At 41.6% G+C, this 1,112,877-nt stretch overlaps 9 protein-coding genes and 2 long non-coding RNA genes across 24 annotated transcripts; 7 read left to right on the forward strand and 4 right to left on the reverse strand.

Annotated features, from left to right (window-relative positions):
• The first annotated feature begins 6,748 nt into the window (after positions 1-6,748).
• Positions 6,749-24,655, forward strand: LOC308223058. The gene is made up of 3 exons (XR_013957237.1): positions 6,749-6,908; positions 19,205-19,380; positions 24,524-24,655. It is a non-coding gene; the product is annotated as an uncharacterized lncRNA (long non-coding RNA).
• A 65,940-nt stretch (positions 24,656-90,595) lies between these two features.
• PTEN (phosphatase and tensin homolog) lies at positions 90,596-139,998 on the reverse strand. 3 transcript variants are annotated; one of them, XM_080621851.1, is made up of 9 exons: positions 139,302-139,998; positions 122,861-122,945; positions 119,530-119,574; positions 114,267-114,310; positions 110,558-110,796; positions 105,348-105,489; positions 102,937-103,103; positions 94,674-94,898; positions 90,596-93,724 (listed from the first exon to the last, which is right to left on the reverse strand). In XM_080621851.1, exons 1-9 carry the CDS (start codon positions 139,378-139,380, stop codon positions 93,539-93,541), a joined length of 1,212 nt encoding a protein of 403 aa, XP_080477977.1. In that variant the 5' UTR covers positions 139,381-139,998; the 3' UTR covers positions 90,596-93,538. The 3 variants fall into 3 exon arrangements, with proteins under 3 accessions (XP_080477977.1, XP_080477978.1, XP_080477979.1); XM_080621852.1 differs by lacking the exon at positions 139,302-139,998 and adding an exon at positions 136,951-139,069; XM_080621853.1 differs by lacking the exons at positions 122,861-122,945; positions 139,302-139,998 and adding an exon at positions 136,951-139,069.
• A 6,537-nt stretch (positions 139,999-146,535) lies between these two features.
• On the forward strand, positions 146,536-166,433 carry ATAD1 (ATPase family AAA domain containing 1). Of its 2 annotated transcripts, none has more exons than XM_080620569.1 (10): positions 146,536-146,663; positions 148,780-148,955; positions 150,544-150,642; positions 150,916-151,036; positions 152,616-152,816; positions 153,898-154,004; positions 157,298-157,387; positions 159,815-159,865; positions 162,793-162,929; positions 163,455-166,433. In XM_080620569.1, the coding sequence occupies exons 2-10, from the start codon at positions 148,794-148,796 to the stop codon at positions 163,573-163,575; spliced, it is 1,089 nt and encodes a 362-aa protein (XP_080476695.1). In that variant the 5' UTR covers positions 146,536-146,663; positions 148,780-148,793; the 3' UTR covers positions 163,576-166,433. The 2 variants fall into 2 exon arrangements, with proteins under 2 accessions (XP_080476695.1, XP_080476696.1); XM_080620570.1 differs by lacking the exon at positions 146,536-146,663 and adding an exon at positions 146,762-147,039.
• Positions 166,434-169,072: 2,639 nt separating this feature from the next.
• On the reverse strand, positions 169,073-197,075 carry PAPSS2 (3'-phosphoadenosine 5'-phosphosulfate synthase 2; the record flags this gene model as incomplete). The annotated part of the gene is made up of 12 exons (XM_080622001.1): positions 169,073-169,848; positions 170,085-170,314; positions 171,006-171,274; positions 172,086-172,221; positions 173,823-174,028; positions 177,390-177,501; positions 177,951-178,064; positions 178,188-178,306; positions 178,569-178,707; positions 179,450-179,685; positions 181,857-181,962; positions 197,055-197,075. The coding sequence occupies 12 exons, from the start codon at positions 197,073-197,075 to the stop codon at positions 169,707-169,709; spliced, it is 1,830 nt and encodes a 609-aa protein (XP_080478127.1). The 3' UTR covers positions 169,073-169,706.
• A 15,816-nt stretch (positions 197,076-212,891) lies between these two features.
• Positions 212,892-236,995, reverse strand: MINPP1 (multiple inositol-polyphosphate phosphatase 1). 2 transcript variants are annotated; one of them, XM_080621693.1, is made up of 5 exons: positions 236,392-236,995; positions 235,970-236,152; positions 234,951-235,048; positions 232,454-232,587; positions 212,892-216,715 (listed from the first exon to the last, which is right to left on the reverse strand). In XM_080621693.1, exons 1-5 carry the CDS (start codon positions 236,960-236,962, stop codon positions 216,316-216,318), a joined length of 1,386 nt encoding a protein of 461 aa, XP_080477819.1. In that variant the 5' UTR covers positions 236,963-236,995; the 3' UTR covers positions 212,892-216,315. The 2 variants fall into 2 exon arrangements, with proteins under 2 accessions (XP_080477819.1, XP_080477818.1); XM_080621692.1 differs by having other exon boundaries at positions 212,893-216,715; positions 235,970-236,158.
• Positions 236,717-254,583, forward strand: LOC308223061. Of its 4 annotated transcripts, XR_013957238.1 has the most exons (5): positions 236,717-236,836; positions 238,790-238,907; positions 242,799-242,889; positions 250,628-250,709; positions 251,885-254,583. It is a non-coding gene; the product is annotated as an uncharacterized lncRNA (long non-coding RNA). The 4 variants fall into 4 exon arrangements; XR_013957240.1 differs by lacking the exons at positions 236,717-236,836; positions 238,790-238,907; positions 242,799-242,889 and adding exons at positions 250,036-250,261; positions 250,348-250,436; XR_013957239.1 differs by lacking the exons at positions 236,717-236,836; positions 238,790-238,907; positions 242,799-242,889 and having other exon boundaries at positions 250,036-250,709; positions 251,885-252,092; positions 253,054-254,583.
• Positions 254,584-263,005: 8,422 nt separating this feature from the next.
• On the forward strand, positions 263,006-370,088 carry SGMS1 (sphingomyelin synthase 1). 6 transcript variants are annotated; one of them, XR_013957194.1, is made up of 9 exons: positions 263,006-263,132; positions 333,967-334,272; positions 349,988-350,070; positions 354,899-355,732; positions 360,853-360,970; positions 364,267-364,420; positions 365,179-365,345; positions 367,621-367,946; positions 369,364-370,088. XR_013957194.1 is itself a non-coding variant. In XM_080620783.1 (9 exons), exons 5-9 carry the CDS (start codon positions 355,116-355,118, stop codon positions 367,798-367,800), a joined length of 1,236 nt encoding a protein of 411 aa, XP_080476909.1. In that variant the 5' UTR covers positions 287,320-287,349; positions 292,527-292,649; positions 333,967-334,272; positions 349,988-350,070; positions 354,899-355,115; the 3' UTR covers positions 367,801-370,088. The 6 variants fall into 6 exon arrangements, 5 of the variants coding, with proteins under 5 accessions (XP_080476908.1, XP_080476911.1, XP_080476909.1 ...); XM_080620783.1 differs by lacking the exon at positions 263,006-263,132 and adding exons at positions 287,320-287,349; positions 292,527-292,649 and having other exon boundaries at positions 367,621-370,088; XM_080620782.1 differs by having other exon boundaries at positions 367,621-370,088.
• Positions 370,089-382,034: 11,946 nt separating this feature from the next.
• LOC308223246 (putative neutral ceramidase C) lies at positions 382,035-403,014 on the forward strand (the record flags this gene model as incomplete). Its single annotated transcript, XM_080622002.1, has 20 exons — positions 382,035-382,161; positions 383,950-384,029; positions 384,439-384,588; positions 385,163-385,339; positions 385,703-385,830; positions 386,537-386,614; positions 387,521-387,641; positions 389,080-389,205; positions 389,592-389,678; positions 391,588-391,692; positions 391,847-391,928; positions 392,374-392,489; positions 394,645-394,739; positions 395,251-395,290; positions 396,033-396,128; positions 397,000-397,095; positions 397,746-397,895; positions 398,739-398,798; positions 399,494-399,582; positions 402,825-403,014. 20 exons carry the CDS (start codon positions 382,035-382,037, stop codon positions 403,012-403,014), a joined length of 2,193 nt encoding a protein of 730 aa, XP_080478128.1.
• Positions 403,015-412,290: 9,276 nt separating this feature from the next.
• A1CF (APOBEC1 complementation factor) lies at positions 412,291-429,861 on the reverse strand (the record flags this gene model as incomplete). Its single annotated transcript, XM_080621258.1, is given in 11 exon segments — positions 412,291-412,469; positions 414,873-415,006; positions 415,655-415,791; positions 418,063-418,271; positions 419,563-419,833; positions 420,719-420,816; positions 423,985-424,144; positions 426,750-426,990; positions 427,943-428,073; positions 428,263-428,397; positions 429,763-429,861. Coding segments are annotated over 11 exon segments (1,767 nt in total). The 3' UTR covers positions 412,291-412,317.
• A 38,478-nt stretch (positions 429,862-468,339) lies between these two features.
• Positions 468,340-973,021, forward strand: PRKG1 (protein kinase cGMP-dependent 1; the record flags this gene model as incomplete). 2 transcript variants are annotated; one of them, XM_080620728.1, is made up of 18 exons in its annotated part: positions 468,340-468,605; positions 538,055-538,221; positions 669,638-669,751; positions 787,885-787,990; positions 827,809-827,872; positions 852,767-852,844; positions 857,141-857,235; positions 895,437-895,502; positions 904,838-904,912; positions 942,012-942,108; positions 956,295-956,434; positions 960,410-960,499; positions 963,247-963,388; positions 965,598-965,761; positions 966,656-966,778; positions 966,876-966,938; positions 967,926-967,992; positions 972,923-973,021. In XM_080620728.1, the coding sequence occupies 18 exons, from the start codon at positions 468,340-468,342 to the stop codon at positions 973,019-973,021; spliced, it is 2,016 nt and encodes a 671-aa protein (XP_080476854.1). The 2 variants fall into 2 exon arrangements, with proteins under 2 accessions (XP_080476854.1, XP_080476853.1); XM_080620727.1 differs by lacking the exon at positions 468,340-468,605 and adding an exon at positions 504,307-504,617.
• A 6,371-nt stretch (positions 973,022-979,392) lies between these two features.
• Positions 979,393-980,525, forward strand: DKK1 (dickkopf WNT signaling pathway inhibitor 1; the record flags this gene model as incomplete). Its single annotated transcript, XM_080621537.1, has 4 exons — positions 979,393-979,584; positions 979,709-979,865; positions 979,974-980,084; positions 980,275-980,525. 4 exons carry the CDS (start codon positions 979,393-979,395, stop codon positions 980,523-980,525), a joined length of 711 nt encoding a protein of 236 aa, XP_080477663.1.
• Positions 980,526-1,112,877: the final 132,352 nt, after the last annotated feature.

Below are 1,112,877 nucleotides of genomic sequence, written 5' to 3' on the forward strand. Positions count from 1 at the left end.
AGGACTTTGTGTGAAGTTACGGGTAACCTGTCTGCTTCAGTTTACCAGACTGACCTGAATCCTTTACTGACCCATCATGTCTCTTTCCACATCTCTGCTTGCTCAAAGTTGCAAGTCCAGTCCTTGCTAGAGCTTCTGACAACTGCCACAAGCTAGTGGTGAATAATAAAGGTGCTACGTAGCTTCTGCAGTGCCTTTCTCCAGATAAAGGTGCATATTACAGTCCCCTCCCTTACTTGCTGGGAAATGACTAAACATGGAGGATTAAACCTTGATCATCCTAGTTGGTTCTTAGCCATCAGAGCAGCTGGGTTTATTTTTGCTTCGCTGGCCTCAGTGATGGTAGGCTGGGCTCAGTCCTGGACTCCTGAATGGCATGGTGCCTGTGCTCCCAGCCTGCCAGCTGAAGCCTCGGCTCTCCTCTCTCTTGCTGGCCCTAATGGGATCTCGGGTCCCCTCCTTCCCACAACATGAGTGAGGCAGCAAGGTGACATTAAAGTACAGGAACAGCAGATAAAAGGCCCTTACTGTATTTATTGAGTGTTACAGATAAGTAAGCCACTCTGCTGTCAGTGTCTAGAGAAACAGCAAATAAAGTATACATGCCCCTTGCTTTGATGTGATGAAATCTCCAGAGGACATTTACTTCAGTGGCATTTGCAGTGCAGCTGTAGCTGAGTTTTTCAGTGGAAAATAGGAGATTTTCATGCCTTCATTCATTGCTTTAAAAATATCAGTATGGCTGATTCTTATGCAGGACACTTCTGTGGTCTGAGAGCTGTGGGTGTGGTTTTGGTTGTTTGTGGTTTGTTTTTTTTTTTTTTCCCCAAAATGTTATTCAAATAATCTTAACCATTTCTGTTGGAAAGGGAAAAATTAATAGTTTTGTGGCTTCATACACAATATTAAAACAACAGTCTGGTTTTCCAATAAAAGTATGGAAATTCAAAATGAAGGCTTACTTCATGTCCTGAGATCAACTTGTTGGCCTTGGTAAAATGCATAATGGATGGAGCAGGGGAAAAACCTCAGTCTTACAGCTCTTAGCATACATTCAGCTTTTTGTTGCTGGATTTCAAACTTGACATCACCATCTTGCTTGTCTTCTCAAGCTATAAAAACTTACTTGGTTTTGTAAATTTGAAGCAGTTTAGAATCCAGTGAATCAGACATTACTTTAAAAAAACCTAACAGTTAAACAAGTTGTTTAGCAAAGGTACATCAGTAATTCTTGCACTTTTAAATTTTGAGATATAAACATGACTGTTTGGGGCAATGGGTATTAGTCATTTCTGGTTTATGGTTTGGTCAGAAAGAGCCCAGAGGCATCAGCCAAGCTGCAGCATGGGAAACTCTGTCCAGCCCCAGGGAAACATGCCTTTCTGGTGTGAGCAGGGCATCCCTGTGACGGGGCCAGAGCAGTTGGGGATCCCCATCCTCAGGAATGCCCTGACTTACCCTGATACAGCACCCGGTGACTTACTGCAGCTGCCTCAAACCTAAGGCTGACCATGAGTCCAATGCACTTGTGTGTAGGGTGGCCAGCACTGCAGCGCTGCCCATCAGTTTTTACCCTGCAGGTTCTCCTGTAGCTTTGGTTTACCCAACAACAGGGCAGGACTGAGTCTGGAGAGACTCCTTAGTGTTTCTGGGCTTCAGTTCTTGTCAGTGAGCAGCCTGTCACTGTACAGAATTGCCTTCTGCCGCTGACCAGTGTAACAAGGTGTCATTACTCTGTATGTTATTCAATCTCCCCAAGGCTTTGGGAAGTAACTTATTCCCAAAGCTGTTCCTTCCCTCTCCACTGTGAGCAGGCTACCCTAGCTGTTTACAGCCCTTTGATCTGTTAAGTCACTGCTCTGTCTGGCGAGTGCCCACACCCTCAAAGCGCCTGCCTTCCTTCTTCTTCCCTCTCCTGGGAGGGAAGTTGCTCAGCTGGGATCGTTGACTTCCCTCACCCGCTTTCACCAACATGCCCCAGCCAAGCTCCCTGTGTACCTGTATTCTGTGTACCTGCATACTTAAAGCTGATAAAATTGTAACTTATTTTTGATTACCACAGTGCTGTTCAGCATCCATCTCCAGTGACCCGTAACACCTTCTGAAACTTTATTGCTTGCAAAGACAGGTACATAAAAGAATGTTAAGTCTTAAAAGAGGTACTTCAGAGCCAACTGGCTGGCTTGGCTTTGGTAACACTTAATGTTGTGAAGGTTGTACCTGCTTAAGCGCCCCAAGTAATAAGCCATTTGCCTGAGCAAACTGAAACCCACCAGTCCCTTTCCTTGCGGCAGCCCATGTGTGCTGTGGAGCAGAGGCAGCTCTCAGCCCCCCCCGCCAGTGGGGCAGTTCATCTCAGATGCATTCCCACAGCGCAGAGGTTTCTGGATGCTGAGCTTTGCTGGGGGAATTTGCTTTGCAGGCTGGAGGAGTTCTTGTTTATTTCCTTTTCCCCGAGGGGAAATGAGTTGCCGAAGTAACCCGGACAAAGAGTAGTGTTTTAGATGGGATATTACAGCCTCATATTTATTTGCTTGTTTTAGGACTTTTATGTTCTTTTGAAGCACAGCAAGAATGCATAAAACATTGTGATTATTTATTATAGCTGTAAGAAGGGGGCCTGGTGGTGATGAACATCTCAAAACCCAGCTGTGCAGAGCCCTTACCTGAAAGAGGACCAAGGGAGTTTCTGGATGAGATCTGTCCCTTCTGCCAGGCATTGTGTGTTTAGCAGCAGCTCTGTTCCCTGTCCAGACTCTTGTGGTCTGCCAGGAGTAACTGGAACAAGCACTGCTGAAATCGCTAACATCATGTTCTGACTTGGCAGGGAAGATCCCCCAGGACGGTTCCTGGATGCTGGCACTGTATGCTTGTGCTTTTAAATACATGGCTTGAGTGGGGAGTTAACACAGGCCAGGGAGCTTTTGTAGTGGGGTGGGATGTGCGAGATCCTGTCACGCTGGTATCCTTTTCCTCCCTGCTTAATCCCCTTCTCATCACAGGCTTTGCCAAGCAGCAGTGCCACACCATGAAATCTCACAGTCCTGGCTGCTTGCAGAAGCTGGAGAGAAGCTGTGGAAGAGGGTAAGAATGGAAGATAGAGATGACAGCTTGCAGGAGACTCACAGAGCTGGGCATTGCCCGGGTCAACACAAAACCTTTGGGTGGCATGAAAAGCTGTGATGAAGGCACTGTCCTGCCGCAGCCTGGGGTGGGCACCCTGCCAGGCTGCTCTGGAGGTTTGGCATGTAGCCCTACATACCCAAGAGGCCTGTGCCCCAGGAGAGCAACCTGGCCCAGAGGAAGGCAGAGGGAGCCTGAGCAGGGTCCTTTGCACGTTATGATTTTCAGAGCCAGCCGTCCAGGTGGCAGACACAGACAGAGGGTCTACATCATGTCTTGAAGTCCTGGTGCAAGATGGGAACCAACAGTTCCTCAGCTGGGACACGTTCAGGGTGAAGCAAGAAGAGATGACCTTGAATCAAAGTTCTTGCAGTCACAACTTCTGGCTTTCTCTGGAACATGCTGTACAGGGTTGTCCTTCCATAGAGAGCATGTATGTGTGGTGCAAAAGCCTGTTCAAGGTAGTAGCATACCAACAGCATTCTCCATGCTATACTGTTACTGGATCTTGGTCACAGACCAGCAGTATAACAAACAGGAACCCTTCTTCTGTGCCATAACTTACATGGAGGCAGCTTTGCCAAGAGAAGGTGACAGCAGAGGTCTAAGGGTCTTTGACCCAGTACTTAGGGGAGTTCCTGAGGTCCATGGAAAGGAGTTGATCTTCCTTGGAAAGATGCAAGGGCAAGATGGGAGGCAGATGGCATCAACACCTTCTCAGAGGAGTCATTGGACTGGAGAGGGAAAGAGAGCTTCTTCAAACCCCATCATGCTTGCTCAGCCAGTCCTACTCTCCTGGGATGGCCTGTCCCCTGGCTTCCTCTGTCAGGCAGCTCCAGCACCACCACCCCTAGTGCAAGATGTCTTATTTCTTCTTCTTTCTTCTCCCCAGCTTTTTATGAGTTTTATGAGGCATTTCAAGGTTTATTTCTGATGGGATTTGAGATGGAATCTGACTAGTGATCTTCTCATGTGCTGGTGATTAGGTAAGGCTCGTATGGGAGTGGATGTCATGTGGGGTGGGGGAGACCAGCCAGTAACCTCAGTTAGGAGAGTATTCTGTACCTGAGGTCACTGCTTCAGGGCAGGAGGCAAAAAGCAACCTCCGAAATTGGTCTTCTCCATGAAGTACAGATGAATAATGTGGAGAGACATCTTGGAAAAAATACACAACTAGAGAAGCAACAGGATGGGGCAGAGACCTAAGAGTAGACTGGTGGGTTTTCAGGTGAGAGATTGTGATAGTCTGCAGACCATGCATCCTCCTGTAGAAGGCACCTGTCTGTGATGAGTGGCCTCGGTATCCTTGGTGAACTTTCTCTGGTGGTTCACCAAGGCTTCTGAGACATAGTAGGCTTGATGGCTTACATAGTGAGACTGTCAGAGGTCCTTGAACAGGGACATGAGTTGTGTCCCTGCACATTTTGGAAGGCCACATGGAAATGTTGCCTGAATGTCATGACTAGTCATGGCAAAGACTTTGAACTCAGAACCTGTAGACTGAAGTGGTCACCCACAGGTTGATAAGGTCTGGGGTGACACCAGCCCTCCTCTCCACCAGGATGGGCTCAGGAGTGACACTCTCCCCTGCTTGTTGTCATCGACATGTAAATAGATTAGGAGTACATGCAGCCTTGATGCTGTTTGAGAAAGCAGTATACCAGTAGTGGTGGTGGGAATGGAGCTTGATGCATATTGGTGGTAGGTAGGTTTTGCAGGTTTGTGGCAGTTGTTGAGGATTTCAGCATGACTGAATGTGCTCTCAAATGTGTATACTGTTGGAAAACACTCTGCCAGTGGTTCTGGGCTCCTGCCCCTCTCTGGCACTGCATGACTCAGGAGTGCCTGCATCCTGGCACCATGAACAGGGGTTTGATCTACAGCCCCGGTTCCCAGAGTCTCACTTTGACACAGCAGGAGATACCAGTTTCTGGGGAGAGAATGTGCTGGTGGAGTGACTCTGAGATGAAGTTGTCCTGGTCACAAATTCTGAGGAGCAGCATTAGTCATGAGACGATCACGTCACACCAGCGTTCTTCTTCAAAGCACTTTAACTGCAATCAGATGGAGGTGGCTGTGGTGTGGGTACGGTACACAGAATCGCCCAGTCCCACCAACTCTGACTGGGTCTGCAGCCTAACACTGCTCCCAGCAGGTGCAACGCTGCAGCAAGTTGTTTGGGGCCATGTCTGGGTGATCTCTTGGGAGTGGACATCCCCTTTAGTGGACCACGTTAGCGACCCCGCGCAGGATTTTATCCAGTTTGTTGTTGTCTCCCTTGTACTGAGGGGCACGGCAAATTGCAGTGTGTCCAGGTGCCAGATGTGGCCTCACCTGAGGGTAATAATACTTTTCCTTGACCTGCTGGATGCTCTCGCACTGGGCTAGTTGGACTTCACTGCTGTGACTCCTGGCCAGCTTGGTGTGCATGAGTCTGCAGATGCCTCTCACCTGTGGAGCCTTGCATGGCGAGCTGTCCCCTCCAGCCCACCTCAGCCTGCCCCACTCATGAGGCTGGACTGTCTTGGGGCAGGACTTCTGCTGAAGTCTTTCTGAGGATACCACTCAACACCTGGCCTGCTGCCTGTGGGAAGTGCCATGGTAGATACAGCCGTCAGCTGCTCCTTTCTTCATACAAGCTATTCATCATGTCAGCTGAATTTTACATGAAATGAAGCACCTCAGTTATTGTTCTTTCGCCTCTCAATATCAAATCTCCAAACAAGCCCAACTGAGTGTGCAGTTTCACATACAAGCGGGACACCACTGTGACTTTTTGTCTTTGCACATCCTGCTGCAGCTCGCAGAGGCACTGGCCATCCATTCAGTAGTAAGAAGAGATGTGGTACCTAACTCCACAATTAATCAAACTGTTGTACTTCTCTTTGGCATGAAATAGAATTGTATTTGAATGCACAGTGGGGCTAATGCTACTTTGTACAGCTTTTTATGAAGATTATAAAATTGAGGCAAAAAGCAGATCTTACTGTAATTAGAAGATATAAGAGTTAATCATAGGGAGGAGTGGATTCATATTTGCTCTGAAATGTTTTAAACTGCTTAAAGTACCTTCTGCTGAAGCAACTGAACTTCGTTATGAGCCCTTTGTGTACTGAAGTGTTTTCTACATCCATTTGAATTGCAACACAGAAGTTGCAGGGCTATTTTCCCCAGAGGTTCAAGAGTCCCTTGTGTTCATTTTGTTGATACGTGAAGTCATTTGAGGTTTTGAAGAGTTATACAATATTTTACTTGATGTGCTAGAGGCAACCCAAGCCACTTATTCCCATTTATTCACCCTTTGAGAAAAGATTTGGAAAAAAAGTCACCCATAACTGAAATTTCAACTCAGAAGCAGCTAGGGGAGAACTGGGAGATAAGCCGTCACCAGATGGGGGAGGGTTGCATGTGGAGACCATACTCTACATAATGCACCATTAAAACTTCATGAAGTGGTGTCCCAGAAAAAATGTTACAAAGCACTAGGCTTAATATTAAATTCTTAGTTTTAGCAGTCTGGTCATTTTCAGGAAGGAATAATCAGCTTAACCACAGCATTCACATATTTAATGTTCTGAGAGAAGAGGAATTGACTTTTTTTTTTTCCACAGTAATTAATGAAAGTCAAAAGCAGCAACTGGAATCTGTGAGCTACTCCTCCCGCTACGCTCTGGGACTTTTCTATGAAGCCGGTACACGGATTGATGTCCCCTGGGCTGCACAGTACATCACCGATAATCCCTGCATACGCTTCATCTCCATTGACAATAAGAAACGCAATATAGGTCAGTGCTCCCATTATTTCCCTTAAGCACAGTGACAATAGAGGGTGTAGATCATGAAAAATGCTGTTTAATTGAGTGTTGCTATTCTCAACAGAGCAATTATTTAACTCCACGCCACAGTGGATAGCATTTCATGTCACAATTGGCCTATAATAAAATACACAATGAAAGTGGGAAGGTCCTCAGAAAATCACCACCCAGCACATGATTTACGTTACTGCATTTATAAAACCAGTGTCAAGGGATTTGAGACATCAAAATATTGCTATTCCAAGAAAGAGCTGGAGTTCCTTTGTTTAAACATTGATTCATACACGTGCCAATTTATCTCCCATCATCCATTATATTACAGCTCCTGTCTGTTCTTTACACAGACCATGCTTGCAAGTGGTAATGAGTTATATAATTGAGGCTATTCAGTCTAATTTAGAGTTAGCCAGTGTGCTTTTATAATCACGGACAACCCTTGGAATGGTTGCACCATTACAAGTGCAGCTTCTCAGTAAAGCTTGGAGACCAGCCCACAAGGCAGACACATCTCATCTGTTTCTGGAAGATGGCACTTGAGAAAGTATATGTTTTATTTATTAAATGTATTTCATATACCATGAGTATGTTGGCACAAAGTAGCTCAGGAAGAAAACACTAGCATTTGAGTTTAATCAAGTTCATTAGGAGCTGAAACCACTTCCCAGTTCTGTTACTTGCTCACATGGCAATGATGACCAGATTTAACCACATCCGTGAAGTAGGGGTAAAAGCCTACTCAACTTTGTGGTGACCTACAAAGCACTGTTACTCACTGTCCCAGAATAAGGAAGGATTTTCATAGTTGACTTTTGCTAAATATGTAATTATTAAGTATTATATGTAATTGTTAAGTATTAGCAAATTCACTGTGCTAAAGGATGTTCAGGTTTAGACCTGGAAGACTTCTGTTTGTAGTCTTCCTTGTTCAGCTGGGATTCGTTGTTTCCTGGCCAGTCTGCAGACATCAGTTATATTAGAACTGTCTGGGCAGGGCACTGAAAACCTTGCCTATCACCCTTATATCTACACACTGTCACCATGTTAGAAAACAGCTATAAGGTTGAGCATGGCTTCCCTCTTTTCACCATAAACATGCAATTTAATGTAATAAGCTATCATAGGGATGTGTCACAGTGTAACAGCAGTTCTAGTGGCGAGGACCTCTGAAGATCTCTGCTTCAGCTCCCATTCGCAGCAGACTGTGCTAGCACAAGGTCAGGGCAGCTGTTCTTAAGTCTATCTGAGCTTAAAAATAAAAAACCAGAATGGAGATCCCCTACATTGCTGGTGACCTGTCCTGGGGTTGCACCTCCGCTGGAGGAAGAGGTGCTTCTTGATCTTCAATCTGAACTTCCCAAGGTTCAGCCTGTGGATATCGCCCCCTGTTCCATTGCCTGCCTTTCCCAATTGAAGAATCACAGTCCTTCAGGTTGGAAAGGACAGCTAGAGGTTTTCTGGTCCTACCCCCGTGCGAAGTTTGAATTTAGATCCAGCTGCAAGATTCTATCATGTTGTTCAAGGCCCTGATGTGATGTGATTTGCCACCTTTGCACTGCTGGCTTATATTCAACCGTCAATTCACCAATAACCAGCAGGGTCTTTTCAGAAAGGTCTGTTGCTTAGCACAGTTGATGCATAGGGTTGTCCTGTGTCAGACACAGGACCTTGCACTGCTCCTTGTTGTGGTGATCATACAGTTCAAGTTGGCTCTTTCAAATATGTCCTTCTTTGCACCAAAGCCAGCTGGGTAGCAGTAGCTCTTGAATTGCCTCCAGAAACAGCAGTTTATGCTGGGAGCAAAGGTGTTGGAGAGATGAATCAAGTCACCACTGTGGAAGCCTAGTTTTATTATTTTTCCTAAGAATTTAGCCTGTTGGTCTGAAAAGAGGGAAAAGTTTTTGAAACAAAAGAATGGCTGAACTGAGCAAAATAAAGATGCAGCTACCCTGATATGCTTTCTCTAGCAGGGACCAATAGTGAATATGTAAAAAAAGTCTAAGAAAAGCCAAATACAGAGTGATTTTATTTTTTCTCTGGCATTGTTTCCTTGTAACTGACAATGTGCAGCTGGAGATTTTCTTGCATCTAAGATTATATTGCCATTGTTGTGTTTGATGATAAGTACTTGATAGTTGATAGCACCTACTGGTGTTGTCCATCCCAGCTACCTGATTCTAGCTGTGCCAAAGAAGACAGCCCAAGGCAGAAATTCATCTGTCCTTTCCTCAACTGCTTGCATATGTTAGCTCAAAGTGCTGGCAACAGATATGGAATTATAATGGAATTATCGAATAGCTAATATGGTGTATTTGCTGTCTCCAAATGTAATTTAACCAAATAGAAAGTGTATTATTTGTGCCATTGTTAATATATAGAAACAACCGGAACATAAGTGCTGACACATACCTTTCTCACTGAAATTTCCTTCATATTGTGGAGGGATCTGTTTATATGAGCAAAATTTTCCAAGAACAAATTGCATGTCTTCACAGGGCTGAAACAAGCTGGGGGCCAGCAACTGAAAATGAATTCTTCCTGGTAGGTCTCTCCTTCTGACATATAAACAGCCAACCAGCTGCCTTGACTGTGCTGTCTCTTCCGATGAACTTGCATTTTGCAGATTTACACTTTGTTCCAGGAAAAGCAGTACTTGGGAGACAGCAGTATGTGTTAGCTGCAGCAGTATTTCTGGCTATGAGCACTTGAGCTGAGCACAGGAGGGTTGGAAAGCATGCCTGTATTGTGTTCAGTAATGCTGGCATAAAGAAGTATAAAAATCAGAAGTGGTCACCAAGCGATTCACTTCAAATGCATGCACAGCTCTGCTGAAAATAGAGATACACACACGCATACCTACTTCAAGACATCATGGGCAAGAGGGGATGAGTGTGAAATTTATTTACATGTACGGAGTACTGCAGCCAAAACACTTGAATATAAAGTTCCTTTATGCTTGTTTTAGCACATATGCAAATATTTTCCATTTGTATTTTTCTTTCCACGGTCCTGACCTCCAGAACATTTCAGTGATATGTACAGCAGCACCTTGCTGTCTTTTGTTCGCCTTTTTTTGGGGGGGGGTCCCATTGCTGATATTTTAACACCATGCCCCACTCATCATTCTTTGCATTTTTCCATTCTTCAGCCTTGACTGATTGTGATTCATCTGAAGAAGATGGTGATGAAAATGGAAATGTAAGCATTCAGAGAGAGACAGCAGAAATGCTCAGGCTAAGATTTATGTTGGATCTCCTGGGTGAAGCAGCTGAGGTCTTTCAGGGTAGTCATCCTCCCCAAAAAAGCCATCACCTTCTCCAGCTGATGTCTGAATGGTCCCTGTATATTCATTTGTGTGTTATTTCTCAAGCATATGCATGCATGAATCCCTCCATTGCAATAATCTTAAGAGGGAAAATTGCTTTGCTGCCCATCAGATGTGGCTGCAATGCTTATCACATGGTGTACATCCTTAACAGATAGAGGAGTGTGGCTGCAGTTCTCTAAGCACAAGTAAAAGTTACTAATGGATCAGACACAAACAGAAATTTGATTTTTCTGATGTTTCTACACATACTTTGATGTATCCACAATTAAGGAGATTTATTTAACCCTTGTTACCACCTCAAATACTAACATTTTAGTTAACAGCATTGAACTATAGAAATCCAAACGAAATAACTGTAGCTTTCTGATAAGGGACTCTTCATTAAACACGTAACTATCCAAAAAAATAGCTCCATCTATATGGCATCTACCTAAAGGCAAGTAGCGTTGCCCTCGAAGAAAAGAGAAAGTTTAGCCCTCACTATGAAAGTCCCAACTGTCCTTTTTGTTTGTATGAGACATAGTAGTCCCTGCTTTGACTCATTTATTAAAGCAGAGAATAAAACTTTCTCTTACACAGGTTTCACATTTTATCAGTGAAATACCTGAAACAGCCTCGTTGATATAATTATACAATAGAATGGGTTCATTAGCAGAGTTGGTGAATTGCAGTCTGTAATTCTGTAGAAATCTCAGCCTTTGCTTGCTCTTAGAGTTGCACACTTCCCTCAGGACCACTGGCACCTTGCTGTGTTGTGATGAGCTGCAGAGCTCTGAATCGCTGCTTATTGCGTGGCACTTGCAGACTCATAACGCCTCTTCTGGCTAGGATATATGGCAGCATCCCCTCTCTTTTTCTTTTCCCCTTGATTTCTTTATGCAGACTGCCCAAGGGTTGCTGGTTCTTCAGACATCTAATGTGTAATGGTATTCTTTAAATCATAAGTTTGCATTCAACGTAACTCTCATCAGCATGTCTGATGAACTCCTGTAATGGAGAACAAGCCAGGTGAACATGCCATCTTTCTGGTAGTCCAGGGGGGTGAAACAGAGCAGCATGACTTCTCAGAGTTTTGTCTTTGTTTATGCTGTTAGAGAGGAATTGAGTCTTCTGTGATGGACTAACCCTTGCTGTGATGGGGAGGAGGTAGCGAGCCTGACCCAGGCACAGCTTAGTCTGCTGGGTGGGGAAGGCACCCAGGGAAGTCCCTGGCAGCTCTTCTTGGCAGCACAACATACCACCATTAGTTGGCTTCATTGTGATACAGCCTAGTTCCTTACTGATAACTATGGGTGACATCTGTTTTCTTCACGGTTTACATGGAAGTATCAATAATAAAGCTGTTGTTTCTGTTTTTTTGTACTGCTGTTACCACTGTAATCTGGAGCATGTTGATCCTCTGAGAAGGAAGGCTTTTGTCATCAGCTGAGGATCTCAGCTGCTGTTCTTAAAACTGTGTCTCTGCAAAGGTAATGTGCTTGAGCATTACGTAAGAAAGAGCCTACAAGAACTGTATGTTGAATTCCCTGTGTGGTATGAATGAATATTAAATATTTGTGTGATTGGCTGCCTTAAACACCCCATAAATATTTATAGCTGGTCATTGGGACAGTGGGAATTCTTCAGTATAAAATATTTCAAGCCTTATCTAAGTAATACTGCAATCTTTGCATCATTTTACATTCTGGAGAACTAAAGATAGATGACAGATAAAAATGGAATCTTTTGCTTCAGGATTGCAAGGTTATATAATTTAAAGGGAAGATTCGTCTTACAGGTTTTCAGGATCAGTTTAATTCCTGAGTATCCTTTTTAATTTTAAAATACAGATGCCTTTATCTTCTAAGTACTGACATGAGAACTTTTAGGAAGGTGGAAGAGTTATAGAGTTATTTAGGTTTTCACCTCATTACATAGCCAGTTTCTTCGTAATCCCCTGCCTGCCCTGCCTTCCTTTTAGAAAACTAGTAAGAAGCTGTCTGTAAGGATAATGGAATACTCAATTTCTGAATATAAAAAAGTTAGTGCCATTCTTTACATGGTCTCTTCCAAAATGTGCTTTGCAAGACAGAGCAGATTTTATTCCAGGGAGAATACAGGACCTTATGAACCACAAGAATTTCTGAGGATAACTTGGAAAGCTTGCTAACTGTTTTGCTAAATAGCAGCATGGCATTTTGAAAGCAAACCTCAGTTTCGCTTGCTTGCTAGGTGTGGTAAAGTTAATCACTGTTCTTTTTTTTTTATTCTAGGTACAGTTTTATAAAGCCTGCATGCATGTCTTTTGGCAGCCTGCTGACCCCTCCCAGGGAGTAGGGATACAGTTCCAGCATCTATGCTGCCCTCCGTGTTAATCCAGCAGTATTTCCTTTACAGCCTAGCTTTGAGGGTTTGTTTGGTGTGGCAGTGATGAAGCCCTTCCGCTTCTCCTCATGCTACCCAGGACCAGAATGGGTTTTGGATGGCAAAACACATCTCCCCAGCAAGATTAAAAAATCCTGAGGGGCAGGAAGCAAAACCATGTCTTGTTTTTTTATCAGTATCTGTTCTGACTTCAGGTTTTCACAGAACCATAGAATAGTTTGAGTTGGAAGGGACCTTCAAAGGTCATCTAATCCAGCCCCCTCCTGACCTTGGCATAGATTCACCAGGGAAGAGTAGCTTTTACATTTTGCGAGGAGGAAGATTTTTGTGGACAGAAGTTATGTTTTGCTTTATTGAGGTGTTTATGCTTTGGTGATCTCTCCTTACCCTTCTTTCCCTGAGACTGGTGGTAAGGAGGACATGGCCACCACAGAAGCTGGCTTTAAACCCTTAATATTGTCTGTGAACTTCCAAGGACAGAAGAAGGTCCTCATGGGAGGACTTGGCACCAGGGGCTGTTCATATTGTCACTGTCCTGCAGTACAGAGTGCGTGGAGGAATTTGCCCACAAGTCTTTTTATCCCACCATAATAGTGACAGCTGTACTTCTAGCCCAAGCAGCTTTGCTGAGCAGCTTCACCCAGAACACCATGCTCTTGTATCCTACCTATTATCCTACGATAAATGTGTTATTCAAAGCTAGGAACCACCTTTCTGATGCCAGATGCTCTTGAGCCACAAGCCACTATGCTGGGGATGTGGCTCTGATCTTCGTTCTCTATGCTTTTTCCCGGGACATCTTTTAGTAGCCCCATCCTTTTCCTGAAAGCTAATACTCCTAACAGGCTTAATCCTGCATAAATTCTTGCTGTCAGCAGTGTGTCCTCTTTTTTTTACCCAGCCTGTGTGATTCTTCCAGCTGGGATTTAATGATGAGTGTTGAGACAGTCCCAAAACGTTAAGAAGCTGATGGCCACCTTCTGCTTACACTCCAAACATCTTTCCCTTCATTTCCAGGTTGTAGGTTAAAATTCAGTTTCCCCAGAGAGTTCAACATGGGGAGACTTTGCTAGTGCTTAATTCAGTTATAACTGGCTGAAGTGCAGTGTATGGTGAGCTCTAATTGCTTTCATGCTTTCTGTCCTTGACAACTCTTCCAGATAGTTCATATGTCTTCTACCTGTGGCAGCTCCTACTTCAGACTACTCAGTGTTGGAAGTCTTCCTCGTCTATTTTCATGAGCTTATACAAACCTACCAGGCCCCAGTTGGAGGCAGCAGGGTTGGGGCCTCTGGTCTGACCCTGCTCCCAGCAGAGCAAACATCACAGCTACAGCAGGTGTCCAGGTGAATCAGGGTAGACCTCAAGGATGGAGACCCCACCACCACTCAAGGCCCCATCCTAGGAATGCCCCACTCCCATGGGAAAGGGCTGTATCCTTATGTCCAGTTGGGATTTTCTGTTGTTGCAGTTGTGCCTATTGGCTCTTGTCCTCTTGCTTTTTACTTCTAAGAAAAGTCTGGCTGTGTCACCTTCCCTTTAGGATGTGAAAGATGCAGTTAGAACCTCACTTTTCAATTCCCCGCTTACTTAATTCTGCATTTGTTTTATTTCCTGTATTTTCAATTCGTCCATTTTCCTTTTCCTTGTATGTGGTTTCAGACTTGATAAGAGGGGAAGACACTGCTGATCAGACTGACAGTGCAGCTGGACTTTTGCTCTAAGGTGCTTCAGCATCTCCCATAAGGTCTTTGTGAACTAGACTCTTCTGTGGGGGAGTGGTGGAACTTCATACTTTGAGATGAAAATAAAGGGATTTGTTCATCTCTACTACTTTGCTTAGCTTTGGAGGCTGCTCAGAATGATTGCATATAGATAGTGGTGATGGCCAAGACATCCCAAAGATGGTGGCCGTGTTAAATCTGGGGCCCACATCAGAGCCTGGCTCCACCACTCTTCCCATCCCCATTGTCCTGGGTTCAGCAGTAGCAGTCAGTTTTTCTCCTTCTTAGTAGCTGCTGCAGCGCTGTGTTTTTGACTTTCAGCCTGGGAACAGAGCTGATAACACCGATGTTTAGACTGATCAAGGACTTTGTGAGTCTCATGCTCTGCCAGGGAGGAGGAGGGGCCGGGAGGAAGCAGGGACAGGACACCTGACCCAAACTAGCCAAAGAGGTATTCCATACCACAGCACGTCATGCCTAGGATGTAGAATTGAGAGGGCCCAGAAGGGCTGGATCACTGCGGGGTGGAGGTGAGGTACCAGTTGGTGAGCAGTTGTATTCTCTTCCTTGTTATTTCCTTTATCATTATTACTATTAGTGGTAGCAGTAGTGATTTCTGTTATACCTTAGTTATTAAACTGTTCTTATCTCAACCCGTGGGAGCTGCATTCTTTTGATTCTCCTCCCCGTCCCTCCAGAAGCGGAGGGAAGAAAGGTGTGGGGGGGAAGTAGACTGCGTGGTTCTGATTTACGGCCTGGGCTTAAACCACGACACCCATGAACAAGCTGCTCCACAGTCTACAGGGTCTGCACAGCCTCAGCTACTGCTGCCGGGCCCAGCAGGGATGTAGCAGCTGCTGCGACACCTTCCCTGTCACAGAGTGGATGCTGGGCTGGATCAGCCAGAAATCATGCAGTTCTTTTCTGTTTATATGAACCTTGAAAGTTAAGTGTTTATTTTCACATTTAACGCTTTGCATCTACTATCTTGTGTTGGTCCTGTGCAATGCAGCAGAGCAAAAGAAATTAACAGTAGAATGAGGAAAGCTTAATGCAGAAGTGAAGGAAATCTGTAGTTAGAGTATTGCTTATTCCCTGTGCCATGGAGGAAAGTTCGAAGCTTGGGCACAAACTATGTCTGCCAAACTGCTGTTGCTGCACAGAATGATACCAGCACTTCCCTTCCTGGCTGCAGCCTCAACAGGGTCTCTGCACAAAAAGCCACTTTCTTTCTGGTGCAAATTAACAGAGGCAGACCAGAAAGGATGGGGGTAGGCACCAGATCTTGCCACTGTGGTGATGTAGCTCACAAGGAAGGAGAGCCAGGCACAAGCTCATTGCTTGTAGTTTTTTAGTGGGGTCCCTCAGGAACTGCTGCCAACTCTGGCAGGGTGGCTCCTTGCTCATTAAGCAAGTAGGTATAAGCTACAGCCAACTCTGCCATCTCATTCAAGGTGTGATCTACCTGGCATCTTATGCCTTCCACCGCATCAACTGATCAGACTAATTGCCATGCAGCTGGGATGAGAACTGGGAGAGGTTGAAAGCTCTTATTCTGCTTCCATTCACCCTTAGATCATTACCCCTCACACTGCCAAGTGTTCTTGGGCTTCCCACATCTCCCATGTTACTTTGTCATCTACGAGCATGACTGTAGATGGCTTGCATTATTGCCACAGATAAAAGAAATGAAAATCTCATGAGAAGCCCTACCAGAAGCTATAATTTTTAAGCTGACTGTTGCAGCCTGATCTAAATGCATAGGGAGAAAAATGATGGTTTTATCTCTGCAATGGCTGAACAGTCGCTCATACCCAGTGCATCAAGGGTGAGATACACCCATTGTTTTCAGGGAAAAGTGTCCCCTCTAAGCCAGTGTTTTTGCAGGAGAAAGAAAAAGGCTTCAGGCTAAACTTGATCCTTGCAGGCTGCATATTTCAGTACTGGAAGACTGTGACTCAGTGGCCTCTGGAAGCTCTCCAAGCCATCAGTAGCTCAAAGGAGAAATCAAAAACTCAACAAACTGCCTGTTTTCCTGAAACTTGTTTTGTACATGCTGTGGAAGAGATGAGAGATTTGGAAGAAGGCGGCCCTGTCCAAGAACCATTGGCTATAACAAGTCATAGCAAGCAATGAGTATTTATGTTATTAAAAAGTTAGATGTCTTTTAGTGAGCCTTTTTGCCAGGTTTATGTGGAAGAATTTGCCAGATTACCATGCACACTATAATAAATTCCAACGCACCTAATAGGCTTCCCTACTTGGTCTGCTGTCCCTGAATCTGTATGTAAGAATGTCAGAATACCTGTTTTCTCCCCCAAAATGGGAAGGAGAGACTGAGTAGCATTTCTGGTGTTTTTCCAGACAACTGGGAAAGCTGTGTGAACAGAGATATGCGTTGTGCTAGCCTGTGAAACCAGGCTTTGGGGTGGTAGGAGAAATCTCAGGAAGATGAGGCTGAGGCTGGATGTTAGGCAATCGGTTAATCAGAGCTCAGGGAAGAAGATGGCCTCTTTGGTTGACTCTGATTCTAGACAAGAGTGATCTTTGTTTCGTAGTACTTAGTCCCCAGATCTGCCTTGCCTTCATCCCAAATCCATTGTTGGGCGGGTATGTTGGGCCTGTCCATCCCCGGTAGCTCAGGCTTACTTTCAAGGCCAAGGTACAAAGAGCAAAATCAGCACCTCAGATTATAGGAAACAAACTCAGTTTCTGGACACATCAGGAAATCACTCTGGAAAAGAGCTGTAGTACTTGCTGAAAACAGAGCTTGCAAGCCCAACCCAGGGAGTGAAGTGAGTGATCTTCTGCTCTTAGGAATGCCTTATGTAGAAAAAGAGAACTCTAAGAAAAAGCAGCACCATGGCTTGGTGCCTGCAGACATGGCCCGTAAGAGTACATTTCTGAACACAACCAGGAAACATTTTCCCACCATTTTTGCCACATTTTCCCAGTTTTTGAGAGCAAGGGCAGACTGAGCTGCCCACCCAAGAGGCTCATTAAGGGATCCTTCCTTAAGTTAAGGAAGTTAAAGCCATTGCTTTCATGCTTGCTGTTGGTGCTAAGACTTGGTACTGCTGCACCTCAGTATTCTGAAGTATCAGCCCAGGACAGAAAGCTTATCAAAAAAGACACTTCGGTTGCCTTTGAAAAGCTGGAATTTGTCATCTTCTCAAAGGGAATATCCAGTTGGAGGAGCTGGAGCTGGGCATCAACAACAGAGAGATAAAGAGTTCTATCAAGGTTGGTACCTGATGACCAGAACTAGCCAGAAAGTGTTCAGCTGCCTCTTTCTTTGTGGATCCTTTGGTCATAAAATGCTCATTTGCTGAAACTAAAATATTTTTCTAGGAATGTGCTAATTCAAACATTTAGCTTCCAAAAGGTGAAATTTCAGTTTGACGGAGTGAGAGGGGATCACTTAATTTAACAACCAGCTTGTCAAGTTTGAGCTCCCAGCTGAAATACAGCAGAACCCAGGTTGTGTCCTTGCACCAGCAAATGCATCCTGCTCATTTGAAGTGAAACAACCCCAGCAGGAATGGCTCACACAAGGATCTTCTAGGTCCTCATCATGCTTTGGCACAGGGAAATCACTGAGCCTGAAAATCCCCTATTCTAGGCAGTGTCTCTGGCCACTGGTTGTTGGCTGTCCAGATGTCTGTAAACTGCCAAGCCAACATGCCATCAGGGACCAAAGTCCCTTGCTGTAGAGCACCTACAATCAGCTCCAGTTGTAACAAAGCTTAGCTAAATCTGCTGGGGTGAACATCAGTGCTTGAGGTGCCTTCAGTTCCTCCCCTGACACTGCAGCGTGGTTGATTTTTAAGGGACAAATTGGGTTTTTTTGTTTTGTTTTGGTTTGGTTTTGTTTGTTTTTTTTTTTGTTGTTTGTTTTGTTTTTGTTTTTGTTTTTTTGGGGGGGGGTTTGCTCATTTGCACGTAGGTGCCTGAGGGCAGAAGTTATTGAAAGTTCACACTCCCCAAAACATACATGTCAATGAATGCATATCAATTTCCTGGAAGTTGCTAGAGCAGCAAAATTTGTGTTCACTTGTGCAGGACAAAAGGAAGTGCTGATTTCTCAATCTAACCTGCCCTGGCTTCTGTTCCACTTCTTCCCTTCCATGAAGGTGAAGTATTGGTTTTATTCTAGCCTTTCAACCATGTAAACACTGTTGCATGGTAAATGCCTTAATCTTACCACACAGCTAGGTGAGTTTCAGCCTTTGGTGAAGGGTTTCCCCTTTACCATTGCCAGTGATGACATGAGTTCCAGATGCAAGTGTAGCCCCTTGAGAAGCCTCACCTCCAACCCAAGTACTTTGCAGATGGGTGGCAGCAGCCACATGCCTACAAGTGCACTGCTGTTGTAGGGGCAGCAATTCTAACTTTGTAAACCTGGATGAAAAATGTCTACACATTACGTGTTTTTTCTTGTTGTTCTCTTTTTGCCAGTTTGCCACAATTACCAGGTGGTTGCCGTCTTTGTAGAGCCTGTTGAAATGTCTTGGAGGAAACAGGGGAAGACTACTTCCAGTGTGTTCCTTGCTCCTTCCGGCTGCTACTTACAGGGTGTGGGAATGCCTTGAGGTTCCTCTAGATGTGTGGAACTAGGGCTATTGCAATGGGAAAACCATCACAGATTTCGCAAAAAGCCTGTATTTCTTCACTGTGCTTCTTGTGAACAACTTGTGTTGTTACTCCTTGTGGTTTTTCTCCAGCTGGAAGAACACGGTGGTGCCACAGATATTTTTGTTCTTGAGTCCTGGGCTAGAGGCACATTGTCAGCATGCAAGGAAGGCAGGTATTAACGAATAATCTTTCAAAAACATCTCTCTTCTGTATTTCAGAGTCTCCTGAAATTGGGCCCTCAGTTGTAGTTCACACAACTGTGACATTTGGAAGTGAATACCTGGATTCAGACCCTACAGAGGTGCAGCAGTTAATTCTCAGTTACCTGGAGAGGATTGTGCCATCCCTACCTAAACCATCCAGCGTCAAGTGTCAGAAATGGAGATACTCTCAGGTACTCTCAGGTGGTATCAGTCAGCTGGGAAGATGCCGCTGGGATAGTGCTGTAGTACAGACTTCCAGGGCATCACAAGAAACAGGGCGTCATACAACTCAGTGGTTTTCATGCTCAGTGAGCAAGAGGGAAGGGGATAGTTGCTTGATATCCATAATACATTCTTCCATGTAGCCATGAACAGCATCTAAGGCTGGCCAACAACAGCCAGATCATTTCTAGTCATCTTTTTATGTAGTGGAGCTTGATCAACAGTACATTGCAGCACTCCTGGCAAGCAGAGACAGGAGCAGTGCACAGGAAGTAAATCCCACATACTTCAGTGGGATTTTAGCTGATATTTAAAAATATGACTCGATCTGTCTCTTCTGTATATGAAAGTATGTGGCATTATTAGCAAAATTCCCAGTTTACCACAGAGTAGCAGAAGTCCTTGCATTCAGACGTACTAACTGTTATTGTTTGATTTGGTCCAGTTCAATTCAATAGTATGTTATGCGAAAAATATTTTAAAGTAAACTACCTAAGAGTAATAATAGCAAAATGTGTATATTTTACAGACTTCTTTTAGAAATCCAAGGAAATTGTTGGCAGTTTCCTGAAGTATTGGAGTGTATCTACGTGTTTACCAAAGCCTCTTAAGTTAAATTACATTGGTGAAATTCAATGTGGAAATTGATGCAAAATATTTACTTAAAGCAGTCCCCTAAAAATTTTTCCTCTTATGAAATCTCGAAAAGTTACTGGAGATGACTGTTGTAAAGTCTGCTCATACCCTTTGATCTGCATCCAGTTTAGGACCCTGGTCTCATTAACACAAAGTTTATTTTTCTGACTCATACAAAAATTATGGTGTGTTTTATATGTTGCTCTTTATCAGTTCATGGGGTTTTTTTGCTAGTAACAATATCTTTGTACAGTTGTCACTCTTACGTTATCTTTTTTTGGTTGCAACTTCTGATCTTTTCTTCTGTGCTATTACCTGCCTGCTTCAAACTACTTGTGAGCACAAGTGTCTTTCCAATAGACAGACACTTAGTTTACCCCTCTGGAAAGGGAGTACTAAGTAACAAGTATTTTTAAACAGAATTAATACACCCCAGATACTGCTGCTATCACAGAGCTCTATCATAAAATTTGTCAAAGTCAGCTACTTTGTTTATGTCTGCAATGAAAGGGCTTAATCTGTATTTTCCTTGTACTACTTACACTTTTACCATAGTGTCAAAAGTGACATGTGAGCATATGCATCATATATCATAGAATCATAGAATAGTTAGGGTTGGAAAGGACCTTAAGATCATCTAGTTCCAACCCCCCTGCCATGGGCAGGGATACCTCACACTAAACCATGCCACCCAAGGCTCTGTCCAACCTGGCCTTGAACACCGCCAAGGATGGAGCATTCACGACTTCCCTGGGCAACCCATTCCAGTGCCTCACCACCCTCACAGTAAAGAATTTCTTCCTTAGATCCAATCTAAACTTCCCCTGTTTAAGTTTGAACCCGTTACCCCTTGTCCTAGCACTAATGAACAGTCCCTCCCCAGCATCCTTATAAGCCCCCTTCAGACACTGGAAGGCTGCTATGAGGTCTCCACGCACCCTTCTCTTCTCCAGGCTGAACAGCCCCAACTTTCTCAGCCTGTCTCCATACGGGAGGTGCTCCAGTCCCGTGATCATCCTCATGGCCCTCCTCTGGACTTGTTCCAACAGTTCCATGTCCTTTTTATGTTGAGGACACCAGAACTGCACACAATACTCCAAGTGAGGTCTCACAAGAGCAGAGTAGAGGGGCAGGATCACCTCCTTCGACCTGCTGGTCACGCTCCTTTTGATGCAGCCCAAGATACGGTTGGCTTTTTGGGCTGCAAGTGCACACGGAAGCCGGCTCATGTTCATTTTCCCATCGACCAACACCCTCAAGTCCTTCTCCGCAGGGCTGCTCTAAATCTCTTTTCTGAATTAATAAGGGAAAATACAAGAATGGCAGTTAATTTCTTGCTACTGAATAAAAAATACTGCATTCTCTGTTGCATTCTACCAAACAACTGTGCTTTTTGAAGCCTTTCAAAATTATGGCCATACAGGAGTTACTATAACAGTGTATCTTTTACTTCATCTTTTAGAGGTAGCTGGAACAGTGACTGTAGGAATGAACTCTGATTTTCCACAATTGCTTCAAAACTATTCTCTCCCTAAATCACTACGTGTGTGTCCTGTTTATCTTTTTAAAAATTACATTCAGACATGATACCGCTGAATGATACTTTACTTCCGACTTTTTTCTACTGCCTCTGTGCCTGCTTTTGGCCATGCTGCTACTAACCAAAACCACTGACTTCATCAGCTGCTTGTGCTTTATGGCTGTGTCACAGGAGGAATTATCACCAGTCTTTAGTTCAGTGGATCAATGTCAGTATGTCTTAGATTGCAAACAGGTCAGTGTAGGTCAGATCCGTTATCTCAATAAAGAGATCTCTAATGCCACCCTATAAAATAATCACTGCCTAAATTAAATATTTGGGACAGAGCTCCCTCTTTCTCTTAAAGCTATATTTGCTTTCAGTTATAATAAGCTGTTGCCACAGAAGCAAAGGGAACTGATAAGATGGGTGCATGTTTCCCTTGACTCTTAGACAGGATTTATCCTACTTGTTAATTAAATCTGCCTGTAACATCCTTCACATGGCCAAACGCAATCCTGGGATTAAAATGCAGACATTATAATTATCCATGGCAGATGAGGGATTAGGACTTCCAGACTCCTACTGCTGCAGTTCTGGATCCTCTGCTATAATTACACTATGACACTATTAGCATTCAGAGCCAACAGTCCCTAAACCATCATATTCCCTTGGCAGAGTCACTTTATATGTATAAGAGATACTGGGAAAACACAGAGTCACAGAAATTTGACCTCTTCAGAGGGGATGTCAGAAGGGACCTCTTCAGATCTCTGGTCCAACCTGTTGTTCAAAGCAAAACTATCACCAGCGCTAGGTGACCTCAACCATGGCTTTGTCTAGCTGAGTCTTGAAGTCTTTGAGGATGGAGATCCAACAGCTGGGCCATATAGCTGAAGGTAATTTGGAATTTATGTTGAACAACAGCTTCAGAAAAACTTAAAAGAAGGGGCAGGATCATTTCTTTCCCGAGTCCCTATATTTAGAGTGTGGTCTTTACTACATTTGAGCGCAAAATCTTCCACACAGGCAAGAAGATGCAGGCTGAAATGTGAAGATACCGATCCTGTGGTCAAACCAGTATGACAAACCAGAAGCTGTTCGGTACAGTCAGCATCAAATACGCACTGGGTAGTCAAGAAGGAAGGACACTCAAAAGCCTTTTTCTGCTAAACCTTTCTTCATTGTTTATGCTTAGTGACCTCAATCTGTAAGAAAACATCGGGAATAAAGTACTGACCTAAAATTAGTGCTGAGAAAGACAATCTCCAGCTGGATTTACCATACATGGCTAGACTCTTCTGCTAAGTTAAATAATGGAGAATTGGTTGCAACTGGCTACAACTTGATTTCCGGTAATTACCTCCTTTAAAGAGATGCTAACATGCCAGTGACACAAAATGCAGCCAGTAACATAAATGTGAGTGTTTTGCAGCCGACTCGTACTTGGAAATGGCAGATAACAGAATGGTAATGGCTAGCTTAGTGTACATTTGAATCAATGGAAAATTTCCTTGGACTGAACAGGATGCTTTGGACTTTAGGTCTTGTTCACCAAAGCTGGCAGTTGTATGATGGGATACAGTAACGGTTTACTGCACAGGAATCCAAAACATGTCTTTGGACCAAAAGATATGTTTGAATCTAAAACATATCTTTGGATCAAAGGCAGAAAGTCAAGAAACGACTGAAAAAAAATTGTGCTCATCATGCTTTGTGATCTCTATGGTTTGATCACTATTGCTGGTCTACTGCTGTGCTCCTACTCTTTCATCTTTTTCTCTCTGGCTTTCTAGATAGTTTTTCCTCTTTTTCAGTATTTCATCCTTATGGGTCTTGTGAGGTTTTTTTCCTTTTCTCAGACTATTTCTTTGCACCTTCCTCCTCTGATCACTTCATCATCAAGTTGTCCCACATTGTATTATCTTTTTTAGCCTTTCTGCCAGAGTTTGCCTTGCTCTCATGTTTACCTTTAGGCCATTGCTGCTGCCTTATCTTCATTCTGAGAGTCACCAGTGCTGCTCTGGGATGCACTGGTTTAGTGCAGTGTGGACACTCAGGTTTGAAACAGGCTACAACAATGTGTGACACAGTCAAGCATGGTAAAAACACATATGATGTATACTTTTATTCTGCCATTTGACATACTTTGGTATTTGTTGTGAAATACAACATCAAAAGGTCTTGTTCTCCACATGAGTTCCAGGTAGCTTCAGATTAATAGGTACTGGCCAAGGCAACGTCCATTCCCTTTTAGAAATATTACTCAGAACTGCTCAAGAGCTGCCACTCCACAGATAAAAGTTTAATTGAGGGTGAAGTGCCAGGGAAATTATATTGAAAATGAATAGAGTGCATATATTGAGAATGACATTAAATATTTATCAAAACAACTTTATTCAGAACTTGTCCCATGCTACTTACAGAGAAGGTGTTGGTTGTATCTCTAGCAGTGTCTAAAATTTGTTGTGCTACTCAGATGAAAAAGGAGACCATCATAACAGAGCTGGAGACAGGGTGGGTTGTCCCAAGGCTATATATATGCTTATTCAGCAACATGGAGCATTGGCAAGTCATCATGACAGTTATTACAAGCCCACCTTTACTGATGTGAGATCATTTATCTTCATACCTTTTGGCTTAGAGATCTCCATGCCTCATTTATCCAGGGTCAGGCAATTCATTTCTGCTGAGACTGACAGAGAATGAGACAGGCAGGGCTGTAAAGTTTCTAAATTTCCACATATAGAAAAGCTTTATTTTAATTATTTAACTCCAGAAGACAAATACATATTTTGCTATAGTATGCTGATTGTTGATGCTTGGACCTACAGTCTGGGATGGAAGGGGTGCTTTGTTTGAAGGCATGTTTCTCAGGAATACAGACCTTTCTGGTGTGAAATTCAGGTAAAGAAAACACTTTATTTTCCATCTCCATGTATGCTTTTCTTTTGCAGGTTACAAAAGCTGTGCCAAATTCTCTGGGACAAATGATTCTTCATACTCAACCTCTCCTGGTTTGTGGGGGCGATGGATTTACTCGTTCCAACTTTGATGGCTGCATAGATTCTGCTATGAGTCTTGCAGAGGCTGTGAAGTCTCATTTATAGCAATTACAAAGTCAGCTGCTAAACTTAGTCTAGATTTATGATGAATTTTACTATATTGGATTGAATTCTAGTTTGGTGTTAACATCACTGGCCTCTATCTTGCAAAAATAAATAAAGGAAGATCTATTGGTGTGCTTTAATAATTATTGGGATGGAATTGAATTTAATTTTGCATGGTTACTTTGCTTGAAGTAGAGCTTTTTCTGGCTCTGGTCAGAAGCACCAAGCTTCAGAGAACCTCCTGATACTTTTACAGCCCCTGAAAATTATGTCAAGGAGAGGAGCCTGAATTAAAACAGCACAAAACCTCATGGAGTTTACTCCTCTAAGCATTTTGAGCCCTGGAAGTGACAGAAGGAACATGCACAGTTAATCCCAGAGCTTTCATTCATACATGTGGGTATTTCTTCTGGTGCAGATCAGCCCTGGTCATGGGTTATTGTGTTGGCCATGTCGAATCAGTGATGGGGCATACCTTGCTATGCTTCTCAAATTGAATGGTCTATGCAAGGTCTAACCATATCAATTCAAGGTCTAACCATGCAGGCATGGACAACTTATAAGTGAGGGATAGTAGTTGTCTGCTGATCAGCTTTCTTTGCCCACAGTTTTCTGGAGTCCTGGTTGCAGATTGCTGGAAGAGCTCATGTAAGAGTTCAATGGTGTTACTGGCAATGGTGTGCCACTGAAATATGGTACCTGTCCTGGATGCGGTCTAAGCAGTATCAGCCCAGCTGTGCTCATAAAAGCAAGAATGTTAAAGAGAAGACATGCATGCTTCTCACAGCAATAGGACTGCTATCCCAAAGTCATCTTGGGAATAAACATTGACGTCTGGGCTGTGACATGAGCTTAACACAGTAAAGCAGACTGGCCAGGAAAGTGGGTGAACTTAAAATAATTCAGTATTTGCCAGTGCATCATAGCTCTTTGCTGGTCCAGGGTTTCCTGAACAAAGAGCAGCCCTTTCCTCCTTCCAGGTGGTGAAGGAGTCAGGGTAAGAGCAGCCAGTATGGAAGCTCTTTGCCTGGCAAATGCCAAGAGGAAAGAGGAAAAGAATTCTATCTAAGCATGGTCAATGGCGGTGTGTTAATATGAAAACTGGGCTGACATTTCAGGCAGTTACGTCATGACCCCTTTGAGTTTAAACTAATTTGAAATAAACAGCCAGTCTGAAAGAAAGGTGAGTTCTAGACAGCTCTATACTTCGTCTTGGCAGAATAGATGTAGAAAGAGAGGGGCAGATCCAGTGAAGGATATAAATACATGCGTGAGTGAATGAACAAGGTTTTTCATTTGAAATACTAAAAAATAATCAGCAAGTATAATGGTGTTGAAAATGCTACCGGTCACAGTTTCAGGTATTTCTAAGGTACTAAATTGTGTTTGTGAATTAAATTTTGAAATTACTCAGAAATTAACCAAAAAATAATTTATTTATTCTAAATTTGATTTTAACTTGCCCTTCCTCTTAATTCATGTGTCACAAGTTTAGTACCTCTCTATACTACAACACTAAAAGTAACAAAATGCTATTTTCAGCAGACCATTAGAGAAGTACATTCAGCCTCTTCTTCTTATACCCCTCCATTTCACAAAAATCTGACATCCCGTATTCAGAGTAACTGAACACTGTAATCTGCTGCGTTTGACTGTTTCTAATGCAGTATTTTAAGTGACAGTAAGAACTTTAAAACTTAAATTAATTTTAAAAACATCTTTGAAGGATATTACATGACACCATACAGTTTTAGTGATTTTTTTTTTTCTTCTTTCCATGAAGCCCTTGAGTTTAAAATTAGGTGTTGTTATGTGTCTGAACCAACCAGCTTCAAACCCTCAGGTTTCAATCACTGCAGGTTGTGGAGAAATGGGCATATATGTGCTCATATATGGTGCTCATATATGTGCACAAGTCTTTTACAAAGGCATGTGAACTCCTGTCTTCCATGGATCAAAGTATCCATGAAGAGCCACATTGTCGTGGAATAAATCCAATTTGGTGAAGCATTTAGCATTGGCTTGATTTAGCACAAGTCCGAAAGCAGGCAAAGTCCCAGCTGAAATAAGGGTTTACGTTGCAGTGTTGGAAAGCCTTCATCAAAGAGCCCTACCCCACAGAGGGTGGCATAAGGAAGCATCCAAGCCCCATTTTTCTACGTGCTCCTCAATTTCCATCCAGACCTGGCTGTCCTGCAGACCCCCAAAGGAGTGACATGCTAGACAAGAGAGTTTTCTGCTGGATTATCAGTTCCCTTTGAAGATGTTACCATGGCAGGCAGGGGACCCATCCCACCAGTCTGCCTTCATGCAAGCTCTGCCTTAGTGCACAGGGAAGGATGTGGGTCCTTTTCCTGCAAGGGTGAAGGAGCAGGCTGTAACTTTAGGGGATCTTTACAGACTCTTTGCTTGTGCTGTTTTCCTTATCATCACTCTTTGTTTTCTGCTCCTTTCTTCAAAGATGGATTTTGCACTTCCTTCCCCTTTCTTCCATTTTGAATGGAAGCAGGCCAAACCACTAAAACTCCAAATAGAGATCAATTCTGAAAGCATGTGACACCTAGAAAACTGGAAATGTGGCATCTTTGACTTTTGACATGGGCTTTATATCAGCAACAGTTTTCAATGCCACAAGTGACAGATAAGTGGAGATGTCTCTGACCCCATCCTTTCAGCAATCTTACAGCTTTGGTCGTTGTGAGACCTCAGAATACCCGTTAATAAGCAAATCACAGATTCAGAGATTTTTCGAATTATGAGATTTTCAATTCAGAGGTTTTCAAATGTGAATCACGGTGAGTCTCAAATTGCTCCCATTCTTCCTTCTATCATTACAGTCTACCAAAATGCCTTTTTCCTACAGCTTCCTCCCAGATTAAGATGATTTAAACAAAACCGCCTTGTTTTTTTAAGGTGGAGTAGAAAAGTTCATGGACATGTTCCTCTGGACACGCTCCAGACAGCAGGCACTAAAGGTCTCTGTGGGGTTCCTGTGGCGATATCTCATTGTCTAGATGTGAACAGGGAGACAGCGGTATTAACTTTCCCACGCAAGGCGGGTAACGAGTGGTGATGTTTCAAAGAGTCCACTGTATCCAGAAGGATGGCAACAGAGGAGACTTGTCTGGTTTGTTTCCTGGGCTTTTCCCTGGATGGACGTAATTTTTGATTAACTGGCAGATCCATCAATTATAGCTACTATCTCCTTGTTCCCAGACAAGGGTGACAGCTGTGTCTGATCTCCTGTATGTCACAAGCCACAGCTAGTGCCCAAAGTTAAAGTGTTTCAACTCTGAGATGACAATGTTATTGTCTTCCTCATCACAAGGAAAGACAGGGCCATTTATATGCTCGTAGACTTTTAACTCACAGTTGTGTTAACTTCCACCCAGTGAACATTGCTTTGCAGGGCTGGCCCATGGCATCAGATGCTTTTGCAATGTATTCAGCTGCATGAGATGTATTTTGCTGATCTCTGAGTGTTTAACTGTACCTTTAGGTCTCTAACAGCAATCCTCTTACTGGTTACTGTCCTACCAAGAGCTGGCATCAGCTGCGTGTTTCACCAGGGAAGATTTTATACTCTTGGCCAAATAGCAGACTAGGTGTTGGCAGGAAGGGTTGGTAGGCACAAGCACACCTTGTCATCTCCTGCTAATAGAAACATTGTGAGACCTGTGGCTCAGTCAGGTATGATCCACCCAACGTTTGTCTTGATGTAAAGCAATTTTTGCATCACAGCTGTTGCATGGTCCTCAATCATTTGAGATAGTCAAGCGTGCTGTACCGACCCATCAGACCCCTTACTCTGCCACCTCTTCGACTCATAGGCCACCCTTGATGATCTTTGCAGGCCTTTCTTCCTTCTTCTAGGAGGTGCATCCACATGCTGCTGTTGCAGAGGTGTTTTTGGAGACAGTGCCAACTGAAATCTCTGGCATGGGCAAGGAGATGTTTGGTGCTTTTCAGCCTAGTGGGCAGAACATGTGGCACATGTCCATGCTGTTGACACCATGTCAGGGATACTAAGGTGGAGCCTTCATATCCCATGCCATCACAAATTTTGGAGGAGGCCCTGGCAGAGATGTGTTTGAAGTCATGGCACACCCTCTCCTGAAGGGCATCCTTCTGGCGTAAGTTTAAAGCCTATGGGTAAGGATCTCACCCTGCTCTCTGGGTAGAGTGGTCTCTACCCAATCCTGGCATCTGACCCTACTTGCAGATCCCTCAGATGGACTAGAAGTACTGTGAACTAGATAAAAGTCTCTTAGAAACCAGGTGTAACAGGAAGCCACAGGATGCTGCTGAGAGCCCATCAGAGCTGTAAAGCCTGACTCCATAAAGTGCTATTAATGATGTGCTTAAAGAGCTCTCGTTACCCCCAGTTTTACACCTGCAGCCCCAGCAAGGACAGATCTGCTTGTCCTGTGTCCCACTGTCAGAGACCTCTCCCTTCCCAAGGCAAGGAAGATATTGGGTGCAGATGCTCATCAGGTGAGTTGCAGTGCCTTGGAGGAAAACATTCCACTCTAGGCTAAACTAGCTCTGGGTGAGCTGCAGGGTGAGAAGCTGTGGCTGCATATGATAGCCCAAGTCCATGGGCACCTTCTCAGCTGAAGGCCAGGACTTTGCCATGTCCAGTGGACATGTCCCATGTCATCCTTGCCTGGGGAGGAACCCCTTTCCAACCCCTCCCCAGCCCTTCCATCCAAACCAGGGCTGCATCTGCCCATATGCCAGGCTGCAAAGAGGATGTCTTGTTACGACCCTGCCTGCGTGGGAGCATATTGTAGCTGTTAGTTGGAATAATTCTGTCAGATCTATAAAATGATCTGCACACCTCTTGGTGTGCTTAGTGCATTTTGTAGGAATTTGGTCCATTTCTAAAAAGAGCTAGGAAGAGGAGAAAAGTGCCCAGTCCCTCAGCTCATGTTGATTCACAAACTGCATGTCTCCAAGGTTCTGAGCCATGTTTTTGTGCAAGCATATGAAAATAAAAGATTTTATTTTATTTTTAACTTTTTAAAAGCAGCTGCAGATGGGAGGTGCTGCCCAGATGAAAATACACAATAGGTTTCCATAGCACTGAGCTGTGAAACATCCCAGAAGCCAAAGCCGCTGGAGCCAGACCTGATCTCCCAGAGGCTCGGATTTGCTAGAGATCTTGCTGTCCTTGGGATGTGCCAGTATCATCATATTTGGCTGTTCTAGAGGGCATGTGTGACTGAGAACGAAGGTCTCTGGCCCAGCCTTGCTCCCAGCAATGCCACAGCTACAGCAGGTTGCTCAGGGCCATGTCTGGGCAAGTTGTGGGCATCCCCACCCTCCACCATGACCACACTTCTTCTTGATGGAGTGACAGCATTGTACTGGCCCAGGACCTGCTTAAAAGCAGACATGGCTAAGCAGCAGCACTGACTTGGCATGCAATGCTGACAGATGAGTTCCTCTTTGAAATAATGCAAAGAAGAGGAACCTGGCCCCATGCCAACCAAATCGTGCAGTTGTGTCTGGATCATTGCTCCTGACCTCAGCTGCTGATTGGAGCCCTGGCACTGAGGGTCTTTGTGGGTGCCTGGGCAAAGGTAGCATTTGCTCGGCTGTTCCATGCTGCACAATTCAATATAACAAACTCCAAAGGGGTGATGACACACCATTAGGAGGCTAGTGCTGGGATCAGGAGCCCAGGGTCTCTCAGAGGTGATAAGGGCACTCCCTGAGCTGCCCAGCAAGCACCTTGAGCTGCTGCACAGAAATTTCCCTGGGGCCAGAGCCGGGTTTGCGTCTAATCCAGGCTCTGTCTCGGATGTGCCATCTGTAAGCAGCTTTGCGTGGCACAGCTGAAGCCCTGAAATCCTGGAGCCTTCTGCAGCTCTGCCTGTCTCAGCATACTGCCTTACTATTAGCCTCCTTAGGGTTTTTGCTTCATTTTCACATTCAGGTGGCACCTTCAAGATCAGCCAGTGATGGCACTGCTGCAGTGATGCACAGCACAGACAGGGCTTGCAGCCACTGTAGAGGAAGCAGCCGTACATGTCAGTGAACCAGTCTGCCAAGGAGGAGTGAGAGTGACTGGCTTTCTTTTTGGAAAGAGCTGGGCAAAGTTTCTCCTCTGGAAGCAAATGAATGAAAACAGGTGAGAAATAACCCCAGGAGAGCTATTACCAAATTGCAAGTGGAGAGATTTAGCACTGAGCAAAGAAGGTGTTCAGCAGATTGATGTCATCTTGGAGGTTGTGGTGCTGAGGTCGGCAAAGATCCTCGAAAAGCCTTGTGATTCTTGTCATTCCCCAATTTTCATCCCATAACAGCTGAGCATCACTGTAAGCTTTGTACATTGTCCCAGTGGGGGAAGAAACCCAGGTCCTTGTGAACCACACAGTGTGTGGCTGTCACCCTTCTCCCTGATTGCTCTGGAAATCTGGGGAAGGCGTTTTAATGCATGGGGGTTTCATGCAAGCTGGGGCCACGTGGGTGAGTGGAAAGCTGCTGCTTTGCCCCAGCCAAGTACTGACACATCTGTGCAAGGACCTGGCTGTGGGAAAATGAGTGTGTTCCCCACCACCCCTGCCACCCAACCGCTCAGCCGGTCACAAGGACGCTGCGGTAAACCACAGCTCAGCTTGAAATTATCTCTTCAGCACAGGGTTCCTGTTGAGCTGAATGGCACCTCCTCCCTCACCTGTGCCAGTGCTGAAACATCCTTCCTTTCTCAGCACTATCGTCCACTCAGATCTCCTCTCCAGGATGATCACGCACATCAAGGTCTTTAAAGTGAAGCATGCCCTGCTGCAAGGTCTGAGGTCTTGTTTCCTCTGGCTTGTTTCAGGGCATGGAAGGGATGCTCACATCATGCACAGGTTTGGCCATCTCTGCCTTTTTAACCCCAGGCTGGGGGGATGGGAAAGTGGTGACCAGTAAGGCACCGCTCAGCACTGGAATATAGGTCAGCCTTGTCCCGGCAGCAGCTTTCCTTGCCCAGAGCAAAAGGGAAAGGGGATGAGATGGCAGGGGAGGAGGGTTTCAGCCACTTGTGTTCGCCACCTTTTCAGTGCACAGAAAATCCCAGCTCAGTACCTCAAAGCTTAGTGAAACACAGCCAGCATTTCATGTGCAGCCACCAAGCAGTGAGCATGCATGTGGCCTTTCCACATCACAGGAGAAATGGAGTTTCAGAAATGCTCTGGAAAAAAGAGATTTTTGTTCCCAAGCTGCTCACAAATGTGTTATAGAATAGTCATTGGCTGTGCATAATTACTGCTCTTCATAGGGAGATGCTGGAGCAATTCTGGTCCAAATCCTGGACTATCAGCACCCTGCACACCCTGGTCATTTTGGATTTGCTGCCTCCTTCAGCACACCTGCACAGTGCAAATCCCACTCTCCTTTTATTTAAAAGACAATTTTGGAGTCCAGGTTGGGAATGTGAACCACAAACACAGTGGGATTAGAGCAAGTATAAGTAAAGCCCTTAACTTATCACAGTCCAGTGTTTAAGCCAGTACCCTAGCCCTTGCCAAAGGACTTGCCAAGGGATTTTGGAGCAGGACACAACGCTGGGTTATGGAGAAAGCTGGGGTTTCTGCCCCAAATGTGGCTAGAGATGTTTTGCCAGGTAAAAGAACTTGTCATATTTGCATCCTCAGGACCAAGCACTGGAAACTGGAAGCAAAACTGCTTCCAGGGAAACAGCAAAACAGGGACCCATCTGCTTCTTTGCTCCTCTGCAAGGGGGAGCTGACCCCTTTTGCATGGCCGATGCTCATGAGGAGGATACAAAGGGTGGTTACAAGTCAGCTCCCACCCCCAAGGACCATGTCCTCTGCTTGCCATGTGTCCCCACTACAGCAATGGACACAGATGCCATTCACTGACACCCTTCTTGAGTATTCACCATCCTAATGTGAGGCAGATCAACCTGATACCATTCTGGCAGAGTGACACCAATGCAACCAACACCCCAGGTCTTTTCTGGTATCAGTAGCAACACTTCAAGGGACTGCCCCCCTCCTCTCTTTGCACCACCCAGAGTCACACCAGGACCAGGGATGCTCCCTCCCAGGGGCAGGGGAGCTCCCCACAGGGAAGGAAAGGAGCCCATGAGAGGACACAGTTGTGCATTTGCACAAACTGCAGCAACAGGAAACAGCCTTTCCCTGTCCGAGCTGGGTGTCCCTGGGACTGGCCTGCTCACAGTTTCCTGACCACCTGAGTTGACTTCACGCAGCGGAGAAGATATTGGGGATGGAACAGGGCTTACCTCTCTCTCGGTGGGGGATTACTGCATGGGGTGCATTTGTGAGGATAAAGGAAAGCTCTAGTAGATGATGTACTCCCTTGTCCTGTTCACTGAGAAATCTGGACCAGGAGCAGTTTTCTGCCAAACCCCTTCACATGTGTGCATCCTTGCAGACACGTTACAGCTGGTCTTTGACAACTCCCCATTATTAACCCTCTGATCTGGGATGGATGTTTCTTTGGGTGTGAAATGTGCCTGAGCTTTTCCATTAGTGCTAAACTTGCAGGTAGGACTCATGCTGAGTGAGCAGCTTAGCTTCAGACAGAGGAATTCGGTTGTGCAGGGAGAATTTCAGGAATAATTCATGCACCAGCCACATGGCCAAGCGATGCATGGTTGTGTACAGGAGGGGATGTGGTTGGTCCTTGTTGCTGCTGGCATTGCATTACTGTGGCTAGAGAGCAAGATGAACCAGATGGGCCTTGTCCTGCCAGGCCTGAGAAGGTGGATGTGTGCCCCAGGAAAACACCAGGAGCTGAACCTCCCTATCCCCAGTCACTGGTGTGTTGCTGGAGCATGGCTGCAGGAAAAGCAGATACACGTGGTTTGTTATGGCAGTTATTACAAATTGTAAGAGCTAGGGTCAGCTTTTGGGCAGAATCTGGTCATGCTGAACAAGAGGGAACTGCACCAGGCTAAAATCAATGTTGCAGTGAGGGAGTGTATTCATCTCCTCCTCTGAAAAAATAAATAGTATAGGCAAAGATCCACCAGTTGAAGTGGCTTTGCTAACAATTGTAGGAATGTACTTTTCTTTGCTCAAATCTACCTAAAAATACCCAGGTGAAGTTTTCCCATGGGACTTGTTTTTTTTTTGCCTTTCTTGCCTGCAGGTATTTTTTCATTTGTTTTGTAAGAGAACAATCTATTTCTATATGGATAATTTTGAGAAAAAAACAACATAATTTGCTGCTTTTGATTTTCCTTGGAGGTCATAACTGCAGATGAAAATCCCAAGCTTTATTCACTGAGGCAGTGTATACACAGAGGACTTCATGTGGGGGTGCTCCATCTGGCCTTGGTCCAGCTAGTCATTTTTGAAGGAATATGATATTCAACCCCTAAGCTAGTGAGAAAAACAGGGATAGGAGACTGTATGACAGATTTTCTGCATGCATGTGTGAGCACACACATTTAACTCCAGGGCATTAAAAAAATCCCTGCTTCCACAGAGTGAACAGAGGGTTAATTTTGTCACTCTCTCTCGCTTACTTTATTCTTCAAATAATGAAATTAGTTGTTCCGTTGTCTTTTGAAGGGTTGAGCTTAGCCTTCTTGTAGAACAATACATGCTGTGCTCTCAATGTGAGTGCACTTATGGTGAACTTTGAGCTACACATCTGCTGTAAAGAAGTAACTCTTATTCTCAGTTGGCCATTGCCAGCAAAAGATTCAGGCTCCATCCTATGCCTCAGTGTAGTTTTTGTTTGCTGGATGTAAGCCTGACATGCAGGCTAGATGGGCAGAAACTATTTGCAAATCTTGTTAAAACACACGGGCACACTTAGCCCTTTCACTGGGTGAATGAGAGCTGAAGATGAGCCCTGCAGAAGGCGAGCGCATGATTGATCTGCAGCCCATTACCAGCAAAGCCCCTTGAACCTGTGCATTAACTTCCCAGCTACACTGGAGGCTGCATGAGGAATTTCTTTGGGATGCCTTTGGTTGGTGTTTCCAAACCAAAACATGTGCTCTGGGCTGATTACAGATGATTTATGGCAAAGCTGGTCTTGCAGGCTTCCCTCGGGACACCAAACCTGCACGTTTTCCTAACACTGCACTGCTGGAGATAAAGGATGCCCAGGATGGGGTGCAAGACAGGGAATTTTCACCTCCCTACAGTAACATCTCTGATCGCTGACAGAAGAATGAGGACACGTGGAACTAGAAATGCACGTAGGCATTCCACTGTGAAGAACTGTGAATTCCACAAAGAAACACAGAAGGGAAATCTGGGGTCTAATCTCAGTGCATGTGAATTGTTCCTAGTCTCAGTCCCAGGGTCACAGGATGAAACCCTTTGCAGAGAGCGAGTGGTGCAATGAAAATAACCTCCCCAAAACAGTCTGTAAGGATGAGACTACCGCAAAAATTAATGCCCCCTTACACGTTGCTGAGGTGCTGGGCTGCTAATTGCATCCATTGCTTTGACTGCCCAGCACTCAGGCTATGGTTTGGAGTTCTGCTTAGACCACTCTGACTCATGGCACAGCTCCCACCCCAGTGGGCGCTGGCAGGGTGGAGCTCCTGCAAACTCAGGATGCACAACCACACACAGGGTGGCCAGGCCAGACCCAGAGGTGATGGAGGAGAGGTGGGCTCCCCTTTAATTTCTTTTATAACAGCAGTTCTCTGTACCCAAAGCACCGTATCTATATAAACCAGACAAGGTAGGACAAAAGTGTAGGAAGGAGATTGAAATGGCAAAAGCAAAAGGTGATTTATGTGATGGCATCTCAGTGGAGGTCCTAGTTCCCAAATGGACATGTCATTTGTTAATTATTGTACACAGCATTGATGCCTCATTTAAAACCACTACTGATCTTATACACCTGGTGGAAAAGCCAGAGGAGTGGCACACAGAGGGTGTCATGGTGCCGTAGGAAGGGGCGCATGGCACAGCTGGTGCAAATTCTCCTCTCACCAATTGGTGTGGCATTTTTTGGCTTGTACATATATTCAGTAGCTCCCTTCCCCACCTTCTGGAGAAATAAAGTACCACTCAGTCTTGCAGTGTGGTGTAAAACCATTTGAAAATACACCAGAAAAAGCAATCAGATCCCACTTACATGCTTCTGCAGGGCAATTCATGTAGATAGTGCATGCAGGCATGGAGGGAAGACTGTGCAGCAAAAAATCTTTCAACATAACTATACCATGGGTACGAGATCAAAAGTCCTTCTTCCAGACGTCTTGGCTGATGGTATGTGCAGAGCTGAGGCTTTCCTTTTGGAATCTGGGTGCATTATACTCTTCATGTTGTCCATCGGTGGATGAAACTGAATCCCGTGCTCCAGCCCAGAGGTCTCTCAGAAATATGTGCAACAACCACAAAAGTGTTATTACTAAATGCAGTGCATTATTATTATTATTGTTGTTGTTGTTGTTGCTGCTGCTGCTGCTACTGGTAGTAATAATAGTAGTGGACTAATTGCTATTAATAATAACATCACGGCCAGTGGGCTGACTCAACAGAGAGATGACCCACACACAATGGTGTGTTCTCGGATGGGTTTTCAGTGAGGACTTTATGTGAACATCTTTAGCATCACCAGGGAGATGTGTTTGTTTGGGATGATTCTTCTCACCTGAAGTAGCCCAGCTCATACACTAGTTGAGACATCTTCACAAGAAAATGTGCCTTTTCCCCTTGGGTGGGATCTATCTGCAGGTTTAATCAAAAGGTTTTTCACTGTAGTTGCACTGCTGGGTAAAATGTTTACAATGAAAAAGAAGGGTGCATCTTCAATGGCTAGGATAATAGAAAGCCCTCCAGTAATCTCAGCAGTGTCAAGGTAGTTCTTCAAAAAGAGCCAGTCACTCCTTCAGTGTCAAGTAGCATCCAGAAATGCCACCCACGTCCTCCAGCCGTGTCCTCCTTCCACTGAAAGATCTATGGCTTTTGCTTGGCTTTAGACAAGGTTAGATGTTTATTTCAGCAAACTAATTCCTTGGAAGACAATGTTGTTTGCTATCTTATCCCTCTTGTAGTTCCCAATCCTATGTGCTTCTCTGAGCTGATGATGTACTCTGCCTATGAAGCATATGACTTTACTGCTCTCTGATCTCAAATCCACAAGCTGATAAATGGTAAAGCTAGGACTTCATCCAGTTACCTGCTTCAGTGGTTGATTCACTCCTGGGTCTTTTTTCAAATGGGACTGTCTGCATCTTGAACCACTGGGACTTGGTAGGCTTTTATTCATTGCTCTAAAGAGCCCATTGGTATGCAATAATTCCCCATCTAACACATGGCAAGTAAACTGCTTCGTAATCTTCTTTCGGAAAGCAAAATAGGCCAACCATCTTGATCCTTTCCTTTTCAGCCTGGATCATCACAAAGATGCTGGACATGGCAGCAGGGTCCTGTAATTCCCTAGGCATGCACAAGAGCATGCACCCTCTGCTGTGCAGGCTCCATGCACAAAGTCAGGAGCTGCAGCAAGTGCCCCCAAGGGGAGAGACCTGAGTTTGAAGATCAGGGACTGAAGGGGGTCCAGGATCTGAGCTGCTCCAGCTTAAGCAAGCGACCAAGTAGGTCTTTTTCTCTAGTGGAAAAACTACTGGAGATTGCTGCCTTGGAAAAGCAGAGTTATCGCCAAACACAGAGATGTTTCCTGATCTGTTTACTAATATTTGGTGCTCCTTTCTGGACAGTGTTCAAACTGAAATCCAACCACACGCATCAGCAACTTCCTGCTCTCCTCCCCACCCTCTGCTCCTGCACCCGGGGGAAAATCAGGGATGGGAAGAGCTGGTGAGAGGCAAAGAGGGAATAGGGTTGCTATTTTAATCTCACAGAAGGGGTCCTGGAGATGCTGGAGCTGGACTTGCTTGGAGGAGCAGAGCAAGAGCACCAGAGGCATTTCTCTGTGTGCAACCGTTCCTGGTGCTCTCACGGGCTTAAGGGCAAGCCTCAGCCAGGTCGTGGCAGGAGGGCACAGAAAGACTTTGCTTGCCCGGCCCCTGGGGCCACCTAAGCCTGCACTGGGCTGGTTCTTACTGGAAAATAAATAGGATATACGTTTGTCTCATTATTACAGGGGGGTTGGAACTAGATGATCTCAAGGTCCTTTCCAACCCTAACTATTCTATGATTCTATGATTCTATTTACAGCTGTCCCAGCCTGTGGGGGAGGGATGGGAGAGCCAGCCCGTTTGCAACTACTGAAAGGTCAGTGCGGAGCATGGAGCTACTGTAACCCTTCAGCTCTATCAGGCATTGAATTGTCTACTTAATTAGTCATCTGCAGTTCAGATTTAAGAACATTAGACTGATACATGCATATTATTCTTGGCTAATAGCAGTCATTTTACTAAAACCAGGATGTTCTGCACAGTCTTCAAAGACATTCCCTTTTATTGCAGGTTCTTTGGTATTTGAGGTTTCTTTGGACTAGTTGTGAGCAATTAATGTTATCTTAACTGGTTATAAAGCAATGGAATCCAGAGTTTTACTTCCCTACTCTGCATGGGAAGTTGTGTTTTAAGGAAAGGCAAGTTGGATGGGAGTGGGAGCAGAAAGGTTCCCAACATGGAAAGGTAGAAAGCCCAGTGAAAGAGGTAACATTATCCAAACAAACTGAAAGCAAATTAAAACCCACCCAAGCCGTTCCTTGAAATGCCAGGCAAGCCTCAGCCACACATCACTGACTTTTGCCACTGCCCTTCCCATTTTTGAGTCATGGAAAAGGCTGCTCCTCTTGGTTTGGGAAGCTCTCCTTCTTGGAGGTGCACATGGCAGAGGCAACACAGGTTATACCCTTTCTGTGCTGAAAATGAAAGACATTAATAACTACAAGCAGCTGTGTTCTTCCACCACAACAAACAGGCTTTTCTCATTTATTCCTCTACAGAGGCATGACTGCCCTACTTTCCACTCTCTTCCTTAAAATGCTCCTCCCATGATTCTGGTGCAAATGCCTAGGACATGCCAGTCTCACCCAGAACAGATGTCAGGTGTCATGTACCTTAGGGGAACCAGAGACCCATGGAGAGCTCTGCCCAGCCACGAAAAGATCTCTCTCTCTCACTGTCCTCTGTGTGAATTCGTTAGGGAAAAGCATATGGAAGACCTACTTAGAAGAGCCAAGGGTCATTGTTTTTGCATAGGTCTAGAGCTGATTTCACTTTATCGACTAGCATGTGGGAAAGGGAGAACTGTGCAAAGTGTTTGACACTGTCCCACATGACATCCTTGTCTCTGAATTGGAGAGACATCAATTTGGTGGGGGGACCACTCGGTGGATAAAGAACTGGCTGGATGGCTGCGCGCAAAGAGTTGTGGTCAATGGCTCAATGTCCAGCTGGTGACCAGTAACGAGTGGTGTCCCTCAGGGATCGGTGTTGGGACCGGTCTTGTTCAACATCTTTGTCGGTAACATGGACAGTGGGATTGAGTGCGCCCTCAGCAAGTTTGCCGATGACACCAAGTTGTGTGGTTCGGTTGATACGCTGGAGGGAAGGGATGCCATCCATAGGGACCTCAACACGCTTGTGAGGTGGGCTGATGCCAACCTTATGAAGTTCAACCAAGCCAAATGCAAGGTCCTACACCTGGGTCAGAGCAATCCCAGGCACAGCTACAGGTTGGGCAGAGAAGAGATTCAGAGCAGCCCTGCAGAGAAGGACTTGGGGGTGTTGGTCGATGAGAAAATGAACATGAGTCTGCTTCAGTGTGCGCTCGCAGCCCAGAAAGCCAACCGTATCTTGGGCTGCATCAAAAGGAGTGTGACCAGCAGGTCAAAGGAGGTGATCCTGCCCCTCTACTCTGCTCTCGTGAGACCTCACTTGGAGCATTGTGTGCAGTTCTGGTGTCCCCAACATAAAAAGGACATGGAACTGTTGGAACAAGTCCAGAGGAGGGCCACGAGGATGATCAGGGGACTGGAGCACCTCCTGTATGGAGACAGGCTGAGAAAGTTGGGGCTGTTCAGCCTGGAGAAGAGAAGGGTGCGTGGAGACCTCATAGCAGCCTTCCAGTGTGTGAAGGGGGCCTACAAGGATGCTGGGGAGGGACTGTTCATTAGTGCTAGGACAGGGGGTAACGGGTTAAAATTTAAACAGGGGAAGTTTAGATTGGATCTAAGGAAGAAATTCTTTACTGTGAGAGTGGTGAGGCACTGGAATGGGTTGCCCAAGGAAGTTGTGAATGTTCCATTGCTGATGGTGTTCAAGGCCAGGTTGGACAGAGCCTTGGGTGACATGGTTTAGTGTGAGATGTCCCTGCCCATGGCAGGGCAGTTGGAACTAGATGATCTTAAGGTCTTTTCCAACCCTAACTATTCTATGATTCTATGATTCTATGATTTTAGTTACTGGTTGAGCACAAAGACCAAGGAATAGTCTCAGGAGCATGACAAGACAGATTGGTGTGATAGGAAAGAGAGCAGGACAGATAAGCAGGTCTTCTGAAATTTATTCCTGAGAAACCTCTGTATCAAAATGCAAAACCAACCAGAAGCACTGACTGCTGCTCTGTGTCCAGTGTGGCTGAATGTGATTGCAGCATCTGGAAGAAAACACATCTGCAACAAACCATGAAGACTCTTTCCCCAGCCTCTCTGATCATTGGTTCCCTCGGTTTTGCTCCAAAACTGGGGCGTGTGATTCCTCTAACGTTTTGGGATCCCAGGGGGTGGAGGAGATTTGGGAGTGTTTGGTGGAAACCCACCTGCCAGGCTGCCTGGGAAGCCACCCATTGTTCCACTACAAAGTCTGTCGAGATCTTCCCTCTGAAAATTGTCTGAAGTTCATCAGATTGCAATTTTAATTTTTTTCCATAGGAAAAGCTTCCACTGGAATATTTCTGATCAGTCCTAAATAACACCCTGAAACCAAACTGCATGATCACTGTCTCTACTTGATCTGAAGACAGAAAAGCAGGCCAGGGCATCCTGCCTTGTGACTTGCACCTCATGCTGTGACCTGCCTCTGGAGCAGCTGAGTAATTTTGTTGGGTCATTTTTGAGGATATCTTTCTGTTATTTCCTCTGCTTGGGTTTTTTTGGGTTTTACTTTCTTACTACCAATGAAACTTCGGCAAATGCTTCCATCTTAATCCAGGGCTTGTGTTGGACCAAAACACTGGTTTGCATGTCAGAAGTAGTACCTTGCAGCCTGAAAAGTCAGCTTTAAAAAGTATGCATCATAAACTCAAGGGGCATCGACTCAGAAAGAGATGCACGTGCACTGGTGCAATGAATTAGCCTTAACAGTGACTCTTTAAAAGCCAATATTGATTATTTAAGCTCAAAAAGAAAAAGAGCAGAGGGGGATTGCTCTTCCAGTGCCACAAGTGGAAATCAATGGCTTTGACTCAACCAAACCAAGAGCATCTTTTTTCAAACAGCTCACAGAGATCACAGGGCATCTGACTATATTTGGGGCAAACCCCAGGCAGGTGGTGCATCAGATGCTAGAGCATCCTTCATTTCAGCCAAGGGAGGGGTGGGTTCTACAAGAGGTGACCATCAAGAAGAGCTTGCACCATTGTGCATTGAAGATCTCCTTACCAGGAGATCTATGTAATGCCAGCTGGACAAGATGATTTTTGAAGCGGCTACTCTGAGGCTGGAGCAAGGACTTAACTTGCTTCTGATTCATCCAACTTCTGTTTGTTACCAGTATGCTTCCTTTTAGGACCAGTTAGTCTAGAGGATGAGGGTTTATAGGGACTGGGTTCTTCATGGGTGGTGTTGGCAGATGAGCTCTGAGCTTCCATACTTCACCTCCCACAAACCTTTTTTCTTATTCTAGCATTAAAAGTGGCTGTTTATTATAGGAAAGCTGTGAAGTATTGCAAACATTGCTGCCTTGGGATGGCAGAAACTTAAACAGGTCCCACAGTACTGTAAACTGGGAAGTGCTGCCTGAGATCAAAAAGTGGACCACTAAAAAAAGTCTTACTTTTTTTAAAGGAAAAAAACTTTTTTTTACTAAAAAAAAAAGTAGCACAAGGATGGTGGCCAGCACAAGGATGGTGGCTTGCTTGGTGATTTAACAATTATTTTGCACTTATCTGCTGAAGGATCTGAACTTAGAGCCAGGGTTTATTCAGTGCAACCTCCAGAAACAGCTCTCTCCCCTATAAGATTTCTCATACAAGCTGAAAGCTGGGTTTGCAGTGGGCACGGTCTTTATCTTGCAGATATAGTTGCCACTCTTGTGCAGGCACCAGGTATTTGGGTTGTCATCTTGCAAACTTACTTACCTGTGCAGTTTAGGCAAGTTTATGAAGTATAGCAAATGTGAGTTTCTCAGGAATCCAGACCTTGGCGTTTTCTGGTTTATTTTTAAGATTTAAATTTAAAATATATACTTGATCAGGTCAAGAGTTAACCTTAAGTCATACCAAACACTTTCTAGTTTGGAGAAATGCTTTACAGGTATGAGCACACCCTCATTTGTCCCTTCTAACAAGGCATTCATAGACTCACTTTGATCTGGCAAGGACATCCTTCTCTGCGACTTCGCTTGTTGCACAGATCTGCATTAAAATCATCATTCAGCTACTATGACCAAACCACTCTGAGCTGGTCTTGGCGAGAGGGTTTGGTGGGTTGCAGAAAGACACAGCAAACACAGCCAGTTTAGATGGGAGGCCAAGGACCCACTCCTAGATCCCAGCTGAGCCCCTCTGTGAAATTGAAATGGCGTAAGTGGCACCAAAACCCAATGGGGATCCTCCAGAATGAAGCTATTTGCAAAGCTCTCCTTTCACCTTCTATTTTGCAGTGTTGGAGAGGCCCTCCATTAGTAGAATGTGTCCTCAGTGCATCTGTACCAGTGTTACCTTGCCTTAATTGTTTGTAGGTGACAGCCTCAGAAACATGAAGAGCTGCTGAGAGCTGGCAAAGTTTTCAGATGAAGATACCCAACTATGCAAGTGCATACAAAGTACATTCACAGGCTTCTCAGAAACTTCACTGCCCATTTGCACTCCTAAAAGTTGCTGCTGACTTCAGGGCTCATCCGAAAGCCTGACATGAAAATGGTCAGGGGGGAAGATGCCTTAGCTCAAATCTATATCACTGTTAAACAAATTGTCCATGTTAAACATGTTGAACAAACTGTTGTGGTTTAAAACAAGCCTGCAAGATGAGCAAAGAGCAGCATTTTGGTTTCAATGGCTTTAGGTCTCTGGTTTAATAACTTATACCTCACTGTGTGCATCTCATGTTCTTGTTTATGCCTGGCTGAAAACAGCATTGAGTCGCTACAGAAATTGTTTACTTTGCTGTTGTCAATAGAAACTAGAGGTCAAATAATCAGAACTGAGCCTGTGGATATAACTCAGTATCTGTTTATATTTTTGCTGATGAGTATTAATAAAAATATTTGTTTGGCCAAGGAGGCTCCACGGAGCAAACAAAGGTGGCCATGTAGTTGAAAAGCTTACTCCCAGCAGAAACACAGAGGCTAGGGATGCTGTCACCAGGAGTCCTACATGGGCCAAAGCCAGGGCTCTTAGAGAAACTCTTGCAAGAACCGCTCTTCCTCCTCACTACCCAACAAGAGATGGCTCCAATGCCGGGAGGAGCAACCTGTAGAAAAGATGAGCCTTGCACTGCCTTAGAGAGTTTTGGCTGGATCTGGCCAGGAGGCACCATCCATGAAGATAACATTAAGAGCAGCAGTAGCATCCGTGTTATGACCTATGGTAGCCCAGAGACAGTAGGTGCAGGGCAGGCAGGAGATTTGTTCAACCCACCCTTAAGCCTCATATTCACTGCTGGTGAAGCACAAGTCAATCAGAGGAAACCTGGGTGTGCCTGCTTTGCTGTCACCATGCCTCTCCACTCCAGGAAAGAAGCACCAGGCTGTTACATTCATGCAACACACCTTGAGGCTCAGCCTGCACCCCAGAAAGCAGAATTTGGCTTGGCAGGGAAGCCTTGGGTGGCTTCGTAGTCACAGTCATTTGTAAATCCATATACATGCAACAAGATGCCACTGAGTATTTCTTACTACAGCTCCCAACCCCGCAAGTTGCATTTATTGCAACAGGATCCCCACTATAGTATCTCCTGTGACCCCTTCTGCTTCTGCTGGTGAGCAAAGCTTTACACCTTTAGAAATATGTCTGTGCAGGGTGCATTGTATCTTTTTAATGACAGACCCATGGAAGGAAAAGGAATACATCTGTGGGCTTTAAAAATAACTGTATCTAGCAGAACAACAAATAATTTTGTCTGGCTTCTGAACTTTTCCGTTGCAAGTGTTTTAGATACATGGCTTGAGGAAAGCTTTGTTGGGTATTTTTTTGTTTTTTTCTTTTGTTATTTCGTGTCAGATTCTAGTTTCAGCACAGGCATCATGCTTACACATATGTAAATGCAACTCCAATGTGAATGTGCATTGAGCTTGCGTTGGACATGTTGAAGATCCCACAAAACTAGGACTACTTAGAATGGCTCTAGGCCTTTCAAGATTGTATAAGTCACACCTAGATAGGTATGTAGGGAAAAGACAAACTAAACACACAGTGAGGAAAAAAATTCTGTGCAATTACAGCAGCTTAAACTCAGTGGTTTTCAGCTATTTTACCCCACTGGAACTGTACCTTATCAATGAAGTTACAATGCTGAGCTTTGGCTGCTCTGGCACAGTGGAGACTGGATCTTAGCTTTCTGGTTCAAGGATTCCTAGCCTTCCAGAGCTAAAGAGACATTCCTGTATTTCTCTGAGTGTGAGAGCTCTTAGACAAGTGTTTCTAATACTCCTGGGTTTGACCAGCTACGATAAACTTGGCTTTGTTCTGTGTAGAGCTTCTACATACAAGCATTCACAACTGGGCACTGAATAGTCCAGTTCCTCCATGACAGGACTATTGCTTTTTCCTATTTCCCACCAACAAATACATGTCCTTCTCATTTACTACTTCTCTTTCTTGGGGAAGAAGTTGGGGTAGGGGAAAAAGCATCTATAGAGTAAAAAGAGGATTGTGCTTGTTAGAAGCTGAGCTTTCTCACTCTATGTTGTCCCATCTCTGCCAGACCATGCCCCATGCCCCCGAACACTGTGCACCAAAGCCTTTTCCTTCCTTGTATCAGTTGTCTTAGAAAAGAGAGGCTCTGATACTATGGAAAAGTCTTTGTGATGCTCGGGTAATGACTGTATCATCAATGATGAACCCACTTGTCTCTTTACAGTGAAGTACTGAGATTGTTTTGTTGAGTCTTCATTAGTATCAGCCATGAGCAAACCAGTATGCCTAAAACAAGGACTTGCTTAAAACTGGAATAAAACTTGCATCAAGCTGTGAAAGAAAATAGTGGTGAGGTCTCATTTTTAAGTCAAGTCAGCTGCTCAGTACCTCTTGGATGTTCAAAGGAAGCAAAGCTGCAAGATACTTCAGTAACGTTACATGGCTTCCGATTCGTTAGCATGGGGCTGTGAGTAATTCCGAAACCTTCACCTCTGAAGTGGAACCAAATAGCAGTAAGTGAATCACCCAGAAGTCTGAGACCCTTTTCTGCTGGCAAAATAAGCCATGAACGCACTGCAAATTGCACAGGTTTCTTTGCTTATTCAGCATTTTGGTGCAAGTGGCTTTCATCTTGTCAATATCGCTTACAGATTCAGTTCATGAATGATTGAATGATTGTGAGATATCCTGTAGTTCTTTTACTCAGAAACCTAACAACACAAGTTTATTGAAAGAGAATGCTTTTTCACCCTTTCACACACTTGGGCTTTTTATTTTTCCATTCTTCAATCTCTGAGTTCAGGTCTTCATCATCAAATGTTCAGCTTGAATCATAATGTAAAGCAGAAATCACTGATGCATGATGGCTTGCTCATTACATCCTCTTCACAAAGGTACCTCTCTTTGATTTCCTGTGTCAGAAGAACATGAAAATGGTTCTATTGGCGCAAATCCACTAAGCCCAGGATCCTGTCTGAAACTCTGGCCAAAAACCTGGGGAAGGGCTTAAAAATAAAAAAAACATGCATGGAAATTTCACCTGGGTGCTCTCACAGTTTCCGGTACTTTGCTGCTCAGGGATTTTATGGAATAGGTCATTATGGAAATGGGCAGTACCCTTGAACAAATTCCTCATTTATGAACCTCTTCATCACCTCTTTAAACTCACAAAACCTCCTGACATCCCCAGAACCATGCACCAGGGGACTCTGCAGGGGAAACACGCATCCTGAGAATAACACCCTCCTCTTGTCAAACCTGATCCTACACCCAGCTGAAGTTAGTGCCATCTGATTATTTAGTGCACTCTAATTTTTTAGAGCCGGAGAGGTTATATACAGCCAGACAGATCTAGCTGATACAGTCCTTCCTACAGAAGCCATTACAGATATTTCACCCTCCCCAAAGATTTCCCAGCTCTGTTGTATCCCTTTTGAGATGGGAAGACTAAAACTGCACCCAGCATCCAAAACATAGGAGCATGGTGGATTTGTGCTTTAGCATTGTGATGCTTTCTTTTCCTTTCCTGGTAATTCACTGCAGTCTTTTGGCTTTTTCGATGCTCCTGAGCAATGGACTGGTGCTTTTCATGGGGCCATCCATCAACACACTAAGGTCCCATTCTGCAGTGCTCATCATCAGCCAGAGCTCATCATCTCATACATGGCGTTTGAGTTATTTTCCCTTTGTGCATCAATTTGCAATCAGTTAGTGAATCTGCAGTTCTCCACCATTGTCCCTCAGCTTTACCAGTCTGCAAAACAAAGCACCAGATTGCTAACAAATGTGTTAAAAAGCCTGAATTTCAGTAACAGAGGGTTTCCCATGCTGCAGCTTGTGCTGGTGTCTCTGGGGCTCTTTCTGCACCCCTCTGAGCACAGTCCAGCCCCAAATACCAAATCTCACTAGAAATACTGAAATCCATACTGACAGCAGAGGCTCCTGGTGTCCCTGACACCCATGTTCTCTCCATGGCTGGGTTTGTATATGGAGATGGAGGCATCTCCTGCTGATATTTTGGTTTGACTTTTCACAGAGGGAGCGAGCCAAGGTTTTAACCTAGTTAATGAGCTAAATTGTAAATAAGGTAAATGTGCTCATTTGTGCAGGATTCCTTCTATTTTACATCAGGGCCTGTTTGGTCTCCATCGCTCAAATGGTTATAAACCTCTTAAGACTAAAATAACCAAGGCAATCATCAACCCAGGGAGATCAAGCCAGTATTTTATAGCTGGTGTGCTAAACCAGGTATGTCCTCATATCCAATATTGGATAGTGAGACTTTTGTAGTAGCATCTTTTGGTTTAACCACTATATTAATGTGCTTTTCTGGAAGCATGCCTGGGAAGATGCTGAAGTTAAGCAAGTGGAAAGTGGAATTCCAGTACTTTTTTCATTAATTAGCTACTGTTCCATGCTCAAGGAATGACACTTTTGCAGGGATCCTTTTTGAAATCCCGAAGAAAAGCGAATGCAACACAGGAAAAACCTGTTCAGCTTGAGCTCTGCTCAGAACTTTTGAGGTCCCAGGAGGTCCTGACATCTCCAGTGGCTTCCTTACAGATTCACCTGCCTCCTCTAGCAGAACAGCTGCCAGCCATGTGTACCAGCCCAGGAAACCCTCTTCCCCTTGGTGGGCTCCCATCCATTTGTGACATCCTCTTTCTCCAACCATAAAGTCCTGCCTCTAATCCCACCTGCCCTGCCACAGGCACTTGGACAGCTGGAGGAAGAGGAAGGATTCAGCCCAGCTGCCCCTACTTCAAAGGGCTGTTACAGGGATTTCTTCATTAACCTTACACCCCTCTTAAAAAATGTAAAACAAGGTGGAAGCGCCAAGGCTGTTCCCTGTTGAGGGACAGCCGGTTTGCATAAGATACCGCTTCTTTTTCACGTATGGGCATATGGGTTGCGTTAACATTTTGTCACATGGCAAGAAGTAGATGAATATTTCTTTCTACTACCTGCTTCTACAGTGTTGACATTCAGAATCATTTCTGTGGGTCTGCTGGCATGGATGGGGACTAGCTATAGGTTGAATAGGGCCAGTGTGCATCACAGCTGGGAATTTTGCACTTCCTCACTGCCACAGTGAGGACTCACCCAGGGACCACTTTTTTGCCTGGGAATTTAGCCATGGGGATGTCCTGGGAGGCCAGCCCCAGGAGGAAAGGAAGGATGCATCTGGAAATGGGCCCAAGGCTGTAGCATGGCCTGACTCTTCTTCAGCCTGTGGATTGGACCTCCTCATCAGGATAGTTTGATTATTATTTTATTTAATAATGTCACCCTGATGCTTACGTTATTTACATGTAAGATCTAATTCAGAGATGACCACAGATTCCTGTGGGCAGTGGGCACCACTGTATGAAATAATTTAGAGAGAAGACAGCATGCTCCAAAACATTGGCCTAAATAAATCTGCCAAGTTACGTGTGTGTATATATATATGTGTGTATATATATACACACACACTTTTCTATTTTTTTTAAGTTGCAGAAGTTGTTTTATCTGACCAGAAATTCTGATCTTGTGGCAGATTTGGAGTGAATCTGAGATGAAAATGTACTATCATCTTACATGATTTCTTACCACATCTTTGTTGGAAGATGCATAATGCCCAGCCCATCCTGCAGTGCAACTCTTATCTTCTATGTTGCACATCAGAACAATTCAAGCATGATCATATCACAACTCAGGGTATAAAGGCTTCATGCGGGAACCAATACTGGGTAAAATGCATTTGGAAAACGCATACAGGAATATCTTTTTTGATATTGCCTGGCTGTGCACAAGGATGCCCTGGTGAAATCACCCATAAGGCATCTTTTTGGCAAGGCCTCCTTGCTCTTTAAGCGTGATGAACAGGGGCTGCTATGGACCTTTTGTATAACCTAAACAACACTTAAATCTTTATATTTAGCATTGCACGTGCTTATTGCATAATGAACTAGAGGCAGGCACAATACATGACCAACATATGTCAATGAGGCAGGGAAACACAGAAAAGTTTCTGGCACAGAGGCTCAGCTGTTATGTACTGGCTCTTGCTGAGCCCTGGAGATTCACACAGTGGTGCTTTGGCCTCCTACACACAACCACTTGCTTTTTATTCTTTCAACAAGATATTTTTTGCATGAAATGAAAACAGAATTGGACCCACAACATTTGAATATCAATGACAGGAGTGGAGACATTACCTCCATGCCAAGAAATACCCCTTAATGCTTGTTTTAATGTCAAGGATCCTCCTGGCAGGTAGATGTTCCTTCCACTGCAGCCCAGAGGAAGACACTTATTTAGAAACTGATAGTTTTGCTTGCATTAGCCATTCTTGCTTTTCATGGACTGAGGACTCTGTATCATCAGGACATCAGCCCGCAGTGCTTTGCAGGTTGTAGTTTGTTCTGTACCTGAGCTAACATGGCTGAAAAGAGCAGAACCTTCCTATAGCTTCCTCTTATTTCCTCTTTTTCTCTGAGAAAACTATTTCTTTAATCAGACTGATTATCAAAATTGAGGGCATGACACATGCGTGTTTGAGAAGCTATTTTGTGTGATAACGGGTAGGAAAAAGAAAAATCGGGGCTTGCTATATCACCAGACTGTGACCTTGCCTCCAAGGTGGGCAGGCCACAGAAAGAAATTAGGTCTATCACACAATGTTAAGCACAAGACTGCACCATTTAGGCAAGAAAAATAACTATGTAAAGCTAAAACAATAAGTAATGGTGCTAAACTTGAGCTTTTTGGGTTCCCATGCTTCAAAAAATACATATGCGGGCTTTCTATCACCTCCCTTCTACTTATCAGGAGGATTTTCAATATCAATTATTAATACACACCTTGATGTCAACAGGCTGAGGTCCAGCTTCCCAGAAGCCTGCAAAGCCTGGCCGACAGCCCTCCCGGCTGCCCCACTGCCGCTGCAGAAACTGATGCCATTTTACATCCTGATACCATCAGCAGCATGGGGGTTTGTTAATAATTTAGATACAGTTCTTACAGAGTGGACCTCCTACTAGGTTACTCTGCAGTCTTTACATCCAGTGTCAATACCTGTTTTCTTCCCCTGTTGAGCACTTCAGCATCATTATTTGATCTCTACTGTTTGCAGTAGCAAAACCATTCTCCAAACTTGATGTTCAGCAGGATAAACAAGCAGTAAATGCACTCAATGGGAAAGAAGTCTCCCAGCTGATGTTCCCAACTGATGTTCAGAGAACCAAACACCAGCTGACCCACTTCTGCCAGGGAAAGCAAGCAGAGGTTGCTGTGTTTGGGATGTGAATTTTGCAACATTTGAGGTCTTTAGCTTTTGTTTTTTTCAGAGCACCACATCAAATGCTTCCAAAGTGACTTAAGATCGAGTACATGGTGGCACTGGCAATTTTTCATCTAGCCCCAAGTACTTAGTGTCAGGATCCCACCCGTGCTCACTTTGACTTAAGGCCATCTCCAATTGTTTCTCTTGTACCTCAGCATCTCTTACCCACAAATCTGGAGACACTAGTGTGAAGACCATGGGAACATGAGAGCACATGGAAATGTCCCGCAGACATCCAAGTGACTTGGACATCTGCTGGGAAGTGAAAAAGGCAAGTTACACCAGCAGGCCTCAAACCCACAGTCTGTTCCTTTCTTTAATACCATCTCAGGCTTACGCAGAGTAAATACTGAGCAAGGAACTCCCTGAGTCCCTGGGACTAAATCTGTACTCAAATTATAGGAGCTATTCTGCCTGAACTGGTAATATAGGATGACATGCTTCCAAAGAAAGTCAGTGTCCACTGAGCTAAAGCACAGGCCAGCATCTTTGTTCTTCAAAAGAAGGAAGAAAGTGTGGACACCTCAATGTAAACTACAAACTACACACTGGGCATGGCAAGGGCACAAAATCATGAGCCTGAAAAATTGTATCAGTCTCACTGTCTTGAATATGCCCTTGGATGTCAAGCTGCATCTCCCAAATTTGATGAGGTCATACTCATATTCCCAAGCATGAGAGCTTGTACTCAACTGTTGCTTGTGTGTTTCGGGTGTTTTGATTTCATCTTTAACCTCTTGGGCAGGAAAGAGGCAGTATCTCGAGTCCAGCCAAGCGCATGTACATGTCTACTTCAAACCAGCTTAGAACATAAGAAGGAAAACAGATGAACACCAGTTCTCCATTCAGGGACCCCTAAAGATACCAGAGGGGCCATGGGCTGGTTAGAGGTAAGTGAAGCACCAGTGAGAATATGCTTAAGGAGGATATGCTTAAAAAAGAAAGAGAGAAAAGCAGACAAGTCCAGCAGCAATCATCAACTACAACTCACGAAGCACAGCATCTAACATTGTGTCTGTTAGGCAGAGTGAAGGGAGCAATCAAAACAGGTTTTGAGAACCACAAATCAGAAGACAAGAAGGACTCAGGCAGTTTCAAACCATGGTGTCTTTCTCCACAACATGATTGGCTGCTGAGAGACAACACTGGGTTTCTGTGCAGCTAACCACATTTAGGGTGGCTGGCAAACACCAAAGCTCAGGCATACACACATGAGATGCCAGCCTGAGAGCTCATGACAGCTGGTGCACAGGGCATTGCTGAAATAGTAGAGATTTGCATGACTATAACCAGAAGCCTACTGTGCCCACGGGCTAAAAAAGGTTTCACCTCCTGAACTGCAGGGAGTACTTTGGGAGGATGGGCTCCGTTGCAGGAGGGGAAGTTCTTTGCTTCCAAGAAAAATCAAGCAATCAAATGCACGTGCATCTCAGGATGCTTTTTTGCTGTTAGGCCTGGAGCAGTAGGTGGTGGCATAATGCAATGTGTACCTTTGCATTAGGTACATCTTATATTGATTCTGTGGAGTAGAAACAAAGGTGTCAGAAAAATTGCTAAAGATAATCCTCTACCAAATTGCTTAGGGCTTGGAGCACTCAACTCACAAGTTGGTGAGAAGGAGCTGGGATTGTTGGGTAGGGCCACAGGGACTCTGGAAAGGTCCCACAATAGTCCCTGACCATGGCACGGGCAGGATCAGAGAAGAGGCACTCAGAGAGGGAAAGAGGCCCTCAGGGAGGTGGGGGGAATCCTCATTCCCCTTACATGAACTTTGCTGCATGCACTGACACACTAAACAGCTAAACTGAATTTTGATTTTTGTTTTACAGCACAATGCTTTGAAACAAAGCAGGAGCAATGCCCTTATGTTTCAGGAAAACAGTACTGTTGATCTGAAAATCTCTTTGCTAAGCTTTTCTCAACAGCAGAGGGTATTTTTCCAGATTCAGCTTTTCCACATTTTCTATGGTCATTTATACCTACATCATTCATATCAAGATTCTGCCCTGTTTCTCTCAAGTCTTCCGTACGTTTATCCTCAGGTGTGCTGCTGCTGAGAAATCTGAATTAGAAGTGAAACTGCAGACCTTCACCTGTGCATGCTCTCACTGCTTGGATATTCAGCACCTGCTGCAGAAAAGAGCCTCCTCTCTAGGTCCTGTGTACATGGAAGGACTGTGCACACTGGTGTGCCAAGGGACCAGTGCGGAGCCTAGCATAAGCATGTATGTTTTGTCTCCTGGCATAACAATGCCTATATTAACTTCTAAAAAATTAACTACTAAAAAATTACAGGCACAAGTATTCAGACAACATAAGCAAAACATGACATGGTTTGCAAACATCACTGTTACCTCCTTCTAGCAGGTAGGTACACAGATTCTCTAATTATGGTGCCCTTTTGCTTCATGCAAAAGTCATTATGGACTGTAAATCACATCCGTTGTTGTATCACTAGGTTGTCACTTGTGAGTCACTGTGAGCCTAGACTAGAACTAGTGTTAATGCCAGACATAACCTCCACAGAAAAACATGTACTAGAAAAGTGGAATGCCAGGTCAGGAAGCTGGAAGAAGTTCACCACCAAAATCTGAAGCCCATATGATCCTCCCCAACAGATGTGTACTTTTCCTTTACTACTACTGCATGAGTTCAGGGCAAAGGTGGGCTTTGCTTTCCTGTAGAGAGTGACTCCCTTGGGAAGAAGCAGATGCTGTGTGGTCTTTACTGCAGATATCCCAAACCATGATCTGCTGATGCTTCGTTATGGGTGTAACTTACATTGGCACAAACCCCTAATTTGTGCTTCAGCAAAATTCCCAAGCATCAGAGCACTCTGGTGATTAGGAATTTTGGGTCAAAGAATCCAAATCTAGGAATTAAATGAACATTGCAAAAAAAAGGAAAAAAATTCTCTGTGGATACAATACAGGCTAGTGCACAGGGGGAGTTTGGTGCTGCATTACTCAGCTCTTAGCATGTGTGTTCGTTTGTTAAGCTGTCTGCTAATGGAAACTTGTGGCTCCATCCTTTAGTTACAGGCCCCAAACTTCCAAATATTTGATAACACAGACATTTGAAAGGCAATACTTGTGGTTTGCTTTTTTCCTCCCATTCCTTTTCCTTTTTTTAAACAAGAATTCTCTAAATAAATAAGCTGTGTTTACCTTTGGGAACCACCACCCTCTACCAAAGGGATAAAAAAGGTTGATGGGCGGCAAAACTCTGTGACCTTCACTTGAGACCTGCAGACAAGCTCCTCCCTTTCAGTCCTCTCACCTCTGGTCGCAAGATCAGCTTGCAGGATCAGTGCCCGCGTCTCTGAAGCAGATTCAGATGGCTGAAAGATCTGTGCAGCAAGACTGTGGTAACAGAGACTCCCCAGTAAAGTCAACATGCATGTCTGCTGGTGATTTCAGCCAGATTGGGATGTCTCCGAAAACCTTTCCTCCAAGCATGCTAATTTAAGGGGCACTGGTGACAGGTCTTTTGCTCATGGTTAGAAAGAAAATTCTATGAAGGAGCACTGGGCCTGTTTTGCAGAAGAAGAATGTCCTAGGGACATTTGTGGCTTTTTTCCCAGTAATAGGAGATGTCATTGCAGAAAAGAAACACAAGGTAGGGGGCAGTGGAGCAGGGGGCAAGAAGAAAGAACCTGGCTCTGGCTTCCAAAGAGAGAAAGATTCCCCAGAGAGAGGGTGATGCTCCAGGATGGCTGCTTGTGCATTTTGCACTCCGCCATCTTTGTTGGAAAAGCACAAGAAGTTGTAGGTCTAACTTACAGGACCATAAAAGAATAGTCAATGAAGCCAGCTTGAGGATGTCTACAGACACAAGGGCCAGGCGATTCTCTACTGAACTAGTAGAACAGGAGGAAAAAATCACATTCACATCCACCAAGTCAGAGTTTGACTTCCAAGGAGATCCAAGGGAGAGATCTTTAAGGAAGTTCTTCGAAGCAGCTGTTCTCCCAGCCCTGCAAGGTAGGCAAGGGGCAAAAATCCTCCATCCTGTTTTTCCTGCACACTATCTCAGGCTCCCCCTCCAACAGCTCCTCTGAGTTTTCTCCAAACCTGGGGACATTTCTACCTGTCTACCACCCTTCTCACTGAAGAAGGGCTTCCAAGGAAGGTGCAGAAGAACAAAACAATCTCTGCAGCTCAAACATGTACCCTGATCATGCCTTCAGCAGCAGTCACTAACAAGTACTTATTACTGAAGACCAGCACAAGCACACAGCTATACATCCCCAGAAAGCTCTACCAGGTTCCAGCAGTTTGGAGCTCAGGTACTTCACCTAATTAGAGGTGATATCAAGATAATTAGTGGTTTTCCATGCAGACTTTTCTTTGATTAGTGTATTCCCAGCAGATATGTCTTCTGTGGTTGCATCCTCTCTCTTTTTTGAGTCTTTTTGTGTCAGCTCCTTCAACATCTGGCAGAGTTCTGCAGATTTACTCCAAGCACCACCTTCGTGGATAATGCCCAACACTGGACAAAGTATCCAGATATGACCTCCCTGGCACTGAATAGAGGGGATAACAACAGCCTTTGATCTCCTGCCCCTGCTGTGCATAAGGTAGCCCAGGATGTGATTTGCCTTCTTTGCAGTGCCAGCACACATTGGGTCATATTCAACACAGCATCTGCTGTAACTCCTAGGTCCTTTCCAGGAGGTTGTTTTCCAGCCTGGATCTATTCGATGGGGTTTTCCTACCCCCAACGCAGGACTTCGCAAATCTCACTGCTGAGCTTCAGGAAGTTTCTGTTGGCTGAATCCCCAAGCTTCTCGAGATCCCTCTGGACCGACACTCTTCAGCACGTCAGCCACTCCCCCTAGCTCTGCATTGTCTGCAAAGTTGCTGAGGGTGCGCTCTGTCCAAGGGCATGCGTGGGAGATGGGAGGAAAAGGCACAGGGGATGAGGAATGTCCAGGGAATATTCAACAGCAAAATTCTACAGCAGAAAAATGAGAAGTCTGAGTAATGTTCTCCAATGTGGCTGAAAGGGAAGGAAGCAGCAATAGGCATTACAAACTGAACAGATGAAAGCAGCGTGGTGCACAGACAGGTCCGAAGCATCATAAGGGCTTGAGGGTCCTGCTGGGCACCCCCATCAGCGGCATATATATACATGGCTACCAGCTCCACACAAATGGCAGCAGACAAGACACATGAACACACCCACCCCAGAGCAGGAGGCTGTACATCTGAATCATCCTTCCTGCTGTTTCTTAAGGTTTTCAAGGTGAGAAATTCTCACACCAGCATACCTGCATAGCTTACACCCGTGGTTCTGCCAGGTGGCATTCAGTGGTGTTTTACTGGAGTGGTGTCTGCTGTACATGATGTACAAGGCTGTCAGCAGCCATAATGAGACACAATGTACTCAAGAAAAGCTTCTGAACATCAGCCAAGCAGGATTTATTCCAAGCTCCTCATGCACAGTTTGTAACCCTTCAATATATGCTACTGATAGGAAAGGTAGCTCGCTCTCTCAGAACCAAAAATTGAAAGGTTTAACACTTTTTATCCCCAAAGGAAACACAAGACCATTTTATCTCTGGAAAATAGGCTGTAGTCACTGGCTGCTTCCTGGGAGATTATACAGCATGCCTTTCCCAGTTTCAAGAAGTCCCTCACAAGTTTGTGTTTTGTTTTGTTTTGTTTTGTAGGAATCCCCATGTTAGTATGATAAGTTTTAAAGGGAATCCAAGTGCTTACAAGTTTCCCAAACCTGGAGAGCTGGCGTAGCAATCCTACCCCCAGCACTTCTAGGAGGTAATGCCTTTTCAGAAAAGGTAATGCTTAAGGTGCTTCTCATTTGGCTTGGCCACTCCACAGCTCCCAAAAGAGGGGCTGCTAGCAACACAGCCGTGCAGAGGTCACTGACAAGACCCTGGAGATGCAGCTGGCGCAGGGCATCGGACCAATGTGACCCCCTGCTCCCAAAGGGGTTTTCAAGGCTCATTTCCTTGTTTCTTCTTCACTCCCACTTTTTATGCCACTCCAGGACTGCAGATCCCAAGCCTAGGCTGAAGTTGGGAGCCTGACCAAAGTTCCATGGCAGAAGTGCCCTTTGTAACCAGAAGTGAGGTTGCAAGTCCAACAGCAAAACCAAGCAGGCAGTGAAAATTTATCCCTTTCCATTGCTTGCTCTGCATCCCACAGATTTTTTTCGTTTTGTGTTAAAGAGCAGCTATTTCAAAGCACAAGACAGAAGAACTTGCCCTCTGTTTAAAATCCATCTATGCCCTGCCTCAAGCACAGAAAGTTGAAATTTGGCATGGAAACCAGGAGAAGTTCCTTGGAATAGCTTTCTTTAAAAGATTTGGGTCCTCAGAGTTACATACCAAGGTTTCACAGCACATTTTGCACCTATTTTGTTTTAACACGACCATAAACAAACTGCTCAGGAAGATTTCTCAGAAAATATTGGGCCAAATTAACCATGTGTTGAGACACCTAAGGCTCGTGAATGTGGGCACCAAAACTCAGGCTTGCCAAATCTCTCTGGAAAGCATTGTGGCCACACACAAGTATCTGCACCAGCATTTTACATCTCATGTCCATGGTCATACTGACAGGACCAGATAGAACTCGCGATTCCCATAAGCAGAAAACCCTCAAAAAGGAAGCTGTAACCAATAGTTCTCAGAGATCCCAACAGCTCGGGTGTGCTATGAAGAGGAGAGGGCCCGGTGCCTTTTCTGCTTTGAGCTGGGGGTAGGTTGGTTTTTTTTTTCTGTTTTTATGCTTGCTTGTGGATCTTGTGTAATCAAAAATAGAACTGTAAATTCATCAGCTCCTTTGTTCTGTGCAAGTAATTCACTCGGCTCTATTCACAGCTCAACCTCATCCTGCAGTGAAACTCACATGCTTGGTTTGTTACGCCAGCATAGTCGAATTCCAGAGATCACAAAATTAATATTCCAAATTTAATCCCAAATAAAAGATTACTAAGGATCAAATCCATTATTTCACAATAAATCCCTTTTATGTCTCTTTATTACCCCCCATCAGTGACCAAAGTAAATGGATTTCAGCTCTAAAACACTGCTGTTTTACAGCAGAAGAGATCCTTGCTCAAGACACAGGGCTCAACATTTACTTTCATTTTTTGCACAGTATCAAAGGAGATTTATTTTTTCCCGCTTGCCAAAAATAAAGTCTGGTCTAGATTCTCAGCTGCAGCTGAGAGCACTGGGAGAGAATGTAGCTGCAGCTCATTTTTGTAGCTTCCTAATCTTGTAGGACAATTTCTAATGTTCTCTGTCGTCCACAGCCCAACACAACTGTTTCTTTATTTGAGAATCTGAACTGAAGAACCAAGCTCTGGCTTCAGCAATGGGAGATTCAGAGACCACCAAAGAGGCTTTTCCCTCTAATTATGAGGCCAGACTCAGCTCACCAATTCCACCTTTTTTTCTTCATTGATATTCCTGTAGTTTCCTGTATGAAGCTAAGCAAACGATATGAGAGTCTTTAACATCCCACTGTCCAGGGGTAGAACACTGCAGCTCTAATTCCTTACACCATAAGCAGAGTCACCAACCACAGACTCCTAGACCTGCTGGCCTTTCTGGAGGGAACAAAGATGCTAATGTGGACAGAGGGAGCCACCTGCTCCCCCTGTATCACATTTTATAGAAGATACAAATGGAAACAAAGCCTTGACCATGTGCTACATATAAATAGTACAAAATGGACTGGGTAAAACAGATTGTTCATTGTCATTACTGTGAAGTCAGGCTCTTTATGTTTCCTCTGCTAAGCAGACCATATTTTTGGTCCTAATCTCAATCTGTTTGAATTAGCTCCGCTAAACTGAACAGAATGATACAGGTCAGATCAATTATTATGAAAAATTCAATTATGATAGTGCCATATGCAGCACTATAAAAAGAATGCAGCTGTACATATGGCTGACAAAAGCAACAGCAGTTAATGGCACAAATGTCCACGACACCCTGATGTCCTTTAGTCCTTCAACACTTTCTATATGGACCATATCGAGAGGAGAAAAATTGACTACTTGTCCTTTCCAAAAAACTGCACCAGATTTCAAATGCTCCTCTTCACCATACTCTAAAAAACCAAGAATCATCTCCTCATGGAGGCTGCATGCATTGATAGAATCTGTTAGGAGGTAGAATTGATATTGCTTGTGTCATGAATATTTCCACCAAAAATAAAAGAAACCAAAAAAAATCGGATTTCACAGTATCACAGTATCACAGTATGTTAGAGATTGGAAGGGACCTCAAAAGATCATCTAGTCCAATCCCCCTGCCAGAGCAGGAACACCTAGATAAGGTTACACAGGAATGTGTCCAGGCGGGTTTTGAATGTCTCCAGAGAAGGAGACTCCACAACCCCCCTGGGCAGCCTGTTCCAGTGTTCTGTCACCCTCACTGAGAAGAAGTTTCTTCTCAAGTTTAAGTGGAACCTCTTGTGTTCCAGTTTGTACCCATTACCCCTTGTCCTATCATTGTTTGCCACTGAGAAGAGCCTGGCTCCATCCTCGTGACACTCCCCCTTTATATATTTATATACACTAATAAGGTCCCCCCGCAGTCTCCTCTTCTCCAAACTATAGAGACCCAGCTCCCTCAGCCTTTCCTCATAAGGGAGATGCTCCACTCCCTTCACCATCTTAGTTGCCCTGCGCTGGACTCTCTCCAGCAGGTCCCTGTCTTTCTTGAACTGAGGGGCCCAGAACTGGACACAATATTCCAGATGTGGTCTCACCAGGGCAGAGTAGAGGGGAAGGAGGACCTCTCTCGACCTACTGACCACCCCCCTTCTAATACACCCCAGGATGCCATTGGCCTTCTTGGCCACAAGGGCACAGTGTTGGCTCATGGTCATCCTGCCGTCCACTAGGACCCCCAGGTCCCTCTCCCCTACACTGCTCTCTAACAGGTCGTTCCCCAACCTATACTGGAACCTGGGGTTGTTCCTGCCCAGATGCAGGACTCTACACTTTCTCTTGTTATATTTCATCAAGTTTCTCCCTGCCCAACTCTCCAGCCTGTCCAGGTCTCGCTGGATGGCAGCACAGCCTTCTGGCGTGTCAGCCACTCCTCCCAGCTTAGTGTCATCAGCAAACTTGCTGACAGTACACTCAATTCCCTCATCTAAATCATTGATGAATATATTAAATAATACTGGTCCCAATACTGACCCTTGAGGCACTCCACTAGATACAGGCCTCCAACTAGACTCCGCCCCATAGACTACAACTCTCTGGCTTCTCTCCTTCAGCCAGTTCCTGGTCCACCTCACCACCTGATCATTCAGACCACACTTCCTCAGTTTAGCTATGAGGATGCTGTGGGAGACTGTGTCAAATGCTTTGCTGAAGTCAAGGTAGACCACATCCACCGCTCTGCCATCATCCATCCATCGTGTTATTTCCTCATAAAAGGCTATGAGGTTGGTCAAGCATGACTTCCCCAGGGTAAAGCCATGTTGACTGCCCCTCATAACCCTCTTATCCTTGACATGCCTTAAGATGGATTTGCCCAACATTTCCTAAAAACAAAAGAGCTGCCATGCTTTCCTATGGATGTTTGTGACTTTGAGGCTCTTAATCCTTATGTCTGAGAAGTCCTTTAATCATGAGTGACACGGCACCTTCCATGGACTAAGTCAAATGTGCGTCATCATGTGCAGGGCTGGGTCTTGAACATCCAGGCACACAACCTAAGAAGAATGCTGCGTATGCTAGAAATTCATCCCTTTTCCCAGGAATGGTGGCAAATTTCTGCTCATCTCAGAAGCAGCATCGAGGCAAAGTGTGCTGGGCAAGTTCATGTGCTTTCCAATCCATGCTTTGGAGTCACAGGAGCCAGGCCTCTCAAAAAAACTGAGAGCAGGAGGAAGACCTTACTGTGCCCTGGTAAAAAGGAGATCTGGCCAAACTTGTGCCACCAGCCTCCTGGTGCTTTCATCACCTACAGCAGTGGTCTCCAAAGCTCATTTTTGAGCAGACGTTCAAAAGCTCTGCAGCTAGGGGTGCATGATCGAAGAAGTTGGGAGATCACTGACCCAGAGGAATCCCTACTCCCAGCAGCAGTTGCAGCCAAAAAACTCACGAGAAGCAGCTGCTACAGCAGGGCCCACCGCAACCCCTGCAAGGCTGAGAGAAGAAAAGGAGAGGGTGAGACCATCCGTCACTCCATGCGTGGGAGAGGAAGTGCAGCTGCCACTCATCACAACAGTGAAACCAGCTATGCAAAGCACTGTCCTCATTATGGGAGAAATCAGTCAGGGAAACAATACCCATATAAAACCCTAGACCCAAGAGAAAATGCATTTTCGTCACCCTCCGTTCTCTGTGGCCATGGTTTTGCTGCTAGTCATAGCAGGAGGAAAGAAGCTGCTTCTAGGCAGAAATACTGTGTCCTAGTGTTTCCTTTCAGCCTGTAACGAAATAGGAAGGAAGTGATGAGGACTAGAACATGAAGCAAAAGCCTCTCAGAAGTTGTCATCAACTCAACACACACACACACACAACACACACTCACACACAAAAGTCCTCAGTGGCTTGACCAGTGTTCAAAAATACTTCGAAGAGATGCTCTTCCACATCAAACTACACTTGCATGATCCTTCTGCACAGGCTTCCAGATGGCCAGTCTTTTTAGCCCTTCCTTGATTTTAAGCAGACAGCCTGAGGCACAGCAGGACCGTATCATTGCTTTATTTTAGAGCAGAGAAAAGAAAAGTTCTCCTAGCAAAAAGAAAGCCTCCTGATGGTTGATAGCCCCTGTACTGCAGTCACTGATTCACAGATTTAAAATCTAAATCATTCACTCCACGATGGACAACTTCAACTACAACAAAACAGAGCCTATGCCTTATAAATCTTTCTTAAACAGTTTTCAAGGTTTTCAAAAAGGAACCTCTAAAAATTATTTCAAACTGTATTTCAGTAAAAAAATATTAGTTTGTCAGGGTTTGCTATGGAACCAGCTGACTTCAGGAGACAGACCTTAAATTTTGACAATTATGTTGGGGCTGGAACTAGGTGATCTTAAGGTCCTTTCCAACCCTAACTATTCTATGATTCTATGTACTGCTGAAGTGTGATACCAGAGCAGGTCTTAATACCGAGGGAAAAACCTGGCCTTGCAGCTCCAGGGTTTTCAGGACTGTGAATTGAACAAGTTGCTTTTCCTGACACCATGTTATGAAAAAGAAGGGGGAAATAATCAAGAAGAGCATGCACATGCAGTAGGAATCAAATGCTTTTACTATTTCACTTTTCCTCTTTCAGAAAGTTGCCTGACAGGACCTCTGCAGGAGGTGGGGAAAGATCTGATGATGCCATGCTCCAGACCCTGGCTGTGACCGTGTTGTGACTCTCTCATGTGCTAAGGCTCCAAGGTGCATCTCCCACAAATAATATACAGCTTAAACAGACACATAGGAAGTCTTATGCACACATGATTAAAGAAGCTGCCGGTTTAGGAATGCAGCAGCAGGCCTGTTCACATCTGGTCTTTCCTTATACTTGGTCCTTTGCTGAGAGCTTACCCCTGGAAGATGCCAAAGGGAGCAATCTGAGTCAATAAGTAACACAAAGCCACTCAGTTTCAAAAAACCACTTGGATTCAAGTCAAACAATACAAGTTTTGAAAATTATTTTAGACTAAATTCTTCATCAGGACATGATCTCCAAGAGTGAAAGCTTGGCCCCACTGAGGCCAAAAGCAAAACTCCTGCAGACCTCAGCAGGACCTGGCTCCCATCCAAAGCAAATTTTTCAAGTCTCAGGAAAGCTCTTCAGCTGCAGACGTTAATTTCTCTTATTTTTGTAGCCTTTTTGTCTCACCAAAGGGATCCTTCCGCAGTGGCCATTCAAAGCTGCTGACAAGAGGGGATAAATTTAATTTGCAATTGAAAAAAGAAGTCTATAAATTATTTTTTTTTTAATTTTTTTTCCAATTAAAACCAGTATGTCTGTGACATGGTCTCCAAGTGTGTCACTGTCAGTCTGGCCAGTGCAGGAGTCTCACATATCTCAAAACACTTCAGGGCCTGGAAGCCTGCTCTGTTCTATTTTGGCATAGCGCTTAAACCTACAGGACTCTGCACTGCAACAGAAGCCTTCAGAGACCCTGGTACAAACAATTGTAAATAAAAGCATTTTGATTTTAGCCTTGTTGACTTTCCTTTTGCCAGCATTGTTTGTTGTTCCCAGTAGACCAAAGGCATTTTTTCCTCATAGAGAAGAACATTGCGACAATGATGTTGAAGCACTCTCCAGTTTTACATTTGGAACACGAGTAACTAGTAAAACATGAACCCTCAGCACAACATATTTTGTACTTCTGATGATTTGTTTTAAAGCTTCTGTTCCTGAAAACCAGTAGTTACACCAGTCTCAACTCTTGTTGTCAGAAGGAAACATCTAGTCCATATGGCCACAGGGTACAGCTGAACACCATGACCCTGAGTGTGTTGAAAGCTTGGAAGACAAAGAACAGCCCATGATGGACTAGTTTTGTTCTTTGAGATCACCATGGGCCAGCCAGGTCATCACATGGCTGGCAGTGCTGAACACCCATAGCATACAAGCTCCATGGCACTCAACCACAAGAGCAGAAGTGACCACAGTATCTGACACAAAAGACACTTTCTTCACCCAAGAAACCAGCAACCCCAATAACCATAACCAACATCTATTCCTTTTGCTTCTTACGTTAAAAATATCAACAAATTTTGCCACAAGATTTCTCCCCCTGAATGCCACAGGTTCAGGCCTCAACTGCCTACGGATACTCAGAAATTTTCACCGCATGTTTGCAATTATGAAATTATTCTTAGTAACAAGAAACACAATACACTTTGAAGGAAAGAAAATAAACTAGGTCTTCCTTCTACCTTCATCTACTCTCCACACACTCTGACATTTTTATGCAACTGGAACAAGGACGCACCCTCCTTGTTTCTATATGCCAAGTTGGATAGCTGCCACATTATTAGAGCCCACAGATCTCTGGCTTCATCCAAGGAAGGAAGTCAGGCTCCAGCTAAGGCAAGCTGTATTGAACTTGCTCAAACATGCATATTTCAAGTGCTGTCTTCTCCCACAGCCCAAAGGACGTTGCAACACCATTCACATAGAGCCTTAGTGTAACGTGCCAAAGCAGTTGCTTACGTTAAGGTTAGGACCAAGTCACTAAAGGCAGATGTGAACTTCAGACCTTAAGAAATGCACGGCTACTTGAATCTCTGGCATCTTCAAAACTTTTGTCCCAGGACACAGGGGAAACTTGAACCTTTGTGTTATTTTCTTCACTCAGATTTTTCAAATGAACACACAGATTGGCCAGCAACAGCTTAGTATTGCTGACATCAGGTTAGAGCAATCCCACCAATGTTGTCTTAAGCCTTTGTCTTGACTGTTGCTGCGCCCAGGTGATTACAACCACTCTTTATGTGTCTGAGTTGGTGTCAAACAGTAAGGGCTGAAAATAGTATTTTATGCATTTACAATACGCATAAGTGCATGATTTTGTCATTTCTTGAATGCATCTACCCTTTCCAGTTGCACCAGGTTAGGAGAATGGGCAAGGTGCACTTCTCAAACAAGATGGAATACTAACAACTGCAGGAACTACAGCCAGCTCTTCTGAAGCTGTTCTGGTCCTCCAAAAGAGATATGGGCAACAGAGGACATGGCAAGCTTGAAGGTAGGGCTCCCATAGACCTGAATAAGTTCCTGCAGAAACAGTTGTAAGATGGCCTGGATGCACAAGCTTAATTCTAGGTTTGGAGGAGTTTTCACAGCAGTTTGTCACATTTAATAAAGTCTTTAGTTGCCTTCAGACATACATCAGGAAACTTCCAGATAGCTGGATGTGTCAGTCATCCAGCTTTCGCAAGTTCAGAAGAACTCCTGAGAATATTTAGCTGTAAGGCTAAGGTTTGCCAGAGGGAGAACCTCACAGGCAAATGACTTCTACATCACCCTCAAAGAACTGGTCCAGACAATCATGTAAGATTTCTCCTTCCTCTCTCTCTTCATCTCTGATCAACCCATTGTAAGAAGTCTTCAGTATTGCAGTCATCTCATTGAGTCATTCATAGCACCTACGTCACGCATGTAGCCGCCTGAAGCAAGCACCACCAGAGAAATGCTTCATGCCACAGGAAGGACACAGCGTTCCTGCAGCAGCTGCCGTAAGGGCTGTTCTTTCTGCTACAGACACCAAAGGAAGTTGAAAAAAACTTCTATCAAACAAAAAGAAAAGGATAGGGGGGAAAAAAAGGAAATAATACATGTACCATATAAATATGGAGGTTTTACAGAGCTGATGGTTTTACATCAGCTCAAAGCTGATTTCCCCTAGGATCACAGCCCAGCTTCTAACACCACCCAACCACATCCAGAGAAAATTCTGCAAATCCCTATTCTTCACCCAAAAGAAAAAGGGGCAGCCCCCCCCCCCCCCCCCCGATTTCTAAGTAACATGCTTTCCTTCCTAGCTACATGAATCCTTTGTATTTTAAACACCTCCCCCAAGTCAGCGGCAGTTCAGAAGCAGGTGATGTCTGTGGTGTACCAAAACCCAGATGCCCTGATGCATGGTTGTGCAGGACCACAAAATGAGCTTGATAATTATGACAATGTGAAAATGCTAGATAGCGACAGCAAGAGTTGGGATTTCTTTGGAGGGAGCAGTCGTTCTCTCCCCCTCCAAAAAAAGTTGGAAGTATCAGAACTGGGAGAACACATGGATTATTTATGAAACCCCCATAGTGAGGAGGACAAGAGGAGTTCATAAAGCTCTGCACTAGCCAGGAGACCAGTCTAGCTGCAGGAATAAAAGCCCAGAAGACCAGTGTAGTTTGAGCATAGCCACAGGTTAAGGAACTCGTGCACCAAAACAACTCACTGAATTCTTGTAAGAAGTCCCACCATGCTGGAAATAATATGTGCCTTTTCTTAGCAAGCCTACAATTTCAGGTTCTTTTGAGGATTTTTCACAACAAAACGTTGTTCCTGGAAAAAAATTAGATTTATAAAACCCAAAGCTCTTCATAGAAGCCTGTAGGAATAAGCAGCAGCCTGGTGCTTAGAAGCCTTCCAGGAGGACATATGGACTTAAATTCCCACTATACTTCAGCTCATGGACTCAAACCTACATTTTCTACTTTTGGTTTACTGACTGATCTGGGTTATAACTCTCTTCCCTTCTCCCCAGCCTGAGATCCTGCTTCTTGAGGGTTTTGGTCACGTCTAAGTTACCGAGCTTGGCAAGATAACGCAGCCTGGTGGTAGATACATTCTCTTTGGGGCATTTATATGTTGTGAGGGCTCTCACCACTGCTACCAACCACAGAGCAGAAGTTCCCAAACCCTTTTCTCTGGTGATCCTACTTTCAGTTTCACTTCCAAGCTTGTGACCCTGCTTCTGCAATCCATTAGGCTCTGCTATCATCCGCAAAGTGCCATTGATCCCACCAGGCTCTGAATCTTCAGCTTCGGAAACCACTGGTCATCTTGCTATTCTGGGACATGTGTTTCCATGGTGATGGAGAAGCTTCATTCATTCTCACCTAGCGCAGGTTATAAATTTCTGATTCCACCGCTGAACCTTTGCATTGTTCCTCAATGTGGCATTGATTCATGATGCAGCAAACACAGCACTGCACCCTGGACATCCAAAGTGAAGGTCTGAAGAGCTCATATTTCCACATCCTCAGCCAAGGCACAAATTTTTTTCAGAGCTGTTCTGGTTTGTGGTTTCAGGCAAGGTCTTCAGCATGCTACATATGCAGGCAACACTCATACTGTTCTCTTAGCAAATTACTGATATTGAACCATCTATGATTCATTATTACAAATTTAGGACCACAACTTATCACAATTCAGTGTTCAGGACTCATTCTTGAACATCACACAGTTTTCTAAAGATGAGGCAATGGCAGTGTGTGTGACTGTATGGTAAATACAAGCCTGCTTGTAGCATTGCAGGATTTTGTTATAGCAGCTTTGCTTATTGAAAAGGAGGACTCTTGCAAGTCAGCGCTTCTCTTTAAGGAAAGCTATATCTATCTGCACAACTATTAAATACAGAAGCCAGTTAAGTCCATGTAACTCTCTCATCACTGCACACATTTCAACACCTCGCTAGATCGCAATCTTAACCCATCTCACCTCATATCTTTATATGCATCTATTCTTTTGAGATTGCAATTAGCCAAAAAACAGTGAATTGCATGCTCTAAATAACACCTCATATATGTACGTTTAATCTGGAAATAATTTTACTCTTACAGTGAGCAAGAACTGCAACTGTCTCAAAATGAGTTAGCTCCACAGTGCAGCATCTGCTCTGCTCCCTGGATTAGAGAGGATTCAGTAGGAAACCACACTGTAAGCCTTGTAGCAGATGGTGACAGCACTACTGAAACAGCCTCTCTCCATACACTGCTCAAGACAATGCAACATCAGGTCTCCATAAGAAGAGCGATTGATGTTCCTCATGCTAATTCTGGAGCAGAGATTGTCCTGCCTGGTGGCCCTCTGTAGCTACCACAGTGTGTTCATACTGGCCTAGACACCAAGGCGTTTTTTCTGTCCTTAAATCCACAGGCAAACAACACCTTCCCCTCAACTTGCTAATCCCTCTTGGACAGACAACAATGAATTTCAGCCTGGGAACCCTGAGAAGGGCTTAGGCAACTTCTGCATCCATGGGAGTCTGTTCCTTCCACAGGACTGTGGCATTTTCTAGCCAAGCAATGAAGAGGGACATAGATTCCCCTTGGTCTCTGGATGACCTGTACCAGGAGTCTGAGGTCTGAGCCCACCTTTTTCCCTTCTTTGTGGACAGCTCAACGTCTTCAGGTGAGCATCTGCAACGCTGGGTGCTGTGGCTCTGTGGCTGTTCTCCTGCTTCACCAAGAGGTGGAAGCAGAGCCTCCTTACCCTCCAGCATACAGGAATTACAATAAATTATTAGCACAAAATTTATTAGCTCAAAATTAGGGTCTCCCCACTTACATGCAATTACAAGTAATATTTGCCTCAAGTCAAAATGCTCAGACAAGACTCTTCACATCCAGATGTCTGCATAGGCAATGTTGAAGGTTTTCCCTTAAGAGCTGGGGCATGCGATACTCCAAGAAGTGAATAAAAAGCAGTTCAGCACCGTTGGTGTAGTCGTCATCTCCCAAGACCCAATAGCTTGGCTGGTTGCACTGGGAAGATCACTTGTGCAAACCCAGGCTTGAGATCTTACAGTGTGCAGAGCTGGGAAAGCATGGAGCAATACTGGGAGCAGGGGAAATAGATCCCTGAGTAAGGAGTAGATCCATGGGGGATTAGGTCCCTGCTCCTGCACAGAGGAGCAAGGGCAGTCATGCCCTGCAAAACACTAGCTGCAAATTAAAAATCAAAACCAGCAATGCTTTTACAGGATGCGATACACATTCCTTCTTTACTTGCACCCTCCAAACAGTGAAACCCTCATACTGAAGTTATGGGTACATGCCAAGATTATTCCCTGAGAATTATTAAAAATATAAAGCTAAGAATTATTTTTCTCTAAAATGGCATGCAGAAGTGATCTTGAAATGAGCACTTGGCTACCACAGGTATTTATGCATGGTATTTAGACAATGCCGATAGCCCAAATGAAACAAGTGAATTCAAGAACCAAAACAAGAACAAATCTGGCTCTTATCTGTGCAGCCTGGCTTCTTGTCATTGCTTCACGTTTTCGCTTGAAGCACTTTGTTTGCCCACCTCCCCCCGAACCCCAGCCACTTCCCAAGCTACACAGGGCTATTTGCCAGAGCTTTTATAACCTGCTGGAGGAAGAGAGTGGGTCCATTTTACTCAGCCTAGGAACTAACAGCATGCTATTACTATAAAGCTGCACACACAAGGAAGGCTGCAAAGCACAATTTAAGAGAATCCCAAACCCTCGAAGCCGAAGTTACCACTAAACATTCAAGTTGCAAAGTTTCAGTTATGCAAGCACACATTTCCTGGGTGTGAACATCTGACACACAGTAAATGAGGTGGAGAAGGAAGTTAATAAATGAGAGCAACCAGCACAGTTGGAAAGTAAGTGGATTTGAAACTTTCTAAATAAAATCAGTCATTCGAACCTCCATGCTTTGAGTCAGCCTGCACGCAACATCTCAGCTTCGCAGCTGTGAGCAAATGCTTGTAATCAGTTCTGGAAGACATAACAAAAAAAACCAAAAAGCAAAAAAGCATGTACAGGTTCCCTGGATTCTGTGAAGGGAAATACTTATTGCAGGGAGGATTTCCTTACGCCATTTCAAAATACCGTGCATGTTACCTTAAAAGAAATAAAGCCCCCACATTTACTCTTCCCTTTGAAAGAAAACTCTGTGCTACTTTCCCCTCCCCAGTCTCCATGAGGCCCCACACCAGACATGCTTCACTTTGAAGATGCATCTCTTGGGGGCTCCAAACCGTTCCCAGTATCCAAAAGATCCCTAGTGCCAAGCAGAGAATTATACTTTCCCCAGGCCTGCTGTATGCACTTTGGCCAGCACAGCTCTGGACAGAACTGACCTTCACTGCTGCCCTTAAACCCCCTTGGGATCCCAGGTCCCCTCCAGCATTGCTTTCCTTCCACCAGCTTCCCATCCCTTTTTTCCATTCAGTACCTCCCATGTGGATCATGTGCATCAGATTTGTCATATGAGAATATTCCATTTTTGCTGTCTCTCCTCTGGGCTAGCCAGATCATCATAATGTCTTTACGAAGTGGCATCAGCTTTTGCTCTGAACACAAACTCTTTGGGAAGCATCTCAGTAAGGTTTAGACCTGCTAGCCTCCTGGACAGCAAGTCCAGTCTGCACCCTTTGTGCCTAAAACAAGCAAGAGGGCTGAGTCGGTCTAGATTTTAGCAAGTAAGGAAATAATTCTGCAGCCAGCCCATGATTCAGTGCAAATTTTCTGCATATTCGGGTTTTTTTCTGTATGCTTGCTGCTCTTCATTGCCTTTAATCCATTACCATAACAGCATTTGAAAGGCAAACCCTTACCTTGCCCCCCGAGTTCCTTCTGTGAGAAAATTTTTCAGAAGTCTGTTGAATGAAGTAGCCAAAGACACTGATGTTTCAAGTGCCTCAATTTGGTCCCTGTTACCAAATCCAGAAAAAACCCATAGATCTCCATGGCCAAATTTGCTCAAGAAAAACTGAAAGTAAACCAAGCAATAGCAACTCCACGTCCAAAAATAACCACATGTCCATCATTAGTGGTTTGGTTGCTCTTAGGGAATCATGGTTCAACAAGGTCATACTTTGTCACTCTGTGAGCAGGGTCTGATTTTTCAAAGGGAGACCATGTTTAATCAAGACTTTTAAACTCTTCATAGACTATAAACAACAAATTTAAGCACTGACAGTAGTGCTTCTTCTTTTATTACATAGGCGCACAAGCACTGCATAGGAAACATTGATCTTCACTATGTGAGTGGGACAGGTCCCCAAGTGCTAGCAGGTGCTAGGTCTCCAGGTGCCATCCTCAGGGATGCCCAAACGCACCTGGACATGGCCTCCAGCAACCTGCTGTAGCTGCAATGTTGGCCTTCGGGGCCTCGAAGGGCGCCTCCCTACACAAGATTTTCCATTACTGAACTTTATCCAGGCTCACGTCATGGCAGACCCTGCTTTTTTTTCTCTCAGAACACTCATTAAGGTCTTGGTCTACCCAAAAATGCCTGTTCAGCATACATTTCAAGTTGATGTGCAAGTGGGACTTTGGTTTAAACAGCCAGCATTCTGCAGTTCAGCTGAGGCCATCCATCCCACCATATAGGCTTTTTTCTTTTAATTCCCCATCATGAGTCCTGATTCACAGTCCCAGAAACAGTGCCCAAGCACACTCCTGCTGTCTATGGCATCCCTCCCTCCATAGGTGGCGGGAGGCCGCTGGACACCAGGGTTTGCCGCGCAAGAGGTTTCTCACTGAGTTTTTGTCAGCTGAGGTGACACATGCAGATGGTAGAGAGCTGCAGCCCCTGCTTTAGCCCCCACCATGCTGCAACCTCAGCCTGCAATGCTGAGGCCACTAGCAGATGTTGGACCCTGGCATGCCTGCTTTTTCTTTGTCTTTTTACTTTAAGAATAGCATCTGGCTGGCTTGCTCCCAAGGCTGTTATTCAGTTCCACAGCTGGCCTCAGCAGTGGCAGAAGACAAACCAGGCAGCTTCAGCAGGATTTACCCAAATTCTGTGTTACTTGATTGTGTTATTTGATTTTTAGCGCTATCCTAACTTTGCTCGTGTACAACCTCTTTTTTACGTGACCGCTTTCACAAAGCTTTCTTTTTATTTCGTATTCCTATTTTTTTAGTCCTTCCAAAATAATCGTTTGCCAGAGTGAGGTAAAAAAGGAGCAATAACAACCACCAGCGTGAGGACGTGGGAACAAGTTGTGCACTGGGACAAGGAGCCTGAGCAACAGCTGAGGACCCATGGCTGTTGTGCAACGCAGGGCTGGGTGCAACCCAGCCAACCCCAGTGCTGAGACCAAACGGCACTTCTGCTGTGGGAGCAAGGCCAGCACTGGAAAAAGCTCATCAGCACAAAAGTTCATAAAAACATGAAAATGACACTGGCAAGGCTTTCCCCCGCAGCACAGCACAGAAGTGTAACACGAATACCAGGCCAGAGTCTCACTGTGGGAATCACAGCCTCCGATTATTTTCAATTACAGAGATGTCCAGACTCACCAGCCAGTTTTAAACCTGTAAATAGGTTCCATGTATGTGTTTAGATGTCTCCCACTTAGTCTGCCTTGCAGGACAGTTATAATGCCTTAGAGCCAAATGTATCTCATACACATGAGATTCAATGTTTCAACCTTGACAGTCGTTGAGCAGAAAAGGCTGGACTAGGTGTTTTCCCATGGTTGCCCACCAAGCTGTTTTAATTATGTTATCTCCCCCCTCACTGCAGCCAGTCTTTGCAATGGCTTGAGTTGTCTTCCTGCAGTCTCCCTGGGAGGCTCCAAGCATCTCAATAGTAGGTTTTGGTAGCTTCAGCAGCTCTCAAAGCTCCTCAGGCTTCTTCAAAGCTGTCAGGAGCTACTTACAGAAAAAAAACCAAAGGCATTATTGTGGCTGGTTTTCATTCAAATAGCGATATGGGAGGGCATTAGCGTTTGCCCGCCATGCCTCTCCCTCACTAGCATGGGGTCCCAAGGGGGATTTTTCTGACTTTAAGAAACTCTAACACCTTCCTCGTCAATTTATCCCAGTGTAATTTATCTTCTAATGTCTAACCCCATCTATTTGACCTCATCCACTATGAACCAACTCTACCTACCTGAATTCTCGGTTTTCATGATGGTGACATTGGCAGCAGAAAGGGCAGATGGTGGTATTTGTCTTCTCCTTTTAAGTCGAGCTGTCTTGATTTCCCCTCTGTGCTGACCTGGCTTTTTCACCAGTGCAGCCTTCCTTATCAGCTTTGGAGCATCTGGTAAAACATCCTTGAGCAATCCCTCATCAACTGGCACCAAAGAGCAGCTAATTCCTATATCTACGCCCAGTTTCATTTTGTGTCGAGCCAATGTTTAACAGATTTAATTTGCACCAGGACACTTTCCGAGGTGGAATTACTGTCTATAAATTTTAGCAGTTCCAAGAATATTTTATAACTCTGACCCTCAAGCTTGCCATAGTAAACACACTCTTCCCTTTCCCTCCATTGCAGATGGCAATTTAGGCAGTCAGGGAGGTTTTGTGTTTGCCAAATACTATTACTCCTTTTTTTCACCTGGAAGGACATTGACCTGCAGGCACTCAAGAGGACATCTCCCTCCCTCTCCACATTCTCAGTGGCTTGGTGACAGACATTATTTGCAAGAGGAAGGATCCTGGAGGCCAAGTGTTCTTCTAAGCAAGTCTTCAAAATCAGTGGTCTGATACCTCAGCAAAGCCATCCCACCCGATTTCAGTAATGCCATTTGCAAGCAGAAACGGGCAGTACTAGTACGAAGTAACTTCACGGCTGGCATAGCAGTGGGTAAAGGTTGGACTAGAGACCCCCAAGTGACTCTTCTGACCTAAATTATTCCCTGATCCAAAACTTCATCCTCTCTCCTCCACCAAACACTTCACCAGATAATTCCTTCATGTTCCCAGGTGCTTTGGTTTGCCTCCACATCATGGTGCTATGCTATATGAAGGCACGGCTGCTTCTTAGTCTCCTTTTTTGGAGATAGCGTAATGCAGCCATATCCTGCATTAAACCATCTGAATGTGTCCGTTCAACAGGAGAGCACATGATGTCTCACAAACATAGGCTCTCCCAGGTACATCACTTCTACAGGAGTGGTTCACTTCTTTGACGGGCTCCGTCTTCCCCATGAGACAGCGTATCCTCACCTCCTCATTCACCTTATAGCAAATGGACAATATGCCAACAATGACCAACAGCATCTCTGCTTTAAGGAGAGATGGGAGTTGAGAGCCCTGTGCAGGAGAAAGGGGTAACCTCAGCTAAGGCTGCCTGTGGGCAATGTCCATGGATCTCTACTGCTCCTAGCCCTCACAGGGAGTGTACCAGGGCTCCTTGCTCATTTAAAACGTCCCTCTGGACAGCCACACACAAAGAGTTGTGGTCAATGTTTCAATGTCCAGCTCGTGACCAGTAACGAGTGGTGTCCCTCAGGGATCGGTGTTGGGACCGGTCTTGTTCAACATCTTTGTCGGTGACATGGACAGTGGGATTGAGTGCGCCCTCAGCAAGTGTGCCGATGACACCAAGCTGTGTGGTTCGGTTGATACGCCGGAGGGAAGGGATGCCATCCAGAGGGACCTCGACACACTTGTGAGGTGGGCTGATGCCAACCTTATGCAGTTTAACCATGCCAAGTGCAAGGTCCTACACCTGGGTCGGAGCAATCCCAGGCACAGCTACAGGTTGGGCAGAGAAGAGATTCAGAGCAGCCCTGCAGAGAAGGACTTGAGGGTGTTGGTCGATGGGAAAATGAACGAGTCTGCTTCAGTGTGCGCTCGCAGCCCAGAAAGCCAACTGCATCCTGGGCTGCATCAAAAGGAGTGTGACCAGCAGGTTGAAGGAGGTGATCCTGCCCCTCTACTCTGCTCTCGTGAGACCTCACTTGGAGTATTGTGTGCAGTTCTGGTGTCCTCAACATCAAAAGGACATGGAACTGTTGGAACAAGTCCAGAGGAGGGCCACGAGGATGATCAGGGGACTGGAGCACCTCCCGTATGGAGACAGGCTGAGAAAGTTGGGGCTGTTCAGCCCGGAGAAGAGAAGGCTGCGTGGAGACCTCATAGCAGCCTTCCAGTATCTGAAGGGGACCTATAAGGGTGCTGAGGATGGACTGTTCATTAGGGACTGTAGTGATAGGACAAGGGGTAATGGGTTCAAACTTAAACAGGAGAAGTTTATATTAGATACAAGGAGGAAGTTCTTTATTGTAAGGGTGGTGAGGCACTGGAATGGGTTGCCCAAGGAAGTTGTGAATGTTCCATTGCTGATGGTGTTCAAGGCCAGGTTGGACAGAGCCTTGGGTGACATGGTTTAGTGTGAGGTGTCCCTGCCCATGGCAGGGGGGTTGGAACTAGATGATCTTAAGGTCCTTTCCAACCCTAACTATTCTATGATTCTATTTGAACAGAACTGGTTTTCTGGAGATTTAAAGGGTCACAGACCTGGGATACTGGGTGAAAAAAAATAAAATTAAAGGTGTAAGAGATCGTTTATGTAAAAAGTGAGAGTTACGCTTTATCAACTTCCCTTTCTTTCGAGAAAGACAAGGAAGTGTTTCACGAACCATAACAGACATTAGTTTCACATGGGAGGAGAAACCAGTGAAGATTCCTGCAAAATACAAATTGAATTAAAAATTAATGGTAATAAATAACAAGTTCAAAGATAGCAGAAACAGCAGTGGTGAATTCCACCAGGTGATTACTACAAGGTATTTAATCTTCTTGCTCTTTTCCCTCCATACCCTGAGGTCCGTTGACTGGAGCTCATCTAGCTGGAGCCATCCACAGCTTGGCTCCATTAACTCTGGCAAGAAAAGCATCAATTTTCACCCCAAAAAGAAGCATCTGGTCCAAGAGTAGCCCTCTATCAGACAGCATAGGTAGATGTCCTATTCCTTCCAAAAACCTTGCCTAATTATCCATTTGGTTACTGCGTTTAACTGAATAGATGGCTCGCAAGCACTTCATTTCCAAAACGTAATTAACACCAGCCCCATACCGTGTCTTCAGCACGCTTTAAATTAGGTGCAAGTATTTATGGATTCAGGGAAAACTGTGGTCTGCATCCAGCAATCAGATGAGGAGATCTTCCAAAGGCTTTGCACAGCAGTGAGATAGTGCCAAGGAAGTGAAAGTCACTGCTAGGCGATTTGTAGTGCTATGGCTGCTGAAGCAAAATAGGAAAGTAGGAGAGAACTGGATTTAAGAGTCAGAGATGGAAAGGCATTAGAGTTATATCCAAAGGGAAAGCAGCTGAAAGGTAATCGCAACTTCTGAGTGAGCAGAAGAGTTCCCAAGGCGCCTAAAAGGGCAATGAGGCCCTGCTATTTACATGCTTGTGCATGCACACCCACACACCCCCTGATGCTTTGAGATGACAATCCCATTCAGTGTGTGCTTTCAGGTTGGGGAAGGAAATTGCTGTTAATCAATGGCAGCAAAGGTGTGGGCTAGAAGCCAGGAGAAGAGAGTCACTAATGGGCAAAGCAGATGTTCCTCGAGTCATTGCAGAAGGCAGGTGGGCCTGGGGCCAAGGGTTAGCAGAAGTGATGCTGATCCAAGCAGAGAAGGCAGAGATGCTTGGGATGTGCAATGGGGCTTTGATGGGACTCATCCTCCAGCTTCACCTTGGGACACACCTCCAGGAGAAATGCACCAAGGCTGCTTGTCCTCCCCAGGGAGGAACACACACTTTGGTCCTGTGCATCACTAATTCTGCAAAGCCAGATGCTCCTCCTGCCGTTAACTGGACTAACTTCAGCAGAGCCCCACGGGTTCACAGCCTCCACTGACTACCCTTATGTTTACAGCTCAGCCAGGGCCAGACATTTTCCTAAAAGCTCACACAAAGCCAAAGGAGGAGGAGCAAAAATTAACGACATAGCCAGCATATGTCGTCCTTGTGTCCTCCTCCCCTCCCCCTGATTAAGCTAGTCATTACTTTCAGTCCTATTGTGTGGCCAATATACACGTGTCCCCCTCACTTTAGGTATGCAGGCATTAAAGTAAAAGAGGTAGGTTGCATGTATGCAAGCTGGATACCCACCTCCTTTTCCTTAGCTTTATTTAACTCTCCACAGTCAGCAAAATTATTTTTTTTTCTAACTCTATACCCAGACGTTGACCATGCTTAAAATCAACTCAGAGTGAGCAGAATACGACCAAGGGAACCACGGGTAAAAGTGGTGCTGGAGCAGCCCAGCGAGTCTGGGCTCCCACAGCAGGGTAAAACACTACCTCTGAGCAATCGCTTTTCTAGGAAAAGGTGCAGCCCTTTCCATTATGTTTATGACAAAGACTGTCACGCTGCCCAGAAGGATGCAGTCTTAGTGAGAAGCAGCCTTGGGCAGAAGGGCTGACCTGGGACTTTTTGCCTAAGGCTGGTTCTCCAGCCTTAACACTGCATTCATGTACCATCTTAAAACCGTGGGAGGGGAAGAAGCACAATGGATAGGTGATCTAGGGATTTGGACATGCACATGAAATGATTTATGTGGTTTCTCCACTTCTTTCTTCTTGTGTAATGTAGAGGTAGGTTTCAAGAAATAAGATCCAAGAGTAGGATTTCACTCTGAAGCATCACTCATTCAACCAAAATGGTAACAAACATAATGAAAATCAAGTCATAAGTTAAAGATCAGTCAAAAGATTAAAAAAAATTAAGGATAAAAGTTACAGCTGCAGTGAGGGAAAACTTCAGAAGACTTCATTTTTTTCCACGACAGTGCATGTTGCCCAAATCCAACCATTAATCATCACAGTGAAAGATTTCAGATTATGTTTGCCAGCAAGCAAACTCCAAGAGAGTGGACCAACAGGGTCAAAACCTTTGCTTTTTCACTATATAGAGGTTCTTCACCAAGAGGAGATAGATCAAACTTCTTCACTGCAATGATTTTGTTTTAAAACATCCAGTGAAGTCATTTAAATGCAAACAAGGAAAATGTTAGTGTGTCGGAGAACTTGGGAGGAAGACAACTGAAAACAGAAGTGAGAAACAGGGAAATTTTAGACCGCGGCTGCAACACCACAACATTGAGGAGGGATTTTTTTTATTATTATTACTAAAAAAAACCCAATAAAGTACAAAAAGCAGCAGTCCAATGAGGTTTGGCCATTCTATTTTCCCAAGTCCCTGTGCAAGCAAGTTTGAGCTCTTAGAAAAGAAAACAACTAGCTGTGGCCATGACATGCAGAGGCATTTTGGTAGGGGCACAGGCTCTCAACAGCATGCACTAAACCATGCTTGCTCTTACTGTTCAAGCTGCCTCCAAAGCAGCTGTTAAAACACACTGTAAGATATCAAAGCAGCTCTAATTAACTTCCTGCTTTAGTACTACTTCAAAGTATTTTGGAGAGATCTCAAACCAGAGTTTTTGCAGGACATTTTCTAAAGGAAATCAGTTTGGGGCTCATTTATTGCTGACTCCATAGACATTTGAGATTCTCCGGTTGCCGTTCTTGCTTTAAAAGCAGGTAAAAAGGGCTACATCCATGAAACACTTCTAACACACGGCATTACCTATCATAGGAGAAGGAACTAGCAAAGAGTCAAGTCAGTCAAGGCCTTTTCTAAGTGAAGTTGAAGGGAGTCAGTCTGGTCCTGCAAAGGTTAAAGCCGTGTAAGTGCACATGCAATGTGTGGGTTGCAATGTAAATAGGCTTGTTGGGTCTGGGGACACTAGGAGCATCTGCGAGCAGTTCCCAACTGTGGCATATGCAGGGACGGAAGAGATGAATGTGGCCAAACCCTTCCTAGAAGCAACAAGTGATACAATGGGCCACAGCCCCAGATCCCCATCCACAGGTTCAGCCTGAACATGAGGAAACACTTCATCCAGAGAACATCATGCACAGAACTGCACACAACTGACCTTTTCATTGACAACCCACAATAAGAAAAAGCTGTTAATATTTTAGAAGCATGCAACACTCATCGTGCCATCTCGAAGCTGGTCATGTCTCCCAGTGAAACCCCACAGGCTGAGTGGGAGGGCAAAAGGAGCACCACCACCAGCCCACACCACCACCAACAACCACAATGATGGCTGGAGCCACCTAGAGCCTTGAGCTACCACCCCAAAAAATAGGCCCCATTGCTGGCCCTTTGCTCACTGAGGGCTTCTTCAAGCTCCTGAATGACGCTGGGTTTTGATCCATCAAGTATCTAATTTTTTTCAGCCTTGAAACATATGTTTCTATGCTTTGTTACCCCTTTGTTTTGATCTTTTGCTGGTTAAAGTGATGTTTTTCCACATATCCAAGTCTGCCTCCACTCCAATACACCAGGGTCTCCACGATCATGCACTTAACGATGCATTTTCGTAGCCTTAAATCGCAAGTAGAGCATTAATAGCTTCCTGATGTATCTGCCTGACACTTATTTGCAATGCCTCGCTCCATCTCCATTACACACTATTAAGACCTACACACATATGAACTCTTGCCATGCTTTGTTTAAAACTTTACTTTTTTTCCCAGAAAAAAAAAAAAAAAAGGAGTTTTTATGGCCAAAAATAGAACATTTTTCCGCTCTGAAGAACAAGCAGCATTCCTGGGAATTCAGACAAATAGTGTTGGTCAGAAGACGTCTAACAGACACCAGCACAGTCTGCACTATCCCCAAGCTTCTCTGATGTCCTCTGATGCGGGAAAGCATTTCGTATCCCTCTTCCACCCACTCTGCAGAATAGAGTCAGAAGCAACAAGCCTGCTGCCGCATTTTGCTCCATGAGAAAGTGTTGCTGCTCTCCAGAGGGACTTTAAACAAAAACAAAAAAAAAAAGAAATTAAAAGAGGAAATGTCTCCTGAACAAAATCTGATGCCATTCAGAGCACAAGCCTCATCCTGCCATCACTATGTACAATAATCAACTCTGGTATTTTTAGCAAGGTCTACAGTTTTTATTTCCTATTTGAAAATATGCAGCATTTCACATGACTGTACGCGTGAGAGTTACATATAATAGTGATTTTATCTATAATCGTGAATAAGATTGTATATAATTGTGAAACCATGTTCAGTTAAAGAAAAGTTTGTACAGAAGGGAAATTCAGGGAAATTTTCAGTGAGCTTTGTGTCTACTTTGATTATTGTAGGTCCCTTCCAACTGAAAATGTTCTATTCTATACTAATTAGTTACAAATCACTAAATTGGAATTTCATTAGGAGGTGGTGTCTGTTTAATTGAGTCTGTTAGTGACATGGGTTTTGGTTACATCAAGGCAAAGAGGGAGCTCCATTTTCAGAGACATCTGGAATATCTTCTCGTTGCTGAAAGCAAAAGAAGGGCAAAACCCAAGTTTCGTTGACCTTCAGCTGTGCTTAAATCCCTGATTGCCTTGAAGCAGACTTGGGTCCTCAGAAATCTTACTGGCAACTTCATTAATCAAATACGGGTCAGAAAAACTGAGCCAGCAGCATGTAGCTCGATGACAACAACGTGATTTGCATCTGAAGCTAAAACACTCGGATCGTTCAACAGAGCATCATGGACAAATAGTACAAATAACATCTTAGAAAGCAAATGCTTTCTTGACAGCTGGGTGAGTAAATGAACACAACCCTCTAACTCAGGCCAAGCAGGGTATATTTGAGATGTCTCTGGTGCCTACAGCTTTGGTTGCTGTCACATCAGAAAGCAAGCAGGTACGGCAAACCAGCACGCTTTAACATGAGACCTCAATGTTGGTTAAGCAGATATGCAAGGATAAGCCTCTGTGATTTCAAGCAGCATCAGCTCCCTTCTGGCTGCTCTGCTCAATTTCATTCCTGAATAATCTCCTACTGCATCAGCTTTCAGCTCTTCGGCCACGGAGACATCGCTCTGCTGGCCTGGACACCCTGGTCCCTCCTCATGTGAACAGAATTTGGAATAAAAACAGTATAAGTAGCCCTCTACCAATGTCTTACAGAGGTGAAAAACCCACTTGATCTATTTACAGGAGGAAAAAAAATCCTATTTTATTAAAGAGACTTGTGGGCAGACTTTATAGCACAGCCTGGAAGCTCATTGCCATTAAACCGAGCAGGGGAGAAATTCTTCCAGCCCTTGATGGGGTTTTGGTTGAAAAAAAAAAAAACCTGAAAACATGGACTTGGCAACACTTTTTCACAGGCAAACACTCATTCAAACAGGTATTCGCTGTGCAAGCAGAGAGGCCTGTGACAGCGTGTCATGGGAAGAGGAGGGCAGAAGGAATTGCTGTGCAGCATTCAGAGCACTGCACCAAGCTATGGAGGAAAAACACCAGGTTTGTCTCAAATACGCCCAACCAAGAGTTGAACCCAAGGCACCCAGCATCCCCACATCATTGCGCACAGAATGATCCATCCATAGCATCCACAAGAAGATGGCAAAACCTGAAAACATCTCAAGTTTTCTTTGATTGTCCCAATATAGAAAAAGGCTAGGAATTTTTAAAACCCTATTTTTTTAGGGAAGAGGAAAACGATCAGCATCTCAGCACTACAAGCAACACTGACAAGGTGGAGAAGGAATATATCACCTAGAGGTGGTAACCGTCTCCTGCTGTTTTGACCCATACCCAAACCCTGATGGAGCTGCGAGAAAGATATTTCCATCTGTGGGGCTTACAACCGTTAGGATATTCTCCATTTAATTAAACAGTCAAAAGGCTCCTGTGCAACAATGGGCAAAGCCCAAACATGCACAAATGCAGTGCAAAGCTGATAGGTTTTAGATTTTGCCATTCCCTGCACTTTCACTATGTGTCAAGGGATGCACTGGAAAAGACACTTGTCTCTCAGATGAAAAATAAATCAGGTCAGACCCCTTATTTTGGGGGGGGGGGGGCTAGCAATAAAACAATAATAATTATGTATTACCAGGAATCCATCTATGCTGGAAAAGACACGAGGAGGAAGACAAGCAAGTCAAGAGGAAACCACCTCTTAGGAGCACGCACCCTGCAACAGGAGATTGGCACCTTGTAGTAGCAGGAGCTGGAAGTGGTTTCATTATTTGGCCTCTGCTGCCACACCAAGAAGGACAAACTGTACTGAACAGCCATGTCCACAAAGGAGAGACCACACTGTTGGCATTTACTATGGATTTACAATTCACTATGGATCGGCACACGATTTACACTGGTTGAGGTCCACAGGTACTGGATACAGCTTCAAACTTTGGTAGAGGCTCCTATAGTAAAGAGCCCTTAGATGAAAGCCAGATGCCTGCCACCTCCAGGCTCAAACAGTCCCATTTCAGCGTATTTTGCACTGGGAAAAAAGTCTGTAGTAAGATGCTATAGCTCAACCTGAGGATATGGCTCTAACTGAGGGGGCCTGGGGAGGTCGGATCACAGGATTATGGTTATTTTTTTTCAACCCTGCAGAGGTAAGAGCCAACATAAGGAAAGCAGGAGCAGCAGCTAGTGCAAACATCACACAAAGCAGCTCTACTTTTATTCATTTCTGCAGTGAAGGAGGGAGAAAGCCTAAAGGAAAACAGACTTTCTGAGATCGCAGCTGTTCTGCAGCAGCCCTGCAACGTGCACCGAGCATGGCTAGTCTGACACATCACACAGCACAGGAGAAGTCAGAGCACGGACCACATCAGCCTGCAGTAAAAGACCACAGATAAGACAAAACGTCAACTTTTGGCAGCAAATGGCACAAAATATTCAAGGTGCTGCCTTGGCAAGACCGATGCACCAGGAGGCTCTAGCCCCATGATGCTCATGCACACCATGTCTGCAAGAGCATTGGGTACCTGTATGGACACAGAGCAGCCAAGAGGCTGTAAAATCCCTGCTGGAGCTTTGATTTAGCCCTGACAAATGAGAGCAGAACACAACCACCACCCTTATTCAAGCGTGCATTGAGGAGACACCCCTGCAGAGGACTTTAACCCTTTCCCAGCTGCTTGCACAGTGCCAAAGTGGCACACTGGTAAGAGGGCAGCAGCATCTGACTGCCCCAAGCAAGCAAGGGCTCACTGGGAATAAAAGCTGGGGTCATCTCACAAATGCATGAAAGAGGGAGAAAACAGGTGAGAAGATGTGAGTGGCATTCCTCAGGGGACAGTACTGGGACTGGTGCTGTTCAACATCTTTGTCAGTGACATGGACGGTGGGATCAAGCACAGCCTCAGCAAGTTTGCTGATGACACCAAGCTGTGCGGTGTGGCTGACACACTGGGGGAAAGGGATGCCATCCAGAGGGAGCCTGACGGGCTCGAGAGGTGGGCCCACGACAAACCTCGTAAAGTTCAACAAGGCCAAGCGCACGTGGGTCAGGCTAATCCCAAGTACAACCGCAGGCTGGGCAGAGACTGGATTAAAAGCAGCCCTGATGAGAACTTGGGGATGCTGGTTGATGAGAAGTTCAACATGAGCTGGCAGTGCGTGTGCTTGCAGCCCCGAAAGCCAACCATGTCCTGGGCTACATCACCAGCAGTGTGACCAGCAGGTTGAGGGAGGTGATCCTGCCCCTCTACTCTGCTCTCGTGAGACCCTACCTGCAGTGCTGTGTCCAGCTGTGGGGCACCCAACATGAGAAGGACATGGAGCTGTTGGAGTGAGTCCAGAGGAGGCCACAAAGACACTTTGAGGGCTGGAGCACCTCTGCTATGGAGACAGGTTGAGAGAGCTGGACTTATTCAGCCTGGAGAAGCCTCCACAGAGACTTTACAGCAGCTTCCAGTGCCTAAAGGGGCTAACAAGAAAGCTGGAGAGGGGCTTTTTAAAAGGACTTATACGGATAGGACAAGGGGCAACAGCTTTAAACTGACAAAGGGTAGATTTAGATTAGATATTAGGAAGAAGCTGCTCCCTGTGAGGGTGGTGAGACTCTGGCACAAGTTGCCCAGAGAAGCTGTGGCTGCCCCATCCCTGGCAGTGTTCAAGGCCAGGTTGGACAGGGCTTTGAGCAACCTGGTCTAGTGGAAGGTGACCCTGCCTGTGGCAGGGGGTTGGAACTGGATGAACCTTAAGGTTCATTCCAACCCAAACCATTCTAGGATTCTATGATATAAAAGCTATCAGGCATAAGCAGTGCTAAACCACCTCATTAATGCAAAACGCTTAATCAAGAGCAACCATCTCCCAATTAAACTATCTAATGGCCTTCATTAAAAAAAAAACAAACAACCAAACAAAAAAACCCAAAACCAAACCATGTGCTTATGACAGAAACATCTGACTTTGATCTTGGAACTTTGAATTCCACACAAACACCAGATAGAAAAAAGATTTTAGCAATAACATCATGTTGCCTGTGTTGATAGGCAGCTGGGGCATATGCAACAGCCCACAGACCTACAACAACTGCACACACAGGACTTCTGCCATATAAAACCCCCAGGGAAAACCATTCTCACCTGTCCCCCCACCAAACTGTCACTATTTCACCTCTGTCTACACCACCACCCTCCAAATCACAGAAGATGATGCAAAACTGCATGATCTCTTGGGAAATGCAAACTCCGCACAGGCCCAGTAGTCCCAGCTGCATGTGAAGTGACAAGGTAAAATATAGTTGCCATGCAAATTGCTCCTAAAAGAGTGCTTTTGCCAAGACATAAAACTTTGGAGATGTCTTTCTTCTGGAAGTATTGTGTGATGTTCAAACTAGAAGTCTTCAGCCTGGAGAAGAGCCGTCTTTGCCAGAGATCTACAAAATGCAAGTGGCACAGAAAGGAGGAGGAAAGACTGACTTTCCACTGTCTCTTCCAACACCAATACAAGGACTAGGAGTGATCAACTGAAGATACAGAGATGTTTTCCCACTTCACCCAAAAGGTCATGGGACCTGTGAAACTCCTGTCTTAAGATGCAGTGGGTAAAAAGAGTTTACACATCAATTTGAGAGAAACTGGACCTGTGCTTTGAAGATGAATGTATCAAAGGTTTCTGAACAGACAAAGCACTTCAGGCTCAGAAAGTCCCTGGCCACCAATTGGTTTTTGTTATGGTCTGGTCTTCTACGTGCGTACCCTGTTCTTACTCATCCCAGAACAGTCACCTCCAGCCATATAGGCAGGACAACCATTTCAATAAGCCAAAACCCCAAATGGTTGTGTGGTTACACAGATGTACATTCAAAACTGTTATTCCTGTATTTTAAGGCTTTACAGCAAGATGCTCAGATAAAGAAAAAACAAAACAACAACAAAAAAAACCCCAACCATCCAAAGCAAGTAGTCAGCAATGGGCTACTCACTTCTTGTATTTCAGACTTTTCTTCTGATACTCAGTTATGTGGACACTAGCATCCTCTATTCCCCCTCCACCTCCTCCAGAAAGGCCACTTTTGGCTCTCCCTCTCCTCTGGTCTTCTCATTCTCCCTCCAGTTAAGCCAAGCTTGTTTTGTCTGAAGGACTTCAGCATTTTTGAGAAGTCAGAAGGCATTAATTAAACACACTATTGTGCAACTATTTCCATCACTGAGTTACATCTGGTCCCTAAGGATTCTTAATTCTTCATTAAGAAAGTGCTCCATGTGGAAAGAGGCAAGAGGGGAATTGGACAGCACTTCACAAGCTTTGCTGTACGTAAATATGCGCGATTCAAAATAAATCACTCCAGCCCCACAAACAGATGTGCAAATGAGCTAAACACCAATAGTTCTGTTAAAAGGAACTGACAAGTAGCAGTGGGCCTACTTCTGCCATAAGTCATCTTACTAGCAGCATTATGGAGAGAAATCACCCAAAGCTTCAGGTATCAAGTGATAATAATCAAACTGAAAGCACCGCACAAATAGCCACACATTGACCTGTTCTGAGTCTGAAACCATGCAAGACCAAACCAGTTCCTATGCAATTGCTCCAGGAAGTGGGTTGATTTATAAAAAGTTAGCTATAGACGTGCATCAGGTGAACTGGGCACACTGTTTCATCCCAAAAGAGTCACGAGCCTCATTAGAAAAATGCACTCTTCAAAAAGTAGACTAGTATCAAAGCCAGAACACCAGGTTACAGCCACAAATGCATCAAACCCACACCCTGAACACGTCAACACTAACAGGTAACTTGATTTTTGGAAAGTATTTCTTGGACAGTTCATGCCACAGCATCTAAATGAAGGTGCAGTCACTGATACAGGGTCTAGCAACTGCTCTCAGACGACTATCTTATGCTTAATATATCCCGAACCAATTTCCTTTCCCAGCAATGTTGCTTTACACAGCCCCTATTTGGTCAAATGGAAGTGGCTCTAGGGCACATCCACCTCCTTGTGCTGCATCTTTCCACCTCCTTGGCAAGAACCAGCTGTGAGCACCACACAAAACAACCACCACAGGGATTATGCATACCTAAGGCTGCATCCACCTCCTGGTGTGGTGAGACATGTCAAATCCTTAACAAACAAGTCCTGCCTCCCCAAAAGAGCCTGAAGTCCTGCTCTTCTTGCACTGCTCTGAACCAAAGACCAAAATTCAAAATCTCCTACTCCAAAGGTTTTTTAGTATAAGCAAAGTTAAGAAGAGGGACGAGGGTGAGTGGGGAGGGAAAAACCTCTGGTGGAGTACACAACCTGAGCAAGCGACCCCAGATAAGCTCATGGTCACAGGTTGAGAACTTCACCAGACACACATGCACAGGTCCTAACTTCCTAACTTCCTGCTGTGCTGCAATCTTGCTGTCATCCACAGGAACAGCAGAGGAGCCAGGCAAATTAACTGCAGAGAAATCGATCTTGTTGATAGTGGCTGGCATCCCCCATTTCAGTCCTTTGCAGCAAAGCAGTGAGGATTTGCTTCTCCCAGTGTGGTTAACATAGCAATTAGGCTCCATGGGGCACCATTAGCAACAGGCTGACCTTCACCACCAGCATCAGAGTCTTCACACATACTGGTCAAGAGATGATCTGCCAAAGGTAACATTTTTATCAAGCAGGGTTTTTATCCTATGTGGACATAAAAGTTTGGCAAGCCTTAACTTATTCCTCTACAATAACATCTGCAGACCTCAATCTCCCGGAATGCAAGTTTGACAGATGGAGCTGCAGAGATGAAGAAGGCAAAGCCTGGTCCTTGCACCATCTTCTTTGCTTCAGCCTTCAGGGCAAGCAAGGGCGTTCCCTGGAGTGATGCAGAACAGACCTGACCAAAAAAGGACATGTGGATTTCACCCTTGGGTGCCATCCTTTCACCAGCTTCAAGGGACAACGAGTCAAAAAGCTGACAACCAGAAAACAGTCTATGATTGGCAGAGAGACTTCTGGTGGACTCAAAGTGGGAGACTATTCACCAAACTTGGGAAGAAAGCAGGAATCAGAGGAATGGTTCACAGCACGTTTTTCCCAGTCCCAAAGCTTGGTGCCTCAGGCACAAAGAGCAGAAATGAAGGAGAAGCAAGAGAGTTGGAGGCAAAATGCCCATGAAAAAACCAGTACAGCATGTGCCATGCTCAGGACCAAGCCTTCATTAGGGAATTAGAGAGCGAACTCAGGGGCCCCAAGACCTGCATCAGTCTGGACATGTGCCAGCTCAAAGCAAGAACAGCAGATACCTCCCAGGGAACGTGTGCACAAGGTAAATTGGCACAAGGGATACTCAGGGTTGACCTGGCAGCACCAGTCAGAGAGTATCCTTTTCAGTGCATGCAGGCAAGAAGAGTCAGAGCTTAAGCTCTCATTGAAGGCTTGTGAAATGATCATCATTCTGGGGTGCAGAGGAGCCTCCAGGGTGTCGGAGTGCCACCAATGAGAGGATGAAACTCTCAGAAGATCACATGATTCAAAAGGATGCCTTTGAAGATGACATCAAAAGACAAATGGTGAGAGAAAGCTAGCAGCACATCAAGGGAAACAACCAGTATGGCACCAGGTGTTATACCTCTATGCTCAACAGAAAGAGATGAGGACATCATCCTCAAGGCACATTGCAGGTGCATTTCCAGGTTCTTAAAGCAGGGCACAAATACACGAGCTTGTGTTCTTGTATAGAGCTTTTCCTTCCTTTCTGCACAAAAGGGCTAACTTAAGAACCAAGACATTTGACCCTCTGTGGTCAAAATAATACTAACCTGGCAGAAGCATCTCCTTCCTCTCTGCTTTTTATTATTACTCTCTATTTCTCAGTTCAGTGGTCTCCCCTCTACTTCCAGCCCTTTCCTCTTCCAATGTGGCTACAGTTTATCCAGAATGGCATCAGACCCTCAGCCCTCTCCAGATGAGCTGCAAGTTAGTTTACTCCAGTAGCCCATCTGCAAGTCACATCTGAGCAATACTAAACCTTCAGACAGTCAAAATTCACAGACCAGAACTACTTTACTGTATATCCATGGCAGATTTTAAGAAGCCTTGTGAAAAAGCCCTTCCCAAGTGCTTATATTCAAAGGGAAGTAACTCCTTTTTGCTTTTGAGTGGTTGTTATCAGTCTACTTTCACTGCTGAATGATCTTTACACAAGCTCTCCACCATCCTCCCACATGAATGCCAACCTTTTCCTAAGCTGGTTGCAGTCCTATCTACAGTCTGTAGCTGTCAGCCATCCTGTTTCCATAGTTTCAAACACTTTTAAAGAAACTAATCCCCAAGCCAACCTCTCAAATTCATCTCCTGCCTGAACTCAGACCTCAAGATGCCCCTCAGATACCTCTCATCAGCTGTTTTATAGCATCTTTGCAAAACCTCAGCAAATCTGTCTACACATGAGCCATCACCCCTTTCCTCACAAGTTCCATGCCTCCACCCACGAGGTTTCTCTCCCATTACTAAATCCTGCTTTACATCAAAGAGTTTCCCTTCTTATCCCTGAAACTCATTAATTTTCATTTAAAATGCTCATTCATGCATATTTCCATTACAGAACCCTTCCCATTTTCTTCTGCCATTTTCCTTCCACTGCAAAAGCATTATGGAAGATGAGGCACCCAATACCTGTCCAACCTGCTCAAATTTCTTAATCCAGCATTTCCAATCTGCTTTCAGCCCCTTCATCTTCCAAACCCCACATAATCCCAATACTATCACTAGCTCGTTAGAGAACAAAAATAAAAGCAGAGACTTAAGCAGCCTGAATTGTTTTAAAGTACAAATTTCAGCCTCTAAAATATCATCTTTTATCAAGTTAAAACTCCTCCATGAACAAGCTCTGAAGCAGGAAAAGGATGCCTCATGAAGGCAAAGTGCCACCTGTTTTCACCATCTGGAGTTAGCTGTGGGATACAGAGTAAGTTATCCGGCAAGAGTCCTCAAAAAATAAAACTCACTAAAACCCTCTTCTTCTTTGCCATACTCAGCACAACCCATACAGAAACATCTACAGCTGGAAAACAGAGCCCCGCTGTCAATTAACAGGTTTTTTTCTGCACAGGTTGCCCATCACAAGTCAAGTACATGTGCTTATCCTTCCATTAGGTTGAATAAACACATGCAGATTCATACAGCAATCAGCAGCTCACTGAGGCAGACACATTTGCTGAACTTGCACAACCCAGACATTTTTCAGAGCTATTCTTCTATGAAAAGCAACCTAAAAGCATTTCTCCTTGCTATACATCTTCAAATTTGTATACAAAAAAATTACCAGGAAACAGGCACAAAGGAATTACCTGCCCTACACTGCAACAAAGACTAGTGGCTAAAAAGTTTAAAGGCACAGAAGCAAAGCAGAAAGTGAGAAGAAGCATACAAAAAAAAAAAAAAAAAAAAAAAAGAACCACCATACAAAACTCAAACAGAAAAAGTCTCAAACCACAGGGAAGTAAGGGGTAATGGGTATAAACTGGAACACAAGAGGTTCCACTTAAACTTGAGAAGAAACTTCTTCTCAGTGAGGGTGACGGAACACTGGAACAGGCTGCCCAGGGAGGTTGTGGAGTCTCCTTCTCTGGAGACATTCAAAACCCACCTGGACACATTCCTGTGTAACCTCATCTAGGTGTTCCTGCTCTGGCAGGGGGATTGGACTAGATGATCTTTTGAGGTCGCTTCCAATCTCTAACATACTGTGATACTGTGATACTGTGAATGAGAAATACCAAAAAGGGGAAAAAACAGGTATGGATTTTTACTCTAGTAGACATACCAGTTCAAAATACATGACTTTACTCATATGCTTAGCACAAGACACTTTGAATTGTACGAAAAAAAGGATGACACTAACAAGAAGGATAGATGTGGAAAGAGGGGAGGTTAAGAAGATACCAAAGAATAGGATTAAAAAGAAACCAAAGAAGCAGAAGTAACAAGCAACTCATAGTATGTTTCTGAGAAGACATCTACCAAAAATCAAGCCAGCTTGTTATTTGACCTGCCCTCCCTTTGTAGCTGTAATCTCAATTTATAGGGCTAGTCTCAACCTGTAGGGCTGGTTTGTTGGGCTTTTTTTTTTTGGTCCAGAAAGTGTTTTAAGAGTCTGCTACCAACATAATTCCTTTCTGAAAGAGTGTGATTTATAACCCTAGCTGCAGTTTTTTTAAGGAAAGATGCAATTAATTATTATCACTCTATGGATGCCTAAAAAGAGACCAAGTGCTGTTTGCTGCCAACAACAAAGGTAGCAAAAGCTCACCAGGGCACCCATACTGAACCTTTGAGCGGGAGAGGTAGTCAGAGTACATGGAAACTGCAGGTGCAGGGGTGGAACGTAACGGAGCAACCTCTATACAGCCACCCAGCACCATCCTTGGAAGTGCAATCACCACATTAGTCATTAGTCACCAGAGCACTAATTCATATAGCTATACATGGATAAAATGAAAATACTTTTATAGAAGCAGCTTTGAGATGCTAAGGACTGGAGCATGAGACTTTTAGACAGGACAGGTATAAGTCAAATACAATACTTTTATCCACACTGCAACAGTGCTTTTCACCTGTCTTGAGGCTAGAATCACTTTTTGTATAGATCTGTATAGTAACTACTCAACATAGTGAACACTGTCTAGAGTACTTTCCTTAAAGCTTCTCATCCTTCTTTTCCATACCTTTCCACTCTACTTTTATTTTCTGGATGAAAGAGCAGCTTACCCCAAAAAAGGAACATGTGTTAACAGACTGAGGAGCACTGCTTGCTGTTTTATTAAAATGGTGTAAATCCCACAACTCTGTCATCCACTTGAAAGGGCCAGACACAGCTGGCGAACTCCACTGCCATAAAGCACCAAAACTACTTTCCACTTCTCCTACACTGAAAAGAACTGGTCACAGCACCAAGCCTCTATTTTATCAGCACATTTTTTGCAGACGCTCAGAAAGATGTGATACAGAGCTGGTGTAATCACCAGCAGCAAGGAAGCAGGAGTAACAAGAGTTACATAAAGTAACCTCGTTCATGGGGTGCAGACCACCACCCTGGTTCCTCACCATCACTAGAAGCGCAAAGGCTATTCACTGAGCTATCAGCCTCTCTTTCCTAGAGGCCCAAAGGGTAACCCTAAAACAAAAGGGAAACATCACATATGTTTTAAGCGCTGTCTGAAAACAGATGAGCAACAAGAACAGAAGAACCCCAAACTTCATACTTGATATACATGTTGAGAATCCTTTTTCCACTGGGGAAAAAAAATGCATCTCAATTGCCAACTTAAAGCTGTTTTAGGGAAAGACTTCTCAGGTTGGATTCACATCTAATTTTTCTGGAGATGCACTGGTCGACACTAAAATTAAGGTAAAGGGCATTTTCAAGAGTTCTTTTACTTGGAAACTAAATATGGTTTAGTTCCCCAGGAAAGCAGTCCTGCATCTCACTGTGGCAGCATCACAGTAAAGGGCTTGATCTCCCTGCACACAATCTGCACTTCAAATGCCTACACTTGTTTAAAGCTTCTGAACATAAAAGTAGCTCCTTTAAAATCTCTTGACACACAAAAGAGCATCCTTTGCTCTAATGATCATGCTCAAAATTTCACTGCTTACAAAGCGAAGTATTTTAGCTGTTTCCATATTCAAAATACTTGAATAAAACCACCACACAGTGACAAGAATGAGACTTTAATCAGTTTTAAGTGGAGTTTTAACACTAAGAGATAAAGGGTTGTTAAACACAATAACAAACGGACATCTGATTTGTATGAGGCATTATCCTGTACATGTCATACTTGGGTTTTGTGTATTCTCAGTTACACACAGAGCCACTGTTGCACAGCACAATAGTATTTGAAGAGGCTGAATCAGAGTAAGGCTGCTTAACAGACTGATTTTTTTTTTTTAGTATCTATATATATATATGCTATATGAAAACAGACTGAAAATTTGAACCGGCAGAGAAAGGCAGCTCTGCCAAACACTGCAGTTGGAGCCCCTTTTAGTGCACAGTTCCACCCCATCCATCTGCATGCATGACACTTTCTAACAGTATTTAAAAGGTAAACGAGGCACTTCGTGGCAACCGCAGGCATCGTTAACATATTGCACACATTTGCTATGACTAAACATGGAACTTGCACACTAACATCCTATTTTTTTAGTATTTTTCTTTTTTTTTTTTTGAAAGCTGAAACATTTGATGCTGCATGTAAACTCCAGTTTATGATGTATGCCACAGGAAAAAATCCAGAAGCTATTTATACAACTGCCCTTTAATAGCTGTGGCAAATAGTTTGAGTGGGGCTACCAATGACTAGGGGATGCTTCAGGGCCTCACAGCAAGCTCTTACCAAAGTGATGCCTTCAAGTAGTTTCAGACGTGTAAGCTGTTGCACATCCAAAAAGGTTTAAGCATACAGTCCAGAAACTCAAGGAAAGATTACCTACAGAATGCAGTTCAAGCTAATTATGGATATTGTCATAAATAAAGTTTTAATAAGGACTCAAAAACCTTTCAGTCATAGTAATTCTTGTCAACTTCTATGGGGGTGGTAACTGAAATAAAGTATAGGATAGTATGTATAATATATATTTATATATATAATATATATAATGCCATTTTTCCATTTCCAATGACTACACCATAAAATGTAAGCAAGGCTGCTCAAAGACATCGAAACATTCAAAAAAAAAAATTAAAAAAAAAAAAAAATAAAAAATAAAAAAAAATAAAAAAAAAAAAAAATTAAAACCCTCATTCCAACCTTCACATTCCAAAGGAAAAATAACAGTGCAAAAGCCCATTGCGTCATGATTTCCAATCTGGCCGTCAGTGTTACATAGCAGGACCGCACCAACCCAATTTTTACTATCCAAAGTGGGACACGCAGCAGTGTCAGTATCTGAATACTTTTAAAGCAAAACCATTTTTGTTTATTAGCCAACACAATTTTCAGCTGTTAAAAAACAGACAATGTGAAACATGATTTGAAGGGTAAGAGTTAAACGTCACATCCCAAAGTAACCACCTCCTGCTTGTCGATAACAGTGGGAACAATGAGTGCTGGAACCAGCAATCTTGAACCATTAAGCTACTGAAGTGTAATTAAACCCATAAGAAAAAAATTATCAGCTTTGTTAGAAGTTAGAATCATAAATCTGATGAGAAAAACTGGCCGATAAAAAAAAAAAAACAAAAAACAAACCCACAAAAAACCAGGCATTTTATACTTTCATTTACCAATATTAATTACTGGAAATCCTGCCTTGTCTCATTCAAATTCTTACCATTAATGCTGTTGTACAGGGCCCCTACAGATTCCACACACAGTTATCTAGGTGAGAACACAGCTAATGAACTTCAATGTCAGCACCAATAAGTTAAAGGGGGGGTTGTATTATGTCCTAAAAAAAGTGTTAATTTGGGGACAGATATTCATGGCATACTTTATAGAGAACAGTTTTGTCAGCTATTTCACATTTGTATGCAACAGTAGTTGTACTCTTAAGTCATCTGCAGTCTGGGCATGTCAATTAAACACTGAAACTGAATCCCCAGCCCTATTCCTCGCTATATCCCTATGAAAAAATAATACAATACTCCCTGTTTAGGAATCTCATTTGTTGGGTGATTTGTTGTTTTGGTGCTGGGTTGATGTTTTTTTTAATAGCAAACTATATATTTGGGACAAGCTCTGCTTTTCAAAAGTATGTATCTTCATGTATGCACAGCGTTGAGAATTTACTACAGCACTGGTTTCCTCTATATTGTGTGTAATGTCTGTTTTTACAACATTGTAGGTACTGAGTATTCAAGTAAAATTCCGTAACAGTTAATGACAGGGTTTTTTAAAAGTGTGCAAAACTGCAAAACTCTTTGTAATAGAATGTGTAAGGTCAAAGGGGCAGAACAGCTGACAGAGGTTTGATTGAATAAATGCATCATAAATCTTCAAAACAAACATTAACCTGGAGCATCTCCAATTGAAATTTCCTGTGCACCATTACAAAACATTTTTATATTAATGAGAAAGAAAAGCTTGCAAGGCAGCACATGAAGTATTCACAGCAGGAATATGATTGAAAAACTAACAATATAAATGTAAGATGTTGACTGATGTATGCACTAATAGCATCAGACTTTTAGCACTGGCCTTGATTACACAGGACATGGAGCAGCCATTACAATCCATAAAAAAAACAATTAATAAATCATTGTCAGATTTTGTAACAATTTGTTTCAATCCCATATTTTAGTTGATAGCCTCCACATTTGTATGGTTAAGTCATTGTTGCTGTGTTTCCTTTCTGTGACCCCAATAATTTTTCTCCCTTCATTTGCGGGTCTTTAGGATGTTGCGAAGGTTCATTCCTGTACCCCTATACAGAATCACTCCCTCTAGCTGCCTTTTCTAGCACCATTACACTTAAAAAAATAAAACGCACGAACAACAAGCAGTGACAGCGGCGACTCGTCAATTGTCCAGGATGAATTATGGTAGCATGCTAAAGAAAGATGCATGTAAATAGCCAGATATGGTACACGGGCCAAGCTCCAGCGGACTATATTCCTTTCTGAGCATTACTTTCCATCCCCCATCCAAAATACATACATTAGAATGCAGTAAAACCTTCTAGAAACATTTCTTAGCCAACTGTAGACTTTTCTGTTGCCACACAAGTGCAAAAAAAGGGGCAGGATGTGAACCTGTGTATTTTTTAAACTTCGTTTGGTGACAGAACACAAAAGGAAAAATTCCTACGTATACACATTAGGTCTGTCTCCACTTTTATAAAACTGGAATAAAATGGGAAAGTGCCATGTTTATAGTTCCTAATTGAAGTTTTAATGTCCTTTTGACACAAAAAGGTATATACATATAAGAGCTACGTAACCTTTTTTTTTCCCCCCAACTGGACAAGTGTCAAACCCTGTAGATTTATAGGGCAAAACAAGATTGGTCAGGAAAGAATTGTTCCTATAATTGGTAATCTGACACTATGTCCTTTTGCCATTTAAAAAGGTCCTTTTTCAGTTTATTCAAGTTTGTCACTCTTCGTGGTTGATTTTTTTTGTGTGTTTTTTTATCTCTGATAAAAAAAATATTCAGACTTTTGTAATCTGCGTATGCTGATCTTCATCAAAAGGTTCATTCTCTGGATCAGAGTCAGTGGTGTCAGAGTATCTATAATGATCAGGTTCATTGTCACTAACATCTGGTGTTACAGAAGTTGAACTGCTAGCCTCTGGATTTGATGGCTCTTCTACTGTTTTTGTGAAAAATAGCTTTACCTGCGAAAGAAAAAAACACAATTTAAAAAGGGAATCTGGACTTCAAACAAGCACAGGTCACAATGCAATTTTTAAAAGTGAGGCTCCTCTCACTACACTGAATCACACACATGCTCCTCTCTCTACTCTGGAAAGAAAGAAAGAATGAGCTCTTCTGAGGGTAGCCAGCCTCTTAAACTACCACCCATGACAAAATTAGGAACTAGCAAAGCAGCAGGTTTTTCAGCCCAGCTGAAGGAGTTCTGCAGATCTGCACCAAACACAGGTACCCTTGAGTTTACAGCAGCAGAACATACCACTGCAGTGGTCCATGCCATACTGAGCTTTTTGACCACCCTTGCCTTCTAGACCTCTGCAATCACAGAGATTCCAGTAAGCGTGTACAGGAATGAACAAAACATTCTTTAACCAGTGACTTGTGTGTGCTTTAGAAGTCTGATCCTAGCAACATTCCAAAAAGCAACTATGACCATCACTGTCAAATTAGCACTGCTGAGTTCAAACTGATATTTCATGAGCAAGTTAGAAAATGCTAAAATTCTTAAAAATGCCTTTTCAATTTTTAAAAGTAGTGCTCACAATGGCTCATATGCCTTAAAGCTCAACTCATATGTTAAAGATATTCCCATGAAGCAAGTACCTCTGCAAACCAACTTGGGAATCACTGTGCAAAGCACAGAGCTGCAATGCAGCTGGTACAGAAAAGATACTACCTGGGTCTCCTACTACTAGTCTCTAATGGCTTGGGTAAAAATCTGAACCAACTGGAAAACTTTACTTCCAGTCTCTCAATATCTACTGACTTCCCAAAAAGCAGATAAACTTATAAAGTTAGAAGCTTTGCTAAGTGGTGGCCATACTAACATATGAATTCTTGCCTACATAAGGCAAGACAGACAGGTAACAACATGCAGTGTTTCAGCTTTGTTTACACATACAATATACTGACCTTGAAGTTTGGAGAGAAATATCTGTTGGCTTTGTCTTTATTTGCTTTGTCTAGATCATTTTTTGTTAATGTAAGGATTAAATATTCCTTATCATTATCTGAGCGCTCCGTACTGAAAATACCATCAAGTTCCTGATCTGCAACTAGACTTCCATTTTCTACTTTGTCTGAATTTTCATCCAGTCCTATGAAGAATGTATTTACCCAAAAGTGAAACATTTTGTCCTGGGGGAGGAAGAACAAAAAGAACAAGCTTGCTTCAGTATACACTAGTGGCACATTAATTAGACTAGTATCATCAACCGGTCAAAACAAAATCTGTAACACCAGACAAAACTTTTTTGGACAACAGTACATCTGGTTACATTGCATGCAAAGGCATTTTCACCAATTTCCCCAGACAGTACACAAACTCTGCATTAATCTAACTCAATTTTAACCAATTAAGCTTTCAGAAGTCACTCCTTTTAGAAAGTTGGCTTTAAAACAATCTATCATACCTATAAAAAAATGCAGATGACAATAAATTAAACAAATTTGTAATCATAAGGCATGAAGAGATTTTTTTGCTCATTCCTTGCAAAGCAGTAGCCAAACCCAAGAGATGACCTGTGCAAACCAGTTCAGGTGAGTAATATTTATCAATAGAGAATATCCTCTCCCATAACTTCCCATGTAACAAAGCACTTTTTCTTTTCATGCAGAAATAGCTGTAATTAAACAAAACCACCCTACAAATACAGGACACCTATCATAGTGGATATATTACTGCTTTACAGAGATGGTTTCTACTAGTCATTTGTTTGCTGGCCAGTAGTAAGAGAAAGTCAGACAAAGTTGTTTGCTGTACTTCTACTCAACAGGAAGTTTTTAATGGGAATATGAGGCATCGGCAGTTTAAATACAGTCAAGCAAAACATTACAGATGATCATCCACAGCTGGAAAGGTACAAGTTACACTACCCATCATAACACTGTAACAGGCATACCATTACAAAGAGGCAAAATACAAATATATCTGTGATTTTAAAGAGCCACTGGACTGATATCATCCACTATATTACATGCTTATCACCATGACTAGCAGGTTCATTGTGAGTGTCTATCTCCAGATGTGCTACTGAACAAGCAGTTATGTTTTACACTTGGCTAGATGATCTCTGAAGATAATATGCCCAGGAACTTTAAGATCTCAGCTAAATAGCTCCACAGGATGCACTGAATGATTTTAGTTCTCCATCACTTGCCATACTTCTGCAAGTCAAGAGCTGACGTTTCTAAGATCAACTACCATTAGCAAGTTGGTCCTAACTAGCACATTAATAAGCAATTCTCCATCTGAAACGGAGCTACATTCACTTCCTCTTTACAAATTAACCTATTTTACTCCAATTTGAGTTTTCAGGCAGAAGATCCACAATGTAAATGGCCAGTTTTCCCAGAATAGCCAGTATTTCTGGATTTGTTAAAGCTGCAGGGGTGAGAAATCTAGCACATAATAGAATCCAACTTCCTTCATATTACCCAGGGCCAGAACACAAACTGACTCCTGAGCTAATTTACATGTTCTGGTTTACCAGAGATGTAATTCCAGCTTCTTGCCCCATCTTCCTAGCTGCTCACCTCTGCTGGCAAGCAGGGGGGGAATCAGATGAGGAATGGAAGTGGTTCTAGTGTGTATCATATCAGCATGCCTCCCTACTGAAGGTAATTTGGCACCAGCAGAATATCACAATATTTTCCTGGGGCAATGAGAAGGGGACAGGGAAGACCTGGACTACTCCTTAACTTATATTCTTCTTCCTCACAAATTACTAAAACCATCTAAGTACATAAATACTGGGAATTTAGAAGTGTCTGATGAAGCTTCTATCTGCCTTCTCTACCAAAGGTCAGCAGACCCATTTTCAGTATTTTTAGGTAAAGCATACAAAACCACTTCCAGATTGTGTGCATTTCTGTAAGTTCCTACAAGACCAACAGTCTGTAAGCAAGTGCAACAGCAAATAGTTAAATAATTCAGTCAGAAACACTTCTGATAGTTAAGAAGTTACCTGCTTCAATAAAAACCTCTCCAGTACCTTTGGGAATCGAGTTAATCTACCAAATTAACATCCTATAATTACAGTTGTCTTGGGAGACTAACAGGTGTTTGCCACTGCCACCAAGTGCCTTCAAGCCATCACATCTATGAAGAAGCCTTTTTGGGCCCCATCCGTGCAAGGCAGCAGTCAGTAGGTTCTCACCAGGCCCGAACTGCTTACACACCTAGCAACCTCTTTTTCACTAGCAGTTCCTCAGAAACAGTCTTAAGAGAGCCCACCCCAGGATTTGGAAGTAGAGGATGAACATCCAGGGCAAGAATTTTTTCTTCTGTAATGCTCCAATGAGTTGTCAGCCAGCCTGCAGATGTCTCATGAAGAACATGGCACCAGGAAAATTCCCCCACAAAGACATCTTCAAGCTAACCTGGTCCAGATTCATCCTACGTCTAGATGACGAGGCCCTCAAAATACACGTAGCCCTCCACGGAGATAAGACGACTGCTCCTGCTCAAACCACAAGACCAGTTCAAATCAAAACAGAAACAATTAATGGCATCAGTTTTCCAGCTACAGAACAGGAGGGATTTGGAGTCCAGGTCCCATCTACAATAAACAGCACGAAAAAGCAAGTGTGAGCTGATGTTTCCAGCACCCAACAGCTCCATAAGCAGGCAGATGTATCATCTGCAGTATCACCACTGTTGAAGAGGCATCATCCTTCCAGTGAGGCTTTAGGGAAGAAAGTGCATTTCCATATTAAGACCACAGTTAAGGGAGATTCCACCTCTTCGTAGCTGGGGCGATGGTACTACTATGATTGATCCTTCTTCAGGACAATACAAAAGCAGCAATGCCCTTTAGTGCTGGTTCTTAGTGCCCCCTTGACACCTCCAGTGAGGTCAGCGGAGGAGAGGACAAAACTGATGAACATGCTGCAGCAGATGGATGAAAAATGGCTTATACCAATAGTGCTGAAGCAGCTTCAGAGGATAGCAGTGCCAAAGCAAACAAGGTCACTGCATGTAAACCACTGCCAGCAGAAGGCATGGTCTTGTCATGCCTCACCTTAAACTTTACCAGGTGGAACAGAACCAGGAAGGATCTTCTTGGCACTTAAGCGCCTGCCTGAAGAAGCAACTGCAAGGACTCTGGTTTCCTGATAAATTCTGAAGACAAGACAGAAGACTTCTCACTAGACATCTTTTAATTTATTTGCCTTGGGATAAATTTGCAGAGGTCTTCAGGGACTCAAACTAAACAATACAACTTGGCTGAGCTGGTCATTTATCCTTTTATCTCCCTCCAGCTCTTCAAAGCATCAAGTTATTTTTCTTCCTTTCCCACTACATTCACCTAATTAGTTTAATAAACTAAGTTCATGGGTACTGGAACATGGCATGGCCACTCAAGCTGAGGGAAGACTTTTTGAAATTAGCTCTTAAGAATAACTGTCACTGCTTTCACTGAAAAACAAACCTCAAAATGAGGATTCAAAGTGAGGATTCATCCACCTTAAGCTAAAGCATCAGGGTCCAAGATACTTCATGGGAGACAACAACACTGACGTAATAAGGGCCAAAGGAATTTTAAAGATCAAGGCGCAAACTGAATTTTGGACTTTATATAGCAAATCAGAATACCAGACAAAGCACTCACAAGGAACACAATTTAATGAACAGGCTCCTGAAAATTACTATTAGCTAGAAGCTTTTTTTGAATGTGTTTTGCCTCAATTCCAGTTACATTGCAGGCATCTGCCTTAAAAAAAACACGAACAAAACAAAAAAACGAAGATGCAGATGTTCTTCTTCCCAGAACCAGATCTGTGCCATAAAATCCACAGTGCAGTATCAGACATTTCAGACAAGCTGATTTAATCACAGTAGTTTGATATACAATACTTATGCCTACCCTGTGCAGTTTTTCAGCTCAGACTGACATAAAAATATAGCTCACTCTAGAGCCGATACCTGCCTCTAAGTGCAGACTGAGATTCAAATCCAAGATCATTTAAGCCATCAGCTCAGAGTTCCCACAACCTCCTGAGAGTTTAATTTTGCAGACAGATCTACAGGCATTTATAATCACTTTGAAGTAATTGCTAAGGATTTTGGAGATGCTGTCCAGCAATCAGAAGATGGAGATTATGTTTCAACTTGCCCCATGCTGGCCTCACAACCTTCCTGTAGTCACGGCTGATGGAACTTCTTGTACCATTTTCAGATTAACAGTTAAAGTCTTCTGACATTTTCAGAGTTCATTCTTCAGTGTTTGCTAAACAGCAATCACCTAAAGTCCTCTTGAACTGCATAGCAGAACTTCTCATCTATACAGACTCAAGAAATAAAATGGCATACCCAACAGCTCAATGTTGTCAGCCCTGCCTATGCCAGTCTGGGTACAGTGACTCCTACAAAAAAACCAAAAAACAACAACAACAACAAAAAAACCCACAAAAAACAAACCCACACCAACATTTCCCTCTCACCCATACTGGGAGGACTCCTGAAAAAGGTCTCCTTCACCCCCAGGCTCTGCAGGCAGGAAGATTACAAGATCTTCTGTATTATTGTTAAACAAAGTCTCATTGAACCAAGTGATATAAGGATATCTGTAAGATTATCATGTCAACATCAACAACTGGAAGAAAAAGGTTTCACACAGCTACACTGAAACAAACCTAGACAGAACACAGCAGTAGTCTGAGATGGAAGAACAGCCAAGCTACAAGTCAGAGAAACAAAAAACCATGGTCAGCCTCCTGCAAATTACTAACTTCTGTCCATCAGAAATTCACACATAATAAATGTACTCAAGCCTTAAGCCATTTTGTTCTCGTACGAGCATGCATTTCGATCTTGAAAGGAAGTAGCTATATCATACTGATAAAATGGTCCAAGATAAACTAAGCAACTTTATTAGACAAGAAAAGATCAAAAGTTGTGGACTTACTAAGTGATGCCAGGTGGCACAAATTATGGAAGAGCTGAACCAGGGTAGTATTTACAAGGCAGTCACCCTGTTACCAACATCAGCTCACCACCACCAATAATCCTTTGGCTGAGGTCAGCTCTTGCTAGCCGCTGAATTTACTTAATTTAAATTTTGCCATTAAAAAAACAGGACACTTCACTGCTTTAAATTTCACACTGACACTTAACACTAGGTGTTTAAAGTCACTTGGTCATTCAAGTTGGTTTTGTTTCATGCACAATAATTCTATCCAAAAGCAGCTCAAATTTGAGGAGGACTCTTCATACTAGACAGCTCTGCTGATAACACTACTGTTCTTCAGAAAATTAGAAATTTGAAAGCTAGTAAAGGTGAGCAAACCTGGAGCACTTCAGCTGACATCACTAGCATCAAACACCAAACCAGACCCAGCAAGAGGACACAGAAGTTTCCTTTATCCCCAGATAGGAGACACTGCCATTCTCCAGCCTGAATGGCCCAGAATGGATTGAGAATTACACTTTTAATTAAACGTTATTAGGGTTATCATCACATTTCTTATGGAAAGTTAAATGTGATGCCTTTTAAGTGCATGCAAGAAAACGTGTTTATAGCAGGTACCTATAAACCTGCTAACAGAAAACCTTGACAGAACAAGAACTAGTGATGGGCAACAGACCTGTAACTCTAGCTTTCGTAAGCGTGTGAATCAATCAGAATCTCTGAAAGGTAAGATCCCGTTACTCCCAATTATGCTGCTTCTTATTAATTAGGTGATCACTGCATAGAGCTGCTCTCCAAAATGAGACAAGTCTCAACAGTGGAAGGCCCTTTCTTTTGCGGTTTTGAGTAAAAACTGTGTAGTCAGCTCATCTAATAAAGGAACAGGCACAGATGTGAGACACTTGTAAAGAGAAATGTATTCCAGCTTTAGGCCAAGATAGGTTTTCTGCCACAAATATTTGCCTTTGCCCTATTCCTGTCTCAGTCACTTTACTTAACAAGTTGTCAAAGGGACCATGGGGAAGACTCTCCTCTAGTGCCAAAGCACACATCAGAGAGAGTATTTCACTAGTTCTCAATATGAAGCCCTCAGCAGTGGCTTCATAAAACAGACTAATGTGCTTACATCCGAGAAGATCCACTGACCTCATCCCACATGCCCTCAATTTGTGTCTGCATTTACATCAGTGCTAACAGAGGTGGCCTTACCAGAACTGTGTAACACCATATACCTACTTTCTTTTGGCCTCCACTCTTACATAAGGTTAATGGCAATTGACGCTAGATTTGAGAGATCTTTGAGGCATATTATGAAGGTGGTTTCTTTACAAACTACTTCTGTCTGGTGAAAGGACAGTTTCTATCTCTCAGAAAAGCTTGCACAGGTAGAAAGAAGAACTTTCATCATCTCAGCATTTCTTAGCCCTAGCAGTCCAAAAACACTAAGAGGACCACCTCTGCATTATCTGCAATTCACAGAACCTGGTTAGGGTACTTAATAAGGGTAGACCAAAAACACACACAAAAAAAAAGAAAATCAACTATTCAAACTACAAAGAGATTCTGAAGAAATGAAACGACAGCTGATATGACACTCTGAAAGTACATCATAGTAGAACACTTCCTGTGTTTCTGCAGACAATTTTACACACTCCTGAATTCTGCATTTATACTACAGAAATTGCATGTGGTAACAAGAAGCTCTAGTTTCTGCTGACACTGGATCTCAGTGCTCTATAAAGGTAAAACAAATACAGAATTTCACTCCTGGTGCTACAGGGCCAAGATCCAGCATCTGAGCTGCGCACCGATATTTTGGGGCTTACTTGGGGAAGGGTAGTGCAGCACAATGCTTCCTATGAAGTCCATTTGCGATCCATCTGTTACTGAAGATGGAAAAGAATCAACAAATTCACAATTAAGATAAAACAAAAATTGGACACTGTCAAATGTTTGGGTTCCATTTCCTCTCCTGCCTGCATCCCTTATGTCTTATCTTGGTACACATTTTGAAGTACTTATAAGGGTGCTCATTTTAAAGTCTGTTCTCAAAACTGGCTTCTGTGCATTGCAGTTCTATATGTCAGTAATTTTCAGGTTGACTTAAAGAACTTCTACTTTTATAAAGCTTTGTTTTACAGTTATCTGTTGCATATTGCTGCAATGACCAACTAAAACATCATGTTAAACATGCAGAATAAGATATTCCCATTAAAAAACTGTTTAAAAACTTTTGCAAACATCAGCACGCAAATAGAACACAACTTTCTCAGCTAGTGAAATTATACCATTAAACTAGTTAACAATACCTTCCAACTGAACAAGCCCACAAAAAGTGTATGTGCATTTACACACACATCTAGCAGGTACAACCTATGTGCAGAGTTATAAGAGACTTCTCATCACTTATGTGTCTTCCAATCCACTCTGTTTTCTTATTTTCATGCTTTGCCTACACACAAGATTCACCCAATGAATACTCTTCTGAGTTTTATAACATCAACTAAATAGTGAACAAAACAACTATTCATAAAAAATTAAGTAGTAAATACAAAGGTAGTCTTTAATCAACATGGTCTCATCCACACCTTTCACTTTGGTAGATGCAAACTAGCCCCACAAGCATCAGAATTAATGAAACCCTGGGATGAAGCATTCATCTTTAAGAACTTGCTGACTTTGGTGTCAAAGTAAGTTCTAGAAATTCTTTTTCCACAATGAAGACACTGGTAAAATTCTCAGCTCTGAGTAAATTCTCTAAAAGACTAGTGTCAAGACATTGCAGCTGGGAATTGAGAAACGGTTGGACAGATTGCAGAGATACTTCTACAAAGTGTGGTGGAACTCTACCTCAGAAATTCAACCAAATTTGCCACCTGGGTAGAAACCAGCCAGCAGCACACAGACAGGATCTTCTGTGCCTGCGCAAACCTTAGGAAAATTTAGTTAAGAAAACAGCTGGAGTTAACTTGCTCAATATGCAAGTCTATTTTTAGAATGAGAATGTTTCTTCTTCAATTAGATTACTCACTACTACCCAAATGACTGCAATACATATCCATTATAATTTTTATCCAACCTTTGTACTTCATCTCACAAATTCTCAAAATGTCCAGCTTTGATTTTGTAGCAGATTCTCTCCTTGGGAAAACTAGACATCAAAGAATAATACTGTGATTACACATCACTGAAGAATAACCAGCATCCCAGCCCTGCATCAGGATTGGCTCAAAAACATTTTCTAGAAAAGCAAGAAAACCAACCTTTTTCAACATCTTGTTCTGTTTGTGGAAAAATTCCACTTTGATGTCACCGCATACCGGCAAAGGTTGAGGGAATTCAAAGTACATAAACTTGTCTTCACGTCTTGAGGGTCCTGAAGGGGAGGTGAATATCTTTACCTTTAGCTGGTACACCACAAACTGAGGATCTGCATGGCAAAATAAGAGTGTCACTTTATAAGAAGCACCTTGAAGTGTCAAAAAGCACAATGTTAGTATCATAACCACAATCATGAGCTACATTAGTCTGAAAGTTCAATAAATATCTAGTAAGACTTAAGCATGGCAGGGCATCAAACTTTGTCAGATGTTACTGGAAACCACCTAGCAGATTTCTGTCCTTAGCAGCAATACTCTCAGGAATCCACAGGGTTCCTAAAAAGTTGCTGTTTCTTTTCAGTATAAGGAATGACTAAATGAAGTGACAACTTCTTGACTTTTACTTGCATATTGCTCTCATCTCTATTATGTGAATGTAATTGAGGAGTTTTATTCTTTCTTGCCTCTTGGAATTGCACAGTGGGCAGTCATGTCAACACACACTGATTTCTCTTACATAAACCAAACTGTTATACAAACAAGAACAAGGACAAAAATTTAACATTAGTACACAAACCAACCAGCACCTACAGGCTATACAGACACAGACCATAAGTCTGTCCTCTAAATCACCATCAAGAGTGCCATCCAGGGCATAACTTTCCAAATTAAATCTGTAGGGGTAACAGCTGAAATTACGAAGGTTTCTTTTATGTGCAGCCTATGCAGATTTTCTTGGGAACAGCCAGACACCAGCATGAAAGCCAGAAATATTAAATGAAAAATTCAGAGACATCTTTCTGTCTTTGCTCTCAACTTCTCTGTTAGTATCAGATGCAGACTGCTCTAGACAATACAAACTGAACCATAACCCAATATAGTGTGTAGCCACTGTGAACCCCCCCAGCAGAGCTGCAGAAGTCCCTACCAAGCATACCCACACTATCTTGCTAAGCAGCCTAGCTATAAAACTGCTACTTATCTCCCACAAATCCTCAGAGCTGCAAAACCCTGTCATCCCTTTGTTTTGCAGGAGAGGCACAACTCTGCTTGGTCAGTGACTTTAAAAAGAAGGAAGATAACAAGGAAATCAGATATAAAGTTATCATGGGTTGGTAAACCATGCAGTAGATAACAGCACTAAAGAAATAACACAAACCATTGGTTTCACATTCTAAAAAATCACTGAACTCCACAGAAATGTAAAATATTGCAGCACACAAGATGCTCAAGTTGACAGTTCATCTTCTCAGGTGCTTAGCAAGCTTTTCGTTTATCCCAACATTGTACTGTGAAAATAGCATGCTAAAAGCCTGGTACAGACAAACAAGTTGCTCATGTGAGCAATTCATACTTGTAGCTTGATTTCGCAAGTACAGCAGTTTATCCAAAGCATTAAATAAGTGGTAATTTCAGAAATCTGTAACCCCCACACCTCTACCCTCTAGGAAGAGGTGTTCTGGCAGAGGCTCCTCCCTTCCTCCTCCTCCTGTAAATACAGCTAGCCTGACAAGTTGCTTGATTGCTTCTTGTGTGTTACATGTTCAGGCACTGTCTTACAATACTAATAGTGCAATTTTAATCAAATCCACAGGAGGCATTGGAATTAATTACACATTGCAGTAATCCCCATAGCAAAAGCATTAGACAGACTTTTTCCACTAACAAAAAACAAACACGCAACACGAGGCAGTTACTCTCCTGTAACGCAGCCTGCAGGACAGAAGTGAAGTTGGTTTTGTACTTCAGAGTTTCAAGGTATCTGCTGTTCCTTACTAACACACTTATGTACCAGCAAACCACATTAATTACTTACAGGTGTATTAATACTTTATAAGCCTCCATCTAAAGAAAAGTTTATTCCAGAGCTGATTAAGATACTTAAACTGATTTTTTTTTTAAACATCATGGGAAGAATGACATTGCTACATTTGAAACAAGCATACCACTAAGCAAAAGATTTTCAGCAATTTACATTCCCTGTATAACTTGCTATGTTAGAAAAAAATACATGCTTTCTATAAAAAGTATGGAGCTAATATCTAAACATACATATGGCATCACTTATCTTCAAACTGTTGAATATTTCTCAATTTAAAACCGTAGTCAAACAACCATCTGAATCCATCACAGACCTCAACTTACTACACCTGGGAGGATGCCAACAGATAGACCACACTAACTCAGCAGATTTTGTAACCTGAAGTTACTAAACATCATCTTCTCTATCAAGACGTGCAGCTCTTCATGTCAAGTAACAGAATGGTAACTGTCACATAATCAAACCAAGTTCAAAGGCCAATGTGTTTTCCTTACAAGAGCTAATGGAGGTTAATGGAGTGCTGGGTACTTACTGCAAGTTCCGCTGCTGAACATGGGAATTGTTTCAAACATCATCTTGTGAAATAGCAGTGCCACTGGTCTGTAATCCAGGTGATTCTTTAACAGGTAGCTATAGTAGTACACGTAGCGTCTCTGACTGGGAATTGTCACTCCCTAAACCAAGGGAAAACAAATATCAAAAACCATCAAGACTGTTTATTAGCATCACTAATGGAGCTTCTGCTAAAGCACCTGGAGTGTACCATCATGATCTATGCTGAGTATACCTCTGCAGCAGATATGCTGGAGACTGGCACACAGTAATGTACCTAAGTATCTAGGTACAGCATCTGGCTGTACCTAGAAAGCAGAGGAATGCTGCACTGCTTTCTATGCTGCACAGAAGCCCAGTCATGCAGGTTTTTAGTACAGTAACACACGACAACTCTCAAGTCATTTCTCCACTGTGGACATCCTGGGCACCTTAGGGACTAGCAAAGACATAATCCATCTTCAAACCGTTCCCCAAAACAGCCTCTCTACATATTTCCCTTTTCCCTAGACATGTGTCCACATCTTTCGTACTTGTCCTGCAGAGACTTTAAGAAGAAGCTGTTTGCACACATTATCTAACACCAGGCAATTAATTACCAATCAGTCTCCAGCACCAAACAAGCAGGACAACGCTTTTCCCATTACTTTGGTACAAATCTCCAAATATCCATCATCTCAAGCAATGAGACAAAGAATGCAGATTTTTCCCTTTATCTTAAACACCAAATACCTCAGACACCCTGAGGGTCATATAGAAGATGGTTTCATGCAGGTGCTCTTTTATGGCGTGGGGGAGTGTCATACATTAAGCAGGAGGTGCCTTGAACATACTCTATTTTTTAAGCACCAATACAAGAATTACATTTCCACAGCAGTTTAAGTCAAAAGATTCTAATTTTATTTGCTAATATCACTGTATGCAAGACTGATGCCACCTTCTATTAAAAAATACCCTTCTGTACTTTTATTATGATTATACAAAAGCCAAAAGTGTAAAGTTTCATTAATAAAGGCCCAACTGCCCAAACTGTTAAATGAAGGACTTTTCAGTTGAATCACAACTCTGAAGCAAACACATTGAGAATATACAACCAAAGATGGCTTTTACTACTGATTTTAAACCAATTAAAACTTCAAGGGAATAGTTTTAAAGCTCTCATAGCTAATAGCTTCAAGCAAAAAGTGATAAAGATGAAAAATAATTTCCTAGAAAACGCATTATATAGTTTTTAACAACCCATAATACACTTGCAACAGCATCATTAAGTAACTTTCGTATTAAAGCCAAATATGAAATTGCAATAAAACTGATAAAAAAAAATGTTTTCATGTACAAGTCTATGAGCATTTTGGCCACAAAACCTAGAACACAGTATTTCTATAAAACATTATTCCTAATACCTGCTTCATCTTACAACAGCCATAAGCTAGGAGTGGCCAGAGTACTTCCAATTTAGTAAGCACCTGTTCTGCAAACATGAAATATTCACTTCCTCTCATTATTAAAAAAGTTGATAATTACGTCTCCTCCCCACTTCAGTTATTACACAAAAGACTTTTCCCTGCAGTACTTGTACAATGATGACCTTCTTAAGTACCTTCTACACCGACCATGTTTTTAGTTCAGGTGTCATCTCAGAAGCTGCCTTTTTAAGGGAGCTTTAGAGATTGCTTTACTGGGATTTCAGGTTCAAGACTCAAAACCCCATCCTTCAGAGCAAGCCATCAGTAATTTGCTAATGCTGCCAATCAGAAGAAAACCATGCAGGTAAGGAAAATGCACCCTTCCCTGCTTATAGCTTCCTCATGCCATAAAGGATGTACCCCACAGAGAAACCCCAGCACATCTTTATCAGGACAACTAGGGCTAGGATCACAGAATTAAGCGAATACAGTCACTTTTGCAGCTTGTAAAGTGATAGTCAATCTCAAAGCAAAACCAGTTCTCAGCCAAGAGGGCAGTTTTATCTCTCCAGCCAGAGATTTTTGCTCCCTGGAGACATAGCCTTTACCGTGAGATTCTAAGAACCAGCCACACTGAAGCAGAACAGAAAGTTACCCATTTTCTAAAGTTCTGATTTTGCAGCAGAATACTTTCATAACAAGCTAATATTCCATGAGGTGAAATCAACCCCTGCTTACTTTTACTCAAGAAGAATAAAAGAATAGGGAAGCAGTTTTATGTATTTTACTTCACCCTTGAGAAGCTTATATTTGCCATCTATCACTATCTTAATTTTTTTTAATGGACATTAGAAAAGCTTCTCTATCCCTATGCCAGATTTTCACAGAGCACTGCCAAGCTGTGTAGACTTCACAAAAACCGTGAGGTGCAGCTCAAACACTTGAATAGGTGTTCCCACCTGACACCTATCCACTGAGTAGACTACGCTTCCTTCCAAGTCAAATCCTCACCATAAAAACCTTCAAAGCAGAAGCAGGAATAAAAGACCTTCTCCAGCTGTAGAAAGGTAAGTTTCCTGTCATCACAGCAGTATTTCAGTACCCATCTTAAGGAAAAAAACAGGTGATAAGCTGACCATTTCAAACAGTGGAAGCAGCAGCTTCCTTGGGAGACTTTTTTGAGGGGTTTACTTCTCCCCCAGCTCTGAAAACAGGCTGGACAACTACAGTTCTTTATCCAATTTCAGAAACATTTGTCTCCCTTGGTTCAAAGGGAAAACAAATCAGTCCTGTTCAGTCACCACCACAGTGACAAAAATGTAGCCAACACTTTCTCACCTTCATCACTTGCTTCTTCTGAAAAACTTCTCCCCACTATGGTGAGTTACGTAAGTCAGAAGAGGCAACTTACAGAGAAAAACAAAACCAAACCTTCAACAGTTTTTGGTCAGATATATTTTTAGATGCAGTTCTGCAATGTCTTACTCCCCACTGCCTTTCCCAGGACAACAGTACATCAGACTATACTGCAATAATCAGCCTCATCTACAACAACTCTCACTTAATGTTGCAAATGCCTCTATGAAGTTTCTGCTTCCAGTAGACACTTGGGAAAAGTAGTTTGCTACAGAAGTACTCAAGGTTGTTCTCTTGACCAATTAGTCATACTTCTTGAAATCAGACTCACAATTCCTGCCAGCATGGAATAAACCTTCTCAAGAACCACTCTGCCATGCACATTAATGGCAACAGTGATTTTAGCTATATTATTCTGAGCAGCTATATACGAAGTGCATACCTTGTGCTTGCTTGAAAGTAAATTTGGTATCTAATTAAAGCCAATTTTCCTTCATCATATGCGTATTTATCCTGGTCCAACAATGACAACACAAAAAAAGGCAGTTTCTTGTCCTTAGGTGCAAGCAGTCCTTTTGATGCTTCATTTACTTTGAAATCAGGAAGTCAGTTATATACAAGTGTGGTGAAGTATCAAATCAGAGAGCAGCACTTGACATGTAACACTGAAATATGGGCCATAAGGGAAGAAAAAGCTTCCAAAACCTGCACTGGAACACCTGTATATAAAAACACTATAAGGATTACATGAATCATGTGCTGCCCAGTGTCCACATAAAGATAACCATGCTCAAGTGGAGTTGAAGCAAACAAACAAACAATAAAACTCAACCAAAACCAAACCCAAACAACAACAAAAAAACCCACATAACAAACCAAACAAACAAAAAAAAAAATCCCCAAAAAACAAACCACAAAAAAAAAATCTTCCAGTAGAAACATCACAAACAAAATCAAGTTGCTGGTTACAGACAATATTTACAGTGAAGCTAAACAAGGCTCTCACTATTCCTGTTTACTAAGTTCTCTGTTACCTCAAACATGCCAGGGTACTGATGAACACCTAACTGACCTTACACTCCGCACACTGACATGCAAAAATACAGGAAAGAAACTGAGGTACAGCATGCTTCACCATGCATTTGTTACGTAGCTTTCATGGTGTTTTATCCAGCTCTTTAGATAATCTTCATCAGCAGGAGTAACCTAATCTGTTTATGCATCACACCCCTCATTCCTATTTACTACCATGCACTCTCACCAAAAGCCATGAACTTTTGATGGGAAACCTTGACAGTGTCTCTGCTCTAGTATTACACTACAACTGTCTTCTCAGCCATACATGGAACAGCCCCAGCTTGTAAAGACAGCCAACTAAGAAGTTACTTGCTCCTTCCAACAAATTAATAGCATAGTTCTAGAACTCCTTATGTGACACTTCTGCTCTCAAAGGCCTTCAAACATGAAGCTCTGCTTATTAGAAGTCTACACACTGTGAAATCAGTATTTCATACAAACATTACAGGAACACAGAGAGCTCTATACTTGAGTAGGCTGGAAGTAGTCCGCTGGGATGATCCCCTTGGGCTGCTCTACCAACATACACAAGGAAAACTATGGAAGATGAGCAGGCAAGCTTGTTGAAGTGACCTTGCAAGTTACACCTTATTATATTTGGATAAGATTTCAAATAAGAAGGATAAATTCCTATTAATGAGGCATAACTATGCCAGAAAGGTCTAACATAAACCTACTGCTAAAGATCTTAACAGAAACCCCTTGTAGCCATGAACATCATTTCTTTGAAATGAAATCCTCCCATTTCTCCTTGGGAGAAGTAGAAGAAACAAAACTACAGCACCTCACGAAGCAGGCTCTGAGGCAGCAAATGTCAGGGCTTAAACACCCTTTTATTAAAAAGGGGCATCTAACAACAGACTCTTCCAGAACAAATAGTCAACTGTAACATGCACTGTAATGACCACGCATCTCCAAATATCAGCACAGAAGCTAAGAGAACCTGAGGAGATGAACAACTCATCAATTCAGCCAAAACAAGCTAGAATAATCCTCTTATTTGGGCTGAAAATGCTCAACAAGACAGTGCACTCATCAACTGCCCATTTGATGCAACACACAGCAGAATGCTATTTTAAAAGCTACTTAAAATAAACTGTCCAAATCTTCTTGAACAGGAGACAGAAAAAACAGACAAGTTTAGTATTGTAACCAGTTTCTACCGCTGCTTAAAAGCTATCTCATTTAGAAGAGCTGCACTGATTAAATAATGTTAAAACTGAATCAAACGAGGTATCACAACTGACAGAAAGTATTTCTTAAATACCCTTTAAGACTTTTCAAATTGACCTCAAGAAGGAAAAGCAATTAAGACACAAGTAGCAGAACAGAAAAACAGAAAACAGCTCACCTTCTTATCTCTGGTCCTTACTTCCCCATAGAAATCTAGGGCTTCTTGAGCCTTTAAAAACTTGCCTCGATGCAACAAATATGCACATATCATTACACCAGTTCGTCCCTTTCCAGCTTTACAGTGGATTGCTGCAACATGATTGTCATCTTCACTTAGCCACTGGTCAAGATCTTCACAAAAAGGTTTGATAAGCTCTAGCTGTGGTGGGTTATGGTCTTCAAAAGGGTACTGTGCAACTGCAACAAGAAGAAGTAATTCATCAAAATCTCAAAAGGAAACTACAGCAAGCTCAGGTCAACTTTGTGACAAGCAAAATAACTTTTTAAACAAACCCTCATCCTACATACACATATGTATTTTTGTTATTCCAACATAATTCAGCAATGTACTGCATATTACATACATTGCAGACATTTCTCTAGTAATACATACGCATCCTGCTACATGAAGAGACTTCCATACCGCTACTGAAATGACTGTGACTACAGCACAGACTGTATCTTACAACAGAAATTTTCTAGAATTTATGAGTGCATTGGCAAAAAGAACAACCCTATGAAAACCCATTACTCTAGTGATAATTAGACTGACTGCTGAGAGAAAACAGGGCCAGACCTCAGTCACTGATCAGACAATAGAAATTTTGGTGAAAAATTCTGAGCAGTTGGGTCTACATTGGGAACAAACTGTCAGAATTGCTCAAAGGGTTTTTGAAACAAACCCCTGCAATTTCCATATTAAAAAAAAAAAAAGATAATAAACCCTCATATAAAGCACTTGCAATACGTACGAGTTTTAAAGTCAAGCCACTGAATGAAGCTGTCCTTTTTCTCATATGAATACATACATGCATACAAACACTTTTTCCATCTAGACATGGAAAGAATTTCAAATGAGCATGCAGCAAATGAAAGAAAACCTAGGGCGGCAAAATTAAGCAATAAGGAGAGACAAGCACCCAAACCTCTAACACCTTAGGTAAGATGATAGGCAATGCTCTGTTGACTAGGGCTCTACTAGTTTTCTCAGAACAGCACCACTTTATGAAGTGCACCCCAATTCTTGTTCGACAGACTTGGGATCTTGTAAATACAACTCTGGTTCACTTAAAAATTCTCAGCTAGAAACACCATTTCCTTTTCTGGTCTAAAAATGAATGCATTTCATTTTTGGCAAGTGTTTGTATTCATTTCGTAAGTACTACTCTCGTCATACACGCAAGGCTCCCTTTGATGAATCCCCAAGGATTTAAAGAGCAGAAGTGAGGGATGAAGTTATGGAACTGCCAAATTACCGCAACACAAGTCTGGAGCCTTTCGGAGGGATCTGCAACGACAGTTTATTCACTTGCAGTACAGGCCGCCCACTTACTCTACCAGAAAACCAAATAAGGAAGCCTGATAAAATGAACAATCTTTGCTAAAGCAGCAGTAAAGGTTAATGAACATACGCTAATAAATTCTTTCACATGGAAGATCCAAAGATTCCCAGAAAGACCATTTTATGTGAACTTACAGAGATGCCACTTTTTGCAGCAGATATAGATAAAAAGAGAAATTTATTTAAAAACCCCTAAGAAAAAAAACTATTAGGAGACGCTGTCAATTTGTCCATACAACTTTGAGTCTATCATAACTACATCCAGTCAGGTTCCAGTGAAAAGGAAAGACAAAGTAGTCCTGAAAGAACAGCCTGAAAAATCTGAAGTAGTAGCAGCGTGCTGAATGTGCTCTCCAAGATTTGAGGTCAAAGGCAAACCTTGTGGTATTTTCTGCAAAGATGGAATGAGGAACAGATGAGATGGTATGGGGGCCCTGTGACGGTACAGAGGGATTGGGAGTCAGAAAGCAACCTTAAGAAACATAAAACTGTACAATCTTGAGCAGGTCCTCCATGGATTTCGGTTCCTAAACACTGGAGCACAGAGCATGGAGAATACTCCACAATTACTCTCTCCAAGCTCCTTGAAGTTGCAAGAAAAATCCCATAGCACAAAAAGGAGCAAAAAAACAAAACAAAAAACCCCCCAAAAAACCCCAAAAAACAGGGAAGGAGGGCCTTTGGCAAAGCAGAAGGCAATTTCCAGCATGGAAGTACTTCAGAAACTGCAAAAAATCCTAGACAAAAAGCTTGCATCCAAAGAAGATGAAGAGCTTTCAATGCCTGGTTTTGAATTTCCACACAAGAGCATCCAAGCTGAATAATGAACTACTACAGTGTTTCACGCTTAGTGTACAAAATAAGAAGTTCCCTCTGAAATTAATTCACTTCAGAAGATTTTAGAGTAGAACTGTTATTCTTCTGCTCCCGTAACAGTCCTGAGTCACCGATTTGGTTATCTAAGCCAACTAATTTGGGGACAAAAAGAAAAACTGCAGCATGTAGCTCCTTACAACAGCACTGTCTTATGAAGAGGAGCTGTGAAAGGGGCTGTCAACAAACAACATTTTGGGCTGAGAATGACAGTGACAAGATCTCAGAACCCCTGTTAAAACAAACAAACAAACAAACAAAAAAAAAACCCAAAAGCCAAACAACCAAAAACCCCACAAAAATCAAAGCAACCGTATGTTCTGGACATATTACAAGCACAACCTTTTCATTTATGCCTTCTCTCCTCTTACCCAAGGTATTGCTCAAGCAGATCTTAAAACACTTTTTTTCTGGCTTGTATGTATTCAGTGAAGTTTCAGGACACTGTCATTCAATATTTTAAGAGCAAACTAGCAGCGAAGATGACTTCAAGATGATAATTTTAGTCCTTCTATATTCAGACATTAAAGCAGCCAATTACATTTTGGTCATGTTGTAAACGCTCTCTTTACAACTAGAAGGATGGCCTATAACAAATAAAGGATAATAATAAAAAAGAAGCTGAGCCTTTGCTAGGATCTAGTATTAGCCAGTTATGAAACTGGCTAGTACTAGCTAAAATTTATTCATCTACAATTACATACACAAGTACTCCTTTTCCAGCTTCGCTGATTCTATGATTCTACTTATCTGCCATTCTGAAGCACTGCATGAAAAGAAACTACAAGCTCTACTCCTGTGCACAGAGATACTCCTTTGCACAAAGAATAAAGGTCAATCTGAATTTATTTATTTACCTGGGGAGTTAACACTAACAAAACAGGTACACCAGTTTCCACTCACAAGAGATAATCAAAAGAAGCCCCTAGAAGTTTCCCCACTGGCTCTGGTAGCTTTGCAAATCATCTAAGAACCAACTCATCTCAAAGAAGCATCACATGGAATTTTATTTTTTTTTTTCAATTCTTCTTTTTAAGCAACTGAAGGTTTGTTCCAAATCTTCAAAAAGTTGCTTTACATGAAGAGTGACAGTGGCTTAAGTGTTCTCCATTTTATCCTAAGTGACACTTCTGCATAAAACCCAGACTTCCCTAAGCTTCACATCTAAATTTCATAATAAGTTTGCACACAGAATTGAACAGAAACTTCTATATAGTCCATTCTGCAAAAATTCTGCAACAGTAGACTTCCGATTGCCTTATTAGATCTACTCAACTGTTAGAAACTTACTTTTTTGAAGGCCCCAAGAATATAGCAAGTTTCTCCAATGACTCCAAGCAATCTGACATCACTCCTTTACCCAAATCTATTCATTAGCTCCTCCTTTATACCTCCGTTCAGAAACACTGAAGTTTAAAGAGAAAAACGTATACTAGACAGTAAAAAAACGTACCTCTGCAGTTAAATTTGGCTGTGTCATAATGTCTTTCAGCACATCTAAAAAAGAAAAATAGACAAGAGTTCAAGACAAGTCTCTGAGGCACTCCCAACATCTGTCACACCCAGGCACATACAGATCAACATATGGGAAAATCATCTATACCTATCACCTTTACGATTTAAAAATGCAGCTAGAGGTTACATGCAGAAAAAACTGGTTTTTTTACAGATGTATAAAGTTGCTCACTAAAATATCAGTTATTTTACTGAAAAACAATTACTTACCCTATGGTAACTGTAGTCCATCAGTATGACTCAATGGAGACATTCACACAAGTAATGCAATATACTATTACTTTTTAACACTGTAGTATTAACAGCTCCCAGCTGCTTCAGCAGCTATATGCTCTCACACAAACGCATAAAGAGTAGATGGCTATGACCTTCATCCATTTGACCCTGAACTCAAAACACACATCAATATGCCTCAACAAAAACATGGGTGCTACGGGTGACGGGAATCACAAGGACATTTCAAGGACCCTCAGCGTAACCTAAGCAAACATTCTTCCTCAAATTACAGGACCACCACCACAAGACAGCACAGGCAACTGAAAGCACCACTCAGTATTATAATGGAGATCATTGCATCAAGCAGAGATTGTGATACTGCTTTCCAACTTGGCACTTCTTGACATCAGGTGAACACACACACACAAAAAAAACCAAAACAAAACCAAAAAACCCCAACCAAACCAAAACCAAACCAAAAAACCCAGGCCACTCAGCCAGTTTTCCTCTTACAGACCCTGGCAAATGGCATATTTCTTAAGACTCTCAGTTGCATCAATGTCTACCTCATCACTCTGCAAGAGACTAAGTAGCTAGTAGCGCAGCAAACCACCCTGCATTAGTCTAGCAGGACAACTTGCTAGGGACAAACATCCGTAACCAGGTATAAGCGATCCATTCAGTAGGGTCTAACACAACCAATATGGCATCCTATAAGGGAGCAAGCTGGATCAGATGCTGTGGGTAAAGGGAAAGAAGGCAAGAAGCACATGCTCTACGTCATTTTCCTTGGAGTTGCTCTCTGCAGGCAAAATGAATCATCCTTACAAAATGCAAGTGAAAATGCAGCTCAGAAAGAAAGAGAACAATCCTGCCTCAAAATAACAGGACTCCACACTGAAACACAACTATTTGAAGTCATTTCAGTGGATTAAATATCTAGATCTTCTCTTCTGATTATATCCTGTACTTTTTATAGGTTTCAAATACCTACACCAGTTTCAGGACTGGTATGAACGTATATTTCCTTAGTAAGTATGACTGCAGCCTTTGGACCTGGTGTGGAGCTTACTTGACACTTCTAGACATACAAACTTTTAGGCTCCTACTACTCCTACTGCTGTACACAACCGGAACCTTACATGTGCTGCATTGAGCTTTGTCCACCAGACCTGTACACCAGTGACAGACACAGGTCTGCTGGGGCTGCACGTGCACTCAGCACTTCCATTTCTCTGAGTTCCAGAGCCTTTTCAACTATAGCCTCTGCTAGAGAAAAGTCTGGCAGTTTTCACACTGATGACATTGCTGACACCTTCTCTGGGTCAGAAGTGATACACTGCAGGTTAAGTTGACAGATGGGACTCAAAACAACAGTATTTATATTCGAGGCTTTGAGAAAGTTAGATGCAGTATGTACACCCAAGATGGAGTCATCATGCCTGAAGCAGCCATCAACTATGCTGGGCAAAGGCTGTTAAAAGCTATAGTCAGCATCTGAACTTTGGAAGTTGAGCCTGCTAGGAAGCAAAGCAGTTAACAGAAAACATCTCATCCTAGAAAGTTTCCCGCTTCCTTCTAAAGAAACACACAATTCAAAGGGGTAGTAAAAGATGGAAGTCTTCAAATATTAAAAAAAAAAAAAAAAAAAAACAAACGCAAGCAAAAAAACCCAAACCAAAAGATATGGGCAAAAAAGCCTTCAAATTTTGAAGTCTGAGTGTCAAGTAGAATACTGAAGGGGATAAAAAGCAGTTTTGTTAATACCAAGGATAGAAACTGAGCACAGAACATAGCCATGTCACACTATGTCCTTTTATGGGGGCTGTACACAACAAATGCAGAGCTCCAGTCACAGCTGTACAAAATATACTACAGTTTCCTTACATGACATCACACAGTTCCAACTCCCCTGCCACAGGAAGGGACACCTTTCACTAGAAGCGTATCTGCAGCAGAGAACTCACCAACACACACTTTGGCGGATGTGTTCATTGCTTAGCATTTCAAATACCTTCTTTTTTATAAACACTATAAGACTTCAAATAAAGTCAGATCTCCAGAATAAACCTGGACATTTTGTTTGTATTTTGGGGGTGGAGAGTGGGTTTGCAGGGTTCTTGTAATCTTCCTTATGATTAAAGCAAGTTTAAAGCAACCCAGATCCTAAGCCCTGTCAGCCAGATACCTTTGTGACCATAACTATAATCCCACTGACAACAGGACTATAGGCTACAGAAAGAGATTGACAGCCTATGCAAAGCCCAACCTCATGTACAGAGAGGTACAGAAAATATGCAGATAAAATCCACATTGTTCATTACAGTCCCTTCCTTTAGCTGTCTGCCTGTAGGTCAGTTAGAAGAAACATACTTGAGAAGGAAGAGATTATTACAAGAGGGAAGACAACAATTTGGGAGTATGTGACGTTAGGAGATGATAAAATAAAGAATACTGAAGAAATAGCAGTGTTAAGGGAACACACGAGAAAACTAACACAAGCAAGAAACAAAATGAAATTGCTCAAATAGCCACTGGAAATTTGAAAATCAAGATGCAAGAATGAGCCATAACTGACATCAGTTCAGAAAAATCTCTTTAAATACTTTTAAATAGAACTGCTCAATACACACATTATCAACTTCATGTAACAGCTACCTTAAGGGAACTGAAACCCCATGACAGTGTTTGAAATAATTCTGAATATAATCATGTAACTCCTCTGAACTCCCACCTCCTTCTTTTGAACACAGACAATAGGTTGATTATTTACAAAGGATCAGCTTAATCTAAAGAGATGCTGTTCTCCAAAATACCTGAAGGCTGCAATTTCTTCCCATCTCATGACCAAACATTACAATTCAACTAATGGCATTTGTGTACTTAATGTGTATAAATTTTGCCTGTATAGAGATAACTTGTCCCCTCCAGTCAGAGATACACAGTTTAAAAGCTGTGCTTTCCAATCTGTGCAGTAATCACTTGAATCTTCATTTGAGACTGATCCATGTTTTGTGGAAGAAGAAAACCTGCACACTTTAAAAGCATGTTTTATCCTGCAGGAATTTTCATTTGAAGGTGAATATAGTAATTTTAGAAAGTTTCACTTGCAATTGTTTTGAACGTAGCAACAAGTAAAATCGGAGAGTTCTTGCACCGAAAATGGAAAAGTTAAAATTTTTATATGAAGAACTTGAAGACAAAAACCTGCGCACACCTAGACAAGTTCTTTACACAGTTGAAATACAGGTATCAGTGACATAAATGTCAAAAGCATTTGTCTCAATCACAGTTCTTCTCACTTTAAAGTTGTTCCTGTGTAGGTGATCGGTTTCGCTTTTTTCTAAAAATGAGGTTGTAAGCATACAGCAAAGCAGAAACGTTTCAAATCATCACCTCCCTGAGGAGCTACTAGCTAAGATACACAGATGTCTTACTGAATTCCTACTTTCTGACCAAGCCTACAAGTTTACACAGAGCAATCTATTGTTTTTACCTGTCGCCTCTACAGCCAATTCGAAACAAGCAGCTCAGTATCACACAGCTCAGCAAATCCTGATACTGCAAGAGATACCAGACCCACACTTTGCAGAAGCTGACAGCCCCAAGAAGCAGGAACAAATTCAGTTGTATCTGCCCTGTTCTGCCTTGTTCCCCAAACCAAGCAGAAGCTGTCAGGAGACTTTTGGGGAGTGAGGTGTCTAATAAACCCGCATTCATTAGATTTTACATGACAGATCTCTACTGCTGAGCTCCAGAAAAATTCAAAGACAGATATCCAGAAAGTTACCTCTTTAGAGAGCTGCACCTACACACAGGAGCAGCTATGAGTTATTTTAGGAAGCACTGTTCTTTCCACCCATAAGTGCCACCAAGACAGCATTTATTAAAAGTCTAACATTCTGGAGGGCTTCAACGCTGAAGAATATAGTTTTGTCACTGAACTGTATGAAGAGTGTCTAATGAAGGGGGTTTTAATGCATATTTTTATACATCTTTTTCTGTCCCATCCTACCCCAGGTCCTCCAGACAACTTTGATAACCAATATACAATTTCTCAGCTTATGACATTGTTCCAACATCAGGAAACACAGTTGCTTAATGGATAGCCCTTCAAATAATTTAGAGGCATATTTAAATACTTATTTTTAATGACTGACAGATTATGATGTAATGCATTGCCTCGATTTTCATACTACAGCATTTTTCCATTAATTGCAGATATTTGGGAACGTATTTTTTTAAAAAGTAAAGCCATAACAGCTCAAAGAATCAATAAATCTTCAATTTAGATTTCTAGGGGAAAAATGTGGGGTAGAAATCTTGACCTACTTTTCAGTATCAGCTGACACCACCAAATCACTTATACAAATGAAATTAGTCTAAGCTAACATGTAAGGATGATCAAGGCACACCATCACAAAAAAAAAAAAAAAAAAAAATCCCTTCTGTAACAAGAACAGCTTTCTGCATAACTAAATCTTGAGAGCAAAATATTGCAGTTCCTAAAGTGAGAAACCATCACGTTACCAATTGCTGCAATAGCTTTTTCAAACAGGGACAATCAAGAAGAGTGAGGAAGCAAACAGAACCTGAGTACCAATACAGTCTGATTTAAAAAAAGAAAGAAAAAGGAAACAGGAAAATATTCATTTGGCAATTTCTTCACTGTGGATATCAATACGTTGACAGCAAGCCTGCTATGAATTACTTTTCACTTTTTAATCACATGGTATAAGCTCCAGATGGGCTAGATGCCAAGTCATTTAAAAGCGTTCAAGTAATATGAATACACACCAGCATTTCATTTAACCTCACTCAGCTCCACTAAATGAAGTAACAGCACTCTCAATCAGGCTTAATTGTTTTAAGAAATGTGCAAAACATCTCTAGCTCTGCTTCAATACAGCAACAAGCCACTTTCACGCTTTAGCTATTTTTAGAACTCATTATTTTGTAAAATACATCTATAAGAGCATACTTACAGATTGTATATCTTGTAATGGTTTTTATGCTTTGAATCCAGAAACCTTAAGTAGAAAATAAAAAAGCATGTATTAATATACATCGAAATAATGTTGACCTCAATTTGCAGTATCATTAAAGCACCATTCAGCATGTGCAGTTCTGCATTTCAAGTCCCAGCTGGCCCTGCAGTGCCTCAGTCAAGGAAGCAGCATGTTGCAAACCTCACTCATATAAATAATGCAGTAGTATAACACAATTTTTGCAGCTGAAGAGACTAAAATCTGACCTGCAACCTAAATATTTATTATATGGACCAACCTGCACTGATTTCTAAGATAGCTAAACACCAATAAATATATTTAGCTGAAGAAGGGTTGTTTATTTTTAAAGCACAAAGCATTAAGTACACAAGATATTTGTGAACACTTCCAGTTTAATTTTCAATGCAAAGTATTCTGTCACAGTGGTATCTCCAATTATGAAAAAAAAAAAAAAAAGAATACTGGAATATGAATTTTATTCCAGTTAGAACAGCCAGAATCTTTATTTTAATACCAGGTTTTTAAAACAGCCATTGCTTGCCACTGAAGTCTGAAGACAGTGCCTGACAATATTCTGAGTTCAGAAAGGAGGAAGACCACTATACTTTTTCACACTCATTTCATTTTCATGCTCACTTTGTAACAGAAACTTCCCATACAAGCTTTGAAGAGCCAAACTACAAACATGATTCATCAAAAATGCCATGATTATATATAATGTGTCACCTGGCAATGTTCACGAAGAAATAACATACAAATGTTTACACTTAACATCATCAACAGTGTGTATCTGCACATCAGCCAGAAGGAATTTAATTAGCCATGACAGAACATGCTGTTCAAATCGAAAAGAAACACTAGCTGCTAAAATCCTGGAAAGCTCAAGCAAAAACAAGCTCTGGTTATCAGTCATAATATTCTACAAGAACCTAGAACTCCTCTGTGGCTAAACCGATGTGTTAAAATACAAACAGATGTGAATGCTCCTTGTGCAGCACCGGGTATGAGATTTCAATTTAATCTGCAAAAATATTTTCTGACTTCCACTGGCATCCCTGTTGGCAGACTTCGAGAGATTAAGGAAGATGGTGGGCACTGCAATTTGTTTCACGAGATGAACCCACTTGTTCAAAACACACTGGAGAGGAAGAGAGCTGACTCTACTTCTGCTAGTAATATCCACAAAACTGAGTATAAGCTTTCATGCAAGTATTTTCCTAAGGACAAGATTCCATCCAAACTGCCTCAAAGTGCCAGCCACAGGAGACAGCCAGCAGTTTAAGTCGTACTTCTCATAGAGTATTAGCATTACATTTGTCAGGATAACAGTGACTCAGAAAAAGCCCACTGGCTTACTGTGGCTCAATATCAATTGCTCCAGAGCTCAAACACATTGAATTTCTGCATAAAAAAGTTCTTGAAAAAAAGTTACACAACAAAAAAGATGACAGGAGCAGATGAGGACCTGCTGACTGCAACATGCAGAATACATGTTCATATTTTGTGCATTATTCTCATTTAAAAAAAGGAGGCAACAAACATAACACTGCTTTAGCATCCAGTTCCCTACAGCCACTTAATTTAAATCTCTACCTTATTTTGGCTTACTATACTTTTAGGTGACCATTATTCCTTTTGATCAGTGTTTATGGACAACTTAATAATTATGTAGGCATTTCCTTTCGAAAGTCTAACTTACACATATCTACATACTTAAACAATAAATATTTCTCCATACAGAAGCAACTGAAATAAATGCTATGAATGGAAGAGGGCCTTCAAAGACTACTGCCTATTAGCATTTATTTAGATTATTCCCATGCCATTTATTCCAAGTCCAGCCTTTACCCCTATCCTACAATATCCAAAGGTGGAGTCTATCAGGGACCACTATTTCACACAGCAGATGCAATGCCAGTATCAACTTAAAGACAAGATGGCTCTGACTCCTGGTAAAGAAAGATGACTGGATAGTTAAGGGCTGTCCACAGACAAACTATCTGGAAAGCACAGCAAAAGCTTTTTCTTATGTGCAAACTGTGTGCAATGACAACTGCAAAACTTCACACCTCTTAACAGTCCGAGCAGAAACATACACACTGCATGAGCATTTACAAATTGCTATGCTGAACCTCACTGATATGACCAGCTCTGGAAAAGTGACTTCTCTTTACTACCATGCGACAGAACAAGGTCGCTTCTGCAAGCCTGGTCAAATCCAGCCCCTGACATTTTCAGTACTATTCATGGATAGTGAGCTTCGTCATGATCGTTAAATATGCAAGAACAAACCCCCTCAAACTCACTGGAAGCTAACTACAGCTGCACTAGGAAGTCACTGCCTCGAGATAAATGATTCTCAGTTGAGGGTTATGATTTCTCCCAGTGTGGGAACTGAGGAGTTACCTCAGCTCATTTCTGTACAAACCCTTACGGCATTATTCCCCCAGCCCCAAACATCAAGCCTCCAGGAGAGACACTGAACTTGTGACCTCAAATGCCAAAGATCCTAAAAGTATCACGCATGACTTAAAATCAGACCTTGGGATCCTAAAAACACTAACATTTTGCAGCTTCTGACAAATATTTCATTTTCAATGCAACCTCTCACACTACATTCTCCAGGTAGCATGTTGACTAAACAAATTGTGATGCTCCTAACACACTAAGTACACCTTCCACAGCTGTAACCAGCAGTTCAGAGTAGGCAACTTTATTTGATGGTAAAAATGACAACATGTAGGTTTGGTTTTTTTCAAAAACATGCTACAAAAATTGTTATTGCTGGTGATGTTTTACCTGATTTTTCTCCTCTTCCACAATTATTGAACACATCCAGATGTAACAGCCTATCTAAAGTCACCTACATTTACTACCTTAAATCAAAATTACTTATCAAGCACTTCATTTATCAATTGAAGAAAGGATATGGGAAACATATTCTGAAACACCATCACCTATCTGAGGAACTCTCAACACTGTGAACAGAGGCATGGACTGACATCTTTCTAAAAGCAAGGAACCTTGTTTTACTCCAACACAATTCACTGACGTAAATTTTTCACAATAAAGCAGATTACATGCATTTGAGATCAACCTATAAAGCAGCCTGGCCTATAAGTCTTGAAAACATAATTTTGTTTCTAACATTTTCAGGAAAGCTAGTATGGCAACATCTATGAGATGTGAAAAACTTGCCATTTTTATGTGTCAGAGCACACATTCTCCTTTCCTTAGTAGAACATAAATGAGTACAGAAAAGGATATTTAACATTTACAAGAGTATGGAAAAAAAAAATAATCTTACCTTACTACATCGTCAATGTTGTTCCTGTATACTCCTTCAAGCCTCTCCGCAGGAAAACCCATAGCAATTATGTTTGGATAAATATCTGATATGCAAATTATGGAAACATTTGTAAAGCATGTGAAATTTCTACAGCAGCATTAAATGGACATTAATCAAATGTTTAACTGTATCAAAGTCTGAGCAACAACTCCAACCAACTCCCATATGCAAACAATTCATCTTTACGTATGCTATGTAAAGCTATGTAAGGGATCTTAAGAAAAAAAAAAAAAAAAAGCTGAAGAAAAGGTTGGGGGGAGAGGGGGAATAAGGAGGGTAACACAGTACTTTGACCACAGCCACTAGAACAGAAACCTCCTCACATCTCAAACAGATAACTTATTAAAAGCATATGCTATGGTGCAGCTAACAGTTAACAGCCATTAGCAAGGCAATCCATTAGAAAAGCAGAGTCAAGTAATCCACTTCTATCATACATCATCTCACTAGAATCAAATAGATGCTGCATACTGGTCTTTCTCTACAGTTTGAGTGGCATATTAAATCCAATGGGAAACTATTAAAATAGTCTTGTGTGACTAAACTGTAAGATGTTCCAAATTAAAACCCACGTTCACATCCCAGTGATTCCAAAATAGGTATATCACACAAAACAGCAAAACTAACAAAAAAAAGCTCATTTCAGGCATGAAAGCTCTGGTGAAGCTATACTGGTTTTGTCACTTTCCATGATTTCTACATAACAGACCAATATAGCAGCTGCTAAGGTAGCTGTGAATGCCTAAATGCAAGATAACCACAATAGATGGGAATGTACAGATCTGAAAAGGAATTTCTGTCTTGTTTATATAAAAGACAAACAATTCCCCACTCCTGGAAAAATATTCTGACCTACCTGTCAGAACAGAACTCGAGAAAAGAAAGTACTCTCAGATTTTAAACATTATTAGAAATTATAATGTAGTGAAGAAGCTTCACTGAAAGCAAAACAGAAATGAAATCAGCAGTTCAAAAACAGACCATACTCTACCACATTAACATACTCCTCCTCAAACTAATTTTAGAAGGAGCAAGAACAAAGCATGCTATGTTCGAAGTTGGCCACGCTTTAAATAAGGCGGCTGAAACGGTGACTTCCACAGGTCCCTTTCAACCTAAATTATTCTACAATTCAAAGAATCATGTTTATGGTTAAAACATAACAAAGCTCCAAGAGTAATCATTGGAATGGAAAATACTGCAGCAGTTTCCAAGGTATCAATATTCCAATTACTAGGAGATAAAGAAAAGCCTGAACTAGGATACAAAGTACTTTACTCCATTCTTGCAGAATTCCCAAAAGCCTAAGTACTTATAGGGAAGCAGCATGGACCAAGTTCTGCATTTGCACAGTTAACTAGAAGACTTGAGAAAAACGTTCAGAACTGAATAAACGGAAATAATGTTTTCTGCTCTCAAAAAAAGAATTAGCATTTACTATGTTGTAATCCAAGTATTAATAGATATTGGTCTGCTTGGGCTACTCAAAACACAATTTATGCAGTGAGAAGAATGTGAAAACTTTTGAGAAATCCAAATAAATACCTACACCTGCCTTAAATACTGACACTGAAAGGGGTTCTCATCTCATTGCCAGGTTTTTTTGTACTTCCCCAAACCCTAAGAAAAGCTTATCCTGGAGGAAAAAAAAAAGAACAGCCGCTTGACTTTCAGAGTGTTTGATAACTTCAGATACTAACAAATCACATAAATTTTAAACTTTGAAACTATTCTGAACACACTGTACTCTGCAAACAGGCCATACCTCTTTGTTAAATTAACAAAAGACACTATATAATTAGCAACATACTCTATCAGTTACTACTTGCCATAAGCAGAAGAAACTGGTTATAAATCATGTGCACCTGCTCTATGCCCACTAACAGTGAATTACCTTTCAGCTAGCCCTCCCCACCACTCCCTGTTCATTCCCCAATTTTAACCTGACTTGCACCTACTGTCAGTTCCAGTGTTTACACTCAAAAGCACCTCCTATTGTGTCCTGCTCCAAGCAGCAAGGCTATGTAAATTACCAGAGCAAAATAATCCAGTGTATTAACCTGCTTTTCACAGCACTTCTCCATAGAAGACAACCATTCATGCTAGCAACAGGAGTAAAATAAATTCATTTTGACACACACATCAAAACAAACCTCAGTTTCAACTACAGTATCACTCATGAGATGGATGCCCAAACTTCACCGAATTACCATGTAACTTGCTCAAATTTCCATTCGCAATCCTGAGCTTTACTACACATTTTTTTCATGCGTTTCAGCCTGCAGTTTATGTTCAGATGCTTTTCTTCTGCTGTTGGCTTTTCCTCTCCAAGAGGTTAAGACACAAGATACCTTCCAGGATTCCCAGCTGGTGCAAGATGGAAGCAAAGCAGACACACATCCCAAGCAAATGAAAGAGAACATCTTAGCAGCAGCACTTCAAGTTTGCAGCCTCACAGACTTGTCCAAACACTAAAGCCTCAGAACACGCAAGAGAGAGATTAAAAGTTCCAAGATAACCAGGGCGGTCTCACACTTTTGGAAAAAAGTGATCCCCTTTTGGCTCCCACATCTCACATGACCCCTCTCTCCTCCCTCACTCCGTGGGGGCAACGCATGAGCAGTACCTGCACAACCCACATGCATTTCTTCTTTTAAATAGGAAGCTGGCAAGAATTGAATGCTCAAAGCTTAACTATACATTGCTACAGGTGCAATTTTTAAGCCCAGAGGAGCTGGTGTTGCAAAATACGCCAGTAAGAAAAGAAAATGGAAAACTACTCGGGGGGGGGGGGGGGGGGAAGCATGAACCAATTTACTGATGCTGATTCAGTAAGTGGTGTACGTTCTAGGGCTTTGCAATCTGACAGCACAAAAACTGAAGTTCTGCTGAAAAACAAGTATCCAAGGGGGCGAGGGGCTGGCTAGTAAAATACGACTGCTTTTTAAATTTGTTTCTCCTCCACCTAAATACAAGCATCCTAAAGTACCTTACTTATTATCTCAAAGTATTAGACTGGAATGTAATTCCCAGGCCACTGCTGACTCACTCTTCTGTCTGCAACAGATCTGGCGTTAAAAGACACTGGCTGCAGTGAGCAAACGGTACCTTTCCATGGCAGGCATGTGAGGCTGCAGGCTTCACCTGCAGTGAACAAAAGCAAGCAACAACTATGACAAATGCATTTGCATTGCTGGTGAAGATCATTTTATGTCTTAATATATGCTCTGACAAGCATGCTAAAGAAGCATGTTGCTTCGAAACTCTTGTTGGTTCAAGCAACTGAGCAATGCCTTTTGCTTTAAGGAGCAAGATGGAAGAACAGAGTGGAAGTGCTGTTGCTGTTTGCACAGATAATCTAAACCTCTGGGCAGAAATAGCAGTTTCGTCACTTAATTGAAAAAGCTGACAAAACCCAAGCTCTTCCACCCTTTCCTCTCCTGCAAAAAGATGTCCCAAGATCTGCAGCAAGTGAAGGGGACGGTTGTTACTGCATCGGCACTAGCTTGCTTTATTCCTGATGCTGGGGAATGAAACAGTCCTCCTCAGGGACAGCCAGCAATCACTGTGGGGAAGAGTACAGAGCTAAACCAGTTATGGGAGCAAAGACATCAACCAGGCATCATCTTCATCAAGTTCTTTAGTCTCCAGGCACACTCAGTGGCTCAGACACATTGCTTTTCATACCTTAGTTAATTTAACATTGATTTCCAAAGCTGAAATTAAGATACTCACTAACAAGACAAAATTTCTTACAAAGGAGTTTTGAAGCTGGGCTTAAATTCAAAGCAAGAATTCTGAGTCATCATTAAACTGGTAATGATACTGATTATCTTAGAAACCTGGAAGAACTGATGATTTAAAACATGCAACAAGTTCATTATCAATTCCAAGCTGCAGGGGGTGTGGGGTGTCTGTTGGGTTTTCTTGGTTGGGTTTTGTTTGTTTGGGACGTTTTTGGTTTGGAGGGGTGTTTTTGGTTTTTGTTTGTTTGGGTTTTTTTGGGGGTTTTTTTGGTTTTTTCAAGACAAGCGAAATAAAAATGGAAAAAGCCTCAGTCATTTATTGAGGCGGTTCTACAACACATGCAAAATGAAGTTAACCAAACTGTTGCTAATTACCAAAATTTGAAATGGACTTTCTAAAAAACATAAAATATGTCCTGCCACGTTTTGCCAAAGTAACTCTTTCCTAAGAAACCCATTCCTAGAAATGGTTTCAACCATTTTTAAAGCACTCATTCCTTTGTCAATCTTTTAAACATGGAGGCTGGGACTGTAGCTCGCAGTTAGAACAAAAAACCCAAACACATGAGAGAGATACAAGCTACATAACAGCCAAAACATTAAAATGCCGTCCTCAAGTTCATGCTGCTTATTAAGTACAAAGCTGCAGATTTCAAATGAACATAGATGACACTTTGTTATACCCAAGTAACCTTAAAATGAAAGCAAGACAATGATTTGTTAAGTTACCAAATGCCAAAACAAAAAAGTGATGCTTTATCAATACTGAAGACATACTAAAGCAAACAATCCATACACCACTTCAGAAACGCCTTTGCTCTAATACTGTCTGCAGATTGAACAAAACACTGTTCTTGAAACCTGAAGTAATTCCCACATGCTAAAGATGATAGTCTTTCCAGCCGCTATGAGAAAAATCCTGTACCATTATGCAAACTGGCAGTTATAATCATTTTTAAAAATAGCTGTCTATATAGTCACATTATGCCAAGATCAAATTAAAGAATATGCAGTATACACTTTAAATTTTACATACATACAGATATAAAAGCAAATTACTTGGGTTGGTCCTATAAATGATTGTGGTAACAAATTCAGCATTTTTCCTAATATTGGAAGGAGGCCAAAAAAGCATACCAAAATATTTGCCAATTCTTAAGTTCTTTAACAGTCACAAGAAAATGAAAAAATAGACAGTTATAGCCTTTCCTGCAATGACCAACGTTCTCAAATAGTATCTACAGCATAGTTAGAATTTCTACATAATTTTATTAAGTCCTATTTCAAACAATGCATTTAATCCCTTATACTCACTCTGTTCATGAAGGTAGCTATGATGGAAAAACAGAAAGCAAATTACCTAATCTTCTTGTTTTATAAGCATGCTAGAGCATGCAGTGGTTAAGAATTTACATATGGCTTTACTTTTATAATCCCTCATCAATGTTGGATTTAAAATCACAGAATCATAGAATAGTTAGGGTTGGAAATGACATTAAGATCATCTAGTTCCAACCCCACTGCCATAGGCAGGGACACCTCACACTAAACCATGTCACCCAAGGCTCTGTCCAACCTGGCCTTGAACACTGCCAACGATGGGGCATTCACAACCTCCCTGGGCAACCCATTCCAGTGCCTCACCACCCTCTCAGTAAAGAATTTCTTCCTTAGATCCAATCTAAACTTCTCCTGTTTAAGTTTTAACCTGTTATCCCTTGTCCTGTCACTACAGTCCCTGATGAACAGTCCCTCCCCAGCACCCTTGTAGGCCCCCTTCAGATACTGGAAGGCTGCTATGAGGTCTCCACGCAGCCTTCTCTTCTCCAGGCTGAAGAGCCCCAACTTTCTCAGCCTATCTCCATACGGGAGGTGCTCCAGTCCCCTGATCATCCTCGTGGCCCTCCTCTGGACTAGTTCCAACAGTTCCATGTCCTTTTTATGTTGAGGACACCAGAACTGTACACAATACTTCAAGTGAGGTCTCACGAGAGCAGAGCAGAGGGGCAAGATCACCTCCTTCGACTTGCTGGTCATGCTCCTTTTGATGAAAACACAAAAAACAACTTTAAAACTATTAGCTCTTTAGAATCAAAGGCTTCATGAAGACCTACAATGCATTTGACTTCACCTTTCTTTAAAAAGGAAATTTAAAACAAGCTGAGTGTTCCTGATGCTGTGAATGATGCTCACTGTCCAATGCCCTGGAGCTAAAAACTTACTGCAAAACTCAAACTTGACACTTGCAAATAAAAGGTCCTTTTCTCCCTGACCGTCAGTTCCCAAATACAAATCTTATTTAACAAATAACAGATTTAAATTGGTGAATCTATGGCCTGAAAGAAGTTTCACAACTGCCAGGTATACAAATTTTCACTTCCAGTTCAGGCAAGCAAGGCATGTACTTCCTTTAATCTGCTTCTGAGCAGCCCACTCCTCATTCACACAAAAGCTGCTGTCAGTTTTGCTCTGCTATCCATCACCCACCACCCTCCTGACTGCAGAGAACCACAGTGCAAATGAAACCAGCCTCTAGCATGGGGTGGCCAACCTGTCAACTACTAAGTCTCCTTTGACAGCAACACTGATGAGCACAGGAACAATGTGACTCTGAAGTCTCTGAAAGTTGCTCTGTTGTCTCAATTTGTCTGCAATTCTCTGAACTCTGACTTCGGTAACCATGCAACATGGTCTAGTGCTAACCTCAAGCCTTTGAACTCCAGCTTAAACAAGCCCATATAGTAATAGCAAGGAGGGAAGAAAAAAAAAAAAAAATAAAGAACTGTTCTTTCTTGCTGCTCAACAGCTTGACAGCCCGAAGCTACAGGGGGAGTGTTACAAGAAGTGTCCACACTGCATCCTCAAACAGATTTAGGAGTCCTGACAAATGGCCAAACTCTTATTAGTGCCATTTTCTTGACAGCATCCCTATAAAAGATACAGGAGAATACATCCAGCCAAACCCAGGAACTCTCCCTAGCACATATACTGCTTAGACTGTACATGTGCATACTTTTTTTTTTTTTTTTCTAAATAGGCAGCATTTCCATTAGCCAACATGAAACACAAAGTAACTTTACTATATTTCTATAAGCCTGGATAATCAGGAAGTACAGAGGAAATGAACAGGAAGAAAGTTCTTCAGAGCAACGGAGGATTCCTTGTAGCCAGTCAGCTGCACTTGCCAACTCTACCATCTGTGCCTTCAGGAACAAGAAAAGAGACCAACTCAGATGCAGCCAAGAGAAATGTTTTATGATTTAGAAGAAATGCATTTAACCCCTTAATGCTCAATATTTCAACTACAATATTTTTTCCTCCTCCATCTTTTTTTTTTTTCTAAATCTTTCCACTAGTAATTTAAATGCAGCAACCTAGACAAGAAACCAAAAAAAAGACAAGAAACCAAAAAAACTGCAGCTCCTTTGTATCCAAGAGGTAAACCTGTCCCAATGAGGCCATGGGGCTGACAACAGGTCTGGAGGGGAACTCAGATTCTCACAGTGCAAAGAAGTAAACCAGAGGTACCTGAAGATGCAGCTGACAGGTTGTCTCAGGAACCAGCTACATCCACAACTCATTTCCATCACATAGCAAAGCTGTTGGACCTGCTTCCTACATTCCAGTTACAAAGTATTCCCAGAGCAAAAGTCCCCCTTCTTATGTGAGGTGTATGAAATATGTCCTGGCGCTGTCAGCCATATGGAGGCTTTGGTCAACAACTAATACAGTCAAGACAATCGGGAAAAAACTCCACACAAACTACATAATAAGCAGGCACCATGTTTTTGTTTTCCTCAAAACATAGTATCAAGTTCATAAACCTCACAGCATAAATACAACTAATGGTAAGAGAAAAGCATGAAAGATGTCTACTTGACAATGACTAAGAAAAAGATGCCTTAAACTTCCATTTCAACATGGTTTGGAATCACAACTAAAGATACAAAAGTATGCAGATAGTAAAGGAAACATAAGCTTGTGAAGAGCTGCAAATCCCTCCAAGACAGTCAACAGTATTACAGGACAAAAAAAGCTACCCTTAAGAAAAAGCCAAGAGAAACAGGAACATGCAACAGCACACCACTGTTATTCATCTAAAATATGACAGAAAGAACTTTTCAGCTGAGGAGTCAAAGATTTGGCCTCAGTTCCTTACTTAACTTCAAGTCCGAGCACTGAACAAAACCACTACAATTTCAGCAAGTTTCCAGACATAAAAACATGCACAGGTCCAGTTAAGAAGTATTTTTGTTTCTGCTCACTCTTTGGAAGAAGCTACATCCCATCTTACCATACCTACCCTGGCATCCCAACTAGCTGCAGCAACACAAAGCCGCCCAAGACCAAAAGCTGCACCAAGAGCATGCAATCAGCTGCATGTGAGACTAAGCAACTGTCTTCAAGGTAACAATTCTACGGAGTGGATCTTCTCAGTAGGAAGCAATGTATATGAGAAGCTTGACTGGCACATCTCAGTTTAAGATTTCTGTAGTGACAAGTTGACCTATCTGAACCCACAAACCAAATTTAATAGAAATTTTTTCAAGGAAGAGTACAGGACCTCCCTGATACACATTCTCAGCACAGCATCACACTTTGCAGAAGCTCCTTTTAACAAGCACCAATGTGTACATAAGCATATCCTAACTCAGAAACCCATAGAAACATGTAAGAATTTTATTCAGTAAGAAGAAGTCAGCACAAAGAGTCACTACTTTGATATTTACTGACAGGAAGTGAAAAATGGCTCAGTCTCAAGTTCTTGCAAGGCTGAAAGGACATCCAAAACTTTCAGAGACACGGGAATTTAAAATAGCTATTGGACTGGAGGACAAATATGTCATACTAAACAGCTGTATAAAACACAAGATACAAAAACCATGATTTGTATGAATTTATCAAACAATAATTTGGGGATGGTGATCCTAGGAAAGATAAAGGCAAGCAGCAAAACAGGACATAAAACACAAATCATTTCTCAACCAAGCCCCAAGTAGGTAATATTAATTTCATTCTAATGAGATCTACTGTTTTTCTGCTCTAAATGTTAGTATTAAAAAAAAAAAAAAAAAAGACATTATTTCTCTAACTCACCCACACAAGAAAATAAAGAACAGAATATACACAACTTCTTCAGTTCTAGCCTGATATATACCCAGGCAATCATGCAATTAAAAGCTATTATACTACAGCTCTACAAAGGCAGAATTGTGAAGACATTTCATAAGCACTTCACTACTAAAAAAAAAAAAAAAAAAAAAAAAAAAAAAAAAAAAAATTAAGCAGTTTTTATGCACTGCCGCATGTTGGTGCTGTGAAGTTGGGACTTCATCTTTCAAGGGAACAATGCCAACTTTTGCAATAGCCGTCATACCAAACATAGAGCAGTTGAGTTTAATTTTTTAGCTGCACAGTCAATTACCATTTGAATCACAGAGCCACTACTTCAGCTATGCTGCCTAAATATTGTTATTAAGATAACCTAGATTTATGCAGCATGATACACAGCCTAACTGCACAATTATTTACCTCCATTCTAAAAAACGTGGGTTTTTTTTTTGAGGGCCTCACAGGCAAGACAGTAAATGAGGCAGATGACGACAGGAGCAAATAGGATGACAGCCTGAATTAGAAACTGGAACAAGGATTTGTTTACATCTGAAATATCCGAGACTAAGACACATTCAAAAACTAACATCAAATCTCTGAACCCAAAGTAGAGTTAAACACCCACAAACTCTTTAATGTTTCACAAGAGATCCTGCTCTACAAGGCCACTTACAAATGTTCCCATATTTTCAAATAAATTCCTTTCTTGCAGTCTGGAAATCATCAACCCAATAACTCACAAAATGCACAAATGTGTACAGTTTTAATCCCCAAAACCTCCACAGAAGAGCCAAATCAAAAGGAGCCCACAACTACCCTACTTTTTAAGATGAAGCATCAGGCAGATCCAGCAATCACTACTCACAACTCCAGGCTATATCCCATTTACCCCCCTGAAAAAACTATGCAATAATTAGCCTTCAATATCCACCCCACATTAGGCACAGTAAATGACTACAAATCACATGTAACTCCAAATTCCAGATTACTCTCTGGGTACACAAACCAGAAAGGAGGTGGGATTTAAAAGGGAGTTAGTTATGACTAATGACAGCAACTTTTGGACTGTAATGTAATTAAGGGATTTGACAGCTCAGCTGCCTATTCCCTCTCTTTTCTTCCAGTTTGTCAGAACACAACTATTGTCCTTTAAATCATTATACAAGAACCATTTTCTTGTTTAAACATGTTGTGAGGGAAGACTCTAGGCTAAAGTACCAGAGGTATAATTTGCGAGTCTATGCTGTATTAATGTGGCAAAAACATTAATCCACCAAAAATATAATTTTGTTTTAGAAACTGCTCCAAGATCCACAACTAGCAAAAGCAACTTGGTAGACAGAAACTATATATAAAATTTCAACTCTGTGGATATTACATTCTGAAATTCAGCTCTGGCATGGTTTTATGTTTTTTTTGGACAGGAGTTTCAACATAATGTGTTAATAAAACACACTTTCAGTAATATTATTACTGAACAAATTCTATCAATTGCTTCCATGACAAAGAGGACTTAGGTGTCAAAATCAGCTTATGAGGAAGAGAACAGAAAACAGTCACCCCTCTTCTGGAGGAAATTTAGAAAATCCTGTACTCTTCTATACAGTATTTTAACACGTCATTTACCAAATACAGCAGTCACTGTACTTCAAAACACTTTTTGTAATTAAAGTCCTTAAAGGAGATGTAAGTGTACCACTGGGTATCCCAGGAAAAACACCTTTTTTGTCCTAAAGAAATCTGATCAACAGCCTAGCAACCATCAAGAGCCAACTAATCCTTCTACATGTATTATACTGTGGCAACAATAGCCATTTCAAGTGTTGCATAAGCTCCACACTCAGGGCTATATCCTTTCCCTAAATACATTCTAACAGTCTCATGAAGTCAGCGGAAGTCACATGTAATTATCTTGAGAACAGAAAGGCCTTTCTGACTAGCACAAGTTCCTAGAAAGATGTACTTTCAAAATTCATCAACTCATCAAGACTCGAGTTGGACCCAGAGTTGATGCATGGCCAACCAATTACACTGAAAGCTAAACAGCTGAACAGGTGGAATTTCCAGAAGCCCTCAACACTGACCTAACTGTCCTCACCAAAGTCAGACAAGCCTCAATAAAGGTAATTTTGCAAACACGTCAAGTGTCAACACATCATCAGTCTTACTGTAAGAGATAATGAAGAGGAGCTTGGATTTTTCCTTAGAAAAGAAATGCCCAAATCCAGTACCAGCCCTAGTAAAGCTTGCACTTTATTCAGCTTTGGACGTTATGAAAGTTACACACATTTAACTAAGCTTACAAACAGATTTCAATGAACATTAGCTTCAGATGTTGGTTTTTTTGCCTAAAAGTCACTGTACAAGATAATTTTGTGAAGTGTCTGCATTAGCTGTACTCACTTCCTTCCCTATCTTGAAAAGAACATATAGCTGTCACTTCAAAAGCAGAGCTATGTGAAACCAAGAATCAGTGTGCAGCTTTTGTCTATTTAAAAGTATGCACAGGCAGTTATTTTTTAACTTTGTGTTCAGCTTGTGCAAACAGTTTCCAGCAATGCTGCACATTGATTAAAAATTTCTGATGATGCAAGATCAACTAGTTCATTAGGAAGCCTGCACTACATTTAAGCAATCACAAAGAGATGAGCTCTAATTTGTCAAGCATCTTTCAAGTCCTCTTCTGAGCAACTGCAGTCAAAAAGCAGGGCAGAAAGGGTCTGGAGTAACTCTGAGCGGATGCAGCAAGGGTTGCACAACTCAACACTGGCTCAAATGGTGGGGGTTTTGTGCACGGGCTTCAGCTGTCAAACAACACTATTCACAAGTACCCATACACTAAGACAATGTATTAAGAGGATTTTTTTTTTTTTTTCCTCTTTAGGTTGTAAGGCAATGTGAGCACATCTCTAACCCCAGAAGAGAATAATGCGTGAATACAATTGCATCTACCACTACCTTGCCTTCTCCATCTGGACAATTACAAAAACCTGTATCCTTGCTAAGTGCAGAAAGATGAATTTTCCCAGGATCAAATAAATACATCCTCTACAGGATGTAAGCAGGTAACTGAATCAAACCCCGAGAAGTCCCCAGCCAGTACCATTTTCCTGCTGTCTATTCAAACAGACTTAGAAATTCAGAGCAAAACTCGCATGAATCTTCTTGACCAAAACCCAAGATCATCCCAGGCTCCAGAGGCAAAATGAGTCTGTCAGGCTCTTAACACTGCTAAGTAACATGGCTTCGTCTGGAACAAAGAAATACTTTTCCACCAATAAAATGCACTGCCAGTTGGTTTCTACTAAAACCTTACCAGCCCTTACTGGACTTGTGTGCATGAAAAACTTGTTACAAAGCATTTGACAAACTTCAATTTTAAAATGAGACCAAATATTTTAAATGAATAGCATTTCCAACTTGGGCTCTATTTTTAAACACAGTATGTACCTCATGCCACTAATTCATTTTTTCCTGGAAACTGAGCCATTTTGAGTGAAGTCACGTAATTTAAAATTTCATTAAAAATGAAAACAGCTTTAGGACTGCAAATAGCATAAAGCAGTAGGATATCCTAAGAAGCTCCCACTTGCGATTTTAGCATTCTCTGTCTTTTATTATGAGACAAACTACATCTTGTAAATAAACTGCACCCAACATCCAGCCTTTACTGAATACTGTTGCAGTTTACACGACTATGTGGGTCATGAGCTACATATGCTTCAATTAAGCATCATGGTTGGCATGCTTCACCCTATGCTCAGGCTAGATGGTCATTTTCACACATAAAGGAAGGCCTGGAAATACAAGACAGTGTAACCACGGGCACAAGAAGCAGTTACACCATTTTTTCCACTTTAGTCTTAAATAGTTAAGGCACTTGCTAAATTCAGTTATGCATGGGCCTCTTAAGTCACAGGCAATCAATGCAATGTGCAAGACCTGCATGCAAGTGTTCTCTTTCCACTGTTCTCTACAGTAAAACGGTCAACAACCAAGCCACACAATTTTGGAAATACCAAAGAATATTGTGTGTCAGAAAATATATTGGTCATTGCATCATGAAGAAATGCAATCACCCTATAAGAAAGCCATTAATCCAAACTTTCCAAAAGGTATCCAGTACTACAGAAATTAAATAGAAACCCAAATAAATCAGGAGTAAATACAATTATCTGCAGTATTATAAGCCTGATTTAATGTCTTCATCTGTAAAACCCTTTCCTCTTCTAATTTCAAAATACTTTTTCCAACAGGGTCAAAAGATTATTCAGGGAGATTAGAACATTTGACTAGATGGAAAGAAATGTCAATGCTAAATACACTTATTTCATAATTAGCACATAAGACTATTCTCATATTGTGTACATAAAGCTACTGATTTTTAAAAGTTACTATTTCCCTTTCCTAAAAGCCTACATTATCCACACAGGAAAAATTCTTAACCAACTCATCAGGAACCGAGCCCTAAGCGTGATGTACTGTAGGACAGATTCATCAGCACCAGTTTAAAGGATTTGGCACAGCCAACAGAGGAGAGAAAAAAAAAAAAAGAAAACAAATCAAAAAAGAGGTCCTCGAAGGGGACTTTGGCACTCCAGTGCCTAGCCCAGCCCACCTTTTGGTACTCCAGTGTTCCCTGCAATGCCCTGGGAGAATCTGCCATTACCAAAATACAAAGATTACAACTCTTTGCCTACCTAGGAAACCAAGACACAAACACTCCCTCAAATACGTGTAAAAGACCATAGAATATAGGATGGACATCAGGCACCTCACCTGGACCCACTGTAGATTCATTTTATTCCTCACCTCCTAAAGGTAGGGTAGCAATCACCACCTATTGAGTATTTTGGAGCCACCACCACTGAATTACTTGTAAAGAAATATTTACTGCAGGAGGCATTCACATCTCTATTTCCTATATCCTGCCTAAAAGCCCAATCACTGGGTTACCCAGCTCATGTGAGGCTTTCTCTTTTAGCTTGACAGAAGCAACTATCCTGAAATAACCAGTAATCTGTAATAGAAGACACTCCTAAAGATATGGGTGCACATGGAAGCAAAGCTAACCAGCAGCAGAAAAGCAGATGGTAGCTTGTTTGGTCTCAAAATTTTAAACTCCAGCACACATTAAGAAGTACTTCTGAGAACTTAAAACTATCGAAGCTCTTACCACACACCACATACCTTCCCAAGCAAGCCTTCTCTTTCTTCATCTAAGGTTGCATGGTTGAAGAGATAACTCCCAGCTTGGTCCTCCCTTCTACATGTGTAAAGTAAAGAGATTACTTCCCAGCCATCAGGTACAATGAGCAACAACTCCACCAAAGCCCTACAAAAAGAGTATCTCTAAAAAGCCTGCAAAAAGTGATTTAAAAAAAAAAAAAAAAAAAAAAAAGAAGAGTACTCTTTCACTTCCACAGCAACATCAGCCTTTAAGCAAAGCCATTATACTATGCAGGCAGCAGTCTTTATTCATTAATTATCTGTTCAAAATGTGCAGCTACAAGACAAAAAAAAGAAAGACTCAGTACAAGCTTCTTCCAGCGATTTCTGCAATCACAAAAAACCACACCTCTTACATAAATTTCATGACAAAATTTCAGCTAGCTGCTCCTTCTAAAAAAAACTAGCTTAAACCCAGCGTTCAGTGGCCTACTTCTAATGCAAAATGGTAAGAATAAAGTTATCAAGTGAAAAAGTAAAAAATAAGCAATAAACTCCATTTGGCATATCATTAGCAACCTTGAGCAAGAATGTCAAGGTTCAACATTCACCAGTTTTGTTGCTGGGAGCAAACGACTAGTTAAAAAGATCTGGTTTGGTAAAAATAAAAGCTCTCCCTACCAATGACACATCTGGGCAAAGATAACTGAAACACCAATTTTTTCAACTGTGAAGCCAAAACCTCGTAATTTTGCCACCACTTAACTCTTCTCATAACCTCAAAATTCCTGGCAAACCCATCTCTCAGAGAATCAAAAAAAAAAATCTAACTCAAGACTTCTGCCATTAAGTCAAGCAGTAAGTGCTGTGCTGGCCTATGGCAGTGTTACAACTGTCCTAGTTGTAGGTCAACAAAATGACCAAGTGTAACCATTTAAAAATGCAAGCTCAAAGTTGTATTTTGTCAGCACCATGAACAGAACACAGGAATTACGTACTAGAGCTGCTGCTTTTTAACTAAAAACTCAGCAGCTACCTGCTAAAGTCAAGAATGTTCCAGGTCAGTTTAAAGCCACTAAAATTTTAGGCAAATGCTCAGTGCAACAGCACAAGTTCTGTACTAGTTACAGCTGTTACTGGTTTTGATGCTGCCTAGGATTTGGATTTATTTGTAGCACTTGACATGACACAAATGTAATTGCTCCAAAACCCAACAGATTTTATCCTCACCCTGTTGCAGAATAGAAAGCACTCTTCCTATGGGGCAAGTCTAGCTCTGACTATTACTATCAATATTCATTTTTCCTAGGACAGTCCCAACTTTCAGGCTGTGGCGCAAGAACCTCACTTCTCAGTGATGATCCTTCTCCACCAAAAATAGACTATGCCCACGCCACAGCCCCTACATAACTGCAAAGCATTCAAAGCTAAACATCTGTCACTGCTACAGAACATCTGTTTGAAAGGCCACCAAAGCTATACACTAGCAATGCTTCTCTATGGTTTGACTCATTAGTCATAACTGCATACTAATTACATATTTGAGAATTACACTCCTCAACAGTCCTCCCCAATGAGACCCAACGTGCTCTCATTTGTAACACATCCTCGTGTTTACTGTATCTGAGATTATGCGGAAGCGCAGTTCATGCATTGCATTTGGGAAAGAGGTATTTTTTTAATCTGGAAGAAGTGATTGCCACCTCTTGTCATCGAGAACCTTGCCGCATCATATGGCAACACAGCACAAACTCTGCCTTACTGAAGATATGAAAATCAGAGCAGAGGACACTAGCTTCACCTCTCCCACCACGAAGACTGAAGCAACCCAAGTGACAGACCTGCCATGACATCTGCAATTCAGAAGCTGCTACTAAATAATAATAAAAAAATATTTTAAAAAGTACTCTAGACATGAGTCACGACAGGACAGACACATTTGCTATGTGTGTCAGAAAAACCAACACAACCAAAGGTAAGCAGCAGACTCGCGTTGCTCCAGAGCAGACATGGGCTCCCCAGGCCAGGGGGAGGACAGCACCTCCGCGACACGGGGTGACAGCAGGCAAGCCAGCAGGCAGGTTGGCCGACTGCAACCGCCAAGAAGTGCTAACGTTAATCCTCGCCTCCACGGAGCTCCCGTTAATCTGCCCGGCTGCCGGGCCCCGGCTCGACGGCCGTCCTGACAAAAGGAGGCCGAGGCGGCGCGGCAGCGGGGGAGGGCGCGGCGGCCCGGGCGAGCCCCGGCAGCAACCACCGGCCTCCCGGCGAAGCGGCACCGGGAAGCGCGTTAGGTAACCACCGCGCAGGTCTGATGCAATAGCTGTACGTGCAGCGCCCGGTGCCGTGCACCGTTCCCGGCGGGAGGATACAGGTCAGATCCAGGTCGAAGCCATCCTCCTGGTATCGCCTTTTGTTCCTGCTGACGATCTCTTTGATGATGGCGGTCATGTCTGGCAGCCGGGGGCCGCTTCGGGACTGCGTGCAGGGGCCGAGAGGCGGCGGGGCGCGGGACCGGGAAGCAGCGGTGGACCGGCGGCCGCCGCGCGGCCCCGGGCGTGGGGCCTGCTGCGCCGGAGCCTCAGCCCCAGGCGGGCCCGCCTCCCTCCGCGGCGGCGGCGGCTCCCGGCGGCTGCCCCCTCCTCCTCCTCCTCCTGCCGCCGCTGCGCCGAGCGGGGCGGGAGCAGCAGCAGTAGCGGCGGCGGCGGCGGGCGAGCAGAGAAGGTCCGGAGCCGGGCCAAGTCCCTGAGGGTGCCGCCGCCGCCGCCGTCTTTGAGGCGAGCGAGGTGGAGGCGGAGAGAGCAGCTCTCCGGCGCTCCGGGCCCCAGCAATGGTGACAGCGGCGCGGGGCGCCCCCCCGGCCCGGCCCCGCTCCGCCCCGCTCCGCTCCCCGCCCGGGGCGGCGGTAGCGGCTGCGGGCCCGGAGCCGCGCGGTGGGGCCGCGCCGCCGGGTGGGCGCTCCGCAGCGGGCCGGCGGCAGCAGCGGCGGCTCCTCAGGGCGTAAGAACCAGCAGAGCGGCCTGGCTCATCCCCCCGGCCTCCTCCGCGCCCAGCAGCGCCGCGCCAGCGTTAGACTCCCATCATGGCTGCAGCTTCCGAGAGGGGAGTCAGCCCCGCCCCGCCCCCTCGGCCGCCTCCGCCGGATCGAGAAAGTAGTCCCCCACGAACCGGCCAGCCACCACCTTACCCCGCCACCTTTCCGCCTCCTTCGGTGCCACCCACCGCTCCTCCCGCCCCTCACCTCTCCACACCCGCTGCTCCCGCTTCCCTGTGGGAACGGTGGGCCGGCGGGCGGAGGGATACGGCCTCCGGGAGGAGAAGCCACGGTCACCGCGCCAGGCGGCAGTGCTGCGACAGGTCACGTGGATGGTGCGCTGCTCTGCGCTCGTTGCGGCCCCTCCCCCCGCGGGCGGAAGTGGCTGGGTAGGGCTGTGAGGTGAGGTGCAGAGCGGGAGTATCTCGGCCCAGCTTGTGTTCTCTGCCGGCACCGGCTCGGCCCGCGGGAGCTGGGCCGCTTCCTGCTCTTTGCGCTCCCGTGGCCTACCGGCGTTCGGGGCCTGCGGCGGGCGAGAGGACGGGGATTTCTCCCTTCCTACCCTTTACTCGGTTAGGTGGCCCCGTAGGGCGGGTAGGTGCCACGGCTGCTGCCGCCGCCCTGTGAGGTGCCCGGGCCGGCTGTAGCTGACTTATGTAACTGGCTCCTGGGAAGCGGAACGGGCACGGTGCGACCCCGAGGCCCGCGGGGAGATGGGGGCAGGGGAAGCTCTGTCCATCGCCAGGGGCCTCGTTCTCTCTCCCCGCCCCCGGGCCGCCGTTGTGGGGCTTAGCGTAAAACTGAGTGACCCGGCTGGCGGGGAGCCGCTGCCCTTCCTCCGATCGTGAGCACCTACTGCCCCCTGCAGTCGCCCAGGTCCTGGGGCAGGAAGAGGGCCGGGGGAGGGCCACCCGCTGTTCTCGCTGCCAGCACGTTCTGCCGGCGGCCGAGCACGGGGGTAGTTAGATGAAGTGCCGCACTGGATCACGGCGACTGGCTCACCGGTCGTGGTCATGCTGTTTTCGTGGAGCTTTCTGTCCCCCCTTTTAGCCCTATAAATGGCAGTTACCCTGATGGGAAAATGCACTGTCTCTAAATCTCAAAATCAACCTTTAAATTCCTTCAGAACTTTAGCAAATCAATCCCATTGTACAGAGTTCTTTGCACTCTATGCAGAAAACTTCTTTAAGTTTTGGACATTGCTGGTGTTAGTGATTTGCAGGAAAAAGACCATCAGGTAGTCTGTGGCAGCCTGAACTGACTATGAACACTGACTGCAGTCTCAGTTGCCAGTTTCTATCTTTCTCATTATTTGGTACGCAGATTGTGAGGGTTGTTGTGATTGTTTTCCTTTTGTGTGCAGACAGGTGAAATGTTAGCCTATGGAGGTAACACAAAACAAGATTTTAAGGCAGTTTGACATGTATGACTTTTGTAAAGCATCAGGAATGAAATCTGCTAGAGATTAGCATCTGCCTCAGCTGCTAAGGGATCAGGAAAGAGCTAGCCAGGCATTACATTTGAAGAAACAGGGTTACTAGGCAAATACATTTATAAATTTGCCTTCCTCAAGAAAGTATTAATGAAAAATCTTCATGTCATTTTCATATTGGACAGCTGGACAGCAAGTAATGTGAGGTCAAAGATAACATACCTTTGGAAGAAGCCTATTTCAAGGGAGTGAAAAGGCATTTGTTATATGTAGGGGTGCTGGGCATCTCCAAAAATCTGCAAGGAACAAAACCAAAAGCTAAATAAAACCATTTCTTATACTGCTAGAAAAGAGACATCATGGAAAGGACCATCCTGACAGGAAGAGGAGAACCCATACATCCCTTTTTAATTTTTCTCCATGAAAATTAGATGATGTAGCCAGGCTGGTATTTCCCCAAATGACAGATTCTGAGTTTAATTCGTAAGTCCACCTCAAATATTTTTGAGGCTGGCAGGGAAAGACACCTTGCTGAAGACACTTTTTAACTTGCTAGACCCATTGGACCACAATGAAGGTGTCCCTTGCAGGAACAAGAGTGGGATATCTCCCATGGTTTGTTTAGTAGTTGCATTGCCCAGAGAATGGCTATCAAATACGTTTGAGCAGGGCAACCTGGAGAAAGACAGAGCTTGCATATTAGTTGCATGCTGTGGCAAGTTGGTTTCTAAGCAAGTCTGGAAGTAAGAAAATCTGGATGAAACATAGTTCTTTACATGTATAAGAAGATTTATTAAATACAAATTTATGCATATATAAATTAGGCAATGCTTTACTAAACTTTTCCTTTCTGAGGAACAGCAAAACAGAATTCAGAAGTGCAAGATAAGTTTGGTGTCCAATCTTTAAACAGCTTTTAAGAGAGGTGCTGAAGACCGACTGCAGATGGCTGGAGCAGGAAGAGGAATGGGAGGGTGAAATGCTACTCTTTGCCTGTAAGGGCTCAAAATAAACTGGAGCATAAGGTGGAGGGATTTCTTGGGTTGCTGCAGCCATTCGGCCTTTGCATATGGCATATATATATCCTTTCATAAATGTATCAGGTTTCATCTTAAGCTCTTCTGCCACCATTATTCCCACTGGGAAGCTGTTCCCAGAACCTTCTTCTGATTTTCTTGCTAAATATATATTTATGACTGGTTTAAATCCATTTATTCTTGTGCCAGCATTGGCCTTAAATAGCTCCCACTCTTTACCCTTTTTACTCTTTGTGCGCTTACAGGCAAAAATGTCCCCCTTAGCTGTTGTTTGACTATGCTAAGCTAGATGAGCTCCCCTAACTTTGCTCTCTCCCTCATCTCAACAATTACTTTCTGATCCAGTTTCATTTTTATTTATTTCTCTTCAACAGAGATGACCAGAATGGCATGCAGTGTTCTGGAGGATATCTTGTCAGCACCAAGGACAATTTTATTAATCCCTTCCAAACTCTGCTAGGGACATTGCTCCCAAGGCCTCTCAGTGCCTTGTTTTTGTGATTGCATTGGTAGGTCATAGTTATTTTGGGATCAACTTGTGTGTGTGCAGTGAGATTGTACTGTTCCTTTCCCGAATTTCAAATGTATGGAATGAACCCATTAAACCTACTTTTGAGTCCTGGACTAGGAGGTTATCTGTAGACAAATACAGATATAGCTAGCAAATCAAGACCATCTTTGAAAACATTTCTGAAAGTCCTCAAGTCCTAAGACTGCCCTCCTCTTTCTAACATCTGACTACATACATGTTACTAGGAAGTTGCTATGGCTGAAATGACAGTCCTTTTGATAGATTCCCAATTCCAAGTCAGACCAAGACTAAAAAGCATTCTGAGCAGTAAACAGCTATCAGTGACCATTGTGTCAGCAAGGCCTGGGACAGATACTCCATCACAACATAGAGTGATGATCTTCGTAACAGCAGCCACTGGTGAATCTCATGATCCAACCTGCAGGACTTTGCCAGCAACTGGCAGGACAGAGAGAGAACATAATTATGTCACCACTAATGTTTGTGCTGTGCCTCCATCTTCAACTCTGTGTACAGTTGATGGCCTACTTAAAAAAGTTAGCTAGAGGTCTATAAAAAGTTATTGCAGAAGTTGGACAGGAACTACTTGCTTTGCCATTTCTTCAATATAAGATGTAGGGGTTCCAGATGAACCAACTGGTGACAGGTTCAAAACAACAAAGAGAAGTAGGTAGTGTCATGGTGTAAAGTTAAACTATGGGACTTGGCTACAAAATCCCACAGATGCTTTAAATTTTTAAGGACAGAGTAGACAAATTCATGAAAAAAAATTGTCTATAAAATATAACACATTCTCTGACTTGGGAAGTCTTTGATCTGTAAGTTGCTGAAATTCAGAAGTCTTTTGGGGATAAACAACTACCTGCTTTGGCCCAATTATAAAGCTGTTTCTAGGCTTCCCTGTTTCTCCAGCTTATTTGCTACTTTCCCCATCTCTCATTTTGTTCTTTCCGCTTTGCCTTGCTTTCTATTTGTCTCATTTCATCCCTATTTCCTCTCTTTGTGTTTTCTTCCTTGTGTCTTGCAAGTCTCCTTCCTACCTCCAACCACCATAGACCCTTCTGATGTTAACATACCACTCCTTTCCCATCTTGCTGTTGTTTAGGTTACTGGCAAAGCTCAGGTCATCCTGCATTGACTGGAGAATTAAGTTCACCAAAAACATGTTTCATAGCAAAGAACCCAGCAGTCAAAAGCAAAACAGTGCATGCACTGTGTGACCTTCATGCTTCCTTCTCTGATGAGTTTTCCAACTACACTAGGTCCTTTCTGTGACCTTGTAAACCTGTATTCAAGAGCTACAATCTCCTAGAGTCCAACAACGTCATCCATACGTTTGATTTGAAATTTTTCAATTTGGGGGGAAATGTGCAATCTTATTTTTCAATGCCAATTAAAAACCAAACAAACACAAAACAAAACAAAAACTGACCAAAAATGTTCTCTTTTTCCACAGATGCAAAACCAAATTTGATAAAAAATTATGCCGAATGAGTTTCAACTTTTGTTACCACTTTCTAGATCTGTCCTTAAGAAGGAAGCAAAGCAACATCTCACTGTGGCCAGTTCTGTGCAAACAGGGAAAGTGGTGCAAGAGGAATGGAGACTTCATGGAGACCTCTATAGGATCAGCTTCCAGAACGAGTTAACTCCTTTGTCGAGCCTTCAGCAGTGTAAAGGTTCTGAGACTCTGTACTTAGGAAAGCAGATGAATTTGGCGTTTCTCAGCATTTTTAAGAAAACTTGTTAAAGAAATTGTAATCTTTCAAGATCCTGAGAAATTGGGACCCAGTCAAGTTTCCACATTCTGCATCAACCTCACCTTCAAGATCCTGGTTGGCTTCTGAAAAACCTCTCAAATTTTTTAAAGTATTTTTCAGCAGAGGATTTATTTCAAAGGTTACTTCTGCAGCCGTCAAATAGCAGTGACAAAATGTAGTTTTGAGCTTTTATTACTTGTGTATGTGTTTGCATTTCTCCTTAATTGCAGCAAAACAGATGTCACTTTTTTCAGAGTGGGAGAAAAAACAGAAGGGTCCTGAATATTTTCCTACAGTAATGGTGATTTGAACATGACATAATTTTCTAGCGCATGAAATGCAGACAGATGATTGATAATCCTTTTTTTATTCAATAGTGGTGATTGCAAAAATGAGTATAAGCCTCAAATTAATAGCAAAGGCTGTCAGTATCACTGGTTATATACAGTTCATTTTTAAAACATCGAAGGGAAATTGTTCACTTATTCTGTGTAGATTGAAAAAAAAAATTCTGTAGAAGATTATAATCTTATTTACCATCAAAGACTGGAGGAGGAGTGGAAAAGGAAGGCCTTGTGTAAACCAATACGGACATTGATACATTTATTTTCTGATTAAATATACTTTTCATTTGGAAGAGCTATAGCACACAAAACAATAAAAGAGAAATACTGATGAAGGTAAAGTTGTTTTAAAACTTTATTATTTGGGAGGGATATGGTGTATATTAATCTAAAAAATGGAACCAAACCAAAACTGCTGTAATGGTACTTTGGTAAAATCACAGTCACTTTAAGAATGTATGTTTTTGCATTTGGGTTTAATGGTGGAAACACGATGCACCACCAATGTGCTGATGCATGGATACTCGTGGGGAGGGTAGATGGCACCCCACCTGGATCACTGGAGGCCATGCATGGGGTTTGGCATTAGCCAGATCAGCTGAAGGAAGGAAATTGGGTGTCACGCTCTCTACCTGAGGTGGTGCTGGTGAAGCAAATTCTGTGGAGAAAACACAGAGCAGAAGTAGCAGATCTCCACAGGTTCTTGTCTATCACAGCCACCAATACTTTCTGTAGACTCCCCGGTGGGTGAAACATCTGCATTTGTGTACAAGGGATGACGTTAAAAATGACCTGTAATAAAATTACTGTTGTAAAAACAGCTAACTGCTCTTGACAAAGAAATTATGATCACCAGTGAGAAGGCTGAGTTTTGTTAGGAAGCCCCTGGACAATGTATGTATACAGGTAAGAATAAAACTAGGTGATAAAGCTTTACCCCAGGGGCAAAGCTAGGTCTGAAAGGCATTCACACAAGAGCTGCAGGGTTGAAGACAAGTTGCTAAAACCTTGGATTAATTATAGTTATTACAGAGATCTCCTTATTTTAACCTTTTCCTAGACATTTTTCTGTTCCTATATATAGAGAGTGAAATTACTGTTTTCATTACAAGTTGAAATAGGCAAACTATTCCTTCGTATCTCTTAGTGTGGTGAAATACGATTAATTCTTAGATTCTGATGATTTCATTCTTGCAGATCCCTGTAGCATCCCAAATCTGCCAAGTAATGCATTTTCCAAACTTGAGCTATGATTCTACATCGCTGCTTCTGAGAAGGGACAGAGCGTTTTTATCAAGAGGCAGGTGACAGGGCATGCTTGACCCGGGGCAGGGCCAGGCCTTCTGCCGGCGGGGAGCGGCCTAGAGAGCCGAGGGCTGAGTTGAACTAGGCTGGGCCGGGCCGTGCTGGGCTGGGCTATGGCGGCGGGCGGAACCTTCGAGCGGGGCGGCGGGAGTCGGCCGGAGGGGGGAAGTGAGGGACGTGCCGCCGCTGAGACAGGCCCCGCGCTGCTATTGCTGCTGTTTTCGTCTGTGCGTGCGGCTGTCGCCGCGCTACGACCCGCTGGCTGCGTGTCCGAGAGGCCAGCCCGAGGGGTGAGTAACCCAGCGGGAGAGCGACCCGCAGCCGCTTCCCGCCGCCGTGCCGACACTTGTCGGGCGGCGGGAAGGTCACAGGCGGCAGGTCCGGCCCGGCTCTCACCGGTGCCGCCTTCGCCGCGCCACGCCACGCCACGCCGCATGGCAGGGCCCCGGACGGCCCCCACCGCGTCCTCGGCAGGGCTTGGGACTCCTCGAGGCCTGCTTCTGCCCTCGCTCAGGCCCACCGGACGGGCTGGGAGGCCAGGCGGGGCGGTGCTGCCCCTTCCGTCCGGTCAGCTTCGGCCCCGGCGGTGAGGCGGTTGGTGTTGGTGGCCTGGCCGGGAACGGCCCCTTCTCCGAGCTGCCCCGCCGGTCGGTGTGCTGCGTGGAGGTAATGCCGAGCCCTGGAAAGGGAAGCGGTCGCTCTCGCCCGAGGGCCCGGCGAGAGGCAAGGGTTTCCTACCAGGGACTGAAGTTTTCCCCTCGCCGTGTTGTGGGAGCAGAACAGAAACCGGCAGCGCTTCCTCTTTTGGGTTTTTTTTTTTTTGTATTTGAAACGTTGGCATGCAGACAGCGAGCTAAAGGAAAAGGCGGTGGCAGCCTTACGGACCTAGAGTTTGCTGTCCAATTAACTGTCCTTCTCGTTATCCCAGCAATTTGTCTAGAAAGTAAATGCTGAATTTCATGCGGGATAAGCAGAACTTTGTTTATGTTGAAATTTCCCTCTTGTTAAAGCTTTCTCTTACAAGGTGTATTCAGGGCAAGGATTGCATAAGAAGTGGGTTGTTTTATCTTTGGGCTTGGGGACTTTTTTGGATGCTTTTTTCTTGTTCACTGAGTATATATAGCCCTTTTAATAAATCAGGCTTAAGAGAATATGCTAGTTCAGTATTGCTTGCTTAGATGCCTTAGCAGGCAAATTTTACTTGATTTCCAAGCAGGTATGCACAGCAACAGTCTTGATTTTTTTCAGTCTCCTAACAGAGGATGAATAGTTTAAAAAAATGAAACTGTTTTTTAGTGGTCTGCACTGGTGTATTTTGGTTTTTGCGTTGCAATGCTTCTCCCATCTGCCCAGTCCTTGTAAGCTGAATCTATGGTATGGCATTGCCTTGAGTTGAATACGGGATCGACATAAAGCAGCCACTAGCCAAGTGAGGGGAATTCAAGGATATCTTGGCTGTAGGTAGTCTAGCTTTTCCCTGGCTGACAGCTCAGTTTGGAGACCAGCCAAGGAGCATTAGAAGCTGCCAGAGGAGTTGCCACTGATTTTGCCCTTGCAGCTGGAAAATAGGGCAGTGAACAAGGGGAGCTTTGGGGATTCTCAAGTGGAAACCCCACCAGCTGAGGAGAGAGTGGACTGAGGAAAGAAGACCTCAATTTTATAAGTAATTTTTCAGTGTTTTAGGAAGAGGTTTTTTCCTCTCTACAGCACACTTCCGTAACTTGAAGGTGCTGTACTTTCTGGGTTTGTCTGTTACAGCAGCCAGCCTTTTTCCTTGGTAGCTGTGTGGCACATCCAACATTTTCAGTTTTCCAGGGATATTAATAACTCCAAATATATTCTGCTAGGTGCAGCAGACTTCAGCTCTTACCCTCATCTTATTTAAATACAAGTCGTTGATCACTTCTTAATCTGGCCATTGAGTGCCTTTCCTTTAAACTTCTTAGGGGAAAGAACTCCCTGTTTAAATAATGCAGTTATCTTTGTCTCCATGACTTAGAATTCTTGGGTCAATAACAGTCACAAAATGTCAGTCTTAATGGGAATGTAAACTTGGCACTGATATAATCTTTATTAGTTTATCAGTTTTGTAAAGCTGAAAGGAAAGCACATTTCTTGATGAAGGAAGAGTGTAAAAAGAACCTTTTTGCATATAGTCAGTCCAGAAGTAAGGCCTCAGATTGTTGCTGCCTCTGAATTCTTCCCTGCTTACTGAAACTGGAAATGAAACCATCATTGTACTCAGCGCTCTGTGCTTTAGTCTTACGCAGTTTTGTATGTTGGAATGGTGCTACTGTTGAGATACTTCATTATAACTATGCCCACTGTGTGCGTGGGAAAGTTTTTGTAGAATGGTGTTTAACTTTAATTTTCTTTCTGTCCCTCCCTGCGCTTTTTTACACTTAGTGTTGAGAAGCAAAATGGTCCATGCTGAAGCATTTTCACGTCCCTTGAGCCGGAATGAAGTGGTTGGATTGATTTTTCGTTTAACCATTTTTGGTGCTGTAACATATTTTACCATTAAGTGGATGGTTGATGCCATTGATCCAACCAGAAAGCAAAAAGTAGAAGCTCAGAAACAGGTAGGATTTTATTAATAAATATTTCTGTGAAATGTTGTCTTGTTCATTACCATTCATACAGAGAAATGTGCAAACTGGGCTTGAAATAACTAGCAAAATAATTGACAAAATCGTGTGGAATAATCAAACTCTAGAATTATCTTAGTAAACCTCAGCATCTAGGCTGTAGTGTTTTCAGTACTTACATTTCATGACCAATTTTCTAACTTGAAATGGTGGAAAAACTGTTGAACTGGAGTATGATGATGTCTCTAATTATCTACAAGTGTGTGGTTCCAAAGTTGTTTCTGCTTCTGACAACTTTGCTAAGCAGCAGTTGCGTTAAATAACGCTCTCATCAGTCTTTTGGTTGCTTTTTAACTTGAGCAGAAATAACTTGGTTCTCTGCTGCTTTTTGGCAACTTAATGGCAAAGGCAAGGACTGTAGTTACTCATGACAAAGAGGAACACTGCTATCCAAACGCCTTTTTAAGAATAGCTTGCACTTTATCCCTCTCCCTCTGTTCTGCCCCCACCTCCAGTAGCAGTCAAAATGCCCTGGAAAGGGAAGAAGTGAGAAGTCTAATTTCTTACATTGAGCTAGAATGATTCATGGGGGTTAATGCTCTGGAAAAAGATTTAGGTGCAGAACCAAAAGTTAAATGTTTCCTTTGGCAAGTATTGAAGGAAATGTGGCAACTGCTTTTTGTTTTCTGGCTGACACAAATTTCATAGATTCAAGCAGCAGTTTTGAGCAGCCTAATTCTGTTTGGGATGGTTTTTTGTTTTTTAATGAAAACATGAGTTAAAAAATTAGGCCTACTTCACAATCTGTGCTAGTACCAGCTATTATATAAGAGGTTGCAATATCCCAAAAGCGTGTCAGACTTAACTGCAAGTTAGAGTATAAAGAGAAACTGAGTTGTGAAAGCATCTTGGCACAACAAATGACTTTTCCTTTAAAACTGGGAAAAAGAAATCATTGAATACCTATTTTTTAAAAAATTACTAGCTTCTGTGAATTTTCTTTTTACTTAAAAACCCACTAATCTCTCCCTGATACAATGCCATGGAGGTTGGGGACATGCTTTTCATAATAACATAAGTATATCTTCCATTAAAATGTGTGTGTGTGTTATTTGCAGAGTTCTGAATGAAGATACACATGTGATAGAACTCTAGAGTTCTATTTAATAAGAAGTTTCAAGCTTTTCTTCTGCATCCCTTACAAAGTTTGTAAAGGCTAAGGGGATTTTTCTAAGTGTAACATGCCTGGGTCAGCTTTGGAAACTCCTAGAGTGAGAGATTATGGAAATTATTTTGTACTAAGGTTATCTGTGTTCTGAACAGCAAACTCCATGTCTTAATGTTTATTTTAGTTGCTTTTCAGGCTTTTAAGTGGGAGGGCTGGTGTGACACTTATTTGATGAGAACTGAGACTTATGACTTAGTTTCACTCAACTGACAACAAGGCATTAGAAAATAGCAGAACCTTCTGCTTCTGAAAGGTTTAACCTCTTTTTAGATGTGGCTTCCAGAAAAGCTTTTCAGACTCCAAATAGCAGCTCAATTTCTTTCTCTGTCTTTCTTGGTGTTTTATTTCCCCCAGGCTGAAAAACTAATGAAGCAAATTGGAGTGAAAAATGTCAAGCTTAGTGAATACGAAATGAGTATTGCTGCACATCTCGTAGACCCACTTAGCATGCATGTAAGAAATTGTTTCTGTTGTTACTCTGCTGAATGCACTTCAGACAGGGAAGATACTGATTCTGGCTTTGGATTACATGATTTGTCACATACGTATTTTTGGAAATGCACAGAAAATTTCTGTAATTTAAAACTAAAATTGCATCATTAAGAACAGAAGGGGTTTTAATCACTTGTCTATTTTTGAGGCCTTGTACTACTTTTAAGCTTGTGGGGTTTTTTTTTGTTGGCAGGGACTATGATGACCATTTGTAATACTATTTTTCTGTATTAGGTAACCTGGAGTGACATTGCTGGCTTAGATGATGTTATTACAGATTTGAAAGACACTGTCATTTTGCCCATCAAGAAGAAATATTTGTTTGAGAATTCCAGGCTCTTACAGCCACCAAAAGGTAGGAAAGAAATGCTACAGATCTGTATGCTGGTGTTTAAAAAAAAAAAAAAAAAAAAAAAAAAGAAAGAAAGTTGAAAGGTTACAATAATCAAGAAAGGTGGGAGGAAGTGGGTTGTCAGTCCAAAGTGCAACCATTATGACTGATGCCAAGGGAAAACATGCAGGTTTCTTCTTCTCTTGCCATGAAATCAAGTTCTAGTGTGTAAATTTCATTTTAATAATAAAGGGATGATTGCTTTTCAGTTTTTGATGTTACATTTTGGTGCACTGATATCTACGTAGCCTGCGTTTTTAACTGCCTAAGTTGTTGATATTTTTTCTTATACCCCATCTTGTCCTTTTGGAGGTGAGCTATAACTCTGTACAGCTGTACACTTGGTTAATACTTCTGTGGTGTCATAAAGTCCTAAGCCACAAACATTAGACATTGCTATAAGCTAATTTTGCAGACATCTCTCTCTTCTGGCTGTAGAAATTCCAGTCATGCAAAAAGACAGATCCCATTTTTATTCTGGATATGCCTTGATTTTTCTTTGGAGTTGAGTTGCACAGTATTGAGGCAGTAAGGAAACTGGTGGGTGACAAATTAACTTTCCAACAGTAAACTAGAAGTTGGGTTCACTCTGCTGGAATGCTTACAGCCATATTTTCTCTATGTGACTGCAAACAAGCAGAATTTGAACCTGAAATGTTGGACAAAATGACAAAGTTTGTATTTACTGCTCTAATGCCTGGAACATTGTCTTCTGAAAATTCTCTGAAAACTATTAATTACTGCCTGTATCTATGACCATCATAGTTTTATGTCCCTAAGTGATGGAAAATGAAGCAGTTTTATAACTGGTTTAGTTTTTCCAGGCTACTTTCTGCTTATGTCACAAATTGAAACTGTCTGGAAAATTACTTTCATGTCATGATCTAATAAGCTGAAGGAAAAAATTATTTTTTATTTATCTTTTCAAAGCAGACTTTCCGTACAGGGCATGCTCCCCAGTTCTCAGTGGCTTGCACTGTGTTAATGGGAAGTCATTGCTTCAGAGTAATCTGTGGTCATCAGTCACATAAACAGAAAAAAAACCCACCCTAGTAATTCTCTGTGTTTCAGGCCAGTTAGACTTAATTATTTTTTGTCTTTAAATTGTTTTCTTTGCAGCTATGTTAGAAAAACGCTACTGTGGATTCTTTCACTATGACAAATTTAAAAAACATGAGATGTCATATAATTGAGGGTAATCTGTTTTTCTCCACTCCCTGCTCTGTGCTAAGTTTTATTAGCCAGGCTGAAGCTGGCTATAAGCAATGGCTCAATGTAACCTTTACAGTCACAGTAATAAAACTGTCGTCTTTCAGATAGGTAACTCCCTTCAGTTTCACCATATCTGTTTTTAGATATTCTTAACTTTAATTTTATAATAAGAATGTCTTTAAATGACTGTATTTGATGGAACACTGCGTAACTTGGTTTCTTATCTTTTAACGCTGGGATTAAATACAAGCCTGGACACTATCAGGTCTGTCATACCAACGCAAGTTTTTTGCACAGCAACCAGAGAGCATTAATACTGTTGCTTTTTCAGGAGTACTTCTCTATGGCCCTCCTGGTTGTGGCAAAACACTGATCGCCAAAGCTACAGCAAAAGAAGCAGGTTGTCGATTTATTAATCTCCAGCCTTCAACACTGACAGACAAATGGTATGGAGAGTCTCAAAAACTGGCTGCTGCTGTCTTCTCCCTTGCTATAAAGCTCCAGCCATCCATCATTTTTATTGACGAAATAGGTAAAATCTTTTTTTTTTTCGTAAGTAACTATAGCAGAGTGACATTAAACTACAGGTTCAAATTGATGGGCATATTGATCTACTGCCATCTGTTCCTTAAAAAGAGTGATAATGCAACAAGGTTTAGTAATATAAAGCGTATTGTAAAGTAATGGTGGCAAATGAGGGAAAAACAACGTATTTCTTCTTAGTGTTAGTGGAGGAAAATAGCAAGTAGAGCAAGTTGCTGCTTATTTTTGGTTGGGCTAAGGTGGCTGATGAGGTATGCTTTTCTTCTGTCAGGGGAACCACTTATTCAGGAAACATATCACCAAATACACTTCAACGCTTCTGCCATGAGGACACATAATGGAAAATAAGATTTAGGAGAGCTCAGTAAAAATAGTGTAATAAGGCTGAAGAAGTAGGAGGGGAAGTTCAGCTAGGAACACAGCAAAGTTGCCAGTTCAGTGCATTTGGACCTGTCACATAAGTGTTTAAGTCCATGTGAACTTAGTTCAAATTGCTCGTTGTCTTGTAGCACTGTCGCTTCTTAGAACAAGATGTACAGTTTGCAGAAACAGAGCCTGATAAAGCTTTTACCCTTTCCATACTTCAGGTTTATGAAAGGGCTATGTACGTAAGATGCTTTTTATACTTGGTGTTTTTGTAGCTGTTGGGAATTATTTAGGCAACTATTAGCAGAATTAAAGCTCCGCATAACAAAGCATGTAGCCTGTTTGACATCAGTCCTACAGCTTGCTGTTCTCCCGTGCTTTGGTGTCTTCTAGCTTGCCAGACTCTGCTTCCATCTCTGCATGAGAAACTAAGGTGGAAGTTACACTTTTCATGAACTAAGGAAAGTGAAAATTTGGAAAACAAGATTTCGGACAGTCTCATATGATAGATAGGTACATACTCATGTAATGTAATGTAAAGATGTGCTTAAAAATGTGGTGAAATTCTGCTTTCCTATTCTTTATTGTAAGAAATATTTGTCATTTGTTGACAATGTTTATTAAAAATATTTACAAGATGGAGAATAGCACAAAGTCTGTGGCAGGATTGAAAATAAACAGTTTTACTGAATCATTTAATACAGATTCCTTCTTGCGAAGTCGATCGAGTTCTGACCATGAAGCTACAGCTATGATGAAAGCTCAGTTCATGAGTCTGTGGGATGGACTGGACACAGATTATAACTGCCAAGTAAGTACAAAGGATAACAAGAAAAGTAATGAGATTCTTCCCTCTCGGACGTTGTGCATTGAACCATTTGTGAAGAATAGCAGATTGCATGTAGTAATAATTGCCAAAAGAGTTTCTTTAACTCATAGTGTTAGTGATTACCAGTATATTGTGGGAATGAGGTGAGTTATACTAGTAGATCATTTTTTTAATTTAGAAGACTGGTTTTGTAGGTATTTTAATTAAGAGGCATTATTTTTGAAAGTGTCTTAAGTCTCAATAATATAAAACCTGTATAGTTTTAGCTGCCAAATTGGGAACTGCTAAAACTTTAAGCTGTTATGAAAAACGTTTTGTCAACAATATTTTCTTCAGGTGAAGTTAATCTTTGATTTCAGGAACGGTATTGAAAGATCTGAGTATTCATCCGAGTTGCAGGTTGGTTGGTTTGTTTCCAAAACCAGACCATTAAAAGCATTACACAAGCACTAGACTCTGAAGGTAACCTGAAAGGATAAAGAAGTTGAGCTTATCAAAAGACAAATTCTGTTAAATGGAGCCATGCTTCCATCTTGTTATCCCTGTATGCTTCCTACCATGATCTGGACAGAAGTATTGTGTTTTGGAAAGGGAAAAAAAAAAATCACAAAAGCTGTTGTTATTGATAAAACAAACAAAAACCATTTATGAAAGATATTACTTAAATGTTGCATAGATGAAAGCTTGCTTGGTATGTTTCTGAACTGTTACCTGGAGCAGTCTTTCTGAGGCCTTTAGAAAGGATGTTTATTCTTCAGTTTTAAAATTTTCAGCCCTTGTAATCTGTGTTTTTTGGTGCATGGGTTCTGATGCTCTGACGTCCATCAGTTCTTTGTAAAATCTGCTTTTCCTTCTCTCTAAAAGTTGTACTAAAGATTCTTTCGAGCTGTTTTTTTAAAAAACTGATTAGAACTCAGTGGATGTATATGCTAAGGAGCTTTCAAGTGAAGTGTTTGCTTACTTTAGTATTACTTTAGTATTAAGAAGCCAATGGTATGAACACTTAACTGGAAGTTAACATGATCTGGCTAGCACACATTTCTTTCAGTGTTTGTATTATCTTTTCCCTCAATATACTGAGAATGTTTTGGAGCAGGTCACATTGTTCATTCTTTGCAGTAAAACAATATGTGGTCTTACCATCTCTCAAATTCAGCATGCAGAGCCTGAACAAGTCGCTCTTGTCCTTTCACTTGTATGCCTCTGCAGGGTAGGGAGCCACCAAGTAAAATGCAATACAAACGATTGGCTGGTGACACTGCAGGCATTGGCTTAGGTTGATTTCTGGTGAGTTTTTCAGCAGGATGGTTTGTTTCAATACCGTATTCCAGGCTCCTTACCGTGATGTCATTGCAATTCAGGAAGTGTTCTTTAAGTGATAGTTTTGATGTTTGCATTGTCTCAGGGTTTGACAGCCAGCTTGCTGGGTTCTTCTGTTAATTACAAATGTTTACTTGGAAGCTTTGGGTTGCTTGTCTCATCCTTGCCAAACAAATTTCTTTTGAATAAGGATTAAATTTGGCATTTGGCATGGTAACAAAGATTCCCAATGCTAGGACAAAATTGTAAGTGTTGTCATGAATGTTGCTTGTTCCTCCATTGATTTCACCTGAAAAGTGTGTTCAGCTTTGGGCTAAACCTGCCTAGGATATTCTAGAATCATAAAATACCATGTTGGAAGGGACCTCAAGGATCATCCGGTCCAACCTTTTGTATCTAGACTAGATGTCCCATCACCCTGTCCAGCTGAATTTTCAAAGTGTCAGACATTGAGGAGTCCACCGCTTATGTGGGGAAATAATTCCAGTGGCTTGTTGTTCTCATTGCAAAAAATTTTCCTTGTGTCCAGTAGGAATCTCCTCAGGAGTAACCTGTACCCGTTACCCCTTGTCTTTGCCATGTGACTCCTTGTAAAAGGAGTCTTCATCTTCTTCGTAGCCACTCTTTAAATACTGAAACATGGTGTTACGGTCATATAAGGATACAGTCTCCAGCCTGACAGAAACTTGGACCACAGTGCCTGGAAAACAGAGCTACGCTACTTGAAGGGACAGTTCGTCTGGCAGCCCTGTACAGCTGCATTTCACGTCTGCAGAAGCTGCATAAAAAGCTGGTTTTGGGAAGGCTGTTCAGCTCTGCTAGCACAGAGGGAGGCAACACTTTGGGCCTTGATGCAGACCCCAGGGGAGCACAGCATAGGTGCTTCATACAGTGACACCTTTGCAAAAGGCAGCTCAGCCGTTAGCTGAGCTTGTGTTTTGCATGCTGGCAAGCACAAAGCGCTTGCATGTATAATGCTTTCTAGAAGATTCGGACTTCTGGAGCCCTGGCAAAAAACATGCCTTTTGGCTTTCTCTGTGTATAGCAATTTGCCACTATATAATTAAACCTCTAGGTGGCAGGGTGACTCTGCTCCGGGACACACCACCCACCTTGGCCAGGGGCTGCTGGAGCTGCCAGGGCTGTCTGCCAAACAGTGACCCCAGAGAAAAGAGAGAGGCACGTCAGGAAACTGTACTGATAGGAGATTAATTTCCCTGACATTTTTCACTTTTGTGACTGGGTATTTACAATGTGCATAACTTAGAAAAGCAAATGAGAAAACAAGGCTGATGTGAATAGGAAGTAAATTTGTTCTTAAACTAATAACTGGAATGCAGTCAAATTAAGTAAATACTTTCTTTGTGTTGAACTTAGCTTGCACATATCTAATATGCTGCTGTTACAGTATGTCAGTGCATATAGGTTCTTACTGACTTCTCTGGCCTTTTTTTTTTGGTTTTTTTTAATGCTTTAAAAAGAAGGAAACAACATTTCAGTGCATGTGAAAGCTGCCAGGTTGGTCATCCTGCTGAACTGATTGCCTCTCTTTTTTCAGCACAGCACAAAAATGCCACATTTTTTAAACCTTATCAGAGCATCTCCTTTCAAGTTCCTTCCAGACCCACAGGAACTAAAGAGTCATTGCCAAGACTTGCAAGAAGATGTTTTGGGTTATTGCTTAGAGTTTGAACTTTCAAATTGGTCTCAGAAGGATTCAGATTAATGTAAAAATCTCCACCCAGATGATACTCTGTGGTACCAATGCTCTGTCAAGCTGACTGTTTAATCCAGTTGCTGAAATCTGTACCAAGAAACCTTATGTAACTTCTTTAAATGTTGATGTTCTTGATAAAGTGTGGAAGAGTCACACGTTTGGTTTTGAAACTCCAGTATGGCAATGTTTTCAAAAGCTGGTTTCAGGCTGACTAGTTTTTTCCTGTTGGTGTATACAGGTAATAGTGATGGGAGCCACCAACCGTCCTCAGGATCTTGACTCTGCAATCATGAGAAGAATGCCGACCCGGTTTCACATCAACCAACCTGTAAGTCATGCCAGGTTTGCCTGAACAGAGTGCCTAGTGGCTGAGCTGCAGGAAGGTGTCCTGGGTTTTGTTGTTGTGTTATCTTGGTGGTGGTGGGTTTTGTTTCTTTCCTTGATGTTTCTTGTTTGGTATTTTTTTGTTGTTGTTGTTGGGGTTTTGGGTTGGTTTTGGGGTGTTTTTTGTTTGGTTGGGATTTTTTTCTTTCAAAGAAATACTGTATTCTTTTTATCTGGTTTTAGTTTTTTAGAAGCATATGTATAACTTGTCTTTTTAAGGTGAAGTTTCTCACAGAAATTTTGATTATTTAGGGTTTTTATCTGAAAGAATGCCCTGTCCTTTTGAGAGCTTCCCACCCATTTTCTTCATCTCTAAGAATGGAGTGGCTTAGGCGCTGCACTCGGGAAAGAGCTTAGTTTTAATTTGAAAAGCACAGAAGTGGCTGCACACACTTGTCTATGAGGATGAGTGGCACCCAGGCCAGGTAGTGTCAAGAAGGAGGAGGTACATGTTAACTCCTATTTATACCTTCTGGATATACAATATTTAGTTCTGAAGAAGAGAAGAGGAAACAAATTCTGCATATCAAAGTCTTCATCCCCCAGAAGCCTTTCCAGTCAGGCAGTTTGGAAAACTGGTTTAATTGTGCTTATGATTTATGCCAAATAGGTAGTGATTAAGTAAGCTATCAGTTAGGCCGGCCTTCACAAGGTTACCCTTACTGTCAATTCTGCTATTGCCATCCTTTTCAAAGAATTTTAATCACCTTCCAACACTTAGCAATATCACAAGACATTTTTGTATCAGTGTTATAAAAAGTTCAGTTGTGTTTGTCAGTATTCCCTTCTGGCTACAGAAATAACCTTCATTATTCATTTTTTGGAGGAACTTAGAGACAAAATTGGAGGAGTAAAACTCTTACTGATTGTGCAAGAAAGTAGTCATGTTGCCAGTCCCATCTTGTTTGAACTGGCTTTCACTCCTTGTGGGCAGATACTTTCTGAAACAAAGCATTTATAATCTTGTAACTACTTTTCTGTGATGGCTGCTCATAGGGTTTCATATACCTTACTTGTCTCAAATTTTCCTTGAATTAGTAAAGGGCAAGAATGTATATTTTAGTACTGTGTTATATCGTTCTATCAAGCAGTGTTGTTAGCAGGATGAATTATCTGCAGTTAACAGTGCTTCAGGATGCTACAGGGGTTGGCTCCCTCTCCCAGGATTAGAATTAAAACAGGAAGTAGGGCACAGGCATGTAATTTTCCATACCCCACTACAGCCCTATTATGAACTTACTGTTTGTCTCTTGTTCTTGTCTATGGTAATTTGTGATACAACTAAGATTGGTTACAACTGTTTTATTGAGGGCCAAGATTATTTATACGCTGTGAATTGGAAATGTGCACAAGTAGTATCACTGCAGAGGCCTAAAGCCTTGCAGATCTTATAACTAAGTTTGAGATGAAAAGGCCCAGAACTACTCGTAAGAAGTTACCTGCAAGACAGAGGGAAATAGAAGTATTTTTTGAGATAGAATATCAACTGCTAAGCTGCCAAAGTAGTTATGGTGTAGTTTTTTTCCCTTTTTTAACAATGAGCGTGAATATAAGACAAGTTTGGTTTTGGGAGACACAAAACCCAGTCTCTTCACTGCCTGTTGCTAGCAAGGATATACTCAGGACTTAGCTGTTTCTTTCAGTAACCTCATAACCTCATTACAGTATGGCATTTATACTGCTTAAAATTTCCCAAGCATTATATGTATTCTTTTTTTTTTTTTTTTTTTTTAAGTGGAACAGTTTGTCCTCTTCATTTGATTTAGCAAAGTATTGAAAGTGTCCACTAGGTCTAGAGAGTCATAGAATCATAGAACAGTTTGGGTTGGAAGGGACCTTCAAAGGTCATCCAGTCCAACCCCTCTGCAGTGGGCAGGGCCATCTTCAACTATATCAGGTTGCCCAGAACCGCATCCAGCCTAGCCTTGAGTGTCTCCAGGGATGGCACATCTACTACCTCTCTGGGCAACCTGTGCCAGTATTTTACCACCCTCATAGTAAATAATTTTTTCCTCACATCCAGCCTGAAAATGGAGTGTGCCTTCCATTAAAGATACGAAATCTTTTGGAGACAGCTGCTTTCACTTAGGGCAAAATAAGACTAAATGTTAGTGCATTTCCCTTTCCCTGTAGTTAGCGTAAATGTACATGCTCAAATGTTTATTTTCATGTGCTCCTGGAGTCAGAGTACCTTAGATCTCTTTTTGCTGAGTGATTTGCCATCAGATAGGTTTCCTTAGTGTGTATTGCACTGTTTGAGAGATCAGCTTGTGTCACTGAACTGTGATGGAAAGCCCACACAGTGCAAAATTGAGATAGATGTTACGCATTTATTTTTGTACTCTAGTAATGTTAGTCTCTTTTGTTTAAGGCTCTGAAACAACGAGAAGCAATCTTGAAGTTAATTTTGAAGAATGAAAACGTAAGTAGACTTCTTTTAATGGTTAATTTGCTTTATTACTGTTGTCATGAGTGCAAGCTCTTATGTTTTGTATTTGACTATTTCGGAGTAAGGTTGAGGTTATTTACCAGAGTATTTCTGATTAGAACCTAAGAATCTTTTGTGGGTTTAGGTGTGGTGTTAAATTAAAGCAGTAAGGTTGCCTACTGGTTTAAGCATTAGCCTCAGTCAGAGAAGCAGTCTTGGATTTTGTGGTGATCAACCAGCTCTGAGGAAGAAGACTTAATTTCTCTGTCTCCATTTTCTTGTTACATAACAAGATAATATGTTTATCTCTCAAAGATGCTGAAGGTGAATCATGTTTGGAAATCACTTTGAACAGTGAAAGAAATTTCAAGATGTCATGAGGCAGGGAGAAGAGATACTGAATATTTTTGACTCTGTACAGTCGATTGGCTGAAGTCAAGAAAGGAGGATTGACAGTTTTTGACAGTGCTGCTTTTTTCACTTTGATCCATACTTCATATTTCCTTTAGTGGAAAACTACTATGGATGTTGTTACTAATATTGTATGGTGTTCATGTTGCCATCTATATTCCAAGATGGGAGGAAGGGGTACGTGTGAGTGCATCTGGTGGTGTCTGTTGGCAGGATATGGAACCTGTGTTACTGGAGGTTACTGCTAAATTTAGTCTGCAGCACTAACTGTCTTGAAGTTAATGTTGCAAAGTGTCTCTTGGCTGAGCTATATCCTAATAAATATCATTTGTTAGTAAAACCAACTTATATTTTTTGAGAAACCTAAAAATTACAGCTCATCATTGCAGATGGCTGAGATACTGCTGGAGAGGTTACTTTGCAAGTAGTCATTTTGGATTATTTGTATAGGATTAGAATGTGGTTGAGTTTTGTGCAAAATACTAGACATAGATGTGAAAACAGAAGAACGGAACTGCTATGAAATGCTAAAGGAGTTGTGGAGGAAGAGCTGACCTATTTGCAGAAAATCTCAAACAAACTAAAGAGTCCCTTGCAAGTGGTGATTTCAGACTCACATTTCTATTCAAGAACCCTTAGGGAGGTATGCCAAATAGTAGACCTTTATACAGGCTCTCTGACTATCTGCAGCCACTCAGCCCTCGCACACAGGTGGACTCTGTGGCTCCTTTGCCTTGGCAGCTGGGCCTGGGAGGTGAGCACCTTGGCCTTAAGGCCTTCAGCAAAAAGCTAAATTAGTTCCCGAGTATGGACCTGAAAGAATGCAAGGTATGTCAAGCACCTGGCAGTGAATCACAGCCACACAAATACATTTTTCAGGGGAGGGGACAAAAAAACCATCAGCCTATACTGGTTATCCCATATGAGGAAGAATTGGATCTCTCAAGCTCAGCTTATTTTAAGCCAGGATGACAAACTTCCTGGCAGTCCTTCACATGACAGGTGTAGTTATGCCCTCCTTGACTGTCTTAAAGTCCTGTTTCTTCTTTCTCACTCAAAGGGAAACACTTGTTAATGCCTGCTACACAACTGCCCATTTTCTATTTATTCTTAGCCAGCTGTGCTGTTCCATGCAATTCGTGATGGCCTTCAGCCCCACACTGAGCAAATACATTGCAGATCTGCTGCTGACTGTTACTGGCTTAAGTATTTGTGTGCAGCATCACACTTTAAAACAAAGCACTTCAAGACAGCCGGGCCATAGTGTCCATAGGAGGCACGTTGGTGTAAGCCAGCTCTTGCTTTTGCCTTTATTTCCATGCCTGGGGAGCCAGATGTCTCACGCAAGACCCAAATCAAAGCACTGCATGCTGAGTCCTTGGTCAGGGAGCTGGGGTTCAAGTACATGCTCAAGATCTGAGCCAAGAGGACAGTATCACTGTAACCCTTGTTCTTTAAGAAAAGCAGGAGGAATGGTGGAGAATTGGAAGGGTGCTCAATGGATGTTAGCATGTTCTTGGGTTATCCTGGGGCGTGCAGGGGTTGAAGGGGTAGCTGGAAGTAGCAAAGATTATACCTGGGACTTTGCCTTCATCACCACAGAATAGTTTCCCTCTTAGAAGAAGGCATCCCATAATTTCAGCCTTTTACTAGACCGGTTTGGCTTTAATTGTTTGAAAAGGAAATACTGATGCATTGGAAAATGTGCCAGAAGAGGCTGTTATTGGAGATTCTGTAAACAGACTGAATAAATATGAGGTCTTGGCTTTAAAGGGATTGGTCTGATCCAGTGCATGGGGTTAGACACATTATTTTGCCTCCAATTTCCCCATTTCGTGGTTGTATAAAGTAGCAGCTGTTCAGTAAGTCAGCAGACAACTGAATTGCTGAGATAGTGAACTGCTGCTTTTGAAGTTCTTATTCTGCACTAAAAGGTGGCAGCAACAAAACATGTGACAAACTTTTCCAGCCTTGTTGTGTTACTGTTCAAAAGATGTGCATATGAAAACAAACTGTAGTCTTTCAAATAGTGTAAAAAATGGGCTGGGGCTGTGAAAGGAGACCCATTGGATAGTGTTCATTGTCTATAGATACAAAGATGTGTGCATGGTCTGATGGAGCCCTTTACCAAAAAAAGGAGTGTCATTGCAGGAAACTGGAAACTTGTGTGGGCATTAGTGAAAATGGGTCATTATTCCTGTGATCCAGTTTTTGCCATCTAGTGGGCTTCCAAAACTATACAGGAGCTTTGTCAGTAACAGAATATACCATTATGATGGTTCACTTTCCATTGCCTGTTCTGTTTTTGTTAATCAATCAGCTGCAGCGTTTTATGAGATGAAGCATCAGTTTCGTTTAGTGAAATGTACTACTTGGAGGATTCAGAGCAGAAGTTAACAAAATAATTTTCTTTTAGCTTTCGGAGTCAAGAGTGAAGGTGACTTTCTTGCCCTTGGAACAAAGTAAATGACTTTAGAGTTTTCATGCTCTGACATTCTGTTTTTTGACAGGTGGACAGGCATGTAGATCTCCTGGAAGTTGCTAAAGAGACTGATGGCTTCTCAGGAAGTGATCTGAAAGAAATGTGCCGGGATGCAGCACTCCTCTGTGTCAGGGAATATGTTAATTCTGCCTGTGAAGAAGAGACGTATGTGTCTTTTTTCTGCCTGTTATGGTAGCTGAGCAGCAGCTATGAATGCTCCTGTCCAATTATTAGTTTGTATTTTCTGGTTTGAATTGCAAATTTAGAGAGGTTTGAAAAACTTTGCTATGATTCACAGAAAGCAGGAGGTTCTCTCTTGCTTGACAGATTGCCCCTATACAGCAAAAAAAAACCTCACCCCAAGTAAGTAACCTTTATTCATTTTGACAATGAAAATAAGAGTGTTTGCCCTTAAGTGTCAAGCTTGAGGTAGCATGAACCAGCAAGTGATACTATTGCGCTATATTACCAGGCTTAAATGCTGGTAATGCTCTTGCATGTGTGTAACTCTACTTAATTGTCTCCCATACTTGGAGGTAATACGTGCATGGACAGGGGCATGTTTTCAGTGTAATGCTGGATCCATGTCAGAGCTGCCATTTTCAGTGATTACTTCTCGTTGTTTGAATAGCTGTTACACAGCACCTGAATCATTACCTTGCTTTTTTTCTTTCTGTCTTTCTTTTAAAGCCATGATGAAGATGAAATCCGACCTGTGCAGCAGCAGGATCTCCACAGGGCAATTGAGAAGATGAGAAAATCCAAGGATGCCACACTGCAGAATGTTTTGATGCACGTTAGTTTAGATTAAGACAAAAGAGTGTGTCTGCGGTTTCTGATATGATTTAGGTTGACTTCTGTAATTGGTTAGCAAAAATAATGTCAGGGGGTGGGAGCAGGGATGTTCCTTGAATAAGGGAGTTCTGTTTCTGGAATTGTTTTTATACAACAAATTCTAAGTTATTGAAAGTTTGTCATGCACAACTAGAAGTGTAACAATATATCATAAGTGGAACAATTATAGCCCAGACCAAGAGCAACTGCCTGTGTCTTGTCCCATAATCGATACACTGTATAGCCTTAAAGCAGGTTCTGATGTGGTGCATGGGTTTGGCGGGTCACCAGTGTGGAGGGCAAACAATCTATTACCAGTTTGTGTATATATGTACGAGCGTGTGTGTATGTATTAAATGTATATATCCACACCTTTTTTTATATATAGACATAATCTGTAGATAACTTGAGTATGGGAAATCTTTTCTACTTACTGAATCAAATCAAATCAGAAGATGTATAGATTAAAGATTCGTCGATACTCAATGCACATTTACTTCTTCCTTTTAGCAGCAAGTATGAAGACAGGAATTCTGCTTCTAGAATAACTTTCAGGCAAAATTTGAAATGTTACTGATTTTCCTTGCACATGACCACTTGAAATCTGGTGCCATTTAGTAAAGATAGTAAACTTCTGTAAAAATGTTTGAATACTTTTCATTTTGTATGAATTCTGCTTTTTGAGGCTTTTTAAATCAATGCTGGTTTTATTTTTCCCTTGATGTGAGTAATTAGAGTAGAACCTTAACTGGTCTTTCATAAAGTCCCAGATATTATAAGCTCTCTGAAATTGTGGCTTTCTGATCTATTATGCATTGTAACGAGGACTTGCTGCTATTTTAATCTCCTCTGGAAGCCCTGCTGCTGCGCTGTGGAGTTGTACCATGAAGTGTCATACACGTAGCTCTGAGGCGCGGGGGGACATTTTGTGATGTTTTGCTCTGTCACATGCTCTGATCCACAAAACTCAAGAGAAGAGAATGGGTTTTAGGTTTATAAATGTGATTTAGCAGTGTTCTGCTGTACTTGCTGGAAACAGTTTTAGTAAATTTATGTAATGTTATGTAGTGATAAAGGCAAAGAGCTGGAAATGTAAGTGCCAAAAGTGTTTTGGTACAGTTATTGTCACTAGGTTTTGAATAACTTGATTTTTCTTCTTCTAATATGATGAATTGTGCACTAATTTAACACAAATATGTAATCAAAATTGTTCAAGCCCCCAGGCTGCTAGCAGAGCTCTGCTAGCTGTTGAGGGAAGGTAGGCATTGAAAGCACGATAAGGATGTAACAAAAAATGCACTGCAAAGTAAAATAAAGACAGCTGGAGCCATCCATGGTGCAGTATCAGGTGCTGATGACAATTTACGTTAAGTACAGCTTTCTCACTGTGTCCTTTTGTCTGGGACACTGGTTGTATAAGGCACCAGGTGCAGTAGGTCTTAGTTTGACCCAGTTTACTCTCCTTGGGTACAGAACATGGTGGGGTTAAAAATAATTTGGTAATTGCTTTGGGTTTTTTATATGGGGAGAGAAGTCTTTGGTAAATGCATATTGCTTTAATACAAGGATGTAGGAAACTGGGCACACAGAAATACTGGGCTATGGAAATCTAAGAAATGTGGGCTATGGAATGCTAATCCCACAACTCAGTGACAGGGTATAAGGCAGTGATGTGAGCCAGTGCTAGCTCTGTGAGAGACTGAGTTCAAGAACCAGCCTTAAAATTAAATGTGCAAATAGTGTTACTGCAAGCTGGTTTCTCAGAAGGTTTAAATTATGCATGTGTCAGATGAAGTTCTCCAGCTATTCAGTCTGTTCTCAGTGCCTACTCTGGCTCTGGACTACCCCTGGCCCTCTCAGTAGTTGTTACACCTGAGAAATTCCAGGCTGGTGCAATAATGCAGTTGGTCCTGTGCCTCCTTCCTTTGTTCGGGGTGCTCCTACTTGGTAAGCATCTAGTGCAGGCAGCTAGGAAATGCTGTCTTAATTGGTTTTAATTGAGTGTAAAGTGTGTCCTCAAGGGAGTTTAAATGTCAAACAGTACACAAACCCTTGACTGTTTGCAGGTGCTGAGGGCATCCTCTCTCACCAGCTGAGCTTTCATCTCTTTTTGCATGTTTCTCCAAAAACCTGGCTGTTCGCATGCTGGCTGGATCTTGCCTTTGCTTTGTGCCTGTAATGCATTGTCACAGGCTGAAGGGGCTGGTTTGAAGGGGCACAAGGAGTTATTTCTAATTGCAGCTGGAGTGTGAGTTCCACTTTTCCAAGGATTTTTCCATACTTGTCTACATTTTCTGTCATTTTGGGAGTCCTTGGCAAAGCACAGACCCTTCCTAACTATTCTATGATTCTTGCAGCTTGCTGGAAAGGCTGGAGGAGTGGCATAGTTTATCATGCAGGAACATGGCCGCTCTAATTCCATGTCTCCAGTGGTGTGGTCCATGTTCCTCTCCTTAGAGCAGGGACATGCCTAACCCCTCTCCTGTGGCTCTAAGGCCAGTTGTTCAAACTGAGTGTTGTTTCACAGGTGTGGGCTGAGGCCAATCCAGCTGCCAGTACTGAGCTCTGAGTTGTAATGCAATGTCTTGTGTGAAATAGGTCTATCTTGGGGTTTAAAGGTTGAATCCTCTGCAGGAAGAGGCATAGACATTCTCAGCAGGCAAGTAATTTGTTTGTGACCTGTTCAGCCATAGCAGTCACCAGTAGTCTGTACAGCACAGACCATACCTAAATTGTCCTTGGGTTGTAAAACAGCTAATCTTGCCTGTTCAATACTACAGGACAAATGCAAACCTTTGGAGTAGTCTTAGGTGAATAAATGTGTTGTTTGTTTGCTCTGTGTTTCTGTTGATCTGTTTTCTGTAACCTTCACCAGTGTGTCCATGTTTGCATTCTGTAAATACAGCTTTTTTTTTTTTAAACTGGCTTGGGCAAGGGCATCTTTTCCCCTGTCTACTGCTTGGAAACCCAGGGATGCATTGGCCAGACAGCAGAGGGGTGCTGCAGGGACCACGCTGGTTGAGTGGAGTACTGGGAGCCCAGCAGGGTGGGCAGAGGGCACAGCCCAAGCTCCTGCAGCCACCATCCAGCCCTGCATAGGGGCAGGCACAGGAGGGGCAAGGGGCCTCCATCCCCATCAAACAGAAGCTGACAGTGCTTGCAAGATCTCCGTTTGTTTCTCTGCTTGCTGGGAAGCATGGGCTAGAGCAGCCTCCAGGCCCACAGCCCATTTACAGCAGGTCTGCAGACCAAGAGGTGCAGTATCATCCTCTGTTTCTTCAGGGTTTTGGCAGCTAGAAGATGTTTAATTGCTGGTTAAACACCACAGAAATGCACAGCAGCAGAAGATACGCCAATTTTTACTCTTGTTAAATGTGATTTCAAAAATACATGGCCCAGACAGGGAAAAGGTAAATTACATGAGGTTTCCAAAAGGAAATGGACACCAGTGAGCCTCTCTGCTGGCTGGTCCAGCCATTACCCTACCCGAGGCACTGAGCATATGCAAGGCTGCAATGTGGCAGGGGGGCTCCTGCCACTACAAACTGGTCACAGCCCCAGATAAACTGCATGGTTATGATTTCCTCTGAAAAAAAGAAACCCACAAGGTGAGAGTTAGTATATAAATATTTATTTGTACTAAAAGTGAGTGTTTTGTAGCAGAGTATCAAGTTCAGAATATATTAAATCATGAGATGCATCACTTGATGCAAATTCCAGTCTCATGCCTTTAATAAATACACTATAAAAAACTAATCCACATACTCTATTTGGATCAGAGGTAATCAGTACACTACACTGTTTTAAAAGGATAATACAAGATTTGTGTTTTGCTGTAACCATTCAGATTTATGGGGGGGAGGTTTAACCTTTTGATTATTATATGATGAGTGGCAACAGCAGTATGTCACTACTTAAAAATGACAAATATTGCAAACATAAACGGGAGTATTGCTTTTGTCTTCCAGGTCCCTGCCAGAGGGCCTGAGTGTAAAAGGCACTGGTGCTAGTGTGGGCTTTCAGCTACCAACATGAGTGTTGCAGCATTTCTCTTGAGGTATAATACAGCTTTGGGCCTTTGCTTTACTTTAAAAAATTATTAAAAAATAACTCCCAAAGAGTTGACAAATGAAAAAAGGCTTTTTGCAAAAGTATTCCCAATTACATACATAGTCTTGGACACTGTACTATGGCCACAGTAAAACAGGTTTCAGCTTGCGACGTAGCTCACTATTCTAAGTTACAAGCAGAAGCATCATTGCTCTTACTGAGTGTAGCTCCATTTGTAATTAAAACTGAACTACAAGAAGAGGAAAGCGCTATTTCCACGTCACTTGAAACACATTCTGTCTGGTCCTGGGGCATCTACTAAGAAAAGACGAGTTCAAAAAGTATCAATTCAGTTTGCTGCAGTAACTGACAAGTGCATGGCTGTCTTCCCCTCAATAAAAACCTCACACTTCAGTGTGGCGGCCGGGAAGGCAGCACGCTTCTTGCTGCCAGCACAGCAGGGCTGCAGGATCAGCCCCTTCCCTGGGGAAGTCAGCTTAGGCAGGACATTGAGGCACAAGCAGGGGCAGGAGGTGGCTGAGGGGCTCCCAGCCATGTGGAGCATTGTGCTCAAACCTCAGCCACCAGAGACATGCACTAGTCCCAGCATCATGTGCCTACAGTGAGACACAAGCGGGGCCAGGTAAAGCTCCGGTGCTGAGTCACACTGCTCTGCCCTGTCAGAGTTCACTGCAAGTGCTGCGGGTCAGTAAAAAAGCCAACTCAGCAGCAAAATCAGTGTCAGAGAGGGTGGGTTGGGAAAGGTTAGGGCTGCCGTAACTTTCCACCAGCCAGAGCTGGGAGCAGCACCAGCCACTGGCTACCTCTCTATGTGAGGTGAGGGATGATGGCTCAGCCCCCCCCACCCCTCACACAGCAGCACCCCATGCAGATGGGGGTGGATGGCAAGGACTTCTCTCCATCCTCTGCCATCCCCCACCAGAGCCAGCATTGGCAGCCCACAGGTACTAAGTAAAATCAGGCCACCTGTACCCATGTGGGATTACGGGTACAGATGAAGGCAAGTGCTTGAGCCATCTCTCACCTGGTTTAACAGGTACAGCCTCTTGGACCCACCTCACACTGTGATTTTGCTGTTTTGCCTTTAATTTGCCTTTCAGATGGGAGAAGCACAGGCAAAGGAAAAGGGGGATGCAATCCTGCTAGGTGTGAGGATACCCATGAAAGCATGTAAAAATCATCCCCAGTTTTTGACTGCTGCCCTGAACTTTCTCAAAGATCTCCCAGGCTTTACGGTGCCTCCCAGGAACAGCTTCCCCCATCCATGGGCCCCCTAGGCTGCGAGCATTGGGATTGCCGTGGAAAGCTGAACTCAGAGCATCAGTAATGCTCAGCCCAGGTTTTGTTTTGACCAGAGAGATCAAGCAGGAGGAAGCAAGGGAGGACAGTGAGCAGCTGTCTCAACCGCTAGGAACTAGTGATGGTCCAAGCTGATTTGAAAAAATCCTTTTTTAAAAAGGGCTTTAAAAAAACCCCACTGTTTGTTGGCAAAAACGGTCTATGGGACAATCTGGAAGACAGCAAATGGATCCAAGCACTGTGTGCCTGTTTCTGTCTTCCAACCTGGCAGCAGCAGCTGCTCCTCACTTCAGTGGCTCCTTCCTCTTCAGGCAGGGCTGGCTGAGGGGTAGCGAAAAGGCACTTCTTCATTTCTGCTCCACACAAGGGACAGGCGCGGTTTTTATCCTGGTTCTGAGGTCCCAGCTCTGCATCGGGGGCTGGTGCCCGGCTCTGGTGGCACTGGAACAATCCAGCTGGCCCACCCAGGGGCTGTGCTGGGCTTCCTGCAGCTGCGCTCAGCTAGGAATGAAGGGCTCGTTGCCCTTCCCTTCCAGTTCCATGGGGATGTTCCTGGCAGCTTCCAGGGGAGAAGGACCAGGCTCAAATTATTTCTGATTAGTAAAAAACACTCTGACCTAGGTAGAAAAATCCTACAGGCAGAGCATTGGAAATGCCAAGTAACTGATCTGTGTCGTAGGGAATCAATCAATCATTGCTCACTCTTAATACAAGCATTTCTAGGGAGGAGGAGTAGTGTTAATTCTGTTTTCCCAGTGACTGGTAGTACTCTGTTAGGACTTTCCAAGCTTTGGGGGCCATGAAGCCATCTGGTGGGTTTTCACCTTCACGAGCAAGCTTCCTCATGCGTGTCCCAGAGATGAAGTCAAAATCGTTGTGCCTGCACAGAACAAAGACAGGTGAGGAATCAGCACAACCAGCTCGGACGGTCTCCAGCACAGCTCTTCTGCCATGCCAGGTGCATGGTTGGAAACCTCGCGGCACTGGTGGAGCCCGTCTGCGGCTTCATGCCTGGGTTTACGATCTGCTTTTGCCTTTCCCCTTGCAGCCAGACACGATCCCAAAGCGCCCGCGCTGTGTAGGCTAAAGCAGCAGTAACATTGCTGCCTGCTTTACCTTTTCGGGTCATAAAAATCCATGGCCTTTTTCACTTTATTGTAAGCAGCCACCCGGAACGGGATGATCTCCACTGAGGTCAGGCCTGGCGCCATGCTGAGGACCTTCCCTCCTTGTGTGGGCTCATAGAGGTCCTTCTTGGTCTCGGGGTGAGGCATGCCTGCAGGATCTCGCCCCACAATGTAGAAATTGGCCCCGGCAATCATGCGAGCTCGGCAGTGCCACTGCACCTGCAAAGGAGAGACACCAGCAGCACTGGCTGAGGACCGAGTAGCAACTGAGATGCCCATCCTGGGCTGCAAAAGAGATCCTTAGTGATCCCCATGCAGGCAGGCAGGAGATGTTCAGCAGCCTTGCTGCAGTTTCTCATAGCAATCAGGCCACCCAGACACACCTTCCACTGCTTAGACCTGATGCAACATCACAGTTCTCCTAAGGATGTATATTCCAAGTGACATACTGAGGATGGGAACTGGTCTTGTTACAGCTAATGGAGGCAGTGGTTTGCTTTTTGAACATGCAAAGACAGTGCTCACCATCCCTTGGGCCCCACACATCCCTCTCCTTCCTCCTTCAGGGAACGTTCAGCACTTTTATCCCACTGATTTAGGGGCAGAAGGGAAACCACTGAGAGAAAACAAATGAATGTCCCTGCCTGACAGAAGAAGGTTGCAGCAGCAAAGTCTGCTTCTAGTCCCCTTCTCCCCAGCTCCCCGCACAGCTTGGGAAAACATGGGGGCCCACAGAGTTGAGCTCTGCTGGTAGACAGCTGCTGCAGTAAGCTGCAGGTGAACCATCATGGAGCTAATACCAACTCCCTTCCCTGTGACCTTCTGGGGCTACACGAGGCAGGCTGGCAGCAGGCACGCGCATGGACAGGCTTTACACCTTGTCTCAGTGAGAAGCTGATGGCTACATTACCTCTGTGGGGCCCGCGTACAGCATGGGAGAAGGGAAGATGGCAACGATGGTTGACTTGGGGTCCAGGACTTGCTCCTCCAGCACTGCTGCGTGCTGCTTCATCCGCCACTCCAGCGGGACATCGTCATCTTTGGTCCATCCCCCCAGGGGGTGCAGGAGAAGCACAGGGTTTTTGTATCCCTTCTCCAAAAGCTGGCGCCGCGTGTCCTGCATGAGCAGGGCATGACCATTGTGAACGGGGTTGCGCAGCTGAAATGCAAAGACAGCATCTAAAAGGGAAAGATTCAGATGGTCACAGGCTTGTGCTGATCATCAGACCCTGTGGTTTCATTTACATACAACACATCTCAACAGTCGTAAGATACATACATCACAAGCTGCGTGTCCTATCTTCACATGTGTGAAGCCCTAAATACCTTAGATGATCATTTTATGCATCTATAGTGCCTCTTCATCACTCTGTGAAGTTTATTTTCATTGCATATCCTTCCTCTGGTGCCGATTTCAGTCCTATCAGGTTCCTACAAATGTTCTTACATGTCACTGATACCTCCACTGAGGTCCCTGACTTCTCAAGTGACCTGCTCCACCTCTCCAAGCTTGATGGCACCTTCAGGAAGGCTGACACTCTCCCCCCAGAGTGAGGGTAGGTGTCTGACACCTGCCAGCCTGCTGGGATAGATACCTGGTAGAAGACACCTAAGCTGTCCCCCATGTGTGAATGCCAAGCACATCAGCGCAGGGCTTTAAATGCCCAGGGTATAGAAAGAGAGGCTCTGACTTGCCAGGAAGACACAATGCTCAATGCTTTCCAGTGCCATGCTTGGAAAGGCCCAACCTGAGGACACAACCCATGGCAAACACTGCCCTTAACCAAGAAGACCCCACGGCACTTTTTGTGCCGTACCCTGTTTTCCTCTTACTGCTCACCCCACCTGCATAGCTCAATTTTGGGAGATACAGAAGCAATTTGGCAAGTACCATGAGCTTGAGAGCAAGTAGTGCCAGGTCACACAGATCTCCCAGCGCCAGGTAGGGCAAAGAAGGGCCATGTCACCAGTGGAAACCCACGACACTCACCAGCATTCATTTCCATGAACTTCTGCTTGAGAGCGAGTGGTGTCAGGCGGTACTGGTCCAGCCCATCATTCCATTTGATCTTCTCCAGCACAAGCAAGTCTCCACCAACCAGCCAGTCTCCACTTTCCATCACCATCTGTGAATTACACACACATGAATTATGGAGGGGACAGCAAAATACCTCCTTTTCCCATTCCCATTCTCCTTCGAAAACTGTTAGGCTTGACTCTGCTTGCAGGGTGATGTTTCCTTTCAGGACATTATAGGTGGGAAACACTCTTACAGTTATCACATGAATTGAATGTCATGATCGGTGTAACCTTGCAAAGTGAGGCATCAGCCACTGAATCCTTATCACTGCACTGGGTGCTGGACCCCTCTCTGGCAGACTGAGGTCTACAGGTTATGGCACAAGACCCTTCTCCACCTCACTCTTTGCGTTTTCCTCCTGGGAATATGCAAGGTGAGCAACTGCTGCTGAAAAATTAAAAGATGTATTTTAGGGTAGGAAAAAAGAATTAACTCAGCTTTAGTCTTTTTAAGCAGACAGCTCAAGTCACTCGGCGTAACCTGGAGTTCTTCCCTTCTAAAGGACGATGTTCTTTGTACTGCCAGAGAGTAAGTGGGAAGAGATAAGCTGTAAAAATGTAACACCTTTGCTGGCTGACTGCAAGAAGCAGCCAAATCGAGGAGTAAAACGTAGCTAAAAGAAGCATGAGTCAGCAGTCTGCAGCATTAGTACTGTGTGCACTTGCAACCCAGAAAGCCAGCATTATTCCTGGGCTGCAACAAAAGAAGCGTGATCAGTAGGTTAAAGGAGGGGATTCTACCCCTCTATCCACTCTGGTGAGACCCCCCCCCTGCAGTGCTGTGTCCAGCTCTGGGGCCCTCAACACAGGAAGAACATGGACTTGTTGGAGTGAGTCCAGGGGAGGCCATGAAGATGCTCTGAAGGCTGGAGCACCTTTGCTACAGAGGCAGGCTGAGAGCGCTGGGCTTGTTCAGCCTGGAGAAGAGAAGGCTCCAAGGAGACCTTTAGAGCAGCCTAACAGTGCCTGAAGTGGGAAGTACAAGAAAGCTGGAGAGGGGCTTCTTACAAGGACATGTAGTGATAGGACAAGGGGGAATGGCTTTAAACTGACAGAGGGAGGTTTAGATTAGATATGGTGAAGAAGTTCTTCCCTGTGAGGGTGGCGAGGCCCTGGCACAGGTTGCCCAGAGAAGCTGTGGCTGCCCCATCCCTAGAAGTTCAAGGCCAGGTTGGACGGGGCTTTGAGCAACCTCGTCTAGTGGAAGGTGTCCCTGCCCATGGCATGGGGAGTGGAACTGGATGAGCTTTAAGGTCTCTTCTAAACCAAACCATTCTGTGATTCTATGATTAGTGTTTGGCAGCGTCACTGTGATTGTCACACCGCAAATGCAGGAAAACATTGGAGCCTAAGTTGGTAGTCATACTAAAAATGTTTGAATGTAGGCACACTGGTGAAGATGAGTGGATGAAAGGAGCAGCTCCTCAGCAGCATGCTTATTCTTCTTCTCACTTTGTGCTTGTTAGCAGATGCTCTTCCTAAACAGCAAGCACAGCATTAACTCACAACCCTAAAAAATCAGTCCTGTCTGCTTGGGACGCGATGGTTCTCACTGAGGAGTTGGTCTTGGAAAGCAGATAGGGCACCCACAGCCCTCAGAACCTTAGAAAAGGCCAGGTTTCCCAGAGCAGCATGGGGACAAACCTACTTTGACGTGTGGGTGCTTTGCGCAGGTGGTGCCCCAGACGCGGGCGCAGCGCTCCTCCTTCCTGTGCTCGAAGTACTCAGGGTTCTTCAGGACTGCCACCCTCCGTCCCAGGTAGCTTAGTGCCAGTGCCTCGCAGCCCTCCAGCCGCTCCTTGTCCTCCACAGAGATTGGCAGCACGATGGGGATGCTCAGGTTGACAATGCCGTCTGGCAAGAGAGAGGGAGGATTTTAAGGTACTCCAGCCTTGGGCACTGAGTAAACAGAGGCTTTCAGAGGCACACGTTCTCCCTTTGGAAAGCAAAGGTTTCCAGGACCAGCTCAGAGATTCACCATCAGTCTTGCAAATTTATTCATTGCCCCACTTTTGTCTGCACTGCTGACAAATAATGATGTTAGTGGAACATGAAAACTCCTTATCTTTGGGCCAGAGATGTCTCAAAGATACCTGAAGCATTTAACTATTTTCTGCACTCTCTATCTCCATGGAAAGACTGGTTCTTCTCCAGCTAGTTTGTTGTGAAGTCTCTTTGCAAAATTTAAATGTACTGGGAATGTGCAACCCTGGATATAACCACCTCCACCAGGAGAACAATCTCTATTAAGATGGCTCCAACTTGGTGTTCCCTAGGGCACCTCATTCCTTGCCTACCTCCTCTTGAACTGCCTCTCTTCCAACTGGAAAAACACTGTCACACTTTGCTTTGTTTCTCTGTTGCATTATTTTCCTGGTTATCTCTATACTATTATTCCTCCTCCTTTGTATCTCTGCAGAGCCCATTTTTAATCTGTTTTCTCTGTGTATACAGTGAGTCTACATTTGCATGTGTAGTTTCCAATTTCACTGCTGTCCTGAAAAATTGAAGTCATGTTGGTTTTATCCCCACTCTCCCAATATCCCAGTCCTCCACTAAGGTCCTCCCATTTCTTCTTTGATATCTGGGTATTAATAAAGGAGAATCAGTCTCTCCCGTGGATTTCCATTTACAAACAAGAACAAACAAATCATTGATTCAATTTGTTCTGATCTGACTGAAATCACTTTGGACCCTTGAGAGTCTTAATTTGAGGATTTTGTCTATGTGGTAGCTTTTTAAAAAATCTTTATTAAAATGTTTGCATTTACTTTTAATTCACACTTAGGTATCATTTGTCTGCCAGGCAGCAGTTTTCAAGCACCTTCATGAATAATCTTAACTATAGTCGCATGGGAGCCAATCAATGTCAATTTCATACATTTAGATTATGTTACTCAGTGATCAGTCAATAAAGTCAGCATGGAAAAAGCTGAATTATGAAACCAACAAATGATGCTGTAGCTGAGACTCTCCATGCTCCAGTTCCAAATGCAAGATGCAGAGTTTAAAAAAATAAATCACTCCAGCAAAGGTAATTATAACATTAATTGAAAGGACAGGGGATGTGTCATGCCACCTCGTAACCAGCTGAATCACAAACAGGCTGTGGCAGTTTATGATAGTCTTAATAATTGTTCTTTTTTTTTAAATCTCAGAAAATTACTTTATGGCAAAGAAATGTAAATTGAAGTCATTTCTGTACAACCTAAGAATAGTTATATACATACCAGCTACAGAGCGATTCCATCCTGGGAGAATACAAACACAATTAACACAATTAACACCCACATGCACCAGTTGCAGCAATCATTGCAAGAACCAAAGCCCCTCTGGCAAGCAGCACCTAACCGCAGGCAGGGTGCCTGCTGGTGTGGCTGCCGTCCTCCGTGGTGCTGCCCCAGCCTCTCCAGCACTCACCTACCCAACACGGGTTGCACTGGCTGGGAGCGATGTACACCACCCATGCTTTTTTGCTGTCACCCAGTCCCAGCAGAGGCACCCATCACTGGTGTGGAGGGCAGAGTGCCGGAGACTCTGTGGCACTTCTGCTGCCATACAATGCACAGATCCACCTTTCTTCCTGGTGGCCATCATGCCCCTACACAAAGCACCTCAATCCACCAACTGTTGGTGGTGTCAAGGTGGAATTTACTGCTCAAAGTCTGAGCAAAAGGAGCACTAACTTGCGCAAGTCCACCAAAACTATCGCAGCCCTTTCAGGCACAGCTAGAGCTGCCAAAACCATCACCTGCACCCCAGGGCAAGAGGGCTGGAACAATGACTCTTGAAAGACCAGCCTCAAATCTCTCTTTGGCAATGCTGCCGCACCCCAGCCTGAGCACCATGAGATGGAAACTCTCCACTGTTCCCCAAAGCTCATCCAAGCAAACCAGGGATGTTCTCCCTCCTGCCCAGATGTCACCCTGTGGGTCTGACCATGCAGATGTTGAGTTTAGAGACCTCTGCGGAGACAAGGTGGACTGGGGACCGATGCTACTACAAAGACCTTGCTCTGGACTGTTCATCCTCCCAGCAAAAGCCAGTGTTCTGGGCTCTGTCTCTGACCCCACAAAGCTCTACAAATCCTGAATGTATGCCCACAGATCCCAGAGGACCTGCGCTCAGCGAAGCTGACGGGTTTGGGGTGAGCACCCCAAAACCAGTGCTGAGAGGAGCCTCCGGTGCAGAGTACAGAGCTCTGGAGCAGCACAGTCATTACAGGGTGTCTCTGTACCTTGTCAGGCACAACAGGTAGCTCAAAGACCACAGACTAGGGTCTGATAACAAGGGCATGTGCTTCTGAACACTGTCTGCACACTAGGTGGAAGGTAAAAGGCTATGACACGTCTGAAGGCAGAAGCCCGCAGTCCAAAGCAAGCAGTCCTGAGCTTTGCATCTGCTGCATGGTGCCCAGATCCTAATAGCAGCAAGTTACTGCACACCTATGAGATCCTCTAGAAGGAGGGCAAGACTCAAAGGGAGTCACTTGCCAAGATCCCAAATACCCAAGACCAGAGATCACTATCAGGTCTACAAAACCCAAAGCGAGTGCCATGTGTGCATGTGAAGTCACAGCAACAGCATCCACAGCTGAGAAACAGGACAGAAATATCTACCACCCTGGTCTCACCTGTGGACGATCACTGCCTGAGTACTTTTGTCATTTTCAGGCATGAAGCACCTCAAACATGTTGCTAATGAATAGATAAATCTGATTACTTTCAAGTCGCAGTAATGGATAATCACAAAAATAGGGGGAAAAAAGTGAAATCAGGCTCTGCTCCTGTTTCCAAGGAACAGCCACCTTGTCCTCCCACCTCAAATTCAGCCTGGCAGCCTCCCTGCTTACTTGGCTTTGGCTTTGCATCTTTATTTACCCTAGTACAACCAAGCATGAAAAGAGCTACACAAGGGCTCCCGAAATGTTTGACTGGCACCATGCAAGATGTCAAAGCTGTGTGCCTGTGCACCAGGCCTAGCGCAGTGAAAGCTGTCACATTCTGTAACCTTTGGTGTGTTTTGGAGCACAGCTTACTGGCCCCCACAGTCATTCACAGGCCTTCGCATTTAACATGTGGCAGTAAAGAAGGAGGAAACCACTGCTGAGCATTAAGCTTTTCTATGTGGCTGCCTGCTGAGACACCACCGGGTAAGCATCCCGTCACGCAGCAGCTTGCTGGCCAGCACTAATGCAAAGCATGGGGGTTCGTACCATCCAGCAGGGTGCCAAAATGGATCACTTGCAAGTACTCTGCCTCGCGCATGAAGCCGGTCAGCGGAGTGGCCCAGCCTTCGCTCAGCACCTGCACCCACTGCAGATCCAGCTGCAAAACAAACCCAAATGGCACTCCTGTCACCAGGGCACACTGAGAGGTTGCTTGTCCTTCCCTTCTGCTTCTGCTTCTTCAGCGCTCTCATTTGTTTTGCTTCAAATAGGGGACATTCATAAACGGGCAGAAAGCTGTGAGGGGATTAGCCTGGGGTTGGTTTTCAAGCCAGATTCACACACTTTCATAGCACAACTGCCTGCAGGGCTGTAGTAACACAACAAAGGGGTCTGACACCTCTGGCTTGCTGCAGCACGGGGTGGAGACACAGCAGAAAATGGCTGAGGATTAGGACCACACTTCAGGTCACCATAAACCTCAGCCACAGAACGACACAGCCATCAGAGAAACAGAGCCCCTTCTAGCAACATCCCCATCAAGGCTTCTACCCTTCAAACAGCTAAATAATGACTGAATCACAGCACATTATCCATGCACGATGATACCTTAGTGATCTCTACAGATGGCAGCATCTCCGCTTCAGCTTGTACAGTATTGAGTTTATTTTCAGGCACAAAGAGCTCAAGAATGTCCTTAACTGAGCTGTGGGGCACGATGTTCTGAAAGAGAGAGACAGACAGCAATTGTAAGCAGCATGCTGGCTTGCAAGTGCACACCAAAAAGTCTGTATCCGAAAGCAGCTTTACAAAGCTGCCAGCGGCGGTGGCATTAAAATGACCTACTTGTATTTGGAGGAGCTCCACAACCTGCTGAATACATTCAGACACTGATGCAATGTTGGTTTTCAGCACTAGTTCAGGAGACTCAGGCTTCTCATACTCCGAGTCAATTCCCGTGAATCCTACGGACAATTAAACCCAAACTAAATTTATTTAATGTAATACTCTGTGCCCTAGAGCCAACAACGCTGTACAAACAATCATGAGCATGCAACCGTGCTGGGTACTACAAGTGACACTTGTGACAGAAAGATTAGGGAAACAGGATACTCTTGCCCACTACAAAGGGCCTTTAGTAACCCACCTCTATGTGCAGAGCTGCAATGACAAGATATCCAACGCTTTGGAAAGCAAAAGGCAAAATAAGAGCTCAGTCTTCCATACCTTTGATCTCACCAGCTCTTGCCTTTTTGTACAGACCCTTCACATCTCTGCTTTCACAAATACTTAGAGGAGCATCTACAAAGATTTCAAAGAAAGGAAGTCCAGCTGCTTCATGAATTTTCCGTGCATTTTTACGATCCTGTTAGAAGAAAGACGGAAAAATTGTATGTGCCTGAATTGCAGCAAGCATCTTCCTACCATCTGACATGCCCTGGAATTCGACACATATAAATACATCTCTGACACAGATTTAATAAATTTACACTAATTCTAATGAGGATTTTTCATCTCCCTTCCCCCCTTTTCTTCAAAGATACTTTAAAAAAAGAGTTCTACAACTTTCATCTGTTTTCCATCTGAAAGATCAAGAAGATCCCTTCATTAAGGAGATCCGCAGAACTTTAGAATGTGAATGGTTATCTGTCCTGTGTCAAAAAAAAAAAGAAGGAACTGCTTGCATCAGCCTGATAACAGCAGCTACTTGGTATTCTCAGGAAGCATAAAAATGCAATCAGTAGTTCTTCAAACAGAGCAGCGATAGTGCTATCACAGACTACTGCTTCTATGCCTCTTTTCTGCCTCCTAATGAGTTAACAGAAGGAGCCTCTGTAGGGAGATTTTACACTTCTCTCAACTTTTAATTGATTTTTAATCAGCTTTTAATTGATTTGTAACATCGAATATATTCAAAAAGGTCATGTCAAACTGACCTCCAGAAATTTGTACTGATTGCATGTCATTCTGTGTATTGGTGTATTTTAGTTAAAAGGAGCATCTGACAGCATACATAAGAAGTCCTCTACGTAACTCTCTCTTCCCTAAGAACAATCATAAGATCTAGGTTGCCCAGAAAAGAGCAGAATATGATGCAGTGAGATTACCTTTGCAAACGGAGAAATGAAACTAGTTATGCAGACAAGCCCAGCATCAGCAAACAGCCTGGCCACCTCTGCAATACGGCGGATGTTCTCTTCACGGTCTCCAGCTGAGAAACCCAGGTTTTTATTCAAGCCATGCCGAACATTATCACCATCCAGGGAATAGCAAGGGATGCCATGAGAGACCAAGTACTCTTCCAGAGCAAAGCCAATGGTTGTCTTGCCAGCTCCAGAAAGGCCTGTTGAAAACAGAAAAGTGAGGGTCAGGTCTGAGGTCAAAAGAGCAAAAATGACAGTGTATTGCAATATCTCCTAGGACATTGGCAACAAAACTCCTTCTGTCTTACATGGCTTTAGGAAGGAATTACATGGGGAAGTTGGATTCACCTTTTTAGCACACATTTACCACCACAGAGTTCTGGTCAACCCTTCTTATTGAAGGGGTGGCATTAATGCCATAAGAAAAGCTGCTAGATCCCAAAATCTGGAGGGCTTCACTCCAGTAGTCTTACAAAAATACCTCTTGCTGAGCCATGGTGGGACAAATAAGTATCAGTAAGAAGGGGAAGCTTGAATGGATGCTGTTGCCTGTAAGTCTCTCACCATCTTCCTCCTCCTGTTTTCCTTATGAACAGCCAAATGTTCTTCCAGATTGAACCCAAGAAGAGGTTCTTTCTGCAAATAGTGGGACAGGCTCCAGCAGCAATTGCTGGTCTGTATCCACAGACACCACAAAGCAGCACCCACAGATCTGTGTGAGCACAGAGCAGGATGGTTGGGCAGACAAGCAGTGCATCTTCAGCTGTCTGTGTCTCCTGGATTCATCAACCAGAAAGACAACAATCCAAAAGGAGGTGGCTGCTTCCCATCCCAGCTCCATTCACTTGAAGAAAAAGCACTTGCTACTGGCTGTGTCAGAAAGCAGCAAGTGCACCTGGAGCACAAACCTCCTCCTTTCCCTTGGGTGTTGAAAAAAATTCTTGAGATGGAAGAGGACCTTGACTTAGGAGAGATAACAACTCCAACCACCACACTTGTCTCAGGAAATAGCTTCAGGAGAATCTCCTATGGAGATAGCATCGTCTGCTCTCGTGTGTTTATACCCTTTGCGTGACACCTACTAGGGACTGCTCATGGAGACAAGACCCTGGGTGAGGTGAACTTTTGGTCTGATGCAGAACAGCCGTGTTTGTGCTGGAGAGGAAACCTGGCTGGGCAGAGATGAACCCTGCTGGCCGTGCCTTTGTTTTTTGTAGTACAGCAGACTAACCGATAGCTGTCCAGAGCTGGCAATGTAGGGCATTCAAGTGCCTTTCCATTTAATCGGCGTAGCTCACGTAATAAAATGCCTTTCTATATAGTCTCTTAAAATTAAATTGATAGAAAGTTAGGAGACCACTGTCTCTTTCAAAGAATAATCATCAGCCAGAGAAACACAAACGTACCTTTCAGACACAAGATTTCTGAGTGATAATCAAAAAAGAAGGAAATTGCCCTGGATAGGTTTTTTGGCTTCAGAAATTATATTAAAGCAGATTAGGTGTTGACCTTCTTTTCAAAATTGAAAAAGAGAACAAAACGGAAATGTGTTTTAATCCAACATCTAGCACATAAGCTGATACAAAGGCAAACCAGAATGGTTTTACCAACCCTTCCAAATACATCTTTCAACATCTGGCAGTCAAAGAAAATATCAATATTTAACAAACAAATAACTGGACAAGCAGCAGAAGATAGAGTTGTGTATATATTAGTGGAGCAAAGGAAATGCAATTGCCATTTCTAGTAGGCCCTAATCCTCAAGCAATGAGTTTATCTTTCAAAGCAGAAGAGAAGGGCAACACATCTGAATGCATATGAAATGAGAAATAACATAAGAAACCTGCACCGACTGTGCAAGGAATTGCTTCCAGTGCAACTCATTGTCCAGAGAATAAATTCATGTGAGTATTTATTCTTCAGACAAGACAACTGCCTTGCTGTGCTGCTGAAGAGGTCACTTTAAACACAGTAAACCCAATAAACTTCCCACCGACCCAGAATGAAAACATCTGCATGCTCTCTTGGACAACCCTGGGCATGCTTCATTGGATCCAAGCCAAGGCTTTCTAAGCCACAAACTTAGGAACAACAAGCGTGACCCTAAGGGCTTCTGACACGTTCAAAGGAGGCTGATAACAGCTGTGAAATTCATAAAAACATTAGTTATGGGCAGAAGCTGACAGAGAGAATATCTTGCTGTGCCAGCACTGTGTGTTGGTGTTTCCCTCATGTAAATGTTTTGCAGTTCCCAGTTCACACGGAACGCTGATGTTTCCTGCAGATCCCAAATCCCCACCTCCGAGCCATACTCATTTATGCAAGTGGGTTTCACACATGAAGCCATGCTTTTGTGCCCGGACAAAAATACCTGTTAGCCAAACCGTGCAGCCTCGAAATCCACCCCTGGTACCGACGACCTGACCTCTCTTACTCCTGCTGACATGATGGGCTTGGTAAACCACATTGGTTGATCCCTGATGAAAACAAAACAAAATAAACCAATTTTGTTACCTTGTTGTTTTCTGTACCAAAGAAAATTTCATCTGGGACTAATGCAAGGGGAAGAAACGCAAATCCACTAAAAATCTGCATAAGACATTACAGTAAACCTCAGCAAATTGTCGCTTGGCTGTAAGTTGGATTTCTGTCTGAACAGCGCAGACTTGTCGTTTGAAGACAGTATTTCCCTCTGCTCAGAGCGCTCTGGTCGCAATGCCTTCATGTCTGTCACTGCTGGCAGTAGCAGAAGGTGATTTGCTTTGTTGCAGGAGCGCTGCCAGGTGACTGATACACCCGCAGGCAGGCATGGGAGGACACAGAGTCTGTGCAGAGGTACAGGCAGCACACTCCCTGCCTCTTCGGCATTTTAAAATACAGGCAGGCTCGCCTATTATTTTAATTACCTTTGCAAAACAAAAGCAACTTTGTAGTTGCTGATGTACCTGGTGTGTTCAACATGACACGGCTGCTAATAATTGCAGCTGGGGCACGAAACGGCAACGCAGCAGGGCTGAGCCGAGCGAAACCAGGACCCAGACGGGAAACACGGTGGGATAGGCAGAGGAAACAATACCTAACACATATGCATACGCTTCCAGGTGCAATCAAGGGATCAGCACAGCGCTGAGCCAAAGGCCTGAATTTTGGTGCTTCCTAATGTTGACCTGCTGTGGGCAGAGCAGCCTCAGCTTCTTCACTGGAACGCAAACTAAAACAGCCTGTTTGTGTCCTGCAGTGCCAGCAATGGTACTTAGACAATGATTTTTTGCACATATAATATCTACAAGCTGTTATTTATAGTGAGAATTTCCAACTGAGGCACCCAAAGGAAAATTCTCAGGAAGGAACAAGGATATAAATATTTTCTCCACAGCCAGATTCTGCACAACCACAGGTTTATCCTCAGTTTCGTATCATCAGTTCAAGAGCAGGTGTGGCCTTTCCCATGGTTTACATCTCGCTATATAAATATTTCTACATCTGAGATCACAGCAGAGAAGTCATCACCTTTCATTTGTCCAAGCATAAAACTTTGACAAGAAAAAGAAAAAAAGAAAAAAGGAATGGGAGAAAAATAAAGTTAAAGTTCCCTTTTAAACACATTAGCAGAACAGCCTGATCATTTTTTTTCCCTCTGCTTGCTGTGCCATTGACACTTCAGCATGATTTTCAGGACTTTAGTCTCAAAACCCTCCAGCAATACATCTTCACACTCCAGGGACTCTTGCTTCCCATTTTCATTGCCACATCAGCCAGAACACGTCCCTGACATCGCTTCCCCCATCTGCAGTTGTTTCAAAGGATAAAATCAATTATTTGGGGGTTGGAGTGTAGTGGATGGACAAGATGCTATCTGAAACACAGAGCCTGGGTACCACAGCAAAACAAAACCAAAGAAACAAAACCTCTCTAGATCTGACCCTGGAAAAGTGAGTGAGCTCAATGCATCCTGGTGACTCAGAAAATAAAAGATCTGGTTTCTGTGTTTCACTCCATTTTGTTTTGTGTTTCTTGCAGAGGGGTCTCAAAAGCCTGTTTGAACATTTTGAGCTTGCAAAGGTGAGCCAGCACCACAGCGGTTTAATTTGCACCCATCCGCAGGGGTTCCGCCTTGGGCAGAGACTAAATGAGCATATGCTGAAGATCCAGCTGACAAAAATAACCCTTTCTCCCAGGATGCACAGGTGTGCTCCTGCTGTGTTTACTCCTGGTTGAGCTCTAGCACTGCTCTGAAATTACGCATCACCTAGCCAAGGACCCTCAGCACAGCACACGCGCCCAAACTCACCTTCCCAACAGCCTGCCACCACTCAGCCCTGCAGCAAAACCTCCCCTGCTGCAGCCTAACACCTGACCCGTGATCACACATTCCTCAAGTGCAGCACTCCAAAAACCACAAAGCATCTATTTTGCAATTCGTTTGCAAACCACAACAGACAAGACTGATATTTCTGCATGGAGAAACGAACGTGCATGCTTCGAATCTCTCCGTCACAGCCTCTGCATCAGTAGGAACTCCAGCTACACACCTGCCTTTGCAGGATGTTGATCTGCTGGATCTGTCCTGGAGGAGATGAACTACGATAACATCTGTGTCTTGGGAAGATGCAGGAACTAACACATTCCCACATGGCTGACGTAACGAGATTGTTATAAGTACACGTTGCTGTGCCATAAATCTTCCCAGTGCATGCATCTCAGAGCTTTTATTTTGCATGCTGGCATCTTTTGGAGCTTGGGAAAACATCACTGAGGGCATTTTTGCAATTCGCCAACACTGTCAAACCTCTCCGATCTGCTGGGAGCTGGTACCAAATCCCTCTGATTTTTCTGCTATGTCAATAATCTTGCTGGTAAACTCTTCCTAACCCTGAGCAGCCACCTGCCACTCACCAACTCAAATTCTGGTCGCCAGCTACACCAAAGGTAAAGCAAGAGAGAGAAAGACAAGCAAGCAGCAGATGTCTGGGATGGCAGCTTGCTTGGCTGGAAACACCAACTTCCTGCTCAATCATCCCCCAGCTGTGACATGGCTTGGGAAGCCAGAACCGTAGCATGATCAGAACCAGAGTGAGGGCACCACCAAAAATAAGCATCAGTGGCCTGAGAGCAAACCCTGGAGAGATTTCATCTGAACAAGCATATACTGCAAGACAGCTGGGAGGCAGAGATAAGTGGTGGACAGGGTTTAACCATATCCGGGGCTGTCCTACTGATTTTATTCCCACAGTTTAACCTCGTCATTGTAACCCAAACATATTTAAAAGAGACAATCCAATTATCATCACAACACACTCACGCCTGGATATCGGGCCCCTGGCAGGGAAAATTTAGGGACACTGGAAAGCATTTCTTGCAATAGTCTAGATCAAAGATGTGATGTTTGGGAGAGGAACTTCTTACCTAAAATTCAGCCCTAAGCAAGGCTCTAAGGAGCCAGTAAATGACCTGGCAGTGTCTCCAAAGAAGAGCTGTGCAGCCTCTGCCAGCCAGATGGTTAAGAAGGACACAGGCACATTCTCTCTTTTCCTTGAAAATTTACTGTTTGGCCACATGTGCATGACCTCAGCACTCAGCCCACCCAGCCTTACCTCATCCAGGAAATGAGACAAAAAATAAAGACATGGCTTCAAACCTTGTACCACGGATACAGCAGACCAAGAAGCCAAATCCTAACTCTGCTTTTGGCCTTCCCTTCCTCTGAACCTTTCCATGAGGCTGACAAACTGGGAGACACCAAGACCTCAGATGTCTTTAAGATCAGGCTTGACTGAGCTATTTCCAAATGTCTCCTGGCCTGGCTTCCTAAACAAACAAGTTTCTTCCCACAGGTGGTACAAGATGCTCCTCTGCTTTGTGAAAGCAGGTTGCAGGCAGAGGCAGGAGGCTTTTCCTTGGTGTTCCTCCCAGATAAAGAGATGGACCCCTGAGACAAGAGAGTACACCATAGCATAGACCTGTTGGAAATCAGGAAACATCAGTGTCCTCTGCTCTGAGAGCTACCACTGCTCAGTTCCTGGTGTCTGAAAAAGTAACCTCAGGTTTTTGTTAAGTATTTGGCCCTGAAAGGGAGCAGCTGTGCTTGCCCACATAAATAGAAGGTTGCATGTGATTACCCACACAAGAGGTGTTGCCAGGGAGCATCTTCTCCTCTCATCTGATAGCTAAATGCCTGAGGGACTGCTCGCAACCGTTGTTGACATTTTTTTAGGAGCAGAACCACTGCATGATTAATAGAAAGCACACTAGAAGAATATTCACGCTTGTCCCAACAAAATACATGGATGATTTGCCACCTCCCACTTGAAATTCAAGTATGTATGAACTCTGGTCCTTATGACACGAGGCAGCACCTCCTCTTTACCCCACCTACCCATTTCTTTAGTCAGCACCTCCATGGCTCCGTAACAAACGGGGTCAGGGCAAAAAACAAGTGCAAGTGCCACATGCTATGCTGACGGGTGGAAACAAGGGAGGAGAGCCAGAAGCTGACTGGGACATTCAGAAGATCGCGAACGTGCATACAACCCCCTCAGGCCAACTCTTGCTCAGCCATCCTTAGAAGGCAGAGCTCTCTACTGTTGCAGGAGGAAAGATTTGTCATTAATAAGCAGTGCTGGTCATCACAAAGACTGATAAGGTCTAAAACAATGTCCTTTTTGTGCCCTTACTTCCCCTCCGCTGCTGAGGTAGTACCTCTGCCTGCCGTAGCTGGCACAGGCAGGGTGCGAAGCTGTCCAAGAGCACAGCTCGTGGCAGGCTGCAGCAACATCCCATTCCAGAGAGGAACTCCCTCCAGAAAACACAGCACGGGTCAGCCCAGGAATGAAGCCGGTGGAGAAACACTCTTGTAGTACAGTGCTATTAAGCACATGTTAGTCACACGTGTGGCTCGCTTAACAAGAGGGCCACCTTTGTAGGAACATGGTTAGCATCCAACTGGCAGCTGGAAGGACTCACAGTGCTGGGGAAACCCAGACACAACAGTGAGGGTAGGGTCAGGACCCCCCCAGCTGCATTTTCATTCATAGAACTATCTCACGTAATCAGGAATACAATTCGTTTTTTTCGTAGACAAGCACCTAGCCCTATTTTGGTACTGCAGCCCGGACATCTCTCCAGAAGGGGGGAAAAAAAGGCTTTCAAAATGTTATCAATGTTTTCAGCTAATAATATTTGCAAATGGTAAAGCAGGCTTTTAAAATTACAAAATGATTAAGAAGATTTCAAGTTTGAAGTCAAACGCCTCTGGAGGTTGATCTAACTTACTGCTTAAAGTCCTCTCCCAAATCCTGCCACCTTACCAGAAAAACCCAAAAGAAACCAAAAAAACCCTAACTTTTGTCCTAACAGTTGAATTTGATGCATAAAAATTAAGTTCATGGGGCTTTTCCTTAAATAATGCCAGGGCAAATCCCATGGCTGCTCTTGCAAATGGGCAAGCTGACCTAGAGAAGATGAAGTATCCATTACTGATAAGGGGGAAAAACCTTTTGTGAAAGGGTTTTCTGTGCTGCAGAAAAGCAAAACTATTATACTCAGAAGAAAAGGAGGAAGAGAGGAAAGAGGGGGCTTTTGCCTGTGGAACCAAAGATTTGAATATGATCATACTGAAAAATGATGGAGAAACGTCAGACTCTCTGAAGTCCCGATTTAGCTGTCTTAACCCTAAACTTACAGGCTTGTGTTTGATTCATTTAATGGACTAAGGCAGTAAATGCTTCAAAATCAGCTTAATTCTTTCCCAGGGGAAATCCCCACCAAGGTGGAATTACCCTGGAAATTTTGCCCATTTCACTACCAGGAATTCCACCATCGTGGCACAGAGCTTGGCTGGCAGGTCCAGACGGGGAAGTGGGACTTCTCAAGCACCTGATGATGCATTACTGTATTGTCCACCTTCCTACTTCCCATGCTGTTGTCCCACGTCTTTCCTGCACGTGGGATTTGTCTCCTCTCCCACCACCATTTCTGTGTTTTCTTTTTAGACTTAGCTGAGTAATACAGTGATGTGTCACCAAATACCCTGCAGAGGTTGCAGCGCTGGGCTTGCCAGCATTCCCTCACACCAGGTAGGATGCTGAACTGGGCTCCCTTTCTTCATTCAGCTCTTTGGATAAACCACAGCAGACCTCACTTGCTCCTTGGGAACCTCTGCTTTTGATGCTTGCCCCTTTTGCATCACTACCTCAGCCCCCATCTCTGCCAGGAACACAACACAGGTGATCTGAAGGAGACCAGCAGAGACATCCCGGTTACCCAAAATAAGCAGTCTTTCATCTTGGAGACAGACGGCTGGAGATGGCAAACATTGCTAACACATGAGGTTTTCAAGGTGGTGTAAGCTAAAGTGTTCTTTCTCTTAACCCGCAGGAAAATATTTTTCTTTTGGTATAAATTTACATGTTTTGCACCGCCACAATCAAGTTTTATGCACCCCTGGCAAAAAAACCCCGAACAACCCAAACCAAACCCACAACTAAACTAGGCCTGTGTTCCAGTCATCTTGTAAATCAGATTCTGAGTTTTAGACTGTGTGACTTTCACATCAGCAAGTTGGGTGTTAAAATCTGCCTTTCTGAAGGCACCCAGATCAGGCATTTCTTTCTCTCTGAATTAGATGATGTCACTACTCTAATTTCCTTGACACAGGAAAGCTAGTGAGTCATCCTGCACTCCTACATTTTTGGGATGAATTTGCAAGGCCAGGACAGATGTTCTAAAAACAATCTTCCCATCTTCATTCCAGAAATCACAAGGGACACCCGCATGGGCAACAAATATTTAACAAACAAAGCCTCTCATCAGCTGCTAACAAAAATAACAATTTAAATCCTTCCATGATTGCCCTATTTTTAACATTCCGAGCAGCTCTGCTAAATTACCTCCTCTAAATGAACCCATTTAAGCTGTTGGGCTCGAGTTCATTTTGCAAACAATAGGTTTGACACTGCAAAAGGAGAACTGCTTTGCTTTGATGTTTGGCATTTGTTACAAGGCTGCTCTGGATCATGCCAAGACTGCTGGACCACACGCAATGCAAAACTGGTTATCTTGCCAAAGGAGGGAACATAAATTATGTTCTTACTGCAGTACAGATAAGTTTTGGGATTGAACACCCACACAAAGTGATCAAGAATGTCTAACCTCAGAGATACCAAAAAGAACAGAATTACATGACCAGAAGGTAGGTGACCAGTTAAAAAACCACAGAGATGGTGTAGCTCCATGACCTCCACTGGCAAATCCAGTGCCTGGCGGTGCACAGAGCTGTGACCAACAGCTAGCTGAGCTGCTTTGCACAGTGCAAGGGCATCTGCATGAGAAACGCTGCACCAAAACAGAGCAGCACAACACCATTCCCATACCAGCAAGAACTACCGAGTACACAAGACCATGCTCCTCTATCTTCCTTTGGAGCAAACTATCAGGTTACGGAAATGGTAAAGTGAGAATGAGTCCCTCAGACTCAGGGACAAGAGGGACGGAGGACAAGGGTACATATTGTGACTACACATTAACTTCAGTATAAAAAAAAAATACCTATCAGGTAGGAATTGTATCTACATGTAATTTTTTTTTTTTTTTTTCCCCTGAATATGAGATTTAGGAATTCAATTAATGGGTTGTGGTTCCCTACGGTAAATAAGCCACTGTAAATGTCCCGTCTCTTACCATGCCAAGGGAGGCAGCCTACCCCCTAAAACAGAACAGAGAGACAGACAGGACTCATACACCAAATACCATGTAAGTTAAAACTTGACATGCAGTGTGGAGATTGTCAGGTGAACTAGATTTTGTTCAGTTGTAAGATAACAATCAAAACCACAAGCCCTGCTGTTCAGAGATGCCACATGGGACTGGCTTACTCAGAGGGTCCTCCAGTGGGCGCCAGGAGCCAACGTGTCAGAGCAATATCCCCTTTCATCAAAACCATTCCCTTTGATTGCTCCACAAATCAGTTCAACAAACCAGGACTACTGTTAACCTGCCTTTAAAAAAGCTGAACTAGCACTGCTTTAACACATAACACAGTGAGCCACATTCAACTGTTTTGTGTCCCCATTAACTCAGTTTGCAATAGGTTTTCAAACTTGGAAGCCAACATCTAATCATAGCTATGAGCAGGCAGGTGGGACACCAGCTCCATCTTCTGCTAAGTGAGAAAGCATAATTTCCTCCAAGCTAGCGCAGGCTGAACTGAGCCCATGTTGTCTCTACGATGATAAGGGGACAAGATACCTGGTTTTAACATGCTCACATATCTCTCTCAGGAAAGAAATCCTGTATCTGTTGAGAAGCTCTAGTGGTAACCACAAATGATCTGCATTTCAAGCAGCTTCATCAGGTTTTAAAATACATATTTCTGTAAAAGAACTAATCCTCTTGCATCACATCCCTACAGGACAGGGTGGCAGCCTGCTGGAAGAATAAAGCTGGACACTAGCTTAGGCTGGTGGGGGCTCAGCGTCACGGCCACATGGTGCCTCTGCCTGCCCCATTCAGTATTCAGGATGGACGTGCAGTCTTGAACCTGGTATCTTGAACCACATGCATTTGACTTTGCAATGGTCAGTGGTTGCCAGCAAGTGACATGAGATCTCTCTCCACCTCGGTGATCCTTTTGAGGTCTGCAAAGTGCAAAAGCAGCAGTAGGAAGGACTGCGGGAAAGCTCTGCCAGAAACACCACACAGGACATGGTTAAACGGGGGAATTTGGCTGGGCAGGCCAAAAGTTCACTTGGCTGGAAAATATCATAAACATGAATTCACGGAAGGAAAGTTCATCAAGGACTATCAGGAAGAAAGGCAGGGCCTCTGGTATCTCGAGTTGTAAATCAATAGGAGTTCGGACAATGCACTGCAGTGTCCCAGCCATAAACTCTTCCCTGGCCCCCACTCTTGGCTGCTGCTGGAGACTGCAGACAGGGCCAAGCAAACTCGGTCTCCCTGGTCTATCGCTTGGCTGAAGGCAGAGTTGCTTTCACAGTCATACAATTAAGCGTGCCATCCAATGCAACAAGCTGCATGAGACAAGCCCAGTTGAGGATGATCCACAGACACCACCATCCCCTGAGGGTGGCACCATCCCCAATTTTACAGGCACAGAATAGCAGAAAGTAAAGCAAACAGCAAATCAAGACTTGAGCTCCCACAATACTTAAGCCCTATGAAAATTACATGTTTGAAAAGCAGCTCCCCTGGACTTCAGGCTGCACCTCCAAGAGCTCAATGCTCCTCATATCCATCCGCATGGTCGCAGACCAGATTTGCAAAGATGGGGGCAGATGCAATGAGTTGCCCCGGCCATGGCTGAGGTGACTCGTCCAGCGTCATGCCCAAGGGCTGGGGCAGAGGCAAGCACACAATGGAGTCTCCTGCAGCAGCAGAAACCTCCTCTAAAATGAGGGAGTTTTCCCTCTTCCACACCCACTGGCAACAAACAAATGATCTCCCCATCAGAAGGGCTGGGCAGGCCTGAAAAATGACCTCACACCGACACACTTTTTTGCACTACAATGGAAAGCTGAAAACATTTTGATACTGAAGAAAACATTTTGTTCTGCTAGCGTCTGTGAAGATCTCAAGGTTAGAAAGTCCTGGAAATGCAGGTACAAATGCTTGTTTTCCAAAGATGCATGAGAAAAGCCCATCTCAACAAACCCCGAAGAGCTGCATCTACAGAGAAGCCACATTTAAAAAGAGAAAAAAAAAAAAGCCAACTGGCTCCCCTCTCAAGCTCTGCTCTCCAAACAGACTAACACATTTTGGCACCCACTCAGGAGATAAAGCTTTCGACACATATAGTTGTAGCTGAGCCAAGCTGTAAGTAAACGAAAAAGGACCGCGTTGAGAGTGACAGGAGGCAGCGCTCACAGTGTGCTAATTTTGCTTTACGGGCAAAATCCTAATTTCCAGTGTGTCATTTTGTGACGCACATCCATGCCAAATGCCTTGACCAAGCTTTGTTGCATCTCTCCTGTTAATGATACACTCCAAGTAAATTTTCACTTAGAAATTATTAAGCTGCCAGACCATTAAGGAACTATTTCTCACTTCCTACAGCTCTGATTCAGAGTTAAATCAGAGATAACCATTAGTCACCCTGCTCACGATAACAGTAAATTAATAAACAGCAACCTGAATTACATGGCATTTCTTTTAATGGACTTTAAAGATACTAAAGTGTACAAGCACTGTGATCAAAGTACAAGTTCAAGGCAGGGCATATCTTTAGGAGCATTAATACAGGCCCTGCACACCACCTACCTTTTGTGGGCATGCGCAACTGCAAGTTTATCTAAGACACCTGGTTTCAGATAGGCAAGGTCTTTTCATTTTTAAAGGCTATTTAAATACACCCTCCAGGATCAACATCAGACCAGTAAAAAAAACAAATGCAAGTATGCCACTGCTTATCTTGAAAACCCCCCAGAAAAACAAAACCCTGTGGCCTCAATCTAAGTTTCAGCTGCAGTGCACATGTCTGGGTAGCATGGGGTCTTCAAAATCATTTCCTGCTGCGCCTAAAACCACCTGTTGACGCTGCCCAAAGACAGCACGGATGGAAACCTATGCCTGAGTTATGGGCTTTGGCACAGATTTGTAACTGGCTGTGACTTCACCAGTGCAACCTGAAAACCAGACAAGACTGGAGTCTGTATTTATCCAGAAGTCCAGCGGCAGGACAGGAAAAAACATGCTGACTCAAAGTGCTTTGACTCAACAGCTGGAAAAATCAGAGTTGGGTTTAGGTGCCCTGGCCGCTACCCCAGATGGCACCCACCATGCCAACCACCATCACCAGTGGTGCTCAGCTGCGCTTCTCCAAAACAGGCCCTGGGAGATGAAGAAACATTGTGAAGAGCCGCTAGTCCTGTTGGGAAAGCAGAAGACTAACCTCCAAGCACACGAGCAGGTATCAGGCCTGACCTACCTGCCTGTCTCCTGTGAAGAGAGGAGAAAAACCCTTCGAAGTTCCCTTCCACTTTTCCATGTACACACCCTCCTACAGCCCCAGGAGATGCTCTGACCATGCAGCTTCCTGGAAAACATGCCATATTTCTCCTGCTGCCATAGCAGTACCAGGGGACACCGGAACAAGCCTTCCTGCACCTGGGGAAGGTCCACCACGGTCCTCAGCTTGCAGCTTCTGGGGCTGGACCACACCAAGTTGATTATTTTGTTCCACATCTTCTGGAGGGATCAGCCTCTCTGAACCATAGAAATAAAGAGGCATTAATATTTAGGAGCCTGTAGCTTTTTCTGGCTTTTTTTCACTGAAATTCCCCAAATAGAACACCCTGGTTCTTACAGAGTATGTTTAAGAAACATGGGTCTGGCAACTGGCAGCCCCGCAAAACAGTGCGAGTGAAAGAAACAGCAACCTGAGGCAACAGACTGTAAAGGTAACTTTTTAATAGCAAAGGACTTCAAAAGAAATAGGGAGAAGAAGGGAGAGAGCTATAGGAAACAACAGAAGTTGAAATAACTGTGTATCAAGATGGTTAATCTGCTGACCTTTCTGTGATCTTTGAAAAGGAGAGCTATAAAGCAAAAAAAAGTGATAGAAAATATACCAAATATACCAATATACTAAGCATGCAATGAGCAACTAGAAATCAATCATCTTCTACTGTCACAGTGCAATGAGTTAGGCACTGTGTTTCACACAATAAATCACAGCTGTAAATGCAAGGCTTTTGAATCACTGGATAAAACATCAGAAACACTGTCTTTAGTAGTTCAACCCAGACCAAGCCACACTAATTCCCTGAAATCACAGCTCTGCTGCCTGATGTAGTTGCCTGTGCGAGTGTCACAGTGATGAACTACGCTGAACTGCTTTGAACATAAACATCCTTAAAAATGTTTTGGTCTTTATGTTCAAGACATAAGGAAAGAAAAAGTGTGAGAGGAAACGAACGCATGTTTGTTTAGGGTTTTTCTAAGTGAACTTTTTATTTTACATTGCTTTGCAATCGAACTCATGAAGCCATACATATGTTACTGCACAGCCTGTGATATCACTCGGTCCACCTGAACTCTGCCCTGCGCCTGCAGTTTTTCAACATGAGAATAGTTTTTAGGCAAAGAAACTAAGCCTCTTCCTGTTTTCTCAGGGTAGTCATCTGTCTTGTGGGGATTTTTTTAATCTTTAATTAAAAAAAAAAAAAAAGAATAAATCTAAATTATTTGTACATGTTAATTTGCCTTTAAATCAGACCATACAATTTGTGACTGTGCACACGTAAACCTTACACAAGCAAAACTGAACTATCAGAAGTTACAACTTTGTGATCCACTGAGCTATGGAAACAACATCCCAGTGAAAGCAAGGGATGCCACACGCCGTGTGGTTCAGATTCCTGGAAATACTTTCACAAGGCCAGACAGATGACAAACCTGTAACACCCCAAAAAGGGCAGCTTCAGTACTGGGCTTTCTTTCTCTCCTAAGCACCCATAAAGACATCCAAAGAGAAGCTCACTGAAAACAGACAGCGAGGATGATGTTCGCCGGCTGCCAGGGGCAGGACTTTGGCAGCCAGCTCTGAACACCTCCACCTCACAACATGCATTGAGCTGCATTTTCCAGGCACCCACAGGGTGCAAGCCACGCAGCCAGTCGCTCTGGCAAGGGGCCAACCCTTCCAGGACAGGGCCATGCCATGGGCTTGTGCTCCATGGACAGCCGCTTCCATGGAGCACACTGCTCCTTCTGTACACTCCTGCTTGGTATGAAAACACTGCTCAGTGGGGAGAAGTAACGAGCTGCGGAAATACCAGTGACACCTCAGATGTAGACAGAACAAGCTGCTGTTTCGACAGGGCTAAAAGGACTGCTCAGCCCTAAATGCCGCGCTGTGCAGGAGCCCACACAATAAACAAGGGCAGCCCCACAGCTCCATGCTACTCACTGCAATTACTTTACAGTGTACTTACTCCTGAGAGCAGGATTTCACCACTGTGGCACACAGGAGGCTTGTGTAGGGAACATTAAGTCTTTAAGGTCATCCTTAAAGACTGTTCTTGTCCCTCAGAAGTCAGCCCCGAAACTGGTCAGAAACAAATGCTGCCAGTGAGGTCTGTGAACTGAAGGACACTTCCCAACACGTAGAGGACTTCATGCCTCTTGCAACATCATGAGCAGAAATGAAGGCAGCATTTCCATACTAACCAGCCAAAGATTCCTGCACACCAAGTCTTGGGTCTTTGGCAGAATTAAGGTGCCTTGTTCATTTTCAAGGACAACACATGCAGAAGTAAAAAAATAATTCACTTTTCTTCTTTGTACCTTATCATAAGCTTCTATTAATATGTGGGTGTGCAGTTAAAATATCCTCAAACTACCCACAAACTGCAGAGAACATTCAGACTGAATTCATGTACAACTACTCAATATCCAAACCGAGGAGCACAGTCAAATAACACAACCAGTCCACCTTGTAAGAGCTACCACTACTGCACCTTTGAAAAGCTGATAGCTAAACAAACACCAGTGAAACCCATTTTGGACATATTCTAGGACAGAGAACAATGCTGGAAACAACCATCCCCACAAAACCTTGTCTCTGGGAGAAAAATTAACACATCATCCACATTATGGAGAAGTGGTAAGCCCTGACATTTCATTAGTAATAAGGATTTTTATGAGTCATAACAATTCATGCTACTGGGAGAACGAAAAATGGGGATTAAGTAAGGAGCATCAGAAGGACGAGCTGTGGTACTAACAGGGATCTCAGTAGGGCAAATTATTCTGTGCATCCCATCTTCATTTTCTAATGGAACCATCTTGGCTGTAGCAGCTATAAAACGTGTAATGAAAAAGTCACCACCATATTAAAACTCCTCTAAGCTACAACATTTAGCCTGCTACTTGTGGGAGCACATTGTGCTGTTGCCTGCTCCTTCGTTAGGCAGAATCTCTGATGCACTGCCAATGCCTCAACCCTCCTGAACCACACTGTGTAACTGCACTGAGACCGAATGCAATCGTCTGAGTGTGTATGCTAATAACTGAGCTAATCAAGAGACCCCTATCAAAGTGAAATGCCTTATCCCAGTCCTTTGGTATCAACTTGAGATGGCTGAAACTGAGGAGACACTGGGACTGCGTTAGGAGCAAGAACTTCATCTATGCTCTGTGCAACACGTGTCCCTGGCCATAGACCAGGAGGATAATTAACGGAGTATCACTGCCATTTCATCATAATTACCAAACCCTCTTGTAATTAGTGAAGTCATACCTTTTCCCATTCTATCAGCTACCTAGCAGATAAGCACATGAAAATAAGCTTACAACTGTCAACCAGATAGCATCTGTTTTGACAGTCTCGGTACAAAGGTCAGCCACGATCCTGCTTATAAAGGTCATTTTTCCAGCCCAGGGTGGAGGCAAAGGAGAGGGATTATTCTGGAAGTTCACTAACGCTTCTCTCCTGTCACAGCAATAAACAAAATTCCCCTGCACAGCTCACGTCTCGCATCCCCTCCCAGAAATAATCCCTAAACCACAGGTTTTCATGTTTCCAAGAACACCCTGCCACACAGGCGTGCTTTGTTAAGCGTGGTTTTGGTTGCATTCCTACCCAGACAGATTACCAGTGTGCTCAAAATGCATTAGATCCATCTGAAAAACTTACTACAAAGTAAATAAGTAAATGGACCAGCAAAAGCAGCCCAGAAGACTGATTTCTTACGGTTCTGATCTAAAACCTGGAAAGCGTACGTGCAGCCAGAAGGACCCAGACCTCACATCCCAAATCCAAGAAGTGAGAGAGGGCAGCTAGTAAGAGGAAAACGATTTCTGGCTATGACTGCAATTCGCAATTTTCATCTCCAACCGAACTACGCTCCGGATATTACTGTTTTTCTTTGCTGTGCGGCTTTTCTGTGAAACACGCTGGCTCTTGCTGCAGGGCTGGCAGCCGCTCGGTGCTGGTGGCGGCTGTCTCACCAGCGTCTCCCCCCCCCCCCCCCCCCCCGGTGGGACCTGGGCAGAAACTCGACAAGCCGCGAGCGCGGCAGTGGCTCAGCTTCTCGCTGACTCAGCCTTCGGCCTCGCCCGGGAGGCTGCCGGGGCGCCGCTCTCCGGGAGGACCGGCTGCCCCGGGCACCGCTACCGCGCTTGCGGGTGCGGCGGGGCGCTGCGCGGCTCACCTGCGGGCAGCCGGGCTGTGCCCGGGGCATGCACCGCTCGCACATCTGCACCAGCGCGGACCGACGCTCGGCGACAGCATTCACCCTCAGCTCCCTGCACCGTAACGCGGCGGACTTAATGTCTTCCTGCGAGGGGATCGGTGTACCCCGGGAGGAGAGCGCTGGGTCCGGCCCCGGCGCTGAGCAGAAGGCGCTCGCCAGCCGCAGACGGGACCCGCGGGGGTCCAACCCCCTGGGGAGTCTACGTCTGCCCAGCGCTGCCCGCCTCGGCGGGAGCCCCCACCCTGCAGGGAGAGCGGCAATGTCAGGAGCGCGAGGAAAGGGTTTGCCTTCTCAGAGAGCTGGACGCGCCCCACAGCCGTCGCAGCCCCCCGCCCGCCGACCCCGCGGCGCCGTCCTACCGTATGCTGCCGGCTCGACATCGTGACGGGCGGCGGGGCTGGCCTGCGCCGGGCCTATAAGGGCTCCCGCGACACGTAGCGAGTCCCTGGGCCGGCCCCTTTCGCCTTGCCCCCGCCCCTGTCACCTCCTCCTCTACCTCGATCAGCAGCGAAGGGAGGCCGGGAACCCCCGGGCGGGTTAGGAAGCCCGGCTCCGAGGTAATGGGCGCAAGGCCCGGGGTGCATCTTGGCAGTGCGGGGCTCGCCTCCCCCAAAGGACGAGTCACCACGCGACCGAGGGGGCAACAGGCAATGAAAAAAGCTCCCAGCCCGATGGCTTAACGATGCTAATCTAAACGTCCCTTGAAATTCACTACCTGAGGCTTGCCTGTCGAGTTTGGGCTCAGCTGTGGCATGGTGCCTACAGACAGAGGCGACAGGCAAGCTGGTTTCTCCCCTGCCAAGGCACAGAGAGGAGGAAAGACTGAAATAGGGGCATTTGGCCAAGCTGCATGGCACTAGGGTAAAAGCCATGATCCAGGCAAGGATGGGTCATGTTCTCAGGCAGGAACCACATGTGAATTTAAGCAGAGGGAGAGAAGGAAGAGGATTCCACAAAAACCAAGTTGAAAAATCACCTCTGGAAGAGAGTAATGCCTTAAAAAAGCAATGCTGTTATGCTGGCTCCCAACTGGGTGGCCAAAATGCCAGAAAGGTTAGAAAGAAACTCAGAGTCTACTGCTAGATGAAGCTCAGCAGGTGAGGGGAACAGAAGCCCATGCCTTACAGCAGTGTCCCAGAATCTCTAATTTTCCACCACTGGAAAAGCCCACATTCCATAATATTGCTGAAGCAGAGGACAGGCAACATCCTGGAAAGGTGGAAGGAAATCACAGTACATCCTTGGCATGGCCTGTGAGCTAGTGGCAAAGGAAGAAGTGTTCCCCATGGATGTGTAAATCTGCACCTGGGGATGCATTGCCTGATGGAGCATGATACTTGTCCTCTGATCACTTTCTCCTGATCCCCACCCATATACCTCTGAATCCAGCCCAGGGCTACGAGGACAGCTATGAAAACAGTGCTGTCTCTTTTCTAGAAGGAGAGAACTCATTTCTCTTCATGCCCAGAAGAGCAAGCACTCTCTCTAGGTCCAACGTGCAGAGCCTGCTTTGAGCATGGGAGTTGTGGGCATCCGTTTGCAGCTGTTCATCACACGATCACCAGCAGCCATGCGTGTCCTTCACCATAAAAATACTCCCATTTCACCTCTATCTTTCATTCCAGCAAAGTTTAAATAGCTGGTGCCCTGAATGATGCCCCGTGATGGAAAAAGGAAAAAAGATGGCAGGAGTTTGCAAAGCTCCCTGAGATAAGTAGGAGAGGGACTCTTAAAATAAAACATGGGAAACCTCAAAGGAGAGGTGAAAGGAGATACAGTGGAATAAATGGGGTTCCTCAAATGAAGTCTTGCTGGAGGAAGAACAGGGCACACCTTGGGGAAGGAGGAACAGGTACAGTGTGAAAGAATTGGGCTGGAAGGAGGCAAGCAGCACCTGTTCACCCAACTCCTCAAGCCAGGCAGCTGTTACAGTGCTATCAAATCCCCAGCATAATTCCAGTTAAACCCATGCTATTACATTTGGGCTAAATAATACCACAGTCACTTTTTAGCATCTTTCATTTCGTGCCTTTCCTTAGATTGGTTATTTGATTGTTCAGCTGCAGATTAAGTTCCTGCCTTAAAACCAATATAGCATGCTTGGAAGAACAGGCATACAAGTCTGAACACATTATCCACTGGAAAAGAATATCCGGGTGCAGGGAACCCTCTCACAACCGTTGCCTAGTCACGACGCGGGCTACGCCGCGCCCCCTGGAGGAAGTCAGGAGAAGGACACGTTAAATGACAAAGTCTGCGGGTGCACAGCAAAATGACAGGAGGGGCTCGGCCCTCCCGCAAGCATTGGTGGCATCCAAGCATTATCCAAGGCTGCTTAGTCTGTTCAGCTACCGCTCAGGAGAGACTTTGTGCCGTGCCCAAATCAGAGCACCCAGATTCAGCATTTCGTCTTTTCTTTGCACGCAGATTTGGGTAAATTTGTTAATGCAAGAGCTTCAGACCCGATCCAATCAATGTTGACCTGGCAGGAGAAATATAAAATCTCAGGGAAAATACAGGTGATTACATGTTAACCTTAGCTGTCACTGTATTTGTGTCTCTGCTCTACTGCAGCGTAGAAGAGACTGTTATTATCTCTGATGAGTTAATTACACATCTTAATTCCTAGAAGTATTTTTCTGTGGGTTTTGTTGAGTTGGATATAAACATCCAATATTCTCATTCTGCAGGATGAATTTTAAATTCCCATCTTTCCACCCTTACCATGTTACCTTTCCTTTGTGTATCTTCAGGGGAAAAAAAGAGGTGAAAACATGCCTGAAAGACCAAAGCAAGTGGGGAAATACATTTACTGAAGAAAGAGTAGCAGCAAGAAGGGGTGTGCATAAAAGAAAAGGCAGAAAGAGGAGCTTCTATAAACATGGACTACTATAAAACATTTTGGCCTGATACACAACTAGTTCCAGTGAGGACATTTTTGCAGGAAAAAACAGTTCTTTCTCATTAAAAATGAGCAATACAAAGGTCAGTGGAAAGACAGAAAACTTGCGTTACTAACAGCAAAAATAGCACTGAAAGCATGTAACACCTCCATGTTTCACCTAGATATCTATCAGTGAGACAGAAAACAAGTCAACGTTATCTCCATTTGTTGCGTCATTCTTCATTTCTTACTTCATTGAAGTTATCTCCCTTCTAGGAATTGACTACTTATAACTTGCTTGAAAATTCAAGCAAACACAAAATATTTTGTGTATAAAACATTAAAGCTTTCCCCCCGTATTTTCCCAAGCACAACACAGAAAATGGGAAAATGGTATGAATTTCTGTAACATTAATTTCTAATAATGTATATGACTGTTGCCTCAAGTTTTAATTTGTGTGTGCTTTTCAAAGACATAATTGATGAAACAATCAGAAATCAAGCAAAAAGGAAAAAAATCTAATTGCTTGTCTCAAGAGACATGCAAATTAGAAACACTCAATTAATTTTCATTTAGAACTTCTTGGCTATTTAACAAGCTGTAAGAGATTCAGCCTAGCCCAGCTGGGGAAAGAAGCAGCACCACAGCAAAGCAGGCAGGGGGTCAAAAAATCTCTCCAGACAGATAAATAAAGGCACTTGAGCAGCCTCTCTGCTTGGTAAAAAGCAGCTTCAGGAATGATTTGGCAACTTTCGGGTCCTATTACATATGCTAAAGCATTACAGGGAATAGTTCTATTTGGAGGTATTCTCATTCTGCTTACAGGACTGGAAACTTCTGTTCTCTTTAATGGGAGAGACAAAAGGAAGATATGCTCTGGGTATTTGCCCTTGTGCAAGCAGAATAGGGATTATTCAGCACTTCCTTGGATTGCCCTAATGCTCTGATCAAAAAGAGGCAACAAATCTCTAGACAAAGAGCTCTCTTAAGAGCCAGTTGTGCAACCTACTGTTACACCAGCAGGACCCACAGACAGCAAAATCTATATATAACTCCACCAAACAGGCCTAGTAAGCAGCTCCTTGTGAGGCATTTGCTACATCTATCTTCGCACTTCGGAATCCACTGCAGCCCCTTCTTAATCAAAATTTCTACCCCAACATAACAAATTACCCCAAAGTGCCAAGACTCACATGAATGCTTGCAAGCCAGGCATGACTGCTGGTTTCCTCCATACCTACCTTGACATGCCTAGTATAACAAGTTTACCACCAACAAAATGTCACTCACAGCCCTCTTGCCCACCTGCAAGGTGGCAGATGTGGAAACTGAAACAGGCCAAGTCATTTTTGCTCATAGGATGGTATCAATCCCAGAAATACTGTAGCCTTTGGGCAAGTATCACAGAAAGAGAAGGATGTCCCTTGCAGTGTTCTCCCACATAAAAGTCCTCAACATAAAAAGGACATGGAACTGTTGGAACAAGTCCAGAGGAGGGCCACGAGGATGATCAGGGGACTGGAGAACCTCCCGTATGAAGACAGGCTGAGAAAGTTGGGGCTGTTCAGCCTGGAGAAGAGAAGGCTGCGTGGAGACCTCATAGCAGCCTTCCAGTATCTGAAGGGGAGCTATAGGGATGCTGGGGATGGACAATTCATCAGGGACTGTAGTGATAGGACAAGGGGTAACAGGTTCAAACTTAAACAGGGGAAGTTTAGATTGGATCTAAGGAAGAAATTCTTTACTGAGAGGGTGGTGAGGCACTGGAATGGGTTGCCCAGGGAGGTTGTGAATGCTCCATCCCTGGCAGTGTTCAAGGCCAGGTTGGACAGAGCCTTGGGTGACATGGTTTAGTGTGAGGTGTCCCTGCCCATGGCAGGGGGGTTGGAACTAGATGATCTTAAGGTCCTTTCCAACCCTAACTATTCTATGACTCTATGAAAAGATAGAAAGAGAGAGGTATCTGTTCCTGATTTTGATCAAATATATACTCTCAAATCCTTGCACAAATTCCCTTATAAAAATGAGGTAACAGCAAGCAAAGCCTTGCTGACATTTATCTGGAAAAACATTGCCCAAATTAACACCACAGCCTGAGAAGGAGCCCAAAATCAGCTGCAATGTTACTAGTGACATCATTCCCCCCATGGCTCCCACCTGCTCTGCGGGTATGTTTGATAAAGCAGGAGCAAAGGCTGGAGGAAACAGTAAGGGTGGCCAAGCCTGCATGTGTAACATGGAAAGGAAGTTTTCCCGTGTGCCAGGGCTATGCTAGCACTTAAACTACTCCACTCCTAGACCCATGCTCTGCTTTATTTGCTTTCTTGGCATCTGGGAATCTGCAGGTGAAAGCTGCAGCATCAGTGCCTTGCTTAGATTTGCAAGTGATGGAGACAAAGTTGTCATCTTCATTTCCACTTCTTCCCAGCTGCTCCGGCTTTGAATGGCATTTTCCTGCATGATCAGTGAAGTGCCTGCACTTCCCTGGTCTTCCGAAGGCACCACAGCTTTCCTCTGCAAATTCACTCACCACCTGAAAGCAGTGGAGAAGAGATCCTGCAGAGGACAAACAGCCTAAAGACGGCTCTGGGGAGGGAGCCCAAAGGAGAAGTGAGTGGACAGAAACTTGAGAAAGGCAGACCCAGGCTCAGCAGCTTTTGGTCATACGCAGACAACAAAGCTCCAGGCAAGGCTGTCACCCCACTTTAATGGAGCATCCTTCAGTCTCTGCGAGTCTAACAAATTCTGCTCAAACAACAAATGCATTGATTGGTACCTTTGAAAATTAAATATCCCACAAATTAACATACATAATAGCTTTGACATCAGCCCGCAAAGATACTGAACTGCCCCAACAGGCAGATCCAGCCTATCCACCTCCCCTTTCACCTGTGCCTTTTCACAAAGAGTTTTGAATCCTATGCGTAAGTCAAATCTGGATCTGCAGCCCTAAAACCTCACTCATGAAACATCGAATCAGAAATAAACTACAAAAGGAAAGCACAGTATGTTGCAAGCACCAGAATACAGGCTGGTAGGGCACTAGCTGCTGGCATAAGCAATTGGGCCTTTTACTGAAACCTGGAAATAATATTTTTCCTCACCTTGTTCTGTTCTAATGGAGATTAACAAAAGCTCCAGAAGTGACAACAAATCAGCCACAGAAAATTTCAGTGTTGGCAACACCCACTGCTGTTGGGGACTGAAACAGTTCTGGCCAGCCAGAAACTGTAAGTTCAAAACCAGTTTGCCGAGATTTCACAATGGGAGAAACTATCCCAAACCAGGAACAAGCTTTGCACTATGTGGGTCTTTGCATCTTTAAAGCGCAATCCAGAAGTCAGGAAAACAAAACACTGCTCTCATTTTAGAATTAAAAAAAAAGAAAAAAAAAAAAAAAGAATAAAGAAGCATAAAGGTAGGAGAAGAATACCATAACGATCAGCATCTTCTGATCACTGAGGCAGGAGATAATTCAGTTTGAGCACTCAGATATCTTTGCATCCTTCTGTAGCTCACCAGCAGGTAGCAGAACACGGGTGACAAGAACAAAGGTAAAAGAGAGCTTTAAACAAGCTGCTATCTTCAGAACTGTATTCTCCTCCAAGGACAATTTAACATCTGCCTTCAGTGCTCCCCACAATTCCCACTGACAGCCACATGCGTTGCCTCCCATCTACCTACCAACTTCTCATACTGCTTCAGAGCTCACTTTAAAGAACAGAAACTGGGGATTTCTAGGTTTTTTTCATTTTAATCACTATGCCTTGAGGGGACAACCACTAATGCTCACCTTTGGGTGAGCACTTTGCTACACACCCTTTGGTCTATAACTGACAGTTCTGAAGGTTCCCAGTGCAACTGGTCCAGCCATTGGGATGGCATCCCCATGCAGCAAACTCATATTTAGCAAATCCTCATAATCATTAGAGAAATGGTGATGATAAAAACTGTACAATCACACAGCCATTTCTTTCACTCTCCTTTTTAGAGCGAGTACAAACATTTGCCCTGCCCTCCAAGCACAGCTCAACATCCAGATCTCTAAGCTAAGTTTTAACTTAGGGGTCCTTGGGTTTTTTTACTCACCTTTTCATTCTTATTTCTTTTTTCCTTATTCATATTTCTCTTTTTTCCTTTTCCTGTCTTAAAACCTACAGAGCCTTAGAGATTTCTCTGCCACCTCTGCAAAGGCCAGAGCAACCTCAGACCTCAGCTCCCTTTTGCACATAGACCGCATGCTTTCCTTGTGCTCATACACCACAGCTACAAGAACAGCAATGGGTGATGCAGCCAGGACAGCAAAGGATTTCAGTCCGAGGTTCAGGCAACTCAGAGTGCATTACAAACCCACACCATCACCCAGCTAGGGCAGATGTGAGGCTGCAAAACATGACCTGAATGGATCGATGTCCACGTGAACACTTCACCTAGTGAGCTCTCATGGAGATATTCAAGCAATGGCTGCTTTCACAGCAGAGGAGCTGGCATTCATCTTTGGATGCAAGCATGCAGGCTGAGGTTTTGAAGATGCAATGCAAAGACAGTGTAGGGGATGGAGCAAAAAGCCATTGGGCAAACACAGAATGAGAACCTAAGGGGATTTTATTGAACTGAAGTCTGCTGGCACGGCCTTCTCTTTAGGTTGAACGTCAGCAAGACAAGTGTAAAGTATATCTCTATTCTATAACAAAAGCAGCCTTTGTCAGGGAAATGGCAACAGAAATAGCCAACAATTTCCATTTGACTTTCCGCACTAGTCAGAGCAACTTGTAGACCTAAACATGGAGGAGCTCAGCCAAGGCAAGACTTTGCTGCAGTTTGCTCTACTCATAAAAGTGTGCTGTTTTCTTTGTAATCACCTTGAATGATGAATTAGGAACTGTCAACTTTACAAATCTCTTTGGAAGCAAGGCGAGGTTCACGTGATTTTGTGATGTGTCATATTGCAGTAAAGATATTTATTTATTGTGTGTAATTTTCTGCTATAGATCCTTTGCCTTTGCCCTATGTGATTTCTTGTCTCTATCGCAGACTTTGGCCTGCATCCCTACCTTGTCCCCTTTACAATACTGGAATAAAGATCTCAGTTCCCGAAATTACGCAAAGGTTCATTTTCACTTTCCCTATAGACTGCTATAATCTGGAAGCTTTGGCAGGGAGACTGAAAGCCACAAATACCTTCTTCCAAAAACAGGTAGCACAGAAAAAGGGATAAGATAGCCAGGCTGGTATCTTTGTAAATGAAACTGTCATCAAAGCAGTCACAATAGAATAAGATTCAACAGAAGGGCCAAGGAAACCCAGCCCTTCTAGGGTCAGATAGCATTACAGCTGGACAAGCACAAGGCAGATAGCAGTCAGCTCCTGTCACAACAGTTTGATGCTTACGTTCATCCTAATCCTTTTATGAAGAAATTAGCACTGCATGAGAGTAGCTCCTACCAGTCACTCCCTCCATCTCCAGATCCCGGGCAGGTACGAACACTAGCACTCTAGCACCAAGCACTAATGCCCCATCCCTGGCAGTGTTCAAGGCAGGCTGAACAGAGCCTTGGGTGGCATGGTTTTTAGTGTGAGGTGTCCCTGTCCATGGCAGGGGGGTTGGAACCAGATGATATTAAGGTCTTTTCCCACCAAAACCATTCTGTGATTCTATGATTCACTGGCTTTGCTGTTCATATGGTTTACTGTCTCTATTCCTGTGTAAAGACAGATGATTTAGAAACTCCAATACACTACTGAATTTTATCACATTTTCTCTGCGCCATTTCCTAATGTAATTTATCACACACGTTACCAGGCAAGCTATCTAACCAAGGCAGATACATATGCTGCCACCAAACAAGATAAACAACTATTTGTACAGGAAACCACGGTAAGGAAAACTTCTGCAAGACTTCTCGTTTGATGAAATTTATCTCAAGTTTGTAATTTTTAGAATAGCGCAGAGAAGCCTTTATACCATTCTCCTAGAAAAGCCATCCTTAATTATAGGCAATAAGCTTTAAAAAAAATCAGGGTGTCATTATTTACTAATTGTGAAACATGTCGGGTGCTTTCCCCAGACACACCGATTTTCTACATGATAAGCAGTGTCTTTGCAAATGCACATTGAATACAAGGAAATACTGTAAAATAATGTTCCTTTTCTTCTTAGCGGTTTCCTTCAAGTCGCTAAGAAAATGCCCAAGCCCATGCTGCCAACTGTATGCCAGGAGTACCTTGGCAAAGAACAGCAAGTGCTATCTCCTCCTATGAACCTCAAACATCAGCTGAATCACTAGAACAAAGGAGGAACAAACAAACAAACAGCAATGAGAACAAGCACATCTTCAGTACTTGCAACCCTGTGGAGCTGACCAAACAACTATGTTGGTCTTGGCAGCAGTCACTGGCAGATGTCATGAGGGAGAAGAGACACACTGAACATCCTATTTCATAGTGGCCATGCCCAGCAGAACTGACGTCTTACCCGGACATGAAGGGCTGTGAGTATGTCTCAACATACCATTGTCCGTTAGTTTGCCCCGTGTCCAGCCATAAGGCAGATGAGACTAGTTCAATAGTTCACATCAGCTCAATTCCTTAAACAAATCATAATTGGGTGGTGGAGGGCACTGCATTTTTAAGACCTGGATGTCATTCGTCTGGTGATCCTACTCTCCCTACCCTCACAGCCCACCTTTAAAAAGCCATTAAAAGTTGAAAGCATACAATGCACTGAATCAAAGCAACAGCTATAAGGCATTTTCTGCTTGCTGAAAAGACACATACAGACTTTACTGAACTGCAGCCTTCCTGCTCTGTGAGTTCAGTTCTGTTCAGGCTTCAGCAGAGCACTTCATCTAGAGTTACACTTCAGACCCAGCCACTCAACCGCTGTTCTCAGTATAAATAAAAGGGAGTTGGAAAAAGAAGATAACTCTATTTATTTACTCACCCTACCTTGTTGCAGTAACGTGATCTATACTGCTTCCCTCATAGAATCATAGAATAGTTAGGGTTGGAAAGGACCTTAAGATCATCTAGTTCCAACCCCCCTGCTATGGGCAGGGACACCCCACACTAAACCATGCCACCCAAGGCCTCATCCAGTCTGGCCTTGAACACTGCCAGGGATGGAGCATTCACAACCTCCCTGGGCAACCCATTCCGGTGCCTCACCACCCTCTCAGTAAAGAACTTCCTCCTTATATCCAATCTAAACTTCCCCTGTTTAAGTTTGAACCCGTTACCCCTTGTCCTGTCACTACAGTCCCTGATGAAGAGTCCCTCCCCAGCATCCTTGTAGGCCCCCTTCAGATACTGGAAGGCTGCTATGAGGTCTCCACGCAGCCTTCTCTTCTGCAGGCTGAACAGCCCCAACTTTCTCAGCCTGTCTTCATACGGGAGGTGCTCCAGTCCCCTGATCATCCTCGTGGCCCTCCTCTGGACTTGTTCCAACAGTTCCATGTCCTTTTGATGTTGAGGACCCCAGAACTGCACACAATGCTCCAAGTGAGGTCTCACGAGAGCAGAGTAGACGGTCAGGATCACCTCCTTCGACCTGCTGGTCACGCTCCTTTTGATGCAGCCCAGGATACGGTTGGCTTTCTGGGCTGCGAGCACACACTGCCGGCTCATGTTCATTTTTTCATCGACCATTTTTTCATCTTTCCACACGGGTTTCCACAGGCATCTGTGGAGACATTAGCTCAGGCCTCAGCTCATCTCCATCTGAGGTGCAGACCATAGTGGACACTTCCTTTCTTCTCCTACGAAAAGTCCACCCTCTGCTCAGCTTTTGAGGCGTCTACATCCATTTAGCAACCTCCCATTATGCTTTCTTGACCTGAAGGAAAGACTTCTTTTCTACTCCCTCCAGAAACCTTCTCTCACTGTAAGTCCAACATCATGCACAGCTACTGGGCTTCCAAGGCAAGCCAGCTGAGGTCTTGTGCTAGCCTGGAGCTACTGTTTTATGTCAGTGTCAGAGAAAAATGAGTTTGGGGCACTGGGAGCACCTGGCACAAACACGCATTCTGGCCAGGATTAAGCTGCTTGGGAAGACTGAGCTCCTTGGGAAGAACCTCAGGATGTAAATAAAAGCCTCTTTCTCAAAATGGGTTAACAGCCTTTTAACTTTCAGCAGGGTCAAATATCAGTTGACATTCGTGCTACAGCAGACTAAGAGGCCCCAGTAACCATGATACAATTAAAACTAACCTGAAAGCTCTCCAATGTCATACAGGATGGAGACAATTTCTCATTTACTATGAAAGCTGCTTCCTCTTGTTTAGTTTTCTCATCTAAAGGCTGCATGTGAGAGCTTATGAAATAGGTCACATGAGCCTCTGCAGTTAATTTTGTCTTGCCTCATTCAGCTGGAAGCCTGCGGCTCAAAGCACCACATCCAGATCTGGCCTTTACACCCATCTCTAGCCTGATGCCAAAAACTGGTTTGAATCAGCAGATGCAGCACCTTCTGAGGAAAAAGAAAAAAAAACCCCACCCTAAACCAAACAACAAACAAGCCTAAAAAGGACTTTAACTTGGCAAAACCCCATCTGATTTACCCTGTCTTTCCTGTCTGAGCAAGGACACAGGGCACACAGGCGCAGCACAGCCAGGCCACGTCATGCTGGCAGTGGCATTCACTACGAATTTTGCACAGGGAGGTTTTACAAGCAGAAAGCAGATCTCCCCTTTTGGAGAAGCCAACAGGGGAGATCTGCTTCAGGGGAACACTGGAGTATCCTGACCTCATCCCCAGAAAAACAAAGGCAAAGGAAGAACTTTCTGATATTAGCTGTTGAGGCACTGGATAATCAATCCCTGGGGAGTTTAGCTGTAAACCCAAGCATCCATATATGTTGATTCAAGGCAGAACCTACATGCTCTACAGACATGCCATTCTTTGCCACACAGAGGCCTGTGAGGGCTGAAGAACTGCCTTATAATTCTGGGTTATGTGAAATGAAACCTGAACCCCAAAGGCTTTCCTGCAAAGCCAAGCCACAGCAGGACTTTGCATAATATGCTTCATGCTTGAGAGGGCTGGAAGCACAAGGCCCCGGGCACTGGGTTTTATACAGCAGTACTGGGTCATATGAGCAGCCGACATGCAGGCAAATAGAGAAATGCAGAATATAATTAGTAATACCCTTTACATTATAACTAAATCTGTTAGACGCAAGTTCATGCATAAGAAATGACCTGTGACACCTGATGAAAATGTCTTGTAGCAAAGATGGGAGCCAGAGCACAAAACCTCCATAATACCACAGAAAACAGCCCTCCACCAACCAAATAAATATAAAAGACCTCACTTACATAATGATTAACCTTCCCAAGAAGGGAAATCTCACTGCCGGCGAGCTATTTGTAAGAACTTATCTGGAAAACCCAAGTACAATTGTGGTTGTCTATATTCAAAGGAACTGAAGCCAGTACACAGAAGAAATAAGCTAGGTGAGGAGGAGAGTCAGGAAGAGAGATAAAGAGAGATCAACTTATCAGATCTGGTAAAGCAACGACTGCAAGTGGCATCTCCAAAGGTACCAGGCAGGTCAATGAGCACATGTTGGAAAATGGAATTGGGACACACAGGCCAAGTATAAAGTTATAGGCTGGAAATCAGAAGATGAAGGTTTTCAAATCTCTCTTTGGCAGATACACCAGGAACTGGCAGCTTAGGGGTGGGGTGGGGTGGTGGGGGAGAAAAAAAAAAAAGAAATCAATAGGTGGATACAAGAAGACATTCCATAAAACTGTGGCTGTGGAGGACGTGTGACAGCCTATGGTATCTCGTCCCCTGCAACGTCAGGACAATAGTGGTGTGTCACTTAGAACAAGTGCTACTATCCATCTGACCAAGAATCATCATTTACTTCCGTAACGTGAGCAGTAATGCTTCATGTGTATTAAATAAAATACACCCTCAGCAGGTTTGCCAAAGACACCAAGCTGCGTGGTGCAGTTGACACACTGGAGGAAAGGAGTGTCATTCAGAGGGATCTTGACACGCTTCAGAGGTGGGACTGTGCAAACCTTGTGAAGTTCAATAAGGCTAAGTACGTGTAGCAGATGCATTGAACAACAGATGAGAATAACAAATGCGCTTGATAAATCATCAGCAGGATAGAGTCCATAAAGGGCAGGGGGATGGAGTAGAGGACCTGTCAAAAACTTCCTACCTTATCTTCCTATAATGCCAAGCTTCGAAGCTGTGCAACTGATTGTTTGAAAATATGCCCTTTACCATTCGTTTCTTGTATATTTATTCTAATGAATTACTCATTTTAAAAAATGGCCATAATTAAAACATAGGATATTGTAAATTCATAAGCATTAGAATACAAAGTTGATCAAACTTTTACATAACCAAAATACTCAGAGAGGAGTAAATAGCCTCCAATAGCAACAAGGAATACATTATACATGGAAGACAGTGTTTTGAGAAACCACCATAAAACATTGGTTGCTAATACTTTTAAACGCTGTCAGGAGTGACATGGAGGTAACCAGTAAAGAGCTATACACACATTTGCCTGATGCTCATCACCTATCAAGGAAAGAAATGGGATGCTACTTGGTGTGGTACAGGTGTGAAAAACATCTAGACAACTTTACAAGAATTATCATTTCACCTCTTTTCAAGTTAATTGTGCAGCCTTGAGTACTGTGTGCAAGTCTGGTCCAGTAAATGTATTTATAGGCACAGGGTAAAACCTAGCCAAAAATTGAAGTAGCAAGGATAACAATTAGGAGAATGACTTAAGCACAAGGAACAAATAAACAAGATGGTCCTCTCCCATGTGGGGAAAAGAAAATACAAGTCGTAAGTAGTATCGGTAAGATGCAAAGAGGTCAAGCATTTAGCTCTTCTCCCATGCGCCAAGGAATCAGATGAACTGCTGGTGTTCAGGAAAACACAACACTGAAACAAAATCTATATCACACAAAATGACTGAGCTGCCCCAGAACACATGCCAAGCTTTAGTGTTTACATATGGTAACTAACTCTTCTGAGTAGGTCAGGAAACTATTACTGTTTTCAAATTGTGACCAAATTTCCAGTCTAGCAGGTGGCAAGCTCAAACAAAACACAGTTGGATCTTCACAAAGCCTAGACCAGAGCTCTAACATCCACCACATCCCATCGCAAAGCAAATCTAAGGCTTTGGGTTTGGAAAGTAACAGGAGACACAGGTAGAAAAGAAAATCATTAAGAGCCATCTATAGAGCTAAACACAAACCCACTTCCCTTAACTGAAAAAACCCAAACCCCAATGAGCCCTGTAGCTACAAACAGCTGGTAATCGAGAGTGTACGGGGAAGTATTTGCTCTAACCTTACATGTTTGTTTAGGCACCGCATCTTACCAAATGCCATCAGGCTAAAGGACCTTCAGCCTGATCCAACTTAATTCATCCCACTGGGGTGCATACTTTGCTGCCCAGGATCACAGAGCACCTTCTGTTTCTGTAAGAGGTTCAGTATTTATCATCACATCCAGTGAAGAGTTTGAGATCTACAGGCTGCTAGCATGGGAAAGTCTGCAGAGCTTTTCTGCCTCCTAAAATAATAGTAGTAATAATAATCAGGAATTCATTTAGCTCCCTCCATCCTAGTCCTTCAATCCCTTCCCTGAACACCAATTATTTGTTTTTGTTAATTCAACACAGTAAGAGGTATGTCCAAACCTTTCAACAGAATGTCAGAAGAACAATGCTTGCTTTAAACCCTTCTGCAAAGGAATTGCTTAAGAAAGAAAAAAATCCACCACCATGAAGATCATATCCTGAACACCCCCCACCTCCTCTATCTTAGCTTTAAATAAAAGTCTCTCTGAACTTTTTCCTTAAATACTGAACTATGTTGGGGGAAAAAAAAAAAAGCCATAAATGCAGGCTAATCTATATATAATCTTAATTTTCCACTTCGGGAAGCAAATAAGGGATGGGAAAATAAAGCTGTATGAGCTTTACAAACATCAATCAGATGTTTGTAAAGGCGTATCAGATCTGGAAGGAGAACCTAGCTCTGGCCTGGCATGTATTTCAGTCAATGAAAACCTTCTTCAAAAATCTTATCAACATCAGAAACAAAGCAGCTGCAAAATAGTTTTCTACTCACTGGACCAGAAATCCTGAGAAATTAGGCAGTAAAACAGCACTCAAAAGCTGAACTGGATACACAGGAGTTGCTGAGTCTTCATGATGAAGATGAATTTCAAAGCGGCAGATTATCAAAGACAGAATGTAGCCACACAACCCCATCAGTCAAAGCAACACAAAAAAAAGACGCGGAATTTTTAAAACAAAGAAACCAACTACACCATGCACTAAAGCAAAGCATGGCCTCACCATGACAACACGGGTAACGAAAGTGTGGCTGGCCTCAAGGCAACAAATTTATAGGACCAGGAAGGGTGAGGAGAAAAATCCCCTCAGAAATCTTAAAGTTCTGGGCTCTCCCTGGCTCACCTGCTCCTGGCACTAAGCTTTCACGGACTTACCAATGTATCCTGTTTTGCATTTGTATGCAATTCTTCTCATGATCCTGACTATCCTTTGAAGGCTATGAAGGACACAAGAGGCCTTCACTCCAGTCCAGTAAGGTCAGTCCTTAGGATGGGCAGGTTTGAAATGACTCTGATAACCAGAAGTAATTTATAACTTCAAGCCCAGTAAAACAAGAATTTAGCAACTCAAAAATAAGCCATTATTTCTGCTATACCAGCAGCTGCAAGCTAACATCTGAAAAGACAGATGACAGACAACTAACAAAATGACCGTTTAATATATTATACACCTTAAAAAAAAAGGGGGGGGGGCGGGAGATGGGAGGTGGTATTCTTTGCCTACATCACTTTGGTATCTTAGAGGCATTTCACTCCTTTTCCTATGACTATACAGTTTGTGGGGGGGAAAGGAAGGCATGTTTGTTTTAAACAAAACAACATCAATTGTTTCGTATTTCAAACTGTCTTACAGACTAATACTTCTGAAAAATGAAGAAACAGCCCTTGGTCAAAGATGATGCCAGTCACAGCACACTTAAAAGTGCTGCATCCTCAGCTCATGAGAATGCTGCAGGCAAAGCTTGATTTTTACATGCAGGTAATTAAAGAATTAACAAACTAAGTAGCTAATCGATACTTAATAACGACGATCTACTGCCAAATACCTACAAGAAATGACAGGTTAGGAAGTACTGCATATTGTATCTAATTCTTTATCAAATCAATAGTGTCAATCTCTTACCGATGGTGATAATGTTTAGAAAAATACTACTGCAGCAGATTCTGGACTGCACAAAACCATGTGTATAACCTTCACCCCTCTTCAAAATGGAGGACGCTTCCAGACATTTTGTATTCTATAGTAATATCTGAAAAAAACTTGTCAGAAACTATCACTGTTTTTAAAACCAGAGCTCCTGGAAACATGAGTTAATTTTCACTCACCTCAAAATATGAGAGCAAAAACTAAGGTGTTCTATGTTAATCCAAGCAATATGATGACTTAAAATAATCAGACAAACCAACGCAAGTTGTAAAAACTTTTACCAAATGCATTCTGAAGCAGTACACAGCTACGATACTGAAGATCGTGTCATTATTATCACTCATAAGAAAGTTGAAGAAAGTGTGCAGTTTTATTTCACAGAACTAAAAATCCAAAACAAGTTCTCAAAATTCATCCAGTTAGTACCATATTACTACATTGCGTCCAGCGATTTGACAGCTCAATGCTAACCAGAATTACAGCAGCAGTACTTACTAGGAGGAAAAAAATCAATTTGCCAGAAATATTAGTTAAGCTTTAGACATTTAACAAAATAAAATGCACTTCAAACATATTTAAGACCAGTGTCCATGAACGCATTGGTAATTTTCATCAATGAAAGCTTCCAGTTTGAGAAAGGTTGCAGAGTCCTCCTCAACAGATGACTGAAATGAGGCATTCTGTCCAGAGCCATACAAAGGAAGAGAAAGCATTATTTTTCTTGCAGGACTTTTTCAGGATATGGTCATCTGCAATGCCATGAGATATGACAGTCTGTTCAAACGGCGCCCACTGAGCTAGTGCTCAAGTAGTTCAGTGATCAAAAATGTATTTTGATCCATTTTGGCTTTCATTTATAGTATACAAACAAATTTATATATTTAATGAAAAGGTCTTACTGAAGTCACCTCCCTAGTGGTAAGAATCAGCCACATGAACAAGTGCCTAAAACATTGTATGTCCAAACACTTCTATTGCTACAATTGTGCAAAGTTTCCACATTCAGCCTCTAATTCTGCCAAAGGAGTGAGTCAGTGCTTCCTTTAAATACAGGTCAGAAACCAAACAGTACATTTTCCTTTTCAGCTAACTGTTGACAGCCAGTGAAGATATATCTGTTAATGCTGGAGTTACAATGGACTTGTACTCCCAAGGCATAATAGAACACAACCTCTGAAGAGTCATCCTTGAAGCCCTTTACACACAATTTAATCATACAATCAGTTTGGTAATGCATAAGCAATTTTTTGGTTTCTCCACCTCATCTGGCACATGATTAAAAATGCAGTTAAGTGCAACGTATTCCTCCTCCATGAGGAAGAAGGATGTATCTTTTAGCAAACGATGTCTTAAAATCAGTTTCACTGAACTGACAACAGAAATCCTCCATTCATCTCCAGTTGTCAGGCTTTCATCGTTTCTGTTCGAATCATGAATCATCACAGGATGACTGACTCACAAAAAATATATTTGTCCAAAGGTGGATTTTCTTACTCTCACATCTGCTATTTACCGAACTTAACTGCCTTTAAAGAAAGATTAATGTCTTCGTAGCTTGCCTCAATGTTGCAATAAAGTTCGTAACAGGCATCTGTCACAGTCATTACTATCTGTTGACCTAGTCTCAAGGTAGGATCACGTAAAAAAGAGACATGCCAAGCTGATATATGCTGGGGCTGACAAGTATCCTGACGTATATCCCTGCATTTGTTTCTAGCACTGATACTCCTTCCTAACCATCTCACTAGCGTCACAAAAAGAGCTGCAGAGCTAACACAGGCAAGTACTCCACTGGGATGTTAATGTTGAAATATCCACCTTTTTCAACCAGTACCTTCAGTGAGCAGAACCTTGGTCTCCACAGATACTGGTGCACTAACGAAATAGGGCACTATATCCCAACATAGGGGAAAGTCCTTAACAGTAAAACAGTACAAACCAGGTTTCTGGACTGCTCCTAACTTACAGATATGTAAACTTTAAGTGCTTTTATACAAGCCATATTAAAAAAAAGTGACAAAAGCCTAAGTCCTGAAGAAAAAAAAAAACAAAACAAAACAGAACACCACCATACACCAAGTTTAACTCCACAACTTTCAGCCTCTTTTTTCTGTTTTTGCAGCAATTAAGTTCTCAGTTATGAAGGTGCACCTACAAAAAGAAATTACCGTGCAGCAAATGAAGGTATAAACATTTATAGTGTACCTGATACCCTGTGGTAATCACTTACACCAACCTTTCACCCCCTCCCCAGTAAACACAGCAAACTAAGTCTCACTTCACAGCACAAGCTCTGGAACATTCATTATAGGGTGCGAATAAGAGAGCTACCAGACCATAAATCCATACCTTCATTTGTTCTGGGGCAACTTGTTCAGAGTCATTCCTTCCTGGGCAATGATGGGATTTTTATTTGACTTACTTTCAGACACTCTGAACAATTATCTTCTTTTCCAGTTTTCCTGCCACACTGCAGAGCTCTAAAATACTTTCCAAATTTCAGTAGCAAGTGAACCTACTTTAAGTGCAGTTGTCTTAAAAAAATCACCAGTACTTGCATGCAATTAATTTCTTTAAGACCAGCTTAATTTCAAGAACGAGGCAGCACAATGTATAAGTCCTATGCAAGCGACACCGCGTTTGGTGCCTTAAAGCAAGCAGAAGCCTCAGACAGTTACTTCTTACAGTCCAAAACCTGCCTTGATTTAGGGTTAGCAACAATCCCATTTCAAGCAGGAGGCTGGACTGCAGACCTCCAGAGGTCCCTTCCAACCAGAGCTGCTAGGACAAGTGTCAGCACCTCATCAGGACCAAGATATGTAGCAGAGCCTAATCTGAATGCCCCAACCCAAAACTTTAACACAAGAAATTGATGGTGTCAAGTGAAAGACACACCAGATTACTCAGAGAACAACTGCTGCATCTCCCAGAGCATCTTCCCACTGCCTCACTTAATTTTTAAGTCTACTTACCCTGGAGGATAACCTGCTATGCAGGGTAGGTCAATGATGAATGCAGGAACACTGCAACTTTGCCTGCTTTAAATGCCCAAGAAAGATGTTCACATGGTACTGTCCAGCCAGATACTGGGCAGCTGTGCAGAAGTACTACCTACTCTCCTCCTCCTAGAAGCTCAGGAAAAGGAGAAGAAAAGCTCACGGGTTCAAATTATTTCATGCCTGCCACAGGAAAAAAGCAGCTAGCAAAAGAGGCAGAGCAAAGCAATAGTGAATCCATCCAACGCCTGATAAAACAGAAGTTGCCCCAGCTCTTAAAATCCATCTATGGCACATTCGTAAGAGGAACGACCAATGAAATTACTTATTTGCATAAGCAACCCATCAAATCACCAAATTTTCAAAGTCAACACAGCAGCAGAATATCATCAAAAGTGGTTGTTCACAACATCTGTCAAACAGAACCAAGATCAATTTTCAGAATATCCACTCCATTTCATTTCCTCAAAGTTCATCAATAGCAGTATTATTAACTTTTGGCAATTCACACTCTTCTTTGAAGTGGCAGTTTTCCAGGATGTTCTTGTAATAGTCCTTGAGGTCTGCATAAGTAGAGATGGTTTCATTTGAGTGCTGAAACAACATCAGTTTTTCATTCAACAGCATCTGCACTTGATACTCTTCTTCAGGGTTTTTCACTTGATCACAGTGGTAAAGCACAAATACCAGGTTGGCGGCATAAGGCACAATCCGGCCAGTGCGAAATTTCCGATGTGCTTGCCTGATGTAATTGTTTGCCTTGAGAGGCTCATCATCCTTGAAGAAACCCATAAGGGCAAGCAGTGGCTGAAGTGTCTCTGCATGTCCAACTTGTACAATCACAGGTGAAGAAATAGGTTTTGAACTGAAAAAGAGAAATATACAAAGGATGAGCAAAAGCCTGTGCTTTAAAACAAATATATCAGCATATTGCACAACTGTCAGCAATGTAGGCTTCAGAAAGTAGACTTTGTTGGGCATTGGAGTAAAACAAGTTCAAAACCCTGTTTGGGAATTTCAGTATATTACAGACTTGTTTTAAAGCATCCAAGTTTCCTAAACTTTGCTAGCTTTTACATAAAATGCAATAAGCTGTAATAAATGTAGTTGGGCTACAGCTAGAGCCCAATATAAATATGGTAAACAAAAGCAAAAAACAAATTAATGGTGTGCATCCATATACTCAGTACATCTCTCCAACTCCTGCATGAACCTACTTGCCTGTGGCTTTTCCCAGGTAGGGGATAATCCAGTGACCATGCTAACTAATGTTAGTACACTGGGTTTGGATTAAATACAAGATTTCTAAATACCATTGCTTCCTCCCATTAGGAATTTGAGAGAAAGCAGCAAACTGCCAAACCAGCTGCAAGGCTTTGTTAACACGCAAACCAAGTCAAGCCCTTCCTTAGATGTGACTGAGTCCCCTTCTACTGTCAACATGCGGAAGGGCTCATGGACATTGCAGTAACTTATTATTTCTGTTAACACAGACCCACTGCAAATACATATGACCACTCCCCTGTCACCGGCTGTTCGAAAAAACTCAGACACTTTCTTCTTTTTAAGTTTTTTTAACCAAATACATTTCTTTACTACGTTTCACAAATTTCCTTTAGTACAAACCTACAGCTAAAATATAATAACTTTTCCCAGGATACCAAGCTGTATTTAATAGGATTGATTAGAGTCAGTAATTTTTTTGTCGTTCTCTGGCAGATGCAAAAAGTGCCTGACTGACAAAGCATAATGAACTATTAAGTGAGATCATCCAGGACACAGTCCACTTCACAAAGACCAGTGAGTTATTAAAACATACCCTTTTCTTTAGCTATATACTTCAAACAGCACAGATTTTCTAAAAGTCTTTTTAATAAGCTTGTGCCTAAATTAACCCAAGGTGTGGTGAAGAGAAGCCCCCATATCATCATTTTAGACCTGGAAAGTTTTTAAGTTTTCAGCATTAATTTTCCTAGATTTGAGGATCAAAACCATTTCCAGCTGCTGTAATAAAGAATAAGTGACAATTCAGTTTCAAGATGAAAATTAAGTCTAAGTACAAACTTATTCGCATGTTAAGAAACTACAGTAAAGCACTACTACCCTCAGACCTAACTATAACCATATGATTGCCTGCAGAAGCAAACAAATTACCGATTTAACACACAAACTGCTTCCCTCCCTGACACACTACCACCAGTGCAGGGTTTTAAGGAGTGTTTCTTGCCTACCTCTATGACCACCCATGCTTTTAACTGTGTGTAATACAAGAACAGGAAGGTTGGAACTAGATGATGTTAAGGTCCTTTCCAACCCTAACTATTCTATCATTCTATACTGTGATAACTGTTTGCCTTGAGAGGCAAAAAACTGACTTCCCCTCCTCCTCCCCCCCCCAGTACTGTTCAGCTGTTTGGAAGGTACACCAGGACTCACCAAAGTTTAGTCTGAAGACAGCAATCCAGTCATAGGAGGAAAACAGTTGTCCCTCCACAGTTCATTAGTCCATTACTACTTATTCTCAAGAATACCAACTAGTTGAAAAGATTATACTCCCTCAGCACACAGGTCAGCAAACTGAGCCTCTGATTCATACCACGAACAAAGCTTAAAACTAAGACAGCTTGCACAACACAAGGTTACATACTGTTCAACCAAAGGGAAGATAAGAGCTGGTTTGCTGCAAGAAGCAGCATTAGTCAAGATGAAAATCCACCTCTTGTTCTAGAGAAGGATGATGCATTTTTGGACCATCCCCAAATGTCACTCAGAAGCCCACATGACTTATCTTAGCACATGTAAACACGTTTAGCTTTCATAAGACAAGAGATCATGTTTGGCAACACTCCTGCTGCCAGTAAAGTCCACCCACAGGTAAGACACATCTTTACTGGCTTGAAAAGAAGGCTCTACCTCCGCTCCAATCTAAAGTCTGAAGCAACTGAAAAATGGTTAGCTAGGGGATCTGCCTACACATTCAAACTTTGTTCAGATAAGCAGGAATTCTGTACAGGCACAGGATGGGCTCTGTACTACCAGCTCAGTATAGCCATGAGCCATATGTAGCCAGGTGTTTGTGCAGTCTGAAACATGCCTTGCACCATTCTGCTCCTTGGTGAGCCTGCAGCTCTTCTGACTATACTCCATAGACATGCACATACTCTCCCCTTAGGCAAAAAAACCACCACAACTTTTCCAAGTGAGCTATGTCCTTTTAGATCAGAGTATTAGAAATGCACAATACTCAAGACATTAAATTACACTGTAAATCCACACAGCATCCATGATGCTGTTTACTTAATTCAGGATACCTAACACCTTTTTTAGTTAGGTTACAGAAGTCTGAGATACTTCCAGACAACTTTAATAACCTCAAAACTCAGTTCCTGAGCAGCAAGTTGTTGCAGGTTCTACCTGTCAGATAACAATATGACTATTTTTACCATGTGGATTACTTCAAAAAGGTGTAATTTTCAAGCCCAATTAGTCTCACAAAGTCCTTTTACAATCCTCCTAGTAGAAACAATTTTTCTTCTTTATCTTGAGTAAAAGTCCTGCATGTGTAATGACACTTGTCATTTCTTTTTCCTGGTCATTTCAATATGCTGGGCAACCCAGACCCTTGCAGATCTATCTTCACTAGCAACCTGCCTCTGCTGGGAAAAAAAAAAATCCATCAGCTACCCTACCTCCATTTCTTGTATTTTATTCATCTTTTTACCCATGTAAGGACCTTCCCATTAACCCTGGCTGCTTCATTTCTTTTGATAAGGAAACCTGTAGGAAGACGTTTGGAAATCATAAGGAAACCTATAGAAAGATGTTTGGAAATCATGAGTGTGTCACCCAGACCACAGTATCACAGTATGCTAGAGATTGGAAGGGACCTCAAAAGATCATCTAGTCCAATCCCCCTGCCAGAGCAGGAACACCTAGATAAGGTCACACAGGAATGTGTCCAGGCAGGTTTTGAATGTCTCCAGAGAAGGAGACTCCACAACCCCCCTGGGCAGCCTGTTCCAGTGTTCCGTCACCCTCACTGAGAAGAAGTTTCTTCTCAAGTTTAAGTGGAACCTCTTGTGTTCCAGTTTGTACCCATTACCCCTTGTCCTATCATTGTTTGCCACTGAGAAGAGCCTGGCTCCATCCTCGTGACACTCACCCTTCATATATTTATATACACTAATAAGGTCACCCCTCAGTCTCCTCTTCTCCAAACTATAGAGACCGAGCTCCCTCAGCCTTTCCTCATAAGGGAGATGCTCCACTCCCTTCACCATCTTAGTTGCCCTGCGCTGGACTCTCTCCAGCAGGTCCCTGTCCTTCTTGAACTGAGGGGCCCAGAACTGGACACAATATTCCAGGTGCGGTCTCACCAGGGCAGAGTAGAGGGGAAGGAGGACCTCCCTCGACCTACTGACCACCCCCCTTCTAATACACCCCAGGATGCCATTGGCCTTCTTGGCCACAAGGGCACAGTGTTGGCTCATGGTCATCCTGCCGTCCACTAGGACCCCCAGGTCCCTCTCCCCTACACTACTCTCTAACAGGTCGTTCCCCAACCTATACTGGAACCTGGGGTTGTTCCTGCCCAGATGCAGGACTCTACACTTTCCCTTGTTATATTTCATCAAGTTACTCCCTGCCCAACTCTCCAGCCTGTCCAGGTCCCGCTGGATGGCAGCACAGCCTTCTGGCGTGTCAGCCACTCCTCCCAGCTTGGTGTCATCAGCAAACTTGCTGACAGTACACTCAATTCCCTCATCTAAATCATTGATGAATATATTAAATAATACTGGTCCCAATACTGACCCTTGAGGCACTCCACTAGATACAGGCCTCCAACTAGACTCCACCCCATAGACTACAACTCTCTGGCTTCTCTCCTTCAGTCAGTTCGTGGTCCACCTCACCACCTGATCATTCAGACCACACTTCCTCAGTTTAGCTATGAGGATGCTGTGGGAGACTGTGTCAAATGCTTTGCTGAAGTCAAGGTAGACCACATCCACCGCTCTGCCATCATCCATCCACCGTGTTATTTCCTCATAAAAGGCTATGAGGTTGGTCAAGCATGACTTCCCCTTGGTAAAGCCATGTTGACTGCCCCTCATAACCCTCTTATCCTTGACATGCCTTAAGATGGCATCAAGGATAAGGTGTTCCATAATAATATAAAATTCCATAAAATTCCATAAAATAAACCACCCTATTTGGAGTTCCTGGGAAGGATCCACAAGCATACAAGAGGTAAGTTTTCCTTTCACAGAGCCATATTGGCAGTACTCTGGTATATCATATTCTTCAAGCTGCGCATCAATATTAATTTTGACCATTATTTCTATTAAACTGGTCTGTAATTCTGATTTTCCCCTGGAGCTGGGTTTTTTCCTTCCCTTTTCCCCCCCCTCCCTTTATTTATTTGTTTTTAAATCATCACACCTGCCAGCCTCCACAAGCTTCCTGGCTGAAGCAAACACACACTGGCTGTTATTTCAGCTATTTCATTAAGGTTCTTTTAGCACTCTTGGGAGATTATCACCCAGCTCTAGCAACTCAGCACAGTTTTATTTGGTCCCAGCTGCACACCCTTCTAACACATGCCTATTTCCAAACGTGGTGGTCTGTGTTTCGTAGTTTACTAACCGAGAAAGCTAGAAATCTGAATATGCTGCTCAAGTCTCCAAAATAAGTGTTACACGGGCATTATTCACTCCACAGGGAGTGGATTTCACTCACCCATACCCCCCCAACCATAAGTTTCCAAAACAGGAAATTAATTATAGAATATAGACATACACACCCATACATTTTTAAAGAACAAGAAAAGAAAATCTCATGGAGACAAAAGAAGGAATAAACAAGGTGCTCGCTCTCACCTGTAACTTGAGTTTTTATTTCACCTGCTTTAATCTCATTAAATCCTCATGCCAACAGGTCAAACCACCTTGGGAGACAAACCAAACCTCTCACTCTCACACCTGTCCCACCATATTTACTTTAACAAGGATTAAAACTGTTTCCTTATGTGTCACAATCCTTAGTTTTCAACAGCCTCTTCAAAACAGCATACTTGGGTTTCTCACCAGTGCCGAATGTCTGATTTCTAAGACTACTCTAAGCATTCCCTGTTCAGTATCTAGGGTTATGACTCCAGTTCATGTGCGGTTTCATATCATCTAATAACGACAATAAAAATCACCATCAAGGTTAAAACAGTAATACTTTTAATCATGGGAGAAATCACAAAAGATTGCCTCTTCAGAGCATGTACACAGGCAAAGGTTACTACTGCCCCTACATTTCTGATAAAGACAGGAGCACAAATCACGATAAGCAAAACACTGATAAACTCCAAACAGTAGCCCAGGCTAATGAAATATTAAACAGAAGGCCTGAGATTTCCACACTCAGTCTTTCTTTACGATCGATAATGATTCAGTATCACATAGAAGCATTAAAGTTCTCAACATTGTACTCTGGCAACTGCTAATGCTATTTCAGTTCACTTTCTCCCTTTTATTTAGTACTAAAGATTTTGATCAGTAGGAAAAGAAAAATAATCTCATTACTGACTTTAAAAGATGAAGAGAATGTGAATAAAACTGTGCCATAAAATTTTAAGAGCTTCTCTGAACGTGATTGCTGGTGAATGGTTTCACGCTCATTTTATGGGGCACTTCCAGATGAGCAGAAGTGACTGTCACCAGGCAGAACGCAAGCAGGGCTCATTGAAGAGATACGTCAAGTTTAGCTACTGAACTGCACATTGGTATAACCTTCTAAGGAAATCTGACTGCAGCTGAAAATGAAGTTACTGAACAATACATCAGCACAGCCCTGAAAGGTAAGTCTCACCATGAAGAAGCACAGATATGGGATTTATCATTCAGGCAAATTCTACTTCTTAATCACAGCAGATTCAGGTTTACCTTGAATCTTCCTAAGAACCAATGTGACTCAGCTAGAGAGAACCCAAATCCCAGCAGACCGTGGGATAAGAAAAAACATTCCCTACAGCAAGGCTTAACTGGCCAACCTTCAAACCTCTTCAAAGAAATGAAGTTTTAACAACTGCTAAACAACCAAGCTTAGACCACATTCTGTCTTTTTCCTCCCCAGTACAAAAGCCAGGACAAAGAACTCAAACTCCTCTATTTTCAGCTATGCTAAGAATTCTCATATATGGGCTGAATTCTCGTAAGAACCCCTCCCACATCCCTTTGTGATTTTTTTTTCTGGAGAAAACAGCTTGAGGAACCCTAAATCTGCAATGGAACTTGCAGAGATCAGGGAACTCAGAAGACAGCAGAAATACTTTACAGTGGTGTTGCTCAGGGTGTTAGCACAACTGGGAGAAAACAAAAGAAAAAACAGCTGTCAAACAGTATTAAGCCAAAGTCCTCATGTCAGAACTTCCACCTTAAACAGTACATCAGAAGAAGACAGCTGTGCCCATTCATTTCCATAATTAGCACCAACAAAACAAAATGCCACTACAAATACTGCCAAGATTTTCTTTGTCTGCAAGAGTTTATCATTCAAAGCTAACAAGGCTTCATTGCATTTCACGTCAGAGCTTCTACAGTTTCAAAGGTTCTTTTCTGAATGATTCCACCTCTCACATTCTTACAGACCTCAGAGATTAAATGCATTACTGCAGCAGCATCATGATGATGCTAAATGTTGTATAGCACCACGATGAGCCAAAACCAAATCAAGAGGGTCAAACTCTTCCTGTCAAAAGTGAATACTGATAGATCAGTTCATTTGTATGTTAGTTGCCTAGATATTGTTTTGCTTAGGTTTTTAATTCCTTAGATGAAAGGATATGACTCTATAGAAGTTGCTGAGATACCTTTCCAGAGCAATACTGAACAAGCAAATAATAGGTAATTAATGTGAGAGATTAAGTATGCTCTGGAAGGCTTGAAAGGCACAAGCAACACTTGAAATACCTGATTCTAGGCAGAGAGATGAAAAGACACATTCCCAAGGGAGGTCCCCGGGACTGCCCAGGTATCTGAGAGAAGCCAGCACATGCACACACATTTCAGAAATGCAGACAGAGATATTGCTGAACATGCTACAAGGACCTATAGGGAATTTTATACCTCTATCTGGTTTCCCCAAAAGCACCATTTAATCACATTAGAAGCACCATCTTTGAAAGATGAAGCTATCAAAACTGACTATACAATATGACACAGCTGTTTGAGATATTTGCAGTTTATAAGTGTAAGTCTCCGATTTTCTGGAATGAAGACCTGTATGTTTTTCAGGTGTACTTATATAAACTGTGTGCTCTACTGAGCTTGTACAGCTGGCACATTGCTCTGTGAATACATGAACATCTTATTACAGGGATCAGTTTACCCATCACATACACAACTCCCTCCCCTCTGAACAGACAGTGTGGAGTAGCGTTTTTATTCCCTCCCTTAAGTTACATATCACTAAGCAGAGGTGACAAGCACCTGGTCCGCAAGTTATCATCACAGGCACTCCCCAATACCCCAAAGCGTCAAGGGGACAGAGTGGGGATACACCTAAAGTGGCCCCATACCCCATACAAAGCTATAGAGTCGCGCATACCTGCAAGCTCTCTGAGAAGGTAACTGTCTGGGGAGCGCAGTACCAATGCCTCTGACCTGGCTCTGCAAGAGCCACTCCATACCTCAGAGTAAGCCCCTGTAGTACACATCTGGCTATAAACTGTCCTGCACTTCAAATAACATCAATTACATATCTACACATCATAGCTCTGGTTATCCTCCAGTGGGTGATCAAGCACACTGGTTTACAACTCCCACCAAGGAACACAGGACATTCTGAGCCTGCTGATGCACTCAAATAACCAAGAACCTGCACTGCACAAAGATGGGATCCCTGTAACAAAGAAAGTTTTAATAAAAGAAATACCTAAAAAACTTGGATCTGAGCAAAAGGATTTTTTTTTAACCCAATTATATCACTTCTACTGCATACGTGGAAGCTTCTTGCTCTGTTCCCTTTGTACATACTATAAAAAGCTAGTTTTGAACACTTAATTGGTTTTACATCATATATTGAATTCTTTTGCACTGAGTCATAGGCTTGAAAAGAGTGATTAAGGCACTCCTAAGTGCTACTAGTTAGCAGTAAATGACTACAGAAAGGTTATCAACTGTGTTGTGAACTTACCTGCAAAGAGGAATGCAAATTACATGAAACAACAAAACCTACCTGGCAGTGTTCAAGGCCAGATTGGACAGGGCTTTGAGACACCTCTGGAAGGTGTTCCTGCCTGTGGCAGGGGGGTTGGAACTGGATGATCGTTAAGGTCCCTTCAAACATAAACCATTCTCTGATTCTATGACAAACTGGCAAATTGAGCTATTTATCATATGGCTTAGCCTGGTATAACTACATAGATCACCTTCACTTGATCTTGAACTACATTCAGTTTCAAGTTAGTCTGAACCTGCTTACTCTCAGAGGAAACCACCAAATATTACTCAACGTGTATGTGCAGCTAGGTTAGTATTTTCAGTCATTAGCCACATACTTTAAATATTGAAATGGCTACAAAGTACACTTCCCAGTTTCCAAAGCCTTATGGTAATCCACTCGGACAGTACATGTAAAGTACTAACAGGAATTTCATATTCTATTTCAAGAGCAAGAAGGGTAGACTTGTTAAATATTTGAAGTTAGAAGAAAAAGACATAAAACAGCTTTAATGAATATCTGATATCCTTGAAGTGTGCCACAACCAATTTCCAAATCCACCCCTGCCCATGTGTAGCTGTTAAGATTGTTTTGGGTTTTTTTTATAAGACTGGCAGCTTCCTATTCCATTAGCTATGAAAATACATGGATTTCTCATCTCTACACAGAGTTCCTGTTGGCAGCACAGCACTCCCAGATCACAGATGTAAGGCCTACCTGGGCACTTCACAGAAACCTGAAGCCAAAAAGTAACATATATCTTTAAGCCTTCTAGGTACAGTTTTCCTACAGATTCATACCCTATGCTGCAGCAACAGGAGCTTCTGCCTGCCACGGTAGTGTTTCCCCTTTCTCCTACCAAGATCAGTGTGCCAAATCTCCCAACTAGGCAAGAAGCCAGCGAACAATGGAGTTACGCTGGCAGTCCCATGCAACACACAGACCAGGTATGTCTCTTGGAGAAGGATGAAGGCACATCAACTCCAAGGTTATTCCTACCATCAGCACTATGTTGGTGTGGGGAGATAACATACTAGGTTTTGGTCACTAGCTGTAGCCCACATATGAGCCACTAAGAATGTGTCTGAGCTTTGTGGCTCAGAAGCAGCAATACCTCACTGCTTCTTCTGAGGTAAGGTGATGCCCACTGATTGTTCCTCTACACCCCAACACTGAAGCATCTCTAAATACCACAGCTTTGGGAAATTGAACGCTTTCTAATTGTTTAAACAATCACTGGCTGGTAAGAGCAGCCTTTCAAGGATTCTTCACTAGCAGCCCAACTGCAAGTGAACACGCACATATGTATGACTACCTGGCAGTTTTACCATCATAAGGAAGAGCACTGACACTTTCAATAAGCCCCAGGCTCCAGTGGGAGGGAAACCCAAAAGTTTAGTGAAGCGTGTTTCCCCGTTAGCTTCTTCATGACACAATTGCATAGCCTGACTCTGTATTTTCTATCTGTAGCAGGAAGACTTGGGGAAAAATGCAATTCTTAAGTCTTCCCAAAAATAAAGTGCCTTATGGACTAAGACAACTGCCCAAGTATACCACTTTGACATAACAAATTACCTGGTTAATTCTATATTCAACTCTTGTGATACTTATTTTGTTCCGGGTTTTTTTTTTTTGGCTTTTTGTTTTGTTTTGGTTTCTTTGTAATGAAGAAAATGTGTATGGAACATACAGAGTCCTAGCCCCCAAACTCTCCCTAGAAACTTGCCCATGACATTTCCTTGCGAACTGGTAAGAAGGTATGGAGGAATGTGGTCCTGAAAGGCCCACTACGACTGGTTAGGTCTCAAGGAATAGATGTTTTCTACTGAAGAATTAACCTTGATTAGACACTTATACTTCATTGATACTTGGGTGGCATGGTTTAGTTTGAGGTGTCCCTGCCCATGGCAGGGAGGTTGGAACTAGATGATCTTCAGGTCCTTTCCAACCCTAACCATTTTATGATTTTATGATTCTATGAATGTGTAGAAGAATAGTAGAGTCCATGCATGGGTGTGCTAACAGTAGGTGGTCACCAATACCAGCTATTCATAATTCAATATCAGACCCATGTTCCTGAATAGATATTCCAGCACCCTTCCACCATCTGTCTGGATTGGGACAGTTAAAAATAGTGAAAATCCATTTCACAGGCTTCATAACCATCTTGCAGTATGGGAAGACCTATACAGAAGAGACCATTGCTAGTTTAAACCAAGGATTCTACTGGAATTCATATGATGAAAGATCCTAAAAATGTCTGAAACTTCTGCACTGTAAGTTGAAGGTGGGACTAATCAGCAGTAGGTATTTATTGCCACCTTCATCACTTTAAGGATAGATTAATCAGCAGAAGATGTTTTCCCCAGAAGAAAAAGTGAGCTTTAACAAGGCAACTAGTAAGGCAATTAAATTCACTGAGCAATCAGACTGCAAGGCCAAGAATCACTTCATGGAAGAAACGGGGTTACAGTAAGAGCAAGGTTTATCTTTTTTAATTCAGCTGAAACCGAGCATAAAACCAGGAAAAAGCTATAGAATATAAAAACACTGTGCTCTACTGCCAAGCCTGTAACAGAACAGATAATCCAGATCCCTCAGCTTCTTGGGGGAACACAAATGCTCCCCTTTCTCCTCTTGGATAGCCGAGCCTAAGCTTTTCAGAAAGAAAGGAGAACTTGGAGCAAGGATAATGCTGTGGAAGTAAATTCGTTGCTGTTAAATTTTTAAGGTAAACAGCCAGTTACAAATCCATGTTAGACACTGCTAAATTGAAATAACATTCCGGTAAAAGACATTTTATCATCACAAAGGTTCGTTTTCCGAGTAATCAACTGCTGCAAAGTGTTTAATCTGTTGCCTTGAAGTCACACAATACAACAGAAAAATTTTAGAAAGCTACTCATGCACCCACAGAGGCACAACCAAATACCTCCTGTTATTAACACAGGCACATACTTTTATTTGCATGGTTTTTGTTTTTATTTGTCTTCTCATATTGCCATGGGATCCGGGATAAGTCTCTCTTATCCTGGATGAGAAAGCATTAGTTGCACCTCAGTTCTCTAGACTACAGGAGACAGAAGCTGTTCCAATACATGGGCAGTGGCAGATTTCCATGTGTTCCCAAAGTGCACCGGGTTATCCGATTCAGATTATACTCAAGTCTTCAGTGCTTTGAGACTGCCACCTTACGTTGTGGAATGGAATAACATGCTCCCTTTGTGCAAGGCAATACACTTCGGAAGCTTTCAGTTCCCATTCAGGGTGCAAACTACACAGACCTTTCCCCCAGCTTTGAACTCTCCCAGATTTTTAGGATGTCGATCTTTTACACATACACAAACTCGCTACCTGCTTCCCCTCTGCAGTAGCAATGCAACCCCTGAGACTGCAACGGATTTTCTGCAGCCAAAGCTGAAAAACAGGATGGAGTTATCTTTGTCCTTTAGTGCTCTGCCTCAGACTTCTGCTCTTCCCCAAGAAACCTGTTCTACCTTGCAATTTAGTGACTGCTGATCTAGCTGTCAATAAACCAGAAGTACACATATAGCTTTTTTCAACTACAGCTTTTGGTTTGTTTGGTTTTGGGTTTGGTAGTTTGTTTTTTTTTATTATTAAACTTACAGGGATATCTTGCATGCAGTTGTAGATGCAACTGTAACCAGTGCATGTAATTTAAGGACTGAAAGGCTGTCACTGTTTAAGAAATGAATGACACTAAAAAGAAACAAAACTGACCACTCTCCTTACAGGAGTCAAGCTATGTTTAGAAGTTACGTTTCAGACTTCAGAAGCACAAGAAGGGTCTTAAGGGCCTTGCTGTCTTTTTGTTAACCCGTGGGTCTTCCTCAACCTCTCATTCCCAGTTCTCGCTTTGTTTGTTCTTAAGACACAGACACAGCACATGACAGAGGCAATCACAACAGCATGCTTGCCTATCTATTCACAGTTGGGTGTTAATGACCTGTGCCCTAATGTATTTTCCATTTAGCTCTCTGGTAGGCTGAAGGAAGGATGCAGTGAAGTTTATTTAAACAGTGATCTGTCACTACCATTGCTTTAACTCCACCATTACTAAAATGAGAGGTACCACAGACTCCCACACAAGCCTTAAATTTCCAGACACCAGAGCGACTGTATGACAGCACAATTTCTTAAGCCAGCTTGGTTGCAGAGTGGTCACTATCACCATTTCCTTCAGTCATTTCACAGCAACTCCTCCTCAAAGCCAAACTTATGGCTAACCCATGCCACGAGCTAACCCATTCATGGCAAAATGAGCACAGGTGCCTCCTTTGTGCCAGCTGGCACACAGCACAAGTAAAATTCAGAAAGGGCCCTCACCACCAGTGCCATGCAGAGTCCTCTACACTCCTACTCTTGGCTTTCATTGCCAACTCTACATGGCCTCCTTCCCTCTGCTCACATAATCATTACAGCAGGACCAACACACTAATCTGGATGCAAGTGTTGAGAAAGTCTATGTGTACATTTCAAAGGCTAATTTTCAACGCATTTACCTTCTTGCATGCTAAGTTGACACTGTTAAAAACAAACACACGAGTCTGATTTGTGAGTCAGATTTTCCAGGTAAATCACAAAAGTAATTAAGACTATTTTTACTGTTTACCTAGGGATGACTCCCCTTTAGAAAGTAACCCTGTTACATATTAAACATCACCTCAACATTCCTTCATCACTCAGAACTCCAGCGATGAACACAGGGTCTCTTTGTATCCCGCACTAAACAACAGCAAAAAAAGCCAACTGACTGCTTCAGAATTATGCTTCAACTGACCTAACACACAGTTTTACTACTATTAATGTCCAACTTGGATTCTCAGTCAGCAAACTCTTAAAGTAACAAAACTTCTTTGCTGTCTTCTCTACTATAAAATGATTATAATCAACTCTATGGATCATTCCTCCAAAAATATGAATGCTACTTCTAACTTCAGGCTGCCAAGGAAAAGGAAAAAATAAACATCTTCCAATGGGTTATCATGTAAAAACACTTACAGCCAGCCTCAAAGATTGATGACTAATGCTTTTGTTTCTGATATATTAACGTTATTAATATTCTGCTAAGTGTAGAGTAGATCTACTTTAATATACTGATTATAGAAATGAAGCTCCAAGGATGCTAGGAATGCAAGAGCATCCACCACATGTAGCTGATGTTTACGTATCAACAGCAAAGACGAATTGTTACTTATAAATTGGTTTCTATTAAGTATTTAATGCACGATACAATCTTACAATCATAACCTTTATACCATGTGCTTTTATAGACATTTCTACACTTATCTGCCAAGGTATCCATTCAAGTGACTGATCACTAAACTATGAATTTACAATTCTTTCATTTGCTTGAAGAAAAAGCACACAGGTTGCAAATTAATGCTCACATGAATGCACTGCACTTAAGCCTAAAGCAGCTCTCAAAGCAAATAAGCAGAAAATATTACTAGCGCATGAAAGCAAATGCAGGTGATTGTGACACAAATACACCAACCTGTAAGTGAAGCCTGTTTTCTCCACACCACAACAGATCCCAGTTTCGTTCCTATTTTACTTTTCCCCATCATACTGATGCACACAAGACAAGATCAACACTAAACAGATAATGAATCATGACTGCTGACTGACACCAGCTCACAGAAGTAAACACCACACAAAAATGGCACAGACATCTCCAATTTTTAAGAAGGCATAAGAATGGTTAAATCCATGACACTACAAGGCAGTTTCGAGGGCTGTGCAACTCAGTGGTTGCAGCACCACTGCTACTGTTCTTCCACTGACACAAAATCACTGTTGTCAAATCATGTCAACAGATGAAAACAAACCACTTTATCAGACCAGCATCCTTTGAACACACCTGGCTATTGTATCTTCAAGGCTACTAGCAGCTAGTTGTGAGGCCTAATACATTCCTATAGCTACAGTGTTTCCCAAACTACAGCTTTGCTGCAAAAGAATAAGGATAGGAAACTAAATATCCTAGCCAGAGTTCCTGGACTGGACAGCTGAACTACTGACTGGATTAACTCAACAAATCAAGGTATTTACAAGGACCTCAGGACAAAAGTATCTTTATTCTGTTCTAACAGAGCACTGAGTATCTGGCTCCAAGTCTGTCCTTCCCTAGTTTTGACAAAGCAAGTGTGTGACACCAAGGCTGGCTTGCTCTTACAGCTCTAGCCTCTTGGACCCTGCAACAGCCTGTTCTGGGCTAGAATCACTAAGTGTTTGGATTGCCCTGTAATGACTCTTCTTCCACAATCACATTCCAAACACCTTTAATCTGAACAGAAAGCTTTAATAATGCAAGAGACTCAAACACATGCAGAAAGAAAGACTGCACACTGAAATGCTTAAGTAACCATGTAACAGATTGCATCACAGGGATGCTTTGAACCCCACGGGGATGCTTTGAACCCATAGTCTTCCTTTTTTGTTACACATGATTCTTAACAAGGACATTTTAAACAATAAGCCCATTGTTTTAACTCAATGACTTCTTCTCAAACTGTGCAGGAAGAGAGCATCATTATCAGACTGCAGTTGGCCGTCCCTTGAAGGCCTGTGTGTATTAGTAAGTTAAAAGGAAATACATTACCTGGGCATAAATATATGAATGGAAAGAAAAAAAAAAAAAAAACAAAAACCAAAGCCAAACCAACCTCCTTAACATAATACTGCTCGATTAAAAATTTTATTCTTTCCACTATAATTCTCCTAGCTCAGACTCTCCTTGTCATGGTTTAAACTCAGCCACACAGCTTGTTCACTCACTCCCCCCATTCCTTTCCCAACCCCCCGGGAGGGATGGGGAGGAGAATTGAAAGGATGTAACTCCCACGGGTTGAGATAAGAACAGTCCAGTAACTAAGGTATAACACAAATCACTACTGCTACCACCAATAATAATAATGATAAAGGAAATAACAAGGGAAGAGAATACAAAACCCCACGACCGGTCGAGCAATAGCTCGCCCCCACCCAGCAGTGAACACGCCCAGTTACATCCTGGGCATGACGTGCTGTGGTATGGAATACCTCTGGCTAGTTTGGGTCAGGCGTCCTGTCTCTGCTTCCGCCCGGCTTCCCCTCCTCCCTGGCAGACCATGAGATTCAGAAAGTCCTTGGTCAGACTAAACATTTGAGCAGTAACTAAAAACATCGGTGTTATCAGTGCTGTTCCCAGGCCAAAAGTCAAAAACACAGCACTGCACCAGCTACTAAGAAGGAGAAAAAATGGCTGCTACTGCTGAACCCAGGACACTCCTAACATTATTAAGTTTTGAAGTACTTCTATTCACACGACATCCAACTCATGATTGACCACAGAAAGCTTGTAGCCAAAGCACAAAGCCTTTTTATTTACCTTTTGCTCTCTTCCACTGCTTTGTCCAAATGCTGGAAGATGTCTTGGAATAAAATGCAGCTGGAGCGACTATTTATGTCATAGCCATATCCTCTCTTCCAGTATTGCTTCAGGTCATTCAGGTATTCCAGTACCTAGTTAGAGTTCACAGGTTTTTAATACTACTGCACAAAGGGAAAATAAAAACAAGCCTTAAAACCCCCACAAACTGGAGAAATGACACCTCCACACACTGCATGAAATCAACAATTCTTTTACACAAACAGTCCCAACCAAACAAACATCAAGGCTCCAACTGAAGCTGCTTTAATATAAAAACAAACACAAAAGATCAGACTAAAGAGCCACCAAATTCAGCATCTTGTCTCTGATCATGCTTACAATCAGGCCTAGGGAAAGCAGCAGGTGAACTTTCCCAGACTCCACTAACTTTCAGCTCTGGATTTTGAGCCCCAAGGTGGTTTTCTACAAATTTAATAGACTTTGGTGGATTCTCTCCCACAATAACCCAAACTCCTCTTTGAACCTATCAGTTTTAGCATTAATAGTACCCTGCAGCTTGGCTATACACTGTGTTAAAAAAGCATATTGCGAACCTGCCTGCTGCTAGCTTTATTCAGTACCCGCTAACTACTGCACATGGCAAGACCATCACTATCCACTGCTTTTTAAACCATTTCTGATTTCGCCTTATCAAGGTCAAAGTTCTTTAGCTTAGTTAATCGTTCTTCAGATTGAAGCAATCCCATACTTTTAACTGAGTTTGTCTATTTCTATGTTCTAGAGACGTGCACACACCTCAAAGAGAATTGTGCCTTGGAGTTATGTAAGAGCACACCATGCACTCCTTGTTCTTTGCTCCATTTCTTACGACTCCTAACAACAAATTTGTTTAATTTTTGCTCATTAATTTACTGTAGCTGAGCCAACATTTTCATGGATATATACCATCAGAATTTCACTTCTCAGTGGTACAATTTATCTCAGATATCACCAACTTATATATGAAGTTTTAACTTCTTACTCCATACACATCACTCCACAGCAAATGCCATGTGCCACTGTACTGATGTGGAATTCACCCTCACAGGGTCCCGCTGCAAAGCCTCTCAATTCCTACTGCCCCACATTCTTATTATCTTAAGTACCTCCCTATAATCAGGAAGCACAGGTCTCAGCAGAAGTCCTCTTTGAGATGACAGCATTTACCCCTAACTCTATTGCCTACCCTTTAGGCAATCACCTACTTATGTAGAGGTCTCCTCTCTTTCCCAGGAGTGCTAAGTTTCCTTGAAGCCTTGGGGAGGGCTTACTGAACATCAGAGGGAACATCAGGTACTTTTTGAAACAAGAGGAACCATCATAAGTCTCATTTATCTGGGCTCTACTAGGTTCATTAACAGGCATTACGTTTAGAAATCTGATAGTGCCTAAAAACATACAGAAAAAGTCTTAAGAGGACCCAGAAGACCTCATCTGATGTCTTCCGGAATCAAGGCATTTTATCTCATGATTATCCTTTACAAAACAAATATGTCTAGAGCATTTCAAATGTTAGAGAAATAAAAGCATTATATGAATTAAGCACAACAGGAAAGGACATTTTTAATCAGACATATCAAGACTGAACCAGTACTGAAGTCTGAATAAAGAAGGGTATTTCAGTCTTGCTGCTCAATTAGTCCAAAGCTCTTTGGAGGCTATCCTGGGTTCAGCAGTAGCAGTCATTTTTCTCCTTCTCAGCAACTGGTGCAGTGCTGTGTTTTTGACTTTCAGCCTGGGAACAGCATTGATAACACTGATGTTTCTAGCTGCTGCTAAGTAATGTTTAGTCTGACCAGGGTCTTTCTGAGTCTCATGCTTTGCCAGGGAGGAGGGGAAGCCAGGAGGAAGCAGAGACAGGGCACCTGACCCAAACTATTCCATACCACAGCACGTCATGCCCAGGATGGAGAACTGGGGGCAGTTACCCAGAAGGGCTAGATCACTGCTTGAGTCGGGCTGGGTATCGGTCGGCGGGTGGTGAGCGGTTGTATTCTCTCCCCTTGTTATTTCCCTTATCATTATTATTATTGGTGGCAGCAGTAGTGATTTGTGTTATACCTTAGTTACTGGACTGTTCTTATCTCAACCTGTGGGAGTTACATTCTTTCAATTCTCCTCCCCATCCCTCCAGGAGTGGGGGGAGGAAGGTGGGGGAGTGAGTGAACGGCTATGTGGTTTTTCTGAATTACTGACTGGACTTAAACCATGACAGAGGCCAAAGTGCTTCAGTAGGTTGAGGAATTATGGGGCACACAACTTACAACTCCTTGCACAGTCAGAAGTTGTATCTGAACACTATGGTATCTTTTGAAGGCTTCTCAAATATCTCTCCCATTCAGCATGTATTGAATCATAGAATGGTTTGGGTTGAAAGGAATCTTAAATATCATCTCCCCCCTCCCATGGGCTGGGACACCTCCTGCTAGTCCAGGCTGTTCAAAGCCACACGTACCTTAGCATCTTCTTCACTGAAGAGTGAACACCATGGGGAGGTCACATTTTTTATAGCTAACTCGTATGAGCAGGTGAGAAAAGCCACTTGAACAAGATCTGCAATAAAGCCAACAAACAAGCAAAGGATAAACCACTGCTACACAACTAGCAACTTCCAACTTGCCTCTAAAATGAAACGTAATTACAATTCGGCAATGCAAACAATGTAAGCCAATAAACAATCGCCAGTCCAAAGGCCAAACACCAAAAATAAGCCGTTTTCAACAGGCTTGTGCCTAATCCTAATTTTGGCCTCCAAGCTTTTCACGTTACGTTGCTACAAGAGGAAAACAACAGCATTTTACACCAAATGCTGCACATCTGCTGATGTACATGCTACAGATATCAACTACCAATGTGTCCCCACCACCACAAAAGACAGAAAAAGTCAACACAGAGAAAATATGTTTGCTCAGCACAGAGCAGTCTTTCGCTACCACTACTCTACCTTCCATATTACCAGCTGAGTTTGAACAACAGTGTGCTGCAATTTTGGGACTGTGGCTTTAGGGACATGCTAGAAGCAACAGCAACACTTATTTGGGGGGGATCCCCTCGTCACTTGACCACACAGTGAAACCTAGCACTTCTGTTCCGGACAAGTGAAGTTACCACACGGACACACAGGTCCACATTTTCCTGAGGTTATTTGTGTGTTTGAAATTAACGGTTTTTAAAAAAGCTAAACCTCCTCGACAAAGCAGAATTAGAATAACAACACTGATTTGCCTCCCAGCAAAGCAAAAGTTGATTTCACCTACAGAAAAGGTATTTTCAAACACCTTTTTCTTCTGACCACTAACAAGCACTCATTACTGCAATACCAATATATATTTACTGCCTATGCAATTAATCAGAGACTGTATCTCCCTTTTACACTATGATTTTAGTTACCTTCTCTCCATAACTACAAATCTCTGAAGTCATTCTCAACCAGACTCAAGCAGAAGCCACCTGTAACAGGCATTCATTACCTACCTGCATTTAGCTCCTCCACTGGCAAACACAAGGCACTTGCAACCTTCTCCACGACCTTCTTCATCTCTGGTCCCTCTTTGAAGGCCTTCACTTGGCACATCGCCGTGGCATTCTCTTCCACCAAGGCTACAAACTTGGCGCAGTGATCAAAAAATCGCATCAAGGAATCATTAACTTCCACCTCTGCTTCTGAAAGCAAACACAGGCGTCAGGGACGCAGCCAGACACCTCCCCAGGGACAGTCCCCCCTCCACAGCGGTGTTCCTATAGGGGGAAAGCGGGGTCCCCATCAGCCTGGGGACGCGGGACATGAGACTGGCAGCGGGGAGGACGTGGGGGCTCCCTCAGCAAGAGCCGGGGCTCGCCAGGGAGAGAGCAAGGCTCGCTCAGGGAAGGTGGGACAGATGTGCGCCCGGTCTTACCGTCGCCGCCGAGGCTGAAGGACGGCCCGAGCCCGCGGCGGAAGGCGGCGCCGCTCTGCAGGCAGCGGTGCTTGGAGCTGCTGGACAGCACCAGCCGACGGCGGGCGGCGAAGAGGGCGGGGAAGCGGGCGGCCAAACGACGGGCCAAGTGCTCCATATCGCGCCGGCCCTGCGGCGCCAGCCGCCCGTCGAGGCTCGCGTTATACCACATCTGCCAGGCGGCTAGGTCGGCGGCGACGGGGCAGGCTGCTGCGGCCGATCCTCCGTCAGCGGCGGCGCGGCGGCGGAGGAGGCGAGCGTGAAGGTCGCCCAGGCGACGGATCTGCTCGGCCGTGGGGTAGCGGGTGCCGTGGCGGAGCAAGGCGCGGAGCTGCAGCGGTGCGCAGGAGGGCGGCAGCCCGGACCCGGCCGCGGCGGGACCCAGAGACAGCGGGTCGCGCACCAGGTACGGGTTCACATCCTCGTAGCGCGACTTAGTGCCGAAATAGCCGTTCAATCCCTCGCTCGCCACCTCCAGCAAAAGGAGGAAAACAGCAGAAAGGAACACAGCTCCCACCCGCAGCGACGCCATAGCCGCAACTGCACGGCTCCCGCAGGAAGAGGCGGAGCGGAGTTGCCCCGCCCTCCTCCCCCTCTCCCGCGAGGGCGCGCCTCAGCCCGGCGAGCTAGCAACCGGATGAGGGCAGCGTTTCGTATAGAGCGGGGGATGCCCTCCGGCCGGGCTCGGTCTCTCGGGGCTGTACCTGTGCGTTAAAACCCCGCCTTTATGACTCATTTATGGCTCCTCAGGACACTAAAGACCCCGATTCTCACCCCTACGCTTGCTCCTTCCTTGGGTGGGCACTAGCCAGACGAGATGTGAGGCAACCGGGAGGTGGTGGCTTCCCTCAGGTCATGGTAGCTCCCCATAGCACTTCACCCGTGAGGGGAAAAAAAAACCCCACAAACCTTTTTGACCCATTTATGGCTCCTCATGATGCTAAATACCCCCCCCCCCCCCCTTGTGCTTGCTTTGGCAGGGCTTGGCCTTCAACATGGGGTGCATTATCCTCCACACCGGCCAATAAGTTGGGCAAGCAAAGCTTAAGAAGAGGCTTTTGAGGGCTTTTTTTTTTCCTCTTTTTGCCCAAAAGCTGACAAATTCCAGTCAACAGTTTAGGTAGCATTGCTGACTAGGGGATCATGGGTCGCTACTGCTGGGGATGGCATTGCAGATCAAGGGCAGTGCAGGCTGTCAGGGTTTTGTAACAGGGTTTATGTGTTCCCAACAGGAGTGAGTTCATGTGGAAATAGGGAGCTGTGGAAAAGTTGAACATGTGGGAGCATGAAGTTTGCAGCCAGGGATGCTTCCAGTCAGGAGTGGTGTCCAGAAAGACACCAGTATTGTTTATAATCCTCACATCCCACTGGCATCACTGGTGGCACAGCGTGATGGCATTGTAACGGCCTATGCATAAAAGCTTAGAAAGGCTTAGAAAAACAAAGGCATCCTGTGGAAAAGCCTGAGCCTGCCAGTGACGTGATGGTTATAAAACACTTTGAGCAAAGGCATAAGCAAAAAAACCCCCATCCCCAGTGCTGATGATACCCATTTTAAAGAAAACCCTCACTACTAAATAGGTAGCTAAGGAAACTGAGTTACTTGTAAGAGAACCAAGGCTTGAGGTTAACAGAAACATCTCAAGCCTCTGGAAAAGGGCTTGGCTTTTGACCTATAGCATGTCCTGGTGAGACCTACGTTTTATATACAGAAAGATCAGCTACTTTGCACCCTGCCTACACAGTCAGGCTATTGCGCATACAATTGAGAATTGTCACTGAATAAAGTTTTTCATTATATATTTAGTCAACTGAAATTCTGTTGGAAAATACGTCTCTCATCTGTCTTCCACCTCATTAAAAAACAAAACAAGGTGTTAATGTAATGATATGATAATGTACAAACAGTTAGGGTAGGGAAAGCCTTTAAAGCTGAGACAGAAAGGGGAAATGAAAGTATGTGTTTTAAAGTTTCTGGACAAAGTTAAGGGCTGTCTATGGTGGTGTGGCTTAGCTGTCTCCCAGTGATATTGTGCAGGACTACATTGTCATGTTTCCTGGTGGCTTTAGGAAAGGAAATAGTACAGTATGCAAGCTAAACTACCTCGGTGAAGGCTTTGGCTCAATCCTCTGTTGTGTGAAAGGTTACTTCTTACCATGTATAATGGAGAGTTTCAGGGTATATAGCAAAAATTTTTGACAGTGAGAATTTCGTTCTGTATGTTTCATAGAGATGCAACTAATAAGGGGTTGGATTTGTGATCTCTTCATACCTAGCAGCATGTATGTTAGCTGTCTACAGATTAATTCCACTTCAGTGATAATGCACTTAGTTGTTCTGTTGGGACTTGTGTTTCAGCTGCGTCTGGGGTGTAGTGCCAAGTACTTCACTGTTCCTGTTGCCCTTTGTAGCCTGTTCATCTGAGCCTTGCACAGCATGCTGCTTTTCCTGTGCTGGGATCTTGAGGAAGTTGTAGGTAAGTACCAAGCAAATACAGTGCTGAGTGGCAGACAGGTCTGGCACTCATAACATAAGTCTTCTAAACAGTAACTTCAGGAAAGAGGAGCAAAGCCTGATTCTCTATCAGGACACAACAAATGTAAACAACCCAATAGTCTGTTCCTGTTCCTAGACTTTTATTTTGTATTTAAAATATTCCAAGAAGTGTTTTCATGCACAAGGTGATTTTACACCAACATTCTGGAAGGATTTCTGGATATATGAAATATGTTCCTGGACAGCATCTACTCGCTCCCTCAAGAATTGATGCACTTGGCAGTCCAAGACCCTACAAGACTCTACTGCTATCTTTAATCTATTTTAAAGGATCTGAAAGAAAGGGGAACAATCCCATGATGATTCAGAAGAGGTGGAACACCCACCGTGCCTCTTTTTAACTGCTAGCACATTAAGCAGATAAACTCTTAATGACTGCATATGCATTTCACTGGTTATGGAGCTCTGCTGGAAAGGGCTCAGGTTAAACATGAAAAATACAAGTTTGTGCAAGAAGGTGAAGATAATAACTAGTTATTGTTTAATAAAATAGGACATTGTCTACTCTAAACCAGTGATAATTCAAAACCAGTGAGACAAACAAAAGCATTGTGATCACTTGTCTAGCACAGCTCTTTTGGATGTAAGTGGTTCTATAAAATTATTATTCCACCTCATTAAAAACTGAAACAGGGTGTTAATGTAATGATATGATAATGTGCAAACAGTTAGGGTAGGCAAAGCCTTTAAAGCTGAGACAGAAAGGGGAAATAAAAGTATGTGTTTTAAAGTTTCTGGACAAAGTTAAGGGCTCTCTATGGTGGTGTGGCTTAGCTGTCTCCCAGTGATATTGTGCAGGACTACATTGTCATGTTTCCTTGTGGCTAAGTAATTTGGAGTAATTTTCTCCTCTCTGAAATTTTAGCAATTTCAAAGGGGGGAAAATGCAAATACTCCATTATCATTTCATATGATCTTCTTTAATTTATGTTAGGCATATCTAACCATTTAATGTAATTTCTAGCATATAATCTTTTATAACAAAACCAGCACAAAACTGCATACAGTGCAGTTTTCAGAAAATACTATTTTAAGTTGTTTTGAAAACTATCGAGGGTATTTTATAAAATACTAAGAAAAATATAAATTCCCTCTTCTGCATAATTATTCACTGTAACAAATCTGTAATTTGTTTTAGTAGGAAGATGACAGCATATTACAGCAATGTGTACATGAGCTTATGTGTATGAAGGAGAAAAAGAACTCATAGAGTTTTTCATTAAAGATCATAAATATTTAGATTTAAAAAATGTGAATTTAAAAGGCAGTTAAATAAAAACTGATCTGCGATCACAGTTTCTATGGAATTCTGTGTCCTGAATTGTCAAGTGAAGGCAGTCTCCCCCCACTCAATCCCTTACTTGCTCTATCATATCACATTGAATTGTCACATCTTAGTATATCACATTCAGTTATGTATTTTAAATGGCTTTCACGATTTTTTTTCTATGTATCTATTAAGATGGGGAAAATGTTATCCATCACATATTGTTCAATGAAGAGTTGCCTCTATTTCCCCTTCTAATATTTGAAATATTTGGGACCAGTATTATTTAATATGGGACCAGTATTATTTAATATATTCATCAATGATTTAGATGAGGGAATTGAGTGTACTGTCAGCAAGTTTGCTGATGACACCAAGCTGGGAGGAGTGGCTGACACGCCAGAAGGCTGTGCTGCCATCCAGCGGGACCTGGACAGGCTGGAGAGTTGGGCAGGGAGAAACTTGATGAAATATAACAAGGGAAAGTGTAGAGTCCTGCATCTGGGCAGGAACAACCCCAGGTTCCAGTATAGGTTGGGGAACGACCTGTTAGAGAGTAGTGTAGGGGAGAGGGACCTGGGGGTCCTAGTGGACAGCAGGATGACCATGAGCCAACACTGTGCCCTTGTGGCCAAGAAGGCCAATGGCATCCTGGGGTGTATTAGAAGGGGGGTGGTCAGTAGGTCGAGGGAGGTCCTCCTTCCCCTCTACTCTGCCCCGGTGAGACCGCACCTGGAATATTGTGTCCAGTTCTGGGCCCCTCAGTTCAAGAAGGACAGGGACCTGCTGGAGAGAGTCCAGCGCAGGGCAACTAAGATGATTAAGGGAGTGGAGCATCTCCCTTATGAGGAAAGGCTGAGGGAGCTGGGTCTCTATAGTTTGGAGAAGAGGAGACTGCGGGGGGACCTTATTAGTGTATATAAATATATAAAGGGGGAGTGTCATGAGGATGGAGCCAGGCTCTTCTCAGTGGCAAACAATGATAGGACAAGGGGTAATGGGTACAAACTGGAACACAAGAGGTTCCACTTAAACTTGAGAAGAAACTTCTTCTCAGTGAGGGTGACGGAACACTGGAACAGGCTGCCCAGGGGGGTTGTGGAGTCTCCTTCTCTGGAGACATTCAAAACCCGCCTGGACACATTCCTGTGTGACCTTATCTAGGTGTTCCTGCTCTGGCAGGGAGATTGGACTAGATGATCTTTTGAGGTCCCTTCCAATCTCTAACATACTGTGATACTGTGATACTGTGTGAAAACATCAAGAGAAAGAGTTGCTTTTACATCATGTTTCATATTTGATGGAGTCTGCGTCCATAGAGGGCTTTGTGGCCACTGGTTACACAGGAAATTTTTTAGTGCTGCTCTCAGCTGAAAATGTTGCTTTGTTTGAATGGTTGCACATGAAGCCAGGCTCTTTTCAGAATTTCTGTGCAGGGTGTTTGTCACCTTCAGAAATAAAGAAAGACCAGATGATTCAGATGCATAGTGCCTACGCAGCCTAAGTTGAGGTATGTGAACGATTGCTCAGATCAACAGAGACAAACAGGCCAAGTGTGTTAAAAATTGGATAGATACCAACCTGCCTGATGCTGCTTAGTCAAGTGCAGCCTCTGGGTGCTGAAAATACCACTTTTTCTACTTCAAAGCTTTTCCTCCCATAGAGCATTATCTTTTCTCTGGAGAACAGCTCCACTTCATACCCCGAAACTCAGGAGAAAGCATTTACATAGCAGCCAAGTTGTCATTTTCACTCTCTACAAGTATTGTGATGTCTTATTTTGGTCCTTGATGTGTCTTCTTTATGTGTAAATTAGAGGCCAAAAAAAAAAATAGTACAAACATGCCTGCTCCAAATGCAGCCGTAACAAATTGTTCTCTCTTTGGTTCTCCTTTATCTTTTTTGTTTCTTTGCATCTTCAAGTATGGTGATGCTGGGGGATGGTTAATTCATAAGTCACATTTCAATTCACTGGCACTTTTTTATTCTCTTAGAGTGCAGTGAAATCAGTTTCAAAGAAATGTCTTGAATAATTTCCTTATTTCTGCTTCTTCTATGGATTTTCCTTACAGGTGCATCAATTTCCAAACCAAGCTACATTTGAAATGCAACTTAGAAAGTTAATTCACTAACCTCTTCTGAAAACACTTTTTTTCTTATAAAGCCTTCCTGTTCCTCGGTACTTTGATGGCCCGTAACTGCCGTTAATGGTGATACATTTCTTTAGCACTCAAAGGGCAGAGAAAACGTTATATTAATATGTCCCCAGCAGAGTGTATGCTATTAGCTGGTCTTTTCAGGAGTGAAGAAATTGCTCCAGTTGCTAGTCTGAGTGCTCACACTCAGATAATTCATATAGTACAGAATTCACTGCCTGTAGCTGTAGAAGCAACAAATGGTTCTAGGTTTACAGCTCTCTGTGTAACGTTTTTAAAACCAGCTATAGTAATTAAAAGGTCCAGAGAGGAAAAAGTGTTGGCCTCTAATTTTGTGTTCAGTTTACTTTCTCATGCAAACTGTCCTTTCATTTTCTTTACTTTCAAGGAACAGATCTCCAAGCAAGGATCTCTTCCTGCTGACTGGCAGTATTCCTTGTTATCTGATGGCCAGCTATGGGTTTAGGAGAACAAATAAGGTAAGTTTTTGTCAGCTTTTGAGCTTCACAGTCCTAAAGTAGCAGAAATGTAAGAAACACGGGAGTGGTGCTATTTGGACATCCTGGTCTCGCTGCGGTGTGTCATCTTCAGAATTAGGTCTGAAAAGCTTCAGCAGAGGTAGCTCAGAGCCGAAGGATATCCTCTATTCATGTGGTGTTTAGTTATTCTCTGTAAGCAAGCTAATTTCAACTTTTGAAGTCAGAAAGCAAAGCAAGCAATATCCAGAGGCACTGCATGCTCCAAACAACCAAATTTTATCTTATTAACTGGATGAACCCTGCACACATGAAGTCGCTGGCTTTTGGCAGCAGTGGAAGGGCTGCAGGCTGGGGCTAGGCTCAGCCTGGCCAAGGCTCAGATAACAGTCCAGGTATGAAGATCTACATAAACATGTGTTACTGTTCTGGCTCTTGGCCTGGGCAGAGGGGATGAGGCAAGGTAGGGACAACCTGATGGTGGATTTGATCTGGCATAAAGAAGGTCAGAAATATGAGGGTGTGTGGTGGAGACTCAGAGGAGGTGAAGGGGGTGGGCTTGGAGCTACTTAGCCTGCTTTTGGGTCATGTCTTCACACTTGGAGATGATGCACCAGCACATGAGCTTGGGAGTTTCTTGTGTACTCTGTAACATAGAGTTATAGAATAGTTGGGGTTGGAAAGGACCTTAAGATTATCTAGTTCCAATGATAACTGAACTGCTTTTATTTTTCCCATGGGGAGGGTAGCCCTATTCCCTGCAAACTTTACTGGCTCACAAAATATTGCCTCACAATTGTGTTTGTGCACAGCAGGCAAAGCTGAATTACTGCTGCTGCTGGGCTAGATGGTGGCATCCAGAAACCCGGGCTGTTGATCCTCTGTCAGTTGGCATCATATCTCTGCCTTCCAGTGCAAAGCCATGTCAGCAGAGTGGTGCTCATTTTGGATGATGTTTTTGTACTGTAGTGGCAAAATCACTTTAATCTTGGGGCACTGCCAGATCCTCAATGCTCCCTTTTGAAATGTAGGCTTTTCAGAGGCACTTCCTGTTCTTTTGGGGAGTCTTTTGTCTTCTGTGCATACAAGCAGGGAGCAGGAACATGTTCGTTGCTCATATGTAAAGTAATGGTGTTTTCCTTAGCTCATTCCACATTTTGGTTAGCAGACAGAGAACCGGAAAAGAAACAATGCATCCACTGACAACTGTTGCTTTTCACAGCAAGGGCTGAATTCAGATCTTGTCCAGTCTATCCTAATGGAGAGATATTCCTAATACTTTTGGTTGCTACCTGCCTTGCATGTCACTCCAGTTTGGGAATTGCAGCACTATGACTTACCAACAGTTGAAAATGGGAGGTCTATGACTGGGCTGCTCGGTCTGGAGATCACCTTTCTGGTCCCTCCCTCCCATTGCAAAGGGTGGCTACTCTAAAGCTGCTCAGTGTGACTCCCTTGGGGTTGGGGTCAAAGTCATTTCTCAGGCTCCTTAGGGCCTGCTTTTCCATCTGGCTGGTTTGTTTAAATGGTTTATAATTATGGAGGAGCCAGTACCTGCTTGCTAATGCTAGACCTCGATTAACCCTGAGTACAACTACATCTCTGTAACTATGCTTACATCTCTGTTCTGATGGCCTTTTGCTACTCTGCTTTTTCAGTTAGCCACCCAGCACTTGAAATATCACGTTTGGTCATGTATGGGAAACACGGCGCTCTCAAAAACCCCGAGTGCTTTAACCTGGGCTCCTTGCTGGCATGGTATTGTTTGCATGACTTGATCAGCATGGCTATGTTGTAATGAGGCTGTGTGTCACATGGCTTGTTCTCCCAGAAAATACAGAAACCTTTGGGGATCCTAAGTGGCTTGACCTCTTTGCAAGTAGAGTTTCTGGTCTTGCAGTGTGGCTTCACCCTGTGTAGGCAATTCCATCACATGGCAACACCTTAATTATGTGGCTTGTCTTTCTGGAGCATGTCAAGCCCGTCCAGTTCTTGAGCAGCATGATCACACACAACAACCACAGTCAGGACATGGAATGTCTTGGAAAAATGCATACATAAATTCAGAAACCCTCAAAATGCAGCCAAACTGGGTTTTCCAAGAGTGAAAATAAATACTAACAGTTTCCTTTTTCAGATAAGTAAGAGGAGGAGAGAAACTACACAATATGAACGTGTGCTCTGTATATGGAAAAGGTACATTTCTGCCTTGTATTTTCACCCAATAGAAGCTAGGGAAAAACCTCAGACACTGTGACATGCTCAAGGCAAGGGACCAGTTACAACAGTGAATCGTGAAAGAATTGGCAAGTGTAACAATTAATTCACTGACAACCCTTTTTTTAATGTTTCTGTCAGACTGGGTTTGGGCTTGGATGGCCAAAAGAAAGCCATAATAATGAGGTCTGCTGACAGCCCAAAGCTTGACAGTGATCCATTGCAGAAAACAACCGGTCAGAGATGGGCAGAAAATTAATGGTGAAAAATTGTGCTCTTGTACCAAATGACAGGGATTTTTACTCCAAACTCATCAGCTCAGAATAACAAAGGGAGAGAAAAGCTCGAGCAGACAGACTGATCTCTGGGCAACTGTGAGCCATCTATGCAGCATGGCCACGTTAGGGCAAATATGAGTCAGAATAGGCATTATCAGTAGAGATAGGGAAAGATTAATGCTACCCACCATGGGTATTGCTGCAGTTGTATCTGGAAAGCTGAGTACACAGTGCTGGCCATCCACAGTCCCATTCACTCAGGTGCGGAACTGCACAGAAGTGCTGCTGGCATGATGCATGTCTTATGAGAGGACATGCAGATGGGTGCAAACCAGATGTGAGTAAATACAGGCTGGACATTAGGAGGTTTCTAATCTGGAAAGGGCAGCTTTGGGAACAGCCTTCCAGAAGGAAATGACCTACCTGACCTCAAGATAAACTTACCAAGCATGGTGAGAAGAATGAGGTGGTTTGTCTGCCTCTAATAGCAGATACTGAGCTTGGTGAGACAGTGCTTCAGTCCTGTGCCTTGTTGCCCTACTCTGCTTCTGACCAGAGGTTCAAGCCTATGGTACACTTTTATGACCAAACTTCTTGCCCAAGAAAACAGGGGTGTTACTGCGACAGTGCCAAGAGTGTGACCTTCCCTGCCCAGTGCCATCCATCCCTGCATGAAAAGAGGGATGGAAAAGCTCTGACAGAGCTTCAGAAAAAGTCAGCTTTAGGAGTGGGTGTGAAATTAATCAAACTCTACCAGACTGCATGCAAAGTGTCATGTTTTAAACCCAGCCGGCAACTGAGTATCATGCAACCCTTTGCTCACCTGGATGGGATGGGGAGAAGAATCGAAAGAATGTAAAACCTGCAGATTGAGATAAGAACAGTTTAATAACTAAAATAAAGTACAATATACTGATAATAGAGATAACACCAACAATAACAATATTGATGAGAATAATAGGGAACAGCAACAACAACAACAACAACAACAGAAACGAAAGAAAGATCAGAAAACACAAGTGAAGCACAATACAATTTCTCACCACCAGCTGACCTATACCCATCCCCACCTGAGCAGCGATATGGGCCTTCTGAGTGACTCCCCCCAGTTTATATGCTGAGCATGACATGCAGTGGTATGGAATACCCTTTTGGCTAGCTTGTGTCAGGTGTCCTGTCTCTGCTTCCTCCCAGCTTCTTGTGTCCCTCCTCACTGGCAGAGCATGAGACTGAAAAGTCCTTGATTAGGGTAAGCGCTACTTGGCAACAACTAAAACAATGGTGTGTTATTAGCACTGTTCTCAGACTGAAGCCGAAATACAGCACTGCACCAGAAAAAGTAACTGTTACAGCTGAAACCAGGGCACAAAGCCACGTCTTGCTAAATCATTCAGGATGAAAAACTGGAAACGGGGGCAGTTTGACAATTTATTCAGCAGCTGTAGAGCCACGGCTGGTCAGCAGCTTTCTAAAATTAAAACACTCACCTAAGACAGATTTTCTTCATGACCAAGCAATCTTTTTAATAGATTCAGTAAATAGAATGTTGTGTAGTAACATTTCTCCCAATCCTAAGGCATTAAGTTATTCTTATGATACTGCTTTTCAATTCCTTTGACATTTTCTATTGCTGTTCATAGTTTTTTTGCTTTAAGAAAGTGTTTTTCATCCATAGTATCATTAGAAAAACCCAGACCACTTAGACAAGTTTTGTCTGCCAATGGATGTAGCAGGCTGTTTTACAGATACTTCTTAGGGACTCCAAGAAGTTTGGAGGCACTTTAAGTTCCAGCTGAAGTTTCTTTCTTATCTGGACTAGTTAACTTTGTCATTTTTCTTTTTCTTTTATTTCCACAGGAGGTAACAACTCACTGCTGGGTCACTTTTCTTCTCTGTGTGCTCTTCACTGCCCTGTTTTGTGAAGCTTAGGTTTCTTCTCATCTATATTTGAAAGATGGGGAGGCATTAGGAAGCTACAGACATTATTGTACTTGCCAATACTCTGACACAAGAGGAGAAGCAAATATCAAGAATTAACTTGTAGATCCCTTTACTGCTAAAATGAAGACAGATGTTATTTCTGTCTTCCCCAACGTCCGCAGCCATGTCAAAAGTATATCACGGCAACGGTAGCAAAGGCAATCCATACCAGCTATCAATATATCTCACACTCAAACTGATTGCAAATCAGTTTTCTGCATTCACAGTTTGTGTAGTTTTAGCTGTTGCATATTTAGCTGTTTTAATCTTTTCCAGGCAGCATGGGCTGTGAACAAACTGTATAATCCATGTGTGCTTTTGGAAATGTTTTGCTTCACCCAAAACCAGAGTTGATGGCAAACAGAGCTTTGCAGAGGAAAGATGCTGATTTGCTTTGCAGCTTTGCCCAGAGCTCAGCTGATCCTGGCTGTGTTTCAGAGCACAGATTTCAATAACGGGAATGAACCAGCATGTCAGTCATTGGGGTCTTTCTTTTAGCACCATTAGCAATTGCAGCATAAAAGGAAAATGAACAGAAAGAGTCATTCAGCTGGAGTTAACTGACTCTTAGTCTTTTGTCTAGAAAATCCTTAACTTCCCCGTTGAAGTCTGGTAACAAATTAAAAACTTTTGTCTGCTTGCCCCTCAAAATCAGTTCATGTTAGTAATGCTTTTAGCTTGGATAAAGGAAAAGGGAGTTGCAGATTGGATTTACAGTTCATTAAGGAAATTAATTGACTCTTCTTTATACAGGGTTGAAGTGCTTGGGGCGTGGGCCTAGGAGAGAGGCAGGGTAGAGAAATGGTGCTAACATGTCCTGCTTCGGGAATGCCTTTTGAGTCCATGCTAAAAGTGAAAAGGTGTGAAAATCATCTTATTTTCTTTATACATGTATGAAGAATCCACAAGGAAGGGAGGGAGGGAGGAAGGGAGGGAGGGAGGAAGGAAGGGAGGGAGGGAGGAAGGAAGGGAGGGAGGGAGGAAGGAAGGGAGGAAGGAAGGGAGGGAGGAAGGAAGGGAAAGAGGAAGGAAGGGAGGGAGGAAGGAAGGGAGGGAGGAAGGAAGGGAGGGAGGAAGGAAGGGAGGGAGGAAGGAAGGGAGGAAGGAAGGGAGGAAGGAAGGGAGGAAGGGAAGGAGGGAGGGAGGGAGGAAGGGAGGGAGGGAGGGAGGGAGGAAGGGAGGAAGGGAGGGAGGGAGGAAGGGAGGGAGGGAGGAAGGGAGGGAGGAAGGAAGGAAGGGAGGGAGGGAGGAAGGAAGGGAGGGAGGAAGGAAGGGAGGGAGGAAGGAAGGGAGGGAGGAAGGAAGGGAGGAAGGGAGGGAGGAAGGAAGGGAGGAAGGAAGGGAGGGAGGAAGGAAGGGAGGGAGGAAGGAAGGGAGGGAGGAAGGAAGGAAGGGAGGGAGGAAGGAAGGAAGGGAGGGAGGGAGGAAGGAAGGGAAGAAGGGAGGGAGGAAGGAAGGGAAGAAGGGAGGGAGGAAGGAAGGGAGGAAGGAAGGGAGGAAGGGAGGAAGGAAGGGAGGGAGGAAGGAAGGAAGGGAGGGAGGGAGGAAGGAAGGGAAGAAGGGAGGGAGGAAGGAAGGGAGGAAGGAAGGGAGGAAGGGAGGAAGGAAGGGAGGGAGGAAGGAAGGGAGGGAGGAAGGAAGGGAGGAAGGAAGGGAGGAAGGGAGGAAGGAAGGGAGGGAGGAAGGAAGGGAGGGAGGAAGGGAGGGAGGAAGGGAGGGAGGAAGGGAGGAAGGGAGGGAGGAAGGGAGGAAGGAAGGGAGGGAGGAAGGAAGGGAGGGAGGAAGGAAGGGAGGGAGGGAGGAAGGGAGGGAGGAAGGGAGGGAGGAAGGGAGGGAGGAAGGGAGGGAGGAAGGGAGGAAGGAAGGGAGGAAGGGAGGAAGGAAGGGAGGAAGGAAGGGAGGGAGGAAGGGAGGAAGGAAGGGAGGAAGGGAGGGAGGAAGGGAGGAAGGAAGGGAGGGAGGAAGGGAGGAAGGGAGGGAGGAAGGGAGGAAGGAAGGGAGGAAGGGAGGGAGGAAGGGAGGAAGGAAGGGAGGAAGGGAGGGAGGGAGGAAGGAAGGGAGGGAGGGAGGGAGGAAGGGAGGGAGGAAGGGAGGGAGGAAGGGAGGAAGGAAGGGAGGGAGGGAGGAAGGGAGGGAGGAAGGGAGGGAGGAAGGGAGGAAGGAAGGGAGGGAGGGAGGAAGGGAGGGAGGAAGGGAGGGAGGAAGGGAGGAAGGAAGGGAGGGAGGGAGGAAGGGAGGGAGGAAGGGAGGGAGGAAGGGAGGAAGGAAGGGAGGGAGGGAGGAAGGGAGGGAGGAAGGGAGGGAGGAAGGGAGGAAGGAAGGGAGGAAGGGAGGGAGGAAGGGAGGAAGGAAGGGAGGGAGGGAGGAAGGAAGGGAGGAAGGGAGGAAGGAAGGGAGGAAGGGAGGAAGGAAGGGAGGAAGGAAGGGAGGGAGGAAGGAAGGAAGGGAGGGAGGAAGGAAGGAAGGGAGGGAGGAAGGGAGGGAGGAAGGGAGGAAGGAAGGGAGGAAGGGAGGAAGGGAGGGAGGAAGGGAGGGAGGAAGGGAGGGAGGAAGGAAGGAAGGGAGGGAGGAAGGAAGGAAGGAAGGGAGGGAGGGAGGGAGGGAGGGAGGGAGGGAGGGAGGAAGGGAGGAAGGGAGGAAGGAAGGGAGGAAGGAACAGAAAGAAAGAAAAGAAGAAAGAAAGAGAAGAGAAAAAAGAGAGAAAGAGAAAGAGAGAGAGAAAGAAAGAGAAAGGAAGAGAGAAAGAGAGAGAGAAAGGAAGGAAGGATTTATCTAGAAAATGGTTGGGATGTTCTACCTCTCTTCAGGTTCCTGGGTATTTGCAGTATGTTTGGTTACAGAGAGATCAGAGTCAAACCTTCCTTGGCAGCAGAAGGGGATGCAACACCCAGGGAGTTCAGGTTGGATGGGGCATAGTACACCTTGCCCAGGAGTGAGTAGCATCACTAGGACAGGTCCCCAAAAAGACAGTCTCCATCCTATGCAGAGTCAGGGAAACTCCTGAAGCAGCCCATGAATGAGGGACCCCGCATGTAAGGGAAGGAAAAGCTTCTTTTGAAATGAAACAGGAAGAGGGTATGACTCAAATTTCTCAGAATGCATGCCAGGCAAAAATAGCAGTCCAGACAAATTTTCCTTTGTTGTTATTCATATGGTTGAGGAAACAAATCTTTGTGCATGCTCTTGTACAGAAACAAGCTGTACATTGAGGGATGCTGCTTGACAACATGGTCAAACTCCAGCATTTTTCTTCCTGCTTTCTTTAGGGGATTATGAGGTCTGCTGTGGTTTTGTTGAAGGCAATGAGCTGGTCCATTGAGGATGGTTGAAGTCACGCTTCAGAGTATCGTAAGCATCAGAATCTCATTTTTAAGTCACTGCTTTTATGATTGAGGAAATAATCCTGTGCAGAATGGGAGTTCTTATTTCTTTTGGATTTCTGACATTTACCCTGATTGAATGGCTGTGTTTCCTTCACTCATGTCAGGGTAAAATCTTTTCTTTTTGGCAGATTTTCCATGTTGGAATTCACTTTTGCATTTGATATGTCAGTGGTGTGTGGCTGCATATTGATTTTGTAAAACCTTTTACTTAAAATGCAAGGATAATAATTTGCTTTGCTTCAGTGCTTGTTATGATCCCCTTTTGTTCAGGCACTGACTGCACTTCTTTAGATGTGGATGTGCAATAAGCCTTATTAAAATCTGGCTAGATCTGATCTGTAGCATTGATTGTACAAGGTGTTAGTACCAACAACCATAATTTGGGAAGTTTCAGTACCTTTACTCCATAATATGAGGCTATACATTTTCACTACATTAACATACATGCCTTTGAGGGGTGGAGAAAATTCTTCAATAGACCCACAACCCATGACTGCTGGATACATTCGCTTTTGAACTGATTTAGTATAAAAGGGAGTTTTATAACTATTTATCATATTGAAAAGAATTCCTTAATCTTTATGAAAAGCAGACACCTACAATTATCAGTCAGTAGTTTAAAATGCCAGTTGCTTTCCTTTCTGATACAGAAAATATACATCTATGTGTACAGTAAAGATATGTACTAATCACATGCTGCATTAACAGGATAGGAAAATTAATCCCATCCCATGTAAAAGTATAAATATCATTACCTGAATCAAGATGAACATGACATTCCTGGTGAGTGAGTCTATTTTTGGGAAATCATGGGGTTAGAATAAGATTAAAATAAAAAAGGTAACACTTGAATCTGTTGCTAACTGTAAAATATTTCCTGTTCCACAAAAAGCTTGCAGCTTGTTCCTTTCATAAAACCTCTGTTTTATCTTCCCTGTAATTTTGGCTTGAGAAATTCCAGCTAAATGTTGAGGTTGACGCAGATGGTCTTACAACAAACAGATGTTGCCTGTTTTTGCAGGGCAAGTTTACAAAGCAGGCTCATTTGAAATAGTGACTTGTGCCATCCTTACATCACCCCTGAACTCTAAAACTACCTTTGAACTTTTCATAAGGTAAAATTCTATTGGTTATACTTAGGCAAAGCTGGTTTTTACCTGGTGGAAAATTTCTGAAGTCAACCTGCTCTTCAGCCAGTGCATTTCTACTCTGATTTAAGAAGACAGAACAAACTACTTGTGGCCTGTGTGTTTAAAGATCCCACCGAGGCTTTTTTGGTCATACCTAAGCTACTGATGGCAGCCTGAATATCCTTTTGTAGTTTCTGTAGCCACTACAAACCTTCCTGGTAATGAACAAGTATTTTCTTCTGAGTTGTTTATTTTATAATAAGATATTATGGTTGCATTTTAAACTATCATATTATGATTTTAAGCCCCTACACATTTTGCACATGAAAAACACATTTTACAAAAGCTGTGATTATGCCAGCCAGGGTTGGAGATGTCCTCTTGCATCCAGTTATCCTCTTGGATAATGTGGCAATGTTGATTGATAGATTTTTTTTTTCCCAAATGAAAGCAATACGCATTTGACTCCCAAGTGTATAATACGCACTCAGGCATTTGGCCTCTGAAGCAGCCACAAGCAAGCAAGGCAGAGTCAAGGAGCCCGTTAAAGTACGTATGGTCTGAACAAGGGCTAATTCATTACTGAGAATAACTTTGAACTGACAGAGAAAGTCAGTGCTTCTTGGTGTAGGAAAACCAGGTAATTCTTCCAAGACTTTAGAGCACTTTATTTTTAGCTCAAAATAATCATGGGCTATTAAACACAAACAGAACCTGTGAGAAGCCCTGTGTCACTGAGCATGGTACCAGGAAAGTCTTGCTGCAGCAGTTTTGTGTTCCTACATGCTGATGGAGACATATGGGACTTCAGGTCTGACACCATATGGCTATTCCTATATGAACTAGATGCCCTTGTGTCACCCAGGGAAGACAAATAGTCCTTTTTAAATGCCCCTTTTCAAATGATTTAGAAACAAACAAACAAAAAGAGGTATTTCTTGAGACAGAAAGGAGACATTAGGAATCAGCAGAATTGCTTCAGTTTGTTCTCTGCTCTCCACAGAGATGGTCACCATACCCGTATACAGCTCTGTTCTCCAAATGGAGGAGGAAGGGATCTATTCTAATCTGTTTTTTAAAGGTTAGACAGGAGGTTTTGTGGAGAGCCCAGAAATAGCTGAGGATAGCTAGACCCATGATGACAGAGCCAGTACTAAAGTTCTTGTACTCAAACTGAAGGCAAAGCGGACTAACCCTGAGAAATGTGTGGTCATCACCAGAAGAAAGATTACCATGTTGGGCCACGTTTTCCAAGGAGATGATCTAAGACTGAACTGGATGAGTCAGCTGAGAGAGAGCATCGTGACTAGAGACCTCACAGGAGTACCCAGCCAGGCGTGAAGCCAATGATCTTCCCAAATCAACAATTTCAGGACAAATTACAGTTAAATGAAGAGATTTATCTTGAGATGTCTTTGGGAGTTGTATCCTTGAAGCACAGCTGTGGTCTGAGCATCAGACAGAGAAGGATATAGGGACCATCTCACACGACATGTGAGAAAGACTTCAAGTGGCAACAAAAGTTAAAAAATAGCATGTAGAGCTCCCAGCAAGGCTTCCTACCCAGGGCATGGTTTATTTGTACCTAGTTTGGAAGGAAATCTTTGCAATGGTGAACTTGGTTCTCTGACTTACAGCCTTTTGCTGTTCTCAGCCACACTTCTTGCCGAACAGCCTCCAGGGCATGGAGATACTAGGAGCTGTTGTCTTCTTAGGATCAGTGGGTTTTAAAATAATCCAGAGAACTGCTTTTGTACGGGAACAAACCCAGTGCACCATATTTAAGGGGAAAACCACAATGTTTTCCAACAGAAAGGGATGTGCCCTTGGCTTTGCTGATGCCAACCAGGTCAGGGCCTGAAGCACCCAATCCAAAATGAGATGGGAAGTGACTCCTGCTGCAAGCAGGGGGAACCCAAGAGGTTCAGCACTATGGTGACACTGATCCTATGAAAGATGCTTTCATGCACGATTCTGGTCCAAATCTTGACTAATCTAGAATGCACAAGTTGTTTGATGCTTGGATATTTTGCAGGGATATAAATAACACTGCCCTGACTACAGTATGTGGCCCAAAGTAATCTATATTTGCAGAGGATAAGCACTAATTATACTTTTCCAAATGCCTTATCAAGAATACTCTGTGATAACAGCTGCTCAAGAAGAACACATTGCAAATTTAAGCTTGCGACATTGTGTGTTTGTGATGGAGAAAGCAGGGACAGCAGTGTCCCCGGTCTCAGTTACAGGCCCAGGGCTGTTCCCTCCCTTGCCCTTGTGGCTGGTTGCTGTTGCCCTATGAGATGTCACTATTTCTACAGCTCCATAACAGAAGTCATGCAGGTATTAACCTAGGCTATTCCTGGGATTGGGCACAACACTGTAACAGCAGGGCCAAGACCTCCTTTTTTCTCCAGCCAGAGTTTTGTCACAGTAGCTAGAAGAGCTGTTCATTTTCACCGAGTGTTTTAGCCTCTGGTATCAGTGTGCTTGCACTTCATCAAGCTTCATCAGCAGGAGCAGGAAGCAGAGCAGCCTTTGTTCCTTCCCCTGTGACATGAAGGCAAAGATACGCAGCTTGGGGACCAGCCTTACAGGAGACAAACACACCGCTTCTGTCCTTGACTTGTGGAGAAGGAGTTCAGCAAATCAGAGGCAGGATTTGTCTCATTGATTTTTTGCATATAATAGATAGCAGGTCTTAGGTGGAGAAAAATGTTCGTTAATCAGTATCATTTACTTTATTGCAATTAACTTTGTTATGCTAATACAGTCTTAACTGATTAAAGATGCCAAGTTTCCTCATAGTCTTGAGTTACTACTAGGGTAATGATATTTCCATTTCTAAACATCCTGTGGTGCCATCCAAATCACATCTGTTTTCATGTACATACCTAATATGAATTATTCTCGCAACATTTATATCAAACATCCTTCCTGCATCAAAAATACACTACATAGTTAAAAACAGCTTCCCCGTGTTTTAGCACTCATCTTAATACTGTTATTATAAGCCCTGTGCTATTACTGCTGTCTATTTAAGCAGGTTTCAAAGGGTATTTGCAGCACTTTGTGTACAAGGCTGAGCTCTGGGGGACGTGTGACAGTGGGTGACGCTGGATGAGCTACTTGCTGGTGCTATTCATCATGCCTAATATGTCCTATTGCACCAAGGGTGCATGTACAGTAGGCACACCCAGTGATGGTGAAACACAGAAATCAAATTACTGCTGCAGAGATAATTGATTCTAGCCAGGGCCAGAGGTGCCACTGGGGTGTGTCACGACAGCATTGTCACAGTAAAAGTGAGTGCAGCAAAGAAAACAATCACAAAGAGGTCTGACAGCGAAGCTGACACACTGGTAATGGTGTTTGGTACAGCCATGTGACAGTCTCTGGCTCCAAATCTGTCTAAATCTGTGGCATTTAAGGCACTCACAGCTTGTTCTAGGAGAGGGCTGACATGTTGACCTGAGCTTTAGATAACCTCTTGTGATGCCATCTCCATGATCTGCATTTTTATCCAAAAACTCAGTGCAGCTTGTCACTTTGCTGGCTGCCAGGTTACCTGGATGTTCAGTACTTTTCAGGGGCAAGCCCATGCCCTGGCCAACTCGAGGGGCTTCAGACGTAATTTTGTTGCAGCTGTCTCATACCAAATCAAGATCAAAAATTTTTTGCTATGATTTGCAAAATGTATTAAATGTTAAAAAGATGGTGGCCATTATTAATGAAATTGAAGTCTTTCCTAGCTGCAAGTTACCATAAAATTGGATCTGAACTAATGTAATTTCAAGGAAACATAATACGCTGTGATCTGAGATACCAGCAAGAGGTCAAACCTGCTACATACCCTCTTTTATGGTCTTCACAATGTTAGTCCAATTTGCAGAACCAACACATTAAACTCTCAGCCCTTGTGCTGTGACCCGTGAATAATACTGCTAATAGGATTGATACATCTGAGTGGTGCTCCTGGTCAAAACTCCTCTTGAATTTTATGGGAGCTGCTCTACTTCCCGCGTTCTTCCTGCAAAACCTCTGCTATCACCTCCTCTGAAAGGCACTCGCAGCCCAAGCAACAGAGGTCCAAGCCATGGTAATACCTGAGCCATCTATAGGACAAATGCACTTTAAAGTTGCCTTTTCTTTCTTTAGCAGAAGCATAAATCTTGTTTTACACCAATAAAATTCTGTAGCCATGCCAAACAGGCTACACTCTCTCCCACTCTTGGCAGTAGTGAGGAAGTTATATGATTCTGAGTTTTATATGGTTTATACTATTTTCTAGTTCAAGTAATGCATGCTAGCTCCACTTGGATTTTGGTTTTAAATCTTCAAGTTACCAAAATATTCATCAAAATGAGAGCCTTAGCATCAGCTTCTCTCCTTTCTTCCTTGCTTCTCCCTTGCCTAAAGGCAGCATCAGATTATTGTATCTAGAGGCTGTTACAGTAAAAACTGTATTAGCACTGAGTCTGGAATACCACTTGATACTTATCCTCACACGGAGAACCTGGTACTCTCTAGATTTCTCTACTTTTATATATTGATAAATATATAAAATACCAATATATTTATATATTTACCACTCCAGGGTATCTGCAGCCTGGCACATCTGACCTCACTGTGGGACATTAGTTTCGAGGTGGCCATCTCCAGAACTTGCTGGAAAGTATAGAGCTCCGTGCTGGCCAGGGAACTACTCCTAGCAGATGGATCCAGGAAATTTCTGATTGACTATGGCAGGAGGGAGCAGCACTTCTGCATCTGTGAAGCACTCAGTCTCCATTCATCTTCCTTCAACGCAACTGTCATACCACTTTGCCCCAAGAAATATGCCTCTTCCCAGCCTCTGCCGTGCTGCAAATTAGCCTTGAGCACTTGAAAAGCCATTTCCTCCACAATTTTAGCATGCTGCTCTCAGCATAAACCTGCTGGCACAGTGAATACAAGGACCATCGCAAGCTAATCTTCTGTTTTGAAAGCTGACAGCTAATTGGGGCTCCACCAGTCAACTGCAGTGACTGCCCCTGGGAAATCTCGCCTTTGTGCTGCTGCTTTTGCAGAGCAAGGTTTTCTTCGAACTCCTGCCCACAGTCTGGTTGAACTTACTGAGTTTTAACCATTCTGTAATCTATAGCTCTTAGGCTGCTATACAGCTCTGTGCTGCCAGATCTGCCTCAGCACACAAGCATTGTCTGCAGGGAGGAGGATGCAGTGGTGCCGGCTCAGAGCAGGTCTGCTCTGGTCCAGTCTCAGCTGAGCCCCGCTAGTGTGTATATGCAAGGAAAAACACAATTCACCCTTTCAGGGACAAGCACAGGTTTTAAAAAGAAATGGGCAAGCAGACATGCAGCACAGCAGCAATTCAAATCTGCTTTTACAGTTGTTTATTTACAGTTAAATAAATGTTTTATTATATTACCCCCCAAAAAAAAGCTTTTAGTATGACCAGCACTAGCACTGTGGGAAAAATCAAGGGCTGCAGCATGTGAGGTGGTTTCAATAAAAGTTTAAAAGCAAATCACATCAAAACTCCTACCACAGCTTGCAAGATAACAGAGATAATGGCCTTGTTGAGCTCCTGTCATTATGCTGCTGTATCTGTCTCCCTATATCACTTGCTACCCTCTGACAACAGAGAAGGTAGCACAGTGCCCTCCATCAGCTGTGCTCCTCCTTTTTGACTCAGCAAAACGGTAGAAAAATGCGTGCCAGTGCCAGCATTTAAATCCTCATGGCAAAAAGCATGGATAAAACAATATGCTCCATAAACTGGCACTGGGGACTGTCCTGGTGAGGAGTGATGCACAATGTGGGGAAGTCTTGTGGGTTTTGACAAGCCTCATCAGGACCAGGTGCTCATTTTTTGAAAGAGGAGGGAGCACAGAGCATTGGAACCAAGGGTAACGGTGAAAAGGGGGTGATGGATATGAAAAGCCTGGGAACTGCTCTTCTCAGGAAATATACTGCTGCCTGAAAAGAAAACAGCTTTTTTTTCCCCTAAAAAGACCAGCACACCCCATTAGCAATGATGGAAATAGGGAAGAGAATAACTGCCTGTGGTTGTTGTGTGCTGTGCGCGGGGGTCCCCTCAGGATGCTGGCAAGAAGCATGTTGCTGGCTGAAAGTGCCGGGAGCAGCAATATCTACTGTGGTGCCATGGTGGAGACATGGTGCCATCGACTCCGTCCCACTCCCAGACCCATGGCTACTCATCATCTCCCATCTGCATCTATGTGGCCACAAGTCTGTGCTGTAGCTTTTACTCTTCAGCCATTTTTATGGGATCCCTTGTTACCTACCGCTTTCATTACCCGATGGGAAATGCCTAACATGGCACTAAAGGAAATGCCATACAGATCCACTGAAGTGTCAAAAGTCCATGGTGTTGCCATGGGCTCTTCTATTTCTGATCCCAAAGCCCATGGACACATCCATCCCCAAGACCCTGGGGAAGGCAGCGGCCCAGGATGGCTGGAACACTCTGCTTGCACGTGGGATGCCCTGGGCAAGTCAATGACAGCCCTGTGCCAAGCTGGTCCTCTCTTGATAACTGTTGGCTTGTTATCTCCTTTGAGCTGTCTTTTCTTCCTTCTTTTACTGTCTTTCACTCCTCTTTTTAATTTCTCTTTCTTCTTCTGTTTAAATGAGGACATGGTTGCTATTGCTCTACCTCTATTAAGCATTTCTCTTTTTATTTCAAATTTTGATGCATTTTCCCTCAAAGACACACGCTGTTTTAGTCAGGAGCAATCAGCCATTAAAACCAGATCAATTAAATAAATTAGTTTACATATTTTTCTGATAATCTGAAACAAACAGGAGAAAACTACAATCTTGCATGTATAATGCTGTTTGTCTGCAACAGATCACTGGAAAATACTGCTGATTTGAGAAGATGATGCTACCTCACCATTAATCTCTTGCTTGAATAATAAAATAGCTGTATTGGAATCTACTGCATCCTTTGGAAATCGATATTTTGGTCTCTTTTGCCATTTATATTGCAGTTAAGAGCTCTGCTCTGCAGTTTCTTAAAACTATAGCATGTGAGTGCAATGTGCCCTTTGCTTGACTCCACTGATGCACTTAATTCTTATTTTTCGTTCTGCTGCCACTACTGTTGTCCTTAACACCACTTGCCACTGTCAGGAGACAAGGACAAAGCCCTGTGGGACTGTGATACACTGTACAAATGTAATGTCAACTCCTGCCAATCCTATTTCTAAGGCTTTAAAAAATGTTGCAGTCACTGCAACCCCATCTAACTTCAGGGTTAGCATAAAGTCACTGAATAAATGATGTCATATGGTGTCAAAATGATACAAAAATTATATCACTATGGCACTGAGATGACGTTGTCATTTAATAGTATCATGCATAAAGCCACTAAGTAAGTGATGCAACCTACACAAATTCTGCAAGCTACATAAATGATGTCACCTAATGTGATGTCATAAATACTATCAGTGAGTAAATGATGCCATATGGTATCAAGTGATGTCATAAATGAAGTTACTAGGCAAATGGTTGTTGCTGTACTGAAAGATGTACCTACAGTGACTGTGGCAGGATGAAGAAGGTTATTGACATTTTAAGTTAGTTTAATATTAGTTCATTAATAAAGTATTAGTGTGCTAATAGTAATCCTATTATATCTAAACAAAATTATATCTTGAAACAATTCAATTATTTATTATTGATCAATGCCTCATGATTATTAAAGATTGTGATCTATTAGCATTTTACTGCTGATTCATTCATGTGTACATTGATTTTGATTAAACCATTTACTCAGAGTGCCATCAGAAGAAACCCCCAGTGGAGTAGAGCACTGGGTCATCCCCTCCTGCTCCTGCAAGGGCACCACTGACCCACAGGGAGACCCCCAAAATGATGCTACCTGGTACTGGCACACTCTCTCAGCATCTTTCCTACTCTCAGTGCTTGGACACTGGTTGTAGCCCTGCAGGAAAGGTTGTTTTCAGGAACAAGACTGGCTCAGCAGGATTAAGCTCATGCAGCAGCCCAGGACAGCTACTGCTAAGCCTCTTGACAGCCCTTTGTCATTCCCAAAAGGGAGGTCAGGCTCCCTGGGAATCAATTTGCACAGCCTTCAAGTTCACATTATTTGCTGAAAAATGCCTATACTATTGGAAAAACCCTGGAAAAGGGGAATTTATTATACAATTACCCTGGGGGAAGTGTCAGCAATATTAATCCTATTATAGAATTAGTAGGACAGGGTTGCAAGAAATGATAGGGAGAAAACAGTGCTCTGGCCAAAAAGCAGCAACCCCATTAGGAATGTCCCTGTGTTGATAGCATCGCACAATGGGAGCAAATAAAAAGATGTAATGTATATATGATGAGGATTGTCATGTCCTCCCTAGGTTCCACTGCCCCAAAGAAGATTCATCAGCACTCTCAACAAGCCTTTTCATCTCTGGCATGGCTGGGTGGATGCTCAGCGCCTGCCGTAATGGTGGAGGCTGGCATTGTTTCCAGCAGGTCCCTTCTGTCTTTGCCATCAGCTTTCCTGTTTTTCGAAGAGAAATGAGGCAGAGAGTGGTGAGCTGGCCCAGTTCCATATTCCTAAACCATTCTTGGTGCAACCACACTCACACAAGCCAGTCTTGCAAAGCTTTCGTAAGAAGATTTTAAGCTTGGTCAGTTCAGGAAAGAGTAAAGCTTAAAAAATAAATCTCTCCTGAGATGAAAGAATTGAAGACATTGATGCCTGGGTTGTCTTCAGCAACAACCTGCCCGCAAAAACTGAAGGCAAAATGAAAGTCCTGGCAGCAAGAGTGAGGGAGAAGAAAGGGCCTGCCTCAAAGCAGGCAGGAGGGGAGAGTCACCTCCAGGCTGTGCCAGTGATACCATGGGGTTCAGATCCTCTGAAAACTCCTTGTTTAAGGCACGACTTTGTTAGCTGAGAGGGTTTACAAGGCACTTTCTTGCACTATGGGAGAAGATCAAGCGGTTCTGGCTCAGCTCTGGAGGACTCTGGTCCTGTCCATTTGACTGGAGAAAACCTTCTCTGCTTGTATGACTGGCTCAGCACTGCCAAAACACTGCAACATGGCACCTGCATTTTTTATTTCCACTATGACTTCGAGGAGATGTCAAGCAAAAAGTAGTAAAATAGTGGCCAATACAGCACTCAGACTCTGCTTTCCTTCTCAGATGCAAAAGACCCATTTATATTTGATCCATAAGTGCTGCATACAGACAACTAGCTGGAAAAAGAAACAACAGATTGAAGACTATCTGCCTGGGAGAAAAGTCTACTGAAATATTGTGCTGGATTTCCCCAACACCCTTTTCCTAAGCCATCCTCTTCCATCCTTATTTTCCCTCCTAACACTAAGCGGTTTGCACATGGTGAAAGCTGTTGCCTGTATCCTGAGGTCAAACAAAACTCATTCCCTCTCCATCATCAGTGATGAAAAAGTGTAGAGTTGCTGGTCATGGCAGATCTCAAAATGCAGCTTTCATACTGATTCTAAGCTTGAGTTTTACTACATGGGGAATTTTCCCTCTGAAGGGCTAAACTACATTTTAAGAAACTGCAGTATTTGGTATTTCTTTATAGAGGACCAGGACACCTTTGTGTTTCACCTGTTCCAGTGCATGAATTACTGTTTATTCAAGCTTAATTTTGTTTTAGCTTGGGCAATGTTCGCAATCAGTCATTGATTAGGGTAAGTCATGAGGGTGTTTTTTTTTAAAGATTTTGATATGTTTACATGGCAAAATCTGTCTCTTGCTCGATGTTGCTATGACATACTGGCACACCCAGTCCCTCCCATGTGTGTTTTCATCCTCCTACTGTGTGGGAGAGGGGTAGCTGCATGTGGTGCAGCTCTGCTATCTCCCTGATCTGCTGGCTAGCAATCACCTTGGAGAGATAATGAATACCTGAAATGTGGGAACAGCTTTAATCAGACCTTGCAGATCTTCCCACACTGGGGAACAGACCCACAGGAAACCAGATTCAGCGCACACAGGTATCCCACAGCCACTGTGGGCACCACAAAATGCTTTTGACCTTTTTGCACGTAAAAACCCCAATGTTTTCGTACTAACAAGGCAGAGTTTGTGAAATGTGAGGTTTGAAATAGGGTGTGAGGCAACAGTATGCATGAAACTAAATTTTACAATCTTTCTAACTTGAGAAGATGATGTCCACAGGTTGCTTCCAAGCTGAATTGTTCTCTTATTCCATTTCAACTAAGATTTTATTAATAACAGCTGACTTCTCACATCTCCAGAGCTCTTGATGTTACAACAAAGAAGGTGAAGACCAATGCCCAAGAACAGCCCCTGGATAGTGAAATAAAAGCAGACGTCCAACTTTGCGCCAACACTGCACCCTTTGGTCTTGCAGCTCTCAGGGCAGGATGCATGTGCCCCAGCTCTGCATCACATTTTCCCTGCAGAAGGGGAATCACAGAATCAGCTAGGTTGGAAAAGACCTGTAAGATCATCAAGTCCATCCTTTACCCCAGGACTGCCAAGTCCACCACTAAACCATGTCATAAGGGCCTCATCTACCCAGTTGAGTGTGATTGAACCACTGCCCCAGGCAGCCTGTTCCCATACCTGATCACCCTTTTGGTGAAGAAATTGTTCCTAATACCTCATCTAAACCTCAGCCGGTGCATCCTGAGGCCACTTCCTCTTGTCCTATCATTACTTGGGAGAAGAGACCAAACCCCCCTCACTACCACCTCCTTTCATGCCAGCATGAAGCACAACCTCACCTCGTGGTGGACAAGGTCACGCCTGCCCCAGCTCCGTGAGGATGCCAGCCAGATTTACCATGAGAACTTTCACCCCTTATCTGCTTGCAGAAAGATGCTGATGCCGGCTGCTTTGTGGTTTATTATTCGGTTACATGCCTGCAGAAAGCTTCTAGGAACAACGCTATAGGGAAAACCAATAGCTCTGACAGCGACGAGCGTCCCGACCCGTGTCCCGACCGATAACAAGCAGTGTACTCGCAGATAACCACCATGCACAAACGTTTCTGGTCAGCACCGACCCATAACAAAACACCCACCCCCGCCGCGGACAAGATGGCGCCGCGGCATGACACGACGGTCACGTGACGCGCGGTGCAGCCCGCCCCGCCCGCCGCCGCCGCACGGGACACGGGGCAGCCGCCGCCGCCGCCCAGGGGATCCGCCCGCCCGGCGGCCGTGCCGGCTCGACCCGACCGGCTCCGCCGCGGGGCTTCGCGCCGCACGGTGAGCAGCGACCCGCGCCGCCGCCTCAGCGTAGGGCCGGGCGGGGAGGCCAGACAGGCCCGGGGGTGGCGGCAGGACGGGGCAGCGGGTGACAGCGGGAACGAGGCCGCTTCCGCCCGAGGCGGGGTCGTATAGCGGCGAGGCCGGACAGCGGTTTGGGGGTACCTGGCAGCTCAGCTTGGCGGAGGCCTCCGCAGCCCCGGAGGGTGTCCAGGCCCCCTGAGTCCCAGGGGTGTCCCTTCTGGGAAGCTCGGTTCCTCTCCGCCCGGGGGCCCTGAGGGAAGTGTGGTCTCCTCAGCTTGGGGGTATCTCGGCCCCTCAGCGCTGGGGGAACTGCAGCTCCTCGACCTGAGATTTCCCGGGCCCCGGAGGCTCAGAGGGCTACAGCCGCCTGAGCTGGTGGGACTAGAACTGAGGAGACTTCACCTTCCTTGCTCCCCCTGCAGTGCTGGTCCCGTAAACTGTGATGCCTGGTCAGGTCTGTTACCTTCCTCCTCAGGGTGTCTGAGTGGAGGGTCTAGTCCCCTCAGCCCCAGAGCGCCCGGGAGGCATGTGGGCTTCTCAGCTTAGGTGGACTGTGGGCCTGAGCCCGGTCTGCTCAGCTCAGGTAGGGCCCCCTCTCAGTCCAGGGGTTGCCTGGTACCCTCGGCTCTCTGAGGTGCGAAGGCAGACTGCTTCCCACTCCAAAAGAAGCTGAAGAAGTTCACAGTGAATGGGGAGATCTTTCCTATCTGATGACTTCAAGGGCTGTAGTGGTGGCATCAGGGATGCACCACCTCCCTGGGTTTGAGGCTTGCTGAGTTGACCGCAGCTCGAGTATCTCGGGAACGAAGAGGCTGGAAGTCAGAATGGAGGGTGAGAGAGGCCTCACCATCAGTGGCAACCTGCCAGGCAGGTGTGCCCCCTGTTTGTGAAGCTGCTTGCTGATTGTGAAATTGCTTGCTGATTGATGCGCTGCATTACTTGGATTTTTTTACTTGGATCTTTTTACTGTGTTCCTGCTGGAGGCCCTGTTTTGATCAAGGTTTCTAATTTATTCTGTCTTGTGTTAAAACCTCATTAAAGAAGGCCTTGGTGCCTGAAGGCACTGTAAATACATGAGGCAAGGATGGAGAGAGAGAGGAGAGTATTATTTGTAAAAATTGGAGCTCTGCCATATTGACATCATGCTGATGAGCCTGCCTGATGGAAGGAGCCTTTCTTAGCAGAGATGGAAATGGGATGTCCGTGAACGTTCTTGTGTCACTTGGGCTGATGGTAGTATCAACACATTGTAATGTGATGACAGGTTTTGTAGCAGTTCCTTCAGACTCCATTCTGCCACTTCTTGTCTGCATCGATGAACGTGATTTCTGTTGACTTTCATACCCATTTGCAAACCAGTATAGAATACAGATGCCTGTGGTACCTGACAGTTGAAGTCAGTGGAAGCTCTACTGTTGATCTTGGTGGGTTTGGGTTTGTCTATGTTTGTTTGTTCGGGGAGTGGATATTGCACTGGAGTAATGTGTGCTTCTGTTTTGTGTATTGTTTTGGTGGGCATTGGAATTGCTTTAGCTTTGTGAAGTTGTTCAGAGTTTAGAAACTGAACCCTGGATGGTGGGAGACAAAAGATAAAGTCTACCTTTACAATAAAGGTGATAAGACTCCTTTAAATCCAGAGAGATTGCCTTAATTGTCAGGGTTTGTGCATGTGGAGCAGAATTAAATTTAGCTCAGATGCATTTAAACAGTGATTTGTGCAACAAACTGTGATTCCCAGATTTATCACTCTTTTGTCTTTCACATATCAACCCAGAGGCAACATGCCTCCACATGTTTCATTACCTCTTAATGAAAACTTGTGACACTTCTAAGTTAAATAAATCAAGTATGTGGATTGTTTTTAAGACTTGGAGGTATTAATGAATACTACTTGACTACTCGGAGTTAACGGTATCCTTAAAAGGCAGTGGGTTGTTAATAGCACCTTCTACAGACCTGTTCTCCATGTATACTATTGCTTCTCTCAACACCTGTCAAGCTTGAATAGGTGCTGCTTTTAATTAAATAATTATTGAGTTCTCTTGAACTGAACATATGGAAGAAAAACAGATACGCTGTGGGTGATGACAACTTAAAAATGCTTCCCATCTTCTGGTTGCTGCTGCTCTGCGTTGTTCAGTGGTGGTTAATTGGTGTGCTAAAAATGGGTGGCCTGGGACTTAGATTTAATAGCAATTCCAGTCTGGCTGTAAGGAATGGTTGACGAATTACAGGCTTTTTAACTGGGGCAACAGGGCACCCTGTAAAAAATGCTCAGTCAAAAATAATCCAGATCCTTGTTCTCCAGCTTGTTTGGAGTTAAAAAAAAGGTGGTGTAGCACCGTCAAAAAAACCCCAACCCCAAACTAAGAGAATTGTACGTAGCCGTTTCTGTTGAACATGACATGAGATCCTTCTCTTGTGGTGTGGTTCACAGAGACATATGTTGTGCAAGAAGGATTTTTAAGGCTTCACAGTGAGGTAGATCCAAAGTGTTCTTTGTTGAAATAGAGCAGAGCACCTGAATGCTATTTCAGTCATGATTCAAGTGCAGCACATCAAAACCAATGGTACATGGAAAAAGTGCTCCGAAGTGGAGGTGAGTTTAAAATAAGCTCAAAACTCTGAGTTTTGAGAGGTGGGTTTTTGGTTGGGTGTGTGTTCAGTGGGATGATTTTTTTTTAACAATCGAAGGTTCATGAACTGAGCTCCCGGTACTGTCAGTGTTTTCATAGAATCATATAATGGTTTGGAATGCAAGTGACCTTCAAGATCACCTAGTTCCAGCTCCCCTGCCACAGGCAGGGACACGTTCCAATAGACCAGGTTGCTCAAATTCCCATCCGGCCTGGCCTTGAACACTGCTGGCAATGGGACAGACATAGTTTCTCTAGGCCAGTGCCTCACAGGGAAGAACTTCTGCCTAATATCTAATCTAAATCTCCCCTCTGTCAGTTCAGAGCCATTCCCCCTTTTCCTGTCCCTGCAGGCCCTTGTAAAAAGTCCTCCAGATGAAGGCCCCCTTGAATATGGGAAGGCTGCTGTAAGGTCTTGTCCCCAGAACCTTCTCTTCTTCAGGCTGAACAAGCCCAGCTCTCTCAGCCCTGTCTCCATAGCAGAGGTGCTCCAGCCCTTGGAGCATCTTCGTGAGCTCCTCTGGACTCACTTAAGCAGGTCCATGTCCTTATGGTGGGGATCCCAGAGCTGGATACCTCACTGCAGGTGGGGTATCACAGGAGTGGAGTAGAGGGGCGGAATCCCCTCCCTCAACCTGCTGGTCATGCTTCTTTTGGTGCAGTCCAGCATATGGTTTTCTGAAGGATTTGGTGTTATTGAAGGTTTTTTTTGCACCCAGGACACCAGCACGCAGATAGGGGCAGGCAGCCTTCCAAAGGCTGATGTACTACATGACTCGTGTGCTGTGGATTGGAAACTCTGGCTTTTAATACATTTTGTATTCCAAAAGTGTGTGGCATCATTCAAGTTAATAATTAAGTTTTCCCTGTCTCACCCCGTTTGCTCCCCAAAAGGCTGGGGGAAATGCAGCAAACTGAAAAAAGTGGGAAACCTACTGGCTTCTTGTGGCACTTTCATCCCAAATATATTGTATGCTTTTGAAAATCTACTTAGCAGAGGCTGTGTTTGGTGCCGGTTAGCTGTGCTTGTTTTTTGTTGCTAAAATGAACATATCCTAATAAGCTACTAGGTGTAACTGGTTTCCCTGTGCTTTGTAAAGTTCTTAACATAAGGGAATGTTTAAACATCCATCATCCATGAAACTACCACCTGAGCTTTGTTCTTACAGCTCTTAACCAAGAGCATCAAAAAAAAAGTCAGTCTAATTTAGGAGACTACAACAACTCTCATAAAGAAATGCAGCTTTTAAAATGTAGTTACTGCTGTTGCTGGTCTTTATAGTTCAGTCATCCAAATCACTTGAGCAAGATTTGTGTGAAGCAGAACATGTCCTGTTGATGCTTCTTTCATTGGTCTGTGAAGTGCTGCCCTGGTATCCAATTGCACATCCATATTCAAGGAAGAACACTAATAAATCTTTATTGCAAAAGCATCTTCACTAACCATAGGTTTTGCTTGTGCTAATTTGTTTATATTTAAGCAAATTAAAAAAAAAAATATCTCCCTCTGCTTAATCATCGTTCTAGAGGTTTTTTCCTCAGACTTCCCAGTGTGGTCTGCCTTCTGTCTCCCTGAGTTTTTGAAGCTTTTTGGAGGTAGCCTGCTTTATTTAAATGGAATTAAGGTGAAGCATATTGCCACATGTAAAAAAGACTTAAAGGGATCCCTGAAGTCTTGGGTTTTTCTAATGCAGGAGGCATAGCTGTGCGAAAACTTGCAGCTTTCTTGGCAAGCTGGTGAGGTGCAGGTGTGCAGTGGGGAGGCACAGTAGCAGAATTCCTCAGATCTGCTCTTTGGGCTGCCTTCTTGGGGTCCAGTGCTGCGTCTTTAGCCGTTTGGGACACAAGGCTTGGAAAACTTAGTGCTTCTGTGGGCATCAGTCAGTGTGGGACTACAGAATGGTGGTGAGTGGGGCTGTGTTGCCTAAGCCTTCATCAGAAAAAGGTAGGAGGAGTCAGAAGTAAAAACAGCAGAAGAGATTGTAATTCCCATTTTAAGAACTGAAACAATCTTACAGTAGGTATATAACCCCCAAAACCTAGCCTTTTGGAAGGAGATCTTGCTGAATAGAGCAGCTGCTTTTCTTCTCTGCTCTCAAATTATGTGCAGCCATAGCTGTGTGGTGCTTTTGCAGCCTTGGTTTCAGAGGGATTTTTAATAGCTGTCATGTTTTCCTGTCCAGTGCAGCTTACACCTTTAATTTCCTTGACTAAAAAAAGAGTACTGCCTTTCAGAGGGTCTTACAATTTTCGTTGCTGGGCCATTAGTGTATTAGCTTAGCTTTGTGTGTGTTGAATGCCATTAAATGTCACTTGCAAATTTTATGTTGGGAGCACTGAGATTTTTGCTAATTGAATTTAAAGTCTTATACTTGAATTTATTAAAATGGCAGATTCAGACAATTGAAATACCTTAATGGGAGAGTGTATAAGCATTTGCAAATTTTATCTTGTAGGTGAATCTAACAGTGCATTTGTGCAGATTCATGCAGATTCCTGAGCAGACAGATTAGGTTTCAGTGGGGCTTACTATCTGGTTTTTTTTATTATTATTATGATGTGGTGACAGCTGGCAAAATTCAGTATGTTTGAAAGTCTTCATGCTTGACATCTGTTCAGGGTCATTGTTGACACTAGCTTTAAATATTTTTCTAAAAATGGTAGATTATGGAGCCTTCCTCTCTGCTCAAATTAAATTCATCCTTCTGTAGCCATAGTTTTAGGTACTAATGGAGAAAGGGTAATCGTTTAAGCTGTTGGTCTTTAAACTCTGTTGTGCTTTCTTTAGTTGTCTGTAGGCCAGATTTCTGTGGTTTTTTTATGCATGAAATATCACCCTTTGCACCTGAAAGTCTGTTTGTTGTTGTTCTTTTTTTTTTTTTTTTTTTTTTTCTCTTTAGGAGACAGTCTGCACAAAAACTCTGGCATTAACAGTTTTTATTTATTCATTCATAACTTAAGCAAAAGAGCCAAGGATTAGATAAACACAGAGACAGCTCTCACCACCTACAGGAGATCCTGCTGCACAAAGTAGATATTACCCATTACTGGAAGGAGTCATAAAGATTCTTACTAGGCTTTCCTAGTGGTATAAATCTATGCCTCCCTAGATAGCATAATGCTTTTAAGAAGTTTGTCTTGAAACACTTTCATAAAATCTCTTGATACCACACTTTGACCTTCTGCCACTAAGCTGCATTTCATACGGGCTTCTGGCATGAGCTCTCCTGCCGCTTTCAAGTAAAAAATTTACCAGGCATTGGAAGTTTGACTCTGCAGTTGAGCACTGTGGCAAGCTATGAAAGCCCTATTTGTACACAGAATAGATTTTTGCTTGCTAGGAAGGCTTAGTTACTTCAGTAACTGCATAGGAATGGCTTTGAATCTACATACTAATGAAACAGTTCCATCTAAATCGAGCTATAGTGTCTCTTCTGCTCTGAAGTCTGTACTTTGTCTTCCTTGTGCCCCTGCTCTTCTGCATACAGTTATATGTAGTCAGATTATATTGCTCTGGAAAACTCGTCAGGGAAGTTAATTTAAGAGTATTTGAAGGCTTAAAAATTATTCCTGCTGTTACAATGATGAAAAAGACCTTGAAAATGCCTTGAGGGCAGTTGCTGCAAAAATACCTGCTTGGCTATGCTAATTGCATACAGTTCTCAGAGTGTGCTCACTGTTCACTGATGTAGTAACTTCAAGGTGGCCACCTTTAAGTGCAAGTGCTGTTGGCCAGCTCGACTAGTGGTGGTGCATCAGGGCTCAAGGTCCGCTTGCTTTAAATGGGAATGGAGATCAGTGCCAGTAGGTGAGTCAGGCAATGGGCGGCTCAGGATGAGCTTTGCCACTTACAAAGGGTGCATGAATAATATAAAGTGACAATGTTCTGTGAATTCTGAGTATCTGGGGAATACAGTGTTAGTCTAATAGTTAAGTGAACAAGACTTGGAGGAAGAACACATATGTGTTCTTCTCAGAATGCTGAAGTTGGTCATTTGTGGGGCAGGGTGCTGAGAAGAGGCAGTGTAGGGGGTAGGTGGTGTGCAAAGCAGCACTGTGAACAACGCAAGAACGGGCAAAAAAGGGTGAATGAAAGCAGATGAAGGTCCCAACGAAATGCCTTGAGAGAACAGCTTGTTCTGTTTCCACCAGTACTTTTTGGATGCCAGCATATGCATTTAGTGGAAACATTTTTATGGAGGTTCACTGTGCTAGAAGAAGTTCACATTTGCCAAAAGCAATATTTAGTAATGGGCTAGGGTTTCTTCCTGAAATAGTGCAAAAGCTTTATTTTGCAGTAATGAGCAACTGGCCACAAATTAACAAAATGACTTGTCAGATACTGCCTTTGGTTTTGTGCATGTGCAATTTCCTATTTCAGTTTTTCTTATTTTCAAAATGTAAATACATTGTTCATCAAAGGACATTTTAAAAATCAAACTAGGGCCCAAAGCACATTTAAGTGTATTAATTGCATTGTTATGTTGTTCAGAGTTTCTTTGTGAATGCTTGCAAGAAAACAAGTACCTATGCTCGGATGACACAGACCCATACAGCCATGTGTCTTACCTTCCAAGCATCTGTAATGTTTTTGAGAGGCAATGCCAGAGTTCAACTGAGAGTTCAATAAGTATAAATGGCTACAAGAATATCTGTAGAGATGACAATCACAGAAAAGTTTGTTACCTCCTGTTCAGAGCAAGACTAGCTTCAAAGGTATGTGAGGTGTTGAAAATCTCTAGGGGAAAAAGCTCTATTGCTGTAAGATTCTCATGTGGTCTTTGGGAAGAGGGGTTCTTACCTTGTATGTAGAGAGTCCATCCTGCAAGCTTTATTCAGTGTTTCTCAGTGCTACAGTGGAATGGGAGTGGAGAAGAGGAAAGAACATGAGATACAGATAATAAGATACAGGTGCATCATGCATTGGAAAAGGCCATTAGTTGTCTTCTCTGTGCCTGTCCAACTGAGCTGACATTCTCAATGGACTACCAGTTACTCCTTAAAGATCTTGACTTCTGAATGGTGCTCCTTAACTCGCATTTTGTCTTGGCACAAGTGAATTGACAATCATTTTATAACTGCCTACAGGGAACTTTCCTTAGACATTTTATTGAGTGGCTGCCAATCTTTAAAATCCTTTTATCATTATTCCCATTAGAAGACTTCTTTGCTAATATCGCACAAAGCACTTAAGAGGTTAAAAGTGAATTGTTTGTGTTAACTTCGTAATCCTTCTCACACTGGTAATAGTACTTTAATACTGTCCATTCATAGTTGGATATGAGCAAATATTTTAAATAGTTGTTCACTCTACAAAAAATGTATATTGGCTTTATAAATGGTTTTGTATTTTATTCACTAATGATCTGGGGATCTTGTTTCCATGTTCAGGACTTCCTTTCTGTTCTTTTCATAGCTGTAGCCTGAAAGCAGACTGTACACTAGAAATCATAAGGAGTTGCTCTGTTCCTTCAAGTGGTTCCACTCTAATAGCTATGTGTTGAAATTCAGCCTGCAAGATGCAATGCCATGCTATTAAATTAATTACTTGTGTTTATTTGCAGATTGGTTAATAACCCAGCCAGTGTCTTGCCCTTCTGCTATAAGCTTTGCAAAATTGCGAAGCAGATAATGCTTTGCCTGCCTCTGTCTAGCTGCGCTTTTCAGCACATATTGAGAATGGGGTTGGTTGCTAATGTGTTTCTGTTACATGCAGCTGGGGGGATGCTGAAGCTCCAGCCTTTTCAAGGTTGAAGATTCCAAAGTCAGGTCTCTCGGCATGTGCAAAATTCATCATAGCAAATTAAAAAGCCAGAACAGCTTGATAATTATGAAAATCCAAGTGATATTTGAGTTTGTTTACCTGATTTCAAGAAAATTAAATCTAGTTTTAGACTGCTTAATAAATATAATTAATAAACTATATCTGAATAAAGCACAAATAGGTTTGTAAGGACAATTTTTATACTGTGTGAGAAGGATTCATTTTTCCTGTGACCTATGTCAAGGTGAAGCCTATGTATCTTTAGTAGGCAAGGTGCTACTGCTTGTAATTGTCTTGTGTTTCCAGCTGTGTTGTGCATAGTTGGACCTTACAGGGTGAAGTAATTTCAAAGTAGCTGAATATATAACTGAACAATCCAATAAATACGCCTTACCCCTTTTGAACAACAGAAAAAGTAACTGCACCTCATACTCTTGGTTACTCAGGCATAGGTGGGGCACACAGTTCAGTCCTATCTGTTTTGTAAGTTCATGCACAAATGTTATCATTAAGACTTTGACTAATTGCAGTGTTTAATGTGCATGCAAATGCTAATAAGGATGGCATGCTAGTTTCTAAAGGATCCTAGCTGATTTATTCTGAGTTTTCATTTAAGTAGCAATGAAAATTTTTTTTATGTTTTCAGCATGTGGATCAAGTCCAGATGTTCACTGAAGATGAACTGCTTGAATTTTCTACAGTGAGGGAGTCTAGTTTTCTTTGATGCATTACTCTGGGCTGGTGGTGGCAGGGTGGCTTGTGGCAGGCAGAGGCTTCCCACTCAGTGACCCAGGTGAGATATGAATGACTTGGGGCTGTAAGCTATGATCCCTATCAGTAAATCTCTTCTTTTAGGTTGAAAGGGTGCAGGTTCAATTCCCAAAGGTTCAGGTGTGTCTGTTCAAAGTGAGCTTTCTGAACTGAATTGATTCATGGTTGTCATAGCGCTGGTTGGTTGGTGGTTTGTTTTTTTTTTCCTCTCCCCCTTCTCTTCACTTCACCAGTTGCCAGTGTTAAAGGGTGTCCCAGGAGGTTTTGGAGAAGTGTGTTGTGGTTTACCTAGCAAAGTAGGACCTTATCAAGAGGGAATTGGCAACACACTGAATGTCAGCACGTGGGATCATGCCCACATTGTCTGCTCTCACTAGCGCTGTAGTAACAGACTTTTCTTCCATATCTGTGTCATGCAAAATAGCAATGGCAATCTCTGCACGACTAAGGTGGAATAACTTCTGCAATGACTGTTGACTCCATCAACAAACTTTCTTTATGACTGATGTGGTTTTGAGTTGTGGTTTTGTTTTGTTCCCGCCCCCCCTTTTTTTTTTAAGAAAACACCATGAGAGGCAATTGTCTGTAGTAGACTAAACTGAAGTGGGTATGAATGTGTGCCAGGTTTAGTTCTTGCATCCTTTTGTCTTTGCTCTTAATGTTGCTAATAGTTGATGAAAGAGGCAACATAAACTTCACCTAGTAGAAAGAAGTCATCATCTTAATTCCACAGACACTTGCAAGTGAAATGCCTGGAGTAGGGTGGTGAAATACTGGCACAGGTTGCCCAGAGAGGTGGCGGATGTGCCATCCCTGGAGACATTTGAGGCCAGACTGGATGTGGTTCTGGGCAACCTTATCTAGTTGAATCTTTGCAGGTGAGTTGGACTAGATGAAAGGACCTTTGAAGGTCCTTTCCAACCCAAACTATACTATGATTCTATGACTAAATATTTGAAGAGCAGATAATGTTGATGCTTCTGTATTTATAGCTTTAAAAATGGGTGGAAAATTAAATATAAAGAGGAGTGCTCTCTATATTGGGTTCTCTGGAGGCAGTATTAGTTTCTTCTGAATTTGAGGATTTGTTTCCTTTCAAGGACTGCTTTAAAAACATTTCCTTTTTTATAAAGCAGGGGTGAATTACTCTGTGGTCATTTATATAAAGTGACTTGGCTACATGCTTAATAATAACCTACGTATTTTATTTGTGGTGTTCTTATTTTTAAACTAGGATCTCAAGTCAGTCCCTTAAAAGACAGATTGTTGTGTACAGGGCATGTTAGATTGTCTTGAGCAAAGTACCTTCCCTTTTTTAATTGGCACTTTTATTGCTATGATTTATGTTCACAGGGTGAGGGCAGCACTGTTCCTCCAGTGGCTTAGACAAGTGTTAAAAGTTAACTGCAGGGAGGAAGAGGAGAGTTTGTTTTTAAGCACAGCTTTTAATGAAAGTATTCTCAGCATGACTTTGCAAGTATTCCTAAGTTAAATCTACCAGTTGTGGTTTCTATCGTCAAAGTGGGTAGGGGTTTGTAAAGGCTCAGGAATGCAGCTACAATCATATACTTTCAAATCACTTGTTAGAGTGTCCTGGCCTTCCTGGAGTGCTGGTCTTCTTGACATTTCTCCATGTCTTCCTCCTCCTCGGGTACATTCACACCTTTCTGAGCCCCTGCCGTGTCCTGTGAGACATGTGCTGCCACCACCTTCCCCCTGGGCTCATAGATATCCCTGAGAGGTGTCTGTTAACCTAAGGAGCATCAGGAAGGAAACGCAAACCTGATCTCTCCAACTGCTTGTCATTAGAAAGAGGAGAGACAGCAGTGGGTTGTGAAGGAGCCTCAGCTGAGTGCATGGGGGAAATTGAAACCTGCTGCTCAGTCACGGAGTTGCATCTGCTGCTGTGGAAGGAGAGTGCCTTGGCTCTTTCTCAGAAAGGGTTAGTCATGGCCCCACTGGAACACATGCTGTAGGTACCACTGGCTCCTGCCTTTCTGATGGGGACCTTCTGTTTGGGGCTTCTGATAAGGTGAGAAGGGAATGAGAGCTTGGTAGTTACCAACAGCTGCCTTTGCTGGATCAGTCACCAGGTTTGTGTGTGTTGTTTATATACTCAAATGTAGGAATATTGTTCTGGCAAGTGCATTGCTAAGCTCAGATTCTCTTTTCATGCTCACATGCAATTAACTTCCTAAAAATTTCAGGGAGGGGATGAAAATGTTGTAGATTGTTTGTAACAACTGGTAATAAGCCATAGCTGATCAAGCGTAAAGTGTGGGCTGTTTTTTTGAACGGGTGTTAAAGCAGGAAAGTAAGCCTGAGTTGGTAAGGCCAGCATCAGAAATTTAGGGTATGTGTTGTGTTTTCTTGTATATTATTCATAGAGAATGTTTCCTTTTTTCCTTAATGAAACTGCTTTTGCCATGTGTGTCAATCCATCTTTAATCCTACATAGAAAGACCCATGGCTATATCCGATGAGAGCAGAATCTGCTCGTGCTTTTGGGACTTAGAGATTCCCCTTTTGCAGCTACCAGCCCAGCAGTTAAGCTTATTACAGTAATTCTGTTGTGCCATTCAGGTTGTTTCTCACCCCTCTCCCAGTCAGGCTGTTCAGCAAGCACCCTCCAAGCAGTTGTGGGGAGCATAGGAGGATGCTTTGCCATGATTACTGTCCCCTCTTTTAACAACCAAAAAGCAGTGTGTAGAGCTGCAAGTAGGGAGGATTCTCATGCTGCTTCTTGCAAGTGTGTATGTTTGGATTTTCACCAAGCTGCGTGCTATAAACCAGAATAAAACTTAACCACTGAAGGCATCCCAGTTATGTTCCCGCCCAGGTCTTACGTGCTAGTTGTGCTGTGCTTGCTCTGCGAGAGATCAGCCTGCATGTTTACATCCAGAAGCTCGACCAGGATGACAATTTTTAGTTTCAAGATCTGCTTTTCCCAGTAAATGTGTGTGTAAGGCTGGAGGCAGGGATAAGCATCCCCCGAGGGCAGAGCACGGCAGGGCAGGGGAGGGAGAGATGGCTGCAATTCCTCCCTCCCCGCGGAGGGGATGATCCCATTCGAGCAATCAGGGGAAACTGGCAGTTTTTTAGCAAGCCCCAAGACTTTGCAGATGACTTTTAGAAGGGTGGAACAGATTCCTTCTCCTGACCCTGAGGTGCGTCTAGTTTTGGGGCCTGTGGCTAGGGGAGGTAGATGCAAAAAACATGCTTTTGTGAGATCCGAGGCAAATCTGTAGTATAAAGGTTTCTTTTGCTGAGAAGTGGAAAATGTACTATCGACAGATCTAAGGACCTGGGTGCTGCTGGCACATAATTTTTTTTCTTTTCTTGAATTGAGAACCGAGAGCAGTTAACTCCAAAACCAAATCCTGTAGAGCAGAACTAGTGAGTAAATACCATGTTGGGCTGTGCAACAGGAATGGTCAGGAGCAGACATTTTCAGATGGTTTTGTTTAATGTCATGATTTATTTATTTTCTTTATTCTTTTAATTTATTTTTTATGGTACCAGTGCTCTTTTTGGTGTTATATTACTGTTCTGCCTTTTGAATAAGGCATCGTGGGGTCTTCTGTTCATATAGAGGAAGATCCTTTCTACCGAGTGACTCCCTGTTCCCAAGTGTAAGATTTCTCTGCAGCCCCAGCAGCACTTTTCCCTTTTGAGGAAGATGTAGTTCAAGTTTCCTCTGTCTTTTCCGTGATTTTAAAGAGAAAATATGCTGTTTTGTTCTGGCTGAATTTGCAGATACATTGCTGGAGCTCCGTTTTTCTTTTTCCTGATAATTAGTGTTTTTGCACCTCATAAATAATTTGATTAACTGTTAAAACTGGAAGAGGCTGTTTGGCATTTATAAAACTAACGGAAAACTTGAGTAACACTTGCATTATAGGAGATGGCCTCTCAAAAAGGGAAGTGGTGCAAAAGCTGGTAATGTTTTCTTTGCTGACAAACCTGCTTGGAGGAGATTTTAAATCCCTTGCGTCTGTGCAAATGCAATTTTCAGGCTGCTGATTTTTTTTCAGGCTATTAGTATTTTTAACAGGAATAGACCAGAGCAGGGAATTCCTTCCTCTCTCTCCAATGCAGTACTTTGGTTTCTTCAGGGAACTTGTCTTTCAAAAACCACAGTTCGGTAACTGGGTGTGGTATCAAAGTTTACCACAGAAACTGCCAGAGGACCAAGTATTTCAGCAAGAGCTAAATTCCTGAAACCCACAGTAAAACTCTTCAAAGTGTAAAGGCATTGAGGTTGCATAGTGAAAATGAAGAGATGATGAGGACTAACAGATGAGACATCGGGGAGAGTGAGTTGCCCATGCAGGTCAAAACTAGGCTGGTTGCACTTCTGGCTTTGGTGCCTGAGGTTTTTAAAGTAATGTTGGTGGTGTCGAGAGGGTGGCACAGTGGTTCCTCCGTCCCGAAGAGCTGGCTGTGTCTGTCAGCCCCACGGCTGCGCCTTCCCCAGCACCGCGCCTTCGGTTTGTGCAGTGGAAGGATCTTTAGTTTTGTGGCTGCTCTTTGGAAGTGGTAAAAGCTAAGTCAGAATATGTATTTGAACTCAAAGTATGTATCCGTTAATTGCATTGGTTGCGATTCTCAGGCTGCTGCCGAATAGCCGAGGCTTTGCGAGGTGCCGAATAGCTGCGTGGGAGATGCAAAGTGCATCTTTCTCCATTGCTTTTGTGGTCCCCGCCCAGGTCTGCTTATCCTACAGGGCTTTGCTCTGCCTTGGAGGCAGAAGCTTAGCAAACAAAGCGCTCTGAAAAGCAAACTCTGAAAGTTTATCTCTTTTACAAGGAATTTCTAAATGAATACCGATCGTGGTTTCACTGAAGCCTGGGAGGTAACCGTTCTTACCATTTTTTTTTAACTGCATAGGAGGGATTTTGCAGCAATGCACAGATGCTTTTTTAATGCCCAGAAGAAGCAAGATTAAAAAGCAGTTACCCCAGCCTGAGAGGGCCATGGTCCAGAAAATTCATTTTCCAAGTCAATGGCTTTTAGGCCAAGACAGAAGGTAGAAAACTTTTAAGTATGAGAAACAAATTTCTGCTCTACTTTGTTGCTGTTAAGCTTGAATTACTTTATTTATGGACACTTTGTGCAGCCCTCCAGTGACCCCTCAACTCCTCCCTGCCCCCTAGCAAGTCATCCGCCACTTGTCAGTGTGTGTGTGTTCAGGCCACTTAAAAAGCACTGTTACTGAGATTTAGATATCATTTGTATCAGATTAGGGATGTATTGATTTTTAACACAGGATAACTTGCTCATCAGCCACTCTTATACACTGCTTTGTAGGCTAATTAAAGACCCAGGTATCACTTTGTAACTTTGGTTTTTACTTGCAGTGAATTAGTCAAGTGCAAATCCGTCTTGAATTCCTTTCCTCCAGTGCGTATATACGCAGGTGTCTTTTCTGGCCACTGCAACAAAAGAAGAAAAGAACTTTCTTTGCAGGAGAAAAAAGCTTCTGCTGAATTTGGTGTGTATGGAAGATGACAGTAGAGCCTTGCTGGGAGTTTGAGGAGTGTGGCTCCTCTGAACATGGCATATTGTCAGAAGGGTTGCTGCTGAACTTCTGTGTTTTACAGCCACGAGGGATTAAACTGCTTCCAGCACACAGATAGCAGGGCCTCTGCTTGCTTGGCCTTCAGAGACCTAAGAAACAATCACGGTTTGTGAGATTTGGGAACAGGCTGCACCTCAGCTGGGTCACCGAGCTCCTCTGCAGACCCAGCCATGGAATTTAATACTCCCATGGGGCAAGTATTCATTGAATTACTGTGCTGTTGTTACCTGTATCATGCTGCTCTGGTGAACAGAGCTGCCTTCCAGCTTCCTCCTCCTTCTCATTGATAACTGTGGCACCAATAGAATTAGCAAAAAGGAACATGTAAGACAATGTTAGTGTAATAGCAGATGTGCTATCTCACTTCAGCTGCTCTTGATGTCAGACTTTGAGTATGAGAGGCTGGTGAGATGTGCTGGAGAAGTTTAAAAAAACAGATCAGACCAAACCAAAACCAACAAACCAAAAAGCCTCACTGAGAAAGGGGAAGAAGGAACTGCAGCAGAGCTTCAGTCTGTCAGGCTCTGTTTGCACTTCTGGGTGCACAAGGAGTTGGGAGAGACACAGCTGGGAAAATGACCCCAACTGACCAAAGGGATATTCCATGCTTTGTAGCGTCATGCTTAGCATATAAAGCTGTGGGAAGAAGTGTGTGTGTGAAGTTTGTAGTGATGGCATTTGTCTTCCCAGGTAACAGTTACACACAATGGAGCCCTACTGTCCTGGAGATGGCTGAACGCCTGCCTGCCCATGGGAAAGAGTGAATGAATTCCTTGCATGTACTTTTCTTGCATATATGGCTTTTGCTTTCCCTATTAAACTGTCTTAAACTCAACCCACAAGTTTTCTCACTTTTATTTTTCTGATTCTCTCCCCCATCTTGACGTAGTGAGTGGTTGTGCGGGGTTTAGCTGGCAGCTGGGGTTAAACTGTGACACCCTATTAAGCAAGAGACAAAAAAGCAGCATTTGATCTAGTTCATGAGGATGGTGACAGGCTCTTTGTGAGTGGCTTGTGACTATGGGGAAATCACACGCGAAGGTGCCATCAGTGTGACAGTATAAATCTTGCTACTGTGACTCCAGAAATGCTGAATGTGAGTTGAAGATGTAGCTGATGTAGCTAAATGTGAAATTGAATGTTTGGCGTTTTCAAGTTTGTTTTCAGCTATTGCCTGTGCCCATTCTTTCTTTCCCTCCTGCATGAGATGTTGTAACCTAAAAATAAAATGTGTTGTGTGTGGGGAATGGGAAATTAGATGGTATGACAGATTTCAGCTTTTATTGCACCAGTGTTTGCTTTGTGCGAGAGGTTTTCTTCTGGTCAGTGAAGTCCCTCTATGTCAGGGTAGTTCAGACCATTCATTGTGCAACTGAGGCTGGGCTAATGCTTATCTACTTTCTGGCCTGTAATTAATACAAACCCCAAATAGAAAGGGGAGATTGAAGGCGGCAAAAGGTTGTTATAATTTCTCTGAGGTGGGCATAACCGTTGAAGATCTCTGAAAGAGAATGAATTTGTTTTCTATGTCACTATCCTTATGCACTGACTGGGAAAGGTCTCTTGGTGAGGTGGTGACAAACTGTTATGCCATTGATTTAAAACACTGATAGGTCACTGGCAATGTTTGGTCCGTCTGTGGTAGACGGATGACTTAATTGAACTAACCAGGATAGCTGTGTCTTTTTCCAAATGTTCAGAGAAGAATTTGAGTGGACAGGGAGGCTGAAGGTCACTTTCATATTCTGTGGCATGTAAATTCAATGGTACAAGGTAGCTTTCTTTGCCTGTTGCTCTTTGTACTGACTGGTAAGATCTCTATGGCTTTTAGTTTGACACACTTGACACTTGCTACAGCATAAGTGGTGTTTGCACGCCTGCTTCCATGTGTTTCAGAATTAGGCTTTCTCTCCCAATGGGTTTGTAAGCATGTGTCTGTAGAGAAGGAAAAAGAGATCTCATTTTTAAAGATTGTAGCTGTCTTGTAAAACCTGGAGGTGCTGTGTGATCCTTTTTGTATATGAGAAGCCTGCCTTTCTGCCTCTCCTGTACTTTCAGAGGTGAAGTATAGTTTTTCTTTTCTTCTCCCCCCTTTTTTTTCTTTTCTTCCCCCCCTTTTTTTTTCTTTTCTTCCCCCCCCTTTTTTTTCTTTTCCTTTTTCAATTTTTTTTTTTCCTTTCCCCCTTTTTTGTTCTTTTCTCTCGCTCTCCCCGTCCCCCTAACTAGGACTTGAAAATCTTGTGAGACTTGCTGCCTTTGGTGTTCCTACCTCAGGAAGTACAGCCGATGGTTTTGTATGTTGCATTTAAGCAAACCAGCTAATTTTGGCGCTTGGTATGCCTGGTGTTAGCTATGTTTCTCTCCAGTGTAAGAAAAAAAAACTGGAAAATGAAGTCTGTCTGGTTTTACTGTCATGTGGTGGTTGTGATGTGCTCATTATCTTGCAACTTGTTCAGTACTAAGTAATAATAATGCATTTTTTTTTGCTTTTTGGAGCAAGGCTGAAATTATCTGTGTTCACAGATAAAATCTGCATGCTAGTGCCAAGGGTCTCGTCAGGAACCTGTAATAAACTTGCTAGCTCTTGCTTGAGACTCATCTAATATTCTCATATTTAAGTGTTATGCAAGACTAGTCTCGAAAAAGTCTTGTAGGGCTGAAGTTAACCTCATAGAGGGTAAGCACCAAGTTGACCAAGGTTTATTCAAACTTGTTTCTTTTGGTTTTTTTTTTTGTGTATTGGATTGTCTGGGTTTCACTGCTTGCAGTTCCTGTTTGTGTAAGGTCTGACCACACCGGGTGAATTGCAACGTTTAAGGCAGTATGATTAAGACCTATGTGAAGGTCCGCGTTTTTTGTAGTACCTTACAAGAAGATGGCTTATCAAACTGTAGGGCATATTTTTCTGCACATGCATTTGTTTGTAACTTTCCGTTTTGTTACCCCAGCTTAGAATCTTCTAGTGTTTTTAAACATAAAAATACAACATATGTAGTGTTACTTTGCTGTAAATGTTCATATAGGGAATTAAACAGAGCAGGAAAACATTTCCGTACCTGCAGGTCACTGTTTTAAAAGCTGGTTTTTGTGTTGTTTTTTTTTTTTTTTTTTTTTTTCCCCCTCCCCCCCCCCCGGTTATATTTGGTGAATTAATTTGTAATGTAGCTTGAGTTAAGTCCATTGGGTAATTGGGCAGTTTATGGAAGTGAGGAACTGGTGCAGAACCAGCTCGTGATTGGGAATTCCCTGGTAGGGTCAAACAACAAACCGCAACACAAGGAAAGCGTGCACCTGAACTCTAGGCTGGCAAACCTGCATTAAATAAGGAGACTGTATACAAAAATGCACTAAACAATAACTGTTACAGAACCAGTACAGTGGCACTGGAGATAACTGTCCCCTGATCCCTCTTTCCCTTTGCCTACCCTCCAACTTAGGTGTACTTGCCTTAGCAAGAAGGTACACCTCATCTGATTGAGCTTTTGCTGCTCTGCTAAAACAGGGATCAGGAATCAAATACGTTGAGAGCATGTTTACAGCATGTCTTTAAATGAGTAGACCTTTGAGCGAAAAAGGAGATGCTTCTTTGCTTCTTTTGAACGGTAATGTGCTTAATATGCCTGTCTTCCAGTTCTGTACCTCTGGGATAAGCGAGTTGTGCTGAATTGTAATTGTTTTAAAATCTTCTCTATCGACTGTTATGCTTTTGTCTCTGGTGACCAATGTGTAGTTAATTCCTCGTGTCTCAAATTACAGCCTAACTAATGTGCTTTGGGCAGTTTTGTTTTTAAGGTGGACATGACTATTGTAAGACTTAAGTGTAAGAGATCTGCTGGCCAGCAGGATTTCACTACTGCAAGTTAAATTGCAGACCAGGCTACAGGGAAAACTCCTTTTACTTTTATACTGGTTTTCCATAGCCTGCTTACTCAGGAAGACCCCATAAGCTTTATATTACTCTGTTGCGACATCAGGTTTTTCCTACTGATGCAGTGGGCTGCTCTGAACACAGAGAGAGAGGGTGAGATGGCATCCTTGCTTCCTCTGCTTGTTCTCAACCATGTTATAACAACCCTCCTTAGCATCTGTTAAAAGCATTCTTCTCTGCTTTTTTGTTTGTGCTTTTTGCTTTAGCAAAGTTGTCTTTTATAGCTCTGAAGCCTTAAGGAAGAAAGTTTCTGGCAATAACTGCAGGAGTTGCAGCTCTTTACTGTACTAATGCTGAAACCTGTGTTTTTCTTTAAGGTTTCTTGGAGCCAAAATATTTAAAAAAAAAAAACAAAACAAAAAAATGGGGGCATTTCATCTTCTGTGTGAACCACTTAAAGACAACCTTTACCCACAGTGTGGAATGCAGCCACTGTGAACGTTGCAGTGTGAGCAAGGACCTCTCTGCATAGTTGAGGGCCAGTGTTGGGATGTCATGGGGCAAAGTGTCATATCTAAATGTTAATTTTGATGAGCATATCACACTCCAAGCCATTTATAGTATGAAAAATTACTGGCATCCGTAACCATATTAATTTTTATTTATAGAACAGTTCACAGTAGTTTTTCTTACCAAAATTGCCACTGAATATTGCTGCGTAGTAAGTTGAAGCAACTAGAAATGTATTTGCGGAGTGCTGGCTTAACACCAGCCCTATCAGGTTCAACTGCAGAAGAATAGACCACAAGTGATGGTGGAAAGGCATTGGAAAGTGAATCTGGTAGGTGTGGTTTAGCACTGACACTAGCAGATGTGTATTGTCCCACTGTTAACCAGTGGCATTATCATTTGTCTTTCATGCAGTGCCATGGTCAGCTCTGTCACCTGTGGGGAGAGTTGCTGTTCTGTCCTTTTATTCTGTAGGCTGTTTAAATACTAAAGAAAATATGTAGTATGTTGTTGTCATTTGTTGAATGTTGCTAGTGGCATTAGAGGCCAAAGTGATCAACTTTTTGGGATATTTAGATACTTACGCTTTACCAGAGACGATTTACATTCATGAAAGAATGTAAATATCAGTTGTTCTGCCACTTGCAAATATTGGTATGACATCTTAGGAATCATGAAGGAGCCTATTGAGATGAAGTCTATTTTTGTATAATTTTTCTTTCACAGAAAAGGCACGTTTCTAGTATTTGTTATTTTACAGTAAAGGTTTTCTAAAACATCTCCCATATGTTATTACAGAGAAGTGTCTTCAATCTGTGGTTTGTAACCTGACATCTGTTTAGGAGAAAGAGCTGAGGGAGAAAACCCTTGTGATAACTTAGAAGTTAGGTGGTAGTAGTGTAAACATACCTGCTTGAATCTGTAAATACCCTGGAAGCCAGAAACAAGAATTTCTTTCCACCCTATCTGTGTGGGAGATGGGATGCAGCAGTGACTGGTATCCCAAGGAGTTGGAAGCGGCATGTATTCCTCTCTCTGCACAGCAATGGATGTGTTTGGACTCATCGCCAGATGATGTTATGGACACAAAGTTTAACAGGGATCAAGTGAGTTGATGTGGGAGGGTGGAGAAGCTGAGGACGTATTCGGATGAGAGATTTCCCAAGCATTCATCCCCTTAAGCCTCAGTACAGTTTTAAGAAACTGCTGGAGCTGAATGTAGTCAAAGCCTCAGAGCCTTGTCAGACGCCAGGCACGCTGTTCAGCTGCTCTTATATGTTCATTCAACTTATGGAGCAGAGCAGTTTTGATTTTTTTTGTTGCATGGGGATGGCATTAACATAAAACTCCTGAAGCTTGGGGTGACTGAATTTGAGGGTTGTAATAGTGGAGGCAAATGCCAAGCTTTTACTTGTGTGATGACAACACTGAAGGGAATCTCTGCGGAAGGTGGTCACTGATCTTGGATATTCTGGCTTCAGCCCGAAGGTGTTATGGGAATGATACCTTCTGTTTTTCCATTTCACAACCTTTCTTTGATTGAGTTTTGTTGAACAGTAAGGTGAATTGAAAAGGAGGTTAAAATAGCATGGGATAGCTGCCCACGCTGGCATACGTGACAGTTTGTTGTTCCAAGAGCAGTATGATTATTTTGTAAATTGTGTAGAAGAGACCCACATACAAAGTACTAAATGATATTTTAAGAGCTTAAAAAGGTTTAAAGAAATATCCTTTATAAATGTCATTGTTGCTAACAGCAGATTTTTATATACTCAAAATATCTTTAACTGCTGAGGTAACGTAGGGTGAGCTGCTTGGGTGCATTTTGAGTTGTATTTGCCAGATTAGTGCAGAATGTGTTTAGGTTTTTCTGTTTCTTTTGTTTGTTTGGCTGGTTTTTGTGTGGTGGTTTGTTGGTTTGTTTTTTTTTTCTCCAGTGAAGGTTCTAATGTGCTTCATGAAGCATGTTGGTTTTAGCTTGCTTGAAAAGCTTGAGCAATGGACACAAAACTTGTCAGCATGTTTCCAGCTGTCCTACTAAGCATCTCCTGACCTCCTTGCCCAGGAGAACCATTGACATCCACTGATGCTTCTGGAGTTTGATGAACTCCATGCAATGCACCAGCTTCTGGAATTTGGTGCACTCCATGCAATGCACCACATGTCCTTGGAGGAGCTGCAAGACCAGAGTAAGCTGCTGTTTGCCTTTGATGCAGGGCACAAAGGAGACATTCAGTCACCAGCTGAGTATCGAGTTTCAGAAGTAAATCTGAACTAATGCTCTTAACCCTGCCGGAGCTGAAAAAACCACACAACAGATCTGGTTTTGTGCTCTGCTTATTTGCCTTAATTTCTACAGACTGCACAGTCTGTAAATGACCTTGTCTCTTCATTCTGCCTGTCATTCCTTTGGGATCTGCAGGTATACATACCAGCATACATCTTAGTTTTCCCATTCTTCCCAGGCCATCATCACCACTACTCTGCAGGAACCATATTCCAGCTAGCGAAGTCTCATATGGTAACTGTTCACATGTTAGAGGCTGGAAGAAAACCCCCAACAATTTCTCAACTCTCTGGTCAATGAAGGGTGCATCTCCTTTTACCAAAAAAGTTATTTGAATTCCTCTTTTTGTAATAGCTTTATATCAGCTATTACTTTTGAAAAATGTTTGGAAAGATGAAATATGTTTAACAAGGGCCTCTTGTTTCAAAGCGCTTGCAAAATGGGAAGAGCTAAGTTTAAACTGGTGTGGTTTGTTTCCGAGTCAGTAGATAACTTGACAAGGGAGGCTTTTGTGTGTGAAGTCATGTGTTTAAATATAGTATGAATTCTGACACATGATGTTGCTTGCAGGTCGAGGTGAACCATTTCTGTCTGTATCCCCTTAGCACAAACATGTAGACTGTGTTTGTCATGGAGTCCTCTGCATTCATCCCATTCTCCTTCAGCTCCTGTAAAGCCAAATGTCGTGGTTTAAACCCTGTTGGCAAGTCAGCCACACAGTTCCTACCCACCCCCCCACCCCCCCCGGGGGATGGGGAGGAGAATCGAAAGAATGCAACTCCCACGGGTTGAGATAAGAACAGTCCAGTAACTAAGGTATAACACAAATCACTACTGCTACCAACAATAATAAGGGAATATAATAAGGGAAATAACAAGGGAAGAGAATACAACTGCTCACCACCTACCGACAGGTAACTCACCCCCACCCCGCAGTGTTCTAGCCCTTCCGGGTAACTCTCAGTTACCTCCTGGGCATGATGTGCTGTGGTATGGAATACCTCTTTGGCTAGTTTGGGTCAGGTGTCCTGTCCCTGCTTCCTCCCGGCTTCCCCTCCTCCCTGGCAGAGCATGAGACTCACAAAGTCCTTGGTCAGACTAAACATTCTGACGAGCAACTAAAAACATCGGTTTTACCAGTGCTGTTCCCAGGCTGAAAGTAAAAAACACAGCGCTGCACCAGCTACTAAGAAGGAGAAAAAAATGACTGCTACTGCTGAACCCAAGACACCAAATTAGCTACCAGTCAATGGAAAATGATCCGTGAGATGGCAAACACCAGTTTGATCAGTAAAAATAAGCAGTATAGTAAGCAATTTGAAGTAGTTCCTATTGGTGGCAGAAGACAGGAAACTTTGCTCGTGTTACTGTCTATTGCAAGACTGGCAGTGAGTTCTGTATCCTGGTTTGTACCCTGCATTCCTTATCAATGACATGTTTGCGTAATGAGCTCACAAGGTATGGTACGAAAGGTCACCAGCTGAAGGGAAGACTTGTCATTTTCTAGTTGCTTTTCGGGAAGACGCATGTGACCTTTTATGAGTAGGTTTGCTGATTACAAGTTGAGGCAGTCCTTGGTGGATTTGCCAGTAAGCAAGGAACATGTGTTTCAGAAGCAAATATTGCAGCAGACAGCATTGCATTCAGAAAAATGTTGTAACAGTGTGCCTTGAGGTTATGATCAAAGCTGAGGCTTTCAAGAAAGTCCTTATAATAGATACATATGTGTATGTGCACTAAGTGGACTGCTAGTGGGATCTGTATGTAATAGTGGCAACTTCCTTCCAAATAATGATTCAGAAAGTATTACCTGTTTAAATAACCAGACCAAAGTTGGTTATAACCAGGGGAAATCACCTAGATAGGTCTAACTGGTGATATCCTGAAAATGACCTAACTATGAGTTAGTTGCAGTGTGTTTCATTTTATTAATGTTTTCTAACCTAGTAATAGTTTGTTTGGTTTAGAGTTAACTCATCTCAGCTATTTATCTTCAAATTATTTTCTGGTGAATATTGGAAATTTGTAGCATCTCAGCCTGCAGGGACAGTTGAAAATGTTGGTATCTACTAAGTTACTTCACAGTGTCTTAGTGTTCATCTATTGTGAAGATTCCAAGTGCCTCTGGGCAGCTGGGACCCTAAGTGGTAAAGGGACTCAGCAATGTTGGAGTCAGATTTGTGGAGAGAAGTGTGTCCTGTGAGGTGTTTTTTGGAAGGCTGAACTGCAAGGTGGGGAGAAGGTCTGAGGAGGGGAATTACTATTTTAGAAATGCGGGAAGAGACAATTTCCTTTTAATGGGATTGCTGTTTATTGTGTAGTCATGTGCTAGACCTCTGGTGACATGACCTAAAAATAAGTCCAGGCAACAGGCAAAGGGGGTTTTGGATCTGGAAGTGGCTTTCCTCCTTTGTTATATCTCCTGTCTCTCCTGTAGTTATTTAGTAAGAGAACTTCAAAGTTGTCATCTTAACTGGTGCTCATGCAGTCTCCCCCTCCCCCCCCTTCTAAAAATTATACTTCACCCTATTTACACCATAAAATGAAAATCAAAGCTGGTGTTGTCCAGTCTAGTGCAGAAAGCACACAGGTGTCTTAAATGTGAGACTGAGCACAGTTACGTACTTCTGTGCTAAAAGTGCAAATTTTAATAGTGAAGAAGGCGTGCTTGCTGCAAACAGTTTTGTTTGTTTGTCACTGAAGTCTGAGCTTCGTCCCCTCTGTTTTGTTCACAGAGCCTTGTTCAGTCAATGACATGTTGGAAGAACTCACAAAGGTAATCCCATGAATAAATCTTGCTAATTAACATGATTATGTTGCTGTCAGCAGTGATAACAGTTTTCTCAGGTCTTTGGGACACTAGGAATGAGTTTGCAGCATGCTAGCCATTTGGCTACCATCTTTCTATACAAGAAATGGGCTGCTTCCTTCCGTGCTTCACCAAGCACTGATTAAAAATGCGGTGTGTCTGGCAGGGATGAACTATCTCTAAATCTTCCTCAGATAGAAATGGAATCTAAATATATTATGCTTTTTTACAATTAAAGACAAAAAAGTAAAATGGAAGTTACTCTAAAATACAATAGCAAAAGCTGGGATGGGAGAGGGAAGTATTTGGGTAATGGTTCCCTACTGCAGCTCTACATAAAACAAATTAGGGTTGCTCTTTTCTTAAATACCCTTTCACTGGGAGTGAGCTCTACCTTATTGCTGCATAATTTTGTTGTCTCTGCAGGAAGTGTGCACAGGCAAACAACTGTAGATTAGGAGCGATTTGCAAAATAGTTCATGATTAGCATGCCTTTGGAGAGGTTTTCTGTGTGAGAGCTGCATCACAAATTTTACTGGCTTCCTATGTTCAAAGAATTAACTGTGAGGAGGATTAAAATGACATCTTAGACATTGGCTAAACATTCTCTCAAAATCCCTTAGGTTGTCTTTTAATCAATTAATTTGACTTCTTTAATCCACAAGCATACTGGGTTGGCCAACTTGTGCAAGGGATCTATTTAAGCTGAATTTCTCCAGTGTATTTTAAGAAGTACTTTGGTGTGTCTGGCGAATGAGAAGCAAACATGCCAGTGAAATGTGGAAATGTGCCTGCCTTCCTGTGCTAGGGTGTAAAATGAAAATGCTGCTGTAATCATTGAGGTGCCACGTTTGGTAGCTGGTTAACCCAGGCTTTGCAGACATTCCTGATCCTTGCTGCTCATGTTGGATAAGAAAGTAAGACAGCAGCCTACACTTGCTCGTTTTGCAACAGTGCCACTTGTATATATGTGTTAAGTGGAAAGGAAAAGAGGTAGAGGAGAATCCTCAACAGCTTCATGTCTGTGCTTTGCAGGCACAGCTGATGGACAGACAAGGCATTTTTACTTCTGTAAAGTCTTGAAAAGTTGCCCTTAGATGTGGATATATATTCTCCTAAATCGTGCAGATGGTTGGTTAGCTTATAATTTTGCAAGGGTGACAAGGATGTTAGCATTCACCTGAAAAACATTTAAATATTAATAAAAGGAATGTGCTCTGTCTGGAAATCCTGCAGGTTTCTGCAAGCTGTAATTTATTTAAATGCATTCACCAGAGATGCAGCTTCTACTCTAAGCCTGCCCTAAGATTGAGGCTTTGCTGGTTACAGTTTATTAGATAACGTATTATAAAATGGTGCATATATTCTGAGTTAGCTAGCAATGCAGTAGAGGGTGTTTGGGTGCTATTGACAAAGACTGGTAGTTTTTAGCCGTCTTGTGATAGGGAGAACAAGACTGGCAGATGTTAATTTTAATGGCATCAAAACCATCAGAATTGCTTCTCAGCTGGTGCTTCTGCATTAAAGAAACACTGCAGACGTTAGAGCAAGCGGTATCACAGACATAGAACCATAGAATAGTTAGGGTTAGGGACAGGGCAGGGACACCGCACACTAAACCATGTCACCCAAGTCCTCATCCAACCTAGCCTTGAACACCACCAAGGATGGAGCATTCACAACCTCCCTGGGCAACCCATTCCAGTGCCTCACCACCCTCTCAGTAAAGAATTTCTTCCTTAGATCCAATCTAAACTTCCCCTGTTTAAGTTTTAACCCATTACCCCTTGTCTTGTCACTACAGTCCCTGATGAAGAGTCCCTCCCCAGCATCCGTATAGGCCCCCTTCAGATACTGGAAGGCTGCAATGAGGTCTCCACGCAGCCTTCTCTTCTCCAGGCTGAACAGCCCCAACTTTCTCAGCCTGTCTCCATACGGGAGGTGCTCCAGTCCCCTGATCATCCTCATGGCCCTCCTCTGGACTTGTTCCAACAGTTCCATGTCCTTTTGATGTTGAGGACCCCAGAACTGCACACAATACTCCAAGTGAGGTCTCACGGGAGCAGAGTAGAGGGGCAGGATCACCTCCTTCGACCTGCTGGTCACGCTCCTCTTGATGCAGCCCAGGATACGGTTGGCTTTCTGGGCTGCGAGCGCACGCTAAAGCCGGCTCATGTTCATTTTCTCATTGACCAACACCCCCAAGTCCTTCTCTGCAGGGCTGCTCTGAATCTCTTCTCTGCCCAACCTGTAACTGTGCCTGGGATTGCTCCGACCCAGGTGTAGGACCTTGCACTTGGCATGGTTAAACTTCATAAGGTTGGCATCAGCCCACCTCACAAGCGTGTCGAGGTCCCTCTGGATGGCATCCCTTCCCTCTGGCGTATCAACCGAACCACACAGCTTGGTGTCATCGGCAAACTTGCTGAGGGCGCACTCAACCCCACTGTCCATGTCACCGACAAAGATGTTGAACAAGACCGGTCCCAACACCGATCCCTGAGGGACACCACTCGTTACCAGTCTCCAGGTGGACATTGAGCCATTGACCACAACTCTTTGTGTGTGGCTGTCCAGCCAGTTCTTTATCCACCGAGTGGTCCGTCTATCCAATTGATGTCTCTCCAATTTAGAGACAAGGATGTCGTGTGGGACAGTGTCAAATGCTTTGCACAAGTCGAGGTATATGACATCACCTGGTCTACCCCTGTCCATGAGTTCTGTAGCCCCATCATAGAAGGCCACCAAATTGGTGAGGCAGGATTTCCCCTTAGTGAAGCCATGCTGGCTGTCACCAAGCACCTCCTGGTTTTTCATGTTCCTTAGCATGCGTTCCAGGAGAATCTGCTCCAAGATTTTGCCAGGCACAGAGGTGAGACTGACTGGTCTGTAGTTCCCTGGGTCATCCATTTTCCCCTTCTTGAAAATGGGGGTTATATTTCCCTTTTTCCGGTTGTTGGGAACTTCACCTGACTGCCATGATCTTTCAAGTATGATGGACAGCAGCTTAGCAACTTCATTTGCCAGCTCTTTCAGGATCTGCGTATGGATTTCATCAGGTCCCATGGACTTGTGTATGTTCAGGTTCTTAAACCTGACAGGGCTGAGTGTTGTCACGTTATATGTTAAAATAGGAGTGAGCTTCTCTTGTGCTTTTATGGCTTGGTATCGCTTAGCAACGCCAGAAGCTGAACTATTTCCATAAAGATACTGACATGCAGTTTGATGAAATTTGGCTCTGAACTTGGCAGTCTATAACCCCAGCAGGACAGAAGCCACTGCTGTGTGAACAGAAGGGCCTTACTCTGGGGGAAGGAGCAGAGGATGGAGGAGTTCAGCACACAGGCTAATTGATTTAGGTAAGATGGATCTTTTCTGAGAAGTATATAAGAAATGTTAGCATTTTAAAAAAATAATGAAGTACTGTGTGTGCCACAGGAAAGATAGGAAGGAGCTCTTATCAAACCTTGCCATACAGTTCTGCTGTCAGTGTAACTTTTTTCTAACTGGCTCAGAAATAATTCCGTATGTGGCAGAAAGGGTGTCCTTAAAGGGTCTGTATGGCTTTATACAGGAGACTAAGAGTCTACAGCTAGTGTCAAACATCTTGGGAGTACTTGTAGTGTTCAGCAGCACATGCTGATTCATGACTTGCTCATCAAAAATCATAGAATCATAGAATAGTTAGGGTTGGAAAGGACCTTAAGATCATCTAGTTCCAACTTGCCTGCCATGGGCAGGGACACCTCACGCTAAAATGTGTGTTTGTGTTTGAGTGCCAGTTTATGCCTTACCATCTCTTGGATCAGGGTGGGGTGGGGGGGAATGACAGGGGACACCATCTTTCCTAGAAGAGCAGGTATGCAGAATTTGGAGCTTTCCCTCTGGATGCAGAGAGGGAGACACCAGGCTGGCTTTCTTGCTGTTCATGCTGATGCTGCTCTCAGCAAATGGGCGGCTTCTTGTACTTCATAAAATTTTGCAATATGAGTGAATGCTTGTGAGCAGAGGGAGTATGATGTGTTTGGGAGGGTGGCTGTTGTTAGGAGATAATAGCGTATTTACTCAAGGAACCAGGGCCTTCCTCCTTACTGAAGATGTGCCGTTAGGTGTTCATGGGATGGATAACTTATGTTTTGTAGACATTAGCTCTTATTAGTGCAATCCTACAGCAAACAGGGCAGGATAGCAGGGTTTTTACTGAGCAGCTTTGTTGCTGGCAGTGTGCTTCATCTGGATTGACAAAAGCAGAGAAGAATCTTCTGGCCACTGGAGCCTGGGCTGGTAGGTGCTCAGAGGGGTGTTCGGAGCAGGGGGTGCCTCATGGCACCCTCCTTGAAGCACTGTGATGGATTAATCTTGAGGATGAGGCAAGAATTTCCAAATAATCCTAAACATAGCTAAAAAGGAGTCCAAGAAAGCAGAATTGCGATGATGAATGCTGCTTGCTTCCCGGCAGTGAGTTATTTGGATTTGGTTTTGCTTCAGCAAGCAGAATTTGATTTCCTACCCCACCCCCAACTAGTATTTGACTGCAAGTGTATGAATCACAGTTTTCTAACTAATGTGAATGGAGTAGGAAGACCATCTGGTTTTCTGTTGCCCAAAAGTCACTTTAAAAAGCCGTGCGAAAGGGGACTGGTTCTCTTTCAGGTCTCCCCCCTGGTTTTGTCTCCCTTGAAAGCTGGAGGGTTGGGTGAAGAGTGTATTTGCTTGCTAGCCACAGGACTCTGTGGTTTGTCTACTGCTGCCAGCTCTAACATTTGGCTGTGCAAAAGTTGAGTAACAGGGATAAAGAGAAGTCTGTTGCCTGGGTGCTGCCACTTGGGGATCTTGGTCGTGGGCATTTTGATTTTTTTACACTTTGTTTTTGCTTTGGTGCAGGTGCTTCCTCTCTCTTGTAAGTTATGTTGATTATCTTGAAGAATAGCAGAAAAGGCTTTCAGCCTTCTTCCTCTGCTCCCCCTGCAGCTTATTTGTCAGCAAGATCTGTTGTCTTGTGTGATGCCTGGTTCAGAGCCTGGGTGACTTTATCAGCTCACTTCAAAGAAAACATTGAGATTTATTTCTTTAGCTTATGCTGCCAGTTGCAGTGTGTATCTCAAGAATTGTTCTGCCTGACTGCTCTTTTTGTTAAAGAAAAGGTGCTCTGCCTATCGCTGGAACTGGGTATGGCTTTCAAGAAGAAACACTGAGATTCCCATGATATTGTGAACAGATGACTTCTGGTCTGTGGTACCCTGGACCAAATTGGGTCCTACTTCCAGGTAAAGAAGATATAGCTTGTGTATAGATGCTCCCAACGCCTTACTTCTTAGGAAATCTTTGCCCTTCTGGCTGTAGAAGCTAGAGTGATACATTGGGTAGACAACCTGTCAGGCAGCTGGAATACCTGGTTTCTGTTCCCAGTTCTGCATTAGGTGTAGAGGAATGACCTGCAAAGGGAAAATAAAGGGGGCATATGCCCTTGCTGCTCGTAGTTATTCTTTTGTCTTTCAATAATCATTTGAAACTGCAAGGATTTGCTGAAAGACATTGTGGGAGATTTTCCTGGTCTTGTGTTTGATCTGTGCTTTGACAGCTGCATGGCTGATGTAGGAGCTAGAGGGGTGTCGTAAGAATCAGAGAATAAAAATGGAAGTTTGGCATGGAGATTCTGAGAAAGAGTGTGTGTTTAAAACTGTTACTTATTTGTTTGTAACCTGCTTGACCAGCACACTGAACAAACAAGGCCTTCCTGTCCCAGTTGGGGAAGCTGCTGCCTTTTTCTCAAAGTATTCTTGAATATTATTGAGACTGAACTGGCTGTTCTGAGAGACTGGGAAAAGGGACAGACGAGAAAAGCAGCTTTCAGTTGTCGTTCTTCTAATGCAATTGTAGTTCTTCCTGCAGATGCCCCAGGCAAATTTGTTTTTGGAAAGCTGGTTTTAGCCCCTCTCCTATAGATGTCACAGTACTGCATGCCTTTAAATCTCAAGTGTTGTACAGTTAAGATGTTTAGTAGTGCTTCTGCAGGTACTCTTAAGAAATACCATCAGTAATTAAAAATAATGAGGAAAAAAATCATGGCTAAGCATCAATGCTGCTGAAAATTAGAGAACTGATTTATTTATTTATTTATTTATTTCTGTGTCCCTTGTAAGGTGAATTGTTATGATTGGCTTTCTGCGGTTGCTGCTTTCTGAAAGCTGGCATTTATGTGATAGTTGTTCTAGACAAACTGTAGTATTTAGCTTGTGTCACAGTTTAACCCCAGCTGCCAGCTAAGCCGCATGCAGCTGCTCACTCACTCTCCCCATGTTGGGATGGGGGAGAGAACCAGAAGGGTAAAAGTGAGAGAACTCGTGGGTTGAGATAAAGACAGTTAAATAGGGAAAGCAAAAAACATATATGTAAGAAAAGCAAACCAAGGAATTCCTTCACCACTTCCCATGGGCAGGCAGGTGTTCAGCCATGCCCAAGACAGCAGGACTCTATCAAGGGTAACTGTTACTTGGGAAGACAAATGCCATCACTATAGACTTCCCCCACCCCCTCCTTTTTCCCACAGCTTTATGTACTGAGCATGACTCCATAATGCATGGAATATCCCTTTGGTCAGTTGACGTCACTGTCCTAGCTGCATCCTTCCCAACTCCTTGTGCACCCTCAGCCTACTCGAGGTGGAGTGAGAGGCAGAAGTCATTTTTATTCTGTGTAAGCACTGCTCAGCGAAAAGGAAGATATCCCTCTGTTATGAACACTGTTTGCAGCACAAATCCAAACCATAGCCCCATACCAGCTACTATGAATAATCTTAACTATTCCAGCCAAACCCTGCACAGTCATGAAAAAGTTCTACTTTCTGTATGCTCCTTCAACTATATGAATACTAAGAGCGGAAGACACTTTTACCAGACACCACAAGCTCATGTCACTGTATTGATTCAGCTTTTGTTTTCCCTGGATCCAGTACACAAACATGATGAATAATGTAGTAATCTATTACTTAAAGTTTAATGCAGGTTTAATAGGGGTTGAACATCAACGGGTCCAGTGCAAGAGGTACAAGGCTGCTTTGCTCCATGGAACAAGATTCAAACCGAATACCCTTGGGTGTGAGGCATACTTTGTAATTTATGTAAATATACTACTTGCAGGTGCTTTGGTATTTCAGACCTCTGTATTTTTTTGTGTACTTGTCTCAGTATATGGCGACATACGTCCAAACTCATGGGGTCACAAAGCACGTGGATGTCTTGTTCCTGAGATCTAGGGATCTGAGTACACTATCAAGATACTGTTGTGTTTTCAACGGATTCCCTCCCCTTTTTTTTCTTCTTTTTAGTTTGAGTGCTATTTTTTAAACAAAGGGAAAAGTTCCCTTTCCTCAATTGTTAGTTTTACAGAGCTAGAGCCTTAAAATAATCCAGGAAGCCTTTTGTTATATAAATATACTCATCCTCTGGCTTGGCACTCTGTGTGCTTTTATATAGCTGCTTGCTGAATTCTCTTTAAATTTAAACTTCAGTGGCTTTAAAGGAGAAACTGGGTGTTATGTTTTTATAGCACTTAATGGTTCTGACCATGGCAGCTCTAGACTCAGAAAGCAAAGCAAACCCACTGATTGCTGTGTAATGACAGTGTAACAGTGATTATTTAAAGCAGACAGTGCAGTGTAAGGCAGTGGTTTATGGCTGGAACTCAATTTCTGCATCTCTTAATGATTCTTGTATAAGATTGTTACTGTCAGGTATGTTTTTATCCACCAAATTTAACTCCATGGGAACAGAGCCTCAGCGTGTTTTGTATATTTTGAAAATATTTTTACTTAAGTTGTGTGTTCAGAAATAAAAATATGTATTAAAACAGCAAAACTTGGAATGGTTATATAAAAATTCCAGTGCAGACTTGCAGACTACTTGGTAGTTTAACAGGCACAGATATTTTCAGCCATCAGATTTTCCAGTTAAATGGGCAACAGTTGGCTAGGGCAGATGTGATCGTGTTGTTTTTTAAACAAAGCAACCTGCCTACCCCTCCAAAACCCCATGAACGAGCCCCAGCAAAAATACCCCACCACCCTGTGAAATGTCAAGTGCATAGGAGATAATCTTCATTAAATGCAGTGACTAGTTTCTGGGTGTTGTCTTGTATATGTTAAAGCACCTTTGCGGAAATTTATTAATCACATATGTAACTGAATGTGGATTTAGAGTTTTACTGTATCCTCTGTAGGACATGAGTTCATTGGGACATTGATTTTTTAAGTAGTATGTTTGCTGCTAGGAATGCTTGTGCTTGAAGTTGCTGATGACGGAAGAGGTGACATAGCAGGTTAAAGCCTGAGATCTGCTGTGTCAGCACTGCCTTTATTCACCTACTGTAAGCAGTAGGCAACACCTTTTACAGCACCACATGGCCAACCTGCTGATGGTTTTATCCTTGCTCTCTGAAAAAGTGGTTAATCCTTCTCAGTTCCTGTTTGATTCCCTTACTAACACCCTCCACTCCCAACTTTTTCCAGATGCACCTGAGCTGGATGCATCAAAACTATCCCATAGCAGTGGGAATGGCAAGGGAATGTTGCAGGATCTGCATGGGTGGTTTTGGTAAAAACACTAAGTCCACAGGTCATGTTTTAAAAGTGAGGAGGATGAAGAGTGAGCATGTGCAATTCCCTGGGAGTGCCTGAATCCAGGCTGTCGTCTGTGCTGCTGCTGCTGCCTCCTCCCATGTCAGTGTTGTACCAAGAGAGGAGTGAATAGTCCAAGTAGAGAAGCAATAGTGTAACCTCTTGGGTGCTTACCCCACAATGAGTTTTGGAGCAGATATTGTATGTTCCCTGTGCTTAGTTTGTTCGGATCGATCAAATTCAACTTCGGTAGATTCCCTAGCCATTACTGCTTATTAAATAGCTTGGCTGGTTCTTTGTAAGCAAGTAGCATAAAGCAGGTAGCTGCTGATAGTTTCACTCTGTCTGTTAATTCATTTGCCCTTAGACACGAGCTGCTTCCTGGTTTCTTGGAAAAGGCAAAGGATGTGCTAGTAGGAAGCAACACAGTTAATGAAAATAGGCCATACATGCTGCTGATTAATCCTTAATCGAAGGAGAGAATCTTCCTTTTCCAGTGTCATGGTTTAACCCCAGCCAGCAGCTAAGCCCCATGCAGCCGCTTGCTCACTCTTCCTGTGTTGGGAGGGGGGAGAGAACCAGATGGGTAAAAATGAGAGAACTCGTGGGTTGAGACAAAGACAGTTTAAGGGAAAGCAAAAGCTGTCCACACAAGAAAAGCAAACCAAGGAATTCCTTCACCACTTCCCATGGGCAGGCAAATGTTCAGCCATGTCCAGAACAGCAGGGCTCCATTGTGTGTAACTGTTACTTGGGAAGACAAATGCCATCACTACAAACTTTCCTCCCCTTCCCCTCCCTTCCTACTTCTTCCCCCAGCTTTATATACTGAGCATGACTCCATAATGCATGGAATATCCTTTTGGTCGATTGGGATCAGCTGTCCTAGCTGTGTCTCCTCCTAGCCTCTTGTGTACCCTCAGCCTACTTGCTGGTGGGGTGAGAGGCAGAAGAGGCCTTAACTCTGTGTAAGCACTGCTTAGCAAAAAGGAAAACATCCCTGTGTTATGAACACTGTTTGCAGCACAAATCCAAACCATAGCCCCATACCAGCTACTGTGAAGAAAATTAACTCTACCCCATCCAGAACGAGCACATCCAGATTTGTTAACTGGATCAGAAAATGGCCTTTCCTTTTTCCTGAGGCGCTGACTTAGAGATTCATTCATAATTTACAGGCCCAAGTAACAGGATTTCCTGTAAGGGTGTGCTCACCCGTTCTCGCATGTGTTCAAGCAGAAAAGGGGTTTTCTGTCTTCCTTTGCATCCTGTTTGCTTGTGTTTTTTTGTGTTTTGGCATAATTCTTACTACTCATGTACGTGAGATTTCATTGGCCTTTGGTGGCTCATGCCGTCCCAACTCCTTTAGTGTCACATCTACCTGAGAGGCCTGGGGATGGGACAGGGCACCTAGCAAATACTGAAACAGTCTGTGTAATCTACTTAGGGTTCAAGTGCTTGAAAATTGCATGTAGAAACATCTAGTGTTTATCTGAAAGGCAGTTTCTGCTTTGAAATACAGCACAGCTCTTTTGCAACTCTTTTCACTTCCTTTGAAGGCTGAGTAGCTGGTCTAAAACTCTGGGGCTACTCTGTGTGACTGTTCCTATAGCTCTTAGCATGCAGTTGAAAGATCGGCTATTATGCTGAAACGCAAATGTTCCTTCATGCTGAAGTCATGCTGGAAGTAGTTCAAAATGTCTTGCTTACTTGGATTCACAAGGGGAATGCCATCTTGCTGATCTCTAATCTTGTTTTGCTTTCTAGTTTATGTCTGGTTTCTTTGTATTCAGCAAACCTGTATTCACTGTGCTGAAGGATTTAATGAATCTGGGCATCCCCTTAGACCCAGGAGATGTAGACTCTGATTGCCATACTTCTGTTTTGTGTGGTTTTTGGGAAGCTGAGTTATTAATGGGCTCTTTTCCCCCAGCGTCATTACATGGATCCAGCAGGCTCTGTTCCTATGTTAGACCCTATTAAATAGCTTTCTCTTTATTGGATAAGTATTGATTAGTTCATTCCTTACTTGAATGACAGACATAGTTGTTTTAAATTACTCCATGGTTTTGCAGTTTTATTATTCCACAGATGATGCAGTTACTGGGATTCTTGCACACTATGCTTTGTTTCAGTTAATTCGTTAAATGTTTTTCTTCGTTCTCATAGATTTGTTTTCAAGATGCTAAAACAAAAAGTTGTTGATTTGGTGGGGTTTTAAATTTTTTTTCAATTTCCAGCCCCCGCCTGTGCGCCCCCTCCCTCTGCTGTCCCCATTTCCAGTGAAGAGTTGAAATGCTGTCAGCAACTGTTTTGACAGGTTTCCGTGTACTAACTAGGAAGACGAGATGTTGTATCTAATATATTTTGCTCCATGGTGGTAAATATGTAGCAAATGTTGGATAGATTATTTGATATTAAAATGCTGAGGGATTTTGTAGTTCTAATGGAGGATGTCTGCTCTGTCACTGAAGTACTCTGTGACTCTCCCAGCTGTTCACATCATGTGCCCATCCAAGCTACATCTAGGCAGACCTAAATATCATCTTGTCTAAAGCAGGCTCCTACTTTTAGGTTCCTCTTTGCACTTTTGTGCATTGTGGAGCTTCATTGCAGCCGTCTCCAGGCACTGGCGCATCACTAAATTCCTCAAGATTTACTAATAGCTTCTTGGAAAGCTGGTGTAAACATAGCCTTGGGAGCTCCCTGAGCTGTACGCTACATCTGTGAAAGGCGAGAGGCAGAAAAGGTAAGGAACACACTTTGCACACATGCTGGTTTTATTATTAGGATATTTTAACTGTGCTTTCATGGTTGCTTCAGATGCTTCATAAATGCTGTCACTGATGCAAAATAACTGATGCCCTCCCAGCCCAGTGCAGCTACTTGTGTCTGCCCCTGCCAAAGATTTAAATGGTGTACATACGACAGCATAACTGCCCTGCCATAGTACTGGTTTATCATAGAATCATAGAATAGTTAGGGTTGGAAAGGACCTTGAGATCATCTAGTTCCAACCCCCCTGCCATGGGCAGGGACACCCCACATTAAACCATGTCACCCAAGTCCTCATCCAACCTAGCCTTGAACACCACCAAGGATGGAGCATTCACAACCTCCCTGGGCAACCCATTCCAGTGCCTCACCACCCTCTCAGTAAAGAATTTCTTCCTTATACCCAGTCTAAACTTCCCCTGTTTAAGTTTGAACCCGTTACCCCTTGTCCTGTCACTAGAGTCCCTGATGAAGAGTCCCTCCCCAGCATCCGTATAGCCCCCCTTCAGATACTGGAAGGCTGCAATGAGGTCTCCACGCAGCCTTCTCTTCTCCAGGCTGAACAGCCCCAACTTTCTCAGCCTGTCTCCATACGGGAGGTGCTCCAGTCCCCTGATCATCCTCGTGGCCCTCCTCTGGACTTGTTCCAACAGTTCCATGTCCTTTTTATGTTGAGGACCCCAGAACTGCACACAATACTCCAAGTGAGGTCTCACAAGAGCAGAGTAGAGGGGCAGGATCACCTCCTTCGACCTGCTGGTCACGCTCCTCTTGATGCAGCCCAGGATACAGTTGGCTTTCTGGGCTGCGAGCGCACGCTAAAGCCGGCTCATGTTCATTTTTTCATCGACCAGCACCCCCAAGTCCTTCTCTGCAGGGCTGCTCTGAATCTCTTCTCTGCCCAACCTGTAGCTGTGCCTGGGATTGCTCCGACCCAGGTGTAGGACCTTGCACTTGGCGTGGTTAAACTGCATAAGGTTGGCATCAGCCCACCTCACAAGCGTGTCGAGGTCCCTCTGGATGGCATCCCTTCCCTCTGGTGTATCAACCGAACCACACAGCTTGGTGTCATCGGCAGACTTGCTGAGGGCGCACTCAACCCCACTGTCCATGTCACCGACAAAGATGTTGAACAAGAGTGGTCCCAACACCGATCCCTGAGGGAAACCACTCGTTACCGGTCTCCAGGTGGACATTGAGCCATTGACCACAACTCTTTGTGTGTGGCTGTCCAGCCAGTTCTTTATCCACCGAGTGGTCCGTCTATCCAATTGATGTCTCTCCAATTTAGAGACAAGGATGTCGTGTGGGACAGTGTCAAATGCTTTGCACAAGTCGAGGTATATGACATCACCTGGTGTACCCCTGTCCATGAGTTCTGTAGCCCCATCATAGAAGGCCACCAAATTGGTGAGGCAGGATTTCCCCTTAGTGAAGCCATGCTGGCTGTCACCAAGCACCTCCTGGTTTTTCATGTTCCTTAGCATGCGTTCCAGGAGAATCTGCTCCAAGAGTTTGCCAGGCACAGAGGTGAGACTGACTGGTCTGTAATTCCCCAGGTCATCCATTTTCCCCTTCTTGAAAATGGGGGTTATATTTCCCTTTTTCCAGTCGTTGGGAACTTCACCTGACTGCCATGATTTTTCAAATATGATGGCCAGTGGCTTAGCAACTTCATTTGCCAGCTCCTTCAGGACCCGCGGATGGATTCCGTCAGGTCCCATGGACTTGTGTACGTTTAGGTTTTTAAGATGGTCTCGAACCAGATCCTCTCCTACAGCGGGCCTAGGGTCTTCATTCTCACAGTCCCTGCGTTCGCCTTCCAAGAGTTGGGTGGTGTGGTCAGAGCCTTTGCCAGTGAAGACTGAGGCAAAGAAGTCATTAAGAACCTCAGCCTTCTCCAAATCCTGGGTAGCCAGTTCTCCTGATAGCTTCCGGAGAGGGCCTGCGTTGTCCCTAGTCTGTCTTTTACTCGCTACGTACCTATAGAATCCCTTCCTGTTATCTTTAACATCCCTAGCCAAGTTCAATTCTAACTGGGCCTTAGCTTTCCTCACCTGGTCCCTAGCTTCCCGGACAGCATCCCTGTATTCTTCCCAGGCCACCTGTCCCTGCTTCCACCTTCTATGAGCCTCTTTTTTCCTTTGAATTTTCCTGAGCAGCTCCTTATCCATCCAAGGAGGTCTCCTGGCCCTCCTGCTGCAAACTGTGTGCTCCAAAAATAATAATCCTGCAGAAAAAGTATTTAAATGAAGACAGCAGCAGATGCAAAATGGAGCACTGTAAGTAAGGCAGAGATAGACTAAACAGGCCTGGGCATAGCAGTCAACATGGATAACATGCAACTTTCCTGAATGCTGAAATTGTATCATAGAATTATAGAACAGTTAGGGTTGGAAAGGACCTCAAGCTCATCCATTTCCAACCACGCTGCCATGGGCAGGGACACCTCACACTAGACCATGTCACCCAAGGCTCTGTCCAACCTGGCCTTAAACACCACCAGGGATGCAGCATTCACAACTTCCCAGTTTGCTCTTCTTTGTGATGTTTTCCCCTCCCCTACTTTCCTCCCCCTCCATGTTTTAGTCTTTCGTGAAGTTCGTCTGGGAAGGCAGCTGAATACCATGAAGGCAAAGGCACTGACTCTAGTTTTGCTATGCTCTACAGATTTTGCTGATCCTGTTTAAAGTCCCCAGACAGTTGATCTAGCAAACCTGCTGCTTATGGAATGATCTAATTCCCAGTGAATGCTGTGATCATGAACATTACCCTACATCAGAAATTATTTGAAAAGTGATGTGTATTCCTCCAGCTGTCAGTTGTCTTTCAGTATCCTCGTTGTGCTCTTTCATCTTTAAACAGTTGTGCTGAAGCTCAAATAAGCTTACCTGTCAGCAGTTATGAGGATGTCTCTTCTCGTCTCCAGCTGCTCCTTGATCATAGCTGTACTAGGCAGTTTCAAACCTGTTTACAAAGGAGAGAAGGCAAACGGCTATGTTGTAGCTGCTGTTTCTCTATATGATTTTTCTCATACTCCATTAATATTCAGCATAAGGTTGTCTTTGTGCTTTTTGAGGATGTCTGTTTCCTCAAAGCCAACGCATGAGCTCTCTGCTCATAATCCCTAAAGACTAATGCTATTGGCAGGTCTGTCAAAGCAGAAGAACAGCTCCGTCCTTAAATCACTGCTAGCTCTGAAGCATCACCTACTAGCTGGATTTCAGGTTTGTTAGTAACATGGTAACATCATGGAGCTGAGGCTGGATTCTTTAATCGCATTGACTTGCTTTAGAGCAATAGTTGCACAAGTAAGTCGCATGCAGTATCCTAAGATACTTAGTCACAAAATTGCAAGTGGTGCATGAAAATACACTGATTTCATGCCCATCCCCTTCAAGGTTTTCCTGAAGCATTCTGTCAAGAAAAGTTTTATAATGAACAACAGCCTTGCTCCTTTGTTGAATTTTAGTAGTTATCTTCAGTGAATGCTCTATAAAAAATATGAAATAAAGGAGGATGCCACAAGGATAAGGAGTTTAAAAATTCTGTGACTCTTACTTGGCTACTTTCTGTAGGATTTAGTTTACAGAATATATATATAAGGCAGTTTTTTAGCTTTTATTTACACAGCTGAAGCAGCCAGTATGAAAGTGAGCTAATTTCTGTGTGTAGGGGGAAATACGTTGTGTACTCAGCTTCACAACTGAAATGCATCGCTGTTTGCACACAGAATTGTCTAGCCAAAAGGTAAGGGGCAACAGCAGATAGTCATTATTTGTATTTCTTTGCTGTAAAGCAGTGCCTTAAATTAGGAAACTTTTTATTCTGAGCCTCTTTCCCTTACGCAGTAAGCATTGCTAACTACTAGTCCAGATACAAATCAAAATGTTAGCACTTAAATTAGTGATTTCTGGGGTTGTCATCTTAAACTTCCACAGAAACCAAATACAGATTGTTTGGGTTGCTGTTGCAACTTGTTAATTCAAGAGCTCTGATGTTGATTGTCCTATGATGATGTGATACCTGCAGCGCTGTGAATTTATCAGTCTTAAATTGGTGTAGTTTGGCATGGTGTATGCTCATTCTAAAAATAGTGTTTCATGGGAAGTACATCTCTCTGAGCGTGGTGTGAGGGATGTACTTCTGGCTAGCCTGGGATTGGAGCCATCAGCCTTTTGCTCCTCTGACATCATGCACTGTGCGTGTCAGGGTTAAGGGAAAGAAAGGGAGCTCCTCTCGGCTATTTATAGCACAGTGCTCAGTTTTTTGCAACTTTGCCGCCTCTGGAGGGGAAAACCAAACACAGTATGGTTTTACTGGATTTTCAGTAGTTGTCTTGAGTCTTTGCAATGGCATCAGGGAGTCTAAAAGGCTGAGATGAAAATGTGAGTTGAGCTGAGCTTGGCACAGAAAGAATGCACATGAAGAGTTCAGGATAAGGGAGAGTTTCAAGGGAGAGTGGAGGGTGCAATAACACCTGGCCATTCATGGCTTTTCTGTCTATAGCTTTGGAGAGCCATTGCATGTCATTTAATACCCATCTTGCCAAACTGCCGAATACTCTTTTCATGTCCCTCACCCTCATTTTGCTTGATTTGACCTGGATGAGAAGTGGGTGTTGGAAAAGGTGCTTCTGACAGCTGAAATCTTCCTGTTCGGAAAGAGGCAGCACAAACACTTGCATGTATCAGTGAAACAGTGGAGACCTTTCAGGATGGTGATACACTTGGTGAACAGTGGGACAAGGTTATTCAGGTATTGAAAGATTTGATACCTTATTGTAAGAAGAACTGTTTGTCAAAATTTCATGCCAGTGGGCATGTGTCTCTTTTCAGGAATGTATTCTGGATGGGCAGGAGGGTGTCACTCTACAGTGTGAAGATTGGATGGACAAGTGGTCTAGACAGGAGTGGCTCACTGAAAAAAAGAAGGGAACAGAGCATCCAACAGCCTGAGTGCCTGAGGAGTAGCCTCCGTCAAAGGAGTGCTGTTTCAGATACCATGTAATAGAGTTTGAATTCTACAAGCGAGAACTCTTTTGAAACCTGCAGTTCCAGGTGGTGTACCCAAGAAAGTCTGTTCTGGACCTGTTGATTCTTTTTCTTCTCAAGGTGGGGTGCTAAATGCTTAATTGAATGCAAGCCTAGTTATCATCACAAGCAAAATCAACCCATCCTTCCTGTCTATTCCAACCAGCATCCAAAACTGTGCAGTATGAGCACCTGACAGGCTGCTCCAAGGCAGAGCTTCATTTTTATCCCACACCCTTGCAAGGGCAAGATCTGAAGACGTAGAAAATTGTTTCTGTAAGTGAACTTAACATGAACAGCAAATTTTCGGCTGCATCCTGCTACTTCTTGTGGGTGCAAGATGCATTGTCTCTGCAAAAAGGCATGCTAAATCTGAAATTTGTTATCTGTGCATTCATAATCCCATTTTTTGTCAGTAAACTGCCTGCCTCAAGGTTTGTTTGTGGGTTTGTTTTTTAATGTTTCTACACTGATTCTTTGGTTTTAGCTGGAAATTTCTTATATTCAGGCATTATCTGCTTCTCTGTGGTAATTTTGGGTGGAGTGAAAATGGCCACTTAAAGCAAATATGCATTGTCATCCTTTGTTGGGAGGAGTTTGAGGTGCTGAAAACTGAGGGAAAGAAAATCTCTGTAGTGGGCAGGAGTTTCAGGATACAGCTCTGCCCCTTGGTGTACTGTGATTGTTAATGACACAAAAAATATGGGATACTCTATTTCCACATGAAAGTAGAAAACAAACATGCGTCCAGCATAGGTGAGGAAAGGAATCTGGTATGTGATGCACGGTCAGTGAAACTGTAAAGCAGCAATTGGTTACTAATAAAAAAGCAGGTGTTTGTTCCCCCCCGTGGCCTCAGTAGGGGTCATTTTGCAGGTACTGAATTGGGAAATAATAAATACAAAGCACAAGCAGCTCAAGATGCGCCTTCTGTTGTTTTGTATGGAGCCCATGGGCTCTGAATTCAGGCTTGTCTGCTCTGAACCCAAAATCCATGCTTCTACCTTCCCACTGCTGCTGTCCTCCCTGTTCTTTCAGGTTTGGCACATGTGAAGCACTGATGCTTTTGCTCCTTGTCCTCCATGGCATGCTTGAGCTGTCAGCAGACCTGTTGCGTGTCTGTAAGTCTCAGCATAGTGGTGCAGAGTAGGGGTCAGCAATATATGTGATGAGGGGAGAATGCTTATCTGTTTCTCTGGGCATGGAAGAGGAGTTGGGTGCCCATTGGGTTGGGGTGCTTTGCAAAGATGTGGAGAACACTGGGTTGGGACATGTAAAAGAGATAGGTGGTTCCCATACTGTGCCTGAGCAGCAGAGGGTGAGTGCCTTACTAGAGGGAAACAAGAAGATGGAGAAAGGCTTCTTCATGCACAGACAGGGATGTGATTAATGCATTGCTGTGCTGCTCTGGTTGAAATGAAGTTTTGGAAACAGCCACTATGAGGGATTAAGAGATTACTGCATTTTCCAGGCCCTTCCCTGTCTCTGAAACGTAATGCTTGTTTGTGCAACACTGGCAGGATGCAAAATTAGTTTTGGGTTTTGTTCTGCACTTGGGAGGACTTTTTTTTTTTTTCCTGAAATTGAAGATCCAAACACTGAAAATAACTTTAAAGTCAAAGTAGTAAATGAATTAATGTTATTTATGAAGGGATAGAGAACAGAATAGCAAGCTACTTTAAAAAAACCGATCAACCATCCCCCACCCTCTCTTCTCCATGATACCCTGTGTCTTGAATGCCAGCTGGTCCTGCATCTCCTTTGTGGATAAAGGTTCAGGAAAGGATGATGAAGGTAATCAAAGGCATGGAGCAGCTATTGTATAAAAGGAGGTAAATAAACTTTGACTCTACAGCATAGAGAAGAAATGATTGTGAGCGGAGGAAATGAGAAGAGGAATGTCATGCAAAGTGTGAGCAGAGGATGACTGTACCCAGGTCTTCCTCATTCAAAAAAATAGTGTCAAATAAAAGAAGGAAGCAACAAGCTTATAACAAGGGAAAGTTTTTCTTTAGGTAATGCTTTTCTTTGGGTGGTACACAGGATGTTGCTGAAAGGTTAAGAGGCTCAGGGGAGCCTGGATAAAACCTAGCCATGGCTTATTAAAGACAGTATCTCCTGCATCAGGGAACAGTTATTAAAGCAGTGATTTGAAGAAGGGAACACCATCTGTGTTAAACTTGCTGAAATATGAAACTTCATGTTTTAAGTAGGCAATACATAATGCTCAGCTGATTTCAAATGCCGCATTGTATAGATGCATGCTACTTCAGGGGCTACAGGTTGGAGTAGCAAATTAAATGTGGGATTTCTTGCTTGGTTTTGGTAGCTAGTGGGAAACAGGCACATATTAGCAAGTCATTCGAGTGGTAAAAAGTTGATGTTTAAGAGCAGATTGTAGCAGCAGTTGTCTTGGGTAATGTGCTGTGTTACTTCATCAAAGTTTTGCAGTCTGGAGCTTATAGGAGAGAGCTAATAGCTGGGTAAGTTGGAGTGGCAGCTTGCCAGCTGGTGCCTGGAGTATTGATCGGGTTATTGTGGTGCACTGAAGGCAGACAGGCTTCAATATTTCCCTGGAAGCTCTATTTTCAGCATGACGTGATATTTGACTAGAGCTGAAACTCTGGGTTTGCACCATTGAAGTCACTGGGGTGGCTTTGGGAGTGAAGATTTCTTACACTGTACGTTGCTTTTACTACAGAGAGGGTTTGCTTAGCTGCTGTATGAAAGGACCAAATTTCCAAAGAGAATTTGGTGCTCAGCAGCATGTGGATATTAAGAGGCTTTAGAAGGTGTAGGAGGGTGGAGGTGGAATCATGGTCTTTGAATCAGAGCTGTTTTGATGTTCTGGAAAGAAATTGGCAGCTAAAAGTAAAAGGGGAGGAAAAAAATACCAAACATTGAACTACTCTATGATTTTGAGTAGAGAAGCAAGACTTGTGCGGGAGATGTTTAAAAATTTATACTGACTTGAGTGGGGTGGAAGTCAAAGTATAGGTGAGGATGTGGTGGGGTCAGCTCACGTGCTGCACACGCACATGGCACCTTTGCAGTGGTGTGTTGACAAACAGTGGTACCTTGAAAATTAAGAGTCTTTGTTCAGTGAGCTCCATCTGAAGGTGTGGATTTAACGACCTGTGTGGTAATGCTGAAAGTAAATTCATAGTGATTTATTGCTCTTCTGATCTCTCTTGAACTCTGATTGCTTGTATCTATTGCTGTGGAGTGGCTGCTTCTGCATTTGTGAGCAGGGTTGAAATTATGGACCTGCTTTGCTTTCTCAGAAAGGCAAATGATAGTTCTTACTGAAGATGGCAAGGGCAGTATTTCTGAACGTGCTTGGACTAAATTTACCGTAAGGAACTGAAAAATGTAGATGATAACTGTTGGAAGGGAAAGCATGTATTTATTACACGAGTGGCAAAAAATTTACAGACAGTTTGGTTTATAGATAAATATTGTTTGCCTGTATTTCTGTAGTCATAAACAGTTTGCAAATTGGGTTTAAAAGCCTAAACTTTGCTATAATCTAGAGACCTTTTTAGATTTACTTCTTTTTCTATCCCATCTGCTGAGTTCCTCACTCATGGCTGAGATGTCACGTGGCGCAAAAAGAGCCAAGAGGAGTGACGCATCTTGGTATCCCATGGTAACTCTCCCTTTCCTTGGTTTTCTAACTCATTTTCTTTGCTACCAGATAGAATAACCTGACAGCGGGATTAGATTTGCTTTGCTCATATGTAGGTGAAGGTTAGATTGCAGTGTTTTCAGTCTCTAAATTATTTACACATGGTAGTATAAACTACCCTTTAAAATAACCCAAAAAATAAACCACAAGCAAACAGCCCCCACTCTGATACAAAACTGACACCCCCACCACACCCAGAAAACTTGAAACTCCCTACCCTAACTTCTTAACATGCAGGAATCATCGGCTGGGGCTTTTACTCTTTTTTTTGTTTGCCATTCAGAATATTGAAGCTCATCTGGGAAGTTTTTGCAAACTACATGTAGATAACCCTGCAAGCATGTGTTAGAGGTAAAATTCTCACCAAAGTTAAATTTGCCTTTCAGGTCTTACAGCTCACACAGGCTTTGCTGCTAGAAACTTGTTATGTGATGAAACTTATTTCTTTCTCTCCTCTTCCCTCCCTTCCATCAGCTGTTTTTTTAACCTGTGATTTTTATATGCAGTTACTGGATGCATCTTAATTAGAAACATCAGACATATCTCCCAAGAAAAGCTCTTGGGTTTGCATTCAGACATGCTGATATTCTTTAGATTTCTGATTATTAAAAAAAAAAAAAAAAAGTGTCACTTAAACCCATTTTCTATGCGTAAATATATGCACTGCTGACTTTATTATATTAAAAGAGTAGTGGTATGATCTGGTCAACCTGAAACTCAAGGCTGCAAATACAGTAGCTCCTCACCCAATTTAAACAGTGGGTATAGTCTTTGCAGTTGTATGTGAGAGACCTTGAATTTCTTGCACTCTGTTTCCAAACTCTTTTGAGTACATTTCCTAAGTGCCTTAAAGCACAGCTGGTGCAAATCCTGCTAAAGCAATGTAAGTCTGGCTTAACTTTGCCCTGCTGATTTTATTTTTGCTTTCGGGTAGGCAACAGCTTTCAGAAACCAAATTTATTCTTGGGGGGGAAAAAAAAAGGTAGTTTTGCTCGCACGTACTTCACATGTGCTGGAGAAGAGACTGGTGAAGTTCTGCAATGTGGCAGGATTTCCATTTGCTGTTGCTGCAGCTACGAGTGAGCTTATGGCATTTCAGTTCCCTCAGTGGAGGGATGAAGCAGGAGTTTTCAGAGTTAAGTTACCAGTGCACAGAGATGACTCATTTTGGTATGTCCAATGGATTTGGAATCAGTTTTTGAATGAAAGAGGATGTGACTGTGGTGTTTGTGTGTGGGGCAGGTAGAGAGAAGTTATCTTGACCAGTTCCTGGATTTGGGGCAATTGATCTGCTTGATGGTTTGCTCTTGAGAGACTACTAAACTGTCAGTTGATATACAACATACCTAAAGGCACCTGGCTATTTGGAAGTATTGGAAGGCTTCTCTGATATGCATGGGCTCTGTCTTCTCTAGCTGTGCCCAAGCAGGGTATGTATCTCTGTTTGCTCTGAACAAGTATTTAGTACAAAGCACTGTTCTTATTGTAATGGGACTGAATTGCCTTCTGTTTAATTTTTAGTTACGTGCAGTCTGTGGTGCTAGCATGAGCTGTGGGTTTGCATCAGAGTGCTGCATGGTTAAATCCAAACAATAGGCTGCTTGTGGCAACGGAAAGTGGTGGTGGGGGGAGAAAAATCCCTCTTCTGTAATTTCAGGAAAGAGCAAGCCTGTTTGCAGCAGGAATCAGCAAGAGTTTATTAAGTCATACTTTTCCCCCCCTGCATTTTCTGCATAGATTATGATGATTTAAGCATAAATTGCTTAGGCAGAAAAAGCACATGGCCTGCCTTTTAGTTACTGATTACAGTAGCTTTGACTTAGTGGTAAGAAATGCTGTACCTTTGAGGATGACTGTGTACACGAGAACTGTTTGAGTACATTTGTGCATGTCTGTGAGGGTGTCTCCTGAGCAAACGCCTACATTTATGAAAGACTTCTAATAAAAAAGGTAGAATTAAGGATTCATTCAATAGAACCTGCTGGTGGTAGCTTTTTAGCCTGGTCAGTACTGAAAAATGATCTAATGCTTTTTGGTTTGTTTTTTGTTCTCTTGTTTGGATAATACGGTTGACCTTGCAAATGCTAGTTGGAAGCAGAGACAGTTGAGGAACCCTTCCCAAACAGGCCAGGCTTTTGTGGCAGTAGAGGAGAAGGAATTCTGATAGAGAAATTGGCATAATACAAGTATGATGTGGCAAGCTGCTGTAATGCAAATATTAAGTGTATGCATCTGGTGACTGTGTTGGAAACAAAAACAAGTGTCAGAAGAAAGGCGAGGAGTTTAAAGTCCACAACTAAAGATTATTAAGGCAAATAATAGCAAGTTTCTCTTCCAGGACAGAAAATCAGAGGCAGATGGTTTAATGTCCTTTGAATATGGGCATATTTGTGTGGACATACATTAGATGTCAGAGGACTGCTACCCTGTAACCAGATGCTTGCCATTTTAATAATTTTAAGTGTGGAATATTTAATAGGTAAATAAGATGATTGGATTATACCTTCATTTAGATAAGGTTAAAAACTATCAGCCACCTTGCAAGTCAAGCTTCTTCTTTATCCCAACAAAAGCCTGACTCCTCTGTGCCTTTTACTTCCAGTATTTCCCACTGCTCACACTTACCAGATTTTTCATAAGCTGCCTGTGATTGCTTTTACGTGCTAAACTGCTGACTCTGAGTCAATCTTGAAATGGTTAACAATAAACTATTTCCTCTGTATAATCTTATGCAAGATGCTGTTAAGCCACTGTTAAGAAGTCTTAGACCTGTTGTACAGAAACAAGGTGCTCACCTGAGGAAACCGGAGATGACAGTGATAGTTAGAAAAGTTGGAGTTGGGGAGAGGACTGTGACACGTGTCAAATTAAATTTAAGATCCCTGTATTAATTGAGGAAAAGTTGTGAGCAGCGGGCACTCTTTTTTTTCCCCAACAAGTAGCTGTAACTTGTCATATAGGTAACTTTGAACTGGTATTGCGTCTAATGACATAGGGTCATTTAAAGATTTAATTAATTCACTTCATTGATACTGTTGAGGCTTTGAATTATTGGGTGAGAAAGTGCTTTTGTATTGATGATGTACTTAAGTTTTTGCTGTGTTGTGAAGGTCTTTGTATGACATAGCTTTTTATTTTCAGAGATATGGGTACATAGGTTTATGGTTAAATATAAAAACAAGGGGGGGAAGAGCCCTGAAAACTAACCAAAATATGACCTCAGCAGCTCGTCCTGTGCTAACATTCTCTGGGGGAAAGGATGGTCTCTTCTCTTTTTTAAGAAATACTGTGTCAGAGGGAAATCCCGGAGTGGAGCGATCAGTTCTGTCAGTCCCAGCATTATCATCTTGTTAGATGGCTTCCTATGGTAGTGCCACTGTGGGTGCTGGGAGCAGCTGTGAAATTTGGAATAGTGTGCAGTGCTTTCGGGTTTAGAGATGTACAAGTCGCAGGTACCACTGTATCTTTCCATCGAGTCCAGTAGATCTGCCCCTGAGTACATCTGTGTTGTTGCTGTAGTTGAGTCTAGCTGCAAAATGGCTGTGTAGAGATCCCATAAGGATCTGTAGGTTCGCATACTTCTTATACTGTCCCTGTGCCTTATTCAAGGCCTTGAGGATATCTGGGGAGGAGATGGTGCAGGGCACCTGGGTGAGAAAGGCAGAGGGTTACCTGTCACCTTTTGGAGTAGTGAGATGAGGAGAAGACTCATACAGGCAGGGATAATTTCCATGAAGAAGAGTCCCTTTTCTGAGCTCAAGAAACTCTACTCCCCTCTTCTGAGTAGGTCAAGGGGAAAGGCATCATCTGTCATTGCTTTGCCTTCATGCACACCCTGCAGACTTGCAGTGGGGGAATTTAGCTTTAATTTTACAAGGAACTGTTTGTTCACATAGCAGATAGAACAAACCAAGTAGCAGCTAGTGTAACAGACAGCATATCTGGCTTAAATTGAAGAGTCTGACTTTAGAAAGTATAGAAAGACACATCATTCAGATTATGGGACTCCCATTAGTCTGTGGTGAGCTTGTAGGGTCAAGAGGAAAGCTAAATTAAGGATGTGTTACTTGGACTAATAATAGTTTGGAAGGAGAGAAGACTGTAGGCTATAGTACAGCCAAGAGTGCCAGAGCTAAGAGACCCAGAAATACTGCTCTCACTGCTTTTTTTGGCCATGGTCAGAATTATTGGGGAAAGCCTTTCCTGGCAACAGCAGGGTACTATCTGCAAGTGAAGTTTATTCTTGCAGGCAGCGGCTTGCCCCAGAGACTGGCTTTTTTTTTTCTCTTTTTCTTCTCTTTCCTGTTGGCCTCCTAACTATCCAGAACACACCACTGGGTGTTTGGGTTGTGCCTAAGAAATTACCTTTATGGAAAAAAAATAAGGAAGAACACATCTGCTGTCCAGAAGATCTGCATCTGTGCTTCTGCCTGGAGATCTTGGAATAGTTCTAGTCTATAGTATGACCTCATGTACCACCATGATGAACATCTGCTTGTAATATCAGTTGCACAAGTCTGTTCTGGAGGTTCTGATATGAATATTGGGCAGTCTGGCCTGCACAAGGTAGTCTTGAGCAGTTGCCTCTGTTAAGGTTCTTATGGTCTGTTCTGTTCTGCTGGTAGAAGTGGAAGGAGTGGGCCTGGACAGGAAAATTATTGTTGAACCATGATAGTGTGTCTGTTTTTGATGCATGAAGATGCAATTAAGGCTTGAAAGGAAGTTTGGTTTTTGTTTTTTGTTGGGGTTTTTTTTGTTTTTGTTTTTTTTTTTTTTCAGCCTTTCTGGAGAGGCTGGACAAGTGAAACAGCTTTGCAGGGACTGACAGAGCCCGTATGAGCCTGAAGAAAGGCTTATACAATGTACAGTGGTATGGGGTACTCCTCTGTATTCCTAGAATCCCTTTCAACACAGAAACGCAAAGAAACAGGGATTTCTGCTCCCCAGTATGGATTATAATACTGGTGAAATATTTGTGTTGGAAACTGTTATTTCCTATAGGATTCTATGTCTCCTTCCTTTCTAAGAGGTTTGCTTTCTTGCACAGTCTGGTCTGAGGCTATGGTGTAATTTAATGCTTCCAAGCATCAACAGGGAGTTAAACAGTGATTAAAAAAAAAAAAAAGGGAAAAAATAAAAAAAATTCCTGAATCTCAAAATGACTTTTGGAATAGCATAGGTAGGAGAGAATCCCTGCATGGATTATATGGTCTCTTGGGTTTTGGTCTTATTTTTTTATTGGCTTAAAAGTAGAATGGCAACCGCTAATAAACATTTAACGATGAATTTTCTGCAGTCAGATTTTGTTTAGCACTGTAAGCCCTGGAAGGCTGTGGTCCATCTTTGAGTGCTGGAGACAAACCAAGTAAGCACAGCTCTTCAGTGTGGCACTGGGGAAGCCAGCAGAACTTGTTAGGTTTTTGCTCTTTTTTTACCATTTTATTTTAGAGATGCATAATGGCTCTGAAACTTGAATTTTCCTTTACTCAGGAAGAATTTTCCTTTACTCTTAACAGGAAGAGCAACTAAGCAGTGGAGTGAGTCAGAGGTGAACATCTTGATATTGCAAGAAATTAATAAATAATGTAGGGTTTTTCTTCCAAAATCATCTTGAGTTTATAACATCATTGATCACAGAAAGTCTTTCTTACCAGGAGGAAAAGCTACTGTGTCCGTCTTAGTCATGCTGTCCTGTTTCACAGTGTATTTAAGGAAGTAATGCAGTTATTTTTGTCACTAGGTGAATGATCCAGAACTATAGCGAGGTTCCTGTTGGGTGAACCTATAATGAAAAGGCTGTCTGTGCTATGTTGGGTTTATGTTGTTCACCATTCATGGACTCTGTGTTGGTAATACAGATGTTCCTTGGGCATGAGTTTATGTTTTTCTGATTCAGGATCACTCAGAGGATACACGTGGGGGGCAGGTTGTAGCTGTTTCAGCTACACACCTGCTGCTTTGGGCAGGATGGAGTCCTGGCTCCCTTACCCCCCATGCTTTGTTTTTGTGGTTGTGTTGTTTTCTTTTTTTTTCCTTTTTTTTGTTCTCTTTTTTTTTTCCTTTTTTTTTCCTCAGATACCCCTGAAACTTCAGCAAAACATTCATTATTGTGTGCTAGCAACAGCAGCACAGCCTGCTTTGATCGGTGGACTTAGCAAACCAGTAATGTCCTGGACATTCTATTATCCCAGTTTGTTTTGCAGCAGCCACTGTGTTAGAATGTCAGATGCAGTCTGCTGGTGTCTCACAACTTGAATGTGACTCTTGTAGAGGAGCCCCTCTATTACTATGGAAGGCAGCTGGCTTTGCATGCAGGTTAATGTGTCTGGACCCAAGTGTGTCCTTTAATCACTAAATAGCCCTGACACGGGCTGCATGGTATTCCCTGGAAATACTCTGAGCTCCTTTTTACCTAAATAGAATGCCAAGAGTATAGAAAAGATGAAACAAATGTAGATGCTCAGTGTTACTAGCCTTCAGGCAAGAAAATATACTGTTCATTAAAGTAGCTTATGGCAATATTAGATATAAATAGCAGTCCCTCTGAGGCTTGTCACCATTGTCTACAGCCTAAGGTGGATGGCTTCCTAGTGTTGGTGGCTGCTTGTGGTGAGATAAAGTGGCAGATTAATTGACTCAGAGTAGCCAAGAATGGTTTGGTTATGGAGAACAACCTATCTTCACTCTTTCTCAGGGGAGATAGAGTTTGGGGTTGCTACCACTCCAGCTCCTTTCATGAGAACCAAAATCTCCAATTCAATAAAACCCCAGTGCCAATGTATATTATAAAGACAGAGTTGCTAATGCTTTTATAGCAGTGAGGAGATGATTTAGGCTGTAATTAGCATTGTCTCTTTTCCTTGCAAATCCAGAGAGGATTCTGTAGTTATTTCTGTGTTTAGTTGATTCTGTGTTACTGGCTTTAATTCAGTAAGAAAGAGTAGCTTATATCACCCAAGAGAAAAGTACCATCTAAGTGGGATTTCCTGTGTGCTAGGAGTGCTGCAAGTGTAAAGAAACTAACTCTTTAGCCTTATTAGGAAGAGTTGCTTTTGTGTTTTTAGATGCTGGTCTAATTTCCATGTTCACAGCTGTGGGATTTTTAGAGACAAAACTGTAAGTGAGATGGGAATCTAAGCCCTTGTTAGGACTGGGAGGTCAGTGCAACAAATTTATGTTGTGTCAGGGCTGTCTCTTTGTCCATATCTTGTGCTACACTAAAATCTGGCTTGGCAGCTACAAATTGAATAGTCTGTAAAAACCTTCCCTAGCTCCAGTGTGAAACACAGAACCATTGACCCTACCAGAAAATGTACCTTTGACCTAGCTGCAGAGCTAGCTCAGCTTGGAGCAGGAGCCGATCTAGCCGACCTCTAGAAGTCCCTTGTGACCTGGCGTGTTCTGTGGATCTCAGCACTAGACTTGATGACACAAGGTGAAAGTTGAAAAGTACTCATGGCAAGAAGCCAGGATTGTGGATGCCCTTTAAATCCCTGTGAAACAGATGCATGCACTAGGTCAGTTTAAAATTGTAGTGTTAATGGTTTTTGCTGGGTGAAGAGACCACAAGTGCTCTGGACACAGATGTGACAGCTGCCATGGTAGATCTCAGCTTTGCTCTTATTCTCAGCCTGCTCAGCCCTCCAGCATGCTCACTACTTGCAAAGAGAGGTAAAAGACGAGGAAGTGTGCTAAACTGAGAACCAGTCAGGACAAATGTTGGACAGTGGTTGGACAGAAACATGTTTTATCTTGAGCTTTTGGACAAAAACCTAAATGAGACTTCTTGTTCTTGAACTTCTTTTTAGGGTGAAATCTTAGTAGATAGGATTAGTTTTGCACTTCCCTCCGTTACTGGTAACTTCCAGTGGCCTCTTTTTGCCACACCACCTCCAGCTGTGGGAACAGGGTATGTTGGAGACTTCAAGAAATTACAACTTTAATTTATCTCTTGGCCTTAAAATCAAAATCTTTAGGACTTCTGTTCTCTTACACCAGCAATAAGTAGGTATCTGCCAAGCCGATGAAGATTTTAGCTAGTAAACCTACAGTATCTGACTTCTTGCTTTGTTACAAGAGAAGAGAGTCATCCTCTGTTTTTTAGAGGTGATACAGAGCATTTGCAGAGCTGAGGGGTTGTTTTAAAGCAAAACTTGAAGGAGATGAAGACTGTAAGAGAGCTTTAGGGAATCTGATATTACCAGCCAGTCTGAAACACCTAATGACCTGTTAATGTTCCCAGTTTCTGATCCCTCTGTTGCATTGAGAAAGTAGTATTTGAGCCAAACCATAGCAATGGTGAGCTAGCAGCTATGGGAAACTGAACCTCAACCTCAAGAGGGAGGGAGATACAGCACATTTTAGTTGTTTTCTGCTGAGCTGGTGTGAGATCTGTCAAGTCAACACTCTGATATTGTGAGTTTCTGCCATTGGTGGTACCTTAGGACTGAGATGCTTCTTCTGAATACTTTGTGTTTATCATAAGTGGTGGATGAGCAAATGGACAGGCAAAATGATCACAGAGTCCCAGGCTGGTTCAGGCTGGCAGGGACCTCTGGAGGTCATCTTGTCCAACTTGCCCTCATCAAGCAGGGTTACCTAGAGCTGATTGCTCAGGACCATGCCCAGTCGGTTTTTGTATATCTTGAAGGATGGAGGCTCCAAAACCTCTCTGGGCAACCTGGTGCAGTGTTCAACCACTCTCACAGTAAAACAATTTCTTTTTTTTTCTTATGATCCAATGTGTTTCAGTTTTTGCCATCTTGTCCTGCCGCTGAGCACCACTGAGAAGAGCCTGACTCTTTCCTCTTTGCACCCTCCCTTCAGGCATTTGTATACTTTGATTAAAATCTCTCCTGAGCCTTCTCTTCTCCCAGTTGAATAGTCTCAGCAATCTCAGCCTTTCCTCATAGTCCCTTAGTCATTTTAGTGGCCCTTTGCCAAACTCTCTCCAGTATGTCCATGGCTGTTTTGCACTGAGGAGTGCAGAACTGGGCTCAGAACTTCAGGTGTCTCACCAGTGCTGAGCAGAGGGAAAGGATAGCCTCCTTTGACCTGCTGGCAACACCCCTCTTAATGCAGCCCAGGATGCTGGTGGCCTTCTTTGCTGTGAGGGTGCATTGCTAGCTCATGGTACCTTGTTGTCATCCAGAACCACAGGTCCTTCTTTGCAAAGTTGCTTTACAGTTTATCAACCTCTAACCTTGGGGTCATTCTTCCAAAGGTGAAGGACTTTGCCTTTGTTTTATTTGAACACCGTGAGGTTCCTGTCTGCCCTTTACTCCAGCCTGTCAAAAGTTCATCCAAGTGGCAATGTGACCATCTGGTGTACTGGCTGGTCCTCCCAGTTTTGTCATCGGCAGACTCACTGAGAGTACACTCTGCAAGTCATCCAGGTCATTAACAAAGAGGTTAAACAGTATTTGATCTCCTATCAAGCAAGCCCTTGCTATGCCACTACTGTCTTGCCTTCAGCTGGACTTTGTGCCACTGATCACAACCCTCTGAGCCTGGCCATTCAGCCAGTTTTCAGTCCACCTTAGTGCCCAGTTGTCTAGTCTATACTTTTTCAGCTTGTCTGAGAATGTTATAAGAGCTGGTGTTACAAGTCTTGCTGAAGTCAAGACAGGCAATATCACTTGCACTCCCCTCATCCACCAAGCCAGTTGTTTCATTGTAAGAGGAGGTCAGGCTGGTCAAGCATGATTTCTCTGCTCCTTCCTCATCATAAATCCATGCTGACTATTCCTGATCACCTCTTGTCCTTCAAGTGCCTGGAACTGTTTCCTAGCATTAGCTGCTCTTTCCCAGGGACGAAGTGAGGCTAACTGACCTGTAGTTCCTCAGATCTATTTCCTTGCCCTTCTTGAAGACAGGAGTGACATTTGCTTTCCTCCAATCATCTGGAACGCCTTCCAGTTGCCATTGACTATTCAAAGATAATCAAGTGTGCCCTCTCAGTGGCATCAGCCAGCTCCCTTAGCAGTCATGGGTCCATCCCATTGTGTCCCATGGAATGATGTATGTCCAGACTACTGTTCCCTAACTTGTTCCTTTTCTGCTAAGTAGAAGGGTAAGTAAGGGTTCCTTGCTCTGGACTTCCCCTGTGGTCTCAGGGCCCTGCAATTTGTGAAGGTCAGTCTTACAGTCACCCTTTGCATCCCTTGTCAGATTCAACTCCAGATGGGCTTTGGCTCTCTTAACCCCATCCTTGCATGATTGGTGTTCCCAGATTCCTCCTGGGTCACCTGTCCCTGCTGCTGCACTTTCTTTGCACTTGGGTTTGATCAGGAGCTCCTTGCTCCTCCGTGTAGGCCTCCTCAGCTTGATTACCTGCTTATTGGGATGGACTCTTCTTCAGTTTGGAAGAGATGATCCATTAATATCAACCACCTCTTCTGGACTCCTTTGCAAGGCTGTATCCCATGGGATTCTTAAAGCACATCCCTAAAGATGCTGAAGTATGTTCTCCTGAAGTCCAGGGCTGTGATGGAGTTTTTTTCCTCAGCTCCTTTCTCTCTGGGTCCTGAACTCCACCATCTCATGGTCGCTGGCATGACCTTCACATCTTTGAGCAGTTCTTGTTTGTTTGTAAGTATGAGGTCCAGCAGAGCACCTCTCCTGGTTGGCTCCCTGAACCATTTGTTAGAAAAATGTCTTTGTCACCAGTGCACTCCAGAAACCTCTCTGGTTACTTAGAATAGAATCAGAATAGTTAGGGTTGGAAAGGACCTTAAGATCATCTAGTTCCAACCCACCTGCCATGGACAGGGACACCTCACACTAAACCATGTCACCCAAGGCTCTGTCCAGCCTGGCCTTGAACACTGCCAGGGATGGAGCATTCACAACTTCCCTGGGCAACACATTCCAGTGCCTCACCACCCTTACAGTAAAGAATTTCTTCCTTATCACAGTATCACAGTATGTTAGAGATTGGAAGGGACCTCAAAAGATCATCTAGTCCAATCCCCCTGCCAGAGCAGGAACACCTAGATAAGGTCACACAGGAATGTGTCCAGGCGGGTTTTGAATGTCTCCAGAGAAGGAGACTCCACAACCCCCCTGGGCAGCCTGTTCCAGTGTTCTGTCACCCTCACTGAGAAGAAGTTTCTTCTCAAGTTTAAGTGGAACCTCTTGTGTTCCAGTTTATACCCATTACCCCTTGTCCTATCATTGTTTGCCACTGAGAAGAGCCTGGCTTCATCCTCGTGACACTCCCCCTTTATATATTTATATACACTAATAAGGTCACCCCTCAGTCTCCTCTTCTCCAAACTATAGAGACCCAGCTCCCTCAGCCTTTCCTCATAAGGGAGATGCTCCACTCCCTTAATCATCTTAGTTGCCCTGCACTGGACTCTCTCCAGCAGGTCCCTGTCCTTCTTGAACTGAGGGGCCCAGAAATGGACACAATATTCCAGGTGCGGTCTCACCAGGGCAGAGTAGAGGGGAAGGAGGACCTCTCTCGACCTACTGACCACCCCCCTTCTAATACACCCCAGGATGCCATTGGCCTTCTTGGCCACAAGGGCACAGTGTTGGCTCATGGTCATCCTGCAGTCCACTAGGACCCCCAGGTCCCTCTCCCCTACACTGCTCTCTAACAGGTCGTTCCCCAACCTATATTGGAACCTGGGGTTGTTCCTGCCCAGATGCAGGACTCTACACTTTCCCTTGTTATATTTCATCAAGTTTCTCCCTGCCCAACTCTCCAGCCTGTCTAGGTCCCGCTGGATGGCAGCACAGCCTTCTGGCGTGTCAGCCACTCCTCCCAGCTTAGTGTCATCAGCAAACTTGCTGACAGTACACTCAATTCCCTCATCTAAATCATTGATGAATATATTAAATAATACTGGTCCCAATACTGACCCTTGAGGCACTCCACTAGATACAGGCCTCCAACTAGACTCCACCCCATAGACTACAACTCTCTGGCTTCTCTCCTTCAGTCAGTTTGTGGTCCACCTCACCACCTGATCATTCAGACCACACTTCCTCAGTTTAGCTATGAGGATGCTGTGGGAGACTGTGTCAAATGCTTTGCTGAAGTCAAGGTAGACCACATCCACCGCTCTGCCATCATCCATCCACAATGTTATTTCCTCATAAAAGGCTATGAGGTTGGTCAAGCATGACTTCCCCTTGGTAAAGCCATGTTGACTGCCCCTCATAACCCTCTTATCCTTGACATGCCTTAAGATGGCATCAAGGATAAGGTGCTCCATCACTTTCCCAGCGATGGAGGTGAGGCTGACCGGTCTATAGTTACCCGGGTCCTCCTTCTTGCCCTTTCTGAAGACTGGAGTGACATTTGCTTTCCTCCAGTCCTCAGGCACCTCTCCCGTTTCCCAAGACTTGGTAAAGATGATGGAGAGTGGTCTAGCAATGACTTCCGCCAGTTCCCTCAGCACCCGCGGGTGCATCCCATCTGGACCCATGGATTTATGGATGTCCAGATTGCTCAGCTGGTCCCTAACCCATTCCTCATCGACTAAGGCAAACTGCTCCAGTGACCTGACTTCATCTGAGGTCTCAGGAGTACAGGGCTCTTCAGGACTGCCTCCGGCAGAGTAGACAGAGACAAAGAAGGCATTCAATAACTCTGCCATCTCTGTATCCTCTGTCACCAGGGCACCCATCCCGTTCACCAGTGGGCCAACCTTGCCTCTGGTGTTAGTTTTATCAGCTATGTATTTGAAAAAGCTCTTTCTGCTGTCCTTGACCCCTCTGGCCAGATTTAATTCTAAGGAGGCCTTAGCCATCCTAGCTGCCTTCCTACATCCTCTAGCAGCAGCCTTATATTCCTCCCAAGTGGCCAGCCCCTCCTTCCATTACCTGTAAACTCTCCTCTTCCACTTGAGCATACCCAGCAGTTCCTTATTTAGCCACACAGGTCTCCTGGCCCTCTTCCTTGACTTCCTACGTGTCGGGATGCTCTGCTCTTGAGCTCGGAATAAGCAATCCTTGAATGCCAGCGAACTATCTTGGGCCCCTTTACCCTCAAGCAGCCTTGCCCATGGGATTTCCCCTAGCAATTGCTTGAAAAGGCCAAAGTTTGCCCTGCTAAAGTCCAGGGTTGCAATTCTACTTGCTATTGTACTGGCGCTACCACACAAGATCCTGAATTCCACCATCTCGTGGTCGCTGCAACCAAGGCAGCCCTCAACCTTTACTGCTTCTACCAGCCCCTCCTTGTTAGTGAAGATGAGATCCAGCAGCGCTCCTCTCCTGGTTGGCTCATCCACCATTTGCATGAGGAAGTTATCCTCCATACACTGGAGGAACCTCCTGGACTGTGGCTGGGTTGCTGAGTAGTCCTTCCAGCAAACATCAGGGAAGTTAAAATCCCCCACGACGACCACGGCCTGTGACTGTGAGGCCGCTCTCAGCTGCCTGTAGAAGGCCTCGTCAACTTCCTCACCCTGATCTGGTGGCCTGTAACAGACACCCACAACAGTATCAGCCCTGCCAGCCTGCCCCTTAATTCTCACCCACAGACTCTCAACTCGCTCATCCCCTGTCCCTGGACAGAACTCAGTACATTACAGCTGCTCTCGCACATAAAGAGCAACCCCACCACCCCGCCTGGCTGGCCTGTCTTTCCTGAAAAGGACATAGCCCTCCATGACTATATTCCAGTCATGCGAGCTGTCCCACCACGTCTCTGTAATTGCCACCAGATCATAATCTCCTGACTTAATCCAATTATATCCAATCTAAACTTCCCCTATTTGAATCTGTTACCCCTTGTCTTGTCACTACAGTCCCTAGCGAAGAGTTCCTCCCCAGCATCCCTATAGCCCCCCTTCAGATACTGGAAGGCTGCTATGAGGTCTCCACGCAGCCTTCTCTTCTCCAGGCTGAACAGCCCCAACTTTCTCAGCCTGTCTCCATACAGGAGGTGCTCCAGTCCCCTGATCATCCTCGTGGCCCTCCTCTGGACTTGTTCCAACAGTTCCATGTCCTTTTTATGCTGAGGACACCAGAACTGCACACAATACTCCAAGTGAGGTCTCACGAGAGCAGAGTAGAGGGGCAGGATCACCTCCTTCGACCTGCTGGTCACACTCCTTTTGATGCAGCCCAGGATACGGTTGGCTTTCTGGGCTGTGAGCGCACGCTAAAGCTGGCTCATGTTCATTTTCTCTTCAACCAACACCCCCAAGTCCTTCTCTGCAGGGCTGCTCTGAATCTCTTCTCTGCCCAACCTGTAGCTGTGCCTGGGATTGCTCTGACCCAGGTGTAGGACCTTGCACTTGGCGTGGTTAAACTGCATAAGGTTGGCATCAGCCCACCTCACAAGCGTGTCGAGGTCCCTCTGGATGGCATCCCTTCCCTCCAGTGTATCAACCGAACCACACAGCTTGGTGTCATCGGCAAACTTGCTGAGGGCGCACTCAACCCCACTGTCTGTGTCACTGACAAAGATGTTGAACAAGACCGGTCCCAACACCGATCCCTGAGGGACACCACTCGTTACTGGTCTTCAGGTGGACATTGAGCCATTGACTACAACTCTTTGTGTGTGGCTGTCCAGCCAGTTCTTTATCCACTGAGTGGTCCGTCTATCCAATTGATGTCTCTCCAATTTAGAGACAAGGATGTCGTGTGGGACAGTGTCGAAGGCTTTGCACAAGTCCAAATAGATGACATCAACTGCTCTGCCCCTGTCCATCAGTTCTGTAGCCCCATCATAGAAGGCCACCAAATTGGTGAGGCAGGATTTCCCCTTAGTGAAGCCATGCTGGTTGTCCCCAACCACCTCCTGGTTTTTCATGTTCCTTAGCATGCGTTCCAGGAGAATCTGCTCCAAGATTTTGCCAGGCACAGAGGTGAGAGTGACTGGTCTGTAGTTCCCCGGGTCATCCATTTTCCCCTTCTTGAAAATGGGGGTTATATTTCCCTTTTTCCAGTCATTGGGAACTTCACCTGACTGCCATGATTTTTCAAATATGATGGCCAGTGGCTTAGCAACTTCATTCGCCAGCCCCTTCAGGACCCGCGGATGGATTCCGTCAGGTCCCATGGACTTGTGTACGTTTAGGTTTTTAAGATGGTCTCGAACCAGATCCTCTCCTACAGCGGGCCTAGGGTCTTCATTCTCACAGTCCCTGCGTTCGCCTTCCAAGAGTTGGGTGGTGTGGTCAGAGCCTTTGCCAGTGAAGACTGAGGCAAAGAAGTCATTAAGAACCTCAGCCTTCTCCAAATCCTGGGTAGCCAGTTCTCCCGATAGCTTCCGAAGGGGGCCTACGTTGTCCCTAGTCTGTCTTTTACTCGCTACGTACCTATAGAATCCCTTCCTGTTATCGTTAACATCCCTAGCCAAGTTCAATTCTAACTGAGCCTTAGCTTTCCTCACCTGGTCCCTAGCTTCCCGGACAGCATCCCTGTATTCTTCCCAGGCCACCTGTCCCTGCTTCCACCTTCTATAAGCCTCTTTTTTCCTTTGAATTTTCCTGAGCAGCTCCTTATCCATCCAAGGAGGTCTCCTGGCCCTCCTGCTGCACTTCCTTCTAGTTGGGATGCAACACTCTTGAGCTTGTAGTAGGTGATCCTTGAATGTCAACCAACTTCTGCCATGCTGTATTGTTCCTTCAGCAGATATCAAATGTGGTTTTCCTGAAGTTTAGTTGGACATGCAAAAATGTGTGTGAGCTGCCAGGATGGCAGTCTTGGCCAAGCAGAAATAGCATGTCTTCTGGCAAAAGCCAGGAATATGTGAGAAACTTCCTATTATTGGATGGATGGAATATTTTCATTGGATCATTCAACCTGGCTTTAGTGTCTGAGTCAACATTGTGCATGTGGCTTTAGAAAAATCAAGACCTTTGAGACTTTCCCCTACTTACATCTTTCATAGTGTAACTGAGTACCTACAGAAGGGCTGTATTTTTTTTTTAATTCTCCTCCTGCCCTGTGTCTATATATATTCCCTCTGATGTTGCAGGAGTGTTCACTTTGGAAGAAATCTCTGAGCCAAACCAAAAACAAACACACAAGGTAGTGTTCCTTTCTTCTCATTGAGAAGGGGGGAGGTGTTGTAAAGAGTGATAGAAAATTATCACCTGGGAATTACAGGAAGCCTATGAAGGAAAGAGGCCTTTTTCTGTTTAACCCAGTGACAAACAGCCACACAAAACTGTGAGTTTTAATTACAGTGTTGTGTTGAGGGCAGAGGTGTTAAACACTGGGTTAGTATTTTAGATAGGACCTGTGAAACAAGTTCATGAACACTTTTAGGTTTAAAGACAATGATTCTTTGATAATCCAGCAAGAGTGGATCTCATCAGTACTTGCATGCACAGCATCAGCGCTCAGGAACTGCTTGTCCCCCCTTGTGCACATTCGAAAGGTACTGCTGCAAAGTTAAAATTACAGCGATTTACATAGGTGATGCAGACAGGCTTTTTCTTCTCACCCTCCAAATATTGTTACTGCACTACATTCGTTATAGTGAATTGAATTTCAACTAATCTCCGGCTTTCTAAGCAATTTGGAGCTCTGGCTTCTCAAAAACTTACCAAGACTTTCCTTTTTTATTGTACTGTCCTGGGTTCAGCAGGACATTCCTCTGGGAGCCAAGGGAGGAAAGGAGGGGGAGTGAGCGAGCAGCTGTGTGGTTCAGGGTTGCCAGCTGGGCTTAAACCATGCCATGTGGTCAGTTTAAATCTAAAATAACAAATCTGGATGATAATTTTGTGAAGATTTAGATTAAATATCTATATTCTGGTTGTAAGATGGTTTGTAAAGTAAGGCCTGTTTGGTTTAAGTACAAGTTTTTTGAGGTCTGAAGCTTCCTTTGCTACTTGCTGCTACTTGTGAGCTGTAGAAGACAGAGAAAGCAACACTACGTCAGGGCTTGAGGTTTTTTGAGAGCACAGTGTGAAGCTGAGCATGTTTGAGTGCTGTGTTTTTGCAGATATGCCAATCACCAAGCAAATCTAACAGTTACTGCATAAATAAACAGGAAAGGAAGCAAGTCCACCTCTCTAGAAAGCTGAAGTATTTACCTTTACCCTTTTGTAGTCCCTGTTAGGTATTTTAAACTCATTACAGAATTGCATTTTTGTGAACTGTAACTGCAGGGGTAAAACCTCTGGATTTTTATGAAACACAACATTGAACAGTCAGCGGAAGGTCTGTGGAAATACTGTTCTGGATTAGTTCTCTTTTGTGTGGATTGGGAAGAAACTAATTCTTACTCTAGGAAATCATAGTGTGCAGCACAATAATATCCAAGTAATGTCATCCTTTGGGAGTAGTTAAGAAAGGTCTTTAAAAAGAAATGAGCGGTTTCTTTGACTCAGGATTCTGAGAGCACAGGAATGATGGTAGTGTCTACAATTAGATACACACATCTACTCCACCCAGCTTGCACAGAGTCAGCTCCAGTAATAACTGGAAATATCTGAGTTTGCATAATCCTTTGGGTATAAACAAGAGGCAGCAGGGTATCATTTATGCTTTGATCATACAGGGACTTGCAGGATCAGTACTTACTAGATTCAGCGCTGTGTTGGTCTCCTGTGTAGGTTTTGAAAAGATGTATGTAGCCTTTCTGTTGTGACTGGTGTAAAGAAAAGAAATGCAAGTGTAAACACAGTAAATGCCAGCCAAAATATATTTTATGAATGCCAGAGAGAAGTTATTTGGCCATGGCTTGATGTAGCAGTTGCTGCTCTGTGTATGCTGCAGCATAGTGTATTTACAATGTAAATATACTTCTAGGGATTTTTAGTATTGAGAGAACTCCTAGTAGTTTCTCTAGTAAGGCTGTCTATAGGCTGTGGACATATCCTTAGTCATTAAAGCCAACCATATCAATGGAAAGTGAGTTGACATGAAATCTACTATTTACTTGCAAATAAATCTCTGTGTGTTTTTCTTCTAAAATAATGTAACTCCTGAAGAGATTGAGAAATTGATATGCATCAAGCCTCATCGTATGTAGATGTATGCTGCACCTAAGCAGAACTCAAGCTGTGCCAGAAAACGGGCTTCATGCTTTTGCCTTGGGTGCACAATGACTTTTGTGGTCAAGGCTGCTGAGACTTGGCTTTGGTGGGAGCAGGATGAAGTTCTTTCAAGTCCGTGTTCAAGCTGGTGCTTGGCGTTGTAGTCAGACACAAATGCAGGTGCTTGTAGGAAAGCGTACGTGTAAGAAGTGCCATGAATTGGGATTTCAGTAAATGCTGATTTTTTGGGGGTGTATGCATACAAGGAAGCAGAGTTTTAATGGGCCTGGTGGAAAGACCAGGCTGTCATTTTTAATGCCTACAGAGAGCTGATGCTTGTACTTCCTTTAGGAATAAATTGGACTAGAGGAAATTACTTCCCAGTCTGCAAGTGTGTTCACCAGAGGGAAAACCCATAAATGAATCAAAGGTCCCATCTTGAAACAAGCAGATAGAAGTAGAAGGTAGTGCTGGTGTTCTATAATAATCTGTAATATTTTCTTTGTTTTTACCTTGCCATATTTTGTGTTCTGTCCCTTTGCTTCTCCAAGTGCCGCTTCCCACCAGAGCATTATATGCTTGCCCTGTGGGACAGCCAAGCCTCGTGGGCCTGGAGCACAAAACTTGTGTTAAGCAGGGAGCACTTTGGTCTTTATCCTTTCTTGTTTCTCATATACATCTAAGAGGTTAAGGTTATAAAAACAAGGTGTAAAGGGCCAGTGCCTGAAAATAGGGTTTGGGAACATTTTTATCACAGTTGGATCATGTAAGCACAGTTAGATTTTGAGTTAATTCCAAAATCAGCTTGTGCCTGTGTTGGCACTGCTGTATGTTCCCCTTTCTTGTTGGGAAGGGCATAAGGAGGTATATATAAACACACTTCCTCAGTAAGCGCTTTGAGCCTCTGGTGATGAATGGCTCAGGCTTCCTGAGCGTCATTTCTCCTTTACTGCTCTGAATTCATCTGGTCATCCTTTGAACCCAGGTAAACTTATAGCACTCACTGTGTCACAAGAGGAGGATATGTGTTGCAATGAAGGGATCACATGGCTCAGCCATGTGTAAAGTGGTGATAATGCCTATTGCACTGACACGGGATGCTGGGAATACATCACTCTGTAGTCCTTACAAATAGCTCCTTATTGTCTCTTTAGTGTTGTGCCTTTTGCCCTTGGAATGGAGAAAGTAGATATTTGAAGCCCTAATTTGCAGTATTAATCCACATCATGCTTATTAATAAGTAAGGTATTGGATAGGTGAGTATGTCTGAATCAGTGCTGTTTAACCTGTGAATACTCTCAGTTATTTAGGGGGGAGGGAAAGGGAGACAGAGACAGTGATTATTTGATAACTGGCTTGTGTTTTATCTTCAGAGTCTTTGAGTAGCATATATGTTGTTCTGGATCTGCTGCCTGGGTACTTAGAAAGAAGATGGTCATCACATGAGCAGCGGATATAGGTTGTGTGTTTGGGATAATGAAATGTCCTACTGAGGTGCTGCAAAAGTATATTTCAAATTAAGGAGTTGAATTTCTCTCTGGTTTGTATTTTGTGCGAGTCTTCACGGTGTGCAAAGAAATACTCAGGATGTGGAGACTGGGTTAGTTTATGTTTAACAGGAAAAAAAAGCCGCCCCCCAGATCCAGGAGACCCATTGTTGATTTTTAGCATGAAACATGGCCACCTATTAACTCATGGTTTTGTTGGTGGTGGTTTGGTTTTTTGTTTGTTCAGGGTTTTATTTTTGTTTGTGGTTTTTTGTTTGTTTGTTTGTTTGTTTTTGTGTGTGTGTGATTTTGTTTGTTTGTTTCGGGAAAGTGTTCTTTAGTTTTTTTGATCCTTCGGGGGTTTTTTTTTGGGGGGGGGGTTGGTTGTGGTTTTTGGTTTTGTTTGTTTTCTCGTTTTTTGGAGGTTTTTGGGGTTTTTTTTTAAGAAGCTGTTGATTGTGCTGGAAGGTGTTGGCTTCTTTTAGGTCTTTTTTTGAAGAGCAAGAGATAGCATCAGCAGAGCATGAAGTTGGAGTTTGAAGAAGGGTACAGTCCTGCTGCTGCAAAATAGAGAAAATGGGGAGAAAATCACCAAGTCTTCTGTCTCTGCTTCTCCTTGGCATAAAGATCAGCATTAGTGCAATATTAAACCTTGTATACAATATTAAACCTTTTAATATAGGGGTTGTTGGCAGGCCTACAAACTGGTGGTACCATGAGTTCATGAAATGTGAACACAGTATAAACTCCTTTTTTTTTTTCTTTTTTTTCCTTTTTTTTTCTCTCTTTTTTTTTTTTTTTTTCATAAAAGGAGAAGTATTTTGCTTGCAGTGCTCTGCAGTACTCAAGTATGGATATTTTGGCTCCGTTTATGCATAATAAATTAGTGACTTGCTATATCCAGCCAGCCATACTTAAAATGAGCAAGGGTATTTTCCTGAAAGGTTCTTGATTGATTCTTGGATGACAGCAGCAACTGGCATCCATCACTACATGCCATGTTTTTGAGTAAGGCCAACTGGATCTGTCAAAAGCTTTAAAGAAGCCAGAGCAGCTGATAGGTGCCAAAGTACTGGTATACAAAGCCAGCAACGTTGTAGCAAGATATGGGACAAATAACAAAGGAATTAACTCTTTGATGGAAAAATCAATGGTGCTACCTGTCTGTGTCCCATTACAGTATTTGTTGCCTTTCTGTAAACAGAGGCCTTTGGGTTGCAATTTAGGGTTTGGAAGAAATACAACCAAATTGATGTTCTGAGGCAGTGACTTTAACCAGAGCATTTTGACACAGCTGGATAATGAGACTTAAAAATAAGTGGAACAGAGAATAGGAGTGGCGCTTCAGGAGCTGGGAGAGCTGTAGCTGGATGCGACATATAGCCACGTGTGAATAACGCCCTGCTGCGTGCAAAATGCACTTCCAGTTGAGATGGTGAGTTTGAAAAGAGTGTATTGTTTATATTTTTCTTTTTTATGGAAAGCTTCACTCTTCTAGGTTAAAATGCGATCCCAGTGGTGTTAAACACCTGTTTTCAACTTGGTATCTGATTGCACATCTCCTGTATGAAAGTGAATTGCAGTAACAGTGTGCTACCTTGTTTTTCATTACTCTTGCTTCTGGAGAGGTGCTGGGAGCTTGACTTTGTAGAGCAGCCCTAGCTTCTAATGGCAAAGCTGCTAATAAGAAAACCTTAGTGCTTCTCTATCTAAAGGGCAGCCAATGGCGTTTAACCAGGAGAAGGGTGTACACACCTTGTAGCCCAGGGAAGCACATGTGATGAGAAAAATGACTGATTTTATCAATTTAGAAAGATTATGCCAATTAGACAAGAACTCCAGAGATTTAAGCTGCTTCCATGGCTCGGACAACACAAGTGGCATGGAGGATCACTTTATCAGTAGCAAAAGGTCTCATGTCCTGGTGGACCTCCAGGGATCCCAGTGGTATTTTTGCCATCCTTTTTATGGGTTTCAGTCACAGTGAGTGCGCAGGGATGCATGTGTACGTGTGACCCATTAGAGCTGTTGCAACATGGTAGAGTCTTGTGACTGTGCCCAGGGTCACATGCAGAAGGGGAGTGAACTGGGAGCTGCCTAGGAGCAAGTTAGCCAGCCAAAGTATTGGGAGGCTGATTTGAGGTCAAAGTACAAACATGCATTCAAATAAAACATGACATATTTCTTAATTCACTTCAGAAGGAGGAGCAGGGGATGTTTCCAGAGGACAGTGGTTTGCTACCAAGTTCCATGATCATTCTCTTTGCAAGTGATTTAAAACATACCTTTGTCCTTGTATGCATGCTCACACAAGCAATGCTGAAATTAGCTCCTTTGTTGGAGGAAAGATTTTTTTGTTCAGGTAATTTGGTTCAAATCAAAAGCAGGTTGAACTTTTTATAGGAAAAGAAAGAGAAGCATGGTTTCCTCCAGACGTTGCTCCACGAGTCACAAGTTACATGACACAGCATTCTCTCTGGAAACTTAATTGCTGGAGCTGATGAGTACATCTGTACCCTGGAACCACCCTTTGTGCTCGATACGCCTAAACACTTAACCTGGCATTTCTGGAAAATTTTTTATTAATACTTCATAGATTTTAAACTCAACCTTTTACTATTTTGAGTATATATCAGAACCCCATTACAGTAAATTTAATGACATTTTTTTCAGTTTGAAAAGCAACTGCCCATTCTTAACAGCCTTGCATATAAGAAGTTGTAATGGCTGTTAGTGCTGTAATACAGATGTAGTAATAATAAATTATTATTATATTATAGATGTAATAAAATTTCAGGTCATTTCTCAGTAGGAAAGGTAATAGATTGGGGGAGTGTCCACTGTGCCTTTTTTTAAGCTTCTGGCCTTTAAGATAATGTGTTATATCAAACAGGAAATTATATATTTGCTGGTTGAAAACCTGTGAAAGATATGGTGGAGCCGTGATGGCCAGAACAGATTTGTTTTAGCAATGAGTGATTTTTGCATCTTTAATAAAAAGGGCTTCATTTTTGGATCATAAAGCAGATGTGCTGGAAGGTCTCTGCCAGAGCTGTTCAAAACATAGCAATGTCCTCAATTTTGTGTGTGAAGATTTTGTTTGTGAAGACATTTCAGCTTAAGAAAAGTGGTTAAAAAATCCCAGCGTGGAGCTGGAAGAAATAAGAAGCTTGATATAAACAATAAGCAACAGGATTTGTTGCATTTACAGCATTTCTGGAGAAATCTGTGTAACAGATTGAACAGTGAGTTTGCTATAAACTAGGTCACTTGTTTTGTGAGGTGAAAGTGCTGAAAGAGTAATAAGCAGCAATTTTAGAATGGCATGGATTGTTCAGCCTATTGTGATTCTAAAGGCTAAGTAGAAGATTTGATGCTTACAGCAAACAGTGCAATAGCTAATGTATCCTCTCAAATGAGCAGATAGTCACATTGTAGTTAAGATCAAATAGCTTCACTGTGAAAGGGATTGGCTATATGTTTCTAATGATTTTTAAAAATTTGTCCTTGAGTTGTTGTTGAATGCGGTGTTTTAAAGTGTTTTAAAACAAATGAAGGTTAAAGTAGCTTTTTAATGCTGCTGTAGCACTTTTTTTTTTCCATGTTATATCAGCGACCAGAATCAAGTTACTTGAAGGAATAAAACACAAAAAAGCCCCAAACAAATGAACACCCCCCCCCCCCAACAAACAAACAAAGCAAGCTTAAAAGGTTCTTGGGATATGTGTGGTGGATGTATGGATTTATAATGCTCATGTGAAGCAATATGAATGTGTCTTCTGATAGGTGTTGATCCTAGAAATTGGTAATTGGTCTCTTTGAACTTGTGCTTGCTTTTGTGCTGGTAGTGGTCCTCAGGAGCCAGCAAGCCACATGCCTCCTTGCTGAGTCCTGCAGAAATGCCTTCTGAAAAGGCAAGCATGTATTCCTTCCTTAAAGCCTTGCACTGGAAGGACAGTTGGTTACTAATTTAAGGAGAAATAAATGCATTACTTTAGAAGTTGTCACTGGTTTATGATGTTTCTTGCTCCAGTGATGGGAGAAGGTAAAGCCACTCTCTGTGTATCAGTTGTACCTTTAGGTGCTGGAAGGCTGCTCTCTTGACAGTGCCTGTGTCTCTTGAATTACCAAGAAACATTAGCACTAAAGCTTGGTAGAAGCTATTTCTCTTAGGTGCCAGCAGTCAATCTTGAATCTACTGTTATGTCACATAGCTCATGTTCTGATCAGTAATGAAGCAAGCAGGTCAACACTTGGTAGTCATCTCTCTTCTTCAGGCATTTTTATGGTGATAGTCATCCTCACATTGAAGCATGATATGGGAAGATGGAGATGAAGCAAAGCAGCAGCCATGAAACTGAGAGCAGCATTCCCAGATGTTCAGACCTATAGAAAGAAAATGATGTAATCAGTTCAGGCTGTTCTCCATTTTAGCCCTTAGGCTAAATATGTCCTGACCAAATTGTGTAGAAGAAAAAAATCCTTTGCATGTACTTTGGAAGAATTTAAGTATATTTCTTTTTATTTGCTTAGGACTTTATCGGGTATTAAGTTGTATCTGTCTAGACACATACAATATTTAAATGCATAATGATTAAACATGTTGAAAAGGTGTTCCCAAAGCTCACTTTTAAGTACCTGTAATACTTGTCAAACTGTCATCTCTTCTCCCTTCTGGCCCCACCTTTCTTGTGGGAAAACAGGGTTGGCTTCATTACATGCCTTGAGGTCACTTAACCCGTACAGTTGTGGATCACTGTATGGGGAGTGGGGGGGGAAATGCAAGATAAGATCTGCTGGATTAATAAAAGGGCATTTTTGTAAAATATGAATGCATTTATTGTCAGAAGCAAGTAATTAAGTTGGCCTCTGTCCTCACCAGGTGACTTCTGCTGTCCCATGATGTCTGTAATGGTCCAAAGTAGACATAAGTGTCACCTACATAATAAGGAGTCCATAGCCTGTACTGTGTCTCCTAATTAATACTTTAATTCCTCATATATATGCTCAGTGGAAGGAATTTACAGAATTGGTACCAATTGAATTACATGTAAGAAATCTTTAGGTACTGAGTAATTATCAGTTCAACTCCAGAATCCCTGCTAGAAAGTAGGACGAGGTTGGGCAGATGTATCTGTTTTGCGTTACGGAGCTCAATTACTTTAAAACTGTTGGGGAGAAAAGGCATAGGGAGCTCACTAGTGGCTCATCAGCATTTCCTCCTCAGATTTTAAATAAAACGGGCTGAGTTGGACTTGTCTCTGGCTTTCTGGAGGTACAGTTTGACAGTTAAGATCCTTCCTAAAAGAGCTATGAAAAAGGAAATCTGATGGTTGGTTCACTTCAGCTGAAGTCTGCCAGTTCCCATATTTATGATGATCTGCAGGAAAAGGAGAATGAGTCTATGGTTTTTAATTCTTAAATTAGGAAAGAAACTGAGAAAGGAACAAGTTGGGCCATTTAAACAAACTGCATTTTTTGTTGATCTTTAAAACAAAAGACTTAAAAAATTAATTAAAGGCAATTGAATTGAGTGGGTACTCTGACTAACAGGATGCTGACTGTGTTCTCCTTGAATTGGCGCTTGCAGACATACAACTTGATGTTCAGAGTCCTTAATCAAAACCTTCTCCCCACCCATGTCCTCACCAGTATTTGAAGGTTACCGACAAACCCATGGACTGTTTTGGCTTCTTGGCTTTGTGGAAGAGCTGCTCATGAACATGTTGCATTTGATACGTAGCTGTCTACGTGTCTTAGGAACAAGGACTGGTGGGCCATACTCAGGGGGCATGTATCTATTGAAAAAACCCCACAACAAACCCACAAACCCAAACCAACTACTCTTTAAAAGCATTTGTTTTTTCTTTTCTGTATGACAAGATTAGTATGTAAGGATTTCTCTGTGTGGCTTCTGAAAAGACTTTTCTACCCTCTATTTCTTCTGTGTGGCCCTGCAGATTCCTCAGTGTTACTGACAACAGGTTGCCTCTCTAGGGATGTTCAGGTGCTAATATGTGTTAACACTGTTATCTGTTTCCTCCTCCCTCCTCCACATTTCATCTCGGGAGTGGAAACAGGCTGCTTTATATGCCTCTGAGTTCACTTCTGGACAGTATCTCTTTTGCATGCAGCAGCCAGTGGACTGCATGGAGTCCTTGCTCTCATGTAAGCTGCTGGAAAATATTCTGCTAGTGCTGCTCAGACCATCAGTCTTTCCAACATGTGGCTTCAGTCTGCTTTGTATTGTGGTTTTGTACTCAGTGTGGACCTCCCTGCTGTCCCAAGGGGAGCAGCCAGTAGATAGCCTTCACTCCTCTCATGCTCACTGGGGATGCTTAACATCTTCCTTTCCAGCTCATATCTGCCAGGGGTAGCTTTCTTGGTCCTATATGTTTCTAGTCCTTGGTTCATCTTTGAGATAAAGGCTGAATGCATGCCCCCAGGTACCAGTGATGCTGCCCAATCAGGGACTCTGCCGCTGCTGGCAGCAGTGGGATGTGGCCAAAAACTTCCTTGCAAGGTTGGGGAATTTGTTATTTTGCTTAGTTTTAATGTGTTGCTTTGTTGTGGAGTTTATTTATTTACGGATAGGGTGGGACTTAACATCTCGTGTTTATATATATTGGAAAACTGAATTCTTCCTCCTTGCACTGACTCAGATTCACAGTGTCATCTTGAGGCTTTCAAAAGTAATACAAGGCTTTGCTTTGGGTCCCTTGCACACATTAAGAATCATTAGACTTGAATTTATGTGATGATTTGATTTCCTCATGTTTTAGTTGTTACATTGCTGATAAAACCCAGAGCTGCTACTAGGCGTTGTGCCGGCAGCTGTAGGAAACTGCAGCTCTCCAGCGGGGCTCGTGCTCCCGTCCGTCCTCCTCCTCTGTCTCCTCCTCTCACCCGCTGCTGACGCACTCGGCCGGGTGAGACACTATGGCCGGGGAGGGAGCGGCGGCAGCAGCAGGAGGGCGTTTGCTTCCTGGCCCCTGCTGGACCGCTTACCTCTCGTGCTTTTCGTTTCCAGGCGCTTCCTGTGCGGCACTGGGGAGCAGGGAGGAGAGGAGTGCTTGCGGAGCCTGGTGTGACACTGCCTGTGCCGGGAAAGTTGAAAGGCAACTTTTAATTTGAAAGAAGTTCGGCTCACGGAGACGCCAGCGGGAACCCCAGGTCCGGGACTCGCTCTGCTGAAGCAGCGGAGGGATCATAAAACGCTTCAGCTTGCAGAGGCCTTGCTGCTGTCTCCCTCTCCTCTTGCCATAAGCATCGTGTCTGGATGGTAGCTGGGAAGAGGAGAAGTTGGCTGCTGTTATCTGCTGCCTGATTTCCATAGGTGAGTATCTATCTGGCTCTGGATGATCTCATTTTAGTTAAGAGGTATGTTCAACTGCTCGTGAAGCGCCAGGGCTTGTGTTTTGGAAGCAAGCAGGAGGACTCAGATACAACAGATCTGAAATATGGGTTTTGGACATTTTATTTATTTATTTTTAAAGGTGACACTCAAGCTTGTGGTTCTTCTCCCTCCCTTCACTTCCCCCTTAAAGCCAGCCACGCTGCCAGCAACCAGGGCAGCAGCTACATGGCTGGTGAGTACCCCAGTCTTGTTTTCCCAAATTATGTTCAGGGTCCAGCATCACTGTCAAGTGGGTTCGTATCTCACTGTGGCTGGACATTGAGGCATGGTAAAGTCTCACCATGGTTTCTAGGTTTGGAGATTTTGTTTGCAGCATACCAGTACAAGGTAGTCAGAGTTATGTGGTGTGGCAGTGGTGCTTGCTTGCAGAAACAAAAAGGGACAAGCTGCCATCTGTTTTGCCATCTTGGGCACCTCTCCCAACCCCTCCTTAATTGCTGCCGGTATCCCCTGGGCAATTGCAGTGAGTGCAACAGAGAGAAGCAGTAAGAGCAAGAAATTGTTGAGGGTTTTTAGCAGCTGTACAAAGCAGCTGTGCTGATATGCATGTGTCACAGTGTCACCCGCTGCCCCAAAATGTGAATGCTTTGCTTTTAGAGGAAGGTGGCCCTGGGTGCATAGAAGAACACAGTAAGTAGTAATGGGGAAACGCAGAAATCCCCTTGATGAGCTGAACACTCTTCAGATAGAGGAATATAACTTTATCATTAAGCTCTTAGGTACACAGCTGAGTGTTTCCATGGTGTGTGATCCTATTTGTGTGTTTCTGGCATAGATACCTTTTCTCCTTATTGTGAGTCTCTTCTGAACTGAATGCTTTAATCTGAATTTCTTTACTCAACTTTTGGGGAAGAAATTAAAACCCCTGTGCCTGTAGTAGCTCATCTCTTTGTGTATTTTTGTGTATATATATTTGTGTTTATGCAGATATACATACGTATAGAAGAGCTACTTCAGGCATTGTTTTTTAGTCTGTGTATGTGTATATATATAAAAAAAGTTGTTTTCTAAAGCAGGATGGGGTAAGCAAGCTTAGAGGAGCATTAAATTCTTCTTGTCCTGTTAAGTAAAACCATCCCTACCTCCTTTATGAAGTAGGCATGTTGATTTGGTTGGGCAAATGAAGGCAGGAAAGCAGACCATAGCAAAACACACTCTTATGAAATACCTGCTTAGAGTACTGTCTGGTAAATCATTAGCACATGGTCACAGTGCTTGTAAAGGCTGCTAAAGAGGCTTTTGACCTCTGAAACTCCCTTTTTCTAGAGGTGAGAAGTGAAGTTACTTGCAGATCTTGGTTTCATGTGTGGGTATTTGCTGCTGTTGTGATTTCTGTACTGGTTAATCAAGCAATTTAGTTCAATGGATTAAGGATGGGAGAGGACCACCTCCTCATGCATAAAGAATATTTTCCTAAGAGAGCAGGTACAGCTAAGGCAGAGGGGAAGAACACAGCATGCCAGGCTGCTTGGTGGGATCAGCTCATGCATTGTTGTCGTGCTGGAGAAACTGTAGGTAGATGATGCTTCTATTTCATGTGACCAAGAAGCTTGTTCGGTGAAGCAGTTCGAGGTGGGAATCAGTATTCAGCTCTTCATTAAAGTAACTTGAGGCCAGGAAGATTTTTGCAGAAACCAGGGACTAAGATATGTGGTTATCCACAAACTGACAAGAGCAGTGTACTTTCCTGGGCTGTTGCTAGTGTATGTAGTGAGGAACAGGTTTTCATACCTATCTGCCACCTGTGCTGAGTGTGGATATGAGCCGTTGTGTTCATGGTGGGGTTTCTCGCCCCTGGCCACAGCAGCAGTATGGCAGTTGCTGAATCACATCAGTTTCTGCCACATGCCTACCTGTAAATGCTGCAGTTAATTTAATGAAACTTATTTTTAAATGGGTTTAAGGCTGATGGGCTGTTTTGCTCAGCATCTCTGTTTCCTGGAGTTCAAACCTGTTTGAGCTCGGAAGATTTGCTGTGGGTCTAGCTGTGCTTAATTCTACACCAGACTTCTGTTTTGCCTGACATTTGTTTCTGTAGGCATGTAGGAAATGGATTTTTCCAAGGCATTTGATACTTATAATCTGTAAAGGCCTATCTGCATTTGCAGTAAGCCTATTTTGTGCAAGTAAGTTGAACTACAGAAAATATGTGCAAGTAACTGAAAATACAGAAAATATGTGCAAGTAACTGAAAATACAGAAAATATGTGCAAATAACTGAAAATACAGAAAATATGTGCAAGTAACTGAAAATACGGAAAATATGTAGCATATGAAAGCACATCATATGGAGGACAGCAAAAGTAGCCTCATTTGCAGTGCTTAAAGTTGTAGCTTGAACAAAATAGAAAGGACTTAGGTCAAGAAGGGCTTAAGCTGTTCTTGTTGTCTACATCCAAGACCATGACTCAGAACTTCCAGTTAAATTCTTAAGCTCCCTGAATTGACACTGGAGTTAGGCTTTGTGTTCCCTAAGCTGTGTTGTTTTAGGTGCCAAGTTCTCAGCCTGGCTGTCTAATGCCAAAGGTCCTACAAGGAGATTTTTGGTTTTCTTCCTGAATGTAGCTGGTCCTGTAAGACCTTTGAGAGCACAGTCTTGAAACCTGGACCTCACTCTGAAAAAACCCACCAACAACAAACACAGCCCGCTCCCCCCCACCAACAAACCAGCAACAACAACAACAAAGAAACACAAACAAAAAATAAAACAACACATCCCAAAGCTAAAAGCCTGCTTTGTGCTATTTCAGTGCTTTGCACAGCCCCAGGTTTCCATGTGCCATTGAAAGCTCAAAACTGCTCTTGTTGCTCAGGAAAGTGCCCTTTTTGCTTGGCTAACTTTACAGGGTGGCTGCACATTATCTTTCAAAAGCTGAGCTTTGTAAAGCTGTTCTACCATATGAGGAGAAAATTCATGGTTTGCTGCGTGTCTGTGTAACACCTGGTACCAAGTACCTGAAGGAGATAACCAAACCTGGAGGAGAATACAAATCCAGACGTTTCCCCAAGAGATGTGAGTTTGTCGAAGGAGGTCTCTGTAGTGGAGCAAGTGCTCTCAAATGCTGTATGACATGGTAATGCTGGCTTGCAGAAGGCATCTCTGTCCTGAGAGAGCCAGCCTGGACAGCAGCAGTCCTTTGAACAACCAGGTAGCCACACTCTGTGTTCAGTAAGAGCTGTTGTGGCCATGAGGGACAGGGAAAAGGAATACGGTTCTGCTCGCTCTCAGATACTTTGTGCTAGGGGTTCAGGATAGCGTTTGAGACTGTCTCTGCTGCCCCTTGTGCACTTGCCACTGGCCTGTGGATGTTGGTTTTTTTTTGCCAGGAAAATTAGCCTGATGGAGTACTCAGTTGTCTCCAGCTGCTTTCTGCAGCTGTCTGCATGGCAAAGAAGGTGGGGGAAATGACTGGTTAATAATAGAAAGGCAGATTAGGAAAGGAGGTAAGGTTTCAACATGCAGCCAAGCTGCTCTGACAACTCGCTGCTGCCACCGAAAGGGAAAGGACTTGCTTCTGTTCTTGTGGCTGCGCAGCCAGCTTCTTTGTCCACAAAGCCCAGAAGAAAACCAGGAAAAGAGCAATTTTTCCATGCAGTCACCCAAGCACAAGGGAGGAGGGTGGGGGTACAAGACAGAAGGGAGGGGATACCTCCAAGAAAAGGCTTGTTGAGGTCTGCTGGCCCAAGTAACCCAAGTTCAGTTGTGCAGGAGTTGGAGCTGAATTCAGGTGAGCAGGTTAACACTTTGTATGTCAGTTCTCCTGTGTGCTCAGGTTGGCTTTAAAAATCACAGCTACAGCATGCATGCTGCCACTTCTAGCTGGGGCTGAGCTAATTCAGGTTAGTCTACCCAAGTTAAGAGCAAAGGAGTTTTACTTCGCTGTTTGAATTGTTCATATTATAATAGTTTATGGGGAGAGTTTGAGTAGTTGGAAAAAAAAAACCAACTACTACATAAAAAGTACTGGGGCTATAATATCACTTACTAAATGTAAATGCCTTGCTTGGTCGTAATATTGCAGTCTTAGACTTTATTTTGCAGTAAGCATGTAAAGTGTCAGGAGAAAGGTAATCAACAGACAAGCCAAGGATAAATATATTGTGTGCTTTGTAAGCAGCAGGCTTTTTAAGAGTTGCTTTTAGGAAGTGGCCATTATACAGTGCTTTGTCAGCAACTCTTCACTCAGTGTTTATTGCTATTCCTTGTGGTTATCACTGGTCGTTGTAACTTGTCTGGATATGTTTTGTGTTCCCTTTCTTAAAATAAGGGCAAAAGCCAGTTAAGGAAACCATTATTTTCTTTGCTGAAAAGTTTGTTTCCTGATTCTTTTTTTTGGCTTTGGTTTTGGGGGCTTGGGTTTATTTTTGTTTGCTTTTGTTTTTTTTAACTCTTTGTCAGTCTTGTGAACATTGTGATTTCTCAAGCTGCTCCTTGGTTCAGGTGAGCTCCTCTTGGTTTAGCCACATGTGGATAACCAGTGAACAATCCAGTTCAGTGCCAGATGAAGAAGGAAATATCCAGGGGCATTTCAGATATCCCAGATATCCATCCTAGATGGACCCTAAAAACCAGCAAGTGCGCTGTACCACAGGATGTGTACAGGGAGTTCGTTGCACAGGACATGGTAGAGGGAAAATAGCAGTTACTTAAACATAGCTAAATAATACTTAGCTATATAATACTTATTTCAGAAAACCTGTAACATAACACTTTACCTGAGCAAATAACTTGAATACAAACAGCATTTATTCTTTTCAAGAGGCTGTAGATAAAAGCATATTGAGAGCTTGGTGGAATTCAGTATAAAGTCAAATTTTACGTCTCTGTTTGTGAAACTGGAATTATTCTGTCTTCTAGAAGTGAATTTAAGAATTGAAGTTACTCTTTCAGCCTCTGGACTAAAATTCTGAAGACAAACAGCCTGTTTTATTTAGCTAAGTTTCAAAATGTTTCAGCATGCTTTGTCCCTTGGTACTGGGCTGCTTTTCATTACCTGGAGTAAAAATTTGTTGGTCCCAGTGATATGTATAAATTTAAAAGATCACTTCAGTAGTCAAACAGATTTTCCACCTGCAAGAATGCCAACACTGTTATACTGTATTCATCTTTAAAAACTGAAAAGTTGAACTCAGTTAAATCCAATTTATTTATGCTGGGAAGCCAGTGCGTTGCAACTGATGAGTATTAAGCATTGAGGATGAGGAGGACTTGGTAGGAAGACCACCAGCTTGTTATATTTGGTACATCTTTAATTTTAGTTTCCTACTGTTCCCAGCTCTTGGAGTTTTTTCCTTATTATTTCTAATCCCTTTTGTGTTTTGAAATTTTCTCTTTTAATCTCAGCCACGTGCTTTTCTTTGGGGACTTGGTTTATCTGTTCTAAACTAGTCACACCCTACCTAAATCTGCAGTGAAATCCTGGCATTGTTCAGACTTCTGCAATGTGTTTGTGTATCTTGATTAGAACAGCAAAGATCTGACCTGGGCAAGCCTTGAGAAACTTTATTTTTGTTTTAGTACTGTTACAGAGATAATGAAGAGACGCTTCAGGTAGCAAGGGTATCTCTAGTCCTGTTAAACTTGAAGCTATGAAGAGCAAACAATGTATTGCAAAAGCAAAATGAGAAATTAAAGCAACTCTCGTCTATGTTAAGAGTGTTTTTGTCTTCATGGTTCTTTTTGCAGAAGAAATAAGTGGTGCAACTGTTTGCTAAGGACTGAATTGTTAGAGAAATGAAGAAGTACTTCTAGGGAGGTTAGAGTAAACCCTCATAAAGCCAGGAGAACAGTTTGCCCCTGTTTTGGTTTGAGCTACTAAATTTACATAAACAACCCTCTCCCAAACCATATATATTTTAAAATAGTGAAAATATCCTGCCAGTATAATAAAAATGTAACTGTCTAGCAAAGGGGCTATTTACGAACGTTGTCCCTGTATGTGGTGGTCTGGCTTTTGCAACTTGTGAGAAAAGGTGGGAAAAGAATTGATCCAGTAATTCAGGATTACTTAAGCTAAAAGCACTCAGTTACTGATTTAGATTTATCTGGGAGAGATGTAATACAGGCTCAGGCTTTTGTTAATGTTTAATGTTCTGTAACGATCTTCCCAGGCATAATTGAGCCATCAGCACAGGAGTGATCAGTCAGAGGAGTTTATTTTGAATGATTACTGAGCCTGCTGTGGCTTTCATTTCAGTGCAGCTGATCTAATTGATGAACAGGGCCATAATTTATTTATAGTTCTTGCTGTCCTTTCAGACTGATTCTCCTTCTTTTAAAAACCCTTGGAAGAGGAGGAGAACAAGGAGGCCGCTGGGGCTCACTGGGCCGCCAGCTTTGCTGCCCGTCTGACACAAAGTTATCTGAAATACTCTGTCCTCTGTTCCAGGTGATGGTTTCACACTGCCCTGCTTTGAGCAGCATCTTCATTTTCTCCTAACCCGGCTGACCTTTAATCTAGAGTGTGTGCAGCTTGGCTGGGGAGGGTCTGACGTGAAGGGCTGAAACAAGCTGCAGGGGATGGGGGAACAGAGGGAGGAAAGATGCTGCTGCCGATGAAAAGTAAGAAAAAAAGCTGGAGGTCGTGGACACTCACACTTTATTTTTTTTTTTTTAGGCCTAGGTGTCAGTTTGGGGTGAATACTCCTGATTTTTTTTTTCTTCCTGATTTTAATAGGTTCCAGCATAATACAGTTTATCTCCTACAGCTTGCTGTAGTGAGGAATCATGGGCCTGCATCAATAAATCCAGCAGAGCTTTGAAATAGGGAGTAGCCTCTGTCTGTAAGTACCTTTCAAAATAAGCAAAAGGGATTTTATACTCAGAAATCACTTTGGGTATGAAGATGACTTTCAGTTCAGTTCAGGCTAGGCTGGACAGAGCTTTGGGTAACATGGTTTAGTGCGAGGTGTCCCTGCCCATGGCAGGGGGGTTGGAACTAGATGATCTTAAGGTCCTTTCCAACCCTAGCTATGCTATGATTCGATGAACCTCTGAACAATCAGGGGAGGAGGCAGCCATGAGCTTTGGGTTTTCCCCATGCTTGGGGCAGACTTGCTATTTCAGGAGCTTCAGCAGGGACCCATTGAACTTCATAGTCCTGTATGGTAGAAAAGAGTAGCGTGGAAGGTTGCATGTCATGTCCTTAGAGAAGCTGCTTGTACAGCTAAGCACAGTCTTCACCCTGAACTCGTTCATCTGGCTGCAAGTTGAAGGCCACCTCAAGTCCACTTTGTACATACAAAGCAGTAAAGAGGTAGTCTGAAAGTATTTTAAATGACGTATCTAATTTTCAAGGTGGAAGGTGGTTTTCAACTGGATACGGTTTTCACAATTGAACTTTGAGTTGCCAGCCGCCAGTTGTTTGCAAGCTGCTGTGCTTTTTGAATCAGATGTTGCAAATATGAAAAGAGAAAGATGTTGTGCATTGTAAACATGAGCACTGCAACCGTATGTCAGTCAGTTGCCTGAAATAAAAAATATTAAGAAAAAGGCAGTGATTAGAGGCAAGTCTTCTATAGGTAGCTATTACTCTTCTCCAGTGAAATTTGCCAAAGCAATACTTCCAGCTGCTAACACTTGAAATTATAAAGACATCGTGTTTGCACGCACGTGCATGGCAAAGTGCAGGAAAACAGATACAGCAACCAGTTTCAATAGGGCAGTTCATAACTACTCTCATTGTTTCAGGCAGCTTTGCAGAGAAGTCTGTTGGAAGGATCATTTCAGCCATTCTGGCTTAATTACCAAACTGATGAGTGTCCTGCCATCCCATTTCAAGTTATATTTGGTGGAGATCCACACCAGAATCACATGATGTTTGTCTTGAGGTTTGATTCTGCCTTTTACCTGTTTGGCCTAACTAAATAATACATGAACTGAAGTGGTTTCTGCTATTTCTAGGCAGCGTGGATCACAAATATAAATGCAACACTTGTTAATATGAAAGTTCCTTTCCTGCTAACTGACCCTGAATTCTGTGCCCTCCATTAGGGAACATAAGTCCCATTGTCCTTAATGATTTATGCAGCATGTGCAATAATAGGGCCTGTTGCTTATGGAAGTGAATGCATTTATATTTTACGTCTCTGCCTGCCCTTCATATTTTATTTAATGAAGAGTGTACAGAAATTGGTTACTTGGCAAAAACTGGCTTTTAGCAAACTAAGGAAGTACACGTTTCCTGATTCTTGGGCTGGTGCTGTCTCTGGTGCTCCCCTTCCCTGTGGCTGTACCACGTTTTCTCAGGGTCTTTCTAAGTCTTGACCCTTCTTCCTTACTCCCCCAGAAAGTGAGGAGAGCTTTCAGCCCTGCTGTTGACAACCTGTCTCCTGCAGATCATGTTGTGCCTTCTGGGGAGTGCAAGAAATCCCGGTGACATGTAGGGATGTGATATCCTTGTGCTGTGCTGTAGCTACTGGCTTTTGTGTTTTTCCCTTTAAATCTTAATTCACATGGTGTCGCGTGTGGCATGTCTTGCATTTCAGCTGGGAACACATTACCCATGTGCATGTCTGTGCTGCATCTGGACTGGACTGGTTCATGTGCCAGCCGTTGTGTTTGCTGTTTGCAGTTCCTGGGCAGTTCCTGTAAGGTCAGGCTTTTGGAATTTGGCTGCCAAAGACCAGTTCAAAGCAGTAAAAGTTTTTCTCAGGATCAAATTAAATCAAGTCCCTACATTGTTACGCTAATGATGTGAAATAAAATCTATAATAATACACTCTTTTTCAGTGCTGTTGTGATGTTACATAGGGTGAGCTGTGTATTTCATTGGGATTTCTGCCATGGTACTTTTATCCCCTTGCCCACATTAAATATTTGTGAATGTAGGTATTTTCAGACCCAATGAAAAGGTTTTGGAGTGCCTAAGGACAGATAAATGATACTTTTAAAAGCAAATTTCATGTGTATTTGTGCTCTGTGCAGTCTCTGGTAATGCAGCCCCACCCTCACCCACACAGAAACCACCCAAACAAAAAAACCTCCAAACAAAAAACCCAGCAAACCCCAAACTCAGAGTACTGTGACTGTTGAACATCTTTTGGTATGAACACTTCACAGTACTTTAGCGTTTCCAAAATAGTACTTTATTCCTGTCAGTAGTCATTTCAGCAGCTCTGTACTTCTCGCAGAAGCAGCACTGGCTTTGCCAGAGGGCTGATGGTGAATTTTCATGATCTTTCTACATAGAAGAGTCTTTCTTTTTGGTTTTTTTTTTAATGGCCTCGTATTAAAATGCTGTGTTTTATCAATCTGAAGCTGTTCTTGAGATTTCCCCCAAACATGCATGTCAAAGTGCACCTCAAGGATAGTCCTGTAGAGCAAGTCTGACTATGGGATGGGTAGGTAAAGCAGCAGCTATGTCAGGTTGACCCTTATTGGTTTTGTACTCTTAAAATATTCTCTTTACTAACGTGTTCAGAAGTCATTCATACCTTTCCTAGGCCTTGAGGGGAGTGCTGCGTAGTCATGGAGCCTGTTATGAGGTGGCTGGATGGAGTTTTACCAGTGTCCTGCTCTCAAGGGCTCCTCATCAGATGAGTTTCTGCAGTACCATAACATCTGGAGCCCTCTGCTGCTCAGATAAGCCCCTGTACACTAGAAATATCAGTGTAATTGTTATTCCCTTGTTTTGCTTGCTTGCCCAGGTATGCAACAGGGAAATTGCATCCTGCTAGACATCTCTAGAGAGTGCATCTTCTCAGTATTTACCTACAGGAAGGGCTTATTTGCAGCAAGCCTTTTGCGTGTTGCTTCTGGAGGTTGATTTAAAGGAGTATTGCGCTCTCCTGTGTGGCTGCTGCTTCGTTATCTACTTTGCCATTCATCTTTCAGCTTCAGCCTCAGCAGCTTTTTCCAACATGCTCCACTTCTCTTGTGAGCTCCCATCAGGCAGCAGAGCCACGTCTTCATGTTTGACACCAGTCCGTCTGGGAGAGGAGAGCTGTGTTCCACTCAGTGAGGCAGGTCAGAGTTCAACTATTTTCAAGCTGCATCTCATTGGCATTACTGCCTTGCTTTTGTTAATACCTTGCTAATCTGGGCTTCACCCATCTGCTTGCAGAAAGCTTTGGTGTGCATGTGATCACACATTTAAATCCTCCTTCCTCTCCCTCTTTTTTCTCCTGTCCTGGAGGTTATTTTAATTCCTCTTTATGTGGCTGGAACAAGAATAGTGGCACCAGGTTTCTGCAGTTTCTTACTGCTGCAAACACTGTAAACAAGGAGGGCTTGTCCACCTGGGCTATGAGGCCCAGTCTTTTTTTCTGCAGGCGAGCAGCTCAGGGATCCTTTTGGAGCAACAGGCATCCCTCAGTTGATTCAATGGTTAATTCTGTTTTCTAGTACAGAATGCTGGTTTGTTGTTTGTTGTTTTTTTTTTAAAGTTGGACACAGCTTTTCTAAACCAACTGAAATTATCTTAAGTATTTTGATTTGTTTGCTGCAAGCAGCGTGTGGATGGTTCCTCACAGGGAGCTACAGTTGTTAGATGCTCGATAAAGTGTATGTGCTGTGATGTAGGCCTTGGACGCTTACATTGGGGTGGATAATGGAAGTAGTATTATGTCTAGCACTGTGCTATAAACCTTTAACTCCTTCTGCCTAATGTACAATTTAATGAAAGGAAACAGATTTTGAGAAGTGTGTCATACAGTTTGTAATGTACAGCTCGGTTTGCTGCCTTCTAGTTAAAAGACAATGCTTAGACTAGTAAGCAAAGTTTGCTAGAGGCTGCACACTTGTGCTAGAAGCTGAGCAGTCGTGCTGATGGTAACAGGCTGGGGCTGATTCCTCCATCTCTTCTGTGGCAGAAGAGGAGGTAGCACATATTTCCAAACCTAATTTCCATGATATGAATACATACTAGTTGTACTTACCCAGTACCTGGAGTTGAGATTCTCTTGTTTGGCTGGAATTACAGGTTACTTTCCAAACTGATTTAATTGATGTGTTCAAAACCTACCAGTTCAGCATGTGAATCTGTTGTGCAGTCATCCAGTCTGTCATGTTTGGTGTGCCAGATGGTGGAGTTACTACCTGCAGCAGAAAGGATGGCTGAGAGACACCCTGCCTGAAATACACCCTGGGATCATAACCGGAGTTGCTGGATGGCTAATGGGCATTTCCATACAAATCTTAGGACAGCATGGTGCAGGCACATGTCATATACCTCAACTGTGTCACTAGGAAAAAAAAGTAGAGGTAATTGGATGTCTGCAGGAGGAACTTAGCACTGAGGCTTTCAGTTGGTTGTTGAAATACTCATAATTTCCAGAACAGTCAGAAAGCAAGATACAAGTTTTTTATCTTTCCTTATCTCTCTATTTGGTGGCAGCAGCATCAGTCCTGAAACACCAAGCAGTAATCATGAAATTACCTATAAAAGGCAAAAAAAAATAGGGATCCTTAGAAGAGGGGAACAGAGCTGGACTGAATTGCTGTCCCTTTCTGGCACTGTGGTTTTCAAAGAAGGAGATGCTGAATGAATGGAGTGGGCAGTGGGGAGGATTTGTCCTTCCAGCCACAATGGATTTTGCTGAATGAACATGAGCATGTTTTTGCCATAAAGTGTTAATGCCAACAGTGGCAGATCTCCACTGCAGTGAGATTTGGCATCTATGCAACTGGCAGTGAAGAGAGTAAAGAAGGTGGCTGCAGTTTAGCGAGTAAGCCGAGATGTTTTTTCTTGCTTGTAGAGTTAATGATGAAAGGAAGATGCCAAGGCAGTTCATCTGAATTTTCAGTAGATCTGACTCTAGTATGACAAGTTCCCATCATGGAGATTGTACGTCTGTAACTCACTGGCAATCAGAAATGTGTTTGTGGCTGTTTATTTTTGTTTTCTTTTTCTCCCTAGCATTTCCTGGCTTTCTGGTTTCTAGACTGACCATGCAATAAGAGTTTTTCCCTCCCTTCATACAGATATGCATCTTCGAAACCTAAATGTTTGATTTATGGTACAACTCTGAACAGGTATTGCTGGAAAGAGGAGGATTATGTGTTCAAGAACTGAATTAGGACTATTTACACCAGAAATAATCTTGAATATTTGTGGTGTTATGTCTTTCAGACCAGGGATCAGTATGTGTTATATAAACTTAAGTTAATAAAGACAAACCCAGGAACTGTTTTGTTTTACAAGGGTAATAGCATTGAAATTTAATGATGTTGGTGGGTGTGCCTTTCTTGTGGGTTTATGAGTAGTAACAGCTGAAATACAGAGGACAGCATCTTGCCTGAATATATACAGATATTTATATTTCAGCTCTTGCAGCTTGAAGTCTTTTTGATCTGGATCTGATGTGCTGGACTTCAGAAGTATGGTATACATAATGAAATACCCATATTTTAAATGAAATATGGAAACATTCTAGGGTAGGATTCTGAATGTGTAAACTTGGTTTTCTTTTGCTTTAGTTGTAACTCTGGGAAAGGCAGTTTGGAGGAAGCAACTGTTGTGATCTGGATGCTAATACATGTCCAGGAACATACCCAAATATTAAAAAAATCCAAACCAATTTATGGATTTAAGACTTCAGTGAGGCTGTGTTTTCACTGTAGTTTCTGCCAGCTTTCTTTTACCCAATGTGTATGGCTGATTTGGCAAAATATGCTGTAGTATGCATTTTAGATCAGCATTACCATCAGTCACAAGATTGCCCTCAGTTTCCTTAGGCAAAACTTCTCTAATTCTGTTTTCCTTTTTTTTCTTTCTTTCTCTTTTTCCTTTTTTTTTTTTTTTTTTTTTTTTTAAATTCTTCATTCTAGTTGGATTCCCAGAGGCTCACCACAAATGTGACTTTCTAACAATAAATGATTTCTAGGTATTTAATGTAGGTAATTAAAAAAAACCCAAACAAAACAACAAGAAGAAACCCAAAACCCCAACACCACCAAAAAAATCACCCAAAACACCTCAAAACACCTGCACTTGGATAAAATAAGTTAAAACACAGAGGATGTAACAAATATTTCGTTCCCCTTATTTTTTTGTTTCTATGCTTCTGCCCTATCCCATCCTTTCCCCATTTTTGTACCTTGCAGGGGAAGAACCACTTTTTTGGCTTGTTTTCAGTGTTTCCATCTATTTTCCTTTGGAGGTCTTCTGTTGTTTGTATGTAAATACCAGGAGGTTTAGATAGTGTCAAGAGGAAGGCAACTACCATTTCATGCTCTTTAGTAACAGAGTTAGCTCAGGGGTTGCAGGAGGAAACAAGGATCTATTTCCAGCTCTGTCCTATCTTTGACTGACCCAGATGCCAAGGTGTAACACCAGTGTGTGTTTTGCTGTGTTGGAGATGATGGCTACAGCTTGCTGCCACCTGAGCCCAGAGCCCCAAAACATCTGAGTTTGCTTCATTCCGGAAATGAGATGTGCAAGGTTTGAGCGCAGTGTGTGTTGTGGTGTCCATGGAGGGTTTTGTTTGTATGTAGCAAAGAAACATGGGTGAGTTGGGTCCTGCTTTAGAAGTCTGCTGCCCAATTAGTGATCCTGGTGTTGAAATTATCTCTGTGTAAGGATTTGTGAGGGTCTGTTAATATTTTCACTTGCCCCTTTGTGGGTGAAGGGCTGAAATAGTACAAACCAGCTTTCTATCAAAGATAATACCCTTAGGAGTTGAGTATAGCTGTGGGTTTTGTTGGGACTTTTTTTATTTGTTTGTTTGGTTTTTTGTTGTGGGTTTTGTGTTTTGTTGTTTTTTTTGTTTGTCTGGTTCATTCCTTCCCCATCTGCAAATTAACTTTGTGGTGTTATTTGCATCTTTCTTGCACAGAACTAAAAGCATTTGGGGCGGCAAGTTGGAAGGTGGGTTTCCTATTGCAACCATTCAGAAACAGGCTAATATTCATCCCACTTCTGTTGCGTTACTTTAGAATTCAGGCATTAAGATTTTGGTGTGCATTACAAAATGAGATGCGTACTTGGGTTATCCCTGGCCTAGGGGGAAAGCTCATACCTGTTCCTGCAGGAGCCAGCTGGGATCCTGGCACCTGGCTCTCCCTCCTGTGTTTGGGGAGACTTTTCAGTTTTGAAATAGTTGTCTAAGGGCAGGACCTGCCCTCCCCTGCACACCCCATCCTTTCCACCCCCAGATCACTCAAAGCAGGATTTCCATAGTGTCAAAACAAAAGCTCTGCTTAGCAAGTGTTCCCGTGATGAGATTGCTGGTTGGGTGAAGCCTTCTCATGAGTGTTTGCTGGTTTCTATAACTACTGCAAAGTGCAAGGAAGAGGAAAGGAGAGGAAGAAAGTTGAGCAGAGAGTTGTAGGGCTACAGAGAAGCAAAGGGATGAGGCTTTCTCAGATTTGAAGGGAAAAGGTGTCTTTATCACCTAGCACAGAACGTGTGCGTGCGCTTACCTATGCATGCCATATAGATGCTGAATTTTTGTAGCAGAGATATTCACTAGCAGTGTTTCCCATCTGAAGATGAGCTGTTTGTTTATTCAGATATGATGCAAGTACTTTCATTTTGAAATCTTTGCCACTGAACTCTGGGCTTGGGTTCAGAGCTGTCATACTGAGAGAACTCTGCCTGTGAGTGGATTGCCATTTCTTATTTTCTTGTTAAACTAGGATAGGAGACACATGTCTGTCTTGTTTGGTTTTTTTTTTCCTTATTTTTTTTGAATTTTTTGGGAGGAGGGGAAGGGGTTTAGGTTTGGTGATTTTTGGTTTTATTTTCCCTTGTATAGAGTGATTTAGAAAAAACAGGCTGCTCTGGGATTTATGTAGTGTGCAGGTAATCTTTTTTCTCTCTCTGAAGCTGTGTAAGTAGCTTCTCTGAGTACATGGGTGTTGCTTCACATGCTTATATCCCATCCTCTCTTTTCATAGTAGTAATTCTACTTGCTCTGGCTTTCTGTCCACAGGACAATGTTTACCATCAAGAACTGACCTTGGAAACTTATCTTGGAGCTCTGTGAAACTTGTGAGCTCATCTGTACCTTGATTTTATTCTTATTTTGTATGTGCAGCACAAACCCAGCTTTATTGTAATGTTATAAAATGGCAACAATCTCTTGTCTGCTGGTGGTGCAGCCTTTTGCAAGGGGCTGTCTCTGGTTTCAAGGCAAAGTTATCCTGGAGGGAAGCAGTTTGATACATTGCTTGAGAGCTTGTTAGTGAGATCCAGCACATAATTCATGTCAGGCATTGCCTTTTCCTTGCAAATTGGTGTGCAGAGATTCCTTGCAAGTACAGGATGTCCACTTATTGAGGTACCAGAGCGTTATTGTTAGTTATGATAAAATGCCTGTAAAGGAGGCGACTCTAGTGGTGACTAAGAGCCTGCTGTTACAATTTGTTTTGTGCTGTAAAAATGCAGGACGAGAGCTTCCGGCTTTCATCCGGAGTATTCGGTCTCCATGTAATGTCTGCTTACCGGAGGCCTGGGGAATTCACTTGTGGGTTGGTTTTAAAGCATTAAAATTTCAATCCTTACAGCAGGTGATTTTTTTTTTTTTTTTTTCTTGCTTACATGTGTGCACACGTAATTGGGGTGAATCTAAGCATTTGCTTTCCAAGGGGGAGGAAAATGTCACTATGATGTCTTCAAACTGTGGTTTTCCCTGGTCCTTGCTCATTTTAACACTGTTTTTTACTAATGCATTTGTCATCTCGAATTTTCAGGGGTGTTTGGGAAGAATGCTCAGTGTTGTAACTGAAACACACCCACTGCCTCGGAAAGGATTTGAAAATCTCCTCGGCTTCTGGTGAGGACCTTGTTGCAGCTTCTGAAATGGCTGGTTGTTTAACTTATTTCTATAGTGACTGTTGCCTTGGCAGCAAAGGTCCTCATTTAGAGAATAAAAGCACTGTACAAACATGAGGAAGGCATAATTTGATTGGGGAAGACTTAGGTTTTCTTTGTTTGGGTTTCAAGGTGCGTTAGAAGGAGATTGGAAATGAACAAACCGTTTTTTTGGGGGGGTCTCTTTTTGCTGTTTTAGGTGAATGTGTGCTTATCTCATCAGTGTTAATTGTAAGATGTACTTCTTTCTGCTTGAAAATTTAGAGGTAATGGGGAACAGCGTGTTAACCTCTAAGCCAATGCTGGTGTTGTGGAGGGAAGTTACTGCTGCGTGGACCCTGCAACCATGCCAGACAAACCACACTGCCTGCCTGGGGATGTCCATCACTTGCTCAGTGATGAGCCCATGGACTTTGAGAAATGAAACCTTAAACAGTGATGTCCAGTATGAGTGCTTAGTTACCCTCAAGCAGACCTAGAAATAGAAAACTGTAAAGTTTTCTGCACCTTGGTCATCAAATCAAGTATGAAGGTGTAGTCAGCTGATGATTTTATTGCTGATTATCTTGTCCTTTAATCAGAAAGATGACTGCTCCCACATTCAGTCCTTATGCACAACCACATTTTGACAAAGCAATGCAAAAGAGAACAGATCTTGACATGCAAGGTTATGTAGTGCACTCTCAAATACTTGTTTAACAGCCCTTATACAGGCAGATTGTAGTGGTGGTGGTGGTAAATACTTCTTGTTGGGAAAGTGGAAAAGGATCTGGAAATTTTCAGTTAGCACTTTAATGTTTGTTGGTAACAGAGGAAGCACGGTCATGGAAACATGGGGAGGTGAGGACTAGAGCCCTTGCTGAAGTTATTTCATCGTACTTGGTTTGTGGTGTGTGGGTATTTTGAGATACCAGTTCTACATGGCATTGTTTTCATAATGCAGTTGTATTACTCTGATAATCACATTGTTACTTTTAATCAGTATCAGATAAAGGCTCCTTAATGAAGCAGATCAGCTGTAGATGGAGTGGTTTAGTTGCCTGGCCCAGGCTGACAACCCATATTAGAGCTGGGGAGGACTGGGTGTGCATCCATCCCCCCTGCTCATCCCTGTGCCCTTGCCTGGGACAGTGGGATGTGGCCTAGCAGCAGCTGATGCCCATCTTTGCCTCCTGTCCTTAGCTTTTGTGGACAGAAGATGACCTTTGTGGAAGCAAGGGGACCAGAGTCTCCTCAACAGAGTCTGTTAAGTCTCCCATAAACTCCCATGAGTTTCTGACAGCCTCACCTGATCAAGCTTTGATGAATGCATGATAGAATGCATGATAAAAAAGATATTTTTAATGTGACAGTCTGGAAGGTGTTAGTAAAGCAGCTTTTTTTACCTATTCTTCTCCCATTAGACAGGTTGTGAAATAGAGTTCTGAACGGTTAGATGTGTTTGGTTCAACTCTCAGCAAAAACAGCTCCATGGCCTGCATCTTTGGCAGAGTATTACCTTTCCTCTGAGCCTTCCTCCTGTGAGTATCAGTTACTGTACTTTTACAAAAGGTACTCAATAGTGATTTACACACTGATGGTATGATAGCAGTAGGCTGGGATTGCACACACACTTGCTAGAAGGCACACACATTTGCTGTTTTCTCGTAACACTGCCAAGGCCAGGCATCATGAGGTTCCACTAGCATATTTTGACTCTTGTGCCAGTAGTGAAGTAGTGTTTGCAGCTGGCAACCAATTTTTGTTCATTTAGGCTCCACAGAGAGCTCATCTTAAAACTTACTAGCTTAGCTGCAGCAAGAGGACATGTTGTATGCATGGTAAGTAGTTGTAGAATCATTTTTAGGTTGGAAAAGACCTTTAAGGTCATCAAGTCCAACCATAAACCCAGCGCTGCCAAGTCCACCACTAAACTGTGTCCTAAGTGCCACATCTGCATGTCTTTTAAATAGCTCCAGGGATGGTGACTCCACCACTTCCCTGGGAAGCCTGTTCCAATGCTTGACAACCCTTTTGGTGAAGGATTTTTTCTGAATATCCAATCTAAAACTCCCTTGGCAATGGAGATGTAGTTTGAAGCTTGGCTACAGGCTCCTTTGCCCTATGTCTTTGGGGTCCTGAATCCTTAAGCATGCAGGAGGCTTGTGGTGAGTTGTCAGGTCAAAAAAGCTGATATGTCAGGAGGATAACAGTTAAAGGTCTGCTTTCGTCCTTTGAGTGGTTTGGGAGAAAGTTATTCAATCATTCCAGCATTTAAAATTGCAAAGGTTTAATATTGCCCTACCGTGTGGTGTACACAGTGTTCCAGCAACCCCAAATCCATGCTAAATATGTAAAGGAAAACTTGGAGAGGCAGGTGAAGTAGCTGTTAAATGGCATGAGGAAATTAGGTCCTGCTGCAGGCAAAGAGCTCAGGTGTTGTAACAGGATTAAAAGAATAACTTAGGCTTTATCAAGACTATAAGGTGCTACCCTGGGAAACAGCAAGGCCATAGAGGTCCGTTAGTATTAGTTGTGAATTTGATGCCACACAGTTTTTGGTGCTGTATCTCATGGTTTACAACCTGAGTGTCAACCCTAGGACAAGTGTGAAAGTGTGTTGGGTTTTCTTCACACAGATATAGATCTTTGAGTTGTGAATTACTGGTGCACCACTTGAGACTGAAATACTGCGGACATCACAAAGGTGATGGTGTTTCCACCTTCTTGGTCTGCAGTGACCAAGTCAAGCCACAGGCTTGAGGTAGCTCAGAGCTGACATCACCCTTAATGCCCAGGTGGGCTAAACAGGGAGCTGGAGGCAAAACGTCTTCCCATAACTGCTGATGACGCCAACTGTCCCTGGCTTGGAGTATCCCAGGCATGCAGTAAGGATGCGGGGTTCATGCTTGAGCTTTGTGCTGTGGCTGGTGCCAGACTCTGGGTTTCAAGTGTCCTGTGATAATGTGACTACAGTGAGTACAGCTGAGACCAGCATGGTGAAGAGCTGAGCTGCTCTCCTTCAGTCAAGTGTGATAGGAGTTTCTAATGTGGGTTAACATGCATAATTCAATCCATCTTTTCCCTCCCTCTGGCCCGCCCTGTTCAGAACTGTGTAACTAAATACCAATTTGCTAAATACAACTTGAATAATGAAGCGATCCTTGGCTAAAAGCCTCCCTTGGTACATATAATCCCACTGAAAAAAAGAAAGAAAGAAAATAGAGCTCTATCCTCTCTTCTGCTGTTCTGAAATAGCATGGATATTCACAAGAGGGAATAGTCATCTTCATCCTTGTTTGCTACATGGATTTAAATGTGTACGCATGCATGGCATGCCTGGCAAGTGAGAGGTGATGTACGCAAAATGCTGACAGTCCTTTGTCCAAAGCTTTTTCTTTTCTCGATCATCAGACCTGGTTCATTCCACAGAGAAACAGATTAAAACCTGCCCCTTGTGTTTCTTGCTCAGTTTAGAGGTAACAGCTCAGAGAACGTATTTACGTGCAGTACTGTCATGTTTTATGTAGAAGCATACCTCTGTATCTGTTTTATACAACTTCTGCTTAAATCATGCCAGTAGTGTAGATTATTTTGGTTTTTCTTAGTGGTAACTTTGCTCCCTGTGATGAAACACAAACATCTGGTAGCTTGTGAGAGGCTAAATATATTCTTTAAGCTGATGAAGGCATGATATGACTTTTGAAAATATGAAGTGTTTTTTTCCCATGCCATTATTTTCTTCAGGTCACTTTGTGTTTACGGTACTGCAGCTTCCTGAAGGAGATGCTTGGTCTCAGGTGACAGGCTGGAGACAGGGGTTCTTGCTGTTTTCCTCTCTATGCTCTGGGGTCAACTGTGTTTTCTTTTTTCATTTAATAAATATCTCAAACCTGGGAATTTGCTAGTGGCATTCACTGCCACATGATCACCTTCTCATGCTCCTCCTGTCTCAGAAATGCAGCAAGAGCTTCCAGCTAGTAATATCTGTTTTCCAGTAATTTTTGTATTGGAAGTGAACAGCTTTTTGCAATTAATGTGGTATTTAAGTTCATTCCATAGTTCCTTTTTTCAAAAATAGAAAATTTCACTTTAATTTTTCTACTGTTTTTTAGCTGATGACAAACTTATCTGAATTGTAGCAGTATACCATGGAAACAGTAAAATCTATCTTGAAGAGCTGCTAAACATCCACTGGAGTCTTGCAAACCTAAATGCTTCAGTTTATTTTCAAGTTAACCTGTTTGGACATTGATTTTTCCTGCTGATGCTTTGGCCCAGAGAGTATAATCCTGCTTACCTACATCTTTTTGTTGTCATTGACTTGTAGAAAAGCATTTTTTTGTGGTACACTAGGTATTTTTGCCTTGCAGAATAATAATCAGGCTTCCTAGTCAATAACTAACTGCAACACATTGCATTAAGATACTCTATAAGGGGAAAAAAAGGTTTCTGACATGAATAACACTAAATAAACATTTGCTCTGTAGATCCTTAAATACAGTTTGGGTACTGGTTATGGACCAGAGCTGCATGGTAATAGAAAATTTAGCAAATACAAAGCAGGAGAAGTCCTTCCCACAGCTGCAAAGTAGTGTTTAAAATACAAAACTGTTAAAGCTCTTGAGAAAATCGGTAGCGAGCTCAGAAAGGACAGTGCTGTGCATACAAGGCTAGAGCTCAAATCAGTTAGTCTTTTCTATGCTAGAGTCCAGCTATTCTTTTGCAGCAATCTCTTCTTTAAACATGAATTGCAAACTATTTGTCAATGCTGTCCTAATGACTGGTTTTTGTTTTTCTCTCCTCCCCAGGAAGAATGCCAACGCGAATATGAAGTGAACCATTTCCTATGCTTGCCACAGTGCGTGGATGCTCATATCAGATGGTTAGAGACAGGGACTTGCCTCTCGCCAAACTGCTTCACAGAATAAGATGAAGCCAAGGAGGAGCTTTCCAGCACACTGGAGATGCAGTGGCTGCTGCCCAGTTTAAAATCGATGTCAGATTGTGCCACAGCTGCCTGGCAAGATGAAAGAAGTGGTGTTGTGGTCACCCGAGGAGGTGACGAATTGGCTAACGGAAAATGCTGTGCCGGAGTATTGTGAGCCATTGAAAAGCTTCACTGGGCAGGATTTGATCAACCTCACAGAGGAAGATTTTAAGAAGACGCCTCTCTCTCGGGTGTCTTCTGACAGCGGACAGCGGCTTTTGCACATGATTGAAACTTTAAAAATGGCTCACCACATGGAGGCTCACAAAAACGGGCACATCAACGGGCACATCCACGCCAGCAACACCGCGCGCGAGAATGGCTTTAGCAGTAAAATGAAGCTGAACGGGATGCCAAATGGGTTTAAGAAGGAGATGATAAAGATCCCCATGCCAGAGCCAGAGCGCTCACAGTATCCTATGGAATGGGGCAAGACTTTCCTGGCTTTTATTTATGCACTTTCTTGTTTCATCTTTACTACAGTGACTATCTCAGTCGTTCATGAACGAGTGCCTCCCAAGGAGGTGCAGCCTCCCCTACCAGATGCATTTTTTGATCGCTTTGATCGGGTGCAATGGGCTTTTTCTATTTGTGAAATCAATGGCATGATCCTTGTAGGACTGTGGTTTGTTCAGTGGCTGCTCTTAAAATACAAGTAAGTAAAATCTTTTGAAAACTAAGTGCTAGGGAGGTCAAATACTGGTTTGCATCCAAATACAGTGAAGCTTCTTGTGATCTTTCTGATTTTATTTTCCCAAATTGAGAAGTTCAACAGTCACCTAAGAAACTAAGAAATAGCCCTGGTCTTGTTTGCCTGCACAATTGACTTGAACCCTCTTCATGTGTGAAAAGCCATGAATTGGATGTAATGGTGTTCTTAGCTCAGTTGACTTCAGAGGAGGCACAGCTCACACTGTTGTGAGCTGCAAACCAACTTGGGATCAGTTAGTGTCTCTGTAGTTTGCCTAATGTAAAAACCTACCCTAAGATTACAATACTGGTGGACAAAAACCAACAGATAGTGGCTTAGTTCATGTACCTAAACAGTGCTTCATGAAAAAGTGTTGAAGTATGTTTTTTGCTTGACATTAGATGGGGCAGGTAATGTCAGACACAAAATATGTCAAGGTAATCATAAAATATGCAAAAGTATTGATATATAATGAATTTTCACAGTCTTGTGGTTGTCTGCTTCCTTGCTCGTACTGGTCAGAATTGGAAGGGTGAATTTGTCTGCCAGTGGGAGTAATCTGCTGCTTACTCTCTACAGAGTATGTGCAGATGCTTAATTCAGGGTATTTATACTGCTGTAAATCCATACCTTGGACTGCCTTATCGTAAGTTTCTGATATAAGGCCTTGTGCTGCTGTGGCTGTGAATAAAGTATTCAGAGTCAAGTGGCATTAAGTACTATGAGATGGCATACTGCCTTTCATTTCAAAACCTAGGCACAATCATGTCCCCACAGCTACCCAGCCCAAAGGGGTTCTCCTCCTTCTTTACCGGTGCACTGACTCTTGTGACTCCTGTGTAGGAAACTGAGGAAGGAATGTAATTTAGCCCCGCCATATGAAACAGAAGATCTTTCAGTTCACAGGACTTTCTAATGACCTTAGAATTACAAATTTACCCCTTTTTGGTAAAAAGAGAAATAGAGTCCAGTGGATCACTCATGCGTATAGCTGAGAAAAACATTAAAATTTTAAAGTAGGCATGTGGTTCACCTGATTCATAAGGTACAGGCAGCTTGAAAAGAGAATTGCTAAGCTGGGGCAGGACGCCCTAGTGCAGTACAGCTGTGCATTTCCATAGGAATGCAGCAGATGTTTAAGTAATTCACAAGATCGAGATGATGGCTTATTCATCTTTCCTGCTGTTTTGTACTACTTAATAAATTTTATCAGGTGAAGTTCTAAAACTGTTGTACATTTCTACTGAGATGACGTTCCTTAGAGGAGTGTTTCTAGAATGGGTAATTTATTGTTATTCTAGGGCTGTAAAAACTCTGGAATTGCCCTTTTTATTTTTATTTTTTTATGTGCACGTATGTATAGGAGAAAGGATTTACCCCAGCTTGGCCTCTTGTTTTGTTTATGGCTGTAAGCTTCGGTATCACTCCACTCTTGTGTTGGCAGCTGCATTCCAGCTTCATTCCTCACTGCTCCAGCTGCCTATAGTGAATGTGGGAGAACATTAACTTTCTTGGGTCTCTGAGCATAAATGTTCAAAACTGAGGGAACCATGTAGAGGAGGTGACATGAGATTGCTCTCAAGAACAAGGTGTCAGGTTAATCGGGCAGTATGAAGGATCAGATGCCCTATAATGGAACTGAGCAGTCTTTAGGTTAAGAACTGCAGAATCCATTAAGTCCTTGGAGATTTCAAAGCATTGAGACATTGGCTGATGATAAACTATGCTGGTATTGTTGATAGATGTGAAGATTCCCCCTTGTACCCTCTCACCTTGTCACCATTTGGTTTGATGTGTTCATTTTCTACTTGCTTTAGAAGGGTTCTTTCTGGTGTTAAGAGGAAGATGTCAGCTGGTCAGTGCTGGTTGGTGTGTGTAATGGTCATGTAATGCTTTGGAGACCGAAAGTTGTCTTTTATGTCAACAAACAGAGGTATCAAAGTCTGAGAAGGGCCAATTGTTGGTAAGCAGCAGAAAGGGAAGAATAGGAGAGCTGCTTGTGGGAAAAGGAGCCCAGTGAGGTGGATTTATCTGGAAGACCTCGTTCTCATGGCTTTGGATAGTGAACCACTAAGTGCTATAAAAAGAGTGGTATTACTTTTGTGGCATGGGTTATCATCTCCCTTTGAAGCTTAATGCAAGAATAGAGAGAGGAAATTATGCCAGCTAGACCTTCCTCACTTCCGTGATCTCTGATGGTATCATTGCCACACAACATTTGAGATTTGAAGGTAAGATGTGAAGCCAGGTGATTGCTGGGCAGGATGAGCCTGGTTTCTTGCCTACTCAGATGACAGAGGTACTGTTCATGGATGTCTCCAAGTGCAAGCTCAGGGTCACCAGTGAATGAGCCTGCATTGTTACCCATGAGCTGAATTGCAGCCAGTGGCTGGGTTGAACCTTTGGCTGAAGGAGGCACACTTTTTGAAACGCTTTTCCTTGCCAAGCAGTGACATTCCTATTGCTTATCCTACCAAGGTCATTATTTCCCAGTAACCTGATTTCATTCAGTCTAAGCCTGCTGTTCTCTGAAACAGTGACGTACGATAGAGATGTGTCATTCATAATACCGATCACTCGGGTCGTCTTGTTTAGTCCAGGGATTGCATGATGATGTTAAATAGGATGGATCTACGTGTCTTCTGTGTTGAGCTGCAAAGTTTGGGCCAAAATAGAAGGCGGCATTGACTGTCCAGCTAACCACAGTGCAGGATTTCCCTTTGGCCCCTGTTACTGCTTTCTTGCCTGAAAATTCATTTTACCTTCAGGTAGAGACTGGAGGTTTTGGCTGGCTTTTGGGCAAGGTACTGCGTTTAGTGCAAGAAAATCAGCGACAGTTTTCTTTGAGTTTCCATACAGAATACTGCCCATGGCGTTGCACTGGTTTCCCACCGGAAAGCAGGAGCAGAGTGGCTGTGCAGATCTTTGCTGGGGGCTCCAAGCTGCCCAAGCCTTTTTTCACAGATACCATGGGGACCGTGAGAAGTTCAGGCAAGCTGCCAAGGCAGAATTAACTTCTCTGGGAAGCATTCCCAGATGTTTTGGGACAAGTACAGTGCTGGGGTTTGGCCATATTTGACATCTAATTCAGTCTGCAAGCTCATGGAATTGAAAAAGCAGTGTGCTGGCTACCCATGTTAGTGAGGTCTGGAAAGTTGTTGTAAGTATTGTCTTGGCCATAATAAGCTTAGAAGTTATACTTTGTAGCTGGCTTGTAATCATACACCCACACAAATCCTTTCGAGAAGAGAAAATATGAGGCTTTTTACTTTAAAAAAAATACATATTCTAGTACAGAGTACTTTCAGGCTTTCCTAAGCTAAAATGTGCTAAATCCAGTTACACCAAGTAGAGTCCTGGGGAATTTTAATAAAAAAAAAAAAAAAAAGAAAGTTCAGTGCTTATAAACCCCCTGCTGCTTCTTCAGCCTCAAAATACAGTGCTGCTCAGTCCTTAATCCCTTGCCCCCATTTATCTTCATACCAGGTTTTAAAGAGAAGCAAGTTTATGTCTGGTTTTAAAGCCAGGCCCAAGTGTGAGATCTTTATTGGATCACCCTTCTAAGAGAGAAATACAAAACACAGGAAAACCACTGCCCCTATGGCATGGTGCCTTCCACTCTTAGATTTCCATCCATGGAGCTAAATTAATAAAATATAACTTTTGACTCCCAGTTTTGTCCATGTTTACATCAGGAGGGGGGAAAAAAATACAAAATACTGTGTTTCAATAGCAGTAAGCACTGGCGTGCAAATGCATTTGCACTGTCCTAGTTGAAGCTTTTCTGATAAATGAAGACTCTCAAGTTGTTGTTGATCTGACACTGTAAAGTCATATTCTCTGAGAGTGGAACACTACAGCTTAATAACTCTGCCAAAAGCTATTAAAAAAGATGGCCAATTTTGTGCTTTGTAAGAGCTCAGCTTAATAGACATACTGTTTTATTTCAAAGTGAATACGTCAAAATGGCAACAGATGAATGCCAGAACTTGCAGTTTGTGTTATAACCTTTATATTTCCCAAATGATCATAATTGTAAGTGACAATGATTTAAAATCAGCTGAAACCAACAGGGGCTGTAACTCGCAGGATGCAAAGGGTTGATGTGGTTAAGATTATGAACCTGCTGTAACTGGATTTGCCATTGATTTTTGTAATGCTGGTAGTGATTCCTCTTTGCTGAACTCTGGGCCAGCTCAGATAGAGGTTGTTTGCACCCTCATGGTTGTGCTGAAGGTGTTTAGTTGTTGTAGCTCTTTCCCTGTGATGTTATTAGCTGGTATGTAGCAGTGAAACTCAACAGGCCGGTTTTGGGGCTGGCTATTACTCCTGAGTCTGATCTGCAGCTCTTTACCCCAGGTGTTCTTGCTGGTTTGCAGAACTGCATCATGGTACCCCAAAATTGAATCTGCCCTCTCTGTTACATCAGCGATTTGCTGTCAGCCCTCAATGAATAAATCTCTTTGCAGCTGTGGCTGCTTGCTGTGCTTGGCTTCCCATGAAAACACCCTGTCCTGTAGCCAGAGCAGTTCTGAATTTGTATTTTGAAGGTTTTGTTGCTGATGTGAATTGCTTCCTCTTTGATGCTGCTCAGGAAAAGATGTGTTCTCAGTTGTTTGGGTTATACAAGCTATTTCTTCTCAAGCAGCCCTTTGTAAGTACTACATGCGTGTGTCAGCCGAAATAGACTTACTCCTTTTCATCTTATAATGAAAATACTGTAACTTTATCCCCTGCCTTGAATCAAAAATTAGCGACTGCTCAATGCTAATGGAGGGATGTGGGGCATGGAATCCCTTTTAATGTGTTCAACACTAAATCTGCACAGGCTTTTGTGCTCTAATCCTTACATTTCCTGTAACCACCTTCGTTTGTAATGTTAGTTGAGTTGCTCTTGTGTTTCTCACCTTTAAAGTGTGAGAATATTTGTAAAGTATTTTAATATTCAGGTGTAAGATGATACTGGCACAAGTTTCAAAAGCATCCAGAAGAGAACAGTTGGTAGTTTATTTACCTTCACATGTTTTGTTTGCATTCAGTGACCTCCTTATTTTTTCCTCTCTTTTTTTCCTCTTCCCTTCTAGGTCTATAATTAGCAGAAGATTTTTCTGTATAGTTGGCACACTATACCTGTATCGGTGTATTACAATGTATGTGACTACACTTCCAGTACCTGGCATGCATTTCAAGTGTTCTCCAAAGGTAAACTTTTTTGGCTGTCTTTCCATATTTTAATCTGTACGTTTTCCCCTTGTCGTGCTGTTACCACAAATATGAGCAACACTTTCTCAGTAATTGTTACTAATTTGAAAATACCAGTTTGGCATGATGGGGACGTCCGTCTGCAGATCTTCATCTTCCCTCTTGGTGAAGGTGTTGATTAGTGCTTTGGAGCAGTGCAGGTGTTCCCACCCTTTTCAAAGTACTAATCTGTGCCATTTCTGTAGCCCTTTCATCTAATTTGAGCAATCAGCATGTGCAATCTGCAGAGATGCATGTGTGAATCATTTATTTCTAAACACTTCAGGGTGTCAAATCCAAGTATGATTTCCATTTGAAAATGGCCCAAGGAGACTTTTCTAAGGCTGGTAAAACTGTCTCCTTTGTAGCTGTCTGTCCCTATATATGTTTTTTGCAATTGTGTTAGCACAAGGACTTGCTACCTCCTCCCCGGTCTAGCACTGACTCCTGTTTGTTAGGCTTGCAAAAGCCGTGGCTGAAACCAAGCTACTACAACAGAGGTGCTTAGGCAAGACTCTACTGTAGTCAGCCTTGAAGAGTAATTCACGTGCTCGGGGTGGAGATGGGACAGGGATCATGTTGTTGAATCCATCTCATTATACGTAAACATTACGTGGTCCTTACTGCAATGTGCTGTTTGTGGTAGGGAAATCCAGTCTAGTACAGACTGGACTTCTACATTAGGGGACAAGTTGCATGTATTAGACACAAGTGCTCTTTCTCCATAGCAGTTTGTCTCCCTGCCTCTCCTGGAGTTTTTTTTCCTATAGCTTGATTTAAGCAGGAGAAAGAGGGGGGAAGAAAGAACTATCTACACCACACTAACTATACACACAGTTCAACAGCTTTGTGTGGCCAGCCAGGAGTTAGATGACAGGTAGTAAAATCACTGATTTACAGGTAGTAAAATACTGATTCAACTTGGTACACTTGCTGTTTTGGTAAGGGTTGCTGGTATGTACAAAGCCAAAATGCCTCAGTTCCTCAGGAAATAAAGCCCATGAATGTACTACACCAGTTGTCTGACAAGGCAGAGTGTTTGCCAAGCCTCGTGTGGCTTTTTGAGTCTTACGCAAAGAGAAGCAAAATGAGAGAGGAGTCAACATGGTATTTGATCAGTCAGCCATTATGAAATTAAAGAAAACACAGGTATTTATGGGTTGAAGTGAGTACATCTGCCATTTTTTGAAATTTACAGCATTGGTAAATCTATCTCATTACTCATTTACAAGTAAAGGCAACCCTATGTTGTGCTCTTCTGTTGACCCAGTAAGATTAAGGATTAGCTGGGCTTTCTTGAAAGCTATAAATATACTGGTGGGAAAAGAATAACCTTTCAACACCTGATGAGTTATATATGATTATGAGGAGCAGGCTCTGAGGAGCATTTTAATGTTGTGTAAGGAACTGCTAGCAGGAAATGTTAAATTGCTGCAAAGACCCTGTTTAAATCCATCAGAAATTAATGATTTCCACTTCTTAAAGCAAGACTGAGCTTTAAAGGAAAAGAACATGCCTATAACAGCCAGCCAGGTGAATCTGTTTCCTTCTGACTGTTAAATGGTTAGCATGCATTTTAAAACTTCATCAAATGACGTAAGGATGCAGCACGTGTAATCACATGCATTGATCTTTTAGCCCTGCTCCTTTGAGTTCAAGTGGTTCCTGCTTCCCATTGGGTCCCAGAGATGCTCAGTATGTCCTGGCTGTGCTCATCCCATGATGTACATTTTCTTTCAGATTTGTTTAACATTTGGGCTTGGTTTTGAGCTGAGAGCAGCAAAAGCAAAGTTTTGGGAGAGTACCAGCTGCCCTTTGGTCAGCTGAGAGGAGGGAGAGAGGCATCTTCACCAGAAGGACTTGGTTTACTTTGATTTAGCTTTCCTAAGGCAAATTGAAGTTTTTTCAGAAATACCCTCTGAGGGTATACTTATCCTGGGTTGGAGGTGGGTCAGAGCAAATCCATCAGATGTAGAGGAACGTACCTGTTGTTCATATGCACTGTGTGAGATAAAGCCAGTGCAGAATCATAGAATCATAGAATAGTCAGGGTTGGAAAGGACCTTAAGATCATCTAGTTCCAACCCCCCTGCCATGGGCAGGGACACCTCACACTAAACCATGCCACCCAAGGCCTCATCCAACCTGGCCTTGAACACTGCCAGGGATGGAGCATTCACAACCTCCCTGGGCAGCCCATTCCAGTGCCTCACCACCCTCACAGTAAAGAACTTCCTTCTTATATCCAATCTAAACTTCCCCTGTTTAAGTTTGAACCCGTTACCCCTTGTCCTATCACTACAGTTCCTAATGAAGAGTCCCTCCCCAGCATCCTTGTAGGCCCCCTTCAGATACAGGAAGGCTGCTATGAGGTCTCCACGCAGCCTTCTCTTCTCCAGGCTGAACAGCCCCAACTTTCTCAGCCTGTCTTCATAGGGGAGGTGCTCCAGTCCCCTGATCATCCTCGTGGCCCTCCTCTGGACTTGTTCCAACAGTTCCATGTCCTTTTTATGTTGAGGACACCAGAACTGTACGCAATGCTCCAAGTTTTGTACACCGAAGTTTGGCATCATGCTCTGACAAACACCGTATCTGTTTCTTTTGAAATGTGAAGTGGATGGAAACAATTTGAAGACTTTCCAAAGCAGAGTGGTGGGAGGCCTTAGAGTTTGGAATGAGATACTCTCTTCTTCTGTGTGTTGGATCTAGGTTTTGGCAGCTGGCTGTACAGCTTGGGCAGTTCATCATCTTTACTTTTGGATTATCATCTGTAGGGCCTGTGCTGTTATGAACAAGATGTATTAAATTAAGCTTGATTTATTTTGGAGTGCATTGCCTCTTGAACAGAAGGAAAAACATGTTTAGAGAACATGACAAAATTCTAGCTATAGCTGGAAATACTTTTTAATTCCTTTTTATTGGTGAGGCTGGATTTTTGAGACTGTATTACAGAATTTGTAGGTTTTCCAAGAGTCATTATTCTGAACCTCACTGGATATATGTGATTTTCATATATATATATATATATATATATATGCCCATTGTATATCCCAGTGGAAGAATATAATGAATAAAACCAGATCTGAACCCGTTAGCTGTGCTTGGAGATTCCTGGTAGAGATAATTTTCCTGCACAGCCGTGAACATTAGCAAAGGCTGCCGAGAAGACCTGGGAGAAAGATTATGCCTTTACATAGTGTGAGCAATAAGTACTTATAAATAACATACTGTGCTTTTATGTTTTACTCTTCTACCAGCTTTTTGGAGACTGGGAATCTCATCTGCGAAGGATAATGAAATTGATTGCTGGCGGAGGATTGTCCATCACAGGATCCCACAACATGTGTGGTGACTATCTGTACAGCGGTCACACCGTCATATTAACTCTTACATACTTATTTATCAAAGAGTGTAAGTTTGTTAATGTTCATGTGGAATTTCCTGTTGTATAAGTCTTTGCTAATTGACGAATTATTGTTGTACTGATTGGAAAATACAATTAAAGTAAAAATGCATGCTTTTCCAATTAAATAAAAATAATAGTACTTCGAAGACATAGGGCTTACTGAAAAAGAAAACCGTGGAAAAAAAATAAAATACTTTACCACGTAGATGACTGAATTAAGCATCTTACTTAAAAAAAAAAAAAAACAAAACCAAAAATCGTTTAGAATATAACTGAAACCTTCATTTCACCCTGCCTGATGAATGGTATTTCAACTATGTGTTTCCAAGTCTCAAGACTCCAGATGAATGCCATGCTCAATGCAAGGTTGCTCATTTTGCAAGAGTCAAGCCTTAATATATGCATTTATCTTTTATGAAACGCAAAAGGAAAGGATTGCTGTCTATGTAGCATCAGTACTGAAATGGAAATAATTAATTTTTACTGACCAAGGTATGTCATATATGTGTTGGGCTTGCTTCTCAAAGGTTTAATAATGTTTCTGTTTCCCAAGGACCTGGTTACCCCTGATCACAACTTTAAGTTACACCTTAATAGAATGATACTTATTTTGTGATCTCAGCATTCCTACTTTTAGTCTTAATGCAGGCATTGCACTACCCACCCAGGACTGCAGTCTGCATCCTCTGCTAATTACAGCAGTAGTCTTGCATGTCAATTAACATCACATTTTGAAATAATCATTGCTTGTGCTTCTTTCCAGATTCCCCACGGCGACTCTGGTGGTATCACTGGCTTTGCTGGGCGCTCAGCATGGTTGGGATGTTCTGCATCCTCCTTGCTCATGACCACTACACTGTGGACGTGGTGGTGGCTTACTACATCACTACAAGACTTTTCTGGTGGTATCACACAATGGCCAACCAGCAAGTGAGTTTCTCACAGTCTTTCGATCTGCGTGGCTCTACTTGCCCTAGCGTGGTGGTGGATGAATTTCCACACTTTGAGACTTTCTGCAGGAGTAGGAGTGGACTCACCCATGTCTTGTGGAACATTCCTCTCTTCCCACTTCCCACTGGGTTTGCAGGAAACAAAAAGGTGTCATCAGCTGGGTTCATCTTGAGTTATGGCTGCAAAAATACCTGAAGGTCTTCCCACAGGCAGGACTCTCTGCTTCTGCTCTGTAACCTCAGTTTTTGAAGTCCTTCTGAATCTGGGCCAGTTGGCCAGTTTTGTGATAGCAGAACAAACCATTCAGATGTAGTGGGTTTTTTTTTGTGCCTTGGTGTTTATTTTGGTTTTGTTTTGTTGAAGCCAGCTGGGTTTTCCTGTAATTCCGTGGTTTGTATACTTCAGTTAGATGGCACATCTCTTGAAGAATATTATGAGGCCTCACTACAAATGAACTAGTTTTCCAAAGTGTTTCCAAGTGGCAGTAAGATCTCTTGACCAAGGGAAATGTTCTCCTTTTGGAAGATAGTGCAGCAGAGAACAGGCTGTTCCTGTCCTAAGGCCCAAGTCTGGGAAGGCATGGAAAATACGGTGATGAGGGAAATACTGAGAACGAGGAGCTGCTTAGGAGGAGGCAGCATTTGATTTGTAATAATCAACCAGGGAGCAGTGGTAAATGATTCAGAGGTCATATGAAGAAGTCTAAATGAGGTCTCATGTCAGTTCCTACTTTCCTGCCAGTGAACTAGATCAATAAGAAATGAGGTTACAGTGCTGAGGAATGTGAGAGAAAATGCGCAAGTCTATTATCAGTGGGAAAAACCTAATGAGTTAAGAGAAACTTAGGTCTGTAACAGGAAATTGGTTTCCAAATATATTCTGTGCAACATGGAAAGAGATACTTTGCTTATCTGTTGCCTATGACTCCAGTTAATTATGTTTAAGAAAGACCCAGTATGATGGTAGGAAATTAATTAATAATATGATGGTACAGAGTTTTAGATCATATCAAAGTCTTTTAGCTACCATGTCATATTATTCTAGTGGTTTTGATGCTGCTTGAAGCAGTACACCACAGTCAGACCCTGTGGTACATTTTTACCACCAAATGTCTGATTGCAAGGAATGCACTTTGATGCTCAGTCAGTTTGGAGGCCACTATGTTTGATACCAGTCTGTGCCCAGACTCTTGTCATACACCATCAGACTGACTTCTACACTTTGCATTTGCTTCTGGGCTCTTTCAAAACAATGGTGCGAAGTGGCTGTACTTCCAAGCTGGAAGCAATTGAAGTCAGGATTGCCTTGAATGCTAATGAGAACTTGCTTCAGAAAAGCCCTTTGCCTTACTGCATGGTGTGACTTAGAAGATTGCTCAACATTGCTTCCCTAAGCTGCTGAGATGTTGGGAAATACTGAACCCTGGATCCTTACCTGAGCACGTTTGTGTGATATTTTTTTTTTCTGGTGCTGCTCCATTTGCAGGTGGCTGTGGCTTGTGTCTGACCTTAAAGTTAAAAGCCCACTAGGGCTAAAGTTAACTTATTTTACATGTGAGTTCATGACATGGAAAGAAAGCTTAGCGTACAAGCCCCATGCTTGCACTTTCTGGTGGGCTGATACAATGCTTCCCTGCTCTGACATTGAAAATGTGCAGCTGGGTAGTTGGATAACTCCCTTGGTGCCTGCCCGCTCCTTGTGTTTCAACTATGGCTTGCGCATAGCGAGGAGAAATGAAAGGGTGGATTGGGACCATTTGAGAGTATGTAGAGGGCAGGGCAGGGTTCATTACCTCCTCCAGATGGGTTGAGGCATGCTTTGCTCATAGCTCTATAGGCACACGGCTGGGCTCCAAAGACATGCTTGAGCTACATGTAATTTCAGAGATACCTGTGCAAACAGCTGTGCTTTGGGTTGGGTTTGGTTGGTGTTTATTCGTTCCCAAAAGAAAGGAGACCCCAGTCCTTTGGGCTACTGATTTTTTTCTTATGGGACCATTGAACAGCTGAGGTCTTGGAAACAAGGGTGAGCCTCACTTGTGAGCACAGGGAGGCTGTGGAAAAGTAGCTTGGCTTCTCTTGGTCTTTGTCCATGCTGATCTGTTTGAGAGGTATGCCTAGGTATTAAGAGATTTTTAGAAGCAGCTGTAAGCAGGACACCACTGATGAACAGTAGCAAGTGATGTGCAATGAAGTTGTGCAAGTAAGTCATGTGCTCTTTTGTAATTCTCTTTTTTCTGATTATCTTTGTGCAGGTGCTAAAAGAAGCTTCCCAAACTAACCTCCTTGCAAGGGTCTGGTGGTACAAGCCCTTCCAGTACTTTGAAAAGAACGTCCAAGGAATTGTACCTCGCTCCTACCACTGGCCCTTCCCCTGGCCGGTGCTGCACCGGGGCAAGCAGGTGAAATACAGCCGCCTGATGAATGACACATAACAGCATGTCGACAGACAAAATGGGGGGGGAAGGACCTGTCCCAAGTGCTAAGAACTCCATATGAGAAGATGCCATAAAAAAAAAATCAACTGCTCCCTAACCCTTTCTTTCAGCGGTTCCCTTGACTTAACCTATTCAGTTACCTGGTAAGCACTGTGATCTTTTTTTCTTTCCAAAGGATCTGCGTTGGACAACAATAAAGAAAATTTAACTTATCATGCACTGTTACACATTTCTTGTTAATAGATTTGGGATTTACATTTACCCATCACCATGTTCCTTTGTATATGATGCAACAGCATAAATGAAAGCTTTTATATCATAAGTTCTGGTCTTTCCAGTCACGTCTGGGAATAAAGCATATTATTTTCTTGGGAAAACATACTTTTCATATCTCTTGCCCCAAAGATTGGGCTGTAAGCCATTTTCTAGCAAATGACTATGTGAAGGTTTCTAAATACCTGCCTTGGGTAAAATCAAGAAATCTTTCTACCTGTTGCACCACACTATGAATAAGGTGATAGACACAGGAAGGTTTGGTAATCTTGATTTTGTAGAATCTGCAGTGACTGTGTCAAAAAGTGCAAAAAAAAAAAAAGTAAAAAAAAAAAAAAAAAAAAAAGAAAAAAAAAGTTGTAAAGTGGTTTTCTAAGTATTTCCTAACTTTATTTTTCAAAATGTGTATGAAAATTAAATTTAAAAAGATTTTTACATGTCAGAGGATAGAGAGTTAAAATTTAAAGAAAATGCTTCTTGGGAGAGAGAGATTTGTCTATGTTTCTAGTGCCTTTCTTGTCTTGATTGTATGGTCAGTAGGCAGTCTTAAATGTTTTTATTTAATATAAAGTATTCCATGAAAGCAGAATTATATATACTGTATAATTACTAATTTTTGCATTTATAGCTAAATTAAACTGGAAATTTGCTTATAATGTTGAAAATGCCATGTATAGGGGAAAAAAAAACCAAATAAAAAGGGTTCGATCTTGCTCACACATTGTGGGCAGGTCACACTAAAAGGTATCACTTTATTGTCTACTCGGTAGCTGTATTTTAAAAAGAAAAACAGCCATGAATTCCGTTTTTTTAAGAACTTTACAAATGATCACTGAGTGAACTACAAATGGTTTCTCCATCCCGTATTGAAATGTTGTTGAAAAACAACAAAGATATTCTATTTCTTTAAAATATTTGTGCAGAAACTGCATGTAATTATAAGTTTCACTCCTACCATACATACTGTATGTTTGGGGAAGAATTCTATCCTAAACTTGCCAATGTGCAGAACAAAATAGTTTTTTTTAATGAATGAAGAAGAGAAAATATATATATATAAATATATATATATCCATTCTGTATTTTACGTGAAGCAGAGTTATCTTCTGTAGGGTTTTTGTGTATTCACAAGGTGATATTTGTATTGTAAAACAACAATGGTGAAGGAAAATAAAGAGGCTTTTGAAAAATGTAGTTTCCTTTATCTTTTTAATATTAAGTTTAAATTGAAAGCTGGGTTTATTCTTCCAAACCTTGCCTTTAATTTTATGTGTTATTGCACTGTAGGCCATCAAATTTGGACTGTATGGAAACTGCATTGGTTTTGAATTGCTGTTCGTGTTGGGCAAAACAGTGCCTTATCTGAAATAAATGCTATGCAATAGATTCTGATCGTGTGGGAGCCGGGAGCAGATGGGAGAAGCCTTCCTGGGAGCCATCACCAGGGCTTGAAAAATCTACTGTGAAACTGCTGGGACGGAGCACATCGCAGGGTAAACATCCATGACTGCAGGATCTACCAGTCCTGTCACTTAAATGACAGAAAGGGAAAAAAGAAGTGAAAGTGCCAGTTCTTTTTTTTTTGGAGGGGGGATGGGTTTATCTCCACTTTTTTGCACTGTTCCTCAGTCTTGGCCAAAAACTTCCTTGGGGAATTTATGGGGTATTACCTCCGCTGCTTTATTTCACTGTTGCTTGGGATGCTAAACAAGACTTAACCCATTTCTTATCAGCTCTCTTTCTCCCTGGGAGGGAGGGGCCATGCTTCTTGGCAAAACCCTTTGCAACAGGATTTGCAGAGCTGCCTGCAAATTCCAGGGATCAGCTCTGCGCGCTTTACCTTCAGTTGATGGTATTATCTTGGCAACTGTATGGTTGAAAGTAGGTGTAAAATAGAAAGCAAAGCCCCTCAAGAGAGAATTCACGCTCCCAGAAGTAAATGAACCAGTAGATTTTTCAAGACCTGGCATCACGCACATCAAAACCATTGACATAAGTAAATGTATCGATATATGCACATGATATTAAATGGAATCTGCTGAATTCTGCATTGTAGTGTCTGACTTACTTGCATAACTTACTTGCTAAAAGCATGACTTACTTGCTAAACGTGGTTTCATGTTTTTTCACAGCAGAGCTGTGCTTTGGTAAAGCATGCTATCTTGAGAAATAACTGGGCAAGCAAGGACGTGGAGCTCAGCAGTGTGGCATTGCTCTGGGTGCTGCCTGGTCTGGAGGAGGGCACCAAGGCAATACATATGGGACAAAATTGTTGCGCATCAGTGCTAACTCCAGACTGTGGTGCTTGTGCTGCCTTGATTTCCTCCCCTGTGAGTGTCTGCTCGCCAGCACCAGCTTTTTAAAATGGGTAATGGCTTGTGATGGCACCAGTGCTGCAGGGATTGGTGCGTGGAGTGCAACTGCTTATTGTTTAGTATGGTGCTAATGGTTGGGGATCTCAAATTTCCCACTGTTGAGCACTTCAGCAGCATTTTCCACAAGCCACTCAGGTGTGGCACATGTACAGTGATTCTTCAGCCTTTGTTTTCTGGAAAAGCATAGCCATGGGTGATGGAGGTCTTCTGGAGGCTTTGAACACCCATGCTTGCCTTTGAACTTTGTGTTTCTGGGTTGAGATCATTGGGCAAGTTCCAGTGGTAATCCTATTTCCAGTTAGAGGCTGAACCACCATGTACATCATTCACTGCACTGGTGCATGGGTGCATAGTGTGCATCTACTTTGGTAAGTGAAGCTTGTGCTGTTTGGATTCACATGGACCTTTACTATTGATCCCCATCAGAGAAGTGAGCACGGCAGATTTGGGCCAGTGTAGAGAAAGAAGTCAATAAAAGAGCTGAAGTCTGGTGGTGTGCTGCCTTGTTTAAAGCAAACAGCTAATGGCTTTTTCTTCATTGTGCCAGTAAAGCCACCTTCTCTTGACTTGTAATTGAACATCAAATTGTTTAGTTTGAGGTCGTTTGTAGGATGATACAGGAGCCTGTTTTGTGTGTGGAGGGGTAAACCTTAACATGTCCTGTGCAGATTGCAGATTCCAGGAATCTGAAGTTTGAAAGAGGGACCTCCACCAGAAAATGACGGAAAATGACAGCTTGAGGTAGAGAAGGACCTGGCAACTGTCTTGGGTCCTGGACAAACAGAAACCAAGACTTTTTCAAGGATGGTGAACTTTGATGTTGCTGAGATCCATCTCAGTTTAGCTTTTAGTCCTTCCAGAGTTTTTGAGGAGCACAAGCTAAGCGAGGGTAATGATCCCTTTGTTTTTCTGTACTCTGAAAAGATTAATTAATCCCTATCAACCTCCCCCCTCCTGCTTATATACAGGGACAGCTCAGTGCCCTTTGGCTTGTCCTTGTTCTGGTGCTGGGATATCAGAGTGCTCCCCTAAGACAAGCCACCACAGGTTCCTGTTTTGGCAACTTTTACTGTCAAATTCAGCAGATACTGGAAGCAAACATTTTCTGGAAGGATTTATGGCTGGTTTTTGACCATTTCGTAAGGACTCCTTCCACAGCCATGTGCCCAAAATAGAGATGAACACTTTGCATCATGCAGCATAGTGTTCCCATGCATCTCCTGTAATTTGGCAGGAATACACATTTTCCTTGTAGAAAATTAGCATAAATTTTCTAGCACTGGTCCATCTTAATGTAATTTATGCCACTGGTTATTTGTGTATGCTGTAGGCTTGGCAGGGAATGCTGGTGAGGACCAAGATTTGGGCATGACACTCTGCACATCCCTTGTGCAGCCTTGTTTAAATAGTAAGCACATCACTAGCGGAGTTTGGGAGGAGGTAGGAATCCCCCAACTTGACTGCAGATGGTTTTCAGCAGCAGTGTCTCAGCCCTGCTGGTTACTCTTGCTGGCAGATGGTTGGCATGTAGGCATAGGTGGGCATAGAGGAGCCCACCTTGTTCGTTTTATGCCTGATTTTTGCCCAGAAAAAGCCAGTGGGAGTTATTTTGGAAAGGATCTGCCCAATTCTGCATTGCTGTTTTTCAGTCTCTGGGCCCGGGGAGTAAAAACGTTTTCTGTATCTTGTGCCAGAGCTCTTCTGCTTTGCACATGCTGCTTGGCTCTTCCTCTGAGCGATGCTTTCCCCATGCTCTCCCACATCCCAGGTAAGTGCCATGCCTGTGGGACTGATGCTGTGTGTGTTTGAGCAAAACATCCATCCAGGGCCTGGTCCTGGCTCTGATAAATGCAGTTTTGGATCTGAATGAAACTAATGTCACCAGAGCATTTCCGACAAATACTTCTAAATGTGTCCTGCTGCCAGTTGATCTTGTTGCAGGTTGGTGAAAGAGGGGGAATGGGTTAGCTTAAGGGAATGTGCTTTGGCCAGGAAATGGTGGTCTGAAGCCAAAGTTGGCTGCTATAGTCTTTCTTCTGATATCTCATACAGTCCTGAGCACTGAAAGTGCTGCCAGTTTAAACTTAGAAATCTCTGAAACAATTTTGCTCTCAGAACACCTCTGTCAAAATAATGTCTCTCTTGAACACCCTTCCCTGGTTATGAGGATGATGCTCCAGGTATTATCATGGGGTCCAACTGCTTTGGAGTTGGTCTGTCCTCTCTAACATGCTGGGGACAACTTGCTGCAAGAGCTTTCCTGCAGGGTACCTTCACCCCCTTGGAAGGATCAAAGTGATTCATTCAAGCTCTGCTTTTGCCCATGTAATGTTTTAATGCATCTTCCTCCCCCGGCTTTGCAGAGCAGCTGCAGTGACAAAGGGTCTCTCCTTTGGATCCATTTATGATGCGCTGGGTGACTTTGGCCAGCATATACTCCCTGACTAATCGTTGCTTCTGCTCAGGCTTCGCTGGTTGCCTGCAACTGCAACACACACCAATCACAGTGTAGAATTTCGTAGCTGCTGATTTTCATTTTCCCTGGGAGAAACATATGCTGCCAGACAAGTTATTTGAGCAACCCTCTGGGGTTTTTGGTTCACTTCAGCTTCTTGCAGGCAGAGCAGGTTGGGTGCCATGAGTCTGAGCTGCAAGTCTTGAGTGCAAAGTGAGGATTTGCATTTGCAGTGTTGGCCGAGGCAGCCCTCTGCCGGGTGAGTGAGCCTTGGCTCTCCCCACAAGGTGATTTTTTTTTTTTCCCCTTTCCCACTTACTATTTTATAGTCTCAGAGAGAGCACAGTAGGCAAAGAGCTCAGGACATCACCTGTTTCCCTGCACTGATGTCTCCCACTTGGCTAGAAGATGCAGGTCTCTGCCTTCCAGCAGTGAAAGATACTCTGATTCATTATTTTTTAGCCCTTCAGTGTACTTCTATGCTTTGCCTGCATTTTGACAGGGTGACTGAAACATACCTTCCCATTGCATCTGGCAGCCAGGTTACTTTTTGTTAAATCCGCAATTACCTTTTTGTCAGAGACTCTGATACTTGCTCCAGTGCCCTCCTTGTCATTTGGTTGGTACCGCTGTTCAGGGAAATGAAAATGTGGCGCTTTTCCACATCTGTCCATTTCTACCCCATATTCTTCCCATGGAAGGAATGACTTACCCGTGCTTTGTCACATGGCCTCTTCATGAGGTCATTCTGCACTTTAGCCTGTGGGAAACCTCAGCCAGGCTCGGGGAGCAGAAAGGGAGGTACTTCAGCTTTGAAAGCAGTAACATTATGTATGAGACAAGGAATGTGTGTTTGGCCTTCTGCTGCTGCTTCAAATGACTGATGGCAAAATATTTTTCATTTGTGGTGAAGCTTTAACCCATTGGATTTAATGTGTGAATAGATTTAAGGCATATGATCTGGAAAACTTTTGGGTGTTCCCATGTCTGAACATCAGTCAAGTATGAGACAGCAGCAGACCATTGCCAGGACTTGGATGTCTGGAAGGGTAGAAGGTCCTTAGTCATACCACATTCCAGGACAGGATTTTGGTAATGTTTGGTAGGCATCCCTTTAAGGTCAGCTATCGCCGAGTGATCTGCACATGACATGAGTTCAGAAACTGTAATTGTTCCAGTTTTACTACCTTTGCAAAAGCCCTTCTCCCCATTCAACCTGCCCTTCCTAAACTTCCCATGCATGCTCCCTGCCATGTTGTCCAGCAGGAAAGTCACCATTTATCACCACAAATAGGTCTGATTCTGCTACCAGGAGCAGCTTTTAACCATACCATGGACCCGTGGTGTTTCCACAACATGGAGTCCTGTCTCCCAGTAAGCTGCAAGTACCCACATGCCACATTCTACAGAGCTGTTGGTGTCTTTTCTGGAAAATACCTTCACTGCCCCCAACAACTGTTTAGCACATGTGCAAGGGCCGGTGCTTGAGGACCTCAAGGGATGCCAGAGAGCCCAGTGCTGGGTCTGCAAGCGTGTTTTTGTTGTGCAGCTCTTTATGGGCCTGCTCTTCTGGTTTTCTTTCTCTTTGGCATCACTTTTGTCCTCCTCTTGGTTTTCCGTTGAGGTTTTAGGTGCTACCTGTACCCACAGAAAGAGGTTCTGAGCCTCAGTGATGTGTTTAGAATTGCCTTTAGCCATGTTGTCTTGTGTCACTCAAGCCCAAGCTCAGACAGCTTCTGTGAGCAGGCAAAAGTCATGTCCATGGCTGAAGCTCCTGTTGAACCCAATGAGATGAGCTCTCCCAGTGGGGGTGGCAGATTTGACTTTACCGGAAGAACTAGAGGTTTCATGAAGCCATCAAAACCATTCACAAAACAAATACTTGAAGAGCTGAGATCTTGGTGAAACACTCCAGTTTCTGCATTAGCCACTGGAGGCACAAGATATTCCAGAAGGAAATCACTGACCCAAGTGTTGGGCAACCAACCAGAGAGTTTGAGAGAGATCTGGTGCTACTGCTTGGTGCTTCTGGATCAGTTTGTGTGCCAGCCTGGTCATGGGGTTGGACTCAAGCATGGCCACCATGTTCATGCCATGTTTGTGACTTCAGCCCTTCAGCCAACGGAGATACCTGCTGCTGCTTGGAGCAGGTGTGTGTGTGTTTGACCAGGAAAGGTGGAGAAGAATATCCATGAATAGCTGCCTGATCAACCCCCATTGTGTCCCTGCCAAAGCCTAAGCAGCTTTTTTCTGCACAGACAGCTCTGTGCAGAAACGTTATCTTCTGGCATCAGTATCCTCCTGTGTCCACGTAAAAAGGACTTTGGCCATTCTTTATAAAATAAACAACATTATCTAAGAGGCCATATAATTTTTTTCCCTTCCTCACATCCAGGATCACAGCTTTGCTGAACATTGTGGGTCTGTACAAGTAATGTGCCCATGTTGAGATGATGGTGGTTTCAATTTTGTGCTTAGGAAGCAAGTATTTAGCAAATAGGCGTGAATCAAGGTTTCTGTCCTCCAAATGACAAGGCCTGCAGCATGTCTGACCTCACTGGGAATTGCTCACTGTTGTGGGGTATTTGCAGTGGCTTCCCAGGGCAAAAAAAGATTTGCACCCTAGAAACACACCAGGTCGATGCAGAGGCAGCAAATATCCTGCCGGAATTCTGGTTCTGTAGAAGGTGGCGCAGAATGTTCCAGTGTGATAAAGAAAAGCCTGGGAAAACAGTGCTCTTTCTTTGTTTTTTGATGCGCTCCAGCAGAGGCAAACAAAGCTTCATCCAGGTTATGCAGCAGATCTGTCCTCTTCCCAGGTCTGTGTAGGTGAGGGATACCAGCAGGTAGGTCTCTTCTGGACTCCTTTTATAATGAGTTTAACAGAAAGGCGGTAGAATTGGTATGAACCTCCAGGAGGGCCTTTTGAAGATGTTCAAGAACTCCACACCTCATCCAGCAGATAGTTGTATGAGGCAGTGGGTGCTTCACCCCAAACATGGGGCTGCACTTACAGGTAGGAAATAAAGTTTCTGTTAAAATGCAAAGGAATGTGAGTTTTTACTTTGGGCCATTATGAGATGTCTTTTGTCTGTCAACCAAAACTCACTTGAGAGTGGGAAAATGGGATGGTTGGGTTGCTATCCTGGTGGTGATGAGCCATGTCAGAAAAGCAGAGATCCTTTAGAGGAGGCTTTTGTTCTCCTCATGTAGCAAAGGCAGCTGTTCCTTTAAGCCTCACTGCTTATAAAGTTACTTTTATTTACAATTTTTACAGATGAAGTACGCTTGTTTGGCTTAGACAGGACATGGCAAATAGCCCTATTCCTGGTGGGAGCAAATTGCCTCCTGTTGTGATTGCATCCTGCATTCCCAGCTGGCCCATGGAAACCTCTTGCACCTCTGTGGGTTATCCAAAAACGCTTGTTGCAAGAAGCATTGCAGCTTTGGATGAATGTCTACCACGTGTCAAAATCAAGTGAAACCACTCTGAGCCTCCCTCCATTTGGAAGTTGCTCAGACAAGAGCAAGTATTAAAGCTGGAACAAACTGCTGTAAGGCCACTTGAAGGACCATGAAAATGAGAGGGGAGGAAGAGACAAACAGCCAGACTTTAGGCTATTTCTCTTGAGTGGGGTGGGCAACAATGGAGCACCACTGACGGAGTGTTACATCCTTCCCCTTCACAGTCTGTGGGAAAGCCAGTGCTCTGATAAATTCAGGGTTGAAATGATGATGGAGACAAAAGGAAGGAAAGCAAAGTGACAGAACAGATGAATAAGTACTCTATTTACTTCTGGGACTTTTACTTAAATTTAAGTTTTCCATGGGAAGAGCACCTGGAAGACCCAGGGCATGTTGGAAATCCTCGCTGTCCCACGTGTACCTTCCCTCTTTATCTCTTTGGTGATTTTCCCCATCACCATTCCTGCACACTGATGTTGGAAGACCAGGATGGAGGAATCCAGTTTCAGAAGGTTTGCTGAGAAGGTTGTGGTCTCCTATGCATTTATACGGTAAAAACTTTGTTTTATATGGTCTTGGCCTTGATGACTTTGACCAGGAAGTGATGGTTTTATGCAGGCTGGTTTTGAAGTGAAATATGGATGCTGGAGGAAAGTGTCGGTTCTCTGAAATGATCTGGAGTGGTGAGAAAATACAAAATAAGGAGCAGAAGGGGAAGCAAACGTCCCTGGTTTCTATCTTTAAAGAAAATTTACCTTTTCTTTTTTTTTTTTTTTTAATTTTTTCTTTCTTCCCTAGAGGTTCACATATGGATGTGCTTTGAATTCTCTTTCATAATGAAATGGAAGCACAACCTTTGCTGTATAAGGAAATGCACATTTGCAAATCTATGTTTACTGGGTTTCCTCTTCTCGGCTTTGCCTTACTGCATCAGTGGATCCATTATTCATGAGTGGCTTTAGAAGTTCTTTTTTTAAGTAAGGGTACGTTAACAAAATATTTTATCTTTCTGAATTTCCAAACATATGAAATGGTTTTTAAGACAGGAAAAATGGCATCATTTTATCCTCTGAGATCTCTTTACATGGTTTACCTACAAAGCTGTTCTAAACCCGTGTTGTTTAATCCCACTAAGTGAGAGGATCCACAATCTCCTGAATGCTCCTTGTCAGATATTATCAAGTAATTAAAACCTGGTACCTAGTGTCATATGAGAAATCAAGAGCATCCACCATGAAAGTCAAGACCAGCTGAGTGTTTTCAGGAGTGGCTGGGTTGTAGCATCAAATCAAGTAGGCCTGCAAGGGCTTTGCTGGCTTGTCCCATAGTTCTCTGCAGCATTTGTGTTATGTTGAGAATGAAAATCCTGTGCTGTTCGCAGCTACTGGGTGTACCTGGGAAGGGTACAAATTGCTATTGTGTGATAGCAGTGATGCGTAAAAGCCATTTTTTTTTGGTAGGATAAATTTTATAAATAAAATACAACTTTCTTTGGTCTCATTTAGCACAAAATGAGAATGGGAAGAAGTCGGAAGACTCTCGGTCTTGGGAAAGATGATGATCTGTGCAAACCTTTTCTTCTTATGAGAATATTATCTTTGAGATATATCTTTCTCATATATATATATATATATATATATATGTATGAGAATTTCGTCTTGTGACATGTTATGACTTGATACCAGCCCAGACTGATGTGTAGTCCCAGGCTACCCAGACAGTGCTGGAAAATTACCTCCCAGAGCAAATGTCCTGAGCCTGTGTGCATTTCACACGTGCTTGCTTTCAAATCCCACGTTTTCTCCCACCCCCAACATGGAATATAACTTCAGGGATGTCCTGACCCCTCCAACCATGACTACTGTTGCTTCCTGGGCTTTGGTTTCCTTCCAGCCTGCATCTTGCAGAGTTAGGGATGTCAGCAATTAGTGGTTAATGAGTAGGTCTGTGAGCATCCTGCCCCTGACAGGACAGCTTTTGCAGGGGGTATTATTTTTCAGGCTAGGTGCTCCAGTGTGGCTGCATTGAGGGTAAGCATCATGCTTCCAGTGGGACCACAGTCCTCCTTCGTGGAGGTTGTGCCGAAAACCTGTCCGAGGAGGTGGATGTGAGTGTGCAGATGCCAGTAGGGATGGTTTCTCCTGAGAAGTGCTGAAAACAATTCCAGGACTTCTCTTTTGAGCCAGTTTATTGTTTCTCACTAGGTTGACAGTGGCTGAGTTGTTCCACGGTACCTGTTGCACTGCCATGTGATGACCTCTGTGTACTCAATAAACACTCTCCTGGATACCACCTTGGTATTCACCTTCTCTGGAGACATGGAGTTGCGTTTCCACAAGAAGGAAGAAGTTCAGAGGGGTTTACCAAATCCTTAGTGCTTCAGCTGAAGTCTTTGCAGTCCAGGAAGTCCCTTTTCTGTACCAAAAATCTTGTTGCTTCTGCAGTCCTGACCCAGGACAGACAGATGCGGTCATGCCACACAGGGGAGATGGGGACCCACAGCTCCCCGTAACCTCGTTGAGCAGTCTTTTTGAAAGGAAAAATGTTTCAGATATTCCCCAAAACTTGTTTGGAGCTGCTACCAAGCTTCTTCTTCCTCTTCCAGCCCCAGCAACAGCTAGCTTGTCCTTTCTGGAGTTACAGAGCCATGGTGAGGTCTTTTCCTCAGTTCTTTGCATTTCATGGGGTGAGACTGGCAGGACACACTATCACTGTACCAACTCCTTATAATTCAATTTCTTAAGTTTTCAAGACTATCCAGCAAATATAACACCTTCAGGAAGAGCACTTGCTTTTCCTGCCAACGCACAACTTATTCCTGGCTTGTTTCTATCCCAGGACCTCTCCCCTCACAGCAGAGTAATTGACTGCTCATAGCTTTGTCAAATGAGGCTCTTCAGTTACCTCCAGGGCCAATGCAAAATTTGGGGCTACCTTGCAACCTGAGGCAGGGTATTCCCAGCAGCGTAGAGGTGACCACTGGTATCTGTCAACCCACAGGTTGTTTCTCCACCAGCAGCAAGGGCAAGCGTGTTCCTCCGGTGTTGCAGTGAGGAGATAAATCTTGCTTCTCCTCACACGCCAGTCCAAAAATCACCGAGTCAAAAGGCGATACTGAACATGGCCTTGAAGTGATGACTCAGACTGCCTGTGCTTGGCACTAGCTGGAATATTAACCCTTGGATTAGGGTGCATGAAAGAAACAGTGATGAAACACAAAGCCTGAACCTTCTGAGATGTTTGCAGTTGGAAGCTGAGTGAGAGGGAAAATGTTGGAGGTGGTTCCAGCCTTAAATCCCACCACAATATATGTTTGGTGGGGGAAGCAAAGAAGTATTGCTAGTGGGGGCTTTTGTTCCCCCCTGCCAGCAAGGGCAAGCAGTTTCTCTCTGACGTAATGTGATGGGTCTTGTCTTGTTTGAGAAGAGCAAACTGTGAACACCCTTCAGATAAAGAATACTTGAGCAGCTGGTGAATTTATGGATGTTGCAACGCAAAGGAAAACAGATGGAAAAAGATGCTTTCCAATAAATAAACTTTTTAACAAATAAAAACACATTAGTAAGATATATTTTGCACCTTAAGATACAATCTTGTGTTGAAGTTCTTCCTCTAGTAGAGTTTGGCAACTCTGAGGACTAATCTTCCGTGTGGATTAGGAGTCATGGCCCAGTGGGAAGCAGCAGCTGTCACACAAGCTGATCAAGCTGCACCAGAGCTGATCAGTGCATTCCCAAAAAGGTTATTGTAGAGAGGTAGGCACAGTTTATAACTTAAAGCAAACACACTGGGAAAAAAACCACCTATCATCTCCTTGTGCAGTATAAATTATTGATTCTTCTTATCTTGTGCAGTGCTTGACTCACAGGGCTATAACAGCAATAATTTTCAAGCTGCACTTTTCAGCTTGAAACAGGTCTTGAGCTGAAGAAGTTCCTCTCGGCAGTGGGACGCTAGAGGGATCTCAGGTAAGTTTGCATGAGATTTCATAGGACTCATGTTCGCTTCTGTTAGTTCTCCTTCGGCATTTTAATCAGTTGGGAAATCAAAGCTGTAATAGTGCGTTGTACAGGCGTGCTTGAGGCTGGTGCTGTGATGTCGGTTTTCTGGACAGGATGCAGTGTTTTGCAGCTGCCAATGCCATGCTTTGAGAGTAAAAAGGAGAGGAAGGAAACCTGTAATGTTAGATTTGTAGCCACCAGAATATTTGCTTGGTGAAATTCAGCAATGATCATGACTGTTGTAGGTTGCTGTGGCAAAAGCAGTCAATAAGGTAGGTCACCTATAGCAAGCCTGGGTGACCACTCAGCTCTCTTGTGATGTTCCATGTTGCAGCCTTTCCAAACCCATAAATGCTTATTTCAGCAGTTGTTTTCTGCAGGTTCTGTATCCAGGGAATATCACCTTCAGGGAATAGTCCAGGCATGAGCTTTAGCAAGCCCCATGCCAGACTCACCATAAGGCAAATGTTACCTCCAAGAAGATGACAGGCTCTGCCTCACTCTTTCCTTTCTAATTACAAGTCCATCCTTCCCCATCTCCATTCCCATGACAGCTTGGTTCCAGCAAGGCCAGTGCCGCAGCTGCAGCAGACTTCTTGGGGTCATTTCCAAGTGAGTCAGGAGTATTCCCAAGGATGGAGACCCCTGACCCGCTCTAAACAGGGAACCAGTCCTCTGGGGCAGATGATATGTGTTTAGTCACAGGCAGAGAAATGGGATCTGCAGTAAGTTTTATCTACTAGCACCTCTAAATACACATGGAAATGTCCAAAGCTATTTTAAAGGCTTATTTCTGCCTTGTACAGATGCTTACAAGAAGGGCAAAAGACACATATTTGCTACAAGTGCCACTTCCCACTGGGCAAAACTGAAGCCTTTGAGGTGAGCCTTAGTTGCCAGAGCAGGACAAATCAGAGGTCACCAGAGCTTTTGTCAGAGGAGAAAATAGCATATTTTACCACAGGCATGTTTTGAATAATGTTTCTTGTTAATCTTTAACCCAAAATAAACCTTCGTTCTAGGAGGAAGAACAATATTCAAAAAGCAAACCCAAAGAGCTCTCTGTATATGATGAAGAAAGCTGGCATCTATACACAGGGTCTTATTTTGGAAAGCTATCACAGCCACGTGTTTTTCTAGAGAAGTGCACTTGAGCATGCAACGGAGTGTGCTTTTTTCATGCTGAGTTTCCCAAATTGACCTTTATTATGGTGACAATATTTTGTCTGACATGCTCTGAGCATGCAAGCAACTGAAAAGCTGTGGGTCTTCAGGCTGCAGCACCTCGCTTGTCCACTCAGTGAATGCAGGATCCGGTGGAAGACTGGGGAGGGTTATTTAAAAGACTTCTTCAAAAGAGCGAGCAAAGTGTCCTGGGAAATGTGGGACTGGTAGCTCAGCCACTCACCCTGTCCTCTCGGGCCCCATGGCAGGGAGTGATCACTGCTCACAGGAGGTACAGGTTTGCGGTCTTAAGCAGATTGAAAAATAAGTCTCCACTTCCCATCCTTATCATTGCTGCTGCCACTGGGATGGGGGATGCAAGCCGTTGCCAGCTCTTTGAGGGTGCAATGTGCTGCTCTGAGAGGGAAGTGCCCAGCATCTGGGCTGTCCTGTCTGCGTTCCCCACGAGCTGCTTTCTGCTTTCACAGTGCCTCCACCATGTGTTGGAAGAGGACCAGGTGCTGCTTCTCCCGCCTAGAGGTGATCCTCATCATTTGCCTGGTGCTGATGATAGTGGTGACTGTGGTGCTTCTCGTCCTCCACTTTCTCACCAAAGAGAGCAACGGCAAGTTGAGATATTTCAGTCCTGCCATCGCACCCTGCTCAAGTGTGTGTCCAGTGCAGTAATTTAAGTTAAAGGGATACAGATAGAGGGTCACTGGGCCACCACCAAGCTTTAATATTCTTCTCTGCATGTGGTCTGCTCACACAGCTATAGCACAGTGCTGTTGCTGTCCTCTGTGGCAAGAACATTGTGGTCAAAACCAGTGCAAGCGTCTCTCAGGGTGTAGATGCACAGCCTCAGGGCTGGTGAGTGAGGCTGGCTCCAGGGACCCAGACAACCCCTCTCCCAGGAGCTCCTTGCTGCTGGAGCTGCACCAAAGGGCGTTATAGCTGTTGCAATCCCATCATAGCCCATTTACACCTCCAAGCCCACCACCAGGCAAGGGGCGGGTGGGTGTCAGGAACTGCCAGAATTTAGCTCTCAATTCACTTCTAATGCACCCCGTGCTTGTCCTCTGGAGGGAAAAATTCTCATGGGGAAAGAAAAAAATTTGAAAACTTTAGGTGTTTCCAGATGACGGGAACCCGTTCCCAGAGCCAGGGTTCTCCCCTGCCTTGGACTCGGTATCACCTAACATGTCAGCAATGGGACCTTCCAATTTCTAGGCTTTTGTCTCAAATTGGATGTAGTTCATGCTTTCTTCACGCATTTAGGTTGTAACACCTAGGAGTTTAGCAGAAGCAATTCTTCTCTGTGTCATAACCCTTGGAGAAGGCGGAACAATAGTTTTAATGAGTAGGCCAGTTCACTCGTGTCATTTTAATGAAACAAACATCCTGTAGTCAGTCTGTGGTCAGTGTGTTTCACTTCTCTGGTTTAAGTGACAGCCTGGAAAAGACCAGACCGGAAAGATCGCGTGTCCCCTTATCCTGATGCCTTGCCTTGAGCGTCAGTGGCTGGCTGGGGAAGGCTGTGAGAATAGATCAAGCACATAGAAATATTTTCCCACAGCGTTATCTCAGCCTCCAGTGATTTGTGGCTCTGGGATTTCCTGAGACACAGATATTATTTATAATGTTTATTTTTAATTTAATGGCCCTCAGTGGCTTTTCTTCCTTGAGTTTGCCTAGGTGCTTTGACTGTTCTGCAAAACAACTTCTGCACCTTCATGGTGGCTGGGATGAGATATGAACTCATTCGGGAGTCCTTTTCCTCCCCACTTGCCTGGACGTCATTGCTCAGAGCTGCTTTTTCCTTCTTCAAACTTCTGCTGGCTCTGCTGTGATTTTTTTGAGACCAGAGCACCAGTGCTGGACATGGGATATATTGGAAGGCAGCAGGGCAACATATCGATGTGCCCCTCTTTATTCTCTAGCCCTTTCCCGGTATCTCTGACATTCCATCCTATTTTTCTCACTGCTTTTGAGCTGAATATTTTTGTGTGAAAACAGCTCTTACACACTCAGATCTGTTTCCTGCATGGTAGTGTTGGACTTGGAGAGCTTAATCAGTGAAGCTGGGCTTTTTTCCCCCCTTGCTGTGACTCACAGCCCATTTTACACAATCCGGTGACCCTGTTTTGTGAGATCCCTCTGCAGTTCTTCATGCCTGCTCTTACCAGCCTGAATGCCTTACCAGCCTCATCACGCTTTGACCACACTGGCAGACCATTGGAAACCCAAGCAGACAGTATCACCTGGATCCCCTTATCCACAGGCCTGCTGAGGCCTCTGGGGATATCAAGCAGGTTTCAGGCATGCAATCTCTTTAAAAAGACTGGGTTGTCTCTTCTGTCCCTAGTTCTTCTTTCTCATGTGTCCACTAATCTACTATTTATTCTTATAATAGATTCCAGCAAAGTAAGTGCAAACTACTTACTGGGCGTAGGTAGAGCTGACTGCACGGGACCTGTGGCAGAAATTCCTCTGGTAAGTTGGGGGAATTGAACATGGTGTTGGCAAAATACTGTTTTTCATCATCTAGAAGTCTTTTTTGCAGGACTTCTGGTTTAAAGGCTCTGCCTTGACTAATTGTTGTTGTCATCAAACGTTAGGTGAAATTTCTTTGAGGCTTTGACCAACCCGGTCTAGTAGAAGGTGCCCCTGCTCATGGCAGGGAGGGTTGGAACTGGATAACCTTTAAGAATCCTTCCAACCCAACCCATTCTATGATTCAATGATTCTTGCAATCACAGGGCAAGATGGTTGCAGCTCTGAGTGTTCATATGTTGTATGAGTCCTCTCACCCTCTGGCAAATCTGCGTAGAAAAATACATGCAAATGAATACATTTCTCAATATTTTGGCTGTGTGGTCTTGATGGAGCTCTTTCCTTCCAGATGGGATATGCCAAGCTGGACCAGGTGGGTGGTGGGCTTCTCATGCGCCTCTACAGCCGGGCCTTCATCGTGGCAGAACTTGATGACTCCAGACGAGTAGTGTTTGTCAGTGCTGACATAGGAATGGTGTCTCAGAGAGTGAGGCTGGAGGTATGTGGCTGGAAATAAAAGACTGTCGCAGTTTAGGCTGTCACTGGTATTAGCATTAGGGTTGTAGTCACTGCTAAATAATGCCGAGCATGGCAGCACATTGACCATTTGCTTTGCAGTATGATCTTGGAGAAATGTCATGTCTCTGCTGAAGAAGAGCTTTTGATTCCTCAGCAAATGACTTTGCTGAAGAATCAAATGAATTTTGACAGTGCTTCTCTAAGGGGAAAAAAATATCACAAATACAGCTGAATCATGAATACATTGATGTGCTGCTTGTGTAATGCTGGATCTCCAGCATCACAGAGGAAGGAGAAAGATGCTGGAGAAATAGGGTCCCTTTGGGTAATCTGGGCTTCATTGCAAGTTGGTCATAGAGGTCTTCACTGACAAGATTTTATTATTTCAGGCCTCTTGCCAAGTCAAGCTATAATCTACTGGTATGGGAGTATCGGGCAGAAAAAGAAGAGCAAGGAGGAAGATGAATAGCTGTTTTTATTACAAGGGCTGATACAAGTCTCCATAGCCTTTGGATGTGAAAACGTTTTTTTAAGGACCACCTCCTTCCTTTTAGGTGCTCAGGCAGTTGAAGAGCAAGTACGGTGAGCTGTACCGACACGACAACGTCATCCTCAGTGGCACCCACACACACTCAGGGCCTGGTGGCTACTTCCAGTACACCCTCTTCTGGATCACTAGCAAAGGACTAATCAGGCCATCCCTCAACGCTGTTGTGAATGGCATCGTAAAGGTCAGTGTTTTCCAGTCTGTTGACATGAGAGCCCATAAGCGCAGAAAAGGTGGGAGGAGATACGTTTGTGACTACTGGAGATCTTGCTGTGGTGTTCATGGTAGCACCTCCGAATATTCCAGTCTTAAAACACAGTTCAAGGTGGGTTTATGCTTAGCAGTGAAATCAGATCAAAAAACAGAAGCTTTGAAGTCTTTCTTTAGGAAAGGTCACTTGTGGGTGCCTTCACAACGTTTTAATAATTTTCTAGAATTTTAGACTACTTAACAAAAGGTGCCCCAAATTTCTAAGAAAGGGTTGTGGGACACGGCTCACATATGCCTTATGTGCTTGGCTAATATTCCCTGTCTTCCTGCTTTTCAGAGCATTGATATAGCACATCAGAACATGAAGAGAGGAAGGCTTTTTATAAACAGAGGCACCGTAGAAAACAGCCAGATCAACCGAAGCCCTTTCTCCTATCTTGAGAATCCAGAGTCTGAACGAAGCAGGTAAAATCTCCTCAAGTGGGAGAGAAGCAGAACCCTCAAGAGGACCTTTTGGTTGGGACTGTGACCCAGACATCTTGCAGATGGTGGGTTTGGTCATTTATGGTGTGGTTGAATATGTGGAGCCAAGAGTGTGGCAGAATGACGCTGTTGCCATCCTGGACTCCTGGGTGTTTGTGACCCCAAAAATTAGCTGCAAGATTGGACTTGAAAGTTGTGGTTGCCCCATCCAAGCATGTGAGGCATTGGTCAAAGTTGTGACTTTTTTCGTGACTTTTATACTTTGCTGTTGGTTTGTTGTTTGTTTCTTTTTTTTATTGTTGGTTGGTTTTGTTGTTGTTGTGTTGTTTTTGGTTTGGTTTTTTTTGTTATGAAAGAGTATTCTTTAGTAGAAGTTAGCACTTGAGTCAGATGGTATTAAAGTCTCATCTTTGGTGCACAAATTTGTACCCAGGGAGGGCTCCCCTCTTCATCCCCTGGAGAAGCAGTGCCTGAGGTCAGCAACAACCTTAACATTTTCTTTATCTTCACAGCTATTTTCAGATACTCCTCTAAAGTCTCACTGTGTTCTGATAATATCTGTAATAACCTCTTCATTTCCTTGCTCAACTAGGTGGAGATTTGACAATGCAGAACAATGCATTGAACAATGCAGAGTGTGACTAGAACTCTGGTGCTAGTAAGATTTCCCGTTTTTATTTCCATCCAGGTATTCATCCAACACAGATAAAGAAATGGTGATGCTGAAGATGGTAGATGAGAATGGACAGGAACTAGGCCTTATCAGGTACAGGCCTCTGAAGTAACATGTTTTTCTGCAAATCTTCACAAACCACAGTTCTGTAGCAGTTCTGTCTTTCTGCACAAGCTCTGTTTCCCAGCACTGACCACTGCTCATACAGCATTGCTCCCATCTAGTCACCAGAAGAGCTCTGAGGGAAAAGTAAGTGAGAGTCCATAATTGCATAAATCAGGTCACCGTCCCTCATCTACTCTGGAAGATACAGCAGCACCTGGCCTACCTACAGCTTGGGCACATGTCTTGGCATGATCCTGAGGCAGCTGGGGAAGGTGACCATAGCTGGTCTTCCCTTGTAGGAGTGCAGAAATACCCCCTCTGGGAGTCCCATTGTGCCCCTCCAGGCAGATCCCAGCTCCTTGAGGTTCGGACCTCAAGGCCAGGCAAACGAAGTAACATGCAGTAACAAAGTCATAATTGTGTTTTCCTCGGTTAGAAGTCACAAGCAAAAATCTGACTATGCTAAGAGGAAGAGGAGGGTTTTCTTTTTTGTAAGAATGACTATTCCTTTTTTTCCTTTTTTTTACGTCATTGGATCCTTCTTGTTTCTTTGAAGCAAGAAAATAAAAATCCCCCCAAAATATAATTTTCTGGACTCAGAAAAAAGTCAGTTCAGGTCTGAAATTGCTCTTGGTGGCCCTACTAGATATAGTGCCAAATTCCTGGCCTAAAGACCTGTACCATCGTATCCATGAACCCTCCTCATCAGGAAGGGATAGGATAGGAATAACTCTGCCTTTGTTAATCCATCCCTTGGTACCAACAGTCTATGTTTGTGTTGACCCAAAGAAAATTCCCATAAGTCAATGGGAAATATAAAGGTTGAACAAGTCAATTGCCTACATGTAGATTGAACAATGCATTTCCTGTGTGTATCTTCCGACTCCTGTTCAGCTGGTTTGCTGTACACCCGGTCAGCATGAACAACACAAACAGTCTTGTGAACAGCGACAACATGGGCTATGCGTCTTACTTGTTCGAACAGGAGAAGAACGAGGGGATGCTTCCAGGAGAGGTGGGAGTGTTTTCAGACTACTGAAAATAATGGGGACAAAAATGTCACAGCAGGAAGGGGGTGGTTGGTTCTTTCTATGGGCCAAAGCAGGTTCTTTCACACAGTGAAATAGGACAGCTGGGTAAACACAAAAGAATGAGGAAAAAGTTGATCAGTTTGATTTATTTACTTACTTTCTCCAGAGAAGATAAATTGCAAGGTGTGCTCTTGTCTTTCCAAACTTGTAATCAGTGGCATTTGTTTAGACTTCAGGAATAAAGAAAATTTATTTTGATTTACCTATTGGAAATGCTAGAAAGATGTGTGGGATACTTGGTTCAAAGGGATCCATGTGTTGCAGCTGTGGTGTTGCATTAGGTATGTGGTCAGCCCTACTTCTTTCTTATGGCTTCCAGCCAGTTCTGCCTTCTGATTTTCATCTATCTGAAAGACTTGTCATTCTTAGAGTGCAAGCACAGCTTCTTTAAAAAGCTTTATTTCCCCTGAAACATAAATATGGACATGGACCAATTTACAGGTACTTTGAGTATGAGCTGATTAAGAGGTGTCCTGTATGTGTCTCCAACTTTGAAATTGGTGCCCAAACCCTATTTTAATACTCTGGGCAGAGGAACATGTGCAGTTCATGCCAAAGACAGAAACTAAAGGAAATCTACCTAACTCCTCCTTGCAAATGTTTCTTTTTATAGTGGATTATCTAAACATTTTTAACAATACTTGTCTCTAGTGCATAGTTATGGGTGCAAGTCAGTGCAAGTTCACATTTGTGCAAAGCTAAGAAGTATTTGCAGGATTCAATATTTGCTTCACAGTTACAAACTGTGCCCAGCAGTCTCACTACAAAATGGCTTATGAGCTGTTCATGATACCAAAATATCTTGTGTTGATGCATCTCCTCTCTATAACTAGGGGAAAATAATAGATTATCTGAGAGCTGAATTCAGCTGACACTCAGTGTTTAACCGGCCTTGCTTCTAATGAGTACTGCTTGATGTTAACTCCTGCAGTCAAATCCAATAGTTCTCCCCATGTAATCAATCATGGTGAAGCCCGGCAGGAAAAAAGAATCCTGTGCAAAGTGCTACAATGATCCATTAACATCTGATCAGTAACATGAGCAACTGGGGACATGGAGTTGTGGGGAGCGGCCACTGAGATGGAAGAGGTAGATGAAGAAATGCTGTCTGGGTATCAAAGTGGGTGCCCCATGAAATGGCATCCTGTATATCCTGTTCTTCCTTGCTCTTCCTGTCCCTAACCCTTAGGACACCTCTAAATTCCCATTCCAATTTTGCCAGTCACTTCAAAAATATTTACCAGCATCACATGCTTATCAACTGGCTGTAACACCAGCCTTGACTGTTGGGGAAAGCTGCAGGAGACATTTCAAATCACAGTAAGGCACCAAAATCCATCTGACCATGTCTGGTTTTGGCAGGGTTCTTTTGTTGCTGCCTTTGCATCCTCCAACTTGGGAGATGTGTCACCCAACACCAGAGGCCCGCTATGCATAAACACGGGGGATTCGTGCAATAACCCAGAGAGCACCTGTCCTGTAGGGGGGGTAAGTATGTCCTACCTGATCTTCATTACCTTCTGATGCAGACAAACCTTGGGGTGGGACAGCAAATACAGAGCCATGTGGTGGACCGTTGTGTATGAGGATGATATAAGAAAAAAAAAATCACCTTTTTTTTTGGACTATTCTGGGCACTTCTTTGAGGAACTTACTGTATCTTGTCTTCCTTCACCCTGTTTTCTGGTCATTCAGCCCAAAAGTAAATTCATCTTCCTGCAAACGGTAGTGTAGTAACCCAGTTCCCAAATTTGAGATGCCTAGCAAGAAACAGTTCCCACAGTATGGCCATCACTTGTGAACTCATCCACTTTGCAGTGCCACATATTCTCCATGTTAACTGATCACTAGCATCTAAACAAATTTCTTAACAGGCAAAGATGTGCATGGCCATGGGTCCTGGCAGTGACATGTTTGACAGTACAAGAATAATAGGGCAAAATATCTACTCAAAAGCAAGGGTAAGTGATATTTTACTTTACAAGTGTACATAAATACTGTTATTGCAGGAATGCCTGTTCATTTAAGCAACTTTCTTGCACCTTTTTTTGTGAATTTTGATAGAGAAAAGATATGGAGCTGTTGGTGAGGATCCAGAGGAGGGCCACAAAAGTGATCAGAGGGATGGATCACCTCTCCTCTGATGAAAGGCTGAGAAAGTTGGGGTTATTCAGCCTGGAGAAGACTCCAGGGAGACTTTATTGCATCCTTTCAGTACTCAAAAGGGGCCTATAAGAAAGATGGAGAAAGACTTTTTAGCAGGGCTTGTTGTGATAGGATGAGGGGTAGTGGTTTTAAACTAAAAGAGGGGAGATTCAGGCTGGTTGTGAGAAACAAATTTTTTACGCTGTGGGTGGTAAAACACTGGCACAGGTTGCCCAGAGAGGTGATGGATGCCCCTTCTCTGAGGACATTGAAGGTCAGGCTGCATGTCATTCTAGGCAACCTGCTGTAGTTGAAGATGCCCCTGCCCATTGCAGGGGAGTGGACGAGATGATCTTTGAAGGCCCTTTCCAACCCAAACTATTCTATGATTTAAATTAATGTAAAGTTCACATTTATATGCTTAAAGAAAAGTTTCCTGATTACCCAGAAAGCACACGTTTCTTTTTAGATACATCACTGCAGGTGTTTAGATTTGAAAATAACAGTTTTGGCTTTTAATCTCTATATTCCTGATTGGTATATAATGTGGATGTAGCCCCTTACAATCTCCCCCTCCCATGCATGCGTCTTGGAGGTTTCATCATGGGAAAAAATCACTGGCGCTGAAGGCTGCTAGAAGGGCTTAGAGATGTCACCACATACCAGTTGTTGGCCAACTTTGCCATCACACTCCCAAATTAATGCAAATGTGAGTTAAAATGTGCCAGCTTAAACATCCATGAAAGATACTCATCTTGCCCTTCTTGACTTTGCATTACTCAGGTGGTATCCTCCACCCTATGGGCTCTGTTACGTTGTCTTGTGTCTTTGGGCTCAAAACTCATCTGAATTTACCTATTCCCCTTCTGTAGCTTTGTGTAATTTAAGAGTAGTCAGCAAGAGGACATTTTTGGGCACCTTTTCAGGGGTAGCAGCTTGTAGGAACTGGAGCAGGTCCAGCAGAAGAGTAAGAGCAGAAGGCGTGATGGTGGTGGTTTCCTTTTAACTGCCATCTCAGATGCTTGCCCTGAAGTCATTCCAGGCTGATCGTGACTTGCAAGTGAAAGATTGTCCTGGTCAGGGTGGCCTGGCATGTGTATCAAATGGCGAGGGAAAACACTGCTGTTGTTTTTAACACTGAAGACTCTCGGCCTTTGAAGGCTGTGTCCTCTGTTCCTTCCTACAGTTACAGGAATGTTATTAAACCTGCAGAACTTCTGGCACCGCTTTCTATGTACCAACTCAAGGCATATGTGCCAGAAAACCATCCACTAAAGAGCTGAATGACTTAACTGTCAGCTGCATAGTGAATGTGTGGTAAAGCCCATGTGTTTCGAAGCAATGAATGCAAGAAAGTGCATCTTTCTTATAGGAAACTTTTATTCTGGTTGGTCTAAGGTGTGATAAATGCCTAAAGGAAAAAGGAGTTGCCATCCTCATAGAATAGGTGCATGTTTCCACTGTAAAATAAAGGCACGCAGAAAACTGCTAACCACAGAGTGTCTTACCTGTGTTACTTGGGACAGGGAGAGCTTGCAGGACTAGGGCATGCAGTATGTAGGGGTGGTAGAAACACAGAAGGTTGGGAAATACACTCTCCCTTTAACACCTGGAAGAGGCCACTGAAAGGTGTCAACAGAATGACAGATTCATAGAGCTGAATCTCGGAAGAGCTGGATTCCCGATCTCTTCTTCCTAAAAGATTTCCACCTGTGTATCCCTTAGGAGCTGTATGAAAAAGCTTCCCAGGAGATCACAGGACCCCTCAGCTCAGCTCACCAGTGGGTGAACATGAGTGATGTCTCGGTGCAGCTCAATGCCACACACACGGTAAGAGCAGAAGCACCTGGAACATGGGCATAAGGAGGAAGAAATGTTATATTCTCATGGCAGGACACACTGAGGTAAACTGGTTTTAGAATATTTCTTTTTCCTTTTTCTTTTCTTTTCTTTTTTTTTTTTTTTTTTTTTCTTTCCAATTAAGGTTAAAACATGTAAACCAGCCTTGGGACACAGCTTTGCTGCAGGGACTATTGATGGAGTGGGTGCTTTCAACTTCACACAAGGTAATTTAGGCAGCAGATGGCTTTGTGCAAATGGGGGGAGAAGGGCCCTCCCCAGATATATTCAAACCCCCAGAGTCATTAAAGAACGCTAATCCTGGTTGAGCCACAGTCTCCAAAGGGATGAATTTAGGAAGGTGTGATCTTACAGACCCCTTGCAAGTTTGTCTGTGTTCGTTAGAAAGCTTCTGATGAAAGCTGGGAGAAGAAAGACCAGGCTTTGGGGCAATCTTCCTCATTTGTTCTCATTACACAAAGGCTGTTAAGATGGAGCTCAGCTGGGCTAAAGTTTGGATATTAAAACTACCCCAGAAAATGGAGATAATCAGAATCCACTGAGCAATATCCTGTCTCACATAAGCAGGAAGGGAGTAATAAAGGAGTTTTCTGTCCAATAGCTGCTGGGGAAGCTGAAGGAACAGAGTTTAAAAGATGTTTCCCCCTCAAGGCTCAGTAGAAGGCGACCCATTTTGGGATGAAATCCGGGACCTGCTGCTGGGAGAGCCATCCAATGAAACAAAAGCCTGCCACAAACCCAAGCCAATCCTCTTTAGCACTGGAGAGGTAAGGATACGCTGGTATGCTGTCCTGGGCTAGCTCTTGTTAGGGTGCTGCAGATGATGTCTGTGCCAACCCGTATGGTGAAGAACAAGGAGGGAGAGAGAGCTGCATGGGCTCTGAAGGCATGAAAATATAAAGCAAGAATAAGTGCTGTCATTACTTTGCATCAGTGTGGGAGAGGTGGAAGTTTTCCTCTTGCAGACTGTCTTTTCCATATATCCCAAGAGGAGGGACTAGACCCACTGCTCTCATTAGCGTCAAAAAACCCAACTGAAGATCCACCCTGGCTTAATTCTCTGCCTATTAAACATCCCTGAGCAGGATGCAAAGGGAAAATGCTTGATGTCAGGGAGAACCAACAGTGGTGGAGCTCAGCGTTGCCTTCTAGCATTCTGGCTTCAGGACATCCTCTGCTGGTGCTCAGATCTTAATAGCTCTGGGTGGATATTTCTTCCATCCTACCGTTGGTTTCCCATCTTAATTCACAAAAGAGCTTTTCTTTTTGTCATGGTGCTTTTTGGAAACTCTGGGGACTGTATCGACTTACTTTTTCCGTGTTATCTTCAAAGTTTTCTACGAGGCTTTCACTTCCTCTCTAAATGTCCTGTTGACTTCTCTGCTTTTCTGTCATGTCTAAGCAAGTGTCTGATAGTTCTGTGAGCTATCAACTGACGCCAGACTTACTCATCCATGGGTAAAATCATACCATGCTCACTCTGGAAGTACCATGGGGTGAGGTTTTTCAGCACAACCGTTCTCCCAGCAGGACCAACACTTCTGGTTGCTTAGGGCCATGTCCAGAAGGGTTGAGGCAGTCAGTAAGAAAGATGGAGATCCCCCAGTGCTTGAGTCCCTATCACAAGGATGCTCAACTGACACAAAGAAGGGCTATTTCTTAGGACCAACCTCTGCAGAGCTGCTGCCCTGTTGGCCCCAGCCCATCCCCATTCTTGAGGCTGTTCTGTCTCGGTTTTGTTCTTACTGAACTTTCCCAGAATCCTACTTACGGCTTCAAAAGAATATTGATGCTCCATTTTCTACCTGTTGTTCCCTTGTCATTAAGGCAAATGCACTGTAGTGGAGATGGATCATGTTCAAGGCACTTAGCGAATGCTATCTGATGAGGCAATTCATTGTTATTCCTTTCATCAGTCTCTTTAAAAGCTTTCTTAGTGTCACTTTGTGTTCCATCAGCTCTTCACCCCACATCTTATAAAAAGAGGTCCCAGTGCAAAGCCTTGTTCCACCCTATCACCTTCGTCCAGGATGGTGCTACCGAGATTAAAATACACTTTATTCTTATAACTTTATCATCTTTTGAACATCCTTTTATGGATGCTCTGGCAGGCCTCCTGCTTCTGATGTGCTTCACAAGGTTTTTTCATTCAGGTGTTTCCCCTAGTAAACTGCTCCTCAAAAATCTTTTTGGCTTTCTGGAGTGGGATTTTGTATTTCATTTGCTGGAACCATGCCACCCTCAAGCTCTTGTTCTTAGTTTATTTTTGCAAGGCTTTTTATTTTTTATCCTTTTATTATTATTAGTTATTTATTTATTTGTGTAGTTATTTTTAAGATGAAATGCTGCTGTAGTGTGTTTTGGCTGTCGCAATGCTGCTGAGTCCAAGTATAGTGCGATCCCTCCTAAGGGACAGCTTGAAATCAGGGCTAGGTTGAGGGTTCACTGAACATCAGCCTCTTGGTGAAACTCTTCCTCTGTATCACGGCTGACAGTGCATTTGCTCAGCTAATGAAGAAGTAACTCTCATTTCCCATCACCATCAGGCTCTCTGGTTTCACTCGTTCAGTGTTGCTCTCCTGGTCAGATGACCAACCTTACTAATCCTAACACTTTCTTTTTCCTGTGCAGGTGAGGGGTTTCTAGGTGCTACTCTGGACTTACCTATCCACTTTGCTTTAAGCTGCCACTCTGGCAACACCTTTTTTTTTTCCTGCCTTATGCATAGTTCTTACATGTGCCTTCTCTGTCTGTTATGGTCAGACAACTTGCTGTACATGTGGAGGTAAAACACTTTCTCATGTGCCTGTCTACAAAATTCATCTGTTTGCCTGATCTATTACTGTAGGAAGGAAAACACTTCCACTGTCTTTTTTTGCTACTATCCTACAATAGTAATATCCCTTTTTTATTTTACCTCAGATGACCCGGCCTCACCCATGGCACCCTGACATCGTGGATGTCCAGATCGTTGCCATTGGATCACTGGCAATCATTGCTGTTCCCGGAGAATTCACGTATGTGTTTCTTTATTTCTGTAAACTAGCCATGGAAATGAGTAAGGTGCAAAAAAGCTTCCAAATAATTTTCAATGTTTGCTGCAAAATACAGTTTTAATGAAACAAAAGGAACTCGTTAGGTTTTGGGGGTTATGTTTGTTTGTTTGATTTTTTCTTTGTTTTTGTTGGGTTTTCTTGTGGGTTTTTTTGGGGGGGTGTTGGAGATTTTCATGCCACAAACGCCATCATGATGAATAGCACTGACTGTTGATGATACAATGGTGGAAATCTGGGTATCATAATGATTTATTTCTAGCACCTTTTTTTAATACCCCACCCTGCCCTGGGTGCCTTCTGCCTCACCCTGTCTTTGGTGACACTTTCCCACTGCAGGGAAGCCTTAAGGGATGCTGCGTAGCACTGCAGGCGCTATGTGAGTTTCTTGTGGTGTGCTGCATGTCCAACCAGCAATTCCTGCTTTAGCTCCCTGCATTTCTGGAGACTGACATTGTTCCTTTAATGATCCTAGGACCATGTCTGGGCGCAGGCTACGGGAAGCTGTTAAAAGAGTAAGTTGCTGGCAAGATGTTTCTCCAGAGCGCAGCGTATCTGGAACTTCACATTTCTTGATCCTTCCGTTTTCTCCCTGGCTCCTTCCAGCCGGTGTCATGTCTCACAGATGCTTCCTTCTCACAATTGCCTCAGACTCATTTTGCATGTGCTTACTGGAGAAATTAATATTCTCCTCAAATGAAGCAAACCAATTGAGTTTCAATCCACTAAGCCAAAACAAGCTAATTCAGCTGGGATCCAGGCATAACTGATGCTAGCAGGCGTTTCTCTGGTTTAGTAACTTAATCCCTACCAGGATTTTGCAACACTTGAACAACTGGAAAACCCCAGCAAATGTATTTTTTTCCATTTTCCTGATTGATGCGTCCCATTCTTAGGTCCAGCCTGAACACCATCTTAATCTCAGAAGCTATCTCCACAACTCACTGGGCCCATTTCACGTAGTTATGTCACCATTTTTTTAGAAGTATACAGACATCAGCTTCAAGGAAACCCCTAAATGTATCAAATTTACTGGATTATTTGGTTATTTCTCCTCTTTTTCTTTGGGAATTGAATATGAGATGCTACTGAAGGCAGATTGCACTTCTAGAGTTACATTCCTGAGCATCCAGTCCCTCTTGCACTGTAACTTTGTATTCTGTCCTGGTGAATAGCAGTAACAACAGCAACTACAATAACAATATAATTGTGCATTAAGCAGTTGTTTCAAGATAAGTGATTTATTTCTTTTCTTAGGAATTTGATTCCCATGGTGCACCAGGAATGGATGTCGTAATTGCAGGTCTGTGCAATGTCTACACCCATTACATTACCACCTATGAAGAATACCAGGTAAATGTTAAAATTGCAGATCGAACCTGTTTAACTGAGTTCAGGTTTAGCTATATGGGATGTCAATTCATGTGAAATTATGTAAGTTTAAAGTAGTTTTTCTTTGCCACAAAAAGCTGAAGAATCTATAGCAGAAATCTCAAGACCTCTTGTTTATTCTGGTCTAAATGATGTGATCCAAGGCCCAATATGGTTTCCTGACCATAGCTGGAGATTATGTATGGATGCTTTTAACATGGAAATGTTATGACGTGCTGAACAAATCTCTGATGAGTTCAAGTTTGGTTTAGTAATCTCCTTATGGCTTGGAGGAATTAGACGTTGCCTTCCTAATGTGGCAAAATTGCCAGAAGAAAGATTTTGAGCTGTAGGGTTGTACGGAATTGTATGGAGTTGCAGTGCCATGTTGCTGTGGAAAAGACCACAATACAGCTTGCAAGACCCAGTTTTAAGGTTCTCTACAAGTCTGGGTAGATGCTGGGCTTTGAAGAAGATGTGGACCATTGAATGGACTCCTTGGGTTTAGAAACCCTAAACTGGTAGGGGAGGTTGGAAGAACTGGGGTTGTCCAACCCAAAAAGTTGGAAAGGGGACAACCTACATCATAACCCTTTAAAAGAGTAGAAAAGCTGTGATAACTGGGAAGAGTGACAACTGGTCCTCCCTGTTTGCAATGGATTAGAGAATGAAGAGTAACCTGAAATTGCAGCAGAAATACTTAGACAAATTGTTGGGCTGTCTTCCTAGCAGTAAGGGATTAAATAAACCCCTGCAGATATAGTTCTGATCTGATCTTGTTACAGTGGGATGGGCTGTATTAACTGCTCAAGAGTCCTTCAAACCCTCCTGTTTCGAATTTATCCATTGATAGGTTCAACGATATGAGGCTGCATCGACTATTTATGGACCACACACCCTTTCTGCTTATATTCAACTCTACAGAGGACTTGCAAGGTCTATTGCTATGGTAATCAATATTTCCTATATGCCAGATGCTGCTAGAGACATACAAATCCTGTAAATGGGGATGGCTATATTTGTTTCTCAGTGAGGTTGTGTGACTGCTATCCTTTCCTTTCTCATAATAAGTGGCTTTGAGAAATTCTAATGTGGTATGAAAATAATTCCTGTAGTGGGGGTCTCGTAACACTTGAGAATTTCTCATTTATTTCGGTTTTTTCTGCTCAAAGTTGGGGAAATCGGTACCTCCAACGGTTTTGCATGGCCTGAAGTTCCTGCTTTTTTACCAAAAGCAAAAAAAGTCTGCTACATTTCTGCTGTACATGGCAATGTTTGTTACCATTGTACCTGTGACCATGTGAATATGCAGGACTGGTGGGTGGGCACTGCCTTTTTAAGTCATGGGGTATTCTGGTGGATGGGTTTGAGAAACCTCAGCAACTGGACAGTGGGTGTCCTGTGGGGATTGCTCCTGCAGGCAGAGTACAGGTGAAAATCCTCTTATTTTTTTTTTTTTTAATGCTCAGTTTATTGCCCTTGTTTTTAAAATCTGTCTAAGCAAGGACTTGGTTAAAGAGACACAGCAGTGATACGAATCATCAAGGAGATACTGGCTATATATATCTACGTATAATGAGCACATCTTCCCTCTTCTAGAATACAGTTCAGGATTTGCCACCTGGTCCAGAGCCCCCATTTTTCAATATAACTAATCTTACCTTGGTGCCTTCTCTCATTGCTGATCTCGTGCCAGTGAATAAGACATTTGGCGATGTGCTACAAGAAGTGAGACAACAGTATCAACCGGTGAGAGCTTCAAGGATTTGCTAAAACCTGTTCAGGAAATCAACTTTAAATTCTTACTCCTCGTCTGAATAAGTCTAGGTGGAGATTTTTTTTTGCTCTAAGAGCAACAAAACCTTTTTGGTTTGAGAGCACCACCACCTTTTTGAGAGCATCACCTAGACTTTTTCAGATGAGGAGTAAGAATGAATCCATGAATAATCCATCATAATCCATGAATAGTTGAAAAGGCAGACACAGGGCATTTTCATGCCAATGCCATTGTACTGGATGTGATTAAAATGGGTGAATAAAGGGGAAAATAAAAGCTCTTTATTCAACATGAATAAGATTTTCCTTTCTGCTTCAGCATAAAATATCAGTTGATGCTTAAATAGGAAAATATTGTACAATGATTTCTTTACAAGTAGAAATCAGGTCACCTTTGATGTCTCTATTATGAAATGTAAATGACATAAAAATGACAGAAAGGCTTCAGTTTTAAATGCTTAAAGTTTAGATAAGGCATTCAGAGCAAGAACTTTCATCTCATTGCTGTCTCCAGCAGTAAGATAGGAAGAAGGCAGGGAGGCACTCTTAAAAATCTCATCTATTTCTCTGCTCCTTTTACACACGAATCTTATGTGCTATGGTGGAGTTTATTCAGCAAGAAGGACAAGTGGAATGGCAAGGCACAGGATATCAGTTCACAGTATAAATTGTCCCTTGCTCTTGCAACAAGTGAAATTATAAATAATTTCAAACAAAACCAAAAAAATAACCAAACCACTGAAAATTCATATGGCATCTTCAAAGGTTGTGCCATATGCTGCTCAGTCTTTAATATAAATCTCAATTTCCCCACAGATGGAAGTTGCTGAAGTAACTTTTGTAGGTGCGAATCCCAGGAACTCTGCAGAAAATGCGGTAAATATGACACAGTGCTGGAACTGGGGATGTTTGGTATTAGTGACTCTTTAGTTACTGCCTCTGCCTGATGCATTTGAATCTTTGATGTTCAGGTTTCATAAAGAGTAAAACCATGTGCTTCCAGTTCTTTTTTTCCTTGCTGGGAGTTCAGAAGAAGATAGTTTCTCCCTTCAGAGTGTGCTTTGGGAATTCACACCACCAAAATGCTTCTGGAGCAAAGTCCTTAATTTGGTCAGATATGGACTATTCATGATCTTTTCATACTATTTAAGTTGAAGGCACTCACGTCATGTGTCAGGACGAACACTCTCAGTTAGTATCCAGTGCCATCCAGTCATAGCAAGCATGGTCTCTAGTCTCCATCCTATCAGCCCACTGCATTATTTTAATAAAAGAAAGAAAAATAGATAAGTACTTAATTTGTCCTATCACTCATCCTGCATAGACATTGATAACAAGTACCTCACCTCTCCATTCTCTTTTTAATGATCAAGTTCTTTACTCATTCTTTGTGTTATTTATTAGCTTAAATTTTTGTTTGGTAGTGAAATATAAGCATTTTTTTCTAGTAATTGTTGCATTTGCCAGTAAAGCACTCAGACGTATAGTCCATTCTCCAGTTTAAAGTGACATAAAAGCAGGGACATGCCTGTATCTTCAGTGTCTGGCTAACTCTGTTATTTTTATTCAAGACTGAGCACAACTTCCTGACGGTGGAGAGATACACCAGCACTTCAGACAGCTGGCATGTGGTACAGAATGATGCCTCCTGGGACACCAGGTGGGTGCCCTGACCAGATTTCACACTTCCACAGTCTTCATAGAGTCGTTCAAGTTTAATCTGAAAGGCTTCATTTCAGAGCTCCCAGCTGTAGGTTGATCTTGTCCCTGCAGATGATGCTCTCTGGAGACACATTGATCTGTATTTGGGTGGCTAACTTGTCAAGACCACAGCGATCATTCTTTCCCATGGGACTAGCTTATGCAATGGAGGCTTGTAAGTTTCGGAAAGTAGAAGGAAGAGCAATAATTAGAAAAGGTTCATAGCCTACATCCATTGATCTGCCTTACCGTGCTGATAAATGAGATACCAAATAGAAAATACGAGTGGTTCACCACAGTATGGTTTTCATAGGGAAAAGCTGGCCAGCTTTCCTGACTAGAAATAGTCAACAATATTAAAAAATTTCATAAGAAAGCAAAGTTAAGGTTAGAGATGTCAGTCTTAAGGAAAAATATCCACTAAGCAACAAAGCTGCTGTCACATTTCAGAGCTGCACTAGAAGTCAGCATGTGAAATAGGAATACCAAAGACATTTTCTGTCACATCATTCAATTTCAAGTTACTCCTGTTTGAATAAACCCGGACATTTTCCCACCTTCTTTTGCAACCTATCTGTAAGAAATAGGACCCTGAAAAACATCCTTTTTGGGGTCTTCAGACCTTGCAATGTCCCAGTGCAAACACATAACATCCAAGGTCAGAGAGGCAACATTTCTGGCAGCTTGGTTTCATCAGGAAAGTATTTCTCTGGATTTTTGGTATTTATAGGGTGTAATTCTCTTTGCTCACGAACAACCACATGTTTTCTGAACCTAATCTGATAGCAAGGACTCTGGCTGTCCCAGCACAGGAGATAAATTCCTACCTGCACTTGGATCTCTGCTTTGTTAAGTACTTACCCTCTGTTTAACACTTGTACTATGTTACCTTGTCACTTTCATTGATGTCAACCTTTTCAGTCAAGTTCTTTACTTGATTAAGGGAAATGGTGGCATTTTATCACCCATATCTGTAGCCCTGCCTTTTTCCCTTCTCTTCCAAAAACCCAACAGGTTTCCCAAAACCTTGGCCAAGAACACTGAAAATGTTTAGTAAGATGTCACTCAAGGAAATAAAAAACATAAAAGTACAGAACTTGAAGAATGTACTGCCATGATGCTGGAGGATAGGAATCTAGACATCTTACTTTCTCTCCTGAGACTTTGGATCAGACTTCGGATCTCTGAATGGTACTTAAATATTCCTGCTGATAAGGAAGAGAAGCTGTTTGGCCTGCTTAAAGGGATTGGCCAGAAGGCAAACCAATACAGGCAGTAGTATCCCCTTTACTGGTGCGCCAGGAAAATGCCAAAAACCACAAGAAAGGGGAAATATTTCTGTTAGGATGAAAGCAAGTAGCTTTTTACAATGTCAGTGAGTGTTAACTTTGATATGTCAGTAATTAAGGTGATGAGGGCAGGAGGAATCAAACACTTTTACTGGATATTAGTAAAGTCAGACTGGTTTTATAGTACAGGAAAAACTAATGTTTGGTAGTACTGAATATTGTAATAGGAGGGTAGCACAAGGGAACACATTATTTGTTAGCTTAGTGTTGCAAAGTGTTAAATAGCTTATAGCTGCATTTGTAAAAGGCGTATTTTCAGGGATCAAAAGATATGAAGGTTTACTTACAGGAGGTGCAGCTTTTGGGGAAGGAGATAGCTGTTATCTGCCCTTTGACCTGGGCTCGGCATTGCAGCAGGGACAAACTCAGCGCAGACTTGCCATTTTGCTGGATGCTGTCTTGGTGTTTCCAGTAGGGAATGTCTGGCCCTAGCCTGCATCTGCCATGGGGGCGGTAATTGCTTTCTTGGGACTGTTGAGGAGGAGGGACTGAGCTACAGGCAGGAATTTGCCTGGTCCTGCTTTTAGCAAACAGCCAACAGAGATTAAAACAAAGTGAAATCCCCATGAGTTCATCTGTGAGAAGACTATTCGTGAGATGGGATCTGAGTTAAGTTCCAGTTTCTGAGTCCCATAGAGGTGGTCCTGGTGCACTGAGCCTGGAGGGCAGGATAGTGAAGAGGCCAGGTGATGGCACAAATCCATCACAGTAGCATTTTTAGGTCACAGCATTACAGCCAGGCTCAGGCTGCATTCCTCTGGTCCAACCCATCTCCCAACAGGGCCAATGTAGCAGCTACAGGAGGTTGACTGGGGCCATGTTCAGGCAAGTCAAGGTGGTCCCCAAGGATGGAAATCCTCCACCACTTGAGGCCTTGTGCTGTCACCTTATTGTCATCTCCCAAGATAACACTGTCTTTGTCCCAAGTCAGTGCAATCTACAGCCAAAACCCTGGACAACAGAAACCAGGTGGATACTTGGGCCCTGTGTTGGCCTGTGGTCTCTGTTTACCAAATAAAATTTCCCCTATTGTTCACTGGTTTTTACCCAGTGATGTCTGTAAATATTTATTTCAATCTTCTCAGTGAGACTGGAATGGAGAAACTTTTCACTACCATTGCCAATGAATCAACGTATTTTGTTCATCGGCTTCCTTTAGTTAAAGCCCTAAAATAGAGATGATGTCTCAGTAGGGCTTGATAAGTCTCATGTCGAGCCTGAATAGGAACATATCTACCAGTGCCCCTAATTTGCATCATCAAAAAAGAGCAGGTTAATCTTTATCTCCCCAAGAAGTGCTTTATCATGGTTGGCTAAAAAATTCCTTACCCCCACATGATGTGTGGCTGTCTGTAGAGTTTTGAGGTTGAGCAGAAATTATTTTGCACAAGGAGTCTGCAAAAGAAAATGGGAGTCTGATGTAGAAATGGGTGCCAGAAGCCCTGAGCTCAATTATGATAGATTTTGCTTGTGACCTTCAATAAATACTCATCCTCTTAGTTCAGCATTGCCTCTGCACAGGGAAGGCTAAGCTGATGAATATTGCTTACAGAGGTAATGTTGTATGGGGTTATGATATGGAGTTGGGAATGTAAGAATACATTAGTAGAAATATTCTTCATCTGCCAAAAGGACCACTGACTTGTTTTTCTGTGTTTCCAGCTCTGTCAGGTTTTCTGTTGGCTTGTTGGTTGCTGCTCTGATAGCCTAAATATCTAAGGAAAAGTTAAAAGAAGCTCTAAAAATATACTTAAGTGGAGTGCATTCACCTCATTCCACTTAGCTCTTGGGATATTAAAACAAATGAGAAGTGGATTTTCCTGCTGACTGCAGCTTTTGTTTTGTCTGCTAGGTTTTACTGGACCAAAGGATTACTTGGTCGGAGCAATGTGACTATTGAATGGCACATCCCTCATGGCACAGAGCCAGGCATCTACAGGATACGGTATTTTGGGCACTACAGGAAAAGGTTGTCTAACAGTCTCGCTGTCTCTATTCCATTTGAAGGCACATCTTCAGCATTTGAAATCACAGCTCTGTAGGTGATCTTGTTCATTGAAGGAATTGTTCTCAGTGCATGTCTGTGAGGTTTTTTGTGCCATACATGACTCTATACATCGTTGCTGTCCCTCAAGTGCTGCTGGTCATCGTTTGCTGTGCAAAGCTTGACTTCCTGCAAGGTTTTGACTTTTACCTGCAATTCAGTCTCACTAGTTCAACATAATCTCATTCAAGCCATTCCTGTCCTGGCTAGATCTTGTTGCAGTTGATTCTTATTGTAATAAAAGATGTAACTGTTTTTCTTCAGTCATTAAAGTGCTTATTGGTTGTGAATAAGATCTGTCTGAGAGAATTAGTGCGTATTGGGAGCTAATCCAGACCATAAAATAGTCCATAAAATTGACCCCAGTCCGTAAAACTGGAAAGAGCTTCTGAATTCCCAAGGCATCAAAAGATTCCTCAATAGTGTTTGAAGTGCAAAGGTGACCTCTTAGTACGGGATAAATTCTGATAGATACTCATCAAAAAAGTTTTGAGTATTATTTCATTCAATCATCCTAGATTATGGCATTTGGAGAATTCCTTCTCTGGACTCTAAAAGTCACCATAGACTGCAGGGCGTGGTGGGGTAACAGTGTCATATGATGTGAATTGTACATAGTTCTCTAAAGATCAGTGGTCTTTGTTTCACAGGTGCCTGATGAATTGCTCTCTAGGGTCCTACCTCAGAGGTCTCTAATAAAGAAAGGAAGGTCAGTCGCTCACAAAGTAAAATACTGAAGCAGTTTTCTCCTGCTAGGCTGTGCTAATCTCTTTCACAAATGTCACTTTTGAACTGACCGGTGCTCCAGGTGTCTTCGGTGCTGTCCATCATGTGTGGGTTTGTGTCATTTCAAGGGGATGCTAGGCAAGTTTTAGAAGAGAAGCACTCTTACAAATCTCAAATAATTACAAGTGGCCCAAGAAACTACAGATGGGCTGGAGGCCACCAAGTCCCCGGAAGGACTACATGTGTTTGCTCTGGTTTTATGTCTTGAAGACATGATGCATCTCTGGCACAGTGCAGAGGCAGGATGCTGGATGAGAAGGACTTCGGGACTGACTTTATCCACTCTTCTTGTCCTTGCGTTAAGCTCCTGCCAAGCCCTCTGACCACAAGAATGGGCAGAAAATGGTGTTTTACCTTATCTATATCACTTCGGGATACATCAGAAAGATTCAAAATAAGGATGCTTACGTGTGCCAGAGGTGTCATGGGGTGGGCACTGGGGTTACACCAGGGGCCATATGCAGGATGGAGATTTTGGGAGGGAAAAATTGGTGAGGGAGACCTTGCAGCTGCTAGGAGAAGGTGACTGATGTCCAGTCAGAGCAGGGCTGGATTTTATCACAATAAGTTTGTATTTCAGATACTGCAGAGGGAAATCGATAGGAATCGAACTTATGAATTAAAGCTGTGGGTGAGTCAGCTCTGAACAGACCTCAGCCTGCTTCGTTTTAGCACCAGGAAAGATGCAGGGTGAGCAGGCTTTGGCTGGATGAAGGGCTGGCAAAGCCTGAATCACCTACAGCTAGGTCACCACAAGGGCTCATGGTGTCCCTTGTTGCACGGGTTTATGAATTAAGTGAGACCAGTAATATACTTATTGGTATAAAATATAAATATTGGTATAAATAAACATAAATATTGGTATAAAAGAAACAAAATTTGCTTTATAGAACCAATTAGAACTCTGTTAACATTTGGTGGATAACCGATTTGGAATGCCAAATGGAAGGCCAGTCTGGTTGTGGTTCTGGGAGACCTGATCTAGTTCAAGATGTCCCTGCTCATTGCAGGGGGTTGGACTAGCTAACCTTTGAAGGTCCCTTCCAACCCAACCTATTTTATGATTCTATGAATTGGTACTACAGGTTTTAGAAGGATTAACCCAAAATGTGCAATCACTCACCGGTAAGGTGAGGGATCTCAACCTCAAGGAGTTACCTTTGGTGGAATACCGACCCAAGGGGAGAGTCCCTGACTACAGTCCTGCTGCTCCAAGGAGGACCAATTCAACCAACCTGCCGGTAGGGTTTCATTTTTATCCTTGATCAAACCTCAACTGTGGTCAAATATGGTCAAATTAACCCTCACTGGCTGGGCTTCTTTACTTGTTGCACAACAGCAGCCACTATACAAATGTGGCAGGAGTCAGCCTGCACAGGGACAGTCACCATAACCAGTGCCGGCATGGCACAGCTGTGGCCCGAGGGCCTCTATTGCTGCTATGGCTGCTGCTGCCGCAGCCCTCCATCCCACCTAAACCACCAATGGTTTCATCAAAGTGCAGAATGAAGGGGCAGATGGACAGTCCCAAAACCTCTTGGCTGTGAAATGACACAGAAAGTTCCCCAGGAAGGTAGAGGATCTTCTCCTGAGGGCTTCAGGAGCTGGCTGGACAGAAGCGTGACCACCTTGATGCAGTGCTGGTGGGAGGTCCCTCCTGAGGTTCCTCCCACCAGAGCTGCCATGGGGTACCATAATCAGGAATTATTCTGCAATGCCCAAGTTTCTTCTGGCCTCTGGAAGTGGTAGATCTGGGGGCCAAAGGAAGAAGAGCGTATGCTTTTCAGATCTGGATTTGGCATTCTTGTAAAGCTTTACAGCTAAATAATTGTAAATGTTTAATAAGCTCCAACAATGTGTACCGATTTTGTATGCAACCTCCTTAATTCTTCAGAGAATCATCAATCAGATAATTTTGCCTCTCTTTAAAATCAGTAGAAGAGAATGAATTATTCATTTTAAGCCAGCTGCAATCAGCCTCAGAGATCCCCATCTGGAAGAGCTCAAAACAATCGCAGTATTGAGTCAGGAAAGAGAGAGCTTTGTAAGAACAACCCTGGGAATCAAATCCCTGAAGATGCTTTTAGCATCTTTTCCTAAGAACTCCAGTTGGCCCATCAGCCCTGCTATCATTGGTAAAATTGCTCTGATGGCAACAGGGGCATCTATGAGACTTGGCAGCAGCAGAGGATGCTGCTCCAGCATCCCACTGTGCCACACAACAGGCTTGGTCAGTGCAGCAATGCTCAAGCTGCAAAATAATCCAGAAAGTTTCTTGCAAAGTTTTTCCCACTTTGCTCGTGTTTTCATGTGGGACCAGACATGGTGAAACACATTACAGCACCTTAAAACAGGGTTACATCATCTTTATGAGACTCAGGAGCTGCTTTCTGGTCTGAAAATTGTGTTGCCTAATGAATCTCAGTATAACAATCACTCTTTCTGTACTTGCTATTTTTTTTTACACTGTGTAAACTAGAATAAATCACACACGAGTGCTTCAGAAATACATCGGAAAAAAGGAAATAGTGGTTCATTTTTTCTCAGGCAATACTGAGATGTTTAATTTCATTGTTTCAGATAATTTTGGTTGTATTATTGCAACCAAACCCTGAATATTTTTTTTAGCAGTGCTGTTACTCAGTTTCTGCAAGCAAAATTGAATGCACACTTAAAATGCTCATACCTTCTAAAATGTGAGCATCTGACCCCAAACGAGGGTTTTTAGGAAGCTGGGGTTTCTCATGGGAGAAAAGGGTTGAGAGACAGAATTAGAGTATCTGGAGAGTCCCACCAGTGCTCCGGAGCAGCCCTCCTTGTGAAACACTTCACAGCAGGCTTGTTTATTTGTTTTTCATCGATGTGCACAGGCTTTTTGAAGTTTTGGGGGAGTCTTTTTTGAAACCTGTCATAATTTTTTTTTGCGTCTAGAATACCCAGCAGCTCCTCAGTGTCAGGAAGGCGGTTGAGAGAAATCCTCTGTTTTATCTGCCCTTTAATGGTGTGATGGCTGTCATCTTGGCATAGTGTTACGTAGCCGCAGATGCCTCTAAGTCCAAATCCCACCTAGACGCTTGATGTTGTGCTGTTGCGTCACTGGTCACTCGAGACTGACCCAGGAGATGACAGTCTTGATCAGTATATGCGGGTAAAACCCTTTCCAAATCTTCGTTAGCGAAGACAAGCCATCCTCTTAGGAGAAGGAAAACTCCTATCTTCAAACCGGGGCTGATGGAGCTCCTCTAGCCTTGTAAGGTCTTCCATCTAAGAGAAGGACACTCTTACAAAACCTACGACCTGAGGACTTTGCTGTCACTGTCCCAGCTATCTAGGCCGTGACAGATAAACCTCAGGTGTAAAGGGTGGGGCCAGTTCTGCGCATGCTGTGCCTCACCTGAAAAATCCCTTGCGCAGGCTGGAAGGGTTTACTCACACTTGCAAAGCCCTGTAGGGACAGGCGAGGGTCAAAACGGCAGGTGACAAGGTGCATTGGAAGCTGCAGATCCAACCTTGAGTGTGGGTGGTTCGGTCACTCGAGCTTGATCCAGGAGATGACAGTCCTGTTCGGAACCTTCCTGATTGCCTATGCAGCTTTTCTCCAACCAGATTTGCCTATTCCACTTGCCCTTGGTCATCGTGCTTGTAGTGAGTGTGGGTAATGCCCTTCCCAAATCTTCGTTTGCGAAGCCAAGCTGTCAATCAATCAAGTAGCTGCGCTCTTCCGGGTGCTGCGGTTGTCTCCAGCAGCCACTAGGTGCCAGTGCCGCTTTACACGAGAACAAGCAGATGCTGAACAGAGCACAGCCTAGAAAAAATTTTGTGGAATTCGGGCAGCTCGCCAGCTGTTAAATATAGCATCACTCATCGCAGTTGCTCTTCTCTCTCTCGGGCTGCTCTCCCTCAATGTATGGCCATTTGTGCCTTGTGTACGTGCTCAGGAGGCAAGCAAAACTCCACCGTTCCTTTTTTTCATCGTGGGACATAAACCGGGATGAATTTGAGAAGCTTGTTTGTGTCCTCAGGCTGAGCCACCTTGCAGAGCTCTGTTGCAAAACTCTTTCCTCCTGCACAACGTCCCAAATTTGCCAACGGTATTTGGAGCTGCAGAAGAGATGCTAAATTAGGCTCTGACCTGAGGCACTGGAGGGAAAGGGGAGAATCCTTCTGCTGTCTCTGGGATTTGATGCAGGCTTTTAGGATCTGTCTGATCCTATAGTTGTCTGGTGCTGTTTGAATACCTCCCACAGAGGATGTTTGTCTGCAACCTATCTAGAGGTACACCAGCAGCTATTTACTTTTAACATCTTCACAGCTGGGACTGCATATTCACAAGGTGAGTCTGGGGACCAAGGAATGTCACTCTACCAGTACTTCTGTTAATCAGCCCCAAATCTGGATGTGCGCAGTCCCCATCTCCTGCAGGTAGCTGGAGCCAGGCCAGGCCAGGTCTCTGGGCATGGAGAAGAGTTCAACGTGGTAGATCATCCCCATAGAGAGAGCAGCCTACATCAAGCACCCCCTGAAGGAGAGGGGCTAGTGGGTAGGGACTGTCTAAGCCACCCACTGTCACTTAACAAAAGGCAGCTGAGAACTGCAATTTTAGCTGAGACCAAGGTTTTGGGCTGACACAATAATTTCCAGCTTTTGAAAGAAAGGAGCATCCCATGAGAGCGCAGCTAGTGAACAACAGTGTTTTGTGGTACCTGACTGGAATGTCACCCTTCAAAGGATTGTGGTTTTTTTTTTTTTACCTCCCAAAAAGGGAAGTCCAGGTAGGTATGTGATGGGGAGATGAGATTGTCTATGGGAGATTTAGCTGAGCTAGTGGGAAAAGGGAGCCATGCAAGCTCAAAGACAAAGCACCTCCCCTTGAAAGTCACTGGAGACCTTCTACCATGGACTTCTAGAGGGAGTTTCAGTGGGACATGGGAGATGATTTCCAGGTGGGATGTTTCAGGGTCTATCCAGCTCCAAAGGTGGAGTTGTTGTGTAATTTTCAGGCATATTTTATACTCTCTTTGCACCTCAGATGTGAGGCTTTGTGCTGTAGAGTCCTCTGGGAAAAGGTTGGCTGGAAGAAGGGAGAAGGAAGATGTAGGTTCTGTACCTCCTGTCCTACACGCAGCCAAATATGTGGCCATCTGCTAATTTTTATAGGCTCTTGATTTTCTGGTCCCTTATGGCTCAAACATGTCATAGACTTATTCATGGAGGATGAATGTGGTTTTTGGCTGTATCTTGCTATCCACTGGGAACCCACTTCTTTACAAATGAGAAATTACATTTTTTAAGGTGGGTTGTGGGTTTGCGATTTCTTGAAATATAATTATTGATCTCCAAAATAGCTGCTGCTGAGCAAAAGGGAACAAGTTCTTTGTGAGGGGAAACATTTAAGCACAAAATGAAATTCTGCCATTGCCCTAATTTCAAAGAAAATGAAAGCAGGACATCAGGAAGACCTAATGAAGTAAAATAACAAAACTGTCAGAGCTGGTGTTCTTGCTAAAGCCCAGAATACAGCTGACCTCTTTCTAAGTCTATAAGAACAATGTCAAGCTATTTTGGTGAAATCTCTTTTGGCCTGGTAGGGAGGACTTTGATTTAATGCTGTGTTCTATCAGTAGCAAGGTATGAGGTCTTTTCCCCATCTCTTGGGCTCAGGATTTCTCTGGAAAGTTTTAAAACAAGAACCCTTTGTACTGGGTGTGGAAGCAGGAATTGCTGTTGCTTATTCATTTAGCTATGATGGTCTTCAACTACAGGTCCTCATCTTCTTAAAATGACCAGGGCTGTAGCCGCTCTTACCTATCGGAGACCTGGCAACAGGACCTTTCCAAGGTGGGACCAGTCCCTCATAGCCGTAAATCATGTATCGCCCCATCTACCCCATTATTTTTGCAAATTGCTGTCACACTATCAATATTGCCCTCAAGATGTCTCCATTGGGATCAGGTAAAGAGCAAAGGTATTACCACTTAAATACATTTATAACAAAAGTGATTCCTGCAGCATCAACAGATAAATAAATGTTGACCAAACAGGTGGTGGGAAAAAACCTAACCCCTTTATTTTTACTTAAAACTGTGGAAATCTAACACTGCTGATTTTCTGCTGTGTATGTATGCCAAGTGTCACCAAAGTGCATGTTGAAAACACAAAGCATTGCTGAGCAGCTTGTGACCTTGCCTGCTAGACCTCAAATCGATCCCTAGAGAGCAAAGTATGCTTTTATTTACCATGCATTGGATGACCCTTTCAGGTGAAACTTGGGTTATAAAAGAATTGAGGCATGTATGTTTGTTTAAAAAGTTTTAATGATATTTCAAAGTCCAGTTAATGTCCTTGGATTACTCTAGAATTACAGACTTGCTTCACAGAACTTAATCAAGGTTATAATTTCCTTGTAACGGATGATTGAGATGCCATTTCCACTTCATTCTTTTTAAACATACATGATCATTGTCCAGTAAATGGATAGAGTGATTTTTCACTACACTTCATAGTGTTAAAACTCTATACAAATGTTGTACTATGCGTACAAAAATAAGTGCTTCATGCACACACTTTTTAATACTGCTTTTTGGCCTTTTCTTTGACATCTTTCTGAACTTACATGAATAGCTGAAAAAGCAGACTAAAGTTATCGAACATGGAAAGTGAGAAACACTTTCTGCCAACGGTAGTCTTTTAGAGAAAGAGAGAAAGACATATGGATATGTTAACTCATTGGCAGTCAAACACTGCTTAAAAGACATAGAAGAGAAAATAAAGCCCTACTCATAACACTCTCAGTTATTTTGCCCTGAAAAAGACAGGTTTGTCTTTTTCTGTGATGGCAAGCATACTGAACAGCAACCACAGAGGGCTTGTAATACCTTTAGGATCACCTTATTGAGCTACTTTATAAATAGAAAGGGTCTAAAAGGACTGAAAAGTATACAGCTTATGTGTTTTTGTTCCATTCCGAGTGAAATCAAGTCAGCCAAAGCATGAGAATACAAAAAACATAGCTCTTGGTAGTCAACACCTTTTCATGGACCATTGTGCTTTGTACAGCTTTGGGGATGCATGGGAAAAGCTCCGCTTGAAATGACTTGTGCAGTGTTATGTTACACATTTTAGAGTGGATGAAAAATGTGGGGCCAGATCTGTTGGAATCGATGGGCATCATCAACCTCGTTGTAAATTCTCCCTCTAAAAGTGTTATTCTTTTTCCTAAACTGAGCAGATTAAAGTTTTCTTAGTATAGGATATATTAGATAGAATTAACCTGTCCGCAGTATTTTTCTAACACTGGGTTTCCCCTATATCTTTAGAGCATTATTACTCCTGCCTCAATCTGATGACGAGAATGAACAGATAATGCCTTCCTGCTGTAACCTAAAGGGTGCTTACTGGTGCTCTCCAAAACAAGGGGTACCTTTGCTTGACATGAACCCTCTTCCACAAAATTAAGTTTTGCAAAAATTGCAGCAGCCAGCAGCCTTGCTTTAATGTGTAAAGCAGCACTTATAGCCAGGCAGGCCTTCTTCCATCCTGTCAAAAATGTTCTCTGTGTATAATTTAATTCTTGTAGAGGTGCCTTTTATTACTGCTCTGTGGCCTCTTGTGCTCTAATTAAGTAGAGAATTGGCCCCAGTGATTAGTATTTTTCTGGTCCTCAACCTTAATAGTCCTAGAAGTTTTCCTGTGTTTCACTGAAAGTGCCATTTGATAGGAGGTGGGAAAAATACACTGTTATTTGCTGTTTTGTGACTTGTGGGTATGGCTGGGAAGTAGCAAAGTAAGAGGGAAAGCTCTGCTGAACGCTTGTCTTCTGATTTAAAAATCTAATTAAAATTCAAGAGCATGCAGACTAGCCTGTTATAGGTGGGCAGACACATTTATGATAGTCTTTTTTTGCTTGGGTATGTCAAAATGAGTTTAAAAGGTGCTAGAGATGTCTGAACACATCCCTACAGCACTGGTGGCATGGGATGCTCAGAGGCACTAAGAGGCAAACTGGAAACCTCCAAATGGCCAAAGGGCAACCTTTCCTTTTACCCATTCCTCTGCCTCGCTTGGAAATTTTGGGGTGAACAGAGAACTCCTGATGCACAGAAGGGCTTCCTGGAGACACCCCATCCTTCACCTGTCTCATGTCACAATGTCCATGGGACTGTTTTCAGCACAAGTTGTTGCTTGTAAACACATACACAATGGACTCTATGTATATATACATATATATATATATGTATGTATATGCACACATCTGAGAACCATTCATTTTCTGGGCTGAGATTCTGCTTTCTAACATGAAAATCTGATTTTGAGTGATTTTTCTCCATTTTTTTTTTTTTTCTCCTTTTCCCCCTGGTATCCTGCTATGAAACTAAAGATCTACAGAAACGAAATTCTGACTAAAATCTAACTTTAGGCAACAGATTAATTTAAAATCATGAGTGTTTAAGAATTACCAGACTGAGATTTGTTTTCTGCCTGTGCTCAATTTAAGGGAATTTGATTAAAGACAGGATTAAAATGCTCCGTAGCCATCACTGCGCGCAGCAACCGCGAAAGCGGGGTAGGCTTCGTAGGCTGTGTACGTTGCTAAATCTTGTCCCATAGTCACTGCTTGTTTGAGCTGAGTGGCTGTGACGGTTGCGGCTGCGTTAGCAATGGTATATCCTGTCGAGGAAAGGAGAGGAAAAGATGTTCAAAATTCACCATTGCCTGACAGTTTTTGATGGGGAGATCTTGCTGTCAATGGGAGTGACCTAGAGAGCAATGAGTTTGTTAATGGGAATATTCTAATTAAATGAAATAGGTCACTTCTGTCATGTTTTTTCTCTATGTTAGCAGTAATAAAAACGATGGAAAGTTAATGCATTTTCTCACCTATTTTCTGCTAAACACGTTGCTTAAAAAATTCACTTCTCTGTTAAATATTCTTTCCTTAGGCTCCAGTTATTTCTGAACTAAGAAATACTCATCCTCCCATGCATGACGTGAGGAAGGCAAGAAAATGAAGTAATACAGGGGAAATCTGGCTAGTTTTCGTAGTGAAAATATGGCTCTGATACCATTCATAGTCAAAATGCATGCAATTTAGAACAGCCACATTAAAAAGGAGGGAAACTCCCTCTATGCAATACCAGGGAAAAAATATTTAGTAAACTGGACTTTTTTTTTTTTTTTTTTTTTTTTCTAATGGAAAATGTGGTTTCAACACTTCAAAATTTTCCATGGGAAAATGTTAGCTTTGCTAATTTAAAATGAATCACTGGGAAAACAAATATCGTATGCGGTTGGTTTGTCTGAAAGCAGGGTAAAGCAGCTTGCTGACCAGACCACAATGTGATTTTTGTGAAAGTATCAAGAATTACGGTGAAGCCCAAATCTGGGAAGAAGAGGTGGGGTACCCATTGGCTCTGCTGGACCACATTCTGCTGCCAAACTGTATCTCCCACGGACCAGCTGGGCAATGGGATCAACTCAAAGTCAGTTAGAGCTAAAGTCCTTTCAGTAGGGGGAATGGAGATATTGGGCGACACTGAGGGCATGTTGCCTTTTTGAAGTGTTCCTTTAGGGGACAACATGAGAAATTCGCTATAATTTGAGTGTTGTGGCCACTTGAAGTACCTTTTTTTTTTTTTTTTTTTCATCAGCAAAACTCACCTTAGCATTTTGACAGAGAAATGAGAAATCTGTCATTTCATAGAATCACAGAACAGTTTGGGTTGGAAGGGACCTTAAAGATCATGCGTGGGCAGGGACACCTTCCACTAGACTAGTTTTAAAGCATATCTGTCACCATCATAAGAGAAATGACCCGCTACCTGGCATGGCCTCAGCTGAGGAGGGCTTCAGCAAGCTCTTGTCAAGGACCGGTGTGTGTTACAAGCAGAAACTTCAACGTATGCCAATTTGTTGAGTTTCCAAGACAAACAAATAAGGGTGGATGAAAGAAAAAGGAGAGATTATAATTAAGCAGTAAGTGGAGACTGTATTCAATGAAGAGCCCATTTGGTTTCCACGCTGCGGAAGCCTGAACAAACCCAGACAAATTGATTCTTCTGTGGCTTTTGCGGACTCCTGTGGCAGGAAGCCGGATAGTTGGGGGTTTTTTTTGTTTTCTGTTTTTTAATCCATCCTTGAGACACTCTAAGCAACTCAGTAGTACTGAGTAACGCGCTTCTCATGTGCAGTTTGGCACGAGTTGCTTCCACTACATCAGAAAAACTGTTGTGCTGGAGAGCACAGTAAATGTAATGACTGTGAGCTGTATTCCTGCTCCCAGCCTGTGTTTTCCATGACTTCCCAAGCTGTTTTTAGCAGTTGCAAGAGCTGTTGAATATGAATTCCCCAACTGGAAAAAAATCCTTCCAGTGGGGGTGTGAGAGCTAGGATCAGATCCTAACTTCCACTGCTGCATCATTCGTTTGGCTGATGAAATCAAAAGTATTGGTTCAATGGGGCTATGAGTGCTGGGGAAGGATGGATCGACCATGAATCAATCAACTGTGCATCTTTACAGGGAGGAAGATCTACTCCATCCTGGGTGTCATCGGCCAGACTGAAGCCAGCAGGTCCAGGGGAGGGACTCATCCCAGTTTTTGCACCAGGGACATCAGTTCTGGTTTCTGCATCCTGTCTAGGGCTTTCAGTTTAAGGGAGGCATCCACAAACAGGAAGGAGTGAGGGGACCTGCATACATGGGATGGGGCCCCGAGTGGTGGGGGATCCCTGTCCTTGGACACTGCTGCAACCAAGCAACCTGCAGTATCTAGGGCATTGACCTGAAGGGTCACTGGTGGACCAGAGATGCCCACCCCAGTGCCTCCAGCCTGAGTTGCTCTATGGTATGTACACTGCAGTTTACGTAGTCCTGAGATAGAGATAAATTACTATATAGGCAATAAAGATGTCATATCCATAAGTAACAAACACGAGTCAAGGCAGGAGGCATGTGGGGGAACACAACAATGTCTGTCCTCAGTGGCCCTAACCAGGTTCATTTTTGACGTCCACAAGGAAGCAGCAGGAAAAGTAATATTCTGGGAGACCTTTGCTTTACAGACCTTCCCATACCTGGAAAAGGTGGTGCTGCAGAAGGCACTTCTGCTCCCTCCATGGGAATCCCCAGTGTCTGAAGGGTGTATTCTGCTGCGTAGGTTTTGGCTTCATCGACATAGGCACTGAGCTTGGGTGGTGTGAAGGGATGTCTGTGAGTACAGCAAAATGTTAGCTTGTTTTTTTTTTTTCTCTAGGACTTTCCCTCAAGATGTTTTGATCCACTCATGGCATCCCACATATCAAATGGCAACACTATTTTACTGTGCTGATGCATTAACAAAAGTACTCTCCTTGTAGTAATCCTGTTTTTTTGCTGAGTTTATTTGCCCTGGATCTCATTATGGATACGACATCCTTTCAGAGCATGTTGTGCATTTTCAGTCCACAAGAAAGCCTGTTGAGGTCTGGGCTTTTCTTTAAAATGCACAGCAAACAATGTTACAGGTCAGAAATGTTTAGAATCATATTTGGAGCCAAATTATCAGCATGTTCCTTCAAGCTGCTTTCTCTTTCTGACAAGAGCTATCATATGCTTGGTTTTTGTACTAGAAAGTGCCTTTTTCTTTTTATTGTTATTATTTCTGGCTTTCTGTAATCTTTGCACCATCAGATAGAGAACACCAACAATGGCATACATCACTATGAGTCCATTGAGTTTGTGGATGTTTTTCTCCCTAATGCATATATAAAAAAAAGGAAATGGAGACTTGTGCAATTGCATTTTGAGGAGAGATTATAGACAAAATGCCATTTATAAAAACATCCTAAAACCCAGGAAACCTCAGATAGTTACATACATGGTGGGGTTTTGGCTGGCGAGGGCAGGGATGGTGATTTTGTATAGGAAGAGCTGTCTTTGGTCTTGGCCAATTGCAGAGTGGAGCTGGTAAACAGGCTGTCCCCAGTTGTTTTTCTGGCAGATTTCTTCCAAGATCTACAATGGAGAAAATAGATTTTTTCTCGGGTTAATTGCTGTGCAGTAATCTTCTCACCCAGCTCCAGCCCCTACGCTGGTCACCTTCCTTCCCTCCAAAGGGTTTTCAGGGGTGTTGTAGTGACTTCCTCAATGGTTTAGGAAAAAATACAAAATAAATGGCAGATGGGATATTTTTACATTCATTTTGCAGTATAATATTCATCTAGATGCTTTATACTTTATACATTTTTGTCCTTTTGCTGATTAGCTGGTTTATTCTGTTATTGGTCTGGTTTTCTTTGAATTCTCCCCAGTAACTCTATCTGTGTAGTTCTATTTAATAGTGCTGAAAAAGCAGGGCTGCATTCGTCTTCACTGCTCTGTTGCCCCCCTGGCTCAGTGGGTTACAGTGCATGAAAAGCCCAAATAGTTGGGGGCATTTCGTGGTGGTTTTTTTTTTTTTTTTTTTTTTTTTTTTTTAATGAAATAAAATCAATAAGAAAAAGAATAAGGGAAAAAGAAAAAAAGAAAAAGGGCTGTATTTTTATCTAATTAATTATACGGGCTTCAATAAGTCATTTCTGCTTTGAGTTTGAAAGAGAAATGCTGAATTATGTTGCCTTTAGCCTTAGCACAGCTTATTCTATGGTAATTGGGAATCACTGTCTGGAAACACTCTTGCTTTGGCTTTGTATTTCTTTTTTAACCCTCTGGGCACGTGCTGTCCCAAACGGGTTTGAGCACAGCATGGTATTCCTGTGTCTTCCTGTGAGTGATGCTGAAATCAGTTATTTTTTTCAAGCAGCTCCACCAGACCTGACTCTTAGCTGAGAAGATGTTGGGTATGGGGCTTTGTAACATTGACCATGCTGCCAGCTGAGTCGGACCAGAGACCCCGGGTGCCTCCAGCCCATGTCTTCCTGCGGTCTGCCTTATTTAAAATGTACACTTAATTTTGTTTAAAATAAAAATGTGAAATTCAAATGTCAGCGCTGTTTTTAATTTCATAATTGTAGCTCCAGCTGAAGTTTAGTGCTTTGTAGTGCAAGTAAACTAATTCATTGTGTTTCCTGACTATGGCAACAATTGTTCCCTGCTGTCCCAAAACCTTCATATGGATGTTGTATTTATACTGTAATGTCAACATTTAAATCATCAGTAACACAGATCTACTTGTTAACACCAAGCATCTCCTATAGGCAGCAGGAGTAAAACCTATCATTCAAAGATGCTGTTAAAATGGTCTTAGTGCAGCAGATGGGAGAGGTTGACCAGGTTGACAGGTAATAATGAGGCTGTCCGATTAATGAGGCTGTTGTGAAGCCAGCTGCAGCTGTGTGAGACCTGCTGTTGTGAAACAGTAGCAGTGAGGGGATTAGATAGCTCAGCAACTGGGAAAATGTGCCCCAAAAAACTAGTGTTGCAAGTGCCTGTTGCTGTTACTGCACTATTTTAAATACACCCAGTGGGAGTTTTCATGTATAGGAAGAGATAAAAATGAATTTCACCTGCCCTTAGGCAGTGCAGCACCACTTAGGCTCTTTCAGCCCTCACATGCTGACAGAGTAAGGAAACTGAAATTTTGCAGAGTGGAGACAAACACTTCCCAGTTTTCTGGGAGAGAAAAGGACGTTTTCGTAGACTTTGACAAACCAAATGCTGTGGCAATTAAAGTGTTAATAGGCAAAGATATGCTTCAAAATTCAGAGTGAGGTTAGTTTCTCTTGTTGCTTTGCATGATGCAAGGCGGATTTTGTTCTGGGTTTGTTTTCTTCATCCCTCATCCATCCATCTGGATGCCAGCCCTGCACACACAACCGCATCAAAAGTCCCCTTGAGCAAGCAGAGTTTTTGCCCAGGGCTGGGTTGTGCAGGCAGTCAACACCTCTTTCCCCATAAATGATCTTAGGACATACATTATTTTTCTATATATGCACATTTGTTCTTTGGTGAAGCTCCAAGAAGCGCATCTTGCTCATCAAACCCATTTTGCGTTAGAATTTCTTTACCCTCAGTGCTTTTATGGAGCAACAGCCCTAGTTGAATTTCATCTTACACCTATAGGTATTAATGAAAACTCTTCTCTGAGGGAGAGGGAACACTGTTCTCCAATGAGGTGGGTGGGTATTGCAAGACACATCTAGTTGTATTTTACTTTTTTAATGATGCAAGAATTGATTTATTTATTGGTCCCCAGTGCAGATTCAAGCAGGGAGACATTTTCCCAAAAGCATTTTGGGCAACAACAACCTCTGGCTGGGATATTGACACCCTTTTTTGTGCACATACCTGAGGAGCAAGTTTGATCCCTTGGGGCTTTAGCGTGACATGGTTCATTGGTGTGAGCTCCATTCCTGGCAAGAGGTCGTAGAGTTTATCCTCTCCCCTCTTTTCTCCTTTGAGCTGGTATCCGCGCCCCAGGCCCGTGTACGCCAGGTAGCCTCGACCTCCCAGTCCTCTAACTCCCGCAGCCCCTACAGGTACATTCATGTAAATTTCTAGGAATGTAAGAAGGCATTAAACTGAATCAAATTGCAGGAAAAATTGCCCTGATTCTTGCTGAAATGGAAAAGTTAGCCCCACTTGCTGAGTTTAGGAAGTGATGGGCAGGAGACCCCCATAGCCTGCTGATGAAATAACCCAGGCTTGACATTTACACCCTTTCTTTTGGGCCTTGTCTGCTTGGGCAGGTGAGGCTTTCTTTGTAGTGAGGGCCCTGATTCTTTCTGACCCAGTTTCCATCTTCTCTGGTAAGTTTTGATTTTCTGACACCTTTCTATTCAGATTTGTAGTTGAAAGGCAGAGAGGGGACAATTGACATTACTTGCTACACCTGGTATAATTTCACTTTCTTGAAGAATTCAGTTTATACAATCCTAGCTTATATTAACCATGCTCCCCCGTCCCCTTCCTTTGTAAGCAGGAAAAACTGCTGGCACAGTCCTTGCCAACCCTACTGGAGTGCCATACAGGGTTCCAGGCCACCATGAGACCTGGCCGTTGGCCTGTGGACACAAACTGACTGTCACAGGCATCATCTCTGAAAGGAAGATCAGATGGGCAGATTTATTTATTCTAGCCCCCAAGCTTATTTCTCCACTTACCAAATGATTCCTACAATTACATTTGACCTGGGGGTACCAAAGTGTGCGGATCTGATTTGGTCTCAGGTGCTGTTGCTTCAGATCAAAAGCAGAGCCCCAGTAGCTTTCAGAAATATTCTGTTTTCACAGACTGCTTATTATTAGGTTAATGTTGGCCCCAAAAAGAAGTCCATCTCCCAGAGCACATGGTGAATGGCTTTCTTGATTTCAGTGCTGGTTCCCTACTCTGCATCAGGGCAATGCGATCTCCTTGGAAGGGTTTTGGGTCAGAAAACACCAGGACTGGTAAAACTTTCCCTGTGACCTTCAAAGCCAAGAGGAAGCAGTGGAGAGCTGTGCTGGTAGCAGGTTATAGACTCTGCTCTGAAGCGGAGAAAGGAAAATTATTTGGTTTGGTCTTCCCTGCTGGGGCAAAACCAGGAGGATTTGTAGTTTATTTTCGCTGGATCAAGGGCAACCTGGAGGCTCTTTCAGGCTTGCTCCAGGAAAATGTTTATTTTCTTCAATCCCTGCTTAGTCTACTGGAAGATCACCACACCTTTGGGAAGGACAAAGCCCAAAACCTGTGCTCTGAAAGGGGTCCAGCATCCAGGTGTCAAAGCCAACACCCTCAACAGGAGTCTAGGGAGCAGCCACCCAAGTCCCGGAGGAGATATTTTGCTAGAGCTGGGTATACGGGAGTTACCTCGAATGGATGGGGGCCGGATGATGCTCCTGTTGCTGAGTGCCTTGGTGGTGGGGAAGTGAAGGTTGGGGATAGCTGCATAGGCTTGGGGTGCGTAGAAAACTGGGGCACCCAGGTAGGCGGTGGTGGGGTCGTACACGTGTCCGAAGGCGTAGGTGTATTCTCCTTGTAGCATGGTGCCTCTGCCGCCTGTGCCCCGGGTGTATCTGACATAGCTGTCTTTGTCAACAGGTTTGGCTAACGTCACCTCAATTGGGGACCCATCCAGCACCTTCATGCCGGGAGAAGCACAAGTGTAAGTCTTCAAAGCGCACAGGGTTTATCCTGCCTAGGGAGGCAGTTTCCCTGCATGGTTTGCTAATGGAACTGGAAGATGGAGAAAACTACCCAAAAAACCAAAAATCTCCCTCCCATGGCTGGAAGAAGGCTCTGTCTGGGTAAGCTTAATATGTTGAGAACACCCAGCCCTGACCCCAGCCAAGAAAGGCTCTTTAACTGAATTAGCACAGTTATGAAGCCTTTCAAAAGGCTTCACTTCTCTGCAAAGTAACATGCCAGTCACTGAGATTGTATGTGCTACTATGAAGAATAGCAGTAGCAGTAAAAATAGGAGCAGGGTTAACACTTCTTTGGAAACAGCTTTTGCATTAGAGTGCCATGAATTACATACAGCGCAAAAACTACTAAATACAGCAATCCCCTTGCAAATCCACATCTGAATTTGGAGCAGATGTTTTGGGTTGACCTTGTTTGTCCCACTTTGCCATTCACACGCTGTCCTGGGAGGGCTTTTGTTGGCAGCCATGAAACAAGGATGTGAGTGTGTGCCAAAGGATACCGTAACCCCTCATTTGCTAGTCCTTGTTTCAGCTTTGCTCTGCTTTTTGTTTTTCTTTTTTTTTGTGAGCAGTGAGCTACAATCTGAGCTGAGCAAACATTTAGCACAAATACAAGATGTAAGAAGCCGAAATGAACAGTTTGTGTACATCAGAGCTGCTGAAAAATGGATTCAAGTGTATAAAGGCAGCCTGCAAAGAGAAAATAGCGCTAACATCTTCAGGATGTTTTTGTAGCTAATAAACCAGTCAGGTTTGTTTCAACTGTGTATAATAAACTGCACATAAACCCCACAAATTAGCATTTACAGCAGCTTTACCTTCCCATTCAAGGCTTTCATAGCTTCCACCGCATATTCTCTTTTGTTAAAGTGCACAAAGGCGTAGTCTCTAATTTTCTTTACTCTCTCTACTGCACCTGCAGAAAATGTCAGAATATTAGCTGGAAATGGGTACCAGGTGGAAAATACAGATCTGGAAGAGCAACTGTGGTGAGTTAGGAGTCCTTCATCAAAGGCTGACCAAGGGTAAAAGAACAAGAGGGCAGTGTCTTCTTACCTCTAAGGTTGTATTTGCCATAGTAAAAGTAAATATATAATGGTTACAGTATTTCAAGGCAAAATAGAAGTAGTTTGTGTCAGACACCAATAAGTTTCTAATTAAACTGGAGTGTTTTTTTCCAAAATGCTCTATTGGATGTTAATTTTGGTCTTGTGTCCCTCTTCTGTGACAAGCCAGATGGCTGAGCAGGACATGCGACAGCAAAGGATTTGGTGAACTACAGGTTCATAACATTACCATGTTATCGCCATCTCCATGGTTTTGCTGGTGCACTGTACATAGTAGTCATAGGCAGCTTCAGGAAAGCTGATGCTTCTGCCATAAAACAAGGAGGCTCTTAATCATCTACTCAGGACGTTCAGCAAGAATGAGCACCCAGTCCTACCTGGGAAAAAGCAGCCGCAATCATGCGGATTGGCTGGAATCGATGAAGCCCCAGGTCTGGCCCTAAAAAACAGCCTTTCTCATGTGAATGGGGCATCCCTTGGACAGGGCCCCAGCTGGTGGGGGATCCACCTCCTCAGAGTTGTCTTGATTTGCCTGGACACAGCCTGAATCAGCCTAACACCTGTGATGTTGGCCCTGCAGGGAGTGGATTTAGGCTGGAGACCCCCACCCTGGGGGCTTTCAGCCTGTTTCTTATACTTCTGTGATCATTCAAAATAATTCAGGTGTAAACGGTTCCTTATTCTCTTCTGTATCTATCCTCTACATTATACCCTCTACAATATCCTTTACGTTGTCAGCTGCTCTGCTCCTAAGAACTTCTCATCACTGAGATATACAACACTAATAAGTTTGTCTTCAGAATAACCACGCTAGTCCTATTCCCCACGGTCACAAGCTTTAGCTATCTGCTTCTTCTAATTGTTCATCTTCCCTGCTCCTATTGGTTGGGAAGCACATTGTCAACCAACCCAGCCACCAAAACTATAACACCCCAAACATATACTTTGGATATATGGCTAAGGGATGCTGAATGACTCTTCTGTTGTCTTCTTACACTTTAAAGCTGAACAGGTGCACATGGAAATGTCGTATTGCTGCATAAAGCACTTACTTAAATAACTGAAGGAGAAGATATATTTCTTTGGAGTTCAGGGCGGGGAGTCATTAGGAGCTCCAGCGGGCTAAATGAAGCCTGTTCCAGCCTATAACCTGAACAGCTTGCACATCTTTGAAACGACACCAGAACAGTAAGCAGCACTTCATTTCCTTCTGGGATTGGATGGTGATTTTCTAAGCCTGAAGTTATGGGAATTATATGCTGATGCCTTGTTTACAAGGCAAGGCTTTAATGAACTCTTTGTGTTTTGAAAATCCCCCTTTTGCCTCCTTGAGAGTGCCCTCTGTTACTGATCCTCTCCTAAGCCAAAAATTTTGCTCTTCCCTGCTTCTGCCTCTGCTGGGGCAAAACAACGTGTTGTTATCAAAACAGCTTCTTAATGCCTTGGATCAAATGCACACTTCAGGCAAGAGCTACTGAAATTTAACACAATGAATAAGGCAGATAACCAGCGTGCAGAAATGAATCTTTCCAGATCCTTGCCAACTTTTTTGATTGTAATCTCATTGTAACTTAAATTGCATTTCTCTCTCCAAAACTCAGGTTTTGCTGCTCTGATGCACATTTGTTTGAATGCAAGGCACAGCTTTTAAAAAGGCATCCCTGATTTTATCCACAATGAAGTTCTCTGTTTAAAAAACAAAAATCATTTCCAGCATGAGAAGTGAAATGATAAAGTGAAAATTAAAGATGATGCAGATCATCTCTTGTTGTACTAGAAAACTTGCCTTAGGAGCAAAGCAAATGACTGCTACTGAAGTATCAAAAGGGCATAAAATGTGTTTCTGGGGAGTGTGAGCTGTTCAGTGTTCAGGAGTAAAACTGGGCACATAAAAGAAATAAACAGTTAAGATAGTGTCAGGATACATATTTAACTCCTGGGTAAAATGGGATCTCAAACAGCTTGATGGTGGGTGATATGGTCTAGTGTGAGGTTTCCCTGCCCATGGCAGGGGGGTTGGAACTAGATGATCTTAAGGTCCTTTCCAACTCTAACTATTCTATGATTCTATGGTGATTAAAAGTATTAGCCAGAAACATTAGAAGGACAGAAGAGACACATAAGGAAACCCCATAAAGTCTCTTGCATTGCAGCCTAGCACAGAAAAAGAAATGTATAGTGCAGAAATGAACAGTTAATGAAGGAAAAATGAAACTCTGTGGTGTATTTTAAAATAATAATAGAAAGGAGTTAACACGAATGAGATGAAAGGCAATTTCACATTGCCAAGTATAAGTTACTAATGCCTAATGGACTGTGTGGCCTGGAGAGATGCAAAAATAGGTTATTTTTACATTGTTGCTTTGGGGTAGAATTTCCTAAAGCTGGAGCAACTCAGACATAAAATCTCCCTTGAAAGCAGCAGGATCTTTATTTCCAGCAGATCTGCTTGCTTTTTGAAAAATCTCACCCTAAGTGTACGTAAGTTTATGTAATATTTGCCATGAAGGATTATTGTCAAATTCTGCATTAAATGATAAGCACTAGTTATTAAAAAATTCACAGAAGAATGTGTGAGGTTTTGTATGAAAATGATAGAATTCAGAACTTATATGCGTTAGATAAAATGTATTTTTATTTCTGTCCTCATCCTCTGCCATAGAAGAATGCTGAAATCACCAAACTGTTTCACCAACTCTCTAAGAAAGACTGAAAGGATTCAAAATCATTTTTGTGATGCTAGCATCCCCATGCAGCATTTTGGATCTCTTCCAGTTGCCAATCATCCTAAAAAGGTTAGTAGTGTCGTCAGCTGGAAATTAGGCAGACCTTAATGGGATGACATGATGCGCATGTTGGGTGGGAGCCTTCAGCATAATGACTATTTCTGTGGCATTACACACGAACACCTTACAGAAGAAAATGCGCCATTTTTATCTCTCCCTTTGACATTTTATAAATGGAGAAATATTTCCGTTTGCAGTAGCAGTACTTATTCAATGTCAGTGGGTTCCTACCTGGTTTGATGTTGTTGAATTCCTTTTCTATGGTCTCTTCAGTGGTTGAGAGCATGAGGTTCCTCACGTATAGAATTTTTACAGATGACATGGTGTCTTCATCCACTTCCACTTCAGGTTCTGCCCAGTCAACCGCGATAGGATGTCCCCACAACTGGATCCTTCCTTTAAAGGAATTAGCACAGTCAGTGTCAAACAGGCTTTGGTTCCTTTTACTTCTGCTCAAAGACTAATTTAACATGCAGTATGAACAGCAGAATAGGCCAGTTTTGCAAACAGGACCAAAAGAAGCTTTTCTAGCTCAAAGCACGGCTGCTTCATTAATTCATTTCCAAAAGCAGATGGTCACACTTTGAACATGTTCCCACTAATAACTAGATGCCTGCAGCATCCAGAATTGAAGAAGTGAAAATATGGCATAATTCACTAACATCCATGGTCCCTGGAGTGCTCTCTAAAGGAAAATATTTGAATGAACTTATAAAAATCCCTCTTGTCTGCAAAAGTTTAATTCCCTAGGTAATAGGAAAGGAATCCAGTAGTCTCAGCTGGATGAAATGACATTGGAAAAGCAAGGGTGTCTCTGTGTGCAAGTATTTGAAGTTGTGTGGTCCCTGCTGGGTGAAGCTGCAGCAGAAGTAGTATAAAGGAGAGACTCAGAAAGTAGCAAGGCATTAAAATAGGGTGTGGGTGTGTCTTAGCAGCATGGTAAGGGCTATATATTCTTTCCAAATAATTAAGTAAATCTGCCTCTTCTGCAAATGTGCCCCAAAGAGCAAGTGGGTCTTTCTGTGGTTTTTTTTTTTTTTTCTTCCTTTCTCTCTGATCTTTTATGCTAAAACCTGGAAGAAACCTGGGGATACCTATGCTGGTAGAGGGAAAGTTCTAATCCTGCAAAATGTTTCTTGAGAGATGTAAAAAGTCATCCAATCTTGCATCTCTGCTTGGATAATCAATTTGAGACGGGCTTTTTCTCAAAATAGAGAAAATTAGAGGGTGAGGGTAGAATTTGGAGACCTGGTTTTCCATGTTTGAAATGAAAATTATCAAACTAAACGGACAGAGGCTGCTCCCTGCTAAGAAGGCTCATGAACGAGCTGCAATTTGTGGAACCAAGTTGGACTGATGTTCAGCTTTCAACACTGCTCAATCTGACTTGCGCTGTTAATGACCAGAACTGGCGAGAGAGCTGCTAATGGCAGCCAGGTGAAATGAAAGGCCATGTGCCCCTCTCCGACTTGCCATTCAATTACCATTCAATAATGGAAATAATGACCTGGTTGACTTGCAGCAAGGAGCTGGTGCCTGTACTAGCCTCTTGCTAAAACCCAGTCTTCCTCCACCCTCTTGTTTAACCAGGAGACAGGACAAAGATTTTAACAAAAACATCTTCCTTTTTGAGCATTTCTGTCTCTTCTATAAAGAGCCCTTAAAGAGCAACGAGTTCAGAGTAAAGGAAGCATCTTGATAATGATATTCAACCTCACAATCATCCAATGCTTCGGCTGGAAACTTATTCAGTTCTGGCTTGAAACTTCTGTCAAGTTCCACCTGTATGTTTGCAATATCAGAAGACTCTGGCTCCTGCTCAGGTCTTTGAAATTCCCCCAAATGTTTACTGAAATGTCCCTAAATTGGAAATCACCAGCACATTGCACATCTCTGTTCAGTGCTACGTGCTTATTCCATCTGTCTCACCGTCTTTGCTCAGAATTTCAAGTGCTCTGCTCCCTCAAGGCTGTCATCAACAGCTGTGGCTGTGCCTGTGCCTTCCTTCATTCTCGATATAGAAAAGTTATGTTGAAGCACACACCAGCTGAATGTTTTCTGTAATCAAGGAGATGCTAAACTGATGCAGGAAACCCAGAGTAAAAGGAAAAATAGTCAGTGTGAGATATCCCACAATAGCTAAGCATATTCAGTGCTTACAGTCATGCTCAGTTCCTTACAATAAGAAAAAAAAGATTTACATTACTCAGGATGTTTCACGGGCTGGTGTGTAGAAAGAATGAAATAAGGTTGGTTGGTTATGAACAAGTCTCAAAACAGAAAACAGGAGGTTTATTGTATTTTTTCATCAACAACTAATCGGGGTTTGACAAAGTGGTGCAGGAGCTGCCAAGCTTAAGAAAGCATGCGAAAATTTGTGAAATCGCTGCAAATGCACTTAAGGTTAAGTGACTCCTTCTTCTAACACCTGCCAAACCTCTCTCTGCTTCACTTTGAATGTTTCCCAGCTCTAAATTGCATATACTTATTCTTTATACTGTTTAAATCCTAAAGCTATTCCTCATTTGAAGTTTTCTTCTCACATGAAAATATCCATTTTCAGGAACATCCTCAATATATGCTAAAGACTGAATATGTTTTTGGGTGGTTTCCACAGTGGTTTTCTCCAAGAGGCTGTAACTTAGGCTATATTTTGTATATAACCCAAGATAACTACAGGATAAAGCACATTCTACAACAGAGCTGTATGGATACACACAGCTAAATCCATCTAGCTATATTTTTCATAAATTCAAGCTCCTAAATAAAGAGCACGGATAATGAGCATGGTGCTGCATCAGGGTTTGCAGTGAATGGCTCACGCTGCCCTCCAGAGCCAGGGTGACTCCATCAGACAGCCGTGGTGTATTGGGCTCTGTTTTAGCAGCTGAAAGGAGAAAACCCAGTAGTGTTCCTTGGGTACCTGGGTCTTCTGGAGACTTCAGTCTCACTTCAGTGTTCCCTGATGTGAAGCCATCCCCTCACCATCGGTACTAACCTGGCAGCAATTTTCTCCTGGCCATGGCTGCTGCCCGATGGCTTTCATATTCCACAAAAGCAAAGCCCCGGTTTTTGGTTTTATCAGCCGCACTAGGGTAGACAATGACATCCACGACTCCGTCTGTGACTTTCTTCATCTCTGATAAAATTTCCTCCCTCTTCTTGGTTTTGGGAATCCCTCCCACAAACAGGCGGCAGTTGTCCACGCTGGCACAGACCCCGAGGAGACGCCCGTTCCTGAGTATAAACAACATTGCTGGTTTGTCAGGAGTCAGGATCAGTTCTCAAAGAGAAGAAAAAAAGAAAATAACCCCTGATCCATTGTGATAAATTTGAAGTAAAGCACCACAGTAAAATTTTCCTTACATTCACTTTGCTCACCTTTCCATGTTCCAAGCATCTCTTGCAGATCTTAAGAAGTTAAAAACTTCTTTAGAGGAGTCTTTGGAACAAGGGAAGTAAGCAGAGGAAGCGAATGAAGCCTATTATTTACGACCATCCAGCCTCTGATACAAATCATGTTTTCACCCCCACTGTGTGCCTTGTGACCTGCTCATACTTAGGGTTGCTGGTAAAGCAATTCACATTTTCCTTTATAAAAACAAAGCCAAAGCTATAAAATTGCCAGAATGGTTTATCTCTAAATGTTTTTAAGCAAAAGCATCTACTAATCATACTTTGAACTGGAAAAAAACCCCAACATTAAACGTAGTTGAAATCAAACCAAAACATATTGATGGGCCCATATGTTGTTGATCTCTGGGTGTTTTGTTCTCAAAATTTAGTCACAAATAAGAGAGCTTTTTCTGTTCCTACCTATTGGGAAATGTCATTATTTTGCCAATTGATTTCCATCCTATTTCACCATTTTTTGTTATAAGTCTGTCTCCCAGAACATATCTGCAGTGTAGGTCGTGAGGGAGACTATGAATAAGAATGAAATCAACAAAAAACAGCCCAAAAGGGAACACGAAATAAACAGCAATGGTTAGGCGAAAGTTAATTTGATCAGAAGCAAAATATTTTTTCCAATGTCCTGATGGATCTCTTTTTTTTTTTTTTATTTCCTCATAAAGCTTAGGTATCTAAATAATCTTTCTGTGGGTTGCAAGGGAAAATATGCCTTACATAGCAAAATAGATTAGTACATATGATTTAAAGTCAATGTAAAGGTTTTTCTCATGCTTACCTAATTTCATAATTATTGAGTTGCTTTATTGCACTCTTCGCCTCCTGTTTATTTGAGAAGGTCACAAAGGCATAGCCCCTATTGTTGCCGTTAAAGTCCATCATCATTCTCATTTCATAGATTTTGCCAATCTGTAAATAGCAAGATAAAGGTTTGTTAGCAAGAGTGGAGGTGTTTAAACAAGACTGGGTGCTTCCTTGACTATATCTTGTCAAAGCTCCACTTAGTAGTTTGGGCCAAATCATCTCCAGTTCAGCCTTGAAATGCGGGTTTGATCATTACTAACTGCTGCAATACAGCTACCGGCCATAAAGCCTTACTTTTTCACATAGTGGTATAAGTTCATCCTCAAAGAGGTCTCGGGGCAGTTTCCCAATAAAGATCTCACATCCCCTCTCTGGTGGAGGACCGTCCCAGCCAGGAGGTGGGCCTCCGTATTTCCTCTGCCCATTTTCCTGCCATGAAATAAAAAAAAAAGAACGATTAAGATATAGATTTTTAAATGTAGATGTAACCAACCACTTCCCAGGGAATGACAGTTTAGACATGCTCTGTTACCAGTGGGCTGGAGGCAGATGTCCTATTTCCCTTCAAGGAGCAACTCTTCACAGACTCAACAGAGAAAATGTAAGTGTGCATTGGTGCCCCACTGCCATATCTGTACTGAAAGGCTATGTTAACCCAGTTAGTATGTTGGTGATGTACTAGAGAAAGGCCTGGTTAGTACTAGCTGAGTTTTGCTAAGGTATATGCATCAATGTATGCTCTGCAATTGATATTTGTCCAAGGCAGAGACAGTCAAATACCTCCTTAGGAAATGTAGGTTTTCTTGGCTATGGGAGATGAATCTCTGTGGCCTGTGTGTTAGTTGTGGACTGCTATAGCCAGAAATAAAAGTATGAAAAACTGAAGATAAAGAAAGCCACAGTAAATACAAGATACAGAGAAGGTGGTTATCTTCTGAGTCGGGTACAACAGAAAGCCTCCTAAAGGACAACAAACCCAGCTGCTGGCCTGGTCCTGGGATGCACACAGAATTAAGGGCTATAGGAAAATGCTTTTTCCCAGGAGTCTCAGTTTTTGCTTTGGGCTGTTGTGCCCTCTAGTGCTATGCAAAGCAAGACAAAGTTCAAGGCAGCCACCTGCCTAATATTCAGTGTTATCAGTAACTTCTTCCACGACGTAAAGTTGGTCATATCAGTGTCCAACACTTTCAAAAAATTAGCTTGTTTTCATCATACTAACTGAGAAAGACTTCTTTAGATGGCTTTTGAAGGGCATGCCCACTCTCTACCACACTAACCAGGGGAGGCTTTGCACTTGGAGACCTTGAAGGCTAAACTGGGAGCAAACCCTTGGTATTTGGGCAGGTGAGGCACCTGCCTGCCTCACGTGCACATGTAAATGAAGGCAGATCTGGTAGTGAGGTGTTGGACTTCTATAACCAACTCTGGACCTACTCTTTCCTGAAACTTTGTTCAGTGTGTTTTCTTTGCTCTGCTACCACTGCAGCCATGGCTTTAAGATAGCAATCCCAATCTTTCCCAATGCTTACCAGTGCTCAGGGGTGGTTTTTTACTACCCTTATTGTAATATGGCATCTGGCAAAGAATTCCTGGAGGAATAAGGTCCTGCTTCACAGAAGATAGCATCTACTTCTTGTAGCTATGTGCAGCGGATATGTTAGAGAAAAATGGAGAGAAGAATGGGCAAGGAGCACTTCATGTGTACAGATTCACTGCTCAAGCCCCTGATGCAATGCATCACTTCAGGACGAAGCCAGACACTGCACACAAAAGGGCCCAACAGTGACTTCCTACCTGGATCAAATTATATCCTGTTCGCTGAATTAATGCACGGAGAGAAGCTTCTTTCTGTGTGCCGGTCAATCCATCCCCGGATTTGTGATTTGATTCCATTGTGAATGATTATCAGCAAAAAATCAGGTTAATTAGGGGTGCTCACTGCAATCAAATTTAAGATAAATTAAATAAATTAATACAGCTACGAGGAGAAAGTTCCCCCTCCTGAGAAAGTTAACAGGATCATTCTTCCTGAATCAGTTATTTTGAGATAAAAACAAATCAAAACATCACAGACCATGGAAACAGCAAAAATATCTGCCTCATGTTGCATGAAAATAAGTAGCATTTAAACCTGCAGTCAGATTTTAGACAGCACTTCAGTGAGATGCAGAGGGATATTGTAACATATCAATTTTACATATCATGTAACATGTGTCTTAGGAGGGAAACATGTAAGATGCCTAATCCTGTGCTGAGAACATGATGATGAGTCCTTTATGCCATTACATCCTGCTGAAGCTGGGAAGGGAACCTTGTACAAGACAGGTCTGGCACTTCATTAGAAACAAGACCAATGTCCAGATTTGGTCTATTTTTTAAAATCAAGAACATTGGACAACTTCATATCTGTATTTAGGATCAGAGTTAGGACAACCTTGGGTTCAGATGTTTTGATTCACAGCTGTAATTTTAGGTCATATCTAAATAAAGATATGGGTTTTTTTAAAGTTTTGTGTATTGGATTGAAAACATCATAAAGCTGAAATATGAATCTGAATTGGGTTACATACTGGCAAAGGGGCATTTATAAGACAGACTTGCTACCTATAATTTTAAGCTGTCCTATTTTTCCTGCATGCTGAGCTTTGATCTTGTCCAAAACCCATTTGTACGAGCCAGGCATTGAAACAGGATCTGCAGGTGCAATGTTGAGCTTGAAGACTTGTGACGATGGGCAGATGCAGAACAAAAGTAAGGGCAATTTTAGTCTCATTGGGTCCTTGTAGCCAGGGCATGTGCTGTGGGCTGGTAGGACCAAGAACTTCATAGTAGAAAACTGCTAAATCATGTAACTTAAAATGATTGTTATTGCCTCAACTTGCTTTCAGTTGTACAAACTTAAATGCAACAGAAGGCAATAACTCCCGGGATTCACTGGGGAGAAAACAGGGCCAAAAGGGGCCAGGTTGGGTGTAATGGGGATGGGAGGAACAGCGCAACCTAGGACCCCTCATTGCTCAGGGACTGGGAAGAGCATGGGATTGTGGTGGTGACGCTGGGAAGGAGAGAACAGAAATCTGGAGGAGCGGACACAGTATGACAGAAAGGTGAAAGGAGGATGAATTGCTGTGGCTGCACCTTGAGTTAGTGCCAAATTCGGGGGAGAAGACTTTAAACAATCTTACTGTATAGCAGGTTTCTTGGTGCAGATAACATGAGCATTGCCAATAAAGGAATGCAGATAAAGAACTGCGATATATCAGCTACGTTACATTTTCTGTGCATGCCATGATGCTATAGAAATAACAGAAAAAAGGCCTTTTCCAATAACTATCTGTTTAACACCCAAATCTTTTATTAGCACATGCTGCTTTTGGGGTTTACTAGGAGAAGAGCTAAGGTTTGAGGCTGCCCACTTTGCCTTTGGACATTACTTGCTCTGTGCTCCCATATCTTTGTATTCTGGAAGATGTAAACAGGTGCTTTAAATTTAAATAGATGGATTAATTTCATTGCCAAGAAGGGGGCATGAACCCAGGTGTCTGGAGGATCTCAGCCTTGTGTCACTTGGGCTCTGCCACGCTGAGCTCCAGAGACTGCAACTATTTCCATACCTGGAAATAGAGACATCTCTGTAATGCCAGATTTTTGAGGTGGTTATTGCTGAGGGTTGTGAGACCCTTCTGAGTATTTATTTATTTATTTGTCTGCCTATTTATTTATTTATTTTCTGTGCTCCCAGGTTCTCCAGTGTTTCAATTATTACCAGTGTGCAGGGGCTGGAAGATCAACTGTCCAATGCAACAGCTCTCTTCTGTTTAATTGCAAAATGAATGTTTTCTGCAGCAACTGAAGGCCAGTTGTTGTTTTATTTTGCTCTTGCTGAGGGCGGCAGCATAACACAGGTGTCGCTTGTGGTTTCTGTGCCTGCTGACTCCTCCAGACCTGGGGTTCAGCACAGCACAGGGCAGGATTAACACGCTGCTGTGCAAAAACGAGTAGGATGATTTTCCAGGCTGCTGAAGAAGGAAAAAGCTCTTGTTCAAAAAATCCCCAATTAATATCCAAATTGGTTTTGTATCCTCCACTGCCTGGGCAGAAACAACCTAAATGCATTCTATTGAGGAAAACTCTGTCATACTGCGAATTTGGCTTCTTTTATTTTGCTTTTGCTGCGTCCAGTTTCATCAGGGGTTTGAGCAATCAGATTGCAGCACTTGATGCCCAGTGCTCTGCAAGTCTCTGTTAGCCCTTATATCTGGATTTGAGCCTATTCTCATGTACCTGAAGGCTGGGACAGAGGTGGGACTAAAGGGGATGGCTGCCCTGTGTGGGTATCTCTAATATTCACCTCCTCAGATTTCATAATCTTTTTCCTTTCTGTCAGATATATCAGTGCTGCAGTGACCTGCTTCCCAACAGTGAGGTTACCCCAGGTGTCAGAGCACAGGCAAGCAGTGGGCTGCCTGCAGACAGCAGGCACATCGCCCTATGCCGGCAGCATCGTCTCTTCATGCTGGGAAAGCGTCTGGACTGCAGCCAGGCAAACCTCGGTGGCTTTCCAGTCATGGCTGAGGTTTCCAGTCTGTCCCCAGCCATGACCTACTTAGATGAGTAGTGTAAAACCCTTGTTTTTCTCCCCCCCCACTTCTCCTCCCCTGAAAACTGCTTGGTTTCATTCTGCACTTCCCTAGGGGCTGGGTGTCTCTGCCATTGCTGCTTTGAATGCGTTTGTCTGTGGACCCTTAAATGTCAAATCTCCTTACCTCTCCTTCAGGGAGATGTAATTTCCAGTAACATCTCACTCCATGTGATGGTTTCACACTGAGTGAACACAAGCTGTGGGGTTGGGGGATGGTTGGAGTAGAGCATCTCCCTGGCCGATGCATTTACAGTAGGAACAGTATTCCTCTTTATCTTCTGCTTTATTAGATAAGACCAGGCAAGCTCTTTTCGTAAGGCATCCTGTAAACTTTTTAGGCTTCAGACCAGAATGTCTAGACACTGGTGTACTCCAGGATATGCGCAAGCAATCTGCTAGGAATAAGAGCTCAAGACCATTCAGGGTTGCATAAGGTATTAATCACAGGCACTGCAACACCAGTGTTGGAGACTTCCACACATTTTTTGAAAGAGACAGAAAAATTGGTTGCCATTCTCTCAGGGTGTGTGTTAATAATGATCTGGCCTTAATCTTTGCGCAGTGCTTCCACATGCTGCTGACTTTTGAAGAAAGTCCAGCCTTTCCCAAGGAAACAGCTCTTCCCTGTGCAAGTGGGAGAGCTTCCCTATCCCCAAGGATGCCCCAGCTTGCCTGGACCATGGCCTTCGGCAGGCTGCTGCAGCTGTGGTGTTTGTCCAGCTGGGGATTCCCACCCTAGAGGGGTGGGTACCCTCTAGGGAATCTCCAGCCTGAGTTACTCTGCAAGGCTCTGCTCCTGATTCAGGAGGAGCATCAGAAGCCAGGGCTGGACAGCACTGCACAGTCAGGGCTTGGACACACATGTGGGCGACCCAATGCACTACCCAGATCTGGCTTGCATCGCCACTCTCAGAAATTAGGTCCTTCCTGCTAATTACAAGCTCAGGGTCATTCACAGCTAATTTCTAAGCCTTGTTGCTAGAGAGAGTTCCTCCATCAGTTGGGATGGAAGCAGAAATCATACCTCTTTTTTTTAAAAGGTATAAATCCCAACACAAGAAATCCTAAACACAGTAAACCAGGCTTCCTAGACTCCAATTTTCTAAGCAATTCTTCCCTTCCCCTTCTCTTCTACCTCCCTTGGCCTGAGGACATGTCCTTTTTGGACATGCTTGCCCATCTCTGCCACTCAAGGGTCCTTATCCATCAGTGCATACAGACTATTTCCAGAATACAAGTCACAGTGGGATGGTTTGTTTCTGAAACTGGTGGGATTTCAGCACTTTACCCTTATTCCAGCCATCAGCCTCAGTCCTTGCAGTGGTGCTAGTGTGCTGGGCTGTTTTTACTTATTGTTAAGGGAGGACAGCTGGTGTCGCAGAACCCGGGGAAACACGGTTACTTTCTCTCCCTCTTTGTTCCCTGGGCCATTAATCAATTAGCAAATCCACCCTCACAGGGAGAAAACTCCCCTTCTGTGGCTGCTGTTTGAAAGTGTGAATGACTGGGGCAAATTAAGGCAGTATTTTCAGCACTATTTAAGAAAAAACCAAAAACCAAACCAACAGCCACACTTGATAGAAGGAATTGGTTTGGGATTCAATGATTTTCAGGGGTCTGACCCTTAGATTGCTTGCTTTTAAAAATTACCCTTATGCTAAAAAGAAAATTAAAAAGGTGGTGATTGCATTTTATTCAGATGTTTACATTGAGATTAGGACTTTCAGAGGTGCAAACTGCCCAGGTACGTTAGCTCATTTTTGACTAAATTTTAAACAATACTACCAAGTTATCATGGTCCCAGAATCAAGAATCCTGTGCCATTAGAAAAAGAAGGTACTGCTTTTATCTTGAATCATATTGGCACTTAATTTTTTTTCTCTCCATTGAAAACTCTCATTTATTATAGATGTCTATTAAAACTCTGAAACACTAAGGTGAGAAAAAGTACTTTTATGCCTAGCAAACCCCATATTGACAAGAAACAAACTTATAATACTGCTTCACCTCTCAGTGACTACTTCTACACAAGGTTTCCTTGCCAGCTGCTGCAGACAGATCATATAGCTTTGCTCCATCCCTCCAGGAGCAAGATGAATCCAGAACCTTTTACGTCCAAAATGTGGATTTTACTTTGCTTTTAGGTTATTTGCTTGGAAAAGAGGGAATCTGTTTCCCCATTCAAGGAATGTCTCCCTTGAATCTGTGCCAGGATTTTTGTTGAGAGGAATCATGGAATCACAGAATACCATGTTAGAAGGAGGGAAGGTGGTATTTGCAGCTGGACTCTGTTCTCTTCCTCCACTGTTTTTGCATGCTGAGCCTGTCCCTGTGCAACCCTGGTTACTGTTTCCATGAACGAGATAACACAAACGTGTTTATCCTGTGCAGATCAATACACCTTTGTGTATGAATGTATTGAGACACTTACACACTTTTCATGAAGGTTGTTTTGCACTGCTAAAACCCCCTTACCCTGTGCAACTGCTCCTTGCAAAGAAGAACAGCCTTTTTAAAAATGGATAAGTATATTCATTCTTTACCCTTAGTAACCCAAATAGGTTGTTATTAGAGAAACTATTTTCCTTTAGGTTATTTACTTGCTTTTCAAGGTTTTAAGTGTTTGGGTTTTTTTTCCTCCCTCCAGGCTCTATACAATATGATTTCATATATATACATCATGAAGCACTCTTCATATTCTTCCTAAAAACACACTTGAAGCTTCATGAGCTGCCACCAGCTCTTTGCTGGAGTGAGACACACTGTGGGATGGAGTCCGATTGAGCAATGCAGCACGAGGCTTTAGTCCCTTTGCTTTCCAGGGCATAGGGTTTTTTTCCATCCCAGGTGGTCCCACACAAAATGGGAACTCACAGGTATTTGCAGGAAAGCAAAATAAATTCAAGGTAATGGAAAAGCTCTGCACACTTTGCAGCATGTGAACCCTGGAAAAATAGCTCATGTATAAACGGGCAAATGTTTTTCTCAGCCTCTTTTGCTCAGGAAGCTGCTTCTCTCTTTGAAATACCTTTCCTCTCGCACATGGCTTTTGCAGCTGTGTTATCAAATACACACAACATGCCCCTGAAAGCCCTCTGTGAGGATGAAGGGTACCTGATGCTGAGCCCAGTCTCCCTCCTCCCCCTTTTATTTGTTGCATCACGTGCTGGATGCTTTGAAGCCAACCTCCCTCCCGTGCCTGCTCCCACGCGAGCCTCTTATTTTGCAAAGGGAAAATAGCTTAAGAGAAGCATTATGTGTTGGGCAGAAAGCCTACTATTTTGGATAGATTAGGGAAAATTGAGAGGGTTTTTTTAGGAGCAGTGACTGCCTTTGAAATGGAGCCAAACCTTTTGCAAAGAGAAGAAGTTACAAGTAAGAAGTTGGCTGGAAAGATCTCTAATGATTAGCTGTAGAAAGTTGTGCTTTAACAAATTGAGATTGAATTATCACAGGGAAAACCCCTCCTCCCCCCTCCACCTTTTCTGGCTTTGCTTTTCTGGCAACTGCTGGCAATCAGCATGGGGAAGGAAGTAAAACAGCTCCTTGCTGTTGTTGCCACTTCACAGAAATTACTCTGAGGCCCCCCAGTGAGCCCTTCTCTCCCCCTTTTTGCCCATCAAAAAACCAAAGCAAACTGTGCAGGGCTGTGCTGGCACATGGGTCCAGCTACATGGTGCAGGGGGTCCTGGCCTTCCCATTCTGACCTCACTGGTGCCCAGCAGCACTTGAGGCATGAATTTGATGGTGGGGCACCATCAGGGGGGAAGGCACATGATGAAGCTGCTCCTTTCCTATCCCAGCCAAAAGCCTTGTTTCACAGGAGCCCCAGTCCCTGTGCCCCAGACCTTGGGATAGGATGAGCGGGCACGTACCTGAGCAATTTTGGAGATCACCACACAGGAAAAAGGTCTCCTTGATTATGGAGAGTTTGCGACGTGTCACTCCGGTTATTCCCTAATCATCATATCAAACTCCAAAGGTTCAGCAGCCGTGGGGCTGGTTTACAGTCCCTGCAGGTTAAACGTTAACCTGCTCTATCTCCCAGCTCCCTGCAGGCCTTTGACCAGATAGCTGGGTCACTGCTGCTCCGATGGCACTGGTTTGTTCACTCTGTGCCTAAGGCATTCCCAGCTGATCCATCCCAATTGCTGCTACTGTCCCCAGCAGAGATGCTGGGAGAAGGGACACAGCTTTGTGGACATCCTGGCTTCAACAGGAGGTTTTGGCTTGCTGGATTAAAATGGCAGGAGTGGGAAATCCATCTCACTGGTGGCCTTCATGCATGTAGCCTGCAAATAACATGTTTGCAGGATTTGCCATGAAAATGTGTCTGAGCAAAGACTGAATATACTTGCAGGGAGGAAAGTCAGTGCAGGTCTTGGGATGATTTGGTGCACCTAGAAAAGGCTGCAAATAAATTCAGTGGCCATGAATCTCTGTGACGGGTGGCTTCTGGACTTGACAATCTCTGAGCATCCAATACTGTGGTCCTCAGGTTATCATGTTGCATCTGTTGACACAGAAGCAGAATTGAATATTTGCCTTGGCTAAAATCTTTCTGGACCATAACAGTGATGAAATGGATGTCACAGAGGTTTGGCAGAGTAATTTCTAATATGATGTGCAAGTTTGGTATCCCAGCATAAGGATCTGTTCCTGCAGTTACATCCTGCTGTGGCTATTTCTCACCTCAATACTGGACCATGATCACACTACAAGCCCGTAGGTTTGCCAGTCCTAAAGCTGACTCCTACTAGCAGCCTTAGCCTACACTGATGCTGATCTACATTTAAGGGAGTCTCAGGCTTGGTTTTGAGGCATGTTAAATGAAGTGTTTACGATTAGGTGTTGCTGACGCTTCATGTTTGAAAAAGTGCCATACTGGTGTTTGCTCAGCTTTAAAAGCATTAGGTATTCCTATGTGATGGGTAGATAACAGGGGCCTTGCTCCCTCAACACAAGCAGCATCTTGCTTCACGATCGTCTTCATCTTCATGCTTCATCATCATCATCATCATGCTTCATCTTGCTCCTTGCTCAGCGCAAACCACTGAGGCAATGTTGTGCTCACTCGTTTCTTGGCCCAAAATCATGATTGCTCCCAAGGAAACATCTGCCCTCCAGTATCCACCTTTCTGCTGAATACAAAGGTTCAAATGCAGATTTTGGAGCACATTTCAAACAAACAAACAAAGAAACCCCAAAACCAAACCAAACCAACAAACCCCCCCCCAGTTATGTCTGCCTACCACTGAGCAGAGTACCTAGATAGGGGATCAGCTCCAAAAAATGAAGTGTCATGCATCTTCATGTGATCATCATAAAAAGAAGTAATGAAAAAGTCTCTTTGGGGGAAAGACAGCAACGTGAGATGTTACCTCAGTGTGGGTAACAGAGGGGTCTGATGATATGTGAGGCAAGACTGGAAAGTCTTGCTGGGGAGGAAAAGCCATCTGTTTGTTAGATGAAATGCAGGTGGTGAGTAGTGTTACATATGTAAATAGAAGAATTTGGGATTGAAAGCTAGTCATCAAGCCCCATCGTGGTGTAGAAACTGGCTGTGCTTCCACTGGATTGACCCACAGACACCAGGGAAGCATGAAAACACATTTGGACATGGGGGTCCATGGAAAGGCATTCAGATACCAAAGGAGTTGTGATTTTAGCATAACTTTGTGAAGGCCCTCAGGGTTGTGCAGAAAAGGCAGCCGCTCTGCTTTTCTTCTCTGCCTTCCTCTCTCTGGGGCAGGTTTTGCTCAGAAGAGAAAAACTGATCAAAAGAGGAGCTGTGATCTGCGCTTATGTTTCCCTGAAAGCCTCTTGAGAGGTACAGTTGAGAAGCCCCAAGAGCAGCAAGACATAATTGTTTCCTTTTCCATAATCACACCAGCAGTAGGTTGCCTGTTCAAGAGTTTCCCTCAGCTTGCCAGGTGGGATTAGAGAAAAGAACATACAGCTCAAGAAAAATGATACCTAAATGGATGTCACCCCTTTGTATTAATTATTTACTGCCACAAAACCCCTAAGGTGGCCTTAGTCCTCCACCTTCCCCTGGAAGTGCTGCAAGAAATTTCCCAGGCTTTCCAGTGAAGGTTTAATGGAAAATCTCCAGTTCAGCTGTGACAAATCCTGCTGGCTGTGGCTGGGGATCAGTAGCTGTTCATTAGCATAGTAATGAAGCCATTAAAACATCTTTGATTTCAGTAGGAGCAGGGTGTCCTGTCCAGGACCTCTTCCGGGGTCACTTCTCGGTCTCTGCTTCCTCAGGTTTTGAAGTCAGGAAGATTTTAATTTAGCATTGGGCTTTCCTTGAGTGTTGCTGGGGAAGCTCAGGAGAGAAAGGAGACGGAAACTCCAGAGGGCACGATTTCAGAAACCACCAGTGGTAGGGACATTGTCCACATCCATTAGAAATGGCTTGACCTGCTACCGTATGTAGATGTTCTTAGAATCCACATTGCCCCAAAGTCACATGTGTGGATTATTTGGCTGGGGCAGCTTATATAGTGCAAAAAGAGACTTTGCAAGAAAGATAGAAATAGGTTAAAAAGTACAGAGCAGGTAACGAGCATGTGCTGGTTAGCTGAGACTTGGGAGCTTCTATGCCAAGCAGCGTTCACCACCCCCTGATCGACACCTGAGCAGAGTTCACCTCCTGGCCTGTCATTAGCCAGGTGGAGAGGGTTGACCTCCATCATGCCTGGGAAGGGAACCACAATCATGTCTGCAGTCCCCTTAGCTTTCTTTACTGGAGCTTTTTTCTCTGAATCCTTGAGTTGGGAGTGGATCCATCTCAACCACTATCCATCCCAACCACCTCCGTATCTTCCTTAGGTCATGTGACTCTCCATGATGGTTTTCTCAGGTGTTTTAACCAAGGCTATGTGTCTAGGCTGGATCTGCAGGAAGCCCTGGGGTCAGTGGAACTGGGCCCATAGGAGCTGAGCTACAGGTAAGACCAAGCGAGCCCTCACTGGAGAGGCAACTGCAGCAGGCGTGGGAGAACTGGCTGCTAAGTTATGAGAAGATAAAAGGCTGGACCCAGCATAAGGACACATCTGCTTTGACACAGAGGCACTTGTATGGGGATGTCTGCCATGAAGTGGGAAGGAAAGCAGAGGCTCTACCAAGGTAAGACGTGATCAGGAATTTTTTGGGGGAGGGTGGAGATCTATGGATACAGATGTGCTTACCAAAAGACTGATGTGGTTTTGAGTGCTGGAGTGGTGAAGGAGCCTGGGGCAGGAGCCTTTGTGCATCCCGACATTTAGAGACATGGATGGTGTTGGAGGCTGCTTTGTCAGGTCCTTGTTTGCTTTATTTTTCACATAACCCAGTAAGTTGTGTGCAGACCTTTGCTGGGGGGCTGAGCTTTAAGAAACATAACACTTCAGCTTTTGTTGGGTGGAGCTGTGATCTATGATATAAGAAGATCTGCCTTCTCAAGCCTTGAAAAAACGTTAAAATTGTGATGAGATTGAATGTTAATAGCTCAGCTGTAATGTAAATATGTCTGTGTTACCAACACCCTTCCCTTGCTTGGTAGCGCTGAAAGCATCTCTGAAGTGCTCTGCTTGATGGGGACACCTGGGTTAGACTGATCATGTTGTGCTCCAGAGACACCTGAGTGCAGTAGCCCCTGGTTAGTAGCATGCCCACTGTAGGGAGATGGTCAGCTGGAAATGGAGGAAGAAATGTGCTGTTGTTAAAAGGACTTTGAATTTTCCCAAGTGGGCTGTAGATCCAGTAGAACATATAGGTATTATTAGGGAGGGTTGTGTATGTGTGTGTATACTAAGAGTCATGAGTTACAGGTTGTGTTGAACACCATTAAAGCTTATAGCTGTAGAAACCTTTGGTCCCTTTCCCCAGAATAAATCTGCATACTGTAATGTTACTGTGGTCTATAACTGTAAACAAATCAAGACCTAATGGTTTCAAAAAACAACCCTATGATTCAGCAGCCTGCAGCATACCCTGCTAAAGAATTGCTTCTAGGCTGCAAAGGAATTTATATTAGAGCAAATAGTCTGTGTATATGAATATTTATATATAAACAATTTGGTCCCAATTCCAAACTGACATCAGGTGAAAACCAAACTCTTTTAAAATATTTTTAGTAATGGAGTTTCTGCATTCCCCATTCCTCTGGCTAGGAAGTCTCTAGCCTGTTGTGTTGCCACTTTTCCCTTATTGTGGCTGAGATGTTTAACGTTTGATCATGCCACAGAGAAGCAGCAGCAATTTGCCACTGGCACGTGTCCTGACACTGCCAAAGAAAATAGAACAAATTATAAAAGTTTTGTGTGTCTGTGGTCGTAAGTACTCCTTTGGTTTATAATAGTTTGATATGACGTGTTTGTGTAAGGCTAATGTTTGGATATTGATCAAATATTGACACAATGCTTGTCATATATGTTTTTCTATTCCCCTGCTTGCAAATCTAATGTCTTTTGTAGCATGGTGTTTGAGCCTGCTGTGTTTATGACATCTGCAGTCTCATGGGTTTTCTGCAAGTACTACTGATGGGGATCACAAGGGGAAAAGTATAAATAACAGTTTTGTAATTCCACCCTTGTTTCCTGGTATAATGTCAGTCTGAATAATCATAATGCAGGAACTGAGTCCTGTATGTGAGCGCAGGTAACTGTGTCTCATCAAGCCTGTGAAATGTGCTCATTCCTAATTTGTCTGCCAATATGGGTTTCTAAAATTTGTGCCATGAAGGAATTGCCAAAAAGTGTTTTAAACCAGGAGCTGGTGGCAATACCTGTTGTGAAAACGTTTTTGTCTCCTTGTTATGAGAAGTGTGTTTTAATTCTGTAACCCGCTAGCGTGTCTTTCCCTTTGGCATATAATTCTTCAAAAGACGTCATTAGACCCAAGTGCTTGGGAAGTTAATTAAAAGTTAGATTCTGCGTTATACTGAAAATTTCCCAACCTGCTCTCTGACTTCCTCCATCTCATCCCTCCTTTTCTCTTCGTTCAGTTTCTTGATACTATAAGCTTTACTCGAGGTTTGGAAAAAGAGGTTTATCATGGGCCTAATAATACCACCTATGTTAGAAATAGGTAGTAAAAAGTAACCACTACTTTTTCTTTTTCATAAAACGTCCTTCTTAAGTAGGAGGCAGTGAAGGCAAACCCTGACGTTGCAGGTTTTCAGGTTTATGTAATATAGGTTGGAAAAATAATTTCTGCAATATGTCATGGGTAAGTTGTCCTTCATACAAAAACAGAGCAGGTGGCCAGTTTGTCATTCTCAGTGGTTGTGACCGTCATAAAATGGAAAGAAATAACATTTATTTGAAAATAAGACTTCTGAGTATGTGCTTCACAAGCAAAATGAGAGCTGGGACAATGAAAATTAATACCTGGGTGAATATTCTCATAGCATGGAAGTGTAAGTACAGTTCAATTTGGTTTTTACTTTTTGGTAATTTTTCCCTTCTTCCTCCCACAGTAAGCAGACATTAAAATTATCTGTTGTGAAAATGGTTTTCTCTAAGCTTTGACTTCCCAACCAGTTCTTATTACACCTTTAAGTACATTCTAAAGTAATAGGATGTTCCAATAGTAATGTTTTATGTTATAAATGAAAAGTAATAATTGGATTTACCGTATAAATCACTGACAGGAAGCCTTCTAATGCTTTTACTACTTCTTAAAATAATATACTTAAAACTGTGTCACATCTGAAACCAAATCTCACAAAACAAACAAGCAAACTCAAAGGCCAGATGTGCTTATTTTGCAGCACCTTTTTGTGGTTTATGTGTGTACAGGAGAAAAATTTCTTTTCTTTTTTTGGTTGTTGTTTTTGGTTTTTTGTTTTGTTTCAGGACAAGTAAGTGAGATGGAAAAGACAGGACTTGCACAGTTATTTGTCTATTTGTTTTGGAAAGACACTCTGCACGAGGTTGCATGAACTTAATGTGCTGCAGCCTGCATGGATACCTACAGAATATAACCTATTTTTATTACAGGAAAAAGGGGCTTTTTGCAGCTCTATAGAGATCCTGAAGCAGTGGTGGAAATAAAGCTGTTCAATAGCACGTGGACTGTGGTGCTTGGGCTCTAATACAGGTGTATCTCAAGGAACCTGGTAGCTTCCTCAGGGGCTGTAGGTTCAAACAAGGAGAAACCACCCAAGTGGTACAGCGTACCTTGAAACAGCCATTGCCAAATGTTACAAACCAAAGCAAATAAATGTGGTTTGTTGGTGTGCCCAAGAGAGGAGAACAGAAAGCAAAATTTTATCCATGTGGTTATAAACCATCCTAAGGAAAAAGGCATTTATAGGGACAAATAGTATGTCATTGAATTAGGGTTTTGTCCTGTTTGGAGTAAGAGATTTGTCATTAAATATTGCAGTTATCTCTTGATCCTCCTGTGAGCCCACGTGTAAATGTGGAGTACATCTCCTTCAGGCACAAACTGTCAGGAATTAGCTGGGAGCTGATGGCTTGGCAGTATTGACATCAATCAAAAAATCCCACCTTATAAGGGAAAGCTGGTGGTGAAAGGGCAACCTCCCTGTGGCTGGGTGAACATGTAAAGAAGATGGGAACAATGGCACTGTTCTGGTTTTTTTGGAGGGAGCAAATATTGAACTATGCACACAAAACAGAGGAGGTCGGAAAAGTAGTATTGATCTTAGGATATAAGGGCATTGGTAAGAGAAATGGTAATAATTTGTACAAAATACTAGGCAAGTCTAGGTAGGAGAGATGTGGGGGAATGAGGCTTGGAGGTACTCTATTTTTATGTACAAATACAACTTTAAAAAGGCATTGGTGGACCTTGGAGACTTTTCTTCTGCTGGGAGACCAAGGAGGAAAATGAGCCTCCTGCAGGGTTATGATCTTATTGGCACCAGGGATATGTGGTGGAATGACTCCTATGACTGGAGCTCTGAAATGGAAGTATACAGGATGGACAGACAGGAGGTAGTGTCACCCTCTACGTCAGTGACTATTTGGAGTGCATGAAGCCCTGCTGATGGATGAGGAGACGACTGATAGCTTATGGGTTGGGATTAAAGGGCAGGGAGAAGCGACATTACAGTGGGATCTGCTACAGGTCGCCAGACCAGACAGATTAAGCGGATGACGTCCTCTATAGACAAAAAGGTGCAGCCTCATGTTCATAAGCTCTGGTCCTCATGGAGGACTTCAACCATCCTGATATCTGTTGGAGGGACAACAAAGTAGGACACTAGCAAATCGTGAGGTTCCTGGAATGTGTTGATGGTAACTTCCTTTTCCAAGTGACAGAAGAGCCAACAAGGAGAGGTGCTATGCTGGATGTTTTTCTCATCAACGAGGAGGGGCTGGAGGGAAACGTGAAGCTCGAGGGCAGCCTTGGGTGTAGTGACCATGAAATGGTGGAGTTTGAGATCCTTAGGTTGGCAAGAAGGGCCTACAGCAAGCTTTTTGCCCTGGACTTCAGGAGAGCAGACTTTGGCTTCTTGAGGGATCTGCTTAGGAGGGTAAAATGGGATGAAGGGACCAAGAAAGCTGATTAATATTCAAGGATCACATCCTCCAATCCCAGGAGCAGTGCATCCCAACAAAGATGAAGTCATGCAAGAATGCCAGGAGGTCTGTGAAAGAACAGAGTCCCTGGACAAACACCAGCAGAAAAAGAAAGCCAGTGGAGGGTAGAAGCAAGGACAGGTAGCTTGGGCGATATACAGAGAAATAGATGATCAAAGCATTAGAGCACCTCTCCTGGGAAGCTAGGCTGATGGAGCTGGGCTTGTTCAGCTTGCAGAAGAGAAGGCTCCGGGAGACTTTAAAGCAGCGTCCAGTGCCTAAAGGAAACCTACAAGATTGATGCAGAGGGACTTTTTACAAGGCTGTGTAGAGATAGGAAAAAAAGGTCATGGCTTGAAACTCAAAAAGGGTAGGTCCTGATTTGATATTGGGAAGAAATTCTTCACTATGAGAGTAGTGAGGCACTGGCACAGGTTGCCCAGAGAGGTTGTGAATGCCACGTCCCTGAAAATATTCAGCACCATGTTGGACAGGGCTTTGAGCAACCTGGTCTATTGAAAGATGTCCCTGCCCATGACAGGGCGTGGGATCTTTAAGGCCCCTTGCACCCCAAACCATTCTGCGATTCTACAATTTTTCCTAATGCAAACGAAGTTGGCACTTGTGAGCCAGACCTAACCGCTAGGTTGAGCCTTTTGCTGCTTCTGAGCTTTTGCCACCTGGAGAACAAAGAGTAAATAGTTTGGGTTGCAGTTTTCTTCCATGTGACTTTTGCTTTTTTCCACTTCTGTTTTTCTTCAAAGACCATTTCATAACTCCTGTGTCAGCCTGGCAAATGCAGGCATACAGAATATTTCCCAATTCACTCTTTAAGTGATAGTCATATTTCCATGACTCATTGTACCTTTCTAACATGTGAATTTTCTTCTGTAAAGTGTTTCAGTAGTACATTGAAGTAAAGTGTGCCTTATTACATTGTGGTATTGCAGAAAATCACCTGGGACATTCTGATATCATTAAGGCATGAAGTACAAAAAGTTTATAAACCAGGTACAGAACTGTTACCAGCAATTCAGAAATGAAATCACAGCTTCGCAAGGGTTTGATGTAATGACTTTGGCTTTTTAAGTTCCTGGTTTACTCATTTTTTGACAAATAGAAGTAAAGAAAAATGTCCTGTTCAAATTATGGAGTGAGGGGAAGAATAAACAGTGGGAAGCATCATTTAACCTCACAGCATGTTGTACCAGGATGGGTGAGTGTGGCCCAGATATTTCTCTGTAGAAAGGGCAAAATTATTTGATTGGGTATGTATTTGATAACGTCAAACTGGGGTTTGATAATTTGATAATTTGATAACTGTCAAACCGGGGGTGAGCCTAATCCAAACACCAAGGTAAACACTGGTCCATTAATTAGCCAGTGAGATAGAGAAGTAAGTATGAAAAGGGGAAATTGAGTCGCCTTTGCACTAGCACTGCCATTGCGCTGCTGGTTTGCAGTTTTGCAAGTGTCTGAGATCCTCTTTTACTTTTCCTCTCTGGGACTGCCTGAAAAGTTGCATCTGGTGCGCAAGAAAAAAACAAACCACAGAATCAGCAGCTGAAACTGCACATCTATTCTTTGGCAAATTTATTGTGGGGTTTCTGCAGTGTGATTGTAGCCAGCCTGGCATAGGACTGATAGGATTAACTTCCTTGCATGAAGAACCTGTTGCCACCTTTCTCTCTTCTGTCTTGCTGACCTTTCTTGTGCCAGGGAAAAAAGAATCGAGGTTAATGTCAGCTGCTCTTGCTCAGGCAGAGGTGTCAATGGAATAAATCAGGCCTGTGTGGTCTGTCCCTTGCTGTGTGTCAACAGCCTGTACTGAATCCCCTTAGGTATGAAAGAGGTAAAAATGGCTATGAGAAGAACCGTAAGATGGAGTAAAAAAAGTTCCTGTGACCTGAAAAATATGAGAAATAACAAGTGGATGTTGAGTATTACTGTGAAAGCAAAGCCTGGAGCTGCACACTGCTGATCAGCTTCTCAGGCTCTGTAGGTACAGGAAAAATTACTTGTCTATACAAATTGGAGAGATGGCAAACTGTTTATTAAGTGTTACTCTGACCCTATTGCCCCAGTAAATACGAATATCTCAGTGGTGGAGACTTAGATACTTCCATGTGGTCCAACAGCCTTAAAGTGCCAAGAACCAGAATTAGTGCTGGTCAAGAAATGTATTTCTTCAAATATTTCTCTAAGCCTTGTTCTTTTATTTTTCCTCTTTCTTTTCTTTCTCTTAATGGTTTGTCAGGTGATCTGTTTTCTGGTACATTGGTTTTGATGATGGATGGTCTTGAGCCTGAAGGCATAGGGTCCTCATGGCAGAGGCTGGTATAGACATGGCTTGTTGAGACCTCGGAGCCTGGGTCAGAAGCAGAAAAGGTTGTTTCTTCTTCTGGAGCTTACAAAAAGTAATTCAGGTCCAAATTGTGAGGCTTGGCCCCTCCACCTGGTCTAAATGTGAACTTCCCTGAGGGCTTGGGTTTGGATCCAGCCAGCAAAATTGCAGTGTTGTTCAGCAAGGCTGCCAAGCTATCCCTGTGTTGAGGTGGGTGGCTGGCCTGGTTGTCCATGTTAGGCCAAATCTGAACAAAACAGCGTCTGTGATGCAAGGTAGTGGTGTTTATTTTTGGATGTGTGACTACTAACCACTAACAGAGTAAATATTTAATATAATAGAATGGAAAAATAGACTAATCTGAGTAGTTTAAGCAGGCCTGTGTCACTTCAATATAGGTGTATTTTCTGTCCTTTGAAGCATTTATTTAATTTTATTATTTCTTTAAATGACGCTGTTAGCTTTTGGGGTGTTGCAGTTTGCTTTGCTATTTAAAATAAGCTCCACCAGCTGATAGCTTTCCAACATCCTTGCCAAAGTTGCCCTGCATAATAATGTATGGGAAATATATTCAGTTTGAAGTGGTGTTTTAAACAAATCCTTTTCAGCTGTGGCCAAGCTTAAACCATCAAATGTTTCCATGCCTAGAGGAATGGTGTTTCTTTAAAGTAAAAACTGACAACATCACTTCAGTGTCTATTTCTACAATTTTGTCTGTGATCAAGAAACAGGGATCAAGGTTAGCTCTGCTTCAACTTCACTGTAAATAGAAAACAACAGTTTAATCTTATGAGTGCAATCAGCAAATGGGACAAAACTGTGGGGATTCAAGAAATATTTTGCAGTTTGTCTGAGTTTTTTTTTTTTTCATACAGGTTTCCGAGGCTGGTGCATTTGGTGAGGTGTAATGTGTAGGTCTGAATCCATACACCCTAAATGCACTTATTAATAGAAAACTTGGCTTCTTTCTAGTAGAAGGTGCCTTTCAGCAATGTTTTTTTTGTATAACACTTCTGGCCCTGACAAATATTCATCTGCTGGTGATAAATGTTGGATGCTCCTATGAGCAGGAGCATTCAGCTGGAGAAAGTGGGTAGAGCAATGCAGGACGAAAACAGAGAGAAGCTCTGGCATACGCAGCATTGGAAAACAGAATCACAGAATCCCAAGGGTTGGAAGGGACCTCAAAAGATCATCTAGTCCAACCCCCCTGCAAGAGCAGGGTAACCTAGAGTACATCACACAGGAACTTGTCCAGCCGGGCCTTGAATATCTCCAACGCAGGAGACTCCACTACCCCCCTGGGCAACCTGTTCCAGTGCTCTGTCACTCTCACAGTAAAGAAGTTTTTCCTGATGTTCACATCGAACCTCTTATGCTCCAGTTTGCACCCATTACCCCTTGTCCTATCACTGGACATCACTGAGAAAAGCCTAGCTCCATCCTCATGACACTCCCCCTTTATATATTTCTATACACTAATAAGGTCACCCCTCAGTCTCCTCTTCTCCAAACTATAGAGACCCAGCTCCCTCAGCCTCTCCTCATAAGGGAGATGTTCCACTCCCTTAATCATCTTTGTGGCTCTGTGCTGGACTCTTTCAAGCAATTTCCTGTCCTTGAACTGAGGGGCCCAGAACTGGACACAATATTCCAGATGTGGCCTCACCAAGGCAGAGTAGAGAGGGAGGAGAACCTCTCCTGACCTACTAACCACACCCTTTCTAATGCACCCTAGGATGCCACTGGCCTTCTTGGCCACAAGGGCACATTGCTGGCTCATGGTATTCCTCCCATCCACCAGGACCCCCAGGTCCCTTTCCCCTTCACTACTTTCCAGCAGGTCAACCCCCAACCTGTACTGGTACATGGGGTTGTTCCTCCCCAGATGCAAGACTCTACACTTTCCCTTGTTGAATTTCATCAAGTTTCTCCCCGCCCAACTCTCCAGCCTGTCCAGGTCTCACTGAATGGCAACACAGCCTTCTGGTGTGTCAGCCACTCCTCCCAGTTTAGTGTCATCAGCGAACTTGCTGAGGGTACATTCATTTCCCTCATCCAGGTCATTGATGAAAATATTAAACAGCACTGGTCCCAGCACCGACCCCTGGGGGACTCCACTAGTCACAGACCTCCAGCTAGATTCTGCCCCACTGACCACAACTCTCTGCCTTCTTCCTTTCAACCAGTTCTTGATTCACCTCACTACCTGATCATCAAGCCCATACTTCCTTAGCTTATCTATGAGGATGCTGTGGGAGACAGTATCAAATGCCTTGCTGAAATCAAGAAAAACCACATCTACCGCTCTACCATCATCCATCCACCTAGTTACTTCCTCATAGAAGGCTATAAGGTTGGTCAAACATGACTTCCCCTTGGTAAAACCATGTTGGCTACTCTTAATGACCCCCTCATCCTTGATATGTCTAGAGATGGTGTCAAGAATAAATTGTTCCATCACCTTTCCAGGGATGGAGGTAAGGCTGACCAGTCTGTAATTACCCGGGTCCTCCTTCTTGCCCTTCTTATAGACTGGCATGACATTTGCCATCCTCCAATCCTCAGGCACCTCTCCTGTTTCCCACGACTTACCAAAGATGATGGAGAGTGGCCTAGCAATGACCTCTGCCAGCTCCCTCAGCACCCGTGGGTGTATTCCATCCGGACCCATTGATTTATAGACATCCAGATTGCTTAACTGATCCCTAACCCAATCCTTATCTACCAAAGCAAACTCCTCCTTTATCCTGACTCCTTCTGGGGCTATAGGAATCTGGGGCCCCTGAGGAGAGTCTGCAGGAGTAAAGACAGAGGCAAAGAAGGCATTCAGCGCCTCTGCCTTCTTTATATCCTCTGTCTCCAGGGCACCCTCCTTCTTCAGCAGTGGGCCTATGTTGCCTCTTGTGTTAGTTTTATCCGCTATGTATTTGAAAAAGCCCTTTTTATTGTCCTTAACCTGACTTGCAAGATTAAGTTCCAAGGAGGCCTTAGCTGTCCTAATTGCCTCCCTACATCCTCTAACAACTGTCCTATATTCCTCCCAAGTGGCCAGCCCCTCCTTCCATAATCCATAGATTCTCTTTTTCCACTAAGTTTGCCCAGCAGTTCCTTGTTTAACCATGCTGGTCTCCTGGCTCCCTTTCTTGATTTCCTACCCATTGGGATGCTCTGATCCTGAGCTTGGAAGAAGTGGTCCTTGAATGCTGACCAACTATCTTGAGCCCCTTTACCACCTAGTACCCTTTCCCATGAGACTTCCCTTAGCAATTGATTGAAGAGGCCAAAGTTGGCCCTTTGGAAATCCAGAATTGTGGCCTTGCTAGGTATTCTATTCCTCCCACACAGGATCCTAAACTCCACCATCTCATGGTCACTGCAGCCAAGGTTGCCATTGACCATCACCACTTCAACCAGACCCTCCTTGTTGGTGAGTACTAGATCCAGCAGCACTCTTCTCCTAGTTGGTTTGTCCACCATTTGCATTAAGAAGTTGTCATCAATGCACTGGAGGAACCTCCTCGACTGTGAATGATTGGCTGTGTGAGTCTTCCAGCAAATATCGGGGTAGTTAAAATCCTCCATGAGGACCAAGGCGTGTAGTTGCGAGGCTGCTTTCAGTTGTCTGTAGAAAGCCTCATCAGCTCCTTCGTCCTGACCAGGAGGTCTATAATAGACCCCCACAACTGTATCACCCGTACCAGCCTGTCCCTTAATTCGTACCCACAGACTTTCCACTTGCCCCTCATCTGCCCCTGGACAGAACTCAATACATTCTAGTCGCTCTGTCACATAAAGGGCAACTCCACCACCTTGCTTTGCTGACCTATCTTTCCTAAAAAGAACATAGCCATCCATGACCACATTCCAGTCATGTGAGCTGTCCCACCATGTCTCTGTACTTGCCACCAAATCATAACCTTTAGACCACACACAAACTTCTAACTCCTCCTGTTTATTCGCCATGCTGCGTGCATTGGTGTACAGGCATTGCAGGGAGCGAACAGAGCACGCTAATGGCACCCTTGGGAGGCAGGAGGCCTTCTGGTCTTCATTAATACTAGAACAATGCCCCACTAGTTCCCTTCTTTTTGCAGTGGTTCTGGATAGTGCAGACTCCTTGCTCCACTGTCGCGCTTACCATCATTTCAGATGCGCGCACTAGAGGGAATAATGCAGGACCCCAGGATAGGTATGGTCTTGCTAGAAAAAGAGTAAAATAAATTACGTTCACCTTATAATCTTTCCTGGCCACTTCACTTCTGGCTGTTCTCATTGTGAGCAGAGACACCATTCTGGACTCAAGAAATGGCATGTCAATGCCATTCGAAAAATGAAGTTTTGACATCTCTTTGAGAAAGTTTCAGCTTTGTCAAACCATAATTTTTCCAATGGAAAACTGGCTTATCAGGCAGCATTGGATAGCTTTCCACGGGAGCCGTTGAAAAGGAGATGTCCACCCTTCCTGTCAAACCTTGTTAACAACATTTATGTAATGTGCTGCCTTTATTTTTTCCCCTTTAGAAGCAGCCAAACTTCTCGCAGAATTTTTTGCAGCTGGAAATTGCTGAAGTCTTTCTATTGTTCAGTAACAAATTACAAATTTGAGAGAATACATAGCCCTGGGCATTGGCTAGGAATGGTGTGTTCTGGGTATTTTAAGTACTAATTTGTATGTCTGGGGAAAAAATGTTTAGATACCATGGAACTGACCAACGTATGCAAAATTTCTGAATTGTAAACAAATATTCTCCCTGGGATCATAAATTTTTGCATTTTACAAAAATAAAAAAATAATAATAAAAAAGGCTTAAATCAGCTGCTCTAGAAAGCAATCAAAATATCCCTGATGTTTTGGGATGAGATGGGGCATCACTGCCACCACCCTGAACTGGGCAGACCTCTGCCCAAGATTTTGAGTTGAGAGGCAACAGCATGCAAAGGGACCTCTGGAGGTGACAGGAGCCAGCTGTTGTTCAGAGCAAACTCAAGGTTTTGTCCCATTTATGGTCTGCATGAGTCAATTCTGTTTGGAAAAAAGTCACAAATGGATCAAAACAGCATGTTCGTTGACTGTTTGGCCGATTCTCTATCCTTGCCTGTGACTTTCTGCTGCTAAAGCATTGGGGTTTTGAGCAGGGGTGCTGTGTTTCCTGGTGAGGATGACAGGTACCATGTTACCTGTAGGATTGCTTGCACAGCTCTTTCAACAGAGTGTAGGTGGAAATATGTGTGTGGTGATGCTCTGTTCAACATAAATATCAACAGTAATTGATGCATAGTCATACAAATAAGTATTAGCTTAAAGTTTAGGAGTACATATTTGTAAGAGATATTTTCTAAAATATGCTTTATTCCATGAAACAAAAGAAAAATAAAAAGGGATGGGAGAATAAGAATTTCCGGAAAAATGAGAGGTAGCTGAAGACTCCAAATTCCCAACATGTTCTAATACATACGAAGTAGCAAAATGTCCTGTCCCTAGTAAATGTGGAAAATAAGTTTCTGGTTGTTTTATCTCAGTCTCTCTGCTGTAGATCACAGAATTTCTCCTGCATAGAACTGGAGTGGGGTGCTGAAAGTAGCCATGGAATCTGTCACTGCCATGTCCTTGGACATCTTCTGTCATCACGCAGGGTAGTCTAGAAATAAATGATTCTCAGTTTCCATTGAGATAGTGAATTGGGCCATGGGGTTCAATCTCTGAGACCCTGTAAAGATAAGGGTACCTGGACCATCTCTGAGAATGTCTGGACTCTATTGAAGCTCTTCATGAATAGATGGAATGAAACCTGGGTCTTTAACAAGATTGGGAAGCTCTGGAGACCACTTCCAGAGGCGCTTTCTAGATCTACACTTTGATTTCCTATGGAGTTACCAAAAAAGCTGATTAATCTAAATAGACCTGGGCTAGCCCGTAAATTGTTAGATCCTTTCTGGATCAGCAGCAAGAAAAGTTCACCCTAGCTCTGAATATTTTCCAGCACATCTCTGCTTCAAAGGTTCTTGGGCACCCATGTTCTATGGCCGCTTGCTGCAATAAGCAGAACAACTTTATGTTTAAAGTGTGGTTGGGGCCAACTCAACTGATTTCATTCCGAAGTTTCCTAGGGTTTGCTGCTGCTCTGGGTGATGCATGTAGGTTTTTATATGATATTAGCATAGAGCCAAGTCAGCCAGCAGTATGCTAGCCACTCTTCTGCTTTACTCATCATCAACAGAATTCAGCTCGCTTCCACTTGCAAAACCTTGACCTTGAGGACAGCTGCAGGGAAAACTGCTTTCTGGTTCAGCCAGATAGCAAAAAAGTGTACTTTTGGGTCAACTGGAATAGTTGTGGTTTGTTTTTTTTTGTTTGTGGTTTGGATTTTTTGGGGTATGTTTTGGTTTGGTGTTTTCTTTTTTTCTTTTTTTTTGGTGGCCTTTTTTTTTTTTTTTTGTTCCAACCTCCGCCCCTTGTGAAATGAAGACACCTGAAATTCTTTCTGGGTTGACTCAACTGTTGGGACTGTTTCAAGATAAAAACATTCCATTTCTTTAAAATATCTTTTTGAAAAGGGTTAATAAATTTTAGACAATACTGGGTGATAATATTTTTCTCTTCCCCCCCCCCCCTTTTTTTTTTTCCACCTTGTCAAGAAGGTCTTCATAAAATCATAGAATAGTTAGAGTTGGAAAGGACCTTAAGATCATTTAGTTCCAACCCCACTGCCATTTAGTTCCATGTCCCCTATGGCATGTTATGGTGGCATAATTTAATGTTTTTAATGGAATGTTTCTGTTTGTCAAGCAGGAAACATTAGTGAGGTTTTTTGAAAGACTGGAAAACCTATTTCTGACAAATGAATGCTATCTTTAAAGATTTTACTGCTCTGTTACTGCACCATCACCAGTCCAGGAAGAACCACAGACTGACTTGTGGATCTGGATGGAGACCGTCAACTCTGAGCTGATAATGGCCATGAAGTCAGAGTTCAAGTGCCATGGTTTCATTTTTGTCATGTGCTCGGAATCAATTTAGTTTGGCTTTTTTGGTGGGTTTTTTTTGTTGTTTTGTTTTGTATTTTTTTTTGACTTGTTAATATCACTGTCACTTCTGGCAGGTGAGAAAGTAAAGGGGTAAATATCTTCCGCTCCTTGTGATGGACAGATGGCCTGACCTGAATTTCTGTTTTGTAATTAAATTCACCTGCATTTCCCTATGGAATATCTTCTTAACACATAGACAAGCTAACTCACATTTCTGTCACTGGCAGTAACAGGCAGGAGCAGGCAGCACAATTTCTGTCCATGAAAGAACTGAAGACATTCTATCTGTTTTTTACTATTACCTTTTTCACAGGCACTAATGCACCATCCTTGTAAATACCCCCCAATTACTGAAACCTTCTAGAGAAAGATGCTAGTGCAGAAATCCTACCAGAATATTAGAAAACAGTGCTTTTCTAAAACCATATTTAACACAGTTGTGGGAACAAATTTCCGTATTTTTATACATTTAGTAATTGTAAAAATCATGAGGAAGGGTAGGGTCTTATTTTTTTCTTAACACACATGGCAACTTTTGAAGACCTTTTCAGTGTAAATGGAAATATATTGTGTATATTTATCATAATCTTAGATCGGTCTAATGTGTCTAAAAGTTCAGTTTTTTAGGAAGCCCCAATCTTGTAAGAATCTAGTGGAGTCACTGGGATAACGGCTCCTTGAAAGTCCTTAGAAACTGCTGATTTTCTGGGGTGCAGCATTGCCACAAGTTAGACATCTATTTTTTGGCACTGGTGTTTTTTTTTCTTCTGGACACTTCAAGCTTTGCAAACGGAATGTATTTCCCTTTGGGTCTGGCTCTTCATTCCTCTTGCTCAACAAACCCTTTTTCTTTTTTATTACCTTTTCTGGAATCAGCAAGTAGTTCTATTCCAGGAATAACACTTTCTTTTTTTTTTCTTTTTTATATGTAAGCAGGCTCATTCAGTTTATATCAGATGAAACTTTTATGCTGTTGAATACAAAGTGTATACATAAGACAGAGCACAGAAAATAAATGTGTTTATCTTGAAATTGCAGAATGTTCCCTGGGTTTCTAAAAGCGGTCTTGCAGGAATGTCCTAAATAATAAAACTGGAAAAAATATTCAAGGTATTTAGTAACTCTACCTGTTATATATCAGTATTGAAGATTTGTTTCAGTTCTTATCCCTGACTGAATAGTTAGGCCACGCTGCATTTACCCCTATGTTGGTTCCTCTCAGGTCTTATGGAGACTTTAATACAGGGGGGAAAAATGTCATTATATTAATTATGGAAATAGAAAATGCATGCAACAAACAAAAAATTGGTTACCAGGCTGTAATGGGCTGTGCTAGGTAAGGCTACTGCTCACTCTTCTGAAATGACCCACTTTTCGCTGCCTATAAACTCCCCAGGCTTAGGCTGGATGTTTTCCACTTAGCCTTAGATGGAGTTATTCTCTGGAAAGATTTGATTTGAGAAGGATTGGGGTTAAAAATAAAAAAGCTAGAGACAAGCAATCTTGTCCACTGTCAGCAGTGCTTATTACTTTTTCATCCAGGGGCTGTGCAGCGTCTCTTGGCTTTGAAACAAACTAGAGATAGAGGCAGTGGCTGATTCTTTAAAGCTTACAAGCTGCTCCCAGGATGCTGTGATTTGACTGACTTTTTGTTGTCTGATGTATTCAGCAATTTGTGTGTATCTTTCTCTCTCTTGTCAACTAACTTTCTCTTTCACGTTTTATAAGTTTTGAGGGGGCAGAGGGATGGAAAGCGTACTGGATGAGGATTAACAAAATGGATGTGTGAACAGGACCCTCGTGGCTCGGACATGAGATGCTGATGGGCACAATCAGAAGTTACAGTAATGGGTTTAGAGCAGGAGTGTATGAGTTGAATTCACTATGTCCATCATACAGTGCAAGCCAGCTGTAAAACAAAATCCTGCAAAGATCATGGTTTTCCAGAGATGCAGCAGAGAGTGAGCATGTTGAACACCAGATGTCAGTAAAATGTGAGTGCAGAGATGCTGGTAAGACTGTGATCATGTAAACTCTTTGGCACAATGTAAACACACTTCTATTTTTTTAACTAAAATTAGGGTATTTTAGGTGTTGGAAGAATTTCAGCTGCATGAAAGTGACTTCCAGAAAACATGAGTCTGTACTAGACATTTAAAATTCAGCACTTCATGTGATTTAGATCTGGAAATTCCTCTGCAGAAAGGTATTATGAACATCAACTCAAAAATCCTGACTAAGCTGAGGACTTCTTTAGTGCAGGTACCACTTAGAGTGGCATATCCCTTCCTTGTGTGACCACAGTGTTAGAAGAATTAATATAACGGCAGTCTTGCATGTGGACAACAAGTCTCTTCTGCCAAACATGTACTTTTACGACTGCAAGGAAATTTCAGTGGGAAAAGGAATTTCATTTTGTCTTTTTAAGATAGATGCAGAGTATAGCTCAGCATGTGCATCTTCAAGAGTAGGGTCAGTGTTGTTTCCCACAATTCAAGCTGATATGTGATAGAACTTACTATGATGTAGGAAAACCAAATAATTTTTCAGGTGATGAGTCCAGTTTCAATAGGATAAATGTCTGCCAAAAACCTGAAGTCAGTTTGAAGTCTGCTTTGTAGATCTTGGAAATTGCTTTTAACAAGTCCCGACTTCAGCTGAGAGGGGAATGAAGAGATTTTATACCTATCCTTGAGCAGTCACTGAAGGGTGGCTGTAAAACATTTTGCCAGGTGAGTTGCCACAAGCTTTTCTGATGCCTACAGGGCTGGGTTCAGCTGGGTGCACCAAGCTTTGGTACCGGCAAGAGGCTGTTTTTCCTATGGGACTGAGCTTGGAAACAGGGGAAAAATAAGTTTTCTAAAATAATACAGTTGGTTCAATCACCTTGGTATTTTTTTCTTAATATATACATAAACACAACTTCATCTGGATGGTAAACAGTAACTCTGACTAGCAAATCTCTCCTGTCCTTTTACTTTGAAAAACACAGCGTTGCCTCTTAGCTGATGAATAAGTTGGTTCATGGGATCAAAGCGTGCTTATCTAGCTGTTTTCAGACTCTAATATGGGAAGCAGGTGATGCATAAAATGCTCAAATGAAGAACAAATTGACTATAGGCAAAATATTCATTTAGATCTGAAAACAGGCATCTGGTTTTGTTGGTTTTGCTCACTGCGCTAAGCTGGTCTATACCACAGATGCTCTCTTGGTGTTAGGTACCTGTTGCTGAACTTGTGTTTTCATCTTGAACAGATTGCATAAAAAAGTAATAAATATAGCATTGTACTTCAGGTTAAAACAACCCAACCCACCAAACAAATGAAACTCCAAACAAACACAAAACCAAGCAAAACAAAAACCAAAACAACCCCCCAAATAGACGTTTCTCCTAAAGAGTTTATGACAACTATATACTCTCACTATAGGTAAGAAGTTTCAGTAGTAGTTTCAGTAACACCAATAATTCTTCTCATTTTTCCACTGTAAATATCTGAGATTAAAAAAATATAAAAATCCAACCAATTCCCCGATTGTAGTGTATCCCTAATCCATTTGTACCCAATGAGATGAATCTTCATTAATTCGTTTGACCAGCTCTACCTGAATTTTTTTACTTTGCTGCTCAAGTCAGAGTTGACAGCTTCTAGGTTGTGCAATTCATAGCGCCTTCGAAAATCTGTGGGGCTTTTAATTATTTCTCCCCTCCCCAACAGTATGAACTCTTGTGGTGATCAGTGCATGGTGTCATTTCTTAGCCAAAGTATATTTAATCATAAAGAACGAGAAGCCCGTTTCTAAGGAAGATTTGAAGAAAATTTGTGTTGAAAGACTTTGCAGGCAGCTAAAGCTCTTTCTTCTTTGATGGCTGGTCAGTAGCTTCCAAAAGCAAAGGGCATAAAAGCTGAGTGTACAGATGCTTGGGATTTTAAAATGAAAATTTATTTAGAAATCCTGGGGTCCTTAAGGGAAACAGGGTAAAAATAACTGCAAAAGTGAAGTGGAAAGGAACATTGATATTCAGTGTATTAATTTCTCACGGTAGAGATTGACATTAACAGCTCTGCTGGGAAATTACAGTATTATTGTTTAAATGCCGTGGAAATCCAAAGACTAAGAAGCTACAGGATGTTCTCTGAGAATGTGAGCTTTCCTGAAAGAAAAGAAATTAAACAGTTAATCTCAACCCCCTAAATATTGATATAAAGATGTACAAGTTAAAAGGCTTTACAAGCCAGAATGACAGGGATGTGATAGGGTGCTAGCCAGTCTCCAAGTCAATATTTGCAGTGCGTCTGTAAAATAGTTTAACTTTATATGGTGTCCTAACAAAGCAGGTTCAAGAGAACAGTAACAATAATAAGTAATGGGGTTAATGACTGCATTGTCCAGGATTTGAGCTGCAGTAGCAAAATGAGGAATGGGGCCTGTTTCTGGACCCTAAAAATAGCCTCACTGATGAAAAGTCTCCTGGAAGAGCATCCTTGGGACAGGGCCCTGTGGGGTGGGGGATCCCCACCCTCTGGGACTGCTCTGATGTAACAAGACCCTGCCCTGAGCAACCTGCTGTAGCTGTGGCATTGGCTCTGCTGGAAGCACAGTCAGGCTGAAAACTCCCCCCCCCCCGTGCCTCCAGCTGGAGCTTGGTGGGATTGCTTGGCAATGTGGGTGATGCCAAGCCAGAGTGACTGCACATGTTGCTGCTTCATGAAAGCAACTCTTGATGGTTTTTTAAGTCAGAATACAACAATGCAAGAGTCATTTGTGGGAAAATAGACATGGAGTTCAAAGCTGTGCTTTGAGGTCATTGCTTCCCCTACAGCCATTGCTTGAATCATAGAATCACAGAACAGTTTGGGTTGGAAGGGACCTCAAAATCATCTGGTTTCACACCCCTGCCATGGACAGGGACACCTTCGGCTAAAGTAAGTTGCTCAGAGCCCCATCCAACATGGTCAATTTATGTAAAGGACCTATTTTAGGCACAGGACCAGCTCACACTCGTTTTTGCTGCTGCTGAGTGTTCCCTTTACAGCAAACCAGGCAACGGTCATTTTACAACCGTTTTGTCACCTTCCTAATTTTAAAAAGCTTTTTTTTTTTTTTTTTTGACATATCAAATAAGTTTCTTTTCTCTGTTTACATTTGAGTGATCATCTGCAGTGATAGGCAAGAGATTAGCAGACCTCAGGAAGGAAAGGTTGGATTATGCCTTGAAGTAGAGTTCCACAAATACCCCCAGCCACAATGCAGCCTGTTTTTTTGAGCAGATCAAACATAAACATGGAGGGTGCTCAGGAAGAGCAGCCTTTTGCAGTCAGGCCTGGTGTCATCTTCCCAAGATAACCACCAGTTGACACGCTAAGCACATTTGTTTTGACACTTGAACATGCTTGTACGGAGCAGAAAGCTTTTCAGATTTATTGCAGATGAGATGCTGAGCATTTTACAGAAATGTTTCAGTCTTCAAGTAGACTGTTAGTGGTTTAATGTATTTGTGGCTGGCTAGGTGGCTGTCAGCAGCTGTGTTATGCTGCTGGATGTTGCCCTTTGACACTGATGTCGTTAAGCATGATACAGAACACAGAGCAGAAAAGATTAAAGTGCTTTGTTCTGTGACTACAGCATATTGGGAAATGTGAAATTTGGGCTTAGTGCTTTATAAAATGAAGCTGTTGATGCAAGGACTGTGATGCACCTTGTCAATCGTAAGCGAGAAGAGTAGACTTCGGAGCAGAGCTCTGCTCTGTGTCCTATGGACTTGGGTGGAAACCTCTTCTGTGCCTCCTGCATTGCAGCCCATGGCTTGTCCACCTCATGCCATATAGTACTGAAAAGTCCCTAATTTCTCAACAAGCTGCTTCTTTTGCTATTTCTTAAATCTAGGCGATGTTAGCAGTATCAGCACTGCCATGTAAGGGACATCCTCTTCCAGACCTCCAGTCTTTTCCCACCTCATTTGGCTGCTCTTAGGTCCTGATCTCCTAATTTCTCCCAGTCTCATGTGGAAATAAATAAGATGGTGTTTTTATTCCCCACAAAAAGCAGTGAGGTATACCCATTCTTGAGACAGAGATGCCCTGACTTGTCAGGACACAGTCATGAGCATTCACAGTATCACAGTATCACAGTATGTTAGAGATTGGAAGGGACCTCAAAAGATCATCTAGTCCAATCCCCCTGCCAGAGCAGGAACACCTAGATAAGGTTACACAGGAATGTGTCCAGGCGGGTTTTGAATGTCTCCAGAGAAGGAGACTCCACAACCTCTCTGGGCAGCCTATTCCAGTGTTCCGTCACCCTCACTGAGAAGAAGTTTCTTCTCAAGTTTAAGTGGAACCTCTTGTGTTCCAGTTTATACCCATTACCCCTTGTCCTATCATTGTTTGCCACTGAGAAGAGCCTGGCTCCATCCTCGTGACACTCCCCCTTTATATATTTATATACACTAATAAGGTCACCCCTCAGTCTCCTCTTCTCCAAACTATAGAGACCCAGCTCCCTCAGCCTTTCCTCATAAGGGAGATGCTCCACTCAGGTGTACCTGTAACGTTGACCCTGCTGGGAGTGGGTTTGGGCTGGGGACAGTAAACTTGGTGTAGTTGTAAGACTGGGTGCCTGTGACAACTTCCCTGGAAAGATGATAAAACCTTCAGGAGAGTCCACGTCTCTTGGATGCCATACTAGTGGGAGTAACAAAATGTTTTAGGAGTGTTAGGTGGACCCTCAGACAATGTTTGGTCATCTGCATGGTGGCAAACAAAGAAGCCTCTGACTGCTGCAATTTATGACCTATTGTTTTATTGACTTTCGAGTCCCAAGCATATGGAACTTGGATGTCTTTCTAGTCTGAATTGACAGTCCTTCAGAAAGGAGATAAAATAAAAACTAGTCAATATTTTCATGGTGAAGGTTGAGCAATGAAAGGCTCTTGCCTAGAAGCAAATAGGAATATTTTGTTCATCTTGAGAGCCACGGCGCAACAAAAGGAGATGGAAATATTTGAGATCTGGAACTGTGGTTTTTCTGCAAAAAATGAAAGTGGCTCAGTGCTCCTCTGGGAACCCTCTAGTTGGTTCAAGAGAAGTGAAAGACATAGTCATTGCTTGACATAGCACTATGCTGCAGGAAGTCGGAAGACTTTGGTCAGTTGTGTCGTTTCCCATTAGGAACCTTGGAGCAGATATTTTACCAAGAACTTCATTCTTCTTGCTGTGTATCTCTTCCCCTCTGTCTCAGAAGAATGAATGATTGGGATTTAATATTTGGGATTAAACATTTCCTACGTGTCAGAACCCCATTTCACAGCAATGCTATATGCAGGCTGCCTATATTGCTCATGCAGGGGAAATATAACTAACAAGTATGGCAGCTCATTTTTTTTGAGTATTACTCTCTTTTTCAGAGAAGCATGTGATCATGAAGGCTCTTTCATTCCTGCGGTTTTGCAAGAACGAGAAAGTGCTGTGATGGGCCTCACAGCAGAAAAATGTGATAGGTCTCATAGCTGAAAAACGGGTATTCTTCTGCTTGAATTCCTACAACTCCTGAAGTAGCTCTCCTTTGCTCCCCATGTGGTAGCCCCTTGTGTGTGCTGGCTCTGGCTTTGCCAAAATTTGGGTTATAAATGTGCTGTTTTGCATGTGTCTTGGACAATATTCCTCAACAGGCATTATTCCTCCTCCCATGCGTGGTCTTTTAGTGTTTTATGAGATATACTGGTCCGGTTTCTTCCTTCTGTCTTTGAAGAAATTGGGGAGTGTTTCAGGTGTGCCTACTGCCATTCCAGGTGAGGGCTGCAGAAGAACTAAAATGCTCCGGAGGATGAATTTTCTTGAAAGGTGAAGGGATTTTTATTATCAATTTACAATTATTTTTAATAATTCTGTATTTTAAAAAATTTTACAGAGAAGACAGTTCAGAAAAGCCGGCACCTAAATTTGTAATAAGATCAAGTGATGGAAGATGATAAAAAAGGAAAGGGATTGATACAAGTCCAGTAGCAATTTACTTTATTAATTGAGTTATGACAAATATTTGAGTGTTCAACATCTTGCAGAAATTACCACATGCAGAATGTGAGTGAAGATGCAGTCTTAAGGACGAGAAATGCAGAGAGAGGAAACTCTTTCGGGATAATATACAGGGGAAAAAAATCCCAACAAACCAGAAGGAATTCAGGCATAGACATTCAGATCATCTAAATTTGAATGCTCTATTTCTGTAGCCCAAACAGGTCTCACTTGTGAAGTTTAATTTATTTTTTTTCCCTTCTCAATATTAAGAAGAAAAGTGCTCCTTACAGTCTATTCACTGGCAGAAATGTATTAGGTTGCAGTGAGGTGGCAAAGGAGGGGGAAATGAGACAGCCATATGTCACGGCTGCCTGAAGAATGAAAGGGAGCATGTCTGAGAGCATGAGCAATCGTGCAAATGCCTACAGAAGGGAGAGTTAATATTATTTATTTAATAACATGCTAAAACCCACATAGGACCTAGGGGATCAGATCGGATAAAAGTAGAATGAAATCCTCACTATCCTTAGAGTTGCTTGAGATTTTTTATTTTTTCCCTGCTAACCTCTGATGCTGTTGAACAGTCATGGTGAGAACTCAGCAGTAAGAACATGTATGTGATGATACTGATGGATCCAAATAAATATTTTCAGCTTCCCATGTTTCCTTAAGGAAAGTGACATCCTCTTTGTGTCATTCTGATGATGATTTTAGTTTATAATAATACAAGAAGAAATTAAATCTATGGGTCCGTATACAAAGCAGTAAGTCATAAGCAATAATGAGAAAATGTGCCTAAAAGCAAGAGAAGAATACAAGGAAATTCTTCCAACTTATCACTGCAAGAAGAATACTTAATGTAGGACATCGCTGTATTTCTGTGATCTAATGAAATTTTGTAAGCCCAAATCCTAATCAGAATAGTTTTCTCCAACTCAGCGTCTGCAGCATCATTTTGCTGGATATTTTGATGGGTTGCAATTAATAGCAAGGTGGGTAAATTCAGTCCAGGTCTATTAAAATGCTTGAGCAGCACAGATGCTTTCTGTGATGTGAAGGAGGAATGCTACTGCATGCTTTAGTAGATACAGGGTTTACACCTCTAAGACATGCAGCATATACATCCTCACACACTGCTCTTTGCCCAAAGCCAAATCAAAGGCACTTTTTGAAGGTGTCAGGCAGCAAGAAAAACTTTAGAAGCTCTGCAAAGACCTCAGGATGCAGGCCACTCTAACATCAGGTGCTGAGGGATTGGGAAGACTGGGTATTTTTGTTTGTTTGTTTAAATATAACAATCTCTTTTGCATTTTTATGTGCAAAGAAAACTGTTTGGATGCTTTCTGCTTCCCATTTGGGGAGTTACTGCATGGTGAAAAGGCCTCATAGCTGTTAGTAAATTAGACACTGAGGAGGTGACACAGTTTATTAAATTACCTGGTGAAATAGGGACTGAAATGACATTCACTGAAGATGGAAAGAGCACAAAATTAATCTTTCCTCTTTGTAATCTTAAAACGCTCTCCCATAACAAATTATCTTGTGCATGATGAGAAAAACAATTAAAATCTGGAAGAAGGCAAAGAGTGCCTGGGCTCCATCTGAATTCAATTAGCACTTGATCTGGTACCACCCTGCTTTTGGCATCACACCTATTCCCAATGAGTGATTTACCAAATAAAGCTGAAAGGTAAAGGGAGAACAGAGCTGTGTGAACAAGTCAGGGATGGGAGATGATGTGACTGATAGCTATTGAAGGCCACCACACATGAGACTTGGGGCACTGTACCAGTAGGACATGTTGCCACATCTTCTCTTGCACTGCACCCATATGTCTGAAGAAAAGCACTCTAAATAAACATATATTAAATATCTGCTGCCCCTTAAAACAAAAATACCTTTGATAGATTCCTTAGCCATTGCCTTTATTAATGCTGTCCCTCTATAAATGCAAGTGTAAACCTCTCTAAATGTTGTGAAGCCCTACCTAGTGCTCCATCTGTGTCATCTGGTCCATTAGACAGCAGCATCTCTTAGGAAGCCGCCACAAAATCTTAGCTGATATTGAGGACAGTGGATGAAGGATGCTTAGACTTTTGTCACTATTTAAATAGATTATAAATACCGCTTTTTATTTTTTAATGCCTTTTTTTTTTTTTTTTTTTTTTTTAACATGGAGGGATTGCTAACTTCATACAGCTCCTCCAAAACACAGTGCTGTGACCTCAAGTCCACCCTATTGTTGGAGAGGCTCTTTTCTTGCAAAAGTGTATTTAAAAGAGAAATGGTGGGGGCTGAAAAGGGAGAATAAAAGCCAGGGTATTGATTTTTATAGCAATCCAGCACCACCTTTGATGCTCTGTTAAAGTTACACTAAGGGATAGCTGGCATGGCTTCCAGTGGGATGATTACAGTCCCAGTCTGAGTAATGTCTGTATGCTTCAGGCTTGCAAAGTTATCTGCCTTTATTAGAAGGAGCTTTAGGGAGAAATGAAGGTGCTGAGCCTTCCTGGGTTCAATAGCTGGCATATTTTACATATCTACTTTCCGTGAACTGTTTTCTATAGTGCTTCATAACAGAAAAATATGCTCTGGCAGTGCTGGCCAAAGCCAAGGGAGTGACTTCCAGTAGCATAATGCATTTTGCCTCCTTTGTACATGAAAAGTTGTTGTTGTGGATGTTCACCCACAGTTGGGAATTAGTAATTGGAAATGAAGGGATGCACTCCTTTGAGATGCTCTGGGACTAGCATATCTGGCCAAACATTGCCCTTTCTTAGATGCTATCATGCTCTTTTTTTAGATAAACTATAATCCCTTTGGGTATCACTGGTTGGATTTCAAAACTGCATTTAAAAAAAAAGTGCTAATAAAAGGAGCCCATAATACAGTGGTTGTAAAACTCTTTGCAAACTCTTGTAGAAACATCCAGTTTCCCCTAGTCCCCCATCCTTACCATTGGAAATAGCTGCAACTGTCCTTATCTTAAAAGCAAAATATTAGTAATGGGCTATCCAGTACAAATGGGACTATCAAGAATAAATTGGACTGACTGTGTTGTTATCTGCTGCAGCTGCCTGGTGAATTTGCAGGAAAGGTGGGGAAGGTGCATACTTTTCCTTCCTAGGAATAAGGTGGGATAACACTGAATACTCTCATTACTGCAGGGTTACTGGCTGTGTTCCTCCCAACCCACTTGCCCTGAAAGGTTTCCAGTTAGGAGCTGCCTTGCTCCCTACCTGGTTTTTCATACATATGGGATGCCTGGAGGACTTGAGAGGGTCAAAGTCAATTAAGGTGTCTGGTCCTACTCAGCACCTTAATTCTTCTTGCTGTTGCTTTGTTGCAAGGCTATGTTTTATCTCTGTGTTTTTTGAAAGATGCTCATCTTTAGATAAAACCACAATTGCTTTAGGCTAAGCCCAGATGCCGTACCAGGTGTATTCCTGGAAGGGCTGATGGATAATGAAGAGGACTTTGGCTGATGTAGAGACATAGGGGAGGCTGCAATTTTACGGGCTTTGCAAACTGCTTGCTCTGCAGGTAACCCTTACTTGGGCTTCTCCAGATGACCTTGAAGTTGCAGCAGTTGCTGGAGGTAGAACTGGCAACTCTCCTTGGTGAATTGCTGTGGCTGTCAGTTCATGGATTCAATTTAATGTCTGTTCTTAGTGGCATGTACATATTATACATATAGAGATAGCCCTCAGTCTAAATCCAAAGTTGATGGTTATGTTTTCTTTTCTATGACTCCCAAGCAGCCAAAGCCAGATGGGGTATTAATAATAATCACATGCTAGACTGCTCATATACTTAAAACCAAGGTTGCATGGAAGAGAAGGCAGGTTGGGACCTGCTGCTGCTATCCTGCTGTCCTCTACTCCAGAGCTTTTACTTCTTTTAAGTATAACTCTATCAAAAGAGAATGAGTGTCATAGGCAGAGTCTGTACTTGGGATCCAGTAATGTATCGGTGAAGGCTGGAGAGCCTGTCAGTACATGGTGGTGATAATAAGATCTTAGCCATTGTTTTAATTCACAGTAAATATGTAATTATGCCTAATTTGCAGTATGCTTGGAGTTTTCTCTGCACTGCTGGCCCCTAAGGCTGCAAAACAACTCCAATCCAGAAGTGCTGCTACTAGGGTAGAAACATGGAATTGCAAGTTCCAATGAAAAAAGAGCATTTAGCTGGGGTTTAAAAAACCTCTCTTAGGAAAGCTACATCCTTCTTCTGATGCACATGTTAGCACCGAGGGACAAAAATGAAACAATTACATTTGGAAACCATCTTGTGACTGATACTTGTTGGAGGTCCCTGCTGGTCTCTTGCCCTCCCTCTGCTTTCCTTCGTCAGGAAAGAAAGAGGGTTATTGAATGGCAGCAGCACAGCCAGTATGAATTCTAAGCACCTTTTCTTCCTTTACAAATACATATGAGCCCAAGGGTATTTGGGGTTTGGTTTTCTTACATGTATTCTGCTGTTTTTGTTGTGGTGCTTCCAGGTTGGTCTTGGCAATTATTGAAGTGAAAAGTTACTGCTGAAGTTATTAGATGCTGAAATTCTTCAGGAGTCACATACCTTGTGGACTGGGGCCTTCAGCCCCAGGGACCACGGGAGGAACCGTTGCCACTATAAGAAGAGCGTTTGATGCCCTGCATCCTGCCATCGCAAGCAGGTCATCTTGATGCTCCTGGGGACTGAGGACTACCTCAGTCTCAAATTAAAACCAAATTGTAACTGTACACTAAGCTGGTATGAAGCACTTGTGTGTTGCTTGGTTATCATCTCTCTTTAAACTGTTGTTTGAGTACTTAACCCAGTTCCTGTTTTCTGCATGGAGGCCAAAGCTTATAGGAGGTCCTCGAAGCTGAATAATGAGCAGTGAGTTTAAAACATAACCCCTGAAAAGCCTGGATTGATATTGGTGAACTATGACTGCTTGATTATGTGTTTTATAAGGAAATTATGTATTTTCTGATGTGTTTCTTTCTCTAGTTCCCCACAGCAACTACTTTCACAAAGGCCCTGATGACTGCAGGGACAGTGCTCCTCTTTCCCTAAATGAAGCATCTTTTAAAGAAACAAGATTTTAACAAGGAAACACATGAAGATGCTGAACACCAGTGCGTGTCCGAGCTCCCTCTCCCCAGCATCCCCCTTTTCCCTTCTGGAGCAGTGTGTTGAGGGTCTGTGTGTCCGTAAATCTTTGCCCTGTACTACACAATGGTTTCCTACACGAGATGGCGCTCTTCGCCTAGCAATAGAGTAAAAGGCAATTAATTTTATTAATTACTATTCACATCCCAGCGCTTGCTCCCCTCTGTTCTGCCTCACCCCTTGGCCCAAGGGTTGCTCCTAAGCTACGGATAGTAACTGAGAGAAGCTCTGACTGCAGAGTTTCCAACCACACGTGAAAGTCTGAGGGGACAGATAGAAATGTGCTAAAACATCCCACCACCTCCAACTCATTGAAGAGAGGCTGCTAATTGATTTTTTTTCCATCTTATTTTAAGACTCCATTGATACAATCTTGTCCTCCAAGCCCAGCTCAGATGCTTTGCCCCACCCTTGCTCCCCCCCCGGAGGCCTGCAAGCCCCAAACCCAGGGGACAAGACCCCATGGCTGCCCCAAATTGGGGTGCAGACCCTGAGGGCTTCCTGTGCACCTTGTGGCCTCAAGGCCTGGCTGTGGGGCTGGGCCAAGTTCCCCCTTTTTGCCTGCAGCAGGGGGCTCCTGTCCTTCTTACTGGACGAAAGGGTGGTTTGGGAGGGAAATGTGATAGGGGAGCTGACAGTGTTGTTTGCAAGCTGGCATTAAAAATTCATGTGCATGGTGGGCTCTTCCAAATAAGTCCAGGAAGGGTGAGTTTCTGCCTCATCAGAGCTGCTGGCAAGCACTCAGGCTGCCTGCCCTCTCCAGCCCCCAGCCATCATCCCCCTGGGAGACCAGGTGCCACCAAGGCCCAAGTGTCTGTATGCTCTGCTCCCTCATGGTATGTGGCGCAGACTGTCTATGCATGCTGGGATGAGGGGTACCTCATATGTTGGAAGTTGGGTGCCCCCCCGATGATGGGGGTGATCAGCATGTGTGTGTGGTGACCTGGAGGAGGGTGGGGAACAGAGAACTGTCGTGGGAAGGGATGTAGGTGCCCAAGAGGGGTGGGATGAGGGGTGCCCCAGGGGGAAGTACACAGAACTTCGTGGCAGGGAGGGATACAGGGTGCTAAAGCAAGGACAGAGGTCGAGTACTCCAGTAATGAAGATACCCGGGAGGGGTTGGGGTGCCGAGAATGAAGGTTGATGAGGGCTAATACAGCAGTGTGGGATGCTGAGCTCCCAGGAGGGAGGGCCGGGTGGGGAGGGGGGCGGCTCCACATGGCTCATTAGCAGAAGGCAATTTAATATTTATGAAGTGCTCTTGTTTGAATCCCAAGTCTTCGGCTCCAGTTACAAGGAGCTGCGTCACCCTCCGATCACATGGTAGTTGTTGCTATTTCCAGGATCCCAGCTTCTCAGAGTGGCACAAAAGCTCTTTCCTCTTTTCTTGTCTTTTCCCCCCTTCTTTCTTCCCTTCTGTTTTTGCCCTCCGCACCCGGGTTTCCCGCTCGCCGGCTGCCGGCGGAGCGCAGGGCTGCGTTTGGGGATGCAGGGGCAGCTGCCCTGACCCCGGGCGGGCAGGAGCCGCCTTTCCCCCGCCCCTCTCCCGGGGAGCGGATCTGGCCGCTGATCTCGATGAGAGCTGCCCGCTCCGACCCGGGACCGGCTCGGCACTAGTGCCGTGGGGGGTTACCCCCAAAATGACCGAGCTGGAAGGGGACTTCACTAAGCTGCTGCTGCTGAAGGAGGAGCGGATCAAGGAGCTGGAGCGGCGCTTGGGAGAGAAGGACGAGGAGATCCAGGAGCTGCGCCGGCGGCTGCACAAATGCCAGTCGGTGCTGCCGGCCCCCAGCCCGCACATCGGGCCCCGCACTACCCGGGCGCAGGGTATCTCGGCCGAGCCGCAGACCTACCGCTCCTTTCACGATCTCCGCCAGGCTTTTCGCAAGTTCACCAAGGCCGAGAGGTAGGGACGGGCACCCTCCCACGAGAAACCCCTTCCCGAGTGGAGTGGCCGGGAGGGAGGAAGAGAGGCAGGCGGCGGGACATCGCAACCCCTCCCCCCCCTCCTTCCCGGCTCGGGTCCCCGGAGAAGCGGCATCGATCGTGTCCGGGGGGCTAGAGGAAGCGCCGAGAGCATTAGGGGCTTTCAGCCGCCGGGAAGGAGCCGTGCGGGGGATCGAATAACCCATTACCGGCGGCCCGGCCCCTCTTCCCTTCCCCGCCGCGGCTCCGCTCCGGCTCCCCGGGGTGCGCTCGTCCGGGGGCGGGGGGGCTGGGAGGACCCGGCGGGGCGGGAGGCCGCGGTGCCTTCCCGGAGCTGGGAAAGTTTGCAGCGGCGCCGGGAAGTTCTTTGGCCGCTGCCTGAGGCCCTAGGCGAGCTGCACCCGCCCGCCACATACCCGGGGCAGGTGATGCTTCTCCTCCTCAATCCTGTCCTGACCCCACCCTCTCAACGGGTTCCCCAAAAACTAAAACTCACGCTCCTCCACCCGCGGGCTTTGCAGCGGTGCTTTGCCTCCAGCTACTCCCTTGCGCCGGCGTCAGGCACCCAGGGAGGGATTTTTTTGGGAGGGGGAGGTGGTGGTGGTGGGGGAAACGTGGGTCTGCATCCCTCAGTCCGGGTACTCCGGGAGCTTCAAGCGCGGGAGTCTTGCCTTAATACACCGTGTGAAACCGAGGGAGCGCGGTGCTGGTTTGGCTCCCCGGGGATTTTGAGTGTGATGGGGAAGTTGCCGTGGGATCGCGCAAGTTCTGTGCGACTGCAGCGCGCGGGACCAAGTATCACCCTCCTTTCGGCAGAAGCTGTCTCTGGCTTTCGCCGAGTTGGAGATGGTCTTGTTTCTCCTGTGCGTGACCGTTCATTTCAGCACAATCATTCCTGACAGTATTTCTCGTAGCCGAGTGTATCTGGGTGTGGATCCCCACAGCTCTCCGCAATCTTCTCACAAAATATACCTTGTCGTTACCCAGATCAAACTCCTACCCTTTCCTCTGCTCTTCGTTAACAAGACTATTGCTCATTTGAAGATAAATGAGGAGTGCTTGGCTCTGGGCTTTTATTTTGTTTGTTTTTTTTTTTTGGTTTTTTTTTTTTTTTTGGTTGGGTTTTTTTTTTTTTTTTTGGTTGGTATTTTTTGTCCTGACTGTATGGGTGATTTCATAAAGCAAACTGCTATGCACAGGGAGGTGTGTGACTGCCTGCCATGCAAGCAGAGCATGTCAGTCTGTCCTCCCCTGGGTTAGCACATCCCTTTGCATACCTGGCCCAAAGCACAGGCTGCATGTTGCAGGTGGAGAAGCAACCCAGGTCCAACTTCTTCCTCTGCCATTCCTTTTTTTGAAGGCTGTGATCGTCCTGAGCCTCAACTACCATAGGGGAAGGTGACAGCAACTTGGCACTTGGGGTAACGGCAAGGACCCCGGTGCTCACCCATGTGTAATAACTCATTTAGAAGCTATCAAACCTGCTCATGGCCCTGGGGAGTTCTAATCCTCACCTGAGTCTTTCCCCTGCTGTTTCCAGCATGGCAGGCCAGCACCAGAAAATGCTGTGTCCATGAGAAATTGTGAAGGTGGTTTGCCTCATTCGGCATTGCTCCCCTCACCCAGAGATGTTGTTTCAGTGTGCAGGAAAAACTCTTGGTGGGTCCTGCGGGCATTTCCCATCTCCCTCTGGCCTGGCACCTCATCCCCCGGCATTTTCGCATACCTCAGCCTTGTTTGTGGTAGCCATGATGATGGTAACCTAGCCATCTTGGAATTGTTCTCAGATTTTAATTAAGGTCCACTTAATTCTTCTCCCATCTCACTGCTGGAAGAGTGCTGGGCGGCTGCACAGTGTATTGAACATGCTGTGCCCACAACCTACCTTTTTTTTTCCCCTCATTGTCCCCGCATTAATACCTACCAGTGGGTCAAATAAGTGTATGTTTCTGGGGTCAGCATCTCACTCGTTGATCAGTTCCAGCTTGCTGCTACAGCATCCTGGGTGCTGGGGGTAAAGGGCTTTGCTGCAGTCAACCTCTGCCAAGAGGATGACGATGTTTCCCAGTTTTTGATGCCAACTAGAGGTATAAGTGGGTCTCTCTGGTGCCAGCTCTCTTTAATGTCTCTGTGGTTTTCTCTGGCTTTTGCATCTAAAAGCTGCTGACAGCATTTTGGCTAATTTATTTAGGGGAGTAACTTACATAGCTGTAATAGTCTCCTGCCTGTGTTTTAGAAACAGCAGCTGACAGCATCATCTAAACTGTTCATTGCACAAATCTTCAGGTGTCTGAGAGGCTGGAGACAGGTAATACATAAGTTCTAAAACTTAGAGACAGTTTCCATACCCTAAAAATGCCAAGATGATGTTTAGACCTGTTTTGGGTGTTAATTTCAAGTTAATGACAATAGAAACCTTTTTATCCAGGTCTGGGATCAACCTTCAAATACTTTTTCATCTCTGAAGATAAAGATGTAGTGTCCACAATATAATTGATTTTATTTAGGGCAAGCTTGTCTGTAATCTACACTGACATTTAAGAATCTCGAGAAGTTGAAACTAGTAAAGGAATTAGATCTCAGCTGAAAGCAGAAAATAGAGCTTGTCTCTGGCAATATGTTGTGTTTCATGTAACCCATCCCTGTAACGTGTAGCGGGGTCAAACTTGTAAAGACTTGCAAAGATCCAAAGAAAGAGGCTGTGAAAACAGGAAGGTATTGAAAGATGTGTTACCTTTTGTCTGGAAGTATGTTTTTATGCCATTATTCTTCCTAATACCTGAGTTGTATGGATTGTAATGGAAGAAAGTAGTGCTGTGTAGGTAGTCAGGTGTATAGAGCTCTTCTGATATAAATCAGGTTTTTTTCAAAATAATCAAGACACTGCCACTTTATGTCTGCTTTTCAAATTATAATTCTTTCCTGTTGTTTTCTTGATCCATTCCCGCTAGTGGATATTTGTGTTGAGGTAAAAGACACACTTCTTGAAAATGATTCATTTATTTTTGTTCAGTGAGTGTTTATTCACTGTACCTAAACCCAACAAGCATTTTGGGTCATACATGGATTCAGTGCTGTCTGATACAGCAGTTGACAGCAGCTTATTGCACCATAAAGAAGGAAAACCACTTCGTTACTGTTTTTTCTAGCATGGTAAGAGCCATCCACGTGGTGTGACTGGATGATACAGCAATCAAAGCACTTTGCTAATGTCTCAGAAAGCAGTTCCTAGGAAGTGATCTCCAGTTGCTAAGCAAAGGTTCTGCTGCGATGCGAGTGCTACAAGTGATAAATGATGCAAAAAGTAAATGCTGAGGTGTACTCAAAGCAGTTAGCTGGGACTAACAACCAGATAAGGACCGTGGGGAATTTCAAAACTGCCTCATTTCTGTGACAAGGTGCATTTTGAAAACCTGAGGGGTGTTCATCTGTGGGGTTTCAGCATCCGAAGATGCTTCATGCCACATGAACCATCAATGTGAACCATAATTCCCATCTTTTAAATCATCTTCTCCCTGAATTCCAGCAACTGTGTTCTTTAATTTAGAGGTGTAATATACAGTTCCACCTTAATCCTTCTTATTGGGGTCAAAAGCCTTATTTGAACCAGGGTGATGCTAAATTAAAATTTGAATGCTTTGAAATAACAACTAGTATTAATATGCCAGAGCCACAACTAAAAGGCAGTCAGAGCTGTATAAGCAATTGTGCTTTATGTGTGTTATTATGTCCTCAACTTTTGGGCCATCCTGTCTCTGTGGTTTTCCACATCAGTTTGTATCATGCAGGGTGCTGTAGATTCAATGTCAGCATCATTTGAGAGAAACGACAGGTTTCCCTACCCTGTTTCCACTAACTTACCCATCCTTCATTGCAGCTAACTTTGTTCACATATTTTTTAACGAGTTTTCTCCTTTTACTTTATTTTTGGGAAGTGCTTGCCACAAGATGGCAGTGGGGTCTAACGTTTAAGGTGAGATATTGGGGTGTATTGTGGTTTCAGCTTCATAGCCCTGGCCCAGTCCTTCTTCTGCAAGTGGTTTTCCAGATGGAATCTCAGTGTGAATCTATCATTTTCCCCCCTTCCACCTTCTCTGAGGTGTTGTGGGATGCTTTGCTGAGAATGTGTGTTTAAACACAGTATTAAATACTTGCGGCTTCAGGTGGTCTATCCTGTACTGTGGATGGAGGATTGGAGCTGATGCTCTTAACTTCTGTTGGAGGTTCCTGCCTCCAATGCTTGTGACAAACTGTTGTTTGATGACGGCTCTGACAGGATCAACCCATCTCATAGCTGCTAAAGCTGGGCTTTGTGTACCACTCAGGCCAGGACCAACCACATAGAGGGTAAAAAACTGGAGATCTGTAGTTCAAAACTCAAGGAAAGGTCATTTACCCTCATGGACAGAGCTGTTTGTGTTGCTCCGCCTTAAGGCAAAGAGATCTCCTGCACAACCCTGTGTTACTCCATCACTTCTCCCTCCTCTCTAACATGGTTTTGGCTTACAGCTCACCTGCCACAGCTGTCTCCACCACTCCTGGAGCTGGTCTGTTAATGGCTTCACCCATCCTCCAACCACTCTGAGCATGGCAAGAGAGAGTTTATCCCTCCCTGGGGCAGCTGAGGCTGTGCCGTTCCTCCCCCGGCCCTCTTTCTGGGAACTCAGCTCCCAGCTGGGTGGCTGAGTTGCATTAATTTAGACATGATCTCATCATCTGCCAGCCGCTAAAGCAATATCGATCTTGCATTCAGCCTCCATGTGAAAAACAAGCCAACTGCTTCCCTGGTACCCGTAACCACCATCCCTTAAGGCCTTGGGAGGATGGAAAATGATCATTTGCCTTTATTTTTTTTTTTTTTTTTATTATAGGGGGGCAAATATGCGCTATTCACAGACAGTCTTTAATCTAAGAAAAGGACAGTTTGGCACCATAGCCTATCTAGTATTTGATACTACTAAGAAGCTGTGCCTTAAATAGTTTAAGCAGACAGGTTTTCCTGTCTTTGAGTCTTCTGTGTGTCTGCTATTTGTCTTCAGCAATACCTCTGTAAGAATCAGCATCACTTCCCAAAACTCAGAGGGAGGGTATGGGCAAAAGCAGTAATTCTGACACTAATTGCTATCCTAAAAAATGCCTTTCTTCCCTCATTTACCTGTCACTCATCTGCTTCCATCTGCTCCTGGTGTGCTGTAACAGCACACTCCTTGGATGCTTCATAGAATCACAGAATGGTTAGGGTTGGAAAGGACCTTCAGATCATCCAGTTCCAACCCCCCTGCCATGGGCAGGGACACCCCACGCTAAACCATGTCACCCAAGGCTCTGTCCAACTTTGCCTTGAACACTGCATTGAAGTATTCACAACTTCCCTGGGCAACCCATTCCAGTGCCTCACCACCCTCTCAGTAAAGAATTTCTTCCTTAGATCCAATCTAAACTTCCCCTGTTTTAAATTTAAACCCATTACCCCTTGTCCTATCACTACAGTCCCTAATGAAGAGTCCCTCCCCAGCATCCTTGTAGGCCCCCTTCAGATACTGGAAGGCTGCTATGAGGTCTCCACGCAGCCTTCTCTTCTCCAGGCTGAACAGCCCCAACTTTCTCAGCCTGTTTTCATATGGGAGGTGCTCCAGTCCCCTGATCATCCTCGTGGCCCTCCTCTGGACTTGTTCCAACAGTTCCATGTCCTTCTTACGTTGAGGACACCAGAACTGTGCACAATACTCCATGTGGGGGTCTTACAAGAGCAGAGTAGAGGGGCAGGATCACCTCCTTCAAGCTGGTCAAGCTCCTCTTGATGCAGCCCAGGATACGGTTGGCTTTCTGGGCTGTGAGCGCACACTGAAGCAGGCTTATGTTCATTTTCTCATCGACCAACACCCCCAAGTCCTTCTCTGCAGGGCTGCTCTGAATCTCTTCTCTGCCCAACCTGTAGCTGTGCCTGGGATTGCCCTGACCCAGGTGTAGGACCTTGCACTTGGCTTGATTAAACTTCATCAGGTTGGCATCAGCCCACCTCACAAGTGTGTTGAGGTCCCTCTGGATGGCATCCCTTCCCTCCAGCGTATCAACCGAACCACACAGCTTGGTGTCATCGGCAAACTTGCTGAGGGCGCACTCAATCCCACTGTCCATGTCACCGACAAAGATGTTGAACAAGACCGATCCCAACACTGACCCCTGAGGGACACCACTCGTTACCGGTCTCCAGCCGGACATCGAGCCATTGACCACAACTCTTTGTGTGTGGCCATCCAGCCAGTTCTTTATCCACCGAGTGGTCCACCCACCAAATTGATGTCTCTCCAATTTAGAGACAAGGACGTCATGTGGGACAGTGTCAAAGGCCTTGCACAAGTCCAGGTAGATGACATCAACTGCTTCACCCCTGTCCGTCAGTTCCGCAGCCCCATCATAGAAGGCCACCAAATTGGTGGGGCAGGATGTACACCTAGTGAAGCCATGGTGGCTGTCACCAACTACCTTGCTGTTTCCGGGAGAATCTGTTCCATGGTACTGCCAGGCACAGAGGTGAGACTGACTGGTCTGTAATTCCCTGGGTCATCCATTTTCCCCTTCTTGAAAATAGGGGTTATATTTCCCTTTTTCCAGTCATCGGGAACTTCACCTGACTGCCATGATTTTTGAAATATGATGGACAGCGGCTTACCTACTCCATTTGCCAGCTCCTTCAGGACCCGCGGTTGGATTTCATCAGGTCCCATGGACTTGTGTACGTTCAGGTTCTTAAGATGATCTTGAACTTGATCCTCTCCTACAACGGGCCTAAGGTCTTCATTTTTACAGTCTTTGCATCTGCTTTCCAATACTTGGGCGGTGTGGCACTTGCCGGTGAAGACTGAGGCAAAGAATTCATTGAGAACCTCAGCCTTCTCCATATCCAGGGTAGCCACTTCTCCCATTTCCTTCTGTAAAGGGCTCACATTATCCCAAGTCTGTCTTTTGTTAGAATCATACCTATAGAATCCCTTCCTGTTATCTTTGACATCCCTGGCAAGACTCAATTCTAACTGGGCCTTAGCTTTACTAACCTGATCCCTAGCTTCCTGGACAATGTCACTGTATTCTTCTCAGGCTGCCTGTCTCTGAGTGACTGACACTAAAGATCATAAAGATTCTATTAGATTCGATTATATCAGCATAGGAAGAATTAATCCTGCTTTCATTGCTTGTAGTGTTGGCAGCCTGTTGCTGGCCCAAAGACAGAAGAAGAGATGAAGGATGAAAGTTTGACTGGGTGTTATTTAACTTCTGGGAGAGCCACAAATATTGCAAAAAGATTTAATTGGGAACTAAACTCTTTGCTTGGTCATCTCCCCTCTAACAATTTGGATAGAGCAACTTAACTTAGTCTGTGGCATGAAGCAGTAAAGGATATTGAGTGCAGTTTGGAGACAAAGGGTTGTTGCATGCTGTACGAAGAGGTACAGCACAGGTCATTGGGTCCCTTGAGAGGTCTGAGGTCAGTAAAATAAGCGGAAAGATTTTAAGGAGAGAGAGAGAGGCAAACATTTATGGTTAATCAATTGAAACCATTTCCCTTCTTTTAATTTTTAATGGGCTGAAGTTACTGCTCCCCCCTCCCTGGGCATTGCTTTCTTTGGCTCATGGGAGACCTGAAAAGCAAGCCGCAACATGGGGAAATTGCACTCCAAGGCATCGGATGGCACCTCTCTGCCGGGTACAGTTAGGCGTCTGTCTGTCTGTCACCGGCAATCCTGGCGACCAATGCTGTCTTTCCCATCATATTCATTTGGTGTTTCTTTGCAGGCAGAATGGCATCACCGCTACAGCTGCATATCAAAAGCAGCTAAATTGAGCTTTGCTTCCACCTCCTGCAAAAGTAATTAAAAAAGTCTATTTATTCATATATAAATACATGAAATTAAACCACATCTAGGTTATCTGATACGATCCCTGGCCCATGTCAAAAAGGGTGGGCAAGACAGTTGAATTAAGAATTTTCCAGGAAGTCTTTAATGACAACTTGAAATATTTGGTTTTGCTATTAATTTCTCAGTTTTGTGCAGAGGAAAGCCTACAACACTGTAACACAAAATCCCAAACCTGATTGTCACCATCATGGCCAACAGCTTGTGCTTTGCCTGCTGGGTCTCAGCACCCTCCTACAGACATGATGCCATGCAGGGGGTGACTGTCCTGCCTAGGATAGGGCCCAGGATGGGCAGGGAATGAGCTGCCATGGCCTGTCCCTGGCTGACGCAGAGTTGTTCCCAGCAGCGTCATCGCAAATTCTTCCTTCTGCCTATTTTTAAATGACTCAAGTCATGAGGCTTTCAGTGCCTCCCTTGGGGAATAAACCACAGGCAGACAGATTTTCAGGCAGCTGCCAGATTACTGTATAACCTACCTTTTGCCTGCTTTGGTTATGAATCCCTGAAAGTGTGATTACATATAAGCTTTAATCCTATAGCTGCACTCCCAGGCAAGGTCTCAATAAACTGCTTTTCTCTCTTGGATCTTTGATGTGAGTTCATGTAAAAAAAAATATCAGGGAGATGTGATCTAACAACTGTGCTATTTGTCTGCAACAGCTTGTGGACATCACTTGGTTTGGAGGAGAAAAAGGTCCTGTGTCTCACTTGCTGCTGCCTTTTTAGAGGTAGCACATAGATGTAGACATAAAGTACTATAAAGTGCTTGGCCACAGTTGCTCTTTATTTGGATTCTTTTTAGTCACAGCAAGTGTCATTTTGGTCAGAACTGTACCATGGAAAAGGTAATTCTCTAGCAAAAATCCCCTGGGTGGTGAAGTGTATTGAAATAAAATGAGATAGAAGGAACAAAAATAAGACTGTGAGTCCCTCTTTGCAGCTTTACTAATGAGGAACTTCAGGTAAAAGCTTTCCCAAGATATCCACTTGGTTGCCTGTAGAGTTGATGCGGGTCCTGAAAAATATCTAACAGAGCTTGCCAAGATGATTCTTAAAGAGTTTTATCTCCTTGCCACGACCTCCTGGCAGGAAAAGAGGAGGACTGCTTTTTTCTTATTTTTTTTTTCCCTACATTTTGATGTTCTTAGAGCATATTGGTTCCATCAGTAATAAAACCCTGCAGTCACAAACGAAGCACTTGCCTGCGAAGATGCTAAAAAAGATTGGGAGAGGGAGGCTGAGCTCAGGGCTGTGCATGTGCTGGCAGGAATTAGGATGCTCCATACTGAACTTCAGGGATCTGCAAGTGCAAATGGTGGTGGTTATATTTTTGGATCAAATTCACACTTGGAGCAATGCCCAAGGTTTGTGGAAATTACTGCAAGAGTGGGGAAACAACTCCAGTAGAACAATCAAATCTCTTGGCTATGTCCACTGTGGTCATGAAAGGTGGGAATATAAGGTGGTGGTCATATACCTGATGGAGAAAGGGAATTTCTGAGTCAGCACCCAAATCTATCATGCTGATGCTATGGCTTGTGGGGGACTGCTCTTACTCACCTGGACATGGCCCTGAGCAACCAGCTGTAGTTGCAATGTTGTCTGTGCTGAGAGCGGACCAGAGACCCTTCTAACTAAACCTTTCGGGAGTTTCTGAGATGCCAGAAGCTTAGTGCTCCAAAGTGATGAGCTCTTTGAAGTCAAATCTGCCAGGAAAGTGGTTGTGGCTATACCCAGACCTCATGGCAAGAGGGTCAACCAAAGCTTTGATGGTTTGGGAGTGCAGAGATGCTGTGCAGCCAGAGAGGGACAATCCTAGATTTGATGCAGGCTCATGTGATGTCCTGATGAGCCTGTGACCAGGACTAGGTCTGCTGTGCGCCCGTAACCTCTCACTCTGCTGCCTCCACCAGCTCCTGTTTTGATTGCTGCTCAATGATTAGATTAATGAAACCTGCTTCATCATCTGATGGCTTCTTCTCTTCTCATGTTAAAATTTGAATACACCCCCAAGAACTTGTCAAAGGGAAATGTTTCACTGGTGCACAAATGAGCTGATTTAAACAATGTTGGGGTAAAAAAAAAAATAAAATCTCATTTGTATCCTTCTCTGCTTTTGAGCCTAGCTGATAAAGATAGCTGACAATTATAGTTGGCTTTTGGGGGGCCTTTTGCAATGCATTCCAATGTGTTTGATTCCAGTGTAACGGAGCTGGTATAGCTTTCCATTTAGTTTAAATGTCAATTAGAACAGGAAACGATATACAGTCCTAAAACACAGATGATGGCTTTCCTGAAAGACTATGAGCTGTGAAGGGCATGCCGAAGCAGCTATGTGTTACTTTTCCTCTCCCAAGAGACACGGTGTATCTTTGAAAGAGCGAGGATCCATTAAAATTGGCCATTAAAGATGTGAGGGATGTTGTGTACTGTTATACATGCTGGAGCAAGACTGCCTGCCCTTTCTAGGGCTTAGAAGCCTTTCTATATTTTACAGGGAGAATATATCAAGTGGAGCATTAATAGAGGCATGTTATGGATAGTTCATGCTGGTACAGCAGCAGGTGAATGTCTTCCTGACCTGCAGTGGTGCAAGATTTGAGTTAGAGACAACAGAAGAATTAAAACTGAAGATGTTACTTAAGTATAAGGAAAGATTTGCCTCTGTTTCACTTAAATCAGTTTTATTTTGTGCTCCTTTGACATGGGCTCTCTTGGTGCATTTGTGGTTTTGAGATATATTGGTATGTAGAATGGGGTAAAAACATGTATCTGCAATGTCCTTGTAGCAGTAAATTACTACAAGTTGGTCCTGTGACCATTATAATTCAAATGGCATAGAATTGCTTGGTAGAAAAGAAAGTATTAATTTACATGAAATGCCCAGAAGGTGACTGCGCAGGTAGGAATCATGTTCAGGACATCAGCACTTCAATAGCTGCGTTTTCTGGCACACAGTTTGCAGTAATGGAGTACAGTGTGAAGCTGTGATTGATTCCATCAAGTGCAACAGGAAGGGAATTTTGAGTTATTTTCATTTGTATTTTGCTCTTTGTTAGAAGTTCCTATAAAATCCTCCAAGATAAAAATCACCACCGGGATTTTAAATGACCAATCAGTGAACAAATTCTTAAAAAAAAAAAAAAAAGAAAAAAAGAAAATAATTCTGTTGCGGTGTTTGTAATAAGGGTTCAGGTCCTGACTGTAATTCCACTTTCTATTTATGTATCTGCATGTGATATTTTCAGTGTTTGATTTCTTTAAACTCTTTAATGCTTCATATGCTTAGGATTGGCCAAAGAGCCATGTTCTGTGTTATTTATCCTCCAGTGTATGACAGTGGGAAGGATAACTGGGGATAATTTCTCAAGCAGATAATGTGATGAGATCCCAAAGAAATATGCCCAAATCCCTTGAAGGGCTTAACACACATGCCAAAATTTGGGTGTATGGTAGGTGCTTTTGGCATAATTACTTAACCAAAATGCAACTTTAATGACTGGAGTTGGCAGGTGTAACAGGAAGCGCTCCATTAACTAATGCACCCTGAAGGGTGGCTTCCAGCTGGGTTGTTTTTAATGGTTTGGAGGCATGTCACAAGCAAATATTGTGCAAAGAAAGATGGAAGGAGAGGTATTATGCTTTGAATAGGGCTGATGAGTAGTTGCTAAACTTACTTAAACACTTATCTAAAATAAACCCAAAAAACTAGAAGGTGCAAATACATCAAAATATTCCTTCATGCTGAAGTCCATGATTTTCTTGAAAGTCAAAAGAAAATAAATCTGTGTGCTGGGAAGAGTCTTGTGGAAATTCAGCAAGCACAGAAAAGTTAGATTTGGAGTAATTTGGAAAGGCACCACTGTGAAAAGCTGTGAAGGAGCAAACAGCTCTTGAGAGGCATGAGTGGGTAACTGCTTTATAAAATTGCTTTGCAATTATTAGAGGGCTGTTTTGTCCTGTGTCTATAGGAACTATGCCCAGGAACACAGCGGCAGGAACATGCTCCTATGGGCTGTAATATGGCTTGGTGGCAAGAAAACATTTTAATTTTGTCTTTGAAGGGAAGCAGCTCTCAGGAACAAATCCAGTCCCTGGGTTGGGTTTGCTGCTGCAGGCATGAGCAGAAGGAAATGCAGACTGCAGCATGCTAGAGAGTATTTTTGGTAAAATAACTGGAAAGTTGCTTTAGTTTTGTAGACACAGGGGAAAATGTTGGTGATAACAAGGCTGTGTCTCCAAGGGTACTCTGAGGCATTTTTGTTTTTCATCTCCCAGCACTTATCACTGGAGGGCAGTGGTGTCTGAGAAGATGAGTGGAAAAATAAAACCACAGATGAGGAATATAGATAGCATAGCTCCTGGGCAATGAATGCAACACATGCCTAAGACGTTAAACAGATCATTGAGGATTAGAGTGAGGATTTTATTATTTAACGGTATTTCTTTGTCTTGCATTACCTTAAAATCATATCGCATAGCTGGGTGGTGTTTGGTATGTTGTTTCTGTCCCCATCACAACAGCATTATGCAACACTGTGCTGACCACACCAATGATGCTATGGAGAATGGGTTGCAGGACACCTCTCTGCCTTGGTTTCCTTACCTGGACATCCAGAGGGCTCATGTGGCCCAGCCCCATGAAAATAATAAAAATGAGGTGATTTGTTAAATATGGAAGGTGATAAACATGGGCAAGTGGGATGAGCTCGTTTTGATGAATTGTATTCTGGCTACCAAAAACATGGGATGTCTTCAACCCAGCCACATCCATTTAATGAAAATGTTTTCTTGGTGCAGCTTGAGTTGTTTTAGAGCAGGGGCCCCCAAAGGATAAAGAAAGCAGAAATAGTCTAGACACTTCAGTCCAACATCTTCATCTCTGCGTGGGAAATCTGGGCTTGTTCACTGCAATCAAAGAAAATGCTAATTTGGGATGCATTTGGCGTGGACTGTATCTACAAGCTTAATCTCTCCAGTGGGCAGTGGGCAGTGGGGTGCTTTGTATTGTCATGGGCTATTTTAAACCTTGCAGTGCAGGTGAAATACATTTGGGTAACTCTAACCTTGACCTTCAGAAACCAGGGTCACAAATGCTTCCTCACTGCATGGTGCAGCTCCGCAGAGGCAGAAGGGGCATGGAAATTGCTTGCTGTACAGCCCTGGTTTGTTTTCTGTTGCCTCCCTGCACAATAGTTCCTCCTCTCCTTTCAGTGAATCCTTTCCTATTCCGCTTGCACAGAGGTGGTCCCTTAAGAGCTACGAGGTGATGGAGTCTCCACCATTGACAGCTCCACCAGCGTCATAGAAAAGGACCAAGAATGTGGATGTATCTTTTAACTGTGTTTTTCTGTAAAAGCAATACTGAGCAAGATTTACCTAGAGAAGCACATCCTTTAGACACAAGCAGTTTTCTGACACACCTGTTTCAATTCATGTTCCTTTCAAATCCAGGACTGGGTGTTCATTAATAGCATGAGATTTTTCCTTTACTAACGTGTGTTGGTTTAATTTGCAATTTGATCACTGATAGAATAAAGTTGTTTAGAAGAGGATAATTGGATAGTTATCTCTTCAAAATAAGTATCTTTGTTTTGTCTAACCTGGGTCTTACTATTTACCTGGCAGATATGCATTTTCCTCTGCTGTGATGTTCGCCTACTAGCAAGGAACTGCAGCTGTGCTCAGAGCAGGAGAGCCCTTCTTTGCAACATGATATTTGATCCTAGCTACTATAACTGCAATTAAGAAATTATATTCCAAGTCCATATTGGAGATCCTAAAAAAGCCCCCAGGAATAACCATATTTCTTCTGGATTTGACTTGGTAGCTTACTTGGCCCATTACCCTCCATGTAGCTTGAATGGCTTTTATGTTATCAAATTCAATTTTCCAGCAAGGGGTGGTTCTCCGCATAGTCTGTGTATTCACTGTGTAATTGGGGGCAAATGGTGGAAAAATGCTTCTTCTTCTTCTTATTATTATTATTATTTAATGCAGCATAACAGTATCAATGTTTTGATGCTGAAGCAGGGAATTTTCATGGTGATGCACATTTTGTCCTTCTGGAGACAAGGCACAAACCTTGAGCGCTTGAAGAAATGAGAAGTCTGAGCATGCCAGGTGGCAACTAATCAGGGCTGGATTTGGTGTAGAAAAGAAGAAATAAGGAATAATTAAGTTTTGTGAAAGTGGAGAAAAAACACACTTTATGATGCTGGGGTACTTTTTTTGTTTTTTTTTTTTTTTTTTTTTTTTTTGTTTGTTTGCTTAACCAGATGTGATTTATGTGAATGTTTCCATTCACAACAAGGAGCAGGATGGAAGATGCTACAGTCTCAGAGAAATTGATCATTCCTTTTTGATGCATCTGCTTTTAGACCATTGAATTTAATTTTGCAAACAACAAAAACTCAGGTAAGTGCAATAGTACCAGGCTACAGCAGATCTCCAAATCCACAAAAAGGACTCACCAGGAGGATGAGTGCAAAGACAGAGCTGTAGGGCTTGTGCAAAGGGAAAGCAGCATTAGTGATGGAAAACAGTGTACGATGATTGGATTAATTACGGCTAGTGTCCATCATGGTATATACATATGGGCAGTGGCTTGATGATTTAGTAATCAGGCAAGATGACTTGTTTCTTTCAGTAAATGGGAAAGCACCTGCTTTTATTAAAAAAATGAGTTAGCGTCAACAAAGGAATTGAAACAAGGACTGTAAATAAGGACAAATAAAGGCCATTCATTGATGCAGCACTGCAAGACATCATTTTCATTTCAGGTTAAATCTCCCATTTTGCTTGGCAGTATGATGGAGAGATGGGGATGTGGCACTCAGGTGGAGGCTGATATTTGGCTGAGGGCACAGTGAGGCTTAGGTTTGCCCTTTTCATGAAGTCTTGTGGATGGTTCTGATGCCATTTCAGCCTGAATGGAGGCAGGGTGGGGGGGAATCTCATGATCAGCTTCTATTGAGAAAATTTTCATTGAACAACACTGCAGGTGTTAGAATGTTTTTTATCAGTAGGCTGGAAAGTGGAAGTAAGACTTTTTACCCCCAGTTTGCTAATGGGGAACATGAATAACTTATCCAGGGTGAGTGTACTGAGTCAGGAAGTGACCCTATCAACCATATATATGGCCATGGCTGAAAAATAAATCATTCTCCCCAGCTGGGAAAGCTGCATTTGCCCCATTTTGCCTGCTTTTTGTGTTCTCTTCTGCATAGAGTGGAATTGCAGGGTAACCTTAAAATCACCATCTGTTTCAAATCTTTCTGATGTCTTGTTCTCCTTGGGTTTGAGCATCTGTGAAGCAACATCTATTAATATATAAGCCCAAAAGAAAGGCTGTGGCTTTCTGTCTGGGCTCTGCAGAGGTGAGATATATACCCTGTCACAGCTCACATCCTGGTGCAGTGAGGAGTCACTTCTTTGGGGAGCAGGTTGTGTGAATGCCTGGTAGATGACACAGTGGCTGCTTTCTTAGCGACTTTATTTCTGTCTTAAACTGCCTCTGTAGCTCAGAAAAGGACTATTCAATATTAAAAAAAAAAAAAAAAAAAAATCAAAGCAGCATAAAAGGTTTTGTTCATCTCTTTCCCCCTTCCCCCCCGCCCCTATTGATTTTTGACACTACTTTACGAAATCTGTGTCAAGTTAAAGGATGAAATCTATATGTTCCCTTTCATCACATAATATATATGGCTGGGGCTTTAACATGATGCTTTGGCAGTCAGGCTCTCCCTGCCAGGAGCACTTTTCTTGCTTTGATCTGCAGTTTTATTATCAGACGCCTGATTCAGGGAAAGGACTGGATTGCCATTTTGGAAACAGAGACTGGAACAGTTGGTCTCCCTTGTAGAAATCCCAGAGTTTTGCATCTTCCTTTCCCTGCATAACTCAGCACTGCTGGAGCAGAGAGAGTTGAAGCAAAATTGAAATTTGCACCCTCCCCTCCATGGCATTAAAATAACCACTTATAAAAATAAATTCAAAGTGCATGTTTTATCTTTCGATGGGAGATTGCTTGTGGCAGCTTCAGTCTTAAGCTCATTCCTCTAGGGAAAGATGCTAGAAAAAAATGGGTTGAGTTACTGTGAGTATTACCGATACAAAATTTCCTGCTCCATAAAGTCATATGTTTGGGGCAGAAGAGCAAAAATCCTTGGGAAAGGGAAGTGGAAATGTTGTCACAGGTCAAAAGAAGGCCAGTTTTATGGAAATTTTGGTGCTCAATCAATCTCTTCTGAGTCTGTGCAGCTAAATCTATCCTTTAGATGCACCAGTGAAGATAACGAGCTCATTGAAGAGGCTATTTGCATCCAGAAGATGTTGAAACACCTGTGTCATGCCAACCCAGCTCCTTCCACTGCAGCTTATTAACAGCTTTTGCACTTTTTGGCTGGGTTGACCCGTAACGTCTGCTTGCTAATCTGATACCAGACAGCAGGTACAACTGATTTCCATCCTTCACATTGGGCTGTTTGACTTCTGTATTGAAGAGGCTTCTTTTTTATTCTCTTGCTAACTATCAAGTAGCCAAAAATTAACTCTTTAAAAGGCTTTAAATAAAATGTGAAAACATAGGGGAAAAAAATCACATGGATACATTGGCATTGGTGTACACTGAAATTATGTCATTTATCTCTTTCTTTGATCATTCTAGCCCAAGCAAGCATGTGAAACAGTCAGTTTGAGCTGGGCTTCTTTCTGTTGTTTTTTTTTTTTTCTCTCCCCACAATGACTCTTCTGACCCCATTCTGGGTCTGTGATTCATTAGGAACTGGAAGCAGCAGTTATTTGCGTAGGTGTTGGATTTACTTGTCATGCAATCATTTTCACATTGTGAGGCATAATATGGAGCTGATAAAGTCCATACATCTGTTTTCTGCACGTGTTTCTAGACTGAAAACTGTGTTGGTTGTTGGGCTGACAGCGTCTGTAAATTCAGTTCGTAACCTTGATTTGGAGAAAGAGACTCTGCAGTTACATTTATATCCACTTTTGAGAGGTTTTAGTGTGCTTGAATAGCAGAAGAATGAATTCAAGTTTCTTTCGTTTTCGAAAAAAAAAAAAAAAAAAAAAGTCCAGTCATTGTTTAAAACTTTGAGAAAGCACCACGGTCCCTTGCAAACTGTTGAAAACAACAATTGCCCTAATTGCTCTGCCTTAAGTATTTGTTTCACATTTCAAGCCTGATTTTGTCTATCTTCACGGTCCTGCTGTTAAATTCTGCCCTCGCTGTTGGCTGGATTAGCCGTCTGTTCTCACGCTTCTCCTGAGCGCTTTTCCGATGGTTACTCATCACTTCTAACCTCCCCTTTGCTGAGATAAAAAGCCCTGGAGCCGGAGGCATGCTCAATGAGCTCAAGTTTGTAAGTCAGACACTTTACAGGAGCTTAATTACGTCACATTGCTGAGAATGCTTTTTCAACCCAATTTGCAGGCGGTTTAATAAAACTTGCTAAGTTAATTTCATTAGATCTATTTTCCATAGAGCCAAATAGATTGGCATTCATTATATTGACTTAATTTCTTCAGCAATTAAATTGAAAATCACACATCCCAAAGGATGTCCAGGATTGGTGTCAAGCTGACGCAATTATCTGTGCAATTCTGTTTACCTGCTAAAAGTCTTCATGGACTGCTTGCTTTTCTCTGGCCCTCTAAAATGTATTTCTCAGTATTTCAAAACTCGCTGAAGATCATCAGTAGAGAAAACTTAATGACCCTTTGGTACCTCCTTTTTGTTTTTAATTTGAAAAGCCAGTGTATAAAGACCTAATCCACTCTGTTTGCCAATATTTTGGCTGTCCATAACACATATCCCACTCAGTGTTATAGCTGTTAAGACCCTGACCCCTAACATCATTTTTTTTTTTTTTTAATCCAGGGACTTGCTCAATAATAATATTTTGTCTTCCTAAGGCAACTATGACCATTGAGTTTACCATCCCAATAATGTGACTTCCTGCCCCCTTCAATTAATGTGAATTAAGTGTAATTTGAGCAATTCTAGTGTTTATGGCCAGGCTGTGCTGTTGATGGGCAGGAGACTTTTCTTTCCAGCCCATGGTGTCTTGACAAAGCTATTGTAACACTTCAATTTTATTAAATAGAGGTCTTCCTTTCTTTTTCCTGTTATTTTAACACCTTTCCTTTTAGTCTAAGGTGCCCTTTCTCACAACCAGAGGTGGTATTTCACCTGGACACTATCAGGATTGCCACAGCTCTCTTGCAACAGATGGACTTGGGATGGCTGAAGATAACTTCATTGTTGTAGAGATGCTGGTATATCCTATATAGCTGCCTACATGCTAACCCATATAGGTATGTATACATAATATATATATAGCTATTCCAAATACTAGCACATGCTATATAGGTCTTCAGGTATGTTATTTGCAGCTGCCATACCGAGAACATGAGGATGGCTTTGAGCTCGTGCAATTTCTTCTGCTCATCTTCTCTCTGGTGATCCTATCACAAGTGTTTCTCTCCCCAGCCTGTATTGTAGGAGGCAGTTTTGAGTAACAGGGTTTGAAGAAACAGCTGAAATGCTGTTTCAGGCTGTTTCTGGCTGTCTGAGTGTCTGTTGGCAGCAGAAGCTACTTGAGCCTAATACTCCAGTAATGAAACTATCGAGGTAATGATTTCCCGGTGTGGAGGAAACAGTTTCCTCTAACATTATCTTGCTCTAGCCCTCAGACCCATGCAAAGATAATGGGATAATTACAACCCAATTTCATGTGCTTAGACTTTGCCTTCATTACAGACAAATGTTCCTGAAGAAGTGAAGTGTTATCCTATTACTGACTGATCTTCAAAACCTTTAGGTGATCTTTCATTTTTGCCTTTACAAATATAGTTTCCACTCATATACATTCAAAGATGTATTCAGCATGAAGTAATTACTGTGTTTATCAGTGTGATAAAGCTGTCTTGGCATGCTAAAGTAAATGGCAGTTTACTGATCTTCAACCAATAAAAGCATCCAGAAGGTTAAACACAGATTTTTTTCTTTTTAAGTGTACTTCTCATTTAACAGCACTGAACGAAAATCCAGGCTTGAAATGAGAAAGGATGCAGGTTGGTTTTGTACTTGCATCACTGACATTCCTGAAATAAGATAAGTACCATGTGGAGGATGTACTTGCTAGCTCCAGCTCTGATGGATTTGCATTTTGATAAGCAATAGGATAAGAAGAAATTCAGCACAGTTTACATGATATGTTCGGTGGAGGTGAACTCCAGCCATGTTTCCTATGGACTTACATTGCCTTCCGCAGCAGAGAGGAGGTGAAGCTATTGGTTTGGCCAGAGAAGGATGGTATATGGCACCACAGGAAAGGGCCCAGCAGCCCATCACTGATGAGAGATGTTAAGTGAAGAGGGTGTTTTCAGACTGCAAAGTATGCATGCTTTTTTAACAGGTAATTAAATGGCATATAATCATGTGGGTGTCGTTTTATAGGGTTGGAGATTTGCAGCTACTGGCCTCATGAAATTGTAACATCTTTTCAAAGTTATTGCAAGGCCACAATTGACAAACAGAAAGAGGAGTGCAAAATCCTTAAGTTAAAAAATCCCAGTGACCAGAAGTATATGTGGAAAAGGGACAGTATTTCAGATTGTGAAGAGCTTTAGAAGCTTATCTCTAGTCTTAAAAATACCGAGTCTGAGCTGAAATTACTAGCTAAGCAGGAGCTTTCGTATTCAAACTGCAACATGCCCCAGTGTAATAACGATCTGGCTTTGCAAGCAAATGAGAAAACTGAAGTTGTGTTTGAGTTGTGGCACCGCTGATTGCCAAAGATATGAAGCCTTGAATGATGGGATAGTGGGAAGAAAATGGTTGTCCTGTGCTCTCCATATTGTTAGCTTTCTGGGTGCACATGGACTCACCTTGAAATGGAGTCTGAGGTTTGAAAAATCTGGCCAAACAGTGGAAGAACTGGTAAAACTGGGTATTTGTCCTGGGGTTTTTTGCATAGCCAATCTCTTGCTAATTTTAAATCGTGTTTTAGCTCATGTGAGTTAGGCAGAGTAGTTGATAGTGCAAAGACTAAAGGGCTCAATACCACTGTGTGGGAGAACCAGGGATGGATTTGGTCTGGACAGACCATTCATTTAAATCAGATTTAAGACTCAGGTAACATTGCTGAACAGGAACCATCAGCCTATGGTAACAAAGAATATTAAAACCATAATGTGTTATCTCCCTTTAGTCATAAATCATACCACAAAGTTGATGGTGGTCCCAAAATGCCTGGTTTTCCAGCACATCCCCTGCCGCTGTGATTTTTTAATCCAGCGGGGATGGGATGACACTTGTTTTACAGCAGAGGAGAGGGGTTTGATGATGTGAGTGCTGTGATCAACCGCTCTCTGCATGCATGTGCAGAAGGGGTGACCGAATGACCACAGGATGGAGGCTGCTTAAGACTTTGGGTACCTGCCCCACAGTGACAGAAGACAGGAGCATTTTGAAACACCAGCTGAGGTTACCAGGCAGTCTTTTATTGCTGGAGATTTAATAGGAGGATTATTTCAGCATTAACTTCCATGTGATGGGAAATGTTTGATGATTAAGGCAATGACAGACCCACGTCTCCTAGCTTTGACTTAAGGTTATGTGTCTGTCAAGACTGTGGTAAAGAAGGTAAAAGGCAGAGGATGACCCTTAGTTTAATGCTAGGGAGTGGTTAAAACAAAATCAAAAGATATGATGCTTCAGTTGCTGAGGAATGGAGGGACGCCACTGCAGAGGGAAGAGCTGGAGGGCTGCACAGACCCCAAGCATTCCCTGGAATGAAAAAACTCTTTCAGGTCTGCTTCCCCACCCTCTGCTCTCATAAAAGGACTCATAGACCAGAAGTCTTTAAACAGATGGTTTGAATAAGGTAGAGTACATAGCCAGTGGTGCCCTTGGGTACATCTGGGTAACCACACAACGCTCTGAGGAGTTTCACAAGATGCAACCGGAGGTTGCACTGGCGCAGCAGGACCAGGGGAGGTTGAAAGGCTGCACTGTTTGGACACTGTTATTTTTGTCAGTTAAACCCTGGGGAAGGATTCCTGGGTGAAAGCTGCCAAATCCCCCAAAACAACGGTTAGGTGGGGAGAAGTGTCTCCTGTATGCTGGCACACATGGCTTGGCTGTGCAAAGTATTTTCCTGTCAGCATGGCTCTTTGCAGCAGCTGTAACATCTTCCACACCAGCAACAGCAGTGGGCGACCCTGAGATGGAGAGCAAGAGGGAAGATTAAATATAAATATAAACATATTTGCATATGTTTAGGCAGAATAAAAAAAAGGCTGATTTGGGGCTTTTATAACTTAAATCTCAGCTGCGGTAGTGGTGGGCACCTCAGAGCTCACTGACTGAACAGGGCAGAAGGTGGCCTGAGGTGGTACTGCTAACCTTGAGGTGTATGTGATCTCTCACTTTGCTAGGGAGTTTGTTCTTATGGTTATTTGCTCTTCATGTTCAAAATAAGGGCCTCATTTTTTTTCATTTGGATATATCTTCCAGTTCTTGTAACACCTTTCCCTGCTACTCTAAAAATGCCATTTAACACTGACCACTTCATCTACATTATAGTGTCTACATAATTAAAATTTCCCTTAATATTTTTTTTCCATAAGCTAAACAAATCAAGTCTTTTCTGTCCTTGATATTTTTCTCAGCTCTGTGGTGTTTGGTTGCCTTCTTCAACATCCTCTCCAGCTGTGCAGTATCCTTTCCTGCATGGAGGATATTAGCACTCTGAAAAAGCAGCTCAGCCTCAGCCACCAGTAGGTACATGCCGTTATTGTTCTCTGGTTGTTACTTCTTCATTTAGTTAGTCTTTTCCTACTTACGCATTGGTCATAACTTCATCCTCCGTGTTTGGATGGAAGCAGCTCTTTATTGAGGCCCCCACTGAAGCACAGGATGGAGGTGGAGAGGTTCTGACCAGCAGGAGATCACCTTGGCTTTTTTGGCATCTTGTAGAAGGCAGCCAGTGGGATGGGCACAGATAAAGCCGTGGGTGGGTGATGTTCAACATACCTCCCCCCCCCTTTTTGGATGTTCTGATGACCATTTTGTCATCCACCTGTATGGTCTTTCCCTAGCTAGAAAGCAACGCTGTGATTACTGGAAGAGAAAATTATTGGAAAGATTATTGGGGAAGAATGTCTGCTGACTTGCAGTCTTGTCCTTTAAAATGTGTTATATTGACTAGCCTAAAGAAAAAGGTGTAGCAGGGAGATGTGTTTTTCAGTTTCCTTTGAACTCATTGGCACTGTCTATAAATCAAGTGCCGGATATAGGGAGATTCAATGCATGATGCTTTTTGGTGACTAAATGCAACCCTTCCCATCTCCCTTCTGTAATCCCCAGGATAGAGCAGGGATGATCTGGCCATTGTGGGGCAGCACTTGGCTTTGTCTGCCAAGTCTAATAACTGGCACTGGCTCTGAACAACTCCTTTGAAAGTGCTGTAGGGTATAAATAATTAATAGCTGTTAAATTATTCAAGCTGGAAATACAGTACATGAATTTAGCAAGCTGACCAGGATACAAATAAGTAATTATGTTAATTAACCCATGCAGCTAGCAGGAGCTGCAATTAGTTAAACAAAAAAAAAGTTTTTTAGGCCGCTCTGTGTTTTTAGGAACAAAAATGAACTAAAAATAAATAGGAATAAACTGAAGCTACAGTTAAAAAATATGGGTTAAAAGGTGTGATTTGAATGATCAACAGAAAACTGCATTCAAATTAAATCTGATTTATGTTCATTGTACTCATTACCCAAATGCTTTGTTTGTATTGCTCTCCTGGGTGGATGAATAACACCCAGCCTCAGGGAAACAGGTCTTGTTTCCAGAAACTTTGAACTGGTTGTGTTGTATACAGATAATTGATTTCCACTATAAGCCTTCATATGGAAATATACACTTTCTTGGCTCTTCCTACTTATAAGTGGGTATATTCAGATTTGGTTCCCTTTTTGTGTGGTTTTTATTTTCCCCAAAGGTATCATGCTGGAAACATCTATAACCCCTTGTTTACATGAAGAGGCATCTGTCATCCTTATTCCTTGAAGGGCATTTCAGCAAGTCTTTTTGAGTCTAAAGGAAAATATCTTAGAGAATTCTCATTTTCCTTCTGCTCCTGTCTTGTTAATAAGCATTGCTTTTTGCTGTGAAGGTAATTCTTAGCTATTTCTGATTTTTGATCTTGCTTCCAACTTCATTATCTGGGTTAATAAAAGGTTTTACCTCTCTCTACAAGCTGGGACATGCTTTAACTTATTCTCAGACCTTGGGCTGACCTTGCTTTGCCATCAAAGAATTGCGCACTGTACAATTTCAGCTTGAGGTTAAATTTGTTTCCTTGAATCTCCAAATATGTTTGGGTTTGATTTGCCTTTTAAAAATACTATTTACCTTGCCTCATGAGTGTCCCCTACAAAAATATATAGAAGCTTGGGGGGGTGTGTGGGGGTGGTGAAGTTTTTAAATCTTCCCTTCTAGTAGGTCTTCTGTATTGATTCTTTCCCCATCATTTAGACCTCCATACTGAGCATTTGCTGTTCTGCTGCCCAGTCAATAACAATTCCATCTGGAAATTACACTAATGTATTTTAAAGAAGAGTTTGTTTACGAAGTTTAACTTTATCTGTATATCTGAGGAGTTTGGGAAGGTTTGGGGTTTTTTTTTTTTGAGGTGATGGATTAATTGCAATTGCAGTGATATATGTTTATATGTATGGTGGCATTAGCATGAGCTATTTTAATTTAATTGACTTTTCTGAGAATTTAGGAAGGAATATAAATGGAAAGTAAAAAGATTCAGACTCTTGAAAATGGAATAGTTTAAAATCTAAAGAAATTTGAATAGGTTAGACTAGAATTAGACAGGTGAAGTTCCCGACAACTGGAAAAAGGGAAATATGACCCCCATTTTCAAGAAGGGAAAAATGGATGATGCGGGGAATTACAGACCAGTCAGTCTCACCTCTGTGCCTGGCAAACTCTTGGAGCAGACTCTCCTGGAATGCATGCTAAGGAACATGAAAAACAAGGAGGTGGTTGGTGACAGCCAGCATGGCTTCACTAAGGGGCAATCCTGCCTGACCAATTTGGTGGCCTTCTGTGATGGGGCTACAGAACTGATGGACAGGGGCAGAGCAGCTGATGTCATCTACCTTGACTTCTGCAAAGCGTTCGACATTGTCCCACATGACATCCTTGTCTCTAAATTGGAGAGACATCAATGTGATGGGTGGACCACTTGGTGGATAAAGAACTGGCTGGATTGCCGCATGCAAAGAGTTGTGGTCAATGGCTTGATGCCCAGCTGGAGACTGGTAACGAGTGGTTTCCTTCAGGGATCGGTGTTGGGACCAGCCTTGTTCAACATCTTTGTCGATGACATGGACAGTGGGATTGAGTGCGCCCTCAGCAAGTTTGCCGATGACACCAAGCTGTGTGGTTCGGTTGATACGCTGGAGGGAAGGGATGCCATCCAGAGGGACCTCGACACGCTTGTGAGGTGGGCTGATGCCAACCTGATGAAGTTTAATCAAGCCAAGTGCAAGGTCCTACACCTGGGTCGGAGCAATCCCAGGCACAGCTACAGGTTGGGCAGAGAAGAGATTCAGAGCAGCCCTGCAGAGAAGGACTTGGGGGTGTCAGTCAATGAGAAAATGAACATAAGCTTGCTTCAGTTTGTGCTCACAGCCCAGAAAGCCAACTGTATCCTGGGCTGCATCAAGAGGAGCTTGACCAGCTTGAAGGAGGTGATCCTGCCCCTCTACTCTGCTCTTGTAAGACCCCCACATGGAGTATTGTGTGCAGTTCTGGTGTCCTCAACATAAAAAGGACATGGAACTGTTGGAACAAGTCCAGAGGAGGGCCACGAGGATGATCAGGGAACTGGAGCACCTTCCATACGAAGAAAGGCTGAGAAAGTTGGGGCTGTTTAGCCTGGAGAAGAGAAGGCTGCGTGGAGACCTCATAGCAGCCTTCCAGTATCTGAAGGGTGCTGAGGATGGACTGTTCATTAGGGACTGTAGTGATAGGACAAGGGGTAATGGGTTAAAGCTTAAACAGGGAAAGTTTAAATTTGGTATAAGGAGGAAGTTCTTTACTGTAAGGGTGGTGAGGCACTGGAATGAGTTACCCAAGGAAGCTGTGAATGTTCCATCCCTGGCAGCGTTCAAGGCGAAGTTGGACAGAGCCTTGAGTGACATGGTTTAGTGTGAGGTGTCCCTGCCCATGGGAGGGGGGTTGGAACTAGATGATCTTAAGGTCCTTTCCAACCCTAACTATTCTATGATTCTATAAATGCAGAATTGTGTTATATAGGGAAAATGATGTGTCTTCCTTTTTCAGATTGGTTATTCAATTTGTCATTAGTACTAAAAGAAACAGACTTTTAGATTGTTGTATCCTGACTTTTATGTGTATGCTTGGAGTTGTTTCATGTTATCATAGTGGCAGCATGTACTGGGTGTTGAGCCAAGAGCCAGAAACTAGTGCAAAGCAATGATTTAATGTCTATTACTGAATCAAATAATTGATGAATACTTTCAACAAATCAATCTATCTTTTGTGTCTTTCTAGGGGGAACACATACAGGTGTGGTAAAGAAAACCCACCTAAAATGTGATGTCTAGTCTGCTGGGACTTTCAGGTAGAGTTATTAGATCTCCGAAATAATTCATTTATCAAGTAAACTGACAAGAAGAAGGAAGGCTGTGAGTTTGACTACTGGAAGGGACATACTGAGAGACAGTAGGGCATGGGTTGGACTCGATGATCTTGAAGGTCCCTTCCAACCTGGTAATTCTGATTCTGATTCTAAAACAAAACAAAACAAAACAAACAACAAAACAAAACAACCCCCCCCCCAAAAAAAAAAAACAACCCAGTACAATGGTTTTATAAATATCCACTCTTATGCACATATGTCCCTTAATATGCCACTTTTTTAGAGCTGTAGGAGCTAACTCGAGAAAAACTTATTAATCCTACTCTTTTGCTGAGAAATAAGCTATATTAATATATGAGTGGGAACAAAACTGAGCTTTAGCAATACTCTTGACCCCCATGGTGCGTCTTCTCTTTTTTTTAAGTGAATGCATATTTTTATTTATTGCCTTTTGGTTGAGTGTTTTATTCGGTTTGGGTTGGGTTTTTTTTCTTCGTTTTTATTGTTGTGGTGGTGGTGTGGCAATGTTGGTTCAACAAGTATTTGATGCGAAGGTTTGCAGCTGAGCAGCTCCAACTGGGAGAGCAGGACAGTAGAGGGCGGCATTACTCCTTGTCTTTTGCGTTTTCTCCTTCTAAAAGAAATGAGAACTAAAAAAGCAGGGGAAAAAAGAAAGAATGTGGAGAATGTTGTGCCTGCCAGAGCTGCAGGCCATGTAAGGGAACAGAGCTGGGCCAAACACCCACTGCGTAGGGAGGTGGCACACAGCGCTTCATGCCACGTCAGGCCCAAATCATGAGCTGAAAACAGTTGCTTTGCTGATAGTCATGGATTTTAAACAAAAACAAAAAAAGAAAACAGTGGGTTTAAAAACCCAACCAACCAACTAAATTGAATTTTGTGTATCTGTAAAGGAGCAGGGGGATTTTTGAAGCGGGTTGTGAATTTACACTTTTGCTCCAGGGAGCAGAAGTATAAAATACACATTGCCTTCCTGTTTGCCACAATGCAGGTTTTTATGCTGTGTACCAATATCGATTTTTGCTATTCTAACAACATGAGGGCCTTTCACAGCACATCAGCTGCTTTGAAGATGAGTTTGCACGATATGAGCTTTGTACGAGGTGAGCTTGGTGTATACGGATTGCATAAACAAGGGTATGAAGAAATTGCCCTCTTGCTTGGGCCAAGCTGCTCAAGCAAAAGCATAGACAACAAAGGTTCAGCAGAAACAGTTCTTGCAGAGAACTAGCCTATGAAAGGTCAATACCAACCTAGAAATTTTTCTTTCTAGAGCACAGAGATCCAAAGTGCATGTTGCACCCCTGCACCTTACCCAGTGGCTTTAGCTGCTGATTTGAAGCAGAAATTGTGCAGAAAGGTGAGAATAAAAGTGCTGCCCATTCCCTAATTCACCCAGCACAGCAGGGCAGTCAGTTGAAAGATGTTGGCAATGCTTAGGAAATCAGGCGAACACCAGCCTCTAATGCTCTGATGAGTAGAGCAATTGTTTCAAGCAAACACCGACAAAGAACAAACTGCGAGCATAAATAAGGAGTGCCCAACTTGATGAACTCTCCCCAAGCATGAATATGAAATAGCTATAGAAGTCAGTGGAGCATTGTAAAACCTTTGCGAAACCTGATGCGAAGCCCTGTTTGCAGATTGTGCTTGAATGATTCATGGATACTTCCTTCATACCTTGATGAGCTGGGTCCTCTGTAGGGTGCAGTCATTTATTCTGAGCCTTAAATCATGACGGGGCTCAACTCTTGAGTACAAACTTTTTCTGGAAATGTTTTCTGCAAGGAAGTGTTTAGTGTTACTAGAATTGTGGACATAAACACTTGTTGATACCTACATGAAAGCTTGGCACTTCAGTGAAATATTTGTAGTTGCTCAGGACATGCAGATGTCAAAGACTTCAGAATAAATTCTAACACAGATCTGTTCCTAAAAAGGAAGACAGCTTTCAGCGCAACTTATTTATCTTTAAGACACACCAGAGTGTTTCCAAGGCATGCAAACCAAAGCGTAAAATCTATGGTTCATGCTTATTGTTACCCCTGAAACATTTAAATAATGTTTTTAATAAGCAGGGGAATTAATTTGATTACACAAAGAGACAGTGCACTTCTCAATGCATTCATCGTAAAATAATGGTAACTCACTGGCTATTTTCGCATCAGTGGTAGCAGAATACGTTTTTATTTCTAATCAAATTTCAAATATAAATGAATTGTTTTGAAGGTTGGGTAAATCAGCCCAACAGGCCAAGGCAGTTGTGAGTGGTGCACTGCTGGCAAGTAGAGATAAGAAGCACTGCAGGGTCCAAAAGGGCAATAAGGTGGGAGTACCTGGAACTGCACTCAGGGCTGGCAAGTTGTTTGCCACTGTTGAACTGGGTGGTGAAGTTAAGAATATCATCAAGCAGTTTCAAAATCAGGGTGCAGAAATGAGCTGTTATCAATTAAAATAATTTGAGGGGAAACCAAGTCGTTCACTATTTGTACCTTCCTGAGTACTATGCTTTCCACCTCTTGCAACCAGAGAACCATGACTAAAATAATCAGCAAATTGCAGAAGGCGATTGAGGTTGGAGAAAGGAAAAGATGGAACTACATAGTAACAACTGATGAATTTAGCTGTGTTTGGGTTATGTTTTAGAAGTATACCATGAAGAATTGCAGGTTGGCTCAGAAGACAAACCTCACTTTTGGTCAATACAAGCTTCTACCAGCATACTTCCAATACTGATTGCAAGAATCACTACTCCAAATTGTGCCTCTAGAAGCTGTTGTTGTCTGCTGGAGTCCCACACAAAGACAAATGAAGAAATGATCTAGCATGGAGAAAGTTAGTAGGAACAGACAAATGCAGAAAAAATGCAGAAAGCTGGGATTTCACCCCAGATGTCCTGACAGTCCGTTGAGTTCCTCATGGCCTGGACTGTGTAACACGGTAAGGTCAGATCTATATTCTGCCCACATGTCTTTCCTAAGCAACACAATACAAAGGTGATACACAGCAAGTGTTAGGCAGCTGTAGGGTTTATGTTTGTGTCAATGGGCTTGTAAGGGTCTTGTCTCTGAAAAGTGAGGTTTGGAGAACTTTTGGTATAAAATTGCATGTTGATCATTCAATGACTGAATGACATTGCCAAGCTCAGTTAGCAATAGGATGTTATCTCTGTTGTGTGGTTAGACGGGGATGGTTTCGACCTCAGACAGTAACCCCACACCATTTAGTGTGTGGGTTGAGTGATGGATGAGTTACCGATCTCTCTCACACCTTCACTGCAACACTGAGATGTCACACAGCAGGAGGAGGAATATATATTTAATAGTGAAGTTGAAAGGGTCACTGACCATGGGCTGTTCCAAGTGGTTAAACTCTAGTTGCTAAGTACAAGGAAACTAGCCTGGCTATCCTGGCCATCTCTGCAAAAATCAGATCCAGCATGTGGGCCCCATCATTCTTCAAGCTTTTCAGCTTCCCCCAGTGTCACAGAAATGTGTGTGAGAGCTAGAATGAATCTGTTTTTCCAACTATGTCAACTGAGTTGGTGTTTTCTACAAACTTCACCTCCCTTATATCTTGTATCTCTTGACTACATCTGCTTCCTTACATTGAGTTTAATTGGTCCCTGAGTTCATTTGCTGGTAGCTTAAGGCTGAAAGCAGAAGCAAACTACATTTTCAGGGCTCTCCTTGTCTAAATGCTGCTTTTACTCTACATATTCAGTGCCCTGGGACTGCTGAGAAAAGCAGGGGCATAGTCAGTGTCTAATTGTAGTAACTGCAAAACAGCAGTAAGTATTTATGTTGGCAGTTTTCAGAGCAAGTTGCTGCTTAACATGAGCCTAAAGAGACTTCTTAAGGCAGCTGAATCATTTTGAAGCTGCTTCTGGCTTAATACAGCCCACGGGAAGACATGTCTAAGCTCTGTCTGACATTGCTGGGCAGTCTAACCCTTTCTGGAAGGTTGCGAAAATCAACTGGTCACTTGAGCTGTATATGGACAAGAGGGATCAGGATCAGGAACAGTGGTTCCCATGCGTGGGGATCTGCTACTATTTGCAGCTCTTACCTAGATGTGCACAGAAAATGTACTTGCTCTTTCCTGGAGGAAGCGCAACACCAGAGATTTCATTTAGGCTGAGGATATGAGAAGATACTACCAGGAAGCCTGTAGCATCCCCTTTTACTCCCTAGGTACTCATGAGCAGCTGAACTAGCACTGTGTGAGTGGATGCAGAGACTCACTGCTACCACATGCTAACATCTTACTGGGTGAGCTGTTGAAAATCCAACATTCCATGCGATCACAGGAGAAAAAGTCTGGCTAAAGTGTGGCAGATGCTATTCAGAGGGCAAAGGGTCTGTAATTTCTGTAAACTACAGAAACTTCTGTATTCTGGGAACGTGAATCTTAAATCTGAATCTGGCACATGCATCTGCACATGAGGGGACCAGGGCTTGAAATCACCATGTTCCATGGATAATTCTGTGCTATTATGTACTCATTAAGTCTCACTGTTTTGCCTTCCATGATGCAAACATTTCATTTTGTGTTACGTAAGCCCCTAATGTGATATAAAATGTTAGGCATGTTACCAATTGTAGCACAGCACACTATAGTATTTTTTCTTGCTTCTGCAGTGAGCATTTTTTGGTACTGTAAATATGTCCTCAGCTATTGATTTTTTTTTTTTTTTTTTTCCCTCAGTGCACTCTCTCCCAATGATCTTCATCCTGGGAGGATTTCCTAGGGTGCAGACTGGAGTGGCTGCATGCTCTTCACAAGACCTTCTCCACATTTCTTATTCGTAATGGAAAGACTCTCCATGCTTCAGGAAAATCCTTAAGATAATCCAGTTAAGCACTCAGGAATCAATGGGGTTTAAAAGACAGCACTCACTGCAAGAGTGCTCAACCCTAGATATTCCCATCCTTTCAGTGGGGAAGAACAAATAGGTTTCAGCTCTCATTTTGGTCCAGAAAGGACCAAAATAAGGAGGAACATCCAGTGTCATGAGAAATAGGGCTGAAGCACTCCCCAGCCAATTCCTGATCCTTGGTCTTGGCAGGGCTGCTTTGATACAGGAGTTCCAGCATCATTCCCAGTGCTTGGGTGCTAAATTATTTTCCAGCTGCACTGTACAAATCTGTAGGGCACCATGGCCCCAGAATGAGCTCCCAGAGGCACTCTGAGACAAAAAGCAAAAAGAATGGCCACATGTGCCCTAGGGAGGAGTCAGGTGTGTTTGTGTATCAGTAGGTGGCACTTCTTCCTTTGCCTCAGGGACTGGCGTGAATTTTGTGGATAGTGGAATGGTGGAATAGCAGATAGTATCCTACAGACGAGACGTGGTGACTCGCAGGGATGAACTGCAACTCGAGTTGCTTATAACATGCTTTTTGCAAGAGTTCAGCTCATGTATATGCTGCTTTCCTCTAGGTCTTCCTGTATTTTCAGTCTTTCCTTCTTTACATATGAATATGCTCTTAGGGAACGCATTTGGTTGTGCAAATGGCTGTGTGCCAGTGGTGGGTAAAGTCCCGTAGGTCACATACCCTTCAAAATCTGCACAAAGCCCTAATAAGCAGAGAAATATATTGCAAAATCCAAGCAGTTCAAGTTTCTATCCCAGGCTCATCTGCTCCTGTAGATATTTTGGGAAAGAAGTAGATTGGAATGGATTAGGCAGGGGCAAAAAAAAGTGCTATCAGGAAGAGGAAAATGCTTATGTATGTACTTGGTGATGAAACTCTAGCTTCTCTAACCATGCTGTCATGGTTGGCTGTAGTAAGGTAACATTTGCCTGTCAGTAATCCCACTTGCTACCTGAGCTTTGACTGGAGAGACCAGGGAAATGTTTGCAGAATAGAGAGCTTTCAAATATGTTTTTAGCTTGGAAGATGGTATTGAGTGGGTGCATTTGGTGACAGATGATCCTTGAAAGGTTTAGAAGCAAAAGCTATTAAAACCTAAGAGCTGTGCAGAGAGGAAATATTGTGAGTACATCAGAGCCTGTTTGAAAAGAAGGAACATCCCGGTTTCGTATGATTACCATCATCAGCAGCCACAGTACACGTTTTCTGGGGAACAGAGGATGCTGTCTGCAGATGGTTCCTGTCTACTTGACATCCAGGCAGAGTATTACAGGGGCCAGATCAGAAAAAAGTTTTAGAACTACTGTAGCCAATGGCTCCGTTAAGAAATTGCAAGCAGCTTCGCCCCATCCTCCCGAAACCAAGCCAGTTGGTGCATTCCTGCCATTCTTCACCCTAAAGCTGCTTCTTTCAATTCGCTGGATCAAGAAGACAAAGCAGCTGCTCAGAGAGTCTGAGATGTTTTTATTGGAAACTCTAAGTTGAAAGGAATGAAACAAGAGGACTTACTTTTATCAGAGTGGGGCAGTAGCCTGGGATCCAGGCTGGGATCCTAGTACCAGCTGGTACTAAGAAATCCTGAAGTATGAACCACAGGAGGAGATCTGCACTTGCCCAACGGTTGCTTTGAGAGAGCAGTGAACAGCCAAAAATAGGCAACCGCTGGCTGTCTTCCTGTGGCAGAATTTGGCTTTCAGGTCAGGCAAGACCTTTGGGCTGCTTTGGCCTCATCCTTAAATCAGGGAAGACTAGGCTTAGGCTTGAGAGCTGCTGGTTACAGTCCCAAATCTGAAACTGAGCCATAAAAATCTCTCTTTAGACCTCATAGGTCTTATGAGAATCTCCTTCCCACCTGTAAATGAATATTTTCTTTAGACATTAGCTGATAAATTCCTTGCCAGTTTTATTTCCCATAATTTCTCATTGTTAAACATGAACTCACTCCTCTAAACAAGATAACAAGGTTTTATTGAGGGACAAAGTCAATAAAGCAAAAGCAACAGCGCTGGGCTCATGACCGTAGCCAGAGGCGCAAGTGATTAGTATTTGTTACGGGTTTATATACTTTAAGTCTTCTCCTCTTGGTGTGTGCGCACTGCTCTCCGGTGATTGTGGGCAGGGGTCTTGAGGATGAAGTAAGCAGTTTTCCTCTTGTGAGTAGGGGTCTTCAAGATGAAGTAAGCAGTCTTCCTCACAGTGTACTTTTCACCTTTGGCACAGTTGGATGCCTCAGTAATCACAAATTAGCTGAAACCAGTCATATCTATAATTCTTCTGATAACTAGCAAAGATTTGAAACAGTGTGACCTTCCTGCAAAATTTATTGCAGGGCAGGCAGAAAAGGAGTATCCCCAGCTAGCAGATGTTTGGGAGGCTCTGTCTCTAAACTAACTGAAAAGTAGAAGAATAGTGTGAAAATAACTCATTCAGGTTTAGTGAGGCCACTAAATCCTATTATCTCAACACAGACCTACAACACAAACATTGTTCTTTGAAGCTAAAGATACTTTAGAAAACTAGTGTGGAGCAATTAACTCATGTTTAGTGAGGCCTCTAAATTCCACAGACTTAAAACATAAACATTGTTCTCTTTCTACAACCTAAGTTAAGCTAAAAAGTACTTTAACTCTATATTTTACAGGCACTAGCTTTTCTTATATCAAGCCCCCCCCCCTCTTTCTTTTACCTTTACAAATTCTTTTGCTATGTGACTCCATTTTGCTCAAGAGTTCTGGCCCTTTTTAACTTCTTGTCTCATCTTGTGTCTTCAGCGAGCTTTGTTTCTGTTATCGTTATGATTTGTGAAAGCCAATACATTTATGTGTAGGTACTGTTGTCTCAGTGCCAGGCTGTGCACCTCTAATAAAAAACAAGTAATGTGACTTTACTGCTTGTTGTTGAGAAATTATACACAAGTTCTGCTCCCGGGCTGTTACTTTTTTGAAGCGTGATGGGCTTCAGTTAGCTGTATCACTGTTTCCCTCATCCAGAAGTTGGTATCACTGCTGCAAGGAGGAAAACAACAAAACTTAAATCATGTTGGCTGAATGCTATTGAAGTATTCTATTTATGATTGGTTTCTAGTTTGTAGGTAGCAGGATTGCATCTATTTAATGCCAGTTGTCTTTAAAATAGAAATGTTCAGAAGATATTTAGAACTTCTGTTCCTAGCAAGTTATGCAAGATTGAAATGGAGGGAATACACAGTGAAAAATGCTGTCTGAACATAAAGTGCATTGGCAACTTGTGAAAACAACCAGGGGACTTTGCTTTTGTGCCTGGCACATCTGTATCAAGGGACTGAAAACTGAAGCACTTTGCATAACCTGATTTTCTTTTTTTTTTTTTTTTTTTTTTTTCACATGCATCTCAACAAACACAGGAGGTATCAAATACCCTGAAGAACCTGCAAAGCCTCGTGTATGAACACAGGCCAGGTCCTTTCAACCAACAGTGTTGAGAAGGGAGCAGTTGTAATTCATCATCCACGGTCCTGGTTTTTTTTTTTTTTTTTTTTAATTGATTTTATAAAGACCAGCTGCAGGTTGAAAGCTGAAACTTTGGACTCAGCCAAGCACCAGTATGTAACAATTAAAAAACCCCAGCAACTCAACCAAAAAAGCTCAATCCTATAAACAAGGTCTCTGTCTGGATTTCTCTCATTTCCAGCTAGTGCCCGAATGCATGATCTAGTCGTGCTCCTAACAGCAGGTATAAACACATAGGTACTACCCACCTCCAAAGAATGTATCCATGGCTGCATCCTACCTCTCTTACCTCCAAATCAAACTCCTAGAGAGGGAACTGAAGCAGCTGCTTCTGCTGCCTTGAAAACATCCAAGCGCCTGGCTGGGCTTTGGGGGAGAAGGGGGAGTTACCCTGACTCCTCCAGACTGTGCAATCTTATCAGGAAACCCCCCAAACCAGCTATTTCCTTGGCCACAGATCCCTCTTCTGCCCTTGAGGGCCAAGCCCAGGAGCTGCATTGTCACAGCATACATTGCTGGCCCTTCTGCGCCTGACAAATGCAGGCAAGACAAAGAAAAAAACAGAGCCATTTGGCACCGAGGACTCAGCCGATGCAGCTCATTTATTTTATTTTGTTATTTTTTGTGCTGCAGACCCATGGGCTGTATCACATAGGTAGAACCGGTGTGTAATGGTTTGTCAGCACACAGAAAATCCTAGTGCATGAAGTGTTGCACTGGGAAAATCCTATTGTGTTTGGTACGGCAGAAACTAGCTTATGCTTTCATGTGGGTATATGGGCTACGCAGAAAGTCTATTTCCCATATTTTCAGTTAGGGTGGTTTTAGGTGGTTTTAGTGCTCTAAGACCCATATGCCTTGCCTCCAGGCTTTTCCAGTGTAGGCATACTTGACCGATATTCACATTAAAATCTGGGGTTTTGGAGTCCAAAGCTTGCTGAGACTGAGGAGGAACCATGCCAGGCACTGGCTTGTGCTTTCACTCAGAGAATACCACAAAAATTGGCTACTTAAGAAAAACAAAGTAAACTGCAGATAAACCGACCAAGTTCTGTAGGTAAAAAGTAGCACCTTTGATTGGAGCAGAGGATGGGAAGGGAGAGGACCAGGGTACACCCCGAAAGCGGGACGGAGAGGGCAGGTTTTTGCAGCCATTTCCCAGGGTTTGGACCTGTTTGATGGCCTCTTCCTGCAGAAGGACGGGAGGGCAGGGCTCGGCACAGGCTCCCGGCGGCGGAGCTGCTCTCGGTCAGCCCCCTCCAGCATCCCCCGTCGGGCGACCCCGCGGGCCGGCAGCGCGGGGTTGTGGGCGGCGCGGGGGGGCGGCGGGGCCGGGAAGGAGGGAGCGGGGTGTGCATGTGCATCCTCGCAGGCGCCCCTGCCTCTCTCCCCGCCGCCTTCCCTCCTTCCCTCCCCCTCCGTGTGTGTGTCTCCCGCTCCCTCTCCAGCCTAGCCTGACGCAGGCGGATCGAAATCGCCCCTAACAACCCGGCTCCAGAGCGCGGTGCCGGCGGCGGGGGTCCGGCTGCGGCGGGGCCCCGGCGGGCAGCGGGGCCGCGCCGGGCCGGAGGGGGCGACGGAGGTGAAGTTGGCCCAAGTGCAGGGAGGCGGCGGGCGGCCCAGAGGGGAAAGTTGCCGGGAGAGGCGAAGGGCGAGCGAGGCGGCAGGACCATGGGCACTTTGCGGGATTTACAGTACGCGCTGCAGGAAAAGATAGAGGAGCTGCGGCAGCGGGATGCGCTCATCGACGAGCTGGAGCTGGAGTTAGACCAGAAGGACGAACTGATCCAGAAGCTGCAGAACGAGCTGGACAAGTACCGCTCCGTGATCCGGCCCGCCACCCAACAGGCGCAGCAGCAGAGCGCAGGCACCTTGCAGGGGGAACAGAGGACCAAGCGGCAGGCGATTTCGGCCGAGCCCACCGCCTTTGACATCCAGGATCTCAGCCACGTCACCCTCCCTTTCTACCCCAAGAGCCCACAGTAAGCAGGGGGGTTACCCCGGGTACCCATCACCCGCGGGGAGTGGAGCCTTCCGTCCTTCGCTTCGCCACCCGCCGCGCTCAGTTCCCCTCACTCTCTTCTCCCCTCGCTGTCTGCGGGGCAGCCGGCGGATACCCCCCGTCCTCGCTGCTGCCGCCCGCCGGGAAGAGACGGGGAGAGGGGGGGAGGGAGGTAGGGGGAGGTGCAGAACGCTGAAGCGCAGCCTCCCTGGATGCCGTTTGCCCCTGCACCCTTCGGGGTGGGAAAGTTGAGGGCTCTGGGCTTGGGGTGATGTGCTACAGGAGCGAACCCGAAGGCACGGGGAGAACCGCGCTCTTGTCGGACTCGGCCACCCCTCCATCGCGCCAAGGAAGGCACGGCGGCGAGTTTGGGGAGGAGCAGTCGGTGGTCGGGGTAGTTTCTGCTGCCGCGCATCGTGGTCTCGGGGATTTTACCGCTGCGGGAGGGAGCGGGAGAAACCCGGCGATCTCTCCCCTCCGGAAAGGAGCGGCGTCCTGCAGGCAGCGAGTCACAGCGGGGCGGGCAGGGAAACTTGGAACCCGGAGGGGTGCGCTGCCCGGGTCTCCAGTAGCCTTCCCACAGTCCTGTCTAGCGTTCCTTGTCCCGTGAGTGCCGGTGTTTTGAAGGGGGGAAAGGCAGGCATGTGACAAGGGCTCGTTGCAACGTCCTGGTCCGGTGGAGCGTGTGCCGGCGGGGGAAGATGGGGGGGTGGAGAAAGGCAGTGGAAAGGGAAAGTTACGGGCAACCTCAGCTCACAGCACGCCTGGGAGATGCTCTGCCCTGGTTTCACACTTGCTGCAGATTAGGCAAATTATAGCGATTTAATAGAGAAAACGGAGACCTCGCAGGAGCGGGATCACCCACTTCTCCCCCCATCCCCCCGCGTATCCTTTCCTATCCAATAAATCGCAATGTATTTGGTTCAGCGCTCCTTAAGGGGAGGAAAAAAAAAAACCAAAACCGAGAGAAAGAGATCATCTGCCGCTAAAGCTCCAGGCTTCATGTGCAAGCACAGTGGAGGGCGGCCCAGCGCTCGCTTCCCCTGCCTGCCTGCCGTGCAGTGCAGTGCCCCCCGGTTGGCGGCAATCGGGACCCGGCCTCCCTGTCGCAGCTGCCAGTCGGTGGGCAAATCCACCTCCCCTCTGCAGCTGACATCTTCCTCGTCGAATTAAAAGGGAGCGGTGGGGTCGAGGAGGATGGCTGGAGTCATCCTAGTAGTTGGTGTTGTTCTTGTTTTGGGTGGGCTTTCGGATGCAAGTCACCCCCAGGCACTTGTTAAGGCACATGGCAGACGGGGCATTCGGTCTCTCGATTCTGCGTCGCTTCAGTGAGGCTCCTCTGGAGCCCCATGGGGAACTTCACCAGCCCCACATGGGTCCGGGTGTACTCCCGGGCTGAGGCGGTGGTGGGGCTGCAGCGAGGGGTGATGCCCAGGTACTGCTCGCTGGGGATGTCAGAGCAGGAGCTGTCTCCTTCCCCCGGTTGGTTACGGGCTGGGGTCGAGAGGTACCGCTGGCCCTGCCCTGCCCGTGCAGCTTCGGCTCTTCCCGCCGCCATGGCGGGGCACCGCCGTCTCCTGGCAACCGCCGCGCCGGGGCCGCCGGCCCAGAGAGGGCGACAGCCGTGGGACGGCCCTGCCGCCGCCTCGGGACCCTCGACCAGGCTGCCGTGTGGCCGGGCGGCGGCTGCCCGCTCTCCTGCCTGCCTTCCCGGCCCCCAATTCCCGCCGCCGTTTATCCACAGATGTTTTGCCCTTTTAAGGCGAACGGCCGCAGCTCCGAATTCAACAGGGCAATAGGGAGAAACTGGTGGTTAAAAACCCATCCCCTACCAAACCCCAGAGCAAACAAAAACCACCGCAAGAAGTGGAGACCAGGCTCTGTCCGGCCTTGCGAAGCACGGCTCACCCACATACGGGCGGTGGGCTGAGGCGCAGCAGGAGAGCAGGTGTGTGAAAGCCATGGTGTCTCTTTAAACGTCTAAGGTTGGATGAGGCAGCCCAGAAGCATCATTTCCTTGGTTGAGGTGTAGCACAGAGTATCACAACCAAAAATACTGTTTTTTTCTGTCAGGGACACACAGATGTTTGCCCCTTGGTGGCCTCAAAGTGTGTGACTTGAGCCCCCCAGAGCTCAGGGAAGCACTTCAGGTTTCAGCAGAACAAGCCTGGAGCCTCTGATGTGTATGGTGGGAAGCCTGACAAAACTTTGAAGTAATGTTTTCTAGCTTGAACTTTAATTGTTCATTGCATAAATGCCTTGCTGTAGTCTCCTGTGGGGTGTAACACACAGCACCTACCTGAAGGGGTATTTCATATTGATCATGGTTAATACTCCAATACTCTTTACAGTACTTAAGTCAACTTGCAGGGTCAGATCTTGATCAGTGAGGTGGAAAAGGTACTTGTTAATGGCTTCAGGAGTGCAAGTTGCTTTGGGAAGCATTCGCTGTTCTGCTTCAGCCATCATGTTATGGTGACTAGAAGCCCTCATGTTCAAGGGTGGACACCTGCTGAGGTGAAGCGATGTCCTCTGGAGATAGATGGTCATCTCAGGTGCTTGCCTAAATCTGTAACTGCACTGATAAGCAGTTGTAATTTGAGCATCTCAGTGGAAAGGAAGATAAGGCTACATAAATAAAGGAAAATGTGAGCCGTGTATTCTTCTTACCTCTAGTTCTCATGTTTAAAATATAAGCCACATGACCTGCACTATTAGTCCTGGATGAACCTGGGAGACTGAGTGAGGAAGCACAAGTGGTCTAGTTTATTTGGGATCATTAATACACAAATTTTGATTTTTCTTATACTTTCCTACCTGTGGCTGCAAACATTGCTTACACAGGGCTTGTGAGTGGTTGAGGGAGGGTCCTTGTCTTGATTAAATGAATGTGACACAATCTTGATGCCATTTTGATGTTCAAGATAATAATTTGTGGGAAGGACCTGAAAGCAAATGGAAACTACCAAAATATGCAAAGAAGGGCTGATTTTTTTGCTGTGTGCAAGCCTCAGTGACTCTTGAGGTTATGGCATCCAACATTTCCAGCATTATCACTAGAACCAGGAGCACCAAGAGGATGCACAGGAAATCTTTAGTTGTTTGGTATCCTGTGGGTTTTTTTTGCACTTAAGTGGTGCTAGGTCTGTCCTTCTGATCTGGTGCACCACCTAAAGTGGCTGGATATTGGTGGGATCAGTACTAGTAGAAATGAGGAGCAGTGATCTTGACGGTCATTGTACACTTGTGATACCTGTGGGTCTGACTCTGTGGGGAAGTGTCTATGGAAGCTGCAGTGATACCAGGTTAAATGGTTAAACTCTGAATGGCTTTCAAAAATGAAAGTAAATTTAATTGCCTCATATAGAAAAATACCATTAAATGTCCTGCAAGATCTTACCTTGCAAACAGCCTCCACCTTTTAAGATGTGTATAGTTTTAAAGACACGTGTTTCAGGGTGTTTAAGAGTTTTAGTTACTGTTGCAGGGTTGGGCTTATTTTGCCTCTCTCCATTTTTTTCTTTCTTTCTTTTTTTTTTTTCTTTTTTTTTTTTTTTTTAATGTGAAATGGACTTTGTGGGTTCACATGAGGAATTTACAGCTAAGATCCGTGGAGGGACACATCCTGCCATTTTCTTCCAAGTCTCAAGACCAGTGAGAGAAGTCAGACTTTATTACTCTTCCTGTTCAAGTAACTAGAAGCCAGTTGCCCCCCCAAAAGTGGCTTTTTCTTTCTCCCCTCAAAGGAAATAGCTTGCAAGAAGTAACTGGAATAAGTGAGCACAAACTGAAGAAAGCGGGGTGGTTTTCCATGGTAGAAAAATGCAGTGACAAATCCTTATCTCCTCTTCATCTTCTAAAATTGCTGCTCTGTTTGTTTTTCCACACCTTTGACCTCTCGCAGGGTATATCCTGGCTGCTAACAGCCTGTCAGCATGAAAAGAATACTGTGAGACCAGATTCGTACCAACTGTTGTTCCAGTTAGGATTTTACAGAACTGCAAACCAAAGAATAGCCTTTTTAACTAGGAAGCTGTAACTCTTGTCACTTTGCTTTTGTTGTTTTGTACTTGCCATGGGAAAATACCCAGGACTTTAATTTTAAAAGGCTGTTTCATTTGGTGATTGGCAACAGCTGTATGCTTTTTCTGAAGACTATGTAATCGGCATATTCTGTTTTCCAGACGGGAAAAGAAAAAAATGTAGAAGCAGAATGTAAAATAAAGTGAGAGCTTGTGAGCCTCAGGAAATGTATAGGGCCTGATCTTCTCTGTCAGAGGTTGTGTATGCCTTGTCATTAACTGAGATAAGGGCAAAATGCTATGTCATTTATAGAAAATGTTGAGTAAGGTGAAGAATGACTTGTTTTTGTGAGTTAACAGACTTAGGATGAATTGAATGTAAAGCTGAGGAATCTTCCAAAATCCCAGAGATTTGGTTCTGGGGGGATGAGCTGCCTGTGAGTTGTATTTAGGAGTTCTGTTTAAAAAGAATTAAAAAACCCCAACAAACACTTGGTTGCATAGCCTTAGGGAAAGTACAAAATACATACAAGAGATTTAACAAAATCCTTTCAATGGACAAATTGGTTCTTTGAAGGCGAATGTGCATGTCTTCTGTGGACTAAGGGCATATTTTTAAGTAATTGTAATAGTGATAAAATCCCCAGAAATATTTGAAAAGCATTTCATATTTAGAGTGTCTGCATAAAATTATCTGCTGGTATTTATAAGTGGTATGTATGCTGTAGTACCAGGGAGCCATTCATTAATTAAAACTCTCAAACTATAGTTCTAAAAAACCCCAAGCAACCAAAACCCCAACCTTTTTCTTAAACCCCATGCTTTCCTTTTTCTGAAATACTTTGGAGGATGCTTGCAACATAATTTAACCACTAGAAACTGTTGGTTGAGATGATTGAGGGACCTGTGATCAGGAACTGAGACATGCGCCCTCAGTGATTGCTTCTGGCAGTGTGGGACAGGAGCTGTGAAATCACATAAGGGATGGTGGCCTCTTTAATCCTGTTACTTTGTGTTTTTGGTGTTGTGCTGCAGAAAACATAATATCAAAAGCAGTCAGCAGCAATGGTTGTAGTAGTTGCAACCTTAATTTTTTTTCAGTATCAAGATGTAATTTGGTATGACATGTCCAGTGACCAATTAAAATGTATTTATCATTTGTTTGAGAGTAATTAACTGCTGTGGTTGCTTTTATATACTATGAGTTAAAGTGTTGATCCATCTGAATGTAGTTTAACATTGTTCTGAAAAAGAATTTGTGTGCCTGGAAAAATCCGCTAATCCTTGATTAAATGCTGATATCTATTAATGTCAGTGGGGTTTTTTTTCCAGTTTGCAGGATCTAGGGGGTTAGGACTTTTGGGTTAGGACTTTACTGGTATGTGTTGAGTGGTGATGGGACATGCCTACCAATATGAGATGTGGCCAAGAGTGTTGCCTTGGGGAATAATCTCCCTTAGGCCCTTGCTGAATAGCTTTCTACTCATCTTGGAGGCTGTCAAGGGGGCAGATTGACTTTTCTCCTGCCTTTCTAGCAGTGTGGTGCCATAAAATCCTATTGTGGTTTTTGTGTTTGGCTTCAGGTGCCTGATTTGCATGGACAAGCCCTTGAGTGCTGTGAAGGACAGCCTGCTCCTGTAGCAAGTGCTGTTGAATCTAGGTTATATGGGACTTGTTGCTTAGCTATCAGCCCAGTCCTGAACTTATCTCGAAGGCTGGGCAAGGCAGCTTGGCAGAGTTGCCTTGTGAGTTGTCTCCTCTCTTGACTCCCCAAATATCCAACTTGCTCTGCTTCTGTTCGCACAGCAGGGCTGAGAGCAGAGCCTCCTCGCGCTGCACAGGGGTGAGGTTTTATTGTGAAGAATGATACGCTTCCTGACAGAAGTTTTAACATGCAGCATGTCAAGTATAGTGGTGAATGCAAGTCAGTCAAATGTTATTTAACACTGTTTTGACAGGTCTGGCTTGGCAGTGGAGGTGGTGCTGGATGGGGCTTTCCTGTATGCAAGAGGCACACGTGTGGACTCATACCTCAGAGTCAGTGCTGCTTAATGCCTTGTGAAGTGGCAAGCGTGAGACTGCTGATAGCTTACTTTTTTGTATAATTCAGCCTTCAGAGGTTTTGGTTACTAGGGGTGGTAAGGAATAACTATATAGTATTTAGTTACTATGCAGAAGACTTTTCTCTACTGGCATGTAGCGTTTTGGGTCATCTGTGAAGTATGCTTGTTTAATCAGGTAATGTTTATGCTGAATGTAACTCAGAGGACCAGAGGTGTTTTATTCAAAGGAAGGTAAAAAAACAATTCAGTGAACAAAGCTGTTAAAGCCACATATTTGTTTTATCATTTTCTGTCTGATTCTTGCTTTGATGAGTGACGGCAAGATTAAACTTTGTTGCAATTTCATTTATTTTTAGTTCTGCTCAGTAGCAATAAGCAACGCATACTTCTGAATTTTTGCAGCTTTTTGATATTTGTTTTAGCAGAATAGCATAAATACACTATGTTTTAAGGCAAACTAGTTCTGTTCAGAAACAATATTGAAATCTTTATGGTGGTTACATGCAAACCAAAACTATTCAGCAAGTACAGTAGTTTTAAATGAGCTAGTACCACATAAATGAAGGCTGTCATTAACATAGAAACTTTTTTTTTATTGTAATACATCTCAATAAATTAATTTTCTACATAGTTAACCTTTTGCCCTCTTATCTGTATTATTGAGTGAATGCTGTAGGTAGATAGTTTTAAAGTACATCAGCAGAAAATGAGGTCCCAGACCATGGACACAGATGCCTTCACTCCAGACTTTCTGTGAAAATAGTTCTGAGCCTGTGTTCCTAAATACAGTATGTGTCTTACTTGTCTGAAATGAATAACCTCCCATCGCACCAGATCAGAGTGCTCATACTGAGCAAAAATGTATGTGGTATCACAAAATTTAGGCTAGCCAGCTGCTTGCAGCATGCATACTCACTGGGAAGGCAAGCAAACTCCGTGACTTTACTAGACATTGTCTTACTGAACACCAGATGCAAAACATGAGTCAAGGGGAAAAAATTACCCTTTCAGAGAGTTAAAAAAACCACATTGTCTTGATATGTACCTCTTTATTTGGTTATCCTGCTTGGCATAGATATTGTGTGATGCTAAGATTTCATAAGTCATTGAGTATGAACCTCACCTTGAGGGAAGTGGTACTGGAGAGCTGTGCTTTTTGAACTGGAGATGGTGGCTTAAATGCCACTTACTGTCATAAATGCCTGTGCTGCTGGTATTTCTTCTCTTTCTCATGATGCCAAAATACTTGCATTTATAGTAGGCTAAAGGATAAATACTTGTATAAATATTTTCCATCTGCTGTTTTTCCATTTCTAGGGGGTACATGCAGGCAGAGAAGCCCCTGACATTCATGGTTTGTGTTTTAGTTTTGAACTGCTGATAGAACAGGGAAAACTAAAAGTATTTGCTACATTGAACTCTAAACCAACACAAATAATTCCTTTCTTTTTCTCTCAACATCTACAGAAAGTTTGCATGTTGCTTGGATATATACTGTATATACTGACACCCTAAATGTCTGAAATTTCATTAAGGTCTTTTAGAAACAATGGTAAAGCACCTACCTGGAAGTGTTTGTGTCACGGAGGTAGCTACAGTGTATTTGAGAAACAGTGAGCACTTGCATTTTGCAATGCTCATGCAGTCACTGGTTTCCTTGGAAACTAGTGCCTGAGCATGTATAGCCGAACTTGAACATGGGTGCCTGGTTCCAAAGTAGAAAATGGGCTCCCAGACTTTAAAAAGTAGGATTGGCATATTTGGACTGTACTTCATGCTTGTTTAGGAGCTTGTTAGGAACAATCTTGAACTAGGATATCACTGAAAAAAATCTCATCATCATACTGCAACTCCTTTGCTCCCTGAAGCTGTGTTTCTTTCTCCAAAATTCCTTTTTTTTTTTCCTTAAATTTGGTTTGTGAGCATATTTATTGGAGGTGTATCCTGTTAAACACACAAACTGTGTCAGGAAAGCTGTGAACTGGCTCTGCAATATGGGCTTGAAGTGGATAAGAACACTACCCAGCCAGGCCAGCTTATTTTGTTTACTTATTTAATATTTTTTGGTCTTGTGTGATTATGGATGATTTGAACAAATAGTAGAAATCATAATGTAGCTGGCTGGGTTGACCAAAAGTGAAACTGGAGTCTTGTAAATATATGTATGCTTTGTGTTAAATGTGATATCCTGGGTTCAAGAGAAATACAAACAAATATAATTGTGTATGTTCGTGTATGTACTTATTCACATGTGTGGGAGTGTTGCATTAATACAAATACACTCTGAGATGGACTTTTATTAGGATAGAAAACAATCACACTTTCATATTGGTGGAGGATATGGATTTTTTCCCAGTATCAACTGAGAATGTCAAAATGCTGCTGGCTTCTTGGCTTAGCAGCCACAGAGTATCATTCAGATTCAGGATTGAAGGAGTGAATAACTGGTGACATGGATGTAATGAAAATCTAAAGCTACTGCTCCCTGCCCCCATTGTAAGTTGGTCCCTGGGATCTGTCAGTGCTTGTTACTATTTAAACTGCCTATTTGATGTCAATTGTGTGCAAAGATCCACTGGCTGAGGGGAATTCATTAGTGCTCTTGTAGTCTACAGACTAAATGAGGAAAATAACTTTCTTGGTGGGTTACATTTCTGATGAATAGAAGAAATCAATTTCTGTATGACTCAGGCAACAGCATGGCCAAGGCAATAGCCAAGCACTTAACAAAGGGGTAAATAAACCAAATGTGATGCAAATAATGCCATTCAGCTACACATTTATGCTTGTTGGAAACAATAGCTACCTTAGTAGCTATAGAGATGCTTTGAAAATCATGACTCTTAAAAACCTTAGAAGTTCCTTTAGGTGAAATGGGAGATCAGGCATCTGCCTTTCTGAGTTGGAAATACATACACAATCGAGTTAGTTTTAGCATCCACATCTTTGCCTTGAAGTTTCACTTTGCCTAAATTAGTGAGAGTCTTATAAGAGGTTACATGTGAGGTTTAACAGTGGCTATACTTGGTCACATAGAGGAGATATACATCTTTCAGCAACTGCAGTGTTTTGTAGTTTGATACATATATTTAATGGACAAAACAGATAAATTACTTTGATACCTGATAAATTACATGTGGTCTTCAGCAGGGCTGTTCAACATAGCTGTCACCAAGACCACAGCTGCAACTGTAGCAGCTCACTTCTGTCTTTGGCTAGGCAGCTGGCTTCCCTGCTTTGGAGGATGCAGAGAGAGGTGTGAACGGCAGCAAGGACGCAGCGAAGAGGCTGGAAGAGGCAAATGAGGCACTAGGGTTTCTATTCTCTCCCTGCTTTTAAGAAGTGAGGGAGGAAAAACTGAGCATTTAAGCATTGTGGAAGAGGGGGCTGTGGAGGGGAAAGGAAATTATGCTTCCTTTCCAGTTTTCTGCAGTTACCTGAAGCTGGATATGAATCTGCAGGGTGAGATTGTACAATCTGAGATTATTGTGATTTGCAGTTTCTGTGGGCTGAATTTCTTTGCATCTGTTCCCTTCACATCTGCTTCCAGGTTCCCACTGGGGTCCCTGCATGTCTTCTCTGTCCTATTTGTGGCATGTGCTCTGGCATTATGTTCCCGAAGGCCTCTGCCTTCATGCCACTGTCCTGCCCACCATGGCAGGGCAGACTGCTTTTCCCAGGAAAGGCCTCGCTGTCTTCTTCCTTCTCTTCTGAGCCCTCAGTTACTTCCCTGGGTGTCTTGTTCCTGCTCCCTCTTCTTCAGCCCAAGATTTTTTTTCTCATTCTATGGATGCTTGATCTTCTCTTCTCTCTCAACCCCAAAGCTCTTCCTTCTGTAAAGCTGTCAGATCTGATAGAGTCTAGACTTTACGTCTCCCTAAAAACATTCCTTGTTTCCTCTATGCATCAGGAGGCAGAAAGCCTCCAGTGGCTGTAGCACAAGATACTGCAGGAGGCTTGATTTTCGTGACAATCCAGTTTTTCTAGTGTGCCAGTTTGTTCAAAATCAGTTGATTCAGAACTGATCAGATGTGACTTCCTGTGGTTCTGCTGTTATGGGCAAACAGTAATTCCTGCTTCTCATGCTGCCCTACTAGCAAGTAGACTGGGGGTGCACAAGGACTTTGGAGGGGACACAGCCAGGACAGCTGACCCCAACTGAGCAAATGATATTCCATGCATTATGATGACATGCTCAGCAAATAAAGCTGGGGGAAGATGGACGAAGCAGGGGGACATGTTTGGAGTGATGGTGTTTGTCTTCCCAAGTAACCATAACACATGATGGAGCCCTTCTTTCCTGGACATTGCTGAATGTATACCTGCTGATGGGAAAGAGTGAATGAATGCATTGTTTTGCTTTGTTTGTGTGTGCAATGTTTGCCTTCCATATTAAACTGTCTTTATCTCAACCCACGAATTTTCTCACTTTTCTAATTCTGTCCCCATCCCACTAAGAGGGGGGAGGGTGTTGAAGTGAGTGAGCGGCTGTGTGGGGCTTAGTTGCTAGCTAGGGTTAAACCATGACAGTACTTTTTGGCAACCAGTGTGGGGCTTGAAGAGTTAAAACTAACAACAGATTTGATTGGCATGTGCTAGATCAAATTTACAACTGTTATTGCTGTTTAGGTATTAATTGACAAGTTTTTGTGTTTGCCATGGGGCTCACTTGCCTCACTGTATATTAGAGTCTAATGCTCATTAGCAGCTGACTTTTGCTTTTGTTGCTTGCTGTACTGCTTTACTCCTTATCACCTTACTGTGCTGTGCCTGGGAACAGCAATGGCCATGCATCTGGGCTGGCAGATGACCAGGGCACTGCTGCTGGTTTTGTGCTGCTGTACTGCACAGGCTGGAATTCCAGTGTGAACTCGAGTTGGAGGGACTATACTGTGGATGAGTTCCTGTGGAAGCAGGACACCCTGAAGCATCTATGGCCATGGATAAGTCCACGCTAGAGCAGTTGCATCTTGAAGCACCTGTGGCCATGGTTATATCTGTGCTGCAGCAGGTGTATCCCTGAAGGGATTGTAGGCCAAGAATAAGTCCATGCTGCAGCAGGCACACCTTAAAACATCAGTGGCTGTGCATGAGGTCATGCTGGAGCACCTCACAGTGTGTGGCCATGGATAAGCCCAAGACAGAGCAGGTCAACCCTGGAGGGACTACAGTTGTGGATAAGGCCATGTTGGAGCAGGTTTACTTTCAAAGGGACTGTGGCTGTGGGCAAGGCCATGCTGGAGCAGGTATCTCTGAAGGCATTGTGGCCAAGCTGAAACAGGTGCACCTCAAATCATCTGTGGCTATGGATAAGTCTGCTGCAGCAGGTATACCCCTGGAGAGACTGTGCTTCATAGATAAGGCTTTTCTTGGAGCAGGTACACCCCTAAGGGACTGCAGTCTGTGGATAACTCAAAGCCAGAGCAAGAGCAAGGGGAGGAGTTCACTGCAATGCTAAAGCCTGTGGCTTGGTTCAAAGGGGTGAGGGATGGAGATTGTAATGGAAATACCTTTAAATTGTTGTAACCTGGGATTTGAGTTGTATGTTATGGTAATTACTATAGCACGAACCCCTTGTTGCTAGCCAGGCTAGGAACAAGGGGAGTTTGTTGCAGTGATAAACTCTTTAGTGATAATGCTTTTGAGTTGTATTGACAAAACTTCATGATGCATACCATGCAATGGCTGTTAAGCTGCAGTGACTCGGTGTCTTTTTGTGCTGCTTGATGAAGTGCTGCTCCAGCTCCATGAGGTTGTATTTTAGTATTTATCATTACTAATCCTTACTGCAGTCCTGCTGATGGACCAAGTAACAGAAACATCTCAGAGGTGCAGTGTACGGACAGAAAAGTGATCTAAATCTGTTAGAAATATGTGTGTATATACCTTCATGCATAACTTGTGTCTGAGTGCTCAAATGGTGCTATTTATCTAAACTACTAGATATATAAAAAAAGTTGTAGTGTGTATATATATAAATATATATAAATATCCTTTTTTTTCCTTATTTGCGTATGTAAATCCTGTTAACACAGCAATTGCACAAACGAGAAAACACATCTCCCACTCATCAGACGCTTGATTGCTTTCTGTTTTCCCAGTAGAAGCCTAGCTCCGAAAGGCACACAAGACAAATGAAGCATGGAGAGGCAATGGCTTTTCTCTATTAGCAGTATACCAAAACACAGATGTATTCAAATACCGTGATAATGAGTATGTTGGGAGAGCTTAAGTAAGGCAGATACCCTGGTTTTACTTGGCATTACTTTGGTTCAAGTTGCTGAAAAGGAGGTGCAGCCTCTGACTTGCTGTTTGAAGTTAGATTTGTTGCTGCAGGAAGGTAATTGAAGTTTCATAACTCTTCTGCTTGGGGAAGGGACACAGGTGGGTGCAACTATCTTATTTTGCTGCTTCTTAACTGACTCTGACAGGGTATCTCAGAGCCACAGCTTGCTTTGGCAGGAAAAGCTCACATGGCCTTTTTTTGGCAGTGGCACAGTTATCTTTTGGGTGGGTATTGTATTGTGGCTCAGCAGTCTCTCATTAGAGGAGTCCCAAGGGAATGCTAACTGCCTTATTTCCCTCCATTCATTTGCAAGATTTATTAATGTGCCTGCAGGAGAGCACACACCGTCAAGGAGTGTTTTCTGCAGGCATGGCAAGCATGAATACCAGAGTACATTGACTGGTAATTGCAAACACAGGTATGTTATGTGTGCAGCTGCTGTTTGTTAGGGCTTAGGCACTGGGGAAAACGATGTTTGGCTCTGTATGGTGGCAGACCTGACCTCTGCTCCTGTTGTGCAGAAAGCAGCTGTTCTACCTTCTGCTTTGCAAGTGTTGTTATTTTCTCATTGACCATCATGGCAGGTACTTCAAGAGCATGTGTTGTCCATGACTGGGAACAAATTATCACTTCACTTTTAAATCCAGAACATTTTTTTTTTCCCGTTGGACTTTGTAGAAGGATAACTGTTGCTGATATTTAGGTAGGCAAAGCAAGTCCAAAAGGGGCATCGTCAAGGAAATCTCAGCTTTTTGATCTGATGCTATTACTCCTGCATGGACACAATAGGTTTTTATTTTATTTTTTATTTGAAAGCCTGAAAGAGCTCAAATAGGAAACCACTAGCCTAATTTAGCATATATAAACCCAGGTTAAGGCATTATCCCAGTATTTGCAGGTACAGATGGAAAAGCTTCCACAGAGAGTGAGGATGCTCCATCAGCATAGTGAGGGCAAACACATGGGGGAGCTGAGTGAATTTAGGCAGAACCAGGAACATGAGTTTGTGTCACTCACATTTCATCCTTGGAGAACAGTGACTCTTTTCTCTGTTCTTGTTTCAACTGGAAGTTCTAAATATGAGCTATAGAGGACTTTCAATTGCAGGTTTAATCAAAATAAACCTGTTCCCACTTGTTTTTTGCAAATTTTTCCACCACAAAAGAATCTTGGTACAGTCTGTGATGGGCAACTGTTATAGATTGGAACCACGTTATTTGATTAAGCTCACTGGATTTAGTGGCCACAAAAATTTTGGCTGCAAGGCTAGTACTGAAGAAGGCTACTGTTTAAATAGAGCCAAAAAATCTCCCAGAGCATTGGGGTGGAGGTGTTAAATAAATGCAAAATTTATGATCATATAGCAAACAAAATGTAAGGCTTCATGAACCTGTACCCTGTTTGCATGGTATAGGATCTGGCAGTGTAAGTTAGGATAACCTGACTTAATGTACTGAATTAAACCTTAGGATTAAGAATTAAGTCTTAAGGATGGTCAAGACAGCTGTGTAAAATGTGGATCCTTGTATAATGTACCAAGAAATTATGATCTTTGCAGGTATTTTTAGTTTTAATATATGCTGGAGGAGCCTTATGAGTCTTAGATGCTGGCTCTTGAATAGTACCTGAAGCTTAAAAAAATTACATATTGTGCTTGCATAGTTGGAAGCCTTCAGCTCCATTACCTATTCTGATTCTATTGGTCAGTCCTTGAAATATTTTTTTACTTTGTTAATACTGAAGAAACGATACATCATGGGGAGATAATATTCTATTCTTCTTCCAAGCTTCTTAATGGAATTTTCATCAGTTCAATTGAAGAGTACGATACACAAAAAAGCTAACTTGATGTCAGGTTGTTTGCTCTGTAGCTTCACAGTATCACAGTATCACAGTAGGTTAGAGATTGGAAGGGACCTCAAAAGATCATCTAGTCCAATCCCCCTGCCAGAGCAGGAACACCTAGATAAGGTCACACAGGAATGTGTCCAGGTGGGTTTTGAATGTCTCCAGAGGAGACTCCACAACCCCCCTGGGCAGCCTGTTCCAGTGTTCTGTCACCCTCACTGAGAAGAAGTTTCTTCTCAAGTTTAAGTGGAACCTCTTGTGTTCCAGTTTATACCCATTACCCCTTGTCCTATCATTGTTTGCCACTGAGAAGAGCCTGGCTCCATCCTCATGACACTCCCCCTTTATATATTTATATACACTAATAAGGTCCCCCCGCAGTCTCCTCTTCTCCAAACTATAGAGACCCAGCTCCCTCAGCCTTTCCTCATAAGGGAGATGCTCCACTCCCTTCACCATCTTAGTTGCCCTGCGCTGGACTCTCTCCAGCAGGTCCCTGTCCTTCTTGAACTGAGGGGCCCAGAACTGGACACAATATTCCAGGTGCGGTCTCACCAGGGCAGAGTAGAGGGGAAGGAGGACCTCTCTCGACCTACTGACCACCCCCCTTCTAATACACCCTAGGATGCCATTGGCCTTCTTGGCCACAAGGGCACAGTGTTGGCTCATGGTCATCCTGCCATCCACTAGGACCCCCAGGTCCCTCTCCCCTACACTACTCTCTAACAGGTCGTTCCCCAACCTATACTGGAACCTGGGGTTGTTCCTGCCCAGATGCAGGACTCTACACTTTCCCTTGTTATATTTCATCAAGTTACTCCCTGCCCAACTCTCCAGCCTGTCCAGGTCCCGCTGGATGGCAGCACAGCCTTCTGGCGTGTCAGCCACTCCTCCCAGCTTAGTGTCGTCAGCAAACTTGCTGACAGTACACTCAATTCCCTCATCTAAATCATTGATGAATATATTAAATAATACTGGTCCCAATACTGACCCTTGAGGCACTCCACTAGATACAGGCCTCCAACTAGACCCCGCCCCATAGACTACAACTCTCTGGCTTCTGTCCTTCAGCCAGTTTGCAGTCCACCTCACTACCTGATCATCCAGGCCACACTTCCTCAATTTAGCTATGAGGATGCTGTGGGAGACTGTGTCAAATGCTTTGCTGAAGTCAAGGTAGACCATGTCCACCGCTCTGCCATCATCCATCCACAATGTTATTTCCTCATAAAAGGCTATGAGGTTGGTCAAGCATGACTTCCCCTTGGTAAAGCCATGTTGACTGCCCCTCATAACCCTCTTATCCTTGACATGCCTTAAGATGGCATCAAGGATAAGGTGTTCCACCACTTTCCCAGGGATGGAGGTGAGGCTGACCGGTCTATAGTTACCCGGGTCCTCCTTCTTGCCCTTTTTGAAGACTGGAGTGACATTTGCTTTCCTCCAGTCCTCAGGCACCTCTCCCGTTTCCCAAGACTTGGTAAAGATGATGGAGAGTGGTCTAGCAGCTTCTTCAGAGTTGCCTCGGCATTCCATTTGACATTGCAGTACAAAATGTGAGAGGGGCCATCGAACCCTAAATTTCAAGTGTTTGCAGCCTGATTAAATCCTACAGGTCACCAAGAGACAGAGAAGGCAGAACTGAATGATGCGAGGTTCTGAGCATGGAGCCTGATCCTCACCCATGGGTGCTTCAGATCCATCCCTTGAAGACAAGCAGTGCTACACCTCTCTCACACTGCTGTTTTCTTCCTTCCGTGAACAGGAAGCAGAACATGATCTGCTTGTTTTAAACCTTTCTTGTGCTCTGCACATTTTCAGAAGACCTAGAAACCTCTCTTTATCTATTTGTGTTGGTAATTCTGAGATTGCTCAAAGGGAGCCATTCAGTGCCTTGATACCATTTTCTCTGGATTGCTTTGTAGACTCAAGCGCACTTTCTTGCAGTACGTATACTGAGAATAAAAGTCAGGTACCTCAGCAAATTACCATGAAAGCATTGGAGAAAAAAAGTGGAATATGGTTGTTTGGTTTTTTGTTTTTGTTGGTTTCTTTTGAGTGAGACGCTATCCCTTTGTGGCCCATGACCTGTTCTCTTTAAAAAGTATTTGTTGTGCAGGAAGGGATTCTGAGAAGTCAAATCAGTTGTCCAGTTGTGCGCTCATCTAAAAAGGTAAAACAGATCTGACAGAGATCTGTCTGTATGATAAAACTTCAGCAGGCAAGGTTTGATTTAAGTGATTATAGGAAAAAAAAAATCATTCTAGCCCTAATCCTAATGTACAGTAATTTTCATCCCGAAGTTTTCTTTCACATGCTATAGGTGTCCGGGTATGCAATCTTATTAAAAAAAAAAAAGAGGGGGGGGACGGCAAAAATACTCTGTAAGTTTATAATGATTTTAAAATAAGAATCTGAAAGTGCTGAAACTTTTTTTATGTTTACTATCTGGAAAGACTTTCCTTAAAAGCAACCTCCTTCTGAATACAATTAGTTGAAACTTGTCTTTTACCAGCAGCTGTGTCATGTTGAATAAAATAACTAATCAACCTGTGGCTGATTAACAGCCTGCTGATGTGTTCTCTTTGATTGGTAAAGGCTTGGTTCACAGCTAGTCATAGCTAAGCAGAGTTTTTTTGGGTAAGGCTAAGGTTAAGAGCTTATCCTTGCTACTGGTGCTTCAGTGGAAATCTTGATTTTTTTTTTTTTTTTTTTTAATATGCAAGACTCGGGTAAGTCATGGTTATGGTCATTTAACAGCAGAGATTAGTTCTGGGGAACAAAAGTAAATTCTCAACCAGAGAATGTAATAAAATGGTGATGCTACAGCTGGTTCCTTACAGCCTCTAAATATAGACAAAATAGCATGTAGTAGAGAAAAAATGTTTGCTGAGTTAACTGGTCTATATTTAGGTGCCAAACAAAGATTTCTGCTTTTGACCCTCCCCCTCCCACTCTCCAAATGGCTTTTTATACTGTCTGTAAATGTCTTGTCTGTTTGTGGGTTCTGTTCTTTGCAAAAAGGGTGATTCTGAGTGGCAGGGAAAGGACATCTGTCACATCTGAAAAAATCAGAAAAAGCAAGCTCTTAGGCACACAGTCCCTGTGCTCAGTTTTGTTCTCTCTCCTTGTCTCTTTGTTAGCACTACATCCATAGGCTGTTTTAGGCACAAAACAGTAATGCTTTCAGAAGCCAAAATCCCCAAACTCTTCTCTGTGACCAAAGTCTTGCTTATTTTTTAGCTCATACATTTTATAGAGATCAGTGTCTTCCTTTGTATGAAAAATCAAATTTTTATCTTGCAGTAGGTTCTCTTCCTGCTACTGCTGTTGGTACCAATTGTATAGTTAGCCCTTTGTTTGTGTATGCATTTTCTTTTTATTTTTTTTAAGGAAGCAAATAGCATAATCGTCTTGCCAGAACAGAGTAGGAGAGGGAGTCTGCAGATCTGCAACAATCCTTTTCTGCTTTTGACAAGGAGGATTTCATCTGCCCACATCAAGTGCTTCTTGGAACTTTAAGAATGGCCAGAGTGCAATATGAAACTTATTCTTTTATTTTTCCTTTTAAAGATGTACTTGTGTTGTTCATTTGTTTTTTGCCACCTAATTTACAAAATGTTGGGCAGCTTCGGGCACCTGGTGTACGTAACACCTGAGAATTGTGGTCAGCATGAGCTTTGGTCTGCCCCCATCATTCCAGTCTTTGATCTCTCTGGCTTTCAATGCTGATTAACCAGCATTTATAGTCTTAATTTTTGAATCCCAGAGAATATGTTAACTGTAATTCCTTTGTAAGCATGAGCGTTTGGTGATTAGAAGTTAGGTTTCATTGCTAATTAAATAGCAAACTACAAGGCATAATCTTTAACAAAAAAAGAACACTTAAAATTCCAGTGCTGTTGCTTAAGGAGCAATTGATTTTCACAGGCGGAGAAGTTTTCCCCACTTTTCCACCTAAATGACAAAATTTAATACAGATATAGGTTAATAACAGATTTATTTAAGGTTTTCTTTTCCTATTACCTAAGGGTAACTCAGACAACAATCTTTAAAATTGGGTTTATGTCTGTTATAGAGATGTCAGAGTGTGAAGAGCTGACAATTTTGAATAGTTAAAATTTAGGCTAGGGACTTTCTGTATTTTTTTCTTCTTTTTCACCTAGTCTGAAGGCTGTGTGGGCCCCAGCTTGCTTCTTGGCAGGTATAGCTGATCATTTGGGATTTCTGCTACTTAACTTCAGCTGCGTGTGCTGGGCATATCTGTCCAAAAAAGTTGAAATTAGAGCACCTGCAAGTAGTAATTCTGCCTGGCATTTCTGACCTCTCTTGTCTCTACAGACTTCTCTGAACTGCTTGGGGGAGAAATATGACAACTGTAAAGCTGAAACTCAGGGAGTTATCTTCCTCAGGTGCATTTTTGATTCCACTCATGCTTTTTGATGTTGGCTTGATGGCACAGGACAGTCCTTAGCTCTCAGGCATTCACTGTACCTTAGGGGCTTTGGTAGCAGAATTTCAAAGATGAAATGTCATCAGGAATTCAATTTCCTAACCAGGTTCAGTTGAGGAATTTCTTATGTATTGTGGTTTCAAAGCAAGTCACACATTTTAACTGTAAATGCTGTAATTTGAATTGGTTTAGATGGGATTTCTATGTTTGCATGTTCATTTGCTGTCTTCTTCAGACTCCTGGATGGGCTTTTTGCAGAGCTAGCATCTCCTGAGTTACCATTAGCTGAGTAAATTAAGTAGTCTTATGCACGGGCCCCTCTGTATTTTGCTGTGGCATAATCATCAGAATGATCATGAAGCCTGCTCTTTTTGAAATTTTTGTGCACTTGATAACGATTAAAAAATGTCTAGCTGGTTCAACTAAAACTACAAAATACTTGAACATTGTCAGTTTTGTATGTTGTGGAATGCTTGTCTGACCTCCTCAGTAATTCTTGTGAAAGTGTTGATCACAGGGGCACCATTCCAATATGGGAAGATGGCAGAGGTGTGGCTGACGATTTTATTCTGGGGACCCAGGTTAAGCATGTTAAAACTGTTTAACTCCTTTCTCACTCCCAATCTCCTTTGCTGTTCTTGGTGGTATATTTCCTTGCCCACAAGATAATGCAAGATCTTCTCCTTGCTTGACAGCCTAGCAGGATTTGTAGCTGTGCCTTATCCTGCAAGTGGTAAAAGGTTATAGTATTTAAAAAAAATAATAGTTGTTATAGTTCAAGTGAAGAACAAACACTTGGATTCCTGTTCTCCTCAGTGTACACAAAATTGCATACATACCTTAACTCAGATTAGAGGGGGAAAGACATTATTCTGGGAATACTTTTTTTTTTCTCTCCCTGAAATGAGCTGTCTAAATAAAACACTTTGTTTTAATAATACAGAGATGTTAGGGCTCCACACACTGCATACAATTTACTTGACCTTTATAAATAGAACAGCATTGTATCTCTATTGCAAAAAAAACCCTGCCTGAAAGTAGCATGTGTATTTATTAACTATCATACATAGGAATTGTTAGATTTTATTCCTTGAGCAGAAAGACAAATTGTCCAAGTAGGATTTGGACAGATTAACACCATATATATCAGCTCTCTTGGACCACTGCCGAACAACTGCAGATACATATACATAAAACCTGCAGATGAAAACTGGCTGTTGTATTCCTAAATATCTTCCTTTGGATTTGAGCAAGAATACTTATAGGAGTTATGGGAGGAAAGAAATGCTGATTTGTTGAGCACCTTGTGAAGTTAATGCCACCAACTGCTGAAATCATATGCTGTAGAGAAACAAAAATATTGATGTTGCTTTTAGCATCTGTTTGGGAACATTGGACCTAATATTTTAGACAGCTAAGGGACACCAGGGTTAAATATGAGTAAATAGCTGGCAATAGGGGGAAAATTGGCATGAGCAAGAAAAACTAATGGATGCTAGTTCTTAGTGTTTCATAATGGAGAAACTTGGGAAGTTTTCATTTCTAGAGTGAATCTGTCTCATAAAGACACAGTTAACTTTAACTGCATTTCCAAAGGTCTGTCTGTGCATCATAGCTAGCTAAAAATATTCTGTTGGGTGAGTAAAGGTATTTCGTTTAAGATAGGTGAATCTTATATGACTCAGTTGGTGACCTGCACAGTGTGCATAAGGGTAAATAAACTGAAGTCTGTTGGAAATAGAGGATGTTTCAAACTTGCTGTAAAGGCAGACATGAAAGTGCAGGTCCCTAGATGAAGTACATAGAGATCGGCTGCTGATTCTTGCTATTGTCATGGAGTTCTCTTTTAGCTCTGACTGCTGTTGCTGTTTGCTAGCTGAGACAAGCTCACAGGCTGCATTTAAATAAAACAAAAAAAATACTAAAAGTTCTGCTAATTGCTCACTGACTTCAAAAGTTTGTATGTTTTTTTCCATAAATTCAATAAAGGGAGGTGTTTTTTCAGGAGTTTCATTGTCCCTTACTTCCATTGCTTATTGGTTTAACGCATGCTTGAGCTGATCTTTCTAACCATATTCTGCTTGTCAACATGCAGTATATTAGCATATAGGCAAAGAGCTTGTATCTGCTTTTGACTTTGAAGCAAAAAACTGCCTGAGCATCTTTTAAGCAGACTTAAATGTCGTTCAGGTAACACTCTAGTTCTGTGGGGGTTAAATTGGATCTGAAATTGTTTCAGCTCACTCCAGCAGTTCCTGTCTCCTATACCAAAATAACTCCGCTCCTTGGCATGCACATCTTCTCAATCTCGTTGACTCTTTCTGTGTATTGTTTCATGTAAATATTTCCTAAATGCAGCCTGTGGAACGTGGAACAAACTCAAAATGTGGGAGAGTTGTAGCAGTGCTTTTCAGAAAGTGAACGAAACTGCATTCCTAGTCCTGTAAAATATTTACGACAGAGGAAATGAATTGTTTCCCTAGAGAGCCATGTGTGCTGTATCAAAAGAACCACTGTTTCTGTCTCATAGGGATACACTGATTTACTCGGCTGCTTTTCGTATGTGGTTGTTTTCACCCCCTCTCTCCTGCTCCCCCTTTTCCACCAAATCTGATGCAAATACCTCTGCTACTTCCTTTTCTGTTCTTCCACATTAAACCCTCAGGGTCCTTCTAGCTCCTTATTGCCCGTTTCCAAGTTGATCATGTCTTCCTTTAGACTTCTGCCTCATAGCCTGGGGCTTAGCTTTCTGTGCCTCCCATGTCAAAGGTTTTGCTTTCTGGTTTGCTTTGGCTGCTGTTTGCTTGCTCAACTGCCTGGTGTAAGCAGTGAAATAGTTAAGGAGCAGGGACTTGCAGGAGAGCAAGAGGGGAGAAACTATCTGGGCCAGTGGTGGAAGGAAAGAGAAAAGGAAACAATATTACTATGCACTAGGAATTTCAAGGAAGGTACTCAGACAAAAAAGGAAGATTATCCAGAGCTGTTTTAGTGGGAGCAAGTGTTTCTGAGTTCGAAGATGATGTGGGAAGGTTAATGAGATGTGAGGGTGGTGGGAATTTGGAGAGTAAGTGCAGGTTAGTAATGCAAGAAAAAGAAAATAATCATAAAAGTACGTTAGGCATGTGAGCAAACCTACTTTTCTGCTCATATGATGCAGATGAAAGTAACTTAATTTTGTGCCCTCTTTCTGGCTTTTCTGCCACAGTTGTCAGCCTTGATACCCATTTCTTTTCTCTAATGCTCCTGTTTAGAGTCTTTCTAAACAAAAAACAAAACAAAACAAAAAACAAAAAAAAAAAAAAAAAAGGGGGGGGGGGTGTGTGTTTGTTAAGGATCCTGGGCAGCAAACTGGCAGCACTTTTAAATTCCAAATTATGGGGGAACATGGGCATTGATAACTGCGTATAGCTATAGGATATGTTGTAGTAGGTGCTCTTAAATTGGTACACAGCAGTTTGATCTGTTGTGTCACACAGATATGTTGGGAGAAAAAAAAATGACTGAGTTCTTGTTAGCACTCTTGCAGTGATGTTGAAGAATTATACATATATTATATATATATGTGTGTGTGTATATATATATTACATATATTATATCCCTGATACTTCAGTATCAGGGATACTGATGGCTAAGTGGTGTCTTCATTTATATTTCACCTGACACAACAAATCCCAGATCGGGGCAACATTTGTAATGGTGGGGTGGTTTTCCAGGTGAGGTTCTGTAAGATGGCCATCCCAGAGGCTTGAGGATTAAAAATACAAACCTTCTTAAGGTTTTGAAACTGTCTTGTATTTATTTCTCTCAGTGAAATTTGATCAGTCTTGATCTTTTCTCTAGTGTATGATTCTTTGTACTTTCAAATCCTTATTGCTGTCTGTGTTCATGGATTTACATACTGGCAAATCAGTATGTGTCCGTCTCTGTTTCCATTATACTTGAATAATCCCATCCCATGTTTTTCCATAGTCTTTTCATTTGCCATGGTTGAAAAGGAATTCCCCCCATCCTTTGATGCAACAAGCTGCAGGTACATTTTGCGCATCATGTCTCTGAGAATGGAGCCTTGTTTGTTGTCTGCAGAGCCTGTCCTATGATGGTAAATGTGTATGCTTCCCATCACTCACATCTTAACAGACTGCATCTTGAGTATTCCTGTCTTATTAAAGGAATGGCTTTTTTGGCTTGCCAAAGAAGTTAGAATAGCAATCTGCTTAATGCATGTTGTTTTCTATCCTCCAGAAATAAGCAGTGCTCTTGTTTCTCATTGAAGTGGTCCTGTTTGTAAAGAGGAGAGCTTTCACTTGGGAATACCTCAACATCTCCCATGCTGGGATTATGGTTTGCTAGGCTGTAACACCAGTAGGTTACAACTGGTCACAGGGGCAGATTGCCTTTCTGATCTCCAAAAATTGCTCAGCAGGATCATTTCCCCTGTGAGCATGCTGTTGCTCAGCTTTCCTTGGGTAAGATGCGTTTGTGTTGCTGCATCCTTCTTTTACCTTTGTATGTCCATTCTCATTAGCATTCCCTGAAGACAAGTGATGTCATAAAATGTGAGGTTACTAGTATGCTGACTGTGGAAAAATATCCCCCCTTTTGGAAGAAATATGTTTCCCCTTCAATATCCTTTCAGGCTGAGATTCCTGAGAGCATTCAGCTCCTCTGGTGGACAGCTATTTTGATCAAAGAAGGGTCATTTCCCAAAGTCCTCAAGAGCTCTTCATCTTTTCTTTGCCTTCCATATGAATTTGGTGCCTTTCTCCTGATGTCATATTTGTAACTATTATTATTCAAACCAGTTCTTTCAAGTTCTTTCTGACTTGTATTTATATGTGCCTGTATGGGATGGAATAGGTTTCAGGTATCCCTGGAGTTGGCCTCATAGTTCAAGAGAATTGGAGAAATTTCTCTGAATCCCCAGTGCATCTCCTCTTGCCTCCTGTAGATTATTCTTTACTAGGTAGCCTAAGAATTTTATGAACTGTTTGCCCTGAGACTGCAACTTCCAAGCTTGGGGTCATATTGGCTTGTTTGTGAGAAGTCTACTTCTCTGGAGGCAGTTGCCTTGTGCTGCTCTTGTGCCTGCTTTGGAGCTGGGCATCCTTGCTGTGGTTGTTGGATTGTAGTCCCACTGGGAGCACCCCTCAGTGAAGACAGTGCCAAAGCCTACATCTTCTGCTTCAGAGTGTCTGTATCATTTTTTGGTTACAGCCAAAGGCAGCATCACAAGCCTGGGATTTTTAGTAGACTTCCTAAAACAAGATTAGCAAGAGCATTTCTGAACAAAAAAGCATCTTATATGAGGCAGTTGCTCTCAGGATATTCTTCAAAGCTCAGCAGGATGGTGACAGTCAATGCTCGTGCAGTGCAAATAGGAATTGGAAGATACTTTGAATGTGATGATCTCTCCCCAGTCTGACTTTAAAGGGAAAGTAACTGTCAGTGGCACTGCCCTGCTATGAGCCCCAGCCTCCATGCTTTTCCACAGACACCTTTATGAGCTTCTGGCTCCATTTAAACATTATCAAGTTTTATGGTTGTTTAGAGTTCATATTGTCTGCCAAAAGGTGCTTGCCTGGCTGTAATCTGGTTTGTTAGTAGACTAGACAGAACCTGCATGATGGTGCCTCCACAACTCCACTCAGGGTTGCTGTATCCCAAAGTGACCAAGAACATTGGTGATTCTTGCCTTTAAATCCCTGCACACTGCTTCTTGACTCTTGGCAGGGGGGTATGTTATATGGATAATGTCTCAAAGCATGGCTGCTAGTGCCAGTCCTTTTACAGACTTGTAAAGCAGGAAGAACTATCTCTCCCTGAAATCTCTACAAATATTTATTGAAAGACAGGCTCCAAGTGCTTGTCTGCATCCTATGGCATTTAAGCCAGGGACTTCTCCAGGCAGTTAAAAAGCAAAAGAGCTGAAGCAACATTCCTAGTGACAATCCATCAGAAGTGTTAGGTGAATCAGAGTAAATGACCTCAAATGTCTGCCACTCTTCCCCCTCCTCCCATACCTCACATTTCCCTCACACTGGAAGCAGCTATATATTTATGCTGTTGTGACAGTGTTCACTTTTGATGTTCTTATGCCAAGGAGGAACAAAGTGGTTTTGCAGAGCACATTCATTTCTCCTGGAAAACAGTGCATTTGGAAAAGCTTGTGACGTGTTAGTAGCCTCTAATCCAAGAGATGAGAATGAGCTGTCTCTGCTCAGAGGATCTCTAATTGAATTTCTGCATCTATTTAAATTAGGTTATCATCCACTTGGCAGATTTCCTGCTTATTCCACCAGGGCAAAGGCCATCTCCGTAGTGGCTATCAGTAACTTTCTTCTTCAGGGCATCTGAATGCAGTTCCCTGTCTACATGTTCATTTATCAATGTGAAGTCATGCAGACCTCAAAATATGCTAATAGACTTGGGGGAACTGTTTTAGTTGCTATTTAGCTAGACTCCTTATACCTGCCTCCAGTTCATTGCTTGGAGCCGTAAAGGGTGGAGGCTTCCATAGATAATTGCAAATCATGGATAGCTGTTGCCTTTAAAGGTGACTGAATCTTGCTAACTGAACTCTTCCTGGAGGAGTATGGATTGTTTCTGGATCCCTTGGTGTTGTGACATATGGGTACGCATGTTTTCTCTGCTGTTTTTGTTAGTGCAAAAAATCTCCAGCACAGTCACGCTGGATGTGAGCACCAAAACTGTGAGATGCACTGGGATAACAGCCTTCAAAAGATCTATTTTTTTGTGGATAGGAGTCTCTGACAGACACCCCATTCTCCTTCACCACGACCTTGCTGCATGTTTTCACCTATAATTAGCTGCTCAAAGGTCTGCTGTTTGCTTCAGGTAATCAAGTAGCTGCTTGATCTTGTTTGAAGGTACTGCTAGTGTTTTCTCAAAATGAACCTCATGTGGGAGTTCGTTGGAGGTGGTGGAAATTTCAGAAGCAGGCAAATTGTGTCAGCAAGAACTGACTTTTTTTAACTGAGCTTGCCAACGTTTTCAGTATCTAAACCTAGGTTTTCATAGGATGCAAAATACTAGCCTAGAAAACGGTGGTAAATTAAGATCTGTGGGGTGAGACACATTAAAATGCAAGAATTAACCAACTCTTGCCTATGGTATTTTTATACTAACAACAATTTTCAGCGTAGGTGAAAAGAGATTTTAAAATTATTTTTTCTGAAATTATTTTGCTTTTTTAAATGTCGAATGCCAAAGTGTGATATAATGAACAGCAGTGTAAGCGAACTGCATGTTTTACAGATATATTTAGAAATTCTAAGTGAAGCTGTCAGATGAACACGTTCTCTGCAGAGCAACTTGATTTTGCAATTCGAAGTTGTATTGAAGTACAAGAAAAACAAAAATAGGGGGTTGTGTGTTTTTCTTTTTTGCAGGTTTACATCAGGGCACAGTTACTTTCCCTGTTGCTTGTCACTGTAATCAAAATGTCAGTTCAAAAAAATTTTAGTGTGTTCCTCTGAAGAACATACTTTTCTATCCAACTATGCAATAACGTCTCTTCTGCAGATGCTTAAGGTACTACTCAGAAATTTCCTCTTGTAGCTTGAAGATATGCTGTGGGTTGGATGTTGTGGGAAAGGCAAGCAATGTAAAGAAAATCCACAGATATATTTTATATTTACGGGCCTTCATGTTATTTAGTCCAGGACTTCAATTCTCTTATTCCCAGTTAATAAGACAAGAATAGCTCTCTGGAATTATATTTAAAATTCCTATTTAAGAAACATTCAAAGCTTCTTTATCCATAGCCAAAACAAACAGCAAATATAAACTTATTAACTATTAATGGCATTACAGTCCAAACAAGACCAGGATTTTACCAAAAGGTCTAGGCTTTTCTGTACTGTTTGGATCCTAGTAATGAGTTGTGAAAGAAAATTCATTTGTTCACTTGCAGGCTTTAAAGACAGTATCCAGTATTATGCACTCTAGAAAGCAACAGTTCCTATTGCATTGCAGTTGTGCTGTTGTGCAAAAAGTGCATACTGCCCTATGCAGCAGATGTTTGTTACTGCTTTCATCGCAAAGTTTCCTAGAGCATTTGGGGAGGACCTTTCTGTGATTGACTTGTCACAAAAAATATTTCTAACAACATAAACACTTTGTTTGCAAAGCTAGCTTGCCTGAGGGCTATGGACTTGGTGGTAGAGGGATCAAATAACCATCTTGGAAAGCTCTGCTTTGTGCCTCTATTTCTTGTGTAGGAGCCTAAGAGATAACTACAGTGTGTGACACAACCTGTTGAGAAGGGGTGAGTGCAGGGAAGAGATTTTCACTGCGGTCTCTTGCTGACAGTAATTTTGATAATCACTTAAGACTTTTCAGCTGTTATTTTTGAACCTCTGTATGCTTGGCCAGGCCACAGTATTCATAAACGGATACAGGAATATAAATTATGTAGATAAAAACATGTAGGATCTGTGGGCCACTTGGTGGATTGAATAATTTTATAGTAAGCAATAACAATTTTTTAGTAAGGCTTCTATATTTACTGCTTTTTAAAGGTGGGTCCTTTTCTGTATGGAAGGGAGCATCTCTATAGAGAACTTTTAAATCACTATTCAGATTATTCAACTGGTCTGTTCTTGATGTTCCTGCCCTCAGTAATTAAGCATACGTCCTTCTGTCAGAATTTTCTCTAGTTTTGTTGGTTAAAGAAACAGAGGTTCATAATTGGTAACTCGAGTGATTTGGTATTAACTAGACTGGGAACTGAAATGCTGAGACCCTATTCGGGAACAGCGTGTGAGTATGTGTTCTAACCTTACATACTCTTTTAAGTACACAAGGGCTTAAAAGGATAGTTAAAAACTCTGTGAATGTGGGCTTTGAGCAAAGAGCTTCCCTAAACCTGCTAGAAACTTACAGCTTTTGCTTTTTGCGTTGCTTGGAACTGATACCCCATTATGACATGGAGGTACATCTACAATACATATATTTTAAAAAAATGCAAAAAACTGTTTAACAAATTTTGCATTGTATTTGTATCCTGCTTAATGTATTTGTATCCTAGTTTCTGGAAATTTGGAACAGGCACAATACTTGGCCATATTTTCTCTTTTTAAAGAATTCCACCCCCCACCCCATTTTGTAGAAGTAAACACTTTTAAACATTTCCCAGTGTGTATTCTAAACACACGGTCGTTGTAGGGATTGTCTGGACTCTCATTCGCATGTCATATTCTGGGTCAGAGGCCACAGATTAATTTTTTTTTCCCCCCAGTGTTTCTTATCTACTGAAATGAGCTTAATTCCTTGTGAAGGGATGTGGATACTCCCAGAAAAGGAGTGCTTGGATGTGAGTTTCCACAAATATGCATGATATGTTGGTGGATAGATGTAAAGGATATATGTGTGTATTTAACTTCTATTTTTACAGCAATGAGGAAATGGCACAAAAAAGATGCTGCTGGTTGTAGTAGCTTTGAGCGAGGTTTATCACTGAGTAAATAAAGAGTTTGCACCTCCCAAGGAGCTGTATTTTTGCTGCTTTAAACTTCATCCCTGACAGTGAGCTCAGTCTCTCTGCTTAGTCAAATTCCTGTAGATGTTTCCTTCCTAAATACAGAGCTTTAGGTCACTGGTAGCAGTTGGCGGACTCTTGATAGGAGAGGCTCTAGAAAAAATACTCCTTCCCCTGATTATTATTGGCATAAAAGCTCATATTGAAAAGTCTTACTTAAATTTTGGAGAGAGGAACAGCTAAAGAAAAGGTATTGTACTTTTCTTCTGTTGACTATTAATACAAAACGTACCTTTTCTTTCCCTTTCTTGAGTTATCTTCCAGCCTGTCTGCATAGTACATGACTTTTTTTTCTTTTGCTGGTAGTTCAAAATGGTTTTGGTACGTAGCTGTGGTGGTATACTTGTGAACGCTGTAAAATTCAGATCTGCTTCCAACTGCTGTCTATCAGTGTTGTCTAAATTGACCTCTTAATTTCTTTTATTCCACTGGATCCCCGTTTGTTTTATCAGCTTGTGCTAGCAGTAGATTACCTGAAGCAGAATATCTGCTGCTCCATTTGAACCTCAGATTTCTGCAAACTCCACTGCAGACTGATGCCATACCAGCACAGTATGTATCAAGAGGGCTTTGCATTTCTTTACGTGTCCCTGGATGTGTACAGCGGTAGTCTTTCCATCTACACATAAATTCTTCCCTTCCTTGAACTTGGCGAGCATCATTACTGATGTTGAAATAAGACTTTTTGGGATGAAGATTAACTTTTTGTTCTAATATGTATTGTGTGTGCTGGAAGGTACAAATCTAGCATAGAGAACGTGTTTTGTTTTTAATCCGTGGGTGAAGAGCCTAAGATGACTGTTCGTTCTGCTCTTTGTAAAATGTTAATTACTGTCAGGATAACAACAGGCTATAATACAGGGTTTGGTATTTTACTATGTACATTGCATACCACTGTAACATTAACTTATCTTCTTATCTAGGGCTGCGTAACATTTCAGGTTGTTTTTTTGCATCTGCTGCAAGCCATAATTTTTATCTTCTGATGCCATGTTTGATGAGTAGCCAGCAGATGTTCGCAGCAGGTTTTGAAATTCTGCATTTTCTGGCCACTGAAGTAAGGCAAACCTTTCATATAAGCCTTTTCCAGCATAGCTGAAACACAGCTTCTGTGCACAGCCACTGACTGCTGAGACAGAAAATGTGGCCAAATTTTTTTCAGGCGTTTTTATGCTCCCAAGCTGTCAAGCTGGCTTGTTGCGGGGGGGGGGGTGTGGGGTGTGGGGTGTGGGTGTGGGGGGTGGGGGCTGGCTCTGGTCTGGCTGGAGAACTGGAGTGACTCCCAGTGCAGGATTAGGAGGTGTGCGAATTAATGCATGTTTATATGCTTTTCTTTTGAGAGGCATTTGCAACCCAGGCATACAGGTTTTTTACTTCAGTATATTTTTATAAAACTTAAGTTGCTTTTCACATGACCTCTGCAAATTAGAATGCAATTGGCTTTTTCCTATTGTTGCCTTATTAATTACTATGATGAACCTAAATTGATTTGGGATAGGATGTATTGCAGAGGATTGTGTCCTTCATGATTTCTTCTGTTTTTTCCTACTTTTTCTCAAACTCTTCATCCAGTCTACATCACATTTGGTCATTAATCTTTCAGAAAAATAGTGATGGCTTAGTGCCACATTCCCACCTGTGGAGAGTAAAGATAACTACTGCTTTCTACTCTGAATGACTGCCTGCATTAGGCAGCCGTTAGTAAATATTCATGAAAATGCCTCCTTCTTAAAATGGGGTCATTTGGAAATAGTCATGTTCCTTTACAAATATTGCAGTTGATTTTGTTTGAAGATTGTTTCTATTAGAAACTTCAGAAAATAAAGAACAAATACTATTTGAAAATAAGAGGTAATGAAACAGCTGTATCTTGTTTAAGCTACTTGCTTGCAATGATAGGAGTGTGGTTTTGATCATTTTAAATACCTTTTTTAATATTATGAGAGAGATTTGTGTGTTGATTTGTGTGTTCATATATCTGGAATATACATGTTGTTTTAAAATACTGATGATGATGATGATTAAGGAATGCTATGGTTTAGAAAAGCATTTGTTATGTAATAAGTATGAACTATGAGTTAATTTTTTTTTATGCTTTGAGTTTCACTTCCTATAAAAATAAATATAAAAGAAAAAAATATATTTACCTAGAGTTGACCTATGAATTATATTGAAAGAAAATTGCATAATAAAATAACGCAGAAGTTGCTGAAGGCCTGGTCTGTGCAAGTGTGCAGAAATGGTGATCTACATTGCATAATTTTTTTTGAATTATTGGAGTGGTGAATATTCTTTTGCGGGGACCAATAGGCTAACTCTTACTGTAGCTATGACAATGTATTTTTAGTATCAACTAATTCTCAAATGTGCCAGACAAGGATTTTAATTTATTTTTTAAAGATGGATGGAATATTTCATGATGAAAATGTTCATTGCTTACAAACTATAAAGTGTGTTTTAGTCTGATGCAAATTAAATAATAAATACACAGTTGGATTGCAAGGTGCCTGCTCCTACAGCTAGCACTGTTTATGGGCAGCTGGAGGTGCTTTTTTCTCATGCTATGCTCTTTGTATTTGAAGTCTCATTTTAACTAATTATCTTTAACTAATACCTATTTTTGCTACATTCAAGTGTGACTGAGTTATTATCCAGACTGTTCTATACTGATCTTTAATTTTAAGATGCTTAGATGTGGCAGAGGTTAAACTGTTATTGATACCCCAGCCAGCATGTTTTTCCTCTTAAGAGGTGTATCTTGTATTGACAGTAAGGGGTTTGAATGACTTGGTGGGCCTCTGAGCCTTAATTTCTTTGATATTTCCATGTTGAAGGGGAGAGGCTATGATTCAGTTGGCTCAGATGGGCTCTTACACTGTAATATTAAGCTCATAAATTCCCAAAGGTTGTTCATGTTGTGTATGTTTTGCTGCTTCTCCCCAAAAGAGACTTCTAGTGGATTTTCCTAGCCCCCATGCTGCTCCTTCTTTGTTATTTAGACCAAGTTTCTGTGATTCTTTTCAAATCCTTTGCTGTACTTGATTCTGACAAGAACAGCATTTTCTTTTTGCTGAGGGCCTCTAAAATTAACAGGGGTGGTCTGACTTGAGCATGTCTGAATTCCCTCCAGTCTCTTGTGGGTATTTCTACAAATGCTCCATTTGAAAGGCTGACGTTATCAAGGAGAAAGCCTCATTTTGAGCCTTGGAATGAAATAAATGGCTGAAATTGTAATGCTAGTTGATGTGACTAATGCAAAAGCTTTTATTATGCTTTCTTCTTCAGCAGGCAGTTTGACTAATTCTTATAATTAGTGCCTTTGTTATGAGGATTTTTGGGACCTGTGGGGATGGCTAAGCCCAAAAGAGCAGCACTGAGTCAAGGTATAGCATAGAAAGTATAGTCTTGCTCTAGCATAGGAGGAGGGAATAAGGGAATAGAGTTATCTGTCATCTGGTGAACCTTACAATTTACTAGGTTCTTGCATTACTGAAAGCAAGAAGTAACACAGATGCAGGTTTTTCCGGTGGTTTTTATTTGCATGCACAAGGAATTGCAATGACAGTATATGAAGTCAAATTAAATTTCTCAAGAGCAAAATGGTTTTGTAGCAGGCCAAGTCCGTGTCGTCGTGCAGACAGTACTTGAAAAGTCTGGTCTGCTTCCCATCTTGTGCTTCAGCTGGGTCAGTAGTAATGGACGCTGTAAAGTAACATGTTTTGTTAAAAAAACTTCAACACTATCAAAAGCATAAGAAGTATCTTAAATATTACTGCATTGAATCTGTCCTGTATTTAACCCTGATGTGTACTTTGAAAAGACTGTAGGAAAGCCATAATATTTGCAAGGCTGTCTGGTTGGTTTTGGACTTCTAAAGTCCCAATTTGGTTCTTTTTCAACAAGACATGATGCATCAATATATTTATCTTTGAAAACCTTGTTTCATATTCATATTTGAAAAAGATAAAACTCTTGAATGCATAAGCTCTGCAGGTAGCTGTGTCTGTTCACATTAGCAAATAGAAAATAGAGATTAGCCCACAGAAAAGGAGCTGCATAGTGAGAAATGAAGGGCCTAGCACCTGGTGTCCAGGCTGTAGGTGTTTTAGTAGCTTTAGTTTTGGTCTAGATCTAGATTTAACCTCTCAGTTGTTAATTTGCACAAGTTGCTTTAGGAGATTTTTGCAAATGTCATAACATGCTGGTTATGCTGCATTAGCACCTGTGTGTGACTCATTGTGTAGCGAGCACTTTAGCTGTAGAAATTGAAAGAATCTCAAGAAAACTGGCAAAACTACATGTGGTTTTGTTGCACATCTTCTGTCATGGCACTGGCAGAGCACTTCTAGTGAGAGAGCAGGTTATATTACATACCCATTTAGGTCATCTCTCAGAGAATTTGTGAACTTTGAGTTCTGAAATTTGTATCTTCAGAAACAACTCATTCCTTCTTCAGCTTGGCAAAGTGGTTACTTAAGAACTCCAGGCTTCCAACCTAATAGCATGCCAACCCAAAACTACACATATAATTCTCTGTACTCTAACGCAACTTTGCAATTTTCTATTTAGTCATCAAAGAAATCAGTTAATAGTGGTGTCATTCCTGTAACAGTGGTGCCTCCTGTAGTGAATCTAATGACATTTGGTATTTGATTAATACTTGAAGAAGCAGTGCAGAATCTTGCTTTTGTGTGCTACAGTTTGTATAATTTAATAGAAAAATATGATAAACTAAGTCACAAATCCATTAACTTCTTGTTTGTGTTTATTTCCTTTCAGTTTTGTATATGGAAGATATTTCCAGTAGTTATGCTAGTCTTTGGTGGTGTTATAGATGTGAAACCTATAGCTGAAAGAGGATCTTGCAGTAACATGAAATCTTATTTTTATTTCAACACTTGATGTATCTAAAACTTACTTGCAAAAACAATTACATGTGAACATTTCTGTATGGTTTTTCTTCTTTCTCTGCAGATGGACTTTATCAGAATTTTAGGGAAAATACTGATTTCCCCCTTCCACACACACCCCCCCCCCCCCCCCAAGAAATACTTATTTGGGGCACCATGCAATTGTGCTAAAGTTCACCTGCTATTAATGAGCTTGGCTGATGGGTACAGTGATAAATCTCATCTTTTTTTTTTTTTTTTTTTTTTTTTTGTTTGGTTTCTTTTTGTTATCCACAGGTCCAAGGAGCTAATAAAGGAAGCAATCCTTGACAATGACTTCATGAAGAATCTGGAACTGTCTCAGATCCAGGAGATTGTGGATTGTATGTATCCTGTGGAGTATGGCAAAGACAGCTGCATCATCAAGGAAGGAGATGTGGGTTCCCTGGTGTATGTCATGGAAGGTATGGTTTAAAAAACTGATATTTATTTCATTTTTTTCAACACATAGATAAAAAATGTATTTCATTGGAATAGTTTTTAAAGCTAGAGGTTAAGATATTGTCTAAATACGGTTGTTGAAAATTGTGTGGCGTCTTGCGTGAAAAATTTCCCACTAGATTTGTGTGCCTCCCTACATAAAGAAAGGGTGAAAGCTGTTAACCTTGCACTGAGATCATTGGAATAAATGTCTGCTTATTTGATACATCTGATGATAGCGTACTGTTACTTCCTTGAATTTACCAGATATTTTTAATTGTTGGTCCTAACTCTATCCCTCAATTCTTGATTCTTGTCTTCTGAAGCAAATGTGTGTCAAAGGCAACTCTTGTGTCTTTTGAGTGCTTTGGCTTATCCTTGCTCTTCTGGAAGCCCTCTATGTACGCATGACTTGGCTCTCCCCCAGTCTTTGTTTTGTTTCATAACTTCATATAAGCTCCATAAATACGCATAATGCTTTTCAAACAAAATTATGAAGAGTTTGTAGTCTTATGTTCAGACATAATGCAATGAGTGATGATGAAGTAATGGAAATGCAAGAAGACATTATCAAATGGGTGGGATTATGGTTATGAAAACAGACTCACTAGCTCATTTTGGCTTATAATTCTGTGTCCTCTCTGTTGCTAACACCCATCACCACCACTCAGCTGTAAGTTTTATTCTTTACGAAACTCTACCGAAGAAATCCATCTTTGAGTGTTACTAAGAGGTATTTTCTTTTCTCAAAAGTCAAATAAATGCTGGAAGTGTTTCTTGCATTAATTCCTCTTTGTTTCCTTACTTGGACTTACAGCTCTGATTAGTATGAATGAAAATTACTCATGTAGAGCATTTGATCACCAGTACTCTTATACTTGTTTTAATTTATGATTTAGCATTTAGATAAAGTCTCTTACCAGAAGTCTGAGTTATATATTGGTGACATTTCTTTAGACCAATTTGGAATAACAATTTATGTAAGATGGATTTAAAAAACATCCATCGTTTTCACTGTTACTCTCTGTGTTCTCGTTTATCATGGTAAAGCATTAGTAGTGTCTGCCCCACAGGCACAAGGCTGTACCAGTCCTGGTGAGACATTTATAGCTGTGGTTCTTGAATATTTGGTTTCTTTGCCATGGATGTTAAAATTCATATGTATGTGATACTTGCTGAGCTTCCTGGGTTTATCTGGTCAGTCATTTTTATTTGTGTACTTGCCCAACCCTACTCACACTAGTAGGCTTGACTCTTTCCTCTCCAGTCTTGTGCTCCCATGCATACGATGACTAAAACCTTTGTATCCTTTGTCTTATTATTCCGTGTCTTACATCAGACTTTCTTCCCCTCCTCTCCTTCCCCCGCATTTTTTTTCTTATCAGGAATGAGAGCAGCAGTGGTACAAACAGAATGGACTCCAGAGACAAAAAGTTGTTTAATACAGTGAGGCTTGAGAAAACACTGACGTTATTGAAAATGCAAGAAGAAAATCTTTCATACACTTCTATTATTCAGCCTATTATGTGTCAGTCTGCAGATCTGGGCAGGGAGAAGTGAAACAGTACAAGAAAAGAGGAGAATACTGTAAACTGTGATTTAGATGGGGAGAGGACAAAGCTGAGGGAAATGTTTTTGGAGTAGAAATGATGAGGTGCTTTCAGAGGGAAATCAGAATGAGGAAGATGTTCTCTCTGTATCCAGCATCCAGGATAGAGGCAAGTGTTGAGTTTGAGAAGTAAAAGTGTGTCTCTGTCATGTGCCATACTTCAGCTGGATTGGATTTTGTTCATCAGTCTCAACAGGAGGGGAATACCCATCAGATTGAGGAGCTCTCAATCTATAAAACCCTCTGGCCTGAAATTGTACTGATCTGGGAGGTCACTTTTAATGCTGTTTGCGTAGTGTCGCTCTTAAATTATGTAAAGCTAAGGGAGATGTGTGGTTAGTCTCATCCTCTAAACCCAGTAACTGCTGATATGCTCAATTGCATCTGAAAGAGGAGGCTGCTCCAGTCCTGGTAGAATTCCCTCCTGAGTGAGCATCTGGACTTTTTACTTTTTGACTGGCTCTGCGTGTCTTGAATCTGAAATCTGAAAAGTGTTATGCAAAGAGGGTATTTTTGTTGTTGTTGTTTGGTTTGTTGTTTTTGTGCTGTTTTTACCAGGAAATACTGGTTTGGGCTGAACTTTGGCTCTTGTTCCTATTTGGGTAGGTAGTGAGAAAACAAAGCCCTAAGTCAGGAGCTGAAACTGAAATTTTGCAGCAAGCAGAATTCCAAATGTAGGGCTGTTTTGCTCTTAGTAACTTCAGTTTTTGTTCTGGCCTAACTTTAGCCATAGTCTGTGTCTTGCTTGCCAGATTTCTATCTCTAGAAAAATAATGGCTCTCAGTTCACCTGCTTCAGACTTTCAGGGCCACTGCTGGATCCACCATATACCAGTCTTTAAAATACGTTTTCTCTAGCTTCATCCTTTTTCTACTGTTACTTAGTTTAGTCCTCTAGGGTAGCTGGGTCTGATGGATTGTGGCTGTCCCTTCTCTGGCAGTGTTCAAGGCCAGGTTGGGCAGGGCCTTGGACAGCATGGTCTAGAGTGAGGTGTCCCTGCCCATGGCAGGGGATTGGAACTAGATGATCTTAAGGTCCTTTCCAATCCTAACCATTCCATGATATGATTTGTGGCACAGACAACCTTAAAAAATGCCTTATTTGTTAAATGCAGATAACCAAGGTTACATTTGTTTGCTTACGAAAATTAAGTAGGTTGATGCCAATGTATTTCTTCCAGGAGAAGGGGAACCTTAATAGGAGGTACCCACAGTGAGACACAACAACCTGAAGGGCTCCATAAAAGGCACTATTAGATAGGTGCCAGGGTGTGAGAGAAGGGGGCATCTCAATTGGAATTTAATGAAGAGAGATCTTATGGCTTCCTATTGTACCTGATCTCAGATAGGTTTTTTTACAGACTGTTCTTTGCATTTTAAGGAATTGTCTGTTTCTTATCAGCAGTGCTGTTATCAGGTATCTGTGTGATCATTAAATAGTAACACTAACTAGGTCCTTTGCCTGTGAAGGACTTCTCAGCACAGAGACCTTGATCAGGATGTGGAGGAGCCATTGGATTTAGGTGGTCATAGCAAACTGTTTCTTGAGTAGTGTTTTGAACAAGTTGAGTGTTTCTCTTCCCTCCAAAGTTTTCCCTTAAGCCCTACAGGAAAGAAGGTGGTTATAATGGACTCTTGAGGCAAATGATGTGTCTATTTGTCTTGGGTAGCTCTCATGGCTTATGGAAGAAGGATTTATATCATGTAGGAAGTTAGGAACTGGTATTTCAGCAGGCTCTGAAATAAGGGCAGAGAACACCCCTTAATTTCCCCATAGAATAGTTAGGTTTGGAAAGGACCTTAAGATATCTTGTTACAATGTTCATTAAGTAGTGAGGAAACCCCAATAACTTTTGCACATTAACTAAATTTGGTAAAGAGATGCCCTTAATCTCCAGCATCAGAAAATTTCCCATATAGCTGTGCTTTGAAGGTTGAAATTAACTTATTTATGATATAAACAAGTATTCATTAGGGGCTGAAATTGCTGGAAGCATTAAACATACATGCTCTGACCATCTACAGCAACAGTATTCCTCTAGACTGATGGGACTAGTAGTGAAAAGGGGGGATGAGTGATGCAGTGGCTTATATATCTGAACTAGTCTATACTGGCATTCTTCTCCCTGCAGTAAAGCAATTTTGAGAATAAAATAAACTTATCAGAAATATTCCCTTTCTTGCATGAAAAGTGTATTGCTCTGAGTGTTTCAACAGATTGTCTTAAAATTGAAGTTTCTTTTAGAGACAGAAAGGGTTCTTGCTGATTAATTATACTCTGTCTCTAAAATTAGCCCACCACCTCCAGTTTTCTTTGAAGAAAAAACCTAAACATTTTCAAAGTTCTAGTTTTGGAGGTTAGCATTTATTGACTTTGTTGTTATTCCTTCTTTGGGCATAATGTTACTTAAATTTTCTGAAAGCACTTAAAAATGTGAAAACCTGGAAAGGTCTTTTTTATAGAGGTACATCAATATCTGTACTGTGTTGACAGGTTTGTGTTATGCGTGGGTGTTACCTCACACTAATGAGGATAAATGTGATACCCCACATTTGAAACTAAATGTTTCCTCTTGTGCTCCCTCTCTGTCTGAGCCTGTCAACTGCAGTATGTCAAATTTGATGGCTGAATTATGAAAAGAAAATATATCAGCAGAACTATAGATACATAGGTGACAAGGTACAAGTTTCAGGCACTCATGTGGATAACAGTCATGCCATTATAAATGGATGTTCTTATTTTTTTTTTGAAGCTATTAATAGGTGTGAAGAGTCCTCCTGTTATTCTGTTGCTGTTCCCATAAAATATGGAAGAAATAATACAATGAGCCTGGGTGAAAACATAGGTTAAAATTCTTGGTTTGTCGCTCATGATTTTTGGCAGTGGGTGCTGTAGCATCTTCCCTGTCTGTCCTTCTGCAAATTAATATTGAGGTTTCACTTCTGCTCTATAGCTTGAGTACCCAAGTAAAGAAAAATAGCTCTACCAGTACCCTGTAGGCTCCCACTTCTGTTGACATGAAAAGCAGCCTTTTAAGAACTCATGTTGAGAAACTGCTCACATTTCCCCACCCCTTGTTTTAGTAGCTTTCCTCTCAAATTTTTGACTGTGTTCAGTCAGGGAGATTTGCATTTTGTTTTAAAAGGAGACTTTGTTTCTTGCTTCATTCCTTGTACCTTCTCCAAAGCAACGAAGCGTGACTTTTCATGGGAATGTGCTGGGTTTTCTTTTGTGTGTGTCAGAGATGTTTTGGGAAGGAATGTATTCCTAGAAACTGCAGGATTTGCCAGGACATCAAGCTTGGTTTGATAAGGGAAGACAAACAAAGTCTCTGTAGCTGTTTGAACTACAAATTGAAATGCAAGAGGCTGTAGAAGACTTCCCCTCAGAGGCAGCAGAGCTGTCTGGTCTCAGATGGGTGAATACTCATAGCAACTTCTCAGTCTCTGGGGATTTTTGCTGTTGAATCAAAACCAAAACAAGCATGTAGATACTGCCTCTATATTGCTGCCTCCTGTGTTTTATCACAGCCTTGCCCAAGTTTTGTTACACTCTGAAATTTTTATCATCGATCTGTTGGCCAAAACACACTTGTTCTCACTTCTGAAGGTGTGCTGGAGTGCATCATCCTTTCTTTCCTATTTGATTTTTCCTGACTTTGCAGTTACATGTTTCTCGCCAACTGGACAACAACCACTGCATACTCTTTGAAGCTATGTGCATTCATCCATAAATGCTGCATTCAGTCTGTCTTCCTGTTATTCTCCCTCTGACCCCTCTTTTGTCTCTCTTTGTGGATTACTCTCATAAGGGTCTGATTTTAATAGGATGTAATTGCTCTTCTAGCCTTAGGGTCTGTTGAGTCAGTTCCCTCCCTTGTCAGAGAAAGGATTTAGTAGGACTGATTCTCGTAAATGAAAGAGAAATGGAGAACAGACCCATTTTGGATTTAAGTAGGCTAAATGACTTTGTTCCCAAGTGCAAGTCCAGAATAGCAAAATGGGGGCAGTAGTACTGCCACCTCAGTGGATACAATGCATCATGTCTCTTGACCTGCACCACATTTATTTTTATATTGCTGTACACTGTACTTACAAGAGGCCCCTTACTTTATTACAGTCTGCTACTATTGTCATTGCAAAGTCCAAATGCTGAGCTTCTCCTTGTTGGTATTCACCAGCACTGATGGTGGCGATCATTCACCTCAAAGAAAACCACATTGAGGGGTTTGTTGTTTAATTTGTTTTTCTCCAGCTTTGGTGAAGGGATACTTGCTGGAATAAACTTTTTAAACTCTTTACACTGTTTTTATTTGTTTAATCTCTGAGGCTAAGAGTGAATTTGCATTTTCTGGTTCAGTCAAATGCAGAGGTGTTGGCTGAACTCCACACCTGCCAGGGTGATTTGGGTCTGTCTCATGCTCTAAGATTATAGTTGGAGCAATGGAGATGAGCCTTTGCAGGTAGGGATTTGCTTGGCTGCACAATGCATTCGTCATGTATGACCAAATAGTATCCGTGCTAGACTTTCTGCAGCTTGTTGGTTCTTCAGACAACCATGAAGTTTCTAATTTCTTGGTGTAGAACCAGACAGCTTTGAGTGCTCTTTCCAATATAGCCTTGATAATGTAGCTAGGTCCTGATATATGCTCCCACCTTCTCTGCATCTCCCAAGGACACTTGGGAAGGTAAATGAGAACTGCATCCATTGCAGTCAGGGCTCTTCTAACACAGTTGGGACAGTTCTGCTTCTAAGACATATTCTGCCTTTCAATATGAGCGTTTTGGGCCTTACCTGAGCCTCCAAACCTCTTCTCGAGGGGGTTGGATCTGCCTTGCCAAGCAAACATTAAAAAATACCATCTAATTGCAGAGGCATTAGATGGCTCTTGAGATTGGAGAGCATTTACTCAGTGTTCATAAGGAGCACTGTGTAGGAAGGCATCAATTAGGCATTTATGGCAAAGTGGGATTTTCTGCACAGCATGCCAACAAATCACTAGCCTCTGAAGAATCTGCCTTTTATGGGACTTTTCATTAGCTTTGTGAAAATTGGTTTTGTACTGTGACAGCAGTTTCTTCTTTGTGCTCCTCTGTTTAATATTTTCAGCTGTCTTTTTGGTTTGTTTTTGCTTCATCCTGCTAATGTAGAGTTGGGCGGGAGTGCTGTGGTTTAACCCCAGCCAGCAACTAAGCCCCATACAGCTGCTCAGTCACTACCCCTGTGTTGGTGTGGGGGAAAGAATCAGAAGAGTAAAAATGAGAACCTATGGGTTGATATTAAGACAGTTTAATAGGGAAAGCAAGAGCTGTGCACGACAAGCAAAGCAAAACAAGAATTCATGCACTCTTTCCCATGGGCAGGCAGGTGTTCAGCCATCTCCAGGACAGCAGGGCTCCATCATGTGTAATTGTTACCTGGGAGAACAATCGCCATCACTCCAAATGTCCTTCCCTTCTTTTTTCCTCTCGCAGCTTTATATGCTGAGCATGATGCCATATGGCACGGAATATCCCTTTGGTCAGTTGGGGTCAGCTGTCCTGGCTGTTTCTCCCTCCCAACATCCCAACCCCTCCCAACATCCCAACCCCTCCCATCTACTTGCTGATAAGGTGCAGTGAGAAGCAGAAAAGGCCTTGACTCTGTGTAAGCTCTGCTCCGCAACAAGACATCATCTCTGTATTATCAACACTGTTTTCAGCACAAATCCAAAACATAATCCCAGTCAGCAAAAGAATATTAACTCTAACCCAGACAAAACCAGCACAAGGAGTTGGATCAGGGTTTTTCCTGTGGTCAGAGATACCGCTTTTCACTGGAATCCTGCAGCCTTTGTGGGTTTCCCATTTGAGTCTTTGTTTTCCCATAGAGATAAGTGGTTTAGTAGTCATTGCTCCTCTGGGAAATTTTTAATCACTCATCAATAATCCTTTTCCACATCTCCCATGTCCAGTGCTGAGACGTTTACATAACAGGGCAGGAACATTTTGTAAGGCTCTCTGGGCTTAAGGGATTCTCTAGGACTGATGTCTTAATTCTAGATATTACTACTGCAGAGCAACTTTGTTAAGACATGCTGGAGAAGGCAAGGGCAGAAATATCAGATGTCATTCCAGGTGTACAAGACATCTCAGTAGCTGCCTGTAGGAAAACTGGTCTCTCATGGAGCCAGTGTTTTTGTAGGTCTTGACCATCACTTGGGCAATGTAGTGGCATTAAAACACAGGTCCTGGACCTTCTTATGCAAACGTGCATATAGGCCAAAGGAGCAATGGAGGTTATCAACCAGGTTCCTTAAAATGCAGTGTCAATATGTGTTTTCACATCTGGCACGGTGTCCCCTTTATCGCAAGCCCTGGGGAAGAGTCATACAGATGAGTGAAGGCTTGAGGGTTCAAAACATTTCTGGCTGCTTCTCCTTCATTACGCACTCACTTCCATGGAGTTTAGTCCATCTCCTTTGGAGATAATCAGGTTTACTTGTAACCCTTAGTTGATGCTTTGAGGCTGGTTTATGTCTAGTCTGAATATTTGCAAGAAACATGGTTATGTTACTATGAGACCTGCTTATCTTAAGGTAACAGTTCTATAGTTGAAGGCATGGCTTAGTACTTTTATATCAGCTGTGCATAATTCTAGTAATGCAGCTGACTAGACATGGGATGGCAAAGACAGTGGAATACATATGTTTATATCGGCTTGTCTTGATCTACTTGGAAATACTCAGAACTTCTTGCTGTAGTTTAAGTGGTATTAACACCCTGTGAGTTTGCCTCGGAACTGGCAGCATGAGAACAATAAAAAGACTTCCATGACTTGGTGGTCACATGCTTTTTATGGTGCAGCTTGAAAACTTGGTGCTCTCAAAAAATCACCAAAAAGATGCACTGGATCAAAGAAGCAGCTGTACGTTTGCTGCAGCAGTCTGTGCCTTCATCTGAATCTACTTAAGCATTTAACTGAATGTTTCCATGCATTTTCATAGGCTTTTGTGAACTGTAAAAGTTGTAAAATCTGTCAGTACAAAGCTGGAGCAGAAAACTTGTTAATCTTTTGTGAGTTTCTTAACTATTGCTTACAGAACTTGGGCACTATTCCAACTGCTTCCTTTTGGAGTTATATAATTCAGACTAAAATTTGATTTGTTTTTTACCTCCACTTCTCCTCACCCCCTTTTTTTTTTTTTTTTTTTTTTTTTTTTTTTTTTTTTAGTTCTTGAAGTCAAAACTGGTTTTAAAAATCCACAAATATTTCTCACCAAGTATTTTTATATAAATAGGTAAAGTGTGGACTTCTCTGTGAGGCTGCAGTCTTGAGAAGGCTTGGGTTTGCAATATTGAGGGCATTAAATATTGAGGCCCAGCTGGTTTAAGCACCGTTACAGGTGTTTGTTTCTGTATCTTTCCAAATTTTTATCAACTTAAAACCTGTTTATAGCAGTCTTCCAGTATGTGATAAATTGAATGTTCAGACATTGTGTTCATCTAACTGTGTTGGTGTAACGAGAGCCTTGTGTATGGCCTGTCTTTCAGAGAAATTGAGTTGCATATGGTTGTTTTCATACGGAGGACAACTGAATGCACATCCTCCACTGCTATCATCTAGTTATTTTAATTTTAGTTACTTACTAATTAACTCTTCTAAGAGTAGTTATTTACTCATACTAGTGATATAGAAGTAAATATTTCTTGTGCTTTCAAAAAATGTTTATGAAATGAAATAGGATATGAACTCACACATGATGATCATAGTAGCAGTGTTTTATAGGTAGTGACAGTGACTGCTCATGATATAGTTTACTATTTGTTCTATATAATATCTTTTTAAAGATGTAGAACTAAATCTTAGCACTTTAAATGGAATAAGAGCACTAGAGGTATATAACCATAGTACAGTAATACTGTTGCAACATATTATGGGAGATATTCTTACCCTTTCTCCTAAAAATAACACAAACTAAACTGCAAGTTGGTATATATTTCTGTAATTACTCATATAAATGTAACAGATTTTATTAGCAAGATTGCTGAATCAGAGCAAAACAGAAAGGGAAGATAATAATGTTTTATACTAGCAGTGGGAACATTCATTGTCACCTAAGCTGGGATTTGGGAAAGAAAGCCTGTATAAATCTTACAGGTATTAAGATATGAGCTTGTGAAGCATAAATTCAGTCAAGCAGTGTTCAGGGAGGAGTAATGCAGTGCTGTCTGTGACCACTGTCCTGTGATCTGCCCCTCTTTTTGGCTGAGATGCTGTGTGGGGTGAGCAAATAACCCTTAGTTCACCTGTGCTGGCCTTATATACTGACATCTTTCTAAAGAACAAATTAATAAACAAAGCCCCGAACCCTTCATAATTTGCATTAAGAAATGGCAAGAGGATGTTGTGTATATTCTAAGAATATATGATTAAATGGGTTTTCATTACTGAAAAAAATCAATTAACCTCTGGTTAGTCTAAGCAAATATTTGGGGGGGGGTGCTGCAGAAGAAAATGCAATCAAAGCTGGGAGCTGATGACTTAAGCCCTGTCAAATATAATTTCTTGTAGCTATCTAAATAATCATCATCATCAAACAACTTCACATTTCAAAAGGTATTGTCGAGCTCATGAATGGAGAGGTGGGACTGTACAGTATATAATGCCTTTATATGAAAGCTGCCAAGCACCTGAGTAGCTGAGTCTCATATCTCTGTACTCATTCAAGTCCAGAGGCCTGGCAGGTTCTTAAGGAATACTGTAAAAGTTTTAGTGTCAAGATGACTGCAAAAAATTTGATTTTCCAAAATCAATGTCCAGCTTGCTTTGGGTTCATACTCACAGTGATTTACTACTCTTGCCATTTTGTTCATTATCTTAGCTTCTCTGAATCTAAAGTTCCCAGTCTCTTTGCATTGTAGTATTGAACAAGGGTGGAGCAGATTTGGTAAAAGCTCTAGTCTTCATTGCTAGGTAGGAGTATTCAGAGTTTATCAAGTAGATATATTGTTCTGTAAATGCATTCATACAACCTGTTTCTTCTGCAAGCAGCCAAATACTCATTTTTCCACTCTTCAGGGAAGAAAATGCATAGGCGTAACCTCTTTAAAAGATTCCAGCTGTATGGGAAACGTAATGAATATGTATATATTTTTTTTTTCCCCACATAAGATCATAGATATGCATTATTTATTTTTGTATTTCTGAGCAGTTATGCAAAGACTGCTTTGTTGTTAAGGGGGTTTTATTTATAAAATAAATTGGTGAAATAAAACCTCATTCACTTTATTAATAGCAGCAGAAAAGGGAGGCACAAATATGTCTTGTCTCCCACCGTGTCCCATGACTCCCTTTAATTGAAACTCCTACAACTGAAATCTAAAATAAAAGGACTTTTCATCATAATAGTATACATGAAAGTGCCTGGGTTTTGACCTTTGTTTCTGTCCATTAAAATGCATGGCTATATAATTTAGTCTGTGCATGCAGGTACAAAGCCTAATGTTAGCAATCTGAACTATTATTAAAGGATCATTAGACGCAGATGATCCTTTCGTTTGGCTTGATTTGTTTGGATTGCTTGTTTACTTTGAAAGCCGATCTACAGATAAAAAATGAAAACATACAAGTCTCCTGACCTTTCTTACTGCTCTAGGTTGTACAAAGAGAGCTCAGAATAAACAGTTTGATGAAGGGGAAGGAGAGAAGGGCTTCCTGCTTCTTGTTTAAACTGGACTATCAGGTCATTTCTACCTTGTAAGATTCTCTGCTCCCCTGTTATCTGTAGTGGAAAATGACAGAAGAAAACAAGAAAACTGAGAAGGCAAGGGACTTCTAGTCCATAAACATCAAAGTTTCCAGCACTGTTTGGAAAGTGCACTACACAAACCAGTTGAAAGGGAGACAAGTTATTTTAAGCCATCTTGGTTACCCACCTGCTTGATAGGCTGCCGATATAGCCTCTTGAACCCAATCTCTGGTTTATATTTGGCAAGTACAATATGATCACTGGGTGCTCAAGACTACTTCTCAAAAGGGTAAAGCATTGCAAACACCCCAGCTGTTAGCTTTCCAGTGATGCCAGTTCTTGGTTTTATTTGAGTGGTGATATAGTCATTGCTATTTCATGCAGTAGTGAGTGAAATGAAGAAATCCAACAGCAGTTCCTCTTTGTAAGACACAGAAGAAACATGTATATATCCATGTCTCTTAAATGCTTCACCTTGGTTGAACAACTTCTTGCCTCGAGAAATTCAGGTTAGATTTCATCTGTCTCCTCTTATCAGTGGGGAAGAACTCCCATGGATTTCTATGGACAAGACTTTCTGCAGCCCAGAAGTTTGGCAGGAAGAAATCTCAGAATAAATTAAAAGAAAGGGAATGCAGCCAGAGAGGTGGGAGATCTTTTGATTGCATTCTTTAGCAAAGTTTTCTTATCTTTCAATTTTATATGTTGGTCTTGATTTCAAACCTCTATGTAGCTCTGGCAGATGAGTTTTGAGGACAAATTAGTATTTTCCTCTTATGAAACAAGTCTTTAAGATATCAAAATGTTAGATCAATGTTAGCACTGCATTCTTCTAAAATAATAAAAATTACAATTTATCCTGGCAGCTGCTATTCCTAGCACATCCAGGCAGATGATAATTAAATGCAATCTGGATTCATGGGAATTTAAGATTGAAAAGCTAATAAAAATAAGCTTGCCATCTTTGTGCTAAGTATTTTTATAACCTCTTGGTTCTGACTGGAAACAGCTATTTTGTGAAATGGCTAGAACATGAAATAACACTCAGTACGCTTTCTCATAAATAAAAGCAGAAGCTGAGGTTTGAGATTATGAGATCTTGAAAAGCAGTCATCCCATTGTAGTTATGCAGTCACATCCTTCCAGTAGAGCTCTACATGGGACTGTTTATCACTGATGAAATGATACAAACTCTTACCTTGAAGTAGGAGGAAACTTCAAGTTATTTTTCTGGCTGGATTGTGGGATTTCTTTTTTTCTGGTAATGATGTATAATTTCACAGGTTTATTAAAGTTAATTACATTTTGTGTTGCCTGTTCTTCATCTGCTTCCACCTCTTTTCTGCCTTTGCTTTTGGGAGACAATGGAGAGGTGCAGGAGCTTGTGAAAGAACTTTGCTCATAACAAGCTGAAATGTTACTTAGAATAACTTTTTCAGGCTTTTCTGCTCCACGCACTGTGTCATTTTGCCATGTTCTCTGGTGGCAGTAGTTTCCACTAGTACAAGTGAAGTTAAGTGATAGATCTTCAGTGGGAAATAAAGAAATGTCTGTGGCAAAGATGTGCAAATTGGGGAATAACTTGTGAATTTTAGTGCAGACATCCCTGAAAATATATTCTTAAGGACCATGGGGTGATTTTTTTGCCCCTAAATCAGGTAGTTTTCCAATGATACTTTGAGGTTTGTAGTAATCCATGGGTAGGCGCTCCACAGTGACTGAGAAACTGTTAGGTCTCAGAATAGACTTTTATTGGAGCCAAGTGGTCAACATGCTTTAAAATGACAAATATCTCCAGAGATCTCTTTTAAACACTGTTTTCCTGTGTTAAAATTTCTACTAAACTAAATCCATGAATGATATATTTATTAATTTTTAACCAAGGAATGTGTGTGTTCCCAGTTGGTATGAGATAAGAAGCAAAGGAGGCATCTGTTTTTCAACCAGCAGCTCCTGGTTGTTAACATTTGTCAGCTATCTCCAATACGTTGTTTTCCTTCTTGGAAAAAACAAGCGTTTTTCTCAGACCCCAATTACATTGACAATATTTTAATCTTGCTCATAACTGCCGCTCAGAGGATAATGTATTTTCTACTCTTGTGCTCTGTTGGCGGATGGTGATTGTCAGAGAATTGAAGCATTTGGGTTTCCTTAGGTATTTTTGGTTATGGCTGGGAAGACTGAAGCATTAGGGAGTGCTAAGATGTCCCAGCAGCTTCCTGTGCTGCTTTGTCCCCTTAAGTGTTAACGGTCATCTCAGTTTTCCATCTTACTTTTGCAAAATAAATGTGTCTTATTTAACTGTCAAAATAAGCAGGGCTGTGTTTTCTCAGTGAAACCTGCTGAGGAGGAGGTTGGGGAATTGAAAAGCCAAGTGCTTATCCTCAGTCGCTTGTGTTTTTTTCAGAAGTCTGGAAATTTGGAACCTCAAAGTACGTACTTGGCAGCATTTATTCCTGATATTAGGAGACCATAGTGTCTGTCTTTTCTGTTGTGTGTGCCAGATCAGTGTGAGCGACAGAGCAGGTGATGGTTCATGGCCCGTTGGGTAACTAAAGCTTCTACCATGGTAACACAAGGGTTTGGGAGGATGAGGGCTTTCTTTCCTTTGCAGGTGGTGATAGCTGTCATCAGAAGATTTTCTTGCTATAGATCTTCCTGAAAGTTTGCTGCCTCTCTTTCTGGGGTCTGATTCTTAACAGTTTCTCTCACTGGATCATCTGCGTGGAAAATCCTAAAAATAGAAGGCTGTACTAATCTTTTTGAAGGTAACTTGAAGCTACTTATCACTCTTACTTCTTGCTACATTTGTTTCTCAGTACTGTAGGCAAGCAGTTATCCTGTTGGCATTTGGAGCCAGATCCTTGGGTGACATAAGCTAGCACAGTCCTATCTGTTGGTGAGATGCCATCTCCATGCTCTAGGAATCTGGTCCCATTCTTTTAATGTTGTGATTTACCATAGTAAGATGATTGGTAAGTTAACCATTCCTTAATGTTTTGTCCTCAAATAATGTAGATTAAAAAATAAAGAAAGCTTATGCCAAAGCAAAAAAAAAAAAAAGCTTATAGTAAATGAAAGCTAATGGGAATATATGTGCTGTAGAATAGTGGATTTATATGTGGACTGTCAGAGATGATTTTTTCAATGCTAATCAAGCCAATTAGAATAGGTTTATTAAGTTAAGCAACAAGATAAATGTAATTCCTTAGGGTGACTAATGTCTAAATAGTTTAAGGGTTAAAAACTCTTTCTGGGCTTTTGTTACCCCTAAGTAAGTGACAAGAATGATATGTTTTAATTTTCCACTACCTGTGAACTAGAATGAGCTAGAATTGGTGCTCAGTAGGCGTTTTCTATAAATCTTATGTTGTATTGCAGTGGACAGGAGAGATGTACTGAAGGCTTATTTCAGCATCTTGAGATTTATTATATGCTGTATTCACAATATTATGCAGATCAGCTGTCAGACTGTGGGTTTTCTGAATTAAGAATCACTCTGATCTGAGAATAGAAATCAGTAATTATTCACTCAAATATTACAAATTTGTGATTTTTAAAAGCTTTATAAGGAGTAGAAAGAATCCGTCATCTAGAAAAACCTACCATAAACAACTTAATTCTGTTTGAGCATTGTGGTTGTCATTAACATCAGTGTTTAGGTTTTCCTATAGTTCTGTTGGAGACCTGTTTAGATTGTCCTGTATTTACCTAGGATGTTATTCCCCATAGCCTTGTTTCGCAGAACTATTAGTGCGAGGGGGGCCCACTGGTGACCAGCAAGAGGCCTTGCAAATTTGAACCTCAGTAAGTGTGATGTTTTAATTGTGGAGCTTTCTTATAAACCTTGCATAGTTTCCTAAATCTGAAGGAATCCTCCTTTAAAGTACATAGAAAACAGTTCCACTTCCATCCTTAGGTAAGGGACTTTGCCTTGCTGGCCCATTTGGATAGCTCATGGTTGAGTAACTGGGATTTTCAAAATGCATGTCCATATGTACCTGTAGGGGAGGGCAAGGGCAGGAAATGTGTCCCAAGAATAAATTCCTGAAGTTGTTTATAAAGATTGAAAGACTTATGTACAAAGCAAAAAATTGTGAATATGCCATTGTAAATCCATCAAAATAATCTCGTTAGTACAAAGGATATCTAAATACTCAAAAAAGCATGTAGAATTTACATTTCTAATATGAAGTCACCTCTAGGAAAAATGTGCAAATAAATGTAATCTGGCAGTCTGAGAACAGAACTGTTCCAAGGTGTGTTGCAGTGAATTGAATTAAACCCATGCTATTATTTGATTAGTAAATGGCTGCTCCTAAATTATCCTCCTTTCCCTCTTGGAAGCAGCACAATCTACAGCAGTGAATGTCAGTGGGTAGAGAGAGGTATTATCTCCTCTGGAATGGCAAAGGAAGAATGAAGTCTGCTTGCCAGTGCTGGCTACTCAGTTCAAAGTTCCTTCTCAGATATGCTTGGAAGGGGAGGCCTTGCAGTTGGGTTTCAGTAGTGCATCATCGTGCTTCAAATTTTGCTATTATAAAATGGTAAGTGGAGCATATTTCCATTCTGCTGTCAATTGATGAAGAGCTTTGTAGATTAAGATTAATGATTTTTACCAGAAACCCTTCACTTGTGCAATTAAATTCAAGAAGGAAAAGAAAACATCTATGTAAAGCTGCGGTAGTGACTTAAAAATGATTACAGAAGAGAAAATTTCATTGCATAAACCAGGGCAGGCTAAAAAAGGCACACCTTCAACTTGTCACTTCTCAGACTTAGAACTAATGCAGGTGAATGCTGAATGTGTTAACTTTGTACATCACTTGCTGGTGGAAGAGTTTTGTGTTAACTGGCTATGAGCACTAAGCTTCGGGATAGGACAGCAGTGTTTTACTAAGTATGTTTTTTAGGCCAACTGCTTGCTTTACCAACAACAAGAAGCTTTGCCTGTTTGCTCACCAAAGTTTTGTGAGCAGCGAAGCTCAGTTCCACCCTGTTTTCTGCAGCCTCAGCGAAGCTATCACCTGGTGCTCACTTATAACTGAGTATTACAAGTGATGAAATCAAAGCTGGGGAAAATGCAATGTGGTTTTTTTTTTGTTTTCTTTGTTTTCTTTTCCTTGTTGGTAGGTTGTTTTTTGTTTGTTTTGTATGTTTGTTCATTAGTAAAGCTTGGTCTGGGATCTTAAAACTGATTTTGTCATTAAATGAAGTAGCTTTGGGATGTGTAAACTGAACACGTTTACTGTGTATGAGTCCTCAAGAGTAAATCTGGGAATGCTTGTGCGTCCTGGTATAAGACCTTTAAAGTGTGCCCTAGGCAAAATGGGCTGTTTGTTTTCCCGAGTACCTTTTTGTATAACTTATGCTTTTATATGTGCAAGGAATGTCCTACACAAAACACGTACATAGGAAGTAACTGAATGATTGAAGAGGTGTGAGGCTTCATGTCAGTAAATTCAAAGCAGCAGTTCTAGTGAACATACACAGTGATTGGTTTTAAATTAGCTATTGTACCCAGGATAGAAAGGTTGGAGTTGTTATTCCTGTGTGCTGTGGCTGTACCTCCTTGTATCCAGTGGTGAGCAAAAAAGTGCCTTGAAATAAATAGTGTGTTTGGCTTTACTGAAAAAGGAGTTGAAATTAAACCAAATAACATCAGCACAACATGCCTTAGGATCTTGGTTTGTCCCCACGTTAAGGACTCCATGCAGTGTTGATCACATCAAAAGTGTGTACAGTGAAGGTTCAAGATGTAGAGAAAGGGTCTTTGGAGGTATGGAATAACTTCGGAAAATGCTAGGAAAGAGGCAGTGAAAGAACAACAAAATTATAAAGATTACAAATATTGCGGAGAAGCTAAATAGGGACTGAAAACACATCAGAGTAGAAGGAAGGTTCCATCATCCAGGAATCGGGAGGCACCAACAGACCTGAACAGACAACAAGCTTTAACAGCAAAAATGCATTTTCAGTTTTAGTGGTGAAATTCATGCTAACAGGATATATAAAGCTAGAAACATAAATAGGCTAAAAAGGAGATTAGGTATACCTAAGCAGGGCAGTCATTGCAACTCTTTCCTTGCAACCTGTTGTCTTTGTTTTGTACTGGAACAAAATTCCTTTGGGTGCAGTAATGAAACAACTAACACAGGAACTGGATGTGCAATTCAGGCAGAAAGTGTTTGGTGCCAGGCATGCAATGGAAACATTACCTGCTGTTCAAACCCAGTAATACCAGAGAAATGGAAATTTACGTAGAAGTCATATCAATTCTGGGTGGTTTACGCTAAAGGAAAGAAACATCAGTCAAACTCCATACACAAATTTCACATAATTCTTTGCAAAATGTAGAAACACTTTACAATTTAAAGTATGAATTTATTCCTAAGGGAATATTCATTCTGGAAAACAGTATTTTTAGCAATTTGACAGTTATTTCCTTATATGGCATTTGTTTTACTATTTTTGCTATGTGCAGGGTATTTAGAATATGATGGCTTCTGAGATTGTATCATTGCTCGTCACTGGATGTCCTTCCTGGTCCCTTGAAAATTTTGAAGTTTAGGCTTCCGTGGTGTTTTAAGAACCAGCAGGGCAATACATTCGATCTGCTTTTGGTGTGGTTTAATCGCTACTGTGTTTCTTTTGAAATAGGTATTTTACCAACATTTCCTCCCTATTTTCTCCCCTCTGGTTAAGCCTAATGATTGCCATATAGACTTAACCAGCACAGGCTGGGAGCAGGTGCGAACTTACCTGTTCAACATCATAGTTTCATATAAGGGTATAATGAGAAAAAAATTAGCTTTCCTAATGGCAGATGATTGCTAATGTGCTAGAAAATTACAGCTGATCTCTCCAGGCTGTTTTGATTTCTACCATCATTCTGTCATAGTCAGGACTGAAAGCTATGAAAATGCCCCTAGTGATGTCAAAGTTTTCCATGTCATGAAAGTCAAACAGACCAGAATGAAGAAAAGAGGACTGAGCCAATTTTTCTAAAATCGTTTGTTGCTACCATGTGTCACAGCTTCAGTAGTTAATTGGCAGTTGTCTCACCCTGGTGAAGGGAGTGTTGGCTGCCAGCAGACCATGACTTTTATCTGCTTTGAAGAATTCTTTGACTGCCTAACATGTGTCATCTCTGTGAATTGCACCTTCTCTGTTCCAGATGGTGAGTTTTACACAAAGTTTTGCTGTGAAGCTGACTTTGCCCAGCGTATGTTGGTGCTATCTGGAGGAATGGACAACCTAGTTCCTCTTTAAGGCTTACACCACAAAACCAGTGTTTTCTGGTGGGGAGTAAACACCTTCTAAACTTACCTGGTGAAAAGCTTAAACTTTGACTGCTTGGTTGTTAATGAAAGAAGTTTCAGAAGTTTCATCCATCAGTACATGATGTAGGACTTGGGATTAAAACTGCTCTTTCTGAATTTAAAGGCCGCTTACGGAAGGAGTGCTCCAATCTTGTCTTCTACATAATTCCCAGGAAACAGGAATTATTAATTTGGTAAGTTCAGCTGAAGGGACTCTGCAAATTAAAAATATTGATATTTATCAACATTCGTCATTATCAGGGAGTCATGATCAAGGCCACATGCAGAGTAAATTAGGATTTTCATTTGACTTGCACAGTACCTGTGAAATGTGCCAACCTGTCCCAAAGCAAGTCACTCCCTTCTGGGTGGACAGGCATTACTATTTGGACAGTGACACTTGGCTATCTTCTCGTATGGTCAGAACAGAGCAGTTTAGAGCTTCACTGCAATTCATCAACTTTTGATCTTAAAAAAAAGTGACAACATCCAGGCCACTTCAACATGCCAAATATCTGTCTGGTCTGGAGCAGGGCTAATCACAGAATCCCAAGGGTTGGAAGGGACCTCAAAAAGTCATCTAGTCCAACCCCCCTGCAAGAGCAGGGTAACCTAGAGTACATCACACAGGAACTTGTCCAGGCGGGTCTTGAATATCTCCAACGTAGCTTTTGCTCTTTGGCTAATTGATCTCTGTCTCTGAAAATTTTTTTACTCTATGGCCTTTCTGAATGCTTTCCTGATCATAGTTAGCTGTAGGCTTGCCACATTGTCCTTGCTGTGTGATTTTTCTTGATCTATATTCTGAATTTCCAGGTGTGATGGAGATTTCTGGCAGGAGCTTGTAAAAGACTCTTCTCATGCAATAAACAAAGCATTGCATGAAGAAATTAAATTATTTTTAAGCTTCTAAAATTTTTTAAATGAAAATTATTTTGTGAAAGATATAATTTTTATGCCAAGCAGTATCAGTGTTCAAATTGATGTACGACTTGGTGGTTTATTAGTGTTCTTCATATCAAAGAGTGCCTTAATACCACTGTAAGGGTCAGATCCTCCAGGCTCCTTCCCCCAGTGAATGTGCTGCAGGTGTTAAACTTGGCAGGTATCTTGGGGAGCAGTTTGAAGCACCCACGGATCCCCAGGCAGTTGCGTTTGTAGTCAGCTAAAAACTGGGCTCCACACCTTGCTTTGCCTATGCTTTTCTGCAAAATTGACCTAGGCTTTTAGGCAGGATACCTTGCCTATGAAATGGACCTGCTGTATTTGATACTGCTTTCAGTGAGTAGCGTTTATACTACTGATGTAGACATAAGGCTTCTTTTACTACCAAGAGGTAGTGTCTTGGTTTTGGCTGGAATAGAGTTAATATTCTTCCTAGTGGCTGGTACAGTGCTGTTTCAGATTTAGTCTGAGAATAATACTGGTAACATACTGATGTTTTAGTTGTTGCTAAGTAGTGCTTATTCTAAATCAAGGACTTTCCAGTTTCCCATGGTCTGCTAGTGAGCAGGTACACAAGAAGCTGGGAGGGAGCACAGGCAGGACAGCTGCCACAAACTAGCTGAAGGAATATTCCACACCACAGAACGTCATGCTTGGTATATGAACTGCGGGGAGTTGCCTGGGAGGGGTCAATTGCCGCTCGGGAACTGACATCATCAGTCAGTGGGTGGTGAGCAATTGTATTGTGCATCCCTTGTCTGCCCTGAGTCTTATTCCTCTCTTTTTCTGATGATGATAATGATGACTAGTATTATCTTCTATTAAACGGCTCTAATCTCAGTCTGTGGGTTTTACCTTTTTCTGATTCTCCTCCCCATCATGCTACAGAGAGAGAGTGACCAAGCAGCTGCATGGCACTTAGTTGCTGGTTGGGGTTAAACCACAACAGGTAGGTATTTTGTAGCAATAATAATCTTCTTAATTTACTTTGTAGTAAACTCTGGCCCACAATTTTCAAACCTGAATTGAGGTGCTTGAATATATGCATAAAGCGTTGTACAGTTCCCAATGCATCTTTCCAGCCTTACTCCCTATTGCTAGCCCTGCCACCCAGCTTAAAGCAAGGACTCTCTGCATCACCCCTTCTTATAATCTTGGCAATACGTATCTTCCTCTGTACTCAGAGCCTCAAAAACACAGTGTGTCCTAAGCTACTGTTATTTTGAAGCCAGCTGGAGAAGAGAGGAAAGCGACTTCAGGATCCCCGACACGGCACTAAAACAGCATCTGGCACTTCCGAGTCCAAACCAGTTTTCCTACCCTTACCCAGTGGTATTTACCAAAGTAAAACCTAATTCTTACAGCACAAGAGGGCAGCCACATAATGGTGTTGACAAGTTTTAACAAAGATCTCGCAGGAGTTTTTTTTAAATCCTCCCTATTTTCTTCCTTCTGTAATTGTGATAGTTCCCCCCTTAGCTGCTCAAGGGATTTGCATTTCAAGGCAATCTGAAACTGTCTTTACTTTAAAGAGCAACCTCAGCAAAAGCAATTCCAAAACCTAAAAGAGGAACAGAGCTGAAACAATTGCCAGTACGTTTAATGTATCAATGAACACAATTTCAGCTGCGATGCCAACCTGAGGAATCCATCTTTTAAGATGTGCAAAATTCTTCCATCATCTATCCAGTGCAGGTTAATGACTGTGACACAGCTAAGGCTTTAGGGGGAGGGAAATGGAAGGTAGTGCTGGCTTCAGAAAAAGGCAGTTGAAGTTTGTGTTTCAAAAGATAGTGATTCTTGCACTGTGAGAGCATTGAAAATGGTGTAATACCATGTAGGTTGTGTCTTCTGAATGAATGGGGAAAACCAAGACCAATAAACAGATAAAGCAGTTGAGGAAAACTGGCAAAGATGGTCAGAAAGGGTCTTATTGAATACTGTAATTGGCAGCATGGTATTGGTTTTAGTCTTGTTTTAGTCTAAAAGGAAGGCGAGGCTTGTTAGATCTGTTGATACAGTCTGAAAAAGGCGCTTTGGGGTATGGAGTCTTTGGACTGTGTAGATGCCCAGCCTTGGGATGAACAGGAAATATAATAAACATGCACAAAACCATGCAAGTGGATAAGTATAAAGCAGGATGAAGGACTAGGGCTCTATGACATGAGAAAGCCAATGCTGCTTTGGCAAGCAAGTTGAAGCTAAGTCTCCAAGGCCAAGTCCAATGTGATTCAGCAGAATGATGAGAGTGCTGTAAACCTGAGGATTTATGTAAATGTCAGGTCTCACCAGCACCCACAGACTGGTGTACCCAGAAAGCACAGCACTTTCCTGAAGAGCCAAAGAGATTGAATATAATCTTAAAAGGAACAAAACAAAACCCAAACCCAATCATCTTGGTTGGAAGGCATTTATTTGTAGAAGCAAACAGTTGAATTAATATGTCAGGTTACAGGTATTCAAAGCATCTGAGTGATCTGTAGACCAAGAATTAATGAATAGCAGCCTTTTTGAATAATCCTGAGTGAATGCATATTAGGCAATTTCACAATCAATAATCCAGGTAAAAAGAATCCATTTTTTGTTCATACGTGTTATTTACTGAACCCTATGGAAGGACTGAAGATTACACTATATTTTCAAGTTTTTTTTGCTTGGGAAGAATTTTCTCCTGTGGACTTGCACTCCATTATCTTGGCTTCCTTTTATTCATGACAGTTCATATGCCAACTCTTGTTTATAGTACATTTGGGTGCTGGTACACCCATCTGACAGTGTAAATCAGCTCTTCTTTAGAACAAGCGTCACAGGGAATGGCTGCCCTGAAACAGTGAGGTCTGTATCAGTATGCCTGTGCTCTGCAGGAGTTGCATGAAAGCGATGTACAGAAATAAGCCTCAGACTTGTCATTCACCTCTGTTCATCTCTTTTTATTTCTTAGTCTAATCTGTTGTGGCTGTAGGGCTGTTGCAGCTCTCAGTGGTCAATTTCCAGGTGAACCGGACTAAGGATGATGCACCTGGCAAGACCTGTTGGGACTGTGAAGCCTTTCTCTATCCTATTCCTCACATCATCCCTTTGCATGAAATCTCTTTTATCTTCAGTTTAGCCTTCCACCAGGCCTGCTGCGTATCATCATAATGGTGGACCACACTGGGTTGTGCAGGTGTTGCTAAGGGGACCACAAGGGCACCTCCTGTGCTTCTGTAAATTGGAAACTTGGCTGAATGGTGGTCATGATCAGCAAGCTCCTCTCTTCTTGTGTAAAGGGCACTGTGTGCGCTTGAGTGCATTATGCGTCTTTATTCATCCTTCCTTCCTGTTTCACCCCTGTCTCATGAGCGTGGTTTTCTACCTGCTGCATCTCAGTGGGGGAGTAACTCCAGAGGAGATGCAGATCCCACTGTTCTACAGAAAACAAGCAGATGACAACATCTAAGATGATAACATTCCTAAGATGACAAAGTCTGTTTCACTTTTTTGGGTACACTAATATGTATCATAATTGCTATTTCAAGAACTGGTGAAATCACTTAGCATCCCATTTATTTCTGATTCAGTCCTCCATCCCCACATCACATGAATTACATAGGGTGCCTTTTTCTTCGTCTGAAAACACGTTTGTTTCTGTCATTCATTATCCACTTCATATTTTTGAGTGGGTCAGGAAACAACCATTTCATTTAGAGGGAGAAAAAAAACAGGTGCAGAAAGGCAGTTTCTTTCAGCTGTTTGAAGGTGATACAGCAGACTCTTTGAAACCATTGGTAGGCTTAAAAATATTTCCATCCTTAATGTGTAAGAAAGAAAATCTGTCTCTGACCTTTTAAGTACTTTTGTTTACTTTTTTGAGGGTGCTTTAAAGAAAAACCAAGATTTAAAAGGCGTTTGCTCCTTAATGGGTAGATGAAATAGCTGATGAAGTGAGAATGTTGCTTTATCAGCCAAATATAAATCTTACTACATATCAGACACCTGAAAGGCTCTCAAAAGCAGCTACCAAAAATACATGTATTAGTGAGTGCTTATTCTGTGTGATAACTTCACCTAATCACGCCTGTGCCTTTGCAACAACAGCAATGTCACTGCTGTGATTCATCCCACATTCTCCAACATTTCTGGCTAGCCTTGGACGGTTTGTTTTCTTCAGACATTAAGGTAATTTGTAGAGGTGTTTAATAGCTGATTCAGATTTGAGTTGGTAGCAATTCCATTCTTTCATATGATGTTCAGAATTGCTTGGTTTGTGCCTTTTCAAGAAAAACAACACCCCTCTCCCCCTAAAAAACAAACCAACCAACCAACAAAAAAGCACAAAACAAAAAACCCCAAAAAACCTACTAACCAAACAAACTCAACCCCCCAAAACTTGTGGCAAGCTGTAACCATATGTTTGAGTTCATTTTTTTTAAAGTAGATTTACATATTGAATACAATCTAGCAGAAAATCTGTGCTTTGCTTATGTGTGATGGAGATAAAGTGTGCAAGCATTATTACGCTGTTTATTATAGCTTTTGTTTTTCTGAAAGATGCTGATTTTCAGTTTTTCAGAAAACATGGGCTTCTCTTGCATATTAACTGAAGTTTATTCCTTTTTTTCTTGCAAGGAGAGAGGCTCATGGGCTGTTCGCAGGTCTGGGGGGTAGTGATGGCAAATGGCTGTAAATCATCTTGGAGATCACTTTCAGTTGTAGGCCCTTAAGGAAGAGGGATGGAGGAAGCTGAGGTAATGTTTGCATAGTGAAGTAGTTCTCCCCTTTCTTCTGTTTTGCTCTTAAATAGTCATGATTTTCAAAACATACTCATCTACTGAATATGACATGAGGAAATAAGGTCAATACGCCTGCCAAACAGAGCCTCCCAGCATCCCCCAAAAAGGATCCTAAATCACTTTGATGCATGTCCCTCTATGAGGGACATACTGCCTGGTGTGCTCCACAGCATCTCTGAGCATTTCTGACCTCTAAGGAAGGTCTATGTATCAGCATAGTTAAAAGTGTCAGACTTGTAAAATGCACATTCTTTCCTGGTTGTGCTTCAGGATGTTTACATTGTGATAGGTTGTATCATTTTTTACTGGATTGGTAGGGAATTCATGGTATTTGGAAGGAGGAATGGCAGGAGTGTATTTAGAAGAAAACAAAGTGAGTACAGTCCAAAGTCATCAGAGAGGATATATTTGGTTCATCAGCAGTGTTGGTCAGCTGAAAAATGCTTCCTTTGCCATGAATGAAATTCAAGTCTTTGTACAAGAGTGAAGCAGGAAGCTCTGTCATCTTCTTGATTATACAAACTTTTATTTTAACCTCCCTCCTACTTCTCTGAGTGGCCAGAATTCTTGATTGAGCCAGGCATTACTTTGTCATCTGAAATCGTTCTGGGATGCTCATGCCAAGTGGTTTTAATGAACTGAAGGGCAACTACGGATTTTAGATCATCTTCACACTACTGTGAATAACATCACCTGTGTTAAGTCATCTTTTATTTCTCACTGTATTTGTGAAACCTCAAGTTCCCAAACCTTGAAGACAAGATGTATAAGGAGCCTTTTTGCCTCCCATCCCCAGTGGCTCTTTCAGACACAAGCTGATGCATCCCTGAGAACAGACAGCTGTTGGCTGAGGTTAGTATGCAAGTGCAGCAGTCATGGCTGGAAATTGATATGTTCTTCGCTTCTTGGAGCACTCAAGACAATGACCTTATCAAGCTTCAGGAGGATAAACAAGGCATTGTGAAGAGGGATGGAGCTGCTGGTCCAAAATTGCATCTTCACTCCCGAAGGATGCTCGGCAATGGTACTGATAACCCTGAAGCATGGGAGAGCAAAAAGCCAACTAGATGGAGAACTCCTGCAATGCAGAGGCATTATGGTGATGTAAATCTCTGCAATCCAGACTTGTTTTTTTTGAGAAAAATGATAGCTTGTCTTGCTAAATGTCTAAACTGTTCATAGTGAGAGAGGGTGCATGTAGAAATGCACAGAAACAGTTTTGTAACTCAGCTAAACCTGAGGAACGCATGACCTAAGTCTTATGTTTCACCTTCATGACAGGTGTCTGATGAAACTTTTTACTAAGTGTTTAGTTCCTGATAATTTTGTAAAGCAGATTTATTGAAATTTCTGGCAGGTTGCAGTTATTTGTCTCTTCTGACACCTTTTGTAATGATTTTTTTTTTGTTATAATTTGATGTCCATGTGTTGAATTCCATTGTCTTTGCACCAAGCTCTTGGTATTTGTATTTGAATTGCTTTATTTATTGGGGTCTGTCCAAACTTTAATTTTCAATTTCACAACTTTTTTGCAGTTAGAGATAGTCAAATGAATAAAAGATGAAAAAATTACTGGCTCTCTCTTTTAATATTCATAAGGATATCACATTTCTGAAAACTTTCAGAAGAAAGGTTAGCTGTGTTTGTGCACCTTTATTTGTGCTCTTCAAATAACTGAGAATTGAGAAATGACAGTACAAGTCAGAAGGTAATGGCTAATACTGAGGACAATTGGGTGTACTTAAGAAAGATTATGAATTTTGGGGCAAAGATCACTCTTCTGACTGGATATCTGCCTGAAGTTGTGCTGATGCTGGGCTGTTGTGTTGCATAAAGGTTCAAGTCAAACAGCCTGTTTCTCTAGGATATTTTAGAGGGTTTGAACAGCACAAACTTTTCTGTTTCATTCAGTAGTGATGCTGTCAAACTTGCAGGAAGAAAGCAAGGAGGACATTTTGGCAATGTTGAGTACAAGCATGTGCTACAGACTGCTCCAATCTTTAGAGCTTCATTTGGTAGCTGAATGCACAAAGTAGGCATTTTAGTAATCTATAGGAGACGTGTTTGTTTTATGTGACATCCGGTAGTCTTGTTTCCTTTAATTAGAAAGCACAGTGAAAAAAAGAGACTCTCTGTTGCCACCCATATATATTGTGTTTCTGCCCAGGCTTTGTCAGCTGTGTAGCACTGGGAATTTACAGGAAAGCAAATTCAATGTATCAGTGAAAATTCAGCACAGCAGTCAGTAATTCTGGCTGGTTAAGTAATGGTAATGAGGTCTCAAATGACCAGAGTGGCTGTTTGGCAAGTTAGCTTTATTGATGTGTCTCTCTAAATGCTGTCATTACCTCATATATTATTTTCTTTCATTCAAAATAACTTGCATTTGACTTCCTTAAGTAAATGTGTGCGTTGATTAAATAACCTCCTATCTAAGTCCATCTTTTGTGGAAACTGAGATTATCAATGTACCTGCTAGAGTTTTATTCTTTTAAGTTAAGCTTTTCAGGAGCTGTGTCTTCTTCAACCCTTTTGTTCTGCCCAGGCAATGCTTAATAATTCACAGCAGCCCCTGCTAATTTAACAGGAGGGCATGAATGTCTCATAGTAACAGCTTCTAACAGAGTGACACTGGAGATAATACCTCCTCTTCTCCTTTCAGTTTTAACTTCATTTCAGTTAAGTAGGATAGATCTGTTGCCCAGGTGAAAGCACAGCAATGAACAGAGGCTGGGATTTTAAAAAAAGTTTTTAGATCCTCAGGTTCTGGTTTTTCCATTGTTATTTGTTGTTGCTATTTTTTTTCTTTCTTTAAAATTGGTTTAATATGAGTAGATTTTGTTTATTTCCCCAAAGGATTAGCTTTTTTCTAGGCTCTAGGCTTTTTGAAAGGTATGCTTGTGTGCAATATAGATGGAACATATTCTCTTCATGTTGTATTTATTCATAGCACTCAGCTGCCAGGCACCAGCATCACCCCAGAACCCTTTCCACAGGGTGGCTTCCCAGCCTAGATGGAGACATGGGGTTATTGCTTCGAGGGGGAGCATTTAACTTAAAAGCACAGAATTCCTCCATTTTTACCTCTTCATTTACCTTGTCCTCAAGAACTGGAGAGCCGTGATCCACATCAAATGGTAGTTGCATTTTTGGTTTTCATATTTGAGATTTTTATTTTCCTCAGGAATAAAATGAATGCTCTTTGCACTGTGAATAGTTTTCTGTGTGAAATCAGAGCAGGCTCATTTTCCACAGGACCTAAAATCACTTCCCCACTAGTTCCAATTAAGCAGTGTTTGCACTTGAAATCAGGACTGTTAATACGGAATTAATGTTTTCAAATGTTATTAAAAAGCAAATAGTTGTATATAATCTCTGCAAACTAATGAAAAAGAATAAAGTGAAATGGTTTAAACCAGCTTTGTTTACACTCCAGAGTTACTGTGTATGCATATTCAGTGGTGGCTACACTTTTCCAAATCTAATTGCTCTTTTTCTGCTGAAGTAGCTGATAATCAGATTTGTATGTTCAAGGAAACAATGTTTTATAAAAAAATGCTTACTCCAACCTCGTTTTCTGCTTTCTGTCCTTCCAAGTTTGAGCCCAGGGTCAAGAAGTGACAGGGAAAGGGTTGTGTTAGTAATAAGAGTTCGTGAGAACCTGCTTTCTTATTATGATACTGTCTCGCTGTGAGTTTTGACAGCCTAATGATTCCCACTTTTGCTGAAATGCAGCCAGTTGCAAGTGTTTCCAGTCTGAGAGAAGGTGAGGCACAGAAGTTGTCTTACTGGGGTTAATGCTATGAAACTTTGACAGGGAACTCTGATAATTCACTTTTTTTATTTTATTTTTTTTTTTTTTCCCCTTCCTGGAGCAGAAAGTGCAACAGCTTGGCCTCTGGCAGGGTAAAAACCAGAAACACACTGGTCTCCTGCAGTTTATATTTTTGTTTGGCTGGGGAGCAGCGCAAAAGAGTTCACAGACCTTGAATGTTTGCTGCATTCCTCTTCCTTCTTGTTTTCAACTCAGAAGAGCCTTTTGGCAAAGTACCACCAGCATCCCAAGCCTTCATCTGCAAACAGGCTTTCAGTGTTTTTTCAGAGGTAGATGGAGGCAGGGAGCTCAATGGCTCTGTTAGATTTGGGGTGGGATGCTGAGGCACATCATTACACGTATATTATCTTAGATTTATTTATTAGTGTGTGCGGTGTGCTCTGTCTTTGGGAATGGGGGATCGTTGTTCGTGGAGGATGCAAGGACAATCAGCATGCCTGTACTTGAACTACTTGAGCAATATTGGTTACACCAGGGTTTTCTTGCTGAGAGTTCATTTTCATGGTAATCTGCACGAAAAGAACTGCTTAATTCTCTCAGAAATCAGACTGCACTTGATGCCTTTTATTGGAAAAAGGAGAGAAGCCAGTAGTGGGAAGGGGTTATGGTTGCAGTGATAATATGAAGAGGGTGAACTTTTTTGGGAATTGGCAGATACTTCTTTTTTCTTCTTGAACTGAACGAAACAGAAGAGGCCCCTGCAAGGCACTGCAGGTTCATTGGAAGTTACTGCAATAACAGTGACCATCTGGGAGCCATAATGTTTCATAACAATAAATAATTAACTCCAGCAAATTAACTCAAATTCTCATTCATCAGAACAATAGGGGGAAAAAAAAAAGTGTTATTGAATAATCCTGAAATCGAATTTTTCAGCATCTTTCTTGCAGGGGGACCTTCTCAATTTATTTGCTTCTTTATATTGAGCACAAACAGTCCTCAGCTTCCAAGCACTAAAGGAAAAGTTGTTTACCTCTCTTGCTCACCCAGGGGTATATGTGCAAATGCCTGAGGTTATTAGTCTCTCCTCTTCTTGTCACCTCGCTGGGACAAGTCTTTTTAAAAAAAACTTCCTTGCACTGAACTTTTGAGTGGACTAATTTGATTCTCCTTAGGGTGTCTGATGCCATGCCTTCTGAATGCCGAGCAAAGTAAATTGCATGTGAGTGAATATAGCTTACTGTGATATGCGGGCAGCAACCAGAGACCTCAGAATCCTCTGAGCATGTGTGGGATGTGCAGATGTAGCAGGGAGGTGCTTGTTTTTTTGCATCTTTATGAAAGATCTGCCAACCACTTACGGTACTGTTCTGCTTCTTAAGCAGAAACAACTACTTAAGATTTACGAGTGGGATGGCTTTGTTTATTCTAATACTACATTATATGTAGAAGTACACAATCAGTAATCTTGCAACAGTGGTGTTGCCATGTGGAAAGTGCTGGCATTCCTGATCTGGAGAGGCATCTAAAGTAGAAGCGATAGTCAAATGTGATTTCAGCCCCATCTTTTTCAGAGGCTAAACTACAGAGAAGGGGAAGAAAATACCAGTGGACTCTGGGGTTTTACATATTATACATATTATATGGGACCTTAAAGCTCATCCAGTTCCAACCTCCTGCCACAGGCAGGGACACTTTCCACTACACCAGGTTGCTCAAAGTGCCATCCAACCCGGCCTTGAACACTGACAGGGATGGGGCAGCCACAGCTTCTCTGGGCAACCTGTGCCAATGTCTCACTACCCTCACAGTAAAGAATCTAAATCTCCCCTCTGTCAGCTTAAAGCCATTCCCCTTTGTTGTATCCTTACAGATCCTTGTAAAAACTTCCTCTCCAGATTTCTTGTCAGACCCTTTAGGCACTGGAAGCTGATCTATGGTCTTCCCAGAGCCTTCTCTTTTCCAGGCTGAACAAGCCCAGCTCTCTCAGCCTGTTTCCACAGGAGAGGTGTTCCAGCCCTCAAAGCATCTTTGTGGCCTCCTCTGGACTCACTTGAGCAGGTCCATATACTCCCTGCACTGGGGGCCCCAGAGCTAAATGCAGTACTGCAGGTGGGGTCTCACCAGAGTGGAGTAGAGGGGAAAATCACCTCTCCTGATCAGGTTGTTGCACTTTTGAGGCAGCCAAGAATATAGTTGTCTTTCTGGGCTACAAGTGCATGTGGCCAGGTTATGTTGAGCTTCTCATTGTCCAGCATCTGAAAGAGTGTGCAGGAGAGATTGCTGCAGCCCACAAAGGAGAGGTCAATGATGGTGAGATGTCTTTCGCGCAGGCACTTCTAACTTGGGCAGCTGCTCTACAATTCTGGCAGACTAAAGCCACACAGGCCTTGCTAGACTGCTATTTCCCAGTCCCCTGAAACTTGTTTGAACATGCAAGATGTATTTATTAAGGGATTGATCTGGGAGTGCTCAGGCAGCAATGAGTGTACTGGCTGCAGATCTGCAGTCCATGTATTAGTTTATATGAGGAAAAATGAGGAGGAGGACCTGGTGAAAAGCAGGCTGCTCCCATTCTCCTCCTTCACATGGCAACTCTGCTCCACAGCCCAGGAGTAATTTTTGCAGCAGAACTTCTTATTACCCTCCTATTAATGTGACTAATAAATTGCCAACAGGTAAAATAATACTGGGTAAAATGAGTCAGCTCTTCTATTAAAAAATCACAGGGTTTGATATAGTTACTGCTTGAAGAAATGTTAGAGGAGTTTGAAATCTACTAAATAATTATGGCAGTTAAGGTTATGATTGTGGCTGTACTGCACCAAATGGAGGTTTAAATTTTATTTGATATCTACTTACCCCTGCATAGTAAAGTGCAGAAGAATTATGAGGTTCACAAGTAGAGATTTACTTTACAATTTCCTTCATGTTTTTTCTGTCTTGGAGGTTTGTTAATATTTTGTTTTTTGCAGGGGCAGAGCTTTGAATGCAAGGCCTGGAAACTGTGTGTGCTTTCTGGCTGTAGGCGAGAAGATGTCAGCATTGTACAGTGCTGTCTCCCCCTCCCCCCATAGGGAGCATTTTATTGTGCCATCAGAATAAAAGATCACCCTTGTAGTTGGTAGAGTTGTTTACTCTTGGTTTGTACAGCACATATAGGAATAAATAGTAAAATTTTTCATCCCCGCCCTCCCCCCCTGCACTGTTGTACTATGAAATTCATGAAATGACTGCTTTAGTGTCATCTTCTGGATTAAGCTAATCTATATTTATAATACAAGGCTGCTAAGATGTTGCTTTTGGGGGAAAAAAGTGATCCTTCTCTGAGCTTTATACCTTCTATCTTCCTGTGTGAGAGTAGCTTCTTTTTGTAGCTGCATGTTTGCAGCCTGTGTTAGCATAAGGGTGATTATAAAGGCCACTTAATGAGTCTATATCTGTTTATAATTATCTTGAAAATAAAAATGGATTTTGTGTTATAAAAAAGGGGGGGCTGCTGCTAATATAATGAAGAAACTATCAGGCTATTTTTATTTGCCCTAAATTACACTGTGGGAATAACACTGATGTTTTGAGAGATGATTGTCTTTTCCAAATTAAGCCATGGGACCTCTTACCCAGCAGCATATTTTGCAGTCGCAGAATCCGCCTTACTGTGTCATCACTACGTACAGTTCCCAGACAGTGGGGGATGGATGTGACACATCTAGTTGAAAGGTGCGAGGGCTGTGAGCACAGATGTTAAGAGTCCAAATGATAAAAGGACAGAGTATTTCTATGATTCCATGATAACCACCTGCAAGATCTCTTACTGCTTCCAGGCTAAGGTGGGACAGACCTTTTCTGCAGCATTAGGGCTGTCTGTTAGAGGGGATACTTCAAATTGTAATGGTGCTGCAGTGTGCATGGCAGTGGCTCCATGGGGTAAATGCTGCACCTCACTTTAAGTGTATGGCATGTGCGTGTCCATCAGTGAGGGCAGGCTTGGGCTTTTATAGGTACAAATAATTCATCTCGTGTCACATGCATGAATCGGTGCAGTCCGTTTGCCTCTGAGTTCATGTGAAATTGAAGTGGTAATGTTTGTTTGGGGTTTTTTCTGGTTTGGGCTCAGCACAGGCACTCTACTTCTAGTTTTAGCCCCACTATTAACCTAATCTTTTTAATGGTTTAAATTACTGAGTTATTACTGGATGTTAGGAGCTTGACTTCATTTTTATTGACCTGACTTAGTCCAAGACAGGCCTGAATCTGCAGAGAATACATAAAATATAAAACTCTGAGTTGTTCAAGAGTGAGCCTGTCTTTGCCTTCTGTTTGGATGGTCTGGCTCAGCATGTCCTAAATCTGTTCCAGTTTGTATAAATATTTGTGAATGCTTAGTAGGAGGGAGACAGACCTCCCATTCCACCCACTAAAATCCTCTGTCTCACTAATATGTGTCACCTTCAACTCATTATTGTTGCTGTTGATCCCTGTTGGTTTTTTTCTGATATTTAAAAGCTAAGCCTGTGCAGTGACCTTCAGCCAGCAGTAGGCCACAAGCCCAGCCCTTCCCCTGCATGTTCAGCATTGCTGATATATCCTGACTTTCCTTATACTTTGCTTTCTACTTGCATGGCAAATAAGTCTGTAATTTGAATTTTCTTTTTCAAGTGTTCCCTTCCAGGAAGAATTCTATAAATTACCATTCTGAAAATCAGATGATCAGATTTTTTTAACAGCAAAAAATTAGCTTTAAATCTAAAAAGTGATAAAGTATACAGCCTCTGCTCTGGCTTTCACTTTCAGAAGGAGATGCATATAAACCCACTGCTTTGCAATCCTCGTGCAAGTGGTATATTTGCAGTGCCTCTGCTTTGGGTTGTCCCAGGCTAGTTTAAAGGATTGCAAAGGAACTTCTCTTAGATGTGTGTTGCTAAACATCATGCTTTCAGTGATAAACTATTGGTTAAGAAAAAACCCCAAACCTTAATAATTATCATGCAGTATTTTCAAAATGGTGGAAAAAGCTTAACTCAAGATCAATGTATGCATGTTTTTCTTTGTGCAGTTAACAGTTTTAGCACTAAGTAATGTTAAAATTGATTTTGGAGCCTGTTGAAATAAGGAATAGGTTTTCCTATCAGGTCAGACAACAGTGCTCATTAAACATGATGAGCTCTGGTGCTGTGATGCTGTATTTCATGTGCTCAATTATAAGAGGATCAAACAAAACTTCAGAACCAAACCTCTCATTTTCATGACTGATGTCCTATTTTCTAAAGAATAGATACTGTAAGTACAGTACGCTAAATCACACAGCCATTATTTTTATATGTTGTTCTTGTTTAGGTTTCATTTCCAGCTAAATATGTTTGTTCCAAATATTAAGTATTCCCCAAGTGACTCCCATTCTTAAAATATGCTTAAGCACAGGTCAGTTTAGCCCCTCACAGCACCATTTTAAAGGATAACATGACAATGCATTTTTCAGCTTGTCTTCTAAAATAAATTTGGAAGCTTCTCCAAGCAGATCATCGACTTAACATGTGAAAATATGTCCCAAGGTTCCCTGAGGATTCTCACTAATGTATTTTCATTGAAACAGAGAGAAATTTTTGGCTGAGGCCACAGCTGATATAAATCAGCATAACTTCATTGGCTCCAGCTGAGCCTCTCAAATTTATACTAGTTGAGGAACCAGGCGATATGGAGAAAATTATTTCACTGAATTGATTACTTTGTCAAAAAGATTAACCTGAAACATTTTTACCATTTCAGAGTTAATGTATGTTCATGGCAAGGAAAAGGGTTGCATTCATCAGGACATGATTAATGAGAGTTGGCAGCTTTTGAGAGGAATTAGTATTTTATTTTTTTTTTTTTTTTTTTGGTTATAGATCTGATGCAGTTTAAGTTTCTCTGAGATATTTTATACACACGTTTTGGTAGTTGAAAACACTTAGAGTATCTAACTCCTTCAATTGTAGGTTTGCTTTTTGAATTTATGATCAGGGAGATTTAACTTGAGCGTTTTTATTTATGGTACTGCAGAATAAACAAAACCAAGGTGATGTATTTAAGAAGTGGTGGGCCCACAGAATTGGTGAGGGAGTACTGTGAATACAAATAACCTGGTGATGTTTGCATGGGCACATAGACAGATCAAGGTGCTCTTTTAAAACATTCAGTTTTAACACAGTGCTGAACAATTTAACAGTAGTGCTGTTGTGTTGAGTCTTCCAGAAGATGCATTGCTCTGAGTCATTGAGCCAAATATGAAGTTGGTATATCCATATAAAAGAGTACATGAAAAGAGAATGTGAGTATCAATGAAATTAAAATAAAAACAATCAACCCATTGCGGTAAAAGAAATACATAATTTGAGTTAAAGAAGAAAATTCAATTCTTCAATTTCCATTTCAGTTTTTAGGGCAAATTTTTCCCCTGTATTATGTTTCTGGATGGTTTTCATGCAGTAGGAAGTGCAGCAGCAATTGATTTTTTGCCTTCATTTATGTACATATACCTGCCTGTTCACATGATTATTTCATGCGTTTTCTGACATACCATATGTGCTGATGGAAGCCAACACTTAATGTACTTTTTTTAGTAGTAAAAAAAAGCTTTGAAGAAATCTCAGCTATACCTCAGTCTATATAAAAGAGTCGAATTTACCTTTAATGTACAGGTTAGAAATGTGTATTTTCTGTCTATAATTGAATTTCTCTCAATCTGTCTTCATTTACTAGCTGAAATAGAGCATTTTTATTCATGTTAGTGTGCATCATTGCAGGCTCGATGCTGTCTTTGTCAAGCAGTAAGTGGGAGGGTAATGGAGACACAGTTTGTGAAATGCCACCCTAGTATAAACACATTGTTCTGATCCTTACACAGAAGAACTGATGACGTATGTGTTTTCTTTAGGCAAGGGGAAACTGTGGTATTGTTCTAACAGTCAAAATTATTCAAAGAGAACAGTTTTCAATTCAGAATATTTAAAAATGTATGGTAGTATTTTCTGTGATTTGTAGGCAGGTCTGGTTTATCTTGACTGGACAGCAACAAATTGACCCACGTGTCTTTCTGAATGTGATGCTATTGACCTGTGACCCATCACTAAGTGCTTGATATTTGATTGCTGCTTTTTTTGGCTTTTTATATCTTGGCCCATTTTATTTCTTTCCTTATGCCTATTTTAAACTTTTGGAATCTCTGGTTTATGAAGATACTCATATTTTGAAAGAAAATTCAGAATGTTCTGGTACAGAACTTCTGTGCTTCTGGTTATTTCTTTTATCTATAAGCAAACAAAATACAGGTGAAATGCTGAGTGGTCCCAACCTCTTCTGAGAGCTGTAAAATATTTGGCATTTTACAAGCAAGCAAAGGCTTTAATCAAGAAGCTGAGCTGATCTAGTTTCACTGCATGATAAAATTGGAAAGCACAGAGAATGAAGCATCAGATGTTTGAGATTCACGTCCCAAAAAAGGCACCAAATTTCTGCGGTAGAGTTTTGATTTGTTAAAGATTGTGCGAGGCTCTGTGAATTGGTTGTGCTTTAGACATTTAATATTCCTCTCGAGATTATGTTAATAAAACTGGCAAAGTGCCTGTTTCAAGGCTTCTCTTTGTCAGAAGGTCTAAACAAGAGTCACCATCTACTGCTATATTGCTTCAGAAAAACAAGCTTCACTCTAATCTTGATTCCTGTCTAAGTCTTGAGGTCATTCTGGTAATTGCTGACATTGTGTGAGCTTGTGTGTAAATTTTACATGACCATAAGTTTAGTAACGGTTGTCCCAAGTCTCTTGTCATTAGAAATTGGGAAGGTGGTTGAGGGGAAGCTGAAGGAGCTTCACCTTCCAGTGTGCTTAACAGTGGGGTCACAGAGCCCTTTTATGTAAGAAGTTCAGTTTTAAAACCTAAGTAAAGGAATAAACTGGCAGTTTGTGAACAGGACTTCTCAGGTACTTGTACGAGTTAGGCATTGTCTATGTCCAAGCATTCGTGGTGGAGTTTATTACTGCTCCACAAAGCTCCTCTGCGGTGGCCAGACAAAGGCACTTTATTTAGATTTTGGTGATGACAGTCTGCATAGCCCCTGTTTGTGTTTGTGAATATGTGCCTTCCAGCACATTGAAATCCATCTTGGCTTGGATATTTACGTTATTTTTTCTGCTGACCTTCTCAAGGCTGCTTTGAATGAAAAATCAATCATCTCCCTCGCTGCAAGAAAATTAAATGATTGTTTGCCTTAACTGGCAGTTTTGTGTAACTGGCACTGAAAGCCTGCTGACTTTGTTACCTGCTGCATGCATGTTATTTTGCTGCTTCTGCGGTGGAAAGCAACTGTGTAGCTGTCAACTAGTTATACACCTAAATGCTTTTGTGAACTGCTGTGCTGGCTGCCAAACCCTGACTAGTAATTTCAACTGAATGCTATTTATTTGGCATCTGAACTGGTAGAGAAATAGGGCAGCGACTGAAGCCTTAAAAACACAGGACCATTTCCAGGGAGAGGTGTACATAGCAGCCAGATGCATGAAAGGAAAGCTGTGTCCAATGAGCAGTCTTTGGGAGGTAAAACCAACAGGGTTTACAGTGTAAAAAACCCTCCAAACCCACATTTTGCATGAGTAACTGGTTCTATGAGCAAAACTGACACATGCTTCTGTAAGTTGTCATAGTTGCATATTCATAGATAATGCAGCAGAGAACTGTTGTGAAGAAGTCTCCCATTTTAAGAGAGAAATAGAAATAACCGTGTATGAGACAGCTGTATACTACATGTCTAATATCACTGTTGGAAATACTGTAGGATGAATGCAGGAGTTATGTTGGATGTGCTGAATGTGACACATGGTTTGCACTTTCATAATGATGTTTTTTAGCACTAGAGAAAGGGTAGAGACAATCCAGGGGAATCTTTGATCAGTCCCTGTCTTCGATGCAAATGCTGCTGGTTTGGAGGATATAGGAGTGGAAATAAACAGTAGTCTGGGGTAATGATAAAGTGCCTGCTGAGCTCCGCTTGCAGAATAAAATCCACAGTGATGTAGAGATTTTTCCTTTAATTTTTTAGATTCTGTGGATATATTTCTTGTGCTGATTTTATTTTATTATTTTGTGTGTGTGTGTGTGTGTCACTTGATGGTTCTAGGAACGATTCAGAATAACTGGTGAGTTTAGGCTGAATTAAGCTTTAGACAGACAATAAACAATAATGGATTCTCCCCTCCCCCCCCCACCTCCGTGCTATCTGAGATGTTTGCTTTTCAAAACTACTTGCTATGACTACTAGTGCCACCATCTACTCATTCTGGACAGAAGAAAAAATTTCTTTTCCTTTGTCCTGGGTTCAGCAGTAGCAGTCATTTTTTCTCCTTCTTAGTAGCTGGTGCAGAGTTGTGGTTTTTGACTTTCAGCCTGGGAACAGTGCTGATAACACCGATGTTTTTAGTTGTTGCTAAGTAATGTTTAGTCTGACCAAGGACTTTGTGAGTCTCATGCTCTGCCAGGGAGGAGGGGAAGCTGGGAGGAAGCAGAGACAGGACACCTGACCCAAACTACCCAAAGGGGTATTCCATATCACAGCACATCATGCCCACTATATAAACTGGGGGCAGTTACCCGGAAGGGCCTAGATCACTGCTCGAGTCGGGCTGGGTATCGGTCGGCGGGTGGTGAGTGGTTGTATTCTCTTCCCTTGTTATTTCCTTTATCATTATTATTATTGGTGGTAGCAGTAGTGATTTGTGTTATACCTTAGTTACTGGACTGTTCTTATCTCAGCCCGTGGGAGGTACATTCTTTCAATTCTCTTCCCCATCCCTCCAGGAGTGGGGGGAGGAAGGGGGTGGAGTGAGAGAGCGGCTGTGTGGTTCTGAGTTACAGGCTAGGCTTAAACCACGGCAAACATTCTTCCATCCGTAGCACTTATCTTAGTGCATTCATGGTGACCACATTGATTGAGAGCAAAATGAGGATTAGCTAAGTTAGACGCAAGGTAACCTGCTGCAATACACTTCCGGGCCCTGCTTCCTGAGCTCTTGCTCTAGGTGCAACCACAGTACTGATGATTGGAAAGGTTGTAGACTCTTTCCATACTTGGATTTTTCCAGGATGTGGCTGCTCAAAACCAACCAAAGAGAGGCTGGACCAGGGACCAGCCAAGATCCATGATCATGCCAATGATGCTGTGGCAGTGGTCATTAGTGCATTAGTACCAGTGTCCTGTGGAGAGGGTCACTCTAAAAAGTCTTCCAATGAGACTTAATGGGTTTTTGTGAGTGTATGGTCCATCTAGAAACCCATGTCTATAGCTTCTTTTCAGCTTTTCATTCTCAAAAGCTGTAAAAAATATGATGTGTTATCTTAGGTTTCTCCTTAGAGTGAAAGAGACTGAGAAAGCTGTCTTAATTGGGTAGTTCTTACGAATAGGAATGGTCTTGCAGAGAAATTGTTTTTACTAAATTATCCTGGGAGAGACTCTAAAGAGGCTTTCCCCAAGAGACCCAACAACCAACCATCTCAATTTTTTCTGTTAATGTCAGTTCAGATTCGGAACATGGTTGGTACTCCTCCTGCGCAGAATTCCAGGCTATCTTGGTCTGAGAGGAACACGGAAATAAATGTCTGGCTCCCAAACCCACTATTTTTATAGAATCGACAGTATAAATTTGCAGAGCTGTTCCCAAGAGAAGAAGATATTCATCCTTGAGAAAAGCAAGCCCTTGTCAAGCATCACCTCTTGCTAAAAAGAGAGTTTTGAAGAAGTGAACAATTTTCAGGGGTAGTAAAAAATGATGGACTGCTGTCTCAGGGAAACACCTGGCAGAAGAAGATCTGCATTTTCTGATTCCTGCACAAAATATTGCAAATAAGGTCTTCTTTACAAGCCAGGTACAGTGATTCACGTGAAGACTGGGGTAAAGCTATCACTGGAAAGTACCACATTGGGGAACACTATAGATACTGGATAACATTGCAAAAAAGTAAATATGGATATTTTAATGTTTTTGAGAATGTATTATGTGATACAGGAAAAAATTACTTTTAGCAGGGTGGAAGGTCTTTCCATGTCTCATCTGCTGACATTTCTTCAAAACTTTGGGTACTGCTAATATCAGTGGTTTCCTATGGGAAAAAATTGAAACAAAACATGTCTGTTACGTAAGAAAGAAAAATAAAGCACTCTTCAGACAACCTCCTTTATTTTGTTATATAACCTCTATAAAAATTATTACTAAGTGAGTAAAAATCTCCAGAAAATAGGCATTCGGAAGACTTGAAAACCTAACTTACTGCAGAATGATTTACTAATTCAACATAGTAGGTTTTGTGCCAGAAATCAAATATTCTGCTGAGTTTTGTCCCTGAACTCCATTTACTGAGCACAATGTATTAAAAAGCTCTAGCCCAAGCATTATCTGACTCTTGGAGAAAAAAGCCTTCTATTCTGACTCCATGCCTCCAAGGACCCCTTGCTTCAGTTCATTTTTAAGGTCACTGATATTATTTCATTTACATTCGCAGTCAGAAATACCATAAATTGTTTGATCAAAACCTTTCTTCCTTTGCAGTCTTTCCACTCATTTTATGTAATCTCAATTTGGTATTTTTTGGAAAGCGTGCCTGGCCTGCTGTGAATTGCACTAAAATTGCCTCACTATAGAATCATAGAATAGTTAGGGTTGGAAAGGACCTTAAGATCATCTAGTTCCAACCCCCCTGCCATGGGCAGGGACACCCTACACTAGACCATGTCACCCAAGGCTCTGTCCAACTTCGCCTTGAACACCGCCAAGGATGGAGCATTCACAACCTCCCTGGGCAACCCATTCCAGTGCCTCACCACCCTCTCAGTAAAGAATTTCTTCCTTAGATCCAATCTAAACTTCCCCTGTTTCAGTTTGAACCCATTACCCCTTGTCCTGTCACTACAGTCCCTGATGAAGAGTCCCTCCCCAGCATCCTTGTAGGCCCCCCTTCAGATACTGGAAGGCTGCAATGAGGTCTCCACGCAGCCTTCTCTTCTCCAGGCTGAACAGCCCCAACTTTCTCAGCCTGTCTCCATACGGGAGGTGCTCCAGTCCCCTGATCATCCTCGTGGCCCTCCTCTGGACTTGTTCCAACAGTTCCATGTCCTTTTTATGTTGAGGACACCAGAACTGCACACAATACTCCAAGTGAGGTCTCACGAGAGCAGAGGGGCAGGATCACCTCCTTCGACCTGCTGGTCATGCTCCTTTTGATGCAGCCCAGGATATGGTTGGCTTTCTGGGCTGCGAGTGCACACTGCCGGCTCATGTTCATTTTTTTCATCAATCAACACCCTCAAGTCCTTCTCCAGAGATTCAGGGTCTCAGAATCCTAACCAGATATATCCTGTGCAACTAGAGAAACTAGTAGGGTTTTGTGCATGCCATGTCCCGATTTACCTAAAGGTTATGAATTTTGATGCCAATTTTGTGTCGGTCTTGGAGGAAGGCATTAATGAATATTTCCTGTTGATCTTCCAGTAAGCATTAATTTCACAGCAAAATGAGTGCTTTTGTGCAAACCTAGGAGACTAGGATTTAAAAATAATTACCTTAATAAAAAGCTTTGCTGAACACTGCCTGAAACTTCTTTTTTTTTTTTTTTTTTCTTTTTTCACTGATAGGGAAAAACTTCTCAGACTATGCAGTTAGAACATAATTGCTAATAGAAAAGATCCCCTTTACTCCCCTTGTTTGGTAACCAAAAAGCCTCATCCTTAGACAGACCATTCCCCAGGAACTCCACTCTAAAGAATAATGGAAAAAATCAGAACAAAGTTGCATAGCATTGCTACCTCCAACAGAAACAGAAAATAACAGAAATCACACTAAACCCCTCCTTTCCAGAAAGGTATCATTAGCAGAAATACATGCTGAACCAGAAGTGAACTTCTTGGGTTTCTTGCTCATGCAAAAAAGGAATGGCTGTAGAACTGGGTTACAAACCCCATTGACTGTAATATAATTGGGGACTTCTGGTGTTGCTTTTCTTCACGTGTATCTGAAAAGTGTGCCTTTGACTTGCAGCAATGGTTCATTTTCTCTTTTCTGATGATTGAAGACTTCTCCAGTGGGAGATGACCGAGAGTAAGCATTGCTTCTCCCCTGTCATTTCTCTCCATTTGCTATATTCTTTTTATTACTTATTATTCCTAGTAGAGAGAAAAATCATGATGGTCTTTTCACTGATTATAAAGATATGTCTGCATATTCCAGAAGTGACAGCAGCAGAGAAGATCCACACCAAAATATGACACCCAAATTGAGTATAATCATGAATTAAAGAATTAAAGAAGCAAATGACTCTGAGCAGGTGATTTCTGGAAGTGCCCATAACTTTTACATTCAAGATACCAGGCTTGTTTTAGAAACTTGTAAATGGAGGTTGGTTACCTTAGGCCCTCCTTTCACTGTGTGGTGTCATAGGAAATATGATTGATCTGATTACTATAATTTAGTGTTATTTAAAGAGGATTTCAAGAAGGGTGTCTCGGGTATCCTTCCACCCTCTGATTTTGTATAGAATTTCTTTCTGGCTTGTCAAGTGGTAGAATACTTTGTCTGCAGTGTGAATTGAGAAAAAATTTGGAAGGCATCTTTATGAAAAGGGTATTTTAAAATGACACACTGGAAATCTTTAAGTATGCAGCTATTTAAAGTGACAGAATACGCTGAATAAAAACCTTAACTTGCAAATCTCTTGGCTTTAAAAAAATACAGCTCTTGCTTTTGTTTTGCAGACAGTATTTCATTCTTGATTTCACTTTTTTTTTTTTTTTTTTTTTTTGTTAAGGGTAGAATTGTGCTTTCACATTTATCCTGTCAAAAACTTTTGGTCTTAGTTTTTAAAGCTTTTGGTAGGCCATGTATTTCTAAATCTTGACTTCCTTCTTATATTACATATGCAAGAATTCTTAGTTTAGAAGGAGGACTATATATGGAATATACTTAGCAAAAGTAAAATAACCCTAAAATGAAAATACTTGTATCCTGTTTGGCTCCAAATCATACTTTTAAACTGTGTTAGAAAATTTTCAGGTCTGGATCCAAGTTAAACACAGCAGTTACTCTATGAAATACTATACTGTGAATAATATACACATCCTGGGGTCATCTGGAGTACTATCTTTTGGTTTGTGGCTGCAGAGGAAAATTAATAACAAACAGATGTTTTACCCAAAGTACTTTTATATCTGGTTCAAAAGCTAAATTTACATTGTTTTTTTTCCAGTTCCTTGAACCAACAGAACTGTGTTCTTTTTATTGGTGCCAAAACTGGTTTCAAAGGCGCCAGTCAGCTCAACTTGCAGAAATCAGATAGCATATTATTCATTGCCTTTGGCAATGACTTACAGACTCGCCATAAAGTTTTTGAGTGTGATGACAGAATTTTCAATAATTTTTTATGTAATCCATTCATAACCTCCCCTTGTGGGTGCATGAAATGTGGTGGTTTATTGTCTTTTTTTTTTTTTTTTTTTTTTTTTTTTCTTCTTTTTTTTTAAATAAGTGCTGTGTGGTTTTTCTTATTCACCAGAGGTACAGATGACATTGTCAGGCTTTTTCAAACTTGAGCTAAGAGTATGAATAGAGAGAACTTGCTTGTTTGTAAAGCCACTGTGTCTTGCACTGTAGAAACAAACAGAGGAAAAAATGTATTGACTAATTAAAATTCCAGTTCACCACATAAGCAGAACCATCAGTGGAAAGTCTTCAACCTGGAATTAGCTTGCTGGGAGAAGATACAAGAGGTATAAAATAGCTGTTTTCATAGCAATGATTTTTGAGGCTGCTAATGCAATCTTAAAACTTCAGTGCAAAATCAATTATGAAGAAAAGAAACAGGCACTGAGCAAGCAAAACATTATTTCTTTAAAGCTATTTCATTATGTAGTGATTGCACAAAGTCTCTACTGTCATAATTTTCTTCCTGATACCCTGTTCAAATGAATATGGAGATTCCTTCCATCTAATCACTCTGTTTCTGTCAACAAGCTGAAATTTGCTAGATTAAATCCAGTATCATATTTAGCACTACATTAGACATGATTTTCAATTGATTATTGTTGTGTATGTCCCCTTGTTTGGTTAAATAACCAAAGCAGCATTACACCTTTATGTAGCTCTTCCTATGTTGTCAGCTAAATAAGAGGTTATCTTACTTGTAAACAATACTGAATTTTGGGCTGTGGATGAGCTGGGTAGTAGGTTACTTTATCCTCCCCTAATATTGCTAGCCAGCATCTCTTCTTTATGTCCTGCAATGCAGAAAGTGCAACCATGCAGGTGGTGATGGTGTGGCCAGGGTGGCCTTTTTGGCATGCATTTTAAAGAGAAAAACAAGGCCAGTTTTATGATACCTCTTAAGCTACTATGGAGCTTAAGTTGCTGTTCCCCTAAACCTGGTGGCAGGATGGCTCAACAGAAGTGATGGATGTCTTATGTTAATTTGCTATGATTTTCCTGAAAGGTCCACAGGACTCTATTGGGTAATTTGACAAGAGGAATAGTTAAGCATGTATAACTGTATTTCTGTTGAAGCCTAGCTGAGCATAGGGGAATTGATACCATTCAGGTAGGAGGTTGTATAGAGTTCACCTGTTGCCTGGAAGTCTTCAAGTAAAAGAAAAGCGTTCTGGTGTGTTATGTTCAGAGGTTGAGATAGCTGCTCGCATTTTGGATTTGGCTTTTATTTCATTGGGAATCTCTATAAACAATGATTTTACTAAGAAACTTAAAGCTATGTAACAGAGGCTCAGTTTTTCATAAATATAGAATCATAGAATAGTTAGGGTTGGAAAGGACCTTAAGATCTATTGATCTTTTACGTGTCTGAAAAGGAAATTGATTAGCAAAGATGCCATAGCAATCCTTTGAATACCAGAAGTTTTTAGGAATTCTCCTCCTAGGTGTTTTCAGAAGGTGACATATTGAAAGTCATATGTCAATTTGTAAAGTCTTGGCTACATCCTGCCGGAAGGAGAGCATGGTTAACCCAGTCCAGTGAGATAGTGGGAGTACCTTGGGACTTGCATGGCTTCTTGATGCTTGATGGTTTTGCAGGCTTTTGTTATTTTATTCAGGATTTTAATACAATCAGTCTCTTCTAGCTGCTGATTCTTTTTTAATTTCATGCCATGCTGAAATGTCTCGTTGGTTTAATAAATTGCCTAAGCACAAAAGACAGCCCTGTTTGGATATTTATGCTATCATTTCTCTATGCTTCAGCAAACACTTGCTTCAGTCCAGAAGCATATGGTAATTGGCAAATATAGTGAGAAATGTTATAGAAAGAGGGCTTGTGTGATAGATATGTTTTCAACAGTTTGCTGGTTCCTCATCATGTGCTTATGTTGTTAGTAAACAATATCCTCTCATCTTATTAAAATAAGTAAATACAGTTTGCAAAAGGGACCACTGGTTGAACCTATACTGTGTACCTGTTGACGTTTTTAATGTGCCTTGCTGGTCATAACAATGGTATGTTGAAATTAAACAGGTAGAAATACTGTCTCTTTAGTGTCTTTTGCATTACATGTAGGTAATTTAAAGAGTTTGGAAACCCTGGTTTTCATTAGAAGGAAAAGTCTTTCTAATTTATTCAATAGTTTTTGTTTGCAGATTATGAAATACCTCATTTGTTCAACCAATTGCCAAGAGGCATCTGCAGTCCTGATAACCCAAGGCGTTAACTCTGTTTAGACATTATTTTTGCTTACAGTCAGGAGAACAGAATTTTGACAGGGAAATAATGTGCTTTAATGAAGTATTCATCACTTCTCCCCATTTTTCATCATTAAAACATCCATTTCAATTTAGAAATGGACCTGAAAAGTCATGAAATCTACCATGCAGAACAGATGGTTTTCAGTACAGATGGAAAAATTTCAAGCTGTTCCTGAACAGCAGTCTACATATTTTAAGCAATTAACTGCTTATAGGTCAATTTCTTTTTTTTTTTTTTAGGTGGCAGAGGTTAGTTGCCCATAGTTATTAACATCAAAATTTGTTTCTAAACCAGCTAACTGAAGTTCATATTTACAGTATTATGACAGATTAAACACAAGTTATACCTTTTTGGTAAAGCTTTGGGTAGGTAAGAAGACTGTCTTGGTATTTTTGTTCTTTCATCCAGATACTTTCTGCATTCTGAATGAAGAAAAGACACTTTTTGAAAATAAAAATCCTTTTCTTAAAACCACCAATTGAATTTCAGTATGGGATTTACAGTCTGTAATGTTCATGGCTGCCTGTAGCCATTCATTTTGAGCCGACTGGGGCGTGAATGTGCTTGATGCCTTCAGTGTATAATGCGTATTTTTCTGGGATATGGTCTATTGCTAGCTCCTTCCTGGTGCCAGACCTGTCAATCTGAAAAAAGTTTTCCCTTTGGCAGTTCTGGCAACACGTAGCTCTGTATGCTCTTTCCCACCTCTTTTTGGATATTATTTTGGTTCTTTCATCACCTGAAGCTTTCTCATAACTAGTGAGGGTTTCCTGAGACTCCTGTTGTCTTTTGGCCACAGCCACAGTTGAGTTTTTTTGTCAAGTCTCCCATTTCTCTGGATGATGCTCCTGCTGATTTCCTACTGCTTCCTTTGGAGGTGGGAGGACTGGTTGCAATTACTCAGTGTTTGTGTAAGACTAGCTTTAATTAGTATGTCGTTTATTTGTTTTGATGCTCACTGTGGTTGCATTTACCATATGGTTGTATTTATTAGGAGCATGACATATAGGAGATTGTATATATATTGCTTTTCTTTTTATCTCTCTCTTATGACAAAGCATTTGAGGGCCATTAAGAGGATTTCATGCGATGAATTTCAGCCAGGGAAATTGTAAAATGAGGGTGGGCTGATCTGTCTGACCTGGACTAATGAATGGGTGTGAGACCTGGAGGCAGGAAGGGATCCTACTGCTCATGCTTTGCATCTGTCCCTCTGGTAAGGCTTGTTCAGGCAGGACCTATCCATACTGGCTGTTGTAGAAAGTCTGAAATTTGCAATGTCAGCGTCTGCATTGCTGTCATAGCAAGAACTGCTTACAGAAAGTTTATTTTTCGTTTAATTGTAGCCTTTTCTTAGAAACCTAGTCGGTGTGAGCTGTTTGCTTTGCTATGGATTGGAGACTTCAGAAGTGAAGATGCCCTTTTCTGTTTGCATGCTTATTGTGATACAGTGTACATGATGGCAAACACTTTGCATTTCATCTTAGTCTCCAAGATAGTCCTTTTAGAAGTGTTCCAAACTTTTCTGTGAGGCTTCAGAGCTTCCTAATAACACACCTGGGATCTGCTGAGGCTCTCTTAAGTTTGTGAAATCTGGGGGCATACTTTTCTGCTCTTGCCACACTGCAACACTACTTAATCTGATGTGTCAGTGTCATGGTTTAAGCTCAGCTGGTAACTCAGAACCACACGGATGCTTGCTCACTCTCCCCGCTTCTTCCCCCACTTCCTGCCCCCATGCTCCCTCTGGACAGTCAGTGAGAATGCATACCACAACCACGATGGGGTTGTGCCCAAAATGGTTTTATGTAAGACAAAATCCTTTGTTTTGTGAGAGCTACGGATCAGTTTCTAGCCTTGACAGATTTAAGCAGTGGATGCCATGGCCAGAGCCATTTAAAAGGTTCCAACTCTGGTTATTTTTTGAACTGAAAATCTAGAGGCACTTTACAGTCCATGCTCATCAGCTCCCAGAAGATTAAATATGTTTTGGTAGTATTCCAGACAGTGTGCCCTCACTGGATTGTAAAATCCAGCTAGGGTGTAATATTTAACACAGCGATGCCTTCATTGTAGGCCAAATGCGTTTTTTGATTTATAAATACTGGTGTTTTGTTCTCCCATTGTTTCTGCAGTATCAGCTGTGTTCCAGCCATGTTTGGGGAGCAGACGCATAGCGGTAGCTAATAAAGAAAGTTGTTGACGTCTAAGTCTTTCAATAGAGCTGAAGCAGCTCTCTGTGAAATCTGGAGACATGTTTCATTTGCATTTTTAGGCAAGGCTGGCATCTATTTAGCCTATTAAAGCCAAGTTTTTGTAGGTTTATTAGATTTCTGTTTTTTGTAGGTTTTTTGGTGAGTTTTCTTTTTTTTTTTTTTTTTTTTTCTTCCAGCAGCATTCTTGTCTGATAGGCTCCAAATCTAAGAGACTTCAAAGTATTTTTGCACAGCTCTGCCACCTCCTTCTGCAGCAAAGCCTTTCCAGCATGGTTGTACTTGTGAAAGCCCATGGCAGTGTGAGGACCAGAGGCTTCAAAGGAAGCTGCTCCCCTTGCTGTCGTCCTTCTTGCTCCTCAAAACCCAAAACACGTCCATTGCTGCTTTTAGAATGGAGGTTTTAAGGGCAGAAAAAGGGATTTGGAGGAGATGTGTGAAATTGTTAGATTTGGGACAAAAGGGCTGGTTTTGCTTTGGACCTTGTACTTTGTGCTGATCTACCATTTGATTAGTGAAACTGCAGATGGAGAAAACAGATTCGGGCATCCATGCTCTGAGTTGGATAAACCAGTGCTGCCACTGCAATCTTCTGTCCTCACCACATGCTTGTTGAGACAGGGAAAGTTAATCTGATCTGTAGTGAAGTGAATTTTTGTCAAGCATAGAACTTTTCCATTTAAAACTTGCTATTAGCAGTAAAAGTCCTACTTAAAATATAAGAATAAGCAGATTAATAGCTAATAAACCTAAAGGTGCAGATTAGATGAGGTTCTTGGTGTGGTCCAGAGCTGTGGTAGCTGTACTGAATTAAAGTTAAAAAAAAGAAGGTCCTCTAACCACAACAGAAGTGGCTAATGGTGGTATGATTCCTGGAGTGTTCTTGGGATTCTCCCAGGTGTTCCCGGAGAACAAAATTGCGATCCAAAGTCTTTTTCCATTGTACACAAAGAAATGTGACTATTGGTTGTGTGTCAGATCAGACATTCCCATTCTGCTGCCAGTAGTAAGGAGCCCTTAAGTTAATACAGACTTCACTTCTGATATAAACAGTAGATCAGTAGTTAGAAAAACCTATCTAGAAGGTGTCAGGAACTCTTAATGAAAATAAAATTCAGCTTCCCCTTGAATCTTCAACTTCCTGAGTGCCAGTGAGGATTATAAGCACGAAAATGATAGATCAGTTTACATGTTGCTTGGATTATTTCAGATGGTTTGCTGGAAAGCTGAATTTTCTTTGTCTGGCTTTGAGCATTTTGCTTGCAGTCTGTGCAAGAAGACTTACAGTTGCAAGAAGAGTTGAAAATATATCTGTCTTATTGAGGGAAAAAGAATACCATACTTGCCTAATGCCAGAAAGCTTTAGGCTTTCCATGTTTTTCTCTTTCCTGTTTCCGGGAGGTGTGCATCAATGCAACGTGATGCTTCTCCTGGAAAGTGTCTCTACAGCTAGTCCTAGTGAGTGATGTCAGGCAGCTGTGGATAAATATATTACTTTTGTGCACAGAGTTTCCATTTCTGCATTTTCTCACAGGACCTTCTCTACTAATAGTTGTGTCCACAAACATTTTTGATTTTTGTTATTTATCAACTTGAATAGTTAATAAGCTATACTCAGCTCCTGCAACACAGTGCCATGGAGTGACTAGGTATGTGAGTTTTCTTCCTCACTGTGCACGCAGAATGAACACACTGGCATATCATCTTATCAATTGGTCATGACTCAGACTGAAATAAATACCAAATCTAAAACACCCATAAAGAGGCACCAGGTAAATGCTACATTCAGATCCAGTTTACATTTTTTAAATTGCTTGAAGAGAATGATCTTGTGAACATTAGGTGTAAGGGCCAGAAAGAGGCAGGAATCTTGCATAATTTCTGGATTTTTCTTCTTATACTAAGCCAGCAGCCTTCATAACTGAAATGTTATACCAGTACATCAAATACCCATTTTCAAGGTAATGAAACAAAAGGCATCTGCACCTCTTGATCGCTGTGACCCTGCAAGTTTCGATAAACAAACGTAGAACAAATGCTACCAAAGGAAGCACAAGCACTAAACCTCCTTCTCAGCTGTATTCACTCAAAATTTCCTAATACATTTTGGTTATATAAACAATATTTAAATAAATTAACTGGGTAAGTATGTTTATTCCCATGGCAGCTTCTTTACAATTGTTTTCAATATTTTCACCTTTAAACCTAAAGTGTTTCTGCATTCTTCTGGCAAACTTGCAAAAATAAACAGGAATTCAGAAGTAACAGGACTTACAAAAAACACTTACTTTGTCAAGTTTAAAGCTTACAAAATTATTCCCACAAGTGCGTTTTGTGAGCATAAGCCTGTATTTAATACAGAATCATTGAGCCCTGCTGGAGGCAGAGCAGCCCTCCATCTTTTTCCACAAGTTTCTGGGTTGTAACTCAAGGGGTTGGATATTTCTCCATAGAATCACAGAATCACCTGGGATGGAAAAGACCTTTAAGATCAAGTCTAACCATTTCCCCAGGACTGCCAAGTCAGCCACTAATCCATGTCACTGAGGGCCCTATCTACATGTTTTTTGAACAGTTCCAGGGACAGCGACTTCACCACTTCCCTGGGCAGCCTGTTCCAATGCCTGATCATCCTTTTGGTGGAAATGTTTCCTAATATCCCATCTAAACCTCCTCTGACGCAGCTTGAGGCCATTACCTCTTGTCCTATCACTTGTTTACTTGGGAGAAGAGACCAACCGCCACCTCACTACAATCTCCTTTCAGGTAGCTGTACGAGAGTTATAAGGCCCCCCTCGACCCTTCTTTTCTCCAGACTAAACAACCCCAGTTCCCTCAGCTGTTCCTCATCTGATTTGTGCTCCAGACCCTTCACCAGCTTTGTTGCTGTCTTCTGGACCCTCTCCAGCACCTCCAAGAACTAGATTTTGCACTGCCCCTCTTTGCCTCAAGATCTCAAATTGCATTATTTAATGACTGGACATGAGTGTTAAATATGAAGACATTAAATACAGTTGCAGAACAGTTTGTTTTGTTGATGTCTCACTGATTTCAAAATCCCTCAGATGGGAGAAGGCCCATCCTGGTCAGTGTCACAGTTTTGTAGGCTCCTGGTTGTTATTGCTATAGCTTTCTACTCCTTTCTGATGAAACGTTCTGGTTGGCCAAAACAATTTCTAGACGCACTAAAGTGCTTCAAGCCTAAGGGAACTCGGGATAACAGGGCCTTTCATGCGTGAATTGAATTAGGAACTGGAAATTTAGGGAGGGTAACGGTGCTCTCCCTCAGCCCTGTCCCCCGATCCCAGCCTTCCGGGCGCCATCTTCTGGGGCAGGCTGCCGCTAGCCGCTGTTGGCCGGGTCATGTATCGGCTCCTCCTTTGAAGCGGTACCGGGCGCCCGGAGCACTCCCATTGTGCCGTTCTGCAGAGCAGTGACGTGTTGTCACGTGGTGGCTGCCATGTATAAAAGCCGTTGCTGCGACTCGTGGTCGGTGAGTAGGGTTCCACCGGCTGGTGTGCAGTGGTTCTGTGGGGTGAATAATGTCTCCACCACCACCTGCTGCTGCTTCGGAGGGTTAAGTAAGCCTTGCATGTGTAAAGTGAACTCCAGTTACACTTAGTGTGTGGAAACAGGGGCTGCTCAATGAGAGACACCAAAATGAGTGGTTTTGGCTCAATGTTGTCTTTCTACTGTTGTTTTAAACCAGGAATGAGCTTTCTTGGGTGGCACTGCAGTGCGAGGTTACAAAGTCATTATTTAAGGCAGGATAGATACATCTAGGCATCCTTGCTATAAACACTTTCCTAATTAAACCATAGCCCTGGGAAGCCTGAAGGAAAGGCAGAGCGTTTTCACTGTAGAAAACAAACAGGGGTATTACCTTAGTGTAAGCGTGGTGCTTGATGACTCCCTCTGTAAGGAAGTGGTTTCCCCAAGCTGTCCCAGCCAGCTGTTCCTTTTTCTGGTGAGCACCCAGTAACACCCACCAGCTGAGACTTCTTCTGTTACCTTTTCATTAACCCACAGGGAGTGTATAATTATAATAATGGGAAAGTAGAAAATGATAAAAAGTGTGTTCTATCTATACCTGAAATTAGCTCTTTGTGTTGTCATTTCATATTGTTTCAAGACAGTCCTTATTCCGAGAAGGTGGCTTTCTGGCAGTATTGGATTTGGGTTTCTTTGCTGAAGATAACTCCTGATGGTTATTGAGTTTTCTGTTTTCAAATAAAAGTCAAAAGTGGGGCTGGAGTCCCACACACTTCCCTGTTGCTAATAACTTCAGTGAAGTACATTGTTTGAGCTGTGTGGGGTATGCACAAGCATGTAAATGAAGCAGAGCCCAAGTTTGGCTGGTGTCTGATATCCTCAGTTGTCCAGATATGCTGATTGCTCATACAAACCTCATCCTCCTGTCTGGGGAGATAATTGGACTGTCTTCCCCCTCCCTTCACAGAGAACAGGACTTGCAATACAAATTTCCTCCTCTGAAACAACTTAGAGCTTTTCCATTTAAAAAAATCCTGCAGAAGTATTGGTGTAGTATTGCAGACAGTCCTGCAACTCAAAGTGTGTTTCTGGCCTTTTGAGACCACTGGTGACATTAATAAAACACGGCTTGGAATTTGGGTCCACACTTAGCCCCTTTTTATGGGTTACAGAGAGTTAGTTGGTTGCTGGATTGTCTCACTGAAGAATCAGCAGGTCCTTTTGCACTGTTGCTTGTTACTGGGACCTTTTGATTAAAGTAGTGCATGGTATGGGGTGATAGAAACCTGACAACAGAACTTGTGCTTCAGAGTGAGCATCAGAGAAGATTTCCTCTGATTTTCAGTACTTTTTCTGCAAGGTGTAGGAAAAGAGTCTGACACGCAAAATTTTGACCTAACCCATTGTGGCAATGAAATGCAGGAGCAGCCTTTAGGTTAGCATCCAGGGTTGAATGACCTGTGAGGGTGCTTTGGGCTTGATAGCTAATATTTATTTATTGATTCTGTATGATATACAGGTATAGGCTTCTGCAAGGTTATGCTCCTCTGGGCTGAGAAAAATCTCTGTGCTGTTGGATCCTTTAACTTGGGAGGCTAAACCCTGTATTTTGCTAGCTTTTTCTGCAAGGTAGAACAGTCCAATGCAAAAAATGGCCACAGTCTTCAGTGCCCACCACCTTGATTTAACCTGAGAAACTCTCATAAACCTCAGTATTCCCAAGAGATTTTCCTGTGTACTGGTGCATGTGCAAGCTGATCTTTTTGTCGATTGTTTCCTTTAATTTGTTTTTGTCTTTTGTTCGCAGCTGAGCTAGAAGTAAAAACACTGAGCTGCTATGAAAAAGGAGTAGGCTGTTTCCACATTGGTAAAAATTTAGGACTACAGGAAATCTTGAAAGAAAGGTGTTTTTTTTTTTTTTTTTTTTTTTTTTTTTTTTTTTTTTTTCTGGTAGGATTTCCAGCCTGGTGTGCAGATCAAAGAAGCCTTGATATACACTTGAACTCTTGGGTGCTTACCTTTACAAATCTGAACCTCTAAACCTGTTGAGATTTCAAAACTCTAGTTCACAGGAAATATTTATTGTTGTGAGGGGGGTGGGGGTGGGGGAAATTCCCCTAGAATTTATTTGTGACTTTTGTCCAAAAAAAACGTTCCACAGCTGAAAAAGTGGGCCATGAAAATGACTGCCATAATAATGCATGACTTCTTTTCTCATCTTCTTTTAAATCCCACAGAGACCGTAAAAGCCAATTGCATGCATATTTGTTCCTCATTTAAAAGCTTTGTTAAAACCCAGAATAATGTAGAGCTGGGTAAGAGAATTGAACACTGGAGTTGACTACTGATAGCGAGAATGTGGCCACTTGTGCTTGTTACCTTTAAAAATGCACTGAGAGCAGCAGGTAGCAAGTTGACTCTTGCCCTGCTGTATTTCCCGTAAGGACATGATGGTCATAGATATCACCGTGCATTGGCTGACTTTAGGATTAGGGGGCACAGTATATTTCTATGCTCTAGTTTGTGTATGGCTCTTGGAAGTGTCATTAATTTTAGATATTAACTGGCATAGCAGACTAGATGCAATATAGCTTTTCAGCTGATACGGATGTCTTTGCTCTGTTGTCCTAGGATAATGGTGCAAATTCTTGTGGACTTTTCAATATTGACTGGGGAGCTGCAGTATGATCCCTCTACTCAGCTGTGGTCTGAAACACTGCTTAAGTTACAAACTTGTGGAGGCAGAAAACTTAGAAGATGTTTGGATCTGATTTAGATTTACCCTTGTGAATTCTCTGCCCCTGTGGCAAACCTGGCAGCCATTACATAGCTTCCTTCAAGTGAAGAGTCTCTTTCTGCATACACATCCACAGAGCTTTTGCTCCCCAGCTAGCACCTTTGATCCAAGCCACTGTTGGAAACTGTGCATGTGAAATCCTTAATTTCCCTTATACTCCTCAAAACCCAAGAACCAGAGGCAAAGACCAGGCCTTGGTCTGCTTAGGGATTTGAAGATATTAAACAGGATATTTATGAATTTCATGCAGGCAGTTTGCTGGAAGCTGGTAGAAAGTGAAAACAGGGGTATTAAGTGCTGTAGTTCAGCTACTTCTGTTTGGCAAACTCTGCTTTGCATTTAAAATCCGTCTCTAGAAACACATTTGTATTTATATATATATTGGAGATGAAGACATGAGGTCAGTGTTTTAAAAGTGTACAAATGGCTTGGGAGAGTGAAGGACTTTAAGAAGAAGTGGTTGTGTGCTGATCATGTCCAGGAGTGTTTAGGTTGGTAATTGGCAGCCCATCACAGCGTGTGTCTTACCTACTAATGCCCAGAAAACATGTGAATCCTTTCTTGCTAGAGGACAGTGGTTTGCTTTTGCTATTACGCTGCCTCACTGTTTTTGTTTCTGTTTATTTATGTGATGAAGACATCTCGATAGTCTGCCAAATGCAAGCTGGTTTGTTTTGAAGTGTTTGAAGTTGGCTGCCTTGTGATCTTGTGAGATCCTAGATTACAGTCCTGAGATGATTCAAGTCTTGGGAGCTTTCAGTAACCTGACCTAGTGTGTATGATCAGGTTGGGTTTATCTTTCAAGGTATGGCTCAGGACTAAATAATATGAGTTATTGGCAAAGCTTGTTCAGGATCAAACAGCTTGTTGAACAAGCCTCACTATTGATGTGAGCAGTAGGTGTATCCAAAATTTTGTGCATAGAGCTTAATGTGTTTTCTGCTTACTGCTCTTCAAAAGCTGTGTGAGGTAATGCCAAGCCGAGAGCTAGTGTAGATTTTTTAGTAGAGCAATAGGATTTATATCAAGTTTAGTTGCATGAATATGGCTGATGTTTCTTAAAAGATACTTCAAGTTGACCTAGAGAGATTCCTTCCTTATTTGCTTGTAGAGGAAAAATGAACATGTTCTCAAATAAGCATGTATAAGAAATATGTGGAAATGCTGCAGAAATGGTAGGGCATGAAATGAGCAAAGACTGTTGAAGCGGCCTTTCTTTTGAATAAGCTTAACACAAACTAAGAATAAATAGCTCAAACGTAAGGATGTATAATTGAATAAATATTTGAAAGCTACATGGGGGAGCATCCATTGGAACAGATCTGGCTTTCTTGTGATAAACTTTTGAAGGTGTATTGATGCATACTGGGTAAGTGTCCCAGGAGAACCTGGTTGTGCGGATTCAGCTTTCTGTTGCTATGCATATGTATTGCCATGGAGTCAGGTCATGAGGTCCACCAGTAGGCAGTTCCCCAGAGATCACACTCTATCTGTCTGTCTGCCTGTGTCGTGGTTTAAGCCTAGGCCATAAATTAGAACCACGCAGTCTACTTCCCTCCCACCCCCCCAGAGGGATGGGGAGGAGAATTGAAAGAATGTAACTCCCACGGGTTGAGATAAAAACAGTCCAGTAACTAAGGTATAACACAAATCACTACTGCTGCCACCAATAATAATAATGATAAGAGAAATAACAAGGGAAGAGAATACGATACCGCCCGCCAGAAAAGAGCCCGACAGAAAAGAGGACGTGCCCTTCCGGGTAGCTCCCAGTTACATCCCCCGGCATGACGTGCTGTGGTATGGAATACCTCTTTGGCTAGTTTGGGTCAGGTGTCCTGTCCCTGCTTCCTCCCGGCTTCTCCTCCTCCTTGGCAGAGCATGAGATTCACAAAGTCCTTGGTCAGTCTAAACATCACTGTTATCAGCTCTGTTCCCAGGCCGAAAGTCAAAAACACAGCGCTGCACCAGCTACTAAGAAGGAGAAAAACTGACTGCCACTGCTGAACCCAGGACAGCCTGATTGGGTCTTTCTGTCTGTGGTCCATGAAATTGCCAAGTACAGGAGTACTGTGTTGCTCAGATCTTGGCATGAGAAAAAATTGGAGCAGGTGGCTGCTGGAACAGTAAAGAGTTTTTCTGTGCCATTGTGCTGCTGTTATCCCTTTTTGCCATGACTCCCCTGTGGCATTGCAACTGTGCTAGTCTGTAGGAGTGAAATTGAGATGTAGTATTCCTCTGTTTATCAGGACCTATGCAGCTGGTTCAAGCCAAGGTTTGCAGTGCTGCTTACTGCCCTGATTCAGTTCAGTTGTTCAAAATATACGTGACGATGTGTGCCACAGATTGCATCGCAGCTTTCCTATTTGACACTGGCATGGTTTAAGCCCATCTGGTAACTCAGGACATGTGTTCTATTGACAGCAGGACTTGGGGGCCTGGAAGCCTCCTTACTTAAATATAGAAATATTGGCAAGACTACAGCATTAACTTGCGGTAGGTGGGGGAAGAAAAGGAGGAAAACGAGGAGGCTCCCAGGCCCCCAAGTCCTGCTGTCAATGGAACACATGTCCTGAGTTACTGGCTGGGCTTAAACCACGACAGACACATATCATCACTTCCCCAAATTAAAGCAATTCTCTTAACTTAGCTTAAAATCTACCCAAATATATTGTGCCAGAAGGCTTTGTTTCTACACTTGGAAACCTTACCAGCAGTGTAGGAGAAACGTGTGTCAGATGAGCTTGGAAGTGTTGCTAGCAACTGGTAACTGCAGTAACAGCCTGTTACTGTGCAGATGTGGCTGGCTGCAGCATGGTGATGACAGCTCCAGAGGTGCTCCAGCTCGGCAGCAGACATAGTCTCATCATTGCCAGGTTATAGGTTTCCTGGGAAAGTGTACTGACTTTTTTTTTGGTTTATATGCCTTTTTTTTTTTTTTTTTTTTTTTAATTTTATTATTATTATAAAAAGGTAGAGCCAAATGTCTCTTGGCATGTAAATACTTGGAAGAACTGTAGCAAGGCAGGGCAGTTTTCTTTCTCTGAGGTGTGACTGTACAGAAATTCAGTGGCTGCTGAGATGGCATCAGCTAATTGCATGTAAAAGAGAACAGTGTGTGTATAGCTCCCAGTTCTTTGCATGTAGCTGTGTTATTTCTCAGTTCAACAAAGTAGAATAATAATTATGTCGGTAGCTGTTACGTGTCTCTGAAGAAGCCAGGTCACCAGCAGTGCTCTGCAACCATCAGATTGGACATGGCATCAACTCACTTCTGTTGCTGTTGATTAGAGCAATACTACTGCAATACAACCTGTGCTATGTGTAGGAGATGACAGCATGAATATTTAATCATGCCTCTGTTAACATCTATGTGGAAATGCATGTATATGCACACACAGGCTCTATAACTTTGATAGCAGGGAATTGTGTTTCATATTTCTTAGAGCTATTCTCTTTCTCTGCAGGAAATAGTTTATTGCAATGCAAATTGCCTTTCAATTGATTCTCAGCCAAATCAATTTCTAAAGGGAATTTTGTTATTCTAACAGTCTCTGATACACATCCAACATTAAAGGATGAGATTAAAGAACTTGAGAAAAACCTAGAAAAATGGAGACAAGAATGCCATTAACCAAGATATGCACCTTCTTACTTACCATGCATTAAACTCACAAGTCCTAATGCCTTTCATTAAGGAGCTGTTTATTTGCATTTGTGATTTCTGGATATTGGATTGTAATTAAGTCAATTTCTTATTAATGTGTTTTAATTGTTAAGAAAAGCTAATTATGAGCTTTTCATCATTTATCAGTAGCATCTCTTTAGGTATGTGGACCTATATCAGTGAGGATTCAAGGTTTACAATATATGATATTGTTATAATGAGAATGTAATCCAGCTTTAAGACGTATTAAAATATTCATTTGGAAAAAAACCAAAACCCCCAAACCAAGCTTCCAGAACATTTTCTAGTTATTAAAACAATTAATACTTTTTTCTACAGAGTGAGACATTTGTATCTGGAGTTCCAGGAAATGGATTTATTTGGGAAGGAAAAAACCCCAAACACAACCCCCCCTCTCACAGTCTGCCTGAAGGAATTGTATGTTTTACCTCTTATTTCTAACTCAGATAACCTATCAAGAGACTTCACTTCCATTACAAGAAGTGTAGGGTGTACCATAACCCATCTGTAGGTTTTTTTCTGTCGATGAGAGCAGGGATGAGCAAAGCCAGAACTGCTTTGGTACATGGAGCAGGGCATCTCTCTCTTTCTGCAGGCTGATAAAACCAGGATAATTCAAGATGCTGTGGAACCTTTCCTTAGAATGCACTTTCTTTCCCAACACAGTTTGTGAAGATGTCTTCATTTTGAGGCCTTATCTAGAAAGGTGCTGTCAGTTGTAAGCAGTATTGGATGTAATTGCTGAAACAGAGTTAGTATTTAACTAAGTGAGCTCCCAATGCATGTTCCTAGTGTCAGACCTGCCAAAGCTCATTGGCTCACTGATGTTGTTTGCCCACTGGCAAGCCTGTGTGTGGCTCACTGTGTTGGTGAGGCGCCTCATGTGTGCTATGTGGAACTTTTGAACTGTGCACTGTTGTAAGGGGTGCACAGTTCATATTTTCTGAAATATTTCCTTTAAGGTGTTGGTGTGTAGTAATAACGTGTGAAAATGTATTTGTGTTACAAAGCACAGACTTACGTGTTTGGGTGCTGTTCTGCTTGCATTACATGTTGATTTTGTTGGTGGATTGTTATACATGTGTCATGGTTTAAGCCCAGCCACTCCCCTCCCTTCTTCCTCCCCCCTGCTCCTGGGGGGATGAGGAAGAGAATTGAAAGAATGTACCTCCCACTGATTGAGACAAGAAAAGTCCAGTAACTAAGGCATAACACAAATCACTACCACTACCACCAATAATAATAATGATAAGAGAAATAACAAGGGGAGAGAATACAACCTCTCACTACCCGCCGATCGATACCCAGCTGACCTGAGCAGTGATCTAGCCCTTCCGGGTATCTGCCCCCAGTTTATATAGTGGGCATGATGTGCTGTGGTGTGGAATACCTCTTTGGCTAGTTTGGGTCAGGTATCCTGTCTCTGCTTCCTCCCAGCTTCCCCTCCTCCCTGGCAGAGCATGAGACTCACAAAGTCCTTGGTCAGAGTAAACATTACTTAGCAGCAACTAAAAACAGTGTTATCAGCACTGTTCCCAGGCTGAAAGTCAAAAACCACGACTCTGCACCAGCTACTAAGAAGGAGAAAAATTACTACTACTGCTGAACCCAGGACAACATGGGACTGAAGAATTTGGGTCAGATAAAGTATTGTGGCATAGTGTCATTTAAGAATGACCAGAAGATGTGTTGCCGGGGATATATATTTCTGCTTCAGTTATTCTCTTTCAGTTGGGATTTTTATCTGTGTTTTTCAATACAGATATTGAAATATGAAAACAGCTCTGAATTCAAAGAGTTTTCTTGGTAATGGTCAGTGTAAAGGTTTTACTTGGGATGGTTTTCTTTGTTTTGGGACTAAAGCATATTTTAAAAGGTATTTTTAGACTGTTAAGCATCCAGTCCCAAGGAAATTTAAGAGAGGAGATATATGCAAAGTTCATGTGAACCTAGAATTTTAAAGTGGTAGAACTGTAAAAAGAAACATTTAGAGCTTTATTTTTGAGGCCTAGTTTAGTAGATTTTGTAATATTCAGATATAAATCTGCAGCTTAAAAGTAGCCAGTGCCTGCCTGAGGAGTACGTTGAAGAGGACAAGGCAGATGAAGCCGTTTCTCTGGAAAAACTGTGGGGAAATAAGCCACATATCAGATAGGGCAGGCAAATCAGATGAACTGCTGAAATGGTGATGAGGAATGGAGTAGCTGCCAAGGAAGGCCAGGGCTCTCTGCTAATGAAGCAACAATGCATTCAAGGTTTATGAAATGTGAATTAAAGCTGTGCATAAGGTGGGGAGCACCCAGTACAGGAGGACTAGCAGCAACAGGAGAATGAGTTTTGTTCAGGCTGTGGAAGAAGGATCCTCAGTTGATTAAAATTAGAGCTGTTAGTACACATTCTTTAGCAATTAAATCCCTAAAAGCTCTTTATTCAGAAACAAAGGATAGGGCAGAATGCATTTCAAAGAAGAAAATGCGCAGAGCAATTTCAACAAGTGCAATCTCATTTAAGCAGGGCAGCCAGACAGCCAAAGTAGAATCAAAGCTGTATGTGTCCCTGCAGATTTGCCAGAAACCCAAAGAACAAGTCAGTTGAACACGTGAGCCTGGTTTTCACTGAGGACCGTGATGTATGAAAGATGTCTACTTTTGTGACAGGTTGTGGGTTAATCGGAGAGCTGGTATCAGACAGGACTAATGGAATTGACTGTGTTGGGGGGCAGAGTGGCACAGTAAAGAAGTATGTGAATTATCTGTGTCAGCTAGTCTCACTGACTCCTAGATTTAAAATAAAAATATCAGGACTCTCTGGTGAACCTTTTGACTGTTGCATGTTGCAGTGGCTGTGATACACTGAGATAGGAGCCATCACAAGGACAGAGAACAAAATAATAGTGTGAGGTTTTAATTACCCTTTGTGTACTCTGGGTAAATGTTGCATTAGAGACTAATCATAGTATAATAGAATAATATAGGTTGGAAAGGGACCTTTGGAGCTCTCTAGGCTGGAGATTGCTGCTCAAAGCAGGGATGATGTTCATGTGAAGTCAGGTTACTCCCAGCTCTGTTGAATTTTGAATATTTTCAAGGAAAGAGATACTAGCAGATTCTCTGAAGGATGATCTTTCCCTACTCTCAACATGTGGTCAGTGATCACCTTCATGAGATCTCTGAACCTTGTGCTCTTCATTGTGTTCATAAATGATCTGGAAAAAGGGATGGGCAGGAGGCAAAGTTTGGTCAGATGGTGTAGTAAAATTGGAAGTCTGAAAGAGTTGTGGTAGGATGCTTAGGAACTTGGCAACTGAAATTTGATGTTGGAACAAAATAGCATACATGGGCCAAACAAACATAACTCTAGATGTACAAAAGGATGCTCTAAATTAGTTTAACTACAAAGAGGGGTTTCAGTATTACTGTGGATAATTTTGTAGAAAACCATCAATTTAGTGTCCTCTTCACTCTGTATCAAAGCTGGACACATTTTGTGATAAGAGAAGATGCTGCAGGATGCCTGCCTTGCCTGTGTGTGGGATGTGCCTCTGCTGCAGTGTTTGGGCTTTGCATATACCCTGAAAGGGCAAGGGGCAGGAGATGGCACATCACAAGCTGGAAAGCATTGGGTCAGGGCACGCTGAAAGTTCAGCGGCACAGCTGAAGCCACGTAAATGTGATTTATGGCAGTATTGCCAAAGCATCTGGAGCTTTGAATACCAAATCTGAACCTGCAGGAACATTTGCAGCAGTGTAGCGAATGTGATCGCCAGTCCCTGTGGGCATTAAGCATTCAAACCGACAGCTTTCCTCAGGCACTGGGCCCTGTCTTCACTGTTCTGTATTTACTAACAAGCAGCAAATTTTATGCATGTTTACTGAAGCTTTTCCATTGGATTACCTTGTTATTTTTTATTTTACTGAAGGCTACAATTTTATCAGCACCTGCAAGACCATATCTGCCGAGGACTAATGCAAAACTAGTTGTTTTTTCTTAAAATGAGGGCACTGCATGAGTTTTATATGGTATGAAAGTGAAATAGCTTTTTGCAGTCTGAAAAACTGTACCCTGTGACCCAAATCAGCAGGTTTGGAATTTCCTTCTTTGAGAAACGCACTTTGTGGGACTTAAGGCATCAATATGTCCTTTTATCTGCCCTGCTGTAGTTCTGTAGGCTGTCTTTCACAGCCAAATGCTAAAATGCATGTAGGATGGATGGGAGTGCAGTTTGTGTTTTTTGGACTTGAAATATGTGTAAGTTTTGCTTGCAGTTTTGGGGGGCTGGGCTTGGTTGTGCCAGCTGGTTGTGCCAGCTGGTCATTTGCCCGTATGGGAACAGTTAGTGATTTCTGAGCATGTTTTTCTCTCTGTGGAGGTACCTGAGCTTGTTTCCCAAGTTTGCCAATCAGTGCAGTTGCAGCAGTGTTTTAGTTTATTCAATTCGTTTTGCTGCTGCTGGCTCAGGTCCTGTATTTCCACAGGTTGCACTGCAGGACTCTAGCTCTGCAAACACCAATTAAGGAGGACAGTGGAAAGCACACAAATTATATGAATACTCTAAAAAATGTTTGGCTTGGCTATTTGCAACTTGCAGGCTTGTTGCCGTTGCCTGTACCCTGCAGACAAATAACTGCATGTAGCTATGTAAAAGTAGGTAAGCAGAAGTGCAACAGGTTTTGGTGTTAACAGCTCATAAAAATGAAAAACAGTTCAATGTTTCATATACTTCTGTTTTGCTGTCTGTCTGCGGGCTCCATTTTCCCCAGCAGCAGCCCTAACCTCTCAATTCTTTTCTGCTTTTCTGTGAAGGCTCACATTAAAGAAACAAGCGCGCGCACACACACACACAAACCACCACAAATCCTAGTGCAGGATTTTGTGCTGTTAACATTTTTGCCCACAAAGTTAATCACTGTTTGCAGAATCAAGATGTGTTTGACTGGGATTATAAGGGTTGGGCTCAGTGCTACAGCATCCGGACTCTTGATTTCCAGCACAGCGGAGTTGAGGACCAAAGATCCCCAGGTTTTGATTTCTTTTTCAGGAGGAATAACTGGGGTCTGTGGATGTCTTTTGCCAGACCTTTCTTGCACTTAACAGCAGAATTAGTAATGAGATGCTAAGCTGTGAGTTAGGTATACAAGCATATCTGAAATGCTTCTCTGAGTATCCTCTCAAGAGCCTGCTGAAAGAGATGTTAAAGCATAGCTTTGGCTGTTGCTAAAGTAGACAAACATTTTGTGTGACTAAGTTTAGTAAGATCAAAATAATATTAACAGTTATTTTAATGAAATAAGAAAATTTTAAATCTTCCAAACTTCCCAAACTTGCAAGTTGAATTAGACATTCTGGTGATGTTATTTAATAATTTTCATGGGAGTTAATGGTCAAATACTTTGATAGAGAGATGTAACTTAAAAATGTTGCATAGGAAACTTTGTTCTGAAAAGCTAATATTCTGGCTACACTATAACACCGATTCTGCTTTGCTTGCATGGTTTAGCACTGATGCACAAATACTAAAGCAATAAAAAGTACTTGCTAATATTTAATATGTTTATAATATTGAAAGAGATTCAGTAGAAAAGGCTACAGCAATCTGTAGTACTGTGTTTTAATGTGTGTTTTCAAAGTGTCGTATCTTAAATAAGTTACAGCATACAGCAATCACAAACATACTGCGGAGACCCGTATAAGCCTTTTTTCATGAAGGTAGTTTAAAAGAAAGGATACTGAGAACAAAATGTCAGGCTAATTGCCATACATAATTGTATCATAGTAGAGAAAAGAATTGTAACAAGCCCATAAATTAAAGCAAACCATTTAGCTGGAGGAGGGTCTGATTTCTGCGATCTGTTGAATTAATTTAATTTAGTGTAAAATTTTATTCGGTATGTAAGAGCTCTCATAGTCACAGAATTTCTTTGGTGCTGAAGGTAAAACAGACTGAGATATTTCCAGCTTAAAGAAAGGAGATGGTGAATTTTTGTGCTGTTCAAGGAGAGCAGCTTGACCGCTTTTTAGTTGCAAGAAAAGTGATAAAACCCAGCTGGTTCCGTTACTAATAGCATTTTATGGGTTGTAAGCATAGGAAACAGCCCCTTTTGTCCTATTATCAGACCCATCATATTCTCTGGGATTTTCAAACAGTTGGACATCTTTATTTTTAAGAATAATTGGTTTCAGAGGACAGTTAACAACACTTTGAAGTATTTTGCAGAGAGCTTTTCTAAAAGCCCCTAATCGTGTTGCTTTATGTCCACCCTGTGCTGGCAGTGTTGCTCACTGAAGGCACTATTATTCCCTGAATCATGAACTGTTATTTCCATGTGCCCTGCCATATTGAGACTGATGGCTCTTTACTCTGTAAGGTCTTTCTAGAGGTTTATATTTGATATTCCTTGTTCCTGGTTGCCTGACAGGATGGTGTATGTGTTGACATGAAGGGTGTGTGTTGTTCTGACTGTTTCCATGCTTCTTGAAGGTACCAACAATGACCAGGTTCTTGAAAGTCTCAGGTGGTGATGCAGTCTTTCCATTTGACATCTGATATCTTTTGCAGATGCACAGTTAACATACTTAAGGCCATGACAGAGCTCTCTTAGAGCCAAGAGGCTGGCAACAATGTTGGATTTGTTTTGGAAATATTTTGTTTTGTCCATCTTAAATTAGGATACTCTTAAGTTTAGGAAATGCAGAGGCTGCCCCTTCTTTCCTTGCTGTGACTTTCCATCTTGCCATTGCTTTTGGGTTGCATGGGACAGGAGCCCCTCTGCTTTCTTGATGGTCTTCTGCTTTGATGACACCACTTGACAGGTTTCAGAGACAGCTGGACTTCGAGGGCTGTTGAGCTTTTTGATTTTGGGGACAGTCTGACAGAGATGAAGAGTGGGACTTCTGTGTTTCAGACACGGAGATGGGTTCAGCTCAGCTATGAAGTTCCATTTTTCCTCTCTTTGTCATGGTATCATCAACACAAGTGAAGTCTTCATGGCTTTGCCATCTGTTTATGCTAGAACAAGATTTGTGCTACCTGTAAGCTACTTCAGATCACAGCAAAACTAAACAGTAGTGGAGAGAATCAGCTCTGTTTTATACCAGCAATCATGATGAAACACTGTTTTTTGTAAGGAGATCCCATAATACCTACATATGAAATTGTTGCCCTCCTGTGCCTTATGCTTTTTTCCCTCTCAAATAGCTGTGGTATGTTTGCATTTTATGTGCTCTTGAATATGTTAGAGTAATAGAAGCATCATTCACTTTCTGACCTCTTTCTCTCCTTGTCCTTGTGAAATGAAGAAGAAAATAGTTTATATTCTCAGTAACAGTTACTTCCTGTTGCTGAATTTTTGAGAGTATCTTTCAAGGACCTGGTATTTTTACTTGATGAAGACTCTCTCTGTTTCAATTCTCCTTTCGCTGTGTAATCTCTTTTCTGATGTCCTGCAGAACAGTCACATCTCTCATTTACTTAATCACTGTTGTTGCTTAAAAGCAACAACATCTCCTCTTTCAGCTTTTTTTTTTTTTTTCCTTTCTTCTTAGCTAAACTACCCCTTGATCCTTTTCTGTTTGTCCTTGACATTTGCTTGTCTTTCCTTTTAGTACTTTTCTCACTTGTTCTTGTTGATGGTCAGCAACTCTTGGACCAGTGCTGGAATATTTCAGGATAATAAACAGTTTTGCACTATGGGTGTGAAAGTTATCAACCTTCTCTGTGCCCTGTAACTGTCAGAAACATGGTCCATTTGTTTTCTACCCCACTGTCTCTAGGTGTTTCATAAAGTTGTAGTGCAGTATGCCCCCCCCCATTTTACTTGTGTGATCTCAGTTAATCTATTGCGATTTCAAGGAAAATGTGTGTAGGTGTATCTTGTGCTCCCAGCCAGAGTTGCATCTTTTCTTCATTTGCCATGCTTAATTTGACCTGTGTGTGGATTGCAACATTTACCTTATTTTGAAGCAACATTTATAATTTCTCTGCTGTTGTATAGAAATCTACTGTATGATTTCACTTCCAAAAGTCTTTGGTTGCATGTGGTTTTGATGTCCTGAAAGCCTTAGTATCCTTTACTGTATTATTTTTAATGTTGAACGCTTTGCCTTTAGGCACTGGCTTGGTTGGTTGAAAGTCACAAGGCTGTGATGGCCTGTGTTTTTTGTATTTGAATGTGTTACAAGGATACTTTGACATCTGAGCAAATTATATTGGTATATCAGTTTTGCAGTTTAGCTAAAGCTTAGTGATCAGTATCTCTGTAGACTACTTAAATTTTTTTCTTAATGAAAATAATGTAGCAGTTCTAGTCTAGATTAGGGCATGGGGGAGGAAATTTTATTCTATCGGTATTGGCCTTGACTATCCAAAAGTTTGACCAAAGAACGTTGTGCTGTTAAAATTTTCATCACACTCATGTGGTCTTGAATGCTAATTCAAGGAAATAGTAAATGGCAAGATGCTAAAAGATAATGGTTCTGCCTAGTAACAGTGATTTGCTTTAGGGAAGAAGAAAAACAGCAGCATAGAATATTGCACACTGGGTTTTGGCAGTGAAGGCTGCATGTGTTGAGTATTCTTCACACTGTGCTTAACACATGCTGAACACTTATTTTAGGGGTGTTACATGCCTTTAGCCTCAATTTTGATATAAATATAAACCTTACTTTGGAAATAACCACTAAAGGGCATTTCTCCCTGCTGTTTTGTTTTACAGATGGACCTAACCATTTTCATAATGCTAAGGAAAATATTAATAATTATAAAAGGAGATAGTGCAAGAAAGGGCAAACAAAAGCACAGAGATGTGGAAGAGAATGGATTCCTTCTTACAGTGGCAATATCCAGGTTATCCTGTTGGCTAGGAAGAGCAATATATTTGGACAACTTGGAAAGCTTATTTAAAGACTAAACAAATGAGTTTAAGATTTACACAAGCTGGCATGTTTATCCCCTTCTTCTTTAGTTTGTATTGTCTAAAGACCAAGTCCTTTCTCTAGCCTTGTTTCAATCTTCTGTCCTTCTTGATGAAGGAAAAGGTGCTTGGCTACCTTTTGGTCCTTACCCTTTATCTTCCCAAGTGCAAGAAGAGGACAGTGCTGACTTCACTCTATTAAAACTGTAGCAACTGGGCGAAACCACCCTTTTTCCTCACCTGCTATCCATAGTAACATTTCTGCTCTTACCCCTCTGCTGGGACAGAGCCAACAGGATGATTTTAAGTCCAGAGCGCAGAAGTTTTGGCCGGGCTAAGACACGGCGCTTGGTGAGGACAAAGTACAGAAACTGATGTAATTTTAAATTTCAGCAGTGTTGTTTCAGATGATGTGATCAAATGATATGCTAAGTGTTTTACAACACCAGGCAGAGTCCCAAGCCACACGTGTGCTGTGTAGGAGCACACCATGTGCTGTCCAGAAGTGCTAATCCCTGCAGAAAGGGGGTGAATGATGAGTTACACCCCTGCAGAGATATTCTTGTCTGGATTTAAAGTCTCCCTGGCTTGGTTTAGCATGACTCACCTGCAATGCCAGTGAAGCAAACCATATAAAAGCTGTACAGGAGAGCCTGTGCAGATGCTCAAGGATAAATAACTCTTCAATATTAATCTGGATTAATTTTTCTGAGCATTCCCCTGTAGGAAACCTTAGCTGGGGTTTGAGGCAAAGGGTTTAAATCCCTGAAATCTGTGTATGTCTGCAGTGTGATTACTGAGATAAGAGTATAATAAAAAAAAATAAATCTCAGCTGCATCAATGATACCATTTTTTTTCCCTTTGTCTGTCTCATTCAGCCAGAACTCGCTTTATTGAGCAGAGTATTTCAGACTGTTATGTAGGGATCAGAGGCTGGGGGCATTTTTTCTGGAGTCAGAGCAGTTTTGATGAGTGGAAGAGCTTTTATATTCCTATGGAGGCTGTGGCTCCTGAGCAAATCTGACTTCAGCTATGGACTAGTATCAGCAGGCTTTATAGTATGCTGTAGGTTGTATTTTCTGAGTGGCTCTTTATGCATCAAAGCTGATACCATGATGTAAGGGGGGATGTGTGTTGACCACAGTCCTTCAAAAGTGGGCATGTTTTTTGTCTCTTGGTCATGCTGTTTGATAAGTCCACCATAGCAGCTTCCTGGCACAGATGTTATGTGAATTTTAGTGACATTGTTTTTAATCTGGAGCTGTGCTGAAAACTCCTGTGTGGTATATAGAGATGAACCAGTGAAGAAGTTTTATGACACCTTGAACTTCTGAATGCTTAGCATATATGAAAGTGCATACAATGCCCAAAGAATTTCTTCAGTGCCCTTGTCTGAGGAGAGATGAGTTTGTGTTTTCAGCTCCCTGCCCATGGGCTATGTTTTGGCTACTCCATCAGGTGGATGCATTTATGGCAGTGACTGAAGCTGTGCCATTAATTTTTGGTGGCACCTGCAGATGGGAGCATGCTTCTTTCATAGTATTTTTCCTTGGTGTTGCTACTGTTGGTAATGTGTCATGTTTTTGATTCCAGTCTGGGTCTAATTTAGATGCCATTTGCTTCAACCATTAAGATGCCATCCATTAATGTGCTCTGCAGCACCCTTTTCCGTGTGTGTTCCTGGCCCCTCCATGGCAGGATGAAGATGTTGGTATCATCTGTAATCATGCCAGCTACTCTGTCACTCATTTGTGTTGCTTTGCTGGGTAGAAGAAACAGCTTTCCTATGTTACGGGAAATCCGTGTTCAGCAATGGGAGGAAGGGAAAGCTCATCTAAAACATGTGGTGTTCTCTTGTGTGGTAGTCACCTTATGTTTTTGCATGGGCTTACAAAATAAAAATTCACTGGGTAGTAATGACAGTGATTGCTCTTTTAAAACATTTATTTTCATCTTTTGCTTCATATGGCCTCATCTTTGAAGAGAAACAATCTGGTGTTATTCCTCTTGTCCCCTTGTCATTATGTTACAGTATGGCTTCCTCACTCTTTCAGACTGCTCTGCTGGCCATCCACTTTTCAAATATCGAATGTGTTAGTTGAAGCGCTTCAATATAGGGGAATCTTACAGGGATCCAAACTGTCTGTTAGATGTGAGGTACTTGCACAATAATTGCAAGCAGAAAATAGGTTTAACTTGTGCCCATGAAGCATAAAACATTTTGTGGATATATGGAGGTACCATAACTGTCATCTTCTGTAACTTTGCACCCACCCACCTGCTTCAGCACAGAGAAGGTGGGGCTGTCACAGCTCTTGTCTAGAGTGTCTCTCTCTTTTCCCCAAAATAGTGGCTTCTCGCTTTGGCCTTGTTTTGGTGCAGAGTTGCATCTTTGCCGGTGACTTATTTAGGTACACAAGCTATATACTACAGTGTTAGTGTGCATCCATACACAAATTCAGTTTAAATTCTCCTTGTCTGTTTCTTTCTTGCAGAAACTTGTTTTTAAAGTTTGTTCACTGATAAAATTTGGTGTAAATCATGGGGGTGTGATACGTGGGAGGTGGGTGTTAGCCCCCCTACTGTCCTTGTCATGTGGAACTTAGGATTTCTACTGAAAGTCTTGTCTTTCCTGGAAAGCATCCATTCTTTTCCAGTATGTATACAATGCTGCAGGTGACAGATACCTTATAACATTGCTATGCAAAAAACCAGAGATGTTCTAAGGAAAACATGCTTTAATCTGCCATTTTAGTGCTGCAAATTCACAGACAGGCACAATCCTCTTTATATTGCTGTGGGCTGCTTGTCCACAGTAGCGTTGCTGTGCTGTGTGAATGTGTCCTGAGACAGGATTTTGCTGGGGAAGTCTAAATTGGACTGTACAGATAGGTTTGGTAGTGAGAACAGTCCTAGACTGATAATTAGCTGTGGTCTATATGCATTGTGTATTGACATACATCTCTTCCTACAGAAACCCAGAGGAGGCTACTAGAGCTCTTGCCCACTCCCCTTGCTCTGGGAGGCCCTGGGATAGACAGGTAGCTTCACCTGCCTGGGCTTTGCTCTAGGGTGGGGTATGTTTAATGCAGTTGTTGATATAAGCCGTATTCTCTGCTGCCTGTAGGACTAAAGCCTCCTAGCGATGTTCCCATGCAGTAACATGTCAGAGCCCATTGCCAAGCTTCTCCTTACTCATTCAACTGCTTCTGTTCAGCCTTCTCTGCTGGAAGTGCCTGTTGGGTGAGAACTGTGATTACAGTTAATATTGCAGTGCATTTTGATTAGTTCTGCTTCTGTGGAGTTGCTTTAGAGAAACAAAGAAGCTGCGTAAAACATGTTCTGGATCCTAGAGAGTGTTGTTTATATGAAATGTTTTCAGTTTTGGAGATGCTGTTGTAGTTTAACATCAGCCAGCAGTAAGTACCGCACAGCCGCTTGCTCATGATACAACACTTGGATTGAGATAAGAACAGTTTAATAATTGAAATAAAGTATCATCATAATAATAATAATAATGAAAAGGGAAAAGAGAAGAATAAAACCCAAGAAAGGTAAGTGATGCACAATACAGTTACTCCAAGAGCAGTGATCGATGGCTCATGGCCAACTCCCTGCAGTTTATATACTGATCATGTCATTCTATGGTATGGAATATCCCTTTGGCTAGTTTGGGTCCTGGCTGTGCTCCCTCTGAGCTTCTTATGTCCCTCCTCGCTGGCAGAGCATGGGAAATTGGAAAGGCCTTGACTTGGGGTAAGCATTACTTAGCAACAACTAAAACATCAGTGTATTATCAGTATTATTCTCGGGCTAAAGCCAAAACACAGTACTGTACCAGCTATACGAAGAAAATAACTCTATCCCAGCTTAAGCCAGGACAGAATGCCTGCTTGATTTTTGAATAACTAAACGTGACTTTGCAAAGTTTATCTTTGCTGATGCTTTCCCATTCGTTTTCTAGCAGAGTATAGTCCTTCCACATCCCTTTCCCTAAGGGAAGCCTGTGGGTGAGTACTGCTAACTCACTGGGCAGGTAAGAGGGCAGGTAACAGCAAAGCTTTGGTTTTGGGATGTTTACTTTCATCTTTGTTAAATACATATATTCACAGGTTAATTAAGCCAATCCTTAACTATAGAAAGCTATCTAAATATACAATGCATCCCCAGGGAAAAAGTAATCAAATCTCCTGCCTGTACAATGAGTGCTACTAGGGAACAATACAATGAGTATTTCTAGGGCATAGAAATATATCACTTCAGCAAGTCTGTTTGTCTGTGCTGTGCTACTGCTTGGCACAGTAATTGTATGTTTGAGGCAGATTAAAAAAGAAAATTAAGCTCTGTATATGAACTAAGTGAAGTGTTAATTCCACAGGAATCCAGAGAAAGCCTTCAGAAATGTTGATCTTTGGCACCAAATTTTCTGGTTTTGAATAGAAACAATAGCTTTTTTGTTACTTATGAAAGCAAAACCCTCCAGTAAAAAGTTAATTTTTTAATTTTTTTTTTTTTTAGCAATAGAAACTAATAATAATTTCTGCAGCTTTGCACACTTTCTCATATGATGCTTTTTTTAAAAAAAAGAAAAGTAAAAATAAGGCAATGTCTTCATGGCTTTGTTGACCTCCCAGGAAAAGACCCTTCTGTGGCTCATGCATGATTAGCTGTGCTCTGTGTGGAAAGGTAAATTTTGTGTTTGTTATAATACTCCTTTTGTCCATTTAAATGATTAAATGGCATAACATGAGAAGCATGACTTTTTGAAAAGGGTGTTGAAAAAGGAGCTAGCAAAACTAGTTTGCTTAAGCAATGGCTGAGGCGGGAGTTTAGGTGCTGTATTTGCCATCAGTGAGCATTGCTGGGTTTACAGAGTGAGCACCATGCCTTTAGGCTTTCCTAACATCACATTTTCAGAGGCATTATCATTATAGATGGCTTCTGGTTGCATATCCCTGAGTACCTAGATTTTTTAAACCATCTGGATTTCTAGTTCTGGACTGTTTTGAGGCTCAAGGAAGCTTAGCTTCTAGTATACTTGAAGGTGAGCCTACAAGGGATTAGACACGAAGGTCAAATATTTATTAATTTTCCTCAGTTCCTGGAGATAAAAAAAGTCATTTTGCTTCCCTTTTTAAAATGGAGAAGAGTAGAAACCAAACTGTATCATAAAGAAGCTGGTTGTTTTTCTCTGATGCTTAAAGAGAAGGGTCCTGCTAAAGGGAGAGTGTTTTTCTTGTCTCTGACCCATTGGGATGAGGCAGTGCGGAGATTGTGGTCTCTCTCTGCTGGGGCCATCTGATGTATCCCTGCATTCCAGGCTCATTCAGTCATCTTCCTACTCCAAAGGTAGTCCAGAACAGCAGAGAGATGGAAGCAGAAAAGTTGATGTTTTAGAGAAAATTAAAAAATACTATTTTCTAGTATTCCTCATAATATCTACACATGGCTCTATCTCCTCCTTTCTGTATTTTTCAGTATTTACTGGTTGCCCTGTGATTTCCCCCTTGGGCTTGCCATCCACTCCCTTTTAGACCTGTCAACTTGATCCTTAAAATTCAAGGGAATCAAAGGCAGCAGGCTTTCAAAGCAGGCTGTCAAAGAGAGGTTATTGCAGCCTTTCCCCAGGACATTTAATCTGTGTAAGTGTACTTACGTTTAATTCATCTCTGGTTTGTTTTTAGTAATATCTTTATTCTGTTGTGCCTATACTTGAAGGAAGTTGCTGTCATCTCAGCATGTCTTTCCTACCACTGTCAATAAAGTTCCTCTCAATCTGCATGCAGGGGTTGTTTGCAGTCATCCTGGTCCTTGAACACAAGGCAGTGACATAGCTAAAGTGACACACTTCATTAGCTGTTATTTGTTGATCCCTCTTAAACTGTTCTGTAAAGAGTTTTTTCACTGTTCCGTTTTTGTCAGAAAAAAAAATCATAGAAAAATCTTTTAGTTTGCTATTTCCCACTAGTTTGTCTCTGTTCTGTTTAATTGGTTGGGCAAGTGTGCAGGTTTTAGAAAATCACCTTTAAAGCAGAACATGGCTCATTTTTGACTACTATGAATCCCCTAAAATGATGTATTGTCAGTCTGAGGCAGGGTTTGCATTGGATGTGTAGGAGTCCTCCAGATGATTTGGACATCATCTTGATATGATCTCACAATATGTTACTCAGGACTAGGGATGTCGTCCTGGCTGTATACTTTTCTCTATGTATCTACCTGTCCTGACATCTTCCCATTCCCTGAAAAGGTTGTGTGTTACTGAAAGAGGCTGAATGAAATGTCCAGTGTTCTCCTGTCTTGCCTCTCTTTCCATCCCCTCTGGTTACAGGGACATACTGAGAAATTGCTTGCTTTCAGGTGCATGTGTTCAGCATAAAACAAACGATAAAAAGGACAAAATTCTGTTGTATAAAGTGCAGTTTCTGTAACGAAAATTACAGTGTTTAACTGCCCTCCTTTTTCAAGTACTTCTGAGCATGTGGGTAGCAAGAGTGGAAGAAATCTGTGGTTCCTTTCTGATCCCCTAGTCTGGTAGATAAAAATATTTTTCTATTTCTGCTTTTTTGCTTTTGTTTTTATATATTTCAGACAGCAATGTGACATCCTTAGCTTCTGTCTGAAGGTAAGAAAAAATAAACCTGAAAAGGAGCATGAGGAGAATACAATTTTTATGTTGTAAAATATTTTTGTAGCTCTGCCATTCTGTTTTTGAAAACTGAATAGGTGACATGTCTGGGGCTGGCAGTGGCAATTCAGAAAAGGCCTGCAGCTGAGGCAGGAGAAATCATTACTTTTGTCCAGGAGATGCAGGAGCCGAGTATCTGCTGAAAGTGTTGAGATTGTGGGCCAGCTTTTAAGAGCAGTCATTTGCTACAGATCTTTTGAAATCTAAGGAATTGTCCCATTTATATCAGACGAAGACCATGCCAACATAGTTGCGAGCTAGCGGAAAGGCTGCTTGCTTTTCAAATGTTGCTTGCCTAAGATAGATGTTTTTCAAAGCAAACAAAATCAAGTGAAAAGTAAGAAAGCTGAGCGCTTGAATAGAGTAGTCTTGAACTTAAGGTTTGCATGCTGTTTTTCTTGCTACCTCTATTCGCATTGTCTGATGGATTATTTCTGTACTTGATGTTCCAATTTCTTTATTTAAAATCCTGTTTTAAACTTCAAACGTACATGCCAGGCATGTGTTTTTAGAAGAAGTAGGCTATAAACAAATTCAGGTATGATATGCATAAAAAGAAATGACAGGCTGATTTAACAATGAATTAGGAATATATGATTTATTAATGAGCTCAATCAGCAGCTTCTGTATGCAACATACTTTTTAGTATTTTGACTACAGGTTTGTGCAAAAACATGGTTTATTATATACCAAAGAAAACCACCTGTAATGTGAAATTATTGTAGCTAGCTATACCTTAACTACGTAATGTAACCATATAGTTGCTTGATCATGTTGAGAAAGGAAGATGTTAGTTTTGAAATCATCTGGAGATGGAAACGTATGGCATTTTCTGTTTGAGATAAATAGATCATCCTCTTATTTCTACATGAGCTTTTGTCGTAGGTGCTCATAGGTATAGCCTTGAAAAAAAACAAACCCAATCAGCTCAGATGGTTTCATTTTACAGATCTGTTTTCTTGGAAGTGTCAGTGCAGAGGGGTTTCTTCCTTCTTTTCACCTGTTCTCTGGAAAATCCGTGGTAGCTAAACCTTTGTTGTCTTGTCTGTTTGTTTGCAAATAGAGTAACACTGTTTTTTTGAAGCTAACTGAATTTCTTTCTCTGCACTTGCAAAGAACCAAGAAAAGGCCAGATCTCTGAAAGAATTCAATTTGAAAAATAGCTACAATACATGAACTGTTCCAAGATCAAAAGCTCCCCATATCTATAAATAACAAACAATCAAAAAAGAAAGATATTTCTATATGATCGTTAAGTATCTCTAAGAAAGCTCCTGGCAAGTTTTCTAATATGATGTGTATTTTTTCTAGTTTTAAATAAAGAAATATATTTTACTTTCATATTATCAAATGTAGTGCCAAAACTGTACAAAATGTCAAGAGAAACATGATCACAGCTTTCAGTTTGTTGTAGGTTCTTAATTCATATGAAGTGACGAATTCCATTGAATGTTTGTTACTAGTAGAGACTTCCAAAGTAAATCATGTTTTTGATTAAATTAATACATAATGAAGGCTGTTGAAGCTTTTCTAATAGATATATTGCAAATACCCATCTCACTTTTAACTGTACAATTGTAACATAACTAGGAGAATTTGAGGAATTTGAGAAATTTTAGGTGTTTTCAGTGCTAGCTCTCAAATTAAGAGTGAAACATCTCTCTCATGAGCATGAGCAACAAAATATATTTAATTATTTTAAAAGCATCATGCATCTTTTAACAGTTCATGTGATTTTTATTCCTTTTTAGAATGCCTTGATATAAATATACATATATATGTGAGTCACTTTTAGCACCTCTACCATAGAAGTTGCTGCGAAGCATTTCTGTGCTCAGATGCAAGAAGCTACCTGGTGCATCTAACGGGCAGTTAGAGATCAGAAGATGCAACGTCTGCATGGTTTTTGGAGAGGTTTTGTGGGTTTTCTTGTATCTTGTTTTGTTTGCTTTATCCCTCTTTTGTTCTCACTCAGGATAACACAAAAACATCACTAGAAAGTGCATTGGCACTTGTGATTAAAGGGGATTACAAGTTTATAGTGGATTGCTGTGGCCCTTGGAAAATTCTCTAGTGTTTTATTTTTTCTTAAATCAATGCTGCTTAATGACTTAAGAATGAAATAAAAGGCAAACAAGTCAATAAGGCCAATATATTTCTAACAGAAAGGATTGATGTTGCTGAAATCTCATTTTCCATACTCTTTCTGAGAGTGTACTGAGTGGGTACTTCCCAAAATGACAGGACTGTGGTGCTGTAGCCTGTCAGGAGGGGACTGGTGTCTCCCCTTAGAAAAAGCAATCCCAAACCAAACAGTAAATGTTTTGCTACCTCCTCCTTTGGTTAAGCAGAGTATAGTTTCATGTAGTTTTGAATACAAAGTGTGTCAAACCTGTCATGAGTCAAAGCATGCCACATTACCACAGAATTGTTTTTTAATAAAATGTAACAGCAGAGCAAGAAGCACAAATAATAATATTTCCTTTTAAACAAAACTGTTCTTTATCTCTGTGTTCTTCAAAGCTGGCATTTGATGGAAGGTTACGAGAAAGTTGGTTGTTGCTAGTATATAATTTGCCATCTGCACAAACAGAAGAAGAAAACTCAGATCTGCCTCTCTGCATGAGAGCTGAAATCTTGTGCAAGGAACAAATTCTCTCCTGTGCTCAAAGAGGGCAGTTAGGAATTAATTTGAAGTAAAAATTTTTGCTGAGAGCTAAAACATGCTTAGGTTCTTAATTATTATCCCTCCTTCATTTTGCTTTTTAAAGGTCCTCACTGCTTTTACCCATTATTGTTAAGTAGGTTTGAAAGTCTTCCACCTTGAGTTAGAGAGACTCATAAGGTTTCTGTGACTTATTTTTAACAGCCTATAATTTTGTGGGTACAAATTGGATTACCACTGTGCTTTTCTAAAATCACTCTCCCTGGCTGTTCTGTTGTGGTTGTGTGGCAGAAAACAGACATAAAATACAACAAAATCATTTGATGGTTGTGTAAAGAGCAGGGAAGAGATCTGCTTTGGAAATTTGGTATCATAGAATCATAGAATAGTTAAGGTTGGAAAGGACTTCAAGATCATCTAGTTCCAACCCCCCTGCCATGGGCAGGGACACCTCACACTAAACCATGTCACCCAAGACCTCATCCAACCTGGCCTTGAACACCACCAAGGATGGAGCATTCACAACCTCCCTGGGCAACCCATTCCAGTGCCTCACCACCCTCTCAGTAAAGAATTTCTTCCTTAGATCCAATCTAAACTTCCCCTGTTTAAGTTTGAACCCGTTACCCCTTGTCCTGTCACTACAGTCCCTGATGAAGAGCCCATCCCCAGCATCCTTGTAGGCCCCCTTCAGGTACTGGAAGGCTGCTATGAGGTCTCCACGCAGCCTTCTCTTCTCCAGGCTGAACAGCCCCAACTTTCTCAGCCTATCTTCATACAGGAGGTGCTCCAGTCCCCTGATCATCCTCGTAGCCCTCCTCTGGACTTGTTCCAACAGTTCCATGTCCTTTTTATGTTGAGGACACCAGAACTGCACACAATACTCCAAGTGAGGTCTCACGAAGCAGAGTAGAGAGGCAGGATCACCTCCTTCGACCTGCTGGTCACGCTCCTTTTGATGCAGCCCAGGATACAGTTGGCTTTATGGGCTGCGAGCGCACACTGAAGCCGGCTCATGTTCATTTTTTCATCGACCAACACCCCCAAGTCCTTCTCTGCAGGGCTGCTCTGAATCTCTTCTTTGCCCAACCTGTAGCTGTGCCTGGGATTGCTCCGACCCAGGTGTAGGACCTTGCACTTGGCATGGTTAAACTTCATAAGGTTGGCATCAGCCCACCTCACAAGCGTGTCGAGGTCCCTCTGGATGGCATCCCTTCCCTCTGGCGTATCAACCGAACCACACAGCTTGGTGTCATCAGCAAACTTGCTGAGGGCGCACTCAATCCCACTGTCCATGTCACCGACAAAGATGTTGAACAAGACCGGTCCCAACACTGATCCCTGAGGGACACCACTCGTTACCGGTCTCCAGCCGGACATCGAGCCATTGACCACAACTCTTTGCGTGTTGCCATCCAGCCAGTTCTTTATCCATCGAGTGGTCCACCCATCAAATTGATGTCTCTCCAATTTAGAGACAAGGATGTCATGGGGGACAGTGTCGAAGGCTTTGCACAAGTCCAGGTAGATGTCAACTGCTTCACCCCTGTCCATCAGTTCTGTAGCCCCATCATAGAAGGCCACCAAATTGGTCAGGCAGGATTTCCCCTTAGTGAAGCCATGCTGGCTGTCACCAACCACCTCCTTGTTTTTCATGTGCCTTAGCATGCCTTCCAGGAGAATCTGCTCCAAGAGTTTGCCAGGCACAGAGGTGAGACTGACTGGTCTGTAATTCCCCGGGTCATCCATTTTCCCCTTCTTGAAAATGGGGGTTATATTTCCCTTTTTCCAGTCATCGGGAACTTCACCTGACTGCCATGATTTTTCAAATATGATGGCCAGTGGCTTAGCAACTTCATTTGCCAGCTCCTTCAGGACCCATGGATGGATTTCGTCAGGTCCCATGGACTTGTGTACATTTAGGTTTCTAAGATGGTCTCGAACCAGATCCTCTCCTACAGTGGGCCTAGGGTCTTCATTCTCACAGTCCCTGCGTTCGCCTTCCAAGACTTGGGTGGTGTGGTCAGAGACTTTGCCAGTGAAGACTGAGGCAAAGAATTCATTGAGAACCTCAGCCTTCTCCAAATCCAGTGTAGCCAGTTCTCCCGATATCTTCCGAAGGGGGCCTACGTTGTCCCTAGTCTGTCTTTTACTCATTATGTACCTATAGAATCCCTTCCTGTTATCCTTAACATCCCTAGCCAAGTTCAATTCTAACTGGGCCTTAGCCTTCCTCACCTGGTCCCTAGCTTCCTGGCCAACATCCCTGTATTCTTCCCAGGCCACCTGTCCCTACTTCCACCTTCTATAAGCTCTTTTTTCCTTTGAATTTTCCTGAGCAGCTCCTTATCCATCCAAGGAGGTCTCCTGGCGCTCCTGGTGCACTTCCTTCTAGTTGGGATGCAACATTCCTGAGCTTGTAGCAGGTGATCCTTGAATAACAACCAGCAGTCTTGGGCCCCCCTGCCCTCTAGGGCTGTATCCCATGGAACCTTACTAAGCAGGTTCCTGAAGAGGCCAAAGTCTGCTCTCTTGAAGTCCAGGGCAGTGAGCTTGCTGCACGCTCTTCTCACTGTCCCGAGGATCTCGAATTCGACCATCTCATGGTCACTGCAACCAAGGCTGCCCTGGAGTGTCACATTTCCAACCAGCCCTTCCCTGTTGGTGAGCATGAGGTCAAGCATGGCACCTCTCCTTGTCGGCTCCTCTATTACTTGGAGGAGGAAATTGTCTTCCACACAATCGAGGAACCTCCTGGATTGCTTGTGCTGGGCCGTACCTTCACTCCAACAGATGTGAGGGTGGTTGAAGTCTCCCATGAGAACAAGGGCCTGTGAGCGTGAGGCTGTTCCTATCTGCCTATAGAGCACTTCATCCACAGATTCCTCTTGATCAGGTGGTCTGTAACAGATCCCCACAGTAATGTCCCCCATCGCTGTTCTCCCTTTAACCTTGACCCACAAACTCTCTGTTGACTGCTCACCCGTCCCCAGACAGAGTTCTATACTCTCCAGCCTATTCCTAACATAAATAGCAACTCCCCCTCCCCGCCTGCCAGGCCTGTCTTTTCTAAAGAGCCTGTAACCATCCATTCCAACACTCCAGTTGTAGGAGCCATCCCACCCTGTTTCTGTGATGCCTACTATATCATACTCCCATAGTCGTGCACACATCTCTAATTCCTCTTGTTTGTTTCCCATGCTACAGGCATTTGTATAGAGGCATCTGAGCTGAGATTTCCAAATGAAGCCGGCTCATTGGCTGGAGCATCTGGAATATCTCTGCATCACTCCGAGCATTTATTGTAGGTGCTGGCAACTGACTGGGTGTGTTGGGATGAAACTATGCCCCCCTCTCCCAACACATCTAGTTTAAAGCAACCTTGACCAGCCTGGCAAGCCTCCTACCAAAACCGCTCTTCCTCTTCTTTGTCAGATCAGCTCCACCAGCCCCCAGTAGACCTGGCCTACTAACTTGGGTCCTGTATTCAAAACACCCTAACCCTTGACTATGGCACCATCCTTTTAACCATTTATTAACCTGGCCCATCCTCCTAACTTTTTTAAGGTCCTCCCCTGTACCATGGAGAATTGATGAAAAGACAATCTGAGCTCCAGTGCCCCTAACCACCTCTCCCAGGGCTCTGTAGTCCTTCTTTATGTTCTCCAGTCTACTTCTATCAACATCGCTAGCACCCACATGGATCACCAGAAGTGGGTAATAGTCCGTGGGACTCACTAGAGCAGGCAGCCTCTCTGTAACATCCCTGATCCATGCCCCAGGTAGGCAACACACCTCCCTTGAGACCGGGTCAGGCCAACAGATGAGTGCCTCTGTCCCTTTCAAAGTAGAGTCCCCTACCACTATGACCCGTCTCTTTTTCCTGGCAGCACCAGTAGTGATCTTCTTTACCAGTGCACCAGCTGGTTGTTTCTGGTGCAAGTGCCCTTCCTTCTTAGCCCCCTGCAGGACAGCAAAGGGGTTCTGGGTGGGGAAAACAGATTTAGGAGGAAGCCCCTTGTTTTTAATTGTCCTCTTCCTCTTTTTTTTTGTTGTTTTTTGTTGTTGCTATTTCCCAGCTTCCTGGGTTGACAGCCTCCTCCACTCCTCCATGAGCTTCAGGGGATGCCTGAGGCCCCTGCACAGTTTGGGCCTGGAGGAGGCAGTCCTGTTTCCTCTCAGCTTCCCTGACATCTTGCAGCCTATTAACAGCATCCCGCAGCTCAGGCACCTGCTGCAAGAGGACCTCCACCAGGGAGCACCGGGTGCAGCCCTGCCCATTTGGCACCGTTCCCTCAGGAGACCAGTGCAGACACTCACTACACTCTGAGCATTGCACTGCAGCCTCCCCTCTCATCGGCTCTGTCTGGGTGCCTGAAATACTACTTTTGGCTGGTTGGTATCACCAAGGTGGAAACTATGGTCTCAACTTTAGTCTCTGCTTTTTTTGTTTATGATAGCCTTGTACAAGAAAAGTCTCTGTCAAATGGGATTTGCTTAGTTTGCACTGAGCATATTAGCAGGAGTTGAGCTAATACAATGAAGCAAGAATGGCAGGTGAGATGAGGTGGTACATGAATGGGGGCAAAATAGCTCAAATAGGCTGCTGCTCCGGTGGGCCATTTTCACTATCTTGTGGAAATGGATATCCAGTCTTTCCTGTCCTTGGCAACATCCAAGCCAGTAATGTGCTCAACCCAAAATCTGGTTCTTAGCCATCGTTTTGAATAATTTTGTGTTTCTCTGGGATTTCACCTATTTCTTACAATTTTCTTTGGGAAGTCTTAATGCTAGCACTTGACATAAAAGCAAGGATTGCAGCTTTATAGGTAGTAACACATAGCAACTGTTTCCAGATTGGTATCACCAAAACATTGCTGTTAATTTTAGTCCAAGTATGTTCCTTGCTAAGCACCTCATTTCTTCCACTAAGAAGCATGGAAGTCGGTAGTTTATTGCAAAAGAAGAATTTTAAATTTCTTCATGAAGGTAAATCAATGGAGCAAAATCACATGCTGGTTTTACATAACGGAGGTATTCTGATTTACACTGCTGTGATTGAAATCAGGATCAAACATTGTTGTAAGTTTAGGGAGTGGAACTGAAAATTTCACGTCAGCTCCTGGTCTGGCATTTTTGTAGTTGATTACATGCAGAGAGAAGTTCTTAATCCCATTGAGACCTGAAAATATGTTAAAATGCCCATGTGCTTTTGGGCTACGTGTTCATGGGAGCATCAGAGCACATAAATTATCTGTTTTTACCTTTAAAATGCCACTTGCATGTCAAATATTGTGATGTTCTACTAAATAAAACTGATGTAAAGGTTTGCATAAGACCCCAGAGCTTTGCACTGTGGCAAACTACTCTGCAACTAAATGTCAAATCAGATGCTACTGCAAGTTGGAAATTTTGTTGTAGTTTGTTTTGCAGAAATTAAGTGTAGATGAAGACTCATTTTTCCTTTCAAAAGTGGGCAAATTCAGCTTTCTAAGGTGAATATTTCATTATTATCCTAGTCTTGAATCCTATTATGAGTACTAGTGTGCTCAGTACTGCTTTTTGGCAACAGCTTTGCTTTGTACACTGAAGACTTTTGCTGCCAGTTCCTGCTAATGTATTTCTTTATCGAGGCACATAAGGCAAAGAAATCAGATAGTTTTCCCTTCTTGCATCTTTGGCAACTGTTGATGCAAATTGTATTTCTATTTTGCTGTCAGGAATTGCTGGAGCATCTTTTTTGCTTCCTTTGCCGTGGGAAAAATTACTTTTCCCAAGGATGACTAGTGTGATTTGGGTTTATGCCACATGGACATTCATCTACAGGAGGTGTTGCACATTTTCTCTGTATGCTGTAGCTGCAGCATCCAGGCATATGGAAGTGGTTTTGGTTGCAAAGTCCTATAGCAATTGCAGTGTTTAAATAATGTTTCTGGCTGCTGAAACAGCTGGCCCCAACCCTTGCTCAGGAAAAGTTGCAGCAGCCTCCTGGAATACTTGAATAAAACCCTCATTGGTTTACTGTAAAATAAAAAAAGCAAATTTCAGAAATGCTCTTTAGTCCTACTTGTTTTTATTATAAAGCTGATTTTGAGTACATACATAGCAGAACTTAGACAATTGATTTGCTGAAAAAGACACAGCACAAACCTGTAAAGTTTTTATGGTTATATGACTGTCTCAGTGTAGGTGAAAAGTCTGGTTTTAAATATGTGATTAGTTAAAAATGAATGTTTCTGGCAAGAGGTATACAATAGGTTTGTTATTTCAAGGTATCTTTCTTTTGAGGAAATAATGATGCTATTTTTAGTTGCTTTGAAGTAAATGCAATGATGAATTTTGCTGGAAATGTTTCAAATTTCTTGGTTTTTTTTCCCCAGGCGCTCTGTAGAAGAGAGCAGGTTGGTTGGTTATTGCTACATCTTAGCATTTTTCCTGGGTTTGTTACAGCATGAATATCTTGTATAAAATGAGGATGTTATGCAGTTTCATCTTTTCCTAATTTCCACCTCTGTGAGAGGCCACATGGTGCTTGAAAACACTTTGCATTTCCTGTGAAGAAAATTGTTTCTAAACATGTGTGGGTCTCACCAAGAAAGGCTTGGAAGCAGTGCTGCTGGTAAGAGTGAGCGTTAGGCATCTATTTCCCAAAAGTGTGAACTTAATTGGTTTAAAATGCTCTTCCACCCCCTCCTTCTAATTTCTTTCCATCATAGTCACTATCTAATGCCATATGATGTCTCAGAGGTATTATAAAATACAGTATCTTTGCTCTTCTGTGTTTGTATGTATTTTATATCTATGCATACTCTTAAAAAATCCATTTCCATGTGGCTGACAATTCTGCTGTGATTTGTTTCCAGACCACACCTAATTAAAATATAAGCAGTTTAGACTTATTAATGAAAATGACAGGGTGAACAATTTTTAGAGCAGGATAGCCCTTTAATTCTGAGGGCACTAGGTGGTTCACTTACAGTATCCTGCTATACTGCCTGCATTTCTCAGGTGTCTCATGGGTTTAAGCTGTGTGGGTGCTATTGATGTTCCTGGGAGCTGTGAAGGGAAATCACATTCGGCACTTGGAAAGGAGGAAAACTATTTTGACTTCTCAGCTGAAGTGTGACCTTTTTTCATCTCTGTTTTAGAAATAGAAAGGTGGCAGCATAATAGTGAGAAAAGGGTCTCACTTGGATCTTCCTTTCCACTCTGCCTGTTTGTACTGGGAGAAAGCAATTGTTGCAGAGTGATGCCACCTCCACAGCTTGTGCTCTACTTTTGTTTCACAGCTGCACTTCTAAACCATGGGCTTCACAGCTGTCTTTAAACCTTGTGGTGCTCCCTGCCTCTTGTAGATCTCCCTTACAGAAAACCATCCCCCAAAGGTGAAATTTAAGAATTTGCTGCCAAGTATGCTTGGGTGTGAGCAAGGCAGCAGTGATGGGATAACTATGTTTGAGAGAGCTGAGCTCAACAGGGCTGGGCATAAAGTGAGCGGAGATCAAAGCATTATGCAGGTTTTGACCCCATTTTGGGCTCAGTAGAACTACAGACGTAGAGGTGTGAGGTTGTTAGTTTGGGGATTTATTTTTTTTTTTGTTTGTTTGTAAGCTATAGTAGCTAGCGCTCAAGGAGAATAAAGACACATAATGATATCTCAAGGTGATGTCTTTAAGTCACTTCACGGTCTGAAATATGATATCCTGGCAAGGCAAGATACTATTGTGAGAAGTCTTTCCAAATGTTCAGTATCAAGAAGATACCAATATTTTTATTTTTTTTTTTTTTTTTTTCTGTGAGAAGAGAGAGAATTGTAGCAAGTAAAAAGCATTTGATGGGAAGTGTTAGCTTGAAGCACAGCAGAATACTCAATAAAAATGACAGACAGGATAGATATTTTTAACTTTGTTCTTTGTTATAAAACCCATTGGACAGTGAAGCTCCTGTTTCTGAAAGATTTCCTTTTAATTCTCTTTTAGTTTGTTAGGATCCTAGCAAGAATGAATACAAATCACTTTTGCTGGTTTGAACATGTGTGGCATGTTGCTGGTTAATCATGCAACAAAACTGTCTGGTAGCAAATGCAATTCTTGCCTCATATTGTGATGTCGACTTCTTAATGGTATTAAAAGACTTTTGGTGCAGTGTGTTCTGGAAGGTCCAACATTAAAATGGCTACATAATTAGGTCTTTAAATTAAGCTTAGCTCTTTTTTACAAGCCTATGTTTTGGGGTAATTTGGTTGTTCCACCCTTCCTGGCTATGGAGAAGCATGACATTCCTATATGTGGATGTCTAGGAATTGAGGCTAATAGCAGTCTGCAACTTAAATTGCACAGGCTTTAATTAGCAGTGCTACTCTGGGAGGGATTTTTCTTCCTATGAAGATCTTCTAAAGGAAACTGAGGAAGTTTTAATTTTCTATGCAAAATGTTCTCCCACTTTCTTGCACACCTGTGGTTGAGCAGCATTTCCACAGACGGTATCTGCCACTGGGGACAATATTTAATCCCTAACAGCCACTAGCAGAAATGGAATAGGAAATGCTGAACAGCTTTAGCAATTACCAGTTCCAAATTGGCCAAGAAATGAGAGTTAACATCATCTATATTTCAAAAAATACCAAGGGACCTTTAATGAGGCACAGATTCTTCTCTCATCCTGTGAACAGCTCTTTCCAGCAGCGTGGCTGGGGCAAATTCAACGGAACAAATCCAATTTGCTGATTTACAAATACCGTGCCCTGCAAAACACAAGATGTTTGAAGGGCATCATCTCTTTAGCTTGTGTGATGAATTTTATTTGTTGAATGTCCAGTTCTCAGTGGCTAGTACACATAATAGTTAAATTCGCAGTGGAAAATACCAATAGTCCCTCTACAAAAACTGTAATATTGGACTGTCTGGATTATTTGTTACATTAACAAAACATTTTGTAGGTAACACATTTCAGCATAAAAAGCTGTGCTGTTTTAACGTGATGGGTTTCAGATGTGGCTATAAATTACATTAAGCTTTGCAGCAATATGAAGTTTCTGTTTACTTCTCTGCCTCTCATTCTTTCAGACAGCACTTCAAAGCGATGTGAAAGTTAAACATGTTTGTTTGTTGTTGTAGGCATGACTATTAGCTTGAACATTTTCATGGTAATATTCAGGTTTCCCAATGTCCATTTATCTAAAATCCGGTTGAAAGGCACAAGAGAGAAACTTTTTACTTCTTACTTTTAAGAGTGGCTTCTGATATCGCTGGTCCCCAAGCCTCCAGCATAGCTGATTTAATACCTTTCTAACATTAGTGTAGGATGTTGGGATAGGTATAAGAGAAAAAAGAATTTTTAATGATACTTATGCTCTGGGAGTTATGTTGCAGGTGTCATTGTTCTCTTCTCCTTTTCTATTAGACTTAGAATAGTAATATTAGACATAGAATCACAGAATGACTTGGGTTGGAAGGGACCTTAAAGATCATCCAGTTCCAACCCGCCTGCCATGTGCAGGTACACCTTCTAGTAGATCAGGTAGCTCAAAGCTCCATCCAACCTGGCCTCGAAAAATTCCAGGGATTCATAATAATTTTCTTTGTTGGTGGATGGGGCGGAACAGGTGAGATATTTTCCCTCTGACCTGTACAGCTGAGGAGGAGTTTGTCACAGACTAATTGCAATCTTCAATGTCCTTGTCACATGCTGCAGGATCGAAGTATCATAGAGGAAATCCAAGATTTGATAGCACAAGTTCTAAAAGAATAAGAATATAAAAGATAATAATTTTCTGTTTTTTGCGTGATGTGTAACAGTGGATCTCTTTGTTTTTTGCTAAGATCTCTTATCACAGAGTGCAGCGTGCATCAAAGCCCGGAACTGACCCTTGATAACCAAGACCAATGGCATTGTAGGCAGGTTTTTCCCCTCAGTGTGATCTCCACCCATGCCTTTTTTTTCTTTTTTTTTTCCCCAAAGAGCAAATGAATACCTCGATACATGATCTTTGATTCATCTTACCTAGCATAAGTGTGTTGCAAGTCAGTCTTTTGTGTTTGCAATTGCTACCAACAGTAATACAGAAGAAACCTGGCAAATTACAAACATTTAAAGAAAATGTATGTATTGCTGCAGTATTGTTCTCACAGGATTCATTTTGAATGCAGTCTTGAGCCTCTGAATTTAGTGGACTCTGCGGGATTATTGTATGGGTTGTGTGAACCAGCTTGTTTTGGTTTTTTTTTGTTTATTTTTTCATTGACTCAAACCCCACCAATAGATTTTCTTGCAAAAAGTGAAGGAGCAGAAGCATGAAGGAAAAATAATTTTGATCATTTGAACATGAGACCTTCTGGATAGGCAGTGGGGGTTTGTGCAGTATAAATGGTTGTGTCTAGGCTTTTGTGTTCTGGGGAGGGGAAACAGGATGGCTTGTCCTATGTGATGTGAGCAAGGAAAGAGGGAGGAGGAGAGCTGCCCCTAGTGTGAATAACTAAAGGTAAACCAAGGCTAAAGATTCCTTTCATTACTCCAGGAGTAATGTCTGATAATCTGTGGGAATGTTTTACCCTTAAAATATATCAAATATGTAAGGATTATTGCCTGACACTACCTTGAAAAGAAGGAGTAGTTGAAGGCCTCTTCACAAGCCCCTTGGAAAGCACTGAGCAAAATACTCATTAGTGTTGTAGAAATTGAATAAAATTCAAGGAAGAAAAATGTTTGTTCTATGTATTGGATAATCTACCTAAAGCTTGTGAAGGCTGTATGTATCCATGGGTAGGACAGGTAAAGCTCCCTGTCTAATGACCTGATGGAGTAGTTTGAAGGGAAGATGCTAGAAGAGATCTGAAATGGAGAGAGTGGCTTGGGTGATGCTGAGCTGCTCTGTGAGTGAAGCACTGTAGATATGTAGTATTAAACTAATCACATCACGAGATATATTTTCAACATGCTTGATGACCATTTTTCCTTTCATTTAACTTATGAAAGTTTTTCCATTGGAGATTATCTACAGCTGAATGACAGTACCTGTTGTGATTTACTATTCAGTCCATGCTTAAATTAATAGTAGCCCACTGACACAAGTTAATTACATTTTAAAGCATTATTGACATCCACTGAAGAGAAGCATCTCTTATGCATTAAAGTTGCCATAAATTCCTGCTGCTAGACTACTTGTTGGTTTGTAGAGATGGGCTCCTTCATGAAGTCTAAATAAGGTTTTGGTATGCTTTGAAAATACGTGCTTGTAATTTTATTGCTTCCTGTTTTTGTTCTTGCATGTATGACATTAACGTACAGAGGGTATTTTGATTGCTCTGGTTTTAGCAGTCAAGCAATTTCTGCCATGACCTGCTGGGACACTACTTTTGTTCAAATTTCAACATTTCATTTTAAAAACAGTCTGCTACCTGTATGTGATAAATTAGATAAGGAAGAACCTGCCAGGTTTTAATATATTCTCCCATTTTCTGCTCAGAGGTAACCAGTAGACTTTCTTTCCTTATTTTTCCCCATTTTCTACATTGTCTCTTGGTAAACTACTGTAATCCAATTTTGGTTTTATTAAATCGTATTCTTTTAAGGAACTAGGTAAGCTAGATGTTGAGAGGTATACTTTGGATTGCAATGCGGAGCTTATAAATATTGGGGTAAAAAGATTGCTGAGCCTCAGTGAATGTTTTTATTTGCTTTAACAGAGTAAAATTGTGTGGAACATCTTTTGGTAAAATGGCACAAGGGAAAGCATAGTTCTTGGGGAAAGAGCCTGTTTGGAGTTGTTCCTTAGCTGTTTTGATTTTTGTATGTAACAGAATGCCTCAGTCCTTATGAAACACCACAAACTTGTCTACTCTGGAGTATAATGACTAACAAATGAGTTTCATGAATTTTATTGCTGATGCAGTGTGTTCTTCACCTCTGGGTTTTAATATCTGCTGCCTGTCACTGTTTTGCTCTGACTTCTCTTAAAGAAAAAGCCAATAACTAAAAAGATCAGTGGCTTTTATTGTTATTAATCAGATATATTAAGTCAGAAACTATAGAGAAGATGCCTTATCGTTTACCTGCAAGCAGCCCAATGCTGAGTGCCTTGCAGAAAGACAGCAGTCTGGTGGGAGCCTGAATATAGGACTTGTTTGCTCTCTAAGTTTTGGCATAAAATGCCATGAAAAGCCTACAGATTTTATTATTGTTGGGCAGACTGACACTGTTGGGGGGAGAATAGTGCCAATGTGGGCAGCATATGGAGTTAACCCAACTCGTGACAGCAACAGGCAACATGACATGTATCATCTCACACATGTGCATGAGTACAAGGGTCTCTTAGTATTCTGGCATATTAAGTAGAGTGAGGAGAGGCTTTTTTTCTATGTTGCAAACTCCGGCTAACGTAGCCAATATAATTCCCCCCTCTGGCTGTTTCCCAGGCAAGTGGCACATGGCTACAATAATAAATGGCAAAATACCTGTATCCTCCTGTCGTGGTTTAAGCCCAGGCTGTAAATCAGAATCACGCAGTCTACTGCCCCCCCCACCTTTCTTCCCTCTGCTCCTGGAGGGACAGGAAGGAGAATCGAAAGAATGCAACTCCCACGGGTTGAGATAAGAACAGTTTAATAACTAAGGTATAACAGAAATCACTACTGCGACCACTAATAGTAATAATGATAAAGGAAATAACAAGGCAAGAGAATACAACCGCTCACCAACCGGTACCTCGCCCCTACCCCACCATGATCCAGCCCTTCCGGGAACTCTCCGTTCTACATCCTGGGCATGACGTGCTGTGGTATGGAATAACTCTTTGGCTAGTTTGGGTCAGGTGTCCTGTCTCTGCTTCCTCCCGGCTTCTCCTCCTCCCTGGCAGAGCATGAGGCTCACAAAGTCCTTGGTCAGGGTAAACATTCCGACCAGCAACTGAAGACATCGGCTTTATCAGTATTATTCCCAGGCCGGAAGTCAAAACCACAGCGCTGCACCAGCTACTAAGAAGAAGAAAAACTGACTGCTGCTGCTGAACCCAGGACACCTCCCCTTCCTTGAAATGCTAAAAATATTGTAATACACAAAAGTAGGTGAGAAGAGCTATAGCATAAAATGGTATGTTAAGCACATGGGCTCCCTGACTCATCTGTTGGAGAAGAGTTGCAACGCTTGTGCAACCGATGTCCCTTTGCTGTTCATGTAAAGGGCGAGATGTCAGCCTTGCCGATGAGAGTACAGTGACTGCTGTCATTGTGGGCATGTTTGTGTTTTGCTGGGTTGTTTTCATTAGATAAGCAGAGAGTTGTTTGTGTGTGTATATTCCTAAATATTTAAGATAAAGAAAAAATAGTTTTAAACAGTGTAGAAGTCAGAAGTACAACAGATGACAGTAGCTTCATTTTTGGGTCTTATTTCATGGCTCTTGCAAAATGGCTAATAAAAACCCTTGTTGGCAGCTCATACTGAGGGCATTTTCATGTGGGAGTGTTGTTGCCATGACCTCTACTTGAAGGGGAATTTTCTCCATATCCTCCTTCTGGCACACATTACCAAGCCAGCTGCATGAGTTTGGGATGTCAAGTGTGGGTCCAATAGTGTCATCTCTAGTTTGGTCCATCAGGGTCTTATTACCTAACCGTTCGGGGTAAGAAAGAGCCAGCTGTTTGTTTCCATGCTTGCTTTTGCATTCTATTTCTGTGTAGCAGTGGTTGTTGGAAATAGCTTCTTTGTTTTGAAGGTAACATTTCTTCCATGAGCAAATTCAGCCTCATCTCATGGGCCTTTCATCTTTGTCCCAGGGCAAGGTCCCATCTTGATGACCTGCCCAGTAAGACTGATGAATCATTTTGGTTTGAGCAACGTCTAAGGGATGTTACTGCATGTCCACTGAACCCCTCCATTTCTGCTGTAGTGAATATAATGGTCATTTATCAGTGGCCACTGACAGCCAGAAACCTATGTGCCCCTTACTACTGTGTGGTTTTCCCAAGCTACCATGCAGCTAATGAAATGACAAGGAAAGAGGACAGCGTGGCAGTAGCAGAAATGTACCGCAGGTCAGATTAACTGCAGCACAGGGAATTCATATGCTCTAGAGCCACAAGTGCGACAGGGACAAAACAGTGTTTCTCCTTATGCTGCAACTCAGGAGAAGACTGCCAGCAGAAATGCTTGTGGTGATGGACACATGGTAAGGTTCACCTTCTCAGAACTGTTGGTTTTTCTCATTGCCAGCTTTTCTGTCTCTCTAGAGAAAAGGCTTGCTCAGATCCACCCGGTAGAAGAAATACTCTAGAATAGGTCCTAGAGGAGGTGGATCATGTGAGGGCTTGTACCTAGAAAGGTTTTAATCTGGATTTTCTCATTGATAGATCCAACAAAATCTGCTGAGGATAATGCTTACCGAAAGCAATAATGAAGGCAGTCAGTGAGACTTTGGGTTTTGTAACCACTACTTTTTGTATGTCTGAGCTTTCTGCTTGGCAGCAGGGGTGGATTGCCTTTAAACAGATGATTGATGAGTTTAAGCAGCCTCCTTGACAGTACCTTCATTACTTTTTGTCAGTCAAATCATATCATTTTATTAAAAAGCAGAATAACAAGTGGTGTTGGAAAACCTTTACTCAGAGCTCCTCTTTTTGATAATTTCTTGTATATTTCTGCTTTAAGCAGCAAATAATGCTTCCTGTGGTTTGGTGGCTGATGGTTGTTAGTAGTACCTGTCCTAACATTTCTGATACTTATCAGCCTTCTCTCCTATGTTAATGAACGCATATTCCCTTTCTGTTAGTTTTCCATAGATTTCCTATTAGGCCACTTTAGAGGGTCATGAAGTCAGCATGAGTGGGAAGATGGGGAATGGATATTCCTGCCTATGAAGTGCTGTCCTCCTGTGGAGAGGGCATGGATAAATGCATTGGAAGGGCTGTGGACACCAGAGCTGGTTTTCTTCAGGCCATGTCCTTTCAAGAGCTGGAAAACTTGTTTAGAAGGATTCAGATTGGAGGGCAAGACTCAATATTGACTTTTTTCTCTCTTTTGAGATAAGAATGTGAAGTAATGTGCACCAGTTTGCTGTAGGTATTCATATAAAACTTCTAAGGCTGTCATTCTCCCCAGGTGTGAATGCCTGCATTAGGTCAGATCTGTAGTCTTGTGTTTCTTGTCCCCAGCAGGGAAGATGTTATCTCTGAGGTTGAGCCCCTTGCTCTTTAGGTGTGCTCATCCCTGTGGTTTACCCAAATTCAAGAAGACCCTGCAGTCTTTTGGAAGTGGGAGGGCTGTGTTTGCACTCTCCCTGGCAAAATGTAGGCCAGGGGCATGGGGAAGGATTCGTCATGCAGAGGTTCTCCTATAGAGATTTGTCATTTAATTCTGCCTCACCCAGTGGTAAATAGCTTTTGGGCAAGTTAAATAGCAGGTAGGTGGTATGGAGGACAGATTTGACAGGAAAAATAACTGGAGAAACTGAAGAACTAAAATTAAAGTGGCCTTCCGGTGATGCAAGGACTGGCATTTTTGTTTGCTTAGTGTAACTTTTTAATTTCCAGTTTCACTCTAAGGATTCATTGGCATTTTTCTCAAGCTTTGCTGGCCTTTGGATTCAGTTGCACAAATCTCTAGCTGGCTCTTGCCATCCTTCCCTGTACTCTCTAGCAGGCACTGGGGCGGGCTTTCCTTTGGAAAGCTGAAGTCAGTGTCCCCCCAGATCCTGTGCCTACCTCAGATTATGAAGTCTTTACTTGTTTACATTCTTGAAAGCTTGGTTTGGTGTAATGGCAAAGATTGGCATGTTTATTTTCTTTGAAGCTGAAGGGTGGCTATTGTGTTTTAAGAATATCTCTTATAAATTCAAAGGACCCTGGTACCAGCTGAAGAACACGAACATCAATTTCTAGATAAACTATTTCTGCTCCCTAAGTATTCACAGTGGCCATTTGGCAGGCAATTAACCTTACGATAGAATATTCGAGATAATTGACATAGTGGGTGAGAATTGAAAATCGTAAAGATTTTTAAATTGCCTTTCAAATCAATGTCATCTGCGCCTTCCCTGTTACCCAGTTTCGCAATAGCTTCTCAGCCATTGTCAGTAAAGGGGGTGCTTGACATCATTCCCACCCACCAAAAAGACTGAGGTATGTGTCTCCTCCTTTTAAGCCCTGCACATTCGGGGGCTTGTATCATGTATCTAATGTGAGAGCTGTAATGAATTGGCTGAAGAGACCTTTCTGCTGCAAAGAACACTGGGGATTTTGGATTTTTTTGATTTTAAGAGTGTGAAACGGTTAGTTTTAAACAGTGGGTAATTTTTCCCATGCTTACATACTGTTATTATGTGCTGCAGAATAGTTAAGTCTATTATCAGTTGTAGAGATGGGTCACTCATGTAAAACATTGCTAGGAAAGAGCATGGGCTTTATGTGCTGGAACATACTCTGTTTGTTGCTGTACCAGGAATCAACCAGGGATCACAGCAGGATTCGGGTAGTACCATGTAGATCTGATATCTTCATTTTTGTCCAGTCATCCCAAGTTCTGAGTTTTGTCTTTGCTGTAAAAGAATGGGATTAGCAGAGGGATTTGTGAGCACCACATGCTTATAGCATCTTCAGTTTTTGCTGCCTTGTTTATATATTGTGGTGGAGTGTATGTTGTTTTGTTTTGGTGTTTTTAAGTTGAGAAGCTGACAAAGTAGGGAGGTCTGGGACTGGAAAACCTCTGATCGGTTCTTGCTTCCAGGCAAAAATTGGAGAGGCAACTTAACCTTGGGAATTTGGGTTTGAATCTGAACACTTTTGTCCTGGGCCTTGCAAAAATCAAAGGTTTTAGGCAAGAGAGTCTGGTTCAAACCCATTTTAAGCTCAAGGCCGTGGGTGGGATTTGTGCAGACTGTAAAGTCCTGTGAATATTGTATGCATACATTTAATGAGTGCTTGGCAACTTATTCCATGTGTTCTAAAAGAATGTCACCTATTTCTTGGTAACCTTTTTGCCTAACCTGTAAGTCTATTCAGTGCAACACTTGTAGTACATATGGCACTATACGAAAGAGTTGTAATAACATGTTAGATGCTTAGATATTAAAGATACCAATGTGGTGACTTGAAAGGTCTTGTCAGAATGGCAAGAAACTTTCTAACATGGTATTGGGTGAAGCTTGGGATATGGGAAAGTTATTCAGTAAAATGCATTTCCATTGCTCTTTCTGCTTTTCCTCTAGTTTTGCCTGTCTGCCACTCCTGGCCCATGGCCCTGTGTAACTGCATGAACTCTGTGTCCTTTAAAATATGGTGTTAAGTCTAGCTGTATGCATTATTGAGTGCTCTGGGTTTGCTTTCATCAGGCATCCCTGCAGGACAGTGTTTTAGTCTTCATTTCTTGTTGATCTAAATGCCATGTTTTTCCAAAGAGGCATTAAGTAGATGATAAGTCATGACAGCAATAATGGAAGAACTATTCACCGAAATGAAAGGTGAAAAGTGAAACCCAGCTACCTTGGACGTTCAGAAGTGGTTGTCACCAGATTACTGAACTGATGAAGCCCAAGACACATGAGAAGGTGCCTGTCTAATGCTAGGCTAAAATTTGGATAAGACTGAAGGTGGTGGTAACACCACATAGCATTGGGATGGGCTGGGGGTTGTCTGCAGCTAGATAGCTGGAGAAACAATAATGCCCAAACTAGATTTGTTGGCTGAGGGTTTTTTGCTTGGGTCTGGATCAAAATGCAAGAGGTGAGGTATTAAATTAGAGCTGGGAACTGTGAAGGGCAACAAATGGAATGACCTGAATATGAAAATTGGAAAGCACCAAGCTTGCACAAGGAAAATGCAGTAAGAGCTTTTAGTTAAAGTCACAGTGAAGGGAGTGTAGAAACATGAGTGAAGCAACCTTGTAGTGCAAGGGAACAGGCATCACCTCCGTGCCTTTCTTCCTGTATCCCTGGAAACAGTGGTTTATTCGTTATGAACAAGCAGGATAATCAAAAGAAGACTTGATTGTATATTATCAATATTTGAATGATACACAGTAACAAATGGTTCTTAAATACAGGTTAATGATAACTGTTAAGAATTATCTGTTACTAGAAGTGGACTTTCAGAACAGAAGTAAAACTCTCAGCTGAACCAATAGCAGCACTAATCAGGAGCCTGAATCAGAAATAAGGGGCTAATTTTTATATGGTGTTTTGCATTTTCAAAGCATTGAACCAATGAACACATTTCAGGAAGCTTTTTTTCACATCAGCTTTTTGTAAACTGGTTGGCATGGTTGCTGGGAAAAGGACATACTATTCTCTTGTCTGTATTTGCAGAGTAATGTGGCAGTGGTACATGGTGTAATAGCTGTTTTTACCATATCAGCGACAGTAAAATAAAGCTTTGAAGTAAAGAGTTTATTTTTTTGGCTCCATTTCCCTAAGCTGTAGTACAGGGGAAAAAAAATAATTCTTCTGAATTTTTAATTTCTCTTCAGTTCATGATGTTCACTGTGTGAAACCCACCTGTATTTTGAGTAAAGCTAGTCTTCCTCATGTGGCCTGCTTGAAATCAAACAGTCATTAAGACATACTGAGCATCACTTAGAACATTTTGTTTGATGTAGGGGGGTTAAAATATTTGATCACCAGCTTTAGTTGTATAGGGAAAAAAAAGGTAAAAGATGTTGTTCCTCTCATCTTTGGCTGAATCTGTTGGCTTTAAGACTTGTGGTTATAAGGACACTTAAGTCATAATTATTACTGTGTAATGTGAACATCTAAAAAAGCGAGTGTTCTACAGTAATAAAGCCAGTGAGAAATAACTCTAGTCAGAGAAAGAATGGGTAATTTTGGGGAAATTTGAAGATTTCTTTAATTTTCTTTTCCCTTTATTGCGTGTTTTAAGGTTGGAGTACCCGTTCGTGTTCAGAGCACTAGGCGTCACTGACATAGCTTTTAGGTGAAGTGCCAGGCAAACACTGCACCCTCTAAAACACAGGAGTGGCTCAGTGGTGGGCTAATTTATCAATACCAAAGAAAAAGTTGCTTTTGGTGTATTGTTTCTACCTGTTCCTTTCTAAGGCACATGTCACAAGTGCTACAGTGTTAACACTGGTTTTAGAATCATAGAATAGTTAGGGTTGGAAAGGACCTTCAGATCATCTAGTTCCAACCCCCCTGCCATGGGCAGGGACACCTCACACTAAACCATGTCACCCAAGGCCTCATCCAATCTGGCCTTGAAAACCGCCAGGGATGGAGCATTCACAACCTCCCTGGGCAACCCATTCCAGTGCCTCACCACCCTCTCAGTAAAGAATTTCTTCCTTATATCCAATCTAAACTTCCCCTGTTTAAGTTTGAACCCGTTACCCCTTGTCCTGTCACTACAGTCCCTGATGAAGAGTTCCTCCCCAGCATCCTTGCAGGCCCCCTTCAGATACTGGAAGGCTGCTATGAGGTCTCCACGCAGCCTTCTCTTCTCCAGGCTGAACAGCCCCAACTTTCTCAGCCTGTCTTCATATGGGAGGTGCTCCAGTCCCCTGATCATCCTCGTGGCCCTCCTCTGGGCTTGTTCCAGCAGTTCCATGTCCTTTTTATGTTGAGGACACCAGAACTGCACACAATACTCCAAGTGAGGTCTACCACAAGGTAGCATATTGGTACATTAAAAGCCTTCGAAGATGAGTATTTTAAATCTAAAGATGCATCAAAGCATCATCTTGTTACTGGAACAGTATGTTACAGTGCTGTAAAGCACAGATTGGTTGTATGTGTTCATTATTGTGGAATCCCCTTTAGCCTTGTTTGGAGTGTGCTGCGGTGGTAGTGTCTTTGTAGTCCTGATGGTCTGCAGAAATCACAAATGAAAGATTGCATAAAGACGAAGCAGGGTAGATCAGAGGATGTGTCTGCAGAAACCCAATGACCTTCTCTGTACATGGTGCATGTAACTTCTCAGTGTAGAGAAGTTCATGCCCTGTCTAGCGGGGAGCCACTGCAGTTTACATGCACAATTCAGATGTCTTTATTGTTGTCAGGTACATTTATTTGTCAGCTTAGATTGCTTTGATTTTAGTTTGAAAATTAATTCCTTATGTCTTCTGTTTGAGTGTTTTGGAAAAATATCAGTCATCACCACCAGCAGCAGTAAGAATGTTTGTTGAAGATGAAGAAAATAAATCAAGTAATTGCTAATGATGTCCTAACTTAAAGCAGTTTTTATTACAAAAAGACACCCCAACAACACCCTTATTCTGTTTGATCAACACATTGATAAATCCATCAAGTGAAATTCATTTTAAAGGTTTAGCATTTTTATTTTCCACTTCTCTTTAAAGAACAAGGAAAGGAGGTAGTGTTGCTCTGAACAATGTCCTTGCTGTGTATCAGGTTGCTCCAAGTTGGCTTTATTGCTCATGTTTATAAGAAATATGGCTACCTAAAAAGTAGAATTGTAAAAATGCAACCACAGTGCAAAAAACATAAGCTCGAGAAATGCACTCAGAAGAATATTCTTAGAAATGAACCCCCTTGTTACTCTTTTCAACATCTGGGTTAGCTTCTGCCTCTTAATTTAAGCTGGGCTGTGCCTCTTTTATATCACTTAGTCTAGAGGGAGAAGAGTGGCACTGCCCAAAAATGAATCCTTCCTATGCTGAGCTCCTCCATTCTGCAATGACCCACTCTTCCTTACTCTGTGGAAAAAGTCCTGGTCCTATGTGACTGTTTTTTTCTGTCAGCAAGTCCAGGCAAGGTAAGGGTGACCACATTGTTTTCCTGTTCCCCTCTCATCCTTAAGGTCCATTGGTTAGCATTTTTTTCTGTACTTTTGTATGCTCAGTCTTGGCTTCAGCCTGTGCATCTCTTTTGTAGTGCTCCAAAAGTACCTTTCTAGGATCTTGCACATCTCATAAGTACTATATGGGCTCCTTCCTGCTAGCTTTATAACCAATCTGATTTTCTGAGTTTTGTCCAAATATTGAGCAAGTTACCGTGGCTGAAGCTGAGACTGAGCTATGTCCAACACCACCTCCATCCCTCAGACAGAGCTGTGATTTTCCACACTCCCTTCTCTGGGCTTCAGCTGCCCTTCCCTTTGCAAAAGTGCCTTGCAAGTACCAGCAAATAGGAGTTTCTTGACATGAACATGAAATCTCACTGTGTTCACAGGCCTATGCAGTGCAGACATGGAGCTAGGCTGTCTGCAGTTGCTGCCTTCAACTTTGTGATTTGTAGGCACCTGAGCATTTTCTATTATAGGTGCAGACCTTTTATTCTGACCCTAGCCTGCCAGCAGCAGACTTGCTTTTCTCTATCACCTTCCAGTGAATGATTCTCTGAGGAGCTGTGGACTGTGAAGCTACAAAATTGTATTCAATTCTGTACTGGTCTACCATCAGTAAATTTTTATCTGTCCTTTTATTTATGACACCTGCCTGATACACTGAGCTTTGTCTCTTTACAAGTCTCATCAATCTCTGGAAGTACAATCATCCATTTTATCTCAGAGGACACACTCTCTTTAAAATTTATTTATTTATTTTCCCCTGGAAGAGATACAGGGCACCAGTATGCTTCTGACACAGGCAGCCACCTTTGTTTCCCATCTGCTTTCAAAGGGTTCTTCACCACAACAATTAAATCCAGACCAATCAAAAACTGGGTATGAGACAGTATGGAAACAACTCATAGTAGAGAAAGCGAAGTGAGGCAAGGACAGTGGTGCTTAGTAGAAAAACCTGTTTCAACAAGAAGAGCTTTTGCTGCCTGTGATTCTGTCACCTTCCTGGCTGGCTGGAACAGAGGCTCTATCCCACCAACCTCTCAGCCCTGTAAAACTACACATTAGGAGCAGGAAACACCAAACTTAAGCCATTCCCCGTTGTCCTATCACTACATGCCCTTTTAAAATATCCCTCTGCATCATTCTTGTAGGCCCCCTTCAGGTACTGGAAGCTGCTCTAAGGTCTCCCTGGAGCCTTCCCTTCTGCAGGCTGAACAAGCCCAGCCCCCTCAGCCCAGCTTCCTAGGAGAGGTGTTCCAGCTGCCTGAGCATCTTTGTGGCCTTCCACATGGTAAACCTTTGTTTCTCATATCATGCTTTTAGCACTCAGGAGGGTGGCACCTGTAAGCTCGCAGGAGCACGGGTCTTCAGCAGAAGGAGCTGTGCTGCGCCAATTCCTGTCTGCTGAAACCATCAAAAGAGTAAGAAACCACAGTTTAAAATACCTCCTCATAAAAAGAAAACTATTAGTCCTGTTTAAGAGAAGGGGGAGGGGAAGACTTCTTAGGCTCTCTGTTTTGCATCTGCAAGCATTGTACACTAGTAGTGGAATATGCTTGGATCAACTGAATTAGCAATTTCTATAAAATAACTTGAGCTTACAAAAAAATTTATTGAATGCACTGAAGAATGACAAATTAACCTTATAAAACCAAAAGCTGGCTAAGTTTTCTTTACAGATACTGCCTCTTCTTTTTGTGGGGCTGTTTGTCATCAGCTGGAAGAAGAAATGTCAGGACTTGATTTGTGGGCACATCCTTACCTGAAATCCCACTGGTTTCGTTACCACAGAAAAGTGAGAGAATGGGGAGGTGTATGCATGTGCAGCGATAGAATCATACAATCATACAATAGTTAGGGTTGGAAAGGACCTTAAGATCATCAAGTTCCAACTCCCCTCCCATGGGGGGGTTGCCACCTCACACTAAACCATGTCACCCAAGGCTCTGTCCAACCCAGCCTGGAACACCGCCAGGGATGGAGCATTCACAACTTCCTTGGGCAACCCATTCCAGTGCCTCACCACCCTCTCAGTAAAGAATTTCTTCCTTAGATCCAATCTAAACCTCCCCTGTTTAAGTTTTAACCTGTTACCCCTTGTCCTATCAGTACAGTCCCTGATGAAGAGTCCCTCCCCAGCATCCTTATAGGCCCCCTTCAGATACTGGACGGCTGCTATGAGGTCTCCACGCAGCCTTCTCTTCTCCAGGCTGAACAGCCCCAACTTTCTCAGCCTGTCTTCATACGGGAGGTGCTCCAGCCCTTTGATCATCTAACTTAGTAGGCCTGAGGCAGTTGTGATGCTCACAAATTTCTTCAGGAAGATGAAAGATGTTTTCTTTAATTAGTGCTCATGCACAGAGTTTTGAGATTGTGCCTAAGAAATAACAACCTGGAATTTTTCTGCTAGTCTCCTAACTGTATGTTATGCAAATTGATATTAAAATCCAGCAAATACAACCCATGCCCAATCTTGTTTAATAATTTGAAGACAAAACCAAAATGATGAATGGAATGAGTTCAGTTGGAGAAAATCATAAGTATGGCTTTGCTAGGATCCTATGTATTCTCTGAAATTCTGGTTCCTGGTGTTTGTTACTGACATCTGGTCTTTCCTTTTAGGATGCGGCTGCCATTCCAGATCTTTAGTAGGTAACCTTGCTTTATTTTGTCAAGGTATTTTTTAAAAGGCCAAGTGAGAACTTCCCCATGAAACCAAAGTAGACACAAGACATCAGATCCTGATGGTGTGACTGAGAGCAGTTTTTAGATACCTCAGGCTATTTCTCCCTTGCATTGTGTTTTATCATAAACTTTATTTTGTCCACAGTCAGTGTGGCTCCTCAAGAAGACTGGAAGGTCTTTGCCATGATGTTAACTGTGGATAGCAAAGTGCTTGTGGGGATTTTTGAGCTCTTTTTCTAATGGGATTGAAAGCAATCAAGAGTGGTTCAGTGAAAGTTGTCTCTGCTAGCACAGACATCAAAACAAGGACCTCATGGTTCCAATATATTATTTCTTCTTCCTTGAGAACATGTCTGTATGCCTGTCAGTAATATGCCAAGCAGGAATAGTTTTGTTCATATTTATTCTTTTGTTGTGCTGGAGGAGGAGTTGGCTTTTGAAGCACCTTAGAAGTGGTGCTGCAGTTGCTGCTGCAGTTGGAATCGGTGTTCACATAGGAGTAAAGACAGCAAGGACTCAATGAAAAGAGGGAGAGAAAGAAGAAAGACTCGGATTCAAAGCAGGCTCAAAACCCGCTTTCCATTTTGTATCTTACAGATGCCCATCATGATTACATTTAGGAGAAACCAAGGCAGGGATGATTTGTCTAGGCAAAGAATATTATTAAACAAGTCAGTGAGTTAACATATATATTCCATTTCCTGCTTTACACGTATGCAAGTTTTACGTTAGCTTTTTAAACACCACATGTTTTTCTGTTTGAGCCACACTGGGAGGTCTGGCCAAGGTTTAGGTCTAGGTCTGCTGCTGTGTTCAATTCCTTTCTGCTCTTGGCAGAAGACCTGTGTGAGGATTTTCAGAGTATTGAATACACAATATTTAACGTTGCAGTTATATCCATGATTTGCAGAGGACAGTGAGTCTTGTCATGTAGGGCAATTAACTGGGGAGTTGGGATGTCTAGAAGATTATTAATGCATAATCTACTTTACAAAATTAAGCACAAATGTGAATACTAATGTTTGTTCCTCAAAAATATTTTATTGTAATCATATTTTATAAGAAACTGATGCAAAATAGCCATACGTAGGAAACCAGGTGTGGTGCTCTATAGTGCACCCTTCTGTGGTTTAGGATGGCACCCAAAACCTTTCACCACTGAAGATGTGTGCAGAAATTTTGACATTACAGTAGATGGGATACCACTTTAGGCAGCAAAATGACTAACGAGTTATTCATGTCACTTCTTCTTTAATGCGTGTTTTTGTTTGTATCTATTGTAACATATGTTCTGAACACAAAATAATTACCTAACTGGCAGTTCCTCCAAATTGGTCTTTGGAAAATTCTCCAAGTGAGAAAACAGCAAAAATGAAAAATATATTTTAGCTTTCGTGTTGACTAAAATACACTTGATTAGCAAATAGAAATAGTATTTGCTAGGGAAAAACACCCGAATCTTTAAAATTTATTGCATTCTGCTAGCATAAGTGCATGTTTTATAAAGCTTGCAGTTTTATTTTAGTAACAAACCAAACTTCTTGGGATGAAAATACCTCTCAGCTTCCAGAAAGACTTTAAATTAATCTCAGAAAGTGATGTTGCCTTGTCACACTTGACACTGGTGTATACCCACAGTAATTCAGTGTATATGTGCCCAATGCAGCAGTAGCTTGGGCTCTTAACCAGCTCATCCTATTAATTCTAATTTTTCTGTGTGACCTGGTTTACTGCATGAAAAGGCATCTTAAGACTTGTACCCAAGAGATCTGGTGATGTACATGGAGTATTGCCTTGTTGGTGAAACCTAATGGGAATAAGCAGCAAATTGCAGAGGCTAATCCTGGGTCCTCATCCATATGGGCTCACTGCAAAATGGTAACTTGCTCAGTTCAATAATTACTCTGAGTAATTACGCTAGCATATGCAACAATAATTTTGGCAATGGAGAAATAAAGTAAAATAACTAAAATGTGAAGGCTTAGAGATCTAGTTTCAAATATAATGGTGCAACCATCCTCTCTCTCCACAGTTAATGGCTGCATCAACAGTAGTTCTTAATTTTGTTTCTGTGGAGGATGTTGCCATGCAGCTTGTGCTGTGATTTTTAAGAATCTGCGCTATCAAGTTGGAAAAGATGAACTAGTAATTGTGGTTGCTTAATGTGGCATTTAGATGTAGAGTGATCTGAGTGATTGCACAGTTTGCACAGTCCCCCACTCCCCCCCCTTTTTTTTTTTTTCTGTCAGCAAGAGCAATTACACAGAATTAGCGATTGTTCAAAGTGGAACTATCTGCTTCTGCCTGTAAATCAGAGCTGCGAGCTCACAGTATTTGGAAATTGTTCTGTGTGACACAACTGCTTGTGTCTCATATTGCTCCTTGTATTTCCATAGGCTTTCTGTCTAGGCATAATTTCTGCCTTCCAGGCTCACGTAAAGAAAACAATAAAACAGTCATGCAAAAAGTTCATTGAGGTGGATTTTAATGTGGCCTGAATTTCACAGAGCCGAAAGCTGTAGCAGATATTTTGGAAATCCCATCCTCATCCTGATGCATCATCTCCTATTTCTGTTTGGTACAGTCATAGAGGCTTCAAGTCTGTTACAGACACATGGTTTCCATCTTTGTGTTTCAGCAGTAAGAGTTACGTATCCATAAAACTAAGTTGTTATTTTTTTTTCTCTAAAGTGGAGGCAAAGCTGTGCAGTTGCATCACTTGGCAGAAACAGCTGCAGGTCTACCTATTCCTCTTGGAAAAGTAAGAGCTGTCATTTGCCACCTACTGCTATGTATGAACAGCAGTGGAAGGTAAAGGGGGAAAAGAGCTCAAACACAGTTGTAGTGCTGTGTAAGTGGTTAAACATTGTCCCTGGGCAGGTTTAAAATGTGGGAGGAGGGTCTGAATCTTTCCAGTATCTTTAAATGATAGAGTGAACGCAGCTGCCATATTGATGATTGTGGTTCCCAGTTCTGCCTGTGTCAGCTATGGTGATGGCACAGCCTCATTCAATGTGTAATCTGCTTTCAAGAGTATCATGCAGTAAAGCATGAAGGTCCAAATCGGTAAGGTTTCACAGCACTAGCTGTCATCCAGGATTACGGGCCACCTGGGCTCCAAATCATGGCTCCTCTGGATCCCTGTGTGGCAGTCAGCGCTCTGACATGTGGTGTTCTGTGGGGCTGTTGCTCAGAGCCCTTCTCCCAGTAGTTCAGCCTGTCCTGCCTCATCAGGTGCTGGCATCTCAGCAGCCTGTTTGTTATAAATGCTTTGAGACAGGAGAATGGTTGCAAAGAAATTGATTTGCGAGCTAAACTTATTTTATTTTTCTGGTGTTCCCTGAAAAAGGAAATACAAAGCCTGTAGGGATCCTTTTCTTAAGACCAGTTTTTACCCAGGAAAACCCCAAATTATGCATGAATCTAACAATTCTGCTTCAATTTTTGCACCACTGCTAACAACTGGCTAAAAGTAGCATCCAGTCATCCTGCAGGTCCTGTAGCATAGCATTAGCATTGGGGTCAGTTACTTTATAAGTGTCAGCTGTCTTGTCAAATCAGAGTATGTGCCCTAACAATTGTGTTATATCAATGCTAGTGAGGGGCTGCCTCAGAGCAGGCTTTTGTAAAGTGCTGCGTTAACCTCTGTTGCCTTGTGAGTGAATTATAGTCTGTGAAAGCAAGTACCTATGTAGCCACATGCTCTTTCTGGTTTCCTTAATTCTCCTCTACTCAGATTGGTAGATTGCAAGTCTGGTGGCTGCCCAGCAAGACAGCTCCCTACCAAAAGACCAACCAGGGTGGGAGAGGTGTGGCCTGAGATAGATCTGTCCAGTTTATCCAACTCCCAGATTTATCTTTCTGAATCTTCCTGTTCATCTCTGCCTACTCATTCCCAGTCCACTGGGACTTGTTGCTTACATCTGCAGCTTTCCGCTCTTTTCAATGGCAGGAGGCAGAAGCCCTCAGCGGGATTAAAATGATTAACTCCTACCTGTCCCTGAACAGATCTATCATCACCTTCCCTTGTGGATCTTACTCTTCTGAACATGTGACTTGTTTTTCAGTAGTTTCCCAGATTCTGTGAGCTGAATTGTTCTGGTTCTTCCTAGGCTTTTCTCGTAGGATTTGTGCCCGAAAGCTATGATGTCCCCAAAACTGAGATAATATATACTAATGGGTTGTATGTTCAATCTCTGGGTTGTATCTCTTACAAGAGCCGCAAAAATCCTTAGCTACTGAGAAGTAAACAAAATAAAACCAGCAACATTTTGAGTCTTGGGGGAGAAAATTACTTATGTTTTCCAAGGCAACTATTCCAGTAAGAAATGGGTTAAGTGAAATGAATTGGTTGTAGGTTAAAATTGTGCAGTATGTTGTTCCAACAAATTCAAGAGCCCTGAATAGCTGCTTTCAGAGAGGATACACAGGGACAAACTGTTTGTAAATAGTATGCAAATATGGCTCCTATGTTAATTTGCTACCCTGTCAGCAGCTTTGTAGAGATCCTCACGAATGATTCTTAATAAATTGCTCATAATTGGTTCCTAAATGTAAGGAAATAATCAGCCCTCATTTGCTGAATAATTTAAGTCACAAATTGGGAGTGCAGTGGTAAATACAGATTTTGATTCTGTAATCCATACATGTCTGTGGAGTTACATGTTCAACACCAATAAAAGGTAGAAAAGTTGAAGTGATATGTGGTTGAATTGAGCTTCTTTAAATACACTGATATTAAAAAAAATTGGCTGAGCTAATGATCAAGAGCTAAGCATTCAAGAGAAGTAAAACAAACTATACTGCAAACCATGCCTACTAGTCTAAAAGTATTTGCAATTTTTCACCATCAGAGGAGTACATGTTCTTGATGCTGATCATGAGTTTGTAGCTCTTGTTTTGTGATATAGTTTTAATTATTTTCCAAATTGCAGCACAGTGCTGTTTCTGTAAGTGTGTGTGTGGAAGATAAGAGTTGATGAAGGAAGAGCAGTAAATCTTCCATGACTTCTTTTCACTACCAAATTGTTCTGAAAAAGAGCAAATAGGAGAACTTGTTACAAAATCTTTCAGTGTTTGGTACACAACAGGTTTAAAATTTTAATGCAAACTCACTTTTAATATTAAAGCTTTTGTTCAACTTCTTGCTTTGCCTTCTGCTTTCTTAGCTTTTGTCTATTCTTCCCTTGAATGGAACTGGATATAAATATATGTGGCTATTAATGGATGTGATTGGACAAAGTAAATAGCAATTGATTGTGGGAACAATGAATTCTGGACCATTGAAATCCCTTAACAGTGCAGCTAGGGGAGGTCTTTCCTCCTCTCTCCTCTGTGAGAAATGGGTATGAAACAAATGCATGAAATTTCGCACATACCACGTGTCTTTATTTTATAACATTGCTATTTTCCCAATTGCCAATAGACACAATTATCTAAATAAGGAAAACGTAAACAATAATAATAAAATTTAAGTTAGGTAAGTGTATAATAAATGTTTAAAGGTTTTGTCTTTCATTATTGTGCTTTAATCCTATACAGGAAAACCTGAAATTCAATATGTGGAAAGAGAAAACAATTTTCAGGTTAAAAAAATGTGATTTTAGTGTGAAGTAACTGTAGTTGTTCGAAGTTACTCATCTGCAACCCAGTGATGTTTATTGTTAGAATATGCCTAGAATTGATAATCATGCTTCAGTTTCCACATTTCCTGAGACCTGGTGTACTTCTCAGCATATTCCTGCTTTTTTTCCCAGTTTCACCTGTCCAATGCTTTAGGCACATCAAACACTTAAAATGCAAAACAGAGAACAGAGCATATTACAGAACCTCAGATCTCCTGAGGGGGTAAGGATCCTTCAGCTTGTGGTGACGTTTCTCCCATTGCTTTTTATCATGTTATTTGTGTTAATTGGAAATTTGACTGGTTGTTTGCATCTTACTTTCTGTTAATCAAAATATCCAGTACAGTTTGCCAGAAGCTGGGCTTCAGTGAACACTGGCTTGGGATCCAAAGATGAATGCACTGGTATATGCTGTCATTTGTCTTGATGAAAGAAGCCAAGAATTATTGAATTAATTGATAGCAACATTAAATCACTGTGGTACTAGTTGGCAGTTCAATGTTTGCTTTTACAGCTGCAGGGTTGCACGGGCAAGAGACCTGAATGTATCCTGCCTTGGCTAGACTGGCTGTCCATATGACAGCAGGAACAAATTAATGTGTTCTCCATATATAGCAGGTCTTACAGGTGATTGTCTCTCCGATGAAATGCCTTCTGGACCCCTCAGGATTTAATGAATCGCTTTCTCCCATCTTAAAGTTTCCAAAATAAATAACTTTGTGGGAACTGGCAGAGATTGAAGGAGAGGTGTCACATCTTACCCCTATTCTGAGCAGAGAGGTGTAGGGAAGCAAATCCTCTGTGTTTCTCTGCAAAGAGCTTTCCTCCCCTGCAAACGCCTGAAAATCACCAAGCAGGAGCACCCCTGTGAAGCCACAATGGTACTGTGATCCTTCCTTCTGTAGGAAACATGTGGCCAGGGCTGTCTGCTACTTTCGGGAATTGGGCTTCTTTATTTTCTATATACTGGTTTGAGGGCTCTGGCGGCAGGAGTGGCTTGCAGAAGCAATGGTATTGCTAGGCCTGACTTTTTGGTGCATGTATTTGGTGCATATAATTTCAAAGGATGCTATGTGTGGTCCTGGAGCCAGGCAGGGTGGAGAGATGGCAGAAGGTTATAACACGTTATGTTTGATGTTAAAATTAGTAGCTACTCTGTTTTGATCTTGCTTGGTGAGATTTTGAAGTGTCACTTTGACTATTAGTTTTCGTTCTGTTTTCCAGTCTGAGAAGAACATTTCTTCCCCCACTGCTTCTTTATCTTCAGCCTATTTCAGAAGTTGCTCTGATGACAGAGTAAGGCTGAGCTACCTTCTCCACCTCCTTGCTTTTTCTCTCCTCCTAAACAGGCACTCAAACCTAGTTCGTAAAATAGAGGAAGCATGTGTCTGTACTGAAAAAGGCAGTAAGCACTGAAAAAGTGCTTTTAAGATTATGTCCATGTAAATTGCTAGGTGGTATTTAACATGTCAGCATACTTGAATGGGCATTTCTGTGGGTATATTTGAGTTTGCATGCCTTTTCCTCCCGAGATGTCCTAGGTGGACAATTCAATTCATACATTTTTCTATATTTTATTTTTTTTCCTGGCATTTTTATTTGCTTTTTGAATCCTGCCATTTTAAGGTATCTAAAGTAATGTTTCCTCTCATTGTAGCCTGCTTCAGTATCATCCAGGCATAAAAGTGGAAAAGCGTTCTGCTGAAATGGTTAATTTGGGATTTAAAGTGTATTGGAAATGGTGAACCCTCCTGTAGTAACTCTTTGCTTCTGGTTTGTTTGGGAAATTCTTATTTCCTTGTGTTTGCAGAGATTCAGTTAAAAAAAAAAAAAAAAAATAAAAAGCATCAACGCCACCACAGATAAATATAAAAATGAAAGGCAAGCTGTCCAACACGGTGCCAGCGGAAAGGAGAAGGTGTCTTCCCTTTCTTAAGCATGTAGCCCTCAAATATAAAACACTCTGCCTAACTATTGAATACTTTAGGTTGCCTGACAGATAAACTCTGTTTCCAGAATGTCAGCTCTCCTTCCCCCAAAAGGAGCACAAGGCAAGATCATCTGAACTTGCACACACAGTGTGACAGGGATGGGAAATGTATCCCAGACTTGGTCCTAGTCTGGATAGCTGCTGATGGTATTTTCTTTATGTGTTCCTGACATGCAGCAAGTGAACAGCCCTGTGCCTGCACACTGTCCCACCTGTGCTCCATGGAGGCAGGATCAGGGCCAGCAGCAAAAATGCTTGCAAATCTCAATGTTGTATTTACTAAATCCATGTTCTGCAATAGTGTTGCAAAAACTAAATGCACTTTGGTATCTCTCACTTTTAAAAAACCAGGAGGAAGGCTGAGGAGTATGGAGGGGAAAAGGGTGGGTGGAGGAGGGGATCGGGAATGAAAGAAAATAGTTTGCCTTCTGGATAGGCCAAGATTTGGACGTAAGTCTTTAACACTTAATCCCAGACCTTTTGATATGTTCATGGAGCATTATATACCTGTTGCCCTAGCCATCTTTAACTGTTCCCAGGCTTTTTCAGTAAGGGACAAGAATCCTATTGCTTTCTATTGTTGCAAAAGTGGCCATAGAGCAACATAATTAATGCATTCTCCCTGCTGCAGACCACAGGCACTCAGATCTAAGGCTGTTGTGCGAGCTTTTCCAGGTGACCCTTCCATTAATCCTAATCACTAAAATGGATTACATGCCAAGGAGTAATTAACCAGCCTTCAGCCTAGGCAATATTACAGCTTCAGCAGATGGTAGCCAGTCAGCATCCTTCAAAGAGGTGTTTTAGGCTCAGGTGGCTGGTGGACCTTCAGGTAGTTCACATCACAGTTAGGTCATCTGAAAAGTGGCAGTCTTACAGGTGATTGAATAGATTATTTAGAAGGTGTAAATACCTCCTAAATCTGTGAACTGCTTGTGCCACTTATTTCCTGGTTATGGCTGTGTTGCTCTTGGCAGTGGGAAAGGCAGTAGGGAGGATGCAGAGGGAGTCTTTAAGAGTAGCTGAAAGTGGTTTTGATTTATCAGCCAACTCTCTGATTAATGGCTCAGCATGACATTACTTATTTGGTTCCAGACCTAACATTTCGGCTGGCAGCACAATGAACTATGTCCCTGCAATTCAGTTGACAGCAACCTGGTCCTTGTAGACAGCCAGAAAGTGTGAGTAGAAGTTATTTAGGTTCATATCCTGCACTGAGTGTAGAGCTGTTGTGATTGTTTCCCTGTGGAAAAAAAGAAAAAGATAGTTAATGCACCCATTTGCCTCTTCTGCACAGAGACAGCAGCAGGTTTGAGGATGTTTTGGCAGTAGATAAAAATGACAGTGTCCTCTCCTAGTGCAGAGCCTTGTACCACATCGTATCTCTGTCCACATCTTCCTTCACCATCTTGGGTAGAGGGCTTCTGTTGACTGGAGTATTGTTTTCTGTGGCCGTGCCGTCTGAAGAGACCCATCAGTACAAACCAGTGTGATTTGATTGGGTCTGCTGAATGCCAGGTGTCATCCAGAGTTTGCACTAAATGGTTTTGGTAATGCACTGCCTACATTAGTATCCTCTTTTCGCTTTCTGGACTTTAGTAGCCTCCAGTGGTATGGTGTTGTGGATGCTGAATATTGCTGTATCAAGTAATATGCCCTTCTCATAGTATGTAGAGGGAGGAGGGTTGACTTGGCTTTAGGAGGCAGTGGCGGCATCTACATTAGTTGAATCCTTTGCTAGTTAGTATCACAAAAGGTGAGTAGGACTTCTAGTTACTATTTGCTGTAACCTGTTTACCCAGAAAAAGTTCTCAACTGTAGTTCCTTTAAAGCAGTTTTGTATGCTTTATTTGATGCAGTCAAATTTGCAGAGGCTGAAGCTCAAAGTTGAATTAATAATTAAGCAACAATGGTATTGTTTTCTATTTCCAAATCATGTTTGTAGAGGCAGTGTTCAATCCTGAGGTCATCAGCTCACTGTGTTTCTCTGTGAGATAGTTTGCATCACTTTGATGACAAGTACAATGCACTACAGAAAACCATAAAAATCATCTGTATTATGGCTCTGCAGTGCTGTGCAAGATACAGTTTTCTATCCACTAGTGTTCAATATAACGTTATATATCTGTTATTAAGAACCTTGGGAACTGTCAAGGCAATTATTGGTTGTAGGAGGAAGACATCCACTTGGAGAAGTAGGAAAAAAAACTTTATCCTCACTGCTCAATGGAAGAAAAATTAATATATCCTCTTGGGAAAATAATAAGAATTAGTTCTTGAAAATACAATGCTGTTCCTAGGAATAAGCATAAATAACCCCACTCAGGAAAAATCTATTTAATAGTTCAGTGTTGGGACCCCTTTTTGGCTTCTTCTTCTCCATATCTCATCTCCCTCTGCACTCAGGGAAATTAAACAAAGCAAATGGCATTTATGGATGATTCTGTGTTTCTTTTGCTTCTTTTCAGAAGCCTTTGTCTGTAACCTTTCCAGCTCTTTTGTGTATGTTCTTCCTTAACTAATGCTTCCTTCTGTGATTTTAATCTTCAGCTATGGGCTTTAGTCTAGTGTGAACTTTCCCTGATTTATACAAGCATGTGTATTCACAGAGAGCTGTTGTCACTGGTGTGTCTGCTATATATTAATGAGGGCTTGATTCTTCCTCTGAATTTCATACCCAGAGCAGTCTGTGAGCTCTGGTATATCATGTACTTCCTATTCCTCAGGAAGAGGTTTGGGGAACAAATGGTTGTCACTTGCAGCACAAGTGACTGAGACACGCAGACCCTTTGGCTACCTCATGGTGGAACCTGGACTGATAAAAGCTTCTGCTTTGCTTGCAGTGGAGGATAGAAGCAGTTTTGGAAGTATGTGGAAGGCACCCCATGCACTGCTGTCTGAATGTAGATGCTTTGAAGTGCCCTTTCAAATGCTATGTGGAAAAACTATTCCATTTCATATAATGCTTTCTAACAAATGCATCACCTGACTTAGCTGAGATTTGTGAGAAATGGATAAAAAGCATAGGTGTGTATGTATCAATGCTGGGGAGAAAAGTCTGCAGCCTTTTAGCCTGCTTAAATGAGAGCAAAAAATGCTTGGTGCTGGTGATTACCCAGTTGATCTCCTGGGTTTAGCTCCAGGAATGATCCCAGGGGAAGGGACTTTTTTCCATGTGGAAGGTTTTGTGGTGAAATAAATGATGTATCATTTTGCATTTTAATAAAATCTTTGGATGACTCTTTGGTATGTGTTCTTACAGTAAATGCTACAGTGTTCCAAACAAGCATACAGCTTCTCAGTGTGACAAAGGGAAGTATGTGGTTATATAGGAGTTTTGAAGTTTCTAGACATGAAGAAGTGTGAGGTCAAGCAGAGTAAAAGCGTTATAATTGCCATCCCTGTGACAGTACTGACAGAGAATTGAATTGCCAGTGTTTAGCATTAGGTACTCATGCTTTAGGCTTCTGTGTAATACCTGTTAGCATAGCATCTGCAGGCTCTTGCCCTGGAGTGTGGACATGAAAGCAAGTATTTGCCATGTGAAAATAATTTCAAACATGCCCAGCCATATTCCCATTCAAATTCAAAACTCCCTAGTCTGATTTTGTTGGCCTGTATACTAGTACTTGACAAGTTTGGCTTTAATGTTTGGCCCCTTCACTTTTTTATGTACTATTCATTTGAATAGGAGTATTAAAACTTCTGGCTTGCTGAGGAAAACATGCTTCATCGCACCATGTAGCACAAAGCTGCAGATTCTGAGCTGAAAAATTGTTTGTAGGCACATCACAAGATCTGTCTGCTTTATTTTCTGAAATTGCATGCCCAGAGAGCAATATCAGTTTTTTTTTCCCTCTTACACAGTCAACAGACTGGCGACATAACGCAAAAGCAAAATGGGACTTGCCAGTCTGTATTACCTTCATTAGTTAATGTCAATGTGCTGATTTTTGCTTTTCTCTGATGTCTACAGACAATAATAAACTACATTTGACTGAGCCAAGTCAACGGGCTGATTTGTAAACATGAAATAACATTTCAGATTTTTAAAGAGCACACATTGGATTAACCTGGAGTAGTGCAGACTGCAGCTACAACAAATGAACTGAAGTTTTGCTGCTTGAAAGTTCAGCATATACTTTATGTATGCAAAACTAATTAAAACTCAATTTGCTTGTGATTTCAGAAGAAACTTCAAATACATTTGATTGAGAAATCCCATGCCTCTATATTACAAGGCTTTTCCAATCTTGTTATTTTCCCACTTGTCAACTTTGATTTTAAACAAGAGCAAAGCGATCTTTTTCTCTAGCAGCAATCACCCAGCAAGACTGATAACAATAAATAATTATACTTACCTTTATATTTCAAGTGAATGGTACCCAATATTGTATAAAATCTCCAAACATCCTCACAGCCCTTTCAGGTTGTCTTGCCTGTGGAGGAGGTGGAATATTTACCATGTTTGTACAACATGAGCATCCCCTGTTAGTCTGATCTCCAGTCCCCAGGATATCTACTCCCAGAAATGCTGCTACCCCCTACTCTAAGCTTACTTTTCCAAAGAACAGTGTAGTTATTATATATGCACATTTTTTCCCATTCCTGGTGTGCTTCAGAGTTCCTCAGCAGCCTTGTGAGCTGATACATCTCTGATAACTGCAGAGTTTCATTCTACTGAGCAGACTCTTCTGATCCATGTTTTCCATACTGGTGTGGATTCAACTGTAATGAAATGCAAGTCTGGTGAAAATAAGATTAAAAGAAGAATGCTTTGAGCAACCTGGTCTAGTGGAAGATGTCCCTGCCCATGACAGGGGGTTGGAACTAGAGATCTTTAAGGTTCCTTCCAACCCAAACTGTTCTATGATTCTATGACTTTTAAGTGCTTACCACTACAAGACCAAGCTGGCCTGGTACATCTGCTGAAAAAAGATCTGCTTTGTTGGGTGTTCCCAAGACGCAAGCCAAGTAGACTGGCCCTTCTTTCAAGAAAAGTGTAAATCTGAGCTGGTTCTGGTCTTATTTTAGAAAGCTAAGCTAGACATGCCTGTGGTCTAGTTTCTGTATATGGCAAGTGTCTTTTTGGACTCACATGATGGTCTCACCTAAGCCTACCAAGCACGTAACTGTACAATTTTTCATCTTTCATGACACCCTTTAGCAGTGCGTCTGTCTTTGCTGCTTTAGGAGCAAATTCCATGTAAAATAAATATGCAGGTCTGCAAGAGGAGATGAAGAATAATAAACAGCTTAGTTTACATTAAGCCCTGTTTCTTGCCTCAGACCTGCCACCTTGATTCTTAGGTGATGGCATTAAATAACTGGCTCCTGGATGGTGACTTTGCCTTTTCTCTGTCTCACAGTAATGACTCTATTTTACATATTTAGTTTCTCTGTCTTCCTACTTTTTATTCTTGGAATGGAATAACCTCCTGAAGTTCATAGTGCATATATTTTTTTCCAAGTTATCAAATCCTTAATATTCTCCAAAACAGCTCCCCTGTTCCCTTTCTCAGCTATCGGCTGCTGTCTGGAATGAGGCATCCATACATGGCCTTCAGGGAAATGCAGCTCTGTATTTTAGCTGATTTTTTCAGCCTCATAATCCTTTTACTGTTTGTGAGACTGCCTGAGCTGCAGCAAGGAAATGCAGATGGTCTTGTCTGGTTGGCAAAGAATACATTCAGCTTAGCCTTCTTTTTTCTTTGAGCTGTATGCAAACCATTTCTGCTCGTTGCTCTCTCTTTTGATTTTCCTGTAGTGATTTCATGCCCCCTTGGAGAAAGCAGGGACAGGATCACATTTAGCTGAGAGATGGGAAGAAAGTATAGCCTAAATCATCTCACTTTCCCAAAGCATTCCCACTTGGGTTGTTATGTCTTTTTAGTCACACACAAGGCAGAATGACTTGGAATCCAACCTATATGTCTTGCATACTTTCCCTGTTGCTCAGTCAACAGTTGATTTTTTTTTTTTTTTAGAGCTGTTCTTGTATACTGCAGAAGAAAACAGCCCAGCTTTTGCTCTGGATAGCCATGGAGATCTCAGAGCTATGCTCATTTGCAGCATGAATGGAGAATGAATGTAAGAAACCATGCTGGGGAATACAAGAGCAAAATCTGTTAAACAAATGGAAGTCATTATTAGGTACATGTCCTCTACAACTCTATTTTGAAACCTGCATCCTCCAGGCATGTGAGGGTCTCTGAGGACTCAGTGGTTTGGTTGATATTGACAGTTTTTCATATTCCTGGTTCTCTTCTTGATTGTTCTGGATGGTTTATGACACACTTGACATTTTTTATAAAATTTGCGCTGAGACATTGATGCTTTTTTCCCCTCTCTCCCTAGCACAAAAAAAGCTGTAAACTGTCTTTCCTTCATTCATGGAGCGTTTGAGAGCTTAAATCAGAGTTAGGAGTCTTCTCAGTGCAGAGTAGACTAAATAACAAGCTGAAATAACTAAATAACAGACATTCATCTCTCTGTGAGGCTGCAGTATAGAAACTGGAAAGGGAGCAGCTTCCAAGTCCCCTTGCTGCACATTCCTTTCTCTCTTTACAGTGCTGACAGGTGTTCAGGCTCATAGCAAAAAAAAATCTCTGCCGTCTCAGTTTGCTCCAATAGTATATTTCCCTGTGCTGCACTTCCAGTGATAGCCTTTTTCTTGGACACATGGCTGGCTGCAGTTTTCTCCTCCTACAAACCTTGCTCTGTGCAGTGAATCACATGGTTTTGTTTTCAGCAGGTATTTCTGCCTCAGATCAGTGGAGAGTCTCTAGATCATTTCACTCCTTTCTGTAAAGTGATTGAATACCAGCTGGAGGTGTAGCAAGGATATTCTCACCTGCCAAGATTTAAAACAGCTACATTCAATACCATATTCACTCGTGCTCCTGCTAGAGAAGCTTTATACGTAAAGCTTAAAGAGAACAGCATTACTGCTGTATGTACCTGTTCTGGAGGCTGATGCTGATATGCCAAAAGAAGTCCCACTGTGGTGCCTGTAAGGATCTCATCTGCTTGATAGGAGCCTACTGGGATGCCAGCACTGCATGCCCTGGCAGGTGAAAGCATTAATCACCCAATCTCCTCATCTCAAGGATCTTGCTGCAAAGCATAACTTGGGAGATAACTGGGAATGTATATGATAAGTAGGATGGGCTGGCAGCCACCTAAAAGAGGAATTACTCCAGTGTGTTGAGCAACTGGTTTCCCAGTTTAGAAGGTTAAAGTAACTAATAAAAGTTCCTAAGTTTGTTTTTAAGGTGGTTGGGAATCCAGCAGTGCCCCTCTTGGTGGAGAATTATTTTTTGTTAGATGGAAAAAGGTTTGTTTTCAGAAGAAATTATTCACGTTTTGCCTTGAGGGGGTAGGAGTAAGAGTAAAATTTTGCAGCCCTATTTTATCAGTAACACTTTGCTGTCAAAAATGTTACTAAGTTTTATTGGCCAGTTATTCCAAACCTTTTTTGTGTCTGGACAAGAAATGAAAACAAAGTGCTGCTGGTTCTGTATAACTCAGAAACCTGGGCTTATTGAAGGTGTCAGCTGAAAACACTCATCTATTCAAAACATTTTCCTGCTTCATCTGAGTCACTCAACTGAGAACTTTGCCTGTTGGCCCAGGCTGTGCTTTGAGCTTTCCTTCCAGCTGCCAGGGCCATGAAGGTGGCCATAGTTCAGTCTCATCTCAGATACTTATTTACCAGTGAAACATGGAAAATAAGTGAGAGAGGAGTCATGCTTTGGGAACATGAGATTTGTAGTCATGTGTGTAGACTTGCATGTTACTTGGCATGTGGAACACTGTGTGATGTGTCACATTTCCAAAGACAGGGACAATGGAATACCAAGAATATTTATTTTTTCTCCATCAGATGTGCATCTTTAATTAGTGACAGTAATGATATAATTGTACAGTCCTCTTAGCTCCTTTTTATAGATAGAGAAAGAAGATAGGACTGTAGGATATTTCAGGTCAGAAGAGACCTCAATAGGTCTCAAGTGCAACTTCCTGTTCAAGCAAGCTTTGGGGTCAGACCAGCCTGCTTGGAGCTTTATGCAGTCTGGGCCTAAAAACCCATGAGGATGGAGCCTGTGCAAACATCACATGCTCAGGCCAGAGTCCTTCATGTTACTTGCCACCAGTGGCCATCAAGCTGGTAGAGAGCTGCAGAGGCAAAGGCATTTGTCCAGACTATCTCTGGTCTCTCTGCTTGGCCAAGCAGTATGGGCTGGAAGGACCAAATAAAATAAACCAGATTATTTTAGTCTTCAGATTTTGTGAATTTGCAACTTCTGTATGAAGTAACTTTCTCAATTTTTTTTAAAAAATGTATCTGTTCTTTTATTATTGTCTTTCAAGCACATGATTATCATGGGTGAAAAGGGAGAGAAGGGAATGATGGTTTTGCTGTTCATAGGGATCTCAACCTCTGGTTTTGTTTTGGGGTGCTTTATAAGAGATACAGTGACCGCATGTCCTGAAATCAGTTACCACACTGCATGCCAAGTATGGTTTTCATTTTAATTAAAAGAATAAATTAAAATTGACTAGTCAGTTCCAGTGTTTTATATGTAGATAGCTTCAACATTATTTTTTCTTTCTTTCCCTAACATTTTGAAAACCTTCCAAAACACTTTGAAAAGCCAGGAAATGAAAGCCAGAGCTCTAAAGAGCAAGGGAGGAGGTTTGCAGTGAAAATAAATTTGGATAGCATGATCTAACAGCTGTTTAGGGCAGGTGAACAAAATATGTCTTTTCTCAGTGTATTCAACAGAAAACATCTCTGTGCTGTAAGAGAGATGAAATTAATTAAGTTTCTTAGAAGGCCTGAGAAAAAATAAATAAATCAGGGTTTCTCAGCACTTGAAATATGTTAGTAAGAAAAATGTTGTTATGGAAACTCTAAAGAAGAGTGTAAAGTTTCTTGTCTGTTGCTTTGTTTTTTGGAGAAATAAGTCTGTGCGGTTTGGAGACCATAATAAACCAGAGATGCTTGTACCGCTGAGAGCAGAGCCAGCTTCCTTCATCCAGCTCCCAGCCCAGCTGCCATGTTTCAAGCCTGCCTTCTTGATTCCTTCCTTCTTTATAACTGGTTTCTTCCTATTTTGAAAGGTGGTGTGCCATTTATCAGAGTTTCAAAATACATCTGGAGCTTGTTCACACTTCCCAACCTAACTCTAGGTTGCCTGAGGGACTGCTGTGGCCCATTTGCTAAAGACCGTGTGCACAGCTTGAAGAAACAAGATCTTGTATTCAAGTGTGGATTTATACAAAGGGATCTAAGATATACCTGATCTGAAAGCATCCATACCCAAGGGTGAACTGGCTCATGACATTTAGCCAGCGTAATAAATTACTCACGGACTAAATTTCTTCTTTTAAGTGTAATCTAGTTCCTGTGAACCTTCCATTGCAGTAGAGTCCTCTACATTATATCTGTCATTGTACAAATGCATCTGTGAGTCATGCTCACAAGAGTACAAGGATACCAAAAAGGGGCAGTTTGCACTTATGGTGTCGCAGTCACAATTCCAGGTTAATTGCCGCTCAGCAAAGACAGGAATTAGAGACAAACATTAAAACATTGTAACTTGGCAGGGTGGACGGCATCCTGCCACAAAATTACTTGCTTGGGGAAAAAGCAATGTGTATTTCAGGTTGTTGGGTTTGTTTGCTTTTGAAATTGGAATATATTATTTATAGAGACAAAACTGAATCTTGAAAACAAAAAAAACCTTGGTTTGACTTTAATTGTGGTTTTTTTTTTTTTTTTTTATATTCTGTCTGCTTAATAGCTGTCTCTTTGAGTCCTTGTATCTTTGTTTGCCAAGTCACACCCTATTTTAAGAGGTTTCTCTGGCAGCTTTATTCACTCTCTTGCAGATTTGAACATGGTCTTACAGCCTCATTGCAACCAAACTCATTATATGGTGCTTGCCAATGCAACTTTCACAATCCTACATGTACACCTTTAGGCTGAAAGAAACCTCACATTGGCAGTAATTTATATAGTCACAGAATCATTGAGATTGGAGAGAGTTTTGCAGGTCTGTACCCCTGAACATCTATATTACAGTTGTAAAGATATTGGAAAGAGGATGTGTGAATGTGTACATAGGTATATATTCTTTAATGTTTTACATGGTGTTTGAGGATGTGCATCTCCACTTGGAAGTATGTTGTGGTTTAACCATATCTGGTAACTAAATACCATGCAGCCCCTTGCTCACATCCCCCCACCCCTACCCCCAGTGGAATGGGAAGAAGAACTGGGAAAAAGGTAAACCCCATAGGCTCAGACAAGAGCAGTTTAAAAATTGAAATAAAATAAGAGATAATATAATAACAATTGTAATGGAAAGGAGAAGTAAAACGCAAGAAAGATAAATGATGCACAGTACAATTGCTTACCACCAGCCCAACCCCAAAAAAAGGTAGCTTCCCAGCCAGCTCCTCCCAGTTTATATACTGGGCATGACATGCTATGGTATAGAATATCCCTTTGGCAAGTTTTGGTCAGGTGTCCTGTCTCTGCTTCCTCCCGGCTTCTTGTGCCCCTCCTCACTGGCAGAGCTTGGAAAACTGGAAAGTCCTTGACTTAGAGTAAGCGCTCTTCTGTGACAACTGAAACACCTGTGTGTTACCAACATTATTCTCAGACTAAATAAAAAAAACCCCCACAGCACGGTACCAACTAATGTGAAGAAAATTAATTCTATCCTAGCCAAAACCAGGACAGAGTGGGTCCTTTATGTTCCAGCATTAACAAAAATCCTTAGAACAATAAAAATCATACTAACAACACCTACCACCCCCCATCCCCCCGGTTTTATATCTTCCAGAGAGTAGTTGCTTGGATGGAAGTAAAAGTTACCCACTTAATTTGCTTTGCTTAATTTGCTTTTAATTTGCTAAACTCTTTGGTTGTAGAGTTTACTTGCGAAGATCACAAGCGAAAATAGTGGAGAATTAACATCACAGCAAAGGCAGAGTAGTTCTTCTGGGACAATTAATTAGCAAGCCAGACAGTAACAATTTGCTTCTCCTTTCAAGGGGAATGTTAGCAGTGTACTTTTCAAGAGGTTTGTTTTACTTGGGGATGTTAAAGGAAATTTAACCATAACCCATAGAGGCACAACTAAATCTGGAGTGTTAATATCAGTCCAACCCTTTTACTTCTTTGAAGGTGAAATCTTGTGATGAATTGCCTTGGGAAGATGTTTTGTTCTGTTAAGCAGTCTCCAGCATGACTTTTCTGCCCAATAACCTTGTTTGCTGCTTTTTTTGTGCACATCCAAAAGCTACATTGTGATGTGGTATTGTACAAGATAGGCTGACTTTTGGGACAGCTTTGGTTGCTTGCAAAGTTTTCATCCACCAACCGACTCAGTATGTCTTTACCTGGTTTATTTTCTGTCTACTTTGACACACCTTTATGTCTGTAGTTGCTCTGCATGCTCATTCCCTGCTCTACTGGGTATGCCTTGTGCTTTTCATGCTTTGCTTCACTTTCCTGCCTTTCGTCTAGGTTTTAGTTCCTACCTTTAAAGCCCAGGGGGAGTTTGTTTATCCTTTTTTTTCAGATGCTTTCAACCCTCCAAGCTCTTCTCTCTCTGCTCCTAGACTCCTGTTACAGATTTTGGAGATCACCTTCTTTATTTCCATTTCCTATTTTTCAAAATATTTCTGCAGACATGGTAGAAATTCATATGCAGATCTGCTCTTATCTCCAGTAATCCTTTCTCAAGAGTGAGTCTTAAGTCCAAGAAGCGTTACTGTTATTCACTGCTTAAGGCTGCTGAGATTGTACATATTGATTCACCATTTCAAGCCCAGTTTCAAAACCACTTCTTAAAACCAAATGTTTAAAAAAATAGTCACAGCATGTAATTTTTGAAAAGGCACAACATAACTTCCCTCATGTTGCTAGCAGGTCACAAACAGTGAGATGAGGTGAGGTGAAGCGAGGCAGCATGGGTTGGTAGATACTTAGTGGTTTTGGACATCTTTTATGGACAGCTTGGCATGGATTTCCACTGATGTCAGAGCTTTCATCCTGTCTGTTTAACTCCTAAATAAACTTAGGCACTGGAAATTCCCACAAACCAGGTTATTGGATCAGGGACCCCAGCAACTCCCTCTTCTCTATTGCCTCAGAGAGGCTGCCAGTGTGCAGTCTTGGGGGAGACTGTCCCAGTGGCCCACCAAATTTGGAAGGTCTCTCCAAGAGAGTTTTACAGGAGGTGAAATAAGTTCATTCAACTGAAAAGGCTTTACTGGACTCTATGAAGGGACTTGTTATAGTTCCATTGGTTATGCCAGCCAGTTTGAGAGTTTTATGTCTTCATGTCTTGCATAATTTACCCTCCTCTTGTTAGGTTTATCTAACAAGCAAAAAGCTTTCTTTAGGACTTTTTGTAGGTATGTTACAGATGGGGCTCCTCCGTGTTATTAATCTGAAGACTGACCAGGTGCTTAATATTTTCAAACCCTACTTTCAGTTGTCCGTTGTTTGCAAAACTTTAGAAGGTTGAAATTTAAACTTCTGTGCAGATGCCAGCTTAAAATGAAATCATTCTGGGAAATGTTGTCAGAAGTCAGTCTTTTCCAGGGAGATGTTTAAGGAAAATTTATATTTGTCTACATATTCAAACCACTGTTGCAACAATTTGCAAAGTTGCCGTGTTTCAGAACACAACTTGAAAAATGTGCCTTCTCCAGCTCCCCCTTTTTACAGTTCTTCTGTGAAAACTTACCTAAATTTGGCTAAGGAATAAAGGTATCGGGTTATAGTTCCTGCATGTGTATGGGCTGAGAAGCAGCATGTGCTCAGGGTGAGCTCTGGCTTGGTGAGGTCAGGGGATGCTGGGGAAGGGATACTGGGATGGGATGAGACATGGACCAAAGGGACTAAGACTGGTCTTTGCAGATTGCTGGCAAAGCAGTAAAAACTGGGACAGGGAAGGAAGTGGCCTGCTGTTGATGGGAACTGCTGGGTTAGCTCAGCTAGCAAGGTTTGGTTACAAAAAGCTGTTGTTGCTGATGACTAGCTGTAATGCTGCATCACCCTTTTGTAACTTGATAACCATTGACCTTGCAGTACTAATGACATCCTGTTAAAGCAGATTATAGGTGGGCATCTCCGGGCTCCTGAAACAGCAGACTGGACATTCCTCCTATTAGCTTCAGAGCAAGTAAGGAGTGTAACAGTGTTGCTTCAGCTTTAACTCCTAGTTTTCTTATTTCTCCTCTTTTCCTCACCTGAAGATTTATTGCTTACTTTGCATGGCCCATGTTTGTGTTTAATTCATGGAGCTGTGAGTAATGAATTAGGGCATTGTCAGTAAAACCCTGGAAAAAATAAGTTTTCCAGAAAAGAAGACATTGATAACAGGGAAAGCCAAAGCAAGTCTCTGTTTAAAGCTGCCAGCTGCTTTCAGGGAAAACCCATTTCCATTTTGAATGTGCCATAGGTGAATGCCAATAAGGCTGAGGCCAGATGGTTGTGAAAAGTTTGGGTTTGTTAAAGATCCCCGTTTTCTGAGCTCAAACTATGATTTGCAATGTGCTGAATATTTGAAAGCTATAATTGAAGTTGGTGGAGTTGAACTTTCAGAATACAAAGGGTATGCAAGAAGTAGTATTAAAATAAGACTCCCTTTTTGAGTTTAATTTAATTTTTCTGTTGGATGCTCCAAAGAAGGTACTTCTAATATAAATGCCCTTGTCGCTGTGTGATGGGATAACGCATGGTTCATCTTAGGGGCAATTTTTGAAATACATTCGTTATTGTTCAGGAAAATCTACAGATCTATGGTGGTATTTCCTAAAGAAAACTAATTACAAATAATTGTTATTCTGTTTTCAGAGCAGGGCTTGAATAGCATTCAATAAATAAAGCTGCAGTCGAAGTGTGAAACAGCACTGACAAAATACTGAGTAGTCCTTCGTGAATTCTGCACTGAATTGTGGGAATCCCCCTCCCTTCCCTCCTGTCATTTTGGAACTGCATTATGAAATATACATCCTAAAGGAAACCTGAGCTCACACTGAGCCCTGCTTTGTTATCTTCTGAATTTCTGCAATATCAAGTGTTTGTTTTGGGTTTTTTTTTACCTTGTATGGAGGTGTAATGAATAATTAGTGTTCTCATGGCAGAACCTGCCTTTTTTTTTTTTTTTTTCAAGTCTAGGATCTGAAAAGGGACAAAAAATGTGAATAATGATACAACTGATTACTTTTATCCATGTCTCAAAGGTATTTCTAAGATATACAATTTATGCGAAAGCAAAGAAATAGAAAAATATAACCTAAAAATGTCACTACCAAATTCTGATGTTAAGGGCTTTACTGAACAAGAGAAGAAAGTGTAAGTTATTGAAACCTCATGCTGTATGGAAATGCACTTTGGATTCTTAGATATCGTCTCAGATATTTTTGTATCTTTAAAATTAAGAAACTAAGGGGCAGGTTCGGGCTTGTGAGTCATGGAAGGCTTTGACTTGAAATAGAAATTGGCTTTCCACCGTGCCTCTGAGATGGGAGGAGAGAGAGCTGGCAACATACCACAAGAATTTTGCCCATTATATAAATTACACGCAGGCTGACAAATTCCTCAAGCCAACTTAATCTGTTTTCTTCTGTGCCCGGAAAGAGAAAATGGACATTTAATTATTGGGAGAAAAAATTATCCTACTAATTGAGAGAGTCACATTAGTGCATTTTAGTTTATCATTTGATTTATTTCAGGGACACGGATGTAGTTCAGCCAAAGATGTTATTTAATGTTTAGCTGTGGACTTAAAGTGACAAAGCACTGAATGTCCTCATCAAAACAAAAACTGCCTGTGTGCTTTGCTGGTGTTCTTATATGGGATAAAATTGATCCTGCTTTGTTCATACGTTGTTCAATCATCTGTATGTTTACTTTTCTATGCTTACAATGACCCATATTTAACTTTACATCCTGAGAAAGGTACAAAGTAACTTGCAAGAACAATTAGTTTCCATAGCAAATGCTTATAAGAGCATTTTCCATCTGTAGGCTATTTCTCAGAGACTGTTCCCGCCATTCTCAAGGTGTGAACTATGCTCACTGACACCTGTGGTTTTATATTCACTGCATTGCCTGAGCAATGCTGCGGTCTGAGTAGACACTGCAAATGTGGGGCTGGGGAAGGAGATGAGCCTGGATTAAGTCAATATCAGCCTGCTTTAAGAAAGAAAAAATTTATTTACTTTTAATATTGTTAATATTGGTCATTACGGAATGTAATGGCCTTGGGTGGCATGGTTTAGTGTGAGGTGTCCCTGCCCATGGCAGGGGGGTTGGAACTAGATGATCTTAAGGTCCTTTCCAACCCTAACTATTCTATGATTCTAATGCTTTACAGCCATCACAGTTAAAGCATACAGTGGCTTGGGCACAACCCCGTGACTAATGCAGGCCATTTTCAGTCTGTGTTTTGAAACAGCAAAAAACAATAACAAATCTTAATCAGACTGGTTCTAGGGTCAACTAGCCACTTTGCAATTAAAGTTTTAATTGCTCTGCAATTATATTTGCAGCTACAATGCAATTGGCACACAGAGTTTAATTTGCAAAAGCGTGGCTCTGGCTGAGTCCCAGGGCTTGGGGAATGTGTAGTGGGGACCAGGTCAGCAAAGGAAACCACTTCCCCTTGGATTTCATAGGGAAAGCTTGATTTCCCAAAGTTTTAGTGCATCTTCCTGAAATCTTGCAAATTGACTCTGTTTTTCAAGATGTCTTGAGTTACAACCAAAAGCCACATGTATAAAACTGCAAAACTGGCTATTTCAAAGCTTTTATGGAACCGCCCTCAGCAGTAGGGTGCAAGATCATCCTGGTGATTTGAGACTGTTATTTTTATAACACACTCCCTTTTTTCAGGGTAGTGCTTTACTGGTAGCAGTGTGGACTTGTAGCTGCAGGAGGGGAGCTTGCTTCAGGGCCTCTGCTTGTCGTTTGGAGAAGTTGCATCTGTTGGAGTTGAACAGTGCATTTAATATGACAAATAGTGCAAACAACATTCCATGAACTTATTAGGAGGCAGCAAGAATTGATGAGTTTAGCTGCATTTTCCGCAAATAATTTTGTTTCCTCAGCTAATTTACAAGCTGCTAAGAAAAGTTGCGAGTTCTGGTTGACAAGTGAAAAAATGGATGGGAAAGAGGGCAAAGTTTTTGGCAGTGCAGAAATTTTATGCCTAAATGAATGACATTTATGTAAAAATCAGTGCAAAGGAATGAGGATAAGGCTTTAGCTCTTACTGTCCAGGAGGATCACTGGAAAGAAATAAATGAGTATAAAAGAGGAAGATTGCTGCTCTTTGAATCGAAGGAATGAGGATAGAAAATTCCCAGCATAAAAATTCCTTTTGCCAAAGGTGGGATACAATTCAAATGACAGAGCCTGGAAAAAGAACCAAAGAGCCTCCCATATAATTGAGTCTTCTGAGCATCAGCCAGAAATATCTGCTCAAAATATTTTGAGTTATGCATGGTTAAACTGATTTCTGGGAGCTATTTTTGTTGGGAGCAGGCTGGTGGCTTCTGGAGGTATCATCCTCTTCTATATCCTCATGCTGGTCACCTTCTCATGTGCATTGTGAGAAAGCCAAATGGATGGCACCCTTTGAGCTAGAGAATTGATTCATAAAACTTGCCTTGCTGAAAGCATGCGTCAAAACTACCAGCGTGATATGGCAAAGGTTCATTTCACTGCTTGCAGGACCATTAATGAAATGACTCATCAGTCAGATGATATCAGGCCATATTTTGTCTGTGTAGGAATACAGAAGAATAGGGACTTGAGGGGAATTCAAAGTATAGCCACTAAAATACAGCTGCCTACCTTTACTCTTGGTAAGCCTTCCATGCTAGTGAAGATACAGAAATTTCTATTTTATTTTATGCTCTGTCTGTATGAAAAATAACTTGCATTGTCCTCCACCAATCTGGAATACTCTCTTACAGCTGACATAAAAATGCAGATTTTGGATGTAAGGTAAAGCTCCACAAAATCAGCCTAGTTGTAAATTACGTATCAATGTTGAATTAAGTAATGCTCAATATTTTGGCAGAAACACAGCGTTTTCCAACTTCTTTTTCTTGCCTTGAGTAAAGCATCACTTACATAATTTAGTATTTATCTGATGGAGTTGTCAAAGAAAGTTGCAAATTTATCTCCATTAATTGAACAAAATTGTATTGCATTTCATTTGGCTTCTTAATCTGGTTGAAACATCAAAGAAAGCAATTTATTTCCTACATGCAAAACTGCACTGTGTAGGCTGCCAGCTGGGAAAAGAAAATAGGTAAAATTCCTTTTGTTTATAGCTGTGTTAGACCCTTTATTTCCACAAAAGGTGAATTTGGCTCATGGTCTGGGGAATTTCCTGTTAGGTGTTTCATGTTCCAGATTGCTTAGTTACACAACAGGAGAACGAGAGACTTTGTCCAGTACAATAAATGGTACTTAAACAGCACATTTATTACTAAACCACACTGAAAGAGAAGCATTCTACCTGTACCTCTTCTTTTCCTGTAGTGTCAAAGATCGAATACCTTTCGCCATTCAATTCCAGTGTTCCTCAGGCTACTGTCCTGTTCAATCTTTCTCTTAAGTTCTTAGAAAAAAACCTGCAGCAGCTGAGTTTGTCTAATGAAGTCTTTGGTGGAATGGCTTGGTAGAAGAATACAGAAGAATACAAAAGAATACTTCCCTGATGTTTGCTGGAAGGACTACACAGCAACCCAGCCACAGTCCAGGAGGTTCCTCCAGTGTATGGAGGATAACTTTCTGATACAAATGGTGGATGAGCCAACCAGGAGAGGAGCACTGCTGGATCTCATCCTCACTAACAAGGAGGGGCTGGTAGAAGCAGTAAAGGTTGAGGGCTGCCTCGGTTGCAGCGACCACGAGATGGTGGAATTCAGGATCTTGTGTGGTAGGACCAGTACAATAGCAAGTAGAATTGCAACCCTGGACTTCAGCAGGGCAAACTTTGGCCTTTTCAAGCAATTGCTAGAGGAAATCCCATGGGCAAGGCTGCTTGAAGGTAAAGGGGCCCAAGATAGTTGGTTGACATTCAAGGATTGCTTATTCCGAGCTCAAGAGCAGAGCATCCCAACATGTAGGAAGTCAAGGAAGAGGGCCAGGAGACCTGTGTGGCTAAATAAGGAACTGCTGGGTATGCTCAAGTGGAAGAGGAGAGTTTATAGGTCATGGAAGGAGGGGCTGGCCACTCGGGAGGAATATAAGGCTGCTGCTAGAGGATGTAGGAAGGCAGCTAGGATGGCTAAGGCCTCCTTAGAATTAAATCTGGCCAGAGGGGTCAAGGACAGCAGAAAGAGCTTTTTCAAATACATAGCTGATAAAACTAACACCAGAGGCAAGGTAGGCCCACTGGTGAATGGGGTGGGTGCCCTGGTGACAGAAGATACAGAGATGGCAGAGTTATTGAATGCCTTCTTTGTCTCTGTCTACTCTGCCGGAGGCAGTCCTGAAGAGCCCTGTACTCCTGAGACCTCAGATGAAGTCAGGTCACTGGAGCAGTTTGCCTTAGTCGATGAGGAATGGGTTAGAGACCAGTTGAGCAATCTGGACATCCATAAATCCATGGGTCCAGATGGGATGCACCCGCGGGTGCTGAGGGAACTGGCGGAAGTCATTGTTAGACCACTCTCCATCATCTTTACCAAGTCTTGGGAAACGGGAGAGGTGCCTGAGGACTGGAGGAAAGCAAATGTCACTCCAGTCTTCAAAAAGGGCAAGAAGGAGGACCCGGGTAACTATAGACCGGTCAGCCTCACCTCCATCCCTGGGAAAGTGATGGAACACCTTATCCTTGATGCCATCTTAAGGCATGTCAAGGATAAGAGGGTTATGAGGGGCAGTCAACATGGCTTTACCAAGGGGAAGTCATGCTTGACCAACCTCATAGCCTTTTATGAGGAAATAACATTGTGGATGGATGATGGCAGAGCGGTGGACGTGGTCTACCTTGACTTCAGCAAAGCATTTGACACAGTCTCCCACAGCATCCTCATAGCTAAATTGAGGAAGTGTGGCCTGGATGATCAGGTAGTGAGGTGGACTGCAAACTGGCTGAAGGACAGAAGCCAGAGAGTTGTAGTCTATGGGGCGGGGTCTAGTTGGAGGCCTGTATCTAGTGGAGTGCCTCAAGGGTCAGTATTGGGACCAGTATTATTTAATATATTCATCAATGATTTAGATGAGGGAATTGAGTGTACTGTCAGCAAGTTTGCTGATGACACTAAGCTGGGAGGAGTGGCTGACACGCCAGAAGGCTGTGCTGCCATCCAGCGAGACCTGGACAGGCTGGAGAGTTGGGCAGGGAGTAACTTGATGAAATATAACAAGGGAAAGTGTAGAGTCCTGCATCTGGGCAGGAACAACCCCAGGTTCCAGTATAGGCTGGGGAACGACCTGTTAGAGAGCAGTGTAGGGGAGAGGGACCTGGGGGTCCTAGTGGACGGCAGGATGACCATGAGCCAACACTGTGCCCTTGTGGCCAAGAAGGCCAATGGCATCCTGGGGTGTATTAGAAGGGGGGTGGTCAGTAGGTCGAGAGAGGTCCTCCTTCCCCTCTACTCTGCCCTGGTGAGACCGCACCTGGAATATTGTGTCCATTTCTGGGCCCCTCAGTTCAAGAAGGACAGGGACCTGCTGGAGAGAGTCCAGCGCAGGGCAACTAAGATGATTAAGGGAGTGGAGCATCTCCCTTATGAGGAAAGGCTGAGGGAGCTGGGTCTCTATAGTTTGGAGAAGAGGAGACTGAGGGGTGACCTTATTAGTGTATATAAATATATAAAGGGGGAGTGTCACGAGGATGGAGCCAGGCTCTTCTCAGTGGCAAACAATGATAGGACAAGGGGTAATGGGTACAAACTGGAACACAAGAGGTTCCACTTAAACTTGAGAAGAAACTTCTTCTCAGTGAGGGTGACGGAACACTGGAACAGGCTGCCCAGGGAGGTTGTGGAGTCTCCTTCTCTGGAGACATTCAAAACCCACCTGGACACATTCCTATGTGACCTTATCTAGGTGTTCCTGCTCTGGCAGGGGGATTGGACTAGATGATCTTTTGAGGTCCCTTCCAATCTCTAACATACTGTGAAATTCTAGCTGTTTGAGGAGGACCGAGGAGCTGCTCAGCTCTGGCAGAGCTCTGGAGAAAGGGAGAAGCAGCAGCAGAGTTGGGCTTGGAGCCAAGTGGATTCTTGTGCTCTGATCACTTCTTGAGCTGATCAGATAATTCCTAAAGATCTCTTAGAGACTGTGTTCGGCTGTGTCTAGAGGTTGCAAAGCTTGAGAGCAAGGAGCAGCTCGTCCTCGCAGGGAATCCTGTGAGGACAACCCCGTGGCATTCCATTAAAAATCAGGAAGGGTGGTGGGGAAAGGCAGTGTACTTTAACCCAGTAACTTTAACTTGCATTACTTGTGGTGCAGAGGTGGATCAAGCTGTGGTGGACTTTGTGCCCTGGGCTTAGCACAGGGCAGAAACAGTGTCATCTTGAGCTGTTGTTTGCAATACTGATGCATCACCAGTGCCAGGGCACTGCCTTTCAGTAGTGGGGTCACTTGGGACTAACCGAGACCTGTTTTGCAACCTGAGCAAAGAGCTGCCACTCGGTCGCAAGGTGGGAACGTAAAATACAGCCTTGCTAAGGCATTGTTTATGTTCCTATAAGCAAAATCTTTGTTTGGAGGAGAGCACTGTGGGTCTAGAGGAGATTTGTTGATGCTTTGCAGGAAAGAGGTTGCTTTCATGTTCAAACTGATTTAGGGAAGCTTTTCTGCAAATTCCATCATCAGTTCTTGCATTCCTTCTAATTATTTCAACAGAATACATTTTATATGAGCCATTTCATCTGTGTGTAGCAACTTCATATTCAAATTCATAAAATAAGAAATGGGTGCTGAAATCAAAACAACACTTCCATAGCAGAACTAAGAAAATGCTTTTAAATAACTGCACATGAAATTTATATTCATTATCTTTTAAGAAAGCAAGTTTTAGTTTTGTTTTGACAGACAAAGCCTATGCATCATGTCATGTCATATACCTCTGGAAGAATCAGGTTTTGTAGCATGAAATGTGCCCAGAGTCTTGTGTCTTTTCTGCAAACTATGCTTCAAACAACTAAATTAGGAATAAAACTAGTTTGAATGCAAATGTTAAATGAGCATTTAAACCAGTCTTCTTTTTTATAAACAGAGCACTTCTAAATTGCTAAGCGGTTAAGAGTGGTTTTTGATAACCACCTCCAAATGTGAGTAGTTCTCATATAGCAAATCCTTGCTGAATTCATCAATACCAATGCTTGTCTTTTTTCTGTTTAATATCCAAACCATACACCATCTTGGATCATGAAAAGTATTTTTTGTTTAATGTCCATGGCTTTTTGGATTTTCTGTGAAATAGAAACTGTTGAATTTGAGCAATTTGTGCTTGTCCAGGGGTTTCCTGAAGGTTATGGTTTTCTGCTCAAATTTATAGCTGCTGCTTGAATCTCAGAGATGATGGTAAGATAACTACATGCAAATCTAAGAAACTTCTGCCTTTGGAAGTTGATCGTCTCTTCTATAAGTGGAATTAATTTGCTTTGGTTTTGTAGAAAGTTACCTTACACATTCTTGCCTATATCCATAATATCATGGTAGGAAATTTCCACACTTTAAAAATTAGTATTTTAATTTGATCACTAATATGCTTCTTGAGTACTGGGGTAAATGGCTGACGCAGTAAAAGGGTCATGAAAACTATAGTAAAAATAATCTGTGCAATATTGTTCTTTCTATTGCAAATCTCAAAGTCATTTGCCATGATCAAGCAGGAATTTGTCATCAAGGTACAGCAGTGAGGGCTCCATTTTCTACATGTGGAAAATAGTCTATAAATTGATGGAAGCCGAGATATAATAATTCTGTGTATTACTCCAGTAAGCTCTTTTCAACCCCAAGGTGGTCCTTTCCAGCATTGTCACTCCCTCATGGGGATTTTCATCCGCTCTTCCTCTCAAGCCTTGGAGGGCATCTGTGGATGATGAATCATTGACTTGTAATCATGCATGATTGTTAGCAAACAACATATTTTAGTACATTGGGAAATTCTTCCCCCCAAAGAGAGCCCACTGAGCTCTAAGAATCAGAACCCAGCTTCTTATTTTCAAGTCCTTATAAAAAAATATATGGGATATGGGAATATATGTGTCTGTCTTAGAAAGATGAATGATCAGCATGGATTGCTTTGGGAAGCAACAAATAACATCTTGAGCAGTGGAACAGATCTCAAAGAGCTTTTAAATGATATGATCTATTTGAGCATTACTGCTCATATCTGGCTGTCTTTTCTCTGGAACTGGTTCTGACTTCAGGAGCTGAAAGTGAGGTAAACTCATTCCCTTTGTGGATATTTGCTGTAGAGCTTTGTGCAGCAATATCCCCATTTCAGCTTTGCTGAAACTCGGTTCTATTAAAAAAGCATATTCTTCAATGTCATTTAGGAGTCTATAAAGTGTGTGAGGCACTATTAAAGGTTGATTATACTCATTCTTGAGATAAATACCTGGGTTTGTGCTTCATATTAGATTGGTTTTTAATATGAACAAATGAATCAAACAGTTATAAAAGATAATGATAAATTTACTGTTAAAGGGAAGTTAGCCTACACAATAATGGAATTTGTCTCCATTTGAAGATAACAGTAAATCAGCAACCTCAGATTTTAATTCTCAGGGTTATTTATTAGTATTATAGTATGTATTTTAGTATTAGTGGAATTGCTTTACTGAGTATTTTTGAGTGAGTATGCATTCTTGGCAGACCTTTAGTAGGTGCTAACTGTTCAGTATCAATGGCTAGTATTAATGTGATAGATGCCATTATACTTTGTTTGCCTTCACACATTCACCATCCTGTGTATTTCTCCCTGCCCTGATGGGAGCTGCAGAGCTCTGCACACTGTGACTGCCAGTCCACCATAACTGGTCAGCATCTCCCAAAAGAAATGACATTTTCTCCTACTAATATGTAAATGTGTGTGTGCATATGTATTTATACACACACACACATATATATGTACTTATATAAGTAATCATATTTTCTACTTTACGAGTGATAGTTTTAGAGACTTGTTTTTAATATTGAAATATGTACTTGCTTTCTGGTAGCAATTACATAGTAGCATTATATATATGCACACACACACATACTTGCTTAATAGTAATAACTTGTAATAAAGAAACTTAACAAACAGACACCCTCCCCCCTCAACCTCTTTGTGCTTCTGTATTACAGAATACACTGCTGTAATCATAACACTCTCACAGACCAGGTAACCTTTAGGTCATGGTATTTATCAAACAGTAACTCTTAGTTTCATAAATGATGTGGGATTTTTTTAAATTTAACTTTTAAAACCAGTATTAGATCTTGGGATCTATTGTACCAGTCAGTGTGGAAACACTTTCTCTTCAAAATACATTATGCCCTTTTAAGGCATCCTTTAAAGTTTGCCTTACCTTAATACAATACCTTCTTCCGCTCACCTCTACATACCGTTTACTGTCTTTCTTTATTCTGCTGTGGAAATACTTGAAGTTTTCTGCTCAATTTCAATTACTTTGTTATGTGTCTAGCAGCGATATGGCATCTAAATTTGTTTCAGGCTCCTCAAAGTTTGTTTTTTCTCACTGGTGTGTACAGTAGCAGAGGTAGTCTGGAGTCATTCTTTCTTTGAGGGATATCATGGGTAGAGTGGTGTAGATTTACACACAGATATATAGGGCTGGCAGGACTGTATTTAAGAGTATGTATTATGTAGGGGAAGTTTCTTTTTGCCTTAGTGGTCTTGCTTTGAGGTGAGTACCTCTGGATTCCATCTGCAGGAGGATAGGGTTGTATAATCTCTAATCAAATAATTAGAGTTATCAATGCAGGCATTTGAGGCCTAGTTTGGTATCTAACACACAAATGCAGATAGCTGTAAGCCGGGTAAGAGCCAGTAAATGCTGACCTTCCCTCTTGCCTCATATAGACCCATGGAGACCAAGTCAGTGATGCAATGCGGGCTGGTGTAGCAGGATCCCTTGACAATCTGCTTCCTAATTTGGGGTGAGAGGAGGCTTTTTAGTGATTGGTAACCTTTAAAATTCTCACTTTCTGTCTTGCACTTTATTTGTTACAGCCTAAATGCTGGTTGTAGGTGTGATAATCCCATTTTCCCTGCTTCTTGTGGCATTACCTGTGTACAGGTGGTGAGGCCATCTTCAGTTTCTTCCCTTCTCCTGATTCTTGTTCCTCAGATGTCCTTTGAAACCCCCAGGCTGCCCCTGAGCTGCTTTCGTTCCATTCAACCTTTGCTTTTAAATCCCCCTCACATATCTCCTCTTGGCATGAGATTGATAAAGCAGATAAAGCAGACTTGCTCTCATAAGATGAAATGTTCAAAAGGAAACGTATGGTGAGATGGAAATTAAATAATGGCCACGGGTCAAAATAGTCTTCCTTTTGATTATAGCTGTGTTATTCATGAATGAGTGTTCTCAGGGATTAGGTTTTCAGTGAAAATCAGCAAAATTACTGTGGTTTTCATGTGTAGTGTTAAAGACCTAAATCTTTTGCTTTATTAAACAAAAATTGGAAAAAATTTCATCTGAAACTGTAATAAGTTCACATAAAGCTTAGTTTACTAGTAAGTATTTCCTGACTGTACAGATACTCCACTAGAAAAACCCTCAATTGTTGAAAGCATATATATGCAATGATTGGTTTTAACCTTTTTCTAAGTTTTTCCTCTCCTTCATAGTATGTTTAATTGGCTTTCTAGGTGTAGGGCTCTTTTGGTTTATTCACGGTATAATAGAATAAATTTTTAAAATTAAGTCTGAAATAACTTCATTTCCCCTTTAAAATGGTCTTTTTTTTTTCTCACAGATGGGAAGGTTGAAGTGACAAAAGAAGGTGTAAAGCTGTGCACCATGGGACCTGGCAAAGTATTTGGGGAGTTAGCCATCCTCTACAATTGTACCAGGACAGCAACTGTCAAAAGTAAGATAATTTTTGATTTTTGAAATTGAATGACATGTTATTTTATTGGGAAGTAGGGTTCTGCTCATCTCTTCTTTGCGGTTGCAGCCTCCTTTAGATGTTCCACTTTCTTACTTAATTGAGCTGTATAGGGATTGTAGTATTGAATTTAGACACTGTGAATGGGAAGAAGCATATCTGACCCTAGTAGTGTACATCTTCAAGAGAAAGTAAGTTACACTTATGTATTTTTTCAGGTCAAGTCATTGTTTTCTCCCTAAACTGACTGAAAAAAAAAAAAAAACCAGGAAAAAATTCTGGACTGAACTGATGCCCTGCTCTAAGTCTTCAGTGCTTCTCCTGTAATCTGATTTCTTTTATGAATATTCTGGGTAAAGGTCTGGGCTGTACACTAAGTAGAGTAAAAAAAAAATCACATTGCTATGTACAACAAAACTTTGTTTTCATTTAAATTCAGATTAATAGTTGAGATTTGGAAGGCAAGCATTACCAAAATACTGATGCATGTGAATCCCTGTTCAGCAGAAAGCCTTTTAGAAATACCTAGTTTTGCTTCAAAATGAGAAAGAAAGATAACAAATGGGCAGAAATGACAAAACAGATTTGGATTGTTTTGTTTTGTTGTTTTTTGGGTTTTTTTTTGTGAAAAGCACACTGTTCTCCATAATTCTGAAGAACTTGACTGATGTACTCTGTTTTTACCTGCACAAACCTTGCCTTTTTGCAAGTACTGTTTATTGCAGGTTAGTCCTTGGCTACAATATAGTTAGTTCATCAGTGGCACAGTTTGTACTTTGGAGTAATCGAAATGATTAGCAAATGCTTTGGAGTAATCTAAATGGTGCAGCAAATGTGCATGTATTGCACAATTCATACGTAGTTTGATGGGGACAGCCTCAGATCCTGAGACCTCCAGGCTACTTCAGACAGTATGTGGGGCTGCTTTTCTATGAGATTCTTTTTCTCTTTCCCCCTAGTCCATCAAGAAACCAATGCAAACACGGGTGCAAATGGGACATGTCCTGAAATCCTCTCTTTCCCATACCTTCGTGCCCCCTAGGTGCATTATCCGTGAATAGCCTGGTTTTCTGTCCAGTTAAAGGTTTGGAGAATTGATGATGGGGAAGAATTCGGAGCTGCAGGCTCCGTTGCAGCTACAGTTACAGAAATTTGGAAACAGCAGAGAAAGAGGGGAGATGTTTGAATCCTAGAAAAGGAAACAAAAGGATGATTGTTTAGTTCCTTTTAGAAATGCAGAGCTAAAAGGCACCTGTTTCTCTAGTACCATGAGCGGTACATCCTAGAATCCTACATATTCACACTGTTCCTGGGTCCATATTCAACCTGCTTGCAAAGGTGATTCCAGCAGGAAATACTACTGGCAGCAGTTTTTACTATTAGTTTTGCTATTACTTGATTTTTTCATGTACTAAGTCTCCTCTTTTGAGCAAACTTTCAGGTTGCCACTTGGTGCTTAGTTTTACTAAATCCTTTTATTGTGGTTAAATCTGGGGCAGTAGTAAGGTCACTACTATAATCATCCTCAGAGAGATCTCCCTTCAGCGAAAAGGTGTCTGCTTTTGTTGTTACAGTCTGTTAACTTTCCCACCAGTATCATAAAGATATGATAATTATGCATCTACTTTTGCTGGCAGCTGTCAGGCATGTGATCTTGTTTCCAAAGCCAGCAAGTGACTTTTAGATATTTTCTCTCTTGCATAAGTAACAGTTGTGATTGGAATCACCTTTATATCCTTTCAAGTGTGGTGGCACACAAGGTCACAGCTTGACTTTGGGGAATTGGTGCATCTAGACCTCCCTGAACAGAGGTCTTGGAAGTGTGCAGGTGAATTTAGGACATAAATTGTTGCTGTTGCACTTCAAATTGTTTGCTGAACTTCAAACATCTGTTTGTTCTTTTGGCTAAATGGTAAACGTAATAAATGTCTAGAAAGGTGAACGCTAGTACATGTTTCATTCAGTCTGATGATAACTTTGATCATTACAAGGTTTAGTTAAAAAGAAGTGAACAATCTGCCATTGTAATTAGAGTAGACACCCAGTCAACCCTGATGCTGGAAGTGGTGATGATGTGTTGAAGGGCATCATCCAACTTTCATCTAGAGAAACAGTTCAAGTCAGGGCTTCCCAATTTTCATGAGATAAATTTCTATTAACTCCAGAGTGACAGAGGTGGATTTTTTTTAATGTGCCTGCCAAAATTTCATTACAAGGACCTTAAGTATTTGTTTTTAAAAAATGAAGTTGCAGCAAAAACTGAATGCAGGATGCACTATGGTAGTGTAAAGCTTATTAATGCCTTTGGGTGGTAATGATATGTAAGCTGTGTTGACATCTTCTGCTGTAACTCGTTGTATGTGTACTCTAGCTTTGTAAATAATAAAGTTTTTAGCGTCATTACTCACTGCATTTGTCTACATCAGCTCTTCAACTAGTGCTTGCTCTGTAGGAGAGTGCAAACTTAAAGGATAAATCACTGTAGGAAAGACTTTGTCTTTTAAAAATAATTCAGAAGATCTTAAAATTTAATTATTCTGATCTTAATCTTGCTTCATTATAACCTTTTTAGTAAGTGTCCTGGGTTCAGCAGCAGCAGTCATTTTTTCTCCTTCTTAATAGCTGGTGCAGCACTGTGTGACTTTCAGCCTGGGAACAGAGCTGATAACACTGACGTTTGGTCTGACCAAGGACTTTGTGAGTCTCATGCTCTGCCAGGGAGGAGGGGAAGCTGGGAAGAAACAGAGACAGGGCACCTGACCCAAACTAGCCAAAGAGGTATTCCATACCACAGCACATCATGCCCAGGAGGTAACTGAGAGTAACCCCGAAGGGCTAGTTCACTGCTGGGTGGGGGGCAAGGTACCGGTTGGCAGGTGATGAGGTGTTGTATTCTCTTCTCTGGTTATTTCCTTTATCATTATTATTATTGGTAGTAGCAGTAGTGATTTGTGTTATACTTTAGTTACTGAACTGTTCTTATCTCAACCCGCGGGAGTTACATTCTTTTCGACTCTCCTCCCTGTCCCTTTGGGAGTGGGGGGAAGAAAGGGTTGGGGGGGGGAAGTAGACAGTGTGGTTCTAATTTACGGCCTGGGCTTAAACCACGACAATAAGATAGCCCAGCTCCTTTGAAAGCTTACCCCAAGAAAATTATTATAATATTTTTCAATATTATTGCAGTCTTAAATAAAAGCAGGCTAGGGTCTGACCAGGGCCTGGGAAGAAAGAGCAACCAAACCCATGGGTGTTCAGAAACACTGAGGAAGGTAGGGCCACCACCCATGTAGATTAATAGCAGGCTGAATGCCGACATGCTTAAAATCTCTGTCTTGGTCACCTGTTATCACGAAGGTAAACATCAGTGAGAGGGTGACTCGATGCAGTTAAATGCCTGCTGCCTTTCTCTTCCTATTCATGGATACATGAGTCAGCTGATCGGAGCTAGCACAGCTAGAGCCGGAGCCGGCACGCTGCAGAGACCACGAGGTTCAGCAGAGATTAGGAAAAGCAGAGGGGACAGCGCAGACACATCACGATTCCTGACACCTCCCAATCCCCGAAGCCCCAGCAGCCCTTGCGAGAGAGCGGCTGACGTGGCAGGGGGCGTTCCCGCGGTAACGGCGACCGCACCCCTGCCCCTTGCCTTGAAAGAGCCTTTGGGAGGGCAGCGACCGGTCGCTGCCCAGCAGGCGCAGGGAGGAACAAGCAGGTCGTGTTGTGGACTCTGTTGCTGGTGTCCCAGACTGCTGACCAATATGGTCGCCTCCAGAAGGAGAGCTTGCAGTAAGGAGACTGTAGCAACTCAGACAGAGACCCTGTCCCAAACCGTGGCTGTTCAGGTCTCTGGCTGCAGGGAGTGCCAGAGCCTGCTGCTGCTGAGGGAGGGAGGCCAGCATTCCACCTGCGTGAGGTGTGAGCAGGTAGAAGATCTGCTTAGATTGGTGGCAGAACTTAAGGAGGAGGTCGAGATGCTGAGGACCATCAGGGACTGTGAAAGGGAGATCGACTGGTGGAGTAACTCCCTGGCGTGCCAGCCAGAACGGTTCCAGGGAGATACCTCCCAAAAGGGGATGGACCCCCTGTCCTCTCAGACAGAGGGGGATGGCCCGAGACAGCCCCTGCTCTGTAGCTGTCGCGCAGAGGTAAGGGACCAAAAAGACGATGAGGGCTGGAAGCGAGTTCCAGTTCGGAACCGTGGGCAACCTTCCTCCCTTCCTGCCCTGCTTCCCCAGGTGCCCCTCAGTAATAGGTTTGAGGCCCTGGATCTTGATGGAGAGGTAGGTGAGGATGTGGTGCAAGGCCAGACTACAAGGTCACATAGGAAAAGGCAGTCGACTTCGCACCTCAAGACTGCCTCTGACAAGAAAGAAAGAAAGGTCATTGTTGTAGGCGATTCCCTTCTGAGAGGAACAGAGGGCCCGATATGCAGAGTTGACCCTCATCATAGGGAAGTGTGTAGTCTGCCTGGAGCCCGGATCAGGGATATCACCAAGGCGCTCCCCAGCCTGGTGCACCCGACAGACTACTACCCGCTGCTGGTCTTCCAGACAGGTGGGGGGGAAGCTGCTTCCCGCAGTCTGAGGTGGATGAAGAAAGACTACAGGGCCTTGGGGCGGATGGTGAAAGAGTCTGGGGCTCAAGTGATCTTCTCCTCACTTCTTCCATCTTCCGGTGATGATGTGGGACTGAATGGGAAAATTCAGTCCGTAAACAATTGGCTACAAGACTGGTGCTTCAGGCAGGGCTTTGGGTTCTTTGATGACAGCTGGTTTTATAAGGCTCCAGTCCGAATGATGGCACATGGGAAAGGTTTAACTCACCGAGGCAAAAGGATGCTGGGGCATTAATTAGGGCTCATTTGGAGACCTTTAAACTAGATTCGAAGGGGGATGGGGTTGTAACTGGGCTTCCCACAGTGGGGCAGCACTCTAGAATTGATGAAGACTGGGAGGCCTCCTATAATCCTAGGGTGAAATCGGTGAGCTCAGCTCCCTCCTTGAAATGCCTGTACACCAATGCGTGCAGCATGGGAAATAAGCAGGAGGAGTTGGAGACCTGTGTTAAGTCAGGAGATTATGATCTGGTGGCAATTACAGAGACGTGGTGGGACAGCTCGCATGACTGGAATATAGTCATGGAGGGCTATGTCCTTTTCAGGAAAGACAGGCCAGCCAGGCGGGGTGGTGGGGTTGCTCTTTATGTGTGAGAGCAGCTGCAATGTACTGAGTTCTGTCCAGGGACAGGGGATGAGCGAGTTGAGAGTCTGTGGGTGAGAATTAAGGGGCAGGCTGGCAGGGGCGATACTGTTGTGGGTGTCTGTTACAGGCCACCAGATCAGGGTGAGGAAGTTGACGAGGACTTCTACAGGCAGCTGAGAGCGGCCTCACAGTCACAGGCCATGGTCGTCGTGGGGGATTTTAACTTCCCTGATGTTTGCTGGAAGGACTACTCAGCAACCCAGCCACAGTCCAGGAGGTTCCTCCAGTGTATGGAGGATAACTTCCTCATGCAAATGGTGGATGAGCCAACCAGGAGAGGAGCGCTGCTGGATCTCATCCTCACTAACAAGGAGGGGCTGGTCGAAGCAGTAAAGGTTGAGGGCTGCCTCGGTTGCAGCGACCACGAGATGGTGGAATTCAGGATCTTGTGTGGTAGGACCAGTACAATAGCAAGTAGAATTGCAACCCTGGACTTTAGCAGGGCAAACTTTGGCCTTTTCAAGCAATTGCTAGGGGAAATCCCATGGGCAAGGCTGCTTGAGGGTAAAGGGGCCCAAGATAGTTGGTTGACATTCAAGGATTGCTTATTCCGAGCTCAAGAGCGAAGCATCCCGACACATAGGAAGTCAAGGAAGAGGGCCAGGAGACCTGTGTGGCTAAATAAGGAACTGCTGGGTATGCTCAAGTGGAAGAGGAGAGTTTATAGGTCATGGAAGGAGGGGCTGGCCACTCGGGAGGAATATAAGGCTGCTGCTAGAGGATGTAGGAAGGCAGCTAGGATGGCTAAGGCCTCCTTAGAATTAAATCTGGCCAGAGGGGTCAAGGACAGCAGAAAGAGCTTTTTCAAATACATAGCTGATAAAACTAACACCAGAGGCAAGGTTGGCCCACTGGTGAACGGGATGGGTGCCCTGGTGACAGAGGATACAGAGATGGCAGAGTTATTGAATGCCTTCTTTGTCTCTGTCTACTCTGCCGGAGGCAGTCCTGAAGAGCCCTGTACTCCTGAGACCTCAGATGAAGTCAGGTCACTGGAGCAGTTTGCCTTAGTCGACGAGGAATGGGTTAGAGACCAGTTGAGCAATCTGGACATCCATAAATCCATGGGTCCAGATGGGATGCACCCGCGGGTGCTGAGGGAACTGGCGGAAGTCATTGCTAGACCACTCTCCATCATCTTTACCAAGTCTTGGGAAACGGGAGAGGTGCCTGAGGACTGGAGGAAAGCAAATGTCACTCCAGTCTTCAAAAAGGGCAAGAAGGAGGACCCGGGTAACTATAGACCGGTCAGCCTCACCTCCATCCCTGGGAAAGTGATGGAACACCTTATCCTTGATGCCATCTTAAGGCATGTCAAGGATAAGAGGGTTATGAGGGGCAGTCAACATGGCTTTACCAAGGGGAAGTCATGCTTGACCAACCTCATAGCCTTTTATGAGGAAATAACACGGTGGATGGATGATGGCAGAGCGGTGGACGTGGTCTACCTTGACTTCAGCAAAGCATTTGACACAGTCTCCCACAGCATCCTCATAGCTAAATTGAGGAAGTGTGGCCTGGATGATCAGGTGGTGAGGTGGACTGCGAACTGGCTGAAGGACAGAAGCCAGAGAGTTGTAGTCTATGGGGCGGAGTCTAGTTGGAGGCCTGTATCTAGTGGAGTGCCTCAAGGGTCAGTATTGGGACCAGTATTATTTAATATATTCATCAATGATTTAGATGAGGGAATTGAGTGTACTGTCAGCAAGTTTGCTGATGACACTAAGCTGGGAGGAGTGGCTGACACGCCAGAAGGCTGTGCTGCCATCCAGCGAGACCTGGACAGGCTGGAGAGTTGGGCAGGGAGTAACTTGATGAAATATAACAAGGGAAAGTGTAGAGTCCTGCATCTGGGCAGGAACAACCCCAGGTTCCAGTATAGGCTGGGGAACGACCTGTTAGAGAGTAGTGTAGGGGAGAGGGACCTGGGGGTCCTAGTGGACGGCAGGATGACCATGAGCCAACACTGTGCCCTTGTGGCCAAGAAGGCCAATGGCATCCTGGGGTGTATTAGAAGGGGGGTGGTCAGTAGGTCGAGAGAGGTCCTCCTTCCCCTCTACTCTGCCCTGGTGAGACCGCACCTGGAATATTGTGTCCATTTCTGGGCCCCTCAGTTCAAGAAGGACAGGGACCTGCTGGAGAGAGTCCAGCGCAGGGCAACTAAGATGATTAAGGGAGTGGAGCATCTCCCTTATGAGGAAAGGCTGAGGGAGCTGGGTCTCTATAGTTTGGAGAAGAGGAGACTGAGGGGTGACCTTATTAGTGTATCTAAATATATAAAGGGGGAGTGTCATGAGGATGGAGCCAGGCTCTTCTCAGTGGCAAACAATGATAGGACAAGGGGTAATGGGTACAAACTGGAACACAAGAGGTTCCACTTAAACTTGAGAAGAAACTTCTTCTCAGTGAGGGTGACGGAACACTGGAACAGGCTGCCCAGGGAGGTTGTGGAGTCTCCTTCTCTGGAGACATTCAAAACCCGCCTGGACACATTCCTATGTAACCTTATCTAGGTGTTCCTGCTCTGGCAGGGGGATTGGACTAGATGATCTTTTGAGGTCCCTTCCAATCTCTAACATACTGTGATACTGTGATACTGCATTAATATGAGAGTCCAGTGATAGTAAAGGAGGCTGAACATGAGATGCGCAGATGCACCGTGGTGCACTACCCAAGCCACAGAGCTTAATATTAGACTCCGTCAATTAGGAACCTTTCCGCCAAAAAAGGATTTTTCTCTTGCTCATTGCCAAGCAAACAGGATTCCAAGTGTGTTATCGCAGGAGTCTGAAGAAGCAAAAATACATTGAAATTCAAATGCGGTTTTGTTTCTTAGTAACATGTGTGGTACAAGGAACAATGAGATGTCAGAGTTAAAAAAAAAGGAAAACAAAACCAACCCTGAGTTTTATTGTTTATATTAAGTTGAATATAAAGCTTTGTAATTCTTCATTTGATAACACAAAATATATTCTTAGTAAGTGAAAATTTATCTGCTGTTAATATTGTGCAGTAGTTATTCTTTTTAAAGAGTAAACTGATGAGCAGAGTTGAGTGGTATTTTTTGCATTTTTGGGGGAGCAAGGATTTTTGTGGATTTTTAATGTGCATATATTTATTTGAGAGGTGCCCTTAGCATCTGAAATTATTTTCTCCCAGAGGGAAAATTTGAATAACAACTTCCCACAAAAGCATCTTGATGCGAGGCTGCAGGTTTCAGTGTACTCATGCTCAACAGCAGTCTATCATTTTAGGAAAACAATGTTAGCAAAAAGAAAAAAGCACAAGCTCAAGCTCTCTGTAAATTATTTAAATGTTTTTCCTGCTGAAACTAAGAGCATACCCTGAAAAGCCAGCACAACAGCTTCTCAAGCTTCTCTGAGAAGCTTCTCTGCTTATCAGCAGTGCTTGTTGTACAAAACTCAGTGCCACACTGTGTGATTAAGGCAGTAGTTTAGCAATTTGTTGCCAAATTTGGATGAGTTTGAATTTTCTACTGCTGTGTATTTTTAATGGAGTCCTGTGGAAATAATTCTCTAGCTTGCTTCAGCCTCAGAAATTACTCAAACTTCACAAGGAGCTTGGTAATGTGGATAATTTGCAAGAAAAGATAAGGCAACAGTCAGTTGCCAATTTAAACTGCAGGGACTCATTAAAAGACTTTGAGAAGGATGCTGCCTTCATATGTTCTCTTCTAACAATTATGGAAGCTAGTATAAAGTTTGCTCAGATCTTCTTAAAACAATTACATGTTGGAGAGAAGTTAACTTTCAATATTCAGCCATTTGATTAAAACCTGTCTGATTACTTATGGATGTGAAACCCAGGTTGGCCAAGCCAGAGGAGATCAGATTGCAGATCAGACTGGTGTGCCAGTGGATATATCCTTGGAGAAAGTAATTTAAGCCCTCCATTGCACTGCTTGTATTTTAATCTGACCTTTGCAGGTTTTCCCAGGTAATGTGACAAAGTGGAATTGGATTATTCCTCCAAGGAAAGACAACAAGAGAAAATTATTTTGAGGATAATGGACATGACATAGAACTTTTTTTTCCCCCCTCTTGTTCAGTAGGCAGAAGCGTCTTCCATATGGCATCTCTGTGGCTCAGGAGATACAAATGAAGGGATGGGTGGCTTTGAACATGCAGAACAGGGCAGCGAAATTTTAACTGAGAGGCAGTCTAATCAAAGGGAGGATAGACTGAGATGGGAAGAGCAAAATGAAAAATTCATATGGTATCTGGATTTATTGTGTACCTGAAATGTCAGCACACTTGTCAAACTCATTGGCAAAAATCAGAGCTGGTTAAGGAAGCATGGCAAAAAGAGGAATTAGGGAATGATTCACCTTGGGGTGAACTGATACTTACTGGATTATTAGTTATTTTTACATAGTAAGGTGTCCAGTGGTGTGGTGTAGACAGGAATGACCAATCATGAAATATTCCAGTCCAAGGTGAGGCATGCTGTTGTATCCTGCCTGGTGGCATGCAGGGAGCATCCACCTGACACAACCCTGGTGTGAAACAGTATGTTGTAATTCTCCTCTACACATACACCTTTTCTGTGTGAAAATAAGAAGGTCCAGAAGCCAGGCTGTGTACTTAATGGACAAATTCTGGTACCGTTCAAGACATGTAATCTTTCAGCGCATCTGAAAGGTGCTGCAGCTTGCTGTTGACTGTAGAAACCAGTCAAAGCAGCTTGTTCCTTTAAACTACTTTTTTAATATGGGAAACTGAAATGACTGAGCAAAAGAAAATAAATCTGGATTTGTTTTTGATGATGGTTAAGTATCAAGTCAATGCTTAAACTGGTTTCTTTCCAATACAGTGACTTTTTTTTTTTTATTTAATCTCAATGCAGTTCTGGTGCCTCAAGATTCAAGTCACTGCATCAATTATAAGAGCTGTGGCAGCACTAACATTTCCAAACTGTGGCAGCTGACAGTATGTACAATAGCTTTAGGCTTATTGCTTATCCTGACCTTTGTTTTGACTTTTTCAATCATGTGAACTTCAGCTGGTTTCTAGTGGTGGAGCAAAGCTGAACAAAATATTGCAAGCAAGGTACAATCAAAAATAACTGTCAGGGGAAAGAGCCATGTTTTCTAATGACGAGTGAGAATGATGCTGGTAGTCTTTTATCAAGAAAGCTGATTCAGGGAGCAGTGAGGCTGTGGAAGAGCAGATACAGGGCTACTTGTTGATGGTCTGTTTGTCAGCCGCACTTCACTGCTTTGCATGTTCAGGAAGTGATGAGCTTGCAGAACTTTGTTGCATATACTTTCTTTCTCCCATCTCTGTGAGTGACCTTCCCCTCCCCAGTTATGTACATACTGACTTTTGATTGTAATTTCACGGCTTTTTGGGTAGGAGGCATTAATCCTTACTGCTCAGGATTCTGAGGAACACTCACTGTGACTCAGGTTTGCACCACTGAAAGGTCTTCAGTATAGACAGCTACAAATCCTATCTGAGAAATAGATGCTTTCTGCTATATATTAAATTTGCTATCCTGGTAACACAGAAGGAGAGGTAGTGACTTATTCAGACTTAAACCCCATGACCTAAAATTTGAAAGTTTCAGCCTTTGCTTTTCCTCCCTCCCCCCCCTTTCAGTGTTTCTAACATAAAAGATCTGACAGAAAAGAAAGTCCCATATGATTGATGGCTTGGCTTCGCAAACGAAGATTTCTCACTACAAAAAAACTCACTACAAGCACGATGACCAAGGGCAAGTGGAATAGGCAAATCTGGTTGGAGAAAAGCTGCATAGGCAATCAGGAAGGTTCCGAACAGGACTGTCATCTCCTGGATCAAGCTCGAGTGACCGAACCACCCACACTCAAGGTTGGATCTGCAGCTTCCAATGCACCTTGTCACCTGCCGTTTTGACCCTCGCCTGTCCCTACAGGGCTTTGCAAGTGTGAGTAAACCCTTCCAGCCTGCGCAAGGGATTTTTCAGGTGAGGCACAGCATGCGCAGAACTGGCCCCACCCTTTACACCTGAGGTTTATCTGTCACGGCCTAGATAGCTGGGACAGTGACAGCAAAGTCCTCAGGTCGTAGGTTTTGTAAGAGTGTCCTTCTCTTAGATGGAAGACCTTACAAGGCTAGACGAGCTCCATCAGCCCCGGTTTGAAGATAGGAGTTTTCCTTCTCCTAAGAGGATGGCTTGTCTTCGCTAACGAAGATTTGGAAAGGGTTTTACCCTTGCATTCTGAACAAGACTGTCATCTCCTGGGTCAATCTCAAGCGACCGATGACGCAATAGCACAACATCCAGCGTCTAGGCGGGATTCTGACTTAGAAGCATTCAGTCATAAGCCCGCAGGTGGTAGCCTCGTGCCAGTGGCTTCTCAGCCAAGTGCACGCACCAAGGGTCTGAACCTGCGGTTCCTCTTGTACTGAGCAAGATTAGTATTGCAACAACACATCATCAGTAGGGTAATACTAACCTGTCTCACGACAGTCTTAACCCAGCTCACATTCCCTATTAGTGGGTGAACAATCCAACGCTTTGTGAATTCTGCTTCACAATGGTAGGAAGAGCTGACATAGAAGGATCAAATATATCCAGTTCCTAAGAACCATGAGATTGAAATAAAAAAATGACTTGTAAATAAGAAAGGTGCAAGTTCTGGGAAGGTTTTATTTGCTTCTCTGAAGAAATTCTTTGTTTTCCCCACTTGATTGGATCAGTGTGTTAATTTGTGTGTTTCAGTTCCTAGATTATGAACAACTGCAATTTGAACTGAAAAGGAAATGGGGGACGGGTGTTGCTGCTAAGTGGCTTGAAAGGGTTATAAAGTGCTGGCCCAGCCTCCAAGAATTGTCATTGTAGATTTTTCTTTCTTTGATTTGAGCTGTTATTAAACCCAAGAACTCTTTAGCGGTTGCTTGCTGCTTCTTTAAATGCCCTTGTAGTTTAGGTGTCTGTGTTGCCTTTTTTCTTGAGATCTGTCTTGTCTCTCAAAGTCTTTAATAAGTGCTTTTAATGAAAGAAAACCACATATATGTTTTCCTTTTCTTTGGTTTTTTTTTTTTGTTTGTTTGTTTTGTTGTTAAAAATGTATCTGTTTATTTTGCCTGCCTTTGGCATCTTTAGCATTTTGCTAGTCTTTTCAGGTTGGAAAGTGTTGCAATTTAGGAGCTCAGTTTTCTGTGGCTCATTTGACTGAGCTTTTTTCTCTATATTTTTACTCTTTTTTAGGTGTCTACATTGAATGTTTCTTTATATATATATATTATTTTTTTCTTTCTTTCTCCCTCCGACACTTATCTAGATTAGCTTTGTCACAGCAATTACTTAGTACTCAGAGTTTTCCCCTTGATCCTTGTAGTTGGTTTAATATTGCTGTTATCTTTATTGGCTTGCCTGCAGGATGCTTCAGAGGAGAGTCATCAATGTGAGCTGTTTTTCTAGCAGTGCTCATTATATCAGAGAGAGAAAGCAGTGATAACTTTTGGAGCCAGTTGAGTTGTTTTGCTCTGTGAAGACATTACAAGCTGTCTTGGAGGCAGGAATGGAAGAAAGATGCTGAAGTGTGGTTGATGGCTTGCATTTTGGGGGTTTATGAAACAATATTTCTGCCAAATCAAAAAGAAAATTCTTCAGTGCAGTGTTTTGGTGTGCATGCCAATGTGTTGGAAAGATGTCAGGAAACAAATGCAGCAACATCCTATGAATTTCTTAGTTTTGCTTTCCTTATTTAGAATATTTACTAAAGCACAGCTCAAAGGCTTTAGTCTTGGATTGCTTGTTTTCTGTAACACTTCCTTCAGCATGTACTTGAAAACTTGTTGCATCTAAATTTGCAAATGGAGCGTGGAGAAATCTTGAATGATAGTTCTATTTTACAATGAGGTTGAATACCCAGAGAAATAAAGGTGTGTACAACAATATAGCCCAGTAAAATTCTTGAAAGGCGTTCATCAAACATACTAGCAAAAGCAGCTCCTGTAACACCTGAAGGTTTAGGCATCATGCACAATTTTAAGACTGGTCTGCTGCATAGTAAAGCTAAAGCAGAGGGAGTGATGCAAATGGAGGTGTGTGCAGCCAGGTACCCTGGCTGCACTCTGGAAAGCATGTAGATACTAAGCTGTATCTTCTTGTTCCTGGATGATGTCTTCATTCATGTTCCTGTTGCAGAGAATAGCTTTCCTCTCCTTCAAAATATGATGTTATTTGAAACTCAGTCATATGAAATCATTTTATTACAGGAAAAAGGTTTCAGTATAAGTCCATATTTAAAAACTTATATAGACCTTTTTGCTAGAGCTCAGAATAAGATAATATTTTTTGTGTCTGATACAGAAGAATAATGATCATCATGCAGGGGAAATGAAGCACTTGAGTGTTCTAAATACTCCTGAAAAAAATTTTTTTTACATTTTTCATGTTGTTTTAATTGCAGACTTGGATAGTCTGAAAAACCATCAGTTAAACATGTTTATAAGTAGATTATGACTTTCTCTACGAAACCCTTGAAGGAGTAGTTAATGTTAACAGTGGCTGTAAAATAATTACTTCACAAGAGCTTCATTTTCATCCCCTTTTATTCATGTCTCTGAAAATGTTACTGATGCATGAAATATAGCTAGAGTGGTTGTGATAGATGAGATGACTGAACTTTGCTAATAATAGTAAACCTTTGCTTTGAGTAGAGTTTGATGAGCAAGAGAATGCAATAGTAGTATTTACCATTTATATTAATTCATAGGCTCAACAGTACAAGGTTGTTTCTCAGATTAAAATGCAACAGACTGCACAAGGTCTTGTTTTGACTCACTGATATATTTCCTGGTACTAACTGGAGAACAAAAAGCTGCTTAGTACTAAAACTGACATGGAACTGATCAATCTGTATTTCAAAACCAAAGCAATCATCCCCTTTTGTTCTTTTGTTCCTGGTGTCCACATAAAAGCGTAGTTGATATTTTTACCCTTATAATTCAAGGGCTTTTTTCTGAGTTGCCATGGATTAATTTTAAAGATTGATTATCTGTTAAACTTGGCTAGGGATGTTAAAGATAACAGGAAGGGATTCTATAGGTACATAACGAATAAAAGACAGATTAGGGACAATGTAGGCCCCCTGCAGAAGCTGTCAGAACTGGCTACCCAGGATTTGGAGAAGGCTGAGGTTCTCAATGAATTCTTTGCCTCAGTCTTCACTGGCAAAGGCTCTGACCACACCACCCAAGTCTTGGAAGGCGAACGCAGGGACTGTGAGAATGAAGACCTTGGGCCCACTGTAGGAGAGGATCTGGCTCGAGACCATCTTAGAAACCTAAATGTACACAAGTCCATGGGACTTGACGAAATCCATCCGTGGGTCCTGAAGGAGCTGGCGAATGAAGTTGCTAAGCCACTGGCCATCCTATTTGAAAAATCATGGCAGTCAGGTGAAGTTCCCGACAACCGGAAAAAGGGAAATATAACCCCCATTTTCAAGAAGGGGAAAATGGATGACCTGGGGAATTACAGAGCAGTCAGTCTCACCTCTGTGCCTGGCAAACTCTTGGAGCAGATTCTCCTGGAATGCATGCTAAGGCACATGAAAAACAAGGAGGTGGTTGGTGACAGCCAGCATGGCTTCACTAAGGGGAAATCCTGCCTGACCAATTTGGTGGCCTTCTATGATGGGGCTACGAAACTGATGGACAGGGGCAGAGCAGGTGACGTCATCTACCTGGACTTGTGCAAAGCCTTTGACACTGTCCCCCATGACATCCTTGTCTCTAAATTGGAGAGACATCAATTTGATGGGTGGACCACTCGATGGATAAAGAACTGGCTGGATGGCCACACAGAAAGAGCTGTCAATGGCTCGATGTCCAGCTGGAGACCAGTAATGGGTGGTGTCCCTCAGGGATCAGTGTTGGGACCAGTCTTGTTCAACATCTTTGTCGGTGACATGGACAGTGGGACTGAGTGCGCCCTCAGCAAGTTTGCCGATGACACCAAGCTGTGTGGTTCGGTTGATACGCCGGAGGGAAGGCATGCGATCCAGAGGGACCTTGACACGCTTGTGAGGTGGGCTGATGCCAACCTGATGAAGTTTAACCATGCCAAGTGCAAGGTCCTACACCTGGGTCAGAGCAATCCCAGGCACAGCTACAGGTTGGGCAGAGAAGAGATTCAGAGCAGCCCTGCAGAGAAGGACTTGGGGGTGTTGGTCGATGAAAAAATGAACATGAGCTGACTTCAGTGTGCGCTCGCAGCCCAGAAAGCCAACTGTATCCTGGGCTGCATCAAGAGGAGCGTGACCAGCAGGTCGAAGGAGGTGATCCTGCCCCTCTACTCTGCTCTCGTGAGACCTCACTTGGAGTATTGTGTGCAGTTCTGGTGTCCTCTACACAAAAAGGACATGGAACTGTTGGAACAAGTCCAGAGGAGGGCCACGAGGATGGTCAGGGGACTGGAGCACCTCCCATATGAAGATAGGCTGAGAAAGTTGGGGCTGTTCAGCCTGGAGAAGAGAAGGCTGCGTGGAGACCTCATAGCAGCCTTCCAGTATCTGAAGGGGGCTATAGGGATGCTGGGGATGGACTTTTCATTAGGGACTGTAGTGATAGGACAAGGGGTAACGGGTTCAAACTTAAACAGGGGAGGTTTAGATTGGATCTAAGGAAGAAATTCTTTACTGAGAGGGTGGTGAGGCACTGGAATGGGTTGCCCAAGGAAATTATGAATGCTCCCTCCCTGGCGATGTTCAAGGCTAGGTTGGATGGAGCTTTGGGTGACATGGTTTAGTGTGAGGTGTCCCTGCCCATGGCCAGGGGATTGGAACTAGATGATCTTAAGGTCCTTTCTAAACCTAACTATTCTATGATTCTGTTATACCTTTCTGTATTGGAGGAGTTGTGCTTACCTACATTTGAAGTCCATCACTTCTAATAAACTACCATTAAGGTAGTTAAAATCTCCCAACAATAAACTCAAATTTATTAACTAGTCAGTAAGTGTTACTGCAGTTTATACTGTTTTCAACCGAGCTACAACATCATTATCTCCACTGATGGATGCGCTTGATTCCTTTGGACCATGCTGATAGCATTACCTCCACTGTCTCTGGTAGCAATGGTCTCCAGATCTTCCCAACCCACAGGGAAATGTAGCATTTTTTTCACTGTTAAACCAATTTGCTAATTTGCTACAGGTTTCATTGAGTATTTTTTTTACTACATCAACTCCCCATTTATTATATTGTGGGGTATGGTGAAAGCAGTTCTGCATTCGTTTTATTCACCACCTGGATGATATCATGCCTTAGCCTTAGTCTTCATCTCTCCAGATTGCAGATTGCCGATCTGTTCAGCTTCTCCTTGTGAGGCAGCTGCTCTGTCCCAGAAAAATACTGCCTCTTTGGACTTTCTGAAGTCTCACAGTGTCAAACTACCTCATGCATGGGGTTTTGGGGAGTGCCAATGGATTATTTAGCAGCAGATATTACCCTCAGTCTTGTTTGTTGTATGATGTTCAATATCCACATCAGATTTTGCTATCTCCTGTATTTAAGAAAATAGGTTGGCAAAAATGTAACTATGGAAATAAACAGGGAGGGTTTTCTTTTCTAGACTGTTGAAAGAAGTGGGCTGAAAGCTGGAGCTGGGCCATGGGTTGTGTTGGTGGGAGGTATGCAGCTGGGAGGGAACAGGGATAGATGCAGTGATGGAACACATGCCAGAGGACTGCATCTGTGTGTGGTCCACAGTCAACAAGGCTGCAGCCCCTAGTTCTGGCAGAGAATTTGTGCCCTGAGTGTAGCTCATCTGCTCCTACCGGCATGCTTTTGTGTTGCGAGTTTCTGATGTCCAAGTCAGACTTCAAGAATGTAAGGAACATATAATGCTGTCATTAACCTTACAGACAGGGAATCCAAAATTCTTAGCATGTAACACTTTTTAAAAGATTTTGCATTGTGGTTCTGTGAACTTGTGTTCAGACTTACTAAGTATTAGTTCCTGTAAAAAACATACATTAAGTTCACTATTCCCACTGTGCCTCCCAAGTATTAGCAACAAAGAAAAAAGAGTGAATTGCAAGGGGTTTGGTTTTGTTTTTTTGTTTGTTTGTTTGTATTTTTCCTTGTAGGAGAGAACCTTTTTTTTGTTTGATTTTTTTTGCTTGTTTTTTTTTTTTTTTTTTTTTTTTTTAGTTGTGAGGGTTTTTTTGTTTGCTTGTTTTTTGGTTTTTTTACTTTCTTGAAAAGTAATAGATCGACAAAGAGTACTTGTATCTGTTGTGTTTTGTTATCTTTTAAATTATGAACTCTTTCTCCCTTATTTAGTCTTAAAAAAATTTCCCTGAAAGGTTTACAGTAAATTGTTTAGCTTCTGTAGGATTTCTGACTCTCTAATTAAAGTAACTGTAGAAGCATACAGAGTTTCCTATGTTTTGTCCATTTTAAAAACTAAGGAAATATTTTAACGTCAGTCTGCCTCGGGTTGGGCTATCTATTAGTATAGCTTACACAAGAAAAATTGCAAATAAAAATCTGGAAGGTTCTAGGGACATTATAAAGGTGAGCAATAGCCCCTGTACAGCACTTGTTCCTTGGGTAATGATGCCCTCAGCTTCTGGCTCTTTTTGAAACAGTCCTACTTACCTGGATGTTGCAGGAAAGCAGTTTGTCTCCATAGAAAATTAGCTTAAAACCTACTTCATGCTTCTCTGGAAAGCTAGTTAGCACTAGGTTTTTCTAATCCCTTCATTTACTTTTGAATCTCGAACTGGGGTGCTACATGCCTTTGCAAGGGATATTCTTCTGGGGTGGTGCAGAACTAGCGTGCAGCACAACATGAGCAGTGAGATTTATTTTCCACATAGTTAAAGGTCATTGATAGACCTCCACAAAGGTTTAAAGAGCACATAAAGGATGTCCAAAGTGCTTTTGTTGACAGACAGGCACTGTTTATTGTGCTATATTATTTTAGATTGAGCAAAATGGAGACGAGGAGCATGTTCAAGTTCAGTCTGGAGATCAAGAGCGCTGCTTCTGCTTTTAATGTCTGTGCAGTGAAGAAATATGTGTGTGAATACTAAAACTAAAAGTATTCTTCTCCTAAACACTCCCCAGGTATAATACTAGTTATTGTTTCCTTAATTTTTAGCTGTTATATGGCTCAAAATAAAGCAGGGTACCCTTATAACAGTGTTGGGTCAGTGGAGGGTATCTTCCCATTGTATTTGTGGACATCGCTATAGGAGTGGAACTCTTGGTATTAGGAAAGAAGACAGTGGAGAAATGGGAGAGAAGAACAGAAAGCATGAGTGGGATTACACTGGAGGGAATGAAGAGTGGATTTTGTGAGAAATCAGGAAGGGCTGTGGAGTTTGTTGTGACTGACAAAGCTGCTGGAAGTTGCTGATGGGAAGTAGGTGGCTCTTTCTGAAAGCTGTCTCCACTCTCTTTTTGTGATATGGGTATTTTCAGAGTAAGAGGTGTTGGTGTAGCAGATGGGTATGCCATGTGCTCTATTACAAAATGTTTGAGGTTATATTTAATATCTAGAAAAACAAAACAGAGGCAGAAGAAAACATGTCTGTCTACTATAATTCTGGCTTTGCTAGCAGGGTAGGGTTTTTTTCCACTTCTCACCATCTGTTAATGCTGATTTACCTTTAGGAATTGTGAGTTTCTCTGAGTACAGTTGGTGTCCTCCTGTACATTACCGTGCTCATCCTACGGGCTTCTACCATAACCCAACTTCTTAGCATTTCCCAAAATAAGTGGCTGAACCAGTAGCATTCAAATTCTTTGCTACGTGTTATTCAGGGAGTATTTTTCATAATTCTTCAAAATTGAATTATTTGAACAAGTAAAAGCAGCTGCAAATACTTCTTCCTTTCAAGCTTTGCTAAATTCTCAGCTGGCAATAGTTTACCAAATATAGTTTATCAAATAGTTTATCAAATGGAGAGGAGTAAAAGGAAAGCTTTCCTCTTTTCTATGGCAGACATAAGGTAGAATATGGTTACAGAGAATGCATCTGATAGTGCATTGAACAGAATGACAGCCCCTGGTTATTTCTCATGAAATAGGGTCTGGTCTTCAAGTTTGCACCTGGCTCACATGGGCTGTATTCTGTCTATCCTTTTAATGCCTGTGCATAAACATGCAGCTTGTCTTCATTTAAAAAGCTGTTCAACCTGAAGAGATGATACTGCTGTATATCATTGTGGGGCCTTTTGCCAGAAAGCAGTCTCTAAATCAAGTGCATAGCCATCATGGAGGCTGGTTTTCCAAGCAGACCTTTCTCTGATTGACTTGGTGATCTGCTCTGCAGGCATGAACATCCCTGTAAGGTTTTAAAGAGCATGGATGTGACTTAGCATGTGAGATCATCATCTCTCCCTGTCTACTGTCAGGGGTGAAACTTAAGTCTAAAGGTTCAGGGAGCAGCCCTCAATTGTAGATGATTTGCAAATTTCTGTGTTGATAAAAAATAAATATGTTCATTGTTTAGTGTTCAGTGAACCATCTTTGTTCTTGATAAGTTTGTGTTGCTTTGATTGCCTTTGCATTCTCATAGCAGAGCCATTCAGTGTCTCGATTTCATGGACATTGTTTGAAGTGGGATTTTTTTACATAGACCAAGGATTGTCGGAAAATGTTTAAAGCTAAGAAATGGCTGTGTAGAGCAGAAAAAGCTGTATGTTAGCAAGCCTTCCTCTTCTATAGCTTTGTACGACTGCTGTGATAGGTCAATTTAAAAGTGATTAATGCTACACATTATTTATAGTTCCTAAAAGAAGCAAAATTCTGAACAGGAGCTGAAAAATGCCACTGTATTTTTGGGACTGTATACTGTTTCATCAAACTTCCTGGCTTTTTCATTTGCAGATAATGACAAAACAACTGACATCTTCTCTGTTGCATAAATCTTTTAACCATAAATCCATTTACTAGTGGCAAGTTGGTTGAGTCAGGGAAAGAAAATAAGCTTCCAGTGTGTTGTGATACCTTAGATGCAGTCTATAATGACTAGTATTTACTCAAGATTGCGATGCTGTAAAGAAGGCTGTGGTTTACTTGCACTTACCTGCTCTAAAGATTTCCGGCCAAGATGGGATTTCATATTATTTACGTGCCAGTGTTTAAAAGCACTTGGATATCAAATAAACTGAGAAAATGGCGGACAGTTTTTTTAATTTAAAAAAGGCAATTGCAGGTCTGAAAAACTCATTACATTTCATGAATTGCATCATCTTTCTGAATGAACTCAGAATGGGAGCACTTTTATTTGTCTTTAGACTGCAATTAAAATCCTCCATAAAATAGGCTCTTGAGAACTGGATTCACTCCTCTTTAAGTTATTTGAAAAAAACTCTGCATTTAAAAATGATCGGTGTTTGAAATGGATTTGATGAAGGTCGTCTCTTTCCACGAAGAAATGAGAAATGAGGAAATTAGATTTAAATAGAGTATTATTTTTAATTAACCAGAGGATAAAGGAATGTGCAAAGAGGCTCAACTATATTTTGTTTGTTCTTTGTTTTTTCAAGGTAGTCTGCAACCTGTCTAAACAGCATAAAGCTCAGATTCCACTGTGAAGCTGTCTTCTACTTTGCTATGACATGTCCTAGACACCCTAAATTGTTCTTTTGATGGGAATTGTGTTGAACTTAAGACATTTGAAGCCAGCTGAGTAGCTCAGAGATTAAACGCAGAGATCTGAACAAGGAAAAATCCTTACTAGCTTTGAAGATGTAGAATTGTCCTTATTTCTTGTGTTTATTTTTCAGCTCTCAGGTTACTCTGTCTGGCTTACCTGTAATAGAGGGCAGGAGTAATGATTGATTAAATTCTCACAACATGTCCAGCTCAGAGTCTGTCTTTTTAAACTTAGATTTTCTTTCATGGGCAAGGCAAAGGGAAGAATTTCTTTGTGGCAGGGTATCAGTGTTGAAGAAGGCAACATTCGGGAACTTGCCAAGATCTGAGGGTAAGGGTTTTCTGGCATGCCAGGCATTGAGCTACAGTGGTTGTAACACCATCATACATGGAGCTGCTCAGAGCAAAATGTTATTTCCTTAAAGAGATATCCTAGACAAAGCTCTCTAGAAATTACTCCCCAAGTATGTAAGCAGGAGGGTAACACTTGTGAAGTGCTCTTACAGGACTAATTTGAGCACTGCCAAAAATGTCATGAAGGGGGCCTAATATAAATGTGTGCATGAAAGTAACTGGGAGAGAACTATGTTCCTAAAAGCTTGTACTAGAAGAGAAAAATCCAGCAAGCTAAGAGCAAATGGCAGTAAGTTCTCAAAGGACTCATGCTGGGAACTCAGTAGGATGCCCAAAGCTTTGTGATTAGGATCATCCTTAGAGGAGAGCTGGAGGGAGGAGCACTTGTGGGGTGGGGAGTCTGTTGGTAACAAAGACGGTGATGACATGTTGCTCTCCTGCCTTCCTGGCCCATACCCTCCTTGTTAAGACACATTCTCCACTTACAAACTGTTTAGTATCTGATTAGATTGCATATTATTGGTTTGATGAGTCTCTTGAACTACTTCAGAGCCTTTTCTTCAAATTTCTTTTCATTTTTCCTTGTGCTTTTACGGTCTTTCATTTTCGCACAGTTCTGTGATTTTTTTCACAGTCATTGAAAGAGTTTCCAAGTATAGATTTATTGTTGTCAGACACACTGCAAAAGAGCCAAGTTTGCTTTGTTCTGTGTTTTTGTAACATCCCTGCTCACAGATACCAAACACTAGTTGTTATCAAAGCTTGTCACGTCTCTTCATGCCCCAGCAGAAATATGAGCACTGATAGTTTTATAACTGTTGAGTGGGAGCTGCAGTGAATACGTTTGGTGCTGCTGGAGCTATCAGCAATTGCAGAGCCTGAGGATGTGTTATGTCACTCACAGATCACACACATGCTCATTACCATGTACAACTTGATGTGGTAATTAGAGTCTGATTGGAACTGCAGAAAGATGCTTTTTGCTGGAAGGGAATGATGATCCCACTTCTGTCTCTACTTTGCTTCAGAGTGGTTTTTTACTCAGTAGATGACATATTTATTCCTTCTATGATGATGGTGAAGTTGTGTGATCTCTCTCTATCCACCTGCCTGCAGCCGTCTTCCAGTGTGTGTGTTTGTGTGTAAGTATTTAGAACATGTTCAGTAGTAGTCAGTGTTTGGCAGTTTGTATTAGGGACTCTTCTAGGTCGTGAAGCCAAGATGGTGTTATCAAACTGTTGGGGCAGAAATTCAGGTCTGGAAAGGAATAAAAGGAATATGAATAGTGGAAAACTCCGTGCCTTAAAGGTAACCCATTTTTCAGGTTTTTCTTTCTAGTTACCTCTTATGGCTAGCTCTGCTGAACTTTATTTGGCTATTCAGCTGAGGGATGACTACTGTTTTGCCTTTTGCTGCCCTTCCAACCACTGATCCGAATTTAGAAAATTGTTGCCTTTCTTATCTCTCTGTGCCCACCCAGGAATTTTAAAACCTTCAGGTATTTGCTCAGTCGTCTAAGTCGGAAGAAAAATTTTGCCTAAAGTCTGTTGATCTTATGTTGTATACACACACTCATATATATATGCATGCATATATATATAGGCACATATATACGTGTGTATATATATGTGATATATATATATGAACTATTATATATAAAATAGATGCACACAAATGGCCACAATTTTAGCCAGAAGCCTCAGAAAGCACCATAATGCAAAGTAAGAGAATCCCACCTTGTTTTCTCAAGAGGAGGAAGCTGATTACCCTCTTTTGCTGAGAGAGGAGATAAGCAAGAGGCATATTTTATAGCCTTGATCTCTAGGTGATTTATTTGGTCCATAGGCTCACAAAATATTACCAACTGCTGAAAACCATCAATTGAGCTGGCCACATAGCCAGGGTGACTCATGGGCATCCAGAAAAGTGCATAGAGCTAAGAAAGAGGTGAATAAATCAGAACTCAAAGGTGTTTTAAAATGATAAAGATATTCAAACGATTGATCTAAAAAAGTTCATTCCACTCACTTTCTCTAAGCAGCTTGCACAGCAACTATTTAGTGCCCTGTTTCATTACATCTTACCTGCTGGTTTTGAGAAGGACTTGTTTCACATGCAGAGATCATTGCACCATTGCAAACCATTGGCTCGGCTTTTCTGTCGTCCTAAAGGGAACTTTTTTTCCACTTTTTGATCACATGGGCAGTTGTCAATTTGCACTAAGTGCTAAAATTTCTCACACTGCCTGTGGAATGTACCAAAGTTGATACTCTTGCATTAAAAATTCTGTTGCCAAAAATAGAAAGTATTCCCTTGGGGACGTTGCATACTTTCTGTTTTGCCTTTGGTGATGGGCAGTCCTGACTTCTCACTTTTTAAAGTGCAATGTGGGAAGCTGATTGTATTTAATGGAAGGAATTGCATAATGTTATCAATTTCTAGCAGAGGGGAGTTTACTTGCATGTCAGATACTGAAATTTACTGAAATACATGCTGTTAACATGGAGACCAAGCATATATGTAAGGCCACCTTTTAGTTACACTGCCTCTCCCTATTTACTCCACCTCTCTAATGCCCTGTCCCAAGAGGGAGGGCTCCCTCCTGGGGAAGAAGTTTTCCTTCATGTCCTACCTGAGCCTCTGAAGAATTGCATCTGCTGAGCATTGTTCCTAGTTATGAATGTCTGACTTTGTAACTACTTTCCCAGGGGGTGTAGGCTCAGTCAGGGTTCAGCCTTTCCTCATGCTATCGCCTTGGCAAGAGCAAACCCTAAAGAGATGCAGCTATTTCTATGCTGTCTGCCTCTCGTTATTCAGGTTCACACCTCTGTGTCCAGTGATATAGGAACAAGATTGAGAAGTAATCTGGGTTAAATATTAACTCCCCACAGTATCCAAAAAATATAACCCTTTAGGTTATTTTTAAGCTAAATGTACAACTTAAACTACTGCTGGCAAGAGGGAGGGTGGAATATGTGGCAATAGGAAGTGTGGGGGAGGAGGAGTGTGGTCAGGATTGCTTTGAGTAGCAGTGAAAAAGTTTAAAAGTGCATAAATCCTCTTTATTCTGTATTACAATATTTGGGTAAGATTTAACAATCTTTAAGTGTTCTCTTGCTTCAGACTAAGAGCTGTTTAAACATACCCTGACCTTGCCCAGGGAGAAGGTTGGGAGTATCAAGGGACCTACACAGCATATACTCAGTTGTACCATGTTTCATGCAGTATGGCATTTTATTTTATTTGAGGGAAAATAAATATACCTGAGTGAAGCACAGAGTTTAAGAATGCTTTGTGTCAGAAATGTGATGTGATTTTTGGATCAGCTCTCCTGTCCTTTATTGTGGGTGTACTTAAACCTGGGATAATACGACTTGCAGGGATCAGTGTCATTGCTGAGATTGTAAGCTTTCTGGGACATGACTGGTTTCTATCTCCCCTGGAAACTGTGGACACTGAAGGGTTAAAAATTTTTACTAGTAATAATATAATAATTAATAATCCAATTAGAATGTAATTAGGTAGTTACACCTGTCCAATAGTGTTTGCATGTCCATGTATTCATTATAAGGAAATATATACAGCCCATTAGATTTTTTTTTTAATATATTTTCAAAATGAAGTATTCTAAATCTTCAGAGGATCAAGTAATACCATCATTCAAGGTTGATTATGATTTTTTTTTTGTTGCTGTTCTACAAAGTGCCAAATATTTGACTGCTTCAAATCAATTACAAAAGGTTTATGATATTTGCCTAAGTATTGTTGTGTTTTTAATTGTTTCTTGACAACATTGTAATATCTAAAGACTTACTAACACCCAAGTATTATGAAGCAGTTGGAAACATTCTAATCTAGTTTTGGCTGATACTGCTGTGGGCTTTTTTTGTGGTTTCAATGAAATTCTTCTTCCTTCCGAGTAGAGGAAGATGATATGATTGCATTCAACAGCTAATATTCAACTCTTGCTTTATTAATACAATAATCTCCCTTGAATTATGGTCAAATAAAAAGCTACATCAGTACATCAGCTATAGTAAGTGATGTTATCAATAAACTGGGAGACTCCCAGGCTTTTCTGTGCTCTCTTTCTGGATATTAACAGAAGCATGGAAAGATATCAGTGAAAGCATATTTTTCTCTAATGGACCATATATGAATGTATTTGCTTCCATGATTCCCATAAATAATTGTCTCGAATGAGCTTGCAGGCAGGTCTGGGATGGGATACACTATGCAGACTATATTACTCTTGCTTCTTCTTCCAGCTAACGATAATTAATAGCCCCAGGAACAACTACAGTCATGCTAGCAAATTTGGCTCTCTTGTGGCTGGTTTCAGAGCATAGTATTTTGGCTGGAGAAAAGCATGGATGTGCTGCACTGTCTCCATAATGGGAATATTTTAAAAAATACATGTAAAATTAAGCATCAAATCAAGAAGACTCATTACTGCATTGCCCCTTGGTGGTGTTTTAATGCATGTTTTAAAAACCTTGACAATAGCATCCAGAAAATAGTTGTTCCATCCTTGCTGAATTAGTGGTGAGCACTACTTAACCCGATATCCCTCTCCCATTCCTCTTTCCAAATACCCCAGGTACCTCTATATCATGTTGATGTATATGTCCCAGGGATGCTGTGGTGTCAGTATGTCACCCAGTAATACAGTAGACTTCAACTGGTTTTGCAATGGCTGTGGTTTTGTTTGGTTTTGTTGTGGTTTTTCCTCAATTTTGAAGCCTGTGTTGAAAGTTTTTCAGAATATCCTTGACTTGCTGTGGTGACGCATAGCATGAAGGCAGTAAAGACAAGCCTGAAATTAAGGGTAAAAATTACAGATCTGGTTCAGCTCTGGACCAGAGCTGAGTACATAAATCAGTTAAAAGATTAAGGCCTCAAATCCATCAAAGGCTGCAAGGTTTTTTCTACATGGGACTTAAGATTATACCCCAGGTAGTTTTTTGGACATATTTACTCATCTCTATTAACAAGTTTATAGGGATTTTATAATGAAAATTATAATGAAAATCAATTGCTAGGAATATTTTTGAATTCTGCTGGGCTTGAAAGAAAAGTCTTTAAAACAGATTTGTTTTGTGATGCTGGCAGCCCAGATCATACCAACAACTTGATAGGATTCATAAGACTTCTCTGTCACAAAGCATTCTTTTATTAATAAAATAGAGTAAAACCAGACAAAAGTGCTGATTCCTTTCCAGTATATCAGAATACAAATAGAAAACCATTTATACTTAAAGATACACAACCAAGTTTTGCCGTGTCTCATACAGCTTGACTCTTGATTTGACTGTTGCCCCAGGTTTACATGGTGCATTAGCGTTAACCTCAGTTTCCAGGGGAACTGCAGCGTCACAAATGTTGCGCAGGTTTCACCTCCAACCTTATGCTATTAGTGTATAATGCTCCTTGCAGATTACAGTCTCGTGGCACAGCATTTGACAAGATAAGCGTTTTTCCTGAAGTACCCTAACAGCTGAAGCAGACCATTTCCATTTGTAGTAAATTGCAGCTTTGTGTAGAATGATCTTGCGAATGAAGTGGGTATGATTTAATTTTAAAATCTGCTTTGTGGTTTCTGTAGGGTTGGACAAAGTTTTAACAAATCCATGGTATTTCTTGATTCTTTGTCATCGCATCTTCTGTTATCCTATCCCCTGTTTCAATAGGAAGGAGTAGGCTTAAATCTCTCCATCTTCAAGATTGTAGTTCAGTCATTGGGTTTTAAGGTGAGAAGGCTCTTTCACCCAGTTATTTTATGTCTCTGGACAAGAGCTGGATCTTCCCTCTATGGAGAAAAGGGATTATATTTTAAAAAGTCCTCAGCTGGAAAATGACTGGCTCCAGTCCTCCCCTGTCATGAGCCCCCATGTCCCTTTGTGTGCCATTAGACAGCACTAGAAGTCACTGATCCTCCTGTGTTGGGCAATTTGCCCCAAAATCCCTGAAACACCTCCTTGAATGAAGCTTCCTTGGCTCCAGCTGCAGCTGACTGGATAGCGTCATGGCTTATTGAGAGATTGGTCAAGAGCATTCAGCAGGCATATGAAAGTCCTGGGCAGAAATCAGAGAGGTGGTAGAGATGCAGAAAAATATACACTTTTAAATTCCTGTAGAAATTACAGGTTTAGAGCTGAGATAAACCAGAAAGTGTTTGAACAATGTTTCCCAAAACGTTGAGATTTTTTTGGAGGGTGGGAGGTTTGGAGGAAATAATCTTACTTTTCCAAATTATTTTGGAAATTAATTTTTTTCTCAATGTGTTTGTTATATATGATGTGTTCTGAAAGAAGAAAAATAATTTTATGAAACCACATTTAAAGTAGTCCTTATTTGCTTTTCCTCTGATAAAGGGAAAGCGTTACCAGCTTTGTCTTGTAACACCAGTTTATCCTTGAACAGCACAGGAGCAGAACCTGGTAAAGAAATGATTCCTTCTGGAAAGAAATGCTCATTTCCATACTGAGTCTCTTTTTACGTTATAGTTTTAGTTAATTAACTGTGATGGTTTTGTATGGGCAATTAACACACAGATTCTGAATTCATCGTGTGTCTGATCTCAGCCGTCACATAGAAGTGGAACAACATAAATGTCTTTTAATCGCTATTGTGATACTTACTGCAATGGAGTGTAACAGCTCTCTGGTGTGTTTGAAATGAAAACCTGACGCAGAGGCAGTATGAATTTTTCCAAACCAAAATGTTCCAGGTTGTTCGAGGGGATGTGCCTTTCCACAAACCACCTTTTGCAGTGCTTTCTGTATTTGAATGTGAGCCACATAAAAAACAGCTAGTAGTTTTGCTTACAAAGGATGGGATGAAAATGCTACATATCCATATTCTTCACCTATGACTTCCAGTGGAATGACCTGCTGAATAGGGAAGGTCTCTGCATTTTCACTAGGCTTTTTTGAAACTCCATGTTAGGCACAAATAAAGCTCTGCTAAAATTTCTCTCGTTTTCTAGTTCTTGAGTCCCCAGTGCTTTTGTGCTGGGACAGGAGCAGATGTTGGTAGCTTAGGTACCTTGTATTGCCAACCTGAAAGTGCTGTGAGGTTTTCTGTTGGAAGCGCTTCTGAGCTGCATCTCCATCTAGAAAGAGAAGGTAAAGAAAAGGCCCATTTGTCATTCTCAGAGAGATTCAGTGTCTGGAGATGAGGATGACCCAAAGTTAGTCTTTAAGATTATCCTTAAAAGATAATCTTATCTCTGCTTTTGTGTTATCCATAGCTTGCTCTCTCTGGTCCTGGCAGGCTCCTTTGGTGAAGGTCTGTCCTCTTGCAGAGAATAACGCCGAACGGCTCATGCACGGTTGGCAAGATACGATGCACATAATCCTTTCTTCTCCTCTATAGCTTTTCCATGACTGACCAACTCGTAAGCCCAATGCTTACGGCTCCCCGCGACTTGCTGCAAGTGTGCTATTTGTAGAAACCTTTCATTACCCAAACTCAATCAGTCCATTTCCAAATTATATGCTGGCTTTAAAGAGCATCCCCATCCAGTCAGAACATTGCTGTTGTCATAAGTCGTACTGTACACACCTGATAGAGGAGGGAATACATCAATTTATGTAGCAGAACTGCATAAAAGCTATTCAAACTATTGCTTGGCTATGCAATAGTTGTAATGTTGGTGCAGTCAGGGCTGTCTGAGACCACAGGCATGTTCCTGCCTTGTAAGTCTTCCTTTAGGCTTGAAATCAAGCAACAAACCTTGAAACTAAGTCAAGGTTGAGAAAAAATTTCCTGGAGTGTGATTAGTTACATATATTACACTGCTGAGTCTGAGAAAAGGTACTATCTATACATACAAGCCTGGGTACTGATGAAATTTATTTTATAAAACCTTAATTATTCTCTAAAAACTGATTATGTTTGAGGCTGATATTGTCTTCACAGTAATATGTCCAAGGGACATTGGTATGTGTCCTGGGTTCAGCAGTAGCAATCATTTTTTCTCCTTCTTAGTAGCTGGTGTAGAACTGTGGTTTTGACTTTCAGCCTGGGAACAGTGCTGATAACACCGATGTTTTTAGTTACTGCTCAAATGTTTAGTCTGACCAAGGACTTTCTGAGTCTCATGCTCTGCCAGGGAGGAGGGGAAGCTGGGAGGAAGCAGAGACAGGACACCTGACCCAAACTAACCAAAGAGGTATTCCATACCACAGTACGTCATGCCTAGGAGGTAAACTGAGAGTTACTCGGAAGGGCGAGTTCACTGCTGGGTCAGGCTGGGTGTCGATCGGCAGGTGGTATTGTATTCTCTTCCCTTGTTATTTCCCTTGTCATTATTATTATTGGTGGTAGCAGTAGTGATTTGTGTTATACCTTAGTTACTGGACTGTTCTTATCTCAACCCGTGGGAATTACATTCTTTTTGATTCTCCTCCCTATCCCTCCGGGAGAGGGGGGAGGGAAGGAAGGGGGGGAGTGAGAGAGAGACTGTGTGGCTGATTTATGGCTGACTGGGTTTAAACCACGACATTATGTTATAGGGAGGTAGTGGGAGACCAGCATGGGCAAGTATTCTCATGCTGGTAAGGGCAATAACAGCTGAAAGAGCAGCAAGTTTCTGCCTGTGATGAAAACTCAGGACGTGCTGCCTACCTTAGCTCACTAGAGCCACCTGTAGTGTTGGAACCTCTGTCTTCATGAAGTCTGCTTAATAGCATGTAAAAAGAAGAAAATATTCCTAGTCCCAAAGGTATCTGCTATGGTTTTAAGTGTTGCTTGATGTGCTGGTCATATTAAACCCTAAACTGACTTCAGCTGCCTAATGCCTTTTAGCAGTTCCAGTTGCTTCTTAAATGTTATGTATTTCACAGTGTGTTGGAAATGACACAGAAATCCCGAAGACTCAGGCTGGAGATGAAGTTAACATCTGCTTCACTGAACATTTTCTAAAATTTGAATTTTAGAACATAAAGTTTAACAACATGAAAAGTCGACCTCTCTGAGTCCTCTGGAGGAAAATGGCCTGTCTAGGAGGCCTTTTGCTGGATAAATTCCGTTGTCAACTGGAGCTATTTCTTAGTTTCTCTAACTTACTTTCCACCAAATATTTGTCAAGTTGCATAGAACAATTATCCAACACTAGAGGTGTTAACCTTTATTAACCACAGCGGGGACTGTAACTGCTTAAACACTCACATGATCATTAAGACCACATCTTGGACTAAGTTCATTCCTACTCGAAGCCCATTAATTTTTACAACGATGAATTTCAGTGAAGTGGTAATTGGTTTTTCCTCACTGTATGGAAAAACATATGAAACTGCTGTAAATTTGATCTTTCTGAGTTCAAGGGGCTAGAAGACATCCGTATGCATTAATAATGCTGCAGTTGATTTAACGGAAGTATCATAGTCTAAATGAAGCTTTCTAACAATGCTGTTATTTTCATGCCCTAAGACATGCATGTTTAATGGAAAAGCAAAGATACCACAAGATGGGAAAGAGAGAGCATGGTTGGATGCACTAACTTCTCCTATAGTTATACCAGCACTCTAATTCTGAATTGCAGCCCTGAGCAAAATAGATTGGGATAGGTCAGTCTTTCCTTCTTGCATTTATACACTGCCGAAGTTAATCCTGGCCACCTCTTAAATATTTGTGCCTTGAATAACAAGGGTGCGATTTCCAGGTGAAGCTGTAGGAAAGATCCATCAGGAAAGAATTTTTCAGATACTGTTTGCTCTCTTTGTGATACCTATTGTCCCACTATTGACAGTAATGGTGCTGTAAGTAAGGGCCACTGCATGGTATTGCAGAAATCCTCCTTTCTGCCCATAAGGAAGTCTGAATTAGTTTTCACACTGTTGCCTTCTTGACCTGATACGCACTGATATGGAAGAATGCAGATAAAACAATAGAGAATGTATATCTTAGCAAACAGTGAGCATGGTCCCATTTAAAATAATTTCATTTATTTTGCTACAAAGAGTCTGCTTTCTATCAAAAAGCAAAGTTATACAAATAAGGTGCTTCAGCTAGTGTCTGCCCATAGTTGTGGTGGCAGCAGGTCCCTCATGGAGGCTGTCACAGAGCACGTTCTCCCAGTGCCTATTTTGTGTTTTCCTGGTTGTCTTGGCCTTGTGATAGGGTTAGAGTGTGCACAATTATTAATTCAAGTTGCGGGAGATGTAATCTAAGTATGTACCCAGGTATTACTAATTTGGCTTGGGGACTTTATATTTTATGCAATTTTGTGTTTTTGGTTGATACATATATGTGTACATGTATCTATATACATACTTTGATACAAGCTATAATGTAAGAGCATACCTTTTTGCCAGTGCAGATCTGGTGGTTTTAATTTTTCTGTTCCAATATCAATAGCTTTTCCTAACTATATGAAAATACTGTGTTTATAAAATGGATGTTTCAGTAGTTGGAAAATTGTCTGATCACAAAATCAACACTCTCGTTTCCCTTGGAAATATTTTATTCTCTTCTTTAAACTGTCATTTACATGCACTAGTCTGTGAATGTTTATATATAATAGAAATACACTAATACTGAGAAATTAACTACAATCTTGCAAGATTTTACAGTAGATTTATTTAAAATTGTTTTTTTTTTCATTTTCAGTTTGTTACTAAATATTGCTTTCACTAGTTATTTTTTTGTTTTGAATAGCTGCTAGCAACAGCTCCACAAAAGGAAATTTGTTGTGTTCATAATGCAAAATATACCATGACCAATTACACTGCATTAGTGTCATATATTTATAATAAAATAAATCATCAAAATATAGATCAGAATGTGTTTACATGACTTCACATAGTAATTAATCCACAATTTTCATAAGGTTGTTTTATAGATGTGCCAACTTTCTGTACTATAGCAGCATTTACTGGGGATTATTACACAAATTTATAATGAAGAATATATAATAATTTATAATTTATTTTAATTAAATGTTAGTATATAAAAACTTTTTAACAAGGAAATGTTAAAAATAAGGGCTCAAGTATAGCCCTTGTTGAAGTCTGTTAATAAATCTCCCCACTTAGAGTTATTTTGATGTAGGATCTAAATGCACAGTGAATAGAGTATTATCTGATCAAAGCTTGAAATGAAGAGTTAGAAATGGCAAATGGCACCATCAGATAGGAAAGCTGGATCAGATAAGGTCGAGGAAGAATATTGCAGAATAGAAACTGTATAGAAAGCAAATGAAATATCACTGAAGGAAAATTTAATGTGATAAGTGATTTTGTATGCTACCGCACAAGAACTTTTTGCATGTCTCCTGCAGTGAATTGAAGGAAGTGCTTTTCAGAATGAAGATGCTTCTGTCCCACTTACCTACACAAGCAGAGGTAAACGGGCAGAAAAACTGTATTTTGCACCTTTCAAAGTTTTTGAAGTCTTTCTAGATTTTTTGCCTACTTTTGCTGCAGTTTATCTGATGGGTTTTGGCTCGAATTCACTCCAACCTTTTGGACTTTTGAAAACAAAACATTGTTTGGATCTATAAGACTGTGCCTTTATCTTTCTGTCTTTTCTTCCTAGTGACTATTTTATGTATACATATATATGATCAAGAGCAGTGCTGTGCTTGTACAGGGCTCAGAGAGGTGACTGAATATCTGTCTTTGGAGATATTATTTTCTCTGGGCTAATTTGGTTTCTCATTCTAAAACATATCCTACTGCTTCAAAAGAAAATGTATTAAAGTACAAGCACAATTGATTACCATTTCATAAACATGGTTGTGCCATATATGTGCAGTAATGGAGATGGCTATCGTAGTTTAAGCCCAGGCCGTAAATCAGAACCACACAGTCTACTCCCCTGCCCCTTTCTTCCCCCTGCTCCTGGAGGGATAGGAAGGAGAATAGAAAGAATGCAACTCCCACGGGTTGAGATAAGAACACTCCAGTAACTAAGGTATAACACAAATCACTACTGCTACCACCAATAATAATAATGATAAGAGAAATAACAAGAGAAGAGAATACAACACCTCACTACCGGTCGAGCAATAGCTCGCCCCACCCAGCAGTGAACACGCCCAGTTACATCCCTGGGCATGACATGCTGTGGTATGGAATACCTCTTTGGCTAGTTTGGGTCAGGTGTCCTGTCCCTGCTTCCTCCCGGCTTCCCCTCCTCCATGGCAGAGCATGAGACTCACAAAGTCCTTGGTCAGACTAAACATTTGAGCAAGAACTAAAAACATCGATGTTATCAGGCCGAAAGTCAAAAACACAGCACTGCACCAGCTACCTAAGAAGGAGAAAAAATGATTGCTACTGCTGAACCCAGGACAATGGTATACTGTGAAAACAGGCTGAGAATGAAGATGTGAGACCAAAACAAGGAATGGACATGATCATGTGAATGATTCTGTTAATGGGAGAATTAATTTTCTCCATGCTTTATGTTAAGATTGAAAACATACCTTCAGGTTTCTCTGCATACATGCAAACTTGTGTGCTTGCTTTGATGGCTTGCTTAAATTCTTAGCATTGTGTTCAGTATCTTTTAAAATTATTCAAGTGATTCATTTTTGGATGACAAACAAGGTATTTTTAGCAGTTGCTGAAATAACTGGTATGAGCAGAATAAACTGCAGACAGTGATGCATAATGGAGAGAGAAAATTGAGCCTGACTTTCAGACCCCAGTGTGATTTTGATGATTTTATGTTGCTAACAGATACGCTGTAAAATGAAACCTGTAAGAGAGGGCTATCTTGGGAGCTCATGATAGTAGAACAACAGATATTGTAGAGTTGGAGAGCTTGCCTGCCTTTTTCTACTTATATCTTTTACAGTTCACTTTAGCAGATTCTTTATTTGCAGAGCACCTGTAGGCCTGCAGCTGATTTGTCATGTGGTGGAAAGTTCAGTTCATTTAGCTGTTTCATTACTTTCTTGACTTTTATTATTAGTTTTCTCTGTCCTCCTGTTACAAGTATGTGTATGTGAAGGAAGAAATGGTAACTGGGCTACCTAGACCTTTAGTCACATAAGGCAGCTCCTTCCCAAGAGACCCAGGAGCTGGGGAGGAAGCAGGGTAAGCAGAAGTTACTTTTGCAACAGACCTAAGTATGTGCCTTTTTAGTGCATATTAAAAATAGCAAAAAAGTAACTCAAATCCTGAATAAGGAGTGTGGCTCTGAAACCCCATAGGAGATCAGCATTCCTGTAGTGAATTCTTGCAGTGAGACATGTGGACTCAGAGGGTCCACCGCTGCCTGTTGTGACCCCCAGTGCCCATCCTGGCATGTATGGAAATGCCATTTATCAGCTGCAGATAAATATCTCCAGTGGGATATTACAGTAAAATTACGTAAAAAAAGGATGGGATGGAGCAGAATTCTTGTTTGGAATTCATGTTGTCCTTATGTCTCAGCTGTACATTGCTGCTCTTTGCTTCCTGGGCCCTGAATTTCCCTGCAGCTACTACCTTGCCTTCAGCCCACTGTTTGTGCAGCCATCTCAGCTTCTCTCGTAAAGTTTTCTTAGTCAAAGACAGTGGTGAGTGCTTGGATCTCACACTCAGCTCCAGTGATGATGTGGCCAAGTTATGGTCCTGGGGACCAGGACTGAATGTCCACACTGGAGCACACTTGTTTTGCCGTGGAGAATCAGCCACTTTACCAAGTCATTGGGCCAAATCCTGCTCAAGCTCTGGTGAAACCCATTAATGTCGCTGATCCTTGTCAATCCAAGCCACGGAAATCTTTGGAAACCTTGATCTTATCGAAGGTGTGTAGCGCAGGAATGACATTTTCGGGAGACATACCAGCAGATCTGGCATCCCACCTGTTGAAAAAGTCCAGCACATTCTGTTCACCTACATGTGGTCCCTTCAGTCCATGAACGGAAAAAACACTGGGACAATAAGCCAAAATGTATGTTCCTCTCCAGTACATCTCCAGTGACCTTAGTTCATCTGACTTCGTTTAATAGACGCTGTCATTTTTGTACCTCAGTATTATTAATCCTGCTCATTAAGTAGTTCATTAGTTGCACTGATCCCTTGTTTAATACATGCTGCTAAAAAAAAAAAAAAAAAAAGATAATTGAATTTAACTTCACAACCCACTTATAGATAGATAGAACTCCATGGTAATGTCTTGGTTTGCTTCTATTGTTTTTAATATTTTTTATAATTAGACTGCGAATATCTTCCATTGCCATGAGATTTAAAATATTGCTCTCACAAGCAAAATATTTTCAAATACTGCAAATAAATGTGTAGTGGAGAACAAAATGCTTTAAAATAGGATGGTTTGAATTTTTTTGGTTTGGTGTCTGTAGGCAGCTTGAGATGATAAACCATATAGAATGCTTTTGATGTTCCATCCTGATTTTGCTGAGGCATACAGTTGTATTTAGTGCTGTTCAAAACCTGGAACATATATGAAGGGATTGTTAGACAGAACAAAATAAACAAAAAAAAGTCCCCAAAAGTTTCATTTGGGAAAGTTTTCAAATTTTCATCTTAATAATGAGGTTTTCTCATAAAAATCTGTATGCAGTTTTTGATATTTATAATGAAAATAAAATCTAGACAGATTTTTACAGCCAGCCATCACTATAATGTATTACAGTGTATAATCTACAGCCATGGGAGACAGAAGTTAAAGAAAAATCTCCATGGCAAAATAACAGGCTTTGGAAATGCAATAAGCCTTTGGTCAGGAGACTTTCTATTGCTCAAACTATTTCCATTATAGACAGATATCAACAGGTATGCATATTTCTGATGAGTTACTGTGTTTTAGAAGATTCTGATTAATGAATGAATGTACTATGAATTGGTGAATAGTTTTAATCTCATTTGTCTTCTAAGTGGGGAGCCATCTTATTTGGGGGGTGAAGGCAGAGAGGAAGAGAGCTTTCTGCTTTGGCATGCTTTAGGGTACTACAGATTTGACTTTGTTTTGTTGTTTCACTAAGAACTATTATTAAAGTCACTTAGAAACTGAGTATTTGCAAACCATTTCAGCCTTAACAGCACTTGGCTATTCACATCTGTTATGAAGCTTCAGTAATCTCATTTAGAACATTTAGCCTGTTATCATGTAAAATCATAATGGATCTTCACATAATAGAAAAAGAAATGTTTTATAATCCCTTCTATTGTGATGAGTACCAAACCCAAAAGCCTAAGGCAGTCAAAATACAGATATGTGTTCATTTTGCTATCTTATGTATCAAATAGCGGAAGTAATTTGTGTTTTATGTTGTGAAGGAGACAGATAAGAGCATGAAAAGCCCCGTGAAGCTTTTGTTACTTAATGCAAGTTTCAAAAACTGCTCCACACTTGCTTTCCCCTTCCACAGTCTTCAAATTGCAGGCTTTTCCTCCTGGAATGGGATTTCATTTATGTGCAATATTCCAGGGAATGGAAACCACTTGTGATCCTGAAGTAGTTTGTTGTGCTTCATCTGGATATAAAGGGAACTGATGATTTTTGCAGAAGAACTACAGTGTGGGGATTTCCCAGCTTTCTGAATTTGACTCTGTCAATTCACTGTTCTGAAAAAAAAACTCTTGGGAAAGACTTTTCCACTCATGCTGCTTGTTTTTAGGACAAACGGCCTGGTATCCTTTTGGAAGGCAGAAGCAGGGATGGCTCTTTGATTTATTTCCCATGAAGCAGATGGGTAAGGTATTTCCTATACAAGAAAGATGAACATTTTTTTAAATGAAAGAAGTGCAATAGGAAAACTATAAAAATATTTTTGGTCAAGTATCTCCTGTGTGCCATTCACTCAGATGCTGTGGATAAGTGTGCATGAGTCAATCCCTTGTGTCAAAGATGGTCTGTATAATATAGAAAGGGAGCTTTGTCACGGGAATGTTATCCTCAAAGAAAACGTCACCTTTTTCATGTAAGGGAATAATTCCAAAACTGAAAATGCATAATGCACAGGGCAAACTAAATGCACCACTGATTTACTGCCTGTATGTCATACTAGTAGTGATTTTGAAGAGCAATATTAATAAGTCAAGATTTGCCACAAGAAATAACAAGATTAGATGATGTTTCTATTTGCAATCATGTGGTTCTTAAAGAAAGTAGTATTTGCAGAGGAATTAAATTCTATCATTGAACATACATATCACATTTCATTTGTGGTGCTGGAAGTGTTATACTTCACTAGCAAAAAGTGCCACCTCTTCTACCCTCTTTTGGTGTGTGAGCAGCAAGTGATGATCCCCTGGGCAGGGAGCAGCAGGCAAGAGCCCAATGGCTGTCTTTCTCTTGCCAGCATGCTGGCAGCCACACTCACCATGCAGCACCTCAGCAGCTCTTGTACAAAGCAGAAGGGAGGAAGCTGGATGCCATATAGCAGTGCAACTTGAATATGTGCAGGCTGCAGTTTATTTTTTTTTTACCTGCCATTTTGCCAAGTGATATCATTATGACCATAACATTAAATAAAAAAAGAGATGATGGAAATTGTGGGATGCAAGAATTAGAGTGAGAAAAGCCCACCTCTGCTTCTCTTTTGATGGACAGGCTTTTTTAGTGGTGCTTGCATGGAGGCAAATTCTCTTTGTGTCAGTCTGTTTCAGTCGCTGCTTACGATAAATGTAATATTTGTGCTTTTCCAAATGAAAATGGACATAATTCAAAGGTAGTTCTGGAGACCATTTTATTAGAAAGCATGTGAATATAGTAATGAGGAATGGGAGGACATCTCCATCTTATTCACTATTTTCTTTGATCATTAAATGCTTTGTAACTCCATCTCCAAACTTCTCAACTGGTGTAATAAAATTAATTGGTTGCCTGTGAAAAAAGGCAGTGTTCATACATCAGGGATTTGACAGCTGTGATCACAAATGCAAAGTGAATGCAAAATAATTTTGCTTTTCATCACCAAGCAGGCTCTGAAAGCGTAAGACAGATAACGGATGTCAGAAATATCAGCAGTACCTCACTGCTATCAGGTTACATTTTTCTAAATGTAACTGTCAGTTAGCAAGTTCTACAGTGACATGAACTGTATCTTCACCTCAGTTTTTTCCATTCCTGGTTGATTGCTGTTGTTGGGTAAAACCTGCGGCTTGCTGTCATGCCATTTCCCTTTAGCCCATAGACTATTTCTATTTCAGAAGAGAGCAGGCAGCTCATGACATGGCATCCCTGTGGCTTTTCATTCTGCAGCGGGTGTTTGGCAGTAAAAATCTTTGCTTTTCCCCTGTGTGTGTCTGCACCTGCAATCCCTGCAAGTCTGACTTTGTGTACAGCTAAACAACAGTTGTGCCAGTGGATATATTACTCCTTAATGTAAAGCTTTCTTTCTCATCAGCCTGGAGCCTGTAAACTGTAAATGTTTTGACTTTGACTTGATTTGGTTAGCTCTTGGGTTGTTTTCCAGTATGATTTTGTTAAGTAGTAAAAGCTGTAGTAAAACACATCTTAGAAATGCATTGCTGCTGGGAGAAGTAAGCCTGCTAATGTGTGTTTTCACACCCTTGGGTTGGTTTATCAAGGAAGGAAAATACTGTTTGGTTGATGAGCCTGATCCACATCCCAGTTTTGTGTTGAGAGGGATTGCTAGAGGAAAAAGAAATGAAGGTCTGTGCTAAGCAGCATTATAAAACAACTGTTGGTGTCCTCCCCAGTGCTGAAATAGGATGCATTACATAAAATACCCAGCATGTCTGCGCAGAGAGGAAGGTTTGGAGTTGGGTAACACTTTTCTGATGGCAAGTTGCTTTGATAGGTGACCTACGTTGTGGTGAATATGGTATCAACCTCCTTGGAACTGAAGTCACATTGCTTTTTAGATAGGCTAGTATCTATGAAGGCAGGGAGGAAAGGGGTAGAAAGCTTTTACCAAACCTAATGCTTTTCACGTTTTAAATATGAAACACAAGGCGGAAGATGTGAGTGCTTGTTGAGGGGAAATTAGTGGTAAGTGGTATGCCTGGGCTGGAAAATGGAGAAATTAAAAACCGCTGAGATTATTTCCATAAAGTTAATGTCAGTATACTGTTAACAGACAACACTTAGAAAAACACATAGATGGTGCTGAATGCCGTGGCACAAGGGATGTGATTCACCCTGAACTTTCTTGGAGGAGGCTCTACAGAATAAACTAGCAATGGACAGGGGCCATCACTAGTGAGCTAGAGGCTAAAAAGATAATGGACCAGATCATGAAGTCCTTAAAAATGGTGTCTGTTTGCTTAAAGCACTTGAATCATACAAACAGTGATTTGGTAATGATGAAAAATGTCCCAGTAACAGGACCTTCTCCCAGTAGGCTAAAGATTGAGTTACATTGCTTGAGAAATATTTTGTGCTGCATCGTGAAATACCCGGTATTGCTTTTGAAAAGTTTGTCCTCCAGTGATAGCTTTTGCTATGAATCACAGCTGTTTTTACTGCTACACAGTGAGTTTCTCTATGTTGTATGGTGGCAACTGTGACAGCAGTCTCTGGGCTTGTGCAGTAGACGTGTGGAGGTGGCAGCTGCTGCATCTCCTCCTTGAGCACTGGCTCTGGATCACAGCTCTGTGTCTTCATTGACTATGACCTATACTGATAGTTGAGGAGTGGATGTGAAGAACCCAGCAGAGCAATGTTACTTCCAACCCAGACAGGGATGTGGGACCTTCAGACTCCAAAATCTCTTCTGCCTGGTTTTCACAGCATCTCCAGGGAAAACATATGCAATTTCTGGTTTGTCTTAGCAGTCAAATAATTTTTGTCAGTGCTGTGGGGGCACACAGCCTAGTTTTCTCCACCAAAACTTACTGAAGTGTCTAAGTTTGCTGCAGTTAAGATCTCACCTGCTCTGCAGGAGGACTGAAATCCTCCACCACCCCAGTCTTGTTCTCATGGGCAACAAAAGCAAATGTCAAACCTTCAAAATGGATAAAAATTTGCCTTTTATCTTCGGGTTTTGAAGGTGCTCAAGCGTTGGCTGGACTATAGATCACATTGTCAGTAACCCAACATGCAGGTCACTACACTGACCGGTGAGCCCAGGGAAACACTGACTATTGCCATTTTTCACTCCCACACCTCTCTGTGGAGCAAGGGTGAGACCTGGGCTGTTCTCAGGGCAGGCATGTGGCAGTGTGCTTTTTATCCTTCTATGAACTGAGAGACAAAATCTGCCCTGTACCTTGTAATTAATGCCTCTCGAGAAGGGAGGAATTGCTGCCAAGACATGGCTCTCAAAAGACTTATAGAAATAGGTGGGACAAACAGTAAATACTGTTAATCCAGACCAAAAGGAAGAATTTCAACAGGTCTCTAATGGGTTTGTCTCCATAGTAGTATTTCATGTTCACCTGTGGCTCATCAGGAGCTGCTAAGTACCATGACAACAGCCTTTTTATGTTATTGCATGCCCCTGGGATGTGTTTGGGAAGTCCTGGTGCACACGAAGGGCTTCACAGCAAAGCTTGGGGGTCATTTAGCAGGGTGGGAATCGCAGCTCATTCTGGCCAAGGGTGCAAAATGCTACCAGCAAAGAGAAAGGGTCTTTAAATAACGAGTTAAACAAAAAATAAGGGGAGTAAATTAGAGAAACATGTTTGTGGATATTATGCTCAATCAATGCCTTTCCCTCCAAGTGATTTATAGGGATCTCATAATGAATTTATTAAAAGAGTACAGCCTTGGTCTTAAAATGCAATTTCCAGAGGTTAACACCTAGGAAATCCTGTGCTGGATGGTTCTTAAGTTGAACAATAATGTTATGATTAGATCAAGACTACTTAACTGATCAGATACAATGTATTACTCCTTCCAGTAGTGTGATGGAAGTAGGTGACAGGTCTGCTGTGAAAGAAAGAGTTAAAAACCCTCTCACTGACTATAAAAAAGATGTCAGTAAACTATTCCTGAATCGTTGGTTTGTGGTTGTTTTTTTCTTTGTTTGCTTGTTTTGCTTTTTTTTGCTTTTAATTTTTCTTGAGAAAAAAAAACCCAAACCCATGCACATGAAAAAAAAACCAACCCAACAACCAGAACAAAACAAAAACACCTCTTGTGCACTTCTGGCAGTGCCTCTTGTATTCTAGGAGTGATTCCTCTTGTGCTTTTGTAACAAATTAATTAGAGAGGAGAACTGTAAGACCCAGTGATGCAGATTGTCATAATTATGCCGAGGAGCTTAAAATACACAAACCTTCCCAAATTAATTGCACAGTTATTTCATATATGAGTAGCCAGAATTAATCATTAACCTAATCATACCCTTTCCAACATTATTTCTTTGTTAAAAATTAGTAATTTTAATTGGATAATGAGGTGCCAGTATGACTCATGAATTGTGCATTACCCAAGCTAATAGGAAGAAAAAGGAGCTTACACAAGTAGCATTACAGATGCTGTTACAAATGCCTCCACAGCAAACATTTCATTCTGATAAATTCTTAATTTATTTCAGGATGGCTGAATTTCCAGAATATTTACTGTATGCTGTCATTTTCCCACTTGATGTTCTTGTTATCTAATTCTTGTGAGCTTAAGGGTGAGGCTCAAACCCTTGGACAAGGCCCAGTCTCTAGTTCTGGGTTTCTCAGCCCTCCTCTGACAGCAAAATAATATGAGCAATGGATGTGTGCAAGATTCCTGGATTAGCAGATTAGCACCAAATCCTGAGTTTGCAAGAGGATAGGAATAATTTAATTATTCCAGAAAAAACAAATGCTGTAGCCTCAGAAGCCTAGAAAATATTGTTGGATGGATATCTGGAGAAAGGAGAGGAATTAGTAAAGAAGCCTTCATAACATATTGATCAACACTGGAAATATATTTTATGTGTAAACAGAAACTGTACCTAGATGATCTCAAGGTCCTTTCCAACCCTAACTATTCTATGATTCTATGATTCTATGAAATGAGAGCTTTCTTACCTCTCTCTTTGCTAAGAGGTTGCTGGATAACATGCAACAAACCTACAGTAATGCAGCACCATTTGAATAGCTTTCTCCAAGCTCTATGATGAGAGCAAATAACTGGCTAGGTAGGTGGCAATTCTCCTCTTTACCAAAGAGGAGTGGAAGCTTTATGTATGAGCTGAGCCTAAAACCCTTCTGTGATGCTTTTCCCCAGCTTTCCATGCTCAACAGAGCTCCTCTATCCATCCAGCTTTCCTCATACCAAATCTTCCCATGTACCAGCTAAACTCAGGGAAGTACAGGTCTATAGCTCATGGCCTACGCCAGACCTGAAATCTGCTTGTGCACAGATGGCAGCTACTGTGGTTCCTTCTTTCCTGCCTTGTTCTGCAGCGTCTATTCCTCTGCACACCTGCTCCTGCACCAGCCCTTACCATCTCTCCTGTACATCCATTCTGCTCTCATCACCTCTCCTGGCCTTGCCTCCCCTTGTAACACTTGGTTACAGTAATTGCACTCTTTCAAGAGGATTAGAAATTAGTAAGCTAAGTGGATGATAATTTCCCTGCATCAAGCTGCATATAGGTTAAATGGGTGGGTGTACTCTGCAAGGAAATTCCTTGTATGTCTGATAATTGAAGATGGATATAGAATCTTTTAATGTTTCTGAATGCCTTTGTATGATTCTTTTTCAATATTAATGCACTTTTATAAAATAACAGCCAGAAAATTCCATAGGAAACAAAATTTCATAGGATATCAGAATAGAGGTTTAGGAGCAGGAATCTTATGGTGGGCAGAACAGATAACCCCAGATTTCTACCATTCATGTGTACGAACTAGACACAACTAATGTATCCTGTGCTTTGTTACTATATTTGCTTAAAATGAAGTGATATCGAAACAGATATAATTCAAGAATAATGTGTTACCTGCTAGCACTCCACCGGGTAGAGAGGCTATCGATTCACCACTTCTGTAGCAGGAAGTTTGTCAGCTTTTCTCTTGGACTGTCAATTACCTTTGTATTATCTCCAATCCGAAGTAGAAACAGAGTCTGTTAATTAAATATTTCCCCACTGTTTAATTAAATATTTGTCCAGTGCCTGCGAGAAAATTGGGAACCTGCTGTGTGTAAACATGCTTTTCCTCACCCAGTGAGATAGTGGTTGTTTCTCAACAGGAACCCTTTCAGCATTTGGAATCTCCTGTTTTATATGTGTGTGGAAAATACCTGTATTTTTCACAAACGCACAAATGAGGTTGGCACGTGCAGATCAATACTATCTCTTAACTGAGATCAGTCAATTCTAATGGAAAGAAACCAGATGGGATGGGAGCCTGTGTCCTTTCTGTCAGTGGCAGGCACAGTGACGATATCCATGTGAGACCTCTCACTCACAGAACAGTATTACTCATTTTCAATTTGGTGAATGGATAAAAGCAAGTGTGAATGGCGAAGTCTGACGTTGGCTGAGTATCATCTCTACAATATCTGTGTCTTCATGATAGCTTGCAATTCTCTACTGTACTACTGTATTGCAGTTCTCAGGAGCTTTTGGGGTTTTGGTTTTGGTGGGGTTTTTTGGATCAGGTCTCCCAGAGGAAAGAGGGAATTACAGTTCTAGGCATTTTTCCTCCCACGTGATAACCTGACTGCCAAATAAGCTGGTGCTCACCTAAATCCCCAAACCCTTCCTTATTTACTTCAACCCCATACACAGTTGCTACTTTGATGTTGTGCAACTTGACTTTCTGTTTTTTTTCCTGTTTCAGTAAGATTATTGAATTATAACCACTGTTTGGCACACTTGTGTTACCAGATAGCTTAATTTTAGATTAGTTTAAATAATTTTGCTGTTGTTACTCATTTTGCAGAAAAAACGGTGGGGGAGCTTAGGAAGTTCAAAATAAACAAAACCCAAAAAATTAAGTCACTAAAACTCTATGTTACAATCCTTTTCATTAAAGGTGTGTTTTCTAAATGTATTGTAGAAAATGCTTGCTTTTCTGTTTCCATGCTGTCATTTCATGGGCCCAGTTCTGATAGATAAAATCTTCAGAAATCCTGTCACTATTTATTGTACTCCTGATTTGTGATTTGTATGGGTTTATGAGGAGCACAAGAATTAATGGATTATATAAATTATGAGGCATGAAATGAAAGTAAACTAACTGAATTTGTATATTAATCCTTTGGGCTAAGTGGACAGTGGATGGCAGCATAACCCCCAAGCTCAACTGCTTTTAATTATGACCATGCACATGGCAAGGCTGTAGTTGAAGTTTCTGTGCAGTTTTACTACCTGCCACCTAAGCATGAGAAGTCATGGCAGGGGCTGAAAGGCAGCATATATCTGGATGGAGAGGCTGTGCTGCATGCACAGATGTCCACTCTTAACTGGAATGTGAGCAGGGTATTTTGGCGGGTTGGAGGAAGACTCCTTGACCTAAATTGCTGGTTTTGTTGTTGTTGCTTGTTTGGTTTTTTGGAGGTGGCTTTCAGAACTCACGAGTAGAGGCAGCTGGGAGTTCCATCCAGGTTCATTTCATCCTACATCAGATTGAGGTTTCCAAGTGTTGAAGGGGAACATCCTTCAACATGAAAGTGGCAATTAAGTTTTTAAGGTAGGAAAAGGCTTGAGCTTTGTAACACAGTGTTTTGAAAGGAAATTTTGTATTTTGCACATACTATTCCCTTTTCTAATCGTAAGGGGTAATTGATTACATAGAGGCCAGAACATTGATAGCATTGCTGATGACTGAAACGTTTGAGAAAGAAGGTCAAGATGTAAAAACCAAGGTATCTCTAGTCATTTGCCTGTAGTGGTCTTTGCAGAGAGTCATGACAAGTGCATGGCTCTGTGTACCTGCCCAGCATCAGTCTGGAAATAACTTTTGAAGTCCTTAGAAAACACCACCAGAAAGATGAAGATACCGATCAGTCTCAACACTATGGAGTTCTTCCAAGCTTTATGAAAACAGGCTGGCAGAGGGAAGGCAGAAACCCTCTCTCTGGCATGGGAGAGAGATGCCAGAGAGAGACGAGGTGATGTGCATCACCATTGAGAATCCACATCTGGAGGTGATGGGAATGACCCACAGGTGAGAAAAGCTAGGAGGGCATCATATGTATTACTACACATCACAGATTTCACCAAATCAAGCTTTCTGGTGGTCAGAAGGGCAGTCTCAGTGAAATGCAGGCAGATAGCTCATCATTCACAGGGTACAAAGAGCAGGAAAGTTAACCTTCATTATGAAGCCAAGCTTATTTGTTGCCTAAGATGCGTGCTTTTAAACTTTTCAGTATCACTTGGAGCAAATGGAATAGAAATGTGTTATTTACATATACTCTTCTAAAATAGGAGAGCCCCATTTCAATGCAAACTCCAGGAGCTTTGCTTTAAGGTACAAAAGAGGGAACTTGTTAAATGGAAGATGTGCCAGGTGAGCAGTCTTACTCTCTGTAATGGACTGAGGTATCCCATGTGTAGGATTTATGATGGGCTTTCTGCAAGAATGAAAGGGCCTTTGCTTGCACAGGGTAAGTTTTGTAGCAAGCTCTGGAGACCAACCCTTTACTCTTGTACCCCTAAATGAATTCCTGCATTGTCTCTCAAATTTTAAGGCTTATCTCTCATGAAAAGAAATGCCCTCTTTCTGAAAATTTCCAGACAGTTCAAGGGTGTAGAGACAACAAGCTGTTTTTTTCTTATCTTGCTGAAGATAGATATTGGTGAGAAAATACAGAGCCAAATCTAGAAAGAATGTAGGAGTTATGAGAAACACTTAAAAGTGGATGTAGGGAACCTAGGTACCAAAAGTCTGAGGAAATTGCTTTAAATTATGTTGTTTCTTATTGGGGTTTTCTACAGAAAGGCTAAAAATCCCAAAGTGTATAGAAATCTTTCAGATGAATTTGTGATGCAAAATCCAGTCCTCACACCTGTGAAAAGGTGGATAATTTTTAAAAGCTCACCCATACAAGTTGAGGTGGGGGAGGGGGAAAGGGTAATGATTTCTTTATGTGTGATCACTATTTAAGTGTGATCACTATTTCATTTCTCAAATCTAATAAAAAGTGCCACAGTACATCCTTTCAATTAGAAATGAATGTTCATTTAATATTTACCTTTTGGAAGAGCACACTGAAACTTAATCTGCGTGCAAGGTAAGTTTTTACACAAAGAAATGGTCTGCAATAGGAAGAACGTTATCCTGAAAAAAAGAATAAAATCAAAATCAACGTTAACCAGCTACTTCTTTAGCATCTTTCAGTGCTGTTCGTTTTTTCATGAAATTGCCGGGAAAGTACATGGAAGATTCCCTGCTGTTGCTCAGGGTAAAGGCCAATTTCGTCCACCATGGTTTAAGAAAAATGTGAGCTGATTTTGGAGATTTGACTCTTCATCCATACTTTTGTGTGATTTTTATGGATTTTTAAAGCTCTTTTATTCTCCTACCGAATGTCCCAAGTCAGTGACTGACTTACTTCTTCAGGTATAAAATCATGTTTTACATCTGAAATCTGTGTGTATCTCAGTTTTCATGGGTTATTTTGCTATCTTTTTGTTAGCCAGCCAAATGACATGCCAGTTAGTTGGCATCAGCTGCTGCTTCTGTAAGTGCTGGCTGTTAGAGTGGGGCCGTGTTTTGTGGCATTAATTTTATTGGAGCCAGGGGATCACGGCTTGGTGCCTAAAATTTACACAGGTCAAAAATCCTGATGAGCTTTGATGATTTCAGTATTTTGTTTTCATCTCAAGAGGAGCTGTTTCAAAGGGTGATTTGTGATTTATCCAAGATGTGAATATGGTATCAGCAATGCATGACTCCACGTATATATGCTGCAAGAGAACAGTGTGCTAAGTGTTATTCTTGCAGCAGCAGACCTACAAGATGTTTTGGCAGACTCCTTTGTGTGGGCTTCTGGTGAAATTTGCAGTGGTTTGTGTTTGTGTGTTGACCTGAAAATAATATCCTTGACTTTATCTTGATCTCTCTCCTCCTCTCTCCTCATCTGTCTCTGTGTTGGAGTAGTGGTAGGTCATAAATAAGAGGGTAAGTGTCATCGAGATTGTTCCTGTTCCTTGGAATGTTATTTTCTCCAAATCACTTCTGACTGCTGACTTTTTTTTTTTTTTTCCATCCTGATAGGCACGGCCAGAATCATATAGCAGGTTTTGATCTGGCTTTGCAGTATTTTCAATGCAATTACAGGGGGTTTATTTTTTTCACCAGCCGTAAACCAAAATTATTATTTCTTTTGCACCTCTCTAAGAGCTATTTTGATACCGCCAAAGTTTTTTGCATAGGGGTTTCTTTGCTGGTAAAAGGAACAAACACATTACATTATACCCAGCGTGCTTTCCATATTACAGCAATACTCTAACATCAATTGAGTGATATAGCAGAATTGTAGACATGACAGGGGATATCATTCAACTTCAGCCTCCCTGTACAGTCACCTGAGAGGTGGAGATGGCTAAAAAAGATTCTGTAAGTCACCTCCTGGAGAAGCCTACCTGTCCCGAAACACATGTTAGTATAACTTGAAACCAACACAGTGTAGTGCAGACTCCTTACATCCTAGCTCTGTGTTCAGCCTCTCCAATAGTGGAGATGAGCAATGACTGAATGCATCATTGCAAGAGGTCTCTGAGTATCTCCTGTGGCTCTGTCTGTGAGTTAATCTCCCTTAAGTTTAACTTTGAAAAATTCAGAATGTCAGACTATGACTGTATCATCACTTTTCTTGTTTTCTGTGAATTTTGGTGCCCATCTACAGTCCTGGATATATTTTCATTGAGCATATTGCAGGTTTTGCCCAGTAATGTGGTAGCTTTTACCAAATCTCTCTACATTTATGTATTGTGAGTTTGTAAAGATGTCTGTGTGCTGGCAGGAAGATTTTGCATGATTTTAATTTAGTTGGAAACAGCTTTCCAAGCAATAATTCTTTACAGAGTGATAAAGGATGATTTTCTGGACTGAGTATAAGTCTTTTAAGCTCTTCTCCTGGCTCTCTGTTTATGGCTTCCTTTGGCAAACCCCATTCTTTCTGTGTTGCTTGGTTTTGATAAAGATGAGATAATTTGTTAGTGTTTGTACAGTACTCTAGTGACTTTAATTTTCATGCTTTCTAGCTTCAGTAAAATGCGTGTTTATATTAATAGTATTAAACTAAATCTGTCTCATTAAGTCCAGCTTTTCTCTTGTTTTCCAAACTACAGCTTTAGCTAATTGCAGATAAAGGACAGTAATTGCTTCTGAAATTATACTTTTCCTCTTTTTGATGCCATTTTCTTCATGGTTTCTAGAAGAAATCCCTCCACTTTTACTTTTTTTTTTGTTTGTTTGTTTGTTTGCTGTTTTGGTTTGGGTGTTTTTGACTTGAACTTTCACCTGGGCATGCACACAGGCAAATACTTTATAGCCAGAATATAATGTGAATAATATTTCTGTATTACAAGTGAAAAATTGGGTACAAAAATACAATTAAGTTGCAAAGCCAGAGACCTCAGAAGTTTAAGAACACCTATTTGTGGTACCTTTGGCCACTTGCTTTTGATTTAGTGTTTTAATTACATTTTTATGTGTTCTGTTATTTGTTCAGACCTCTGGAATAAAGCAGGATACATGAGAGAGAAGTCTTGTGTAGTGTAAGCGTAGTACTGTGATGTGTGTTCACCAAGGAATTAATGATGCCTGTACATTTTTTCCTTAAAGTAGCCCTCTGATTTTGCAGTACTGTGTTTCTTAAAGTAGGTTTTCTCCCACTACCCAAGTTTCATAGAAATCAAACCAGAAATGCTATCAAATGAGCTTCATGAGCAGGTTACCCATCAGATTTGGTTTCTAATGGTAGTAACCGACATGTGGTGTTATCCAAGTAGCAGAAAGAGAAGATACAGATACAGGGGCTTCCTGAGAGCAAAAAGATAAGGGCCTTGGGAACTTTTTGACTTTTTGAGTGTAGGCACTAGCACATGCAGATAATCCCATTCTACATGGAACAGCCACTTTTGGTTCAGTTCACAAATCTTGTCATAGCTGTTTCCATTATAAGCAATCATTTTTAATTCCAGGCAATGCAGATGAACTTGTTCTTGTATTTTTAGGTGTCAAACTTCTAAGCCTGTGTCGCGGTTTAAACTCAGTCAGCCACACAGTCTTTCTCTCACTCCCTCCACTTCCTCCCCCCTCCTCCCAGAGGGCTGGGGAGGAGAATCGAAAGAATGTAACTCCCACGGGTTGAGATAAGAACAGTCCAGTAACTAAGGTATAACACAAATCACTACTGCTACCACCAACAATGATAATGATAAGGGAAATAACAAGGGAAGAGAATGCAATTGCTCACCACCCACTGACCGATACCCAGCCCGACCAAGCAGTGATCTAACCCTTCCGGGTAACTGCCCCCAGTTTATATAGTGGGCATGACATGCTGTGGCATGGAATACCTCTTTGGCTAGTTTGGGTCAGGTGCCCTGTCTCTGCTTCCTCCTGGCTTCCCCTCCTCCCTGGCAGAGCATGAAACACAGAAAGTCCTTGGTCAGAGTAAACATTACTTAGCAGCAACTAAAAACATTGGTGTTATCAGTTGTCCTGGTTTAGCAGTAGCAGTCATTTTTTCTCCTTCTTAGTAGCTGGTGCAGCGCTGTGGTTTTGACTTTCGGCCTGGGAATAATACTGATAAAGCTGACGTTTTCAGTTGCTGGTCAGAATGTTTACCCTGACCAAGGACTTTGTGAGTCTCATGCTCTGCCAGGGAGGAGGAGAAGCTGGGAGGAAGCAGAGACAGGGCACCTGACCCAAACTAGCCAAAGAGGTATTCCATACCACAGCACGTCATGCCCAGGATGTAGAACGGAGAGTTCCTGGAAGGGCTGGATCACTGTGGGGTGGGCGCGAGGTACCGGTCAGTGAGCGGTTGTATTCTCTTCCCTTGTTATTTCTCTTATCATTATTATTATTGGTGGTAGCAGTAGTGATTTGTGTTATACCTTAGTTACTGGACTGTTCTTATCTCAACCCGTGGGAGTTACATTCTTTCGATTCTCTTCCCCTTCCCTCCAGGAGCGGGGGGAAGAAAGGCTGGGGGGGGAAGTAGACTGCGTGGTTCTAATTTACCGCCTGGGCTTAAACCACAACATCAGTGCTGTTCCCAGACTCACAGTCTGCACAGCACTGCACCAGCTACTAAGGACAAAAATGACTGCTACTGCTGAACCCAGGACAGCCTGTACAAGAGTGAATTTTTTCAAAGTGTATTAATTACTACTGTAATTTGGGCAGGCTTTCAGAGAGACAAGTATGACAGAGAGGAAGCCTGCCTCTTGAAGATGTCATGTCCTTGTGAGCATACCAAAACACTGAAGCATGAAATGCTTTGGTGTTGAGCACTGAAGATGTCAAGTGTGAGCATACCAAAGCACTTTAAGTAATTCATCTCTAGATGAGATGAGAAATTATTTTTTTGTTAATGATGGGAGTGCCATGGGCTAAAACCTTCCTAAAAAGATGGCAGTGACCTGGCTTGAGGGAAAATGCAGCAATTTTAACACAAGGAAAAACTGGGAAATCCACAGCTCATGTTTTTGATCTTGGCATATTCACTCTAATGACCCAAAATACTTAGAGAGGAAATACCATTGTGTTTGTATAAAATTAATTCACCCACATTTCTCCTGGCAAGGTCACGAGCTGTGTTACAAAGGCTCTGTTATTTCTTGTGTTGATGTAGATGGCACAGTGATTGTTACTTAATTCACTGGCTGCCTCTTTCAAAAGTACTGTGTTGATAGTTACAACGATAGCTCTGAAGAAGAGATTGCATGGGAAAGAAATGGGACAAGTGCCTTTCTGGGATGATTGTTTTTATTAAATGTCCATGAAAGTCAATGGTCCATGAAAGTCAAAGGCAAAGTTTCCTGTTGAGTTTCAGAAGTCCTGGACCACTCACTGTAGTCACAATTGAGAGACAGATTACTGCAAAAGCTCTCCTGTTAAGAGATGGCATTGAGATTGTGGAGGAGATAATAAAAATGTTTCTTGCAATTAGAGAGAGGCAGAGAGAATTGGGTCTCCTGCCAAAGTCAATGTCTTTATGGGTGGGAATTGTTTCTGCATTTGGTGTTTGCCCAGCTCTTGGGAAGTGGGATATTTATATACTGCTGAACAAGTAAGAGCAGCCCTGTGTTGCTACATTCCCCTTGTGCCATGTCGTCTGAGAAGTAATTTTGCCACTGCAAAGTTTGGAAAGGCATTTTTTAATGCTCACAGCATTTTTTTCCAGTGATGCTATTTTACTCATGCTGTGGTGATAAGGCACGATGGCTGTGCTCTCCAAAGCTGGCTCTTAGCACAGTCTCACCCCCTTCCTGCCTGTTTTAGATGCAGCAGCCTACCAAAAAGGTGCTTGAGGCTGGCTAGCTGTAATAAAGTGATTTCCAGTATCAGCCCTTCTCATTCTTCATGTTCCAGTGGACACAAAAAAGGGGTTGCAAAAGCAGTCTGGTCCAAGATGCTCCCAGTCTGGTGTTTTTCATGATCTGCTCTTGAAAGCCACAAAATTTTCAGAGCTCTGTTCTCACATGTGCAGCAAGCAGTAACATGTACAGAAAATGGTGATTTTCCAAAAATGGTGCAAAAGTGTACCTTTAAAGTATGTGGTGGGGTTTTTTTAATATTTTCAAGTACCTGTTCTTATTTTGTTCCCCGTTGCTACTTCTTTGAAATGCTTGTGGCCATACATTAATGGCTCATGAAGATAACAAAAGGTATTACCTGTAAAAAAAGTGGGTATTGTAAGTATTAACGATTACACTGTCATCACAGCCTTTTCACACTCGAGCAAATGTTAAGAGTAGGTATATGCACAAAGCTAGTTAGTTTTCCAGTCATGTTCTGTATTGGCTGTTATTATTTCTCTTACAACACATATCTCAGCTGTGATCTCTGATTCTTCTATTACTGTGGTTCACAATAAAGTTATAATCTTGTGATTCTGCAGTCAAAGTCTGTGGTTAAGGATATAAAAATGGTATTGCTCTAATTCTGTGCTTGCTCTTCCATGTGCAAGAATTAAAGATGAAAAGGTATAGATTGGTGGGCTAAGGAGCGTCTTAAATCACTCCCACCTATGGTTGTGAAGGAAAAGGATGATGCATTCATTTCTGCATGGTGAGGGGAGAATATTTGAAGTCTGATTTGTTAATTTTGGTGTCCAAAGGTGTATTTAAAGAGTGCTGGGACTTTTCAGAAGAAATTTTGGTTTGGTTTGGTTTGTGGTTGGTTGGGGGTTTTTGGTTGTTGTTTGTTTGTTTGTTTGTTTGCTTTTTCTTTAATGACTGGGCAGTAAACTGAAGCTTGAAATACAATGGCCTGTTACCTACTATGTCACAGACTCCCCATTTAATTAAATGAATAGTTCATGTTTCCTGTTTCTCAGCTCTCTGTCTATAAAACTGACACAAGGATCTCCCATCTCAGCCTTATAAAAGCAGCAGATGTGTGGGGTAAACATGGAGCAGGGTTTTGTCAGACAGTAATGCGGGCCATGTCACTGCCTGGCACATAGCTACACAGATGTATTTGGGGGTTATTGTTTTGAGGGTCTGCCTAAGTCTGCAGACATGTGCAAGCAAAATCAAGAGCGATGGTTATTTGAGGAGGTGTTGAGTTGAGTGAACATGCAATGGTTTCTCGTGGCAAGTGGTGAGGGCATTCGTCTGATCTAAGCATCCATCTTGAAGAATTTCAAAGACTTGAAGAAAATACTGGGAACATTGTGGCTCCTTAAAAATGTATTGCAATAAGCTTTTTTTTTAATGAGCGAATTTATATAGTTTGATTGCAGTTGCCCGTATAATTACTTTGAAGAGAGAATGAGGTAGGTAGGCAAACTATCAAATATATAGGAGGATTGAGATGATTTTCAGCTTCCTGGTTTTCATTACCTGGGGACCGTACTACATGTCTTGATGTTTCATTGTAGCGTAAAATTTTTTAGGTTTTAGTAGTTAGCATTGTGGTACAGGCTCTGTTGTAATGACAACATGATTCATACTTCTAAATTAAAGTAGCAATTTATTCTTTGTGGTAAGGGGAAAAAAACAAACCAGAAAGAAAATAATAGAAATAAAATAGTTTTTTTATGAGTAACAGCCTGAAGTAGGTGGACTTATCCTAACGAGGTGTAATGCCTCACAGTTTTGTTCTGCAACTTTAACAACATCAGCTGGGGTTGCAGTTGGTTCAGCATCTGAAAACCAAAGTGAAAAGTTTCTCAAAGAAAAAAAAAGGGGCTGGGTGTAGAGAAGTTTAACACAATTTTGGAATAATTCACAAGTTAAATCCTGTGAAACCCTATTTTAACGTTTAGCCATGTGGTTAGATTTAAAAGGCAAAAATAACATTACCATCCCCTCTAAGCAACAAGAAAATCCTCACCTTACCTTCATCCCAACATCCTTCTATAAATGTAAATTTTTTTTATGTCACGCATAGAAATGGTTATTAAAGCAAGTGTAGGGTTGTTTCGCTACCTTCATTTGAAATCTATGCTAAATATTAGGTTTGGGGAACTTAAGATTATGGTTGCTTCCACAAGTCTCCTCCACTAGCAGTAGAGGTTGTAAAACAGAAGGGCGGAAATTGAAGTCCAGTGATACTACAGTACTATGTTTCAGTAATTCACTGACTTTCACAGACCAAAACTTAGGCACTTCAGAAAGTCCAGAACTGATTTCTCAGCAGTCATTTTTAGACGTTGGCATTGATGGTCAGGATAGCGTATGTGATTATTGTGATTCTTGTAGCTATTTATTGTCCATCTTTAAATTCAAACCAGGATGTAAGATCCACCCACCATGGTACTGTGGGACACTAACCTGCAAAAGAGAAGATGTTGGCATCAGCAAGGCTGTGTTTTATTCTAGTGCCAGAAATTTTGATACACAAGAGGAGCAAGTTCGTGAAGACATTTTACTTCTGCTTTCTCTCATCATCTCAATTCCCACCTTCCAATCTCCCTCCTCCATTCCCACTGCACAGAAGGACCAAGATGGTGCCTCGTGTCAAGCTGGGGGCATGTATCTCTCAGAGCTGGGTTTTTTTCTGTGTGTGTATGTTCATCTTAATGAGCTATGTCCTCAAACTATACCAGATGAACACAATTTCAGCCAGTTGTTCAGATGAACAACTAGGAAGGTGTGTGGTTTCGATGCCCGTGCCTGCAATTTGCAATGTTCAGCAAATGCCAATATGCAGGTGGCTCCTCTGGGGCTATGGACTACCCTGGGGAAGGGAGAAAATGCAACTGCAGTTGCTTAATATCTTTGTGGCAGTATTAGCAATATTAATTTATATTACATAAAGCTTTAAAAAGGCATAACTATACGCTGGGACAGGTAATTGTGCCTGCCTTTGTCAGGGCAGTAAGACTCTGAATCCACTTGAAAGAGATTGTTTTCATGAGCGTTGTCTAGAATAAATCACCTATCTTTAGGTAACCATTTAAAACTGTCATCAATGTCAAACCTTTTCTTTATAAAACCCGCAATATTTATTAATTTGATGATTTTCCCAGCTAATGAAGGATTTTGCTGTAAACTCAAAGGCACACATTGGTTGTTAAGTCTCTGCCACTGGCTAACTCTCTTTTAAAATCTCGCCTCGCTTTGATGTGTATGTTAATATTTAGCAGAACAGAGGGAATGCACCAGGCATGAAAATCAATTTATTTAATGGAAATGAGGTGGTGTCAGGTGAAGTGTAAAGTCAGCATGCTCTGGTAGTATTATCCAGCACATAGTTAATGATCTGTCAGTTTTCTTACGATTTCTTAATTTTAGTGAATTAACTGGTTTGCAAAATTAAGAACAGCTTCGGATGAAAGTAGCTTTTTGAAATTAAGATGAATATGGACTCGATATGCAAATAGGTTGCAACAGCTGGTGAGACCTTTGTGGGAACAGTTTAATGATGCTCAGAAATTCATATGCATCTGGAAAAGGAGACTTGGCAGACGGTATTGTTTAAGGCTTTGGAAAGGATGCCTCTCTAAAATAGTGATTATTCTTTCTTTTTTTTTTTTTTTTTTTTTTTTTTTCTTCTATCTTAACCCAGCATGAACATGATTTCAGATTAACATGGTAAATTAACAAAATGGTTTTGGAATAAGGAGTAAATACTGAATGCAGCTAGGCTAGAAAGAGAATACTGCATCCAAAAGGGAAGTGCAGAGTTTTCAGTTTGAGGCACAATACATTGCGAAATTCCTATATGCAAAGCAAGCCCTTGGCTCAGGGAGATGCCGCTTTTGAAGTTTAACAATCAGATTTGGTTAGAAAGTCAGGTGTTCTGGGTCTATTTTGTAAGACTGATCATATAACACTCACCCTGGTAATCAGGTGGTGAGGAATTTAAGTATGCAGCCAAATAAAAAATGTCATTCATGAAGTCACCAGAACTCCTTGTATTACTTACGCCTCCGAAGACCTTCAATTTCCAAATTAATACATCTGATTCTGGCTGACCATGAGCTCTAAGAGCTTTAGAAAACAAGGTGATGAACTTCTTTAGGTTTATAAGGTCCTTTCCAACCCTAACTATTCTATGATTCTGTAAGTCAGTGCTCTGTCAAGTCGTTAACATTATTTCATCATTTTTGTTCCTGGAAAATAGTATTTCAGAGTAATCCTGCTTCTTAGAGCTAGTAATAATCAAATAATATACACTCTGGAATACCAAAGATTGTTTGCGTTTATAGGGAAAGAAGAATGTGCCAGTGGGAGTTTTAATTTTCCTGTGGTATTTTCTAACTTCATCTCTTATGTGCTATTTTTTGATTTCCTAGGGATTTGGTAAAATGTACCATTTATTAGAACTGGGTGCAGTTTTTTAACTAAGCACCACATGAAATTTGCTGATTCATTTATTAAAGGAGTGTAAGGCACATGAAAACATATTTGAAAATTCATGACCCTTTTGTGGTAGAGTTACAGAAAATATGGTCCAACTTTGTAGCCCTTTAGTAGACTGAAGGGTATTCATTGTAAGAATAGGTAAAAGAATATAATCTGCTTGTAAATACTTTATTCTTGTCCCTTGGCTTAGCTGATGGATGAGTCTCCATGTGCCTGAGTGCTTGGAGTCCGCTGCTCCTTGCAGTCTTTGCAGATAGATTCCTCTCATCTGATTTTTAATGTCTTGGTGTGGTCCAAGTTTCTGTAGCAGAGAGGCATTCTGCCTAGGGCTGTCTGCATGGAGTTTTTCCCCTTTCCTAACACCACTGATTAAGCCCTGCGCTTTGAAGTTTGATTTCTCAGGTTGTAAATGGAAGCAGCAGAAAGATGAGAGAGCACGTGGGCTGCTTGGAGGAAGACCTTCAGAGTAAGACTGAGGAACAGAGGTGGCTTTTCACTCTGTGGACTGGCCACCATTGTTTTGTGGTACTGGGAACATGAAATTTGAGATTGGGAGTGCAGTCCCACATGGGATCACATTGGAGCTTGAACAGTTAAAGAAGAAAAATCCACCTCTTGTTAATATATGAGTTAGACAAAGAGATATTATATATGGTCTTTTTGTCACTGGTTATATTTTGTTTTCTTGAACAATATTTTAAATGGCAAAGAAACCCTTCTCAACCCACTACTTGGAGATAATTTTGATATGAAAGCAACAACCACTCATGTCAATGTGAACCTAATGTAGACCTACAGGATTTGTTTTTTAAATTTAATTTGGCAAAAGGTTAATTTATTGTAACATTGGAAATGATTGTGTCAAATCTGTACACCAAACCTCAGTGTGTATTATTAAGAGTATAGAATTAGATGGCATTTTGTGTTGCATGTGGGTGGGCTTTGATCACCTTCCCTGGTTCATGTAGCCATGCTTGAACACTGTGCACAAATCAGTCACCATTTTTCCTTTTCCAATGTGAACTTTCAAAGACAAAACAAATTACCAGCAGGAAATGTTTGTCACCACATGATGATGCAAAGACGAGACGATCTGTCAAGTCAGTTGACTTAATGCATGAGCGCTGTCAACCTGCTCTGACTGATGGGGCATTTACAAACAACTAATGCTGCCGAGGGAACATCATAACTATCTGGTTTTGTGTTAGGACATAATTTACATTCAGAATGACACAGAGCGCCACTGTGGTCCAAGTGACTGAGAAGAGCAAATGGGATGATGTGAATGTATTAAGAAGTGGCTGTGGCTAGAGCTGCAAGTGATTGACGAGCAATTAAGTGGCAAGGCTCCTGCAGTAGCCTGCAGCCTGCTGTGAATACTCAAGGGGACATCTATTTTGGGTTTCTCTGCTTACAGTGATAGAAATGGGTTATTTACTTTTCTGATGGTGTTTATCCAGAAATAGCAATAAATAAGGATTGCTTCTTTCAAGAAGCCGGTTTGGATGAGTTTGAGCAAAAAAATGTGTTGTTGCTGTTGAAGTCATCATAGTCATTATTCATGCATATCAGTCTGGATATTAGCATTATCCTCATTTCTTCTCAGCACTCTTTGGTGCTGCAAAGAACCACTTTAAATTGTCATTTTATAACTTCTGTGTCATTGTCACGTTTTGTCCATTCAAGCAGCTGAGTGCACTTGAATTTAATGGGAAGCCTGTGCCAGGGACAGCAGCGCCTTTCACTGTGACTTGAATTCAGAGGGACTGACACTAAAATTAAGAGCTTTTTATGGCTGTACCACAAGCACTAGTGTGCTTCTACTTAGAGGAGATCAATAGCATGAATGTGGCACTTGTGAATACTCTTACTTGTGTAAGAGAAGAAGTTTGAGAGCTGAATCCTTCGTTAGTACATCCCAATGACAGACCCACCTGCATACTTCCTCCTGTTGTGCCAAAATGTTTAGCTTTTATCCTCCATGTGACTAGTTTGCTGTGTGCCTCTGCCTTTTGGGACTGCTGACATTGATGAAAATAAGCATTGTGCAGGAGAGTTAATAGTAATTGAAGCTCTATCAGTTTGAATCAAGGAGACAACCAAATTTGCTAGACAACCTGCTAACTTGGTATCGATAGTGACAAGTAGTAAATCAGGCTGGCTGCTACTCCACATCCTAAAACTCATGCTGGAATTATGGGAACATGCTGTCTTGCACTGTTTCCTGCATTAGCAAAATAAGAAATATTCTGACAATATTTGCATTAAAGTGGAGATTTAAATGACTTGGACCATGAGGCAAATTTAAGTTTGTTTTCGTAACAAATTTTTCATCACACATTATTACTGATGTGATAATGCACATTAGTGCATTAATAAAGTTTTTTATTCACATGATGCTTTTCAATTTCATTAGGTGTGTTACTACAACTCTGATAATGCCTGCAGCTCTCCTTTGTGCTTAAAATGTGGTAATATTCCTGTTTTAATCAAAGTAACAAAAAAGCAGAGAAACAGTGACTTCTGTAGGGGACAGATCAAGGAAGCAGCAAAGCTGCCTGTACCATACTGGTGCACATTGGCATGTCGAAAGATTTGCGGCAAGCTGAATACACTGTGCTGTTATATACACCTGTGTTGGCTTTGAACCAATACACCTGGAGATCCCTGTGCCTTTTTAGCTCACGTCTGTCCCAAAACTGTACTCAAAAGTAAATGCCCTGCTCAACTGAAGTTGTTTGGAGGCCAGCAATAAGACAGAATAATCATGTGATACCTGGTACAATATAATGGTTAAATAGCTGACACTTTGATGTATATGAAAAACTCAGCATGCAGCTTCACAGGAGAAAATTTGCCATTATAATAAATTCTGGAAAAAAATCCTTTCCCTTGCAGAAGTGAACCCCCTGGCATGGATGGGCTCCTGTTTGCCCTGTAACGCAGATGGTTGTTTTCTGCAGGCATATATGTAAGCTATCTGCAAGATTTTTCCCAAAATATACATTTATTTTATCTGTTTTGTAGTATTTTCAGGGAAATAATAGGAATGCTTCATTTTGTACCTATCAAATACACTTCAGAATACCAAACACAAAGGATGCTCTTTTGGGATGCCAGGGAAGAACCTTGAAGTAAAGAGTGGTAATGAGGTTCAGCTCTCTGTACTGCAAAAGTGATGGAGGAGTTTTTTGTGTTAATTTTGGGCACAGGGTGAGTGGGCAATCTGTCCTAGGCAGGCTTGCATCTGCATAATCAAAGAGGACTATGAGATGGGGGGATAGGTTAGGCTGAGGCAAGGAGTATGGATTATATGGGACATGTAACTGCTCCTGCTGCCAGTCTTCTCCCCTCCCGTCTATCTTCAGATGCAACGAGGCAAACCCAACCTCTTTCAGCTACTTGCCAGTTAATTCATTAAAAGTGATAAAAATAATTGGCATAGAAATAAAAACTGCGGCTCTGCACTAAAGCTCCTGCTTTCCTCTCTGTTGCATCTTACGAATACTGAGCCACCAAGGACAGGTCAGTGGCGGGGATAAGTAGGTAGCGTGCATTCAGAAATAGCACAGCACTGTTGTAACATCGAATATCTCCAGCACAGCTTGGCAGTGCCTGTTGATCCACTTGTTTGATGGGATACAACCAACATGTGGGCTCAGCCCTCTCTTTTGTCTCCTACAATAGCCACTTTGTGTCATGGGTGCTATTTATAGCAAAAGCCTTTAATGCAATCCAAAGTTCAGGGAAAAAATAGATTTTTAAATAGACTGATATGCGAACTTTACTTTCTGGCGTGCAGAAAATGCAATGAGAAGCATTTTGCTAAATGATCCCTGATCAGTTGTGTGGCATCCTGATTTTCACTTCAAGTTCTGCTGTGTTGAAAAAATACCAGAACATGGGCTAAGAAGAGGTTGGGAATCCATAATCATAATGGAACATTTTCTTAAACATCAAAAAAAATCTTCTAAATCATTGAGATTTTTGTCAGAGTTTAGAATAAAACACCACAATATAGAGTGAACAAAAGTTTTCTTGGATCCAAATCAATTTTGTCTTTTTATTTCTCAAGTAGTCATTAGGTTGGGGTCAATCCAAGGCAAAATTTCCCCTAATTATGTCTTAGCTGGCCTGCTGTACATGAGCCTGTCTTCTTCCTTCCTTTGAGACTTTTTTCAGGCATCTAATTCTTCATATTTTCAAACTCTTTTGCTTAACACAGTCTTGTCATCTTCAATTCAGCAGGAGCATTGCCCACATTTTTATTTGGTGTTATTGTTCACCTTGGGCTCCTTAACATTTAGTTCGCTCACAGATATTTCAGAAACATTGGTCTTGGCTAAAGAAAGCAATTAAACTGTTCTTCCACCTTTCAGAATTTTCTGTAGTTCATGCATAGCAAATATCTCTTCTCTTCTCTTTACCAAATTCACAAATCTATCACTTTGCTCTCAGACTGGCAGAACACCTCTGTACCTTTCGTTCATTTCACAGCTCCAGATCTTCTTGCAAGGTGCACAAGCACTTTTTTTGCTTTATGCCACACCAGTCTTTGGTATTTCTTTTGGCTTCATTTTACCCTATTTCTTAGTCTCCTGCTTGATTTGAATGTCTCTTGAAGCCACAAAACTCTTCTTAACTGCTATCTGCTAGCATTTTGTTTTATTTTGCTTAGCTCAAATACTGTTTATTGAACCAGCAGCCTGTTGGGTTTGGTTTTTTTTTTACTGTAGCAGGTCTACTTCTTTTTCTTTCTTTCCAAAACAGTGACCAGCATCATCAGAAGTGATTCCCTAAAGTGTTCTGCTCTCCTGGTTTATTCCCTTTTTCTCCAGAAATTGATAAATATGAGATTCACTTCTTGTTATTTAGCTCTAGCACCCTTTTACATTTGCAAGTTTTCTGATAATTTTTAGTGCTAGTCATGATCATATTGTCAAATGTGGAAAACTTTCACAATTTTATCACCTACATGCTTTTCTTCAAGCAATTCTGAGTATTATTTAAGAGCTGAATAAGTGGGCTTTTAGTGGTCTATAGAAGCCAGCCTGCATCCTTCCCACTGTATGGCAGGCCAGTGAAATGCTCCTTGCACGTTCTTTCTCCATTCTTTGGACATTTTAGCTACAAAGTCTTTATTACTGGTAAAGCTATTGCTTTAATAAACTCTTACCATCATGAGAGTACCATGTGCAACTTTCTGTATACCAAGGGCATTTACCCCCTGTAGAGTAGGAGGCAAGCGAGGTCTCAACATATGACTTCCTAATGGTGATTACTGATCTTAGAATGTAGGGTGATCATGGCAATAACTAATAATCTATAGACATCATTATAAGGTAATTTGAAGCAGAATTTCTTTTTTTCAAGGGATGAAGGGTCTTTTCAAGAACAGCAAAGAGGAAGGCTTTTCGATGTATATCTTTTCTCTACCATATATTGCCAGCATCATATCCATACCAACCTGATGGCTTAGAACCAGTATGCGACCTCTCAGACCCAAGTGCTACTTGTGAGTCCTTTCTTACTTTTAACACTATATATTCATATTCCGTAATAAGTGACCACAAAACTCTTGATGTTTATCATTTACTAGAAGAATTTGGAATTTTCTTTCAGTTTCTTTAATGGTGTAATGTTTGTTTCTTCAGTTGCTCATTTTACTTTTCTCCAAGCATGATGCCTGTGACAGCTTAATATCTATAACACCAAAATGCAGTGGCGGCAAAGGCAGCTTGTTAATTCCTCAGTATCATCAGAAGAATTGCTAGTATTCGCTATTTTAAATCAACATTTAAGCATATTCCCTTACAGAGCAACAGCTTGCTAATCACGCTGTATGGTATAAATGGGTGTCATCGCTGTAAATGATCGTCAGTGTTTGCTGCTTCCAAGTAATTAAAAATACCATTGACTATAATAATGCGTGTGGTTGCTTGCATGTTTGCTTCGTTGTTGTTCAACCTCGAACGTCTGAGCAGCCAATTAGTCATCAAGGAGGCATGCAACAAAACAAAAAATAATCATGGCAACATCCTGACACTGCATCAATTTACTTGTCAGCGTAACTCAAAGCAGCAATCCAAATATTGCAGAACAGTTTAAGACAATGATTATTTTGTGTTTGTCTGTGGGAGCAGATGACATCCAGTTTTCTTTTGTTCTCTAAAATTGTGCTTTTCATACCATTCCCTGAGAAAACTGGAGGAGATGGAGAGCTCTGGACATTCTTCATGGCATATTCTGGTCATCTTTGTGGCTATTATGTATTATAAATTTAGACAGTGCTTTTGAGCTGGATTTCCAGTGTCTGTTTCCATAATGATGAAAATTGTAAGTTCACCATGTCTCCAAGCAGAGTCATGGAGGATAAGGTGGAGTTCAGTCAGCTCCTGATATCTGAAATCATAGAATCACAGAATAATTTGGGTTGGAAGGGACCTTAAAGCTCATCCAGTTCCAACTCCCTGCCACGGGCAGGGACACCTTCTACTAGACTTTTGAAGTCACAGCAAATTAGGACAGTCTTCATCATACTTATTCTATTTTGATACATTAAAACAATAAAAACAAGAGATTTGCTAAGGAGATTAGAGAAGAGTATCTAAGGACAAGAAAGTCCAGTAAAGGCAAGATTTTCACCTTTGAACAAGGACAACGCCTGCTTTTGATGTGTTAGTAAATCAGTATAACATGGATTATACTCAGATACAGTGTATATTTAAACAAAAAAAAAAAAAGTGGGGATTTTGTGCTTTATTTTGGGGGTGTTAAGAATGAGGTCATGTCCTTGATAAATGCTAAAGACTGTTTCATTCTCCCTGCTTCCCTGTAAACTGTATGGCAGCAGTGGTGAAAGGAGCATAGAGAGTTGCTTGGTGTGGCTTGTTTTGTTCCTGTTTTGGTTTATTGTTGGTTTTGTTTGTTTGTTTTGGTTGTGGGGTTTTGTTTGTTTTTAATTCAATCAATTATTTTAGTATTTACAAATATTGGGCAGCATTAAATTGCTGTAGAAAATATTTTAAGAGAGGAAGGTCTACATCCTCCTCTAAAGAGCACTCTAGGAGTTAAGTGTCAGAGGCGATGCAGAAGAGGCAATCTGCAGGTATTTATCTTGGCCTTGCATCACTGTTTTTAGTTTGCATCAAATGGAGATGGCTAGGAATGGGTGGAAGGGCAAGGGAGATGAACGTAAAAGAGACTAGGGTGGTCATTGCTAAATCTTCTTTCATAGGAGGGGATATTTGATAGGTAGTAAATACCTGTTAATGTGCGGTTGAGGCAGAAAAAGCCATCTGAAGCATGTTTAATTATAAATAAGTTTATAGCTGCCTATTCAAGGCTGCTTACCGGTCTGTGCCACATGGGTGCCTCCTGCCCTCCTGTTCAAGTGAGCATGAGTAGCTTTCTCTGAGAGACGTCACCCACTTAAAACCATGGTTGCCAGCCAGCGGAGGACAGTACAGGCCTCTGCAGTTTCAGTAACTTCATGCAGGAAGGTATCTCCTGTATGAATGCCAAAGGCTTCTTTGTTAGGTGGTATTGTGCAATCTTCAGTTTATTGCTCAGAAGAGACAACACAGTTGCTAGGGAAACTGGGTAGAAAACCAAATCTCATTTGCTTCATATTTAGGATGAAAGTGTTTGCCTGACTGTCATTTTACAATTAATTGCAGTTTATGTAATTAATACCTGTCCTGTAACTTTACCCTGATGCACGTATTCTTGCTTCTCAATTAGGGGAAGCAAAGTCCACATGTCTTTTGTCCCTGCTGCCACCTAACAAAGTGTCTTTTCTTTAGAGCATCACAAAAATTAATATGATATTTTTGCAAGCCTGAAGCCACACTGCCTGATTTTCCTCTGATGGTACTAGGAAAGCTTGCATCTAGGAAAACATATATTCATACTGAAGTTTTTCTCCCATTTGGGGAATTTAGGGGCTTTCACAGAGTCTCTAATAGTGTTTGAGCTATTTTCTGGCACTCACAATATCATGCAAACTCTTCTTCAAGCCCAGTCACCTGTTGGCAGAAGGCTTGTGTGATTAATTGCTTTTGAGCATAGTTTAATTATACCGCCATCGTATCTGAATAAATTGAGCCAAAAGGTCACTAGGTATTTGAGAAGGATGGAGGCAGGCCATGTGCCTGCATGGCTGGGATTTGCTTGAAAAAGACCTAAACCAGAATTTACATTTCAAACAGCTAGTGGGAGTTGTGCTGATTTTAAAATACCCTTCAGTTCGATAAGTTAAATAGCCTTTTTTTTTGGTTTTGCGTATAGATAGGCACACTGGCAGTTTTGTGGCTGATGCTTAAATACAATGAAGACATGAAAATGCATTAAAAGCAACATATTGGGGGGAGGGGAGAGAAAGGGAGAAACAGAAAAAAACTATGTGTAAAACTTTCCTTGTTTTAAAACTGTCCATAAATGAAAATTCTGTACAAAGCAGGCAGCATGCCAAGATCCACATCCTGGAATTTTTTTCTAGTTAAGACTAAACTTTTAATACAGGTGAATTTTTGGGAAGGAGAAAGTGATGTTACAAAGATACTAGAAGTTTGGGGGCAGGTCCTCAGCAGGTGTCATTAGCAGTGTGATCTCAGTCAGTACAGTAAATGCATCATTCATACAAGTTACCTGCTTCCAGTGATAAATTTTTGCCATTGCATTTTCTTACCCATTTGTATGATGCCATTTTTGTTTATATTAATGATATTCCATAATCTTGGATTAAAAAGTAATTGTTAAGTAATTATTATTTCACAGGATTATGCTTCCAAGTAAGGAAAAGTTGTTTACTGCACTTTCAAAAACCAAATTGGACTAGATGATCTTTAAGATACCTTCCAGCTAACCATCCTGTGATTCTACGATTCATAGGACTTTTTGGCACTACTATAATCTACGTAACATTTCAGTGGTTCAGAGACTTTTAGGTTTCTGTATTTTTACAAAATTACTACATCTTTATATGTTCTGCACACACACAACTGAACAAAATGTATTCACTGCCCTAACTTTACCATAAAGGTGGTATATTCTTAGTCTATACAACACACTACTGCTATATGCTGGTAGAAAGTTTGATGCTGCCAGTACTGAATTACATTTATGCAATGTGATATTTTAAGATTTAGTTGGGATTGAGAAGTATCATTGTTATCAGCAGTTAAAGCTCAACAAATCTATCAAATAATACCTAGAGAAGGTACTTTCCTTGATCCATTATATCTGGCTCTCAAAAACATTTCTTGTTCCTTTCTTTGCTGATTCTCAAAACCTAGAAAACCTCCTGTTTCCAAACACCACATGAAACTTAGTGACATTATACAAATTGCATGGTGCATCTTGGATTAAGGCTGCATTCATTAAAGCAAAATATTTATTATAACTAAATTCTTCATCAAAAATGTTGCTCCCGGCATCAAACTTTTTACAGTTTCAATACTGTGGTTATCAGAGAATCATGGAAGAAGCTTAGAGGTGGACCTCTAGGACCACCTGGTTCAAACTTTCTTGCCAAAAAGTTATGAGTTATGAGTCTTACAACAGTGGTTTGGAGTTGGTGCTACAGGCATTCCCTTTCCTTGTGTTTTACAGATAACGGTGTAGCCCACAAATGAGTACCAAAAGTAATTGTTTCATTAAATCACTATGAATGTTGCTTGTTTAGCCAAAAGGCAAAATATTCCATCCTTTTAATAAGAGCATATTATTATATTGGGGTGTTTATTAAAACACAAAGGAAAAGAGAGAAATCTTTAGAAGCAATTACTTTCAACATTTTTGTTGCTATAACAACGAGATGCAGCTATTGATGATCTACCATTTCCTTAATGTTAAAAAGTTTAGTTGCCATAACTACAGAATGCTGTTTTACTTTCAGTAACTGAAATTTTTCTTTTTACCCTATGCTTGTAGAAGCAACATGTATTGTGGGTTTTTTTTTTGTGTGTATGAAATATTTCACACATTATGAGTATGTAATAGGAAGTGGTTAGTGTTGTGCTGCTGCACTGAAGTACATAGAATGAACCTGTTTATAGAATCATAGAATAGTTAGGGTTGGAAAGGACCTTAAGATCATCTAGTTCCAACCCCTCTCCCATGGGCAGGGACACCTCACACTAAACCATGCCACCCAAGGCCTCATCCAGCCTGGTCTTGAACACCGCCAAGGGTGGAGCATTCACAACCTCCCTGGGCAACCCATTCCAGTGCCTCACCACCCTCTCAGTAAAGAATTTCTTCCTTATACCCAATCTAAACTTCCCCTGTATAAGTTTTAACCTGTTACCCCTTGTCCTGTCACTACAGTCCCTGATGAATAGTTTATCCCCAGCATCCTTGCAGGCCCCCTTCAGATACTGGAAGGCTGCTATGAGGTCTCCACGCAGCCTTCTCTTCTCCAGGCTGAACAGCCCCAACTTTCTCAGACTCTCTTCATACGGGAGGTGCTCCAGTCCCCTGATCATCCTCGTGGCCCTCCTCTGGACTTGTTCCAACAGTTCCATGTCCTTTTTATGTTGAGGACACCAAAACTCTACACAATACTCCAAGTGAGGTCTCACGAGAGCAGAGTAGAGGGGCAGGATCACCTCCTTCAACCCGCTGGTCACACTCCTTTTGATGCAGCCCAGGATACAGTTGGCTTTCTGGGCTGCGAGCGCACACTGAAGCCGGCTCATGTTCATTTTCTCATCGACCAACACCCCCAAGTCCTTCTCTGCAGGGCTGCTCTGAATCTCTTATCTGCCCAACCTGTAGCTGTGCCTGGGATTGCTCTGACCCAGGTGTAGGACCTTGCACTTGGCATGGTTAAACTTCATCAGGTTGGCATCAGCCCATCTCACAAGCATGTCAAGGTCCCTCTGGATGGCATCCGTTCCCTCCAGCGTAGCAACCAAACCACCCAGCTTGGTGTCATTGGCAAACTTGCTGAGGGCGCACTCAGTCCCACTGTCCATGTCACCAACAAAGATGTTGAACAAGACCCATCCCAACACTGACCCCTGAGGGACACCACTCGTTACTGGTCTCCAGCCAGACATTGAGCCATTGACCACAACTCTGCGTGCGGTCATCCAGCCAGTTTTTTATGCACCGAGTGGTCCACCCATCAAATTGATGTCTCTCCAATTTAGAGACAAGGATGTCGTGTGGGACAGTGTCGAACGCATTGCACAAGTCCAGGTAGATGGCGTCAACTGCTCTGCCCCTGTCCATCAGTTTTGTAGCCCCATCATAGAAGGCCACCAAATTGGTGAGGCAGGATTTCCCCTTAGTGAAGCCATGCTGGCTGTCACCAAGCACCTCCTTGTTTTTCATGTGCCTTAGCATGCCTTCCAGGAGAATCTGCTCCAAGAGTTTGCCAGGCACAGAGGTGAGACTGACTGCTCTGTAATTCCCCAGGTCATCCATTTTCCCCTTCTTGAAAATGGGGGTTATATTTCCCTTCTTCCAGTCATCGGGAACTTCACCTGACTGCCATGATTTTTCAAATATGATGGGCAGTGGCTTAGCAACTTCATTTGCCAGCTCCTTCAGGACCCACGGATGGATGTTGCCAGGTCCCATGGACTCGTGTATGTTTATGTTTTGAAGATGGTCTCGAGCCAGATCCTTTCCTACAGTGGGCCTAGGGTCTTCATTCTCGCAGTCCCTGCGTCTGCCTTCCAAGACTTGGGTGGTGTGGTCAGAGCCTTTGCCAGTGAAGACCGAGGCAAAGAAGTCATTAAGAACCTCAGCCTTCTCCAAATCCCGGGCAGCCAGTTCTCCCGATAGCTTCCGAAGGGGGCCTACATTGTCCCTAATCTGTCTTTTACTCGCTATGTACCTATAGAATCCCTTCCTGTTATCCTTAACATCCCTAGCCTATCTTCCTTTATATGTTAAATTTGGCTTTTAGATTGGCTAGTAGGAACACAGAAACTTCTTAGGCTCTTGGAGGAGAAAGACTTTTATTCTTATTCAGTGCTACTTGATTGAACCTGTATCTTCTGGGCTGGGGATGCTGTGGAGCAGGAGTGGAGATGTAAGGCTGGAGGTCTGTAGAGCGCATGTGGCAAAGCAAATTATTGTTGCATTTGAGCATTTAGTTGTTGGCACTTGCCTGCTGTCACAAAAATGAGGACTTCTGGCACCACAACATTGTGTCAGAGGTTGCTAAATGGTCATCTTAGCCCTGTTTCAGCTTTTATGGAAAATAAACCACTTTTCAGGTTATTTTCCTAAAGGCATATAATTCTTCATATGATTTCCACCTAAAAAGATTGATTGCTATTCAAGAAGATGTAAAGTTTTTGGATTATTAATATATTCTCAGACCTCCTTCTTTTAGTATTCGTAATTAGCTATGTGTTTTATATACAGAAGACAACACATTTTCATATCACTCTTTTTACCATACCATACCAGTTCTGTCTATAGGGCCTCCTATTTGCTGAGATCTCATATTTTGAATTGTTATAAATCCATGCTACATTTGCAAGAAGTTACTTGCCAGGGTAAAATGCCTGGTTGGTAAATGCATTTTAAAGACTCACGTTTTTCTTTGAGGAATTACATGCATGTGGGCAAAGTGCTTGTGTGGGTTGTCTGTACTTTAAAAATGAGTTAAGACAGTCACAGGTTAGTTCAGAATGAGGAAAGGGAAAAATGAGATCCTGGGGAAATGCTCAGTGCTGTATAAAAACTGTGTTCATGTCAGTGTGTGACAGCTTGTTCCAGGCTATTCAGAAAAACCTGCAGTAAATAAATAAATAAGACCAAGTAAATTACCTTTTTCAATTGCTTTGTTTAACTCCCCGATATGATGCCGCTGCTGCATCTTTGACTTGCACAGATTTTCTCATCACGTTTGCACCCCCTCCTCTCTCTCTGCCATTTCTCATTTTCAGGACACAGGAATAACCCAGGCTATGGGATTACCACAGCACATGGGGAGGGATGCATGGGCTTTCAGTTTAATGTGCTGTCGTATTTCATCACTGTTAGTTGGGAAAGAGAAGGAGGGGAGTCTTGGGGCTGAGGGTTTTTTTTTTCTGGTGAGGGGTTAGTGTAGGTGTCTTCGCTCATTCTAGAATTTTGGCCACTTAGAAGCATAGAATCAACTATGTTGGAAAAGACCTTTAAGATCATCAAGTCCAACCATTACCCCAGGACTGCCAAGGCCACCACTAAACCATATCACCGAGGGCCTCATCTACACAGTTTTTGAACACTTTAAGTCACTGCAATTTCTGCAGTTAGGCTATCATTCAGTCTTTATCTGAAATGCAGTTGTCTGGGTTTTTTATCTGTGGCAGTCTTAACTTATTGGTTATAAAGCTTTTCCTGAAACTACTTTTAAATAGATGTACTTGGAATTTAAGCCTCTGACCTCTTCAGGCTGCTTTTTCATGAACCAGTGAAGCAATAATAAAGGTTTTCTACAAGGAATTTAACCATATATTAACATCCTACATCTATTTAGAAATCAAAACCAGAACTGAAATAAAAGCATCTTAAGTAAAAATGCAGAGGGGGATTATGTTCAAATAGTAGCATTCTGCTATAATTTGACTTTGAACATTCAGAATGCTAACTATGCTACCTTGTGGTAACTTGGAACAGAAACCTTCTGATTTTGAATGGAAAACCAGTTGGAGTTTGAACCGAATTCCTGAAAAAATGAGATTCACCCTTCCCAACCTGAATTATTTAAAAAATATGTATGTGTTTATATGCAAGTATATTAATATTCCTGCTGTAAATATTGAAGCTAGTACAAAGCACAGATGTGTTGCACTGGCATTGTGGGGTTGAGCCTCCATGAGAGCCTGGAAGGAAATTTGGGCTCAAAGGATGGAAATCACCATGTTCTCCTGTGGAGACTGTACCTTTTCTGCTGCATTTCTTTTTCCTTCAGAATAGCACAGAAGGAGAATCCACGAAGATTCTGGCTTTCCTCCTTTCATTCATCCTTATCCATTTTCCTCTTGGATGAGAAAGGAGGAGTTTGATTGCATATGTATATGCCTAAAGAAGAAAAAAAATGAACTGAAGTTCTAAACACATCCCTTCAATACCCAGGACTTTCTGACTGTCAAGAGTTTCTGTAAATGCAGTTTGGTTACAAATAAACTTCCTAATAAGTCTTTCAAAAACACCTTGCTTCTCAAACTGAGATGCATGATGGTACTGTGTGCAATTTAAACATGCTGCCTAGAGCTTTTGCTGGGCATTAGGAGGAGAAGATTGGTTAGGTCTGATCTGATTATTTTGGTTAAAGACCAAAGCAGCTTTACTCTAGATCTTGTCTCTTCTGTGGCAGAGTGCAACGAACTACAGAGCTTGCAGTTGTGTTTAACAAGTGCAAGTTTGAGAGAGCTATAACTATTATTAATTTTTCAGCTCAAAGGAGAGACAGGTGCAGCATGGAGGAGGTAGACATGTTAGCTTTGCTGCCTGAAGTAATTTGTATAAAGTCTAATTTTTGGAAATGACAGCAAAGAGTAGTTAGCTGTCTTTATACACTGGTTTGAAAGAAGGTGTTTATATCAATAATCTAGTATTAGATTTCAGTCCTGATTTACCTTCCAAAAGTCAGCTTGCATGTCTGCAAAATGTTTTACTTCTGGAATAAAGGCATGTGATTAGTGGAAACAGATTAAAATTAAGGGAATTGCTCTTTGCAAATTTGCTCTTTGCAAAAATTAAGGGAATTTGCTCTTTGCCAGCTCCAATTATAGTTTGCCAGGCAGCATCTGGATTAAAAAAAAAACAAAACCCAAAACAACCCTGAACTGTTTTTGCTGATGTTACTAATTTGTGGAGAGCCTCTTGCCTGTGCTTCCCCCTGCCAGGCTCCCAACCCCAGAAAAAGCAAACCTCAAATGGCACAACTCAGAAGCAAACAAGAGAGTGTTTTGGACCTCCATGTATGACAGAGAGTAGCATAGGGATAAGCTTTCTGGAACAAGGATGCAGGGGTCCCACCGGGGAGCCAGTGGGGGAGCATTTTAAAGAGAGATTTCAAGGATGACAAGGAGGTAGCATCATTATTCTGTATCAGCCTGGGTAGCCCCAAAGAGAGAGTCTGCAGGATTTAGATAACATGCTCTTTGATATTTCTGTACGTTTCCAGCACGTGTATAAGTGTCACTTGGCTATTGAGCATGAAGAATATCACTATCTCTTATTACAAGTGTGATTATTTTTTACGTATTCAAGGGAGGGGAGGGGGCACGAGGTGTATCATACCCTCCAAGAGTATAGTGATAGATGCCAGGAGTAGTCATCCAATACCCCTTCCCATCTTCTCCTACAGCACAGAAGTAAGAAAAGCTGGAAAATGAGACCTGATGTAACCATCTAAATTAATATCTTTAATTACAAGATGCAATTTAAAAACACTGTGCTCATTAGCTTAGTGTTTATGATTAGTGCTTATTACCTAAAGTTAATTGCCTCAACCTCCTCCAACTTTTTTCCTTTTTCCAATTTATTTCCTGGGAATTTAATATATCATTATGTTTTATTAAAGTTGTGATGGGATCCAAGGGAGAGAGAACCAAAACAGAATTTATCCTGAAACTAAATTTCCAAAGTCCCAGCCCAATCTTTACCAAAATTTAATGCTACTTCTGTAAAGCAAGGAAGAGCAAGGTGTGCAAGTTAGTGCTCTCATTAGCAGATGCAGGTTTTTAGATAGTGTTTTCTGCTACAAGTTATACATAAAAATAGCAGGAGCTCTCTATATTTGCAATTGGATGTATTATGTGCTTCAGAAATTTTTAATTTGGCTCTATAGAGTTAACTTTAGCTGTAATGCAATTATGTTGCAGAGCCTGTTTTAGATTTTTACTCCACAGTACAAATTATTTTAGGCTTTCTTTTTCTAGCGTTGCCTCTCCAGCCAACCATAGGAGCTCTTTACAAGAAAACAGGTTTTTCATGTAACTGCTGCTGCTTTTTCTTGACGGTAAAATATTTTGCCAATATATGTGGCATTTGTTGAATTTTGACCTGGCTGGTTCCCAGGTTGTTTAAAGAACACTTTCTTGGGGGAGAAGTTTATTTGCAACAGATTTTTTTGCTGAAATTTGTTTTAATCAGTGAGATTAAGAATTAATGAACAAACCCACTTCCCTGCTCTGTGTTTTCATTATATCAGTCCATACTACAGGTGTAACCAAGTCATAGCAGTCATAATTCTCATTTTCTGTCCCCATCATCATGATCCTAATATCTGTTATATTCATTGATGAGGTCTTTCATAGGGATAGAGCCACATAGGATAGTCACACTTGTTTATTTGCAGTTCTATAACATTTCTGATGGGCATATGTTAAAACTCTGGAATAAATGGTATGGATATGTAATTAAAGTCTTCAAGATCTGGTGTTCCAGGAAGAAAAGCCAGCCCAGTGCTGTCTTCCTGCAGTCATAGCATCCTTGCTTGCATGGAATTGCAGATGAATAATGAGACATTATCCATGTTCTGGATTTGAATAAATACAGAGTTATTTAGCACAGGTGTTTCTGCAATTAGGGTGTACCGATAAAACTTGATGCTCAACAGACCTGAAAGTTGCATTTTCACTTGTTTGGAGTGATTTTGGAATACAACATTGGGAGCCTTAACGGCAACAAGGACTGCAGAATTGAGGTTCTCAAGGGTGGATTGGTTACTCTGGTCATGTTGAACCCTAGTACATCTTTAACTCTCTATTAATTCTGTACATTTTAAGGAATGTATCATGTTTTCCCTGGAAATTTCAAATGGAGCAACTCAGTGTATAGCTATTTCCACCATTTTGGTGCAAGCATTGCTAGGAGCATTGCTTCAGAAGAGCATACTGATTTGATTCCTGACCTGAAAGTATGTTTTACTGGGAAAATGTTTAGAACTCTTTTACAGATATCACAGGATTCTCTGCATAGATGCAAATATGTTATTAGTAAAGAGGGCTTGTTTTATGAGTTACATTTTGGGGTATTTTCAGTGTTTTCTAGATACTTTTATTGGATGTATATATGTTGGAATACAAAATTCCTTCTTAGTCCTTGTTATTCAGAAAGATACTTTTCCCATTGAAACATGCTTTCTGATTAAAATACACTCTGTCACAGATACCTAAAAAATTATAAGTGTGTAAAATAAGAAACGATCTATGATTTGCAAAGTTACTAGAGGAGGAGCATGTTGTTGAAGTGACATGCTTTAAAAGTGCTGCTAGTGAGGATACAGGGAACATTTTAACAAGGATCTTCTGATTTCACATGTACCAAAGCTTTTGAGGCTGCCCAAGAAGAAGGATTGATGGCTCTCATTATCTAACGCATGTGTAACCTGTTCCAGTCCCATGAGCTGCTTTACTCTTTCCTTTCCCATCTGCCATGTTGACTTCTCCTTGCACATCCAGTGCAGTCTTCTCATGCTAAAGATTAAACGGACACTAATCTTGCAATTTATTTTGAACTTAAAAAAAAAGAAAATATCCATCCAGTTGAAATAGCAAAGATGATCATTTATAGGATAATCAGGGGATAATCAGGACAGAAGGGACCTCAGAAGGTCTCTGGTCCAAGCTTCTCAAAGCAGGGCAGCTCAGGGGTCAGACCAGGCTTCTCAGGGCTTCATTTAGGTGGGTCCTGGGAGCATGGAGAACAGCCTCCCTGGCAACCTGCTGCACTTTTTTTCCATGTGGAAAGGCTTTATTTCCTCACCTAGAAGACAGTCTGGCCATACCTCTGTAACTCTTCGGGGGTTTCTGATAAAGCCAAGGCATTCTGGGGGAGACAGTGGATTTGACCTGCAGCAGCTTTCTCATAAGGCCAGCTTAAAAAAGTGCCCTGGGAAACAAGGTCTACCTACCTCTATAATTGTCTTGCTGCACTCACAAATTCAGATCTAAAGGCAAACACTGTTTCAGCAAATCAGTATTTACGAGCACTTAGGGAGATGGGCCATAAGGATGCAGAAGGGGAGGGTGTGATGGACAGGGTCAGGTTTATGTTTTAAATTTTGGTGGCGGGATTTTTGTCCTGAGATGTAGCCTGTTTCTTCCGTAGCTGAATTGATGTGCTTTTTGACTGGTCAGTCCTCCAAGGATTAGTTTTTACCTGACGCACACTTCAGACTTTTTGCCACTGTTGATTGTAGATCTATACCAAAAATTGACACAGGACTGATGTGCTGACTGACTCTTGCCCTGCAGTTGCTGTTTAATGTAAGGAAGTTTTAACTTTCTGAACAGAAAGAGGTCAGTCTGAATGAAATGTAGTCCCCAGTTGGGGTGGTTCACTAAGTTCACATGGTTCTTCCTTCTGGAAGTGGAAAATAGTAAATTTTCTTTGCACAGAAAAATTAAAAATTTACACACAAATTTACCAATGCATTGAGATGCCAAAAAGACAGTTTTCTAATTAATATCACAGAAGCAATTTCTACTTTGTTTCATTAACTTTAGGCAAAGATCCTCAAAACATGCTGCTGTTCTGCATGTCCAACGTATTTGCAACTCTTCTAAAGCTCCTGTTGGAGCTTAAGATTATCTTTCTATTTTAAAGCAAACTGCATTTAATATGAATGCATTGGCATGAATGTAAATAAGGGACAAGCAAACCAAGCTGTTTCTCCCTTTCTGGCATTACAGCTGTGTATTTCTCATCCAAGCTCTCCAACCCAAGCCTGGGGCTGTTTGTTTAGCTATGCATTACCCTGTGCCCTGCATAGCTGAAGAAAGAAAAGGGATGCTGCTCTTGGAAGGAAGAAAGCAAGCAATATGCCTATACCACAAAGTAAAAATAAATGAATCCGTGCAGAATTCATGGCAATTAATATAAAATGCATATAAGGCAATTGGTTCCCTGTCAGAGCAGATGAGATCATGTTGTTACTGTCCGGAAATTACTTGTTTTAATGCAAATATTAGCAACGAAATATTAAGTTAAGGCTTTACTGTTTCATTATATAACTTTTTTTTTAATTGCTATTTTAAATTCATCTAGAAGTAATGAACAGCCTAGTGAATGTATTCTCTAAGGTGCTATTTGAAATGCATTGCAAAGCACTGCTTTAGTGGTAACCTTATAGTAAAGTCCAAAGTGTTGAGGTGATGCAGAGCTCTTCTGCTTGCTGGCCACAGGTAAGGTTAGCTCTTGAGCTGATATATAAAGCTATAGTTTATGGTGTTTCCAAGGAGTCTAAACAGCTTTGGATCCAGGCACTTTGCAACATCTTACGGTGTAAATTTGTGGGTTATTAGATTTGTATCATTTAAAGACTTCTGGATCAGCCATCTTCAAAAGGGACTTCTGAATCATCTTATAAAATACATCACCAGGAAAGAGTGGCAGTAAGATTATAACAGATAAAGCTGCTTCTTATTTGCAAGGATGAAGCCAAGCGTAGGTAAAGCAGTGAATCAGCATTTGCTAATGGCATTCCTTACAAAGAATGCACTGAAATACTTAATTTCCAGGAAAAATACTTATTCCGATTTCATAGGAGGTAATGTGCTGCAGAGAGGTAAGGCTAGGGGCATCAACATGTTCATTTATTTGTCTGCTTATAGAACAGTAATGCTGAACTGCACTTAAGTGGGACAATTTGCAGAATTCTTGCCTGGATGTTGTCTTTTTTTCCTCCTGAAATCATTATTCGGAAGTGGGAAAGAGAAAGCAAGGTTTTTTAAATGGAGATTGAGGATGTATGCCTTCAGGATATATGTGAATATTCTACATAACTGCTGCTTAGTGTAAGCCAGTCCAGAAGCAAAAATAAGGGTATATAAGTCCCTAGTGTGTATATTCTGTTATTGGGGTAAATACTGGGAAATTACTGATCCAGGGCCTCCTAGTAAATTGAGCATACCAAACATGGGCTTTGTTCTTTTCAGCAGTATAAACTAGTGCAACAAGGATAGCAAAAGGAGAGTCAGTGCAGTGGAAGTTTTCTGGTGTAGTGAGATGAAACAGTATTTCTGAACAATAACGTAATCTGGTTATCTAAAACATCTGGTGAACAATAAAATAAGGTTTTTGATGCCTTCATATGAGAAGGGATGTCTGTGGCAGGAATTTTTGAGAACTGATACTTGAAATATTAAATGCATCTTTTTCTCATCAAAGCTTGCACCCTGTAATGAAAGAACAGCAAATATATCACTTTGAATTAAGAAAGGTTTGCTAAAAAATTATGTAGTAGCTCATGCTCATAGTCTCATATCAAAGGTGTAAAAAGCTTTAGAGGAAATTTTAGTGGAAATACTGAATGCAGTTAAATACAGCTGAGTAAAATCGCAGCTTCCTTCAAGAAGGTCGCCCATCCTGACGCTGAAGGTGGGTGGTAAATCTCACCTACCTGATCTGGAAGGTGTGGATTATTTATTGCTATGAATTTAATACAAACCCAAAGGCCCTTCCCAGACTGATGGAAACAGATGCTTGTCAACATCTACACTTTCTGCTAGCAGGTTGTCAGCAGAGGTTGATTTTTTCCCCCCAGAATGATTAATTTTAATCTAACCAATGTAAAAATTTAAACGCAAAACATTGCTAGGTACCATTAATAATTTAAAATAATTTCAGATGTCAGATTTCCAGTTACAGTTACTTGCAACTCCCCAGTGATTCTGAAGTAATCATGTTTGAAAAAAAGCGTATTACATTTAATAATTCAATACCATCTACTGCAATGCTTTTGTATCAACCCTTAGAGTGACATTTAATGCTTATTAGGAGGTTGTTGGGTGTTTTTAAAACTATATTATGCCACGACTGCTATTCGGGAACATGTTGATTTTAATTGCTTTTAGCTTTGGTTACAAAAGGAGTAAATTACTAAGAAAGGGTCAGATTATTCCATTCAGCCTCAGGCTGTTTTTCTTTTAACAATAGATATTTTATTTGAAAATTTAGTTCTATATATTATATTAATTATAAAACAGAAATAATGCAAGTTAAGAATTAAGGCAAATTTGAACAGCCTTTAAAGGATACAAATTATTTTCAGAACAAATTTCAAAATTAAACTCTTTTACCATGAAGAAATTAAAGCAAGTCTTACCCATCTCTTACCCACTGCTGCTATGATGATATTGTATATTCCTCAAGTGAATGAAATCCTGGTGAAGGAGAATTCCTTAATTATTCCAGAAATAGTGAAAGCACCCTATATTTCTGATCTAATGTTAAAATAGTTGTGTTTTTCTTTAATGACAAAACAAAAATCTTCTGGAGTTCTATTCTGGTGCCAGAAGGGTAAAAAATCCTATGTTTTACATATAGATGATAAATCCTACTGTCTTCTGTATGACTTTCTTCCATTCCCTTTCTCCCTCTCTATTTGGAAGAACTGGCTTTTCCAAATAAGAATTGGCTCTTCCAAATAAATTGGATTTGGCTGCATCATTCCTATGCTAATCAGTCTCCTCTGAAAGAGACCTGAAAGCCTGTTGATAACTCCTCCTAAATTATAAAAGCAAAGAGCCTTCCCTAATGAACTTTATGGTTGAGAGTCTGTAAAAGGAGAATTCTCTGTCTGTAGCTTTTACATAGGCCAGAGCACTTCTTGAACCCCCAGGACAACTTTTATTAATCTGAGCACTCATCTGGGAAGTGCCTTGCCAATCCAGCCCTATTAGTTTTTCCAGTTCTGTCAACTATATCATTTCCCAAATGCAAAAATCTTTGGTATAAGCAATTTTTTGTCATGTTTCTTAAGTGAGCAAGCTGCCCTCTGATGCTCAGTGTTGTTGTATGTAACAAATATACAGAATGAGTGTGTGTATCCCAGACTTAATGTGCTTTAAATTGATTTTGCTTGCAATCCTTAAGTTTTTTAGGGACTCAGGAGCATGTAACTTTTTATTTTCTGTTAATTTGAGCTAGAACCTGAAATAGTCTATATATTTGATGGGAGATGATGACCTGTAGAGGATCTGTGCTACCCTGGTGTTAGCAAGTGTGATAAATCTCCTATCTTTGTGAAGTCTTTTTTCTTACGAGTGGCTTATGGTGAAGCTTCAGATCACACTGAAGTCCACAGACTGTGAATTAGGTAGTTCTGGCTCAGATAAACTAGTTCCTGTTCCAGCCTTGTTGTTCTGATCAAGAATTGCACATTTGTGATGGAGTCCTGCTGTTTGCCTCCACTTCATGGTATTTTCTCCAAACTGAAGGCAAAGATGCCCTAGCAGCTCTGAGCATATTAATGTCAAATGAAGCCTCTTGACATTTTATATCCCATTATATTAATAGTGTTAGGATGGAGATGAGCAATGTAGGAATGTGCATGATTATAGAATTTATTTTATCTCCAGCAAAAGTGTTTCTACTTTAGAATTTATTGCATAAAATGTTGTCCTTTAGACTTTGCAACTAAAAAAAATCACTGCTTGCAATAAATGCATATCTAGGTAGCAAACACCAGTGTCAGAGAAGGATGATGTAACTGGGAATTTTTCTTCAGAACTGGGAGCAGTGGCTCCCAGCAACCCTATGCAAACTTAATCCTTCTGCAAAAGCAGATCCAGGAGGGGTCTCTGGTCTGGTAACTACTGGGAACCTGTCTAGCAAAGGTAAAGATGGTTAAACAACAGCAAAGACTTAATTGATTACGGTTTGCAGAGGAGAGATAAAGGGAGAATTTAATTATTATTTTTATTTTTATGGCAGAATGGATTAATGCTATCCAAAGGGAATAAAGGAAATAAGCAGACTTTTTACATCCTGCTGTAGTTTTCCACTCCTAGGGTGTGCACCAAGCTAGATGCTCATGGCATGCAGCATAAATAAGGGATTCCTTAGCACCCCTTCTTCCAGTAACCCTGTGTTTGAGCTGGACCATGGCACAGGACATAGTCTGGTTTCTAACTCAGCCACAGGACTCTGTGAATTTCTTGGATTTGCCAAAAAGCCACCAAAGATGGAGATGCAGCTTCTGTAAATACACCCAAGCAAACACTAGGTATGCTAGGGCAGTGCTGTCTCCTTTGGGACTGGGAGGAAACTTCCAGTAAGTATAACCTGGGTTGTGCAGCAGTTGTACCTCTCATTTATTTCTCATTTCAGGTATGTTGTTAGCAAGCTGGCAAAAGTGTGGCTGCAAAAATTAAGAAGTCAAAATGCTTGGTTGTTACTTGGTTTTGGTTTTGTTTTTTCTTAGAAAAGGTTGTGTGCACTTCTGTGTGTCAGTATATCTATGTTCTGGGGTTTAATTGGTTTAATTAAATCTGGATGATTTAATCCCATGTGGTCTAGAAATTCCATATTAATTTAAATGCTTTTGGATAGGATGATACTTATTTTATTGAAAACTGAAAATAAAGAACAAAGACAACAGAGTAACTATTTGAAATTGACACTAGTACAAATAGAGACAAATTGTATTTATCTACAGTCTTTTCTGGGCTCAAGGTATTTGTGTGCTTTTCAAGAAAGATTTTGACTTCGATTTAGTCTTAGAAATTTATTATTTTCAGTGCAGGATTTTAATTAGTCAGGTTAGTGCAGAAAGTTTCTAAAGCCTTCATAACTGCAACCTTTCCAAGTAGTTAATACTTTTTTAATGTCTTCCACTTGTTTTATGCTTGAACTCCAAAACTGTAGTGTCTCAGACTCATCAGTGTTTTCTGCTATGTCCAAACTGCCTGATGCTGTCATGTCCAGAGGGATATAGCTCTGCAGAGCCTGTGCTATGAAGCAAAGGACAGTACCGGGATTTCAATCCAAGGTGGTAGCTGCATACAGTATATGCCTTTTGCATTATGGTTGCATTAGCATAATCACTGTAACATTTTTTACCTCCGCATCTAACTGAGTGTTATAACACAACATCTCTGCTTTGCTTCTTGTCCCTTGCTGCTCTCAAGTAAAGCAGTGGTAGTGTCTTTTAGAGCATGATAATGGAGCCCATCAGATGACAAATACAAGTAATTTGGGAAGATACTGTCCTAGGGTTGCATATGAAAATGTGCAGAACAAAAATCTCTTTTGCTGATTCTTGCTATTGTGGATTTACTTTTCTCTAGCCTATGTATTTTCATTCCTTTGACATTTGTTAAAATGACAGAATAAGCCTGGGCTGTTTTTTCTCATCTTGATTCTTATGCACTTTCGTGTTTATCTGTATAAATACATATTTTAAAAAATCCCAGTGTATAAACATTTTTTACATCAGTAGCTATATTGAGGTCATTTTTTATCGAGAAAAAAAAATAGGGTGAATGTGTATTTTCTCATAGTCCTATGTTTTCGGATGTTAACACCAGGGAGTTCTCTTGTTTTCACAGAGCTGCCATCATAAGAAAAGAAAACCTTCAGTTATACTTCTGTAATCAAATTTGATTTTTGTCTTAACAGAACCTGGTACTGAAGCAATGCACTAGATAAACCTTCAGCCTTGTAATTACTTCTAAATTATCAATGTAAAATGTGATTTCAGTAAGATAACTCAGACTAAACTTATAAACTTTGCGCATTTGAAAACAGAAGCTGTCAGTTCTATTCCCAGGCAATTTCCCTTTAGCAAGTCTTGTTTCCAGGCTTGTCGAGCCCCATAATCTGGTTTTGTCCTCTCTGCCTAAAACAGTCACTGCTGCAGGCTAAACCAAGTGTGTTCAACTCAACAGGGCCAGATGCTTTAATGGTGGAAGAAGGAGAACATCTCAGCAATGCTATAATAAATCAGACCTCTGGGGAAAGAAATCCAGTCATTTCAGTGGCCAGATGTCTAAGTTGCTTTTAGAAGACAGCAAATCCTTCAGGCTCCTGGTTAATATCAAAATACCATAATTCCTGTAAAAGACTCCACAGCAGTATCTTTCTTTCAGATATTCTCTCCATTATTTAGTTTGTTTCATTGGTTTGGTATAAAACTTCTATTCAAACAACATTTTATAGATTTTACTGTTGATTTTTTTGCAGTCTTATAACACAGCTTTTGAACATCCCATTAACTTTAGGTGTCTGGACCACCAGATACTCTAAGATAGTGAGCAGAAATTTTTCATGGACTGTTAGATTTATTTTTTCTGTGTGTTTATACATTTTTTAGAATTGCCTGGTTTTATTGGCTATTCTTCTCTATGGTTCTGAAAGATTTGCGTACTTTCCTGGAGAACTTTGATGTCACTTCCAAATAATAGAATTCATTAAAGAAAAGTAACATACGCTGAAGTAATCCTTTAGAAATACCTGTCTGAAAACTGGAGTAACAAAAAGTATCTTGAGGAGCAGAAACAGAAACTTAAGTTTTACTTACATGGTGCTGTTCTCCGGTAGTACATTTCACTGATTTTTCCTGTAAGAAACTGTCTAAAACTGCAGAGTAGATTATATCTGATATTTGTTTAATAAAGTGATGATCAAAGCTGTTCTGTTGAGAAAGATTGAATGGAGTTCTCATCTGCTGCCCCTTGCTGATGGGACTAGTATCTTTATAATAGAAATTAAGCTATTGATCCTGTGGGGAGAGATGCCAAATAGTGTGCAAAGGCATCAGATTTTAGCTTGTAATGAATAACGTTGCCTGCCAGCACTCGGTTTTGTTCTGCTTTGTTAACAAGACTTCTTATTTCAGTCAGTGCTGCCTTTTGATTTAAAAAGACAAACTTTTGGCTAAACCTAAATTGCAGACCTAAATTCTCAAATTCTGATTCTAATGATGTTGATCTTTTTCTCAAAAGATCTAAAGTCTGTGGATTAAGCAGCTGCGGTTAGGGTTTGTGTTTTGGGTATGCCATTGTTGTCAGGGATTGCCCTCTGAAATAGGCTGAGCCAACTCACGAATCTTGCAATGTTCTGCCGAACTCTTCAAGAAAAGATGGACAATTAATTTAGTCCTAAACCTCAGGGGATAACAGCTATATACTTTTTTTTTTTTTTTTTTTTTTTTTAAGGAGGTGAGATACATCTGAGAAACAGCGATTTTATATGTAGAAACTATGTGTGTTGTAAAATCATAGAATAATAGCATAGTCTAGGGTGGAAGGGACCTTGCAAGATCATCTGGTCCAACCTTCTGTGGGAAAGGAGCCTGAATGAGGTTATTTTGCATCCTGTCCTGTCACCTCCGATGTTGGGAACTCCACCACATCCCAGGGGCTTGTTCCGGTGAATGATTACTTTCACTGTAAAAAATATCTTAGTTCTCAATGAAACCTCTCCTTATGCAACTTGTACCTTTGCCCCTTGTGTTCTCCAAGTGGCTCTTTGTGAAGAGAGAACCTGTCACCTTTGTAGCCACCTTTTCAATTCTGTAATACTGAGGTCCCCCTGAGGCTTCTCCAGGGAGAAGAGACCTGACTCCTTCAGTCTTTCCTCACAGGGCAGGTTCTTCAACCTTTTGATAATCTTCACCGCCTTCGTTTGGATGCTTTCTAGTCTGTCCATGTCTTGAAATTGGACACAGAACTCCAGGGGCACAGGAACATGCGCACAGTGAAAGGTAGAATTGAGCTGTGAGACCTAGTGCTCTGCATTGCCTCAGGGTGAAGAAATACCATTCCAGTAACTTCTGTGCCCTATATATTATGCATCTTTTGATAGCCATGAAGCAGATCTGATTATTTTCAATTTCACATCAGGAGGAGATACAGATTAAATGTGTCAGACTGCGTTTGACTTCCATCAGAGGAGCCCCATGAAAGTCTTAATGTGACTCAATGACTGCTCTTCGCACAGTGGGTTGTGGTTTTTTCGCTGTTGGTTTGGGTTTTTTTTTAGTATTTTGGGAACTGCAGTCTCGAAAAAAGATCAGTGGGTGAGACGTTAATCTCAGACAACTACACCAAAGCTTTGAGAAGTTGGATTGTTGACCTAGAAAACAGGCTCAGATTAAGAAATGACAAGTTGGCATGATGCCCTAAAAGCGAAGGCGTAAGTTCAGCACAAACAGAATGGAAACAGATTAGTTTGGACTCCTTTTGATGTGTGCTTTTGGTGCAGTATCAGAAGATGGGGGGTGGGTGTTGTTTGGATGAGATGTGGGGTGAAGAGCAGATATTTTTTTGTATTCATAGATGACCTGGGAACTGATATACAGCAGGGTCCTCAAAAAAATAGTTATGATCTGTACAGGTCACAGGAAGAGGACAGTGATAGACAAAATCATATATTATCCTAAGTCAGGAAAATGTGAGTCATGAACATTTTACATGGCTGAATTTTTAGTCACTTTTGCAGGATCATACAGCTCAGTGTGATACTTGGTATTGGAATGATAAGGTCACTGGAAATGAATGAGGGAAACAATTTTGCATACTCTGTAGGCATTAATTGAAGTTCTTAAAACAGAATTGAAATGTATACACAGAAAAATTAGATATATTTAACAAGGTGTAAAAATTCATTCATACAGTTTTGGTCATACCTTCAAATGCATAATAGAGGAAAACATAAAATTAAATGACCTTGTATTTCATGACATAGTGTCTTCTTTAACAAAGTAGTGATTTAACAAACTCTTCTTTAACAAACTGTAGTGGTAGGACAAGGGGTAACAGGTTAAACACAAATATCTGTTTTAAAATGAAGGCAAGAGTCCTATGTATTTTACTTTATTATAGTGGTTATTATTTCATTTTATAACAAATAATTTCTGTTGATATTATGTTACCTACAGAGTTTAATTAGGCCCTGTGCATATTATATTCAGAAATTGACCCTTGGATAGTTCACAATCAAGGACGTAGCAAAGTATGGACCAATTTCAGAAACACAACAGAAAGTTTAATAGTTATAGCTTGTTTTCTTTTTAAATGATAGGTAACATATCCTTGGTCAGTCCGAGAGATTAGTGGCTCCTTGGTTATGTCTAAAAAGTCATTTTTCACCAGCAGGAGGTAATATCTTGCCAGGATTTGCTTTAGACACCAAAGCACAGAGCGGGACCTGCTCTCAGTCTTTAAATTTCTATAAGCCATGAAGTAGTAACTTGACAGTGCCCATATTTGTTTCAATCTGTCTGATTGCCTTTTATTTGGAAAACTATGCCAGGACAGCATAGGCAGTTCTGAGGTTTGAATGGGATAATTTGAGTCAATGCGTACAGCATGAATTTATTGTAGGTGTTTTAGGCTATAGGCAGAGCATGTGGTCTATTTAAAAGAATCTGCGGTGCAATTGGATTACCAGTCCCACTTGAGCTAATAAAATCAGGAAAATTCAGAATTAAGATGGTTATTGAAATTGGTGGGGTTTCCTTACTGAGAAAATCATTATTTGTAATGGAAGATATGAACCCTGAGCTGCTTTGCTTTATCAAAATGCCAATATTTCAACACATATATATATATACAAAAATACATACTTATACTTTTTTTATATTCCCTGCCCATGGCAGGGGAGTTGGAACTAGATGATCTTAAGGTCCTTTCCAACCCTAACTATTCCATGATTCTATATATACACATTTTTATTTATAGTTATGCAAATTTATAACTATATATAATAGATATATATATAAAAGATATATTTATGATTTTTATATAGCATATCTATTTCTCTACCAGAGAATCATAGAATAGTTAAGAGTTGGAAAGGACTTCAAGATCATCTAGTTCCAGCCCCCTGCCATGGGCAGCGACACCTCGCACTAAACCATGCCACCCAAGGGCTCTGTCCAACCTGGCCTTGAACACGGCCAGGGATGGAGCATTCACAACCTCCCTGGGCAACCCATTCCAGTGCCTCACCACCCTCTCAGTAAAGAATTTCTTCCTTAGATCCAATCTAAACTTCCCCTGTTTAAGTTTGAACCCATTACCTCTTGTCCTGTCACTATAGTGCCTAATAAAGAGTCCCGCCCCAGCGTTGTTTTAAGCCCCCCTTCAGATACTGGAAGGCTGCTATGAGGTCTCCACACAGCCTTCTCTTCTCCAGGCTGAACAGCCCCAACTTTCTCAGCCTATCTTCATACAGGAGGTGCTCCAGTCCCCTGACCATCCTCGTGGCCCTCCTCTGGACCTGTTCCAGAAGTTCCATGTCCTTTTTGTGTAGAGGACACCAGAACTGCACACAATACTCCAAGTGAGGTCTCACAAGAGCAGAGTAGAGGGGCAGGATCACCTCCTTCAACCTGCTGGTCACACTCCTTTTGATGCAGCCCAGGATACAGTTGGCTTTCTGGGCTGCGAGCGCACACTGAAGTCAGCTCATGTTCATTTTCTCATTGACCAACACCCCCAAGTCCTTCTCTGCAGAGCTGCTCTGAATCTCTTATCTGCCCAACCTGTAGCTGTGCCTGGGATTGCTCTGACCCAGGTGTAGGACCTTGCACTTGGCATGGTTAAACTTCATAAGGTTGGCATCAGCCCACCTCACAAGCGTGTCGAAGTCCCTCTGGATGTCATTCCTTCCCTCTAGTGTACCAACCAAACCACCCAGCTTGGTGTCATCGGCAAACTTGCTGAGGGCACACTCAATCCCACTGTCCATGTCACCGACAAAGATGTTGAACAAGATCGGTCCCAACACTGACCCCTGAGGGACACCACTCGTTACTGGTCTCCAGGCAGACATTGAGCCATTGACCACAACTCTTTCTGTGTGGCCATCCAGCCAGTTCTTTATCCATCGAGTGGTCCACCCATCAAATTGATGTCTCTCCAATTTAGAGATAAGGATGTCATGTGGGACAGTGTCGAACGCTTTGCACAAGTCCAGGTAGATGACAGCAACTGCTCTACCCCTGTCCCTCAGTTTTGTAGCCCCATCATAGAAGGCCGCCAAATTGGTCAGGCAGGATTTCCCCTTAGTGAAGCCATGCTGGCTGTCACCAACCACCTTGCTGTTTTTCATGTGCCTCCTGGAAATCTAAACCTCTGAAATCTACAATAACGTTTATGTAATCAGCCACCTTTCCTTCTCACTGATTAACGATTTTCTCAAGGCCTAATGAAAAAATCTCACCAAAGTCCGGTGTAATCGTGTATAGTAAGCATCATTTTTGTAATACAATTTTAACTCTGACAGGAGAACCATGATTATCTTTTCACATCATCCTTTGAGAATAGCAAAATTGCTCTGGTTTCAATGAATATAGACCTTGGTTCAGTATTATGGGAATCCCTCACTTTATAGATGCAGATGGATTTTCTTGCTTTGTGCCACTCTAAAGTCCTGCTGGTATGTTGTATTTTCTAGATATGCTGCATCCTCCTGGCCTCTGTTCTTAAGCTGTTAAGGAAAAGAATTTGATCACAAATGTGAACATGAATTGCCTCTAATACTTCATGAATCAAATTTAAGGATATTTGAACTATATTTCTTAGCTATGGGAAACTTTTTGATGAGGTTGGAAGTGTCTATCCCCATGATTAAACTTGGTGCATATTGCATACCAGACAGCAGGAGATTATATAATTAAACCCCCTATTTTGCATAAGGCCAAAATGGGGCCTTCCATCCTGAAGGAAAGTGGTTATTTATTTTGTTACATGCTTCTGCCTTAATCCAGTACCACAAAAACAAAACTCTATGCTCTTACAAAACAATTTAAACAGAAGCTAATTTTGCCCTCTAAAATGAAGCAATATAGTGTCTTGATGGGCAAACATATCTAATTACTTTTCGATAAATATGAGTGAGGTCATCGTCTCCAGTACAAAGATAATTTTAGTCACAGCATGTTGATAGCGTCTTTGAGACTCCATTGATGTTGACAGTGAAGGCCTGTGCAGCGTCAGGTCCTTTCCTACATGGGAGATCTGCTGCCTACTCTTGGGGGACCTATGGCAAGGCAGGGAAAAGAGAAAGCAGCATTGAATGTAAATTAATTTCATGACTATTACCTTACTTTACTGAAATGCAGTGAAGTATTAATATAAGGTTTTGGAAGGAGGGGTGACCTTTTAAATGTAAAACTATTGTGTAAACCATGTGCTATGTGCAGCAACCAGAATTTTTCTGAAGTTTTAAATAACTTTGTTAATAATTACCTAATTCAAAACAGTTAAATATTTGCCTAAATTGCTTGCTATTTTAAGGCTTGGTTTCTCTATCTAACATTATGTAGAGCTGAACATCAGGACTGGTATCTAATGAGATTTTTAGTTTTCCCTCTTGAAACCTGTAACTTCTGCCTTTAGAAACGAGCTGAGCACTAGCATTTTTAATCATAAAATGAATCCTGTGCACATGTTCAACAAATAATATTTATAATATTAACCATTCATGTTACAAGATGTTAAAACCTTCTGTATTAGTTTTGTACTTATTTTTGCTCCTTCTGCCATGGAAAATTGTGCCAGCCTTTAGATCTTGCTAATCCAGAAATGCTTGTGATTTGTGTGTGTGTGTGTATTTGTATATATACACATATACCATCCGTGGCTACATATATATATATACACACACATAGCCAGTCATAGTAAGACTGCTGATAACTTATCCTCACATTAAGAACTCCAGACTGACAGTGGCTAAATTCATTAGGGTTGAGGCTGAGCATCCTCTCTCTTGGCTGACTTCACAAAGCATTAAAAGATGTTCAGGACATCACAGAATTGTACTCTTAGTACAATTCAAATATATTGTAGTAAAAAATTTTACTTTTTAGATCATCATTGCAGATTTTCTTTGGCTGTAATATGAGTACAGGATAAGTTTGGTTTTGATGAATAGAGAAGTGTGGATCGCTTTATAATAGCCATCAGTGCTTTCTGTGTATGTGTGGACTTACATATTTCTTTTTGAGTTTAAAACTGAATGTGCCTGTATTTTGCCTTGAAATAAGAATACCCTCAAGAAGTTTCTAGATAGTGATGGAATATCTTGGATATTTGTATGCTAATAATGAAGAATAAACAAGATACTGGAAGGCTGGTCATGTAATCAATGTTATGACTTAATTGCAACTACCAAGGCATGCTGAGATACATTTCTGGAAAACTGATAGAGAAGTATGCAGCTTGTTGAGGACAGACAAGCCAAGGAAGAGCTGCCTTACGAATTAAGGAGGTACTGATCTTCTAATTACAAGAGCATGTGATATTTGGATAATAATAAAAATATGCTGTCTACCACAGACTACTCAGGAAAGCAAGAGAAGGGAGTTTCCCTCCTAGTAAGGTCAGGGAATTTGTGGATCATGTCTCAAAAATGAAAGCAAGTCAAATGCCTGAAAAAACCCTCTGACTTAGTCTTCCCTAAATTTACCTAGCTTAGGAAAAGGAAGACCACACTGAGAAAGAGCCCAGGAGGACGAAATTGTGGGGTTTTCAGTATACTGTATTGAGCAAGAAGTCATCAAGTGCAGAAACAACCTTGTAGTTTTACTGATGAGTGTGAGCATGAGCACCTTGGAATAAATTATGAGAATAACCAATGGTCTCCTGGAGTTTTTTGAGAAGAAACCTGTGTCAGAAGCCATGGTAATTGATCTAGTTATAGCTGAGTTGTGCCTAAAAAGCAGTGGCAGGTCCCATGGTTGTTTTCATATGATTTTGGTGTTTTGCAACTTCTTTTCCTTTGTTGAGGAAGGGAAAAAGTAATGGTAATGCAGTCTGCACTATGCATTAAATGCTTGATACGGGATCTGCTAAAGTGAGCAGCTCCCATTTTCAGAAGCACCAGATATTTAGGAACCAATGCACCATTTAAAAACATCAGTTGGACTTTTCCATTTTCTTTTATAGTGAGCAATGGAAAATGAGACTTTGGTGCCTAAGTCAGTTAGATGGATTTTAACATTCACTTACAGGCTTTCTGAAATATTCAAAGTTTACCAGTTTGGTGATTGCTTCTGCTCATAATCGGTATCATTCAGTAGGTAGCAGTCCTGTGTTGAATACAAACCACTATTGTTGAGTAGCTTTTGGAGTGCAGAAAAAAGTTTTGTCACATGAGCTTGGCATCAAATTAGAAGAAAGCTAAAGATTCCCCACAGCTGTTTTCTCCTTCCATTCCACTGCTCCCTTAGATACTGGCATGTCTTGAAGGAAGTGTGGTTAAATGCTTACCAAAGAAAGGGAATGACAACAAAAAAATGCAAATTCTATGATTTTATGCTAAAATTTAGGTTGCAATTACTTTTAAATGTTGTCATGTCCAGCAGTTCATAAATGTCATGTCGTATTCAACACATAATGTTTATCTTGGTCTTTTAATAGAAATGTGAATTAATAAGCTTAACTTGGATCAATGAGTAATCAAATAGGAGTCTTACAAGTAGCAAAACAGATCTAGTCTGACATTTTAGTCTTCAGTTTGATCTTATTATACCTATTTGTTGTCAACATTCATAAAAGACCTTTTAGCCTATGCTGAGCCTCAGGGTCTCAGTACAGACCATGCAAATGAGGGATTTCTGTGAGAGAAATTGTCAGGATATATTTCTTGTTCTGGGGTTAAGTACAGTAAGCCTTTTGGATTACAGGAGAGATTACAACTGACAGTTTGGTGTCAATCCAAAAATTCCTGGCAAAGAATAAGAAATTTAAGACCTTGTGGTAATTGTGTGATTTTTGATTCATTCCCAGATCACCATCTACTAAACTAGCTAAAAGTAGGGATATGGCCTCAGAGTCCTTTTAATAAAATTTGCATATTTGTCTGAATTAAAATTACCCCACACAACAGACCCTACAGCTGAATTTATACAAACAGAGTTCTTTCTTTTAGATGTCGCCCCACTTGTAGCATCTTCACCCACAGCCTGCATAACTGCACCATTTTTTTAATCTTGCTTCTTTACACTGTCAGTGTAAAGATGAGGAAAAAAAGGAAAGGGAGATGAGACATTCTGATGTTTGACAGCCCTTCAGTTTGAGGGCAGTTATTATTCCTACGTGACACTGCAGCGTTGGCTGTCACAATCCATTTCCTTACCTATCTATCAACATTGGGTCTTGCTTTGATTTGCTTATGGAAATTTTGACATCATTGCTTAACTGCATGAATTATAATCTAGAAAACAGAGCCTCTAGCTTTACAGACAATTTTTTTATATTTGAAATTCATATACACACAGATACACACGTTACAATCATAGATCTCTAGATAAGACTATATGTAAATATGTATGTCTATATAGAATGAGTATTTGTGTCCATGTGTGATATATCTGTATATTGACATAGTCATATCTAGAGCAATGCATGGGCCTTTGTCCTTTCTGTCCAAATTGACTTTAGGAGTTAATGGACTGAAATAATTTCTCTTCTTCACAGGGAAGTTTTGCGTGAAAAAAGCATAAGTGGTTCATTGTACCATTGTTTTGGGTTTTCCATACAATAGATATTTCAAGGAAATGTGAACAAGTGATCGCTTTTGCATTTTGTGTTACTTAAATTGCAGAAGAGTATTAAATGTCAGCAGTTAAGTTTTATCTATTATGGAAATTATACCCAAGAAATACATGTGACGCACAGTACAGTTGCTCACAACCTTCTGACTGATGCCCAGCCTGTCCCTGAACAGCAGTCAGCCCCTTCCAGCCAACTACCCCCAGTTTATATACGCATGTCATTCTATGGTATGGAATATCCCTTTGGCTATTTCAGGTCAGCTGTCCTGTCTCTGCTCCCTCCCAGCTTCTTGTACCACTCCTTACTGGCAGAGCATGAGAGACTGAAAACCTTAGGGTAAGCACAATTTATCAACAACTAAAACATCAATATGCTATCAACATTATTCTCAGACTAAAGCCAAAACACGTCACTGTACCAGCTACTAGGAAGAAAGTACTCTATCACAGCTGAAACCTGGACAAAGCGGTTGGGCCCAGAGCTGTTTTTTAGATAGGTCTTGGTCAACTCTGGGAGGGATTTGGTGGCGCATTAAGCAGACAGGAGCAGTTTGGGAATGGAGAGGTTCCCTACATCTGTGCTGAAACCCCTGCCCTGCTTTCTGTTGAGTTGAGCTCAACTTCTCAAACCCATAACTTTTTTTTCCTTTTGGTTGGTCAAGATACTGTATTTTATCAATAAGGTTAGGGTGGCTTTTCCGTTACGTTCTGATGAAATGGTTGTCCCAGGTTCAGAGTTAATGCTATTTTGTTTTTCTCATGGTTTCAAGCTGCAGTTTCCTTATGGTTGCCCTAAGCTCATCATTAATATTCAAGGAGTTATTTGCAAACCCTTAAGGCATTCAGCTGGCTCAGACTTGGGAAGAAGTCAGCTGAATGGCTGGGTTTGTTAGCCATAGCAATTGCCGCACAGCAAATACCATACCAGAAAGAGAAAACAAAGGTACAGGAATGGAGACTATGGAACTAGGGAGGATACTACTTGTCCTGGTTTAGCAGTAGCAGTCATTTTTTCTACTGGTGCAGTGCTGTGTTTTGACTTTCGACCTGGGAATAATACTGATAAAGCCGATGTTTTCAGTTGCTGGTCAGAAAGTTTACCCTGACCAAGGACTTTGTGAGTCTCATGCTCTGCCAGGGAGGAGGAGAAGCCGGGAGGAAGCAGGGACAGGACACCTGACCCAAACTAGCCAAAGAGGTATTCCATACCATAGCATGTCATGCCCAGGATGTAGAATGGAGAGTGCCCGGAAGGGCTGGATCATGGCAGGGTGGGGGTGAGGTACCGGTTGGTGAGCGGTTGTATTCTCTTGCTTGTTATTTCCTTTATCATTATTACTATTAGTGGTAGCAGTAGTGATTTGTGTTATACCTTAGTTATTAAACTGTTCTTATCTCAACCCGTGGGAGCTGCATTCTTTTGATTCTCCTCCCCGTCCCTCCAGAAGCGGAGGGAAGAAAGGTGGGGGGGGGGAAGTGGGCTGCGTGGTTCTGATTTACAGCCTGGGCTTAAACCACGACACTACTCTATTCTGGATTTCAGGCAGACCTTGGCGTACCTGGCTTTCTGCAGTTAGGAAAAGCCACACAAAACCTGCCTTAGGCTTGCATAGTGCAAACAGGAGTTTGTACTACGCTGCAGAAGGAGGAAGTCAACGAGACAGGGAACAAGATGTCTTTGAGTCTATAGGCCCTTCCAGCAAACAAATGCAGTGTTCCCATCAGCTCTAATGCTGGGTTTCATGACAAAATTATCTGTGGCTTTCTTACCAGATAATAGCTGAAAAGAAATATTAAGGATTTAGCAGCTTCTATGTATTTATTCCTTGTCATCAATTCCAATACTGTTTTCTTGAGTAGTTCCTTGATGTTAGAAGTTGTCCACAAGGAAGAATAAATGCTTTTATTTGTGTGTGTGATGCTCTTGATGTTCTTTCTGGCAAGAACAAATCTGTAGTTTCATATAGTTTAGGAAAGGAAATAGTAGAATGATCTATTTTTCTGTTTTAGATAAATTCCAGTGAGTTGAGTTCTCTAGTGATGGTATATCACTGTTTCTTCACAAAAATGGCTCGTTTTCAAAGAAGGACTCATTTCCTTTTGTGCAGAAATTTGGGGTTAAAAATCTAATGGTATTTAGCTGGCAGAAATGGATTTGTACAGTTGACAATATCCTGACCATTATGGCCTCAGCTGAATATAACTGAACTTATGTAAGAATTTTGTTAATTTACTGCACTTGTAACTGGCTGGAATATGACAAGCACTAAAAATGCTTCTTTTAAAATACTTTTGCTTGGCATTTGTAATGTCCTTATGCCATATTACAATTGAAGACACCTTGAAAAGTTGAATGGAGACGCTAAACTTCTGTGCCAAGAGAGAGAACCAGCAATACAGGCCAAGTGCAACAGGACCCCAATTTGCAAAACGTAGCCTTACAGTTTTCTTCTTGCTTTTTTTTTTTCCAAAGCTATGTAAGCACTGGTTAAAATGTGGACATTTGAGGATTGCAGAAGAGTGAGACCAGTAACACCAGCAAGAGCCAGCATTTGAGCAATTGGTGTTTTGACCCTCATGTTGAATAGGACTGTTATGCAACCTAGGCATGACTTTGCCTAGTAATGGAGATTATGATGAAAACAGCCTTCTTACAGGCAGAAGAAGCCACAAAGGTTTTTCATAAGACCACTGAGTTGTTTCAGTGCTGTCCTAAAATTGAATTTTAGGGAGTAGGGTCAGCATTGTGCAACATAAATGTGCACAGGAACCCATCCACCGCCCCATATCACTCACAGGCACAGGTTCGGTTTTCATGGACTTTTTGTGGACAGCATCTCAGCTGTCCCAGCAGACATCTCCAGCAGGTGATGTTTTTGAGTTGCTCTAAATGTTGAGAAAATACAATATTAGTTACTTTTTTCTTACATTTTGGACTTTGAGAAGTTCCAAGGAAAATTTGTATCTTATGTAACATGTCTAAACAGGTGCCATGTCTCCTGTTTGCTTAACCTGGTTAAAGAGTAGGCAATAGATATGATAACTAAGTATCAAAGGTATGAACAAGGTGGTGACTTTAATAGTAAGGCTCTGTCCTGCAGCCAGTGTACAAGCAACAATGTTTCCAAAAGCAGCTGTGTCAGGGAATAAGTTGTAAAGGCAAATCCCAGTGGATTTTTCAGTTGAGTTTTGTCCTGGTTTTAGAGTTGAATCTGTCCTTAAAAGTCTTGTTTGGATTTGTATAAATGGCGGTTTGCATCCTCATAAAAATTACGAAAAAGGGAAAATGAGAATAATATGTGCTTACATTGAAGGAAAAATAGGTGGATCACGACTCATCTCCCCGTCTTCTGTAACATTCTCCAGTTATGCCAATCAGTATTTTTTTCCTCCAACTTTTTTCTAACCAGATCAGAAATGTCTGAGAAGGAGCTAACAAATGCAAAGGATGAATACATTTATTACAGCTTGTCTCTGACAAAGCATCGATTCACAACTGGACAGTTCTCTGAAAGTCTCATTGAGTCTTTTTGTTCCTTATTTAATGAGTGTGAGTGGAGACTATCCTCCAAAAATTACTTTAAATGCATTCCTAAAGAAGGAAGTAAATTGCCTACTGTACAGTTTTATATAGCTGATTTTCAACATTTTGGACAAAAGACAGTATATGAAGAAGAAAATAGCTATCTTCTCGAGACAGAATTCTCAAAAAGGCTCCTAGCCAATACTGAACATACACCCTTGTACAGTTTCTCTTTTCTTGTTAACTATAAATAGTTTAAGGTTTCCTTACAGGCTTTGTAAGCTTAAAAGAGATGTTTAAAAATTTCAGGGATTGGCTGTAGTGTACCTTTTCAGGTCAGACCTGACTGATAAACTGAACTGGAGATGATGCCGAGTAATTTCCTTGAGAGAACTGAGGTTTGGATCAAACCTGCCCTACGTTTACTACATTTTATTCTTGTGTCCCTTGACCTTTCTGGTTTTAAGTGATTGCCCCCCCCCCCCCCCAGACTTGAGAAATGAACATCTGAAACACCCAGTTCTCCAAAGTTTTCACATGTATGTGTCTCTGGGGGGATGTTGATGGAAATACAGAATTTTAGTTTCAAAATGGCATTGTTTTCCTGTTTCTGGAAGTGTATTTTGTAATTGTCCATAGCTAAACCATATTTTCATCGATACGTACCTTTAAACTGATCATTCATACAGCTATTATTAAAAAAGATACAAACAAAAGAGCAAACAAAAAAAAACCCCAAACACACAAAAAAGCTGATCTCAAACAAACCACCAAACAACACCCCCACCCCCCCGCGCCCTGCATTTCAGAGGATAAATTTAGACATCAGGAAAAGTCTTCAAAAGTCTAGCTGTCTTAAGCTGCTTAACATGAGCTGATGCCCTGTGTGCTGTTTGCGTGCTCAAATTCAGTCATTCTCTCATTAGCAAAATTGCTTATCCATATTTTTGAAGCTGTTTTCCCCTTTTGGTAAGCATTTCATATCACATACAACTTTACATTTGTATCATATGAATTAGCTTCCTCATACACTGACAGTAATAAGTGCAATGGCATTTTGGACTGGTGTTGATCTCAGTGATAAGTTTCTTGCTGCTGAGCTTAATAGCAGTAGCTCCAGAGTTCTGCAGTTCTTGTTCAAGCTTCTGCCAAAAAAAAAAAAAAAAAAAAAAAAAAAAAGGCAAAACCAAAAAAAAAACCAAACCCATAAAAAATTCTGGCAAACAGCTAAAATAACCTTCAGGAAGCTGGGAATTGATACTGCAGATCCTTGATGAGTTGTCTAAATGTGATCATCCCCACTGTCCATCTGAGCAAACGCAGTTAGCCTGGTGTGCCCTGCTGCAGTTGTTCTATAGATGGATACATCCTTCATCAAATATCATCTATTTGGATCGCATTTATTGTTTTGATAGCATGTGGTAGTGGTATAATGGTAAAAAAGCTTAGAAGAGAGGATTCATTAACTCTAGATGTATCCAGTGCAATGCAGAGTGCACTTTTGGGGGTAAAAGAGCCTGGAATGAAGACTTAATTAATATATTTGTTTTTCCTTGTACTATGTGAAAGTATTCCATCAATACAGAGCTTTTAGTGTGTGAAAGCTCTTCATGTCCTGTCTGAGCTGGTGGAGAGTGAAGCTGAAGGTGGTATAGTAAAATGTGTGAAGTTTTTCTTTTTTATTGCCACGTATTTATAAGAGGTTTCCTGGAAGTTATAAAAATTTGAAATAGTGTGCTTTATATAGCTTTCCTTTAATCTGACCTAGGAGCCACAGGGCTTTTCCATGTTCATGCTTTCGGCACAGCTGCTGGTGCATGCTTCTCAGGCAGGCACACTCATCAACAAGAGGCTTCTTTGGGTTAATAAATGTAATGTTAATCAGTGCCATACCGCCCAGGTCTGTGAATGCCAGGACTGTGATGATACTCAGGGATGGGGAAGGATGAGAGCACAGCACATACACAGCACCAGGGCTGCTGGTGTTCATCAGCTTTTGGCTACAAGCAGCTTGGTGATGTCCTGAGCTAGAAGAGCCCATAGAAGTTCAGCATCTCATGCTACACTTCTTCTACTTCCTGGTTTGCAAACCTACCGCATCTTTCTGTCCTTTTCTGAGCACATCAGAAGCAGGTTGTAGCTCCCCCTAGGAGTCCTGGAGCAGGTCCCTCATATAGGAGCCACATGCCCCTCATTCTCCTCTCATTCCCTTTTCTGTGTTTTTTCATACCATGCTTTAGTTTCCTTGTAATGTGGGTATCAGGGCTGCATGTGGAGTTGAAGATAAGGAGACACAGTGGGTTTTTACAGCATCACAGGAGAATTTTCTTCTTGGTTCTGTTTCTTTTCCTAACAACTTTGTCTTTTTGACCATGGCTGAACACCAAGATGGTAATTGAAGAGCCCATTGCATGGTGACTCTTTTGAGGCTAACCATGTGGTAGCGGTAATTTTGATTTTGCACTTTCATAGAGATGCTAAATTTAAGTCTTTCTTTTTCAGCAGAAATCTTTGAAAGCATACCTTTTGCAGTGGTCTGCGAATTGGTTTTTTGGCCAAGATCACTTGAAGGAGGAGATTTCAGTATTATTGAGACGGCTTTGGTATTCACCTAGTCAAAGAAGGATAACTGAGGTAGTTGTCCAGTAATTTTGACTTCGCAGTTTCCCAAGTACTTTCTACTGTGCTACAAAGTCCTCTCCAACAAGTTTCTGAGATGCTGAGTATTTTCAGCTTAAAATAATACATCACAGTTCATGTATATTAATTTACAGGTTTCCAAATGCTTCTATAGAAAGTGTCTGCAGTTGGTCCTAGTTCTGCTACGTGTTTTTCTGTGGTTTGTTTAAATTGAGCATTCTTTAAATGCTGTTTCATACTGGGCTGTTACTACTGCCCTATTTGGTTTTTTTTTGGCTATTAAATTTTTAAGCCCCTCATGCAGAAGAAATGTATAGTTCTGAAATGAATGTTTTTCCAATCCTGTAAGCTGGCCTTGTTCTTGTAGAAAACTTTCCGATGAAATCTTAATTTTTTGGGCACTGTGGTCACTGTTTCTGGGAAGGAGACCTGATCTGCCAGTTTAAAGTCCACAGAGACATGGCTGGAATAGGAGCACAGATGCAGTCTGTCTTTTCAAGGATTACTTTTCATAGCTTTTGATCGTTGTAATTGCGGGAATTTGGCATGCTGTGAGGCTTGGGGAGGATAGTATTCGGCTTTTTTCTTGGCACGGAAATGACTGAGGGTGCATTGGGTGTATGTTACTGTTACCTGCTTCCCTTCTTGTCAGTCAAGTAATGATTTAAGCCATTTTTTTCAGAAGGATCATGGAAGAGAAAGTGTCAAAAAAAAAATCAAGATCCAATTAAAAGTAAATTATTCAAAACTCTCAGACCTCAGTAAACAAACTGTAGCTGCCTTCAACTCTTTGCTATTTAATCTCTGTTAAAACAAGCCTGTTCTGAATCCCTATTTGAATATGTATTGAAGAACCATGTTTAATATGCATGTAAGCACAAAAATATGAACTTTGCAAAGATTTGAAGTGATAAAAATAAACATTAATAATTAAATTTTCCCTAGCCAGAAACACTGAGGCTAGTAATGTACCTACCTTAATCTGTCAGAAAAAGCATGGTAAGGAGTAACTATGGAAAAAACCAGTCAGTATCGCAGTTATTGCTGAGGCTCTCGCTGTGTCTCATCTGATTTTGTTCTTCATTTCAGAGCTTGCAGATTTGCAGAAAACAATTTCTTTCTCATTAAAGGCCTAATTCAGTCAATTCTTGGTGCTTTTCATAGTGGGATCTGGTCTACAGGCCAAATAATTTGCGTAAGTGGAATCACAGGGAGCTGTAAGCACATAAACAATGCTGCTGAAATCTAGTTACTTGCTCTCTTAATATATATATATCTAGGCACCTATGTGGTGCTTTGGCTCCTGTCCAGCATGTTCCACATGTTGCAGAATTGAAATCTTCAGGCATAAATAGGCTACAGTTCCCTGAATCAGAGGAAATTATACTGCAAAGGTATTTGAAACACAGCTATTATGAGAGTTTATATGTGTAATGTCTTTTAATGCTAGTATAGAAAGACATAGGGTAACAAATTTCAGGGTACAGGCAGAAAGAAATTACTGTTTCAGTGAGTTTTGGCAGTTTGTTGGATCTAGTTGTTGGAGAACTTAAAGGAGGTGTGATACCCTTTTTCTGTTTAATAAGAAGTTCCAGCTCCTGTTTGTTAGGGGAGAAATAGATACCTGGAATTGCTTCAGCCTACTTCACTGAAGAAGACGAACTGTTTGAATTGTTGGAAATGAGCAATAAAATGCCTTCCCTATGAATTAGGACAGTAGGTTCTTCAGCATCCACCTCATCCCTCTTTCATCTTTCATCTCAAAATCTGGGCAGATGCAGAAGCATCACTGCTGTGTGCTGTGGCTCATGAGCTTATCTGCATCACATCTGCCACAGACCCTCCTAACTGCCTGTCTCAAGTTTACCTAAGCTGTCCTAAGATTTAGCCAAGTTTACCTCAAGTTATCTTAAGGTTTATCTAAGTCTGGTTTTCTCTGTGATGGCCACCTTTTCTTTTACCTTTACTCCTTCACACCCTGTCTTTGCCAACTGCAAACAAGCTAGTCCAGCTTTGATTCATGTTTTATACCTCTGTGCTTGTTAGCTCACTCTTCTGTTTCTTGCTGCTGGCTCTCAAAACTAAACAAATAAAAGAAATCCTGAACAGCAGCAAGGATGTTTAGTTAGCTGCAAAGTAGATGAGCAAACTTTCCAGGGTTGGAAATCTTCAGTGTGTTTTAACCTCAGTTACCACTTGCCTTTGGCATGCAATGTCAAATCTTATGCTAATTATGAAAAATTGCTGCTCCCTGGGGACTGGAGAAATTTTAAAATAATTAATAAATATTGCTATAAGGAAAAAAGGCTCTTTGATATTCAGTTTTAAACATTATTTCTGATCACTAAGTGCTTCAGTACAGCTAAGATGCCTGCTACCACAGTTAAAGTTAGCAGCATTTTTCATCAAAGTCAAAATGATCTGTAATGATGGAATGATGCTTCTGTATATCAGCAAGGGATTTTTGTTTGATGTATGTATTAATCAACAGCCATTGTAGCTGTATGCCCCTTAACAACTTCAATAAACACATCAGAAACTTTTTTATTCCAAACTGTCCCTTGCAGCATGTATTGAAAACCCACAAGTTTATCCAATGAAATACAGTGTTATTTTCTTACTGTATTATGTATTTAATGGCTTGGAAAATAGCTTCTCATGGATCACATTAAATACACTGTCATCCAGAGAAAATGGATGTCTACCCCTGCTCAGGCAAAGTGTTCTTGCCACCTTGATCAGATGGTTAGAGGAGCAAGATTTGGAGGCTCAGGAAAAGTGTTAATAATTTTCCCATACACTGAGTGAAGCATTGAGGTCATCTCTTCCAGGCAGGCTGGTGGGTTTCCCAGGGTTCCGGGATGGAAAGGGAGCCATCAGCGTGTTGAGATGACAGTAGTGCCTTTTGTGTTGCATAACCAAAGCTGTAAAACTGTGAGCTGCTGCAGAAAGGCAAAGTTAGCCTGCCCTGTCATCCTGAGGGGATTAACCTCCCAGAGGGAGCAAATTAAGCAAAGAGAAATTGCAGCTTCTTCATGTTTGCACCTTTGGTCATGCGCTCTGAGGCTGGTTCTTTTTTCTCAGCCTTGTGCGCAGGGCAGTAGGGCAAGAAGGTAGAAAACCCACCACAGCAAATATTGCCTTAGTTTCTTTATATCCCTCTTTCCTTCTGCAGAAAAAATACTTATATTTAACTTTTTTTGCTCTTTCTGCAAATAAGCAAATTTTGTGCCCTTTGTATTGTTAGTGGCTCTATCCACCTCCATGTTTGGTTCAGTAGTCTGGTATTGAAGGGAGTCCTCTGCTCATCCCTACTCAGTGTGTGTTGCTTTGCTAATGCGAAGTGGTTTTGGCACATGCCAACTTGGTTTGGTGGAGACTAACCCTCCAGAGCTCTCACCCACGTGTGATCCAAGTACTAGTGGATTGAGACCTGCTCCTGCAACCCTACAAGGTCCTTCCTCATTGATTTACAAAACAGACACTCCAAAAAGGCTTTCAAGTGATGAGAAGCTTCTGCACAACTCCAAAGTAGCTCTTCTGCTATCTGGAAGGTACTCTCCTGTTTGCTTTCTGCTGCTCTTTCCTGTGCCTTTCTTCTGGTGTGACATCCCTTCCCTTCCGTCACTTGCTTTCTCCATCTCTCCAGAACTTCCTGGAAACCTTCTTTCTTTTTACTATTACCCCTTTTCCCTACCATCATGTCCTGCTGTGCTACAGTCTACCCTTCAGCTCTTGAGTGGGCAGGTGGAGGGTTTGGCCTCTGAAGGCAGCAAGGAGAGACAGAGGGGACCTGACTGTGGACCTCAGGATCTGAAGGGACCATCATGTAATTCTCACCTGTCTCAAGTTTCAGCTGTCTGAGTGTTTAAAACACATGCCTTGGTGCAGAGCAGGGGGAGGGCTTTTCCCCAGAAAGGGAGGAGGAGACAGGATAGATGCTATCCTGTCACTTGGGGAAGGTGGAGGAGATTTCTCATTGGTCCCTTGTTAAATGCTATGTGGAGAAGACAGCCATTGCTATTTGTGCTTAAGTAATGTTTGTGGAAGTTCTCGGGGTGCTTTGAGGCAATGTCATACCTTCTATCTCCTGTTTTCTCATAGGATGTAAACAAGACCTTGTTTCCAAAAGGCATACTGCTCAGTCCTCCTGTTTCATAAGTGATATTTTTAAATTGCCCTTTTCCATTTCTTTGCCAACGCTCTTTGATGTCCAGAGTTATTGCTGCTGTTTGACTTTTGCTTTATTCAGACTGTGGTTGTCCACTGGTTTCCAAATACAGAAGCAAGAAATGTCCTTTCCCAAAGATCAGGTCGTTTCAGGAAGAGGGAGACGCAGAGATTAGGAAAACCAAAGCAAACAGGGTAAGGCGTGACTGGGCATCAAATCTTACACAACATTAGGAGCAGAAATATCATTAAATTATGTATGATGGATGACAAAGGGTGGTGAGGGAATAGTGGCAGACAGGAAAAGCTTTTGACGGTCTCAGAGATGGTCATGTGGCTAGCACAATCCTTTCCCTTTCCCCTGGAGTACCCATAAGTTGTACAGGCTATTTTTAGTAATTTAATATGTGAGCTTTTTTGCTATGATCAGCACACTGCTGAGAGGAATAAAAGATTTACTGGACAGGAAGCTGTTTGCTGATTGCTTGCAGTTATCTTCATGCAGCTGGACTTGAAGCTACCACCTCTTTCTACCCGAGCCAGCAAACAACCAGCACATGGTGCTAACTTTTGATCCCCTTTGACCTATTTGGATTTCAAGCCTGGCACCAAAGGGAAAAAGCTTCGCAGTCTTTCTCAAATTCCTCTTATTGTGGGTTGAAGTCCCAGAACTGCTTTGCTCTGGAGAATTGATTCTTGAGATGCCTCCCCACCATCCCTGTGGTCTTGGAGGCAGCTGGTCATGCTGGGGGGTTAGGGTAATCTTGGTGTGAATAACCATATTTAAAAAGGCATTGGGTAAAGGAGCAGGACCTGGTTGCAGTTATCTGCACACTCACCAGGAAGTCTGGATACAGGGAGGAAATAACGCCCTGGAAGGACATTTTAGATCTGATTAATGGGTATCAGCTGCTATAGTCTTGTTTTACTAGGGGATGCTTTTGATAATTAAAGTGTGGATACTCTGAGCTGGCCTGTAATTCTTCCAAAAACTACTTCTTGTGAAGGAAGGACGCTACCTGCTTTGACTAGAACTACAAATTTATCAAGGAGGCAATGATTTGTTGAATTATATCCCAAAATATTAACTCTGGTACTAAATAAAATCTAATATGGAATCCTGAATGTGATTGCTTGTTAAACTTCCTTAAAGTAAATGTGCTGTCAGAAGCAACAAATGGTGATGCACTCTCCTTAGAGTAAGGGAATTTTCTGACACTTGGTAGAAATAACAGTGCATTTCAGCAGCTGTAGTCAACTTGCAGCAAAAATGTCCATTGTTTTAGTTTAGCTGTTTTTAGGTGACTGGTTGTATATTTTACTTTTGCCAGCTTTCCACTCTGTAGAGCTAAATCTGGTCAAGAGTTAAGCAGAAATGTGACTTTCTCATTGCTATGCCAGCAGAAGTGAAGCTGCACTTACATTTCTTTTTCTCAAAGGCATTGCACGAGCAATGTAGAATTCATGGAGCTATTACAAGCTTACCAATATTTTAAGCTATGCAATAGGATGTGAGCCAACAGAAAAAGTTTTACCAACCTAGGATTTTTTCCTACTGTTAGTGTGGTTGATCACAGCTTTTACCTATGGTGCTTTGCTACTGGCATGAGTAAGAATGACCATCCCATCTGCCCTATGTTATCCAGATATCACCTGCAGCAGATCCCTAGGGTAAAGACTATGACCAAGTCAAGTATATGTGATAATTGCCCTGTAATCATCTAATAATTAAAATTAGGGGAACAAAAGTAGAGGCAGACTGAATTATCTGGCTTGCATGTCTCTCAAGGCAAAGTCCCTTGTCTTTCAAAGTAGAAAAGTTCTCACACAGCCCTTGTTGAGTCTTATGCTGGCCTATGGATATGGAGGTTATTGATAACCAGTTTGCATTAGCTTGTAGTGTTGCTGTATTTTCTTTCCCCCAGTCAAAGACTGTAGTTGGTGTGCTTTCCCTATGGCTTGGAACTTAACAGCTTGAAAGTGACAGAATTAATGAGGGAGAGAAAGAAGTTGCAGCTTCCAGAAGAAGTAAAGAAACAGACATTGAGCATTTGAATCATAGCTTAAACCTTACATGGAGAGTTAGAAAAACATTATCTTGTTATGTAATTCAGTTACATCTGTATGGCAAGACCAGACCCTTTTTTATCTCTGTTACTTATACCACACAAGTGTTTGGCTTTGTGTCTTCTGCCCTTTTCAGTGGAGGTATCTTAGATACATCTTGTTACTGCGTATGGGGTCTTGCTGGGGTTTTGAATTTGTTCAATAGATGAAGTACCTCAAACTGCAGCTTTTCCTGAGGGCAGAAACAAGTAACTGGGGAATGGATGTGGCATAAAGAGGCATTAATGCCGCCCATATTCTGCACCCTACTCCATTCCATTTAAGCACAGCTAAACCTTTAAGACAGATCTTTAATACCCAGTGTATAACAGCACAGGGTTTATACATGGCTTAGGTTCTCCAAAAGCAATATTGACGGGGGGAAAAAAAGAGGGTTTCAGTGTCATAACAAAAATAGTCATTTTTTTTCCAGAGAGGTCTGCAACTTGTGCCATGTGGCTGGAGGTGAAGCAATTTGTAGGATGGCATATCTCCAAACTGGGGAAGCTCCTGGGTCATTGGGAAGAGCTTATAGAAGTGACACCCTGTTGGCTAGCCTGGGCACTTACAGGGAAATTGAAAGAATTATGGCTGGGATTACTTTTACAGACAATGAGAGATGACAGACAGCACAAATTGGAGGAGTTTAAGCCTGTTGTTGGTGCTCTCATGGCATCCATAAGACCCTTTAAAAAGCTAATGCAAAGTAACTAGACGTGTGATAGCTGATGGGATGAGTTTCTATAAATTGCCTGCTGCAAATAGTTAATGCTCAAGAGAAAGAAGTCTTGAGCTTTTGTGCAATGAGGTTTGTGCTGAAGCCAGGACCTCACTTGTTTTGATACAGCAAAGCAAGAATGTTTAATCCTCATTGCATGTGACAGCAGGGAGCAGGTTTGGGATGGGTTATTCCACGTGTGAAATGATTTTAAAATTTGGTTAGTAAACGGCCTAGTTTTAATCAGAGAGAAAGGCTTTTGTGTTATTGAGGTTTTTAGTTGCTTGATATTCCTAGTGTGCTACCAAGATGCAGTTTGACTTTTCTGGACTTCTCAAAAGATTGTTACTCAAGCTCATATCTGAAAGTTTAACATTATTTGAAGATAGCAGCAATGGAGTAATTTTGTACTATGTTAAATTTCAGAATTACATGCAGTAATTGATGAAGTGAATATGGCGCAAGATACCAAAATCTTCACTTCTGTTGCTTTACTTGGTTGACATTGTGCTGACTGAAGTTCATGTGATTAGTGGTTAGAGACTCAGTAGAATTTGAAGTTAAACGGGGAAAAAATCCAGATTTTTTTTTTCCTGCTAACCATATCACAGAGAGCAATTAAAGATTTGGTATAAAATAGCACTTCAGGGTTGTAGTGAAAAGAAAGAGAAGGTCAGAAGGCGACAATAAGAATTTAAATAGTAGGGCTCAAAACATGGCTTTGTTGTGAGAATATTTTCTTTACAGCCTCTGAAAGGTTGATAACTTGTCCATCCGTCTCTTTCCTCCCCATGTCTTTTTTATGATGAAACAAATATCCTAGGTGGAGCAGGGGAGCACCAGCCTGGGAGCCTTGTGCCTCTCAGGCAAGGGTTCTGCTTTTCTCTTAGTTAGGAAGGTGTAAGTACCTCAGTGTTGTGATTATTTCTATTTTATTGTGTCCTACCAGGGCCATTGAACGCAGAGTGGTTTAGAGGGCTCAGCTGTCATCAATTTTACACTATTCACTATTTATTCCATCGCTTTGCTTAATGTTATACAGTCCAAAAACCCTTTGTTTATGTACATGACCTTTTACTTTGAGTGATAAGTTGGCTAATAATTCTACTAATAACATAATATAAAAATGAAATTCTTCACTTTGCTTTACATACAAACAGCGGTGGTTTTGCTTTTCTGTTGTATTTTTATTTTTTTGTGCCATCAATTCAGAGTACATTTTAGAGTTTTTGTATCAGACATCTCAATGAGCAGCTATGAGCTTGAGCAGTAAAATGAATTCAACACACGCACTTGAACTGACTCGTACATAAAAGGAGTAAAAGTAAATAACAAAGCCCCTTTCATAAAAGCACAAAAACAGCTCTAAAATCCAGGGGTGTCATTTTCCTTTTTGAAACTCGACAAATGTACCAAGACACCGCTCTACAGATCCAACCATGTGATGCATCCCATGGGCAGGGCAGCTTCATTAGAAGGGAAGATCTTGGAAACTTGAATGGGACCCAGGGGATCCCATTAGCTCCTGCAGCAAACTGTCCACTGGAGCTGTAATGAGTTTTTATGCCTACCAGGCCTGAGAAAGTTAGCACGGGGTATTTTGGTACTTGTTACATAAAGAAAAAAAACCCCAAACAACCCAACCCACTCATTTATTCTATACTATGTCCCTCTTTAATTGGGCTTTTCAATCACTTGAAAAAATTTTGCCAGAAAGGTGTCCCTGGTCAATTAGTCACACCTAGCGAAGGCATATATGGCACTTTTCTTGTTCTTATTGTTGTTATTCATGACTTAAAGCATCCTGCAGTGCAGAATTAGAAGTGAGAGTGCCTGGCTGTGGCAATGAATTTCCACATGGCTTCATGCTGATCTGTCTGGTTGACTAAGCTTTATGGGAAGTTGTCTGTAGGAGCTACTTTTGTAGCTAAATAATCAGATAGCACCTAGAGCCGAAAGAAAAAAAACCTGCAAAACCAAAAATCAACAAACAATAACAGCAAAACTACCTCACATTAAAATAATGGTTTGTTACTTTTAGAAAGTAAAATTAATTTTGCTATGTGTGAACAGCTCTTTAAAAAACTGTTTTCCTTACAAAATAATTCCTGATAACTCAGAGTGGAAAATAGATTTTTTTGGACTTGCATTATGTTGTCCTTAGAAAAAAATCAGTCAATGAAGCTGAAACTCGTGCTCATTTTAGATCTTTTAGTGTCCAGATTGGTTGCAAATGTCAGTGAGAGAACCTGGAATAAAGATGGAGAAAAAGACCTCATTGCTTTGTGTCTTGCTGTGGAGTTAAACATTTAAACAATCTTTTTCCCCCTTTTCCATGCTGCTGGAGGTCTGGTGATGACTCTGCAGAAGGAAGAGGATAAATGTCACCTGGCTTTAGGCGTTAGCACTACCTTAGGTGGTAATGGAGCAATTGAAGAGCCCATGCTTATTTTTGAGGTGGAGATATTGGTATGTGTACTGGCAAATGGGTGAATTGAGAAGAGCTGAAGTCTTAGCAAAGCTTTCTACCAGAGACACTTTCCTCTCTTCTTTTCCATGATTCTAATATATAGTGCTTTAGAGGTTCCACAAATGTAGTGAGGCATAAGTATTGCTTATAAAGTGCTTCAGCTTTCTTTTTGTTCTTTGTTCTTACTTTTTCTTTCTATTATTTTAACAAGTGTTGTGGTTTAAACCCAGTGGGCAACCCAGAACCAGGCAGCCGCTCGCTCACTCCCCCCGGCTTGTTCCCCCTGCTGCTGAAGGGATGGGAAGGAGAATCGAAAGAATGTAATTCCCACGGGTTGAGATAAGAACAGTCCAGTAACTAAGGTATAACACAAATCACTACTGCTACCACCAATAATAATAATGATAAGGGGAATAACAAGGGAAGAGAATACAACCGCTCACCACCTGCTGACCGATACGCAGCCCGACCCGAACAGTGATCTAGCCCTTCAGGGTAACTGCCCCCGTTTATATAGTGGGCATGACGTGCTGTGATATGGAATACCCCTCTGGCTAGTTTGGGTCAGGTGTCCTGTCCCTGCTTCCTCCCAGCTTTCCCTCCTCCTTGGCAGAGCATGAGATGCAGAAAGTCCTTGGTCAGAGTAAACATTACTGAGCAGCAACTAAAAACATCGGTGTTATCAGCGCTGTTCCCAGGCCGAAAGTCAAACCCACAGCACCGCACCAGCTACTAAGGAGAAAAATGACTGCTACTGCTGGACCCAGGACAACAAGCACACAGTATCTGGCAGTCATGTGTCTATAAAGTGATATTTTCTTTCTAATAGAGTATAAAATGTCTTTTGTGTTTTGCAATAGTTCCTAAAATACTCAGCCCCATTAAAATTTTCAAGCACATGTCTGTTTAGGATACCAACCACTGTGTTTAATCATTCATTTAAACCTTTGAACCCTACAAGTATTCAACCTATTTCTAAATTTGTGTACATCAGTTTAAAAATTAACCCCAAGTTTTTGCCCTGTAGGTTTGTGGTTTTGTACCCACTCATTGTATTTGTTTTTTTACTTCCCAAGATCATTTTTCAAGGTGAACACTAAAACGTGTGTTTTTCAAATGAAAGAGAGAGGCTCTTTCAGCAGAAAGGCCGTCATAAGGATGCTTGTCCAGCCTTGATGACTTTGATAAAGGGAAATACTTGTGGGACATATTTATACTGTTTTTACAGTTTCTTCCATAAGACTTTTGGCAGTGCTCTTGGTAAGACCCCAGGAGCCACAGGTATTGGTGCCTGGGATTTTCCTCTGTGTTTAGAACCTTTCTTTTTGTTGTTGTTGTTGTTGTTGTTTTTGTTTTGTTTTTGTTTTTTTGTTGTTGTTGTGCCTTTTTTTTTCTTTTTTTTTTTTTTTTTTTACTCTAATACCACACAGTCACACGCAATTCTTCTGGCCAACTTTTATTTGCTAGAAGCAGAACAATTCATCCCTGTCCAAAATACAGACCTCTGTTTCTTCCCCAGCTGTATTGCAGGAGACTGGTTGTGGAGTCTTTCTGAGATGCCTCATCTTTTTAGTAGGTTTGTTTTTTTTTTCCTGTCACTTTCTCTAATGGCCCTGCAAGCTGTCTTCTTCATTTATCACTGCCTTTCTTTCCAAATTAGAGTAGTATTAAAATACCCTGTTTAATTGGGTATATTCAGTTTCCTTGTTCTTGGGGCTCCTTTAGGCAATGAACTAGAACTGATCTGTAGGTCTCTTTAAATGTGAATCTATTACTTTGCTCATTACTCATATAACTTAAGGTTTCTTGGTACTGCTTTTATGATCCATGTGTGCCGATGAAGGGATGCATCCCAGGCTGAATCTCACACCCCCATGAGGGGGTTGTTTTTTTTCTCCTTTTCCTTAGAAAATAATTGGAGACATTTTACTTCAACCCCTCTGGCGTTGCATTAAGTTAGTTTTTTGAGCAACTAAATTTTAGGCTTCTGACCTGCATTAAATAGTTGCTGTGTAAGGGTTTGACCCCAGCCAGGAACCAAGTACCACACAGCCACTCACTCACACACCACACCTCCCCAGTAAAACCTATAGGTTTAGATAAGAACAGTTTAATAATTAAAATAAAGTATGATGGTGATGATAATAGTAATAATAATACAATTTTAATGAAAAGTAACACAACAAGAAGAAAGAGAGAAATAAAACCCCAGAAAGACAGTGATTAGTGCCTCCTGGCAAGCTCCCCCCCATTTATATACTGAGCCTGATATTCTATTGTATAGTATATCCTTTGTTATTTTGGGTCATTGTCCTGTCTCTGCTCCCTCCCAGCTTCTTGTGCACAGCTTCACTGGCAGAGCATGGGAAACTGAAACGTCCTTGACTTCAGTAGGGATAGGCACTACTTATCAACAGCTAAAACATCAGTGTGTTATCAACATTATTCTCACACTAAATAAAAAAACCCCACAGCATTGTACCAGCTACTGAGAAGAAAATTAACTCTATCCCAGCTGAAACCAGGACATGTTGGTTTTCCATTAATTTCACCTAACGTACATCACTATCCATCAAACTCAAAATAGTAGTTGAAAGTGTTTTAGTGGCTTTCAATTTGTTCTAAATACATTCTTCCTAAACTACTTTAAGGCACTGTTTCAGCTTTCATCCTTTATATGGACTTTTAATACTATAATGAATACAATTCTTAAGTATTTTCTAAGCTCTTGCTCATGCAAGGTAAGTTTAATTAAAAACCTAGAAAAACTTCTGTATTATAGGAGTGTAAGAAGAGTAGAACTATGTTTATACTGAAGGGATGAATAGGAGATGACATAGCAAAGTTTATGTAAAATAGCAGTTTGCTTGAAAAGAGCACTAGGACATCTAATTAGCATGTACAGATTATGTGAATGCATTGAAATTCCAAGGAAAAATACTAGATGCAAATAAAGATTTTCATAATACTTATTTAATCCTTGTCACAACTTCTCATTTAGGCTAAGTTACGAGTCTTCAGAATAGGACTGAAATATTTTGGGGAGTCAATAAGAAGATTGTGAATTACATTAGATAAAAACAAATGACACTATATACCCTCAGCCAAACATTGTGAGCACTAAATTAATAAAAACACCCAGGCTGGGGTTATTGCTGAATAATTCATTAGGAGACATGTAGTTTTCTTTGAAATTTTGGGTAAAGGTTGTTGTTAGGGCAGAAGGCTGGATTGCTTGGTTCACTCTTCTATCAAGAAAAGTCATGCGATACTATATAGTATCTAATACAGATTATTTTACTTAGCACTGGCTGATAGATGTTGTCGGATCTTAAGTGTGAGGGTATTTCAGGTTGTAAACCATATGATGGAGGAGTGAGGATGAAATCCTCTCTATTGAAGTCAACCAGCGCTCGGCCTGAAGCTTTACAAGGGCCTCAGGGTTTGCACAAGCTGGCTGAACTCTGCTTGTCATTTCTTTATACATATTTGTTCCTCTTCTGCTGTGATACAGGATTTTTGCAGGCATGATCACTCACAGGAAAAGAATCAGAGTCAAGACCTCCTTAGAGTAGACACAAGGGGAGCTTGGGGTAAGACCAGCTCTACTTCTGAAGCACACATAGGAACAATGGGAAGAGCCAGCCTGTAGCACAAGTGGAAAAGGTCTCTTCTCTGGTGTCCTTCAGACATGAAGTACATCCTTCCTTCAAATGAAAATAACAGCGTTGTTATTTTTGGCAATGGGATTAATCGATCCTTTTAAAATTTTTACTTTAAATAGAGCATTTTATTGACTCTGCAGAGCCCAGTCACTTCAGCGGGAGGAGGTAGCCCACATTCTCCAGCATAACATACTGAAACCACAGTAAAACCAATAGTGAATTCTGTTAATTTTAATTAAATGTCAACAGTGTTATTCTGTTTACTGGCCTCTTACTAGAGATGAACAGAAAGTGTGTTTGTAGTTTCCACTGAGTAATTTCTACAGTGCACCTGCAGTGTTTAATTTTGTTTGCCTCAGTTTTTCCCAGATTTCTTCATTGCTGATGTTGCTACCCCTAAAATTTAGTTTACTGTCTTTTTAATACTAGAGGTGGTTTTATTCTGATGGAAAAGAGCAAAGCTTGTTAATAACAATTTCCATCAGCTTCTTTTCTTAGTCACATCTGATCTCATTCAGGCATGTTTCATTTTTATGCAAAGTGTATACAGTTGTTTGGGATATCCAGTGTCTTCACAGTTTATTGCAGCAAAAGAAGAGCTATCTGGAGAACTTTCATTGAGTCATGTCCTCCTTGCTTTCTTTCCTTCTCACATAACCTGAATATATTATTAATTACCTCTGAGACCAGTGCTCAAGCAGCAGCCCAAACCAATTCTTTAAAAAGTAATACAGTTCTGAGACTTGCCCATTAATCTGTTTTTGAATCTTTTATCCATTTAATATGAAAAAATGCCCATTTTTGTAAGTCTGCAGCAGTCTTGATTGTACTTTGAGTGCTATGAAAGTGCAGTATGGTGTGTGGTTTTCAAAAGAAAAAGGACTTATCTCTCATGCAATGTGAAGATTATCTTACCTGTATCTACAACCACACATAGGTGAGCATCCAGAATCACCTGCCTGGAGGCTCAGGAAGTGAGTTGGAGGTGACATGCATGGGTGCAGCATCCCCTTGTGAGGTGTCTCACAGTTGCTAGCTTTTCTTAATGACACATAGTCCTAGATATATATGCAAGAGCATCTCTTGTGGCAAATACATCTCTTGCGGCAACTACATCTCTTGCGTGTAGTTGTGCCGAAGTATTGAGGATTCCCTTGCCTCACGTCCCCAGTGTTAGGCACTGAGATGGTGCCAATGAGGAAAGGCTGGAGGAGGTTGAGCGGGGTGTTAGGTGCACCCTTCCATGGCAAACCAGAGGCTATCTTTTACTGAAGGATCATGCAAGTCTAAGTAAGAAATCAATTTTATTAATGGTTTGAATAAAGCTCAAGTATTGAAGCAGTTGTTGTCCTTGGGCTGCAGTTACCTTCAGTCTTCCACGCACGCAGTACAGCCCAGGAATTCTCCACAGTAGGATTTTCTATTGCATGTGATACAGATTATTTTGGCATAAAAATTCAAGTTAGTCAAGCTTGGGGGGGAGACATAAATAAAAAAATGTAAAAGCCCACAGTAAATATGAAATATTGGTCTCCATACTTCAGGTCTTAGCAATGTGAAGATAATTACAGGCACTTGCAAAAGTGCATATTTGACCTCTGCTTTAAATACCACTATGTAACAGGCAGTCCACAAAGAGGTAGATAGAACCTCATCCTACACCTATGTCACAGTGCAGAGTTGCCACTGTGTGGGAAAAAAAGGCCCAATGTTTGTAGCCCAGCATCAGAAGAACCATGGCTGGCGTGTCCTGCTGCCATCCTGACACTGCACTCCAAAAATTCACTGCCCGGAATGAAGTCCTACCATAATGCCAGCATTGAACATCCTTTGTGCTGAGCCCTGGACATCCAAAATCATCCTCTTCTCCATCACTGGGACGAGTTTTAAGCTTTCTGGAGGCTTTTTGCCCCTTTTTTTTCCCCCTTTATTAATTTTCCTTAATTCCTGTCCTGTGCTCTGCGTGCCAGGAAGAACAACAGCTCTGGCCTGAGAATGCAAAAAAAAAAAACCTTAATATTTCCTCCTGCTTCTGTGGGTATGTTTTAATTTCTTATTATGAAACATTTTTAACAGACTGTACCAGTTTAGGAGCACAGGGATATAAACTGTATAGGGAGAAAAAGTATATTTAAATGCTTATCTCTCTCTGCTTGAATGCTGCATTTTTCCTTAGACAAGTGTAAAATTACTTCTTGCTTTGCATGCCATGAAGTGACAAAACCCCCTGGGAAGTTGCAGGGAAGGACCTATTGAGAAAATGGATAGCATTAGGATGAAGTCATCACTGTACTGGTGCCATCCTTGTTAGAAACGTGAAGCAGACACATGAGAAAATAGAGAACTTTAATCTTACTGTTAAATAGATCCACTGTGCATCACTCCATGCATATCCCAAAATGGAGTCTGCTGGGGCCTCGTTCATGATTCACTGTGTGTCTGAGGGGGTAAAATAATTGAGTGTGCTCCTTCTGTTTATTTAAATGTGCTTTCCATCATAATTTCACAAAATATGCATGACGAAACACAAGTAACTGGAAATGACTGTTCTCCCCAGTGGTAATTTGCACAATAATCCTTGCAAAATCAAACCCTGGTGGGAGGGTGCTTAAATGTGAGTGGAAATACTACCTATCATTGCTGCTAGAAAGGCCCTAAGGACACAAAGATGCTGCTGTTTCTTTGCTTGAGGCTTGCCTGGGCAGGTAAACAAATAAGTTTTTGAATAAAATAGCCTAAAGGCAAAAAAGTGAGGCAATGAATTCTGACTTACAGTGCAAGGCAATAAAAAGTTTCAAGTCTGATAACACTACTGATGAGTTCTTAAGCTGAGGATGATTCATTTTGTGATCCCTGAAAACCTTGGAAAGGCTTCACTGAGCACGTAAAAACTTGGAAAGAAGCTAAAGGATTGCAGGGCCATATGAATATTGCATTTCATTTTGACATAATACACCTATTTGGGCACTATTCTGGTGGTTGCTTGGATTTAAAGGATTTATAGCATCTTTTAACGTTTTATTGATAAGGCTTTGATGAGCTGGATGTGGTTAAAAGCACATTTTGTGATTGACCTAGCTTTGGAGAAAAGCAAGTGTTTGCTTAAAATATGTGGAAGATGGTTTTCCAATAGTGCTATGTAAAATGATGCTTTACATTCTGGTGCATATTAGCAACTGCACCTGAAGGACTTCTGCAGTTTTATTAACGTATATAATATATAATCTTATAGAATATATATTGTAGATCATATAATGCTTATAAATAGTAGTTGAGTTGCTTTTTTGTAAATACTTATTTCACATAAAACTTTGCGGTTTTTCCACCTATTTCATTGCATTTGTGTGTGACGCAGAGAAAAGGAGTAGCTTGGATCTGAACCTGAAGTTTATGACTTTCAGTTGCTAGGTCCACAAGAAGAAAAGAAGCAGGAGAGCAAAAACTTTGTCCTTCAGCAGGCTGGGGACATGATGGCAGTATTAGAAATTGAGACAATTAAGCCTTGTAGAGGATCAATAATGAATAGTCTCTATTATTTAGCGCCATAGGTGCACAAAATCTGAATACTTTTTCTAGTTTTCATGGAAGTTTGTATTCTATCCCTGAAGACACCAAAATAATACTGTGTAACTGATAGCAGTATATACAGTAAAGACTAGACAAAAATTGCAGTTTAAAACATGATGCTGTGGTTTCAGAAGGAGACGTATCAAAGCCAGAATGTTGCAAACATCTTTTAAGAGTGCAGTGCTAAGCAGGAGAAAGGCAACCTTTCGGCCTTCCTCACCTTGGAATCGTGTCTTGTGCCCATCCACCCTCCCTGGCATCCCTCTGGCTCTGACCTAGCAGTACACTGGGGTACTTGTGCATGGGCTAGTGGGAAAATCCTATCAGACGGTGGGAAAATCTGCACTTTAAGCTTAAGGCTGGCTGCAACCTAAAAATCTGCTTCTAGTTTTCCTCTTTTGCATCACTCTGAAATTGTGCCCTGCCTTGCACAGGGAGAAAACACTTCCAGAAGGTCTGAGCTCCTGCATCCAACAGGCTTGAGTTGCATCATGGAGGATATGCTCATATAATCCTTTGCAAACAGAGAAAATACATTTATCTTGCCTTACTTTATGTTCAGAGACCTCCTGGCACACAAGCAAGCCAGTAGACATGAATAAACCAGCCAGGGCGTGGCCCAAGCTTTGGGCTGTTGGGAGGCCTGTACCCCTGGGGATGTATTTCCACCTGTTTAAAATGGGCTACATTTTCATAGGTTGTCCAGGTAAATGAATAGGAAGAAAGTTCATTTTTGGAAAAGAAGTTTGAAATTGTTTATTGAAAGTGTTTACTTGCTTAAACCAGTGATTTTGGTGTAGGAAGGGGTCTGACTCATATACTGAAATGATTGACTTAAATAATTTCAGTCAACTTGCCATCAGAAATTAAGTACTGACCATAATGAACACTTCAAATTTAAGCTTTAATGATATCTCCACCCCCATCCAGTTTTGACCCATGAAGTTGTGACTTTCTTGCTTTGGCTCTCACTGCTCTTCCATGTTTTTTTCCAGGAGCATTTTGCTTTGGTTTCAGCCCTTGCAATGCATTAAAATACTCTTCAGCGCCTGCAGGCTGCTCAGGATCAGCTGATACCTTCACCCAGAGAGCTGTGGCTCTTAAAAATGCAATGATGATACCATATGAACAATCATTTAGAAGTTCCAGTCCTGGGTATCCCTATTTTTATCTGTGCCTCAGAGTGAAGGAGGAGTCTTTATGATAGATACATATTTTATAATATACCTTAGTTTGTGAGTGTGTATGTTGCTGCCTTACACCATGCTAATTTTTTTGTGTGCCAGCCAAAATCTCGGTAGCTTCTAGGATGATCATTGGTTGCATTATGTACTGCTACAAAGATAAAACAATACTCCAGCTAGAAAGTTTTAGTATGAAAAAGTGTAAAAGAGGCAATAAACATTAATTGTAGTATAGCTCCAGTTTAGCTGTTTTGATTGCAAGTATGATAATTTATATTACTGAGTAGTCTTAGGAAACTCCCATTACAGATATATGCACACTCATCTGTTTTCATGATGTTATTTATCATATTCATTTATGATGGTAGTTCTAGCAGTCAGAGAATAATATACTCTCCTGAAATCACGCTTCACAGAAAATGTCTGTCATCCAACACGTGCTTTTTGCAGCGGAATGGACAAGAAAATCTCTGTGTCACCTCTGTCTGTATCTGTTATAACTCAAGTTACTCATGGCAGAATTGACTTTGTGGTATACAGACCATATAAATACTTTTCATCTCAGGGGACTCATAAATATGTCTCTTTGAAATTGTTAATGTCATCAAATCTTAACAACTTCACACTGTTCCTTCATTAACCCTCCAGCACATTTACAGAGGATTTTAAGCATAACAGGAGGTTGTGCTCACACCTGATTATAGGAGTCTTACTGACATTTAAAGCTCTACTGTGACTAACCATTAGCAAAACCTGTGTTTATCATTAGGCAAGGTAAATGTGAATATGGAATATAAGTAGTGATTATAATTAGCAGCATAGAAATGTATTGTCTGCACTTAACTTTTCCTGAGCTACATGGTCCCTGTGAGGGGGCTGTTAAACTGGTATGTTTAATTAGGTGGTATACATATGGATATATTAAAATACACATCGTGTAGTATAGTATAGAATAATATACTATATGATTACAGTTAAAGATATATATTATTAAATTAAATCATATATAGTATTACATAGAGTATATATAAATATGTGTACAGACATGTAATTTTTTTTGTATATGCAGTCATATATATGTAACTTGGGTTACTAGGGGGTACCTTTGGGAAAATGTGACTTCTTCTAGGCTCACTAAGTAAGCCTCTGTTCCTGTGCTCAGATGAAGATTGCCAGCTGCAGAAATTTGTTTTAACAGAACAACCTCTAGCAGCAATAAATGGATCTTCATTTAGCTTGAGAGGTACTAAATTACATTTGCCATTTACCTAAGTGCATTAAGAGACCTAGTCAGAACATACCTAGCATGAGTATGCACATCTTTGGGGATTGATATTAAATATTATGTAGTACTTGGTAAAACACCTGGGGGTCAGGGGAGAATGAGTGAGTGACTTTTCTGTTCAGAGGCCATGCTCTTTCCCACTGTGATGGAATCCAAGAGGAATTTAGTCCGTGATGCTGACTGAACGTGTTCATTAAGGACCAGCTGGCCAGAATTGAAACTTTTTTTTCTGTTCTTGTGGGACCTCACTTGGAGTATTGTGTACAGTTCTGGTGTCCTCAACATAAAAAGGGCATGGCAGAGGGTTGGAACTTGATGATCTGAAGGTCCTTTCCAACCCTAACTATTCTATGATTCTATGACTTTTCAGGGCTACTTGTTTGCATAAGATAATGACACTGTTAAAATACATTGGGAAGCAATGGCAGACAGAAATATTTACAGGAAGGCTGCCCTGTCTTTCAAAATTACATGAGATGATAGAAAAAAAAGGTGAATTTAAGAATTTGCTATCTTCTGAGCTTACTTAGCTATTGTGGCAGCTTAACAGTCATGCCTTTGCTACAAAGAAATATAGAAATATATGAAAAAGTTTTAATTTTACTTGAAAGGATGTCTGTACTTTGGAAAAAATACCTTTGATGGTGTTGTACGATAGGTTCATTCATGGTGCGTGTTTGTGGTAGGGCACTGGGATGCTGTTTGATATTTTAGCCAAAAAAAAAAAAAGATTTATGAACTTTTACTTCATTATTTTCATGTTCACTACATGGGTTTATCAGTGTTGTTGCCAATCAAAAAGTGAGTTGCTTTTTTGCCTTGTATGATAATCATACATTACACTGAATACAAACCATCTTGAAATGGCCAGGCTGGCTGAAATCCCCTAGATTTTTTTCACCTAGCTAGAAAGCACTGACTTTACAAGGTCATCTTTTCCTGCTCTCAGTGAATATATTAGGATTTTAAGATTTTAGTGACTTGATACAAACCTTGTCATCATCAGCCAGTACAGCAGGAAACCATCCTTTTCAGCGAGTTCCCACACACACCCCCTATTGAATAATATTAATTTCTTCTTCTAGGATAGATCTTATCTAAAAATCAGTTAAAACCCCTATTTGGCAGAAGAGAGTTAAAAAAAAAAAAAAAAAAGAACAAAATATACCAAACCAGAAAATTAGAGATCCCATTCTGTTGTCTCTTCCACTCTGAAGAGAGTAAAAGACTCAGAGTTTGTTTATTGTTTTTTTACAGAAATCTTTCATATAAAAGCTATGGGTCATTCTGCCTCATCAGTTTGATTGCAAAAATCAAAATGCTTCTCAAAAAGGACTTTCTCTCTTGAAAATGAGAAAAGGCTTTAAATGATGTGATGCGTTAACTTAGTTCTGCAATGCAATTTGAGAAGAAAAGGTTGAATTTGCACTTTGAAGGTTTTTGCATCCTGCAAATGCAGTTAGGGATAAAAACTAATTTTGTTAACCAGGGGGTTTGTGACTGAAAAGACCAGCAAATAAAAGCAGAGTCATTTATTGGAATTTTATTTGTGAGAATATTTGTAAATATTTTTCTGAAAGTCTTTCTGCTCATTTCTATTTCCTGTAGTGAAATGGGATATGGGGATGAAATTCATTGCAATTACTCTCTGAAAAAAAGAATAATTAATACAAGTGAAGAGGCTTTTAGAGTAGTTTTGTTTAATTAAACCGTTTCTATAGGGAGAAACTGTTATAAAGTGTACATATGCAAACTTTAATAGCTAATGCAAATGTTTAAGCTACATCTGAGACTAAAATCTGGACCAGTTGGGGTCTTGCACATTCAATACATGTGGTTCTGTTTTCTTTGAGCATCTGAACTTCAAGCAGTAATAATCTGTTATGCTGGTTTTTACAACAGGACTTTGCTTCTAAAATATGCAGTGTAGCGTATGGTGTGTAACATTGAAGTCTTGGAATTTATCTGAACCATGAAAACTAAAGTTGGAAAAAAATTACTCAAAACTTCCAGAATTGAGAGGTGTTCAATTATTAGGATATAACAGGACTCAGTTGTGTAAAATCTCTTGAGGTCAAGGAGAAATTATCATCTACTTTGGGAGTAGGATGAAACCCTCAGAAACAGCATAATGCACTAAAAATTTCCCCAGATCACTCAATGTCATAGGCAGTGATTTGTCTCATGTTACAATGAACTTAGCCCCTATTTCTTGCTTGCTTTCAGCCTGCATTGATTTCTTTGCATCTCACAGTTGCTTGTAGGCAGTCTTTCTGGAAAACCAGTGTACTATAGCTAAAATTAAGGGTATTTCAGATCATTTCAGTGCATGCTTAGTCCATTGTCCAGCAGATGAATTTTATATTACTGTTTTGAAGTGTGCACCCATTTTCATGCTTTCTCATGAATGAAGCCATTTTCCTCTGCAGTTCACAACAGGTTTTCAAATTTTGACATTTTGCTAATTACATTTTCCCCTTGTCTTGTTTTTTTCCAGCTCTCGTAAATGTGAAACTTTGGGCTATTGATCGGCAATGTTTTCAAACAATAATGATGAGGACAGGCCTCATCAAGCATACTGAGTATATGGAATTTTTAAAAAGGTATGACACTTGTTTACTTTATCAAAAACTACAGTGAAACTGCCGTCCTCATCTTTTGACTTTTTTTATGTGAGTCCAGTGTTTGATTTGTTTCCTTCTCATGTCTTTTTTCTTTTCTTTGTTTGCTATTTAATCATCTGTATGCTGTATCCTCCAGATGAAAGGAGGGTGAGCACCAGGAAGTCTTGCTGCATCTTAGTTTCATCCTATTGTGAGTTATTCATTGGCAGAGTCACGCAGCTGAGATGTGAGAGAAAAAGCTTTGATATGAGTCACTCAAAGTGTACCTTGTTAAAGGAAATACCCATTAAAGAATAAATAATAATTTTAAAAAGACCCCAAGACACCCTCCTTAGGGAAAACCCTGGTTCTTAAACTTTTGTAGAAAGAAGCAAGCTGATTCTAAGTGTGTTCTTGTGCTTCTAGAATAAAATGCAAGTTTCTAGAGAAGTAAAAACTTCATTTCGCTATAAAATACAGATCATTTGAGTAACAAGAAAGACATAAAGCCAAGCTTTTCACTCCTTAAATTTGACTCTCTCAAACTTTCCTTTGGATCATGTTGCCATCTCAAAGTAGAACAAATCCTCCTTGTGAAAGCTGTGTCTAATATCCTAGTAATTCAAGTGTGCTATAGCAGTGAGGAACGGGATATGTTTCAGGTTAGCAAAATAATCCCAAACAGAATAATGTCACTGAGAAAAAAATCACCCAAGTCAATGTGATACTCTAAGTAATCACATCATTAGTAAGATGTTATTACCTCAAGCTTGTCCCAGATCAAAACATTTCCCACTGCATAATTTCCCTTCTGAACCAGCAACCCCTGCTGTGCAGAAACAGTGCAAGGAGTAAAATTATGCCCAAGAGATAATTTCTTTTGATGGTAGGTGGGGATGTGATCAAAATCCTTCAGATTTGGCCTCCTTTTCACCTCTTTCTGGGGGAAGCTGTGCTTGATTTCTTTCTTTTTTTGTTTTGGATGCGTCTTATTTTCAACATAGGGAAATGTTTTAGCAATTATTGCTCATTTCCAGAAGCTCCTTCTTTTTTCCAGAGAGAGGTTTTCAGGGAAAAGTGCTGTTGTAACATCTAGAAGATCTTACAGTTTGTAAGCTGATGACCTGAGTAATGGTACACTCTCTTAAAAATGATATCTTAAATGAAAAATTAAAGCCATGCATCCATATCAGACGGGAAGTAACTTCTCACTAATGTGGGCATATTAATTTTTACCCTGCCATGTTGTATCCTTGATATACTCTTGTTTCTGACCTGCTTTTTATATGTGTTTTCAAATATTAAGACTTCGAAAATTGGAAAAACATTCACAGTACATTCACTTAGACATTCAATAACATAAACTCAGGGAGTAACCTGTATGCATTCCATACCACAGCTCAGCCAGGTCCATGGGTAAGAAATTGGTCAAACCTGGGACACCATTAACTGCTTAGATCTGGGAGTGGAGCCCTGCCTGTTACACTGGTTCTTGGCTGGGTTGACACCTTACTTCCTGGCCTCTCTTGTGTGGCCTGGAGTTTCACCTGTGATTCTTTTCAGTCATGAATAGAAATAGTAATAATAAAATAATGAAACTAAAATAATTGGCCAGGCAACACTGTCTTCCTCAGAGGACAAGATGTTTCGCTGAAGAGGACCAGGAGCTCCATGGTTCTGCTGCTCAGAGATGACATAGAATAATAGAATCACAGAATAGTTAGGGTTGGAAAAGACCTTAAGATCATCTAGTTCCAAACACCCTGCCATGGGTAGGGACACATCACACTAAACTATGCCACCCAAGGCTCTGTCCAGCCTGGCCTTGAACACTGCCAGGGATGGAGCATTCACAGCTCCCCTGGGCAGCCCATTCCAGTGCCTCACCTCCCTTACAGTAAAGAACTTCCTCCTTATATCCAGTCTAAACTTCCCCTATTTAAGTTTGAACCCGTTACCCCTTGTCCTAGCACTACAGTCCCTGATGAATAGTCTATCCCCAGCATCCTTGTAGGCCCCCTTCAGATACTGGAAGGCTGCTATGAGGTCTCCACGCAGCCTTCTCTTCTCCAGGCTGAACAGCCCCAACTTTCTCAGCCTGTCTTCATACGGGAGGTGCCCCAGTCCCCTGATCATCCTCATGGCCCTCCTCTGGACTTGTTCCAACAGTTCCATGTCCTTTTTATGTTGAGGACACCAGAACTGCACACAATACTCCAAGTGAGGTCTCACAAGAGCAGAGTAGAGGGGCAGGATCACCTCCTTCGACCTGCTGGTCATGCTCCTTTTGATGCAGCCCATGAAAGTGGAGTCATCAAAGTCTAGCTTTTTCCGGGTGTCTCATTTTATTGTTATTAACAAGTAAACTCAGGCGAGAAAACAAAAGCTATTACCATGCTGAAAGAGTTAAAACAAATAAACAAACAAACAAACAAAACAAAAAACCCCAAACCAAACAAAAAACCCAAAAAAACCCATACACTCAAATGTTAGCAAGTGTTGGCATTTTTTGTGTGCTGGTGAGTGAAACCAAAAGATGTATGTAACATCAGTTCTGGTGGTTAGAGCCTCTCTTTCAAAGCAGAAATTGTGCAATATGAAGGTCTTAAGCTTTGAGGTTTAATAGAGATTTTCAAGAAGATTGTCAAGATTAATTTGGATGCAGGCTCCGCAGGGCCTGCTCAGCTTTTATTGTAAAGCAAATAGTGTTAGGAAGAAACCAAGAAACATTTCTCACCCTGTAGCTGAGCTTCTTGGACACAGCCTATTACAGTTTGTCAAGCCATTATATTAATAATGATAATATTATTATAATATAATTAATATAATAATATTATTATGTATTAATATTAAGTATATTATTATGTTATAATTATAATGATTCTCATTAGACAGGCCTAAGGCAAGTAAATAGTTTTTTTTTTAAATCTTACAGTTTGAATTTAGAAATAGATTTTACCCTACACAGCAGTTGTAAAATGGAGCAGGTAGCTGTAGGAAGGTGATTACAAAATGGTATCTGCCCATTGTGTCTTCCAGTTGGGATCTGTTTATCAATAGCTATCACAAGCTCATCTTAAATTCCATTTATTACATTAAATGATCTTGTTTAGGGATGCTTTCCTTCTAAATAATGTTAAGGAAAAAATAGGTTAAATCTTAAATACAAGCAGTATATCAGTTTTTATTCTTTGGAGGTCTTTTGTCTTTCCTATATGAATAAATGAATGAAAATGCTCTTGTTAAGAAAAAAAAATAGAATAGAAACAAAGGTTTAAATGGTACCTGTGCACAGAATAGTCAGTGGGGTTGGACAGCATGATTTTCTCCTGATATTGGTCTAAAAAAGCTACCCTTTCTAATCCTGTCATTAATCACAATAACATAATGGTCATTGTCTTCAATAACATATTTTCACCTATGAACAAAATACAATAGAAATTAAACTTTTGGGGTTGCAAAAAGACTATTCATATATTATCATTTATCTTTCTGAAAATAAGTGCAGTCTGTGCAGTAATATTACTGGGTCTCCTTGTACTTATTGTACAAAATATTACCCCATAACCAGTGTTGTAGTTTTGCCGTGTTTTTCCACAGAGGAATGATATTGGTGACACAGCTCAGCTACTGTTTTCTTAGTTTCACCTTTTTATGTTCAAAGTATGTATAGTCTAGTCCTTTCTTCTGGATGCTGTAAGAAAACTATAAAATGTACATTTCCTAGTTAAGAAATCCAGGTCTACCTTCGTAATTGCTCCTGGGCTAGAAGTACGTAGTTTTCACAGGCTTATTAAACTTAAGATAACTTTTCTGACTTATATAAATCAACTTCAATATGCTGGAGTAAGGAGCAAGTGAACATCCTCTTTTTCATAGTATTTATGAGGAACCGGTTTGTGTTTTCTTTTCTGCTGCTTGTAAAGTCAACAGATCTTTTGAAGTGATCAAAAGATGGCCTAATTCCCTAGCAGAACCTGCTTCAAGTAAGGGATGGAAAATCCAGGCTGTTTTTCATCCCTGTGTATATGCTGAATGACAAATCATAGCAATGATTCTCTTTGAAACACAAATTTTCAGTAGCTCATTATGTGGTTAAATCAATGCTAGATCAAGCTAGTTCATAGTTAAGCTAACAGTAAAAAGTTAAAATATAATCTTGTACTGTAGATTTAGTAATTCCTTATGGTATGTATCATTTAATATATTTGCCATTATACAAGCAAGAAAGAGCATCATTCTGCAGTGGAGGTTACAGGTATGCTTAAGTTAACAGTAGATCTTACTGCAATATTCACTGTTACAACATTTAAAATAATTTTCTTTTCGAGCCTGTACTAAAAATAATTCCATATAAGCAAGATCGGAATACTTCAGTTAAAGAAACAGCTATTTGTAAGATAAATTTGTCCAGGAAATAAAAGATGGGGAAAAGCCTTATATTGTGGCAAGTGTAACAATTTCCTGCTGGATCATAAAAGTTTAAAGACCAGAATGCCTTGGGAGAGTAAATATTATATTTAAAACAAACAAACAAACAAACACAAAAAGAAAAAAACCCAATCTGAAAAAAAAACCCTTCCTAATTTTTCCATAAAAAGAGGCCTTATGTTCCGGTCCGCTGTGTAAACTGTGATTCAGCCAAGACCTTGGAACAGATCAGGAGAATAAATGATGTGTCACCTCTGTGTCACCTCAGAGGCAAGATCTAGCTTTGGAATTGGAACTTAAAGGAAATATACACATATACACGCAATCTTGAATCTTATGAATAAAAATTCAGTAGTGCTAATAAAAAGAAAATCAAAGTATGTTGTTAGTCCAAGCTTTTAACTTAATGTCAAAAACTTTAATCTGGCTGAAGAAATGCCTGCTCTTCAGCCTTTACTGTTTCATCATAATGCTCTGGCTTGATTTTGAGTCTCCTTGACAGTTTTATCTGACTCCAAATTAGCTTAAGTGGGGAGTTGTGATCTGGGCTGACATGGCAGAGGTGTGCTGGTTATGTCTAAGAAATGGGAGTTTATGCACTCACAGCTTATCTACATGGGAAGTTAGACTGGTAAAATTTTTTGTATGTAGCAAGTGGAGCCAGGAAGGTGATCTTGTGGTGATACATACTCAAATTGGTCAGCATGATGATTTAATGTGAGTCATTTGTCAATGGGAAGAAAACAAATACGAAAATGTGTGAAGCTTTGTTAAATGACTGTCTTTGAAAAATTGCCTGTGTTTTTGCATGAAATAATTCCCAAAGTGCATCTTTCAGTGAAATTATACTGGATAGAAGTGGGAGAGAAATTAAGTGAGGCAAAAGGAAGAGAGACTTAGGAAAAAGAGAGTTGGAGGTGGGTGGTGAGTTGGTGAAATATGTACATTGAGATTGTTTTGGCTGACTGAATCTGAAAAATGGGTTTTGGCTGAAAGAAAACTATAGTGTAACACTAATGTAGACAAAGGGAACAGAGGGGATAACAGAGCAGAAAAAGAGAAAAGGGGAAATTATTTCTGTAACACATAAATGCATCTATTCTTAATGCAAAGCTAAAGACAGGAACAGATATGCTGGTTCAAATCAAGAGCCCATCTAGGCTAACATCCTTTTCATCCTGAGATGTTGCTCAAGGCCAAATTGGACAGGACCATCACCACTACAATGGGTGTGCAGTCCAAGAATTGGAAGGCCAAGAGCATCATATTGAAGAATGTTCACAACAAGAAGATCTGGTCATCACCCACCTTAAGGATGTCCAAATTTTTAAAGGCAGCCCAAGGAGTGTCTCTAGGAGGAACAAGCTGCACTGTTCATCTTACATCATGATAAAGTTCCTTCTGACCTCAGAGGCAACCAAGAATTCTGTCAAGTTACCTCTCTTTTATTTTCCCTGTTTCTGTCCGGGTTGGTGAACACTAGATCAAACGTGATATATGAACTGTGCTATTGATATGGTGACAAGAAAGCTTATGTCCAGATTATGATCTGCTGGATGGAACCAGAAAGGCTGGAAACATCCAAACAGCATCTCCCAAGAGCTGTAGATGAGATGACAAAACTTGAAAATCAACTCACCTTCCTCTGCCATCTCCCATACTGACCATAATAAGCAACCCAAAATAAAGTAGAACTGGGGAGAGGCAATAGATCATTTGGCTGCTTGACAGCTCAGCTGCCTTTCAGCTCGGTTTGTCTGTGGAAAAATGAATTGTTCATTTCTTCTGAAGCATTCACACGTGACATTTTTAAACCCTCTCTTCTCTGTTAGCATAACTCAAGCAAAGCAGTTCATATGCCATCCACAGTTTTACTCCCGTTTGCAGAGCTGTCAAGTAGTATCTTCTTTTCTCTCTGAAGATGTACTGTTCCTTCTATTGCCTCATGCTGCATGAGCCCCACAGATCTGCTAAGAGAGGGAAGATTGAGTGAGTGATCTGCATTAGAGCACATCTACTACGTGGCAATTTTAGCTGGAAAGCGTAAGAGGACAAAGTCTTTCCACTTCACAAGAAGGGCCAGCTTTGAAGAGGGCACATGGAAACAGTGGGGATTCTTTCAGAGCAGACGTCTATATACTGTCCCTTTCATTTGTTTTGTTGGGATTTTTTGAAAGTGAGATGGAAGTACAGCTTAGTCTTTGACTAAGATCATGTTAAACTCACTGTGCCATGAGGCGCTACGATGAGTTATGCCTAGATCTTTAGTGGGGAAGGCTAAGATGACTTGAGAGGGTTTGCAAGACTGAAACTTTAGTCTTCTAAAATCTGGTTAAATAAATCATGTGTTAAATCTTCTGCGTTTTGGTCAGATAAATCATGTATCATAGCTGGTGTTGGGGAAAACAAGCATTTTAGAAAGCCATGCTTACTATCACTAGCTTTGTGCTTCTCAGCTTGGGTTTCTTGCTGTTAATGACAAACTGGAATGTACAGAAAGCTGCATTCCAGGCTGTAATTCATGCAGACTGCCACAAATCTGTGTATGTGTCAACAGGATGCAGATAATGGGCTGCCAAGGACCACCAACCCCCCTGGGTAAAAGCAAGAGAGAGCAGCAGCAGGTTAGAGATGCACAGTCCGCCAAGGCAGGCATGGTGGGGAAGAGTGTTAATGAGTTACCACAGCAGGAGAGGATGGTGGCAGCTTCCAGGATGCAAACCAGAGAGTAAATAAGATGTTGGGAAGCAAACTAGGGTTGGCCTAAACGTAGAAAGAAAGAAAATACCATTGTATTGCCTAATGGTAGAAAGAAGGAAAATGAAATTGTATTTCCTTGGGCAGGTGTGGGAAGGTTTCAGGGGTGGCTTTTTGTGAGAAGCTGAGCGTAAGGCTGCAGACAGTGAAGATACCCAGAATGCCTACTGGAGCTCTCAGGAGGTCCTTGCACCTCTGAGGCTCATACATAAAGTATGAAGACAGCGTGTGATGCAGGTTTTGTGGTATTTCAGTAGCCCTGTATGGAATAAAAGCAGTGTTTCAGTTTTGGAAATTGCACAAATCTTGTCTGTCTTGTCTGTTTTTTCCCATATTGATTTAAATTCAGTTTGTACTGGGGACACTTGAGGATATCTTGAAGGAAGTTTCTGTTTGCAGGCGGCTGAGTGTAAGGATGTGCGCAGGCAGGCACTGAAGCAGAACTGAAATGATGCACCACAGTATCAAACTGTCAATTTTCTTCTGCCCTTTAATAAGAAAAATAGTCTTTCTCATATTTTGGTGGAGAGAAGGCCAGGTTAGGATTTTTTCTTAAATATTTTTGTAATGAGTTATTTCAGTAACCACAATCTAGCCTCTGTAATCTTTTCTGAATGCTGTTAATGTGTATGAAGGGGCTGAGGCAGGTATTTTTTGAGACATAGAAGTTTAACATTGAAGAAGCGTGTTTTAATCTGAGGAAAATTTTTATTGGAGGGAATGCACCACAGGGGAAAGGGATAAGAAGTGAAAAGAAGGTGAAGGTCTTATGCTGCTGTTGATTCAGAGCATGAAGAAGGAGGAAGAATAATTGCTGGGGTTTTTTTACATTGCAGCATTTCAATTAAGGCAGATACAGTAACCCAATTAAGTGTGTTCAGGGGTTGAAGCAGCCCCTGGACTTCCCTGAAGATAGCATTGGTCTTGGTGTCAGCTGTATTTACAGTGTAGATTAATACACATGGGAATAAGTCTATACCTCATTTTAATGTTATTGAATCTTACACTCATAGAATGATTTGGGTTGAAAGGGACCTTTGAAGATCATCTAGTACAACCCACCCAACTGTGGGCAGGGACACCTTCCACTAGACCAAGTTGCTCAAAGCTCTGTCCAGACTGGCCTTGAACTCTTCCAGGGATGGGACCTCCACAGCTTCTCCGGCCAAATGGTCCAGTGTCTCACCCTCATTGTAGAACATTCCTTCCTTACATCCAGCCTAAACCTACCTTCCTTGCACAGACCTTCTTTGCACACCAAAGGAGTATTCATCATCAGCACAGTGAGTGTTGATGGGGCATGCTGCGATTTCCTTTTTGCTACAGATCTGCAATTTGACAATAAATAATTTACCCAACTCAGGTGACAGACAGTGACTTTGCTCCCAGCACCTGTCCATTGGGCAATTTAGGGCTTTGTAGAAATGAGGAATTGATACGTCCAGTGAGACAAAGCCAGTTGCAGGGACCAGAGGTAGAGAAGTGGAAACCGCAGGCTGTGTGTCTGAGGCCACAGGTGGTAGTGGCAATAAGATGACTGTGGATTGTGAAGGTTTTGAAGCATTTTACTTTCTTTGATCCTATTTTTTTTTTTTCCCCTCCATTCAACTCAGAGTTTTCTTGGTGAAGTAAAATCTAATTTGCTGGTAAAATTGCTGTGTTACATGAGATAACCTCTTTACATTTCAAAGGAGAGCAAAGCTACCTATGTCATTTTTCCTCCCATAGTGACTTTATCAGTAAGGAAAAACACTTCAAAAAAGCACTCATGATCTCAATTTGCACAAGATCTTATTTTGGTTTAAATCACTCCCAAGTTAACATCGTTCAGAAAAATCTGTTCTGCGGGTCCATGTATAGCTATTTAGGCTCTTCACATTTATTTACATAGGAAGAAAAGAGAAAGACAATTCCTTCATTGCTGAATGTTAAAAGGTAATAGTGATGAAGCTTTGTAACCTTGCATAGAAAGAAGGAAAGCAAGGTTGTGCATAAAGGCTTACTGTTGTAGGGGTAAAACACAACAGCAAAATAATTCAGTTGAGTCAGCGATCCTGTCACTTAAGTTGGAAGAGAGGTTTTGGTTTTCTTTTTTGTTTGCTTTTTTGTTTTATTATATTTTTTTTTATGAGCAGAAAAGAAACCCTGGAAGCAGTTGAAAGCTAAAGAAATTTTGTGATTATTCAAAACACCCTTACTCATTATACTCACAAAGTAGACACTCTCAGGAAGACTGATGGAGTGTCTCATTCATTCAAAACCAAATTTGATGCACTAACAGCATCTTTGAAATGGTTTTATTGCAGTTTTCTTGGAGGTAAATGTAAGGATGGGCTGTGCTTCTCTTTTGTAAAACTTGATGAGGATAATCAACCTAGGAGATGCGGGAAGCAAAGTGGCAAGGGGGTTGGTGTCTGTGGGGAAGGCAAAGATGGTAAAAAACTGAAGTCAAGCCAGAATAATGTCGCAACTAACAACAAATTAATCTGTTCTGTATGATCGGTAAATAGAAGAGTTTTTCTTGGTGATGCTCTGTACCTGTTGTTTTGTACCTGTTCTTGCAGGGTTATATGAAGGCTAGACCTCTAGGGACTCCTTTCTGAAGTGGTTTAGCCCTCTGCTTTAGTATAGCTGCTGATTAATTGAGAAGACAAGGTGATATCAGGAATTAAGTCTTGTAGTTTTTCTCTTAGTGTTTATTTTTGCTTTTTAATTTCTAAATCCCACTTTTTTATGTATATATATATAAATTTTTTTTAGGGTGAGAACTGTCATTTTTATTTATCATCAGTTAACATTTCTTCCCATGATAGGAATCACATTTTACCTCTCCACACCCATAGAGTGTGATTTCAGTTACATATCAACCAACAGGATGTGATTACTGGTAAACCTTGTGTTAATGTGGTTTTATACTGATACAAACGGGACTTGAATCTGGTCCTCTGTTGTCACGGTGGTGCTTCAGAGCATTCAGGTATGGTCCATCCAATATTCTGCCTTTTCAGAGAAAGAGAGTCTGCAATTTTTCATCAGGTCAAACCCAGTCCTGGCTCTCTGCCAAGCTATTAGTTGCTGTCATGATTTGGAGGATAGTGGCTTTCTGAGCTCCAGAGCAAACAACTTCTACATTTGTGTTTTCTGTAGCAGCAAAGAAATGAAGCTCTTCAGGGCTTGATGCAGAACATTAGGCATAAGTGGAGATTTATTAGGGTGTTAGGACTTGTTTGAAGTAGTTCACCCTCACCAAATTAACATTTTTGTCTTGTAATATTATGTGTATGGTTGTGGCTGTATATACCAAGAAGATGGTTTTCCATTGCTTGCTAAAATGTAGTGAAGAGTAGACTGATTAAGATTAGGGGTTTATACTGCAAATATTAAAGCAGATGAAAGTATTAGATATTAAGTTATTCTAATCACGTTATAGTGTGACTTACAATGTAGGACTCTGGAATGGTAGTGTGATAGCCAAGTCAAAATCTGCGGCAGTTTGCCATTAAAAAAAGAAAGCCAACCGTATCCTGGGCTGCATCAAAAGGAGCGTGACCAGCAGGTCGAAGGAGGTGATCCTGCCCCTCTACTCTGCTCTCGTGAGACCTCACTTGGAGTATTGTGTGCAGTTCTGGTGTCCTCAACATGAAAAGGACATGGAACTGTTGGAACAAGTGCAGAGGAGGGCCACGAGGATGATCAGGGGACTGGAGCACCTCCTGTATGAAGACAGGCTGAGAAAGTTGGGGCTGTTCAGCCTGGAGAAGAGAAGGCTGCGCGGAGACCTCATAGCAGCCTTCCAGTATCTGAAGGGGGCCTACAAGGATGCTGGAGAGGACTTTTCATCAGGGACTGTAGTGCTAGGACAAGGGGTAACGGGTTCAAACTTAAACAGGGGAAGTTTAGATTGGATCTAAGGAAGAAATTCTTTACTGAGAGGGTGGTGAGGCACTGGAATGGGCTGCCCAGGGAGGTTGTGAATGCTCCATCCCTGGCAGTGTTCAAGGCCAGGTTGGATGAGGCCTTGGGTGATATGGTTTAGTGTGAGGTGTCCCTGCCCATGGGAGAGGGGTTGGAACTAGATGATCTTAAGGTCCTTTCCAACCCTAACTATTCTATGATTCTATGATTCTATATCCTGGACAGCTGTGGATGGCTTCATTGACGTTTCCCTTACAAAAGATGAATGAGGAGGCAGCCCAGAATAACTGGGTAAGACTTGTTAGGTTGTTATTTTGCAGATGTTACATGGTGATAATCTCTGTGCCTTTGATCTATCAACTATTTAAAATGCCCAGGTTAGTTGTTCACACCTTCTCTGTGGCAGACTAGTACTCAACAGTGATGCTTGGTATTAAAACATTAAATATGGATGAATTGCAAAAGATCATCATGGGAACTAGAAGATACCCCTGATATTGACCAGTTTTGGTGGCAAGTATGTGAAGCAGCCTAGGGTGGCTCTTCAGCCCAGCCAGAACAAAAACTACTCATGGGCTCTCACCCACGAATTCAGCTGTCCAAAGAAGACAGCTGGGAACAGGTCCAGTTTGGGATCCCATACCAAAACAGTGGAAGAGATAAAAGACAAAACAGCATTAAAATGAAATGTGTTTAGGAGATACTTAAGTCAACAGGAAGCTACTGAAGCATGCCAACGTGAATGACTCTGTCTTCTGGAATATCTAAGGAAGGGTGGTGGTGATGAAGTTAGAACTATACAAAAGTAAAGTATAGATATGATAAAAGAAGCAAAAGCATATGAGAAAAATATAGAACTCTTAGTTCTAAGGACCATGCAAGAGGAAAAAGTAATAGTTGTCATAATATTGGTCCCATTCAGGGCTATAAGGTGTGGAAACGGTAATGCTGTCTAAAGACAGAAAAATAGTTGGAAATGGTGGAAATACACTGTATTCCAACTGTTCAGTATGTTGGTGGTGAAATTTAACAGCTATTGAAATAAGTTAGTTTAAAATCAGCAAGTGTAGGTACCTTGCATCAAAGAATTATTTTAAGACTTGTTGAGGGTGGGTTTTTGGTCATTAGTACTGATTGTAATGAATCTTGCAACAGATCATAGGTTCCAGAAGTGGAAGACAGAGTTTGTCAGGATGCTGTTGATTAAATGGGCTGATATTGATCTTGGACAGAATATATAGCAACTGAAATAGGATTCAGCTTGTAAAAGAAGAGGATAGGATTGTGAGAAACTGAACTTGTGAGAAGTAAGCTTTGGGACATTTTTTTCTGGTCTTTTATAAGGGAAACAATTCTAGATAATAAGTGTGGAAGCATTGGCATTCTGTAATCAGACACCTGTGATAAGCTTGACCTGGTATGAAGCAGCTGATAGGTGGCTTAGAAAAGGGTTGGAGGGTCTGCATCAGTGGCTGGAAATGAAACTAGTGCAATGCTAGGACAAAAAAAACCAGTCCTTGAATGGACAGGGCTATTGCACGAGCTTGCATATGTTGTACTCTCTGCAGCTGTAAGGCCTCATCCAACTCAGGTGTCCATAATTCAAGAGAGACATGAACAGGTACATTGCACAGAGTTGAGAGAAGAGTCGTGGAATTGAAAAAGATGCCTGACAGTGAGGGCTGCAAGGAGCTGAGTACATTTAGTCTAACCTAGAGAAGACAACAGAGTCTTCTAACACAGTCACAGCTGATAGGAGGCTTTGCAGGGAAAAGTCTTTTTATTAAAGACTTTATTAAAAAGTCTTTAATAAAATACTTTTAAATAAAAGGAAGCAATGTGGTGAGAAGTTGAGCTAGATAGCAATAAGCCTGGTGTTATGACAAAGTAATTCTTAACTATTGAAACAATATGAATCAATGGGTTGGAAATCAAAGTGAAAGCATAAACACAGCAGCCTTAGGAGGGAATATTGCATCTGTCTGCTTTCAAAGTCTCTGCAAGGTGGACTCACCTTGCTGGGTGGAAAGCAAAGACAACATGATAGTTTTGAGGATCCAGGTCTGTTTCTTAACTTTTTTTTTTAAGGGTAAGTTTCCCATGAGCCATTTAACTGTCATCTTCCCTCATGGGCCCCAAAGGCAGTTTTGGAGCCCTTGGTTAGTGTGCAGCCTTTTGATAATCACAGACTTTTCAAAGCTTGTCCATGTGTCTGACGCTTCTCATAAAAAAAGTTTATCCACCTATCCAACATGTTATCCTGCCAGACAGTACCTATTCTTGTGTCTATTTTCATGTTCAAATTACAAATAGATACTCACCAAAGCATCTCACAGTATCACAGTATGTTAGAGATTGGAAGGGACCTCAAAAGATCATCTAGTCCAATCCCCCTGCCAGAGCAGGAACACCTAAATAAGGTTACATAGGAATATGTCCAGGCGGGTTTTGAATGTCTCCAGAGAAGGAGACTCCACAACCTCCCTGGGCAGCCTGTTCCAGTGTTCTGTCACCCTCACTGAGAAGAAGTTTCTTCTCAAGTTTAAGTGGAACCTCTTGTGTTCCAGTGTGCTTCATGCTCAAGTGAAGAATGCTCCCAATGTCACCTCAAACCCAGCACAAGCTTCTCCTCCTTGGTGCTGCAGACTTAAAACTACTTTTCTCAAAGAAGTCTTAGAAGACTTCCCAAAGCTTCCAGACAGCTAAGAAGCCCCAGAAGTCCCTTTAAGACATGGTATTCAGTGGAATCCTAGTGGATTTCTCCCTAAGTAATTGCGTTTTGCCTGTTTATAATCCTCTTGGATTTTAATTCTTCTTCAGCTGTCATAAACCAGTGAGAGATGAGGCAGGATGCTGGGATGATCTGGCAGTTTCCTCCTCAAAAGAATCAGTCAGCAATGCTCAGGTATCCTGGTTTCACCTGTAACAGTTATTTTTTCTGCCTAGTGGCTGGTACAGTGCTGTGTTTTGGCTTTGGTCTGAGAACAACACTGATAAAGCACCAATGATTTAGTTGTCTCCCAGTAGCGCTGACCCTGATCAAAGACTTTTCAGTTTCCCATGCTCTGCCAGTGAGAAGGGACACAAGAAGCCAGGAGGAAGCAAAGACAGGACACCTGACACAAACTAGCCAAAGGGATACTCCATACCGCAGCACATCATGCCCAGTATATAAACTGGGGGAAGTCACCCAGAAGGAATTGATCACTGCTCAGACGCGGCTGGGTGTCAGTCAGCGGCTGGTGAACAATTGTATTGTGCATCACTTGTGTTTTCTGAGCTTTCATTTCTTCTCTTGCTGTTTCCTATTATTCTTATTATTATTGATATTCTTTCTATTATCAATATATTTTACTTTATTTTAGTTATTAAATTGTTTGACTCTCAACCTGTGGGGTTTACGTTCTTTCAATTCTCCTCTCTATCCCACCAGAGTGGGAAGAGGGGTGAGTGAATGGCTGTGTGATGCTGAGTTACTGGCTGGGTCTAAACCATGACATCAGGAGAAAGATTTCAGCAATACCACTTGTCTGCTTTAAAAGATTTTGCTTTTTTGCTTTTTGACAGACAGTGAGACTAGCCTTCTTGGTGGCAGCCACTCAAAACTTTTATGTAGTGGTAGAAATGCAGTCGGAAGCTTCCAAACTTCTCTTGCTTGTGCTCAACTAATAATCGTAGAATCATAGAATAGTTAGAGTTGGAAAGGACCTTAAGATCATCTAGTTCCAACCACATATTAACTTATATCATCTCCTATGTGAAAGGAGGATTCTTATCTTTATTAGTGTTATTTTTCAGATGAATGAGTAACCTGAGCATTGCTTGACAGGTTACAGGCTGAAGTTTAGTTTCTGAGTTGGTAATTGGAAAACCAGCTGAGTTTTCTTTACTCTGGTAAAGAAAGCTTCTAGATAATTACTAATGGACTGCAAGGAAGCCATGTTTATCTGTGTGCTATTGAAATTCTTAAAATATGTGCAATGTTTGGTAGAGAAAGGAGCAGAGAAAGTGCCTTTTTTTTCCACAGATGGTGGGAAAGTTTGAGTACAGACTAATTGCTAGAAGGATGTCTTAGGCTTCATGTTTGATAACTGTGTATCCAATAACTGTCTTTTGATCCTAATGAAAAATCTGAATTTGCCTGCAAATACACAATGCCAAGCAAAGCATTTTGGCAAACCATTTATTTGATGAAAAATGCAGCTTTAGGGCTGAATAATTTGTTGATGAAATATTTTAGAAATAATGAAAAAAATCTGTGCTCTCTTAGTGATGGATGCACGATGAAATGAATACAAGGATGAAGGGAGAACAGCAGATGTCATTTGTTTGGTGTTTACAAAGGCTTTTGACACTGTTGCCTGCAGCATTGTCATTTGGAAGCTGAGGACGGATGGACTGAGACACACTGGTGGTTAGATGGGTTGAAAGCTGGCAAGGTTGTCAGGCTTAGAGGAGGGGTAATTAACAGCTTTGATGTTTAGCTTGTACTAGAAAAAAACAGAGTAAAGTGGGGATTGATACTGGGGCAGATACTCCATGTTGTCATTGACAGCCTACATGGTGGGACAGAGTCATCTTTAGTGTATGTGCATCCAGGTATAAATTAGGGAAAAGGCTTAGTGCCAAGCCAAAAAGTGGACCTTCACTTGAAAGGGACCTTGAGGGCCACTTTTATATTTGTTGGTGCCTCTGCATTTTGGTATTGTGGTTGGACAAGTGGCACTAGGCAGAGTGGAATTAAATGCAATCTGGCAGCAAATGGATAGCAATGAACTAACATAGAGCTGGTTCAAAATGATGGGAAAGGCCTGCTCTAATACCATGCCCAGCCACAGAGAAGGGTGATGGCAGAAGACTGATACAGGTATGCTAGTTGCTCAGCCAGTGTTGGATAGACCTCTTAAATAAAAAATACTACTTTCTTAAACAGGTATTGTACCCGTCATGTTTGTTTTGCTTTCTAGTGGACTCCTGGTATATAGTTTTTTTGCACCACCTTGCTGTTTTCTTTTTCAAACTCTCTCTTTTTTGCTTATCATGGCATTGATGAGCACTAATAAATACCTGTGGCTACAAAGCAATGTCACATGGTTTCTATGACTTCACATTTCATTTAAAATCTGAAAATGTGAACTGAACTTTGAAAATTGTCTGTTAAATAAATATAGCTGCGACTTTTGCCGCAGTAGCCTTGATGGAAAAAAGAAACAGGGGGTTGTATATTCCCAAGTAGTTAAAAGCATGATTGTCTTATTTCAAATCTAGGTATTTATCAAGGCAAAATACCACATTGAGAAATAATACTTTGCATAATGACTACCACATATAAGAAAAATAGGTCAGGCAGGATCAGCTTCATTTCCATGGCAACTCCTTAATTGCTAGTGGAAAAAGCTAACTTGATGCCTAAGAGTGATTTCTTTAAATTAGTTTCATTGCTGGGTCTTAAACAGGATTATTTTTACAATGACCTGATGGGCATCAAAATGACAATAAACAGCAGTTACCTTTCTAATAGCCTATGTCTAGTTCAACATCATATTTTAGACCCACGCTTACACCTTTCCCAAACCTTCAAAGTCTTGTGTCAGGTTTAAGTGGAAATAGAAGTCTTCTGGTGACTTTAAGATTTGGTCTGAAACATTCAGGCAGGAATTACAATGTCAGTAAGTAGTTAGTAGTGCATTAACTTAGAGTTCACTTTTTTATGAAGGATTCATTAAAGTTTAGATTTGATGTGAAGTTGCTCAGTATTTATGAAGTAGTTTGCAGTGCAAAGACCCAGTATTTTGCTGGTTGATGAAAACAACCTCCGTCACTGTTGCTTTCTCCTGGCACTGGTTTTAGTAGTGCTTAGTAACATGGTGGTAGCTAAAAACATGCTTCGGGCTCCATTATAGAGAATGCTTTAGAAACACTGTTCTAAAACTGATTGCCTGGTCTGAAGGATGTGTGTCCTAAATCAGAGCATTGGAAGTTAAATTGTCTCAGCTAAGAAAGAGAGGAAAACTTGGGATAACCATGCCAAATGCAAGGTCCTACACCTGGGTCAGAGCAATCCCAGGCACAGCTACAGGTTGGGCAGAGAAGAGATTCAGAGCAGCCCTGCAGAGAAGGACTTGGGGGTGTTGGTCAATGAGAAAATGAACATGAGCAGGCTTTAGCGTGCGCTCGCAGCCCAGAAAGCCAACTGTATCCTGGGCTGCATCAAGAGGAGCGTGACCAGCAGGTCGAAGGAGGTGATCCTGCCCCTCTACTCTGCTCTCATGAGACCCCACTTGGAGTATTGTGTGCAGTTCTGGTGTCCTCAACATAAAAAGGACATGGAACTGTTGGAACAAGTCCAGAGGAGGGCCACGAGGATGATCAGGGGACTGCAGAACCTCCCGTATGGAGACAGGCTGAGAAAGTTGGGGCTGTTCAGCCTGGAGAAGAGAAGGCTGCGTGGAGACCTCATAGCAGCCTTCCAGTATCTGAAGGGGGGCCTATAAGGATGCTGGAGAGAACTCTTCATCAGGGACTGTAGTGCTAGGACAAGGGGTAACGGGTTCAAACTTAAATAGGGGAAGTTTAGACTGGATCTAAGGAAGAAATTCTTTACTGAGAGGGTGGTGAGGCACTGGAATGGGCTGCCCAGGGAGGTTGTGAATGCTCTATCCCTGGTGATGTTCAAGGCCAGGTTGGATGGAGCTTTGGGTGACATGGTTTAGTGTGAGGTGTTCCTGACCATGGGAGGGGGTTTGGAACTAGGTGATCTGAAGGTCCTTTCCAACCCTAACTATTCTATGATTCTATGATTCTATAACTGGAGTTACTCCCATAATATGGTGCTTAGGTGGTGCTAGTTCTTCCTTTAAGAAATAAATCCTCACAGGATATATGAACACCACCTTTTTCTACCAGCCACAACCTTCTTCTAATACGGTCAGTAAAAAGACCACAGCAAAAAACAAAGAAAGGTGTTATTTCTTCACATTATCTAATTGGCATTAGTTTTCTATCAATCAGTAAGATCCAAATGCAGATCCACAAGTAGAGGCATTTCGTAACTGCTACTTAAATACATTTAGACAGATTATGAAGTGGTTTTTCTCTCTGCTGGAAAAGCCAGTCGAAAGCTGCAGTGCTTTTGAAGAGAACCACAATGGGGGAAAAAAAAAAAACAAACCAACAAAATCACCTATATGCTTTTGTAAGCAAACTTGCATATCAAAGGCTTTAGCCTTCATTTCATCTTTCCGTATGGGTGGCTGACAGTTATTGTATTGCCCAGCTAACCCAGCAGTGTATCAGACAGAAGCAGACTGATAGAAAAATGGAAACTGATGTGCCACTTGTCACTGAAATTTTTTATTTCTTTTTTCTGGGCCATTTGCTAAAGCTTTGTAAAAAAATGTATTTCAGCAAGAACAAAGATTTCTTCAAGAGCCTGGTTAGCTGTCATCCAGTTAACTCTTCATAAACACAAAACTATTCAGATGTATGCATTTGAATATAGATGATGTAATGTTTTGTTGATTAGAAATCCTTTGGGGATTAATATGTGTCATAGTCTATGTTTTTCAAGAAAAAAAGAAACATCAAGTACTGGCTTCTAGGAGCTTTGGATGAGGCCTTGGGTGACATGGTTTAGTGTGGGGTGTCCCTGCCCATGGCAGGGGGGTTGGAACTAGAAGATCTCAAGGTCCTTTCCAACCCTAACTATTCTATGATTCTATGATTCTATGATTACTGCCTATGCAAATTGGAACCATGCATATGGGAGCATAAAACACATGAATTGGTCTAGATTCTTCTGAAGGGGTGATTTTAATCTTTGTTAGTAATCTGGATGAAACAGTTGCTGACTGCAAATAAACCATGTTGCTGAATGCAAAACAAACCATATTGAGATGAAGACTAGGGACAGGGTCTTTGAATTTGTCCTGTTACAATATGTAACTCAGAGGCACATTTTGTACTCTGAACTCTAATAGAGTTTAAAGGCCAAATTAAGTAAAGAACTGGGCATGCTTGCAAACAAATAGCTGTAGCGTCTGTTAGAGATGTGAAAGCATGCTGAGTTGGACATGAAGTTTCGGCATAGAAAAGGCTGCTAATTTGCTATTTGGGTGCACTTAGAGGTGTAAGTGAAATATTGCATTATATCCATGGGATAAGAATGATAGTTCCTAAGGAGAAAAAGATCCTTTCTGTATCTAGATTGTATTTCTGCAAAATGTTCAAGATGAAGGATTCTTAAATGTGTTATACTAATGCAATTGGTTTACGCCTATCCACCTTTATATCCTATGTATTGCATGTCCACAGCTTGGTGAGCTTGTCAATAGCTAATTTGGCAGATAAAAGAAAAAAATTGGCTTTAACAAATAGTTGAAATAAATCTTAATATGGTGGTTTAGGGAGCTTTTACTGTTTCTTTGCTTAAAGTGACAGGTTCTGTTCCTCCTTGATACCCAGACAAAATCCCTACAATCACCCATGACTACTGATGGACCCAGGAGCAAAGGAAGTATGTCAGATATATCCTGATTTATTTTTTTCTGTCATTGAGTTTAACTTTCACTGATTTTACTTATCTAGTACCTCTTAATTTGTTACCACTGGGATTATCACTGTGCTGCAATAGCAGTGGTTTTCAGAGCTTCCCTTAACAGTATGAATGAGAGATTACCACTGTGGGCTGGACACAGGTTGTAGAGCATGATGCATGGTGGTGGCTTATAAAACTTGTCCCACTACCTGGCCAGCTGCTGAGGATATTTTCTGTATCTTTGAGATTTACATGGTTCCAAATATTCCATCTATCCTCTGCGTGCTTCTCTATCCTTGTCCTGTAATTTCGAACAAGGTGAGATATATAATGAAGGTGCTGGGTTTTAGTCTTCTCTTTAAATAATCCATTGTATGAAATTAGACATTTATCTTCAAAGGCTAGAAAAAATGTTTGTAGTGTCTTTTGGTGTGAATCAGTAGGTTTTACAAGTAAGAAACTCACTCCAAGAGAGATGCTTTGAATGTGGTATTCATGCCTTTACTATTGTTTCAGCCTGAGTCCATGCTATTCTGAGTATTTGAAGTATTTCTATAAATCTAATTTTAGCTTGTGATTGTTAAATGCAGCTTGTGGGGATGGACAGGGCAGCACACAGCTGTGCAAAGTCTGCAGTCTTGGATGTAGACTACATCCATCAAAGTACAGAACTGTTGAAGAAGGAGTATGGGGGAATTGATAAATCAGGGAGATAAGACAGCAGTGGACTCTGAAGTACCAAGAGTATCATAGTTGCAAAAAACCAAAAACCACTTTGGTGCTGGTTTGAACATTGTGGTCTATTGCTGTGGGGACAATGTACTGTGATGATGTGAAAATAGGAAGGCTATTTGAATATTCAAACCTGAAGGTGCTTTTCCAATAGGAAAACACATTGAATAGGTTAAGTTCTAAGTTTTATTGTGGGAAGACTAGAAAAGGCCCTGTGTATGCCATTCTCCAAACACATCTTCATCTCTCTGAGTAGAGTACGTATAATTTACCTGGTAATTGTTATGTTTTGTATTAGCAAAGTACAAGAAAGATTAAGTACAAAGCCTTTAATGTGATTAGAAATAGCTGTTTAGATGTGTATCTCATTATTTGTAATTGTCTTAAGATTTGGCAATCTGCCTTTCATATACAAATAGTAGCTTCCTTTCAGAATGGTTTAACAAGGTGAAGGGTGAAGATATAGAAAGTATTGATCTAAAGATAGTCAAGTATAATTAGCAGAAAATAAATTGTTGCAGTAGCCATTGGCATTTATCGCAGTAGATCTCATTCAGAAGCTTTTGTTTAGTGTTAAATCCTACTGTGAGTAAAATTAACTTATTTGATTAACAAATTCCCACAGATTATAGGTTTAGTAAATTGATTATTGTGTCTTCCTCACCCCTAATTCACAGTGTCTTTGTGTCAGAGTATGTGTGAAAATATTCTCTTAAGTGATATGAGCCAATTTTCTGATTAATTCCTCAAATTATTTACATGGGCAAGGCTGGTAGTGCCTGGAGTAGAGGGATTTTTGTTAATAACCTAACCAGGAAAAAGTAAAGGCTTTTAATGAACTACATATTCCCCTATGTTGAATTGAAAGTGTTAATCTCATGTAAATTTGAAGAAAACAAAGAATCTGGCTCCTATTTGGGAGTTTCCAGCTGAAGTGAAACTGAGAGTGAGTGTAGAAGCTTTCACCAAACTGCAAAGAAATGGGTCTGATCTTTCTTCAATCTGCTTTAAAGCCAAAAAATATGTGCTTGTATCTGATAGTCCAAGGTCAGGTTTGTTCTCATTCTCAGGTTGACCTAAACCTGCTCCTCAGGATAATGTCCTAACTGTGGTGGTGTCAGATACTTGAGGTGGCCAGTTTTCAATCTCTGCAGTGGAGAGTCTCCAGCTGAAGAGGCTCTCCACAAGATGTGCACCAATGCTTGACCTTGATCTCAGGAGAAACTCAGTTCAATGAGATGCTTTTTTTGGCTCGACAATTAAGGCATTTTTCCATGCCAGACAGATAAATTTTCCCAAGAAAGGCTGAGAACAGCCTTCTCACAACACTCAGTGTTTCAATGCTTGCAAATATGTTCATGAGATCTTCCAAGAAAAACCATGTGGCAAACTGTAGTGGCACATAAAGGTAGTTTTTGAATGGCCAGAACTACATGACTGTTTTAATAAATATTTCTTCTGGAGAAGCAAGTGTTCTTCTTTCCTAAGAAACTGTCGATGAACTTAAATTTAAATTATAGCTTGGTTTCTGTTTTAAAATTATAGCTTTTTTTGTGTGTACTTTGAGGATCTGGGAAGAAGGTTCCTGCTCTGAGGGTTTTTCTGCCTATTTAGAAGGTGTCAGCTGAATCTTGATGCTGGTACTTAAAAGATAAATCCCATATTAGTAGATTTTGGTTAGAAAATAGTTGATCAGAATGAGAAGATGCAGGCAGACCATTGTCAGGCTGGGGTTACAAACAACCTCCAGCAAACCTGGCTGTTGCTAGAGCCTTAGCTGAAATATTCTGCTAGGTTAAACCATTTCAAACTACTTGTTGTGGTTTAAGCCCAGCCGTAACTCAGAACAATGCAGCCATTCTCTCACTCCCCCCCCTTCCTCCCCCTTGCTCCCGGAGGGATGGGGTGAAGAATCGAAAGAATGTAACTCCCACGGTTTGAGATAAGAACAGTCCAGTAACTAAGGTATAACACAAATCACTACTGCTACCACCAATAATAATGATAAAAGAAATAACAAAGCAAGAGAACACAACCGCTCACCACCTGCCAACTGACACCCAGCCCAACCTGAGCAGTGATCTAACCATTCTGGGTAACTGCCCCCAGTTTATATGCCAGGCATGACGTACTGTGATACGGAATACCTCTTTGGCTAGTTTGGGTCAGGCGTCCTGTCTCTGCTTCCTCCTGGCTTCTTGTGCCTCTCCTCCCTGGCAGAGCATGAGACTCAGAAAGTCCTTGACTGGAGTAAACATTACTGAGCAGCAAAAACATGGGTGTTATCAGCGTTGTCCTCAAGCTGAGAGTCAAAAACACAGCGATGCACCAGCTACTAAGGAGAGAAAATGACTGCTACTGCTGAACCCAGGACACTCCTGTACTTACATAACCCTACAAGGTATCTTAAGAATAACAAGCTATCATCACCACAACCTGGAACATAGAAAATCCTTGATGCTGAACTCCTGGAGGTATTTGCATTTGAATTAGGGCAAACAGAGGAGGAAAACTCATCAGTCCGTATATTCTTTGCAGTCCTAACAATCCCGGGTCCTCAGCAAGGCTACCAAATGACTGGGACTTCAGCGCTGGGATGCAATATCAAGAAAAAATCCTGATGTGGGAAAAGGAGGCTTTTTCATGCTTATGAAAAATAATCCATGTGAGCAAAGTATGGATTTTAATTTCTACTTCTACACCCAATTTTCAGAAGTCTCTCGGGAAACTTGAGAGGAGTTAATGACTCACACTGTTAATATTACTTTGTGCCAAGCAGATAAAAAATCAGAGTTGAGCAGACTGCTCTGAAAGACTTATCACTTCTTTAGCCAAGATTAAAGTTAAAGAAGAGTTGAAAAAAAACATTGTGATACAACATCTGGTTGCTTGAGAAAAGTGATCAAGTCAAGAAAAAGAGGGTTTCTTTCCCTGAAAGTTATTTCATAGAATCATAGAATCATAGAATAGTTAGGGTTGGAAAGGACCTTAAGATCATCTAGTTCCAAACCCCCTGCCATGGGCAGGGACACCTCACACTAAACCATATCACCCAAGGCCTCATCCAACCTGGCCTTGAACACCGCCAAGGGTGGAGCATTCACAGCCTCCCTGGGCAACCCATTCCAGTGCCTCACCACCCTCTCAGTAAAGAATTTCTTCCTTAGATCCAGTCTAAACTTCCTCTGTTTAAGTTTGAACCCGTTACCCCTTGTCCTATCACTACAGTCCCTGATGAAAAGTCCTCTCCAGCATCCTTGTAGGCCGCCTTCAGATACTGGAAGGCTGCTATGAGGTCTCCGCGCAGCCTTCTCTTCTCCAGGCTGAACAGCCCCAACTTTCTCAGCCTGTCTCCATATGGGAGGTGCTCCAGTCCCCTGATCATCCTCGTGGCCCTCCTCTGGACTTGGTCCAACAGTTCCATGTCCTTTTTATGTTGAGGACACCAGAACTGCACACAATACTCCAAGTGAGGTCTCACGAGAGCAGAGTAGAGGGGCAGGATCACCTCCTTCGACCTGCTGGTCACGCTCCTTTTGATGCAGCCCAGGATACAGTTGGCTTTCTGGGCTGCGAGCGCACACTAAAGCCTGCTCATGTTCATTTTCTCACTGACCAATGCCCCCAAGTCCTTCTCTGCAGGGCTGCTCTGAATCTCTTCTCTGCCCAATCTGTAGCTGTGCCTGGGATTGCTCCGACCCAGGTGTAGGACCTTGCACTTGGCATGGTTAAACTTCATAAGGTTGGCATCAGCCCATCTCACAAGCATGTCAAGGTCCCTCTGGATGGCATCCCTTCCCTCCGGCGTATCAACGGATCCGCACAGCTTGGTGTCATCGGCAAACTTGCTGAGGGCGCACTCAATCCCACTGTCCATGTCACCGACAAAGATGTTGAACAAGACCGGTCCTAACACCGATCCCTGAGGCACAACACTCATTACCGGACTCCAGCCAGACATCGAGCCATTGACCACAACTCTTTGCGTGTGGCCATCCAGCCAGTTCTTTATCCACCGAGTGGTGCACCCACCAAATTGATGTCTCTCCAATTTAGAGACAAGGATGTCATGGGGGACAGTGTCAAAGGCTTTGCACAAGTCCAGGTAGATGACGTCAACTGCTCTACCCCTGTTCATCAGTTTCGTAGCCCCATCATAGAAGGCCACCAAATTGGTGAGGTAGGATTTCCCCTTAGTGAAGCCATGCTGGCTGTCACCAAGCACCTCCTTGTTTTTCATGTGCCTTAGCATGCCTTTCAGGAGAATCTGCTCCAAGATTTTGCCAGGCACAGAGGTGAGACTGACTGCTCTGTAATTCCCCGGGTCATCCATTTTCCCCTTCTTGAAAATGGGGGTTATATTTCCCTTCTTCCAGTCATCGGGAACTTCACCTGACTGCCATAATTTTTCAAATATGATGGCCAGTGGCTTAGCAACTTCATTCGCCAGCTCTTTCAGGACTTCCGGATGGATTTTGTCAAGTCCCATGGACTTGTGTACTTTTATGTTTTGAAGATGGTCTCGAACCAGATCCTCTCCTACAGTGGGCCTAGGGTCCTCATTTTCACAGTTCCTGCGTTCGCCTTCCAAGACTTGGGTGGTGTGGTCAGAGCCTTTGCCAGTGAAGACTGAGGCAAAGAATTCATTAAGAACCTCAGCTTTCTCCAAATCCTGGGTAGCCAGTTCTCCCGATAGCTTCCGAAGGGGGCCTACGTTGTCCCTAGTCTGTCTTTTACTCGCTATGTACCTATAGAATCCCTTCCTGTTATCATTAACATCCCTAGCCAAGTTCAATTCTAACTGGGCCTTAGCCTTCCTCACCTGGTCCCTAGCTTGCCGGACAACATCCCTGTATTCTTCCCAGGCTACCTGTCCCCGCTTCCACCTTCTATAAGCCTCTTTCTTCCTTTGAATTTTCCTGAGCAGCTCCTTATCCATACAAGGAGGTCTCCTGGCCCTCCTGCTGCACTTCCTTCTAGTTGGGATGCAACACTCCTGAGCTTGTAGCAGGCGATCCTTGAATATCAACCAAGAGTCTTGGGCTCCCCTGCCCTCTAGGGCTATATCCCATGGAACCTTACTAAGCAGGTTCCTGAAGAGGCCAAAGTCTGCTCTCTTGAAGTCCAGGGCAGTGAGCTTGCTGCACGCTCTTCTCACTGTCCTGAGGATCTCGAATTCAACCATCTCGTGGTCACTGCAACCAAGGCTGCCCTGGAGCGTCACATTTCCAACCAGCCCTTCCCTGTTGGTGAGCACGAGGTCAAGCATGGCACCTCTTCTTGTTGGCTCCTCTATTACTTGGAGGAGGAAGTTGTCTTCCACACAATCAAGGAACCTCCTGGATTGCTTGTGCTGGGCCGTACCACCACTCCAACAGATGTGAGGGTGGTTGAAGTCTCCCATAAGAACAAGGGCCTGTGAGCGTGAGGCTGTTCCTATCTGCCTATAGAGCACTTCATCCACAGATTCCTCTTGATCAGGTGGTCTGTAACAGATCCCCACAGTAATGTCCCCCATCGCTGTTCTCCCTTTAACCTTGACCCACAAACTCTCTGTTGACTGCTCACCCATCCCCAGACTGAGTTCCATACTCTCCAGCCTATCCCTAACATAAATAGCAACTCCCCCTCCCCACCTGCCAGGCCTGTCTTTTCTAAAGAGCCTGTAACCTTCCATTCCAACACTCCAGTCGTAGGAGCCATCCCACCCTGTTTCTGTGATGCCTACTATATCATACTCCCATAGTCGTGCACACATCTCTAATTCCTCTTGTTTGTTTCCCATGCTACGGGCGTTTGTATAGAGGCATCTGAGCCGAGATTTCTATGTCCTGTCCACAGGGGCAGGCTGGCTTGAATCTTTTGCTGTTTTTAATACAAATTCAGATATAAAAAAAAGATCTAAATACAGAGATAGTAACTTAGAAGCTGCATGCAGGCATTTTAGAAGAGAAAAGATGAATGACAGCAACTCCATTGGCCTGATTTCACAGAGAGGGCTGTCCACAGCAAACTCAGGTATGAGGTTACTGAACTTTAAATAAGTGTTGAAGTTCTGTTCTGACTGGGAGTAGATTTAAAATTCTAATAGTCTCCCCTTTGGCACATATGATTATCAGAAAAGTAGTCATATAGATCAAATGACTGTCTGGATATGATCACTTAACATGAAATGGTGTATTTTTGGGCTTTTATTTAAGGGAACTAATTCTAATTTCACAAAGGATCCACATTCTTGTTAATAATGGTACAAATCACATTTTGTAAGCAAGCTAGAGTGGACTTAGTCATGTTATTAATGGGAGCATTTTCTCTTCAGCAGCTTTAGAAAAGTTCAATAAATAATGCCATTTGAACACAGATCTATTAAATGTTTTTATGTCCAGTCAGAGACTGGTCTCATTTTCCTGTATCTAATACATTTGCACGTCATAATGATCATTTTATGCATTCATCCTCTGCATGCATGGGATGAATTTTTAATGTGTATGCAGAAGGTGACATTTTTATTACTTTTACGAGCATCAGGAATGCATTTTAAAATCAATTATATACTGTCTCTGGAAATATCGCACAAGTCACTTACCAATAAATAGAACTCATAGATAACTGAAAACTAAGGAGGATAGGAATCACTAAAGTGACTTAAGCTGTAACAATGGAGCAGCATATTACTTGTGACTTCAAAAAATACAAGGTAATGCAAATAAGAATAATTTAAACTTCATATAGACTCTGATAACCAGCATAATAATTTCTGGAAAAAAGATGAAGAGTGTCCGCAGCTCAGTAAAGTCAAATTTACCATGTACCTCAGCCAGTTCACAATGAAATTAGAAATGTATATTTTAAAGTGTAGAGAACATAGAAAAGGCATTACATACAATGAAAATTATCTCAAAGAACTTACTTGCAGGAGTTATGCTGTTGAATTGGACTACAGATGAAGACAAATCGGGCTAAGGCTAAAGTGTCCTTAGGGAGATAGTAAAAAATCCTCAACTTCTTAAGTATTTAGAAAATTACAGCTGACCTGCAGTGAGTTTGTATTCTTGTTAAGCTGCTAACAAGGAGGCTAAGGAGGACCTTTTGGCCAAAGCACACTATAAATCAATAGCATACTGATTTTAACAAGAAAATCCAAACTGCTAGATATACAAAACTTTGAAGGTAACTTTCAAAGCAAATTGCAATATGCGTGTGCACGAACACACACATCCATATTAACAGGATTTTTAATGCTTTCCGCTAGGGTGGAAAGATAAAAGGTGTTATTTAAAAAAAATCAATTTGGCTGGATGTTTGGAAAAACTAAATAAAGTATAAGCCCTTATCTAGAGTAGGTGAATACAGAAGAAATCAGCATTTTCTTTTGGAGCACAGAATAAAAGAGTAGTTCATGTTTGAAGGGTCCCAGGGGTCATCTGTCAAAACATTTCTTCAAAACAGATGGGGAAGTTGAGCTAATCAAAACAACGTAAAAAAGTCTGAGAGGAGTAGACGTGCTGAACAACATGGCCTCTACTCCACTGTAGTTGTAGGGAAAGTTGACATTCAGCACCTCCTGGATCCTCTGTTGGAGAAAACCAGTGTTGCAATCTATGACCTGGGTTTCTAAGTCCAGGCTAATGGGATTTACCCTTCCACGTGGCACCAGAAGTCCAGGATATTTTGTTCCTTTGTGTTTTCAGATGACAGGTTAAACTGATCTTTCAAGAAATTTCCACCCTTCATAAGCAAACTGTTCCCAGTGCTGTCTTCATGAGGTCCTGGATGTCTAAAAGCCAACTGAAAAGTTACATTTTTTTCTAAGCCACCAAGATCCATTACAGCCTTCCTAGATAGATATCACAGAATTTTTATTAGAGAAAGGAAAAGTGTGTGTTTATGAGAAAATATCCAACCTTAATATGAAGATGCTCCCAAATGAATGCTCCCAATTTAAGATGGCTCTGTTCTGGATAATGCTGTTCTAGTGCTTGCCTGCTTGCTAGAAACTGGGAAATGAGATAAAAATATCAGTTTATCTGATTTCTAATTCCACTGAACCTTGTCGTCCTTCTCCTGTAAGATGATCTTCACCATCTGATCTTTCTCCCATGCAAGTGATAATCACTGAATCCATATTGAATAACAAATTCATTATTCCAATGAATGTTAACAGAGCTTTTTTGGAGAAGGTTATTGGGGAGGACCTGGCTACCTTGTTTCAAGTCAATGCTTGTGTGCCTGCTATGATGCTGTAGCTGTGATCTGCATTCCTGTTCCAAAACTGAGATATTGAATACTCGGGCTATTTAAGGCATTTTGTTAGACATTAATCACCTGAGAGGAGTAAATTGACTCATCTGCAAATCTGAGGAATGATTCATCAATAAAATAGAAATTGCAGAAATAGATTTATGAGAAGTGCTTTCAACACCAGGTTGCTCACTTCTTTTGACTATATTTTGATGTCTGTCAATGAGTCAGATATTAATCTAAAGTTTTTCCTTCTAAACATGCATGATAGTGTTTTTTATCAAGATGCTGTGAGGCCTTGAATAAGTCAATGTACCTAAATAACCATTTTGCCTTTGTGCATAGCCAGGCTCACTGGAAGAGTCCCTTTTTTTGCTCATGGCCTAAAACGGACAGGATGGTGCATTCAGGGCTCAGGGTAAATGTTAAGCACCAAAAATGAGTATGCTAAGTTCATTCTTTTCAGGTCCATCTTCCCTGTCCACCGACATATGCGTGGGCTAACTTCAGAGTCATGTTTCCATTCTGCTTGCTTCATGTCTGCAACAGAATTTCTGAAATTGTGTCCTGTTTTCCCTGTGTGTTATTTCTCTATCTAAATATCAACCATGTTGGCTCAGGTAGTGCCCACTAAAAATTCCCACTCAAGTTTCGATACTGTCTTTATCACTCTTGAAACAGGACAAGTGGAAAAGGTTTATAAGTTCAACCATGGCCAAAATGATCCTTGAGTATCAATGATCTCAGTGCTCTGTCAGTTCAGAAGGATTGACATGTGCCTGCAGAGATTCGTTCTTGGGATACAGAGGCATCTGCTGTGCAATATGCTGATTTTCTGTAATGTGTTGATTAGCAACAAATCAATAGAAGTTAGTGAAGCATTCACATAACAGCAGAAAAAATAATGGAAAAGAAAAGAATAAAAGAGCACAGTTAAACATCTGTTGTGATTTTAGTGGCGACAGATCCAATGCATGTTGGATCCAACACGAAATTTCCTGAAAGCTGCCCCTTCAGCAAAAGAGCAGCCATTGCATGGATCATCTGGCCCTGGCTGGTTAGTCTCACTGCTTGCTTCTGGCCAGAAAGTGGAAGAGCTGATTTTACTCCAGCTCCTGTGATAAAGACTAATCGCTGTCAACAAGACATAAGTGACCAGTGTTGTGACCATTAGAGGGGCCCTGTCTACAGCCAGGTGGAGGTAAGGGCCAATCAGATTTACTGGATTGTGTGGATCAGATGGCCTGGCACATCTGTCCCATATGGGTCGCCACAAAGAACTGTTGTGGTTTAAGCCTAGCCGGTAACTCTGAACCACACAGCCGCTCACTCACTCTCCTCCCTTCTTCTCCCTGCTTCCGGAGGGATGGGGAGGAGAATCGAAAGAATGTAACTCCCATGGGCTGAAATAAGAACAGTCCAATAATGAAGGTATAACACAAAACCACTACTGCTACCACCAATAATAATAATAATAATAAGGAAAATAATGAGGGAAGAGAATACAACCACTCACCACCTGCCAACCGATACCCAGCCTGACCCAAGCAGTGATCTAGCCCTTCTGGGTAACTGTCCCCAGTTTATATAGTGGGCATGACGTGCTGTGGTATGGAATAATTTGGCTAGTTTGGGTCAGGTGTCCTGTCGCTGCTTCCTCCTGGCTTCTTGTGCCTCTCCTCCCTGGCAGAGCAAAAGACTCAGAAAGTCCTTGGTGGGAGTAAACATTACTTAGCAGCAGCTAGAAACATCAGTGTTATCAGCATTGTTCCCAGGCTGAAAGACCACAGCACTGCACCAGCTACTAAGAAGGAGAAAAATGACTGCTACTGCTGTACACCAGGACAAAGGACACCACTTTGTGCCTGAAGTGCTTTGCACCTTCCAGTACATTTGCATGGCTGGATCTGTGCTCTCACTGATTCTCATCCAAACCCGAGATGATCCAGTTTGAAAGTTATGTGAGTTGGGTGCTGTGCTCTCAGCAGGGGCTTCAGAATGAGCCTGGGTATAGGGTTATACCTGGTCTTAAAAAAGATGTCTTATAATCAAGAATCTGGGAGCAGTTTTTAGGATTGCAGCCCTTAGATGGGCTGTTCTTTGAGTAAATGCAAAGGAAGAGAGAGGCAAAGATTGTTTGACAGCAGCTGAGTAGAGTTGTAGTGAATAATTGCAAATGTCTTCCCAGCACATTTTTTTTTTGTTTGGTTTGGGGTTTTTGTTACACATTATGTTGCTTGCCTGTCTGTAATATTCCCAAGATTATGTTTTCTTAAAAAATTGAATTTTCAACCCATATTTCAAATCTGTCAAGCTTATTTAATTATTTCTCCAATATAATCCAAGCCACTTGAAAATCTTCAACATTTAATTAATTTTCAGCTGTGTTTTATTTTCAGCATAGAAAATAAAATGCTGCAGAGGCTTGTTGTGCATAGCAAATTTTGGACTCCCAAGATGTAATGGTTTTACTGAGGGCAGAAGAAAATCAACAGCATTGTAAACTGAAAGATTAAATCATTCTTCTCAGTTCTTTAATTCGATAAGGGGACTGTGGCTTATCCTGGAGAAAGAAAGGTGTATCAGTTGTGGCTTTAGAGGCATTTTAGAGGTATTTGGTGTGCTGAGCCTCCTAAAACATGCAGTATTACAAATTTCAAGTAGATCCAAACTTAACTCAGGCAAAGGTCCCTAGAATATCTTAAAAAGGCATTCAGAGGTAACAAATCTTTTCTACAAAAAGACAAAGAGCAACAGCAGCACCATCCCCAAGAGTACAAATAGAAGCCATTAGAAACAAGGAATTAAGACGAGCCACCATCTGTTAGCCTTCAGAGCTTCACAGAGGATGAATGTCCTGAATTACGCACCCAAATCAATAACGTGTGTGCTGTCCTTTCTGCTGCAACTGGCAAATGAGCACACTGCTGAGAGAATTTCTTTGCTTAAAATAGGAAGGGGTTTTCCAGCTGTGTAATTTTGCCTTGAACAAATCTTGATGTCAGTGTTCCTCTTGTGTCTCTAACTAAGTAGTAATTATTCAACATTGCCCTGGGGCTGTGCAGATTAGAAATTAGGAGGGTTAGAATCACTGAATTAAGATGGCTAGGATATCCTGGATGTCTTGCAGTACTTGCTGGTGTTACCTGGGGTTTGCACCAACACTACTTGTCTGTAGGAAAGTCACAAACGCCTCTATCAAGCACTTTGAGATGAATTTACATGGGACCATTTTCATAATGTCATGTAAATGTGGTTTTCCTAGGTTTCCACCATGAAGAGGAACAAACTGTTCTGGATTTTGGTGCCTTTTTTCTAGCTTTTTTCTCTGCAGATGAGGTAACTAAGTCTATACCTGAAAGATTATTCTCAGTGATGATCTGATCTAAACTGCTTTTGTTTGGACTTCTTTCTCAGTAAATCATCTCAGATGCATCCTTCCAGAGTGAGGAGCTCAAGATTGCCCCCAAGGTAGTTCTGATGTTGTTGCTGAATCTGGCAGCTGATGGTGCTGCCTACCTCAGGGTCACCTTATTATGTAGGAACGTGATGGGCAGGATTTCCATGTTTTTGATCCTATCTTATTCATTTGCTATAGTGCAAGAAGTCTTCTGACTCTTCTTGTTGTAATTAACAATAATGAAAAATGTTATTTAGATATTTCAGTGCTTGCTTTGTGAATTGTGTAGATTCAGTCAATGTCTCTGTCAGGGAGTACTTTTTCTTGCAAAGTTCGTAACTAGGGACCCAGCTCTCGTGTCTCTTTCCTTTGGTGGATTCTGTAAGAAGTTACCTGAAAGAATGTGAAATGCTTATGATTAATTGAATTTAAAAACATTTACAGCCTATTTTTCTTTTGGATATATGCAATTATAAAAAAAAGAAAAAAAAAAGAGAAAAAACTATGGCAATATTTTTAAATACGTTCATTTAATGGTGGCAGTTAAAAGGAGGGAGGCAGGAACCTATATTACGACAGCAGCAAACATTGCAAAACAAGGTAATGCTTTGGAAATAGTATGGTCAATGTCTTCATGAAAAAGATATTATTATGACAATTCGCTGTCAAGTGCAGTAGACATCTGTTAGAGAGAAAACACCTGACTTCAGTTGGTTTTGGAGATGTAAATACCAATTTAGAGAAATAAGACAAAATGGACTATGCATGTAAATGTGACTTGTCATTTCATTTAACACTGCTGTGTCTTCAAAATATCGATCAGTGTTTAAGGATCTCTTGAGACACAGTATGAGAGTCAGTGGCAAATATCTTTCGTTTTCTAGGCATGTTATTAGCAGCTCGTGAGAGAGAATGGTTTTTGCTTGACTTTATTCTGGTGCCGCAGTGATGAATTTGTATTTTCAGTCAGCCTACAGAAGCAAAAATTGGGCTTGGTTCACCCATTCTGGGATTGTCCACAGATGCTGAAGGGTAAGGGATAGCTTCCCACGAAACCTCCCAGAGAATGGGGAAAAGAAGTGTTGGAGAGAAACTCCTTGACGGTAAACTGTTTTGAAGAGGTAACAATTATATTGCAAATCACGAGCAATTTGATTTTAGCTGTGTTGCAAATGCAGGATCATAGAAACAAAACACGCAGGGTACACAGGTGTGAGACCTCTTGCAGCAGCTATTATTTTAATAACATATATATTTTTTGAGAAGATGCGTGAGTTGGTAAGTACAGAAGCTTTCTCTTAGGACTTGGGTATAATTTGATTTGCAAATATGAAGAAATATGAAATGCTACAGCAGAAAAAAATTCCGTAACATACTAAAATGTTAATAGCAGGTGTAGGTTTTCTCCATAGGCTGGCACAAAGGGATCACAGCTGGGCAATGTGAAATCCTCTGTGTTGAGCTGAATAATCAAAACTGTGCCTCCTTAAAGTTTAGTGATGTTTCCAAAGCAGTTTGTGCTGTTGAGCATTTGTAGCTCTTTGGGATCAATTGTCATTTTCAAAATGAATAATCTTGAATAAACACATATAAAATGGGTGAAGGGGTTTACATACCAGCTAATTTCTCTCCCTCCCACTACTCATGACAGCAACAATTTATTTTTTTTAAAAATTGTACAATCTCCTCATTGACTGCAAAATGAGGAGGGCTGTCTGTCATAATGAGTCCCTGTCAGGGAAAGATAGGGACCAACAGAAGCAAGAGAAAATGATATTCCACAGTACTCAAGCAGCTTATTGAACGTAAACAGAGCCTGGACCAAAATAGGGTGTGCAACCACATCCCTTTGCAATCATTTGGCATACTGTCTATACATTCCCCCCCAGGGAAATCAGAGTATTGGCCTCATGATGTCAGCAGGCCACTTAATCTATTAGGATTATTATTATCTTTTCATCATGAGAGGAAAAAAATATGCAACTTTTTGTGCTTGTTTTACTTTAGATTTTTTTTCTTAAGGGAAAAGATCGGTGCATTTGAAGTTGGACTCAATGATCCTTGTGGGTCCCATTCAACTTGAGATATTCTATGATTCGATGATTTGTTTTCTGCATCACCCCCATTTTCATAGATATATCAGCTCTTAGTATATAGCCAGATACCTGGGAGAAAAAAAAAATAACTGCAAACCAATTTTAGGAGTTTATTTACCAGAATAAGATCTGTGTCACAAGTATCAGAGCTTTAAAACTGTAGCTATAACATTTTCACCAGTTCTGAGATTAGCAGTTGAAAATGGCTGTAATGCTTTTGTAGCTTTAGCACAGCAGACAAGTCATCTGCAACACCTTCAGAACAAATCTATTCTCTTCCTCAGAGCTGCATTGTATGAACTGCTTTCAAGGCCAGACGTTAAGTGTAATTAATGCTAGCGTGAGTGTTGCTCTCCATCTTCCTTTCTCCTTTTCTGTATTATTCTTTAAGCTAAGCAGAACGTGCAGGAAATTGCTTCAGGAAAACTGGTTTTGTCTTACCAATGACATTTATAATAGGGTAAGGACTGAGTATCTAGAGAACTAAATGCATATTTTCTGCCACTTCTATTGTGGTGGGAACTACATATGAGAAAAAAAACCCAAACTCTAACAGTTTATCCTCCAAATAATACCTATTTGTCTGACAGTAAAGAAGAACTGTATTTTGATGCAATAGTTTGCAACACAAAATGAATATGTAACTCAGTCCTCACACTTGCCTCTTTTGCACAGTCTCTTGCACAGAGACATCTAGCAGCTGTGCTGGCCTCAGGCAAGTTCTCAGTTGTTCTCACCTTTCAAAAGATACTTCCTGTCCTACAACCTCTTCAAATATTTTTGCATTTTCTTCCCAGCAAGATAATACGTGGTCCAGTCACTGGATGACCTCAGCTCTCTGGCATTGCTTGGCACTTCTGATACTGGATAATCCCCAGTCTGTGAGCACCCTGGGAGCTGGTTTTGCTGATGATCTGAAACTCAGTATGCAATTTGCTTACTAGGATGTAAATACATTTTTAAAGTACTGGAATGAAATTGCACGGATGCGATGGTGCAAAACATAAGAGACAGGTCTTGCTTTGTGCTTCTGCTCTCTACCTTCCTGGCTTTGGTTAGGATTTATTCCATAATCAGCATTTTTTTCACTCTATATGGCTGTGCTAACATGCATGCAGACAGGGACAGGATCTGTCCCTTAAGAATTAAATATGGTTTTGGAGCAACAGAGATTTTTTAGTTTTTCCTTCTGAAACTATCTTCTACAAGATCCCACTTTAAGGTATACCAATCAGATCTCAGGGCAGATGTCAACACGGGAAATGTGGGGTTCTCTAGTGCAACATCTCCCAGTTGAAGAAGGCAAAGAGAAGACTGCATGAAAGATTACACAGTAAATTTTTGTAAACTTTCATCAATCAGGCTGCAAACACATTTCTTAGTTTTCTTTTTTTTTGAGGCCATGATCCTGGCAGAGGCAGCAGTCCCTAGTTGACATATCTTGATGGCCAGTGGGAGGCTGCCTGTACATAGCATTGCCAACTTGAGCTGTTCAAAACATCATTTTTTGTGAGTATGAAGCATCAGATCCTGCTAGGTAAGCTTTAGCTTTAGTTCTTTTGGAGCAGAGAGACAGTGCTATAGGGATATCCCAAATGTGGCAAAGCAAGGACATTAGCATTTTTCAGCTTTCACTCCAATTGGATGCAAAACAAAGTTTCAGGGAATGCAGAAAGACTGCATTTCCTTTTACTGCTCTGTCTTGATTTTTAAACTGTGCTTGCCCATCAAGGCAGAGAACAGTGACATCCAATAGTAAAATATAAACGGTTTGAAGTTATCCCACAAGGAATGCTGGATGAACAATTTCAGTGAACACCCTTCAAAAGTTTGGGGAACATATCTTGAAATGCATTTGGAAAGTGAATAACAGCTTTTGTGTTGGGCTGAAAAACCCAATAAGGACCCTGAACAATTTTCACGTGTGTTAGAAGATAAACGTCCTGTTTAGAGTGCTGGCATCTCTGCCACTGAGTATTTTCTAGGTAAAATCAACCTCGTCAGTACAGCCAGTATTATTTGGAAGCCCCTGTTTTTTTATTACAACAGTAACCCCATGAGATGAGTCAAAGGGATGAATAAGAATTGGACATTACTTCTGCCAGAAAGTTGAGAGCATTTCGGTGACTGCAAATCACGAGGGATGAGAACCTGACCGTTCACTCGTCCTTCCACTACCTTCAGGTTGGGCATGTCTTTGCTTTTGTGTTGAGATGGAGATTCAACATGGACATTTTGGTGCAGCTGTTTTCCCCTGTTTTGGCAGCTTCTGTTCAGCATGTAGAGTTCTCTGTGAAAATGTGTCACTTTCAGAGCCAACCAGAATGGCTTCTCTGCCATTCCTGTAGACAGCAAGCAATTCCCTGTGGTGCCCTCACTGAGTATTTGAACGGTCATCCCCTACAAAATATTACGTAGCTGAATAGTGTAGAAAATAGCTAGCAAAAAGTCACCTTTCCATGCCAGCATGAGCAGCTTCTCTACCAGTGCAGCTACTTCTTTTTTGTGCTCTGAGTCTAATGAGGCTTGGGGAGCCTGGAGAAGGTCAGAGGTTGCTCCTCATCCTGTTGCCTGCAATGGCAGTCACACATCTGTGATAAAGCATTGCAGTGTTAGTGGACTGATTTTTTAAAAAATACCATGTTGGCATTTGCTGTTAAAATTAAATTTCCTTAAGTTAGGGATCTGGTTTGCCACATTATGTTCTACCTTTGTAGGATGGTCTGCATCTTCATGTGGATCTTGGACCTGCACTTTTGCAAATGAGACCTGAAAAGCAGGCATAAATATTTTGGTAGAAATATTTTTTAACACCTGCATCACCATGAATAACTTCGAGGAGCAGGGAGGGCAGCAGATGAGTAGAATGTCAGTTGTGAAAAGAACTTGTTGCTCCATTTGCTGTGATTTCTTCTGTCATAAATAAGGAATACGTCTGAACTCAAGTGCTGAATGTTCTCTTCCATATATTTTCATATATATATATTGTCTTGTACACTTGAACATCTTTTCTAATCTTGTTGTTCTGTCGGTGTTATCATTAGCTCTGTTTGCCTGAATTCGTAACATCTTTTGGCAGGTCAATAAATGCTTTCTATCCGCTATTTTATAAAGGTATTTGTTCAATAAAGGAGTTTTTCAGTATTAAACTGATGGGCGGTCCTGTAAGCCCTATTTTGAGACTCAAATATAATTTGGTTGTATTGTCACTTCGACCACAACAAGTTGTTAAGGAGGATACTGGACCATCGTAAACTATCACAAATTATGATAGTGTGTATTTCTCAGATGTGATATGATGTAGTTGGAATTTGTTTTGTTGACAACTTAATTTTCCTACTATCTGCTCCATTGATGTCTTAAAGTTGTAAGTATTTCTGTTAGGAAATTTTCCTCTTTACTTAATATTCTAAGTTATCAGAAGTAAGATCTGGAATTTGCTCAGAGCTGGTATGCTATTTCTCTGTTTCTCACACATTTGGTGTAAAATAGGTGTCTTCCACTACTCTCCCTTGGATTGCAGAGATAGAATTACCTGTAAAAAAATACTCTGTGATGCATTCTCTTGTGTGCAACCACAGTAAAATTTGACTAGATATCTGGGAATATTATCTTCTCCCATAAGTTTATTCCTCATTTAGGAATGCTAGAGTTGGTATAATGAACTTTCATTTTATACTTAGGCCCAGACATAATATAATTCCTTTTTAGTTGCTTCTATTTGATCTTGTTACATTGTGAAGCCATGTGTTTCTAGTGAAAAAGAGTGTTCTCTAAGGAATAAACAAAAGATGTTTAGAGCATGAACAATCATATTTTTCTGCACTTAGTTGTCCAGTTTCATTTTGTCATCATTTAATACATTCAGCTGAAGTTTTGTTGTTTTTTTTTAAACAGAGAATGAAAGTTTCCCAGCTTTCTAGTTTCACTGCAGCATCGCACATTGCTTAAGTTAATAAAAACAAATTTTGCTTTACTTGTGCACACAAATTAAGTTCACCAGGCACTTTGTGTTTGTCCCCAGAGAAAAACCGCAGGGGTTTGCTATCAAGCTCACTGAATGGTCTTCAGACCATCTTTTGCTTTTGTGGGTGGAGTCTGGGTGCAAAAACAGCCACCAAATTGTGCATCCAGAAGGTGTTTAAGAGTTCTGAAAAAGGTGGGGTGATTGCCCCAAAGGCGCATGCCAGGACTTGCTCTCCAGAGTTAAGGATTGGAAAAAAGTGGATGGGTTTGTTTGGGGTTTTTTAGCTCTCCAAAATGTGGAGGATAACTTATGCAGTTATGTGATCCAAAATAAAAAGTGACGCCCTATGTGAAAGCAAAAACATGATTTATTTTGGGTTATATTACCTCTCAGCAGGAGATTCCTCCCAACACCTCACTCCTCGTTTTGCACCTGATCATCAGTGTTCCTGAAATCAGAGCAATACATTGGGGATCTCAATTTAATATTAGGAGCATGGGACCGTGTTTGCACCATGTAATAGGGGTGATAAAACAACTCTTGAGTGAACTGTTCTTGGAAATAGCCTTGGTAGAGCTGTATTAGCTCAGGTGAATATTTCACATAGATGCACTGCTAATTAGTCTACCAATGACAAGCATTTTTAATTAAAGTGGGTATAGTGCTGCTTTTCTGCCTGTGGAGTGTACGTTGTGTCTATGTGTTTCATTTAGTATCACTTGGGAATATTGATGACCATTGACTTTTTGCGGAAAATAAAGAATGAGAAATGAAGGTATTGCAGAATCACAGACTGGTTGAGGTTTATAAGAACCTCTGGAGGTCATCTGGTCCCACCCCACTGTTCAAGCAGGGCCATCTAGTGTTGGTTACTCAGGACCATGTCCAGATGGCTTTTGAATATATCCGAGAACAGAGACTCCACAATCTTGCTGTGCAGGCTGTAAGGTAATAGAGATATGGTTTCAAGGTCAGGGTAGTTGCAGAAGATTTGGAGACACAACTTTGTATCCATCATCCTGAATGATTTAAATCTCAGTCCTGAGGACCCAGGGGCTGATGAGCTTTTTATTGCTGCATCACCTCTCATCTTGACAGGGAGGTCCAGCCTGGGAGAACTTTGCCAAGTGAAATGCTACCTTACAAGTGGAAAAGTGCCTTTTTGGCAAAAGAAATGAAACAAATTTGAATGTAAAATTCCTGGAGAAGTCTTCAATAATTTTTACAGTGGTTCCATCTTGGGTTGGGCAGTGTCCATTCTGCCTCCCTGGACTTCGCAGCTGCAGCTTCATGCTCTGCATTTTTGTGTCAGTGTGTGTTTTCTGTCGGTCTTTTGTCTGTGGCTGGTTAGAGCTGATCTTTTCAGCTGCCTGCACCTTTTCTTTGTTTTTCAGTTTTAATTTTTATCCGGTGGGATGGAAGCAGATCAGGAAAAAAATTGCACAGTCACACATGTGACTGAGCAGGTTTGCAGCACAGATTAATTCCAGTAAATCCTTGATTTATTCTTAGTTGACTACCAGCTTTATGAGTGGTTCTCCAGATGTTTACTACAAGTGGTCCTCCATCAAAACAAAATATATCTTGGCTGCTAGAAGATGATAATATTTCCATTATATATGCCATGTTTCTGGTGAATGCCAATGAGGGCAAAATATCTCTGGAAGACAGATGAACTAGATGCAGCTAGATTTATGACACATATAGAGGGATCCATTAATCAAGGTTTCTCTTGTATTGCAGTGTTCCTACATTCCAGAGCCTTCCTGAGGAGATACTTAGTAAGCTTGCAGATGTCCTTGAAGAGGTAAGTGCTTTTAATTTTGAGAGCTAATGAGCGTCTGTGAGCCTTCTGGTGGCAATATCCAGGCTCTTTTTTCCAAACGGACAAATTTGCTCCCAGTTATGGTTGAATGTTTCAGCACATTGAGATAATGAGCTGTGGGAAAAATGAATCCAGTTTTGAACAGGGCTCATGTGTTTTTAATGGGATTTCTGTCCAACTGGGGAGTGAAACAGTATTTTCATGTGGTGTGCAGAAGGGAAACCACTTTCTCTATGCTCTAGTTCAGTGGTGAAGAAGGAGGGATGTGAAAATGCTGCCTCCTTTCAAATTTGGTGGGAAACTCATGTTAGAGGGCAATATCAAGCCTTAAAGGAAGTGTCATAGAAAAGCTGCTAAGAGTTACAGCAGAGAGGGGCAATGTAGCATATGTTGAGATATTTGATGGTCCGGACACAGCTGTGCTTTGCCTGCCTGGCTACACCTAGAATCTCATTAGTGTCAGGCTTTTCATGGCGCTTCATTGAAAAAAAAACCCAAACCACAAAGACCAAAAAAACCCAGACAACCACCAAACCAAAAACCCAGAACAAAAAATCCCAACCAAAATACCCCCTCCAAACCCTGCATCCTACCCCCCCCCGCAATAAAACCCAGTCCCTCAATACCAAAAACCTTAACCTTGCTCTGAAAGTGAATGTGTAAAATTAATGTAAAATATTTGAGTTGCAGTGCAGGCACTTTGTCCACATAGTTTATTCACATAGCGCTCTGTTCAGGGCCTGCAGAATTGCATGTGATTAAATATTACAGAAACTTAATAAACCATTTCAAAATGTAGCCCTGTATGATTTAACTTTGGGAAATCTCTACGTATGACAGTATTTTGTTTCATTCCTTCTTGTTTTTTCTTATACATGCTTTGCCATCAAGAGAAAATGTTCATGTGCACTGCCTCTGCCATTTAAAGAAATGACGCTGCTGCCATATAAGTTGATTTCCTTTTTCGAAGCATTGATAGGACATTGTTACTTCTTTGCCTCTTTATTTAGTGTACAGATGAATTTTGTAACTTGAACAAATCAGCTGTTTGTCATACAGAATAATTGCATATTCATAGATAAGCTTTATTTCCGAGAAAAGGCATATTAAATTGATATGCTATGAATTAAATTTGCCTATCTCAAAACCACATGCCTAACCAGAAACAGTTTAATTTCCTTGGATCTTGTAATGAGCATTAAGCTCCTTATCGAGAGTTAAAGAAAAGAATAAAGTCAATAAAACTTTTCCAGGGACACTTAAAGTTTCAGGTCACGAGGGGAAAAGATAATAAACATTAACAAAGATATGAGGCACCAAATCAGTGGAGATAACGTCTGTGGAGATAACTCTGTACCTTAGGGTGGATGATATAGCAAGAGAGGTTGGTTGTCCCAGTCTATACTGAGATATGGCTCCCAGTTTCCTACTTGGAATCACTCTTGTTATAACCTCTGGGTTTGTCTCTGAATTAACATGCCACGTTTTACATAAACTAAAAAAATCATTCTGCTATGATATTATTAAGCATCTTGTATTTAATAGTATCTAACCTATTGAAACTAAGCAGCAATAACTACTTTATTCTCTCTGTTGGTGTAACAAGGACTGGATTAAAGTGACTGATTTGGCACAGTTTGAGGTGGAGAGGGGGAAATCTCTTTCTTAATGTCAAGATTTCATACAGCTTTTCTTTTGATACAGTGCTGTGAATAATGCAACGCTTGTGTCCTACATTCTTTAAATAATTTCCCAAAACTGTTAACTAAAATCCAGAAGCAAGAAAAAAAGCTGGTTTAATTGCCTTTTACAAATCAACTTGGAAATGGCTTTATAAAAACAGTGGTGAGGAGCAAATGTTAGTGTTTTAAAGGTAATTTCATTTTTAGCATTGATGGAAATACTACAAGAAATTCCTTTGATAACTCAAGAATTAAAAAAAAAAACCCAAAAAACAGGGGAGTTTCATTTTCTCTTACAGTAGCTTGTAGTATCTCGTCAATGAAATTGCTCATAATATATATACATGAGGAGAGAAACAACTCTGTAGAGTTCAGTTTTAGCACATTAAATCCCAAGCTACCAATATGCTGGTTTTGCCAAGAAATCTCCAAGGTATTAGCTTTCTAGGGCCATCATTTACCCCATTTCCAGGGCCTTGTTTTGGGGATGGAGGTTTCTCCATCTGTAGATCATTCCAGTTGACACTAACCTCAAAGCAGCTCTAGGCTGCACCTATAGCCCCACTCCCAGGACTTGAGAGTCAATACTAGACCCTGGTACAGCTTTTCCCAACGCTAAAACCTGATCCTTCTCTTTTCTTCCATGACATTTTTTTTAATATAGTAATATTTCTCAACATTACTTATTAACAGGTGTCAATATAATGTATAGATTACTTTATTAACATCTCTAAAACTTGTGTATGCTGCAGTGATTTTCACCACACAGGAAAGCTGAGCATCCCTTCCAGCAGAGACTGATTTAGTTTGGATGCTTTTCCAGCTATCTCTGCTGGAAAAGCACTGCTCAGCCCCTGATTTTATTGTGTTGTTTATCCTTGTGTTTGCCAAGCATAATGTGTGAGTCAACAAGTAATACATTTCTGGAGCTCAAGACTTAATTTTTGGTTTACTTGTGTTTTGGTAGCTCAGCATCTTAAGGAGATGAGGTTTATGTTTGTATGTAAGACAGTCCTCTCAAACATTTGCAGTTGCTCACCATCCAGAGAGAACTTGACAGGCTTCAGAGGTGTACCTATGCAAACCTCATAAAGTTCAACAAGGCCAAGTGCAAGGTCCTGCACCCAGACTGGGGCTGTCCCTAACACAACTAGGCTGGGTGGAGACTGGATTGAGGGCAGTCCTGAGGAGAAGGAATTGGGTCTGAGAAGCTCAACATGAGCTGGCAGCATGCACCTGCAGCCCAGAAAGTCAACCATATGCTGGGCTGCATCAAAAAAAACATGACCAGCAGGTCGAGGGGAGGGGATTCTCTCACTCAACAGGGCATTGCTGCCCTGATGGAAATTTGGGCAGAAACAGAAGAGAATCTCACCAAGCTTCAGGTCTCTGAGAGTTTTCACCTTTCGTTTCTTGTGGGAATGTCAAAACCAGTATCTATAAGGACTTTGAGGCACTGTAAAAAGCCCTTTTGGGTCATGGTACTGTTAATATTTCATGGACAATGTGCATCTGGTGTCCTACCCAGTGATTATCTGGAAGGTACTAATGTTGCCAGTATTTTTAGTCTTTATGGATTAACTCTGTTAGTTAAATGAAAGTACATTGCAAAGAGAGGAGGATGGTGAGTGTTACACCCCAGGTGAGAGAATAAAAAAGGGAATTTATGTTCATAGAGGAGAAAAACAAACAAAACCCACAATTACCCAACCTGTGGTATAATTTCTTAAGATGTAACTCCTCATGGTAAACCTATAGGTTCTTTGTCTCCCTATAGCATAGCAAAGTGCATATAGAACATGTGTTTGCCCACTGTTAAGCACCTTCACTTTGTCTTGGCAATTAGCAGTTAAATTATTCATTGCAGCTGCTGGCCTACAGGTGATTTTTCTCTTTATCCCCCCCACCCCACTCCACAAACTCAAACTACTAATTCTGTTTCAAAGAAGGAGTTTGCTTTGTCTGTGTGTTGGGGATGGATCTGATTATTTGCTTTAATATTTGTCTCAGCTCTGTTGAGTTATGCAGAGATTTCAAGGTAAGGGAAAGGGGCAGAAATTTAGAGAGCCTGGGAGAGTTTTGTAGTTATGAATACTCAAAAGAGGGGGTTGAATTAAGGTTACCTTTGCATTTTTGACTTTAGCATTTTCTAAATCCTGTGTCTTTGATGTTTCTTCACCATTTGGGATTTAGTGTACTAATGCATGTAAGATGTTATATGTACGAATCTGGGCAGTTCGAGAGACAGAAAGCAACAGGTGCGATTTTTACTTGGCAACCAAAATAATGGAGATTCTTTTTGCGCAGCTGATGTCAGAACTCAACTACATCAAATTGTTTATTGTATGTTTTGTACCCAGAGATCTAGATAGTTTTTTGCCATATCTGTATTATTGCTATATGTATGTAATTTTTATGCAAATATGTAATATTACATATGCAATATCAAATAAATATTTAAACATACTATAAATTAGACTAATTGCCCTGAATCAAGTATGCCTTCATTGTTATATATATTATATATTATGTATATAATATATTATATATAATATAATATATATTATATATAGAAAAAGAATATGTATTATTATAAACAACTTCATTAACTAGCTTTTGTTTTTTCTTACTGAAACTGTACATTTTGACTTGAGGGTCTGTTAGGCCCTGAGGCTACCATTCCCCATGTCTCCCAGTATGCATTTTGGAAAATATTTCACTAGAAGCATTGATACTTTAAAAATTTATTTTTATGCATTGTGGAGGTCCAAGCACCAATGTTGTGCTTCCTCCAAATGCAGACAGCTACGATTTGGCTACCTCGTTGATCCCAGTGCATGTATGGTCATAGAGAAGTGGCACTGCCAAACTATTTGAGCAGTACAAGCAAAGAGAAATGTATTAAATACCACAGGCGGATCATGCTAAGCTTAAAAACTCTGTTCTTGCAGCTTGCTCTCGCTATGCAGAGAGCTTCTTGGGAGTGTGATCTCAAAGTGATGAAAGCACAGATCACAGTGCCTGTCTGCAGCCATTTCATTAATGCCATTATAAATTTATGTAATGAGGGTTGCTTGCCACTCTTTTCTCCCCCCCTCCTTTTTTTCTTTTTATTCGCCAATTAAAGAATGAAGCTAGTAAAGTGCAAATGGTAAAAGAAAACCAAAATTCATCTCTGTTGCTAGTGGTACTCCTTCTGTCACAGGTCCTGATGATCTTGAAGGAAGTTTCATTTAATAGATGAGCCTCACAAGCTGGCTTGGGCAGACCTGTTCTTTTTTCCGGCTTTCATACAAAGATGCCAACCATCCTTCTTGCTTCACATTGTGAAATCAGTATAGATCATAAATTTTTAGGATGCCTCTGTTTAGTTAACAGAGTCTGAATGCAATCCTGCTTTTATGCAGAACTGCATGGCAACAGTGAATAATTAATTAGCTTTCAATATATTTAATTGGTTTGGATTTTTTCTGCCTAAATAAGACTAAGGATCACTCTTAGGTGAAGGAAATGAGGTCTCTGCAATTCTTTGCTGGTCCATCCTGCAAGTAACGGTATGTTCTGTCTGGACTGTAGCTGATGGCAGCAGGTATTGATCTGGTTTAGAGGTACAAGCCAGATTTGAGAGGGAATTAGAAATAAACAGGAAAGAGTAAAACGTTTTGGTTAGGAAAAAATATTTTTATTATTTCTTTATCTTTTCTGATTAAAAGTAGTACTCTGTTGAGGTATATTTACCAAACAAAAAATAAAGTTGTGGAAGTGCTGCATGTGGAGGACAACGAAACAAATTCAGTCACAATTGATTCAATTGTGAACATATATGGACAAAATTTTAACTTGATTTGTACTTACATTAATTTTTCGAATGAGATTCATGAAAACATAGCTTTGTTTTTGCAGGTGAAAAAAGCTTTCTAGTTATGCCAGGGAAAAAAAAGAAGGATTAGAAAAAAAAATGAGTTGGAAATAATGATGTGCAAGAGTACAATAAAGTACTCAGTTGCAATATCTAGAGCAATGGAGTAAAATAGAGTCTTTCTCTTATGTCACTGACAAACTTTTTCTGGCCTTTAAACCTATGGAATATGTGTGTAGTGCGCACATGCTGTATTTTCCACCACAAATCACAGTTGTTCAAAGAATTAAAAACAATTTCTTCCAGTGTGAGAAACAAGGAATTTTGACCTGACTGGAAAATATCTATGCCTCTTTCAGTTTTTATCTAAGTGCAGATGAATTACCTAAAATTGATTTTAAAAAATATTAGGTTGAAAAAGAGAGAAGCATGATTATTTCTGTGTAGATGATGTGGCTGTACAGTGATGCTTACTTTAGAAGCTGCTCTAGCACTTGCATTGGGATAAATGCTCTCATTTCGATATAAGTTTTTCTTTGATTTTCTTTATTGCGGGCACTGACCGTTTAAAGGCAGTTACAAACAAGCTCATGCTTAAGTTATCAAAAGAAGAACAGAGTTAAATATTCCCTACAGAAACTTGTCAGGAGCATTGTCATCCATGTGCATATTATAATGACCATCCTGATTGCTCTGTTCTGGAGCAATAGAAATGAAGGAGGTGTTTCTTTTTGCAGCAGTTAATAGATCAGCAAATCTTATTGTTAGAGGGTGATGCAGATGGAAAAAAACTTTGTGGATTGAAGCAGACACTTGAAGTGTCCCTTGAGATTGAGAAATTGAGACCTTCAGTGCACAAGCAGAGCTTATGGGCTGAGAACAAGACCAACAAGAATCTAGCAAGCTTTTCATACAAGTAACAAATAAATTATTAAAAAATTATTGCCTGATGAAGTAGCTTGCAAGCAAACTCAAAATTTCACATGGTGATTGGCTCAATCTAACTAGAACAATTTTTTATTCAGATTTGAGGCTGTTATTTAATTTGAAGACAAATTAAAGGACAACAAGACAAGTCATCTGTTAAAATTTGCAACAAAACTGAATAAGCCGTTTAACTCTCCCATCCTACTAAAACATCATGTGATTATTTTGATGGTTTCCATGGCCACTGTGTCCTAGTGGAAATGAAACCCAGAAAAAACTAAATGAGGCGATGCTCATACAGGGCACTATGGTGTGGGGTTTTATATCTACTTGTGCAGGATCTGGCACTTAATGTGCATCCCACTGCGCTTCTTTTGTTCAGTGTGAGCAGGGCTAAAAGTCACTTTTGGGCTGGGCAGCTTTGGGCCTCTGCGAAGAAAAGTCAACCAAATAATGTCTTGTGTGAATAACAGGGATGGAGAAACAGAGTGGAGGGGAAACAGAAAATGAAAACTTATGAATACCCAAAATAAATGTGGGTAAATACCTAGTTAGTGTTACCATGGTTGAGGAAAATAGAATGCCACTGGTTAAAATACAGGTGCTGGAAAGTCAAGGTGTAATCAAGTCCCTGACTGATTGGCTCCTTTTTCTTAATTTTATTGTTTCCCTAGAAGAGTGTGTGGCACAGGAAACACTGGAGCTGTCTATATCAACAGAGCATCCAAACTTCTTTAGAAAAACAGCATAGGAGGGTTTGTAAATGGGGAAAGTTTTCTAAAAATATGGATATAGGCTGTAGAAAAAAGATGGGATTATTAAGAATGTATGAGGAGATGGCTTTATCTCTGTCCCTTGCAAAATGTAGATATCATAATGAACATAGGGAAAAGGGTCAGCATCCATATAACTGGGACTTTGAATGAGTTAAACATAATGTGTCCTGGCGAAGGAGGGGAGAAGGGGTGTGTGAAAGGACATGGATGAACGAATGATGTGACACACCAAAAAAATCGTCACCTGTGCAAAGGTTGCTGAGTTTGTGTCCCTGCAGACCTAATCTAATACTTGGCTGCATTTAACTGGCAAAAAAATAAAACTTTGATTAAAAATAGCAGGATTTGTGTTGAGAATCTCCTCTGAATGCCAATTTTCCTTTTCTAGTTTACTTGGGCTCCTTCCTGGTTGTAGGTAAACTGTGCTTTGAACCATTGGCATCATTGGGAAATAGAGGTTGAGTCGCCCTTCAGCAAACCCACTAGTCAAGCAAGGGAATCCTTCTCTGCCTCATGGCAGAGGCAGATGAGGGCTTCGGTTGATGCTACTGGGCAGAAGTGGGGAGAAGCTGTTGGACAGCATGTCTGCCTTTGGCTTAGGCATGCATGAAAGCTCTGCTCTGTGTAAAGGGCAGAGACTATTTAATGGCAATGATGAAACAATGATTAAAATCATTGTAAACAAAGAAGTATGATTAAAATCATTGTAAACAAAGAAGTACCTTAAACCCTGAATGTGAATATTTTTGTGTACAACTAGGGAGATCTTTAAGTGCTGGAAGTAATTATCTTTTTGCTTTCTTTACTGTGTAAAATTACACTTGTGTTCTGCTTATTGTAGGAATATTTTCTTTAGAAATAGCTTAATATTTCTACCATGATAAGCCTTAGTAAAACGTGTTAAAGGTTAGTTTGGAAATTTTTTGAGACTTATTCATTCTTAGGATCTCTTGCTGCTTCATACCTCATTCCTGAGTTGCACAGGACCTACAAGGTCTCACGGCCATCGGCACTGTTGGGTTTGCTGTGCCTCCAGTTCAGCAAGGAATACTTTCTTGTACCTGATGAACCCTGTCTTCTACCAAGGCCTTGGCTAAATCCACTCTTGGCTTTTAAAACCTTAGCTTTTCTACCTAAAAATCCCTGTAATGAACCCACATGAAGCCATTTCCCTAAATTCCAACTGCTCAGCACAGCAAGAGCTTCCAGTCTTTTCACAGTGGGACCTGTTCTGTGTTTTCAGTGAGTACAGCCAATGACTAATGCTAACCTTCTGCTTGTAGAGGGCTTCTGTCAGATACAGTTTGTAATCGTGGAATTGTGTTCTCTCTTTAACTGATTTTAACGAAATTTATTTTTAAATCTCTCTAAGAAGTAGCTTGCATTTACACTGAAAATTCCAGTGGCTTCAGAGGGATCTTTTTATGGAGGCTTTCCACAGGGAGACAGGGAGAGTAGGAGTTTATTATTACCTAATTTACTATCAGAAGTACGGCTGCCCTTTTCTCTGTGCTTATTTCCTAAACCACAAACACAGGATCTGGGCTGTTTGTTGTTTTTTTTTTTTTTCTGGTGCAGATTGTAAAATCCATGGAAGCTAGGTGAAAGCACCCAGCTGGAGAATTACATCTATGGCCATCTGATATGGAAGCAGGTGGATATATATGTATTAATGTAAATCTCCACAAGGATCCCAAAGGATACTCAGAACAGTAGGAGTTTGGGGTTGTAAAGAGAGATTTTCTCAGCTGCTAACACAGCAAAGTAGCTTTCCATGCTGTTGTGGAGCCACTTGGAGAAGCTGTAGACTGCTCATTAGCTATCCTATCTCTTCAACAGCGTCCCAGGAATGAAGATGCAAAAGCCATTGCTAGAGGCTGTATTTTCAAGTGCAGTATGTCTATTATGATAATTTTTTTAATATATCCTCCAAAAGAGTTTTATAGTTGCCTGTTTTTTCATCTGCCTCTCAGGTAACATCATCTTTTCCAGCTTATTACACTCTCTCCCTGTTTTAGGCATTTATCATTAATAAACACTTCTCAGCCAGATCAGTGTGTAGAGAAAGCCACTCCAGCAATGATGTGGTCGCCTTCAGGGCATATGTCAAAGGCAATGTCATGCAATGGTTTTCAGCAGAACAGAAAAAAATCACTGAGATGCTGCTTTGAGCTCCAGTATTCTATTAGTATTATTATTTTCAGTAAAAGTGAGTTGAGCAGATGTTAAAGTGTTCTGTGGTAAGTCACCAATAAGATGCTAGTTTATAACCCCTGCCTCCACCCCACTCCCGGAGGGATGGGGAAGAGAATGGAAAGAACATAACTCTCACGGGCTGAGATAAGAACAGTCCAGTAACTAAGGTATAACACAAATCACTACTGCTACCACCAATAATAATAATGATAAGGGAAATAACAAGGGAAGAGAATATAACCGCTCACCACCTGCTGACCTATACCCAGCCCGACCTAAGCAGTGATCTAGCCCTTCTGGGTAACTGCCCCCAGTTCACCATCCTGGGCATGACGTGCTGTGGTATGGAATACCCCTTTGGCTAGTTTGGATCAGGTGTCCTGTCTCTGCTTCCTCCTGGCTTCTTGTGCCTCTCCTCACTGGCAGAGCATGGGAAACTGAAAAGTCCTTGATTGGAGTAAATATTACTGAGCAGCAACTAAAACCGTCGGTGTTATCAGTGCTGTTCCCAGGCTGAAAGTCAAACCCACAGCACTACACCAGCTACTAAGGAGAAGAATGACTGCTACTGCTGAACCCAGGGCAATCTTTACACTCTCTGTATGTGGATTCTTCAGACAGTTTGTCACAGCTATAAAAGAAAGAAAAAAGAAAAACCAAAACAAAAAAACCCCAAACAACATGAAATTGTTTTCTGTTTGATAATCCTAGATGTTTTCCAAGTTTTCATAGATGTGAAAACAAGCTCTAAGTAAATGCACAATTTATCATTTTCAGTGGCAGGTTTGCACATTCTTCTTTCAGAAATGTGCAAGATGGATGTGAATTTTTTGCAGCACATGGAGCAACTGGGAGGTCACAGCATACAACTCAGGAGATCCAAGTAAATGTCTCCTCTGTGATCCAGTCGTGCTTGATTTTCCCACTTCCATTAGTTTACTATTTCTGGTTTTAAAAGGCTTTGCAGCATATATTCAGGCAAAGCACACATGGATTCTGTTTTTCTATGGATTTTATGTGCTGCTTTTGCTTGCAGCCAGGTTAGGGCCAGTGGGTTGGTGGTTGCCCTTCACTTCTTGTGTTAAGCAAGTAGAGTATATTCATTTCAAATTAAAATATGATTCAGATTTGAGTTCCTCTGCAGCCACTGTGGCTCAGCTCTAGCCCTTCTCCCCAGCAGCACCCTGAGCCAAGGCTGCTGCTGTTCTTGGGACATGGGCAATTCTTCTGGACCAAAACCACTTCAGAGATATTTCCTTTTCCATCTGAGTAAGTTTAAAGTTGAACTAGAAAATCTCAATCAGACATTAGATAGAAATACTCTTTCTAAAAGTCCGTTTGTTTCTAGTGACGTGAGTGTCAGCAGCAAGGTATGGCACCGTCTTGCTCCAATGTTAGGGGCAGGTACAGATTTGTATAGCAAATCATGCTTTTTAAATAATATTAATAATGCTTTAATTACTAATTTTAAGAGAAAACAAATCTGTATAATGTTAAAGAAGTATATCTATGAAAAAACTCCATGTGAACATCTGCAAGTTTCAGTTCCTCCTGTGTCAGCCACCTAAGCTCAGGACTAGCTGTCTGGTTTGTATGGAGCATCTCCGGAGTCTGATATTAGAATTAAAAAGCATTTCTGACAGCCTGAGCTCTTTCAGCCATCTAGTGATTTATGGGATAGATCTCCCTGCTGATGAGGCACTTGCTCAGTGCCATGGTGTTGTGCAGGCATGGGGGAGAAGGAGGCTGAGGGCCTCAGGGCTTTGCTGTGCTGTCTTTGGGAAGCTCTGGAGTGAGAGCTTGCCTGTCTGTGGTCTGCTAAGCATCTCCTTTTGTGAGTTTAGCTTAATAGCAGTTTCCAAAAATATCTAATTTTAACCCACATATTGCTAGTTAAGTACATACATACATACATACATATATATATCAGCTAACTTTGATGGCAACGAACCAAAGAAACAAAATCCAATCTTGTGCTTGCTTGATAATATTCCATAAATGGTCTGGGACAGAAAAAATGAACTGTTTCTAAAAAAGCTCCTTTTATCTGTGAGGCACAGACAGTGCACTTTTATCTTTAAAAGCAGACAAATATAATTGCCAATTATATTTTAAAAAAAAATTAATTAACTTGATGGGTGTTTTCCCTTTGATTCAAACTTTATTCATCTGGTTTCTCCTATACCATTGCTCACAGTGACACCTACTGACATTTTAAACAAGGCTGGCTTGCAGGCTGCAGCCTCATAAGCAAATCATGCCAGGGATCAATTAGGAAAAGTGAAAAGAACAGCAAACGTGGTCGTGGAGACGCCTGTGGCCACCCAAGGAATGGCCACCAAGCTTTGCATGCCGGCTCTCTGCTCTGCACTTTGAGTCTTCCTGCACCAGCTGCAGAAGACCCTCTAACAATGGAGCTGGTCATTTAATGCCAGCTTTGTGCTAGGCAAAAGATCAGGCATCAAAATGGGGAGATTCTCCTCCCTTTCCCGACCTTGGTGGCTTCTCAAAATACACCCCAGCTGGGAGGTGTTTCTGTTTTCAGGGAGTTTATTTTCCTTGGGAAATGGACTTGCTCATACTCACCTGAGTAAGTTTAATTTTTGTGCGTGTATATTGTTAAACATTCAATTAAAGTCTTGAATATATTTAAACTAACTTCTTATTTCCCACTGTTGATGCAGTATTTGTAGTATCTCTGAGTTGTAATAATAGTAATTGAAAAATGTCTTTATAATAGCAGAAAGCCATTTCACCCTTAATCCATGAATTATTAGGCATTGGATATTTTAATAGATAACCATAAGACCAAGCCACTGGAGGAAGGGAGAATGACATTAGAAATGGAGTTACTGATGTGGTAAAATTGAAATGGCCTTATTTCCATACTATGCAGAATGCAGCAAAACACCATTTGAGATAAGTTTTCCTATTTATATTTTTAATATCTTGTGGCTTTCTGTCCGTATTAATAGGAATTTACTGCAAAGCTTCCCAAAGTAGAATTTCTTACCACCATAGCACAGGGATCGGATTCTGTCTGCCAGATTGGACTCATGAGAGGACATGAGGCTATAATGCACAATTGCGGGGCTACAGTAAGTTTATCAGCCACTAGGACACAGTGCTTGGTAATGGCTGAATCCTTCTTCCATGCTGGTTTTTGATGGAAATTGGATCTCTTTCTAGAGGAGAAGCTTTTTGATCTGGCTGTGTATGGGCTGACAGTTTAGATGAAGGTGGTTTTTGTTTGGGCTTTTTGTGTTTCTAAGGATTAGCTGCTTCATATAGTGACCCTATATGAAATTCAAAATGTGCTCCTAATTTTCAGAGCTTCCAGGGAGCTGAGCACAGCTTGGAACTTCTGGCTCTCATTTGCAGCCTTCAAGAAGTATGGAAATAACAACATGTGACTATATTTGGGGGACATACACAAGTTTTGGGGTATACGGCTTTAGACCCTGTAGTAGTAGAACAGGGATGAAACTCATCACCTCAAAACATTGTCACAAGATGTCACTGAAAGTTGTGTAACTTTGATAGAGCATTCCCGAAACAGATCTGTCTTTGGTACCTTTTTTGGAGCATCCCTATAATAGATCCATCTTTGTCTTGAAGGAAGGGTTGGACCGGGATGGGCTCTGGAACCTACTGGTTCCTGGCAGATTGTTGCCTGGATTGTGGAGTGTAAGTAGCGCCAGTGCAATGCCAGTTGATAATGGGCATTGGGAATGAAATCAAGATGTGGGCTTCTATCAATAAATTGTCACGATCAAAATGTATAGAAATAAAGTATGCTAGGCAAATTGGCCTCTAAAATGTGTACTTGGATAAGAAAATGTGTATTTCTCCAAGATTTCAAAAGAAAATATAAAAGAATACAGTTGTATATAATTTTGGACTGTTCATAACACTATTGCTGTAGTGTATGGCAAGGTGTATTTAACCTGACCTTTCTGACCCTGGAGGTAGATTCCAAGTTCATCTAGTCTCTAGTACCATTTTAAGCAGCTTAATAAGTTATTTAGGCAACCCTAATTGTTGGTGTAGCCTATAGCCTAAGCATGATACAGCATAAGAAATTGGGACTGACATAATTTCTGTGGTGCCCTCTCTTTGGTTGTTCTGCCTCCCTTGCTGGTGAGGGGTTTGGAAAGGTGAAGGCGAAAGACTGGTCCTGTAAAACATGCCCACCAAGAACTTCAGATGGGATTTACAGGTTTTCTTCACACCACTGAAAGTCAGCTCAGGTCACTCATTTGTTGTTTTCTATCAAGTGGAAATAATAAAGATATTCAGACCTAACTTGCCAACATGGGAGAAAAACTAATTCTATTCTGAGAGATGGTGAAAAAGTCAGCTATTTTTGTCTGAAATAAATTTTTTTTTTGCATAAAATTACTTGTAGTCAGATCTCAGAGATGCCTTGTGGACAAGAAAAATACTCAGTTTTGCGATGGGTAAATGCTCATTGTTTCTGGTATTACACACCAGATGGGAGATGAAGGGTCAGAGCACACTGGGTTGGGTTAGCACCTCCCCAAAGCCTCCTGCTAGATGCACTAAAGAGCACTTTGGTCTCCTTCTCGAGTCATTCGATTCTCCATCAGCAGTGGGCAGGTTTGGTAACAGATGCTTAGCATCATAAATGAAATATTAGCTGCCATCACGCTGCCATATGCTCAGGGGTCATAGCACAGAGAGGCTGCTTCAGTGTTCACCACTGAATTTTGCTCAGTTGGGTTCCAGTGCACAGCTGGGTGTCAGGAAGTCATCTGACCTCAGTACAGCTCACTGCATGTTTGCATATACCCAAAAGGAGGGTAACGCACCCCCACCCATCCCAAAGCCCAGCTATACGTTGGGAAGGGCTGAAACTCAGCTTCCTGCCCAGCTGCAGGCTTCTTGGAATCAACCAGGTCTGTCTTTGATTCTGAAAGTCATGGAAAACAGGCAAGAAGGGATCTCTTGCTTGAGATCTGTGTCCTTCAGATGCCTTTTGTCCATTCAATATTACACTTGTGCTGTAAAAATAAGACTCTAAGTATCTCAGAATTAACATAAAATGAAAATAACTGACTATCAGTAATTCAGAGAGAAGACGAGTGCAAAAAATAGCTTACTGCTGGGAATGCTTATGATACTGTTGCAGTGGAAAATGCTGATGTCCAAAATCAGGGCATCAGTGGAACAGATGTGCTCTCCTCCTCCTGTCCCTTTTGATTTCTGTCCACCATAAGAGACTGGGAAATGAAAAGAATAGTTTTATGTTCTTTTACCAGGGTGAAGGTTTTTCTTGGCTGTGTAGGAGTGGGTTTTATTAACCGCAGTGATGGGTGAGCCCATCTCTGTTACAGTCAGACTTTATCCTGTGCTTGTTCACTTGTAAATGCAAATTGTCATTTTCCAAATTCATCAGAGAAAGCCACAAAAGGTATAATTCTCTGTGTCTGGAGTTCAAAAAAACCTAATGAAGTAATCTCTGGATTGATGTGCTGTCCTTGCCTGGTCAGGACAAAGTCAGCTGTGTCACTACTGCATCTTGTGCCAAAAATCTTACCTAGGTCACATTTTCCAGTGTCAGTCTGGTTTTCTTTTCATGGCTGATAGTAAGATATACTCAAAAAAAGCTGCTTTAAAGCACAAAATAGATGTGGTCTTTTAAATATTTATATGCTTGGTCATTGCACGAGAGATTGATGAAGATGTTACTGTTGGAAAGTTAATTTTTATCATGCTACATCTTTTAGTAATGTAAATGTTCACCATGTTCTGAATTCATAATGTGTTTAGGGTTTTTTTATTTCTTACAGCTTCATGTTTGGTTTGCTGAACCCAGGACAACTAGTTGTGCAAAAGCCCCAAATAAGTTGTAAGCAGCAGAAAGATCCAACACAATTTTTTTTTTAACAACTTCGTAGCAAAGTTTAAATTTGCATGGCTGGAGTTGCATGAGCATATTTTAATAGTAATAAGTCTTCATTAACAGTAATAAATACTGAATTCTGTATTTAGGGGAGGATATTTTGCATTTCTGCATTAAATCTGGAATTGGCAAGTTCTGTTGTCAAGAAGACAGTTGCAACCCAGGTTAGGGTGTGTGGCTCAAGGCAGCTTCAATTTCCATTGAGAAAAGTTGTTATTGTTATTTAAAATAATAGAGTTTTTGGGTTTTCCCATTTCATTGCACACTCACAGGGAAAATTCACTTGCTTTAATAATTATATTTCAAACAAACATTTCATCTTGGTTACTTCAGTGTAATTCACTTCCAAAATTACTTGTAATCCAGAATGCTCGTTGACAGACTGGGAGTTGAGTCAGTTTGTATGCATACAGGTTGATAAAGCTCTGTGGTTGGGGTTTTTTTTTCCCTCTGTACAGTTAATGAGAGAAATCGAGGGAAAAGGAGAGTGTCTTCTAGTAACAGCCAAAATCCATGGTGGTATGAAAGAGAGTATAAGGTGTGATAATGTTTAATTCATCTGGTACTGTAAGGTTCACGTGTTAAGGCAGAACTGGTTGTCACCTACACGAACCCCCAAAGAAGTTGCCAAACTGGAAGCAACTGGTGAATTCAGGTGTTTGAAAAAGTACCTGTTTCAGTAAAACTCTGAGTAGAGACTGGCTAAACCAAATGGTTTTCATGATTTTGCTTCTGGTAAATTCAGTTTCTAATGACAATTTAAAGAAGTGTATTTGCATATGGAAAGGTAGAGTCTTCTCTTTGATTCAGAGCTCAAAAAGAAAATACGTTTCATCACAGGTTCCTTGAAGACTGGGTGAATATATTTAATTAATATGCTTTTTTATTCCTCATGATAGATTAGAAAATTAGTTTGGACCCTCATGGCAATTCAAATAATTTGTCTGAATAAGCATACAAAATTTGGAGCAAATTAAGAACATAAATTAAACAAATATGTTGATTTACATTGTTTGCTTCCAGTTTCATTTTTTGCAAGGAATTGATTGCCATTTTAATAGTTGCGAAACCAGTCTTTGGATTTACAGGGTGAAATTAGTGTTACACACACACTTTTCCATTATAAAAACAAGTCAGAACTACTCAGGAAAGAAGGAAAGAAGAGCAGCTACTTTTCTTGAATTTCAGTGAAATCCAATTAAAATCCCTTATACTTAAGTTCCTTGTGATTGGAGAATCGTTTTATGTTGCAGTGATGTAGTGTGATATTTTTTCTGATGCATTTTCTCAAAACAAAGGTGTCAAAGTCAATATGCTGTCGTATTGATGAGGGAGACCTTTCAATCTCTGTATTTAAAAAACAAAGCCCTTTTCTCATCCAGAACACTCTATTAAAATGAAGCTATCTGAGTCACAGCAATGTGTTAATGTTCAAAGTAGGCTGGAAATGTTGTGGAGCAGGGGTTGCTCAGGTAGAGATTTCATTCCTACAAAATTTTATACTCAAAATTAAATGTGTGTGTCACTGGTCATGGGCATGCAAGCTTTTTTCTCATGTTAATACTTCTAATTGGCAGCTTGTTTCCTCCCTCCCCAGAGACAGCACTAACTCCATGCAACTTGCTATGTGTATGTAGATACATTTACTTTTTTTAATTTTATTTTTTACTTGATTTTTCTTGATTTTACTGCTTGCTAATTTTTAGTCAGGGTAATTAATTAATTAATTCCACTCTGTTGCCTAGGTATCCTGTTTCTAATTACCTATCACTGAGTTAATTCTCTACGTTTCATGTTTATGATTATCTATGAATCACTTGTTATTCAGCTAGCAAGAAAAGTGTTGGTTTTTCTACTGCAGTTCATTGACAGCTTGATCTGTGGCCTAATACCACTATCAACTTTCACTGGACTGATTTGCTGTCTGTCATTATCACCATCATCTCTTATGGGAGAAATCCTACTTTTTTTCCACATTGATTCCCCTTTTGTGTTCCTGAGCAACCCTTTTTGATAAAGCTCCTTAGCCTGTCCCTGTGTGCTGCTCTCATCCACCTGTATCATCTCTGTGTTCTCTTAATCCTTGAAGTACCACTCCTTGAGTTCTCCCTCCTTGTCTTTGAGGTTTGCCTTGACTTGTTACCAATTTTCATCTCTATCTGGTGTCTCTTTAAACTTTCCATCTTTTTCAGCACCCTCTCCTTCCTCCATTTCTCATTCTTCTGAAATTCCTGTGTCAGAAGATTGTCCTGTCCATTAATCTACTTTTATTTCTCTTTTCCTGTTTCTTTGCACTTAAGGAAATGAAGCTCTCTGCCCCTGACAACACTTCCGCAGTTGATCTCTTCTGGTGGCCTCTTGTGATACCAAATGAATGTGTGGTAGAAGGGCTGAGTTTCCTTCTCTGATCCCCTCATCCTTCCTTTTGCCCTTTCTTATACTTTGAGCATCTTTACATGTGGTCTTTCTTCAAGAGCATCAGGTTTTCCATTCATTCTTTTCACCAGCTACTTTGTCTTTCTCCTCTTACATTTTCACATCAATGTTTGCTATGTATGTATGTGGATAGACAACCTATTTTCAGTGTCTGAGCATGCAAAAATTAGTGCTTCTGAGCTTCCTGTATTTTCCTAGAAGTTTCCCTTATAAAAAGATGTTGAGCTGCAGGCAACAGATGGAGCATTTCTTGTACCTCTGTTCTAAGTGCTCACACTCAAGGAGGTTGCCAGCAGCAGGGACAGAGTCAGGCTTGGGAGTCAGAAAGGCAGTGGCCCCTGCACCATCTGGTCCCAGCAATTTATGACCTGATCTATTTTCCAGACAGAAACAGAGAAACACATGTTTGCCTCAGCACTGTCAAGAAAAAGTAACTGAGAGGTGGTCGCCTCCCAGATCGTTTGCAACTTAGGAAGCCTGACTGCTCACCAAAAATGGTTGTCAGGCCGCATTACAGTAATGATGGAACGAGAGTTAAAATGTGGTTTACAATGTCTTATGTCCACTTTTAGACCAAATTAAGACAGGAAATTTCTTTCACAGTAATGCATTAAAGTAAATAATGCGCTTTTTTTAGATTCACTTTCCTCCTCTTTCTCCCTTAAAAGTGCATGATGCATTTAGGAATCAAAACTGTATATGAGGTCTTTGTTACAGACCTTAATGGACTTGTCTAGTCCAAATCATCCTGACTCACAGTCTGTCGATGTCTCATCATCTACTTGATATTCTGCAACATCCTTTAGTCTTAGAGTTGGCTGTATAAAAATCTTTGAAGGTCAACAAATCTTCATCTACACAAGACAGTTTCTGCCATTCAGTCCCATGGGCATTCAAGAGTCCCTGAATATGCTCAGATTTGCCTAAAACTGTTGGTTTTGAAAGTGGGCTGGGAATGAAACTTGGAGGTGACAGCAAGACTTGGCTCCTGCCTGAGAATTTTTTAGTCATGCCAGATTAGAAGGTTCCAGTAAAGGAAGAGTTGAGCGAATGTTATGATTATGTAGGAGAGGACAGAGGGACAGAGGAGGCTCCTTTTCACTGCTGACTTTCGAGGAGTATGAAAAAGAGAAGAAGCGTCAGTAGAAAACTGTTGTTTGAAAAAGGCATAGGGGATGCAGAAAAGGCATTTCCTCCTGTAACAGTGCTGCCACCACCTTGGGTTGTGAGAAAGGTGCTCAGGAGTGAGGAAAGGAAAGAGCCAAAAGCTCCTTCTGTCTGATGCACGTCTTCCCTTTTGAACACAGGAACCTGAGCCACAATTTGCCAAATATGGTCCCTTATACATTGTGCTACCTTTTATGTATCTGTGAAAATTGCACTTGCTGAGCACTGGATTGACGTCAACTGGAATCTAAAAGAAAGATGATAAAATCAGAGCAAAAATACAGTGTTGTGTTTTTCATTGCTAGAAGATGTTACTATACTGAAGTTTATCCCTGCTTCATGCCCTTTTCTTAGTATTGCCTGGTTTAGGGGACTTCTTTGATGAGGCATGTTTGTTTAGTGTCAAACCTAAGAAACTTTGTTTATGTATCTCACAAAATTTACAAGTTACAAGTGGTCCTATTTATCTGCTATTTATTAGCATGCGGAGAGCTGTTTTAAGGTTGGATGTTCTGGTGTTAAGACCTTACACCTTTCACCGTGTAAAAGGAAACCCAACTGTGTGCTCTTGGTCATCAAAATGCCAAAGGTGTGGCACTGCTGCTTCTTTTCATGAGAGAAGTCAACCTTCAGGAAGCTCCTGAGTGATCACATTTGTCATATTTACAGGTCAATGCAAAAGTCTTGAATTCATGGTGAAAATTCAACCTGTGTTTCAGGACCAGCAGTTTCACCTAAAGGAGCCATCAGAGCTCAGGTCAGAGTTGGAAAAATTGCAGTTTGGAGATTGTCTTTTGCTCTGAACTGAGTACGTTGAGTTTTTGTTTTCCACAATTTCCATTTTTATATTTCCATTGTGTGTCTTGCCCTGTCCCCAGCAGCGTTGGTGTGTTCCACCCAGCAGCAAACATGGGAAAGGATCAGTTCCAGTTCAGTTCATGGATGCTTTGTGTATCTGTGGGACATTGAAGGTGGGGGAGGTTTTGAAAAAAAGGAAGAGAAGAATGGTACCAGTCTCAGTTCCATCCCTACTCTTGTTGCATGCTCCTTCCCCACTGGTTCTCTGCACAGTGAAATTCAGATTCATGAAACAATAGTGCCAAACCCCAAGAGAAGCGATCAGGAAATTAAAGCAATCATTTAACCAAAGATCTTCAAATTGGGAACATCTATTGTATCTTTCAATTTCAGAAACAGCAGGAGACTGTTGTAGGACTGTTGTTTCATTTGTTTCTGTTTGTACCCAGTAGAGTAGGTGTAGGTTGTACTTGCTTTTGCTTCAACGGAATAATTGTTGAGTGTACCTCTTTGACTGCTCCCTTACATCCTGTTATATTTCTTTCACTTAGAGAAATCAAGGTGAACAAGTTTTCAGAAGCACATATTATATCTTGATATTAGGAGGTACGCTACCAACATTTTTCAGTCTAAGGAAAATGTATTTCTTAGCAGACCAGTTCCTCCTTCTTGTTTGCTTTGTAGCTTGTTTCTTTACCAGCTCCTCACCTCTTGTCTCATGAGGATGTAAAGACAAACTTCAGTCAAGGACATATAAACCCAGCATTTGGACTGATTTGTATTATTCTGTAGACTAGACCTGAGTGTCCACACAGGAATAGTCTTTTTAGGTATATTAAGACTATTGCTGTTTAGGGGATGCTTTTGTGGGGATCAGAAGTAATCTGTAAACTGCAGAAAACACCACAGACCGTCCAAAACCTGCCTAGGGACGTTTTTTCTTCTCATTGCTGTCACAGTCCACTAAGAAGCCACACTGAATCAGTGCAGTATGAATAAAATGTTTACCACAAGGCTTTACTAAGGTGACACTGTCCTATAACTATTACAAAACAACCTTGACTTTAAAATATGTATTCAAATATGTAATTTGAATTCAAATAGCTTAATTTTTAAGAAGGAAGAGTAAGTTCCTAATCCATTAGTGAGAAAAAGAAAACTTTCCTGAATAAGATTACAGCTCAGAGCCAACTGAATCTGAAATAGGAATTTGCAACCCCAGGTTGCAATAGGGCAATCCACAGGTTTCCAGCTCAAGGTCAGAACTGTTTGGGATGGTGGATGTGTGCTAATGATGTACTAATTCCTGTAATAATGTACTAATTCCTGCTGTGATACCCCACTATCGGCCTGTCTGTGCTGCCTCATCCCCCAGTGCATGGTGGAAGGTGTATATGGGATGGGCTGTTTAGCAACATCCCCCATCTGTTTGGTTTACCCTTCCTTATTTGCTTTCCCAACCCTGTGTTCCATAATGATGTTGAATTAAAAGGCATGAGTTAATCCTCAATTCCCATCAACCATCCACCTTTCTCATATTTTAATTTCCCAATTGTTTTAACTTTAACTAAGCTGCTGTTTAGAAGGCTATTGAGACATCTTGAGTGTCAAAAACTCAAGACCCACCTCCTGTGCTTTGATTCATGGGATAAATAAGGTTGAGGACCACAGTATAATAATTTTGCCCTTGGCTATTTCAAGGAGCAGCATTTTGAGAGAATTCATGAGCATGAGACACAGTAAAACCAGGGAAATGAAGTTTCATGATTCCTAAGGAATTCGGTGCAGAAGACCAATAGCAACCTGCTTAGTCTGAAGCGTTTTTCAGCAAATAAACATTTTTTCAAATTCTATTTTGTTAGCATTGCTGTTGGCATTTCAGACTTGAAAAAATGCTTAACAGAAAGTCTAGAACAGAAACAAAAGTATTTTGAAAGCTGCTTATGTTTGGAGTTTGCTGGTGGTTCTGTGAATATTTTTTAAACCGCCAGCAAAATAACATCCCATTATAGGGGAGAGGGATTATACATTGAGCACTGTCATCAAACCCAGGTTACCCTCACTGGTTTATGTAGTGTAAACTGGCTGCAGGGAGTGAAACTCCATTTCAAAGTCACCTTTGTGTTTCTGCTCCCCTGACATGACCTTTGGCAGGGTTTTGGCCTCTCAGCACCACAGCTGACATGGGTTACATAGCACTCCAAACACATGATCTATTTTCCACTTTTTTCCAAATGTTCTGAGTATAAACATAGCAGTCAAAGGCATCCAGCTGGAGGAAAAGTTTAACCACTGGGTTAATCTCCAGCATTGGTTTTTCTCCATGAAGCCTGTGTCAACACTTGGTTGAGCTTTAAATTTTCTCAGTTTTTGATGGTGGTTAGGAATCAATTGAAGTTGGTGACTGATAGAGTAAGGTCGGTGGGGCAAAGCCTTTACCCAAACATGGATGTCTGAAGTTGCAAGGCTCGTGTTTTTTCTGTGTGGTGTATGAGGTGTGTGTTGTGGAGAAAGACTTCATCAGAAAATGGTGGCATGCAAGGAGTGCCAAAAGCATGGCAAAGAATCTGAAGATCTTGTGGCTGGCATGGATGATGGTGCCACAAAGCTGTGTTTGACGAATTTAAGGGAAATTTGAGTTTATGTGATATGTATGTGACTTTCTCTTGGTTATAAAGCTAATGAAAGTTTTCTCACTCTCTGTCCTCTCCCCCCTCACACACACCCACACATTCTTTCTGTAAGTATGTAATGCTGTGGCTTTGAGTTAAGAGTTGACTGGAAAGACTTGGAACCTTTATTTTACAAATATTAAGAGCTTATAGGACTTAAACCTTGTATATGACATACTGAAATCAAAGTCATAAATATTAATGGAAGAACTAAAGCTTTCTTTTTAAGGAAACCTTCAATCTTTCATTTTGGGTGTGTTGCATGTCCCAAAAAAAGCAGAAAAAAACAAGACACATTTTTTATCACTTATTTTTATTTTATCACTTCTTTTCTTAGAAAGAAACCTCTTATTGGAGCACTTAACTATGCTCTGATAAAGGCATGAGCATTTGGATTGCAAGCTCGGCTTACCCTCTTCATCCCCATGGACATCCCTGCATTGCTAAGGATGCACCCCTTTACTGGTTTAGACTGGGAAAAATTTGTATTATATAGGAAAATGGCGTACTAGGGGACTTGGAATTTATTCAAAAGGTGATAAAAGCTATTCATTCCATAGTGAAATACTGTAAGGGCCTGGTACTACTTGTAAAACAACAATGTAGTAAATGCCCTAGTGTTCATAATTCACTGAAGCTGAGCCTTTAGCCCCATTCTCCAAAGCTTATAAAATATATGTTTGTGGCTTGCTGTTATGCGAGTGTTCCCAGCAGTAATTTCTTTGCTTTATCTTTGCTGTTTTCTTGAGTGCAAACTTTCTCAGACTTTGATGCCAAACTGGGACCTTGATGCCTTAGATTATAATCTTTCTTTCCCCCTGCACACGCAAGACCTTTGTAACTATTAGCTTTGCTGCCTGGTTATCTTGACCTTGGCAGGTAATATAGCTGTATTTCTGCAGCCTGTATTTCTAGTTGTGTTTTCTCTGTTCCATTTTTGCACCTTATTTCAGCTCTGGTTTTCAGATGGAGAGAAGAAAAATGTAAGAATGGCTAATATAGTCTGGTCAACTCTTCTAGCTAGTAATTAATTTCTGTATTTTGCTTTGATTTTGTTGAGGCCTGAAGGAGCTATGTCTTAAGACGTATGCTCAAAAACCTATGTGATGCTTAGTTTTCAGTGAAATCTATCTGAGATATTAAATTAGCTTTCATCACTGAACTTCAATATTGCCTCTGAAAATACAGTAGTCTCTCCACAGTCCCTTTCTCTTGGGAGGAAAGTCTGAAACTGAAAGCATTCAAGTTTTAAGCCAAAATCAGGGGTGTTAAACTAGTTGTATAAATTTTTATTCATTTGCAACTGCAAAATATTTATTGGCCATTTAAAAGGCATTCTGGAAATTCCTTGACCAGTATATACAGGACTTTAGAGCTAGAATTTAAGAAGATGCCAAAAATCATTGTTCTTTTTATCAGAAGGATCCCCTTCAACAGAGTCTGGCTTCCAAAAGCTTGTTACCTTACACATGGCCAGCTAAAATCAAGAGGCTTGTAATTTATTTGCATGTGTCATAAGTGAGCACTTACACACTTTGTCTGCTTTGAGTCTTAATGGACAGAAATAAATTGATTAGAAGACAGAAATAATTCAGTTAAAACAAAATCAATGAATAAGTTGATTTGTGTTACGAAAGGAGGAAGTAAGAGGAAAAGCATTGTTAGAGGATTGAGAAGGATAGGTTGAATCAAGCAGGAAGAATTGTGGTAAGGCCAGGCAGAATTAGCTGTGAAAGGAACGAGCTGAAATACATAAAGACAAAGATGTGGAGCGCAGGAAGGGCATGAAGAGAGGTGCCAATGAGAAAGAGGTCAAGCAAAGAGAAAGCTCTACGTGATTGGGCACTCAAGGAAGAACTAGAGCAATGTGATTTGAATGTCGGAAGAAGGCTTTGCAGTGTAGATGCAAGCATTGATAAGCTGTGACATAAATTTAGCAAGGACTATTCCACAAAATAAGGTATATAATATGAATTAAACTATTATATTAACAGGAGAAGAGTTGATGAATTTGTTGAAAAAATTGAATTATTTGTTGAACAAAGCCTCTGCTAGCAAAGCAGGAAAGATACCAAAACCAACAAAAAAAGAGGAAAAGAACTGTTTTTACAACATTATTACCATTTATGTACCGTATTCTCTGTTGAAAATTCCTCTGGTTTACATAGTATAAATGGCTTTAGGCTGTGAGGATAATTCATCTGGGCAAAAACTGGCACTAGTACAGTAAGAATTAAAATGAGCAAGCCATAAACAGTTTCATTTTAATTGTTGTATTCCTTGACACACAACAATTTTCAAATCATGACCAATGTCAGACTGAGATAAAACTGGTCCAGGGTAATGTTTTGAGAAGTGCTATCTTGTGAAACTGCCAAGCTGTCTTGCTGAATAAGTTTCTGATTCTATTTGTTCATCTTAACTTTTTTTCTTACAGACGCACTATGAAAATGGAGAGTATATTATACGACAAGGTGCTCGAGGAGACACTTTCTTCATAATCAGCAAAGGAAAGGTAAGTTGACACACTTGGAAAGCAAGAGGGATGATGGAAACAATGGTCATGATATGATGCTCTCGAAATTCAGTACCTGTCAGCACTTTCTCTCTCTCCCCTCCCTAAGGCACAAGTGTTGCAACACTTGACATTTAATTAAACTTCTTGGCACTGTACCAGTAGGGAAGAGTGGCCTGAAGGGGAAAAAAATAGATCTCATGCTGTTTTATGCATGTGCTCACAGCAAACACTTTGGAGTTGAAAGCAGTTGTTGAGTTTTACAGTAAATGACCAAAAAGCTCAGATATTTTTAACAGTATACCCTACAATGCTCAACGTTTTCTTTGCTAGATAGCCCTCTTATGAGTCTGATTCCCAAATTTCATTCCCATAGATATCAGTTGTCATCTTTTCCAAATTAAATAATAGGAAGCCAGAGAGGTCTGAACACTCTCCTTGGGGAAAAAAGGTCTAAGTTTCTGTCCACTGCTCACAAGGAAAATATGGGGCTTGATCTCTTTTCCCATAAAATCCTGATGGAATTTTATAGACTGAGGTTTTTCCTTCCATTCAATTTTTTTTTTTTTTTTTTTTTTTTTTTTTTTTTTTTTTTTAGCTGTCTTAATACTATTACACTTGAGAAGCATTTGGCTTCTTTCCACATAGCAGGATGGAGATATTCAAGGGAATACACAGTGATTTCCCACTGCAGATGAAATGTGATACTTTGAAAGTAAACACAAATGGATAAATAAGCTTGAAAGCAGGCCAGCCCCAGCCTCCTGGTTCAGAGGTTTGCACCAAGGCACATATTAACATTGGCCTAGTGTAATTAAGAGTAGCAAACTGCCCATGGCATCCATAGAGAAACAGTGTGGGTGCTGTACATGCCATTGGGTTGTCTCCCAAGACAGCTATAAGCTCACATGTGCTAAAGCGAGATTTTCAGTGTCATCTTCCACTCTTTATCTCTGGGAGCCAGTCTTCATTGGAAGGAAAACATGGTCTTTTGTAGATGAATAAGAGAGTCATAGACAAGTTTCTGAAATAATCATGTACTGCAGAAATCCAAGTTTGATGGTATTCCCTCATGCCCTTTTGCTTCCCTCTACTCATAAGTAATAAAGTAATATTTCCTCTACTCCCAGAATAAGGATAACCATAATGCATGCTTCAAATCCTTATTTCCCCCCTTTTTTAATGTGCAGAAATAATGGGAGGGTGCACCTCTCTCTTCTGTTGAGTGTTTGAAGCTCTCCTTGCCATGTTGGCCAGCCTGTTAGCAATGATGCTTGTGCTCCACTTGATCAGCTGGCTCCCATAATTTTCTAGGAGTCTTCAATTTCCAAAGAGAGTCCCTTGGTTGTAAAAACCAAATCCCTGTTCTTTATATCAGCTGGGCAACCAGTTGTTGACCTGCGCCTCCTTAAGCCTTTATATCTCACCTGCAGGGTGGAGGAGAAGTACACCAAATGGCACTTAGCTATTGCTCAAAAGGCCTGTAGTCCTGCTTGAGAAGCTCCTTGGCTTTATCCCTGGCTTTTGCTACTATATCTTACTATGACAGATGATGGCCAGAAAAAGAGAGCTAAAATAAAGCGCACATGACTTGCTGAGAAATTCCTAGACCCTCAGCTGGATCCTGGTGGCTTAACAGAAATTCCCACAGGCACAGTTAAGTCCTGCCCAGTCTTCCAAGCTTACTGATTTGCAAAATATAGTCAGTGACTTACATAAGATGTACAAAGTTGGAGACTGGTTAGTTTTAATACCTATATTGGGATATAAGAGCTACGCAGTGGGCGTAATAACTAACGCATGCAAAGAATACAGCCCAGGATAGGAAGACTAGAGCCTCAGCAGTGAAACATGGAATAAATAGCAATGAAGTATAAAATTACTAAATCAATGCATGCTGCCTAGGGCTTTCTGAAGCAGGGGCACATAATGTTCCATGCCCCATGCTAAAACCTGACCCAGGCAACTTAATGAGCCAGAAAAAATGTTGGCTGCAGCCCATGTACCTGGGACCTCGTGTAGTTTCTACATTCAGCAGCATTACATGGGTATTATCAGCTATAGCTACTTATGAAAACTCTGCCTTGTCTTTTATGTCAACACATCTGTAAGGACAGTCAAGTAAACAGAGAAGATATTTTACATTTCTGAGCCCATCACTCATCTCAGAAATGCTTAGAAAGACTTCTGCTCCTTTTCTTTCAGCCCATGCTCCATGGATAGTTCTTTTAGGAGTAAAATCATTTTCCCCTTTTTCTTTGTCAACTCCATTCACCACACTTGACTCGCTCCTGGTTTCATTTAGTTTATTTATTTTAGCATGTTTCTTCAAATTCAAGTGAATAGAAATCAAAAGTGTGTTCAAAACATCCTGTGTGCCGAAATATGTTGAATAGGTCAGATGAGAACAGCTTGTTCCCTTCTGCTTGCTAAGTGCTGCTGCACCATGCCTGCTCTGTACCTTGCCTTTACCTGGAGACAGCATGTGCCATGCTGTGCCATTGTACACTATTTTCCCTTTAAAAGCCATGATGTGGCACCAGTCTAATGCCTGATCATGTGGGTTCTGCACTGGCACCATGGCTATTCAAATAGCCCATCACTTTGAACCACATAGAAATCACACTCCCATAATCCCTTAGCACTCATTGCTTTGAATCAGCAGAGGTCTCAGAGAAAAGGTTAAATCTGCATTAAAGTTCCCTTTGTTTTCCCAAAATTTTTTCATCAGTTACAAATGTTCCTGACTCATCCATTACATGTTCCCTACCCTCATCTGATCTTCAATGAGTCGCTGCAGATGTTAAATGTAGTGTGATGTAGACTAAGCGCTCATTAATGACTCAAACCCACTGGTTTTACCATCCATAAAAGAGATGGGAGAAGGTGCAGGCCACAGTTGTATATTTAATAGTGAAATTAAACTGGAATGTCTTTAAATCTGAAAGGATGTGTCTGACATCCCAGATTTTGGCTTTGTAAATTTGCATATGCAAAAGCTCTGATTAAAACTAAACAGCCTGAAAAGGAGAAGCAGATGAGAGATTTTCCTGTGCATATTAGGTACCTCCAGAGAGTTGTTCATCCCAGTGAAATTTGAGACAACCCATGCTTTGGAAGCGCTGTTCCTTTCCACTGACCACAGGCAGAGACTGGACAACTAAGTTTATATATGGTTAATGTTGGGAAAGGTGATGCCTACCGTGTACTTTTAGGAGGGGTTTGTATTTCACTTGCCTTCTCATACTGTAAGAGGTATTAGTTACTTGTGATAACAGCTGAAAAGGAAGAAATATTTCTCATAGCAGGCATTACATCAAGAACATTCATTTTTCCTGGAGCCCTTTGAATCCTTGATATGTCATGCCGTCCTCAGCATCCAGTAGGATATCAAGGGCTTTGTCATTACATGGCAGCTGGGATTTATATCCCATACTGGCACAGGAAAACAAAGCCAAGGGTCTTCAGATGATCAATTGCTATTTTTCTTCTGAAATAGTTTCAGAAAAAAAAGGACCCCCCAGCAATAAGAAATCATCACTCACAGATATGAAGTCATCTTCCTGTTGTTGCAGTGCCAGCTCCTTCATCTTCGGCTTACGCTACCCGTGGTTTTACAGTGGGTAGAAAGTCTGCTTTCCATCAGCAGGACTTGCTTTCTTCTTTCAATTCAAAAATAAAACACTAAAAATTAAGATGTTATTTTTCTTTAAACTTCAATGAAAGTGCTGGATTTTTACTCCAGCTACAGTTGTCCCCTACCTGAATTTGAGAGAGTAAAATAGAGAGGAGGCATCTTTCATCCTGTAATACTCCAAATTATTTTGTTTCAATTATGTCTAAATGTAGATTAATTTTGTTATTCCTTTCCATTAAGTGAACTTAGTAACACAAGAAATCATGTGAAACAAAGCTAACAGAAACCTATGCCATGTGTGCGTCTGATATGCGGGAAATAGTTGAAATCTATTTCTGCTCTGACTCCATACAGGCAGTGACTGTGCTTGTGCAACCAACTCCATGTTTAGAGTTAAAACCCTTCAAAACCACACAAATCGCATTTTTGCAAGAGTAGTAGGTACATTAATGGAAAATAACTTAATTTTCTTAAATGGTTGGTTGGTGATGCTGAGGGAATAGTGCAGGACTCTGAGGCATTACATGGTTCCCAGAGGAGATATAGACCACAGCTTTTCCTGAGAGATCCAGGAAATGACGAATCTCTCTGTGAACAAACAGGTTTTATTTGTTAATTAAAAGTTGTGTAAATGCTGGGGGTGTTTGGCCTTTCAACAGGTGAATGTTACTCGTGAAGACTCCCCCAGTGAAGATCCGGTCTTTCTCCGTACTCTAGGGAAGGGAGATTGGTTTGGAGAAAAAGCCCTTCAAGGGTAAGTGCTCCTTATGATGTAGCTCTTACATTGTGATAATTTTTCAAGGACTTTTGCAACCCTCAGAGGCCTCTTACAATTTGGAAAGAGATTTGGAGTGGGTTTATGCTTTTGGAGTCAGGAATTGTTACTTGGTGTTGCATGTTGCAAGGAGGATGCACTTTAGTAGGGAAATAAAGTCTGTTCTGCAGTTGAGTGGCCAAATGTAGATCTTACTGTGTTTGTAGGCATCAGAAAATAGTTTGTCTTTGTACTGTCTTGCCTGACCATTCATTTGAAGGTCAAAATGTTTGATGTTTTGTAACTGGAGTATTTTTCATGTATGGTAATATAATCGTAGAGTTCTTGATAGGGTCAACAGCTGAGGGCAGGGCAGTAGAGATGGGTTTTAAGTTGTCTTATTGTGTATATATATGATTTTGGTGGAGGTGGGGATTGTACGCGAGTGACCTGTTCTATATAAACATTTTCCTTTGAGGATTAACTAAAAGAAGAGAAGCTGTAAATCCATTTTCAACAGGTGATTATTTAAGAAAAGTATGTTTCGTTTCCATAGGGAGGAACAAGAAAAGGAATAGTAAAATATGCTTTAGGTAGGAATTTGGAACACCCATTCAACTTAATGAACAAACACTTACCCCATCCTGGATGCTTATCTGTGCATAAGAGCTGTTTGGCTTTTCTTTGATGTTGTGATAACATGTTCAATCCCTCATCAATCAGCCTTCTTCCAAATAGAAGGTGGCAGAACATTTAAAGGCCAAATATGTTACTTCTTGGCAGCCAAGGAGATGTATCCAGCACAAAACGGTCTTGCCCCTGCAAATCTGTATCTTATTTATAAAATAATAAGGTGGCTTTTAAATACTAAAATGGGTTGAACTATAATTTTAAATTTCCCCCAACAAACATAAGATAGTGTCATGGTTTAAGCCCAGGCTGTAAATTAGAACCACGCTGTCTACTTCCCCCCCCACCTTTCTTCCCCCTGCTCCTGGAGGGACGGGGAGGAGAATCGAAAGAATGCAACTTCCACGGGTTGAGATAAGAACAGTTTAGTAACTAAGGTATGACACAAATCACTACTGCTACCACCAATAATAATAATGATAAGGGAAATAACAAGGGAAGAGAATACAACACCTCACCACTCGCAGACCGATACTGATGCCTTGCCCCCCACCCAGCAGTGATCCAGCCCTTCCGGGAACTCTCAGTTACATCCTGGGCATGACGTGCTATGGTATGGAATACCTCTTTGGCTAGTTTGGGTCAGGTGTCCTGTCTCTGCTTTCTCCCGGCTTCCCCTCCTCCCTGGCAGAGCATGAGACTCACAAAGTCCTTGGTCAGGGTAAACTTTCTGACCAGCAACTGAAAACATTGGTTTTATCAGTGCTGTTCCCAGGCCGAAAGTCAAAACCACAGTGCTGCACCAGCTACTAAGAAGTAGAAAAAATGGCTGCTACTGCTAAACCAGGACAGATAGAAACACTTTCTTATTAGAGCCTCACAGAAACTCGACTCTTAGACCTGGTGTTTTTTTAAATCAGCACAAAATATATTGTGGTATCCACTCTAATAGTGAGAGTAGGCAGTAGTGTCTCCAACAAAATAATCTTTTGAAGAAGACCATATGGAAATAAAAAGGATTTCCTATCTTGCATCCCTCCAGTTCTAGCGACATGCAGCAACATGATTATGAGAATTTCTCATCATTTCAGATAGAGGATTTTGGCTAACTGGCTCAGACTGAGATTAATTTTCAATAAATACTTTTCTACATATATTTAAATATTCAGTGCATAGTAACTTCGATCTTCCAAAACTAAATGGAAACTTAATTGAGAGTATGTTCTCAACATGCAAGGAAAGCATAATACTGAGATTTTTTGCTAGGGAGATGGCATATCTGAAGAATACCTCCAGCTTGCTAATACACTCATAGTTCTGTATCCAGATTTAAATTGGATAGCCTGGAAAATATTGTTACATAAAGCATCCAGCAGCTCCATAAATTGCTAATAAATAAGTATCTTTCAGGACTGTGTAAGACATCACTGTTCAGCGACTTAGGAAACGTTTAGGATGTTCCTACTACTGTAAAATACAGTTGTGGCTGAAAGCTCAAGACAAAATGGAATTTTTAGTGTATTTCTGTTTCATCTTTGGGTAATTTTCCCAAATGTTAGTAGGACTTGCTTAGCAGTACTTAATTGCACACTATTTAGTCATATTGTGATTTCATATGTTTAGGATATGATAAAAACTAAAAGACATTTCTTCTTGACAATATAAAATAATAGTTGTAGCATCCGTTGTGTTGTGCCACACAGCAGGACAGATAACAAATACCTTTGAATCCCTCACAGCAATATGTGTACTGACATAAACACTGGGTGATGATATACATTATTCTGTTTTTTGCTCTCACACCAGATGGCATGTATTACTTCCCAGTATCCCATTACACCCTGGCAGTAACAAAACAAGTCATGAAATGATCAGCCACATCATCTTGCAGTAATACTCTTAACCTTCCTGGCTAATTAGTGCCAAGATAGCAGATGCATAATTTACAGTATAGCAATATATAATTTACAGTGGATTCACAGTCAGGTTTGTTAGGTGATGCTTTCTTAATGGGAAAGAAAACATTTTATTAGACTTTATAATAATTACTTCTATCAACAGAGAAATAACAATTCATTCAAATAAGAAAAGGAAAATTACTCAGTGCAACTTTGTGGCTATGTACAAAAACTAGCTAATAATTATGGTGTGCTGATTTGGTGGCATCATGCAGATGAATGCTTACACAAGAGCATTTGTTCGAACCACGCCACATTCTCTTCCAGAGATTGTGTTTTTGGAGCATCCATCCATCTCACTGGATGAAAAACATGGTTTAGTCTGCAGACAGTCTTACAGAGAATGATGGGAAAAGAAAAGAGGACATAAAAGCAAATTTTTAGGAATATAGGAAAGGATCTTTCTCCTTCAGAAATTGTTTCCCATAGGCCAATTCAAAAGAGGAACAATTTGAGCCTCCTTACTGTTGCCTTGTATATTGCATCATATATTGCATTTAGATGGACCTGTTGTTTTGGGTGCTGTGAATTTCACCTGGTTCTGAGATCCAGGAGATCCAGACTGTGAGGCAACAGAGCAGTGGCACACGGCAGAGGGCTGATGTTTTGGAGAGGTGGCAATGGAGCCCACCTGGGTGAGCAGGAAAGGGATTTTGAAATAGCTGGGATTTTCTGGTGAATGCACTGGCTTTTAAAAAGGGGATCCTTAACCACTTGGTAGCTTCAAGTCTTCTGGGTAGTGGCAAGAGAGGAACAAATTGTGAGAGTAGGCCACGTTGAAGCTGAGAAATGTTTTGCCTTGACCTCCACAGTGTATATAATTTCATGTAGTTATAAGTATAAATTCTGGGGTTGCATTGTACTGAAAAAGTTATGGAAATAGGAATGCCACACTTTGATTTTAAGTTACATAAATACATGAATTGGTTTTAGCAAAGATATTTTATGCATAGTAAGATGAAAATGGCAGATTGTTGTAAGGCTGTTTTACTGTATTTTTAGGCTTTGAGAGGAGCATTTTTAATGCAGTTACCAGAAGAGGCAGCTGCTTCAGTGTGGCTGGGGTGGACAAAAACAGGGTTATGGAAACACAGTTTTATTTTGCAAGCAGCTTCGTTTTCTCATTTGGCCATATGAGCCATCTTTGAAAATAATGGAATTGCTTGGTTTTCACTTGGAGTTTTTCATCTTCAGTTGTGTTGATTTATAAATCCACATGAGTGTGTATTTGTGATGTAATTAAGCCAAAGCAAAGCCCATATTCACTTGACTGTGAACAAAACCATAGCAAGGTGACAGCCAGTTTGAGGAGATGAGGGAGTCTTGGTGACTGATATAAATTATTTTAGGACACAGTGTATGAAAAAAGGAAACCTTCCTGCCTCCAGGGTCATGGTGTGTTGTCTTGTGGATGAGACTGCTATCAAAATGTGTTTATGGTGCATAGGGTGAAGAAGAAATTGTGGTCTTTGGGTCGTGCTCTGCAACGGGGACAATTATAGTGATATTGGAGCTACCATAACAAATGCATATATAATTTTTTGTTATCTTCACAATGATTTGAAAATGGTTATGGTAGTACCTGTCTCTCAAGGGACACAACACATCTTCCTATCAAGAAAATTTGTACTATCTCCTATTTATATCTCCACGTCTGGAGGCTTCTGTGTAGTTATTCTGCCAAAGTTACAAAAGCTGTCTCTTCTATAAGTCCCAAAAACTCCTGGGGTATGTTTTCTGTGCTGATGATTCACAGGACCAGTGAAACACTACATAGCTGTGTGGGTATGAGTGTTGAAAGACAATGACGATTTCCTTGCTGACCGTATTTCCTACTTAAAATAGTGTAAATTGTTCTGGCAGATGTTGTTATCAGATGTCAGAAAAAAAAGTAGTAACGCACAGGGAAATATTGGAGTTTTATTTATTAATTAATGGAACTGAATATAATCCCAAAAATTTTTTAAAAGGTCCAGTGGCTGATGGCTGAGATAAAAATAAGACGTCAATAAATAGGGCATGAGAGTGATGGCAATGCTATTGATTTATTTATTTATGTTTCTAATATATGATTATTTTCTCTTGCTGCAGCCAGGGATATAAGTCAGACTCCAGAATTGTAATTTTTATTATTTCTCTATAAACACTGCAAGAGGCGTTCTTCTTCTCCTTGCTCTGAGTTTGCTTCTGTGTATTTGCAATGATTCTACTGCTAAACTGACCTTTATATTACTCCTTTTCCCAGATAAGAACCTAAAAATTATTTTTTTTCTTTAAAAACTTAATTGCAAAACCTGGAAACCTGTTTAAGTGCCGCACCTTGCTACCCTGCTATCCTATTCCTTGCCATTTCTATCCTATTTCTTACCTTTTCTGTTTCTTTTTCCCAGAAATTCTTCTCCCCTGTCGCTCACTAATACCTTTTGAAGGACTACAGGGATTTATTTATTCGTTTCAAATTCTGGGAGAATAAGACTGATTCTCAGCAGCTAGAAAATGGCTAACTTGGTAAAACATTTGCATGCTAGCATCTTCAAATATTTTCAGTTTTGCAAGACTCGCACACAGTGCCCTGTATACTTCACATTCGCCTTGGCTGTGCTGAAAATAAAATGCAAGGTGGAGTGGCTTTTAGGGTTTTTTTATTATTATTTTATTTAATTTTTCTATAAAATGGATGCGCCTGATCAGACTGGTCTTCACTTTCACAGTAAAACATGGTATTTTTTGCACTCCATTACTGTCAGATGTTGCCTATTCTTCTTTTTATTTTACACACAGAAATTTCTGCTTATTACGAATCACCAGTTAATAGGCGTCTAACAGTTTTTCATTTACTAAGTAGCCTGTCATATTTCTCATCCCTTGCCATGCCACTGAACAGTTGGGTCTAGAAAATCTTTTTCAAGGTCCTTGAGTGAACTTCTCAGTGAACATAAGAGTCATGTTTCGTCTTCATTGTACACCTTCCTCACAATACTGTGCTTCCACTAAAAACTTATCATCTGCTAACCTATTAACTGTCTTGAATTGTCTTGGGAAAAGAGGAGAAGATTGGAAAGGTTATTCCTCTATGACATAGAGGTGGTTGCACAAGTATGTATGTGGCAAACAGGAGTCTTATCTCAGAGTGGTGTAGTAAGATATGTATTAAAAAAATACATTAAATATATATGTATATAAAATGTATATATTCTCTAAGACAATATAGTTTAATTTCCGTTTCTTCAGGGAGAAGTAGTTGGCCTGTTGCAATCAGTGTGCTTGGGAAAGAGGCATCCAGCCACCAGACTGTTGAGAGAGGGTCTGGGGAGCATCAAAATTGCGGTGTAAGAAAGCAAATGGGATCTGTGATGGAAAAGGAATGTGAAAATGAGCTATGTGTTCCTGGCTAGGAGAATTATGGAAGGCTTCCACATACAGCAATTTCTCTTGCTCACAGCCTTAGTACAAAGCTGTTCCTTGCTCAACTGTCATGCCAGGGGTCGCAATGCAAGGACATTCACTATTCCCATTTCAGCCCAGCTAGGCACAGAGGAAAGAAGATAAAGAAACTAAAAGCAACCATAATGTAGAAATTCAGTTCAGGATAAAGTATTTTTGGAGCCAGAAGTCCCCGTGGAGATGAAGGGGTACCTATACTGGTGGTGGTCATTGTAAAATTAAAGCAGTGCTTCAAGAGTTGATTGTGCAGGAGAATGAATGTAAAGACAATGAAGAATCATAGAATAGTTAAGGTTGGAAAGGACCTTAAGATCATCTAGTTCCAACTCCCCTGCCATGGGCAGGGACACTTCACACTAAACCATGTCACCCAAGGCCTCATCCAACCTGGCCTTGAACACCGCCAAGGATGGAGCATTCACAACCTCCCTGGGCAACCCATTCCAGTGCCTCACCACCCTCTCAGTAAAGAATTTCTTCCTTATACCCAATCTAAACTTCCCCTATTTAAGTTTGAACCCATTACCCTTTGTCCTATCACTACAGACCCTAATGAATAGTCCCTCCCCTGCATCCTTATAAGCCCCCTTCAGATACTGGAAGGCTGCTATGAGGTCTCCACGCAGCCTTCTCTTCTCCAGGCTGAACAACCCCAACTGTCTCAGCCTGTCTTCATATGGGAGGTTCTCCAGTCCCCTGATCATCCTCGTGGCCCTCCTCTGGACTTGGTCCAACAGTTCCATGTCCTTTTTATGTTGAGGACACCAGTACTGCACACAATCCTCCAAGTGAGGTCTCACAAGAGCAGAGCAGAGGGGCAGGATCACCTCCTTCGACCTGCTGGTCACGCTCCTCTTGATGCAGCCCAGGATACGGTTGGCTTTCTGGGCTGCGAGCGCACACTGCAGCCGGCTCACGTTCGTTTTCTCATTGACCAACACCCCCAAGTCCTTCTCTGCAGGGCTGCTCTGAATCTCTTCTCTGCCCAACCTGTAGCTGTGCCTGGGATTGCTCCGACCCAGGTGTAGGACCTTGCACTTGGCTTGATTAAACTTCATAAGGTTGGCATCAGTCCCCCTCACAAGCGTGTCGAGGTCCCTCTGGATGGCATCCCTTCCCTCCGGCGTATCAACGGATCCACACAGCTTGGTGTCATCGGCAAACTTGCTGAGGGCGCACTCAATCCCACTGTCCATGTCACCGACAAAGATGTTGAACAAGACTGGTCCCAACACCGATCCCTGAGGGACACCACTCGTTACCGGTCTCCAGGTGGACACTGAGCCATTGACCACAACTCTTTCTGTGTGGCCATCCAGCCAGTTCTTTATCCACCCAGTGGTGCACCCACCAAATTGATGTCTCTCCAATTTAGAGACAAGGATGTCATGTGGGACAGTGTCGAACGCTTTGCACAAGTCCAGGTAGATGATGTCAACTGCTCTGCCCCTGTCCATCAGTTTCGTAGCCCCATCATAGAAGGCCATCAAATTGGTGAGGCAGGATTTCCCCTTAGTGAAGCCATGCTGGCTGTCACCAAGCACCTCCTTGTTTTTCATGTGCCTTAGCATGCCTTTCAGGAGAATCTGCTCCAAGAGTTTGCCAGGCACAGAGATGAGACTGACTGGTCTGTAATTCCCTGGGTCATCCATTTTCCCCTTCTTGAAAATGGGGGTTATATTTCCCTTCTTCCAGTCGTCGGGAACTTCACCTGACTGCCATAATTTTTCAAATATGATGGCCAGTGGCTTAGCAACTTCACTCGCCAGCTCCTTCAGGACCCGCGGATGGATGTTGTTGGGTCCCATGGACTTGTGTACTTTTATGTTTTGAAGATGGTCTCGAGCCAGATCCTCTCCTACAGTGGGCCTAGGGTCTTCATTCTCACAGTTCCTGTGTTCGCCTTCCAAGACTTGGGTGGTGTGGTCAGAGACTTTGCCAGTGAAGACCAAGGCAAAGAATTCATTAAGAACCTCAGCCTTCTCCAAATCCTGGGTAGCCAGTTCTCCCGATAGCTTCCGAAGGGGGCCTACGTTGTTCCTAGTCTGTCTTTTATTTGCTACGTACCTATAGAATCCCTTCCTGTTATCTTTAACATCCCTAGCCAAGTTCAATTCTAACTGGGCCTTAGCCTTCCTCACCTGGTCCCTAGCTTCCTGGCCAACATCCCTGTGTTCTTCCCAGGCCACCTGTCCCTGCCTCCACCTTCTATAAGCCTCTTTTTTCCTTTGAATTTTCCTGAGCAGCTCCTTATCCATCCAAGGAGGTCTCCTGGCCCTCCTGCTTCACTTCCTTCTAGTTGAGACACAACACTCCTGAGCTTGTAGCAGGTGATCCTTGAATAACAACCAGCAGTCTTGGGCCCCCCTGCCCTCTAGGGCTGTATCCCATGGAACCTTACTAAGCAGGTTCCTGAAGAGGCCAAAGTCTGCTCTCTTGAAGTCCAAGGCAGTGAGCTTGCTGCACGCTCTTCTCACTGTCCTGAGGATCTCGAATTCAACCATCTCGTGGTCACTGCATCCAAGGCTGCCCTGGAGCGTCACATTTCCAACCAGCCCTTCCCTGTTGGTGAGCACGAGGTCAAGCATGGCACCTCTCCTTGTTGGCTCCTCTATTACTTGGAGGAGGAAGTTGTCTTCCACACAATCGAGGAACCTTCTGGATTGCTTGTGCTAGGCCGTACTGTTGCTCCAGCGAATATCAGAGTGGTTGAAGTCCCCCATGAGGACAAGGGTCTGCAAGTGTGAGGCTGTTCCTAACTGTCTCTAGAGTGCTTCATCCACAGATTCCTCTTGATCAGGTGGTCTGTAACAGATCCCCACAGTCATGTCTCCCATTGCTGTTCTCCCTTTAGCCTTGACCCACAAACTCTCTGTTGACTGCTCACCTGTCCCCAGACAGAGTTCCATACTCTCCAGCCTATCCCTAACATAAATAGCAACTCCCCTTCCCCGCCTGCCAGGCCTGTCTTTTCTAAAGAGCCTGTAACCATCCATTCCAACACTCCAGTTGTAGGAGCCATCCCACCCTGTTTCTGTGATGCCTACTATATCATACTTTCGTAGTTGTGCACACATCTCTAATTCCTCTTGTACAGAAAGACCCTTTTAACTTTGGCTGATAGGAAGGGGCAAGTTGGGAAGCACTTTTTATCAGCTGTTGCTAAATAATGGCTCTTTTTTTAAGGGCAGGGTGTTTTGCAGCCCTTTTCCTGCCCCACACCTGCAATACTGTGTGCATAGCTCATGGACCATTGATGCGACTCATGACCTCCAAGGACCAACTGGAATTATTTCATCCACTACATCATCTGGTTTTTACACTTATTACAAGTGCTGGGTGATTTTAAAAGGTATTTCAACTATTACAGTGTATTTCTTATATTTTCCTCCCAGGTAGAACCCTGCCCATAAAATCAGGTGAGACCTGGGAAGTGGGGAAAGGGGTTGGTGGCTGATGGCTTTTAACCCATTGCCCAGAAATGCAAGGAATACCAGAAGCTTTTAGAAGGTTTAGAAAAGCTGTTAGCAAACCCCTGAAAGAAAACCCTTCTGGAGGCTTTGAAGGATAGGAGCTCAGAAGCCCAGATAGCTAGAAAAAAGGAGGCAAAGTAACACAGAGATGGTATAACCATATGTTTCCTCATGGGGTTGGATTTCTTCCTGCAGCCATCTGGCCCCTCCTTGTGTTAAGAGAGGTGATCAGGTGAACCCTCGGTCAGACTGATCTCCTAAGGGAACACCATGGCAGTAATTACACCCTACTAAAATGTCTTCCTGTCCTTTCCAGGCTGGCTTCTGGTGTCTGAGTCTTAATCCCTGGTCTTAAAGCCCTTAGATAGGGCATCACTCTAGCACAGATGGAGATGTTTTATGATACTGCTGTTGCAAAGTAAATTATGAAATCTTCATCAGGACCTTTGCAATTTGTGTAATTGCATTATTGCAAGCACATGTTGATTGCTGGTATAGCTGCTTCACTGTCTCCAAATACACAATTTTCACCCTTTATTTCTTCATAAAACATAAGCCAATATTATGATGGCTTGTGCAGACTCTTGTGGCAAGTGTCTTCAGCTGGTTACCAAAAGCTCTTGATGATCTAAGAAGTTCCCTGGCAGGGAAGAGGCTCTCAATTAAGGGACTTGTACAAAGCCTTTTAAAATGAGCTAGTAGATTGGCCCTACTTTGCATGCTTTAACTCACCAAAGTGTAGTTATGCCTTCGCCACCTAGCGAAAATAAATCTATTATTTTTAGAGCTGTGTCAACTTCAGCCACCCCCTATATAAAAAATGAGACAGAACCCTGAGGGACAGAGCAAGATGAACTGACTCTCAGCATCCTATCTGGGAGTGCTGTCTTGTGACCACCGAAATCAAGGTTGTCTTATGTTTTTCCAACAGGAATGAATTGATATTGTTGACTCTTCTTGTCTTAAATAAGAATACAGAGTAGATCACACCAGGTGAAACCAAAGGTCCATTTAGCCTCACATCCTAATCTTTTAGAGGAACCAGAATCAATTGCTGAAGAACACCCTGAACCACAGCTGGTGGTTTTAATAATTTATAATCCTTGGTGGGGTGTTGAATTACCTTCCAAACATGTGCAAGTGGTTTTAAAATCCACAAACTTCTATGGCTATTAGCTTCACGGTTGAAGTGTGCAGGATGAGCAGAAATGCTGATTTTATTATGCAGGTTGTTTTGGGGGAGCCATCCGCTCCTCTTATGAGATGCCTCCAAGATCTCAGATGTGTAGTGGACTTCTTGATTTGCAGAGCTCAAGAGTATGTTCTCTGAGACTATAGACCTGGCAACAAGAGATTAAATGTAAAGACAAATAATAATTTTTCTTTACTATGTTTACAGTTTCTAGAATCTTAAATGACTTGGTCAGATCTCCTTTAAAAGGAACTACACTTTTTACATAGAGATATTTGGAACTAGAGTTAACCAACTGGAGCGTCTTTCTGCATTTTGACAAACAGCTCTTCAGTCAATAATTTGAGGGGTTTTCATAATTTCTGTGCTTATGATACAGGAAGCTGATAACATTTTAGTCAACTAGGTGTTGATGAACCTTCCTTAAAAGCTATGCAGCTTTTCAGATTTGCTCCACATGGCAAGTTACACAAGAACTACTCTTCCAGGTTAGAATAAGCAAAGGGTTTCTTTAGACCCAAAGTATACAGCAAGGACACCAACTGCAAAACCACAACTACAAAAGCTCTTCCAATGTCTGTGTTTAAATGATAACTTAAAAAGCTGAAGTAGGACTGGAGTAAAGCAGAGAGATAATGAACTGGGGGGTGGGGAGGGGTTCAGCTGCTTGATTTTTCCCATTGTTAAATATTTTCTAAATTTCTTGAATTTCAGGGCAGTTGACTTGGAAATGAGATGCAGCTTTATTTTATAACAGTGCTGAATAAAAGCCATTTCAGTCAAGCAACAGTAAACACCACATTCAGAAGGAAAACCAAATGTTTATGTACTTAAGCAAGATCAGTGAACACCAGAATTTGAGTCTTTTGTGCCTTATCAGTCGCCTGCCTCATGCTGTATTTTGAGCGGTCACTTTGCATTTCACAAGCCTGTTTACATAAAATACATAATAATGAAAATACATCAGTTACTGAAGGAATATAGACAGTCGTATTAATAGAAGGCTGGTGCACAAATAGCTCTTTTTATTTATTGCCTGAGAGAAAAAGAAAACAAATATCTGGCTTTTTATTTACTCTGTCAAACAAAAGACTTATTTTTTGGAAAATAGCGATTAGGCAGTAAATTCAAAATTTTACTATTATTTTAACCAAAACTCCAGAAATAAAGTTGCTCCTGTTTCTACAGGGAAGTTATGCTCAGAGCCAGCTTCATGACTCAAATGTAGTTAATAAATAATCAGTTTGGTTTGAGTCTTAAAGATAACAATTTTTAGTTTATAAGAGCACAGCTTATTAATAATTTTGGCTTTTTTACAACTGAATCATAGCCTGGGATCTAAAACTGTGTGTTTGCTTTCCTTTGAGGGTGCAGTCTGCAGAGCAAGCACAATATTCCTGCATCTGAGTTTAAAATATACATAAAATTGGGCAACAGTATTGTGCCAGATGGAGGACAGCAGAATTACTGAGGGTTTATAGTTACAGATGTATTTGCTTACACTTACTGCAGTGAATGTCTCTGAGAATTTTTCTGGTGTCTTTTTGCCTCAGCATCATTTCAGAGCTTGAAACAAACCCTATTGCTAGAATAGGTAATGCATAGGAAATACCACAGGGGTAGTACATTGCTGCTTTTTTTATTAGAGATAACGCTGCTAGAGCACTAATCACATGAAACTGTATGTTTTTATTATAAAGTTTTTTAAATAGCTCAATTTGGGGGATGTATCTTCTTATATGAAATAGGATGAGCGAGATTGGCTAGTGACAGAAATTATCTTAGAGGTCAGATCTTGGTAGTTCTTGCTTACTTGAAAGAGGATAAACCTGAAATCACAGTTTGTTTTTCTTATTTGGAGGATGTGAAATAGCCTAGAAAGCAATTTTTGCAGACAATACCTCTACTATGCAAAATAAAAATAAAAAAAAAAAAAATCACCACCCCCCCCCCAAGGAAAAAACCCAACAACAACAACAAAACCCAGTCAAACCCACCTATTTTTTGTCTTGCGTCTACTTGTAGTATTTTGGGGTTTTTTATGTTCTTAAACAAGAAGACCTTTATGTCAACATGTTACTGTCAACAATAAATGTGGGTGATTGAAACAAAACATTTTATCTTAAAATTTCAAAATTATGATGTTTTTGTCAAAATGCTGAAATGCTGTTTTATGACATTTTTAATTAGAAAAAAAATATTCCATAATCCAAAATATATGTGTTTATACGGATATGAGAAAATATCCTTTTAGAAGACCTCCTGAGGAAATCAGACATTTTCTTGAGAAAATGCTTCCATCAAAATGCTCCTGATAGCTCTCTTAAGGTTTGTAAGCATTAAGTGGAACTGAACAATACAGCAACGAATCATAATTCTCTTGGCTTCCTTAAACAAAAATAAATAACTAAAGATGCCTACTGGGGATGCAGAGGCATAAGTACAAATTACTGACGGGGATACTGCATGCAAACTCACAGCCTGCCAGCTGTTCTGTGTAGCTACTCAGGATGCAGACAAGAAAATTTATGTAAGCTAACCCTCAGAGCAGGTTTATAACAATATGCAATCACAGGGGAAAAAAAGAGCAAAAAAATGCTCACATTTACACAGTTATGCATGCACTTTAACATACAACCTTGAATGTCATCATATCTAATGACATCATAAAAACATGCCTGCTTAGGGCATCTCTTCGGTTGGCTGCTTTAATTTATAGACAAGCTTGCTGCAGCATAATGGGATGTGGTTCCTTTTCAAATCTCCTTTTTATATCGGGATGTATTTGGTATTGTGTCAGACTTGTAACTCCATATAAAATAACTATCATTTATAAATTTATCATGCATAAAAATTGAAGGTTTTTTCCTCAGGGATGCATAGTAGCCTGGTATTGGAATGCAGTGCCCAGTTATGTGTTGATGATTATAAGGCACCATCATAATATAAAATACTTAATATAAAGCCTTATGATTTAAAAATAGTAAATGTTTCTTATAGAATCATATTAAAACTATTCAACCCCTAAAAATATAGAATAGTGTATTTTCATGGCTTTCATTTTTCATGCTGAGTAACTTAAAAACAAGGGGTAAGCCATTTAAATTAGCTATGATTTTGACACATGATATAGTCATAATATAGTAAATGAGGCCCCCATTCTTGGAAAAATAGGCTGGTGCAAGGATGCTGGAGAGGGACACTTCATCAGGGACTGTAGTGATAGGACAAGGGGTAATAGGTTTAAACTTAAACAGGGGAAGTTCAGGTTAGATATAAGGAGGAAGTTCTTTACTGTAAGGGTGGTGAGGCACTGGAATGGGTTGCCCAGGGAAGTTGTGAATGCTCCATCCCTGGCGGTGTTCAAGGCCAGGTTGGACAGAGCCTTAGGTGGCATGGACCAGTGTGAGGTGTCCCTGCCCAGGGCAGGGGGGTTGGAACTTGATGATCTTAAGGTCCTTTCCAACCCTAATTATTCTATGATTTTGTGATTCTGTAAGTTTGCATTTAGCACACGTTTCTAGTAACCTGTTATTTTGTTAATCATGTTTTCGTATTCGATGTTGGGAACAACACATAATGACTTCTTGATTTAACTTACGTCATCCAAGTTATTCAACAGCGAAAAATGGTCTTCACCATTATAGACTTGCTATTTTTTAAATTATTTTTCTGTAACATGTCATCCTTCAATGACCTAATTCTCTTTGTGAGCTCTCATACCTGTCAGGATCCCAATCCTGATGTTCTCAGGTTTCATCAGCGGCTACGCGTTATCTCCTGCATGTAGCAAACCCAGAATCCTGATGACTTTGGTTTTGATCATGGTAGGTTATGATTTAAGAAGAAGAATATTGTGTAGCAACACTAAAACTAGATAAATGAGCACTTAAGGAAAGTTGGATGGATTGTATAGTTCTACAGCACCATGAAATAGAATCCTATAACCATAGAATGGTTTGGGTTGGAAAGGACCTTAAAAATCATATAGTTCCAACTCCCCTACCATGGGCAGGGACACCTTCCACTAGACCAGGTTGCTCAAAGCCCTCTCCAGCCTGGCCCTAAACACTGCCAGGGATGTGGCAGCCACTTCTCTGGGTGGCCTGGTCCAGTGCCTCACCACCCTCACAGTGACGAACTTCTTCCTGAAAGAAAGGAAAAGTTTAGGAAATTCTTGTTATTTATTCCAGGTAGATGACATCAGGCACTCTGCAGTTATCCACCAATGCCTTCGCCCTGTCATAAAAGGCCACCAGATTTGTCAGGCACAATTTGCCCTTAGTGAAACTGCTGGTGTCACAAATCATTTCCTTATTTTCTGTGTTTTCAGGAGGATCTGCTCCATGATCTTGCCAGGCACCAAGGTGATACTGACCAGCCTGTAGTTCCCCAGGTCTTCCTTTTTTGCCTTTTTTATAAATGGCAGGTATGTTTTCTGTTTTCCAGTCATTGGGAACATCACTGTACTGCCACAGCCTCTCAATTATCATGGATAATGACCTGGCCACTTCATCTGCCAGGTCTCTCAGGATCCATAGTTGCATCTTATCAGGTATCATGTTCTTGTGCACCTTCAGGTTCCTTAGACAGTTTCAAACCTGATCTTTGTGGTGGACTTGGCAGTCCTGGGGTAAAGGTTTGACTTGATGATTGTCTTTTCCAACCTAGTTGATTCTATGATTCTCCTACATAGGGCAGTTCCTCATTCTTCCAGTGCCTGCTTTTGTCTTCTACAACTTGGACAGTGTGGCTGGAGCACTTATTAATTGATGTCCTTTCTAATTTATAAACATTTTTGCACAGAAAGCTGCACATCGCACCCAATTTTGCCCAGGGGTCAGTGATTTATAGGTTTACAGGAACACCATGATTCAAGGGCTGATTCATCCTATTCTGACACTCCTTTGCTGCCTGTGCCCTCCAGTGCTGCCTGGGACTTGCAGGCTGCTGGGCTGGATGGAATCCCTGCATTATGGAGGGCAGCTGAATCCCACTTGGAGGCACTGACTGTATTTCCTTTGGGATTAAAAAAGAAAAAAACCTCTGGGTGGCTGCACATAAGAAGTATTACCAGTGGGAATCCTAGTGATGGACATTATTCAGATAATTTTATTCTCCAGATGTTATTCTCCAGATAATAGAGATTCTCCAGATTTTATGTTACGGCTGTCCAACCATTAAGTAACATAGTTAACTGCCACAGAGAAGCTCAAAATTAAGGATGAAATATTTATAGGACTAGAGCTGTCTATTTGTCCATATGAATGCCTATTTAATTTTATTTTGTTAGGAACTCTACAGTATTAAAAGACCATTTTAAGATCACCCTTTTCAAGTAATGCTCATTTAATTTGAAAAGAAGATATTAAAAGAGCCATGTCCTCTTTTATGGCATTTAATTTAAGAATCTGATTGAGCCCAGTGTCCAGTTTAGGTTTTGTTTTGGGGTTTTTTCGCTTGGTTTTTTTGCCTGAGAAATGTGCTTGGTGATGGGCTGAAGTCTCTCTCTATGGCAGAGCTCGAATATCATTCGTGCCCAAGAAGCTTCACAGTTGCATTTCGAAACCCTAGAGCAAAGAACCTGAGGCCCTCATATGAAGCTACAGCTTGTCCCCTGAGCCGTGGACTGCTTCAAGGAGCATGTCTGCAATTACATTCCACAACCTAGAATCTTGCTTCCAGTGTTGTCCCAAGCTGGCTAATAAATTGCAGAAAGAAATCATAACTGCATAGGCATTTAATAATAACTGACTGGGGTAATTGCCTTTGTGTAGCTCATGGTGTGTCACCCTGAAACACGAATTGGCATTGACATCTGCAAAGCACCACTCAACAGGAAATGTCAGCCTGGTAGCAATGCAGAGATAAGCCTGATTGTTTTTTTCCATCTACCTTTTTAGCTGGCTTTTAGGTTTTTTCATGGCTTTATTACAGAGTGCGAAGCTTTTCACTTTGAGTGGGTCTGCCAGGGAGAGTAAACAGTGCTGGATGCAGTAGCAGTGGGAGTTGCGCTTGTGTGTCCTGCAAACTGGTGATAACAAATTAATTCTTAATCCAGGTATGAGCACAGCATGAGAAACTTTACCTGGGCTGGCAACTTGGTAATCTCTCCTGAGACATGAGGTATGATGCCCACTCTTTGTGAAAATGGCTATATTGTCAGACCAGATGCACATCAGGGCTGGGTGATGGGTGCAGAATCTCTAGACCAAGTCTGCTTTTCTCCTCATCTTGCCTACGTAAGTACAAGGAGTTTCATCGATGGTATACTGTTCATATACTATATATATTTCCATTTCTTGACAGCCATCAGCCTACCAGACCCTTGCTTTGAATTCAGTTATTATTAACATCAATTTTGAATCTTAGAACAAGATCTATTCCCTGTTTCAGGGCTTGGCAGAAGGGCTGTTTATGCTGGCAATGGCAAATGAGGCTCTGATGGCTCCATTTTCAGTTATAGCCTCTGAACATATAAGTTACATTGACTGTTGATGTAAATAATACAGTTGAACTTTGGAGTACTCAGCACGTTAAAGAAAATATGTGTTGTCCTATCCTGTCCCCAGGGGGTGTCGCTGGGGCTCTGAGAGGGGAACTGGAGCCAGCTTCAACTCTGGGATCTTGGAGTCAACTAGGCTAGCTGGAAATACCACCTGGAAATATCGCCCTTTTTAACATTTAAAAATAAATAGATTGTGTTATCACTAAACAAAGTGAGGTCTTATTTTAGGCAAAGTTGCAATCTGAGCATAGCTTTTGCAAGACGCAGAAGCATTCCTATTACAGCATTGGGACTTCATGTCCAAAGCTTGTGTTACCTTTATGTTTGGCTCCCATGACATGTGTCTTAGAGATGATTTTTTGAAATGTTTTTTCTGTTAGGAAAGTCTGTTACTTATTTACAAATCTATGATTTATAATATCAATGTGGATATTCACCTAAGATAGCTATTTACCTAACACAAGATTTGGGTTGTTATATGCAGAATTATTTAGGAGTGCTCCTTACAGGTGCTAAATGGCCTACAAACATTTTATTAGGCTGAACCATGTTATCACTGACCCTCAGAAACTTTGTATAGGGCTCGAGCTTTTAAGTTTTAGACCAAATTTAACCAGGGAATGAGCTATACCTGTGCCAGTTGTGTTGAATAGTGTGTGAACTGGCCTAACCCCATGGCTGGAATGGGAGCAGTGCTGGCAATCTCCTGTCTGTCACAACTGAGATACTGCAAACCATGTGAACAGGGCTTAAATGAAGATTTATTCTTAGGGCACTTTACAGCACCCTGGTAGACAATATTGTTTTTTCCCAAAGAGCACCTTTGATGGATAGCGTTGGTGGACAAGGAAAGAGCTGCTGACATCATCTACCTTATCCCTCACCAGATGAGCACATTTTTATCTCCTCAGTCACAGAGATATGAACTGCTACCCCATTCTTCTCTCTTTTATACCACTAATACTATTTGTTGTCTTGAAAGCTGTTCTTCTAGAATTACAGCATCACCTACTCATGATTTAAGCTGGGAGGGACTTACAGAGGGCATCTGGTACAACTCCAGGCTCAAAAGGAGTCTAATTACAGCAGGTAGCTCAGGGACATGTCCAAATGCATGTCCAAACATTACCCTAAGGTTTGTTTTTTTCTTTTTCATTTCTTTTCTTGATTTCTTTGACCAGGATCCATTTATTTGTGTCCTGGCTCTTCCTGCTTTCTTGCCTCAAACATCAGTTCTTCCTCTTTGTGTTCATGACTTGACTCCATCTGGCCTTTTCCGGTAGTCACTAGTGATTTTGGCATTAATGCCCGCTTACTATGCTTTTCTAAAAAGTACCTTTGTGCTTCCTCCTGATGCCCCTCAGCCTGGGAGAAGTTCCCTGTAAAGACCCACAAAGTTGGCCAGGCTTCACTCCTTTGAACACATCTTTACTACCATGTGTGTGAAGCTGTTTCCCATTAGAGTTCTAGCGATATGCTAAGACCACCTCTTGTCATTCTGAGCCATTATATACACCTTTTTTCTACATATTTTCTTCTGTTCCTCACCAGCCAGCCACTTCCTCTTAGCCTTAAGCTGAAGTGTAGATTTTAGTGTCAACATAATAAATAGTTCCTGCCATAGTTAGGAAATATACAGGTCTTCACCACTAGGCAGCAGGTTAGTCATCATTTGTCCTGGGTGTTATTTTAATTTCCCACTCCGTAGTGTAATTTTAGATATAATATGTTTGGGAACTTTACAAAGAAGATGTCTTAAACTGACCAATAAAGTCTTGCACCTTTTTTTTTTTTTCTCCTTTCAAACAGAAAGCACAAACTAGTGAAAAGTAAACGAACTCAGCAAGAGGGGCTAAGCATTAAGTAGGGATAGAGGGATGATGGTTTTGTTGGCTTGACTTTGCTCTCTTGGGTCCAAATCTACTTTATATTTTACTAGTGTTTTGTTTTTTTTTTTTTTTAATATTGCCTGTGCTGATGTCACAAAGAAGTTTTCTTAATTTTCTTCCAAATTAAAACATCTATTCTCTTAGGTAACTTAAGTCTTGAGGTGTCCAAGTCAGCTCTGAATTGAAGCATCAGTAATATTGGCAAAAGCCCCATGATAATCTAGCTAAAAATCTAAAAAAGCATTACTTCGGGGATAACCTTATTCTTAATTCTTTAATATCTTCTACAATGCATGAGTGACTTTTGCATCATGCTATGATAGAGAGGGTGATGTGAAATATGTAGGTGAGCTTCTTCTGGTCCTGGATTGTAACATTCAAAAACATTTTTAGTCTTCTACAATAAAATAGGTGGGGTCACATATAACCCAAAGGATGAAAACAAACAAGCTGAAATTAACTCAGGAAGAGCGAAATGTGTAAGGTTCCTTGCCAGGGAATTGTTTTTATAGACTGAAGACATACAGCTCCTTCATGCCAGGCTGGTGTGCAGGTCCAGTCTAGAACCAGCTACTGTACACACCTGATTGCAGAAGTGATCAGGAGTGTCACCTCATCTCTGCACTGAAAGGATAGGAATTAAACAAGGTAAAAATCGATGCAAATATGTAGAAGTTAAAAGCAGCAGTCCATAAATAGCCTGGAAAGACAGAAATTGCACACAAGCTTTTTATGCAAAAGCTGTAGAGTAAATCTCTCTTCTGTCAAATAACTGGGAGATAATATGCGTTACCCATTGCATCTGCTGGTGAAGACTTCCCTGTGATTTTAATATCTTGACCTTGGACATTTTGAAATTTCCTCTAGTAATGGCTGAAATTTGCGAAAGGAGATGGAATTAATTTTAAACTCAATATTATTCTGTTATGAAGGCAGGTATTTCCAACATCTTATATTACCATAGGTTAACGTAGAGCTTTTAAAGATGACTCTAGTTGTGATTTTCTCTCCTATTTTGCATCTGAAAACCTCGTCTAAAGTTCTCCTAGTGTTCTCTTTAAGCTTTCCTTGACTATATCTGCCTTAAGGAAAACTGAAAGGTGGCATAAAAAGGCATTTGGCTCTTGTTGTTCAGGTGACCTGGAGCTTATACCATGATTTTTAGCAGTTTTTAGTGCCAGATTATTACACAATTTTTATTACACTGTTCTTAACAATGAGTTGAATTTAATGGAGATAAGGGAGAATCATGTATAGGAGGTAGACAAAAACCAGATGAATGTTAGCTGAAAGGGAGCTCTGAGTGTCTCTTCTCTGACCTCCTGCTTGATGCTAGAGCAAATTCATCCTTGCCTTGTCCAGCCTAATCTTGAAAATCTTCAAGGACAGAGCGCAGGTCACCAGCTGGCCTATTGCACTGCTGTAAGTTTTTCTTAAGTTTTCCGTCATGTCGAACCTAAACTTCCTAAATGACAACATGTGGCTGCTGCTTTAAAAACAGTCTGGGGAAAAAATAGTAACAGAAGTCATTTAAACCAAACAGTCTGACACTGAACATGGATTATTGCAGCTATTTGCTTCAAAAAGCTATTGAGCCCAGTGTTTTATTGCAATGAATGTGTCTAATCTGCCTGGGCTTTGGGGGGGGGGGGGGGGGGGGGATGTCCACAAGATCAAAGGAGTTAACCAATATGCGTATTTTTCAGTCTTGCATCATGTGTCCTTTCTGAACAGGTTTCTAGAGACTTGGAGAAAGACTTTAATAATTCGGCAGTTTAGAGAGATATGTCTACCTAGGAGAGCTGAAAATCTTTTGTATACTGGGAAAGACTGAGCCTTTTGTGCTGTTGGTTTATTACCCTGATGCTACAAAGAGTTTAGGAAAGATTTGTATTTTTAAACTAACCCCAGGTGTGTGTCCTTGATCAATGATGTTTTATGGATAAGGATATCACCTCTCTAAGCAGGGCATCTCAGAGGAATGCAAGCTCATTTAGAAAATATTTTATCATTTTAAAACTGTTCACGAAAGACTCGTAATAAAGTACTGTAGTTAACCTTATAGCTTTTTTTTTTTTTTTTTTTCCTTTTATGGCTGTAGAACATATTTTTCCCATGTGGAGATTCCAGATTAAGAATAGTGAGAATGTGGAAGGGAAGTATTTTAATTGTCAAGAGCTTTGATTTAGTGATGAGACACTGACACTGTGACACTGTGTTCCTCCCAGCGCTCAGGAGAAGCACTGGACCACTTCACAATTTGTGCATCTTCATTTCCATCCAGGCTCAAGATTTTATCAGTACCCAATGCTTGAATAGAGATGAGTCAACCACTGGACTTTGTGTCAGACCGCTAAGCCCCTCAATTTTCACAAATCCTACTGCTGATACTCCTCAAGAGATGCAGAAGTCCTCAGTTAACCTGTGACATTGGTGATAGTTTTCTTGGCAATATTTGCATACTCAAATGGCTACAGTGTTTCTAAATCATGTGCACTTTATGGCTGTACTTTCCAATATTAGTTCATTAGTTCCAATATTTTGCTTTTCTAACTGAAGAGACTATTTGAATATATATGATTAAGTTGCCTGTCATTTCTAAAAACACAAGGGGAAAGCAGTCATGTTTACTTGAAAAACGTTGCTTGTGCAAAAATGAGCAAGCCACCATGTTCAGGGAATCAGTCAAAATATGTGCCAGTAACCATATGGGAATCCAGCCGGCTAGGTTTGTCTCCTTAAGAATCTTGTGCCAACAATTTGGCAGTCCTCAAACTCATTTAGGGTGTTCAAAGTCTGGATTATCTCTGTGCAGCACTGGTCTGCTACGTAGGCAAACCTTTACATTTCAGATTTAGCATGGATTAAAAAAATACACTTTTCTCAGAGGTTGTTTTTCATGAACAACAGATCTAACTTGATAATGCAAAATGTTAAAACTGTATCAAAGGATGATATTTATTCATCTTAGTAGGCATAGTTTGGTAGATAATGTTATACATGATCAAATCTGTATTTCGTCATGGTCATCTGCATGTATTTTATCTCTTTCCTTTATTATAAGCATGTGGTGAGATTTATGAGATTTTGAGAACAATATGGTTACTTGTCTTCACAGAGAGGAGCAGGAGCATGGTCTTATACAATACTCCAACCACAAATGAGCAGCCCAGTTTGTAAGAGGCAGGTTATTGATGTGCACAGAGTTTTAAATGAAGGTGGCATGTTTGATTGTAGGCTTTGATAAGGCTTTGCTAGAATTCATTTGCCAGTAGCATTGCAGACTTTTTCTAATTACTGCTCTGACTCTTTGCAAATGTTCCCTCCTAAAATAATCTGTGGTGGTTTATGGCTTTATATGGGATCATCTGCAGTGAGTCAGTACCTGCTGGCGAAGGATGCACTCCAAGAGACGTGGTTTAACTAGGGCACACTTTCATTAGTTTACTCATCTCAAATCAGGCAATAACTCATCACTTGCAGGTGGTGTAATTTTTTTTCAGTCACCTCTCCATTTCTAGTCCTAAGTGTCTCTTGCAGGAGCTAACCAGGGACTAACCAGAGGCAGGTCATGGGCACAGGTTTCTCAGCTTCTCAAATAATCAGAGTGGGCTACACTGAGCACATATACATGGTGTATATATGCAGCAAAGGCTGAAGGACCTCTATTTTCTCCATGTCCTTCCTTGCCCTTGCTTCTTATCCAATATAGTTGTCCTCTCCCACCTCCCTGTTTTCCTTCTCTTCTCCAGGTTTTAAGTCTTCATGCGAGCTTCATCCAATTTTGAAAGGAAAAAATGAAGGTATAAGAAGGTTCCCACACTCATTCCTAGAACAAAATACACAAAATTAATTGAAATGAGCTTTCATTGCTTTTGCAGATTATGAAGCAATGTGTTTCTTCCCCAAGTCCAGAAGAGCATACACAGATGGTCGCTGATGCCTTCAGTTTTCAGCTGTAGAAGCATCATGTGGCTTGTCCATTTTGCATTGCTTTTCCAATTTTCATTTACAAAATTAAAAGCTATTTTGTGCATGTCTTTTCCATGTAGTAGCCAGAACAAGAGGGGGTGTGAGAGTTTGTTGTTTTCTCTGCTTTAGCAGGTCCTTTCTTTTCCTGCAAGCAATAGGTCTCTTCTGATGACAATTTGGCCTGAGTAATCTGTAAAGAATCAGGCATGTAACAAATTCCTGTGATTTTATTCAAACTAAATATTATATTGGTCTCCTTTTATTCAATAATTTAAACGCTGAAAATCTAAACAGAAACCCCAAATTCCTAATCTGTTTAATTCTGTACAAGTTACTCAGAAGAGCATCTGTTGTCATTAGCTAGCCTTTGAACACTTTGAACACTATTCATGCTATTTAACAGGATGAAATTCTGCTTATTAACATGTTTTGAAACTTAATTGGTTTACTAATAATAGGGCTTGTTTCCTCCAAATTCTTTGATTCTTTAACGAGGATAAAATATCAATATATCCCAAAGTGAAGTAATTGAGAGAGTTTGAGGTTTTTTCTATTCCCTGCTTGTGTTTCTCTCTAGTGAATTAATAAATAACGTGCTAAAGTGCAGCTTTTGAGTACTTCATGATGAAAATGGGTCAAAGACCGTTTCATGTAGCTTTTTATGCCAAATTCTGTTGCTGCTGCTTTGCAAATTACTTTTCTGCAAATAATCTTTGCATAATTGTGTGGTTTGCTGTGGTTTTCTTACTTCCTTTTCAAAATACTTTTATGTGTTACCATTTTTTTAAAGGTAAAAAGACTTAGAAAAGCAACAAAAACATGCATGTGTAGATATACAAACGCAGTCAGTGCATATGAAACAGATTATACTGTTCAGAACTTACTAAAATGTGGCACCTGTTCAGCTGAAACATGCTTATTTCAAGGAAATCTGTATGCAATTAAATGGTTTCCTCTTTCACTGTATACATTTTTTGGTCTTTCAGCTTCTTCTGGCTTGGTGTTATCTTATCAATGCTGGTAGATTCATACCTAATAAAAAGTAGTTCTGCAAGGATCTAGTTTCTAGAACTCTTCCGATTTGCCCACGATTTAATGGAATTGTCCTTGAATGTGATAATCAACATTTAATATATCTTAAAGACACTCTTGTTATCCACTGGCTGATTAAAATAGTAATGTACTGTGTGTGGTAGGATACTAGTGCACTTTTGCTTAATGAAAAAATTGGTAATTTGATACCTGTGGGTTGTTTCACATAGGGAATATTATTAATTAGTTGCTAGTGAGATACTAGTTCATTACAATGATTCAGGATAAATTTATAAGAATAATTGGTTTAAGTCATTAATAGATATGGCAAGCAAGCAGGTATTAACATCCTAGAATCAGAATTATGTCACTCATGATTCTTCTTTAGCCTTTCATTTCATGCTTAAGCCACATTTTACCTACAAAAATAACATTTTTGATTCCTATAGAGAGCTGTATTTGCTCTTCTCTTTCTTGTCTTTTGAAAAAAAATGTACCAAATCATATAAATATTATTGAGTGATCCTGATAGAGTGAGTCCACTGGAAATGGTTTTCGCATCAGCAAAGGATGATTTCTAAGAATTGTTGCCATCTCAGTATGGGAAACATGCCCCTGTAGTCCTGTCAAAAGCTCAGACTGCTGTTGATGGATACTGCTGCCTCATGGATGGTGGAATACAGTGAAATTTGGCATCTTTGCCTAATGCTCTACCAGCTACAAGACTAACAAGCATTCCATGATGAATATGGGTGATTTAAGAAAAATCAGTATGACCAGAAAATGCTAAGAAATTTTGATTGGCTGCTTTTTTGGATCCCTTGTGTCCCTTGTATTTTGCCTTTTAGTGCAAAATGTGCTCTTTTTTTTTTTGCCATGCTACCTCTGTCCAGGGATGGAAGAGCAAAAAAAAAGTGCACTAAAACTGGTGAAGATTTGAAAGAGGATAAAAAAGATGGAATGAGTGGAAAGAGGATGGGAAAAAAGAACCATTGCAAACATATGTAGGGGATGCTGGAGAGGGACTCTTCGTTAGGGACTGTAGTGATAGGACAAGGGGTAACGGGTTAAAACTTAAACAGGGGAAGTTTAGATTGGATATAAGGAGGAAGTTATGTACTGTAAGGGTGGTGAGGCACTGGAATGGGCTGCCCAAGGAAGTGGTGAATGCTCCATCAATGGTGATGTTCAAGGCCAGGTTGGGCAGACCCTTGGGTGACATGGTTTAGTGTGAAGTGTCCCTGCCCATGGCAGGGGGGTTGGAACTAGATGATCTTAAGGTCCTTTCCAACCCTAGCTATTCTATGATTCTGATTCTATAACTGTTGCTTTACAAAAAGGGTAAGGGACACTGCAGGGACTCAGTTACTTACCTTTAGTCTTTTTCTGTGGAACCTAGGAATCCTTATCAGTTGGTTTTCTTTTTCACATAGTATGTGTTTCTGCTATGGAGTAAGGGAAACAGGGCTCAGCCTGTGATGCTCATTTTAGAATATGGCCCAACGACTTAAAATAACTCCAGCCCCCAGTTTGAACACAATGTCAAATGCAAGCATATTCAAAGAATAGTAAATAAAAGCCATTAACAGATATTTTGTTTAACTTACTGCTTGTAAGCACAAAGCAATATAATGTTTTAATGTATTTTTCTCTAAAAAAACAATCCCCAAACCTACATACTTTTTAAAAAGTTACTTTGAATTTAAAAAAAAAAAAAGTTGACCTAGGGATGCCTTTATTTTGCTTATATTAGCCTACTGTGAATCCTTCCTTGAAATATGCATGTGAAATTTTAGTACTTGGGGAAGACACTCATTTATATGTAAACTTTGCTATGTCACATATACACCAGAATTTCACATCTTTAGAAAATTAATTGAGCATAAATTGCCTTCCCATAGAGACACTGACATCCCAAGAACACCTGGTGGTACTGCCAAACAAGAAAGATCCATATTGTGAATATTAATACAAGAAAATTTAGACATTTAATTCTTGATTTCCAGATGACTTTCACAGACTACTTAGAGTGCTTTATTCAAAAGCCATCTCTATAATTCAGCCATAGACCATATTTCTGTAGAGCTTGTGAAGGGCCTGGAGCACAACTCTTATGAGGAACAGCTGAGAGAACTGGAGTTGTTTAATCTGGATAAGAGAAGGCTGGGGGGGACCCTATTGCTCTCTACAGCTACCTGAAAGGAAGTTGTAGTGACATGAGAGTCAGTCTCTTTTCCCAAGTAACAAGCGATAGGACATGAGGTAATGACTTCAAGCTGCACCAGGGGAGCCTTAGATTAGATATTAGGAAACAATTCTTCACTGAAAAGGTAGCTGGGCATTGGAACAGGCTGCCTAGGGCAGTGGTGGGAACACTATCCCTGGAAGTGTTCAGAAACCATGTAGATGAGGCCTTTAGTGACATGGTTTAGTGGTGGTCTTGGCAATTCTGGCATAAAGGTTGGACTTGATGATCTTAAAGGTCTTTTCCAACCCATCTGATTCTGTGATTCTATGTTAAGATTTCTGGGCTTGCCACTGCTCTGATAGCTGCAGGTAAGAAGAAAGTTGTAGGTAGATTTAAAAAAAAAAAAAAAAAAAGTGATACCCCATTCTTGGATCACTAGTGCAGGGTTTGTATTTTGTGGTTATAGAAGATGACATAGGCCATAATACAGTAAAACACTACAAAGTAATCCAGGTCATAATCATTTTGTAGAGCGTATGTGAGTTATGAGAAGTGATACTCATAAATTGCAAGTACATCTGATTTAAAATTCTTCTGTGGTTTGCTGGCATTTGAGCTGAATAATGATTGTAGGGAAGAAAGCCCAGGTAATCTTTCTGGTACTGTTTCGGTGATATGAAGAGGTTTCTTTTTTTTTTTTTTTTGTTCTGTAGATGTTATAACTAATGCAGTGACTTTTAAGCAACTTTATGTGACAACAAACTGTAAGCAAAACCCCAGCGCTTTGTTTTAGATACTGTAAATTTTAGTGGTATTTTAGTGGGATTTATGTCCAAATTCTAATCCTACCTAAGCTTTCTCCCTTTCCAGCGCTGGATGTGGTTTTCTTTGTATATATTTAGGAAAAATGCAGTTCAATGTTACGTCAATTGAAAGTGGTTGGAAGCCAATCTGCTTCAGTGTTCTTGATCATTTTATTTAAGCTTTGACTCCTACTTCTCCTTCAACCCGGCATTATTTAAAAACCTTTTAATCACTTGTTAAAATTCAGTAAGAAATCACTTATTTTAACACTTGGTTGCGTCCTTGGGGGCAAGTCAGTCTTCTCTCAAAGTGTTAGAATTTCTGATTTGATTTCAGGTCCATCTATCATTTGAAATTCAGTTTTTAATTAGAAATACACTACTTAGAGGGGCATGGCTGCCTCACCAAAAGAGTACTGTCTTAACTGATTTATTTAGAACCTTTTAATGAGCTAGGGCTGTTGTGTAGAACTGTGATGTACAGAAAGTTTTGTTCCAGATGAAGCTGATAATGGTCCAGTAAATTGTACATGGACTAGGGGGTTCAAAAGCTGGAGAAGGGCTGCAGTTCTGCCATGCAAACTGGATGTGTGAGGAAAGGGGAGAACAGAGGATAAATCTGCACCTGCCTGTACTTTCTGATGCAAGTCGTTCTGCTGTTTCCCATGTTAAATGGCCTTGTATTCAAATATGATATTGGGATTCATCAGAATTTGTTCTTAAATATCTGCTTGGCTGATATAAAAGAATGAGAAAGTTTCTTGGAGAGTCATTATGGCTTTTAATTATGGCTATAATAATTGCTTAGTTTCTGTTGTGCATTCCCCAGTGCTGGCTGTTGAATCTTCCACCTTGATATTGATGTGTTTATCTTTGTGTGTCATAAAAAACTCATATAAAATTATATAAAACTCACATAAAATCATATAAAACTATCCATCAAAGCAATAAAATCCAATATGTCAGGGTGGTATATGTCCCCCCAGAAGTAGACTGGCCATTCTGCAGTACAAGAGAGCTGATCATGCTCTTGAGGCCAACAATAGAACACCTTTTGTTGTGGTTGTTCAAAACATTAGCAATATTCATCAACACGTCAATGTCAGTAGGAGATGAGGCCAGGAATAAGGGTCTGTCAGTTTTCTCCCGGGAATATGCTAGGTGACAATCCTAATTGCTCTCTTAATACTTATATCATACTCCCAGCAGCATAATTTCCTGTAGGTCAGAGAAGTGTTACCCCCACTGGTGCCTGAAACTAATTAATTTCTTTCCATGTCAGTTCTATTCCTCGGGTAGGATTCTCACGGCAACAGAGAAGAGCTACTCACACGCACGGCTTGTAATTCTCTTAGACATGTCAGTTGTAAAACTTAAAAAGTATTTTGAATAAAAAACAGTAAGTCATTTTTATCAGCAAAACATACTTCTAACAGTTGCAGTATTCTCAGATTATACATATAAGGAATTATTCCTTCTTATAAGGATGTGTTTATCAGAGTTCATTGTGATGCTTTTCTGCAGCAGGTGCACAGAGAAAACTTATGGGGAGTGAAATGGATCTTAGGCATTTGCTCTGATTCCTTGCATTCATTTGTCTTTATTAAGGAAATACATTCTTGAAAATGAGATCTACAAAACCCTATAGAAGGAATATGTCACGCCCTATGTGTGTGATGTATTGTTTTAAGACCAATAATCCTTATTGGTAGAAGGTCAGGGTTATTTTTCAAGTTTAAGCTCTGTTTTCAGTAAGGTGTTAGTGGTTATTTTGGTACTTGTAAATTTGTCTTTTCTAATTTAATTTATTTAATTTAATTTATTTAATTTTATTTAAGTCTTTAAAAACTGTAAACCAGATGTTTTGAATAATACTTAAATTGATGTTTTCCAAAATACTGTATATCTTGCCCTCATCATAGAGCTACTTGGATCAGAAGGGACCTCTGGAGCTCCTCTGGTTCATTCTGCTCCTACAAGCAAAACCAGTTTTTGCTTTCTTCGTTTAACTGTGTTGTGAATTAAGTGAGATCATACCTAGTAACTCTGAGATTCTTATTTGGTTTTATCAAATAAAACATTGGGTTTTGATTTTGTTTTTGTTTTTTTTTTTTTTACTAAATGAAGAGTAGGCACTGGAGGAGAGGTGGTTGTTATAACTGGCCATGCTGTAACTGTAAGTCAAGATGAAGGTGACGGCATAGAAATTATTACAAACAAAGGGTAAACAAATCTTTTAAAAGAAAGTAGATTCAGACTTACAGGGACCTGATTATCTCCATCCTCAAGCTCAGGTCAATCTAGTTGCTGAAACTGGACATGTGAATCTTCAAGTCATGCATGCCATCATAAGTGGGAAGAACAAGAGACATCAGAAACATGGGGCCATATATTGGCTACCAGATGGAAAATGCAATGTTATATAATCTTTAGTTATCCTTTCCCTCCAAATTTGTTGCAAAGGCTTGAAGGAAAATGCTACATGTTGTGTCTGTGCAGGAGAACTCTATTTTTGGACAAGGGAACCACAGCAGGCATTATCTGTCTGGACTTGAACACAAAGTTGTATATGGCACCACATGGAGATGAAATGGGACTCCTGGACTATTGGCAGAAGGTGCTGGGTGAAGGTCCCAGTGAGGCTGCTCAGGGTAATTAAAGCGTGTTGGCACACTCTAGGTAATGGCGAACCCCTTATTTTATGAATATAAAATGCAGCCCTTGATATCAGTGACAGCTATTGGGTAGAATGGAAGAAAGTAAAATCACTTGTGGGATAACAGAAAGATGCAGTGAATTTGGCCTGCAGAAGTGAAGAAGAGATGGGTGGATCTGGAGGAGTCAGTGACATGGGGAGGAAGTTAAGATGGGCATGGTCACCAGGGTGAGGGCACTCAAATCCAATGACACAGTCAAAGCATTGGCCATGGGAAGAGGTAGATAAGAATATGATGCACACCACATGCATTACATGAGATTGAACTGACCTGAAATATATGGGAGTGGGAATTTGGTGCCCAGGAAGCTTGGTGGTGGAGGCTGGTAGTGTCAGCTAACAAGTGGTGTTGAAAAAATATCTCCCATGGCTTAGTGTCTAGATCCTGCTGCTGACATCTGTTAAGGAGGAGCCATAATCTCATTACAACTCCCTTTCTACTCTTTGCAGTACTTAGGAATTTAACAAGAGCATTGTTTAAAATATAGTTATTCTTAAAAAAAAAAACCCAAAACATGAATTCACAATAAAGTCTAAAGAAATGTTCTTAACTGAAAAAGCCTTTTGTCATTTTTGCATACGCCAGACATTCTTGCGATGAGATATGGTTTCAATAGACAAATACATTGCTCATCACTTCAGCAATGCAAAGGGTATTTGTCCCAGTACTCTTATGCACAAACCCAAGAAAGAAAAAAACATAACAGTCATAGAAATACCTGAAAGGAGAAAAAAAAGAATCTGGCTATGTACAGAACTCAACCTGTAAGCAGCTGCTTTGGATGCAGTTGTTTCCACTAATCTGGCCAAAGATTCTCTGTGTTAATGTAGGGTTTGGAATATAAATATAGTGGTTACAGATAGTAAGGCTGGCATGGTATCTGAGTGGCGCAGTTAAGGGATAACCTGATCCCTAGCTCTGCAGCAATCACATGCATGTGGCTTTTTGAACACTCCAACACAGTAAAGACATTAGGCCAAGCTGATGTGGTCTCATTAATTCTTGAAGAGAAGCCAGCTACCAGTTCTGGTAGTGCTGAGGCTAATTGCTGCCTGTACAATCTAATGCACCTTGCTCAAACTCCTTGTGCATTTGTTTACTCACCTATAAAATAGGTTTTCACATATTGTCATATACCTTTGCTGCTTCTGAGATTTAACTGTGATCCTTTGCATGTGGTTTAGAATGCTGTTGTGTAAGAACAGTACTGGTATTGTTCACGTATAATATGTGTATCGTATTACTTTTAACTGTCAGATCACAGTTGGATTTGATTTTAATCTGGCTGTTTTTATAAATAATGGCAAGTTAGAAACCACTCAGAGTGCTTGCGTGTTAAATTAGTTGTGGCAGAGGCTATAGGGTTTTTTTCTGAGTAGTTTGCAATTATCAATTATGGATTAAATATAGTGAGAATAAACAGAAAGTGCAGAACACTGCCTTTATGCTGTTACCCGTGTGGTTCATAACCCTTTTATACTGTTGCAACCACAATTACCTTGCAGCCAGGAGTTAGCAGAAGAACCTGATTATGCCTCACAGCAAGGGGAAAATCCTCGTGCTGACTGTCAGAAGAGCAGGTATCATCAGATTTCACCAGCTTCATGGTAATCAAGTGATAGCAAGACCTTTTTTCTTTCAGATCAGGAGGGGTATGTACTCTTCTCAGAATAGTTTGCAGCTGACATAACCCCCTCTAGGTTTCCTGAATCACTGTCAGCTTATGATTATGTATATAAATGTGAAGGTGGAGAGCAGGGCCTGATTTTACACCAACTTTTAAATATGCAACAAGAGGTCTCTGTGTTATCAATACCCTCTGTATCTCCCCATTTACTTTCAAGTGGCGGGAATGGGTCTGATATTGTCATATATGATAGAGCTTGTCATAGTGCTTCTGATTTAATTAATGCTATTTTTTGTCAAGATTTATCTACGTTGCATTTATTGATTTCAGCATAGGTATTCTGATGTAACACCTGTTAATTCAGCAGCATCACTATGTCAGATCTCTACTCCAATAAAAATAGCAGTAGTCATCTCAATGTTGTTTCTTCTGTCTGTAGACCCAGGAGAACACAAAGTGAGAAAAAACAGTTTTCTCATTGTAATGTAGGAATCAGACAGTGAAATATAGCGATATAGTGAAATGCAAGAAATGTTCCTACATGCAGAAGTGTATACTTATATAGGAGTCAGATATGAAATGACATGTTCAAGGCTAGGCTATAGGCAGTGGCAAGGCAGACAAAGGAGCAGTCACAGTCCAGTGCAATATTTGTAATAGCATCTGTTTCTGCATATGATGACTGCAAAAATTATATATATTTTTTTAAAATTAGGGCATTTGCATTAGTACCAAAATAAATTGCATTTTATGTAAAATGGACTTGATTTTTGATATTCATGAAACTGAAAGGACATGGAAGCCCTCCAGGCTTCATGGAGCCTGGAGGCTCCATCTCCCTCCACCTTTTCATGAAATAACATCTATCATTAACATGAAGCAGAAAATAATTGCCAGACTTCACACAGCATCCTGAAATGATCCCAGCACATTGTGACTTCTTGGGAGAATTTTGAGTTAAAAATTGTCATAATCTTAGCAGCAGGTGTTGGGAGTTTCATTTATATTTAAAAGTGTCACTATGGTAAGGATGGAGCAGAACATTTTTAACAACAGGGTCAGGATCCGTTCACCATCTCTGAGTCCTTAACTTCTTAAATATGAAAATAAGTTATTAGAAAGGGCTGGTTTTTTGTAAAATCCTGTTGTGCAGTCCTTGCCAGGACTTAAATGGAGCCACTGGCAGTATAATTGTATTTTAACAACAGTAAGTGCTAATGATATGTTCACAAGACATAAATTATTAAAAAGAGTCAGTACATTTTCTAGCCTATTTGGACAGTTGTATGGTTTGCTTATGTTGAATTCAAAAACTGTAAAATAGGATATTTAAACCATTTTCTCTGAATGAACTGTAATTTTTTTATAAGAAATGTTTCCTTTTCCCAGTAGCCATATAGCCTAAATTGCAGAGAAGCGCAGGTGGTAGTGTGCACATTTTGATAAATGCTTTCAAATTGGGGTACCTTAAAGCAGTTTCTCTTTCCTACCTTATTTCATTCCCTTTACAGAGGCGTGATTTTAATGCCTGTGGGGATTTTCACGGCTTTTATTGTACAGCATGACTCTTTTCAAGTGCAGCTTTTTTAAGTTGTACATTTTATTAGGTTCACATTAAGATTTTATTTTAGAAGACCAGACTGTGTTTACTAATTCCAGTAATGTATTTTTATAGCCAAAACCAATTGCAAATGGATATTGTGTTGTCAGAAAGCTGAATCATTGTAAAGCCAAACACCAGTCTACAAGGGGTCTTTTTACCCTACTGAAATCAGTCAATAGATTCAGGTAACTGATACAGACCATGGCTTACACCATCAATCATGATGGACTTTATCACCATTCTGTAGGTCTGCATTGACTTGACTTCAGTGATGGCGACCAAGAAAATGTAGGAAAGAGGGTGTAGAGTGGCACCAATTCTACCAATTGAAGGTACCTTAAAATTCCATGTGTGTTAGGTGATCACATCATTTACAGGGATTGTCCTAACATTTCAGATAAAACTTCCTACAGGCGACAATTGTCTTGATCAGACTGTGTTTCTTGGGAAGAGCGATGGGCATCCTATCTAAATGGGCCTGTAGACTCTCAAAGGGCTATTGGCTGCAGCAGTATCCCAAATTATATTTAGGATTGTTGGTTTTTTTTCTTTCTTTCCCTAAAAATTGTGACTACAGCCCATTTTTCTTTCTCAAAGTAACTGAAGGACCTCAACCAGTCACCAAGTGTAGGCGGGTCAGTGTCTGATCCTTGCTAGTTGCTCTGCAGAAGCTGCTGCTTCCTGGGAGAGGCCTATGGGAGAAAGCTCAAGTCCCATGGGACTTCTGGAAATGAGTATTTAGATAATTTAAACTTGAGAATAGTGTTAATGAGGGTTTTCAAAGAAAAGATGGAAAAAAAAAGAGTAGGTCTTCCCTTGCGGGTTTTAAAAACTTGCTGTAGGAAGACTATTTGGAGGTTCCTAATTTGCTGATATTCAAGTTCTTTAATGCATTTTACCACTTTCCAGCACAGTACACTTGACCTTGTACAGAATCTTTTAATAAGGTTGATTTGAAGTGTTAAGAACAAGGCATGTCAGAAATAAGCAAAGGGTTAAAAAAAAGGGAAAAATCAGTTATTAACTTGAATGTAGCAGTGGCTCAAAACCCAGCATCTCTACTTCCCCATATGATTTTCTTGGGTATTTCTGATTACACCATGACTTTTTATCATGGGAGATAAAAATTATGTTTATTTATCTATTTATTCTGAAGGAGTGGTACCCAAATTTGGCAATCTTCTGAAAAAACAGCCCTAGCTCTAAGCTAGTGTTTGCCTACCTATAGACCTAAAAATGTCTCTACTGTATTTTAGCTTGAAATCAATTTTGACTGACAAAATGCCCATCAGGAGGCGAGCAGAAAAGGCTTGGCTGTAAATGTGATACTTCCAGCAGCAGGGTACTCCCGCCGCATAATAAATACTATTTTGTGCTGGGAGGCTGCATCTGGGGAGAACAATCCCAAAATCCTGACAGAAATCATTCCAAGGCTGGACCAGTTGTGTCCCTGATGCAAGTCTTCAATCAAATATAATGGTATATTGTTAAATTACGTCATCCAAATGTAGTTTTTATTTATTTGACAAATCATATAGGCATCTTTAAGGGACTAGGTGTGGTAGGAGCTATGAGAGCCAGTGTTGGAGCAGGACTTTGATGGAGTTAATCTATAAAGGAGGGTAAAAAAGTAAAAAGATAGGAATCATCTCAAAGATTTTTAAATCTAAGACTCATTTTTGCAGCCTAATGTAAAATCAGGGAACAGAGGCTGACATATGACCTTATCTCTGATTAAAGCTGTCTTATATCTTTCGTATTCACATTTTCCAACACAGCTTTGTAAATCATGTCATCAGTATATTTTTATCAGAAAAGTTCCTGGAAATGGTTAAAAAATTATTGTGCTTGAAGTAAGTTGTTGGCAGTTTATCAGAAGCAAAATTATTGAAACTTCCTGAGTTGTAAGTGCTGAACTGGGCTACAAATTATAGGAAGAAAAAAAATGTATGCATTTTATCTCTTAAATAGTGTACTCATGTTTACAGTGATGTGATAACACGCTTTGGTAGAGCTTTAGGAATGTTGACATCTAATTCTGCTATGGATTAAGGAGTTGAAGCACAGAAGCACAAGGTCTCCTGTCACAGTTTTTGGCATGTGCTCAGGGCAGGAGCTGTGCCCACTTCTGTGCATCTGCATATCAATCTGTGGTTCCGAAATACCCTCTGCTTGTATTTCCTGATGATGCATCCTAGAAAGCCCCCGCAGCAGCTGTGACCTTTCACCAGGTCCCAAAGTCTGAAGCTGAAGGGGCTGTAAAATAACCCCAGCTCTCCTGAAGGACAAAATATAGTAGCTGTTGGAAGGAAGCAGGCATATTCCCATGGGGAAATGGTGGAGGCAAACAGTAGTGATGGAGTTTTCAGAGAGTGAAGGCAATTCCTCTGATGAAGAGTGCTGTTTCTCGGGGAGCAGCGATGAGTACTCCTGCGATGAAGTCCAGAAAGTGTCCGAGTCAGTGCTTGCAAGCAAGGCTTTCACATATTTACTTGTGGCATTTGATGGTGTCCATTTCTAATAATTACTTTTGCATTTAATGCCATGTGCTTCCAATAATTACTTTTGCATTTAATGCCATGCATTCCTAGTAATTACTCGTTGCATTTAATTTCATGCACTTTGCATAGTTACTTTTGAGTTTAATGCTGTGCGCTTTTGAACTTATAGTAATTACTTGTTGCATTTAATGCTAAATGCTGTAGCTGGGTGGACGCCTGTTGAAATATTACCTTTCAGAACGCAGACTGACAATTTGTTTTGCATGAAGGTGTCTGAGGTTAATTTGTAGATCAGTGCCATGGCCCTAGGTATGTTTGTCATTTTTATGCCTATGTGATGTGTTGGCAGTGTTTGGAAGTCTGAGTGTGTATTGTATTTCACATCTGATGCGCATAAAGGTTTAACATTTATATAGAGCTGAAAATACATTGGGTTTTTTTCTCTTCTGTTTTTAGAAACTTTATGAGATTTTTAATCCTGCTTGCACCCTGATTGGTGAGCATCCACTAATACAAGAGCATTTGAGGTTTTTAAACCCACTACAATCAATTTCGATTGTGGAAACATAAAGCTGTTTTCCCCCATTGGTCTCCATTCAATATTTGTGGAATGAGGCTCCTGCATAAGTGGAAAGAGTGGTGTTTGTAGGCAAGGATGTGAAGGATGGCTTTGGAGATACCCAAACATAGAGATTCCTTTCCTTAACACTTCATATGTGAGCCATTTAATCATCCATTTTTTTAAAAAATGTGGGTTTTTTTTCCCTGATTTATCAGTTATTTCTAACATAACACAAGGAAACCTCACAATCTCGTGACTTCCTGCCTTACAAAAACCCTGTTGTTCCTCTGGTTCGGGTGTTTGTGTGAAGCGAAATGCCTTTTAGGAAAGTGCCTTCATTCTGCATTTATTTCATGCTGATTAAAAGTATGCATTAAATACAAGGTAGTGGAAACCTTAACAGTTACTTGTACATTTTAATCCCTAATATTAACATTTATTTAAAATGTTTGAACTGAAGCAACCAATAGCTGTATTTTACCTGTCTGTAATCATATAACTATAATATACTAATTGTAATCATGTCTATAATCTGCAACTGTAAAGTTATAAACTGGCTTTTTGTGACAGAAAGGTATCTGAGATAATGGAATAAATTGTTAAGTTTTATCTGGAATTATTGAACAACTAAAGTTTGCATACTCATTTTAGTGTATTAATGTACTGGCAGAAGTTCACTACAGCAACATAATAGGATATTAGATATTATCATTCCTTACCCTCTCTATTTTTACCGAAGTTTTAGAAGTTAATAGATATAATTGTTTTCTGCTACTTAGCTATCTTTCTACTTGCTTTAATTACCATAACTTTGTTTATCAGTATGGGTAAATTAGTACTAATACACACTTATTTTAATTGAAAATAGACTAGAAGGCATCATTTAAATGTAGGCTTGAATATTATTTGTGTGTATTTCTGCTTGCTTTATTATAAGGATATTAAAGATAGCTCAAAAATAATTAAAGTCAATAATTAATTAAAGTCAATGAATGACTACCTTAAGGGGAGAGTGCATATTCCTGTATGAGTGCACATGTACCACCCCCTTTTTTTTTTTTTTTTTTTTTGCTATATTACTGCTTTAACATCTCCAGTCTTTAAACAGGGGAAATGCTATTTCTAACAGCATTTTTAAATCTCATTTTCTGCTTCAGTGTTAATGTACATTGGTTTTCCCGCCTAAATTAATTAGGTGTGCTTAAAAGAGGTGGATCTCTTTTGCCTGTAATCCACTTACATTTCATACGTGGAAAGGTTTGGAGTGAATCTGAATAAAACAGCAACTTTGAATCATATATGTTTGTTTGGTCAATGCAGCTAATGTAACAGCATCTTTTAAACCCTGATGAAACACTGAATCACTCTGATTAAAATGAATTAACTTCACATTGTATAGCTTGGGCTGGCCACAGCTAAATTCTCAGTGGGTCAGGAAGAGGGAGAATACAAAGCATTTGATAATGGAGATAAAGAAAAAAATCTAAGTGCAACATTTTTAATTTCTGGAAAGCTGGTGAAAATAACAAGCACGGTGTTTTAATGTTGAGAACTTTCAAAAGTTCTTTACTAATCAGGCCCCTTTCACAAGCACAGTTCCAGCCTCCACCATGCTCATATGGCAAATGCAAGTCGTATACATTGTACCTACTCTGAATAGCAGAGCTGACATCCTTCTTAATTAGATGCTTCATGTTCCAGCACTGAGATATTATGTGGGATTTTTGGAGAGAAGGACATAAGCAGAAGACTAAATGTTCGTAAATAAGTCTATGGATATTTTGATAAAACTGTTTCTGTGCACAAATGTGCATGATAAGAAATGAGGCTTTGACTAAAACAGATGATAAGCATGGACGGATGCATAGCTGAATGTCTTATTTACAAGGGGAACCTGTTTCTTTTTTTCTGCTCGTGCATGGTTTTTAGCTTTTGCGTTTTGGAGGCCTTTATGGATGATGAACGTCAAATAGATACAGGGGAAAAGCTTTGGAACCAAGAAATTTATTCCTGAAGTGCTTTAAGAATTCAATATGTTTGGAAAAATAAAGATTGTCATGAAAATAATACAGTTCATTTAAGAAATGTATTTTTCCTTTCAGGGAGGATGTCAGAACAGCCAATGTCATTGCAGCTGAAGCGGTAACTTGTCTGGTCATAGACAGAGAGTAAGTACATAATTTTCATGCTTTTGAGTGGGGAGTATCTCCAGTTCTCACCTTTCACAGTTTTTAAGTAGAGCCTTTGATCATTTTCTCCATTTAATTTTGAGTTATGCAGTCACAGTATATATATGTGTCCTTGCTGAAGCAGAGGAAAGGTCCTCCTAAATCAAGAAGGTAAAACTCAGTAGTGACAAATGCAAACAGTTAAGAAGTGCAGAAAGAAGAAATGGAAATAAATGGGGAGATAGCATTACTGTGGAAATGGATCCAGGCGTTATGCTTGAACACAGATTGCGGTTTTGGTCATCAAAATGTCATGAAAGTCATCAAGCTTCTGGCAAATGTTAGAGCAAGGTGTTGTTATTCTAGTCTATGTTAGGATGGAGAGCCTTTGTCCAAAGGATGTAGCCCTGCTTGAAGCTGTGTGGCTCAAAGGAGATAGAAGAGATCAGGAGAGTAAAATAATGCGTAGAGAATTTAAAATAATTTGAGGGGATTAATCTAGAAAAGAAATGCATGGGGTCCCCAGAAAACAGTGCTGCAAATTTAACTGTTCTCTACATTTGTTGGGAATGGGATTAAAACAAAAATAGCATTACAATGAAAATTCAACTGAACTCTTGGGATGGTTTTCTAGTTGTGAGGCAGTGAAGCACTGGCATAGACCATCAAAAGATGCAAACAAATCTTCCACAGAAATCCATGCAGTATAGATCTGTGAAACCATGAGGTGCGGGTAGATTGAATGGGAATTAACTTTTCTTTGCTTCTGCTGGTGCAAGAACCCAAAGAAACCTGCAGGAGGGAGGTGAAAGCTAAAAGGAGGTTTCTCTTCACATGGGGATCACTCACAGAGCCATAGAAAAATAAGAAAAGTTTTCAGGTGTTCGAAAGGAAAGGAAATCCACTGGTTTTTTTTCAAATACATAGGACGTACTCTGGGCTAGGAACTTTCAGAGAGATGTAGGATAGTACCGAGGCAAATATCACAAATGGTTTCTCTGTCCTTGAACTCCTCCCTGACACACAGCAGTGTCAAAGGTCACATGCTGGGTTAGGAGTTACCTACTAAGCCCTTATATTCTGATGGGATATATGATTCTGTGCTCAAGTATCTTGCAGGGTGATCTACATACACTCAATCCTGCTAAGCTGCAAGTGGTTTATATACAGTTATCTTACAGTCCTGCATTTCTGGAAATCTAGTCTTTTGTAATGGTTGAACTGGGGAATAACACTTAAAAAATCTGAGGTCTCCTGTTACGTTTGTGTATGATAAATAAAAAAAAAATATGGTCTGTCCATTGAAAACAGATGGTGAACTTCAGCACTGTCAGATGAGTGGCTTCTTTTCACATAGACAAGCAAGGTGGTAGATTAAAGTCCCACCATCCCTTATCAACCTGAGAAGAAGAATTGACGTAATTAGATAATTTAGCAAGCATTAATTCAAGTAAATACAAAGCAACAAGTAATTAATGCAAATTTTTTTTCTGAACACTCTAAGAGCTATTTTGGTCTTGCACTGTAAGCAATTAACTAGTAATTGCAGAGTCAATCATTCCTGATCATTTTACAGACCTTCTTTTCTTCCCTTGTGCCTGTTTTTCAGTATATAATGTCCTTGAAATAGTAAGGAATTACAAGGCAAATTTAAACTGATGAAGCTGTAGTTAGTCTGTACCAGAGATTCTAGTGATGCTTCAATTAGTAGCAGAGAAACACTATTTATAAGAATTCTATTTATAGTGCAAGAAAAGCAATGCTATTTATAACACTCTATAGTTCAAGAAAGGTTGTCCTATGTCCTGACTGGTTCTGACTTTCTTGTCATAGCTTTTCTCTTAGGATATTATTTTATAGGCATGTGAATAACTGTAGAAGCTAATTTTAATATGGAGAAAATCTACTAAGACTTGTGTAAATTTGGAATATTATGAAGATGCTGTTCTGTTAATGAGAAAATAAAGCATTTCTTTAGATCCAGATACACAGAATATTGCAGCATTTGGTCATAGTAAATTTTCACACTATGCAAGGTGGCATAGGAAGTCAGCTTTACTTACAGGAGTTCTGCACAGAAGGATGCATGTCATTAAGGTTGCCTAATATTTTTTATTACAATATAAGCTCTTTACTTAATCAGATGTGCCTACTGATGCAAACATATTTATGCTCACTGTGTGTCTTGATCAAAAACTTTTCAGGAAAATTGATGTTGCCATTTCAAAGAACAAGTTATAGGAAAATATCTTTTCTTAACTGTCAATCTGTTTCTCTGAGAAACTGGAGAATTTTAGTCTGACAGTAGGGCTTAATATTACCTGTTGGCATTATCTTGTTATCAGGGTAACTCTTCTGGCTTCAATGTAAAAGTATTCCCAAGGCATCAAAAAATTGTTCCACAGAACACCTGAAAACCACACTACTAATACAGCTGCTGTACTCCCATCTAGTTAACACTTGAACTGTAAGAGTCACACTTTGGCATCACAGCAAATTATTTCTAAGAGAGATGGAAGACTCGTCTCTGGATTTGGCCATATGAACAATTGTAGGGTTGAACAATTTGCTGAAGGGTTTTGAGTGTAATAATAGAGGAAACTTTCCTGATAGTGATGAGCCAGGCCACCAAGCAAGCTCTAGAAAAGTCGGGTTTGAGATGGGACATTGCTTAAGCATGAAAAGATGAAATGGTTGCCTAAAATCATACCTGAAATTCAAAAAACATGTATTACAATGCTAGAGGGATGAAGCAGTAGGAGGTGAAAATACCATGAGGAAAGCCAAACAGTAGTAAGTGATGGGTCTTTCATTACCAAACTTTCATGATGTCGATGTTGCCTTGCTTTTTGATTTCCTTGTGAAATAAGAAGGCCATTACAGGCACAAAAATACAAAAAATAGTAGTATAGCTGTTTCTTGCAGATTTATGTAGACATGCTTTGCAGCAATGGATTTTGTGCAGCCTTTTCTGATGTAGACACTAGAAGAGCCATGATCTAACAAAGAAAAAGACTTGCAGTGCAGGAAGCTTTTGGTGTGTCCCATGGACTTTGAGCCATTTTTCTACCACTTGTGCTTGTCCTGAAAATATTTGTTAGAAAGGACAAGATTAACATTCTTTCCATCTTGCAATTATACTTGAAACGGCTTTTCTTTACCAGAATAATGAATTTCAGTGGGGTTTGGTCCTTAACACCAGGTTTTCACCACACAGAAGGTGAGATGAAGTCGATCATCTGGCTCCAACCAAGCCATAGGATAAATTTCAGCTAACTTTGCTAAGGCTTAATGTCAGATTATGTTGCATTTTTCTCCCATGTGAATGAATAAATATGGCTTACGAACAACATGCAAGTTAAACATCCTTTTCTCATAATTGTAGGGAGGTGGATTTGATGGATAGACTGTTTGGTGGCTAAGAAATTGCCTGGATGGTCACATCCAGAGAGAGGTGGTCAATGACTCAATGTCTGGATGGAGATCATTGATGAGCAGAGTCCCTCAGGAGTCTGCATTGGGACCAGTACTAATATGCATTGGTATAGTGGGATATAGACAGTGGAATCAAGTGCACCCTCAGTGAATTTGCAGTTGACACCAAGCTGAGTGTTGTAGGTAACACACCTGAGGGACAGGATGTCATTCAGAGGGACCTGGACAAGCTTGAGAAGTGTCATGTGAACCTCATGAGTTTCAGCAAGGCCAAGCATAAGGTTCCACACCTGGGTCTTGGCATCCCCCTGCTATCAACAAAGGCTGGGAAATGAAGTGATAGAGAGCAGCCTTGAGGATACTGGTGAATGAAAAGTTTGACATGAGCCAACAATGTGCATTTGCAGCCCAGAAAGCCAACAGTATCCTGGGCTGCAGCAAAAGAAGCATGGCCACCAGGTCGAGGGAGGTGATTCTGCCTCTCTACTCCACTCTCATCAGACCGCCGCCTGGCGTACTATGTCCAGAGCTGGAGTACTCAGCACAGGAAGGACATGGACCTTTTGGAGTGGGTCCAGAGAAGGGCAGTCAGAAAACTTAGGAAAGGTTTGACATGTTCTTTTAAGGTAATGAAAGGAAGAAAAGGTAACAGCATGTAGGTTGATAGCAACAAGGGAAATATATTTATTCAGGGAATGGAAGTTACTGAAGCTCAGTGCCTGTGATCCTTGAGCTGGAAGCTGTATAAGGACAGTATATTATATGCTATAGTTAATGGAGGAGAAAAAGTGAGAGTTTGAGTTGCAACTGGAAATGATTCTGGACTTCAGATTTGGAAGACGTGGAGAAGTCGATCTCTAGCATACTGTGATACTGTGACAAAGAACTGAAGCATGACAGACACCACCTGAAGCATTGAAGATACCAGCTGAGACATCACTGGATGGCAAATGTCTCAATAAGTACCATAGTTGTTCAAAGGTAACATTCATGAACAGACAGAAAATGTGACCTAAGAGAGGGAAGAAAGGCACAAATTAATATGTTTGTTGTGCTGGGGAATAAACAAGAGTAGCAGACAGTTACAGAAGACAACAAAGCAAGGAAGAACACCTAGCTTCAGACAAGAACTAGAACCTGTGAAGAAATCCAGGCTGTGTATGAGTGAAGAAGGGAGATTTTGCAGACATTATGGGAAATTATTGAAGGAATCTGTTGCAAAACTGGGAATTGTGCAAGGAGCTAGAGAGGGCAAACTGAAGCCTCCCAAGCAGAAGGAACCTTGCACACAGAGATAATGGAAATATGATAAAGGAGTGTATGTCGAAGATACAACTTAGTAATCAGTAGGAAAAATTTCTAGGTAATTTCATGTTATATTCAAAATTACAACATGTCCATGCACTCTGTCATTCAAGAGAAGGTTCCACTAACCTGATAGGGAAAATATGAGCTGGTGACAAAGCTGATCAAATGAGGATGACAGCTCTGCTCAGCACCTGGCAGGCTGGTGTCTTCTTCGTGTTCAAGCTTAATGGTAAGACAAGGTTGATTTAGCCAGGCTGTCTGGAGGGAAGGAGATATTCTTCTTTTCAACCCACAAAGCATAAAGGGAGGCTTAGAAATTGGCTTCAAAAATTCAGCAGAATCCACATATTATTCATGGTAATTGTAAAACTATACATCTGACCAGTTCAAGGCATGGTAGAAGCCTTTGGATAGTTGAGGAGCCAGGCAGCTCATTGCAAAATATACAGTTCTCTTCTGATCAAACTTATGATCTAGGTAAACATATTAATATTTTATAACAGTTATTAGCTGTCAGATGTCTTTTATTAATTTTTATTTCCAAGAGCAATTTTTTCTTTACAATTCATAGGCTTTCTGTGTTTATTACTTGCTAAGAGCCTGTGTGAAATAAAATCAAGACTGTTGCTAGTTAAGTTTCCTATTGTGATACTGCAGTAATTCATCCTTTGGGAAGAAACAAATTGTGGGAGATTCACCGTGTTGTTGCCTCCAATGTGTTTCAATCTTGGCCCTGTTGTAGTTCATCTTAGTGAATTTTCAGGCTCCCTGGAGGGGTTATTAGATTTGTTGCAGAAGCACAGATGACCTGACTGGGAAAAAGTTAATAATTATGATGTGCTGGCTCTAACAGATTGGTCCTCCAGGAAATTTTCTATAAAACATCTTCTGATAAAAACTGTAGACAAAAGTGGGACAACTTTGAGGATCTGTTCTGTAACAGATTTGAATAAGCATGTACAGACACACTTTACTTGCAGCTACTTTTTATGGGGATAAAGCAGGAGGAAAAGGTTCAAAACTCATTCCTAACATTTTGATCATCATTGGCCCCCTTGAGAGAGAAGTTAGTGAAACTTTTTAAATTTTTTTTTTTTTTCACGCATACTTCTTGAAACTGGAAATGTTCATAGATTCTCCTGAACTGTAAAAATATTTACACCAAAGTTGATTAAGGTTCATCTTTTATTTATATGTGATTGTCCTTACATATGACTTATGTTGATAACAGTATTTTCCTGGAGCGCTGAGATTGACCAGGTGTAAATTTTGTGGGTGCTGGGAGTACAAAAATATCTAATGCAAATGTGAGAGAAGCTGAAGGATAACAGCCACTAAAACTCAAGGCACAGCTGCTGATGGAGGCCAGTAGTGCTGCAAAACTATGTGGTGTTTGCAGATATTAAATGTTAATGCTGCTTTTTCTGCTTATTGTCTTCTTAGTTATACATATTAAGGTGATACAGGATTTTTAAGGAAGCTTTTTAAATATTTCAGGTATTTTCAGATTGTTCACTTTTGATTTTATGTTTTCTGTGTTTGAAAGCCTGATTTGTTTTTTAACTGGGATAGCCAAGAGATGTCAAGAAAGGTTACTGTATCAACCCTCTTGGCAATGGAAACTGGAAAAAAATAAAATAAAAAAGTATTATCCTAGCATGGATGACTCTATACAAGCTGAGCTGAATTCCCTCATTGGATATTTTAGGTTTTACTGTTTTTCCCAGTTAGGGTGAAGTTTATCCATGGAGAAAATTGGCTGTGAGGAGAGAATAGAAAAAGTGAAGAGAGAAGGCTGTGCAGAAAAAAAATACCAAACAGTTTTCTGATTAAATTATTGGGAAGGTTGCGACCAAGATGGTACTTCAACAGCACTGAGATGGGGAATAAAAAAGTGACTTGAGTGAACATCAGTATCTTGCTGAGTCTTAAGTCTTACTTAACATAACATATTTTGATAAAAACTTACTGGTATTAGACAAACTGTTGTTATTCATTTTGGTGACTGTTTCTTATTTGTCTATTTAATGTTTCACTAGACACAGAACTATTTGCATTGCCAAAAAAAAATTGAATGTTTAACCCTGCCACATTTTCCTAGCCACGTGAAAACAAACCCAGACTAGCTATTTTAAATTGCATTTTAAGCCTTAGGTCATGTCTCGTAGCTTTGCAGGAGGATTATGGTATTCCTGTCTCTCACTTAATTGCCTAATTATCTGTTTGTGGTGCAAATGAGCATTAACATACACATCTTGCTTTGTGTTTGGCCTCATCTAATGGCACATCTTTGGCACAAGAAAGACAAATGTTGATGTGTTGAATGAGCTGAATTTTTCATATTTTCACTGCTGATAAAGGAATTTGGGGTCGAAAAGATACTCTGGTGATTAACATGTCTTCATATTGAAAATTATAGCCTGCCTAACACAATTTCTGTGCACGAGTAAAGGGTTTTTCACCTTCTCTTCCTCATTAATGAGTTCCTGTTGCATTCCCTGTGCTGCATAAATTATTTCCTAGATTGTATCATTTAAAATATTATGAATTAAAGAAAATTGAAAACTCAGGGAATTTGTGTGGGCAGAGGATATTTCCAGAGTGGTGATGACTGTCACTATGCAAAAGGCCACCCTGGAAAGGTCCATTACAGCAGCTGTAGGTACAAACCAGTACAAATACCTCCCCTAACTGTGGCCTTTTGCCTTATATTTATTACAATAATGAGTAAAATATGGTTTTTTTTCCAGCTGCTGTTCATAAAACAAAATAATTATACCTCCTTTCATTTGTCTGGTAGTCGTGTCATCACTCACCACACATGTACACAGGGTGCCTTGCTTAGGGTCAGGCATCTCCTGATGCAGCAGTACACTTAAGTACCCACTTAAGACCATACCACGTGTTTAAGCTGCTTGGGCAAAGTGCTATCCGAACAGTTTAATTGTGCTCAAAGGCCAAAGTCACCCTGGTTAACCTTGTGTGTCACAGGATATTGCATTTCCCACAGCTGCCCTTTACCCAAGCCAAATACATCAGGCTGGTGAATGCTGCTCGTTGCTGTGTTTTCACAAGCAGCTGGGATTTGGAACTCTTCAGCTAGTAGGTTTTTAATTTGCCGCTCTTTATCCTATATAATGTCAAGTGATCTGAGACCAAGTTATTTAGGGGAGGAAATGCAAACGAGCTGCACATTGTTACCTTTATTAACCTGCCCTGTATCTTCCTCACCCACTGAATAGCATTAATTGTCTTTCATCCTAAAAGTCTTTGTGGAGAGAGGGCCATACTAAATATTCTGTTCTTCTTCCTAACTTTATAAATATGGCCCTAAATGGTGATAGTTTTTTTCGAAAATTTTTCAACTTTTCAATTAATATTTTTTAAACTTCTTATTTGCCATTTCTGTTCTTTGTTTCTATGTTTCCTGCCTCAGGAGCGTCACAAATGTATAGAAGCCAGAGGAACTGCAAGACTTTAATTTCTGAAGCTGTGACCTTAAGGCAGAGATTAGTCAGGAGACTGTAGTTTACAGCACTGTCCTTTCAAATTAGCCTAACTGTTTTCTCATTTTACAAGTGGTGCCTTCTATCTTGAAAAAAGGAAAGCCTATGTGTGACAGACACACTAGGAATAATGGAAATATATAGTAGCTAACTATGCTTTGTACCCGGAATATTTTCAGTTATAGGTATTAACTGATTTCAGTTATTAAAAATACTCAAATTTTATTTTGTCTCTGATACTGTGTAGTATCAATGCCAAAGACATAACAGCTGTATTTTAGGGTTTTTTTCCTCTGGAGTGTTGCTTGTTAATTGATTAAATGGTCACTGAGTCCATTTGTTTGAGTCACCCACAATATAAAAAGATTTTTAGGTTCTGTTTCCAATATGTCTGTGCCTTTTATATCTCCCCTGGGACAGAGGATGGTGTCAGGGGACTTCTCAAGCTACTCGCAGCTTGTGCAGAAGACAGCTCAGCACTGAGTGTATCAGGCACTTATAACATTTCGCGCCATCTTACTTAGTTTAAGCCAGTTAAAGTCAAATTTCCACTTAAATGTCATTAAGCGATTTGGCTGATGACAATTTGCTTGCCTTTTTTTTTCATTTGTCTTTGCTGTGGTTTTGGTTGCAATTTGTCAAAAGATGAGAAAGCCGAAATACAGAAACAAAGATTATCCTTCACTTTGAAAGCAGAGGGACTTCTAGGGCTTCTGATTGGAGGACAGGGATATGGCAATGACACCGTACCATCATGGGACTTACCAGCCACATTGACAGATTTACTCTGAAATCTATATTGGAGGGAGGAAAAACTTCAGCAGTAATTTCAGTGGGTTCAGTCCCTAAAAGAGCTGGATAAATAAGTTTTGATCTTCTTGACATTAGTTATTGCATATCCACCCCTTCTCCAGCATATCTGAGGCCATATTTCCCAACAGATGCACAACCCTGGCCCTGGTTTGATCAGTCACAGCCATCCCTAGCATTGAGGTATGGCCCCTGGTTGCTGCTGAAGACCTGTGTTGGCATGCTTGGTTCGCAAATAGAGACTTATCCACTAAAAATGCCCTTTTATTTTTACAGCTCCTTCAAACATTTGATTGGTGGCCTAGATGACGTTTCCAATAAAGCCTATGAAGATGCAGAAGCAAAAGCAAAGTAAGTGCCTGCTCTTTGTGTTTAACATAAAATCTTAACCTTGTTTTTATTGATGGTACATCACTGTAATTCAAAAAATACTCTGTTTTCTCTTGACGCAATAGTATAAAACAGCTTAAAAAGTAGTGAATCGGGTCAGTGCCAAGAGCCAGGTGGTCCCAAGGTCCATCTTAATCACAGTCTTTGGTTCCTCAGAAGTACTGGATCTTCAAAAAATTCTCTTAAATAGTTTTAAGGTGAGACATTACACATCTTTAAAAGCTCTCGTAGTGAAGGAAATTGTTGTTGAATACATTGATTTGTTTCTTCAGAAAACTCTGATCTTTCTCAGACATTTTCACAAAGTCAAAACGTGTTCTGAGATAAAGAATGGGAAATCAATTTTGTCATTTTTGAATGAATACTAGAACTACCTTGATGTGAATGAATATATTCATCTGAAGTCCTGCTATAAATATTCATTCCTTTCAGAAATGAGCTCTAGTGTATTGTGATTTTAAAATATTTGCAGAAAATCCTACTCTATATTCGTTCTTGATCTAAAATTTGTTTTTAATAAGAAAGCTTTGTTATGTCTGTACTTTGATTCTATACCAACAATAAAGCTTTTGAAGAGGAACACGTTCTGATTAGAGGAATACTGAATATTAGCCAGTATGGTTCACAGAATCACAGAATTCCAAGGGTTGGAAGGGACCTCAAAAGATCATCTAGTCCAACCCCCCTGCAAGAGCAGGGTAACCTAGAGTACATCATACAGGAACTTGTCCAGCCAGGCCTTGAATATCTCCAACGCAGGAGACTCCACAACCCCCCTGGGCAACCTGTTCCAGTGCTCTATCACTCTCACAGTAAAGAAGTTTTTCCTGATGTTCACATGGAACCTCTTATGCTCCAGTTTACACCCATTACCCCTTGTCCTATCACTGGACATCACTGAGAAAAGCCTAGCTCCATCATCCTGACATTCACCCTTTACATATTGGTAAACATTGATGAGGTCACCCCTCATTCTCCTCTTCTCCAAACTAAAGAGACCCAGCTCCCTCAGCCTCTCCTCATAAGGGAGATGTTCCACTCCTTTAATCATCTTTGTGGCTCTGCGCTGGACTCTTTCAAGCAATTCCCTGTCCTTCTTGAACTGAGGGGCCCAGAACTGGACACAATATTCCAGATGCGGCCTCACCAAGGCAGAGTAGAGAGGGAGGAGAACCTCTCTTGACCTACTAACCACACCCTTTCTAATGCACCCTAGGATGCCATTGGCCTTCTTGGCCACAAGGGCACATTGCTGGCTCATGGCCATCCTCCCATTCACCAGGACCCCCAGGTCGCTTTCCCCTTCACTACTTTCCAGCAGGTCAACCCCCAACCTGTACTGGTACATGGGGTTGTTCCTCCCCAGATGCAAGACTCTACACTTGCCCTTGTTGAATTTCATCAAGTTTCTCCCCGCCCAACTCTCCAGCCTGTCCAGGTCTCACTGAATGGCAACACAGCCTTCTGGTGTGTCAGCCACTCCTCCCAGTTTAGTGTCATCAGCGAACTTGCTGAGGGTACATTCATTTCCCTCATCCAGGTCATTGATGAAAATATTAAACAGCACTGGTCCCAGCACCGACCCCTGAGGGACTCCACTAGTCACAGACCTCCAGCTAGATTCTGCCCCATTGACCACAACTCTCTGCCTTCTTCCTTTCAACCAGTTCTTGATCCACCTCACTACCTGATCATCAAGCCCATACTTCCTTAGCTTATCTATGAGGATGCTGTGGGAGACAGTATCAAATGCCTTGCTGAAATCAAGAAAAACCACATCTACCGCTCTACCATCATCCATCCACCTAGTTACTTCCTCATAGAAGGCTATAAGGTTGGTCAAACATGACTTCCCCTTGGTAAAACCATGTTGGCTACTCTTAATGACCCCCTCATCCTTGATATGTCTAGAGATGGTGTCAAGAATAAATTGTTCCATCACCTTTCCAGGGATGGAGGTAAGGCTGACCAGTCTGTAATTACCCGGGTCCTCCTTCTTGCCCTTCTTATAGACTGGCATGACATTTGCCATCCTCCAATCCTCAGGCACCTCTCCTGTTTCCCACGACTTACCAAAGATGATGGAAGAGTGGCCTAGCAATGACCTCTGCCAGCTCCCTCAGCACCCGTGGGTGTATTCCATCCGGACCCATTGATTTATAGACATCCAGATTGCTTAACTGATCCCTAACCCCATCCTCATCTACCAAAGCAAACTCCTCCTTTATCCTGACTCCTTCTGGGGCTATAGGAATCTGGGGCCCCCGAGGAGAGTCTGCAGGAGTAAAGACAGAGGCAAAGAAGGCATTCAGCGCCTCTGCCTTCTTTATATCCTCTGTCTCCAGGGCACCCTCCTTCTTCAGCAGTGGGCCTATGTTGCCTCTTGTGTTAGTTTTATCCGCTATGTATTTGAAAAAGCCCTTTCTATTGTCCTTAACCCGACTTGCAAGATTAAGTTCCAAGGAGGCCTTAGCTGTCCTAATTGCCTCCCTACATCCTCTAACAACTGTCCTATATTCCTCCCAAGTGGCCAGCCTCTCCTTCCATAATCCATAGATTCTCTTTTTCCACATAAGTTTGCCCAGCAGTTCCTTGTTTAACCATGCTGGTCTCCTGGCTCCCTTACTTGATTTCCTACCCATTGAGACGCTCTGATCCTGAGCTTGGAAGAAGTGGTCCTTGAATGCTGACCAACTATCTTGAGCCCCTTTACCACCTAGTACCCTTTCCCATGAGACTTCCCTTAGCAATTGATTGAAGAGGCCAAAGTTGGCCCTTTGGAAATCCAGAATTGTGGCCTTGCTAGGTATTCTATTCCTCCCACACAGGATCCTAAACTCCACCATCTCATGGTCACTGCAGCCAAGGTTGCCATTGACCATCACCACTTCAACCAGACCCTCCTTGTTGGTGAGTACTAGATCCAGCAACGCTCCTCTCCTAGTTGGTTTGTCCACCATTTGCATTAAGAAGTTGTCATCAATGCACTGGAGGAACCTCCTCGGCTGTGAATGATTGGCTGTGTGAGTCTTCCAGCAAATATCGGGGTAGTTAAAATCCCCCATGAGGACCAAGGCATGTAGTTGTGAGGCTGCTTTTGGTTCAAAGGCAAAAGTTGTTTAAAAGAAGACTGAAGTTGCTCTATACAAAATTATTTTACTTTCTGTCTCCAAAATTATTTTACTTTTTCTTTTTTAAAGTAATTTTACTTTCTTTTTCCTTTTTATTTTTTTAATTACCACAGTAAAAAAGTGGATAGGTGTTTTCTCAAAGTCAAACGCTCAGTGTGACTGCAAATCAGGGGTCTGCAGCTATCTAAATTTAAAATTGCTCTTAAGTTATGCATCGTATCTTCTTATTAAACAAGAAGGGTTTGAACTAGTATATAACAAAAGACGTTTGACACAAAAATAGAATCCTTGACTAGATAGTTGATTAAAAAAAGCTTTTTGTTTGTTGGTTTCAGAAACTAAATATGCATCCCAAGAAACTTAGTTTCTTAAAAAAGACTTGCTAATATTGCAGAGTACCCACAAATTGAAATAGTATCTCCTTTTTTATCATTGTTGAGTGATATTTGAAATATATTTTTAATCATGTTTAATGTATTTTATGGTACTAGAAGGCACCACAGGGTTGCATTTTAGTTTAGAACTATATTTCCCTGCTCCAAATCAAATATGGAAGCTTTCTTATTAGAATGTTTACATTGCTTTAAAATGGTGTCAGCATGCAGGAGGCTATCAGCCTTTTTTACCATCCCAGAAAGTATGCATTTTGGGCACAGAATGCAAAGTCAAATAGGGACAGTGCTGTAGCAGCAGATAACTAGGTATTAGATATTATGGATAAATATGTATTATTGTATATATTAGCTATTAGTACCAGCTGGAAACATGGTATTTCAATGACAGTATCAGCTTAAGCAAAGCAATACAGCTTCAGAAAGGTAGTCCCAAGTATCTCAGGCATGTGCTATTATTGTTTTAGATTATTTTTTGTTTGTTTTTTTAGTGTTACTATTTGGATTATATTGATTTCCATTTGAACAAAAGGAAAGAAAACGTTGTAATGAAACTGGGGATTTTTGCTTTTAGTAATCACAGAAGCTTTTATAAGGTTACGCCTTTAGCACCAAGCATAATTTGCAGTAAGGACTCACCATTCCCCATTTCGTAGTCTGTCTTTTCACATTTATGAATTTAAGCTCTATGGAAATGTTTGTGTATGCAGATTGTATTGGAAGCTTTTTTAGGTTAGTTTTGTGAGTTTTAGGAGAGGGCTTTCAGGATCCCCTATGCAGTTTATAACATGTCTTGAGAGGACTGCAGTTTTGGACCTGTTTAGAATAAACTCTTCATTTTGGGAACCAATTGGCCAATTGTTGACCTTAATATTTTTTAGCTTTTCTCTTCTTTATTCCTCTTCTTTTCTTCTAATGCCAAATATTTCATCCCAATGGAAGGGCAAAGCGAAGGATTCCTGGTGATAGAGGAATTGTTCCCCAAAAAGAGAAATCAACTAATTTTGATAACAACTCTTCTATCTGAAAAATCAGAGGCCTGTGCTTGTGTTCTGTCACTTGAGACTGTAGGTGACAGTGACATTGCCCTTTGCATATTGACACTTTGAAAAAAGCAGAAGGGATCAGTGCTGGCTGCCTGGAGAAACATTTAAAAATAGGAATGCTCTTTCTAGAGATACAGCATTTATTAGTCAAATATTTATGTGAGCTCAACTCCTTGAAAGCAAGTGCATGCCTGCAAAAAGATGAATGGAAGAGATAAAAATGGCAAAGTTACTTGGAGAGTAAAGCATGATGCAGAAAATTTTGTCGCTCAAGTTATTGTTTCTGTATCTCACAAGATAAAACTCCTCTGACAGAAAAGTCTTGGCACAGATTTTAACCTGGATTACTTTTCAAGCAGCTCTTAATTAGTTCTTCAAGGGCTTATCCTTTCCAAGGGAAAGTTTGTGAAAGGGAGGATCTTGACACACAAAGTTCATTCAGATTTGCTGAGGCTTTACACAAATCACATTAATTCCTCCCCCCCCGCCTTTTTGCAACCTTGTAGCTAGAATCTCATTTTCAGTGCTTGTATGGCAGGCAGCAAAAGGCCTTTGGATGGATAGAAATTTTCTGTATATCCATGTCTCACTGTATCAGGATGATCCACACAAAGGTCAGATGTTCAGCAGATGTAGTGACAAAGTAAACACAAAAGATATTGTTGTGAGATGTCATTAGTGTCAGAACCTACTTTTCCATGGTGTGGTGGCCATTTTCAAGGCCAAAATGTATACAATTTAATATTTTCTTATCAGTTGCGGTCAGTTGAGAAACATGAACTGCAATGATCTGTATAAAAATATTTACAAAATGGTAGCCAATATATTTTCATATATATCTACCATATCAAGGTGATTATTAAATTCCTGTTAATTTGTAGGCCCCTGTTCAGCAAAAGCACAGATTTAGAATACAGCTAATGCAGGTTCATGTTCCTGAAGTAGGACTTGGGCCATGGGCAGGAGCTCATTGCATAAATGCCTAACAAATTGGTGGCACTGATGGGTTTTTTAATCTCCATGTTAGAGTGAAACCCTGGGGTCACAGAGCTGGTAGTCCCAGTGCAGGGCATGACTGAGAGGATGTTGGGCAAAAGTTGCAGGGTAAGAAGATCTTTCCATGTAGCTTGGAGCCCTGTAGGTCTTGAAAGGGGTGAACTTTTTGTTGGCTTTATCTTTTGGCTAGCTGGTGTTTTCTCAGCTAAGCCTTGAGATACAATTAGGATGTTCCTAGGACCTGCGAAAATATCCTAGGAATCAAACTGCTGTAGACAACTCAGCTATCCCTTCCTAGCTTTGGGCATAGTTTGAAGGAAAGAGCAAGGCCTGCTCAGCTCTTGAAGGCAAAAAAAAAAAAAAAAAACAACCTGTCACCATCCAAAAATAGTTAAGTTCAGCAGAGGGGCTTCCTACACCACTAAATGAGGTGTCACAGGGGGATCATGGCTTTAGGTATCTGTATACTGGCTCTGACGGTTGCAGGTGTCTCTTTTCTGCATGGGCACCTTCAGATCGTGTCCTAAATGCCTGGCTCTTGGCCTGCATGGGCAGCCAGGATGCCTAACACAAGGCTGTGTCAGTACTCTAGTAGGAAGGTGCCCAGGAGTCCCTGCCAAGCAGACCTCGCAGAAAGTTGTGTTCTTCAAGGGCTTTGGCCTTCCCTCAACAGGACACCTCTCCGTCTAGGAAAGCACATGTGCACCTGGGCCACTGAAGGCAGTGCAATTCAGCACAGTTGTTCATGTGCCCAAGCTGAGTCATCTTTGATGCCGCTTTGTGAGTTAGTTTCCTAATCTAGATGGAAGAACCCTTTTTCATCCTCAAGATTACAGAAGTTGTCTTTATAACATGAGCTTACTCCAGCACCAGAACTGATTTATTTCTTTATAATTAATACCTTACTACCCAACTGATGCATATTTTGGAGACACTTTTCCCTGTTTTTTGCAAATTTGGGATTGGTAGTTCTCCTTAAAATCCATTCTTTGTGTTCAGTCTCTTAATTCAGAAGTCATAGAATCATAGAATAGTTAGGGTTGGAAAGGATCTTAAGATCATCTAGTTCCAACCCCCCTGCCATGGGCAGGGACACCTCGCTCTAAACCATGTCACCCAAGGCTCTATCCAACCTGGCCTTGAACACTGCCAGGGATGGAGCATTCACAACTTCCCTGGGCAACCCATTCAGTGCCTCACCACCCTCACAGTAACGAACTTCTTCCTTATATCTAACCTAAACTTTCCCTGTTTAAGTTTCAACCCATTACCCCTTGTCCTCTCACTACAGTTGCTAAAGAAGAGTCCCTCTGCAGCATCTTTGTAGGCCCCCTTCAGATTGACTTATCATCTGTGAGACTATGTAATTAATATTCTACACTTCAGATGTATTCAGATAAGTTGAATTCATTGACTAATGAATATTATGGTTACATCCTTACCAGAGAAAAGGTGAAGGAGAGAGGCAAACATTTAATTTGCTTCATATTCTGAGAAAACAGGAGTTTCAGCAGAACAGCACTCGTGTCCCAGCATCAGGCCCAGCCACATTGGTATTTAGGGCATAAAAGAGCTACCTAAATGAGTAGACACCCGTTTAATTGTAGATTATTTCCAGATAGAGCCACTACTGCAGTTCTCATAAATCCAAGGGGAAACGGGTGGTTTCTACTGCAGTTGTTGGTGCCATGTGTGGTGAAGGTTCAGCAAACACTGTTAGCTCCAGGCACATGAACCCCTCGTGCTGATGTCTTCCCTGTCCAGAAACTCCTGAAGTTTATTGCTGCACACTACTTCCATCATGAACTGGGTTATCAGATGAGATCCCCTATAGGTTGGTCCCACTTTTCCATGACATGGCTGTAGCAAAAGAGAGCCTCTCCTGTGGCACAGAGACAAGGACAGCAACAAGGTGGCCCTCACCACCAAGCTGGAAAAGGGCATCTGCCTGGGCTTTGCCTGGCCAAGCAAAGCCTATCTACTCAAATGACCAGGGTCCTGCATTCCTTTTCTCCTGTCACATCTAGAATTATCTGCTGATTTTGATCTTCTGTGATAGTAGGGCTTAAAATTAGTTACCCTATCAAAGTCCAGACATGGTGCCTTCATGCTGTTGCTCAAAAATAGCTTATATCTGCAGATAAATAGCTTATATTATATATATTATATATTATATATTATATATTATATATTATATATTATATATTATATATTATATATATTATATATTATATATTATATATATTATATATTATATATTATATATTATATTATATTATATATTATATATAATATATAATATATATTATTATTATATTATATTATATATATTATATATATTATATATATTATAATATCTGCAGATATAAGCTATTTTGCTTGCACTTTTTGCTTCCCCCCCATTCCAGCTGCGTTGTGGCTCTGGGGGAATACATCTCAGTACTCACAGACAAAATTGTCCCTTTTTGATAGGACTGGAGAGGAAATGATCTTTGTGTAGGTATAAGATGCCTTTCCCTTTCATAGCAGTTCACATTTTCATAGCCTTTCATATTTACTTGTGCTGTGCTTTAATAAAAAGCTCCATCCAAACCTTTTGTTTTTCTGGCCAGAGTTGTTCCTTTTTTCACTTTACACCTCCCCTCTCGCTACATATATTCAAAGCATCTTACCAGTTTATTGACTTAGTTTTGCTGCAGAGAGTGGTTATCAATATTTTTTTCGGTTTTATATGCATTCGTTGTACATTGTTTTCCCCTTCCAGTCTGGTTATAAAGGTGAAATTTACTTTAACAAGAAAGGTACAGATATGGCTTTGTAGTTTGAGTAAGTAAGGTGGAAGGGTGTGCCATCTTTTTTTCCTCTCATTCGATGTTTACAAAATGGTACTATGTACCACAATGCATTTTAGGACCAGCTTTTTTGAAGATACCAGTTTAGGAAGTTTTGTGCTGTCAGCTATAAGCCAGTGCTCCTATAGGTGGCTGGAGTGAAGCCTTCTCCTGGCGTCTCTTGGTGGCTAGTGTGCCGGTGCCATCTGCTGTCGGAGGCTTTCCACATCCTGTGTGTTGTTTTTTGCAGAATGAAATTGCTGTATCCTTCAATATATCTAGTTTCTCCCTTGCCAGTGTATTTGCAGGAGAAAATGTTTCTGAGTGTCTTGTGTGGCTTCTTAGTGGTGTTACTTGGAGGGATACTGCTGGCTCTACATGTGTTTCCTTTCTATACAGCCTTTTCTTTTGCTTTATGAGGTTGTCTGTGAGAGTTATTTTAATAGTTGAAGTTGTCTCTGGGAGTTGAAATCTTACTACACATGGACAAATCTAAGTATCAGTGAGTAGCACAGATTCAGAGGAATATATGTGTGTAGGGAAAAAAACATTGGCGACAAGGACCTGCTGTACCAGACTATTTGCCTTTCAGTGGGGCTTTCCTGTGGCTACTTCAAGTCTGGTTCTCTGGATTCAATGTTAAACTGTGCTTGGGGCACATAAATCATCTTCTGAGGCAGGTCTCCCTCTGTGTCAATTGTTTTGTGAATTAGGGACCATATGGGAACTAGCTTTTGCCTTGGCAAAGCTGGCCAAGGGGCCAGACTTGGGGGAAAGCCTCATGAGATATGCAAAAAGAGGGGGAAAACGCTCATTAATGCTACCAAAAGCAGCAGATGCAATAGTTTCTTTTAGGCTGTTGAAATAATTAAAACAATTCTATTTGGTGGGTGCTGTGGAGAAGTCGTAATTGATCATTGATACCTGTTAAGTTTGTATGAGTTTAACTATCTAGCTGTTTAGAAAAAATGAAATTTTAGATGCCATTGTTTGGCCTCTGGTATGCAAAAGCTTTTTTTCTTTCTGCTGGAGAATTTTGTTTATAACAGAGGTTAGCCTTAAATGATTTGTAGCTCCATCCTGAGCCACTGGCTCAACTGCTGTAAAAATAGGTGTTTACTAAGAAAATAAGGTGTCAGAAAACATTTTAAAAGGCCAGAGCCCACCAAGTTAGCATGCAGGGTTGATATCACTAAATGAAGTTAGTGGAGACTGCTAAATTGTGACTTTCTTTTTGGAAAGTGAATTGCTATTTGCTTGCAGACTTGCATTGCTCATGCAGAGATATGTACTGGGTAGACTTTATGGCTGCTTTCCTCTTGAGAAAATGCACTGTGTAATGCACTGTGTCACTTGCAAGGGCTATTTTAAATTAGCTTTTAAAACCAGGTCATTTTTATTTAGGTAATAATCTATATGCTTTCCTGTTGCTAACTTGGCCTTTCAATATGATAATGGGATATGTCAGATGGAAGTGCTAGTGAAAAAAATCAGTGCCTTTGAAGCAGGCTGCTATAATAATATTTTACTGCATTTGTTTTATAGAATTAGGGCCTGTACTGATGAAATAAAAATGCAGCAGAAAGCTTTCTGATGATAATGAGTATCATTCTAGAGGAAACAGAAAAATGTTGTGGTTAATGCATCCAGGTGCTTGGCAGTATCAGTTGTACATGGGAGCACTTGATGGAAATGTAAGTTTGGCATTTATCTAAATACTTTTTTTAGTAGGTGCTAAAAATACTTTACTAATCCACGTACAGTCATATAAAGCTTCATGTAGCACAGTCTTGGTAGCTTTAAACAGAAACTTCGGCATCTCTTGGATGGATGAGGCAAAGGTAGCATTAAAACATTTTATCACAGTTTCTGGGCCTGTACATTTGTTGTCCAGCACATTTTTGAGCTGTCCTGAAGATCTATCTAAATAGTTTTGTAAGGATTAAGCCACTGGAAGATGGGCTATTTCTGTCTTGCTTGCAACTTCTGGTTTAAATAACAAAAAGGCACTTGAATGAAATCAAACGTATTATAAAACTTTGATCATTCTACTGCAGAAAGCTACTGATTTTTGAAACTGCTAGAAATAGTTGTGTAATCATCTGGGGCTTTACAAGTGTAGGAGTTGTCACCAACTCCTATGAGAACCCACTAGGAGTTAGGTCAGACCTCACTTTTACGTCCAAGCATTGTTAAGGGACGAGAAAGAGGATAATGTGGAGTCAGTGGGAGCTGAAGGGCAAGTATGTGGATGGTGCTGGCACCCAGGGAAGGTTTGAGAGGAAGACATCTGGGGTCCAGGAGAGAGGTACCAGGGGAGGAGTTGTAGGATCACCATCTCTCCACTTCCAAATTGTCTTGGCAGAGCTGGAAAATGTGTTGCAAAGAAGTTCATTCCCATTCACCCAACAAACTTCCCAAGCTTGGATGTGATAGGAATAGCTCCAAAGTTTTGAAATGTTCCTGTATGCAGTTGTTTAAACAGGACAGAGAGGGGAAAGAGTGGATGGTGGAGGTCCATATTTCAAAGATGAATGAATATGAATTGTTTTCCCTGCAAAAGTTAGTAAGTGTGGTACCCAAAAACTGCAGAGCAAATTCAGCTGACCACTGAACAGTAATTGTGTCAAATTCAAAGATGAAATTCAATCACTGAACTGTGAAATGGAAGAAATTAAATCCCACTGTAAGTGAAAAACTCAGAGCAGCAGTAACTCTGAAGTTACTGGTGACACCTCCATCCCACCAGCTGCTGATCTGCCAAAAGAAACCCTTTTTTCTTCTTTCTCTTTTTCTCTGTAAAGAGTACTTAATCAGTTTTACCAAAAGCTCAAATTAATTCCCACATATAAATTACAGTCTAAATGTAATCCACATTAAACTCGGGATTTCTACAGGCATCTGATCCTTACCTAGTAAGCACAAGTGGTATTGGATCACTGCAATATTGACAGTGTTGTGCCATCTGTATTGCCAACATTCAACTGCAAGTCTCTCTCATTTTGATTTCTCTCAATTTTGCCAAACATTAAGCAGCAAATCAAAGGCAGGCCAAGAGGCACCGTAGAAGAGCAAATGATACTGCCAAGATGGGTCTCTGCCTTCACTGCTGCTGGCAGCCAGTTGTGGTACCTGCACAGCACAGCAGTCACCTCTCTGCATGCAATGTTAAGGTGACAACCTGCCACTGCAATACTTTACGCTATAACACTGAGTAAAGGAGGTTTGTTTAAAAAAATCTGATGCTTCCAATATTATTGATGGATCCTGAGAAACTGCTGGCATGTGATAATACTATTTTTTAGATTTGCTTGTTTGCAGCACTTAGAGCATCCCAGAGCCCACAGCTAGGCAGTGCACTTATTTATCCTGACTATGCTGTGCTCCGCTTACATTCATTTGCCCTTGGCAGCATTTGTTATATTTTCTCAGTGCCTGACTGAGTACTCCATTAAACGATTTGAGAAGTGCTGAGCATTAAATCTTTAAATCATCTGGAAAAAAAAAAAAAAAGAAAAGAAAAAAGAAAAGCTGTTCTCATTATTTAACTGATCCCACAGCTTTTACATAGCTATAGCATGGTAAAACATCAAAAATATAGATAACATGAAATTTTGAATATGAGAGAAAGCTCCATATCTGTAACCCTTTAAAGAGAAGATCAAAGTCTGATCTTGCTATTATATAGGACATTAATGTAAAACTTCTTGGAGGTTTGTAATAGGGCTATTGTAACTTAATTTCTGATTTAAGTTAAAAGGATCTCATTCACTGCTGTATTTAAAAATAATTTTCATAACGAGAAAGAAGTGTTCCTAGCTCTATCTGCTCAGTGTACCATCACATACAGATGTTTTTGGACTCTGTCTTTAATATCTCTTAGGTTTTCTTCATATTCAGGTATGATTGTTGAGTTTCTCAACAAAAGACATCAAATAATAATTTGCTGATAGGAAAGCAAAGGATTAGTCTGATACAATGAGGCTTAAAAAGCATTTGTGGAGTTGCAATTTACTTGGCTGTTGACGATCTGCTGTGAATAACTGTGCTGTACCTCCACCCAAACCCATCAGAGATACAGGTGTATGCTTAGATCCTTGTACTGATCTTAGTCTCGGATTAAATCACAAGCTTTGCCAGACTTTGGTGCATTTCCTAATCCTTTATGCTTTAAGAAGATGCTTTCTAATAAAGGTGTATTTTTCACACACTGAGATTTTAATGGATAGCTATTCCTATTTCATTTGGAGGCTGTTTCTGTGCAGAAGTGATATCATTCATCTTGGATGGCAAAATATAATTCTTATTGTTTGAAATTCTTTTAGGAGCCAATAATCAGAAATGGGCTTGCAGCAGGCCAGTAAATGGCTGTGACTCTTAACATGGAAGGAAATTGCTAGGAAGTCTCTATGGGTGCTGGTTTTGCAAAAAAGTAAAAAAGAAAAAGCTAACTACTTGGCTGCTTGGCTGCCTTGAAACATCAAACATCTCCTTAAATTCTCACAGCTTCCTAGCTTGCTTTCTGGTTTCTTACACTTAGAGAAATGAATGCCTTTGCCTTAAGTTTAGCTTTGAAAGATGTTTTGTGGTCCCATTATCAACCCCACAGGTTCCAAATAAGCTATTTGAACAGGTTCCAAATAAGCTATTTGAACAACTTTGTGATAGTTGAATTGTGTATTGAAATCTGGGTCAGATTTGGACATGTGCTTAGTTGAAGGCATGACCTGCTTGTGAAAAAATAGTGTATCAACAAGCAAATGCATTTCCAAAGTTCATGTCTTGGTAAAGCAAGACCTTCATGGGATTACTGCTGCTTCAAATGTGCCTTTGTTAAGTTACAACGCTGACAATAATAATAATGATAACAACAACAGAGGTAGCAGTCTCTTGAGTGAAGGTCCTTTTATAGTGAGTCTCTTTCAATGGCTTCAAGCATTTTGCAATATTGTTTTGAACAGAGTTGGGGAAAGAAATTCAAATGTTTCCTTGACCTTCAGCATCTCCTATGCCATGTAATAGAGAAGCCAAACATAAAAGGATGAGCTGTAGGGTTCATATCACTCAGGAAGTGAACAGGAGCCACTGATAATATATTCCACTTTCAAGTCAGTGAATGTTGGATGTCACAATTTGGCTTGAAAAAAAAGAAATCATACTCACCTGAGCTATTTTAAAGTTTTCCTAATTTTCTGTGAGTTTTAGAGAATCGAAGTGCTTAGAAGATGAACACTTCTAGCAGACAGCATCACTCATACTGCTGCAGCTCAGGAGAACTGGAGCTCTGTTACTCCTTTGGAGACAGTACAATGAGAGTACTTAAACGCCAATGGGATATTTGTATATGGGTGCTTGAAAGTGTCTAATAAAATTACTGCATTTGCATATACTTGATCATATTTTATTATGGACTTCTAAAAACTGTTCAAAGCTTGAAATAATTTAAAGTCACATTAGTATCTCTCTCCAATTTTCAGTGACCTTGTTATGATGTGAAGAATCCTACTATCATATTGGCAGCTCACCAGGGCAATCAAATTGTTAATTTTCCTGAAGTCCTGCATCTTTAAGAAACCCCTTTTGCTATATTTTTGAAGCTAGTTCTGTTAAAATAACCCAGGGACACATTCAAAATACATCAACTTCTTCAAAGGCATTAAGAAAATATCCAGACTAGTGTTTACTCGGAAAACCATTTTTACAATGGAGGCATTTTTTCAGAGAACTTCAATCTATATGCCAATATTAATTTAAAATAATGAAGTCCACCTTACAAGGTCCTAATCCCCTGTGAAATTAGTGTTTGTTGCTCCATTACCACAGTGCAAAGCTCCAGTCTCAATAGATGAGAATCGGTAGCTTTGGGGCAGTTGGGGGATTCAGGATCAGATCTGCAGATGAGGAAAAGGAATTTTGCTTGCTAAAAAAATGAATAATTTAAAAAATGACTCGATTTCAGAAAGCGGTATCAACCTGCTAATACTCAGCACTTGATGCCTTCAGTCTGTAAAATTTATATGCCCTGTATTCATTTGATAAGCTGTAGCATTATCTAGCTTTTCCTTTAGAAAGAAACCCATACCCAGTGCCTGTTTGTCATATTTATATGTCTAATAAAATGTAAAACTGCCAGCTTAGACCTGTTCATTTGTATTTTACGCATTTGCTCTTTACTCTCTGTTTCTATGGGAACCTGGGCTGCTACAACAATAGAGAATAGAGATGAAGAGAGGTCTTCAAAAGCATAACTCTGTTTCTCTGCTGTATTGCCAGTATGGTATACCAGGCACAAACACATTAGAACAAAATAAACTGGGAAGGGAAAAAAATCAGGGCAAATCAAAGGCAAGAAAGTTGATGGTTAATGAGTTTCCTCCTTCCAGAAACATCTTTATCAGGGTTTTTTTTTTTAATGCTTTTTGCTTTGAAAATCTGGTATGATGCTTAAAAGTTAGGTTTACATTTTCTGAGGAGGAGATAATGATTTGCATTGCTTCCCTTTATGGCTGTTTTAGTGCAAAGTGCTCCACTGCAAACAAAAATAAAAAAAAAATCCCTCACTATCAGGAATAATTAATTACAGCTCATAAGTTGGAAATGTGATGTTCATGTGCAATTACATACATTTTGCAGAGAAACATACTCTAGTTTGTATATTACAGTGTATCATTTAGGGTCCGCTGCTTCAGTATCTGTCAGTGAATCAAGATGAGCAATGTATCTACATAGCTGAAATAATTATTAGGAAATAATTAGCAAAAACTCCTTAAGGACATTTCTTGCAGCACCGTGGTGTGTATATGAATTCCTTACATGATGTTTGCATTTGAATCTAACTTGGAAGAATATGAATGTATGCTTTGAATACAGTCTAAGGCTATGCTAAAAATGTAAAGATAATTTTTAAATCTTTCAACAGGTCTAGATTTAAAAAACAGTGGATTTGGAAAACTTTGCAAGGATATACACAAACAAAAAGGCTTTTGAAACAGTGGAGTTTGGTAGAGCTAATACCAGCAAGACTTATACTGATATTTCAGGAACTGTTGTTCCTGAAACATATTATTCATTTGTTCTAATGTTCATGTGCATCAAGGTGGATGCTCACAGCTGTGTTCCTGAATATCTAGAAATGTCTCTCAGAAGCGAGATATTCCTTGCAGAATCAGCTGAAACAAGAGCACCCTTTAGAATGCTAAGTAGTATTATCTTCGGGCTATTTTTTTCCCACAAATGCTTATTCTTAAGGCCAAGTAGGCCTGTTCAAGGCCATCTGGTCTATAAGCTCTCTCCAGAACCCATATTTCTCTGCAAGCTGATGTGCCAGTCACCTTGAGATAACGCTGCTTCTGACAGATGGCTTTTTGTCTCATTTGTACCTTCTGTGAAGTTGTTTTGAGTTGGTATTGATGAGTCAGGTTAGTAAGTTGTAATGTGAGATGAACTTGTGTGTCTTCCCCTACTCCCACTGTTTGGGTCTCGAAAGAACAGGGTAGCTAAAACCCTATATTTTCTCAGTAGTGTTGAATGATGAATATCCTAGGCAAATTGCTTTTCTCTGTCCTTTGGCTTCCTGATCTGAAAAAGGGCATTTAAAATCTACTAATCAAACACACTGCGTCAGAAATTGGTAGTTATATTCATAGTTCCATGTTACAACTTCAGAATGTTTCTCAGTGGCTATGCTTCCTGGTCACTTTGCCCTTGCAGTAAAACAATTTTGAAATTATCTTTCAAAATAATGTTCAAAAGGGGAGGGGTGAGCACTTGACCTTTTAAAACAGCATCTGGAAATAGTTTTTTTAACCATGCCAGGAAGTTGTTTTTGTGGGTCTTTCTTTTCAGGCATCTCTTTATAGTTGATGCTAACCCTATATATAGATAAATTATATATGTGTGTATATATATATATATACATATATATGTTGTCTTTTGGCCATGAAATTTCCTTTGCAGTCTTTATCAAAGATGGGACAAACTGTCTGGGTTTTGGTTTGGGTTGATTTTTGTTGAGTTTTTTTTTCCAGTGAGAGAATTTTAATTCTCCCCTTTTCCTGGGAAAATCCATGTCACTTGATGCTGTAAATTCCCAGGATTATACAGATGTGACTTTCTGTCCTTGGTATTGATGTGTTCTACAGCCTCTTGAAACATCCTTTTGTGCTTTGAAGTGTCTTTTAATTGTTCCAAAAGAAGAGAATGAAACAGCAACTAGATTCATTTCCCTTCTGCTACATAGGTAGTTTTAAGGCTTGATGTTTTGTACATGTTTGTTGGGGTAAACAATGATGAAGCAACCTGGTCCTTCTGGTGCTGCACATCCCCATGGTGGGAGAGTACTGAGGCTTATGGCAGAACCTTGTTGTCTCCCCTGGTCTCAGGGAAGGTGCTCTCTTTCCACATCCACTGAAAGCTTTGGACCTTTCCAGTGGCCTATAGTTTTACTAAAGATGTAGCCTATTCAATTCATGGGTGCTCAGTGAGCCTAAGAGGAACAGAGGTCTTTTTATTGGTGATAAGGGCTTGAGAGGCTGGGGAAGAGTATCTTGCTGGTATCTGCTACGAGATAGGCTATTCTTGGGGATCTCAGAGGGGCTCCACTGGGTGTAGACGACTTTCATCTGGCAGAATTGGTAAATCTGACCTACCACTTTGTATCATCAAATCTCAGATCAGTAGGTGGAACAGAAGAGGTGATTCCATGGAGACATTGACTGAGGACCCAGACAGCAGATTTAGCCCTGTTGTTCTGGTAGCTCCTGAAACAAGATCTGGACTGTCGATTCAGATGGCAGGAAACCTCTTGCCCCCTGTAATAACCAGAAGATCTCTGCAACAGCTCTCACAGGAAGAGCTGAATGAGGAAAGCTGCAATGATCTCAAACCTCTGCTTTTGAATTCAGAGAAGTCACCTGCTGTGCACTGCCTGATCATTTGGTCTACTGGACACCTGACTTTTTGGTTTATGGGGGAAGCATAATCCCTCCAGTCCATCACTACTGACTTTCACATACTTCCAAGCGCAGATCACTGGAGCCTGGAGCTCCTAGCGCCCTCTCAAAGCTGAGCAGCAGCAGACAGAGCTGCATCTTTCCTGGTGTCCTCAGGCTGTTGAATTTCCCCCAAGTGACTTACAACTGGGGTAGGTACCTAACATCAGTTAGTGCTCATGGGAAGTATCGAAACCATATCAGGATGCTTCTGAGCTGAAGAAGGCTACTCCAAATTGGTGTCTTTGGGAAGATGTCTTTGGGAAGCTTCTTGCCCCTTGGTTCAGCCATAATGAGAAACTGCTGTAAAAGCTAAGGATTAAATGAAAAATATCACCAAAAGGACGGGTTGGTGCTGCTGCAGCCCAGTGATGTCAACAGCAGTAAAGCATGAAACTACACACATAAAGATGACACAGTAGGAAACACTGAGCTGTTGGGACAAAGGCATGAGATTAATTTGGGAATAATATCTGTCCAAGAAGATGCAGCTATCAGAAAGGCCCCCATTTCTTTCACCTTGGAGACTGAAAAAAAAAAAAAAAGAAGTGGTCATAGATGTGATGTTTGCAAACCAATATTTTTAGGTCCTGAGTGTCTGGGATCTCAAAGGAGCATCTCCAGACTGCACTATGCCACGGACAAATAGGAAAGCTGCACAGTAGGTAGAGAAATCAAGATAAATATAGGAATAATGTAGAATAATAGAACAGCTAAGCAGGAAACACATAGCTAGGAAGGCAAGTGCACTCGCTCAACAGCAGTGCCTGCTGCTGTGGTTGGAGGCTCCAGGAGAAAAGCATTTTTTCACAGCCTTTTGGCTGAAATCATAGAATCATAGAATGGTTTGGGCTGGAAGGGACCTTAAAGGGTCCAAGGACCTTTAAGGGTCCAACTAGACCAGGTTGCTCAAAGCCTCATCCAACCTGGCCTTGAACACTTCCAAGGATGAGGTAGCCACAACTTCTCTGGGCAACCTGTTCCTGTGTAATACCACCCTTGTAATGAAGAATTTTCCCTCTGTGAACCCAGAAGAGAGGTTTGGCCCATTTGGAGACCCAGTAGTTTTAGAAATACTACACTGCTGTCAAAAGGGCTATTGCAGGTCTCGCATAGCCTTGCGTAGAAAGCATTGAAGCCCACTCCATTAGAAAACAAGCAAAAGCACATATTTTTATGCCATAATAAGATAAACCACTGCTACGTATTTAAAAATCAATTCTTTATTTAGCACTGCTGGTTGCAGACATTTCTAATCTCTATGCATCACTTACAAAGGAGTTCTGTCCCTCTTTGGTCTGCCTGGTATTAATCAGGGGTTGACAGCATTTGACACTGAAGTGCTTGACAATAGATTTCACAAAATTACACTTGTTTGGCATGTAGCTGAGTACAGGTCTTTTCTAAGTCATTTTCAGGCTAAGGGAAGTTAATTTGAAACAACCGCTGCTAATTCCAGGAAAACAAGGCGGCATAAAGTCTTTCTTGGGAGTTTCAAGTCACAGCATAGCCATTGGCAGAGGGGAAATGCAGGAATACAATCTTTATCAGAAACCATGTATTTGGCTATATTGTTCTTCTCCAAAAGCCACTTAACCTTTTGGTTAAGTATTATTTTATTACATTATAAAATAAGTGTTACTGGGTCTCTCCATCATCTTGGTGAGCAACAGTTAAAATTTTGTTATTAAAGATGCTGAAATAGGCAGGAAAAAACCTACTCATTAAAGGAAGTGGGTAATTCTCTTTGAGAAAAGAAATGGAGTTTTAGAAAAAATTGTGTATAGACTAAGTACCGGGTAAGAGTGGAGAAGTGTGTGCAGTGCAAGAAATCCTTGCTATGATCTGGGCTTTATATTGTGTCATGGAGTAGAGGGGATCATTCCTTTGTGACTGCTTAGGTTTCTGTTGGAAGAAGCAGCTTTGGGCATCCCTGTGCCACAGAGATACTTCATAGAGTTAAATGAAAAAAACTTGGATTTATTATAATGGTAGAAATGGTGACACAGTCCTCCTCTTTATGTGGGCCTAGGAGAATGCTAAGCAATGTTTCCTGGTCCCGAAGCCCTTGTCATAACAAGCCTCTATGAGATTCATGATCTCCAGGATCGCTTTGGTGTGCAGCACTCTGCCCCTTCATGTAACACCTTTACAGTATGTGCTGCAAACTCATCCAGTCTTGAGAGCTGCAGGAGTATTCAAGGAAATATCACTACTTGCTCTGCTTCTCCATGCGCTTCCTCATGGCTGTTCTCCAGAGAAGGTACTGAGCAAAACGGACCCATGACCTGATCCCAGACAGTCCACAGGTGATCTGTTCTTGAATAACTGTATCTTCATTTTACAGGTGAAGAAACAGATACGGATAGGTTAATCAAATAAACCAGAGGTCAGAAAACACAGAGCAGAACTGGAGCTGGCACCATCCTACTCTGTCCCATCTTCAGACCTCAGGTGTAAATGCAAATGGCAGAGAAGGAGACAGAGTGGAAAAAGCTTCACCTGCAGAATAATTTCCTGTTTAGTGAGCTAACATAGGATTATTATAGCAAACAGCAAGAAAAAATTGACATTTTTGGTTTCAGTTGTGAAAGAATTAGTCTGTAAAACTTTGGTACTTAAGCGTGGAGAAGAGTTCCTTATGTTCAGACTATGTTCAGCACTACCCCACATATAGTTAAACAAACAAACAAAAAACAGATTTTAGTAGTGTCTCCCTTTAGTGAGTAAATCTTGACGATGTCACATTGTAAGCAGTTTGTAGGCTAGAAGATCCCAACTTGCTTTCCTGTAGAGGCATTTACTTTTGGCCAACCCTGTTGCCTTTCTCTGAGTTTTCCCTGGCAGCGTTCTGCCTGCTGGACTAGAAGGACACAGAGGTATCAGGTGCCTGTGGGCTTGTACAAAGACAAGCTGGTTTCTGCTCCTTTCCTAGCAATCCCTGACATTCAGTTTGTCTTCTTGACCATGCCTCAGCTGTTGCTTTCATGGGACTGTTACAAACTTCTGAGGGAGAACAATCATCTTTAAGTCTGTCTTTTGACATTAGAAGTTCGGGTTATTTTTCCTATGAGTATCAGCTCATCTCATTTTCATTGTCTCCTGGGGAGGCAGTGAGGATTTTAACCTCCTGGTCTTCACATACGTACATACTTCCAATATATTTATGCCACCTATAAGAAAGGTAGGTGGGGAAAAAAAGTGAACTTGGAGTGCTGCAGGTAATGCAGGGAGCAGACTTAAAGGGGCACTGAGAGAAAAGGCATTGATATGGGGATAAACTGGCAATAGTGTAGACTTTTTATGAAAATAATTATGTCGTTTTGAAAAAATGGAGCTACTCATAAAAGTAGGATAGAAACCAAATTAAAGTCTGCAACTGGTCAAGAATGTCTCCCAAAGGCGAGGCCTTGATAAAGTTGCATCAAGCGTATGTGTGTGTCGCAATGAGCCGCGGGGTCGCATGTGAAAACGTGGGATATTCTGCCCTCCAGTGGAAGTACGGGAAAGTGCCTTTCAGAAGTTCTAGAAGACGAAGGGGGCCCGCAAAGAGGTGCTAAGAAACTTCCAGGAAACTTACTGCTTTTAATCCGATGTCCCCAGAATCGGTGTTTCTCAGCAGAGCCCCTTGGTCTTCTCTAGGTTCACCTGCCCATGCTTGCTGATGGACCCATCGTTACCTGTACTCAAATTTTCCAAATCTTGGGCACTGATCCAGCTAGATGATGTGTAGCCAGTAATATTTCAGTGGGTTTGTATGAAAGCATGGCTTGGAAGTGTGTTTTGAGGAGTGCTTCAGCTCATGGAATGCCATGAGTCATTCTCCAAAATGAGCTGAGTACATGGGGGGTGTGTTAGGAAATGTTCCCCTCCACTAGGAGAGGCAAATGTCTTGTTTAAGAGTGAGGATGAGATGTGAGGAGTTTTAAGCCTTCCAGCATGCTCATTTCATTCCTGAAATGAGACAGCTTGCATCACTTTTCAAGCCAAGGAGTTATCTGCAGTAGAAAAACTTTGGGGTTATGGTGATGTGTTTGGTTCCTTTTTCTTTTTCCTCTTTCTATAATTAGCACATGATAATATTCAAATGTTCACAAAGCACTTGGTAGTTTTCTCATGTGGTGAATTTAGGATTTGCATCAGTGAATAAGCAAGAACTGTGTTTTTTCCTCATGTTAGCTGCCATATGTTAAATAAATGTCTGATTAAAACTTCCTTTTATCAAGTCAAGACAAGTCATAAGATTGAACAGCTCATCTCTTACCATGTAGAACACAGACTCCCAGATCAGTCATGAGGCACGGTGAAACACAACTTTGGTTTTTTTTTTTTTATGCTATTATACATTACAAATAGGGGCCTTGAGTTTCTCAATTTATGCTAGTTATGTACAGATACACTGGAAGTGCCAATATAAGAGTGGCCTCACTGCATCAAGGTGTGGCTAACCCTGTATCCTGTCTCTGACTGTGTCCAATAGCAGATATCTAGGAAGGAGAATAAAAACAAAGAGATGCTTGTTGATTCATGATGCACCAGTCCCCAGTGATTTGGGACTCTGAGACTTCCTGCACACATGTGCTGTTGATATATTTAGTAGCTCTTGGTGGTTTGGTTTGTCTTTTTTAACCTGGATCCCCTTAGCTGCTTTCCACGGCACACCCAAATTTTACACCTTTGCCTTCTCCTGCCTGAGTTGTCTTTTTCCCAGGAAGAAACACGTAGAGCAGTCTTTCCTGCAACAAAACCAATCCAGACCTGTGCTTCTTGCCATCACACTCCTTGGTATCTTTTCCAATTCTTTTGAGGTTTTGAGATGGAATGGAGGGGGTAAAGGTGGATGAAGAAAACCGTTACTGCATGTATAAGATCAGGACTTTTTTCCCCGGACGTTCATCACTGCATTTCTACAGGATTTCAAGTGAATGTACTGTCTTGTCCCTGAGTCCCTGCGCAATTTTTCACCTTGGGATTTTTTTTTTTTTTTCTGTGTTTGGTGATTTTATATCCTTGACCGATGTTGTCATTTTACTTATTCTCCCATTTTACAGATCATTTATAAAGATGTTGAGCAGGAAAGATTTGAGCGCTCTTGGCCTCTATCCATTAGGAAAACCAGCTATATATTACTGTCTGCTGTTTCCTATTTTTAACCTTTCCTCTTATCCCATGGCAGCTTAATTTCTCTAACAGCCTTTCAAACCTTGTCAAATGCCTTTTGGAAATCCAAGCCAGCTATATCGACCAGATTTCTCCAGCCCATGTGCCTCTTGATTCCTTCAAAGAACTCCAGGAGACTTGTGAAAAATGTTGGCTCTTCCCCAAAGAAGTCAGATTTATCCATGTGTCAACTAATTCTGTTAGGACTGATGTTGGGCTTGGTCAAGTACAGCACTCTGGATCACATCAAAAAGCCGCTTCCATCCCTCTGTGAGCAGAGCTGGTTACAAATCACAGTTAGTAGTTCACCTTGAGTTCAAGCAGAAGTGCTGGGTGAGCATCATCTGGGCCTGGAAATGAGTTAACGTTCCTTTAGTTGACTTGGGTCCCCTACTGACACTTCAACTGGAGGCACTTATTCTGGTGATTCCCCTGGGAAGGAAGTTTGCAGTGGTAGGATTTCCCCAAGATCTTCCATGTTGAGCACTGGGGTAAAAGTGCGCTGAGCTTTCCTCAGATGGCTTTGTTTTTCTCAGTGTGCTCTTTCTAGAGCGTGAGCCTCTGGAGACCCTAGAGCCTACAGTCAGACTCCTTGCTCCTGCTATGATTGAGAAGGATTTATTATTTGTTTATAAGCCTTTTGAAGTTGTTACTTGCATTATTTTTTTCCCCTGCCTTAAAGTGTTTCTCCTTGCAACCAGACAGGGTTTAATTCTTTTTTTTTTTTTTTTTTCTTGTCTCTTTGTTGATCTGTTTGAAACCAGTTCATATTTGAAGGTTGCCTTTTTGCTTTTAATGTACTGTCTCATCCTGCTGTTCAGCCACACCAGCTTCCTTTTGACCTATCCTACGTCAACATTCAATAGATGGTATGTTTGCTATATGTTTCTGGATACCTACATGCTGCTGCTAAATTTAATTCCCATGTTCAACTCTTAGCTACTCTCTGAATTCCCTTTGTGAATTTTTAAGTGCAAGAGTGATGCTTTATTTTAAACCTCTTTTCAGACCTCCAGCTGTGTTAAATCTCAATACATTATGGTTTCTGTTGCAGGAGATTCTTCAATGGTGGTACTTTGAAATGCATCGTGCATATCATCTGGCATTAAGTCACAAATTTTCTTTGTTCTTGGGCCACCTGTTTAACCATCTCTAAAAATAATCATTAATTGTGCCTAAAAATTCAGGCTTGACAGATAGTATACCTAGAGTTTGTTGCACACTCATGCTAGGTGTCTTGTCTTTGATGAGGTCTTGCCAGAGGCTCCTTCAGCAGATCAAAGCCACTCTTGCCTGTCTGATGGGTGGTCAGTAATCTCATCCTGATACTCTCCTTCCCTGTTTAGACTGTGATTTCCAATTACAGATGACCTGTGTGACTTGATAATTTAATTTGTTAATCTGATTTAATGCAACAGATCACTCCTTCCTTAAGTCCAGGCTACTTGGTGTTTCCAGCCTTCATGTTTCCCGTGTCTTCTGTGGCTGCTATTATGTCATCCTAGCGATGGTCTTTTCATGCCTCCTATATGTTTGTCATGCCACAGCTTTGTTGAAAGCCTGACCTAGTTCTCCCATTCTTCTTTCTTAGACCTTTTTTTATGTTTTTGGGACAGTACATGCACAGTTGCTTTGTTTTCTTCTATTTTTCCAGATTTTCTTTAAATTGGCCATTTGTTTTGATGCTTTTTCTCAACTTTTGCCAGATACTGGCAAATTCATTATTTATGTAGAGTTGTTAAGCTGGAGAGGTAACTTTCTGCCTCTGAAGAGTCTCTTTAACGTGGAGCAAAAAGGACCTGCGTGGTCCAAGTAATTGATTTTGCTTTGTAAGTCATACTCACAGAAAAGAGTAGAAGTAAAATCTTAGCAGATAAGTCAAATTAAAAGCAGGTTTGACACAGGGTGATATCAGGATGGAGTTGGTTGTGTGGAACCCAGTTTCACTGATCTCTTCCCACATTTTCATCTGTCTGCCAGAATAAGAAAGAGGAGAGACAAACCTCGCTTTGTGTGTACACGTACTTGCTTTGTAAGGAAAAAACTGCTTCCTGCCTGCTACCACTTTTTTTTGGTAGGACTTTGTGTCCTGCTCTCTGCCTTCTCCTTATATGTCACCTTTTTTTCAGAGTTAATTAGGATGAAACATGCCAGTAGTGCAGGCATGCTTCGGGTGCTCTGAGGTTGGCCAAACGAATAAAAGCTTGAAAGTCTTGCACTAAAATTTTGGGAATTTTAGTCCAGCAATCCCAGTGCAATTGGTAGCTCTCACTGACAATCTGTGGGCATTTTGGGGGAGCCACTGGATTAAGAGAACATCATTCACCCATCTGCTACAGCAACATCTCCAAATCCTATCACACATGGGTGTACGTGAGAATTTAGAAGAGGCTGCAGGAAACATTGCAGAAATGCCTCTGGGCAGCCCTTAGAGGAGGGACATAAGTTCATTCAAGGTGGACCTCTACTTAGTAGCCATCAAGCTGGAAACCATCTAGCAAGTGATTTTTTTCATAGAGGATTAGGTCCTTTTGGAAAAAGAAACAGGGGCAAAACTTAGTGGCTCTCTGTCTAAAACACATGGGACTTCTACAAATGTGCAATAAGTAGTGAACACAGTAAGTTAGACAAGCATGTATGTTTAACATCAGCGACATATCAATCTATTCTCTGCATTCTTTAAAAAATCTAAGAGAAGAAAACCGCAGCCAAGCCTTTTTAATCTGAGCATTGCTGTTGCCATGGTGAGCCTTTACTTATGTGAGAAACACAGTCCTATATTAAGGCTGGAGGCAAAAGGGCCATTAAGTGTTTACATGCTTAGACGGGCTGATTTGGGGTTCGTGGGATCTAATTAGCAGTGTGAAGTTAGATTGTGGGATTTTGTAAAGTAGAAGAGCAATGAGCAGAACTAACTGTGATTTGAGCAATTTCAAGCTGTAATTAGACTGAATTTTCCTTGAGATTACATCTGACTTTCCAAGGTTGTAACATAGACATGGCTGTTCCGCAGTGACTCCCAATAAGTTGCCTTAAAATAACTTTGGTATTCTTCTATGGTGTATATGCTGGCATCTTTGAACCAAGTTTGGTAGCTGGGATTTATGCACCATTTGGAGTTCTAATGTGAAATGCTTTTTTTCCTGAGCACTTCTCATAAGCATGGGTTTTCCTTGGTGTTTTCCAAAGGAAAAAATAGGGGATCTGAAGGTGTTTCCTCTGATGTCAATCAGAAATGTGAGAGGAAAAAACCTGATGCCTTATCTTCCAAATACATTTTTTTGTTTATAGATCCAAACTCTTAAATTCAGAACTAATAAGGAAAATAGAGGGAAGTTTGTGACTTGTCTACTTCCTCATCACAGTATTTTTTTTCTTCTAAATTATTCAAAGGTAGTTAGCATCACTGTGGAAGCTTTATTTTTCACTGATTTTGTGTTATTTTAAAGCTACAATAGAATTCATTATTGCTAAGTATACCCAAATACATCAGCTGATTCAGCTGATGAATATGAGGATTTAAGCCCAAATTTTATCTTGGTAGTGACCCATGATTTAGGAAGAGTTATATAGGAATTAGTACGCTCTAGTCCCTGGCAATCCTTCAGTTAACTGCATTTTAATCTAGCTTGTCACCCTGCAGTGAGATGTTAGATGTTGTGCTGCAATCCAACAATCCATGAATCTAATATTTTACTCTGAAAGGTTGATTATTCAAATTAGAATTAGCATGTGAGGACAGAAATGTGCCAAGTAGGCTATTAAGGCATAATACTGTTGGGCACTGGCATAGCAAAGATAAAAAGGCAAGCTGAAGTGCATTGCACTTTCAGTTTATTCCCATCAGCCAGGCAGAAGAGTTTTCTCTTTGTGACACATATGTGTGAGCGCATGATAAATGTATCTTTGCAATTTGATTCCTACCCCACATTTCTACTGTAATAAGCACAGCTGCATGGGGAAAAAAACCAAAATAGCTTTCTTGGAAGTAGGGATGGGGTGGCCAGGACATGAAACTCTTTGTGGACTAGGGTGAGCTGAAGTATATGATAGCTTTTATCTAGTGGCTGTAACATTTCAGCTGAATATCCTTTAAAAACTCACAGTAAAACAGCAACAACATAAAAAAACCAAAACAACAGAACACCTAAGTACTGCATGCCTTCTGGCATCAAAACATGATGATACTGGGCTATGTGTAAATCAGTATTTCTTTCACCCAGCAACTGCGATAATACCCATTGCCCAAGGAAAACTGGTGGGAATTTTTCTAATGAAAATGTTGAATTGTCAAGGAAATGTTTTACGGAAGTATGTGATTTGAACATTAATTTATTTGGGAAAAAAGATGTTGATGAGTAACATTTTAAAATGATATTTCATTTTATATTTGATGTGCAATGTTTGAAGTACTGTGAAAAATAATTTACTTTTCCTTAGAATTTGTTGAGTATGAAATTTCAGGTTGTGCTGTTGCTGCCTGTCTTGGAGTCAGGAAAGTTATTCATGCTTTATTTTTCCAGTGTCACCAATGAGTTTCCTACCCAGGTTAATCCAGCATACCATACACAATGGTGCTATCAGCAAATCTTTTTGGTTCAATCCCCTCACTGCTGAGCCAAGGCAGAGCTGCAACACAATAGCAATGAGGCAGTTTCTTTGGTTTCCAGATAGTAACACCCAGAGTTAAGAGGAAACAAACCCCCTTCTTAAGCAATATCTTTTAATACTGTACAGAACAGGAAACATCGCCAGAGGAAGGAATACTCCACATCCTCCCTCCTCCCCTTTTAATTAAAATTGATTAAAGTCTTGGGTTTGTAAGTCAGTCTACTCTGTAGAGTATATTGTTTGAACTATTTCAGGATGTTCTCAGCATTAGGCCTATTACAAAAGTGCAAATGTTATTTTAACCAAAGCTAAAACCAGGACTTCCTGGAGTAGGACCCTGAGAGTCCTGTTGGAGCATCAGGCTGTTTCATTGGAAGTTGGAGGAGAAACACATGCATCTAGAAAATAAACCACACATTTTCAGTGGTGACCTCCCTTTGATTTTCAGTGAAAAGCAGGCAACCAATTCCCTAAAAAACATCCTGATAACCTTGTGCTCTATTGAAAGCACTTTGCTTCATACCTGTATGGCATTATCACCCCCTGGTCAGCTGACAGTTTGATTCTTCCACCAAAATTTTGGCTTGTTTCTGTCACGTGAGCATTGTGTGGATATTTAATAAGGGTGTTACAAGAAGAGAGGAGCCCACAGTGAACATCTGAAAAAAAGGTTGAAATTTTTAGGAGTTTAAATAAGTTGCTCCCTGCACATCCTTTATTCAGATAAGATCCCACTGCAGTGCTCATACTGTTGCCAGAAGGAAGGTACTGAACCCAATAGGCATAATTTGTTTAATAAGGTATTGCCAATCTCTTGGCACTTTTAGAAGTTGAACAATATTAGCTTCGAAGTTTAAAGAGCCTGGATGATGACAAGGTCTTTCCGAGCTATTTTAACTGACTGTATTTGGGTACATTCAGTTACATTTCTCAGTGAAATTGGTCTCCATGCAATAGCAAGTCTTCAAAGCCCCATAATTCAAACAAATCTATTTGCTAAAGTACTGAAACAACTTACAATAAGCACAGCTTATTATAATAGCGCAATATCATGTTCATGTTGCCAAGTTCTAATTAAAAAGTAATGTGCTTTTAAAATAGAGGAAGGAATGATTTCTCTGTTAGTTTTTTAACTTTATGTTTTTAATTTCAGATCTCCTTCCCCTTCCGGAGGAAGTTAGAGATGCCATAGCTTTAATGTCTGTTTTAGCTGCCACTCAAATGTTCACTTTCTGTAAGAAAATCTAAACCAGGAGGTATGCTATTTCTCCTGATGTGAAAGTCATTAAAGGCAAGTATGCTGTGAGTTCAAGTGCTGGGGGGTCCAAGAAAATTCCCAGCCCTGACAACATGAACTTGAAAAGAAAGAGAGCCTTTCTTTTCGATGCAATGGTCTATGCAGCCGTAGCTTTCAATTGCATCGTCGCCACTAGCACATTGCTTTTAAAAATCCAAATGAAATCTCTCTTGATTTGGATTTTCAGTTGAAAGTGTAAGACATATAAAGAAGTGGTAGCAGCTAAATCGGGAGTTAAAGCCATGGCACTGCTGACCTCAGGAGGATGATCTGGAAGAAGGAGACCTGAACTAAGGAAAAGTTGGGGTTTAAGTTATCATACTTTCTCCCTGTATCTATCTTCAGACATGGGTAGATAGATTGATATACACCTTCTACTTTTTCAGTGTTGGTTGCAGTTAGGAAAAATGGAAGAGTAAGATGAGTTTAATATTCTTCTTGGTCTTTCTTGGTGCAGGGCAGTAGATCATGTCTAACAAGTTAAGATCTGTAGGTAACACTGTAACACCCACCTCTCCTAGGAATGAGTTAGCATCAGGATAGCAAATACTAGGCAGAATTTATTTATGGGCATACTAAAATGCCATCTGTCCATTATCTCTGTGAAAGGACAAAAGACAGCATCTGGATTTAGGGCAATAGCATGTCAGTGCTCCCTGGTTAATATAACTCAGGGCTGGGTGAGTGACAGCAACCTTACTGCCAATGGGAGATATCACAGTCATCATGTGCTGGTACTTTTATTCAACAGCTTGCAGTCTTTGATTGGTGTTTTCCTGCTTTCACTGCCGATGGAGATATCCTGGAACAATTTTGTGATCCTGTATTTGTGAATGAGCTAATAAATTGCAATAATGTGGCAGAGCTTGAAATGAATTTAGCTTTTCTGTAATGTTATGCGATTGACAGTAAAATAGGTAAAGAGCTGGTCTTTTTTGTGTTACTTTTGTTCTCACTGATACCAGTGTTTACCTGAAAGGGACTTTTGGAAGTTAAAAGGTGCATTTGTGTGTCATGGCATAAACGGACATCTGGTACTCTGAGGAGGAAACACAAAACACAGGCATTTCCCAGACATTTCCGTACATGGTAGTTAGGAAATAGTTGTTATCTGCTATCACTGGCTGCTCTACCTGAGTGTAATTTTGGGGCGAGCATCTCCCTTTCAGCTAATACAAGTCAGTGGAGACCTGAGAGTGCTCTTCACCTACTAGGATCAAACTCTTGGAGAAGTCTGATGAACATGTTAGTCTTCCCCAAGAGGGTTTTGGGTTCAGACCCTTGTTTGGTTTTGGTTTTTTTGTTTTTTTTTTTTTTTTACTGTAATGGTTTGTCAAGGGACATCTCCCTCCACCGGGTGTAGTGACTCAAATAGACTGATATCTGGAGGGAATTCTAGGTAAGAAGGGTTTTGCATGTGGGGTGGGACCTTTGAGAGGTTGAGTGGCAACACATCATAAAGAAAAACAGATTTGCTCTCAATGCCTCTCAAGAGTTTGCTTTCAGGCATTCCCAGGCTCTGGATCTTGCTGGTTGTGTAAAATACACTGTCGCTGTGCCATGCTTCTGTCTGTTGCCTGAATGTGGCTAAGTCTTCTGAGCCCCACTCAAACAGGGCGTAGTTGAAGGTAAGGATCTCATGTGGGTATGACTTAAGGTGCTTTTTATTTTGCTTTCACCCATATGACCATTCATAGATTTCCCCTTGTCCAAAATCTTTCAGAAACACGTGAGTCTTAGCTTTTTGGAGTCATATGAGCAGGCGGGGAAGAGGGCTGGCTGGAGCAGAAGGCAAGACATGGGATCCCTACCACCATTTGCTACATTTGCTCTTCTTCACATTGCTTTTAGATAGTGAAGCTTCCTCGTTACATGAATTCGATCCATGTCCTCTACCACTTTTCACTTGCATTTGGAATTGCATCTCTCTTAATAACATGAATCCAAATCAGCAAGCCTGCTGTGACTTCAGGGTCCAAGGCAGGGCAATAACAGCCAGGTGCCATAAGTAGACTAGACCCAGGTAGGTTATTTCACCAGGGCTAAAATACGTATATTTAGATATACAGAAAAATAGTTACAAAATCAAAGATTTGGGGGAATTTTTGCTGTCATTTATTCACAAACTAGTTTTGTTTGGGTTTTTTTAAGTGCTTCATCAGTTGAAGCAGCATGCTAAAAAGAAATTAGCTATATCTTAGGAATCTAGCTGTATCTTAAGAACCATAATGAGATGGACTCTCTTCTTTAGTGGACACAGAAATCTGGTTTTCTTTTGTAAAGTGTTTTTCCCACCTGAGGCTGTTAGGCTCATTTAATTTGTGTCTTCTTGCAGGCTGGGTCAGATGATCACCATTCATGTACTGGAACTCAAGTTATTTTAGCCTTTGCAGAGATTCATTATTTCTGTTTGCAGAAGTGTATGCCTCAACTATGGGTGATACAGTGATCACCAGCCAAAAAAGCTGAATATAGGGCTGAAAAAATAGCTGCTAAATGAGCAGGTGTCTGACACTGAGGAAGACTCTGAAATTCTGTTTTTATCCACCCAAAATGGTTACATTAACTCTTATGAGGGAGTTGGTGGTTGGTTGCCATTTGGTTGTAATTTACATCTAGTTGGCAGCATGCAGGTGGAAAGAGCCAAGTTGTCTATCAAGATGACAGTTTGGTAACAGATGTCTAATGTTTCCCAACACATTTAGCTCATGTGATAGGAATTGTGAGCTAGTTTAGCAAAGCTGAGCAGTCAGGCAACTGCAAACCTCTGCTCCTCGCATTTTGTCATTTATCCTTTTTAGCTGTCTAGGTAAGATGAACTTTTTTCTTTTTTTTTTTTTGGGAGCCGAAGCTTGAAACACGTTTCAGAGTAATTGTCATCCTAGGAGGCAATCACTCATTTAAATGGTTGGAAATGTCCAGCAGTGTAAGAAGCCATGTGTTTTTCTCTCCTATTCTGCATAACAGGCATTGCCCAAATGCTTGGGCTGTGGCTTCTGCACTGCTGTTTCAAAGAAACAGGGACATGTGGACGATGGTATTTACTCCTGATCCCCCTGATTACTCTGGTTTCTCGCATGTGATGCCTGTCCGTGCTGAAGAGGAGGCCGAATCAAGGCATTTTGATTAGCACCTCCTTAGGAGTATGTATTTTATTTGGAGGGAGAGAAAGAAGTGATGGCACCAAGCCCCAGCTCGCCCATAAAAGGGCCCTGATATTTGTTAGGGCAAGAACGTTACAGAAAGTCAGTCATTTGAGTGAGACTTCAGTAGGTACCTCTATCATTCAGATTTTCAAGGAATCTTGGAGAAGAGCATCTCCTCTGTGCTGTTTTCTGACATCCACTATGGAAAATATACCTCTCCTGTTAGGTACAGGAATGGACTATATGCTCTGGCAGGGTTGGTTTGGTAGGGTACATGACAACACCTGTTTTCAATAAGCAAAAAGTCCTATTAAGAATGCACTGGGAGTTAAAGCCTGGACTCCCACAAGCTCTGGTGAAAATCTCGGCCTTAATTCTAAAAGCTCTTTATTAAAGAGCAAACTTTTTGTTTTCTCTCTGTTTTGATAATGTTTTATAGAATCATGGAATCATAGAATAGTTAGGGTTGGAAAGGACCTTCAGATCATCTAGTTTCAATCCCGCTGCCATGGGCAGCGACACCTCACACTAAACCATGCCACCCAAGGGCTCTGTCCAACCTGGCCTTGAACACCGCCAAGGATGGAGCATTCACAACTTCCTTGGGCAACCCATTCCAGTGCATCACCACCCTCACAGTAAAGAACTTCTTCCTTATATCCAATCTAAACTTTCCCTGTTTAAGTTTCAACCCATTACCCTTTGTCTTATCACTACAGTCCCTAATGAAGAGTCCATCCCCAGCATCCCTATAGCCCCCCTTCAGATACTGGAAGGCTGCTATGAGGTCTCCATGCAGCCTGCGCTTCTCCAGGCTGAACAGCTCCAACTTTCTCAGCCTGTCTTCATACAGGAGGTTCTCCAGTCCCCTGATCATCCTCGTGGCCCTCCTCTGGACTTGTTCCAACAGTTCCATGTCCTTTTTATGTTGAGGACACCAGAACTGCACACAATACTCCAAGTGGGGTCTCATGAGAGCAGAGTAGAGGGGCAGGATCACCTCCTTCGACCTGCTGGTCACGCTCCTCTTGATGCAGCCCAGGATACAGTTGGCTTTCTGGGCTGCAAGCGCACACTGAAGCTGGATCATGTTCATCTTCTCATCGACCAACACCCCCAAGTCATTCTCCACAGGACTGCTCTGAATCTCTTCTCTGCCCAACCTGTAGCTGTGCCTGGGATTGCTCCGACCCAGGTGTAGGACCTTGCACTTGGCATGGTTAAACTGCATAAGGTTGGCATCAGCCCATCTCACAAGCGTGTCGAGGTCCCTCTGGATGGCATCGCTTCCCTCCGGCGCATCAACCAAACCACACAGCTTGGTGTCATCAGCAAACTTGCTGAAGGCGCACTCAATCCCACTGTCCATGTCACCAACAAAGATGTTGAACAAGACCGGTCCCAACACCGATCCCTGAGGGACACCACCCATTACTGGTCTCCAGCTGGACATTGAGCCATTGACCACAGCTCTTTGCATGCAGCCATCCAGCCAGTTCTTTATCCACCGAGTGGTGCACCCATCAAATTGATGTCTCTCCAATTTAGAGACAAGGATGTCATGTGGGGCAGTGTCAAAGGCTTTGCACAAGTCCAGGTAGATGATGTCAACTGCTCTGCCCCTGTCCATCAGTTCTGTAGCTCCATCATAGAAGGCCACCAAATTGGTGAGGCAGGATTTCCCCTTATTGAAGCCATGCTGGCTGTCTCTAAGCACCTTGTTTTTCATGTGCCTTAGCATGCCTTTCAGGAGAATCTGTTTCCTGTGTCTTTTCTTGTTGTACACTTCCAGCTATGATTTCCCAAGCCTATTGGCCTGTAATAGCTTGGGCAAAAGGCACAATTACCAAAATATCTGGAGAAGAACTCTTCTTAATTATGTCTAATTCAGAAAACCCCAGAAATCTCAGCATAGAAAGTTTAGGTATTGAACCTGTGTAGCTCCAAAGTGTTGCTGAACATGGGTATGACACTGATCAGCATTCATGCCTCCAAGCTTGACCAAGATGTCTTCCCAATATATCTCTTATCTATTAATTTAGAAACTTAAATCACCAATTCTTCCAGAAGTCAAAAAAACTTTTTCTTGTTTGAAAAGTCTCAGAGCAGCAGCATGCAGCTGTGTATTTAGAATATAGCCTCATTTCTTATTAGACAGCTAGGTACCAGATGAGAAGAGCCTGTAGCATCTGCAAAGTGGTACCCAGAAGAAATATGCCCTGACTTGACACATGTATTTTTCCCAGAGTGTGAGTTATTTCCATGTCATCTTGCACAAGTGTGGTCAGACTGTCTCACCATTCGTCCCATCTCTGTTATGTTCCCAGGGAATATCTCAAGCATTCTCCCCAGTATCTGAGTGTAACAGATTTCTTCAGCCTGGTCCAGAGCCAAATGTTTTCCTGTAGACACACAAATACTAATTTTATTAAATAAAATTTTATTAAATACTAATTTTATTAATTTTACTTCTGTATTTCTTTGCACTGCCCTCCTGATGCCTTGAAAGAGTCTCTTTTCTTTTGGAGGTGTTAAAATCAGACATCGCATATTTTTTTCACTGTAATTTTATTGAGTGAGGAACACATGCTACAAAAAGCCTTGGGATTTTCTATTTAGGGAGCAGCATGCTTAAATTAAGGAAATTGGAGGACAGGAGTTGAATATTCTGTATTCTAAGTGTCAGGATGAGGATTATACCCTGGTTTCTGATTAGGAGATGTTTTGGGAATATTTGCATTTTGATATTTTTTTTTAGTGATTGAAGAGATCTTTTTCTTAAGCTTTGCAGGGCTTATAAGTGTATAACTTCTGCTGGTTTATAGGAATTTACCTTGAAAGTGGACTTCGACCTTTATCGCTTGGATTAAAACAGAATTCAGATATGACTCTTGTTACTAAGCATGTGAAAAGCTTGCTTGCCTGATTTTAAATGTGTTTGGTTTCACTATATGTTTTTGAAATTTCTTTCGGTTTTTGGATGACTGTTGCACAATATCTAGCAAACTGCATCCAACTGTTTTATATGCTTCGTTTCACTTGTCTGTATTAATTACTCTTAAGAAGTCTGTCAAAGAGAATTAGCCAAGAGATTTCAAAAAGCTATCGCAATAATGCTGCAAGTACATTTTCTAAGCAAAACAATAAATGAACATGTTTTTGTACTTTAAAAGCCATCAGTAGAGCTTTCGGCTTCTGCAACTCAACAGAAAATGATGAAGAAGTTGGGACTGGAGTAGAAGATCCTGACTCCCATCAAACTAATGGATTTTTGGGAGAACTGGTGGAATTTGTAGGGGCTGCAACAAGCATCCTGCTTGCCTTACCAGCAGCATGCCATGTCTTACCTGGTTTTTGTCCTCTCATGACACATGATGTGAACTATACATAATTTTTGTAGGACTTGGTCACCTTTCAGGATGAGTTATTGTAGGGAAAGCAGCATTTCCCATCTCTGTCCCATATGATTTTGGAGCCCCTAACCCTTCTGACACACTGCTGTTGGTCATTTCTCATCCTCCGCTTGTTCAGCATTGAGAAATCCTTACTAGTTGCTCAGGGGAGAAGATGGGGTAGCTGACCCCATGCCTCCCTGGAAGCACAAGATGGCTTCATTCAGCTCCCAAGCCGGCAAAGGTAATGCAGGGCTCTTTGACCTGAAGTTGTTTGATTGTTGAAGGGAAATTGTTCATGCTGGGATTTCATCTCCCTAGCAATTATAAATCATTAAGGGTATTCAATGGGTCTATACATTTGTCATGAAAATTAGATCCATCTCATTGCTCTGTCACCCTTAAAATGGTGTTTCTGCTGTGATTTAGAAGGGAACACATAGGTATGTCTTTAATTTAGCAGAGGTTTTCAGTGACAGGTTTAGTATGCACCTCATGATGAGTATAAAGCAATCGATAAGCAGCTGTGTCACACAAAGTTATCTCAAGTGTAAAGCAGGCTCAGTTCTGATTGGTTTCCAAAGCACCAGGTTGCTGTGGCCACAAGAGCAAGGTCACTAAGAGGATCTGGTGACAGCATAAATAATAAAGCAGAGCTTAAATAATTTGTCTACAGCCCCCCAAGATAAAATTATGCTTTATTGCATTGGATTTGGGCCTTTGTGACGTGACTTTTCACATTTCTTCACATCTCTTTCTATTTTGCCCTTTTAACTTCAAAATTGGAGGGAGGAGAGGGGGGCTTTTTCTCTCCCAATGTCATTGAAGTTTTAAATAAAGAAGGTAGCTTGAAGGGAATAAGTCAATCGATCAATTCCATCCCATTATTGAATTAAAGACAGGTGTGATGGACAAGGTGCTTAAAAAGATAGACAGGTGCGTATGTATGTATGATTGAGGCGAACATTATGATGTTTTATCTTTACGCTAGCATTATCATGCACAAATGAAACATCCAGGTGAAATAGCGGATTATATGAAAAATATTTTGGCTAAAATTAAGTACTGCAAACCACACCAATTCCCCCTTTACACCCTCCATGCCTCTCTCCATAATCCTGTCAATGCTCTTTTCCCATACAAGTCTGTGTTGCCAGCGGCCAAAGGTTGTACATGCACGGGGACTCCTCCAGCAGCTGAATGTCAGACTTTATTGAGTGGGTGGATCCTGTTCATCCATTTCCCCTCCGAGCCTTTCTAAAAATACCATAAACCTTGTCAAGGAGCTATTTTAGAGGAATCATGTTCATGAGGATAGTCATGGGAAGCTTATTTTGGCAGGCTTGCATGTGTTCAATTTGCATGCTTCCTTAGTCAAGGGCTTGGTGAACCTGTGTTGCGAGCCAGTTGGACATGGGCTAAAGAGAGAGCATCTGGATTTGGAGACCTCCAGGGATGGGACGTCTACTCCAAATGAGCTTATAGGAGGAAAAGAAATGAAGATATTCTTATAGAAATGTTGATATGTGACTGAAGTCATTCATTTCAGGCATTTGCACACCAGCCCACAGCTTATCGGATCTGATTTCATAAAACCTGGCTGTGATTTCTCTCCAGGGACCTTAATGATCTTGCCACTTTCAATAAACATTTATAGAAACTACTGCTAGCCTGTGGATAAGACGAACTCCTATGAGAGACTTTATCTTCTAAAAATACTTAAAGACACCAAAAAAAAAAAACACCCCACCCACAAGAAGATCAATAGAAAACATCAAAATGTAGCATTTGCTGGGTAGCTGGAGCTGAATTGCAGTACCAGACATTTGCATTGTAGGCATGCAGTAGGTATGTTTGCTTTTCTCACTTGGAAACCATGCACATCGGAGAGATTCTATAATTGGGACTAGTAAATCGATGTGTGTGAATAAAAGCAAACTGTAAGAGATAAAATGGAAACTGAGCAGGTAAAGGCTGTTCCACGCTCATGCCATTCGGGTACAGTATTGCACAGTACTCATGTTTACACCTCTAAGAAATTTCCATTTTTTCACATAAAAAAATCCAGATATGAAGCCGAAGCTGCCTTCTTCGCCAACCTGAAACTGTCTGATTTCAACATCATTGACACCCTTGGAGTCGGAGGGTTTGGACGAGTTGAGCTGGTAGGTAACCTTTTCTTTGAAGTCTGAGTGTCCTAGAGTAAGTACTGTGTTACTGGTCTTTTAATTTTTGTTTTTTGAATCACTGGAAGAAAATTATGTGATGGGATTATATATTTTCTAATGGTTGAAGAAAGCTGAATTACATTTTCTGGTAAATAAAAATGTACAAATAAATGCTTTGCAGTAACCAAGAAGAATTTATGTACTAGGTTGAGAGATGAGCATGCATCTCTCCAAGTGGTCTTTTGATTGCCTTTTAAAAATAACCTGAAGAATTGTGTAGCTGTTAAGTGTTAAGGTTGAAGGAGAAATCTAAAATCTTACTTACCCAAAACTGGAGAATGGTACAGTGTCTCTTCTAAGCAGTTTCTGATTCCAGTATAGAGAGAGTATTGTTTTGTTATCATGAAATCAGTACATTCATTTTAGACATTCAGTGTCTAAACTATTACAGCAGTTCACAGAAAACTACTTATTTTGTGCAGAATTTTGTAGAAAGGAAAAAAATCGACCTTGCTTTTTGCTCTTCTTGGATTTAGAGGTCATCAGTTTTTATTAAAACTGAGGGAGAGGAGACTGAATTGGCAGCCATTTTGTGACCGATTTGAAATATAATGTAAATACAAAAACCTATAATAGAAAGAGGGAGCTTAGTTTGCATCATGGTGCTGACCATGGAGGAGCTTCTGATACTGGCCACAAGTACAGTTTGTTAGGAAGTCCTGTAAATTAGGGGCAGAAAAGGGAACAGTTACTGCTGCATCATGAAACCTCGGGGAAATTCCCACTCTGTAATCCTATTGGTGCCAAACACACTTGTAGTGCTGGTAACTGGAAAACTGGCAAAATTAAGTGGTTTGGTGATTATTTGTGTTGTTATCAGGTAGATTCTGTGTTAAAAGTGCAACTAGCTCTTCCATGTAATTTATTTCTAAGTTTTCATGTTTGGGTGTATGCAAAATTGTGCAGAGGAGAGCGTGTCCATGAGAATGCCGGTCCCTTCCTGGGGTTTGGGTTTCGATTTATTAATTATTTATTTGTTTGTTGTTTTGGAAGAGAGTCACAAGAGCTCACCTGTAATCTGGGAAGGCTGTTCTTTCCCCACTCCTTCTATAGCCATCTATTGCTGAGAATGCTTTAAAGCAGGAGTTTAATTTGGGTTGTGCTCAACCTCCCTTTTGAAGGCCTTTCACCCTCTGTTGACAACAGCATAATGCTCAGGAGATTCATCTCCAAATTAACACCACCTCTGGCTTCTCTGTCTGGCATGACCTGTAGTGAGGGGCCCACCAGTTTTGTGCTTGTTTTGAATCTTCTGAAGGAGCTTGTGAGGATTGTTTTCATTTCTAAGGCTTTTTTGGCACAAACTCTCAAGATGCTTGAAAACCTGGAGATGTTCCTGGGAAGGTGCATAAGTTTGTGTTCATAAGGGTTTCTTATGAGACCCTCAAACCACACAGATGTGAAAACAGATTGGACTGTTACTTACGGCAATGGGCCAGTCTTCTAACTCTGGGTGCTCACAAATTGATTTGTAAGGTTCAAGATGTTTGTCAAAAACTAAATCTTAGCAATGTGTGACACTTGGCCAGATGTGAAGAAAAGCAGGAATGGACATGCTTTGTCACTTCAACATATCAGATCAGAGTCAGGTAATTCTTAGGAGATGTCCAAATCTCAGAAGCCTCCAAGAAGCCATGTGCCACCAATGCAGCCTGCTAAAGGCTGCTGATGGAAAAAATGTTTCCATTATCTTGTAGGGCTTTTCTTAAGCAAGAAAATGCTGGTTAATATCATTTTCTATAGCTTTTAACTAATACTGAATTACACAGAGAAAGCTAAATGATATTTCAAAGTTTAACTTAATGCCCCAGATTTTATTTTTCTTTACCAGAGAGGGAAATTTTATTATTAAAACAAGAAAATATTCTTTTTGTCAAAAATAAGCCTAGAATTGCTACCTCTTGCTTCTGACTTCTCCATGAAAAATAGATGCTGTAATTTAAGGCCTAAAAATGAATTAACGCAAAATGTATCAGAGGAATTGACTATTGCCAGAGTGTATTACAGAACCCTTCTAGCGCACTGCAGTGCTGGGATTTGTTCCTGGAAAACATTCACATTTTTGCACTTTCCAAGAGTATAATTCATCAAATAAATAAAGTACATTGAAAGGAAGAAGATTTTTGTAGCTTGACCTCAGCCACTGTGGGCAAATTCCCCCTAGGGCATCTCCGTACCCTTCAAGAGGGCAGCTGGTGGTGTCTGGTTGAAAACTGGAATGTCTGGGGCTTAGTTTGGGTCTTGCTGGCCAAGAAGAAATAATGATCCCATTGGTCTGCATGCTAATTTCCAGATGTGGTATGTATCAATACACACTGGTTTTACAGACAACTCTGTGAATGCTGGCTGTTTGGAGAGGTCACCCCTTCAGTGCATCCATATACAAATACATGGCTTTAAGGCAAGACAGCCTAAAATTTAAAATCTTTATAATTTTATGGAGATTACAGGTGGAAATATCATATTTATTTTTTTCCCTTGCTTTTCTAATTAGTTTTATTATTTGTATGTCAAGAGATATTTCCAGTGGACTTCTTGTTTTTTAATAGCATGGATTAAAAGATGAATCCACTAATTTTTGCAGCTCAGCTTCTCAGCTGTATGACAGTTGACCATGTTCTGTCATGATGAAAATGCCTTAATAATACATTAGAATAAGGAATGTCATCTCAGGTTCATATCCCACAAAACACCACTTTGCAGAGGACAGGAATGCAGGTCTGGTGTCCCCAGCCATCATAAGTAATCTTTTCTGAACTTTATTGTTCTTGTCCTTGTTATTTAATTTCCTTTTAAGTCCTGTGTTTCCAATCATCTGCCCTAGGTCAGTTATTTTTGATTGAAATCAAGATTATTTTAGAGAGCTCTGAAATAAATGTATGGGAGTATCTGAACATACAGGATTGGAGTCATTATTGCTGTGAAATCAGTTCATGTAGGTGATGGCTGAGCAAAGGTAGACTAAAAACCAGGTCCATGCCTGAACACGTGCCTTTTTGTTACAGTGGTTTACACAGTTATTGCTTCCAACAATCACTCAGTGATGGTAATAAAATTGCAAAACAATATATTTTTCCACACCCCACTGCAAGCTTAATTGAGATTTGTTTTCAGCTACATCTTCATTCACTCTTCAGGACAGATACACCATTAAAAACCTATAGGATTACCCACTGTCCCTGCATGCACACAAGCTTGAAGGGAGCTGTGCCTTCTGCACTCCTATGGGGAACGTATGGCTTGGGACATCCTGAAGACAGCAGGCAAAAGGCAGATTAAAGACAGTCTCAGTTTTTAGCCCTGACTTGACAAAAGTTTAATCACATGTTTTAACATTCAGCAGTTTTGTAGAAGTCATTGGCACTTAGAGAACATACTTCAACCATACGGTCATTATGGCTGGAAGGGACCTAAAGAGATAATCGTCCAGGCAGATTCAAATATAGCTAACCACTTCTGACCAGTTTTCCCTAATTTGTTGTTGAAGTCTTTAGGGAAGGATGTTTCCAGGAAAGTTTTTCATAATATTTAACGTCTCTCTGCTGTAGCCTGTAGTAGATTTGAAATACAAATACATACAACCCTTGAGGTTGGGTTGTATTATTCGAAGGCCATTATCACATGAACCTGAAGAACAATTCTCTTTAAAAGAATAATTGTGCTGCTTCTGAGCTTTGCATTTAATTTGTACTTTATAAGCCTGTGGTCATTCCTGTTCCTTAGACTCCAGCTGGCTCTCTCCTCTTTGGAGCAATACCCAAACCAGGCACATTAGTCCAACCTGGACCTATCTCTGCTCAGGTAGAGCTGGAAGCTAGCAGCAGCATTTTGCCACTACTAAATTTATTTCAAGTCATTACTTCAATTTGTAACTATCAGTTTGAATTTTCTTGCTCTTCTCTAAAGTGCTTCCAACCCTTTATAGCTTGATTTTAATAGGTGCAAAGTTAATAATAGTCTTCTTATTTTATAATCCAAGCCATTAATGAAAGTGTTTTATGGTGCCATATACTAGACAAACCCCCTTGAAGTCCTTTTGGCTTCATGGTGGCCACTGAAAGCTAAACTCCTTTGCAATATGGAGATTAATAAGGACATACACATAAAAACGAAGTCTCAATTTCAGCCATATTTTACTGGGGCTATACAAGACCATTTTAAAATGGTCAGTACAACATTTTTCATTTTTAGTCATGTTTTAAGAGAAATCTGGCCACAGATTATGAAGTGCGATCAAATTTATTATAGCCTCTAGCCTGTTTTGTAAACAAAACCATTAGTGAATTAATTAGATAGCGAGGAAAAAACCACTGTAATTGTCTTCCAATAGACTGACAGATGCATAATTCAGATATTTCTTAGTGAAAACTTCCAGCTGCATAGCTATCCTTTTATTCCAGCTGTTATTAAGCTTTTTGTTAGAAAGATCAGTCTTCTCTTTGAAATCTCTTGATTTTTAATTGTCAGGAGTACTTTGGTCTCCTTCCTTTTGAAGGAATAGGCATTTTGGGTGCTGTAAAGATGAAGAAATTGAGCTTTAAGTGAGGGATTTGAAGATCAGCACCTGAATAAACCCATGTTCATCTGACAGCAGAACTGCTGCTACCCAGCTGAACAAAATGCTGGTTATGAAGATTTGGCCCCCTTTTTTTTTTTCCCCCTTCTTACATATGCAGCCTATTCCCTTCTTATGTGCAGGATGCTTAATTTTAATGTTACTGTCAGATAGCACTGGACCACTGCAGAGCTACCTTTTTTTTTTTCTTTGATTTTTAATTCCTAGTGGAATTAAATACATCCTTTGTAGATAAAAACATATTCTCAGGGCTTGCCTTAATGGAAAAGGTGTTGTCAAAGTTTGGAAAGATGAGATTCCATTTGTAGCCCATCAAATACTGTCAGAGGCCGGATAAGGATATGAGCTGTCAAGCCAGAGGCTTCAGCTCTGTTTGAAAGCAGGAATTAGATGTAAAAATAGGTGCTCTATTGTAGACAAAGCGAAAATCAGGAGTGGGTCAGGATCTTGTATGGGGCTGGAGAGTTTAGGTCTGTCTGACATTTACAAGAAACCACAGTAGTGAGTTTTTCCATTTGGTTTCTTATATTTTAGATATATAACCCTTCTTCTGCTATTTACATTTTGTTAGAATGATTTTATGCATGAAACAGTTTACATTTCTTGCTGCTTTTTAGCCTTTTCTTTCTAGATATTTTTGAAAAATAATACCTTTAAAAAAAGCGTTGTGATTCCTCAGCTAAAACCAGGAAAGAAAGACACAAGTTTTATTGTATTTCCCAATGTCCTTGCTTATAAAAAACTTTGCGCATATTGCTAAGCATTGAATATCAATTTTCAGTATAGGGATCAAAACATAAAATTACAGGCTTTTAGCACAGTTGAGTATTTGATTAAGCAACTTTAATTGTTGAAGAGATGAGATTTCCTAAGGACTGTGGATTTTTTAGCTTATACTTAGGTGTATTCATAGACAGTAATTTTGCAATTTATATTCCTGTAAAGTCCCATAGCATCCAGATGATGATACGATACTTAAGTGCTTTCCCAACCAGTTGAAATAAGACTTTTTCAAAGAAAATAAGATCATTGTCATGGACAGGTTCCACCCTGCTGTCCACTTGTAATGAATTCATACAGTCTTTTAATGGTTAGGGTTGGATGGGACCTTAAAGATCATCTAGCTCCCACCCCCCTGCCATGGCAGGGGCACCTTCATAGAATCATAGGATAGTTAGGGTTGGAAAGGGCCTTCAGATCATCTAGTTTCAATCCCACTGCCATGGGCAGGGACACCTCAGACTAGACGATGTCGGCCAAGGCTTTTTCCAACCTGCCTTCAACACAGCCAGGGATGGAGCATTTGCTACTTCTTTGAGCAGCCTGTTCCAGTGCCTCACCACCCTCACAGTAAAGAATTTCTTCCTTAGATCCAATCTAAGCTTCCCCTGTTTAAGTTTTAACCCGTTACCCCTCGTCCTATCACTACAGTCCCTGATGAAGAGTCTCTCTTCAGCACCCCTGTAAGCCCTCGTCAGATACTGGAAGGCTGCTATGAGGTCTCCACGCGGCCTTCTCTTCTCCAGGCTGAACAGCCCCAACTTTCTCAGCCTGTCTTCATACAGGAGGTTCTCCAGTCCCCTGATCATCCTCATGGCCCTCCTCTGGACTTGTTCCAACAGTTCCATGTCCTTCTTATGTTGAGGACACCAGAACTGCATACAGTACTCTAAGTGAGGTCTCATGAGAGCAGAGTAGAGGGGCAGGATCACCTCCCTCAACCTGCTGGTCACGCTTCTTTTGATGCAGCCCAGGATACAGTTGGCTTTCTGGGCTGGGAGTGCACACTGAAGCCAGCTCATGTTAAGATTCTTATTGACCAACACCCCCAAGTCCTTCTCTGCAGGGCTGCTCTGAATCTCTTCTCTGCCCAACCTGTAGCTGTACCTGGGATTGCTCCCACCCAGGTGTAGGACCGTGCATTCGGCTTGGTTAAACTGCATAAGGTTGGCATCAGCCCACCTCACAAGTATGTCGAGGTCCCTCTGGATGGCATCCCTTCCCTCTTGCGTATCAACTGAACCACACAGCTTGGTGTCATCGGCAAACTTGCTGAGGGCGCACTCAATCCCACTGTCCATGTCACCTACAAAGATATTGAGCAAGACCTATCCCAGCACCAATCCCTGAGGGACACCACTCACTACTGGTCTCCAGCTGGACATTGAGCTGTTGACTGCAACACTGCATGTGGCCATCCAGCCAGTTCTTTATCCACCGAGTGGTCCATCTATCAAATTGATGTCCCTCCAATTTAGAGACAAGGATGTCATGCAGGACAGTGTCAAATGCTTTCGTCAGGTAGAAGACGCCAGCTGCTTCATGGGTTTACTTTCCATCTTAGATCTTTTTTTTTAAGCCTAGACTTATTTTTTCCAGCCTAACCTGGTCCAATCACCATGCCTATTCACACACAGCAGACAGCTAACCCAAAACTAAGGTGATGTTGAGCATGAGGTAGAAAGGATGGAGTGAGAAACAGCATGTAGCCTGCTTATAATTTGGATATGCAAACTACAGTTTTTCTCTAAACCTTAGGTCAGGAGAGCAGCTGAATCTGGCCTTAAGGAGATGTGCAAAGAACATTCAAAACGCAAATGGAAAGATATGAAATACTGAGCACCACAGTAGACTTTAAGGCATAAATATGAGCAAGCTATACCCTCACTTGCCTAATAAAAAGAAATGCTGACAAGAAAACAAGTTGTAAGGCAAATAATATTAATATAAGGAAATCTAATTCATCCTGGAAGAACATAAATACAAAGCATGCTGTACTATTTTGCTGGGGGTGGGTAGAAGTTTCTGCTTTGTTCGTGCATCAGTTCAGCTGTTGGGATTAGGAGAGCTCAGCTTGCAAGTGCTGCGCTCAGCAACAGCTGCTGCTATTTTCGTTGGTTCAAATGCATCTAGCTGGGAAACAGCAGAAAATAAAGGACCTTGGACATACCCAGCAAGCAAAAGCATTTGCACTTCAGTTCCCAAGAGCTATGGTTGAACCAGTTATTATTTAACATGATATAGAGATATTCGCATTTCATAACACAGATTTCTGGCTCCATTATATCTGAATAATACACATATAGCAAAATGCACAGCTAGCAAAAGCCCTCGCTGAAAGCATCTCTGTCATTACAAAGGTATCACTGTGCCCACAAGGGAAGTTCAGCAGGAGACACAAGCAACAAACAACTGATCTGTGAGTTGTGGACGCAAGAATTCAAGAAAAGCTTCTGTCCAGCTCCTAAAAGCTCACTGTTACTGTGTGTTTAGGAAAAAGCCACATCTCCAGAGTAAACAAAATATTTTTTACTTGCATAAACTTTTCTCCCTGTGTGTTCCCATTCAGCTGGGAGCCTAGCCAGCTGCCTTTGAAGATCAGCAGAAAAAGTTCCTGACTAAGGTTTTTGTGAGCACAGTGTCCAGACGCTGTGAAAGTTCATGTTCATTCAAGCACTTCAATTACATAAGTGAAAGAAATCTGGAGATTTTTGAGTGGCAAACACTGCGTTGGCCAAAATGAATGAAGGATAAACTAAAAATATAAATTTAAATATGAATTCAAATATGAATATAAATATAAATGTGTCAAGCTCTGCTTTTGTGCCCTTGGGTCTGTTGCTCCTTCATGGCTTTAGGGGTCTACACAGATTACCATAGTTCCAGATATTATTTGTTGCAGCTCCTTGGGAAAAAAAGCACAATCACAGGGCTTCTTGGAAAACCCACAGCCATGCAAGACCTGTAACTCACAGGCATAACTTCTCAATGGAAATTCAGAAAATCAGAAGTTCTTTGCTGACTTCTAGAAGAAAATCATGCAGGAATAGAAGACTGGCCATGATGCAGTTAAAATAGCATATCCTCAAGCTAGGTATGGCAAGGTTCAGGCACCTCGCTAATCTTCACTGAACTTAATCTTGTTCTACATTCTGGTAAAAATTTCTTAGTTTTTACAGTTTCTCAAGGTCAGCTTGCATTGTATCAGTTTGGCTGTCACTGGAGTTTCATGGAAATTGCTCACATCGCAGACTACATATAATACACATACATGATTTATAGTAAAGACAGGCAGAGAGAGGAAGGATAAGAAGCATACAGATAGAGCCATTTACTGTTTTTTCCATCAAGTTCTGGATTTTGTCTCATCAATATCCATTTTCCAAGGAAGTCTGAAAAAGCACTAAGGTGTAGAACCATATTTATATGTACATGAATTACAGCTGTGTGAAAAGAAATAAAAATCAGGCCTTGAGTGCGCTGTGTGTTTTGTAAGTTGCAGAAGTTTATACACCATAAAGCAAACCAAACTTTTGGAATGATTCCAACATTTTCATATAAGCATGGGGAGCCATAAGGAGAAGCCAGCTGAGGTCTAACAAAACAAGGACTTGGAAAAGCAAGAGAGGCTGGATCTCTTCTCTTTCTCTTGTCCTCCTTCTTCTTTCCATCTCTCCTTCTCTTCTCCTTTTGCCTTTCTGTTCTCCCCTGCATTTGCATTTTGTTGTTGTGTCCTCTTTAAGGGAATTTCTTAAATGCATTTTCAGATAGTGATCCACCTGTTTGGGTTTGCTCAGGAGTAGCTTTGTCACAATGACTCAGGCTGCCAAAAAAAAACCCCACCTGGTGACATGGAAATGGGGCACCACACTGAAAACAGCCAAAGGCCGTAAATCTGAGTGAGTGGTGCTTCCTACACAACCACAAGGCAGGGAGAGGGCAGCCATGGGGCTAGCAGAGAAGAAAGTTGCTTGTTTTAACTCCTGTCCACCCTCATGTTGTGGAGCTTCCTTGCTTCAGAGGGCTGGATGGATGTCACATATGGAGGAAAGGAATAGCTGCTTCTTCATGAGGTGAGCTCATGCAATAGGAAGGTGTTAAAAGATGGAGAAGTATGGTTCTTCCAATGTAGCACTGTGCAGTTAAAACCTGATGGTTGAAGATGCAGCCACATCTCCAAATGTGATTGTGATACCCTACCACCACGGTGCTTGGACCAGAATATTTTTCAAAATGCCACTATATTTATATTACATTTCTATTTCTAATTGATATGCATATCAACATATGCAATATATGTTTATATGTACTTTATATCTTAATGCAAATATGTATCTGTGCAAAATGGACACAACTATTTCTCATTCTATTTTGTTTCTACAATTGCCTTATTTACTTACAGACAAAATTTCTCCTGTTATTTTTGTCACTGGGATGCAGTTTATTCCCTGGGTTGTAATCCTGCAGAATGACCTGATCTAATTAATTTTACCTCTTATCTCTCTGGCTTTGTACATCACCTTTTTAAGTTGGTGTTTGTATTTTTTTTAATTGTGCTCCCTATTCCTTTTTTTTGTTTGTTTGTTTTGGAGATAAAATGTATTCCTGTTCCACAACTGAAAGGGCTTATATCTTCCCCCAGAAGTTAATTTGTAACAGTGAGGGGAAGAGCTCAAGCAGATTCACCAGGAGGGAGTCTGACCAGGAGAGCATCAGTAGTTAACTACAGTTTTACCAGAATTCACTATTTGGGTGATTATTGCACTGGAATGGACAGTATGAGACTGCTCTTGGTGTAGATTTGCTGTTCAGCCTGCTTTGCCTTTTGCAATCCATGCAATTTGGAGGCAGAATTGCAACCATGGACCACGTGCCAGAGCTCAGTGATGAGATGGACATAAAATTGAAAACTGAAACATATATGAAGGTGGAGAGAAAGGGATGGAGTATATTCAGTGCTATAAATGTTATTCCTAATTTTTCTATGCCTGTATTCAGCAGATACCTGACTTTAATGTTACTGTTCTATGTCAATATTCCAGTGGCCTTGATGTTTGCTCTTACAATCGTGAAATTATCTCCAAAAGAGATAATTTGGGAGATTTTTGAACTGATGAAAAGGCAACAACTGGGTGAGGTCAATGCAAGGAGAGGAGTGAAAAAAGTGAGGAAGGAAGGGACCAGAAATTCTTTTAACTTGCAAAAAAAAAGGTTGAGAGAGATGGAGGCTGGTGGTTACCCTGTGTTGATCCTCTTAGTGGCTCAGCTGCTCTTGAAGAAGAGAGATTGAAACCCAAGGCTCAGCAGGTTTCCACTGAATCAATAGTCCTGGGGCCTTTGAAATACAAGATATTGCTTCCAAGTGAGTGAACACTAATCTCGTGAGCTTTGCGGCAGGGAAATCTCCTTTGCAAACTGCCATCCAAGGAAAGCTGAAACCTTTTTCCTTTTCTGAACTGTTTGGGAGATTTTACAGTGGGTTTCTTTGAGAGGCTGAGCTTCCTGCCCAGAATATCCTTTGAGCCAAGAGTCAAAATCCTTGTGGTTTCTGTGGCTCTCTGAGCCATTTTTCTCATTATAATTGAAAGGCAGGGTGTTCTTAGCAGCCCTTCTCATCTTCTCAATGTTAATCCTGTTTGGTTTTTTATATTAAATATCCAGGTGACTTCTAGGTATATTTTTCTGCTTTTGAAATGAGATTGGTATCAAACATGAGGTTGGTTTTTTGTTGTTTTTTTTTCTGTAAACTATCAGGAGCTTAATATTAAAACTTGCTCTTTGCAAGAATAATATGAATTACCTGGGGCTCCCCAGAATTGCATCAAAAAAATAGTCCTCACAGTCACCTCATTTGGCAGAAACACCAAAGCAAGGAGAGGATTCATGCATGTTGAAGAAGGAGAAGTCTGTAGGGTTCATCTTCCAGGTGGACAACCAGGCAGTCCAAAACTTCAGACTTCGTACCTCAGCAGCTTCTTTTGGTGTATCAGCACATTTAATGCAAATTAATGACCCCATGCTCCCAAACTCTCACGTCTTCTGCCTCATGAAGCACGACAGGAGTGGGACTGGAAAATGGATCTAAATTCCCTAGTGGCATTAGGTCAAAGTCTTGCATTAGCTAATTGTAGCCACCTGATTGTTCTATATTTAAATATTTGTGGCACTGATGACACCATCAAACACCTAATAAAACCACTGCCTTCTGCTTCCTCATAATAATTTCCTTTTCTGTACTTATTTTGGAGCTGTGTAAGTATGTATCCCTGAAAAAAAAACCTTGAAAAAAACATTAATAAAATAAATATCCTCTTTAATGAAAGACACAAAAAATTAAGCAGTCAGAATCCATGGTGTTAAAGTGATAATACCATAAAAAGGCACACTGGGATTTATTCATAGTACCTTTATTCTGTAATATTGGAATTTATTCATCTGAGCCTCCACCAGGTTTTTGTATTTATTTTTAACACTGATGTCTGGTACAGATTAACATCAGGAAATGTTTGAAGTAAGTTTAGAGTGCTAAATACTTTTTTATTTTTTTAATGTTTCATGTTCAAATTGACTGATAAATTTGCTACTGGAGCTACTTTCTTGGTTCCACTGTTCATTATGATTTGTTGGTGGACAACCTGACCTTAAAAAACACAAGACGGAAAGAAAACAAATCTGATCTGTAATACCTAACAAAGTTTTGCACAGACTTATATTTGAAATAATTTGTGTGGCAGCTGATTATGCTTGTCCATTACCAGATGCACAGGTCTGATGAGAAACCAGGCAATCTGGATTAACATCAAAAGCAAGAGGTGTATGTTCTCCAGAAGTATGTGCTTGGTCATGCTAAACCTTAATCTTCTTTTTTTTTTTTTTTTTTTTTTTTTTTGCAAACTTTGAAAAATTTTGCTAAGCCCAGATTTTCCCTTAACTTTCATCATGTCTTCATTCCATGTGTGCCACCTCATTTCTCTTCCTACTTCCCCAAAACAGCCTGTTTTGATTTAGATGGAATACTACTAAATAATTTAGTTCAAACAGTTGAACTGAAGTCCATGTGCCATTTATTCAAAAAAGGAAAAAAAAAACACAACAAACCAAACACTAATCCTAAACCCAGAATATTTTTATTCACTTTCGGTTTGCCATAAATGCAAAATTCCTTTCTGCTTCGAGATGTGGTCAAGCCACATAGCAAAGGCAGCATGATGTAGCACCAGTTTGATAAATAACTTGCAGCTCTACTGCATAGATGAGGAAAAATGTTTTTCTTTATTTTATGTGGATCGTTTAAGTCTTTGTACCGTGTCTTCCTGAAGATTAAATGGCAAACACTGGCTTCATGCAAAGATAATAATTATGAGTCTCTGTGTGAAATACAGAACAGCGCCTTTGGAAAAAGAAAAGCTTCATGTGGGCTTGGAAATGCTTGTGGCTGCAGGGAAAATAAGAAGCCATAAATCTGAAGACCAAAACCCCAAGTGGTTTTAAAACAGATAGAGTAATACATGCAAACATGTATACGTATTGAAGAACTTAATGATGAAAACTTTGGCCATAGACTCTCATTTATTAATGTTTATTTTTCTATCACTTGTGGTGATTTTGGAAATCTCTTTGCCAGCTGGGAATCTGCCTTTGGAGTTTGATTTCCTTAAGCTGTGTCTTTGTGGACATCAGAATACCAGTTTGATTTCTGACAAAGATGGGATACTGAGAATACAATCCTTCTTTGCATTTTCCTTGTGACCTGAGCATGAACAAAGCAGATTCAAGGTTATGGTATGCAGCCTGCGAAAAACACGGTTTTTCGAAAAACACAAGATGCCATGTCTCATATAAGTCCATATTTCTGTTACCAAAAAAATATAAAAATAAGTATTATATTAAATAAATTGTGATTGCATGACTGTTGTCTCCTAACCCAAAATGCAAGCTGGATTTATGATGGGGCTTGACAACAGACAAGCCACTCGTGTGCTGGCAGAAGCCAAATTCCTGAAAGAAAACCAAAACAGAAGTTGCCAAACAGCATCTCTTACTATAAAGAGGCAAAGCATTTAACTGGCAATGTTATTGTGAACAGCTGCTGGGGCAATTTAACAAACTAAGAGGCCTGGTAGGTCGATGGCAAGGTTCCTTTCTCATTTGGTGGCGACTAAGTTGATAAGGCCAAAACAGAAAGGATGGTTGCCTTCTAGCTCTCTTTTGGGATGGGTACCAGTCCCTCAGGGTGGGCTGGGGACGGCTTAGGGTTCGACAGTTACCAGTGTTACCCTGGCAAGCAAGCAAACAACTTCCTTCAACCTTGTTTTGGGAAATAAGGCTAAAAATAGGTTGCTGAGGCTTAAGGTTGAAAGTACAGACACGACCAAGCAGTGCTGTTGAAAAGCCAGCTCTGCTCATCCTCTACAAGCATCCAAGAACTGCATTTCCTTGCTAGAGCCTGTGCATTTGTTATTAGCTATAGAAAAAGGCTTTGTGAAAGTTGCATGTTAGGTAGCAACTTCATCTGACTTGAGAGTAATGCTGACGGCTGGGTTTTCCCTAAACACATGGAGTTTTAGAAATAGCTTTTCAATTTAACAATAGGCCAAGTATTTAGAAATCTGTTTCATACTGAAGTGAAGCTGATGGCTGAAGAAGTGAGAGGAGTTATTAGAAGGTAGGTGGTGGGATTACTGCATTCCCATGCAGCTGGACTGTCACAGTTTGGCAGAGGGATTTGCCTTGCTTCTAACTATTGTGTTTGCCTGCTTTACCCAAGGTCCAGTTGAAAAGTGAAGAATCAAAAACTTTTGCCATGAAAATACTGAAGAAACGTCACATTGTGGACACGAGGCAGCAGGAGCACATCCGCTCAGAGAAGCAGATCATGCAGAGCGCACACTCAGACTTCATTGTGAGGTACCATCCCTCTGCTTTACATGCTGCCACAGGAGAGTGAAGCACAGCTGATCTCGTGATTTCGTAAAAGCACATAGGAATAATACATCCATCACAACAAAAACCCTTTGGCCATAGCTTTCCTGCAAGGGACTGCAAATACAGTGTGTAGAATAAAGTCTATTCCAGGCAAACGTGAGATTACTCTGCCCATGGGGGATATTCACTCAAGCCTAAACTTAACTCATGTCTTAACCAATTTGTGTTGGCCCCATGCCTTGCTTACATGGCTTTGTGGCTCCTGGAGCAAGCACACCCCCCAGCCTGCAGCCTGGGCAGAGCTTGCTGATGCTGGTGGGCGATTCTCCATGTAGATATATGCACCATGACTTGGTATTGACCCTGCTCAAGGTTAATTTTCCTTTTTATTCTTAATTTCTGAATTTTTCTTCCCACAAAAGGAAGCTGGAAGGTAGGGTTTAATCTTTTGAGATCATGCATTGCCGTATGAAGAAAAAGTTGTAGCCAGCACTTCTCTCTAGGGTGGATTAGATAAATCTAGTTCAGCATCCCTTGACTCATCATGGATAAATGCACGAAAGCCGTTATCTCTCCACCAAACCTAAGCAAAGGCAATTCTTCAGTCAATAAAACCAGGTTCCAGGCATTTTTGTTTTAATCCTAATAGCAAAGTTACCTGACTCTTCAAGGATTCTGAGTATCTGTTAACAGGAAACAGAGATTGTTCTTTATGTTTTAGATGACGATAAGGACAATGGGTGGTGTGAAACTCTGGCAGAGCAATGCATTTCACCCAGCTGGAGGTATCTAAAAGGACAGCCTCTCATTTAAGCCAAGGGTGCTTAGTCCCACCCTCAAAGAGATGCCTGAAACACTTGCCTTTTGCCAGAGAGCAACCCTGCTCCCAAAAATTGCTACAGAGAGACATACTAACCTAGGGGTGAAACCAAACCCCTGTGATAAATGCAAAGGCAGGCATGTGGCTGGGACAGCCACCTAGGTCTCTAGGGGGGTGTTTCCTTCCTGGGCTGATCCCTGGGATTCCCCCAGAGCCCACAGCTTCGCCTCTGATTCATGGGTGACAACTGCAGCCCAATACCCTACCCAGCTGCAGTTTCCTTCACTCTGTAATATTCAATTCACAAACATGCCCCTGTTACTTAGGCTAGAGCCAAATATATCTTGTGGGCTATTTCAGCCTATAGATTTATCTTCTGAAGCCTGCACCGTCTTGTGATGGGGATATAAAGGGAGATGAAGTGTGGGGCTAGCCAAGCGGAGGGACATTTTGACATCATTTCCAGAAATATCCCCTCCTAAATAAAAACCTCAAGTCTGTAAACGTTTCTTAATGGAGCCACTGATATTCATAGCTAATGAAATAAATACTTCTTCATTCCCACTTTTTATTCTTTCAGCAGGCAAGTGAAAAAAGAATGTGTTATATGTATGTCTTTTCCTTCCATATCATGCAATTTCCATTCTTTACGGTTACCAGGCTTCTGGGGATTTTAAGTTGTCTTATAGTTACTATTCTAAAATCATTCATAAGCTGCTTATACCCTTTCTTGGACCAGCTAGGATAATATTTTTCTGGGTGCTACAGGTAGAAATATTATCATTTCAGCAGATTAATTGTATTTCAAAATGTTGGGTGAAAGGTGGGTTTAAAATGGCCTTGGAGCAAGGACACAATCTCTGGGATAACAGAATGGGGAAAACAAATCCCCAATAACTCTATTTTCTTAATTCATTATGAAACAATTTATTAAAAATCTTTGAAGAATAGTTCAGTTTGGTTACTAAAATGCATTAAATCAGGCAAAAGAAGCAGAAGAGGCTTTCAGATAATCTAAGAATCTCAAAACCAAAATTATCTGGGTTTGGTAAAGGGCCAAACAAGTGTTGAGCAGTGGATGCCTGCATTGGATCTGCAAATATTTCAATGAATAATAAAAAATAAAAAATGAATTCAAATATTGTGACTTTTCAAGCTGATGACTGCTTGATTTGCTGAAATAGCATGATTTCACCATGTATTAACTTTGCGCTTCCATACAGTTGATAAACAATATTTTTTTGTTCTGCATATTTTAGGCCAAATTTCATGCACATAGAATTTTCTGGAAAGCAGTTTTTAATCAAGGCTACCTTAACTAGAGAAAGTGCCATATTTTAGTAGCATTAAATGAAACATATTTAGTTGCTCACATTTTGGATTCTTGAATATGTATGTTTTCTGTAAACATTATTTTGGATTAAATATTTACTAAAATGAATCATGTTTTGTCCAACTGGCAAGAATTAAGATTTTTTTTTTGACTTATAAATTTTAACCGTATGAAATGTTCCAACTTTTTCCAAGAAGCACGTTATAACTGTGGTTTTAAATGTCACATAGGTAATACTAGAATAAGAAAGATCTGAAATACTGTTTTTTTGGGGGGTTCTTGTCTAAATTTTGTTGTGGTAGCAAGCAGAATATTTAACTACATAGTATTTCTCAGGTAGACAATATTCATATTATCTACCTGAGCATATTCAGTACCCAGACTCCTGCCTACATCACAGCTGCAGCTGCTGGGATCTTTGCCTTTTAAACATGGCAAAAATAGAGTAAGTAACTGCTGCTAAGCTGTGTGCTGGATGCTTCGCAAACACAGACAGGAGACAAACGTTGTCTAGCATTGTGATGTGAAAGCATATCAGAGCCAAACTGTAGCTGCCAGGATGTTTTGCGATGTACCTTAACTTAATATTTAATTGTATGCCTTAGAAAGGAACATATCCTGCTGTGTTTCCTCCCTGGTCTATCACACAGCTTAATAACATATATTAATAACTAGATTTATCACTAGCTGGGAAGAGCTAGAATTTGCAAAACCACCTGTTTGATTTATATCATGTTGCATTGGCCCTCCAATTTTTGACTCTTGGTAACTCCCATGAATGCAGCAATTGCACCATATCCCTCAGCATCCCCTTCTGCTGTGGAGCTTTGATTTTTAAAATTAATTTCTAAACAGTGCAGCTGCAAAGGACCTTTCCAGTATCCTCATACAGCAGGCTTGTTTCTGCAGGCAACTTAAACGGTATACCCACTCATGTAATAAGTACAGAAGTAGTTCAACATTAAAATTAAGTGAACCAGCTAACACTGAATTCCCTTTTTTTGTTTTCATAATTTTATAATTGCATTTGTTTAATATATCATATTAATAGTTTAATTTATTAATTATTTAATAATTATTTAATAATTTATTGATAATTTATTAATTTATTAATAGTTTAATTATATTAATGTTTAATATATCATATTAAACACACAGCACGGATTTTGCCACACATTTTAGATAGCACTTGAGGAAGACAGGTTCATAAAGCCTGGCCCATCTATCCCTTTAGGCAATTTTTCCTCCATATTGAGTCCCTCGGGGGAATAGGAAAAGCACTTCACAAAAGAATACCTGCATGTCAACAGGTTCTCCTTAAACTCTACCACATCAGTGGGTTTATGTTCTGTAATGAATCACAAATTGGGCAGCACTCCTTTGAAATGATCAAATGGAAATAAGGCCGTTGATCTGCAGCTGGACTTTGTAGCATGAAGACCAAGATGATACAGATGTTATAAAAAACAGTAGGAAAACTTACAACCACATCTGGAGAGCCAAGTGTCAGGTTACACCATTAGAAATGGCAAATTTTACATGTAGCACCCAGAGTAGTTGTGACCTCTTCTTCCGAGGTCCACAATACACTTCACCACTCAGATGCCCATCCTTTTCCACTGAAGTATTTCCTACCCAAGAAGAGACATTGAAATATTCTCCTTAAATGTAGCACTAACACTGAAAGATAGTTTTAGTCTTGTGGTGCTTCCTGGGATGAAGTGTATGGTCTGTGAGAAGTGGGAATGCTTGGTGACTTTACTTGTATAGTGGATTTATTTATGATTTTGCTTGTCAATGACAGGCTTTACAGGACATTCAAGGACAGCAAATACCTGTACATGCTGATGGAAGCCTGTCTAGGTGGAGAGCTTTGGACAATTCTCAGGGACAGGTGAGTTGTAAGAAACTATTGTCCTACAAAGTGGAATATTTTCTCATATGCCTCTAGATGACCAAACATCTTTACCTTTCATGGTCAAGATCTGGGTCTTACCATGCTATGTGTGTTTGATTTAAGATCCCAGAAAGGTAAGGAGCTATTTTTGTTTCTATGCAGTTGAGTAGACACAAAGTGAATCCAGTTATAACTGAGAATAAGGACAGATTTAGTTTGTATCCAACATGTACAATGCTTTATGTAAGCAGAGACTTATCTGGAGCTGCTTTGTCATGGCATCTCTGAAAAAGTACAGAAGGTAGTGATAGAAGTGATGATAGTCACTTGATGAATCGCATCTATGACAAGTCTTTGACTGTCTTTTCTTTGTGTCTTCATCTCTAACAGGTACCCCTAAATAGGAAGCAGCATATTTTAATCAAAATAATTAATTATTTAAATTAATTTTATACATAGAACAACGACCTTTTGCAACCACAGAAATTACAGTTGTGTTCTTGGTGCCCATGCTATCATTTCTTGCATTTGGAAGCCTGGTGGGAGGCTCAGGCAACTGATAGGGAAACGTGGGACTGTCTTAAGAGAGACTAAGACTTTGGGTACCATGTATGATGGCAGAGAGCGACCCTCCAGGCATTTCAGTAAGTGCAGTGTCAAAGCCAGTCTTGCTGCATTCCTGCAGGGAGTTAGAGCCCTTCTAGTGCCACACCTTTAGGCATTGCTGCCTAAATGGACATTTTAGACTCTGAATTTTGTAAAGCAAGGCCTTAAGGCAGCACTGGCATCAGTGAGACTTCACAGTTGTGAATGAAATCCATGGAGAAGTGCCTTTTCAGGGTAAAAAATATAGACCTCTTCAAAGTCATCTAAAAAATCACAATTTCCCATCCCAAAGAAAGATCTGCTTTTTTCATCTCAGTGTTTGCTCTGCTGCCTACCCTCAGTAACCGTGAATAGCAACATCCACCTCTTTCATGGAGGTAATGTCATAAATAATATCTATTAATACTTCTTAATATTTATGACACAGTCAGCTGTGACAGCAATGAGCAGGAGGAAATCAATAGTTCTGCATAGGCTTTTAGTCCAGATATCGCATAGTACATGAGGGCCACTCATCAAAGCGGGAAACAGGATCGTGCATCAAGTCCTCACTCTGCAAGGAGCACTACACCATCAGGATGCAGAAATGACATGGAAAAAAATAGGAAAGCATGTAATTACATACCACATTGTAATGCACAACCAAAGTGGTCCTGGTATTTCCTGCCCTGGGAGGTTTTGACCTTGCAGCGATTGGTTTTGGTTCTGTGTGAGTAGGTGGCAGGTGGGTTGCACAGGTGTTTGTGGGATGTGCACATAATACATCATCCATGGGGCAGGAAAAGGTGTGGTGAATTGCCTGTAACTATGTAATAAGCTCAAGATTGGAACACAATTTAATTAAATTTGGAAAGTGAAAGAAGTGCATCCAAAAGACTGACCGGAAATCAAAGGTTAAATTATTTTTTAATTACCTATAATGCATTTTTTTCAATTCTTGCTTTTCCTAACAGCATGCTGTCTCTGAACCATTAAAACAAGAAGCGTAGCAAAGTTAGCAGTGCCAGCTTGTGTTTTTCATTGTCTTGGTCAAAGCCTGATAATTTCAGTGTTAATTCTCTCAGCTTTAAATTGTGGTTTTGCTGCCACCTAGCTTAGATGTGCTTCTGAGCTCAGCCAGTTCCCACTGCCAGCTCCTGGTGGGCAGGGGGATATGGTGCAATTTATACTGAATTTGCATTTAACACTTCAAGTCCTATCAACTGTAATTTTTCTGCCTTTTGTCTTGGTTATGAATATTAGTACGGGAGTTCTTGATCTCTACAGCTCAAAATAGCTTTACACCCAAAAGTCAAAGATTATGATAAAAAAATCACTTTTTGCTTACAAGATAATGATTTGTAAATATTAATTCCACAAGATGAAACTATAAAATGAAACCTAAAATATTTCAGATATGAATGTTTGGTATGAAGGTGGATAGAGGACAGAGATGCTAATTTCAAAGATGCAAATCATAGAATCATAGAATAATTTGGGTTGGAAGGGACCTTACCTTAAAGATCATCCAGTTCCAACCCCCTGCCACAGGCAGGGACACCTTCCACTAGATCAGGTTGCTCAAAGACCCATCCAGCCTGGCCTTGAACGCTTCCAGTGTGGTTCATCCATCAAATCCGTCCCCAATTTTGAGACAAGTATGTTGTACAGGATAGTGTCAAATGCCTTGCATAAGTCCAGGTAGATTACATCAGTCACTCGTCCCTTATCTCATCATAGAAGGCCACAAATTTATCAGACATAATTTGCCCTTAGTGAAGCCATGTTGGCTGTCACCAGTCACCCTCTTATTGTCCATGTGCGTTAACATAGTTTCCAGGAGGATATGCTCTATGATCTTGGTTGGCACCAAGGTGAGACTTGACTGGCCTGTAGCTCCCTGGGTCTTTCTTTTTTAACTCTTTAAAATGGGGGTTATATTTCCCCTTTTTTTCCAGTCAGCAGGAATTTCACTCAACTGCCACAGCTTCTCAAATATGATGGATAATGGCTTGGCCAAAGGTGAGTGTAGCAACAGGCACTTTCCAGGTGTAAGAGTGATTCTACTGAACTGTATAGAGATTCTAACAGTAAAGTGAAGTCAAATAAGGGAAGAGATCTAATCACTTTATCCTCTTTCCCTCTCTCATTTTATGTAGAGGTTCATTTGAGGATTCAACAACCAGGTTTTACACAGCATGTGTGGTCGAAGCTTTTGCCTATTTGCATTCCAAAGGGATCATTTATAGGGACCTCAAACCAGAAAACCTCATTCTGGATCATCGAGGTTATGCCAAACTGGTGAGTGCCTACAACATCTGGTTTGTCAAAAAAGTCACTGCTACTAACTGATGTTAGGGATAGAGGAGAACATGGGATTAGCCACAGAGGGTCAGAAGCAAAGTCCTCCCAGTTTAGGGTCCTGTCTCTGATGATTGCCATCAGTAGATGCTGATATGAGATCAGGGCATGAGTGTTGTTACCCACCACCAGGATATTTTCCCAACCTCCACCAGGCTGAGGCTCAGGATTGAGCTGGGAAACACTAATTCTGGCTTAAAACTCAGATCTGTGTTCCTGAAGTGGAAAACTTTCAAAAACAGCACCAGGAGACATCAACTTAGCTGTTTTGAAGCTACTGAAAGATTAATAGTTAACTTGAAAATAGGAGTATTGGTGGGAGAGCAGGAGGACTTGCATCTGTGGGCTTTAGAGGTGACTGGTGAAACAAATGTTGTACACTATTGTTTCTATGTCAGGTCCTTTTTGTAAGCAATTATAAATTCATTCTTAATGGAAAATGGAAATATTATTCATGACTCTATCATGGCAAGAAGTTACTGTTAATTACTCTGGATGGTGTTGCTGAACTGTGGCCAATGCAGTTTCTTGCTTTAGGAGGGCCACTTGTGTTTTAGCACTGATAACACTTCTGTCTAATCTGTGCAAGCTCCTCTGGGAAAACTGCATAAAGTTCTGCCTGAAACCGGACCAGAAAGTCATGGTCCTTCTTAATGCTGTCCACCTGCAAGAGCCATCTCCTCAAACCAGGATGGCAGTATGTACAAGACCTCCACCCCCCAAACTAGGGAGTTCCTGATGGGTTTCACTGTGTTGCGTTATTCACTCAAATTATTTTTTTGCCTTGAAAATGAATGCAGAGGTGCCCTGAACGTAAGATACATCCCAAATGGCCAGGTGATACCATGGAGAAGGGGAGAAGAAAAGAAAGACTTCCCTTGGTAGGAGGTGCTGGAGGATGTGAGCACTTGGGATGCCATGGGAAGCAACACACCCCTAAAAACAGCTGCATTCAGGAGGGGATGATGCCCTCCCTGAGAGACACAGGGGGGCAAGGTCTCTGCTTCTTGTCTTGAGGACTCTTCCCTGCCTTTGGGAAGGGAGACTTGGGAGTGACATCAGCAGCTAGGAGCAGTAAGTCAGACCATCATCATCATGGACTTTTATAGCCTGGTGGCAGCTGCCGTGTTTCACTGTGACACTAAACCTAATGAATTACATCAGAAATTATCCTCTACCGCATTTTGCTAAGGCTGGGGAGCTCCAGCATTTTTTTCGGTTAATAAAGGGCCATTAGGTGCAGGACTGTCCTTTTCTCTGCTGCAGGAGGATCTGGACCTGGATGTCTTCCGGTCCCATCACTGTCCCCCAGCTCTTTAGACATTTTTATCTCCCCTGAAATATGTGCATGATAGCACAAGAAGTGTCCCAGATCCTTTGTGGGACTGTGAACATGTAGGACATTTTGCTCCTGACCAGTGCAGGTGTAGGAGCATCTCACAGCCATGAAGAGACAGCAGAGTTTGCTACAGACCACAGCTCTGGGCTGTCACAGCACCGAGGCAGAGAAGGGCAGAGGGGTAAACCTAGAAATACAGTAAGCCTATTAATATGATATCTGCCTGGACCGAAAAGGACTGCTTCAGTTCGTAGTATAATTTGATTCCGTACTTGCTGGTGCCATAAAGGCACTGCTATAGGGACATGCTGCGTTTCGTGATCCCACCAGCACATTCTAACAGCCTCAAGCAAACTGGGAGGACACTTGTTGTACTGCATTGCTCTTTAGCCTGGGAGAGAAATCTGAGCTTTTCAGTAGCTGCCAAAATGGTCAGTATTTAGCCTAAATAATTCCTTGCTCAGGTTAAAGCTGGGAGTTAAAACAAAGAAACAAACAAACAAACAAGCCAACAACAAAAACACAAAAGCAAAAATGAATGATACAAAGTTTCATCTCCCAAGAAACTCTTGGTGCCAGCATTTGTTGTTCTTCCTTCATGAGACTCTTCCTTTTATATTACAAAGGATAAATCAGTTAAGAGGTCACTGTGGTTGCCTGGTCCTGGAATGACCCACGATGCTTTAGCTAGGAGAGTATTCCCACGAGGAAACCTCTTTTCTGCTTTGCTTCACTTCAAGAGGAGCAGAGCACATGGCTGACATTCCCTCTCGTGCTCTGCCCTGATGGGTACTCTGCTCCTTTCTGCAGGTCGATTTTGGCTTTGCAAAGAAAATAGGATTTGGAAAGAAAACATGGACTTTTTGTGGAACCCCAGAGTATGTAGCCCCTGAGATCATCCTGAACAAAGGTCACGACATTTCGGCAGACTACTGGTCACTGGGAATCTTAATGTATGAACTCCTGACTGGCAGGTATGGGCATCGGGGCCGGCACCACTGCTGAAAATAGATCCAAATATTTCTGCCATTGTCACCCTGATTAGGCAAGAGGAAGGTTCAGAGCTGGTGTGTGCTTGTAGTGGCACAGCGCTGTTCTGCTAAACCTAATAATTAGTTTTCCACTTTAAATCACAGCTTCAATGCAGACCTCTCAAAGGGCAAGACATGAGCAGGCTCTTTAGGAAATGTTGTAAAATTACACCAAAAAATTAGTTTTGGGCCTAAGTGAGCTGAACATGGCGGTGAAAGAGAAAGGATTTGCAATTTAACTGGGGAGGTGCAGTGACAGGCTGCTTCATGTCTGAAAAGGAAGAGATAGACCATGAAGACTTGAGTCCGTATATCCATCCCTTCCCTTACGTAGTTTTGGATGTATATATTAGTGCTGATGTTGGCAGTAGAGGCTTCCTGGCACTTCCTAACCTCATCCCCCATCACTCCTGGCTTATCCTTTAGGGATGGACCTAAGACACTATTCTGTTAAACTGTTGGAAACCTAATTAATCTCTACTGAAAGCGTGTCATATCATTGTAAGCCAGCATTACTCAGACCCTTGTTCCTCATGTTGTTGGTACATGGGTCATTATGGAAAGAAGAGGTTTAGCATGTGCTGCTCTGCAAAACTTCACTCTCTGATACTTCCCTGCAGCCAGCATTACTGAAATCCAGACAGTATTAGAGCTCCTTGACTGAGAAATTGTTAAGATTATAGAAAGCAAAGCATTGCTTGTTGTCATCTGCCCTTTCTCATTTCAGTAGGGTACTCTTTTGCTTTGCAGTCTCTTTTTTTTTTTTTTTTAATCAATCCTCAATGCTATTTTAAAGACAAACTTTTAATCTTCTGTATCTTTCTCTCCCCTCTCAAGTCCCCCTTTCTCAGGCCCAGACCCCATGAAGACCTATAACATCATACTAAGGGGAATAGACATGATTGAATTTCCAAAGAAGATTGCCAAAAATGCTGCTAATTTAATTAAAAAACTATGCAGGTAAGCACATGAAATATAATTACCTTGATCTTGTTTACAAAGAAATTAGTTGTTCAGAAGGATTAAGAAAGTAACCAATTTGTTATTTGTTTTATAGGGACAATCCATCAGAGAGGTTAGGGAATTTGAAAAATGGAGTGAAAGATATCCAAAAGCACAAGTAAGTGTCTCCTCCACCAATCATCAGATCCAACCCACAAAAATGTGCATTTCAAACACTTCAATTTTCTGCAAAACAATAATTGCCTTCTAGTATGCTTTAGACCCTATTTGAATTTCCATCAGACTTTTTTTTCCCCAGTGTTTGGTGTAGATTCTAGCCTTGTCTCTGAACAAAATGGATTGCATATTGACCATTATGCTTTAGTCTAATGCAAAAGAGCGTTTGAAAGCAATCCAATTGAGCCACTGCCTGCTTGGACTTTTTGGTTTGCAGAATCACTTTCCAAGGTTTTCCTCAATTTCCCTTCCTTCCCAAAGCCCAACACACTTTTTCCTTATCTGTAATGTTAATTCATCATCACTTCTGGTCTGATGGCAGCATTGTAAAGTGCGTCTTACAAGTTCCTGCTGGAGCAGGATAAGAACAAGTTAGAGACCCATCACAGAAGCAGGCCTTCTCATCCATCCATGCTGGTCCTTCTCCCATACCCAAAGCAATAGAAGTGGCTTAGATGGACATTTTGGGTGAATGGGTTGAAGACTCAGCTCAGGGCTCATCCACCTACCTGAGCTGCCATGGCTTGAGCAAACCTGAAGTGCCCAAACCCGGACATCCCTGTGCATGCCCTTAGCTCCCAATCTCTTACAAAAAAAGGACATTAGAGGTCTCATACGAGATGAATCGACTCTATAGAAAGAAAAGAACAGCTACCAGGACATCTGCAGTGAGGAACAGTTTTCTTCTGAGCACTGGTAATTTGTACTTGCCATGGTATCACCACTTGGTTGCTACACAAGCTTCATTTTCAGTCCCAAAAAAACCATATATAAAGTTGACAGGAAGAATTATTAAGGCTAATTAGACAATTTGAACATGATAACTGTGGGAGATGAAACCCACTTTTTAAGCAATTTCAATTTAATGTTATGCTACAGAGAGATTTTCACTGTATGTGTAACTGTTTCATGATTCTCTCCCTTCTAGATGGTTTGAAGGCTTTAACTGGGAAGGGTTACGAAAAGGGACACTGACACCTCCTATAATACCAAGTGTAAGTTTTCCTAGTTATATTCTCCTTCACAGCCAATAAGTTTCTTCTACATGAATGTTATGAGCTGCAGGCACTAATACACTGCAGTTAAGTGGCAACAGCATGTGCTTAATTTCTTCTGAAAATGCTTGAAGAAGTCGAGCCATTCCAGCCATACGGTCTCCAGGCAGTGTTCTACAGGAGAAGGCAGTCTGGGGAGAGCATGATGCATGATTGCGATGAAATGCCCTTCTCAGCAGGAGATCAGGGCAGGATCACTCACTACTACATATTTTTCTCTTTTGCAACTGCTCCGCTTATTTTTTCATCTATTTTTCCCATTTCAGTGAAGAACTGCCACTTTCACCTTTTCTCTCAAATGTGTCCTCTTTCTTCCTCCTTTATTCTTACTTCTTTTGGGAAGGCAAGTGGGATTTGTATGCCATTTCCCTTTTCTTTTGCATTAACCTCTTCTTCTGTCTTTTCTTTTTTCCTGTGTCTGTGTCCTACATGAAAAGCCCTGTTACCGCCTAGTTTATGTTTAACTGGGAGCAGACACAGAGGAACAGCTCGACTCATTTTCCTTTGGAGCAAAGCTCTTCCTTTGATGTCTTTGTGAGCCCTTTACCCACAAAGCGTGCCACAAAGAGAAACCAAACAGGATTAGCTGATAGAAATTACCTTGGCCCCTTCTGTTCTGCAGCCTCCCCTCCTTGTTTCAACTTAATCCTTTCCCTCCATGCCTCTCCCGCAGGATCACCAAGAGAATGACATTAGCAATCATGTTTAATTGCAGCCCCTTGCTCTTTCCACCCATGGTCCAGCATCTCCTGCAGCAGTGGCAGGCACAGCTCCAGGGCTAAATCTGCAATCCCAAAATTTTCTTACCAGCTATGAAAAAACAGAGGGTTTTGCGCCCCCCTCACCTTTTGCCATATGGGCTGTAGAAATTACTGTCACTAGGGGAAAGCAGGACTTAGCAAATATCTGCCTAAGGCAGGATACCCAAAGAATACATAAATGTTTTATAAATCAAAACTATGGTTCTTCTGGTAAGCTTCTTTTTAATGACTATTAATTTGCCAGCAGCACTGTTCCCCACATTTCAAAATCACAATATAAAGTCAAGTTTGCTTCTTTATATCCAGTTACAATTCCTGGTTTACCTGTGCAGGATGTCAGTGCAGCCTGAAATCCCAAATATGTTTTTCTAATTGTTTTTTGTGAATTTTTACTTTTGTAAGAGCATTTCCAATACTGCCTTTACTCAGTATATGTATGGACCCTGCATGTCTAACTCTCAAGACAGCACAACTAGCAGCAGTGACTTCAGGTGTATTTCCTCACTATGGACATGAATTGCTTCCTGACATCCCCAAGCTGGGATGTTGCTCCGCTACCAGAAATGGTCTCTGCTCCTTTGACATTGCCTAGAGGAAGGCTGGTCTCCAGTCTGTTGTGCAGGAAATCACTCATTCTTTGCTTTTTCAGTTGTGTTCCAATGCAGTAGTACAAAAGGCTTCTGTGAACACCTAGTTTACTTCATTGGCATGATTTCTGGGCATCATCAAGGCTATATGCTCATGGGACTGCGAATATCCTACCAAGGAACATGTCTGTGATTGCTCCCAAGAGAGTGATCTGCTGTTACCCTTTTGGCCAGCCCACCACTATCAAGCCTGTCCAAAATAGATGGGAGCATCCTTCTCTCTTCAGAGGAATCCTTCTTCCAGAACAACTCAATGCTGACAGGCATACATTGACCTGATCCCAATTCAGTACAGCTACCTCTTTGCTAGGGCTCTTAAGAATAATATCTTCTCTAGACATACTCATGAGGGAGGTTGTGAATGCTCCATCCTTTGCGGTGTTCAAGGCCAGGTTGGATGAGGCCTTGGGTGACATGGTTTAGTGTGGGGTGTCCATGCCCATGGCAGGGGGGTTGGAACTAGATGATCTTAAGGTCCTTTCCAACCCTAACTATTCTATGAAATTATGATTCTATGAGATTTTCTCCAAAACCTTCCTCCATTAACTAGTGTATCTTGTCAACACCAAAGCTGTTGGTCCTGCTCAGCTTTGTTTTCCACAAGTTTTCCAGTTGCTTTGGCAAAAGTCCCAACTGCTAGTAAGAGCCATATCTGAAAAGGGGCCCAAAATACATAGCTCTGGGAAAGAAATCCATTTTAACATTTATCAATGCATCTGTCCTAGTTACTTGTTAGCTGTAAAGGAGCAAGCAGGGCTAAACATAGAGACTGGCTTTTATTTTTTGTTTATTTGGTTGATTTTTTGTTAATTAAAAAAGGCCTTCCCCAGCTCTTTAACTCTTATCAGCAGTTATGTGGTACTACCAGTGAGGCAATCAAAAGCTGCTCCTTAGCTCTTATTCCATGGAATTTTAGGAAAGATCTTAATTTACATCCTGCTGCTAGGACATTCCTTCAGGGAGCAGCTGATCCTCGATACCACAGCAGAAATCAGTGACAGTGTCTGTCCTTAAAAGCTCTTGAGTCTTCCAAAGTTGTGCTGTCTGGCATCACAGCTTCTGCCTTTGAGAAAGATCTACAGATCCCTCTACCATAATTCATCTCAAGCCCTTATGTTGTTAAGCAACCAGAAAGCTGATACTAACATTTGCACTTTATCCTCTTGGACAGGAGGTAATTTTAGGAGAGGGCATTTAGAGGATGTTTGTTCCCATGTCTCCAACAGTAAAGAGCTGCAGGCCGCGTAGGTGACCTGAACCTCTGAACTGTGGGGAGTCACACACAACAGCATTAGCATCACATAATGTCAATCAGTAGAGTAACAACTCATCCAACCTTTTTTTCCCTAAATGAAATTTCTTCTAAGAAAACGCTCTATCTTTGAGGTGTTGGATATCCTCAGCCTTTTTGTTTTGTCAGATGAACACAAAATGCAATCCATTTCCCAAAGCAGGACTTAATTCCCTTAGAGACTCAACTAACCAGAGCTCAAAAACGCTGCCTGCTAGGTGCTTCCAGATGAGACATCTGCGGAGGAGCCCCAGGGAGCTCCATAGATGCTTTCTCCCAATGAAGTTGACTTACGCACTGTCTATCACTGCTGAGAGGCTTTTGTGAGAAGTTCCAGCTTGTGTGCATCCTGGTTGGAATGGCCACACCACTTGCATCTCTTACGCTTTGGTAGCTGGTACCTTGTACATACATCTTCAACACTTCTGCTCCCACAGGGAGAGCTTACATGGGATGGGCTGAGAGAAACAGAGGAATGTGGTCAAGCCCATGGAGGAGAACAAGTGTAAAAGCACCCCAAAAGTTAAGACCTGAAGGGTGGAGGAGCACCAACAAAGTAAACAGATCCAGACAACTCAAAAAAAACAAAATTACAATATTCAGTACACAGTGAAGCATCACATCAGTCTGTAGTACTCCACTAAGCTTTTACAGTTTTTGTTTTTTCCCAAAATTATTTCGGTATTCAAGAGCCTTAATTTTCCCCAAGATGTTTTCAGCAGCAGGAAAGTGCTGATGTAGCTGGGCAGCAAATTAAATTTAGAGCTGAAGCTGGAGCTCTTGTTTCCCAAGGCTTATAGCAGCATCCAGCATCAAATGCACCTCTTGGACTGCTGGAGATGTATTTGTAGACTGGCCTCTGGCTGTGGCTTTTCCACTAGTCGTACTAGTGAAATGGCTAAAAATGACAGCGTTTCCTAACCGGAGTTCCCATGGCAAGAGCAGTCACCTCCAGCCTGCACTGGCTACTTGGGGTACAGTTTCAAGTACTGGTTTTCTCTAGTAAGACACTGATAATTTTGGTCTGGAGAGCTGTGGGTCTGTTTTTGTATTGCTTCTTTTTTTTTTTTTTTAATTACATTGAATGTCTCAGTGTGAGGAAGTTTCAGTCACCATCGTAAAGTGAAAAAAAAAAAAGAAGAAAGGTATTTGGCCTTCATCCTGGGAAGATGAGTTGAGAAGCTTCTCTGGTAGGCTTGCTAGACCAAGCAGTACTTGTCAGGAAACTCAAATGTGGCAGGTCCCAGCTTACAACACCTCAGATTCAGGATCCTAGCCATAAATTTGAAATCAGTGGCAGGGGGAAGCCCAGAGCTTTCCCAACATCAAAAGAAGCGTGACCAGCAGGTCAAAGGAGGTGGTCCTGCCCCTCTACTCTGCTCTCGTGAGACCTCACTTGGAGTATTGTGTGCAGTTCTGGTGTCTTCAACATAAAAAGGACATGGAACTGTTGGAACAAGTCCAGAGGAGGGCCACGAGGATGATCAGGGGACTGGAGCACCTCCCGTATGAAGACAGGCTGAGAAAGTTGGGGCTGTTCAGCCTGGAGAAGAGAAGGGTGCGTGGAGACCTCATAGCAGCCTTCCAGTATCTGAAGGGGGCCTACAAGGATGCTGGGGAGGGACTCTTCATCAGGGACTGTAGTGACAGGACAAGGGGTAACAGGTTAAAACTTAAACAGGGGAAGTTTAGATTGGGTATAAGGAAGAAATTCTTTACTGAGAGGGTGGTGAGGCACTGGAATGGGTTGCCCAGGGAGGCTGTGAATGCTCCATCCCTGGCAGTGTTCAAGGCCAGGTTGGATGAGGCCTTGGGTGACATGGTTTAGTGTGGGGTGTCCCTGCCCATGGCAGGTGAGTTGGAACTAGATGATCTTAAGGTCCTTTCCAACCCTAACTATTCTATGAAATTCTGAGTCTTTTCTGATGACCTCGTACCATTTGGTAGGATGGTTGCTCTTGACCTAGAGACCCTAGAGGGCCTCGATCATTAGAGTAGGGGAGCTGTGGGAAGTTCTCCAGGGATTCAGCAAAAAGTTGTGGAATGCAGAACTTCTCTTGCTTGCTGCGGTTAGCAATGAACACTCTTGAATGACCATGGTTGTGAGATCCAGACGAAATGTCTGCAGAGTGACAGACCATCACCTTCTTGTCACTCTTTTCTTTCTGCAGGTTGCATCTCCAACAGACACAAGCAATTTTGACAGCTTCCCAGAGGACAGTGATGAACCACCCCCTGATGACAACTCAGGATGGGACATAGATTTTTAATGTATTTCTCTTACCTGCTTCTGCCTTGCTGAAGACAGCTTCCTGGGACATGGCTGCCAGCGAAATTGAAAGAATTGGGGAGGATTAGTGCTCGGGGTCACCATGATGCCTTGATTGATGCTGCTACAGTAACTACAGTGGCATTAGGACTTATTGCTTAGATGACAATAGTGCTCTTCATGTTTTATGTTCGAACTTAAAATAGCAGTTGACATGGTGGTCCTGACGCAAAGCCTTTCACCAGTAAAGAAATATGTTTTCTATCACTGCGATGATCTTGCTACGCTCTTAATTATAAAAGTCGAGAGATACATAGTTTAAGACACACTTACTTCTAGCTGCAATGTTCTGGCTTTATCAGTAGGATCAACAGTAATTTGTTAAGTGCTGTAGCTAAATACAGTGCAGGATTTGGGCTACTCCCACCCTCCAAACCCCGTAGGTCTTCTACTGTAGGCCAGTGTAGGAGCAAAGGAGGACCACAACAGTACTGGTCAAGGAGTTCATGTCAAAGCAGTGATAAAATTTGTTCTTTTTCTTTCCGAGCAGTATTCATGACAAGAATGAATGTTCCCGTTCCTTTTTATTTTTGAGAATTTCTTTTTTAGCCTGGCAAAACAAAAGCACAACTGCTGTAGATCCTGTTAAGGCAGATATGGGTCACTTCTCTCATACAGCTGAGAACATACTGTAACACGATATTTATTTGGGGTTATTTTCTTTCCCTTGATACAGATACATAAATGCATGGAAAAAAAATCATAACATTAATCCATTTTACATATAAAATAGTGCTTAAATCATGGTCCTGTAATAAAGTGACAGCAGCCCACTGGTCTTATTGATTAGCTATTAGGCATAAAACTAAGCTTAACTTTTGTCTTTTTAGAACCCAAAGGGAAAACATACAACCCATAATGTACTTTATAGGTGCTATGTACATCCTTCATCTATGAATATACCTACTCAGTCAACCACCACTTCAGAAATATGTAGCAAGAAGCATCATTCTCCATCATGTTCTTAGATAATTTTACATCTTCATATCTGTATCACTTCCATGTTCAGTACAAAGCTAGTTATAATAAAAAGTGGTACTGGGCCAGTTTTCTGGCCCATAAAAATATAATCCTTGTGCCTCACCAGACTAAGAAACAGCACAGGAAAGGCAGTGGAAATAAATGGAAAACCGATATTGGATGTGTTTGTGCAAGGTCTCCATGTCTCTGCTGTACCAGGACCCCAGTGACTGTGTTTAAAGCACAGGAATAGCTAGAGCCGAGTCAGCTTTTATAGTATTATCATATGTACACTTCTTCCTCACTTCCACTGTTTTTCCTTTGCTTGGATACTGTCTCTTCTGATTTATAGGATGTAACAGGAATCTGTCCTGTGTGCCTGTTTATCACATATACATGGGACTAAAAGTTTATCCCAGCATACCAACAAAAAACGTCAGCTTTCAGTCTTTGTAACAGACCCTGCCTCAAAACATTAGCAGGTGCTGCCCCATTTCATCTCAGAGCTGCCAAGAGATTGGCAGCCAAGAGTAGTTGTATACACTGGAAGTTGAAAGATCAGCTCTTGCTAAAAAGTCACGCATATGACTTTTGCCTGCATAGTACACAGAAAATGTATGTTTTAACAGTAAAAATGTTTCCCCTGTGCTAAATCCCAACTCTTTCTCATGTTTCTAATGAAAGGAACTTTAAATAGAATGCATTAGAAAGGTATTTTTCTCCCCTTCTTGGACAGCATTGACAATGTTTGATGTTTGATAGCAAACTAAAGAGCTCAGTCATCATGATGCCTTTGAAACCAGTCTGTGTCTCTGAATTTCCTTCCTAAATTTCCAAAGGGTGAGGCAACACCATTGACACAGTAACTTCAGGTTATTTCTGCTATTTATTAATCATTAAAACTTTGTTTGCTTTCAAAACCACAGGAACAAGACAGCAACTACTGGCTTCTCAACCTTTATCTGAGAAATGGAAAACACTGGAAGCCAACGCTGAGTACTAGGGCTAAAATAATCACTAGTCATCTTAGCAAACAGGCTGCTACCTAAAAGCTGAATTCTTTACTTTCATCCCCCTGTTTTTTCACTTGATGATGCAGTGACATTGGAGGAGAAAACTTATTGTATTTGGTAACTTTCTACAGAAGAACGTAGAGAAGAGTTTGTCCCAAAATTATGATATTCGGTAGCTGAGATGCAGTTGTCAGTTAAGGGGTTGCCAGGAGGAAAAGCATCACAATGAGTTTGGGGCCAACCTGAAAACATTACAGGAAAAAGGTTTTAAAATGGGCTGAGTTACTTTTCTTTTTCCTGTCCTTTTTTCCTTGTGCCAAGCACGGTTATTAATACCTGCGGCATGCAGCATGGACTATATGGAATATAAGTTTATTTTGATATCAAACACCTCACTTGACTTTATCACCTTTCCTAAGCATACTTTAAACAACATACTTATCATATGTATATGACAGCCACCTTCGTTTATAAGTAATATATTTGAGTTTCATTTTATATATATATATATTCACAACGATGAACTGCTTCTGTGTTTCCACTTTACTGTCCTTTCTTCTTTGTCTCCTTTTTTTAATATATGGGACAGTGGCATATCTATGTAAGGGGAAAGCAGCTCCCATATTTCAAATGAGTGTATTAAGGTTGGTGTCATTAAGACACAGACGATCTGTAGCTTTTCACAGTGCTGCATTATCCATAGCAAACTCTTATTTAACAACAGGACCACAAGCAAATATTTATGTAAATAGGTATTTTCGTGTTGATATTTTGTGGTACACATATAACTTTTTCTTTTAGAGTTCCATGGCATTATTACTTCATTTTCTTATTTGTAATGTAATGTTTTTAGATCAAGGTAGACTTGAATTAATGTCATAATTGTCAGTATTATTAAACTTTATGTCAACTGTATTGTTAACTCATCTGTCCCATAGTTTTAGAACATGACTAGCTATCTGGCATTGTTGCAAGTGCCTTAAATCTGTGGCATCCTATAAAAAAAGATTACAAATTTGGTGTTATGCTGCATGACAAAGACAAACACACCTCAAAATGTCGTCCTTTCTTAGCTTGCTGCGTTTTACAGTTCTTTCTGCTACCAATTTCTAAGCCTTTATTATATAATATTGATGAATTACAGAAATGATGAAGTCGTTCTCTTATTTCTGTTCAATGTACCAGAGCTGTGTATCTGTTAATGAGATACAGAGTCATTTCTGTGAAATGTATAAATGTTATGTGCAGGTCAAATTAATATATGACATCCTATCAGTCTGTAGACAGGTATTCCTGTTTTGCTAAGGTGTGCAGATTCAACCCATCGTGCTGTCCAATGCCAACCTCCTGTCTTATACAAACCCTTTTAGAAATCTCCCACACACAAAAAACGATGAGCAACTCGGTGTGCAACCCGACCTGCATGTTTTGACCTGAAAGCCTGACTCAAAGGAGTAGCTGGTTTGCACCACTCAACAAAACAGGATCTGTGCTTTTCCCCTGACTCCTATATGCAAACTACCGTGGAGGCGAGCCCTCGGCGCTCTCACAAAGCTGAGCTGGGAAGCTGGAAGCTCCCTGTCCTCCACAGCTCTGTGGCTGTGTAAACCAGCCGTAATGCTGAGACTTGGGCAGTTTTAGAGCCTTACTGGCAAAAGGAGAAATTTTTGTTTTGAGCTGCCCATCATCCCAAGCCCCAATTTGCGCTGTTTTTATGCTAGCCTTTTGGTTCAGATTCTTTTTTTTTTTTTCCAGTTTTCTTCCTACATGAAAGAGGTTTTGTTTGTCAGACAAATATCAGTCATCCACTGGTCACTGGCCGGTTGCATTCTTTTGATGTAGATTTAAGACCTTTTTTCATAAACTTTAACTGCTTTTGTTTCGCTCTGTATTTTCCCTGCAGCTGTAATTGCCGAGTGCCTGTTGTATACTTTATAGAGTTGAAATAAAAATAATTACTTTTGAACGACTTGTTAGTGGCTCTCTTCCCCAACAGAATCCAAGACTGGGAGAGGAGTTCTGGTTAGTGATTAAATTGGGGTGTTTATTCTCTCTTATGATCATATGCAGTAAAACACAACTTAACAAAATGCATGGTAGTTGGAGATTAGTACTGGGGTCCAGATTTCCTGCAGGTTGCAAAGGCAAATGGCCACAGTTACCACACGACTTACCTGAGCACCAGCACCACCCCGAGCAGCCTGGACAAAGAGGTCTGAGGCTGACGGGAGGCCCTACTTCAAGCAGGGTTGGCACTGGCTGAGCCCCACAGCTCAATTCCAACCAAATTATTCTATGAACATACTAACCAGTAAGCACATTTGCAGCATGTTTATTCTTTGGGGATAAGGAATTCACTTTATAGTTTGGTTGCTGCCAATATTAGACAGTCCAGGGCATGCAGCTGGGAAGGGACCATATTTCCAACACGTGTTTCATCACCCATAGGTGGGATGTGACTGCAAACACTTGTGTCAAAAAAAGATGGTGTCCTTGTCATTGCTGCCTCTCATGGAAAATGCCAAGATGTGATGATAGAGGCACAGCCTCTAGCAGCAGCACAGATATAGGATGTCATGAAGACATCACTTTTGTGTGCAGGATGATGTGGTGTTCAGGATGCTGAGACTGCCACTCTCAATAGATTTAAATCCGTCCGTGAGAAACAGCTCAGCCCCTGTGTGGCACAGTTTAATTTAAATCTCAGCAAGGTCAAGGTTAAGGGTGTATTTCAGTGCAACGTGGACACAGAGACTGGTAAAAACTGGAGACATGAGGGTGAAAACATCCTCCCAGGAGGGATATAAATTCGCTAACTGCATAAGCAGGAGCCGGGAAACAATGCAAAATGCATTTGCAGGATGCAGCAGTTGCAGATACTAGTCAATAATACAATTAAAAACCCTTGGTGGCCCTCACCTGAAACTGCAAGGGGAATACAGGGGCTTGGGGGCAACGTGTGGCCTTCATTCTTGCAGGCTGAAAACAGCAAGGCCCCGGTTCACCTGGCTGCGGCAGGGACGTCTGCCGAGCGCTGACTCAGCAGCACCGCTTCTGCCGGCACCTGTATTAGGTGCTCGCCGAAACCCTCCCAGATAATTATTAGCCCAGTTTGAGCCTCTTGGACCTGAAATACCTGTTAGGAGCCCCTGCAGAGCCACGGCGATACCCGCTGCGATGGAGGTGGGTGAGCACTACTGAGGTTTTAATTGCAGGAGTGTAGCATCTGAAATCACCCACTCTCGGAGGAATAAACATTTATGGTGGGCTCGGCAGCGGTGCGGTGCTTGGGCTTTATTTTTTTACTGTATTTTCTGTCAAACCCAACTAAAATAAATAAATACGAGCATGAGGCCGTCATCGTGAAAAGCCGATTTAATTAACTGCGGTTGCTAACGGCGTTTGCACAACCTTCCGGGAGATGGGGGTGTGCACTACCCCAGTGTGGCCGCAAGGGGGCGCCGGGGTGACAGCCGCGCCGCGGTGCCCCGGAGGGGGAGGCTCGGAGGGGGAGCGGGAAGGCCGCGGCGCCCCGAGGGCGCCGATGCAGGGGCCGGGGGGGTGGGGTGAAAGAGGAGACCTCCCCGCATCAAAGTGCCGGGAGCTTCCCCCGACGATGTTGGCCCCCCATCCCAACCGAGGAGCTGCCCGGGTTAGGGTCAGACGAGTGCGCGGGAGTGTGGGGGGGCACCAGCTGGAGGCTCAGCCCTCCCACGTCCCGTCTCCCCGCACCCCCACCTCAACCGGGCTGGGGGGTGAGGGGGTGCCGAGAGGCCCCCTCCCTTCCTGTAAAGTCGCGCTGGCGCCAGGAAGGGCGCGGGGGAGGGGGGCGCCGACTTATAGGAAACCAAAGGACTGCCTCTGTCATCGGGGGGACGGCCTTTCTGCATCCCACCGTGGCTCCCAGCCACTGGGGGGGTGTATGGGGTGCTCCCCCCTCCCTCCCCTTCTTTTCCCGTCCCTTCCCGTCGGGCGAGGCGGCGCGCCCGGCTGGAGACAGCGGCGGGGCATGCGGAGCATCTGGCCGGGGACCGGAGCGGGGGGTGGTGGTGGTGGTGTCTGCCCTCACTATTGCGAAACCCCCTTCCCGGGCTGGCGGCCAATGATGGAGCCCTCGGGGCGGGGTGGGGGAGGTTTTGGGGTCTCATAACCCCCCGGGGACCCTTTGAAATCCCATCCGCCGTGCCCTCCTCCCCGAGGGGGCGGGCGCAGGAGGCAGCCCCCAGGGGTATAAAGGCGGCGGCCGGCAGCGCAGGTAGCTGCTGCTCGGGGGCCGCGGGAACTTCTTCGCCGACAGGACACCACCGGGGACAAGGGGCTGGGAGGGGACGGGACGAGGATGCGAGGGCTGGTGGCGCTGCTGGCGGCGCTCAGCTGCGCGGCCCCGGCGGGGCGGGCGGCGGCACCCGGCGGCGCGCTCAGCTCCAACTCCATCAAAGGACCCCCACCGGGGGTAGCGGCCGAGGCCAGCGCTCCCCCCGTCGCCCCATTCGACGGCAGCAACAAGCCACCGCCGGCCGCCACCCGGCAGGTAGGAAAGGGGCTTCACTGGGGACGGAGAGGGGGGACGCACACGGGGGATGGAAAGACGCACTGGGGATGGCGGAATGGAGGCCGCGCTGACCCCCTCCGCCTCCTCTCTGCCCCCTCTCCAGCCTTTCCCCTGCGCCGAGGACGAGGACTGTGGCCCCGAGGAGTTTTGTGGAGGCGCGGCCCGCGGCGGAGGCGCCCCGCTCTGCCTCGCCTGCCGGAGACGCCGCAAACGCTGTCTGCGCGACGCAATGTGCTGCCCCGGCACGACCTGCAGCAACGGTGAGGGGCGGCAGGGCTTAGGGAGTGGGGACGACACCCTGGAGGTGTCCGCGGGAGGGGTTGTTGGGGTCCATCCATGGCTGACAGCCAGCCCGCTGCCTCCCGCAGGACTCTGCACGCCCCCGGAGCCACCCCAGGGAGCCACCGAGCTGGACGAGATCGGCACTGAGGTTCTGACCCGACGGACGCCCGCTCCCGCCTGGCTCCCCACTGCCAAAGGTAAGCTGACCAGCCGTGTTGTGACCCCAACTGTCACCTTCAGGGCTGCCCATCCTGCTCCGCTGATCCCTATGGAGCAGTGCAGGCTGTGCACCCTGCCTCACTGTCCCCTATGGGGGATGCCCACCCTGCCCCTTCATCCCAGTGGGAGCATCCTGGGCTGAGCACATGCCATACTGTCCCCACACAGGTGAGGAGGGGGACTTCTGCCTACGTTCTTCAGACTGTGCAGCTGGGCTGTGCTGTGCCCGTCACTTCTGGTCCAAGATCTGCAAGCCGGTGCTTCGGGAAGGGCAGGTGTGTACCCGGCACCGTCGGAAAGGCACCCATGGCCTGGAGATCTTCCAGCGGTGCCAGTGCGCCGAGGGGCTGATGTGCCGCCTCCAGCGAGAGCATGGCCCTGCCGATGCCTCCCGACTGCACACCTGCCAGCAACACTGAGCATCACTGGATGGACAGGATGGAACAGACTCTGGCTCTGCCGGAGCAGAAGGTTGTTTCTCAAGGGAACTACTTTTAAGCAACTAATTGCAGTACGTTACTGTGTTGTGAATACTTGAGCTGGCACTTAGCTGTACATAGCGCTGGGATTTTTAATGACTTTTTATTCGAGGGTGCTGCCGTGTGCCCTGCAAGCCGTGACTGTGACTTTGTACACACTGGGATTTTAAATCTCGGTCAAAGAGATGTGACCGTCTGTTTCTGAGCGAATAAACCGTTCTTTAAAATCAGTTCAGGCTGCCTGCGTGTGAGGAGAGATATGCCCTGCGGTGAAAATACCCAAAGGGGGAGGGGGAGAGGGGTGGCTCACCACTGATGCCACATGGGAAAGACTGTTTGGTTATCAGTATTCAACTGCTTTCTAGGAATTACCAGTGTGCCATGGTAGCCACCAGTACTCTCCGACTGCCGCATGCAGGGCAAGGATGGGCACCATGGCCAGGGCTCTGGGAAGAAAGGGCAAGTGGCAGCAAAATGCCCTCCTGGCCAATTTTTCCATGGGGTGAAGAGGGAGCGAAGGATCACTGGAGGGGCTGTGCTGGACTGCAGCATGTAGCTGACCACGGGGCAGGTGCTGAGAAGCACAGTGATGTTAACTGATCCATCACATAATCTTTGCTCCATGCACAACAAAGACGTTAATTCTCACTTAACTTTACAACCTGTTACTATGCATTTTCTCCCTTTTGGGGTGGCCTGGAGGGAGAGAAAGCTGCAAATATTCATTGTTTTCCCATCCCCTTTAACTTCTAATACTGTTCACCTATTGCAAGTGTTTGTAAATGTGCATGGAGCGAGGGCGGGGGCCATGTCGTGCAGTATGGGGCTGGTGGGCAGCAAGTGCAGTGTTTGTCCTGTGCCTACCTAGCAGGCTACCCTTGGCTACCCTGCAGTCTGTGGAAGGTGTTCAGGATGCAAAACGATGAACAATCCAAAAGCGTTTTGTACCTGAAGTCCAAATCTGAACCTGTGGCTCTTGAGGGCACTGTGTCCCATTTGCAGGGATGCTCCAGCAGTGCTATGTCTTGTTTTAAAATGTCACCTGCTAGCTGCTGTTTGGTGCCTCTAGCATTAATGCTGCCTATTTAGGGACTTTGGGGACTGCACTGGTACATGGGATTACTGAATATGAACCTGAACTGCAGCTCTCACAGGTACCTACTAGTACCAGCTGGTGATGAATCAAGCTCACAGTTATAGAAAATGCAAAGGAGGGAGCACTGAACCCCATGTAGAGGGAAATGATTAAAAAAGAGCCTTCTACTTCCCAGGTGAGGGATCATCCCCAGCCTGGGAAGTCAAAATATTCATTTAGTGCCAGCAAGAGCTCAAAAATGTGTAAATAGTACCTGAGCCTGTATATGTGGTTACAAGGAGGCAGAAGCAAAACAAAAGGTGCCTGTGCACTCAGTACAGGGCAGAGGCACCTGGAAGATGGGTGGCAGCATTGGGATGCCCTGAGGAATAAATAAGCAGCATCACCATGGTCCCTCCTCACCCAGCAGATGCTCCGTATTTCAGAAAAACCTGAATTAACACATGCAACTTCCCCACCCCCCCCCCAAAAAAAAAAAAAAAAAAAGGCAAGCACATGGGAAGTTGAACAGAAATAAATGGGATGTGGGATGTTGGAAGCCCTTAAGTTTGAACTGGCAGGTGTGTTCCGATCTGGATCTCATGCATTTATCCAAAGAGAGAAAATATGGAAAGCCACATTATCTCAGCACATGACACACAATCCAGTAACACCCATCATAAAAGGCATCTCAGGATGCACTTCCCCCACTGTCTCCTCTACAACGAAATTATTCTCCCCTAAAAGATAGAAAAAAACCCATATTCTAAGCAAAGAGAAGAGCTAACTAAAAAAGCAGGTTTTGGTGGACAAGAAGGTTTAGCGCCTCGTGTTTACTTGCTGTTCCTGGCTATAGGGCTGAAAGAGCTAACAATAAAGCCCGAAGATGTGAAATATTGTTATTTATAAGAATAAAACCCCAGAACATTGTAAAGCAGCCTCTCCTAATGACTGGTTGCTGGCAGCACAGCTTTACAGCCTGCTGCAAATATAACCCTTCTCCTTCATTATTCCAAATTAAATCCTGCATCATGCACAGCCAGTGGAAGGGTGGCTTCAGGCCTGGCATAGCATGAATAAGGGCAGTCTCATTGTCACTGCTATATAGGCAGTACAGCCCTGTGCAAAGGATGAGGGTACAGTGCTTGCCCTACTCATCCCTTAAACTGCCTACATTGCCTAGGTTAGCAGAGGCATGGGAAAGGAGCTAGTGATACCCCCTCCAAAGTTTTACCTTTTGAGGTTCTATGGAAGGGCAGGTAAAAAAGAATCACGTAAGGAGGTGGGGTTTGAGCTTCTGCAGTGGTAGAAGACAGTATTTAAAGGGTCCACTCCTGACAGCTACAAGTGTGATATTACAGGTTTTAAAGGTCCTATTCCCTTCAATATTGAGTTGCAGGGTAATTTGTTATTAATTTGCCTAATTATTGATTTTATTGTTTTAAGACCTTTCTGAACTCTTAACCACTGGATTGTTGGATATCTTGTATCTCTGCAGTACTCAGCTAAATGTGACAAAGCAACATCCCAGTACCCAATAGCCCTACCCCAGCCCCAAGATTACATGGGCTGTACAAATGTGTCAATGATTTGAAGAGAAAATGGAATCACTCTTCCAACTATGCTATGGTTTTCCTGAGATGATTTGTCTGCACTATGGATACAGATTTCAAGGAGATTTCAAGATCATCAGAATGCTCTCTCTGTTGCTCCCAGTGACAGTACTGGTCTAAAGGCATTAATCTCACAAGGGAAGGAGGGAGTACGATGGGACATGGCAGGTTTTACTGTGATTTGTGGTGACATGAATTTTCAGGGACGCAAATACTATTTTCTTCTCATTTTCTTCCTAAGCTCTTTCAGAAACTAGTTTTGCCCCAAGTTGTAGCCTAAGAAATATCCTTTCTTCGTTTTAAAACAAAGCTTTTAATTAGATGTTTGTGCCCCTGTTACTTCCACTGATCTTCATATCATATTTAAAACTAAACCCCCATGCCAATAAAACTGCTTGTCCAAGGAACTCAACTCCTCTCCATACTCATACAGTGCAAGATATGGTTACAAAAGTCCTTAAATCCATTCACAAACATTAGGACAATTAAAGTTCCGAGGTTGTTTTTTTTAATACTCATCTCTCCCGACACAGAGCAGAAAATAACATTTTGGCTTAAAAAGATGAAAGCCCTGAGCAGACGCAACAGGTGAAAACCTTTATGAGTGTAATGCAATACAGAAAGCTTTTCAGGTTTTGGTTTTTTGTTTGTTTGTTTGTTTTTCCTTACATTTGGGGGTGGGTTTTTCTTGCAGGGTGTTAACCCACCTGCTGAAGCTGTTCTTTATTGTCTTTCAGCTGAGGGCTTGGTGAAGTAAACTTTGATCTTACTTAGAGTGGTGGGAAGCAGAGTATCCAGGTAGCCCAGCTCATCACCACCCCTTGTAGAGCATTAAAGGTATGTTTACTCCATTTCTTTTGCTCCTTCAAACACATACACTGCATCCCTGCTAATCCAGAGTGATGTTTATTACTATTTTTTTCTCCAAGTAGCTTTTTTCCTCTCTTCCCTCTTTGCCCCCCCCAGTGCCTGACTTGTGTCCCTAATTAACACCTTAAGAGGGGGGTGAGGATAACGGAGATACTTAAGGAGGGCACTTCTGGGCAGAGTTTCTAATCTACCGGCAGTGAGGGAGGGGACCCATTAGCAGGTGATTTAAGTGAGTAATAAGTCCATCAGCATGCAAATGGCTGTGGCCCGATGAAAGAGTTGGCTGGGGAGGATGAGAGGTGCAGCTGCGCCACAATGGGATGTTAAGCCTTTCTCCTCTGAGCATCTGGTAGGGATGGCTCCCACCTTTACAAATCCCGGGTCTGAATGGTTCGATGAGTGAAGAGAAGCTACTGTAGATGAATGGGTGGATATTGCGGAGTAGACAAAGAGTCAGTGTGAATTTTGTGTGAGAAAGTAGTGCTTTGGTAGTCTAGAAGAGGTTAAAGGAATCAACAAGGAGATAGAGGGAGGTGATCCATCTGATTGCTATGACCTTGGTGAGGAACCTCACTAAAGAGATGAAGCTGCTGCTGCTGGAGGAAACAAAGGTTTCCCCTTCCTTTGAAGTAGCTGGGGAGTAAGCCAAGGGAGCAAATAGTTGTTGCTTGTAGTGGAAGTGATGATGTCCTAAAAGGATAGGTACTGGGACTTGTTCTGTACAGTTCTTGACTTCTTAAAAACAAACAAACAAAACACCACGCTTTTGCTGTTTTGGGGGGTTGGGGTTTTGGTTTTTTTTTTTGTTTGTTTGTTTTTTTTTTTTTTTAATACTGTACATGATACAGACTCAGGATAGGTAAATCTGGAGAAAAGTTAAAAAGAAGAAGAAAAAAAATCCGAATAGCAGACTAGGAAAATATTGCAGGACAACATGGCAACACCAAGTGAGTCCAGAAGCATATTGTATAGCAGAACCAAGGAAAATAAAGGGTAAGGAGGTGAGAGTATGCTGCCATACAAGGAAAGGTTTGGCAGCTCTTCTCAGCTGGAAAAGAGCTGACTAAGGGAGGGTATGAGAGGTCTGTAGAGCTGTAAACAATGCTGAGGAGGTGGTCAAGTGGTTATTTTTGTTTCTTGCAATGCAAGGAGGTGGACTGCTCCGCCAGTGAGTTTAAAGCAAGCCCAGCACTGCCAAGTTGTGTAACTGATAGTCACAAAATGGAAACTTATAAATTAAGTCACATGGGGACAAGGCAATTTCATAGAAGACAGTGGTTCGGATGTGATCACTGACTGAGGAAGTCTCTAACTGCTGATTATTGGCAGTGGGAAAGATGATACTGGAAGTGTCTGAGGGTTGGGTTTTATTTAATTATTGCTTTTGTTTTGTTTTTCTTGAATATCGGCTTCTTAAGGCCTTTCTGTTGTCTCTTTGAGAAAATGATCTTGGGCTGCAAATATGTGGATGTCAGACCCATAGGAAAGTGTTGGTCTATCTTCATTTATTTATTTATAGTTTGAAACTAAACTTCCTCTCAAACATGTAATTGGTTCAAGATGCTGATTTTGAGAAGAATAAGTGACTGTGCTAGAGCTTCCATTCATGGAAGAATGACCAGGAAGAATGCCTGTCCCCAGGCAGGCAAGTAAGCAGTGACTCAGAGCCCCATCTTGCCCTCTGCTGTGATGCCCTTGTTGAAATGATCTGAAACTTCAGGCTGATGTCAGTGACACATCCTCCTTCTGTATTTGTTGTGCCCAGTCAAGGACTTATTATAGACTTGTCTAACCACTTGTTCCATAAAGTGGATGTGCTTTGAAAAATGAAAAATAAATAAAACGTAATTTTACGTGTGCTATTTAACATGCCTGGGTTTCATGAGTTTGACTTAAAAATATGTCAATGCCATCATAAATCACGAATTAACAGAAGGCCGAAGTGTGGAAGAACACGTTCCAAAATTGGTTCACTTGCTTTTTTTTTTTTTTTTTTTTTTTTAATCCCAAAAGCCAGCTAACCACAGATGAAAGTATTTTCATGTAGTTTTGAGCAAAGCTTAACATTAATTCTCTATTTTCTGTTGATCCACAGGTGATTTGTAGCTTTATAGCTAGTCTTGTTGTATACAGGTGGCACTTCAAAAATGACAGATTCACAGCTTGGAAAGAAGTCAGATAATCTTGGCCAGGTAAGACCTGGAATTAACGGTTCTTTTTCAGAATAATTGGATTTACACAAGGAACAGTAAATAAAAGTTATAATTAATTTTAATAATTTAGTTTATTTTAGCTTGCACATTGAAGAAGCGCCACTCCATTACTGTGTAGCAGAATGAGAACAGATGATATGAAAGGTCCAGCCATGGTTCCTTTTCTTTAAGTGTGGAGAGCCTCCCTTGAATCCTCCTCTAATGAAAAGGGGTTTTTTTGCACCCAATGCCAAGCTGAGGTCATCTGTCTCTGGGAGGAGCCTGGGGAGTTTCACACAACCAGCTTGCAAGAGAACAGGCTGTGGTCCATGGGGTAAAGTGGGAGAAGTGAAATGCTAATGGAGCCAATTTCCATTACAAATGTCTGCCAGAGGTCTCTGCTCTGCTCTTTCCTCTTTAACTTGTATATGAGCAGGTCTCTGCTGGTTTTAGGTAGCCCCAAACTGCCCATCCTCCCAAAGGACTGGCCTATGCTTATCCTTCCCTGTCATGGTGGCTTTGCTATACCAGACATCTCACATTAGGGAGGCTTTAGGTGCTTTAGCCAGGAAGAATGCCTGACCATAAATGATCATCCAAGAAATGTAATTTCTTTTGGCTGTAGCCCAGCCTGTATAGGGGGATGAGTGATGGGCATGAGCCTATTTTTTTTCCCCTATTTGGAGACTTGCTTCTTGCATACCACAACCCATGGGCTGCACTCAGAGAGGAAGTAAGGCAAGAGTCTGGAGCTGTTTTTAGACAATACTTTATTCCATTCCTATCCACAAGGATGATTTAATCTATCTTCTCATGGGCTCTTGAGCTTTCAGCCTTAAACACAAACCCTTGTGCAGAAATCCGCTTTACATGTAGCTTTTCTGGTTGATTTTTGGTTTTTTGTTTTTTTTTTTTTTTTTTTTTTTTTTTTAAGACCATCAGGGTTACAGGGTGGCATGTTTAGGGGTGTCTTTTTTTCAGGAATCTTTGCTGAGGAAGCAGCCCAGCCTCTCTGTCCCCAGGCTGGTTAGGGCCAACATCTTCGTTCATGGGCAAAGCTCCTACTTAAACTCAGTATTGCCCCAGAGTATTTGTGTAAATTTTAGAGAAGGCTTATTCATGCAAGATGTTGTCTTGGCTTCCACTTTTCGAGACAAGGTATTGTTATGAGCAATATTGAAGTATTTTGTCCCATTGTGTGTTGGAGAGAGCTTTCAGATTCTCCCTGGTGAGGAGTTCCTTCAGAGGCAGATGGGGACTTTCTAGTCCATGAAATCTGACCATGTGACAGTGACCTACTCTACTTCCATCAGAGTGATGAAGAGCTAATATCATTCCTGAAATGGATGCCCTTTGCCTGAGCACTCTAATATTATTTCCATCAGAAAGCCAGCAGTGCTTGTTGGTAGCAGCTGCTGTCAGCCTATTTGTCTGAGCAACTACAATGCAGAGGGAATGCAAAATGTAAGCCTCATGACCCAGATTATTGATGTGCTTAAATCCTTGTTGTACAATTTTATATTCTCTTGGGAGTTCAAAAGCTGAGGAAAGCAGAAGTTCAAAATTGCAGAAAGCTGACAGTAGCTGCAGTGGTTCTACCACACTAAATGGAGGCACTGGCAAGGAGAAACCAGCTTAGTATTTTTCAGGTTATATTTTGATCCACTGTAAGCTGGACTGATCAGCAGGGAGGGGAATAACTTCAGTTTATGTCATGTGCATTGAAAATTTGTACATATGAAGGTTTTCCAGAGCTTTGAATAACTTATATTTGTTTTGGTTTAGATATCATGTTCTTAAAAACTATCATTTAATTGTTGGCCAAAGCATTGTATTGGGGAAAGGTGCCTCCAGCTTTCATCTAACCTGTAAAACTTGTTTGGATCCCTTTTAAAGCCCATCAAGTTGGGTTTGGGGTTGGTTATTTTGGTTTGGGTTTTTTTTGTGGGGGGATTTTTTGTCTTTTTTTTTTTTTTTTTTGAGAGAGAGAGAGCTTGGTACAAGGAATCATCATGGCACACAATTTTGGTAGGATCCTTATTGTCCAGCGAAATAGCCTATAGCTGCCTCTGTGGACTTATTTGTGTCATGGGGATTATAAATACATGTTGCATTTATAGTGGAGTCTTCATGATACCATTGCACTTCAAAATGACACAACAGCAACTAGCTAGACAGAAGAATGTTAGTTTTCTCCCTTCCAGGTCTTCCAGGTTTCATTGCCTTTTAGAAGTTTACTGACATGTTGAATATCGAGTTATGTGCTGCCCTATAGGTTGCTGTTTGACCTCTTGTTCATACAGTAGTTGTCAGCAAGCTAGTGGTGAATGCTTCTAATGCCTGGAAGCCCCCTAACGCCTTATTTTCTTGCTGTTGAGCAAATCCAGGTGTTAGCTGAAGCCCTCATGTCTGCGTTTTTCCCACACTCATTTGTTGCTTAACAGATATCTGTCCATGTTGCTGAACTTTCATTCTGGGTTTGGGAGGCCAGGTTCTGCCCCGTGAAGTTTCTGATGTCACATAGACTCCTGTTTGTGTGCTGTAGGTGCCATGTCATGACATAATGCCTTCTGTGCTGATGTCAACATGGCTGTGCAGTACAAACATTATCCTTACACTGGTGGAATCAGCTTCAAGAAGTGTTTAAATACTCTCTAGAGATGGGAATGGACCTGACATCATCTTCCTGATGGTGTTTTTCAGCTTTTGTTTTTAGGCATTCTTTACTGTGTCAGAAATACAACAGCCTAGAAAGTCAGACCCCCTTTGTATTTGGGCATCTTAACTCTTTCTTAGATCTGACTCTGTCTGAAGCTGTGGATGTAATTAAATAAATATTTAGTCAGAGCCTTTAAAAGCTAGAGGTTTTTTTGTTTGTTTGTTTGTGGGTTTTTTGTTTGTTTGTGGTATTTTTTGTTGTTCTCATAACACCTTAGTCTTGAACACTTCTTACTAGTAAGTAGTCTACTGCTAATAAAAACATTGTCATTAAAATCTGAAGACCATTGCCTGCATTTGTGTGCTAAAGGATAAATGTGTTCTATAGGAGTGCATGGGTAACTCAGCAACCTCAATATCTTAGCTTGTCCCTTAAATATTCTTGATCCTCAGAACATCAGTTTGTGCATATTTTGGGTTTTATTTCCTCATCAACATTTTTTAGTTTTCAAATTGTCTCCATCTGAGCATTTCACACCTAATGCTGTGAAACAAGATAAGGAGCAAGGGCATCCTTTAGGATGAAGTTCTGAGACTTATCTTTCCAGGTGTGTATTTTAGAAATAGCACTGCAGCATTTGTTTAATACTGGCTTTGTATTTTGCAGAGCCACTGAAATGGGATAAATCACTGTGAGAATTTTATTAAAAAAATCTATGGCTTCTCACTGAAACAAACTCAGACCCTTTTTGTGGTGAGAAAGAAGAATGTATGCAGAATTCCTGAGAAAAACCCCACTATTTTCCTCCCAGTGTGACTTGGCATGAACACAAGCTATTCCACAGGCATATATAAAATAGAAATTAATGAGAAAAATCAGATGTTACTAAGAACAAGTATAACACTACTGCAGTTTCTGCTGGGGTTTTGTTTTTTGTTTACTTCCTTGGGATGTTTTAATGAAACAAGCTGATTAGGTCATGATGAGCAGTCACAGGACAGAGAGCTTTTTAAGGTACAAAGTGGCCTCCTTATCTCCCTTCTTATCATTACTAAAGCTAAGATGACTGATGTGGCATTTTGGCAGAGCCAGAGCTTCTGCTGCAACCTCTGGCTAAAAAGCTGCTTAAAGCTCTTAAGCTTTTCCTCCCTCATTTTTCAGGCTGTGCTTCATATTATGACTCTACTCATCTCTGTTTTGGTTCCCAACATGTGTCCCATGTGGTCATGTCATTATCCCCTGCTCTTCATCTCTTACAGCACTGATTTAATGGTCTCATTTGCAACCCAACATCATCTATCCCACGGCTGTCCACTCTGTGATTTGTCTCAGTCCTTATGTCCACTTGACAAGTTGCTGAAAAGGTCCTTTTCCTATTATTTTTAATGGGATTTGGTTCCCTTGTTCTGCTTTCTCTTTCCAATCATTCTGGGCCTTTTATTTATTCAGCAAGCATAGACAAAAATGTCTTGACTTTCAAGACATCCTACCTGATGCTGAAGTTGTGCCATCCCCATCCTATCAGTACCATGACTATTTAGAGCCCAGACACTGAAAACTTCCAGCAAATAACCATTTTCTATGTCTCTTCTTGCTGGAAGCTGCCCAAAACCTCCAACACGATCACTTTGTTGTTGCCATTCAAAGCACTTCTTCAATACCTGAGAACATACCTAAAATACCTCAAACTTCCCTGGGAAAAGGAAGGCTACTCAGGCCTGGTTCATGACATCTTCTTCATCTTTTTACCTTCTAAATTATAAGTGAGTCAGCCCCATCTATCAGTTCCAGCACAACCGGAGTCTCTTATTACTGCTCAGATGTATGTAGAAGATGATCAAGAAATCATAATAGTAGATCACAATAAGTGACAATAAAATAACGGGGAAAATGCACTTTGCATTAAAGCATGTGCATGAACATGCAGGCATTGTCTTGAAGGAAAAAAAGATGCATGCCTAGTGGAAGGTAGTGTACAACAAGAGAGACAGAGCAGTCTGGACCTGAAGGGTACCACCCACCCACGTATGTTTGGTAAAAAGCCAGCTCTGCCTCCTGGATTTTATTTTTCTCACTGAGGTACATGTTGCTTTTAAATAAACATGATTATACCCTATGTGGAGCTGCAGCTCAGTCCAAGCACTAAAAATAGCAGGCAGAAAAGTAGAGACTTCAATTAGATGCATACTGCTCAACAATTTAACTTCTAATTGGCTTGTGGTTATCCCCCAACTAGGAACCAAGCCTGTTGTGTTTAAAGGATTCACAGTCTAGCAAAACAGGGACCCAAAATTAATTTTTTTTTTTTTTAAAGTCTATTGACCAAAAAAAGAGACCTAAGTGTTGCATGTCGAGGAACTTGCATGTTTGTGTCACTTACCTTTAGATTACAGCTATTCTGCAGCTAGTCTCACAGTTGCGTATTTAACAGTAAGGTTCAGCTCCACATCCTCTCCTCAACTCCATTTCTGTGGCCCTACAAGTATTTTTGAGGTTAGATTTGGTTCCTGATTCAGGTTGTGGTGCAGTACTGCAGGAACAATGATCAGAGGCATCCCAAGAGCATCTTGATTTCCACCTTCCACTGCTGCAATGCAAAGTCTATTTTCCTTTCAGCTAGCAACAACAGAGTCTCTATCATCTTCGTTCCCTTAATTTTTGTCTATATTTAATTCTTCTTGTTGACTCAGCCTAGAAGCAGTAGCACTCTGTGTGTGGTTTGCCATGACATCAAGATGTGATGCCTGTGCCTAGGAAAACTTGTGCTGTATTGCAGCTGGTTGCACACACACACGTAACACAAAGTGGTCTTCAGCATCACAGGAGTCATTTGTCAGATGCTGACATTACTTTTTTTTTTTTTTTTCCAGGATACAGCAATAGTCTTTTCCTGCCCTTATTTCCAAGCCACTTTTCCCCCTAACTCAACATTCACAGAAAATGTCTACCATAGTCCCATGATCATGAAGGCTTGGTTTTGTACGTGTGACTGACTTAACTGGAGCAAAACTTGACAGTTAAAAAAAAACAAACCCAACATAATCTGTAAATAAAAGTAGCATGTGCATTATTATATACACTATACAGGGTTGGAAGGTAAATTCTGGGTGTCTTTCCCCAGTACTGCACCCCAGGGATTATCTAAGTAAGCATTTACACAACCATATTGGGGAATAGAGCAACAAATAGCATCGTGTTTGGCCTGGATAGGCTGAAATTAAATTCAACCCTTCTTCTGAAAACCGTGTCCCAACAGCCAGCCCTTCCTTGTGTGAGTAGGTTTCACTCAGCAAGAAGCATCCCAGAAACCACCATGGCCTGAATGGTTTCAATTTTGCATTATTCAGTGGAATTCAGTCCTATAATTATCTGACTTCTTGCCAGCAATGTCCTCTTACCCAAGGTTATCACACAGGGTGGGATAACAATGACAATGATGGGTGTTCTGGCCATATTCTTACACTGAAAGTGGAACTATGTCTGGTGTCACAGTGGTTCATAGAAAGAAAAGGCAAGGGCCTAGCTGTCTTTGAACTGCTTATGAATTAAGTAGTAATGAAGCTACAGTAAGTAGAAGGGTACAACTTTGGGGAAATAATCGTGAGTAATATAGCTAACACCCATGGGGCAGCTCAGCATAAAGAGCAGAAAGACAGTAAATAAATCAGTACAGCATTTCATTCCCCACAGAAAACTTTTTCTAACATACGACAGCTTTTTTTTACTCATAGGCTTGATATCTATTAATTTCCTGCATCAGGTGTTTCGTCATAATTAATTAAAAAAAAAAAATTTAATCATACCTCCAGCTGATGCGTTGTTTGGTTTGGTTTGGTTTTTGCGAAATAGGGTTTATTATACTCTACAAGCAGTTAATTCAAAGCACAGAGCTGAAATAATGATTACATTAAATACAGCTTGATAATTTGCCAAGGGATGCTTTTAGTCCTAAAATGCAAGACCACTTCATCATGAAGTGGTGACACTCCTGCTATGTGGCCAACACCTAGGGAGGCTCCCATTTGAAATTGCTTTCTTGCCAGTCGCTACATGTCTGGGCTTGTTTTTTCTTTAACTTCTGTAATTTCAAAGAAGAAAACTGAGTAACAGCAAAGCTGCATGAAGGTCCATCCTCTGACTGTATACAGCATCTGCACAAGTTGCTTATAAAGATAGGCATTGCACTGCCATACACTCAGTCACCATACACCTGTATGAGTAGTGGTCATTCTGGCAGTGCAAGGCCCAGAGGGTTCTACCACTACAACTGTCTTGTTGAATAAGTTCATCCCTTCATCAACATGTTTGTTGTCAAGTGTCCTAGGTAAGCTGGAAAAAAAGTGGAAATTATTTCATTGCCCACAATGGGAACAAGAATAATGCCTATAATTGTAGGTGAACACACTTTATTTAATCTTTTAATTTTTAGGGCCAAAATCTTGAATGCAAAGCTTCGGCATCTTCTAATAGAGATTGTTTGCCAGAGTGCCTCCAGGTCTAGTATCCAGAGGTATGAACTGGAGAGCCAACGTGCCACTCCTGGCCACTACCATAAGCCCATTGCCTTCCTGGGGTTTCAAGCAGCAAACTGGTTCCAGCTCACATTTTGATATCCAGCTCTCTTAAAGACTTTCCAGCCTAAGAAGGAGAGATGTCTGCTGCTACTACATTAGCTCCTCTGACAAATGCAGAAGTAGCTAAATAACAGGACCAGGAAATAACTACCCAGCCACTAGCCAAGCTCTAACCCGCTTGAATAGTTTTCAAGCCCAATTTACTAAAAATTGTGATCTGGAGTTAAACATAGTAAGATGCAAATAACACAGGGCAAGAGCTGGCTCGGGTTGGATCTTTGCTTTGGTTTGCAGACCTTGGAATAACTCTCCCTGTTTATTTGGTGCTGGGAAGCATGGAGGGACTTCTGGGGGTTGCAGATGCTCAGCACCTCCCAGGAGTTGCTCCACATTTTGCAGTATCAGGCCCTTGATAGTAGGTTACCAGTTCTGCAGGGCACATACAGTATACTTAGGGATGTGTTGAAATGAGAGACTGCAGATGAATAGATTTCGCCCAGGATCCTTTCATTAAAGCCTGGATGGACACGCAGGCAAACTGAATCCCATAGCTGTGGAACATGAGGAAGCTGTTTCCAAACCCTGTTATTGGGGATCCCAGTGTGGAAAGGCTTGGCCTACCGCACTAAAATGCCATCACCATTTCAGTCCTGTCCGGATGGCTTTTGGTCATGGCCAGTAGGGTGGAGCACCCCAAAATTCACCCTGTGTTGACTCCTTGCCCTTTGCTAGGTGAGGTTGAAGGTGTAAGAAGAAGCTACAGGAGAACAAGACTTCCCATAATGAAATAGTTGGAGTTTTGACCATGAAATGCTCTGGATTTTAGCTCACTGCTATTTTTTTCCTTTTTTTTTTTTTTTTCCTTCACAAACAGAAGGAGTTGATGCTCCCTTTCAGCAGCATCATTACCTGGCACAGTTAATTTTTCTTCAAGAGAGACCATGCAAGCTCATTTCAGTTTGGGACCCATGTAGGTGAGCAAAGGGGAGGCCATGCCCAAGATAGGGTTTGGGGTATCTGGCTATGCCCATGGATTTGTGGTGTTCACGCATTTTCCAAATTAGGTGTAGAGGAGAAAAGTTTTTTTAAAGGAGATTATACAGAAAAAGAAGCTAGTAGGGCATGGGCATCCCAAGTGTCCTTGAGCAGTTAATCTGATGGCTTTTATCAAACTTCTGTCTCGAAATGCTGGATTCACTGGTATTGAACAGTGAAGATGCGATGTTGCCTCAGGTAAAGAAAAATACAGGACTTGCTGCATCAGAAATACAAATTAAATTTCTGGGGTCAAGAAGGGATTAAACCCTCAGATCAGTCCAAAATCCCCACTATTTAGAGTTAGGAATTTTAATGTTGCACTGAAAGCACCAAAAGCCTCATTCTCCACAAGAGGCCCAGTTTTGTTGGATCATGATGGTGTGTCTAGAAGGTGAACTCAAGTCGTCACCACCAACTCCAGTCTGGTTTTCTCCGTACAGGACAAATCTTAACTGGGCAAGTCAGTCTGTCATGAATGTGTGACGCTTCTAAAATCAAAAGGGTTTGAAATACACAATTTTAAACTGTAACAGGGCAAGTCAGCAATTTGCTGGTTAGTAATATACTTACAAATTCTGGAAGTTGTGCACCTAGAAGACAGCGACTGCCAGCAGCTTTTGGGATGCAGCACTCAGGTGCTCAGGGCCCCACAGCATCTTGTAAAGGCAAACAGTTTGTTCATCAGACACTTTTATTTACTTGTTCATGTATTACGAAAGAGTCTTATGGGTTTGAAATGAGACGAAAATCCACTCTAGGATTTTCACAGTGACCCAACAGCCAGCAAAATATGGTTGTTGGGGTTTTTTTTGTTTGTTTTTTGTTCTCAGTCATAAATACCCTCCGTATACGGCTTGTGATACACTGAAGTGATCAATGTACTTAAGTGAATTTGGTTGACATTTTTCAAGTCATGCTCCAGATTCTTGCTTCAGTTTGACTCCAAACAGGTAGTGGTGGTAAGCTGGTAAGCCGAGGCCTTCTCTTGAGGCTGCACATCAAAATTGTCTATGAGCTATTGAACTGATTTATAAATTTGTCACTAATATATAAAATGTGGTAAAATTAAACCAACAGAAATAATTTGGAAATGGTGGGGCACAGCAGAGTGAGTGGTGTGGCTGGCTGAGGATGCTGGTAGACACTGTAGATGTTGCGTGGGGCTGGAGGGGTCAGAAAGTATTGGACAACTTTGAGGAAGGTAACAAAAAAAAAAAAAAAAAAAAGCCAATCCTGGGCTATTAAGCACTCAAATTTGCATTGCAGCTGCTGCAATTTGTTTGTTCTTAGTGCGCTTGCTGATATAAGTTGTATGCACCTGGAAATATGTTGTATAGAGCATGAAAAAATGCATGCAATCTGATTGCTTTAGTGTAGTCATAGACCAGTGGCTAGCAAAAATAGAAGTTATATTACAGTAAATGAAACTATATCTCGGTAGCGAAGGTGTAACCCCTTCACGTGTTGAATCAAGTGGATCAGAACCGTGCCAGGTGCTGCGTATATAAATAAAAGGATGCTGTTCATAGTAAACAGCTCCGCTGCTCTTTTAAGACATATTTCTCTGACACATGCAGAAAGTTAAAGTTACAACTCTGTGAAATTTCTGTTTGCTCTCTCATCTGTTTATCATTTACTCTTTGGATGCTTGTGCTAAGAATTTAGGCTTTCAGAATAATGTTTATGGTAGGTGGTCCCTTCAAAGCTGGCTTCTTTCACTGAACCATTTTGATTTGCTGCACAAAACTCATGCACACTTTTCCTTTAACTGTATCCAACACCATGATGAACTAACTAGTGCAAGAAAAACTACCGTTGCAGTATTTCCCTTTTCAATACAGTCAGATACTTTGAAGTAATTTTTCATTGGAATTTGAGGCCGTTGTTTGGGGTCCCCCCCCATCCTTCATTCCCAAGTGAAAAAGGAAAAGATTTATACACATGATGGTACTCTCTCCGTATATATCAATATAGATATATATAACTGTTTTTATACACATATATGCACACACATTAACATAATGACAACTGCCCTTTGTGGTTAACCCAGCCATTTAATAAATATACATTCTGCTTTAGAAAATTGTTTTTTCAAAAAGAAAGATTTACAATAATTATGGCAAGGACATGAGATATCAACATAAAAATTGAAATGCGTTCCCTCTGTGTGTTCACAAGAACAATCAAGTTTTCTTTAACAAGCCCTGGGAGCACTTTCTACCAGGAAAGCATAAAAGAGGAAAAGGCTGCAAAACAGCATCTCTATAAAGGTTAATCTCATAGATCAGCACAGCCATCAAGGCATGTAACAGGTCTCCTGTTTCACATTGAACTGATGCTAATGTGAAGTGCAACTGGGTACAGGCTGAGTGTACACTTGTTGTGGAAAAGATGCACGTAAGCACAAAAATATCAGTAAAAAAAACTGTTAAAAAGTAATGAATCAACATGAGGATACTTTTTCCTATATGATAAAATAAAAAGAAAAGGAAAGTTGGTTTGTTTAGATCAATGTTACATGGCTCCCTGGACATGCTTCCTCACAAGTAAAATACGCCCCGGACACATTCAAGGATCACTGTATTTATTCAGCTTTTGCTAAATTCTAAAAATCAATGAGACTTCAGGCAGCAAATGTTCAAACTGAGGCAAAAAGTTTGCAGGATATTTGCCAGTGACTTCAACTCAGGTCTCAACCTTTTCTCATAGACTGTCCTCTGCTTGACTCAGGTACAGGGCCGGTATCGATCTGCGTGTGTGGAGGTGGAAAAACCAGTGGCACAAAACAGGCAGAGGAGCACAAGGACTGAATTAATGAGAAAGGTGGGAAGCGCATGCACAAGGGGAAAATCTGGCTTAAAAAATGGACTTGGGTTTCTCTTGAGATGCATTGCTCCCAAAGCAATAATACATCGCCAAGGAGCAGCATCAAATCTTTATATAAGAATCAATGGATATTATGGGTAAGGCACCAATTTTTTATAATAATTTTAAAAAATTATTGGTTTATGTTGCTTTTTTGAAAAAAAAAAGAAAAGAAAAATCTGTCTGTGTTTGCCTAAAAACCCCAAAGCAAGCAGTCTGTTTCCTTCAGGCAGGCACTCTCCCTGTGCTGCTGATGCGGCTGCCTCATCTGGGCGGCAGCTCCTCGCGGCAGCCCCGCGCCGCCCGACTCGCCAGCCTTGAAAGGCGCTGGCAGGAGAGCTCTGACTTCCTCCGAAAGCCTTTGTGCACTCCGGCGAGCCCATAAATCAGCCCGCTCATGCTGCGCGACCTTCTGACATGACCAGCAGACAGGAAGATGGGGAGTGCGAACGACAGAGCAGCTCAGCAGGTGACCGTCGAAGATGGATCTATAATTTAAATGACCAATAAAAAAAAATGACATGACAAGACGTTGCATGAGGAAAATGAGACACTGCCCTCTGCAGCGTCCTTGCCAGGGATAGAGAAAAGCATGGGTGATTATTATTTTTTTTTATTTTTATAAAACTTTTAAATTGAGGTAAGAGCATATGCACTGCTTCTGGCAGCATGAGGCCAGATGTAATTCACATTGGTTTTCTTGCCCTTCGGCTGGTAATGAATGGAGAATTCATTGAGTGACACACAGAGATTTTCAAATCTGAGAGCAACATTGGAGTTGTGTTGCTGCTCCCAATATTTGGATTTTTACATGTTTTCCCTTTAAAACTGTATTACTTTCACCCCTGGTGCAACCTCTTCCTCTCCTCCTGGGCACCCAGGCTCATGAGCTTTTTCTCAGCAATTCTGGGCTGGAAGGAAGGCAGAAGAACAAGAACTTAAGGAATTCTTCCTTAAAGAACCCTTGCTTATGGAGAAACTGCTCTATGTCTTGCAGCGTCCCAGTGGGATTGCCTTCAACTGAACCACATGCCGAAATTACAATGTTCAAATTGTTCAGAAAAGCGATAGAAAAACAAACCTCAGTTTCTTGGTGGCTTCGTTTGTACTTTGGCTCTACTTTCACTGGGCAACCATGGGTAAAAGAGAAAACTATTTTTTATAAATGGGAAAAAATCCTGTATTTAAAACTAGTGTAGCCCTACTTGTGGGCAGTCACTGCTGGTAGCTCAGGTGTCTGAGTGAACATGCATGTGTACATGAAGCTCCTATTTCCAGCAAGACCCCTGCAGGACAATTAATATTATCTGTTGGAAATGGTTTATTAAGGCCAGACCTCTGAGTTTTCCTAGTAAATCTGTGTCCAGACAACAGCAGTTCAGCCCCTACCATGGGCAGCATCTTTATCCCATAAGGAGCAGGACCTGAGCTGGACTTTCCTTGCCCTGGGTATGGGGAATGCACGTCATTTAGGGGTGGATGTCCCCCATAGCCAGCTCCTGGCGGTGCTTGTAGATGTTAGGATCACAGAGGCTTGTCTCCACACTGGTGCACATTGCTTACCTTTCCCGCTTGGATGTTAATGGGATAATGCTAGCCAAGTGCTTTGAAGATGAAGAAGAAAGACTAGGCAAACACAGGCAGATAAACAGAGTGCTTCATCTTTTGAACAGCACTGGGCGAAGAGCGTTTCCAATTATTTTTCCCGGTGTCTTCATGTCCTGGAGAAGATACAGGTCACAGCTGAGCTCTTATTCCCCCCAACACAAAACATACCATTTGATCCATGCCTGCAGGATACTGCTGCGAAGCACACACTAATGCATCGCCCAAGCTGCCAGTTAATTCAACAGTCATTAACCTAAGTAAAACTATAACCTGCTGAGTAAACATTTCCCTATTGTTTCTAGAGATTACTGTGCTGGGAAGTCATTAATAACCTGGAAGTACATTCAATTTATCTTTGTTTATTAGCTGCTTTTGTCAGACATGAGGATCGTCCTCCCGCTATTGAAGTATCACACTATGACATTAGCCCTAACTACAGCCTCTGCAAAATCAACAATCTGATATGGTCATTAATCTCACACTTCAAAAGAGGAGGCAGGAGATTGAGTAGGAAGATGTCACATCTGCTCTTCCACTTGCCGATTGCCACAGCCTGACTTCAGATAATGGTTTGGTCTAGCATCCTCTTTGCCTGCTTGACCCCACCAGGAGCCCCAAAACCCCTTTTCATTTCCAGCCAAAGGGGACCAGCAGATGTGATGCAGGACCTGCAGGAGACTGTGAGGAACAAGAGTGGAGATGTTCTACATACCCCTATAGCATCTCAAATAACTACATTTAGGTAACCAAATCCCATCCCTAGTGTCTAAGCATAAAGCTGCATAGGTACTCCCATGGATACATCCAGCTCATTTTTGAGCTAAAACCAATGCATCTTGTCCCAAATTCCAGTTTGGTGCAATAGATCCTAGTAGGTGCAGAGCCTACCACTGTGTCTGTGGCTTCAGAGGATGCTACGGCTCACTGCAGACCTCTCAGAAGCTGGTGGCATGGGAGGACCTCAGTGGTGAAGGTCCATCACTGAGAAGGCTAATGGAGCAGTTCCTTCATCAGAGTTAGAAAATCCACAGGACTTGCTGTAGGAACAGTTTGGCACGTTGGAAATGAGTTGATGAAATGCTTCTTGAAGGGATGACTTAAACCACTATTAAAATAATATATTCTTTACTAATAGCCATTTTTCTCAGCTGCTTTCACTAATGCTAATGCCGCTACATGTCTGGGACAAGAGTTATTGTAAAAAATGGAGAAGGAGAAGCCTATGTATAAGGTATCCTCCACGGTTAAAGAAGTGGCATATTAAAGCCATCACATCCAATCCAAACCTAGCAACATTTTTTTCTTGGCAGTGTTTGCTAAATGCGCTATAAGCATTCTAAATAATTTCTTTCCTACTGAAGGAATTTCCTCACAGTACAAACCACTGGTGTTAAAGCTTTGTCCACTGTGTACAGAAGCCAACTTTCCCTTGTCCTGGGAAAGTCACTGCCACCTCTTTCATCGGTAGGAGAAGTTATTTAATATTATAAAACAGAAACTTAACTAAACTTCATTAAAACTTTGCGAAATTTCATTTAAATCCTGGTTTCACCATGATACTATTTTTCTTACATTTGTGGGTAAAAAGGAAGATGCCAACTCTTTTAGAAGTATTACATGTATGACCTACAAGAAACATTTCTTTTAACTTTTATTTTCATTTTAAAGACAGGATTTTTTTTACTTCATGCTACCCAGCCCTTCAGGAGCTGTGATGTGGGGCTGCAGGGGAGTGGGATAAATCTCCTCTGCCTCATGTACTAGCCCAGCTGGTTGAATGCTCTCCTGATATTGGAGATTAGGTCCAAACCCCTCCAGGCAAGGAGGAACTTCAATGTGCATCTCCCACATCCTAAATGGATGCTTTAATCATTGTGATATTGCATAAGGAGAGTAAGGAGGGTGCCTTTGGGAAGAAAGTTGTTTTTTTTTTTTTCCTTGAAAAAATGTGTTAGCGCAAACTCCAGCTGGAGTTTCAAGGCCTCCTGAGACCTCCAGAGTAATGAACCCTGCTTGAAAAGACATAATGATTTCTTTGGGCCTTTACTATACTTGTCTTTTAACCAGTTTCTACCAGCTGGCTTAGATGACTCATCTTCTAAACCCAGATGCCCCTATTTCAGATCTGGTTGCCTGTTGAGGTGGCTGGTTGAGGCAGATTCAATTCCTCTAACACCTTCATAATTTTTTCTGTTAGCTTTAAACATTCTGATACTTTTTTAAGGACTGGCACCTCTATATAAAGCACTACATACTATGCATGACTTACTTAAAGACTGGAAGGTGCAGCATGGCTGATGCTAATATTTGCTTTTACTCCGCACTTCATACTTATGCTAAAGATATTGCATATAAGGCAGTACTTATCCATAGCTATTGCTTATGTAGATGCATGGTGCTCCATAGCATCTCAAAGAGGAAAATAAAGCAGTCTTTTTATTGAAAATATCTTCCTTTGTAAGACGTTTCCTGCGTGTGCATTGCATATTTCAGACCTGCCTGTGGAGGACACTATTTTCACAGCACTTGTTCTGGGCTTGGTCTGAAGGACAAGGCTTTGCAGGGCATTTTCAGGAAAGACCAAGCAATATTCCTTCCATCCTGTTAGATGATAGTATATTTACTATTAAGTAACCTTTAAAATTATAGTTGCACACAATGCAATGTATTTGGAATCATAAGCCTTCGATTCATAAAAATCATAAGAATTTTACTGCTTTTACCATAAACTCACATGGGCAATGAAAAAAAAATAAAAAAATTCCTGTATGTCATCTTCATCTTGCAAGAGAAAACATTTCTTCTCCCGGTCCTGTCCCAGATTACTTCTTTGTGGAAATGACCACGGATAGACACTCAGACCTTCACGGGAGTGTAATTTAACCATTTGCTCTGTAACTCTGGGAAGATGTGCTCAAGCCAGTGAAGGCTTGGTGCCTAAACTCTACCAGTAGGTAACTGTAGGCAGAAAGAAAGGAAAGCAAAATCTTTGATCTTGGTGAGGTGCTAATTTGTAAGATTTGGGGGTTGTTAGGGCCTTAGGAAGCTATAGCCAGTGCATACATCAGGGTGCTTATCTGGCAGGGGATTAAGGACGCATTACTATCTCCACACTCAGCCATTTACCCAAGCCTATGTGTCAATGAAGGCATTAGAGCGGACACCCTGAGCCCATCGGGTTTATCTGGCTGCTGCTGACAGGAGCACTAGGTGACACCAAGCTAGGGAGGGAACTTCAAAGTTTCACAGGCTGAAGTCTTGCCCCAAAGACAAACAACCTTTGCTGCTGGGACCAGGACAAACAGCTGGGTGTGGAGGGCATCTGGAAGATGAAAGGATCATCTCCTTGTCTGTATTGGCGGCCTTGCCACCCGAGCTGGCCTTCATTCTTTGGGGGGGGGGGGGGCACTTGTTTTAATGGAAACTTTCATCTTGGCTCTCCTGAAAGCAATGGCGTTTTAAAAGGAGGAATGTTAGGGTTTGAAGCAGATGAAAACTGGAGAAGTCACCTGCTGCTTGGGCAAACACAACACCCAAGCAGAGGGATGTTGTTGGGGGAAAAAGTACAACATTTATTTCCAAAGAATAGGATGCTCTATACAATGAGGCCATGAGGAGGGAACAAGGAAAGGAAAAGAAAAATATAAGAAGTAGAGGAAATTTGCCCAATCTTCTCTATTTTTCCAAAATCTCAGTTTCTCTGATAGATGCCTATCCTACAAACCTCACCCCTTCTACTCTTGTAGACCTCTGCAGTTACAATCACTGCTACTAAATCTTGCAACCATCTTGGAATGCTACTGAACCTAAAAACTATATGATAGCATTCAAAATTTTCACTTTTAAATAAATGAGATGCTTATGTAAAAGGTAATGAGGTATTATTTTCATGGTGAGGTAAAATGTTGATCCATGAGACTAATCAATAAGTTTAACACCTTGTGGTTTGTCTCCCTTATGTGATTTTAGCTAACAGATATTTAAATTAAAAAATATGACATGAAAATCCTTTAAAAATAAGTATAATCCATATTTGACCTCTATCTATATTGTATGCTATTGAGGACAAATACACAAGGACCAACAGGGTCACTCTTGGTTGAACATTTTAAATCTCTGAACAATATCAGTCTGAATTAATCTCTTGATAACTTCCTCAGACATGTAACTACGTTTAAGAAGTCAAAATTTAAGATCTGACATCTAAATTTATTGGCTCATGAAAATAGAGACCCATGCAGTTAAGCAAGATGGTTGCAACTCAAAGATGCCTCCATCTAAAACTCCAAGTTTTTTCTCTTCAGTGCCAGTCATTTTATTAGCAACCCATGCCAGCTGATTGCAACACACTGGGAATGGGAGAAGCAAATGACAAATATCATGCTTTCCAGAGATGTCAGATAAGGTACTGTGGAGACTGCAGAGGTCATGGTGGGTACCAGTGGCTCCTGAAGCCACCTCAATGACAAGTTCGGTTGGAAGGAGCACCTCTGCCCTCTTCTGGGACAACCACAGCCTAACTTGACCTCCACAAGAATTTAAACCCCTTGGATATATGACATCATTTGTGATGATTTGAAGAGGACAGCGTCTATGAAGGTGCATACATGACAGCCTGCAGCTCCTGCACAAAATCTGTGCATTTGAATCTTACCTGGGCTCTGGGACTCAGTGCCTTTACTGGGGGACTTGGGATGAATGCAGAGAAGGGGCACATTGCATTTTGGAAGTCACTGTAAAGCAAGTACACCCTTCCCTTAAGTAATTGGCAGACACAAAACTCATCCATGCTTCAGCACACATCTCGATATCGTTTGCTTGTGGTCTGGGCTTGTTTCTTTTTTTTTTTTGAATGCCTTTAATTTGTGGCCATTCAGTAACCGCTAGTTGCAGGCCTGCTGGGCTCAGCCCCTTTTTACAGAAGCTGTTCTCTGCAACCACAACCATTTTAGAAAAATCAGGATGTGATGGAATATTTGCTCTTTGATTGTTTAACAACATCTGAGAATTCAAGCAATTCCTGTAAGACCCTGAGGAATGCAGAGCCAGAGGAGGAAAAGCTGTTCAGAACCAATTCCTTTTCATTTCTTTTGGACTGTGGAAACTGAAGCCTAAGAAAAGCTGGGATAACAAAGTGTACAGTGGTTTTAATTAGCTGCAAGCCAGTGCATTTCTGGAATGTGGGGGCTGATTGTGTTTGTCTAATGATGAATAAAAATGGAATGATGTGGGTAGGTGCAAGATAATACATAATGCTATAATGTGTAGGGAATACAAGGAATATTGCTGCAATATCACAGTGTGGTCGCCTTGCAGGTGGGACAATGCTGCTGTGCTCTTCCCAAAGGAAATCTTTTTGTGGAGATCTTGGAGTAGGCTCTTTTGGTTTGTTTCAAATGTGACAGGGAAGGAACTTTTTGGGAAGTTGCTGTGCTTTTGCAGAAAAGACATGCACAGGGCTGGATGTCACACCTGGAGCATTAAGCAATTGGTTTGGCAGGTGAGATGTTGCACTAAGCTCCTGGAATATCATCTGGTGTTGACACTCTGTGTTTTCCTCTTTCCCACCATTACAGCATGCAGATGGGATTGCACCTCTTTCAGGACCGAAGCAGAAGTATTCACCAGCACATTTACAGAAGCAGAGGATCATCAACATATGACAACCATCACTCATGGTCAAAAGCCATCAAATGAAGAAATTGGTCCAGGGAGCATCTACCCTCCATACCTCAAACACACACTGCTGGTCAGTACAAGGCTTTTAGTACAAAAGAAGACCAAAAGTCATGAAAATCTGATGGTGTTTTGATCACAAAATTAGCATGAGCAAGGCAGAGTCATTGGACTAAGCCAACAGCCCATCTGTCACTGTCACTACAGAGAAGGGCAAAACCCTGAGCAACAAAGCTAACATGCAAAAAATGGGAAAAACTCTTGGTCTCTGCAGACAGTAGTAGATATCTGGGATTAATACAGTGTGCACACACATACATTTACATATATATATGGTGTAATAAACAATAATCAAATCTTCTTTGGACCATACTGGGGAACATCATAAGCCACACACACCATGGGACAAGCTTTAATGTTGATCTGCCAACTCACCCTCCCTCTCGCATCGAACACGGGTTTGGAACAGGTTATGTTCCTTACTCCCAAGAATCATTACAGAAGACTACCAGGAACATTTCATAATTGCTTTGTTTAATGACATTTTACAGCTGTGATTATGCTGTAGTGTATTTTTAGGTTATGCTTGTAATAGTACCTGCTTTCTGTATTATTTCACTTCATTTAATATGCAACTTGATCAAGAATCAAGATAGGTTGAATTGTGCGTCTAAGGATTTCCACAAAACCAGCAGAGGGCATTTTGCAGGTTGTGCTATCCTCTCTGCTCCATTGCTCTTGCCTTGATAGGCCTGCCTGAATCACCTGAAAACCCATCAGACACATCAGTAGGGAGGTATGATTTTGCCTGCCTTCCTTCTGAGCCAACTCTGAATTATTCCTGGTACAATAATTACAACTTTGAAGCATACAGCTATGATAGCAAGTAATGAAAATACACTGGAAAATGTGTTATGTTGAAATTGAAATGCAAAATCACTTTGAACTGTAATGAAAAGTCTTTCAGATACAAAGGCAGATTGGATTTGACGCAAGTTTCTAAAGATTGGTTACTGATGAGGTATTTTATTCTCCACAGGACGCAGCTACAGTTTACATAAAATAGAGTAGACCTTGAAATCCCTCTTCCCATTCCAGCCTGTTTTATCCTAAAACCGGTGGCAAAACTCATCTCTGGCCGCACGTTACAGCAGAGAAATTGCCATGTGTGAGAACAGGAATGGTACACACTTCCTGCTAGTGTTTGCTGCTGTCATCAGCACATAAGATTGTAGACTGGAACGCTAGACGGGCCCTGTAAACTGCAAACTAACACCATGCCTCAGCCTTGCAATGAAGTAACCCCATGGATTTAGTCATTGTTGCAGCCCAAGGAGGTCAGAATAGCAAAGTAGAAGATGCTTGAAGATGCACTAACTGATCTAGTACTTTCAATGTCATATCTCTCTCTTGCTGTATCACTTTTAAATTATATAAAGAAACTCCCAGCCCCTGCAGCCCCTGCCATGGTAAGCTGGTCGTTTACTATCCTTTTCCTTTCTGGCGCAGCAGTCAAGAAGACAGAATTGAGTCCACCATTATTGGTCTCTGGAAAGTTGAACATATGGTTCTGCATCTTGTGGCATCCTTTCAAAAGATCAGCCAGGCAGCTGCTGAGCACATGTGCAAAGGGAAAGCACTGCCTGTTAGTTAAAGGGACACTATAATAAGAGTATTCACTCTCAGCAGCACCGTTACTGCTGGGGGTGGCTTCCTGGACCCTCTGAGCTCTGCGATTTCAGTGCAATATAAAGCAGCTTCCACACCAATGGTGAACCAATGACTGAAATTAGGGGGGATCACTTTATTCCCCCTAGAGCACAATGGTCAGATTTGTGGCTTGTGCTAAAAAGCATTCGAGCATTGCCAGCCCATGGCTCTCCATTTTTGCACAGAACAGACAGAAGGGTATGATAGAGCTTTCATTTGGCATTGCCTTTATAAAAAAAGGATGTCTTAGAAGAACCTGAGTTGCACTAATGTCTGGGAAAAATGGTTCTTTGGAGGGTGCAGGCAACGGCTGGCATAGCAAGTCCGCAAAGGAGCATGCTGGGCATCACAGCACCATGGTCATTGCCTCCTATCAGCTTCAGAGGAAGGACTGTTCCCATTTCCCTCATTGGGCACAGCACTAAATGCTAGTAAATTCCCCCAAAACATCAGGACTGAGCCACTGTAGCACAGGTGTGCCACTCTGAGCCTTCTAGGAGATCATTTAAGAGCTTCTAATGTTAGGTTGCAAGTTGGGAGATTTGGGCCAATGAAGCACCCACTCGCTAAGTGAGTGCGATAGCTTTATTTACTCATTCCCTGCATTTTCACCTTATGGCCTGTGACAGTTTTTGGCATGTGACTATCCAGTTTTTGTTCCAGAGAGAGTCAGATCTTCCTGGAGATGAAATTATGATGTTGCATAAAAATAATCTTCACTTATTACTATGCAGGGGTTGATTTAGGGCAGAGGAGGGAGATGTTCCTTGTCCCCTGAAACAATCCAGAGCATCAGAGGTCCGTTACGTCCTCCACCTGCTGCCTCCCACACCTCTGGCTGGGTCTGAGATGACCGTGTACCATTGTCACCCTTGTATTTTCATGAATGCTCTGACACTGGGACACATGATATTGCAAACACAGAACTGTTGCATTCAGGGGGAAAGCTGAGGAATCTGTTAGGTACCAATGTGCTTTCAGACAGAAACAACCTCAATGTGCAGCAAGATTTTGGATGTACAAGGGCAGAATACCTTTGTAATAGTACCAGGCTCAACTTCCCAAGATGCTAGGTCTAAATTCATTTCTCTTTCTTAGAGCAGTGCTGCTGCAGGGAAGGCTGATGGTAAGGCAACGTATGCTTATATTTGCTTATATTTGGTGAGAGCTTGAGCTTTGCATGTTTGCCAGGGTTGGGAACATATCACTGTGCATCTTGCTCCCTTTCCTCTGTCACTCTTCTCTGTTGCCCATTTTCCCTATTCTCCAGCCCTGGAAGGACAGAGCACACCCAGTGCATACAGCAGTCAGGCAGGAGGTGAAGTGTGCAGGAGGCAAACAGCTGCCCGCAAAGAGAAGACCTTCTCTGCTTTCCCTCCCACACAGTCTCACATGCATCAGTTGCTCAGAGGAGTTTATATCCAACTTTCAGCTTCACAGAAGGGCAAGATGGCCCAGCTTTCTCTGGGGTAATGAAGGAAGTGTTGCCTTTGGCTCTCCATCCTGCAAAACCATGTTTTCCCTGGAGGCAGCGGTGTAATTTTCAGAATGTAGGGTTAAGTGTGTGCTTCAGCCACTGAAGGATGTGGGGTTTGCATTGCCAAAAAAAAAAAATTAGGAAGAGAGAAAGCCCAAAGTCTGCTCTTACTTTCACTGATTTAATTTTAACAGCACTAACTTTGGCAACACCAGCCTTACTTTGCACAGCGGGGCATGCTACTGCCTTGCGCGAGTTTTTCCCCCAAACCCAGTATCTCACTGATGGGCAAACAACAGACAGTCCTCCTCCTGTCCTTTCAGTTTTCTTCTGTAGGGGAGAAAAACATTACCAGTTTGCAAATGCTTAGCACCCCAACCCAGCAGAGTTTAGGATAAGTGCTAGAACTAATGTAAACAGAGAATTACACTATTATAGCTGCATGTGGTGTTATAATTACGCAAGAATGCAGCTCAGCCGCTGGTGCATCATATGCGCCACACTGTCGCCAAATTTGCAGATGTTCAGTCTTACTTTTATTAAGCATGACAATGCCCAGCAGGATCTATTTTCTCTGATTATACTCAAATGGAGAGGAATATTAAAAGGCAGGATAATTAAAAATATATGCTTAAACAAAGGATGTGTCTACAATTCTTTTTCGTAGCGCTTTGAAATAGTTCAAATTTCTCGGCTGGCTCGTGTATACAGGGAACCAAAAGGATGTCTTAAATTCAGACATATGTCTTCATTCTGTTTAATGTGCCAGAACAAAAACATAGCTTGAGACCACCATGAATTGATTTTTAAGTGAGGGCTCCTCATTCCACTCTGCCAGACTCCAGGGCAGATTTTGCAGCTAGGATATAATAGTTTCCTACAAAAAAGAAAAAAAAAAAAAGGAGATGGAGCCTATCTATCTATCTGCTGAATTTTATGGTGGGGATGTTGCATGGGGAATGTGACCTCAGTTCAGGTATGAACTCTGTATTATTAAGCACTTTTTTGAAACAGATGCTCAAAGAAACATGCGTGCAGCGGTGCTTTGCAGAAAATCCTTGAAAGCAGCATTTCAGTAGATCATATCCAACACTTATGGCAGGCCCTGAAATAATCATCATGCTTTGAGATTTTTCAGAGGATGAGGATTTGAGGAAAGCAAACATGATGATCCACCACTCAGTCAGTCACAGGACAGTGGATGGGAAAAGCAAGGACACCAATGCAGCACAACTGGGAGATGGAAAATTCAGCAATAGTGTGTTAGACATGGGAAAAGGAAAACTCAGGCCAGGAAATATGTATTAAATATGTAAGGATGCAAAGATAGATAAACTTTCCAAACATGCGCACTTTCAGAATGCAGTAGAGAGGCACAGAGAGCAACAGGGGCTGGGAGTGACCTGGTGGTTGGCAGGAGTGGTGCTGCTGCCTTCAGACCAGGAAACGGTGGCAAGGATGGATAGAAGGATGAGGGATGAGGTGCCGGAAGATGGAATTTCAGATAGCTGTGGCTCAGTGGGTGGTGCTGGATGCTGCCTGTGAGGGGAGAGGCAAAGCTTTTACTTGTGTGAATCTGCGTCTACCTCAAGAACCAGCCACCCTAAATCAAAACCAAACCAAATATTTCCATCTCTGCTCTAAGTATGTGCATTCCTCAATGTCTTGCCACCTAAAGGAAACCATGGATCCTAATCAGTTTGGACGTTCTGGGGCAAGGACTGAAGAAAATTTGCCAGGATGAAGGGAAAATAAAACCCAACACTGAACCCATCATAACTTCCTCGATTCAGCACAGCCTCATGGGTGCTGTGGGTGTTTGGCAGCATCCCCAGGGACTCTCTGGTGGCAAACATGCCAGGGGCCCTCAGATGAAGAGCTGGAATGCTTATCTCCCCCAAAGCTATCCCAAAATAGCCAAATTTAGCAACACAGTCACTGTGTTTTCAGCTCAATTTGGGAAACAGGTTTTACATGGTGATAGAACAAAGCATTTTCCCATGGGAGTAAAATTTGGGTATGTGGCCTTAAAAACTAGTTTTGCCTTTTGGAAGTGCTTAGTACTTTCGTCCTTGGAGGATACCAGTGCTTGTAGGTCATGTTTTATTACTGTGATTTCATCTGGAATAGTGCAGTAGCTTTCTGTGGTCACCCTATATTAATGAATTTGCCCCATCCCATGGCAAGCCCTATATTAACCTAAGTAAGTTTGTTGTTTCCAAATAGTCCTACAAGCACTCCCAGCAATGATCAGTTTAATGACTTCCTTATAGTGGCTGGAAACATCTACACTCCCCCAGACTCTTTGGGCCATGGATGCCCAGAACAAGATTTGCAAATGTTATCCACTATTTTCTTTCTTGCATTTTCCCATATAGAAGTAGACATTGCTCAGCATTACCAATGTGACTGCATGCTGTGCAGTTGAAGGATCCAACAACAGCAGCAGGGAAAGCTTGGGGAGCTGTGAAATGGCTGGGAAGGTGAGGCTGCCCTGGCTTCCTGAGAGGAGCAGGAAGGCAGTCTGATCTCCAGCATCAACAGCTGGAACTGCTCTTGCCTCCCTGATAGCAGGGCTGTGTAGGATACTGAGAGCTCCCCCCACCAGAGGAACAAAGGAAGTGAGGAGAACAACAGTGAGCAAAAGATAGGTTATGCCGGCAGGAAGTCTGGATTAAGCAGCCAGATTTCCTCTACATAAGTCTCACTGTGAAATGACACATTAAAACACAAGCCCTTTCACTTCACTTCCAAACTCATCTCTCACTCGGAGTGATTCCCCAAGACCACAATGAGCTTCTGTGATATGTTTTCAGGTTCTTCTGGGTGGAACTGTTGGGGCTTGGGGAAATGCCCTCACCTGTGCCTGGGTGCCTATCAATCAGGCTTGCCTGGTGGACCTGGTGTTCAAGCCGTGGGATTGAAGTAGTGGGTTCGCACTGTCAATTCACAAACAGTCCTTGACCTTCTGGGACACCTCAATTTTAAAGGCAGGACCCATCCCCTGGAGGACCAGATGAGCATGCAGTACAATTTGCAAAGCCCTGATCAAAGCCATAAAACATCATCAGGTTCCTACTCTTCAATTTTCAAATCTCCTTTTAGGACCTTTGGCACTTCATTACTGAGGTCTGGGGTTATTTTCCACCCACCTCCCTTGCTTTTCTTGCAACCAGTCTGGAAATAAATTGGGTAAGACGGATGCATTGTGACCCTCCCAAAGTAAAGCAAAGACATGTCACTCCCTTTTGCAGACCACGCTTCTTGCAGGGTTATCCTTCCACCTCCATCCTCACAGGACCCAAAACATTATCACAGACCAATAACTATCTTGGCACACACCCATCTATCCATCCATCCCTATATATGTATTTCCTATACTTTTTTTAGACCATATCTCTTTGTACACACTCGAAATATGAGATCAAGGAGAAGAAAAAAAAAAAAAAACAACTCAAACCAAACCAAACACAGCCCTTAATGCTTTGTTTTCTCCCACAATCGTTAAGTGTTAAACCAACATCTGGATGCTCTATAAATGTGTTATTTAAGGAGAGAGAGTTCCCCAGAAGTGTTTATTTGCAATGTCTTTGTCCCTGTGGCAGAGTGGCTTTTTGACATGAGGCTCATTGGCAGCTCATTGCATTGAAGTGACTCTTTTGTAGTCTCTGTGTCTGTACAATTGCCAGAGCCAGAAGATTACCACATTAAAAATACACGTCAGTCTCATTAAGGAGCGGTGTCTAGCAACATCCGGCAGGGAGCTTGCTGGTGGAAGCCTTGGTTTAAAGGCAGAATTCACTTGCTCAGATGGGGAGGGAGCTTGTGGATTCCTAGCACAGTTATCCTTCTCCCTTTCTCTTCAGTGGAAACTATGAGTTTGCTCACTGAGGAGGGAGGGATACTTAAGGCATCTTTTACTTTGCCACTTGCTCCGGTCCTTGGCATGACTTGCTCTGCACAGAACCCCTTCTGCAAGATGATGGGGAGAGAAGTGTTGTGGCTGCTTAGAAAGTAGTCAGTATGTTGCAGGTTTCAGCTTCAGTCCCTTTTTCACTTTGCAAATGTAACCCTGCTGGTATTTAGGGAGAGATTGGGAGCTAGTTGCCACCATGCCTCATCACATTCATGACACCAAAGGGGGTGGATGTGGGATGGGAAGGTGTAGGGCATGGCCCCACAGGAGGTATGCAGGCAGTTTCCACTGCTTATATCCAGTAAAAAGATCTGAAAAAAACCTGTGGAGAACCTCTGATTTTTTGCCTAGTACTTGACAGACCTCTCCCACATGGACATCCATTCCCATGGCAGCCTTAAACTGTCCTTAAGGATGTGCAAGCCTAAGGCTGAGCAGTAGGATCAAATGGCACAGATAGATAGCAATCTGTCTTTCCATGTTCTTCTCCACCACCTTATGAAGGAGGAGAAGAGCAATGATGTGCTCCATGAACCTGGGAAATGGCTCTGGGGTACATAACCAGCCATGAGCATGCCCAGAGCTTAGAGGTGAAGCACCAGTGACTTGCAAGGCAATAATTTTCCTGGACGTCCTATAAAACAAATCAACAAGCTAAATAAAGTAGTGTAAAAGCATTTCACTTCTTTCTGGCTTATCACAGCAATGTTGGACTTCAAGGAATGGCAGGACAGACTGCTGGGAAAAAAGGAAATGAGTAGCATGGAAGAAAGAAAACCCAATCACATTGTTGTGAACAGGATTTCAGCTTGAATTCTACATGTAATTTGAAATATATGGTTATATTTTCAGACGTGCAGTACGAAATTAATTGAAAACATGTCAGCTTCATTAAACTGAAGCTGGGTGGCAAGGGAAAATAGGCATGCTGGATGGAAACACTTCTGTTAAGAGTGGCTCTTTATAGGAGATGAGATGCTGCTGTCCTTGGTCAGTGATATTTTTTGAAAACCCTATGGGGGATGGAAGCAGAGCAACTAGCAAGCTGCAAACATTAATAAAAGAGCTTCAAAATAAGCTCAAGTGTCCTGTTTTCCCCAGCATTCAGATGTTGCATGCTCCTGCTATGTGCAAGGACAGGGCAAAGGCTGCTCTGGGCTTGTGGTGGTGCAGGAAGGCCTTTCTGCCATCTACTGCTGTCAATACAAAAGGAGGAAACAACTTCACAGCTTGCTTTGGCTTTTCAGGAAAAGGACCACTTACACAATAGGCATAGCTTGTCCTGTAAATAATAACAACAACAATACTTTATAAATATAAATATAAAGGCAAAGATAAAAATAAATATAAAGATAAACAGAAGGATAAATAGAAATAGAAATCATAACCCCTCCTTAATTAGTCTTAGGTCAAGGGAAGAATTTGGACAGCATCAGAGCTCATGCAAAGCATGTTTTTAATTATCTCCAGTGCAGACAATCTCCATGTTTTGGAGAAAAATTAAGAAAAGAAGAAATTTTGTGTGATTGGATTTTCTTTTGTTTGTTTGCCTTTTTTTGCCCCCCAACATATGTGAAATCACATAATTTTGCAAAATCACTGTCATGTATTATAAGGTAGTCTAGCTACAGCCAGATGTGCTGCAAGGAAAGGATTTCTGTCATCTTCTCTTTTGGTATTGACTCTAGAGGGAACCTGCAAAACTCTGCTTCATAGGGCAAACAAAGGTACCCATAGAGTACCTCATAGAGGACCTATAGCTGCATAGGCTGCAGAAAAGGCTGCAGCCTTTCTGAGTACCTATCACTCTCTCTTGGTGGACCTCCTTCATAAACCAGCTTTCTCACAGGCTTTCAAGAGTATCTATCTGGTATAAAAACACTCACCACATATTGTGTTAACTATGCTGGATGTAGTGTCTAAACTGTAAGAAGCTTTATATAGAAAAATGATGAGTATTTGAGCACACACATACCCCATCTGAGAGCTCAGAATATAAAGCTTTGCTTCTTTTTCTTCTTTTCTATTCCTTCAGTGCCCTTGAAAAGCTTGACTGTAAGAAAGTCATACTAGGTTGGCAGCAGATTCAGTTCCAGCCACAGCTACGGTGGCAGACTTTGCACGTTTAATATGATTTAACCAGGTTAAATCTGTGTTATTCTCACAGAAGCAAAATTCTGTCCTTTCCACTGAGAAAGCTGGAAGCAAGCTGAAAGCTTCCTCTTTGATCAACATCTTTCTTCTGTTTTGAGATGTAAGCAAAAACAAATGAGAATTAATAATGTGCTTCTGCTTCTCCACTTTTTTTGTTGCTTTTAAATGCAACACCATGTAAGTAAGTTTTGCTTGTGCAGTTCTGAAAGGAAAGCCCTCTGGAAAATCTAGAAAAAGTGTGTTTTTTTTCAATGGTGGACATTAATTTCCTTCAGGATTTCTAACAATTTCTAATAATTCAATTTAAGTACAGGAAGGAGAATTTCATTCTCCTAACAACTTATCACTAAACCATTTCTAACACAGTCATGCATTCCAAACCCCCGGAAATCCAGCTGTAGATGGAAAATCAGTCCATTCTCCAGCTTTCCCACAAAGGCATCTGATAAATTTTCTGATGCGCTTCCCATTTTGCTTTCCTACTCAAGATTTCCGCAGGATATGTGTATGTCAAAACTGCAGTAAACAACTTGGAAAAAATAATTCATTCCCTTGCTCTAGGTGTGATACCCCTATTTAATTCCCAAAAGCAGTGTGTTTCGTTTTTCTCCTGGGAATAGTGACATAAAAAATAACAAAATAAAAAATCCTCAACTTGGGCCACTGTTTTGCCTTTATTACTGGTGATAAAAGAAGTCAATAAGACTTGAGACTGTAACTGTGGAGTATGCATTTCACTGCTGCAATAGATAACTTGCCAAAAACATGGAGTCACATATATGAAATTTCTTCTGTGATCATTCACATTGACTGTTCTATCACGCTTATTTTTCCTCTACCACAGAGGCAGCATTCAACAAATGTCTTTCATTCTGCCAATTTACTCCCTAAGCTGGCAAGTTCCACTAATTTATGGCTTTTTGTACTCAGAAGGGGGAAGTTGGAGTGATATAAGAAAAGTCCTCTAAGTACTCCTTGTCCTTTAGTGCCATGGCATCATTTATACAGTCCCACACCTTTGAAGACTCTTCTTCCTACTTGCATTCCATATACCATTTTGCATTATTGACATAGACTCATAGAATCATAGAATAGAATCATGGAATAGAATCATAGAATAGTTAGGGTCGGAAAGGACCTTAAGACCATCTAGTTCCAACCCCCCTGACACGGGCAGGGACACCTCACACTAAACCATGCCACCCAAGGCTCTGTCCAACCTGGCCTTGAACACTGCCAGGGATGGAGCATTCACAACCTCCCTGGGAAACTCATTCCAGTGCCTCACCACCCTAACATGAAAGAATTTCTTCCTTATATCCAATCTAAACTTCCCATGTTTAAGTTTTAACCCATTACCCTTTGTCTTATTACTACAGTCTCTAATGAAGAGTCCCTCCCCAGCATCCTTGTAGGCCCCCTTCAGATACTGGAAGGCTGCTATGAGGTCTCCACGCAGCCTTCTCTTCTCCAGGTTGAGCAGCCCCAGCTTTCTCAGTCTATTTTCATATGGGAGGTGCTCCAGTCCTCTGATCATCCTCGTGGCCCTCCTCTGGACTTGTTCCAACAGTTTCATGTCCTTTTTATGTTGACATAAGGATAAACATGGTTGGGGCTTCAAGTGCTGGGATTTTCCAGCTTAGCAGTCAAATGTCTTAAATAGGAGCAACAAAATCCATCTACAAGTAACAGCTTGGAAAACAGACAATTTGTGAGATTTGAAAACATGTGATGATGGCTTTTTTCTCAGACTTATTTTCCATTACCTATCATGATTAAACTGTTATTTAAGTACACATTTTCTTAATGTAACTTCGGAACAAAATTTTAAGCATCCATGGTCTACCATGCTTTTGAAAGAATTTGAAATCAAACAGCTTTTTGGTAAAATTACATTTATATTCATGATCAATGGTTTAAGAAACTATTGAAAGACTGGTTCAGGCCTTGCACCTCTTTGGGGCACCATTCATTGTACTTCATGGCTTTGCTGCAGCAATTTTGTTTATTCTAAATTGTATTATTGATCACGTTTTAAATTAAGACCACAGATTAGCTGCTGTCAAACTCTCAGACCTCTTCTACTTGCAGTTCTTCACTGCCAAAAGCTCCAGGATACATGTAGTGACTTTGTGAAGACATTAAAATGAGCATGTTTAAATAGTGAGTTCTGGGCTAGACTTCACCGTGGCAGTCAACATGTTTTCAAACAACAAAAACATTCTCTCATTTCTTCCAAACTGTTGGATTCAGCTCCTTCTAGCCATGTAGGGCTGCAAGACCTGTAGGGGAATCAGTCTGTGATTAACAGTTTCTTCCAGTCCTTTTTGATATTCCTTCAGTGAAATAAATGGAGAAATAAAGTCTTTGCTGACTTCCACCAATGAATGCACAGCATATAAAAAAATACATCACAGTCCCATGTTAAAGCAAGAAAGCCTATGGGCAAAACGCCTGCTAAAGAGGGTACACCACATTTAGCTTGCAGTTGTGACTACAAAAGCATGCAGCAGTTGTGTAAGCAGAGAAAGAGCCCCCTGTGCAACAAGCTGTGAGGCTCCCAGGGTTGAAAGTATTATTCCACTCTCTCTTGCATCAAGTGTGGCGGTACCATCATCAGACAGGAGGCAGTAAGTTTATAGTTATAAGTCTTTGCAGCGTTTTTAATTACTTATCAGCTTGGTTCATGGCTTGCAGGACTTTAGAGGTGTACCTGCCACTAAGGCTGTGATTTCCTTAAGCCTAAGCTAGCTGTTTTATAGTACTAAACTTAACTCTGTTCCTAAGGGGCTTCTAGGATGTTCATGCTTTCAGAGTCTGCAAATTCAGCCAAATCTCTGTCAATAGGCCAATGGTCAAACAGCATTTCTTCTAGACTTTTTTTGAAACTTCATAGCTGATGGAGGCTACCAAGTTTCCACTAGTTATCTCGGTCATATATTCAGTAAATATTAATATTTCTAATACCGTCCCGAAATCTTGGGCGTACACTGCACCATGGAAGGAGTCCCTTTACATGGTTCTGGAGCTCAATCTAGAGATGGGCAAACTTTGCAGTGTTTGAGGCTTTGTGAATTTGACAAAGTCTGTTTCATGTTCAGAGAGTTCACTTGCTAATTTAGGGTAGAAAAGTGTATTTCACTGCCATTTCAAATCACATTGTTTTTGTCCAAGCTACACAGCTTACAAAAAAATAAATAATTTTTTTCTACCTCAGGGAGTGCAGAACACCTCTCAAACTGCACAGCAGCACAAACAGGCACTCTATTTATTGACTTATGTCTATATAGTTACCACATACACTTTATAAAGTGCAAGTTTTTCACCTGTTCTCTAGGGTTTTTTTCTTATTTCCCCCTCGCCCCATTTTTCAGAATTTAAGTGAAACATAAAGTGAACCACATTTTGATTTCAGTAGACTAGATAAGACTGAATAGATTTTAGCTAGGGGTACCTCCGCTATCCTGTTTTATCCCCCAAGTATTCCAACTAAATTAAATGATGATGAGCTCAAGTACTGGGAAGTTGCATCTCGTGGAGAAAAACGGAGAAAACAGATATACATGTTAAGTCTTTAGGGATGTATTTTTTTACTCAATGCATCCACAAAAAATGTAAAATGCATCAGGTTTCCCGATACAGTCAGGGCTGGCTCAATTAACTTCATAGTTTTTCCTTCAGCTATTTCTCCTCGTTTGAGAGCCTACACTGCAAGTCCTGAAGGCAAAGACTCAAACCTATCCCTAGCCACACTACCAGCAGCACTCGTATTCAGCATTATCCATTAATCAAAGTAAATGTCACACTTTTTTTTTTTTTTTTTTTTCTGCTCAGAAAATTATCAGTCATTTCACGTTCTGGAATGCATCAGAAGCAGAACAAGGATGAAGATATTTTTTCACTTTCATTAAGTGGTGGATATGGTCCCATCCAGCACCACTGCAAGGGAGCAGCCTCCCCAGTAGGACTAGGGGGGACATGTACCCACTTACCTACAGTCTGTCCAAAGAGTTGCCAGGACTGACATGTTTACTTGCAATATTTGCAATCAAAGGATTTGCCACATTTTTTTTCAGAAGGGAAGCTATTGCAGTGGAAGTGGTGTGAGACGGGGGGATGATTCACAGCTTTATTTAGGCGCCGTTGTTTTCACAGTCAGCTCAGCAAGCAATATATCATCTCCTGCCTTAGATGGGGCTACGTCATCCTCTCACATGAAGCATCTTCATTTGCCTTGCTTCATGTTTTGCCTGCTAAACTCCAGCCTGTCAACTGGGAGCAAAATGTAATTAAAATAGAGGGTCAGAGCATTGCATCCATTTTCTTTTTCAAGTCAATTTGTCTTTCTGAACTGACCATTTACATCATGTGCTGTGATCTCAGTGCTGATATGAGCTCAAGTTGCTTGCAAAAACCTGTGTCCTTTCTTCAGAAGATAATAAGTACCAGACCTCTGAGCATCTGATTAAAAGAAGAGAGAAGCTGCTGTCTGTTCCTCTATTCCCTTGGGTGCCTGTCCACTCATTGGAGAGCAGACAGACCATGTGCACCCATCCACACTACATGATGGCACACACTGTGTTGAGAGATACAACATCATGGCAGCCCCTGAATGGCTGAAATCTCTAGTAGAGAGAGGCACTGCCATCTAAGTTGTAAGGGGAAAACAAGTAAATGCATTAAATTTGCATTTGAGTAATTAGCTAAACTAAGTGCAGTTATACTTTCTTTAGTAGTTTTAATTTCTTATTTAGTGGGTATGGATATAACAAGCGTAAACTTAAACTTTATCAATACTTTACCTAATGACTCTTGTTTCCAATGATTTCGGCTCTGGCTCTGCAGATTAGCAAAGAGCTGCTGTTAAAGGAGGATGGGGGTGGAAAAAAAATGCTTGCCAGTCAAGATTGGAGCTGGCATCAGATAGAAAAGTTCTATTCGAACAAAAGGTGAAGCACTGAAAAAAATCTTAAAACGTAGGCAAAATTCCCCATTTTTCTGGCCTTCTAAATTTGCATAATTGTTTGGATAAACTAAAAAATACATTTTTGATGGAAAAAAAGTTTTGACCACAATTATTTTTCCTTAGGTTTATACTGATGCTTTGACTAATATTATACCATCCTAGATTTTATGAATGTTTCTGATTGAGCCATCCTCTCTGAAAACATAAAATGTTTGTTTTCCAGTGTTCAGAATAAGTGGATTAGTTTACAGCTAATGAAGGAGAGAAAGGCAAAGGAATAACATACTGTAGAAAACATAATCAGCCTACTGCTTTTAGAAAATGTGACGAGCTTATTGCTTAATGCCTCCACATTACTACCTGCATGATTTCATCCCATTGAGCCCTTTTCTGCATGCAGCAGAGGGCAGGATTTTGTTCTGTGGATGTGACGTTTTTCCTAAAGCTAGTCTTCAAGTATACTGATAAAATGTCAGTGGTGTCATTGTACTGTTCTTTCAAATCATTGGGGAATGTTTACAAGTATCTAACAATATATATATTCTTAGTTTCAAAATAATTACATGTACAGGAAAATGGAATAGTCTTTCTAAAGTTTCATAGAACAAATACTCATTAGCTTTGCCATAAGAAAATGTGTTTTCTCCTTAGAAATGCGCTGTATATCTTTCACTATTACAGCAAAATTTCTCAGTAGAAAGAGATGAAAGTTTTGGTGGGACTTTCTCAACTACTCCAAAGATAAATCTGAATCTTCTGCTATTTTCCACCAGCATCTTTCTTCTCCAGTGATTCCCTTACACCTGTGTTGAAGATGGGCCCTCCCAACAGAACATTCTTTTGTCATTTCCTAAATATGTTTCTGAACTTTTGTCTCTTCCAGTGATACCTCTTCAGGTGACATAGTTCAGGCAGATCAGACTTGGTACTGTGGTAAATGTATGCTGGAGAAGATGGGAAGAAGATGCCTTCCAGTTGAAGGCACACAGAATACTAACTATATACTAACTTTAACAGGAATAAAACCAGACATTGATTTTGCTGCCCCAGTACAATTTGAAGTTTGTTTTATAATCTACAGCTATGTTTCCTGCAGCTATAATTGCTTGAGTCGTGGTTCATTAATATATCTGCCTGATACATGATGCAAGTAACATAATTACAGCTCAAGACCTCATCCTGTACCATTAGCTGGAGCTTTTCCATTTAACGTTGAGAATGATTCAAGTGAAGAATTGCCTTCTGTGACCTGTCATAAATAAGGGACCATTATAATCAGAACCCCAGCCATGATTTATACAGGCTGTTTGCTCAGGCTGTCAGGACTGAGCCTCTCAATACCTACTGTTGCTGAGGGATTTTTGTGGAAGTAGATCTAGCTTAGTCAAAGACTTGCTGCTTCTAATAAGCTTTAGAAAAGCAGCAAGAAACAAAACCAATCCTGTCTGAATGGATTTCTCTTACTTGTCATGTTTGCTCCAGTCTTGGATTATTAATTACTATGACTGCGATATGCTTTGATTTATTTAAATCAAAGCATGCTTCTTTGGCTTTGGTTGCTCTCAGTTTAACTTTAAATAGACATTGATACAAAACACAGTGATATATAAAGAACATCTGGTTTTGATAAATGACATCCGGAGATGCATGGGACTACCGAACGCAGAAGCCCCAAAAATATCTGCAGGTTACTTTGCATCGTAATACACATATTTATTTTGCTTACAATAGTAAAACAAAAGCATTTATGAAAATTTCCACATGAGCACCTGGAAATCATAAGAAACAAAAAAAGGCATCTTGTAAAAGTTTATTAAACAAAGACTGGGAGTCTGTTTCATACATATGAAGTCCCCAGATACTACACTGACTCTGAAAAGGACATTAAAGTACACATAATTATGGCTATATTGAAAAGGAACATAATTGTTGATACTTCCTCCTCAATTGGCTATAATGAAATGAAAATTCCTAACACACAAACTTACCTAAAATAGCCTGAAAATTCACCTTTAAGCAGGAATCCTGGGCAGTATTTTTCATTGCTAGCTCTGCAGCCTTGGTGCAGTTCTAGAGACAGGACATGTTCCTTCTCTGCTAAGCATAGCAAACCGGGGTGCTCTGAGGAACTGAGAGGACACATTTTTTATCTCCTAAATATTGAATAGTACTCCACTTTTAAAATGCCTACAGACTGAGACAGAGGGTTCATGCCCAGGTATCTCCCACACTTCAGTGATGCCTTGCCATGCAGTGTGCCTATAGCCTCCCCAGCACACATTGGAGTGTTGCACTGTCGAGGTAAGTCAGAGGAGGCTCAGGATATTTTGTCAGCTCCAGAGCTATGGCCAAATGTCTAGGGTTGTGAACTATGACAGAAACTGGAAGGTAGGATGAGCCTGCAGCGGATGGTTTGAAGGCAGGACCAGGGTTAAGGTTTTGGTGCTGGCTTATGCCATCTTAACCTACACTGTTGTAACTTGCTTCTTTTTTCTAATGAAATTGGAGGGGACTCTGGGCTAAATGTGGTCTCATGGGCATAAAACTCTGGATTTAGTTTCAACTTTAATAATATTTTTCTTACCTTTCTATATTGCAAAATGCTAACTGGACTTACAGAACTTTAGTGAAATAAAGATTAAGAAGATATTTTTAATACACCTGACATTCCTATCAAACCCCTCAGTTCCTTTCTTTGCTTTATATCAAGAAACTGGCTTAGACAAAAATCTATCAAACAGCCTAAATGGTCAGTGTTTCCTTGACTTTACAAGTCTTGAGTACAAAGGGTTAAGTTGTGAATGGTTGTTGGGGTGGAATTTCTAATATGCAGCATTATTTTCTGTTTCAAGGTCTCCAGGGTACAGGGGCTAGTCACCATGTATGTAAGTCAAATACTTTCCTGCTTTCAAAGGCAAAGGAGAAATGCAGAAAGTGGGACACTTTGCAGAAGCACTCCCATATGGTGATGGCCAAGAAAGAATTTTTTTGCTAAACATAAACAACTCCTTTAATCTGTACTACACAATCAATAACTGATAAGAATCCAAAGAGCAGGACAGGAAAGTCCTGTAAGATAACTCTGGCAGTTCACAAAGGCAAAAGCTGCCAGCAGAATTAAAATGTGTGGTGGGGTTCACTGCCCATCACCCGATTTTTTCTGAAGTCATGGAGCCTCTGCATAATCAGTTGACCAGATCATGTCCTGGAGAGCTATTCTCATTTTGAAGAAGCTATTGGTTCCTCTGCAAGTTGTTTAGTTTCTGAACTAATTAGCCTCCTTTATGAAGTTATTAATGCTAGGAGCAAGAGGAGCAAAATTAAGAGCTAGACAAACTAGAAATAGTTTTGCTGAAATCCATGGCAACATATTATCTTCTTCCAGGTCTGAATTTGGCTTGCAATTTGCGTATAAAGTCAAGTCCATACTGCTTGACTGTTTAGAGACACACAGAAATTAAAGAGGCAGACAATTTGTCTAACATGAGGCCCTGGAATACAGGAAAATACAGTTCCCATGATTTGCCAGTACCCAAGATCTGCTGCTTAACTTAAACAGCTATCAGCCATCCTTGGCACAGAGCTGTCATCCTAATCAGTATGTGTTCTATTCTCTGTCACCCTGTGTCTGGAGTCTCCTCTCTGATTCTGGAACAAATTCAGAAGCACACCTAAAGACCTGAATTTAAAATGCAATTAATAAATAAAAGGGAATCAGATAATGAAAATGCACACCACCTTATTTTTGCTCAGATTTTTTTATAGGGTCTTTTACTGTATTATCAATACAAAAGAATACCTTGTATAAGCAACTGATTACTTTTACCTACCCATACCCTAAACAAATTCAGCATCATTGCCTTAGCGCAAGACTTTATCATTTAAAAACAGAGAAGGGTTTAGAATGCTTTATTGATTCTCCTCAATTTAAAGCATGTTCTCAACATGTATTTGATACCTGTTGTCACATTAAAAAGTTTCAGGACACAAAAATGTGTCAAAAGTATCAGGTCACATGGCTTTACATATGATAGGCCAAGAATAGTACAAGGAGCTGGTTTTGTACTTTCAAACCATTAAAAAGCCACCTCATGCCATACACTTATTTTAGAAAATAAAGAGTGAGAGACCCATCTTTATTGAAGAGTGACTGAAATAGCTGTCAAGTTGAAGGACTTGTGAAAGAGTACAAAATCACACCAGGAAAATCTTAAGTGAAATAATTTAGGACTATTCCTGCAAACGGTAAGAGAAGGTTTTATCCTGTGAGTTCTGGCTTATTTCCTTTGCTATGTGATAGTTTGGGTAAGTAAGGATTTTTCAGAATAACCAAACTAGCTAAGCGCATGTTTCCTTAAGTGCTTTGCTCTGTCAGAAACTTAATGACTCAACAGCCCTAACACTATTTAACCCTTTAGTATACTAAAAATACAGTTGTGAACTGTACAGGCCAAGGATAAGATAGCGGTAGCAAATAATCAGATGTCACTTTCTGCTGGGCTGAGGCCCCCAGAAATGGGCCACAGTCTGGATGAGAAACTTGTAATTGGTTTTATGTGGTACTCCCACAGATCATTAATTATCTATGCAGTAGTCAGTGAAGGGCACGCTCCAAGTTAGGAACTGATGTTTCCAATTTGCTTTGAGATCTGGGAGCTGTAGCACACTACACCCCAACTGAAAAAAGATATTAGAGGTGTATGAGGAGGAGTTGAGCCATTTCAGAAGTTGTAATAGAAGCTCAGCTTTTTGCACCGTAATTGCCTGTGGTGCACTGGATGTTCATGGTCCCCTCTACACACCATGCAGCCAAAGCTACATGGAGTGAGTAGTGCTGATCACACAATGGGTTCAAATTGGGAACCTCAACTGCCCAGGAGTCCTGGAAGAGATCATGAACTGGCATGAAGGAAGACAGGGATTTCAGAGCATTACCTGAGGAGGTGGTCTGTGCCCAAAAGGCTCCACTATACAATGAGTTATCAGTAGGTAAAAAACACTGTGCTCTGCTTACTAATAGATTCTGTCACATAAGAAACCATCAAAAGTGAAAAACTGCTGCATGAAGTCCCCACAACAAGCCAAAGAAACTGCCAAAGAAGGCTGTGAGTTAAGTCAGTTTTCAGAAGTGAAAACCATCCTACTGGCCTTGAGACTGCTGAACGACAAAAGTGACCAGTACTCTAACCCTGCATTGACTCATGAATGGTGAAAAATGCCTTGTGGGGTTTTGAAACAGACAAACTGGTAATGCAGCGCTAAACCCATATGAGCTGCTGGATTGTGGCAAGACATCACTGCTCAGTTAGAAAACATTACTGTAAAGATATGTCATGTACATGCTCGTATGCTAAAAAAAAAACCCCTGAAAAAATGTGCTACCAAAGAACATCAAAACACTGAGCAGGGAGGCCAAGCTACCAGAACTGAAGTAGCTCAGGTGGTCCTGGAGTTATTGGTAGCTCTGTGGGGACATGAATCACTAGGACATCTTAAGAGAAACAAAACATACAGATGGGCTCATGATGAAGTGATGGACCTGTCCACTGAGGTCGTTACATGAATGCGAAACGTGCCACAGTCAAGTGATCCAGGTGAGCAAAGTCCCCCTGGAATAGAAAGTGGTGGCTAGGATATCCCTGTGGTGAGGCCTGGCAAAATGACTTTTGGACAGCTGCCACAGTCCTGCCAGGGCAATCGCTACATGCTCACCATGGTGGAAGTGACTACCTGATGGCTGCAAACATGAAAACCACACCACTGCCCATAATATCATTCTGGACCTGAAAAGGCAAGTTCTCTGGTGATACAGTACCCCAGAAAGAATTGAGTCAGATGATGGGACTAATTTCTAAGATAGCTTCATAGACTCCAAGGCCAAGAAACAGCACTGATTTGGTATATGACATCCCCTGTAAGTATTAGAGGATACTATAGCTGATGTGGGACCTAAGCATGCAGTGGTATGGGATAAGGGGTAGAGACTGTACTAGGTCTGAATGCGATGTAGTTATAACGTTAATTTTCTTCATAGCAGACCCATGGAGTCCAGCTTTGCGTTTGTGGCTGAAACAGTGATGGTAACACAACAATTTTCTGGCTGGTGTTGAGTAGGGCTTTAACGGTGTCAAGGCTCTCCAAAGTCAGTAGGCTGGGTGCGGGCAAGAGCTTGGAAGAAGACACAACTTGGACAGCTGACCCAAGCTGACCAAAGGGATATCCTATACCATATGACATTGTAGTAAGCAGTAAAAGCTCATGGAAAGAAGAAGAAAAGAAGTAGGACACATGCAGTTATTGCATTTGCCTTCCCAAGCAACCACCGCACATGCTGAGGGCTTGCTTCCCAGCAAGTGTCTGAAAATCCACCTTCTGATGGGAAAAAATGAATGAATTCCTCTTCTTGCTTTGCTTGCCTTTGCAGCTGTTGCTTTTCTTGTTAAACACTCATTATCTCAACCCATGAGCCTTTTCTCCTTCCATTTTCTTCCCTGGGAAAGAGTACCAAGTGAAGGATAGGGTGATGTTTGGTTGCTGGCCAGGGTCAACCTGCCACTCTGGCCATGGACTCATTGATCTGCATCCTGACCAGGACTTGCCTGTGCCTGGCCTCAATCCATCTCCACAGAGGAGCCCAACACCCCTGGGCTGGGGCTGCTCCTGGTCATGCTATACCCATTGGCTCTACTTCGCTGAGTTCCTTAGTTAGGTTAAAGGTTGAATAGGGGTGGGGAGTCTCCAGGCACAAATGAGACCAAGCAGAGAAATTGTAACTGCTTTTGTTACTGAACATCAGCTCTGTTCAATATGTTCAGTTTCACGAATCTGTCTGCTTAGCTGTAAATATTTGGGGTAAGGCATCTGCATTCATTCAATCTATATAATACCCAGCAGTGTTCAGTGGTGAAGCTGCTTCCCAAAGCCATACAATTGTTAAACAAAACTATGGCAGCTGTATTTCCAAAGTGAAAATTCACTTATGGCACTGCTAGAACAAAATAGGCGGATACAGGTGGACATTAACAGAGAGAGTATTTTGAGTGTACATTTTGTTTGATCTTTATTTTCTTTTAGCATGACATCTTTCTAGGAGCTATTTTTTTTCTACTGAACTTTAAGGTTCTGGTCTATCACTTTGACCAGGTGTCAAGCAGGTGCTTTCCAACTTCACAACAGGTTTGCAGTCCTGACACACTACAGTTCAGTCTTAGTACAATATATATAACCTATCTAAATACATACAGTTCACAGACAAGGAAATTCAGGGAGAAGGTGGCGACAAGCACCTGTGTCTGTATTTATTAGCCTAAGGCACTGCATATTATAAGTCAAGCAAGTGTCTGATAGATGCTAAGCAAACTCAGAGTTTGCCAGCTTTTGTAGCTTCATCTGCTCTTTTCAAGATGATATGAATGTCATGCGATGGAAGATGGATCTGTGTCAGAGAACACAGGTATAAGTCTACCCTTTGTTCTCAGCAATGCTGGCCTCAACAGCTTGGGGATGTGATGTGTGAACAGGCATTATAAAGTTGATGGTCACCTCTTCAAGCCAAGAGGCCCAAGGAGCAGCAAGCACTGGAGCTTGGTGCTTGGCCAAGAAGACACCCTTGGGTCTGAAGGGTACAAGCAGGCCTACAAGCAAACTGGAAGCTGCTCAAAATTTACTGTTATAAGCTCAGGTAAAGCTTGTCCTGTTACTTGACAAAAGTTTTCCAAGAAGCCCCTATAAGGTTTGACAAGGAAGCTAAGGAAATGCTATAAGGAAAAGTGAGCATTTAATAGTGTGAAGTAGAACAGTATATCCAAATGGGGCAGACCAGGTGCTAGGAAAACTAGGAGGGCTGAAACAATTTGCAGACCACCTTGGAAAGCATGATCAAGCTGATAGTAAACACTTGCATTCCTCAAAAGTAGAAAAGCAGCCTGGGAATCAGTAGGACCACTCAGTGATAAAGGTATAAAATGGCACTTGGGGATAATAAGGTAGTGCCAGGCAAAATAGTAACTGCATTAGCCATTACCCTCTCCTCCAGAAAGTACTGGAGATGTTACATGTGTGCCCTGCAACAGAGACTGGTCAGAGAAACAAGGTCAGTTTGAGTTACACTAGACAGATGTGATTAAACAAATGATGACATTCAAGTGATTGAATGTTATCACTTGAAAGTCCTGAATGAATTTAGCTGCGAGACTGCAAAACTCCCAGCCATGGTGTGCAACCTGTCACTGCAAACTGCTGCTGTGCCAGGCAGCTAGAGGGAAGGGGTGAACAGGTTCCTTGAAGCTGTGGCATAAAGCCGGTTCTATTGATGACTAGGGAGGAAAGAAAGCAGTGACATATCCAGGCTTGTGGATGACTGAGCTCTTCTGGGTAGTTAAATGCTTTGATAACAATGAGAAACTCCATAAGGATCTCTTAATCCAGAGTGAAAGGGTAAAGAGGAGGCAGAGGAGTTCAAGTATAGATAAACATAAGGAATGTATTTAAGGACAAAACAATCAGAGCTTGCTTGCCTAATCCTGAGCTCTGAAATGAGTTACAGTCAGAAAGCACCTCAGAGTTAACATTGATGGTTTTCTGAAACCATAGCTCAATTTATAATGCCAGCCAGATAACAAGCCTCTGGGACTTCTTGTCATTGGATGCACCACCAGCAGGTTAAAAATGGGTTAGATAAATTTGTGACCAAGTGCATGTTCCCATATACTTTGGAAGGACCTTGAAAGTGGCCAGACTCATGTGCTAAACACGAAGATTTCCAATGACAGCACCTTGATGGGCTACTGATGTGAGCACAGCATTTTCTTATGACTCAAATGGAATTCCTAAAGGCTCTCTCAGCCCTAATGAGAAAATCAGCAAAAGGTAGTGTACTTGCACCTAGTTACCTCTGTACCTCGTCAGGTTAAAGCAGAGCCCTGCCTTGATTAGTAGTAATTTCTGACAGGAGATGACAGCAGACACTGTTTTACTTGCATTTGGCAAACTTCTTCCAGTAAATTCATGTATGACAAGTGTAATATCTGAACTCTGATTTGAGAACCCTGCTGTACTTGTGACGAATTGCTGGGAGTGTGCCATCTTAGATCATTTAGAGCTATATATTGTACCAGCAGCCTGCAAAAGCACAAGACAACTCAATGAAACTGAACACAGACAATCTGCATGTAGTAAAATGGAAATTATTGTATAAACTGATTTTGCTAGATGGTTTGGGTAGATAATAATCAAACCATATAAATGCAATTCTGCTATAACCAGAGCATTAATTTTAAATGCACTAGCAGGCTTACAGAAGGGTACCTATATGAACATGTAGAAATCCATGAGCTGTACTGACTTGAATTTTTCTCTAAAAATCAGAAGCATTGTCATAACCAGTTTGTTCCCATGGATGTGACCTTCACAGCGGCCTGAAATTATTTTTTATTTTTCTGATCAAAGAAGAGATAAACTAGGTAATATTCCTTAACACATGTGAGTTGTTTCCTTGTGTGTCGTAAATTACTTGAGTTCTGGATAAAGCCTTCCTTCTTAAATCTTGTAGTTCTTTTTTTGCTTACTTATTTGTACGATAACATGACAACCATATTGTGGCATAGCAGTTTAACATAAAGCAATATTTAAGTCTCTTATCAGCTACTTGGTTATATTAAATAATAAAAATCAGTGGCAGCTATGATACCTATAATTTCTATAACTGCCATAAATTAGCTCATGAAATATAATTATCAATTCTTAAGATGGCCTTGAGGAGCACAGAAATAAAATGTGCAGTGTAGGAAATGCTTGAATATGTCTCAGCAGTTCCTTGCAGATGTTATGGAATCTAGATGTTTCTTTAATGTTAATTTGCATAAAAATAACAAATATTTAATAGGAAAAAGCTCCTTGGCCTTCAACTGAGCCAGATTTTCAAATTGTTTCTTGTGTAAGGTATATCCAGTAGAGCTTACAATGTATACAGGGATATCATTAAAAAATTCTCACTTGTCATTTTTGTTGATTGATCTGACATTTCACTATACAAGTACAAAAGATGTCTTGCCCTACACACTAGCTATGATGATGTGCAGTAGCATACGGGCTGATGTGCTGCCAAAGGTCCCATGGGCTGTATGTAGTACTCTGTCAGACTGCTGAACTACTTACAGCTCATTTTGCCCTTGTAAATTGCCCTGAATATCTGTGGAGTTGCAAAGAACCTTTCATTATAGTTGGGTTCACTTCTAAACAAGACTTCTGGAGCCAGAGAGATAACGCCTTTAATATAGGTGACATCTAGGGACATACTGGCACTTTCAAGTGATAATTTCTCTGAAGTATCATGATATCTTTGTTTAAAGTAGCTTAATTTTCACAATAAAATGAAATGCAAATTGTACAGCCTGAATTTTCACCAATAAAATGAAATGCAAATTGTACAGCCTGACAAAGCAAAGAAAAGGAGGTGATGTCTCATAAATACAAGTACAAAAAGATTATTACTTTTTCTCTCTGCTTTTGCACATTGCTAAACTTTATACTTCTTGTAATACACTTTTTTGTAATAAGCACCCAAACTAAATAGAAAGAAAGACTTTTTTTTTTTAGGATTACTCCAACAAGGGTAGGCTGCTGGACAAGACACACATCACTTGCAGGATCTAAGCCCTTTAAAAGGACGAAGTTCTATATGACAGCAGTATCAATTTCATCACAAGATAAAGCCCAGGGCTTGGAGGATGTTCTAACTTGCAAAAAACAAGTGAGGAATAATACAGAAAACATGCTAGTATCAGAGTCAAACTATCATGAAATACTCTGTGTACTTGTGTATATATAAATAGATAATCAAATCACTTTTTAAAGCTTCTTAAAATTTATGGCTTTACATTTCTATGCTTACAAACAAATGATAAGTAAAAAAAAAAAATCAAATACTTGGCATAGAAAGAATCTGTGCTTTTACTTAGTAACTGATACAGTGTATCATGCTGTCTAATCAGCAAAATCAATTAACACTTCAAATACAAGAAAGGACTGATTTCTGCTTCCATTTGCAACAGGATCAAAGTTTCTTCCAGCTTCAATGGAAGTGACATTGATTCCTCAATCTTTAAATCACACCCAGGCAATGAAGCTATTTCTTGGGTACCTTCTGGTGCTGGCATCAGTCTATGGAATCAACTTCAGAGCAGCCATATAATAGTTTATTCAGTACAGCATGTAATGATAGCAGGTAAAAGGCCCTCCAAAAGGGGATGAGCAGAGGCTGCCAGAAAAAAATAGCATAGGAGTGGGAGGATGTGTGTTTTTCATTTATCAGATGGGGATGGGGAAAGGAGCAATGACATGCTTTCTAGACTTGCTAACCTTCAAGACCTATTATACTGGGGCAATTGTATTTGGTCTGTAAGGAACATTATGCTGGTTTTGTTCCTCAGCTCTGCCCACCCCCCATCCAGGTTGTCTTTCAGTGAGCAAGTGGCCAGTGAGGGCCAGCTGGACTGCGTGCAGGCACTTGGTACCTGTAGTTACAGAAGAAAGGCATGCTGTGCCCTTGCTGCAGCCTTGCCTGGAACACTGAGGCCACCATCTTCACCATCTCTGTCATCTACAAACAACAGCATATGTTAAGAGCAACTTCCTCACTGCCCAGACTAAATAATCTTGGCTACAAGTTACATTTTTGGATGTCTATCTATAGTATTTTTCCTTCTCAAAACTGCTTTTATACTGCAGAACCCCAGTGTTGTTTGTGTGAGAGTCACAATGTTGGGGACAGCAAGTGAGGATTTTCTAAAAGTGACTCTTGAGATTCTGCATTTGGAAATTAATGTTAGAGAAGATTAGATCCATGAAATAACATGATTTTCCTATGGCTACTATTGCCAGTGCTTTCTTTTCTTGTAGGTTGAAGTGCAGATATAGCAAGCAGTTGGAAAAGACTGACTGGCATGAGAGATGAGAGGAAAAAGAGACAAGGACATTTAATGCTCCAACTCTCCTCCCCACCTCTAAGCTAATTCAGTGTGGGATTTTCTTGATCAAAGTTCCTACCCCACAATATATTGTAATTTATGTGTGTTGGAAGCATACAATAATGCTGAGCTAATGTGGTTTTGTACTTAAGTAAACATGTTTTCAGAGTTACTAATGCATGACAGAAAGCACTGGGTCAAAGTCTCCTGAATTAAGAGAAGGAAGAAAAACAGCTATATAAAAGGAGCAGTATGTCTCACCAAGCAATGCATCAGAAAGTCCATAAATCAGTATCTTAGTCTTTGACAAGAAACTACTTTTTGTAATTATGGGGCTGAAGACCAACCATTCCATTATACCTGGGATCTTCTGCAGAGCATGGAGCTACTGCCTTTGAAATTTCTATTCTCTTTCTTAGAGCAGTAAAAGATGCACTTCATCTCAGGTCTTAGGACTGTAGGACACTAACATCCCAAATGGATTTTAAATGAGGAAAAAGCACATCAAAAATTTTACCTTAGTTGACCATGAAAGAATAAATAGGGACATGTAAATAAACAGAGTAGGCTGTAAATTAAATTGCACTATTTATTTTTCTATCTACTAGAATCTCAGTATTTTTTAAATCTATGCAACTCAGTACTACATCATTAAACTAAAACAACATGTTATTTCTCATTCTGAAAGATCTTTTTATAAGATTTCTTTGGAGATCTATTTGGATAGAGGAGTTTATCTGCTTACATGGGAACAGACACAAAGTCCAAGTCCTTATCATTGGTGGTGCTTTCCTACCATTCCCTTAAAATGAGATAGTGAACTATAATAATGATTTTGTTTGATGTATTTTTAATGTATGTTCTAAAGGATCTCATCTGATAAACTATCATGAGAAACGGACCTTCCACAGCATTTCCTAATACAGCACATGGTTTTGATCTATAAAGTAAACCACAATAAGAAAACCACGTGTTAACAGCGTGGGAACACCAAGAAGAGAGACCTTTCTTACTGTGTTTTGAACATGATGAGATTTCTAGATAGTTTTACACCACTGATGTCTCTCATCAGTCAGATCCTAGAGCTTAGTCGGAATAACAAAAGAACTTTGAACCAGGAAAAATAGAAAATGGAGGTGGTGGTGGTGAACTAGCATAAACTGGTAAGCTTTACAGATATTTCATAGGTTTGTGTGGGAGGATACTATCTTAATGGAGCAGTTTGAAACTGACATGCACGTGTATCCCAAAAATCTCAGAGTAGAAACACGACTGGAAGGACCTCTACTTCCCTAGAATTATGACAAACACTGGATTGCTTTAAGGATCCAGATACCCAGGTGCAGATGGTAATGCTTGCTGTGGACAATACTCACAATACCTAAATAAAACATTTGTCTCTCAGTCTTAAGTAATGCTGTGATCCTGCCAGCACTCACTCCTGCAAGCACCTTCACTAGTGCCAGCAGAACTGCTCCGGTGAGAGTTTTCTGCAGGAAGGACTCTTAATAAGGAGCATAAATACCTGCAGGACAGGAGATGACAGAGTGCTCTGTGACCACTTAGGTGGCAGGGATAAGAGGAAAGGGGAGCTATAATTTGCTATCTTATGCCACAAAAGCCAGGCAGTGTTACACAGAACCAGGAGACAGCAAGTTCAAAACAAGTCAAGGAGATGCTCTGTCATACCACTCCCCATTAAACTGTGAAACTCCTTGCTGCAAGACTGGATGCTTGAGCACTGTATGCATTCAAAAGTATTAGACTGTTTCAAATAAAAGTCCACCTAGTACAAAAATAACATTGCTGACTTAAGAAGTCCTTCAACCTCCAAATCACTGGGGAAAAGGGAAGAGTACTTCGGAGAACTATTACTGTATGCTTAATCTGATTTTATATTCTTCCTTAGGCATCCACTACTAAAGGCAGGAGAAATGGATTTGACAGACCTAAATGATTTGATAGGCTTGGTTTTATCTTTTCTCCTGAATGTAAGTGAAAACAAGTTACGGCTCAAAATCTGCAGATAAGGAAGAAAGGTGTGTAAAGTAAACATAGTAGGTGATGGCCAAGACAGTGTCAGGTAGAGCTTCCTCCTCAACTGCACTACTGATGCCAAGTGTGATGGGTAGTAATCTCATAGTCATAGAAAAACCCCACAGTTACAGAAAAGATAAAAGTACTTTCTAAACACACATACACACACAAAAAAGATCAAATTATGCAAGTATATGGACCACAATATTTTCTACAGTTACTGAAGTGAATGAATTAAACAAGTTTCACTAGAGTAAATAAAAGTATCTCAATGTAAGCACAAGCTTATGTTTATTAGGCACTTATAATAAGGTATGTGCTCAAGAGCTATTGCTTGTATTGAGAAAGGAGCTTAAGACATTTTTTAGAGCTGAGACTTTGCTGCATTGATACTCAGCTATGCAATTGGAGAAAAGAGTAGTAAAACCCAAAATAGATGCATGTGCACACAAAAATGCAGAGTGTTTCTTTTTATGTCTGTCTGCTAAGCTTAGTGGGCTTTCTTGGCTAAGTCTGAGCTAAATATTACTGAAAATAGCATAGTACTGTAGTTATTTCAAAGCACTGTCTGTATTTGTTCTGTGCACTGGGTGGGCAGGAAGCTTCATTTCATAAATCACTTTCAATGAGACAGTAGGCTATAAAAAGGGAGCATTTTTTTTCCCTTTAGTGTTTTTAGTTCTGAAAGTTCTGAAGTGGCACAGCCTACATACTAGGAAAAGTTCAAAAAATGTGTTTTGCACTGCTCTGCAGATCTTCTCTTGCACACAAGAGACTGGGGGAGATGTTGGCCGGGCACCCTATGCTTGTAGGTCTCCCAGGTCATACTGCTTAAACTGGGCTGAAATATTTGTTGGCAAAACTGCTAAAACACCTTCTCATTCCCAGAAGCACTACTAGCCTAGAGAATGATTGCCCAGAAAAGGAAATTAGTTAATTTTCGTGGAAGTCTCCTGGTACACTTTTGGGTACAGTTAGGCAGGGATGTGCTGCAGTATGGAACAGTAGGATGGAAGGGTGTGAGGAAGAGGGGAGGAGCAAGCAGGTAGAAGAGCCTACTTAATCCAGTGATTCTGCTTACAAGATACTGGTTAAAACTTTGTTAGATTGATCTTTAGACTAAAAAAGAAGTCAATTGCAGATTAGGTTGCTCCCTGTGGTTGATACTAGGAACAACAGGTTAAGAGAGTTACAGGAAGTCATCTGCCCCCGGCAAGGAAAAACTGCTATCTGGTTCAACTCACTGAATCACAACTTTTTCCATTTACATTACAAAACATGCAGTTCTGCATACCAGTACCTAAAATGTGCCCTTCAATTCTGGCACTGGCTGGACCTGGGCTTCTAAAATACTACAGAGGAGTAAATGTCACTGGGCGGGTGCTTTTTATCTGGGTCAGTTGTTTCTCCCCAGTGTCAGCAAAACTTGCACAAACAGGGTTTAAGCAGCATGAGAAGATCACTCCTGCTAAATGTCACGCACAGAACATAATACAGGAACAGCTATACCAAGACAGCCCTCCCAAATCATCTGCTCAAGACTTCGTTTGCTACTGTCCCCAGTACTGAAGGTCTCAGTAAAACACAACCAGCAACTATGGCACCTGTATTTCCCTGGCTGCCCTCCCAGCTTTTGGCACGCCAAAGTTTAGAGCTTCCTGAGCTAACTGTTGCACACACCTGGCTTGCTGCCAGCAAATACGCTCTCTTGTAGGCTAGTTCACATCTTTCACGTTTGCAATGAGTGCCATGCCCTGATCCATTATCTAACGTGGGAGAGCCACTGCAGCCCTCCTCTGCATTCAAAGTTGTTAGGCTTTCCTTAGCTACAGCCTATTGACACAGTGTCTGCCTCTGTTTTTGCAGTTCTGGGATGAAAATGATTGCAAAGGCTAAACTCTGATGAGGGTTAAACTAAATTTTTTTCTTTTTTTTCTTTTTTTTCTGGCTTTGATAGAAAAAGGTGTGGAAAGGGCTCAGAGAAAACTAGTGACAAACATGGGGTTTTATGCTATAAACCCAGCCAACGAAAGTGTAAAATATGGTTGCTTAAAATAGTCAAAAACACTCCCCCAGCAGGTACCAACCTGGTGGACTGGATACATATGCAGAGGGCTAGTTATGATGCTACCTATATATAAGAAGAAAAACTAATACAAATTAATATCTGAGGCTATGTCCAACTTACTTTGTGAATTTCAAGTTGTTGCTCTTAAAATCACTGCAAGTTTGAAAGATTCATTTCAATCCAAATACTGATTTTTAGCACAGTTTTAGATGGCAATTTTGGAACTGGTAAGCAAGACAGTCCAAAATACTGTCTATGGAAAAACATGACTTAGAGTCATGTGGGGAACATGACTTAGAGCATTTGGGAACACTGAATAAGCAGGCAGTCAGTATATATTATTTTGTGGGCATCAGAACAGACCCAGTAGCCAAACATTTAACCTCAATTCCTTTCAGTTGTGCTCATGCAAATATGCATTGTGTTCTTGCCAATTGATGTAAGATATGTAAGCGTATATGATAACATGCAAAGAGCTTATGATGGTGGAGTTCATGGCAGACTATGGCCCTTCAAGTTCAATTAGTGCTCCAAATTATGCAACAGAGGAGTAATTATTAAAAAAGTATTAGCAGCTCCAAAGCTTTTCCTAATGCATGGTGGTACTTCCTGACTTGAGCCAGTACTTCAGTGGTTCTTCGCTGTGGTTCAGATTTCACTCCATTGTATTAATTGATATCTCCTTAGAAAAGAACATCAAGTGCTGTGAAGGTGTCTTTTATAGGTGGATTAAATATTTTAATTTTCCATGGTAATTATTCAGATGAATCATTAAACTAAGGTTGTCAGCTAAGCTCTGTTATACTGCAGTCTCCCATGTTCAACATTTTCTTGCTGCTCTCTGCTCAGTAAGTTTGTCATTGGATTTCTGTGAATTCACTGAGTGCTGAAGTTTGCTTTAATTTCTCTTGCAATCATGCAAACCACACAATAAGGCTAACCATTGTAATCTGATTTACAGAAAATTAAAATGGGGTATCTGGAAACTAGTTTTATTGGTGTTACATTGGCTAAGTTCACTGTGGCTCAATTTGAATCACTTTGATCAGAAGTAAAATAAAATCTTTGAAAATTAAAGCCAGAAAAAGTTTGCCGCAAACCAAGACTCTAAAATGTGAAAGTATTGGCTCAAGCTGAATGATAAATGACAGAAGTTTCTTTGTTTTCCACAATGGTGCAAAACGTTCAGGAGTGTTGCTGCTATTGTTACATATTTAAAGCTGAAATTTGCGATATATATATCACATCTCAAAAAAGAGAGCTCAGCATGTCAGACAACAAAATTTCAGCTCTTTTATCTTTTAGACATGGATTTCAGGCCCCAAAGGAGCATGTGTAAGACTATATATATAATAGTTTGCATAGTAAGTGTAGGCCATAATCTTGATGAGCAGTGTGTATAGCTAGTTTTTCACTACTTTCCCCAACATGCTAGATTTTACAGTCTGAATTTCCATGCATCTATAAGGTCAGACATTCAGTGTATCCCACAAAGCTGTCATGTTTCAAGCTGCGGATATGGTACACGGTATTCTATTTGAACTAAGGCTGGCCCTCACCCTTCTCTTAAAAACGCTAGCTGAAAAACGTTGCAGTCTGGAAAACCTAAGTGTTTTATCTTTGACATGTTACATGGGACTTCATCAGAATTAGTGTGAATAACACTAATGACTGAACACTCTTAAAACAGTACCAGTGAAAATCGTCTGACAGGCCAGTCCCACGAAGCACACTGAGATGGTGTTTCTCAAATGTTCTTTAGCAGCAGTTTTTGCCAGCCAAATTACCTGCATTTAAAAAATAAATAATTCAAAGAGCTGACGCTAAGAGAGCTGTAAATCCCCTCCTATCTTTAGCTCATCAGCAGCAATAGTACCTGTAATATATATATTTTTAGTAAAAGAGCCTCTAGGCCAGGATGCTGTTGAGAGTTACTGCAGTAAATTCCATGTTCAGGTAAACAGAGGGAAACACGCTGTTGTTAGGGCTTCATCCAGAAAGCCATTGGAGATACTGATTGAGGCTGGAAGACTGCAGACAGATACAAACCAAGCAAGTGAAGAAACCTCATGTTTAGAAACTAGGCCAAAGCCTTGCAAAGAACTAGTGTGTGAAAGTGAAGCTGGGGACCACAACTGAAGGGATGTCATTGGATCACAGGGCAAGGTGCCAGGAGAGACCAGCTCTGAACACTGAAGTGTGTGGTGTAGGCAAGTTCCACTCAGGAAACATGATTTGAGATCCTCAACAGGATAAAACGTCTTCTGAGAGAGATAGGTCAAAAGGATTGCAGCTTGTCTGACATATTGTCAGCCCAAAAAGGCCATAAGGAAGCTGTTGTCTTTTTTATGAGGAACTATCAAGCAATGCTGCGGAAGCAATTTAAGGAGAGAAGTTCCTGGAATGTGGCTTCAGGAAAAACACCACCTATCCCATGCAAACTCCAAAGGAATTGTGTTTACAGGCTGTATGCCGAGCTTCCTTCTGGCTTAGCTGGGTGGAAGATGACCAGTCTGAACACACAGTAAAAACAGATGCAATGTTAGAGTATGTAGCTTGCTTTAGACAAGATTAATTGGATGAGGCAGACAGAAAGGTGGCATGGATGGCTGGAGGGCTTGGTCATCTTTGTATCTGTATTTTACAGCAAGTTTTTCCAGAACCTTAGAAGAACCTTTCTAAGAACCTTAGAATTTTTTTAACTTTTTCTGTGCTTGGTATAATTTTCCCATAGAAAGTGCTCAGGACATAAAAAGGTAAAAGAAAGGGCCTCTTAGATAATCTACATAATTAATTTTGTAAATGCAAGAGTGGTCTATATATCTGCATCTTTCAAGCTCATTGCTCACTTTTCTTGTTTTAGAACTGGCTGAGTCAGCATCCTGCTCTTGATCCTTAGGTCAGCATTTCATATATCTCAGGACATCCTATGCACCCCAGAAAATTTCCATTTTAATTTCAATACAGTTTAAATTACTGAGTAGCTTGCAATAATTTATCAAATAATACCTCTCCTCCTAAAAACATGACATCCTCCAGGCATCCCTAATCACCCACATCTTCCTAACAAGAGGATCCTAGTTCAAAATACATATTTACACGTTAGTACGTTTCTCTCCCGAAAATAAAATTACACTAAAAAAGCTTTTCAAAACCATCTTTGGGACTTGGTCCTTACTTCTAACTGACTTCTAATGGGACTTGGGAGCCAAATCCTTCAGATAGCTTAAGAAAAAAATCTCCCATCTTAGTGAGTGTTCACTCCCTTTATTTTTTACTGAACTGAATGATCAACAAACTTTAATGTGTTTCACAACTTAGCTTGGTCATGCTGCTCATTTCTAATGAGCCAGAGGATCACCATTACTTTATTATGCAATGTAGTAATATTTTACATAGAGCTAAGTTCTTATTGGGATAAATAGATTATAACCTAGCTGTCTGCTTATATTTTCTCGCAATACAGAACAACACAGTAGCAACCTATCTGTTTATTTCTTGCTGAAACACATGGAGCCATTTTGAAAAGAGTTAAAGCAAACTTTAAAGTTTCTGGTACTCTTGGAAGCTGCTGGTTCTGCTCCTGGCTACAACAGGTTATGAAAGGAGGATGGCAGAAACCAGAGCAGAAAAGAAATGAAAAGGACAGGGAGGTGATGGAGAGATGGAAGAGTTGTGAGGCAACACATTCTGTAAACTGTTTCCTTCTGCAGCTTGCTGGAAGGTATAATCAGTCATCTGCTGCTTGCTTTTTGTGTGTATGATGTGTGTGTTTTTTTAACTTCCATTGCAATCCCCAAAGACTACCCTCCTGGTTTTACTTTTTTTGGTGGTGAATAGCGTATGTTTGTGTAAGGGGTGTCAAGGGACTGAAATTGTGATACCAACTAGCAATTTGGGTGTGTGGGTGAAAATTAACTGTTGTAGTTGGTTATTTTATGGGCCCAAAATATGGCTGTTAAAAACCCCAACATTCACCATATGAGCTTTCTCTATCCAGACCATAAAATGTCTGGGATACATAGACGGGATCCAAGCCGACTTCCTGTCGTGAAATTGTGCTTCACTAATGATCACTCCAGCCTGTTTTCTAAACTTGGAGACCTCTTGTTTTCCCCAGAGGATATTATATTGTTTGTCTTTGGGAAAAAAGTGTTTATGTGCTACAATTATGAAATTTATAGAACTTAAAAATTCACCTGAAATGGGACTACCAGTTTACACACAGTTCAGCTTGGGTACAAAAAAAAAAACAACCCTTACATTTGAAAGCTGCAAGAAAGTGCAAACGTAAGGAATCATTTAAAAAATTAGATGTCTATCAAAAATACATATTTCAAAAATGCTGGAAGTTCTTTTCTAGGTGGAGTTCTCCTCCTTTCAATGCCCCCAGTTCTGAAGTGCAGCATTTCCCAGCATTCCCAGACACTGCTTTTCTGATCAATTTTTTAAATAGAATTTTGTTATTTTTTATATTAGGACAGCCTTTGATACTGCTTTAAACTCTTCAGTAAGAGTTTGTAGAAAGGCTTCTGAAACTGTACCTCCACTGTCTGATGCTTTGTAATGTGAAGGTCCCAGTTCAAGTTACTCATGCTATATGTAAAAAACTTGATTACAAAATAAAAGATTGAACTGAAAAAAAAATTAAACTGAGATATTAGTATGTATAAAAGAGTTCAAAGTAGGAAAATGCAACAAATCACAGTTGAAAATTGAATAATTTTGGAGAAAACTGAGGATCCTTCTGCTTCCTGCCAAACTAAAAAGTGAAAAGAATATTGTTGCTTGGAAAAATAAAATATCTTTCATTTAGAACAAAAGGTTTCATTATTTTTTCTGTGGCATTTCTAGGGAAGACAGGGAATTTGAAATTTCACTTTTTTCTTTTTAAAAAAATCAACAATTTAAATGCTGTATTGCATGCATATTGACATTAACTGGAGCACTGAAGTCATTGAATCAATCAGGTGATTTGTCCTCATGAGGATTATTAAAAATGTGTAAGGTCTGATGTTCTTGCCATGCTGCAGTACAGGTCACTTTGAAGTTTCATAAATTTCAGGTCCATTCCCATTTGTTATTTTGTTAGAAGCAAATAGATTCTTTGATGGGAACATCCATGACCTCTGAAACTGATGGTTCTTTTCTTGATGGTGTAGCACAGGGAACACCACCAGAGATCTCATTTTACTACTATTACCTTCAGAAGCATGTCTCCCACTGACTTGATTGATAGCGAGATGAGGTGTTGCTGCAGAATACAAAATTCTCTTACAAAAGCAATACTTGCGCTTACTTAAATGGAAAGGTTTCCTGCTAATCAAGTATAAGATTGAACCCAGTAAGGTGATTGCAAGAATGTGTTTTTCACCTTGATGATAATAGAAATGATGGAATAGCTTTCCTTAGTTCTTCTTTTGTAAAATAAGTTCCTATACTGCAATGATATTTACTTTGGGAGTATAATACAGTAAGCCAGAAATTGTGGAATGTAAATATTAGAGCCTAACAGTCTGATTTACTTTAAATGTATGACAGCAGTCACCTAAACTCTTCTAATCTCCTAGACACATCAAGAATGCTCTTAATTAGACCTAGTCTTTAAAATAAGAGCAACAAGTCTATCTAGCTTTGTAGGGATATAATTTTAGTACCTAGATAATCATTAGATTATGACACTGTCATTCGTATCAGTCTTACCTTGGAATAAGATCATGGGTTCATATTCTGTTGTTGTGTTTGATAGTTATTTGCTAATGTTACCGTTATAATTATTAATAGATCAGTAAGATGCTTCCCTGTGCAGTAGTTACATGATGAGCTTAGAAGAAGCTTCTGAATAGAGACGTGATGCAAATATTTCCTGTTCCTGCCTGAACATTAAAAAGAACAGCCGTTGGGGGTGGGGGGAGGGGGAAGTATGGGAAGGTGAGAGAGAGATTGAGAATGGGTAGACTCTGGATTAAATATATTAAATGAATTAAAAATTAAATACCTATAGAAGCCTGCAAGGTGAGAATTTCTTATGGAAACTAAAGGGGTTTCACTAGTGGCTTTAGTAGATTTAGAGGAAAGCCAACAGCAAACACCACTGGAAGAAAGAGGCGGGAGCCCAGTCAGCTTTGGCTGAGTCTGCCATCATGGAACAGGCTGCCCAGAGAAACTGTGGCTGTCCATTTCTGGCAGTGTTCAAGGCCAGGTGGGATGGGGCTTTGAGTAACCTGGTCTAGTGGAAGGTGTCCCTGCCCATGGCAGGGAGGTTGGAACTGAATGAGCTTTAAGGTCCATTCCAACCCAAACCATTCTGTAATTATGTGTAATGGAAAGAATATGCATTTATAAAGTTCACTGGGAAAGGGGATTTTATGTTTCATCACCACCCAGGCTGGGCCTAGTTCCTCTGAGCTGCTTTTGAAGAAAAAGCAATTTTTAGGTGCATATGCATGGGTGACAATGGAAGGATAATGAAGATGGATTTGAAAGAAGACAGATTAGCATCATCAGCAGGGAAATACACAAGTATCTCAAAGATGTTATTACCAGTGTTTTAGGTGTTACTTAAAAGCTAACCAATCTTTTAATGCTTTTGATTAATTAGAATATTTTTCTAGAAGGCAAAGTAAATATGACTCATGTTTGGACTTCTGCTCAGTGAGGATTACAAGGATCAAAGCTGGATTTTTTTCATTTCTTTTGAATGGAAAGGCAATGTGGCATACTGAATATTGCAGTGCAGAGCAGTGAACTAAGGTAACAGCATCCACAGTGCATGAGCTGCAGAAAGGAAAAACTCTTTTCAATGCAATTGGCATATTTATATGTCACTATTTGAATTGCACTGGCTCACACATGGGATCGTGATTGCCAGCCTCACACATAAGGCTCTGTAAAACCCAGTCCTGTTTAAGAGAGTTCCCTGCTTCCGAGGTCACATACGCTTGAGGAATAAAAATATTTACCAGCACCGTGTAATTCAGAGGGAGTTTAGATGAGATTTTTAATTTGGTCACTCCCTCTACTGGAGGCTTTTTGCCTAAGTTTTACACAGATAATGATCACATTACCAATTCATTTGTCAGTCCTCACAGGCTGGGTTTTTGGTTTTGATTATTTTGTGTGTGTGTTTTGTTTATCTTTGTGTGTTTGTTTATATTTCTTTTAAAAATACAAACAAAACTGTATTTAACTATTTTTCATAGCTTCCAGAGTGGAAACTCTGCAGGGCTGGCAGAGCTGTATGTGCAATGAAATACAAAGCATAATTGCCATGCAGCTTGTCATGACTGTTCTAATACACAGTCACAGAGAGAAGCGGTGAAAGATAGTTCATGCAAGTTAAGAGAAGTTTGAGGGCATGCCTTCTTTACAAGAATCTTAAAACAGCACCTTATTTTTAGCTTCCCAGTGCCTTCTTCAGAGCCATATACTGTCAGGATGCTAATCCAGTGTACTAATGGGATTTTTTAAAGCTCACTCCCACATCCTTTTAAGTTTTGTTTCATAAGAACCTGAAAATTGAAAAGGGGCATTGCAGGATATATCCCAATAGGCTTTAGCTTAGGGAGCAGAGGTGGTGGGATCACTATGGATTTCAGTAACCTAGTCAACTTCCATTGCATAAACCCAGTAGATGAAGAGTATTGCTTTGAAGCTTTACAGTGCATGCATAATATTTAGTTTGGAGATAGCTCTGTGTAAATGGTAAAAGCCTACACAAAGGGTAAGCAAATGTAATTCCAACATATTTTGCTGAAGGTTAATAAAATGCAGAAATAACAAAAGCTCAATGCACAGCCAAGATGTACCTCAGTAAATATTATTAATTCCTAGCTTCACTAAACATAATCTCAGTAGCATTGTGAGACTGATGCAAGAACTTTTTCGTGTCTTAGTCAGCTATGGAAATGGAAAGACTGGGATAATTCATTAAAGGTTTTGGTGGGAAATGATTTATGTCAATTAATTCAAATCCTTGGTAATAGCAAAACTACTCAATCAAAACACAGCATTTCTGCTGCTGTGATGTACTTGAATTTTTGCTTCTTTGGTGGCTCTCACTGCAACACTAACCATGCTCAGAAACTGCATGGCTTGAGCACCACAAGCTTTTCTTAGCTACGTTTGGTTAAGCAAGGGATGTGTTTAAGTCAGGGGCCAGCCTCTGTTTAACACAAGCATGCATTCCAAACTTTCTTGTTTTCAAATTACTAGGGGAATTTTCATTTCTCCTGTCTGGGTTTTCTTCTGAGCTGCCTGTCACAGTTCTTAAAAAGTGGAGCAGTTTTCAAGTGGCTGTAGAAAGTCTATTTATTTTCCCTCTACATGTATTTCTTCTACTGCTGACATTCATTTTTTGATATGGTGGCGTCATTACCTAGGAGAGGTTTTATCAAAAGTCTGGGTCATCTAATCAGACAGCAACAAGCTTAGGCTCTAACAGCTTCCAGGAATGGGCTCTATATGTGAAGAGAGCTCCTCTTGGTGAAGACATCCTGGGATCCACCACTCAGCTCAGTCCCATTTTTAATTTTGCATCATCTTGAAATGCCAGCCTCTTGGAGGGATGAAAGTCTTGTATTAAACCAGCCCTTTATGTGCCAGGATGTTAAATTTAATGAAGATAGTCTGAAGTCTGAAATTGGAAATAATTCAGGTAGAAAACCTGGGCTTTGTTGTTCAGAAACATCAAAAGTCACTACAGAAACTTGTAATCTGTGAGGCTTACGCTGTGCCATGACCTTATATCTTGCCTGCATCAGAGGACACTGCAAACATTAGAGTTTCACACAAGAAACAAGGGATTCTCATATTTCTATTTAATACAGTGTGTAACCTGGTGTGGAAAATCTGGGAAGAAAAGTTAAATCTCTGCCTGTCTATGCTCCCACTACCTTTGGCTGAGAAAAATCTCAGAAATTAGAAGTATAGGACAAGTGTTTCTAGTCAACTAAGCAAGAACTATTAGACATCTAAAGTTAAAATGTAAACTCCCATGCTGAACACTGAGGTGTTTAGAATATAATAGAGACATGAACACAGAAAAGACAGACTGAAAATGCTGAAAAACAAGAAACATTAAGGTAGCATACTAAAAATAAGAAACATTAAGGTAGCACTGCTATTTTCTGTGAGAAAAGTTGGAACCCACCAATTCTTCTTGATACATGGGAAACTGCATCCCTGGTATGCTGTCCTTGAAGATATTTGCTCAGATACAGTTAACAAGAATAGGTGGTTACAGGTGATTGAACAGCATAAGATTTTCCAATTAAATCACAATTATAGCAATATCCCAGCCAAATAACCTCCTGATGGATCAGTGTGAAAAATCACAAGGTCAAGTCCAGGCCTGCTGTGCAGGTGGAGCCCTGCTGTGTGCTGACATCAAGCAGGAATTTGGCTGCTTAGCAGGTTGGTTTGTTTCATATTTAGTAGCTGCAAAACATATACAAGTTTTATGTTATGACACTTGAAAATACCACCTGCACTATTTCATGCTGATTACTGTAACTTTAAAAAGGGCCATGAAAACTTTAGATGAACAGAAGAAAAGCCCTAAGTAAAACATGACGCAAGGCATAGTAGCATTGGACTGCCTCAAAGTGATGTTCTAAGTCAGAAAGACAAACAGCAGAAGGTGATAACCTCATGTAGCTGTCAGTCAAATTGACTAATGTAATCTATAGAAGTATCATTTCAAGTCTCCAAATTTCTCTTGGGTGTTCTCTACCAAAAAGGGTATAAAATGTTACATGCTGTTTCAGTGGATTGAAGAACATTGCCTGAAAGCATGTGTTCAAACAGCAACCCATGGGCTCTGCCATGTAAACAAAAAGTCAAGAGAAACTTTTCAAGGTTCTCTCAGCTTTTATGATCTAGCTCTACCTGTTGCTAAAAAAAAAAAGATAAAAAATAAAACAATTCTTAAGATGTTTCTGCCTCTTGGTTGTCCACATTCATGCTGCAGCCCCCCACTCTCCCTAGCTCACAGCATCCAGATTAGACATGGACATAAAGCTCACCTAACATGTAAGCCAGTATTACAACTCGCATGCAGCCTTTCAACTTACAGAAAATTACACAATAAAAACAATACAGGACTGGGGTTTCTGATTGCCTTCTCCCCTCTCCACCCCCCCTCCAAATTCTTGAGTACCCTAAATAGAAAATGTAGCAAAGAAGAGTTATGAACTATCAGCTTAGACTTGCCTGTAAATCTTAGTAAAATGGTAGAGTTTTGGGGTTTTTTGCTATTGTTTCACTGAAATGAATTCTCCAGGCTGCTGTGGATTTTCATATGTACTTCCTCAATTACGAGAGTTCTCAGGCTCACTCATCTGTTCCCAGCTACATCCTGTAATTTCCAGTGCTGACTGCTGCACTCTAAATCTGGTCAGCACAACTTACATGTACTTATCAGTGACTCATCCACGTATTTGAAGATCTTAAGAATGAATCACAGATACATGTTTGCTGAATTCCTGCTGATGCCTGTGAAGGAAGGCTCACACTGACAGACTGTAGAACAGAGCTCAAGACAAGAGAGACTTTGATGTCTAGGCACTTTATGTGAGTGTGCACTTTCTAAACAGAGGATTTAAATCAGTTTATTAAATCATGCTTTGTTCTCAAGCTTAGGCAGTGACACCTTAACAAAAAGCATCCTTCAATTTTTCATGCAGTAACTGAACACAAGGTATAATTAAAATGTTTGGTTTTGAATCTGGCATTTAAACATGTTGCTGCTGTTAGAATAGTTCTCTGTCAAATCAGATCAGAGGAGGAAGTGTCACTCAGCACAACAGGCCATAGTTTGCACATATAAATTGTCTCAAATCTTCCTTTTCAAATGTCAGCTGACAAATCAAAATGAGAATAGGCTACGTAGCATAAATACCAGTTATACATTAAAGACTTAACACAGGACTCCTGTCTACTAACGTCTGAAAGCTCTAAATGCAGAGAAACCACACAGAGTTAATGATAATTGATATCATATGGTCTTTATCAAAGCTTCCTCAAGAAAAGCAGCTTAAGGGAAAAATCCATAAATGTGTGTCTTGACCACAGTCTACCAATCTTCTTCCGCATTGGAGCCTTTAACTAATTTCTTGGTTTAATTACTGAGACACAGGAAAATTTGCAAGAGTAATAACTGCATATACTTTGATTGCTGTTCATTATATCAAGTGGTCTTTATCAATTAAAAGTAAACCCTGAGTGTAATATGTAAACCTGGGAAATCAGACTGCCTAAATCTGGAAGTATAAGCCTACTACTCCTGGCTGACAGCATAAACTAAGGCAAAGCAACAGCAAAGTTCCAAAAACGTGAAATTGCTGTGACAGTTAACTTCAGGCTACAAAAATTTGGGATTCAAAACAGGCCAGGCAAGATCAATGAGATTGTGAGCTCTTGTTTGATTAGATGCTTGTTAGGTAACTTCTAATGTGCACATATTTATATCTTTTATTGGAGGAGATAATGTAGCCTACTGCACCATACTGAACCAGCACCGGAGGAATTACCAGAAGGTCAAACAGAATAAAGAGGCAGGGGGAGGAGGAAGTGGTAATTGAGGAGACAAGAAATGATTGTGAAAGTACTTGGAGGAGTCTCTGTGTCTGGCAAGATACAATGGGTCAAGCTACAAACAGGAGGCAAGGAACTTACTAGAACCACCTCTTTCCTCGCTTCTCTCCCAGCCTAGAGCAATGCCATCACTAACTGGCCCTGGCAGCTGCCAAAGCAAAAAAGCATGGTAGTGGCTAATTAACTGCAGTATCTATCCCAGAATAATGACAGAAATATTGGCCACACGTACACTAACACAACAATCGAACGTGTAACTACAGATGTCTCTGCTGAAACACATCATTTTCCAGAGATTGAAATGAGAAGATGACATCAAAACAAAATATAGTCAATAGTTTAATGGCTTTCCTTCTGTTCTGGCTCAGTTTAAGTACATTTCTGTCTTTTTTATTGTTTATGAAATGGAGCATCTTATAAATGTTTGCATCATTTTGCAATAAAACCTTGTCAGAGCTTACCTAGGAAACAGGCCAGGCTTTCAGGCATTAGCAAAACTTCTTACCCCATGAAAAATTAAACATAGCTGAAAGATAAATTCAGAGGAAATCTTTTAAGCAAACATACCAACTTTTTTAAAAATATATATTTATATATATTAAAAAAGCTCCATATACGTAACCTTCAAGAAGGTGACAAGTAAGTGATCCTGGGTAGTACTTTGGACATAATGGAGGAGTTCAGAACAGAATATGGAATACATGGGAAAGAGGGACTGAAAGTACATGAATTGGACCTTGTGATACAGGCAACTCAAAGTGCAAAAGCCTCAAAGGCTAAAAAAGATAGCACAACAAAATAGGGGTGGTAGAAGAATTTGGGCATTAGCATTATAAATTGAAATGTCTGAGGCACAGATGTGGTAACATAGCCCAACAGACATCAAAAGATAAAATAGCAACATTTACAACGCTGTAGGATGACAAGACACTGCAAAGAAAATAAGAGAAATTACAAGTCTGATTATTATAGTTCATAAGATCAAAAAATAATGAATCCAGAGTAGCACAGATCAGGGAAGAGATTTACATAAGGAGAAAAGCACATGACTGTACATATACAATACATAAATGAATCAGTTATATGGAGAGACGGAGTGAATCAGGTACTGATGGTTGCTTATCAAGACCCTGGTTTTACTTCATATGCTGAATATCTGGTCTGCCTGACTGGGAACAAAGTGTTTGCCTAAGAGGAAAATTTGGCATGTCCTCACACTTCTTTTACAGTAACCTTTATTGTACATTTCTTGGATTTCAAAGGATTCACTTGCAGACTAAATGAACTCAATATTTTCAGCAGTTCTGCCAAACATTGTTTATTAGTGTTACGTTATACCTGAAAAAGATTCTTTGTAACCCCAAAGATATATTTTTATCACAATCTCTAGACTGTATAATAAAAATACCTGATCTCTTTTCAGAATTCTCCCTAAGATATCCATGCACCACCTTGTCCTTATATATTATATGCACACACTATTCTGACATACAATAGTAAACTTGAGACGCAAAAGTGATAGTGAGAGAGAATTCAGAGTACTGTATGCAGCACATCAAAATTTTAGTTATTTGCAAGCTTTGGAAGCTTGAAGAAAACAGCAACAACATTATAGCTTAAACTTCTATACTGCTTGGATTTCCTTCTCCCCTCCCACAGACAAGAAGGATGGCATACATAAGCGAAAAAAGAAGCAAGTTTGTTACTTTAACTTTTTGATAGGTGATTTAAGAACAATTTCAGTTTTCAAACAGAACATACAATTATGATTAATATATCATCTGTTTTAATGAGGATTTTTTTGGTGCAACATGTAACTTCAATACATCTACAACACATTTTACAATGAATATATATATATTTTGTAATGAACACCATTTGACAGGACAGACATTACAATCATAACGAAAGTATCTTAAAGTGTTTGTGGATTATTTTTAGAGTTGTACTGTAAAATGCAAAGCTACAACAGTATATCAATTCAAATTTGAAGGCAAGAAAATTCAATATTAATTACTTTCTTCTGCAACTGCCGAATATTGATATTCTGCTGCATGAAAGTATAGACCGTATTTCAGCTAATGGGTTTTAAAGTATGCACCGAACATTAAAACACAGACATACCAATTTTTTGCTTGTGATCCACTCCACTCTGCAGTGCCATCACTCACAGGCAAACGATACTGGCAGACTAGGACCAAACTTGGAGATCTTGATAAGAACTCGGAAACCTGGTTACAAAGGGAGAAGGAAAAAAAATATTTATACTGGCATTGAACAGTTGGTCTGCAGTCACATTCTTCATTTCATATAATTCTATCATATCCTACTGAGTGTTTTTCCAGGCTGATGAATCCTCCTATTTAGTCATTGTTCATACAAAAGTCATGCCAGAACTCTGATTATCCCATCAACATTCTCTGGGCTTTTTCCAGTTGCCCACATCCTTTCAGGAATTAGGGGACCAGAACTGCACAGACTGCTGTACACCAAACTACAACATGTTCATAGAGCTACAGTCATCTCCACTCTTGACATCTGATTTCCTCCTTCAACTGCTACTGCACTCAGCTATTGTTTTCACAACACTGTTTGTTATAACTGAGGTAGAAAGTGTCAGCTCAGAGCTTTAAGTGCACTTCCCCCACCCTCCTGTGTACCACCACTTTTGCTGCTTTGTATGTTTTTTTACGTAAGTCATTTAGTCTCAGTACCTCGTTGCAGCCCATCTTAGTTGGTCCTCAACCCTATGCCCCTAAAAGCTAGGTATCATCAATAACTTTGTCAGCATATGGCTCTTCCACTCATTTCTCAGTATATTGAACACTGAATCCTTGCACAACCTGCTTGTGACCCCTCTTCTCTTTTCTGAGGGCTGCTTACTTACTCCTGCTAATTTTTTCCTGTCTTTTAACTAATTACTTAACATGTAAACTCCTTCCCTCCCAGCGCCTTTAACTGCCAAACACTTTTTCAAAATCTGTATTAACTGGGATTTGGGACAGAGACAGCAAGGGGTTCTATCTAAGAACTCAAAAAACCATGAGACTTTGCTTGCCTTCACAGACACCCTACTGGCTGTTGTCAGATATATATTTATCAAAGCACCAGATAATTATAGTTTAGAGCACAGTCCATCTTTATTTGCCCAGCTCTTATGTCAGGCTTCCAAGTCTGCAGTTCCCCATAGCACTGCTTTCCCTATTCTTAAGATTAGGTGCCCTTACCTGGATTTGTCTTTGGAGTTGGTAGAAAAACAAAGCTATTTTTACATAACTATTTTGTGAAAAATGTAGTCCCTCTTTTGAAACAAAGTGACAGCAACATATCTGGGGACATTTGCTGTGCATACAAGAAAATTGAGTTAAGATACATTATACTTGCTGCTGAGTTGTTTGATACTCCCCCAGTAACACTGAAGGTTTTTAACACTGGAAAGGCTTCAAAATTTTGTGAGCAATTCCATTCCTCACTCTCCTACTCTGCTGTCATTTGTAGGTCTCCAGTAAGGCTGAGTCTTTTTCTTGCTGGGTCCAGGACTTGTGCAATTATAAAACTGTAAGTATCATCTTTTCCCTTTCCTTCCTTTCTGTTTAAAAGCAACACCTTCCTTTATCCTTCCTCCTGTCCTTTCTGCTGGCAATTTGTTAAAGATCCTGGTTAGACCTTTGTTGTTTTACTATGGAACAGCCTATCAATACCATCTGCTGATGAGAGGAATTAGGGGCTGGAAGTATTTTGATTTGGTATTTTTGATGTTCAAGTTGAGCCTCATCGGCTCCTGGCAAACAAAGATCTGGATGTTGGCTTCACATCTTTTCTATACACAGCCCAGAACTCCATTGAAGAGAAACGATGTAACTGTTTCTTCCAAACCTATTAAAAAGTTTTTGAAAGCAACAGGATCACAGCTGTGGATAGATTTCTTAGGGCCTTAGAAGTCTCAAGCTGGGTCCAAATAACTCTATCAAACATAATGGTGGTTAGTAATTTAAGTAGTGTTAAGGGAAGCAAACAGTACTTACACCCAATGTAAGAACCATCTCACAAATAGCTTATGTGCTCACTGACTTGCCCTTACTATATATTTGAATGGTTAACTTTATTCAGTATACTAACAAAATTACCTGAGCAGGGAGACGATAAAGTCTGCTAACACCACTCAGTGATTTAAGATAATAAGGGCTGATAAGAATTGTTGGACCATATAGGACTGGAAAGCTGGGAAATAAACTGTCAGATCAAATTAAACACTAACGCATGTAAAACAATGCATAAGGGAAAAAAAAATCTAACTGCATGCACAGAAATAGTGACAGCTGATCTGACCATTACCAAATCTTGATGTTATAAACAAAAGGTCCACAAAAACACCATATCAGTGTACATTAGAAGTAAAAAAGTAATTCAAATATTAGAAATTATTAGAAGGAAGCAGCAAATGAAACCAAGAATATCATGTTGCCAAATCCACGGTTCACCGACAATCTGAATGCTCTTGTCTCCTCATCGCAAGAAAGGCCATAACAGAGCAGTCTTATAAAAATACAAAACAGATCCTAGACAAGGAATGACTGTGTAGACTAAGACCCTTCAGTCTGAAAAAAAACCTCTGCCTGTCATCCTGCAAGAGTCCACCAAGAGCAACACAACAAAAAGAAGCTGCACTTGAAATATTCTGGCAGGAAGTAAATCTAGAACACGATTATTAATCTAAACTATAGTGAAACATGTAGCATTATGTATTGGTTTACGCCTGCTGACAATTCCATGTTGCTTAATGACTCAGGTCATATTTATTCTTTTGCAGAAACAAAGGAAGATCAGTTCACAATTCTCACATGAGTGGCTTCTTTCTTTTTAGATTCTATCGTACAACATACAAATTCTTCTTCATTGTAATTCTTTGGCAGGACACAACCAGGCTTAGTTGCCGTGAATCTTGAGAGAGAAAGAGGCAAGAAATGTGGAGGCAAGATGAGTACTACCTCAATCTCTTAATAGAGGTCCCTTACAGTTTGAAGGGAAAAAAAAAAAAACCAACAAAACCAAAACACAGAGCAGGTTATCTTTTATAGCACCTCTCAGCTTTTCTTCATTTCTTTGACTTCAAATAGCTCTGCCACCTGCTTGCTCATCTAAGACAGCTTGACTGAGGAGGCAAGAGACCATCTCAGCCAGCTCTACACTAGTGGCCCCACTGCAGATCACAAGCTTTTCTTCTGCCACTGAATTTCCATAGCCCATAATCAACTGCAGGGGCAGACACACCTAACCATGGATCTGCTGATTTAGGAAGCCATACAAACTTAGCTATGAAGATAGCCCTGCACTACTCCTGTAACACAGAGTTTGATCTCCCTGGCACTGCCAGCATAGCATAGAGAGCTTCACAAGAGGCAGGAGCATTTTCCATGAGTTTGAAGCTTTTCCGTCAGTAGTAGGCATGGGTCTACATTCTTCTCCAACCAAACCACTAGTTACATGCAGAGCATGTCTTTGATGCTCCTCAGTGGGTGTGCATAAAGACTTTTTGCCTGTATTACCATGACCGTGTTTACCTCATCCTTAAATAAATTCAGTTACGTGAGTCTGCTAAGGAGGTCTGAGTCTGAGGACTCTGCACTTGGAACACTCTAAATGAATGTTCTAAATGGACCTGATTTAAATTGATATTCAATGGAAGAAATCATTAATGATATCCCTACATCTAAAATTGAACACAGACTGATCATCTCCCTTTTTGAACAAGCTTATGTCATCATGAGATAGCAAACAGGGCTGTAAGAGGGTGTAAATGTAAGTTAAACGAGAAAACTAAATTATATGGTTTAGTTTATGCAGCTACTGGGGCAAAGCTGAATAACTTTTCATGCTGTCTATCCTATTCTATGGAGATGAACATCCTCAAACCTCACATAAAACACTTCTTTGTACATATAATGGAGTCCTAAACACAAAAGAGGATCGGCTGAACATATAACTCCCCTCCCCATATTTTTGCAGATTATAAACCTGCCTAAAATCCTGATGACCTACTACTACAGTCAAAGAGCAAAAATTTTCCCAGTATCTCCCAGTGTTTTTTGCAAGTGACATGTATGCTCTGCCATAGGTAGGATAAATTTAGTGGGCTGGATGCCAACAACATGCAGCAAGATAAAGAATTAGCTTAGGCATACCCAGCACTTGAATCTCCAAAGGTGCTTAAATTAAAACAATGTGCATCAGGAATCAGGTTTTCTTAGCAGTATTTAAAAGCAAATAAACAAACAAAACCAACCAAACTAAAATCCCACAGCAAGTACATGCATGTTTGATTTTTATTTTGATGCCCCTCAAAAAAATATCATGAAAATTTAGTCTTCCCCCATGAAGCCATTTGATATTGAACCAAATACACTGCAAATGAACTCCGGCTTCCTGTTTGTACTCAAATACTGATATGGCATTGTTTCTGGGAAGAAACAGTCCCATCCATCTTCTACATTAAATTGATTAATTGTTTTTCCATTTGTATTCTTTGTGATGTTCCTCCAAACACTCCACAAATTATCTAGCCCTTAGAAAGCCAGAAGTTGTTTAGCTTCCTCCCCCCACCGCCCTTTAAACTTGAATGCAGCTTGAGAGACTCACATTAGTTTTAACTGCTTCACTGTAGACGTGCTGGCACCATTGACAAAAAGGGAAGGCTCCAACACACAACGAAGATGCACACATTTCAGTAGACAACAAAGAGCCAAAAGTGACCCCTATTATTAGTGCTTGTGAGACTAGATTTACCATATTATTAATCATTAAAGTCTAATTCAATATTCGGACTGGCTTGTACTTACTCCATGGGTCATGAAGCTTTACCAGAGCTCATTAACTGTGCTGGTCTGCTCATTTACTCTTTCTGCAGCACCGTTTCCTAATGCATGAGCAGAAAAATGAAATACAGGTGATTTTTCTGTTTGAGCAATGTGTTGCTTGATCTCAACAAATAGAAGCAGCAGGAGTATTTTGCTTGTCAAGGGGACAGTAACTTTCAAATCCCTCTAAAGAGACCATGAGTGGCAATGTAATGCTTTTGATCTGTCATAGTTATAAAAGAGACTGGATGCAAAGCTCATGTGCCATGGGAAGGTCACTTACTTTTAAACGTCTAGGATTCCCTCTGTGGCTAATCCCAGCATGTCCTGAATAAGAGCTATTTTTAGGCACAATACTGGGTCCGTTATACATCCTGTCCCTATAAATTGAGCGCCTTACTGGTGATCCTCCTGTAGGGCAGCTAATAAGTAGGTAGGAAGTCTCTGTACTTTTGGCTTGCATGCTATTGCAAGGAAGGACAGCAGGAGCGTCTCCTTTCTGGCGTCAAACAGTCCCCCTACGGCATACATGCAATTTAAATTATTACAAGGCAATGTTACAAGTATGAACCCTGGCACAAAATAAAGTAATTACATTTAATTAGGCCGCCAAAAAAGTGATGGCCTGAGACTCACTGCCTTAGATGTAGCCTTTTGTTGACTTAACACAGGACAGGTAATGAATGAAACTTCAAAGTGTAAGCAACTAAATTGCTACTTAATCAGTGGAGCCCTGGTCAAAAACACAGAAAACCCCTCCAAAAGTTAAGAACTACCTCTCTCTCCACCCCCTCCCCCCCAAAAAAAAACTCAACAAACCCTCAATTTTGTTTTGTTAAAGGAATTCAGATCTCATGTATCAGAGAGGCCCTGAAATTAAGGATTATTCTATTAAGTATGTATTTGTGTTTAAAAGCAAGTTTCTGTCTCTGTTTATGCAGTTTCCAAAAACTAGATCTGCGGTCCTGGAGGCTAACATTGCCCAAAAGGGAACCTAGTGCAAACAAGTTACTAGCTCACAAATCTCACTTGCCTGCTGAACATCATGTACAGATATTTAATCCTTTGAGTACCCTGATCTGCTGGTATACCAGCACCATGCGCTCTACCACAGCAAGACAGCTTTCAGATGTCAGAAGTTGTGAAAGATTTAGAAGAAGGAAAGTAGGCATCGTTACACTACATTTTTATGTATAACCTCTCCCAATTTTGCTGTTTCATATCCAGGATTGCATTGTTTGCCAGAACTTTCTCTGGAAAACTCTTTTACTTCCATAAGCATCCTGCTTCTTTATCATACAATTAAACATGGAAAACGAAAGTGGGTCTCAGTAGCATAATGAGTTATGCTAGTCTGCCATCTCCGGCCCAGCATTTTATCCTAATTTCAGAGATGAAAACAAGCTATTTATTGTTCTCCTCCAATTCCTCACACACTTGCATCAGAACGTAAGTCTTCACTCTGAAGAGGTTCTTACAATGGAGTGGCAGAAGCCTCACCAACCAATGGAACTTTTATTTCATCTTGTCTTCCTACAATAGTGTATTTACTGGTCAGAATAGCTGGAAGCAAAATCACATGTATCACAAAGATTTCTACCTGGCTCAGATTTTCCCTCTCAGCCCTCTCAAGTGCAACAGGTCCTTCAGACCCTGACAATTTCACCCACTTTGAACTCCACTTCCTGCCCCCCATTTGTGTGTCTCACACCTTTTCCTTTTATTTCTCTCCTCACTCTGATCTTTTCCTCCTTCTTGTTATTCATCTCTCTAGAGCCAGTCTTTTAATCCTCACCTAATGTGCTGCTTTGCACTCTCCACTGCATACTTGGTCACTGAGGTTAGAAGCAGCACAGGAAAAGGTGTGTGTGTGATCAAAATATGCAACTACATCCTCTTAAATCCTTTATTTTACAAGTTTTAGAGGACTAAAATAATATTTTCTATTTTGGGGGAAGGAAGGGAACTCTGTTGCCTTGTCATAGAATCACAGAATAGTATGGGTTAGAAGGCACCAGACCTTCAAAGGTCACCTAGTCCAACCCCCCTGCAATCAGCAGGGACACCTTCAACTAGATCAAGTTGCCCAGAACCACATCCAGCTTGGCCTTAAGTCATGTCCTTGTCCAACTCCTCCTCAAACAACTAAAACTACAAACAAAAAAGGGAAAGTTTTGCTAGAGGACTTCTCATTGTCTGTCTGATTCCACATCTCAAAACTCTGGCAGCTGCTAGCTCTGGAGTAGTAGCTCTATATCCAGGAGTTTGTCCCAGTTGCATTCCAGAGTGGGCCATATGCAGAGTAGATGTGTGCTTCATTTTAGTTAGAAAGATATAGAAGGAGCTGGAATTAGGGAGTGAAAGTCATAGGCTTGGATTTTAACTTGAATTGTGGGCAACCAAATGGAGAAGACTTGATAGGCTGTTCAGCCTGAAGGAGACTCCAGGGAGACCTGAGAGAAGCCTTCCAGCACCTAAAGGGGCCGACAAGGAATCGGGGGAGGGACTTTTTACAAGGGCCTATAGAGATAGGACAAGGGGGAATGACTTTAAATTGACAGAGGAAAGATTTATGTATTAGGAAGAAGATTTTCACTGTGAGGGTGGTGAGACATTGAAACAGATTGCCTTGAGAAGCTGTGGCTACCCCATCCCTGGAAGTGTTCAAGGCCAGGTTGGACGAGGCTTTGAGCAACCTGGTCTAGTAGATTTGCATGGCTGTAGTGTAGACAAATTAGATTCCTTTCATATTAACAATTTTTCTCCTCCCTCTGTCAATCCCCAGCTTAGAGGCATCTATCGGATTTAAAGGAAATAGAGAAATAATTGCTCCTTGCTGAATCAACTGAAGAACACTAATCCCAAGACAAGACACAACAAACCCCCCATTCATACTTCCCAGTTTCTGGTTACTCCTCTCCCCAGGGCATTCATCATGAGAGGATCTTTACACCTATAGAAGACCAACCTTTTCTGCATAGTTCATGGCTCAATTTCTGAACAGCAGCAATTTTATAACTCAATTTCCCTTTCCTCAGCTTTGCTCAGACAGCAATTTTCTATTTGTGGCCCAAGGCTTTCTGGCATTTTTCTCAACTTTCAATTCAGCTCCCAGTTTGGTATCAGCCATATCTGCCTCATGACAGGCTTCTCCCCTCCCAGATGTGCCAGCTCACATTACCTCCCCATCAATGAATATGTCCCAGGCTTACTTTCACATACTTCTGCTAGTCCACTGCCCCAAGTAGTTTACTCTTTGATAGCCTCCCATTAGCCTCTCTTACTGGTACACAGGATAAAGGACTGTGGTGGGTTTGCCCTGGCTGGATGCCAGGTGCCCAACAAAGCTGTTCTATCATTTCCCCTCTTCGGCTGGGCAGGGGAGAGGAAAATATAACAAAAGTCTTATGGATCAAGATAAGTACAGAGGGAGATTATTCATCAATTACCATCACAGGCAAAACAGACTTGACTGAGGGAAATTAATTTATTATCAATCATCAGAGCAGGATAACAAAAAATAAAACCAAATCTTAGAAACACCTTCCTGCCATTCCTCCCTTCTTCCCAGGGCTTAACTGTTCTCCCAAGTTCTCTACTTCCTCCCCTCGAGCAACACAGGGGGATGGTGAGTGGAGGTCACAGTCAGGTCATCACATGCTGTTTCTGCTGTTTCTTCCAGAAATTACCAGAATTAATTCTGGTAATTCTGGTAATTCCCTCTTGGGGGGAGGACTCCTCACACTCTTCCTTCACTCCAGTACAGCATGTCTCCCACAGGACACAGTTCTTCACAAACCTCTCCAACATCAGTGCTTCTCATAGACTGCAATTCTTCACAAACTACTCCAGCATAGGTCCTTTTCACAGGGTGCAGTCCTTCAGAAATATACTGCTCCAGCATGGGTCCTGCACGAGGATCACAAGTTCCGCCAGTAAACCTGCTCCAGTGTGGGCTCCTCTCTCCATGGGTCCACAGGCTCTTCCAGGAACCTGCTTCAGCACAGGCATCCCACAGAGTCACAGCCTCCTTCACACACCCACCTGCTCTGGCATGGGGTCCTCCATGGCCTGCAGGTAGATATCTGCTTCACCATGTACCTCCATTGGTCTGCAGGATGACAGCCGGTTTCACCATGGACTGCAAAGAAATCTCTGCTCCAGTACCTGAGGCACTTCATTTCCCTCCTCCTTCACTGACCTTGTTGTCTGCAGAGTTGTTTCTCTCACATATTCTCATCACTTCTTTCTCCAGCTGTGATTGCTCTTCCTTTACTAAATGAGATGTCTTTTGTGCCCATTTCTTCATATGTATAGGATACCAGCACAGGTTAAGTCATCAGTTCAGCTGTAGTGCCTGTTGCAGTGGTTGGAGTAGCTGCAGCGCCTGTCACCTTGTTATCAGATCCAGAAAACTTTTCTTTATCTTGAAGGTACTGAGTAGTGTTGAACAGGGCTGGGTAGGTGTCCTGGTTTAGCAGTAGCAGTCATTTTTTCTCCTTCTTGGTAGCTGGTGCAGCGCTGTGGTTTTGACTTTCGGCCTGGGAGCAGAGCTGACAACACTGATGTTTGGTCTGACCAAGGACTTTGTGAGTCTCATGCTCTGCCAGGGAGGAGGGGAAGCCGGGAGGAAGCAGGGACAGTACACCTGACCCAAACTAGCCAAAGAGGTATTCCATATCACAGCACATCATGCCCAGGATGTAACTGGGAGTTACCCAGAAGGGCTAACTCACTGCTGAGTGGGGATGAGGTATCGGTCAGTGAGGTGTTGTATTCTCTTCCCTTGTTACTTCCTTTATCATTGTTGTTGTTGGTAGCAGTAGTGGTTTGTGTTATACCTTAGTTACTAAACTGTTCTTATCTCAACCCGTGGGAGTTGCATTCTTTTGATTCTCCTTCCCATCCCTACAGGAGTGGGGAGAAGAAAGGGTGGGGAGAAGTAGACTGTGTCATTCTAATTTACGGCCTGGGCTTAAACCATGACAGTAGGCATGGGCCAGGCCCCAGCACATCAAAGAGATTTGTGGCTCTCTGGTATTGCCAGGGTGACAGCATACTTTTTCCAAATATTTTACTAGTTTTTCCAGATTTTGTACTTGTTCATGGGTGACGTTCCAAAATACTGGAGGTACCCACTGTCCTAGGTACTTGCCCATACTATCCCACACACCCTGTCTCTCACAACTGTCCATCTAGTCTTGGGGCACATATCTGGCTGCTATTCATAAACAGTAGTTTAGCTTTAAACAAGACCTGCACTATATACAGCAACATGCTGGTTCCTAGCAGGTATGACCAGGTTGGTTTCAAGGATATTCAAAGGACATTCAAAATCTTTAAAGTTCTCAAACAGTACCGGAGTCGTCCTGGAGAAGAAGGATGATGTCAGAAGTAAGGAAAGCCATTCAAGAAACAGCAATTTTGAGAACAGGACATAGCATGCAGAGGTCATCTGTAAGCAGATCCCAAATGTAAATGGAATCACCTCCAATTCTTATCCTATGTATTTTTAAATCAAAAGCTTTCTTCCTTTTGTAGTACTATGCCTTTGGCTTAAAAGAAGTGATGGCTTGTCACTAAAAAGAAAAAAAATCAGCAACTGAAGTTGAGGTTCCTGAAGGCCATCATAAATACAATTATTCTAGAGAATAGAAAGATTTTTCATTCACTGTCACATAAATTTATTAAATTGAGCAACTATATGTACAGTTTTGCAGGAATTCAGTTGAATCTGTATGCATGCACACTCCCAGAAACCAGGCAGTGAAAGTTTCTACCTTACTGCTTATATTTTGATGAAAACTTCTAATTGTTTTTTTATGCTTTAGTAGAGGTAAAAATATTGTTGGTTATTGTAAAAAAACAGTAACAGCATGATTGCTCTTAGCTATTTATAGAAGCACTAGAACACGGAGGAAGCTAATGCTATTCTTTGAGTGCCACCATTAAGAATGGACACACAGATAGCGTCTTACTTAATCATACATGCACATTGAGAGGTAAAACACCTCTATTTTTGCCACTTACTGAAAATGTCTAGGGGAAAATACAGTTCAATAGGCTTAGAATAATGCAGGAAACAGAACTGACAGCAAGAGGTGTTTTCTGGACAATATGTCAGCATTTCAGGATAGCAAATATACATTTGGGTCATTCACAGTATCCTAGTTGCTCTCTGATACTGACCGTTGTTGGTACAGTTGAAATTAAGCATGTTTCATGACAAAAGGTAGAGATGTGGCCCCTCTTACCATGTCTTTGTGGACACAAACAGCACTGTACAACACGGGAGACCACAGAAAAATTGCATTCTTTCAAAGACTTCCATCAATGTCACCTTTTGCATCTCTTTCAGGACCATAATGGCTTCCTCAAACACAGTTTATTAGCTGTACCTGTGCTTCACCTAGGAGTTCCGAGGTGGCTGTCAGGCAAGATTCATAGGATCTTCTGCAAACCTCACTAGCTTTGCTTTGCTCATACCTAATCCACATGTAGGCTAGAGGAATATGTAGCCACACAAGAAGGCTTAACTTCCAAAACAGTCTGACAACTGTAAACCAAGGAATTACTCAGATACTAGCATAATGGGCACAATACTAAACACCAGGGGAAAAACAGCAAGAAGAAAAAGAAATAGAAGCAGATGTTTGCATAGAAATAGTGTTTTCTTTGTGTATGATAAATTCTGTAGTATGTTAGGGTTAAAAAGAAGGCTCCGTTCTGAGAGAGCAAAGCATTGTGATCCTATTATGGATCAGATACATAGTTTAAGTTAGGCAGCTTTCAGCTGATTGAAAAACTGTTTAGCACTTCAGGGTAGCAGTAAGAAAGCTGCTTTGCTCACATTCATTACAGCATTGTAAAGAATGTTTTTGTGTTCTACTACAAGGTTTTAGTATGGGAAGAAGAGGTTTGCAGCCAGGGAAGGGCTCATCTGCATAACAGCAACACGAGTTACAGCCTACACAAAGTACAAGCAAAATCTAATTTCTTTCGCAACTGTCAGCAAGTGTTAAGACAGCCCTGTGCTTTGGGGAGAATAAAGGCTTAGATCATGTCAAGGACAGGAGCAACCCCTTCCCGTTGAAGCACATCAAGGGGACATCCTCCCAACAACACAGAGCCAATACAGTGCCTAACTCTCATTTTCCAAAACTTACGCACTGCTAAAGGCAGATCAATGCCATCAGGGATGGATCCATGTCTATCAGGAAGAGGAAAAAGATTTTATGTGAAGCTATCTTATAAATGACAATAGCCTGTCTCCCACCTCAAATACTTCGTTTTATTTCTTAAAAAAATACTTAAAAGTAACCCTTTTCTCTCTTCTCTCTTGAAGAGAACAGCTTACCTTTCAGCTGGGAAAAGTTACATTCTACCATGTACTTTTATGCTCTATCAAGGAGGTCTCTGCCAGAGTGCAGTACCCTGTATTGCACAGGACCCTTCCTGGAAAGTAAAAACCAGCTGAAGCTAGTCCAGAGAGCTGTTTTTGTGCATCCACCTAGAATAACCAGACTCATCCATTCCATGAGAAGGGCTAGTCCTTGGAGAAGGGCTAGACAGAGGAAACACACAATAACTGTCTTCAAAATGATAGCCATTCAAACTGATAAAAAGCCAATGCACACCCCAAAGAAACAGATCACCTCTGGATCTGCAGTGGATAGGGTAAGAAGTAACAGAGAAGTCAACAGAGGGGTTTTAACAGAGAGGTAAATACAGGAAGAATGTCCAGGAAGGTTACAAATCTGCAACGGAGATGATGCAAGAATCTCACAGGAATGGTTTAGCTGCAATCATTCTTTGCCTTGGGCAAGGGCCTGGATTCACTGATTGCTGGAGATCCCTTCCAGCTGTCTTTCTTCTATAATACTATATTCCCAGTGCTAAATTTCCCAGAACACAGGGAAATACCTATGCCCATGTAGAGTCACACCCTAAACAGGGGCTATTATGTGGAACAGTGTCATTGGTAGACAAGAAAGACTTCAGCATGCAAAATATCTCAGCCCCAGAGGCAAGGTTCAGTTTGGTTCCTCAGCAGCAGAATGTGTCCTGGAAGATACAGAGCAGGTGAGGAAAGTGGGGTTAAAAGCACAAGGAAGAATGAAAGCCCCCTTCCCATCACTCAATCTCAACCTTTTCCTTTGAGAACTACACCAGCAGGCCTCCACAACCCCCCTACTTACTCCTTCTACAAAGAAGAATCTACCCCCCTGGCCCCTTTAGAAGGAAGAAATGGCTTCAGAAAAATACGAGTCCTCCTCCTTCACGACATATATAAGATGAAGGACAAAGCTGGGAAGGAAAAGCTAGCATAGATGTTGGATAGAAGGGCATTCTCCTACAGCTGTCCCTGCGGGGCAGCAGCTGTTGCTGTGGGGAAGACAGTAGGCACTGCCTTCTCTCACAACTAAGTTCTTCCTATACAGGAAGGACCTACAGTCTTGTTTGGGGGTGGCCTAGGCAATAGATTCTCCCACTGTGCCCTAAACTGGCTCAAGAGGGAATGTCCTAGCCTCGGGCTTGAATTTGCATGCTTAGGGTGTTTGCCCTCATCTTGCTTGTGTGTCACAAACAGAAGAGCTGGGCTGTATATTGTCAGGAGGTAAGTAGGGGCAGATATGTTTCACTTAGCACTTGCTGACATTTTAGTGGACTCACACTACCACATTTTCAAGAATATTTATGAGAAGGACAAGTGTACATAATTACAGGTAACCCTCAGCTGTTCTATCACTCAGCTTCATGTGTGCGTGTGAACAGTCAAACACGTACGGTGGGAGCTGCCCTTCTGATACTTGAGTTTAGTTTAGCTCACCTCCCAGCATTTCTACGTATATAAAAAGTATACAAACTCTGTCACTGAAGTATTGTATCCCTTTGTAGATTAGCAAAGCCAATGCTACATCAGAGACCAGCAGATATTTTCAAAATGACCTGGGTGTTTGCCAGGAGAAGTGCAGACAGGGCACAGTAAAAGAAACAGGAACAAGGGGTGAGCAGCTTAGTAAACTGAGTGAGCAGGAGATGCTGTCAAGTTGAAAGACACAATCACAAAAAAATGTGTCTCAACACCACATTCAGCTATGACTCTGGGAAGGTTATTTTTTAATTCTCTAGTCCACCGTAACACTACCTGTTTTACCTTCCATTCCTCCTTAATCTAAATTTCCAAGTGTGGGACAAACTACAAAGTATGGTTGCTTGCAAAGCAAGAGCATGGGAGCAGATGTTTTCAGTGAAACAGGCCTCCTTCAAAGCTAGCCTAAAGGCATTTAGCATAGGCCTGTACAAGCAATAGGGAAGAATAAGCAGCTCAGCCTACCCTCAGAGTTGCACAGTAGTCAAATACCACAGATTTACCTCCCCACCTTTCTTTGCTAAAGCCAACTCTGCACCTGCTATCAATAATTATGATTTTCTCTTGCAAAGAATACAAAAACATACTTAGCTTTGAATTGCAGCAAAAATCAGATTTGCTAGGAAGAAGCATAGGGTTATAAGTAAGTGTGGACATAGGAACGTGCAGGTGGCCAAACTTTCCCATGTAATTACCAATTATTTCCTTCTTCCCAAGCAGGCTTCAGGGAACATGCAGCAAGGCAGCCTTAAAGGATGATTTCAGAAGGTGTTTTCCCAAGCTGGTTATTTTAATCACACAAGTATCCTTCCAATCACACTGACTACAGAGTTTGTCATGGATCACTGACAGTTTTAACATCTTACCTCATTGCACTTTTGAGAAGAAATACACCTCTGTCAGTATTTGACTGGTATTTAAAGCAGTGATAACAGAATCAATGTAATAATTATTTCCTCAGTGATACTTTATGACATTAGTGCATACTATCTCTTTTGTCATTACAATATGGAAAGACAGAATTGAAGTGATTTTACAAATACTTCCTAGGAAAAAGCAAGGGGAAGAAAATAGGTCTCAGGAAATATAAACTATATAAGACAATTATTTTCAAGTTATTGCAAGGGGAAACCGTCCAAATTGCGCCCTTTAGAAATAGCTCATTGCACCTTTGAAACACCAAATTAGAACATTTCTGCAGAAGCAGAAAACAGTGTAAGGTCTCATAGAGTACAAGAGAAAAGCAAGCCATTCAGTGGATAACCAGACACCAAGAACTCTTTTCCATTGTAGACAGGGTATGACAATCACTTAAGTAGAATCCATAATGTCAGAAGAAGGTACCAGAGAAGACTGAATTTTTTCAAGCTACAAAACTCAATATACCTCCACCGTAAAATTTAGAAAGGGACATAAAATTTAGAGAGGTTTTGTAAATTGAAGACAAGGAGAATTTTTTTGCAACAAATCAGGAAGCTCCTTTTTAATCCAATATTAGAATTAATTAGTTGTTTATCAAGCATTTCTGTAGACTGTGTGCCTTTGTTAGGCTTAAAAGACCAGATCTGTTAAATTCTGAATATTTCATAGATGCCATTGTACAGCTGGCCTACAGCTGTGAGCAACCGTATTTTGAAATAATTAGTCTGAAATACACCTGGGACTTATTTAACAAATGAAATGCAAAAAAGTTGTTATTAAGAAAAATTTAACTATACTGTCCCCTTTTTATCCTTTGCTTAAAAACTTCAGCATGCACATTTGCTCTTTGAAACATGCACAGTTTTATGGCCACTCTGTATTCCTCTTAAAAGACAGCTTACCATTACTACAATAACAATTCAAATACACAAAATGCTGGTGGTATACCACAGGAAAGTGAGCTTCCTTCTTTTTGAACAGAATTAGCCAGACAAATAATAAATATCATGATAAGTCTTTAACCATGCTGCCATGTTATTTTCATATACAATTATCCATCACACATAAAATCTGATCAGTTGTGTCAAAGATCACTACTGAAATCTACCAAAATTGATGGCCTGTCTCAGTTGATCACAGGGGCATTTAAACACTTGTAGAAACCAAGGTACATCAGCTGGCATAGCCTTCTTGGCCACCTATAACAGTGGAAAGCAACAATAAAAAAGAAAATAAATGCCTATAGCGTCTATGCTTTTTTCCCCTGTATAGACACCGCTACAGAAATTTCTGAAGTGTAGATTTGGCTTTTGAAAACCAGCATTGTGCCCACACACACATTAAATATTCATTTTGATTTGTCTTACCTGAGTATAAAAAGCCACACTGAGAAAACATTAAGAACCAAAACCCTTAGGTCAAAATTCATCTTGTTCAGCCAATATTTTCATCCTGCAAAGTAGCACTCACTGAACTGCATAGTATTTAATGCTTGCATCTTCCACCCATTTTAACAGTGTCCATCACACACAGCAATTTTGACCCAACCCTTTTCTCCTGCTCTCCTAATCAGATAAGGGGTGGCCTTCCAGATTAAATGCAGGTGTTCTTGCCTGACTCACAGTCATTTGGGTGAGTGAGGTCGTTAATTACTGCTGATATAACCCCCCAAAAGCCCACCAATATCCACAGAATAGGGACATCTGAATCCCAGTTAATTAATGCCTGCAGGCCACTGGTTAGAGTTAGGTTGCCCTTGATAAAGAGATGCTGAAGCTGCTTCAAGCTCTAACAAAACAGTGTCAGTGGCTGAGGTGCAGCACTCTGTACCCATGGAGATATTTCAAGGGCCTCCTTGGAATTAGCGGCAGAGCCCCAGCAGCTGCACCTGCTTGGGAGCTTGCTTGGAGCAGCTCCAGTGTCATGCTCCCAGGTCCCGGAGCACCTACAGCACCAGCTAAGGCCCTACAGTGCCACCACTGCAGTCCAGACTCCAAACAGCATTGTTGCTGCAAGTGTGGAGTGAGAGAACTCTACAATATTTCTTCCATCACTTACCATCTTACAGAGCATGTGAAACTTTTTGCTGATACAGGGATTTTAACATGACTGATGTTTTCACCCTGTGGACACTTCATTACTACAGTCTCAGCTGGGCTATCCCATCTTCTCACACTGAAGGTCATGGTCAGAGCAACGTGCCACTCTTTCTAATGGGACCTCAGAGTGGTGTCTGAGGTATGATCAGTCACATTGAGTGCTGTGTTGCAGCTTTTGCACTACAGTTTGGTACAGCTCCCACAGAGCAAGGGTTCAGTCTTGATATCATAGCTTTTAGCAGTTTTATGCCATAGAGTATGCAGTCCAGTCAAAAGACATGACCTTCTCCCTGGTAGATGGTACCACATCAATGTTTTAGCTGTACTCAGTGGAACCTGGATCAGACTGAGGAGTCTCACTTGTTCTGTGTCCTAGAGTCCAGGCTAACAACAGTGTCCTCTCAATGTTTGACTAACATATGTAATTAATACCCACCAGAACAAGTTGGGAAAATCCCAGGGGATCTCAGAGCCTTGTTGCTATCATGCACACTCCACAGCAATGGGCAGGAGGTTATGCAGTCCCACGGAGCTATGATGAAGCTGCTGTTAAGTTTAGTAACAAGTAGTTGTGCAACACCATTTTTTTTAGACACCCACAGAAACAGAACAGTCCTGGCCAGCCCAGGTATAGAGCTACAGACTAGGAACTGCGGAGCATGCAAGCCATAAAAGGAGCACAGAAATGCAACTGAGGTGGTATTGGTGAGCAAGGTAAACAGCTTTGCAGCGGCTGCCAAACCACTTGTTTTGCTGTTTGTGTATTGCATCAACAATATTCATCACCTCCACAAGCTTTGCAGAAACACCTCAATTTTCTTTTCCTGGACTTCATCTATTTTTCTTCTCTCTCACACATACACTTTGCCTCATACTCAGACAACAGGAATAAATTATTACATCTTTAGACATCGTGGCAACAGAGACACTATTGTCAGTCTAAGTGATGGATTCAGCTAAAATTGAATTAACTCTTCAACAGAAAAACACACAGAAGTCTTATCTGAGAAGCTGCAGCACTTCTGGAAATAATGAACTGATTCCACACAGCAGAAGCGGGTTAAGTTTCTTGTTCTTCTTGGAGCACTAATTTTTAGGCCTTCCTGCTTGAAACATTTGAAAACCCTCATTAAAGTTTGTTGGACAAATTAGGCTTCACAATATCTGTTTGGAAATCCAGCTGTTACAGCACACAAAATACGGCACAAGAGGCATAAATGTAAAATCTACTTCAAAAGGAACAAATGAGATTTTCACCACCACCCTAATTCCAAACTGAACCACCAAGCATATGATGAACCATGATTTTCTTGCAAAAAGCAAGGATCAAGCCATGGCACTGGGTCAAAGCTCTGAAGAAGCAACACAGAGCGTTTGTGCTGAGTATACATGTGAGTTTAGTACAGCAATGTAGATGTAGCTTCAAGGCCTGCAGTTTAAACAAGAACTGGTGAAAAGATGTGCTATAGATTCCAATGGTTTGCAGAACACAGTAGTAAGTCAGTCTACCTTAATAACGGTACTTATTCAAAGCAGCAAGCATTTTTTGCCTTATCACTGCACCATAACAGCCACAAAGGCCCTTCTCAAAGGCTGATGTCTCACTATGATATATCAGTGAGCATTTAAGTGGTGATTTATATTAAATTGGATCATCAAACCACAGAGCTTTTACCATGGCAGCTGGTAAGTATAAACATACACACCTCTGGATTTTATTTTAACCACAGGATCTTAAGTAGCTATTTAAACTTACAGTTCATCTAGCAAAAGAGGAGGAGGAAATATCAGATTAGAGATTTATATATTGCAGTGGGTCATCATAACCAGGAAAAGAACTGCTTCATCAACAAGAGACCCATTGCAATTGTAACTGTTATTTGTATTTCATCCACTAAACCAGCTGCCTCTTTGACTTACCACTGCTCTCTGTGAAAAGCAAAACACCACTGTGCACAATAAAACCTGAAATATTTTTTTCTTCCCATCAGTATCTGGGTCAAGCATATAGCAAACACATTGCTTTTCTCTGAGCTTTTCTCCCTGTGCTACACAGGCGGCACCCACAAGGATATCCATACTGGGCCTGGTCAGGTCCACATAGCTCAGTACTTCACCTCTGCCTACAAGGCACAGTTACCATGTAATGAAGAGGAAGCAGTGAACCTCCATACATCAGCAAAGCAGCATTCACTGGAGTATTATTGTAGTGAAGGAAAGTTCTGCCTCGTGGTAACCACAAGCAGTATAAACACACACATACTTTGGTCATGCTCCTGTCAGCTCTATCAGCTCTCCTGTATGTCAAGCATTGACCCAAAACTGACTGAATAAGGACTGATTTCTTACAGGATGTGGCTTCTACAAGTTAAGTCAGGTCCCTGAGTGAATGCAGAAAGCACTAAGGGGTCCACCTCATGTGTCTACAGAAACCAAATATTTGGTTCTTTCCAATACATTGCTTTGATAAGTTTCTTCATTTAAAAGTTTGGTTGTTTATTTTTTTTTTAGCAACATAAAACTCAGCTGAAGTAAAGCAATGGGATGCTTTATCTGTCATTTAAGTTTTCTGAGATCTCAGTCCTATACAACAGACTTAAGTCTAGGCAAAGAAAGCTTCTTACAAAACCCTGACCACAACAATGCTTCTCAAACCACCAGCATCTGAACCTCAACTCAGGAAGGTGCCATGGAATTCTAAAGCGCGAGCACACACACACCCCATTACAAGTTTACACATCTCAGATTGCCTGTCTTCAGCAATCATGTTCAATGGACTCTGCTTTACCTTCTGCTTTGGGCAACACTATTTGGAAATTTTTCCGAGCAGTGTTTTGTGGATGATTTTCTGGCAAAGAACGGCCATGTGCCCAGATCAGCAAGTGCCTACGTGGAGTTCGACATGAACCAAGGAACAACAAAAGGTGAAGGAGGATGGAAGCGAGGCACTGGGAGTGAGAATCCCAGCAAGATAAGGAGCTGGAATTTACTGAGTTGATAAATTGAGGACTGTTGGGAAACTTTGAAGGTCAGGTTCTCACACCTGTGCTTAACCAATTATAGGTTAGTTGTTAAGGGCCTCACAGATATGTATCCAATCACAATGTGCCAAGTTAGTGCAAACAACTTTAAGAAATAGTATATAAAGAGTTAGTTTTCTATAATAAATGGCTTTGTCTGATCACATTGATCTCCGACTGAGTCCATTCCGCGACAGTGTTTCTATTCAGAAGATGCCAAAAAGATCACAGAACTGGCATATGAATTCCAGATAATTTCTGGGATCTGGTTTTAGCTTCTTCACAGATTCAGATATCTGAGATGGTTGAATTTATTTTTTTCAAGGTTGCTTTGTACCAAAGACTTTTTTTCAAAGGAATGAGAAAGAATTTTACACAGATTTGTAAGGCCTGTGAACAAACCTTGGACTCCTATTTATCTTTCCTGCAGCAGGTCATCTCTACCTTGAGGGACCACTAACCTACATAATGTCTAAAAGAGACTAATTAGGAGGAAATTAAGAAAGTGGATTGCATTTAAAATTGATCCCATTTAAAAATAATTCAGTGGCAAAGCCAACCATCAATATGTAGGAAGAATTACTTTGCAAATAGGTGACATTTGTGCAGTAGCAACTAGATCAAAGTCCATATTTTCTATCAGAAAAGTACAGTTCTGCTGCTTTGTTTTAGCTAGTTAATGATAGACTCATGGAGTGCTGTTTGGGATTTTTATTTATTTGTTTGCTTTAGTGAAACAAAAGCATCTTACTGCATAACTTTGCAGTAAAGGAACTTTGCTGAACCAGTGACAACAGGTGTGAAGACCACCCGTCATGTGTCGTTGTCATGCCCCGTTATGAGCCTCACTGTTCTTCTGGTAAGGTTGGTAATGTAACTGCAGACATTCAGTCTGCAGTATTTCGGCTGGGGCATGGTTGCAAGCACTATCTCAGACAAGTCTCCAACATCCCTTCCTGGAAAAGCCTTGCTGTTAAGAGCTGTAATATCATGTATGATATTCTAACCACATCCTGCTATTATGATTTTACAGAGAATATGCAGTTGGAGACAAATGTACAAAATAAATTCTTGTTGGTAACATGACCTAAAAGTACCTTGGCATTGCAATATTAGACAAAATAGGTAGGTGCTAGTGAGTGCATTTCATCAAAGATAAACTGACGATGAAATTATTAACAGTGGTTAATTTCATATCAAGTAGCTATACAAAAACCTACTAGTAGTTATCTAGGTGTGTTTTCAGAGTCTGATTACTCATCTTGTACCATAAAACTACTTTTATCAAGTTTATTAAAATTTGTATTATTTTTCTTGCTAGCTAAGGAAGTTGAAATTTACTGATGGCTTGAATAAAGGTGCAGTTTTAGCTTCCTGTTTTATTAAAGCTGGACTAAACCAGTCAAAAAGCCTCTTTACCTTTTTGAATGGTAACACAACAGAGTGCTACAGCAAATTGCTTCTTTGCAGAACTGACAATCTTAACCTCAGGATAAGTAAAGTATACAATGCAAGTCAGGCAACATAATAGGCCTGCATGTTGCATGGTTTCTTTTTTTTTTTTCCTGTGCTCCTTCACTGCTGTAGTTGCTGTATTTCTGAAAATATTGTCTTCACAGATAATCTTTTAAAGTGTTTCTGCAGTTTGTTTGCAAGCAGAATAAATATTTTTTCTTAAGATATCCAACTATCACAATTCTAACTTATAATTTGGTCCTTCATGAGTTCTCAGTTTTTACTTGAATGCTTGTTATAAGTAGCTTCATAAATTTGCCATTCTCCTTCTCTTCTCGTGTACAAAGATCTAGCAGCATACAGGAATATTTTGAAACTTTTAAACAAGAATTACATGGCTAATTCACCAATAAAGTGTGAACATCTGCACGTGGTGAAAGTAAGAAACTGGTTGATCAATTAACTCTTTAAACCAGAAGTAAACACAATTGTCAGCCAAGAATAAACAAACTCAAACATATAAACCTACTTATCAGCTTGAAAAGTGCCCAAACCCAACTTAAGCACTAGTATTGCCAGTTGGGTGACAATCAAACAGCTGAAGTCTTCCTTGTCTCTGTCTGGTCTCTACAGCTGCATGGTCAGACAGACCACTGCAGAAGCAGTTTAAAGGTGTGGGCACAAAACCAAACAAAATGGGAGGCTAAACTTCATCTCTCATTTAATTGTAAATGGAAATAGTATCAGCAGTTCTGCAAAGGAGAGCCTTATGACTGAGAAACTTTAAACTTGAGTTCAGAACCATGGGAACTCCTTAGGCAGTAATCCTAAAGCACACAAGTATTATGTCCTGATTTGAAGTAAATTAAGAAAAATCTGCCCCGGAAAACATAGACAGCAAAGAGGTAATGCTGCAGATTCTGACTCAGACTAGCTTGCAGTAATGGCAGACTCCAGCAACCAAGGTTCCTAAACTCTGTACAGAAAAATAAAACTAAATGGTGCTTAGAGTTTTGCATCCATGAACATGAGGCCAGCTTCAGCCATACATACTTCTGCTCTTGCAGCCCTCCAGCTGACAATTATGTACCAGTAACAGCCAGAAGCTTGACTTCCAATGCTGTTTTCTGCTGTGTCTCGGTTTTGCACTGTTCGGCGTTTTACTTCTGTATAACCTTGCAATACATCTCCAACTCTCTCAGATACATATCTGCTCCATATCACTCAGCTTCCTAGATACCCAATTTACTTAACCTAACCCTGGCTGTGATCACAGCTTTTTGATCACTACAAGACTGATTTGTTTCAAAATGCTATTGAAATCTCCATCCTGCCATCTAACAGGACATAAGCCCATGTGCTAGCTGCACAGCAATTTAAACAGAATGCTCTGCACCCCCGACTACAATTAGTCCCCTTAAAAGCAGGTTTATGGGTGTACATAGCTATTGATTTTGTACCAAAACTAGGCTGGGGACTTCTGTGTATGCATTATGCAGTCTAGCCATATTCGATGTATGCACAGGATCCTGGGGAAGAAAGAGGGTATTTGTTGCAGGTCAAAGTGGGGTTTGAGATGAAGCAACTGCTAACATTTCTCAGCATAAAAGAGCTACATCAGGGACTTCCATGCACACATGGGTTGCTGTTAACCTCATTGAGACTGTTTGTGTAAGTGGAGTCTCATTAACATCAGGGTAGGCTTCAGCATCTGGCCACAAGATCAATTAATTGCCCACCAAGTTATCTAGCAAAAAACAAATGCAGACTTCCAATGTTCAAACAAAATTAGTTTGTAAAAGAAATAGGCTACAAGTTCATGCATTTGGTGCCAAGTCTACTCTATGTTCACCAGGTTTGCTATCAGTTACAAGAAATGGAGGAAATGGAGGTTTGGCTTTCTAACAAAGAAACATCCTAAAGAAAAAAAAACATTTCCTGTCTGCCAGTTACACTGACAATACAGAGCTGGTCTTGAGAAATCTATATCCTCTCTCTAGAGAAAAAAAAATGGCACTGCTATACTTACTCTTCCTTGAAATATTACATCTTTCTGTATTCAATTTCCATAGTTTCTGATTGTAGACAACTCTGTTGAAATTACTGTAATTGAAAACAATACAAAAGGAAACACTGAAGTATTACATGAAAGTGGTGTTGTCATTCAAAAGCACTTCCGCAGCTGCCAGTACCTCAGAGATGTTTGCAAGCCTTGTGGAACCCTTGTGAGTTAGATGCATTAAGACTGATTTTCCTTGACAATAGGGGAACTATTCAAAGACTACTCAAGACAAAGAGCAGTTACAGCAAAGAAATTACCTAAGCCTACTCCTATAGCCAGTGAATTCAATGATTTAATTGTTCCTCTTCACTGTGAGCAGAATGGAAATTCAGCACTGGATGAATTAAAATTTGTGGCCAAAACGTTGACTCCAGACAAGTTGCTAACACAACTGCCATGATCTAGACAGGCACTGATTTCACTGCACCTTGTACTTTCCTATTTTCCAACTACTGTCGTATGTACTGGCAGTATGATTTTTGGTGAAAAGGGAAAAGAGATCTAATGACTGCTTCAGTAGAAACAAGTGTGTATTTTGGCCCTGGCTTCAGCAGGAGAGAGATCAGTCCAAATTTTGAGATGTGCCAGAGATATAGCCATAATGGCTATTTAAAAACTCTTTAATACTAAGCACCTCCTGCATTATCCAAATTCATTGGAATACCTCATCTTCTCCAAAGGATGTTTTATCCATGTAGAGGTTGTGGTCTTTGTCCATATATAGGTTGTTTGGTCATCATTCAGATGAACAAAATGATCAGCAATGCCCCTAGAGCAGCCTGCTGCACAGTTGTCCCCATAGCACATGTGCACAATGCATGCCCAGCACTGACCAACCACAGAACATCTGCTACCCACGTGCTGCACAGCCAGCTTACTCATGCAGAGCAAATCCAGGGCACTCAGGATGCATCAGCTCTGGGTGCCAACTCCTGCACATGGGAAGGCCCAGCTGTGCAGCACATGGGCAGTACAGCCAGGTCACCCCAAGGCAGCCTGGATCCAGCCTTGACCTTGACCAACTGCTGCACAGAGTTTCTGTGTATGAACATCTCTCTGCTGAGAGGATGTCAGATAAAACTTTGCAAAACTGTCCCTGCTTATGACAAAAAATAACAGGAGAACAGCAAGCTCTTTAGGTTCTTCTTGAAATTACAGTGCTGGCCATTGCTGGGGAGGAGACGCTGGGCTGCAAAGACTTTTGCCAAGATTCATAGCTTTTTACCTTATGAATACCAATGCAGATTCAAACTTCTTTCTGGTTTGTGCTTTTACTAATAATCAATATTCTTCAAATTCAATTGAAGGAATTAGATTAGATTTTTTAATGAACTTGTATCAACTAATTTGAATTTGTCTGAGGTTACCTTTCTGATTTTCACTGTGAAAATATTAACAGAAAGCTATTTTGTATTCCACAGAATGCTGTTCCTAAGCAGAATCATACAGGCAACTTCAATGAAATTTTGTATAAATCTGAAGTGATAAAAATAAGCCAGATCCAGGCTGGCTGGGCAAGCACTGGCAGAAACATGCCAAACACTGAGCAGAACCTTACTCAAGCAGGTCTGCAGGAATTCTTTTGGGACTTCAGTGCTCTGAAGAGCCAATTCCTTCATACAAAGAATGACTGCATAAACCAGCACTTTCTCATCTAGAAAATATGACACAGAAGAGCAACAGAGATCATGTAAACTCATTCATGCTGAAGAGGTGCCAGCTACTGCCTGCCTCTTCCAGCAGAACACCTGGGGGTTATAAAATAACACTAACAGCTGGAAGGTTCAAGAACGCACATGGGAATGTATTTTTTTCATACAATACTTAGTTAAACCATATAATTCCTTGCCACAAGATGTCCTGGATGTGAACAGTTTACCAAATCTCTTAGCACTCAGAAACTCTACAAGATGCAGGAAGCTGCTTGGGTTGAAAATCACTGGAAGCTTGGAAAGTACATTTTTTTCTTGGTATGGCCCTTCTTATATTATGTTCTTGCAAAACACGTATCATGACAATATAAACCTGTATGTGAGAACCAGGATCCATGACCTATATTTGAAGTTACTTCTTCTTAGAGCACTTTATTAGGCACAAGCTCTAAGACCTTCAACAGATAACAGCCCCAAAATATGCTTTAATTAATGCCACAGAATTTTAAAACTGTATTAGAAACAATATTTTACTTTTGCCCTCCTCAGGGACCACCAACATTAAGCTACTATTTTTGTCTTTTCATCCAGAAAATTATTTTATGTGAGATCACAGCATATTTCCAGCCACTACATAATTAGTTCAGAATTTAAGACATTACACCAGAAAAAATCCCTATGTCTTTTAGTAGATTTCAGTCTTCTAGCTTGCATTTTGAAGGTGGTGTATGAGCAAAAGACCTATCAGCATAAATCATTAATTAAGCCACTACTCTGGAAAATTATACCGGAATAAGAAAGTAGACCTGTTTCAAAGTGCCATTTTTTGGCAAGAGAATGACATTATAATCTAATTTTATATTACATGAAGGTACTAAATTGCTCCAGAAAGTCAAATATATAAGGTTTACTAAAATAATAACTGAATTGTTCTTCTGCTTCACTTCGTTTATAAGGTTTGAAGCTGATCATGGAACTGGAACTAACAAGGTCCCACATATTACTTTACTGAGGTCCCTGTTATTCTAGTACTGGCAAGTACATTCAGCCTATTTAAAAGTTTTCCACAGCTTCATAGAGGATCATGTGTTGCAAAACCTAGGACTAGAACAAATTCCAAGTCTAAACCAAAAAAGTTCAGCAGCCTCACAGGTTCTTTTCCTAACTAGGACACATATATAAAAAGCAACCTAGTAATTGTCATGGGGGAAATTTCTTTCATCATTGAGGTTGTTGATGAAGATATTGAGCCACATCACCCCCAGAATCAATCCCTAGGGTATTTTACCCTTATCCAGCTGCTACCTGGACATATGGCCCATCATCACTACCTTTCAAGCCTAGCTCAGGCAACTTCCAGCCTGTCTTTCTGTCTGTTCTTCAAACCCACACCTTCCACAGCTTCCAAATGAGGATGCTGTGATAGGTCCTGTCAAAAGCCTTTCTAAACATCTAGGTAGTTTCTGTCTGTTATTCCCCCTCAACCATATAACCAGTCATTTAATCAGAGAAGGCAATCCAGGTGGTCAAGCACAATTTACTCTCAAGAAATGCATCCTTGATTATCCTTTTGCTTTTAAAATGTTTGGAAATTGAATAGAAGAGAACATGCTTTTCTAGGAATTAATGTGAGGCTGAGCAACCAGACTGTCTAGACTGTCTGATACTCCACTACTGGCTGTCCCACCTTCCTAGACACATGGAGGTCTATGCTTATGTGAACCATATTACTCGAATGGGAAGGGAGCTTTTAAATACATCCAGTTCTCATTTTGTTAACACAGGTAACTGTGCTGCATGGAAAGTAACAGGAAACCATTGCTCAGAAAGATATCAATAGAATCTGTTGGAACTTCATATTTTAACACGCTTGTGAGGTGGGCTGACGCCAACCTGATGAAGTTTAACCGTGCCAAGTGCAAGGTCCTACACCTGGGTCAGAGCAATCCCAGGCACAGCTACAGGTTGGGCAGAGAAGAGATTCAGAGCAGCCCTGCAGAGAAGGACTTGGGGGTGTTGGTCAATGAGAAAATGAACATGAGCCGGCTTCAGTGTGCGCTCACAGCCCAGAAAGCCAACCGTATCCTGGGCTGCATCAAAAGGAGCATGACCAGCAGGTTGAAGGAGGTGATCCTGCCCCTCTACTCTGCTCTCGTGAGACCTCACTTGGAGTATTGTGTGCAGTTCTGGTGTCCTCAACATAAGAAGGACATGGAACTGTTGGAACAAGTCCAGAGGAGGGCCACGAGGATGATCAGGGGACTGCAGAACCTCCCATATGAAGACAGGCTGAGAAAGTTGGGGCTGTTCAGCCTAGAGAAGAGAAGGCTGCGTGGAGACCTCATAGCAGCCGTCCAGTATCTGAAGGGGGCTTATAAGGATGCTGGGGATGGACTCTTCATTAGGGACTGTAGTGATAGGACAAGGGGTAATGGGTTAAAACTTAAACAGGGGAAGTTTAGATTGGATATAAGGAGGAAGTTCTTTACTGAGAGGGTGGTGAGGCACTGGAATGGTTTGCCCAGGGAGGTTGTGAATGCTCCATCCTTGGCGGTGTTCAAGGCCAAGTTGGATGAGGCCTTGGGTGGCATGGTTTAGTGTGAGGTGTCCCTGCCCATGGCAGTGGGGTTGGAAGTAGATGATCTTAAGGTCCTTTCTAAACCTAAAGATTGTATGATTTATATATACAAGGTCTGAAGCAGTTTATGGATGATAAATTTTCAGCCGCAAGCACAAAACTAGTTGCTTGTGAAGTAGTCTTACTGCTGGCTTCTTGCCCATTCCCTGACCCACTTCCTGTTTTGCAGTACAATGAGAAGCCAACCTACTGTATTAGCATTAGCTCCAATTTTTACCTTAGTAACAGCATATATAACTGAAAATGGACATTTCCTCAAATGGGAAATGATGGCATAGCTCACTGGGACATCAGACTTCTGAGTGAACCTCTGTGGATTTGACTATGCTTCTTTCAAGCGAGCTTTTTACAGTCTTGCAAAAAAACCTCAAAATTTGTGGATCTGTGGAAAAAAAAGACTTGCATGCATTTAGGTTGCATACTTGCACTGCTTTCATGCTTTTTTTCCTCTAATATGAAGGAGTCATGGTATCTAAGACTAGCTCAGACATATCACTCCTTGTATCACAAGATGAGAACATGGACTAAAGCTCAGCTTTAGCAAATGCAAGTGTTGGTTGATCAGGGTTTCATGAGGTATCTATTAGAAGCCTGTCACCCAGGGCTTTGGGCTGCCTTGGACATGAACATCTAGAAGTGTGTTTTGCAGCTGATGAAAAATTTTGATTTGTAACATTTGCTGTCTTCACAGTGAAAAAAGACAGCATTTGCATTCCAACATCTGACTGTAGTCCAGACAGCTAGAATTTTAGTGTATTATTTACACATAGACGTTTATGTACCTGTTCCTCACAGAGTTATTTGATAAATGGAGGTGCTTTATTAATAACAATATAAGCAGCCCTTGTGTTAATCTTGGAAAATGAGCTGTTCAGATACACAGAGATTAATTTCTACATACTTACATACAGGAGACAGATGCCAAGGACTTAGAAGGATACTGCTGTGCATAAGCCAACAAAGATGAGGGGAAATTTGAGACAGCTCCTGAAGGAATTTGATGATGCAAAAGATGCACCATTAATGAGCCACTTAAATCGAAGTACCTCAACATGAAAGACATGTCAAGGACTGCAGGAGATATTTCACCCAATGATTCATATGAGTGCTCCATGCATTGTGGACCTCCGTGCCAATAAGCCCATTTGTATTCTGCTTACTAATCCAGCTCCAGCTTGTCCAAACCCTCTGCTGCTTCCAGTAACTCAGTTTGGCAAGACTTGGGCTAATGGTTTAGGATTCTTTTTCTTTTTTCATAGGAAGAAACATGGAGGGATTTTTTTCCTTCTCATTACAAAAGTTCAGTTCAGGTTCTTTTTCTTAAGTCTATTTGGGGTAAAAAAGGATTTCCATTCAGATATTAAGGCCTTTAATTAGGTAAGACATTCAAGTTGGTAATAGCTGTTGCACAACTAAAACTGGAATTGTATAGTCTTGAGAAGAGGCATTTCCTATCACCTCCTCCAGTCTCTGCTAGGACCTGAAATAGTTTATCCAAAAGTTAAATTTTGCTGTGATTATAAAAATCTGAGCTGATCAATTTGATTTCTATTGGAGGACATGCGGTGGACTTACTTCAGAGTAGTGTTCCGTATTTACCAGGAAAAAAAAAAAAAAAAGGAAGAAAAATTACAGTAATAGTTTAAAACAAATTCACAAAGATAAAAACACAGCTCCAGATCCACAGTTCCAGTGGTGAAAATGGAGCACAGTCTCATCTTTTCAGCTACCGTTACCTCTTTTCCCCTCTCTTTCTCTTCACTCTTCCTCATTCTTTAGATTAAGAAACTTTATAGACTTTAAACTACTATAAACTGCAGGTAGATAGATGCAGGTAACATCTATGGCTTGTAGCAGCTCAAAGACAGAAAGATTTGTCCTGGCTCTAATCTGACATTAGGGAAAAGAAATACATCAATTTGTAAAGTTGCTGCAACAAATGTTGAAATAATTCAATATATTTTGCTCAAAGTTTTCTTCACATGGGAAAGCTTATAGTTTCTCATTGATACTCTGCCCTTCATGTTCAGTTATCCTGATTCACCTGAGAGTTAATTTTCTTCCTAGTAGCTGGTGCAGTGCTGTGTTTCTGCTTTAGTCTGAAAACACTCATAACACGCAGATGTTTTAGTTGTTACTAAGTAGTGCTTACCCTGATGGAGGACTTTTCAGTCTCTCATGCTCTGCCAGTGAGAAAGGGGACACAAGAAGCTTGGAGGAAGCAGAGACAGGACACCTGACACAAACTAACCAAAGGGGTATTCCATACCACTGCATGTCATGCCCTGCATAGAAACTGGGGGGAGTTGGCCGGGAGATGCTGACCTCTGCTCAGGGACAGGCTGGGCTTCAGTCAGCAGATGGTCAGCAATTGTATTGTGCATCACTTATATTTACTGAATCTTATTCTTCCTGCACCCTTTCCCTATAATTATTTTTCTTCTTCTATTTCACTTTATTTCAGTTATTAAACTATTCTTATCTTAACCCACAAGTTTTACCATTCTCCTCCCCATCCCACCAGGAGTGGGGGTGGCTGAGCAAGGAGCTGCATAGTACTTAGTTGCCGGCTGGAGTTAAAATATGACATTAGGCTACTTCGGAAATAGCACAATATACTTTTATTTTATTTCTTAGCTCCTCATTCCCCAAAGCCACAGAATTTGTAACTCCTCTATGCTTGACACAGAAGACAAAAGTGACTGGTTTAAGCATTAGGGTTTGGGTTGAATGTTTTTCTTTCAACAGGAAGTGACTGAATAATTTCTTCCTTCTTGTTAAAAAATAAAGAATGAGAGAAGGGAAGAGAGGGAAGGTTTAGATTGGTGTTCCGTTCTACTTCTGATTGATATTGAAGACCTCAGAAGTCTTGAGAACTCGACATTTTCTGCAATTTAGGGTTACACGTGTGTTTTGACAGCTCTGCTCTAGTCCTGAATTTGCTTAGCCAGCTCCCAGAGGATTTTTTCTGACTGTGTAACATGTCCTCCTAGCCCAGCTATTTCACTCTTCAACATAGGCCACAAGATCAAAGTATGAGAAACAAATGGAACAATTTTGCCACAACTTCAAGATAAACCTGATTTGCGGTAAAACTGCAAAAAGCAATGAAGAACTGTGCACTTGGTTTCTGCATCAGGCACAGATCAGGAGATGCAAGGATATTCTGTCATGCGTGCATGACCACACAGAGCAGCAAGGGGCCGAGATGAGCTGTACAGCAGCACAGCACCTTTCTACCAGACTCTGTGTGAGATTTTTTTTATATCTCTGTGTGAGCTATAAACTAGACTTCGATACTTGGGTGATTGCAGTTCTGAACTTCTGATCTCCTGCCACTAGTGACAGAATGAAACTCAGTACAGAGGAACAAAGGATCCCTAATTACCTAATTCCAGGTTTTCACTCAGGGTCAGCCACAGGAGCAGACAGGTTTCAGGTTAGCCCCAGTAATGTGATTCCTGCAGTCAATTCATACTTTGACATGTTAAGGAAAGGTAGAAGATTTACCTCATCCTTTTGATCTGCTATTCCAGAAGGAATAAAAGTTACAGGCGAGGGAAGGCTTCCATCGGAAGCCTGTTCTGGAGCAAGCTCCTGGAAGAGTCTGAGGACCCGTGGAGAGAGGAGCCCATGTTGGAGCAGGTTTGATGGCAGTACTTGTGACCCAACAGGGGACCCACACTGAACCAGCCCATACCTGAAGGACTGCACCCCATGGAAGGGACCCATGCTGGAGCAGTTTGTGAAAAACTGCAGCCTTGTGGGAAGGATTTGCATTGGAAAAGTTCTGGAGGACTGTCTCCCATGGGAGGGATCCCACACTGGAGCAGGGGAAGAGTGTGAGGAGCCCCCCCTCTGGGGAGGAAGGAGTGGCAGAAGCAGCATGTAATGAACTGACCCCCAATCCCCATTCCTTATTCCCCTCTTCCACTGCACAGGGAGGAAGTAGAGAATTTGGGAGAAAAGTTAAAGCCCCAGGAAGAAGGGAGGGATGGCAGGAAGCTGTTTTTAAGATTTGGGTTTATTTCTCATTATCCTACTCTGATTTGAATAGTAATAAATTACTTTCCTCCAGTCAAGTCTGTTTTGCCTGTGATGGTATTGGTGAATAATCTCTCCTTGTCCTTATCTCAACCCATGAGCCTTTTGCTATATTTTCTCTCCCCTACCCAGATGAGGAGGGGAGTGATAGAGTGGCTTTGTTGGGCACCTGGCATCCAGCCAAGGTCGACCCATCACATAGACATACAGGAGCTGGACTATAAGGAAACTGGATTAAATTGAAAGAAAATGCAAAAAACTCCCACATACCTAGAAAAATCCCTAGTTGACAAGAAGGCAGAGTGCATATGACAGGTGCTGGAAGCTGCTTTTCTTCAGCAGCCAATACATGGTCAAGATATCTGCCCCTGCCCTCACCTCTAGTTACTTCCTTCTGCCAATCCAAATAATTTACATGAACACTGTGACAGACAATCTTGGACCATTAAGGAAGGAGAAGAAGAAGAGCCATCAGTAATAAACCTCAAGTCTATGTCCAGAATTAGTAGACAATCCCTCATATTGTTCAGGTTTATACAAGCCTGAAAGAAATCGTGCATCTTTTTGGCCTGAGCAAGCCCTCCTATATACACAGATTCCTATTTATCTTTCTGCAATACAAAAGCCAACTTATTGCAACACAATCTTTCTGTCAAGGATTTGTGAACAACATTTATATTCTACAGCATTTAGTCTGTGAAGAATTAAGGGAGAAGCACTTTATACCTACCTAGTATTTCACTGACAAAGTACTTGGGACAAAATATGTATTCATAATGATGTACTTTCATTAACAGTCTTGTTATGGGTTTTGATACATTTCCACAGTCCCCAGGAAATATTCCTCTGTATCATATACATATATAAACACCAAGACTGTAGTCTTTTGCGTGGAAAAATTCACCCTGTTTGGCTGCCTTACTAGAAAGTTTTTGTTTTCAGATAACATCTAAATGCTATTAACAATGAACATTTGTAATATGCTTTCCAGGACAAAATGTTTCATCAAAAGCTCTATTCTGTAAAGGTCCACTGTCATTCCTTAGCTTTACAGGGGATTTTTCAGCACCTTGTATTTGTGGTTTCCTACAGGACATGAGGCCAAAATCCATATGAATTCAATTACCTGGGAAAAAAAAAACCACTATGGTTCCTATTATGTCACTGCTATTATGGAAGGGAAATGTGGAAGGAAACACAGCACACAACACTTGTGATCATGTTTCCACAAGGAAATATTGACCAAGGTTCAATACAATGTCACTGACAGCAAATCAAAGGTCATTTCTGTCAACAATTGAGTCATGACAGAAGGTGGTATATCAAACAGCAAATGTATTTCAGGAGAAAAACCTCAAGTTAACAAGAAATCTGTTCACCTTTTTAATCTCTTCAACAGCACAGTGAACATTAAGAGAACAGTTAAGCACTTATTTAATCAATGTTGTATTATGTCCTACTAGTTGCAATACTGTTCCAAGTCAATAGTATATGTGTTTTGTTTACAAGTAATGTGCTAATCCTGTGATATTTTAGTATCCTGGGCATGCTGGCAGATCAGGCACTGAAAAAGTGCAGCTGGTAGGATCATAGAATCCTAGAACGACAGGTTGGAAGGGACCTCAAAGTCCAGCTTTTCTTGGCAAAGCATGACCTAGACTAGATGGCCTGGCACCCTATCCGGCTGAGTCTTAAAAGTGTCCAGCACTGGAGAGTCCACCACTTCCCTGGGGAAATTATTCTAATGGCTGATTGTTTTCATGGTGAAAAATTTTCCTCTAGTGTCTAATCAGAATCTCCCCAGGAGTAACATGCACCCATTAGCCCTCATCTTCTCTGTGTGACTCCTTGTAAAAAGGAGCTCTCTGTCTTCTTTGTAGCCAACTCTTAAATACTGGAACATAATGATAAGGTCTCCCCAAGTTGTTTTTTTTTTTTTCTCCAGGATGGACAAATGCAGTTCTTTCAGTCTTTCCTTATAGAGTTTCCCAGTCCTTGGATCATCTTTGTGGCTCTTCTTGGGACCCTCTCCAGCCTGTCCAAATCTTTTTGTACAGCAGAGACCAAAACTGAATACAGTATTCCAGGTCTGGCAAGCACTGAGTAGGGTGGGATGCTCTTTTAGATGCTTGAAACATAGGTGGAAAGGGAAAAAAGCTGTATATATGTAACATTTAGAATAACATCGGTTTGCTATAGCAATACTGTTTTCCTCTTTGTCTCATCCCTGGCAGTGTTCAAGGCCTGGTTGGATGGGGCTCTGAGCAACCCGGTCTAGTGGAAGGTGTCCCTGCCCATGCAGGGGGTTAGAACTAGCTGATCTTTAAGGTCCCTTCCCACCCAAACCATTCTATGATTCTGCTTCCAGTATTCATAATACCTTGTCTTATCAATAGCAAACATGCAGACACATTCAGCACAAAAACCCAGTGAAGAAACCTAAACCATAGAGGTACATATAAGATTTGATTAAATGAGAAATAACTTCTCTCTCAAATAACTTGCTTATGTGCACGTATTATAGTTGCATCATGATATATACTACTAACTGGGCAATTTTAGCCATATGGCTCATGTTGACTCACTTTTCCCATTTATGTCACATTTAAGATTAGGTCATTATCATGAGAAATCCATTATTTGATCATATGTCTGTTTAGAGGGATGTTGTCACAATTTGTGATTATTTGAAAATAGAATGAAATTTTTGCCAAGATGACAAAATATGACAAACCACACAAAAGGCCTTTTAAAAAGTTCATTCTGATGAATCTAGGACTTCAAGGTACACAGTGCAGGAAGCGAGGTCACTCCATGCTCCATATATACTCCATACATTAAAACAAACAAACAAACAAATATATCCCAAAATAGGATATATATTCCTAGGGTGTCTTAGGCTTTTTCCCATTGTAGATCTCACTTGACATCCGCTCAAAATTATCCTCAGCTTCCAGTCTCCAGTGACAGTATGCTGTCTGCCTGAAAAACAATTTCAGCACCTTTCTCTACCCCAGCAGCTGGAAAACGTAGAAATTCTGTATTTTACTGGAGAAACTAATAAAATGTGTATTTCACGAGCCCCCTCTACTGTCTTTTTCTGGAAATACTTTTATGGTTAAACCGGAAATTTTGAAGAACCTATAGAGTCAAACTCTGTAAACTCATTCCTCTTCCACTAGTCTGTTAAAGAAATAGGCTTTACAGAATATAAGACCATTTTAAAAGCAAACTGAAATAATTTGCAATGGCTGGCACTATACTTGGAAAGAAAGAATTCCAGACCAAATCCTAGTACCACCAACACCAAGTGCGAGTCCATACTTAAAGGCAGGTTTACCAAAGAAGTCGACCAAACCCAGTGACGTACAATAAAGAAGAGGTCAGTTCCTTCATGGGACCTACTACCAAACTGCCATATAATTTTGCAACTCCACATTCATTTTGATACATTTACTGACTCTCTTTACCACTACACAATTTTTTGACTCTCCTGTAAAAGTAAATGGAGTGCTATAGACAGCACCTCTCTGTTACTTGGTTGGCATAGTGACTATATCCAGCCTTTTGCATGCCAGCAACTGCTGGTGTTTTCCAGACACCATTACCCAGGTCAGGTCTTTGTTTTTACAGTATATGAACTATAATATGCATTCTCAAAAAAACCCAAAAGCAAACCCAGCTGGATGATGGGATACCTGCCCCAAAAAGGATGCTGATATTCACCCAGCAGCAATCTAAAATACCAGATAACAGTAGGACCGCTAGCCACTATTCCTGAGAAGCCAAATATGAACCTGAAATAGACAAATCACTGTTGGGTAGATTCTAGATAGATCTAAAGGCATTTGTCCTTTCCTGCATCCTTGAGAGAAATTCACAAAGTGGAAGTTTCACTACTGCCAATTAAGAGAAGTTTGTCCTAGATATTAAGCTTTACACATCAGAAATTTGATTCTGAATGCCTATTACTTTACTTTTCTGGAACACATTTTTCCTTGGCCTTCAGAAGTCACCTTGTGGGCTTATGTAATTCAATGATACACTTATCCTGCCCTAATTTCTCATATGGCCTTCAAACTTCTTTTCCTGGGGGAAGGTGGACTTTGTTCTGAGCAAACCAGCATGAAAATTAGGAGTGAAACTTCAAGCTCTGGATTTATTCAGGAGAGAAAACTTTACCCACTAGGCTTCATGGATATGCTTCATGGATGATGTCCAGACTCCAAAAATAAACATGTACAAATTTGGATATAAATCTCAGCACAGTCCAAATCACAGTTACTATCACACAGTTTTGAAGAAGATTTTTATTCTCTTTTTTCTGTTAATTATTTTCTTGGGCTTTAAATCTACTAGGTGGCTTTAAGCCCACCAACCACCTCAGGTTTATTGAAGATATCAAAATTCCACACAACAGAAAGGTATATTAACAAGTGCTAGAGCAAGAAAGGCTTCTAAGGGACAATGTTTCCACAAGAAGAGACAGCCAAACGTCTGGAAAAGCACCATTCTTTGCTATTACAAGGTTGCTTATGCCCATCTTACAGAGATGATGTCTGAGACCATGAGTTTACACATCATATTCCCAACTCCACACCAAGATATTTAACAGTTACTCAGTTCACCATTAATTCAATTCTCATTGCAGAATGTAATCTCCAAAATTTTCAAAGTACAGTGTCAGTAGAATGCAGCAGCTATTACTTGCAATAATTTTCATAATGCTGTGAGTTAACTAATATTTCCAAGGCATGTCCTCTGGGACCCCTGCCTTTTCTGACCTTGCTAATTCCTGTTTAAATTCCTTGGATATGCTGCTCAATTTGAGTGCTGCTGGACGTGAGTCCTGGCCCCAGAATAGAGTCTCCAGGCCTCTACTCCACAGTGGAAGTTTTATATTTGTTTTCCCGTGCCAGAAGTTATTGGCATACCAGCTTGCCTATGCAACAGACAAATGTCTTGACATAATATCTGGGTTGTAGTAAAGAAATCTGAGAGCTCATAGTAAGCATTTCTAGTGATGTCACTGAAGAAGGCCACGTGAACTACATTGCATATATAACAATCTTACACAAAGCATGTGTTTTTACCTAGTACACTATGACTCCATAGAACAATAACACCACTTAGATTGCTGCTTTATATTGCATTGAATATGTGCAATAACAGGGAACCCTTAAACTATTTGTTTACAGAGAAGTGCAACATCTGAAATCATGGCCTTTTCTATCCTTTTGGCTCTGTATAGAATTGAAATGTTGTGACCCAACAGTTTGAGTTTCACCACATTAAGTATCAGTACAAAAGGGTACAACATGCAGCCTTTTGGACCTTTCAGTAGATTCCAGTCAAAGACTGGAAACAGCTTTTACAAACCATAATTTTCCATACATAAGCCACAAGGCAGAAACTATTCTCAGCTCTAATAGTCTATGGCAAAGCAAACCTTGTGGTTTGATAATGTGTAGTTCTGTCCAATAACAGAAGCACAACACCAATTAAGATTACTTAAACCCAGCTGTGAGTCTCTTAAGTACATTTACCTGATGCATAAGCTTTCTGCCATGTTTTGGGGGCTGAACTGCAGTATAGAAATGGTGTCTGATCTTGTATCCAGAGCTATTTTTGTGTCCTCTTTATAACCTGTGGAATCAACCTTTCAGTGGAGCTCAATCCGAACTCAGCACTGATGACAATATTGTGCAAATAGTTGCCAGCCATTAATCTGAACATTTTGATGTCTATTAATGTAACTTTCAAAACATATAAAGACCTGTACTTGTAGCCTGCATCTGATTTCACTCAGATTTAGACAATATTCCAAGCACACTTTTACAATAGTCAGAAATGTCCAGAAAATCTTATACTTAAATTGAGCTTCAGAGCAGAACCACCACCATACATACACACAGGCTCTTGCAATAAATGCCCTTGTACATCAGTATCCAACTACCTGCACATCAATAACCCTATTACCATCCTTTGGTGCAACTTTGTGCCCTACATCTTGAAACGAGGAGATGAAATTGCAGCACCAACAACTGCAGAAACAAACCTCCATGCTACCTGAACTTCATGAAGGAGGTGAATCAAAATCAACAGTATTTCTGAATGCTGACGGCTCATTCTGAAGTTTTCCTCACAGAAGTTTGTGATTCCCAAGATACCCTTCAGCTGTAGCTTAGGTGACCCACAATTAAGCCTGAAGCCATTTATGGTCAGCAGCTACATCTTGAACATCACAGGAGATGTACCTCTGTGACTGTGGAGAAACATCAGTATATGTCCCCAACCTTCCTTGCAAACAACAGCATAATGGCCAGATTCTTGGTATTGTTAGACAGAGACTGACCTAATTCTTATTTATTTATTGCCTATTTGTGCAGACCAGGAACTGCAACCCAACAATGCCAAAAGCATGTATGTATATGGGAATCTGTACAATACTAAGACATGTGGAATGGGAAAATCAACAAAATAAGTTTTGCTCAGTTATTATTCAGGTGACTCTTCCCTCCAATAAAAAACTATCTGTCCATGAAGCTGAAGGAGCATGCATGGAGTTTTTCAGCCAACACATGGCTCACCTGCCTTATAAGCAATTTTGAAATTGTGAAGATATAAAAAAATTTGATAACTAGAATCAGAATAATCCACCCTTTTATAACCATATTGACTAGCACTGAAGGTGCATGGAATATGCTTTCATGAGTGACCAGCATGCCACTTACTTAAGAAACCAACAGCATAAAACTGAACGTTTTGCAAACAAATTCCCATAACCCCTTCCCTATCCAAGCCTTTCTAGTGACAGGCTGAATGTCTCACCTTACCTAAATAAGATGGCCTGCCTCAGGATAAGCTGTTCAACCTTGTAAGTATGACTCATCTGTCCAGAGGCAGAAGACTTTGCAGATAATGTGAATTTCACAAATTAGCTCACCCTCAAGTAAGTAGGAATGGAGACAAGAACAATCAGCACTGTAAGTTAAATGCATTGCTCTGAAGACTTCATCCAGCCAGAGCTTTAAGACTGCGATGCCTGTTACTGCTTCAGCATTTGTTTCAGCTGTGCAGACTGGCACTCTGGGGGAACAAGAGAGTTTATACCTGCATTAGCTTTAGACATAACCTTGTCACCCTGAAGCCAGGTTATAACCAGAGAAACATGAGGCCTAACACGCTGCCCCCATAGCTGCCTCAGTGAGACAAAGGGGCATAAGAGATGTGCATGTCTTCTAAATATAAAGGAATGCTAAAGCTGTCAGGGATCCAGCAGCAAAACCCAGAAGTTTGTGGGGAAATGCTCCAGAAAAAACGTATTTTCACTCTCAAAATATGCCAGATCTGGAACCAAAACATCCCCCAAATATATGCTTCAGAGAAAAGGTGTGAGAAAAGCTCCCAATACCCATTAGGTTGCTCAACATCAGTGCCTTTGCCCAGCCACTTCTTGCAAACTGAAGAGGTAAGATTAAGCAAAAGAGATGAAAAGAGACAAACATAACAGGAAGGAAGAGAAGCAGAAGTAACTTTCTGAAATTATTTTTCTTCTAAAAGCTTTGCAGACTCTGAGGAAACAACCCTTCATGTTCCCCCAAAGACTGCACCTTTTATTGCAAACCATTTTCACCTGTTCTGGTGGCAGAAACGAATTAAATCACTGCAGAGGCAGGTGAGAAGGCTTGCTAAAGGCTCTAGTCATTTTTCCAAACACTTTTCTACAACCCATCTTCACACTGGTATGGTTTTACTCTGTGCAAGTTGTTCCTTTTTGGCTTTTGCTAGTGCTTACAGACATGATGGGACTGTTCATGATTTCCCTCACTTCTTTAATTTTCAATGTCTTTGTAACAAATTGATTCTAGTTCCCTGACACATGACATGGAAACAATCTGTTTGTTACTTGTGACAGTTCAACAGCATTTGGGAAGCTCAGATACAAGCTATTCTGCAAAATCTCATTTAAGCCTGGTTTCATTAAAATTTGCACAAAATACACTGGTTTTGGTCAGACTAAATTTATTCAGTAACAGTTCTGCAATCTATTTTAGCTCTTTCTAAACCCTTTCTTCCATGTCACTGAAATAATTGTACTTTATAAATGATCAATTACATCTAAAAGATGATTGCAAATTTACCTCATTTGCAATTTCAATAACTTCACAGGAGAACTGAAAGTGGCTGTTCTGGGGAAAAAAAAAAAAGCCAACCAAAGAATTCTGGTTTGATTGTGTTACTATATCTATTAGTAAGTAGATCGCTAATTTACTATTGATTTGGTTTGTATTGATTACCTGTTATTCCTTTTTTTAAGATGGTTCAAAGTATAAGAGAATCTCTCCATTTATTGTAGGATTACCTGCAATTTCAAAATAAATCATTCATTTTATGAATTTGCACAGAAACTGAGAGGAGCCAGGGAAATAACCACCTATAAAATAGAGTGAGACCACTAAATATCTTTGATAATTCCCTGTAAAATTACTTCAAATACTGCTTCATCCATTCCTTGCAAAGGAAGCCAACATGCTGCCAATCTACACATCTGGTGATAAAAGATGAATTCAGGAGAGTTATCCTAAAACCAGTTATGAAAAAGGGTCAGACACTGTTTTGCACCAGATATACAAGAACACAATGAATAAAACCAAACCCATGGTTTAATGCCAGAGTCCCTAGAAAGGGGGAAAAGCATTTATCTTCTCTGTCATACTGAAGATCTAGAATGATTTCCAAATTGTGACAGCTACCTTGCAGTGCCTTGTATTACCTGGATTTAACTCTTTTAAATGACTTTTTAAACAATATGGATCAGCACCTTTGTGGTCCAGCCACATAAAAGGGTGTGATATTGCCAGGTGAATAGGCATAAAAGATTAGTTTTCCAGGTTTAAAAAATTTTATTGTATCCTAAAGCTGTGAATTTAATTCTAACTGTAGGAAGTTGAAACTATCTCTCTGTGAACTTGTAACCACCCTCAAGGGTCCAAAACCATTGTACTTGATCAAGGGCTGATCACATTTACAACACTGATAAGGAGCTGCAGTTATCAGTGAGTAGTTGCCACATTTTGCCTAACATCAAGACTTATTCTCACTTTGTAAAGATCCTGTGAAAAGCATGCCTCTAAGAATGAGTAAGCCTGACACTATTTTCCCAGCAGGACAGTTAATGCCATCATACAAAAATGTGCTGCACCACCTCACAATTTGACATTGGATATTTGATACAGTTCACAGCCCAGACATCCAGCTGACTTCAGTTAATAGTGAGACAGGTTCTCCTGAGCAAACTTCAATAGTAGGCTTCCTACAGAGCCCTGCTGACAAGTCAGATCCTGCTGTTTATTTTCAATTCAATCTGAGCTGAAAAGCTTCTCCTTACCTGCCCTGGAATTCCCGCACACTGAAATAGTTTCTTCTCTGCTCATCCACAGTGAAGCTACAAGAGGAGATATCTTTTTGAAGTGTTGCCTAGTTAGGATCTTCTGCATAATCTCCAATCCTGTTTTTTCCATGTGCATGCTGTCCTGAAAACAGCACCAAACAATTTAGCAACAGTATTTCTAACTTTGTATACTTTTCTGTGTACTTCTTTACCATGAATATACACATTAACCAGTATATGTATCACTACATTGTGGTAAAAAGTATACAGAGGTTCTATATTTGATTGAAAATGTTCAAGTGCATCCAACCCTCATAATTTTACTAGGACTAGGATTAATGAGATAATAACAATGGTTTTATATTTTTAACTGTTCATTAAAAAAAAAAAAAAAGTAAATATCAGCCTTGTGAGCAGAGACAAAAAAACACATCCCACTATCATTGCATCCTTGAAGCACCCAAAGCAAGCTATTAACAGCCAATGATCTACAGTTGCTGGGGTTGACGATGCTTTACTTTTTCTGTGTCTACATTAATCATAGAATCATAGAATAGTCAGGGTTGGAAAGGACTTTGAGATCATCTACTTCCAACCCCACTGCCATGGGCAGGGACACCCCACACTAAACCATGCCACCCAAGGCCTCATCCAACTTGGCCTTGAACACCGCCAAGGGTAGAGCATTCACAACCTCCCTGGGCAAACCATTCCAGTGCCTCACCACCCTCTCAGTAAAGAATTTCTTCCTTATATCCAACCTAAACTTCCCCTGTTTAAGTTTGAACCCGTTCCCCCTTGTCCTATCACTACAGTCCCTGATGAAGAGTCCATCCTCAGCATCCTTGTAGGCCCCCTTCAGATACTGGACGGCTGCTATGAGGTCTCCACGCAGCCTTCTCTTCTCCAGGCTGAACAGCCCCAACTTTCTCAGCCTGTCTTCATATGGGAGGTGCTCCAGTCCCCTGATCATCCTCGTGGCCCTCCTCTGGACTTGTTCCAACAGTTCCATGTCCTTTTTATGGTGAGGACACCAGAACTGCACACAATACTCCAAGTGAGGTCTCACGAGAGCAGAGTAGAGGGGCAGGATCACCTCCTTCGATCTGCTGGTCATGCTCCTCTTGATGCAGCCCAGGATACGGTTGGCTTTCTGGGCTGTGAGCGCACACTGAAGCCGGCTCATGTTCATTTTTTCATCGACCAACACCCCCAAGTCCTTCTCCGCAGGGCTGCTCTGAATCTCTTCTCTGCCCAACCTGTAGCTGTGCCTGGGATTGCTCCAACCCAGGGGTAGGACCTTGCACTTGGCATGGTTAAACTTCATCAGGTTGGCATCAGCCCACCTCACAAGCGTGTCAAGGTCTCTCTGGATGGCATCCCTACCCTCTGGCATATCAACCAAACCACACAGCTTGGTGTCATTGGCAAACTTGCTGAGGGTGTTCTCAATCCCACTGTCCATGTCACCAACAAAGATGTTGAACAAGACCGGTCCCAACACTGATCCCTGAGGGACACCACTCGTTACTGGTCTCCAGCTCAACACTGAGCCATTGACCACAGCTCTTTGCGTGCGGCCATCCAGCCAGTTCTTTATCCACTGAGTGGTCCACCCATCAAGTTGATGTCTCTCCAATTTAGAGACAAGGATATCATGTGGGACAGTGTCAAACGCTTTGCACAAGTCCAGGTAGATAATACCTAAAGGAGTTTTAGAGAAACTCTGCCCAACTCACCTCAGGTATTTGAAGGCCAGAATAGACTGTAGCTCACCAAGGCTGGCTGTTGCAGGATATCACTCACCAACAACAGAGTCTGACTCCTGTTTGAACTGTACTGTTCACTTTCCTAAATGGTCTAGTCTGGATTTAATGCCACATGACATGTTCTTTCCTGTGGCTTTAATTAAGTGCTGCAAAATCTTTTGCAGCCCCTTTACCGAAAGTTAATTTTATTAATTTAATTTTTGACCCCATCAGAATAGATTTCATATTTGCTCTGCTAGAATTATTTTTCACAAAACGCCCTTGATTGTTGTTAATTATATTGTCTTAAATCTTTCAGTGATTGCATCTGGCCATATATTTCCAATAGCCAACTTCAAACTCATTGTGAAGCCAACCAGCCTACAGGCCAATGCTCACCGTTTTAAATACTAACTTTTTCTTGACTCCTCCAAAACTTCTGCAACATAAAAAAATTAACAGAAATCAGCTCTAGTGATTTAAGTTCACTTTAAGTTTGCAGGTAACTTTATAACTCTAGGAGATACAGTCTGATTCTGTCATGTCTTTAAAATATTTTATCCAAATTATACCAGTATCTTCCTCCCCCAAATATATTGATTGATAAAAATTTCCATGTAAAAAAATAAATAAATAAATTTAAAGTATGTGAAGACTCTATGTAAACAGGGAAAACTAAAAATACCTAGCCAGACTGCAGCTAATAACAGCACCATAGCCAAGAGGTCAGATTATACTGTAAATATTTACATAGTAAACATAATTCTGTTTGTATAGCTCACAGTTCTATATATAACCTTTTGAATTCCCACATTAAGTGTAAGAAATACCCTTAAGAAAGAAAACACAGTTATAATTTATTGGCAGCAGAGAGTCTGTTCAGAAGATTTTGGGCTGGTCTGTAATTCCTTTAAGTCAACAGCAAATCTTTCACTAAATAAACATTAGAGAATTGTCAAAATCCTAAAAAAAAATGGTAAGATTTAGAGATAAAGCCTGCTTACCTTTTCTGAGACCCTATATAACCTGTGCACCAAAATAATTAGATTTTGGCAGATAGGCAATGTACTATGTCAAATTTTTTTTTTTTTGTGGTGAAAGGACTAGAAAGCAGCATAATAATGCTCATTTTAGAAAAGAAAAGTCAATTACATAAAAACATGAGGGACACATTTCTGAAAAGTGTATTTTTTAAATACATGATAGTGTGAGGCCTTCTAGCGTGGTCTTGCTTACTTTTACCAAAAACCAGCTCTGCTTAGCAGCAGAGCCCCACTTATCTGAGACCTCATGGGCAGATAGGACAGCTGCACACATTGAAGTCAGACAAGCAGACAAACAGTTGCCCTTAATGAGGAAATAAACCCCTGATTTCAGCACCTAGGTCTTACAATCATCAAGCTTCTCCAGCTTTTCTTGTGAAAGACCATTGCCGTCTTACACAACTGCTACTGAAACAAGTATATGGCACCCAGGAGGTGGTCCATTCGGCATCTGTATGGCAGACAAGGCAATTAACCAAGAGCTGGGCATATTCTGCAGTCTGTACCTACAGCAAACCTTCACGTTACACTGAGGTTACGCAGGGTAAACTGGCTTTCAGAAGCTGCGTCTATATAGATCATCAGAAACACCAGAAGAGAGAACCAGAGAACAATGATCACCGGCATGTGCCAGAGCCCACTTAGGCAAGTACAAACAGCCCACCCTCATGTACAGAGCTGCTTTGGTCTTGCCCCATTGGTCTTCTGGGGTGCTGACTCTGTACTATCCCTCAGTAATGTGTTTCTGCAGGAGTAGCCAAGCGGGGCTTTCCAAGTTAGCACCAGCTGATAGCTCCAGCTGTAAGTGCTCCAAAGCTGATTTGCTGTCAGGGAAGGGAAAGGAGCCAGAAGCTATACACAGTGCTGTAAAAGCCAAGGGATCACAGGGAGAATGTGCTCAGAAATGCTTCCAGGATAAAGCCTGAGAGAGGCACATAAATCTTCTACTCTGGGCTGACCTGGGGAAGGATGTTTTTAAGTTTTAGCTAGAGGCAAACTGTGAGGTAACACAAATACACGCAATAGTGTGCACATCTATATATAAATATATATACATACACTTATACACATATGTGCGTGTAAGTATATGTGTACAAAAACACAAGGGCAGATTAACCTTTTTATTGTTTTTCCACTGAAAGTAACACAATGCAGAGTACAGATTTCCAAGCAAATTTCATTTCTATGACTTTGCTGCCCTGAAAGACTCATCTATGTAAATGATCTGCAGATTTCTAGCAGGTAAAAGGTCTTTCCCCCTCCTTTCCTTTTCCTAAAATATTAATTTCTGGATTTACATGTACATGGTTCAATGAAGATTAAGGGATGAAGCATTTTTAAGATTAAGGATGAACTGAATCAGAAAGCACACATCCAAGACATGGCTAGAAAGAGAATTATGGAAACCATGTGCTGAAAGGAAATTATATTGTGATTTTGCTCATCTGCTGCAGTATTTTTTATTAGTATTCAGTTTTTAAGATATGGCTTTCCTTCATTTCTCTGACATCAATAGTATTCAAAATATATCCAGCCCTGGAAATAATAGCTGTGCTGTCCTCATACACACATTTCACCTGCACACCTTTGCAAGTTCAGTTGTGTAAATCACTGTCACCTAATTTTTTCAACCGTGATTTCCCTAGCCAATACAAGACTTTTTTTAAGTAAAAGGGGGTAAAATTTGTCAACTCAGTTTCTCCGCAGAACTTTATGTTGGGGTTTGTTTTCCTTCTCTGTGGACATCATTGCCATCTAGTGTGATGATGTTGTGACTGCACTATTTTAGGTAGAGAAAAAAGAGTAGGAAGATGATTATTAGTTACACTGTAAGTCAGGAAAGATGCTAGAGTTAAAATTACAATGAAGCTAAACTGAACTGTGTAGCAGCAGTTATCAGAGAACCATTTCAAAAGCCAGGCAGTTAAAACAGCTGATTTTGTGATCCAGCATATAAGACAGTTTTTAACTATGTGACTGAGTTACTATACTTTTCACCTGCTACATTCAGTTTCTAATTCAAAATGTTAAATTCATCCCTCTAGGATGATCTGTGGTGGGGTTATGAGTGTTTGTTTGGGGTTTATGTCTGTTTGTTTGTTTTCTTTTTTTCTCCATCAATTTATGCTAGGTAGATAAAAAATAAATTTAAAAAAATCTCGAAAAGAAAAGAAGGCAAACATTTGCAAAGAAAGATGCAATGGAAAAGGTAAAAGGAAAATGTACATTCTTTCAAGAATATTAATCCTATAGGAGGAAAATAATAAAATATAATGAAAAAACCCACTTTTAAATAAAATATAGACTCTATAATACAAAACCAAATTATTGTTTGCATGAAAAGCTGGATTTTGGAGCATCAGGTCTCAAGATTGTTTTTTGAAGTGTCTAAAACAGTACTTCAGTATGGAAAGGGAAAATACCTAGAAATCCAGATGCATTCATCCCATTCTCCAACTTTTTTCTGAGTTTCATTTTGGCTAAATTGCATATTGGTCAGTGCTACCTACAGGCCACAGAAGGCAGAGACTCTTTCTTGCCTGCAGCAGGCAGCATCATCAATCAGGAAGCTCATTAGACACTTTACTGTACCCTTATTATCCTATCCTGACTCTCAGACACAGATTGTTAAGGTGGCCATGCATTTCTGGACTGAGGGTATATAGGCACTGAGAGTAGGCAGAGCTAATGCGTGGCTGTCTGCAACTGACCAAGAAGTGAGATGTTCTTCATGGGAACGTGGTGAGATCTAAAAGTCAAGTCTGAAATTTTCCTCTGTTGTCTCATGATAAAACCTCTTTTATCAAGGTGTAAAATAAGATAGCAAATACTTTCATGTCAATACCAGTCAGCAGCATGTAGAATAGAGGAGATAATCACATAATCCCCCAAAGTTGGTCTATTTATGTTATTGCTGGGAACCAGACATGGAGAAAAATTATTTCTTCAGATTTTTGAGGTACTGCAAGTATTTTCAGTGCATGAGAGAAGACTGGCTTGATTTCCTATGTACTAGCACTGTATTAACAGAAGCGAATGGTGCCGTAATGACTGCACCATGATGCATGTGAGCAATTACTGCTGATCAGATAACTTCAGTTCTGAAGCTGAATCCTTGGCTTTACAACCCACCTGCTTCTTTTAACATGAAGGTTTTCAATGTGGCCTATCATCCATGATGATTTTAAGCAGGAGCATATATTTTGGGATTTAGATTTGAATGAAACTTTACGTTGCTGGACAAATTTTGTGGGTTTTTTTTCTTTTTTTCTGATGTTACCTACAAAAGCATTAGCTAGCTATAGCAAGAATTGTCAGGGAAGTATATACTTAGTCTATCTGGAGCTATAGATAACAACTGGAAAAGATCTTATTTGTTAGTATCAGTTATTTTTAGCTTTTATTCACATCTTAACCTTTTTATTTGCTGGAAGTTTGTGCGCTGGTATACAAGCCTGGTGAATTATGGTATCCATAAGGATGAATGTAGGCTGTGTAGCCATGAAGTACATCATCCAAGGGATAATAGCATGGATGCATCTACATATTTTCTACCGTAACTGTTGTGATAGTTTTGATATGCAGGCCCTAAAAAGGGGAAGCCACGGGCATACTACTAAGAACAATGTGCAACATATCCCTTTCTTTTAGCACGTAATATAGCATATAGAATTTTTTCCATTACTATGTTCTAAGTCTTATTACTCCTGGCAAATGAGAAATATAATTCATTGGGAAATGCTTTCTAGATTGGGATTTTCTAGACAAACAAGTGGGCAAAGCTGCTTGAAATTACTCATGGCAATTTTTGCAAGGCTCTGGATAGGATGAGTTTTACAAACTGGTCACCTGGTGCACTAGACTGGAGACTTAAGAGTTAAGTGCAAGTTAAGCAAGCAACTAAAATACATCTGAGTATACAGCTGCAGATCTCATAAAGCTTTTGTGAATGCCTGTGTCAGTCCCTAGTGGATTGCTCTGACACATCATGAATATACTTCGTTGTATCATTTTTTGGGATGCTGACTTTGCAAGAGATATAGTTGCTTTATTTATTTGTACATCATTGTTATGTTTAAAGAACTACCCTTTAGGCTTTCAAGTAAAAATGAGAAACTCGCTAAACTTACGGTAGGAAATAGGAAATGAGCGGAAGAGCCTCAGAGCAGTGCAAAAACAAGAGCAGGACACTGCTTGTTTTTAATAACCCACTCATTTCACTGTCTGACCACTCCTTTTATGGATAAAACCGATTTTTTTCCCATGACTACTTTTGTGACTGTTCAAAAATAGTCTTCAGCCTTGTCTAAGTTGCTTATAAACGTCTATTCCAGAATGCAAATCTTCACCGAAAAATCCTCCCCAGAAGAAGTGTTGCAACTACTACCACATTCTTGGCTTTTCTCTCACCATAATTGTGTTAATGTTCATCTGATTATTAAAACCCCAGCAGAACAACTATTTTCTAAATCTAAATCCAACAGTGAAATCCCTAGAGGTTGCCTGGGCTGGTTATTGCATAGATCTAGCACTCTACTTTGTTTTTAAGCGGATTTGAGGAGCTTGCCTCCTTTCTACTGTCCTGTGGTGACATCTTCTGGGCTCTACTCAGACTGCACAAAACGACATCCAGCAACACTGTTGGAGGACAGCTCAGAAATGCTGCAATTTCTGGCCATTAAGAGACTTGTAAAGTGGACCAAAAAAAAAAAAGTCACTCTTCTGTTTTCCCAGAAGGACTATTACACTTGGCACTCTCTTGGCTGGCCAAAACCCCACCCAGCAAACCCCCACTCTGCTCCCAAGACTGACTTGTTCTACTAGTTTTATTTCACATCACTTATTAAGCTGTAACCGAAGAGGGCGCAGAAGTAGGGTGTAGGGTGTAAGTCATACAATGCATCTTGTCCCTTGCTGCTTTGTCCAAAGGCTACTTCAACTTCCAAAACTGGTTGTACCCCCAAATAAAGCCCTTTTTTTTTTTTTCTTTTTCTTTGGTGTAGTTGTTTGTTTTTCCATTTGGGTTGGGTTGAGTTGGGTTTCAACAGAAATGACCTGGTTCTGCACTTTCATTCTGGAGCTGTATATTGATTTGCATGGCGAGGTTTTGGTAGCAGAGGGGATGCAGGGGTGACTACTGTGAGAAGTTACAGGAAACTTCCCCTGTGTCCAATAAAGCCAGTGCCAGCTGGCTCCAATACAGATCCACTCCTGGCCAAGGCCAAGACTGTCAGTGACAGTGGTAGCACCTCTGGGATAACACATATAAGAAGGGGGGAAGATATTGTGCAGGAGCAATTGCTGCAGAGACTAGTGAGAATATGTAAGAGAAACAGCCCTGCAGACACCAAGCTCCTTGAAGAGGGAGGGGGTGGAGGTGCCTCTGGCACAGGGGCAGATTTGCCTGCAGCCTGTGGTGAAGACCATGGTGAGGCAGACTGTGCCCCTGCAGCCCATGGTGGAGCAGGTATCTACCTGCAGCCTGTGGAAGATCCCACGTTGAAGCAGTGGACGTCCAAAGGAGTTTGTGACCCTGTGGGAAGCCCACTCTGGGGCAGGTTTGCTGGCAGGACTTGTGGCCTCATGGGGGACCCATGCTGGAGCAGTCTGTTCCTGACGGGCTGCACCCCACAGAACGTACCCTTGCTAGAGCAGTTAGTGAAGAACTGCAGCCTATGGGAAGTACTCACATTGGAGAAGGTCATGGAGAAAACTGTCTCCCATGGGAGGGACCCCACACTGGAGCAGAAGAGTGTGAGGAGTCCTCACCCTGAGGAGGAAGGAGTGGTAGAAACAACATGTAATGAGCTGACCCCCAACCTCTACTCCTTATCCGTGTTTTCAGGGAGAGGTGCAGAATTTGAGAGTAAAGTTCCCAGGAAGAAGGGAGGGATGGCAGGAAGGTGTTTTTAAGGTTTGGTTTTATTTCTCATTATCCTACTGTGATTTGAACAGTCTGTTTTGTGTGATGGTAATCGGTCAATGATCTCTCCTGTCCTTATCTGGACACATGAGCCCTTTGTTATATTTTTCTCTCTCCCCCTGAGGAGGGGGAATTATAGAGTGGCTTTGTTGGGCACCTGGCATTCAGTCAGGGTTAACAAATGACAAGCTGTATATAGGGACATATAAGACAATTACCCCAAGCTTTGGTCTGCATAGCTCTTTCAGGAGGTGTGGACGTCTTCTACACTCAATGCTTTCACAGCAGACTTTTAATGTGGCCTGACCAAGAGCTTAATGTCACCATCTCAGCTGGAACATTGGTTTGATTCAAGGGTTTGCTTCGTCCTCACATGGAGATGTGCTACAGCTGAATATTGAACAACTGCCCTTCAGAAGGTACAAACAGATTTACCCTAGGACATGTTAGCACCCTACATAAGGAGGCAACTACACACCAAAAGTACAGATGACATCAAGGCAGATCTACACATTCCCTGGGACCCCAACTCCTTCTTGAATGCTTAAGCAATTCTAGAAAAATTGCACTTCTCTCCCTCACTTTGGAAGGCACTGTTCTCACAGTGTCAGGCTCCTTACAGGAGTCTAGGCCCTTCCACTTTCAACACATGCCCTGAAACAGACACCCACTGGTGTCCTGAGCTGTCTTGGAGCTCATCCTCCATAAAATGCTTTCTGCCCATGCAAAGTGGCACTAGGGAACATTCACAAAACCCAAGAAAGTTGCTTGCAGAGGCTACTGGCCTCCAGGGTCAAGCAGTTTCAGAGCAGAATGTTTCAGAATTGTGCCTCTCACTTCCACTACCTTAGTTTACCTGTATCTTTTGAGAATGTGCCTCTTGGCTTCAGATGAGCTTCAGATGACTGGTAACTATTCACCCGTCTCTTGTCTGCTGTAGCCCCATGGATAATGAAGTAGAATAATGCCAACAGAGGTGAGGAGTCCAGTGTAGTTAACAAGTGAATAAACACAACTCTTTCAGCACTTTCTCATTCAATTAAATAAACCTAGAAGATGGGAAACACACTTGACAGTACTTAGAAAAGTCAATGAGAATTTAAAAAGTGGTTCTTAGTGCTGCTGGCTTGAACACAAGTTTTGTCACACAAAAATAATGTAATGTAACAAATGTCAAATTAGCTGCTTCCCGAAGAGAACATTTGCACGGATAGTTTGGTATTCAGTTCTGTCACAGGGCACTAACTTTATCTCTTTTCCTCTATACAAAGCCAAAGAGCTTGGGCTGGAATAAAGGCTGTTGGTCATCTCAACATCGTTGTATCACGCGTGTCCTTTATCAGATACTTTTTTTGGCTGGTTGGGTTTGGGTTTTTTTGTGTTTTGTTTTGCTTTGCTTTTTTAAATGGGAGTTTAGCAAGATGGAGAAAGTGAGAAATGTTGTTGGGTAGTTTTTATGGTACCCAAATCAGGGGAGCAGTTAGGAAAAAATTACAGAACCATTACATGCCCAACCTAAGCCCAACCCCTGGAAGGACTTTTCCCATAAAGGGGAAAATATTTCTTGCTATATACTTCCCTCTTTTAGTTGGTCCAGGCAAGCCGTGCCTGATGCCCTCCCTATTCCCACAAGAAGATTAAGCCTGGCATCCATATGCTCAGAAGTGCCCCGGCTACAACCAGTCTGCTAGAAACCATTCAAACTGTGGTTTTTCTGCTGGTCACCAGAGCACATTAGACAGGATGTTCTCCCTACCCCATCCCACATAATAAATTGTCCATGGTCCCATGTGAAGGGAGGGACCAGAGACTGTTACAGAGTTAAAAATGAGGGGGAAGCCTCACAAGCAAATGCACGTTTGGTGCATTGGTAGGGTAAACAGATTATAGTCTTTAAATACTTCCCGAAGTCTATGTGGCCGCCTTCAGAGCAGGGTAGTTGACTATCCTTGGTTTAATGGAAGGAACATCACTTTTAAAGACCACCTTGTTTGTTTAAAAATGCTGAATTTTTGTATAGTTTGGGCCTCATTGTTTTTCTCCCACACTGCAGGAAATGGTTACAGTCAAACCAGACTTTACCCAGAAATGCTGCCGCATCATAGTTGCAGTGTGTCAAGCCTCCAAGCTATGGATTCCTCCTTTGCTGTGTAGAGATAACAAATGAACACAAAGCAGGGACTGCTGCAATTGAAAATAAAGAAAAGGCGAAAAAAGTAGTATGCTGCGAGCTCTCAAAGGAGGGAGGAATTCTGTGAGCCAGTAAGACAGCCCGAACACAAAATCAGCCTTGAAAACATGCCGCAAAACCTGCATCTCCTCCCTGCTGTTTGGAGCTGAATGTAATCACACTGGTGTTAGGTGTGATCAGGCAGAGTCAGAATCAGACATATTGCCTAAAAAAATCACTGTGCACTCAAGAAAGCCCTCTGCTCTGTGAGGGAGATGGAGAAACCCACAAAGCACAACTACCCTGAACACCTCGTTAGTGAGTAAAGTTTTTAACACATCCACAATGGAGGTGTAAAGCAGAAAACACATTATAAGATAACACAGAAACAATGATTCACAGCCCCGCGAGCCATCCCACGCAGCACTCAGACTTTTGTACACTTCAATATAAACAAATTTGAATACATTAGAGAAGAGAAGGAAAGTGTCAGTGACCAGAAGAAAAGGTGCTGCATCTTCTCCCGGAAGACTAAGGGGCAAGTTAGTGCTGACAGCCACACTGAATGGCTCTTGATCTTTCCCAGCACCACTGGGGTTTCTGGAAACACAGACCCACTGACTTGTTCCCTCTCCCTACTTTAGCTTTTCAGACTTGCGAAAAATCCTGCAAAATGCCTTCTTCACAGCTTTCTCACCCTCTGCACTCACCCCTCCAGTACCACATTTTGCAGCAGTTGTGATAAAAGAAGTTCCCAGTTGGCAAGCTGTGAAATTAGAGCTGCGATAAGAGAAAGAAAATCAGTCTTAATGTCTTTACTTTCTGGTCTTCCAGTTACAAAACTCCCCAAGAAAAAGTCAGGACACACCGATCTAAAAGACAACTATACATTTAAGTTGCAGGCCAGAGGGGAAAATCAGACCAGGTAAAATCAGCCCTGCATGTTGCTTTTATGGCCTGTACCACAAGGGGGACTCTTCTACAGCTTTATAGGGCAAAAATAATTTCCAAGAGAAGGGAAAGGATGACTAAATCAGTTCTGCAGCTAAATGTGCAGAGAGCATTTTAAAATTAAAGTTTTTCAGCCTGCAAGAGCTGTTAATCTGCAAAATTCATTAACAGGTGTCAATTTATGTTCATGTCCAGCTGCTGCTCTGGCTCCTTTCAGTTCCTGTTTTTATACTGCAGGTAGCACATTGCAAATATCCTATTAATTTTCCTAACAGAGGAGAATTTAAGAGACTTCGTTGATCCACTGGGTAGAAATAAGACCCCTGGTCATCCATAGAAACCTTTGACTATATTCCAGGGCTGGGAGAATCTGCTGTGCTGATGAGGCATATCCCCAGCAGTGCCTACAGTGCAGGAGGAAACAGGCACCAGCATAGATGAAGGTTTCAGAGAAGTCATGAGATGGCTGCAGGTTGGGGATTGGGCAACAGAGCAGGAGAAAGGGAATATGACATGGAAGAGTGCCCAGTGGTGATCAACTTGAACTGTCTAAGGAGTCATGGCTGCCTTAGAGTAACACATTATAAACTGCCAGAAGAAAGAAGTTCAGTTTAAGGTTTCAGCTAACACGCACATATTTAACCATCATTTGCTGTACCTCTTATTAATACTCAGTTACCATGAAAACTCAATGTGGCAGAAAGTGACTTGTATACGTCACTTTCTACCTCAGATACAGCACACACTGTAAGGTTTCTCAGTATTTAGAATTCACTTAAGATGATAAACAGAAAATTGACATTTAAAACCCCAAGTTCTATTCTCTAATTTTTGGGAACTGAATATAACAGGGTTAATAAGTATCACCCTGAATTGTCCATGCAGTGCCTTTGTTTGCTAAAATGCAAAACAAACCTTGAGTATCTAACTGAAACTCTGTTATTGTGAAGTTACATTTAGTGGGAGGCTGTAGGTTTACGGTGAAAGTCACAGGAGATGGTGATGAAAATGAAACTGACAATGAACTGCTCATTCAAAGTAAGTTGTAGGTGACCTCAAAATTACTTTAAAAGCTTCTCCAAAGAAGAGAAATTATAATTCTAATTAGAACTTCATTATAGTGGGGAAAAAAATGTATTACAAAGTTCCCATAATTCTTATTATAAGTGAGCAAATAATTGTTCTTACAAACATATTAAATTCCTCTTATATCTTCAAAACATTAATTAAAACTGGAAGTCAAAGGTTTTTAAGTCTATGCTGCAATATAGTGTTTGAAATTTTTTGCTAGTCAAAGTGCAACAGCAACAAGCACATTTGCATCTCATGGCAGATGTACACATCAGACAATTATTACCTCTCAAACGTTTTTTAAGATCTCAGCTGTATAGGAACCTCAGAGAGTAGGAAAATAAAGTGACTTGCACCATGACTGAAGAAAGTATTTGGATTTCTCTTATCCATCTCTTTCTTAGCCACCCACACCACAGTCACATCAGGCATCCCAAGGCCATCAGGACACCCACCAGCAGTCATGTAAGAACCGAGTGCATCCTGGCTGGCCATCTGTTTATGGCCAACTGAGTGGGGAAAGGCTGACTTCTCATGTTCATCTGGGGGCGCAGAAACATTCATTTGCTTCTCACTTTCCTCTACCCAGCTGAAGCTTTTCCTAAAGCTTGTGGAAACTTAATTAATTTGGAGACTGTAACCCTCATTCAAATTTGGATGAAATCAGTCATTTGGCTCCTAAATTATTTAGAGTGGAAGGGACAGGCGGATGGACATTGCAGTCACATAAGTACTGTTTCCCTAGGAAATAAAACTGAAATCAAGAGATTAACAAGAACATTAGAAAAAAAGAGGTTCTCAAATCTTAGGAGACCTAATCAGTACGTCACACCTGTGGGAGAAAAAATTGTTGATGGACTAATTTTGACCGCGCATTTAGGAAGTACTGGTTATGCACATTGGTGTAGTGATGTTGCAGTGTGACTTCCCACAAGTTACAGACATGACTGTGGATAACAGGGCTCTTTGTCAAACATAAAGAGCACAGTAAAGTCTATAAATAAAACAATTACTTAGAACAGAACTTGCACTTCTGAAAGTGAGGGCAATCAACAGCAGCTGGTTGAAATACTGCCCACACTTCAGACGCCTGTGGCATGTCACAAAATCAAAGCTTCTTAATGCAATCTGACAAGTTCAAGGTCAATGGAAAGTTGATGTGGAATACAGCATAAAAAGAAGGTATCACAGAACCATGCCTTAGAAGTGATGAAGCAGGAAGTCAGCAGGAACAGCGTTTCTTAAATTCTGAAGGTTTTCATGGGAGGAAATAAGTGGTTTGGGCACTGAAGGGGGAGCAAAAGTAATGATCATGGTACTGCCTTTGGAACTTAAAATTACTGAGAAGCACTACTGTAAGAAATCTTTTTTGTTCAATCTTTGATCAAGTCTTGGTTTTGGAAATTTTAGTGACCCTGTAAGATCAAAACTAACACTCCTTTCTCTGGATTCAGTTGCAAAGATTCTGGAAACATGTTATTAAGCAAGACTGGAAAACTTAAAACTTTTTCAAAAGGTAAATCTCCAATAGTTATAATGTAGAGTAGGGAAGAGAACAAATCCACTCTGTTGAGTTTGTAAAGCAATAAATTCACAGGCTGAAACTAGTGATGTTAACACGATATTCCAGTACAGGTAGGATCATCAGCAGAATGCTTGCTCAGGCTGAACTTTTAACAAGATGGCATTTAAAAAGTCAAAAATAATCAAACTAAATTATAGCATATGCATTTTTACATGAACTTCATTAGCCTACATAAGGAGTGTCACTTGCAGGAGCATGAGACTCTTGTTGCTAAAATCTCCACAGCTTTTGTTGCCTCAGTTTCTCTCTTGGTTTAGTGAATATATTTTCCTCTTCAGTTCAGCCACACAGAGGTGTGTTCAACGGTAAATAAGATCTCTTCAACACTACCTACCCTGACCAGACCTTTTATTTCATAATTTATATGTAAATCTAACCTTTCCTAGAAATATGGAGAGGGATTAAAGACCAGCTAGATCACACATTACTGCTAGACTGTTAAGAACTTTCCATCCATATTGCATTGTTTAAATACATATAAAGGCTATTTGGTCACCAGCAACCACGCAAAACACCAAATACACCAAATGCTATTTCACTCCAAATAATGGAATATGTTTTAAAAAAAAAGCCCAAACCAGCAAATCCAAAGCAAAAAAAAAAAAAAAAAAAAAAGAAAAACAAAAAAACCCACCAAAAAACCAACAAAAAAACCCCCCCAAAACAAACAAACAAAAAAACAACCCACAAAAAAAAAAACAAAACCCAGCAGTTTTGGATAGTCAAATGCCACAATGATGCTGAAGTATGCCAGAGAAACCTCACAGAACTGAATGAGTGGGCAAAAAAATGGAAGTAGGTGACCTTCATCAGAGATAAATGCAAGGAAATTCATACAGCAGAAAATAGTGCAAATGCTACCTATCAAATGAAGCACTCTGAACTGATGGGTACTACAGGAAGAACTCTTGGAGTCATCACAGATAATTCTCTGAAATCAGGGCACAGCCCAGCATGTATCAGTAACCAAAACCAGTTAAAATAAATAATTGGGCATTATCAGACAGGTCATGGCAGAGATGACTTTTTTTTTTACTTAATATTTGCATGAAATGAGAAAGCAGCTAGGAGAGGCCAAACACTTCCTCCATGCACATCCTGCTGCAGAAATTGTTTGCAAAAAAGACAGAGAGAAGACTGCCTTGGATGGTGAACCTTCACTGGAAAGAAACCTTTCACAGAAAAGTCAGCTTGTTTATCTAACGCTCACTGTAACCAGGCTGCTTTACTAGCACTAAACAATATTTCTGTGTCCCTATTCTGCTTCAACGCGGTCAACCTGGTTTTAAAACCACCTTTATAGAAACTGAATCAATGCCTATAAACCAACCTGCCAAAAGGAAAATGTGAAAACAAGGCTGGGACGTACAGGGGGGGAACAAAGTCCAAGGAGTTACATATTTACGCTTAAAAGGAATACGACCTTAAGCCCTGAACTCTGCAATACAGAACTAACATGATTCAAGCTAGCTATGCATGAAATAGGCTAGTTATGAACAGCTTCTACAATGAACTTATTATAAAACCCCCCCACTTCAAACCAACTCCCATGTTACAGCATTTTTTTTGTCGGTATTTCAGTGCATTCATAGATAGTCTCCTTTAATAAATCCATTTTGCTGCTTGAATCAAAGGAAGGGTCCATATTTCAATACTTGTTTATATAAACATTTCCCTGTATTATTAAACTTCTAAAATATGAATCAGTAATGAGAGACAAAGCTACATTCACAGATGAAATGGCCTCACAGAAGTCCCATTTGCCCTGGCTGTGTAAGGATCAGTTTAGTCCTAGATGGTCTGCTCTTCTGTGCTTTATTCAGGAGACTCACTCCCGAACTTTTTAAATGTAACTAGAAACCTGTAGTTGAGCAGCAACAACAAGCATTGAAGGAATATTTTCATTAGTTCCTAAATATCACTCTTGTATTATATTTTGCCATCAGATGAAATTCATGTTACTGCAGAGTTTCCCTGTATGGAGGCATGGTCAGTGTGTGTGATCACTGAGCATCCTTTGATTTTAACATCAGTCATGCTCAGAAACTGTAGTGCTATACTGCAATTCAAAGATTTCATCATTTTAACAGCCTGCCCCTAATTGACTCAACCAGAAAAGATCAAGCCTAAAGTACTGGTGATTTCTTGTTAACCTCCAATAGCTAGTTACTGCTTAACAAGCCTTTCATTTTCCTATACATCCATTGCAAACAATGCAGTGCTCAGCAGCTATCAGAGATCTCCTGGACAATGGACAAAAGGAAAAAAGAGCAGTTAGCAAGAGAAAGTGGGTACAATGTTTGGAGGAGATGAGAATTGAGGGTGTCAGTGTCCTGGTAAACTGTACCCACTCTGCAAAAGGAATCACTGCATTCCTAGTGATCTGCAGTGAAACCAAAACTAAGGCTCTGCAGGGAAGTTGTACTTGGGCACTTACCCTGTGCAACAAGCTAGAACTTCTACTACTGTAGTATACTACCAGCACAAAATCCCAATGCATGCTAAATATATTTGATGCTAGTTTATGTAATTCTGGGAGATGGTTTGATTTTAATTGGCAAATGAACACCCTTTTTTTTTTTTTTTTTTTTTTGGCCAAAGCAGAAAGCTTCCTCAGGAAGGACTTAACATTGATACTATCAGCACTTACCTGCAACTACTCCAGGCCTTAGGAATCAAGACCATACTCACCCTGCCCTTTTTTAATTTTTTTTTTTAAAAGCAGTCTATAGATGAGCAAACGAAGGTCTAAAATTTGGAAAAGGTACTCCTGTCCAGCTGCAGCAGCCATAGATTTGCACTTACCTGTGCTCAGGGTACTGCTAACACAGGGTGGTGTGCTTACATACTGGCAAAATTTCTGCTCTTAAGTGGACCTTAGGAGGACTGTGCTTCCAGCGGCTGTCTTATATGATTTATTAGATCTTACTGGTCCCAAATTGTAAGAATAGAGTGTATTTTCTATAAAGACTAAACTAGCAGCACTCAGATGAATGTGTATCACACCCTAGGATTAATTCATTTCTACATCTTTCCACCCTCACCCCAATTCTGAAAAGACATGCCCTCACCTGGTTTCTCAAGCAACATTCCAGGTGAATGGATGCTGGGAAGGAAGCTCAAGAAATCAAGATGACACATTCTGCAGTAGTAGCAGACGGGGTGTTTCATTGCACTAGCAGACTGTTACCTTGTTTTTAAACCTCAGAAGCTTTGCTGTCTTTTCTTTTTACACTTTTCTCCTTCAGTGACTACATCTTCATTAGTTTGAGGACGTGAAGGTTATCAGGGAGGCTGGAAAGCTGTGTTATAAACAGAGCAGCTACTGAAATCAAAGTGACTTTTCTGCTTGCCTTTGTGGAGACTACACCTGAGCACTTTGCCTCCTGCTAACCTAAACTCATTTGGCACGAAAAGCTATTTAGCTGTTACCTTCACAGTGGCAGAAGAAACGTGGTCCGGCTTCTATGAGAGCTATATGCGACAGCTGTGTGCACAAGGCAGCACTCAGGCAGCTCTGTGTCTGCGTTTTAGCCAAGGCCATGGCACACGTACAGCAAGGGGGAGCAGGAGGGAAAGGTGCTGCACCATCACAGACTGCCTGCTGCTGCAAAGTCTTCCTTATGCACACCACAGTGCTGCAGCCACGTGGACCTGCTTCATGAGCTGCCAGGGTCTGGTGGTCATGGTATTACATAGTGATAATGGTTGCTGCATGTTTCAGCATTTCTCACTTTCTCCCTCCTCCTTTAAGATCTATTTTTTTTCTCAGAATTTCCATCTTTCATTTACAGTAGTCGTTCCTTAGCCATTAGCTTGTTTTAACAGGAAGATGTACTCATCTAATAGCCTAACACTCTATGTTATAGCTATACATTTATAAATGGAGAAGGATGATGGACAGGTGGGTGCATGTGTGTGTACAGATACACACATGTATGCGTACAAAGAGAACAAATTTCCTCCAAGCAAACAAGGGCACAGTTATTCTTTAAGTCTGGACTGTAATTTGTCATCTTGGCAGGATAATTAGCCTGGGCAGCAAAATGCCCAGTGTGGCTGTACTTTGGCACCTGTGCAAGACTGGGCATCCCTCCATGCACTGTGCAGAGTCCTGTCTCTCCTGCCATTGCTCACATTTTTAAAGAGATTAAGAAGGAGACAGTGACTGAGTCAAGCATAGCTTCCGAACATGACATCTGGGAGCATCATTTCTGTTCCCTTCCTGTGCTTCAAACTCACTTGGCCTTAACAATTCTATCCACAACCAGTGTTTCACCACATTGTGAAGGTCCTTCAAAGTGCTACAGTCCACTTTGTGCCTGGATGTCTGCTCAGAATTCACATCCTTTATGCTTCAATTATTCATGCATACTGATAGTGTAACTACGCAAATTTTTCAGTCTGCAAGGGAAAAAAATGCATCAGTAAATTAAACTGATGGGAGAGACAAATATTTACTGTTGTTACTTGGCTTGATGATGGTATTAAGTGTTGTAGTTTATTGCACTCTTATACTTCGTGTTCCTCATTTAAACAGTTGTGATTAATCAGTGTTCGCCATTTTACTTACCCCCTCTTCCTAGGACTAACATGCTGCAGTAGCTTTTTGAAACACTAAATCAGGGCAAACCCTGCTTAATATTTTATGTGTTTAAAAATTACACTTTCTTTTTTCATTAAAACAGCCTCTTACCAGTATTTCTGAGATAACATGTTAGAATAAAGAAGTGCTTTTTGAATGCTGTTAAGAGACATGCTGTCTAGGTCTAATTTCTAAAATGCAATGCATTAAAAAATAATAATCTTTCTACCTGTGAAAAATTAATCAGTTTAAATAATGACCTTAATACAATTTCCCTTGCTGACCTTTACTGAGGAAATAAGAAATTCTTAGATACTAAAAATAATCATGACAAAGTAGAGTTTCTCTAAACTCTCCTGTTGGCCTTCGATATAGGTATTAAGGGGAATCTAAAGCATTACCTCACTGAGTAGAAACTAAACCATGGCAAGGCTGAGCACTGTGCGTTTGCCATGTTCTCTCACAAAAAATAGTGACCCACTGCTAAGTTGCAGCAGGGCATGGCTGGGCACAACTAATTATATCACACAGAACATCACATGCCAATAGCTGAACAGGAATAGCTCAGTCTGCAAACAGGAGCATGTTACACAATGCAGTACCCTGTGAGAGGCTGGGCTTGACTCTCACACAAATGAAATACCATCAGTTACAATCAACATGACCAGTGACAAATTACTGCGCTGCAGGGAGCACTTCTACAAGACACCTGCAGGGTGCAAACTCCTATGAGACCAATGCCTTCTGAAATGGAAACTTGCCTCACTTATGTGCCTCAAAAGAGAACAGAGAATCCACAGGCAGCCAGAGAAATGATGCGCACACATACTGCAAATCTAATCGCTGAGGAGAACCTACAATGGATTTTACCATTGAGCCATTAACTTTCCACTTCCGCAACACTGATGTACAACATGGCTTTGTAGTGTTATCAATAAAAAGGCTTATATTCTCCCTAAACTCTTGAAAAAAAACTAAACCTTCCTCCAGTGTAACACAATATTCAGTTATGCATTAAAGCTGCCCTTCTGTATCAGCATCCTTACTTGGCTTCCCCAAAATCTCCCCAAAAACTCCAATTGGACTTCTATAGCACTCACAGGGCTTCCAGGAACACTTTCCCTGGGAACAGACAAGCATTCAACTTTGCCATGTACCATGTCCATAGTTTTCCCCATGCCTGCTCACCCTATGCTAGCTGTTTAGACAGAGCCAAATGGCAGCAATTCCTGAATATCACAGCCACCTATATGTTTCTAGGGCATCCATATGGGGAAAGGCAAGCACTCTTGGAATGCTACAACTCATTCTGAGTATCATGGTGGAATCATGGTCAGCTGTTTTTAACAACATGCACACAGTTTGCACGGGAGGTGTTGCTCATGTTGGATGGCTCACAAAAGGCACAGTATAATTTTACTGTGTACTGGTAAAGAGCAACAATCAACGACAGAAAGATAAACCGTGTTCCAGCTGTCCAGGCTGGTGACACCCTGAAAGCTTTGGTTTTGTTATGCTACAAGTGAATTACCTGATTCTGCTCATGTTGTTGCTACACTATTGATCTAGGTCTGTGCTACAGCTTTATCATTTGATCAGCTGGGCTGAGTGTGCCTAGACCAAACAGTGAAATCACTGCGACTCTCTTCTTCCAATAATAAAGAAAAAAGGTAATATTCCTCAGTACTCTTCTAATGGGCTTTTGAGACACAGCTGCCTTCAAAATTCATTTGATAAAGTGCACCATTCTTTTTTGGTTTATCAAACCTTGAGGTTTATCAATCCTTTGTAATCAATGCAAGTCTTGCAGACAATAAGACAGTCAATGGTCACTTAAAGTTATCATTTCCGCATGCAGCATTTCAAGTGTCAGCAAGCAAATGTGTGCTGCGCAGAGAAAGCTGCTGCCCTTTTTATTTCTAGCTAAATGTCTGTCTTTGCACTGCCACAAACTAGGGCTTGATGAGAAAATATCTAAACGTATACTCCCATTTGAAGCACACTTATGGATAACAGGTCCAAAATAGATCTGTGGGGCTTTCATTACAGTCTTGATCATAGTAGTATGTACTTGAACAAAGGAGGAAAAAAAAGTTTCCATGTTTCTCCTCACATTCCTTTTTCTGCCTCATTGCACTGCCCTTCTACAGCCACACAGTTGGTCATTTGAATCTTGCTTATACTGAAAACATAGCAGGTTCCGTACTAAACCACAAAACTATCAGTGCCTGCTTGGAGGAGTATACAAATTAAATCAGTGTCAGGAGCAATGATTATCACCTTGATCGGTTAGGCAGTCAGAAGTTCTGCCACCCAGTGGCCGATGCCTTGCATCAGCTTTACAAATTTCACTGGTTAAATAGCAGTAAATTATATTCCCAGACTCTGATACGTTATTCTATTTACTGTATCCACCAAAGCCATGCAAATGGCTACACTTTGGCTTCACTTCCCAAAGAAAAAGTGCCTTTTTTACCGTATCAGTCTGTACTGTTACTGATGCTGTTTTTCATGCTTACTGACAGCTCACAATCTAAAATCATTAGTAACTTACAGTATGGCATCCTCAGAAAATAAAGACCTGAATTCTGTATTGATTTACAGCATTACATCCACAGAAAATAAAAGAATTTCATGAATCCTCTCTTTGCTGACAGTATTCAAGAATTTGAAAGTCACTGCAAGTTTAGCTAAATTGAGCTAAATTTTAGATGAACCCCAACCATTGCTGAAAAAATAAAATTTCTCATGCTCTTTGCATTGTGGGAAAAGTTCTGAGCACCTGGACAGCACAAAGGAGACAAACCTGTATTGACAGATTTTGCCTTTGATAAGCATGCACAGCAATACTGACCACCAGTGTTAGACCTGATAATCCTCCATAGAGCTGGAGCTAAAGCTGGTGTACCTGTGACTCTCTGGGAAAAGAAACAATTTTTTTCCTCTCAGAAAATTGAGAGCAGCTGAGAGAAAATGTTTCTCTAAAACACACATGACCTTGTTGAAGTATTTAGTGAGAAATAAACTGACAGATCTTGCAATAAAAAAGATGTAGTGAAATAATAACAGTATATTAAACAGGATTAAAATATAACATTTTACTAGTTATTTCAAAGAATAGATTTTTTTTTCTTCCATCATTCTTATCTAAATATTCAGACTCTCGCTAAACTCCAAACAGCTTTTTTTTTTTTTTTATGTACCAAGTGCAAATATGTCAAGATAAAAGAGTTAAGAGAAAGAAATACCAGGTCTTTGTTTTTTTTTCCTTGCATGGTAGGCTACATTGTGTTTCTCATGCCTAAAACCCAGCACCATCTCTCAAAATATTTGGTTGGAAACCTCAGCCTGAAAAGGAGGCATTTGACATAACTGTCACATTTACATCAGCATAACATGTGAACAGCTTCTAAAAGACAAACATTAAGAGGAATTAAGATTGAGAACCTGTGCAAGAGGAAAACAATCACAATAGGAAGTCCATTTACTGCCAGAGCAGAAGCAACAGTCATGGTCATCCAGATCTTGTGATGAAACTTCAACTATAGCAACAAGAAAAGAATGATGATACCAATAATTTCCTTACTAATTGTAAACATTTATCTGTTGACTCTTCATATCTTTCGAGAAGTATCCATATTGTTCTCACAACCAGCTTGATCTTATCCTGAAAAAAAAGTTTGTGTAATACAACAGGACACACTTCTTATGTGAATACATATCTTTTTTTTTTTTTTCTTTCCTATATCACATTGGAGAAAAATACTTCACTCTGTATTGCTAATGTCTTTTAGGTATTGGTGACTATGAACAGTGGCATTTCTCATGTCCCTATTCAAGTTGTAATACAACACACTCTACTTAGAGGTACAAATAGAAATTATAAGCAGGAGCCAAAATTTATGTGGTGTATTTTACAAGTAATGCTTACTTAAAGTTTTTGAAACAATTCTCTGTGTGTTCTGACTCCCTTTGCCCCTTACAGATACGTTTATGCATATCAGCCTCGTAAAATATTCAGTTTTCATCCTTTTCACCATGATCCATTTGTCTTTTCAACAGGTTTATGTTCAACACTATTGAAGTGGAATGGTGATTATACTATTTAACCTACCAGCTAGCTGGGCTTGAAATGCATCCATCCCT

The sequence above is a fragment of the Psittacula echo genome (genome assembly GCF_963264785.1).
Source record: "Psittacula echo genome assembly, chromosome: 6".
Taxonomy (NCBI): domain Eukaryota; kingdom Metazoa; phylum Chordata; class Aves; order Psittaciformes; family Psittacidae; genus Psittacula; species Psittacula echo.

Excerpts from the sequence above, each read along its gene's own strand:
- PTEN (XM_080621851.1), bottom strand. The coding sequence starts at position 139,380 with ATGACCGCCATCATCAAAGAGATCGTCAGCAGGAACAAAAGGCGATAC. Across the intron at positions 119,575-122,860 it reads AACATTGACGATGTAGTAAG|GTTTCTGGATTCAAAGCATA; the intron begins GTAAGATTATTT and ends TTTCTACTTAAG. Across the intron at positions 94,899-102,936 it reads AGAACAAGATGTTGAAAAAG|GACAAAATGTTTCACTTTTG; the intron begins GTTGGTTTTCTT and ends TTCCTCCCCCAG.
- ATAD1 (XM_080620569.1), top strand. The coding sequence starts at position 148,794 with ATGGTCCATGCTGAAGCATTTTCACGTCCCTTGAGCCGGAATGAAGTG. Across the intron at positions 154,005-157,297 it reads ACACAGATTATAACTGCCAA|GTAATAGTGATGGGAGCCAC; the intron begins GTAAGTACAAAG and ends TGGTGTATACAG. Across the intron at positions 157,388-159,814 it reads GGTTTCACATCAACCAACCT|GCTCTGAAACAACGAGAAGC; the intron begins GTAAGTCATGCC and ends CTTTTGTTTAAG.
- SGMS1 (XM_080620782.1), top strand. The coding sequence starts at position 355,116 with ATGAAAGAAGTGGTGTTGTGGTCACCCGAGGAGGTGACGAATTGGCTA. Across the intron at positions 355,733-360,852 it reads TGGCTGCTCTTAAAATACAA|GTCTATAATTAGCAGAAGAT; the intron begins GTAAGTAAAATC and ends CTTCCCTTCTAG. Across the intron at positions 364,421-365,178 it reads ATACTTATTTATCAAAGAGT|ATTCCCCACGGCGACTCTGG; the intron begins GTAAGTTTGTTA and ends GCTTCTTTCCAG.
- MINPP1 (XM_080621692.1), bottom strand. The coding sequence starts at position 236,962 with ATGGCGTCGCTGCGGGTGGGAGCTGTGTTCCTTTCTGCTGTTTTCCTC. Across the intron at positions 236,159-236,391 it reads CTTCAGCCTCGGCGGCGACG|AAGCAGAGGTGGAAGTTAAT; the intron begins GTAAGACCGGGC and ends GTTTGCTTTCAG. Across the intron at positions 235,049-235,969 it reads AGTGGAGGAGCTAAATGCAG|ATCTTGTTCAAGTGGCTTTT; the intron begins GTAGGTAATGAA and ends GCTTTATTGCAG.